This window comes from Schistocerca nitens, chromosome 4 (assembly GCF_023898315.1).
Source record: "Schistocerca nitens isolate TAMUIC-IGC-003100 chromosome 4, iqSchNite1.1, whole genome shotgun sequence".
Taxonomy (NCBI): Eukaryota; Metazoa; Arthropoda; class Insecta; order Orthoptera; family Acrididae; genus Schistocerca; species Schistocerca nitens.
Window position 1 is genome coordinate 274,892,136 of NC_064617.1, and position 1,153,433 is coordinate 276,045,568.

The window sequence follows — 1,153,433 nt, forward strand, 5'->3', positions numbered from 1 at the left end:
TGAGTTGCAGTCTTGATAGTACACACTACTGATGGTGAACATTCAAATGAGATTTCTGAATGAGAAAGCTGCTGCATAATCATTCCTTAAATACAAAATATAGACAGCAGTCTTCCACCTCCTGTGTGCAGTTTTGCTGAAATGATAATAATTTGCATGTAGCATACTCCATGCCAATTTGAAATTTTTTTACACTTCCTTCATGGTGTTTCACTTTTAATGGCCACGAGCGTATACAGCAGGAATGGAAGGTGTCTCATAACTGATCCCTAGTAGCACCTCGTTTTTGGCTAGACCCTCACTTGATAATGTTTCAGTGCTTACTTTGATCAGTGTACCTCACCAATATCAATTATTTCTGATTACTAAAGAATGAATTCATCCACATACTGGAGAGGATCAATATACCATAAGTTTAATCAAAATGGATTCTTTGGGTTTTGTGTAGTTTTTGTTTGAATGACAGTTGAACAAACACGTAAGTTGAGATAGGTCCTAAGGAGTTATTTTTTTAATGGCATTGAAGTTGTAGTAACTATGTCTGAACTTGCAATTAAATGTTTCGGCAGTTCCAGTGGCAGTGGGTGTAATTCTAATATGCCACACACAGTTGGAACATTTTTGTAGCATTAAGGATATAAATGTGATGTGTATATCACAGCATTGACTAACAAGAAACCAAGACGATAGTTTCATCCCTCAAGGATATGGCGTAGTGGAGGTAATGTGTAGAAAACAAAAACATGGTTGTGCTGTAATTTACATCAAGAGTAGTTTAAAATTTTAGTTCTTTAATACTGGTTGAAGAAAACATAATTGTTACCCAATATAGGTCTCCAAATGCTGGTACAAATGTATTTTTCATTCAGTTTGAATTAGCAGTTATGAAACAGTTTAAGTTTAAAAAAAACATTGTTGTCTGTGAGGATTTTAATATTGAAATGGAAGATCCAGAGCAACATGATTTCAGAATGTTTTGTAATATATTAAGATCTTTAAATTTGCATTGCCCAGAGAAGTGTCCTACATGTAATAATGCATGTCTAGATAATATTATTGTTAATTTTCATAGAGAAGAATATGTGATCAGCCTGCCCAGAGGTGATTTTCCAGATTATGATCCATTGCTTTCATCATTTTATCATAAGCAACCACCTTATTCCAATGAATTTATTGTGGGATGAGTAACAGACCACAGAGATTTATTGACAAGTGAAAGAACACAAATTGGTACTTAGTACACAAGAGTAAAATAGGAAAAGCTGGAGATGAAAATTATTTTGATAATTTTTTAAAATATGGAGACATATGGCATTCTTCTTCCCTTATCTATAAAAGTTAGCTCTATAGGTAAATATAAAAATAAAAAAGTTAACCAGTGTATAAAGAATGGGCATAAGTTAGAAAAAAAAAATATTATCTACTGTACTCAATATACGGGGTGGTCGGAAATAGCCTGAAAAGCTGGGGGAGATACTGCTGGGAAGTAGTTGTTAAGAAAAAATTAAAAATCTATATGTTGCACCATTTCTGAGTTATTTAGCACTGAAGTTCGCCAGTCAAGTCATTGAGCATGCAAATTCAAGCTGCTTGCCAGAGACAGTGCTGCTAAACTTTTTCTTCCTTCGGCTTCCTCAGACCAAATAAATATAGCTAGCAATTTTACCACTTCCAAAAATTGCACTTTTTTAACTGGTAATAAGCTTTTGCACGAATGGTAACTCACAGCCCCACATATGTCTGTGCATTATCCCATTTTAGCACATGCAAGTGCTTGAATTTGCATGCATAGTGACCAGATTGTCTAATTTCAATCATAAATAATTTGGAAATAGTGCAACATATCAAATTTTTTCTTAACAATTATTTCTCAGCACAACCTCCCCTGCAACATCGTTACATGCTTTTCAGACTCTTTCTAACTATCCTGCACAAAACTGAGGATAATCGAGGGACTGAGCAGAGGAATGTGGTTTGCAGTGCTTACCTTAGAAGTAAAAAGCTGTCTATCAGTTTTCATCTTTCATTGAATGGAATGTGCAGACCTCCATTTAGAGTATGCGGATTCTGCTTGTAATATGTGTTATCATCATATGGCCACCAACTGCACAGAAGTGAGCAGTGAGTAACTGCATGTGCACAACTGACAATGCACGAGTGTGATTAATGCCTTTAGCAGCTTCAGTTCTTCTACCACTTGTTTCAGGATCATCATCAGAATCCTGAGAGATCAGCAGTTGTTAAGAACAGCCTCACAAACAAACAAATTTCTACATACAGGGATTCTGTTATTAAAGAGTGGGTAGAAATAAGAACATATGAGGACAACTTCAACTGGGACAATCTACATAATCTTAATGGTGCATGGAACCAAGCTCTAAATGCTGAGAACCAGCAGAGAAATTTGTCACAATGTTTACACTCCCATGTAAGTGGTGGTGCCACCACTGCAGGTGTTGATGCTATGTGTGGGAACATGACATAATTGCCAACCAATCAAAAGCCACCCTGACCTGTATAAGACCACTACAGCAGCAGCCATGCTGCAAGTTTCTCCTGACAAAGACAACAGTGGTAATCATCAAAAGCACAAAGTTTGACTCTCTATTAACATGGCAATAAATTAGAGGACATTTTATACAACAGTGTTGTCACAAAAAAAACTTTGTTCTTATCATTTGCCCTATTGGAACATTCACTCCTTCATACACTGAGGTGATAAAAGTCATGAGGTGGCAATATTCACATATACAGATGGTGGTAGTATCGTAAGCACAAGGTATAAAAGGCCAATGCATTGGTGGAGCTGTCACTTGTACTCACATGATTCAGGTGAAAGGTTTCCGAGATGATTATGGCTGCATTACAGAAATTAACAGACTTTGAGCACAGAAGGGTAGTTGGCGCTAGATGCATGGGACATTCCATTTTGGAACCTGTAAAGAAATTCAGTTTTCCGAAATCCACAGTGTCAAGAGTGCACCAAGAATACCAAATTACAGGCTTTCCTTCTCACCACGGACAATGTAGTGGCCAATGGCCTTCACTTCATGACCAGGAGCAGCAGCATTTGCATAGAGTTGTCACTGCTAACTGAGAAGCAACACTGTGTGAAATAACCTCAGAAATCAATGCGGAAAGTATGACAAATGTATCTGTTAGTAAAATATGGCTAAATTCGGTGTTAATGGGCTGTAGCAGCAGATGAATGATGTGGGTGCCTTTGCTAACAGCATAACATGCCTGTAGCACCTCTCCTGGACTCGTGACCATATCAGTTGGACCCTAGATGACTGGAAAACTATGACCTGGCCATATGAGTCCCACTTTCAGTTGGTAAGTTCACATGTGGCACAGATCCCATGAAGTCATGAACACAAATTGTCAACAAGGCATTGTGTTCCATAATGGTGTGTACTGTCCTCTGGTCAAACTGAACTGATCATTCCGTAGAAATGGTTATGTTGGTTATGTTTGACTACTCGGAGATCATTTGCAGCCATTCATGGACTTCATGTTCCCAAACAACAATGAAACCTTCATGGATGACAATGTGCCATGTCACTGGACCACTATTGTTCACGATATGTTTGAAGAACATTGTGACAATAAAAGAGAATGGTTGGCCACCCACATCACCCAACATGAAACCCACCGAACATTTATGGGACATAATAGAAATATCAGTTTGTTTGCCAAATCCTCCACTGGTCCAGCAGATGTGAATATTCAGAGAGTTTTAAAGTGAAAATAATAAATATCAGTTATTAGCGATACCTGTATCATGAGAGAACAGTAGAACTAAACTTAAAGAGTTCAAAATATAAATTATACCCAGGTGTGAGTATGAAATAATTCTCTCTCTCATGTTAAAATGCACAGGTCAGTTAAACAGATCATCATAAATACAACTATGGCCTAAAGATAATTATAGCTTCAATAATAAAAGATTAAACTGATAGGGACACAATAAATGCATGGAGTGTATTTTACAACAGACATTTTTAAAAGAATATTAAAGAGTTCTCATCTCTGGATGCTGATATGGCGTGAAACAATACTTACAGCCAAACTTTTAGATTTAAGTAGGAATCACACATGGTCTCTCACATTAAAACCTATTTATTCATAACTATTTAAGTCCCATGCACCCTCCCACCACCACCTACTCCAGTCCTGTAACCTGGAAGGTGTACACGATCAAAGGCAGAGCCACACGTGAAAGCACCCACGTGATTTACCAACTGACCTGCCTACACTGTGAAGCTTTCTATGTGGGAATGACCAGCAACAAACTGTCCATTCGCATGAATGGACACAGGCAGACAGTGTTTGTTGGTAATGAGGATCACCCTGTGGCTAAACGTGCCTTGGTGCACGGCCAGCACATCTTGGCACAGTGTTACACCGTCCGGGTTAGCTGGATACTTCCCACTAACACCAACCTGTCAGAACTCCGGAGATGGGAACTTGCCCCTCAGTATATCCTCTCTTCTTGTTACCCACCAGGCCTCAACCTCTGCTAATTTCAAGTTGCCGCCGCTCATACCTCACCTGTCATTCAACAACATCTTTGCCTCTGTACTTCCACCTCGACTGACATCTCTGCCCAAACTCTTTGCCTTTACAAATGTCTGCTTGTGTCTGTGTACGTGCAGATGGATATGTGTGTGTGTGTGCGTGCGAGTGTATACCTGTCCTTTTTTCCCCCTAAGTTAAGTCTTTCCACTCCCGGGATTGGAATGACTCCTTACCCTCTCCCTTAAAACCCACATCCTTTCGTCTTTCCCTCTCCTTCCCTCTTTCCTGATAAAGCAACCGTTGGTTACGAAAGCTTGAATTTTGTATGTATGTTTGTGTTTGTTTGTGTGTCTATCAACATGCCAGCGCTTTAGCTTGGTAAGTTACATCATCTTTGTTTTTAGATATATTTTTCCCACGTGGAATGTTTCCCTCTATTATATTCATAACTATTTAAGTAACTTAGACATGGAACAGACTGAAATTAACCTATTTGTATTTAAACCTGTACTTTTGTATTTGTAGCTGATACATTAAGTGTATAAATACTTACAATGTAAACTGTTGAAGGACACACTAATAAATCAGTATTCACAGTGGTTTCTTAACTAATGATTCTCACCTGTATCTGTCCAAGAACTGTGGACACACACATACTACGTAGTGCAGCTTGCTTCTCTGCAGTTATAGACTGCTGTAAATTTTGCCTAGTGAGAAATAATATCTATTTCTTGCAGCTGACTACTGCCACATTTATTATTATATTGCAAACTTACTTGTCCGAATTATCTGTGAAAGGTTGTATGACAACTGTTTGACAACATGCTAATTTCCTCAGGTGTTCATCTGTGTTCCAGGCAGTATATTAATATTTCATGGATTTCTTTCCACAGTATATTGTAACAATATGCAAAAAGTCAATTTATAGAATATTAAATTAATTTACATTTAAATGTAGCTGCTTCCTAACTATTTACAGGTGGGTTCACATAACGAACTCATTCATTCATTCATTCCTGTAAATCTCGTCATGAAGGAGAGCCTTCAGGAGATGTAGAACAAGTGAAGTTATATGTTAACAGACAGAACTGACCACTGAAAGCTACTTCTGTAAAATATAGCAATAAAAAGTTATGAATAACACTAATCTACTCATACCAATAACTACAGGAATTGTTTCTAAATTATGTAATATACATTTATCTTTTCACAAAATACTATTGAAAAAATTTAGTGGAAAAACCAGCTTTGAAATGAAGATAGTGCCCCCCTCTTCCATTCCTTAACTAGTAAGAGTTAGTTATTTGCATTTAATTGTGGCTTCTCACGTTGACATGGAACAAGTTAGTTTATAGCTATAGTTCACTTTCTCAGCGAAAAATATGACAACATCCTGAACAAATATCATACAAAGCTGTTATGAAACTTTACACAGATCACTATCAGCTGTCCATATACAACCAAAGTCAAGTTATGTTCAATACAAACATAAAATATTTGCAGAATTCACATCCCTGAGTCCAAATATTCTGATAAACTATAGAGAGAGTGGTCAATGAAGTATTCTTTTACAATGATTTTATACCGAGCGAAGTGGCGCAGTGGTAGCACACTGGACTCGCATTCGGGAGGACGACGGTTCAATCCCGCGTCCGGCCATCCTGATTTAGGTTTTCCGTGATTTCCCTAAATCGCTCCAGGCAAATGCTGGGATGGTTCCTTTGAAAGGGCACGGCCGATTTCCTTCCCCATCCTTCCCTAATCCGATGAGACCGATGACCTCGCTGTTTGGTCTCTTCCCCCAAACAACCTAACCTAACCTACAATGATTTTGAAAATCTGGGAATTCTCAATGTCCTGCCTGATGTCTATGGACAATCTGTTGTAGACTTTTTGTGAAAAGTATAAAACTGTATTCTCAACCATAGATAGGAATCCATAGCCAAAAATCATTTTCCCTAGTGTTATGTTTTTGAATTGCACAGTTCAGTGATGACTGGCTATTAAATTCCATGAATTCTTCCTAACAGCATCTCAAAAAAGGGCAAAAGTAGAGCACTGAAAGCAGACCTATTAAACTAACAACAGACAGGCATTGCATATTCTACCACCAAACATATTATTTGTACTTTTTTTAATGTTTTTGAAGGCATCAATCTTCGTACATTCTCAATTATTTGTCGAATGTATTCCAGTCTCTGTCTTCCACTACAGCTTTTACCCTCTACAGTTCCCTCTACTAGAGTGGAAGGTACATCTCAGTATCTTAACACATGCCCTGTCATTCTGTCTCTGTGTCTTGTCAACGCTTTCCATATGTTCTTTTTTGCCAAATTATGTGCAGAACCTCCTCATTCTTTATCTTATCAGTTCACCTAGTTTTCAACATTCTTCTGTTTTGTTTTGTTTTAGGGCACAAAAACAATTAGGGTCATACACGCCCATGTCAGAAGACAAAAAGAGGAATTTAAAATGACTACAGATTAATCCCAATCAACAGAAGAGAAGACAGCTAAAAACAGGGATGTGGATAAAGGACTATAAAATATGCCATAGAGAAATGGAGGTCCTGAGCTAAAGATTAAATGTCCTTCATCAAATTACTATGATGCACAAAAAGTAAAACACGATCAACAGCCTGCGTGTCGTTCACTAAAACAGCTGGTAACTCAGATGGCAAACACAAATGAGAACATATGTGATTAAAAAAAAGGTGAATCATCAGAGGTTGAGGACAATGAGCACAAATTGGTGGGGGAGTACCACTTAACAAATGGTGATGGCTTAAGAGACAGTGCCTGACATGCAACCTCACTAAAATGATCTCCTCATAGTGAGAGGGTCAAGAGGAGGTTGTCAAAGCCGCTCGGAAAGGCTTAGTAGCCCATAGTTTGTTCCCATGAAGGGAGAACCAGTGGTGATGCCAAAGTAACACCACCTGCTGACAGATGGCAACACAGAGATCATAGGAGGGAATGTAAGAACTAGTAGGCTGAGGTACGAGGATTGCAGCCTCATCAGCAGCCTCATTTCCTGTCAGACGAACATGACCAGGAACCCACATAAACATCACAGTGGCTCCATCAAGAGTGACCAAGTGACAGCTTTCCTGGACCCGTTGCACTAAGGGATGGATGGTGTACAGCACACAGAGGCTTTGAAGGACACTGAGAGAGTCAGAGCAGATGGTGCAATTGAAAAGCTTGTGCCGTCAGGTGTACTGTGTGGCCTGATATAGTGTGAAGAGCTCTGCTGTAAATACTAAGCAGTTGTCTGGAAGCCAGTACCAAAAAACATCGGTGCCAGTAATGAAGGCACACCCGACACCTCAATGTACACAAAAGTACTATTGGGAAGTTCCGTGAGAAGGTTGTGAAACTGAAGGTGATAGAGTGAGGCTGGAGTAGTGCCTTAGGAAGTGAGTGAAGAGCAAGGTGAACATGCACTGCTGCACAAAGCCAAGGTGATGAAGGGTTCACACCCATTGGGAAAGTGGTAGGTAGAGTGAAGTTAAGCTGCCGGAGCAAGAGCTGAAAGCGAACTCCAGGAGGTAACAGAGAAAAGGGACGTGCCCCATACTGGTGATCAAAGGAGTCATCAAAGAAGGAGACATAGGATGGGAGTCCATGAATGGCAGACAAACGGCATGCATATCTGTTGAGGAGAAAGTCACAGCAGTAGGACAGAGGTAGTTCGGCAGCTTCTGCACACAGACTCTCAACCGGTCTAGTGTAAAAGGTGCCAGTGGCCCAACAGATGCCATGATGGTGGCTTGTATTGAGATGTCATAAGAGGGATCGGTGTGCAGGTGCATAAATGAAACACACATGCCGTATTTACTCGAATCTAAGCCGCACCTGAAAAATGAGACTCAAAATAAAGGAAAAAAAATTTCCCGAATCTAAGCTGCACCTGAAATTTGAGACTCGAAATTCAAGGGGAGAGAAAAGTTTTAGGCCGCACCTCCAAATCGAATCAAAGTTGGTCCATTGTAATATGAGACACAATTTAGGTCAAATGAATGACGATACAGCTACAGTAGTTTGGTTCGAGTCATAAGCTTAGCAGTTAAGCTTTACCAGGTAGCCATTGCTATGCGTCAGGCGCTCCGTCCGTATTTATACGAGTACCCTTCCTTTTTCACGTGCTTCGTCTGGTTTGAATCTATTGCTTATTTTGCTTCGATCTGATAAGTGCCGTTTTCTTTGTTATAGGTGTTTACGTCACTCTAAGCTGAAAATGCATTACTGTTCTGTGTCATGCATTGTTTGTCGCATTCTGATAGTGCGTGTTTACGGACTGTCGCCGCTCACGGCATGGCTTGCTTTTGTGCGCACTACTGTCTCTAATAATAAAAAAAGAGAGAGAGGAATCGTCTCATTAGCGAAACAATGGCAAGAGACTGCTATTTGTTGTTACTTACACTGCTGCTTTTCTTTGATAATGATCAACAAGAATCAAATAATAGACTGCGTATGATAGAACATGTTCTGAACGAGAGTTAGGCGAAAATTTTTCTCCGTTTGAAAATCTTTGCGGCCGCTTCTTTAGTACATCAAATTCTGCACAGAAATTAGAGTCATCTTAGATTTGAAAATCAAGTCAATTGCCATGCTTCATTTCTGACTGTATCACTTAATACGAATATAAACATGACACGATACGTATATTCTTCCGCGTTTGCTGTTGTCTCACTCTAGTTTCGTAGTTTATTAGGCAGGCAGGATTTAAATGAGATAGCAGCAAACACGAAAGAAAACATGGCAAAATGTTTATATTCGTATTATTCTTATGGTGAAGAGAATACTGCATGTGATTCACAATTCATAAAAGTTCCTATTAGCAACCATCTCTTGTCACAGGTAGGAAAAATTTCAGAATGTAGAGTTGGCCATATTGACAAACATCCCAAACAGTCTTGCCAGTCGGATTTTCTTAGTACATTGAAATTCTGCTACATTCAAAGATGAACAATACGGAGTTTGTATTTACTTAGTTGGATAATGTATGAAAATGCAGTGGTCGAAACTCGGGGCGGAGAAAAAAAAGCTCGTCTTCCACCTGAGGCAGAGAATTGAGATGAAGTGAGAGCATATCTAGCTCCCTCATAGTAAATGTGGCATTGCAGAACTCACTACTCTGAGAAAAGAAGGGTATTGCCCAAACCTCCTCTGCTCATTTCCATTAGAGGAAGGCAGGGTGATAGTGATAGGAGCTCGAAATCTCCACATAATGGTGGCCCAGGATGTTGTAGATAGCAATAGGATCCACTATGACACTGTCAGCTACTGTCAGGCCGGAAATTGGGATATGAACCTTGATTCCAGTGAGCCACCAGAGGTGGGCCCACATGACAAAGAGGGAGTGGAACTGGTAAAATAACTAGTAAATGAAATCCAGCTAGATTTCTTGCTATCCCAAAGAATACATGACACTGTACATATAACTGTTTATAATGAATGTGAAAGGCATCATGGCACACCTCAGTCCAACAGACTGGGACACGGTATGGGAAAAAAGAAGCGTGAGGAATGGAATGTTCTGCAGCAGTAAGGATAATGTTTGTAGGATATTCTACCTGGTGATAGCAACTGGTGAAATGTTGTTCGTCAAAGGTTGCCAGAGAGGAGTATAGCCTTCAGTCAGCCTTAGGAAACTGTCATCGAGGGGGAGAGGGGGATGGGGGGGTAAGAACACATAGGTGGGGTAGGAGTCAGCAATCGGATGGCGCATGGGAAAAGTTTGCTCAAGTATGTGTCAGAGAAAATGGACCACTCAAGATGTTGGGCAGTGCAGAAGGAGAGGTCCAAATGGAAGTAGGTCAGAGTGAAGTCTAAAAGCCACATTCTTCTATAGCATCACATCACAAGTGCTTTGATTCCCATCTATTCCAGTTTTCCCACCAAATGTACATTCTCAGAAATGAAATTTCTTCCTCAAATTAAGGCATAGGTTTTCTTGCTTCACCTGTCATTTTGTTACCAAAGTAGCAGAATTCCTTAAGTTCATCTACTTTGTGACCACGAATTTTTATGTTAAGTTTCTCATGATATTCATTATTTTCAATCCCTAGTCTGTACTCCTTAAATTATTCATGCCATTCAGCAGGTCCTGCAATTATTCTTCCTCGCCTTCACTGGGGTTAGCAATGTCATCAGCAAATCTTATCATTGACATCCTTTCATCCTGAATTTTAGTCCCACTCTTGAGCCTGTCTTACATTTCTGTAACTGGTTCTTTAGTGTACAGACAGAACAGATAGACTGCATCTCTGTCTTGCACCATTTTTTTATCTGAACACTTCATTCTAGTTCTTACACTCTTGTTGTTTTCTTTTGATTCTAGTATACATATAATATTGGGCATCTCTTCCTATACCTTACTCCTATTTCTCAGAATTTTGAACATCTTGCACCATTTTAAACTGTCAAACACTTTTTGTAGGTTGACAAATACTACAGTTGTGTCTCAAATTTTCATAAGTCGTGCTTCCATAATCTAGTGAAACCTCACAACTGCTTCTATTGTGCCTTTACCTTTCTGAAAGGAAGCAGGTAGTCATCTAACTTATCTCTGTTTTTTCCCATTCTTCTGTATAATATTCTTGTCAGCAAGTTCTGTGCAAAAGAAATTAAGCTCATTGTGTGATAGTAATCACACTTATCTGCCTTGCTATCTTCAGGAATATGTGGATAATATTTTTTTGAAAGTCTGATGGTATGTCACTAGACTCATACATTCTACACACGAATTTCAATAGATGTTTGGTTGCCAGATCCCCCAATGATTTTAGAAATTTTTAAGGCATATTATCTGTAATTTTCACCTTATTTAATCACAAGTCTTCCAAAGGCCTTTTAAGCTCTGGCTAATAATGGATTCCCTACGTCCTCCTTATCAACTCCGATTTCTTCTTCTGTCATGTCATCAGAAAAGTTGTCACCTTCATAGAGGTCTTCAAGTATTCTTTTCATCCATCTGCTCTCTCCCACCTGTGTTTAACAGTGGAATCCCCATCACGTTCTTAACATTGACACCCTCAGAGGTTGTTTCAATGTTCCTGTAGCCGGAGTCCTCCTGATGACCTTCCTTTTTCAATTTCTTTGCATTTTTCCTGCAGCCATTTCACATTGCCTTCCCTTTACTTCTTATTTCATCCATTCCTAAGTGATTTATACTGCTGTACTTCTGCCTTTCTTCAAATCATTTTGCACTTCTTTTATCAACCAACAGAAGTATTTTTGCTACCGAATTTTTATTAGTAGTTACCGTCCTTGTACCTATGTTTGTCTGCCAAGTTTATGAGACTGCCCTTCTCAGAGGTATCCATTTCACATCAACTGAACTGCCTACTGTACTATTCATTATTGCAGTATATACAGCCGCGAGAACTTCAAACATATCTCATCATTCATCAGTATCTCAGTAGCACACTTCTCTCCACACTGATTTTTCTGGAGGATTTTCTTAAACTTCAGTCTCCTCTTCATCATTACTAAACTGTGATCTGAGTAAATAACTGCTCCTGGGTATGCCTTACAATACAATATTAGATTTTGGAATCTCTGTATAGCTTTGGTGTAATAAACTTGGAGTATTTCTGTATCTCCAGGTCTTTTCCGAATATGCCACCACCTCTTGTGATTTTTGAACAAAGTATTCACTATTGCTAACTGAAAGTTATTGCAGAACTCAGTTACTCTTCCTTACTTCTAATCCCTACTACCACACCCATATTATCCCATAACTCTGACTTCTATTTCTTCCACTACTACTGTGTTCCAGTTCTCTATGACTGTTAAATTATCATCTCCCTCTATTTATTTCAAACAATATCCCACATGAGCAAGAATAATATCTTCAGTACATCACAGTTTGGATCTCAAAAGAGTTGCTCAGCTATGGTTGCTACATTTTGTAAAATAAAAAGAAGCAGTGTTGATTCATTATTTGTCTATAACAATATTTTAAGACTAAAAGATGTATAATGTCACACACAAAATTACATAGCCATTCCATATATTTAATGGGGAGCACAAAATATTAATGGTGTGGAATTACACATCTAAAGAACACAACAAGTACATATTTATCAATTTTGAGGATTAGTCAATTAGACTCAGACTAAGTCTAATTGTTTTTCTTTGAACTTTCGGCAGGTTTTAATAAATATCAGTCTCCGCAAATTTAAAAATTCTGAACAGTATATGCCTTCATAGTTCAACATCATATGGATTCTACCTTTAATAAATATGTTGAACATCTATTTGTATCACACCAGTTATTTTCACAAATTGAAAAATTTGCTCCACAAAGGCACTGAAGTCATGGCTACTGAATAAATATCCTATCATCTTGTAAATATTTGGTACACCTTGCTCAGGAACTGAAGAAAAGAATTTAAATCATTTTTCATCGTAATCAGTAGGAGAACAGATTATATGCATTTATTTGCATGTTGCATATGCATTTACATATTTGGCTCCTTTTCACTGATCATTGCATTTTTTAACTAAAAACTAGTGACAATACGTATTTTTTTCTATGTTTATAATATTTTAACAATTTAGATGGGCAGTCTCTAGCTTGATCTAGTTTTGACATCTCACGGATTGTCTGCGACCTGGAAATGCGTGCTAATCCCGAGCCCCGGTTAATCCCCTCCACTTTATACCATACGCATCAGCAACAGTTAACTTAACCTGCACAAACTTTCAGTCGCACGTCCATTATTTCAGTTTAGCTTTCTGTTTTCTTGTACACAGTTGAACATGTTTACAACATGTAGTGTATAGTGTGTTGTGCACCATGCCACCCGAAAAAAGAAATGTTTCATGGATAGCTGACAATACGAGAAAATTTACATATGACAGAATATTTTTATATTGTCGAGTTTGTAAGATAAATGTTTCAGGGGAAAAAAAAAGTTTTAAATAGACCGGCATGTCAAGACAAGTCTTCATATCCCAGGAATGCAGAAGAAAGGATCATGACAACAACTTCTGTCAATAGCAAGTTGCAGTAACAAGAATTTGTCCAAAGGTAACCACAAAAAGTCAGTTTAACCCGGCCGGAGGTTGCGCTCCTCATGGTAATGGGCGCGTTCGCACCCGGCCCCACAGACCTAAGAGTCATTTTAGCTGTTTAATGTTGTATAATTAGCTGTCCTAAGTCATGTCATATGTTTACCATCGTTCTAGAATACAATAAAATGAAACTTAATATAATATGTATAATACATGTATTTACAAATTATATTTATAAAGAAATGTTATAGGAAATATATGCTAATAAACAGTGTTTATAAATGAGAAACAAATTTTAATAGTATGCTTTACGTTTGAACAATCTTTACTTATTATTTACTTCTAAATAGTAATTATAACAATAATTACAAATGAAGATGGAATAGTCCTTTATGCAAATGTACTTTTGGCATTTCATACATTGGTATTTTGTTTTCATATCAATATTACTCGAACAAATGTAACATCTTTTCCTGCCTTGGTTCGATGTCTTAGAACTGGTTCCACTCGATGGTTGTTGATACAATATTGCAAATAAGTTGTCAATCGATGACCTCAGTTGCCTGCGAAGATTTTGCATGTACTTCCTCCATTTCACCTGCTCAGCAACAAGACCAAAAACAAGTTCTTTCAAAAAGGTACGCCTTTTTTCAGAAGATTATATTTTTGCGAACTCACGCTACCATTGCATTAATTCCACTAACATTCACCGGACTTTTGGCAACTGTTTCACTTTAAATCACAGTGTCATGGTGCATACTATATAAGAGGATAACTTTTTTTTTTTTTTTGTGCCTGATATGCAATAAGAGTTTTTGTGTCATCAAACAAGAATTGGGTGCAATACAAATTTTGTTATTTGTAATTCCAGGCGGCAATTCTTTTTTATTTTTTCTTACTGTCCCAACCATTGTCAACCTATTATTCAACAATTTTTCAGCCAGTGAAAAGCTACTGAACCAGTTGTCCAGAGTAATATTTCTGCCGATATTGTGTATAGGCTTCGTCAGACACATCTCCACATCGTATGGAGACATGCCAGTCGAGAAGGGTCCAGGCGGTTGTTTTCCAGAATAAATTTCCAAACTGAGGGTATAAAAGGTCCGTGCATCGGTAAGACCAAACATCTTTACACCGTACCTGGTGGGTTTCGAAGGTATATATTGCTTGAAAGGGCACCTTCCTCTGAAGGCCTCAAGCCTTTTGTCAGTTGCAGCTTATTCCCCAATAGTATAGCACTTTTGGAAATTACCGGCTACTCGTTCAAAAAGTTCTCTAATTGGAGTTAGTTTATCACCTTTTTCTCTCTTTTTATGAGTCCGTTTATCATCAAATCATAAATTTTATAATAAAAATCTCAACCTCTGCATGCTCATCACTGCTCTGGTAAACTCCTCACTGGTTGTATCATTAGCCCATATTTGCTCAAGGTTTGTACGATTCAGTTTTTTCAAACGAAGCATATATATTACACCCACAAATTATTTCAGATGCTGCTCCCTATATGATCAAAGCAGGAAAAGCCCTCCGAGTATTTTATCCCAATTTGATTTCTGTGACGTGCATTTCTCATGGAGTACATTTCCTTGATGAGGAAGTATGTTCCATGTTTGTGAATGTAAATAAACTGATTTGATCCATAAAGAAAGTGTTTCTAAAAGCTCCTGCTCGCATCATGACCTACAAAGAAAAACTACCAAATGTGCCCTTACGTCCTGAACCAGTGATAATTCATTGGGTTATGTGGGTCAAAACTGTGTTGTTTTATAAATTGAGGTCATTAGAGGGGTAGTAAATTACTTCGATAGTGCAGAGGCTTTGGCAGTTTGCCAGTGTAAGGAAGCTTTTCGTGATTCTGGCATTAAAAAAGACATTGCAGTGATTAGCACTCATTTTTCCCAAAGACCTGCAAGTATTACAGCTTGAAACTCGAGGTTTGGCATTGAATGAAATTATTCAGCTAATGAATAAAATTATTTTAGTGAACTCCTCATTAGTGGAAGTTTTCCCAAGAAAACTTAAAGAAAAGTTTGAAAACAGTTTAAACAATAACTCAGGCTATGAACCCTTGTGCCAAATTGATTGTTTTATTAATGGTATGGGTGAACTTTTACCAGAAACAGTAAATGCCAACATAGCACACAAATTCAAATATTGCCCAGTTACCTTCTCCGCTTGTAAAATTTTTTTGAGTGATCGAAGACACAATCTTCCTACCGAACATTTGAAACAGTACTTGGGTGTTTATGTTTACAATAGTAGAAAAATGTAAAATAAATTGTAAATGATGCTTTGGTCCAATAGTATTAATTAAAAGTTAATGCTGTTCAAAAAAGTTCATGATTGCATGTTGCTTTTTAAATAAAATATTCGGAGTTTTTGAGGGTGCCCCTCTGCGTACAATGTATCTCGAAGTTGGTCCTGTACATTTTGATTGTTTCACTGCAACTCACTCGCATTGCATCCGCTTGTTATCAACAACAATAGCAAAGAAGGAACAATTCTCGAAACATGGCATGCATCCCCATTTTGCAAATAATCCCAGAAAGGCCACCTTCCTAACCTCTACGAGAAAGTATTCAAAAAATGATATCAGTGTTCTAAATGTACTGATTTTTTACGTGGCCAGCACTCTTCCTCATAACAGATATTCACAGGTTCGACTTTGAGATACAATGCATGCAGTAACTACCATGGTTTTTTTTTATTGTTTGATTGTGCATATTTCAAAACTTTTCATGCATTTTAAGCATTTTTTGTGCATATTTACATGCATGTTTTAAGATTTTTATGATGGATATAATCTGGTCTGTAGTAATCAATGTCTTTGTTAACACTGCTGCTAACATAATCTTCATAACAGCATCTGTATAAATATTTTCACTTTTATAAAATAATTCTACAGCCTTTTCAAAGTCCTGGAACTCAATCTCTTTCTGCAGAGAAAATCTTACAAGGGATGTATAGAGGCTGTCACCTGTCATATCTTACCTTTTCTGCAGATACTGAAGCATACTGTTATAAAAGCTCTCAGGGTCTTCAGTTACCTTCTTCTCTTTCATTTTACCTTCTTCTAGTCCATTCAGGGGTTCTTTTGCTCTGCTGCCAAAGAAGTTGTCTTTCCTTCTTTGCTTGATTTTAGAACTGAGAAGTCTCATTTGTTTGTATGTCTCAAGTATACTTAAGTCAGACCTTTCTAGCAAAATTCAAATTGCTCTGAGCACTATGGGACTTAACATCTGAGGTCATCAGTCCCCTAGAACTTAGAACTACTTAAACCTAACTAACCTAAGGACATCACACACATCCATGCCCAAGGCAGGATTCAAACCTGTGACCGTAGACCTTTCTAGCACTTGTAATAGTATTGGGTTTCGGATGCTCTGTATATAAAATATTTGTCATAAAAGGGAAGAACAGCCATCAAGCTGTAGTTGGTAAAACGTTATGCAACACAGCACAAATGTTAGGAAAAGAAATATTTTTGTAATGTGCGTCCGAACAAAGATGCGAGTCCAACATTAACTGCATCAAATAAACACTATGACCCGCCGAGCGCAGATACGCAAATAATTGTTGCAGCGCTCGATCCTAATAAGATACTAAACAAATGAATCATAAAAATTTTGTCTTTTGTTATGAATAGTTCTAGAGACTTGGTTACCTTTTACTGTTTCGATACTGATGTGTTAAGAAGTGCAGTAAAGCATCACAACAAGTTTTATATACTATTTGTGTACCAGCAAAAAAAATTTTGAATGAATGTTTTGATTAACAGTGTGACGCTATGAAATATTCAAGCGCATGCAAGGAGAATTAATTTTGAGCAAATATTGGACATACAAGAAAGGACATTGTCATAGCATGGAATGTGCATAAGAAGTGCATAATGTAAGTTTTATATTCCATGGTTATTTGTTCAGGCTTAGTGGTATGGATTATTTCAGCATATACTGATGTGTTATAATGAAATCCCTTCTTCTATTCTTTTCTATGAGTAACCTCAGTTTTTTCTGTTGCATGCAAACTATGTTACACATCAGCTCTTTACAGTGGTATCTTGGTTGTTTTTGGGAGGCTACTAACATATTCAACTGCAGATTTGATAACCATTACCATAACCCACTTTCCTTCATCCATTTCCCTTTCAATATTCAGTTAGGTCCCTTAGGCATTTGTATAAAAAAATCATATTGCATGAAGGCCATCCGGGTTAAATGTCAGGTTCAAACCACCTTCGCATAATCAAATACTATTCCTCCTGGACACCATCGAGAACCAATGCAATGCAGTTTACAAAATCTGCTCTCTCTCTCTCTCTCTCTCTCTCTCTCTCTCTCTCCAACCTGCACCAAACTTGGTAAATAAATTACCGTGACTGCAAGATCTAGTATAATTACTATCGTGATACAACATTACATACAACTTATAAAAATATATTAATAAAAAAAAAATTACACACACACACACACACACACACACACACACACACACACACACTACTTCCTCTGGGTTATCTTCCATGAAAACATTAGATAGTAATTTTGGACAGTCGGGAACACACGAGAAGTAAATTTTAAATGCTTCCCAGTTCTGAAATGGTCCAGAAATGGCTGGTGTTGATGAGAGTCATGGAAAATACCACAAAATTTCTGTCCATCCCAGATTTATGGACTCAAAGAATGTGTTTCTCTTCTTCTGACTGAGACAGAAATGATTATATATCTCTGGCACTATATTTTCAACATTAATCTGTCAATTGTAAACTTAATTATGTTACGTACATCATTAGAACAACTGAGCTTTCAGTAAGCTAGGGATGTTATTTCTTAGCAAGTAATACGTGGAATGTCTTTCTCCAGTGTCCACATTGGCATTGACAGTGCAGTACTATGACACATAATTCCCATGCAAATTGTGTTTTTCTACATTCTCCAGTACCACATCAATAACTGTCATAGATGTTTCCTCAGCACATTCAGTAAAATCTAGAAGTTTATTCTGCACTCCCTTTCAAATAGCAAAGTATCGGACACAAAATAGGAACATTTTTTGATTCCTGTATTTTGATCTATCAGTTGCCAATGAAAAACAATGTTACAGTCTTTTCTGGATACCTTAAAATAGACACCAAGTCATTAACACATTTAGAAGCAAGAACATTCTTCACAATCATTTCCATGTTAGTGTGTCCACGTGAATTTTCGGAAGCAATTGCAGGACCACTAAAAATATGGGACAAGTTTTTTCAGCAGTCCACACTTGAATAACTTAAGATCATATTTCATTGCACGATACACTAAACCAAGTTCAGACGTAGTGCTTTTATTGTACTCTTCTTTACTGTCTAAGTTAACAAAACAGCTCAGTAGTTTATTTGATTGGCCTGAATTACCCTTTACCTTAAGTTGACATCCTTTTTATTGTGAATGTTGGCTCAGATCAGTCTGTCCACCATTCAAAATACTAATACACTTCCTAAGCACAGAACAAAATATTTGGCTCTTGTCTGGTTCTGGCTTAACCCAAGAAAATGTATCTTCCCATTACTTGAGATATATTTGGTTATGCTTGCCTTGAGATCTAAACTTCTTTGTGGAGAAGTCTTTGATAGATCTTCTTGGCCCTCAAACATTTTTAACTTGAACCTAAGTTTCTAGCAAAGACTGACAGACTAAGACCATACTCCGAACCATGCTTGAATCATACTTGATCTGCTGGAGAAAGTAATCAAGTTACTGTCATTGGTTGTTGCTTTGGTTTGGAAGCTCACTCATTGCCAACATTCATGAAATTCAACATAACCATAGAAACTGCAACAAAGTCATTTTGGAAGAAGGTATGTTTGAAGATTATTTTTATTCCATAAATAAAATTTGTAGTAGACTTAAATATGAAATAGAGAATTATTCACCCTGAGTAAAAAATATATGATGGAAGAAAATTTGGGTGCAAAAATGTAAGAATACAAGAGTGGAAATGGAAGAATACAAGAGTGGCTGATCATAATCAGATCATCATTGATAACATTAAGGCAAATACTGAAGACTGTGAAGCAGAAGTTCTGCAAACAGCAGTCACTGATCATAATGGGTTGTTGTTTTTCATGTACAAAAACAGGAGTTCAAAAATATAAATGCACCAAAATAAGAGAGAAGTCAAGGTTATAAATCTAGAAAACATGAGCACTTTTAAAATAACACAGAGGAAAGAAGACTGGATAGAAGCACTTCAAGAACACAGTACAAATGAGAAGTATGACGCATTTCTTAACACACTAATGCATTATTTTCATGCAGTCTTCTCCAGAATTACCTGTCAAGAAAAGCATGTTCACAGTAGGTAATGGATTACTAAAGAAATAATTGAACTCAGGATTAGAGTGAAAGGTCTCGAACATGGAACATGGAGAGACGAACTGTATCAGAATAAGTACAGGCAGTCAATAAGAGAACCAAAAGTAAGTTCAATGAAAAGAGCCATAGCAAATTCAAATCATAAAAGTAAAACAGCATGGAACATAATCACCACTGACAAATTAAGTCAATGAGAAGTGAGAACAATATAGCTTCAGATGGGACAGAAATTGCTAGTATGCTCAACAACAGTTGCTGTGCAAAATTTAAAAGGAGATAAAATCATCACAGGTCAAAGCATGCTAAAACATTTGGGAACCAACCCACTTGATGATTCTGGAACCAGTAACAAAAACACAACTCACAAAAGTAATTCAGAAAATAAAGTGAAAGAAGCCTGCAGAAGGTGCTTTTTTCCCCCTAAGGTAAGTCTTTCCGCTCCCGGGATTGGAATGACTCCTTACCCTCTCCCTTAAAACCCACATCCTTTCGTCTTTCCCTCTCCTTCCCTCTTTCCTGATGAGGCAACAGTTTGTTGCGAAAGCTTGAATTTTGTGTGTATATTTGTGTTTGTTTGTGTTTCTATCGACCTGCCAGCGCTTTTGTTTGGTAAGTCTCATCATCTTTCTTTTTAGATATAAATTATTTAATGAAGCATATGAATGAAGACATAACTGAACCACTTTTGGATATACCAGACTGCTCATCCAGATGAAGATTATTTCCATAAAAATTAAAACATGGACATGCGTCACAATGGATAAAATCATATGTCAGTAACAGAAAGCTGTATGTGACAACAGAATCTGGATGCAGATGTGAAATCAGGGATATTAAGTACCGTACGCCAAACAGATCTGTACTTGGCCAGCTTGTGTTCACCCTATTTGTAAACAAATTCAAAGTCAGCGAGATGGATTAAAAAATGTATACCAATGACATGATAGCGAATGTAGAAGAAAACCTGTAAACATTGGAAAGAGGGGTGGTTGTGTCATTAAATAATGCAGCACAATGGCTCGTACAGGATGACTCAACCATGGATCTAAAAAAGACAATGTTCATGGCATTCACAAATAGAGAAAATAAAGCTCATACAGATATATTCATAGCTGAAACAAAATTGAAAGAAAGTATCTCTATGAAATTTTTGGGATTTACAGTCAAAAATAATCTCCAATGGAGACAACATATAGACAATATCTCTCGCACCATAATATTTATTATGGAACAGCTTGACATTATGCTAGTAAGCAACTCCTACGTACAGTATAACATTCCCTATTTGAAGCATACTTACAATATAGAATTACTGTTTATGGAAACTCCAGTAGCAATAATATAAAAAGAATTTTTTTATACGGAATAAGGCTATTAGAACAATTCTGAATAGAAACAAACAAACTCATCCAGAACTGCCTGCTGTAATCTGCAAATATTGTCTTTCCCATCCATGCACATATACGAATCAATACTTTCATTAATCACAGGGAATACATTCCTAGAAAAAGTGCAGACGTTCATTCATATACAAGAAAGGCTCTCTGAGACATATTCCTCACAGATTGAGAACTGCTGAAAAAGGTCCTCGATACCCAAATGCCCAACTGGTAAAGCATCTTCCTAAGAGGCTATAGGACAGTGAGTGAAAGGACGCTCCAAAAATGACATTCCAGTAACTTCCAAATGATTAGTTACAGAATTTTTGTAGTGTAGAGGAGTATATGCATAAAGAATGAGGAATGCTGTTATTATTTATCTTTATGTATGTATGTATGTATGTCCTGTAATCAACTGAAAATATTAAAGTATGTGCATGTAAATACACTCCTGGAAATTGAAATAAGAACACAGTGAATTCATTGTCCCAGGAAGGGGAAACTTTATTGACACATTCCTGGGGTCAGATACATCACATGATCACACTGACAGAACCACAGGCACATAGACACAGGCAACAGAGCATGCACAATGTCGGCACTAGTACAATGTATATCCAGCTTTCGCAGCAATGCAGGCTGCTATTCTCCCATGGAGACGATCGTAGAGATGCTGGATGTAGTCCTGTGGAACGGCTTGCCATGCCATTTCCACCTGGCGCCTCAGTTGGACCAGCGTTCGTGCTGGACGTGCAGACCGCGTGAGACGACGCTTCATCCAGTCCCAAACATGCTCAATGGGGGACAGATCTGGAGATCTTGCTGGCCAGGGTAGTTGACTTACACCTTCTAGAGCACGTTGGGTGGCACGGGATACATGCGGACGTGCATTGTCCTGTTGGAACAGCAAGTTCCCTTGCCGGTCTAGGAATGGTAGAACGATGGGTTCGGTGACGGTTTGGATGTACCGTGCACTATTCAGTGTCCCCTCGACGATCACCAGTGGTGTACGGCCAGTGTAGGAGATCGCTCCCCACACCATGATGCCGGGTGTTGGCCCTGTGTGCCTCGGTCGTATGCAGTCCTGATTGTGGCGCTCACCTGCACGGCGCCAAACACGCATACGACCATCATTGGCACCAAGGCAGAAGCGACTCTCATCGCTGAAGACGACACATCTCCATTCGTCCCTCCATTCACGCCTGTCGCGACACCACTGGAGGCGGGCTGCACGATGTTGGGGCGTGAGCGGAAGACGGCCTAACGGTGTGCGGGACCATAGCCCAGCTTCATGGAGACGGTTGCGAATGGTCCTCGCCGATACCCCAGGAGCAACAGTGTCCCTAATTTGCTGGGAAGTGGCGGTGCGGTCCCCTACGGCACTGTGTAGGATCCTACGGTCTTGGCGTGCATCCGTGCGTCGCTGCGGTCCGGTCCCAGGTCGACGGGCACGTGCACCTTCCGCCGACCACTGGCGACAACATCGATGTACTGTGGAGACCTCACGCCCCACGTGTTGAGCAATTCGGCGGTACGTCCACCCGGCCTCCCGCATGCCCACTATATGCCCTCGCTCAAAGTCCGACAACTGCACATACGGTTCACGTCCACGCTGTCGCGGCATGCTACCAGTGTTAAAGACTGCGATGGAGCTCCGTATGCCACGGCAAACTGGCTGACACTGACGGCGGTGGTGCACAAATGCTGCGCAGCTAGCGCCATTCGACGGCCAACACCGCGGTTCCTGGTGTGTCCGCTGTGCCGTGCGTGTGATCATTGCTTGTACAGCCCTCTCGCAGTGTCCGGCGCAAGTATGGTGGGTCTGACACACCGGTGTCAATGTGTTCTTTTTTCCATTTCCAGGAGTGTAGTTCCTTGTTTTATACTGTAATATGACAATAAATTATGTTGACCTGTCCTATATTACAAGTACACATACTGTACACATGTTCAACTGAGAATGCCATTTACCTATTCACTCACCAAATTTTACAAGCATTAAATAAAAAACAGTACCAGCTGGTACTTTCTCTGACCTAAATGAGGCATTTGTAAATGACAATACCTTTTTAGATAAACTGAGATTTTGTGCAGTTAAACAATGGAAAGTCCAGGGTGGAATATCAACAATATTAAGAAAAGGATAGCCTGCTTCACACCATAGAGATGATACACTTTCTGCAATCATATATGCATGAGGTGTGCTTGCGAGTGTGAATGTGCGTGTGTGTTTTCTTTTCTTTTATGAAGGCTTCCGCCAAAAGATAAATGTGAGTTGTAGTTGTGCCTGTCTGCAACTCAATATGTCATCTTTAAGGTCAGTTGCAATTTATCCTTTTCTCAATATTGTTTTATGGAATTGCTGATATAGCCAATCAATGGATAAAGTCATATCCAACCAAAAGAATGCAGAAAGTTGTACTTAGTAATTAAACCAATGTAATCAGGAGAGATTCTTAGAATAAATTGAGAAAATTTAACGTAAAAATCTGGACCTTCAAATCTACCGAGTTTTGTTACATCTTCATCATTTAATGTCTTTGACAAAGTTAATATCTTTGCTTCAAATGTTATCTTCTTCCTTGGGAACACTGGGCAGGAAGTTGTGTGGAGACAAGCCATGTATGTGATGTGGTAAAAAGTAGACAATGAAGCTGGAACTAATAGCTTATGGAAAGTGAATGAATGTTAGATTTTGTTATTCTGATGTTTGAATAGCTAAAAGAAAGATATTTTTCTGATTTGATAGTGTTACATCAGATTTTCATAAACCTAGCATCAGTGAGTGTTCTTTGTACAAAGAAGACCAGCAGCATTATCATACCTTTATAATAAGACAATGAAGCCAAATTCAAGACAATCTGCTAAATATTTAGTAAAATGAATATACCCTTCAATGCAAATCCATCCAGAATAATGACAAATGTCCATTCAATGGACAAGTCATTGTGTAACCAGTACTGAATCAGTAACTGCTTCCACAAAGCTCAACTTTATGTCCACTATTGTTCCTCAGATATGTAACAGGCATTCTGTCTAATATACAAGAAGTAGAATTAGTTCTTTTTCCAGATGACGTTAGTATTATAATCAATCCAAACAAACATACAGCAACAGAAAAATAGTAAATAATGTTCTTAAAGTATTAACCAATGGTTTTCTGTGAATGGTCTCACTCTCAAATTCAAAATGACAACATATTCATTTCTGCACATCTAGAGATATTGCACCAATAATAAGTGCAGCAAATGGTAAGGAAATAATAAAAAGGGTGACAACATTTTTAGGTGTCCATATTCATGAGAATTTGAACCAGAAAAAGCACATTTTAGAAATTCTAAAATAACTTGGTTCATCACATCTGCACTTAGAACCATTGTAAGTCTTTGGAAGATACAAATCGTGACGTTGACATATTTTCATTGAGCAATGTCACAAAGAATAATGCTCTTGCATCACTCATCAGAAAGTCTTCATTGCTCAAAAATATACTGTAAGAATAATGTGCAACTGTCACCAACAACCTTATTGTAGACATTTGTTTAAAGATTTAGGCATATTGACTACTGCTTCGCAGTATATTTATTCCCTCATTACGTTTGTCCCTTTGGAACTGCAGTTGATCATTTACAACCATGATGTACACAAAAATAATACCAGAAGAGAGAAGTACATTCATTACTTCATATTATGATTGTTTTTAGCACTAAACAATTGCACAATGCAGCAACCAAAATTTTTGATCAGTTACCCAGTGATACAAAATGTCTGACAGACAAAGTAAAATTTCAAAACAAATTGAAGAAGTGTCTCCTTGACAACTTCCATTATTTCATAGAAAATTCTGTATTTTTTTAACGTGTAAAAGGTAATAAAATAATTTGTTCTGCATCATTGTAATTTATCATACGAATGACCCATTGAACATGAAACTAACAAATATACTGAATTACCCACTTAATATCCTCATACATTTCCTTTCTCTCTTCATTTTCTGTTTGTGAAATCGGTATGTATAATTGAACTACTGTTGTTAGCTTTTGCTTGCTGTCAGTGTTCACAGTAGCTCACTTTCTGCTCTACTTTCCAACCCACAACGAATCCTGCACCCATTGTACCATTTTTGTTACTGTTGCTATTGCTAGTACCCTACATTCATCTGATCAGAAATCCCTGTCCTTCTATTTGACTTCACTGGTCCCAACTATAGCTAGACTGAGCCTTTCCATTTCCTTTTTCAGATGTTCTTTTTCCCTACCACGTTCAAACTTCTGACGTTCCACACTTGTAGCAGGTTAGCCTTTCATTAGTTATTCAATCTGTGTCTCGTAGTTTCTCCCCCTTACTAGTCCCCTCTCAATGACCTGAATGGAGGACCAATCCAGAATCTTTTGCCACTGGAGAAATCACTGTGGAACTTTCAATTACTGGCCACATGTCATGTGGTTATACACTATGTGGCTTTAATGAAGCCATTTCCATTGGTTTCTGTATCTGCATGCCATTGATCTGAGTCAATTCATCCACCTGTTACAGGCAGTTTCCCACTCCAAGGACATGAAGTTGACTTGAAATTCTGTCTATTCTTCCACTCTCTTTGACAATTTTTCAAAATTTAAGCAATGGACAGGTTTAAACCCAGGCCCCGGTAAGTTTTGATTACTAGTCAAAGATGCAATTCCTGCACTATATTATCCAATTAGCGTCACCAAATCATGTATTAGAGAGATCAGAGTGCCTTTAAAAGACAATGGATTTCTGTAGGAACTGAGAAAAAAGTCGCTTCATTTTGATAAGTGAGGGGCCTAAGTCAACCATGCTTAGATGTAGTAAGTAATATTAATTTTCCATGTACCTACAATTTCATTATAAAATGCACATGTATGTGACACTTACAATGAAATAAGCAGAAACTGAGTGGAAGAGGTTAACTGACCTAAGTTCTTAAGAGGATAAATGAAATATGTCTGCAGTAAATAAATTCTATAGAATTTACGTTACTTATATAATAATCACTATTTACTGTATTCTGTATTATTATTATTATTATTATTATTATTATTATTATTATTACTTGTAAATATAACACTTCATCTTGTCAAATGAAGAAGTACTCAGGTGACAGTATTTTGTATTTTATTGTAGCAAGAAATGGTCTGTGGTAAATTCTTCACAGGCTTATTATTCAGAAAGATTTACACTATTCACAATAAAGAACATATGTCAGTCTCAAAATATATTAGTGTTATGGAATGTACTATAAATCACATTCTTGATGCTCGAAGAGTTACAGCTTTTTTTAGCACTGTCCCACCAGAAGAATTTACAAAAAATATTTACAAAGCTCTTTAGTTAACAGTAACTTTCAAGTTTTTCTGTAAAACTAGGCATTAATATTTTTTGTAATATCTCATATGCGGTATTTTGCATGTAGTAGCTGATACAAAATCACAAGAACAAGGCACAGTATCTACATAGTATACATGACAGTACACTTTATCTTGTAGATATTAATACCTTAATCTGAGGCACTTTTTAGATTCCACTTAAGCTTCTTCATATGCATAACTGTCAAATAGGAATCCTGTTATACTTATACTGAAACACTATCATTCTCTCACATTTCCTTAGAAATTGTGCTGCTGGTAGTTAGAGTTATGGATTCACTGAAAGTAAAATTACATACAGTTCATCAAGAAATAATATCCACTATCACTCAACACTATCACACCAATCTTTTCAGAAACTTCAACTCTTACAATATCAATGTTCAAGCTTACACTCGTCATTCAAAAAATAATTCCCACTGTATTGTGACATTTGGCCTTCTTTGTACACTTCAAGAAAATACCTAAAGAACACTGTTAGCAAAGATGTCCACAATTATCTTCAGCTAAGAGCTGCTTCTCTTAATTCCCTCTCTTCAGGTGTCAGAGCAGCAGAGTAACTTGATGTGGATGACAGAAGTCTTCGCACTGACTGGTGCCTATTGTTTGAAATATGTCCATTTTCTCGTACTACATTGTCCAGTTTGCTCGCTTTTGTGTAGGTTGTGGTAATCTTCTTGGTTGATGAAAACTGGTCTGATGTTTTTACCTGTGAAGTTAATGTACTACTTTAATATAATGTAAAATTTCATAGTGATAAATTAGACAAGGAAAAGATTAAAATTTATATTTTGTGGAAGTAGTCATTGAAATTCTGTGTCTACACTGGCACATCAAGAGGAGAACTCTCAAATATTTGAAACAACTCAAAATATTTGTTACTACAAATATCTAACTGTAAATAACTATCTGTAGACTATCATTAATGGTAGTAAGTTACTTATGAAGATCCCTTCTTGCCTATTACACTTACAAAGATATCAGATTAGGCTTTCACATAATTAACAGGAAAACCTTTACTTTGTATAACTTTGCATGTAAATACTCATATAAATCGTAATAGCTGCCAGTATCATAGAACTCTCATTAAGCTGTTAATATCTGTGGATGGTTTTTTTTTATATCTTTTGATTTGGAAAATTTAAATGAAATGTTATAATATAAATGTGAGGAAGTTGATGACTCTTGGACTTTTGGTGTAGGAATACAATAAGTGAGTACAACAGCTGACCTCTCAGCTTCTGATAACGATGCTGTAAAGACAAACATTTGTTTAATCAAGAGACCGATACTACACAACACAGAATTAAGGACATGGTCATTCACAAGCATGTCACTTTGTTAAATATTTAGGGGTCATACTACAGTGTGATAACTGGGACAATCCTGTCAAATCACTATTAGGGGAATCAAATAGAAAAATCAGATTACTGTAGCTGGAAGGCACTGTTCTCATGAAACCTTACTATACATTCACCATCCACCCAAGAAGTTCCCAGAAATGTTTTATTCCTGGCATATAAGCAATGCCAGTGCAGAAACGATGGTGGCAGCTTGAACTAAAACTGTAAGCATGAGATGTGCACTGGACCAGCCAGTTATGAAAAGGCAGTGTTGTGTGTTGGACTTGTGGCCACATTGTGTCAATGTTGTAGTGTAACGGAGTAACATCTGTATATCAAGTGTTGAAAATGTTTTCCAGACTCTTTTGAGAAAGAGAAATGTGTGTGTGGAGTTCGTCCCATACAACGTGACTGACAAACAAAAATGATGCGTGCACCTGCTGCAACTTGATTGTAACGCAAAACAGAAAACATCATCATGTCTGTTGATACCTTGTGTTATCAACACAAAACTACCAAAAAACAAAAAGGTGCAGAAATTCATGTGAGGTGCCACGACTTTGATGACATAACCAACATTCATGCCAATGTGATGCACAAGATGAACAAAATTCCAAAGAATGATTTTTCTGATGGCAGCTTCACATGGTTTTATGAATGTTCTGCACATTGTACTCAAAGTGGGGGGCAGGTGGGGAGAGTGGGAGGGGTGGGCGATGTGTGAGTACCTCAATCACCTGAAGCACACCATCTTAACTTTTTTTATTAATCCTGTCTCAAAGCATTTTGTACTGATGGTGTACATACTTCACTAGCCATGGTACAGTGCACTGTGGGAGGAGGGGGGGGGGGACATTGTACCAGTATTATCTGTTTTCTTTCCTATTCCATTCATATTGTTGCAGAAGAAGCTCAGTAGCACAGTCACTGTGCTGTAGTGGTTATGATACTAGACTGTTGCATGGAGGGTCATGAGTTCAAAACTCACCTGAACTGTAAAATTTTAATTTCTATTTTCGGTACGAGTACATTCTGGAAGTATCCACAAATGTCAAGAATCATTGTACTGGAATGTTCTGTAACTGTATATATACCATATGTGTTCTGGCCGGAGGCAGTTCACTCCGCGCTCTTGTATGTGCAAATGCTGAATAAACCTTTGTTAAGTGACATTAGTGTTCGTCATTCATCTAATTACACCTTCTTCTATGTGACAATATATTGGGGGAGGAAAAAATAATTGTCTTTATGCCTCTTTTCATGCTCTGTTTTTTCTTATGTTATTCTCATCATACCTACACAAGATATACAATAGTGGCAGCATACTGTTCATTGTCTTCTTCAGATACAGATTCTGTAAATTTTCCTAACAGGGGTTCACATCAACTACATTATCATCAACTACATCGTCAAATATTTCTGTTACACTTTTTTGTGTCAAACCAATGTGTAATGTTCCTAGCAACCCATTCCTGGATTTGTTTGATATCTTGTCATGCCCCATTAATAAGGGCTCCAAACAATGGAAGAAACTCTGTAACTGGTTACACTGACATATTTGGGTAAATATAGAGAACCAGTATTCGAGGAAGACTATGCAAATATTCAGCTATCCCCATCATTGCATAGGGATGCTGAGAAGAAGATAAGAGACATAAAGGCTTTGACTGAGAAATAAGGTCCATCAGTTTTCCCCATTCTCAATACATGACTAGCATAGGACAGAAAATCACATATGTAAGTACAAATTTCCCTGTCATACTCTGTACAGTGGACTATAGAGTATAATTTTAGCTTTAGATGTAGGTTTTCACAATTCAGTGCTTGAGGTGGAAGGAAGGAAGGAAAAGTAAAATCTAACAACTAACATTCTAACATTCACTTGATGATCTTGAGAGTAATCTAGATCGCTCGTTCATCAGCTGTGCTTCAAGAAATTGTTTTCATACTTATATATTTTTTATAAAAAATCTAATTATATTTTACATGTGACATTAAACATACAAAATTTGTGTGGTGAAAAACTTGGAGCACACTTCAATGCTGATCATCTCCATTTTGCAACTGAGTGCCTATGAAGCACTGCACTATTTTTAATAGATTTTAACAGTTCATTACATTAGATACTACTTTACTGCAAATTACGTAAAACTTTCAGTGACAAATGATGCACAATAAGTACTTACAGTAAATACTGCTAGGCCAAAACCCAACACAAAACCACCCAGCACATCCCACCAGTGGTGCCTGTGGTCTGTTATGCGGGTGAGGGAGCACAGGAGAGCCCATGTGAGACACAGACACTGCAGCCAGGGCACCAGCAGGTACGTGATATCTCCTGGCACACGGCACTGCACGAACCACTGTTGGCCGTCATGAAGAATGTCCATAAGTATTACGTTGCATTCTGATCAGTTTTACACATAACTAATAGTGATATAGTCTACGATCCATAACTTCTTCAACATGTATCAAACAATGGAAAATCCAGGATGGAATGTAACAATATTAGAGAAGGAAAGTTGCTACTCGCCATATAGCAGAGATGCTGAGTCACGAAAGGCACAGCAAAAAGATTCACACAATTATAGCTTTCGGCCATTAAGGCCTTTGTCAGCATGGGAGATTTGTTTTTGTGCATTCTTTCCAGTCTCCCACTGCCTTCCAAAGTCCCACAGTCTGGCCACAGAAGAGCATTCCCCTCATAACTCAGTACCATCCAGGAATGGAGCAATTGAATTACATTCTCCGCTAGAGTTTCAATTACCTCTCGTCGTGCCCTGAAATGAGAAATGTCCTGCCCACTATCCTTCCCACCCCTCCTACAGTGGTATTCTGCCCTCCACCAAACCTACACAATATACTCGTCCATCCTTATACAACCCCTGCTCCCAATCTCTTACCTCATGACTCATACCCCTGTAATAGATCTAAATCCTAGACCGGTCCCATACATCCTCCCACCACCACCTACTCCAGTCCAGTCACTGACATCACCTATCCCATCAAAGGCAGGGCTACCTGTGAAACCAGTCATACGGTCTATAAGCTCAGCTGCAACCACTGTGCTGCATTCTATGTAGGCATGACAACCAACAAGCTCCCTGTTCACATGAATGGCTATCGATAAACTGTGGCCAAGAAACAAGTGGACCACCTTGTTGCTGAACACGCTGCCGAACATGATATCCTTCATTTTAATGACTGCTTCACAGCCTGTGCCATGTGGATCCTTCCCACCAACACCAGCTTTTCTGAATTGTGCAGGTGGGAATTTTCCCTGCAAGACATCCTATGTTCCCATAACCCTCCTGGTCTGAACCTTCATTAGTCATTGTCCTCATCCATCTAGCCGCCTCCCTGTTCCCATTCCAGCATCACACAGCTGTCATTTCACCACCACACCCATTCTTTTAATTTCTTTTTACTTCTCTCCTTTCCGCTACTTACCCCTCCCCCTCCCCACCTTCTCTCCTGCCCTCCGTTTAAACTGCAGCACTTCACTGTCCATCACCCCCACCATACTATCCATCCCTCTCCCCACCCCTGCCTCCTCCTTACCCCCACCCAGTTGTCACCCCCACATGCACTGGTGCTGCTGCCTGCAGTGTGGTGGTTTCTGTTGTCTGAGACTGCAGGTGTGTGTGTGTGTGTGTGTGTGTGTGTGTGTGTGTGTGTGTGTGTGTGTGTGTGAGAGAGAGAGAGAGAGAGAGAGAGAGAGAGAGAGAGAGAGAGAGAGAGAGAGAGAGCTACAATTGTGTGACTCTCTTTGTTGCATCTATCACGACTCAGCATCTCCGCTGTATGGTGAGTGGCAAATTTCCTTCTCTAATATTATTTTGTCTACATATACATGCATACTCTGCACATCACTGTGAAGCATGGTATCATTATTAAGTTTTGTTCCTGCTCCAATTGCATTTGGAGAACAGGAAGAATAGCTGCTTAAATAACTCAGTGCATGCCATAACTAGTCTAATTTTCTCTCCATAGGCAATACAGCAGTCATGAATAAGAGCATGAAGAATATCTCTAGGTTCTTCACTTAATACTGGCTCTTGCAGCTTTGTAAGTAGGCTTTTGGGGGATAACTAATTCAGGCTTCCAACATTTCTGTGATGCTTGAATCAAACAAACTTGTGACCATTAGTGCCACCATTCTTTGCTTTAGTCCATTTTAGTATGCATCTCGCAGATTTTAGTAGTATCCTGGGCTGGGTTCCATGATTGTTTCTTAAGAAATCACCTTTGTAGACTAACTACATTTTCCCAGTATCTGCCACTTGTCTTACCTAAACTGAGCCTATATTACATTCCACTTAATATTCCTAGAAACTGTTACACTAAGGTATTTATATGAGTTGGCTGATTCCAGTTGTGAATCACTGGCATTTTAGTTATAGGATACTACTATTCTCTATTTTGTGACATACTTGTGAATCAAGTGGCTGGTCTTTGCAATATTTTAACACTTTCAAAGGTCTGACTGAATATGTCTGCAACCTTTTTTACACGGTCCTTGATTATAGATAAATGAATCATCTGCAAAATATCTGAGGTTACCATTAATATCAGCTGCAAGCTCATTAATATACAAGACCAACAGCAAGTCTCCCAACATGCTTCCCTGGCAGACACCTGCAATTACTTCTACTTCTGCCAATGATCGTCCATCCAAGATAACTTTCCTCATCTAATATACCAAGAAATATTTGGAAGTCAAAAATACTGCATCCATCCAATCGCCTTGATCCACAGATTTAAAGATTTCGTGTGAGAAATAAGCAACATGTGGTTTGCATAATCAGTATCTACATAGCTATACTCCTTAACTAGACGTTTTACACTCAAACTGGGCAGAAGTGTCAATGAAAGACCTATCAGTCTGTCAATGTATTTAAGTGAATGTGACAATGTTCTGATGAACACCTAAGTATCAATAGCACATGAAATGTTATTCCAGATGCATTATCATAATAGTATGAGAAGATGTAGATGAAAAACTGATTTTGGAAGGTTTAGTAATTGATCCCACATTGATCCTTCAGCTAAAAGTTAGTGGCTAGCTGACGGGGGGTGGGGGCATGGGGTGTCTATCTTAATGATCCAACTACAGTAGCATCATGTAAATTATATGTATGAAAATTTACAACAAGAGAGAAGATTATGCTGCTAGATAAGGAAAGTGGAGAATTACAGATACCAAAGTTCTTCACCAGCACTACCACCACCACATTGCATCTATACTCTTAGTTCTTTTCACCTTTTTGCCACATTAGTTAGGCAGTATAGTTAAAACTACATGACAATACTACCACACTAGAATAATGAAGACAGCCCCTTTAGCGTTAGAGTGAGCATACAGATTTCCTACAACCCACCTGAAAGATTTAGTTAACATAAACTTGGAACAATGTCATATTTTACTCCAGTATGACACATTTCTAAAGTGGCTATCAAGAAAAAGAAACTCAATATTGATTCATTGTTTCTAGTTCACAGAATATCTGTTTTGTCTCGTACAGCCATCTGAATGTCCCAGGTGCAATTATTAATTTCAGCAAAGTATTTTAATGGCATTTATTGTAACAACTTACCATTGTAAAAACTGATGCAAACACTGATAATGAAGCATGACCTGAGGGGAAGGATTTTGTTGAGTCTCGTACATACCAGTTCCCAACATCCTTATTGGTACATGTGAAATTATTCACATATCTGAAATGAAAAGACAAGTGTTGCACACATTTAAGAGCTCTCACTTAGGTTTTTTCAGCAATGATAAATGTTTACATCAGTGTATGAAGGTGCACTGAAAAGTAATACCTCCAAATTTTTTATGTGAAAAACCTTAAACCTTTTTAAACAAAACAAACGTTATTAACATTCAACATCTTTATTCTTCATGTCTACATATTTATTTCTCAACATAGTCACCAATGTGACAAACATTTCCCCCAACAAGAGACCAGTTTGTTGAATGTTTGATTTCCCTAGGGTTTTCTTTAACTTTTGGAAACAGATGAAAATTGAATGGGACCAAGTTGGGACTGTATGGAGGATGATCAATGTCAGTGAATCAGACACATCTGATTGTTACAAATGTCGCAGTGCTCATGTGTGGTCTGGAATTGTCATACTGAGAAAGAAGGTGCTCCATGTGTGTATGAATTCTTCAAATTCTGAACTCCTGCTGTTTCTCGTAAACCACTGTAATTCATTCCACACTGCCATGTTACAGACTACAATTTGTAACCATCTAGCTGCAGATGTCTGCAAATATGTGGATCTGAAGAATAAAGATGTCAAATTTCAGAATTTTTTTTTATTTGAAAAGCTTTAAGGGTTTTCACATTAAAAAACATTGGAAGCATTACTTTCCAGCACACCATCGAGTGAGTGGCTGCCATGTTTGGATCCTTACATGTTTCAACACTACTTTAGTTCATGGCAGTGGTTCAAGCACATTTTTTTGGAGTATGATCTATTTTTCACTTTCCTCCTAAAACGTAATATACACAGAAATAATCTGAAAAAACTATTACCATAATACATCATACAAGAATGCAAAATGAATGTGAAAAATTTTTTCTTTTTTCCTCATGTCTCAAAATAGTGGGATGAAGAATGAGATCACCTATAGGAAATAAAGCTTGAAAGGTAGTAGAAAATAGTTTTAGAAAAACACTCTTACATTATTGTTGAATATTTATACATCTGCTAATAACATAGAATAAACAAATAAAACTAAACAACATAAGATCCAAGAAGAAAGGATATGTCATACATTTTACACATCAGCACCACCAAAGCACTCCTACAAGAACAATTTACTAATTAATAAACATATAATTCTGTTACAATGTCTGATCCAATAAATATTCTTTTTTAATAATGTTTTTAAGAGATTATGTAACATTACACCGTATTCTGATCTTTTATCATTCTTTATACCTACTTACAGTATTTTAAAATTGCAACTGAAACAATAATATTCCAGCAGGAGCAGAATTAACATTAATGATTTCAAAATATTCCTCTTTAATTTTGAAAAAGGCACTAACATCCTGCCAACAGTGAATGTAAAGCTGTCTGCAATATTTGCTGTCTGAAATCATCTTCCCAAGAATCCTTCATTTCAAAACAGTTGAAACTCTTGTTTCAAATGAGAGAAACTGTCATATCCTAGAGTGTCAAGCAGATGGATACCAGATAAAGGTGTGCCTTCAGCCAAAATCTCCAAAGGAAACATGGTCAACAACACCACATTGTCCTTCAAAGAAAGATGTCATTGCTTATTTCATTGCTTATAATGAATACAAGATGACACTGGTTTAGAGGATCAAAGATTAGTTAATGATGAATGTCACAGCAGCAATTTATATACCCTCAAGTTATCCATGACATCAGGAAAAACAACCAAAAGTTTCACATGATTTTCCCACCACACCAATGGCATCTGTCACACTGCATGTGAAACAACTAATCACTAGATAGAGAGAAACATCAAATTAATGTCTCATTTACCACATTCATCTGAATCATCATCTATAGACTTCTTTTTGTTCCCTTATGTCAAACAAAATGCATGGACTGTGCTTCTGATCATCCCAAGTAGCAGCTGAATCTCTCTAAAACTGTTTTTAAGATGTCAACATCAGAGTGGAAAATTTTTTCCAGAATTGATTCAAATGCACGCAAAAGTATATAAAAGATACGTTGGATATTTTGAAAAACAATAAAACAATTTAAACTGAAAAATATTGTTTTTGCATAATTGTTAGGATGGTAAAATATGGGAGTGTAGATTTTTTTGTGCCTCATAAGTTGTGTGTGACCAAACATTTTACAGTTAAAAATCACAATTAATTGACAACATTCAGTACTGTGGCAAAAGCCTACATGGCTGGGATACTTCAAGACAACAGTTCTGCCGAAATGCTTTGCACCAATTTTGCTGGTTACTACACTGACATAAATGGAAAGCATTTATCATGAAGCACCATGCTCACCTTTGTGGAGATGTTCATCACATGATAGGTATTAAATGATCAAAGTTTCATTCCACTCTTAACTGATGTCCATTGTCAACATCAGCATGACGTCTTTCTTCTCTGGCAGGAATAGACTTTAGTGCTCATTGTGACACAGAAGCTAACAGCCTCCAAATGCCATCTTAAGGAATTTCTTGCCATGGCTAAAACACACGATGTGTCAGTTCACGAAGACTGATGGCTGGAGGTGGGTTTTAAAGTATACATCCTCCTATTGCATCCCACATGGATTTCATGGGTGATGCAGATGACCAGGTACGGCATTTCAGGGTCCATATATGCCTTGTGGCATTTGTAGTGTGAAATGAATTGCAAAGTCTTGTGTTATCCTGTTGGAATATGTCACTGGTACCCCGGAAAAAAAAAAGTTGAGTCCATATTTCACCACTCCTCCTACAGTCATGGTACAACAGCCAACTGTAGGTGCGATCTGTCAAAAAGATGGTGATATGCTCCACTTGCACTTGCTTTGGTTAGTTACCGTATGCTTATCATTCTTCATATGTAGGAATGACTTTTTCCTGTTCTGAAATAAGGCTTGCAGAATAATGAAATTTTAAACAACATATCCCACAGGAACAGCAATCCTGGAGTTTGGAAATGTTTGATCAAGGTGTCTGTGGTGTAAAATTTTCCATTTACATTTCCGTGGTTGTAATTTTAAAATAATGTGTGTTGTGACTCACCCGTCACAGTTTGGTGGCTGCGTGGGCCGGCAGGTGTCTAGGAAGTGCGGCCTGGGCTCCCCCACGAGCACCTTGCCCACCTCGGTGGTGAGGAAGACGATGCCGAGCCCCAGCAGGAAGTCGCGGTACCAGCGCGACGCCTCCCACAGGCCCTGCATGCAGCACTGCTTCTTCGTCTTGGGCACGTCATACTCGTTTAGGAATGCCACGCACAGTGTCTCCACCACCCAGATCTGGTCCAAAACAAACCACCAAGATGAAAGTTCTGTTAGACAGGCCACTATCCGCTATCCGGCATTTGGTGTCTATATAGCAAGGTATGCATCAATGCGGTGTCTAGTAAATATGCAAATATACTGTTACTGCAACTCTGAGACGAATGTGTCTCAGGTAATTTTATAAAATAAGGCAACACCATCTTTGAGTGATTAAGGGACCTACTTCTATTAAAGGAAATGTAAAGTCATTACATAAAGTATATTTCAGATAAGAGTTTTGTGTCCTTAAGTTACCAAATAGTACGGAAAAAGTATGTTTATTTAGTTGGATAGACGTAAGAAACCTTACACTTTCTGTGGATGTTCGAACATAGTTTGTTTAGTTATCTTCCAGGGAGTTACTGCAATAAGTTACAGTTTTTTAAACAGAATATTAAGTTGTTCTATCAGGTAGCTGTTGTATTGTGTACAAATGAATTCAAAACATTTATATAAATTTAATTTGGGCCTCTAGAAACGTTCGGAGTTTTTGAGATGGGTGCTACATGCTGTACATATTTGGCTGTGTTCGAATGGTGCTCTTGTGTCGGAATGTTCATTTTAAGGAAGATGTCCAAAGAAGTGTCCATTTTCCTGAATGCGCAGCTTGATGTGCCATCTTAATGACCTGCTGGCGAGATGTAAATTTAGTGACATCATGGAGCGACAAGCTTCCTCTACACGCTGTTTGAAGTAACGTTCAGTTATGTTAGACTGTGCAACGTATCCTTACAGTTCCGTATAGGCAGGTCGGAATACAGGAACAGACGATGTTCGGTCAGCCATGGGCACTGACGGGAATAAACAAGACAAACACATCCACCGAGTACTATGACAGGTTGTTGATGCTCAGCGAATGCCTACACGACAATATAGCAGCCAAGGCTTATACCGTGAGCAGGCGCGGCTTGTAATTAGAGGCTCTGGGGCGAAGCCACCGCAAAATTTATAATAAAATAAATATCTCTGTAACGTATTAAGGATTGTAAGTAATCAGAACGCATTTCGCATATTCCCATACGGATGTAAAGAACATCGGTTAACGTTTTTGGAACTGCTGATATGTGATACCAAGTGATGTTTTTCGAACAGGTAGCAGCTAGTCACAATGCCACAGCATGCTGCGCCTTGAAATGCCGCTTAGCTCTATGTAGCATAGGTATGGGGGCGTGTTGGAGGCTATGGTGTTTCGGCGTAAAGCTATCCTACCAATCTGCGCACAATTTTCAAGTTCCACTGCTTACATCAAAAGATAATGAACAGAGTCGCTGAAACTTTGCTAACGAATCTTTGTCTCTGTATTATGCTTTCATGCATCATTAATCGACGTTTAGTATTATTATTTTGATAGTGTTTTAGACAGCTTTTTTGGCTATTCTAATTCTAACCACCGTTGGAATAAGTTTGCAGATGTCTCGCCAGAATGCAATACAGTAGCATATCACCAACTCTCACTCCCTCTCTCCACCCCTGACCTGTTTATTTCTACAATGGTTTACATCAGTTTACAGCTTGAACATTTAGCTATTTTTCGACATAATCACCATTTCTGTCGATTCATTTTTATAGACGCTGAGGCAGTTTTTGCATGCCCATGTCATACCAGCTCGCCGCCATGTTGTTCAGAAAATTATGAACCTCTTCTTTCACCTCGTCGTTGGAGCTGAATCGCTTTCCGGCCAAACGTTCTTTTAACCTAGGGAACAGGTGATAGTCACTGGGCGCCAAGTCAGGACTATGGAGTGGGTGGGTGATTATGTTCCACTGGAACTGTTGCAGGATAGCAACGATTTGCCCAGCGATGTGTGGGCGAGCGTTGTCAAGGAGAATGTGTACGCCCTTGCTCAGCATTCCTCTTCTCCGGTACTGAATTGCCCGTTTGATTTTTTTTTTTCAGAGTCTTACAGTACCTGTCAGCGTTAATTGTGGTCCCAGTGGGCATGAAGTCGGCCAACAATACCCCTTTCCGACCCCAAAAAACGGTTGTCATGACTTTACCGGCAGACTGTGTTTGTTTGAATTTACGCGGCTTTGGCGAATTGTTGCTTGGTCTCAGGTGTAAAGTGGTATGCACAGGTTTCGTCACCCGTGACAATTGAGTCCAGAAAGTTGTCCTGTTCGGCTGCAATGCGGTTAAGAAATGAGCGGGAAGCATCAACTCATTGCCGCATTTGGTCCTCAGTCAGCATACATGGCACCCATCTTGCGTACACCTTTCGGTAGTTCAGTGTTTCCGTTAAAATTCTGAGAGCGGTGCTTCCGGAAACTTCAGGAACCAACATGCAGCGATCATCCAGGTGATCCGCTGATCTTCACGCATGCTTTGCTCAACGTTCAACACTGTCTCCTCAGAAATTGACGGTCTCCCGCTCCTTTGTTCGTCGTGAATTTCGCTCCGACCAGCTGCAAACTCTCTACACCACTTGCGAACATTTTTGACATCCATGCACGACTCACCATACACTTCCGTCAATTGGCGATGGAGTTCAATCGGCGCAGTGCCCTTTTTGTTCAAAAACCGAATAACTGCGCGCAATTCGCACTTGGCGGTAACATCCAACGTTGGCTCCATTCTCAACGGCTGCCAAACCAAGACAGACCGCCTCAGCGCAACGTGCGCATGTTTACACACAGCGCGTGAAGCACTCTTCGTAACAGTGTGACCAACTGCCACACAAACAGAATTCTGTACTTATAAAAAAAAAAAAAGAAGGAGACCTTACTTTTGGGATTACCCTCGCATATATAGCGAGAGTTTCACGAATGATTAGAGGGAAAAGCGCGCGAAATATACCTCATGTGCAAAATATGTCCCGTTACTGTAGTTTCCTTGCTTGCTGACTGCGGGCAAAGTGCGTTATTAGCAAGTTTCTTTTTGTGAGTGTATTATACATGAGTTTAGAGAGTTTTACTTTCTTGTGAGGAACAGCAGCATACGACGAGTTCGAAAGTAGTACAATATAAATTCAGTCTGCAGTATATCAGGTAAAATTTTGGAACATGCCGTTAGGATGAATGTGAAGGAACTTGAGGCGCCCAGACCCATCAGTGTAAACCCAAGCAACAGTTATACACGCAATTTTAACAGAGCAATGTACAATCCAGCTAAATAGTTGTGCGCGCTTCATCACTTAAAAGTGCATATTTTTGTAATACACAATTATAAATACGACAAATACGATGTGCAAATTATCACGGCGGTCAGCCAATAATAGGACAACATCCGTGACGTCAAGGAAACACCACTGCTTCGTCACGTGAACTCATAAACGCCGCGGTTTGGGCGCACAAAACACTAAACATCTGAGGCTTAGGAATAAAAATACCAAAAATATAAAGCACACAGCGAAGTTAACATAACACTGCATTAAAGATCTCCGTAAAATGTGTCCTTTATTACAGAGCGGTCTAAGGCGCTGCAGTCATGGACTGTGCGGCTGGTCCCGGCGGAAGTTCGAGTCCTTCCTCGGGCATGGGTGCGTGTGTTTAGGATAATTTAGGCCAAGTAGTGTGTAAGCTTAGGAACTGATGACCTTAGCAGTTAAGTCCCATAATATTTCACACACATTTGAACATTTTTGTCCTTTATTACGATTTGTTGTGGTAAACTGTCGGGAAATGTGACGCTAGAGGATCAATAAGCTACCTGTAGATTGTGTCTTGGAGTTAGCTTTTGATGTCACTTATTGATTGACTATAAAACGGATAGAAGATACCATATGTAAACGTTTGGCCAGAGTGTGATATAGCCGCCCCCTCCTCCTCCTCCTCCCCCCCCCCCCCCCTCCTGAAATCTTGGTTGTGGTGACAGATTGATCTGTAGCGTGGCTCAAGGTCTAGATCAGTTCCGATCGATAAATGTCTTAGCCTTCCCCAGTATGGAAGTGCTTTCAGGAAAATGGGCCCTCATTTGAATACCTCATTTAAATGAAAATTCAGTCACCACAACATCCAGCTGAACACAGCCAATATGTACAGCAATCTGCACTCACTCCTAATTTTTCTAGCTCCCTAAGTAAAACTGACAGAACTTATATTTGAACTGATCTGTATACAGTTGGTTTAAATACATCAGCTATATATTAGGAAAAAAATACGTCCTATTTTTGAAAAATTCCAAGTCTGGAAAAGTAAATACCTGAACTATGGACATAAATCCGTAATAAGAGTAGCATTTCTTATGTATTATTTTGAAAGTTACAGACAGAAACGTAAAATATGCCGTATAGATTTCGGGAGTTTCTTTCAACAGTAGTCGGGTGCAATTTCTATGGTGTTTCGGTAGATATGTACAATTTCATTTTGAGTCGCGATCCTACAAAGTCACTACATAAACCAGTCTCTTATTACTGCCGCTCGGCGTCTGCTCCACAATATGGCTATATAAGCACATCAAGAATAATTGGTCTTGATTGGATTGCACATAAACTGTCATTAAAATTACATATACTGTACATTGTGTTTATGCGGCGTCGTGTGTCCGCGCAACATTCAAAACGCTCATAATTACATCACACAAAATGAGATAAAAAAAATAATATTCTGCCATTATCCAGTAACTTACAGTATGTAATGCTTAGAGCCCTTACACTAACTGATTACGTTACGGGTCTAACCACTTTGAGTTGTTCATTCTGACTATTTCGGTCGAATGACGCGAAAATGTGAAAGATACAGGGTCTTAGCAACAATTCCCGTTCGACTCGAAAATCGATAGTCCTTCAAGATTTGAAATTTATGCTCCACACAACTTCGCATTCGTTCGTGAAAGATCGGGTGACTTTGCAATCCCCGTTTATTACCAAAAACCCAGATATTTTGATATCACTGACTCATGGTGGCAACTTAATAAATTAGTTAAGATCCTTTCCCTAAGAAATTCATTAAGCTTCCGAGATATCCAGTGAAGTCACGACCGGAATGCAGATGCTCCTGACGTACGATACAGATTACATGGCTGTTGCAATGAATATGAGCTACGAAAAACGAATAAAAAAAACTTCAATTCCACGGAAACTAATTCAGTTTATTGGACTCAATTTGATCTCGCTAAGTCAGTTTCTCCCATTAAATAGCATCCCCAACTAGTTAATGACTCCACGAGCTGATACAGGCCTCTTCGTGCTAACCACACGGCGCTCACTAAGCCATACGCTTGCCCAAGTTTTCTGAAACGGAAAGAGTTCATCATTCAACAGCCGTGACCAGGAAACGCACCTACACATTTCTATAAATTTTCCGTACTGGAAGAATATTTTGTGAATCACAGTATATCGTCCTTGTCCAAACTTCGAAATCACCACAGCTATTCAAACAGCACCTTCTTTGCAGACAACCGTGGTTCCTACACCCAGAAGGCCTGTCGACCGACTCTTCTACTTCGCGAGCTCCAAGCATCTCAACGAAATTGTTTAAAAGATTCAGGCCTTTCAGTCAGCATCAAGAGTAGATTGTAGGTATTTTCATAAGTCATTTCCTGGTCCCGTTAATAGGACTTGAGATGTAACTGATTCAACAAGGAAATAATAAATTGTTAGACACAGAGTTACACAGAACTGTAGGACCCCAGCAGGTGCGAGATAGAAAACATTGCTTTTCTGATGTATTGTGTGTCATTAACAATATTATAATAATATAGATCGATTGTTGAGAAACGCATATGGTTAAAGTGGACATCAATTGTGCAGAGCAAATATACGTATGTATGCCTATCTAAAACACGATACAAATTATTGAAAAAAAAACAAGGGAAATTGTTAAAAGTCCAGTATGAATCTAAATACATGCAAAAGTAATGTAAAGCGCGACAGACTCTTATACATCTCAGGTCTGTCTATATTTGTCATTGTCTTCGCCACTGGCTGTCTGGTTACAGTTGTCAGATTTGACTAAATTATTTTTGTCTTAATGGCAAGAATTGTAATTAAAATGAATATTGTACTACATCTATTTTGGAACTTCTCTATCGAACGGGCACATAAAATCACACAACTTTTTTTTTTTTTTCCTTAAGCCCTCGGGACTGGGGTCTTCTGGACCAGGTAACCCTTTCGTTCTATCAATAACCTATGTGTGAAATCTTATGGTACTTAACTGCTAAGGTCATCAGTCCCTAAGCTTCACTACTTAACCTAAATTATCTTAAGGACAAACACACACTCCCATGCCCGAGGGAGGACTCGAACCTCCGCCGGGACCAGCCGCACAGTACATGACTGCAGCGCCTTAGACCGCAATAACCTGTATTTAATGTTTATTGCTTCGCCTTACGTTCCGTGTGATCCTTGAAAATTCAGTTGACTTTGTTTAGACAAAACGTTATTTGGTGCAAATAAAATTAATTTTCTTCATTAATTTTGTAATCCTACTCGTCCAATGCATTACAGGGGTCTTTCAGACCCCTTAGTAAACATGCCATCTTTCTAATGGTTTACTTTTCTTTTGTCTCAATGGCAAGCTATGTTGGCAAGATTACTTATAACAGTTAACACTTCGCCACTGTTACAGTCATTACTGAATATTCAGAAGTACTGTGGACGCTGCAGTCGAGTATTCTTTTGATAGTAAGTGTTTACCGTTACGCTAAAGTTGTTTCATTGAGCATAGGTTCAGCTTCATAAGCAAAATAATTTTGCAAGGTAGGCTACGTTCATTATTTACTTACAGCTTGAATTCCATACTATCTGTTAGAAGTAAAAGCACATCGTCTGAAGTCATAGCAAGTGATAAAAATTTTGAATCAACGATTTTTGAATGGCTTGAAGATGAAGCTCTCTTTGATAAAGAAGATGACAGTGGTCTCCAGGAGAATGAATGTGTCTTCTAGCGCTCCTACTAAGAAAGTAGTGAAGAATCAAATAAAAAAAACTACAGAAATGCTGATTTCTTTATCGCACATGATGGAACTAAGTGGAGTAAAACAGCGCCTCCAACCACGAGAATTCGAGTATGCATCATGAAAAATTTCACCTGTTCGAGTAAGGGGTACTGTAATTTTCACTCCTAGGAACGCACGGGACTGCTTTGTCTCACAAAGAACGCTAAATGAGACTTGCACTGTACTGATTTCGAAGGTGGGCGCATCGCTAGTATATAAAAAAAAAATGACAAAATGTTACGCCTGAGGAAATGAATGCATTTTTTGGGCTCCTGATTATTGCTGGTGCAGGTAGAAAGTGAGATGTGCCAATCAAAGAGCTCGTTCACGATAACTTTGCCAATTCTACTTACCTCGCCACATTTTCAGTTAGCAGATTTGAAGATATACGAACAGTCTTGAGTTTTGATGAGAAACGGACCAGTTAGGCCAAGGGAAAGAGTGACAACATGGCACCAGTTTGCTACTTTTGGGAACTTTTCATATAAAACTGTCGACAAAGGATGCATCCCAATGAAACTAATTATCGATGAACAACTTTTCCCTGCAGAGACCGTAACAAGTTTATTCAGTACATTCCCAGCAAACCAGGCAAATATGGAATCAAAATACTTTGGCAATGTGATTTTTGACTTCATATTCTAGGGATGGTTTTATCTATACTGCAAAGTCAAAACAAATCAGTGTTTCTTCCACAACAGTAAAAACAATAAGGAAGACACTGAGAGACACCTCAGCAAATATTACCATGGATAATTTTTTCACAACTGTTCCTTTATTTGAAGAACTACTGCAGGACAAGACAACAGCAGTGGGAACTCTGACTCAGACAGACAGGAAATTTCACCACAAATGAAAGCTTCCAAGTCGAGGGAATTTGTATCATCAGTTGGTTTCAAAGACAATTTATGTTCCCAAAAAGAACAAAAGTGTCATACTGTTAAGTTCTTTGTACCACACTGCCACAGGAGATGGAGAACATAAAAAGAAACGAGTGTTCATTTTATTCTCTAACAAAATTAAATAAGGAGTTTTCCTCTTGACCAGAAGGCACGTAGATACACATACAAGAAGACAGTCAAGGATACAGCCATTCGTCATATGGACAAACATTATGGATGTAGCAGCCATAAATGCCCTGTGTCAAATTTCACAGGAACACCCCAATTACCAGGAAAGAAGATCCGACAAAAGAAGAATTTTACTCAAGAAATTAGGGCATGAAATAATATATTATCATATGGAGTCCAGAGTCAACAACCGACGCCTTCAGACGAATCTTCTACAAGCCATGGCACGTTGTGGAGTTACTCGCTAACGGCCTAATATTGTGGAAACTGGAAGATCACCAAAAACCAAAAAGATGATGTTTCATGTGCCCACATCGACAAGACAGACAAAATGGTCAAATACGCAGTAAATGCTGCACAAACATTAGCAAAGAACATAACGTAATTATTTGCAAAGAGTGTCTCTTTCAATGAACAGAGATCTTCTGGTACTCCCAGTAAAATTAAAAGAAATTAAAAAGCAATTTATGACAACGCTTGTATACTAAAATAAAGGTGACACTAACGTAACAGATATTATGTCATCATTCTGTTATCGTGTGACCGAATTTTAACGAATTCCTTTTAGCACTCATATGGATGACCTCACAATTTTCGTTATTTAGGGTCAACTGCCAATTTCCGCACCATTCAGATATTTTTTCTAAATCGTTTTGCAATTTGTTTTGATCTTCTGATGACTTTATTAGTCGATAAACGACACCGTCATCTGCAAACAACCTAAGACGGCTGCTCAGATTGTCTCCCAAATCGTTTACGTAGATAAGGAACAGCAAAGGGCCTATAACACTACCTTGGGGAACGCCAGAAATCGCTTCTATTTTACTCGATGAATCATATCCGATTACTTATGATGTGCAGGGGATCGCCATCAATCGCCGTGATTTTCGTGTAATTATTGCCTATGAATAAAAGTGTCGTTTTCGATCGTCTCACTGCCTACTTCTTTGACTTGCCTTCTGGACTATACCGTAGCCATTCTTTCTATGTGTGGTCCAAGTTTCTTCGAGCTGTGTTACTTTGCAGCGACATATCATGCGAAAGTTACTTTCGTCCATAAGTTGTTATACCAGTGTATTGTATACCCAGTATACGAATTCTGCATTTGCATACTTGTGGGACACCTCTCAGCTTGGCGCCACAAGCGGCCACTTGTCTTGATTGAGCTTTAAACCCGTCCTGCCCATATGACGGATGCTGTATACGACAACCTCAAGCCCACTGTCGCACTACATTACTTTGTGTCCCCTGTACCTAACGGGCACACAAAATTCCTTTCTAAAAAACAATGCTGGCTACGACAAACAAATCGACAGTTTTCGTTGACGTAGGGCGTAGTATGAAGAACATAGTGAGCACGATTTGTTATGGCTGACTCAACTTACATATCTTCAAAAACGGAATTGCAAATATCGACGAAGCAGCAGAGGATATTCGCCTTATGGCTTAGCAGTACACACCAGGTTTGTTATAAAAGTTCTGTACAAGTCCTTACTGATATTACTGTATGTTGCAAGTGTAATGTGTTGAAAAACAATAACACAAGCATGGAGTTTGTTTAAAGAGGAAGATTCTTACGGTTTAGATTGCTAACATGCATTGAAGGAAGAATACTTCTCTCATAAGCGCGACGGGCACATAATAGGAATTTCTATGTAGTGAGCATTCAGAGGAGCAAAACAGAATTTTATGTTGCTAGCATACACTTCCTCCAAAGTCACGGTATAAAATTTGGCCGCATACGCCGAGCAGATATTGAATTCATTACATCGCCAGTAAGGACATATTCCGTTCAGAAGGATCATGGAATTTGTACGCGCAGCTGATACGCATCTAACAGTCTGCATTCAATATCTGGAATCGACTGCTTTTCAAGCTTTGAAGAAAAAAGGCAAGGATATTTCAAGAGTTTCCACTAAATGTCATAGTTTACATTATACGTTTTTTGTTACACAAAAGAAGGGATAGGCGCCGCTATTTTTTATAATATTTGCTGCACTTTATCGTACTACCGGGTCTTTGCTTTAATAAATGAATGCTGCAGAGGCGTTGGGAGTTCTCTTCCTGTGACACCAAAGTGAAACTGACTAGGAAGTCTTCGAATTTGGACGAAAAACAACATCTTTACGTTTCGTTTAACCTTAACAAAACCGAAATATTAATCACACAATCATTTCTTCACGCCATATGTATTAATAACACAGTTTACTGTTGTAAACTTTTTTTAATCAAGCATAGTGGTGGTTGTTCTGAACCAATGTCAAGCTGTCTTACATAAGCCGTATTAGCAGAAGACGATTGCTCGAAATGTTTGTACTATGAACAGATTGACTGACAGCAAACTACTGAATTTATCAAAAACTTGTGTCATAAATATGTACATGACTATGTAGTCGCGTAAATAAGCCCTACGGTATTAACTCTTTATTACATCGTATCGCGATGTCTTTCAACACACAAAGTGCTTCTTACTGCTATGATAACCGTAACTGGATATTTTTAGTACTCATCTTTGTAAAGTAACTTTTCCTTCTCTTACCTCTTTCGATTTACATCCGTAGCAGCAACAATTACCATTGCTGAAATGAAATGAAATGTAGTACGGCTAGGACCTCCCGCCGGGTACACCGGTCGTCTTTTGAGCTGACGCCACTTCGGCGACTTGTGCATCTATGGGGATGAGATGATGGGGAACGACACGACACCCAGTCCCTGAGCGGAGAAACTCTCCAACCCAGCCGGGAATCGAACCCGGACCCCTTGGCATGACAGTCCGTCACACCACTCAGCTGTCGGGGCGGACACCATTGCTGTTACACAATTAATTCCAGGTTGACGTTTGCGAAACGCACACAACGCTTTGCTCACTCCGTAGACATAAGCTTATTACATACTGAGTATTATATATTACTTATATATTAAGTATTATACTCGCTACGGTACATTACACTGTTCCACAGAAAATATGGGTACAATGTAATCAAGTGATCGTTCGCAATTCCAGCCCGCAACGGGTCGTCACAAACTGTAGAACATACGTAACAATCATCCATGTAGCCTCGGTCAAGTTAATCCGTAGAACAGCAACCCATAACGAAGTCCAGTAAACAGTCGTGACTCCGAAGTAAGCAAGGTAAATAACGGGCGGTTATAACTAAAGTGCAGAAAATCACAAAGGTCCAATGTGGGCTGTAATTATCTTACGGCAGCGAAACTGCGTAGGTATTGTAATGCGTCAATGAGGATCCGATTTACGTTGGGAAAAAATTAGCTCCAATTTTGGCCACCAGGAGCAAAACTGGCCCTGGGAATGCTAGAAAGACGAACAGAAATGTTTCCATGTGTAACGGATTAGTAACAGGAGAATAGAAGGTTAAACAAGTGAGAAAGGCATAATGTCGATTTTTATTCTTAACTGCCGCTTACGCGCTGGTGGCCGAGCGGTTCTGGCGCTACAGTCTGGAACCGCGCGACCGCTACGGTCGCAGGTTCGAATCCTGCCTCGGGCATGGATGTTTGTGTTGTCCTTAGGTTAGTTAGGTTTAAGTAGTTCTAAGTTCTAGGGGACTTATGACCTCAGCAGTTGAGTCCCATAGTGCTCAGAACCATTTGAACCTGCCGCTTACGCAGTTCGTTCAGTGTGAGCACCAGAGACATCAACGAGATGCCGCATGCCTAAAACGACGTTATCAACAGTTGCTCGCAGCGTTCCGGTGGAATATGGTCCCTGTATACTATCTTTCAGAACAGGTAGAGACCGAACGTGTCACTGGTAAACTCTTTCTGTTAGATGTTCCCGAGGGTCAAAAGTCACATAGATTCAAATCAGATGATCCTGCATGCCATGCATCTGGAAGACGTCGGCAGGTATCACAATCGTGGAAGGTTGCATTAAAAAAATCTTTCACTGGGCGAGCGACATCAGGTTTTGCCCCCATCTTGCATGAAAACAGTGGTTTCCTCACAGTTGCGCTCTTCCAGAGCAGGAATCACGTGCTGTACAAGGAGGTGTCGATAACGTGCAGACGTCATGGTACACTTGACAGGCCCTCTGGGTTTATTCTCTTCAAAGACGAACTGACCAAGATTAAAGATGCTTCTGAATCAACACCGCACATTCACATACGGCGAGTGCATTGGCACTTCGTGCAGGACACGCGGTTTAACAGTGCCACAAATTCGGCAGTTCTGTATATTCAATGCAACCTGTAGTGCAAAATGTGCCGCGTCACTCCACAGAATATTATTTGGGGACCACATGTAATCAACTTCGATCCGTGCCAGAAACCGAAGCGGAAATTCAGAACATGGCTGCGGATCATAAGGTCTCAGTTGCTGCACCGTCTGTATCTTGTAATAAAGACCGAAAAACTTTCTGTGCTGTTGACCATGGGATGGACACTTCTCAAGACATTGCAAGACCACTAGCACTAGCTGGGACGCATGCTGTATGGTCAGTTACAGCAACGGCAACCTCGTCGGTAACTTCCATTGGGATAGGACACCTTCCTCTTCCAGGTGCGACACCGAGCTCCCCCATGTTGTCGAATTTTATCACCACCATCTTTAAACCATTTAATGATCGTCCCTCTCTTCAGACTCTCAGTCGGCGATACTCACTCAATGCTGAACTTTAATTGTTCCTCTTCACATACAACAGTTTCACCAACAGCGCGCAGTCTTTCTTCTTGATAGCCATACTGTTCATTCACGTTATTGCTTGTCACATGACAACGTGGATATCAAACTGTCATAAGAACAGTGTATAGCGCCATATTTGCACCTGGTGGCCAAAACTAATTTCAAATGTGCGTGTGAACTCCTAAGGGACCAAATTGATGAGGTCATCGGTCCCTAGACTTACATACTACTTAAACTAACTGAGGCTAAGAACGATACACACATCCATGCCCAAGGGAGGACTCTAACCTCCGGCGGGAGGGGCCGCGCAATCCGTGACATGGCGCCTCAAACCGCACGGCGAACTAATGTTTTCCAGCGTAAATCGATTCCACTTTGACACATCTGCAAATTTACCAAGTTTGGCTGCATCTTATAATTACAGTCTACACTGCACCTCAGTGAGTAGCCGCACATCAATGATAGCCACGCGGTAGTTAAGCACAGCATGATGCGATGTGTCTTGCACCGGCCCGGTGTCGGGGTTTTATCTCCAGCTCGACGTCAGCGGCGAGGCCCAGTGACTATAGAGTCAATGCAGACGCGCTGAAAGTGTGGTGTCGTAGCTGGTGGGAGGCACCGAGACCATGCAGTTTGCTTACAAAAGTGTACTGATTTTGACTGTAAAGCTAAATGACATGGACTACCGAATAGTAGCTGCATGTTTCAAAATCAAGTTTGACTAGTTGTGTGCTAGCACCATTAATAGTCTGTAGAAGCTTCCTATTATGTGTGCTGTTCACAGCTGTACACACATTCAACGACAGCTTCGAGATTTTTTTTTTTACTTTATTTATTCTATGGTCGTTTATTAAACGAGCCAGTGCGAAACGATATTTGTCTTTTCGTTGACTAAATGAAACGAATTTCGAGTAGCAATCCCTATTTGGAAATTCTCGTTATTTCGTTTACGATTAAAAAATTGTTATTGCTCCGAGGTGATTATTAGGATGCGTCAGCTTTGAGTAATCTGTGGATCATACTACGTGACACGGGACAGATCAGCTGAAATCGTTTCTTCAAGCAACATGCTGAAGTTAATAATGGATGTTCCTTCATATAACAAAAAACCAATTATCGAAGTGCACAGTTAATATTCTGAACCAAAACGCTACACTACTATTAGATGAAATCTGGAATAATGTTTATGCTGAGGTTAACGAATATCACATTGCGACATACCAGTTTCATTTAGTGAATATTTCGATGATTAAGTAGATATGACAATTTTCTACAGAGTACGAACACATTGATTTTATCCTCTATTCATACATGTTGATAGCCAACTAGACTACATACCTCAATTTCAATACATACACTCATTATATAGATGGGTTATACAAGTAATTAAACTTTCGCTATCTGAGAGGGCTCCCATGACAACGAGTGATCATAGGACAAAAACTTCACGAAAACAGGTATAAGGACATACGGAGGAGAGAGAACGAATAGCCCATTGGAAGAACCACATTTTAATTTCCACATGAGAGTAACGTTTGTTAACTGTGTACCGTGCTTACGTTCCAGGCTCAAACGTTGCTCAATGTACTCACGACAGCTAGAACCCCACTAGATGTACCATTTCACAACTGCTCGCAGCGCTTTTCCGACGGTGGACTACGGAATGTTCAGCTATCGTGGCACGACCTGTACCCTGCTTCAAGACCGCAGATCGCGTCCAGCATTCTCAGCCATGTGAAAAAGGGCTGTCCTACTTATGACGATTTTCATGATGTTTCGGGCTTAAATGAGAATGAAGTTGTGAATTTGATAAATGTACTCAATCTCTGTAATATCGATATAATCAAATTAGTTGTAAGACTGTGTTTGACCACAGACGTTCGTCAGAGTAAATCAGATAATATGTTTTGAGGAAAGTTATTGAGTAAATGAGATTATGTTAGTGGAAGAATGATAAAAACCAGCCTTTAAGGTAGTCCATTTACAACATTACGTATGGTTGAAGTTTGCTGCAGAAATTTTACAGTGCAGCATATCGTCCTGTCTTATACTTCAAACAAGTGTCAATGAAGGTAACTGTACACATGACTTATCAAGAAATATTTTTGCTAACTTTATGAAAAAGTGTATTGTTATCTTGGGTTAATTAAGCATAATTAAACTTGGAATCTTTCTTCTCATTTATCAGTTGTTAAAATCAGTTCCCTATTTTCATTTCCTTTCAAGATTGTTTGCACACTCGCATTGCAAATGGCTCTGAGCACCATGCGACTTAACTTCTGAGGTCATCAGTCGCCTAGAACTTAGAACTAATTAAACCTAACTAACCTAAGGACATCACACACATCCATGCCCGAGGCAGGATTCGAACCTGCGACCGTAGCGGTCGCTCGTCTCCAGACTGTAGCGCCTAGAACCGCACGGCCACCCCGGCCGGCCACGCATTGCACTTCGTGAGTTGTGCACTGAGAAACATTTTATGCAAATTGGTAAGATGCCTCCTTGCATTGCACAGTGCAAGGGCGGCAAATGAAATTTGATTTTTAACAGTCACATGTTATTCGTAACAGCGACAAGTGGCAGAGCAGACGAGCGTTCCGTGCGCACAGGTAGGCCAATAAGTTGAATTATCGTCAAAGTTGACGTCCACCGTAATGCCCAGTGATTGTACTCTGACAATGTGTTTGTGAAAATAATACATCAGATCAGTTCAGCTCAGAAGCGTAATTCAAATGGCTCCAAGCACTATGGGACTTAACATCTGAGGTCACCAGTCCCCTAGACTTTGTTGTTGTTGTTGTGGTCTTCAGTCCTGAGACTGGTTTGATGCAGCTCTCCATGCTGCTCTATCCTGGGCAAGCTTCTTCATCTCCCAGTACCTACTGCAACCTACATCCTTCTGAATCTGCTTAGTGTATTCATCTCTTGGTCTCCCCCTACGATTTTTACCCTCCACGCTGCCCTCCAATACTAAATTGATGATCCCTTGATGCCTCAGAACACGTCCTACCAACCGATCCCTTCTTCTGGTCAAGTTGTGCCACAAACTCCTCTTCTCCCCAATCCTATTCAGTACCTCCTCATTAGTTATGTGATCTACCCATCTAACCTTCAGCATTCTTCTGTAGCACCACATTTCGAAAGCTTCTATTCTGTTCTTGTCCAAACTATTTACCGTCCATGTTTCACTTCCATACATGGCTACACTCCATACAAATACTTTCAGAAATGACTTCCTGACACTTAAATCTATACTCGATGTTAACAAATTTCTCTTCTTCAGAAACGCTTTCCTTGCCATTGCCAGTCTACATTTTATATCCTCTCTACTTCGACCATCATCAGTTATTTTGCTCCCCAAATAGCAAAACTCCTTTACTACTTTAAGTGTCTCATTTCCTAATCTAATCCCCTCAGCATCACCCGATTTAATTTGACTACATTCGATTATCCTCGTTTTGCTTTTGTTGATGTTCATCTTATATCCTCCCTTCAAGACACCATACTTAGAACTACTTAAACCTAACTAACATAAGGGCATCACACACATCCATGCCCGAGGCAGGATTCGAGCCTGCGACCGTAGCAGCAGCGCGGTTCCAGACTGAAGTGCCTAGAACGGCTCGGTCACAGAGGCCGGCCAGAAGCGTAATACCATTCAGACTTCAGTGAAGTGCTATCTTGTGAATTTTCAAGCAATTCTATCAGGAAGTTAGATGCATTAATTTTTATGTTCATTTGCTCTGTAATTCCAATAACTGTTCATATACAGTGATTGTTTGCAGGACTAAGGATAAAGATTAGCAATATTCAGGTTCAACTTTTTAATCCGAGTCATTTTGTTTAGTAGTCAGATGGCACATGTAAATTTCATTGAAAACGGATTGCTTTCTCGCAGGCGAATTGTTTGATGTACAGGTTATTATGGATTTCGGATCGTAATGCTATTCTGACTTAAATTTAAAATTAGTTTTGTTGCTGTTTACCAAAATTCCAGAATTCGATGCTCAAATAAGACCTACGTATTTCTCAGCCAGGAAGTTGACAAGTAATAACACTAGCTTAAAGCATAAGGAACGTTCACGTAGCAAGAGTGACATCAACAATTTGTGGCGCTATTTGCATTTGGTCTCTCCCAGGAGCAATTCCCAAATCGCCAATTAATTCGAGCTTCTGAATCATGTTCTTCAAACTCGGTACGGAAAGAGAACCTCTCCGTATTCCTTTAACGCGTCGATATTCGCGAAGGGCAGCACCACTATTGCTGTTTTTTATAAAACAGCTTGACGAGTAAAGCCCTACTCGCCTGTCCCAGACCCATATCGACTGTCGGCAGTTGTGTGTTTCAACCCTACGCCGCCGTACCAGTACCGGCGCCTAACGGCAAGTCAAGACACTAACACTAATAACAATGCATATCCTGCAGAGCCCAGTCTGAACATCATTCCTGTTGTGTACCCATACGGTAAATAGTATTCCGTTTACAATGGCTGAATTAGCGAAAGTTTAATTGTAACCACCCTGTATAAAAATATTATTACTCACAATCATGGCCAGGTTCCACGTTCGAGACTCGTTTTATCATATAGTTTTAATTTAACAGGAAGCTCCAGAACAGCTCACACTCATTATGTATCCTGTAACTTGTGGTCTAACGTTCCATACTCAGATTCCCGTCTGTTAATTTACAATATTACTTAAACTACAACATCACTCATAATCGCTGCAATCTTTGAGAAGTCCAGAATTTATATTCGTCCACCACTTAATTTTCTCTTATTCATTGGATTACAAATAACGTTCTGGATCACTGATTTATCTGCGCTTATTGATTCTCCACCGTTGGAAAACTACTTTCGTATTACCCTCTTCTCTTCCCAGCTACGTCTTGCCAGTTACAATTTTCTCTTTTTGTTCCCTTGAGTTTTCCAATGAACCTTTACTTGTAATGTCCTTTTGACTTATGTTCATTGAAGTTTCCCCACCGTGGTTCTACTTTTACTTCCTTCGAGTCAATTTTATTGTCTGCTCCACGTGCCATAATCTGTGTCTGGACCATGCATTATCGCAGGAATAAAACAGTCTGTTTTAAAATCGCTTGTTGACATTTATTTTGCGACTCATAACCCTCCACTGACATTGCAATAGGACCCTCCCGTTGCTCTTATAAATAAGTCTCCCATTCCCAATATCTAAGGTCTCGGTATCAGTTCTGGAAGAGTTTCAATACTTTTCCTTGTTCTGTAACCCCGTATTCTTCAGTTATTCCTTCTCTCACCACTTAGTTTATTTTGTTTTCTCCATTCCCCATTCTTCTGTGACTCTTACTTTTATTTCACACTGCAGTGATTCTGAATTCTGTATGTATAATAGTAACAGACGATAGTAATTGTCAAGACACATGACATGCTTGCCATAGACTAATTGTATCTTAAAATTCTGTACGACATTCTCTTCGGGTCTGATTCGAGTTTGGCCGTCGCAAGGTTTATCATTTAGCGCAATATACTTGTCAGCCAATTAAGTAGGCGACAACAAAAATATGGATTTATTGTTCTAGGTTCGTCGTGTACAGTACAGTATTGGTCATGTCTTCTTTTACATCTTCAATTTTAGTTCGCACTTTATCTATGGATGAATGTTTTTCAGTTCTCTTTTCCGAGAGGAATCATGGTTATTCCTCCATAGCTCTGCGTATTCTTTCTCGCCAGTCTACTGAATAAGTTTCCTGCAGCTCGGAGCAATTTTAAGTATTCTATTCTGTAAGCAATACATAGATGATCCAATTTCTGATTATTTCTGTGCGTTGCGGTTGTACCACCTCCAGTCCAACCATTGTGCATAATGCAACTCCTACGGGCCATTAAGACAAGTAATAAACAAAAAATTGCGGTAATACGTCAGTGAGGCTACTTACAAAGATGAGAGGCAAGAGGAATGTTCCCAGAAGAAGTGTGGTAATGCCTATGGTGTCGCCCCTGAACTTGAACGAAATTTTTGGGTCACCACAGTAATACCCTGTCTTCGCACTGGGAATAACTCCGGACTCTATCAAGGCGAGAAGAACAGCAACTGAAACAGACAAAGGAGGAATATAAAGATCAACAGGAGAAATCTCAGTTAATAAAACAAGTTGCATTACATACCGAAGTACAGTGTAAACGTGCTCAGTGAAACATCATTTTGTCATTTGCAAAAGATGCATATGCATTACCTTACTGGACGTCGACGGATACCAAAGCGTCGGTTAAGACTATTAAAGAAGTTTACGTTACCAATCCTTAGACTATATAAAGTAAAAGGCTATTTACAGGTCGATAATTTTCAGTACAGAGCACTTTAATAGCTCCGTAACTGCAATAAAATTCAGTTGTGTAGAGTCTCAATGAGCCAGTGTCAGATATAGGATCGGGGTTCCATCCCAGGTTGATATTGCCTTATGCAGAAATGTGCAAAGTCGAATGGTAACTGGAGCTTTATGTTAAAACTGTGGTCCCCTAAAACTGTTTGGATTAGCCATATTTCATGTCGGACAAACACAGAGATACGCCACTTCTAAAATGCCTATACCCAATAAATGTAGTTTATATACCGCCTCACATAAAACGTGAAGTACATGGTCGGACGTCAATGTAACTTCGTACACGTATACATCATCGACGGGGATATAAATGATTACAGTTGCAATTCTCTGTGACAGAACAGCCACGAGGGTACACTAGTGTTGTTCGTGTTCAGTGGTGTTACCAGGCCTGGTAAGGTACACAGAGGGGTGAACAGTACCACATGGTGAATGATTACTGTGTAGGACAAGGAGATGCTGCATGCTCTTCTGAGACAGCAATATCAACACCTGGCAGGATTTGAAACGGGCGTTAATTTACAGTCTGCTCGAATCGTGCCATGCGCATATTTCTAGGACATTTGGAAGTGACAGTGGCCCGATGTTGGACTGCATGGAAACTTAAGGCCATGCATATTCGTTGTCGAGGTTCCGGACGACCACACTGGCCCATCACAAAACAGGATCGTTGTACTGTGCACTCCTCCTATGTGCGCCTGCTATCCGAGAGCAAGTAATGGGCTACTTGCAACATTCTGTACCATATTGCATCATTGTTCAGACACTAACAGCAGCCGGACTAGTGAATTACCTCCCATGCGTAGGATGCCGTTAATATCACAACACAAAAGGCTGTTGTTGGAATGGTGCCTTGGCTGGGAAGCATCTACTGCTGATAAACGGTGTCGCGCTGTGTTCAGTGATGAATCGCGGTTCTGCGCTACCCCGTATGTTCATCAATGGTGAGTATGGTGGAGACCCGGTGAGAAGTCTCATTCTTGCAATGTTTCAGAGGTGTGCTCCGATGTTACTTGTGACGTCATAGTGTGGGGAGCCATTGCGTATGACTTCAGCTCATGGCTGGTAGTGATCGAAGGAACCCTGATGGTACAGTGGTACGTCACAGACATCCTGCATCCTCATGTAATACTTCGCATATAACACTATGGTACTACCATTTTTCGACCGGACAATGCTCCTGTAACATGGCACGTGTCCCTATGAACAGTCTGCGTGGTGTTGAGATACTCCCGTGACCAGCAAGATTCACATACACTACTGGCCATTAAAATTGCTACACCAAGAAGAAATGCAGATGATAAACGGGTATTCATTGGACAAATTATTATACTAGAACTGACATGTGATTACATTTTCACGCAATTTGGGCGCATAGATCCTGAGAAAACAGTACCTAGAACAACCACCTCTGGCCGTAATAACGGCCCTGATACGCCTGGGCATTGAGTCAAACAGAGCTTGGATGGCGTGCACAGGTACAGCTGCCCATGAAGCTTCAACACGGTACCACAGTTCATCAAGAGTACTGACTGGCGTATTGTGACGAGCTAGTTGCTCGGCCACCATTGACCAGACGTTTTCAATTGGTGAGAGATCTAGAGAAGGTGCTGGCCAGGGCAGCAGTCGAACATCTCCTGTACCCAGAAAGGCCTGTGCAGGACCTGCAACATGCGGTCGTGCATTATCCTGCTGAAATGTAGGGTTTCGCAGGGATCGAATGAAGGGTAGTGCCACGGGTCGTAACACAACTTAAATGTAACGTCCACTGTTCAAAGTGCCGTCAATGCGAACACGAGGTGACCGAGACCTGTAACCAATGGCACCCCATACCATCACGCCGGGTGATACGCCAGTATGGCGATGACGAATACACGCTTCCAATGTGCGTTCACCGCGATGTCGCCATACGCGGATGCGGCCATCATGATGCTGTAAACAGAACCTGGATTCATCCGAAAAAATGACGTTTTGGCATTCGTGCACCCAGGTTCGTCGTTGAGTACACCATCGCAGGCGCTCCTGTCTGTGATGCAGCGTCAAGGGTAACCGCAGCCATGGTCTCCGAGCTGATAGTCCATGCTCCTGCAAACGTCGTCGAACTGTCCGTGCAGATGGTTGATGTCTTGCAAACTGGCCCATCTGTTGACTCAGGGATCGAGACATGGCTGCACGATCCGTTGCAGCCATGCGGATAAGATGCCTGTCATCTCGACTGCTAGTGATACGGGGCCGTTGGGATCCAGCACGGCGTTCCGTATTACCCTTCTGCACCCACCGATTCCATATTCTGCTAACAGTCATTGGATCTCGACAAACGCGAGCAGCAATGTCGCGATACGATAAACCGCAATCGCGATAGGCTACAATCCGACCTTTATCAAAGTCGGAAACTTGATGGTACGCATTTCTCCTCCTTACACGAAGCATCACAACAACGTTTCACCAGGCAACGCCGGTCAACTGTTGTTTGTGTACGAGAAATCGGTTGGAAACTTTCCTCATGTCAGCACGTTGTAGGTGTCGCCATCGGCGCCAACCTTGTGTGAATGCTCTGAAATGCTAATCATTTGCGTATCACAGCATCTTCTTCCTGTCGTTTAAATTTCGCGTCTGTAGCACGTCATATTCGTGGTGTAGCTATTTCAATGGCCCGTAGTTTATCTGTTCCCAGACCAGCTCGGGCGTCAAACCGACTGGCTACCACACTGGACTAGCATTCGAGAGGACGACGATCCAAATCCGCGTCCGGCTGATTTATGTTTTCCGTGATTTCTCTAAATCGCTTAAGGCAAATGCCGGGATGGTTCCTTCGAAGGGGCACGAACGCTTTCCTTCTCCATTCTTCCGTAACCACAGCTCCGTCTCTAACGACCTCTTTGTCGACGGCACATCAATCTCCTCCTCCTCCTCGGGCGTCAGCTCTGTCCTAGCGCCCGTATCCAGGATATCAAGGACCAGTGGCAACACCTATAGGCCACTTTTCGTCAGGAGAGGATACAACGTCTTTATGACACCATTCCCAAACGAATCAGAGCATGCATCCGGACCAGAAGGTTCCAACATCATACCGATAAGTGGGTTCATATAGCCAAGTTCTTTCTAAATGTAGCTCGACTTTTTAATCAGTGAAATAACATCACATACCCTCTCAACTCGTGAAGTTTCATTTCGTTTCCTCCTCCCCTTCTGTGTGTTTTTCTTTCTTTGTCGGGCAGTGCAAATGGACCTTCGGGACTGATTTACTCTGAAGTGAAGTGTGAAGTGAGAGCCCCACTTGAACGAAACTGAGCAAGACAAGGTCATTACAGATGGGGCTCAAGCTCGAAACGCACAAAATGGGGAAGAAAATCGGCAGTGGCCTTTTCATAATGTATATTTCGACATTTGCCTAAAGTGATAAAGGGAAACCTGAACCAGGGCTTGCTCTCAATCCTGTAATTCCTCCACGCCGACCAAGTGACCAATTCATTGTAATGGATATGAATTTGCACTTCAGCTAGACAGACAGCATTGTCACGACCTACAGAAAGACTTCATGTCTCTAAGCACTCTGAAATGCCTGAATTTTGTTTCACGAGACGTGGAACGTAAGCTTTTGCAGTCACTCGCTCTCCCACATCCCCACTATTAATTAGAGATGTTACTGAAAATGTCGTCTGTTTGCATTAATGCACAACTGACATCTGCGAACTGATAACTGTTTATCACGTTCAAAACAACTAGACGTTTCACGAATAACGGCTGCGGCTTCTGCCGAACGGGCACCAGCTCTTCTGGGATGTATCAGTGTCTTGTACACCAAACGCTATATTCCCCCTCCCTCCCTCCCCCCTCCATCGCCCCCCCCCCCCAACAAAAATGGAATCCATAGGTGAACAGCAGCTTCTCTAAAACAATATTCATTACCTAGAGCTTGACCACATCGCTGGACCCGAAGCAGAGAAGCGGAGCACCTGTGGCTTTTGTCATATAAAGCGTTTCTTTTTACCTTATCTAAATATTCCGAAATCGTATATACGTAGTGTTTTTTGAATTATATATTTAATACATTACGCTAATTGAATTCTCTGGTAATAGCACGCTCCGTCGCATACCCAATATACCCGCTGATCCCTTCTTGACATTAAGGTGAACAGATGTTCTCACATCGAAACGCTGTTTTTAAATAACCTAGAGATTTTGCATGTAGAAGCTGCATATTCGACGATGAACACGTTCTCTAGCTCTGTCACATTACGTAAGACAGTAACTTAGAAGGTCGCCTCACCACAAGAAGCAGGGGTCGCCATCGACCATCTGTATCACACTGCTAGTAGGTGGTATTCGCTGAGTCTGAGCGCTTCATAAATAAAGTTAAACGTTCGCTCAGCGCTATCATCACTTAAATCCATTTCATAAATAATTCAAAAGCCAAGATCGCTTAAACACTGTTTACTAGATGACCGGTTTCAGAACAGTAAAGGTGCCACCATCGGATCTGAATGTAGCTTAACATGCATAAATTATTTGGATATAACGATACATGAGGCAGACCAGCTGATATAAAATCATTGTCGCAGAAATAAAAATTAAAAAACAACTGCCCTCATGGTTGTTTTTTAATTTTTATTTCTGCGACAATGATTTTATATCAACTATCGTTATATCCAAATGATTTATGCATGTTAAGCTACATTCAGATCCGATGATGGCACCTTTAGTGTGTTGAAACCGGTCATCTAGTAAACAGTGTTTAAGCGATCTTGACTTTTGAATTATTTATGCAACAGAGTGACCGCCCCACAACACATTGTGTGTTCACTGTTAAATACATTTCAGTGTACCGTTTATTTGAGTTAAGCAATTATCACTGGCTAAGTACAAAACGTGGAATCAAGATTCCATAATTATTCGAAGGACAGAGCTTTGAAGTAAAACTGGCAGTAGTTATAGCAGTTTATCGGCCATCACATTTCGCATGAACGTGTGCGCAGCAAAAACAGTGCACGTAGTACAGGTAGGCTAAACTGTTACAAAGTTCTAATTACAGCGAGATAATAGGTTGAAAAAGCCCTTGAATTACTTAATCGATTCCACGTAAGCCACTACGTATGCTGGAACCAACACATTAGTGTATTACTGTAGCAACTTTTTGTTTTTGTAGCCAAAAGACCTGATGTAGGACAACAAAAGAAGGTGGAGAAATTTTCTCCACAATGTTTTCCACGCTTGCGTCAACACACACAAAAACAGAACCATGTTCAAACAACTTACGGGAATGCAGACAGGTGACGCCTTCGGCAACCGCCAATATTTCGACGGGGTTCACCCTGTTAAGACGCACGTTATCAGGTGAGTGATGAAAATAACGAGGAGGCACGTAAGTCGATGGCCTTCCAACAGAATTTGTCGTATTCTGCGAAAACATAATCTTTGTTTTTCGACCACCATCTTATATCAATGCCCGTTTAGGGCCTTCAAAAGAGGAACTTTATTTGCGTAACGTAGGTAGCTACCTAACTCATTGCAGTCGTGGCATGTCATACGTTGGTCAGACCATTAAGACCATCGAGGACCAGTGCATTAAGCATAAGCGTCACTGGCGCATACACCAGTCGAGCAAATTTAGGGCTATCAACTAGCAGCCCGCCCAGTCGCACAGGCTATGGGACCCATAACCCGAACTCAACAGATTAGCTATGGCAGAACATTGCCTCGGCACCGGTCATCGTATGGAATATAGCAAGGAGATTCAGACACGCACTGTCAGCTACATAACTTTTCCAAAATATGTCCCGTTTGCGCAATACACGAAACGGTACCAATACAACAGAACGAGATACGACAACATAACAGTAGACCCATATCTATAAGGTAACTCAAGCGAAAGTATCTGTCAATGATTTTATACAACCCCTCAGAACGAAGTATATAATGAGGTCAATACAATAGCGCAAAATTTTTCGTCATCATGTGTGTTCGGGAATGGATGCCTAACAGTTAATCATCTGTCCACCAGCATGTAATATAAGCAGCGAGCACATGTTTTTGAGTGGGAAGAGAAACGGAAGCGATTGTGGGTGATTTATCGTGGATAGCGAGAAGATCCAAGTGTTCACAGGAATTTCAATTATGCTACAATTCGAGGACGTTAACAGAGCTACAGAAATTACTTCAGGATGGACGAGCAAACATTTCACTTTGTGCCAATGAAAGGAACCCATCATAACTGCATAGGAGATACCCATTTAAGAAATACTATTTATGATAAAAACCGTCTCGATGTTACGGTAAGGCTTTATGTGATGGACGAAACAGTGTGTTTATTCAAATAAAAGAACAGCCTATGCAGAAAAAGACTTCTTTCAAGAATTTTACACCGACTATAAACCCATCCATAAAAGAAACTCTTGTTACTTGTCACGTATAGATGCGTTCAGCCATTTCAGTTATTCCCAACTTCGCGGGCCAGTACCTGCTTAAATGCCGCTGAATGATACAGCTAGTTTCTTATATGCTTTTAATCGCTTGTTGCGGTTTTTTTTATCCGCGTTGTTTGAATTATGCAGCGTTTCATTCTGTTCATATTGCTAAATGGTCAGGGGTGTAACAATTTGTGGCGATATGTAATGGGATGATCACATGGGATCAGTTATGGGTATAGCAATGGGCTGACTTCGGTTCACACGTAGGATACTGGGGAAGTACAGTCTAGAAAGAAGATTGCATACAAAACATTAGCGCGATCCACCAGGTGTGTGAAATCCATATCAAACAGGACTATTAGGAAACAAGGAAAAGCAGCACGAATGGTCACAGTTTTGCTTAACCCTCGGGAGAGCGTCATCGTTTAGGCAATCATTTTACCAGCGCTCCATACGTGAATGGAATGGAATAAAGCCCTAATAAATGGTACCAGTGTAACGAAACCTCTGTGATGCACTTCACAGTGTTTGCAGAGAACATATAGACGAACTAACGGACAGTACTACGGAAAGATTCCTCTGCCACACAGTTCACAATGGTCTGCAGAGTACGGTAAATCTGAATGTCGTTCTAGAAGCAGAAGTAGTAGTATTTCACCTGTTCATAGAAGCACCAAATATGTAATGGCTACTTTTTAGGGAAAAGATAGGACCACGCTCCAACTTAATCAAATATTGTTTTATAACAACAATATCTTTTATAAAAGTACCCATCGAATACTGTCAGATATTTACAAAAGGGCTTTTATAAAGTAATGTTGTTAATGAGATTTTTCACTCTGCAGCGGAGTGTGCGCTGATATGAAACTTCCTGGCAGATTAAAACTGTGTGCTCGATCGAGACTCGAACTCGGGACCTTTGCCTTTCGCGGGCAAGTGCTCTACCAACTGAGCTACCGAAGCACGACTCACGCCCGGTCCTCACAGCTTTACTTCCGCCAGTATCTCGTCTCCCACTTTCCTAACTTTACAGAAGCTCTCCTACGCAGGAGAGCTTCGCGTATTACGCTGGAAAATATTAACAACATTGAAACTTCCTGTCAGATTGAAACTGTGTGCTCGACCGAGACTCGAACTCGGGACCTTTGCCTTTCGCGGGCAAGTGCTCTACCAACTGAGCTACCGAAGCACGACTCACGCCCGGTCCTCACAGCTTTACTTCTGCCAGTATCTCGTCTCCTACCTTCCTAACTTTACAGAAGCTCTCCTGCGCAGGAGAGCTTCTGTAAAGTTAGGAAAGTGGGAGACGAGATACTGGCAGAAGTAAAGCTGTGAGGACCGGGCGTGAGTCGTGCTTCGGTAGCTCTGTTGGTAGAGCACTTGCCCGCGAAAGGCAAAGGTCCCGAGTTCGAGTCTCGGTCGAGCACACAGTTTCAATCTGCCAGGAAGTTTCAATGTTGTTAATATTTTCCAGCGTAATACGCGACTAGGCGGTGTCCCGCCTTGCTGGACGTAGCTCTGCCAGTAGTAGCTTGCGCGGCGGTGCTTGGCGGGCCCGTGTTAATAGCTTCAGTGGGAGTGGAATACCCTCCAAGACCGAAGACCGAAGACCCTAGCCGTGCGGAGACAAACAGACTGCGAGATGGAGATCTGGAGGCAGTCCATCGCAGTGACAGTGGCATGAATTGCAGACATTTGTTTCGAGCAACTTTCGGCAAAAAGCAAGAGAAAAAGGTAATAAAACTGAATAGTTCTCTCTCTACCAGCCATAAGTGACGAAAATACTCCCCTGCTGTCGTTTCGTCCACTACTAAAAATTTAATTGAATATAATTGCACGCTGCTGCATGTACCAGTGTTCGTGGAGGGAATTTTTAATCTGTCATCTAAGAAAGTGTGTCGGGTGCTATGCTGGTAAGTTGTGCTCCTTTGTTTCCCACGACTGGTGGACTACGAGATCTAACACGCAAATAAAGCGTTTTCGGATCCATGTCCCTAAAACATATCTTCCTCTTTACGTGAAGACTCAGTCCTGAAACTCTCGACGTGCTTTTCTGCTACGCCGTGTATATTTGAAGCCTAATGTTCGTTTCCCATAGGGCAGTTACTACAGGTAATAATATTCTGTTTACAAATAATTGTGCGTAATTTGTTGAAAGATTACCTGTCTGTTCAATGTAATACTATAGGCCGTTGACTAGCCAACTTACCAAAGCTACAATAAAACTAGAGAACTCCGTCCTGAACGTATCTGCCAGCGTGTGTAGTGTCAACAGTAAAATTCGGAGGCGGGGGTGTTATGGTGTGGTCGTCTTCTCATGGAGTGAGCTTGCACCCCTTGTTGTTTTGCGTGGCACTATCACAGCACAGGCCTCGTAGATCTCGTAGTCCACCAGTCGTGGGAAACAAAGGAGCACAACTTACCAGCATAGCACCCGACACACTTTCTTAGATGACAGATTAAAAATTCCCTCCACGAACACTGGTACATGCAGCAGCGTGCAATTATATTCAATTAAATTTTTAGTAGTGGACGAAACGATGATGTAAGCACCTTCTTGCTTCCCACTGTTGAAGAGCAATTTGGGGATGGCGATTGCATCTTTCAACACGATCGAGCACCTGTTCATAATACACGGCCTGTGGCTGAGTGGTTACGCAATAACATCCCTGTAATGGACTGGCCTGCACAGAGCCCTGACCTGAATCCTATAGAACAGTTTTGGGATGTGCCAGGCCTCACCGACCGACATCGATAGCTCTCCTCAATACAGCACTCCGTGAAGAATGGACTGCCATTCCCCAAGAAACCTTCCAGCACCTGACTGAACGTATGCCTGCAAGAGTGAAAGCTGTCATCAATGCTAAGGGTAGGCCAACACCAAACTGAATTCCAGCATTACCGAAGGAGGACGCCGCGAACTTTTAGTCATTTTCAGCCAGGTGTCAGGATACTTTCGATCACATAGTGTACCTCCGAATACTCCACCAGATAATTAAATGCAATGTTATCGCAAACTCGCGGTAAACCTATAAGAGACCATGAACCGTGAAGTGTTGAATGTCTGAGACTGGAGGTCTCATCGTGTATCATACGGGCCGTGAACCGGGCAGTAAAGTCAGTAAGTAAAGATGTTACCAGCCCGAAGGTTAGTTTGAATACTGCAGTGCTTTAGGTTCATGGTCCTATAGACGGTGGCATGCCCTTCCTTCCTCCGAGCCAGTTTTAGGGGAACCTACAGTTTAACATGAACTCCGAATTACGGTGCAACTCGGCATTTGACACACTGAGACATCATTAGCCGAGGGGAAAGAAGCGAGAGCTGTCAAAAAGTCCTAGGATCGACTGCCGATCTATATGCAGACTGGCCACATAGCAATGCATACGTTGTAGAAACAATATAACAACAAAAGAATTGCTTAAAAAGCTGTTTGAGTTCCAAATACCTTGTGGTCTCCTACACGCAATGAGGGAAAGCATCTCGAAAGCGTAAGTATACCTACCACTCGAGCTCTCTTTTTATGACTTTTTGTCAGGGCGTTGTAAGTACAGGGTGATCAAAAACTATCGCCCACCAACGAATTACGTACGAGAAGTGTCCTTTTTTGATGAAGGAACGATCATAGTGTAAATACAGAACACAATAATAGCAGAAAGACAAGAAAACTAAATTCCTCAGGCGTGAAAACTGAATAAATCACGAAATAATGTAGATAGAGAGGTACAAATTGACACACATGCTTGGAATGACATAGGGTTTTATTAGAGCCAAAAAAATACAAAAGTTCAAAAAATGTCCGACATATGGCGCTTCATCTGATCAGAATAGCAATAAGTAGCATAACAAAGTAAGACAAAGCACAGATGATGTTCTTTACAGGAAATGCTCAATATGTCCACCATCATTCCTCAACAATAGCTATAGTCGAGGAATAATGTTGTGAACGGCACTGTAAAGCATGTACGGAGTTATGGTGAGGCATTGGCGTCGGATGTTATCTTTCAGCATCCCTAGAGATGTCGGTCGATCACGATACACTTGCGACTTCAGGTAACCTCAAAGCCAATAATCGCACGGACTGAGGTCTGGGGACCTGGGAGGTCAAGCATGACGAAAGTGGCGGCTGAGCACACGATCATCACCAAACGACGCGCGCAAGAGATCTTTCACGCGTCTAGCAATATGTGGTGGTTCTAATAAAACCCCATGTCATTCTAAGCATGTATGTCAATTTTTACCTCTCTATCTACATTATTCCGTGGTTTATTAAGTTTTCAGATTTATACTGGCTTTTTGATCACCCGGTATATTAATGGCCTCGTGGATAACGTTTTAAGTTCGATGAGGCTCTTCGTAGATAATCTTTGTATGTAACGCAGCTTCAACGTTAGTGATTCGTAGCGAAATGCAGGAAGACTTGCAGAGGTCAATGTTTGGTGCATGGATTGGCAGTTGAGCCTAGAAGAGTAATCAATATACAGACGAGGGGGGATGGGGAGCAGTGGGGAGGGGAGCTGCGGAGTACTGCTGTAAATGTAGAACATCAACACTCTAGATGGGCATTCCTTGGCAATTTGTGAGAGCTACTGATTACTTCGTTTCTAATTTATTAGCCCAGTGCATCAAATGCCAGCCGCGGTGTAATGCTTATCCACCTGTACGTGTACCACTTTAGAGACTGAGAGGTTATTAATTCAGACGTGAGTGGAACAAGCCACAGCCGTACTGCTTGCTTCAGTCTGGGAACCATCCAACAGGCGCTTATCTTAATAGGACTCCGGTTGGTCATATATACTGATAACGTGGTCACGATATGCCCATCAAAAAGGTGTCGTACCTCGTGCGACGGAGACAGTGTACTACAGCAGAGATACTGTGTCTGTCAAGGTCTCCTGTTTTTATCTCAAGGCTATAGCTCACCAACGAATTACGTACGAGAAGTGTCCTTTTGTGATGAAGGAACGATCATAGTGTAAATACAGAACACAATAATAGCAGAAAGACAAGAAAACTAAATTCCTCAGGCGTGAAAATCACAATATCATCCTAATATTACAATAGAGACTCCCTACAGAACAAAACGGGCGAAGGAAAATGTTGGTAAAAGAGTTTACAGACAACTTCCAGTATTATGTTACAGTTATGTAGCATGGCAGAATTCAAGAGACTTAACTATGCGTCTAAACTCTACTGTAATATATGACTAATTATTTCGAATCCATGTCTGGAGTATCGACACTCATGAAAGGAAAGCTGAGGAGCTATGATCCGCCTGTTCCATTTGAATTTTATGTTAGACTACAAAAGAGCCAATTTCTCAATATTTACAAGATGATAAAAAAAAAGTCATGCAGTATGTGGCTTTGGAACAATTTACTTTCTCTAAGGCCAGCGGAAACCAGTTTTCTGGAGAATTCTCCATATTCACAGATAAAAGCATTGCTATAAAATAGGCACTGAAGTTTGATTAAACAATGTCTGCAGCAAGAATATTGATGCTTATAAGACCAAGTCTGTGGCGACAGCTTTTAAAGTCACAAACTGGAACAAAGAGAAAACTTTTATTACAAGGATAGTGGAGAAGCTTTTAGAATAAAATTTTCTTCCATTATGGCGTATGTTTTTAAGGGCAAATTAAAACGAAGGAAAATCTAATTTGCGTAGTTCACAGAGATTTCACTTCTATCATTATGGGTTTTGACAGTTAAGCTAAAACATAGGACCAACTGACCGCTACTTTAACACTGTATTCCAGATAGATATAAACGAATTCCAATACGTCATATCAAAAGAATGTCTGCAATAATCATACACATCAGTGATGGAGAACACAAATTTTAGCACATAAATGCAAACCTTAAGACATTGCAACTTTAAAAATCTTTAAACGCTGCGCCGAACAACAACAAAGCAGATTATGAATACACTGATGACATAAATCATGAGCTGCTACCATGCATTTATTAGGCAGAAAAATAAAGGGTCGCACGACATTGTTGGCTGGGAGACTGATCACTTTTGTTTTGCGGTGTATGTGCATAGGTGGTGAATGAGTGAAGTATGCGTGTAGCGTGATGATGGCGATGGCAATGGAAGAGGATGGCGCTCAGTGCCGGCACATAACCTGCTACTCTCTAATATCACCAAGGGGAGCAATGTTAGATCCAATTTGGGTAGGTGGTGTTAAAAGTTCTGGTCCTGCAAAGGCAGAATACCAAGAATAAAATTAAAAATAATATACACGCAAAGTATGTTTGATCCTGAAGTATCAAAATAACCTGAAGTAAGTGTTACTGTACCTCGTTACTTTATCGCGTCACTAGCGTGTTTTCACACAGAACACACGTGTCCTTTTTGATAGGAATATTCATGGTTCGCTGGGACAGACTTGTTCGTCACTACGATTTCTTAATCACTGTTTCGTCGATTATGCAACAGGTGACGAAAATGTGCTTACAGATCGAAAGCAGGTCTGTGCAAGATCGGTCACGCTATCGCTAGGAAAATTGAAATTTGAATCAGTAAACATGATTAACGACGCACGATAATTTATACTTTTCCATAAAGGAGAAAATAAATCTGGAGATAACCTTCTCTTCTTCAACGCCGACAACAGTAACGCCACACAAGCACTAATGTTGCATATAGGAAACCGTTACAGTTGAGGCATTTAACACGTAGGCCGCACATGTGACGTCAACCAGAAAGGCTTCCTTACAGCAGGCTCTTAGCCACACGATTAGATAATGACAAGAAGGAAGCGGGTTTAGGGTTTAATGTCACATAGCCACAAAATCCTGACTTCGAGCTCCGACTGGAAGAGAATGAACAAGGGAATCAACGGTGGCCTTCCAAAATGAACGATATTAGCCTTTTCATTATACGGACGACACTGAATTATTATTATTATTTGATTACTTTCTCAGACTTTTTAGAAGTCTGGTTAAGAATGGAGTGACGCGGACCTTTATCAAGCGTCACTTCCTTTTTGCTGTACGGTACATGTTATATTGCATTTAGGAACTTTCGGGTAATTGAACTTGTATCAATAATTACGGATTTCTGTAATTGTATATATATGTTTGGATGTAGCTGTATTGCATTGATGTATTGGTGGATATTGTGTGGTATGACTCCTGTAGTTGATAGTATAATTGGTATGATGTCAACTTTATCCTGATGCCACATGTCTTTGACTTCCTCAGCCAGTTGGATGTATTTTTCAATTTTTTCTCCTGTTTTCTTTTGTATATTTGTTGTATTGGGTATGGATATTTCGATTAATTGTGTTAATTTCTTCTTTTTATTGGTGAGTATGATGTCAGGTTTGTTATGTGGCGTTGTTTTATCTGTTATAATGGTTCTGTTCCAGTATAATTTGTATTCATCATTCTCCAGTACATTTTGTGGTGCATACTTGTATGTAGGAACGTGTTGTTTTATAAGTTTATGTTGTAAGGCAAGCTGTTGATGTATTATTTTTGCGACATTGTCATGTCTTCTGGGGTATTCTGTATTTGCTAGTATTGTACATCCGCTTGTGATGTGATCTACTGTTTCTATTTATTATTATTATTATTATTATTATTATTATTATTTCTTTACTTTCTCAGACGTTAAGTCTGGTTAAAAATGGAAAGTGACGCGGACCTTCATCAAGCGTGAATTCCTTTTAACTGTACGGTATATGTTATATTGCACTTAGGGACTTTCGGGTAATTGAACATGTATCAATAATTAGAGATTTCTCTAGTTGTATGTATAAGTTTGGATGTAGCTGTATTGCATTGATGTACTGGTGGATATTGTGTGGTATGACTCCTGTAGTTGATAGTATAATTGGTATAATGTCAACTTTATCCTGACGCCACATGTCCTTGACTTCCTCAGCCAGTTGGATGTATTTTTCAATTTTTTTCTCCTGTTTTCTTCTGTATATTTGTTGTATTGGGTATGGATATTTCGATTAGTTGTGTTAATTTCTTCTTTTTATTGGTGAGTATGATGTCAGGTTTGTTATGTGGTGTTGTTTTATCTGTTATAATGGTTCTGTTCCAGTATAATTTGTATTCATCATTCTCCAGTACATTTTGTGGTGCATACTTGTATGTGGGAACGTGTTGTTTTATTAGTTTATGTTGTAAGGCAAGCTGTTGATGTATTATTTTTGCTACATTGTCATGTCTTCTGGGGTATTCTGTATTTGCTAGTATTGTACACTCGCTTGTGATGTGATCTACTGTTTCTATTTGTTGTTTGCAAAGCCTGCATTTATCTGTTGTGGTATTGGGATCTTTAATAATATGCTTGCTGTAATATCTGGTGTTTATTGTTTGATCCTGTATTGCAATCATGAATCCTTCCGTCTCACTGTATATATTGCCTTTTCTTAGCCATGTGTTGGATGCATCTTGATCGATGTGTGGCTGTGTTAGATGATACGGGTGCTTGCCATGTAGTGCCTTCCCCTTCCAATTTACTTTCTTCGTATCTGTTGATGTTATGTGGTCTAAAGGGTTGTAGAAGTGGTTATGAAATTGCAGTGGTGTAGCCGATGTATTTATATGAGTGATTGCTTTGTGTATTTTGCTACTTTCTGCTCGTTTTAGAAAGAATTTTCTTAAATTGTCTACCTGTCCATAATGTAGGTTTTTTATATCGATAAATCCCCTTCCTCCTTCCTTTCTGCTTAATGTGAATCTTTCAGTTGCTGAATGTATGTGATGTATTCTACAATTGTGGCATTGTGAACGTGTAAGTGTATTGAGTGCCTGTGTTACTCCATTTCACTACTCCAAATGAGTAGGTCAATATTGGTATAGCATAAGTATTTATAGCTTTTGTCTTGTTTCTTGCTGTCAATTCTGTTTTCAGTATTTTTGTTAGTCTTTGTCTATATTTTTCTTTTAGTTCTTCTTTAATATTTGTACTATATATTCCTATTTTTTGTCTGTATCCTAGGTATTTATAGGCATCTGTTTTTTCCATCGCTTCTATGGAGTCACTGTGGTTATTCAATATGTAATCTTCTTGTTTAGTGTGTTTTCCCTTGACTATGGTATTTTTCTTACATTTGTCTGTTCCAAAAGCCATATTTATATCACTGCTGAATACTTCTGTTATCTTTAGTAATTGGTTGAGTTGTTGATTGGTTGCTGCCAGTAGTTTTAGATCATCCATGTATAGCAAATGTGTGATTTTGTGTGGGTATGTACCAGTAATATTATATCCATAATTTGTATTATTTAGCATGTTGGATAGTGGGTTCAGAGCAAGACAGAACCAGAAAGGACTTCATGAGTCTCCTTGGTATAGTCCACGCTTAATCTGTATTGGCTATGATGTGATATTATCTGAATTTGTTTGGATATTAAGTGTGGTTTTCCAGTTTTTCATTACTATGTTTAGAAACTGTATCAATTTAGGATCTACTTTGTATATTTCCAATATCTGTAGTAACCATGAGTGGGGTACACTATCAAAAGCTTTTTGGTAATCAATGTATGCGTAGTGTAGCGACCTTTGTTTAGTTTTAGCTTGATATGTCACATCTGCATCTATTATCAGTTGCTCTTTACATCCTCGTGCTCCTTTGCAGCAGCCTTTTTGTTCTTCATTTATAATTTTGTTCTGTGTTGTATGTGTCATTAGTTTCTGTGTAATGACTGAAGTTAATATTTTGTAGATTGTTGGTAGGCATGTTATGGGGCGATATTTAGCTGGGTTTGCTGTGTCTGCTTGATCTTTAGGTTTCAGATAAGTTATTCCATGTGTAAGTGTATCAGGGAATATGTATGGGTCTGCAATGTAACTATTAAATAATTCAGTTGGATGTGAATGTGTTGAGGTGAACTTCTTTAGCCAGAAATTTGCTATTTTATCATTTCCAGGGGCTTTCCAATTGTGCGTAGAATTAATTGCTCGGGTGACTTCATGTTGCAAAATTATCACTTCAGGCATTTGTGGTATCATCTTGTATGTGTCTGTTTCTGCTTGTATCCACCGTGCATGCCTGTTATGTTTGGTGGATTGTCTATTTTTATGTGTGTGTTATCTATTGTTTGGTAAAATTTCTTTTGGTTTGTGTTGAATGTTTGGCTTTGTTTCCTTCTATTTTCACTTTTTTTGTATCTTCTTTTCATCTAATTGCTCTATTGCTTCTTGTTGTGAGATTTTACCAAACCTTTTTCGTTTTTTGTCTGATATTTCATTTTTTATAAATTTTGTTAGCTGTCCAATGTCTTTTCTCAGTTTTTCTATTCTGATCTGTAGCCTGTGTTGCCATGCTGGTTTTGTGGGTTTCTTCTGTGTGTTGGTTGGTTCTGATCTCTGCCTAGTGTGTATATTTAGTGTAGTGAGTGCTCCTACATGAACCAGTAGTTGTAACTCTTCCATAGTTGTGTATTCACTTATTTTGTTGTGTATGATTGTGTTGATAGTTTTTATTGTTGTTTCGACTTGTGGGTTATTTGGTGGTCTATGCAAGAATGGTCTAATGTCTGTATTTGTGTCTTTGTATCGTATATATGTCAACTGAAATTTTTCTTCTACATCTAACATGTGTGTCACTTCATGTTCTATTTGTGCTTGTGCTGGTGGCTGTCTTAAGATTTCGTTTTCCTCTGATTGTTTAATTGATGCGTGTTGTTCTTTGTTTGTTTGCTCTGGAATGTTTGAGTCCATTACTGTATTTTCTTCTTCTTCTTCTTCTTCTTCTTCTAATTGCACATTATTTCGTTCCAGTATTTGTTGTACTACTTGTTTGATGTTTTCTAATTCTGACTGGGGTATCCTGTTATTTTTTATTATTACACGGATCTGATCAGCTAGTCGTTGTTCTGTTAAAAATTTTAATTCCGGGTATCTGGTAATAAATGTTGTGTATACTTGTGATCTGTATCCAGTTGTGTTGGTTCCTAGGTTTGTTGCTTGGTAATAACAGAACATGAGGTGTCGATTAACTTCATCTGACCATCTCATCCTCTGTCTTTGTTTTCCTTCTAGGGTGGTTGCAGGAAGCATATCCTGCAAAACACCTCTATTTGGATTTAAATCATTTTCCAGTTGGCTAGCAGTGTCATTACCATTGTGGGCGGGCATAGGGTTGAAGCGTCGTCCCCGACCATGACGGCGCTTGTCCGAGGCTTCTTTAGTTCTGTCCTGAACCAACTAATCACACTAAAAGGGGAGTTAGCCCTATTAGTGGTTTGTTGTTTTCGTCGCCTTTTACGACTGGCAGAACATACCGGAGGCCTATTCTTTTCCCGGGCCTCCACGGGGATTATTATTATTATTATTATTATTATTATTATTATTATTATTATTTCTGAAGGAACGGACACTGTTGACGATCTATAATGTACGAAATTACTTCGAAATTAATTCGTTGGCTGTGAAGTCCTTGACATCAGCGTACTAGATACAGATCTACTACCCAACAGTGACATATGAGAATTTGGACCAGACCAGGATTCGAACCCGGATTTACCGCTAATTGCGAGGTCTCTCTTTAACCACTTTGGCTTTCCGTGCACGCTCCCCGGACCATCCCACACTTCCACATATCACACTGTCTACATTCTAATATCGTAGTCCACTATATAGCACTATATAGCAACATTACTTGGATTCCTGGAACAGTGAGAATGAGACAATGGGAATCTAAGTAATGTTGCGAGCATTAAATGATTACAGCGGACCACGATACAATGATTCACCTGCCGTTACCGATATGTTTTATGCAACCCACAACGCCTTCAAACATCACGTATCAAATTCTCATATTTTCTCACTCACTACATGCAAGCTATTAGTTCTACACAAAAAAATTAACTGGACATTTTTGTAGGAAATTTAATTTAGTTATGTTTTGTGCTGTGATACGTTTTCGCTGGAGGCGTCGGTTTCAGAGTTACTCAAGATAAACGCGTATGAAGGTCATTTTTCTACGTTAACAGTTCGGAAACTACGGCCGCTAGCAAAAACGTGTCTCCTACAAAAACGTCCTGTTTTTCTGTAGGACTAATAGTTCACGCGTAGTGAGCGAGGGAGTATGAAAATCTTGTGCTTGGTAATTGAAGGCGTTGTGGGTTGCATATAACCTATTGGTAGGGGCAGCTGACACACACTGTGTCTGTCGTGACATATACAGGATGCGGCGCTTAAATCTGGACAAATTTCAATTTGAACTTCCCACCATATCTTAAGTTCCGCCGGAGGTCGCGATCGGCGCTCTTAAAAGTCAAAGGCATCTAGTAAACAGTCAGAACCTCGAGATGGCCGAGACGTTACGGACGAATGCGGAGTACAACTGAAGAGCCGCGATTATCGGAAGTCTTCGCGCTGGGCGTTCGCCCACTGAAATAGTTCGATTCTCCGGGTACCCGAGATCACCTGTTTACGATACTGTGGCCAAGCACAATGCTTCGGAAAAGTCTGGGGAAGGTTCCGCTAACCCGACGAAAAAACCTCATTCGAGGAAACGCGTGTCACGAACTGCGGCAGTCGTCGAAAAGACTCAGGCGCTGATTTCGGAGGACCTGGGGCAATCGCTAAGGAAACTGTCAACAGTATTGAATGTCAGCGAGCTAACAATGAGTCTGATGGCAGATGATTACCTCATACGAGCCATTTAGTCCAAAACCTTATCTCGGATAACGTTGGCGTGTTCTGGTCAAAGGAATCGCATCTCTACGCACCGCTATCGAAACAGTATTCGTGAATATGGACAGCGCTGTTTTATAGAGTTGGAGTCGGTCATTGCGGCTGCTGTGGGTTACATCTAGCAACGTTACCCCTGAAAGATACCGTTACTTACATGTAAAAAGATTTTCATTTTAATTTGTATTTTGTTTTAATAAATTTGCTTTTTTAAAAAAGTTCCATTTGTTCGGATTTTAGCGCCGCACCCTGTATCAGCGATGTAAGACCACGTGACCGGATGGTGGCAGTTTACACCATCTGCTGCGTTCCAAAGCACTTGGTGTCCTCTTTTAAGCGATTGACTAATATTTTGCCTGGTGAGTTAAGTTGCAAGAAACAAGGAATCAAGATTGAGGTTCAACTTCCCATAGGCAACTAAATCCTTAAAGACAGAGCACTATCTCCGACTGGACGAGAATGAACCAGCGAATCTATCGTGGCCTTCCCAAAAGAATGGGCATTCACCTTATTAAAAACGTCTGCATGGCTGGGTATTATCATAACCGCTCCTCTCGCACTGGTTTCAGGCGTTCCTACGCATTGAGATAACACAGGAACAAAAAGAAATGTATGAATGTTGTGATAGGGAATTATGACAGTCGAACTGGCTGTGATATATGTGGAAACAACGGATTCATCGGCTTAAAGTCGGAAAGATATCCGCCTGTGAGTTCAAAGTGGCTCTGAGCACTATGGGACTTAACTTCTCAGATTATCAGTCCCCTAGAACTTAGAACTACTTAAACCTAACTAAGCTAACTAAGCTAAGGACACCACATACATCCATGCCCGAGGCAGGATTCGAACCTGCGACCGTAGCGGTCGCGCGGTTCCAGACTGCAGCGCCTAGAACCGCTCGGCCACCTCGGCCGGCAGCCTGTGAGTGCAGGTAAGATTCCACAGAAGAAAAACACAACCAATGGAATACTACTACGAGGTAATACACGTAAAACACTTAAAAATTCGAACTGTGGCAATTCAGTGAGAAATGTCTGAATTCACACTAACGATTCACAACATTGTGCTCATATACTCGTATATTTTAAGTAAACCCTATATAGTTTTCAGGATGTGGAAAATAATGGCATTAACGAAGGGACGTTCTACGAAGTAAAGAGTAACATGTCTTCAGAAGCCTAACGCTTCAGTTTCTCGTCACGTAAGCATTAAGATTTAAGTTACTTTATCAGCTGCAATAGGTCACGGTTCTGGTTAAATCTAACTACGTATATTAATCACGACTTTTGCTCCCTGAACCAGAGACATTCATCAGTTCTACCTTATACGCTTTCTGCGAGTACACACTGTAGAACCTTGTATCACATTTGGCGAAGTTCGCGGAAAAAAAAAATTGAGAGTCCAACTACCGACCTTCACTATCTCCGAATTGGAACACACATTTGGGTCATGTTACCCTCCCAAACGAATTTTCTGTTTTCTGCGGCAAACAAAACATAATTGAGTGACAGGCGCGAAATACTTGCGAATAGATGTCGAAACAAATCTCTAGCACACCACACCACCCGTTCATTAACAGATTAATGAAGTATCGTGATATGTCAGAACGAGATTTTCACTCTGCAGCGGAGTGTGTTACTTCCTCCAGGACCTCGTCGCCTACCTTCCAAACTTTACAGAAGCTCTCCTGGAAGGTAGGAGACGAGGTACTGGCGGAAGTACATCTGTGAGGACGGGGCGTGAGTCATGCTTGGGTAGCTCAGATGGTAGAGTGCTTGCCCGCGAAAGGCAAAGGTCCCGAGATCGAGTCTCGGTGCGGCACACAGTTTTAATCTTCCAGGAAGTTTCATATCGTGATATGTATTCGCATTTGCCAGTGTGGACAACCACCAGGTATATAATGGACTGACAATGAAAATTTGTTCCGGGTAGGGACTCGAACCCAGATTTCCCGCTTATCCGAGCACGAACCACGGCCAGACCCAAATTTATATATGTCATCAACCAGGTGTCTACAATATGCACTCGTACATACATTGAGTATATTACCTTACATGGGAGTCATTTTACTTGAAAGTCGCATGCCCAATGACGGCGGATAAATACGATATTGCAGTGCCTGTTTTCTTCACAAGTACGATGCAAAGTTCCTTCGGACATGCATGCAGTGAGTGTGGATCGGATTCCAGCAGTTTTAGCAAATGACCATAGCCGCCAGACGACCTAGCAACTAGGTAACAAAAGCTTCATTCAAGTAATGCACAATTAGACAGTATCAATGGAGTGTTCGATAATCAATTAACATGCAACTACAAAGAGGTATCGTTCATAAAAATAAATTGCAAGGATATACTGATAACATCACTTATCTAATATAAGCCTACAGTTAATCTTTAGACTCGTATAAGTTTAACTATCTTTCTTACAATCATTAAAATAGAAGCCACCTTCAACTGTCGCAGCGATCATTAAGTTTACAGAGGATGCAATTATTTAAATGATTGGCGGAAGGCATATCAGTCCACACGATATAAAGCCTTTCCTGTAACATGGAAGAGTAGATTCCACACAATTAGCGCTTTACGCTCTGAGATGAATGTAGGATATTCTTTAAAATAAAACCGAGAGCACAGGATTTCTGTCTAATTAAAATGGTATTATTACATCCGGTTATGAGCCGTGCCGCAATTCCACCTTGATACAATGTACAGTATCTGAAGAACTGTTGAAACGCTGTCTCTCAGATAACCAGAAACGATTTGATCAGAATATTGAATTATTTGCTAAACGGAAGTAGTTTATAAGAATATAAAAGCTTTATAATTAACACAACGCAGTCAGAACAGTTTTTAGCGCTGTGAGCCTGGCGTTAAGAACCCGTGCTCCAGCTCTTCTACAACTCTGAGTTAAAGATAGACGGCCTCCCTCAGCAGCTCACGTTGCCACTTTTTGGGGCATCGTCGCTCCGTGCATTGAGGGCTTCAGTTATAGTCAGAGAGAAGACTTTTATACCAGAAATTTCGTGACAATGGGGCATTGTGTGTTTTTGCTCCGTTGCAGACATTGTGATAAAGTAGGCAACTCTGTTCAATCTCTAGTCTGTCTGCCGCACCATATGGAAACATTGTTCCTTATGGATAAGTTAAACTCCGCATCCCTTTTCGACACTTCGAACACCGTCTAAAGCAGGAGGTGTCCGACACGCGGCCCGCTTGCGGCACACGATCGGAACAATAAAAAAAAAAAAAAATCCGCCCGTGCGACTTGAGCCAGCAGTCTCGTTCTTATAGCCAGCCAGACCGTCAGACGCGCCGACCTGTTATCTTACCGTTACTTCAGTTGCAACTGCGAAACTAAAGTTTTAGGGACGTATAATGAATTTAATTTATGTAAATATAAAGAAATTAAGTGTTATCTGTTTTCGATTGTGATAAAGAACCTTTTCATCGTAGGTGTGACCATTACAAGTCAGTAGAAGTTAGACTTTTTTTGCTCACCGATTATTATTAGTGATAAGTACACCATGTCAAACCCTAAAATACTCGTCTTTTTCCAGTGTGGCCCAGGTAAGCTGAAACGGTTGGACACCTTGGTCTAAAGCAAAGACAGAGTAAGAACACTAGCACAATTAGGTCAAATAAGAGGAAGCATAGACGTCAGTGTTGCAACGAAGGTTAAGCGTGAGTCGGCGTTTCAAACTAAAATCTACAATATAAGAGCAACGTAATGTTGAAAGGTTGGTTGGTTTTGGGGTTTGATAGGGGCTAAACATCGAGGTCATCAGTCCCCCGTTCCAAACAGACATACTTGTAAAAAACCTATACAGGAAAAGCGTAACCTCTGCACCCAGAGGGAGGGAATACCAAGGAGTACAGAGCTAAAATGAACACCACGGTAACACAAAATAGAGGACACTTAAAAGGATCAGAGCAAATAGTTGACTAGAGTAAAACAGACTACAGTGGTTGATCGATCAGGTAAAAGGTCAACCTCTCAACTACAAATGAAGAACCTCCAGCTGGAAAGCGTTGATAGAGGTACCAACACAATTTGTTACCATAAAAGACACTATTTTGGTATCCACGTCACAATTAAAAGTCCCTGGAGTGAGTGTAGCCTGAGAAATCATGCGAGAGCGCCCACACTAGAGCGAGTGATAAAACCCAGCTGTATGGATAAAACGTAAAACTGAGTCAGCTAAAGAGGCATCGTCACCTAAAATTAAAGGAAGTGCAGCTGGTAAATTAAAGGACTGCCGCAAGGGGGCAGTCCATCAGAAGATGGACCACTGTCAGCCCTGCATCAAAGCGACACTTGGGCGACTTCTCACGACGAAGGAGATAGCTGTGGGTCAACTGCGTATGTCCAAATGTTGAAAGGAAATTAAAAATATAATGTAGTATTCATTTTCACTAACGCTGTACACGCAGTTTTTGTCATTTACGTGACAACATACGGAGGAACAAGTGTAAAAAGCTATTTACGATGTTTTTTATTTCTGTTTGCAAACACTTTATCCTGTTCTCATGAAATTGTTGGCGGTCTGTCGAAAACAACTAGTAACCGACAATTGTCAACGAAATAAGTGCGATGAAAGATTTCACTCATTGATTAGAAGTTGTATTTATCGAAATAAAATACGGAAAATGAAAGGAAAATCGATAAAACGGTTGTTTCATTTGTTACAGAACAGATGCAACAGTAAGTTTCCTTGTGGAGCTCTAATAAATTAATTCTTCATTCACGAAAGACAGCCAAGCACTGGCGAGTGAAAATCCGAAAGAAAATAAAGCCAACATCGAAGACTTATGACTCAGGGACAAAAAATTTAAGCTCATCTGCAATGAATTGGGGAAACGGAAGGAGAACCTACAACAATATTAGGAGAATGATAGTAAGGTTGGTTCGTCTTAAATATAAATCCATCATTCATTCAGTTCATTGGACGTGTATAGTTTGCGTAAATTATTAGACGCCACTTCCGTTCGCCTACAGTCTTTGAACCGAAGGAGGAAGATAAGCGTTTTCTCTGTCGGCGACGATGAGGACGTTAGGCACTAGAAAAGGCTTAACAGGGAACTAGGCGTCTCCTTTTCAAAGGAGCTATGCCGGTAATCGTCTCAATGGATTAATGGAAACTACGGAAAACCTAAATCTGTGTCGGCACGGGGATTTGAATTGCCCCCCTCTCGATTGCTCACACAGCGTCTTCACCACTGCGCCATCTCACTCGGCAAACTTTTTTTTTTTTTCAATTCTAACAAAATATCTGCCATGCTGATGTGGACTCACTTTGCGTAACGCGCAGTATCAAGGGGGTGGGGGGAGGGGGGTGCTTCATGCCCACCCTAAAAAAACTGAAAAAATACCAAATTTGTTAACTGTTCTTGACTGGTGTTAATAAAAAAAATGTTTTTAAAGGCGTTCAGATGAGTTAGAAGTGTCCTGAAAATGAAAACATCAACAACCAATAACGTGTACTACCAAATGCTGATCACTTTTCACCCACAAAGAAAATTTCAAAATGAAAATTTCGTCAGTTGTTGATTGTCACTCACAACATACTTTTTGAAGAGGTATTGATATGTATTAAGGTCCTGAAGCTGACATTCACTGGAGAAACTTACATTTAAAGTTTTGGGATCTGGTAGAAGACTTTATTAAAGACAGTACTTTTTTCAGAATTTTAAAATATAAGATAGCTTACTATATTGCAATATTTTCAAAAGTTGGGCACATAATAGACCCTCCCCTCCCCTCCCCTCCCTCACCCCCCCTCCCCCCGCCCCAGGTATTGCGAGGGCTGAGTATTATAGCAGTATTATGCAACGATTTATTTCTTTTTGACGGTGTTCCTCGTAAGACAATTAATAGTTGTAGTACTCACTATCTATGAATTCGCCGACTGGAATATGAGCACAGTCGAGCTAACTTTCTGGTACTCATGCAATTTTATTATTTTTTTATGTTTTAGCACATGCGGATCTATTGCCTATTCTGGAATAAAACAAAATTTGCCGATAGCGAATAATTCCTATTACGAGTTATGTATTCAAAAGCTAATTACACAAAAGCTTCGAGAAAAAAGTACAACTGCATAACAGTGAACGACAGCGGAATATACTTCTAAGCAATCAGACTTTTCTACATATTATGAAAAATCAAAAATAAGACAATCAATACCAATCCAGGTCTGACACGCCATAAACAGTACGGGAGACGTGATATTAGGCGTAGTCTGCGAAATAAAGCCACAAACGCACAAAGCTGTGCTGAACAATGCACAGCAAATTAAAGCAGCCGAAAACAGTTGCGTAATCAGTAACAATGATGATAACGCCAACTATCCTCCAACACTGTATCAGATAATGACAGTCTCACGCAGATAGCATAATATCTACAGCATTTGTTCCAAATGCATTAAGTTACTCATCAATCGTCATCTGTTTGTAAATAAACTCTTTCAAAGTAAAGAATGAAGCAACTCCAAATTCCGGAAGTCCAAGACAAGCGTGGGCCGTACATTTGTTTGGTTGATTTGGGGGAGGGAGCGATACAGCGAGGTCATCCATCCCATCGGATTCCTTTCAAAGGAACCAGCCCGGCATTGGTCTGAAGCGATTTAGGGAAATCGCGAAAAACACAAATCAGGATGGCCGGACGTGGGTTTGAACCGTCGTCCTCCCGAATGCTAGTCCAATGTGCTAACCAATGCGCCATCTCGCTCGGTCGTAGAGTTGGTACGACATTGAAATTGAGATCATACATTCAAACATAAAAACCCAATTTCGTAAGTTAACTGACTGCATTCCACCACAAGGGTATATGTTCCACAGTTACTTTATATTACATGTCGTTCAGCGAAGCTTTGAAACCTACAGCCGTGAAATCTCGGAGGTAAACGTCTGTATACACACAGGAAATTCCGACGCAAATGTTTGATGTTCGTGATTCCGCAGTCTTCGCGGAGTAAGCGTCAGGCGCTCCTGACCTTGGCAATATCTAAACAGTTTATGTTTTCCAAACACTAACAAGAGCTCGTGTGTTCCTTATACATGGGAGTCTCCTGGGAACTGATACAGCCTCTGTCGCAGGGACAACAGTCGTATTCTGTGGTTATTTGCTTTTTCAAGAAACCACCGTTTTCAGCCACAGAATTACAGAAAAGCTCAGGCTACCTACATTCGTCCTTCGAAAGAATTACGAATATGGAACTTATGACCGTTGGCTGAGAAATATTGCTTGCTCCACATGTTGAATTACGGGGGTTGGACAAAAATGATAAATCCTGTGATTAGTGCGTGCTTGAACATAAATGCAGATGCTAGCCAAGCTTGGAAGTGGCGCTGTTGTAATCTGCTCATGAAAGGCACCTGCGCAATGTCATCGATACGTTTGACGTGTCAGTCGTCGTCGGAACAGTATTCTGTGTTGTAAGTACATTATCTCGGAGTAAAGCGAATTCGTACATGGGCAAACTGTTGGGGCTCGTATGGTGGATGCTTCCGTAACCAAGGGAGCCGAAGTGATTGGTTTTTCAAGAGGCATCGCATGGAAGACTTATACCACGTTCAGGGAAAGCAGAAAAACATCATCGGCTATGTCACAACGTGGACGAAACTGTGTTAAGTGATAGTAACAGACAGCCGTTGAGGAGGATTGTGGCGATAAGTAAGGGGATGACATATGCAAAAGTCACTGCGCAACTGAATGTAACTGAAATGGCTCTAAGCACTATGGGACTCAACATCTGAGATCATCAGTTCCCTAGAACTTAGAACTACTTAAACCTAACTAACCTAAGGACATCACACACATCCATTCCCGAGGCAGGATTCGAACCTGCGACCGTAATAGCAGCGCGGTTCCGGACTGAAGCGCCTAGAACCGCCCGGCCACAGCGGCCGGCTCTTATTGTAGCATTGGCGAAACCTGTCGGCGCCACAACAACACGAAGAGAGCGCTCTATAAGCATGGAGCTGCAATTTCAAAACCACTCATCAGTGATGCAGAAAAACGCGATGCCGAAGCTATAGAACGTGGAATATGGAGCAATGGAAGGATGTCATTTGGTCGCATGAGTTATTACCTACTGTCTCCAGCTTCTGGCCAAGTCTACCTCCAAAGAGAGAAACGAGGCGGGGGCTCTGTGATGAAATTGGCAGCCATATCGTGGTATTCCATGGGTATTCTGCGAGGTCGCATTGCTGCGAAGGATTATGTGACCATTTTGGATGATCAGATCTGTCCCATAGCTCAGTGTTTGTTCCCCAATGGTGATGCTGTGTTCCGAGACGACGGAGCCCCTGTTCAGACAGCTCGCATCGTCCAGCACTGGTTTTGTGAATACTAGGAGGAATTTTCCAGTCTCCACTAGCCACCAGACACCAGATCTCAATACTGCTGAGCCTTGTAGGCTAGTCTGGAGAGAAGGGTGCGTGATCGCTCTCCACCTCCATCACCGTTACACGAACTTGTCACTACTTCGCAGGTAGAATGGTATATGATTCCCTTAAAAGCCTTACAGGATCTGTATTTACCCTTCCCAAGAGGAATGGAAACTCGTTTCAATGCCAACATGTTTTTTGCACCCTATTAAGCATGGTAATGTTGACTGGAATACTCTTTCAAATTCTGTATGGAACGAAAGGCTATTTACAATTTGTACAGAAACCAGAAGGCAATTATAAGTGTCGAGGGGCATAGGGGCGTGAAAGGGAAGCAGTGGTTGGGAAGGGAGTGAGATAGGATTGTAGCCTCTCCCCAATGCTATTCAATCTCTATATTGAGCAAGCGGGAAAGGAAACAAAAGAAAAGTTCGGAGTAGGTATTAAAATCCATGGAAAAGAAATAAAAACTTTGAGGTTCGCCGATGACACTGTAATTCTGTCACAGACAGCAAAGGACTTGGAAGAGCAGTTGAATGGAATGGACAGTGTCTTGAAAGGAGGGTATAAGGTGAACATCAACAAAAGCAAAACGAGGATAATGGAATGTAGTCAAATTAAATCGGGTGATGCTAAGGGAATTACATTAGGAAATGAGACACTCAAAGTAGTAGATGAGTTTTGCTATTTGGGGAGCAAAATAACAGATTATGGTCGAAGTAGAGAGGATATAAAACGTAGACTGGCGTGTCAGGAGGTCTTTTCTGAAAGTATTTGCATGGAGTGTAGCCATTATGGCAGTGAAACATGGACGACAAACAGTTTAGACAAGAAGAGAATGGACACTTTCGAAATGTGGCGCTACAGAAGAATGCTGAAGATTAGATGGATAGATGACGTAACTAATGAGGAGGTACTGAATAGAATTGGGGAGAAGGGGAATTTGTGGCACAATTTGACTAGAAGACGGGATCGGTTGGTAGGACATGTTCTGAGGCCTCAAGGGATCACCAGTTTAGTATTGGAGGTTAGCGTGGAGGGTAAAAATCGTAGAGGGAGACCAAGAGATGAATACACTGAACAGATTTAGAAAGATGTAGGTTGCAGTAGGTACTTGGAGATGATGAAGCTTGCATAGGATAGAGTAGCATGGAGTGCTGCATCAAACCAGTCTCTGGACTGAAGACCACCACCACCACCACCACCACCACCACCAACAACAACAACAACAACAACAACAACAGGCATGGTAATGTGTTGTATTTTTGGTGTTTCCATATTTTTGTCAACCCCCAGCACATGAACGATAAGTAATGCTTAAAATCAATATTGGCGCTGCTTGCGTTTGAAGATGCTCTCTCAGTATTTCGAGTGCACATATGTATAATCAGGCATTTCGAATTATGCGTTCAATATAAATCTGAGCGGTCAGAAAAAAACAGTAATTTTTACAGCGAATTAACTACATCTCATAGGCCAGGTAGTTAATACGTGAAAATATCAAAACATAGCTTGAAAATTCTGGAAAAATACAATAGTGTCATTCTAGACATGTTTCCACAAGTGCTGCAAATATTTTCGATAGTAGAAATCATGTTTTAAGAGACTGCTATATTTTTGTCACAAAATTGTTTTGAAAAGGTCATTTCTTTAAAAGTTTCGAATTTGTACGGCGTCTTCCACACACATTGCTTGCTTTCTAATAAATCTAGATGAGAGCACTAACATAAGTAAACATATGTAAGTTGCTTCTGCTCGTGGTGGTGTAGGAGGAGGAAGAGGGATATTTGCGCCTCCTTAAGCCTTCCTTGTTTTACAGTAGAAATTAGAATACCGTGTGTATCTCGCTAGACATCCAAGACACGAAAGGGTGAAAGGAGAGAGTACGGTGTTGCAAAACATACGTCATCCCACTTAGCAAGGCAGTGTGAGAAGCTCTCCCTCGCCGGAAGCTACCGATTTCCGTAACTAACCCTAACGGTAGCTTCCTAATGCAAAATCAGTTTATAATTTGCTTGTATAGACCCGGATACTTACCAATAAGTAGTTTCTTCCGCGTCTTCATTCTAAGCGTCGCACACGCATACGCCCGGCCGCTGCCGTCCTCGGCGCTAACTGTCAAGAACGAGGCGACAGCTGAAAGCGGAAGATGGACGCTGATTGGTCTACCCGTCTGACGTCACATCACATGACTCGCGTCTCTCTCCGGCCATGAGTCACGTCGGGAAGAGCTGGAGGTAGGTTACGATTCGCCAGTCTGCCACAGCTGTTGCTTGTGTGCGGACGCTCGGACGCGGTACAATTTCGATAAGTAGTTGCCCACGTACATCAAGCATTTCTTTATATCCGCTGCTCCGTTATTCTCATAATGTGCAAACAAATGTGTATGCCATCAGTAAAATAGGTTATTTGAAGTATTTTACCAGTACTTTAAATGTGGTCTATGAATACAGTGATTCACAGGTAATGCGGAAAAAATGAAACACGTTTTACGTTATTTATTATGCAGTCATCAAGAGTAAAACAAATGATGCTGGCAACAGTTCATTATTTTCACTAGATTTTAAAACCTAAATATCGTCGAACACGTGTTTGGTTCGTGTACAAAATGGCTTTACGAAATAAAATCACCGTTAATGGAGTTTTGACTTAAGTTCGGCTCCAATTTTGCACAGTCTTGTTAAATGATCCACTCTAAAATGTGTGAGATAAAGCTCTAGAAGTGTTTAAGACTTAACTCTTCTTTCTTAACAGACTAACAAGGGAACCCTCCTTACTGTAAATCACGGATTTTGGTGCGCTTCAAATATGTTGTAGAGGCACTTACCTTGAGTACCTGGCTATCCGGTTTTTTAGCAACGGGCCTTGGTTTTAGAGAAAATTGATTTTGAAGTCCATTGCGCGCTATGTATACACGTAACATTACATATATTCCAAGCAAGTCAGCGTAGCGCAGTGGTAAAGGGTCACGGCTACCGCGCTGGCGGTACCGTGTTCGAATCCTGCTCGCGTAGTAGATTTGCAGCGTATTTTATGGCAATTGTGATTTCGCCTTTTGATTCTTCTTTCAACTCCTCTATTTGTGGATCTTCTCCTGGCTGCACTACGGCAGACAACTTGGTTCTTCCATTTCACAGAATTTTTCTAAAACACGGCACTACAGACGCTTTGCGAGCAACTGACACTGTAGTTAGATGCGAAGTCTAAAAGAATGCAACTCGCATCCTCATTGGCCGCAACTAGGAGCTGCTAACGATTCACATGAGTAGGGTGGCGATAATGGGCGGAGATCGATTTCAGGTAATACAAGAAGAGACCGTTGTAAGAACATTTAGAAATCCAACTGCGAACCACAAACGGAATGAATATTTGAAAAAATTAATAACTGAATATATATTTATAATTTCGCACACTTTGCAATGTTTGTTAATATTCTTTGAAATAAAATCGAAAAATTCGGCCGATTTAAAAAAAAAATACATGAGCAGGATTCGAACACGGCACCTCCAGCGCGGTAGCCGTGAAACTTTACCGCTCCACTACGCTGAATTGCTTGGAATATATGTAATGTTACGGGTATACAAAGCGCGCAATGAACTTCAAAATCGATTTTCTCAAAAACCAAGGCCCGTCGCTAAAAAACTGCATAGCCAAGTCTCAGGGTACGTGGCTCTACAACATATTTGAAGCGCATCAGAATCCGCTATTTATAGTATGGAGGTGTAAGTGCAGAACATGCAATACCTTCACAAATAATGTGTTTCCACTAAAGATAAATCTCGTAAATAAAATTCTGCTTTGTAGCTATTGTCCGCAGCGCCCTAAAAAACCTCTATAGAATTTCTAAGTCAAACCAAACCAAGAATCCAAAACTACCTCTGCACGATATTAACCTGGCTGTTTACAGTGTATGTGGTTACAACCACAGTCGCATACTTGGAATGACACACATTTTCACAAAACACAGGCAATATTACGAGTGATAATGGTAGCGCTAAAAAGGGTAAAAAATAAAAACCAAGCAAAGGAAGCAACTAACTTGTTTACTCTGCTTATTTTATCTCCTATGGTATCATATTACAGGACAGCTCTTCCCGTTCACAAACAATATAAACAGATGAGGGGTGGGCAGTGAAGACGGTCTGCAGTGTCAGTTCACGAAATTCAAGCAGGCTATTGTTTGAGCGTCACAGAATTTGAAGTGCCATTGCGGCACATAAAATCCTGCATGGGATTTGTGGTTAATAATAATGACGCATTCAAAAGAGAATGGATCATTGATTCAGTGAACAAATACAGAAAAAAATTTGTACTAGCATCACCAATCCTTAAACATTATACACAAGCATGTACATAATTGTTTAGGCTCCATTTTCAATAGGTTTCCAACATAACTGGGATATAAGGATCTGTGTTATCACACAAATGTTCAAGTTGGATAGCTTCTTAGCTGTTGACTCAGTAGTGTACAGGAGTTGCTCACAATACTTTAGGTCTTTCGGTATAATGGGTTTCTCAGTGGTATATACTTCAGCAAACCCTTTCTTTTCGTCTTTGAATTTTTTAAAAGATCAGAATTCTGCGAATTACGCAGTATCTTATTCCATGATTGCGCAGCTTGCGTTCGCCTAACTCAAAAATGGTTCAAATGGCTCTGAGCACTATGGGACTTAACATCTGAGGTCATCAGTCCCCTAGAACTTAGAACTACTTAAACCTAACGAACCTAAGGACATCACACACATCCACGCACGAGGCAGGATTCGAACGTGCGACCGTAGTGGTCGCGCGGTTCCAGACTGTAGCGCTTACAACCGCTCGGCCACCCTGCCCGGCGTTCGCCTAACTCTCACGAAACATCTGAAAAAATAAATTAATACCTTGGTGCCGCCACTTTAATAGACTGGAGATGCTGGAAACATCTCTTAAAAGCCCAGTACTGTAAAATTGATTTTCGGACATAAATGTGCATCACAGGTGGTTCCCCCAACCGACATGTGGGTAAATACAGTATCGACAAGTTGCTACGTCCCTGCGAAATTCATTGGAGGATGGAAAAAATAAACAGCTGGAGAGTACAATGGTGTTCTGGACAGCGGATATGATTAACAACTGGCATCCGTACATGGAGCAGAAGGAAATTTCGGACAAATAATCTAAAACAACACATTTATGACACTTTTTTTACCCCCAGAGCAACCCTCAGGGGGTCCTGCGTTTCTGACGTAGTGCAGTTGGTTCAAATGGCTCTGAGCACTATGCGACTTAACTTCTGAGGTCATCAGTCGCCTAGAACTTAGAACTACTTAAACCTAACTAACCTAAGAACATCACACCCATCCATACCCGAGGCAGGATTCGAACCTGCGACCGTAGCGGTCGCTCGGTTCCAGACTGTAGCGCCTAGAACCGCACGGCCACTCCGGCCGGCCGTAGTGCAGTCCCGTGGATGTAATGGTTTCCGAAATCTCAATGAAATTCCTGGATTTAGAAGAATCACACATTCACGTTACCTGCATGAAGTTTTCTAACAAATGCACCTCTCGCATTAGGACGCACATTGCTGATCACCATTATAGTAACACTATTTGCATCCTGCTATGGAGATGGTTTTTCAGCTACCGCCAGTAATAGACACGAGAATGTCACTCACCTTCACAAGAAGTACTGTTTCCCTACACGACAGTTAAACGCCATGACATCACACAACCTTAAATAAATAACTTCTATGGCCTTTTAATATCTCTTTTTTGTCATCAATTTATTCAGCACATACAATCTTATACCTAGAGATGTTACGGGATGAACAATGGAATCTAAAATTGAAACTTACTCACAAGGTAGTCCTCATACATAATGTCCCCATTTTGCATGTACTTTAGTGGGTCATACTTTCCTCGTGGTGGTGTGTTAAATATATTTCTGTGTAGTGTGGATGACTGATGACTCTTTGGGCAGTGCAACGTGTACTTTGGATAAATGTGGAAAGGAAATAAAAGAAAGAAATGAAAACTAGTTCCAACACACAGTCTCTTGCTCTCTGGTAGGACCAAATGGGCAGTCGAGCTTAATATTCCTGTCCGACGAACAGATGATAAATAACAGTTTCATATGCCGCCACCGTCATTCCGTGAGCCGGAGCGAGTTGGTTTGGGTATTAACTCGGAACACTGGCGCATAGGTTGTTGACCAGGGATTTTAAGTCTACTACTCTTTCCAATCAGAACAGCAGAGTTTCTTCGACTGCCAAGATTTGGGCCTGCTGCTCCTGGTTCGAACGCCTCCGCGATAGCGAGCGTCAGTGACCTCTCCTTAGGAGAAGAGTCTTACAATTGATGACTGGAACAAAATAAATAACTCAGTGGCTCTTACCAGCAACTCATCGCGACATTGCCTGTCGCCGGCCGAAGTGGCCGTGCGGTTAAAGGCGCTGCAGTCTGGAACCGCAGGACCGCTACGGTCGCAGGTTCGAATCCTGCCTAGGGCATGGATGGTTGTGATGTCCTTAGGTTAGTTAGGTTTAACTAGTTCTAAGTTCTAGGGGACTAATGACCTCGGCAGTTGAGTCCCATAGTGCTCAGAGCCATTTTTGAACCATTGCCTGTCGAACTATACTCGGGCTTTGCGTCATCAGCGGCACAATGGCCTTAGGTAAACAGCAGCAGTGTTTTCCCAGGGATTAGATCCTTCTGTGTTTGCAAGGCGCGTCGTGCCCACTGAAGAGGTAGCACCGAGAGAAAACACTTGTCATTGTCCTCCCGCTCGAGTCTGGTTTGTCGCTAACCATCTGTTCTCTAAAAGCACAATGGACGTGGCAGGTACAACCATATTCGCAGGCTCAGCTCTACCAGAGGCGTATTATTACATTTTTTTAATCTGAAAGAATAAGTACTGCCACTTGTGGTACAAGCCTATTGAAAGTGGAGAAATGCCGGATCAGGATACTGCAGGAAAGCGACTATAGCAGTTAAGTAAGAGAACACCACCACAGGATGGAGGCAGTCTAAAGTGAAGCATGCAGCATTGTGGCGTGATCTTTGGCAGTTTCCTACCTCGTGATTGCAACGGTGGGACGTCGTCAATATTGGCTACATTTGGATCTAATATATAAAAATGGAGAAGTATGAGTTAAATAACCCTCTAGAATTAATAATGCAGAATTTAAAAAATACCACTCACTAGTTGTTTAAGTGGTACAATTTACGTTGTAGTGAGCGGGTGTGTTTGTTTCTGAAAGCTGCATCCAGTGAAATCGCCTACCTAACCACGATGTTTCTCCTCTTGATCTCTGAAGCGAGACGGAACAATTGTACCGTGAATCCACGTCGGGCATTGCCACTGGACGAAATCCTCCTCCTTAATAGGGATCTGTCTTGTATGCTGTACTGTAAGAAACATCAGAGCATGATGTATTTTGTAATAAGGGCGATAAGAATTTGTTTACTGACTGCTCATTTTTTTCCGATATAGAGGCTTTTAAATTCCACGTTCGCTCAATCTCTCGCCCAGTCGTTATGCCGTCCTCAAATGCGTCGTGATTTGTGGCTTTGTAAGACGGAATTTCAGGCTGTGAAGCTTCTACGATAATGAACAACAGAGTAACACCAAATACTGGATTCCCAAAACACGTTACGAAATGTGAAACGGTGTAACGCAAGACTGTTTTCCATCTCACAAGCCTAACCGCGCAGACGCCATCTAGGAATATAGTTTTCTGAAGTTAAGATGTCTCATTTGGTGGTTTGTGTATTAAAATTTGCGTGCAATGAAAATAGTTGCTTCGAGGCAACGGCGGACTAACGATTCAAAATGGACGCGTCGTTGTTGGTGTGATTTCTTACAATGCAGGTCGACACAACGGTACTTTGGTGGTTACTACTACAACTTAAGTGTGAGTTTATGGATGGCAATATACGAGTAGAGCTCTGCAGACATTTCACTCGACAGATTTCTGCGTGCATCCGTCATTCCGTGAGCCGGAGCGAGTTGGTTTGGGTATTAACTCGGAACACTGGCGCATAGGTTGTTGACCAGGGATTCTATGTCTACTACTCTTTCCAATCAGAACAGCAGAGTTTCTTCGACTGCCAAGATTTGGGCCTGCTGCTCCTGGTTCGAGCGCCTCCGCAATAGCGAGCGTCAGTGACCTCTCCTTAGGAGAAGAGTCTTACAATTGATGACTGGAACAAAATAAATAACTCAGTGGCTCTTACCAGCAACTCATCGCGACATTGCCTGCCGAACTGGAGGCTGGGATGACCTTAGAAGATATGGAGGAAGGAAAGGAAAGTTTAATGACAGCCATGACCCATGCTCCACTTAACTGATAGTGTACTACAACGAAAACTTTGAATTTTAGATTTGCTTCCTGGTCGAGCATAAAATTTTAACTCCTCATAAATGTTCCAAATTTCGTTTGCTTTTCCATATACGTTGTAAGTGACATGCTGTCTAGAGAGAATTGTAAAACGTAAATGTTACTACCCTTCAGAGATTAGGCCTCAACGGCTGTTCCTACTGGCCGACTCTGTAATAAGGAGCGCTCTATAATCGTAGGCCGTGTAATCAGCAGTCACCAATTTCTACAGCCACTATTGCCAGTAGATGAATCCTGATGATGCCGCTGCTTGCTTACTCAAGCAGCTCCTCATAAGCATTACGAGGCTTAGTGGCCCACGTTCAAGACTTGTCTACACCCCCCGCTGCCCCTACCCATCACACACACACACACACACACACACACACACACACACACAAGAGAAGCAGACACTGAGGCACCGGGAATCGAACCCGGCTTCTGAACCATAGTCAGCGACGCTTACCATTCGGCAGGATCCAGGAAGGATTGTAATGTTATTTAAGTTTCTTCTCACCGTTTTAATCTCGCTTTGCATCCACCGACGTCTGCAAAATACTCTTCAGGATTTTTTGCAAGGATATTAGATTATTGCTAATACAGTTATCGAAAAATTAGAGAAACTAGTATAGAAATTTCACCTTAAATAAAAGGCTGTTGACTATTTTTCCTTTAACAACTATTTCACATGCATCCACATCCCGGAACAAAACCTGTCTGTGTCGTGCTCCAGGTACAATCAGACGCCGTCAGAGTGATACTCAGTGATCTTGGGTAGGACTCTTTGGAAGAAAGGAGGACGTTTTACTCGCGAAAAACCAAAACCATAAGCCTGTTGTATGATGTCGGCACCACGATGGAAAAATTTCTCCTTGTGACTCCTTTAAAAAAAACAAATTTACATTCTGGGATCCTGTGATCAAATTTTACTTCATAAATTTTTTTATCTCAGTGTCACTCGCAGTATACAAAAGAGAATGGCCAGCTACTTTTCCATATTTAATTGTTACGACCATGAACTATGGAGACTAAGCGACGCACACAAATACTTATGTTTCAAATTTTCAATATTATTAAGGTTGAAGCCATACAGATCAGGCAATATAGCCGTTTTAAGTAGCTTTCTGCGGTTAACGTTAAGCCACTGTCCAAAACCTTATTATGCAATTATTTATCAATTGACGGAACAACAGAAAAATATGGGACATTCTTAAGAGCGTTTTACACTATTGGCTGGCTCTGAGCACTACGGGACGTAACTTCTGACGTCATCAGTCCCCTACAACCCGGAACTACTTAAATCTAACTAACCTAAGGACATCACACACATCCATGCCCGAGGCAGGATTCGAACCTGCGACCGTAGCGGTCGCGCGATTCCGGACTGAAACGCCTAGAACCGCTCGGCCGCAACGGCGGCTTTTACATTATTAACTCTCCCGTCAACATCGAGACGGAACACAAGCTCGGATTAGGAAGGATGGGGAAGTAAATCGAACGTATCCTTTGAAAGGAACCATCCCAGTATTTACCTGAAGCGATTTAGGAAAATCTCAGAAAACCTAAATCAGGATGGCCGGACGCCGGTTTGAACCGTCGTCCTCCCGAATGCGAGTCCAGTGTGCTGACCGCTGCGCCACCAAGCTCGGTTAACTCTCGTACTTCGGCATTCTCACACGAAAAGTTGTGCCAGTAATACGACCACAACTTTACGAATGGATACGTTCACAGCAGAGCAGTTCTATGATCATTATACAAGAGTGCAGCATATTCTGATCCCGCAAATACTCATCCTCTGAAATGTTCATCATGAAATTTCTCCTCAGCAAATGGGACCACTTCCCAACGACAAACCGCGGGACTGCTACGGTCGCAGGTTCGAATCCTGCCTCGGGCATGGGTGTGTGTGATGTCCTTAGGTTAGTTGGGTTTAAGTAGTTCTAAGTTCTAGGGGACTTATGACCTAAGATGTTGAGTCCCATAGTGCTCAGAGCCACTTGAACCCAACGACAGCTCCCACGAAAACACTTGACAAAGTTCCCCTCGTCAGCCCTAACTCTTCCGCCCGACTATCCTTTGCGAAAACCTGTCCCTGTCCCTTTATCCACGACCAGCCTTCGACGTAGCCTTGAATCGAAGGATTGCATCCTTCCTCTCCATTTACTTCCTCGCTTTATGCCTTTTAAGTTTTCGCCACTAGGGATGCATTGATGATATTGATGATATTGATGATGATGATGATGATGACGACAGAGATTGAATACAGGTGGCAGCACCTAGCCTACTCCTCTGTAATAGCACCAACGGAAGGGGTTGCTAGTACCTATTTAGGGATACTGACACTTAAAACAAGAATGTGTGTAAGAATCTAATTCCAGGTAAACTTCAACCTGCACTGAGTAAATATGGTGTACTTTTCCGTTGTGCCAGCCGAGTTAACCAAACAGCATAACACGCAGCTTGTCAAGCATTCAGCTTGTCAAGTAATGCCGTGCTGTAATAGTTTCTCCTTTTTCTCTAGCACCGCCCCGTCTGGTGAACTTTAAGGAATGTTCTCGTCAGCGGTTGCAGTTTGTGGGCAACCGAATGTTCGTCGTCACCCAATTCCGTACGACCGCACCGCTTAAACTATACTGCCCAAAATTTCACAGTGGAAAATGATGGTAGGAAGTCCCCGTACACAGCGTTTAGCTCGTGTTTAATTTGCGCAGGCGTATTGCCTTTCAAAAACAAAAATCTAATGGCAGTCGATACTCGATTCTGTCCATTTTCATGAAAACACTCATCGATTCACTAAAACGACTGTCAAACAACAACTGTGCGTCCAAAATGTACGAAATTTTGATGAATGTCTTACTAAGCATGGGCAAACAAATTCCTTAACTTTTGTTGACATATGCTGCTATCTCTGTTAAGCAGAGGTGGCAAACTCGCGGGTCACATGTGGCCCACTGTAAGCTTCAATACGGTGCAATAAGTGAGCATCTATCATCATAAAAAAAAAGTTCATAAAATTCCGTTTATGTTAAGTTATGATAAACTGAATATTTTCAGCTTGAAACTCCCGCCACACTGTTCTTCTCCCACTGGTCCATCCCGTCTTTTCTTCTGTTGCTGCGGTTATTATTAGTGTCAAGTATAATATTTGCGGCCCAAAAACGATCATCTTCTTCCAATGTGGCCCAGGCAGACTACACTCGTTTTGTTACGAGTCATGTCGGAAGCCCATCGAAGTGGGTAGGGCCTCTCGCAATCAACTGAAAAATATGCTGCGATGAGACACTTAAAGTAGTAAAGGAGTTTTGCTATTTGGGGAGCAAAATAACTGATGATGGTCGAAGTAGAGAGGATATAAAATGTAGACTGGCAATGGCAAGGAAAGCGTTTCTGAAGAAGAGAAATTTGTTAACATCGAGTATAGATTTAAGTGTCAGGAAGTCGTTTCTGAAAGTATTTGTATGGAATGTTGCCATGCATGGAAGTGAAACACGGACGATGAATATTTTGGACAAGAAGAGAATAGAAGCTTTCGAAATGTGGTGCTACAGAAGAATGCTGAAGATTAGATAGGTAGGTCACATAACTAATGAGGAGGTACTGAATAGGATTGGGGAGAAGAGGAGTTTGTGGCACAACTTGACCAGAAGAAGGGACATGTTCTGAGGCATCAAGGGATCACAAATTTAGCATCGGAGGGCTGCGTGGAGGGTAAAAATCGTAGAGGGAGACCAAGAGATGAATACACTAAGCAGATTCAGAAGGATGTAGGTTGCAGTAACTACTGGGAGATGAAGCTTGTACAGGACGGAATAGCACGGAGAGCTGCATCAAACCATTCTCAGGACTGAAGACCACAACAACAACAAATGTAGCTTATAATTTGTGGAATTTCTTGACTTTTTGCAACTTAGTTTCCATGCAACTTTACTCTGTATAAGTTAGCGGTGAAATTTAGAAATTGGCATATGAAGAAATTTAAACGTTTCTAATAAATGTGTTGGAGGGGGCTGAGTCATGGCCTTCATGAAGCCGCCGTAAAATCCGCGCATGTTGCGCATCCGATTGTAAGTCAATGCTTTGCTCGACGTTTACTACACTATATTTTGTAATAATTCTGTTATGAATGCTCACTGTATGGTGCAGCAGACGGCAAGCAGAAATTTGCGATAAAGGAAGACCAGTAAACGAGAACAATTCGGCGATCTCTTCGTTATTTAGCTGATGCACAGCCATCTATCGGCTGCTCGCCGAAACTGAATCTTGTTGCTCAAGGCTGCCGCCAGATGACTCGACAGCATGGGGACGCCTCCAGCGTGTAGACGAAAGAGCGTCTGTTTTCGTAGCTCTCCGTATATTGTATACCATTCAGTGTTAATGCTGAATAAATAAACCACATTTCTAACAAATTAAAACTGCTAGATTGTTTGGCTTTGCAGCCAATAGTATCGGACATTTCCGGGAGCGCTGTCGACAGTTAAAATTTTACACATACATACTGACAATATATTCGTTTACAGAATCACCCAGCGAGGGGCAGCTGTCTACCACCGTCTCACCCCATGAAAAAAAAAAAAAAAAAAAAAAAAAAAATCTTCGCAAATCGAACTCGCATCCTGCCTAGAGAGACTTATCAATTCAGCAAGGCGGGTTCGAGGGCATATTTCCAAACAAGCGACTAATAATTTGGCGACGCTCCTCTTCTTTTCCTTCTTACATTATCACCCGCATAAATTTACACTACTGACTATGTTACGTACTGTACACAATCTTGCACTTGGCCAGGGGCGCCCTACACATTGACATGGAGCCTCTCTGAACTTGGTGCTCCAAGCTGCTACTACCAATTGTTGTACACCAGCTATAGAAATCTTACAGCTGTAACAGCTCTGGTACACCTTTCAGCTTGTCGCCCCAGGTGGCGGTTGGTGTCGCTTGGGCCTCAAACGGACCCCATCAGTTTGAAAAAAGGCATAATATGAAATGAACGTTGCCTAATTGAGGAACGTAGTCGCAGGTTCGAATCCTGCCTCGGGCATGGATGTTTGTGATGTCCTTAGGTTAGTTAGGTTTAACTAGTTCTAAGTTCTGGGGGACTAATGACCTCAGCAGTTGAGTCCCATAGTGCTCAGAGCCATTTGAACCATTTGAGGAAAGTACCTAAAGCCAACTGTAGTGAAAACTCAAAATTATTTTTCAGTCGCTGCAAGGCGACTTTTGCCGCCACGCCCACCCCCTTCCCCCTTCCCTACATATGTCTTGGGTATATGCTTTTTCAACACATTTTAAATGAGTTCCCTATCCAAATTACGCGTTTCGCTTTCATAAGTGGCTGAAAATGTGTAATCTATACTGTGTTATCAGATATCGGAAATCTCTTTATGATAACACAGAAGAGCTTTTTTCCGGGAGGTTACGTTGTTGCAGTTCTCGTTTTAATGTTTTGTTTCTGCTGTTCCCGTGGCACTGTTGTTGTGAACACTTACCTATGGAAGTCTCTTAAGCTCCGCACTCGCTCACGTGACAGTGATCGTCTTGTAGGGAATAGTATGAGGAGTAATCAAATGAAAAAAGTAACTGAACTGTTTATTATTTCAAAACTAATCGCCATGACTTAATACATTTATCCCTCTGTGAGACAAGACGGTCAATGCCTTCATGGGAAAATGATTGCGGTTGCCTACAGAACCATGACTGTATGCCGGAGTGTACTGCTTCGTCCGAAGCCAATCGACGGTCACGAATGTTTCTCTTCAGCGTTCCAACATCCAACAATATGGAAATCGCATGGGGAGAGATCGGGACTTTATGCAGGATGTGTAATGGCTTTCCAGCGAAACTTCTGCTGTCTACTCTAAACAACGTTAGCAATATAATGCATCAAAATCTATCAGCCTAGTGGTTGGTTGGTTTGTGGGATTTAAAGGGACCAGACTGCGATGGTCATCGGTCCCTTTTTCCAAAAAATTAAAACCGCCCAAAGAGAATAAAAACGAACAGCAGGAAAGACGTCAGACGACACAGGACGAGAAAGACTCCGACAGAGATCACACAAAACAAAGTAAAACACACAGAGTGTGACGGTGGTTGGCCGACCATAGAGAAAAAAAGAGGAAAAGCCAACCACCAAGAACACATTAAAAACTCAGCTAAAATCAGAGGCTAAAAGCCAGAATCAACGCTAAAAAAAAACACAAACACTCAGATTAAATGATAAAAACCCCCTGTCCAAATAAAACGTAAAACTAAGCCAGCCATAGCAGGGTCATCAGATAAAAGGGCAGGGAGCGTGTCAGGCAGTGCGAACGTCTGCCTGAGCACAGCTAAAAGCGGACACTCCAATAAAATGTGCACCACAGATAAAACGGAGCCGCAGCGACACAGAGGCGGGTCCTCACGGCGCAATAAGTGGCCGTGTGTGAGCCGAGTGTGCCCAATGCGCAGCCGGCAGAGGACAACAGACTCCTTGCGAGAGACCCGCAAGGAGGAGCGCCAGACACCGGTAGCCCCCTTGATGGCCCGAAGTTTGTTGCGAGAAGGCAGGGCGCGCCATTCAGTGTCCCAAAGGTCCAGAATTTTGCGGCGTAGGAATGCTCGCAAATCTGTCTCTGGGAGGCCAACGTCCAGAGATGGTGCACTAGTCGCCTCTTTCGCCAGCCGGTCAACATTCTCGTTGCCGGGGATCCCAACATGGCCTGGGGTCCACACGAAGACCGCAGAGCGGCCGCAACGCGCAAGAGTATGCAGGGACTCATGGATAGCCATCACCAGACGGGAACGAGGAAAACACTGGTCGAGAGCTCGTAAACTGCTCAGGGAATCGCTACAGATAACGAAGGACTCACCTGAGCAGGAGCGGATATACTCTAGGGCTCGAAAGATGGCGACCAGCTCCGCAGTGTAAACGCTGCAGCCAGCCGGCAAGGAACGTTGTTCGGAATGGTCCCCTAGAGTGAGCGCATAACCGACTCGACCAGCAACCATCGAGCCGTCGGTGTAAACAATGCCAGAGCCCTGATACGTGGCCAGGATGGAATAAAAGCGGCGGCGGAAGGCCTCTGGAGGGACTGAGTCCTTCGGGCACTGTGCCAAGTCGAGCCGAAGGCAAGGGCGACGAACACACCATGGGGGTGTATGCAAAGTAGCCCGGAAAGGAGGTGGAACAGTGAAAACCTGAAGCCCAGAGAGAAGCTCTTTGACGCGGACCGCTATTGTACAACCAGAGCGGGGCCGACGTTCTGGCAGACGGACGACCGATCGCGGGAACAGGAGACGATAGTTAGGATGCCCGGGCGAGCTTAGAACATGGGCAGCATAAGCGGCCAGCAAACGTTGGCGTCGGAACCGCAGTGGAGGTACACCTGCCTCCACTAGTACGCTGTCCACAGGGCTGGTGCGGAAAGCACCAGTGGCAAGGCGTATCCCGCTGTGGAGAATTGGGTCCAGCACCCGTAACGCAGATGGGGATGCTGAGCCATAAGCCAGGCTCCCATAATCCAGGCGGGACTGGATGAGCGCCTGGTAGAGCCGTAACAGGGTAGAGCGGTCGGCGCCCCAGCGGGTGTGGCTCAAACATCGCAGAGCATTGAGATGCCGCCAACATGCCTGTTTGAGCTGCCGGATATGAGGCAGCCAAGTCAACCGGGCATCGAAAACCACCCCCAAAAACCTGTGGGTCTCCACCACAGCAAGCAGTTCGTCGGCAAGATAAAGCTACGGCTCAGGATGGACTGTTCGGCGCCGGCAGAAATGCATAACGCGGGTCTTGGCTGCCGAAAACTGAAACCCATGCGCTACAGCCCAAGACTGCGCCTTACGGATAGCGCCCTGTAGCTGACGTTCAACAGCTGCAATGCCAGTAGAGCTGTAGTAAAGGCAAAAGTCGTCAACATACAGGGAAGCGGAGACAGAAGTTCCCACGGCCGCAGCAAGCCCGTTAATGGCTATTAAAAACAGACAGACACTTAAAACAGAACCCTGTGGCACACCGTTCTCCTGGACGTGGGACGAACTATACGAGGCCGCGACTTGCACGCGGAAGGTACGACACGACAGAAAATTGCGGATAAAAATCGGCAGAGGACCACGAAGACCCCATCCATGAAGCGTAGAAAGGATGTGATGACGCCATGTCGTATCGTACGCCTTCCGCATGTCGAAAAAGACAGCGACCAGGTGCTGACGGCGGGAAAAGGCAGTACGGATGGCCGACTCCAGGCTCACCAGATTGTCGGTGGCGGAGCGGCCTTGACGGAACCCACCCTGAGACGGAGCCAGAAGGCCCCGAGACTCCAGTACCCAATTCAAGCGCCGGCTGACCATCCGTTCAAGCAACTTGCAAAGAACGTTGGTGAGGCTAATGGGACGGTAGCTGTCCACCTCCAGAGGGTTCTTTCCAGGTTTCAAAACGGGGATGACAATGCCTTCCCGCCATTGCGACGGAAACTCCCCCTCGACCCAAAGACGGTTGTAAAGATCGAGAAGGCGCCGCTGGCAGTCCACTGAAAGGTGTTTCAGCATCTGACAGTGGATGCCATCTGGCCCAGGAGCGGTATCAGGGCAAGCAGCTAGGGCACTGCGAAATTCCCACTCACTAAATGGAGCATTGTAAGATTCTGGGTGGTTGGTGCGAAACGAAAGGCTCCGACGTTCCATCCGCTCTTTAATGGAGCGGAAGGCCTGGGGGTAATTCGCAGAAGCGGAACTCATAGCAAAATGCTCTGCTAAGCGATTTGCAATGACGTCGGAGTCAGTACAAACTGCTCCATTCAGTGAGAGCGCAGGGACGCTGACAGGTGGCCGATAGCCGTAGACGCGTCGAATCTTGGCCCAGACCTGCGATGGAGTGACATGGAGGCCAATGGTGGACACATACCGCTCCCAGCACTCCTTCTTGCCTTGGCGGATAAGGAGGCGGGCCCGCGCACGCAGCCGTTTGAAGGCGATAAGGTGGTCTATGGAGGGATGTCGCTTGTGACGCTGGAGCGCCCGCCGGCGATCTTTAATTGCTTCAGCGATCTCAGGCGACCACCAAGGCACAGCCTTCCGCCGAGGGGACCCAGAAGAACGGGGAATGGCAGATTCGGCGGCAGTAACGATGCCGGTGGTGACCGATTGAACCACCGCATCAATGTCATCAGTAGAGATAGGCTCAAAAGCGGCAGTGGAGGAGAACAAGTCCCAGTCAGCCTTATTCAGAGCCCATCTGCCAGGGCGCCCAGAAGAGTGGCGCTGTGGTAGTGACAAAAAGATCGGAAAGTGGTCACTACCACACAGGTCGTCATGCACACTCCATTGGACAGACGGTAAGAGGCTATGGCTACAGATGGAAAGGTCAATGGCGGAGTAGGTGCCATGCGCCACACTGAAGTGTGTGAAGGCACCATCGTTTAACAGCGAGAGATCGAGCTGCGAAAATAAATGCTCAACGATGGCGCCTCGACCTGTTGCCACTGACCCACCCCACAGAGGGTTATGGGCGTTGAAGTCGCCCAATAGCAAGAAAGGTGGCGGCAATTGGGCGACCAGTGCAGCCAGGACTTGCTGCGAGACATCACCATCCGGTGGAATGTAAAGACTGCAGACGGTAACAGCCTGTGGCGTCCACACGCGTACAGCGACAGCCTCTAAAGGCGTCTGGAGAGGGACAGACTCGCTGTGCAGACTGTGAAGGACATATATGCAGACGCCACCAGACACCCTTTCATAAGCTGCTCGGTTCTTATAATAACCCCGATAGCCACGGAGGGCGGGGGTTCGCATTGCTGGAAACCAAGTTTCCTGGAGAGCAATGCAAAAGAAAGGGTGAAGGCTGATAAGTTGGCGGAGCTCAGCTAGATGGTGGAAGAAACCGCTGCAGTTCCACTGGAGGATGGTGTTGTCCATGGCTGGGAAAGGCGTGACGGGACTGGGAAGGCAGATTACGCCGCTGGGTCACCTGCTGCCTCCGATGGAGCACCCGTGCAAATGCCATCCATTGCATCCGAGGGACCGGCAAGAGCGAGGTCCTCAGCGGACGCCAGAATCTCCACCTCGTCTTCAGAAGCAGAGCTTGTAGGAAGCGGTGGGATGGGTGCCACCGCAACATCGTTGGTCTTGGGGACTTTCTTCTTTTTCAGCTTGTCGCGCTGTGCCTTCGGTGGTTCAGGCTTCATGGGCTTCACTGGGTCAGTCTCAGGGACAGACGACGACCGCGAGGCCCGACGACCAGGGACTGGCGGTTGTTTCAAGCCCTTGCGGGCGTCCGCTTTTCCACTGGTCGGGACTTGCGAAGGGAGGTCCCCAAGGGATCCCTTCCTGGCGAGAGTAGCCGAAGAAGTCTTACGCTTCTCCGGCTGGGAAGGGGGAGCTGATGTCCCCGACAGTTTTGAGGGTGTTGCTCCTGGAGAAGATGGAGCAGGAGCAACAGGGTGTGAAGTGCCCCCCACAAGCAAGGGGGGTTTTGGATGCTGACCAATCATAGAACCAACCGTATGGGACGACACAGGAGATGGAAGAACCGTCGTAGCAGCAGCGGCGTACGTTGACGTCATTGGCACAGGATGGAGCCTCTCATATTTCCACCGAGCCTCAGAGTACGTCAGGCGGTCCAGGGTTTTATATTCCATTATCTTCCGTTCTTTCTGGAAGATCCTACAGTCCGGCGAGCAGGGGGAATGGTGTTCTCCGCAGTTAACACAGATAGGAGGCGGGGCACATGGAGTATCAGGATGCGAAGGACGTCCACAATCCCGACACGTGATGCTGGAAGTACACCGAGATGACATGTGCCCGAACTTCCAGCATTTAAAACACCGCATCGGAGGAGGGATATATGGCTTCACATCACAACGGTAAACCATCACCTTAACCTTTTCGGGTAAGACATCACCCTCAAAGGCCAAGATGAAGGCACCGGTGGCTACCTGGTTATCCCTCGGACCCCGATGGACGCGCCGGACGAAGTGAACACCTCGTCGTTCTAGGTTGGCGCGTAGTTCATCGTCGGACTGCAGGAGAAGATCCCTGTGGAATATAATACCCTGGACCATGTTTAAACTTTTATGGGGAGTGATGGTGACGGAAACATCACCCAACTTGTCACAAGTGAGCAACCTCCGTGACTGGGCAGAGGATGCTGTTTTGATGAGAACCGACCCAGAGCGCATTTTGGACAAGCCCTCCACCTCCCCGAACTTGTCCTCTAAATGCTCCACAAAAAACTGGGGCTTGGTTGACATGAACGATTCTCCATCAACCCGCGTACACACGAGGTACCGGGGTGAATATTCTCCACTGCCTTCTTTAGCAAGACGTTCCTCCCATGGAGTAGCTAGGGAGGGAAACGATCTCTGATCAAATTTCTTCCCGGTGAGGTTAGACCTCGATCGCTTAGAGACTGCTGGTGGAGGCCCACCAGCGAGAGATGATGTACCACGCTTCATTGCGGGTCATCCGCCCTGATGCCACCTACTCCGACCAAGGGCCCTCCCCACGGGCGCCACCCAGCCGCAGCAATAGCCACCTGGCAGGACGGCCATTGCCGGGAGTCCTGATGCCCCAAGGAGATGGGCATCTACTCCTTGGCATACGTGGGGAGGTAACGGCGCAGGCATCAGTAGAGCGATCCCTGTGTTGTCAGGGGGCTACAACCAAGAGGGTACATGGCGGCCCCACCACAACGGACTGGCTACCGTGCTGGATCTTAGGTGCAAAACTGTCCAAGGTCGTCGTCGCAGTTAAAAGAAACACTGCAGAGTGCAGCGTGGTAATCGCCCAAGAGATCGAAAACGAGCGGGACACCATTGCAACGACGAGAAAGCCGGCTAAAGGTCTAATTGCACGACGGATACAGTGCACCATGTAAGGCGCCCTTCCCCAATTGGCTCGCTCTTCGGAACAATTTAGAAAGATGGAGGTCAAACCCGAGAGGGGACCATCACGTTAAGGCCGAAACATTTGAGACTCCTTTTAGTCGCCTCTTACGACAGGCAGGAATACCGCGGGCCTATTCTTACCCCCGAACCCGCAGGGGGGGGGCAGCCTAGTGGCAGTGGACGAGCAGTTTACTACAAACATATGAAGACCCAAGTTTTCAGACAGAAAAAAAGGAAGCCACGAAATAAATAATGGAGATGCAGCATCATCATCGTCGTGGCCCTGGCGTCTGTCGAAGAGGTGTGTGTGTGTGTGTGAGAGAGAGAGAGAGAGAGAGAGAGAGAGAGAGAGAGACGGCAAATTATATCCATAGTTAAATACAAAGGGATCATCTGCTAAAAATGCGTCCTATATTTTTTCCTGTAGACCGAATGTGGGATTTCAGCCGAAATTTCTATTTGTCTTTCCATTTAACAATGATTTAATGTAGCGTACGAAGACATTTAGCCTGTTGTGCAGATTAGGGCTATGTTGCCGAAACTTTTACTTATGGTGCTTGTTTTGCGTTCAGATGTTTACTACATTGTTCTCAGATTTTTGTTCAAATTTCCAGTATTCGTTGTAAAATTAACTTTAATTTTTCCTATTGTCTTCCTTTCCTTCTAAATTAGGACTCCGAATTGCGTCTATGTGTGATATAATCTGTCATGCTATCGCTAATACGGGATGACTAAGTGTATCTGAAGTAACTTCCCATGTCCCATACCCACGTTTCACTGGCTCGACTAGAAAACGGTTAAGTCGAAATTTCGATACTGCGCCGTAATTCCATACTTCAGTTGCAATTTTAAAAAATATTTTGTCGATGTTTAATTAATATCTGAATTGTTTTACTACAAACAGAACCCGCGACAAATAAATTTCATAATTTGTCAATTTCCAACGTCCCCATCAAACACGCTTTTTCAATTGTAACTGCGTTATTTTCATATTTGTAGTAAGTAGCGTATGGTGCTGAGATAGCATTCTCGTTTAATTTCCTTACCGAAAGTGAAAACAAATGAAAAATCTAAATCAAATTAGTATCAGCAGCAGTTGGAAAAGGAATTGTGAGGACATATGTAAAAATTCTATATTGGTGAGGGTGAAAGAATTTTGAGAAACATTTTTATGACCTTCAGTGTCCAAACAAACGAACGTGAGAATTAATTTAACAAAACATAAGGAAATAATAAATTAAATATACGTATATTAGTTGTTCTGTAAGTATCACTGAAAGATATTCTGTGGTATTTGCCAAAACAACCGCGATGTTCTCGACTCATCACGGTTAAAATAACTTTTCCTGTACATTTGGATTTAAAAATGTTTGTTTCATTACATGTTTTACTGATATTTGATCATTTAGTGCATTAGACCACTACGTCTATTTGTTGTTTCTGTTCGAGTATTTTATGAACTTATTTTGGAGTGCATACTTTAAAAATGTATCTATTTATGCACTAAAAGCACTAAAAGATGATTACTGCATAAAAACAGTAGCAATTATACCTCGATGTACGTTAAACTGTAGGTTCTCCTACAACTAATTAGCCTTTTCATGGGTAGGAGAAAGGAGAGGGACGCTTTTCAACAGGATTATGCCTAACAAAAGAACTGGTGTTCGAAACAACCTTCGGATTGAGAATAGCTGGATCTTTTCACGTAGGAATTATTTAACTTTCAATAATACCCTCTTTCCTAGTAAACTGACTAATACTGTAAAAATAATCCGTGGATAATTATACTACCACTGCTACTAATACTATTACTACTGCTAATTCAAACGAAACTGTAATCAATAACATAACAAAAATTGAATCTTCCGATCCTGTTCATATAGATTACATTGTGAATCTGAAGTTATCAGGGATCTAACTTTTCCAGAAACCAGTCTGCGGTTCTAAGGATCAAAGTACTTAGGGGGAGGCAGTAGTTTAGAAGGGAGTGAGACATGTTTGTAATCTATCTCTCCATGTTATTCTGTCTCTGAAGCTAAGGAGAAATTTGGGAAGGGAAGAAAAGTCCAGGTAGAAGAAACAAAAACTTTCATATTCGCCGATGACAGTTATTCTGTCAGAGACGGAAAACAGTTGGAGGATCATTTGAATGGCATGTACAGTGTCTGTAAAAAGATATCGTAAGGCGAACACCAATAAAAGTAAAGCAAACAAATGTAATACAGTGAAGTGTAATTAAATTGGGCGATATTGAGGGAATGAAGACTAGGAAATGTGGCACCAAAATTAGTCGACAAGTTTTGCTGCCTGGGGAAAAACCAACGACGGAACTAAAAACTCAGACTCCCGATATCCAGATATGCTTACTTGAAAATGAAATACGTTTAACATCTGTTATAAATTTAATTGTTAGAAAGCCATTCTGAGGGTATTTTTCTGCAGTGTAGCGTTTTATGGAAAAGACATGTGGACTGAACAGTAAAGATAAGAAGGGAATAGAAGTTTTGGATTGTGTGTGTGTGTGTGTGTGTGTGTGTGTGTGTGTGTGTGTGTGTGAGAGAGAGAGAGAGAGAGAGAGAGAGAGAGAGCGGGTAGGGGCGGCGAGGGGGGGGGGGGGGAGTGGGGTGACAAAAACTGCAGAGGGGGACCAATGCTTGACATGACTAACAAGGGAACCTCCCAATCGCAAACCCCTCAGATTTAGTTATAAGTTGGCACAATGGATAGGCCTTGAAAAACTGAACACAGATCAATCAAGGAAACAGGAAGAAGTTGTGTGGAACTATGAAAAAAAAATAAGCAAAATATACAAACTGAGTAGTCTATGTGGAAGATAGGCAACATCAAGGGCTGTGTGAGGTTAGGAGCGCCGTGGTCCCGTGGTTAGCGTGGGCAGCTGTGGAACGAGAGGACCTTGATTCGTCCTCGCTCGAGTGAAAAGTTTAATTTCTTTATTTTCGCAGTTATGATCTGTCCGTTCATTGACGTCTTCTTCACAGTAATAAGTTTAGTGTCTGTTTTGCGACCGCACCGCAAAACCGTGCGATTAGTAGACGAAAGGACGTGCCTCTCCAATGGGAACCGAAAACATTGGATCGCAAGGTCATTGGTCAACCAATTCCTCCACAGGAAAACACGTCTGATATATTCTATACGACACTGGTGACGGCATGTGCGTCACATGTCAGGAATATGTCGTCGACCCACCTAACTTGTACACTTGGCGAATGGGTAAAAAGATTCTTCTACCTTGATCGATTGAGATTTCCTAATGTGATAATCACTCCCAAAAAAGTGATGAAACATAAGAGTTTGTCACATAAACTGCAACAAATGAATGCAACAGTTTCACAGTCGCACAGTTTTCCCTGTGCTCTGTCAAAACATATGTTTTTTACGTTTTCAAATGTTTCCGTGTGTAGACCGTCAAATCCTGCATATGTCCAAGCAAATCTAAACATGTCCTGGAATTTTGGAGAGCGAAATTGATTATGTGTGAGTGCCTGAACTTAAATAATTGTCTGAAAATAAAAAATTAAACTTTTCACTAGAGAGAAGATTTGAACCAAAGACCTCTCGTTCCGCAGTTGCTCACGCTAACCACGGGACCATGGCGCTCGCAAGCTGACACCCACCTAGATGTTGCCAACCTTGCGCATGGCCTACTCAGTTTGTATATTTTGCTTATTTTTTTTCATAGTTCCACACAACTTCTTCCTGTTTTCTCGATTGATCTGTGTTCAGTTTTTCAAGGCCTATCCACTGTGCCAACTTATAACTAACTCTGAGGGGGGTGCGATGGGGAGGTTCCCTTGTAAGTAGATTCAAATGTTAGCAGGGTGCAGTAGTTGTACAGATGTGAGAAGACTCGCACAAAATAGAGTAGCGTGGAGCGCTCCATCAAACCTGTCTTCATCAATACTCGTGCAAGCATTGCGGCATATCACAGTGTTAAGGTGCATTTACACGAACAATATTTTAGGTCGATATTTGTTCGAAATAGCGTTGCCGTCAGCACTGATATAATGTGGCAGCAATACACAACAATTTTGCGCCTTGGCCGGACAATATTGCTGATGTTGCAGACTGCTGAAGGTTATTGGAGACATATTACCGAGGTGTTGCCGGTATTGACCACCAAGGTTGGAGAATATTTCGTACTAAAGGGCACTATGTAACCCTGTCCTCGTCTGTAAGTGGTTCCCTGTCGCTTTCACCTTTGTTTTCTGCTTCTCTCATCGACAGCGCTGCACTGACGAGAAGACCTTACAGTTTCGGGAATTCCGTTCAGGATGAGACGTCGCAGGTTAGCAGTAAACCTCAGAGATGTCCACCGATAAAAGTTGAAAGCGCACTAGCCAGAAGATTGTAAGAAAAAGGGCTCTAACTTTCGCACAGCGAAATGGCAGCGTCTGTAGCTGATTCGTTTGACATGTCGGCGATCCAAGTTCTGTCATATCTCCGGATATCTTCTCATTTTTTTAAGTATTTCAAAAAATCATAATAACTTGCAAGTAATGTTAATGACCTAAAATGTTATCAGTTACATCATAAACAAAATTAACATAAAATGTGAATTACAGTTTACGGTGCATCATCAACCATCATTGTCACTTTTTAATGAAATGCTCCAGTATGCGTGGTGCGCTTTCAGATTTCTGATGAAAACAATTTTTACAAGAATGTTAATGAAGTATGTTTTCCAATAGATCTCTAAAGAAAATGTCGTTCATGTAAACAACAGTCCTCCATAAACTGGGCAAGATGTCAAAATATTCTTTTTTGGTTTCGATGTTTCTACGATAATTATCGTTCTGGCACTAGTCTGTGAAATACGAAATTGACAAAAAACGGCGATATTGTAAACATTTTCATATAAATAACACTCTACCTGAAATTTTGTTACAGTGGTTATTAAAGCTTTGATTTACCTCCATTAAAAATGCAGTTGAAATTAGTGTACATTTTAAAAAGAAAATATTAATTGGAATTCACTTTTTAATATTAATTAGTTGCAACAGTCATTTCATAAGTAAAATTCTTTATGATTTAATTTCGCTTTTGTTCGGATGTTTGCATTCTTAAATTTGGCAATCTGTTTTGTTAGCTGATTCTTATTGTGAATCTGTTGTGTCCAGCAGTGGGGAAGTGGACAAACGACAGAACTTTGAATTTTATAAATGCAAATCATCAACGACCATAGCTGTGGGGCGTCGAAATTAATGTATACAAAGATCGCATTCTGAAAAATAACGTTTGGCAAGTCGTTGCTGATGAGCTCTGAATCACGACTGAGTCTGTTGTGAGGTTTATCACGTGTGCTTCCGTGTGCTGGTGAACAGAAAGAAAATACAAAAAATTGTATGCTCGTTTCAAACTTACCTTGATGAAAGCCTTCAGCCCTGCTGCCAAAGCGTCGCATACTTCCGGTACCAATAGACTCATTGATGAGTAGTACAGTTTAACATACATCCTTAAAGTTCTGTACGACTCACCTGTAACCAAAAACCGAAGGGTGATCGCCAGTCGGGTTGTAATTGGTATGTTCGTACGCTCTCTCAGATTTATATTGGTTTTAGCAATTCTCGGACCAACTGCTTGTACGAGATATTCGATATGAGTTCACGAGTTAAAGTTTCTGAAATATTCCGCTCACTTAAAAAAGAATGCATCCACAAAGACGAGTTTTCCTTTTTATCTAGCTTTATTCCTTGTGTGCTGTAAAAGCAGTAGAATCGTCACTTCTATTAGTTCGCGTCCGTCCATTTTGCGGCAGTAGTGTGCCCCGATGTAAGCACTTCTGGCCCTGAAGTGTATTGCCACAAACATTGCCGGCAAATAGCGGCCGGTACTGTTGCGGTGCATGTGGCCGCAATTCGTGCGGCCCCAATATTGCTGGACAACATTGTCGGGATATACTGTCGGCAACATGACATTTTTATGGCCCTTGTAAAAGGAACTTTAGATACTGTTGCGACTGAATGTGGCACAAGTGCCCACTATTGTGTGCCGGAGCTCGGCTGGTTATCGCGTTGATGCTGCAGGGCGTTGAGCGGTGGGCGTGTGAGGCACGCGAGGGTTTCCCACGGTGCCGCGAATTGGCAAACCGTGGCCCGGAGGGGGCCGCGACAGCCGGGAAGCGCCATTACCACCGCCTGCATTCAAGGGCGCCCCAGGGCCATCCAGCCGCCACGTGCCACACTTCTGCAGCACAGACAGTGCTGGCCAGCCTCTGCAACAATAATCACCACGAGTTTTAGGTCGTTAGCCTCTCAATCTGCTCGAAAGATGAAAGGTTGGTCTTTTTTTCCGTTCCTAAGTAGATAAAAATAAAACCCTCATAAGGTCATTTTTCTGCCTACCTGCCTGTCCAACTGTCAAGACCCCTTTTTCTCAAGAATGCGTAGAGATATCAATTTGAAATTTATGTCATACACGGTCCCTTGGCGGTGTAAACAATTTAACATTCTAAGCCTATGCAGTCAAAAGTTACGGCCATTTATGTCACATAGTTTGATTCCCACGAACTCACTAATCAAAACCTGTAGATAAACTATCTATAAACATATCGACCCTGGTGGTCTAGCACTTAAGCGCGTGCCTGGAAACCGAGAGCGCGTGAAATTTAATCTCGGTTGGACCACACAGATTTTTGTTTTAACCTAATCCTCACCTCTCAAAGATGTGAGGAGTGGCCAGAAACAACAGATGGTTCGAATTTCCCCATTCTCTGTACTGTTGCTAGCCGTCTGACTAGGGCCTCCCGTCGGGTTGACCGTTCGCCGGGTGCAAGTTTTTCGATTTGACACCACTTCGGCGACTTGAGCGTCGATGGGGATGAAATGATGATAATTAGGACAACACAACACCCAGTCCCTGAGCGGAGAAAATCTCCGACCCAGCCGGGAATCGAAACCGGGCCCTTAGAATTGACTTTCTGTCGCGCTGACCACTCAGCTACAGGGGGAGAACCTTCGGATGGTGAACTGAGGTAGGTTAGAGACAAGCAAGTCGTCGAAGTGGCGTCCAGTACAAAGACTTGCACCAGACCATTGTACCACACGAAATTATTGTTCTGATCTACACAGATAATTTAGTTTGTACGGAAGCCTTAGAGCGCAAGACCCATTCGCACTCGCCCCTATTTTTTTTAACTGTCATTCTCCCACTCGATGTCGACAGGACATTAAAAAATCCATTTCAGGATTTGCCCGATGTTGTTTAGGGAAACCACAGGCAACTCAGTCTTTCGAATGTAAGTCCAGTGCATGCGAACTGTTGGCCATTCTCTTCCTCCTCTCTCAGCCTTAGGTGCCGACAGTTCAAGATCGTGTAGCAGCTTCAGATTTTCAATTCTGCATTGGACAAGCAGCGGATGTTATGCTAGGGTGTCAAATGGGGGCGTTGTGAACATCGATGGTTACAGACTGCTAATATTTCCAATATCTTCAACCGAGTGAGGTGAGGAAGAGCGCAAATGCCCAACACACTGGTTTTTGTCTGGGGAGGGTAGGGGAGGGGGAGGGGGGACCAGACGGCTGAGTTAATTTAATTAAAATTCCTATCCAACCACGTAAATTCTTCCGATAGTCCTCTTCAAATGTGAGTGCCCTGTCTTTAATTGCCTCACTGTTTAAGAATACTATACTATACCCTTCCTTCCTTTTTACAGCAAGCAAAATTTCAGTGCAGCAGTAAACACCAAACTAGCACTATTTCTACAGTGCATTATATGCCAACAAGAAAACGCCCAACCACATTACGGTCACAGTGACCATTTCTTTTTACAGTTTAAGAGGAAACTATTTATTGATTCATTCTACCTCTCTGAAAGGTAGGTCGCCAAGTGGGCGTGTGTGGTTCCATGTACGGACTGCATTAATTCCATCCCGTCACCTGTAGAGATTTTTGTTTCAGTTAATGGTACCATCGCAAAATACGGATCTCATCGTGCTAGTCATACCTCAATCGATTGATTATACCATGCATGTCTTCCCAGCCCATCAAATTGTCAAAGGCGTGGCAATGTTTTGTCCACCGGAGTATACAGGCTGAGGTGCTTAACATTTTCACTTCTAACAACTTTTGGCTCAGATACCCTTGTAGTCTCTTTTCACCTATACCAGGGGCTTAAGTAACAAAAGTAAACGCGATTTTGCAATTTCATCTATCACTATGATACAGGCGTTGCATTAAAAAATAAATGAAGTGGTATTTTCTGCACCAGAACAGCAAAACTATATAGTGGTATATATTGATATAACTTTCTTGTTGATCTGACAAACTATGGAATGAAAATACTTTTAATATCTGCTGTTTGAATGGCACGCTTTCCAGAAACTTGCCCCATTGCACCTCTCTATCGATATTGATGTAGAGATTACGTGTCGCTTGCCCTGCAGCCGCTTCGGTTTGCTTGGACAGTGCCGTAGACTCCAAGGCGGCGTAACATTCAAAAGGAGACAACAGCATAGAAATGCACATGTCCAGTGTCTTCTTCTTGTCAGACTTACAGAAGAGCTGTATCACTGAATTTGTCTCTAACAAATCTGCTATTCTAGCCCAAGATATACCACAGTTGTGATTTTTTTTAAAGTTGAAGCCTGTTTCTCTATGTTCCATGACGGACATAAGTAACACTGACAATGAGAAGACAGACCATTCCATCAGAACTACCTGATGATGGCGGAAAGGTTATTCGCCGAAATATCGTGGGACTTCAACGATCGCATCCGGCTGGACACCCGAGAGCCCTGGAAACAACATATACGCCGGGAAAGCCTCCGATCACATACTGTTTCTCGATAATCAAGCTGCGAAGTTCATGAGCCCCGGGCTACTACTCATCCCGATGAAACAAGTTACAAATACTTTTAACGAAACGAAAGTTATTTGAAGTAAAGATCTTAGGCGCCAGTTCACAGCACAGCGGGTGCACAGTCTGATGGGGCAGGGATGCAAGTCAACTCGGCCGCTTGGCAGGTGTGCCGTGGGAGCGCCAGGCTGCGCCGCGGTCCTAATTGCTCTATCTCGGTCACGCCCGCCCGCCGCAGCTTGCCCTAATGCCCTCTGTTCCTGGACGTCCCTGCAGCGCTTACCACTGCCCATCTCTGCCCAAGCGCGTGTTAATGGCAGTAGTCTCAATGTTTCATGTAGCGTACTAGTGATTTTCCTCACTGTTGACAACCAGTGTAGCCTTACGTAACTAATCGTGTGCGCCTAGCGCGATAGCGACGCATTTTCGAACGTGTGTAAGTGCGTACCAAGTGGTCAGCGCAGTAGTTGCACGTGAGAACAAGAACAGTGTGAACTCAGTAAAAGCATGCACGAGATACACTTGTTGTGGCAATTACTCCCAAGCGAAGCAATGCGAAAAAAAATGCGAACAGACGAAGTGAACTGCCCATTGCGTGAATAAGTTTTAGATCCAAACTGGTATTCTTAAACGGGCTTTCAGCTAAGGATACAGAATAGGCCTGACGACGTTAGAGGTCGTACGGAAAGAGGGGTGCGGGGGAGCATGTCATGTATCTCTACGCTGAAAGGTGCAGATTTTAATACACCTGTATGGCTCAAATACAAGGACATTACTTGAAGTGAAGTGTAATTTTTGCTTACCAAATAAGTTGTCAACTAATGTATTCAAATATTTTCATTAACGTTTTTGCATGTTTTCCTAAGAGAAAGGAAGGGAAAGAAGCAGAAGGATGGTGATTAGGATCAATGAGGTAATAGCAACATAACACATCTAGAATTCCCTCAGAACTCATTTGTAAACGTGATCAACCTTTTTGTAAATACGTCCATTTATGGTGGCAGTACACAACAGTGCCAACCACGGCAACCTACTGTTACCGAGCAGAGAAAGTCTTTAAAAAGTAGTCAGTAGGATCGCTCACCCATCTTCACTTTTGTCGATATTCTAGAGCGGGAAATTCCTAAGTGTCTTCGCATACCTTTGTACTGCGCTACATATTGTGCTACCACGATCACTTTATTTTTATAGGAATACCATTTGCAAAATAAGACGAGAATGTCTAGAAGCTGAGAGACGACAATTACCAAAGATAAGAAAGCTAATTCGCGTTAACAAAACAGATACAGTTAACACGAAGAAGCGGCGTTACTCGGTGTACGAGATAGTGATAATAGTAGTAGTTTGAAAATGATAAGGAAAGCTCAAATCACACAGAAGCTGTCTGCTATCGATGGAATGCTTTTACGCTTTGAAGATGAAAAGATGCTATTAGTGTTACGGAGACAGTGGACGAAGTAGTTAAAAAATCTTAGAGTGTTACTGTGTATATCGCTGTCAGATTAGTTCACCAGTTTCAGGCGTCAGTACCCTGTTTCTTATATGCATATTGTCCCCTCTTCTGCTAAAGCAATGTGAAGACGGACTTCTATGTTCAACCTACAGCTTTCTTCTTCACTTACAGAAATTTCTTGTCGCATACAGTCCATATCTCACTCCAGAGTAAAACCCTATACAGCGTTTCTCTCATTGCCACGTACATACACGCTTGACCAACCTACCGGGTGTAGATTTGTTTGCTTAAGAGAATCACTTGATATATGTCTCGTACGTCTTACTGCAAGGAATAATACGATGCTATGCTGTGCTATTTAAAAGTGTCCCGCCATATTATCAAGTACGCGTATCTGCGTATCTAGACTTTCCACAAAATCGGTCAGTTCACTTCCTTACTCTTGTCATTCACAGTGACAATTCATAAGAGCCTTTTTTTCAGTTTCTCATGATTGTGCAATATTGATAAGTTATGATACGAAACGTGATACTCAGCCATAAATGTGTATGAACCTTTTACATGAGCAATAATTCACTCCTCAAAGTCTACAGGGTGTTCAATGACTGCAAAAAATGGTTCAAATGGCTCTGAGCACTATGGGACTTAACATCTTAGGTCATCAGTCCCCCAGTACTTAGAACTACTTAAACCTAACTAACCTAAGGACATCACACACATCCATGCCCGAGGAAGGATTCGAACCTGCGACCGTAGCGGTCGCGCGGTTCCAGACCGAAGCGCCTAGAAGGCTCGGCAATGATTGCATCCGGCAGACTTTTTCTTACACCGGTGCGCAGACGAACAGCAGTTTCCTGCTCTCGTAGCAAACACTGTGGTAAAGTCAGACACTGTATTGTAATTTTTCTAGGTATGTGATAGGTAGCACCAAAAGGACGCTGTAATATACGAACAACGGGACAGCCACCGGCTTTCTTTGAATGTTTTTCACTTCCTTCTTCGGCTTGTCAAAACACAAGGCAGCCAAAAAGTAACTCATCAGAGTACGAATTTTTCCATTTTAAATCAGAAATGGTACTAAACGGCATTGTAATTTTCTCTACAGATAATCTTCTGCAGCAACCAGGGGAAGTATCAGCACACAACATTCCATAATGCTGAAGAGGTTTCGCGTTGACTGCTCAAATTCATTTCATCTTTTTTTTTCGTGATTCTTTTGAGAACATCCTGTGTGTAGCCATTTTCGCTAATGAGGCGTAGTTTCTACCTGGACACGTTTGCAGTCACAATATTCGTCTGACTGACCGTGAGCTGACAACCTTCACCTGTGGATTATACTGCATCTGCACCGATCAGAAAATTTAACGGTGTGACATAAATTGGCAGCTCTTTATTGGACCAATTTTATTAAATGGCGCCATCAACGATGAATACTGCCGCAATCAATTTCTAGAAAATTTGGTGACCTAACTCAAGGACCACATGAGAGTCAACAAACGGAACTGTCTAAACGACCGATGTTTATTACACTTTTAGACCTGTTATTTGCTGACACTGGTAGATGTGATAAATCTTCAGATCTTATCCTGTTGGATTTATACCAATGTAGTTCACTACAGAAACAAGTACACAAAAAATTTGGTGTGGTTTTTGGCAACTCAGTCATTTAGCCGGGACATCAGTATTTTTGAAATATCTGACATTTTATTCTGTACTTATCACACAAATTATATTTTCATTTCACTAGTTTCATCATCTTACATGAAGTTTGAGGCGGACATATCTACTGAATTATATTATAAATTTATACGCAGGACGTACACAGTACTGGCACATTGATGACAAACTTATGCACGACGCAGAACTCGAAACCGGCCCTCCAATTGGCGAGGCAGTGCAACTATTCCTAAACCGCGGATATTAGCTATTCCAAAGCAGACACAGATACCCACTACGCAGAAAATAAACAGAAAATGTTCAGTGTTGTTAAGCGTCGTGCACAGTCACCCCTCAATAATGCAATATAGAGCAAAGTGCACTGCCTTACGTACCTTTTCAATTTTTTTTAATATGTCACACTTCTGGCGCTCATTTACACTGACATATGCTACGGCAAGCTGGGTTAATGCAGCTCCAACACATGTGCGCCGCCTGCAGGTCATACAGAACGCAGTTCTACGAATCATAAGCAGTGCCTCACGATACACATGCACTGCGGACATACACAATCAATTGTGCTTCGACAGCAAGGGAATTCACAACGCGACTGTACACGAACTCTAGACACTAACCACTCCTTCATCCAAAACTGTGGAACTACAACCACAACCAAGGTGAAAGGCTCTGGCTCTGAGCACTATGGGACTCAACTGCTGAGGTCATTAGTCCCCTAGAACTTAGAACTAGTTAAACCTAACTAACCTAAGGACATCACAAACATCCATGCCCGAGGCAGGATTCGAACCTGCGACCGTAGCGGTCTTGCGGTTCCAGACTGCAGCGCCTTTAACCGCACGACCACTTCGGCCGGCCAAGGTGAAAGCATTACGGCAGGAAAAAATTAGTACACCTGGAAATATGACGTCGATTTCGATGACGGCGTATGCCACTTGGGGGATGGTAGATGTACTGAATGGTTTCAGTGTCGTTCCCCAACAGATACCGTAGTGGCATATCTACACTACTGGCCATTAAAATTGCTACACCACTAAGATGACGTGCTACAGACGCGAAATTTAACCGACAGGAAGAAGATGCTGTGATATGCAAATGATTAGCTTTTCAGAGCATTCACACAAGGTTGGCGCCGGTGGCGACACCTACAACGTGCTGACATGAGGAAAGTTTCCAACCGATTTCTCATACACAAACAGCAGTTGACCGGCGTTGCTTCGTGAAATGATGTTGTGATGCCTCGTGTAAGGAGGAGAAATGCGTACCATCACGTTTCCGACTTTGATAAACGTCGGATTGTAGCCTATCGCGATTGCGGTTTATCGTATCGCGACACTGCTGCTCGCGTTGGTCGAGATCCAATGACTTAACAGAATATGGAATCGGCGGATTCAGGAGGGTAATACGGAACGCCCTGCTGGATCCCAACGGCCCCGTATCACTAGCAGTCGAAATGACAGGCATTTTATATGCATGGCTGTAACGGATCGTGCAGCCACATCTCGATCCCTGAGTCAACAGATGGGGACGTTTGCAAGACGACAACCATCGGCACGAACTGTTCGACGACTTTTGCAGTAGCATGGACTAACAGCTCGGAGACCATGGCTGCGGTTATTCTTGACGCTGCATCACAGACAGGAGCGCCTGCGATGGTGTACTCAACGACGAACCTGGGTGCACGAATGGCAAAACGTCATTTTTTCGGATGGATTCAGGTTCTGTTAACAGCATCATAATGGTCGCATCCGTGTTTGGCGACATCGCGGTGAACGCACATTGGAAGCGTGTATTCGTCATCGCCATACTGGCGTATCACCCGGCGTGATGGTACGGGGTGCCATTGGTTACACGTCTCTGTCACCTCTAGTTCGCATTGACGGCACTTTGAACAGTGGACGTTATATTTCAGATGTGTTACGACCCGTGGCTCTACCCTTCATTCGATCCCTGCGAGACCCTACATTGCAGCAGGATAATGCACGACCGCATGTTGCTGGTCCTGTACGGGCCTTTCTGGATACAGAAAATGTTTGACTGCTGCCCTGGCCAGCACATTCTCCAGATCTCTCAGCAATTGAAAACGTCTGGTCAATGGTGGCCGAGCGACTGGCTCGTCACAATACGCCAGTCACTACTCTTGATGAACTGTGGTATCGTGTTGAAGTTGCATGGGCAGCTGTACCTGTACACACCATCCAAGCTCTGTTTGACTCAATGCCCAGGCGTATCAAGGCAGTTATTACGAACAGAGGTGGTTGTTCTGGGATCTATGCACCCAAATTGCGTGAAAATGTAATCTCATGTCAGTTCTAGTATAATATATTTGTCCAATGAATACCCGTTTATCATCTGCATTTCTTCTTGGTGTAGCAATTTTAATGGCCAGTAGTGTATCAGAGAGTCACCTGTGTCAGCCCTTTAATAGGGAATGCTCACAGCCGGAAAGCTCAATGTGGTGCAAACGTGTAAAGCGAGCGGGCAACCACAGAGATGCACTCTGCTTCCTACAGCTAATTGAGCCAATATGGAACGGGTCAGATTTTGGCCTTTCGAGTGGCGGGATGGTTCGTTCTGAGAACTGCCACACAAGCAGGACGTGCTGCGACAGCTGTGCAACGATGCTGGTATCGTAGGTCACGTGAATATTCTCACAACCTTAGACGAGGTTCTGGACGTACTCGCAGCACAGACGCCTGCCAGGATCGTCATATTGTAAGAGCAACAGTGGCAGATCGTAGAACTAACACAAAAGAGGGTTTGTGAACCGAGACGTGTCTACACGAACTGTTGCGAACCGGTTACTAGCAGTGGACGTACGAGCTTGGACACCTATAGCCCGTCTTCCACTCACGCCACACCACTGATGTGCACTGCTCGACTGGTGCCGCCAGATGATCTCTTGGAAGATGGAATGACGCGCCGCAGTCTTGAGCGATGAAAGAAGAATTGCGTGCATGCAAGTGACGGTCGTTTGCGCTTACAATGTAGACATGGTCAGCGCGGTCTCGTAAAGTGCATTTGTCCGTGACTCACTGGCCCCATCCCATGTCTAAAGGTCTGGGGTGAGGTAGGCTACAACTCTCGTTTCGCCTTTAGTGTTTCCAGAGGGGACATTTACCAGCGCTCGGTACATGCAGAATGTTGTTAGACCCATTGTTTTGCCATTCTTACAACAGGAAGGTGACGTGCCGGTCCAACAGGATAATGCTCGCCCACACACTGCCCGTGAAACTCGACATGCTTTGCAATATGTGCAACAACTTCTCTGGCCAGCACGATCTCCAGACTAGTCTCCAATTGAGCACGTGTGGGATATGATGGGACGAGAACTGACTCGTGCGACTCGTCAACCGAGAACTCTTACAGAACTATGTGAACAGGTCTAGTAGGCGTGACATAACGTATCCGAGGACAGTAATCCCCATCTGTATGATTGACTGGATGCCATAGTCAGCGCCTGCGTTGCCGCCTCTGGAGGCTACACGTACTGATATGGGTGTTTCAGGATAGGTCAATACCTGGTGCCTCACAACCGCTTGTACTATTTATCTGTACTTGTAATCGTTTCAGGTACTCCATACGCTGCCGGCCAGAGTGGCCGAGCGGTTCTAGGCGCTACAGTCTGGAACCATGCGACCGCTACGGTTGCAGGTTCGAATCCTGCCTCGGGCATGGATGTGTGTGATTTCCTTAGGTCAGTTAAGTTTAAGTAGTTCTAAGTCTAGGGGACTGATGACCTCAGATGTTAACTCTCATAGTGCTCAGAGCCATTTGAGCCATTTTTTAACTCCATACGCACCGTTGCGACAATAAATCTTGAGTGAACTGCATACTTCTAAAAGGATGCACTAATTTTATTCCGGCAGTGTAGTTGGTGCCCACTGTGAGCATTTCCTCATCACCATGAACTATCGCTGATAGAAGCATAAATCCGCCCGTATCCGTACTACCCGTCCAGACTTTCTACACGATGCCTGCCATCGCACTTTCCTGGCCTTCCTTTCACCGACATACACCTGCTATTCTGCAATCACTTTTCTATCTTCTAGGTGATACAGTAATAGTGGGTGATCGCACCCAGACGTACGGACATCACACTCGCGCCTCTTGAGGCTCCTCGATAGAAATACTAACCTTTTCGCAAAGGTGACTGTAGAACTTTTGTGATGTCCGCCTTGCAAGTGCGCACGTGCACGAACACCACTAAATAATAATTACAATACACGCTGTACATGGACGTTTATAAAATTGGGGCAGGGGGTTCTAGTAACTTTTTTAGGCAACCTTTCCATTTTCATTAAGGACATTTCCCTTTTCTTATCAATCTGGAGATTTGTTAGTAACATACATCGTCGCCCTTTCTCAGCCCTCTTCTACAGTCTCTTCAGTTCACATTACATTTGTACTTCAAGATGATTTGACTGGCGTACGGAAGCCTTGGCCTCCCTCGTGCATTCTGTTCCGGTACTTTTCCTTCCACCATCTGCACTGCGATAGGACAATGTCTATACAGGTGCCCACCGCTCCCAGCGGGTAAGACACTGTAATTGCCTTCTGAGGAGTGGGGTTCAATGCCCGATCAGGCCACCCAGGTTTAGATTTTCCGTAGTTTCACTTCCACATGCTTAATTTTATCCACGCTTGTCCATTAGACAGTCATTTTTCCTTCTTTGTTCCATCGGTCCTTCCTTCCTTGACAGCCTCCACCGCCTCGCCCCCCCCCCCCCCTCCCGGTCACACACCGGCAATCTGTCAATCTGTCCTGTTTTATAGAACACTTCTGTACTGTTCATTCGGTCTCTCCAAGGGTCTTTACTATCTTTCTCCAACACCAAGCATCAAATGCTTGTAAACGTTTTTGTTCTCGTACTCATATAGCTGAACCAGAGGGGTCAACGTTTCAAGCTAAACTACTGAAATATCGTTTCCTGTTGTTTAACATAATACTGTTTAATCTTGGTAGTTTCTTCCTCTCACTGAATACTGTTTTAGCGTGCGCAATTCTCAATTTAATTAACTAGCAGTTTCTAGGGTGCAATTTTATTCTGCTACGCAGATACTTAAACCTGGTGACTATTTTCATGTTTTCGCCGTCCAGATTTACATTTGTTGACACTGACACTTTGCTATCATGGTTTCAGTTTTGTACTTGTTTATTACGTATTGTGTGTTTCTGGAACAAAACACATTTTCCCCACGTATAGTTACTCCATCGAAATAAGTACTTTTGCATTAACCCCCCTCCCCTCCATGACCTAGGCACGGTATGACAGAGTAAAGTGAAATGTGGATGACAAATAGTTAGGGCAAGCTGCGGAGAATGCTGAAGATTAAATGGATACTTCGGAAAACTAATATTGTCCTGAATCGAATTAGGGAGAAAAGAAATTTAAAGAACAACTTGCCTAAGGCAAGTGGTCTTTTGAAAAGACATTAATTTTTTCTATTTTTTGTTTTCGAATCGTGTCCATTCAGTCAACTCAGTAATGATGGACGATACGATAACGTACTGGAGTTGACTTTCTTGTCAGTTAAGACGATACGAGTGTAAGAACAACGCAACGTCCAGTTCAGGAGCAGAGAAAATCTCCGACTCCGACGAGAATCGAACCTGGATCTCTTCGGTTAGCAATCTACCACGCTGACCGAGCAGCTAACGAGGCAGAGGAGGTCATTCTGAGACATTATAGAATTGTCAATACGGTAACCAAAGAAAGTGTGGTGGTGAGGGGATGAGAGGAACTGAGGAATTGTAGAGCAAGACCAAGATTTGCGTACAATAAGCACGCTCAAACGGATGTAGGGTGTAGTAGTTATGCAGAGATTCAGACGACTGCAGAAGATAGACGGGCATACGATCACCACCACCACCACCACCACCACCACCACCACCGCCCCTGCAACAATAACAACACAATAGTAGCAGCAGCGGCTCAGTTTACTCCATCTTCATCTTAAATGTTGAGCACGAAAGGAGACAGGCTGTTCACATCTACACTGATGATAAAATAAAACAAACTTAAAGCTGTACATGTTTCAGGAACAACTATACATGGGGAAAACAATAATACGCTTAAATTCGCAGACAACGTGAGACAATTAGCCGAATTCGAACACTGCCTCCATAAGGCCAATGAAGCACTACGTCTACGTGATTACTCTGCTATTCACAATAAAGTGCCTGGCAGAGGGTTCAATGAACCATCTCCATGCTGTCTTTTTACCGTTCCACACTCTAATGGCACGCGGGAAAAGCGAGCACTTAAATTTTTCTGTGCGAGCCCTGATTTCTCTTACTTTATCGTGATGATCGTTTCTCCCTACGTAGGTGGGTGCCAACCGAATGTTTTCGCAATCGGAGGAGAAAACTGGTGATTGAAATTTCATGAGAAGATCCCGTCGCAACCGAAAACGCTCGTGTTTTAATGATTGCCACTCCAATTCACGTATTATGTCTGTGACACTATATCCCCTATTTCGCGATAATACAAAACAAGCTGCCCTTCTTTGTACTTTGTCGATGTCATCCGTCATTTCCACCTAATTAGGATCCCACACCGCACAGCAATACTGCAGAATAGGGCAGACAAGCGTGGTATAAGCAGTCTCTTTAGTAGACCTGTTGCACCTTCTAAGTCTTCTGCCAATGAATCGTAGTCTTTGGTTTGCTCTACCCACAATATTGTCTATGTGATCGTTTCAATTTAGGTTATTTGTAATTGTAATCCCTAAGTATTTAGTTGAATTTACAGCCTTTGTGTGACGTATCGCGTAATCGAAATTTAGCTGATTTCTTTTAGTACTCATGTGAATAACTTTTCCTTACTCAGGGTCAATTGCCACTTTTCACACCATACAGATATCTTATCTAAATCATTTTGCAAGTAGTTTTGATCATCTGATGACTTTACAAGACGGTAAATGACAGCATCATCACCAAACAATCTACGACGGCTACTGAGATTGTCTCGTACGTCGTTAATAAAGGTCAGCAACAATAGAGGGCCTATAACACTTTCTTGGGGAACGCCGGATATTACTTCTGTTTTACTCGATGACTTTCCGTCTGTTACTACGAACTGTGACCTTCCTGACAGGAAATCACGAATCCAGTCGCACAACTGAGGCGATATTCCGTAGGCACGCAGTTTGATTACAAGACGCTTGTGAGGAACGGTGTCGAAAGCCTTCTGGAATGAATTTGATTTCCCCTGTCGATAGCATTTATTACTTCACAAGAACGATATTTTCTGAAACCGTGCTGACTATATAATAGGGCAGGGGCTAGACTCGCCTGGAGGGGAGGCTGTTCGTAAAAGACTGGCCTTCAAATAAGGAGAAAAAGAAGTGAATTGGGAGTCCATGGGGTCACGTTACCCAAGGTCGAGAAGGCCGGCTGACCACTAGCGGCTATCTTAATTGCCGGCGCGTTAACTGAAAGGCGTTGCCGACCGTAAATTTGTGGAGGAGCCTTTGTCCGGATGGGGCCGCCTCAGTCGTAACAAACTTGCCGGCCCAACTAGGGGCAGTAAATCCCGCGCTCCAGCCCGCAGGGCATTCCCTCACGGCGCTAGGCCAGCAGGCATGCGGCCTGCCCGAATACTAATGCACACCGGCCGGCTAACATGCCGTGCTGTACTCACAGTTCAGAGCACGCTACCAGGACAACGCCACAATAGGAAGATTGGTACCCATTACAATACAGCTTGTCACAGAGGACACGCATAGAAGGCAGTGGACAATTCAAAGTTAAGAACTTCGTAGCAGAAAAAATGTGTACCGGACCGATATTCGAACCCAGAACCTTGCTTGCCTTTCGCGGGCTATGCTATTACCAACTGAGCTATCCAACCTAACTTCCCAATTTCGCAGAAGTGCCATAGTTAACGTTTGTATTCTCCCCCCTCCGCCCTAATTTCAGCTGTTCACAATATGCAAAGTCATTTATGAAAAATCTGAGTGGAGCGAATGTTACAATATACTTTCTGGCTTACTTAGCTTTTCGTGTAGAGTTGGCTCCAGTTCTTGTCTAGGGGTCTTCCTGAAGCTCAAATTCCCACATTTTAGGCCCTCATTGTTGATTTAACCTAAATAAATTTGAAGTTTGTTGTTGCAGAACTTTTGTTGTTACGTTAATATATTTTGTCACATTTTAGTAAATCATAGTCTTGAATTTTCACGTTAATAAAGCCGAAATTACATTGTTCGCTCAAAATACAAAAATACGACCGGTCACGCCAGAGGCATGCTTACTACTCCTTCACTCTGCTGTAATAACCGTATTCCAAAGGGTTTACAATTTTTCTTGACAAATGAATTTGTTCATTTCGATTATTTCATAAATGAAGCCAGAAATAAACATAATAAACAGTACTAGATTGCGTAATTAATAACAGAAATTTTAAGTGTGGCAAGTAATTCGTAATTTCAAATGTTTCTAAAAAAATTATTTTAACTGTACGTTTAGTCATAGCATCGAAAGTAAAGGAATTCGTTTTCGTAAGTATTAGCTTGAAATATAACACATCGTGTACAAAATTATGTGAAAGTTTTCAGGAAAGCAACTGGATAATATTAACCTGTCCAAAATTCGAAAAATACTAGTATCGACAACTACTGTTGAAGAAAAGTAATGCTACAGGGCGGTGTCCTGTTACACGTTGTAGCCCACAGTTTATGGACTTAATGCTATACCGTTTACCTATTGTGCGCAAGATATTGTGGTCGATGCACATTGACCAATTTTCGTCCGTAGCGCTGGGCGAGTTCATTCGCTTTTTCGGAAAGGGAGGCCGACATTACTTTCTTTGGCCAGTCGGCTTCTCTCTGGAATGACGCAATCGAGACGCACGCCCTGTAGTGTTTCTCAAACGATTTTAAGAAACTGCTCGGTAAAAAAATTCATTTTTGCATTTCTAATAGGTTTGTATGTTAGCTTCATGGCGTCGTGCGCACGTAGCCAGTTCCTTACATATGCCCCCTCTGAAAGTTGCGCAAAGTGTATGTATCGCAGACTATCACATGCAGACGTTACGCAACTGATAACACCACTGGGAAGAAAGGTGTCATGCCCTGCTCGATGATCCTTGACATAGGAAGCTCTGATTGGTTGAGTCATTTTTGACGGTTGTAAAATACCGATTTATATATGATGATGATGATGATGATGTCCCACACTCCGAGGAGCGTAGGGGACGATGCGGGAGACCCGCACCGCTGTTTCTAGGCAAGGTCCTAGCGGAGGTGGTTTGCCACTGCCTTCCTCCGACCGTAATGGGGATGAATGATGGGTGATGAAGACGACACAACAACAGCCAGTCATCCCGGGAATCGAACCCGGGACTCCGTGTGCGGAAAGCGAGAACGCTACCGCAAGACCACGAGCTGCATGTACTGTAAGGTTCAGCATATCTGAGCAGTTTGTAGAGGTAAGGCTGCGGCGAGGAGAGCGGAGAGCGGCGGGATGCTTTCTCAGAACTCGCCGCAGCCTTACCCCTACAAACTGCTCAGATATGCTGAACCTTACAGTGTAATGAAAGTGTAGTGTCAAAAGTTTGTGCCAGGATGTCACCTTAACTTGTGGGCTATCTCACTCTTAACATTCATTGTCACTAACGTTAGCACTTATGATTTCCGAACACTACTACCAGATGTTCTGCCACGGAGTGTGTGGGAACATAGCATCCTAAGTGGAATGGAGTCCGTCGATGACCATACTGTATACTTGGTACAAGAGATACATATGAAATGAATTAAATGCACTGAAATGAAATGGAGTGGAGTGGATCAGTGTGGATGACACCTCTTGATGAAAGGGAAATCCGGGCTAGAGTCCCGGTCTGGCACAAATTTTCAATTTTCGCTGACTATACGTCACCTAAACTGAGTTTATGAAGGTAACTGCGAACTTTGTTGTGAAGTTCTACACACTTTTTGGCGGTGAGGAATACTGCGCATCTGCAAGGTGGTCTGAAACAGCCTGAAAAGCTTGTAAGGGTGTTACAGAGGAGGTTGTGCTGAGAAATAATTTCTAAGAAAAAATTTGATACGTTGCGCTTTTTCCGACTTTACGATTGAAGTTATCCCATCAGATCGTTGCGCGCGCAAGTTCAAGCGCTTGCACGCGCTAAAATGTAGTAATACGCCGACAGCTGTTGGTCCGTGAGTCACTAATTGTTCAGATATTCATTACCAGTTAAATTATATCTTTTTCGGAAGAGAGAAATTTAAGTTAGGTGCGAAAAGCTACCCTGAGGAAACAAAGAACAAATTTGGCGACTCTGTCTCTGGCAGGCTGCTTGAATTTGCACGCGCGACTATCTGATTGGCTGACTCCAATGCTAAATAACTCTCGGAACAATATATCGAGTTTTTCTCGTAACAATTATTTCTCATCAGACCCTCTCCTGCAAAAAACTTACAACCTTTTCACTCTGTTCCTGACCACCCTGCACATTACTATCTGAATCGTTCACCCCGTCAGACGATCACAGTTTCAGGATGGTAGCCAACTGCTTTCATGGGCAACAAAAATTTGATTTTGAATATTTAATTTGATGACTGACTTAAAAAAATTAAAATTTTATCATTCTGCTCATTAGCAGGTATACTCTCTTGTTAAAGGTTCAACACAATATGTCAGTAAACTCACTGCGCGTAAATTACCCAAACTACATTCAGACACGATCAAGAATGAGAGCACTTAGTGACTTGCAACAAATTTTACACATAGTGCCAAAGCTTTCTGAAACTTTTTCTCGACGATACCCCCGGAAAATTGTAACACCCCACCCGTCACTTATCTGGTTTTGGTGTGTGTTCACCCCAGGTAATTGACTAACCGATCAACAGAGAGTGCAAAACTGCCGCAATGTCGGGTAACGCAAAGAAAGTAATAAGGCCCTGTGACTCCTGATTGAACTGCGGAGGCAGTGTTGAAATTAATTGGTTCAGAATTGATCCCTTTTAATTAAGAAGGGGTGCACATTGATGTTATATTCAGCTACTGAACATCAGATGCTAATGTTGAACATAAAATTAATTAAGAAAGTGACTTGGGATTTCAACTACTTGACTGAAAACGGATGCAGTCGATTAGCACAGATTTATTTTAACTCACGACCTTCAATCATCACATTACATGACTCTTCTAACAGGCAGTGGTAATAAATTGCGTTTGCGTGGAGTAAAGCGCGATAAATCAAAAGTAATTCCTATCAGCTGACCCAGGAGTAATGCGAAGTGCGAGAAGAATTCTACAATACACGGCCCATGAAACCCTCGTGGAATCTTTGCCGACGTGATCCAACAAATTAATCAGTGGCCGGAGCGGGCGCAATATCACCGAATTCAGTGTGGCGGAGCGGTGTCGTTGTGGGGACGTTGGCCGACCTTGTGGTGCTGCAAGGCTGCGCTCGTCTATTCACTCCTAGCTATCTTGCTCAGTAAATAGCTGAACCAAAACTTCCTACATCCGAGCTCAATCGTTCCACTTGATAAGTCCTAAATGGCAGAGATGCTCACTCTTTCTCAGGCAAGCTGAGTAAAGAACGCCACGTCCGCACTCTAGGCAAGCTGGGGACATAAGACCCTTACGGAGACCTATCCGAGTCCGCTCTTCGCCTCAGTTTCCCCTCCAGCAAAATCAATAACGCCAACTGCAGCACAAGTCGCGTTATATATGCATCGCTTCCCAGCGCCGACCAATGCCTGCTCTGGGAAGTGAACAAATTCCCACAAAATTTCCCTTCCTCTCAACTTCTTCTATATAGCTCCCCCCAGGCTACCCATCAAGGTTAGCGTCTGCACAAACACCAACTTTTCTGGAATTCTGACTCCGAGGAGAGTACTTCAAATTCCTCGGTCTACGTTCCCATCGGAGGCCGGCGTATTTCATTCTGTCGCTCTTCACCTGATTTACTTCAGACTCTGCGGACCGTGAATTCAGCGTGAAGTTGCTATAGTCATGAACATGCATATTTTGACCTCTATTGACCGCTCCACCGTAGCTTTGCGCGGCTTTCTCGCATGTTTCCCTGAAAACGGGACGACGGACATTTATCAACAGGTGTACAAGTTCTCCGTCTGCTTCCCGGTACACCAGCATGGGGTCGGGGTCAACCACCCATGCTGTCACTCATCTTAAGGCGGCTGGAGGCCGCGCCGCGTTACCGCTTTCTCAGAGCTTGAGCCACCCTAAGCTGCCTATTGTCACTTCCCTTAGCCACTCCCCCGGCCGGCCACGGTCAACTCTAAATACTTCCCTGGGGTAAACTAGCGTCCAGTAAAGCGACTCGTTTCCACAAAGTTTTCATGTCGTGTGAATTACTTTAAAACCATCACCCGACATTAATTATTCCACTACGTCCATACTATACTCTCTACAAGATGCATTGTGCCTTGTCAGTCATTTTGTTCAGCCCTACTGTTCGCTCAACCTGAGTTAGGTGATCTTTAATGACTTCATGTAAGGGGCATAGTTCTTGCCATCTTACAAAAGAATGAAAGGAAAAAAGTTTATCACTTATATTTTCACTGTTCCTGTGGGATCAGACATGACTTTAATTTATTACTTCTTTGTTACTAGCTCTATTCGGAACAAAAAATGTGCTAATACAATCCATATATAGCGCTTGAATGTATTTGCAAAATTATATTATTGTATGGCATATAGTTCAGGAGATATAACATCATAAACTTTGAGATGTTGTAATAAATGGATGTTGGAAGACATTTTATGCATGACAGTGCTTCAAAGAACTGAGGATGGGGACAATAGTGGTCGAAAGAGATTTGATTAATCTGAACAATGTACGCATGGAAATCCTATGATGAGTAATACGGAGTTGCGGGTACTGCGCTAAGACATGTATAAAGCTGTACTGCAACAACTAAAGCCTATACTACAAAATTACCGATTTAATCTGAAATGAAGTATGTATGTGGCAGTTTCAGGTGTATGGTTGACTAGATCCAACTCATTTTCCAGCTTAATCTAATAAAGACACACAGGAATTAAGGACATTAGCTCCCAATGGGCACTGATTTATATCAACGAGGAAAGTTGAAAATTTGTGCCGGGCTGGGATTCGTACCCGGGTTTCCTGCTTAGTAGGCAGATGCGCTGACCACTGCGCCATCGCAACTGCACTGAGTAGCATAGCACACCTCCTGTCAGACCCTAACTCTCAACTTGTCCACTCATTACAGATGTAGTGCTCCTTACCCATTATCCTAATTAATCGCGGTATGTCGCCGATTCTCTTAACAGTTAGAGCCTGGTGTGCATCTGCACGGAAATGATAAATTGGTCGTCCTCGCCTTACATATACCATAGAATAAAGGTGTGAGGAAAACTATTTAGGAAATGTAAGTTTTCTTGAACGGTGTAGATTTAATCGGTCATCTTGAAAGAAAACAATGCTCAACATCATTGTACTAGGAATATTTCTTCCTTCCTTGCCCCATTTGACAACTCTTTCCAATATTTCCCGCAGTTTGGTTCTTTAAAATGCTATACGAAACAGCAACAGAAACACCAAAAACAGGACTAGTGAATGGTTATGTAATTCTCATTAGTTGTAGTAGTTGTAGTAGTAGTAGTAGTAGTAGAAGAAGGTTCAGAAATAATGCATTCGATGTTCAGATTTATCAAACTCCGACGTTTACTGTCATTCAACATAACAGCGCGACGGAGGAGGGCTACGGCAATTCGCAACAGTCTGTATCTTTTGTCTTGACGGTCAGCATTCCTTTCGTCGCCGATAAACAACTTCGCAGAACATTTGTTTTGGTCTGAAGACAGCAGACCTTAAACACAAACATTGCTAGTGTTTTTATGCTGAAATATAAGCAAACTAACGTACGTCAGCTCACTTTTTGCACACGCTTCTGAAGAGCAAGTGACGTAACAAATTCAAAGCCAAATAAAGGAGACGCTGTACTAGAGTTCAAGTGGCTGAGTTCGAGCATGCACAAAGACAAATCGCTGGTCCCTTATGGCCTTCATACATAAACTTCGCAAAGCAGCTGTTACAGGATTCTACGCACCTTTGTGCGTACTCTGCTGGAGCAAATATTCACCAGAAAAAAATCCCATGTCACATTTATATTACTAAACGGTTAAAACGATCAGCAAGAATCCAGTTGCAGGTAGCCTCTCTAATGGCTTCCAGAGGCATCAAAAATATGATTTTCTGTATTTCATATAATTATTGGCCGAATTTAAAAGTTTAAAACGTTATTTATATCTCTTACATTAATTAAGCCAAATATTAAAAGTTAGAAACTGTGTGTGTGTGTGTGTGTGTGTGTGTGTGTGTGTGTGTGTGTGCGTGCGAGAGAGAGAGAGAGAGAGAGAGAGAGAGAGAGAGGCAGCGCAACTCACAGCCCGCAAATTACACTGGTTATTTCTATGCAGTATTTGAGAATGAAAGCACTTAGTGACATCCAGAAAAATTATTTGTGAGATGGATTCTTTAAAGAATCGGCTGGAGGATAATCGGCTCGAGGGATCACTGGTGTATGACTCACTTAATAAACTATCGAAGTTAAGGACCAACACTAAAACGAGCTGCGATGAATGAAAGTGTCTTCGTCAAGGTGTCCGCACAGAACTGCTGTGTTTCATGATCAGGTCTTAGGATCTGCCGGATTGTTTCCATCAAAGCTTAATATCCTGTGGTAGTGGAAGATTTACAAGAAATGTCTAAAAAGTTTGATGTATGTTACCCAGCAGATACTAAGAAAATACCTTGTTCACCTTCAATCACCAAGTTTCTCCTCCGAATGCGAAAATATCTTGTTGACGCCGACCTACATAGTGAGAAGCGATCATCATAATAAAGTAAGCAAAATCAGAGCTCGCATGGAATGATACAGATGTTCGTTTTTTCCACGCGCTGTTCGATAGTGGAATAACAGAATTATTGTGAAGGTGGTCTGCCACGCACTAAAGTGTGACTTGCAGAGTAGCCATATAGATGTAGATAGTATTTTATATTGCTCGTATTCACGACACACTTTGGCAAGTGTATAAGTCATTATTTGAGGTAAAGAAAAGGGCTGATGTCACATGCATTTGGAGGCTTATCGAAATGCGCGTTAGATAACTGTGCACGACTTTATTTTCCGTGCAGCTGGTAGCTCCAGGCTTTATCATCCGCCATGATGAATCTGAAATGTAACGTAAGTGTGTCACATGTCTGAAACTTCCTGCAGATTAAAAATGTGTGCCGGACCGAGACTCGAACTCGGGACCTTTGACTTTCGCGGTCAAGTGCTCTACCAACTGAGCTACCGAAGCACGACTCACGCCCCGTCCTCACAGCTTTACTTCTGCCAGTACCTCGTCTCCTACCTTCTGAACTTTACAGAAGCTCTCCTGCGAACCGTGCAGAACTAGCACTCCTGAAAGAAAGGATATTGCGGAGACATGGCATAGCCACAGCCCGGGGGACGTTTCCAAAATGAGATCTCATTCTGTCACATGTCTCACTGAACTCTTCGGTATTGTCTTCAGATAGAAAGTCAATTTGTATGACTCAAATCGAGAACAAATCTTACGCTTACTCAGATTTTGGCGAATGGAGGCCATAACGTGGCCCCCGATTCGTCCGACGTCAATCTCTGAGACATACTTTGATTTTTTGCCAGACTCTGTGACATTTGTTCACTCTCGTTAATTTTACAGGTGGTGATGACCAGACTTGGCGTATTACCAAACGCTTCCTTTTCGTCTCCAAAACGTTTTAACCAGACTTAAATACATTTTATACTAATGGGTTTACTTCCATACACTTTTACCGATATTACGTTTGTCTTTGTCGGTTTTTATCAGAAATTTAATTTAATTTTACGTTTATGCCTTACTTGATTGCGATATGATAGGAGTCTTCAACCTCATAATGTTTGGCTGGTCGCAATAGACAAATACTCTTCAGCTTGGTGTGTTCGATATTTCTCTCCGTGTGTAGGTCAACACAGGCAGGCTATCAGACAAGAGATAGTTGCTCCTATTACTTAGGTTGCAAATTTATGGGGAACTGATGGTAGTGCATTGCTTTGTTGGATTATACGACAGTTTCTGAATTGAAAGAATATGACTTTGGATCATACAACTTAGTGTTGGGGGCATGTGTTATTAGTCACATTCTAGACCGTGAATGATATGCTATGCACATCATGTCATATCTGTGATTATTTCAGCACGATGCTCCAATATGTGTGCAATACTTCAGTAGCCCAGTTCGTATGTATCTGTTCTTTTAACTTAAGACAAGCGAGAATTTTTCGAAAAATGTAACTTGTCTTCAACACGAATTCTATTGCACGTATTCCTGCGTTATTGTAAACTGAGGCGCCCACAGTTCATGTTCATCTCCACACCACATTAGAGCTTTGCGAAAGGCTAAAAATGGGAATGATGGCATCGCGATTGTCATCAGTTGCTATCACTATACTACCTTGGCGGAATGATCAGTACCGCCCCAGACAGAAACGTTTTCAGTGAGTGAATTTTTTGTCCCCTGCCCTCGTTAAGAGCGCCGTACAGGGTTAGTCTTACGGTGGAGCTAGACCTATAGGCCTATTTCTCCAAGAAGGAAGCTTCCCTGAGCCAAAATACACCCTGTTTCAGAGCGCCGGAGACTCGTCTTCCAATCGCTTCAGTCTCCTACATCACAGACGTAGGGTACTGCCCAGGGGTTGCGTGCCATTCGCCTTCGAGGACATGGAAGTAAGATTTGCTGCCTGACCTGGCACTGGCGTTCTTCAGCGTTTTTGTGTCCTAATGGCAGGAAGAGAAATGTAGAGTCCAGGAAAAGTTTAATATATTTAATGTGAATGAAGAAATAGCGTAGTGTAAGAACAAACTGCAACAAACCTGAACACCAGACTCACTTCTAAAGTATAAAACAAAACCGAGGTGAAGACCGTTCGGTCAGCCGACGGAAAGATGTCCATGACAAAAGTTACCAACGTGAAGTTTCAGGTGCTAAAGTAAAAATCTTCCTTCTGCACTGCATACCAACAAGAAAACACGATAACACCAAAACCCAAAAACGATCCGAAAAAGGAACTAAATTTTGAGATGCTCTTCTTCCACATGTGTCAATAATTGAGTATGCACAGCAAACGATATCGCACCTCATAGTACTTCAGAATCTTTTGCAAATCGCTAGCAGTGAACCATGAATTTCAATTGAAACAATCCAACAGATAATATCTCATACACACACACGTTTCACTCAATGTCGAGGTGAAGTTTTTGTTTGAATTTATTCCAAATTCAGCGATTCGTCTTTCAATGGCAACGATTAAGTGATACGCGTTTATAAGTTTCATAATTTCGTAGCATCACTATTTTTCATAGTTACAAGGTATGAGATTCTTGTATTCCTTACTATTCCTTTCTGTTTCTTTCAACTTTTACACTACGTTGTGAACTGTGTGTTAAGAGAGATACCTGAAGAACAGTCTACATCTAAAACACCTAAACAAGGACGAAACTGGAGTTGCATAACATTGACTTCCATTATACTCTCACGTTCATGGTTTCTCTGGTTTTCCCTTGGAAGATTCCGTTCTCAGTCAGAATACTGGCCAACGTAAAGCTCGTCTACATGGTTTCATTTTCAATCTGCTGAGCTACGGACAGCTGGAGATCATCGACTGCTCCATATGGAGCATCGTTAATAGCAGAGGTAACACTGCTATTACGTTTCTGAAACGGGCGCACAATCGTTTCTTCCGTTACATACGGATCACATGTGAGAGACAGGTGGTTCAAATTTGCTAAGTGAAAGAAATTCAGCAATGTGTGCGGGTTTTTCGCTTTGTAATTAGCTCATGGCACTTCTAGCTTCTTCGTAAGTGGAAATGTAGGCCCCTCAAAGCGGCGTTGATTGAAGCGAAGATGAAAACTTGATACTGTAATGATCAGTTGTGTTATCCAGTGACATCATCCATCGCGGCTCGACAACACTATTTCACATTTAAGAATGTAAAGGATACAACTGTTAATATTTTATTGATACTCTTATTCTGCGTATCTTAAATGGTCATCAGGAACTGACTAAATGAATATCTTTGACGATACTCAGTTGTCTCCGGAAGATGGCCTTTTTAGGTAAACGATATTCGCAAAATAATTGCTAGTAGAACATTCTGCATCTACAATCACAATGCTATGTTTACTCCACGCTGATCATACTTTTTAGAAAACATTTTCTGCAACAAACTTCTATACACACTCCGTCCAGCGATTGTGTTAGTATTGATTGTAGAGTGAAGCTTACAGGGCCTAATTTTTTTAATTACTAAGCTCCGTTTCAGTTGTTTTGTACGTAAGTACCGGCAGTTATTTACTGCAAAGGCTTAAATTTTGTGTTACACTGTAATATTGAATACTACTCTTACATCCAGTGCGGATGGAATTCGTGCGAAATATAGCTACGCGTTAGCAGCAAATTCTATTTGTATATCCTAGTTTATTAATCACGCCAATGTTCACACACACACACACACACACACACACACACGTTCCTATGCTAATTGACTCACATTATTTCTCTTTGGTTTTTCGCTCATAAGAAAGTGTCATTTACTTTGGAGTTTCTTGCATGCATCTAAATAATTGTTTACTTATCTGTTTTGTATATTATGTTCTCATTAGATACGTTCCGGTATGTAAGTTTTTATTTCTTAAAATTTCCTTTAGTACTGTGTGATTTACATTTGCCTTATATAATTTTTTGGGACTTGATTCTGTTTTGGTTTTCTCAGCTTGGATCTTTCCTCTGCATTAAGTTCCAAGGATGTAAGATTGCCATTAAGAGCAACTCACTTATTTAAAGTAGTAAGTATATTATTCCCTTTGACCAATAGCATCGCGAACTGCAGGAAGAAGTAGAATTGCATCTCTGGACGAAACAATAGCTTTTGTGCGCATATCGTTCGAGCGCAGTCGACCGCCGAGTTCGTAGCAGTTGTGAGCGGATGTTACAATGTGTACATGTCCGATATTATTCTTGCTGTTACATGAATGAGAACAAATATCATGATTGAGAAGTAGGATAGTAAGTTAATGACCCAATACAGGATCAGGACGACTGTGCCCTCAAGTTTATTTCAACATTATGCCATAATTATTGTGCAGATCTTTCATTTACACAAAACAGATATATTCGACCGCCTGTTGTAAATTCTAATCTCATTAATGTAATTTGCCTTCACTTTCTGGCTAACTTTAGTTATAATAAATTCCCAGTCTCGAAAGGTGAAGTGCTTCTGGGAAGAGCTTACATGGGTCAATAAATTAAAAACTGTCACATTCAGTTGGAGAGAATCTTGGGTTCAACGAAAAAGGTAAATAGAGAACAATGTAAGAAGTAAATTATCCTAATAAACATAGATCCGGAAATCAATGGTTTCCCCGATATGACGTATTACGGCTCAATACCGAAACATTTCGCAAGAGGATTCTCCAAGAATCCAAACTGCAGATATGCAAGTTCCACATGGCCACCATTCATGAGGGAGTAATCTTCAGCACGTCTCCTCACTGATGCCGGCACACGTTCGAAAATCCCAGGAGTGTTCCGAATAGACTGAAAACCAGCCGCCATGCTTTCCGGGAGTTCACCGACACCATCAACAGGACTGGAATACACCCAACTTTTAAATATCCCTACACAATGAAATCAAACGGGTCGAAATCGGGACACCTGGGAGGTTCTGGAACTGGAGAGACACGACCGATATACTTTTTGTCGAAACGCTGTTCGCCAGTACTTTGGCATCCGAAATGACGATAAAACATAACGAAAGCAATTTATCACGCTGTAATTTACACCTCACTTGCGGTGTTTCGATATAAACGTAGCCTTAAATGTCAATGGTGTCGTAACATTGGCTTGACTGCACTCGTACACACATCGTGTCAGAGAAACCATTGGTTTCCGGACAAGGTATTTGATTATTTGCTTGTTTAATTGTCCTTATTTGCTCAAAAAATGGCTCTAAGCACTATGGGACTTAAACATCTGAGGTAACCAGTCCCCTAGACTTAGAACTACTTAAACCTAACTAACCTAAGGACATCACACACATCCATGCCCGAGGCAGGATTTGAACCTGCGACCGTACGAGCAGAACGGTTCCGGACTGAAGCGCCTAGAACCGCTCGGCCACAGAGGCCGGCTCTATTTGCTCGTTTTGTTCCTACCTATAATGTTCCAACACCTTGTATACATCGGGAGGAGTAGATGTAACATTGACCTCATTCCGCTTTTTACAGTTATCGGCCTCCCGATCCACTTGTTAACATTTCGTCGGCGTACAGTACGAATTGTCACGAATGTGCGATGTCGCCCGCGAATAAGTCTGAGCTATTTGCAAGCTAGGCACAACAGTCTGCACGCCAGCCTACGGGACGCGACTATCCTTGACCGGCGCTACGAAACGCGCGCAGCGGGTGAAGGGGTTGCATTGTTGCACCGTGGGAAACGGACAGTGCTTGACGTGATTTGGTAACGCAGAGGGGACAGCACGGCACGCATGACGTGTCCCATTTTTGTATCTGCGCTGTACTGTATTTATAGTAACGAGCTTACCGCTGGCTGGGGGAGGTGGCATTGTGGTGGCCACAGCTGCCGCCGTGGGGCATCAGACCGTCAGGAGCTCCCTACGTGGGCCCGGCGAACACATTGTAGGCCTCAGCACGCACCGCACGCACCCCCCCCCCCTCCTCATCCTAACATCACGTCATCCACCTCCTACCCCCCTCGCTGCAGCCGAAGGACGTGCCACTCGATAAAACAGGACACGATCTCTCTGTCGGCGAAAAAAAGATACCCCGACATGGCGGAAACAATGGAGCACACCCCTCAGCGGTTCCGTATTTATGTGCCTCGATTTGGAAAAACAATGGCGCGTTTTTAGGAGATGCCAGGCGTTTGCTCACTTCGAGTGTCCTCAGCAGCTCCGCATGACGGAGGACGACAGATTGTATTGTGCGTTCGAATGTATTTTTCGAGCTCGCTCTTAGTTCCAATTGTTAGCGAAGCTACTGACACCAAAGTTACAGGTTCTATTCCCGGTGGCATACTCTAATTTTTCTGGCGAAGAAACGTCTGGAAGTGTGTCCACCCAGTCTCTTGAGTCTAAATGAAGGTGTTAGAATAAATAAGTAGTGAACTATGCACACAAACTGCGGAATTAACGTCGAATAGAAAGGCTTGCACCCGGCTCGAAGCCACAAGATGTTTGGCTTCTTTCTTTCTAGCTAATTTATTCCTTATAGAGCTCCAGAAAATTCAAGTTCTCGTCTTAACAGCACCACCCGATATCAGACTGGAAAAAAAAGACAGCTTTCTGACTGCTTTGACGCGACTCACCACAAATTCCTCTTCTGTGCCAACCTTTTCATTTCAGAGTAGCAGTTGCACCCTACGTCCTAAATTATTTGCTGGATGCATTCCAATCAGTGTCTTCCTCTACAGTGTTTATCCTCTACAGTTGCATCTAGTAACATTTAATTTATTACCTGATGTTAAAGAGTGGGATTAAAATACACGGTGAAAGGATATAAATGATAAGATTGGCTGATAACATTTCTATCCTCAGTGAAAGTGAAGAAGAATTACAGCACGTATTGAATGGAACGAACAGTCTAATGAGTACAGAATATGGACTGAGAGTAAATCGAAGAAAGACGAAAGTAATCAGATGCAGCAGAAAAGAGAACAGTGAGAAATGTATCAGAATAGGTGATCACTAAGTAACCCATGAAGGGCGGAGCAAGGAGGAAATCAAAAGCGGACTAGCATTGGCGAAAAGGGCATTCCTGGCCAAGAGAAGTCTACTAGTATTAAATGTAGGCCTTAATTTGAGGAAGACATTTCTGAGAATGTAATTCTGGAAGCCAGATGTTCTACCAGCCTGTCCCTTCCTCCTCGTTTCCTAGCCGATTCTGCGGAGAACCTCATCATTCCTTACCTTATCGGTCCACCTAATTTTCAACATTCTTCTGTAACACCACATCTCAACTGCTTCGGTTCTTTTCTGTTCCGATTGTCCCACAGTCCACATGTCACTGCCAAGTAGTGCTGTCTTCCAAAATTACATTCTCAGAAATTTCTTCCTCAAATTAAGACCTATGTTCGATAGTAGTACACTTTCCTTGGCCAGGAAGGCCCCTTTTGTCGGTTCTAGTCTTCTCTTGATGTCCTCTTTGCCCTGTCCATCATGGATTATTTTGCTCCTTGGGTAGCAGAATTCCTAACTACTTCTACTTCATTATCACCAATTCTGATTTTAAATTCCTCGCTGTTCTCATTCCTGCTACTTCTGATTACAATCGTCTTTCTTCGATTTACTCTCAGTCCATATTCTGTACTCATTAGACTCTTCAGTCCATGCAACACTTCCTTTAATTCTTTTTCACTTTCACTGAAGTAGCAATGTTATCAGTGAATCTTATCATTTATATCCCACTCTGTAACCTTCCATTTATTTTCGTCTTTGCTTCTCCGTTATACAGACTGATACACGTGTAGATAGCTATCAGCCAAATCCGAAAGGAGAACAGTCAACACTGATAATAGGTACTCACTCCATGTGCATGAACCTATTGCTAAACGTCTTCGCTGCAGGAAAACTTTATTTGAAGTACCGCTCCCCTTATTTGAAGTACCGCTCCCCTAGTGAACTCAAACGCAGAAGAGGGGCTGCAACGCTGGCAGGACAGAACTAAACATGGTCGAATATCACCAAAAGATGAGCTACTCTCTTGAAAGCAGCCTGATCACTTAGAGGGCTTCGTTTGAGAATTGGCCGAAGTAAACCTGCCATTCTAAAATAGGGACTCTGCGATAACCTAGTGAAAGGTGGCTACACTGAGCCACAGCGCCAGAGATCGCTAGAGAGCATTGTTCGCCCGCCTCCACTGGCAGAGTGATTATTGAGATGTCGTAGTAGTCAGTGCTTGTCCAGGACTCGTAGTAGTCAGTTCGTGTTGAGATGTGCTAGTAGGGAGTGCTTGCTGAGATGTGATACTGAAAAATTCTTGTTGAGATGTTGCAATAGCGAGTCGGTGTGGAGATATATTGTAATAATTTGAGTGCTTGTCATCAATATATGAAGGTAACGAAACTTGATTTATTTTTCATTATTTCCATGTTTTAAATAATGCGTCATTACAGGTTCAGTCAACAAAGCATCTGGCTTGTGTTCTTGGATTAGAGTGTAATTGTGGTTCTCTTGAGTAATTATGGTATTCGTATTTTCTTTAATTAATTCAGTATAAATGGTATTTGAAATTCTTGTGTTGTTGAAGAAGAACCGTGCCAGATGCGTACGTTGAGTCACACTCCCACACACAGAACAGTTACTCTTGTGCTTGTTGTTGCGTTGGTTTTATAGTTGCTGGGGACTTAATTAATTAATTGTGTTAATGAAAATTTCCATTTCATTCCTTGTTGTTGTTCTAAGCAGTCAGATAGCGTAATAATAACAGTCAGGGCCAACCGTTTACGAGACTTCGTAACCGGACAGACAGCTGCTAAAGCAAGAAATCAAAATCATTTTCATTACATTTAATTAAGCCCCCATGCACGTGGCGACCGCTGCTTCGGATCGTCCCTTGGAATTCTTCTGATTGTGTAGACAGTAGTATTGTTGTAGTAATTTGTAGTTTAGTAATTGTAGTCTATATTGCATGTGTAGATTTGGTAATTAGCATTCTTCTAATGGTATTTTTCAAAATTTAATTTTTATTGCCTTGTATACGCGTTTGACGATTTAGTGCAATTATTTCAATTGTTCGTTAATCGTGTTTGAGGGAAACATTTCGAGTGAATGATTGTTGGAGATAAAGTGTCATTGTGTGCAATTTTCATATAGTGACGAGTTTTGTATATTTTGTAAATGATTACGCGATCAATGAAAAAGGCAAAAATGATGAATGGTGAGAATGACGAAATTGTTAACATGGCGAACTCGCCAACAGAGGAAAACAGTGTGATGAATAATGAAGTGGAAAACAATGTAATAAGTCGGGAAAATAGTCCGGAACCATTTCAAAATTTTTCTCAATCAGAAAATTTACAGAATATGAGATTAACGATAGAAGATTCTGAAATAGTATCGAACACAGATAGCTTTACAGCTATGACGAAGGAAACTGGTTTTGCGGGAAATGTTAGGGGCGAAAAGAATTGCGAACCGGCTACTATGGAGCAGTTGATGGGTGCAATATTAAATCTGGGATCACAAATGGGAACAATGGTAACACAGATGGGAACAATGGAAACACGAATGGAAACAATTAAAACAGAGATAGGAACACGGTTAGACTCACAAGGATCTGAATTAAAAACAGTGGGATCACATATAGGAACAATTAAAACAGAGATGGAAACAATGGAAACACGGTTAGACTCACGAATAGGGACATGTTTCAAAAATATGAAAGATGAGTTAAAGAAAGAAATCAGAGAAGAAGTACAACCGATTTTGAATTCTCACAATAGTAGATTAATTGCAGTAGAGATTAGACAAAGGGAACAGGATCGAGAACAGGAAGAAAGAGATCGCGTGATAGTACAAAAATTTTCAGAGTTAAATTTACAACGTGCACACGATAAGGAAGAAATATTTGAGAGAATCTAGGAATCCGTACCAAATGACAGAATAAATAACTTAACGCAACAGTGTGAACAGTTAACTACTAAATGTGACAATACTGAAACCCGAGTCGCGACACTTACGGAAGACGTAAATAAACAGAAAGAGCAATTAGGTGACTTATCGGAAAGAGTTGAGGAGATTTCAGATAAATTGACAAATCTTAGTTTAAATGGGGATAGAGATTCAGATGATACAGCTCCATTACCATTTGCAGAAACCGAAGAGTACCAGAACATAAATAAGCATGTTGAAAATCAGGGAAAGTTTAATGAACGCGTCAAAAGGGAATTTGAGGCATTACAAAAGCAAGACAAATATATTGAAAGCGAAATCGTAGGAAAAGACAGCAGACGAAATTTAGTATCACAGACAGCAGAGGGCTTTGAAGAAAGTAATTTGTTTCATTTACGGGATGTAACAAGAGAGCGCCAGGCGCGGGAACTTGACAATAATCGACATTGGGACTGGGACAGACGCGGTACGTCTTTGTCGCCGCGAGGCGGAAGCTTTGACTGTAAACACTTCTTGACTGTTCGGAAATTTAAGATCTTTTGCAATTCTAGGAATGACATACGTCCATGTTCATGGTTGGATCGATTTACGTGCGCACTTCCGCCAGATTTGCCACTGAGTCACAAACTGAAATTTATGTGCAGCTATTAAAGTCCTCAGGGGATTCACTACACTAAGTGAATATGTGCCGTAGCGATCACAGGGCCCCGAGCTGTAGTGGTGTTATTTCCCTTTTAGTTTTCTGCACCGCTGCCTACTCTTTCACTATTCTTTGCATCTATAAAAACAACTCTTCTACTATCCATCTATCTAGACAGTAGGTAAACAATAACCGGATTTGACTGTTTTACCCAAAAGTGACTTTGGAAATTACTGTTTGGACTTACAATATTTTCTGCAGCATTCATTCGTAGCTTAAATGAAATTTTACCTGTTTATCTTCGTGACAATATTACTTCATATGTTGACGATATTCTTATTGCTAAACGTTCTTGGAGTGAGCACAACAAAATTTTGGATTCATTATTACGTATTTTTGCACGAGTTGGCATGACATTGAACTTGGAAAAATCAGAATTTGGTCGTTCTCAGGTGAAATTTCTCGGTCACATTATTTCTGCAGAAGGTATTCTTCCTGATCCAGAGAAGCTAGACGCTATTCGCAATTATGCTGTTCCTTCCACAAAACGTGATGTTCGTAGTTTCCTTGGTGTCTGTAATTTTCTTAGACGCCTTGTTAGATTGGATGATTTGGCCACACCTCGTTTACACATTTCAGTTATGCGCACTTTGGTCCCAGAAAATGCTTTCATAAATTACGAGAAAATTGCTACTTCAGTAATATGGAAAAACGTATTCGATCTGTTCTTGCCAAATGCAAATTATGTCAAAAGGCTAAGCCGCCAACAGTTTCTCACAGAGCACCGTTGTTTCCTATCATTCCAGCGAAATTAAAGGAGATGGCTGCAGTCGATTTGTTCGGTCCAGTGGTTCGTTCTACTAATGGTTTTGCGTACATTTTCGTAGCAGTGGAACTGACATCAAAATATGTGTGTTTTACACCGTTACGCAAAGCAACAGCTCGTTCAGTATCTAACGCTTTCATCAAACATTTTCTTAAAGAAGTTGGTCATGTTGACAAGGTTATATCAGATAATGGATCACAGTTTCGCTCTAAAATTTGGCTTCGTACTCTACGGCGTCGTAAAATTAAACCAATCTTCATTTCACTTTTTCACCCTCAATCTAATGCTTCAGAGAGATGGATGAAGGAAATCAATAAATTGTGCCGTCTTTATTGTCATCAGAATCACAGAACTTGGGATCAGTATCTTCATATTTTTCAAAACATTCTGAATGAACTTCCTAATGACTCAACTTCTTTACCGCCTCTATTGATATTAAAAAATAAAGTACCAACAAATCGCATTTCTGAAATCGTTCCTTTTCTGCCTTCACGGAAACTGCGGCATTCTGAAGTTGTCAACCTGGCTCTACGAAATATTGCGTCTGCGGCTGCAAGAAGAGAGAAATCAGCTAAACGTCCTGGTCGTTTAAAAACTTTGTCAGTTGGTCAGAAGGTATTAATTAAGTCTCATCGTTTGTCTCACAAAGGAAAGGGATTGTGTCGCAAATTTTTTCTGCTTTATAACGGTCCATTTAGAGTTCGCAAAATTATTCATGATAACACTGTTGAAGTAGAAACTCTTAAATCACGACGCTCTAAAGGAATACATCACATATCTAACGTAAAAATTTTTGTAGAATGACATACTTTAGAGAAACTAACAGCTACGTAAACATGCGGAGAATGCAAGAGTACCGAACTGTGTTTTGGCGGCGGCACATACTCAAAGCAACAGTCAGTCTGCGCGCCGCACAAGGCAGTCGTTGACCGCAAACAATCACTTCCTACGTCACGCGCCTACAGCTGATCGAGCGCTCAGTGCGAATGCACTGACAGACGTAAATAAATACACAGTTTAATTTCTCCGAATAAATTCTGTATAAAGCTATAAGGACTTCATAAATTATGTTATTAACGTTCAGTATTTTTCAGGATACGGTTGTATAAAGTATTTAAGACCTTCAGGTAAATTCTGTGCGTGTCCGACGTTAAGACGACTTGCTTTGGAGAAAATTTTCAGGAAGAAGGTCATTTCGAAGAAGAAAGTAATAAACAAAAAAAGGTAACGGTTTATTGAGTTTATTTTTCAGGTAACATAATTCCACTTAGGTACGTACTTCAGACGTAATTTGCTGCTCGCGATTACGTGACTCATACTTTGTGCTAAATTTCATGTTCTATGAATTTACTTGTGAAGCGACGTGCTTGTGTACATTTACTGATTTTGACAATTATTGATTAATGAACAGTGTTATTATTTGTATATATTATGCATCGCTTGGCTGCACTGCTTTTTCATTGATGTCATATTTTTTTATTATGTGCCTGCTGTGCTTATTTATTTAAATTATAATTGTCACCTGATTAATTGTGCTGACTGTAGTTATATGTAAGTTATACTTTGTGATTTGTCTGCTTGCGCCTTCATGTGTACTTATTAAGATTACATATGAACATTTATTTGCTTATGTCGATGTGATGCTAATGACCTGTTTATTGTGTAAGGCATGTTTGCTGCTGTGCGTATGGATTGCATATTTACACATTTCTGTTTTGTTGTCATAACTACTCTTCAATTTAGAATATAGCAATGCTGATGTACAGTGTACGAACATAGAGTTTAGGTTACACTGTGGTATTAATTGTAGATTGTTCGCTTGGCAGAGCCTTGTTATAGGGATTGTGCTGCATCCACTTGTTGACATTCTGTTCTCTACTGGTATATTTACTCGCTATTGCATGTTTTGCTTACGCTCAGTGCCTTATATTTTTAAGATAAGAAAATTAACTGCAGTAATTCTACGAACGACATTAGTACAAGAAAGTCATAGAAGTCACATGAGCTGAGGTTTTATGGAAGCTGTATAAATTTATGCTAATAGGAAGGAAGCTAACGACATGACAGACCAAAACTAGGTTTAGACCATTGGCAGTATTACACTGCATTTTCGTGAGCAATTGAAATAGGAAGTGACACTTGACACAAATAATACTCCACATGTTTGCTTCTGCTATGATTCTTGAAGTGGTGTACACACTGTGAAATATTATGATCATTCACACTCCGTAATCGTACTTAATTACTGAGAGTTATTCGAACTAAGTCTGTTAGAGGTCATGTATGCATTTCTTTTATTTAATGATGGACAAGGAACCAAAATGTATCTTATAATTTATAATGAGTAGAAAATTTGTGTCAGATGGATTACACAGAGGTTGTGTGTGGACACTGTGTCTTCGGATTGTATGGGATGATGAGGTTTGCATTAGGTTTTTATCTGTACTTGTTCGAGGAGACTGACTAGAGGAAAGTGTTGCTATGGAAGCGAAATGATATTGGTGCTGAGGTTTATATGTATCGACGTATTGTTGAGGTATTGAGATTAGGTGAAGTAGATGATTATTGGAGTTTTCGTGGACAAAAGGTAAGATAAATGATATTGATGATCGACGTATTGAAAAGGTATTAGTGAAGTATTGAGATTAAGTTGATGATTATTGGAGTTTTGGTGGATAAGAGGTAAAGTAAATGAGGAGCATATTTTTTTTTTGTTGGTCCATATGGAACAAGGAGGATAAAGATGGCAGACTAGAACACTCAAGTAGAAGGAAGATTGTCTACACACACACTTTGTCAAATCACTAAGCAGTATACACTTTTTTTTGAAGAGAGGAAGTATTTGCATATCTTGGCTCACTGACAGTTGTTCAGCAACAGTACAATTTGATCTGGCTTGGCAAACATTGGTCTAGACATGATGACTATGACGTTGACTAACTATTATTGACTGTTATACATTGCTGCCACTACTACTTGATACACATAATGAACATAAAATTTTGACAGAATTGCATTTACACAGTTAACACTTTTCAATTACACAGTAGCACTAATGTGGATGAAAGATGAGTGAGTGTGTTTTGTGTGTTTTCCTTTTATAATCCCAGAGAAGTGATCCCAACCTATCTCCTAAATATTATTTTATTTGTTGGTAGTGGCTTGCACTGACACCCATAAATATTATAGGTTAACTGTTATTGTGTACTGTAATAGTTAATGTGACAATTAACTGATATCATTTGTGTGTTTATTATGATTTGTATGTTTAGTGTAAGAGCATTGATAATAATTTGTTAAAGAAATTGTATGTGCATTCAAACTATTGTTCATGACTGAACTGTCTCAGTAGTTATGGTGAATAGTATGGACTGTTACTTGCACTTTTTCTACATGATTGGTGCCACAAGGACATGTTTAATTTCTGCTGATGAACTGTGTGATCAGTGATTGTAAAAAAATTATGGACTGTTACTTGTACCTTTTCTACAATATTGGTGCCACTAGGACATGTTTAATTTCTGCTTATAAACTCTGATGAACAGTGTGATCAGTGACAGTGTATTTTATGGAACTGCTTCTGCTGAGAAATGTGACTTGTTGCTGTGTGTACCTGCTCAGCTTTGCTGGTGCCACTCATGGACTGCTTCTACTGAAATGGTGTTACTTGTTGGTGTCTGCACCTGCTCAACATTGCTGGGTGCCACTGATGGATTGCTTCTACTGAAATGAAGTCACCTGTTGCTGTGTGCACCTGATCAACATTGCTGGTGCCACTAATGGACTGCTTCTACTGAAATGGTGTTACTTGTTGGTGTCTGCACCTACTCAACATTGCTGGGTGCCGCTGATGGATTGCTTCTACTGAAATGAAGTCACCTGTTGCTGTGTGCACCTGATCAACATTGTGGGTGCCACTGATGGACTGCTTCTATTGAAAAAATGTTACTTATTGGTTTTTGCACCTGTTGACCATTGCTGGGTGCTATTGCTGGAACTGTCAACTGCTTATTCATGGGCTATGGATAGCGTTTATGTGAATATTTGTATAAACTGATTTTTTTGTGTATTACTGTTTGTGGAAAGTTATGAGACTCTTACCTGCACATATTCGTCATTACTGACGCTATTGATTGAACTGTTTAACCACATAATACTTGTGTAAACTATTATGTAAAGTCACATGCATGAAAGAATTTGTATTGCTTACTGTATTCTATATAATAGGTTATTGAAAGGTCAGTGCAAAGCCAAAATTTTATCTAGTTATATGGTATTTACGTATTAATATTATCTTTTATTTTTGTCTGTATTTTTTTGACGAATTTGGTGGTATTTTCACCACCAATGCTGGCAAAAATACCATCAAATTCTAGCCGTGGAGGAAGGGCATATGAAAGGTGGCTACACTGAGCCACAGCGCCAGAGATCGCTAGAGAGCATTGTTCGCCCGCCTCCACTGGCAGAGTGATTATTGAGATGTCGTAGTAGTCAGTGCTTGTCCAGGACTCGTAGTAGTCAGTTCGTGTTGAGATGTGCTAGTAGGGAGTGCTTGCTGAGATGTGATACTGAAAAATTCTTGTTGAGATGTTGCAATAGCGAGTCGGTGTGGAGATATATTGTAATAATTTGAGTGCTTGTCATCAATATATGAAGGTAACGAAACTTGATTTATTTTTCATTATTTCCATGTTTTAAATAATGCGTCATTACAGGTTCAGTCAACAAAGCATCTGGCTTGTGTTCTTGGATTAGAGTGTAATTGTGGTTCTCTTGAGTAATTATGGTATTCGTATTTTCTTTAATTAATTCAGTATAAATGGTATTTGAAATTCTTGTGTTGTTGAAGAAGAACCGTGCCAGATGCGTACGTTGAGTCACACTCCCACACACAGAACAGTTACTCTTGTGCTTGTTGTTGCGTTGGTTTTATAGTTGCTGGGGACTTAATTAATTAATTGTGTTAATGAAAATTTCCATTTCATTCCTTGTTGTTGTTCTAAGCAGTCAGATAGCGTAATAATAACAGTCAGGGCCAACCGTTTACGAGACTTCGTAACCGGACAGACAGCTGCTAAAGCAAGAAATCAAAATCATTTTCATTACATTTAATTAAGCCCCCATGCACTAGTTGCGTTCTTTGCAGGTGGTACTAAGCAGACTCTAGGCGCTACAGTCTGGAACCGCGCGACCGCAACGGTCGCAGGTTCGAGTCCTGCCTCGGACATGGATGTGTGTGACGTCTTTAGGTTAGTTAGGTTTACGTAGTTCTAAGTTCTAGGGGACTGATGACCTCAGAAGTTAAGTCCCATAGTGCTCTGAGCCATTTGAACCATTTGAACTAAGCAGACGATGTGCCACTTCGTCGCTACACTTCATTTAAATGTCATACAGTGGTTGTCATACACACGCTGAGAAGTAGTAGCTCCCGGCGATACCAAAATGTATACGCTTCCCAGGTTTCAAATAGAAATAAATTTGCATCAGATATCCCGGCCTTCGTTACTATCGCTTTAAGGAAGCCGCGGAAAGATCATTCTGAGAATCTAGCACCACCAAGGTTGTCCGTTTGGCTTGAATGAATTATCAGGTCATCACTCATTTGCACAATCACCACTGCCATCAACAAGTACAGCGGACGGGTATGGCGTTCCAGTGGTGACAAGCTTGAGCAGAGGCACGGTTCCGTCTGTGAAAGCCTCTGGACTGAGTATGCAGTACAAACTTGCCAGCCCTTTACACCTCACTGTTCTGAAATCAAATGATCGTATAGCATTATTGGCTTCCATCGGCCGCATAGTGCACGTCTCTTTATTTGACGCCATTTTGGCGATTTGGATGTCGATGGCGATGATGAAGGCAACACAACACCCAGTTCCCGAGCGGATAAAATCTCCCATCCGGCCGGGAATCGAACCCAGACTCGCTGAATTGCAGTCAGGTGTGCTAACCACACAGCTACGGAGGCGGACGATCTCTATTTTCTAAGAAGCCTCGGGTGAAACAATTTTCTTCGTCCAAAGCGGCATGCAAATCTGCAAGCCTGGAGAGACACGAAGCCAACTCCACCCAGCCGGTTCGAGTTACGCGTAGGCTGCTTAGTTCATTGCGCCAGCGCAGGAGCGGCGAGGGCATTGCCATCCGGTCCAGGCCGGACGTCACATCCGCTCAGATGTCACTTTCCTTATCTGTCGCCGGTTGATTGCTGACGTTTCATCTGCACCGTGCTGAACGGGCTGCGGAGACAGGTTCTCTCGTGGCGTTTGTGCGCCGAGGCACTTCACACTTCGCTGTATTTGCTTCTAATCGGTCACATTTCGACGGTCGACTCGCAAGTATCACGGACGAATTTACCTGAGAACGAAGTCTTTCATGACGGCACTGTTGCATAAAACATTCACAGACTCCTTGCAGCCTCAATTCAAAGCAAAACCTCAAGCTTTGGACGATTACCTCAACCGTCTTCGACAGGAGCAACTGGCTGTCAAAACTGCTGCTGTGGTAACCTTATATAGCCTATAGATGGATTCTGATTGGTCGGTAATTACGTAACGTTGTCGCAGATTGTGTGTCAAAACTCAAGTTTTGTCCTACGTTCCTACATACTGGGATTCCATAGTTAAAAATGCTGTAAAAATGAGAATGTGCGACAGGAAGTTCAACCGTGACAGCGGATATAACCTGGAAGCGAGCTCTACGTGTTTACACTACTACGGAAGCGGTGGCGCCACTAGCACAGACGTTGACACCATCTGCGACAGCATTACGTAATTACCGACCAATCAGAAGCGATCTATGACTATGTGAGGCCACCACAGTAGCAGTTTTGACAGTCAGTTGCTCATGACAAAGGCGATGTAGGCAATCGTCAAAGGCTTCAGTTTTTACCCTGTATTGACGCGGCGAGAAGTCCCGGAATGTTTTGTACACCAGTTTACCTCATTTCACTTTACTGAACTCTGCTAACTTAAAACGCTCTTCTACACAGTATAATGTAACAGCAGAAATAAATAGTATGCGTATCAGACATTTAGAGATGGTTCCGGGCACATTATGATTTTTCGCAGAGGCTGCCTTTTCAGCAAGAGACGAAATCCATGAAAAGATAGTCTCCGTGGTCTAGTGATTAATGTTATTACACAGAAACGCGGAGGTCCTAGGTTAGATTCCCGGGCCGGCCGCGGTGGTCTCGCGGTTCTAGGCGCGCAGTCCGGAACCGTGCGACTGCTACGGTCGCAGGTTCGAATCCTGCCTCGGGCATGGATGTGTGTGATGTCCTTACGTTAGTTAGGTTTAAGTAGTTCTAAGTTCTAGGGGACTGATAACCACAGCAGTTGAGTCCCATAGTGCTCAGAGCCATTTAAATTCCTGATAGCTAGTTCAAATTTTTCTATGGACCACATAGCCTTCTGAAGCCAAATAGGAAAACTGAAACGTCCCCTTTGAAAAATCAATGAATTGCTGTGCTGATAAACCTCTTACAATATTTGATTTTCCAACAGCTGAGCAGAACTGAACGTGCTCAGACATTTCGCTCTTCACCTATTGTGATCAACACTAAACTGACACACAATATTTTTAGCGCAACGCAATCTGACTTTGAAAAATCCCTAAAAAAGAATGGCCCTGACTACCTTTCATGAATCACTTACCTCACAAAAATCTTCGTTACTCGAACTACTGCAATACAGCGAGCGCCACTGTTGCCAGCTAAATAAAAGATTCTAACTACTGAAGGCACTAACTACTGATAGGCATAGTTACCAAATGAAAGATTTTGATAGAGAACAGACAATGTATTTATCTTAATAGCGTTCAAAAGTCATTATATATATATATATATATATATATATATATATATATATATATATATATATATATATATATATATATATAATCAGTTCATGACATACAGTCTTACAAATTTACTGTTTCTGATGGACACACGTCCAGATCATCCGCTCTTAAAACTCCGCCATCTCTCTCCCCACATCCACCACTGCTGGCGGCTCACCTCCAACTGCTCAACGCTACGCGCTGTTGACATCCAACTGCCCAACACTACAATAGCAAACAATGCAAACCAGCCACAGACTGCACACAGCACAGCCAGTGATTTTCATACAGAGCGCTACGTGGCTGTACCAATAAAGAAACCTAAACAGCCTACTTACAAAATGATTGAATGAATAAGCACCGGAATTGAGACACCAGCCGCCTATGGGCCCGAAGAGACACTGTAATTAATTTCAGGATCTGAGAAGAAACGGTATGATATATAGGGCGTTCGGAAACAATTTGAAAACCTTGTAAGGGTGACTTAGGATAGGTCGTGCTCGGAAAGGACTTATGAAAAAATTCCATACTTTGCGCCATTCCGGAGTTGATTAGCGTCGAAGGTAGCTAATCAGGCCGTTGCGCACAAATTCAAGCGGCTCTCAGAGAAGGTGTCACCAAACGTGCTGCTCGTTTGGTTTCCTGAAATCGAACAAGTGAACGATAAAAAAAAAATTTGACATTAAACGGTAGTAAAAATCGAACCCGAGCCAAAGGCAGGGCAGTCTCGTGCGCTATCATAAATATTATGAGAACAACTGGCACGAATAGCATCGGGCGCGCAACAGCCTGATGGGCTAACTACACTGCTAATTAGCTCGGAAACGGTGCAACTTCCCAAATTTTTTTCTTAACAATTATTTATCAGCACAATCTATGTTGCAATGCCCTTAAGAGCTTTTCAAACTGTTTCTGATCGCACTGCATATTGTATGAAAGCTCTAGGAGATGTCGTCGTCATTTAGTTGCACTATAATAACATTACCTATCTTTACCACACACTACTATGGTCAAGACAAATAGTTTTACTAGAATACATGTTTGGCACCGTGTGGGAGGACTTGTCCTCGTTCCGTATTCCTTGGGAAAAAAAAAATGGCTCTGAGCGCTATGGGACTTAACTGCTAAGGTCATCCATCAGTCCCCTAGAATTTAGAACTACTTAAACCTAACTAACCTAAGGACATCACACACATCTATCCCCGAGGCAGGATTCGAACCTGCGACCGTAGCGGTCTTGCGGTTCCAGACTGTAGCGCCTAGAACCGCTCGGCCACACCGGCCGGCATTCCTTGGAAAGAATGATGATATACAGGAGGTTAGTTTCTCCATCATAAACGACGTTTTTCTCCTAAAGGCCGCACCTGTATCAATAGCGAAGTATATAATGAAGTTAGTGCACCAGTTTTTCCTCCACGCACAGCACAAATCCTTTCGAGAATTTATTTACTTTCACTTTTGCTGTAGGAAATAATTCTTGAATACAATGTCTATGTGTTATTTTGCTTCTGTATCGCTGCACTCTTTTTACTTTCTCGCTTCGTTCCGAAACGCGAAAAACATCAGCATCTAATTTCGAAAATATTACGTTGCTCTCGCGCATTTCTCAACGATTGTATGTAATATTAGAATTATATTAGAACAAATAAGCCCTCGGTCACAAATATTAAGTCAAAATTGACCAGGTTTCGACGTTACTATGGGCGTCGTCTTCAGAATTAAACTAACTGTTCTAAAACATATTAGGTATATAATGCATTAATAAAATTAAAGTTTGTACTGACTGGAAAGAGATGCAATACTTACAAGTCACATTTTTAAAAAATCTAAGCCGGAAAGGCGACGTCATGAATAGTTGTAAATAAGATGGCGAGCCGCTAAGGGCTGCTCGTACTTCAGGGAACAAGGGTTGCCACAAGACTGAGGTGCCCACGTTAGAAAGTGTGGGCAAGTATAAACATGGTGTTGCTACGAGCGCCGTCTAGTAGCCGCAGAAACTACTGTACATTCAAAATTAGACACATGAAATTGTGATGCAGCTGATTCAGGCATAACGGAAGTACTAATAATAATAGGATGAATTACATATTTATCTGCTTTAAACAGAGATACATTTCGTAACGTAAAAAAACTTCAGTTATGACATAGAAGAAAACAGCAAAGATGTAACAGGAAAACAACATTTCGGCAAAGTGCACGAGGAAATCTCAATCAAAGATCAAGCAATGGCTTTATACACTCGAAAAAGTTTTTATTTTGCAGCTGCAGCTGTTCGTTGAGAATGAGGCCATCATGACGAGAGAGATGTTTGTAAATCTCCAATTCCTCTAAGACATCTAACCTACGCCCCTTCTTTTCGGTATGCAGAATATTGCTATCACCTATGGCTGTAGGCACGTGTCCAGTAATTAAGAGATGATCGGCAAAGGATGAATTTAGGGGACTGGTGCAGTTCTTTCTCAAGAGATGTTCTTTATATCTGATGGTGAAAGCACGTCCAGTTTTCCCTATACAATAGGAGGAGCAGGTATCACAGATGATCTTATAAACGCCAGAACTTTCTGTAGGGGAGCGAATGGATTTCAAATTATGAATGAAGTTTCTCTTCGGATTATTATTAGTCGTCCGGCGGATGAGCTCTTGGGGTGGAAAGGATGTGGAAAGGGACGCGGGAAGTGCGTTTCAAGCCAACAAGCGAGTGGCCGGGTAACCGAGATCCAGACAGCGTGGTGTCCAGACATGCGTGCTACTACTGCTGCCGGCTGCGTAGCGGCGCGGCCGGAGGTGTGCGCGGCACGCCCACACCTTGCTTCCGGTCACAAGCGGTCGTCGCTAGGCGGCGCGCCATCCACAGTTCGCACTCCGTGTCGATTATTCTGTCAACTATGCATTCACTGTCTGCTTATTCCCGTCGATAAACCGAGCGAGGTGGCGCAGTGGTAGCACACTGGACTCGCATTCGGGAGGACGACGGTTCAATCCCGCGTCCGAGCATCCCGATTTAGGTTTTCCGTGATTTCCCTAAATCGCTCCAGGCAAATACTGGGATGGTTCCTTTGAAAGGGTACGGCCGACATCCTTTCCTAATCCGATGAGACCGATGACCTCGCTGTTTGGTCTCTTCCCCCAAACAACCCAACCTGTCGATAAAACTTGCAGCTTCAAGTTTTTCAATGCTATTTTCACCTTCTTATTGGTCAACTGGGATCACTACCAACTCCAGATGATCACATTTCTGTGTGCTTCACTTTTGTCCGTTACTTCGTGCTCTCCCTATGTTCCCTTCACTTTTCTTCTGTCCGTGTTGTTCCTTTCGACCTTGCCGCAGTGGTAACACCGGTTCCCGTCAGATCACCGAAGTTCGCTACCGGGCTGTGCTAGCACTTTCATGGGTGACTATCCGATCTGCCGAGTGCTGTTGGTAAGCGGGGTGCACTCAGCCCTTGTGAGGCAAACTGAAGAGCTACCTGTGTAAGTAGCTGCGGCTCCGGTCTCGTAAACTGATATACGGCCGGGAGAGCACTGTGCTGAACACATAACCCTCCATATCCGCATCCAGTGACGCTTGTGATCTGAGGATGATACGGCGGCCGGTCGGCGCCGTTGGGCTTCCAAGGCGCGTTCGGACGGAGTTGAGGTTTTAGTTTATGTTGTTCCTTAATTCTTAATTTCTATTTTTAAAGCCTTCTAAATTTAGAATTTAATTCTTCCGATTCTTTTATGTTGTTTCTTTCTAGTTCTTTTCTTACTTCTCCAGTCCACGCTATTGGTAAGTTCGTTTTTTTCAGATATACAGTGATGTTTGTTTCGTTAGGCTGTTCTCATTCATTGGGCAGAGGTGCCCAAAGGGGATTATTTCTGTTACTTTCTGGCCGGCCGCTGTGTCCCAACGGTTCTAGGCACTTCAGTCTGGACCTGCGCGACCACTGCGGTCGCAGGTTCGAATCCTGCCTCGGGCATAGATGTGTGTGATGTACTTAGGTTAGTTCGGTTTAAGTAGTTCTACGCTTTAGGGGACTGATGACCTCAGATGTTAAATCCTATAGTGCTCAGAGCCATTCGAACCATTTTGTTACTTCCTGCCGCGCTCTAAAGCGCTGCAGTCATGGACCGTGCGGCTGGTCCCGGCGGAGAATCGAGTCCTCCCTCGGGCATGGGTGTCTGTGTTTGTCCTTAGGATAATTTAGGTTAAGTAGTGTGTAAGCTTAGGGACTGATGACCTTAGCAGTTAAGTCCCATAAGATTTCACACACATTTGAACATTTTTGTTACTTTCTGTATATTTTAGCAGTATTTCTCACTCTCCAACCACCTGTAGCTTGTGTTACATCCATTATTTTTGTAAAAATCCGTCTATCAAGTGTTTCTATGCTGTCCTACGTAACTTTTTCTTAAGTATCCTTTGGACGTCATGTATTTAGTCAGAGATCAACAAGGAGCCAAAATCCAATATATTCAGGGAGTTACATTTTATTGTACTTTTATAGGATACAGCACACGAAATATAAGCCTACCCAGATTATGACATATTCTGATTAATATGATATATTTTCAGTGTATACATGAGAATGACACTTCAAAAGCTACACAAATTCCCGAACGGGACTCTTAAACCGCGAAACACTGCACCTTGATGTCGGAGGCAAGCAAAGCGCCAAGTTGACTGTGTCTTTCATACAATGCTCCTGAGTAAGAATGGCACTAATCGTCACAGAGCGTAATAATGATAACTTATATTGCTTCGTCTTCTTCTTCTTCTTCTTCTTCTTCTTCTTCTTCTTCTTCTTCTTCTTATGCTTGAGGCTGATTAAGCATTAATCTCATTTCTTCTTCGCAAATTGTTTAACCATTTCGTCAGTCTTCCTAAATATTTTATACTATCTGGTTTATAAGCTAATGTTAATTTGGGAAGCCGCATATTGTTTCTAATCTGTTAGTAACATTTAATGTCAAAGTAGTATGTTTTAAATCCTTTCGGAGTCACCCACCGTTTCTCGTATGACATTCGCAAACACTGTCACGTGTTGCGGAAGCCAAGCATTGTTTTTTTTTCTTTTCTTATGTGCTCATTCTTTTCAGAAATTGCGTTTCGGCAGTTTGCATTTCAAGCATCCCAAGATGTAGAAACCAATTTTTATAAAATTTTATTTTTATTCTTATTTCCCCGCCTGGTCTCACATTTTAGTGAGTCATGGGTGACGCCGAAAAAAATTTTCAAACTGAAAATGTACATTTGTTTTACAAATATTGTAAGAACAATGGGGACAAACTTTGACATGGACACCTTATGTAAAAGAAAAATTACAGAATTCGGTTTAAATATATGTAATTAGTTTATGTCGAACTTGGTCGTACCAACAGCTTCCACTATACTTTAACATCGGGTATGTTCAAAGGAGTCGTAATAGGTCCGCCATCGTTTTTTGAAAACAGAAAATATCAAAATATGGTGTCAGCAGCGCTATCAGGTTGTTCGCTGAGAATATTATTGTCTATAGGAAGATTTCGCCTTTCGACGATCGTAATGAAATGCAGAACAACTTTGACAGAATTTCCACTTGGTGTAACGAATGGTGGCTCTATTTAAATTTGGATAAATAAAATATAATGCCAAGGTGAAAGAGGGAAGCAGGCAGATCCGATTTAAGGGTAAGTAGTTTCCACCTGGAGGCTCTTAAATACCTTGCGGTAATACTACGAAGGGACACTAAATGTGAAGAAGAAGTGTGACAGATTTTTTTTTTCCTCATACTGTTCTTGGAGGGAGTGGTACGGCTGTAAAGGAAACGCGGGTAAAACTAGCTAATTACTTCTAGAATGCCTACTCCAGCGTTCCAATTCCTTATCAATCAAGAGTGAAACAGACATCGAACGATTTCAGAGACGCGTTGCTGGGATTGCAACACATCGATTTAGCAGATCCAGACGTTAACAGCAATGCTTGGGAAGCTTCAATGGAATTTTTTGGAGGAATAACGACTTTGTTCCCGGGAAGTCCTGCTGTGCAAATTCAGACCACCGGTTTTAGGGGGAGACTGCCAGCATCGTGCGTCTCCTATAGACATCACGAGGAAAATATGAGAAATGGAAGGAAGTACGCAGGCACGAAGAGTTATTTTTCTCTTGCTCCATGAGCGAACAGAATAGGACAGAAAATCTCTCTAATACTGTTACGAAATACTCTTCAGCAAATAGTGTGCGGTCTATAAAATGTTGAGACAAATGGTACTGCTAACACCATTCTATGCGACCTTGTCGAGGCCTGAGAAATCGTGGAATTCGATACGCAAGGTGGCCGTCTCGAGTGAGGGTAAGGGCGGTGTGGGACAGAGACGGGCTGGAGGTGGGGGTGGGATGGAGGGCACAGGAGGAGGATGCAGGCTGAAAAACATCCATCTCCTGCCAGGGCGCGGCGGTGGTGCACAGTTTCTGTTCACTATATTGTCATATGTTCTGGGTAGGATCGAAATTGTCTCGTGGACTGAGTATGCGATTCATTTCAGACAGCAACTTAACAGCCTGAACTAACGTCGCAGTATGATGTGCAGTCAGCACTAGCACACTTCTCTACCATGCACGTACACTGAACTTAGCAAAGAACACTGGACTCTTAGCTAAACTAACCGGTTGTGTCTAAGACCAATACTGCATTGCACTTACGTAGTTCAGACTCACTACTGGCTTCTTCTTCTATAGTGAACATCGATCACCTACGTGAGCATCTTAAATACCCACTTGTCTGATTAACACCGGCTTTTCAATGACCACATCATTTAGTTAGTTAACCTATAATTCCGCGATTCTTTAAATAATCAAAATCGCACATATAAAACAGCTTCAAAGCCTGATTACTTTACTATATGCCGGGTGGTTATCATTAAAGTGCAGGTACTCATGGCGGTCCAATGTGCGCTGTAATTATCGTACGGCAGCAAAACTTGGTACAGATGTTAATGTGGAACCGACATACGCTGGAAAAAATTAGTAGCAATTTTGGCCACCAAGTGCAAATTTGGCGATGTGAATTGAAGAAAGACTATCGAAATGTTTTCATATGTAATAGATTAAGAATTGGATGTGGGCAGAAAAAGTCAAACTATGAAGAACGGCATAGTGTTGATTTCATTATTAACCATAATTTGTACAGTATGAGCACTGGCAACGTCCACGAGATGCTGCATCCGTGAAATACAGTGATCAACGGTTTCTCGCAGCACTTCCAATGGAATCAAAGCAAGGTGTTCCTGTATACTGGCCTTCAGATAGGGTAGAGACCGAACGTGTCTCTGGTAAACACGATCTTTGAGATATCCCTAGTGCCAAAATCACGGATTCTGATCAGGTGATCTTGCAGGCCACGCATCTGGAAAACATCTGGAGACAACACATTCATGGAATGTTGCACTAAGCAGATTTATCACTGGCTGAGCACTCTTGCATAAAAACAGTGGTTTCCACACAGCTGCTCTCTTCCACATATTGTACAAGGAGGTCGCGATAACGTTCACACGTCACGATACACCTGAAGACCCTCTGATTGTATTTTCTTCAAAGAAGAACGGACTGACAATAAAGGTGTTTGTGAATCCACACCACACAGTCACAGACGGCGAGTGCAGTGGGTCTTCGTACGCAAAAGACGATTTAACAGTACCCCAAATTCTGCAGTTCTTTATATTCACTGTGCCCTGTAGTGTAAAATGTGCCACGTCACTCCATATAACTTTGCCCGGCCATATGTCATTAACTTCGATCCGTGCCAGAATTCGTAGGGAAAATTCAGAACGTTGCTGTAGAGCTTGAGGTTTCACTTGCTGCACCATGTGGATCTTGTACACAGATCGTAAGACTTTCCGCACTGTTGAACATGAGACTGGCAGTTCTCGTGGCACTGCACGGGCACTAGCACTACCAGGGTGACGTACTGCACGATCAGTTACAGCAACAGCAACCTCGTCAATAAATTCCACCGGGATGGGATGCGTTCCTAATCTAGGTGCCACCACCCAAGCTCAATATGTTTTCGGAATTCATTATTACTTTCTTTAAACCATTTAATGACATCGGGCCTCTCCTCAGACTTTACAGTCGGCGATACTCTCACAGAGCAGCACTGTATTTGCTGCCATTCACAATAAACAGTTTCACTAACGGCACACGGTCTATCTTCTCGATAGCCATACTCTTCACTCACGTTATGAATTGCACGGTGTGTGAATTGACAATATTTACGTATAAAATCACTGGTGATAGTAACTTCTCGTGGATGTCTGCCGTGAAGGGTAATAATGAAGTAGTAAAGGTGTTCTCGACCTGAACACTGCAGTGCTTTATTAGGTATCATCCCGTTGGACAGAATATGCTCTTGCTTTATTCTCGTCTTTTAACTGCCTACCTCTCACCAATTACAGGAACTCCTAACCACGGGATAACTTGGAATTTTTCACTTACACAAATCATATTCCGAGGTGAAAGAAACAGTGAGTTACATAAAAACGTCATAGTACTGACCGGGGACTGAACTCGGAACCTGTGAATTTTTAGTCTTAATGCTTACTGATTCACCACTAAGCTATATAGCTCCGAATCTAAATTATATGAATGTGTGGTGTTTGTATGACTGTGTGATATCAACGCTGTCAGAACAAAGTGTACAGCGCTTGATTTGCACCCGGTGGCCGCAACTGGAACTAATTTTTTTCCCCCGCGTAAATCGGTTCCGCATTAACGCATTAGCGTATCTACGAAGTTTCACAGCGTAAGATAATTACAGCCTACAAAGGTCTTCCGTGAGTAGCTACTCTTTAATTATAACCACACACTATTTGACGTTAAGCATACATGAGAGAAAAAGTTTAGAAAAGGTCTGAAACTACGCTTTCCGTTTGTTGGGAGTCGCTAAGTGCTCTCATTATGAAACACTGGATGAATATGGTCTGAGTAATCAGCACTCCATTTTAAGCAAAAGCTAGTTTTTCAGTTATCTCAATGTTTACATCATCTTTCTTATCTATCTGTCGTAGAATGATAATTTTGCAGGTATAGTCAGTGATATATGGAGATATTGTCTGCAAGCAGTGCTGCGAAAAGAGTCGGTAGCCAAGAAATAATAAATTAAAACGTCACACCTGATGCCCCATCCGGGAGACAGTGTTATCGCAACTGCACGGACTATCTCTGCTCGCCGCACGACCGATCCACACTCCCATCGAGCACCACCTGTCTGTCGCCCCTGTCCATTTCCCCCATATTCGCTCTTCTGAGATTCCCATGGGAGGTCGGACGTATCTGTTCATCCGCACTGAAGAATGTGGATTCATTGCCCAGCTAGGCCTATCAGATTATAGGAATGTGTGGTGTCTGTTCTTTCGGACATGGCGCAGTGGTTATCGCACCTCCCTGGTAAGCTGGAGATCCCGGTTTCGAATCCCGGTCCGGTACATATTTTCACTCGTCTCCGCCGATTCTGCGTAATGACCCAATGCAGCTCACAACAGTGATCCCTTCCCTTTCCTTTCCTTTCTTTCCCTCTCCACCTTCAATTTACATATAATGTATATCATCTGTGGATTCTGCGAAAGAACAGACGCCACACATTCATATAATTTAGATTCAGAGCTATATAGTTTGGTGGTCTATCAGTAAGCATTAGACTACAGATTCACAGGTTCCGAATTCGGTCCCCGGTCAGTACTATGAAATTTTTCTGCAGCTTACTCTTTCTCTCAATTCTGGTAAGGATTTGTGTAAGTGAAAAATTCCAGATTGTACCGTGGTTAGGAGTTCCTATAATTGGTGAGAGTAAGGCAGTCTAAAGACGAGAGGAAGGCAAGAGCATACTCTTCCAACGGTACGATACCTAATAAAGCACTGCAGTGTTCAGGTCGAGAACACCTTTACTACTTCATTATTACTCTTCACGGCAGACATTCAAGAGGAATTACAACTACCATTGATTTTATACGTAAATATTGTCAATTCATACACTGTGCAAGGAATGTGCCGTTCCCATGAAGCGTAACGCTAGAGTACACGTGCCCGTCAGCATCTAGCCATACCAAGTATAGGCAGTTTTAGCCACAGGGCTAGCTAATTTGAAATACTGTAAACATTAGAAAGCAACAAATTTAGGGACGCTACGGCTATCACAGACTGAGGACGTAGGGCCGAAGTGGTATGAAAAAATGAGATTGGCGCAGGACAGACAGACGAAAGATCAAGATTGGAACTACGAAACGTAGTGCACAAGCATATCATGGTTTTACTACTCTTTAACATTATCAACAGTTACCCAGAATTCACATTCTCCTTACTTGTGTCCGGTATACGAGACAACGCTTTCTGCACTCAGCTTGTTGCTTTGTTCTTTCCAGGCCACTCCATTATAAAGGAGTGAAAAGCTCTCACAGCGCTAGGTGCATTCTGCCGCTGTAGACAGCGCTAGAGCGTAGCTAATTGCCTTCACGAGTTCAGTGGCATTTCCCGGATGCGTGCAGCGTCCTTTCGGGTTCTCGGTTGCTTCACGCAACAAGGCAATATCTCCATTAAAACTTGAGGAATTGGTCATATCCAAGGCGTCACACTAAAAAAAAAAAAAATTGCCGTGGAACGTAAGGTGCTCCACAGGAAGACAACGGAACGGACTTCGGAAACAAGCTCACTCAGCCAATGAGCGGACTCTTGGACTCCAGTTCGTCGAAGCAACGCTACGGGGTCCCAAGCAAGTGATAGTTTTAGACCACAACTGTTACATACCTAATTTTAAGACTCCAAATTAATTTTTATCATTTAAATAACTTCTGTGTCAACATAGTGCCAGGTAATGTAAAATAGAAGTCATTCCTGGAAATGAGTATTAAACATAAGAAGTTTTATTAAGTCATTGGTTTTAACGGGTACGTGTAGCATGTACTGAGAAAACCATTACTGTCCTGGCATCTACTGCTGAAATGCATGAACAGTCAAGCGAAGAGCAAAGTAAGTTTAAGGATTCACGTCCTGTCAACGACCATGTCTTTAGAGACTGAGAACAAGCTTGGAAAAGGACCGTTTCCTTTCAAGAGTTCGTCCCAGCAACCGCCTTTGTTGGTTTTGGGAAGTCATTGTCTTAACAACTGCACATACTGTTTATAATATACAGCATTCTGGCTGTGATATCTAACTAAGCGTATCAAAAGTAATTTTGAAGTTCAGTAAATTTTTCATTAAAGTGGTGGTCGCGATCTCGCTGGTCGAAGAGTAAGTTCTGTTCTCGGCCATTCCATTTATACGTACGGAATAACAAATATTTGAACCGAAGCATAACGTTATGAAGCCATTTCTGTTTCCAATCGATCGATAAAAAGACTTTGTGGAGACATAAGATATATTGCAATCTTCCCTTTTCTGTCAGAAAGACGAAGAGCCTTCAAAGTTCTTAAACAGAAAAAATAAAAAAAAATAAAAGAAGAGTCTATACTCGCCAAGTACTATATATGGCTGTTAACCGGAGACCTGAAGGAAATTACCTGCGTGGAACTGTAATATAGTAAATATGCTGTAACTGCCTCCGCATGCCTATGAATACGTCAGCTGTCTACAGGTGTTTTACATACGCCATGAAACATGGCGCCAGATTTTTTTCAGTCGTTTCTGGGTGGTCTTGTGTGGCCACTACCTGGCGCAGTAATTCATCGCAGACGCGGTGAGTTGGGTAGGGAACAGTGCGCTAAGGCGATTTCTTTTGTGATGTCATCAATTTATGGCTACCTCTTTATGAAATAAAGCGTTGTTGGGTTGAAAGCAAAACAGGCTAGTTACAAATCATTAACACAGAGCGGACAGCAGGTTTCTGTTTCAGCATCCTTGGTTAAACGAACTAGAAATCAAAAGATTATTACCAGAAGAAAAATAAACCAGTATTCGTTATGCCACCTACCTGAATTTTTACAATCTGAACTTTAAGACTCACATCTGCCATATCCCATCATTCCACGTACGGAGTTCTTACATTGTTTAGGTGTTTAAAAAACGTTCAAATGTGTGTGAAATCTTATGGGACTTAACTGCTAAGGTCATCAGCACCTAAGCTTACACACTACTTAACCTAAATTATCCTAAGGACAAACACACACACACACACACACACACACACACACACACACACACACACATGCCCGAGGGAGGACTCTAACCTCCGCCGGGATCAGCCGTTTAGGTGTTTAACAGATGCGTAATCCGTAAACGACAACAAACATTAATGAGAGGGATAAGGTGTGATTTAGAATGAAGTACACATGGTCGTTCTGGGTGATCACGTTCCGTTGGTTCCTTACTCATCCAGGAGGAAAGCCACCGACGATTACATATTGCATCACACGGGATGTCAACATTTCATCGCTGTAAAACAGTGAATAGCTCAAGTACTAGTCGTAAAAGCATATTTAAGCAATATCTTTCGTAGGGACAAAGTAGTTTGTCAGTCAGAGAATCTAAGCCATTCATTGCTTTATTGACCACTCAACTGATATGACCGTGTCACTTCTTATCCCTACGATTCGTCACTGAGACATACTTGAGAGTACTACTCGTCTAGAACGTAGTTACGGATTAATGTACAAAGTATTCCCACTACAGGCGGTTCCCAACTTCACGATTTTTGTGTGTTTAGTGACAACCGATGACCATTGCATCAACTCAAAATCCCGATTTCTTTGCATATTCCTGTAGTTTCTTTTCCCTTTTCAGATCATATATCGGCAAACGTATCGTCTGATCTGTGAATAGTCTTTAATTGCAATTAACATCTTCCAGGTTGTTTATATGAGATACGTTCACGAACTTGCCACCATGTGGCGCTGACGACAGTCTGATAAAATGACGCTATTTTGTCGAAAGACGACATGTTGAGAAACGTGGCTGTTGTACTTAAGGTTTATAATTTATATAAAAAACAGCTACCAGCCACATGTATGGTTTAAAAAGGTTTATTATCTTCAGATCATGACCGGTTTCGGATTTTCCTTTACAAATCCATCTTCAGATGGCAGATTACACGCATTCTTAGCTGGACCTAGTTTTGTTTGTGTTATTCGTTTGCTGCACTGGGAAAGAAAAGAAATATTTTGTTGTCATATCGGTAATGGTATTTTTACGAAAGATTTACTTCATTTACAAGATCTAATTGCTCATGAGATGGTTTTTATAAACATTAGTAAACTTGCAGGTTAGTGTACTTACGAGCTGTGTAGTTCTGCCTGACGAAATATTCGTGCGTTTATGTTTTCGAACGCAAGCTTCATACACTTTTCAATATGCACTATGTGAGTGCTATTCCAGTCAATGGGCGTCACTTTTAACCTCATCATTTTAAGTACACACGCAGCACACACGAATAACGTTTACAAAACGTGGCCCAGCTTCACATTACAAACAAGAACAACGTTTGCAAAGAGCTTACAGTCATAACAATGTTAACTTACAGATGCTGTATGGTCGATATGGGTACAGTAAAATATCTCTTTGCTATTGTATGAAATTAATCTAAAATGGAATAAATAAAATTATATAAAAATAAGATTACAAACATTCTATGTGGTACAGAATTACTGTGTGTTACTAATTAGTTGTTACAATAGTAGGAGATAAATTCAATATATGTCATAATATGCAATGCACATGTTTTCATTATGCAATTTTTTCAATGACATATAAGCAGTTTTTGGGGCCTGTATACTGAATGTTTTTGATGGAATATTAGGCTTAAGTTATTTTAAAAAAAGCGAAAGCTTCTTCAAAGTTATTTAGGAAGGGGGTGTTAACTGACTCTGTCTGTTCATTCAAAATGAGATCAGGGAACCTGTTTTTATGTGTATGAATCTCAATCTCCTCTAGGAGATTCAATGTGAAACCTTTGTCTTTGAGGTGTAATATCTGCAGATTGTTTTCTATATTCTCAACTGTATGACTGTTTTCTGCAAGATGGGTGGCAAATGCAGATTTGCTTAAGTTTTTCATACGTAGGGCATCAAGGTGTTCCTTGAATCTTGTTTCAAAAGCTCTACCTGTTTGGCCAATGTAGAATTTAGGACAGTTGTTACACTTGAGTTTATAAATTCCAGATATTTTATGGGGTATGCTATTGTGTGGGAGTGAGTGTATGACTCTTTGTTGGAGTTTGTTATTGGTAGAGAAACTGATTTTGACATTCTTCTTCTTGAATAAGTTGGAAATTTTATATGAAAGTGGGCCTATATATGGTAGGGCTACATATTTTACAGATTTTTTGTCTTTCATACAATAGCAAATACTAAAAGGTATCAGATAGATTATATAATGGTAAGACAGAGATTTAGGAACCAGGTTTTAAATTGTAAAGACATTTCCAGGGGCAGATGTGGATTCTGACCACAATCTATTGGTTATGAACTGCAGATTGAAACTGAAGAAACTGCAAAAAGGTGGGAATTTAAGGAGATGGGACCTGGATAAACTGAAAGAACGAGAGGTTGTAGAGAGTTTCAGGGAGAGCATAAGGGAACAATTGACAGGAATGGGGGAAAGAAATACAGTAGAAGAAGAATGGTTAGCTCTGAGGGATGAAGTAGTGAAGGCAGCAGACGATCAAGTAGGTAAAAAGACGAGGACTAATAGAAATCCTTGGGTAACAGAAGAAATATTGAATTTAATTGATGAAAGGAGAAAATATAAAAATGCAGTAAATGAAGCAGGCAAAAAGGAATACAAACGTCTCAAAAATGAGATCGACAGGAAGTGCAAAATGGCTAAGCAGGGATGGCTAGAGGACAAATGTAAGGATGTAGAGGCTTGTCTCGCTAGGGGTAAGATAGATACTGCCTACAGGAAAATTAAAGAGACCTTTGGAGAGAAGAGAACCACTTGTATGAATATCAAGAGCTCAGATGGCAACCCAGTTCTTAGCAAAGAAGGGAAGGCAGAAAGGTGGAAGGAGTATATAGAGGGTTTATACAAGGGAGATGTACTTGAGGACAATATTATGGAAATGGAAGAGGATGTAGATGAAGATGAAATGGGAGATAAGATACTGCGTGAAGAATTTGACAGAGCACTGAAAGACCTGAGTCGAAACAAGGCCCCGGGAGTAGACAACATTCCATTAGAACTACTGATGGCCTTGGGAGAGCCAGTCATGACAAAACTCTACCATCTGGTGAGCAAGATGTATGAGACAGGCGAAATACCCACAGACTTCAAGAAGAATATAATAATTCCAATCCCAAAGAAAGCAGGTGTTGACAGATGTGAAAATTACCTAACTATCAGTTTAATAAGTCACAGCTGCAAAATACTAACGCGAATTCTTTACAGACGAATGGAAAAACTGGTAGAAGCGGACCTCGGGGAAGATCAGTTTGGATTCCGTAGAAATGTTGGAACACGTGAGGCAATAATAACCTTACGACTTATCTTAGAAGAAAGATTAAGAAAAGGCAAACCTACGTTTCTAGCATTTGTAGACTTAGAGAAAGCTTTTGACAACGTTAACTGGAATACTCTCTTTCAAATTCTGAAGGTGGCAGGGGTAAAATACAGGGAGCGAAGGGCTATTTACAATTTGTACAGAAACCAGATGGCAGTTATAAGAGTCGAGGGGCATGAAAGGGAAGCAGTGGTTGGGAAAGGAGTGAGACAGGGTTGTAGCCTCTCCCCGATGTTATTCAATCTGTATATTGAGCAAGCAGTAAAGGAAACAAAAGAAAAATTCGGAGTAGGTATTAAAATTCAAGGAGAAGAAGTAAAAACTTTGAGGTTCGCCGATGACATTGTAATTCTGTCAGAGACAGCAAAGGACTTGGAAGAGCAGTTGAACGGAATGGACAGTGTCTTGAAAGGAGGATATAAGATGAACATCAACAAAAGCAAAACGAGGATAATGGAATGTAGTCAAATTAAATCGGGTGATGCTGAGGGGATTAGATTAGGAAATGAGACACTTAAAGTAGTAAAGGAGTTTTGCTATTTAGGGAGTAAAATAACTGATGATGGTCGAAGTAGAGAAGATATAAAAGGTAGACTGGCAATGGCAAGGAAATCGTTTCTGAAGAAGAGAAATTTGTTAACATCGAGTATAGATTTAAGTGTCAGGAAGTCGTTTCTGAAAGTATTTGTATGGAGTGTAGCCATGTACGGAAGTGAAACATGGACGATAACCAGTTTGGACAAGAAGAGAATAGAAGCTTTCGAAATGTGGTGCTACAGAAGAATGCTGAAGATAAGGTGGGTAGATCGCGTAACTAATGAGGAGGTATTGAATAGGATTGGGGAGAAGAGAAGTTCGTGGCACAACTTGACCAGAAGAAGGGATCGGTTGGTAGGACATGTTTTGAGGCATCAAGGGATCACAAATTTAGCTTTGGAGGGCAGCGTGGAGGGTAAAAATCGTAGAGGGAGACCACGAGATCAATATACTAAGCAGATTCAGAAGGATGTAGGTTGCAGTAGGTACTGGGAGATGAAGAAGCTTGCACAGGATAGAGTAGCATGGAGAGCTGCATCAAACCAGTCTCAGGACTGAAGACCACAACAACAACCACAACAACAACATATCGACCATACAGCATCTGTAAGTTAACATTGTTATGACTGTAAGCTCTTTGCAAACGTTGTTCTTGTTTGTAATGTGAAGCTGGGCCACGTTTTGTAAACGTTATTCGTGTGTGCTGCGTGTGTAATTAAAATGATGAGGTTAAAAGTGACGCCCATTGACTGGAATAGCACTCACATAGTGCATATTGAAAAGTGTATGAAGCTTGCGTTCGAAAACATAAACGCACGAATATTTCGTCAGGCAGAACTACACAGCTGGTAAGTACACTAACCTGCAAGTTTACTAATGTTTATAAAAACCATCTCATGAGCAATTAGATCTTGTAAATGAAGTAAATCTTTCGTAAAAATACCATTACCGATATGACAACAAAATATTTCTTTTCTTTCCCAGTGCAGCAAACGAATAACACAAACAAAACTAGGTCCAGCTAAGAATGCGTGTATTCTGCCATCTGAAGATGGATTTGTAAAGGAAAATCCGAAACCGGTCATGGTCTGAAGATGATAAACCTTTTTAAACCATACATGTGGCTGGTAGCTGTTTTTTATATAAATTATAAACCTTAAGTACAACAGCCACGTTTGTCAACATGTCGTCTTTCGACAAAATAGCGTTAAGCTTACCTAGCCAGGTAATGAGAATGTTACATGCGTTCAAAAAATGTAAGATTGATGTAATGAAAACAATTAACAACATAAAATTCAACAAAAGATGTCTGCTAGAAAAAGTGACCCCAAATTATGTTAAAGTTAAGGTCAATAGTCAAACAAAAGCTGCTAAGCTTGCTAAAGTAAAATGTGAAACTATTTGGATAAAAACAGAAATCAAATTACAATATAAGAAGAAAGATAAGCTGAATAAATCTATGTACAAGCTGCATTTACAATTAGGAAATAATCTCACACCTCTACAGTTCATGTATGTAACACACCATATTAATCATGCTCTTAGCAGAGAACAACAACAAATCTCCTCTAGGCACAAGAAGAAGTTAAAATCCCTCATGCAACTCAAATTAAAGGAACCACTTAACATTGGTGAACAGCAGAAGCACATATTCTATAACAGAGTGGTAAACACAACAGATATTTCTTTCAATCCCAATGAACTTAACCTCTTAGACAAAGGCTTCAAGCATAATATTGCCCCAAGATTAAGTAATAAGAACATAAAAGACCTAATAGCAGCTACAAAACTGGCATGTGACACTGCCAAACTTAAGCCTAATGAGAAAAATGCGTTGGCATATAAAGCCAACAAACTCATCACCAAACACATGCTCACAAAAAATAATATAATTAATAATGAACAAAAAACTCTTAAAGATATCAATGATAAACTTACTGCTAACAAAGCTCTCATGGTAAAGGCTGATAAAGGAAATTCAGTTGTTGTTTTGTATGAATCAGAATACATTGATAAAACTCTTGAATTTTTTCAGTCCAATAACTTCACACAACTAGAATCAGACCCCACAACAAAATTTCAAGCTAAACTTCGTAAATTACTCAACAGCTTTGAATCCCTTTTAAATAAATATGAAATTCGGGACTGCATTACCATGAATCCAACTGCACCGAAACTTCGGTCACAGCCTAAGATCCACAAAGAAAATTCCCCCATACGCCCTGTGGTGAACTCAAGAAACAGCCCAGCATACTACATAAGCAGAAAATTGAAGGATCTCCTTACCACTTACTACATGTTCGAACATAGTTATACAGTTAAAAACACAATGGACCTTATAGAACATATCAAAGACATCCACATACCACCAACAGCTAGATTTGCCTCACTAGATATTGTAAACCTATCACTAACATCCCAGTAGATGAAACAATTAACATAATAAAAAGTAACCTTTTAAAACACAAAAAGATCAATCTACCAGAAATATATGAGTTAATAGAGATCCTCACATTCATTTTGTCTAATAATTACTTCACCTTCAATAATAAAGTCTATAAACAAAATGATGGCCTTGCAATGGGTAGCAGTCTTGCTGGATTATTAGCCGATATTTACATTAACCATCTTCAGCAAAAGTTCTTCTCATCCAATAACCAAATGAACAGTAAAATAATTTACTACAAGAGATACGTAGATGACACTCTATTACTTTTTTATGGTAACAGCAGCGAAATTGATGCCTTAGCTGAAGATCTGAGCAAATTACACAACAACATCAAATTTACAGCGGAGCATGAAATAAATAATAGCATCAATTTTCTGGATCTCAAAATATCAAGCATACATAACAAACACCATTTTGGTATCTTTCGAAAACCAACAACCACAGATGTTACCATCAGTAACACATCCTGCCACCCGAACCAACATAAGATGGCTAACTTCCGGTCAATGCTACATCGTATGCATAAAGTCCCCCTCACCCCCACTGAACAGCACAAAGAAATCAGCATAATCAAATCAATTGCCCAAAATAATGGCTATGATGCTTCAATCATAGACACACTCTCTCAAAAAACAAAAGTAAAAATTGCTAGCAATAAGTCTTTGCAACAAGCAACAGGCACAATAACTATGAAAGACAAAAAATATGTAGCCCTACCATATATAGGCCCACTTTCATATAAAATTTCCAACTTATTCAAGAAGAAGAATGTCAAAATCAGTTTCTCTACCAATAACAAACTCCAACAAAGAGTCATACACTCACTCCCACACAATAGCATACCCCATAAAATATCTGGAATTTATAAACTCAAGTGTAACAACTGTCCTAAATTCTACATTGGCCAAACAGGTAGAGCTTTTGAAACAAGATTCAAGGAACACCTTGATGCCCTACGTATGAAAAACTTAAGCAAATCTGCATTTGCCACCCATCTTGCAGAAAACAATCATACAGTTAAGAATATAGAAAACAATCTGCAGATATTACACCTCAAAGACAAAGGTTTCACATTGAATCTCCTAGAGGAGATTGAGATTCATACACATAAAAACAGGTTCCCTGATCTCATTTTGAATGAACAGACAGAGTCAGTTAACACCCCCTTCCTAAATAACTTTGAAGAAGCTTTCACTTTTTTTAAAATAACTTAAGCCTAATATTCCATCAAAAACATTCAGTATACAGGCCCCAAAAACTGCTTATATGTCATTGAAAAAATTGCATAATGAAAACATGTGCATTGCATATTATGACATATATTGAATTTATCTCCTACTATTGTAACAACTAATTAGTAACACACAGTAATTCTGTACTACATAGAATGTTTGTAATCTTATTTTTATATAATTTTATTTATTCCATTTTAGATTAATTTCATACAATAGCAAAGAGATATTTTACTGTACCCATATCGACCATACAGCATCTGTAAGTTAACATTGTTATGACTGTAAGCTCTTTGCAAACGTTGTTCTTGTTTGTAATGTGAAGCTGGGCCACGTTTTGTAAACGTTATTCGTGTGTGCTGCGTGTGTACTTAAAATGATGAGGTTAAAAGTGACGCCCATTGACTGGAATAGCACTCACATAGTGCATATTGAAAAGTGTATGAAGCTTGCGTTCGAAAACATAAACGCACGAATATTTCGTCAGGCAGAACTACACAGCTCGTAAGTACACTAACCTGCAAGTTTACTAATGTTTATAAAAAACATCTCATGATCAATTAGATCTTGTAAATGAAGTAAATCTTTCGTAAAAATACCATTACCGATATGACAACAAAATATTTCTTTTCTTTCCCAGTGCAGCAAACGAATAACACAAACAAAACTAGGTCCAGCTAAGAATGCGTGTAATCTGCCATCTGAAGATGGATTTGTAAAGGAAAATCCGAAACCGGTCATGGTCTGAAGATAATAAACCTTTTTAAACCATACATGTGGCTGGTAGCTGTTTTTTATATAAATTATAAACCTTCTGATAAAATGAGCTTTAGGACTTGAAAGTAGTAATGTTTAACGGTCTCAACATTTCTCTACGTAGACTATGGTGAAGAAGTAAGACGCAAACGATCTATGTCTTTTTTAACACCTAATGACTGTTGCACCACGTCAGATCACGCACACATTTATACGTGAGTTACTGGCCTGTATATAGTGTACAGTTCCACTTGTACATTTCAGTGCCTACACACTAACTGAACCGTATATTTTATGTTATAATTTTGGATCTGGGTTTGCATGGCAAGTTCTTTGTATACATGTGTAAGCTCTTTGGAAGTCTTTGGGAAAGTGAAGGTTTCATTGCTACATATAAAACCTCCACTAGTCGCTTATGGGATAAGAATATTTTTTTCTAGATTTTGAACATTTATGTCAGTAACCTTAGGTTTTGGTTTTTCTTTAAGAAACTTGATAATATGTGCTTGTCTCACAACGTACTTTTGTCTCTTTGTTGTAAAGATAGAGGATAAAATTACACTTTAAATGGAATCTTATGGGATTTATTGTTTAGTTTTTCATACGGCCTTCACAAGACGATCTAAGCTGTATCTGCCTGTCTTCGTGCGAAAAATTTTTGGAAATTTGTGTTAAGTCCAATGGGACCAATCTGCTGAGGTCATCGGTCCCTAAGCTTACACACTACTTAACCTAACTTAAACTAACTTGCGCTAGGGACAACACACCCACCCATTCCCGAGGGAGGACTCGAACCTCCGACGGGGGGAGCCGCGCGGACCGTGACAAGGCGCCCTGAGACCGCGCGGCTGCCCAGCGCGGCCCGTGCGAAAACATTTTGTTGTAAAAGCTGTAACAACTCTGCCAACCTGGCCGTTTGTATAATGGACCGACGCGAGAATCTGTCAAATTAGCGAAAAAATAGAAAGAGAAAGGGACGGATGTCATGGGAAGATTCGGTGGGAAACAACACGATAAAATACATCTGTCAGCAACTATTCGCTTGAAGACAGAGATACAAGTGTCGTTTATTTATTAATTTTTAAGTTAGCCCTTGGACTCACTCTCTCCTTCCCCCCCCCCCCCCCCCCCGCTCCTCTCTCTCTCTCTCACACTCACTCACACACACACACACACACACACACACACACACACACACACACACACACACACACACACACAGATATATATATATATATATATATATGGTCTGGCGGTATGGAAGTGAGTGATAGAGAAGATGTCTTTGCTACTGGCATTACAGGAGTCCAGAGTGGAGAGAATTGAGGGCGGGGGTGAATGGGGTTTTGCGCTTCTACTGTATTGGATGTGTAGCATTATCGAAGTGATTGGGATCCGTGTGACGAAGTGGGATAGACACATAGAGCGTGAGAAGGAGTGCTAAAATGTTGGAGAGGGGGGACTTTTTGAATGAATAATTGGCCTACGATGCTGCCAGAGGTCGTAAGTGATGTGTGCCATTATTATATATTGACCACTCAACTGAGACCGTGTCACTTCTTATCCCTACGATTCGTCACTGTGACATACTTGAGAGGAGTACTACTCGTCTAGAACGTAGTTACGGATTAATGTACAAAGTATTCCCACTACAGGCGGTTCCGAGGCAGGACTCTAATCTGCTTCGTCTACAGCAACGCTCCGAAGTCATTATAAGCCAATTATGATAGATGATAGACTTCCATGCACCATTAAGTTTACAGCCGCTGTTCCGCTTGAAGTTACTGATAAACGACAGTGCGCCTATAACCTCAGTTGTGAATAAAAGCAACAGGGAAATCTGTTACGTTGTTTCGCTTTAAACATGGGCGGCGACACCACTAGCGTCCCTCCATGGCACACATCACTTACGACCTCTGGCAGCATCATAGGCCAATTATTCATTCAATAAGTCCCCCCTCTCCAACATTTTAGCACTCCTTCTCACGCTCTATGTGTCTATCCCACTTCGTCACACGGATCCCAATCACTTCGATAATGCTACACATCCAATACAGTAGAAGCGCAAAACCCCATTCACCCCCGCCCTCAATTCTCTCCACTCTGGACTCCTGTAATGCCAGTATCAAAGACATCTTCTCTATCACTCACTTCCATACCGCCAGACCATATTCCAAGGGAAAACAAACTCTGTCTCTCCAATTAAGAACTCCGTGCTGACATCTACCCGTCCTACCAGATATAGCCCTGCCCCTATCCCCCTCCCTAAGATCTAGGTTCTGATACCTCATCCAATTTCGTGACCACCATAACGCCAACGTCACTCCTCCGTGTCCCAGCTTCCACCTATGGACCAAACACTTTTCTCTATCCCATTCCACTCCCAAACATAGTGATCGATCCATAAGCCCTTCATTCTGCCCTCCTCCGTCCCCTCCCTTACAATACCTATTTCAGGACTTCTTGTGAGCAATATCTTCGTCTACATCACTGATATGTGCTTTTATAGTAAAACTATAAGCAGTCATATTTTATCGTAATTTAATCTTACTACTGACTACTTAATACTATTAGAGTATCAACTTTCTCCCCCTCCCCATCGTTGAGTAGGGGGCGTGAATTAGGGGAATCAAACGATCCATCAGTAAGTCACAGCAGTCAGTTGCTTTGAACGAAAATGATGATGAAGCTATATCGAAAGCTCGAGTTTTTAATCTGATGGGGCAGGAACACTGAGGATGTTTTAGCCAAGGCGTCGCCATAAGAACCTTCTTTTCGAGTAACGATCCTATTGCAATTCCAGTGATGAACGACTGAAGTTATTTCCGTGAAAGTTCCTGCGCGGTTGCTTCACTAGAATACGTGCCGAATGCGGAACCACTTTTCGCGCGGCGCGTTTAGTGGCGGAATGTTGGGCTTTTAAACGAGGCTGTCCCGTTAGTTGATGGACGCACCCCGCACAGTAGCGCCTGCACAGCAGGGCGGCTCGGCGATCAAAAGGCGTCGTTAAAGGTGGAACTGGGCGTGGGGGCGGCGGACCCGCCGCCACAAAGGAGCCACGGCGGCGCACACCTGCGCGCCATTCAGGCCGCCTGCTTTTGAGGTCTCCTGGCGTTGCGCGTAAAGCGGAGGGGCACTCCCACGCACCGAGGGACTGCGTAGGAAACGTGGAGCAGGCGACGCGCAGGTGGCCCTCTGGGTCCGACGTCCGAGCCAGCCGCGCTCCTCCGCGCTGCCGCAGGCGCACCAGCCACTGAGCGTTCATTCTCGTAGACTCCGCGCAGGACACGGTAGCCGACGCGCAGTCACCAGTTTCCGTCCAGTGTGCTAGTCGAGTTCATTCGTTTGTTCGAAAGGGGAGGCCGACTAGTGTTCTCCAACTTTCGGCCGGTCAGCGATGACAGAATCGGAGCGCACGCACGGCAGTCTTTCTCAAACGATTTTACAGAAACTATTCGGAAAAAATATTTCATTTTTGCCTTACTTATAACTTTGTATGTCAGTTTTATGGTGATGTGCCCATTATTTCGTTAATGACCATAGTTACTGTGATATTTAAGTGGAAATAAGGCACTGCGCGAAATTCGGAAAAGTTTGCAAATTAAAATAGAGGTCGGTATGATTTTTCATTCGGTGCATATTCCATAATGTGTTGTTCATTGTGAAATTTAGCGATATATTGAATTTTTCATTAGTCTTGGGTGGAGGTATCTGTCACCAATCTCGAGAAAACAGATCTGACGTAGCACACTCATTGCGATCGCGCCGTTCCAGTAACAAAGCTAGACTGAAATATCCAAAGCGTTCCTCATATTTCATAAACGGTTACAGATATCGAAATGAGATATTGGCAAATGATGGTACCGAAGAGGAGAGTAATTTGCCATATCGTTACTATGTAAAATTTCATTATCTACCGCATTATTCCACTAACTACAGACTTTTTCCATGAAAGAAAGTTATTTTTAAGGGCCTTCGATAGATGGTGAAATGAGACATGCTATGACTTTTGGAACAACGTAACTGAAGACATTACACGTCTTTTGCAAAAAGGGGCTCTGAGCACTATGGGACTTAACAGCTGAGGTCATCAGTACCCTAGAACTTAGAACTACTTAAACCTAACTAACCTAAGGACATCACACACATCTATGCCCGAGGCAGGATTCGAACCTGCGATCGTAGCGGTCGCGCGGTTCCAGACTGTAGCGCCTAGAACCGCTCGGCCACCCCTGCCGGCCGCCTTTTGCACAGAGGGTGTGGTTTCTCACAAGCTATTGACCTAACTTTTCCTTAGCTCCTGACTTAATAAACTTACTAAAACAATGTTTCAGAATTCTCTATCAGTTGTGCCTGCGCAACATGTTAGTGAGGTGATACTGTGTGAACTCCGCTGTGTTTTGGCAAAAGAAGCAAATTGTATCATGGCACCCAGAGAAATGTGTAGGTTTTTCTCAAAATTCGCCTCTCATAACGGTACTGTGAGTTACAAATGGTTAACAAGCGAGGCGAAAATAAATCGCTTCATTTTCAGCGCAATTATTTTCAGATACTAGCCAAAGGAGAGGTCACAATAGATCTTTCTGAATGGTCAACATGCAAGTGTGAGCATGGAATGGCCCCACTTAATATTTACAAAAAATGTGAGCCGACGCTCGGCATTTCCGCTACAATGGTTGCCTCCGTAACCCCCACCACCACCGCTCTGCTCACACGTGCCCTGCCGTCTGAGCCTCTACTGGCCACGGCATTCTGCGCGGACTATAAACGGTCGCAATCATCTCGAAAAGATGAAGTTACAGAATTCATATTTTGTTTGTTACCCTTGAATAACGAAAGAGATACTAAATTTAATTTACAAGAGAAGAAAATATCTTCATATTTATACCAAGGATCTTCGGCCTTGGAACCCTCTTACAATCACACAACTCTCGAAGAGATCATACTAAATCACTTTCAATGCTCATTTCGATTTCACAAAAAGCCAATTGGTTCTTACTGAATTACAAAGATATGGAAAACTTGGCAAATATTACCAAGTAATGTTGCTGAAAAACATTCGTTCTCTCGTATTGACATCCGGTTTACGTACGGTCTGTAGCTATTTTTTCGAGCAGTACCAATCTAGCGGCGTACGAGCTTGGCGAAATTTTGCGCTCAGAGGAGACAGACACAATAGTTCAAGTCTCCACTTGTGGAAGGTTCGGGGCGAGAGCCCCATTACCACCACCTAAGCAACAATACCTTCGACATCTTCATTGAAGGTTTACGCTAATTAACCTGTTTCGGTGCCCAATGTTTCTCTGGTCTCTCAGAGTCCCACTTGGCACTAGCTCGATATGTCCTTATTTTCAAAGAAAGCGACATTAAAAGTATGGTAATCATCCAGTGTTCCTATAGTTCGTTACTTTATTCAGCACACTACACTCTTAGTTCCGTCTACACTAACGGAAAATAATCGCAACATCAAAAAATAATGAATGTAGGCTAATTAAACTTTTGAAATATATTTGTCTAGATAACATATTTAAGTGACTGACGTTGTAAGACCACAGGTTTATGTAAGCGCCAGATAAGCCATTGCAAATGTAAAATGCTGGTAAGTTACATTAATAATCAGTGTAGCAAGCTCGCATTACTGCCCAGGATTACGTGACGATTTTGGGTGATCAGGTTCATTCGATGGAACAATGTCTCTTCCCCAGTGGTGATGCTGTGTTCCTAGACGACTGAGCCCCTAACCACAAAGCCCGCATCATCCAGGACTGGTTTTGTGAGCATGAGAATTGGCGTCGCATCTCCCTTGTCGCCAATCAGCAGATTTCAATAGTGTTGACCTTCGTGGTTTACTTTGGAGAGTAGGGTGCGTTGTCGCTAACCACCTCCACCATCGTTACCTGAACTTGCCACTATTTTGCAGAAAGAATGGTGTTACGATTCCCTTGAAAACCATACAGGACTCTACTTATCCATTCCGAGACGACTGGAAGCTATTTTAAATACCAACGGTTTTCCTACAGCGCATTTTGGACGGTAATGTGCTGTGTTTTTGTTTCCGCATGTTTGTACACGTAATATATATTAATTATACGTTTTCCTTCTATTGATTTAAAGAACCATTTCCGTAGACTCCATGATCAACGCTTTCCTGTTTGAATACGTGCATGTTTCGTTTCTGCACAGCAGGATCGGACTCAACATTCTGTTGTAAAATTTGATTCTCATTCGTTTGTTCCGCAGAGGTTTTTGTAGTGTACTATACATCTATCTTATTTAACTAGCTTTTTCCCTCATGGCGTCATTGTCTCTACTGAAATTGAAATACATCCTAAATATTTGTAATTTGGCACTTATTCCAGCATACGGTCTTCCAACAAACCAGTATTTTTCTTATTATAGCCGTAACTGTTGGCGGTCAGTAATTAATAAATAAATAAATAATATTCGTACGCCGTGAACACCAATTATTTTGATCACTTTGTCATCTATCAGGAATGCCCCAATTCTGAAGAGAAAACGCTTGGTTCAACTGGATTACGGGAACGCGGTCCTCTACTTATCTACAGACTTGTTCTAAAAGCCGGCCGAAGTGGCCGGGCGGTTAAAGGCGCTGCAGTCTGGACCCGCAAGACCGCTGCGGTCGCAGGTTCGAATCCTGCCTCGGACATGGATGTTTGTGATGTCCTTAGGTTAGTTAGGTTTAACTAGTTGTAAGTCCTATGGGACTAATGACCTCAGCAGTTGAGTCCCATAGTGCTCAGAGCCATTTGAACCATTTGAACTTGTTCTAAAAAGAAAAATCAGGGAGAGGCTGGCCTTATTAACTCGGGTTAATTGATTTATAGCGTGTAGAACTAAAATGATCAATCATGTCAGAGTGTGAAACTTCGTGTAGCCTGATATGAATCCGCACGAGTTATGTGGATTAGTGGGAGAGGAGTAGCGGTATGGAAAAGGGAGGGGAGGACAACGGAGTGGAGTTGTATGCGTGTACGTAGGTCGCGAGCGAACGGAACATCGGAGTACTGAAAGAGCCGCAGACAACTTGTGTCGCGCGTGACGGACGCGCTATGCTAACAGCCTCCAAAGACTAATGGTGACGCCGCTGCAGCAGCGGCAGTCAGAGGAGACAACGGCGGTAATTGGGCTTGATTTGTGCCGGGGTTGCCGCTTGTGGGCCATTAAGCGGCGCCTGCGGCTTGTAGCCAGGGACCGCTGCTGGCGCGACAATCACTTTCCCTGGCGTGGTGGGGCACACAGCCGCAGAATCCTGTACGCTTGGACGTACAGCTATGCCATACGCATCTTTGTTTCACTAAATATCACAACTTCCTGAAGACTTAACGGTAATTTCTTTCGATGTCTCATCCCAACACCTATTTTTTTGTCGTCAGTCTTCTGACTGGTTTGCTGCGGCCCGCCACGAATTCCTCTCCTTTCCCAACCTTTTCATTTCAGAATAGTAGTAGCAACCTCCGCTCTCAATTATTTGGTGAACGTATTCAAATCTCTGTCTTCCTCTACAGTTTTTACGTTATTCCCTAATGTCTTACAAGATGTCCTATCGTCCTGTTCGTTGTTCCTGTCAGTGTTTTCCATATATTCCTTTCCTCGCCGATTCTGTGGAGAACCTACTCATTCCTTACCTTATCACGCCGCGCAATTTTCAAAATTATTCTGTAGCACCATGTCTCTAATGCTTCGATTCTCTTCTGTCCTGATTTTCCCACAGTCCACGTTTCACTACCACACACTGTTGTGCTCCAAATGTACAATCCACTAACAACAGTTTATAATTCAGTATGGTTTGTATATACATGTTTTGCCTTAAGCTTATCTGTGTTGTAATGCTTATATGGTATTACTGATAACAGTAAATAAAAAATACATGCGCCACAATGTATTATTATTATTAGTTTCGAATAATTAATCCTCTATCTTTTGGCAAAATATTATATAATGAACAGCAGCAGTCGTTCTACATTAACTATTGTGTAAAGGCCCTCATCTAGACTTTACAAACCATTACGGTCTCCTAATACATTGTTCTTTCTTATTTTATAATACCATCTGTCCAACTTCCATTAGATCTGAGTTTCGGACCTCTTTTCTATCTTTCTTCTTTCTTCTATCGTCTAGAGAAGCAAGTTGGAGGGAATCAAAGAGCAAAGAGGGAAGAGGGGGAAACATGATGAGCAAGTGGAGGGGGAGAAAGCAGATGAGCAAGTTTGGATGTTAAATCACAGGAGAAGGGAGAGGGAGAAATCACAGGAGTGTGTGTGTGTGTGTGTGTGTGTGTGTGTGTGTGTGTGTGTGTGTGTGTGTGTTTATGTGAAATTCTAAGGGAAAGCCGGCCGGGGTGGCCGAGCGGCTCTAGGCGCTACAGTCTGGAACCGCGCGACCGCTACGGTCGCAGGTTCGAATCCTGCCCCGGGCATGGATGTGTGTGATGTCCTTAAGTTAGTTAGATTTAAGTAGTTCTAAGTTCTAGGGGACTGATGACCTCAGAAGTTAAGTCCCATAGTGCTCAGAGCCATTTTTATAAGGGAAACTGCTGAGGTCATCGGTCCCTAGACTACTTAAACTAACTTACACTAAGGACAACACACTCACCCATACCCGAGGGAGGATTCGAATTTCCTGAAGAAGGGGCCGCAAAATCCATGACAGGGCGCCTCAAACTGCGCAGCCACTCTGCGCGGCCTGGAGCATGTGGGGGAGATTGGGGGGGGGGGGGGGGGGAGAGGGGGGGAGGATAGAAACCAGAGGTGCAAGTGGTTGGGGTGTAGAAACCAGATTAGTAGCTGGAAGGGGAGGGGGGGTAGGGGAAGAAGCCATTGAAGCAAATGATGGGGGAAATACCACTGAATCTAGTGGTGGGGGCAATAAACTATTGAAGAAAATGGTGAAGGAAGAAAGCACTGAAGCAACTGGTGGATGGAAGAAACCATAGGAGCAAGTGTAGAGGAGAAGAAACCACTGGAACAAGTGGAGGGGAGGAAGCACCAGAGGGGCAAGTAGAGGAGGAGTAACCAATGAGCAAAAGTAGAGAAAACACAAGGATAAGAGCAGAGACACCAGAGCACTAAGGGGCAGGGGGAAGAAACCCGAGAAGCAAGTGGCGTGTGAAAAGAAACCCCAGGAGCAAGAGGAGGCTGGCAGAGCGCGGAAACAAAGAGGTGCAGGGGAAGAATGATTAGAATTTATTCTCCAGGATCAAGTCGAAAGCTAAGTGTGTTTACGTTCGAAAATGTAATCTGCTGTGATTTTGTTGAATGCAAACTCACAATGTTAAATTGAAGTGATTTAGGGTAACCATAGGATACAAACTAGAGAGCAGGATGTCAAGTTGAACCCTTTTCCTCCGAGAAAGAGACTCACGTTGTCCACTTTACCACACAAATAGTTTAATGCTATGGCCGAGCTTCCTGGCATCTCATGACACTTGATGGCATCTTACAAATATGCCTCCTCACATATCTTTAAAATGCTACCTTCCATCGATAACACCAAATAACTAACATGTTTAACAACAGAAAAGCACTCTCCTTTTTCGGACGACTAGTAGCATCGGCACCAAAAGAGGAGGTTGCCGGAGTCATATAGATGGAAAGCAACTGCAGTGCGTGCCGAGGAACTGAGTCTGGAGCAGGTGGTGCTAAGCACTGTAAATACCTTCCCAGTCCGACAGCAAGGAGAGAGTTTTATGGCTCGCTTCCTTTTATTGTTCTCACCAGCCGTTGAGAAAACGGCTGTTCACAGGGTTACGAGTCTGCTCTCCGTTTTATATCTCTGTCTACGCTCAGACTGACAATGAGGATTTCGAATGTCTGTAGTGTTATCCGGTAGACGCGTTAGAACGCGTGCTATTATGCGAGATTCATGGCCCATGAAACCTTCTACATACATTCCTATTCTGTTCTTTCACTTTGGTCCCGGCTACACTGCCCTAAAACTGGCCACAAAAGAAAATAGTGTTTCTTGCACTCCTCTCATAATACATAATACGTAGGCCAACAGACAGATGGATGACAAATACTTCTCACGACTTACAACCATTTTATGGTACTATAGCGTCAAGTGTTTCAAAAATAACAGATCTCAGAAAAGATGCTTTCGTAGTGAAAGTGATATTAGTTTAGTTCATTAGTCATTCATCGTTGTGTTTTTTGTGGAGATCTGTATACTGCTCAAAATAAGTAGGCGACCATACGAGTCAACCCCTCATCTGGCCCTACAAGACGTTAAGAATGTCCCAAACAAATACTACAATACATCTCACGTAGGAGAACTGTTATTCCCCTCTCTCTACAAGGCCTAAGGTAAGAATATGTGTAACCGTGGAACAGCTAACACCTCCGGGTGTCAGACACTCAGATCGGTACCCAACGTTGTATGTCGATAGAGAATCAACCAAAGCTCCGATTTAGTTCGTGCTATGAGCTGTCGTTCAGCAGAGTGGGCGCAAACGTTAATTAAAAGTAACACCAGAACTACAGAGCACATCAAAAGCATAAGTGTGAGCAACTAACACATGTTGCTTCGGTGGGAAAGTAGATAGTGCCTTCGGTCCTCTTACCAAGACTCCTGAGTTCAAACCCCAATGATGATAATCTTTAACTGTATTATGCATGAAAGTTTTATATGGGACAATGTGTTTCTGACATGTGAAAGAGCTGTTTGGAGTTTACACCAATGCTCTCTTGGCAGTCTGCTTTCGCTTCGTTTCTTTGAAAGTAGTAAACCTATAGAGTACATTTGCAGTTTCACAGAATGTAAAATTAGAATAGAAAATAAAGCGACAATTGCATCACATGTGCGGAAGTAATAGTAGTAATAAATAATAAACAAAATAATAAGATACATTGCTACAAACTCTGGGAAATCCTTTTACAAGTCAGAAAAATGTTCTCCCCTATAACAATTTCATGCGTAAACAGTTGAAACGTATTGTCACTGGTAGGATTTAAACGCGGCACGTTTGGTACGACGACCTAACGCTCTACCATTTCACCCACGTGAGATCTACAATTCAGTCAATCACAGATATGCTTTTCCCTTGCTCCGTAGCTCTGGTGATACTTTTAATTGCCGTTTACTCTATCCACATATAACGTTTGGTACCGATCTGAGTGTCTGACATCTGGAGGTGTGTGAGGTAGTATGGCAAGGCTACTACGTTGCCGATAATGCTGTGTGGCTTGTGGTCAAGTCAGGTAGGCAACAGAGCATCGAACTAGCCAACGACAGACGAATGAGACTATTTTATTTCAAGGATATTAAGCAGCTTGTGGAAGAGCAATACGACTTCCTGGCTCACATGTAGTGGGTCTCTCGAGAACTTGCCTGGTATACTCGATACAACTTAAGCCCTCCGAACACGCATGGTCCTGACATCTGGTAGGTTTCACTTCTGCACTGTAGCAGGTCATCTACTAGACTTTTGAGAAGACAAGTACCTTCAATGGACAGCAACGAATCACCAGTGACACCGAATTATGGCAGAACAAATCGATGAGGACATCATCTCCATCCAATAGAGTCAGAAAATGGTTTTAGACGATAAGGAAATGCTTTTGTCAGATGCTATTTATTCTTGTTCAAGTTGCAACGTCCCTTCTATTTAAATTCAGGCTCACCAGACCGTCCGATCTTTATAGGTTGACTTAACAGCACATGTGGATGTTTCGTTTAGACAGAACCGTTAGTCGACCCACAATTTCATTACAAAGTGGTAACGTCATTTATATAACAACTTAAAACATGTTTTAGGAATTGCTGTGAAACTACCCTTCAATGAAACAGAAAGTTGTCCAATTTCGCCTTAAATTTCACTAAATTACGTAGAAGGCATTAATATGTATTGAAAACTCATTATGTTGCTGTTTATATTCTGCAATAGCGTGTATACGATAGCTGGTGCCCTTGTGTGATATCATAGCGAACGTCGTCCGTGAGAACTAATAACCACCATAGCGCTACGCCTGAAATACTATCTTGGGTCTATATTTCTGCACGATAACGTTCCAACACTTATTGCGCAAAATGTTGAAACTTTTCGACGAGAAATACACTGAAGCGCCAAAGAAACTGGTACAGGCACGCGTAATCAAATACAGATATGTGTAAACAGGCAGAATACGGCGCTGCGGTGGCAACGCCTATGTAAGACAACAAGTGTCTGGCGTAGTTGTTAGATCGGTTACTGCTGCAAAAAAGCAGGTTATCAAAATTTAAGTGAGTTTGAACGTGGTGTTACAGTCGGCGCACGAGCTATGGGACACGGCATCTCCGAGGTAGCGATGAAGTGGGGATTGTCCCGTACGACCGTTTCACGAGTGTACCGTGAATATCAGGAATCCAGTAAAACATCAAATCTCTGCTACGGGTGGAAAAAGATCGTCCAAGGACGACGAAGGCAGTGAATCGTTCAACGTGACAGAAGTGCAACCCTTTCACAAATTGCTGCTGATTTAAATGCTGGCCATCAACAAGTGTCAGCGTGCGAACCATTCAACGAAACATCATCGATATGGGCTTTTGGAGCCGAAAGCCCACTCTTGTACCCTTGATGACTGCACGACACAAAGCTTTACCCCTCGCCTGGTTCCATCAACACCGACATTGGACTGTTGATGACTGGCCTGCTCGGACGAGTCTCATTTCAAATTGTATCGAGCGGATGGACGTGCACGGGTATGGAGACAAATTCATGAATCCATGGGCCCTGCATGTCAGCAGGGAACTGTTCAAGCTGGTGGAGTTCTGTAATGGTGCGGGGCGTGTGCAGTTGGAGTGATATGGGACCTCTGATACGCCTGGATACGACTCTGACAGGTGACACGTACGTAAGCATCCTGTCTGATCACTTGCATCCCTTCATGTCCATTGCGCATTGGGAAGGAACTTGGGCAATTCCAGCAAGACAATGCGACACCGTACACGTCCAGAATTGCTGCAGAGTGGCTCCAGGAAAAATCTTCCGAGTTTAAACACTTCCGCTGGTCACCAAAGCCCCCAGACATGAACATGATTGAGCATATCGGGAATGCCTTGCAACTTGCTGTTGAGAACAGATTTCCATTCCCTCGTTCTCTTACGGATTTATGGACAGTCCTGCAGGATTCATGGTGTCAGTTCCCTTCAGCACTACTTCAGATATTAGTGAGTCCTTGCCACGTCGTGTTCAGGCACTTCTGCTTGCTCGCGGGGGCTCTACACGATATTAGGCAGGTGTATCGGCTCCTTTGGCTCTTCAGTGTGTAAGATAACGTCGCTCGATCATGTCATCTTCAAATGGACTGAGTACATGGATCAAAATAATGTGACCAGATAAACTTCGGAAACACCAAATTCATCATCGAATTGAAACTGAATAAGGATGACTTTTATCCACAGCCGGCCGAAGTGGCTGTGCGGTTAAAGGCGCTGCAGTCTGGAACCGCAAGACCGCTACGGTCGCAGGTTCGAATCCTGTCTCGGGCATGGATGTTTGTGATGTCCTTAGGTTAGTTAGGTTTAACTAGTTCTAAGTTCTAGGGGACTAATGACCTAAGATGTTGAGTCCCATAGTGCTCAGAGCCATTTGAACTTTCATCCACCGGTAGCTCGATTCGAAAACAAGACTTACAGTTTAACGCGAAGCGCGCTAGTAGAGGGAAACTTCCTTTCTGACGTACATCATTACTTGGGATGGAGGATACTAATTAAGTTCCAGAGAAAAACATAGGTCCATCTGGAGATCGAATCATGGATCTTGAACATCTTTTTCCTGTCTTAACCACAGTGCAGTTTGAGAATGTGTTACACCTTATAGATGCGTTTCACTTACATTGACAAAGTATCACTGGTGTTTCTGTGAGTATTGCGTACATTATAAAGCTTCTTTTTTATTCTTATATATTATGAACTGTTTCTGCTTTGGAATATGGCACGTAAGTAAACTGTACACTACACTGATAAGCAAAAGGTATTCTCTAAAGCGAGTGAAAATGAGGAAACATTGTTATGAACCGTAATGTATGCCATACGATGCTTTGCCTTAAAAGAGAAATGCGAGTGATGTAACACTCTTAAGCTGTAGCATTCTGAAAACAAAAGAATATATAACAGCTGCTGCGGAAGATAGCCACACAAACAAACGTATTATAAACCTTTAAATTTGTGAAATGACATGTAACCATAGACGCTCAAACTTTTTTAAGAAGGTATGTGGAAGCCTAGAGTAGCTACACAAAATGCGCGCTTCGTTGCAGTACTGTAGCATTAGCATCACAGTTGTCAGCTAAACCGTCCTCTCATGGAACGTAGAAATTCACGTGGACGTCATAGGGTGTAATTACTTGATCATCAGCTCGTTTTAGCTACGATTTACTGTAGTAAAATGACAGCAAGCTACATATCGGTAGGCAAAGGCTCTCTGTAGTTGATGTTCCTAATGTTATAACTTGTGTGCTACGAAAGTATACCGTTCTAATCATGCGTTCCGACGACCTATTAAAAGCACTTTTTTTATACAGTTTGCATATTAAATATCGAATAATGAGATGACATTTGTAGATATACTCTTTACATAGTGTATGTATGCCGTATACGGAGCCCAAGCACAAAGTCAACATTGTAGCGTAGTCGACAGCGTCGTGAGTTGTGTACAGTTAGGGGAGAGGTAGCGTTGCAGTGTGTACCTGTGTCCAAAATTTTTTCATATTTTGTTTTCTAAAAGATTCTTATTCATTTAACAGAAATATTATCTCGAAATTAGATGTTATTTATTAGAAACAGTGTATTTGTCGCCATGTTGTTGGAAATGCCAACGGCTGGAATGTTTCTCTTGTGGTTAGAAAACTTAGCGTGAATGGTACTCTATATCAGAAAATAAAATAAACTGCATACAGGAAGTTTTTGCTATTACGAAACTTTCTGTACTATATATATATATCACTGGGTTTATGGACTGGCTCATGTTTGCATCTTGCTAGTAAAAATCTTTTTCAGTAATGGTGAGGAGCTTCTATTCGAATAAATTTACGAAACCAATCTCAATCTTGGAATCTACGTGATTAAGTTCGTTATTTGAGAATGATGTTAGTCAATGCAGCATTGAGAATAAGGATGTTACGCTTGCAGAAACTGACATTAGCCACTATACCTTAACTATATTCAACTTAAAACCGAAAATCGTTAGAGAATTTAATTAGCTTAACGAATGTCTTCTACTAGTATGTACCTCAGATCGTTGTACACCGTTACGTAGTGTTCCTCTACCAGCAATTCAATCGCTGTTCATGACATGCCACCGACGAGTCCATGGTATTCTTCACGATTTTATTTGCTTTTGTATGTCCGTCCTTTTGACAGGAGGTCTTCGGGACGATGGCCATTTACTATTGTGAGAAAATGAAACACCTACAGCCGTCCTTACGATGTTATTTATTTTGTTGAAACCAATGTCGGCGCTTTGGTGTCAATTGGTATCTTAGGGTTAGAGTGCTGACGCCGAAGTTCTCAGATAGTCTGCGTAACCAGCTATGCTGGCCACTGATGCGATATATGTATATAGGGATAGTGTCAACCCCTTCCACATCAACTACAACCTGAAGATGGCGCATTGGAGGGCCGAAGCTGGTTGCAACAAAATAAAATCGTAAGGACGGCTGTAGTGTTTCATTTTCTCACAGTTTTGTTTGATGTTCTTCGACAATCGCGAACAGAGCTAACACAGCTGTTTTAACCGCGTCCTTTTAGGTAAAGAAACTGTGTGGTTTGCGAATCGAATAAAACAGACAACGACCGCTCGTTAAGGAGCTCGTCCCGAGTGCCGTCGGCGCTGTCTCTCGAGAGGTCGGATGTCCTGTCTGCGTCAGTGTCAACTTTAGCTGCCTCGTCGCGTGGGAGGACGGCTTTACGTATCACCACTAGACAAGTACGGAACAAGCTTAACGCTTATTAGATAGTTCCCCACGAAGGAACTTTTTGTCTAATAACAGATAGGGTTACCAGATGCAATTGTTTAAAAAGGACAAACAGCTTCAAAAAGGAGGACAAAGGAAGAAAAAAGAGGACACATCAAACGGGCCAGCTGCAGATGAGGATACCACCCGTCAGCTTTGTACAAGTCACGTGACTGCCGGGAATTACCGGTAAAACTAATAGTTAATTGTTACTGATGGTCAGGTGGTGGTTAACTGAGCAATATAAAAAAAATTAAAAACATTGATTGTGGTGACAGTGTCGCGTCAATTGTTTTGTTATGTCAACAACACGGAATTGTTTACAAGCGAAGAACGTAAGAGCATTCACCTCCCTTCATTCAACGCACCGCTACCAACATCTACAATTCAAGCAGTAGCTGACGACATGTAAACTGCACTTTAACCTTCTCAATACAAATAAATTGAATGACTATGAAACAATGAAATGAAACCATGACAGTTAATCTGTCGAGTTATTTCTTACCTTAGTTGGCCACTCACTAAGACGTATGTTACAGCTCCACATATCTTACATTCCGCTTCAAATTCATTTCCCCCTTTCTTGAAAGCTGGCTATTTGCAGGAAAGGAGATCAGAAAATTTACACTTTCGTTTAGGCATAGCCAAATATTTTACGTAACTCACTCGATTAAAAATTAACTCACAAATCACACGTGCACTACAGGAAGCCAAGCCAATACAAAGCGAAGATACGAAACGAAAATTTTAAATAATCGATATTTGCATTCGCTTATAAATCGATCAACGATAACATCGACGATCCTGGTGCCACCTACTAACCTTCGTGCGTGTTTATCACGAAGGCTGTGCCAATAGTTAAAGTATTTAAGAAAAGAGCAATAGAACGGGACGAATTGTAAATTTAACTGTATTACACTCAGCTTTGCGAAAAAGCCGGACACTGTAAAAATCCGCCCGGGCCCCGGACAAAGAGCTAAAAAGGAGGACATGTCCGGATTAATCCGGACTTCTGGCCACCCTAATAACAGATAACTTGCGGTAGGAACGCGGAGTGATACGAGGGTTGTTTTTTAAGTAAGGGCCGTTTTTATTTTTAAAAAAAGATACAAATACTTTTTTACAAAACTTTTATTTTATGATTCTACATACTTTTACCTATTTTTCTACATAGTTGCCTTGTTTATTTAAGCACTTGTCATACCGTACAACTACGTTTTCAATGCCCTCTTCAAAGAATTCGGCCGCCTGCTCCGACAGCCAAGAGTTCACGGCCGCTTTCACTTCATCGTCGTCATTGAAGTGCTGCTCGCCAAGATGGTGTTTCAGGTACCGGAAAAGGTGAAAATCGCTAGGAGCAAGGTCGGGGCTGTATGGTGCATGGTCCAAAACTTCCCAGCCAAAAGAATCAATCAAATACCGAGTCTTTTGAGAGGTGTGAGGCCTAGCGTTATCGTGCAGGAGCAAAACTCCTTTTGTCAGCATGCCGCGCCTTTTGTTTTGAATTGCTCTGCGGAGCTTCTTTAGAGCTGCACAGTAGGCATCTGAGTTGATTGTCGTTCCTCGTGGCATAAAGTCCACTAGCAAAACACCGCGCCGGTACCAGAACACAGTTGCCACAATCTTGCGCTTTGACAGCGTCTGTTTGGCTTTGACCTTGACGGGTGAGGTTGTGTGTCGCCATTCCATCGCTGGTCGCTTGCTTTCGGGAGTGATATGGGATACCCATGTTTCATCTCCAGTGACAATTTGAGTCAACGTGTCATCCCCTTCTTCCTCGTAACGAATCAAAAAGTCCAATGAAGTGGCAAATCTCTTCCCTTTGTGGTCCTCTGCGAGGAGTCTGGGTACCCACCGAGAACACAGTTTCTTAATGTTTAGGTTTTCAGACACAATTCTGTACAAAACCGATCTTGAAACTTGTGGAAATTCCAAAGAAAGAGTGGAAATTGTGAATCTTCTGTCCTCACGAATCTTTGTTTCGACTGCAGCCACCAAATCATCAGTGATCACAGAGGGCCGGCCCGAGCGTTCTTCGTCACGGACGTTTTGACGGCCATTTTTAAACTCTCTAACCCATTGAGGCACTTTACCTTCACTCATTGCATTCGAGCCATAAACTTCTGTTAACTGACGATGAATTTCTGCAGCTGATAGGCTTCTCGCGATCGAAAAACGTATCACTGACCGTATCTCACACGCGGCGGGCGATTCAATAATCGTAAACATTATAAAGTAGCACAGCGATGCGTACACGTCAGCTACAGAGCTGCAACTTGCATCAGTGTGAACGGGAAGGATGCCGGCAAGTGGGGCGGTGGCTTGTTGCGGCGTACGCGCGAACTACGGGACTATACGCGCGAACGGCCCTTACTTAAAAAACAACCCTCGTACATGGGTGTTGCGAATCCTCAAGTCCGCGGTGCCGCAGACGACAGGGCGGCCACTGAGGCGACGCGGGCGGGCTGCCGGCGCCATTCATAAGCGGCGCGGCTTACGGGTGCGTGTGGTGTGGGGCACGCGGCCGCAAAAACAGGCTGTGCTGACGTCACGGGCGAGTCAACAGCGGCCGCCAGCATACAGCGGCGCGGAGCAGATGCTCGCTGACCGCGACCGCGAACCGACGCACGCCCGGCGGAAGCACCGCGGAAGCCAGCGGACGACTGATATAGCCGCGTCTGTCGAAAGGTCACACGGCCGCAGTTACGGTCCGAGTGCATCCAGCAGAAATATGCAGGCTTCCTGTGTAAATAATGAGGAGGGCGTGGCCGCTATCACCGCCTGATGCCGTACGCAGAAGGATCGGGTTTCTCACCGTGAAACACGGCACACGTGGTATTCATTGTGGTTATTGCACGCTCAGAAACGAGCTGGTACATCACAAGGAACTTGCTCCTCAACGTGATCTGCGTCTGCAGAGTTCTTCGGCGGTACTTAACGGGCGGCTGTCGGGGTCGAGAAGTTTCTAGCCGAATAAATATGTTGTTGTTGTTGTTGTTGTTGTTGTTGTTGTTGTTGTCTTCAGTCCTGAGACTGGTTTCATGCAGCTCTCCATGCTACTCTATCCTGTGCAAGCTTCTTCATCTCCCAGTACTTACTGCAACCTACATCCTTCCGAATCTGCTTAGTGTATTCATCTCTTGGTCTCCCTCTATGATTTTTACTCTCCAAGCTGCCCTCCAATGCTAAATTTGTGATCCCTTGATGCCTCAGAATATGTCCTACCAACCGGTTCCTTCTTCTTGTCAAGTTGTGCCACAAACTCCTCTTCTCCCCAATCCTATTCAATACCTCCTCATTAGTTATGTGATCTACCCACCTAATCTTCAGCATTCTTCTGTAGCACCACATTTCGAAAGCTTCTATTCTCTTCTTGTCCAAACTGGTTATCGTCCATGTTTCACTTCCATACATGGCCACACTCCATATAAATACTCTCAGAAACGACTTCCTGACACTTAAATCTATACTCGATGTTGACAAATTTCTCTTCTTCAGAAACGCTTTCCTTGCCATTGCCAGTCTACATTTTAAATCCTCTCTACTTCCACCATCATCAGTTATTGTGATTCCCAAATAGCAAAACTCCTTTACTACTTTAAGTGTCTCATTACCTAATCTAATTCCCTCACCATCACCTGATTTAATTCGACTACATTCCATTATCCTCGTTTTGCTTTTGTTGATGTTCATCTTGTATCCTCCTTTCAAGACACTGTCCATTCCGTTCAACTGCTCTTCCAAGTCCTTTGCTGTCTCTGACATAATTACAATGTCACGAACAAATATAGAATGACAGAAATTTCTTAATACCAATTTATTCTTCAATATAATACCCGCGTGCACTAATACACTTGCGGCCGTGCTCAGATAACTGCTGCAAACCATTCAAATAAAAGGTCTTCGATTTCGAGTCCAGGAAAGCGTTCGCAGCGTCAGTCAATGCATCATCATTGTCAAATCATTGCCCTTTAAATTCTTTTTTTAGGTTTGAGAAAAGAAAAAAGTCTGATGGAGCCAAATCTGGAGAATATGGCGGATGACGTAACAATTCGAACCCGCATTGACGCAGTTTCCAGTGTTGCGGTGGCTTTGTGCGCCGGTGCGCTGTCCTGATGGAAAAGAACCCCGCGCGCCAATTTTCCGCGCCTTTTTTTATCTCTTCTCTCAAAAGGCGCAAGAGGGTGCAGTAGTATGGTGCTTTGATAGTTACGCCCTTTTGCAAGTAATTTATCATAATTACCCCTTCTGTATCCCAGAAGACCGATGCTGTCATCTTACCGGCTGATTTTTGCACCCGGAATTTTTCTGGGGTAGACGATGAAGGATGTTTCCGTTGTTATGACTGTTGTTTTGCCTCCGGATCAGTGGTGAACCCACGTTTCGTCCTTTGTTAAATACCTTGCAGGAAAACCATCTTCATCCGCTTCAAATTGGCGGACGATTTCTTCAGAACATTGCACACGCCTACGTCTCTGATCTGCACTCAAGTCTTTGAGGACCTACCGAGATGAAACGTTCCGCAATCCCAAAATATCCACAAAATTGTTATGAGCACGCCCATGGGAGATTCCAAATGTGGTTTCAAAGTGCTGTAACGTTGTTCGACGATTCTGCAAAATCGAATCGTGAATTACAGTAACTGTTATCATCAGTGGCAACGATGACAGACCTTGCACTCCTTGGCGCATCTTCCACACTCCTTCCATGTTTGAAATCGGACACCCAGTTTTTCACTGTCGGAACACTGTCCTTAAGTGTATTCCGCATGTCGTCTGCAATTTCCCTGGGCATCATTCCTTTCAAATGAAGATATTCAGTCACAGCACGGTTCTTGATTCTCTCGATATTCGCCACTTTGCTGACACTATGGTATACAACGCATCATAGCGGCGATGCTATTGAAGCTGGAAACGAAAAATTTGACTTGCATATCCACGAAGGGTCACCATAAAAGTAGCACTGATCGCTTTTCCCGTTTCCCATAATAAATCAATATTTCAAACCAATGCACATTTTACGAATAGAAATTACTTGTTTTAAAAAAGGCTTATTTAAAAACTAAAATTTTTTTGCACTGCTGTTGTGGTTAATGTATATTTCAGTTTTTTACTCCGTTGTTATCGCCGAAACAACGGGTGAAGCGTCTGAAATCAAACATCCTGCTACAGATATGCTCTACAGGATGTCTTCGTGGCATTCCTTGGTTGATCTCGTCATTCTGGATTGCACAATGGACCGAGGCAAGTATGCTTCTACCCTTGAGGACAACGTCCATCCATACATGAAGGTAATTTTTCCTCGGCACGATGGCCCCTACCAGCGGGACACGGCAACATGATGGATTGATTGAGGGGGGTTATGGGACTAAACACCGAGGTCGTCAGTCACGCAATTCAAAAGGTGCGTGCCTAAGAGTCGTCCACGAAAAGTGGACGGATTCCGTCAGAGTGGTCAAACTGTAAGGCGAGGAAGTTAAAAACAAACACAGTAGAAGGCATTAAAGGATTGGTCAAATCTAAAAACTGGAAAAACACAGGTATAAAAGGGCGGTTTTTGCACGTTAGAGCGGTCATGGGTCCCAGACCCAGAACACGCGTAGAGAGGTCCCAACCACAACCACCCTGCCCCTGCTCCAGTAGGAAAGCAAAACCTTACAACTGAAAATAAAAACCACTTTCAGAAGGAAACTGAGGACCAATTCAACTATCCATGCGTCATCTGCTAATATTAAAGACAAGCGATCTGGATGGCTAAATTTAGTACAAATGGCCGAAAGAAGGGGACATTCCACCAATATATGGGGTACCGTCAGTCGGATTCCACAACTACATTGTGGGAGTGGCTCGTTACACAAGAGAAAACAATGGGTGAGCCTAGTATGACTGATGCGTAGATGACATAAGACAGTGGACTACTCCTGAGAGAAGCAGAAGGACGAGCACTAAACTGCAGTAGTCTCCTTGATTGTGCGGAAAGCAGTAACGCACCAGATATTCTACTTTTGGGCAAAAATGTGATGCGTATCCCCATATTTGTACCTGGAACCATGAAAGGGAATGAGGGTGAATATCTACCTCTCTAGCCGAACTATCAGCCAGTTAATTCCATGGGATGCCCACATGACTTGGGATCCATGAAAGGACAACTGAGCAGATGGCACGTCAATAGCAGAGAGAAGGTCATGGATAGCAGAGACCAAAGGGTGATGAGCGTAGCATCGGTCTGTAGCCTGTGGGCTGCTCATTGAGTCGGTACATATTAAAGCACCGTGGAGGAAGGCCTGAGAAACAAAATGGAGAGCCCTGTTAATGGCTAGCTGATCCTGGCGGTAAATGGTGTTCCAAGCCAGTAGGAGATGTAAAAGCATATCCCACTTATCTATCGTATTAGAACCATTAGTGTAGAAGATAATAGCACCCTGGAACTCTGCAATGATGGAATGTACAAGACGCCAGAAGACCTTAGGGGCAACAGAGACTTTACGACCCTGGAATAGGTCGGTCTTAATACGTGGTCTAGGCACCATTCAATGGGGTGGTTGCACAAGGAAATACATGGGGCACATTCCAGTGAGTGGAGACGCAGATCCCGACAGAGGCAAGTGAGACGCATTCCAACCATCAATCCCACCCGAAAGTGGGATCAGGAGGGAGACGTCACTCATTTGCATAGAGGGCAGGGTATATGGGATGGTCAGAGAATCATTGAATGGCTATTGTGTAAGAAACCAGGAGTTCACACCATTGCATTTGTGGAGGGGAATCCCTGCTTCTGCGAGGAGGCTATCGACAGGACTAGTGCAAAAGGCACTGACAGCCAGATGCACCCTATAATGTTGAACAGGGTCAAGTAGTTTGAGAAAGTGGAAGGAGCCGCCAAGGCATAAACCTGACAACCATAATCTAATCTGTACAACACCAGAGCATGGTAAAGATGGAGAAGAGTGGTACAGTTTACACCCCAAAGTGGTCACTCTCACAAAGATCATCAGGGGGTGACCAATGTAGGAAAGCTACAAGACCAGGAGACAGGATCGTGAGATCGATAGTAGAAAAGGTGCTGTGAGTGGCACTGAACTGGATAGGGGAATTGTCACTGAGGAGGCACAAATCAAAGGCTGTAATAAGTTGGTAATTAGAAGACTCCTACCCATCGAAGTGGCGCTCACCCACAAGGGGTGGTGGACATTGAAGTCGCTGAGGAGGACGTAAAGCGGCGGGAGTTGCTGTACTAAGGTAGGCTTTTCAACATAAGGAAGTAGCCTACTTAAAGGGAGATAGACATTGCTAATGGTGATTTCTGCTGGTACCGCTGTTGCTTCCAGGTTGGTATGAACGGGGATCCAGTCAATAATGGCATTGGTGCGAAACAAGGTTCAGACCCCTCCAGATGCTATCACAGAATGCCCAATAACATACGAGACGTTGGGGAGAGGTCATCACGCAAGTGTGTTTCACTGGATTAGGGTGTAGCGAGAGTCCAAGTTAGACATAAAGAAGCCAAGGGAAGGTCATGTCATCAGTCAGTGGTTGTCATCGACAAAAATGGCGTGACATTCATAAAGAAGAGGTCAGACGCAGGTTGTGAGGGAGGAGACAGCTCCTCTGGGGCCACAGTAGGTGCGTTGTCGTGGGACTTACGTTTCTTCTTCTTCTTCTTCTTCTTCTTTGAAGGAAGAACAGGGCAGCACACAGAGGGAGAACAGGCATCTCCAAGATCCGGGACTGAAAGAGAGCGAGCAACCTTGGGGCGTAACAGATGGGGTGTCTTGTGTCCAAGTTGTGATAGTAGGCTTTGGCCCTGAGAGACGCCGGGGGTTGGGGGGGGGGGGCGAGAGGTGCCAGGGGGGAGCCCCATCATCGGTGGGTCCCAAAGAAGGGGGGCACCTCCTGGGCCTTGGAAGGGGAGTAGCATCTGGAGGAGAAGGCATGGGAGCTGCAGAGGAGGGAGAGGGTTGAGGGAGATGGGGCTGGGTTAAGGAAGAAGGAAGAGGGGGAAGGTTGTAACAGAGACAAAAGTTGAAGAAAGTAACACTGGGTGGAGTCTGTCATATTTTTGGGAGCCTCAACATAAAATATGCGATCCAGGGGCTTGTATTCTTCGATCTTCTTTTCTCTCTTGTAGACTGGGCAGTCTGGCAAGCATGGAGAGTGACAGTTACGACAATTTACACACACAGGTGGTGGAACACAGGGACATCCCATATGAAATGGAGTCTGCAGTCACCACACAGATGGTCCACCATGTAGTGGGAAGACATATGCCCAAAACACAAACACTGGAAACACCTTATGGGTGGTGGGACTTATGTTTCCTCCTCCTCCTCTTCTTCTTCTTCTTCTTCTTCTTCTTCTTACCACATCGTATTGGTGACACATGACCTTGACCTTCTCTGGGAGAGTATCTCTCTCAAAAACCAGAATAAAGGCGCCAGTGTCGGTGCGATTGTCTTTATGACCCTTATGCACATATCAAACAGAATAAACGCCGCATCGATAGAAATTTATTCCAGAGTCCCGTATTAGTTTGCAGGATGAGGTCCCAATGAAAATCACTCCGTGGATCATATTCAGTGACTGGTGAGAGGTAATAGACACCGGGACGTCGCCAAGACGATCGCAAGCACGAAGAGCTGCATATTGGGTAGCAGAAGAAGCTTTGATCAACAGGAGCGCGACTGCATCTTGCCAAGAAACTCCACTTCCCCAAACCTGTCCTTAAAATTCTCCACAAAAAACGATGGCTTTGTGGCAATGAATGTGTTCCCAGGTTCTGGGGAAAGTGTTTCATCCCTAGAAGGTGAGTCTGGCCCTCATCCCAGGGTGTAGCCAGGGAAGGGAAGGTTGCAGTGTCACATGAAGCAGCGTTCAATGAACATTTACCACTTGGAAAAAAGGCTCTTGGAAAAAGGTCAGATTTTTGCTGCTTGATACGCTTCATGTGCTAAGCATCCATCCTGACACGACCCACTCTGATCAAGGGTTCTCCCAATGGGCGCCACCTAGCCACAGCAAGGGCCATCTGGCATGGTAGCCGTTGCCAGGAGTTCCGACGCTCCACGATAATAAGCAACCGCTCCTTGGCATACATGGGGAGGCAACAGCTCAAGTGTCAGTAGTGTGATCCCTATGTTGTCAGGGGACTTAGCTGTATGGGTACATAACAGCCTCACCACAGAGACTGGTTATATGTGCTGGAAACCTAGCGGGGCAGAGGGGGGGGGGGCTATGGTGGGGAAGGAAGGTGGGAGAGGAATCTATACCGTAGATTCTAGGAAGGGAGTTCTTCCCCAAATGGCTCACACCTGAAACAGAAATTTTGAAGTGGAGGTCAAACTCGAAGGGGGGATCCAAAACGCCATAAAAGAAGAAAGTTCAGGCGAGATGAATTGTAAGGCATACAAGAAACCAGCTGGATAGTCAGATCAACATAAATTAGAACACCGAGAATGAGGAAGGAGGGAGCAGCGGGGAAGAAGCGAGGATGGGGACGGAGGGGCACGGTGAAGGAAATGCAGCCAGGGAAGGAAGAATAGGCTGCAATAGCTCGGGGCCCTGTGTGTGCCATGTACGAATTTCCTTAAGAACTGTGAGCCCCTTGGGGAGACACTGCAACGTGCCAAACAGCTCGCAGTGTACGTGCGTGTTTCGAAGAGCACCAGGAGGAGTTTACCATATTCCCATGGCCACCAGACTCATCTTACTGAAGCCCACTCGAAAGTATTGGGTGCACCTGGATTGGACAGTTCGCACAATGGATCCTCAACCGAGAAATTTAGCGCAGCTGGCCACAGCAATGGAGTTGGCCCAACTCCACAGCCTTGTCTGTACGTGTCGCAGTGGTCTGCACTGCGAAAGATGGTTATTCAGGCTTTTGACAGGTGGTCACATTGATGTGACTGAAAAGTGTATAAATGGCGATGGTTTGCGTTATTAGTTTCCTTGGGCAGTAAGACTTGATGCTCATGAAATATGCGTTTAATGAAGTGAATGCACCCAGTCAGGAATTCGATCTCTGCAGCTACGCAGACGAACTCGTGAGCATCAAGTACGTCTAGAAAACGGGCGAGACAACTACATCAAGGAGTAATGAAATGGGCGTGAGTGGGCTGCAAGACCTTGCGTCTGGTGAGAGCAATATTTAAACGGGCAGTGGCTCGGCTTGCTCGCCCTCGGTTGCAGCCCTGAGTCATGCGCTGCTCTCCCAAGAAGGCGTCGCCGTGTGACACCTCCGCGCCCGCGTTTAGAGACGGCAGTCTGCGCCCGCACGCCCCAGCTGCACTCAGAAGCTGCAAGACCAGCCCGCAGTAATCCCGTCGGACGGCGTGGGATGCTCGGGCCAGCCGGCAACAGCGTCGGTAGGTTCTCGAGCAATCGCGAAGCTTTCTTGTATACACTGATGAATATACGTTGCACACAAAGCGCATTAGTTTTTATGTCCCTCAACTTTGAGCGTACCCCAAGAGATTATTTTAGGCCCATTACTTTTCACATTATACAGACGGACCCCGTTATACGCGGATTCGTTTCCCTGTTTTCACATATGCACGATTTTAGTGTTAAGTCCAGAGCTGCCATTTGTTTACAGTACGCAGAAGCAGTAATGCGTTAGCGCAACTCAACGCCCATCTTCTATCGTGATCGTCGTGACGTGAATCGTCAGTTCTGATCAGTGGAGCTGTGAAGCTGCAGTTGACAGGTCTGTATTTAAAACATCGGATAAAAGGAAGGAATCTGTGCCTGTCTAGGGAAAGACTAGTGTACGAAAGTCTTACTCATAAGAACCTGCGACTGCTACGGTCGCAGGTTCGAATCCTGCCTCGGGCATGGGTGTGTGTGTGATGTCCTTAGGTTAGTTAGGTTTAAGTAGTTCTAAGTTCTAGGGGACTGATGACCACAGATGTTAAGTCCCATAGTGCTGAGAGCCATTTGAACCATTAGAACCAAAGCTAGAACATCTGGATCGCTATGTCATAGGTGAGCGTGTTGTTGACATTCATCCGGCTTTGGAATCCATTGTGAGAACTATTCGTAGCAATGCGGAATCATTTCGGAAACCAGCTCAATCTTCAACTGATGTAAGAGTGCCTAGAGTGACCAGATATCACCTGGAAGCGATAGGAAGACTGGAAAAAATGCTAAGCCGTTTGACAAAGAACCACGACCAACTTTTTGTGTCTCTCTCTCTGGAGCTGCTATTCAATTTACAGCCAAGAAAAAAATGGCTCTGAGCACTATGGGACTTCACATCTGAGGTCATCAGTCCCCTAGAACTTAGAAATACTTAAACCTAACCAACCTAAGGACATCACACACATCCATGCCCGAGGCAGGATTCGAACCTGAGAGCGTAGCGGTCGCGCGGTTCCAGACTGAAGCGCCTAGAACCGCTCGGCCACACCGGCCGGCTACAGCCAAAAGCTCGTACGCAAATTTAACGAAGAAAGAGGAAAATCCAGCACCTCTTTCGATCAAATCTGATTGGTTTGCTCCGTTCAAGCAGCGTTTTGGCTTTCACAACTTTAAACTGACAGGAGAGGCAGCTGCAGCATATAAAGTTGGCGCCGAGGATTTTAAAAAGATGTTTAATGAAACTGACAGAAAAAGGCTATATTTCGAAGCAGGTTTTCGACTTTGAAGAAACAAACTTATTCGGAAACGAGTGACTAGCCGGAAGTTCATTTCTACTGAAGAAAAAACACCACCTGGCTTTAAGACTACCAAGGACTAACACACTCTTCTTTTAGGAGGAAATATTGCAAGGGTTTATAAATTAAAGCCCCTTATTATCTAAGACACAAAATCCTAGGGCACTAAAGGGTTTTGACAGGAGCAGCCTTGGATGGAGTGAAAAAGGCTGGATGACTTCTACTATTTTCAGCGACTATTTTCTTATGGAACTGAATACAGAACTGAAAGCCTACTGTGAGAAAGAAGAAATTCCCACCCACACAATTTTCATTACTGATTCAAATCAAAACACTGAAGTCGGTTCCCGCCACCGAACACTACATCCATACTGCAACCCATGGATTTGGGAGTTATTTCTACATTTAAGGTATTATCTGCATAATACTTTCTCAAATCTCATAGAAGAATGTGGAACTTAACGTCAAGAGTTTTTGGCGACTGTTTAATATTAAGTTAGCCAGTGGTGATATTAGAGGCGCTTGGACTGATATCACTCTAAAATGTGTGAATGGTGTGGAGGAATCTGTGACTCGATGCTAAAACAGGTGAAGATGAAGTGATGTCACCACTGCAACGAGAGAAACTGCGGACATTGCACGACATGCTGGATTCACTGACGTCTACGAAGAGAATGTCTGTGACCCCCTAAATTCTCCTTCTGAGGATCTGAGCAAAAAAGATTTGCATACAACGAAATGCGTTTAGGAAACTGAATTGCTTACAGGACTATCAGATTCTTCCGATGTAGATAGTCCAGAGGCAATTTAGGTTGTAGATGGATTGAACGATATGGTTTTCGCATATTACTGTGTGTTCCAGATTCATATTTTTAAGTGTATTACTTTTGCATTAAAATGCATTTCAGAAAGGCGATAATGGTTATTTTTGGTAAAAGTACTAAGAACCTCTTCTACTGCAACTTAATACGTAAATAAATGAGAACATAACCCCATATTTTACATATAAAATTACTCTCAATTTATACGAATTCCGTATGTGCGGTGGTTCCACGGGCGTATCTATCGCGTATAACGAGGTTTACCTGTATGTAAATTACCTACTGGATGACGTCAGTAGTTCAATGGAGCTTTTCGCAGAGGATCTGTTGTACACAGAGGAGGCGTAACCATAGTAAATTGCAGTAAAATGCAGGAAGATCTGCAGAGAGTCGACTCTTGGTGTAGGGATTGACAACTGACCCTCAAAATAAACAAGTGTGAAGTATTACGAATATATAGGCAAAATATCTATTAGTATACGATTACCCGAGTGTAGTAGAACCACGGGAAGCATTCAAATTCATAAAATATCTACTAGGATGCGTCTGGAGCTTTTTAAAGTTTAATGAGCATATAAATTAATTGCAGGAGGAACCCAGACAAAGTCACTGGAAGTATCCTCGGGAAATGTAATCCACCCGGAAAGGAGATAGGTTACAATACCCTCGTTCGACCATACTTGAACGGGTCCACAGAAGCGTCCGATTCCACGCGTCGGCTTTGACCCGTGACGTAAGGGTGTTATCGTGAGTGACGTCATGACGGCGCGGAGTTTGGTTGGAGTGTGGCTGTCTCCAGTTCTGTTTGATCTTATTTTATTTACTTTTCTGATCTGTTCGTTCTATCTCGTGAGATTTTTTTTTAAATTTAAAAACACTTATTACTTATTTTAATTATCTGTTTCCTCCAATTTCTGTTTTAGTTTATTATATTTATCTTTCTGATCTGTTCGTTCTATCCCGTGAGATTTTTTTTTTAAAGACAAAAAACACTAATCAGCTACTGAAGCATCTTTATCTTCTATGGGTTGCAGGGGTTACGACCCCTGGGGAGGTGGGTGGGTATTCATGCATGGCTGTCTTCACTTATACGTTGTAGCTACGCAAGGCGTCTAAATTTGTTTATATTTAGTTTGCCCCCCACCCAAAACACCCCATTTCCCGCGCTTGTCCCGTTAGTGTCATTAGGCTTCTTGTGGAAAGTGTGTGTGTGTGTGTGTTTTTTTGTTTCCGCCATATTTGTGACGTCATGGGTCAAAGCAGACGGGCGGGATCGGACGCTTCCGTATTTCCTACTTGAACAATACTCGTCGTGATACTTGGGGTGAAATAAATGGAAAGGATATGGCGTGGAAAAGAGATCGGCAGGAAAGAATGACTTCCAGCCGCACAGAGCATTGCGACAATGCAGCGGCGAGAATTGAAGATTTGTGCCAGACCGGGACTCTTCTAAAAAAGTGCAGCGTTCGGGTTAATGTTCCCTTAACCGCTTCGGCCATCCGGACACGCTTCCCAACTCACCGCTCGCCACACCGCAAAGACCCCCGCCAATTAACGCCCTACTCGCAGATTTTTTATTCTCATAGGAGCTCGGACGTTGGCTAACACTCGTTCATCAAACAGCCGTTGTGTCCATAGAGCTGTAGATGTGAGTGGTGTCTGTTCTGTCGGACATATACTCAACAGCCTAGTATCCGTACCATACAGAGTTGACAGAGGAAACAGGTAAGATCCAAAGAAGAGCAGCACGTTTCGGTACAGGATCATTTCGTAAGTGCGAAAGCGTTACGAAGATGCTCAGGTAACTGCAGTGGCAGATGCTGCAAGAGAGGCGTTCTCAACCAAGCGTGCTTTACTGTTTATGTTCCGAGAGCGTATGTTCCTCAAAGAGTTAACCAATATATCGCTTCCTACTGCGTACATCTCGCTAAAAGACCATGAAAGTAAAATTATAGAGACTGGAGCTCATAGGAAGGCTTATCAGCAATCTTTCTTCCCGCGAACCACTCGCGACTGGAACGGAAAAGGAAGGGAGTCATGGTGGTACACAATACCCTCTTGCAGAATACCACTCCCGCGTGGAACGGAAAAGGAAGGGAGTCATGGTGGTACACAAAGTACCCTCTTGCAGAATACAGATGTAGGAGCAGAGAGTTTTATCGCTGTTTGCACCTGGGATGGAACTGGTGAAATACTATCAGGTCTTTTAAGCGGCGAGTTTGTCGTAAGCGCTTTACACGACCTTAAGCGTCGCTTAGCATTGGCTTCAGAAATTTGTGGCTTATGAGGAGCTCTCGATCATTGTACCCCATTATTTTTGTAACTCCCTACAAACAGATACTGTGTTAGCAGGACAGGTGGTAGCACTTTGAAAATCACGAGTGATTTCTTCCAGTGATTTCGTGCGACTTTTACAACCACCTTCTGCCATGTTCGGCGGTCCATGTGCGTCAGTGCAGGAGATTAGCCTGGTCTTGGTTTAACTGTGGTGGTTCCTTTGCGTTTCCACCTCACAGTAACACCTCCAACAGTCGACGTAGGTACGTTTAGTATGGCTGAAATCTCCCTGATGACCATGTCTCTCAGGTGCCACCCAATCAGTAGTTCATGTTCGAAGTCACTGAGCTCTTCTAGCCGACCAATTCTCCTCCTACTGCTTCTCTATCGACAACTCAATACTCCTTGCCGCCTATTATACCAGTGAGTCCACCTCTTGTGACGTGTAGCGGACAATTCCGCTTTGCATAGTGGTGGCCAGATACTTTCGATCCGACAGTGTATCAAACTAACTCTGGAAAAAGTGAGAGTTCTTGGTAATTATGCTGTCGTTGTGTTAGTATAAGCAAAAGTTGGAGATATTTTTACACAATGGATATAAAACGTTAGTCTAAGAATGGGTTGACGAATTTGTCGGTCCATAGCATAATGTGGGAGCCGCTTTCTCAGCGAAAAAGTGGTGGAACCTGTGAATTGGTATTCAAGACGTGTCATAACGATAAGCTACTTGTGAAAAAGTACAGTCAATCAAGGTAACTTTTTACCAGTCGTGGTTTCTTTGTACCACATACCACTTTTGCCTCAAATGGCTGCTGCTCCACCTACTTGCATTATTTTGTACTAAAAGTAACAGTTTTATTATGTCTGTGATTTCTAGTTAGTGTTTCAATTGTCGTTCCAATTACCTACAAGTTCTTAGGCTTGTGATTATCCTTTAATTGAGTTGTCTCTGGAGAGTGTTTCTGGCGACAGTGATTTACGTTTAACAATGCCAGGTCGAAACAAATATCTTGACATTTCAAAGTAAATCTGCAGCACTGAACTAACACTTCTTTTTTTACTTCTTAACACCTGATTTCCTTCTGGCACGATCTAAACTAACCCAGAGCATTAGATATAGGAAAAGTCCCTTTTTTTTAGGACTAGTCTAAAGTTATCGTATTTGAAAGAATAGCTTTGTACCAGTATTAAAACAACCTTTAGTCTCATAGAGCATAGTTAGTATACTTTTTCAGTTTCCGAAGCATCCAGTAACTACAGATATAAAATCTTTCGAGGACTTTTCGGAAAGTAAGATCCGATGGGGTACGAACCCACAATGAAAATCCGATGAAGGTTTGCACAGATTTGTTGGGCAGTGTGTCTACTATGCCCATCGATAGCGTCACTTCGCTCTTTTCAGTTCTGAGGGCACAATGAGCAAGTGAAGATGCTCAGAACAATAGTGTCTCCTGCCACGTATGAGGGCCTGGTGTGAGATTTCGCCTGATGTTATGCAGTCCACATAATATAACTGCCATAGGCTTCCTTTTGCATGACAATTCTCGGCAGCACTCTGAAGGCACAGTGAAGATGCTACCGCACCGTTTTCGATGTGAAGTGTTTGATCAGCCACAACAGAGCCCGTAATTGGCTCTCCCTGAGTTTCATCTCTGCGCACATGAACAACTAGCTATGATGACAACGTTCTGGCACAGACAACGAGCTGTAGACCAATGTAGAGAACTCGCAGGAACCACAGGCGGCTTTCTTCTATGACGAAGGTATTGGAAAGTTGGTATAGTTCCACGACAACTGTCTAAATCGGAGCGACGACTATATACAGAAGTAGCTGGAATGTGTAGCTAACTGTTGCAAATAATACATTTTTGATTTTCACAGTGGTTTCCATTTTGCGACCGATCGGACCTTACGTGCCGAATAGGCCTCCTACAATGTCTGTTGCGGTGTGTAACTCATCTTGTGTCCAGTATTTTCTGAAAATACTGAAAAGTGGTACAGCGACTGAACATTATTACGTAACGGTTTTGGACCGTCGAGTTGAAGCAGAGTCGACCGATATTAGCCCGCGAGAAAATGGTCTTGAATCAGGACGAAGCATCTCTCAGTCATTTGGCATTGCATTGACAATAGTGCTCCACATGTGTTTTAGAATAGTTCCAAAATCAGCTTATGGCCTCGATTTTGTAGTATTACCTAACTTCAGAAAAATGTCGTGCAAAAACAAACAACAAATTTACACCGAACAGAATGGAGTTTACGCAGAGATGGGCTGTCGGACGCGAACAATTTTATTAAGATTAATGATTATTTTGCAAATGTTTTAATATTGGAAAAAATTACCATGTTATTACCAGCTCCGCGTTATGGCCGTAAGAGGCCATACAGTACTGATGGCCACAGTTCCGTCGTCAGTCTCACACTTTCATCCTTATGATGTTATTTGTGTCTGGTACCGGCCATTGTCTGACTGACAGACCTTGCACCCGCTATTTCTCATTCAGTCAGCTCCTCACTGACTGAGTGAACTACGTTACAGTGCTCCCACCGGGGAAGAATCCCTAGCACTACCGGGAATTAAAAACCGGGTCCTCCATATAGCAGCCAGACACACCGACCACTCAGCTACGAAGGCGGACTTAACGACGATGTTAGCAAACTCATAAATCCACTGCCTTGCAACGCCTGAATTTGTTGCTCGGTGTAGCGAATCGCTTGTGGCAGCAAGATCTTTGCATCACTTTCTACTTCTCCCTGTTTTTACACTACAAAATAGCTCGGTCCCTATTCATTATGACCTCAATAGACCCAAGTACAAAAAATAGCCCGACTCGGATCAAAATTTGTATAACCAGGTGAAGAAAGAAAACAATGCGAATTCAGTGTAGCTTTAAGCAGAAAAACGCCTGTCATTAGGGCGGCCGGGTGGTCGTCGGGAGAAGTAAACTACGGAGTAAAAACAAATTTGAAGTCATTTCTCCCAAGTAGATGAGATTATAAAACTAGAATTTAACATGTGAATGTACAAACGAAAAAACCGAAATATGCAAAAAATGTTCAAAATGTGTGTGAAATCTTATGGGACCTAACTGGTAAGGTCATCAGTCCCTAAGCTTACACACTACTTAACCTAAATTATCCTAAGGACAAACACACACACCCATGCCCGAAGGACGACTCGAACCTCCGCCGGGACCAGCCGCACAGTCCGTGACTGCAGCGCCCAGACCGCTCGGCTAATCCCGCGCGGCAAATATGCAAAAAGAAAGCATTGTCGAAGAGATAATTATCATCCATTTTTCTTCGTCAACCTCTTTCCATCCACTTCTGGACAAAGAGTTCATTTTTTTTAAACTATGGCCATATACCTCACACTGATATACAGTAATTTTTTCGTGTCGAGAAGACATTTAAGGTACTAAGAAGGGTGTGACATTACAGCCTTTATCACTGCGATTTTTAACATGTAAAAGTTTTTTTTTCTGTATTCGCGTCAGTATGTGCGAACTTTTAACATATACCAATGAATGTTGTAACCAGATATCTTTGCCGCGCTCCTGAAAAGCGCAGAATATCACGATAGCTATAAACTGTTATACGCTACTATCGATCAGTAAGAAAACGATGCACCTATGTTTCAAAATAACAATTGCCAATTTTTACTTCTGCAGGGAGCCGCGCCGCTCTCTAGCTGTTCTTCTGTGAATGTGTTGCGAGTCGGACGCAAAAGTATTGTGCTCCATACTGATATAATAATTTTATTGTAAATTTAAGAGTTTAAGTGATTAAAAATATATGTAGCCACAAACAAGTGAGAATGTGTATCATGAAAATTCGCTCCACCGCCACAATGGGTGGCCATGTTAATGTAAGTTTCCGTTTCATAATATAATACTTGAAGCCTTGAAGTTTATTTAATTTCAAAGAAAATCTCTCAACCTTATTTTCATTAATTATACTTGTGATAATCTTTTCTGTTTAAAAGATTTATGCAGCTTATGATCCAGCGTGTGTTCTGTCGGAACAGGAGGCTGTTGTGACGACATCGCTATAGTGTTTATTCCAAGTTCTTTCAGTTCCGTTTATATGTTCGTACAAATCCAATTAGTTGGTCCCTTAGGTTTCTTTCATGTAACTTCTGTCTGTTTTCTCCGCGCGATCTTCCTCCGAAAAAAAAAAAAAAAATTCTGTTCATTTTTTAGTAATTTTCGATATCGCGAATGAGAAAAGACAGCCGCCTCCTGCTCCGAACGGAACACCACGACTTTTCTAACGTCGGAGAGTACCGCACGAATTTTCCGCTAAAAGGGAATAGAATTTCTTAAAGCTGGATCAATTACACATGTTGCTGCTGTTCTCCGACAAATCTGGTGTGATTAATAGTAATTTATTCTGTCACGACAAAAAGAACCAATTTTATTTTTACTAAAGCAACAAAGCTTTCAATTAAATTACGGAAAAAAAAAATCATACCAGAAGGGACAACTCTGAATTCGTCCTAACTGAAGTGAAATTCTCCATGAAGTTAACAGCACTGCTTACTTGCGTCCCTCGTAATCGACTTTTTATTTTCACTGGTGTATTTCCATCATCTAGTCGAAACGGAAGTCACGTATATAATGCGTTGTGCAATCTTGCAAGATACAGTCCTGATGCTTGGCGGCCGATAAACGCAACTATTCGAGCGTGGTATATTTTTCGGAGTTGATCATGGAGGGATAGTTCCGGAATTCGATTCGCACTTTGCTGCATCCATCAACGCGTTTCCAAGTCGAACGCTCGTTCGTCACGCCCGAGGATACGACTTCAGACTGCAGCGTGGCCATTCGTTACGGACGATTTTACAAGCGGAATTCCTCACTCGTTTCGTGGACGCAGAAAAAAGAACTGCGCTACAAGTTCCAGCTCGCGATAAAATACCCAGTAATTACTGTCATCGGAAGACTTCGCTAACAGAAGGAAGGGAGATTAGGGTCCATAATGGGGTCGCTAGAGACAGAGGAAAATCCCGAATGGTGAAAGATGGGGTAGGAAATCGGTAGTGCTCACTGAAAGGAACCACCATCCAGGCATTCGCCTCACGCAATTTACCGAATTCACTGAAAACTGCATCTGGATGTGCACTGTGGGCTGTGGGGGTAGGGGGTAGGATGGGGGCGGGGTAGAGGGCAGGAGGGACTTGAACCGCCGTCCTCCGGAATAAAACTTAGGTGTCTTCTCACTGCGACATACCGCGTGGTTTGTAATAACGTATTGCGGGAGGTATAATAAATTCGAGAGAGAGAGAGAGAGAGAGAGAGAGAGAGAGAGAGAGAGAGAGAGGAATACAAGAAAAAGAAGATAATCAAGTCACTGCTGCTACATTCGCGTCTCACTCATTTTAGAAATATCGGATGTCACTCAGTACCGGTATCTCAAGACGCTATCTTATGAGAATTGCTAAAAGAAATGGCCATTGACTATTTTTGTGTTTGTCTATCTGACCAGTTTCCTGAAACTAGGATTTTACGCACAAACTTCTCACGTTACAATTTAGTTAAATGGCAATTAGTATAGCTATTACATAGACCTGCTCGTATAGCTTACAGCGAGCCGAACGGCACCTGGATCGAATCCGTATGCTGGATCAACGATCGTATGTTGTCCGTCCACAAAGTTCTGGGACATATTTGCTTCCTGGCGTACAAGGTATGACGGCGCAATAACTACGGCAGCAGCTTGAACTAACAACTGTACGCAAAAGTGGTGCATTCGACTAGTCAGTTGTGAGCAGTTAGTGTTTAGTGGACGAGAGACAGCATTACAGCACACACAAATACAATTCTTTCCTCTTTTTGCAAATAACTGTAAGCCTACACATCTCACCCTATAATGTAGGATGCCTCCTTGACCACGAGCAATTTTCTAGGATGGCCTACGGTCGTGCGTCTAAGGTATTAATTTTTAAGTTCAGCTTTATGGAGGTTCTAATATGTATACCACAAAGGTCTGTATCGACCTTGCCTAAAATCATAACAACTATTAGCACATCTTATATTATTAGGCAAAAACACTTATTCTCTGTACGCTTCCCTAAATTGTACAATCAACTGGTTCACATTAGGTTTTTAGTACCACAGTTGTTCTAATACAATAACAGCTGCTGACGAATTAATTTTGTTTCGATAAAATGTCCTTGCAAGAATATCAATTCGTGCATCCGTATCAGAGAATTACTGAAGGTAGGGCTGTAACTGTCAATTTTAAAAATAAGCCAGGCCTAACAATTACTCATTCTGGCCTCGTTATATTTGTGTCATAGGGGACTAGGCGCTTTTGTCTCGCCTTAATATTATTCATGCTAACTGCCATATTGGCCACTGTCTGAAGGAGGAGTCCGGAGACGCCGGTTTGGGAGATATCGTCCGATGAAGCGTCGTGTTATTCGCAGGAAGAGACGATGGAATCGTAGGAGGCCTCGTGTGACATCTATTACACTTGGGAAGATGTGTCGTTGGCAAACGCAATTTGTGGAAACTGTTAATGTTCAATTCAATTATGGCGGTAAAACCGCCAGAGTAGATGGGAAATTTTATTCGTATGCTGTTCAATTTCCTGCGTTTAAGCATTATACTATCAAGGATGAAATTAACTTTTTTGATAACAAATATCAGAACGTAATTATTAACAAAGTTAAATCGTATATATATATATATATATATATATATATATATATATATATATATATATATATATATATATATATATATATATCGCATTAATGTTTGTGTTGAACGACTAACATTGGATAATAGTGCAAATAAGAAGTCGTGTAACAAATCGCAGTGGAGCAATATCTCTACGTTAATTGATCAAAACATTCTCCAGAACGTTTTGGAGAAGAGAAAAGTGTGTGTACACCACATCATGGCTCCCACACAAAAACGATGAAGCGTGGACGCTTGCCGCGACGCGATTGAAATACAACATACCTACCATTCTTTTCTGGAAAAAAAATCTTCACTGGTGACTAGACCTGGACTTCGTGTTAGCAATACGAAAATATCACAAAACGACAAAGCGCAGAAATTTAGATCAAGAGTCAACGCTATGACGATGTAGCCGACATTCAAACCAGTCGCTGCAGTCCGGAACCGCGGGGCTGCTACGGTCGCAGGTTCGAATCCTGCCTCGGGCATGGTTGTGTGTGATGTCCTTAGGTTAGTTAGGTTTAAGTAGTTCTAAGTTCTAGGGGACTGATGACCTAAGATGTTGAGTCCCATAGTGCTCAGAGCCATTTTTTTCAAACCAGTGTGACGCATGAGTTGAACAACATACCAAGGAAAAAAAAAAAAAAAACTTCTTTGAGAGTTTCACATGTACGTTGTACTCAAGTAAGGAAACTACGTAGAACACATGAAGCCTTAAAACCACCATCTTAACTTTTCTCTATTTTTTATTACCCAGTCTCTAACATTTTTGTACTCACGGGGTAGATCTGGACAAGGACATCGACCAACCCGAGTGTGATTTTTAGACTGTTTCCAGCAATCGCCTACGCAAATAGCAGGCTGATCTCCAATCTCTGCCCCAGGAAATACGACACACAAACTGTTCTGCACTTTATCGTATTTTAACGAAGTTGAGGCAGCTCACAGATGACGCACACGACTTTCTTCCGTAGATTAAATGACAACTGCAGTGGTACAAACGGAATCCAGCCAAAAAGATAAAAATGAGTTAATTGCCTAGTCGTGAAATACACTGACGGAGAAAATCGCAAAACCAAAAAATAATTAATGTAGCGTAATGAAATTTCAGAAATACCTTTCTCTAGGTAGCATATTTAAGTCATTAATATTGAAAAATCACAAGTTAATATAAGAGCGAGATAAGCCACTGCAAATGTGAAGTGAAGGTACTCTTACATTAATAACCGGTGTAACCACCAGAATATTAAATTCAAGTACACAAACGTGTATGCATTATGTTGTACAAGTGTCGGATGTTCAGATGGTTCAAATGGCTCTGAGCACTATGGGACTCAACTTCTGAGGTCATTAGTCCCTAGAACTTAGAACTAGTTAAATCTAACTAACCTAAGAACATCACACACATCCATGCCCGAAGTAGGATTCGAACCTGCAACAGTAGCGGTCTCGCGGTTCCAGACTGCAGCGCCTAGAACCACACGGCCACTTAGGCCGGAGTCGGATGTCAGGCTGTGGGATGGAGTTCCACGCCTGTTGCAGTTTGTCGGTGAATGCAGCGACGGTTAATGCTGGTCGTGGTTGAAGCTGCAGTTGTCGTTCGATGATGTCCCATATGTGCTCGATTCGAGACAGATCTCGTGATCGAGCTTCTCAAGGCAACATGTCGACACTCTGTAGGGTGTGTTGGGTTACAACAGCAGTATGTAACCAAACATCTACTGGAATGCTTTTCACGAATGGCAGCGGCAACACCGTTCGAATCACCAGATTGACGTACAAATCTGCTGTCAGGGTGCGTGGGATAACCACGAGAGTGACCCTCTTGTCGTACGAAGTCGCACACAAAACCATAACTCCACTTGTAGGTCCAGTGTGTCTCGCACGCAGGTAGGCTGTTGCAGGCCCTCAAGTGACCTCCTTCTAACCAACACGACCACCACTGGCTCTGAGGCAGAACCAGCTTTAATCAGAAAACAGCAGACCTACACCCTGCCTCCGATGGGCTCACGCTTGACACCGCAAATGGCGGTGGTTTGAGGTTAGTGGAGTTCATGCTACAGGCCGTCTGGCTCGGAGCTGCCCTTGAAGTAACCTATTTGTAACAGTTCGTTATGTCACTGTGGTGCCAACTGCTGCTCAGATTGCTGCTGCAGTTGCAATACGAATCGCCAGAGACATACGGAGAACAAGATGGTCTTCCTTCTCGGTAAAGCCCTGTGGCTGTCCGGGCCCGGTCTCCTTGCGACCGTAAATTTTCGTGACCACCACTGCCAGGTATCATGTACTGTGGCTACATGCCTGCCAAGTTTGTCTGCAGTATCGCTGAAGGAACATCCAGCTTCTCGTAACCCTATTACACGCCCTCGTTCGAACTCAGTGAGGTGTTGATAATGGCATCTTTGTCGCCTTCAAGGCATTCTTGACTAACATGAAATCACGAAGTCCAATCTCAAAGGTAGCTAAAGTTCACGACCGTTACAGCGAATATTTAGAGCAAACCTGATTTTCATCCTACTAGCGCCACTTGTGTAACTGGTGCGAAATTTGAACAAACGTCATCTTTCAGATGTAGACCCACGCTTACCAACTTTCGTTTATGTCGCACAACAACTCCTTGGTGTAGCGACTTTTTCCAAATGGTTCAAATGGCTTTGAGCACTACGGGACTTAACATCTGAGGTCATCAGTCCCCTAGACTTAGAACTACCTAAACCTAACTAACCTAAGGACATCACACACATCCATGCCCGAGGCTGGATTCGAACCTGCGACCGTAGCAGTTGCGCGGTTCCAGACTGAAGACATTTTCCCGTTAGTGTAAAAGGTATCCCGTGACAAGGAAAACGGGTGACTGTTACCATAAATAGTAATAGAAATTGTAGGAAATAATATAACAAAAACGAGGAAAAGTACAAAATGAAAACTGTAATGGCCTAGGGAGTTAAGAAAAAGAAAGAAACAAAGAAATGTCAGGAGACCGTTAGCTCTGGAGGCTATGGTATATAGGAAGAGCTGGGAGGCAGTGGATAGTAAAGGACGTGTTCAGTGTCAAGGAGAAGTGTTATTGTGGTTTCAGTAACGAAACCAGTGGCCGTCTTCTGAAGACAAATTTATGAGTAAATTCTATGCTAAAGTAATAGATTATTCCACAGTTGGGTTCCCGCTAAGGAAATGGATTTACCAGAAGTTGCCCGGTCATGGAGTGGAACGAAAACAGGTTTGCTCTGATGACAACGATTATCTCTCCTATCTTGTTCAGATATTAAGGCCAAGGAGAGATTGCACCCATTGATCACGTGGCAAAGCAGTGTGTACGGAAATGTATGTTCTTATCCGCACACAGTCGGTAGTAACTGTGTATAAAATGGTGAAATATGATAGAAAAAGGACGAAACGTCATACACATATCTTACACAGGCGTTCATTAGTAGTTCCAGGTTCTATGACTTGTCCTGACAAGGTCTTTACAGGATGACATTTTCATCAACAATCAAAAGCAAAAGTTGTACGTTTTTTCAAGTGAGAAGGAAAAGGGGCTCTCATATTTTTGAGCTGTGTGGAGAAATGCTAACATGTTAGAAGTTGTAATTGTGTTCAACCCAGTTTCCGTTTCCATACAACGTCAATTTTTTCATCTACGTAAATACTCCGAATGTCACCATATAGTGCTTAGCGTAGAAAGGCTATGAACCGTAGCTGGTCATCGCCTTTCTGTTCCACTCGCAAATGGAGCGAGGGGAAAATGAAGCTCCCCTGCTTTGTTCCTATGCGATGTGAACCTTTGAGGCAGTATACTACACTCTTGGAAATTGAAATAAGAACACCGTGAATTCATTGTCCCAGGAAGGGGAAACTTTATTGACACATTCCTGGGGTCAGATACATCACATGATCACACTGACAAAACCACAGGCACATAGACACAGGCAACAGAGCATGCACAATGTCGGCACTAGTACAGCGTATATCCACCTTTCGCAGCAATGCAGGCTGCTATTCTCCCATGGAGACGATCGTAGAGATGCTGGATGTAGTCCTGTGGAACGGCTTGCCATGCCATTTCCACCTGGCGCCTCAGTTGGACCAGCGTTCGTGCTGGACGTGCAGACCGCGTGAGACGACGCTTCATCCAGTCCCAAACATGCTCAATGGGGGACAGATCCGGAGATCTTGCTGGCCAGGGTAGTTGACTTACACCTTCTAGAGCACGTTGGGTGGCACGGGATACGTGCGGACGTGCATTGTCCTGTTGGAACAGCAAGTTCCCTTGCCGGTCTAGGAATGGTAGAACGATGGGTTCGATGACGGTTTGGATGTACCGTGCACTATTCAGTGTCCCCTCGACGATCACCAGTGGTGTACGGCCAGTGTAGGAGATCGCTCCCCTCGCCGATACCCCAGGAGCAACAGTGTCCCTAATTTGCTGGGAAGTGGCGGTGCGGTCCCCTACGGCACTGTGTAGGATCCTACGGTCTTGGCGTGCATCCGTGCGTCGCTGCGGTCCGGTCCCAGGTCGACGGGCACGTGCACCTTCCGCCGACCACTGGCGACAACATCGATGTACTGTGGAGACCTCACGCCCCACGTGTTGAGCAATTCGGCGGTACGTCCACCCGGCCTCCCGCATGCCCACTATACGCCCTCGCTCAAAGTCCGTCAACTGCACATACGGTTCACGTCCACGCTGTCGCGGCATGCTACCAGTGTTAAAGACTGCGATGGAGCTCCGTATGCCACGGCAAACTGGCTGACACTGACGGCGGCGGTGCACAAAGGCTGCGCAGCTAGCGCCATTCGACGGCCAACACCGCGGTTCCTGGTGTGTCCGCTGTGCCGTGCGTGTGATCATTGCTTGTACAGCCCTCTCGCAGTGTCCGGAGCAAGTATGGTGGGTCTGACACACCGGTGTCAATGTGTTCTTTTTTCCATTTCCAGGAGTGTATTATTGCAGTCATATCGCAGCTGCTATTACTACAGGCTTTTCTTCTTGTTTTCCTCGCCTGTATCCCGTATCTTCACGGTCGACATGTTAATTACTGGATATGGTAATGTTAGTGGTAAAGGATGGCCGGGTGTCCTTTCTGCTGCCACCCCTTCCTTCAGGGACGGAATTTGCGTACGTCATCTGCCTGCGACTAGCGTTAACCCCTGTGAAAGTTTGTGAACGTTTTCTAAATGGTTCCTGATCATGACATGACGTGGACAACCGCCCTGTATTCACCTGGTCGGATGTGAAAAACCGCCTGAAAACCACATACAGGCTGGCCGGCACACCGGCCCTCGTTAATCGAGAAGAGAAAGGGGTAGGCGTTTTCCCGGATCCCGGAAGCGGCGTGCTGCGCGCGCGGCTATCCGGACGAGTACTGCAAACTTCGTCAATAATTCCTTGAATATTCGCTAAGGGAGAGAAGTGTAAGACTGAAACCTACATATGGGAGATAGTCCCAAAATATCGGTGAAAGTGCGTCATATTTCCAGACAAAATTGAATGTGGTTTTCAATGGTATCGAGGAAGACACAGTTGTAACAATGCAGTCATTGAAAGACTTGAAATTATTGATAATGTCTATGATCTGCAGGTTTTCGAAAATGTATTAAGGGCGTGACACTGATTTGCTGCTAGACTATGTAGCTAATTGCAGAAATCGTACGAACAGTCTGGAATGAGAGGGTCTATATCAATTTGAAACACGATCCTTTTGTGCCGGGTAAGGAAGAGCGGTGGACTTATGACACAAAGGAGCGGCAGCGCGTCGCTCTGCTGTGATATGTTTGTTGTGGAGGGAGCGGCAGCGGAGATGGCGCGGAACCCTGACCTAAGCCTTGGCAGCGCTGACGCAACGGGACGATGCCCCCGCGCCGTGCCACCATTGCGCTGATTGGCTGATTTAGGGCGGCCTGTCCCGTACACACGCCGCTGCTGCGACAGCTGGACCTCAGATGTCGAGAGCTCCTGAAGCTAAGCCAGCCTGCGGAAGGTCACTCACTCCGCGGCTCCAGGCCAGTCTGTCGTTCGGAGAGGCTTCTCTCTTTCCGTAACAGGCCCAGGCAACCGTTTGGTCAACAACGTGTCGTCCAAGTACAACGGACGAACCGTTTCAGCTCTCTAGGTTGTAACTGTGTATCAAATTCACGTGTCTTCCCCTTAGTGGACATAGGTAGTTGTGTGGAACCAGTAGTTCTGTGTCTCTCAGAATGCGTGTCGAAGTAAGGCTGTTTTGTAGTGACAGAAGCGCCCTAGTAGGATATACGGAAATGTAGGGAGAAGAGTACAGGTGTTTCGGAGCAGAAGAAGGAAGAAAGGAAGAAATCGTCCATTATCTTTTGCAAAGAAACAATCCCGGTATTGTCATGATTTATGGACCCCACAACTTAAATGCGGTTGGCTAGACTGGGGTTCTACAGAACTAGTCTTTCTGACAATGTGATAAAGGACTGGGTTGCACGAGCTCCTAATCTCGTCTGTTGTTTTTGAACGATGCGAGATTGGGGTTTAGTGGCCCATCCACGACGTGGTCGTTAGAGGCAGATCACCACTTGGATACAGCGGGAAAGTAAATCAGATTGTCCTTCTAAAACAGGCATCTTAGCATTCGCGTTAACTTGTTCAGAGTAACCAGGAAAACCAAAATTGGAATGGACGACTAATGATTCGAACCCCACTCCTTTCGAATGCGAGTCCTGAGAGTTAATCATTGCGTAACCTTGCTCGTTTTCTGCCGTTGTATGATTTTCCCCGTACGCAAATGGAAGACATTTCATTTCATTTCATTTATTACTTATCTTTTGATTAAAATATTTCCGGCGAAATACAGCACAGAGAAATTTCCTCTTATTCACTAACCTGAAATGAGATATCTGCTTGCTACTGAGATCAAATAGATAGAATTTTGAAAATTCTCGCCACTAGTAGACGGAAATTGTCGTCTTTTCAAATTCCATATCAAATAACATTTTCACTTCCATCAAAGGTAGCATGCAAAGTAGTAAGCTTCTACAGTAAAAGCGATTATAAAATTTTGATATCCAAATATTTCCATTTATCTCCAGACGTTACACCTCACATTTAAGCTTCATTCTCTCCCTTCTTCCTCACGGTCAATAATTCCACAAACAGGACACAAACTCCACGCGTCATCACAGTCATCCACACTCAACAGATAGACTCAGACAACGGACGATGTGAGCGAAAAACAACTTTCCAACAAAGCAACTGGATCTACGTCTACGTATATATATGCCATAAACCACATTACGGTGTGTGGCAGAGGGTATTTCATGCACTGCTGTGACATCTCCTCTTTTCTGTCCTAACAGCGAAACCAAAATATTGGCTGTTTTAACAGTAAACCATTCTGTGATGCAGGACTGGAGTTGTATGATCACCTCTGTGACGCTTTCACATTGCTTTTGTTTTGATGCTCTCTATTTTCTCCATCAATTCTATGTAGTAAGGGTCCCCAGGCAATGAGCGATACTGTAGTATCGGTCGAACGGCAGTTCTGTAAACTACCTCCTCCATGGATTACCTTCACTTGCTGAGGATTCTTTCATGAATATCAGTCTGGCTTATGCCTTTCCTACAATTAACTTTACGTGATCATTCCGCTTTAAATCGCTACGTCTGCATACTGTCAGATACTTTGTGCATGCGACTGTTTCCAGTGACTGTTCCGCAATACGTTAATCAAATAATAACGGGTTTCTGTCTATTTATGCACAGTATGTTACGTTTGTTTACGCTGAGGGTGAATTGCCAATAGTTGCACCAAATGTCCATTCCCTGCAGTTCTTCCTGCACTGAAATCTTTTAGCATTGCGACTTGTGTTCGTACAACAGCATCATACATGAACAGCTTCATGCACTTTTTGTCGATGTCCACTAGGCCATTTATATACACTCTAAGAAATGCAAGTGACATACCAGAAAGGATTTATTCAAATTGGTGACGAACTGTTACTAATACAGGTACTGACGGAAAAAATGCAAAATTGTAAACTTTAGAGGCCAATGATTGTATGTGTGACGCTGCAGTGCAATATCACCACGTGGCTGGCAAGGATAGTAAACAGGGGACATGTTGATACCAGGGCATAAAGTCTCTGCAAATTTCATTCCGCGTACTCAGTTTGACAGTAACTGTGCTTGTCAGACACCCGTGTTAGCATTAAACGCAAATGTCAGCTTTTGAGAGAGGACGTGTAGTTGGGCTCAAAGAAGCCGGTTAGAATAATCGGCGAATCGTTGGACATTTGAATATGAATGATACCATTACTCAATTATGTTGGAATGAATGGGTAAACCATGGCCAAACACAGCGTCAAGAAAGAAATGGTCGATTTAGAGAGACAACAGAATATGAGGCCCGAACAATCGTTAGAGAGGCACTCGGAGCCCCGGATTCATCATCATCATCATCATCATCATCATCATCATCATCGATCCGACGTGCAACTGGTGCGTCAGTGACCACAAGGTCCATTAATAGACTCAAAGAAAGGGGGCTGAGCTCGCGGCGCACCTTGCGCCGACTGCCATTGGCCTCTGCACACCAAAAAGCCCGTTTGCAGTGGTGGCGAGCACATTCGGAATGGAATCTGACTGACTCGAGCAGAATTATTGTCTTCAGTGATGAGTCCCGCTTCGAACGGAGACCCGATGACCACCGAAGACCTGTCTTGAAACGCCCTGGGCAGTGGTGGGATATCAACTTAACTGTCGTCCGCCATACGGCCCAGCAACCAAGAGTGATGGTCTTGAGCCACATTTCATTTCACCACTTCGGTTGTCATTCGCGTCACACTTACAGCACAGGGGTATGTCCACAATATTCTACGCCCGATTTTGTTACCCTTTTGACAATCCATCCTGGGTTTACATTTCAGCAAGATAATGCCCGCCCACACACGACGAGAGTTTTTATTGCTTGTCTTCGTGCTTCCCAGACTCTACCTTGGCCAGCAAGCTCGCTGCATCTCTCCCAAGTTGAGGACGTTTGGATCATTATGGGCCGGGTTCTCCAACCAGTCTAAAGCGCCAGTTGGAGAGAATGTGGCACGGCATCCCTCAGAGGAGATCCAGCAATGCTATCAAACAATGCCAAGCCGAATAACGCTTGCATAAGGGCCAGATGTGGACCAACGCGTTATTGACTTTCTCAATTTGCGAAGCTCTTAATCCAAAATAAATCATCCAATTTTTTTTTGTTGAAATTGTAATCATTTGTTTGTCTATACATGTACATCGCATGTACCGATTTCTATCTTATTCGAATAATTCCCTTGTGGTGCATCTGTTTTTGATTTGGTGCGTGTATTCTGATCAATAACGGACCTCTAAAATTCCCATGTAGGTAAGCCCAAAGATGCTTTTATGTTAGGAGATCTCTCTTCGTTAAGGACCTACTCACTAGGATCTTCCGCGGAATGTCATAATTATGACTAATTTTAACGGTAGAAGGCAAAGTTCGCTGTAAAACAAGGGCTGTTTCAGAGAAACTGTCAGCCATGTGGGAAAGAAGATATATGAGCGGGTTTTTCCAGACAGACGCAGTGAGTCAGCACTCGTAAACAACCAGCTGTCACTCGCCAGATAGTGTAAGCCGTTGGACTTTCGAGTGGCACTTGTGAGCATGAGCATGTTTCGCTTATATCTTGTTATTGCGCCGCTTTCGTCGCAGGCTAGGAGATAAAATGTGCGCACTTAAGACAATGAGTTCTAAAGCGTGGCACCGTTATCGGTTAAGTTTCCGTCAGCCCACTGCCCTCCTGAAGCTCCACATTGTTGAGGTTCGTCTGCCCTTTCCATCACATCGGTAATTTCGAATAAATTTATTTTGAGGGCACCGTCATTGTAAAACACTAGCGACTTTTCGACCATCTTTGCAGCGGTCCTCTTCAATGATTATCAATTACCAGTAGGGCCAATATTTAGATGCCTGAGTGCACATATGTGTCAACGAAGGTGCAGGTAACCTCGCGTACTTTTCACTGTATATGCTGGTATTAACGCTTCGTCAAAGGAGCCTGATATTACATCCGGCGTTTCGAGGGAAGGGAATATTTTTCTTAATTTATGGCCAATTTTGAGCTTGATGTCCTGCAATCTATGTTAATGCCATAAACTCAATCACTTGAAAATGGCATAAAAGGCCCAATTATGGGTTGTAAATAAATAAACAACAATACAGGCAAATGGCGGTGTGTTCATTTAAAAATTATTTAACGACAGTTGCTCAGAAACATCAGAAGGAGTAGTATTGTTGCGTGGTACATGAAGTTTAAACAGACAGGCAGTGTGTTGGATCTTCCGCGTTCAGTGCAGCCTTCGGTCATTGAACCTAGTGTCGGAGCTGTCAACAGGCGTTCTTACGATGCCATTCCAGATCTACTCTAAGCGCATCTCGTGAATTAGGGATTCGTAGGACTGCTCTGTGAAGAACTCTACAAAACATATAGTATCTGCTTGCCCAGATATGACACGCATTACTAGCAGAGGTGGACTTGTCGAGCAGCTTTAGCGACTGAGATATTGGCACGAATCGACACCAGCAATGAGTATCTTCAACGAATTTGTTTTTTAGATGAGGCTACTTTCCACATATCAGGTAAAGTTAATGACCACAATGTGAGGATTTGGGATTCGGAAGGTCCACACGTTGCCTTAGATCACGTTAGGGATTCCCATAAAATCAATGTGTGGTGCAGTTTAATGCGCAACGCAGTAATTGGACCTTTCTTTTTTGTCGAGAAATCAGTAACAGCTACCATCTATCTGGACATGCTTGAACAGTTTGTGGAACCGCAACTGAGGGACTTTCAGGCCGATGTGATTTTCCAACAAGATGGTGTACCACCGCATTGGGGACTGCATGTTAGAAATTTTCTCAATGAAACATTTCCCGAGAGGTGGATTGGGCGTCTGCCTGTCGGGCAAGATCACCGGACATAATGCCTTTAGAGTTTCTTTTTGTGGGACTACGTAAAAGACAGAGTGTACAGTACACAAGATCTGATCTGGATACATTAAGAAGTATAACAGATGCTGTTGCCAATGCTACATAGGGAATGATGTCAAACATATGGCGCGAACTCTAATATCTATTAGACATTCTTCGAGTAGCAGACGGTGCACATATTGGAATTCATTGACATCCTAACAAAAACTTGGGATTCAATATTTCATTTGTCACAAACCACAAATTTGTAAGTTTTATAGTATTTGCAAAATATATATCGGAAGTTGTACAGTGACGTCAGGCTCATCCGGATTTCGTTTCAAGCGAGTAAGGAAACATTTGAAAGCAACTGGACTTCTATACACGGTTCCCTTTACTGTACAGATGCTTTGCACTGTCGTACAATCTCCCAACAAATTTAAAGTTTTCGGTTTGCCTTCATTAGTACTGATTTTACATGTTTGTTCCATTTCAAATGCTCTTTAGCATTCCCCCTAAATACTGAAATGATGTGACCTCCTGAGCCACCAGCTCGAAGGAACGTGGACCGGAACTAAACACTGCCGAATAAATCATGTCGTCCATCAACAGAATACTGTCACCACGCAACAGACTTTAAAAAATCAGACGGGATGAGCCCTTCCTTTTCTGCATAAACGTTGAAACTGTTTGCATAGACACTGTTTGTTTATAATAGGAAGAATTTCGAAGAGCAGATTAAATTATTTCTCTCTCCTTGTTTCTCTGCTTACAGTTGTCAACAAGACGTAAGCATTGTAGTATCTGAATAGCGCATGCAACTCATTATTAACAGACAAGAAATACAACCACTTATCCACAATTCTAGGATCTTTTGAAACACAGCTGTGAAAAACACGCTCTGTCTTTTCTAATTTCAGATACCTTCACTGGCTTTTACGAGCTCAATAGTGAAAATAGTTACAGTTCATTTCACTCCCTTTCTTCGCCAGTGTTTGGCATGTCCGCAGAATGCAGAGTTTCAGGTGAAGAATAAGTCTGCTTAATTGGCATATTTGGGTAGCTTGTATATAACTGGCTCTCCAAAAGACGCCTGCACCCATTCACAGTGACTCATGCATTCGTCTGACATACTCGGGGTTCAAATGTCCGTTCAGCTTAAGGCAAACGTTTGGGGTAGTTGCTTTGAGAAGTGTGTGCTGGTTTCCTTCCCCATCGTTTCCTCATCTATCTCTAATGACCTCGTTGGTGATGGAACGTTAAACCCTTATGTCCATTCTTTCCACACAGTGTACAGGTTTTGAAGTTTAAGCCACCGAGGTCATTGTCTCAATGTTGAGCTGGGTTCGTACTTACTGACCGGCTTGATAACACTCCGTAACTTATTTTTATTCTTAGTTTGGTTTGTTTTGGGGAAGGAGACCAGACGGCGAGGTCATCGGTCTCATCGGATTAGGGAAGGACGGGGTAGGAAGTCGGCCGTGCCCTTTGAAAGGAACCATCCCGGCATTTGCCTGGAACGATTTGGGGAAATCACGGAAAACCTAAATCAGGATGGCCGGACGCGGGATTGAACCGTCGTCCTCCCGAATGCGAGTCCAGTGTCTAACCACTGCGCCACCTCGCTCGGTTTTATTCTAAGTCTTATTCTTATTTTTGACTACGCTTTAACTGAAATAGCCAACAACGTAGAAATAAATGATAGACAAATGAACTTGACTATTAGCACAAAACGGTAAAGGGTAAAATAAAGAAAAACAGTGATCTTGCAAGTCTGATCCATGAATGTGAAGCTCTGAGTCACGCATAGTAAGTCGATAACAGCTCTATCACAAAGCAATGGGTGAGCGAGACTCCCGTGTGTTGTCAGTAGCAACATAGAGAGATTGCTAAAAACAGTCTTTCGTGGGTCTAAGATATAAAGAATGAGGAATGCACTAACTTTTGAGAGTAGTCAAGTGTGGGCAACATAACAATGGTCAGAAAAAAATTACAATAACACTGACGCGGGGTTGATCCTTGTTAATGAACATCAAAGAAATTCTGGAAATGGCCACTGTCAACATCTATGCAGCGTTGGGTCGATTTACCAAACTGTGAGATACGTCATTTCACGAAGTTCCGATAGGCAGCGGCGCTATTCACAGCCTTCAAATTGGCTTCTGCAACGGAGGTGCGTTCCAAGCACGGCTGTCATTTGAGTCTGTCTTGGCGGAAAACCAGAGCAATGCAGGTATTCATTGGCGCTTGCGCGAGGCGTCTGTCATCATTGAAACAAGGTCCCGCAAACTTGTCCGAGCTCCCACGTGTCGGACGCCTCTCAGAAAATTGAAGAAATGACTTCAGCGTGTTCGCCGCTACAAGAATGCAAACGAACTTCCCGTTCTCTATGAAAACAGAAGGCCTCAGTCAAGCCTGCGCACCCGAGAGCAGCTCACAGAACTTCATTGGAGTGTTCTCCCTCGTGCACCTTACAGTCCGGATTTCGTAACTTCTATCTCTTTGGCTCTATGAAGGATGCACTCCGCAGAAAGCTGTACGTGGATAATGAGGAGGTTGCTGATGCAGCAAGATGTTGCCTCCGACGTCGAACCTGCTATCAGAGAGAAATGCGTAGCATAACTTTTTGAACGACCCTCGCAGTGTTGCTGGGAAGTGTAAGGGCAAATTTCGTCTACAAAAAAAGTTATTCCCCATTATGTGATCTATCACCCCTAGTCATTTGTTGCAGAATCTTTGAAACACCCTGTGTGTGTGTGTGTGTGTGTGTGTGTGTGTGTGTGTGTGTGTGTGTCGGCGTTTTTTCTCTGCATCTAACAGTCTTCCCGCAAACACGTCACACAATTTACTATCTGACTTTTTCTGCACGATCGTAAATGCACCACTAAGTGAACTACACCTGTCAGTGTAGGCTAACCGTTTTGCGTCCAAGCATCCACACATGAACACCTGACCAGCTATCCAGGGGAAAATAATCATTCATGGCTTGGTCTTGCCACGTGTACTTTGAGATACTCTGTAAATGAAGCAAATACTGATGTAATATTGCTCAGTACGCTGTCCTCTGTCACCGATAAAAGTATCTGGACTTAAAGCCCAATGTTGTGGAGTACGCTGTCCTCAGTCAGCAATAAAAATATCTGATCTTACAGACTAAACAAACCCTGGTTGCAAACTAGCGAGGTGGCGCAGTGGTGAAGACACTTGACTCGTATTCGGGAGGTTGACGATTGGCGAGCAAATCCCCAGCCGATTATCCGGCATTAGGTTAGCCGTGATTTACCTCACTCGATAAAGCTGAATGCCTACTCAGTACGTTTGAGAAGCCATGACGGGTGTGGTGTCACAAGGCTTAGGCCTATCCCACCCCTCATTAAATCGACCAAGACTTATACGAAAAATTGTAAGAACAGTTGGTATTATTATGTTCTTTAAGTTTGTTTTTTGGGTTTTCAGAAATACTGTGGGAAGAAAGTTTATGTTGCAGATAATGTGGAAGACGTTGCCCAACGATCACCACAAAAGTTCGACGTAGCGGAAAGTGGGCAAGGAATAAAACGAATGCTGCAAACTACCGCGAGCCATGGAAGAGCCTGGGCCGCGAGGGCGTCGAGCTTCCTAGGTCGTTGTTGGACAACGTCAAAGGAAGAGATATTCTGCTTTCTCTTTGTAAACAGATCGATCGGATCTTGAAAGGTTCATGTAAAATGTGTAGGCGGGTGACACATTAGGTGGGACCCGATGCCTGTAATACTTCCACAGTTATTAAAAAGGTGTTAAATGGCAAAACCAATAGTTCGTCATTTATATAGATAAAAAGTAGTAAAGGTATAGGAAAGGAAGAGTTGCGGCGTCAGAACGAAAAGTGATACATTGCTCAGCAACGAAGAAGGACGTAAACCGCGGGCGTTACGTGGTGAAAACAAATCAACTGATGAAACAGTAAGTCTGTAATTAGGCATAAAGCCACGTAACACTGCACGGGGTATCCTTTCCTAATCCGAAAACCATGATTATCCTTCATTATCTTTTCCTGAAAGCGGAAGAAATCGTCATTCATCCAATAATAAAAGAAGAGGCAGTGCTATATCACTCAAGTTAAAACAGACTGTTTGCCAGTTGAAATTCAAAACTCTGTGCAGTAACGAATAACACAGGACATAGTGAGCGAAACATTTTTCTTTTTATACCTGAAAAAATTTCGTGACTACCACGTACCCCCCTCCGTCGATAGTCCCCCGCCCGCCCCGGGTGTAACTTCCTTCGGCTTCGGAATCACTGCTTTACTGTAATAGGAGGAGATACAAGATTTTCAATGAATAAGACATTTACGTGCTCAGGAGCAAAAATTTAGTATATGTGACCTGAGAGGAGCCTGCACCCGAATATACGCCTACGCGGTTAAATACCACGGTGATAAAGTAAGAAAACATGAACACATTCTAATACAAAAATCCTGCAGCGTCATCTCTGTGGTGGGCAGCGTTACGTATGTGATACACGGCCCGAGGCTCTCGACCCAGGGTCACGGCGCATTGTGTGCTGACGGCTGAGGGCCTGGCGCGCCCCCCACGGTCATTACGCCTACTTAAAAATACACGGCGTCCCGTTGTGGCAGCCGACACCCCGCCGCGCGCAGCCTTATTGATGGGCCCATCTTCCGGCTCCTGAGCGCGCCTAGCCGGCCGCCTATCGAAACATCAACGTCCTCCGAGAGGCTGCCGCCCTCCCTCTCGAGTGCTTTGGCCTCGCCGCATACTGGAGGGCGTCGTTCTCCCGCAAGTACTTTCAAAGACCAACAAAGGAGTGCGTGGCCGAGTGCGCGGCTGGCGGCGTCACAGTATCTGCAGCCGGACGCAATGCACCTTACGAACTTGCTGCATCCACAAAGTTTGAATTATCACCTCGACAGAATCAAGCCGAGACCGTGGCTCTTGGTGACGGTTTGATTCTTTTCTACATATTCGTCCATCAGTGCGACACATTTTTCCCAAGATAGTAGGCTGGTTAGAGATCTTCGTTATAGAAGTGTATATTTTTTCTAATCCATTAAATTTCAGGCATGCAGCCGCGCAAATAAAATTTCCTCCACTGATATTTCGGCCGCGTATCGTCCGGCCATCCTCAGATGCAACAAATGCAAGGGCGGAAACTTAAAACAGCTGTTGCATTTGTAGATTTAACCGCTGCATACGATACTGTGTGGAGGCATGCTCTTCTTAGCAAGATACTTGAGATTATCCCTTGCCAGACCTTGTACAAATTACTAAGTGATATGCTCAGCAACAGAACCCTTGAAGTTCATCTAGAAGGAAAGAAGAGTCGAACCATTGTTTCAAACAACGGCTTACCACAAGGTTCTGTATTGGCACCATTACTTTTCAATGTGTACATAAGCGACATACCAACAACAAATGCGCGGAAGATCTGTTACGCAGATGACATGGCACTGGCTGTGCAACATGAAAGTTTTGAACAGTGTGAAAACTCCCTTAACCAAGACCTCGGAGTAATGGGTAAATACTTCAGATCTTGGAGATTAATTCCTAACCCAATGAAGTCAGAAGTTACAGTGTTTCATTTAAACAACCAGCAGGCACCCTGATCCCTTGACGGTAGAAAGTTAAAGTATAACCGAAACCCAAAATATCTTGGCATTAAATTGGATAGATCGCTTACATTCAAACCATACCTAATAGATAATCCTACTAAGATACGTACAAGAAATAATATTATTCAAAAGCTCGCCAATACTAGCTGGGGAGCTGCTGTACATGCTCTGAAGATTTCTTCTGTAGCGCTGGTATACTCTGTTGCGGAATATTGCAGCCCTGTTTGGCTTTACAGCAGCCACACGTCTAAAGTGGATACTCAACTAAACAATACCACGAGAACCATAATTGGGACCATTAAATCCACCCCACTACCTTGGCTTCCTGTTCTCTGCAGTATAGCTCCACCACATCTTAGGCGGCAAACCGCCTCAATGAATGGCGTAAAATCTCCTCCAATACCAACATTCCAATCCATCAAGACATTGCCCCAAATCTTTCCCGACTAAGATCTAGAAGAGCACCATGGAGAACAGCTCAAAACCTTATGACTACGTCTTACGATGCTATGGATTTGTGGAAAAATGAATGGTCTCAGACTGGACTATCCCAGAACTGCAATGAAATATCACCTGTTGGAAACCTACCTGGTACAGACCTCCCAAAAAAACTTGGGTTACACTCAATAGACTCAGAACTGGTCATGGCAGAAGCGGCGAGATGCTCTGTAGATGGGGCAAACGAAATTCACCACAGTGCGATTGTGGACATCCAGAGCAAACGATCCAGCACATCATTCAGGAATGCCCTAAACGTGCGTTTAAAGGATCCATTCGAGAACTTTATGCAGCCTCCCCTGCAGCCGTCGAGTGGATGGAAAACCTAGACATAGAACTTTAAAGAGACTCTATAGATTCCATATATGTGATTGCTGAATGACCTCATAGCAACAATTTCTATACGATAATTTTATCTTATCTATGACAAGATACCTTATTGTAACAACCTGTGTATGCCTACTTTATCCTTAGTTGAATGTCCATAAGACGAGACATTATTTATGTGTTATAATGTATGTTGATTTTATCTTTATCTGTCTGTATGTATTTAAACATGAAACCATTTGTACTTGAAAACCACATATGCTAAATAAATAATCCTCAGAGTGAGTCACAGGACTGACGACAAGATGCCAAACGAAGCATTATATGCTCCACCGCGGCGGTACTGCACATGCCGGTCACAGATGCTGGTCGGCGGCAGACACATACGCTTACACATGCACCGCCTGTGGCGAAGGCGTACAGACATTCGATTCGCTTATCGATGTATGATCGGCGGAGGTGACACGATGACGACTTCTCTGCAGTTTAATTACTCCAAGAGCTGGATTCCATGCATTGTCCAAATTAAACCCATATTCATTACGCTGCGAGAAGTTGAAAATGCACATATATTTTTTTCTGTTCAGGAAAAGTTCTACCATGAAAATCATCTCGCTGTCATTTTGTAGACGCCTTCCATACAATGATGTCTTCGCCAGAGGAAAGAGGGAGAACTGTAATCCAATCAAAGCGCCAGCTGCACTTCTATTTTTATTTTAACTGCCACGACAGCTTTCAGGTACCAATATCCAAACCTCCAGATATCAGACAACCAGATAGGTACCAAACGTTGTATATAGATAGAGTATCAACCAAAACACCGATTTAGTTCGTGCTATGTGCTGTCGTTCAATAGAACATGCGTAAACGATAATTAAAAGTAACACTTGATCGACGGAGGACAGTTGGAGACTGAAAGATGGAGATCTCGCCTGGGTGAGTTGATAGAACGTGAGGTCATCGTAGCAAATGTCCTCCGTTCAAATCCCACCGATGACAAATACATTTTAACTGTTCACGCGCGAAACTGTTATATGGGAGAATATTTTCCTGACATGTAAAAGGACTTTTCGGAGTTTGTAGCAATGTTGTTTTGGCAGTTTGCTTTCGCTTCTTTAGTTGAAAATAGCAATCCTATAGAGTACATTAGGATACATAGGTGTGATGTTCTTTCGGACATGTGCGACAGAACAGACACCATTCGTAATGAAGCAGCTAGTGCATTTGTAGTTTCAGAGAATTAACATAAACATTAGGAATAGGAGAATAAAAAACAATTGCACCACACGTGCGGAAGTGTTATTAGTCCCATATAACACTTTCACTCATAATACAGTAAATAAAAGTGTCAACATAGGGGTTTGAACCCAGGTCCCGTCACACGACGATCTAACGTTTTACCAACTTCTCCACGAAAGCTATGCGTATTAACTACCTAAAGTTATGATTTACCTGTGCTCCGTAATTCCGGTGTTACTTTTAATTAAAGTTTACATCAGTTCTGCTGGATGACAGTGTGTGCCTGAAACCTGGAGGTTTGGGTGTAAGCAGTATTGGCAAACAAATTACAATCGTACAAGTTGTATGAAAAATACAATAACAGACATCGTCAAAGAACAAAGAGAGAAAATAGCGTTGTATAAAAACTCGTCTACACTTTCAGAAAGTAATGTACAGGGTATTTCAGAAGGAATGCTTAGTATTAAGGGACATGACAGGAACGATCATTCTAAGCCAAAAATTCTACTGAACGTGGGCTCTTGGGTGCATATGTTAAAAGTTATGAGCACTTGTTCATTTTCGCGACAGTGAAATATCTCTTCTACTGAAGCAGTGCTCACAGCTTTTAAGGTATTCATTTTTGAGTCCATGTTTAGTGGACTTTTTGCAACGAATGATCGTTCTTGTCATATCTCTGAATATTCATTACTCCTTGGACGCCACGTATATAACTGGAACTTAAATATCTAACATTGTGGGAGTGCATAGACAAGCTAATGAGACATTAGAAATGATGGTATTTATGTAAGCAATGGTATTTACAGGTACGGCCGGTAGATGGCAGGGAAAGTCGACAGGGCGAAGTTTTATGGAAATAAATGCAAGGAAACACCTCCACGAACCATGACTGAATGTTGTACGTATCTTTTTAAGGCGCAGTCTTTCGGATTCCATTGATGTACGGACAGAGTGTAGGTTTGTTACCAGCCTTTGCATGGATTATGATACCTTACAGTATTTTCCCCATCAGGACAAGTATTCCGTTTCTCCTGTCTACAAATGACTTGACCTATTCGTTCAGCTTCATACTGCCAACAAACATTAAGCTTAGATATGCGATCTACTTGAGATACTAGACAGATATGACGCTCACACTGTCATCGAATCATGTCTGATTTTCTGAAGTTTACATAGATTATCTTGCATATATTTTTATTTAATGCGAAATGTTTTTAGTACACGAATTGTAAATATGACTCAATCATTCCTAATTTCCTTACAGGGTACAACCAGGAGATTTCTTTATGATGCATTGATAATTCTTCGATCAAACAGACTACGTCGTCCATTAGACAACAATTCCCAGACGTATCATAGATCTGTCTAAAATCTATGAAGTTACCACCTGCCGTTTCGCTTCGATCCATGATCGTCGTATAAGGTGGACCGAAATTCACAAAGGGGTTTAACTGGGCGTAACTCCATTCATCACGAGTTTCCACTGATATTTCATGAACAAAGACTGAGGACGGAAGGATTGTTTACACCTGAGAGTACAATGTACAATAGAAAGAAGAAAAGAGTAAATAAAAAGTTATTTACAGTTATAATCACTTAGTGACTTAGGGCCCAAAGTGTATTTGTTTAGGGTGGAGCCTGCCACATGGTTACTCTTAAGTTTTTTCTGACGGGTGGAAGCCTCTCTTTCTCGAGCTTCATCGTCGTATTTGATTACGTGGGCGAGAAAAGATTTTTTATGTTGACTGAATCGGAAAGTATTCTTCAGATTAGAAGTGAATTTCTCGAACGAGTATTTACGTAGAGTAACAGGATACTCCAGCGCGAGTCGTTGACCGCCGAGAGAAAGAAGAAAACATTTCCATGCACGGCGGTATTGAAAGTCAGTGGCAATAAATCTTTTAGACTGACAGCCGTATCTCTGATACCAGAAGTGCTGAACATGTCCGTGAACCCCGCCAATATAAATTTTCTCGTGTTTTTGTATTCTGAACACAAGAAGCGTCATGATTGTTATTCAAATCGTCACCGTCAATATGTTTCTGCGTTATCTTCTAAACGTCCGATCACTGCTGACGCTATTCGAAGTCAATATTTGGTAACGCAGTCCGCTGTGACCAGCTACTTAACAGTCGTGAAATGAGGAAAAAATAAGGCAGGCGCATTGAATATGACCGTTTAGCGCCTGAGTTTCAAGGAATAATTTGATTATTCACTTTTAACACTATATTTCATATCTTTGTGTGTACAGTTTCTCGTACGATAATCTAACATATGTTACGCATACCTTACGCACCTTTATTTCCTGGTAATACTTGTCTGAATTCTCGTCAACATTAAGGTCTGCTGTGAAGATGGACTCAGGCTCGGAAAAGGTTACGCAAAAAGTTTTCTTTCACCAGACGAAATTTCTATTTCAGAGTTTGTCTCACTCTTGAAATAATGATGTTGTAGGTCCATATTTAAAAGAATCTGATCAAATCTGTTTCGACTTGGTCGTTGCCCGCTACGAAGTGCATTTTGTTGCGATGTAGCAAAACGATATTGTATCATTCTGAGAACGTAAGTAATACCAACGGTGGCACACTGAACAAAAGCCTGAATTCGCACTTTTAGCGATTCGAGTCCTCGTTCATTCATTCTTATTCAGTTATTCTGTTTTAATGAATATAGAATAATGTTGGTCTAATTTCTTGTTCATTTTTCGTAAGTAGAGTTAGATTTAGAACGACCTTACCTTCGACGTAACGCTGCACATTACGAAGCTCACCACATACTTCTCAGTGTATAGTGGACTTGGAAATCTTGATAGTGTTTATCTTGTCAATCTTTACAGATTTTATAAGGCTGGCTATTTGTATAAATGAATCAATGATTATTTGTAACGTGGGACACTGAGAAATAAACAACTGCGAAAATACAGATTAACTGCAGCTTTAAGATCACCGTGAATCCTTACAATCAAAGTTTCACCAGAGTCTTATTTAGAAATGCAAACACACAAACGTTAACCTGCATTTACAGGAACGTAGGTAAGAATTCGTCGTTGGATGGTAAGGTGTCAGACTATAGATCCAAAGATTCGGGGTTCATTCCCATGCAGGTCCCAGAAATTTTTCCATTACATATCTTTGTTTTACTTCTGGTAATGATGATACGATACCGAGTTACAAATCAGACTTCAAGTGCAGACTGAACTGTTGGTTCCCCAGTAACTGGCTGGTAGTTCAGTCGTGAGATCTGAGGAACACAAGGACACATTGATTACTAGCGGAAGGTACCTATCAAGGCACTCAAACTAAGGTTGAATGAAAAAAGATTAGGATTTAACGACACGTTGATGAAGAGATCATTAGAGACTGAGCACAAGCTCGGATTGGACAAGGATGGGAAGTGAATCTGACATGCCCTCCCAACCCCTAAGGATCCAAGCCATTTTCTGTAAGTGAAATCATAGAAAACCTAAATCTGGTCGTTCTGACAGGGATTTGAACAGCTGAGTTCTCGAATACGAATCCAGACTGCTAACACAGCACCACCTCGCTCGGTCCTCTTGTCGACGATAGCTTTCCGTATTGTTTTAGCCAATTTTAGCGTAAATCCAATGTTTCCGCCCAACGTGAATGTTCCTAGACGCTTCGTGTCCTGTGTTACCAAGACCAAAAACGGTTACAGAAGTGCATCCTTCTAAAGTTACAAGCAATGACTGTAACAAACCGACGATGGCCAAAGGGATAAGGATGTAAAACTTAGATTGTAAATAGCAAGAAATCATTTCTGAAAGAGAGGAATTTGTTTACAGCAAATATACGAGGGGCGTTCAGAAAGTAAGCTCCGATCGGTCGCGAAATGGAAACGACTATGAAAATCCGATAAAGCTTTGCACAGATGTGTTGGGTAGTGTCTCTAGTATACCCCAGTTAGCATCACGTCGCTCTTCTCATTTCTGAGCTCGCAGTGAGTGCGTAAAGATGTCTAGAAAATAGTGTCTGCCGCCAAGTACGAGGGCCTGGTGAGAAATTTCGCCTGAAGCTATGCAGATAACATTACATAACTGTCGTGCTGTTTCTTCTTCAAGACAATTCTCAGCCGCATTCTGCAGGGGCAATGAAGATGCTCCTGCATCGTTTTCAAATGGAAATGTGAGATTACCCACAATGCAGTCCGCAATTGTCTCCCCCTGAGTTTCATCTCTGGTCACATGAACCGCTGTCTTTGAAGACAACATTTTGACACAGACAACGAGGTGTAGGCCAGCGTGGAGAATTGGCGGAAAGCACTGGCGGCTGCCTTCTATGATGAGGCTATTGAAAAGTTGGTATAACGCTATGACAAAAGTCCAACTCAGAACGGCGACTACGTAGAGAAGTAGCTGAAAGGTGTAACTAATTGTTACAAGTAAAACATTTCTGATGTTCACTGTGGTTTCAATTTGGCAATCAATCGGAGCTTACTTTCTGAACAGGCCTCGTATATTTAAATGTTAGGAAATCTTTTCGCAATGTCTGTCTGGAGTGGAAACTTGTAGGAAACTGAAACGCGAACGATGAGCAGTTCAAACACGAAGAGAGTAGAAGCTTATGGAACATGGTGCTACAGAAGAATGGTGAAGATTAATTGGTTATACACTTGATATCTACGTAAGAGTTACTCATTTCGATTAGGGAGAAAATTTTGTGGCGCAGGCTCACTAGAAGAGGGGATCGACTGATAATGCACATCCTGAGGCATCAAGAAATTGTCAATTTGGTCTTCAGATTGAAGACTACAGTAACAACAACAACAACAACCAACAACAAAATATTCTCACCAGAGGGGGTCAATCCATTTAACCTTAGAACGCCGGTGAAACATTGATGAAAATATACCTTGAAAGCATTTTTCGCCGACCCAAGTGGCCGTGCGGTTCTAGGCGCTGCAGTCTGGAACCGCGAGACCGCTACGGTCGCAGGTTCGAATCCTGCCTCGGGCATGGATGTGTGTGATGTCCTTAGGTTAGTTAGGTTTAACTAGTTCTAAGTTCTAGGGGACTAATGACCTGAGAAGTTGAGTCCCATAGTGCTCAGAGCCATTTTTAGCATTTTTCGAGCCGCACGGAATGTGCGCTGATATGAAACTTCCTCCCAGATTAAACGTTTTGCCGGATCGAGACTCTAATTCTGCACCTTTGCCTTTCACGGGTAAGTGATCTACCAACTGAGCGACCCAAGCACGACTCACGACCCACGGCCCGTTCTCAATGCTTTACTTCCGCCAGTACTTCATCTCCGGCCATCCAAACTTCACGGAAGTTCTCTCAGAAATATACTTTCTTCCAGGAGTGCCAGTACCGCAAGTTTCACAATACAGTATAATATTGGTGGAAATAAGCACATCGTTTTGGAGCAAAATCCATCTTACAGTATGCAATAATACATATCATCCTAAGGTGGTATCTGAAGTGAATCTCGCTGCATACTGCTTCATCCCGAATACGTCATGCACCACGGATAAAAAATATGCTGCATTGAAAGTAAGACATCTCCCAAAGAAAGGACGGAATGAATACTATGGTTTAAGGTCCCGTCGACGACGAGATGATCAGAAAAGGAGCAAGAAACGACTAAGGAAGGATGTGAACGTAAAGTGGCCGTGCTCTTTGTAGAGGAACATTCCCGGCATTTCGCTCAAATGATTTAGAAAACACAGAAAACTTGGTCTGGAGTGCCAAAAGAGTGTTTGAGCCCCTGCAGACCCCAGTAGGAGACCAGTGTGTTAACTATTGCGCCACCTCGTTCAGTGACATTTGTTGTTTCGTAACGTAAGATCTCTTTCTCATCCGGCAGTTCTCACACCAAACATCCGCCGCGTGAAAGCCACCTGGCACGGGGAAGGAAATACACCATATTTCCGACAGTGCTGAAGAACACATCCTGTTGTTGTCACTCTCCAGTGTCCGGTTGTCGTGGAATTCGCTCCACTTCCTTCGCCGTTGGCCTGCGAATTTTTCTTTGCTCGCTGTGCATAGTCGGCAGCCGGTAAACCAGTCTGAACCTCATGTACAGCTCCCGTAATATGCAAACTACCTACAAACTAGCCGGCCGAAGTGGCCGTGCGGTTAAAGGCGCTGCAGTCTGGAACCGCAAGACCGCTACGGTCGCAGGTTCGAATCCTGCCTCGGGCATGGATGTTTGTGATGTCCTTAGGTTAGTTAGGTTTAACTAGTTCTAAGTTCTAGGGGACTAATGACCTCAGCAGTTGAGTCCCATAGTGCTCAGAGCCATTTGAACCATTTGAACCTACAAACTTTTCCCTTTTCGTTTGCGTAGTGTTCTGGATGGAAGTGATGACGTAAGCAAAAATTCGCACTTTTAGTTCAATTGGATAGTAGCTGTGTTGGAAGTAAAATTTTATTATTTACAAAGTAAGTAGTTAACACAGTAAACTTATTCAGGAGAAGCTGGTATAAATCTCCCTTACACCATCTTATTTTAAGTTTTCCGAGGTTTACATAAATAGTGGTAGCCAAATGTAGGAATGGAATCCTAAAAAGGTCGCAGCTGCTATGTTCCAAGCGCTTGCTAAAACTGGACCACATAGCTAACGCATGTACAATAGTTGGATGTAATTTAAGTCGAAACCTCTCACAGGCGTGGATACGGCTTGCTTAAATGCAGCCACCGAATAATCAGTTAAGCACATGGCAAATTTTCGAATTCGTTAGAGCGGCCAGTGTGCTTTCCGTTTCTTAACGGATCGCGGCACAAACAACCTTGTAGGTTAGTTTTTGTGAACAGTTTTAACTTTAAATGCGAACGTTTTTGGTTAGGCTTTTCCGTGACTGTTATTGACATTAAACGTAACAAGTTTACTGTTACCAGTCACTGTTTATTTATCTCCACGACGCGTTTCGAAGGTAAAAACCTCCATTATCAGGTGGATTTACGTTTGTTAGTATGACATGTGCATGTGTGTTGTGTTACGATTTTTTGGCTCTGAGCACTATGGAACTTAACTGCTGTGGTCATCGGTCCCCGCGAACTTAGAAATACTTAAACCTAACTAACCTAAGGACATCACACACATCCATGCCCGAGTCAGGATTCGAACCTGCGACCGTAGCGGTCGCGCGGTTCTGGACTGTAGCGCCTATATCCTCTTGGCCACACCGGCCGGCCGAATCAGGGGGGGGGGGGGTCCTTATACTCAATTGCCGCATGAGGATTTGAACCTTGCTCCTCCAGAATGAGAGTCCATTGCATTAAGAACTAACCTCACTCGGTAGCGTATGTTAGTGAGCTCTTTGCGGAGGCGTTTATTTGATTCAGTTTATTGGTTTTCGGCTTACAAGGCCATCCTCATGCAGTAACTTGCATTGTCTGATGATGGTTTTGTAAGCCGAAAACAGGTTTACTAAGCCAACTAAAAAGGTCGCTGGAATTGAGTTCTAACCCTCGCCCACGTAAGATAGTCTTAGTACGCTATTTGTTGTACACTCCTGGAAATTGAAATAAGAACACCGTGAATTCATTGTCCCAGGAAGGGGAAACTTCATTGACACATTCCTGGGGTCAGATACATCACATGATCACACTGACAGAACCACAGGCACATAGACACAGGCAACAGAGCATGCAAAATGTCGGCACTAGTACAGTGTATATCCACCTTTCGCAGCAATGCAGGCTGCTATTCTCCCATGGAGACGATCGTAGAGATGCTGGATGTAGTCCTGTGGAACGGCTTGCCATGCCATTTCCACCTGGCGCCTCAGTTGGACCAGCGTTCGTGCTGGACGTGCAGACCGCGTGAGACGACGCTTCATCCAGTCCCAAACATGCTCAATGGGGGACAGATCCGGAGATCTTGCTGGCCAGGGTAGTTGACTTATACCTTCTAGAGCACGTTGGGTGGCACGGGATACATGCGGACGTGCATTGTCCTGTTGGAACAGCAAGTTCCCTTGCCGGTCTAGGAATGGTAGAACGATGGGTTCGATGACGGTTTGGCTGTACCGTGCACTATTCAGTGTCCCCTCGACGATCACCAGTGGTGTACGGCCAGTGTAGGAGATCGCTCCCCACACCATGATGCCGGGTGTTGGCCCTGTGTGCCTCGGTCGTATGCAGTCCTGATTGTGGCGCTCACCTGCACGGCGCCAAACACGCATACGACCATCATTGGCACCAAGGCAGAAGCGACTCTCATCGCTGAAGACGACACGTCTCCATTCGTCCCTCCATTCACGCCTGTCGCGACACCACTGGAGGCGGGCTGCACGATGTTGGGGCGTGAGCGGAAGACGGCCTAACGGTGTGCGGGACCGTAGCCCAGCTTCATGGAGACGGTTGCGAATGGTCCTCGCCGATACCCCAGGAGCAACAGTGTCCCTAATTTGCTGGGAAGTGGCGGTGCGGTCCCCTACGGCACTGCGTAGGATCCTACGGTCTTGGCGTGCATCCGTGCGTCGCTGCGGTCCGGTCCCAGGTCGACGGGCACGTGCACCTTCCGCCGACCACTGGCGACAACATCGATGTACTGTGGAGACCTCACGCCCCACGTGTTGAGCAATTCGGCGCTACGTCCACCCGGCCTCCCGCATGCCTACTATACGCCCTCGCTCAAAGTCCGTCAACTGCACATACGGTTCACGTCCACGCTGTCGCGGCATGCTACCAGTGTTAAAGACTGCGATGGAGCTCCGTATGCCACGGCAAACTGGCTGACACTGACGGCGGCGGTGCACAAATGCTGCGCATCTAGCGCCATTCGACGGCCAACACCGCGGTTCCTGGTGTGTCCGCTGTGCCGTGCGTGTGATCATTGCTTGTACAGCCCTCTCGCAGTGTCCGGAGCAAGTATGGTGGGTCTGACACACCGGTGTCAATGTGTTCTTTTTTCCATTTCCAGGAGTGTATTTTTGAATGCACCACAAGCTGGTAACAAGTACAGGGGTGGACAAAAATATGGACACCTCGCGAGAAATGCTTGCTTAAACATAAATGCAAATGCCAGCCAAGCGTGCAGTGTGCAACGTTATATTTGTCCAAGAACGGCACCTGTGCAGTATCTTAAGATGTTACAAGTGTCACCGTACTCCGTGCAGTTCTGAGTGTACTATGTAGGAGCTAAGTGAACTCGAACGTGGGCAGATTGTTGGTGCTCATATGGTGGATGTTTCCTTAACCGAGCGAGCTGGTGTTTTCAGGGACACCACAACGAAGATTTATACCGCATGCAGGGAAAACGGACTACGATCATCTGCTAAGTCACAACGCAGATGAAAGTGCGTGTTGAGTGAATGCGACGGACGGTCATTGAAGAGGATTGTGACGAAAAAATAACAGGACGGTAGCTGAAAAGGAGAATGCAGAACAGAATGTCGCACTCACGAACCCTATCAGACCCAAAACAATACGCAGGTAATACCATAAGAAGGGAATTGCAGCAGAGCTGGAATTCGAAAAGGAGTTATCAGATGTAGATGCCCGCAACCCGAAAACGTGTTGAAGTCATAAGACCTGAACTATGGAGCAATGAAAGGAAGTCATTGGGTAAAATTAGTGTGTTTCACACAGTTGACAACTTTCGGTCGAGTGTACATCGGATGAGTGAAACATGGAATGTGTTTGCTAGTGATTTGGGCAGCCTTATCGTTGTAACCCATGGGCCCCATGGTTACCCTGCAAAGTCGCATTACTGCCAAGGTTTATGTGACCATTTTAGCTGATCAGATCCATCCCATGGTACAGTATTTGTTCCCCAATGGTGACGCTGTTTTCCAAGAAGACAGGGCCCCTATTCACAAAAATCTCATCGTCCAGGACTGGTTCTGTGAGTACGAAGATGAACTGTCGCATCTCCTCTCGCCACGACAGTCACCATAGTTCAGTATTATTGAGCCTCTGTGGCCTACTTCGGAGAGAAGGGTGCATGATCGCTATCCACTTCCGCCGCCGTTACTTGAACGTGCCACTGTTTTGTGGGAAGAATGGTATAAGATTCCCTTGAAAACCATGATGATGATGATGATGATGATGATGATGATGAAGTCCCATACTCCGTGACGGAGCGTAGGGGAACGATGCGGGAGACCCGCACCGCCTACTAGGCAAGGTCTAGCGGAGGTGGTTTGGCATTGCCTTCCTCCGACCGTAATGGGGATGAATGATGAGGAGGAGGAGGACGACACAAGAACACCCAGTCATCTCGAGGCAGGAAAAATCCTTGACCCCGCCGGAAATCGAACCCGGGACCCCGTGCTCGGGAAGCGAGACCATACACGGCCAGTATTTGTCCATTACGAGACGACTGGAGGCATTTTTGAATGCCAACGGTGTAGCAAACCGATTTAGGTATGGTAATGTACTGTCTTTTTGGTGTTTCTATGTTTTTGTCCACCCCTGTAATTCCATATTTGCCGTTGGTAACCGCGGTCTGCTATATAAATTGTTTCAACTGGTTGTATTTATGTTATTGTTTTCAGGAAACATACACACATCAAAAAAATTTTGCATCACATCGGTACCAAGAGTTCCGGAACCTGTACAGAAAACTGCAATAGAGATCAACATAAATATCATTTCCGCCCTTATTATTGCTCATGAAAACCACGCATTGCATGTTGTACCACCATCCAGCGAGAGCTTAAGAGGTGCTGATCCAAACTGCTGTAAACACCGGTACCTCTAATACTCAGTAGCACGTCCCCTTGCACTGATCCATGCCTGTATTCGTTGTGTCATACTCTCCACATGTTCATCATCAAGGCACTGTTGATCCAAACTGTCCCACTCCTCCACGGCGATTCGGCGTAGATCCCCCAGAGTGGTTGATGGGTCACGTCGTCGATAAACAGCCCTGTTCAATCTATCCTAGGCATGTTTGATAGGGTTCATGTCTGTAAAACATGCTGGCCACTCTAGTCGAGCGATGTCGTTATCCTGAAGGAAGTTATTCACAAGATGTTCACGACGGGTACGCGAATTGTCGTCCATGAAGATGAACACCTCGCCAATATGCTGCCGATATGGTTGAACTATCGGTCGGAGGATAGCACATTCACGTATCGTACAGCAGTTACGGCGCCTTCCATGACCACCAGCTATGTATGTCGGCCCCACATAATGCCACCCCAAAACAGCAGGGAACCTCCACCTTACTGCACTCGCTGGACAGTGTGTCTAAGGAGTTTAGCCTGACCGGGTTGCCTCCAAACACGTCTCCGATGATTGTCTGGTTGAAGGTATATGCGACACTCATTCGTGAAGAGAACGTGATGCCAATCATGAGCGGTCCATTCGGCATGTTGCTGCGCCCATCTGTACCACGCTGCATGGTGTCGTGGTTGCAAAGATGGACCTCACCGTGGACGTCGGGAGTGAAGTTGCGCATCATGCAGCCTATTGCGCATCGTAACACGACGTCCTGTGGCTGCAGAAAAAGCATTATTCAAGGTGGTGGCGTTGCTGTCAGGGTTCCTCCACTCATCCACTGCAATAGCAGCTCTGGTGCAATGACGAACTGATCGGCTGTCGGACCCTCTCCGTTTTATAGGCGCTGCTCATACTCGGTTGTTTACATCTTTGGGCGGGTTTATGACATCTCTGAACAGTCAAAGAGACTGCGTCAGTGATACAATATTCACAATCAACGTCTATCTTCAGGAGTTCTGGGAACTGGGGTGATGCAAAACTTTTTTTTGATGTGTGTACAACAGCCAACAATTCAAAACTGGTTGAAATAGTGCATAGAATATCTACATTTCTGAGCTTTTCATTTATTAAGAGCCAATATGTCTTCAAGTGTATTGGATAGGAGGTGTTACAGAGTCACAATGAGGGGAAAAAGAAGGTAATGGAAGTGATACAGAATTACTACTTCTCCTTCGACATTTTCTCCTGTCCCTCCATCTCCTCTCCCCTCCCCTCCCGCCACCTGGCGAAAGTGAACATCTCCAATGCTGTCAATCCCGCCGGTAACCAAGCGCCGCAGTAACTGGAATGACGTAAGACTAACTGGACCCCTAGACGTCAGAAATCTATAGCGCGTAACATTGGTAATACATGTGGCTGGCTCTGTAATTTACAGGCTGATGCTCCTCGTGCTGTCAGCCAGCCATCGCATCACAGCGGCTGCAGGCAGTTAGCATTCCAGCCGCAAACAAGCGTGCTTACGGCAGCCATCAGGGGTCGTTACGGCGGGCAGCCACTGCCGCAGCCGTGCCCGGCTAGGAGTGGAGCGGGGCGGGGCGTGCTGAGGTCCGCGGCGAGTGGGCAGGAAGCGGCCCGTGACCGCCGGGTCGCGACCTCCGCCCACGACACAGCCGCACACGCTTCCTAGTCAACACGGCTACGTCCACTGCCACGCTGTGCCGTACCCGAACAAAGGCGTATACAGAGACGTTTCCAAGGTTATTCTGCGAGGGACGTTGAGTAAAAAAAGCAGCACATCTTTTTTCTCTGCCAATTTCAGTTCAAGAAAATGCAAAATTTGTTGGATATCTTGGAAAAGTCCCGAGCTGTTTTTGTCCAACCCCTGTATATTGATCCAGTATTCGACAATGACAGCACTTAGTGACTTTCAGCGAAAGGGTGATTTGAAAGTTTTTCTTGCTGATATCCCCCAGAAAATTATGGAAAGAAAATGTTTATCCCTGACTACATATTCGCCCTTCATGCAGTAAAACTTCAGCATCTAATACCATTGGTGTTTTAAAGTTAAATAACAAGTACACTGTTTTTGTTCCACCGATTTTTTTCTTTATTTCCAACTAGTTTTCCGCTTATTAGGCCATCTTCAGGAAACAACTGACTAGCGTCTGGAAGGGACACTGATTCTTACGTAACCACAGCTTATAGTCGAAGATACAAGCACTTGCACAGCGTGCTGTGCATCAAACTTGCAATTTCAATTATATTTTATGTACATTAATATGTTTTTCCCCCAAATTACTTGATATCTTTATTTTTACAACCATATTCCATATCTCCCGACTACTGCATATTAACCCCCAAGTGCAACTTCTCTTTAAAACTTCTTGTCGGTGGTAAGTATTTTTAAATTTTATTCAAAGATATACAAAATATTTGAAGTTTATGATAAAGTGCGTTTTTCCAGATCTGAGAATGAGTTCAGTTTTCAAATACAACTGCAGAACTATATGGTATTCCTCAATACCCGAACTTCATCCGTAACTTACCGAATTCTGTTGGTGATCGTGTTTTGCACCCTATAACACCTCATACCACCGTGCGTGGTGCCAGGCAGACACGACCATGACGAATGCAGTCTGGCGACGTTCGTTCTCCTCGAAGACTCCACGAACGAAAACATCCACCGAGATGCTGTAAGCAGAACCGCGAATAGGCTGAAAAGACGACGTGATGCCACTCTCGTCGAATTCCGAAACGCGCCGGTAGACATCTCACCCATCTCAAACGAGGCGTAACACGAACTTCCCACAAACAATCAACAATCAAATGCGATTTGTCGGTGAATAACCTGTTGTGTAATGCTTGTATACAGAAGCGGTTGCGCTGTAATGATGATAATTTGGATTTGCAGTGCTGTAGCCACTTCACGACAATCCTGCGTTTCTTTCGTGATATCTTCATGGCGTTGCAAATTCATTGACTAGCAGTGAACACTGGGTAATTCAGCTGCCCCTACCGCTGTCATTTTATGCATCGTGCAATGTTATACCTGACCTTAAAAACAAATCCGAGGTTTTCATGTTCTCTTGGTCGCTAAGTGAAAACCTTTAATCTACAGAAAAATGAACAGGAACGTTTTGTAGGAAATTAGTATAATTAAAATTTTTACTAGGATATGTTTTCGCTGGCGGTCATAGTATACAAGAAAAATGTACAAAAATGACCTTCAATCGAACCTCCACCCCAACATTCGTCCCTCACTAGTCAGGATGTCTGGTACGTTGCTCGTGGCACTCCCTCGTACTGCTGTACAAAAATTTCCAACTAGAAAAAGTATTCCAGATTTTCGACATTTCTTTATCTCCATTAATTGTGCTATTACGCCACCAACATAGTCTGAAATTTCGTTTGCATTATTAATTTAAACTTGCTTGTGAGGGTAATGAGCGAAAAACGACTTTTGTAAATGTTACGCTAAAATGTAATGAAAGCTCGATCTAAACTTAAGCCTTACAAGCACAGCAGTTTCGTAGTCACTAGGCCTAGCGAATAACACGGCGCATTTGTTTGTTTCATGCTGTTAACATTCACAAAACTTAAAATTACCAAATATGCAGCAACCAGTAGAAAAATCATGTTTTATTTATTCACTTTTGCAAATCGATTTCAACTGATTAACAGCCATCATCGGTGCTTTTAACCAATATGTACCTTGAGTAGTAATACCGTCTTAAGCAGATGTTTGACCTCTGCTTAAGACAGTATTACTACTCAGGGCACATATTGGTTGAAAGCACCGATGACGGCTGTTAATCAGTTGAAATCGATTTCCAAAAGTGAATAAATAAAACATGATTTTGCGACTGGTTGCTGCATATTCGGTAATTTTATGTTTACAGTCGCTGCACGACTTGGGAACCACATGGAGCCCACCATTCATTCACAAAACTGTTGGGTAAAATTTACACAGACATTAGTATTACAGTCTGCAAGTGCTCGACTAGGACAGTGGCGTGAGAGGCCAGTCAGTGAAGACGAAAAAAAGGTCGAATGTGGAAAATAATTCGTGTAGTCGCAAATTTCTGAATACTGTGGGAGTGGCATGTCCGACATACTAGAAATCCTGACCGGTGAGGTCTGAGTGTGTTAGTGGTCGTGCATTTGAAGGTAGTTTTTGTACGTTTTTCTTAAATAACTCGAAAACTATGGCATCTAGAGAAAACTTATCCAATACTAAATTTAGCTAGATTAAATTTGCTACAAAAACGTCCTGTTCATTTTTTCTGTAGGACCATTGGTTTACGAGAGAATCTCGCGCGTGGTGATTCAAGGCCAGATATAACATAGTCGACAGCGGTAGGGGCAGCTGAATCGCCCCGTACATTAAATACGATGTATCCACCGCTGTGCCCTTGCCAGCCAGCGATGTGTGGGAGCTACGCGAGAGGAGACACGACAGAAGATTGAGGCACGCCCACGGACAGATGAAATATGGAGTCGTTATTGTTAATGCTGACACGAGGAACGATGTAATGTATGTGATGCGTCAGGTGGGAAATGATAAACGGGATGCCTGGGATGTGAATAGGTGATTGAAGGTCACACATGGTTCCGGTCTGTCGAGATGACTACACAGGATCTACGGTGGAACAAACCCTGGACAGGCTTGGTTTCGTCGTCACAAAGTCACAAAGCACGTTCTAAGTATGGTAACACTATGCTTTTATTTCTTCAAACAAGAGGCAACGCATAATGTGCTTGTTCTTCTTCACAGGCCGGTCGGTGTGGCCGTGCGGTTAAAGGCGCTTCAGTCTGGAACCGCGTGACCGCTGCGGTCTCAGGTTCGAATCCTGCCTCGTGCATGGATGTGTGTGATGTCCTTAGGTTAGTTAGGTTTAATTAGTTCTAAGTTCTAGGCGACTGATGACCTCAGAAGTTAAGTCGCATAGTGCTCAGAGCCATTTGAACCATCTTCTTCAAAGCTTTGAAGATCCCCCTCCGTTCGAATCTCTGTTATTTGTCACAAAATTGCACTTTTTACAAATAACTGGACGATATCAAAAGGCTGTTTTGAAACACACACACACACACACACGAGTCTAGTACACGATCACACCACCAGCTCGAAGTCAAAAGTTAAGAAGTTTCAACTTTAATTCGACGTACCATTTAAGAATAAATTATGTTATTGTTGTTGTTATTGAACTAGTTAGGTATGGGTGTGAATAGTGGTATTGCTTTTTGATTGGTATTTGAGCGTCAATTTTAACACCATACTGCTCCTAACACATCGTCCGGAGGTGGCAGAAATCGTTCTGCGTTACATAGCGAATCTAATTTCAGGGCGAACGATGTGCATTTGAGTTCAAATGTAAGTGAAGTTACAGTTGACAGGATCTGTCAATGTTTTTCCGAAGAGAGTCCAGAAATCAGCACGTCAGCAGTTAGATATCTACAGAAAAAGTGTATACCCTACGGAACCAACTGCAGAGGAACCTTTACAAAAGGTAGCCTGATGGCTCTGAAAGAGACGAGCGTTTTCCGAGATTTTCGTGACTATTACTAAAGAGAATGCAAATTTGAAAAGTCACTTCTCTCATGACTCGTTCTAGCATTTCGAAGGAATTATTAATAGGGGCACTATTCTGTTGTGAATGGTCAAATGCCTCACGCTTTTACATCGATAATGATAGCTTGAGAAAGACTGCGTAACAAAGAAAGTATTCTAGTCCAAACAAAGTGGTTTTTTTCTATGCAAAAGTAGAACGTTATCCTAAAACCTAACTTCAGAAATGAGTGTAACTTTGCTTCATTTACAAGAATTATTTTCTTTAGAGGTGCAGCGCACGACGAGAAATACCTAATTATTGACATAAGCACAGAGGATACATATCCGTGATCCAAGAAGTCTAAGAGTACAGACGGCTGCGTGGATGAAGTGTACGATGTTAGGCTGCACTCGTAAAAGTTCTCTATTCTCCTATCTCGGATGTGTATTCGTTTCGTTTTGTTCTCAACAAGAAGTTCTCGATTACCTGACGTCCTCGATCACGCCAACCATTATAGCCCAGTGTAAAGAAGGTGGCATTTGGCATTCAGCTGGCTGGGCAGTCCGCTGTTCCAAAACACCAGTGGAGGCTGGCATTGTCTGTTCACAGCGTGTTGCCACTATCATTGCGCAAGGCATTGTGAGCGTCAGCTCTCATATAAGAAACTTCTTACAGAGCGAAAATTACTGCAGTTACAAGAAAAATAAAGTTGCCACAGCCCTAACTCAAAGTAATAAGACACATGAACACTTGATAAAGTGTGACGCACTGCGTGTTTGAAAGTACATTTTACATACACACACACGAAAAGGCGGAAGCAACAAAAAATTAGAAACTGGAGCAAAAGCTGTATTGCTAATGAAAGACAGCAACATGAAATCATTATGCAAGAGGGACCTGCTAAGAATATACGTCAGTGATCCCAGAGACGATAGCGACATTTCACTGTTAAATGTTTGGGTCTTAAAGAAGAATATGTGTTTGCTCGAGGTGGAACCAAATTTACCTAAACATATAATTGAAAGCAAACACGGACAAAAAGTGTGCTTTACAGACAAGATGTATATCAGATGAGATTTTTGACATGCTTAGAGACATTAGACGTAAAAAAAGTGCGTATCGTTTTCACTAATTTCTATTAATGGTGATCAAGAAGATTCTGACCGGAATCGCCAAGTAAGAGGGTTGCGTCGACTTCCTTACTGCGAGCTCGCTATTAGAGGACAGAACCTATCCTGTTATGACGACTATTACAAATCTTTAAATTGCCTCTTTTTGCCATATAGCACGGACATTGTTAAATACATTTATGTATCAAAAAGGAGGTGAGAAATTTATTATCTTATTTCGTATGATTCTCGCCCGTTGTGTCTGCAACTCCACCCGAGACAGTAGTAATGTTTGTCAGACCAGCAAGTTTAGAAAACTTACGTTTGTCAAGTGCACAAGGATATCGCCATCGCTACGCTACAACTAGTCTGTGACGATTTTCATACTAATGTAATTATTATTATTGTTATTGTATTACACATAGGAACGATCTTTCCTTTTCTGGTCAGATTGAGCAAAAGAACTAGGATTTCGAGTGTTGTGTTTTGTTTATGATCTTTTGGGAGAGTTCCTAAGGGGGACAGAATGGGTGGAGAGTGGGAATGCAGGCAGATCATACACAAATAAATTGACGTTTATTGCTATCAAATGTTGACTAGTTCACAAGCACTCATGGCATGTTATGGGTGCAATACTAATTATGAACGGCCCCTTAACATACACTGGGGTTGCTGATCACTTTTACAACTACATCTACATGGATACTCTGCAACTCACATTCAAGTGTCTGGAAGAGGGTTCATTGAACCACCTTCACAATTCTCTATTATTCCAATCTCGTATAGTGCGCGGAAAGAATGAACACCTATATCTTTCCGTACGAGCTCTGATTTCCCTTATTTTACCGTGGTGACTCTCTATGTAGGTCGGGTTAACAAAATATTTTCGCATTCGGAGGAGAAAGTTGGTGATTGGAATTTCGTGAGAAGATTCCGTCGCAACGAAAAACGCCTTTCTTTTAATGATTTCCAGCCCAAACCTGTATCATTTCTGTGACACTCTCTCCCATATTTCGCAATAATACATAACGTGCTGCCTTTCTTTGAACTTTTTCGGTATACTGCGTCAGTCCTATCTGGTAAGGATCCCACACCGCGCCGCAGTATTCTAAAAGAGGACGGACAAGCATAGTGTAGGCAGTCTCCTTGGTAGGTCTGTTACATTTTCTAAGTGTCCTGCCAATAAAACGCAGTCTTTGGTTAGCCTTCCCCACAACATTTTCTATCTGTTCCTTCCAATTTAAGTTGTTCGTAATTGTAATACCTAGGTATTTAGCTGAAGTTACGGCTTTTAGATTAGACTGATTTATCGTGTAACCGAAGTATAACGAGTTCCTTTTAGCACTTATGTGGATGACCTCACACTTTTCATTATTTCGGGTCAACTGCCACTTTTCGCACCATTCAGATATCTTTTCTAAATCGTTTTGCAGTTTGTTTTGTTCTTCTGATGACTTTTGTGTAAATGAATCAGTACGGGTACCTCACCAGACTGTTAGAACATGGACTCCACGAAAGTCTAGTGGAAGAATAATTCTGTTTCACAATTTACACAACCAATCACTCGAATGAAATTACAAGGAGCTTCTACTCACCCGATATCCTTCTAACCCAAAGGAGAGAAGTTATGGTGAATGGGAATCATGTTCAGATACTTCCCACAAAAATACATTAAAATTGATAAATTCCGGGTTCGTTTTAATCAGGACAGTTTAATCTATCGAATAGGACTACTCTCCAACAGAAAACCGTTGTGATCGTTACATGTGGTAGTTGGTCGACACAAAGAACCAGAATGTGATACACAGAAAAAGCTATTAAATCACAAGAAGCTCAGTAAACAGCACACATCACTTTTGTCATCGGTATTCTGTCCAGTTTGATGCGGCATGCCACGAATTCTTCTCCTGCGCCAACCTAGTCACTTCAAAGCAGCACTTGCAACCTACGTCCTCAATTATTTACCACTACCAGTAAATCACTAACGGCTATTACTCACAGAATAGTTAAGGACTTTTCACAATTTGTACAAGTAAGGGGGCCATCACTCAAGTCACACGAATCTGATTGTATCACGAAAATTTCATTGAAGTTACTTGCTCCGATTAGAGTAATACTTTGTGAAATGGGGGTATATTATTTATTAGGCTTGGGGGGAAACACTTAAGCTAACTAACAGATATGCTGAAGGCACATAGCCAGGTCTGACTGAGAAAGAAGGCGTTACGACCAACCATAAACTTCACAGAGATTTTACCAAATAATATCGCGATTTACATGAAAAAGCGTTTCTGAACACGTAGTTGAGATGAATAGTAATCAGCATTCAGTCTTCGTAAGGAAACGTGAGCTTACATCTAGACTATGTTCCCAAGAGTAGAGATACTCAAAGGTCAGCAGTGGGAATTAGATTGAGTCAACAAATGGCCAACGGTCGCCCGCTGGGAAGCGGGTCCTGGTTTTAGTGTACTGTGTGTGCTTTGCGTTGCTGGACCTAGACACTCGCACGAACTAAAGAAGCAGGAAAGTTCTGAATCGACAACAAGCTACGCTGCTTTATATCTATGGAGAGTCTTACTACCTTAGTCTGAGAGGAACCAAACTTCTCTGACTACTACCAGCGCATTTAAATTCACTCACCCACACTTCCTAGTAATTATTGAAGGACAGACTGGGAAAGGAAAGGGGCTGCTAATGAAACGTACTCTGTTTCCACTTACTTAATCAGACAACAGAAAATCCTATGCGAGACATTTTAATAAGCTAGCAGGATGTGATAATTGAAAAAAAATGAAAGCCGGCCAGAAAAAGAGTACAGACACGGCCTACACAACTTAATACTTCCCCTTTCCTAAACTTCACATAATCCTCTCAGTTTTTGGCGGCCGCAGTGACCGTGCGGTTCTAGGCGCTACAGTCTGGAGCCGAGCGACCGCTACGGTCGCAGGTTCGAATCCTGCCTCGGGCATGGATGTGTGTGATGTCCTTAGGTTAGTTAGGTTTAATTAGTTCCAAGTTCTGGGCGACTGATGACCTCAGAAGTTAAGTCGCATGGTGCTCAGAGCCATTTGAACCATTTGAACCTCTCAGTTTTTCATTACTTCCCGCACTGGCTGTTCCTTCATATTTCCTCATTCTCCTGTCTTCATTGAGTTCTTTTATTTTATTGAAATTGTGTATGTAATCCATATAGTCTGTAGATAGTGTCTGTTCTCTCGGACAGAAAGAACAGATAATGTCCGAAAGAGCAGATACCGTCTTCATATAGATAAAGCTTACCAGCCAATGATCTTCTTCAGTGCGAATGCACTCACATTGCTCAAACTCTTACGGAAATCGGTAGATTGACTGTCGCGAGTAATGAGTATAGTGGGCAGGCACTTTACAAATGTAGGGTGTGGACAGTAAGTTGGAAATGTGGGTCTCATGGGGAGCGTGCCACAGGTAAGTCCCTGTGGTCACACTATCCTCTGCGTCCACGATGGCCCAGTCGGATAGAGCGTCTGCCATGTAAGCAGGAGATCCCGGGTTAGAGTCCCAGTCGTGGCACACATTTTCAACTGTCCCCGTTGATATTTATAAACGCCTGTAAGCAGCTAATGGTGTGGATCGAATTGTAATTTCATTCTTCGAGAGCTGCAAGATCACCAATGGTACCTATTCTTTCGGACATCTTCATCTTCATGTAGGCGATAATGAGGTCGGAGTGGTGGCGAGGTGTGTACGGCGGGGGTGGGTGGCGGCTGGCCGGTCCCCGGGACGCAGCGGGCCGCGCCTCAACGAGGACCATTCTCGGCAGCGTGCTAAGTAATCTCCGCTCCAAGGCCGCCAAGGAAGCGTCGCAGCAAAAAACACGAGGCGCGTGTCGCCGGTTCACACGCAGCCACCACGCATCGCCGTGCTGGAGCGCGGGGGCGTGTGCGTGCCCGAGGCGGCAGGGCCAGCCCACGAACCGCAACATCCAAACACACTCAGAAGTCCACGCATGTTAGTAAGAGAGGCAGTCAACTAGTTTTAATTATAAAATCCAAAATATAAAGTTAGTAATTTAGGTTTTGTTTGTTTGCGGATACATGTCTGCAGTCATCTTATACGTACCATAGTACTGTAGCACGTCGCTAGAGGAGTCAATACAAAATGGCGCACTCCACTGGTTGGTTGTTGGAGTTAACGGGGGTAGGACGTCAAACGAGCCGACTTGGAGCAGGAGAGTCACGACATCACATTTTAATTTCTACTGTCTATACTTTTACAAATAAATTCATAAAACTTTGTCACCATGACCAGGAATGATTGAGGACTCCCACTCATCGCAGTGGAAGTTCAAAAACGTAGCACAGTACCTTTTGTTTTTTACATGTGAAAGTTCATCATTTTTTCACTTATTACTGGCTGCATTTGTTGCTATAGGTACACTTTTCTTCCTAAGTAATAGATATTCCGATGACTTTTGTGCAGCATACAAACCATAGTTACAGGTGCATGAACCTCTAGAATTTTCCAAATCTATTAAAAAACTGGAAAAAGTTGAGACAATTAACTATAAAACTTAGGTTTTTTCTAAACATGAAGTTTAAAATGTAACAGTTCATTCATTTTTTCATAAATTGCATAACTTCTAGAGTTTCATACACCTGTAACTATGGTTTGTATGCTGTACAAAAGTCATCGAAGAATCTCTCTTACTTAGGAAGAAAAGTGCACCTATAGCAACAAATGCAGCCAGTAGTAAGTGAAAAAATGATAAAATTTCTCATGTAAAAAAAAGTGGTTTGTTACGTTTTTGTGCTTCCACTGCTATGAGTATCAATCCTGAATCCTTCCTCGTAATGCTGTTAAAGTTTTATGAATTTATTTGAAAAGTATAGACAATGGAAATTAAAATGTCCTGTGTTGCCTCTCCTGCTCCAAGTCGGCCCGTTTGACGTCCTACCCCCCTTAAAGGAACCAAACTGCGAGATCATCGGTCCCTTTATCCTATATGTATCGAACCAGGGATAATCCTTGGAAGAAGGACACAAAATGCAAATCCTGGAAAGCCAGATTGAAAGGAAGATACAATAAGACAGAGATAACATCAAGGAGAAGTAGTAAGGGAGTGAGAGGGCGTAAGGTGGGGCAGCTGCTATGGCCAGAAAGCAGTTGGAGGTCCCCAGAGCATGGTATGTGGTGGGAGAGACACCCTCTGTATCCCACCATTGTCACCTAACTAACCGTCTATTACTACAAGAAAACGAGCAGCACAGATAAGATCATAAAATTCTAGGAAAGATGTTGTTGTTGTGGTGGTCTTCAGTACTGAGACTGGTTTCATGTAGCTCTCCATGCTACTCTATCCTGTGCAACCCTCGTCATCTCCCAGCACTTACTGCAACCTACATCCTTCTGAATCTGCTTCGTGTATTCATCTCTTGGTCTCCCTCTACGATTTTTACCCTGCACGCTGCCCTCCAATGCTAAATTTGTGATCCCTTGATGCCTCAGAACATGTCCTACCAACCGATCCCTTCTTCTAGTCAAGTTGTGCCACAAACTCCTCTTCTCCCCAATTCTATTCAATACCTCCTCATTAGTTATGTGATCTACCCATCTAATCTTCAGCATTCTTCTGAAGCACAACATTTCGAAAGATTCTATCCACTTCTTGTCAAAACTATTTATCGTCCACGTTTCACTTCCATACATGGCTACACTCCATACAAATACTTTCAGAAACGACTTCCTGACACTTAAATCTATACTCAATGTTAACAAATTTCTCTTCTTCAGAAACGCTTTCCTTGCCATTGCCAGACTACATTTTATATCCTCTCTACTTCGACCATCATCAGTTATTTTGCCCCCCAAATAGCAAAACTCCTTTACTACTTTAATTGTCTCATTTTCTAATCTAATTCCCTCAGCATCACCCGACTTAATTCTACTACATTCCATTATTCTTCTTTTGCTTTTGTTGATGTTCATCTTATATCCTCCTTTCAAGACACTGTCCATTCCGTTCAGCTACTCTTCCAAGTTCTTTGCTGTCTCTGACAGAATTACAATGTCATCGGCGAACCTCAAAATTTTTATTTCTTCTCCATTGATTTTAATACCTACTCCGAACTTTTCTTTTGTTTCCTTTACTGCTTGCTCAATATACAGATTGAATAACATCGGGGAGAGGCTACAACCCTGTCTCACTCCCTTCCCAACCACTGCTCCCTTTCATGCCCCTCGACTCTTATAACTGCCATCTGGTTTCTGTAGGAAAGATGAAACATTAAAAACGACAAACATGAAAGAACAAGAAGAATAAAAAGGTGGGAAGGGTAGGAGCCAGGCCAGACTGCTGAGGATGGGGCGCCATGGGACTCCTGGGCCAAAGCAAGCGAGGGGTGTCCCTCCAACCCCTCTGGCGGTCAGTGAGGCCAAAGTACCCTATCTCGGGTGGAACGTAAAACCAAGTCAGCCGCTTTGGCGTCGTCCAGTAGCACCAGAGGTCGTGTGTCAGGAAGATTAAGAGATCGCCGAAAAGCAATCAGATTTGGACAGTCGAGTAGGACGTGAGCCACCGCTAGGAAGACACCACACAGGCAGTAATGTGGGTCCTCACGTCGGATAATGAGGTGTGGGTCAGCCGAGTGCGGCCATTGAATATCAGAGGAAGGACATTGCATTCCCTGCTAGAAGCGCGACGGAAGACTGCCACGTTGTTGTGGTCTTCTTTATCGTCCTCAGTTTGGGAAGTCCAGGGCGAACCATCCCGAGTTCCAGGCATCCAACAATGCACGCCACTGCTAAAGCGAAGTATCGTGCGGTAATTCGTTTTCTGTATTTGAATGAAAACAAGATGCAGCCATCCATGCTGATTCGGTGGAAGTGTTGGGCAACAATGTATCATTGTATGGCACAGTGGTTAGGTGGCGCAGACGCCCCCACAGTGGTCAAACAAATTTGAATGACGAATGACGAAGAGGGAGAGCATCTCTCCGACAAGGTGTGGAGGCCCTGCTGCTCAAGGACCGGACTGTTTCACTCGCAGATAGAGCGAGAAAAAAACGACTGTCTAGATGCCTCCGTATGGGCCCTAATTTCTCGTATTTTATCTTCAAGGTCCTTATGCACAGCGTATGTTGGCGACAGTAGAGCCGTTTGGCAGTCAGCTTCAAATGCCGGTTCTCTAAATTTTCTCAGTAGTGTTTCTCGAAAAGAGCGTCGCCTTCCCCACAGGGATTCCCATTTGAGTTCCCAAAGCATCTCCATAACACTTGCATGTTGTTCGAACTCACAGGTAACAAACCTAGCAGCCCATCTCAGAACTGCTTCGCTGTCTTCCTTAAAAACGATCTGGTATGATCCAAAAACACTCGAGCAGTACTCAAGAATAGGTCGCACCAGCGTCCTATATGCGGTCTCCTTTACAGGTGAACCACTCTTTCCTGAAATTCTTGAAGTCGACCATTCGCCTCCCCTGCCACAGTTCTCACATGCTCGTTCCATTTTTTTATTGCTTTTGAACATTACGCACAGATATTTAAACGACATGACTGTGTCAAGCAGGACACTAGTAATACTGTATCCGAACTTTGGTATCGATAGCTATGATGCCACGGCGTAAATACGAGCTCTAAAGTTGGCACTACGACAGACACCGAGCACTCTAGCCGGAGAGGGGGAGCTCTACGAGCTCCGCTCCAGATTCTGCCCATTTCATCAAGAGCTGACGGCCTCGAAACATCTTAACATCTTCAACCTCAGAGGGTGTTGGCTAGCTATTGACACTTTGTACCACTTACGACAGGAATATGGTTTTGCACCTACGGGCTCTTCAGTTGTGAGGTTACGTATGTCATTAACTAATATTCTCTATTAAATGTACTTTCACGTAAAAAGCTGTACCGAGAATCTTACCTCACCTGCTCCTACTCACTTCCTACATTCGGCCTACCCATTCAGTTTACAGGAGAAGACCAACGCGCCGCCTTCCAGGCGGGATACAAAACGAACATTACAAGTTTGGTCCTCCTACGCATCCGCTTTCTCCCGATATGGATGTGTTACGATTTACATAATTATTTATAAATACAGTTGCTCTTCCGTTATTTTGATGTAGTTGTGTCTAATATCAGACCTGGCTGCCCGATAAAACTAAAAAGGTACTTACGTGTCAGACTACAAAGTCAAATGTGTGTTTAATTCGCGCTCTATTTTGGCGTTTTTATATCACTACTTTTTTATCTCCGGCACTGTTTTTTTACGCAGAAAATGCTAAGTTGCACTGTGGTTCGCAGTCCACAATAAACTGCAGGTCCCCATAATTGGCTGAGAGAGTCAGTCCGCAGGTCAGCGTAAGGCAAGAGCGTACCAATTCCAACAGGACAATCAGTAGTATAGGACTGCACTGTTCATACCACCTTTGCGGTCGTCTTTCAGTTAGCTTATTTCTTTGCTTGAATAAAAGTCAGTGTCTTTTTCCTACTCAGTGATTTTACTTTATAGTGAATACCACTTACATTGCGGGAAGGAGGCTGAAAGTCTATAATATATATTTCGTCTTTCTCCTTTCTTATTGTTATCAGAAGTTTCCAGTGACGTGGCGTGGATTACATTCGTTACCAAAAATTAAAGTACAAAACTGAAGTAGTCATCAGCCCTAAATGTCGTCGAACACGAAAATGGTACAGAAATAATAATACTAGAGTTAGTATTACCCCGTTCACATCAGCTCTGAGAACTGGCTCACTCTGCTAGTTATCGGTGGACTTCAGTTTAACGTGGAATCCGAACCACGGTACGAAACTGACTTGAGTGGCTATGCGAAGACATGTAGATAGTGTAATGTCCTTGATAACCAGGCTGTGTCCCAATTTCTGGGAATCGGTTCTAAATTTCTCTGCAGTCTGTCATGCAGAAAGCATTGAAAGAAAGCGCCGTACGGCATGGTTGGCTGGGAAATATCGAGGGTTAGGTTCAGCTGCCTAATCGAATAGCGCTTTCTTTTTCCACGCACAATGACCCCCTTGTCCTGACGGTGTGAGAGATGTGTCTGTTGAGTGTAGGAGACTAATGGGTGAGAGTATTTCGTTGCTTTGTACAGAATGAGTCATTCAAATAGGAATATTAACAAAATGGTACATACTGGAGAGTTTGTCATATTTATTTTTGATATGAATCCAAACAACGTCCTCTTCGCACGCATTGTCGGAGTCTAACGGTGAATCCGACCACGACGTTGCATAACATCTCTAACGGAACATTGTTTATTTCTTGGCGAATTAGCTTTTTCAAATTCATCTGTGACTCTTGAATGATTTTCCTGGAAAACTTTTGACCTGAGGTAACCACCAAAGACATCTGGAGCTGATAAATCTGGTGAAATGGGAGGCCAAGGAATACCGCCATTTCTACTGATGAGACGATAACGAAATGCGAAGCTAAGTAAATCCACTGACGCTGCAGCAGTATGACTTTGTCGCACCGTCCTGCTGGAAGCGTGTTTCTTCATCTGGATCACAGATGTCGAGTTGAGGCAGGGAAAGCGTTACTGACACGTCACCGTGTTCACCCTGAAAAAAGTAAGGTCAGCTTATTGTCTGAGATGATACTGCGCACCAAAGTTACTTTCTTGAATGGAGAGATGTTTTATGGAGACGATGTGGGTTTTCATGAGACCAATATCAAAAGTTCTGCTTGTTGACAAAACCGGCAAGGTGAAAATAGGTTTCGTCTGTTGTGTCTTGGGTGGTCACAACAGTAATTCGTAGGCTAGGAAGTAGGAGACAGACCAGGATTGCTGGGCACACTACAAAACATAAATAGACAGTGCTATAATTGAATAGTGAAACACATTTACATATTCTGAGAAACAGTTATGTTGAACATACCAAGCATTTCAAGTCTCTGAATAACGTCTTATCAGCTCAACAGAAAGCTATCTTTCTAGCTGCGCTGGTTCTCACAGACCTAGCTATCATGCTTCAAATAGCTCTGAGCACTATGGGACTCAACATCTGAGGTCAGCAGTCCCCTAAAACGTAGAACTACTTAAACCTAACTAACCTAAGGACATCACACACATTCATGCCCGAGGCAGGATTCGAACCTGCGACGGTAGCGGTCACGCGGTTGCAGACTGAAGCGCCTAGAACCGCACGGCCACACCGGCCGGCTAACTACGATGTACCGCGGAGTTTAGCTGCCGAACTGAGGAGACTATCTGCACTGACAAACTAGCTCCCGATCACTGTAGTCGGCGTCCTTTATGCCAGCGCCGGAGAGGGCGTTCGTGTCGCGTGTCTTCCCAGAGAGAGGTGGTGCGTGTACTGCCACACTGGCGCCACACCTCTGGGTCCGCAGACACTGACGTTCGTCTTGGCGAGCTTTTGACGGCCAGCTCATTCACTGTGAACACACTCCATTTTCTCCAATAACATATAACATAAGTTGGCAAAGGCGCATGCGCTTATTGTAATACTGAGGTTGGCGGGCTTGCACAACCTGCGTTCGGTTTGGAGATCATTCTTCAAAATCCTTCTCTTAACTGTTGCTGAGACCAAGATCTGCGCTGCGCCATCTTGCTGATTTTTTTCGGACTATTAGAAAAGCACACGATCAGTATTCTCTTGGTCTCAATGTTTTTCTCGTAGCGATTCATAGTGTACTTCCGGGTGTTCTGCCGCGATGTTGTTTCCATTTTATGCACGATATTTCGACGACCGACGCAGTCGCCTTCTTCAGAATGGTTGGAGTCCAGGCAGCGAGTACACATAACAGCAAAACTCTCAGCACCTGAATGAGACGGTTGGTCAGTCGTTGAAATATTGTGCATAAAATGGAACCCAAATCCCAGCACAACATTCGGAAGCACGCTGTTAATATTCTCTTGGGTCTGGCTATTTTTACACCACCACCTATTTTTTCTGTGGTTGTACCAGTAGCTTCGAAGTTTCTCACCCAAAGGTCGATACCCTTGAAAAATATGGGTAGGGAAGTCGTGGAGGTAAATTACACTCTCAGCGAAAAGCGTGTTGAGCTTTCTCGAAACTACAGGCCCAAGGTCAACTCGCTCACTCTCATAACTCACCCACCACGCCCGCAACCAGCCTTCAAATCTTGCCGTTCGGTTGCTTCCTCCTGTGCGATAAAAGAACGGAGAGGACGCGACCCCCAGAAAGCTTGTACTTACAATGAAGACGCCTGAGAGCAGAGTAGATGACTCATATAAATAAGCAGTGACGAAAAGCAGTGATCGGAGTTGTCTGCATAGCTACGGGGCTCAGCTCCAGGCTTAGCTGCGGAGCCCCGTCATGTAGAAGTCATTAGAGGCGGGTTAACTTAATGCTGTTTTTGACGTAATGTCGTAACCGATAGTGTAGCCATTCGTTAGTCACTACCTTAACTGTTACTACAGTTAACCCGTCTTGGATACGTGTGTTAGGTTAACAACAACCTTATCACATTCGAAAAATTGTTGAATATCACGTTGACACTGTAGTCACGAGTCTCGCAGACTGGGTCATACCTACATGAGAGCGATTAATACACGGAGTAGAACACCATGGACTTTTTGCGTCTACCGTATTTCTGCGATGTACACCGAGAAGAAGACGCTTTTAAAATCCAGTTCAATTTCTGAAGCTTTGGGTTGAGTGATGAGACAATCAGAATAGTTGGAACATTTAAGATAGTGGACGGACGTTATAAAATTAACCCGATTATCTAAATATATAAAACTGCGACCAGTCACCTTTTTTAAAAATAGTTATTTCGTGAACGGGTTTTTGAACCTTTTCAGGCTCATCTTCAGATGGTATTCCACCAGTTACACAGCTATTTCAAGCATTATGCTGCATGCTGGCTCGCGACAGTATGGGCGGGCTTTGTTGTTAGTATCTATCTGTCTTTTTCCGTTGTAATGGCCATTTGGTACCACATCACTCAGTTTTACCCAACATGTATGCATATACACTGTGATAACGAAACTTTTGCCAGCATCCGGCACATATGTATAGCACATGCTGGATGCTGGCAAAGGCTTCGTTGTCACAGTGAATATGCAACATATTGCGTAAAACTGAGTGACGTGGTACCACCTGGCCATCACAAAGGAAGCAGACTGATGGATACTAACAACAAAAGCCGCCCATACTGTCGCAAGCCAGCACCCAACATTATGCTTGAAATAGCTACTTAACTTCTGGAAAACCAGCTGAAGATGAGCCTGAAAATGTTCTAAAATCGGTTCATGGAATGAATAACGTTTTTTAAAGTGATCTTCTGCAGTTTTATGTATTTACATTGATTGAAGTGTCAGGGCTTCTAAAACAGCCGTAATGGATAAGCTTACCCCGGATATATTTTACAGGTTGAAAGCCATAGAAAAGTTACGTAATAAAAACAATTATTTCAGCCGCTGTGGCTCGACATGAACATAGCTGTGCTGCCCATCACGACCATGTGTATTAATCTTTTATATTACATTGGAGTTTTTCGCATACATGAGATGCATGATTGCGGTCAAATGACCTCGAGAGGACCTTTCATAGTGACCAGCGTTGGATATACTGTACAAGCATGTCAGTGCAGGCAATCCTTACCACTACGAAACTTTTCATGGATTCCTTACCCAACACAAGTGAAGACAACGAGGTATTCATCATATTCTCAGAAGTTCTGCACTACAATTTTATGAATGTTAATCACATGCTAGGCCAGATGACGATGATGAATTCTGCCTGGCAACGTTCGTTCTCCTCCACGTCTCCACTCAGGAATCTCTGCATGGTTACGTTATACACAGAAAAGAAACTCGTCTTAAAAGACGACGCGGTGTCACTTTTACGCTGATAAGCCAAAATATTATGACAACCTGCTTAATAGCGTATTTGTCCAGCCGGCTGGTGTGGCCAAGCGGTTCTAGGCGCTTCAGTCTGGAACCGCGCGACCTTAGGTTAGTTTAAGTAGTTCTAAGTTCTAGGGGACTGATGACCTCAGATGTTAAGTCCCACAGTGATCAGAGCCATTTGAACCATTTTGTAGCGTATTTGTCCGTCTTTGGAACGAAATACATCACCGAATCTGCGTTGTAAGGGATCCGACAGTTTGTTGGTAGGCTTGTGGAGGTATGCGGCATTAGATGTGTACGCACAGCTTATGTAATTCCCGTGAATAACGGGCCGCTAATTTGCGTACGCTGTGATGGCGCCCGGTAGTAACCCAGATGGGTTCCATAGGATTTACATCAGGTTTAGTCGCCGAGACATCAACGTGAGTTCACTATAGTGCTCCTCAAACCGATGTAGCACGTTTCTGGCACCGAACGTCGCTATCGCGGAAGACATCAAGCATGAACGGATGCAGATGGTTCGCAGCTGTCAGCGTGTCTGTCATTACTACCAAAGGTCCCATGCAAGTGCAGGAGAATGTCTCCCACAGCATAATGGTGGTCCTAAGAGCCTCCGTCCATGGTGCGATGCACGTTTCGAGCCGCAGTTTAAGGCGATGACGACGTTTGTGGAGAAGACCAGCGACCTAGTGCAGCAAAAATGGCCGGCCGCAGTGGCCGAGCGGCTCTAGGCGCTTCAGTCTGGAACCACGCGACTGCTACGGTCGCGGGTTCGAATCCTGCCTCGCGCATGGATGTGTGTGATGTCTTTAGGTTAGTTAGGTTTAAGTAGTTCTAAGTTCTAGGGGAGTGATGACGTCAGATTAATTTCCATAGTGCTCAGAACCATTTGCAGCAAAAATGTGATTCACACGAAAAGCCGAAACGATTCCATTGATTGGCAGTCAAATCCTGATGGTCCCGTGCCCACTGCAATCGTAATTGACGATGTCGCTAGGTGAACATGTGAACACATGCGGAGCTCCACGTTGAACAATGTGCGACGAACGGTGTGCTCTGAAACACTTGTGCATGCACGAGCATTGTGCTCTTTCGGCAGAGATGCCACAGATCACCACCTATCCTACTTTACAGAGTAGACAAGCCTCCGAAACCTACGTTCTGTGAAGAGTCGTGGGAGTCCAACCATTTACCACCTAGTGGTAGCTTCACTGTCCTATCTCGTTCCGTAGATGTTCAGAGAGTAGCACGTGAACATTCGACCCGCTTCGCCGTTTTCGTGATACTCGTTCACAGGCTCTTTGTAATAATAATCTGCCCTTTGTCACAGTCGTTTATCTCAACCGATTTTCCCGTTTGCAGACCATTTCTTCGCTAAGATGATCCCCCTTCCGTGTCTGCTCCGCGTCTCATGCCCTGAACGCCACCAGGTGGCATCCACCGTCGCGGTGGGCAGTGTTTTGGGTGAGCAGTATACGTCCAGTGTTATTGTTGTGCTCACCACTGCCGGCGCGCCCGTCTGCTGCCGCTCACTGGAAGACCGTAACAACAGTCGCCATGCTGACAGTCTGTGGTGCTCCAGACGTCGTCGCACTCGGGCGCTAGTCGCGTGGGACAATTGAGATCCAGCATGGGTTTCAGTATGGCCCTCCAATTTCGTATTCGCAGGACAATAAAAAATGTTTCAATGTGTGTGAAATCTTATGGGACTTAACTGCTAAGGCCATCGGTCCCTAAGCTTACACACTACTTAACCTAAATTATCCTAAGGACAAACACACACACACACACACACACCCATGCCCGAGGGAGGACTCGAACCTCCGCCGGGATCAGCCCCACAGTCCATGACTGCAGCGGCAGGACAATACTGAGATCCCGACCAAGGCGAGTAGTAGAATCGCCCAACGATAAACCGGAGTCTCGATCCAGCTGCTGTCCAGAGAAGTCACAAAAGATTGTGGAATGAAACAAAATCCAACGAGCAAGCACTAAAGAAGAAGAAGAAAAAAAGAGGAATGGGAGGAATGCATCAGGGAGTGGCTGCGGGCCCTTGACGGCAGCCGTGTAGTAAGACAGGTGACCATTAGACCTGCGTCTGCCTTACGAGCCGTTGACGCCTAAGAGCCCGGGGCGCAAGACGCGCCGCTCCCCCCACCAAACCGGGGACGGCGGCCGGCGATCAGACCGGTAGGTAGATGGGGAACCTGTCAGCCGCGCCGCGGCCTCCCAACCTGCAGGTATGCGGCCAGGCGCCTCCACTGTTCCACACTCCTAATGTCGGGGGAAGCCGTGCCGCATTTCCTGCGCTGACCAGGCACAAGATCTTCGCTAGTTATTTATTATAGTATACAAGAAATTCCGTTGTAACGGTTAACGTTACTGAATATTTCCAAATGCTGTCGACTAGTCCTGCGCATAGAAGGATAACAAATGCAATGTTCTCACGTGGACAGACATTTCAGACGTAACGCTCTCACGGAATGTCTAGGCAGATATGTGATTGGCTCTGTGCGCACCTGACTGGCACAACACAATACGGTTACTGGACGGCAAATGTACAACAGCAACGAAAGGAAGTCGGGCTACCTCTAGTGATGCACAATATGACTTCTAATATCCTGAATGTACAGAAACGCGTTATTAGGCAGAATCAGGAGCAGCAGCAGCACCAAATTGTTCAGGGACGATGCTGTAGTCTACAGGAGCGTATCGTCATTGGATAATCATAGACAACTGCAGAAGACTGACAAAATTATGACTCTTTAGATGTAGACAAATGAAAGATAATGCCTAATGAAAGAACGCGATAGTATGCGATTACAAGATTAGTGGACAACACCTTCAGCATGTGACGTATATACTGGTAATACTAAAAAGCCATATGTAATGGGAAAAACTTGCAAAATTAGTAGAATAGAAGGTGAATTTGTTCATGTGTTGGTTTGTTTCTGGGAAAGTGCAATCTGTAAATGAAATCGCAGAGAAGGCTTTAGTAGGACCAATTTTAGAATGTGGCTCCGGTGTTTGAAGTCTCTACCAAGCAGGCATGACAACCAGAGAAAACAGATACTTAAATAATTCAAGCGTGCTGCTAGGATCATTTTACCAGGAATACTTGGGAGACTTAAACTGAGAAACCTCACAAGAAAGGCAACGCAATTCTTCTGAAACCTTGCTCGGTAAATTTAGAGATCCTGTATTCGAAGAAGATTGTGCGACCATTATGCTACCATCAACGTACACTATCTCATCAAAAGTATCCAGACACGTATTAGTGGACATTAATATGGTGTGTCTCCATCCTTCGCCGTTATGACGGCTTCGTTTGCTGAATGTGGAGAAATGGCAGCACATTCTTCAAGAGCCGCAACCGGAGAAGGGAGTGATGTTGGTTACTGGAGTCTGCAGCGAAGCTGACATTCCGACTCACACCGTAGGAGTTCCAGTCGGTTCATGTCGAGACACGAGGAGGCCAGTCCGTTTCAGGAATGATATTGTCCACAAACCATTGCCTCACAAATGCTGGTTCAGGAAAAGATGCCTGATTATAATTCCATCACTCGTTTCCAGCCATCAACTGTCCAGCGGCGTCGCTTTTTACCCCACCTCAAGCGTCGCTTAGCACTGGGTACAGATGTGTGTGGCTCATGAAGAGCTGCTAGACCATAGTACTACATTATTTTTAAATTCCTGACACAGTCATTGTGCTACCTCGACTGCTAGTAGCTTTTTGGAACTCACGAATAATTTCTTTCAGTGATTTCATGCGATTTTCTACAGAAACCATCAGCAATGCTCGATGCTCCCTGTCCGTCAGTTCATGACGTCTGCCTAGTCTTAATTTACCTGTGTCCGTTCCTTCGCGTTTCCACTTCGCAGTCACGTCACCAACAGGCGACTTGGGCAGCTTTAGGATTGGAATGTCTCTGTTGGATCTGTTCTAAGATAATACCCAATAACTACTCCACGCTCGAAATCAGTGAGCTCTCCTGTACGAACGATTCTACTATTGTTGCCTCATTACTGATCCAAAACACTCCCCATCTCCTATACTGGCGGGTCTGCCTCTCCTAACATCTAGTGGTCAGTTCCGCATTACATAGGAGTGCCCTGATACTTTTCATCAAAATGGTTCAAATGGCTCTGAGCACTATGGGACTTAACTGCTGTGGTCATCAGTCCCCTAGAACTTAGAACTACTTAAAACTAACTAACCTAAGGGCATCACACACATCCATGCCCAAGGCAGGATTCGAACCTGCGGCCGTTGCGGTGGCGCGGTTCCAGACTGTAGCGCATAGAACCGCTCGGCCATCACGGCCGGTATACTTTTCATCAGATTGTGTTTACCTCGCTTTGCCATCGTGAGAATAACGTGAAAGTAATGAGGCCGCGTATAGACACAAACAGAAGTCGCTTTTCTCTCGTTCAGTATGCGAATACAATAGGACAGGAAATGAATATCAAGCACGCATGACAGCCGGAGTGTAAGCACTGCTGTACGAGGGTCGTTCAATAAGTAATGCTTCACTTTTTTTTTAAACCATTAATATACACTACTGCTCATAAAAATTGCTACATCAAGAAGAAATGCAGATGATAAACGGGTATTCATTGGACAAATATATTTTAGAAGTACTAACAGGTGATTATATTTTCACGCAATTTGGGTGCATAGATCCTGAGAAAACAGTACCCAGAATAACCAACCACACATGGCCGTAATAACGGCCTTGATACGCCTGTGCATTGAGTCAAACAGAACTTGGATGGCGTGTACAGGTACAGATGGCCATGCAGGCTCGACACGATACCACAGTTCATTAAGAGTAGTGACTGTCGTATTGTGACGAGCCAGTGGCTCGGCCACCATTGACCAGACGTTTTCAATTGGTGAGAGATCTGGAAAATGTGCTGGCCAGGGCAGCAGTCGAACATTTTCTGTATCCAGAAATGCCCGTACAGAACCTGCAACATGCGGTCGTGCATTATCCTGCTGAAACGTAGGGTTTCGCAGGGATCGAATGAATGGTAGAGCCACGGGTCGTAACACATCTGAAATGTAACGTCCACTGTTCAAAGTGCCGTCAGTGCGAACAAGAGGTGTCCGAGACGTGTAATCAATGGCACCCCATACCATCACACCGGGTGATACGCCAGTATGGCGATGACGAATACACGCTTCCAATGTGCGTTCACCGCGATGTCGCCAAACACGGATGCGACCATTATGATGCTGTTAACAGAACCTGAATCCATCCGAAAAAATGACGTTTTGCCATTCGTGCACCCAGGTTCGTCGTTGAGTACACCATCGCAGGGGCTTCTGTCTGTAATGCAGCGTCGAGGGTAACCGCAGCTATGGTCTTCGACCTGATAGTCCATGCTGCTGCAAATGTCGTCGAACTGTTCGTGCAGATGGTTGTTGTCTTGCAAACGTCCCCATCTGTTGACTCAGGAATCGAGACGTGGCTGCACGATCCGTTACCGCCATGCGGATAAGATGCCTGTCATCTCGACTGCTAGCGATACGAGGCCGTTGGGATCCAGCACGGCGTTCCATATTACCCTCCTGAACCCACCGATTCCATATTCTGCTAACAGTCATTGGATCTCGACCAATGCGAGCAGCAATGTCGCGATACGATAAACCGCAATCGCGATAGGCTACAATCCGACCTTTATGAAAGTCGGAAACGTGATGGTACGCATTTCTCCTCCTTACACGAGGCATCACAACACCGTTTCACCAGGCAACGCCGGTCAACTGCTGTTTGTGTATGAGAAATCGGTTGGAAACCTCATGTCAGCACGTCGTAGGTGTCGCCACCCGCGCCAACCTTGTGTGAATGCTCTGAAAAGCTAATCATTTGCATATCACAGCATCTTCTTCCTGTCGGTTAAATTTCCGTAGCACGTCATCTTCGTGGTGTAACAATTTTAATGGCCGGTAGTGTACATAGACAAACGTCCTTGTTGGTGCTTCACATTTGATGTTTGTTCTGTCCGCCGGTGAAGTTTCGAATCGTTCTGGCAGACGTTAGAGCCGTAGTACATCGTCGAAATGGCGTCTACATACGACTCACGGTACAAGCAGTGTGCTGTTATTGAATTCTTGTGTGGTGTACATCCATAAACGTTTGTGTGCAGTGTATGGCGATTCTGCAGTTGATAGGAGTACAGTTGGCGATCGGTAAAGAAAGTTACAGCCTCAGGAAATGCAGAAACAGAGCTCCATGATCAGCCACCCTCGGGACGTCCTGTCACAGCCACTGCTCTAGACATGCTGAATGGTGCGGATGCCATTATTCATGCCGAGCGATGCATCACAACTCGACAATTGGCTCCACAGTTGCCGGTCAGCATTCGAAGTTCGTCTGCAATGATCAAGACTTTCTCATATTCAAAGAGGTGCTCACAGTGAGTTCCACGAATGCTCACAGTGGACCACAAGATCCGCAGAAAGGCCATTTCATCTGATAGTTAGGAGGGACGAAAGCTGAGTGCACCACTTTGCGTCGGAAATAAAAAGGTAGCCCATATAGTGGCATCATCATCATTCGCCACAAAAGAAGAATCTCAAGACAACCCCCTCTGCCATAAAAGACATGGTGACAGTCTTCTGGTATTGTGTTGGCGTCATTATCTTGGATGTGATGCCAAGAGGGTCTACCATCAATACAGAGTCATGCGTGAAGACTTTCAATAAACTCAAGAACCGTTTTCGACATGTTTGATCGGACAAGACTCCAGCAGAATTCTTGTTACAACTCGGTAATGCACGTCTACACACGAGTCTGATAAACCGGCAACACATCACCAAACTGGGTTGGACATCATTGCCTGATTCACCGTACAGTCCACACGTGGCACCCTCGGACTTCCGTCTCTTTGGGCTGCTTAAAGATTCTCTACGGGGAACACACTTTGAAGATCACGGGAGTGTCAGTAATGCAGTGAAAACATGGCTACGCCTACAAGACAAGCGTTTTTACCAGCAGGGGGTAGATGCTCTTTCACATCGTTGATACGTCCATAGAAAGTGATGGAGACTACGTAAAATAATAGGACACGGACAAGACATATTGATGTATAGTGTCACAAAATTCTGACTCTTAACAATAACTATGTTCTGAGAAAAAAAAAATGTGGGGCGTTACTTATTGAACGATCCTAGTAGGTGTGGAACGTCTAGCGTGGCATTGTTGGTAACAAGTACACTCCTGGAAATTGAAATAAGAACACCGTGAATTCATTGTCCCAGGAAGGGGAAACTTTATTGACACATTCCTGGGGTCAGATACATTACATGATCACACTGACAGAACCACAGGCACATAGACACAGGCAACAGAGCATGCACAATGTCGGCACTAGTACAGTGTATATCCACCTTTCGCAGCAATGCAGGCTGCTATTCTCCCATGGAGACGATCGTAGAGATGCTGGATGTAGTCCTGTGGAACGGCTTGCCATGCCATTTCCACCTGGCGCCTCAGTTGGACCAGCGTTCGTGCTGGACGTGCAGACCGCGTGAGACGACGCTTCATCCAGTCCCAAACATGCTCAATGGGGGACACATCCGGAGATCTTGCTGGCCAGGGTAGTTGACTTACACCTTCTAGAGCACGTTGGGTGGCACGGGATACATGCGGACGTGCATTGTCCTGTTGGAACAGCAAGTTCCCTTGCCGGTCTAGGAATGGTAGAACGATGGGTTCGATGACGGTTTGGATGTACCGTGCACTATTCAGTGTCCCCTCGACGATCACCAGTGGTGTACGGCCAGTGTAGGAGATCGCTCCCCACACCATGATGCCGGGTGTTGGCCCTGTGTGCCTCGGTCGTATGCAGTCCTGATTGTGGCGCTCACCTGCACGGCGCCAAACACGCATACGACCATCATTGCCACCAAGGCAGAAGCGACTCTCATCGCTGAAGACGACACGTCTCCATTCGTCCCTCCATTCACGCCTGTCGCGACACCACTGGAGGCGGGCTGCACGATGTTGGGGCGTGAGCGGAAGACGGCCTAACGGTGTGCGGGACCGTAGCCCAGCTTCATGGAGACGGTTGCGAATGGTCCTCGCCGATACCCCAGGAGCAACAGTGTCCCTAATTTGCTGGGAAGTGGCGGTGCGGTCCCCTACGGCACTGCGTAGGATCCTACGGTCTTGGCGTGCATCCGTGCGTCGCTGCGGTCCCGTCCCAGGTCGACGGGCACGTGCACCTTCCGCCGACCACTGGCGACAACATCGATGTACTGTGGAGACCTCACGCCCCACGTGTTGAGCAATTCGGCGGTACGTCCACCCGGCCTCCCGCATGCCCACTATACGCCCTCGCTCAAAGTCCGTCAACTGCACATACGGTTCACGTCCACGCTGTCGCGGCATGCTACCAGTGTTAAAGACTGCGATGGAGCTCCGTATGCCACGGCAAACTGGCTGACACTGACGGCGGCGGTGCACAAATGCTGCGCAGCTAGCGCCATTCGACGGCCAACACCGCGGGTCCTGGTGTGTCCGCTGTGCCGTGCGTGTGTTCATTGCTTGTACAGCCCTCTCGCAGTGTCCGGAGCAAGTATGGTGGGTCTGACACACCGGTGTCAATGTGTTCTTTTTTCCATTTCCAGGAGTGTATAAGGAATGAAGGCAATTAGTTCGACGTCACATCGGCGTAGAGCGCATTTGGAGAAGGATGGAGAGTAAAAGCGATCGTAACTTTTTCGAAGAAATCACCCTTACATTTGCCTCTCATGAATTATGGTAATCACGAGACTCTAAATTAGATTGCAGGACAAGAATTTTAACCTGCTTTCTCTGGAAGGTGAGCCCAGTATCTTTACTGGTGCGTAACCTCACACGGAATTCATGCACCTTGTACGCTAAGGGTTTTCTTTGTCTGCTTGGCGCCGTCATGCTTCGATTACATTGCGCGTACCGTTCGATTCTTGTCCATGCTGGATCTGGTTTTTGTTTCGGTCGCTGGATAACCTTCTTGAAACTACAGCGTTGCCTTTCTTCAAGCGGAGGAATATCGTTTTTCTCAGTGAGAGAAGTGGAGCAGTGGTTAGCACAATGGGCGCACATTCGGGACAAACGTGATTCAAATCCACATCCGGCCATCGGGTTATCTTCGGTTTCATGCATCGATCGAAACGAAAGTCGGGATGCTTCCCTTAAAAATGACACGTCCGATTCCTTTCTCTATTCGCACTGAATCCCATCTAGTGCTTCGCCTCTGATGACCTAGTAGTCAACGGGATTTTTTTAACATTTAATTTTATTTATGGGTCTACTATCCAGCTACTTGGCCAGCAGTAAAATTACGCACTTACACGTTTCACTCACAGTATTTCGACGGAAACCGAAGTCAGCTAGGCTCTCAATTGTGTTCTGTTGGCAATATAGTGTAAACGACTTCAGTTACAGATTTTTGACTGTAAAAACGGCTATACAACTAACAATCTTAACACTCCCGCTTTCTGGAATTCACCGCCACCATTCCCCGTATGGTGAAATGCGATCGCGAATAAGACTGCAGTGTTCTCAAACAACCTACAGCTACATTTCTACTCTTGAAGCCAACTTCACGGTTTGTAGTGGAGGACAATTTCCTGTTCCGAGGACGAGTGGTGCGCAGGAAAAATCATGCTGGTAATTCGCTGTTTCCCGAATCTCTGTAATTTTACTTTCAAGGTCTTTTAGCGAGATGCCTTTAAGCCAAAGAATTAACAGCTCTACCAAAATTTACCTTGCGACTTAAACTAACAATGGGAAATTTTATAAAATGTTAATTTTTATGCAGTTTCATGTTTCTTGTAAAGTCCTTAAACGTCGTGTACTCAAAATCTGACTGACGTGTGCGCAGGGTGAAGTATTTGTAATTTACTGTGTGTCAAACTATCTACGAGAAGCGTTCAATAAGTAATGCAACACCTTTTGTTTTCTTCAAGTAGGTTGTTTTTAGTCGTGATTCCAATACACCATATTATTCCCCACTCTTTTAGATACAAAATTCTAGTTTTCAACGTAATCTCCGTTCAGTGTGACAGCCTTACGCTATCTTGCTGCGAGGGCCTGTATGCCCGCACAGTGTCACTCTTCTGATCGACGTTGGAGCCGACGTGGATCCTTCATTGGGACAAACAGATGTAAGTCGGAAGGTGCGAGATCCAGTCTGGAGAGCGGATGACGAAGTTTTGTGGGCTCCTCTCGGGTGTGCAGACTTGTAAGAGGCCTTGCGTTGTCATAGAAGAGGAGAAGTTCGTTTGAATTTTTATGGTCACGAACACGCTGAAGCAGTTTCTTCAATTTTCTGAGGGTAGCACAGTACATTTCAGAGTTCACCGTCGCACCAGGAGGGTGGACATCAAACAGAATAACCCCATCATTGTCACAAAAGACTGGCGCCACGACTTTAGCTGTGAGGTTGCGGCTTTGAACCTTCTCTTCGGAGGAGAGGGTGTGGCGCAACTCCATGGATTGCCGTTTCGTTTCTGGTTCGAAGTGACGAACTCATGTTCCGACGTCTGGGAAGATGGTTGATAAAAAATTGTCGTACAGTCTCGTAACGCGCAAGCATTTCTGCACACATGGTCTATCGTCGCTATTTATCGTATTTTGTTATGCTCTGAGTAAACCAGTGGGCACACACATTTGAGTACCCAACTGGTGGACTAGTGTGTCAGCACTACCGATGGATACATCCAGTTGACCTGTGAGTTGTGTGTTTGCGATCCGTCGACCACCTCGAATGAGAGTACTCCACGTTCTAACACTGCAGGAGTCTCAGCTGTGTGCGGCCGGGACATCGGACAGGTTTGCGCGACCTTGTTACGCATCGTCCAACGACTCACCGCGATTTTGTTCACTGCCAGGTCGCCGTAGATATTCTGCAAGCGCCTAAGAATATCTGCGATGCTCTGGTTTTCCGACAAAAGGAACTCAATGATAGCTCCTTCCTCGGAATCCACCTCCGTTACAGACGCCATTTTGAAGACAACTAATGCGCCGCTACCTGTGGGAACTTAATGGAAATATAGAAGCTGAAGCGGGAATATTCCGCGATGTACCACAGCAAATTCCGCATTTTTTCAAGAGAAAGTAGCCGAGAGCAAAACTGTGTTGCATTACGTATTGAACGCCCCTCCTATATCATTGGCAAAGTTTTGCAGAAGTTCGAAATATAGCACGTGCTTCAATGCGAGATACTTTTAATAATTTGCACAACGAAATTCTGTCACGGTATCTGGCAGAAAACCCAAAGAGATTATGGTCATATATAATGCACACTAGTGGCAAGACGCAATCAATACCTTCATGGCGCGATAACAACGGTGAAGTCACTGATGACAGTGCCACCAAAGCAGAGTTATTAAACAAGGTTTTTCGAAATTCCTTCACCAAAGAAGAAAAAAAAATATTCCCGAATTCCAATGAAGAACAACTGCGAAGATGAGAAACATAGAGGTAGATATCCTCCGGTGTAGGAAAGCAGCTTAAATCACTTAATAAAGGCAAGGCTTCTGGTTCAGATGTTATACCTTTCAGAGTATGCAGATGCAATAGCTCCATATTTAGCAATTATATGCAACCGCTCGCAGAAAGTTCCGTACCTAAAGACTGGAAAGTTGCTCAAGTCACATCAATACCCAAAAATGAAAATAGGAGAAATCCGCTGAATTACAGGCCCATATCACTAACGTCGATTTGCAGTAGGGTTTTGGAACATATACTGTATTAGAATACAATGAAGTACCTCGAAGAAAACGATTTACTGACACATAGTCAGCACGGATTCAGAAAATATCGTTCTTGCGGAACACAACTAGCTCTTTATACTCATGAAGTAATGAGTACTATCGACAGGGGATGTCAAATTGACTCCATATCTTTAGATTTTCAGAAGGCTTTTGACACCGTTCCTCACAAACGTCTTCTAACCAAACTGTGTGCCTATGAAATATCGTCTCAGTTGTGCTACTGGATTCATGATTTCCTGTCAGAAAGGCCACAGTTTGTAGTAATTGACGGAAAGTCATCGAGTAAACAAGTAATATCCGGCGTTCCCCAAGGAAGTGTTATAGGCCCTCTATTGTTCCTGATCGATATTAACTACATAGGAGACAATCTGAGTAACCGTCTTAGATTGTTTGCAGATAATGCTGTCATTTACAGTCTTGTAAAGCCATCAGATGACCAAAATAAATTGCAAAATTAATTGCAAAATGATTTAGATACGATATCTGTTGGGTGCGAAAAGTGGCAATTGACCCTGAATAAAGAGGAGTGTGAAGTTATTCACATGAGTACTAAAAGAAATCGCTAAATCTCGATTACGCGGTAAGTCACACAAATCTGAGGGCTGCAAATTCAACTAAATACGAGGGCTATTCCGAAAGTAAGGTCCGATAGGTCGCGAAATGGAAACCACGGTAAAAATCAAAAATGTTTTATTTGCAACAGTTAGATACACCTTGCAGCTACTTATCTCCATAGTCGCCGACCCGACTTAGACGTGTATCGTAGCGTTGTACCAACTTTCCCATACCCTCGCTATAGAAGGCAGCCGCCAGTGCTCTCCGCCAATTCTCTACGCTGGCCTACGGCTCGTTGTCTTGTGCCGAAATGTTGTCTTCATAACCAGCGGTTCATGTGACCTGAGCTGAAACTCAGAGGGAGACAATTACGGGCTGTATTGTGGGTAATCTCACATTTCCATTTGAAAACGATGCAGGAGCATCTTCATTGCCCCTGCAGAATGCGGCTGAGAATTGTCTTGAAGACGAAACAGCACGACAGTTATGTAATGTTAGCTGCATAGCTTCAGGGGAAATTTCTCACCAGGCCCCCGTACTTGGCGGCAGACACTATTTCCTAGACATCTTTACGCACTCACTGCGAGCTCAGAAATGAGAAGAGCGACGTGATGCTAACCGGGGTTATACTAGAGACACTACCCAACACATCTGTGCAAAGCTTTATCGGATGTTCATAGTCGTTTCCATTTCGTGACCGATCGGACCTTACTTTCGGAATAGCCCTCGTACTTAGCAATTACAATTGCAATTAACCTAAGTTGGAACGATCACATAGATAATGTTGTGGGTAGAGCGAACCAAAGACTGCGATTCATTGGCAGAACATTAGAAAGTGCAACAGATGTACTAAAGAGACTGCTTACACTAAACTTGTCCGCCCTATTCTAGAGTATTGCTGTGCGGTGTGGGATCCGTGTCAGGTGGGACTGACGGATGATATTGAAAAAGTTCAAAGAATAGGGGAGATAGTGCCACAGACGTGGTACGTGAATTGGAGTGGCAATCATTAAAACAAAGGCGTTTTTCGTTGCGACGGGATCTTCTCATGAAATTTCAATCACCAGATTTCTCCTCCAATTGCGAAAACATTCTGTTGGCACCCACCTACATAGGGATAAATTATCATCACGATAAAATAAGAGAAATCAGGACTCGCAAAGGAAAATTTAAGTGCTCGTTTTTTCCTCGCAGTTCGAGAGTGGAACGGTGGAGAGGCAACTTGAAGGTGGTTCATTGAACCCTCTGCCAGGCACTTAATTGTGAGTAGCAGAGTAATCACAGATGTAGATGTAGAACTATGACCAATTTACCTATTTTTGTGTTTTTTGTTGGTTGGAATCGAGATTGCCTTTATTCAAAAAATAACATAACCGGCTACTGCAGCAGACAGTCAATAATATAGTCGAACGAATATTAATTTTTGTCCTATATGCTGACTTACAGTCAGTTTGGAATGTGTTTCGATGTACATGGTGTATGCTTATGGATTTTACACTGCCTACCATTAAAGTTTCAACACCAGCAAGGACAGCAAATAATGAGTACACTAGGAACAAAACCTGATTAAATTTGTAGGAGATTTGTGTGTCCACAGGGTACGAAATTTAGTTCAATAGGTCTGTCAACTCCAGCAGCAACAACGCCTCTAACTGAGGTAGGCACCGAATCGAGGTTTGCTTGGGTGACAGTTACAGACAAGCCACTGAATGCACCTTCAACTCTGCGCCCGAGTTCCGCCATGGTGTAGTTGGTGTGCCAGTCTGTCCAGATATTTTCAGTGGGATGAGAGACAAGGAGAACTAGTTGTTTACCGAACACACTGATAGATTAGGAAAGCACGGGCGATATGCGGTCTCGCGTTATTTTACTGAAAGACAACGACACGGATAGCTCGAAGACAGGGTTCAGTCACCGGCCTTAACACTACGAAAATGTAATGGCTGGTGCCCAGATTACCAGATGTGCGAGCCAGAGGTGATCGTGTTGCATTCCATACCATCAGACCAGACGCTGGACCCTGATGACAATGCGTGACAATCCATACATTGACGCACTGTCCGTGCTGGTACTTGGCTTACTCCAACAGGCAATTCCGGAACCAATATGTCTGTCCTATAGGGAGCTAGTCGCGTGGGCCCAGTGGGATCTTCCATGGTGTTGGGAATAGTTCTCCTGTACCCATCTATTCATATTCGCATGAAGGGCGTTGGATCCTCAGCAACGGGAACAGAGATATCGCAGGACGATGAACTGCAGTTTCGATACGCCACGGAATTGTTACTGTCTTAAGTGCATTCAAATGTGGTTTCTGAATGAGAAATCCGCTGGTTAATCTTTGCTGTGAGTTTATTTATCGATTGTTATTTTTATATTTGTAGTATGGTTTCTATTGGAGTTCACATTATCATTTTGTCATTTCGGGATAGTGAGTGGAGCTGTGGACGCTAGAAAATCGTATGCAAAGTTGAAATATCGGAACATTTCCGACATATTCTTCTGCTTCAGATCAATAGAGGGATGACAGCAGCGGAGGCAGCCAGAAACATGTGCGCCGTGTATGGGTATAATGTCACTGGACAGAGCACGGGAAGAAAGTTTTAAGGACGACTGTTTTGGTATTAGTGACCCCCCACGTTCAGGAAGACCTTCAGGTTTGATGAAGATTGTTTAAATGCATTAATCCACGATTATCCACGTCAGTGTACTTGAGGACTGGCAAATGTAGTGAACTATTCTACCATCGTGCGACATCTGCATGCGATGGAGAAGGTTCAGAAATCGGGTTTATGTGTATCGCACGCTCCAAGCCAGAATCAGAAAAATGAGCAGGTGGCAATTTCTGCATCTCTGCTTGCTCGTCATCAACTGGCTCGTCAACAGCACCGACCATTCCTATCTTGTATCCTCAGAGTGGCGGCAAGAATGGCGTCTTTATGCTAACATAAGGAAAAGAAAGGAATGGTTGAGCCCAAATAGAGCAGCAATTCCCTGTACACAGACTCGCACGTATCCACAAAAGATAACCCTATGCATCTGGCGGAACAGCGACGGTTTGGTGTGCTACGAATTGCTTCCTCGAGCTGTAACCATCGCTGCTGACATTTATTGTGAACAATTGTTACATCTTGCAGGCGCCATCCAAGAAGACTGCGTCAAGTGGTGCTACTCCACGACAACGCCCGCCCGCATTTTACTAGACTGACGAAAAACAGTATGCAGGAATTGAGTTGGGAACTTATTCCTCATCCACCTTATTCACCTGATATTGTGCCTTCATATTTTCACCTTCTCCGCTCTCTATCGAACAACCTTCAAAGAACTTCCCTTCCGGATGAACGTTGCTCGACGAGTTCTTCGCCTCAAAACCACTTGAGTTCTACAGTTGCGTTGGTAGACTGTTGTAAATAGTGAAGGAGAATATATTATTGATGACTTAAGTCTCTGTTGTGTTTATTAAACCCTCCCACCGGAGGTTCGAGTCCCCCCCCCCCCCCGCCCCCTCGGGCATTGATGTATGTGTTGTCCTTAGCATAAGTTAGTTTAAGTAGTGTGTATGTAAAGGGACCGATGACCTCAGCAGTTTGGTCCCTTAGGAACTCACACACATTTGAACACATCTTTGTTTATTGAACTTACTGAAAAACACTACCAGCTTATGCACCAACCTAATTAAAAGGATGTAGATGGAATTACTACTGCCTACTTTGTCCTGTTGTACTCAAAGGTTAGCATTTGCCTATCTAAGCACGTGGTAAGTATCCTTCAACAAAATCTGGCATTTCTTGGACGCCCCCTTCACGATGTTGCGCTTTTAATGCCCAGCAGTGTATTTTTGGCGGTACGTGCGATATGTAGGCCACGAGTATGACCACATATGCGATCTTACTTGATAATGACAATTGGATTGACCTGTAGTGGCGAAGCATTTTGTGTGAGACCATTGCCACTGCAGGACTAGTATTTATTTCAGCCGTACTCAATAATTTTATATTAGTCTTTTGACTTTTACATTGTTTATGTAAGATACAAGTATAAAATGATTTGGCGTCGTATCATCACGTTCATAAAATGTCTCCAAATCGCTAACCGTTCACGAAATATTTGCTACTGCCGAACAAAGTACAGATGTTTCACTGGCTGCTCGTTTCTCAAGATCGCCCAGCGTTCCCTTGTGGAGAATGTCACGAAATCTGCTCAGCGCTTTAGAAGGACAAAAAGGGGAGAGTATTTCCTTCGGGATACCCGGTTAGTTCGCGAGTGGCGAAGACAAGAATTGGCGTACAGCTTTAAGCAAAGTGGTACTTCGGCAAAGCAGCCGGAAGCGCTGGGACATGACGCGTCGGCTGCTTCAGAGGGAGGACAGTGTTCCAGCAGGACACGGGGTAAAAAAACACTGAGCGGTCAGCCGAACAACTCGGGAGCCGTCAAGAGTCAGTACAAGGCATGGCCTTGTACGGACTCATCGCCGTTTATAGCCGGGGACGCAGCAACCCGTTCCGCGATATACGCTTAACGGTAGCCGAGCCAAAACGAGCAACAAGGGAATGGTCCGGGATGCGCCTGGGTCCTCGCTGTCAACTTCTGTGCACAAGCTGCGGTCGTCGTGTCGCTAAATGTGCGTCTGCTGTACCCTGGACAAACATAGGTAGCAACTGTGAGGGGTGGTCGAGAGAGGGGGAGCATTCGGACAATGTTAATATGTTCGTACCATCTCCCACCATATATCATACTGCGACTGACAACAACGGAGTCACTCTCGTACAATACAGACATTTCTCCTTCCGTGTAAATTGACACTGATGCCCTAATAATACGAGGGTTGGAACTTTAATAGTGGCAATTATTTATTTATAGCTCGTACAAAATAGAGTTTTACTGACCTTCAGAGTAGTCACCAGCATTGTGTATAACCCGTTGCCAGCGATGTGGAATTCGCAGGATACTCTTAGCAGTGCCAGTTGTGTTGACAGTTCGAGCGGCGCGTTCTGTCGCCCGACGAATTTGTAGCATTTCTGAAGCGAATGCCGTAAAGTGTTTCCTTCAGTTTAGAAATCGAGTTGAACTTACGAGGGCTTAATTCGGGGGAGTGCAGTAGGTGGTATAACACTTAGCAGCCCCATCAGTGAAACAAATCAGTAACAGCATGAACTGCACGTGTTTGAGCATTGTCCTGCAAAATGATGGTCAGGTACTGCAGAAAGTGTCATCATTTCTGTCTCTAATCTGGTCGCAGGTTGTGTTCCAAAAATGAACAGCATGGAGACAGAAGTGATGACACTTTCTGCTGCACCTGACCATCATTTTGCAGGACAATGCTCAAGCACGTAGTACAGTGCATGCTGTTACTGATTTGTTTGAGTGATGGGGCTGCTAAGAGCTATACCTCCTACTACACTCCACTGACTTAAGCCCCTGGAAGTTCAACTCGATTTCTAAACTGAAGGAAACACTTCACGGCATTCGCTTCAGAAGTGCTACAAATTCGTCGGGCAATAGACCGCGCCGCTCGAACTGTCAACACAACTGGCACTGCTAAGAGTATCCTACGACTTCCATATCACTGGCAACGGGTTATACACAATGCTCGTAACTACTTTGAAGGTCAGTAAAACTTTGAAACACGTATCTATTTTGTACGCGCTGTAAACAAATAGTTGCCACTATTAAAGTTCCAATCCTCGTATATTTCAAATACATAATTATTTCTTAATTATCGATTAACAGGAGCAAAGCTACAAAAGGTATTCTGCGTCACGCGCACACATTCGATATTTCGTAAAAGCTACGAGATAGTGAATGCATTCAGTGTATAGAAAAAAATGTTTTCGGCAAGCTAAAGTACGTGGAGGGTTCTGTTATCTTTTTGGGTGGTTGATATTTATACCAAAATACGGTAGCAACAGTTTTATAATGAATGTGTACTCTAGTGGTGCGTCAATGTTACAAGGAAATAATTTACCAAAAATAGCTTGTAAATCTTCGAAATGAAGTCGAAGCAAACCGAAGCGATGGAAACAATGCATACATGATCCACACTGACTGCTATTCGTGGAGTACTGGTTCGCATTTAACATACTCCCTCGGAATGTTTTACAGATTTTAGGTAAAATATAAAAAAAAATAAAAATAAAAGTACACTCGTATTCATAAAAAAGAACACCTCCAATGACAAGAGATAGGATTTCGTATTCACAGGAAAAAAGTTATCAGCGTTTTACTACATCAATTTAGCATGTGTCCTGTTGTTTACTACACACAGGGTCCGCCATTGTACCAGATTTATTCCATGCGTGATGGCATCGACACGTGCAAGGTCGAATGGCGTCCTGTGGCAAAGCCATCCATGCCACATTCACCTGGTTCCAAAGTTCATCTGTGATGGTTGGCAATAAGTCACAGCACTTCTCTCGTCATTTCACCATATCTCCACACGTTTTCAATTGGCGACGAGTATTGTTGGCCAGGGTAAAAGGCTGACATCCTGTGACACCAAGAAGCCACGCGCTCCTGCAACATGTTGTCGTGCATTGTCTTGCTGAAATGGCGTCTGGGGTGTTGTGGAGTAAGGGCATCGCTACGGGTTGCAGGATGTTATTCACGTAGGTCACACTGCTCACAGTGCCCTGGACACACGCCAGCTGTGATCTGTGGTTATACCCAGTAGCACCCCACACTATACGGCCTTGAGTTGGCATAGTATGTCTTGTGCGAATGCAGTTACTGTGATGCCGCTCCCCCTGTCTGCGGCCATTATTTCTAAACAAACAAAACCTGGATTCGTCCGAAAACACTACCTGATGCCATTCCAGTCCACAGTGACGCCAGTCCATACACCACTGCCGTCTAGCATTCGTCAAAGGTGGGCGGAGAAGTGGACGATGCACACGTAACCCATGCCATAATAAACGGCGACGGACTGTCAATCCTGATAGTATACGATGCGTGACATGTTCCTCTGTTGTGCCACCAGAGCCGAGGAGGACGCAGATCTGTCCTGCGATGCTACTGAGACGAGGTGTCTATCTTCTCTGGGGGGGGGGGGGGGGGGGGTGTGATACGACCTGACCCATCTCCTCGTGTTCTGCGGCCTTCCGTGAAACATTCTGCACACACTAGTTGCACTGCCGATACCCTTCGTCCCACACGAGCAGCAATTTCCTGGATGGATGCTTCACATTACCTCATGCTAATAACGCGCCCTCTTTCAAACTCAGGGATTGGACGGTACGGTTCGCGCGTACGTCTGAGAGGCACGTCTGCTCAAGTCACACTGATCCATTACCTTCGGCTTATAGCGACAACGAGTGCCGCAGGCTCATTTTACTGGTAGGTTGTGTCGCACCGCGATATCGATGTTGACCTTCAACCCGCTGGCCGACATGGTTCAAGTGCTACATGGTTCAAATGCTTATCATTTCTGCAGAACATACTAATGTACATGACCGGTGAATATGAACGTCTTATCTATAGTCGTTCACGGTGTTCTGTTTGTCTGAACATGAGTGTACGTTGCATCTACATCGCTGAGGATAAAACAGGTTTGAGGTTGACGCCTCCAAGACGATGAGGTCATTATAGAAGGAGCACAAGTTTGGAGTGAGTAAAGATGGTGTTGCCCTTTCCAAAAGACCCATTCCGGAAACCAGAAAAATCTAAATCGTCGTGGATGGATTCCGGAATGAGAATCCATTGTCTTTCTATTGCGCCAACTAGTCGGTCTGGAAAAAAAAAAAAAAAAGAAAAATTTCATCATGCAGCGTAATATTTCCTTTTGTAAATTATTTGCGAAAATGTTATGTTGTTTCATTATTTTAAACTGTTTATGAAATATTAGATGTGTATAAGTTCCATGGGTCGCGCTATACGTTATCTGATTAAAAGCATCTGGACAACCATCAGTGACATTAATATGGAGTGTGTCTACCCTTCGTCTCTATGATGGCTACTACTCTGTTGGGGACAATTTCAATGAGAAGCATGAACGTCAGTGGAGGAATGACGGCCCATTCTTCCTCAAGGGCCGAAACCAGAGCAGGTAGTGGTGTTGGATCCTGGAGTCTGGAGCCAAGATGACGGTCTAACTCATCCCAGAGGTACTTGACTTGGTCCAGGTAGGGACTCAGGGCAGGCTAGTGCATTCAAGAATATTGTCGTCCACAAATCATTGCCTCAGAGATGCTGCTTTATGAAAGGGTGCATTGTCATGCTGATACAATCATCGACTCCGAAGAGTTCCTCTACTGCATGCATTACACAATGCTGTAAAATATGTTTGTATCCCTCCGCATTTAGGTTTTTCTTAATCGCTATTAGGGAACGACACTCTGACCACAAAAAAACCGTACCGGAAGACCACCTCCTCTGTACCTCACTGTAGGCACCACACACGATGACAGGTAACGTTCTCCAGGCATTCGACGAGCCCAAGCCCTTCCATCGGTTTGCCACGGGGTATAGCGTGATTCAAAACTCAAAATCAAACGTTTCAGCCATCCACTATCCAGATACGTCGCTGTTTACACCACTTCAAGCGTCGCTTAGCACTGACTTATGAGGTGCTGCTCGATCATTGTATTCAAATCCTTTGAACTCCCTACGCACAGTCATTCTGCTAGCTGCACTGCTGGAAGCGTTTTGGAACTCACGAGTAATTCCATCCTCTGCTTTTATGCGATTTTTTTTACAACTACTCTCCGCTATTCTGGACGATTCCTGACCGTCACTACATGAGTTCTGCCTGGTCTTGGTTCAGCTGTGGTTGCTTCGCGTTTGCACTTCACAGTCATATGACCAACAGTCTACTTGGTCAGCCTTAGAAGGGTTGAAATGTTCCTCATAGACCTTTACGCAGGTGACGACCAGTGACTAGTCCACGATCGAGGTCACTGACCGCTCCTGACTAACCCATTTTACTGTTACGGCTTCTCTGCCGACAACACGACCCCCCCATTTTATATTGGCGGGTTCCCCTCTCGTGACACCTAGTGGTCAGTTCCGTGTGACTTTCACTGTGACGATCCGACTACACTTTCCGTCTTCAGTGGGGAGAACTAATATTATCAGCGGAATCTCCTCAGAATAACTTAGGGAAGAAATATTGTTGTTTAGTTTAGCAACGACAAAGTGGTCATTGGAGACGGAGCTAAATCACACACTGGCCAAGGATTCGTCGGTAATTTTGCTGTGATCTTCTCAAAACAACTGTCAAATGATGACAACTGAGAAATTACTTTTAAAAGCTTCATATTCCGAAAGACACCACTGGTAGGTATGTGAGGAAGTTGGTGCTCAGTGGCCACACAGCCCCGCAGTTCTGCCAGTCACTGATGTCCCAGGCAAAGGATGAAGCAATGGCCGATTGGAACGCCAATATATTATAGTGCAATATTTTGACTTAAGTCCTACGGCTGTGCAACTATGTCACTAGTTATATAATAAGATCTGCATTTGTACTCCACAAGATATCTTACTGTTTGTCGCAAAGGATACTTCTGGTATCACCTGGCACCACTGTCATTCCCCTTTTGTAGATCCATTCGCGAACGGGAAAAACGACTGTTGGGAATCTTCCGTATGAGCTCTAAATTCTTTATTTCCTCATCATCCTAAGTACATGGGAGGGCATAATAAGCCGGCCGACTCTTCTTGGATCGTAAACTCCCAAAATCTGCGTGATGCAGAACGTCTCTCTTGTAGCGTCCACTACTAGGATTTTATCATCTCGATGACGCTTTCACGTTTACTGACCAGATCCATGACAAAAAAGGCGGCCCTTATTTTTATCTTCTCTATTTTCTATCTAGTAAGGGTCCCTAGTGACGAGCAATACTGAGGAATCAAGACACAAAGGAATTAGAGACACTGGCTCCGAACCGGCATCAACAATAACGAGTCTTTCCGCCTGTTTATGCGCAATAAGTTAATTTTATTTTGATGATCAACTACTGTTCCTTAACAGGAAGCGTCGACTATCTGGAGGTTTTCCCGTACATCGCTACAGTTTTTCTCCTGATACAACTTCTGAACACCAAGTTAAAAAAAAATGGTTCAAATGGCTCTCAGCACTATGGAACTTAACTTCTGAGGTCATCAGTCCCCTAGAACTTAGAACTACTTAAACCTAACTAACCTAAGGACATCACACACATCCATGCCCGAGGCAGGATTCGAACCTGCGACCGTGGCGGTCGCGCGGTTCCAGACTTTAGCGCCCAGAACCGCTCGGCCACACTGGCCGGCACCAAGGTCGGGGATTTCTGACGCTACCCACTACATCATCTGTATACACGGTGATTCTTATTAACATCTGAAAATACTCGAAGCGACATAGATGACACAGAGACAAGAAATTTAAAACACATGGGGTCGCAATACCCCCAAAATGGAAGAAATGTTAAACATGTGACATTAGCAGATTACGTACCTCGCCGCACCCGTACAGCTGTTGGGCTTGAGGGTGAGGAATGACGGAGCGACGCAATACCTGTATTCGTGCAACGATGCAAATTTCGACCACTTTTTGTAAATGATCTCATGTAAACATAGAAGTTACAGAATTATTGTCCTTACTGTAACTAAGTGCAAGCTGTAGCTCGTCTTATTTTGCATTTCTCTCCTTTTTTCCGTTCTTTTTTCGTTTACAGTCATTACTTAGTAAAGTAAAAAATTTGGAAATTTGTGGCGAGGTCTTATGGGGCCAAACTACTGAGGTCACCGGTCGCTAAACTTACACACTACTTAGTCTAACTTAAACTAACTTACACTAAGGACGATACACACACCCATGCCCGAGGGAGGACTCAAACCTCCGACGGGGGCAGCCGCGCGGACCGTGACAACACGCCTCACGCTGCGCGGCTACCCCCGCGAGGCAGTAACATAAATCATTTACAGATAACGACGCAATTCGGAAGTTTATACTTATTTATTTGTGACGCAATACGGTAGGTTTTTGCTGTACTGTGAATCCTGCCTCGGGCATGGATGTGTGTGATGTCCTTAGGTTAGTTAGGTTTAATTAGTTCTAAGTTCTAGGCGACTGATGACCTCAGAAGTTAAGTTCCATAGTGCTGAGAGCCATTTGAGCCCTTTTTTGCTGTACTGTACTTTGCAATAAACCAACAGCGACCGCGAGACCGATAAATAAAACAATAAATCTTACCTCAAAGTAAATACATAACTGTCTAAAGCAATGGAAAACGTAATGTCTGCCAGACGCTAGATTCGAACCCCGGGCTCACGCGCTTAAGTCACGCAAGTGGGCTCAGAGCCGTACTGACGGAAATACTTGACTTGGGTTGGGATGATTATGTGCGACAGACCGATAGGCTCCACCGCTGCACGTGCTGAGAAGTACGTCATGTGGTGACGCACCATGTTCAACATTTGTCACCCACTTTTGGGGTATTTCTCGATATTTGCGGCCCCATTTGTCTCACATTGAATTACTTGTCTCAGCGTCATTTCTATCGCTTCGGAGGTTTTTAAACGTTAATAAGAACCCTGTATATTGGAAATAGTAACAGCTCTATAATATTCCTTTACGATACTACAGACATCTGACGATACAGACTGGGGCTAACGACGTGTTCAGTTGTGTGTGTTAGAACATACACGAAAACTGTCGATATTTTTTACGCAATTTTTCTATTGTGGTATTAAATGTATTAAACACACCTTTCTTGAAGTTTGGTTGTGAAAAATTGTGAACTTTGCTTTTAGAGTTGAAGGAGTATTTTGATACGCTAATAGCTTTTTTTTTCGTTCAGAACTACAGACGAATATGTTTCTCCTACGAGAGGAGCAGTTCGTGGGAAGAACACGAGGGCGACGATCACACTTCGTTAATTTCTTTAAGGTTTTTTTGTTTACCCTTTGTAAGTTAGGCCGGTATTACACTACCAAATTTCTTTGTCAAAGATTTAATCAAAGATTTTTGACGTAGCGCTAGAAGTGGTATTACACCGTCATCATATTTTTCGTCAAAGTTCAAGATGGCTGACAACAACAACTTATTAACCGCAGAAGTTGCATGTACCACAATTACACTATGTGCACATGCAGAAGAGAAGCGGGGGGAAAAGAGGAAACATACCTGGGTGAAGCCATAGGTTTTACGACGACACGATAAAAGCACTCAACAAAACTTGTTACATGAGCTTATAGTGGAGGACGTCAAGTCGTACATCAATTACTTAAGAATAGATGAGCACACATTTCTGTACGTGCTCAGTGAAGTGTATCCTCATATCACAAAGCACAATATTCACTTAAGAACGGCTACATCTGCAGAAGACAGGCTCACTGTAATAGTCCTATTCCTTGCTACAGGTGAGGGTTGGGTTAGGTTAGGTTAGGTCTCCAATATTCTTAATCTGTTTTTGTATTCAGGGTGCCTCACGTTGTAAAGCGCCTCATCAGCTTCATACATCTCTATTAAATTTGTAGTTGTCGGCACACACCAATTGTATTTACCGGCAATGTTTATAAAAACACTACAGACGACAGAACCCTGCAGCGATGCTAGCGCTCCATGTGGTAACATGTCACATTGCAGTGAACAGAAGAGAAGCGACTTCTTTGATCAAATCTACAGCGAGGCCCTAGATTTGATCAAATATTGGACGACATTTGACAAAGTTCCCTATTACACCATCAAATATCTTTGACAAAGATTTTTGGCAGAGATATTTGACAAAGAAATTTGATAGTGTAATAGCGGCCTTACAAGCACGGTGCCGGAAGTACGACGATCAGTGCGACCGGTGGCAGCGATTCGGGTGTATTGGTGGTGTACACGTGCTGCGAGCTGCGGCTACGAGCGACTTGATGCCTTGTTTAGACTGCAATGCGCAGCTGCTGGCACCACAACGTGATCACGGTTGGAGGCGCCCGCTTCACATGACATCAACATTGCCGCGCCAGATGTCAGACTCCAGTGCGCGTGCGTTTCTAACAGTACCCCAGTTACTCACAGATACAGTCCTGCTGGTTCAAATATGGACGACAGTGATAACCGTTATCAAGTGCCGGCTGATGCTGTGCAAGAGAATGGCCGTACGGGGGACCAACACTTCTCTCCCATCTAGGACCAGCATTAACTCTAAACCGACTAACATGTTTCGAGACATTGACGTGCCATCCTAATCCAATTTTTTGCTTGTTACCACTAAGACATTGCAGATTCGTTCCAGGAATATTCCTTCTATTGTCCCAGGTTTGTTCCTTCATCCAGCTTTTCGAACGGATCTTGGGCTGCTCCTGTATTCAAACATTATGAATCACCTCGAAGGTATCTATTGATACGTAATCAGCATGGTTTCAGAAAACATCGTTCTTGTGCAACGCAGCTAGCTCTTTATTCGCACGAAATAATGGCCGCTATCGACAGGGGATCTCAAGTTGATTCCGTATTTCTAGATTTCCGGAAAGTTTTTGACACCGTTCCTCACAAGCGACTTCTAATCAAGCTGCGGGCCTATGGGGTATCGTCTCAGTTCTGCGACTGGATTCGTGATTTTCTGTCAGGAAGCTCGCAGTTCGTAGTAATAGACGGCAAATCATCGAGTAAAACTGAAGTGATATCAGGTGTTCCCCAAGGAAGCATCCTGGGACCTCTGCTGTTCCTGATCTATATAAATGACCTGGGTGACAATCTGAGCAGTTCTCTTAGGTTGTTCGCAGATGATGCTGTAATTTACCGTCTAGTAAGGTCATCCGAAGACCAGTATCAGTTGCAAAGCGATTTAGAAAAGATTGCTGTATGGTGTGGCAGGTGACAGTTGACGCTAAATAACGAAAAGTGTGAGGTGATCCACATGAGTTCCAAAAGAAATCCGTTGGAATTCGATTACTCGATAAATAGTACAATTCTCAAGGCTGTCAATTCAACTAAGTACCTGGGTGTTAAAATTACGAACAACTTCAGTTGGAAAGACCACATAGATAATATTGTGGGGAAGGCGAGCCAAAGGTTGCGTTTCATTGGCAGGACACTTAGAAGATGCAATAAGTCCACTAAAGAGACAGCTTACACTACATTCGTTCGTCCTCTGTTAGAGTATTGCTGCGCGGTGTGGGATCCTTACCAGGTGGGATTGACGGAGGACATCGAAAGGGTGCAAAAAAGGGCAGCTCGTTTTGTATTATCACCTAATAGGGGAGAGAGAGTGGCAGATATGATACGCGAGTTGGGATGGAAGTCATTAAAGCAAAGACGTTTTTCGTCGCGGCGAGATCTATTTACGAAATTTCAGTCACCAACTTTCTCTTCCGAATGCGAAAATATTTTGTTGAGCCCAACCTACATAGGTAGCAATGATCATCAAAATAAAATAAGAGAAATCAGAGCTCGAACAGAAAGGTTTAGGTGTTCGTTTTTTCCGCGCGCTGTTCGGGAGTGGAATGGTAGAGATAGTATGATTGTGGTTCCATGAACCCTCTGCCAAGCACTTAAATGTGAATTGCAGAGTAATCATGTAGATGTAGATGTGACGATCTCTGCAGGGTCTTGTAAAACCTTAGGGCCAAAATTGTGCAGATGTTAGACCAGTCTGAAATGAGAGCTTTGAGGTAAGAAACTAATGGTTGCAAACAAATTTTTAGCTTTGCTGACAAACTAACTTTCACCTGAGAGGTGTATTTCCAAACACTAAACCGCAGTTAATCTGTTGTACAATATTATGAAACATTTTATCGCAACTTATTATGACGTTTTCGGGGAACTAAAATCTTTCACCATTGATTCCGCAAACAGAAATCTTAAGAAATTCAACCCAACCCGCTCTGTACGTCCATGAGCGCCAAAGCGCTGTAGGCATCGGCACCCGCGGTAATGCCGTGTTCCTTGACCTACGGAAGACATTTTATACAGTTTCGCATTTAGTTTAGTGAACAAAGTACGAGCTTACCGAGTATCTGACAAGATTTGTGAATGGATATGGGACAGACAGAACTCAACATGTCAACACAGGTAAAAATTATTTCAGGAGTACCGCAAGAAGCCCGCCCGGTTAGCCGTGCGGTCTAACGCACGGCTTTCCGGATTGGGAAGGAGCGTCTGGTCCCCGGCACGAATCCGCCCGGCGAACTTGTGTCGAGGTCCGGTGAGCCGGCCAGTCTGTGGATAGCTTTGAGGTGGGTTTCCATCTGCCTCGGCAAATGCGGACTGGTTCCCCTTATTCCGCCTCAGCTACACTATGTTGGCGATTGTTGCGCAAACAAGTTCTCCACGTACGCGTGCACCACCATTACTCTACCACGCAAACATTGGGGTTACACTCGTCTGGTGTGAGACGTTCCCTGTGGGTGAGGGGTCCACCGGGGGCCGAACCGCACAATAACACTGCAAGAGTGGTTCGTTGTGGGGCGGCGGAGGGGTGAAGTGGACTGCGGTAGTCGTCGTGGGGTTGTGGACCACTGAGGCTGCGGCGGGGACGGAGCCTCTCCGTCGTATCTAGGCCCCCGGTTAACATACAATATAATACCACAAGAAAGTGCGAAATAGCCGTTACTGTTTACAATATGTATACGCAGTCCAGTCACGTTAATGTGATCACCGCTACTGTTCGAGGTCAACGAGGAGTAACAACCCACAGACGACAGCTGGCAGCACAAGCAGTAGAGTGTGTAGAAACCATGTCGGGGATGCGGAAATCACTGTAGTCGTTGTTGTAATGCGGAATCAGAGCGATTTATCTAACGTCCAAAAGGGTGGTTTCAGTGGCTTCCGGGGCAAGAGTGGAAGCATTTCCGAAATGACTGATCCTGTAACCTGTCCGCCTGGTTAAATTGTACCGTGCATAGAAAAATGGCACTAACCAAAATAGGCGCCGAGGAAACTGTGGTGCACCACGGGTCATAGATGACATGGGTGAACGATGACTGCGGATATGTGTACGGGTGAACAGACGTGCAACTGTTGAGCAAATAACCAACCACATGAACCAAGGGGCTACCAAGAGCGTATCCTCAACGACCGTTTGGCCACGCGGGGTAGCCGTGCGGTCTCAGGCATCCTGTCACGGCCCACGCGACTCCCCCAGTCGGAGGTTCGAGTCTTCCCTCGGGCATGGGTGTGTGTGTGTGTGTGTGTGTGTGTGTGTGTGTGTGTGTGTGTGTGTTGTCCTTAGCGTAAGTTACTTTAAGTTAGATTAATTAGTGAGTATGCCTAGGGACCGATGACCTCAGCAGTTTGGTCCCATAAGTCATTACCACAAATTTCCAATTTCAACGACCGTTGAGCGAATGTTGCTGCATACGATCTTCCACAGCAGGCGCCTATTTCATGCACTCAGGCTGACTGATTTTCGTCAGCGACGAAGGCGGGAATTTGCACAACAATATCGGAACTAGACGTCCATGAGTGGCGACAGCTGGGCTTTTCAGATGAATCAAGTTTTATAATCCATCGTCCAGAAAGCAAACACAATGCAATAATCTTTGGAAGAGTCCAGGCCAGAGGAAGGAGAGTTATGATCTGGAGAATATTTTCGTCAGATCTCATCATTCTGAAAGATACGATGGAGCAACACAAGTATGCTTCTATCCTTGTGCACTGAAACGTCCCCTTAGAAAAATTATACATGACTGTCCTTAAACTGATACACAATATTTTTTTAGCGCAACGCAATCTGACTTTCAAAAATCTCTACAAAAAAAATGGCCCTGACTAACATTAACCTATGCGTTTCACAAATCGCTTATCTCACAAAAATCTTGGTTACTCCCACTACTGCAATACAGCAAGCGCCACTACTGACAGCTAAATAAAAGATTCAAACTATGGAAGGCACTAACTACTGATAGGGATAGTTAGCAAATGAAAGATATTAATAGAGAACAAACAATGTATTTACCTTAATATCATATATATATATATATATATATATATATATGTAGAGCAGTTCATGACAAATTTCAAAACTCCGCCATCTCTCTTCCCACATCCACCACTGCTGGCGGCTCACCTCCAACTGCGCAACGCTACGCGCTGTTCACAGCCAGCTGCCTAACACTACAATGGCGAGTATTACAACAATGCAAAGCAGCCACAGACTGCACACAGCACAGCCAGTGATTTTCATACAGAGGTGGCGTTACCAATAAAAAAACCTAAACAGCCTACTTACAGCACCATGACCAACAATACACCCAGTTTATTTTCCTCGGCATAATGGCATCTACCAGCACCATCATGCGACGCGTCACACAGTTCACAGTGTACGTAACTGATCGGAAGGACACCAGGACGAGTTTACCGTACTCCCTGGCAACTGAACTGCCATGTCGAGAATCTGTGGGACCACCTCGATCGACCTGCACACGCCATGGGTTCTCAACCGAGGAACCTAGCGCAGCTGGCCATAGGACTGTAGTCAGCACGGCGCCAGATCCCTGTCGGTACCTTTCAGAGTTTCATTGACTCTGTTCCCGTACGTCTCGCAGCGGTACGCGCTGCAACAGGTGGCTATTCAGGCTTTTGACAGGTGGTCACATTAATGTGAGTGCAGGGTGTAAATGGTCTAGTGGTTAACTTCAGAAATTTCATGAGGGTATTCGCAGAAAATGTTGTCTGTAGGGAGATAGCAACGCCAGAAGACAGAAGTCAGTTGGGGAAGATCTGCAGAAGGTCGATGATTGGCGTAGCAACGGCTAGCAGACCCCGAACGTAAATAAATGTAACGTATTGCTCATAAACAGGCGAAGAAATCAACTACTTTTCGATTACACTATGGCGACAAATCATTGGAAATGGTTGTTGTTGTTGTTGTGGTCTTCAGTCCTGAGACTGGTTTGATGCAGCTCTCCATGCTACTCTATCCTGTGCAAGCTTCTTCATCTCCCAGTACCTACTACAACCTACATCCTTCTGAATCTGCTTAGTGTATTGATCTCTTGGTCTCCCTCTACGATTTTTACCCTCCACGCTGCCCTCCAATGCTAAATTTGTGATCCCTTGATGCCTCAAAGCATGTCCTACCAACCGATCCCTTCTTCTAGTCAAGTTGTGCCACAAACTTCTCTTCTCCCCAATCCTATTCAATACCTCCTCATTAGTTACGTGATCTACCCACCTTATCTTCAGCATTCTTCTGTAGCACCACATTTCGAAAGCTTCTATTCTCTTCTTGTCCAAACTAGTTATCGTCCATGTCTCACTTCCATACATGGCTACACTCCATACAAATACTTTCAGAAATGACTTCCTGACACTTAAATCTATACTCGATGTTAACAAATTTCTCTTCTTGAGAAACGCTTTCCTTGCCATTGCCAGTCTACATTTTATATCCTCTCTACTTCGACCATCATCGGTTATTTTACTCCCTAAATAGCAAAACCCCTTTACTACTTTAAGTGTCTCATTTCCTAATCTAATTCCCTCAGCATCACCCGACTTAATTTGACTACATTCCATTATCCTCGTTTTGCTTTTGTTGATGTTCATCTTATATCCTCCTTTCAAGACACTGTCCATTCCGTTCAACTGCTCTTCCAAGTCCTTTGCTGTCTCTGACAGAATTACAATGTCATCGGCGAACCTCAAAGTTTTTACTTCTTCTCCATGAATTTTAATACCTACTCCGAATTTTTCTTTTGTTTCCTTTACTGCTTGCTCAATATACAGATTGAATAACATCGGGGAGAGGCTACAACCCTGTCTCACTCCTTTCCCAACCACTGCTTCCCTTTCATGCCCCTCGACTCTTAAAACTGCCATCTGGTTTCTGTACAAATTGTAAATAGCCTTTCGCTCCCTGTACTTTACCCCTGCCACCTTCAGAATTTGAAAGAGAGTATTCCAGTCAACATTGTCAAAAGCTTTCTCTAAGTCTACAAATGCTAGAAACGTAGGTTTGCCTTTTCTTAATCTTTCTTCCAAGATAAGTCGTAAGGTCAGTATTGCCTTACGTGTTCCAACATTTCTACGGAATCCAAACTGATCTTCCCTCAGGTCCGCTTCTACCAGTTTTTCCATTCGTCTGTAAAGAATTCGCGTTAGTATTTTGCAGCTGTGACTTATTAAACTGATAGTTCGGTAATTTTCACATCTGTCAACACCTGCTTTCTTTGGTATTGGAATTATTATATTCTTCTTGAAGTCTGAGGGTATTTCGCCTGTCTCATACATCTTGCTCACCAGATGGTAGAGTTTTGTCATGACTGGCTCTCCCGAGGCCATCAGTAGTTCTAGTGGAATGTTGTCTACTCCCGGGGCCTTGTTTCGACTCAGGTCTTTCAGTGCTCTGTCAAACTCTTCACGCAGTATCTTATCTCCCATTTCGTCTTCATCTACATCCTCTTCCATTTCCATAATATCGTCCTCAAGTACATCTCCCTTGTATAAACCCTCTATATACTCCTTCCACCTTTCTGCCTTCCCTTCTTTGCTTAGAACTGGGTTGCCATCTGAGCTCTTGATATTCATACAAGCGGTTCTCTTCTCTCCAAAGGTCTCTTTAATTTTCCTGTAGGCAGTATCTATCTTACCCCTAGTGAGACAAGCCTCTACATCCTTACATTTGTCCTCTAGCCATCCCTGCTTAGCCATTTTGCACTTCCTGTCGATTTCATTTTTGAGACGTTTGTATTCCTTTTTGCCTGCTTCATTTACTGCATTTTTATATTTTCTCCTTTCATCAATTAAATTCAATATTTCTTCAGTTACCCAAGGATTTCTATTAGCCCTCGTCTTTTTACCTACTTGATCGTCTGCTGCCTTCACCACTTCATCCCTCAGAGCTACCCATTCTTCTTCTACTGTATTTCTTTCCCCCATTCCTGTCAATTGTTCCCTTATGCTCTCCCTGAAACTCTCTACAACCTCTGGTTCTTTCAGTTTATCCAGGTCCCATCTCCTTAAATTCCCACCTTTTTGCAGTTTCTTCAGTTTCAATCTGCAGTTCATAACCAATAGATTGTGGTCAGAATCCACATCTGCCCCAGGAAATGTCTTACAATTTAAAACCTGGTTCCTAAATCTCTGTCTTACCATTATATAATCTATCTGAAACCTGTCAGTATCTCCTGGCTTCTTCCATGTATACAGCCTCCTTTCATGATTCTTGAACCAAGTGTTAGCTATGATTAAGTTATGCTCTGTGCAAAATTCTACAAGGCGGCTTCCTCTTTCATTCCTTCCCCCCAATCCATATTCACCTACTATGTTTCCTTCTCTCCCTTTTCCTACTGACGAATTCCAGTCACCCATGACTATTAAATTTTCGTCTCCCTTCACTACCTGAATAATTTCTTTTATCTCGTCATACATTTCATCTATTTCTTCATCATCTGCAGAGCTAGTTGGCATATAAACTTGTACTACTGTAGTAGGCATGGGCTTTGTGTCTATCTTGGCCACAATAATTCGTTCACTATGCTGTTTGTAGTAGCTAACCCGCACTCCTATTTTTTTATTCATTATTAAACCTACTCCTGCATTACCCCTATTTGATTTTGTATTTATAACCCTGTAATCACCTGACCAAAAGTCTTGTTCCTCCTTGGAACAAGGAAATGGTAACAACCGCAAAATGCCTCGGAGTTCCCATCCGAAGTGACCAAACTGGAATGACGGTGTAAACCAAACTGTACGAAAAGTGCATGCCACGATGAGATTAAATTGAAGAATTTTAAAGAAAAGTAATTCATTCATGGCAAAAGTGGCTTAAGGAACATTTGTTCGGCCGATTCTTGAGTATTGGTCATCAAACTGGGACCCTTGCCAGGTTGGTCTCGTAGAAGATAGAGAAGGTTCGACACAGTTGGGCACGTTTCGTGACGGGGATCATATGGTCGACGCGAGAATGTTACAGAGATCCACGACAAACTCTAATGTACAGACGTCTACTATTGAAATTCCGAGACAGCACGTTCCGGGAAGAGTCGGGTAACATATTACTTCCACTCATGCACATCTCACGAAATGGCCACAACAAGAAAATGAGAGAAATTATAGCTCATACGTAGATTTACCGACAAGCATTCTTCTCATGCACCATTCGCGAATGGAACATGGAAGGATGGGGTGAAGGCGCGGGGTGGGGGGGGGGGGAGGGAGGGAGGGAGAGAGAGAGAGAGAGAGAGAGAGAGAGAGAGAGAGATGCCACAATCACCATCAGCCACACAATAAGATGTCTTGCAGAGTATTGATGTAGATGAAACCTTAGCATACGATACGAAGACAGTAGTACACGCAAGAATAAGTCTCAGAACAGGTGAGATCGCGATTAATACAGACTCGGGTGACGCAGGATAGCGCTGTGACAGATGAAAAACACATGGCCTGTCCCACTAATGCGTACTGTAATCTAAAGTATCGCGAGGACGGTCTACGAACCGCCGACAGTTTTGCAAGTGTTTACAAACAGAAGAGATTGTGACGGCGGTTTGTGCCGCTCTGCGTTACGCAACTGGCTGCGAGTTTTATGTCGTTTTCCCAAATCCGGCAGCCCGCGGTGCAGGACCAGAGCACGAGATTTATAGTGTTTACAGTGGGCAAGGCAGGACTACAGACAAGTCTACGGCGGTCGCGCAGCCGCCTGCTGTGACAAACGGGGCGCTGGCCTTATGATGTACTGCATGGAGATCCGACAGCGGGGTCCCAGAGTCAGCGTACTCTGTATCTAAAGAGACCACCGTTACGAAGTGGTGGCGCCCTAGGGAACACTGGTGACAAGCTAGTTTATTACTGTTCGTACCCAACTTACGATCGGTGAAAGAAGCCGTTCAATGCCTAAATTAAAAAGTCTCTCTATTCATCTCCATCTACACCTCCATCTGCAGTCTGCAAACCACTGATAAGGATGGCAGAGCACGCTTCACACTGAACTACATATTGGGGTTTCTTCCCGCTGCATTCTGCTATGAAGAGCCGGAAGTGTGACTGTGTATTGCCTCTGTGCATACTGTGCATAGTGTGATCTTATCCCCGAGATTTTCCAGCACCTCCGTGATGGTTCCCATTGGGTCACACAGACCTATGACAATTCGTGTGCCCTTTCCCGTTAGTTCTGTGCACTACGGGGCCCAAATTTTTCTCAGGGACACTTGACAGCCTATTGCAAGTTTCAGCTAAGCACAGGGACAACGCAGTTTCGGCGAAATCTTCTCTTACAGCAAATCTGACTGGCATTGCCATCTAAGCTCGTACAATCGACAGACCACAACGACAGGGAAGCCGCACACACGAAAACGCAAACAAAACCCACACGACTTTCTACCCCTAACGGCCGTATTATGATGAAACTGATCTATCTCATGGTGACCTTGAAAAAAAGGCAAAATCCGACTTCACTTTCCACGTAAGAGTAAATGAGAGGAGACGGAAAAGAAAGGAAACAATTACAGCTGTGTCTCGTGGGGTGAGTCACCAGACGAAAGTAGTTTTAACTGCCTTGCAGGCCACAGGAGCCGATTACTGCCGCCCGAGCTCCCTGTTATTATCCAGTAACGCGAGGCATAAGCGTGGTTGGCTCCTGCTTTTACTACTCAACCGCAGTGACGGCGAGGAAACTGAGTCCCACTTTTATTACTCACCGGGTTACCATTAGAAGGAACACAGACAACAGAAGCTAGAAATGCAGAGACTACATTTACTGCTTATCCAGTTCCGTGCGTGTCCTTTTGTCAGTGTTAATCAAGATCACATAATAAAGTGATATGCTGCTTAAAGATGTTTGGCAAGTATTAACGCCGCCTTATTTGTTACGGTTCTCTCCTTCCCTTTGAGTATCCCTCGTAGACCAGAGACTGAAACTGCAATACATTATCCGCTAAGAATTCCCTCTGTTGGCCTTTTTCGTAATGCAATGGAGCGTATTCATTGTACTTAAAGAAATAAATTAGTTGCCTAGCCAACAATGGGTAAGAATATTTACAGGGGAAATTACTGCCAGATTTACGCCTTATGAAAGAGTACACATTTTCTTCCATTTTTTTCCGTACATGTTTTCCGATTTTATCTTCAAGCATGAGAAAAGACGCGACTGAGATTCGGGAGAAACGGAATTCCGATGTATGTGCTCCGTGGTTTCCCTAATGCACTTCATGTGATTGGAGGGATGGTTCTATCAATAAGGCTTCCTTATCGTTAGCGAGGTAAGTTTTTTTTCATTCTCTAGTGACTTCGACAACGTGTAGACAAGCTCTGTTCTTTCTCACTTCTTTTACAATCTTCAGAAAGTATTTTTGTAAGGTAAAATGTTCATGTTGTTGTTGTTGCCTTCAGTCCAAAGACTGGTTTGAATCAGGTCTCCCTGCTACTCTATCCTGTGCAAGCCTCTTCATCTACGAATAATTACCGCAACCTACATCCTTTTGAACCTGCGTACTGTATTTACATCTTGGTTTCCCTCTTCAATTTTTATCCCCCCACCATTTCCTCCAATACTAAACTGGTGATACATTAACGTATTAGTATATTCATAATAACTTTATTGCGCGTGCTGAGAAACAGAAGTGTAACTACATGAAAAGTTTAACTGAGAGAAACCATGTACTTCCTCCAAACAAAAAAAAATTTCAATATTTTGCTAGATTAAGTTTGCGTGAAAGAGCGTATGAAAATTTTACAGCGTGCGGAAGTAACCACATTGTTTTACTAGGCATCTGAAAAAGACTTAGCCAGTTGTAGGGATACCTACTCTGACCTGTGACTGTCTTTACATATTTCACATATAAATAACTGACTGGTATGAAAGAAGAAATAAGTGACAGAAAAAAAAGTCTAGAACCTACCGAAGATCAAACTCGGGATCATTCAATTTATAGTTGGCACCCATATTGATTGTGTTCCGTCAAATACATTTACAAGCAGTTAACGATTTCTGACTAAGCCCTCATACAGTTTACCAACACAACACGAAGATCAGAAAAATACATAAAAAAATTAACAGAAATTACGCAGACGAATATACTTCAGCAGACCTGGATAACATTTGCCTCATCAAATGTTCAAATCTGTCAAGAGTACATGTTTCCAACCATTGCTTATATGTTTGCCCTGGTTTGACTTCCATCATAGTTTTACCTTATCTCTGTCTTTTTGATGCATTATCGAAATTCTTAATGTTATTTTTTCCAATAATTTCCTTATAGTACTCTGCTTCAATATACTCGTAGATATTTATATTCCTCTGTTCTGCCCGGTTGTTATGTTTAACATGATTTACAAAATTACTGCACAGCTACATAACTACATAATTATTTTGATTTGTGAATTAAATCACTCCCGAGCAATCAGTTCCGCCGCAGTTTTATATGTCTCGTCGTTTCTTCTGAAGGAGGCTGCTTGGTCGTCATTCGAATCCATACAGCTTTATTGCACTTGAAATTAAAGTTATAAATTAGCACACAAACTAATTCACATTTGACGTACAATATGATTCCACGAGTCTCCTTGCATGCAGTCTGTCGTTGGCTATTGAACCTCGAGGTACTATGTATGAATTTATTATTATCGCTTCCTTCCGAAGAGGTTTCATATCCTATGAGTAGTCAATCCAAACCTGACGTATGCTCTTACAAAGATTTCCCTAGGTTGTCCTAATGTCTTGTCATTTATTTAACAAGTTACTTGTTTTCTAATAATTTTCCTTTATCTTAATAACAATACTATTTTGTTTGTTACAGCTGCTACTATTTCTAGCATTTCAGTAGTCAGTGCTGTGGATATTCCCTGTTTCCGCTTGTGGACTTTGGACTTCCATTGAGACTTTAACTTTTGTAATCCAATCCTGTCAGACAATTTAGGGTTTATGGTGGGTAGAGGAACATTATGAACAAAATCTCTTTGATTTACCACCTCGGAATCTTCGTCTGACGATGTTCTACTAGCATCCATCGGCCGCGGTTTTTTTCTGTCCAGCATGCACAGATTACACAAACAAAACAGTGTCACAAACACAATGCGACACGTTTCGGCACGTGATAGCTGTTATCTGCTGTTATCTGCTGTTTATGGCTCACATTCCAACTGCTCAAAATGCAGGACAATTCTTTTATCTGTCCAGATCACACCACATCAGCTTTGTTTACGTTACGACAGTTGCCCCATGTTTCGGAAAGCAGTATGAAACTGCTTCGATCAACAGCAGTGTCGCACGCCACTCACAATGAATACTTCTGCTCTCTTCAGTTTTCAAACATCGCATATTGAACTAAGAAACAGCTTCTACAAGACCCAAAAGTATCTTCATTTTGGACACCGAAATTTCTTTGGAACACTTGAACCAAATGATACTGTGCAAACTTTTATTCGCATTTTATGTCTTGGTGTCAGAGCATCTTGCCAGCAATGCATGAGGTGCAATTCGCTGATAGGCAGGTACTACATATTGACCACATTATCTGTACTAAGAGGAGTGTGATATTTTCTCTATGAGGACGTGGTACTTCATCTAGTACTTACAATGCGAATGCAGCCGGATGTTTTGGCATCTAAGAGTAAACACTCCAAAGATGTGAGCTAGCCATATAGTCCTAATACAACCTGCATGTGTCAACACGAGCATCTTATCACTTTATGTTGAAATATCTGTTTTCCTTCTGCAATTGCATGTTTTTTCAGAGGAGCAATTCTCCTTGGAATTCTCCTTATAACTAAATATTGTTTTTCTGCTCTAGAGATTTGAATTTCAATAACATATACCTCTAAGAGGAAAGATACACTTCTGCCATACGGGAAATCTTACGTTAGTCACAACTACGCATTTTTTTTTACCTTCAACTAACACATAAGAAGGAAAGGCGAGTGGGGAGGGAGGGGGGGGGGAGTTTGAGAAAAGAGATAAAATATATCATAACGCAGTGCGCCTTCATTTTATCATTATCACGTGAAAATCATGCGAAGATACCTGTAGCTTTCAGATCACCAACAGCTCCATTATCGATGGTCAACAAATGCTGTGCGTGATACTGTGATTACAAACACTGAAAGCTTGCGTTCTTACAGTCAGTCTTCCGCAGTTCCTTGTATCTCTAACCGGGCCACTTCAATGCTCAGCGCTATAAGGGGGCGATCGATCACAGACCTGTAACTTCAAGAACTCGCGTTGTGACCACCACTACTCGACTGACCGCGAACAGACTTTGTCGACTATCCGTAATGCGTCACTGACTGTAAACGTCTGTCTTTCTCTGTTGGAACAACCAGACGCTCCAGACGATTACAAACTACTCGTCGTGCATTAGCGTTATAAATGAAATGAAATGAGCGTGTGGCATTGTTGGCCAGGAGGCCCCATCCGGGGATGTTCGGTCGCCGAGGGCAAGTCTTATAAATTTTGTATAGCTGGAAAATGATTCCTTTGCAATTAATAACGAAATAGTTTTGAGATTACATGATAGTGACAATTGGCTCTTGGTTCATTTGCTGCTAGTCAATATCCACTACATATTCTGGTTTTATTCGTATTGATATTGAATTAATAGTCAGTCTAGCGGTGTAGTTGGCAAAAATAATTTCTGTGTGGGAGGGGATGGAGGGGGGAAGGAACAGCCCGTTTCTGCCTGTCGCTAGGTACCCTTATTGCTAATGGAAGTTTTCAGCATTTGTTTAAAGTTTTTGAGTTTAAAACTTAGTAAACATTTCCTCCATTAGCAACTCAAAATTAATGGGTTTTCGGACATACAGTGATATGGACTTTTTTCTTTGTTTTGTGTGAGAAATCAGCCTCCAACAGTTGCAAAAATATGACATACTCCAAAGACGAAACACACAAGAGGAAAGAAGCAAACAGGTAGGGTATTTCTGTAATGAAGGCACAAATATTCAGTAATGATGGAGAAGCACTAAGGTAGCAAATTAAGATCGTTTTCTGAGCTGCAGCTGCAGTGTTAGCTTGTTGATGTTTTTGAAAAGCGTCAAAAATGGTTCAAATGGCTCTAAGCACTATGGGACTTAACATCTGAGGTCATCAGTCCCCTAGAACTTGGAACTACTTAAACCTAACTAACCTAAGGATATCACACACATCCATGCCCGAGGCAGGATTCGAACCTGCAACCGTAGCGGTCGAGCGGTTCCAGACTGACGCGCCTAAAAGCGTCATTGGACTGACAATGGTATATTAGAAGTAGAGGGTAAGGCTCTAAAACAGAGTTGCTAAATTCTAAGTCTTATATCTGGAAATAAAAACGTATAAATATTTAAAATTCTAAATCGAGAGCCATTTTATTCCCGTGAGGAGAAAGTAGGCGCATGAATCCGTCTATCGCTTCTCTTTTCAGACCGATGATTTTCAAAGAGTGTGTTTCAAAGCGTGGTGGTTCGTAGATGGGTACCATGTGAGCATACTGCGCTAGTAAACTTGTGTTTGATAACACTTCTTTTGCGTGCTAACATCTCTGAAGCGTGGAGGAGGACGTAGGTAGTTTGGATCACACTAGCTGCGCAAAGAATAAAGGAGACAATGTAAATCATTGTCAATAAACACCAGTTTAATATTAATTTATTTATCGAAGGTGCTCAATATGACAATCAATTTCGATATTTTTGTGTATCGCCTGATGATGTCTTGCCAAATCCTTGAGAAGATTCCCAGCCTATCACGAATGACTCCACCTGTTACTTCTATTCGTGCCACAAGATCTTGTGAGGACTCCATGTGTGTCTCGTACAAGTGGGTTTTCATATACCCTCGGATCCAATGGTGTCAGGTCCGGTGAGTCTCCACGCTTATCTGTTGGCAAAGTTGTCATTCATGTGGCCACGGACCTCATTGTCGAAGTGCGCTGGGGCGCCATCCTGCTGTCTGCAGTTTGTATTGTCTCCTTTACTCCTTACCTAGCTTGTGTGGGCCAAACTGCCTACGTCCTCCTCCACATTTCACAGATGGTAGCAGGCAAACGAAGTGTTATCGAACATACGTTTATTAGCGCAATATGCTCACATGGTGTACCCATTACTTGTAACATACGTTTTGATGAAATGAAATATCGTGTGGCTAGGGCCTCCCGTCGTGTAGACCGTTCATATAGTACAAGTCTTTTGAGTTGGTGCCACTTAGGCGACTTGCGCGTCGGTGGGGATGAGATGATGATGATGATGATGATGATGATGATGATAACACACAGTCCCTGAGCGGAGAAATCCGGGCCCCTTTGCGTGACATCCTATCGCTCTGGCCACTCAGCTACCGAGGCGGACATACTGCACTTACACCCTGTATACTGAACGGCTAAACCGGGGCATGATCCCAGCTAACGGTACCTGTCTAACAGCTTCCAGAGGCAACAAAAATTTGACTATCGATATTTCACACAGTAATATCTGATTTTAAAAATTTCAAATGCTGACACAATACACTCGTTAAGCGCTATAATCTTATGTTAAGTCTTTAACGCAGTAAATCATATATTACACTTACAAAAATTATGAAAGGAAATAAATTTCTTGTTTAATATATTTTCGCTGTTTACGTGGTAAAACCGCAGAATCTGGCATGACGTTTTAATTTATTACTTCTTTACTACTAACTCAATTCGCAACATATTTTGGACACAGTAGTCTCATATACCACTGAATGTATCTGCAAAATTATATGATGCATAGCTGCGGAGTTTGATACATGTGAGTTCGTGAGCTCGATTTCTTAGAGAATTGGGGGTGGGGTTTTACTATTTCTTTATCGGATCTACAAAACAGCTACGGAAAAAATAAAATAAAAAAGGTGGAGAAGTAGATGGACCACGAACATATCGACGGCACGTCCCAAAAAGTTGGAGGGGATTTGGGCGAACAACGAAAAACAGAAAACAGCAAGTCGGGATAAGCATTCGAACTGCGTTCCTACGCTTCACAGGCTGACTATCTCAACGCCCTCACGCGTTCTGTCCGCAGCCACCGACATTACTTCTTACAAGGGAACCTCCCCGTCGCACCCCCCTCAGATTTAGTAATAAGTTGGCACAGTGGATAGGCCTTGAAAAACTGAACACACATCAATTGAGAAAACGGGAAGAAGTTGTGTGGAACTATGAAAAAATAAGCAAAATATACAAACTGAGTAGTCCATGCACAAGATAGGCAACAACAAGGAGAGAGCAGGCTAAGGAGTGCCGTGGTCCCGTGGTTAGCGTGAGCAGCTGCGGGACGAGCCTTGGTTCAAGCCTTCCCTCGGGTGAAAAGTTTAACTTTTTATTTTCTGTTTATGTAACAAACGCTTATGTTTTCATCACTTTTTTGGGAGTGATTATCACATCCACAAGAAAACCTAAATCGGCCAAGGTAGAAGAACTTTTTACCCATTCGCCAAGTGTACAAGTTAGGTGGGTCGACAACATATTCCTGTCATGTGACGCACATGCCGTTACTAGTGTCGTATAGAATATATCAGACGTCTTTTCCTGTGGAGGAATCGGTTGACCTATGACCTTGCGATCAAATGTTTTCGGTTCCCACTGGAGAGGCACGTCCTTTCGTCTACTAATCGCACGGTTTTGCGGTGCGGTCGCAAAACACAGACACTAAACTTATTACAGTGAATAGAGACGTCAATGAACGAACGGACAGATCATAACTTGGCGAAAATAAAGAAAGTAATCTTTTCACCCGAGGGAAGACTTGAACCAAGGGCCTCTCATTCCGCAGCTGCTCACGCTAACCACGAGACCACGGCGCTCCTGAGCTCACGTTATCCTTGATGTTGCCTATCTTGCACATGGACTACTCGGTTTGTATATTTTGCTTATTTTTTCATAGTTCCACACAACTTCTTCCTGTTTTCTCGATTGATCTGTGTTCAGTTTTTCAAGGCCTATCCACTGTGCCAACTTATAACTAAATCTGAGGGGGGTGCGATGGGGAGGTTCCCTTGTTAGACTACCAGCACCGCCTCCGCTGCTTTGTGTGCACTTAGCGGTCAGGCGCAGGGCTCGTGATCACATGTAAGAAACCGTGATGACGGCACGACGCGATGACTGTTGATGCCTCGGAGCCAAAATTGCAATCCGAGTACGTCAGCTCGTGCGACGGTGCGCGCCCAATGTTTACACTACAGAAAACAAGCATGAGGCGCGCCGTTCGTATTCATCGCGTAAGGCGATCGCACTCCGAGCGAGGTGGCGCCGGGATAAACCCACTGCACTCGTGTGAGGGAGGTGTCAGCTTCCTAACCATGCAGTGAATTCCACAGTTTTAGTCAGTAATCTCTCCAGTGCCGGGGTAGTTCCCAATATCACTGTACACTGTTCCCCAGTCAGTATTCAACTGGGCTGCTACTAACCTCAGTGATTTCGACATCACAGGACATTTAGTTCTAATTCTCCTTCCTGAAAATGTAATTCTGCTATTTCTTTTCATTCTCAGAAACATTAGATGATTAAGAGAAACAGAGACGAGCGATATGCGTCTCTGTCTCCTTTATTTTCACATCACAGCTAACAGGATGGTATGTCTCATCATTATGTTTAGTGGAGATCTTCTGCATCTTCATCTTGTAGCCCCTTTAATAGATGATTAAGGTATATGTGATAATCGTTAGAAATTGCTTCATTCGACATGCCGTCAGGTCATTATTAAAACACTTACCGCATTCAATTCCACAACTCTCACAAACAAGTATATCGCTTATTATGGTGTCTGAATTTGTCAACGGCTGCCGTGTGCTTTTTGTGACGATCTGTGTACGCTAGACAGTTACTCAGTCCGAGTTTTCGCATACAAAACGGCCATACATGCAGTTTTCTACTCTGTATACAATCTTCATAATAGCATTTCCTTGAGTCCATACGCCTAGGGACTCTACTACCTTTGTTAAGTATTGAACTGTTTAGTATCCTCAAATACCTGGTTGTGCTTCAAACGGCACAAGAAACAGTATCGAAATAGATTGACGCTGAGTGGTACAAAAAAGAAGCGAGGCTGCCGCTTATTTGGGTATTTATCAAAAGCGGTTAGTTAGTAAAAGTCGCCTTTATAGTAGAGGCCATCTAGGTTCATACACGTCCGCATTCCTTCGTTTCACTGCGGTAAACATATATGCAGCTCGTTTTCTTTCAGATTGCGCCGGATCTCCGCCGTCTCTGCCTTCGGGGCATTCACCTGAAGTGAACCGCTAGTAAACTGCCGCTAGAAAGCTTGTCACAGAATAAGGACACAGCTGAATGCCTGAAATCAGACACACACTAACAATAAGACAAAGTTCCTTGATTTGACATTTCTCCACTAATTGTACGTCCGTCACAGTCCGAGGTTTTGTGGGTGTACTGGTCTCCAAGTCTGTGTCGACGGCCTCGGCAAAGATACACAGGTTCTCGTCCGGTTACCAAAGTTAAGCAACGTCGGGTGCGGTTAGTGCTTGGATGGATGACCACGTCTGAACGCCAGGTGCTCTTGGTTCAGTGACGCAGAAATGGGTACTAGTCGATAAGGATTATCCCTTGCGAATCCCAAAAGACAGTTGCCATCACCTTTCCGGCCGAAGGAATGGTCTTTGCCTTTTTTTGGTGCAGATTCTCCCTTGGTAACCCATTGTTTAGCTTGTTGTTTAGTCTCAGGAGTATAGTAATGCATCCATGTTTCATCTACATTCATACTCCGCAAGCCACCCAACGGTGTGTGGCGGAGGGCACTTTACGTGCCACTGTCATTACCTCCCTTTCCTGTTCCAGTCGCGTATGGTTCGCGGGAAGAACGACTGTCTGAAAGCCTCCGTGCGCGCTCTAATCTCTCTAATTTTACATTCGTGATCTCCTCGGGAGGTATAAGTAGGGGGAAGCAATATACTCGATACCTCATCCAGAAACGCACCCTCTCGAAACCTGGCGAGCAAGCTACACCGCGATGCAGAGCGCCTCTCATGCAGAGTCTGCCACTTGAGTTTATTAAACATCTCCGCAACGCTATCACGGTTACCAAATAACCCTGTGACGAAACGCGCCGCTCTTCTTTGGATCTTCTCTATCTCCTCCGTCAACCCGATCTGGTACGGATCCCACACTGATGAGCAATACTCAAGTATAGGTCGAACGAGTGTTTTGTAAGCCACCTCCTTTGTTGCTGGACTACATTTTCTAAGCACTCTCCCAATGAATCTCAACCTGGTACCCGCCTTACCAACAATTAATTTTATATGATCATTCCACTTCAAATCGTTCCGCACGCATACTCCCAGATATTTTACAGAAGTAACTGCTACCAGTGTTTGTTCCGCTATCATATAATCATACAATAAAGGATCCTTCTTTCTATGTATTCGCAATACATTACATTTGTCTATGTTAAGGGACAGTTGCCACTCCCTGCACCAAGTGCCTATCCGCTGCAGATCTTCCTGCATTTCGCTACAATTTTCTAATGCTGCAACTTCTCTGTATACTACAGCATCATCCGCGAAAAGCCGCATGGAACTTCCGACACTATCTACTAGGTCATTTATATATATTGTGAAAAGCAATGGTCCCATAACGCTTCCCTGTGGCACGCCAGAGGTTACCTTAACGTCTGTAGACGTCTCTCCATTGATAACAACATGCTGTGTTCTGTTTGCTAAAAAATCTTCAATCCAGCCACACAGCTGGTCTGATATTCCGTAGGCTCTTACTTTGTTTATCAGGCGACAGTGCGGAACTGTATCGAACGCCTTCCGGAAGTCAAGAAAAATAGCATCTACCTGGGAGCCTGTATCTAATATTTTCTGGGTCTCATGAACAAATAACGCGAGTTGGGTCTCACACGATCGCTGTTTCCGGAATCCATGTTGATTCCTGCATAGTAGATTCTGGGTTTCCAAAAACGACATGATACTCGAGCAAAAAACATGTTCTAAAATTCTACAACAGATCGACGTCAGAGATATAGGTCTATAGTTTCGCGCATCTGCTCGACGACCCTTCTTGAAGACTGGGACTACCTGTGCTCTTTTCCATCATTTGGAACCCTCCGTTCCTCTAGAGACTTGCGGTACACGGCTGTTAGAAGGGGGGCAAGTTCTTTCGCGTACTCTGTGTAGAATCGAATTGGTATCCCGTCAGGTCCAGTGGACTTTCCTCTGTTGAGTGATTCCAGTTGCTTTTTGATCCACAGTGACGGAACGACGCTTAAATTCCTGCGTATTCTTCCTGAACAGCTACAAACCATCCTTGCAACACTTCAGACGATTCCGTTTTTGGTCAAGCGTGAGCAATCGCGGAACTCATCTTCAGATAGCTTTCTCATGTCCGAACGTTTATGCAAACTATTATGTACCCGTTCATTCGAGACGCCCACAGCACTAGCAATCTCACACACCTTAACTCTTCTGTCACCCATCACCATATTATGGATTTTATTAATGATTTCTGGTGTCATAACCTCCACAGGGTGTCCAGAACGTTCAGCATCACTTGTTCCCATAAGACCACACCGAAAATTTTGAAACCACTTATAAACTGTTCTAATCGAAGGTGCGGAGTCAGCGTAATGTTTATCAAGGTTCTCTTTACTCTCCTGAGGCGTTTTGCCTTTCATGGTTCAAATGGCTCTGAGCACTATGGGACTTAAGACCTGTGGTCATCAGTCCCCTAGAACTTAGAACTACTTAAACCTAACGAACCTAAGGACATCACACACATCCATGCCCGAGGCAGGATTCGAACCTGCGACCGTAGAAGTCGCGCGGTTCCGGACTGAGCGCTTAGAACCGCTAGACCACCGCGGCCGGCTTTGCCTTTCATAAAGAAATGTTTAATCACCACACGAAATTCTTTTTCGTCCATTTTTTGACAATCACTCGACTTCCTTGATTCACACGAACGCCAAACAAAGAGAAATAGAACAATATGGCTGAAACTTGGTGTGCGCTCTTTCTAAAGATGCTACTAACTAAACATGACGTCAATACGCGCCGGTGGTGCCATCTCTCGGACTTTTCAAACGCCCCTCGTAACTTGCCAGCTAACGAAACAAGGTACAGATTTCGGGCGTGAGCATCAGAAGCACAATGAAGGAAAAAACAGCACTGAGTTCGACTCAAGTACGGTACCAAAATTGTTTCTCATGAGAAGAGTGCACAAAACCTCTTGTCTTAAAAAGAAGACAAACTTTCCATTTGTCCCATACGACACGAATTTACAAAGATCCAAGTACGCAGCAGAAAACTATGAATGCTGTTTGTAGGGTGTTTCAAAAAAATTGGTGAGATCTCGCATGACTATATGTTCCACATGAATGAAGATAGAAATCTGAGGTGATCTTTAAATTTCCCACAGAATTACAAATGATTTATTTTCAAAAGAACCGTTGGATTTTTCAGAAAGTAACTTCTGCATGTGTGTACATACAACCTCAGAGTACTTTTTATAATTGCATTTAGGATGAATGTTTTCATTTATATTTCATAAATGCTCCATGTGCTCTCCACCGGACTCACTACTAACAACCTGACAATATTCCAACTAGTCGTGTATTTCTGCGAGATGTGTGAAGTTAACATATTCACTGCACCACAGTGAAAAGTGAATTACACACGTCGAAATGGAGTATGCAAAACGCCTTTTTACTGTTGCGATGTCGCCATTTCAACTCTACGCACATTTGATAACGGACGAGCGTCCTACGGTCATCTGGAAGACGACTCTTTACAACCATATGAAAAAGCACTTATAACTAGCGCGATCGTAAACTTACAGTTTCGACGCGTAGATTGGAATTTACTCCATATCTGTCTCCAGACATGTAGAAGATATTGTCCAGTGACATTGAACGATTTTTTTCAATACCAATGAGGAAATGTAAAAAGAAAATATTTATCGACTCATCCAACAAAAGGGATTGGCCACTTCTGTAGGGATATGTATGTATAAATGGGTCACCTCAAAATCAGTTTCAGCTAATTAGCTGTGAGCTATTAAAAAAATTCTTGGCGGTGCCGCACAGAATCCTTTATCCGATGTCTTCACATATAATTTTAAACACCGTCTCAAAATCTATTAGCACACATCACTTACATAAACAAGATGGCCACTTGCGAAAGCAGCGTTGAGAGCCATTTAAAATCTCAGCACCTGCTGCCATTCGCAGTGTGGAATTCGTAACCAAGGCCCTTTTACTTAGCCACAGAGAAAAAAAAGGAGAGAGAGAGAGAGAGAGAGAGAGAGAGAGAGAGAGAGAGAGAAAGGAAAAAAAAGACTGAGAATAACAGTGACTAGTTCAACAGTGAGCGACGTTCTGCAGTGATGGGACGCCGCATTCGGACTTCAGAGCAGCTGTGTTTTAAATGATTTAAGGTGTCTCGTGGCCTCCTTAAATCGTATGGGGCCTACTGAAACAACTGCTGTTACATTTGGGAAGCATATCTCTTAAAATCTTATCACAGAGAGGTGGATGTGAATGATCCTTCTACCATTGTCCAGTTGGTCATTATATTTGTGATGTATATATGTAAGTGAATCAACGAATAAAAATTTGTACGAAGGCCGGGGTTCGAACTTGGGTCTGCTACCACCACAGGTCCTGTTCCTATGAAGACGCGCTAACCACTACACCACCCTGGCACAGTGGTTTTGCCCAACTGTGCGGTTTACTCTAACACGCCTCCCTCCTCATTTCCAAATTCCCATTCATGCCTCAGCCCACACGGTATTCCCCCTGCACTCGAACAGCATCCTCTAGAACCATACAATTTCATTTGATTAAAACACCAACGCCTGGCTTTCAGGCAGGATCGCCCGCTTCGTTCGTTGCGGAGGTCTTATTGCAATACAATTAGGGGAGCCTCTGCAAGGCTGTTCAGGTTTAGGGGCAATATCAAGAACGCTGAGGTGTGAATATGAATTTGGATTGAGCATGGAGACGTACAAGCGTAGTCTGTGCATTTGTGCAAAGCCACTCTGTCAGGGTGGCGTAGTGGTTAGCGCATCTGCATTGTGAGCAGGAGACCAGGGTTCGAATCCTGGCCTTGGTACAAATTTTCATTCGTCGCTTCAGTCTGCATATATACATAATAGATGCACGAAACTTGAAAAAGTTTCTGGAACCATGTAGTTACATTTGACTTTACATTAGTCTCCCACTTTCTAGATGAAGTACCAAATTCGCCCCTCTGTCGAAACCATTGTTTTTTTCATATCCCATCCTGCGTGGAGTTTACTGCTCCTAGAAAGAATAGTTATCAAGTTTTTATTACCTACCCTAAAAATAAAGTTACGTAATTTAGATCTGTTTGTTTGCAGGTACAAGTCTGCAGTCCTGAAACACACAAATACCTGCACCGCAGGACCGCAACACACAGCAATAGAACCCAAAACAAAATTGTGCAAACCATTCACAAAATGGAATATCCTGCGGTAATTCGTTTTCTGCATTTGAGAGGGAACAACGCTGCAACTTTCTGAGAAGATGGATGTTTACGGCAACAATGCACCATTATATGTCGCAGTTGCAAGGTGGCGCAGATGCTTCCAGTGTGGTCAAACGATGAACAAACTGGCATACTCTCCGTGCAGGAAAGCGCGAGAGAAGTGTAGGTCCTCATGTTCGGAGATCAGCGAATAACATTCGAGGCGTTAGTGGAAAAATTGAAAATCATTCATGTATCGTTTTCATCATCTTGCAAGACATTTTAAACATAACAGAGGTCACCGCCCACTGGGCTCTGTAACCGTTCACGTTCATTCAGATATCCCGCCGAACCGAAGGGAGAGCGGAAAGGCCGCATCTGTAGGCCAATTCATACAGCTCCTTTAGCCACCTAATCCTCAAGGACGAGTTCCGAATGTATCAGTACGACACCGAGACAAGGAACGAAACATGCAGTAGCAAGTTGTGATTTTTTCTTGAGTCATCAGTCTTCTGACCGACTTGGTGCGGCTCGCCCCGAATTCCTCTCCTGTGCCAAGCTTTTCATCTCCGAGTAACACTTGCAACGCACATCCTGATTATTTTCTGGATGTATTCCAATCTCTGCCTTCCTCTACAGTTTTCTACCACATATTCCTTTCCTCGCCGATTCTGTGGATAAATGGCTCAAATGGCTCTGAGCACTATGGGACTTAACATCTATGGTCATCAGTCCCCTAGAACTTAGAACTACTTAAACCTAACTAACCTAAGGACAGCACACAACACCCAGTCATCACGAGGCAGAGAAAATCCCTGACCCCGCCGGGAATCGAACCCGGGCGCGGGAAGCGAGAACGCTACCGCACGACCACTAACTGCGGACTCTGTGGATAACATCCTCATTTCTAACCTTATCAGTCCACCTGACTGTCAATATTCTTCTATAGCACCACATCTCAAATGTTTCGATTCTCTTCCGTTGCGATTTTCCCACAATCCATAGCTCACTATCATACGATACTGCGCTCCAAACGTACATACTCAGAAATTTGTTCCTCAAATTAAGGCATATGTTTCATACTAGAAGACTTGTATCGCCCAAGAATGCACTTTTTGACAGTCCGAGTCTGGTATTTACGTCCTACTTGCTCCCTTGCCTAGGTAGCAGAATTTCTTAACTTCGTCTACTTTGTGATTACCAATTATGATGTAAAGTTTCTCACTGTTCTCGTTTCTGCTACCTCTCATTACTTTAGTCTTCTTTCATTTTAATCTCAGTCTACTTTCTCTGCTCATTAGACTGTTCATTCCATTCAACAGATAGTGTAATTCTTCTTCACATTCACTGAACATAGCTATGTCACCAGTGAATCTTATCATTGATATCCTTTCTCCTTGAATTTTAATCCCACTGTTGAAACTTTTTGAATTTGTCGCTGCCAAAAAAGGACAACCCGTCCATCATCGGACATGGTGATACTGCGTATTTTTTAGATTACCATGGTGTGGCGCTAAGAAATGTGTACTACTGTAATCTCCTTAGGAGGTAACAGGAAACTCTGAAGATGAAGCATCATGGGAAAGTATCCAAGGGGGTGGTTTTGCTCCTAATCTTACCTCCACAGGCATTTCTAGAATGACGACGAGGTGTTTTGCGAAGTGGAACGTTTCCTAAACAGTGACATTGCGCGCATCTACAATCGAAGTTTACGCCAAGTCATTCATCGTTTGGAAAAACGTGTCGATTCTTTTCGAGGTGGTAGACAGAACTTTGTGACTAATCACTATATGAAATGCTACCGCTCATTACAGCTGCTACATAGTATGACAGAGTCGTAACAACGTATTTCAAGTTATTTTTTCCGTAGTGGACAGCGACATGAACAAAGGGTAGCTAATTTCCTTACCTCTCGGACGTGCTTCTTTAGGTCCTCGTTCGTCTCTACGCTCCACCTTATTAACGCCCTTCTCTTCTTGAAGATTTACACCGCAGACAGGACAGGTTTACACCCTTACTGCTCTCCTCGCGAGGTCAGACGCATTTTTACTGCATCTGTTATGGCCTCATTGACATTTCCAGTTCTTGTAGCGTACGATTTGGAAACCTGACGCCTTTAAAGTTAACGAGTCTTCTGCCTGACTCTCCCCAGAACGAGGACCGTTTCCTCATGAACATAGTCGTTGATGAGCGACGTGTAAGACGCAAATTACATCAGCCATAAATAAATCGACACCGTAGAGTGAAATTTTCAGATCTTCAGTTGCATACTGACGGTCTCACACTAGCTCGAACCGTGAACATGTTTTATAATTTAAAAGCCTTTACTTATAGCTTCTGCGGAAAATCCTCCCAACATGTGTGTGCATTTGCCGACTCCGTGTTTCAGAATATATTTATCATTCGTGTGGAACGATGGATAAGCGGAAATTGAGAAGAGAGCCCTGGTCCGCTAACGGCACAGTCTAAAGATGTACGCGAAAACAAGAGGATTTAAAAGTTACCTATTACCTCCTAAGGAGATTGCAGTAGTAGCGCCACACACTGATTGAATTCCTGTCATGAGCCCCTCTTCAGTGTCGCATAGAAATCTTTCCACATGGAGGCACATGCAGAAACTGTGGAGGTAAGATTAAGCGAACTGGCCGGCACCAAACAGGACTGCTCATGGTTAACGACTACACGTTGATCAGATTTGCTTACCTGATAATACTGGCAACTACTCATCCATCTGTTGGACGAGGGTTCACTATCTTAAATCGATACACTTGCCTTTTATATTGCTGTGTCCGCCGAGAGATACGGAAAACAACCTACATAGTACTACATAGTAGATCGCCGAGTTGCTTCGTTTCCGGATGCAGTTGAGCGCCACACAGCCTGAACTATTTTGTGCCTGCGCAATACGTCAAGCAAGTAGTCCCTAAGTGGACATCCATCCCCTAAAAGCGGATATAAGCAGACACACGGCTCCATTCAGCAGTCGCCTTGATGTGGCGGCACAGACGACCAGATGTCGCGCAACTCAGACCGCAGGACGCTTGCAGAGACATTTATGAGCACCAAACTGGCAAGTCAAGTTTAACGCTGTCAACACTCAGGCGATTCTACTCACAAAGTGGCGGTCCAGAGCTATAGTAGACATCACACGTGATCGCCAACTCACGTGGAAACACCACGCCGACGACACATGAAGGAAATTATTGCTATCCTGGGAGCCATTTACCCACTGCCTAATGAGGGCTCTGCCCCCTCTAGAGACTGCGGACTGAGGATCTTCCGAGCGATGACGCGATCAATTATGTACTACGCCTGTCCTGTGTGGGTAACTGCAGCTGCAACTGGTACTGATGAAGCACTTCGGAGCATACACCTCGCTCCCAGCAATTTCCCGCTTGCTATCTTCACTAAGCTGAAGGAGAGGAACGAGAGAAACAAGTGTTCTAGAAATTCAAGGAGCACGAAGAACGTTTGTATAGTAAGTCGTGAAACTCAACAAATGCTCTCATACAGCGCTTAGGTCAGCTTACAAGGGGAGGCCGCCAATTGTGAAATTCAGATTCGATTCATACTGCGCATAAGAAAAGCTCATGGCCAGAGGTGTAATGTGGCAAAGCACCAAGATGCACTTCACAGCCGTTGTCGAGAAAATCGACAGTTAAAAGAAATCGTTGTGGTGAAATACTCTCTACGATTAATAGTTTTCTACAGCGTCGTGGCGCAGCGGTAAGCGCTCGGGTTCGTAATCCGAAGGTCGCCGGATCGAATCTCGCGCCATGCAACATTTTTTTATTATTAGTTTTTTGCAATTCAAATATATATATATATATATATATATATATATATATATAACTATTAATGAATTGCTTATGCATGTTGGTGAAGGCGGATCGCTCTCCAATTGTACCGCCTCCATTTTTCCGTTTGTTTAACAGGGTGTACCAAAGCTCTCACGTCCGCACTGATTTTCGACGATGTTGTAAGTTGCGCTAGGGACTGCATCTACCTTCTTTCGAAGTTAGCAGGCAACGACGCTGTTATGCGGCGGCTCGTTTCGGCCCATTCAACATCTGTCCTTCAAGTGTAACGAGCGAGTAACGGAGTTTATATTTCATACCGGCCACAGCAAATTTGTGTTCGTGGGGTTTCTATTCTAATTCGAACGTTTGACTCACACTATACGTATTCGTTTCGGAATATCGTTTCTACGTCTTCCGTTAACTATACGTGGTTAACATTATGAAGACAATTAATAACATTTGTGAAATACAACTTTGTTTGCGGAAAACATAATGATGTTCGAAGTCGCCAGTTTTTCCACGACAAACGACTTTCAACAACTTATTATATGCATAATTGTTGCAACTGATTACCGGATATATATATATATATATATATATATATATATATATATATATATATATATATATAATTTCCGATAAAAACAAATACTAAAAAAAAGTTGCATGGTGCGAGAATCGATCCGGCGACCTTCGGATTACGAACCTAAGCGCTTACCGCTGCGCCACAACGCTGTAGGAAATTATTAATCGTAGAGAGTATTTCACCGCAACGGTTTATTTTAACTGTCGATTTTCTCGACAACGGCTGAGAAGTGCATCTTGGTGCTTTGCCACATTACACCTCTGGCCATGAGCTTTTATTATGCGCAGTATGACTTGAATCTGAATTTCACAATTGGCGGCCTCCCCTTGTCAGTGAGAAGACACGCCGCTCCAAGCGGCCAGTGGCTCTACTGGACATGTAGCAGGTTCACATCACATGAGATACTAGCAATTAAAGTATGCTACAAGAGAAAACACGCTCAACACTAGAAGTTCTAATATAACACCCACCACCAGGCCTAGCAGGCAATAACTGCGGATAAAACACTGCACCCAAGAACTCAACTGCTGGAAACTACCGTAGGAGGCAAAGAGGGTCACTCAGCAACCAGTATCAACAGTGTCGCACAGTATCAACAGTCAAGACAGCATCAGGACCACCAAGAAGAGCCATACTGAAGGTTCTACAACTGATCGAAGTTATCGTTCACCGGACTGAGCTCTAGACCAGAGTCAAAGACTGGTCAGTGCATGTAAGCTTTAAAGTAGCGCCGCGCAACATCTTCGTACAAAATCCAAGTACTGAAATATTTCTAATAATAAATTATTGTAAATTCTCGCTAACCTGTGTTGGCAATATTTTTGTCGTACCTATTGCTGCGCGAGGCTGTACACGCGTCGCGCGCAAGGAAGCCGCCTCAGTAACAGCACCTACTTTCGGCGGTAAGGGGTTCTCTTCCCACCACATATTTGCGTATGACATCAAATGTACAATATGTATTATCCCAGAAAGTTTGTAAAACCACGGCCAGCAAAAAAACGCGATCGCGCCGTCTTCCTCTTCAATAAAAATAAATACAATATTCAGTTCCTATCAAAGTTTTCGGAGTTTTCCTTGCTTGTACGATGAATGCCAAAAATGGTAATCCAAAATATTCCCGCGTTGGAATCTTTCTGCCTCTCTCTTAGGTCTCTCGGATTTGGCTGAAAACAATCGAGCTCTGCAACGTGCCAGACTTCCAACAGCCCGTTTCACACTTCAGTTTAAGAAATGGAAGGTAAGAAATTTTATAATATGTACGGCTGTGTGGAACAGTTCTAACTGGACCCTTATACTGTGTTTTGTACAACGTAAGTAACTGTGACTTGTTTTATTTCATTTGTTCGTTCTACATCTACATCGATACTCCGCAAGCCACCGTAATGTGCGTGGCGGAGGGTACCCTGTACCACTACTTGTCATTTCCCCTCCTGTTCCACTCGCAAATAGAGTGAGGGAAAAACGACTGTCTGTACGCCTCCGTATGAGCCCTAATTTCTCGTATCTTACCTTCGTGTTCCTTACGCGCGATGTATGTTGGTGGGAGCAGAATCTTTCAGAAGTCAGCTTCAAATGCCGGTTCTCTACATTTTCTCAATAGTGTTTCCCGAGAAGAACGCCGCCCTACCTTCACTTAAGTTGTGTTCGAACCTACCGGTAACAAATCTAGCAGCCCTCCTCTGAATTCCTTCAACGTCTTCCTTAAATCCGACCTGGTGGATCCCAAACACTCGAGCAGTGCTCAAGAATAGGTCGCACCAGCGTCCTATAAGCGGTCTCCTTCACAGGTGAACCACTCGTTCCTAAAATTCTCCCAATAAACCAAAGTCGACCATTTGCCTTCCCTACCACAGTTCACATGCACGTTCCATTTCATATCGCTTTGCAACGTTATGACCAGATATTTAAACGACTTGACTGGGTCAAGCTGGACACAAGTAATGCTGTATCCGAACATTACAAGTTTTTTCTTCCTACTCATCCGCATTAACTTACATTTTTCCACATTTAGGGCTAGCTGCCATTCATCACACCAACTGGAAATTTTGTCTAAGTCGTCTTCTGTCTTCCTACAGTCACTCAACTTCGACACCTTACCGTACACCACGGCATCATCAGCAAACAACCGCAGAGTGCTGCCCACGCTGTCCGCCAAATGTATATAGTAAACAACAACAACAGCGGTCCTATCACACTTCTCTGGGGCACTCCTATGGCGATACACTTGGCTCTGATGAACACTCGCCATGGAGGATAGCATACTGAGTTCTATTATTTAAGAAGCTTAGAACTAATCACATATCTGTGAACTTATTCCATATGCTCGTACCTACGTTAACAGCTGTAATGAGGCACCGTGTGAAATGCTTTCCGGAAATCTACAAATATGGAATCAGCCTGTTGCCCTTCATCCATAGTTCGCAGTATATCATGTGAGAAAAGGGTAAGCTGAGTTTCACAAGAGTGATGCTCTCAAACCATGCTGATTCGTGGAAATAAGCTTCTTAGCTTCAAGAAAAGGTATTGTATTCGCACTGAGAATATGTTCAAGGATTCTGCAGCAAACGGAAGTTACAGATATTGGTCTGTAATTTTGTTGATGCGGCAATGGATTTTTCAACGTGTATTTTATGATGCCACCCTTAACTTTTGTTGTTGTTTTGTTGTGTCACTAAATGGCTTGGCGCAGCTCTTTCAATTGGACGTCTCTTGGGTGACTTGTGTGTCACTAACTTACCCCACCTATTCAACCGCGAAAAGGGGACCTACAGTTAAATATTTCATTTATGGCGAATCTCCAATCCATTAAGAGATGAATGTTAGGTGAGGTGATCGACATGAGTTCCAAAAGAAATCCGTTAGAATTCGATTACTCGATAAATAGTACAATTCTCAAGGCTGTCAATTCAACTAAGTACCTGGGTGTTAAAATTACGAACAACTTCAGTTGGAAAGACCACATAGATAATATTGTGGGGAAGGCGAGCCAAAGGTTGCGTTTCATTGGCAGGACACTTAGAAGATGCAACAAGTCCACTAAAGAGACAGCTCACACGACACTCGTTCGTCCTCTGTTAGAATATTGCTGTGCGGTGTGGGATCCTTACCAGGTGGGATTGACGGAGGACATCGAAAGGGTGCAAAAAAGGGCAGCTCGTTTTGTATTATCACCTGATAGGGGAGAGAGTGTGGCAGATATGATACGCGAGTTGGAATGGAAGTCATTAAAGCAAAGACGTTTTTCGTCGCAGCGAGATGTATTTACGAAATTTCAGTCACCAACTTTCTCTTTCGAATGCGAAAATGATTTGTTGAGCCCAACCTACATAGGTAGGAATGATCATCAAAATAAAATAAGAGAAATCAGAACTCGAACAGAAAGGTTTAGGTGTTCGTTTTTCCCGCGCGCTGTTCGGGAGTGGTATGGTAGAGATAGTATGATTGTGGTTCGATGAACCCTCTGCCAAGCACTTAAATGTGAATTGCAGAGTAATCACGTAGATGTAAAAGGCAGACTCAAAAGCCCACGGTCTGACCGGGATTCGAACCCGCAATCTTTCGGCTTCCAGACGCGCGCTTTACCGCTACAACACCGCATACAGGGAAAGCTGAGAAACATGTTCCGCTGAACCACGTAGACGAAAGTGTGTGCTGAGTGATCGTGACGGATGACCATTGAAGAGGATTGTGGCGAAGAATAAATGAGAGCTGCAGAAGTCGCTGCAGAACTGAGCGTCGCACTCGCGAACACTGTCAGCACCAAAACGACAAGAAGGCAGCTCCGTAAGTTGCGAGTTGCGGGGTGAGCTGGAATTCCAAATCCACTCGTCAGTGATGAAAATGTCCTTAACAGGAAAATGATATGTCCAAGCAATAAAACCTGGAGCAGTGGAAGAACGTTATTTGGTCGGATTAGTGTTTTTTCACACTGTTTCCAACTTATGGCCCTGTTTACGTCCCAAGACTGAAACATCGCAGGGCTTCGGTGGTGATTTGGGCAGCCATACCGTGGTATCCCACGGTTTCTCTGAAAGGTCGCACTGGTGTCAAGGATTATGTGGCCCTTTTGGCTTACCAGGTCAATCCCATGGTTCTCCTATGGTGGTGCTGTGTTCCTAGTCTGGTCCCCGTTCTCATAGCTCGCATCGTCCAGGTCTGGTTTTGTGAGCACGCGGGTTAATTCTTGAATCTTTCCTGGCCACCAGACACTTGATCTCAATATTACTCAACCTTTGTAATCTATTTTGGAGAGAAGCGTGAGTGTTCACTCTGCACTGCCATCATCGTTTCCTGAACTTGCCACTATTTAACAGGAAGAATGATATAAAACTCCCTTGAAAACAGTACAGAACCTGCAGTTACCCATTCCAAGACGACTCGGAGCTGTTTTGAATGCCAACGGCTTTCTTAAATCGTATTAGGTAGGGCAACGTGTTGTGTATCTGGTGTTCCCACACCTCTGTATCTGTTTCGCGAGATAGCCTGTTTGAAGAGGCCATTAGGTATGGAGAGCCGTCCCGTGCACACTGCAGACTGCGCACGCGGCGGTAACCCACAGCTGAGATGGGGCCACGCGGTGCCGTGGGAGAGTCGCGAGATTGGATAAGTGGCGCCCAGCCACATCTGGCTCCCCCGTCGCTTCATTGATGTCGAGCCACTGCTGTGGATCGAAACAAACCAGAGCACCGACATTATGCAAAATGTTTCCTCTTTAATCTCGTCTCAAACATAGCATTCAACGCCTTCAAGGCTTGTACCCTTGGAACACCGGACTACTAAAAATCTGGTTTTCAACTCGTGTCTCCGTATAGGGTAGCAAGCTTTTGGGAACCGTTAAGTGGTCTTCTGCTCAATGACGCAAGTTATTCACGACCACTGAATTGTACTAGTGCTAACCTATTGCCCCGAGATCTGGCGTTTGAATGAGCAGCTCAGAACATCAGTTTAACAGCAAGTGCTGAACGCTGCTGGAATTGTGGTGATTGTTTACAATGAACAGTGATTCATTTTCTCACCAATTCGCAGTAATATTAATTTCGCGTGGCTCAGTGACGGAGTGCAAGTCTTTCCAATTGGACGCTACTTAGATGACTTGCATGTGCCCACCAAATCTAGCCCATCTTAATGATAAATCAGCAGCACCTGTTGTCTGTCGCTAATCTTTACATCACTGAGAGGTGAAGCCTCGATTAAAGTCAAACGAAAAATGTGCGTGGCGTCTTCGTTTCCAGGCACGTGCCGTACCGCTAGGTCACAAGGCCGGGCTACAAAATGGCTCTGAGCACTATGGGACTTAACTTCTGAGGTCATCAGTCCCCTAGAACTTAGAACTACTTAAACCTAACTAATCTAAGGATATCACACACATCCATGTCCGAGGCAGGATTCGAACCTGCGACCGTAGCGGTCGCGCAGTTCCAGACTGAAGCGCCTAGAACCGCTCGGCCACTGCGGCCGGCACGCCGGGCTACAATAAGCAATGGAATCTGCCAGGTGAATATTAACAACAATACCGTCCACAGAGCGCAAGCTGCCACCCAACATCAGGCAACAAAAATAAATATGTTACTGCTTACAGCCCTGGCTGAAGGTGAACCTGAAAAGGCTGGAAAACCAGTTTATAAAAACAAATAAATATTTCGCAAATGTCTAACCGCACTTGTTTGTATTTATATTCAGGTAATACAATCACGTATTCTACAATACCCATAATGGATACCGTTTATCCTGAAAATATATGTGTGCACGTAACATGGATTGTTTCGGAGTCTTAAGTGATGTGATGATCCATGTTCGGTCAAGTTTATACGTAGCAGAAGCTATGAATTCCCACGAACTGTCAGCATCACCACAACTTGGGTCAGCTTACATTGGAAATATATGATATACTATCGTATAATGATCTTCAAACAATAACTAAAAGAGGTCATATACGTTATGACTTGTTTCCTATTGAGTAACCTGCTGTTTTTCCACGTCTATTTGATAACCGTATTTGATATGGCTGCAGACATTAACAAAATCTCTCGTCTGACTGCAGTGCTGAAAACAGTTGCCCGCATCTCGTGGTCGTGCGGTAGCGTTCTCGCTTCCCACGCCCGGGTTCCCGGGTTCGATTCCCGGCGGGGTCACGGATTTTCTCTGCCTCGTGATGGCTGGGTGTTGTGTGCTGTCCTTAGGTTAGTTAGGTTTAAGTAGTTCTAAGTTCTAGGGGACTTACGACCACAGCAGTTGAGTCCCATAGTGCTCAGAGCCATTTGAACCATTTTTTTGAAAACAGTTACGAAAAAACTAAATTCTAACGCATGTGTGTAAATGAGATGTCTGAATGCGATAGGATTCCTTGCAGTTCTACGAGGCGTGTTTTTTTAAGTAAGTACCGTTTTGAAATTAAAAAAAAGGCGTGCTAAGATACCTCAATAATTTTGTTTTTGCATGAAAGCCTGTGCCTTAATCTTCTTCTACATAATTTCCGTCAATATTGATGCACTTGTCATAACGTTGTACCAGTTTTTGAATATCCTCCTCATAGAAGTCTGCCGCCCGACTTGTTAACCACTGCATCACCACTGTTTTGACTTCGTCATCGTCTTGAAGACGCTGACCGCCCAGGTGTTTCTTCAAGATGAACCATGGGTGGCATACGTCACACCAGAATCAAAGCAACAGTCCATGGAATGGCGGCATACAGATTCACCCTGAAAAGTGAAGTTTAAGCAAACAATTTCTGCTAGGAAAATCATGTGCACAGTTTTTTGGGACAGAAAAGGAGTATTGCTTGTGGAATTTCTACCTCGTAATGAGACAATCAATGCAGCAGCTTACTGTAAGACATTGCACAATCTGCGACGTTCAATTCAGAACAAAAGACGTGGCAAGTTGAGCAAGAACATCGTTTTGCTGCAAGACTATGCCCGTCCGCATGTGGCGAATCACACCAAAGATCTTATCACATCTTTTCGATGGGAAACTCTAGATCATCCTCCGTACAGCCCCGATCTTGCGCCCAGTGACTACCATCTGTTCCTGCACTTGAAGGAACGTCTGGGCGGTCAGTGTCTTCATGACGAAATCAAAACAGTGGTGATGCAGTGGTTAATAAGTCAGGCGGCAGACTTCTATGAAGAGGGTATTCAAAAACTGGTACAACGTTATGACAAGTGCCTCAATATTGACGGAAATTATGTAGAAAAGTAGATTAAGGTACAGGCTTTCATGTAAAAATAAAATTGAGATATCTTAGCACGTCATTTTTTAATTTCAAAACGGTACTTACTTAAAAACACACGCCTCGTACATTATATAAGAAATTTCCAGGTTGCCTTTCAACGTATAAACTCTGCACTCCGTCGATGAGAATTCCACCCACTTCTTTTGTAATTCATCCAGGACAAACCAATCGTTTACACGCGTGCATCTGACTACAGATGAGCATTCTAGGCACAGTATAGACCAACCCACGTACACAGTAACTTATTGCTTCCGCCCAAGTTTACTGCTTCCTCTGCAACACTCAGCTCTTTGTCCTGTGCGTATTTAAATAATTCACGCGGATTCAAATGATCTTTCCCACGCGCATATATTTTAATACAAGTTGCGTGTAAACTGTCCAGTAAATGAGCCGACATGTCAATATCAAAAACGTATGTGCCCGAGCAGAGACATGTCGACCGGTGCCATGTAGAGCGCCGACACATTATGCTGCAGCAAGTAAATCTGTTGTGGCGAACCAAATGTTGTGTGCCTCAAGTCTCCTGACATAGTGATATGGTGCAAGGCATGTTGTTGTTGTTGTTGTTGTTGTTATTATTGTGGTCTTCAGTCCTGAGACTGGTTTGATGCAGCTCTCCATGCTACTCTATCCTGTGCAAGCTTCTTCATCTCCCAGTACGTACTGCAGCCTACATCCTTCTGAATCTGCTTAGTGTATTCATCTCTTGGTCTCCCTCTACGATTTTTACCCTCCACGCTGCTCTCCAATACTAAATTGGTGATCCCTTGATGCCTCAGAACATGTCCTACCAAACGATACATTCTTCTGGTCAAATTGTGCCACAAACTCCTCTTCTCCCCAATTCTATTCAATACCTCCTCATTAGTTATGTGATCTACCCATCTAATTTTCATCATTTTTCTGTAGCACCACATTTCGAAAGCTTTTATTCTCTTCTTATCTAAAATATTTATCGTCCATGTTTCACTTCCATACATGGCTACACTCCATACAAATACTTCCAGAAACGACTTTCTGACACTTTCATCTATACTCGATGTTAACCAATTTCTCTTTTTCAGACACGCTTTCCTTGCCATTGCCAGTCTACATTTTATATCCTCTCTGCTTCGACCATCATCAGTTATTTCGCTCCCCAAATAGCAAAACTCCTTTACTACTTTAAGTGTCTCATTTCCTAATCTAATTCACTCAGCATCACCCGACTTAATTCGACTACATTCCATTATCCTCGTTTTGCTTTTGTTGATGTTCATCTTATATCCTACTTTCAAGACACTGTCCATTCCGTTCAACTGCTCTTCCAAGTCCTTTGCTGTCTCTGACAGAATTACAATGTCATCGGCGAACCTTAAAATTTTTATTTCTTCTCTATTGATTTTAATACCTACTCCGAACTTTTCTTTTGTTTCCTTTACTGCTTGCTCAATATACAGATTGAATAGCATCGGGGAGAGGCTACAATCCTGTCTCACTCCCTTCCCAACCATTGCTTCCCTTTCATGCGCCTCGACTCTTATAACTGCCATCTGCTTTCTGTACAAATTGTAAATAGCCTTTCGCTCCTTGTATTTTACCCCTGCCACCTTCAGAATTTGAAAGAGAGTATTCCAGTCAACATTGTCAATAGCTTTCTCTAAGTCTAAAAAGCGCAAGGCATAAACATAGCGGTTTTTTTTTTTTTTTGATTAAGAGGAAGTTACGGTATCAGATGCATGCAATGTTGAGACAGAATCTGCGAGCAGGAAATGTGTTCACATATGGTGCAAAAGCTGTGACACCGAAAGGAAACTCTTGTTGATGCATCACGTTCAGCGTGATAGGAACCGTAGCAACAGACCTCGATAAAAAGCGACAGATGGCGGTGTAAAATCTGCGACTGTCTCAGACAGAGTCGCGAAAGATTGGGGATTAGCAAGGAGAGTGTTTAACCATCGTTCACAGGTGGTATGAAATCCATATTGTAATAAAATCCAACAACGCCGCATTTTTTATATTTTGATAAATTTTTTTGAGCCCGCAGAGCAGCATGCACAAGAAATTTTCACAGGTATCTCGTTAATGGAATATATGTCCTCAATTTGTGACACACACACACACACACACACACACACACACACACACACACACACACGATGGGGTACGAATGCAAGCTGCTGGATATTTCATTGACACGTGTGACGGGGCGCCACCTTTTCGGGACAAGGGTCATCGCGTGGGATGGAACGTTGTGTGACCAGTGAAGTTCCGGAGTAAAGCAGCAATCTGCAACAGCCGCAGTGCATACTTGTGTACATCACGTTAGGACGGAAAATCCATAGATATAGAACTATTATATCGAATTCAGAAAAACTCTTCGCTGAAAGTTTCCAGTAACTTCAGAAACGTCGCCAAAGGTGTATTTATAACTTATCAGTTGGTGGCCCCGCTCGTCGGCTGGTGCTGGCCGCTATTGTGAACGCCAAGGCCAGCATTCCCGTTTCAACTGGAAGGGGACTATTCTCCAGCCTGGAGATAACGGGCTCGCCTTCCCTTCATCCATCTAAAGGTGGTGGTCGGACTCGACCCTGCTGTTTTCAAAGGCGAGGGATTTCTACTGAATACCCCTTAAGAAAGAAACTTCTCAGAGGGTTGGTAGGAAGCAGCTCCTTACAGAAAGTGCTGAGAGTGTTAGTAGGAAACGGGGATATGACAAAAGACTCCCTGCAGAACGTTCTACTGCTTTGAGGCGTCCTCTGGACAACAGCAACAGCTGGCTAATTCTCTCAAACCAGAAGCGTCACAATCAGTAGAGACATTTCAGACAATCGCTAGAGCCATTTCAAATACCTCGCAAGGAAACTAAAAGGTCTTATCAGAACTACTTTCGGCAATCAACCTTGTGAATATAGAAGGTTCTTCATCTTGCAAAGAAAAACTGCTACACGAGTTATGTTGATAAAAAAAATGTGACGTACTCTGCGTGCAAGAAACACAAAGGGACATCTGTCGGGAACGATCAAACGTTCTACAGATTCAAAAAGACCTCACGCGCATTAGCGGAATGTAGTCTTCGCCAAACTTGACCTCCAAGAACCACATACGACACGCACGAGAACAATACTGAGAGCACCACGGTTGACTTCAGGGATTACACAGTGGTTTCAGTGTATAAGTCTCCTAATGAGAAATTCAGCTTTAAGTCACTAGGAAACCTAGATAAAAGAAGAGTATCTCCATCAAAGGTGACTGGGCAGAATACAGTCGATTGTCACTTACTCGCGGCAACAAACTACCTGCGTTTTTCAAAAGCGGAAGATGGCTCCGTGGACATAACGCTGACCTTTTCGTGAGTGAGGAAGCAGCACTGTGTTCCAAATCAGTCTACCCTCCTATTCCGAACACACAGCCCCGACTAATAACGTGCCAAATGCTACCAGCTATCTGACCACAAAAGGTGCAGATTAGAAGGAGATGCAGTGTTAGGGAGGCTAACTAAGGCAGATTTCGTGGGCTGTTAGGTAAGGAAATCCAGACCACCAGCCTAGCCCCAGAAGAATCGATCGCTTCATGGACATCGAGTGTAGATTCCTACAGAACACCGATCCAATTTTATAAAAGGTTTTGCTCATGAGACAGCAGTGTTCCTGGGCACGTAATGTGAAAGAGATTCCTATTGAGAAGAAATTCTTGCGCAGGTAACCCTCATTATTTCCTCAATATCCGATGCAAAGAAGAAAGAATGGGTCAAGGTAATGGAAGAAAGAGATATGGTTTGAAGCAGCTAGAAGGCATCTTAACCATCTAACCAGCGCCCTCACGAAAAGACCAACACACGCAAATGTCAAATAAGATTAAATTGCATATCGGCTGCCCAAAATGAGAGACCGTTAGATATAGCTGGAGACACTCTAGCTGTAGTTAATGTTTGATAACTTGGCGAGGTGTCATACAGGACAATAAATTCCATTTGTTCCAGTGGTGTTTTTGTGCATGATGTTCTTCCTCATCACATAAGACAGTCATCGAGTTTTCTGTGTGGAGGAGATATTACGCAGCTCAAAAGAATCAGGAGAAAATGTGTATCAACGTCCGGTATGTTAAATCTATTTTGATACAGGGGGCGCCGAAAGTGTTACTGTTTAGCCTGAGATCTTCGCTTTCAATGTACGGAACAACTAGTCATTCGCCATCCATCGGCTGTTCCGCTGTTTTATGCATTTGAGTGTCGGCTGACGCCTCAGAAGGAAGTGAGTACCGGTGCCCCAGTGTTCTCTAGTAAGATAAGCAGCTGGCCGTTGTCATCGGTCGATGCTGTATGCAACCAAGCGCATGCAGTGCGATATGTTAATGCAGAACAAGTTGCAACGGCAGTATGTTTGATCCAAGAAGGGTAGACTACTTTCCGTCGTGCTGCTGCCGATGCCAATGTCTCCCCATCTGTCATCCATAGGTTGTGGATACGCTGCAGGGAGACAGATCAGTACACAAGGCGAGTTGGACAGGATCACTGGCGCATTGCAGCGCCACGTGGAGACGGATATCTACCAGAAAAACCACTGAAGAGTACAACGAATAAAGAATCAATCATTTCACTCGTAAAATCACTAAATATACACTATACATACTTTTGAATTATTACGTACGCTTTTATATACTCATAATTAAAGGCATTGCTTTCGAATTTTTTCCTGTCTTAAGTGTACGTTGTACGTAATCCGTCTGAAAAACCTATACATTCATAAACTTTCTCTTAAGCTTTGGTTTTTCAAATGTTTCGTTTCTTATGTATGTACCTATAGTACTCTTGGAAAATTCAAGTCAAAATATTGCTACGTTAAATTTATCATTATTTAAAATTTTTAATCTCTCTATTCCTAAGTAGAACATTTAATGAAGGCTACTCGCCTGAGGCTTTCATAACGTCTCATATTCTCTTGATTCGCTTATCTGTTCGACACCTCGTCAAAGTTTCTAAGTTGATGTCGGAAAATTAAACTAAACTGCAGATGTTACCTGCCTGTCATTTCTATTTTATGTCTAAATTTGATTCAGGTTCGTTTTTTCAACATCAATCTGCAACTCTTTTTTCTCGGGCATAATTCAATTACACAAGCCACATACGCTTCCAGTAGTAAAAGTAACGTATTACTCAGTGTTTGAGACCTGTGACAGAAGTTGAAATTACCTCGCAGTATTTGTAATAGGAACATATTTTTATTGTAACATTCCTGACTTCCTCCTCAAAGCTGGTGGAGCAAATCACTTCTGAACATTAAACTATATGAATAATAATTTAGTCTTCGTTAAACCCAGCAAGATTTATTATTGATATTTTCTTAGATAGTTGCTACAAACATGCGTATTTCGCCCAATTACCAAGAAATAATTTCTCATCAAATTTTTATTGTTTGTTTCACCACAGACTACCTTAAGTCTGAGACATCCGCTTCTCTTGATAGATATTTTGCAGATGGCTAACTGATCAAACCTAGCTGTCAACAATACGAAAAATACTACTAAATGATAATAAAATAATCAATAAATCAACTGCTGCCGCTGTGGAAGGAGTATATGAGACGTAATGGAATCGTGGTCTGTTGGTTTTGACCTGGACCCCTGTGGCCTTTCGGAACTGCTCGTTTTCAGATCCAACTTTTTTAAAGTTTCAGACATGGTTTCACTTCCGTTAATGGCTTATGTAGAAGGGAATTACCTCGTCAATAAGTACTTCAGATTTCACATTAAACGAGAAGTTCCTAAGTAATTTATTTTCTAACTTAACTCTCAAATCGGAGAAACGTATACAGTCTCCAGTATCACCATGCAACCAAAACGTGCAACATTAACCATTAACTTGCTGAGTGCTTCGTATACGCAGCAGGATTTGTGAGCATTTTTATCAAAGAGCGAGTAACGGATTTACACCAAGCCTTACGCATACAGACAGGGATTGATATTAGCCGATGATAGAGTGACGCTAGACGAATGGGCTTTAACGGATAGTGGCGAGGCGCGTGTCCGGAGCCCATCGGGAACAGACGTCCGTGTTAATGCGCTTAACGCGTTGGCTAGTCTCACCATCTCCGATAAGGCGGCACAAAAAGCTGTGCCTTCTCCTCCCCCCCCCCCCTCCCACCACAGCTCCAGAGGCCAGCCATCGAGAACACAACGTCCCGGTTCCTGAGAGCTAAGCTGTAAGCTTGGAGAAACGATGCCCCTTGAGCTCTTTCTTTCTCTCTCTCTCTCTCTCTCTCTCTCTCTCTCTCTCTCTCTCTTCGCTATGTCTCTCGAAACCAATTTCCATTCAGTAGGCACCCCAGCGCGACCGAACCCCGACGGCGTGCCGAGGAGTATGCCGGAGGAGCGCAGAGATAAATATAACACGGCAGGTAGTGGATACGATTGGCAGTGCTCTCTGACATCGAGGACAACGTAACTGAATGCAGAGAAGCGGCAACTTCAGCATGCACATAATGAACGCTTGGCCGCGCGGGGTAGTCGCGCGGTCTTAGGCGTCTTGTCGAATGCCGGACATTTGCCACACCGGACATTTGCCACACTTGCCCCTTCGCTAGGTAGCTTGAGTAGCGATCCCTCAGGTAAGGGACGCCCTTCCCCGCACTACCTCTGTCCGCTTTCAAACCGCCGTCTCCACATCTTACTCGATACAACCAGTACGTAAGGGACCTTCTTCTTCGACATCTTGGCCAAATACAGAGCTTCTTTTCCGAAATCGAAATATTTATAACTTTCGGGAAACGAAAGCAATACCGACGATTATGTCAGTATGTAATTAGTTCTCCCAAGTATAAATATAGATTCCTCTGTCTGTACGGTAGCTTCCTTTCACAATGAACAGAGAATGCGAGTGTACGCTAATCATTTCTTTTTGATCACTGCATTTGTGCCTACTTTAATTACTACAACTGCATACCCAAAAGACAATAGAGAAAGAATAAATGGGTTTGGGGATGTTTGAAAAGAAGATCGACGTACTCCATATTAATATACTCTCTAAAAACATTAGTTAATAAAGTGTAGCGGGACAATGTTCAAAACGTAACTGAAAACACGTTCACTAAATAGAGATAAGAACATCTATGGTTGACATGTTATCTAAAGTCGACTTACAATTCTAAAATGTTAGAAATAAGGAAATGAAGTAATACAGAATGCTACGCTTGTAACGTATATTGTTGTTCTACATTGTTTAGCTCTGGTATTTACAGGGTCACAGAGAAAGCATCTTAGGTTCTGGAGGGAAAAGCCGTAATTGTTATTATCTGCACTACAACAGAAACAAGAAGGACAACTTAAGGGAAATTAATGTAAGCTCACAATCGACTTTGAAGCAGATAGTTCCTGTGACTTAGTATGGGCAGAGGTTATATTCGACAACCTGAATAAATTAATAACTGGCTCCTTTTACAGACTCCCCGTCTCAGATGAAACACTTGCTGAACAGTTCAAAGAAAGGGAAATTTGAGTCTCATCACAAATAGGTACCCTGCTCATTCAATTATAGTTGGCAGTTACTTCAATCTACCTTCCGCATGTTGACAAAAATACAAAATGGCTCTGAGCACTATGGGACTTAACATCTCTAGTCATCATTCTCCTAGAACTTAGAACTACTTAAACCTAACTAACCTAAGGACATCACACAACATCCAGTCATCACGAGGCAGAGAAAATCCCTGACCCCGCCGGGAATCGAACCCGGGAACGAGGGCGCGAGAAGCGAGAACGCTACCGCACGACCACGAGCTGCGGACCGACAAAAATACATTTTCATACCCTACTATAAATAGAAAACAACTTCCGTAATTGTTCTAAATGCTGTTTTTAAAATTATTTTTAACAATTAGTTGACGGGGCCATTCAAATTGTAAATGGTTACGCCAGCCGCGGTGGTCTCGCGGTTCTAGGCGCTCAGTCCGGAACCGCGCGACTGCTACGGTCGCAGGTTCGAATCCTGCCTCGGGCATGGATGTGTGTGATGTCCTTAGGTTAGTTAGGTTTAAGTAGTTCTAAGTTCTAGGGGACTGATGACCACAGATGTTAAGTCCCATAGTGCTCAGAGCCATTTGAACCATTTGTAAATGGTTACGAAAACACACTTGAACTCTTAGCCACAAATAATCCTGAGCATCACGACGGATACAGGGATTAGTGAACACGCATTCGTAGCGAGGCTCACTTCCGTAACAAAAAAATTCACCGAAACTAAACGCGGAATATATCTATTTATAAAAAAGCAGCTAAAAATTCGTGTGACGTCTTTCCAAGAGGTAGTCTCCAATCCTTCCAAACTATGTAAATTAAGACCATATGTGGCTTAAGTTCAAAGAAATAGTATCAACAGCACTCGAGATATTCATACCAAATAAATTAATAAGAGACGGAACTGATCCCCCATGGTATACAAAACACGACAGAAAGCTGTTGCAGGAGCACCGCAAAAGGCACATATAATTTAGACGAACGCAAAATCTCCAAGACTGGTGAAGTTTTACTGAGGATCGAAATTTGGTGCGGATTTCAATGCGAGATGCATTTAATAGCTTCCACAACGAAACTCGCTCTAGAAATGTGGCGGAAAATCCAAAGAGATACTGGTTCCATGTTAAGTAAACCAGCGGAAAGGCTCAGTAAGTACCTTTACTGTGCGACAGCGACGGTAATGTTACTGTAGACAGTGCCACTAAGGTGGAGTTAGTAAATGCATTTTCCGAAATTCCTTCACCAAAGAAGACGAAGTAAATATTCCAGAATTCGAAATGAGAACAGCTGCAAACATAAATTAGAAGTAGATATCCCTGGTGTTGCAAAGCAACTGAAATTACATTGTCAGTGACAGAGGAAATGATCAAATATCTTTTCAGAAATTCTCTAATGTGTAAGAAAAGTAGGTCTAATACATTTCTTTCTGATGTTCTTTAGTAACAATTAATTTTCAGTAGTAAGCTCCTTGCTTTTACTGACCTGTTTAAAGATAATCAACAATTTAGTAAGAAATTTTAACTTTTAAAGGACTATATCTAAATGTACTTAAGTAGATTTACATCTACTATAAATGTTTGCAGCTAAACTTAAATAAAAAATATTTGAGGTGCCGAAAGTGTCAACCTTAGGATCAGATCAGTTTAGCGATGTCAATTTTAGGTGCAATTCAAAGGTTCAGTTCCCATTTTCTTTTACAAAAGCGTATACTATCAGTTTAACAAACCATGATATTTTAGGTGATAGTTGCGATTCTGAAGCTTCAGAAAATTATTTTAGAACTCACAATTATTTAATAGTATGGCCATAATATTGGAAGGTAGAAAAAAGTTATCTTAACGTGACAACAATAGGGATACTTTTGTGAGGCTTGAAACACTTTTTAATTTTTACATTAAAGGCTGATTCGCATCACACTTTGCACAGGCTTTGGACCGTGAAAATGATAAATGACCATCTACCATTCTGGCGTGTGTAAAATCAGCCTAAACACGCTGAACTAATGTACACTTTATTTACAATTACAACTTAATATTAGCTCCGATAATGCTGTTTCAATGTTTTAAAAATTTATCTCAGTAATCTGCGAGGACTCAGTGGTCTTCATAGCTTTTAATATATTTTAACGTATTTTAGTCCAGTTTCTGAATATGAGCAATGGCTTTAAAGCAAGGCCTAATGTTGCCAGTCTCTTCATAATTCTTTACGATTCTCTCTATCCTGTCGTCCAGCTCCAAGTACTTCTTCTTCTTCTTCTTCTTCTTCTTCTTCTTCTTCATACCTTCAAGATTCATTTCCAATTTCATGTACATGCAGTTTGTGAGCTCTGCTTCCTTTTTCAAGCACTCCACCAAATAGTTGATTCTAGGGTGAGGGTTTCCTATAATACTATTTATTTTGTTTTGCCACTCTTCAACAGCATTCGTCGTTCGGTGCCTTTTTCCGTAACAGTCCCACATTTCTATTGCGATATCCTCATTCTCTAGCCAGTTATCCACAAAGTAGTCAAGGAAATGAGAGAACCTTCCGTTATCAGGAGCTTCTGCATGAATCTCAATCCATCCATTGCTTACGTCCTCCGGTTTTACAACTGCCAGCGCTGCACACACGCTGACGTGAAGTCTTAAATCCTCGTTCTAGCGGTACTCCTCAGCTAGACCGAGAAGTTTAGTTCTTCTCCAGAAACTCTTCTTCATATGGAAATAGAATCCATATATTTCAGTTGTGGGAAAAACTTGACGAATGGTCGATATCGCAGCTGCCTCAAAGTCCACCTTTACTTGTTCAGGACACCACTCAGAGACTGCCTGTTTTATCAGACGAAACAGACGAACATGTGTGTCTTTCTTCTTATTAGGGAGCAGTGCAAATACAATAGGAAGAATGATTGTTTCTTTAATCGGGCCTTCTAAGTCTACGTGTATGGTGAAGGTCTGTACAAACTGCTTGCTGCATCTCTTAAATGTTCCATCCATAAAAAAATGGGCACATGTTTTTAAAATTTCTTTTCCTTTGCTTCCACTAAAAATCATTATTCTCGCCTCTAATAGATCGTCTTCCAGAAGAAAACTACTGCCATCTCCCATTTTTAATAGATCTTCATGAAGATCAATTTCATAAGAGTTCTTAGACTGTTGTTGGTTCTTTTCATAGATTCTGAATTAGGCATCACTGCAACAAAGTCACAAACTGTATTATGTAGATTTCCCATTTCATCCACGTATATCTCCGATAACTGTGTAGTTTCTTCTCGAGACCTTCTCTCCGCCCTTTCCACTTGCTTTCTCACTTTCAGAGCTGCATCGTCAGGTGGTCCACAGAGATATCCTAATACGCTCAACACTTCTGCGTTCCTCGAAAGCAGCTTTCCCTTGCAATGATCCGCTTTTCGGCGTAAGCACATCCATGTAACAACACCTTCTTTAGATTCCCTCTGTTTAAGATACGCGTAACCTTTCTAATGAGCAGGAGGCCTGCCCTTATTTGTTGTAATATCTTCCATACTGATGTCACGTTCGGAACTTCGAAAGCGAACTGGGCGGCCGGGTGAGGAGGAGGAGGATGAGGAGGGGGGCGGGGGGGGGGGGGGAGACAAGGGACCCGACCCTTCGGAGCAGGTAAAACCGTGGCAAATGTCCGGTGTGGCGAATGTCCGGACACCGTCTTGTTACGGTCCGCGCGGCTCCACTCGTCGGAGGTTCGAGTCCTCCCTCGGGCATGTGTGTGTGTGTGTGTGTGTGTGTGTGTGTGTGTGTGTGTGTGTTGTCCTTACCGTAAGTCAGGTTAAGTTAGATTAATTAGTGAGTAAGCCTAGGGACCTATGACCTCAGCAGTTTGATCCCATAGTCCTTACCACAAATTTCCTATTTCCAACGCTTGTCACTACGAACAGAAGTAGACACACAATTTAAATTATGGTCGTACACTTAAATAAACGAATATATACGCTAGCGATTCATCACACTATCAGCGGACGATCAATCGAACGAGCACGTATACAAACCTCGCGATTATAATTAAAGTGCAGTTACTCAGAGTTCCAGTGTAGACTGTAGTTGTCGTATGGCAGCAAAACTTAGTAGATCTTATAGTGCGTTAATGCGAAACCGATTTACAATGGAAAAACAATTAGTTCCCATTTTAGCCACCAGGTGCAAATATGGCGCTGTGAATGGAAGGAAGACGTATAGAAATGTTTCCATGTATAATGGATTAGGAATGGGACGTGATCAGAAAATGTGAAACAAATGACAAAGGCATACTGTTGAAATTGTTAACCGCCGCTTGTGCAATTTGCTCCATATGAGCATCGAAGACATGAAAGACAGCCTGTACAGTGTTAGATTTGCACCTTTCAGCTGAAATTCGAACTAATTTTTTTCCAGCGTAAATCGGTTCTGCAGTCATCGCATTACAATATCTACTAAGTTTCGCTGCCGTACGATAATTACAGCTCACACTGGACCTCTGTTAGTAGCTGCAGTTTAATTATAACCTCCCGGTACGTTACAGGCACTGAAAAGCCATAAATGGATCATTGGGGACGAAATCAGTGAACACGTAGTGACATGAGGTGATATCAGTGGAACACTTACACATATGCCGAACATGGAATGTAATGGATGTCCTCGTCCATCACAGATTTTCGGTTCTCTTTGCACATTCATTACATTGCAGGTTCGTCCACTTTGCACTGATATTTCATGTCACTGCGTCTTCACTGATTTCATTTCCATAGCAAATTTTAGTGCAATTCATTCATTTTATACATGTTCCTTGTGACAGGGTAAGACCACGGCACTCCACCGATTCCGTTGCCGCAGAACCACCCCACCGTGCCCCGGAGAAAATACTCTGGCCCAACGTGCCACGAACCCGACGTAATAACCTCTTGTGGCAATGTTTAAACAGCGAAGGTGGAAACGTCCGTGACTCCGGCCTGGAGATCTGATCATACACTGAGGTGTCAAAAGTCATGGGATAGCGATAAGCACATGTACAGATGGCTATGGTCTCGCATACGTGAAGTATAAAAGGGCATGGCATTGGCAGAGCTCTCATTTGTACTCGGATGATTCGTGAGGGAAGTTCTTCGACGTGATTATGGCCGCACACGGGAATTAAGACTTTGGACGCGAACTGGTACTTGGAGCTAGACTCATGGAAAATTCAATTTCGGGAATCGTTAGAGAATTAAATATTCCTAGATCCACAATGTCAAGAGAATGCCGTGAATACCAAATTTAATCATTACCCCTTACCACGGACAACACAGTGACCGACGACTTTCACTTAACGACCGAGAGCAGCGGCGTTTGTGTACAGTTGTCAGTGCTAACAGACAAGAAACACTGCGTGAGATAACCACAGAAATCAATGTGGGACATACGACGAACGTATCCGTTAGAAGACTGCGGCGAAATTTTGCGTTAATGGGCTGTGCCAGCAGACGACCGACGGAGTGCCATTTGTAGCAGCACGACATCGCTTTCATCGCCTCTCCTGGGCTCCTGGTCATATAAATTGGACCCTAGACGGAAAATCGTGGCCTGGTCGGATGAGTCCAGATTGAACTTGGTGACAGCTGATGGCAGAGTTCGAGAATGGCGCAGACCCCACGAATCATGGGCCCAAGTTGTCAACAAGACAGTGTGCAAGCTGATGGAGGCTCTATAATGGTGTGGGCTGTGTTCACATAAAATGGGCTGGGTCCTGTGGTCCAACTGAACCGAATATTGCCTGGAAATCGTTATGTTCCTTAACTTGGAGACTATTTGCAGTGGCCGAGCGGTTCTAGGCGCTTCAGTCCGCAACCGGGCGACCGCTACGGTCGCAGGTTCGAATCTTGCCTCGGGCATGAATATGTGTGATGTTCTTAGGTTAGTTAGTTTTAAGTAGTTCTAAGTTCTAGGGGACTGATCACCTCAGTTGTTAAGTCCCATAGTGCTCAGAGCCATTTGAACTATTTGCAGCCATTCATGAACTTCATGTCCCCAAACAACGATGGAATTGTATGGGGACAAGGCCCCATGTCACCGGGCCACAATTGTTCACGATTGGTTATAAGAGCATTCTGGACCATTCGAGCAAATGATTTGGCCGCCCAGATCGCCCGAAACGAATCCCATCGAACATATGTGGGACATATTTGAGAGGTCAGTTCGAGCACAAAATTCTGCACTGGCAACACTTTCACAATTATGGTCGGCTGTAGAGACAACATGGCTCAATATTTCTGTATTGTACTTCGAACGATTTGTTGAGTGCATGCTACATCGCGTTGCTGCACTACATCGGGCAAATGGAGGCCCGACATGATTTTAGGATGTATCCCATGACTTTTGTCACATCACTGTATAGGCAATGGTTAAGGCGATTGCTCGCAGAAAGCAAGAAATCCATCTTCGATTCCCAGTTTCGCATAGATTTCCCATCGCCACTACATGTTCTTCATATACAGTGTGTTTAATGAAAAGAGTCATATTTGTACAAGAGATAATATTGGTCGAAACTAGAACAAAAATTCCTATAATGATACCTCCGGAAACCAATCCTTGTTGGGATAAGGGACATTTTACTTGTGATGAGTAATGTGTAGGTTTCGGTGGTTCAGGCAGGATTCACAAGAGATGGCACAGCAAATTACCTCTATACACACGACTGTGCATATAGTCAACTCTAACTGCACGTTGTATAAAATTAATACACTGTTTTAGAACACAACTTGGACAACACATTATAGATTGACAAGGCGACCAGTCATGTAAGGAAAGCACTGAGTGAATGAAATGTTACGCGGGTCTGTGCCTTTGACTCATGCATCTCTCAACGAACAACCTAGTATTTGTTGACAGTATTAATAAGCCATGGAAAGTATTGAATCTAACTTGTTCTACAGTACTAATCAGTGTTCTGATGCGATTCAACTACTTTCAAAAGAATCTCAGATCCGACCACTGGATTGGACCGCAAACTATTACTACACCGACTCCAACCGGTTTATACACAGCTGAAAAGAATTAGGGGAACCTGATTGAGGGTGTCTATCATACTCAGATGAGCTATAATTGAGGGGTGGGTGTGCTACCAAATTATACCTTTATCTTTTACAGATTAAGTACATAACAAAACATTACACCCAATACATTTCCATAACAAGAACGGAAATGATTGACCGAGAGCTTCGGACAGTCATGGACTGTGCGGCTGGTCCCGATGCGAGCCCTAGATACGTGCACACAATGACACATTATTATTGATACATTTCCCCCGTTTTTAAGTCGATGTGGCAAATCACATTCTGAAAACGAATATTTCATTCCGTAATAATATTTCCACCTGCCATACGTCACACATGTAATTACTGAAAGCAGAACTATTATTTAATATACTAAGGGCCAGTTTCACGAGATTTTAAGTAAAATTGACAAAATATGTAGCTGTGTTACAGTTTCTAGATTTCAAAAATACACGTAGCATCGCGTATAATGCAGCTAAACAGAGGAAAATCTCACACTCTGGTATTGTTAATCTGTCAAAAATAATGCAAAAAATACGAAATTTCTCCGTGGTTCGGAGCCCCCGTCAAGCAGTAAGTTCGCCTAGAATGAGTGGGTAAGTCAATATAAATGCCTGAAAAACGTAAGGGCATACAGCTTCCGATAGGACCATCCCTAAAAGCAATGATGTACTGAAGCCAATCTTCCGGTTTAAAACAGCTTCACTTGCAACAGGAGTGGAAATAGTTAGTTTCCGTACTTTAGGCCTAATATATTTGTACCACGTAAGGATTGGAAATTAGAGCTGACACATTTTTTGGGTCACAAGCGCTGTAACTGGTTTGATGCGGCCCACCACGGCTTCCTCCCGAGTGCCGACCGCTTCACCTCAGAGTAGCACTTAACATTCAGCGTTCACAGTTACCTGTTGAATTTATTCCAGTCTCTGCCTTGCCCTACAGTTTTTGCCCCTACAGCCCCCTCTAGTACATGATGTCTTAATACATACTGAGCGAGGCGGCGCAGTGGTTAGCACACTGAACTCGCATTCGAGAGGACGACACTTCACACACGCATCCGGCCATACTGCTTTAGGTTTTACGGGATTTCCCTAAATTTCTCCAGGCAAATTTCGGGATGGTTCTCTTGACAGGGCACGGCCGATTTCCTTCCCCAGCCTTCTATAATCAAGAGCTTGTGCTCCGTCTGTAATAACCTTAGTGTCAATTGGGCGCTAAACCCTAATTTGCCTTCCTTCCTTCCTTCCTTCCTTCTTCTTAACACATGTCCTGTAATTCTATTCCTCGTTCTTGTCCATGTTTTCCACATACTTCTGTTGTCACCTATTCTATGGAGAGCCTTCTCATTTCTTAACTTTTTCAGTCACTGCATATAAAAACTTCACTACATTACTAAAACCATTGCTGTGTCATGCACTCCTGCTTATTTCCACACTGAACGGAAACGATGCGCCGGCCGCGGTGGTCTCGCGGTTCTAGGCGCTCAGTCCGGAACCGCGCGACTGCTACGGTCGCAGGTTCGAATCCTGCCTCGGGCATGGATGTGTGTGATGTCCTTAGGTTAGTTAGGTTTAAGTAGTTCTAAGTTCTAGGGGACTGATGACCTCAGCTGTTAAGTCCCATAGTGCTCAGACCCATCTGAACCATTTTTTTTTTTTTTTTTTGGAAACGATGCGTTTCGGTTGTACACTGACGTCTTATAAAACTTAAATAGGCATTTTGTATGGCATTAATATAGTCAGGTATATATTTTGTGCAGTACGTTTTTCGATTTCGATTCTAATAGAAAACTGGCGAAATGAACACCCGGGAAATGACTTGTTTGGGAGGTTGTTGCATTATAAAATGTGCGCCGCAGTGACACACCCTGAAGCCTCTTGAGATGTAGCATTAACTCATTTTACGCGTCCTGAATGACTCTTATACTCACTAGGCTGTGTACGCAGCGCATGTTCGAAATCTTGATTTCCGTCGCATGTAAAGTACGCGATGGAATGGGTGTGAATATATCAACTGGCAAATAAAGTTTGTGCTGGGACTTACATATGAAAGTGGCTGGTCTCCATCTCGCGCGTTGCAGAACTCTTTCGCAAAGGCATAACAGCTGCGCTTTCCTTAGGCCAATGAAGTACCCATTTGATGTCACCAGCAAATGGAATACATTAAAGTGCTGAACCAATAAAAATCGTGGAATGTAAATCCGATTTCGGAACGGCAGGTATAAAATCCGTAGCAGGAATTTATTGTGGCTTATAAAGTCAAATGACGCAGTGGAAATTCTGGTTTTAAACGTCCTGATTTGGTAACATTTTGCTTGAGAAACACGTTGGAAACTGGTAGTATGTCATGACAACTTTGTCACCGACTAAGCAATAACTTTGAAAAAAAAATGTTTGTCTCAATGAAAACTGTTCTTAGCTGATTAGTCTACGATTATTTTTACGATTGAAAAAACTGTTTCTGCAAGTTGTGAGTGGACAATTGCAAGTGTAGAGTTCGACGGTATGGCGTCGCCTTTAAAAACGCATGGTTCGCTGCAGGCATTGCCCCACTAGTACAGCTTATAAAAAAGGCTGTCTGACATTTATGTAAAATGGTCATGTTACAGCGCATTATGCATTTTTAAAATATTTGACTGGAAATTACATTTTTGTAGTAAGTATTTTCCAGCGAAAGGCGGATAATGAGTTAATTTTTTAAAAAAGTAGGGGAATGTTTTCAGAATGAATCTTTCACCCAGCAGCGGAGAATGCGATGTTCTGAAACTTTCCGATAAATAAAGACAGTTAGGAAACTTTAAAACGACGTACGCAATATGCACCATAGGATGTGCCAAGCAACTTCTGTGCGGTATAATTTTTTTTCCAGAAATGCTAGACCAACAATATACGCATCAGAGCTTCTGTGACTTCTCGAAAGTAGGACAAGTATTGACACAACTGAAGCTTTAATGCAAGTTGTGAGCTATAATCGGATAGATCAGAGGGTAAGGCATTACCTTGTGGAAGCCACGGTCCAACTTACCGTCTCGGTCCAAATCTCAGTCTGGATCTACCATTAAATACGTTTACTTTAAAAGTAATCTACCTCGACGACAATATGAAATGTTCCTTCTTGTCTGTCGCCTCGGGGATTCCGGTAGCGTCTGACGAAGACTGCGGCCAGAATCCACGCGCTCTTGGCAATTTGTGGAGCGCTAGACAAATTGTGCAACTCAACGTTCCGCAGACGGAAACGTTTGTTGACGGACCCAGGTTATTTCTCTGCATTGCTACACATACAGCACCGAGCTAAATAAGGGTCACTTTGACCCGCGAGATATGGTTGACAGGAATATGGAAATCTGTTTAGACTTCAGCGACTCTAAGTCATCAAGGTCTGTTAGAAATGGATCATCAGCCATGTTGGAGAAGTATTGGGAAGTAAATCGACAGTAGCGAGATTGGAGAGGCCATCAAGGGATTTGCGGGACATTGGGATATTCCTAAACTACACAGAAGTCTTACACAAGTAGTCACAAATATTTGTTTCTGTCAACATACCACCGTAGATCAATAGAATTCATTAAGAGCAGACCTTCGAATGTTTAGTGTATATCACAATAACAGATAGTGCAGAGTGATAAATAGACGGTATAATTATGTCAGTAGTTCAATTAGGAAGAGATGGAAAACAAAACCATTATCTACATAACAGCACCATGGGATATTTAATTTCCTTGTTTTAGATAACCTCCGTCGACATTTTAGACAGACAATCGTATTACACAAAATTCTCTACTACACGTTGCTACTGATGTTGCTGTGAAGTATTTGTAACTCTCCCGCATGATGTTGGTGAGTGAATAACACTCGCAGGCTGGGAGGCGCCATCTGGTTTGTGACTCACCGTGTCGTGTCATGTGAGACGGCACATAGTTCCGTAAACCGAAGGGCGACATTCCATATATACAGAGATTATGCACAGCTGTGTGACTGATGCTACATGTATTGAGGGTACCCTCAATAGTTCACAAACTTTTCAAGGTATCTAAACAAGATTTTCGACAAATTGTATTAGGCAAAAGGGTACGAGAATTTTTCTGCGCTATTAATACTCATGATCGGTATATCCATCGTTGAAATGAAGCAAATCTGATTTTTAAAATGAAACGAGGTATCCTGAAAAGCCATATTTCCTTCGAGGCTATAATTGCCTAGAACACAGTTTATTTCAGCCACCATGGTCCACTTTCGGCTACATATCCATTTTCAAGTCAACATTAGGGGTCTGAATAAACACTTACCGAGCGAGGTGGCGCAGTGGTTAGACACTGGACTCGCATTCGGGAGGACGACGGTTCAATCCCGCGTCCGGCCATCCTGATTTAGGTTTTCCGTGATTTCCCTAAATCGCTCCAGGCAAATTCCGGGATGGTTCCTTTCAAAGGACACGGCCTTCCTTCCCCGCCCTTCCCTAATTCGATGAGACCGATGACCTCGCTGTCTGGTCTCCTTCCCCAAAACAACCAACCAACAATAAACACTTTGCTATGTAAATGTAGTTTCTCGGATATAACTTCATTTTTCAAAAAAAAAAATTAAAGTTACTTCAGAAATAAACGTCAAAATTAAACATGAAACGACTTAGTTCATTCAGTGACTTTCAAGGGGTCATCGAAAGAGGGATAACATGATGCAACGTTTGTTAATGTTTGGAGGAAAATTTCCCATAAAATTGGTAAATAAACTAATACATATGTCATCCTAAGCAGCCTCCCTAGCTTATCATACCATAAACAGAGACGTAAGGGCGACTGGCGAAATGCTATCCAGCACTGGTTGAACATTTACCACATTTCCTAGCGAAAATTTTGATGTCGAGCACTAACTAACATGTATTCGTCATTGTATTACTATTTTTAAGAACTGTCGAATTCCATTTTAAAAAGTCACGGTTCCTTCAATACTTCCGTAAAGCCACGTGTAATGCTTATACCGCAATTTACTCGTTCCCTTTGCCTGCCAAGTTTGGTCAAAAATATTTGTTCGGTATACTTGACCGCTTTTGAAATATTAGCCGGGTGCACATTACGTTGCGCACCCCGAGTATTATTCATATGCTCGTCAGGAACTGAATAACAAAAACCTACGCAGTAGTGCGCAGCACCAAAAATAGTCCTGGTATAGACTCCTCCTCGAGCCACTAAACTTTAGAGAGACATCCTAATCTGCAATCGAGCAACTACCGCCGACAAGCGTCAGAGATTGTTTGGAACTGGCTTCGAGAGGCAGAGTTCTCGCTTGATGGTGTTCCAGATGTAATTAATTAGACAGGAATTTTTGGGTGTCTATTGGGGTGAGGGTGCTGGTGAGGGTGAAGGTGGAGTGAGCAGAGACTCGCTAAAACCATGTCCAAGAACACTGCTCAAAGTCCCGTAACAATTCACATGCGATGGAGTCGTACATTGTCACAACTGCGGAATGATGACGTGTTTAGGCATTAGGTTCCTGTATCGATCGCCGGTGAAAGCTGACAGTAAATTAATATATGGGACCGTTATATCTAAGGTATACGACACTCACACGATATCACAACCACATGCCTGAGCAATGGCACGATAGCAAGCAGGATGCATAGCTCCATGTGGTTTTCTACGTACAATAATCATAGCACCGGCGTGTACCAACATGCACTGCGACTTCCTTTCTATGGGCGTACACTGGCGGCCAATCGCTACAAATCTCTGTGCCTTGCGACATCTTTTGAGCAGCGGTAAATGTCTTTCAGCATCGGATGAGCAAGTGGTTTTCTGCAGTGTGTCTCACCTGACTGGTCTTAGAAACACAGCAGTCGATGGAGATCCACGTCATTAAGAAAGTAGGAATACTGGGGTTTAACTATCCGTCACCGGAGATGAGCTCAGATTGTAGGAAGGATGGGAAACGAAATCGACCGTATCCTTTTCAAACAAACCATTCCGGCAATGTATTGAACGAATAGCGGAATCCATGACAAAGCTAAGTGTGGATAGTTGAAAGGGGATTTAAACCGTCGTCCTCCTGATACGAGCCCAGTGTCGCGGATGTGGTTTTCCTTGACTGAAGGTACTGGCGGTACACCGCTGATGAGCGTTTATATGTAAAGCGAAATGCAGGCGTGACGTCGGAAACAGTTTCCGATATGTCAGGCACCCACGATCTGGTGGTGATCAAAGGAGCTGGTATCTCGGATATTGCCCATCGTGCACTTACTGTTACACGGACGGCCGTTACATGTTTTGACGACATCCCATTCACGAAACAGGTTGAACCATCTTATTCGCCTTGGCAACAGGAGCACTCTGTCCGTCAAGTGTATTCGAGTGTATCATGAAATAGCTTCTGTTACTTTCAATTTTTCGGTACAGTTTGTATAAATTTCAGTCATACTCAGATAGTTTCATTTCTCATTTTTCAAGACTCGTCTGAGCAGCTTTGTCTGTCATCATTCCAAGACTTCAAAGGCGTAGATGTAGGTCGAGGCGGTGTTAGGAGTTTTTCTGTTTTGAACGTCTTTTTCTGTGTGAACTGCCACTAGTTTTGGAAGCAGGGCAATATCGCGACCACGCTCGGGAGAACTTGAAAAACTTTATGTACTTTGGAATTCCAGTGATCGGGTCCCAAAAAATGGTTCAAATGGTTCTGAGCACTATGGGACTTAACATCTGAGGTCATCAGTCCCCTAGAACTTAGAACTACTTAAACCTAACTAACCTAAGGACAATATACACATCCATGCCCGAGGCAGGATTCGAACCTGCGACCGTAGCGGATCGGGTCCCAGTTTAGACTTCCCGCTGATGGGAAGGTAATGAGAGTACGATATTTCAGTGCCTGTGTTATTCCGAATAACGATGCAGTGTTCCTTCGGACACACTTGCAAGCCGGCCAGTGTGGCCGAGTGGTTCTAGGCGCTTCAGTCTGGAACTGCGCGACCGCATCGGTCGCAGGTTCGAATCCTGCCTCGGGCATGGATGTGTGTGATGTCCTTAGGTTAGTTAGGTTTAGGTAGTTCTAAGTTCTAGGGGACTGATGACCTCAGCAGTTAAGTCCCATAGTGCTCAGAGCCATTTTGAACACACCCGGGCAAGCAATTTCCAAGTAAAGTTCTCCCCTGTCCGAGAATATACATAATGGGTGTACGAATACAGGTTGTAGACGCATGGTTGACGACATGTGGAAGTTTGCTGCTCTTGGGTCGTGCTCGGATAGCCAAATGGTAAGGCGACCGCTCGCGATAAGCGGGAAATTCGCGTTCGAGTTCCCGTTCGGCATACATTTTCACTGTCGTCATTCCATTATACAGCAGAAGGTTGTCCAAATTCGCAACTGCGAAAACATTTAATGTATTACTGAGAGCAGTCTGGCTGCGTCGAAGTGTGTGGGTGTGTTTTTTTTTTCTTTTTCAGAATGACGTTTCGATAAACAGTAATACAAGTAAATGTTAGCTGGCACTGCTGACAGTCAGAAAGGCAGCTAGTCGTAGAGTAAAGAGTGGGACAAGCGAAAAATTTTGATTTGTTTATAAGTAATACCAGATGAATTTGGCTAAGAAGAGTGTTGAGTAAGTAAATTACTTTAAGAGCGAAAATTATAATAGTGGTTGCGCCACAACTGATTTATGCAGACGTTCGCTTCGATAATCTGTTTTCTTAAAATTTAAGCTAGGCTATAGGAGTTTTGCCTGAATGTAGGAGTGTCCATAACGGTTACATGAAAGTTTATGTTCAGAGTATATTATCAGGAAGTTGCCAGAATAGATAGAAGAAATACTGTTTAGGTGTGTGAAAGCTGCTTCGTGAGCTAAAGCACGGCACGTAACCAGTGAATACTCTGTGAACCGACGTCATCTGGAAGAAGAGGAAGAGCAGTTATAAAGTTCCACCATTTTCAAGATCCTTTGTTGGATAAAAGTCTCTTCAGACCGGAGGCAGACGACAGCGTGGAGAAGGGTTTGCTGCGCGACCGCAGGGTCAAAGACACGGCCGGTAGCCGACGCGAGTCACGCCCGCGCAGGGCCGCGTCGAGTTGACGACGCTGCATATAGAGCGGCCACGGCGACAGAGGCAGTGTGTGTGCGTGTGTGTGTGTGTGTGTGTGTGTGTGTGTGTGTGTGTGTGTACACGGCACCCACGTGCGTTAAGTCGCTGCATCCACTCTGCAGCCGTGCCTGCAGTGCAGAGCTCTAGCTTGTGTATATGGAAATCGCTCGCCGACAAAGGTCGCATTTTGTTTATCCACCTGCCTGAATAAGTGGCACAGTGGTCGCGCCACGAAATGTCATCAGCTGTCGGGGGGGGGGGGGGGGGGGGGTACAAGCACGCAAGGAGGAATGTGGCCTGTGCGCATGCGTAAGACGAGTAGCGAAGTCCTTGAGGGAACATCAGCCGTCTCCATGTCACCGTGGTACGCGGGCCAGTATTGATACAGTCCAGGCTGTAGCCTCATTCCCAGCAAAAATGGCTCTGAGCACTATGCGACTTAACATCTGAGGTCATCAGTCCCCTAGAACTTAGAACTACTTACACCTAACTAACCTATGGACATCACACACATCCATGCCCGAGGCAAGTTTCGAACCTGCGACCGTAGCGGTCACGCGGTTCCAGACTGAAGCGCCTAGAACCGCTCGGCCCCAACGGCCGGTCACTGCCAGCACACATGGCCACAAGTGGCTGCGGATTATTCTGGCTTCGGGACACTACTGTAGGAAAATGAAAAGTCCAATTCTAAGTTAATGTTTTACAGTTGTTAATGTTAAAACTTCCTGGCAGATTAAAAATGTGTGCCGGGCCGAGACTCGAACTCGGGACCTTTGCCTTTCGCGGGCAAGTGCTCTACCGACTGAGCTACCCAAGCACGACTCACGCCCCGTCCTCACAGCTTTAATTCCGCCAGTACCTCGTCTCCTACCTTCCAAACTTCAAGCTGTGAGGACGGGGCGTGAGTCGTGCTTGGGTAGCTCAGTCGGTAGAGCACTTGCCCGGGAAAGGCAAAGGTCCCGAGTTCGAATCTCGGCCCGGCACACAGTTTTAATCTGCCAGGAAGTTTCATATCAGCGCACACTCCGCTGTAGAGTGAAAATTTCATTCTAGTTGTTAATGTTCTTCGTCCGCAGCTCGCGGTCTTGCGGTAGCGTTCTCGCTTCCCGCCCACGGGATCCCGGGTTCGATTCCCGGCACGGTCAGGGATTTTTCCTGCCTCGAGATGATTGGGTGTTGTTGTGTCGTCTGCATCATCATCATTCTTCCCAATTACGGTCGGAGGAAGGCAATGACAAACCACCTCAACTAGGACCTTACCTCACACGGCGGTGCGGGTCTCCCGCACCGTCCCCTACGCTCATCGGAGTATGGGACATCATCATCATCATCAACGTTCTTCGCTATGCAGAAGGAATTCAAGATAATGAAAAACGAAGAAGCAATGAGATCACTGCTCCTCATAAAGTTGCAAAACTTAAGTTGATCTTCTTTGCCCCTAGAACATTTGGTTCGGCCTTCACCGCCTTGGCGACAGTGCTGAAGTACCTTTCTGATAACTCGGCTATTGTCGCTTCAGCTTATTAAAAACTACAATGCGACTCTTCCTTAAGTGAGGCTTTTCCTGTTTTTTACTGGCTTTCGGGACATGCCCATCCAGAAGTCTCAATATATGAATGCTCGAATGCCAGTTATGACTATACGAGGAGGACAACGTAACACCCAGTCCCCGAGCAAAGAAAACCTCCAACCCCACCAGGAATCGAACAAGAGCCCCTTCGGTTAGCAATACTCCGCTTTGACCGTCTAGCTACCGAACTGGACAAGGCAGGGTGTTACTGCACATGGTATTTCTTTTAAATTTAATTCTTGATAGAATTTCTTCTCCCCCCCTCCCCCCGTGTTGATCATTACTCATTAGTCATAGGTTAAAATTGTGTTCGGGGCCTGAATTTCAATGTCTTTACACAGCTTGATAATTGCTAAGGAACAGCTGACACTTGCTAAGGAACAACTCCCAATTGGTACGGAACAACCGACAGTTGCTACGGAGCACCCGCCCAATGATAGTAAAAGGAAATGTAAAGGGCGGGACCTCAGCGAAGTGTGTACTCGAACGCTTTGTATGCATTCAACAGTTCATCCAGTACGGTGTTTGACGAAAGTGTGGTATCGATAGCTACGATGCCACGGCGTAAGTTAAGTTGGCTCTAGTACGAGAGACCGACGACAGCGACCTCTAGCAGGCGCTGTTGAGATCTACGAGCTCCGCTGCAGATTCAGCCCAGTTGATCTAGAGTAGACGGCCGGGACACTTCGCACCTCATTGCAAAGTTATGTACTCTTGCTAGAGTAAAGGTGATTTAAATTCATACTGCAGTACCGACGTGTATTACCTTTACCTTTACCTGCTCCTACTCACTTCCTTCATTCGACCACCTTTCAGTTTCCAGGAGCACATCCGCACGCCGCCTTCCAGGCGGGATACAAAAGAAAGTGGTCGTTGAACTGATTAGTGCGACACTCCGTATGGTACGGCAACATATCTGCAACACATCATTTGCTTGCCTACGATCGTGGACGAGCAGCTGGACAGCTTGAAGCTGGTCAAAGTGTCACTATTCTGGCTACAGTAACAAGTGTGTCCGAATGTGTCATCTCGCGATTAAAAAAAGGCTGCTGATGGAATAAATGCTATGCGAAAGAATGCTGGAAGTCGTAGACGGACCATCACACCGCGAGAGGATCGATATGTAGCCCTACTGGCGAAAAGGAACAGACATCTCAGTCTTAAGCAGATAGCTGCAGACCTTGCAACTGCTACCGGTACACATGCCTCTGCCAGAACAATTTTGTGGGGATTAAATCAGGCTGCGTTGTTTGCTATGAAGCCTATACAATGCATCCCACTTCAACCACGCGATTGTCGAGAAATAGTTATTTGGTGTAGGGAGGATCTTTTCTGGGGGGCAGCAACAATGGTCCAGAGTGATTTTCTCCGACGAATCCCGCTTCACTGTGGTAAGTGATTCTGGCCGCCAGTTGGTGTGAAGAGTGAGGTGAAAACATTATAAACCACGAAATGTTCATGAACATCATCGGTATGTCCCAGGCGTTATGGTGTAGGCAAGCATGATGCACAGTGGCCGAACACCGCTGCATGACTTCACGCGAGGTCCTGTTACAGCACAGCGGTATTGCCGGGAGCTTATTATGAATCATGTCTGTCTGTTTAGGGCTGCGGTAGGTTCCGACTTCCTGTTTATGGACGACAATATTCGCCCGCACAGGTTCAAATGGCTCTGAGCACTATCGAACTGAACTGCTGAGGTCATCAGTTCCATAGAACTTAGAACTACTTAAACCTAACTAACCTAAGGACATCACACAACACCCAGTCATCACGAGGCAGAGAAAATCCCTGACCCCGCCATGAGGAAGGAGACCAGACAGCGAAGTCATCGGTCTCATCGTGTTAGGGAAGTACGGGAAAGGAAGTAGGCTGTGCCTTTTCAAGGGAACCATTCCAGCATTTGCCTGGAGCGATTTAGGGAAATCACGGAAAGCGTAAATCAGGATGGCCGGACGCGGGATTGAACCGTCGTCCTCCCGAATGCGAGTCCAGCGTCTAACCATTGCGCCACCTCGCTCGGTTTGAAAATGGTACTGAGAAAGAAGCGGGACAATATCTCAACGGTTCGGTAGACAGCGTGAATGACAGGCGCAAAATGTGCATTAGTGACCGAGGAGGGCATATTTCTTACTGAGTGTCCGATATCGATCTTGATGTTGGGAGACTGACATACACTCCTGGAAATGGAAAAAAGAACACATTGACACCGGTGTGTCAGACCCACCATACTTGCTCCGGACACTGCGAGAGGGCTGTACAAGCAATGATCACACGCACGGCACAGCGGACACACCAGGAACCGCGGTATTGGCCGTCGAATGGCGCTAGCTGCGCAGCATTTGTGCACCGCCGCCGTCAGTGTCAGCCAGTTTGCCGTGGCATACGGAGCTCCATCGCAGTCTTTAACACTGGTAGCATGCCGCGACAGCGTGGGCGTGAACCGTATGTGCAGTTGACGGACTTTGAGCGAGGGCGTATAGTGGGCATGCGGGAGGCCGGGTGGACGTACCGCCGAATTGCTCAACACGTGGGGCGTGAGGTCTCCACAGTACATCGATGTTGTCGCCAGTGGTCGGCGGAAGGTGCACGTGCCCGTCGACCTGGGACCGGACCGCAGCGACGCACGGATGCACGCCAAGACCGTAGGATCCTACGCAGTGCCGTAGGGGACCGCACCGCCACTTCCCAGCAAATTAGGGACACTGTTGCTCCTGGGGTATCGGCGAGGACCATTCGCAACCGTCTCCATGAAGCTGGGCTACGGTCCCGCACACCGTTAGGCCGTCTTCCGCTCACGCCCCAACATCGTGCAGCCCGCCTCCAGTGGTGTCGCGACAGGCGTGAATGGAGGGACGAATGGAGACGTGTCGTCTTCAGCGATGAGAGTCGCTTCTGCCTTGGTGCCAATGATGGTCGTATGCGTGTTTGGCGCCGTGCAGGTGAGCGCCACAATCAGGACTGCATACGACCGAGGCACACAGGGCCAACACCCGACATCATGGTGTGGGGAGCGATCTCCTACACTGGCCGTACACCACTGGTGATCGTCGAGGGGACACTGAATAGTGCATGGTACATCCAAACCGTCATCGAACCCATCGTTCTACCATTCCTAGACCGGCAAGGGAACTTGCTGTTCCAAGAGGACAATGCACGTCCGCATGTATCCCGTGCCACCCAACGTGCTCTAGAAGGTGTAAGTCAACTACCCTGGCCAGCAAGATCTCCGGATCTGTCCGCCATTGAGCATGTTTGGGACTGGATGAAGCGTCGTCTCACGCGGTCTGCACGTCCAGCACGAACGCTGGTCCAACTGAGGCGCCAGGTGGAAATGGCATGGCAAGCCATTCCACAGGACTACATCCAGCATCTCTACGATCGTCTCCATGGGAGAATAGCAGCCTGCATTGCTGCGAAAGGTGGATATGCACTGTACTAGTGCCGACATCGTGCATGCTCTGTTGCCTGTGTCTATGTGCCTGTGGTTCTGTCAGTGTGATCATGTGATGTATCTGACCACAGGAATGTGTCAATAAAGTTTCCCCTTCCTGGGACAATGAATTCACGGTGTTCTTATTTCAATTTCCAGGAGTGTATGTCAAACATGAACGTTATTTACGTCTGTTAACCTGCTTTCCCTTGTGGTGATATGTCTACCATTTTTCGTTGTAAATGTACCACCCCACCTGTATTAAGTATGTACTGTGTTTCATATCGCCCATCATTGCCTGAAGTTATTCCTACCCAACAGTTTCTATGTTCTTAGCAACTGTCGAGCAATATATCATTTAGAAGCTGTTTCAAAGAGGTTATCTCATTCTCCTACAATCCGCTTTACCAACTCTTGGCTAAGGCAGTACTGGCAGGCTGTTTGGATGTCATCGGCAGCACGTGATAATTCCTGGCATCCAGCGAGAGAAAAGAGCATCCCATCCCACCTATCTCATCAACAGACATTCGCGCGGTACGTCTGGAAATTAGTCTCGCCGGCAATACATATGAGAGACACCACCCAAAAGTTAAAACACTATGCTAATTAAGATACATCTTCATTTATCGGACGACAATGCGCTACCGCATCGAAATGCGCAGGTGGGGGAGCTCTTGGAACGACAGGATATTCGGCGAACGGTCTGGCCTATCCGTATCCCTGACTTAAATCCCATGGAGTAGTATGTGATACGTTGGGAAGACGTACTGCAGCACGTCCATATTCACCAACAACCATCCAGCAACTGTAAACTGCGCTAATGCAGGAATGGAACGCCTTATCGCAAGAACTCTTTATCAAACTTATAACCAGTGTGGGAGCACGCTGCAGAACACGCATTAAGGTTCGTTGTGATCACACACACTATTAAGAATCCTGTCCCAATTTTTGTAGTGCCTAGGGACCTATCATGAATCGCGGTGGCTTCAGAGTCTTTGAATGGAAGTGTCATTCCTGTTCGCCTCATTATCTATTTCGTAGTTACCTTCTGTATTACTAGTATACTGTGTCAGTTCTTTGTGCATATTGTACGAGATTCCTCGAGCTGTTTTACTTGGTTAGTAGCACACCATGCTGTGACTTCCGCTCTTAAGGTTTGCACACCAATGTAGTGCACCCCAATCCCTCCGCCCATCCACCCACCGATTTCGACAAAAATCGCTGAGTGGCACAATGTGGACTGATATACGCCACTCCCCCCCCCCCCCCCCCCCTGTATTAACGTCTAGAAAGGATGCTACGCCCATCAGCTCCACGCTTTGTTCTGGGCCTGTTGTTCGGGCACTGACGGCTGACTAAGCAACTCCATTAGACGCTAGCCACTCTCATAGGAGACAGCTCTTCTGTGGGTCATCACGTTCCCGTCGCATACGTCTCTCCTTTGAAAGGGTTAGCCGCACATTTTTGTTTCTCGGTCACGGCCGCGGTCACTCGATATTTTTCACCGGAGGACAAGAAAGGAAATAAGAAGAGGACCTCAAATCCCAGAATCCGGTTCTTCTGGAAGCCTCTTATTAGGGAAGGATTGTCTACTGCACCCTCCCGAGTTATTGCCCCACGTGATGAGATTAAGGATACCTGCGACCGGAACACAGAAAAAAATAATAATAATCCGTGAAGCTAAGGTCTGTATCGGAGTGTAGTGGATCGGAGGTAATGCCAAGTTACGTCCCTCCTCCGACCATAGAGTCACGCTCACCTGCTTCACCTGTTGAATATTCGGCAGCAATCAGCTGAACATTCTGACTCGCACTGGAGATACGAGTTAGCATCTATATCCAGATTGGAATTCTCGTATCGTTGCCAAGAACGTAGCAGGGGTACGACATAATACAGTTTCTTCCTGTTCCATTAGCAGACAGATCATGACAACAAAGCTTACAATATATAATCTGCACTACGTAAGCCACCATACAGTGTATGGAGGAAGATTCATTTTGTACTAGGTCCATTGGACCACTTTTTTCGCTTTGTGATAGATGGCGCTGTAACAGTCACAAACGTATAAGTACGTGGTATCACGTAACATTCCGCCAGTGCGGACGGTATTTGCTTCGTGATACATTACACGTGTTAAATTGGACCGTTTATCAATTGCGGAAAAGTTCGATATCGTGTTGATGTATGGCTATTGTGATCAAAATACCCAACGGGCGTGTGCTATGTATGCTGCTCGGTATCCTGGACGACATCCGGACCGTTCGCCGGATAGTTACATTATTTAAGGAAACAGGAAGCGTTCAGCCACATGTGAAACGTCAAACTCGATCTGCAACAAATGATGATGCCCAAGTAGGTGTTTTAGCTGCTGTCGCGGCTAATCGGCACATCAGTAGCAGAGAAATTGCGCGAGAATCAGGAATCTCAAAAACGTTGGTGTTGAGAATGCTGCATCAACATTGATTGCACCCGTACCGTATTTCTATGCACCAGGAATTGCATGGCGACGACTTTGAACATTGTGCAGAGTTCTGCAACTGGGCACTAGAGAAATTACGGGACGATGACAGATTTTCTGCACGCGTTCTATTTAGCGACGAAGCGTCATTCAGCAACAGTGGTAACGTAAACCGGCATAATATGCACTATTGGGCAACGGAAAATCCACGATGGCTGAGACAAGTGGAACATCAGCGACCTTGGCGGGTTAATGTATGGTGCGGCATTATGAGAGGAAAGATAATTGGCCCCCATTTTATCGATGGCAATCTAAATGGTGCAATGTATGCTGATTTCCTACGAAATGTTCTACCGATGTTACTACAAGATGTTTCACTGCATGACAGAATGGCGATGTATTTCCAACATGATGGATGTCAGACACATAGTTCGCGTGCGGTTGAAGCGGTATTGAATAGCATATTTCATGACAGGTAGATTGGTCGTGGAAACACCGTACCATGGCCCGCACGTTCACCGGATCTGGCGTCCCCGGATTTCTTTCTGTGGTGATAGTTGAAGGATATTTGCTATCGTGATCCGCCGACAATGCCTGACAACATGCGTCAGCTGCATTGAGGTTGACGGACATCATTTTGAGCATTTATTGCACTAATGTGGTATTTACAGGCAATCACGCTGTAACAGCATTGGTTCTCAGAAATAATAAGTTCACAAAGGTACATGTATCACATTGGAACAACCGAAATAAACTGTTCAAACGTACCTACGTTCTGTATTTTAATTTAAAAAACCTACCTGTTACCAACTGTTCGTCTAAATTTGTGAGCCATATGTTTCTGACTATTACAGCGCCATCTATCACAAAGCGAAAAAAGTGGTCCAACTAAAACATTCATATTTCTTTACGTACTACACGAATATGTAATAAAAATGGGGGTTCCTATTTTAAAAAAAACGCAATTGATATCCGTTTTACCTATGGCAGCGCCATCTAGCGGACCAACCATAGCGCCATCTGGTTTCCCCCTTCAAGCTAGACAAGTTTCGTTCTTTGTAGTTTTTTCATATGACGATTACTTCATGAGATATTTCGCCCGGTCACGATCAATGGACCACCTTGTATAGTGTCTGGAACTGCGCTGCGGACACTGTGGAGAAATGGCAGCGCATTCTTCGTCAAGAGCGGAAATCAGAAAAGGCGGTGATGTTGGACGCTGGAGTTTGGAGCGAAGTCGACGTTCTACTTCATTCCAAAGGCGTTCCATTGGCTTCAGGTCGGAACTCTGGGAAACCAGTTCATTTCAGAAATTTTATGGTCACCAAGCCATTGCCTCACTGATGCAGCTTTATGACATGATCATAGGTGGACGGCCTTGCTAGTAAAAGAGCATGTTGAAAAGTAATGCGGCCCCATGTCGCAAAACTTGTCAAAACATACTTGGAAACATTGAAATGGGAAGTCTTACCCCACCTGCCCTATCCTCCAATTAAAGTTCCCTCAGACTACCACCTTTTTCGATCAATAGCACATGGCCTGGCTGACCATCACTTCCGGTCGTATGAACAAGTGCGTAATAGGTTCGATTCATTGACCACTCCGCCGCAGGACTCGTCTGCTGACCGCAAGATGGGAGAAAATAGTGGTCAGCGATGGCTAATAGTTTGAATCTTAGAATTTTTGAGAGTCTTCCCCAATAAAGCCTCGAATTTCGAAAAAAAAATGGCGAAAGCAAAGTTCTAAACCTGTTATTTGTGTATTAAATGTTACAATTTCATACAATTATTTCTTTTTTTTCTCTGAAGAAAACTTACGGAATACGGTTATTAATGGATAACTGCACAATATAAACTAATGAAGCGTGTCAGGATAGATCACGCTTCAGCAGGAACTCTTGTGTGAGGGGTTAGTGTGAATAAATCGGAGAGCACTACTGTCCAGAGTTTCCAGACGGGTAACGCCGTTCATGGCATGTCGCCCCTGGCTTTGCGTTCATAAAAGGTGTATGGAGCGGACAAAGCTGCCGGGGCGATTTGGGGGAGGGGGGAGGGGGGGAGCGAGATTTCAATGATTCACTTGTGGGGAGAGATTACACGCAGGTGTGATATTTTTTCTGTACTAATCGATAGATGCACGAGGTTTTGAACTGTTCCAGGCTCTGTTCCCGCGAGATGCTCACATAGCGCCACTGACTAACGCGAGGAGATGCGGGTCAAACGTACGAGGTATGCTAAAGAAGAAGAAAACGGACATTGTCTTCTGCGGAAGAAGGAAATACTATTGGTTCATTCCCATCTCATCAGTACTACCTTCAGCCGACAGGCTACTTTTTACCTCCACAAAAGCAGGGTAATGCATATTCCGTATCACATTTAATTTGTGACCTGAGGCGTGCTGTGGCCAACTGACGTGGTCACTGTACTAAACAATGAACTCGCATTCGGGAGGGCGGCGGTTCAAATCCCCGTCCGGTCATCCTGGTACAGGATTTCCGCGGTTCCCAAAATGGCTTACTTTCGATTGTCGGGATGGTTGCTTTGAGAAGAACAGAGCCGATTTCTTTACTTACTCTTCCCCACCACAGCTTGCGTTCCATCTTTAACGACACAATCGACGAGACGTCAGACCCTCGTCTTCCATTCTTCTAATCTGTGGCGACGTCCACGAACTCATTTTGTTGAGCGCTTTGGCGTATTAGTATCCAGAGGACATTCACCAAAGATTCATTCATAAGATAACCGTTGTTGCTCGGGTTGAGAATGTCATTTCAAAAGCATTTGACCTCGCATAGGCCAAAATTCAGGATTTATATGCATAGATACAGAAGTGGGTCCGAGCTTTTTTGGATGTCAGAGTTGGTCGTTCTCCGTATTTGGTGGGTGTTCATGTTACGCTGCTGGCCATTAAAATTGCAAGACCATGAAAACAGAATGCAGCAAATGTCAAATTGGCGTGATGCGTACTGCATAAGTGCTCAAAGTGCCAGGTGGCTATAATTAGAGTACAGCTATTTACAGAACTCCAGTGAGCGCCGTAATTCTCGTATGGCAGCGAACCTTGGTAGATATTCTAATACATTAACGCGGAACCGATTTACGCTGAAAAAAGAAATTGTTGCAATTTTGGCCACCAGGTGCACTGTGAACGAAAAAAAGATGCATAGAAATGTTTCCGTATGTAAAAGCTTAGGAACGGAACGTGGTAGAAAACGTCAGCCGGCCGAAGTGGCCGTGCGGTTAAAGGCGCTGCAGTCTGGAACCGCAAGACCGCTACGGTCGCAGGTTCGAATCCTGCCTCGGGCATGGGTGTTTGTGATGTCCTTAGGTTAGTTAGGTTTAACTAGTTCTAAGTTCTAGGGGATTAATGACCTCAGCAGTTGAGTCCCATAGTGCTCAGAGCCATTTGAACCATTTTTTAGAAAAGGTCAAACAAGTGAAAAAGGCATAATGTTGATTTTATTATTAACCCCGCCACTTACACAGTCTGCGCCAGATTTGCAGCTGGTGGCTAAAATTGGAACTAATTAATTTTTTCCAGGGTAAATCGGTTCCCCGTTAACGCATTAGCGTATCTACCGATTTCCGCTGTCAGAACACTTGGACCTCCATGAGTAGTGCACTTTAATTATAACCACCCAGCAGGTAGAATATAGAGTGTAGGTACATTTTGTATACAAGGCACGATTGCTCTGCCAGATTCATTTATAAATCGCGGTTTAATATACCGTTTTTTTTATTTTTTTGGTGGGTAGATCTTGTTATGCCTAATCTAAGAATCAGAAATTTCTACTAGCACATGTTTGAATTCGACAGTGGCAAGACCGTGGCCTATCGAGAATGCGGTTTATTGTTCTGCGAGGTCTGAATAGATGGGTTCAGGAGACCATCCCATACACAGCACAGACTCTCAGCTGCTCCACACGACTACCGCCCAAGACGGAATGTATCGTTCGCCATCCTTGAAAGATTCGATAGCCACACCAGGTTCCTTAAGTCAGGAACTGGGGTTGTTTGCAGCAAGAACAGTAAGGAAGGAGGAAGGAAGATTAGAGACTATAGTCTCGTCGATAGCACGGTCATTAGACACCGAGTACAAGATCGGTTAACTGAAAGGTCGGCGAATAAAAAAGGTCGCGCCCTTTTCAAAGGAACGATTCCGCCATTTGCCTGAGACTATTTTAGGGAAATCACGGAAAATCTAAATCTGGATGGCCGAACGGAATTTCAGCCGAGCCGCGCGGGATTAGCCGAGCGGTCTAGGGCGCTGCAGTCACGGACTGTGCGGCTGGTCCCGGCGGAGGTTCGAGTCCTCCCTCGGGCATGGGTTCAAAAATGGTTCAAATGGCTCTGAGCACTATGGGACTCAACTGCTGAGGTCATTAGTCCCCTAGAACTTAGAACTAGGTAAACCTAACTAACCTAAGGACATCACAAACATCCATGCCCGAGGCAGGATTCGAACCTGCGACCGTAGCGGTCTTGCGGTTCCAGACTGCAGCGCCTTTAACCGCACGGCCACTTCGGCCGGCTCGGGCATGGGTGTGTGTGTTTGTCCTTAGGATAATTTAGGTTAAGTAGTGTGTAAGCTTAGGGACTGATGACTTTAGCAGTTAAGTCCCATAAGATTTCACACACATTTGAACAATTTCAGCAGTCGTTTTCCCGAATACGAGTCCAGAGTGCTAACAACTGCGCCATCTCGCTTGGTAGGAAGAAAAGTATCCAAACCGACAGTCTGTCCGCCTCCGGTAGCTGAATGGTCAGCGTGACGGCTTGTCAATTCTCTGGGCCCGGGTTCGATTCCCGGCTGGGTCGGGGAATTTTCTTCGCCCAGAGACTGGGTGTTGTGCTGTCGTCATCATCATCCTATCATCTTCATCGACTGCAGGTCGCTGAAGTGGCCTCACATTGAAAGACCGGTATCTGGTGAACGGTCTGCCCGACGGGGAGCCCTAGCCATACGATTAAATTAAATAAAAAAATTAAAAAAAACCGACAGTCTGGCGACCTTTGGAGCACCGTGGATGTCTACACGAGCAACATTATGGCAGTTTCCCTTGTCACGGCATCAGAGAGAGGCACGCTGACAGTGCTACGTGTAACAACACTGCAGACAGTAGTAGCACCACGCCATCTTTCCAGACGAGTTCCGACTGCATAGGATTACCTTTGACGTATACCTGTGTGGAGGCTGCCGTAACGAACGTGGCAAGATTGCATTCGTCACCATACGACCCCAGGATGTGATGGTATGGATTGCCATGAAGTACGCAACATTAACTATTCTAGTTAGTATAGAAGGTAATTTTGAGACGAGGCGTCACATTTTTCCGGTGTTTAGGCCAATGGCTGGCATTTCGAGGTCGCCAGCAACAAGATAACGCAAAGCCGCCTGTGTTGTCCTGATCTGTCTCGATACCGAAGGTGTTGAAAAGAGAATGGCACGCCAGCCAACAGCCTTATGTCGTTGAATACTCCAGCTGCAGTCAGATCAGCGGTGTTGAGCAATGTCGGACGCTGCCGGCACTTGGACGGGTAAAGGCTCGGGTGCGGCACGCTCTGTTTGGAGCTTTGCCTTCCCGGCAAAGGGGAAGAGGGGTTGGTGGCGTAAAGTTCCTGTTCACCAGACTTCACGCCAATGTACTGCATTAAATTCCAAGCCTGCTAGCAGTGTTTCGCGGATTGAGGACGTGTGACTGATAATGACGACCCGTCCGTCGGATGGGGACATTAAGCTCGGCGATCCCCTTCGGTGTTACTCGAGGGGAGTAAGGTATGGGCTGGCACCAGGTTTCGTGCTCTCCCTTCTATCATCATACGATGTAAACATGACACCACAGAAGAGACACAAGCATTACAGTCACCTACCCGTGTCAGACATACTTTACAATCTACTCTTACACTTCGCGAAGGCGAGGTGCCAGTATGCGCAAATAGGAAAAAGCTTCTCAGGCAGCTGAACCTGCCTCTCGGAGTCCCCTAGCTAACGATACCATACGACTTTACTTTTTACTGGCACTCCATCACGCGCCAGCCGTTACAACTGAAGAGGCCTTGACTGAGTGGAAGCAGCATGGAATGACGTATCCGTTCAAGTTGATTTCCAGCCGAGTTAAGGGCACTGTTGCTGAGAGAGTTGGTAGCTCTGTGTACTGAATTTCGCGCCCTGTTTGTTCCGGAAATTGAAATTTGTGGTAAGCTTCTATGGGACCAAACTGCTGCCATCGGTCCCTAGCCCTACACAGTACCGCGCGAACCGTGACAAGACGCCTGAGACCTCGCGGCTACCCCGCGCGCTTGTTTATTCCGAAATCACTCCACAATTTTCATCTTTTATTCTTTCTACTATACTACAGACGCAAAATAAGTAAAACTTCTTTATTCAAAGGTTTCAATGACATTAGCCCGATTTTTTCATTGAAATGAATCAATGGTATAAAAATTTGTGCCGGGCCGGGACTCGAATCTCGATCTCCGCTCATCGCGAACGGTCGCCTTAGTAGACGGGGCCATCCGAGCACCCGTCCCATCCGACACAAATTCCCAACCTGTTGCACGCTACTGACGTAGCGTCACATGCCTACGAAAGCCTTACTCGCAGTTCCTGACTCCCGCAAGAGACCGCACATGGTTTGCATCTGCACTGAAAGAAAGGAATATAATCAGCTAAAAGTTGCAGCGCAAATGTTGCGGAAATGGAAAATGCTATTGATGTGTGGTTTTCACAGAATCTATTGGCAGTCAGGAGCGCGTATTAACAGCCAATAACCAGATTGCAATAATACTTAGGAAGTGTATTTTCTATGCAAACATACAGATTTTTAAAATGAACAATGCATATTGACACTGACAAACTAAAAGTAGGGTAAATTAGAATGTTAATGGTGTTTCTTGTAGGAATCCAATGCAAGTCTTTTATTAGATATCTTATTTTGAAAAGTTTCCACACTGACACTTGTTTGTGCCATTCAAACTGCGTAACTGCAAGATACGTTGCTGTTATGTTTGCTTGCAGTGTCGTTCTGTGCCCCTTGAGGGCATCACGATTTACTAGTCAGTGTGTGACTGTCCAGCCAACTAGGCGTGAGCGGACGATGGGATTTACCAATGCAGAAAAAGCAGATATGCTCATGCTGTATGGAGAAATGGTTCAAAAGGCGCTGAGCACTATGGGACTCAACTTCGGAGGTCATTAGTCCCCTAGAACTTAGAACTAGTTAAACCTAACTAACCTAAGGACATCACAAACATCCATGCCCGAATGGCTCTGAGCACTATGGGACTCAACTGCTGTGGTTATCAGTCCCCTAGAACTTAGAACTACTTAAACCTAACTAACCTAAGGACATCACACACATCCATGCCCGAGGCAGGATTCGAACCTGCGACCGTAGCGGTCTTGCGGTTCCTGACTGCAGCGCCTTTAAGGGGCTCCGGAAAGGCTCAAAATCATGAAAAGTTCAATTTTTACTTTTTTGCGTTTTCTGAATCTGCAGACTATTACCTTTTAATAGATGTATAATTTATTCAATTCCGAAGACTACAACTATTTTTAAATTTTTTTTGAAATGTGTTCTACATGGGCGTGACCCACTGTGGCGCTGTTAAACTGCTGTCAAATGGTGTTATTATTAACGTCCGTGTTCATCAGGTACATTTTAGTGATGTGAGATAAAGTATAAAACCTATTTTCAGAGACTTAGCAGCACCTGAACTGTTGAAAAAGTGTATTCACGGAAAAACTCAAAACCCCAATGAAAGTGTAAATAGTGTTATATGGTGGAGAATCCCCAAGACTGTATTTGTTGGAATAGAAACACTTCACTTTGGTGTGTATGATGCTGTTGCGACTTTCAATTATGGCAACATTGTAAGGTGCAAGGTATTTAGAAATATGGGAATGAAGATAGGTTCTAACATGGTACGAGCGATGCTTGCTTTAGACAAGGAACGCCTTCGGGCTGCAGACAGGGCTGTAAAGAGTCTAGAAATACAAGCAAGAGTAAACAGGAGGAGGAACAAGAGGAAGCTGGAGGAGGAGTTTGCAGAGGATGAAGATAATCCATCCTATGGACCTGGAATGCACTAAAAAGTTAATCCAATCTTTGTCGCTCGATTCCCAAAACTTTTATTTTCACATACTAATTACATGTTTTCTAAGGATCTTCCAAACATCTTTGTTTCAAACTTTCATCAAATGTTACACAGTACCTTCTGCATAATTTAACACAGCCTTTTTCCAAAAAACTGTATATTTTTGAATATATAAATAAAAAATTGCAAAAAAATGTTGTGAATTTTCATTACAATTGAAAAAAAATCATCTTTAATAACTGAACTAAAATTTTGTAAAATCCCTGCGTTAAGTTGTAGCCCATATTCCAATAAATAATCTGTAAAAAGTTCAACTTCCTACCTCAAATACTTTGTGAGGAAAGATGTAATTTATAGGCGTTATTTTAACATTGCAAGTATAGGGCGTTCCGGAGCCCCTTAACCGCACGGCCACTTCGGCCGGCGCTGTATGGAGAGCGTAGGAAGAACGCAGTTCGCACTTGTGCGGTGTTTGCGGCAAGATATCCCAATAGAAGTCAACCATCTCGGCAATTATTCATCAACCTTTTCAGCCGTTACCTGGAAGTGATAGTGTAACACCTAGACAACGTAACAGAAGGAAACAAGTGACGTCAGAAGGGGAGGAAATTAATGTTTTTGCTGTTGTTGCAGTTGACGCGCACGTTAGCTCCCGTACAATTGCACGAGGAAGTGGCACGAGGCAGGGAAGTGCCCTACGCATTCTCCATCGATTTAGGTTCCATACCTATCACATCTCTCTCCATCAAGAGCTGCATGGAAGTGATTATAAGAATCTTGCTAAATTCTGTACATGGGCATTAAGACAGGATACTCCAGATTCATCCGGTATTTCGTTTAGTGATGAGGCCACATTTACAAATCATGGACAAGTAAACAGCCGAAACATGCAGTTGGACAGAGGTCGCGCAGGGCTGCTGAGATTGTACCTATACCCGTCGATTCCATGTTCGTACGACATTCCTGACATTCCAACCGATGCCAGCATCAGTATCGCGGAACAAGGACACCACAGTCTAGATATCCTACGATTCTCTAGCTGTTGAGTGCGCACACATGCTGGTAATACAAGCTCTTCACAAACAACCAATACACAGTGCATAACCGATTTACGAATAAAAAGCCCGTTGCGTAGTCTTCTTTAGTCAGCGATGACACGTTTAAGTATGCTATATACTTCATGCCAGTTCGATGCCAGTTAAGATGTTTGTCGTCACCGCACCCCGTTGGCTTGTTCAGGTGAAACGTCAGCGTCCAAAGAGCGTAAACGGGTGGTGTGTGATAGTGAACCATCAGCCCACAGGCTTGTTTTTCATAGACGGAGCACTGAACGCGCACAAGTAAGGCAGCCTCTTAACAGACAACCTTCCGCGGCTGCTAGGAGACGTTCCTCTGCAGACTAGGAGGAACCTGTGGTACCAACACGATGGCTGTCAAGCATGTAGTGCACCAAGTACTACAGCATGTCTTCACGAATTGTCTCCAAATCGTTGGATTGGACGCAGAGGACCTGCACCTCGGCCGGCTCATTGCCCGAATTTGACGCCTGGAGACTTTATGTTGATGGGAAAGACACCGTCTACAGAGACATATCAACTACACCCGATGACATACAGCAACATATTATTGCAGCCTGCTTGGACATCTCCGCTAAAATTCTAGGACGTGTGCGGTAGTTATTCCATATCACACTGGAAGCGTGTAAGGCCGCTTCCGATGGTCATTATGAACACGACATGTGATGGCCAATTGTATCGTTGGACTTCCAGAATCCAGACAACTAGTGTATGCACTCGTGTTGTTCTTTAGTGTGAGCTACCACAGGTATAGTACAAGTGTCGGAAACTTTTCAAAATACGATATCTCGTAAACGACTCTTACTAGACTCCTGCAACAAACACAACTGACATTCTAATTTATCCTGCTTTTAGTTTGTTAATGTCAATAGGCATTGTTACATCTAAAAAAGTGTATGTTTGCACAAAAATACACTTTCTAAGTGTTATTACAATCTGTTGATTGGATAACAACACGACCCCTGACTTCCAATCCATTCTGTGAAAACTGCTCCTCAATAACACTTTCCATTTCCGCAATATCTGCGGTGAAAATTTTAGATGGTTTATCCTGTATATATTTTACACTGAAAAGCAAAGAAACTGATACACGTGCCAAATATCGTGTAGGGCCCCGGAGAGCACGCAGAAGTGCCTCAATACGACGTGGCATTGACTCGACTAATGTCTGAAATAGTGGTGGAGGGAATGGACACCATGACTCCTGCAGGGCTGTCCATAAATTCGTGGGAGTACGAGGGGTGGAGATCTTTCCTGAGCAGCACGTTGCAAGGCATCCCAGATATGGTCAGTAAGGTTCATATCTGGGGAGTCTGGTGGCCAGTGGAAGTGTTCAAACTGAGAAGAATGTTCCTGGAGTCACTCTGTAGCAATTCTGGAAGTGTGTCGGAGTGACAATAGACATGAATGGATGCAGTTGATCAGACAGGAAGCTTACGTACGTATCACCTGTCAGAGTCGTATCTACACGTATCAGGGGTCTCATATATCACTCAAGCTGTACACGTCCCACACCATTACAGAGCCTCCACCAGCTTGAAAAGTCCCCTGGTGACATACAGGGTCCATGAATTCATGAGGTTGTCTCCATACTCGTACACGTCCATCCACTCGACACAATTTGAAACGAGACTCGTCCGACCAGGCAACATGTTTCCAGTCGTCAACAGTCCAATGTCTATGTTGACGTGCCCAGGCGAGACTTAAAACTTTGTATCGTGCAGTCATCAATGGTACACTAGTGGGCCTTCTTCCCCGAAAGCCCATATTGATGATATTTCGTTGAATGGTTCGCACGCTGACACTTGATGACCCAGCATTGAAATCTGCAGCAAATTGCGGAACGTTTGCACATCTGTCAAGCTGAACGATTCTCTTTAGTCGTCGTTGGTCCCGTTCTTGCTGGATCTTTTTCCGGCCGCAGCGATCTCAAGGATTTGATATTTTAACGGATTCCTGATATTCACGGTACACTCGTGAAATGGTCGTACCGGAAAATTCCGACTTGATCGCTACCCCGGAGATGCTGTATCCCATCGCTCGTGCGCCGACTATAACACCACGTTCAGACTCATTTAAATCTTGACAACCTGCCATTGACTGGAATACTCTCTTTCAAATTCTGAAGGTGGCAGGGGTAAACTACAGGGAGCGAAAGGCTATTTACAATTTGTACAGAAACCAGATGGCAGTTATAAGAGTCGAGGGACATGAAAGGGAAGCAGTAGTTGGGAAGGGAGCGAGACAGGGTTGTAGTCTCTCTCCGATGTTATTCAATCTGTATATTGAGCAAGCAGTAAAGGAAACAAAAGAAAAATTCGGAGTAGGTATTAAAATCCATGGAGGAGAAATAAAAACTTTAAGGTTCGACGATGACATTGTAATTCTGTCAGAGACAGCAAAGGACTTGGAAGAGCAGTTGAACGGAATGGATAGTGTCTTGAAAGAAAGGTACAAGATGAACATCAACAAAAGCAAAACGAGGATAATGGAATGTAGTCGAATTAAGTCGGGTGATGCTGAGGGAATTAGATTAGGAAATTAGACACTTAAAGTAGTAAAGGAGTTTTGCTATTTGGGGAGCAAAATAACTGATGATGGTTGAAGTAGAGAGGATATAAAGTGTAGACTGGCAATGGGAAGGAAAGCCTTTCTGAAGAAGAGAAATTTGTTAACATTGAGTATAGATTTAAGTGTCAGCAAGTCGTTTCTGAAAGTATTTGTATGGAGTGTTGCCATGTATGGAAGTGAAACATGGACGATGAATAGTTTGGACAAGAAGAGAATAGAAGCTTTTGAAATGTGGTGCTACAGAAGAATGCCGAAGATTAAATGGGTAGATCACATAACTAATAAGGAAGTATTGAATAGGATTGGGGAGAAGAGGAGTTTGTGGCACAACTTGACTAGAAGAAGGGATCGGTTGGTAGGACATGTTCTGAGGCATCAAGGGATCACCAATTTAGTATTGGAGGGCAGCGTGGAGGGTAAATATCGTAGAGGGAGACCAAGAGATGAATACACTAAACAGATTCAGAAGGATATAGGCTGCAGTAAGTACTGCGAGGTGAAGAAGTTTGCGCAGGATAGAGTAGCATGGAGAGCTGCATCATACCAATCTCAGGACTGAAGACCACCACAACAACAACAACAACAACCTGCCATTGTAGCAGCAATAACCAATCTATGAAATGCGCCATACACTTGTTGGTTCAAATGGCTCTGAGCACTATGGGACTTAACATCTGTGGTCATTAGTCCTCTAAGACTTAAAACTACTTAAACCTAACTAACCTAAGGAGATGTCCACACAACCATGCCCGAGGCAGGATTCGAACCTGCGACCGTAGCAGTCGCGCGGTTCCGGACTGCGCGCCTAGAACCGCTAGACCACCGCGGCCGGCGACACTTGTTGTCTTATATAGGCGTTACCGACAGCAGCGCCGTATTCCGCCTGTTTACATATCTCTGTATTTGAATACGCATGCTTATATGAGTTTCTTGGGCGCGTCATGTATATCAAAATGACTATTTGCCATCCTTCCTGGTGTTGCAGAGATTACGGTCAGTAGCGTATTCCTCCAGTATTGAAAGCGGTCAGTTGACACGGATAAATAAGCGAGACTCTAAAGGCGTCTAAACTCACGTAAACAAAACGCGTGCGCTGTGGTCACAGGCCACAGTAGTGGTGCGGCGTTTTGAAGTTGTAAATTTGCATTCCTGCAGGCCGGCCAGGCCGGCAACCTGGCGGTGAGAGGCTGGCTCGGCGGCTGCGAGCTGTCAGCGCGCGGGGCGCGGTGTTTGTAGGCAGGTGCCCGCCTGGGCCGTGGCCTTTGTACGGGGCGCGTTTGCTCTTCCGGCCGCGAGAGATCTGCTCCAGACGCTCGGCCCGGCGTGCCAGCAGGGCGAGCCTTCGCTCATCTGGCCGCGGCCGCGCTGTGTTGTTACTGATAACAGCTGCGGCAGCGCCACGCGCGGGTTTGTTTTTGCTGCCCTCTCCCGTATTGCCGACGCCCCGCCACGAAACAAAGGCCCCAGCCGGCACACTGCCTCAAGAGCCTCTCCTCCCGATGACAGCAGCCTGCTGAAAGCTTCCACCGACACGACTGCTGCCGTCAGTAAAAGAACTGCTGTAGCCTTTACGCTCCGGTGCAAACACGGTCGGATGGCTGCGAAGTTTCGTTGCATGAAACAAATAGTTTTTGAAGAATGCGTAGTTTCCAAATTCGCGTGATAATAAATGTCTTTAAGAACGTAAGTCTGACACGTTCAACATCGACTGCCTACGTTTTTTCTGTTTACGAGGGGCGTTTGAAAAATTCGTGCAAAAATAAAAACTACTTACGTATTTGGGGTAAATCTTTTTTACTTTTTCGACAGAGTCTCCTTTTAGACTTATACACTTCGTCCAACGCTGTTCTAATAATAGGAATTGTCCAAGTCTGCAAAATAGCTATTAGCTGCTGCAATCTTTGTCCCGCCAGCCATTTCTTCAATCTGGGGAACAAATAGTAGTCCGAGGGAGCCAAGTCTGGGGAATAGGGCGGATGTGAAACGAGTTGGAATCTTATTTCCATTAATTTTGCGACCACAACTGCTGAAGAGTGTGCTGTTGCATTGTCGAGATGGAAAAGGACTTTTTTGCTGTCCATTCGCCGGAGATTTTCTTGCAGCTCGGTTTTCAAACGGTCCAATAAGGATGAATAATATGCACTTCTAATAGTTTTACCATTTTCCAGAGAGTCGATGAGGACTATCCCTTGCGAATCCCAGAAGACAATAGCCATAACCTTGCCGGCCGAAGGAATGGTCTTCGCCTTTTTGGTGCAGATTCTCCCTTGGTAACCCATTATTTAGATTGTTCTTTGGTCTCAGGAGTATAGTAATGTATCCATGTTTCATCCACAGTGACGCTTAAAGTCCTGCGGATTCTTCCTGAACAGCTGCAAACTATCTGTGCAATACTTCACACGATTCAGTTTTTGGTCAAGCGTGAGCTATCCCTGAACCCACCTTGCGGATAGTTTTCTCATGTCCTTTTATGCAAAATATTATGTACCCGTTCATTCGAGATGCCTACAGGACTAACAATCTCACGCACCTTAACTCTTCTGTCATCCACCACCATATAATGGATTTTATCAGTGATTTCTGGAGTCGTAACCTCCACAAGGCGTCCAGAACGTTCAGCATCACTTGTGCCCATATGGCCACTCCGAAAATTTTGAAACCAATTATAACTCTTCGAATCGAATGTGCAGAGTCACCGTAATGTTTATCAAGCTTCTCTTTAGTCTCCTGAGGCGTTTTGCCTTTCATAAAGTAATGTTTAATCACCACACGAAATTCTTTTTCGTCCATTTTTTGACAATTACTCGACTTCCTTGATTCACACGAATTCCAAACACAAAGAAATAGACCAATATGGCTGAAACTTGGTGTGCTTTCTTTCCAAAGATACTACTAATTAAACATGACGTCAATACGCGCCGGTGGTGCCATCTCTCGGACTTTGCACGCCCCTCGAATGTGTACAAAGAAGAGACCGCGCTTACAAAAGGAGTTAGACAAGGCTGTCCCCTATCGCAATACTTAATGTGTTAATTGAGGAAGCTCTTCAGATCGTGAAGTAGAAGACAAAGGGAATAGAAGTCAATGGTGAAAGGATACACTGCATCAGATTGGCCATTCTGGAGTACTGCTCGAGTGTATGCGATCCCTACCAGGTCGGACTCATGGTAGACATCGAAGCAATTCAGATTTGTTAGGTTCGATCATGACCCGAGTACTACGGAGATGCTTCGTAAAATCAAATGGGAATCCCTGGAGGCAAGACGACGTCCTTTTTCGTGAAACACTATTGAAAAAATTTAAGATAACCCTCATCTGCAGCTGATACAGAAAGGTTATGTTGCCGCCGACGTACATTTCACGCTAGGACTCCGAGAATAAGAGAAATTAGGGATCGTACGGAGGGATACAGACAGTCGTTTTTCCCTCGCTCTGCGAGTGGAACAGTAAAGGAAATGACTATTAATGGCTCCGCCATGCACTATATGGTGGCTTGAAGGGTACATATGCGGATGTAGGGGATATCGTAATAGTTGCAGACTCCGAAAAACAGATGGATAGAATGCTGCAAGCTCCAACACACACTTTTAAACTATGGAAACTCAACGTGAACAACAGGAAAACTACAGTAATAGAGGTGCGAAAAAATATGGAAGGGATTAAAACCAAAACAAAAATTGATGACGTCTGAATTGATAGGTGAAACAATTTTGTTATCTCGGTAGTAAACTCATAGAGAATAATGAATGCTTCATGGAAGTGAGTAGAAGGGTTGAATTAGCAATACATGGATTAATGACTAAGACAAACATTTTAACCACAAAATATACAAATATACACTCCTGGAAATGGAAAAAAGAACACATTGACACCGGTGTGTCAGACCCACCATACTTGCTCCGGACACTGCGAGAGGGCTGTACAAGCAATGATCACACGCACGGCACAGCGGACACACCAGGAACCGCGGTGTTGGCCGTCGAATGGCGCTAGCTGCGCAGCATTTGTGCACCGCCGCCGTCAGTGTCAGCCAGTTTGTCGTGGCGTACGGAGCTCCATCGCAGTCTTTAACACTGGTAGCATGCCGCGACAGCGTGGACGTGAACCGTATGTGCAGTTGACGGACTTTGAGCGAGGGCGTATAGTGGGCATGCGGGAGGCCGGGTGGACGTACCGCCGAATTGCTCAACACGTGGGGGCGTGAGGTCTCCACAGTACATCGATGTTGTCGCCAGTGGTCGGCGGAAGGTGCACGTGCCCGTCGACCTGGGACCGGACCGCAGCGACGCACGGATGCACGCCAAGACCGTAGGATCCTACGCAGTGCCGTAGGGGACCGCACCGCCACTTCCCAGCAAATTAGGGACACTGTTGCTCCTGGGGTATCGGCGAGGACCATTCGCAACCGTCTCCATGAAGCTGGGCTACGGTCCCGCACACCGTTAGGCCGTCTTCCGCTCACGCCCCAACATCGTGCAGCCCGCCTCCAGTGGTGTCGCGACAGGCGTGAATGGAGGGACGAATGGAGACGTGTCGTCTTCAGCGATGAGAGTCGCTTCTGCCTTGGTGCCAATGATGGTCGTATGCGTGTTTGGCGCCGTGCAGGTGAGCGCCACAATCAGGACTGCATACGACCGAGGCACACAGGGCCAACACCCGGCATCATGGTGTGGGGAGCGATCTCCTACACTGGCCGTACACCACTGGTGATCGTCGAGGGGACACTGAATAGTGCACGGTACATCCAAACCGTCATCGAACCCATCGTTCTACCATTCCTAGACCGGCAAGGGAACTTGCTGTTCCAACAGGACAATGCACGTCCGCATGTATCCCGTGCCACCCAACGTGCTCTAGAAGGTGTAAGTCAACTACCCTGGCCAGCAAGATCTCCGGATCTGTCCCCCATTGAGCATGTTTGGGACTGGATGAAGCGTCGTCTCACGCGGTCTGCACGTCCAGCACGAACGCTGGTCCAACTGAGGCGCCAGGTGCAAATGGCATGGCAAGCCGTTCCACAGGACTACATCCAGCATCTCTACGATCGTCTCCATGGGAGAATAGCAGCCTGCATTGCTGCGAAAGGTGGATATACACTGTACTAGTGCCGACATTGTGCATGCTCTGTTGCCTGTGTCTATGTGCCTGTGGTTCTGTCAGTGTGATCATGTGATGTATCTGACCCCAGGAATGTGTCAATAAAGTTTCCCCTTCCTGGGACAATGAATTCACGGTGTTCTTATTTCAATTTCCAGGAGTGTAGAAGTCAGAAAAAGTTTTACAAAAGCGTTTCTATGGGTCACACTGCTCTTTGGAACAAAGTTGAGCTCTGTATAAATTTAAAAGAAACGGACTTGAAGCTGCTGAAATGGGGATAAGGCGGAAAATGACAAGAACGAGCTAGACGAAGGAGATTTTTAAAGGAAATTGAAAACAGAAAAATAAAGTTTATTGGACATTTTATTCGAGACAGAAAGAAGACAAAGCGCTGGGGAAGATAGGGAGAGGATCGCCTAGGAAGAAGTATTTGAAAGACATCGAAAAGAGGATGGGATGTGACAATTACATAGAACTGAAACGACAGTCAGTGACAGAGCATAGGGGTTGCGACGACAAGGCATTAGCCATTAGAATTTGTATGAGTATAATATGTAATTTACTAACGTCATCTTCAGAAATCCATATGACAGGCTTTCTAAAGCGGCTGGTTGTTATATTTCTTTCAGTAATTCAATCCACAGTCACGGAGATGAGACACCATGGATAAATTTCTTGGATCTGTTATCCCATATTACTCTAGGCTGAAATGGCATTCCTTTCTAACTAACGCGATCGACATCAGTCTCCGCTTCCCTCGCCGTAAGACTCGTCTGCCCTGTACTATGGTAATTTCTTATGACTTTTAACTTTATTGTAGGTACTTTTTCTGAATATTTTAAGCTGTCATGTGAGGGAAAAGTCATGAACATTTTTCACACGCCATCGCACTTTTCATTAACCTTGGTGTTCACCTTTCGTTCCACTTGAAGAAACCGAACTTTTCGTGTCTTCTTTGGATGATGAGAGACGCTCCCACTCAGTCACCATATCTTCTTGCGTGCTTTAAGTGTATACAGGTGTTTATTTTCGTACTTTCTTGACCGAATCTTTGTTTACACCACAAATGAACAGATTTATTGAGTAGCTATCATTGTTGCGTTGTTGTTCTCCGTAAACATCGGTCTCAAAAAAAAATGGTTCAAATGGCTCTGAGCACTATGGGACTCAACTACTGAGGTCATTAGTCCCCTAGAACTTAGAACGACTTAAACCTAACTAACCTAAGGACATCACAAACATCCATGCCCGAGGCAGGATTCGAACCTGCGACCGTAGCGGTCTTGCGGTTCCAGACTGCAGCGCCTTTAACCGCACGGCCACTTCGGCCGGCTAAAACATCGGTCTCCAACGAGGAAAGAACCTTCGTCAGTGTAAGTTCATAATACAAGCACAGCTTGTGTCAGGTTGCGCGGAGAGGACACTGTTTATAAAACGGGTTCAAATGGCTCTGAGCACTATGGGACTCAACTGCTGTGGTCATTAGTCCACTAGAACTTAGAACGACTTAAACCTAACTAACCTAAGGACATCACAAACATCCATGCCCGAGGCAGGATTCGAACCTGCGACCGTAGTAGTCGCACGGTTCCGGACTGCGCGCCTAGAACCGCGAGACCACCGCGGCCGGCTAAAAAACGGGTAATAGTACTGAAAGTTCTAATGAGCAGACAGAAGTGTCTTATAACTAGATGCATAGATCTGAAAACTCTACACGCCTACAGAATTAGACGCGAACTATCGAAAAGGGGGGAAAAAAATAACCTGGTGAATTATGTAGCCACCGCCGCACATAAAACGGTAGACCGTGCAGTGCAGAGGTAGATGTAGGGCATCGTGCGGAGTAACTCAAGAGAACGGCCAGCGGTAGTAGTCCGTGCAGTACACGTGGTGGAAGGCGGGCAGCGGGAAACATTTATTGTTGTGCAATCAAACAGAATTCTGCGGTGTTCGTCTGTTTTTGTTATTAACACGTGTTTCACACGTTGTATCATAGACGTACGTGTGTCGACTTCATAATAGGTTTTCGTAGTAACTAGAAAAAAGAAACATACTTCCTAACTCCGTCACCGAACGATGTGTCGCTGTGGTTAGCACAGTGGGCTAGGATTCGGGAGGACGGCGATTCAAACCCCCCACCAAGCCATACAGATTTAGGTTTTCTGCGATTTCCGTATATCGCTAGAGGCAAATGCCGGGATGGTTCCTTTGAAAGGGACATCTTCGATTTCCTTCCGCATCGTCCCCTAATTCGAGCTTGTGCTCCGTCCTTAATGATCTAGTTGTCGACAGGGCCTAAACTCTCATTTTGCTTCTTTTCTTTCCTCACAACACTGCCAGTTTGTCAGACAAATGTATGTATCTCGCACACGATAAATCTCGGTAATATCTTCCTTGTGTGCACTATTTCATGTCCATAGTTAAAAATCATAAGAAATTACCATAATACGGAACAGACGAGTCTTACGGCGAGCAAAGTGGAGACTTATGTCGATCGCGTTAATTACAAAGGAATGCCATTTCAGCCTAGCTTTAGAGTAATACGGGATAACAGATCCAAGAAATTTATCCATGGTGTCTCATCTCCGTGATTGTGGATTGAAATACTGGAAGAGATAAAACAACCAGCCGCTTTAGATAAGCTTTATTTATGTCAAGATGCGTTTCGGCTTTCCACCGATCTTTAGTCGCTCTAATGCATCTATATCTTCATCAGCACGGTGGTTTTGAAAATGTAAAGGTATTACGCCAATTAAAGACTGATGAAAACCCGATAAGGTTCTCTGCAGAAATGTAACTATATACGAGGGGACCTAAAAAAGTAAATTACTCGTCATTATGGCAAGCCAAGTGAAGCTTACTGAATGCTGCACTATTCGTCAAAGTGACACAGATACAGGAAACAATTATTGAACATTAACACCAAGTCTCTGTAAACAACGGTTGGAGCGTTCTACCAATCTTTCACTTCCCCGACGATAGAAATCCGCTCCTTGGTCACGAAGCCATTCGAGAACCGCTGTGCGATCGTCCTCATCGTTGGAAAATTGCTTTCAGCTTGCCGAAAAGACTGAAATGGCATGGTGGAAGATGTGAACATCCCTGTCAGCACCACTCACCTCTGTATGGCCTTGGTGAAATTGTTACCAGCCTTTCATAATGGCTGGATGCGGCATTGCATCTGCTCCATGTATCACACACACATTCACTGTGAAATTGTGGCAATTTAGACATTTTGTCTACAAGAATTGTATTGTCACTCGATTTCACAGTTGGTGTAACTTTCCAATTGCCGGGCCATTTCCCTAGCACACTGAGAAGCACCTGTTGTCCGTACCACAGCAGAACTGCGTCTGCAAAAAATTCAAAGCGTGTATTCTTCTCTGACAATGCGCCATTCTTGTTGTGCAAGGGTCCTAGCGTGAGACAACATGTGTAGCTTACTTTCCGAATCCCTACGCAAAGATGTGTAATAGCTTAAGGTATGTATCTACACATACAGATTTTCCAAAAGGAGGAAGCAAAGAAATTCGCATTATTTTCACTTACTCCTCTCCCATTCTCTTAAATCTTTCCTCTCTTGAATAACTAGAACTTGTCACATTGAAATGAAATGAAATGTCGTGTGACGGGTAGACCTGATCGCCTGCAAGTCTTTTGAGGTGACGCCACTTCGGCGACTTGCGCGTGAGAAGGATGAAATGACGATGATGAAGACGACAAAAAAAAACAGTCACTGAGCGGAGAAAATCTCCATCTCAGCCGGGAATCGAACCCAGACCCCCGGCATGACAAGCCGGCGCGCTGTCCATTTTTTTTTTTTTTTGCAGTTTGTTCGTTATTTGGTCGTAACGCACGTCACATGACATCCGTTGTTGATCCTTTCATTCAGTTTTTGTATTACAGAGAGCAGCCAGCGCTCTGACCGAACAGGCCGAGGTACCGCGCCGGCATTATTATTATTATTTGTTCGGGGCGGGCGTTCCATGACAACTGTTTAAGTTCATCGTTGATCCGTTCACTCAGTTTTTTTATTACAGAGGGCCAGTAACCATCTGACGGAACACGCTGGGCTACCGTGCTGACACTCAGCTACGATGACTGACTACTTGTCAGGTTGATACTCTCAACGCTCGCCACAAGATCAAAACAAGACAACGCAGGCGATATATTATGTTAACAAAAACATTCAAATGCGCGGTTCTTTAGCTACAGATGGGCCTCCTTAGAGGGTACCTGTAACGTAGTCCTTTTCCTTCATTAGACATGCACCAAAGATTTTTACTACATCTGCACCATTCAAGCGGGGATTTAATCAATGTGTAACATTCTCTCAGAGACTAACAGAAATGGCGAATGAAAGATTGTATGACGTATTCATACATAGATACGGACCGTTTTTAGAAACGTCCGGAAAATAGTGCGTCCGTTATCTGATTAGATCCTTGCGTATATAAGGGGTGTCAAGCTCACATCTATTCGGTTATTACTACTACATCTGTATTGTCCACAAGCGGATCGGAAAGGATAATGTTCCTCCTGTCGTGTAGCTTCTTTCTTTGTACTGTAATGTCACAAGTGATAAGAGTTAGACCGACTGAATGCGGAAAACTTCATGCTTCTTCATGTTTATAGTATCCACAACTGTCTGAGTAGTAGTAACTGTTGTAACTGTTACAAAGCGACTGACAGCGTATTATTGACAGCAGTGACTAACTTACATTCAAAAACGTCCAGGATGTCTTGAAATTGCTGTTTTACACACCATTGTTGTCACGGTTTACCATTTAGTTCCATCGAAAGGCGATAGAGGGGAACCGAAGGTTGGAATTATCAATGCCTTTATCAAAAATCATTTGATACGAATGTCATGCAAATATTTAAAATTGCATAGTAGCAAGACAATCTCATCCGCTGTTCCATCTCGCATCCAATCCGGCATATAATAGATGTACGCAACACCGTCATTGTGCGTCGCTGTCTGCGATAATGTTTCATCTCGTAGTAATGTTTCTGTAACTTGGAGAACTAGTAGTAGTAGTAGTAGTAATAATAATAATAATAATAATACATAATTACTAATATAATCTATCTTGACTAATTTGTGTTGTGAAGTCAGGATACGGAACAGCACCACGAAATATGTTAACGTGCCCGTCGTTATTTTCTCTGTTGCTGTCGTTGTCAAGTCTGCAACACGCTTATCTGGGAACGCCCGCTACAGCACCGCTTCATTGTTTGTTTGTGTACCTTCATAATTGTGTCATGAATGAATTACGATAAACGGTCAATATATGCGACTTAATATTTCACATATCTTCTGCTACTCGTGCTGTAAATACCACGTACGAGCTGTTAAAGGATTTAAGGTTTTTCCTGTCAGTAGAACGTACCTGTATAACTATGTGAGATGTGAAATAAATATAACACAACCAACAAAATTTTTCCTTTTGTTTGTCCTGCAAAAATTTCCTGGTCTTGTGACTGAATGACAAAAATAACTAAAAGAGGAACTTCCGCGTAGGAACACACACATTGTAAAATTAATGTACTGTCAAACCTGAGATGTAAATCATTACTTGTATTCTTGCACGCTGCTGTGGAGTTCGCTCACTTCTGTTTGATTTTTCGTTATTCATGATACAATGATATTTGTTTTTGATGGCATTACATCGTGAGATTAAGTATGGAGCTACATGATTCTAAAACTGTCAAGACGTTCCATAAGGTCTTAGGCACTACTGAGTACTGAAATGTTTTACCTTGTTAGTGACAGCTACATATATTAATGTGCGTGTTATGTTGCTTACCGATGTTTGAAGAACGAAACCTTTTCCTACCAGAAACAGAGGTGACTGACGTAAGTTAGCTTCAAATGTGAACATCATCACAGCACAAAACATGTATAAAACTGCGAATTTGGAGATTACAACGCGCCAGTAGTCGAAATGTGTCATTACCTGTATGCACTGCATGTGCCCGCACGTTCTACCTAGCGCACTCCGGCAAGAGTAGTGACAACAATGCACTACTCGAGAAAACACGACTTGAAGAATTAATTCTGTGAAATTTATATTGAAATAGTACAAGCTTCCTTTAAATTTCAAATAAGGGTTGTTGGCAATATGTTTTATTATGTTTTCCGTCCGCATTTCGGCACTTCACATATATTTTTCAGTTGACATAAACTAAAATTGCCATTTTTGGAATTGTGTCACTTTTCTTGCTGCGGTGCGATATACACAGCTGGTGCGTCATAATCTCCATAGTGACATCGCGATATAGTTGCATTATGGGTTTACAGCAGATACATACAGTTATTAAATTATTGATAGACTTTAACGAAAGCTATTCAGGAAGCACGATACACGGATGGATCACAGAAGTGCAGAACAGTTGCTTTCACGTCATTTTGTACGTTTGACACTGCGCACGACGTTATCACAGCTGGCAACTTACTTGGCAGTAGATGTCCGTGCGTCGTAATTATTAACAGCGGTATGCGATAATGTCCAAACACTTTTAATAAAGCTAACGTAACATCTTTTCCACGAGATTTGACTGCATTTCCTCGTCTTTTAAACGAATAGTAAACAACTCGGTAAGAAACATTACGAGATATATCGACAGCTCGAAGGAACATCCATAATAGAACAGTGTTTCCTATTACGCACTTGAAATGACCGTAGGCAAAACGACAGAAGTCGAGGGACGAAAAAAAACAACTTATGGGGATGACAGCAAAACTGCGGTCGTCAAGTCTTGTAAACAATATGCTGCCGGAACCCGGTGGCACGTCCACACGCACCGGTAGCGGAAATCGCGCGACAGGCCGCGCCGTAGCGGGGCAGCGGTACTCACCGACGGCGAAGATGGAGAAGTCGAGCATGTACTTCCAGGCGGGTCTGCGCGCCGCCATGCGTGCGCTGTCGCCTGCTGCGGCGGACTCGAGCGAGCGGCGGCTGCTGCACCGGCCCTGCGGACACAAGCGCGCCGTCACTCACTGCGCGTGCGCGGACCCCGCTGGCTGCGCCGCCCCCTCCGCTAGCGCCCTCCGCCCCCAGTGGCCGCCGCCGCCGCCACAGGCCGCGCCGCCTCCGACGCCGCTGCCGTGGCCATCGCTGGCACTCGTCCACAAGTACCCCAAGTTCGGATGAAAGCTATTCGTACGACGTAAGTAGTTTAAAATGAAATTACCGTATGGCCTTGTTCAAATGGTTCAAATGGCCCTGAGCACTATGGGACTTAACATCTGAGGTCATCAGTCCCTTGGACTTAGAACTACTTAAACCTAACTAACCTAAGGACATCACACACATCCATGCCCGAGGCAGGATTCGAACCTGCGACCGTAGCAACAGCGCGGTTCCGGACTGAAACGCCTAGAACCGCTCGGCCACAAAGGCCGGCTTTGGCCTTGTTGACCGGTAGGCGTTATTTGGGGTTTTGGGGTTGTCTGACCGCCTGGTGCAGGCCTTTCTATTTGATACTTGGGCGTAGAATAGAAGTAGCGAAGAATACGATACAGTGTCTCAGCTCTAATCAGTGACCTGCTCGTATAGCGAAGCTCGCAGCGCACTAGCTTGCGAGACAAGGAGGTGGGTCTGACCGTCATCGAATCATCCGTGCGGTGGATTAGCTATCGTTGGTTGGTACACAGGCCAACCCGTGTATGATGCTGGGCTAGTAACTAAAAATCCACCTAAGAGAATACGACACACAAACAGTTAAAATGCGCCGTTTCCATGAGTGCCACTCTAATCATTTTCTTCTCACGAAGGTGAGTGGAATCGAAACGTCGCGGAATACTAAGGCAGCCACTCCGTTGGAAGTCTGAGAAAATTTTATCAGCAGTATCCGTCGGGAAGGTTTACATTCACTCAGAACGAAGTACACGAGCCACAGATAGATGCACATGAATCTTCCCTGCACCCCCCACCCCCTCCCCCCAATCCATTGGCCTCAGAAAGAGCATCCGGCCACAAACTTAAATAATAAAATGAAATTTACCAAATCGTGAAGAGACGGACCCCATACAAGACGAGATGAACGATAGGGAAAAGAAGAAAACATCAGCTTTGACCAATGACACCTGTCCTATACACTGAATAGCCCAAGAAACTTGTGCATCTTGAAACATCCCCTTAGAAAAACTTATAAATGACTGTGCTGATAAACCCATTACGTTATTTGATTTTCAAACAGCAGAGCAGAACTGAACGTACCCAGACATTTCTCACTTTACTTATTCTGATCATTACTAAACTGACACACAACATTTTTAGCGCAACGCAATCTGACTTCCAATAATCCCTACAAAAGAATGGGCCTGACTAACAATAACCTATACCTTTAATGAATCACTTACCTCACAAAAATCTTCGTTACTCGAACTACTGCAATACAGCGAGCGCCAATACTGCCAGCTAAATAACAGATTCTAACAACTGAAGGCACTAATTACTGATGGCCATAGTTAGCAAATGAAAGATTTTGATACAGAACAAACAATGTATTTACCTTAATAGTTTTGAAAAGTCTTAATATATATATCAGTTCATGACATCCAGTCTTACAAATTTACTGTCTCTGATGGACACACGTCCAGATCATCCGCTCTCAAAACTCCGCCATCTCTCTCTCACCACATCCACCACAGCTGGCGGCTCACCTCCAACTGCGCAACGCTACGCGCTGTTAACATCCAACTGCCAAACACTGCAGTAGCAAATTCCAACAATGGAAACCAGCGACAGACTGCACACATCACAGCCAGTGATTTTCATATAGAGCGCTACGTGGCGTTGCTAGCATAAAAACCTAAACAGCCTACTTACAACCTGCCTAATATAGTGTAGGGACCCCACGAGCACGCAGATGTACTGCAACACGACGTGGCATGGACTCAATGTCTGAAGTAGTGCTGGAAGGAACTGACATCATGAATCATGCAGGGCTGTCCATAAATCCGTAAGAGTACGAGAGGGTGGACATGGCTTCTGAAGAGCACGTTGCAAGGCATCCCAGATATGCTCAATAATGTTTATGTCTGGGGAGTTTGCTGGCCAGCGGAAGTGTCTAAACTCAGAAGAGTGTTCCTGGAACCACTCTGTAGCAATTCTGGACGTGTTGGATGTCGCATTGTCCGGCTGGAATTGCCCAAATCCGTCGGAATGCACAATGGACATGAATAGATACAGATGGTAAGACAGGATTATTACGTACGTGTCACCTGTCAGAGTCGTATCTAGACCGTCAGGGGTCCCTTATCACTCTAACCGCACACGTCCCACACCACTACAGAGCCTCCACCGGCTTGAACAGTTCCCTGCTGACATGCAGGGTCCATGGATTCATGAGGTTGTGTTTACCCGTACACGTCCATCTGCTCGATATAATTAGAAACGAGACTCGTCCGACCTAGCAACATGTTTCCAGTCATCAGCAATTCAGTATCTGTGTTGACGGGCCCAGGCAGGCCGTAATGCTTTGTGTTGTGTAGTCATCAAGTGTTCGCGAGTGGGCCTTCGGCTTCGAAAGCCCATATCAGTGATGTTTCGTTGAATGGTTGGCACGCTGACACTTGTTGATGGCCCAACACTGAAATCTGCAGCAATTTGCGGAAGTGTAGCACTTCTGTCACGTTCAAGGCTTCTCTTCAGCCTTCGTTGGTCCCGTTCTTGCAGGATCTTTTTCCGGCCGCAGCGATGTCGGAGATTTGATGTTTCACCGGATTCCTGATATACATGGTACACCCGTGAAATGGTCGTACAAGAAAATCTCCACTTCATTGCTACCTCGGAGATGCTGTTGTGTCCCATCGCTGGTGCGCCGTCAATAACACAACGTTCAGTCTCACTTAAATCTTGATAACCTGCCATTGTAGCAGCAGTACCCGATCTAGCAATTGCGCCAGGCACTTGTCTTATATTTGCGTTGCCGACCACAGCACCATATTCTGCCTGTTTACATACCTCTGTATTTGAATACGTGTGCCTATACCACTTTCTTTGACGCTTCAGCGTATATTGCTTCTCAAGTCAACATCCGTTGCTCTGAACACATACCAATCGTATGTGCTGCCCGGCGTCTTCTTTATAGCGTCACCTATTCCAGTTTGTGAACATTTGTGACTTTTACGTTGACTACACCAACACTTGAATAATCTTAAAGCTCGTTTTTTAGTCCGTTCCATCTATTTCATTGATCCTATTTGGTAAGGGCTCCTTATTGACGAAAGTTACTCGAAAATAGGTCGAACTAGGTTTTGTAAGAGACTTTTTTTGTCTGTGACTTGTAATTCCTTAGAACTTTTCCAATAAAACTCATTCCTTTTCCATGGATAAATTTTTTGTTGCAATTCCACTTTAGATAGCTCTGGACAGGTACTCCTAGGTACCTGACGGCTGTGAATGATTCCAATGACTGTTCCTATAAAGCGTACTGAATGACAACGGATCATTTCGTGCATTTACACACGTAACACGATACTTATTTCTGTTTAGTGTCAGTTGTCAATTTGTGCTCTGGTTGCTGACCATCTTTAATTCCCTACATTTGGTAACAGTTTCCTAAAAATATCACTTTCCTGTTTACAGCTGCGTCGCCTGTAAAAAGCGTCATAGGACAGCAACCAATGGAAAAAGTTAGGGAGCTGAGACGTGGTGGGAATGGGAGGAATGAGTTCGCAGCAGTTCTGCTGTACTTCTGTTGTAGCCTTCCTTTACGACTACCTTCCCGTCGTGTTTCCATGCCTTTGAGTCAGTAAATGTTTAATGGCTTGTTCCACACAGGGTGATTCCGTGATAACGTTACAAACTTTGAGAAATGATGGAGAAGGCCGGCCGAAGTGGCCGTGCGGTTAAAGGCGCTGCAGTCTGGAACCGCGAGACCACTACGGTCGCAGGTTCGAATCCTGCCTCGGGCATGGATGTTTGTGATGTCCTTAGGTTAGTTAGGTTTAACTAGTTCTAAGTTCTAGGGGACTAATGACCTCAGCAGTTGAGTCCCATAGTGCTCAGAGCCATTTGAGCCATTTTAAGATGGAGAAGAGTAAATTTATCAATTTGAGGTAAGGGACCCCAGTCTGGGAACGGCAGAGTCGAAAGGCATAAGCGAAAATGTATTCATGTTTCACCTTAGCCTCGCGCTGCGCTCAAATTAAGTATCCCCACCTTCCGAACCGTAATCCCTACGAATACGCAGCAATATTTTCAGATAATTTTCCTTGCTGATGGAGTAGTAACTTGATACAGAGAGACCGAAAATTCTTAGTCTATGGTACAGTAATGATGAATTCCGATTACATGCACAAGTTTCGCAAGCTGCTATATTTACAGTAGTTGTTCAAAATGGCGTCCTTCAGCGTCAATGCAGGCCGAGCATCGTCGCACAAAGTTCTGTCGTATCCGTTCTAATATCTCCGGTGTCGTTTGAATAGTGACGCAGGCAGCGAGAATTCTTGCCAGGGGATTCTCTTCAGTCTCGACAGGCATCTCGTACAGAAGACTTTTCATGTCCATACGAGACTAAATCAAGTGAGGTGAGATCTGGTGAATGTGCTGGCCACGAAACAGGACCTTCTTTGCATATCAACTTTTCAGGAAGTCTGATCCAGGTGCTAAATAACTCTTAGTCCAAAGTGACGTGGCGCTCCATCGTGTTGGAACCACAGCCGTTGACTAATAACAAGAGGGATATGTTCCAGTAACCCGAGTAGTATATCTCTGATAAACGCTGTATACACTAGTACGTTTAAGCGGGCAGGACGAGGAAACAGGCCTGGTACGTAAGCAATGACTATCCTGCCCACACGTTGACTGATAATCTGTGTTGATGGTTCCTCATAACTGTAGCGTGGGGCTTATCATCGGTCCAAACATGACTGTTGCGACTATTTATCATTCCGTCTCTGGTGAAACATGCTTCATCCGTGAAAAATACATACGCAGGAAAGTGGGAATCGATTGTTCGGAGCTGGAAGAACCATTGGCTGAATACGACACGAGGTCGGAAGTGAGCAGGAGTCAAAGCACGCATTTTCTGTGGATGGTAGGGTTGTCACACAGTACTCTACGAGAAATTCATTTCGCCTGCAACTGACTGAGTGTTCACTGCAGGTACCTCGTTCACTCGTGCAAGCACTGCATCTGCTGCGTCGGGGGTCTGTGTAGTTTATCGTCCTCCTCGGACGCTGAACTGTGATACCGTCATGGAAATATGGTGTGAAGCGGATGTCGTCTACGCGGATATTTGGCCCCTACAACCTTTTCGCTCGTCTGCTGGTTCCACGTGCTTGACCATACACGAAAAAAAAATGCCTGGTAGTTCCGTCACCTGGTACAACTTCACTTGGTTAGGGCTGATCGACGTTAGTACTTCAACTTGTAAACACAGACTGCAGTCTACTATAGTACAGACATTGTACACCAGGGTTGTTCATGTCAGTACACAGCACGTCATCTGTATTGGATTAGTTGAGTTATTATCCCAACATCTACACTTAAGTCCTCGTCGGCATTGTCTACATTACAATTTTATCAACAATCGTATTCCATTGTCAGCGGTATCAGAATGATTTCCTCTTTTTCCTTTCGGCACGGCTTATTGGTACATTTACCTTTCTCCATCATCCCTGAAAGTTTGTGACTTCATCACGGAATAAACTTTTATTTACAGTTCCTGTGTTCTACAACTTTTTCCTGCGTACTAGGTTTTCCTAGATCGCATTCTAATTCATATTTCTCTTTTGGTCCAAAGCACTTCAATGATACAATTTCACTTTTCAAAAACTCCACTGACGGCTTTGAATACTTCATTTTTCCAACTATTGGGCCGGCCGGGGTAGCCGAGCGGTTCTAGGCGCTACAGTCTGGAACCGCGCGACCGCTACGGTCGCAGGTTCGAATCCTGCCTCGGCATGGATGTGTGTGATGTCCTTAGGTTAGTTAGGTTTACGTAGTTCTAAGTTCTAGGGGACTGATGACCTCAGAAGTTGAGTCCCATAGCGCTCAGAGCCATTTGAACCATTTGAACCAACTATTGGTAAAGCAGGGACGCGGTTGTTAATTTTGCTGGAATATGTCTGAGAGGAAATTTTATTTACCGTAAAACTAGGCAACATTGTGACTGTTATATTACTTTGTGACAATAGTGCGATCTAGCTTTTTATTCTTAAATAACTACATTACACTCTCCTGCAGTGTTTCCTTGCATAGCTCTGCTGTTAATGGTGGAAGCTATAGGTATGTGCATTTCACTTAAGCTAGTCACAAAACTATTTTCTTTTTTTCTTTTTTTGGTCGGAAAACGTGTTTGTGGATTTCTTCAAACTTTTTTTCTATTGTCGCTAACTTCGAAGAGCTGATTAAAGTTCGTGCGTATAAGTTGTATGAATATTTCTGCATAACAATTACATTTGACTACAATTTTCTTCAAACACTTGAAAGCGAACATACACAGACGACGGTAGTATCGCGTACACAAGGTAGGCCTATAGAAGAGCAATAAATTGGCGGAGCTGTCATTTGTCTCAGATGATTCGTATGGAAAGGTTTCCGACATGATCATGGCCGCACGATGGCAACTAACAGAATTTGTGCACGGAATGGTAGCTGGAGCTGGACCCATGGAACATTCCATTTCGGAAATTGTTAGGGAATTCTATATTCTGCGATCCACAGTGTCAAGAGTGTGCCGCGAATATCAAACTTCAGGCATTGCCACTCACCACGGACAACGCAGTGGCTGGTAGCCTTCACTCAACGACCGAGAACAACGGCGTTTACGTAGAGGTATCAGTGCTAACAGACGAGCAACACTGCATGAAATAATCGGAGAAACCAGAGTGAGACGTACGACGAACCGATCCGTTAGGAAAGTGAGACGAAATTTGACGTTAACGGGCTACGGCAGCAGACGACCGACGCGAGTGCCTTTGCTAATGGCATGACATCGCCTAGACCGACTCTCTGGACTCCATATCAGTCTTACCCTAGACGACCGGAAAATTGTCACTTGGTCAGATGAGTCCCGATTTCAGTCGGTAAGAGCTGATGGCAGGTTTAGAGTGTGGCTCAGGCCCCACTAAGCCACGGACTCAAATTGTCGACAAGGCACTGTGCAAGATGGTGGTGGCTCCATAATGGTGTGGGCTGTGTTTACGTAGAATAGTCTAGGGCCTCTGGATGTTCGGCTACTTGGAGACCATTTGCAGCCTTTCTTGGACTTCATGTTCCCGAATAATAATGGATTTTTACGGATGACATTGATGGATTTTTACGGATGACATTGCGCCATGTCATCAGATCATAATTGTTTGACATGGAGCAGAACAGCAGGTTAAGTGCAGAATACTAGGTTAATCTGCATAATTTTTATGTAAAACGCAGTACAAAAGTTTAAGGGGGTGTGTGGCAAAGAAGAATGCGCCAGAAATGGCGTTCAAAAGCATGTGAAATTCGAAAAGTGTACCAGAAAATGGTGAGAGGACATAACTAATTACTTAATTTGGTATCAATGGTGGTAGAATATTTTAAGGAAATGGAGGTGACATGGAAAACCACTTAACAGAACAATAGGTTAAGTGCCGACTATAGCCCAAACATTAGGTTAAGACACCCAGAGTACAGTGCCAAACATTAGGTTATGCATCATGTTTGCTCCTTGTAATTACTTCTTACAAGACCTATGTGTTTCCAGACAGCAGGGAATGATGAACAAGAGAAATCCAACCCCCACAAACTGAATTTTTATAAACGAACAATATACCCTTGAATTTCCTGTTATGAGATCCTTCCTCTCCATCAATTTCCATACAATGCCTTGAAGCCCCTAAATTGTTTAAATAAACAATATTCCACACAATGTCTAAATTGTTTAAACAATATTCTATTCACTACAATCGAATATCCTCCAAATGATGGAACAACTGAGTCTTTTTCCCGCCAATTCCTAGGAAAAGGTGGCGGTTGAATGACTTAGATTAGTGGACGTACCCTTTTATCCACCATTTTCTTAGGTTAGTAGAGGTTGCATTGTTCTGATGGAATTTGAACTTCCCGCCAGGGGGGCATGGCGGGGGGGCGTGGCACTTTCCCATCAGAGAAGTTAACTAATTGATCAATATAATTAAGTAGTCAGTCAAATTGATAGTAGTGACAGGGCCTATTCCAGTAACTCAGACATGAAAGTGTACCTCTAGCGACGAGGGGGGAGGGGGCTGGGGGAACAATAGGTTAATGGTGGTGACATGGAAAACCACTTAACAGGACAATAGGTGAAGTACCTGTCAACCAAAGGAGGACAATAGGTTCACCCCTGAGTGCATACCTGCCCCTGATGTAGGGGGGATGCGAGTGGGAGGCGATGAGGGGGACAATAGGTTAAGTGCAGCGACATGGAAAACCACTTAACAGAACAATAGGCTAAGGACCTGTCAATCAAAGGAGAACAATTGGTTAAGTACCTGTCAATGAAAGGGGAACAATAGGTTTGCCCCCGAATGCATACCTGCCATTGATGTAGGCAACCCGCACTAACGAAATGCACCAGAATAAAGGTAGCCACACTACTATCAGGAATACAACAGATGGGGACTACAAATGAGTCTAACAAAAACAGAGTATCTGGTGGTGAATAGTGATGCCAAATTTGAAGGACACATCAATGACACATAGAGAAATTTAAATATCTCGGGGCACATATTGATAAAAATGGATTAGGCCATACAGAAGTAAAATATAGAAAACAGCAAAGCAGAAAAGTGTTAGGGCGTATGAATTCTTTTAGGTGGGATAAGAATATTTCAAACAGCAATAAGAAAAGGATGGATATGATAATGGTTGAATCAGTGCTGTGCTACGGATCAGAACTATGGATCTTAAATGCAGATCTCAAAAGAAGACTAATAGCTGTGGAAATGGATTATCTGCATGGGAGTGTCATAACATCAAGAATCGAAAGGAAAACTAATGATGAAGTAAGATATAGAATAAAGGCAAATGATACAGTGACAGATAGAATTGAAAGAAAATCATTAAAATGGTACAGGCATATGATGAGAATGCCAGATCATCGGTGGCGAAAGGTTTATGAATGGAAACCACCTGGCAGAGGTAAGTGCAGAAGACCACGAAGTTCTTGGACAGGCCACATAAATGGAGTAATGGAACATCGCAGCATCGACAAGGAAGATGCACTGGATACAGAGGCTTGGCGGAGGATAACAGGAATACAACAAGATGTTGTTATTAATTAATCACTGTATTGATTAATTCTGTAATAATAATAATAATAATAATAATAAATCCGTATCGGTAACGTACAGCTTCCATGCTGCAACCATTTGAAAACATGTTGGTAATTTACTAGATGTGCCTCAGTACATCAACTGTTTTACAGTTACGAACATTGATAACCAAAGAAACAAAAAGGAAACTTAATCAGTTGTCACAAACACTGTAGTCTACAGTTAAACTGTTAACATTTTAATCCACTATAAGTAAGTCTCGATGAGGCAACCACCAATTTCAGTGCAAATACTATACACTGAAGCCCCAAAGAAACTGGTATAGGCATGCGTGACGCAAGTGCCATCCTTCCGCAAATTGTCGCAGTTTTCAATGCTGGCCCATAAACAAGTATCAGCGCGCGAACCTTTCAACGAAACATCATAGATAAGGGCTTTCAGAGCTGAAGGGCCATTCGTGTACACTTGATGACTGCACCATACATGCTTTACACCACACCTGAGCCCGTCACCACCGACATTGAACTTTTGATGACAGGAAATATGTAGCCTGGGCGGACGAGTCTCGTTTCATATTGTGTCGAGTAGGTAGAGGTGTACGGGTATGGAGACTCCATGGAACCTCCATGTTCAAGCTGGTGGAGGCTATGTAATGGTGTGGGGCGTGTGCAGTTGGAGTGATGTGGGACCCCTGACACATCTAGATGCGACTCTGACATGTGACATGTACGTAAGCATCCTGTCTGATCACCCGCAGCCGGCCGTTGTGGCCGAGCGCTTCTAGGCGCTTCAGTTTGGAACCGCGCGACCACTACGGTCGCAGGTTCGAATCCTGCCTCGGGCATGGATGTGTGTGATGTCCTTAGGTTAGTTAGGTTTAAGTAGTTCTAAGTTCTAGGGGACTGATGACCTCAGATGTTAAGTCCCATAGTGCTCAGAACCATTTGCACCATTTGATCACCCGCATTCATTCATGTCCATTGTGCGTTTCAATGGACTTCGACAATTCCAGCCGGACAATGCGACACCCCACAAGTTCAGAATTGCTACAGAGTGGCTCCAGGAACCGCTCTGAGTTCAAACACTTCCGCTAGTCACCAAAATACCCGGTAATGAACCTTATTGAGCATATCTGGGAGGCCTTGCAACATGTTGTTCAGAAGAGATCTCCACCCCCTCGTACTCTTACGGATTTATGGACAGCCCTGCCGGATTCATGGTGTCCATTCCCTCCAGCACTACTTGAGACGCCGGCCGCGGTGGTCTAGCGGTTCTAGGCGCTCAGTCCGGAACCGCTCGACTGCTACGGTCGCAGGTTCGAATCCTGCCTCGGGCATGGATGTGTGTGATGTCCTTAGGTTGGTTAGGTTTAAGTAGTTCTAAGTTCTAGGGGACTGATGAGCACAGATGTTAAGTCCCATAATGCTCAGAGCCACTACTTGAGACATTAGTCGAGTCCACGCCACGTCGTGTTGCGGCACTGCTGCTTGCTCGCGCGGGCCCTATACAATATTAGGCAGGTGTAGCAGTTTCCTTGGCTCTTCAGTGTACCTGTGCAGTCACACCTCGTGCAGTACGGCCTCTTAGAATTCGGATGTATGGTGTTTGCTTGGAGCACCACTGTTATGCCTGTTGAAAGAGAAGGTGCCCCTTTCTCGAAGCCGTTGCGTAATTGTAGGGTATTCGGTGAAGTCTCAGTGTATTCAATGATGTTGCTTTAACACCACAGAAATCTGAATAAGGCTCGAACCAGATCAGAGAGGTAGGAAAGTCATCAAAAGACATTAGCCGATCCCATGTAAGCACCCCTCCCCCTCTCCCATTACTACCCCGCTGCATACCTACTAGCAGATGTATTTTCAAACGGCTGTCGGACATGAGTTCCAATTCAAAATATTGTCTGCTCAGTCGTCTCTACAAGTCATAGAAGTTTGTAAGAGGGTTAGAGCATGTGTAAGAGGCAGTCAAATGAAAACGAGACAGATCTAAAAAAAGTATGCAAACTGTTTATTATTTCAAAAGCAATCGCCGTAATTGTTAATACATTAATGTCACTGTGAGACAAGACTGCCAATGTCTTCATGGAAAAATGTTTGCGGTTACCTCATATGGAAACGTGATTGTACCCTAGGCGTGCACCTTTTCGTTCGAGGCAAATCGACGACCATGAATTGGAAATCACATGGGGAGAGGTGGGATTGTATGGAGGACTGTCAGGGCTTCCCTGCGGGACTTCTGCAGCGTAGTCGAAACAAACCTGGCAATATATATAGGATGACTATATTCTCTCAAAGTGTTCCTTTCTGTCCTCTGCGCTCTTAGTTACAACCAACTCAAAAATGGTCCTTAATGTTAAATATTGTCTGTCTAATATGCATTCTCCTGTTTAAACTTCCGTTTTCTAAATTACATGGATATATTCTCTCAACTAATACTGTTATTGACACACAAAATCTTTATCATTGCTTATAATAATAATAATAATAATAATAATAATAATAATAATAATAATTATTATTATTATTATTATTATTATGTTGAGACACGAATTTGTAATGAATTACAACATGTAACAACTTCAAAAAATGTTAAAACACGACATATTATATAAATAGAGTAAGCACAAAGCAAGCATTAGATAAATAACGACGATATCTGTTACTAATTTTCCGATGCTAAAGCCACAGTACAATGTTATCGCCTCCATAGCCTAGGTCGCCCTCGTAGGCATCCTCAATGGCGCTCGCTTAGAAGGTTTGATTATTGATGTTAGCAAATCCTTTCCTTGACAATGTTTAGTCGGCAAGGTATCAACATTTATGTATTGTTTGAAGGTGTATTGGGTTATGTGCCTATAGCTAATCATATAATACACTATGTGATCAAAAGTATCCGGACACCGCCCAAAAACATACGTTTTTCATATTAGCTGCATTGTGTTTCCACCCACTGCCAGGTACTCCATATCACCGACCTCAGCAGTTTCTTGGCGCTTTAGTCTGGAACCGCGCGACCGCTACGGTCGCAGGTTCGAATCCTGCCTCGGGCATGGATGTGTGTGATGTCCTTAGGTCAGTTAGGTTTAAGTAGTTCTAAGTTTAGGGGACTGATGACCTCAGATGTTAAGTCCCATAGTGCTCAGAGCCATTTGAACCATTTTCCAGCAGTCATTAGACATTGTGAGAGCAGAATGGGGCGCTCCGCGGAACTCACGGACTTCGAACGTGGTCAGATGATTGGGTATCACTTGTGTTATACGTCTGTACGCGAGACTTCCACACTCCTAAACATCCCTAGGTCCACTGTTTCCGATGTGATAGTTAAGTGGAAACGTGAGGGGATACATACAGCACAAAACCGTACAGGCCGACCTCATCTGTTGACTGACAGAACGCCGACAGTTGAAGAGGGTCGTAATGTGTAATAGGCAGACATCTATCCAAACCATCATACAGAAATACCACACTGCCTCACGATCCAGTGAAGTACTGTGAGAGGTGGGTGGTAAGAAAACTTTGATTTCATGGTCGAGCGGCTGCTCATAAGCCACACATCACGCCGGTAAATGCCAAACGACGCCTCGCTTGGTGTAAGGAGCGTAAACATTGGACGATAGAACAGTGGAAAAACGTTGTGTGGAATGACGAATCACGGTACACAATGTGGCGATCTGATGGCAGGGTGTGGGTATGGCGAATGCCTGGTGAACGTCATCTGCCAGCGTTTGTACTGCCAACAGTAAAATTCGCAGGCGGTGGTGTTATGGTGTGGCAGCCCGTCCGGCTAGCCGCGCGGCCTAAAGCGCTGCTTTAGGCACGAATTCGCCCGGGGGATTAGTGGCGAGGTCCGGTGTGCCGGCCGGCCTAGGATGGTTTTTAATGTGGTTTTCCATCTGCCTCGGCGAATGCGGGCTGGTTGCCCTTATTGCACCTCAGTTATGCTATGTGGGCGATTGCTGCGCGAACATGTACGTGTACACCATAATTACCGATTCAATACAAAATATGGTGTGGTCGTGTTTTTATGGAGGGGGCTTGCACCCCTTCTTGTTTTGCGTGGCAATATCACAGCACAGGCCTACATTGACGTTTTAAGCACCATCTTGCTTGCCACTGTTGAAGACCAATTCTGTGATGGCGATTGCATCTGTCATGACGATCGAGCATCCGTTCATAATGTACGGCTTGTGGCGGAGTGGTTACACTACAATAACATCCCCGTAATGGACTGGCCTGCACAGAGTCCTGACCTCAATGCTATAGCACACCTTTGAGATGCTTTGGAACGCCGACTTCGTGCCAGGCTTCAGCGACCGACATCGATACCTCTCAGTGCAGTACTCCGTGAATAATGGGCTGCCATTCCTCAAGAAACCTTCCAGCACATGATTGTACGTATGCCTTCGAGACTGGAAGAATGCTAAGAATGGACCAACATCATACTGAATTCCAGCATTACCGATGGCGGCCCCAGTCAGATGTCCGGATACTTTTGATCGCATAGTGTATATGCATTACACTGATTGTGGCCTATATAATTTTATGAGTGTCGTTCTTATGTGGAATGTTTTACTAAATACAGTAATTTTTTATTGTATAGAACAATTCAGAATTAATGTAGCGATTACAAAAGTTTATAATCATTAACGCATGACTATACATGGATAAGAATTACGGAAAACGTAAAAAAGAGTTCAGATATTTTTTCTACGTACACGAATAACATCAAGCGATAATCCGTTTCACGCCATACATTCTGAAGCGTGTGTGCAGCTACAGGCACGAACGCATTTTTAATTCTGAAATTGTTTCCGGTACAAGTGTTACATAAACAACGCCTTTCACACGACCTCATAACCGGAAATCGAACGGTGTCAGGTCCGGAGATACAGATGGCCTAGATTACAACACAGCGTCGTCATGTCCAGTACGACAGATGCAACGGTTTGGAACACATTCACTTAAAAACGAGCGAACTTCCATACCCCAATGAGGGGTTCTCCATTTTGCTGGAAGACGTAATCTGTGGAGTACATATGAAGCTGTGTCATCGGTATTTGTTCAAACATGACAAGGAAAATGTTCGTTGAAACACTTAGCTCAATGAAGAAAAATGGAGCGTACAGTTCTTGTGCTGACATGGCACAGAGCGCATTAACTGTCGGCGGGAGTCTCGTCCGTGTTCAGCTACACACGGAGCCTCTCCCCCATCTCATACTGAAGTGTTGCGCCGGTTAACCTTGCCGCTTATTTGGAAAGTTGCCTCATCGCCAAAAATGAGATTTACAACAAATGCTTCTTCCTCCATGGTTTCCAGTATTGCCATAGCATAGTTGTACGTTTTCTGTTTTCCTGTTTCAATTCCTGTAAAATCTGCGCCAACTTCACATTCACTGTATTTGTACAACAATCTAAATTTTGAACTTTCCTGTGCAGTCTCTCTAATTCTTATGAATCTATCGCTATGCACCATATAGTTGTAGCCATTTGTAACTGCTTTATTCATTTTCAGTTGTCTTGTATAGCTGAAGAATAAGTACGAAGAAGTAACACTTCGAAAATCATAGTTAAATAAAGTAGAAATGACTGAACACAACAGGTCAACTCAATAGAAAAACTGAAATTTTAGATCAATTATCATCATTGACAACACAAACATTACCCTCAACAGAGACTTATCAGAGTCTTTGCCTCCAAACAGCTGCACATCTAAACTAGCAACCAGCTAAGTGACTTGCATCGGAAAATGAGACACATTGGAAGTAAAGTTCCTAAAGCGTAACCATAAAATAATAACTGCAACTAAACAGTTGTACTTTTTATTAATATACGCATTGTCGCCGACAAAACGCAAACGTTCCCAGTTTTCAAAACACGTTCCAGATATCGAAAGGCGAACTGCGACAAAATGAATGTACGTAAAGGTAATGGTTAATGTAAAACCAGTAAGCCCCAGTTCTTTAAAGAATCGAGCTTCAATGCTTAAAAGAGCTTCAAACTTGATTACTTTAAAAATCAGTTAACATGTTAAATATTTGACGTTAAGTATGTGAGCGAGGATAAGTTCCAAAAGCGTTGAAATTAAGTGTGGAGTTTATTGGAAGTCACTAATGGTTCTCATTAAGAAACACTGGATACCGGTAGTCTGGGTAATTTGCATTCCGTTTCAAGCAAAAACTAGTTTTTCATACATCTCGGTGTTTACAGCGTCATATCTCCCGAACTATGTTCCGTACAGTGATATAATTTTGCAAGTATATTCAGTTGTATATGTGGACACTGTCTGCAAAATGTGTTGCGAGCAGAGTTAGTAGTAAAGAAGCAATAAATTGAAACATCATACCTGATGCTGAAGTTTTACTGCATGAACAGAGAAAATGTAAAAGTAAGCGATAAAGCTGCTTTCCTCTCGTAATTTTGTGCCAGGTGCTAGCGAAAAAAAAGTTTCCTAAAGGTTTGAAATTGTAGTTTGTTGGAAGTCTCCAAGTGCTCTCATTTTCAAATGCTGGATGAATATAGTCTGGGTAATTTGAGCGTAGAGTGACCTATGCGCCCTCAAGATATGTACACAGTTCCTACCCGTTATACTTGCGTTAAACCTTTAACATAAGTTTATAGCTCTTAACGAGTGGACAGCATTTTTAAATTTTCAAATTCGGTCAATAATTATACGAAATGTTAGGAACCAAATTTTTGTTTTGTCCCTGGTGGTTCTCTGCCTCGTGATGACTGGGTGTTGTGTGATGTCCTTAGGCTAGTTAGGTTTAAGTAGTTCTAAGTTCTAGGGGACTGATGACCATAGATGTGAAGTCCCATAGTGCTCAGAGCCATTTGAACCATTTTTTTGTCCCTGGTGGATGTTATATATGGCAACCTGCAAGTGGAACCGGGTGACCGTGACCGAATTAGCCATTTCTTAATACTGACCCCTTACGTTTTAATTATGTTAACTTGTTTACCAAGCGAGATACTGCAAAAACGTGTTTATGTTATAAACTGCAATGGGGCATTTCGTTATAATCATTTGTAAGGTCTGGAAAATATGAGAACAGCATTATGGAAAATACACTCTAAGACAAAAAACGACGCACAACGAAGGAATTATCCGAATAGGACTGTAATCGGTAGATGTGATGTACATGTACAGACAAACAAATTATAATTTCAGAAAAATTGGATGATTTATTCTAGAGAAAGAGCTTAACAATTTGAGCGAGTGAATAAGGCGTTGGTCCACCTCTGCCCATTATTAAAGCAGTTATTCGGCTTGGCATTGATTGATAGAGTTGTTGGCTGTCCTCCTCAGGGATATCATGCCAAATTATGTCCAACTGGAGCGTCAGATCGTCAAAATCCCGAGATAGTTGGAGGGCCCTCTCCATAATGCTCCAAATGTTCTCCACTGGAGAGAGACGTGACGACCTTGCCACTAAGATAGTATTTGGCAAGCAAGAAGAAACACACGCCTTGTGCGAACGGACATTATCATGCTACATGTAAGCCCGTGATAGCTTGCCATGAAGGGCAACAAAACTGTGCGTAGAATATCGTTCTGCTGTAAGGGTGTCGCGGATGACAACCAAAAGCATCCTGATATGAAAAGAAATTGCACCCCAGATCATCACTCCTGATTATCGGGCCGAAAACCGGCCGACAGTCAGTGTGGTATCCGAACGCTGTCCGGGACGTCTCCAAACATGTTTTCGGGCAAGAATCTCACCGGCTGGAGTAAAATTGTCTTCAGTAATGAGTCCCGCTTCGAACTGAGCGCCGATGACGTATTTGGAGATGTTCCAGACAGCGGTGGGAATACGTATCTGACTGTCGCCAGCCTTGCGCTCCGACAGCCAGGAGTGATGGTCTAGGGTGACATTTAATTTCATAGAAGGACCCCTTTCGTTGTCATCTGCGGCACACTTACGGCACAGCGGTACGCCGATGATGTTCTATGCACCGTTTTGTTGGCCTTCACTGCAAGCCATCCTGGTCTGACGTTTTAGCAAGGTAGTTCTAGTTCACACACGGCAAGAGTTTCTACTTCGTGTCTTCCTGCTTGCCAAGCCGGATCTCTCCCCAAATGAGAACGTTTAGTGTATTTTGGGCAGAACCCTCCAACAGCTCAGGATTTTTGCCGATCTAACGTCTCAAATGGACAGAATTTTGGACGTTACGCCTCAGGAGGACATTCAACAACTGTAACATTCAGTGCCAAGGCGAATAACAGCTTTCATAAGGGCCTGAGGTGGAACAAAACGTTACTGGCTTCCTCAATTTGTGAAGCTCCTTATCTTGGATAAATCATCCAGTTTTTTCTGAAACTGAAACCATTTGTTTGTATGTACATTTACATCACATACACCGGCCGCTGTGGTCGAGCAGTTCTAGGCGCTTCAGTCCGGAACCACGCGGCTGCTATGGTCGCAGGTTTGAATCTTGCCTCGGGCATGGATGTATGTGATGTCCTTAGGTTAATTAGGTTTAAGTAGTTCTAGGTCTAGGGGAATGATGACAACTGTCAGGTCCCATAGTGCTTAGAGCCATTTGAACCATTTTTTAACATCACATACATATGATCTTCCGATTTTAAGTTTCATTCAGGTATTTCCTTCGTGGTGCGCTTTTTTTTTCCAGAGTGTCTTGCATGCAAACATCGTCGAGAAAGGATGGAAGTCTGCTGTTACGTCAACGAGTGGTGGACAACACATAAGCTAAGCAGGGAATTCTACGAAGACTCCTTAAGCTAGGCCATAGATGATTCTTACAGATTTACGTAAATCAAAACAGGTGGCAGAAGGAAACAATAGTCAGCTGCACACGGAAGTGTCACGTCTCTCGAAATTGAATTGATTGCATAAAATAAAGTCAGCATAACATTTCTATTTTTTTGGATATTCTATCAATGTCTAGTATCAAGATACAATTTTTATATCTAAAAAAATTTTGTGAACTCATTTTTCTTTCGACGAAGAATTACAATTTAAATTGCCCTTCTGAAATCTAAACGGAACAGTCAAAGTGACAGAAAAGAGGAGAATCAGCAGATGGTTTCATTTTGGTCGTTTCCACTGTCGCAGGGCGTTCTGTATCACTGTGAGGTAATTCTCGATTGTGAGAACAGGAGACGATCATTTTGCTCCATGTGTGCTAGTGTTTACATTTTTCCCGTCTGTTATGGACACAGACTTCGTTCTCCTGCAGGTAAACATGTCGAGAAGGCATTGCTTGGCTGGTGCGTCGCTTTAAATACCGTGCGTGATGCAGTCGTTCCACAGGGGAACTGGGGTGAGCGGAAGTAGGACGGGTCACTAATGAGACACAGCTGGCTGGTCCACCCAGTTCTCCGCCCTTCCGGCCGACGAGAACCCAACGTGCCGGCATAACGTGATTACCACCTCATTCGCTTCGGTCGCTCAGCGTCGGAGGCAGATGTAGGTGTCTAGGACTCTTCTGTAATAAAGCGTTGATGTGGCCTTCTTACGATAATTCGCGCCGTACAGGCCTTATGGTCTTTTCAGCTGACTTATTTATCCGCAAGCACAAATTTTTATGTCCAGAATACGAAATATTCTAACTCCTTCTTGGTCCAGGATTCGAACTAGATTCTTGCCTTTCAGGACCAATGCTCTTACTAGCTGAACTATCCGCGAAAATCTTAAGATATGACTCATGTTTTCCGTGCGCCGTATGCCATTCAAACTCCACAGGGGGTCTACATGATATTTTCTTGATAAACGATATTCAGAAGGCCATATGAAGGTTCTATAAAAGTTGAATCAGAACACCACGATCAAAGTTTCAAAGGTTGTTGAGGTTGGTTCAAATGGCTCCCATTACTTAAACCTAACTAACCTAAGGACATCATCACACAAATCCATGCCGGAGGCAGGATTCGAACCTGCGACCGTAGCAGTCGCGCGGTTCGGGACTGAAGCGCCTAGAACCGCTCGGTCACAGCGCCGGCGATGCTTCGGGAACTCACTGGGAATCTCTGGAGGGAAGGCGACGTTGTTTTCGAGGAACACTGTTGAGAAAATTCAGAGCACCGGCATTTGAAGCTGACTGCCGAACGATTCTACTGCCGCCAACGTATATTTCGCGAAAGGACAGAGAAGATACGAGAAATTAGGGCTCATACGGAGGCATACAGATAGTCGTTTTTCCCTCGCTCTGTTTGCGAGTGGAACAGGGGAGGGAAAGACAAGTAGTGGTACATGGTATCCTGTTCAATTTGAAAGTGAAAGAGAGATAATGACAAACAGAAAATGTAAGTGGAATCTTAAGATTTGCTCCAGTACTTCAGCTAGTGACAGCATTGATCTTGAAAGGTAAGAATCTGGTTTGATTCCTGGGCCAACAAACGGTGAGAATATTTCATAATCTGGACATACAACACGGCGATTGCGAGGAGATAACAACCAGTTAAATGAAGCCCATTGAGGCCACTATGTGGATGCGCCAGCAAAAGAGGGTGTGGAGTGAAACTCAGGTAGCTCCTATGACAAGAGAGCGGCTGTGGCAGACAAGAGTCCACATTCGAGCTGTGGTGACAAACAGGGTTCCAATCTGTGAAGAAGTTTCATCACATTGATAGCGCCCACGGTGGAAATCAAAGAGGGCGAAGAATCAAACTTAAATGCTAGAATCCTTATACGGCGAAAAGTGGGAACACGTAATCCCAGAAACATTATCGAACACGATTGTTTTGGTTGTCCATCTGTTGTGATGTGGGACGGTATAATGTTGCATGGGGGTACTGACCTCCAAATCTTAACACATACACTCAGCGGTCAACGTTATTGTGCGTCTTTTCAGGCGTGCATCGCCTCCTGCCTTCATTTTTTTGGATGACAATGCACGACCGCATCGAAAAGCCGAGATGGCGGATCACCCGGTACAAGAGGATATTAGGCGAATTGACTGACCTGGCAGTCTCCTCCCCCCGACTTAAATCCCATGGAACACGTGTGGGATGCGTTGAGAGACGAACTGCAGCCAGCCACCTCCGGCAATTACCACCCAGCAGCTGTCAACCGCGCTAATGCACGAATGGAACGCCCTACCACAAAAATTCCTTACAAACCTTGTGACCGGCACGGGAGCACGTTGCAGAATACGCATTGCGGTTCGTTGTGATCACGTACCCTGTGAAGAGCCTTGACCCGCCTTTTGTAAAGTCCAGGGGAACACAACGAACCTGCGGTGACTTCAATGTAATCATTGTCTTCGAATAAAGATGTTATTTCTGTTCGTATCATTGCGTACTTCTTTCAGTTATTTTCTGTACTATACTGTAGTAATACTTTCTCAGTATGGTCCACGTTTCATTGAGCTACACTCCTGGAAATTGAAATAAGAACACCGTGAATTCATTGTCCCAGGAAGGGGAAACTTTATTGACACATTCCTGGGGTCAGATACATCACATGATCACACTGACAGAACCACAGGCACATAGACACAGGCAACAGAGCATGCACAATGTCGGCACTAGTACAGTGTATATCCACCTTTCGCAGCAATGCAGGCTGCTATTCTCCCATGGAGACGATCGTAGAGATGCTGGATGTAGTCCTGTGGAACGGCTTGCCAAGCCATTTCCACCTGGCGCCTCAGTTGGACCAGCGTTCGTGCTGGACGTGAAGACCGCGTGAGACGACACTTCATCCAGTCCCAAACATGCTCAATGGGGGACAGATCCGGAGATCTTGCTGGCCAGGGTAGTTGACTTACACCTTCTAGAGCACGTTGGGTGGCACGGGATACATGCGGACGTGCATTGTCCTGTTGGAACAGCAAGTTCCCTTGCCGGTCTAGGAATGGTAGAACGATGGGTTCGATGACGGTTTGGATGTACCGTGCACTATTCAGTGTCCCCTCGACGATCACCAGTGGTGTACGGCCAGTGTAGGAGATCGCTCCCCACACCATGATGCCGGGTGTTGGCCCTGTGTGCCTCGGTCGTATGCAGTCCTGATTGTGGCGCTCACCTGCACGGCGCCAAACACGCATACGACCATCATTGCCACCAAGGCAGAAGCGACTCTCATCGCTGAAGACGACACGTCTCCATTCGTCCCTCCATTCACGCCTGTCGCGACACCACTGGAGGCGGGCTGCACGATGTTGGGGCGTGAGCGGAAGACGGCCTAACGGTGTGCGGGACCGTAGCCCAGGTTCATGGAGACGGTTGCGAATGGTCCTCGCCGATACCCCAGGAGCAACAGTGTCCCTAATTTGCTGGGAAGTGGCGGTGCGGTCCCCTACGGCACTGCGTAGGATCCTACGGTCTTGGCGTGCATCCGTGCGTCGCTGCGGTCCGGTCCCAGGTCGACGGGCACGTGCACCTTCCGCCGACCACTGGCGACAACATCGATGTACTGTGGAGACCTCACGCCCCACGTGTTGAGCAATTCGGCGGTACGTCCACCCGGCCTCCCGCATGCCCACTATACGCCCTCGCTCAAAGTCCGTCAACTGCACATACGGTTCACGTCCACGCTGTCGCGGCATGCTACCAGTGTTAAAGACTGCGATGGAGCTCCGTATGCCGCGGAAAACTGGCTGACACTGACGGCGGCGGTGCACAAATGCTGCGCAGCTAGCGCCATTCGACGGCCAACACCGCGGTTCCTGGTGTGTCCGCTGTGCCGTGCGTGTGATCATTGCTTGTACAGCCCTCTCGCAGTGTCCGGAGCAAGTATGGTGGGTCTGACACACCGGTGTCAATGTGTTCTTTTTTCCATTTCCAGGAGTGTATATTACTTACTAATCACACGTCATGCGAAATTTACTTTCGTTCTTTAGTTTTGCAAACAAAATCTGTAATCCAGCCACATATTTTGTTTGATGATCTATACGATTGTACTTTGGTAAATTCTTCTTAAAAATAAAAGAAAACTGTTGGAATCTTCGAGCGCAGTTCGCGCTTCGCTAGAGAGTGGAAAATTCATTTTGGAATGGAAGCTATAAGTAAACACATACACCTCTATAAAGAGTTTTCAGAAAGTTCTTACAGGGTTTTCATATCATTTAGTACCGTTACTTTCATCTTGTATGGCACGGAAGAAACTTAATAATAAACAGACTGCATCCGTACTTATTTCCTGTCTCGGAATATGCAATAAATTTTAGGTAAAAATTCAATGAAACATTAATCAGTGTCACTGCTAGCGCCACGATTAGAACAAGATACCTCCTTAACCTTTACGTTCTAAGACCAGCACACCTCCTAGCTTTGATCGCTTAACATCTTTGCCCTCCATGCATTTAGAGATGCAGTGGGATAAGAAATGTGTCATCAGAACCAACGGTCAAAAGCCCAGTAATTTTAAATTCGCTGACATCATTCTCTTTCGAGAAAGTTGTACTGAGGTTCAGAAAAAGTTAGATGTCTCGTCTGAACAGAATAAGGAAGTAGCGTTGTTGATTGATGAAAGTAAGCTCGTGATCATAGCCTTTAGCCCCATACGAGGTGTTCGGAAATCCCCGTCACAAACTTCTAAGGGTTGTAGAGAGAAATGAGTAAATAATATTTTGATCAGGAACCCGTGTCCGGAAATTTGCAGTTCTCGTTCTACGACAGTTTCAGGTCAGATGTTTCACTCATTCACTTCTGCTTGAGAAATTTAATTAGTCCTGACGCAGTACAATTACTTTGTATTGGGTAAAAGTTTGAAAGGAAACATAACGATATATCCATTATCACTTAAGCACATTCGTCTGTATTAACACTTAAACATTACGTGTGTATATAATTTAAAAAAAATCCAAGCATACTGTAGCTACAACAAAGTGTTAATGCGTTACAACAACGGCTCAATGTGACGATCAACAACGTTGTTACAGACATAGTACGTATAAAGCATGTCACGGTACACAGTCTCCATCCGACCTGGAGTCTTTTCAATTTCTTGTACAGCGACCGGAACTTGTTATAGCAGATCTTCCTCCGTTTCTCCAGTAGTCTCGTAAATTAAGCTTTGCGTACGTTAAGTGACAACAGGTGACCCTCTGACGTACACTACTGGCCATTAAAATTGCTACACCAAGAAGAAATGCAGATGAGAAACGGGTATTCATTGGACAAATATATTATACTAGAACTGACATGTCATTACATTTTCACGCAATTTGGGTGCATAGATCCTGAGAAATCAGTACCCAGAACAACCACCTCTAGCCGTAATAAAGGCCTTGATACGCCTGGGCATTGAGTCAAACAGAGCTTGGATGGCGTGTACACGTTCAGCTCCCCATGCAGCTTCAACACGATATCTCAGTTCATCAAGAGTAGTGACTGGCATATTGTGACGAGCCAGTTGCTCGGCCACCATTGACCAGACGTTTTCAGTTGGTGAGAGATCTGGAGAATGTGCTGGCCAGGGCAGCAGTCGAACATTTTCTGTATCCAGAAAGGCCCGTACAGGAACTGCAACATGCGGTCGTCCATTATCCTGCTGAAATGTTGGGTTTCGCAGGGATCGGATGAAGGGTAGAGCCATTGGTCGTAACACATGTGAAATGTACGTCCACTATTCAAAGTACCGTCAATGCTAACAGGAGGCCGGCCGGAGTGGTTGAGCGGTTCTAGGCGCTACAGTCTGGAACCGAGCGACCGCTACGGTCGCAGGTTCGAATCCTGCCTCGGGCATGGATGTGTGTGATGTCCTTAGGTTAGTTAGGTTTAAGTAGTTCTAAGTTATAGGGGACTGATGACCTCAGCAGTTAAGTTCCACAGTGCTCAGAGCCAATGCTAACAATAGGTGACCGAGACGTGTAACGAATGGCACCCCATACCATCACGCCGGGTGATACGGCAGTGTGGCGATGACAAACACACGCTTCCAATTTGCGTTCACCGCGATGTCGCCAAACACGGATGCGACCATCATGATGCTGTAAACAGAACCTGGATTCATCCCAAAAAATGACGTTTTGCCATTCGTGCACCCAGGTTCGTCGTTGAGTACACCATCGCAGGCGCTCCTGTCTGTGATGCACCGTCAAGGGTAACCGCAGCCATGGTCTCCGAGCTAATAGTCCATGCTGCTGCAAACGTCGTCGAACTGTTCGTGCAGATGGTTGTTGTCTTGCAAACGTCCCCATCTGCTGACTCAGGGATCGAGACGTGGCTGCACGATCCGTTACAGTCATGCGGATAATATGCCTGTAATCTCGATTGCTAGTGATACGAGGCCGTTGGGATCCAGCACGGCGTTCCGTATTACCCTCCTGAAACCACCGATTCTATATTCTGCTAACAGTCATTGGATCTCGACCAACGCGAGCAGCAATGTCGCGATACGATAAACCGCAATCCCGATAGGCTACTACAATCCGACCTTTATGAAGGCCGAAACGTGATGGTATGCATTTCTCCTCCTTATACAAGGCATCACAAGAACGTTTCACCAGGCAACGCCGGTCAACTGCTGTTTTTGTATGAGAAATCGGTTGGAAACTTTCCTCATGTCAGCACGTTGTAGGTGTCGCCACCGGCGCCAACCTTGTGTGAATGCTCTGAGAAGCTAATCATTTGCATATCACAGCATCTTCTTCCTGTCGGTTAAATTTCGGGTCTGTAGCACGTCATCTTCGTGGTGTAGCAATTTTAATGGCCAGTAGTGTAGTACACGTCATCCAGTCTACCCTGTTCTGTACCAGGACAAGCAACTCAGAGTTTTATCTTACCCTCAACAGGCGTGGACGCGTTACACATCAGAACTGAAAACGCCATAGAACGGAAATGGTACGTTTCCAGACATGTGTTCCTATTCGAAATATCATGTACTCTCACCCCTCTACAAGTCCTAGAAGTGTGTAATTTCTGATCACCGTATATAAGACACACAAATCAGAAGAAAATAAATTCCAAATGTGGAAATCTACCCTTATTTAAGTTAGGTAAATTTTCACCAAGATAAACAGGGCAAGGGCATCAGAAGACGAGCAGCAAACATGGATCAAATATTTGCGGGTCAGGTTCCTTCTTAAAAAAAAATTGTACTGAAGTAATGGACACACACACATAACCAGACAGGTGCTGTGTGTGTGTGTGTGTGGGGGGGGGGGGGGGGGTTGAGGTTTCCGGTCGCTAAACAGCGTGGTCATCAGCGCCCAAACGCATAGAAACAGGAACACATGCGGTGGAGGGACGAAGACGGACAGCGAACAAGGAGAACGGCTAAAAGACACAGACTTGACGCAGTTCCAAATCCTCACATACAGAGGCAAAACAAGAGGAGAAGAAACGCACTAAAAAAGGAAAGGAAACACAAACAGAAATCGAAGTGAAACAAGTAGGTAATCGTGACTGGCGGACCTCTTACCTAAAACCTGGGTGAGCCAGTCACCCAGCAGCACATTAAAATCCTCTCCCTAAAATCCGAGGCAACAAATTGGACAGGACACAAAACCGTAAGACCTTAACCACAGTCGTTGCGTCGTCTTGCAAAATAGAGGGCAAATCCGGTGGTAAGGAAACCACCGCCCTCTGGTCAGAGAATAAAAGACAGTCAAGTAAAATGTGGCGGACAGTAATCTGGACGCCACAAGCACTGCAGATTGGGGGGTCCTCCCGCCGGAGTAAAAAACCATGCGTTAAGGGACTGTGCCCGATGCGGAGGCGAGTGAGGAGAACCTCATCCCGCCTGCATCTACACATCTACGGGCAATCTCAGTGAGATAGCGTCTCTACAATTCGATAAAGAACTAAAGAGACGTCCAGGAGTATGACTAAGTGTCATACTTCCCAGTCAGCACACTGTACACCAGTTTCCTGACACAAATTTTTTATCTTGCTAAGTAATACTTCTTCTTCCTCGTACTCATTCACGGAATACTACACTGCTCATACATACACTACATAGGTCACAAGTCGCAGACATACATATCACATTGTATGGAGACGCACAGGAATAAGACAAAGGCGAACCATTTCGACTAGCGACTTTTTGAAGACAGCAAGGCAAAATATATGCGTTGCAGCAAAGATACGTTGTAGTACACGACTTACGCAACACTCACAACTAAATAGTATTTTAAATTACTAACGATACAAATTGTTGTGAGGCCACAGACAACACTGTGGAACAAGCGGTGGAGACACCGCTGACGGCATAGAGGGCGGTGGCGACCTCGACGATGTACCGGAATTTCATGGTAGTCACGATTAGAAAGCTGGTCCATTGTGTTAAACTTCGCCACCGTTTGTTTCCCAGGAGATTCTACACTGGTGAGTGCCCGGTTGTTGCGTCTGTAGAATACTGGGTGCAGCGGTGACAATTATGTGACACAGACGTTTATAAGACGCTAAGAATCGCTGAACAATTCTTCTGGTCAACGAGACTTCCAGGAGTCCTCAAGCGTCAGGTCTCAGTAAAACGAATTCTCTCTCTTGTGTCGCACTTTCCTGGGCTTCGACCGGGAACGCTGAAAGAAAAATGGGGCTTCGTAAGTAATATAAATCGTTTCTCCGCGCTGCAACAGATAGTGGGAAACATCACCACAATACATCAGTGTGCCGAATGTGTTAACTGCGAATGTTCGGTAAAGTTGAGTAACTTCTCAAGCCAGCCTCACGTCTCCCACGAGGTACGTCACGGGTTGTAGGTTGGATAGTCTGCTTCCAGCGAGCTCAGTTACACTTGAAGTGCCAGGAATCACGCACGAGACAGCTGAGGGAAATAATCTAATAGCGCTACCGTGGTGCGAAACCTGTGTCCACTGTAGAGCCACAATATTATGAAAAGATACTACGGTAGCCAGAAGCAGAAGAATTCCTGCGAGGGGTGAGGTGGGGAGCGAGAAGCCAGTCATTCATCCTGCTGCCTCCCTCCTCGCGGCTGCGCATTGTGTGTGACAATGAGCGTCAGAAAAATACCGCCCTAGTAGCAGCCTTCATTTTCAGGCTTGTTGTGATTCTTTGTTTGCCATATAAATGTTATGTGCACCTCAAATGAAATGTACATGCATACATCAGATCAATAATGGAAGGAAAACTAACGATAACTTAGTATAATGGAACGTGGATACTGACGAAGAAACGCATTTTAGTAATTGCGCACAAATTCCCAGCATTAAGAAATTAGTAATACATCTGTTACTGATACCTTCTACACACAGAGCAATGAGCAAAAACATTATCAGCACCAGCTTAATTCGGTGGTCGTCTACTTTTGGAGCGCAATACAGCAGTGATTCTGCATGGCACGTATTCGACAGGCAATTGGCTGGTTTCCGGAGGTACAGGGACTGGACAAAAACATGGAAACACCGTAAGAAATGGATACTTGAACATAAATGGCGATGCTAGCCAGACTGTAGGTTGTGCTGCTTTATTTAACTAAAAACAGCGCCTGTGAAATGTCCTCAATACGTTGCTAGTGTCAGAGGTAGTCCTAACAGTGTTCTGTGTAGTTGTGAGTGCAGTATATCGCAGCAAAATGACTTAGAAGATGTGCATGCACTTGTTGTCTAGGGCTAGCGTCTTTACTTGGTAATCAAATGTCCTCGGTCCCGGGTTCGAACCCCGCCACTGTTTAAATTTGGAATAAAAATCATCAGCAATGCTGGCCGAAAATTTCTCGCATAACAATCTTTCAGCCAACGCCCTTGTCAAAGATGGCGGAGGAGCGAGCTGAGGTTCAGGGTATCCTGTCGTCCTTGGGATGGAAAACTGACCCGAAAGGCGGAGGAATCAGCAATGATCAACGGCACGAGAATACAAAAGCAACACAAACTACGGCATTAACGACACATAATGCGTATCCACAGGACATGTGGCCTGTAATTGAGAAAGTGTCAGTACGAACTCTTCATTGGAAAAAGATTCTGGACTTGTCTGCCATAAGGATCTCGGGGAGGGGTTTGCCAGGAGGGAGGTGACCATGAGAAAAAGACTGAATAAACAACGAAAGGATAACGTTCTTTGAGTCGGCGCGTTGAATGTTAGAACTACCGGGACTTAACAAAACCTGAAAACGGAAACGCTAAGGCTAAGTCTATATACAGTGGAGGTCAGTGAAGTGAAATGGAAAGAAGACAAGGACTTCTGGTCAGATGAGGATAGGGTAATATCAACAGTAGAATAAAATGGTATAACAGAATCGACAGCCAACCAACAATAGTTCAGGTGTACATGCCGATGTTGCAAGCAGAACACGAGGATATAGAGAAAGTATATGATGATACTGAACGGGTAATTCACTACGGTAAGGGAGATGAAAATTTAAGTGTCATGGGGGATTGGAATGCGGTTGTAGGGGAACAAGTAGTAGACAGGGTCATGGGCGAAAATAGGATTGGTAGAAGGAATGAGAGAGGAGAAAATTTCAGCTAGTAATAGCGAATACTGTATTCAAGAATCACAAGAGATATACTTGCAAAAGGCCGGGAGATACGGGAAGATTTCAGTTAGACTACATCATGGTCAGGCAGAGATCCCGAAATCAGATATTGGATTATAAGGTGTACCAGGAGCAGAAATATACTCACATCACATTTTAGTAACGATGAAAAGTAGGCCGAGGTTTAAGAAACTAGTCAGCAATAATCGTTGCGCAAGAAAATGGCATACAGAAGTACTGAGGAATGAAGAGATGGGTTTTAAGTTCTCTGAGACTGTAGATACTGCGATAATGAATAGCTCAGTATGCAGTTCAGTTGAAGAGGAGTAGACATCTCTGAAAAGGGCAATCACTGAAGTTGGAAAGAGAAACATAGGTGCTAGGAACGTAATTGCGAAGAAACCATGGGTAACAAAAGAAATACTGCACTTGATGAACGAAAGACGGAAGTATAAAAGTGTAGGGAAATTCAGGTATACGGAAGTACAAGTGAAGTTCAAAAAATGTGTGTGAAATCTTATGGGACTTAACTGCTAAGGTCATTAGTCCCTAAGCTTACACACTACTTAACCTAAATTATCCTAAGGACAAACACACACACCCATGCCCGAGGGAGGACTCGAACCTCCGCCGGGACCAGCCGCACAGTCCATGACTGCAGCGCCTCAGACCGCTCGGCTAATCCCGCGCGGCTACGAGTGAAGTCACTTAGTAATGATATGAACTGGAAGTGCAGGGAAGCTAAGGTGAAATGGCCTCATGAATGATGTGAAGAAATAGAAAAATAAATGATTCTCGAAAGAACTGACTCAGCAGAAGGGATGGATAATATTCCATCAGTATTTCTAAAATCGTTGGGGGAAGTGGCAACAAATTGACTATTCATGTTGGTAAGCAGAATGTACGAGACTGGCGATATACCATCAGACCTTCGGGAAAACACCATCCACATAGTTCCAAAGATTTGAAGAACCGAAAAGTGCGAGAACTGTCGGACAATCAGCTTAACAGCTCATGCATCCAAGTTGCTGACAAGAACAATATACAGAAGAACGGAAAAGAAAATTGAGGATGTGTTAGATGAAGATGAGTTTGGCTTTAGGAAAGAAAAAGACAGAGGCGATTCTGACGTTGCGGTTGATAATAGAAGTAAGACTGAAGAAAAATCAAGACACGTTAATAGGATTTGTCGATCTGGAAAAAGCGTTCGACAATGTACGAGGGCTATTCCGAAAGTAAGGTCCGATCGGTCACGAAATGGAAACGACTATGAAAATCCGATAAAGCTTTGCACAGATGTGTTGGGTAGTGTCTCTAGTATAACCCCAGTTAGCATCACGTCGCTCTTCTCATTTCTGAGCTCGCAGTGGGTGCGTAAAGATGTCTAGAAAATAGTGTCTGCCGCCAAGTACGGGGGCCTGGTGAGAAATTTCCCCTGAAGCTATGCAGCTAACATTACATAACTGTCGTGCTGTTTCGTCTTCAAGACAATTCTCAGCCGCATTCTGCAGGGGCAATGAAGATGCTTCTGCATCGTTTTCAAATGGAAATGTGAGATTACCCACAATACAGCCCGTAATTGTCTCCCTCTGAGTTTCAGCTCAGGTCACATGAACCGCTGGTTATGAAGACAACATTTCGGCACAAGACAACGAGCCGTAGGCCAGCGTAGAGAATTGGCGGAGAGCACTGGCGGCTGCCTTCTATAGCGAGGGTATGGGAAAGTTGGTACAACGCTACGATACACGTCTAAGTCGGGTCGGCGACTATGGAGATAAGTAGCTGCAAGGTGTATCTAACTGTTGCAAATAAAACATTTTTGATTTTTACCGTGGTTTCCATTTCGCGACCTATCGGACCTTACTTTCGGAATAGCCCTCGTAAAATGGTGCAAGATATTCGAAATCCAGAGAAAAATAGGGATAAGCTACAAGCAAAGACGGGTAATATACAATATGTACAAGAACCAAGAGGGAACAACAAGACTGCAAGACAAAGAAAGAGGTGCTCGAATTAAAAATGGTGCAAGACGGAGATGTAGTCTTTCGCTCCTACTGTTCAATTTATACATCGAAGAAGCAATGACGGAAATAAAAGAAAGGGTCAAGAGTGGGATTAAAATTCAAGATGAAAGGATATCATTTACAAGATTTGCTGATGACATTGCTATCCTCACTGAAAGTGAAGAAGAATTATAGAATCTGTTAAATGGAACGAACAGACTAACGAGTACAGAATTCAGACTGAGAGTAAATCGAAGTAAGACGAAAGTAATGACAAGTAGCAGAAACGAGAAAAGCGATGAGCTTAATATTGAAATTGACGATCACGGAGTAGATGAAAGTAAGGAATTTTGCTACTTAGGCAGCAAAATGATCCATGGTGGACGGCGCAAGGAGGATATAAAAAGCAGACTAACACAGGCAAAAAGTAGACTAACACAGGAAAAAAGGACATTCCAGGGTAAGAGAAGTCCGCTAGTATCAAACATAGGCCTTTTGGGAATGTACATTTGGTGGTAGCGAAACATGGACTTTTGGAAAACAGAAGGGAGTCGAAGCATTTGAGATGTGATGTTGCAGAAGAACGTTCAAAATTGTGTATTAATAAGATAGGTAATGAGGAAGTTCTCCGCAGAGTCGGCAAGGAAAGGAATATATTGAAAAAACTGCCAAGAAGGAGGGACAGGATGATAGGACAGGTTTTAAGACATCAGGGAATATATCACATGGTTCTAAAGGAAGCTATAGAGGATAAAAACTATAGAGGCAGACAGAGATTGGAAAAAATTCAGCAAATAATTGAGAACGTAAGTTGCAATTGCTACTCTGAGATGAAAAGGTAGGAATTCGTGGCGAACCGCATCAAACTAGTCAGATCACTGATGACGGAAAAAAAAGAAGAAGGGAAAAAAATGGTGGGTGCTTCCGTAACCAAAGCAGCCGAAGTGTTTGGTGTCTCAGGAAATGGAAAAAACACCATCCGCTAAGTCGAAACGCGAATAGAAGTAGGTGTTGTGTGATCGTGAGAGACGGTCAATGAAGAGGGGACCACAGCTGTAGAAGTCACTGCAGGACTGCATGTCGCACTCGCGGACCCTGTCAGCACCAAAACAACACGAAGGCAGCTCCATAAGCTGCGAATTGTTACGGCGGGCTGGAATTCCAAAAGTACTCTTCAGTGATGCATGTGTCTGTAACAGGAAAACGTGGCGCCGAAGCCATAAAACTTGGATTATGGAGCAATGGAAGAAGTAATTTGGTCGGAGGAGCCTCGTTTCACACTGTTTCCAATTTGTGGCCGAATTTATGTCCAAGAGTTAAACAAGGCTGGGCTTCGGTGATGATTTGGGTAGCCATATCGTGCTATCCCATGGGCCCCATGGTTACTCTGTGAGGCTGCATTACCTTAGTCGCCATGTAAGTAGGCTGTTTAGGTTTTTATGTTGGTAACGTCACGTAGCTCTCTGTATGAAAATCACTGACTGTGCTGGTTTGGATTGTTGGAATAGTCGCCATTGTAGTGTTGGGCAGCTGGATGTTAACAGCGCGTACAGTGTTGCCAATTTAGCGACTTTGTCGCTAGAAATGGCGACTTTTGCCTTCGTCTTAGCAACAAAAAAACTTTTTAGCGACAAAAAAAAACGTTTTAGCGACAAAAATTATTTAGCGACTTATCTGGCGACTTTTGGAGTACAAATCAAAATCATTTTGGGCCAGCATTTTCATTAACAAAACTAAGATTTTAACTATAGAATGGGTACTACACTGACTTTGTTCTAGATTTACTAAGTTAAATTAAGTTCTTAGCAGATCATGTAGCATTGTTCAGCATTTTCTGAATGTGGGAATTGCCTACAGAGTAAGAAAACCTTGACTATAGAACAATTCATTATTCATTACCCACTAGCCTGTTATCGTCGATAGCGTATCGCTCTATAGTTCTTCAACTTTTGAACTTCCTTTATTTTTCGAATTGACAAAAAACATATGTAATATTAAGTATAATAAAATATATTTCTGTCCAGCAACCTCTAATTTTTCGAAATGTTAACTCGCAGTCAAATGATTACCACATGCACAGTGGTAACACAAGAACAATTCGGTGGGGGTATCTCAGACATTACGTTTTAAACAATGAACAATAGGACTGATATCGAGTTACCGAGTGAGTAGATTCTTTCATGACTTCTAGTTCGCCTGAGTTTTAATGTATTTTCAGTGATTATAAATTGGTGAAACTTATGTTGTGGTGGCTTACATAATGGATTTACCGCAGAAGAAGAAGCAGTACGCTCAAAAATATCGGGATGCGTGGGAAGTATAACCTGAATTCAATGGGTGGCTGAAACCAGTCGTTGGAGACTTATCCAAGGCAAGATGTCAAGTATGTGCAACAGAGTGTTACGCTAAATTGTGTGATATTAGAAAGCATTCGAAAACTATTAAGCACAAACAAAAAATTGATTTTAAAAGAAACATAAACCACCTTACCTGTGAAAATTGTTCCGAAAACTACAGTTAGAATAGCAAGCAGAGCGGAAGGCGCCCTTTCTTTATTTATTGCTGAACATTGTTCTGTTTTAGCTGTAGATCATTCAGGAATACTGTGCAAGAAGGTGTTTTCCGGTGATGAGGGCGCTAAAAACATTTAATTACATCGTACAAAGTGCACTAACATTATAACTGAAGTTTTGGCTCCATATTTTACACAATCATTGGCTGAAAATATAGGTAACCAAAAATACAGTGTACTAATAGATGAATGCACAGATGTATCAATATCTAAAATGCTAGGTATCGTTATACGGCACTATAATGTAAACAACCAAACCATTAGATCAGCATTTCTCAAACTCGCTGTGGTAGAAACTGCAGATGAAAGAAATCTGGCTGCTGTTCTTGTGAATTCTTTGAAAGATCTCAAACTTCTAGTCGCTAATATGGTAGGAATTGGCACAGATAATGCTTCTGCAATGGTTGGAATAAACAATGAGCTTTTCGAACAACTCAAGAAAGAATATGGTTTGAAGCATTTGGTATTTATCCGTTGCATTTGTCGCTCTCTCCAGCTTGCAGTTTCGCACGCCTCAGTGAATACCATACCTAGAAACATAGAGTTTCTTGTACGGGAAACCTACAATTGGTTCTCCATTTCATCCAAAAGACAACAGGAATATAAAAAGGTTTATGAGACAATAAATTGTGGAAAACAGCCACTAAAAATTTTGAAGATCTGTGCAACGCTTTGGCTTTCTATTGAACCAGCAATACGAAGAATTCTGGAGCAGTGGGAAGAACTAAAGCTACATTTTTCACTTGCCATGGTTCAAGACAATTGTTACACTGACGATCTTTTGTACAAGATGTATTGTGACGACTCAAATCATCTTTACATGTTTTACCTTAAACATGCTTTAAAAGACGTACAAATAGCAATAAAAGGTTTTGAAGGAGAAGACAACGACCCCATTAAATTATTAGATACACTTGTATTTCTCATGCAGTCACTCGGACAAAACATAGTTTTTCCAACTGTTGATTTGTTGACAACACCAGTTCCAAGCGAATGTATGTACGCAAATCCGAACCTTGGCTTTACGTTTGAACATAAACTGTCTCAGTCAAGTTTGTCTGAAGAAAATAAAGTTTATTTGAAGAAGAGATGCATTCAGTTTAGTCTGAAACTCATAAAAGAAATTCAACAAAGACTGCAAAGTAACGTTACGATCCTGAAAAAAAAGTCAATGCTGAATGTTGAAGAAACACTAAAAGTGAATAAAACTAATGCTGTAGCGGATGTAGCCAAAGAATTGGGTTTTAGTGGCGATTTCATAGACGGTATGCTGCAAGAATGGCATAATATCAACTTCATTACGTGGAATAACACTACTAACACTGTTAGATTTTGGAGTGAGGTTTTGCAGTATAAAAATGCCGCAGGGGAGAATGCTTTTTCTATGATTTCACAGCTAGCAATGACTGTTCTATGCCTACCGCACTCAAAGGCAGAAGTGGAGAGAATATTCAGTTCTATGAACATTATAAAAACTAAACAACGTAACAGATTATCGTTAAAGACAATTAATGCTTTCATCATATTGAGAGACCAGCTGAAGAAACAAAATAAAGATTGTGCATTTTTTGACATACCGTCAGACGTATTGGAGCTTATTGGAACGAACAAAAATTACTCTTTTGCGACAAAATTAGTCGAACTGCAACATCGTCTTCTGAGCGACGTTCAACCCTCTACATCAACTACAGTTCTGTCAGAGCATGAAACAGAAGAGTTATTCGATCTTCTGAGTGACGACGATGAATAGCTCACATACCGGTATGTATATATTTTGTAACCTAATTAGAGTTCTTGCTTTCTTTTGTTACAAATATAGTTGTATATTTCTAGTATATTTGACTACTGTGATTGAAGCAACAATTTATGGCTCAAATGGTTCATATGGCTCTGAGCACTATGGGACTCAACTGCTGAGGTCATTAGTCCCCTAGAACTTAGAACTAGTTAAACCTAACTAACCTAAGGACATCACACACATCCATGCCCGAGGCAGGATTCGAACCTGCGACCGTACCGGTCTCGCGGTTCCAGACTGCAGCGCCAGAACCGCGCGGCCACTTCGGCCAGCCAACAATTTGTGTGTTGCATCAATTATGATAACATGTTTAATTAAACGTTAGCGTATTTTATATGTATGTTGTTGCAAGCGATGCGTGATTTCATGAAGACAATATAGCAATTACGTATATGAGACAATTTTTATTAGTATTTTATTACCCCCTCCCCCCGTCCCCACAATGGCTTATTGCACCATTCACAGGACGAAATTTTCAGTACACCCCTAGTAAAATCAGTTTTAGCGACTTCCTAGCGACTTTTGCTATTGAATCTAGCGACTCGGGTTTTTTAGAGTTGGCAACACTGAGCGCGTAGCGTTGCGCAGTTGGAGGTGAGCCGCCAGCAGTGGTGGATGTGGGGAGGGAAAGGGCGGAGTTTTGAGAGCGGATGATCTGGACGTGTGTCCATCAGAGACAGTAAATTTGTAAGACTGGGTGTCATGAACTGATAAATATATTATGACTTTTGAACACTATTAAGGTAAATACATTGTTTGTTCTCTATCAAAATCTTTCATTTGCTAACTATGCCTATCAGTAGTTAGCACCTTCAGTAGTTTGAATCTTTTATTTAGCTGGCAGTAGTGTTGCTCGCTGTATTGCAGGAGTTCGAGTAACGAAGATTTTTGTGAGGTAAGTGATTTGTGAAAGGTATAGGTTAATGTTAGTCAGGGCCATTCTTTTGTAGGGATTATTGAAAGTCAGATTGCGTTGCGCTAAAAATATTGTGTCTCAGTTTAGTGTTGATCAGAATAGGTAAAGAGCGAAATGTCTTGAGTACGTTCAGTTCTGCTCATCTGTTTGAAAATCAAATAATGTAAGAGGTTTATCAGCACAGTAATTCATTAATTTTTCTAAGGGGACGTTTCAACCATACCTCAATATTATGGAGCCTCTGTGATTTACTTTGGGGAGGGTTACTTGATCGCTATCCACTTCCTTCATCGCTACCTGAATTTGCCGCTATTTTGCGGGCAGAATAGTATAAGACTCCACTGAAAACTATACATAACTTGTATTTAGCCATTCCGAGACAGCCGGCCGAAGTGGCCGTGCGGTTAAAGGCGCTGCAGTCTGGAACCGCAAGACCGCTACGGTCGCAGGTTCGAATGCTGCCTCGGGCATGGATGTTTGTGATGTCCTTAGGTTGGTTAGGTTTAACTAGTTCTAAGTTCTAGGGGACTAATGACCTCAGAAGTTGAGTCCCATAGTGCTCAGAGCCATTCCGAGACAACTAGAAGCTGTTTTGAATGTCTATTGGTTTCCTAGATCGTATTAGGAAAGGTTGTATGTTATGTTTCAGCAAATTACGGGCCGGTGGTTAATGGGAGCCAAGCTGGCACCCGATAGCGTGCCAAATGAACTGTGTCGGGTTCAGATCAGGTGAATTTGGTGCCTAAATAATCAACGTGAACTATCATGTTCCCCAAAACACTACGGGACGAGTATGGCCTTTTGAGATGGACAGTTATCCAGCTGAATGTTGCCATCGACGTTCACGTAGTCCACAGTAGACATGATGCGTTTCTGCTACTGCAACAGGCGCCACGGAACCCCATGTGAATGTTCCCTACAGCATAATACTGGCTCCACCGGCCAGTGCCCGTCGCGCGGTACTTGTTTCGAGCAGCCGTTCCCCTGGATGACTGCATATCTGAATACGACCATCGACTTTGTGCAACAAGAAACATAGTTCCTCCAATCATGCGATACGTTTCCCTTGATCCACGGTCCAGTCTCGGCGTTCCCGTTCCCAGTTCACGATGTCGTCGGGTGAACATGGGATCACACAGGGGTCGTCTGCTGCGGAAGCCCATGTTCAACAATGAGCGCTGCTTGATGTACTCCGAAACACTTGTGCCCGCAGCAGCATTGCTGTTTCTATTTCCCGCCCGTATCGTCCCCAAAATGATTCCTCACTTTTCTTTACGTCTTTTCCGCCAATATCCCAGTAGCCTGAGAGTGGGGCAGAGTGGTTTCCTAATTGTGATTATTTAGCTCCCACACCGCATCACGTGTCCGCAACTTCACAAGGCAGCATGCAATCTCACGATGGGCAGCAGCGATAAAGTTTTGGCTCATCAATGTAAACTGAAAATTTGATCGAAGCTATTTTGGAAGTATCGGTATGCTGTAGAGATAACACGCTTTAATATATTTCCTTCGGTCGAATCTCCTTAAATCTGTCACAGTTTCAATACCGCTATAATTGAATTCATGAAACTGTTTCTGGAATGGTGTGTGCTGATCTGTCTGGAGCACGTAACCCGCTCGCAGCCTCAATACTGTCGGCTCACTCTTCTTGGTTGCAGACTATGCATGCGCTGCGAGTTCGAGGGTGGTACGCGATTCCGCAGCGTCACTGCCCTATGGTTGAATTTAGTGCCTCACCAGCACAGTTAGACCGAGAAATACCGGTGATGCTGTATTGTACCGTATCACAATAAAAAAAGCATGTGTTGCAACAGCAAGCGACTCATTTCACAAGAAGTAGATATATAAGGAGACGAATCAAGTGTATATTAATTATGTTGTTGTGTTGTTGTGGTCTTTAGTCCTGAGACTGGTTTGATGCAGCTCTCCATGCTACTCTATCCTGTGCAAGCTTCTTCATCTCCCAGTACGTACTGCAGCCTACATCCTTCTGAATCTGCTTAGTGTACTCATCTCTTGGTCTCCCTCTACGATTTTTACCCTCCATGCTGCCCTCCAGTACTAAATTGGTGATCCCTTGATGCCTCAGAACATGTACTACCAACCGATCCCTTCTTCTAGTCAAGTTGTGCCACAAACTCATCTTCTCCCCAATTCTATTCAATACCTCCTCATTAGTTATGTGATCTACCCATCTAATCTTCAGCATTCTTCTGTAGCACCACATTTCGAAAGCTTCTATTCTATTCTTGTCCAAACTATTTATCGTCCATGTTTCACTTCCATACATGGCTACACTCCATACAAATATTTTCAGAAACGACTTCCTTACACTTAAATCTATACTTGATGTTAACAAATTTCTCTTCTTCAGAAACGCTTTCCTTGCCATTGCAGTCTACATTTTATATCCTCTCTACTTCGACAATCACCAGTTATTTTGCTCCCCAAATAGCAAGTGTCTCATTTCCCAATCTAATTCCCTCAGCATCACCCAACTTAATTCGACTACATTCCATTATCCTCGTTTTGCTTTTGTTGATGTTAATCTTATATCCTCCTTTCAAGACATTGTCCATTCCGTTCAACTGCTCTTCCAGGTCCTTTGCTGTCTCTGACAGACTCTGTAAGAATACGAAAGAGCTGCTCTTTCAAGTCCTTTGCTGTCTCTGACAGAATTACAATGTCATCGGCGAACCTCAAAATTTTTATTACTTCTCCATTGATTTTAATACCTACTCCGAATTTTTCTTTTGTTTCTTTTACTGATTGCTCAATATACAGATTGAACAACATCGGGGAGAGGCTACAACCCTGTCTCTCTCCCTTCCCAACCACTGCTTCCATTCCATGTCCCTCGACTCTTGTAACTGCCATCTGGTTTCTGTACAAATTGTAAATAGCATATCGCTCCCCGTATTTTACACCTGCCACCTTCAGAATTTGAAAGAGAGTATTCCAGTCAATATTATCAAAAGCTTTCTCTAAGTCTACAAATGCTAGAAATGTATGTTTGCCTTTCCTTAATCTTTCTTCTAACGTAAGTCGTAGGGTCAGTATTGCCTCACGTGTTCCAACATTTCTACGGAATCCAAACTGATCTTCCCCGAGGTCGGCTACTACTAGTTTTTCCATTCGTCTGTAAAGAATTCGCGTTAGTATTTTGCAGCAGTGACTTATTAAACTGATAGTTCGGTAATTTTCACATCTGTCAACACCTGCTTTCTTTGGGATTGGAATTATTATATTCTTCTTGAAGCTTGAGGGTATTTCGCCTGTCTCATACATTTTGCTCACCAGATGGTAGAGTTTTGTCAGGACTGGCTCTCCCAAGGCCGTCAGTAGTTCCAATGGAATGTTGTCTACTCCCGGGGCCTTGTTTCGACTTAGGTGTGTCAGTGCTCTATCAAACTCTTCACGCAGTATCATATCTCACATTTCATCTTCATCTACATACTCTTCCATTTCTATAATATTGCCCTCAAGTACATCGCCCTTGTATAGACCCTCTATATACTCCTTCCACCTTTCTGCTTTCCGTTCTTTGCTTAGAACTGGGTTTCCATCTGAGCTGTTGATATTCATACAAGTGGTTCTCTTTTCTCCAAAGGTCTCTTTAATTTTCCTGTAGGCAGTATCTATCTTACCCCTAGTGAGATAAGCCTCTACATCCTTACATTTGTCCTCTAGCCATGCCTGCTTAGCCATTTTGCACTTCCTGTCGATCTCATTTTTGAGACGTTTGTATTCCTTTTTGCCTGCTTCATTTACTGCATTTTTATATTTTCTACTTTCGTCAATTAAATTCAATATTTCTTGTGTCACCCAAGGATAGCTGCAGTTATTTGTGAAAAAGGAGCAACCGGCTTCACAAGAAGCAGAGATAAAAGGCGACCGATGTCATGTCTACATTACGTTATTTGTAAAAAAGATGTGTTATAAAAATGGAAGATCGTCGGTTTTTCAGACTGAGGGGTCAGTATGTGTGGAAAGCCGAATTTCACCTCCTCATGCGCAAACGTGCTGAAAGCACATCCTGCGTGGAGTAATGATGCCATTCTTAATAACTGTAGAAACAGCGGTACTTCATATTCCACTGACGAGGGCGGAGAAATGGAAGATAACAGTCGAGAACTGACTAAGTGTATCCTTCGAACGGACAACGTCGGCCGGGAAAGGCGAGATACGGAATACCTTCAGAAAGGTAAAAAGATATTAGGAAAGACCCAGGAAAAGTTGGAATCATAGACTAAAATCGAGCCACAGGCCAAATGAATGACGTAAATAATAACAAAAAAAAAAAAATGGTTCAAATGGCTCTGAGCACTATGGGACTTAACATCTATGGTCATCAGTCCCATAGAGCTTAGAACTACTTGAACCTAACTAACCTAAGGACATCACACAACACCCATTCATCACGAGGCAGAGAAAATCCCTGACCCCGCCGGGAATCGAACCCGGGAACCCGGGCGCGGGAAGCGAGAACGCTACCGCACGACCACGAAAATAATAACATCCATCGAAACTCGGCACAGTATCATCCAGAGACAAAGGTAGACAACCATCTGTCAACAGAGAGAAATGTAGCGTTGTCAATTCCACCAAACGTTAAAAATGTAGCTTTGTTGAAAAATTCGGAAATTTTCCTCTATTGAAGTAGCCATTTCTGGGTAACAATGTGCAGATATATGGAATAGACAACAATATTCCCTCTGTGATGAACAAATAATAGAGTATGTAGACTAAGACTAATTATTAGAATACTGCGAAATTGCGCTGCGTTGCCGGCCGCTGGTGGCCTAGCGGTTCTGGCGCTACAGTCTGGAACCGCGCGACCGCTACGGTCGCAGGTTCGAATCCTGCCTCGGGCATGGATGTGTGTGTTGTCCTTAGGTTAGTTAGGTTTAAGTAGTTCTAAGTTCTAGGGGACTTATGACCTCAGCAGTTGAGTCCCATAGTGCTCAGAGCCATTTGAACCATTTTTTGTGCTACGTTTGCAGCAGACGTTACCCACAAAACACTCATTCAACCCATATCTGGAATGTTGCTCAAGTCTGTGGGATTCACATGTCAGACTGAAAGTGGACATCTCACATTCACGAAGAAAGGCAGCGCGAACGCTTTACAGGCTTTCTTAATTCTCAGCTGGCACTTTAGTAAATACACATGATATATCTTTTTTACCATTTATGGTCTTCATCTCCTCCTTAATGTTCCTGTACAGATCGCGAAGATAAAAAACACAAAAACAGACACAGTAACATTCTTAGTGCGCTTCGTCCTTGAACTGAACGTAAAGAAACCTACAAATAAGCTCACACAGGTTCGCAAAGGGGCGGGGGGAGGGGTGCAAAGGGAGGAGGCAGTAGCACCCTTTCTGAATCTGCGGTGTAAACTTTTCATTCATTTATTTATAGAAATGGCTGTCTGTTATTCTAGAAACATCAGATGCAGAATTGCTGAACGTGAAGCGAATGCTATGGATTTACTAGTCGCTACACAACAACTTATATTTATTTGGTGGTGACACAGTTCAAGGGAAACGATGCCTGTCTTCTTGGCACTGCTCTTCAGTCGATGTGTAACAGAACACTGTCAAGGTAGTCGCCAGTCTTTCCTCTGCTGCTAGCTTATACAGCCCTTATTAGGCTGGAGGCATAGAGAGTAACTCGCTATGCTGAAGGAAAGGACCTGTTCAGCACCAGGAGGCTGACACTCTTTTCGTCCCATACCGGCGATGCACACCTTCCATACAGTCCCAGTCTCTCCCCATGCGATTTTCTTATTTTTGGAGCCTTGAAGAAACTTATTCGTGGCTGGCGATTTGCTTCGAACGAAGAGGTGCACGCCTGGGCACAATAATTGTTCCGTAGGCAATCACAAACATTTTTCCATGAAGGCACTGACCGTTTTGTCTCAAGGGTAGGATAAATGTATTAACTGTTATACCGATTATTTCTGAAATACCAAACAGTTTACTTACTTTTTTTTCCATGCGTCTCGTTTTCATTTGACTGCCCCTTATAAATCTATAATCCAATTGGATTGACTGTATAACGTGTTTAGTTGGAAAGGTGAAGCAGATCTTGGTGTAGTCATAAGATGTTAAGAGGTTGTTTTACAAGATAATTTGAAGATAATTTACGGAGGTTTTTTGCATTCCTCTAGTTGAATGATGAGCATTTGCTCAAACAATTTAAAAGAATGTAGCTTCGAAAACACATTTGCTTTAGCTTCATATCAATCGATGTGAAAAAATAATTCAAGGAATCCATCAACACGATCAGACGTGAAGCATTGCAAGCGAAGTGTTTTAGATAGTACCAAAATTAAATACGGATTTTTTTAAAAAGTTTATTTACTGTATTACACTTAGAAGAGTATCTTATCAGTTATATTTTTTAATATTCAGCATAAATTTCTCTGTTCTGTTCTTTTTTTCTCCAATTTCGGATTTTCAGTGTTAACCTAGCATTATTGGTGTATGAACAAAATTTATTTTGTTAATATTTCTAGCTTTTTCCAAACTCATTGGATCATTTAAAAATATGGCGTTCATAATTTTATTAATGATACAAAAGATGCACTTTTTACACGCTACTTAATCTGATTACTTGTGTATCAAAGTAACCCACCTTTCAAAAGCATTGAGTGGACATCTAACACTCCTTTGCGATACAACATTTTTACGTATTCCCTGCAACATTTAGTTCTCGGGATACTACACTGAATTAGCTATATTAATAATGGCAGTTTTAGATCTTGCCACCTCCTGGATAATTATCTGCGGCCACCCATGAATGAAGTACAACATAGGGTCTCCTCTGCCAGCGATCAATGTAGATGTACATGGAGTCATATGTGCAGAACCTATAGCAGTAACTGTACTTTCAGTTTCACGTGACAGTTTCCTGAAACATGGTAGTCAGTTTTAATCTATTTAAAAATACAGCCGTATTCTCTTTCACCACTGCTTACGTATTATTTCCACCATCCGAATGACTTCTTGCTTTGGTTTATCTGCCTCTTTATGATGCACATATCAGCGAAGTAGCACTCAACTTTTCTTTCTATTAGTGTCCTGAAGTGGAAGAATACTGTTCCAAATCGCTTCAACATAACTTTTTCTTGGGGGTTCTAGAAAGTGGACCAGGAAATCAAAATAAATTACGAATGATAACCTTTCAAGTGTGCTAGAAACAATGCAGTTTTACCTTTGTAAGCACTCGCCGAATATTTTCCGCCACACTTTTGAAATAAAATCCTTCTGGTCGTCCTGACCTTGTAGGATCCATTGTGTTGCGGATTCTTCTGCTGTGTGTCCGAAATATTTGTAGTAAGTGCTGAAGAACACACGACCACACGCAACAAATGCGTAGAAGGGCGTTAGCGTTCCCAGTAGTACGGGCGCCATCCATACAAATACGACTTAACGAGATGGCGCGACAAGAATATGGAACACAGGACTGATCAAAGAGCAGCATTGTAATTCGGCACATTGTCTTACAGTACACAAGGGATCAAATCAGGCAACACTGGAGATACATGAATACCAAGGAGAAAAAGGAAGGTGATTTCCAGAACTGTATGACTTATTGTTTGCTCCCTACCCTATAAGCAGAAGAACCGAAACAAGAAATTAGTCAGCATATAGGCCTATACTTATCAATTCATCGCAGACGATATGGTACCTATGTTGATATTTTCAACTAGCGAAGTGGCGCTGTTGTTAGTACATTGGATCCGCATTTGCGAGTACGGCGTTTTAAATCCTTGGCCAGCAATCCAAATTTAGGATTTACGTCTTTTCCTTTAATCGCGTAAGGCAAATGCCAGGATGGTTCATTAAGAAGATAAGACGGATTTCCTTACTTTCTTTTGAAATCAAGCTTGTGCTCCGTGTCTGATCACCTTGCTGCCGAAACGTCAAACCTTAATGCTCTCGCCTTCAGTATTTGCCCTTTCCTATCCTGTTTTATTTGCGAATGAAGAGCAGGGAGAATGAGCGTCTTAATTTCCTTTACCTCGAATTTTATCGGTTCGCTGGCATCAGTCACACATATATGGTTTGATAAAAAAGAAATAGTGATTTTTAAAAATTTTTGAGGGTTGTACGTTTCTAATTCACACATTTGGTTGTTATTATCTTGGTGTAATCGTTTGTAACGTACATTTTCAATTGCCGGAAAGACTACTCTTGTTTTGGAATGCTCAGTGATTGTGGCAAACCGCAACATATTATTTACATTAAATTGTTTGTGTGTGTTTTTTTTTTTTTTTTTTTTTTTTAGAAATTTGTTTGGGGTATCTTCTAGGAACGATTCAAGCGTTTCCAAATGGTACAAATGCATCCAAGAGGACCGTGAGTACTTTGAAAATGACGATGACTCTGGACATCGCTGCACACCAACAATCAAACAGATAACTTCGGAAGAAAAAATTCCGAAGTATGTGGTAAGTTCCAGTCATCCGAATAGGAAGCTTCTTGAAGAGTCTTGAGTGAATAACGGGCGACTAATTTGAATCCTAAGGTTCTCCGCATTTACACAAAAAGTACTACACAGCTGCCATTGCAGGTAAAAACCTTGGTCTTTTAAGTGACACACCACACTCATGTGCAAAATGGATCACACACAAAAAAACTCTTACTCTCGCAGAGGTCGTCAACGGCTTGCTGTCTCTCCTCAGTTCCGATTGCAGAGTGAGCGCGTAAAGATGCCTAGCAACTAGTGTCTCCCGCCATGTGTGGATGCTTGCCGGAAGACTTCGCGTGATTGCATGCAACCGCACATAACGTAATTGTCATGCATTTCCCTTCTTCATGACAGTTATCGGTCGCACACTGCAGGGGTATGAGGATGCTCCTCCAATGTTTTCGATGGGAAGTGTTTGATCATCCACCATATAACCCAGACTTTCCTCCCTCTGATTTTTATCTCGCTCAAATGACCCGCTGGGCCTGAAGACAACATATTGGCACAGACAACGAGCTGCAGTCCAGCGTAGAAAACTGACGGAAAGCACAGGAGGCTGCCTTCTATGACGAGGGTATAGTATGGGTCCGCCAGTTATGCAAAACTGCGTATTTTCAAAGTTCCCAAACATGTTTCAGTACCTCTGTGCCTCCATCAGTGAGTGAGATAGTGAGGAGTGCTAGGTGGGAAACTTTGGAAGAAAGACCGTGTTCTATATGGAAAGCAGTGATGGGCAAATTTGAACAACCAACATTTGAGACAGGCTGTAAAACCATACTACTGCATGTGTCGTATATCTTACGCAGGGACCGTAAGGGCAAGATAAGAGAAATTAGGGCGCGTCTGGAGGTATACAAACAATCTCTTTCCCGTGCTGCATTAGAGAGACACGAACAGAAAAGGGAGTGATACACAGCCATGTTCAGAAAATACAAAACACCTTGAACGACTAGAGATAGGACATTCATATTCACAGGCTATGTACATTAGTATATTCTTCAGAAATAGTTAGCGTTTGAATCATGGCAGGCCGCTGTTCACGGTCAACATCGATATCGCGGCGCAACACCACCTACGGGTAAAATGAGCCTGCAGCTCTCTTTGTCGAAGGCAATGGATCAGTGTGACTTCAGCAGACGTGAAGGATGCCTCGTAGACGTATGCGCGTACCATACCGTCAAATCAGTGAGTTTGAAAGAAGGCGCAGTGTTGGCATGAGAGAATGTGATGCATCCTTCCTGGAAATTGCTGCTCGTGTGGGACGAAGTGTTTCGGTAGTGTGTGAAGATCGACATTTCATACGAATGGCATTGCAGGACAGATCTGCGTCCTCCTCGGCTCTGGCGCAACAGTGGAACAGTGTGACACATCGTACACTATCAGGGCTGACAGTCCGTCGCCGTTTATTACAGCATAGGTTAGAGCGCGCCGTCCACTTCTCCGCCTACCTTTGACGAACATGCAGAAACATGCTACACGGCAATGATGTATGGAACTGGGGATAGGAATGGCATCAGACAGTATTTTCGGACGAATCCAGATTCTCTTTGTTTGAAAATGATAGCCGCATTTTGCTTCGCCGCAGAGAGGGGGAGTGGCATCACAGTGATCGCACTCACACAAGACATACAGTGCTAACTTAAGGCCTTCTGGTGTGAGGTGCTATTGGGTACAACCGCAAATCACGGTTGATGTGTGTCCAGGGCACTGTGACCAGTGTGACCTACGAGGATGGGATCCTGCGACCCGTAGCAATGCCCTTTCTGCACAACACCCAAGACGTCATTTTTCAGCAAGACAATGCACGACCGCATGTTGCTGTGCGAACACGTGCCTTCTTGGTGTCACAGGATGTCAGCCTTTTGCCCTGGCTCGCCAGATCACCAGACTTGTCGTCAATCGAAAATGTGTGGGATTTGATGAAACGACGGGTGCAGCGCTGTGACCCAATGCCAACTACCACAGATGAACTTGGGAAACAGGTGACTACAGCATGGATGGCTATATCACAGGACGCCATTCGCGCCTTATGCGCGTCGATGCCATCACGCACGGAACAAGTTATCAGGGCCCATGGCGGACCCTGTGCCTACTATGCAACAGGACACACGCTGAACCGTGTTGACTCAAATGCTATTCATTTCTGCAGAACATACTAACGTACATGTGTTGTGAAGATGAACGTCCAATCTCTATTCGTTCAACGTGTTCTGTTTTTTTCTGAAAATTTGTTTTTCTGCACGGAGTACTCTCTCCCTTCCATTCTACATCAACTTACATCTATTCATTTGTATGTAGAACACAGCGATTAAAATTTAGGATTTATGTATTATTATCAAGCTTGTACACCAAGTCGAATGTCAAAAAAAAAAAAATGGTTCAAATGGCTCTGAGCACTATGGGACTCAACTGCTGAGGTCATAAGTCCCCTAGAACTTAGAACTACTTAATCCTAACTAACCTAAGGACATCACACACATCCATGCCCGAGGCAGGATTCGAACCTGCGACCGTAGCGGTCGCGCGGTTCCCGACTGTAGCGCCGGAACCGCTCGACCACCAACGGCCGGCAGTCGAATGTCACAATGGATGTATTTCAATAACATTGTTCCATATTTATGCAGAAAGTCAGTGTCAGTTACAAGTATGAAAAGACTAATTCTAAGTTCTCAATATTTATACTTGGCTATATTAGGTTGCAACTATCAGTGGTCAAACTTGAAGTGCTTTACGAAGGTGACGTATTTTGTCCTACGGTGCGAGTTTCAATATGTCCATCCAGGTCTACGTTTACCACGATGTCCCTGGGTAACGTAAAGAAAATGTCGGGACACTGACGACTTTCTTCCCCTAGTCGAGCTTAAGCTGAGTCTTAAATGACCCCGTCGTCGATGGGACATTAAATCCTAATTTTCCGTTCATTCAACGGCGTCTTCTGATTTCGGGCTACAATACAACCCCCACATCACTCAATGTGAATAGGTTTTTTTTTCACTGTCCTTTTCCTTTCCATATTTTCTCTTTTGAGAACTTGCGACAGATTCTACCGTAGTATATTAATTTTATTTACTCACGCTTTATCTGAGTTTTGGCTGTAATTGGACAAATTCTAGAAGCCGCAATTTGGCATGGCACTGCAATAATGAAGAGAACTTCGGAAAGTATTTCTCATGCATGGTTGCGACACATGGAGGGGAACAAAAGCTATAAGCGTCTATGCTGAAACGACTGTTTCGGTGCGGTGAAAGCTTGTTGCGGCAATAATCCCTACATATAAAATTAAAAGAAAAAGCAAGAACACATTTTCTAATTGAAAAGGATCCTTTTGCAAAGAGAGATTTGGATTTTCAGGTAGAAGTTGTTAGTAACACACCGAGCATGAAACAGCAACATAGCTACACGCTAGCTTCGTATGTGTTGAAGGCAGCAGTGTCGTTACATTGGCAATTGAAGTGCTGTTAATCGCCGGTAATTAAAACAGTCAGTTACTGTACATTGATCTCATTCTCCACCATAGGGGAGTCTTTTCCACAATGTTTGCAGTTATAACTGAATCAGCCCTTCTGCCACAATTAACATGCTGTCCATCCAGATTTCCACAGTATTACGGTATAGTTTCGGTAACGAGACGCAGTGTGAGAGCTGTAAATGGATCCGTCTCGCACCTGCGAATTTTTTAACTCTGAACACAAGCAAACCCTGCAACAGGTACCTCTTCAAGCTATTCGTATAGGCCGTCGAAATGCGTCAGTGATACCAAACATCCGTGAGAAAGTTCTAAAGATTATCTGGCGCTATATAATCAACAACAATCTTATCATCAAAATTGCCTTTCTGAAGTATTCGTGAAGTAGTATCTAAGTACTCAACAAATCGCCCGTCCACGTGTTATAGTAAATAACGCGATTTTGGGTATTAAATCCCGGAATGCAGTTGTACGAGATGGAACCTTAGGTTATTTGCTACTAGTTTTTTTTATCATATGTTCCATATTTACGAAGGATAATTTCTGAGTCAGTAGTCGATGAAGTTTATTTCTGGTAATAGCAGTACCACATTATAAGTGTCCAGTCAAGATATATTAATTGCATTTACATTGTTTATACAACCATGTTTTGAAGGACAAAATGGCTCTGAGCACTATGGGACTCAACTGCTTAGGTCATTAGTCCCCTAGAACTTAGAACTAGTTAAACCTAACTAACCTAAGAAAATCACACACATCCATGCCCGAGGCAGGATTCGAACCTGCGACCGTAGCGGTCTCGCGGTTCCGGACTGCAGCGCCCAGAACCGCACGGCCACGTCGGCCGGCTGTTGAAGGACAAGTTGAGTTTTAACTTTACAACAAATTGCGTGAAATTCAGTGGAAAAATGTAGGTAATTATCGGAAAGTATTTCTTACACCTAGTTTCACTCTTTCGAACAATTAGCCGGTGTCGCCGGCCGGGGTGGCCGTGCGGTTCTAGGCGCTACAGTCTAGAACCGAGCGACCGCTACGGTCGCAGGTTCGAATCCTGCCTCGGACATGGATGTGTGTGAGGTCTTTAGGTTAGTTAGGTTTAATTAGTTCTAAGTTCTAGGCGACTGATGACCTCAGAAGTTAAGTCGCATAGTGCTCAGAGCAATTTGAACCATTTGAACCAATTAATTGGTATCCTTCTTTGTATAATCTCAGGTGAAAAATTTAAGTAGACCTAAGGCTGAAAACGTGAATCCAAAGCCAGAAGATAGAGTTTTATTTCAGAAATTCGTGGGATATCAGACACAATAACGGTTCATAGTAACTGCGCTAACCTAGGAGTTACCGCCCTGGCATGCCGGCAGGAAAAATTTTGACTTATGACACGTATTTTGCTAAAGCGGTTTTCATAATAAAATTCTAATCAATATTAAGTTATTCTGCATCAAGTCTGGCAAACGGCTGCTCAGAATAGCTCGCGTTAATCTATTGTTCTGAGGATAGTTTTCTTTTGAAACGTAATGTAGTACGATAATTCACGATGGCAGCGAACAGAAATCTTATCTTTAGGAAAGATATCTTCATCCAGAAGGTTGGTTTGAACACCGTCATCCAGAAAGTTGGTTTTAACCCCACATACCCAGTCAGGTACAGGAAAAACTACAGTTTAATGTGGACTCCGAACCACCAATTACTTTTAAAGATTGATATTTAGTAGTACCTACGTATTTTCACTGCCATCAAGAAACAAGTTCTTTTGGTGTGACTGATCTTCATAAACAGAAATGTAATGGCTCTGAGCACTACGGGACTCAACATCTTAGGTCATAAGTCCCCTAGAACTTAGAACTACTTAAACCTAACTAACCTAAGGACATCACACACACCCATGCCCGAGGCAGGATTCGAACCTGCGACCGTAGCAGTCCCGCGGTTCCGGACTGCAGCGCCAGAAATGTAAAGCCGTTCAGCTGCATACCAGTAACGTACTGTTTCTGGATAATCCATTCACCTGATATTGTGCAGGTTCATCTTCAGACGTATTTGCGGCAGTCCAACACAAATGAAACACTGAAGTTCAGAAAGATATCCAGAAAGTAACAGCACTGAAAATCAGTAATGCTGCCTACTGTAGCATAAATATGTCAGTTCTTGTGTGCAGCAATATGAAGTAACCTAAGTTTCATGCCTGCCCAGCGAAAACTAAGTTCGTTAGTTTTACTTTGATTTCATTCGGCAGTATCTTAATCACTGCACAATGTCTCTCCAAAATTGCTGTCTCCCCATCAAGCATAATCCCTCGGGGGTTTCATAATTACATCGACTCACTGAACAAGGGAACTGCTCCAACTTAGTTAATGGGACGGGAAAACCATTTTCAGCTAGATAACTTTCTTTTGATCGCTGCATATTTTATGTCTACTTAGTTTTCATCATGTTTCCAACAAAAATGGAAGATCGATGCGATAAAGCTTAGATTTTTCAGCTGTACACTGAGGTGACAAAAGCCATTAGATACCGATATGCACATATACTGATGAAGGTAGTATCGCGTACGCAAGGTATAAAAGCACAGTGAATTGGCGAGCTGTCATCTGCATTCAGGTGATTCATGTGAAAAGGTTTCCGGCGTGATTATGGCCGCACGACGCGAAGTAACAGACTCTGAACGTGGAATGGTAGTCGGGGCTAGGCGCAAGGGACACTGCATTTCGGAAATCGTTAAGAAATTCAGTACTCTGCGATCTACAGTGTCAAGATAGTGCAGAGAATACCAAATTTCAGGCATTACCTCTCATCACGAACAATGCAGTGGCCGATGGTTTTCACTTAACGACCGACTGCAGCGGCGTTTGCATACAGTTGTCAGTGCTAACAACAAGCAACACTGCGTGAAATAACCGCAGAAATGAAAGTGGGACGTACGACGAACGTATCCATTAAGACAGTGCAGCGAAATTTGGCGTTAATGGGCTGTGGCAGCAGACGGCAGTGCCTTTGCTAACAGCTAATCGCATGCAGCGCCTCTCCTGGGCTCGTGACCATGTCGGTTGGATCCTAGACGACTGAAAAACCGTCAGAGGAGTCCCGATTTCAACTGGTAAGAGTTGATGGTAGGGTTCGAGAGTGGCGCAGACTCCACAAAGCCACGGACCAGATTGTCGACAAGGCACTGTGCACGCTGATGGTTCTCCATGATGGTGTGGGCTGTGTTTACATTGAGTGTACTAGGTCCTCTGGATGTTCAGCTACTTGAAGAGCATTTGCAGCCATTTAAGGACGCCATGTTCCCAAACAATGACGTAATTTTTATGGATTTATTTTATTTATTTATCGTATCCAAGACATCACCATTTTGCAAAAAAAAATTATATTACAATGTAAGAGAAGCAGTTATAATACAATAATACATGGTTATAAGGTAAATTAACTACAATAATATAGAAAAGTATGTAACATATAATGATAAGCGCTAAGGATGCGAAACAGAGCGATTTTCATATCCCACGTGAAGCCCAATACACTGCAGCTTGAATAGCCTTGTCATTTGCTTCAAATAGGTCTTGAGTCGAACACGGGTTGTTTAGTTTCCTGTAGACCAGTAGGTGTTGTGGGTCTTGCTGTTCTCCACACTCGCAGGGCTCGACTGCACTGATGTAGCCCCATTTTTCCAAGTTTGCTCTGCATCTTGATACGCCTGTTCGTAGTCTATTCAGGGCTTTCCAGGTCGTATATGGGAGTCCAGAGCCAGCTGTGGGTTCTTCCCTGGGGCTATTCCCTGGTCTTCCTGGGTCCACATTGTACCACAGCTCTTATCGTCGTGCTCTAGGCGATAAAAGAGTTGCCTCAGTTGTTCGTAGGAAACTCTTCCTTGATTTAAGTCGGCGAGGTTGAAGATTGTATCCGAACATTGGATGCCTGGGATCTGTCTCCTGTTTATGTTTCTCGATTTCTGCGGCAGTCCTTCTTCTGATGTCTGGCGGGGCTATGCCCATGAGATGGTACAGCTGCTTTGTGGGAGTTGGACGGAGGCATCCTGTCACGATGCGTCCAGTCTCATTCAATCCTATATTTACTTGTTCAGCGTGGATGGAATTTTGCCAAACGGGTGCCGAGTACTCCGCAGTGGAGAAACATAAAGCTAAAGCTGACGTGCGGAAAACTGTAGGTTGCGCTCCCCATCTGCTATTTGTTAGCTTGCGGATGATGTTGTTCCTGGCACTCACTTTCATCTTTGTGGCCAAACAGTGTTCCTTGTAGGTGAGAGCACGGTCAAGTTTAATCCCAAGATATTTTGGTGTGTCGCAGTGAGATAGATGTTGTCCCTTCCAGCTTATGTTGAGTTTCCTCCTTGCTTCCTTATTACGTAGGTGAAAAGCACAGACCTGGGTTTTTGCTGGGTTTGGCTAGAGGTGGTTACTATCATAATAGTCACCCAGCTTTTCAATCGCTAAAGTTAATTTACTTTCTACCTCTTCAAAGGTTTTTCCCTGGGTGGCAACGACTGTATCGTCTGCATAGATGAAGGAGCGAGCGTCCATGCTGATCCGTTGGTCATTGGTATGAATATTATACAGCAATGGGGCGAGGACGCTACCTTGAGGTAGGCCGTTTTTCTGGGTCCGCCATCGGCTCTTCTTCGACTGCAGCGTGACAAAATACCGTCTATTCTGCAACAGGCACTGGATGAATTGCGCCAGTCGGTAGTCTTTTGTGGTGTTATATATTTTTGATATTAACTTACTGTGGTTTATGGTGTCGTAAGCTGCTGTAAGGTCGATAAAGGCTGCACCTGTAATTTGTTTCCGCTCGTATCCATCTTCTATGTACTGTGTAAGGTTGAGGATTTGTCCACAGCATGACCTTCCTGGGCAGAATCCTGCTTGCTCTTTAATTATATTCTTGTCTACATGTTCTGAGATGCGGTTAAGGATAATTCTTTCTAAGACTTTATAGAGCTGACAAAGCAGGGAGATAGGCCGAAAATTTTTAGGGTCTGTGGGGTTTTTTCCAGGTTTTGGTATAGCTACTATATTTACCTTCCGCCAAGTCTTGGGGATTTTCATTTCAAGAACACATTTGTTCATCATATCTAATAACCACCGTCTGGTAACAGGTCCGAACATTTTTATTTGTTCTGGGCGCAGATCATCTAGGCCAGCGGCTTTATTAATTTTCATTATGGAGATGGAATCTTCTAATTCTTTCAGAGTAAAGGGGGTGCCTAGGTGGTCTTTTTCTTGAGTGCTCTCTGTAGTTTCTTTCTTGGGTGTTTCCTGTTGGTTTTACCATTAAGTAGAAGTTGATTTGCTATTTGATTTGGTGTGACCTTATACAAATTTTGTGTATTAGATGAGGGGTCATTATTGATGTTTTTAAGAAGTTGCCAGGCCTTTCGGCTATTCTGTTTCATGTCTAGGTCTGTGATTAGATTACACCATTTCATTGTTCTTGAGGCTGATATGGCCTGGAGGAGTTCTTCTCCCGCCATAGTTGTTTCCTCTGAAAAAGGGTTTTCCTCGAAGAGATGTTGGTAGTGTTCCAGAAGAACCTTTGAGTTTCCGTCAAGTCCAGGGATATAACTAGTTCTGCAGCCTCGGGGGATATTTCTTCGGGAGACAGTTTTAACTAATTCAATGAAAGTGTCATATTTTTATGGATGTCACTGCGCCAGGTCACCGAACCACAATTATTCGCGACTGGTTTCAAGAACATTCTGGACAGCTCGAGCGAATGATTTGGTCAGCCAGATCGCCCGACATGAATCCCATGGAGCATGTATGGGACATAATCGAGAGGTCGGTTCGTGCACAAAATCCTGAACCGGCAACACTTTCGAAATTTTGGACGGCTATTGAAGCAGCATGGCTCAATACTCGTAATTCTGCGGGGGACTTCCAAAGACCTGTTGAGTCCAATCCACGTCGAGTTGCTGCACTACACCGGGAAAAATGATGTCCGACACGATATTGGAAAGTTTCCCCTCACTTTTGTCACCTCAGTCTTTGATGGTTAGGTTCTTTGTAGAATACCTTTTTAATGTTTACGTGATTCGTAACAGTAGCTTATAACCTAACGCTGCGTTGCAGTATTCGTATCAATTTCCCGTCTGAAATCTCTTGTTCATTGAAACCTTTTGTAACCAGTAGTATGAAAGGCGGTGGTTTTGGTCGTGAGTGACTTTCATACTTCAGGCACCTGCGCACCATGCTTAAGTCACTTTTCAACTCACAAGCGATCAGTCACCGGCCGTCCCTGTCAGCGGAAGCGGCACACCTTTACCAAACAGGAAAGAGTTCATATCTCTTGTAGCAACGCCAGAGATTTGGCTAATGCTTGCCAATCACAATGCTGGGCACGCATAGTACGGTTGATCAACTCGAGCAGTTTGAAGAACAAAAGCAGTTTTCCGTCGTCTTTCGCCCTGGGCAGCACACCAGTGCAGAAGTGTTTCACACCTTTGCCTGGTGTGTTTGATACGGCGCATTCGACCATTCAACGAAATCGTGAGGTTACAGCAAGTAGTGAGCATTCGGGTTGTATTCACATGACAGGAAACAATGAGGGTGTTGAAGTTATGTAAAATCACGTCCTTTTCGCGTTGCATTTTGCATTTCGACATTACCGTGTATAATGTCATCCTTTGATGACCCGCCAGGTCAGTCGAAAGCGCTAATGCGCTGCTTCCTGGACTCGGGTAGGCGCGCCGGCCCCGCCGGATTAACAAATTGGGCCGGTGTACCAGCCAACCTGGACGTGGTTTTTAGTCGGTGAACAGCGGGTTTGTCCCCACATCCCGCCTCGCAGGCATTTGAAACACGTTCGCACTCTTTCACGGTTTACACCAGACGCAGACATCTGGGCACACTGATTCCGTCCCGGAGGGTATGGGGTGGCGGCAGGAAGGGCATCCTGCCACCCCTTTAAATTTACCCATGCCAAATCCGATTATAACAATGCGGACCCTGCGAAAATTGCGGGACAAGTAAAAGAAGAAGAATGTCGTGCTTTGGCTCCCGCTTTCGATTGCATCAGAACACTTGGTGGTCGGTATCCGCTTCTGATTTAACTATCTGTAAATTCAGGTGACTTACAGATTATCTCATTCGCAAGGCTATTTAGCGACATTTTGTAAATATATATTCACGTACTTTAGTACCATTATGTTCGGAAGGGATGTTAAATGTCGTAATTTGATGTTTGTGCTTAGCCGTAGTGGTTACCTTTCATATCAGAAATGTTTATGCTTCATGCTAGATTTTTCATATATTTGGGCTTCGCAAATTCATTATATTACACTTTTCCTTTGTTCAAAAATTCATTCGTGGGTATCCTTCCACTATATCTGAATACTTAATAACTGTTTCACAAAGAACGTGTTCCATTCGCTTGTATTGCAATTTTCTAAGGTCTATGCTACATAGTCTTACCGATCTTATATTTATCTTTCGTAAGAACTTTTCAGCAATACAGATAAGGCGATGCTAATTCAGCTCTACGAGTTACATGGCGGCAGAGACGGAGACGTCGTAAATTAATGCCTCCATTGTACTAGCTCCCTATTTTCAGGTTATTAGTTAGTGTACGCAACAGATGACAAACACATCACTGCTGCACAAATTGAACCTATCAAGGCTCGAGTTTACTACATTCTGAGGAAGTTCAAAACTCAATTCTGTTACTTCCGTGTAATATATTTCAAGGTAGAAATCGGGTTCATGATCTTGGATGAACACTCGCGTGCCATTTCAAAAATAATGGCAGGCATGCAACTAAACGAACTACATAATGAATTACTTAGTGGCTCATCCCATAAACACGTAGCTGTAGCTCAGTTTCTCAAACGTAATGTATGGGTGTTTTCTTTTTCCTCTCTCTCTCTCTCCCTCCCCCCCCCCCCTCTCTCGTTATCTCCGTTCCTTTCCCTCTTTTCAACAGATCCATACAAGAATCTGAGCTAAAGTTACTGGTCCATGGGACGAGCCACTAAGTAATTGATTATGTAGCTCCCTTATTGGGGGTTCACGCAAGCTAATATTTACGGTGGTATCACACTGTTTCTGTAACTCACAAAAACAAATGTCGATGGTAGGCAATTTTGTTAAATTTTGCAGGTAAAGCGAAAACAGTTTCTTAGAAAATAATGTAGAGATAAAAAAAGGTGCTACATATGTAACTGTATGGTATATGCCTAGTTATTGGCAGATTAGAGAAATCCACGCACTTTCAAATATCTCTTGGATTATGAAGTTACTGGTTAGTGGCATTTCGAGTTTTGACAGATTAAGTTAAGAGGTTTTCATTGTCTACCACCGGTATGTAAAATGATCAGATTATAAAGATTTAATGAAGTTGTATCATCTAAGAGAAGTATGTTTGTCGCAAAATGCACGAAAAGTTTCACTGCTGAAGCAAGGAAAGATGGTTAGTAACTTCGGAAGCACCGCACTTTCTCTGGACTTGTCCTGCAGCGCTTATCTTTTCCTTGTGCACGACATTCCCTAATACCTCTGCCGACATGGCCAAGGCTGCCTGTTCAGGTCACAGGTGGCTTCCAAATGTCTTTCCTACAAACAAAGAAAAATCTGGAACTTCCTGGCAGATTAAAACTGTGTGCCGGACCGAGACTCGAACTCGGGATCTTTGCCTTTCGCGGGCAAGTGCTCTACCATCTGAGCTACCGAAGCACGACTCATGTCCCGTCCTCACAGCTTTACTTCTGCCAGTACCTCGTCTCCTACCTTCCAAACTTTACAGAAGCTCTCCTGCGAACCTTGCAGAACTAGCACTCCTGAAAGAAAGGATATTGCGGAGACATGGCTTAGCCACAGCCTGGGGGATGTTTCCAGAATGAGAAGGAGTTTCATATCAGCGCAAACTCCGCTGCAGAGTGAAAATTTCATTCTGGAAAGAAAAATCTTCTAAAATATTGTTGACTAACCTGTCCGCCAAACAAAAATGCAATGGGTATTTTCATCTGCAAATTATCTGCACCTTCTGCAGTCGTTTCCGTATGTCACCATTGCACCGGCTAGGCAAAACAAAACTGGCCCAGAACATATTTCACGCACACTAAGACAGACAACCCAAATAACACCATCCGCACCTGGGGAAGATGATATAAGTTGGTTACTATCTTAAGGAGCACGAAATTTCACCGGGCAAATTTTACTTTGCCCATCCTGTATATATAGGGTATCCCAAGAAAACATGATCAATATTCAGGGACACGATAGGAAGATCATACGATGGAAAAAAAATCTAGGAAACTTGGGCTCTAAAATGCATACCTTATGAGCAATGAGCACTACTTCATCTCCTCTATTGTGAAAAATATCTCTCATACTGAACAAGTGCTCATAGATCTTAAGGTATAAATTTTAGGGCCCTTGTCTAGCGGACTTCTTCCTTCGAATGATCGTTCTGTCATATCCCTGAATGCTGAGTCTTCATCCTGGGACAGCCTGTATAGGTACTAACAGAATGAGAACATACGTAAACTATGAATGCCTGCGAGCAGAAACTAGAGATCGCTGTGTTCTGTACATAGTTCCGCGTAGTCAGCGTGTACACAACTTTCCCACTAGAGCGCGCCCCGCTAAGCACAACAGCGCAGGCGCAGCGCTCGTCCGTTTCCGCTCTACGAGATAGCGCTGCCATAAAAACGGACCAAATTCTGCTTCCGCCGATCCGCGTATTAATATGTAACGCAGCCAATGAGATTGCTGCTAAGGTAGAACCTTTTCTCCTCGCGGATCACACTCGCGCAGTGATACCTGAACGCTCGAGGTATTATAACGAGTGTACTGACCTCCGATTAGTTAGTCTGCATTAGTCTGTAGTCAAATTTCAGTCTGCGCCTAATAAGATTATCATATTCCTGTACATAGCCATGAAGAAAAATGTATAGACACTTTGTCAAGTATCAGAGATGTGAGAATAAGATTAACGTACCAAGACCCAAAGGAACTTCAGATTGTCAATTGTAAATAGCATCCAGAACCAAGTTAAGCAATTTTTATGCTTGTTATTATTTTAATAAATGTGTGTGAAAATTAATCAAGTTCTGTTTGAAGTTGGTCACCGTCAATCTGCTACTCTAAGCGTGCAAGTGGCATTTCTATCGTCTGGCCTAACGGAAGAAGATAAACACGCCACAATAAGACCACGAGACATATTGCTGACACTCGCCTACTTCGTTAGAGCGACAAGTGAAATAATCTGATGGTGTGTGTACCGAAGGTCTTACAGTACGCACCACCACTTAATTTCACTTCCGTCATCTTTTATCTCACGAGAGAGCGGTTAGAGGAGGACAATACTAGAGTCCCACTTCCCAAACACGCACAGCTGTATTGGAACGTACGTTACTCTAACAACAAACGGACGAGAGCAAGTGAAACGAGGAGCTGAGTCCCACACGTGCGACATTAGGACGAGTAACGAGCAACAAACAGACACGGTAACACACAGACGGGAGAAGCAGCGGCGCCAGCCGGGAGAGCACGTACCATCTGGCGATGTCTCGCTGTTGTCGGCCGCTGCTGTGTACTGACTTCCCAGCGGTCTCCGCACGCAGATAGCGGAATTAGGTATGTGAAGCGCCCGCACACTTTATCGGCTTCGCAAGGACGCCAGAGCCACGACAAACTGTATCTCTCCACTTGTCGCGGTGCACTAAAGTGTCAAATCCGTCTCTTGTCTGTTGACTCTTCGGAGTGATCAGCAATTATAACTGACGTAAACATTTCTTGCTTACTGAGTTGTTATAATCTTTAAATCCTTTGCGTCACTAGCACAATCGGTTATCGACTTGTGAAGGTCTGCGGCTGTTGTGTGTTGTGACAGATGCCACGTGCATATCGAGCTCGGTATGTTCCAGTATTGGATAATAAGTGACTCGCAGCCCAGCACTGTCAGAGCCAAAGGTGACCGAAGATTTAGTGTGTTTGCGGCGCCCACTGTTACGTCTTTCTCTGACAAATGGGCTAACGATGTTCGTAACTTCGATTAGTCGCCTCAGCACCCCATGTTATAAAGAGAGATTACAGTTCAACTTCCCGTCGACAACGAGGACGTTACAATACGCAAGCCCGTATTCGGAAACGAAATCGTACGGGTCCTTTTCAAAGGAATCATGCCCGTATTTTTATTAAGCGTTTCCGGGAAACAAAGTTAAAGGTGAATGTCGATGCCCGACACGAATTTTGGTCGCCGTCTTCGCGAAGGTTTGTTGGGGGGGGGGGGGGGGGGGGGGGGAAGGGCCTACACGAAAGCGACCAATATTGTGAAAATTTTTTTCTTGTATCTTCATTTCAACTCCTGAATATTACGTTCCAAATCCACTTCCAAGTGTATAAAAATAATAACTAACAAAAGCTTGCACCGGCCCACGCCCCATTGTTGTTCTGTTTTTCCTCATGTTATTTATTTCTGCGGTGTCTTCTTCAAGTTTTATACAGTCACAATGTGGGGAATATTTCGATGTTTAGCATATCCATAACTTCTACAAAAGTATATGCACGGAAAAACTCAAAATCCTAACTAACATTTACAACTTTCTGATAGAGAAACCATGCCCCAAGACAACAGTTGTTTCCACAACTACTGACGAAGCTCCAGCGTATGATGCTTGTTTAGTTTTCAACTGTGCTAATCTTGACTGTCTACAAATTCTAAGGAGCCTAGGATTTGATCCAAGAGCATACACACTGTCGATATTCAAGGAAATCGATACCAGAATTGATGCAGCTGACATTATTGTCACCTAATTTGAAAATCAGGTTACCCTAAGAGGACAAGCAAGGAGAAGACTGCTCGAGTATGAAGAGAACAGCGCATATGGTTTGCACTAATTCACCCAGATAAGGAAAGGCCAAATAGAAACACTGTCATATCTTTGATTCAGGTTTCCCCCAACTTACATATTGGCAAATATATTTCCGTTTTCCTCAAAAACCATTGACATTATAGGCTTAGCTTTGGCATGCAATTAGTCAATAGTATAATGATATATTTTGCGGAAGGTATTTTCATTTACTACAATACTAAGACACTTATGTAAGAAAGAGCCCTAAGATTTGCTACATTTTTTATTGATATCTGGAGAACTGTACAAATCTAGCAAAAGACGATATCAATATTCTGTTCCACAGGTATTTGTAATAATGCTATATCAAATTTTGCACAAAACTACATTACTTTCGTTCGGACATATTTCTCAAAAAAGCAAAAACTGTGCTCTTCTTGTTGAAAAAAATTAAAATGTTTATAATTAAATAGTGTAAGTTCGATAAGCATGAAAACGTATGAGTGTATGCTTACAACATTCCTTAACGACAGTGCCAAATTTAGCTACATTACCTTGAAAACTTTGGGCTTTATAAGGCTTTTTTTTTCAGAGTATTGCAACTTCGCATACGTCTTCCCTTAAAGTCGAGGACATTTTTAAAGACCTGAATGTCTGACTCTATATGCTAGACGAAAATTATTCAGCGAACCCCTACTTATGAAATTCTGAGAACCCGTAATAAACGAAAAATTTAGATATGTTCTTGAATTCCCGGTGGATGGCGTTTGCAGGGATTGTGAAGACAGTATTACACTAAATACAGAATTCCGGGAGGCATTTTAGCAGTCATTCTTAGGATTTATCGACCCACCGACATGGAAATCGTTAGAGAGGGAGCGTAAGTTCGATTGTTACAACCATGGGGAATGAAATCGGCCGTGCCTTTCCAAAGGAACCATACCGGCGTTTGCCCGGTGCGACTGAAGGGAATCTCGGAAGACCTAAACCAGGATGGCCGGACACGAGTTTGAACCGTCATCCCCTGAATACAAGTCCAGTGTGCTAACAACTGCACCACCTTACCCGGTGATCGGAACGGCGCGTAACCCTCACATGTGGTACTACGCTAAATACCCTATGCATTTCCCAGTGGTCTGCAGAGTATGTATGTATATGTAGATGGATGTGTCTCCCTTGTGTCAAGCAGTGTTTCGTCTTGTGTTGCGCACGCGGGGTGCAAGCTGGGACGTCACAGCCACGCACATTGTAGTATTTACTGCTATTCGAGATATCTTTTCGTCCACAACGAAGATCTTGGGCAGATCGCACGGTGTTTACCCGCAAAGCACTCGACTACACAATATCTCGTAAAAGGGGAATGATCGTAACTTGCAGAGCAAATGTGAGGAAGAGGTGATCAATCTCAGTGATGAATCGCCAAACGCGGTGACAGAAGTTTCGCCAGTGCTACTCCCGTGAATTCCTTGGATTCTACCTGAGGACCTAGGAACAAACTGGGCTCGGTACAGGGTTGATCTGGCCTCTTCGAACATAGGGTCCACACTGACTGTGTAGATATTTTGGCAGAAGTGTGTCCGCTTAGTTCTCCGCGGGCACTGGTCGGTAATATCGCTGCTGGCTAGCGCCTTAAGGTGATTCTTCTCGGAGAGCCAGTCCCTTTAACAGGTTGATTTTTATGAGCCAGTTTACTTCTCGATGCGTAGAGCTGGCGGTAGGTATCACCACACGTTATACCAACATACTGACTGACCACTGACTGGGAGAAACACTTTCTGACAAGAGGAATTTTCCTGAATAAACTTTTCATTCTGCTGCTTAGTGTGCGCTGTTTTGAATCTTACTCAAAGACAAACTGTGTTCCACCCCAGGACTCGAACCTAGATATTTTCATTTCGCAAGCAGTTCTTTTATCCACTGAGCCACCCGGGCACGAGTCACGATTCGCCCTCACAGCTTCGATTCTGCCAGGGTATTTCTCATACTTCCCAAACGTCTCAGAAGTTCTTCTGCTTATCTTGTTGGACTAGCAAATCTGGAAGAGAGGATACTACAGGGAGAGTTACTGGCTAAGTAATGGTGTGACAGCAGGTAGTGGATCTTGCATGTACATTTCAGTCGATAACAGATTAAAAATCCTGTGTTCGAGTCCCCGTTCACCACTCAGCTTCGGTTTCCCAGGAAGATTTCCTAAGGAAGAGTATCGCCAGTACCTCGATTGATTTGAAAAGAAGTCTTCATTGACAGCTACTCCTAAACAATATTTTTTGAGCTCAAAATATAAGTAAGATGTTTGTGTAATTTTCTAATTTTTTACTGGCAGGCGTCTAGAGGCCGCCTCCCTCGTTTTCTGTTGAGCTCAAATTAGACAACTCAATTTGATGTGCAATGGAACCAAACTGGCGGGTAGCACAGAGAAAGTATGGAACTTGAGAATTACGAACAGCCATATTCACAAGTGTAGGCGGCCTTTTACCACGCTTCGAGCACTCAACGGTAGTACTCCTGCTGCCATGCTTATGTCTGTTGGCCTGTGACAATACATGCATATGCCCAAGTCATGGGCGCTCTCAGCGTAGCTATGTTCATATGCTCGAATGTCGCAGCTCTCGGCAATTCTGCACTCGACTATCACGCCAACAATCAGTGCAAGGTCAGGTAAGACACTAGTTGCGGGACACGAGGAACTGTTCTGTTTAAACGATCGTATGACATTAATGGCTGGGAGACCTCGTCTGGGGTAGGTGACAGCCTGGTGTAAGTCTCTTCTACTCGAAGCACTTCGGAGACTTGCACGTTGACGAAGTTAAGATGAAATGAGTAAGACAACCCAAACAGCCGGTCTCAGAGCGAAGAAAATAGCCGATCCGGTCAGGAATGGAATCCGAGAGCTCGTGATCTAGAGACGCTAACCATTAGAACCACGAGCTGCCGACATTATTCCATTCGGAGTAGCGGCTGCTTTCTCTCTCAATAGTGCATGTGCTATTTCAGTTTCAAGAGAATTAAATGTCCTTATCAATGGGCTGTCCATAATATCATTTGCATTTACGATTATATAGATGAAGCGGGCTATACAGGGTAGCTTATAGGCGTGGAACCACCCTACTAACCCTACTAAAACAAAAAGATGTGGATGAACAGAAACTTATAGTGAAGTAGTATGAGATGGGAGAGGAGGAAAACCTATGCAGCCATTTGAAAAATGTCATATTACAGCCTTGAGACGCTCAAAATATACTTTATTTATGCAACCAGTTTCAGTGGTCTGATCATCAACAGGTTCTTATATACCAAATAAAATAACACAGAAGTAACAGTGCACGTTTATACTCTCACGAATCTGTTAACCGATGTAAATATTAACAACAACGTGCATGTAATGGAAAGTCACGTTCTCACATAACACTATTTCCAGGATCATGTTAGGTGAAATATGAAATAGTTATCGTCAGGTGATGAATCCATGAATAACACTCTGCATAATAATAATAATAATAATAATAATAATAAACCCCGTCGAGGCCCGGGAAAACAATAGGCCTCCGGTATGTTCTGCCAGTCGTAAAAGGCGACGAAAAGAACAAACCACTAATAGGGCTAACCCCCCTTTTAGTGTGATTAGTTGGTTCAGGACAGAACTAAAGAACCCTCAGACAAGCGCCGTCATGGTCGGGGACGACGCTTGAACCCTATGCCCGCCCACAATGGTAACGACACTGCTAGACAACTGGAAAATGATTCAAATCCAAATAGAGGTGTTTTGCAGGATATGCTTCCTGCAACCACCCTAGAAGGAAAACAAAGACAGAGGATGAGATGGTCAGATGAAGTTAATCGACACCTCATGTTCTGTTATTATCAAGCAACAAACCTAGTAACCAACACAACTGGATACAGATCACAAGTATACACAACATTTATTACCAGATACCCAGAATTAAAATTTTTAACAGAACAACGACTAGCTGATCAGATCCGTGTAATAATCAAAAATAACAGGATACCCCAGTCAGAATTAGAAAACATCAAACATCAAACAACAAGTACAACAAATACTGGAACAAAATAATGTGCAATCAGAAGAAGAAGAAAATACAGTAATGGACTCAAACATCCCAGAGCAAACAAACAAAGAACAACACGCATCAATTAAACAATCAGAGGAAAACGAAATCTTAAGACAGCCACCAGAACAAGCACAAATAGAACACGAAGTGACACAGATGTTAGATATCGAAGAAAAATTTCAGCTGACATATATAGAATACAAAGACACAAATACAGACATTAGACCATTCTTGCATAGACCGCCAAATAACCCACAAGTCGAAACAACAATAATAACTATCAACACAATCATACACAACAAAATAAATGAAAACACAACTATGGAAGAGTTACAACTACTGGTTTATATAGGAGCTCTCACTACAATAAATATACACACTAGGCAGAGATCAGAACCAACCAACACACAGAAGAAACCCACAAAATCAGCATGGCAACACAGATCAAAATAGAAAAACTGAGAAAAGACATCGGACAGCTAACACAATTTATAAGAAATGAAATGTCAGAAAAAAAACGAAAAAGGTTAGGTAAAATCTCACAACAAGAAGCGATAGAGCAATTAGATGAAAAGAAGCAGAAATTACAACCATTGCCCAAACGACTTAGAAGATACAAAAAAAGTTAAAATAGAAGGAAACAAAACCAAACATTCAACACAAACCAACAGAAATTTTGCCAGACAATAGATAACACACATTACAATAGACAATCCACCAAACATAACAGACATGGAACACTTCTGGAGCAACATATGGTCAAACCCAGTACTACATAACAGGCATGTACGGTGGATACAAGCAGAAACAGACACATACAAGATGATACCACAAATGCCTGAAGTGATAATTTTGCAACATGAAGTCATCCAAGCAATTAATTCTACTCACAATTGGAAAGCCCCTGGAAATGATAAAATAGCAAATTTCTGGTTAAAGAAGTTCACCTCAACACATTCACATCTAACTAAATTATTTAACAGTTACATTGCAGACCCATACACATTCCCTGATACACTTACACAAGGAATAACTTATCTGAAACCTAAAGATCAAGCAGACACAGCAAACCCAGCTAAATATCGCCCCATAACATGCCTACCAACAATATACAAAATATTAACTTCAGTCATTACACAGAAATTAATGACACATACAACACAGAACAAAATTATAAATGAAGAACAAAAAGCCTGTTGCAAAGGAGCACGAGGATGTAAAGAGCAACTGATAATAGATACAGAGGTGACATATCAAGCTAAAACTTATCAAAGGTCGCTACACTACGCATACATTGATTACCAAAAAGCTTTTGATAGCGTACCCCACTCATGGTTACTACAAATATTGGAAGTATACAAAGTAGATCCTAAATTGATACAGTTCCTAAACATAGTAATGAAAAACTGGAAAACCACACTTAATATACAAACAAATTCAGATGATATCACATCACAGCCAATACAGATTAAGCGTGGAATATACCAAGGAGACTCAATAAGTCCTTTCTGGTTCTGCCTTGCTCTGAACCCACTATCCAACATGCTAAATAATACAAATTATGGATACAATATTACTGGAACATACCCACACAAAATCACACATTTGCTATACATGGATGATCTAGAACTACTGGCAGCAACAAATCAACAACTCAACCAATTACTAAAGATAACAGAAGTATTCAGCAATGATATAAATATGGCTTTTGGAACAGACAAATGTAAGAAAAATAGCATAGTCAAGGGAAAACACACTAAACAAGAAGATTACATATTGGATAACCACAGTGACTGCATAGAAGCGATGGAAAAAAACAGATGCCTATAAATATCTAGGATACAGACAAAAAATAGGAATAGATAATACAAATATTAAAAAAGAAATAAAAGAAAAATATAGACAAAGACTAACAAAAATACTGAAAACAGAATTGACAGCAAGAAACAAGACAAAAGCTATAAATACTTATGCTATACCAATATTGACCTACTCATTTGGAGTAGTGAAATGGAGTAACACAGACCTAGAAGCACTCAATACACTTACACGATCACAATGCCACAAATATAGAATACATCACATACATTCAGCAACAGAAAGATTCACATTAAGCTGGAAGGAAGGAGGAAGGGGATTTATCGACATAAAAAACCTACATTATGGACAGGTAGACAATTTAAGAAAATTCTTTATAGAACGAGCAGAAACTAGCAAAATACACAAAGCAATCACTCATATAAATACACCGGCTACACCAATTCAATTTCATAACCACCTCTACAACCCTTTAGATCACATAACATCAACAGATACGAAGAAAGTAAATTGGAAAAAGAAAACACTACATGGCAAACACCCGTATCATCTAACACAGCCACACATCGATCAAGACGCATCCAACACATGGCTAAGAAAAGGCAGTATATACAGTGAGACGGAAGGATTCATGATTGCAATACAGGATCAAACAATAAACACCAGATATTACAGCAAGCATATTATTAAAGATCCCAATACCACAACAGATAAATGCAGACTTTGTAAACAACAAATAGAAACAGTAGATCACATCACAAGCGGATGTACAATACTAGCAAATACAGAATACCCCAGAAGACATGACAATGTAGCAAAAATAATACATCAACAGCTTGCCTTACAACATAAACTTATAAAACAACACGTTCCCACATACAAGTATGCACCACAAAATGTACTGGAGAATGATGAATGCAAATTATACTGGAACAGAACCATTATAACAGATAAAACAACGCCACATAACAAACCTGACATCATACTCACCAATAAAAAGAAGAAATTAACGCAACTAATCGAAATATCCATACCCAATACAACAAATATACAGAAGAAAACAGGAGAAAAAATTGAAAAATACATCCAACTGGCAGAGGAAGTCAAGGACATGTAGCATCAGGATAAAGTTGACATTATACCAATTATACTATCAACTACAGAAGTCATACCACACAATATCCACCAGTACATCAAAGCAATACAGCTACATCCAAACTTGTACATACAACTACAGAAATCCGTAATTATTGATACATGTTCAATTACCCGAAAGTTCCTAAATGCAATATAACATATACCATACAGTTAAAAGGAAGTCACGCTTGATCAAGGTCCGCGTCACTTTCCATTTTTGGCCAGACATAACGTCTGAGAAAAGAAAGATAATAATAATAATAATAATACACTGAACAACATGTGATAAGCTGGACCATTCCTTGCAAAGTGCAGATTTTAGGTACGATCGAGAGCGCTCAAGATTGTTCAGTACAGTGTGCAGAATGGGAGATATGCAAGCTGGACGAAATCCATCGTTTTCTCTTTCACGTATTGTTTATGGATGAAGCTACAAGGGTTGGACAAAAATATGAATGTTTGAACGTAAATGCAGATGCTGACCTGCGCAATGTCACAGTGACAGTCGTGGGCAGAATAGTGTTCTGTGCAATTGTGAGTGCGTTATGTCGGAGCCAAGTGAATTCTGACGGGGGCAAATTGTTGCTGCTCGTACTGTGAGTGCTTCCGTAACCAAGGAAGACGAAGTGTTTGGTGTTTCAAGAAGCCCCGTATCGAAGATTTACATCGCACACAGGGAAAGAGGAAAAACGTCATACGTTGAGTTACAACGCGGACGAAAGAGTGTATTGACTGTTTGTAAGAGAGGCTCATTTAAGGGGATTGTGAGGAAAAAGAAAGAGACGATAGCTGCAAAAGTCGTGGCAGAACTGAATGTCGCTCTCGCGAATCCTGACAACACCAAAGCTACAAGAAAGAAAATTCCATAAACAGCGAACTGTAGGGCGTGGTGGAATTCCATTGGCACTCATCAGTGATGCAAATGCCCGTAACAGGAAGACGTGGTGTCAAAGCCATAAAACCTTGACTTTGGAGCAATGGAAGAAAGTCGCTTGGTCGGATGAGTGAGAAAGTCCTTTAGCTGGATGAGTGCTACCACGTTCTGGCCGAGTTTACGTCCCGAGAATGAAACATGGCGGAGGTTCGTTTACGCTTTGGGCAGCCATATCATGAGCCCCACGGTTACTCTGGACTTAAGTCCATTATACTTCTATTTGTTGGGGCATGTGAAAGCAATCTCACATGCGCTGAAGCTCAGAAACCTCATGGAGGGGATTTTTGATGAATGAGCTTGCACGTCGGTACATTTATTGGTTAAAATGGTAATGAATGGGTGCATCAGCTAACAATCACATTACAATGTGCTGGACAACACGATGAGCACGTCCGGTAGCCTTTGTGTATTATCTCCAGCGTCTTCCTTGTTCTGTACGAAATGGGACACACTAAAGAATGAATAAAAGCTATATTCAAAAGAAAGAAGCCATTGTTTCTCTCGTGTAATTGACATGTCACACGACCTCTTTCCATTTGAATATTACGGCTGGTGATATTACGGCCAGTAAAATAGCTTACTCGTCAACCTTGAACTGCTTGACTTTAAATTTTTGTTTACCTTTCCGTGTTTCTTTTAGAAGAGCTGTGCCATACCTACGGACCGCCCTGTATTTTGTAGTATGAGATCCTGTAAGTTATGTTTAAAACACGTAATTACAATGGCCGCCTTAAATTTTAGTCATGAATATTTTCCATTCTGTAAATGATAGGTCTTTTACTAGCAATTTTCACGCGCAGGCGGCTGACGTTTATATAACCTTACAGGGTCTCACGCTATCGAGACGTCATATTCAATGTCTTTGGCCACATAACTTTCGTTCTGATTAGATAAAGGTATCACGAGTAGTTGACAGCTTCTTCACTAAGCCGACATGACAACTAGATGCAATGAACTGAATCAACAACGGAAAAAGGAATCTTGTGTGCTCTAGTCGGTGACGAAATAATTATAGCAAATGTCAGAAAACACCCATACACGTTCACTTCATGAATTTTCAAAGTGACAATCGTCGCAGAACATCTTAATTACACTAATATCATACATTTTGAGCGCATCAAATTCAAACAACAAAAAACATCTCAGTAAGTTCAGGTCCTCGGTTGAGCAATCGTAAAAATCTCTTTCAGTAGAGCTATGTAGGCAGAGACTTCGGTAAAAATGAAAAAAACTGTAATCGTAATTTTTTCCATTTTACCGAATAATTCTTAATTTTTTTATTAGATCAAAGCAAATCTAATCAGGTTTGCGCATAGTACAACGAGTAAACGTAGTCAAAACTGAAAGGGACGTCATCATCTAAAAAGTGTACCAATTTTGCTTTTTGTCATCAGTCAGTCTTTACGGCCACAGCGATTTAGCAAATCACAATTATACGTACAACATTTGAAAAAGTACAAAACCTATCATTTGCCTGATGGATTGCCTGAACACCGTAGAGCTTTACTAGGAATGACCGCTATTTGTTGTGGTATATTCTTGCCTTCCTCCTACCTGAGAATTAATTTTTAATTTATAGTTTCGTGTACAATCCTAAGCAAAGCGGCAACTTGACATTTGTCGCATGTAGAAAGCATTGTTGAACGCGAAAGTCACGTTTAGAACCAGAAAAAAAAATCCTGGGAGACAACTTGGGAAAGGGAAACAGGAAAACGCAAAACACTTTGGTCCAGTCCAAACGGAACACAAGACCTACAGCTTCTGTAGATCTATTTCTACAGTACTTTGATGATATTCCTTTGGCAGCAAGCGTATGCGACGCAGTGCTGCCTGCTGTTCTCCCCTCATCAATAATATTTCATAATGATGACGGACGGGATGAGGAACTCAATTAAGCGTCTTCTCTGCTGCTGAAGGACATCCTTTACCAGAAACAACGCACATATATTCAATCACGGTTGATTATTTGTGGTGTCACCGCCAGACACCACACTTGCTAGGTGGTAGCCTTTAAATCGGCCGCGGTCCGTTAGTATACGTCGGACCCGCGTGTCGCCACTATCAGTGATTGCAGACCGAGCGCCGCCACACGGCAGGTGTAGTCTAGACTCCCTAGCATTCGCCCCAGTTGTACAGCCGACTTTGCTAGCGATGGTTCACTGTCTACTTACGCTCTCATTTGCCGAGACGATAGTTTAGCATAGCCTTCAGCTACGTCATTTGCTACGACCTAGCAAGGCGCCATATTCAGTAATTAGAATGAATTCTGAACAGATAATATTGTGACTCATGTACCATGAAGAGCGACGTTCATCATTAATAGATTAAAGTTAAGTATCAAACTACTTACGTCCGCTTTCTGAATTCTAATTCCTTGTCATGTTCCAAACCTCACGTCAGTATAGTTCTTCCCTCCTCACGGCAGCCTGCGTGAGCTAAAACGCGTGCATTTCGGCCTCCTCTAGTAACACGGTGTTGGCTCTTCTGCCAACACTACACTATTCTACGTACAGTTCGATTAGCAAAACAAATTCAAACTGTCACAACATGAACAACATTTTGCATACCAAAGACAAGCGTTAGAGCGGTCGATTAGTAGCTTCCGAACAACACCGCCACGGTGTTTCAGATTTTATTTTTATAACCTCCTTAGGCAGAAAACACTGACTTAGCAACTATTTAAATACAAATGTTTTGTTAATATGACTCTTACATCTTCCTTGCGATCTGCGGCTGGCTGGTTGGTTGATTTGGGGGGAGGGGCCCAAACAGCGAGGTCATCGGTCCCAGAGGATTAGGGAGGGATGGAGAAGTAAGTTGGCCGTAGCCTTTCAAAGGAACCATCCCGGCATTTGCCTGAAGCGATTTAGGAAAATCACGGATAACCGAAATCAGGATGGCCGGACATGGGTTTGAACCGACGTCCTCCAGAATGCGAGTCCGGTGAGCTAAGCACTGCGCCGCCTCACTCATTTCTATCTGTGGCATGGATCATAAGTGAAACCTAAAAAAGTGCTTCTGAGATGGCAGCAGTGTTTTCGCATGGTTACCCAAGACCATTCGATCTTTCTCCGCTACATTAGTTGGCCACATTATAGATTTTCGTCTACAGACAGAACGGAGGAACTATTTGCTCGCATTTTTAGTGCGTTGCAAAAAGAATTTATTGAAGTATCACTCTCCTCCGCGTGATGGATTGAGGAGCATTCATTGCAGCCGTTCACACTTCACCTTTCTGACAGAGTTAATTCTTCTGGGGCATTTTCCGTGAGGAAGCCCATTCCTCCCCAAGAGCCGAGTTGTGGACAGCTGACATCGATGTATCGATTCCATAGAGTACTGTCATTAAACTCCACGTTTAGGAGGAAATATATGATCCTGGAATTCATCTGAGATTTGAGCGCAATATGGAGATATGTATTGAGTGGCCGCCAGCAGTATAAAATGGGTGAAGCAGTTCAGAGATCGGAACGTGGATTCCGAGACGAACCTCGCAGCTGTAGACCTCAAACTGTCTCACGACATGGAACAAGGAAGTATTTGACGACTTCATCAAAGTAAACAGACGTGTCACTGTGGATGAAATCGCAACAACAATTTAACAATGATGATTAGGGTTTAACGTCCCGTCAGCAACGATGTCCTCAAAGACAGAACACAAGCTCGATTGTTTCAGGATTGGGGAAAGAAATAGACGGTGCCATTTCCAAGAAACCATCCCAGCATTTTCCTGCAATGATTTAGGGAAACCACGGGAAACCTACATTTAGGTGACAAAAGTAATAGGATCGCGATATGTACATATAGAGATGGTGGTAGTATCGCGTACACAAGGTATTAAAGGACAGTGCATTGGCGGAGCTGTCATTTTTATTCAGGCGATTCTTGTGAAGAGATTTCCGACCTGACTATGGCAACTCAACGGAAACGAACAGACGTTGGAAGCGGAATGGTAGTTGGAGCTAGACGCATGGGACATTCCATTTCGGAAAACTTTAGGAAATTCAATATTCCGAGATTCACAGTGTCAAGAGTGTGCCGAGAATACCAGAGTTCAGGCATTACCTCTTACCTCTCACCAGGGACAACGCAGTGGCCGACGGCCTTTACTTAACGACCGAGAGCAGGGGCGTTTGCGTGCTAACGCACTCCGTGAAATAGCCGTAGAAATCAGTGTTGGACGTATGACGAACGTATCCGTGGCATTAATGGGCTATGGCAACAGACGACCGACGGGAATGCCTTTGCTAACAGCACGACATCGTCTGCAGCACCTCTCCTGGGTTCGTGACCACAACAGTTGGATCGTAGACGACTGGAAAACCGTTGCCTAGTCAGATGAGTCCCGGTTTCAGTGCTAAGAGATAATGGTAGATTTCGAGTGTGGCGCAGTCCCCACGAAGCCACGGACCCAGATTGTCAACAAGGCACTGTGCAACCTGGAGGTGGCTCCATAATGGTGTGGGCTATGGTTACATAGAATAGACTGGGGCATCTGGTTAACTGAACCTCATTGACTGAAAATGTTTATGTTGCAGCCATTCATGAACTTCATGTTCCGAAACAACGATGGAATTTTTGTGGATGATAATGCACCATGTCACAATTGTGACGATTGTTCGCGATTGGTTTGAAGAACATTCTGGACAATTCGAGCTAATGATTTCGCTACCCAGATCATCCGACATGAATTCCATCGAACATTTACGGGATACAGAGATCATTTCGTGTACAAACTCCTGCACCGACGACACTTAAGCAATTATGGTCGGCTACACAGACAGCATAGCTCAATACCTCTGCACGAGACTTCGAGTTGATGCACTACGCCGGGAAAAAGGAGGTTAGACGCGATATTAGGAGGTATCCCATGACTTTTGTCACATCAGTGTAAATCAGGATGGTCGGATGTGGATCTGCACCGTCGCCCTCCCGAATGCGAGTCCAGTTGCTAACTACCGCGTCAAGTCGCTCGGTAAATCACAACAAAAATTGCAGAAGGACATAGTGCAGAGCAAAAAACGACTTAAAGCCTGCGTCATCAAAAAAGGAAAGCAAGAACAGTTCGACCTTCTGGGAAGCGTCTTCTTGCATGTAACGTATTGCATTTTGATTTTTTTTTCTTTTACTTTAACCTGAGCACGTCACAAATGCTGTCCGCTACATCCAGATGTATACAGGGTGAGTCACCTAACGTTACCGCTGGATAAATTTCGTAAACCACATCAAATACTGACGAACCGATTCCACAGACCGAACGTGAGGAGAGGGCCTAGTGTAATTGTTTAATACAAACAATACAAATGCACGGAAGTATGTTTTTTAACACAAACCTACGTTTTTTTAAACGGAACCACGTTAGTTTTGTTAGCACATCTGAACATATAAACAAATACGTAATCAGTGCCGTTTGTTGCATTGTAAAATGTTAATTACATCCGGAGATATTGTAACCTAAAGTTGATGCTTGAAACCTCCGACGTTCAGTTGCGTGTTGTAACAAACACGGGCCACGGTCGGCGAGCAGCATCTGCAGGGACATGTTTACGATGACGACCGTGTTTACGAGTGTGACTGTAGTGCACTGTTGTGGTTTGGTCTAGCTGTCGCAGTGTCCGCATGTAGCGCTTGCTGCTATTGTTATTCTGCATTCGTCTCCGCACGCAGACCAACTGTAGTATACCGTGTTACCAGACGTCTGTGATAGTGTAGTGTTGTAGGAACGGTGACCATGGTGTATTCGAACTCTGAAAAGGCGGAGATGATACTCATCTATGGCGAGTGTCGACGAAATGCAGCTGAAACCTGCAGGGTGTATGCAGAACGGTGCCCGGACATAGAGCATCCAACGTGCCGCACATTGCAAAACATCTACCGCCAACTGTATGCAACAGGTATGGTCGTAGCACGCAATAGGGTCCGTAACAGGCCCGTCACAGGAGAAGCGGGTGCCGTTGGTGTGTTAGCTGCTGTTGCCATGAACCCACACATGAGTACACGGGACATTGCGAGAGCTGGTGGACTGAGTCAAAGTAGTGTCATGCGCATACTGCGTCGTCACCGCTTTCACCCGTTTCATGTGTCGCTACATCAGCAATTACATGGTGATGACTTTAATCATCGAGTGAAATTCTGTCAATGGGCATTAACAGAGAATGCGTTGCAGTTCTACCTGTTTACCGATGAAGCGGGTTTCGCAAACCACGGGGCAGTGAATGCATTACTGCTCCGTAGACAATCCTCGCTGGCTCAGACAGGTAGAGCGACAGCGACCGTGGACTGTAAATGTATGGTGCGGAATCATTGGCGACCACCTCATTGCTCCTCACTTCATTGCAGGGGCCCAAACAGCTGCAACATACATCACGTTTCTACAGAATGATCTGCCAACGTTGCTCGAAAATGTCCCACTGGAAATGCGTCGACGTATGTGGTATCAGCATGATGGTGCACCTGCACATTCCGCAATTAATACTAGGCTGACCCTTGACAGGATGTTCGACGGGCGTTTCATAGGACGTGGAGGACGCATAAATTGGCCAGCCCGTTCTCCTGATCTTACACCGCTGGACTTCTTTCTGTGGGGTACGTTAAAGGAGAATGTGTACCGTGATGTGCCTACAACCCCAGAGGATATGAAACAACGTATTGTGGCAGCCTGCGGCGACATTACACCAGATTTACTGCGGCGTGTACGGCATTCATTACGCCAGAGATTGCAATTGTGTGCATCAAATGATGGCCACCACATTGAACATCTATTGGCCTGACATGTCGGGACACACACTATTCCACTCCGTAATTGAAAACGGAAACCACGTGTGCACGTGTACCTCACCCCTCATGGTAATGTACATGTGCGTCAGTGAAAAAGACCAATAAAAAGGTGTTAGCATGTGGACGTAATGTGCTGTTCCAGTCTCTTCTGTACCTAAGGTCCATCACCGTTCCCTTTGGATCCCTACGTAATTCGGTGCTCTCCGATACACACGATCGAACAGCGGAGGAGTGGTACTCAAGCGTCAACTTTAGGTTGCAATATCTCCGGATGTAATTAACATTTTACAATGCAACAAACGGCACTGATTACGTATTTGTTTATATGTTCAGATGTGCTAACAAAACTAACGTGGTTCCATTTAAAAAAACGTAGGTTTGTGTTAAAAAACATACTACCATGCATTTTTGTATGGTTTGTATTAACCAATTACACTAGCCCCTCTCCTCACGTTCGGTCTGTGGAATCGATTCGTCAGTATTTGATGTGGTTTACGAAATATATCCAGCGGTAATGTTAGATGACTCACCCTGTATTTCGGTCGAAAAGTCCCGCAAAATTCCCTATCGCCTCGACTTAGCTCCTTTTGGTTATGTGAAACTGCAGCTGCGGCGCGAAGACTACGAAACGCTGGAGACAACCAGAAGGTGGTGTCAGTGTCTTTGGACGGGCGGAACGAACATTATGCCGCAAGGGAACATTCAGAATTGCAATACGGTCATAAAAATGTGTAAAAATAAATAGAGACTATGTTGAAAAGTAAGAGAGAAATCTGTAGATTAAGAAGATATACATGGAGTTTTTGCAAATCAGTCTATCTCATTTTAGACTAGTGCTTTGATTGAAGAGAAGCGCCCAAAGATGTGAACAACCATACATGTGCAGCGCCTCTTAGACTGAGGGGGTCCGACAGCCGATCAGTTTCAGTCAGTCCACCAGGAAGGAGGTACACGGCTCGTGTTGTCTGTAGTTCAACCATGCGTAGACGGTGACTACCGCGGTTCGATCGCGTCCACATTGTTACTTTGTGCCAGGAAGGGCTCTCAACAAGGGGAGTGTCCAGGCGTCTCGGAGTGAACCAAAGTGATGTTGTTCGGGAATGGAGGAGATACAGAGCAAAAGGAACTGTCGATGACATTCCTCGCTCATCACGCCCAAGGGCTACTACTGCATTGGATGACTCCTACCTACGGATTATAGCTCGGAGGAACCCTGACGGCAACGCCACCATGTTGAATAATGCTTTTCGTGCAGCCACAGGATGTCGTGTTATGACTCAACTGTGCGCAATAGGCTGCATGATAAGCAATTTCACTCCCAACGTCCATCGCGAGGTCCATCTTTTCAACCACGACACCATGCAGCGCGGTACAGATGCAACATCCCGAATGAACCGCTCAGGATTGGCATCACGTTCTCTTCACCGATGAGTGCCGCATATGCCTTCAACCAGACAATCGTCGGAGACGTGATTGGAGGCAACCCGGTCACGCTGAACGCCTTAGACACACTGTCTTGCGAGTGTAGCAAGGTGGAGGTTCCCTGCTGTTTTGGGATGGCATTATGTGGGGCCGACGTACGCCGCTGGTGGTCATGGAAGGCGCCGTAACGGCTGTGCGACATGTGAATGCTATCCTCCGACCGATAGTGCAACCATGTCGGCAGTATATTGGCGAAGAATTCGTCTTCATGGACGACAATTCGCGCCCCCTATCGTGCACATCTTGCGAATGACTTCCTTCAGGATAACGAAATCGCTCGACTAGAGTGGCCATCACGTTCTCCAGACATGAACCCTATCGAACATGCCTGGGATAGATTGAAAAGGGCTGTTTATAGACGACGTGACCCACCAACCACTCTGAGGGATCTATGCCGAATCGCCATTCAGGAGAGGGACAATCTGGACCAACAGTGCCTTGATGAACTTGTGGATAGTATGCCACGACGAATACTGGCATGCACAATGCAAGAGGACGTGTTACTGGGTATTAGAGGCACCGGTGTGTACAGTAATCAGGACCACCACCTCAGAAGGTCTCGCTGTGTGGTGTACAACATGCAATGTGTGGTTTTCATGAGCAATAAAAAGAACGGACATGATATTTATGTTGATCTCTATTCCAATTTTCTCTACAGGTTCTGGAACTCTCGGAACCGAGGTGATGCAGAACTTTTTTTGATGTGTGTACGCCGGGTGAGACAGGAGGGGTGATAGGAGGCTTTGAGGGGTGATAGTATTAGTGATTATGAACAAAAACCTTCATATGCCCTACTCCGAATGGTTCCGAGACAGAACACGTTTAATATCACTTTTGTAAGTTTTTCTTGAATAACTCGAAAACCGCACCCTCCAGCGAAAATGTGTCGCAGTACAAAAGTAAACTATATTATATTTCACCCAAAAAAGGTCCTATTCATTTTTTTCTCTAGAACTAATTGTTTGCGCGATGAGACCGCAAGAATGTAGAAAACCTCGCTCGACGTGCGTGCGCTTCAGCTTACGTAGTTTTTGTAGGCCAATTTGAGATAGTTACCCGACTTGATATAACAAGTGTCCGGTATGAAACTGTTCGTCTCAACTTGCTCTATAGTATTATGGTAAATTGTAAACAGTGACAATGTTTGACATTACAGAACATAAATAACAATGAATATTAAATGTGTTCATTGAAAGTAGGGCATAAGTCCATATGAAGCTTTTTATTCAGTATCACTAATACTGTCACCCCTCAAAGCATGTACCTTTCCTCCTGACTCACCCTGTATATATAATACGAGAGAATCGAGAATATAGGGTGTCCCATTTATTTTGATCGCCCCAAATAACTGTTAATCCAGAAGCAAATTACAAAATGTTTCAAGCAAACGTTCTTTAGCTGTCAGGGGAACATCAATCAATATGATTGCCTTCGTTGGCGCTTTGTTTTTTACAAAGATATGAACAGCGGTATGACTTTTTTTAAATGGCACCCTGTATTTTTTATTCGGTAATTCATTTCCTTTCCTAAAGATCAATTCAAAAATGTACCACAGTGTACCATTCACTGAAACACAACGTTATTAATAACACAACACAACATTGACGTTTTTACTCTCCCAGCGCTTAGTGCAAGTACTTGGGGTAATGGAACACATCCACGTGCTGACGTTGACACAGGACAAATGTAAACGTAAGTAGAATGCACACCCGTCATTTTGTCAACCATCGTCAGTTGAAGAGTTGTGTGAGTAGTGTGTGAGTAGAATGTACACCAACGAAGAGAAGGTAGAAATGCTACTCATCTATGTGGAATGTAAGTAAGCAGAACAGTAATTGCAATACTGTTTTCTTATGTACGGGTACATTTAGTACAGTAGTTTCGTCCCTTTAAATTGTGTTGTGTAGAGTAGTCCTACAAACTGTATCGACATAACGTTTCTTTTATTGTTGTTGTTGAAGGTAGGTGAAATGCTACGCAGGCAGCGGAACTGTACAGAGAGCAATATCCTGACAAGAACCCACCTTGCCGATGATGTTTTCTCGTCTTTTTGCGACGCTTCAGGAAAAGGGAAGTTTCAACCCACGACAACGCAATCGTCGTAACACTCGCACAGACGAAGCTGCCGAAGTAACTGTTCTCGCTTCCGTTGCTATGAATCCACATGTGACCACACGACAGCTTCAGCACGAGATTGGCATTCCTAAAACTAGGGTACATCGTATTCTTACACTTCACTGATTCCATCCTTACCTTGTACACGTACATCAAGAATTGCATGGGAATGATTTCTAGAATCGTGCACAGTTCTGCACAGCACCAAATCCTCGCCAACCCGAACTTCTTCTCCAACGTTATATTTACCGACGAATGTTCCTTCTCAACCAAAGGACAGGTAAATACAAGTAACATGCATTATTGGTCCAGCGACAAACCACGATGGCTTAGACAGGTGGAACATCAGCGTCAATGGAGAGTTAACGTCTGGTGTGGGAGGCTTGGTCCTACAATTATTAGCCCTTATTCCATCAATGGTATTCTAAACGGCACGGTATATTCAACTTCCTCAGACGAATTCTTCCTCCTCTTCTGGATAAAGTGCCGCTAAGAACCAGAATGCTTATGTGGTATCATCACGATGGATGTCCAGCACATAATGCCTTGCGTGCACGTCGTGTTGTCAACCGAAGGTATCCTACAAGATGGATTGGTCGAGGAGGAACAGTTACTTGCCCTGCTAGGTCTCCTAATTTAAATCCCTTTGACTTTTTTCTCTAGGGCTGCATTAAAGACGTTGTCTACCGCCATATTCCAACAACTCCAGAGGACATGCAGGAACGTATCGTGCTTGCTTGTAATTCTCTTCAGCAGGAAACACTGGAAGCAGTAAATAATTGTTTCATTCAACGAGTGCACCAGTGTATCGGTTTCCCGGGTCACCACTTTGAGGACCTTTGAATGTTCTACTCCTGGGCAATAGTACAGGAGAGTCAATTTTGTGTTATGTTTTTACTTGGTTTTCATTTGTTTTCTGACGACTCCAGCAAGTAGACGAGTTTGTGATCCCGGGCTCAAAGTCAGTGTTGTGCTATGTAATTAACAACGTTGCGTTTCAGTGAATGGTACACTGTGATACATTTTTGAATAGGTCTTTAAAATAGGAAATGAATTACCGAATAAAAAATGCACGGTGCCATTTGAAAAAGTCATACCGCTGTTCATATCTTTGTAAAAAACAAAGCTACAACGAAGGCAATCATTCTGACTGATGTCCCCCTGACGGCTAAAGAACATTTGCTGGAAACATTTTGTAATTTGCATCTGAAGAAACAGTTATTTAGGGTGGTCAAGATAAATGGGACACCCTGTATATACCATCAGTGCACAATTCCTACTCGCTCTTCGCCAATTTTTTCCATCTGTCTCGTTTCCATTTCGCTGCACATTACAGGTGTTGCCGGTGCCGAAACGCCAAAGAGCCTGTAGCGTGTGGTATCGAGGAATGCGCCGTGACGACAGAACAGTAGCAGCGGAGAGACGATGGATGGTGCTCTGTGTAACATGAAACTGGCGGGCACGCCGCAGCGGCGCACGTGGCCGCATCTTTTTGTCCAGTCGGGCGTCAGAGCAGAGCGGGACGCGGCCGAGGAGTCTCGGACATCAAAAACCAATCTGTGTCTGACTAACATTCAACGGAGCGGCTGTTAGCCGGCCAGGAGGGAAAGCCGGACTGCCGGCTCTAGAGCCCTAATTAGACGCCGGCACGGCGGGTCGTCATCCGTCATCTCGCCACGGGCTGCCGCCTGCACATGCGCACAGCGAGAACCAATCCCGGCCGCCCGTCGACGGTGACAAACGACAAGCGTGCCTTTTTTTTTTTTTTGGGGGGGGGGGGGGGGGAGCGGATACACCGGAGAAACCAGTCAGACCACCTGAACCCATTTGAGAGTTGGTGTCGTCCGGAGACGCCGATGTTATCGTCAACAGCTAGTTGGCAGCTCACCTATACTTCCCAAATGCTATTATTTTTGGATAACTACATTCCGGAAGGGATACGTCGACAGCAGAGCATCGAGTGACTGTGGGACGCGGCGCCAGAGAAGTATGGAGGTATCTGAAACGCCCCGTACTATCAACTGCAGACACAAAGGCATTTTTTTACTAGCTGTGTGTACCCATGTACCGGAAGATTACACCGAGATGAATCTGATGATAGCCAAGGCGTGTACTCAATACTGTTACGACCCACAGCGTGTTTCACAATTCTTTTCACAGGCTTCAAGATTTTGTAAAGGGGACGTAATAGATAATGATTGGATAAAGAACCCATATCCAGAAATGTACCGTTCGGAAGCAGACTAAGTTTAAATATCCGATCACGTTCAAATCTCAAATCAAATCGCACAAACTGAGAGCAGTGCCGTCAATCTTTTTTTTTTTTTTTTTTATTAAGAGAAAAGTCAGATGACCGGGTTCCTAGGAGGAAGTTATTGTCTGTTCTACGAGATTATGGAATAGGAGGCAAACTTTTTCAAGCAATTAAAGGTCTTTACATAGCTAGTCTGGCAGCAGTTAGAGTTGACGATAAATTGATTTCATGGTTCAGAGTAGTTTCAGGGTAAGACAAGGCTGCAACCTGTCTCCATTGTTGTTCATACTATTTATGGATCATATGTTGAAAACAATAGACTGGCTGGGTGAGATTAAGATATGTGAACACAAAATAAGCAGACTCGCATATGCGGATGACTTAGTTGTGATGGCAGATTCGATTGAAAGTTTGCAAAGTAATACTTGAGAGCTAGATCATAAATGTAAGGACTATGGTATGAAGATTAGCATCTCCAAAACGAAAGTAATGTCAGTGGGAAAGAGATATAAACGGATTGAGTGCCAAATAGGAGGAAGAAAGTTAGAACAGGTGGACGGTTTCAAGTACTTAGGATGCATATTCTCACAGGATGGCAACATAGTGAAAGAACTGGAAGCGAGGTGCAGCAAAGCTAATGCAGTGAGCGCTCAGCTACGATCTACTCTCTTCTGCAAGAAGGAAGTCAGTACCAAGACTAAGTTATCGGTGCACCGTTCAATCTTTCGACCAACTTTGTTGTGTGGAGCGAAAGTTGGGTGGATTCAGGTTACCTTATCAATAAGGTTGAGGGTACGAATATGAAAGTAGCTAGGATGATCGCAGGTACTAGTAGATGGGAACAATGGCAGGAGGGTGTCCACAATAAGGTAATCAAAGAAAAACTGGGAATGAACTCTATAGATGTAGCAGTCAAGGCGAACAGGCTTAGATAGTGAGGTCATGTTACACGCATGGGAGAAGCGAGGTTACCCAAGAGACTCATGGGTTCAGCGGTAGAGGGTAGGAGGTGTCGGAGTAGACCAAGGAGAAGGTACCTGGATTGGGTTAAGAATGATTTTGAAGTAATAGGCTTAACATCAGAAGAGGCACCAATGTTAGCACTGAATAGGCGATCATGGAGGAATTTTATAAGGGGGACTATGCTCCAGACTGAACGCTGAAAGGCATAATCAGTCTTAAATGATGATGATGATGATGATTTTTTTAAGAAAAAAGGTACAACGTTACCAATGGATCCCTGTGAGACTGTCTTGGTGCAAGGGTAAAATTGTTCTATCCTACAATTATGTCATTCCAATGACATCATTGGAGTGCACGTTGAAGGTGTTGCGATGGCAGGCAATAGGTAACAGTTACATTGTTACTGACATTGGTGGTCGTATGATGGTCGATAAACATCGAAAGGTCGTATCAAGACTGACATTTTATTAGTGGCCGTAACAGGGCTATCGTTAGCCATGGCCTGAATCTGACTCCTCGAGGATATCGTCACATACATTTTCGTTAGACTTCAAAAAGTGCTGCGAGAAACAAAGGTTCGCAACGATAGAAAAAGGGCTGCGAGAAACTGGTAGGTTCGCAACTATTAGGCTTGACAGTGGTGTTGCACGTATGCGCCACACTCTCGCTTTCACGTGGATTTTCTTCGTCACATAGAAGAGAAACCGACGACGAGTACTCGAAATATTATCCACTCCATAGGCTCCTGTAGAGCAAATTCGTCAGAGCTCATCTCTGCTCTGTGTGTACCATAAGTGTATCTTTTGAGTGTAGGTGACTGGTAGAGCGGTTTTAGGCGCGGGCAAGTGCTCTACAATCTGAGCTATCCCAGCACGACTCACGCCCTGTCCTCACAGCTTTACGTCTGCCAGTACCTTGGTAGAGCACTTGCCCGCGAAAGGCAAAGGTCCCTAGTTCGAGTCTCGGTCCGGCAAACAGTTTTAATCTGCCAGGAAGTTTCAAATCAATCCACCCTTCAGCCATTTTCCCTAACTTAGATGCTAAACACAAATCAAGAAGACATATTTACAAGGAATTTAAAATTTTATTAAAAGGTGATGTTAATGGGAGAATGTAGGAAATAATGCTGTAAACATGAATAGTTTAAAAATAGTGATAAAAATGTGGACAGACAACACAGTTAAAAACACTTGAAAAACGCTAGACACCTGTAACAAATACTTGAAAAGCACTGAACACGACAGAAGAGACGCTGATCATTAACAACCGAGCGCTGTACACTTTCACTAAAATTGCAAAAGAATCTGCCCTCGGATGGTAGGAGATTGTTGATGGAAAGAAAGGTGGTACGTAGGGAGATGGAAGAGTGGTGGTGATGAGGAGTGAGGACTGGTAAGAGGTGGTGATGAGACAGGGATTGCTGTAGGAAAGGGGAGAGATAGGTAGCTGGTATTGGGATCTATAAATTTGATAGGAAAATAGCGAATACCCTGTTCAAGAATCACAAGAGGAGGAGGTATACTTGGAAAAGGCCGGGAGATACAGGAAGATTTCAATTAGATTACATCATGGTCAGACAAAGATTCCGAAATCAGATACTGGATTGTAAGGCGTACCCAGGAGCAGATATAGACTCAGATCACAATATAGTCGTGATGAAGAGTAGGCTGAAGTTCAAGACATTAGTCAGGAAGAATCAATACGCAAAGAAGTGGGATACGGAAGTACTAAGGAATGACGAGACACGTTTGAAGTTCTCTAACGCTATAGATACAGCAATAAGGAATAGCGCAGTACGCAGTACAGTTGAAGAGGAATGGACATCTCTAAAAAGGGCCATCACAGAAGTTGGGAAGGAAAACATAGGTACAAAGAAGGTAGCTGCGAAGAAACCATGGGTAACAGAAGAAATACTTCAGTTGATTGATGAAAGGGGGAAGTACAAACATGTTCCGGGAAAATCAGGAATACAGAAATAGAAGTCGCTGAGGAATGAAATAAATAGGAAGTCCAGGGAAGCTAAGACGAAATGGCTGCAGGAAAAATGTGAAGACATCGAAAAAGATATGATTGTCGGAAGGACAGACTCAGCATACAGGAAAGTCAAAACAACCTTTGGTGACATTAAAAGCAACGGTGGTAACATTAAGAGTGCAACGGGAATTCCACTGTTAAATACAGAGGAGAGAGCAGATAGGTGGAAAGAATACATTGAAAGCCTCTATGAGGGTGAAGATTTGTCTGATGTGGAAGAAGAAGAAACAGGAGTCGATTTAGAAGAGATAGGGGATCCAGTATTAGAATCGGAATTTAAAAGAGCTTTGGAGGACTTACGGTCAAATAAGGCAGAATGGATAGATAACATTCCATCAGAATTTCTAAAATCATTGGGGGAAGTGGCAACAAAACGACTATTCACGTTGGTGTGTAGAATATATGAGTCTGGCGATATACCATCTGACTTTCGGAAAAGCATCATCCACACAATTCCGAAGACGGCAAGAGCTGACAAGTGCGAGAATTATCGCACAATCAGCTTAACAGCTCATGCATCGAAGCTGCTTACAAGAATAATACACAGAAGAATGTAAAAGAAAATTGAGAATGCGCTAGGAGACGATCAGTTTGGCTTTAGGAAAAGTAAAGGGACGAGAGAGGCAATTCTGACGTTACGGTTAATAATGGAAGCAAGGCTAAAGAAAAATCAAGACACTTTCATAGGATTTGTCGACCTGGAAAAATCGTTCGACAATATAAAATGGTGCAAGCTGTTCGAGATTCTGAAAAAGTAGGGGTAAGTTATAGGGAGAGACGGGTCATATACAATATGTACAACAACCAAGAGGGAATAATAAGAGTGGACGATCAAGAACGAAGTGCTCGTATTAAGAAGGGTGTAAGACAAGGCTGTAGACTTTCGCCCCTGCTCTTCAATCTGTACATCGAGGAAGCAATGATGGAAATAAAAGAAAGGTTCAGGAGTGGAATTAAAATACAAGGGAAAGGATATCAGTGATACGATTCGCTGATGATATTGCTATCCTGAGTGAAAGTGAAGAATTAAATGATCTGCTGAACGGAATGAACAGTCTAATGAGTACACAGTATGGTTTGAGAGTAAATCGCAGAAAGACGAAGGTAATGAGAAGTAGTAGAAATGAGAACAGCGAGAAACTTAACATCAGGATTGATGGTCAGGAAGTCAATGAAGTTAAGGAATTCTGCTACCTAGGCAGTAAAATAACCAATGACGGACGGAGCTAAGAGGACATCAAAAGCAGACTCGCTATGGCAAAAAAGACATTTCTGGCCAAGAGAAGTCTACTAATATCAAATACCGGCCTCAATTTGAGAAATAAATTTCTGAGGATGTACGTCTGGAGTACAGCATTGTATGGTAGTGAAACATGGACTGTGGGAAAACCGGAACAGAAGAGAATCGATGCATTTGAGATGTGGTGCTATAGACGAATGTTGAAAATTAGGTGGACTGATAAGGTAAGGAATGAGGAGGTTCTACGCAGAATCGGAGAGGAAAGAAATATGTGGAAAACACTGACAAGGAGAAGGGACAGCATGATAGGACATCTCCTAAGACATGAGGGAATGACTTCCATGGTACTAGAGGGAGCTGTAGAGGGCAAAAACTGTAGAGGAAGACAGAGATTAGAATACGTCAAGCAAATAATTGAGGACGTAGGTTGCGAGTGCTACTCTGAGATGAAGAGGTTAGCACAGGAAAGGAATTTGTGGCGGGCCAAATCAAACCAGTCAGTAGACTGATGACACAAAAAAAAAAGGAAAAGGGGGTGGGGTGCGACATGGAAAGGGAAAATAAGGAGGTGTGGTGAGAGGAGGGAGTCCTTTGCGCAGGGATTGGGGAATGGATAGGATGCGGTGGATTCCGAGTTGGTAGGATGGGTATATTTCGGGTCAGAATTCGTGGTCTGGGAGAAGGATGTGGAGGGTATGCAAGTGAAAGGTTGGTGGGATGTGTAGGTAGAGAAGCAGCAGCCTTCTCAAGTACTGCTGGGGATAATTAAGTACTGCTGGGGATAGTTAAGTACTGCTGGGGATAGTTAAGTACTGCTGGGGATAGTTAAGTACTGCTGGGGATAGTTAAGTACTGCTGGGGATAGTTAAGTACTGCTGGGGATAGTTAAGTACTGCTGGGGATAGTTAAGTACTGCTGGGGATAGTTAAGTACTGCTGGGGATAGTTAAGTACTGCTGGGGATAGTTAAGTACTGCTGGGGATAGTTAAGTACTGCTGGGGATAGTTAAGTACTGCTGGGGATAGTTAAGTACTGCTGGGGATAGTTAAGTACTGCTGGGGATAGTTAAGTACTGCTGGGGATAGTTAAGTACTGCTGGGGATAGTTAAGTACTGCTGAGGATAGTTAAGTACTGCTGAAGATAGTTGGCTCTTCTTACAATTGTGAAGCTCTCATTCTCTTGGTGAAGACTAATGTAAGCAGCAGCACTGATGTACAGGCTGACCCAAAAGTTCGTTAACATTTGAAAATGCATTAATTCACGGAATAATGTAGGTAGAGAGGTAAAACCCGACACCCATGTCTGAAATAACGTGGTATTTTATTGATACGTAAAAAGAGTGCAAAAACCGGTCACAGATGGTGCTGGACAGGAACATGTCAGTGACGCAGAATGAGAATCGCGTATAAAACCATCTGTAGTGAGAGAGGGATTCATATAAACCAGTAATTGGGGCTTGTAAACTTTATCAGAAAAGGCATTGTTAGTGAAGCTTTTCTACCAGAACGAAGGATCCGTTACCACAGAATTACGATCCTATCGGCAAAAGAAGGTATGCGAATTGGTAAAAGTCGTGTGACAACTGTACATGGGAAGAAAAAGATCACGAAGTTCGAAGCCAAGGGATGGTTTAGACGATCGGTTCCGGAGTGGGTGACCAAACGCAAGGGCTACTGCTACTCGGACATTCAAGAAGAAATGAAGACTTAAGCAGGTTCATATCCTCATGACGGAGTCAGCACTCTAGAGGTCAACGTCGTACTGGCGTTCCACGTACTAGTCTTTGGAGATCAATACGACGTATCCTCCAATGCTATGTATACAAAATCGAGCGTCACCATGAACTGTTAGCCGCTGATTTTGTGACACAGAGAGCATCTGCGGTGTGGGCACTTCAGAATATGCGATAAGATGACGATTGGTTGTCTAACGTGATGTGGACCGACGAATTCCCTTCTCACTCCGAGGATCTGTCAATACCCACAACTGTCGCATTTGGGTTACCGAATATGCTGGAACTGTCGTGGAAACCATATTGCATGACGAGAAAGTCACGGTGTGATCTGGATTTACATCAGTCGTCATAGTACCCATTTTCTTCCAGGAAGTGCGGGGCACTGATTTTCAAAGTCTCATCGTGACGGGCGCGAGGTACGCCGATACGTCACAGAATAGTACGATCTGTAGCGTGGCTGATAAATACCTTCTGGAATGTACGACTTTCATGCAGGGTGGTGCTCCACTACATACTGCGACACGTGTGAAAGATTTCTTGCGCACATCGCATGGTGAGGATCGCGTACTGAGCCGCGTTTATCTCATGCTTGGTCTTCGAGGTCCCAAAACCTCAATCGGATTGATTATTGGTTGTGAGGTTGCCTAAAGTCGCCTGTCTACCAAGATCGTCCGACTTCATTAGGGAACTTAGAAGACAACATACGACGCAATTTATCACAATACCTACTGATATGTTGTATAGTGCTGTTCACAATATTGCCCTTCGACTGCAGGTATTGTTGATGAATGACGGTTGATTTGTTGACCATTTCTTATAAAGAACATTATCTTTGCTATAATTCAATTGTTATACTAATTACTGCTTTTGTACAATATGAAGCACTATCTGTTGGTCATTTTGTGCACTGTTTTCGGTTTCAATAAAACCCTATGTCATTTCAAGCATGTGTGTCAATTTTTACCTCTCTACCTTTATTGTTCCGTGAGTTAGTGTATTTTCATGTGTTAATGTATACTAACACAGAATGAAGGAATGCTTTGCTTTTTTTAATAGCTGATAGTGTCGCTTTTGTAAATACGGAGTCAAAGGGGTTTTCAAAACCTATGAATTACAGACAAAACGGTCAATACTACTCATTCTTCAGATCAAAATTTCGTTTAAGATTTGCAAGGACTCCATTGTGCTATATCCACTTCTGGAACCATCTGTTTCCTTTGACTGTTTAAACTCCAGATTTCCTTCTGTGCGGGTGGTAATGATTATAGTGAATATCTTTACAGTATGTAAATGAGATTTGTGTGTTTAGGCAGATACAAATTCTGTAGAAAATTAATCTACGATTTCCAAACAAAGTTATAGCTCTTACTTATTACTTATTTTCTGAATATCGTTCAAGACTTAGGTTGGTTGGTTGGTTTGGGGAAGGAGACCAGACAGCGAGGTCATCGGTCTCATCGGATTAGGGAAGGATGGGGAAGGAAGTCGGCCGTGCCCTTTGAAAGGAACCATCCCGGCATTTGCCTGGAGCGATGTAGGGAAATCACGGAAAACCTAAATCAGGATGGCCGGACGCGGGATTGAACCGTCGTCCTCCCGAATGCGAGTCCAGTGTCTAACCACTGCGCCACCTCGCTCGTCAAGACTTAGAAGTGCTCCACTTATAAACACATTTTTTTTTTCAAATCACCAGTAAACTGTTAAATATACCGCAAAAGGTCAAATGATTTAGTAACTTGGGTGTTTAATATGAAGTAAGCTACAAAATATGAAATGGGGAATCCGTTAATCCCCCTTACTTTTCGAAAACGCTGTAAAACTGCGGCGTGGAAACTACTGTTTTCTTTTAGTTTGTTATTAAACAATTGAAGATACAGTTAAAATCCATATGTGCTTTACTGCAGCATGTTTTCTTACGAAGAAGCAATATGTTGTCAAATCTGATCGGATATGACCTACAGCTGTTAAATCTCAAAAACGTTGGAAATTTCCTCTTGTGACTTAAACGGCTGCCACTTCCAAATGACACAAATTTCAAAACGGAAATAAACATAAACTTTCCCAAAAAATATTATGCAAAATACCAGCTCATTTAGTTCACTAATTTGTGTATGACAGAATGAAGTGTTTGAGCAAGCAGTAAAGGAAATAAAATAAAAAAATTTGGAGTATGAATTAAAATCCATGGGGCAGAAATAAAAACTTTGAGGTTTGCCGATGACATTGCAATCCTATCAGAGACAGCAAAGGCCTTGGAAGGGTAGTTGAACGGAATGGACAAGTCTTGAAAGGAGGATATAAGACGAACATCAACAAAAGCAAAACTAGGGTAATGGAATTTAGTCGAATTAAATCAGGTGATGCTGAGGGAATTAGGTTAGGAAATGAGACACTTAAAGTAGTAGACGACTTTTGCTATTTGGGAAGCAAAATAACCGTTGATGGTCGAAGTTGAAAGGATATAAAATGGCAATGGCAAGGAAAGCGTTTCTGAAGAGGAGAAGTTTGTTAACATCGAGTATAGATTTAAGTGTCAGGAAGTATTTTGTGAAAGTATTTGTATGGAGTGTAGCCATGTATGGAAGTGAAACATGGACGATAAATAGTTTAGACAAGAAGAGAATAGAAGCTTTCGAAATGTGGCGCTACAGAAGAATGCTGTAGATTAGATGGGTAGAACGAATAACTAATGAGGAGGTACTGAATAGAATTGGGGAGGAGAAATTTGTGGCACAGCTTGACTAGAAGAAGGGATCGGTTGGTAGGACATGTTCTGAGGCATCAACGAATCACCAATTTAGTATTGGAGGGCAGCGTGGAGGGTAAAAATCGTAGAGGGTGACCAAGAGATGAATACACTAAGCAGATTCGAAAGGATGTCGGTTGCAGTAGGTACTTGGAGATGAAGCTTGCACAGGGTAGAGTAGCATGGTGAGCTGCATCATACCAGTCTCTGGACTGAAGACCACAACAACAACAACAGAACGACGTGTGGACGGATACAATTTCAGTTCTATGTATAGGTAAGGTCATATTAGAGAGAAAGCTGCCGCAGAACGGTGTTCTTCCGGTGGCAGCAGACTGCATTCTGAAGTCAGATGTTGACCTCCGAGCACTACATACTAGCTGGAAGCTGAATAACCGGAGCGGTTCCCCGTTTCTCCATCAGGGGTGGCACGCGTGGCAGAGTGTATGCCGAGAGGCTGCGTATTCCATCGTTTTGTGGGCACGTGCGTTCATTAGGCCGACTCCATATACAATCAAGTCATTAGGGGACATGGCGCTCAAGGTTATTTCCATAATTACGGAGCGGGCCAGTTACTACGGAATTACACGTTTAGAGGCAGCACGCGTGACTTGAATGGGGAATGCTCCCTCCATTGTCGGCACCAGAGGGTCAGGACACATCTCTCATAGCTCGGAGCGACAATCGATAGCCGCCGAGGTCATGCAGCATTCACATACGTGACTGGGATGTTGGGTCGGAAGCAATTCATGAGGTAGTGCTTTGTCGTATAACTTCATCGGCTAGCTCCGTCGGCACTCTTACAAGCGGTAATGAATCTCGAACGTCTACAATTGAATAAAAACGCATTTAAAATTACGATGAAGTGCCTTTTTTCTGTGACCAATAGCCATCGGTTACTATTTCTTTAACATACTGTTAAGGGATACTTTGTTCATCTCTTTTTATTGATGGTGCTCAGTTCACATGATCGTTTTCGGAAATATACAGTTTCATTTTCAGATGTCTTATAAGCAAAACACATGACAAAAGTGCATACAATCTTACTGCAATGCACCAGCATACAAAAAGACACATGGAATATGTAGCCAAAATGTAAAAATAATAATTATTTATTACAGTTTTAAGAAAGCAGATCAAAGTATTATTGTGTTGGACTGTCAGCGATGACATAGCCACAACTTAAGTCTCTCATCGAAACACATACAAAAAGTTATCATCATCTGATTAAAGTTTGCATAATAACGGTCATTGGTACCAGTCATGAAAGTAAAACGAGATTGCGTGGCTAAAGCAGTGGCGTGAAATGTACAATCAAACATCGGAAGTATCTTGATTTACCTGTCGTGTATCTGTATAGGACAACGCCATGTTGTGATGTGAAAGCATGTACCGCCTGCAATGAACAAACCACAGTTATTATGTTGCATCATTCGGTACCTGTGTCTAGTAATATTTGTAGTCCCTCGGCTTATTTTCTTCTTTATTTACATCGAAATTGACCATGCGAATTAGGTACCATCAGAAAAACAGCTGAATGGATTATCCAATGAAGTCGTATGACGCTGTTGGCTGGGAGACCGCGAAGGGCAGATTAAGCTGTCTAGGGGGAAGAATTTGGTTGGTTGGTTGTTGGAGTTAAAGGAACCAAACTGCCACGTCATCAGTCCCTTCAGCCTATATACCGGGTGATCAAAAAGTCAGTATAAATTTGAAAACTGAATAAATCACGGAATAATGTAGATAGAGAGGTACAAATTGGTACACATTCTTGCAATGACATGGGGTTTTATTAGAACCAAAAAAATACAAAAGTTCAAAAAATGTCCGAAGATGGCGCTTCATCTGATCAGAATAGCAATAGGTAGCATAACAAAGTAAGACAAAGCACAGATGATGTTCTTTACAGGAAATGCTCAATATGTCCACCATCATTCCTCAACAATAGCTGTAGTCGAGGAATAATGTTGTGAACAGCACTCTAAAGCATGTCCGGAGTTATGGTGAGGCATTGGCGTCGGATGTTGTCTTTCAGCATCCCTAGAGATGAAACTTCCTGGCAGATTAAAACTGTGTACCCGACCGAGACTCGAACTCGGGAACTTTGCCTTTCGGCCCGCGAAAGGCAAAGGTCCCGAGTTCGAGTCTCGGTCGGGCACACAGTTTTAATCTGCCAGGAAGTTTCATATCAGCGCACACTCCGCTGCAGAGTGAAAATCTCATTCTGGATCCCTAGAGATGTCGGTCGATCATGACGAAAGTGGCGGCTGAGCACACGATCATCACCAAACGACGCGCGCAAGAGATCTTTCACGCGTCTAGCAATATGAAGTGGAGCGCCATCCTCCATAAACATCGTACGTTCCAGCAGGCGTTTATCAGCCAGGCTGGGGATGATGCGATTCTGTAACATATCGGCGTATCTCTCACCCGTCACGGTAGCAGTTACAAAACCAGAATCACGCATTTCCTCGAAGAAAAAAGGCCCGATAACGGTAGATGTGGTAAATCCAACCCATACCGTGACTTTCTCGTTGTGCAATGGGGTTTCCACGACAGTTCTAGGATTTTCGGTAGCCCAAATTCTGCAGTTGTGGGCGTTGACAGACCCTCGGAGCGTGAAATGAGCTTCGTCGGTCCACAACACGTTACTCAACCAATCGTCATCTTCCGCCATCTTTTGAAACGCCCACACTGCATATGCCCTCCGCTTCACTAAATCGCCAGGTAACAGTTCATGATGCCGATGGATTTTGTACGGATAGCATCGGAGGGTACGCCTAAGTGCCAACTAAACAGTAGTGTATGGAATGCCGGTGCGACGTGCGACTGCACGAGCGCTGACTTCCCCGTGCATAGACGAACCCGCTACAGTCTCCACTTCTTCCTGAACTGTCTCAGCAGCATTACGCCTTGTGCTCGGTCGGCCACTACGGGGTCTGTCGTCTAAACAACCCGTGGATTCGAACTTCGAAATCATTCTCGCCACAGCTGCATTTGTCAACGGACCTTTACCCGTTCGAATCCTATTCCTATGGCGATAGTATCGTAACGCTGAACTAGCACATTCCCCATTCTGATAATAGATCTTCACTAAAAGCGCCTTTTCAGGTAACGTCAACATGCTGCGACTGCTGGCGCATCTGATTCTCTCTCTCATTACAGCTCCTTTTATACACGATTGTCATGCGCAGTCACTGACGTTTTGCTGTCCAGCGCCATCTGTCGGACATTTTGTGAACTTTGTTTTTTTTTTTTGTTCTATAAAACCCCATGTCATTCCAACCATGTGTGTCAATTTTTACCTCTCTATCTACATTATTCCGTCGTTTATTAAGTTTTCAAATTTATACTGACGTTTTGATCACCCGGTATATTGAACAGGAATAACCTTCAGAAGGAGAATACGAAAGGCAAATCCTGGGAAGCACGATTGTGAGCAAGATATAATAAGAGGGAGGGAAAATAAAGGAGATGTAGGAGGGGAGTGAGAGGGGTAAGGTGGGCGAGCTGCACTGCCAGAATGCAGCTGGAGGTCCCCGGAGCATGGTATGCGCAGGGAGATGCACCCTCTGCATCCCACCAACACCACCTCAGCGTCCTTTATCCCAAGAAAACAAACAACACAGACAAGATAATAAAAGTTTAGGAAAGATAAAACATTCAAAACGGCAAACATGAAAGAACAAGGAGAACAAAAAGGTGGTAAAGTAGGGGCCAAACCAGACCTCTGAGCAATAGTGTTTATGGGACTCCTCAGGCAGTGAAAGAAGCCAAGGTGTCCCACCTCACAGACACGAGTAGAAAACATCTTCACAGGTGAAATTATAACCAGGTCAGGTGCTTTGGAGTCGTCCACTAGCAACAGAGGTAGCGTGTCAGCAAGTTTGAGATATTGTCACAAAGCATCCGAATTTGGGCAGTTTAGTAGGATGTGAGCCACCATCAGGGGGCACTACATTGGCAGTAAGGTGGGTCCTCACGTGGAGAATGTGGCTGTGGGTCCATGAAGAGTGACCAATGCATAGCCGATAAAGGACAGTGAATTTCTTGTGAGAAATATGAAGGGAAGACTTCCACGTGGTTGTTGCCTCCTTTATTGCATTTAGTTTGCTTGTGAAGTCCGAGGCGAACCATTTCCAGTACAGACATTCAACAATTGATAACGGAGGTCCAGTTCTGGGACCCCATTTCCAAAATGGCATCCCGGTAGCCAACTTTGTCAAGCAGACGGCATTTTCATCCCCTGAGATCCCAACATTTCCAAGTGTCCAAACAAAGACGACTGGCTGTCCAGTCTAATGGAGGTCGCAGAGAATATAGTCGTGACTAATGAGCGACGAGGTTTGTAGCCTGCAGGCTGCTCAGAGAGTCGCTGCAGGTTAGAAGCATCCTGCCAGCAAGAGGGGACATGGCTGAAGGCTCATTTTGCCCGCCCGGATAGACGCGTGGTCTAACGCGCTGCTTCCCGAGTGGGAAGGCGTGCCGGCCCCCAACACGAATCCGCCCGGCAGATTAGTGAGGTCTGGTTTGCCAGCCAGCCTGTGGATGGTTTTTAAGGCGCTTTTTCATCCACCTCGGCGAATGCGGACTGGTTCCCCTTATTCTGCCTCAATTACACTGTGTCGGCGATTGCTGCGCAAACACCGTTTCCACGTATGCATACACCATAATTATTCTAGCACGCAAACATTTGGGGTTACACCCGTCTGGTATGAGCTGTTACCAGGCTGGTCCACTGGGGGCCGAACCCCACAATATCCCTGGGATCGGTGTGAAATGGCGGTGGAGTGGGTGGACTGCTGTGGCCTGTTGTGGGGTTGTGAACCACTGAGGGCTACTGCGGGACGAAGCCTTTCCGTTATTTCTAGATCCCCGATTTAATATATACATACGCACATACATACATACATACATGCATACAAACAAAGGCTCATTTGTTGGGCACCAGTTTCGCAGTGAAGACACTGAATCCCTTCAGCAAGGAGAGTAATTCACTGCACCTTACAGCCGGCCGCGGTGGTCTAGCGGTTCTGGCGCTGCAGTCCGGAGCCGCGGTACTGCTACGGTCGCGGGTTCGAATCCCGCCTCGGGCATGGGTGTGTGTGTGATGTCCTTAGGTTAGTTAGGTTTAAGTAGTTCTAAGTTCTAGGGGACTTATGACCTAAGATGTTGAGTCCCATAGTGCTCAGAGCCATTTGAACCATTTGCACCTTACATGTGTGTATGCAAAACCAGTTCATCCTTCGACCATTGAGCTATCAGTGTATACCGCTTCTGAAAAAGGAAAGGCATCGAGGACAGCCAGGAACCGGTGGCGAAACACCATTGAGGCAACTGAGTCTTTCTGTCCAAAGAATAAATCGAGCCAGATCCAAGGGTACATGCCCTGGGGGCATAACTGATTGCTCCTTGACAAGAGGCGACAGTGGAGGAAGTAGGGAGTTCAGAGCAGAGACACTGTAGTTGAAAAGTCGATGTGCAATTGTGACCTCAGCTCCAGGTCTCTGCTGTGGGACCTCCACACCAGGAAAAAGGTCGCGGTAGTTTGGATGCTTACGGGAACTGTGAACATGTATTACGTAATTGAGTAGCTCTTGTTGTACCTGACCGGTAGTGGAGAGACCCCAGCCTCCATGAATAGGCTGATCACAAGGGCTAGTTCTAAAGGCTTATATACGTCTGACTCCACAGTAGTGTATCAGGTCTAGTGACTACAATGTTGAAGGTGATGCTGAACCATATGTAGGACTCCTATAATTAAGACGCGACAGGATCAGGGCTTTGTAAAGCTGCAGAAGGGGAGTTTGGCCAGCACCCCAGCTGGTGTTACTGTGGCAGCGAAGTGTATTTAAGGTTTAGCCAGCAATTTTGCTTTAGTTAGCTAAGATGGGGAAGCTACGTCAGCCAGGCATAAAAGAACAGTCCCAAAAAGCGATAAGCCTCCACCACATTGAGTAATTGGTCATAGAGGTAAAGTTCTGGTTGTGGATGAGCAGTCCAAAGGCGACAGAAATACTTGATGCAGTATTGGCAGTGGAAAGTTGAAAGCCATGGGTGAGGGCTCATGACTACACCTTTCAAATGGCGCCCTGGATTCGGCGTTCAGCAACACACACACACTAGAGGAGCAACAGTAAAAGCAAAAATTGTCAGCATACAATGAAGGTGATCCCAAAGACCCCAAAGCTGCTGTAAGACCATTGATGCACACTAAAAAGAGAGGGAGTTAATACAAAGCCCTGTGGGACATCATTCTCTTTGATATGGGGGAGGAGGGGGGTTCTGTGGAAGGCACCAACTCTAATGTGGGAAGTACAGTGCGACTAGAAGTTCTGGTCAAAAATTTGAAGTGGGCCCCAGCGACCCAACTCATGTAATGTAGCGAAGATGTAGTGTTGCCATGTGATGTCATAAACCTTTTGCAGGCCAAAGACAGCAAAAAGATGTTGATGTCAGTCAAACGCTGTCCAGATGGCACAGTTCGGGCAAACTAAATTATCAGCAATGGAACAGCCTTGTGATAGCTGCCCTGGGACAGAGCAAGTAGACCCCGAGACTCATGATGCCAACATAGCCATTGGTTCACCATGCATTCGAACAACTTACAGAGAACACTAGTGAGACTAGTTGGGCAATGCTGTCCATCTCCAGGGAAGACCCAGGTACAGAGCCATTTACAGGCAATGAGGTGCTCGATTGATGAATGCTACTTATGGCATTGGAGAGCCTGCCTATGATCTCTACTGGCCTTGACGATTTCTGAGGTCCATCAAGGTACAACCTTACAACAACGGGATCACAAAGAATAGGGGATCGCTAAGTCGGCTGCCAATAGAATGCCTGCTTACGCATTCTGGACAGTGTCATCAGTGCATCCATTTGGCAGGGAGTTCAGAACAACAGTGGAGGTGAAAGCATCCCAATCGGCATTGTGGGGAGCCCATGTAGGTGGGTGGTCAGGCAAGTGATGCTGATGGAGGTGCAAGACTATTTGGAAGTGGTCACTACCACACAGGTCATCGTGGATCTTCCAGTGGAAGGATGGAAGAAGACCAGGGCTGCAAATTGAAAGATCAATGGCTGAGTGTGTGGAGGCATCAGTGTTCAAGAGACACAGATTGAGATCTAACTGTAAGTTTTTGATGCCTTTACCATGGCCAGTGATCATATTTCCATTCCTCGAAGGGTTATGGGCATTGAAGTTGACCATTATTAAGAAAGGTGGGAGGAGGTGAGAAACCAATGCAGACAATACATTCTGAGGCACTTCACCATTGGGAAGGAGATAAACATTAGAGATGATAAAATCCTGAAATGTCCTTACCTGCATAGTCACAGCCTCCAAAGTTGTATCAAAAGGCACAAGTTTGCTATATACAGAGCCCAGAACATATGTGTAACATCCACCTGACACCCTATCATAATGATCATGATTCTTAAAATATCTCGAGTAGTCACGAAGGACAGGGTCCACATTTCTGGAAATCAAATTTCCTGGAGGGCAATGCACAAAGAAGGGGAGGAGGTTAAGAGATTTAGTTCAGCCAGGCAGTGGAAAAAACTACCACAGTTCCACTGGAGAAACGTGCTGTTGGTATACTGTGAGGATGTGAAGGGACCAAAGAGCCAGCTTACGTCCCAGGGTTCCCTGCTGCCGCTGGTTGAGATGGTATGGTATCAAGACACATAGGTTATGAGACACATTGTGTGCTGTAATCTGAAGCTTCAGGGGCCACTGGGACTGCTGCTGCAGCCACAGAAGCAGAACATGTGGGATGAGATGCTATGTGGACCACCGGAATTCCCTTCATCTGGGAAGACTTCTTTTGTTGTTCTTTTCATTAGAGGGTTTGGCTTACTTGCAGGGCTTTCCAGAATGGTTTCAGGGGATGAAGAAGATTATGAAGCCCTGCAACCATCAGCCTGTGACTCCTTCAGCCAGTGGCTGGTATCCAATTACTGATGGACTGGCAGAAACCTTGGAGGGGACTGTCGCAGGGGCCCCGTTCCTGGTATGAGAAGCTGGACAAGGATGATGTGATGGGGATCGGCGTCCCCAGTGAGAGGTGGTCATTGCTCGCAAAGTGGGCGTTGGGGAAGCAGTAGGAGGAGAGCCACTAACTAATGTGGGGGGGCGGCAAAGTCGAGTGGCTCTGAGGGCCTGCTGTAGAGTATTACTTGGAAAAAGCGTAATGGTACAGTATACGCACTTGACAAAGGCAACATGTGGACATAGTACTTTGTTTTCAGTGTGTCCGCATTGCAGCGGTACAACGTTAAAAGCCAGCGATCACATTAGTCAGTTCTCTGTCACGAGCTGTTTTTTCACTCTAATTTGTTTTAACCCCGTCACTGAAATTCCTCCTAAGGTCAGTAGTTCTAATGGAATGTTGTCTACTCCGGGGGCCTTGTTTCGACTCAGATCTTTCAGTGCTCTGTCAAACTCTTCACGCAGTATCATATCTCCCATTTCATCTTCATCTACATACTCTTCCATTTCCATAATATTGTCCTCAAGTACATCGCCATTGTATAGACCCTCTATATACTCCTTCCACCTTTCTGCTTTCCCTTCTTTGCTTAGAACTGGGTTTCCATCAAAGCTCTTGATATTCATGCAAGTGGTTCTCCTTTCTCCAAAGGGCTCTTTAATTTTCCTGTAGGCAGTATCTATCTTACCCCTAGTCATGTAAGCCATTTTGCACTTCCTGTTGATATCATTTTTGAGACGTTTGTATTCCTTTTTGCCTGCTTCATTTACTGCATTTTTATATTTTCTCCTTTCATCAATTAAATTCAGTATTTCTTCTGCTACCCAAGGGTTTCTACTAGCCCTCGTCATTTTACCTATTTGATCCTCTGCTGCTTTCACTATTTCATCCCTCAAAGCTACCCATTCTTCTTCTACTGTATTTCTTTCCCCCATTCCTGTCAATTGTTCCCTTATGCTCTCCCTGAAACTCTGTACAACCTCTGGTTCTTTCAGTTTATCCAGGTCCCATCTCCCTATATTCCCACCTTTTTGTAGTTTCTTCAGTTTTAATCTACATTTCATAACCAATAGATTGTGGTCAGAGTCCACATCTGCCCCTGGAAATGTCTTACAATTTAAAACCTGGTTCCTAAATCTCTGTCTTAACATTATATAATCTATCTGATACCTTTTAGTATCTCCAGGGTTCTTCCATGTATACAACCTTCTTTCATGTTTCTTGAACCAAGTGTTAGCTATGATTAAGTTATGCTCTGCGCAAAATTCTACCAGACGGCTTCCTCTTCCATTTCTTAGCCCCAATCCATATTCACCTACTATGTTTCCCTCTCTCCCTTTTCCTACTCTCGGATTCCAGTTACCCATGACTATTAAATTTTCGTCTCCCTTCACTACCTGAATAATTTCTTTTATCTCATCATACATTTCATCAATTTCTTAGTCATCTGCAGAGCTAGTTGGCATATAAACTTGTACCGCTGTAGTAGACGTGGGCTTCGTGTCTATCTTGGCCACAATAATGCGTTTACTATGCTGTTTGTAGTAGCTTACCCGTACTCCTATGTTTTTTATTCATTATTAAACCTACTCCTGCATTACCCCTATTTGATTTTGTTTTTATAACCCTGTATTCACCTGACCAAAAGTCTTGTTCCTCCTGCCACCGAACTTCACTAATTCCCACTATATCTAACTTTAACCTATCCATTTCCCTTTTTAGATTTTCTAACCTACCTGCCCGATTAAGGGATCTGACATTCCACGCTCCGATACGTAGAACGCCAGTATTCTTTCTCCTGATAACTACGTCCTCTTGAGTAGTCCCCGCCCGGAGATCCGAATGGGGGACTATTTTACCTCCATAATATTTTACCCAAGAGGACGCCAGCATCATTTAATCATACAGTAAAAGCTGCATGCTCTCGGGAAAAATTACGGCTGTAGGTTCCCCTTGCTTTCAGCCGTTCGCAGTACCAGAACCGCAAGGCCATTTTGGTTCATGTTACAAGGCCAGATCAGTCAATCATCCAGACTGTTGCCCCTGCAACTACTGAAAAGGCTGCTGCCCCTCTTCAGGAACCACACGTTTGTCTGGCCTCTCAACAGATACCCCTCCGTTGTGGTTGCACCTACGGTACGGCTATCTGTGTCGTTGAGGCACGCAAGCCTCCCCACCAACGACAAGGTCCATGTTTCATAGGGGGGGGGGGGGGGGAGACACGCGTTTTGGCTTCATAAATGATGGGCGCTAACAGCCTCGAAATTGAACGCTCTAAACTCAAACGGAGCAATTCATAGAAGACCTATGCTTAGTTTCAGACGTTTGTCGTCCACCACACGCCTTTTGTGAGTGAGCAAATACACTGAAACGCCAAAGAAACTGCCGCGGTGGGCAACGCCTATATAATACAAAACGTGTGTGGTACAATTCTTAGATGGGTTGCTGCTGCTACAGTGGAAGGTTATAAAGATTTAAGTGAGTCAGAACGTGGTGTTATAGTCGGAACACGATCGATGAGACACAGTATCTCCGAGGTAACGATGAAGTGGGGATTTTCCCGTACAACCATTTGACGAGTGTATCGCGAATAACGGAAATCCGGTAAAAAATCAAATCTCCTATATCGTTGCAGCTGGAAAAAGATCCTGCAAGAACGGGAAAAGTTTTTGGAAATTTGTGGTGAGGACTTATGGAACCAAATTGCTGAGGTCATCGGTCCCTAAGCTTACGTACTACTTAATCTAACCTAAACTCACTTACATTAAAGTGAACACACACACCCATGTGCGAGGGAGGACTCGAATCTCCAACGGGGGGCACACGGACTGAGACAAGGCGCCCCAGACCGCGCGGCTACCACGCGCGGCAAAGAACGGGAACAACGACGACTGAAGAAAATCGTTCAACGTGATGGAAGTGCAACCCTTATGCAAATTGCTGAAGATTTCAATGCTGGGCGATCATTAAGTGTCAGCCTGCGAACCATTCGTCGAAACATCATCTATATGGGCTTTCGGAGCCGAAGGCCCACTTGTGTACCAAAAATGTTCAAATTTGTGTGAAATCTTATGGGACTTAACTGCTAAAGTCATCAGTCACCAAACTTACACACTACTTAACCTAAATTATCCTAAGCACAAACACACACACCTATGCCCGAGGGAGGACTCGAACCTCCGCCGAGTCCAGCCGCAATGTCCATGACTGCAGCGCCCCAGACCGCTCGGCTAATCCGGCGCGGCACTTGTGTACCCTTGATGACGCATGACACGAAGCTTTACGTCTCGTCTGGGCTCGTCAATACCGACAATGGCCTGTTGATGGCTGGAAACATATTGTTTGGTTGGACGAGACTCGTTTCAAACTGTATCGAGCGGATGGAAGTGTACAGGTATGGAGACAACCTCATGAATCCACGGACCCTCCATGTCAGCAAGGGACTGTTCAAGCCGGTGGAGGCTCTGTAATGGTATCGGACGTGTGCAGTTGGAGTGATACGGGATCCCTGATAAGACTCTGATAGGTGACACGTACGTAGGCATCCTGTCAGATAACTTTTATCCATTTATGCCCATTGTGCGTTCCGACGGGCTTGGGCAGTTCCAGCAGGACAATGTGACACCCCACACGTCCAGAATTGCTACAGAGTCGCTCCAGGAACACTCTTCTGAGTTTAAACACTTCCGCTGGCCATCAAATTCCCCAGACATGAAAAATATTGAGCATATCTTGGATGCATTGCAACGTGCTGTTCAGAGGAGATCTTCACCCCCTCGTACTCTTACGGATTTATGGACAGCCCTGCAGGATTCATCATGTCAGTTCCACCAGCACTACTTCAGACATTAGTCGAGTTTATACCACGTCAGGTGGCCGAGCGGTTCTAGGCGCTTCAGTCTGGAACCGCGCGACCGCCACAGTCGCGGGTTCGAATCCTGCCTCGGGCATGTATGTGTGTGTGATGTCCTTAGGTTGGTTAAGTTTAAGTAGTTCTAAGCTCTAGGGGACTGATGACCTCAGCAGTTAAGTCTCATAGTGCTCAGAGCCATTTGAACCATTTTGAACCATGCCACGTCATGTTGCGGCACTTCTGCGTGCTCGCAGGACCCTACACGATATTAGGCAGGTGTAACAGTTTCTTTGACTCTTCAGTGTAGTACAATTATGATATGCTTTTAGAGTCCCACGTCAAGTCACATCTTCAGATGTTTTCACATATACTGCTCAGAAAAGTATTAGCGACACTTTTATGACTCACAATGTATGTGTGGGGTCACCGCCAGACAACACACTTGCTAGGTGGTAGCTTTTAAATCGGCCGCGGTCCGTTAGTATACGTCGGACCCGCGTGTCGCCACTATCAGAGATTGCAGACCGAGCGCCGCCACATGGCAGGTCTAGAGAGACTTCCGAGCACTCGCCCCAGTTGTACAACCGACTTTGCTAGCGATGGTTCACTGACAAAATACGCTCTCATTTGCCGAGACGATAGTTAGAATAGCCTTCAGCTACATCATTTGCTACGACCTAGCAAGGCGCCATGTTCAGTTACTACTGATATTGTAAATAATGTACAGACAAGAGCTACATTCAACATTACTGGATTAAAGTTAAAAAGTTAAGTATTCCACCATATATATATATATATATATATATATATATATATATATATATATATATATATATATATATATATGAGAGAGAGAAAGGGGGGGGGGCGGAGGATTTCTTCTGAGACGTACAATACTTGTTGATAAACTTGCAACTATACACTTTCGCCACTAATTTCATAAGCACGGAAATAAAACTTCTATAAGTTGCTCTTAAAGAAATCTATTTGTTCCGCGCATGTACTATCATCTAAAACGAAAAACGGTGATGCAATTTTAACCACAGCCGATAGTATGAGAAACTCCTTTATTGCAGTAAATTAAATTACTGTTAAGTAAGAAAAGTATTCAACCACGTTGAGTAACATTTATCCATGCCATTGGCAGTATCGAGTGACGAAACTCACTTCAAGACGGTGAGCATTATCCTCTATACCGAAAAGGATAAGCATCATAAATTAAAAAAATAACTACAGTGAAACGAAAAATAATCAGTAACAAACATAAAGGCAGTCTGTTTGAAAATGCATATCTTTGTACATCAGTGAAAACATAATCTTCTGCTTGGTGACATTCAATTCAGTGTTGCGTTGTAATGAACGTGGGTGCTCCTTGGCCTGTTGCCTTCCTTGTTGAGAGTTCCAGTGACGTCACTGTGGTGTACGACAATCTGACAGGCTGCTTCGCGTGGTGCGAACCTCCGTGTCGTATAGTGACAACTCACGCGCGGTCTAAGCTTGAAATAACCTTTCGAGATGTGTCGACAAAATGAACAGTGTACACAGGCCACCATTGTCCCGTTTACGATGTGAGACCCGCGCACCACTGAACTTCACGGAGAATGCAAGTTTACTTTTACTCCCTTGCACTTGCGGCCGTATGCAGTGGTTTTCTGTCGTCGAAGGAGTATTGAAAAAGATATTGCCGACCGAAAAATAAACACATACTGTTGTGGATTGGCAGGAGAGCCAACCCACGAATTTTAGAGGAAGCCGAAAGGCACGCGTTTTAGCTCACGCAGGCTGGCGTGAGGTCTGGAACACGACAAGGAAATTAGAACTTAGAAAAACGGACGCAGATGGTGGAATACTTAACTCAAATCCAGTAATGTTGAACGTAGCTCTTGTCTGTACATTATTTACAATATCAGTAGTAACTGAACATGGCGCCTTGCTAGGTCGTAGCAAATGACGTAGCTGAAGGCTATGCTAACTATCGTCTCGGCAATATATATATATATAGTGTGTGTAATTTCTGGAGGAACTAGGAAGAGCCGAGAAAGAAATTCCGCGCTCTGTCTAATACAATGCAAGATTTCCGATCGAGATGCAGGAAGTTCCTCACAGGCGGCATGTTCACAAGGCCGAAAGCGACTATCGGATGATGACATTTTTTCCGCCGATAACTCGCCACAACGGAAGGAGGAAAATTTCGTCTCTCTCAAATAACTCGCGAAGTTGAGATACAAAACTGAAACAGAGATGACTGGCGGCGTCCGCTTGCACCACGAAATTAGTCATCATTCCGCCAAACCAGTTGGCTACCGTAAGGATAGCTGATAGTTTCTGCTACAGTCTCACAGTTTAGACTGCACAGATCTTTAATGTTATGATTTATAAAGCACTAGCGACCCACGCCCCTTCGCACGGGTAGCAAAAATGGCTCTGAGGATATGGGACTTAACTTCTGAGGTCATCAGTCCCCTAGTACTTAGAACTACTTAAACCTAAGGACATCACACACACCCATGCCCGAGGCAGGATTCGAACCTGCGACCGTAGCGGTCGTGCTGTTCCAGACTGTAGCGCCTAGAACCGCTCGGCCACGCCGGCCGGCCGGTAGCACTATCGCCAGACAACTTTTTTTATAATACCTATAGATACACATAAACGCTCCTCATGAGACAGTCTATCTGGTAGTGAAAGCCATATCAAAATCGCTACAATAGTCCTAACAAACAGACAGAAAAATACTGCTGGGGCTTTATAATATGTATAGATGCCTGTCACTTATATAATAGACCATAAAGTTGTTAATTGCTCTGATAGAGGAATATGAACAAATAGTTCAGATAACAGACTGGACTGAAAGATGTAATCATGGTGGTAATAAAAATTAAATGGAGGCGGGAGGGTTACGTATCCAGGCGAATGGATGATAGGTGGACCAAGGAAATTCTCTGTTGGATCCAAAATATACGAAACCACAGATACGCCGACCAAAATTAAGATAGGCAGATGATATTAGAAAATGGGTAGGAGCAGCATGGATACGCATTTCTGGAGATCATAACATATGGAAAAGTCTAGAGGAGTCCTTTTATCCAGTAGCCGATATCAAACTGCTGATGGTGATAATGATCGCATTTTCCCATTTACCGTACTTTACTGGTGGCCCAGTCTTCACAAGAGTACTATTTTCCACTTCTGTTCGTTTTTTAGGGTTCCGTACCTCAATCGGTGAAAACGGAACCATTACAGGACCACTTTATTGCCCGCCGGTCAGTCAGTCTGTTAACATCTCTTTTTCCTCAGGAAAGAGTAGAGGTATCAAGTTGAAATCTGTGTCGAATACTAAGGTCTACGGTCCCTTGGCGGTGTACAAAAATTAAGCTTCTAAGTCAACTATCCAGATACGGCCATTTATGTCACATTTTATGACACTCGCAAACTCACTCGTCAAAACTATAGACGAACTATTCACATACATAATTCAGTCTGTACGGAACCCTCAGAGCGTGAATTCTACTTTCACTTGTCTGTTTTTTTGTTTCCGTTTGGTAACTTACGCTCAAAAACAGTCCTTGTTTTTCCAGAACTCTCACTTCCAGTACATATAATCATAGCCATTCCTGTCAATTAACACCATAGAGGACACACGCCATGATAATATATCTAAATATCAATATCCAGAACTGTGTCGGTAATCGAACCTGCAAACATTGCTTTAAAGGGCAGCCAAAGCGGACTGAAGATTAGTGCTTAACCTCTCGTCGACCAGGAAGTCACTGGCGACCACAAGCTCAGAATGGACAAGGACGAGGAAATAGACCGTGATACTTCCAAAGTAACCATCCGTTATTTATCTGAATCGATTTAACGAAAATATGTAAAATCTAAATCTGTATCTGGATGGCCTACGAACTGAACCCCTCGGTATTCAAGTCCAGTGTCTTAACCACTACGCCACCTTGTTAAGTTTATAGAGAGGAAAGATGTGGCCGTTTTTCATCTGCAGCCTTCTTGGTTCACCATGAACCATTACAATGCCATCAACAAACAAACAACAAAATAAAAATTAGAAATACGACGGCTGTTTTCATGCTAGCTTTTCCCTGTGATCGGTTTATAGTATAATGGAAATAAGAATAACGTACTTTGAAACAGCGTATTTTTAAGTACATATTGACGCATCGGACAGCTGAAAACAGTGGGACCGGTCAGAGCTTCAACTAGGGCCCTCAGGGTTTCCCGCAAAAGGCAATAACACTAGTTAGAATCCCTGTCGGATTCAGAGCTCTTTACTTGAACAGACGGGGATAATTCCGCACGTAATTTAAAAATTCATGCTGATCCATTCAAGCGTTAGGGTAGGAGGAAAGGAAGGAAGATCAGTGTTTATGAGGAGACACTTACGGAAGGAAAGAGGGGAGGAGTAGGAGATTAGTGTTTAACATTCAGTCAATATCATGGTCATTAGGGACGGAGCACAAGCTCAGATTAGGGAAGGATGGAGAAGGAAAGCGGCCGTGCCCTTTCGAAGGAACCATCCCGGCATTTGCCTTACGATTGAAGAAGTCAGGGAAAACTTAAATTAGAATGGCCGGACGCGGTTTCGAACCGTCGTCCTGCCGAAAGCGAGTCCAGTGTGTTAACCACTGCGGTATTCCGTTCTTCGAGCAACAAAACGGAATTATGATTAATTTAGTCTAGGCACTGCAGTTTGAAACATTCAGGTACTAAAACAAGTTCCCCTCGCATTTTGTACCAGAATTTGTTATCAGCATGTAGTCGGTAAATATCGCGGTCATTTCAGATGATGGGTACATGATCAACTGTGACTGTTGTTGAATAGAGTGACTATTTATTCTCGTTATTTTGAAATGAATTCCAAACAGTTGTATTTCATTATGCTCATTTATTACGATTAATTTCGAAGCTATGATGGCTTCATCAACACGCGCACACCGTGATAAATTGCTGCGCCCTCGCAAAGTGTGTAACTGCACAATTATGCGACATTATCACGTATAGATTCCATCAACCAAAATGTTACATGCATATATTTTCTGTATTAATATCCATGATAATCATTGTTCAACTTAGCATTTTGGTTGACGTTGTCAGTGAAGGTGAAGGAATGAAAGAAGACTGGATTGGAAGTCCCGTCGACATCTAGGTCACTAGAGACGGACGACAAACTCGGATGGTGTCAAGGATGGGGAAATAAACTGACCGTGCCCTTTCAAAGGAATCATCCCTTCATCTGCCTGGAGATATTTAGGGAAACCACGGAAAACCTAAATCTGGAAGGTCGTACGCAGATCTGAATCGTTGTCTTCCCAAATGCGAGTTCCGTGTGCTAACCACTGCGCACCCCGCTCGGTTCTAGTTAAGATACAGTTATACATGATAGCGCTCCACGATTGTGCAGGTATATACTGCCTGGGTGTGTAACAATTTCATTGCCACAGCATGTGTCTTATCATGAAGCCATTATAATTTCGAAATCGATAGTAATAAGTGATAATCAAATACAGCTGCTTGGAATTAATTTCCAAAAAAATAGAATAAATAGTTATTCTACGCAATAATAGTATACTGTTACCGTCTCCAGCTCTTCAGCAAACAGAGGCTGAAAGAACAGACTAGGAACCAATGATGCTGCCTCTTTCCACGCAACTAGCGCGAAATCGGTCGTGTAGAACCTCAAAGCGAAGAGAACTGTTTACACAGTTTATCTGAGCAGTATGCAACACACATTAAACGGAGATTAAATATTAATGAATCATTTATCGAATGATAACTGTGAACTGGACTGGTCATATCTCATAACACTGTGGTTCTGAATTGTTTTATTCGGTGCTTCCAGTCATCTCTACATGTCTAGTTTATTTCAAACTGTTGTCTACCAGTCAGGCGTCTGATTCTTTTCTTCTATGTTTTCCACTGCTATTTCTTGAGTAGATCTGTAACGACTTGTGTTTCCCAGATGAGACCATCACAGGCCACACACCGTTTCTCTAAATTTCCTGTATTCGGTCATTTTCGTTTGGTACGGATATCATATACTCGAATTACACTATGTGATCAAAAGTATCCGGACACGTGGCTGAAAATGACTTACAAGTTCGTGGCTCCCTCCATCGGTAATGCTGATATTCAATATGGTGTTGGCCCACCCGTAGCCTTGATGACATCTTCCACTCTCGCAGGCATACGTTCAATTAGGTGCTGGAAGGTTTCTTGAGGAATGGCAGCCCACTCTTCACGAAGTGCTGCACTGAGGAGAGGTATCGATGTCGCTCGGAGAGGTCTGCCATGAAGTCGGCGTTCCAAAACATCCCAAAGGTGTTCTATAGGGTTCAGGTCACGACTCTGTGCAGACCACTCCATTACAGCGATGTTATTGTCGTGTAATCACTCCGCTACAGGCCGTGCATTATGAATAGGTAGCGATCGTAGATCGTGTTAAAAGATGTAATCGCCATCCCCGAATTGCACTTCAACAATGGGAAGCAGGAAGGTGCTTAAAACATCAATGTAGGCTTGTGCTGTGATAGTGCCACGCAAAACAAGAAGGGATGCAAGCCCCCTCCATGAAAAACACTACCACACCATAACACCATCGCCTCCGAATTTTATTGTTGGCACTACACACGCTGGCAGACGACGTTCACCGAGCATTCGCCATACCCACGCCCTGCCATCGGATCGCCACGTTGTGTACCGTGATTCGTCACTCCACACAACATTTTTCCATTGTTCAATCGTCCAATGTTCACGCTCCTTACACCAAGCGAGGGGTCGTTTGGCATTTACCGGCTCGACGTGTAGCTTATGAGCAGCCGCTCGATCATGAAATCAGAGTTTTCTCACCTCCCGCCTAACTGTCATAGTACTTGCAGTGGATCCTGATGCTGTTTGGAATTCCTGTGGGATGGTCTGGATAGACGTCTGCCTATTACACATTACGACCCTCTTCAACTGTCGGCAGTCTGTCAGTCAATAGACTAGATCGGCCAGTACGCTTTTGTGCCGTACGTGTCCCTTCACGTTTTCACTTCACTGTCACGGAAACAGTGGATCTAGGGATGTTTAGGAGTGTGGAAATCTCGCGTACAGACGTATGACACGATTGACACCCAATCACCTGAGCACATTCGAAATCCGTGAGGTCCGCGGAGCGCCCCAGTCTGCTCTCTCACGATGTCTAACTACTGAGGTCGTTGATATGGAGTACCTGGAAGTAGGTGGTGGCACAATGCACCTAATATGAAAAACGTATGTTTTTGGGGGCGTCCGGATACTTTCGTACACATAGTGTATGTACGCGAATAATAACATAATTCACACAAACCATTTATTTTGTAGAGAAAGTAGCCTACTCAGAATTTTGCCAGTGCATATTATTCATTAGATCGTTCTGTCTCACATCTCTTTGAACGGTTGCTCTCATCTACCTGAAGATTGTTAAAAATTCCCGTGCTTGCAAATACGCTGTTCTAAAGCTGTTTTCACATTCCTGCGCCAAGGTGCATGGTGTTTATGTAATACTAACGACTTAAGAAATATAGGCCGTGTCCAATACTTTTTCGTGAAGACGTACCTCAAATGTAGTATAATGAAATAAAATAAATTATACTAGTTGTCGGACGGGGTAAAAATGAACTAAACTGTAAAATCTCAATTGTAAATTTCAGGAATACCGTAGGGAGTGTCCGTTTCTCTTTGCAGTGGATAAATTCGGAAGCTCCGTGAGGCTGCTCGCACACAATGTTTTTCGTCTACAGGAAGGTCGCAACGCTAGGAACGATAGCGAAATGCAGTAAGACCTGTGGGAGGCGGCTGAAACTTAATGCAAATAAACATAACATGTTACCAATCAGTAAGCGAAATTATCTGATACTGCTCAGGCACACATCGGCGATACATCACTGGAAATAGTAACCACCACAAAATACCTACGAATAACCATCTGGAGCGACCTGAAGTGAAATGACTTTAGTGTTGGCAGAAGAGCCAACACCGTGTTACGAGTGGAGGCCGAAATGCACGCGTTTTAGCTCACGCAGGCTGGCGTGAGGAGGGAAGAACTATACTGACGTGAGGTCTGGAACATGACAAGGAATGAGAATTCAGAAAGCGGACGAAATTAGTTCGATACTTAACTTTAATCCATTAATGATTAACGTCGCTCTTGACGGTACACAAGTCACAATATTATTTGTTCAGAATACATTCTTGAAGATATTACTTGTAGTAACTGAATATGGCGCCTTGCTAGGTCGTAGCAAATGACGTAGCTGAAGGCTATGCTAAACTATGGTCTCGGCAAATGAGAGCGTAAGTAGACAGTGAATCATCGCTAGCAAAGTCGGCTGTACAACTGGGCGAGTGCTAGGGAGTCTCTCTAGACTAGACCTGCCGTGTGGCGGCGCTCGGTCTGCAATCACTGATAGTGGCGACACGCGGGTCCGACGTATACTAACGGACCGCGGCCGATTTAAAGGCTACCACCTAGCAAGTGTGGTGTCTGGCGGTGACAGCACAGTGACCTCTTAGCTTTAGAAAAGGCAGACGTCAGACTTATAGTCACTGGAAGAATTTTAAGGAAATTTAATTCATCCACGAAACAAGGCTCACAAAATGCTAAGCTAAAATCGTATGCCATGAATGGCAGGGAGACCGTACAGGGCAGGTTCAGCTGTGGGCGCCGAGCTTAACGTCCCTATCCGACAGACGATCACCCACAATATGAGACACTGCGAAGAGGTTTGGAATTTTATCCAAGACATTGGTACAAAGACTGATGATGACTCGTTCCGCCAATTCTTGAGTACCGATATCAAGCGTGTAATGCAAATTATTTGCGGTGTTAAGTTAAGAAAGTCTCGCAGAAGCCTACTCTTGGAACTGCTTGTACTAAGTACTGTTTCTCAGTGTATTTAATCCTTAATGAGATGTTATAAGTAATAAATTTCTTTTTCAAAAGTACAGCTGAATTCACAGATTCAGTGTTAGCAACAAAAGTAACTTACATGAAAATTCACTGTCACTTACTTTGGTCCACAAATGTGTGCACTATTCAGGAATATAAGAAACATACCTTTTCAATAACATGCTAGCTAACAACCATAAAATGCAGCTACTAATAAAGTTGAGTTTAAGAGGAGTTTGAAATATTTATTGGTGGCGAACTCCTTCTATTCCAATGGTGAATTTGTTAGCATAATCTGTTGAACAGTCGGTTATAGCAGTAAATTTGCCAGTGGAGTTGAAGAAGTTGACACCAATAAATCGCTCATACTCCTCTTAAACTGAACTTTATTAATAACTAAACATTTTTTGGATGATAGCCATAATGTTATTGGAAATTTGTATTTATTATATTCCTGAATGATGCACACATTTGCGGATCGTAGTAAGTGACGTTGAATCTTTATGTAGATTACTTTTGTTGCTAACACTGAATCTGTGAACTCAGCAGTTCGTTTGAAAAAGAGATTTGTGATTTGAGACATATTCATTTATTCATTGTACACTCCGTTGTATAATGTTTGATTTTAGTGCTCCAATTTGGACGTAAGCTAGGTAAATAAATAAATTTACGACATATTTCATTAAGGATTAATTGTAGTGAGAAGCAGTACTTACTATAGGAAGTTCCTAAAATAAGCTCCTGCAAGACTTTCTTAATTTAACACCGCAAACAATCCGCATCACTTGCTTTTTGACTCTGAAAACCTTAGCTTGACTCAGTGAGTTATTGCAAAAAACGTTTCCGTATGACATACGGAATGAAAGTAAGCGAAGCACACAGGCTTATTTTTGTTTTTGTGTCGCCTGTGTTCGGAAACATGCGCATTGTAACTAAATATTTGTTAAAGCTCTTCACTAGTTCAGTGATATTCTTCTTCCAATTCAATTTGTTATCAAGTTATAATCCCAACAGTTTAACACTGTCAGCCTCTGCTACCTGCTGTCGTAATATTTTGGACATATATATATATATATACTTACTTACTTATCGCGAATGGACCCAGAAGGATCACGCAAAGCTTTCTGACGTCGTTTCTTCCATACTTCTTTCATTCGTTCTCCATGTTTTCTTTTTCTTTCTTCTGTCCATTTTGTTCCTGGTCTCTTTAGTGCTTCCTTCTCCGACAATACATTCCACTTTTCCACCTTATTTCTAAAAGTTTTTCTATCTTTGACATCTTTAAGTTCAATATTTGCTTTTTGTAAATCTAATTTTACTTGGCTAATCCAAGGTGTTGTTGATTTGACTTTTTCTATGTAAGTGAGAATTCTGTTGGTGAGTCGTGTGGGGGGAAGTCTAGTGACATGTCCATAAAATTTTAATCTTCGCCTTCTTATGTCTGCTGCCAGGTTTGATATAGTTTCTGTGGTTCTTCTTGATTGTATCCGGTATCCTTCTTCTGTTAATTTTGGACCTAAAATCTTTCTCATAATTTTGCGTTCTTCTTTTAGTATTTTTTCTAAATCACATTTTGTGTGGAGTGTGAGCGTTTCACTAGCATATAGTGCTGCTGGCTTAATTACTGCGCAGTAGTGTCTGATTTTTGTGTTCGAGGAGATGCATTTTTTATTGTATATTTCATGTGTCATACCATATGCTCTCTTCATTTTCTGTTGTCTGATCTTCTGTGCAACTTTCTCTCCTCCGGTTGGCTCCAAAATTTCACCTAGGTATTTAAAATGTTTTACTCTATTTATTTTTCCATATTTTGTGTTCAAACTGTGTATATGGAATTTCGTACAGAAAAATTCTGTCTTTTGAAACGAAATTTGTAAGCCTACTTTATCCGCGCATTCCTTAAGGATCTCTATTTGTTTGATGGCGATTTCTTCATCATCTGCAAGTATGGCCAAGTCGTCCGCGAATGCTAAACAAGATATCTCCACGTTGTCTTTGGTTCTACCAAGATGGATTGGTTTCCAGTAGGATTGATTTTTTAATTCTTTTTCCCATTCCTTAATGACTTTATCCAGGACTATATTAAACAAAAGTGGAGATAGCCCGTCACCTTGACGTACTCCAGTTTTTATGAGAAAAGGTTCAGAGATTTCTCCCCTGAATTTAACTTTAGATACAGTGTCTGTCAGTGATTCTTTGATAAGCCTTAGTGTTTTGGAGTCAAGTCCAAGTTCCTCTAAAATGTTAAACAAAGATTGCCGGTCAATTGAGTCATAGGCTTTCTTAAAATCTACAAATGTACAAATTATGGGGGCATTTCTAATTGCTTTGTGTTTTAATATTGTCTTTAAATTAAATATTTGTTCTATGCATGAGCGACCGGGGCGGAAGCCTGCTTGATAATCACCAATTTGGCATTCCAGCTGCTCTTGTGTTCTTTTCAGCAGGCATGTTGAGAGAATTTTGTAGGTGACTTGTAAAAGTGAGATTCCCCTGTAGTTATTGACATTTGTTCTGTCTCCTTTTTTATGTAATGGGTGAATAAGGGCACATTTCCACTCCTCTGGTAATTTTTCTGTTTCCCATATTTTTGTTATTATTTTTGTGAGCTCTTGCAACGTCTTTGGTCCTAGGTTCTTTAATAGCTCTGCAACAATGCCATCTTCGCCAGATGTTCTATTATTTTTTAAGTTTTTAATGTGACATTTGATTTCTTCCTGTGTTGGTGGTAATGAATCCGGTTGAGCGTTGGCACAGATTTCTTTGGGAAACCTTAAACTAGGTTCTGGGCAATTTAGTAGGTTAGAAAAATATTGAGCCAATACTTGACAGTTTTCCTGGTTTGTTAGGGCTAATTTACCATCCGGTTTTCTGAAACATAAATTTTGAGGGATATATCCTCGTATTTTATCTGCGAAAGTTCTGTAGAAGTCTCTTGTATTATAGTTTTGGAAATTTTCTTCTATGGCATCCAGTTGTGCCTTTGTGTACTTCCTTTTTGCTTGCCTAATAGATTTTGAAACCTGTTTTCTAACCTCGTTAAATAAATGTAGACTTTCTTGTGATTTTTTACTGTTATATTCTTGAAATGCCTTTTTTCTCCTTTCCAATGCATTTTCACAGTCTGAATCCCACCAAGGGTGTTTGAATATCTTTTTCAAGGGAATAGTTTCCTTAGCTATTCGCGTGATTTTAGAATGAAATTCTTCCCATGTGTTTGCCTTTTCCTTCTCCCATTCTTCTTTTACTTTAGATTCTTTAATCTTGTTGGTGTCATATTTCTGTATTTCTGTTTTCTTCTGATGACTTCTTCGTGCTGTAAACTTGATTTTAATTCTAGTTAGGTAATGGTCTGAATCAATGTTTGCTCCTCTGCGTACTTGGACGTCGTAAATTTCTTTTTGTACTGGGTATGAAATCGCCACATGATCTATTTGAAACTCGCCAATTTCTTGTATAGGAGATCTCCATGTCTTTTGTTTTCTTGGACATTTTCTTAGAGATGTTGACATTATCTTCAGGTTATTCTGCTTACATAGTTCGACGAGCCTTGTACCATTTTTATTGGTAAATTTATGTGCAGGATATTTGCCTACGGTTTTTTGGTGGATTTTCTCTCTACCAATTTGGGCATTAAAATCGCCGAGTAGAACTTTTGTATCATCTTTTGGAATCTTGGCCATTATATTCTCCAAATTTTCCCAGAACTTTTCTGTTTCTATGGGGTTTTTCTTGTTGTCTCCGTTTGTGGGAGCATGAACATTAACCATTGTGTATGTTTTGTTGGCACATTGTAAGCGCATCGTCATTATCCTATTATTTACGGGAGTAACTTCCTTGATGGAGCTGAGCACGCTCTTGTGTATGATAAACGCCATCCCGAGATGGGGGGCTCCTCTTCCGATTCGTTTATCCGTCTTGCTCTTAAAGATGCGATAGTTGCCATAATCTGATGTTTCTTCATCTGTAAAACGTGTCTCCTGTAAAGCTAGTATTACTATCTTTTGCTTTTCAAGTTCTGTTGTAAGGTTTAGAAGCTTTCCTGGTTGGATTAATGTATTTATGTTAAAGGTTCCAATGTATGTAGGTGTTTTAAGTGGAAGTTTGCCTGAGAGCTCCGACTTTCTCTGATGTAATCGTGTAAGTCCAGGTTCCCCAGAATCCGAATTCCTGGTTGCCATCTGTTGATGGGTGGATTGGTTACCACCTGGGGTAATGTTGTTATTACTTGCACGAGTCATACTTGCTTGTAATCAAGTTGGTCCAGTGTTTCCACTGGGTGTTTAGAACCAGGGATTGTTAGTTCCTGGAGCATTATGACCAGCCGCACATTGTGTGAACAGACGCTGACCAGGATGCCGATGGTTCCCACTTCAGACGCGTCCTGGATTTGGGTGTTGACGGTGCTTATTGTAATGGCGGCACTTACCCGCCATGACACAGCAACGTCTTCGGGTTCTGTGGTTTTTGAATGAGTGTGACCCTTGCCAAAAGTCACCCTCCCACACCCTCGTGATGCTGCCGCCTCGGTCCGGGACTGCTTATTTGGGTTTCCCCTTATTCGCAGCTGTCCACCATATCTAATGGATCGTTCGCTATCCGCCACCTGCGACCCGCCCTGTACCTGAGGCTCGGATAGGGTATATATATATATATATATATATATATATATATATATATATATATATATATATATTAGATAACCTGAGCGTTACGCAAAATACACATCTTCAGTTGATTAATGTGATCAAAGTAAATATGGATTGTAACCTGATTTAATGTTTGATTATAAGTGCCTATAAAAGACTAGGAATTATGACACGAACCACAGTGTATTTTGCTTTTATATGTTTTATGAAAATTTTATTATTACCTTTCACATGAAAGTATGTCGAAGATTTTTTTGTCTTATTCCACATCCATGAGGACCTTTCACTTAGGGTCTAGGGAAGAGATATTAGCAGATCTCCTTGTTTTATGACATGATCTACATTACTGATGCTTTCCTCACACTCGATCCATAAAACAAAAGTACATTTAATCTAATCTAGAAAGGAAGACAATGGGTTAGAGTCCCGTCGAGAACGATAGCGTTTCACGCGGCGCAGAAGTTCAAATAGAACAAAGATGGGAAAGAAAATCGGCCTCGCCCGTTCAAAAAGGATTATAACAGAGTTCGCCTTAATTTATTTAGAAAAACACGAGGACCTGAATCAACGGAAGGGAAAGCCAGGATTCGCGACCCGAGTCCAGCGCCTTAATCACTACCGTAGTCGCATTCTACACTCCTGGAAATTGAAATAAGAACACCGTGAATTCATTGTCCCAGGAAGGGGAAACTTTATTGACACATTCCTGGGGTCAGATACATCACATGATCACACTGACAGAACCACAGGCACATAGACACAGGCAACAGAGCATGCACAATGTCGGCACTAGTACAGTGTATATCCACCTTTCGCAGCAATGCAGGCTGCTATTCTCCCATGGAGACGATCGTAGAGATGCTGGATGTAGTCCTGTGGAACGGCTTGCCATGCCATTTCCACCTGGCGCCTCAGTTGGACCAGCGTTCGTGCTGGACGTGCAGACCGCGTGAGACGACGCTTCATCCAGTCCCAAACATGCTCAATGGGGGACAGATCCGGAGATCTTGCTGGCCAGGGTAGTTGACTTACACCTTCTAGAGCACGTTGGGTGGCACGGGATACATGCGGACGTGCATTGTCCTGTTGGAACAGCAAGTTCCCTTGCCGATCTAGGAATGGTAGAACGATGGGTTCGATGACGGTTTGGATGTACCGTGCACTATTCAGTGTCCCCTCGACGATCACCAGTGGTGTACGGCCAGTGTAGGAGATCGCTCCCCACACCATGATGCCGGGTGTTGGCCCTGTGTGCCTCGGTCGTATGCAGTCCTGATTGTGGCGCTCACCTGCACGGCGCCAAACACGCATACGACCATCATTGGCACCAAGGCAGAAGCGACTCTCATCGCTGAAGACGACACGTCTCCATTCGTCCCTCCATTCACGCCTGTCGCGACACCACTGGAGGCGGGCTGCACGATGTTGGGGCGTGAGCGGAAGACGGCCTAACGGTGTGCGGGACCGTACCCCAGCTTCATGGAGACGGTTGCGAATGGTCCTCGCCGATACCCCAGGAGCAACAGTGTCCCTAATTTGCTGGGAAGTGGCGGTGCGGTCCCCTACGGCACTGCGTAGGATCCTACGGTCTTGGCGTGCATCCGTGCGTCGCTGCGGTCCGGTCCGAGGTCGACGGGCACGTGCACCTTCCGCCGACCACTGGCGACAACATCGATGTACTGTGGAGACCTCACGCCCCACGTGTTGAGCAATTCGGCGGTACGTCCACCCGGCCTCCCGCAGGCCCACTATACGCCCTCGCTCAAAGTCCGTCAACTGCACATACGGTTCACGTCCACGCTGTCGCGGCATGCTACCAGTGTTAAAGACTGCGATGGAGCTCCGTATGCCACGGCAAACCGGCTGACACTGACACTGACGTCGGCGGTGCACAAATGCTGCGCAGCTAGCGCCATTCGACGGCCAACACCGCGGTTCCTGGTGTGTCCGCTGTGCCGTGCGTGTGATCATTGCTTGTACAGCCCTCTCGCAGTGTCCGGAGCAAGTATGGTGGGTCTGACACACCGGTGTCAATGTGTTCTTTTTTCCATTTCCAGGAGTGTATTTTAATGTTGATGTTTCATGTTTCTCCAATTTTAGTTCATAATCACTTAAATGAGATTTTAAACGATACGGTTTGTGATAAGGACAATCGACCCGCAACAGTTAAAAATAAGACAGGTAGTAAATGATAATTCACATTACGCGGATGATGTGCCTCCTTCACTTGTTTTGTCGCCAGTTAAACCTGTATATGCGAAACATCAGTCTTGTTTTAGAATGAAATTATGATCTTTTCTTCCCTTCTTTGGCCCTAGAGAAAACGTTAGTATCCCCGAAATGACGTTTCTGCTGTTGAAACGATGGTGTCGTGGATCCTTCCAAGTTATGACAAGCAGCGCAGTTTATCATAGTGCTTATTGCGCTGGGATAGAAAACGCAATGCGGCTGCTGTGTTGTGGGTGCCGAGAAGCCAGCGTGTCGGCAGACAGACGCAGCGGGCGGCCGGTCCCCTCCGCTGGCTGCCATCTGGCCCTCTGCCCTGCGCGCTGTTCAGCGGTCCGTGTGTGACGCCCCGAGGCGCCAGGCACCAGCCGTAATGTCGCACCGCCCTACCCTGCCCATCCCTGCTCTGCTCTGCCGCACTTCCTGCTGTCCTTGTCACTCTGGCGCCGCTGTCTAGCTCATGCCTAACGACACATACACTGAAGCGCCAAAGAAACTGGTATAGGTAGGTGAATTCAAATACAGAGATATGTAAACAGGCAGATACAGCGTTCCGGTCAGCAACGCCTATATAAGACTAGTGTCTGGCGCAGGTCAAAGATTTAAGAAAGCTTGAACGTGGTTTTATAATCGGCGCACGGGCGATGGGACACAGCATCTCCGAGGTAACGATGAAGTGGGGATTTCCCCGTACGACCATTTCACGAGTGTACCGTGACTACCAGGAATCCGGTAAAAAATCAGGTCTCCGATATCGCTGAGGCCGAAAAAAGGCCCTGCAAGAACGGGACTAAGAAGGAGTGAATATCGCTCCACGTGACAGAAGTGCAATCCTTCCGCAAATTGCTGCAGATTTCAGTGCTGGGCCAACAAGTGTCAGCGTGCCAACCATTCAACGAAACATCATCGATATGGGCTTTCGGAGCCGAAGGCCCACTCGAGTACCCTTGATGACTGCACGACACTAACCTTTACGCCTCGCCTGGGCCCGTCAACACCAACAATGGACTGTTGATGACAGGGAACATGTTGCTGGTCGGACGAATCTCGTCTAAGCCGTTGTTTCGTCTGCTGAGACAAGCTGGCCCACAACTGTCGTAACTAGCGCTATTGTAACTGGGACGGTACTGACATCACAAGCTGGTCGCAACCGCCCTATTGGGACGGATCTGAGGATCTTGCTGGCGACAGGATTATCCGAACATCACGCGGACAATCCGCAGATACCGTGTCATGTGGAGATGAGCATTGTGCTGTTGGAAAATGGCACTAACATGCAGTCGCATAAGAGGTGACACGTGAGAGCACAGCATGTCCGTGACGTGACTAGTGGACATGACCTGAAATCATACCCTATAGCTTCCCACAACATAACGCCCGAAGTAACACTGCTGTGTCTCTTCAAAACAGAAGAATAAGACCTATTTCCAGGTGCCCACCTTACTCTCTGGCGACGGCCAGGATTGTGCAAAACCGCGATTTATCGCTGAACACATTGCGACGTCATTCAACACCAGCTCTTGCTTCCCGATCACAGCGTCACTCGCAAAGCAGCCGTTCGTGTTGTAGTTAACGGCAGCCTACGCATGAGACAGTAATTCTCTAGTCGACCTGCTGCCAGTCTCCGGTCAATGGTGCTGGATGTCACAGAATGTTGCAGGAAGCTCATTACTTGTTCTCGGATGGCAGGCGCAGATGTGGCGGGGTTGCGATGTGCTTGGTGCACAATACGCGGCAATCTTCCCTTGAGGCGGTTAGACTTGATCGACCGGTACTTTGACGACAAGTATAGCTGCCCTCAAGTTTCCATGCAGTTGAACACTGGTCCACTGTCACATCCGAATGCCTCACAAATCTACATTTTGCATGAATCGACCAGCTGGCCAAATCGAGACCCTCAACGATGCCCCTTACGAACTACGTTAGGTATTAAAAAATGGCTCTGAGCACTATGGGACTCAACTGCTGAGGTCATTAGTCCCCTAGAACTTAGAACTAGTTAAACCTAACTAACCTAAGGACATCACAAACATCCATGCCCGAGGCAGGATTCGAACCTGCGACCGTAGCGGTCTTGCGGTTCCAGACTGCAGCGCCTTTAACCGCACGGCCACTTCGGCCGGCGTTAGGTATTAGAATGAGGAGATTTTCACTCTGCAGCGGAGTGTGTGCTGATATGAAACTTCCTGGCAGATTAAAACTGTGTCGGACCGAGACTCGAACTCGGGACCTTTGCCTTTCGCGTGCAAATGCTCTACCAACTGAGCTACCCAGGCACGACTCACGCCCGGCACTCACAGCTTCAATTCTGCCAGTACCTCGTCTCCTACCTTCCAAACTTCACAGAAGCTCTTTTGCAAAGGTTCACAGAAGAGCTTCAGTGAAGTTTGGGTAGCTCAGTTGGTAGAGCACTTGCCCGCGAAAGGCAAAGGTGCCGAGTTCGATTCTCGGTACGGCACACAGTTTAAATCTGCCAGGAGGTTTCACCTTAGGTATTGATAATGCTGTCTCAACTGTGTAAACGGCACCTCCGTGTCCTTGACAGTGATCGCAGAACGTCTGGCGCTGTTCGCACCAGGCCTCGAACACGAAAAACACTACTGCCCTCTGGCTGCTGTTCTACATCTCACACAGAATTGCAACTCTAAGGACTCACATATCCGCCGACAGTGTGTTGTGTACGAAGTTACATTGAAATCGCACCATGTTTTCTGTATGTTTCACTTATTTTGTCAAACCGTGTAGATAACCTGGCAATGATGAGGTTTACAGGCCACCCTATTACATCTAACAACGTAACAACGCATACCAGATATATTGAATTACATTAAGATAGTCACGTTAGAAGTTACATCTAATGTACAAGACTATACAACATCTACAGATATATCTATATGACTCCTCTGCAGTTCACATTTAAGAGCCTGACAGAGTGCCCTTCGAACCGCCTTCAGATCAGTTCTATATAGTTCCACTCTCTAAAGCGCTTGGTAAAACTGAACACTTACAGCTTTCCGTATGAGCCCTGATTTCTCTTTCTTTATTTTGATTATAATTACTCTCTATGTAGGTCGGCGAGAATAAAACATTTTCACACTGAGAGGAGAAAGTTCGCGATTGAAATTTCGTGAAAAGATCTCGCCGCAGCGAAAAAATCCTTCGTTTTAATGATTTCCATCCCACCTCTCTTACCACATCCGTGATACTCTCTCCCCTGTTTTTCGATAATACAAAACGAGCTGAACTTCCTCGATGTGTTCCGTCAATCTTATCTGGTATGGATATCATACAGCACAGCAATATTCTAGCTCAAGACGAATAAGCGTGGTGTAGACAGTCTCCTCTCTAGAACTGTTGCATCTTCTAAGTGTTCTGCCATTATAACGTAGTCTTTGCTCTGCCTCCCTACAGCTTCGTCTATGTGATCGTACCAATTGAAACTGTCCGCATTTGTAATTCCTATGCATTTAGTCGAACTGACAGCCTTAAAATTTGTGTGATTTATCGTGTAACCGAAATTTAATGTATTTTTGGATGCATGTGAATGACCTCACACTTTTCCTCATTCAGAGACAATTGCTACTTTTCACACCATACAGATATCTTGTCTAAATCATTTTGCAATTGGTTTCGGTCTTCTGATGACTTTGATAGACAGTAAATAACACCATCATCTGCAAACAATGAAAGAGGGCTCCTGAGACTGCCTCCTAAACCGTTTATGTAGCTTAGACACAACAGAGATCCTATAACACCTCCTTCGGGAACGCCGGATATTACTTCTGTTTTACTCGATGACTTTCCGTCAATTACCTTTCTGATACGAAATCACGAATTCAGTCACGCAACAGAAGCGGTCCTTCATAGGCCGCAATTTTATTTTGTGGGTCTTGTGAGAAATGATGTCGAAAGCCTTCTGGAAAATTATAAATATCGAATCAATTTGAGATTCCCTGTCGATAGTACTCATTACTTCTGTTTCACAAGAACGACATTTCCTGAATCCGTGCTAACCCTGTGTCAGCAGACCGTTAGCTTCGAGGTAATCCCTAATGTTCGAACACAGTATATGTTCCGAAATCCAACTGCAAGCTGGCGATAGTGATATGGGTCTTTAATCCAGCGGATTAATCCTATTTCCTTTCTTAATAATTATTATAGCGCAGGAACACAAAAATACAAATAGTGTAAATTCGCTCATGAGAAGTGCAACAATAAAGACAAGTTACGGGGACTTACGATTTAAATTATGATCGCTTACAACAATGTACGTGAGAGAAGAGGTGCAAGAGGGAGACAAAGAGGAACGTGAATGAATACAATTAATGAAAAGGGGAAAAGAAAGTGAGATGACTGACTGAGAAATGAAAAGAGGAAGAAGCACCTGGGAGAAAATAGGAGAATTTGCTGTACTGCTTGATAGGGGTAAACTAACCGTGTAAATTATTTCTTAGGGAAACGTTATGAAGGTGACAGAAGGAAGTGTTTCAGCTTCTTTTTAAAAGCAACAGGGCGCTGAAGTGTGCGTAAAGCGCAGGCTAGCTTGTTCCAGTAGTGGACGGCAGCAACTGTGGCAGTTTGCGAATGTTTTTGTTTTACGGGTGAGCACAGCTAGGGTACTAGGTAAGTGTGATCGTGTGTTTCGATTATGATACGAGTTACTGGAGTGCATATATACTGAGGAATCGACGAAGTGAACATAGCGTACGGTAGTCACGTAACTTGTTTAGCCACAACCTGCCTGACTGCGTATGAAAAACTGAAACATGGTCAAACAGACGGATGCGCAGATATAATTCTACAAGCATTCATGGTTCTAACTATCTAGTGTTCTCATTAAATATGTCAAGGTGGATTACATCGCAACAGCGGATGTTGGTAAAACGATTGATAAGTTTACGTTTCACATTATGTAGAAATAAGTCCCGAACCTTTCTAATGGCACAGAGGGAAGCGTATGTTTTCCTGCATGTGGCATCAGGATTTTTTTCCCTGGTCAGATGCTCATCCAAAGTTACATCCAAGTTCTTTGTTGTTTTTGATAAGGTATTTGCATGCCGCCGAAACGAAGAGGAGGCAATTGTTCACGAGATCCAGAACTTGTTACTTTCTGATGGGATACTAAAATTACTTAAGATTTTTCGCATTTAGTTTCAGTCCCAGATTTTGTACCCATCTCACATTAAAGACACATCATTAACGTGGACGATCGCAGTATAGATGCCTTTAGGCCTGGCACTCGGGTAAATCTGCAGACGGTCAGCAAATGATACACTACTGGACACTGAAATTGCTACACCGCTAAGAAGACGTGCTACAGACGCGAAATTTAACCGACAGGAAGAAGATGCTGTGATATGCAAATGATTAGCTTTTCAGGGCATTTACACAAGGTTGGCGCCGGTGGTGACACCTACAACGGGCTGACATGAGGAAAGTTTCCAACCGATTTCTCATACACAAACAGCAGTTGACCGTCGTTGCCTGGTGAAACGTCGTTGTGATGCCTCGTGTAAGGAGGAGAAATGCGTACCAACACCTTTCCGACTTTGATAAAGGTCGGATTGTAGCCTATCGCGATTGCGGTTTATCGTATCGCGAAATTGTTGCTCGCATACAATGACTGTTGGCAGAATATGGAATCGGTGGTTTCAGGAGGGTTATACGGAACGCCGTGCTGGATACCAACGGCCTCGTATCACTAGCAGTCGAGATGACAGGCATCTTATCCACATGGCGGTAACGGATCGTGCAGCCACGTCTCGATCCCTGAGTCAACAGATGGGGACGTTTGCAAGACAACAACCATCTACACTAACAGTTCGACGACGTTTGCAGCAGCATGGACTATCAGCTCGGAGACTGTGGCTGCGGTTGCCCTTGACGCTGCATCACAGACAGGAGCGCCTGCAATGGTGTACTGAACGACGAACCTGGGTGCACGAATGGTAAAACGTCATTTTTTCTGTTGAATCCAGGTTCTGTTTACAGCATCATGATGGTCGCATCCGTGTTTGGCGACATCGCGGTGAACGCACATTGGAAGCGTGTATTCGTCATCGCCATAATGGCGTATCACCAGGCGTGATGGTATGGGGTGCCATTGGTTACACGTCTCGGTCACCTCTTGTTTGCATTGACGACACTTTGAACAGTGGACGTTACATTTCAGGTGTGTTACGACCCGTGGCTCTACCCTTCATTCAATCCCTGCGAAAACCTACATTTCAGCAGGATAATGCACGACCACATGTTGCAGGTCCTGTACGGGCCTTTCTGGATACAGAAAATGTTCGACTGCTGCCCTGGCCAGCACATTCTCCAGATCTCTGACCAATTGAAAACGTCTTGTCAATGGTGGCCGAGCAACTGGCTCGTCACAATACGCCAGTCACTACTCTTTATGAACTGTGGTATCGTGTTGAAGCTGCATGGGTAGCTGTACCTGTACACGCCATCCAAGCTCTGTTTGACTCAATGCCCAGCCGTATCAAGGCCGTTATTACGGCCAGACGTGGTTGTTCTGGGTACTGATTTCTCAGGATCTATGCACCCATATTGCGTGAAAAAGTAATCACATGTCAGTTCTAGTATAATATCTTTGTCCAGTGAATACCCGTTTATCATCTGTATTTTTTCTTGGTGTAGCAATTTTAATGGCCAGCAGTGTATTTGCAGGAGGACAGAGCCGTCGAAGTATTCTTGAAATACAAGGAAAACAATACCGGGCCCAGAACTGACCCCAGTGGCACTCGTGAGAGAACATGTTTCTAGGACGACATTCCAATACATTTGCTCTCTGTTTTTCAACCAGCTTTCAAACCACTTCAACGTATCATCTCAAAACTGTCTGGTTTCACGTTTTTCTGAACACTATGGCAACGCTGACGGTGTTACATTCTTTGCTGAAGTCTAGTAGTGTCAATACAGCGTCCTCACGATTGTCCAAGGCATACTTCACGTCATTAGTTACGTTAATTGATTCAGTGTTAGTGCTATGAAGTTTACCAAAGTCAGACACATTTGGCATGCAAGTTCAATATACGGAAGTATTCAGTAATATGGTCGTGCATAATGTATTCCCTTTGCTACAGCGGGTAAAATGTTGATTTCATATTTGCCTATCGCTTCAGAAAATATTATCATTGTTGCTTTTATTATTGTGTTTATTGCGTTTTAATTCTAAAGTGTCGCAGTTAATTATGTAGTCTACGGTTTCTTGCGGGCGATAGTTCTTTGCAGCATGGCTATGACTGGTGCTGAGAAAGATTCATTCAGTTCGTCAGCTGAAACCTGAGAAATAGTCCTGATACTGACTTTCCGACGCCAAAACTACGGGAGATTCTTCCATAGAATCGATCGTGGCGTATCGCTGCACACAAATGGACAATCGTGCCTGATTTTGGAACTGCAAACGCAGCGTTTAGCAGCTTTCTGTATTCTCTGTACCGTTCTGGTTTCGAATTTGCTTGAAACTTCCGTCAGCTGCATTCCTGTTGCTAATCAGTTCATGTAAGTCAATTGTCAACCAAGGAGCAGGAGTTTTTCTTACCAGGATTGTAGCCGAATATTAGGTATAGGGGCATGTTTGTCGTAGAGCAGTCTCATTTCAGGAATCTTGCCTTGAATTGTGAGTGCTCTGATTATTTGAAGCCACAGGGTTTCTGAGTAGCCAAATGTTACAGCGTCACAATCTACGTATTTAGCGTTCCTACAAGTTATGTGACGCGATCTGCGCTTTGAGCGCTGTGAAAAGTAAAAAAATAAAAATATTTATGCTGAGTGGCCTGGAGCCTCTGTTAGTCAGTTTTTTTGTTGTGATTACATCTATATGAATGAGACAGTAGGCCGTGCGATGTGTGATGCGAGGGGTTGTAAGGCGCTTGCAGAACCATTCAGAAACTTTCCCCTCTCTCTATACTCGAATGGAAATGGACAGAAGATCGCTAAGTACCCTCCGCCCCACACTGTATGGTGCGTTGCGGAGTATAGATCTAGATACAAACTTGTCCCGTCCTTCTTTCAGCATTGCTGTTACCCATATTAGAATCACGGTAAACACACTCATGAGCATGAGAATCACAGACAGCTGCTGTGTCACAGAGACAGTGCACCTGTTGGCACGGCGGATGGGATAATTCGGTGTGTAGGATTTCAGTATGCCACAGTTCTTACATCTTCGTGTAGTTCACTCTAGCGTGGAATGTCGTTCAGTCTTTTGCCTCTGATGATGTCCTTTTCAGTCTCAGCTCTTAACATCGTGGATACACACTGGACTCGCATTCGCGAGGACGACGGTTCAATCCCGCGTCCGGCCATCCTGATTTAGGTTTTCCGTGATTTCCCTAAATCTCTCCAGGCAAATGCCGGGATGGTTCCTTTCAAAGGGCACGGCCGACTTCCTTCCCCGTCCTTCCCTAATCCCATGAGACCGATGACTTCGCTGTCTGGTCTCCTTCCCCCAAAACAACCAACCAATCTTAACATCACAGTAGTTTTTAACATTATATTCTACCTTGTGTCCTCACATCACCAAGTGCACACTTGAAAGAAAACCGGATTTTTGTAAATAAACAAACTGAATCTGGACTGTGGCCACAAATGAAGTGTATCATACTCTTGAAAGGTATCAGATGCTTCTTCTCGTGCCTGTCCATGACATTCGATTCACTCATCTTCCTATCTATGCGTTGATTCATATATTCTCCCAATCGTTTCCGACCCATTCCTGTAACTTCTCCTTATTGCCGACCTTTACTTTCACTCTGCGTTTCCTGTAAATAGCTAGTAGACTTCTCCACGCTTCATGATCGGCGAATTAATTGAATGCAATAGAAAAATCGCAAAAGTAATTCCACTGGCGTAGTCCTGCAAGCTACCACGAGACTGAGGACTATTCTCAACTGCATTCTGCACAAGGCTCTATCTGGCCATATCTGCTGGAGCTTAAGCTCCCAATTGCGGCCACAAAAAGAGCTACGGCTTCATTGTATAGCTGCAATACATTGTCAGGAAGCTTTAAGTTCACAAAGGTTCTAGTGGCGACCATATTCACAATTTTGGAAGACGACAGAAATGGGCTCTTGAAATAAAATTGTTTATGTAGTAATACGATTCTTTCAAACGGTTCCAAAGATAATCACTCACGTTTACCCTAGCACAGGCAAGGAGGGCATTGCTCGCCAAAAGTAAAGTCATCTAGTATCGATACAAGGCATTAATTTGAGGAAAAAGTTCGTGAGTTTGTACGTTGGAGCACAACACTGTATGGAAATGAATCATGGAGCAGAAAAAGAGAGAATCGAAGCCGAAAACTGAGTACACTGACGATGAGAAAAGTGGATGTCCTCCCTAGGATCGCGAGGAAAAGAATATGCGTAAAACACAGAATATGCGTAGATAGGAGCTTTGCTAAGATACTACAATAACTTCCACAGCAGTAGGGAGAACAGTAGAGGATAAAAATTGTAGGGGAAGACAGAGAGTGTAATATATCCAATAAATAGTCTGGACCTTGGATGGAAGTGCTGCTCTGTGAAGAGATTGGTAAAGGAAAGCAAATTGTGTCAATCCAGTCAGGAGAGTGATAACTCGACAAAACAAAGAAAAAAGCGAATCCAAATTACGAAGAAAACACGATGGCGTTCGCTAGAGAAGCGAAAAAGAGCCTGGGCACTTTTGAGGGCCTGGAAGTACATTGGAGGACCCTCGGTTGCGAGCAACGACCACGCCCTGCCCAACGTATAATGGCGACAGTGAAACGGCCCCGTCTCTGCGGGCAGTGTTACAAATTGATTTAAAGTGCTGTTTCCGGCCGTAATGAGCCCAGGTACAAAGGGTCACATATCAGCTGCTACAGCGTCAGCCCACTGCCGCTCTTTCTGCCGCTTACTTCGGATAATGGAAGCCACGTGGGGGGTACACTGCAAGGGCGTAGGTCTGTTCAAGTTGTTTATCGTTACTGCTGTAGGAATAAAAGCTGCCTATATTAAACTGCCAGTGGTAAAGCCATACTGCGCAGCTGCAACGAAGCAGAAGGTATCCTCCATTGAAACGACGGCAACTGAGCCGACACACAGACGCGAGTTGAGGCCGGTTTGCTCTAAGTACGAGCAGCTCTGACAAAAGTAGGCGGCAACTCGGCACCAGCGCAAAATAAATGATTATATACATGTAACAATTTGAACTAAACTTCGCACCGGGTACTGATACAATATTATATCTGAAAAAAATTTTCTTTGAGGGTGGAGTACCTCTAGGTGCGGCGTTGGGATTGGGTTGGGAGAGTTGGTACTACATTTCACCTATACTCTGAAGGCCACTGAAGTGCACGGTAGAGGAGACTTCTCACCGTGCCACAAATTAAGTTTACTTTTCGTTCCTTATGCTTATGGGGCACAGAAGGGTGACTGTTTAATAAGTGCGCGCTGAAATTAGTCCAATATTTTGCTCGCGAGTCCTGCGGACCGATATTTACGGGGTCGCAATACTCTTAGATTCGCCGCTTGATAATGCTTCTTCAAACAATGTAAGTAGGCTTTCGTGTGATTGTTGAAATGAAATGATCGTACGGCATTGAGGACCGAGATTCCCCCACGTGGGGAAGTTCGGCCGCCAAGTTGCAAGTCCATTCAGTTGAAGCCACATTGGGGGGCTTGCGTGTCGATGATGATGAATTGAGGATGAGGACAACACGACAATCAGTCCCCGAACGGAGAATTTCTCCGAACCTGCTGGGAATCGAACCCAGGCTGGCTGCAAGGCAGCCAGAAGCGCTGATCACTCAGCTAATGAGGCCGACTGCGTGATAGTGGACCTCCATCTTCAAGCGTCTGCCAGTTCACGTTTGCAGCGTATTTGTGACGTTTTCTTACGGGTAGGACTATGCATTGTTCATCAAAATGTGGTCTTCAGCAGGTAGGACGGATAGAAGGGATACAGAAGGTCCAATGAAGACCGGCGCGTTTCGTCAGGGCATCGTTTAGTCTGTGCGAGAGCTTTACAGAGGTTCTCAACAAACTCCATTTGTAGACGTTACAAAAGAGGCGTTGTGCATCACGGAGACGTTTACTATTGACACTTTGAAAGAGCACTTTCCGGGAAGAGCCGTCAACATATTACTTCCTCCCACATACATCTCGCTTGATGACCACGACGAAAAAATTCGAGAAATTAGAGCCAATACAGAGGCTTAATGACAGTCATTCTTCCAATGCACCATTCAACAGGATAGGGGGGGATCAGTTAGTGGTACCAGAAGTACCGTCCGCCATACTCCATGACGTGAATTGCGGAATATGATGTCGATGTAGATGTGTGACCATTAGTACTAACCTTCACCGGATACGTTCAGTATACCGTGTGAGTTGTAACTGGTATGGGTCCCACATGTTTGAGCAATATTCTAGGATACGTCGCAAATTAGTTTGTAAGCGATCTCTTTTTTTATACTACCGGCATTTTTCGCAGTTCCGACCAGGTATTTGTAAGAGATGACCAATTCCTATTGTGACTCATTCATATTCTGGTCATACGAAAATACATGTTTTCGTTTTGTGAAGTTTATAATTTTACATTTCTGATCGTTTAAAACCCCCCATGAACCATGGACCTTGCCGTCGGTGGGGAGGCTTGCGTGCCTCAGCGATACAGATGGCAACCACAACGGAGGGGTATCTGTTGAGAGGCCAGACAAACATATGGTTCCTGAAGAGGGGCAGCAGCATTTTCAGTAGTTGCAGGGGCAACAGTCTGGATGATTGACTGATCTGGCCTTGTAACATGAACCAAAACGGCCTTGCTGTGCTGTTACTGCGAACGGCTGACAGCAAGGAGAAACTACAGCCGTAATTTTTCCCGAGGACATGCAGCTTTACTGTATGATTAAATGATGATGGCGTCCTCTTGGGTAAAATATTCAGGAGGTAAAATAGTCCCCCATTCGGATCTCCGGGTGGGGACTACTCAAGGGGACGTCATTATCAGGAGAAAGAAAACTGGCGTTCTACGGATCTGAGCGTGGAGTGTCAGATCCCTTAATCGGGCAGGTAGGTTAAAAAATTTAAAAAGGGAAATGGATAGGTTAAAGTTAGATATAATAGGAATTAGTGAAGTTCGGTGGCAGGAGGAACAAGACTTTTGGTCAGGTGATTACAGGGTTATAAATACAAAATCAAATAGGGGTAATGCAGGAGTAGGTTTCATAATGAATAAAAAAAAATAGGAGTGCGGGTTAGCTACGCATAGTGAACGCATTATTATGGCCAAGATAGACACAAAGCCCATGCCTGCTACAGTAGTACAAGTTTATATGCCAACTATCTCTGCAGATGATGAAGAAATTGAAGAAATATATGACGAGATAAAAGAAATTATTCAGGTAGTGAAGGGAGACGAAAATTTAATAGTCATGGGTGACTGGAATTCAAGTGTAGGAAAAGGGAGAGAAGGAAACATAGTAGGTGAATATGGATTGGGGGGAAGAAATGAAAGAGGAAGCCGCCTTGTAGAATTTTGCACAGAGCATAACTTAATCGTAGCTAACACTTGGTTCAAGAATCATAAAAGAAGGTTGTATACCTGGAAGAATCCTGGAGATACTAAAAGGTATCAGATAGATTATATAATGGTAAGACAGAGATTTAGGAACCAGGTTTTAAATTGTAAGACATTTCCAGGGGCAGATGTGGACTCTGACCACAATCTATTGGTTATGAACTGCAGATTGAAACTGAAGAAACTGCAAAAAGGTGGGAATTTAAGGAGATGGGACCTGGATAAACTGAAAGAACCAGAGGTTGTACAGAGTTTCAAGGAGAGCATAAAGGAACAATTGACAGGAATGGGGGAAAGAAATACAGTAGAAGAAGAATGGGTAGCTTTGAGGGATGAAATAGTGAAGGCAGCAGACGATCAAGTAGGTAAAAAGGCGAGGGCTAATAGAAATCCTTGGGTAACAGAAGAAATATTGAATTTAATTGATGAAAGGAGAAAATATAAAAATGCAGTAAATGAAGCAGGCAAAAAGGAATACAAACGTCTCAAAAATGAGATCGACAGGAAGTGCAAAATAGCGAAGCAGGGATGGCTAGAGGACAAATGTAAGGATGTAGAGGCTTGTCTCACTAGGGGTAAGATAGATACTGCCTACAGGAAAATTAAAGAGACCTTTGGAGAGAAGAGAACCACTTGTATGAATATCAAGAGCTCAGATGGCAACCCAGTTCTAAGCAAAGAAGGGAAGGCAGAAAGGTGGAAGGAGTATATAGAGGGTTTATACAAGGGCGATGTACTTGAGGACAATATTATGGAAATGGAAGAGGATGTAGACGAAGACGAAATGGGAGATAAGATACTGCGTGAAGAGTTTGACAGAGCACTGAAAGACCTGAGTCGAAACAAGGCCCCGGGAGTAGACAACATTCCATTAGAACTACTGATGGCCTTGGGAGAGCCAGTCATGACAAGACTCTACCATCTGGTGAGCAAGATGTATGAGACAGGCGAAATACCCTCAGACTTCAAGGAGAATATAATAATTCCAATCCCAAAGAAAGCAGGTGTTGACAGATGTGAAAATTACCGAACTATCAGTTTAATAAGTCACAGCTGTAAAATACTAACGCGAATTCTTTACAGACGAATGGAAAAACTGGTAGAAGCGGACCTCGTGGAAGATCAGTTTGGATTCCGTAGAAATGTTGGAACACGTGAGGCAATACTGACCCTACGACTTATCTTAGAAGCTAGATTAAGGAAAGGCAAAACTACGTTTCTAGCATTTGTAGACTTAGAGAAAGCTTTTGACAACGTTAACTGGAATACTCTCTTTCAAATTCTGAAGGTGGCAGGGGTAAAATACAGGGAGCGAAAGGCTATTTACAATTTGTACAGAAACCAGATGGCAGTTATAAGAGTCGAGGGGCATGAAAGGGAAGCAGTGGTTGGGAAAGGAGTGAGACAGGGTTGTAGCGTCTCCCAAATGTTATTCAATCTGTATATTGAGCAAGCAGTAAAGCAAACAAAAGAAAAATTCGGAGTAGGTATTAAAATTCATGGAGAAGAAGTAAATACTTTGAGGTTTGCCGATGACATTTTAATTCTGTCAGAGACAGCAAAGGACTTGGAAGAGCAGTTGAACCGAATGGACAGTGTCTTGAAAGGAGGATATAAGATGAACATCAACAAAAGTAAAACGAGGATAATGAAATGTAGTCAAATAAAATCGGATGATGCTGGGGGAATTAGATTAGGAAATGAGACACTTAAAGTAGTAAAGGAGTTTCGCTATTTAGGGAGTAAAATAACTGATGATGGTCGAAGTAGAGAGGATATAAAATGTAAACTGGCAATGGCAATGGAAGCGTGTCTGAAGAAGAGAAATATTTTTAACATCGAGTATAGATTTAAGTGTCAGGAAGTTGTTTCCGAAAGTATTTGTATGGGGTGTAGCCATGTATGGAAGTGAAACATGGACGATAACTAGTTTGGACAAGAAGAGAATAGAAGCTTTCGAAATGTGGTGCTACAGAAGAATGCTGAAGATAAGGTGGGTAGATCACGTAACTAATGAGGAGGTATTGAATAGGATTGGGGAGAAGAGAAGTTTGTGGCACAACTTGACCAGAAGAAGGGATCGGTTGGTAGGACATGTTTTGAGGCATCAAGGGATCACAAATTTAGCATTGGAGGGCAGCGTGGAGGGTAAAAATCGTAGAGGGAGACCAAGAGATGAATACACTAAGCAGATTCAGAAGGATGTAGGCTGCAGTAGGTACTGGGAGATGAAGAAGATTGCACAGGATAGAGTAGCATGGAGAGCTGTATCAAACCAGTCTCAGGACTGAAAACCACAACAACAACAACAACAACAATCGTTTAAAACATGTTGCCAATCTTCGCAGCAGTTTGACGCCTTATCAGTTTATGATTGACTATTTCGGCAGCTTTTTTGAGACAGTAGGTCAATATAGATACATGCATCGTCTGCGAAAAGTGTGGAGTTACTACTAATATTGTCAGTTAGGCCGTTACTGTTCAATATGAACAGGAAGGGTCCCAACGCGGCACGCATGAAGTTACTTCTACATCTGTCGATGACTCTCCATCAAAGACAAAGTGCTGAGTCCTTGTTACTAAAAAATTTTCGGTCTGGTCACCTATTTCACAATCCAGATAGAGTTCCATGCTCGAGACCAGGTTAGGAATGGGAAAAACCAACCAGACAAAAACGATATCGGCGTTTTAGTTCTGAATATCCAGTTTCTTTCGGTATTTGTTTGGTCCCGTTTATAACAGGTGTTGTTTATTTTTTACTAATAACGGAGTAAAAAACCGAAATATACATTAGCCACAACAGCAGTGCTAAATTTTTTCTCTTTTAAATAAGCCTTTTTCAAAAGAAGTGAATTTTATTCGTAAAATGTGCATTGGTTTGAAATATAGCTTTATTGTGGGAAACGGGAAAAGCGATCAGTGCTATGTTAATAACAATGCCGACAGAAACGAGCAACAAACATGAGAATTAGCACAGTGTTGCTGAGACAATAATGACCCTATTGCCGTGTGTTGCTGCTTTAAGGCACGCGTGTACGTGCAGTGCGTAAAACTTGCTCCCACCTGATCTATAAGGTAGTTTTTCGTTGTCGTCGCCGACTATCCGTTGTGTTGGAGATTGGCACCAACACTAGTGTGGAAATGTTTTTACGAAGTGGCGTAGCAGTGAAGTTCAATGCTTCATTCGCTTTAAAAGAGCAAAGATATGTTTGCCATTTCTATGAAATAATAACAGAGAAAGGAAATTATAGAAACAGTAATAAATTAAAACCTTACCAATTCATTCATACTATACAATAAAAATACAAAGTAGCTAATCTGCTCCCTGAGTCTATTTAATATGTCTTTACCCACTTGCAGCACTTGTACACGGACAAATTAACATGAAAAGCCGAGTTCTTCAACCTCAGTTTTCATTCTTTTGCAATGACTATTCGTTATTTCCAAATAATAGCATGACCCTCGATTACTTGATTTTTGAGCAGAGTTTCAAAAATTTAGAATTAGCAGGAGAACACGTGATTTTTTGTAGTATTCAACCGCTTATCACTTTTCTAAAAAAGCAGCAAACGCCGAAGGGGCAAATTTTCTTTTATTTGACTATTTAATATTTTGACTATTTATCTTGGGAATTGAGATAATCAAACTTATTCAATTTTATTCGATTTTTACATTTATTACAGAAAACAATAGGAATAAAAAAACGAAAATCGGTTATTTCAGAAATCGCTTATTTTGAGCAGTTTTAACGGTCACGTAAAAGTGGCGTGTAAAAAAAACGATGTAATCGAAAACAGTTGTTTCGGCGATAACCACCATCCCTAGATCCAGGTCCAAGAAGTGCTGATGTTGCGGCAGAAAATGAGGTGCGGTCGAAAAGTTTCTAGCCGGAGATACAGTAATCCACCTACATTTATGGCAACCCTTTGTGGACATGGAAGTCAAATTTTGCGGTTCCAGCATCGTTAGCTTAGCCGCTAGTATGCGTAGTATACCATAGTGTAACCAAAATGGTGAATATCGACAGAATCAAGAACCGTGCTGTGATTGAGTATCTTCGTTTGAAGGGAATGACGCCCAAGGAAATTGCGGAGGACATGCGGAATACATTTTAAGACAGTGCTCCGTCTTATGCAACAGTGAAAAACTGGGTGTCCGACTTCAAACGTGGAAGGAGTGTGGAAGATGGGCCAAGGAGAGCGAGGTCTGTCATCGTTGCCACTGATGAAACACTGACTAAAATTCACCATACGATTTTGCAGGCTCGTCGAACAACGTTGCAGCACATTGGAACCACATCTGGTATCTCCCATGGGCGCGCTCATGACATCGTGTATATTTTGGGAATGCAGAATGTTTCATCTCGGTTGGTCCCGAAAGAGTTGAATGTTGATCAGAAATGGAAGGATGTGCAGTATTGTGAAGAAAACGTCCAATATCAAGCGGATGAAGACGGCTTTCTTTCAACGTATATAACAATGGACGAAACCTGGGTTCACCACTGTGATCCCTACCACCACCACCCCCCCCCCCAAAAAAATAAAAATAATAAAAATAAAAATAAATCCGGGCGCAAAAATCAGTCGGTAAGGTCATGGCATCGGTCTTCTGGGATGCAAAAGGGGTAATTATGGTGGATTACTTGCAAAATGGCGTAACTGTCAATGCATTATACTATTGCACCCTCCTGCGCCGTTTGAGAGAAGAGATAAAGAAAAAAAGGCGCGGAAAATTGGCGCGCGCACTTCTTTTGCACCAGGACAAAGCACCGGCGCACAAAGCCCTTGCAACACTGCAAACTCTGCATTAACTGCTGATTCGAATTGTTACGTCATCCGCCATATTCTCCAGATTTGGCTCCATCAGACTTTTTCTTTTACCAAACCTAAAAAAAAGACCTCAAAGGACTACGATTTGACAATGATGATGCAGTGAACGCTTGGTTGGTCTCGAAATCGAAGACCTTGTATTTGAATGGTTTGCAAAAGTTATCTGAGCGCGCCCGCAAGTGTATTAGTGTACACGGGTATTAGATTGACATATAAATTGGTATTATGAAATTTCTCTCACTCTTTATTTGTTAGGCTAGAAACTTTTCGGACCCCTCCCCCCCCCTCCCCCTGGTAAGGAAGTTGCGATTTGTTACGATTTCCTTCTACATTATTCAATTTGTAATTGTTAGACGTACCATTTATGCAGTAAGGTGTTGGTATGCACACCAGACGCCAATAAAAGATTGAGTAATTTCGGCTGATGCAATGGGTCTTCGCCACTAGTCACCTAGGCAACACAGGGGCGACCGCAAGGGGGGGGGGGGCAGTGGGGGAGTTGCCCCTAGTGAGAATTCATTCAGTTTACGAATATAAAAAATACCTGTAACTTTAGGGCTCAGTTATGTATGATTTCAAAAAATGGTTCAAATGGCTCTGAGCACTATGGGACTTAACAGCTATGGTCATCAGTCCCCTAGAACTTAGAACTACTTAAACCTAACTAACCTAAGGACATCACACAACACCCAGTCATCACGAGGCAGAGAAAATCCCTGACCCCGCCGGGAATGGAACCCGGGAACCCGGGCGCGGGAAGCGAGAACGCTACCGCACAACCACGAGCTGCGGACATATGTATGATTTAAAATACCTGTAAAATTACCACTAAAATAACCGGAAAATATCGATAAAATTACGTAAAAGTGATATAAAACATACGTAAACAGAATTACAGGATGAACTAGAGCAATGAGAAACTTTAAAGGAGAATCGAACTAAAATTAAAAAATGTGATAAATTTAAAAATTGTGTTTTTCTTTAAGAAATCTCGTTCGTTGAAGATGTGCAAAATTGTTATATATCTGTCTTACAGCTATTGCCTACGAAGTATCTTTATTTTTATTTCTACACCCACAGGTGGTAGAAATTAACAACAGCAAGTGAGGCAACAATGGGAATAATCAGATGAACCAGCAGTTTATTGTTAACTTTTACAAATGCATTCTTGAGCAACATTTAAGCGTTTTTCCTGAAGGCACGCCCATTGTTCGTTCTTTACATATTAAAAGAGTCAGTTGTGTCATACAGGGACGTTAAACACAAACGTAAAAAAATGATATCTTCCTTGAAAAATAATCTACGATACAGTACCTATACGACGAAAAATACAAAATTAAAGATAGATATCTATAGCCGGAATATTCGAGATTTTAGTAACTGTAAACAATGCATATCTGATAAGGAAATACCGTTTACATGTCAACAAACTCTGGGCATTACTAATAAGCTATAATAAAACAAAGTGAATCTGCCGATCGACAAACTACTACATGTGTACGTGGTCCCATTAAGAATGGTACCATGTTGAGAGTTCCATCTCGAAAATGTTGACTTATAGGGTACTAAAATGTCACCCTCTCTGTTCCCACCTCACTAGGTACAAACTTCTTCATAAACCTCAACTGGCAACACAATACAGTTGCACAACAAAACAAACTCGGCAAAATTTTATTCTTTCAAAGTTCAAATAATGGTTAGCAATTGTCAGACGCTAATTTAAATTAGCGTATTGTATTATGTTCCTTTTCGTGTGCTGAAGAAGTGTTCGAGGGCACTGGGTGGCCACTAATATCGCTACTTGTCTGTAGCCAACGAACGTGATCTGGCAGAGTGTGGCGTGAGCTACCTTCATTTCCGGCATGTTCTAGATGAGTCTTGCTATGTTGTAATAGGAACATATCGCATAAATATTTCCACATCCATCGCAAGAAACCGCCCAAACGATCGCGCGAAACTCAAAGTCGCTGGCTTGCTGTCTAATGGACACCGCGCTGTTTCATTGTTGAACCAAAACCCCTCCCTCCCTACCCCACTGTGATACGATTTCAGCTTCTGTTCTTTAGTCATCGCTCAGCTCGGTTCGGCATCGCATCGCGTTAAGGGTTTTGTAAATTCATTGTGAGTTGTAAGTGGACAGTGGTGCATGATTGTGGTTTGCATAGACGTTTGTGCATTGTGAATGTAAAAGCGCAGTGTATACAGTGGCAAAATGACCGATATACGCAAGTTTTTTGTATCTCATAAGCGAATGAAAACTACAAATGAAAGTGGAGGTGTCGAAGAAGATACTGTCTGTGATGAGGTATCACAGGAAAAAGGTGAGTCAAACGCAACCATCACTATTAAAAATTCCAGTGGTTGTGCTGATGGAGAAAATAAAGACGAAGCCAGTACCTCTGTTGGCTTCAAGTGCCGTTTTTCACAGTTGAGTGTAGGTAACCGTTTTTTTCCGGACTGTTAATTTAAATCCAACTGCTTTCACTGCATGAACAGTGTTTTTAAGCGCTTAAACAATTATTAGTGGCAAGAAAACAATTTATTGGCAGAATACAGTTCAGAAACATAAAACCTGGAATATATATATGGTGAACTTTTTTGCCCCTACTGAGACAAAAACCTGCGGGCGTCCCTGAGGCAACAGCCTAGAGTAGCGACGAGTGCAGTGTCTGCAGAAAGCAAAACACAGCAAAGCGCAGGGCGTCCGGGAAGGGCGGCTGCGGCTGCGGCTGCGGCAATTCCAGTCCTGTGGGCGCTCACCGTGTCGCGGCCCCATATGGCGCCGGAAAAAACACCGCGGGAGGCAAACCGAGAACGCTGTGCAACTGCGCCACGCACCAAACACACACATCTCTCACAGGCCACATCTTGACAAAATTTCACAGTCCATTCTGTCCTTATGCTTGCTTCAGTCATGCTCCCGACACTTTCAAAGGCGAGATACCGCCTACCTCCAGACCAGTGGAGACTGTGGAAACACGGTAGTCCAAGGCAAGTCCAGAGCCATGGAGGCCGACAGCGCTGACGTACGACTCCTAATACCGTAAGTCTAATATAGTGGTTCAATGACGTGGAACACAGATGTAAAAATAAATACATAAAATAAATATTTAAAAAAAAGCCAAATGCTAATAGGACACGCGCACTGAGGGCTCCATACAAACTAAATTAAGTACGCATATACAGGAGATAGGCAAAATAACGTGGACACCTGTACCTACTTGAGACTGATTTATTAATAAGGAGTTGGACCCCCATTTGTCAGTAATACAGCTGCGATCCTTCTTGGAATACTGGCATATAATGACGGTATAGTCTCCAGTGGAATGTTATGCCGCTCGTCGACCAGAACCTCCTTTAACTCCTGTAGTGACGAAGGAAGCGGAAATCTGCTCCGGAGTCTGAACTCCAATACCTCCCACAAGGGTTTTATAATGTTCAGGTTTGGGGACTGTGCTGTGCTTGCTCCTCACACCACGACTGAACTGTCCTGGCTCTATGAATGGGTGAATGGTCGTGAAATATGGCATCATTGTTGGGGAACGACATCTGAGTCATGGGGTGCACTTGATCACCTAATCGTTGGCCGCAAACGGTCTTTGAGAGTAATGATGGGACCAGCAGAATACCATGATATGGCTGCCCACACCATCACACTTCCACCTCCATGCTTAACCTTTGGAATTAAGCAATCACGATTGTACGCCCGATGTTGGATATAACGAAAACGTTGACTCGTCGGACCATATGACGTGTTTCCACTGTTCAGATGTCCAAGATTTATGCTCCTGACACGATGTTTTACGCTTTTTGCGTTGGTTGTCGTCACTAATGCTTTCGGTACAGCAGCTCGTCCATGAATTTTCGCTTTATGGAGTTTTCGGCGTACAGTGTCGATAGATACGGGGTCTCGAAGATGGTTATTGAGCTCTGCAGTCACTTTAGCCGCCGTAGTTTTGTGTTGTTTTGACACAATTCGTGTTAGCGTACGACGACCTCTGTCATTTAGTTTTGATTTGCAGCCACTATTACGTTTACACGATGATGTCTTTCCATGTTTTGTGTATGCTGCCACGACTGTCGAAAGAGTTGCTCTTGAAACATTCAATCAGATGGCTGTCTTGGTTACTGGTGCTCCAGCTAATCGGGCCGCCACAGTCAGCCCTCTTTGGAACTCTGTTAGGTCTTTCATTGCACGTCGACCTTGGCCTCTGAATGCAAATACGAAGTGTGCGCTACTCGTAAACAATCTGCACTGATGGCTAATCCGTACTGAACACGCAAAGTCTAGCGCGACTAGTGCTTGACCTGTGTTGTTGACCGTCAAACAACGATCCCATTACTACCACTATTCAAATTATTTTGCCTATCCCCTGTATCTACAGTTCATCGATCCTGGGAATCTATGAGCTCAACGATTTTTTGCTTGTTATCGACATCGAAACTGGCAAGACATTGGTCTCGGGGATTCCAAAACAGTATCAAAAACTCTACAGTAGTTCCTCAGACTAGCCCGGACATAAAAAAGAACAAACAGGGGACTTGACTTTATATGTGTAGAGAGAGAAGATATAATAAAACCTTTTTTATTTACCTACTAAAACGTGACTGCTACTTACATTTTATGTTTGCATGCAGTAATGTTCGTCTATTATGCTTATGACGGATAATGAATGCAGTGTATGTTCAAATGGCAAAATGTTCGAGAGAAAAAGAGATCTTGAAAGACACACAGACAGAAGGATAAAATGACCAAAAAATGTTTTTCGAGTCATATAATTACAAAGTAGCAATTTTCGGATTTTTTCCTTTACTTGTACTGTGAACATTGTTTCTTGATTCCAAGTGAACGGAAGGAGTGGATTCTCGAGTATCAGAATGAGTGACAGATGGCCGTATTTTTGACTGAAGTGACTTAGAATCTTATAATTTTTACACCGCCAAAGAACAATACCCCTTAATATGTGACATAATTTTGAACTTGATAGTTCTACCCGTTTCTGAATAAAAATGTTGTTAACGGTCAAACAGACAGACATATAGACAGACGGACAAAAAAGCGATCCTATACGGTTGGTTGGTTGATTTGGGAAAGGGGACCAAACAGCGAGGCCATCGGCCCCATCGGATTAGGGAAGGATGGGGAAGGAAGCTAGCCGTGCCTTTTTCAAAGAAATAAGCCCGGCATTTTCCTGAAGCGATCTAGGGAAATCACGGAAAACCTAAATCAGGATGGCTGGACGCGGGTTTGAACCATCGTCCTCCCGAACGCGAGTCCAGTGTGCTAACCACTGCGCTACCTTCCTCGGTCGATTCTATATGGGTTCCGTTTTTACAGCTTGAGGCTTGGAACCCCGAAAACAGGTGGATGGACAGAAATTTAAAGTCTAGCAGTATGGGATGAGAGAGGAGGAAAACCTATGAGGCTACGTTAGCAATAAGGTGCCACTTTGGTGTCCGTCATTTGAGCAAAGCTTTATTCATTCTCAAGCTTTGACTGATATTTTTTCCTTAAGGTGACATCAAAGCTGTTGGCGTTAACACAAGCTGAACGCACTGAGATAGTCTTGGTATCGGAAGAGATGAGGACGCACGTTATCGCAGAGTATTTCATCAACCAGGACCACCCAGACAGACCGCTCATTACCTACAGTGCAGTAGCGAAACTTCTTGTAAAATTCCGTGAAACTGACTCTGTTGCAGAGAAACCCAAAGGTGGATGACTGAAAACGGCTACGGATGAAGAACCATCAACCGCTGTTATGGCAGGAAACTGAGACCAGCTGAACATAAATACTGACAGTTTACCCCACTCACAAATGACACTTATATAAAATATCTCACCGAACAAGACCCAGATCGTCGGGTTCAGTTTGCAGAATGCGTGATTCGGAAGCTGGACGAAACCAGTCGTATACCCTACAGCGCACATCCCCCTACGGCGCCTTGTTTACGGATGAAGTTAATATCCGTGTGAAGAGGGAGGCAAATAAATAGAATCAAACATACTGGCCAGTTGTCAACCCTCACTGGATATATTCATCGAAGGCAGTTGGCGCATTGAAAGTGATGGTTTGAAGTAGAATGTGTTCTCGTATTGTTGGGTCCTTCTTCGTTAAGGGTACACTGAGAGCAGGCCGTTATCTGCAGTTGTTAGATAGAGATTTGCAACCATTCCTTCTGTCTGAAGACGGGACATTCCCAACTTCCTTTCAGCGGAATGGTGCCCCTCCCCCTCTTGTTACGGGATAGCTGTCCGGGCATACCTGCAAATCCAACTGAAGATAAGAAAGGAGATGACAGGCTGAGATTCAGTGGAAGAATGTTAAGGGAATGCATTTACCTACCAAAGACGTGCGTTCCAAACATTTGATCAACCGATTCTTGAGTGTTGCTATCAGTGTAGGACTCTTCCTAGGTTGGGCTGACAGAAGAAATAGAGAAGATCCAAAGAAGAGCAGCGCGTTTCGTCATCGGATAGTGTAGGCTACTTGCGCGAGGACGTTACGGAGATGCTAAAGAAAATACAGTTTCAGACGCTACAAGAGGGGCTGTGTGCATCACGGAGAGCTTTACTGTCGAAATTCCTAAATTTCAGAACGGGTCATTCCGGCCAGAGCCGGCCAAAGTATTACTTCCTGCTACATGCGGCTCACCAAATGACCACATCGCGGAGGTCGGAGAAATTAGAGCTCACACAGAGGTTTATCGACAGTCGCTCTTTTCCACGCTGCATTCGCGATGGGAAAAAGAAAGGGGTGAAGTGATAGCGCTACCAGAAGTACCCTCCAATACATACCGTAATGCGTGTCGCGGAGTATACACGTAAATGATGCAAATGTAGTTAACTCCACCGGGGATACAACACAGACAGTAATAAATTGCCTTTCAAAACAGCGTCACTAATTTCTATGGTGACAATGGAGTAGCCTCGTTGAACACACCGTTCCCGTCAGATCACCGAATTAAGCAACGAACGACGTAACCGCTACTTGAATGGGTGACCGCCCGACGACGTCATACGCCATTGGCGATTTTCCCTTTGCTTTTCCGTCAAAGCGGAGGAGGGGTGGTGGCGTAAAGTACCTTATCAAAAAATGGTTCAAATTGCTCTTAGCACTATGGGACTTAAAATCTGAGGTCAGCAGTCCCCTAGAACTTAGAACTACTTAAACCTAACTAACCTAAGGACATCATCACACACAGCCATTCCCGAGGCAGGATTCGAACCTGCTACCTTAGCGGCTGCGCGGTTCCAGACTGTAGCGCCTAGAACCGCTCGGCCACTCCGGCCGTCAGTTCCTTATCGCCAGACTTTGTGCAGTCTCTTGGATTAAATTCCAAACCTCTCCGCAATGTCTCATATCGATGGTGATCCGTCCGTCAGATGGGGAAGTTAAGCTCGGAGGCTCCCTTGGTGCTAATCGAGAGGAGCAGGCGATGTGCCGGCATCGAGTTTCACCGTCTTCCTTCTTTCATCGTCATACAACGCAAATGTGACACCATACTACATACACACCCGTTGCAGGCATATGCACGTATCACGCACACTTAAACAAATAGATCTCACACTTCGCGAAGGAGGAGCGTCAGTGTGTGCGAAACATGGACGAAATTTCTCCAATTAGGCGGCTGAAGTTGCTCCCCGGTGTCTCCAGCCAATCATGTCATACGACTTCTTTTTTACTCCGATGGCGCAGGAAGTTATTTATTGTGAAACAAAAGTAGTTTATACACTCATGGCTCTCCGTTTTACTCATCCAAGACCCCCATACCGCCAGATATATTCTTTTCCAGCTTTGGATCCTCTTTCGAAACACTCAGTTTAGAGTCCTGTTATGTAGATCTCTATTTATGTGACCCTAGCATCGCATCTGAATCCCCGAATAGTTAAAAAAGCAAAAAAAATAATAAATAATTATGGTAAAGTGACTATATTGTTTAGTTTACCACTCCTTAAGTGCTATTTTACAGTAGCGTTCATTCAGGTACATACGCTCATCAGTCTGGTTGACAACGGATGAAGAAACAGGGAGATACGCATGTAACACGCGTTCCCGTCGTTAAAGAGCCCTGCAGGTCCGTCACGGGTTCTTACGTCAGCTTAAAACATCTGTCCTCTCACCTAGTGAAACAAATCCAGAATCCTAAGAATGCACGTTCCACAGTTTACGAGACGCAATCCGTCATATTGACTTTTACGTCCGGCCGACTCTGCATGTTTGAGAGACACTTGTGGGCCGGGAAAACGTGACTGCGCTACGACGCGCGTGACGGAATCTGAGAGAAGGCGAGAAGTGGCCAGTGTACTCTCGTAGGCCTTACTTGTTGGCCGTGGCCCACTGGCCGCCACGAGGGCTGTTGGTAAGCTAATAAGAGAGAAACGTACGAGGAGGTTGCTGGTACAGACTGGGCTACTGACTGAAACAAAGAAGTTCATACACCAAAACGACCGAATCCGTATGGAAAGCTAACGAGGACTCGATGGAAATTCGATAAAGCCGATATCTAACTGAAATGAGAGGGGAGGTGCGAGCAACAAGTTCTCCTTTCTTTACGCTCGCGGTCGACTGCGACACAAAAGTGGCCACACTATACCATAAGTGGAACAAGTTTGTTTCCAAACAAGACGCACGGCGTGTACCACTAACTGCAATACTTCTCGGGTCCGGTGTTGCAGTGGTAGGGCGCGTGCATAGAGACCTAAGATTCGTCAGAAACAACATGTGGTACGGCTTCGATGCAAGACGCTTTCTGCCTGCAATCCACTGCTGTGGAGGTATTTTTCTGTGCAACACGGGTTCAGAGATAAACGTGGGTTCGAAATCAATCGAAAAGCAATTACTCTGCAACGAACCATGAGAGACCGCAGGTGCCTCATACCAAAATACACTCATAAAATATACTTTAACACAAAAACTACGACGCGCCACGAAGCAGTTATCCGAATGGCACTGAATTTGGCAGATGTATTTGAAGAGACAAACAAATGATTACAATTTCAGAAAAATTGGATGATTTATTCAAGAGAAAGGGTTTCACAAACTGAACAAGCCAGTAACGCGTTGGTCCACCTCTGGCCCTTAATGCAAGCAGTTATACGGCTTGGCACTGACTGATACAGTTGTTTGCTGTCCTCCTAGGGAGATCGTGCCAAATTTTGTCCAATTAGTGTCGGTTGGATCTTCAAAATTGCAAGATGCTCCAAACGTTCTCAACTGGGGAGTGGTCCTGGGACCTAGATGGCCGAGGCAGCAGTAGAAACTCTCGTCGTTTGCGAGCTGGCATTATCTTGCTGAAATGTAAGACCAGAATCGCTTGCCATGAAGAGCGACAAAACTGGGCGAAGAATATCGTCGATCTACCTGAAATGAGACTTCTTTCCCATCCCTATCTGAAATTCCTTCCTGATGTCAATATTCTTTGAAGAGGTCACTTTAGCTCGAATTTTTAACTTTCTGCACTTTATACTGTTATGTCTGTACCCAGTTCCAGTAGTAAACTGCTCTTTCAAATATTAGTACAAATGAGTTTACTATCTCTAATTAAATTTCACATTTATATGTTACCCGATTGATATTAGCAACTAAGGTGAGTAAGCCATTTGTTAATAATCCAACTTTGAAATTTTGTGATATGAACTGTGCAGTCACGTTGCACCACATATTCTTGAAAATTTTATTTTCCCCTATTTCTGGAAAGCTACGATGTGTATTCATTATGATTATTTAAAATGATAGCTCTACTTGAGAATTACGCAAAATAACCTTAATCGGGCAGGTAGGTAAGAAAATTTAAAAAGGAAAATGGATAGGTTAAAGTTAGATATAGTGGGAATTAGTGAAGTTCGGTGGCAGGAGCAACAAGACTTCTGGTCAAGCGAATACAGGGTTATAAATACAAAATAAAATAGGGGTAATGCAGGAGTAGGTTTAATAATGAATAAAAAAACAGGAGTGCGGGTAAGCTACTACAAACATCATAGTGAACGCATTATTGTGGCCAAGATAGACACGGATTGGGGGGAAGAAATGAAAGAGGAAGCCGCCTGGTAGAATTTTGCACAGAGCACAACTTAATCATAGCTAACACTTGGTTCAAGAATCATAAAACAAGGTTGTATACATGGAACAAGCCTGGAGATACTGACATGTTTCAGATAGATTATATAATGGTAAGACAGAGATTTAGGAACCAGGTTTTAAATTGTAAGACTTTTCCAGGGGCAGATGTGGACTCTGACCACAATCTATTGGTTATGAACTGTAGATTAAAACTGAAGAAACTGCAAAAAAGTGGGAATTTAAGGAGATGGGACCTGGATAAACTGAAAGAACCAGAAGTTGTACAGAGCTTCATGGAGAGCATAAGGGAACAATTGACAGGAATGGGGGAAAGAAATACAGTAGAAGAAGAATGGGTAGCTTTGAGGGATGAAATAGTGAAGGCAGCAGAGGATAAGGTAGGTAAAAAGACGAGGGCTACTAGAAATCCTTGGGTAACAGAAGAAATACTGAACTTAACTGATGAAAGGAGAAAACATAAAATGCAGTAAATGGGGCAGGCAAAAAGGAATACAAACGTCTCAAAAATGAGATCGATAGGAAGTGCAAAATGGCTAAGCAGGGATGGCTAGAGGGCAAATGTAAGGATGTAGAGGCTTATCTCACCAGGGGTAAGATAGATACTGCCTACAGGAAAATTAAAGAGACCTTTGGAGAAAAGAGAACCACTTGTACGAATATCAAGAGCTCAGATGGCAACCCAGTTCTAAGCACAGAAGGGAAAGCAGAAAGGTGGAAGGAGTCTATACAAGGGCGATGTACATGAGGACAATATTATGGAAATGGAAGAGGATGTAGATGACGATGAAATGGGAGATACGATACTGCGTGAAGAGTTTGACAGAGCACTGAAAGACCTGAGTCCAAACAAGGCCCCGGGAGTAGACAACATTCCATTAGAACTACTGACAGCCTTGGGAGAGCCAGTCATGTCAAAACTCTACCATCTGCTGAGCAAGATATATGAGACAGGCGAAATACCCTCAGACTCCAAGAAGAATATAATAATTCCAATCCCAAATAAAGCAGGTGTTGACAGATGTGAGAATTACCGAACTATCAGTTTAATAAGTCACAGCTGCAAAATACTAACGCGAATTCTTTACAGACGAATGGAAAAACTAGTAGAAACCAACCTCGGGGAAGATCAGTTTGGATTCCGTACAAGTACTGGAACACGTGAGGCAATACTGACCCTATGACTTATGTTAGAAGAAAGATTAAGAAAAGGCAAACCTACGTTTTTAGCATTTGTAGACTTAGAGAAAGCTTTTGACAATGTTAACTAGAATACTCTCTTTCAAATTCTGAAGGTGGCAGGGGTAAAATACAGGAAGCGAAAGGCTATTGACAATTTGTACAGAAACCAGATGACAGTTATAAGAGTCGAGGGGCATGAAAGGGAAGCAGTGGTTGGGAAGGGAGTGAGACAGGGTTGTAGTGTCTCCCCGATGTTGTTCAATCTGTTCAAAAATGGTTCAAATGGCTCTGAGCACTATGGGACTTAACGTCTGAGATCAGTCCACCAGAACTTAGAACTACTTAAACCTAACTAACCTAAGGACATCACACACATCCATGCCCGATGCAGGATTCGAACCTGCGACCGTAGCGGTCACGCGGTTCCAAACTGAAGCGCTTAGAACCGCACGGCCACACCGGCCGGCTCTCAATCTGTATATTGAGCAAGTAGTAAAGGAAACAAAAGAAAAGTTCGGAGTAGGTATTAAAATCCATAGAGAAGAAATAAAAACTTTGAGGTTCGCCGATGACATTGTAATTCTGTCAGAGACAGCAAAGGACTTGGAAAAGCAGTTGAACGGAATGGATAGTGTCTTTAAAGGAGGATATAAGATGAACATCAACTACAGCAAAACGAGAATAATGGAATGTAGTCGAATTAAGTCGGGTGATGCTGAGGGAATTAGATTAAGAAATGAGACACTTTAAGTAGTAAATGAGTTTTGCTATTTGGGGAGCAAAATATATACCGATGGTCGCAGTAGAGAGGATATAAAATGTAGACTGGCAATGGCAAAGAAAACATTTCGGAAGAATAGAAATTTGCTAACATCGAGTATAGATTTAAGTGTCAGGTAGTTGTTTCCGAAAGTATTTGTATGGGGTGGAAGTGAAACATGGACGATAAATAGTTTGGACAAGAAGAGAATAGAAGCTTTCGAAATGTGGTGCTACAGAAGAATGATGAAGATTAGATGGGTAGATGACATAACTAACGAGGAGGTATTGAATAGGATTGGGGAGAAGAGGATTTTGTGGCACAACTTGACTAGAAGAAGGGATTGGTTGGTAGGACATGTTCTGAGGCATCAAGGGATCAACAATTTAGTATTAGAGGGCAGCGTGGAAGGTAAAAATCGTAGACGGAGACCAAGAGATTAATACACTAAGCAGATTCAGAAGGATGTAGGCTGCAGTAGGTACTGGGAGATGAAGAAGATTGCACAGGATAGAGTAGCATGGAGAGCTGCATCAAACCAGTCTCAGGACTGAAGACCACAACAACAACAACCCTTGACACTATTTTATTCAAAGTGATTTGATCATAATTAACTAACATGCAATTTAAATTGTTGTATTGTAAAACTCGTTGAAATTGTATACGAAATTAAGTAAACTTTTTCCATTTGAATATCAGAACATGTAGGGTCATGTGGCTCTTTTCTGATGTAAGCAACGAAAATTATCTATAAATCTTACATTTAACAATGTAGTCAATTGTTAAGTTTTATATAAAAGGAAGTGGCGCACGAGCCATGCAGGCAGTAGGAAGTAATATAGAGGCATATAAAAGAGAGATAGTCAGAGACAGTGAGTCAGTGAATCTGAATTATTGTCTTAAAGCTGAATATGTGACACTCTTTCGCAGGCTGCCAGACAAAAAATTTATGTATCATCAACGTACGTCCAAATCGGTCACAATATAAAGTAAGAAAAGTGATGCACTCTGTGTTTTAATTAAAAATCAGTACATCAGCAACGTCGAACGCTGGGACTTTCTGAAGCCACCACCCCCGAGGATATCAAAGTTGAGGATTGTATCATATGGAGCAGCTCAGTTAATATGGGAACTTTCATTAACTGTGACTGAAATTTTCTAGTTGTCAGTCGTCGTCGTAGTTGTGAATGATGGTGGCCCAAACAAATTAAGGTGCTCCGATGATATGATTGATAATTCACTATTCACTGTCCAATTATAGACAGAACTACAGAAACTGTATATTTTATTCACACTCAGCGTCAGTGGTAATGAAAATGCTTCACTCGCGTCACACATTTAAGGGTGGCATTTTATACCGTTGTGCTGTAAGGGTGCCGTGGATGACAACCAAAGAGGTCCTGGTATGAAAAGAAATGGCACCCCTGCTTGTCGAGCCGTATGGCGGGCGACAGTCAAGCTGGTATCCCACCACTGTCCAGGGCGTCTCCACACACGTCTTCGTAGATCAAATGGCTCTGAGCACTATCGGACTTAACATCTGAGGTCATCAGTCCCCTAGAACTTAGAACTACTTAAACCTGACTAACCTAAGGACATCACACTCATCCATACCCGAGGCAGGATTCGGACCTGCGACCGTAGCAGCAGCGCGGTTCCGGACTGAAGCACCTAGAACCGCTCGACCACAGCGGCCGGCTCTTCGTAGATCATCGGGGCTCATTTCGAAGCGGCACTCATCACTGAAGACAATTTTACTCCAGTCAGTCGTATTCGAGGCAACAAGCATCTTGCATGGAAGCCGTACCATATGTCGTTTCTGACGAATCTTAGGTTCCCAGGCACGCGCTCTCCCGCTATAACACCAGGTCCGACAACTATTCCAGTTATAAATTGTTTGTATGTCTTCAAGCAGCGTAACTCACGATGTGCAAATTATCCAGACTATACTGACTCACTATATGACAATGAGAGCACTTGGCAACATCCCAAAACACTATACACATAATTTCAAATCTTTATGCAACTTGCTGTAGCTGACACCACCACAAAATCATGAAAGGAGAAAAACTATATTGCTTACTACATTTTCGCTGTTCATATAGTGAACTGCAACATCAGGCACGATGTTTTAATGTATTACTTGTTGTTGTTGTTGTTGTTGTGGTCTTCAGTCCTGAGACTGGTATGATGCAGTTCTCCTTGCTACTCTACCCTGTGCAAGCTGCTTCGTCTCCCAGTACCCGCTGCAACCTAAATCCTTGTGAATCTGTTAAGTGTATTCATCTGTTGGTCTCCCTCTACGATTTTTACACTCCATGCTGCCCTCCAATACTAAATTGGTGTTCCCTTGATGCCTCAGAACATGTCCTACTAACCGATCCATTCTTCTAGTCAAGTTGTGCCACAAATTCCTCTTCTCCCCAATTCTGTTCAATACCCCCTCATTAGTTATGTGATCTTATCATCTAATCTTCATCATTCTTCTTAGCGCCACATTTCGAAAGCCTCCATTATCTTCTTGTCTAAACTGTTTGTCGTCCATGTTTCACTTCCATAATGGCTACACCCCATGCAAATACACTCCTGGAAATTGAAATAAGAACACCGTGAATTCATTGTCCCAGGAAGGGGAAACTTTATTGACACATTCCTGGGGTCAGATACATCACATGATCACACTGACAGAACCACAGGCACATAGACACAGGCAACAGAGCATGCACAATGTCGGCACTAGTACAGTGTATATCCACCTTTCGCAGCAATGCAGGCTGCTATTCTCCCATGGAGACGATCGTAGAGATGCTGGATGTAGTCCTGTGGAACGGCTTGCCATGCCATTTCCACCTGGCGCCTCAGTTGGACCAGCGTTCGTGCTGGACGTGCAGACCGCGTGAGACGACGCTTCATCCAGTCCCAAACATGCTCAATGGGGGACAGATCCGGAGATCTTGCTGGCCAGGGTAGTTGACTTACACCTTCTAGAGCACGTTGGGTGGCACGGGATACATGCGGACGTGCATTGTCCTGTTGGAACAGCAAGTTCCCTTGCCGGTCTAGGAATGGTAGAACGATGGGTTCGATGACGGTTTGGATGTACCGTGCACTATTCAGTATCCCCTCGACGATCACCAGTGGTGTACGGCCAGTGTAGGAGATCGCTCCCCACACCATGATGCCGGGTGTTGGCCCTGTGTGCCTCGGTCGTATGCAGTCCTGATTGTGGCGCTCACCTGCACGGCGCCAAACACGCATACGACCATCATTGGCACCAAGGCAGAAGCGACTCTCATCGCTGAAGACGACACGTCTCCATTCGTCCCTCCATTCACGCCTGTCGCGACACCACTGGAGGCGGGCTGCACGATGTTGGGGCGTGAGCGGAAAACGGCCTAACGGTGTGCGGGACCTTAGCCCAGCTTCATGGAGACGGTTGCGAATGGTCCTCGCCGATACCCCAGGAGCAACAGTGTCCCTAATTTGCTGGGAAGTGGCGGTGCGGTCCCCTACGGCACTGCGTAGGATCCTACGGTCTTGGCGTGCATCCGTGCGTCGCTGCGGTTCGGTCCCAGGTCGACGGGCACGTGCACCTTCCGCCGACCACTGGCGACAACATCGATGTACTGTGGAGACCTCACGTCCCACGTGTTGAGCAATTCGGCGGTACGTCCACCCGGCCTCCCGCATGCCCACTGTACGCCCTCGCTCAAAGTCCGTCAACTGCACATACGGTTCACGTCCACGCTGTCGCGGCATGCTACCAGTGTTAAAGACTGCGATGGAGCTCCGTATGCCACGGCAAACTGGCTGACACTGACGGCGGCGGTGCACAAATGCTGCGCAGCTAGCGCCATTCGACGGCCAACACCGCGGTTCCTGGTGTGTCCGCTGTGCCGTGCGTGTGATCATTGCTTGTACAGCCCTCTCGCAGTGTCCGGAGCAAGTATGGTGGGTCTGACACACCGGTGTCAATGTGTTCTTTTTTCCATTTCCAGGAGTGTACTTTCACAAAAGACTTCCTGACACTTAAATCTATACTCGATGTTATCAAATATCTCATCTTCAGGAACACTTTCCTTGTCATTGCCAGTCTACATTTTATATCCTCTCTACTTCGACCATAATCTGTTATTTTGCTCCCCAAATAGGAAAACTCATCCACTACTTTAAGTTTCTCATTTCCTAATGTAATTCCCCTATCGTCACCTGATTCAATTCGACTACATTCTACTATCCTTGTTTTGCTTTTGTTGAAGTTCATCTTATATCTCGATTTCAAGACACTGCCTATTCCGTTCAACTGCTCTTCCAGGTCCTTTTATGTCTCTGACAGAATTACAATGTCATCGGCGAATACCTACTCCGAATTTTAATACCTACTCCGAATTTTTCTTTTTTTTCCTTTACTGCTTTCTCAATATACGGATAAAATAAGATCGGATATAGACTACAACCCTGTCTCACTCCCTTCCCAACCACTGCTTCCCTTTCATGTCCCTCGACTCTTAACAGCCATCTGGTTTCTTTACAAATTGTAAATAGCCTTTCGCTCCCGGTTTTGGACACCTGCCACCTTCAGAATTTGAAAGAGAGTATTCCAGTCAACATTGTCAAAAGCCTTCTCTAAGTCTGCAGATGCTAGAAACGTAGGTTTGCCTTTCCTTAACCTTTCTTCTAAGAAAAGTCGTAAGGTCAGTATTGCCTCACGTGTTCCAATATTTCTACGGAATCCAAACTGATCTTCCCCGAGGTCGGTTTCTACCAGTTTTTCCATTCGTTTGTAAAGAATTCGTGTTAGTATTTTGCAGCTGTGACTTAATAAATTGATAGTTCGGTAATTTTCACATCTGTCAACACCTGCTTTCTTTGAGATTGGAATTATTATATTCTTCTTTAAGTCTGAGGGTATTTCGCCTGTTGCTCACCAGATGGTAGAGTTTTGTCAGGACTGGCTCTCCCAAGGCTGTTAGTAGTTCTAATGGAATGTTGTCTACTCCCGGGGCCTTGTTTCGACTCAGGTCTTTCATTGCTCTGTCAAACTCTTCACGCAGTATCATATCTCCCATTTCATCTTCATCTACATCCTCTTCCATTTCCATAATATTGTCCTCATGTACATCGCCCTTGTATAGACCCTCTATATACTTCTTCCACCTTTCTGCTTTCCCTTCTTTGCTTAGAACTGGGTTTCCATCTGAGCTCTTGATATTCATACAAGTGGTTCTCTTTTCTCCAAAGGTCTCTTTAATTTTCCTGTAGGCAGTATCTATCTTACTCCTAGTGAGATAAGCCTCTACATCCTTACATTTGTCCTCTAGCCATACCTGCTTAGCCATTTTGCACTTCCTGTCGATCTCATTTTTGAGACGTTTGTATTCCTTTTTGCCATCTTCATTTACTGCATTTTTATGTTTTCTCCTTTCATCAATTAAATCCAATATATCTTCTGTTACCCAGGGATTTCTACTAGCCCTCGTCTTTTTACCTACTTTATCCTCTGCTGCCTTCACTACTTCATCCCTCAAAGCTACCCATTCTTCTTCTACTGTATTTCTTCCCCCCATTCCTGCCAATTGTTCCCTTATGCTCTCCCTGAAACTCTGTACAACCTCTGGTTTAGTCAGTTTATCCTGGTCCAATCTCCTTAAATTCCCACCTTTTTGCAGTTTCTTCAGTTTTAATCTACAGTTCATAACCAATAGATTGTGGTCAGAGTCCATATCTGTCCCTGGAAATGTTTTACAATTTAAAACTGGTTCCTAATTCTCTGTGTTTCCATTATATAATCTATCTGATACCTTCTAGTATCTCCAGGCTTCTTCCATGTATACAACCTTCTTTCATGATTCTTGTACCAAGTGTTAGCTATAATTAAGTTATGCCCTGGGCTTCGTATTAGTTCTTTACTACTATAAATAATTGTATTCGCAACGCGTTTGCAGACAGTGTCCACGTATACGACTGAATACACCTGCAAAATTATGTTATTGTAAGACATATAGTTCGTGAGATACGATATCTTATAAACGTGAGTACTATCATTTAAAGAATCGGGGGTGTGGGTATATTAGACTCTGAATAACTCACGAAATTTTGTCAGTCTGTTTAGGGACCGAGAAAGGTGGCTCAGTGTTAAGAGACTGGGCTCGTCTTAAGGAGGACTGCAGTTCAACTCCCTGTCCAGTCCGTCAGGTTTACGTTTTCCGTGATTTCCCTAAATCGGTTAAGGAACAGAAAGGGCATGTCCGATTTCCTCCCCCAACCCGAGCTTGAGCTCCTTTTCTAATGACTTCGTCATCGACGGGAACTTAGTAAATAAAGGAAATGAATAACATTATAAGACGCATTTCGCATATAAAAACTGTAAATTGAAACAGTCTTCCTCACGTGTTGCGGTCAAGCCGACCGTGTTCGGGCTTCCTATAATATAGCACCGCCCATGACAACAAAGCCCTCGGTCCCGCAGCTCCCTTCGTATTCGCAGGCGGCCTTCGGCGAGACGCGCGGCGCCTGTGCGGCAGTGCGCAGAGTCAGAGCCGCATACATCAGGCGAGCTGCCAAAAGTCGCGGGCGTGACCTCAGATCCACGTCCGCGACGATCGCACGCAGAAGTTTGCAGATGACGCCATTAGACGAGCATCCAATCCGTATTACAAACTCAGGCATCTCGGATGGCGCCGCGACTGTTGAAGCAGCGTTTGAATGGCGATGCGGGTGGTTTGCGAGCTGAAGGCGCTCGGCGGAATCCTTAACCATCTCTCTAACTTCATAAAAATATAAAAAAAACTGACATATAAAATTATAAATATGAGATCAGAAGATCGTTCATTAAAATGCAAAATTTTATTTTAACTTTCAATACCAAAATTTGCGACTGAAAAAACTATCATACACGAAATTTACGGAAACTTGATTCAGTACAAAGTGGTAAATTGCTCCAGGTGTGTGTATACGACGTGAGTTCAGAAGGAACCGGAATTTTATAATTTCACGTGTCGTATTACCAGATTGGTGAGATTCTCTCGTCGTCGTGTTGGTATCCATGTCTAAAAAGTATCTGTACAATGTTAGCCGCGTCGCATATTTAGTCTGTTGTCAGCTATCAAAAATGTTGCACGTATTTCGGTAGTATTGGCAACTGATTATTTTGTATGAAATGGGTCGGGAAATTTGTATTAGAGTTTACTATAAGAACAGGATAAAGTGCAGTTAAGTTTTAGAAATGTTCTTTTGGTGAGTCTACCGTAAGTAAAAGCGGGGTGTAATCATTTTTTCGTAATAACTACTATGGCAAAAAAGTTACGCCTAAAACATTTAAAGACTGTCGGGTACAGGGACAAACACACAGAGTTGCAAACTAAACTCTGTGTCTTTGTGAAGTTTCGAAGTTTTAACGTGTGTGATCCAGCACAAGCATGTATTGCGTGTCTGCGAGTGTTTCTATAGAATCTGAGCATATATATAGGGCAGAAACGACGAAAACAACTGTAGGTAATCGCAAAACATAATCGCCAAATTTTTCGGGAAACAAATCACATTTCTAGAAAAAATTATTTGTTAACTCGCCAACTAACGTCACAATAAAGGCATTTCGTTGCAGATATCAAGTTACAGAATAATGAAAAGATGGGCTTACAGTTCCTAGCTATCCAGAGAATAAGGTGAAAGTTACAATAGATTTGAAAGGTTTTAGCCCTAATTTAGTGTTACCACAATAGTTATTACTTGGATTTCAGAGACTGTAATAAAAATACCCACTGATTATTACATAAAGATGGTAAAACATGTCTGATCAAAAAATGTCAGTGGCTGTCAATAAAATTCTTCAGGGTATGTGACCGCATTGTCAGTATATAAAATTCTCTCACAGTCGTCCACTGTTACAGATGGCTTTCCTCAGGGTGTTTTACACAACACCCTGAGAAAGGCCTTTTCAACAGTAGCCGAAACGTCGGAGAATTTCATATATTGACAATACGGTCACATGCCCCAAAGAATTTTACTGACAGTGACAACGCCCGCGGAAGTCTACGCTTACAAGGCTAATAGTTGTCTGCATAATAGGCGAATCTGAATTTCCAAAAACAAATAACCATGTCTGTATTTTTGTTCCGAAAAGGGAAAGGAATCCACTAATTTGACAAGTCGTACGTCTTCAGCTGATGCTTCATTTTTTTTCTCAGAGAGCTTAGCAGTCTCCCTTTCAGTTATAAAGTTGAGAGGCTATCAATCAACTGTCTCCGCACTCGAAAACTCGATTGAACTTGATAGCCTTGATTTTCTTTACTCAGCTTCCAGAAAATATGAAAGCATCAACAATTATCAAGTCATTTATGAAACAAAAACTTCGACGCCACCATTTGTGACAATGCCAACCGATTGAATGCTGGTCTCATACGTGATCGACCCTCCCGCTGGAGGTTCGAGTCGTCCTTAGGGCATGGGTGTGTCTCTTGTCCTTAGCATAAGTTAGTTTAAGTAGTGTGCAAGTCTAGGGACCGATGACCTCAGAAGTTTGGTCCCTTAGGAATTCACACATATTTGAACACACTTGATCGAAATTATAAACGCCTTCCTTTTTATTACATGTATTAAGTAACTGTCCAGTACGCTTCTGAAAAAAAAAAAAATCGGTGTTTTATTTTTCCTCTTTCTTTTTCCTCCCTCATTTGCTCAATTTTTTCGCTTTTTGATTCGAAATTAATTTCTTCCGCCCGTTGTCGCTCTATGCGGCCACCTAGTCTTACATAAAGGTAGAAAAGGCACTGGTTACTGCCATTTGGGTAACTTCCTAACAAGAGTAGACAATGCAGTACTGTGCACAGAGAACTCGGTTTTTTCTTGTGAGAAGGCCCTTGTAGGAAGAGCTGACATGCTTACCAAGGGGGGCAATGAGGCTGTCAGCATTTGTAGCGCCTCTTGACAGGTGAAGAGCGCTAGCGAGATTGCTTGTGAGGGCCGCCGGGCCAGCTACAGTCCTCTGGCGCCCGCTGTCTACCAGACACGGAAGACACGTAGCAGACCCGTGCTGTGCTTTATCTGCCTCTCAGGAGCTGAGTAACACTATTCTCAGCTGTCAGCTGCAACCTAATCCGCTGCACGTCGCCTACGTCTTCGTCTCGTCCTGCCCCACAAAAACCCTACTACTCTTCTTTATGTTTTCTTATTTCACCCCTTTCTTTCTGCCCCGTCTAGCTTTGAAGGCGCATCAGTTCATGGTATCACAAAAGCCAGAGTTACCAATGAAATACCTTTATTCAGCTCCAGATTAATCACACTGTTCCAGTCACAGTACTGGGAAAGTTGGAATGGATGGGAACAGGAGGGAACCTTGTGGATTCATGTGACGCCGCGCATACAGTGATCTTTGTTTTGGAAGTCGACAGCTACATCATGTTTTTATTTTATTTATTCATCTTTCGTTCTCTGCGACTAGTTTCGGCTACGCAGCCCCAATTTCAAGCAATCTGGTTACAGGAAGGTTTAAAGTTTTATGTTCGCACAGATGCTATACTATATACTCAACATTGAGCACTGTGCGTTGCTCGAGAAACATCGAAACGGTAGTCAATTTCATTCCACACACGAATCAACAGCTTCAACAATTCGATTTCTTAGCTGTTGAGAGTAGCTGCCATCGGAGGAACAGAGACTGTGTCTTTTATATAGCCCCAAATAAAAAAAATCGCAGAGTGTAAAGTCTGGTGATCTGCGAGGCCAAATGCAATGCACAAGATCTTATTTTCCACCTCTTCCACTTCAACGTTGAGGGATGGTGTTAAGATAACGGCGCACCTCAAGGTGAAATTGAGGCGGGCGTTGTTCTGAATAAGAATGAAATCATTGGAATATTCGTGAAGTTGAGGAAACGTGCAGCATGTCCAGGTGTGACATTTCTGTCACAGTTTCCTCCGCAAAAAAAGAAAGACCCACAAACTTCTTGAACAGAAACGGCACGAAACACATTCAGTTTCGGTGAGTCTCATGTTCGAAGGGGACGCCATGATTTTCTGACACCCACATCCATACATTACGGCGGTTTACTTTACCCGATGGATGCAACGTCGATTTGGCCGGAAAGAAGAGTCGTTCGGAAAACGTGTCCTTTGCCATGTCCTGTAGAACTGAAATGTAAAATTCGTACTTTCTGTTACGGTCGCCGGGACGCAACTTTTAAGGCATCGTAAGCATGCGACGTTTGAGAACGCGCAACAACGTTGTTTGAGTACGTTGAAGTTCCCGGCCTAAGCGAGGGCTCCGTGTCTCTCGGACACACTCATTTCCATCAGACGCGCCTCATCCGACCACTCATCTTCCCTTTGCATATGCAACCAGCTTCCAAGAATTTTGTATGCCAGTCATAAATACGCTGGTGAAGAAGCAATTGTTGCCGAATCTACGGCGGAATGCACGTTGCACTTGAACAATGGATTGACTTCGCGCAAATTCCAACACACAAAATGATTTCTCTTGTGGTGTAGTCACACAGCTGTGTCAAAACTCTGAACTTCCCTCTGTCCAGTGACATGCGCAATGTGTTTATATCTTTTATAGTGAAAAATCTGTTCTTTCTTTTTGAATGGGCCGCTCATAGCCGGTTACGGACCAGCCAGTAAAATCAGTGGAGAAGATCATGCCAAATATATCTGAAAGATTTCTTTTCCTGAATTTAATTTTGTTATCCTCTCGCAAAAATTTAAAAGATATGAGAAATGGCTTTTTTTACTACAGTTCTACTAGTTAAAATAATGTTGTATCTCTGACTTGTATTATCTACATAACTAGAAATGTAAATGTTCGTTTTTTAAAGAACGTGTATCTCCGAAATTTCTTGACCAATCCCTTTGAAATTTTGCCACAACATTACACTCTGCAACAGGCGTGTCTTGCGTTCTTTTATGCACGCGCGCGCGCCCGTGTGCGTGCGTGACAACGTTGCCTTATTATTAAATTTATAAAAAATTGTATATTAGATTAATAGATGTATGTATATAGATGTACGTATACAGATGTATATAGATGTTGATTTAGATGTAGCCATACAGTATGGCTAAAGATCATTTTATGGCAATGCCCTCGACCTCTTTCTGAAATACATAATGAAGTTCTTACTGTGTGTCATTGTATCCATTACAGCTGCGAAAAAGCCGTTATTCGGTGCGTATTTTTTCCGACAGATGTTTCTCTAAATAATCTGTGATTATCGTAGTTGTACCTCGAAATGTTTTTTTTTTCAGATGCAGTATATACTCTTAATCAAAACTGAGCTTTCTTTAAATTTCTAAAACCTTGGTCAAGGATATTTGATGTTCCAGCCATACCGTTCACGTCGTCTGATGTCACAGGTCAACGCCCGTAACTGATTGTGCAGTTCCCATTTTTTCACCATTATTAATGCAAATATATGTAAGTTGATGGAAGCGTATTCCGTCTTGGCAACTAAATGAAAGGCAGTTTGTTTTTTGCCATTCTTCTTTTGCCGAATACTTGATAAAACAAACAAGAACCATCCAACAGCACATCAAAATTATACCAGTGAACAATTACAAAAAAGCTCGTGATATTACAGAAAAACTTTCATATACAACGAGACCTTGCCATGAACAAACAAGTAATTAATTACCAAGTCAATATAAGCACTAATCTACTGATCATATTAGCCACTAAAAGAATAACAAACAGTGATATAAAATATAACCTGGCTAAATAAGTAATATCTCTCTCTCTCTCTCTCTCTCTCTCTCTCTCATTCTCTCACTCTCTCTCTCTCTCTCTCTCTCTCTCTCTCTCTCTCTCCCTCTCTTTAGCCGTACTGTATAGCTCAAATGGACACTGCAATACCTATTTATGAAACTTTGTGGCACATTATTCTAGATTAGTGATAGAGGGTGGTCAGATGCCTTACACACCCTCCCCCCTCCCCCCCCCCTCCCCACCATACACACACACACACACACACAAATAAATAAATCCACTTACTCATACCAACGCAAGCACAGACAAAACAAAAAACAAACCATACATAGACACCACAACACAAACGAAAGATGAAGGATAAGCACTCAACGATAGCTGGCGACACTGCAAACTGTAAACTGTAAACAAACACACTGAAAGTGTGACCAGTGAAGATTTGAGCTGCGTCAGACGACGTAAAAGACATGGCGGCCTCACAGTGAAAAGTGGAAGTGAAGTCCTAAAATAAATGTGATCGGAAAAAGGACAAAAATCTGACATCTAGAGTATGCTAACCGAGTAGATAGATCTCCAGGTCAACACACATGGATTCACATCATCAGAAATCGTAAGTAAAACCAAATGATAATTTAATCTAACGAAACTTGTGTGGCAAAAGTTGTTGTCAACCTGAAAAATAAGGCAACAACTACAGAAAACGTAATATAGTAACATTTTCGAATTATTATATAACCCATTTATTACACGCGTAAAACAAACACCGAGCGAAGTGGCACATTGTACTCGTATTTGGGAGGACGACGGTTCGAACCCGCGTTCTACCATCCTGATTTAGGTTTCCCTTGATTTCCCTAAATCGCTCCAGGCAAATGCCTGGATGGTTCCTTTGAAAGGGCACGGCCGACTTCCTTCCCCATCCTTTCCTAATCCGATGGAGATGGGATCGATGACCTCAGTGTATGATTCCCTCCCCCCAAATCAATCAACCAACCAATTACACTGAAGCACCAAAGAAACTGGTATACGCATGCGTATTCAGATACAGAGATATGTAAACACGAAGAATACAGCGTTGCGGTAGGCAGTGCCGACACGACAAGTGTCGGGCGTAGTTGTTGGATCGCTTACTGCTGTTACAATGGCAGGTTATCAACATTTAAATAAGTTTCAACGTGGCGTTATAGTTGGCGCACGAGCGATGGGACATATCTCCGAGGTTGCGATGAAATGGGGACTTTCCCGAGCGAGCATTTCACGAGTGTACCGTGAATATCAAACATCACATCTGCGACATCGCTGCGACGAAAAAAAAACCTGCAAGAACGGACCAACGTCGACTGAAGGGAATCGTTCAACGTGACAGAATTGCAATGCTTCCGCAAATTGCTGCATATTTCAGTGATAGACCACCAATAAGTGTCAGTGTGCGAACCACTCAAATAAACATCACCGACATGGGCTCTCTGAGCCGAAGGCTCACTCGTGTACCCTTGATGACTGCACGACACGAAGTTTTACGCCTCGCCTGGACCCGTCAACACCGCCATTGGACTGTTGATGAATGCACACATGTTACCTGGTCGGACGGGCCTCGTTTGAAATTGTATCGAGCGGATGGACGTGTACGGGTAGGGAGACAATCGCATGAATCCATGGACCTTGCGTGTCAGCAGGGGACTGTTCACGCTGGTGGAGGCTCTGTAATGGTGTGGGGCGTGTGCAGTTGGAGTGATATGGGACTCCTGATACGTATAGATACGACTGTGACAGGTGAAACGTACATAAGCATCCTATCTGATCAGCTGCATCCATTCACGTCCACTGTGCATTCCGACGGACTTGGACAATTCCAGCAGGACAATGCGACACCCCACACGCCCAGAATTGCCACCAACTCCCCAAACATGAACATAATTGAGCATATCTGGGATGCCTTGTAACGTGCTGTTCTGAAGAGATTTCCGTCCTTCGTACTCTGGACAGTCCTGCAAGATTCATGGTGTCAGTTCCCTTCAGCACTACTTCAGACATAATTCGAGTCCTTGCCATGTCGTGTTACGGCGCCACTGAGTGCTCGTGGGGGCTCTACATGATACTAGGCATGTGTACCAATTTCTTCGTCTCTTCGGTGTAAAACGAACATGTAATAATGGGCACTGAATATATCACAAATAAAAGAAGTGAAACGCATATGGCAAAAAGCAAGCTGCCTTTCATTTAGTTGTAAAACCGGAATACATCTCCATGAATTTTGAAGCAGTCAAGTAAAGACGCAAAACGGGTAAAATGGCGGTACTTAAACTTGCGAAAAAGACCGTCAGCTCAGTGATAGGGCTGCATAGAATTTAAAAAATCTAATCACTTCCATTGGTCGCTGGTGGCAGTTGTTACCAGACTATTGAAACACACGTCGCAGTACGCCTTAAACTCCACTGTTGTCAAATTTATTTTACCCACTGCAACTACGCCCAGCGAGAGGGCTATAAATCGGCAACAATGCAGGGCGTCTTTGAATCTGCTACAAAACAAGGACGTTAGAATCTAGTCTCTTTGCTACAAACGATATGAGCGATAATCTGATTGTTGCATTGGCGTACATACCGAACCCGTCGTGTTTCTCTGTCCATCGCTGTTGAGGATAGAAACGGCGACTGCTCGTCTGCCGCGAGTACGTGCGTCTATTAGATCCCTGCATCCCGAATTTCGGCCACAAATGATAAAAAGTAAATAACGCTGAGTAATAACCATCACGCACCACTTTCTACACAACAACAACAACTTCTACTTCATTGGCACAGAGAAAACAACTAATAGTATGTCAAGGAGTACAAACACGAATCAGAAATAATGTTAACGCGGAACACATTTTTATACCAGGGTAGGAATAATTTTGGAGGGATTGTAGCATACTGCACCTATTGCGAATATAAAACCTAAACGGTTACGTGATTCTGGTATTTGGCACAATAAGACGGGAATTTTAACACTACACCTGTGTGCCCTGTTACAGCATAAGAACATTTATTTTACAGTAATAGCAATGGTGGTAAATTATTGCTGCTGAGGATGCAAACTGAAATTCGTTAAAGGAGGAAAAGTTGTTTCTTTGGTAAATGCCACAAAAGTGAAATCACAGCTGTTACACTTCTAAGATGAGCTTTATGCGTTGATTGGTAACGGAATGTTGTCTAATGAATGAATAAGATCCTACAGTCAACGTACGTGATTGTATGGCTAAATATGTATGACGGAAATGGTGAAGTAATTCGGTATTGTGGGAGTGTGCTACCGTCAATCGGTCGAGTGTACACACATTTCGCACAATTTTAACCTGCTGATAAGATTTATCTATGGCCCTCTGGGTTATTTATTTCTTACTAATCAGTTTTCCAAATCATTGTGTTTATTTTACAGCCAGTCGCTGTGACCGAGCGATTCGAGGCGCTTCAGTCCGGAACCGCGCTGCTGCTACGGTCGCAGGTTCGAATCCTGCCTCGGGCACGGATGTGTGTGATGTCCTTAGGTTAGTTAGGTTTAAGTAGTTCTAAGTCTAGGGAACTGATGACCTCAGATGTTAAGTCCCATAATGCTTAGAGCCATTTGAACCATTTTTTGTTTATTTTACAGTAGTCACACAATACCTATGAAGTGGTGGACGGCTACTTGCTATTAATATTTTAGTTTCCCTAAGGGCGAACAAAGATTAAACAGAGTGCATCAGAAAGTAAGAATGAAAAACTTTAGTCCCTAAAATATTTGAAATTGTAATAAATCGCTCATTTCTTGCAAGTCGTAGCTCCAAGTTTGAAGTTATTCGGGACATTTTCACTTTGACGAACTAAGATGTCATTTCGCAGACGTTTTTTAATTCATCCCAAAGGTGTTCTATTGGGTTCAGGTCGGAATTCTGGACAGGCCAGTCCATTTCAGGAACGTTATAACCATTACGTCATAGATGCTGATTCACGGCAGGCTGCATTGTCGTGCCGATATAAACAGTCATCATCCACATCAGCGTCTTCTCAAGCGCAATAAGGGGACCACAACCTAACCATGAGAAACGCCCCTATTAAATAACACCACCTCCTCCGTACTTCACTGCTGGCACTGCACACGGTGATAAGAAAAACTCTACAGGCATTCGACAAGGCCAAACCTTTCACCGGATTACCGCAAGTTGTAGCGTGATTCATCAATCTAAATCATTCATTTCCAGTCATCCACCGCCCAGTGGCGCCGGTGTTTACATCAATTGAAGCACCTCAGCATTGACTAAAGAAATTTGCATCTAATAAGAAACTGCTAAACCAAATCGACTTGAGCAGCTTGATGAGAGCTGAAATGTTCCCGATAGATTTGCTACTCAGGTGACATTCAAAGACTAATCCACGTTCGAAGTCACTGAACTCCTTTAGGCGATCCACTCTGCTGCTACTGCTTCTATTGACAACACAATACTCCCGCCTCCTCGTATATGCGGGCCCGTCTCCAGTGGTATCTAGTGGACAATTCCATGTTACTTAGGAGTGTTCTGATACTTTTGATCATATAGTGTACGTTCGGGACAAAAATTCTGTTCTGTACATTTGAATTCCGACTCCAGAATATTGTTATCCTACGCTTGATCCGCCACACTTCCATTGTGGAATAATAAGGATGATTGGAATTTAAGGTCCCATCGATATCGAGATCGTTAGTGACGCAGCACAAGATGGTATTGGGAAAAAATCGGCACTGTCCTTTTCAGCGCAACTACACCAGCACTTCGATATAGAGAAACCGAAGCAAACCTAAATCGAAATATCTAGATCAGGATTTAAACCGTCCTCCTCCAAATACGAGTCCAGTCTCTCAGTCAGTGTGAGTGCCATTCAGCCAGCGAAGAAATCGAAGATCACGGCTCGCAAATATCCGAACAAGCATACTTGGTCAGTCGTCGAAACACGAATTATGTTCAAAAATGCGATCGTCAAAGCGGTTGTACACGAGAAAATACACTGACGGCAAAGTATCTCAATGCCAAGGAGTTGTGCGACATAGACAAAGTTGGCAGGCGTGTTTCTGCGTCTGAAAGATGGCATCCATTCAGATTTCGCGCCAGACGAGTAAGAGTGGTACTAGTAGCGCCACTGTGGGGTTGCAAAACAGGTTTGCTCCAAATACAAGCTGTAAATGTCATGATCACTAGTTACCTTTGAGACTGGACGTGGTCAGTTGTTGTTAGTCAAGAATGTCTTCAAGGGACAAAGACACCATTATCAATACCTCACGGAGTTTGAACGAGGTCGCATAACAGGGATACGAAAAGCTGGATATTCCTTCTGGGATACTGCAGAGACTTTGAAGGAATGTGGTGGTGTTGTACCCAAGAAGACGGGGCTCCAGACGGCACTACCGAAAAGGAAAACCATCGTGTTCGATGTATGGTTCTGGTGCATCGTACTACACCTGCAGCGGGAATTCGAGCAGCGGTTGCCACCACAATGACACAACGAACTGTTACAAAACGATTACTTCAAGGATAACGTCGAGAAAGACATCCTGTAGCGTGCATTCCACTGACCCCAAACCACGCCATTCGCGACTTGAGTGGTGCCAAGCGAGAGCTCACTGGAGGGCAGGTTGGAGGTCTGTTGTGTTTTCTGATGAAAGCTCATTCTGCCTCGGTGCCAGTGATGGCCGTTTGTTAGTTAGGAGGAGGCCTGCGTGCTACACCCATTGGACCTACACCTGGAATTACGGGCTGGGGTGCGATTTCGTATGACAGCAGGAGCACTCTCTTGGTTATCCCATGCACTCTGACTGAAAATTTGTACGTCAGTCTGGTGATTCTACCTGTTGTGTTGCCATTTGTGAACAGCATTCCAGGGGGTGTTTTCTAACAGGATAACGCTTGCCCACATACCGCTGTTGTAACCCAACGTGTTCTACAGAGTGTCGACATGTTGCCTTGCCTTGCGCCGCCCCCTCTCCCGCCCCCCTCACACCAAACATCATATCTGTCTCCAATCGGGCACACGCGGGACACCATCGCACGACAACTCCAGCGCCATCCACAAACAGCATTAACGGTCGTTATATTGACCGACTAACTGCAACAGGCGTGGATCACTATCCCTTAAACTGACATCCGGCCCCTGTACAATGCAATGCATGCACGTTTGCTTGCTTGTAATGAACATTCTGACGGTTACACCGGTTATAAATGTGCCAGCATTTCTCATTTGCAATGGCTTATCCCGTGCTTACGTTAACGTGTGAAGTTGTAATGTCAACCACTTAAATTCGTTACCAAGACAAATGTATTCCCGAAATTTCATTACTCTACATTAATCATTTATTGGTGCTCAGATTATTTTTCAACAGTGTATACCTCCCACTGCTGAATGGGTGCAATGTTAATCACTTAAATTTGTTACCTAGACAAATGTGTTCCTGAAATTCCATTAATCATTTTTTGGCGCTGCGATTTTTTTCCAACAGTATATACCTCCCACTGCTGAATGAATGCCGTCGGCTGTAACGGACGTACATGTAGGAGCTCCGTATCACTTTAAGAGGTATCGTCATGCAAGCCTGCTGACGTGTGACTGTCCACTTGTGCCTCGTTTCCACCGCCTCTGCTCTGGCGCCTGAGGCCAGATGTTTCATTCAGTGCAATCAGCGCCTCCAGGCAAGTGTTCATCTCCTGACTCATCTTGGCAACGACACTGTCCTTCAATGCCGTTTATCGGCAGTCTGGGCTTAGCATCTGGTAATTTAAAGTGAGCTACAGACTATTTTTTTAAGAACATTAAACCATAAAATTGGAACAGTTTTTCACAAGCGTTTTTTCTTCTTTATACAGCTTTGCAAATGAGTGAAGAAACGAGCACATAAACCTAGAATAACAACCACTTCCACGGAAATTAGAGACAGGGAAACAAAGGAACAGGAAAAAGATCAAAATGGAGTACATTAAAACACACTGACCTGTAAAAAAATTTGCTTAAGACAAAGATTCTACGTGAAGTATGACATAATTGTCAATTTGGAGAAAGCCTTACACGAAAGAGAGAGAGAGAGAGAGAGAGAGAGAGAGAGAGTAAAATTCAAACTACCTCCATATCGAGGATGTAGACAACTGAGATCACAAATGTCATTGGATACCTTCTAATATAATGTCCATTCTCCTTTTGCCCGGCGTTGTGTAGCATCTCAACGTATCATTGACTTAAAAAGTCACTGGAAGTCCCCTACCGAAATACTGAGCTCCCTCAATAGCCGCCCATAATTGCGAAAGTGTTGACGGTGCAGATTTTATGCACGAATTAACCTCTCGATAGATAGATGTCGTGTGACTACGGCCTCCCGTCGGGTAGACCGTTCGCCGAGTGCAAGTCATTCGATTTGACGCCACTTCGGCTACTTGCGCGTCGATGGGGATGAAATAATGAGGATTAGGACAACACAACACCCAGTCCCTCAGCGGAGAAAATCTCCGATCCAGCCGCGAATCGAACCCGGGCCCTTAGGATTGACATTCTGTCGCGCTGACCACTCAGCTACTGGGGGCGGACACCTCTCGATTATGTCACATAAATATGGGATTCATGCCGGGCGATCTGGGTGGCCAAATCATTCACTCGAATTGTCCAGAATACTCTTCAAACCAACTGCGAACAATTATGGTCCAGTGACATGGCGCACTGTCATCCATAAGAACTCTATCAGTGCTTGGCTGCAGATGGTCAATGATCGGTTTAGGTGGACCAGAGTACCCAGTGCATTCCATCTAAACTCAGCCCACACCATTAAGGAACCACCACCAACTTGTGCAGTGTAATGTTGACAACATGGGTCCACGGTTTCTTGAGGTCTGCACCAGACTACAACCCTACCATCAGCTCTTACCAACTGAAATCGGGACTCGTCTGACAAGGCCACGGTTTTCCAGTCGTTCATGTTCCAACCGATATGGTCACTAGCTCGGAAGAGGCGCTGCAGGCGATGTCGTGCTGTTAGCAAAGGCACTCGCTTCAGTTGCCTGCTACCATAGCCTGTTAACGCCAAATTTGGCTTCACTGTCCAAACGAAGACGTTTGTCGTACGTACCACATTGATTTCTGGGGTTATTTCACGCAGCGTTGCTTGTCTGTTAGCACTGACAACTCTGCGCAAACGCCGCTGCTCTCGGTCGTTAAGTGAAGACCGTCGGCTACTGCGTTGTCCGTAGTGAGAGGTAACGCTTGATATTTGGTATTTTCGGCACACTCTTGATATTGTTGATCCCAGAATATTGAATTCCCTGAATGTTCCGAAATGGAACGCCCATGCTTCTAGCTCCAACTACTGTTCCTCATTCAAAGTCTGTTAATTGCCGTCGTGCGGCCATAATCACGTCGGACACCTTTTCACGTGAAGCACCTGAGTACAGATGCCAATGCACTGCCCTTTTACACCTTATGTACGGGATACTGACGCCTCTCTATAAGTGCATATGGCTGTCCCATGACTTTTGTACTTCAGTGTTTTTCAAGAAACGAAATTTTGCTTACAGATAATGTGAGTTGTTAACTCACCAATCAACGTCACGATTACATCATTGTAGACGTTCTTGCAGATCCTGAAAATTCCAGAAGATACAGTAATAGTCACAACAGAAATAAAATGTTAATTGGGACTAATTTCCATTCTTCAAATTACTTGTGGTGTCACAGCCAGACACCACACGTCCTAGGTGGTAGCTTAAATCGGCCGCGGTCCTGTAGTACATGTCGGACCCGCGTGTCGCCACTGTGTGATCGCAAACCTAGCGCCACCACAAGGCAGGTCTCGAGAGACTGACTCGAACTCAGCCCAGTTGTACGGACGACAGAGCTAGCGACTAGACGTACGAAGCCTTTCTCTCTCATTAGCCGAGAGACAGAATAGCCTTCAGCTAAGTTAATGGCTACGAACTAGCAAGGCGCCATTAGCCTTACAGTGATTGTAATTAGAGTCTCACTTGTGTTCACCATAGAGATGTACAAGAAGAAATTAAAGATAAGTATATGAGAAACTCCGTTCTTTTCTTCATAGCATTAATTACGTATCCTGTTCCAGTACTTCACGCCCGTCTGCGTTAGTCTCGCGTGCTTTCTAAGCCACCTCTATCTACAAGGTGTTGGCCCAGCTGCCGACACATCACATGGCGACGAGTCTACAAAGGCTCTTGTGTTTTACTTTGCCCTAATTTCTTTGTGTCATGGCTTCGCCACAATCTCCAGATGTACTGTCCGAATTTTATCGCTTGCAGAATCAGCAGACGCAGGCGTTATTGGATGCTCTTGGACAGCTCGTCCAGGGTCAACGTGCGCTGCACACCGATGCGGCCGCCGCCGCTTCATCGCTACCGCCGCCACAACATGCTGTTACACCTCAATTCAGACCCTTTGATGCCACCCACGAGTCATGGCACGAGTGGTCCCGTCAGTTCGACTTCCACCTAGCAGCCTACAGAATTCAAGGTAATGAGCGGCAGCCGTTTTTGCTTTCTTGTGTCGGTGTGTCCACCTACCGAGTGATAGTGAAGTTGTTTCCCCGGCGCGACGTAGCAACTCTGTCCTACGAAGAAATTTTGTCTGCTTTAGATGCCTATTTCAAGGAAACAGTGAATGTCGTTGCAAAAAGGTATACGTTCTTTCGTACAAAACGTACGGCCGGTCAGACTAATAGGGAGTGGGTTGCGACATTGCAAGGACTTACTAGGGAGTGTGCGTTTTAATGCGAATGTGGACTTCCTTATTCAGATATTATGGTGCGTGATGCAATAGCACAGAACGTTTCTGATGTTCGCATTCGGGAACAGATTTTGAAACTAGTTAATCCCTCCCTTCAACAAGTGATAGACATATTGGACAGGCAAGACACACTTGACTTTGCTCAGGACTCATTTGCAACTTCGCCGGCAGTGTGTCGCATTAACCGGCCCGCCGGGCCCGCTGCACGGGACGCTCAGCGGCCCTCGCGCCCGTCAGCGCAGCGGCAGCCTAGCTCGCACACACGTGCGCCGCGTAAGCAAGCTAATGCAGTGAAATCATGCGCGCGGTGTGCAACTAGACATTCGCGTGAAAATTGCCCGTCACGCCAAGCTATTTGCTTTTACTGTCATAAGAAAGGACATGTCCAAAGTGTTTGCCAGAAAAAGCTCAGATCAGACACTCACACCAATTCCAGGCCCTTTGCTTCGCGCCGGAATCGAACCAAGGAAACTCAGGCTCGTGAACCTTCGCCCATGGATATTCATGTAGTTCATTCCACCCCGTCCGGTGACAGTGTTCATTCCACAAAAAGTGTGCGTCGACGTCGACGGCAGTCCCGTCACGTCGCACGTGATTCTGTCCCAGTGTCTGTTCCAGTTGCACAAAACAGTCGCTTTTGTCGTCAGCAGGACAATAAACTTTTTGTAGACTTAGACTTTGCAGGCAAAGTGATACCATTCCAGCTCGATACCGGAGCTGCAGTTTCATTGCTCAATCACGACACGTACAACCAACTGGGCAAACCTCCGTTGCGTGCCGCAAATGTTCAGCTCAATAGTTACTCAGGCCAGAAAATACCAGTGTTAGGACAGTGCAGCCTTCTTGCAACATACAAGGGACGAACAAAACTTGTGTCATTTTACGTTCTTCGTTCTTCTACTGCAGTGAACTTGTTTGGTTTAGATTTATTTCAGTTGTTTAATTTGTCTATAGTATATCAGGTCCTATCAGTGAATCAGACTGTGCCTTCCGCCAGTGTTTCTAGTCTATGTGAGGAGTTTGCAGACATTTTTGCACCGGGCCTTGGTTGCGCTAAGAACTATGAAGCACATTTGGAACTGAAAGCAAACGCACAACCGAAGTTTTTCAGAGCGCGCAATGTTCCCCACGCATTGCGTGATGAGGTCGCAAGAACATTGCACGATTTAGAATCTCAAGGTGTAATTGAACGTGTGCAGGCTTCTCTCTGGGCCTCACCCTTAGTAATTTTGCCAAAACCTTCCGGAAAATTGAGACTTTGTGTGGACTTCAAAGCAACTGTGAATCCACAACTAGTAACTGCTACTTTTCCTTTGCCCCGCCCGGAAGATCTTTTTGACAAACTGTGCCCGGCAACATATTTTTCAAAGTTGGACCTCGCAGATGCGTACTTGCAAATACCGGTGGACGAAGAATCCCAGCGCGTCTTGGTGGTAAACACGCATCTTGGCTTGTATCGCTTCAAAAGACTGCCTTTCGGGTGTGCGTCCGCACCTGCATTGTTTCAGCAATATTTACAAACTGTTTGTGCGTCGGTCCCTACTGCTGCGAACTATCTGGACGATGTTGTGATCTCCCGAAAGACAGAAGCCGAACATTTGCAAAATCTCCGAACATTATTTCAGGTCTTGCGACAAAATGGTCTTCGCTTGAGGAAGGACAAATGTGTGTTTTTTGCTCGGGATTTACCCTACCTGGGCCATGTAATAAATGCCCAGGGCATTCATCCGAGTCCAGAGCACCTCCGTGCCATACAGGATTTGCCGTCACCGCAGAACTTGAAACAGCTGCAGAGTGTGCTGGGTAAAATAAATTATTATCATAAATTTCTGCGCAATGCTTCTTCCATTTCAGCTCCGCTTCATCGCTTACGCCGTAAAGGTGTTCCGTTCGTCTGGACGACGGAATGCGAACGCGCCTTTCGCCAGTTGAAATCGGCGTTACTTTCGAATACTTGCCTTACGCCATTCGATCCCCGAAAACCCCTTTTGTTGATGGTAGATGCATCGGATTTCGGGATCGGTGCTGTGCTTGCGCACAAAGATGGATCGCATGATCGCCCTATTGCCTTTGCGTCAAAATTGCTCTCATCTGCGCAAAGAAATTATTCACAGATAGAAAGAGGCTTTAGCTCTCGTGTTTGGTGTCACTAAGTCTCACGATTTCTTGTATGGTCGTCACTTTACCATCATCACGGACCACAAACCTTTGACATCGCTTTTTCATCCGAACAAGCCGGTACCTCCGCGTACGGCGCAGAAATTCATTCGCTGGTCTCTTTTCCTCTCGCAGTACCGCTACGATATCTTGTATCGGTCCACTGCTAAGCACGGCAACGCTGATGCGTTGTCCCGTTTGCCTGTTGCTGAGGATAAAGCATTCGATTCTTCCGAACTTGCTTGCATGTTCATTGATGCGGAAACCGATGACGTGGTCGCATCGTTTCCGATTGATTTTCGTCGTGTAGCTACGGCCACAGCTGCTGACCCTGTCCTTGCTACTGTTTTGCGTTTTGTTGCTACGCAATGGCCCTTGTCAAAGTCACGGATCGAGGATCCGTTGGTTCGCCGATTTTTTGCTCACAAGGAGAGACTTTTTGTACGACGTGGTGTTTTGTTGTTGCGTTCTGATAATGATCAGTCCCGAGTCGTGGTCCCAGGTTCGTTACAGTCCTCTGTCTTACAGCTTCTTCACCACGGACATTGGGGTATAGTGCGTACGAAACAACTTGCTCGTCAGCACTGTACTTGGTTCGGAATCGATGCTGCGATTACGAATATGTGCTCCTCTTGCGTGGCGTGTGCCGAACAACAATCCGCACCGCCGCGGAAATTCTTTGCATGGCCGAAAGCCACTTCCCCTTGGCAACGCTTGCACATCGATTTTGGTGGTCCATTCTGGAATGCTCGATGGTTGGTTGTGGTCGATGCTTTCAGTAATTTTCCTTTTGTTGTCCGGATGTCTTCCACGACGTCTTCTGCCACAATCCAAGCATTGTCTGCTATCTTTTGCATTGAAGGTCTTCCGCAGACTATTGTTTCCGACAATGGCCCACAATTCATGTCCGCAGATTTTCAGTCCTTCTGCAAGGCCAATGGTATTCAACATCTGACGTCCGCGCCGTTTTCGCCTCAGTCAAACGGTGCCGCGGAACGATTGGTCCGGACTTTCAAGTCACAGATGTTGAAATTGAAAGTGTCGCATTCTCGGGAGGACGCATTATTGCTCTTTTTGTCCTCGTATCGCTCTCAGCCCCGCGATGGTCGCTCGCCGGCTGAGTTGCTCCATGGTCGTTCTCATCGAACTTTGATGTCTTTGCTGCATCCGCCGCATCAGGTTCCTGTGCAGCGGCAGACTCCTGCTTTTGCTCCTGGCGACGTTGTCTTCTATGGCACCTATCGCGGGTCACGGCGTTGGCTCGAAGGGCGCATTCTTCGCTGCCTCGGCCGCGCGATGTTTTTGGTTTTGGGGGCCTCTGGTGAGGTGCGTCGGCATCTCAATCAGCTGCGCCTCTGTCGTCGCCCGGGTTCTGCCGCTCCCCGTCTGCTTTCAGCGACGGAGCCGTCAGGTCAGCGCCCTGGGGACCCATCTACTGCCTCGCCTCATCCCCAGGTGTTACCGACGCTGCCTTCCATTTTGCCTCATGGCGTCGCGCAGCCGCCGCCGCCGCCGCCGCCGCCTCCGGCGCCGCCCGCAGTGGACGCTTCGCTGCAGCCGCCACGCGCCTCCCTGGGTCACGCGCCGCCGTTCGCTTCCCGTGACCAGCTGTCCTCCGCCATGGAACTCTTGCCCGCTCCGGACCAGATGTCGTCATCGCGCGTCGGATTCTCCGACCACATGGAGGTCGACCCTTCGGCCCCTCCTGTCTCTTTACGGGCGCATACACCGCATGTTGACGTGCACCCTGGACTAGGTTTTCAGGCGTTTCCTAGCTCCCCTCGGACCGAATGGCCGTGTGCGGGTGGCACAGCCTCGCCTGTTGTTAGGCTCCCCACCTCATCGCATACGTCAACATGGGGTCCTCCCCACGGCAGGCGGAAGCCTTATCTCACGACCGTTCGCCGATTTGCGGGGGAGGAATGTGGTGTCACAGCCAGACACCACACGTCCTAGGTGGTAGCTTAAATCGGCCGCGGTCCTGTAGTACATGTCGGACCCGCGTGTCGCCACTGTGTGATCGCAAACCTAGCGCCACCACAAGGCAGGTCTCGAGAGACTGACTCGAACTCAGCCCAGTTGTACGGACGACAGAGCTAGCGACTAGACGTACGAAGCCTTTCTCTCTCATTAGCAGAGAGACAGAATAGCCTTCAGCTAAGTTAATGGCTACGAACTAGCAAGGCGCCATTAGCCTTACAGTGATTGTAATTAGAGTCTCACTTGTGTTCACCATAGAGATGTACAAGAAGAAATTAAAGATAAGTATATAAGAAACTCCGTTCTTTTCTTCATAGCATTAATTACGTATCCTGTTCCAGTACTTCACGCCCGTCTGCGTTAGTCTCGCGTGCTTTCTAAGCCACCTCTATCTACAAGGTGTTGGCCCAGCTGCCGACACATCATTACTGCTTAAAATATGTTTGCATTTTACAGAACTGAATAAAAGAACCCAATGATACGGCACAAATGTGCCGCAATATGTTTGGGCGTTAAAAGGAACAGTGCTTTGCATAACAGTTCGACGTGAATTTGCAAAATAACTGATAACGTCGCAAAAGTTCTTTAGCTCTGCTTACATTTTCGCTAAGTGGAATCAATAATACAGAATTCCGGCTGGATGGTAACACGCGACATTCCAGCGCCGAGGCATTTCCCCGGCTAAGTCCCTCCCTTTACCAAGAATGGGTCCATTGTATCGACATGACGGAAGAGGTCGAGGCCCGCTGACGTTCCTGAATTAAAATTTCCGGTTCAACGATCTTTTGCCACGTGCAGTCTGTCACGTAGTGTCTGCCTCACATGCCGTGGTATCCTTCATACCATGTACTGAGGGATGCTATTGTACAGTATTGTATAGTTGGGTTTTATTCAGGCAAATGAAAAAATGAAAGTTACACATTTTTACTTTTAACTTTTGTCCCAGTCGTTTCCGGACCAGGACTCCTTATCTCAAATTGATACGTCTGATCTCCGTCTTCCTTTTAAATTTTTATCATCAACACCGAAAGACTCTGTACATCACAAATTGGTATCCACCCGAATCAAGAACAACTTGAGAATGTTGTCGTCTTCTCACTACGGTGAATAGTAGATTTATCTAGAGACATGGGCGTTGTTTTTATTGGAAAGGCCAATACGTGGAGATTGGTTGTATGAACTTGAATATGAAATAACCCATTTTCCTAGGCCTGCACAACTGCCAGAACTGGGAATTATCAGACTTTTGTGGTTTGTATTGGATATTGATCAACATATCATTACTGTCCTCCGGGATATGTCAAATAAATAGACACATTTTTTTAATTATGAATGGCATTTAATCCCATTGACTACCATTCAAAGTTTACAGGCACCGATTCTGATCTTTTCCGCATGCTAGGCGCTTGCTGACATTATTTTGTTCAAACCTTGTACATGAGTTCATTGACTTTCACCGTGGCCAGGTGACAGTGTACCATCAGTGAAACAAACTGTTGCAGAACATTTCAGCGCCGTGAACGCATCTAAGCTAATTGTTTACATGGATGAAATGGGAACTAAATGGGACGTACAAAGCTAAAAGTAAAAGTAAAAAGATCTACCATGCATTTAGCCCTCCACAAACAGTCGAGTCGTACTGTAAAACTCGGGTGATGTAATCGCCAATATACCAGCACCATGCTCAGCTAAGAACTCCATCATTAGCTATTTCTATCAATGTCACTGTTCGGCGCCATTTTCATTTATTTATTTTTTGCTGGTCTGCTATCTAGATAATAAAGTAGAAAGTTATTTTGCACTGTTCATAATAAATGTTATTCTTTAATTATATTTTGTATGTATTTTCAGAAAAATAACATTTTGCAGTTACTTTCCTAATTATAACGATAACACTACTTCCTAACTAAATTTTTCTGCATTCTACCTAAGTACTCGGTCCTTTCTTTTGCTTGTATCCTAGTTACACACGTCTGCATGTGTTAACAATAATATTGCTGCCTTCTGCGTAGCATGTTTAAAATTCGCACGAAAATACTTAAAAAGTGAGTTACACGCGCCGTCCTGCGGTAATAACATTGCGCAACTGGAGTGGCGCATTATCACAAGAGAGTACATGTTCCAGGTTTCCCGCAGAGACAGTTCCCTGCGGTACGGATACGAGGCGCATACAGTGAAGAACTACTGACGGCCTTGGAAGAGCCAGTCCTGACAAAACTCTACCATTTGGTGAGCAAGATGTATGAGGCAGGCAAAATACCCTTAGACTTCAAGAAAAATATAGTAATTCCAATCTCAAAGAAAGCGGGTGTTGACAAATGTGAAAATTACCTAACTATCAGTTTAATAAGTCACTGCTGGAAAATACTAACGCGAATTCTTTACAGACGAAAGGAAAAACTGGTAGAAGCCGACCTCGGGGAAGATCAGTTTGGATTCCGTAGAAATATTGGAACACGTGAGGCAATACTGACCCTACGACTCATCTTAGAAGGAAGATTAAGGAAAGACAAACCTACGTTTCTAGCATTTGTAGATTTAGAGAAAGCTTTTGACAATGTTGACTGGAATAGTCTCTTTCAAATTGTAAAGGTGGCAGGGGTAAAATACAAGGAGCGAAAGGCTATTTACAATTTGTGCAGAAACCAAATTGCAGTTATAAGAGTACAGGGACATGAAAGGGAAGCAGCTGTTGGGAAGGGAGTGAGACAGGGTTGTAGCCTCTCCCCGATGTTATTCAATCTGTATATTGAGCAAGCAGTAAAGGAAACAAAAGAAAAATTCAGAGTAGGTATTAAAATCCATGGAGAAGAAATAAAAACTTTGAGGTTCGCCGATGACATTGTAATTCTGTAAGAGATAGCAAAGGACTTGGAAGAGCAATTGGAAGGAATGGACAGTGTCTTGAAAGGAGGATATAAGATGAACATCAACAAAAGCAAAACGAGGATAATGGAATGTAGTCGAATTAAGTCGGGTGATGCTGAGGGAATTAGATTAGGAAATGAGACACTTAAAGTAGTAAAGGAGTTTTGCTATTTGGGGATCAAAATAACTGATGATGGTCGAAGTAGAGAGGATATAAAATGTAGACTGGCAATGGCAAGGAAAGCGTTTCTCAAGAAGAGAAATTTGTTAACATCGAGTATAGATTTAAGTGTCAGGAAGTCGTTTCTGAAAGTATTTGTATGGAGTTTAGCCACGTATGGAAGTGAAACATGGACGATACATAGTTTGGACAAGAAGAGAATAGAAGCTTTCGAAATGTGGTGCTACAGAAGAATGCTGAACTAATGAGGAGGTACTGAATAGAATTCGGGAGGAGTTTGTGGCACAACTTGACTAGAAGAAGGGATCAGTTGGTAGGACATGCTCTGAGGCATCAAGGGATCACAAATTTAGCATTGGAGGGCAGTGTGGAGGGTAAAAATCGTAGAGGGAGACCAAGAGATGAATACACTAAGCAGATTCAGAAGGATGTAGGTTGCAGTAAGTACTGGGAGATGAAGAAGCTTGCACAGGATAGAGTAGCATGCAGAGCTGCATCAAACCAGTCTCAGGACTGAAGACCACAACAACAACAACAACAACAACAACAACAACAACGACGACAACGACAACAGTGTAGGACTGAAGTAGCGCGGCAAACTGGAAAGTACACCAAAGGTGAGATACGCAGGACAGTATGATTCTTGTGGGCAAAACTTTTAAATTGCACGTAGAATCAATGCGAAATTCCGGAGGTCTATGGTACCAAATGTAATGTATCATCTGATCGAAGTGAAATGGTGCCAACAATTTGACCAATGCCGCACAGACGAGGGTAAAGCTGATAGGGAAGGAAGGTATCGAGCACAGATGACAATGCGTAAACCGTCGGGAAACTGATTCGCAGAAATTGCAGATTTTCCAGCGATGAGGACGCTCACAAGCGGATACTCGAATGGCTCCGTGACCAAGGAGTGAATTTCTATCGTCGAGGAACTGAACGAAATGATGGTCTCTTGACAGAGAGTTGGTGCCTACATTGCAAACTACTGTAATTTATCTCTGTGACTTTGAAGTGTAGTGCAGCATTCAATAGAAGCCACCTGGCCTGCCATAATAATGCGCAACGTACCTTTCAAAGACCACTCGTAGCTGCACTGCAATTCAAAGTAAATACCGGCAGGTTTGCTGCCTCCGGCACTACCGTAACGTTTCTAGAATTCGGAAGACCTTGACCAAGCTGAAGAATCCAAATTTCTTACTTTCGATATTTCCTTAAAAGTTTCCACAGTTGTACAATTATTTTAGACCTTTTTTTCGTTCTCACATCCACACTTTGTGCTGCCATCAGCGGCATGCTTTCTTCGGCTCTGAAGCTGCCTCCGTGACTCAAGAAAGAACTCTCACTACACCACAGTGAGGGTTCAGTCTTCTTCTTTCATCCTTGCCCACTGCAATTTTAACTTCTACTACTCTTCAACGCTCATCACCCCACTCAATGCATCTGAGCATATGTCTACGCCTCTTTCTCCGCATCATCTTCTTCACCTACTCTCTCCATCTCCTACACTCCCCTCTATGGCCGTCTCCTCCTCCCCCTCCCCTCTCTCCATCTCCTCCTCCCCCTTCTCAGCCCACTGTCCCCCCTCTGTCCATCTGCTCCTACCCTTCTTTCTGACAGTGAGTCTTGTTTATTGTTATTGGAAGTTCAGATTTCGTATTGGTTTTCTAATAATATGCCGATTAGCCATGAATACAAATTTACTTTTTCTGTTAAAATCAACAACAAAGAAGAAAACAAAGCAGCACATTGTTATATATGCAAGTTTTGTTATAACCCCAAATATTGACAGCAAAGCACAGCACAGAATTTTCTTTCTCGCAGTAGCAAAAAACCTGTCATTGTTGTTAAAAAGATATTTAGGAAACTAGCGTAATTCATCTCTGTGACTTTGAAGTGTACTGCAGCATTCAATAGCAGCTCTCTACGTAGTTTATTAGAGTATGCCGTACAAATCTGAAGAAAATAGGTCAAGAACTTTTGAGATTTTTGGTAACAGAGTTCCCCTTTACATAATATATTTATCCAGGGTGTTACAAAAAGGTACGGCCAAACTTTCAGGAAACATTCCTCACACACAAAGAAAGAAAATATGTTATGTGGACATGTGTCCGGAAATGCTTACTCTCCATGTTTGAGCTCATTTTATTACTTCTCTTCAAATCACATTAATCATGGAATGGAAACACACACCAACAGAACGTACCAGCGTGACTTCAAACACTTTGTTACAGGAAATGTTCAAAATGTACTTCGTTAGCGAGGATACATGCATCCACCCCCCGTCGCATGGAATCCCTGATGCGCTGATGCAGCCCTGAAGAACGGCGTATTGTATCACAGCCGTCCACAATACGAGCATGAAGAGTCTCTACATTTGGTACCGGGGTTGCGTATACAAGAGCTTTCAAATGCCCCCATAATTGAAAGTCAAGAGGGTTGAGGTCAGGAGAGCGTGGAGGCCATGGAATTGGTCCGCCTCTACCAATCCATCGGTCACCGAATCTGATCTTGAGAAGCGTACGAACACTTCGACTGAAATGTGCAGGAGCTCCATCGTGCATGAACCACATGTTGTGTCGTACTTGTAAATCAAATCAAATGGGCATCTGCCAACTCCGCATTTGTAAACATTGCACTGACTGCAAAACCACGTTCGTGATGAACACTAACCTGTTGATGCCACGTACTAATATGCTTGATGATACTACTGTAGAGCAATGAGTCGCATGTCAACACAAGCACCGAATTCAACATTACCTTTCTTCAATTGGGCCAACTGGCGGTGAATCGAGGAAGTACAGTACACACTGACGAAACTAAAATCTCTAACATGGAAATTAAGTGTTTCCGGACACATGTCCACTTAACATCTTTTCTTTATTTGTGTGTGAGGAATGTTTCCTGAAAGTTTGGCCGGACCTTTTTGTAACACCCTGTATATGTTACATACATTAACAACATAGCCAGTGCCCATATGAAAGTATCGTGTAAATATTCGAAGTAAATTGGTCAAGAACTTTTCGAGATTTTTGATAACAACATTTTCCCCCTTATACATATGTAAGTGTTATTTATATTAAGGTATATAAATATCTAAGCTCTCCGTAAGATCAGTGGAGTATCATGTAAAAATTTCAAGTAACACACACACACTATATATACGAGGGCAGTTCAATAAGTAATGCAACTCATTTTTTTTCTGAAACAGGGGTTGTTTTATTCAGCATTGAAATACACCAGGTTATTCCCCAATCTTTTAGCTACACAACACTATTTTTCAAAGTAATCTCCATTCAATGCTACGGCCTTACGCCACCTTGAAATGAGGGCCTGTATGCCTGCACGGTACCATTCCACTGGTCGATGTCAGAGCCAACGTCGTACTGCATCAATAACTTCTTCATCATCCGCGTAGTGCGTCCCACGGATTGCGTCCTTCATTGGGCCAAACATATGGAAATCCGACGGTGCGAGATCGGGGCTGTAGGGTGCATGAGGAAGAACAGTCCACTGAAGTTTTGTGAGCTCCTCTCGGGTGCGAAGACTTGTGTGAGGTCTTGCGTTGTCATGAAGAAGGAGAAGTTCGTTCTGATTTTTGTGCCTACGAACACGCTGAAGTCGTTTCTTCAATTTCTAAAGAGTAGCACAATACACTTCAGAGTTGATCGTTTGACCATGGGGAAGGACATCGAACAGAATAACCCTTCAGCGTCCCAGAAGACTGTAACCATGACTCTACCGGCTGAGGGTATGGCTTTAAACTTTTTCTTGGTAGGGGAGTGGGTGTGGCGCCACTCCATTGATTGCCGTTTTGTTTCAGGTTCGAAGTGATGAACCCATGTTTCATCGCCTGTAACAATCTTTGACAAGAAATTGTCACCCTCAGCCACATGACGAGCAAGCAATTCCGCACAGATGGTTCTCCTTTGCTCTTTATGGTGTTCGGTTAGACGAGGGACCCAGCGGGAACAAACCTTTGAATATCCCAACTGGGGAACAATTGTGACAGCACTACCAACAGAGATGTCAAGTTGAGCACTGAGTTGTTTGATGGTGATCCGTCGATCATCTCGAACGAGTGTGTTCGCACGCTCCGCCATTGCAGGAGTCACAGCTGTGCACGGCCGGCCCGCACGCGGGAGATCAGACTGTCTTGCTTGACCTTGCGGCGATGATGACACACGCTTTGCCCAACGACTCACCGTGCTTTTGTCCACTGCCAGATCACCGTAGACATTCTGCAAGCGCCTACGAATATCTGAGATGCCCTGGATTTCCGCCAAAAGAAACTCGATCACTGCCCGTTGTTTGCAACGCACATCCGTTACAGACGCCATTTTAACAGCTCCGTACAGCGCTGCCACCTGTCGGAAGTCAATGAAACTATACGAGACGAAGCGGGAATGTTTGAAAATATTCCACAAGAAATTTCCGGTTTTTTCAACCAAAATTGGCCGAGAACGAAAATGTGTTGCATTACTTATTGAACTGCCCTCGTATATATACACCCCTCTGTAGGTTCCATCTTGGGTCTGTTGCTTTTTCTTGTGTATATTAATGATCTCCTGTCTGTTACATTGCCAGATGCTTAGTTTGTCATGTTCGCAGATGATACAAACATTGCCATAAGTAGCAAGTCAAGTACAGATTTGGAAATGACTGCTAATACAATTTTCACTGACATTAATAAATGGTTTAAAGCTAATTCACTGTCTTTAAACTTTGGAAAGACCCAGAGCCTGTAAGAGATTTTCTTCCAGCATCTGTATAACATATGAAGACATGCAAATCAAAGAGGTTGACAGTCTTAAAGTTCTGGGATTGCATCTCGATACTAAATTCAGTTTGTAAGGGCGCTTCACAGAACTGCTGAAGCGCCTAAACAAGTCTGTATTTGCAGTAAGAATGATGTCAGATGTAGGAGATATAATAAAAAATACTTGCATACTTTGCTTACTTCCATTCTATTATGTCATATGTGATTATATTCTGGGCTATCTCATCAAACTGAGCAAAAGTTTTTAGCGAGCAAAAGCGTATAATAAGAATCATTTGTTGTGTAAATTCAAAAACATCATGTAGAAGCCGGTTCAATGAACTTCGTATTCTAACCACTGCTTATCAGTGTATTTATTACTTAATGATATGTGTTACAAGTAATATCTCTCTATTTCCAAGTAATATATCTCTGTTTCCATGCAATAGCTCAATGCATAGTAGCAACACTAGGAATAAGAACAATCTACATTAAGACCTAAAACCACTTACCTTGGCCCAAAAAGGGGTCCAGTATTCAGAAACACAAATTTTCAATAAATTACTAGCAACCGTTAAAAAACTTGTTTTCAGGTGAAACACAGTTTAAACAGAGATGAAAGAATTTTTGATAGGCAACTCCTTCTACTCTCTAGATGAATATCTTAATAGGAACTATTAGACCAGGTTAAGCAAAAATGTCTGTTAAGATTTCAGTTTTGACAGCACTTGACCACAACTGTCAAGATTAGGTATTTTGTGTATGATTAATTCATTAAAAGTGCATAACTATGTTTCATTCTGACAGTGTATTAATTCTGTAAATATTGTCAGTTCTAGTTTCCCTTAATGTTTTAGCCTATTTTGACCATCTCCTGACAAATGAGTATAATGTCCGTATGTTTTATGTTTTTAATGTTGTACTTCCTGACATGAGAATCATCTCATTTTTTGGTCTGTGGAACGAAAACTGAATATAATCTAAGCCAAACACTTCCCACTTATATATTACATTTATATATTATATATGCTAAAATATATATAGTTTATGTTCATTAGAGTATTGTGTAAAAATTTGACATAAATCAATTAAGCACCTTTCGAGAGTTTTGGTGATAACGTTAAACAACGACTTGTCTTTATATAGTATCAGAGACTATTAGTTGTGGAGATCCGACGTGATGTGTGTACTCAGTTACATGTGTCATATTGTTGTGAGTATGTCCAACAACCAGTTTCGCTTGATACTAATAATAGCCGACGTTCATAGTTTCAATCCCTTCTATCTCTAAAACATACCTGGCTGCATTCCTAAAGTAGGTTTAACAAACCAATAGAGCTTGCAGAAGATTTCGACTTTATTTTCCCTTCATAAGTAGTGAAACTGTTTAGATTTGGAAACATCATCATGCTTCATGAGTACGTATCTTACCTGTCTGTAACTGCAAGAACAGTCACTCCGAAGGTATTTGCCCACCAACACAACACAGCTTAAGCAAGATAAAAATTTCGTGTTGCATTATGTACCAAAGTATTTTGTTCTCATTGAGGCAACTGATAGCAAGTGTTTTGAGATACGCCCGATCGCGGGAACAGTGTGGATATTATTTAAGATGTCGACCAATAAAGACTGAGAACTGCCCATCACTAGTAGTAAACGTTAACATAATTTTGACTAGAGGGGTGGGGCGGGGGGGGGGGGAGGGAGGGAGGGAAAGGAAACGGAAATATTGGCTGCGCCCCAGTCTTCTAGGGAGAAATCAGTGCAACGATAATGACAGCACATTTATTATGCACAAAGATTTTTAGCACTCCATAATGTATCTGTATCAAGTTTAGACGCGTTCAGTCCGAAAATTACTTCTGTTTCGTACAATTTATAGCATGTTCCTGTAAGCCAGATAATTTGTAACCTAACGTGTTCTCGATATGATACTTTTTTTCTGTCTCTAAAAATTATTACATCATGATCTTAAGTTTTCTCTTGACTCCAGCTACCACTCCAGAAATGTCAAGAATTTTCGTGCGGTAGCGTTCTCGCTTCCCACGCCCGGGTTCCCGGGTTCGATTCCCGGCGGGGTCAGGGATTTTCTCTGCCTCGTGATGGCTGGGTGTTGTGTGCTGTCCTTAGGTTAGTTAGGTTTAAGTAGTTCTAAGTTCTAGGGGACTGATGACCATAGCTGTTAAGTCCCATAGTGCTCAGAGCCATTTGAACCATTTTTTTGTCAAGAATTTTAAACCATGCATCTTGCTTGAAGCTTAAGAATTTGTATTTTCAAGTTTTGGTATTCCACAAACACTCAAAACATTGTATGGGTCAGTTAATCATATTAAGAAATAATTATGCTTTTTACAGTTGACTACCTCCACTGCAGAAAACATGTTATCAGCTTAGGTATGTTGATGTTTGCTGCTCCTTTTCCTTTTAAGCCTACCGGTTCCAATGAAAGCATGCAACACAACGCAACATTCAGTTTTTGCTGACAAAACAAGAGGTAACTACACGAACAATGAGAATAACTGTTACTAAACGTGCCACAGGAACACAAAATTTGTCACGAGTTCACATGGAAGATACTTACCTTACTAATGCACTTTTCTCGTCGTTCGTGAAGTGGATTTAATTACACGAGTCCACTTTCGGCAACGGCCCTCGTCAGAATAATAACCACATAACCCGGATCACTGTTTCCCCGAATAAAAGCCCTGCTTTCTCTCATGCTGCCAACTTTAGTAGTAAATTAACCTCTGTGATTTTGGACGAGTGTTCATCAGGGGTACTTGAAGGAAGTGTGATTTTGTTCTCCATGTATGAGAACGATATGTGATATAACAATAGCAGCACTCTGTTGCTGACGACGCTTATCTCACATAACATGTGTCTCTCGATTCCTTGGGATACGTTGGGAGACCCTTGCTTGGTAATCAGCCAGTAAAAATTTGTTTTTCTCAGTCCGTCATTCGACTGTAAAGATTTTATCATGTTGTTTATACTAATATATAGTACTTCAACACTGATAATATTTCATTGGCTGATACCCCACATCTCATTATCACATTCTTATCATCTCCTTTCGGAATGCATACCGCAACATGTTTTCATTAGCTCGTAATAAACAGCCTGGCGCCCAGTGCAATGGATTATCTGAAAGTTTTGAGCACAACGAACTTATCCCATTGCTGTACTTTTGAGCGTTTTTTTCATGTCCAAAGGAACGTTGCCAACGTTCTTCTTAACAACAGAGGCACTGCAACATCATATTCTACAGAATGTCTTGAACACTTAGTTTAGAGATGATGAGTTCATACCTCAACTGCGATTTGTGGCAGAACAATGCTGACACACTACAACCCCACGTCCACTACTTAACAATACCTGCTCACAATAGACCGGTCTCGTGGCCATCTGTTCTAACTGCCATCGTAGTTACTGTGCTGACGTCGCTTATACGTCAGGAATCAAATCAGTCTGGGAACGACAGTGGACAGACGGTCTGTGTCCTATAAGGTTAATGCCGTCCAAGGGAAACTGTGACGACTGAGCGACTAAGGCAACAAGCTGGGAAGCGGAGGATCTTTGTTAAATTGCTACCTGCATTCTGTAACTTTTATTCATATATATTTTTATCTAAACTGTTGGGAATTCCGTATCTAAACTGGTGGGATTTATAAGGTTAAGAAAGTAAAGATATCATCAAGGAAGAGTGATAAGGTAGGTAAATAAATTTCTCCAGTAACTTGGATTAGTGAAGAATTGTTAATAAACAGTTTTTTATGTTAGTGAGCAACAGTTACACAATATTTTTTAAAGGAACACCCCGCCATTTGACAGTTTTATTGTTAATTTAAGCACAACCCAGGGTTCGGCTTTGACAACATGTTAAGTGCCCTGCTATATATGTTAAAGACATAAAATTAAATACTTGTAATTGGCATAAAAGGCCGAAACCTGGGTTGTATTTAAATAAACAATAAAAAAGTAAAATAGCTGGGCGTTCCTTTAAAAAAAATTCTTAATCATCGTTGTATGAAAATATCCCAGACTAGGATGCTTTGAATTCGTCTAATATTGGGACGACAATAATTTTATAAAATTTCATGTCTGGGTAACCATAGACTTTCCAAGCCGGGGGCAGACTTCTGTATGACCTAATTTAGGCTAAATATCTGTGGTGTTCGAAAAATGTCATAATAACCGCCTTGAGCTACTGATATTCTTTAAATAAAGAAACGGATCTGGTCGACCGACATCACCAACTTTGAAGACTAAAGTAGGGAAAATGTTATATTGTTACTAAACCATCATAAATTTTACTACCCCACACTTTTTCAAATGAATAATAATTTATAATTTACGCACTAGTTAATTAAAATTGTAAAGTTCCTAACGAAACACTACATGCAGAATAAATTCGCAATGTCCGTTTTGACACCCTATATTGACGGTATCAGATTGGCGAAACTGTGAAATGATAGCAACTGCAATCGTAAATTTTTCGAAGGTTTAGTAGTCTAGGGTTAAAAGTATGTGCAGCATCATATTAGCTGATTATAAACCACTGGTGTCACATAATAAACCCATGGATTTGTTATCGTTGTCACACCATAGGGTTATTCCAGAATGAGATTTTCACTCTGCAGCGGAGTGTGCGCTGATTTGAAACTTCCTGGCAGATTAAAACTGTGTGCCCGACCGAGACTCGAACTCGGGACCTTTGCCTTTCGCGGGCAAGTGCTCTACCATCTGAGCTACCGAAGCACGACTCACGCCCGGTCCTCACAGCTTTACTTCTGCCAGTATCTCGTCTCCTACCTTCCAAACTTTACAGAAGCTCTCCTGCGAACCATGCAGAACTAGCACTCCTGAAAGAAAGGATATTGCGGAGACATGGCTTAGCCACAGCCTGGAAACATCCCCCAGGCTGTGGCTAAGCCATGTCTCCGCAATATCCTTTCTTTCAGGAGTGCTAGTTCTGCATGGTTCGCAGGAGAGCTTCTGTAAAGTTTGGAAGGTAGGAGACGAGATACTGGCAGAAGTAAAGCTGTGAGGACCGGGCGTGAGTCGTGCTTCGGTAGCTCAGATGGTAGAGCACTTACCCGCGAAAGGCAAAGGTCCCGAGTTCGAGTCTCGGTCGGGCACACAGTTTTAATCTGCCAGGAAGTTTCATAGGGTTATTATCTGATGTCACTGATTTTATATCTAATTATAGAGACACGTCAAAGCATTACTACAGTACGCAGATACAACTGCAAGTAGGTTGTAGTAGCTACGCAAAGATGAATGGACTTGCACAGGATAGAGCAACGTGGAGAGCTGCAAGAAACGTGACTTCGAACTGAAGACAGGTGTGGAGCCAACGCGTGAAAAGGAGGAGCAGAGAGGGGGTTGGGTGTGGGTTATGGGAGCCATGATCCCCAACCCCACACTCCTATAAGAACAAGCATCTATATTTTTAGAAGAGTCTGTTTCCAGATTTGCGAATAAAGCTGCGTGAAAACCAGGGAGTCCCGAAAATGGCAAGGAACTGGCGAATTATCCCCTAAGAAATAATAGTTCCCTTTCTTCCTATCAATGGTTCAAATGGCTCTGAGCACTATGGGACTTAACATCTGAGGTCATCAGTCCCCTAGAACTTAGAACTACTTAAACCTAACCAACCCAAGGACATCACACACACCCATGCCCGAGGCAGGATCCGAACCTGCGACCGTAGCGGTCGCGCGGTTCCAGACTGTAGCGCCTAGAACCACTCGGCCATCCCGGCCGGCTTTCTTGCTATCATTCACGGTCGCCGAGTCTTCTTCCTCCCCTTCCCTGCCTTCCTCTTTCTCTCTCTGTCTGCACGCACGCGTGTGTGTGTGTGTGTGTAAAAATCATTTAAGCGATCGCTACGTTTGTTCCCTCTGCAGCGACAATGAGGCAGTAACAACCCCTCTCGTGTCACTGACGAGACTCTCAGGCCCTGCTTCACGCGGACGGCAATGAGACAAAGCGCTTCCAGTGTTGTAGACAGAGCGTCTGTCCAGCCTGTAGCTGCGCGCATCTCCACCAGATGGCAGCAGTTCTGCCGGGCGGCGTGCTGAGAGACACCCCGCTGTGTTCGGAGGGGCATTCCTAACCTAACAGCAGCCAAGTGTTCTCTCTATGTAAATAGGGCCCCCACCTCCCTCTCTTGTTAGAGGCCGGCGGTTTATTTGTTAACCCTGCCGTCCCATATCTGGGGCATTAATCTCGGGGACACGTGACCCAATGAAAGCAAACAGCCATCGACAAGTGGGAGATGCTAGCCCCAGCTGCCGCGAGCGGAGAGCAGTATCAAAGCCGGCCAGCTGTGGTGCTTCGTCACGCTGTGGTCTCCAGAACGGGGCTAGCCCAGCCACAATTGCTCTGAACTGCTCAACGAAACAAAGCACCAGATCAAATTGCTTTTATTTTACTGTGGTTACCTGTTTCGACTGCACAGTAGCCATGAAGAGCCCTGTTTTTAAAATACGTAGCACATAATGGGTTATAACCACAACAACAAGAGATGAAATATTATTCTCAACAAGGAACCATAATAAAACAAACTTAGTTAAAGGCCAAAATAACTTCTAGTTCAGATGAGGTGTTACGGCAAATTGATGGTTCAAATGGCTCTAAGCACTATGGAACTTAACATCTGAGGTCATCAGTCCCCTACACTTAGAACTACTTAAACCTAACTAACCTAAAGACATCACACACATCCATGCCCGAGGCAGGATTCGAACCTGCGACAGTAGCAGCAGCGTGGTTCCGGACTGAAGCGCCTAGAACCGCTCGGCCACAACGACCGACTACGGCACATTGAAAAAGAGAGGGAGAGGGAGTGTGATATATACGTGCGTATTATCAACCCTTTCTCTCGCAAATTTCTCTCCTTCATACGTCCTCTGTGTTACCACAGATGACGTGTCACTGACTTCCTTGTACTAAGATTGCAGTACAAACGAGGTGCCTATTTGTTTCCACAGCCCTGAGTGGAATTCATAAGTTCTAATTAATGTTCACCAACCTGCAGTCTTCTATATTTGTTGTCTCCTGGGCAGAAAACAGCACTTAGGTCGTGAATCCGTTATCTTGAGGCTGCAATAAACTCTTAGCGATAAACTGATATTTTATAAATAATTAAATTTCCAATTAGTTTGTTTATACGGGAAGCTACTCGCTTTTTATTAGCAGAATACGAGAAACTGCACGATTATATTCCACTTTATAAATCGCAAATAATCCACAATCGTCATAATTTCATAAAAACATACCAATGAACTGCGCATTTGCGTAATTAGTATCAAATGTTCTCAATTACATGTCCACATAACCAGGAATTGCTAATAAAGTCTTAATTGACACTGACCGCGGCAGTCAACATGTCTGTCCTCCGAGTCTACCGAACCAGCTCTGGTCTTACAGCCGAACCACTTCGCCCGCCATCCAAGTTATGCGCTATTTCCGAAGTGCTTCGTCTGCCTTTACGTTTAGCAGTTATTATTCTGCTGATTATTAATACCTACGAAATAATGGAATGATAGCACGTTAAGGAGAGGTGCTTCAATATCAAATGCAAGTAAATACGCTGTTTAGTTTTTCTAATGTTAATAACAGAAGATTATAGTTTTGGCGCGCAACTACCGAACGCAGCAGCCAATTGCGGAGAAGTTCCACAATTTAGACGGTCTTTCTCACGATACCCGCCCCGAATATACCATTTGTCATCGGTACCTCACACCACATTACGTCGTCTTCACACTGCTGCCTTCTCAACCGCTTTAAGAAGGGCTTCTTGTAGCCGAATATGATGGGTGTCAAGCCAAAAATATTACAGGATCAGGATCAGTGCGCAGCGCCGCTGTGCCACTGCATTCATTTCTTCCTTCTTTTATTAGCGTCAATACCTTCTAGTACATGCTCCGCTATTTCAAGATTTTAAACATGGTTGCAACAGCAACTGTTGAAATTCTTCACGATAAAGGATGACAGCCAAAAACAGTTCCAGGATAAAAAATTTATTAAAATTTCTTGACCAAGGTTTCGGTACATATAAATATACCTTCATCAGAAGTAAAAAATCCTGAACAGGAAGACACTTACATTAGAAAAGCCATACCATCGGAAGTGAGAAACAAAAGCTTAAGTAACAGTGAAATTACCAAAGTAATACAGGCACAAAATCTTTAGTTACTTACTGAAATTACATCATGTACCGAAACCTTGGTCAAGAAATTTTAATAAATTTTTATCCTGCAACTGTTTTTGGCTGTCATCCTTTATCGTGAATGCTCCGCTATTCTCAACATTTGGCAAATTATTTTTTATTAAACATAGCGGCTCGAAGCCCTTACATCTCGCCGCAGTGCGCAGCCTGTCTGCTGACTTCGTGTACTTTATTGTGTGTGTGAACGTATTGTAACTATTTGTGTATCATATTTGCCGAGGCAGGAAGTGGGGATTATCCCAGAATTTCCCTAAACGAGCGTCGGAAACCGCCTAGAAACGACACTGCTGGCCGGAGCACCAGCCACGGCGTTGAACCTCCGAGTGAATTCGATCCTAGTCTTGCCCACCTCCCTATCTTGGAAGCTAGCAGGCTGCGCGTTAAGCCGTCGGCACTAGTTCGTGCATTCCAACTTGAGCATAAGAAATGCAACGTTCTTGGTGCAGTTTATTATAATTATATGTCAGTTGATAATATATCTAAGCTTAAAGCTTTCAGGAGACTGTAAAATAAAAAGTATGGCCCTACAACACTCATGGTCAGTGCAGTGCAATGAGTAGATTCGCAGAATTGTGCGGTATCGGGTGCTCTGTTGCTGGCTCGCATCTCACTGCTTGCAAAACTTTTTATGCTAGCCTTCCCATTTTCTAATAGGTTCTGACACTTTTTCTTATTAGGCTCGATGTTAAGTAGATGTAAGTGTGCTCTTTCTGAGGAGCGAGTTTGTTCTATTGGCTGAATCTGTAAGACAGCTTTCACTATTTGCTGTAAGATATTTTGCACATTCTTGTTTAACATTTTGTATTTCACATATTGACAACATTCTGTTGCTGAATATGAACAGTGATCAAATAAGACTGATCTTAGAATTTTACTAAAAAGTGAGAATGATGAATAATTTTTATCTTTCGAGAACTACGGTAATTTTGTATCGCACTATTTGTAATGGAACTTTCGTAAGCCGATGTCCGTATTGATACTGAGTGGGCATGATCCTTTCCTTTTCACTTTACAACATGTCCATGGATACTGAAGTTTTTATTTATGTATACTACAGACAGAACAATATGACTAGTATATGGACAAGGGAACAAATTTGCATTTTGATAGAGCTAACGTAGGAATTCTACGCCCGTGCTTTTTGTAAACAGTGTGATATGCGAGCCAGATGCAGTGTGTGCCGACGGCTTTACGCTGTACCCGTGCTATGGTAATGTCGGCGAAAGTTGATTCCTGATAGCTGGCATCCCTCTTGCTAGATTTCAGTTATGAAGAGCTAACGGCTGCAGGCGAAAACAATAGCCAACTGTAGAGCTCCGGCAACAATGAGGCCTTCCTATAGAGTAGAGATGGGCAAACTGAAACACCTAACTGTTTCGAAACAAATGAAACAGTACAATACAGAGCAGGATGCAAAGTGACTGATGCACACAGATCAAAAACTTACTGTAACAGACTGGAGGATATAGCGCAATGGTCAAGTATGGCAGTTTCTCATTAAACATTCACAAGTTAGCTGGATACATCTCATAGTAAGTACACTTGATAGAATAGGAAAACATTTCAAGGTAACTGATATGCAGAGATTCGTATGTTTCTTTGAAGTATAAAATCCAGACGAAAATTTAAAGCAGTTCCTACAGTGTAATGCCCTTGTGATACCTGTATCATGGCAAATCTGCCTCTACACCACTTATAGTTCTAGCTAAAGAAGTTTGTTTGAGGTCCAGGTACATGGAGTTCCCTCAAGTAGTCACAGCAAGCAGATGTATTACCATTTTATTATATGCTTGCCCGGGAAATCAGAGATGAAATTACGTTGTTGTAGAAATGCAATTTTTATCACAGTATCTGAACGCCAAAAACAAAAGTATCGTACAATTGTTGATTTGCCTGAGAATTTATATCATACACAAGTATCAAGATGCCTATAGTGTAATAACCAAACACAGCACATTTACAAAAATATACACACAAACATATACATACACAAATCAGATAATTATTCTCAAACACATAAATGAATAAATAACATACTAAAAAAAAAATTAAACTCACTGAATGGTGAGCAAAAACGTGTCTTCTGTGTGCAACAAATTTGAGAAAAATGTTCTTGTAAGGTATCTACATACACAGTTTAGTGGACTAAACAAAATACAATCAAATATAAATTCAGAGCACTCTGTCCAGAGAAAAACAAAATCAATTGAAATTTTCCTGTTTCATTTCTGAGTAGATCTGCTGTGACTATTCTAAGTTATAGTTTAGAAATATCATTTTTGATACTTTTTCGCTTGAAAGACGGGATCGTCTGTCTGTTATTGTTTGCCCCTGCTTTGAAAATATGCGCTCACATGGAACAGAGGTGTCCATAATACAAAGACGTCGTTTCATTATTTCAAACAGTGTAGGAAACAACACATGATTTTCTTTCCACCACAGCAATGGATCAGCACTTGTTAATTATGGCATCTTTTGTTTCTTTTAATCGATGCCCAGTTTTTGGAAAACCATGCTCCCTGAAGCGAGGATCCAGTAATGTTGCCTCACAAGCAATTGCTTTATCTGCAAACTTTTGAACGAGGCGGGTACAGATTCCGTCCTCAAGTTTAGCAATTACTGTATTAGTGGCTTCATTGCTGTGATCTGAGTTTTTTAGTCTCAGACAATGACTTTGTAAACCTTTGCTTAATAAGACAACTTTTGACAAGGTTACATTTCTTTCACTGCTAATTTCTGTTGTGACTTGTTCAAAAGGAGATAGTATTTCACAAGATTTTTCAATAACCAACCAGTCTTCATTGGACAGTTTTGTTTGTGAATCCACACTGAGGATAGCAAGGGTGCTTTGCAAAGGCTCTTTGATTTTCAAAAGCCTGTCAAACATTTGATATGTGGAATTCCATCTCGTAGGGCAATCTTGTTTCGGTGTTAAAATAGGAACGCCCATTTGCTTCTGAATATTGTGTAATTTCTCAAGTGCTTGAGGACTTCTTTTGAAAAATTCCACTATGATTGCTCTAACAGAAATTGAATTTTCATCAAACCATGGTCACTGACAGAAGCTTGACGCTTATACATTGTGAATCTACATGTTTTAAGGTATCACACCACACATTTTTAAGGCAAGTAACACGTAGACATATATGTATTTTCTGGAGGCTTATATAATGAACTACCGAAGAGGATAATGTGGACCATGTTTGGAAGTTTCATATCAGCACACACTCCGCTGCAGAGTGAAAATCTCATTCTGGAAACATCCCCCAGGCTGTGGCTAAGCCATGTCTCCGCTATATCCTTTCTTTCAGGAGTGCTAGTTCTGCAAGGTTCGCAGGAGAGCTTCTATAAAGTTAGGAAGGTAGGAGACGAGATACTGGCAGAAGTAAAGCTGTGAGTACCGGGCGTGAGTCGTGCTTCGGTAGCTCAGTTGGTAGAGCACTTGCCCGCGAAAGGCAAAGGTCCCAAGTTCGAGTCTCGGTCGGGCACACAGTTTTAATCTGCCAGGAAGTTTCGGTTCAAGGCTTGCTTGCACGATTAAATTCAGTGTATGTGCAAAACAAGGTACATGCCACCATTTGCACATCATCACTGCCTTCACCATATTAGGTGCGTTATTTGTAGTGCAAGCTACAATTTTATTGGTGATACCCCAAGTTGAAGTCACATTTTGTAATTCATTGGAAATGTTTTCTGCTGTATGCTTGTCATGGAATTTAAAACTAGATAACAAATATGACTTCAGATTGCAGTTTTCATCAATGAAGTGAGCAGTCACTGCAATATAATTCTCATTTTTCACAGATGTCCATCCATCAGTTGTAATGCAGATGTAGGATGCAGCTTGTACTGCAGATCTTACTCGCACTAGTGTGATGTCGAACACTTGAGAGAGTAAACTGTGGGAGAGTGTTTTTCTACTTGGTGGTACATAGTTTTCATTTAATAAATAAGTCATTTTTCTAAACTCTACACTCTCAACTACATTAAATGGAAGGTATTCTTTAACAACAAGTCTTAAAATCTCTTCGTCTATTTTGGCTCGTTTGGATGAAGGCACTGGTCTTGATGCAAATCCAGTAATCTTTATTTGTTTACCACACCTACCCAGAACTGAACTGGTGGAAGTGCTGGGTATTTCTTGCACAGATTGTTCATCTTGACGCACAGGCACTGGAATGGCAGATTCCTGAACAGTTGCTGTGGAAACTGAACTGGTTTCGTGACTGCCCAGATTCATAAACACTGATTTCGAACGAGTTTCACTTAAATTAACTGTTGGATGCTTATGTCGCAAGTGTCTGTTTAAGCAAGAAGTTGAACTACTTTTAAACGACAACACTGCCGAGCACAAGTTACATTTAATTTTCTCAGGATTTATCTTCATAAAATAATCCCACACCGGACTTCGTAACGCCATAGCTGAAGACAGAAGAACTAACACGAACTGTACTGGAGGCGGGAAAAAATTGCAGAAACAATGGATACGCTACTGGGATTCCCACATTTCGTTAGTATGGATAATATATACCCGGCCTGCTAATATCCATACACACAAAAGAAATCATTGTGGAGAATAGGCACATTGACTATAGACTCACAAATAAAGCCACATAATTCGAATAAATGACAAAATATAAGAGAAAAAATTTTTTGTCCCTTAAGGTGTTTCGAATCATTACTATAAATCCACCATGCTTCTCAGCCCTTCCCGTTCACCATTACATCATCAATGATCCGTCAATCATATTGATTTTCAAGTGCATCCAATTTACGTTTGTGTCTAAAAATTGCCACTCTACGCTTTTTCTAATTCAAAATGTTGTAGGTTTACTTGAGTTTTTTAATATGATTACTGTACATCAACAGATAAGCATATGTTATAGGAGATGTGTAATTTAACTGAATGTTTTTCACACTTTTATTATTTTGAATGCCAATATTGTGCTTTATTTTATTGTTTGTTAGTGTTTATAAAGTATATATTACGCCATTTCGGAATAGAGCAATCAATTAGAAACGAAGCTTTATTTTCGGAAATGTTAAGCTTCATGCTGTTGTGTGTCAAAAGGATTTCGACACTCTTGAAAGAGTTCGATGAAGTAGTATATTAAACGTATTTCCGTATCTGTGCCGTGCCCGAATCTCGTCCGAGACAAAGCGAAATGAAACATCACTGTTTCGATACAGTTAGTCCGTTCCAAGCACAAGTGGACTGAAACAGCGTTATTTTGAAACAACGATACAGTTTCTGTGGCTGGCTCGAGATCGAATCAGGTCCCGTTATCCGACACAGAGCGGAATGAAACACCACTGTTTCGAAACAGTGAAACATAGCCGTTTCGAAACAATGAAACAGTTCCACGTATCGATACACTGTTCCGAAACATAGAAACAGTAGCCAAGTCTACTATAGAGACGTTTACAAATTCGTGCATCATGACTGGTTGTGGTAGGTGCGCGCAGCCCACTGCAAGTGTCAAGAGATGATCTTACAGCGATTCGACTGCAGCAGGTCTACTTGATAATTTATTGAGGTTATTTACTACGATTTCTTTCTCCGATTAACATGTCGTATGCTGCTGTTGTTATGACTTATTTTCTGTTGTGTATTTCAGAAACTGGTTTCATGATGATTATTATTGAACTAATACTTTTAACCAGAAGCGAGGCTGACACGTCATTTAGTACTTCCTGCCTTGTCACGCTGTGCTATTAGCCGCCATATTTTGTAAGCACATTCTGCGGTTGTTCTGAAAACGGGAGAATTCATGTGTGATCTTGTAAGATAAGCAATTGCCGAATTCATTTTCCGCATCATGCCTGCCGTTTACGCTGCGTATAACTGCACGCACAGTGGCATAAAACTAGAAATATTTTTCGTTTCAAGCGAGTACTGATTAAAAGTTTTAACTGTTAGTGGTTTTGTAGATTTGTCTTATACACCAGCACAGAAAGAAGTCGTCATGTTTTCTGTTTTCCGTCGTTCCTTAGTTTGACTTGTTTTTCTCTTGTTCTTTGGGTTAGAATCAACTTTTGTAGCACAAATATCGTGATGTGAAACTATCGTTCGCTGTTACTTACGATTTCCAGCATTGTTAGCCCATGTGTGTGGACCTGGAGATGCGTTCATTAGTCTCCATGCTCCAGTTGGCCGATTTCCGGTGTTCTTTCATACACATTGCATACATTTTTTGCACTTTACATTTTGTGTTCAACATGTGGTCGTTTCCGGTGTGTAGTGTTGCCAACTGTCGCTGTTGCAAAATGTAAAGTGCAGGTGATGTATGCGTTGTGTTGAATCAATTGTGTGTGAAACAACGCAGAAAATCGGGCAACTGGGGCATGGAGACTAATGAAAACTTCTCCAGGACCACACACATAGGCTAACAGCTCTGAAAATCGTGACACCGAACGATAGTTTCACATCACGAAATTTGTGCTATAAAAGTTGATTCTATCATAAAAAACAAAAGAAAAAGAAGACAAAATGTCACATATTAACATATTGTAACTAAAACATAATACATTTATTATATGTATAAAAAGAAATATGTATTACAGGCCACTGTAGATGCTTCCCAAATAAAAAGCGAAACTCGTATTGCAATAAACAAACTGCCTTCAATTAGTTGCATAGACGAAATATACCTCCGCGAACAGAAAGAAGTTTTGCGTGTTTAACTTTGCGTGCATGTGTGAGTTTATTTTTCACCCTTGTTCTCCACTGCAGAACAAGATGTTGACAAACGAATGGGTTCTGCGGTGACAAAATTGGTTTCCGACAGAACATACTCTCATTTCGCACCCCAGCAAGAAAAGACAAACCGAAAAATGGCATCTTTAGTTTGTCACTGAAAAGTTCGTCTTGTGAAGTACCCCATCGTGCATGAGAAATAACATGGAATTTACTGCCAATAATTCTTACTTGAAATTTAAAGGAAGTTTATACTGTTTCAATACAAGTTTTACAGAATTAATTACTTAAGACGACTTTTCTCAAGTACTGGATTTTTGAGTTGTGTCTTTGTTCTTGTAGGGGTTCGATTCGTTCTCCACATTTTGAAGCCAATTTATGGACGAAGTGAATCATAAAAGGAAATGTGTAACAAGCTGTGCCTAGCATTTTCGATTTTCCACATCACCTGTAAAGCTTTCCTCATACACTATCAACTACCAAGCCCTCTGTTTTGTGCAGTAGCGGTGGATTGTTGAATTTGCTTGACTGTGGTCAGTGTGTTACCTCTCTAAGGTATTCTATCTTTCTGAGGCTGATGCTTTTCATTTATAACGAGTGGAATCGCTAATTGATTAATTTATTCATTACAATTCTAGAATGAAGCCAAAAATTCTTCGCTCAAAACAAGCTCTGTGCCGCCCTCATAATCTACCTAGTTAGTGTTTTCTGTCCAGAAAGACCTTTCTCAACGACCTTCAGACCTCAGGAAATCTCTACTCCGTAATGGAGGCAAAGCTGAATCTGCATTCTCAATGCGGTTCAGTAACGTGCGTTGCGTCTCCAATAGTGAACGGAGCAACGCGCTGTATGTAAACTGTTCCTTCTGTCAACAAGCCTTCGAAGCTCAGACTGTGCCCGGCGAGTCACTTTACTACAATAGGCGTTATCAGAACTTGATCTTGCTCAACGGATTGGCGAACACCACAGCGACGTCGTTCCAACATGCAAAACTCTGATCTCTCTCGTAGCGGTCGCCCGCAGTGAACAACACCTGCTGATAACCGCGTCCTACAAATTGTAGTTAGTAGGTACCTCGAGGAGAATGTAACATAACTGGGCACTACATTTCTGGAGGGAAGTGGAAGGACTGGGTCAACGTAGATAGTACATCCACGATTAACGACTGTACGCCGTTGAAGATGTAGGAGGTGCCTTTTCCGGGTGGCATTCCCAGCCGGCCGGTGTGGCCGTGCGGTTCTGTGCGCTTCAGTCTGGAACCGCAAGACCACTACGGTCGCAGGTTCAAATCCTGCCTCGGGCATGGATGTGTGTGATGTCCTTAGGTTAGTTAGGTGTAAGTAGCTCTAAGTTCTAGGGGACTGATGACCACAGATGTTAAGTCCCATAGTGGTCAGAGCCATTTGAACCATTTGGCATTCCCACACAGTCCCTTCCCAGGCCATCAGTTGCAACCTGAGGCCACATTTGGCGTTTCTGCAGGATAAAGCAACTAGTGCCCGCTACATTGCAGAGGCTCTTATCTCCGTGCTATTGCCATTTCTTCAACAGGAAGGTCATGTGCTTTTTCATCTGGACAATTCACGTTCACATACGGTCGCAGCGATGAAACTTGCTCTGTGGGGTGTACAACAACTGACCTGTCCAACAATATTACCAGATCTCTCGCCTATTGAACACATATGGGACATGATGAAGAGGAAATTTACTCGTTCTCCAGGCCCTGCAAGCACCAATGCCAAAATGCATCAAAAGGCGCAATATTGTTAGGACAGTCTTTCGCAGGATGCCATTTAGCAAAATGGCTCTGAGCACTATGGGACTTAACTGCTGTGGTCATCAGTCCCCTAGAACTTAGAACTACTTAAAGCTAACTAACCTAAGGACATCACACACATCCATGCCCGAGGTAGGATTCGAACCTGCGACCGTGGCGGTCGCGCGGTTCCAGACTGCAGCGCCTAGAACCGCTCGGGCCACTCCGGCCGGCCGCCATTTAGCACCCTTTATGATCGTTTGCATGCGAGAATACACGCCTGCCCTGCCATCAGGGGGGGGGGGGGGGAGGGACGACTCTGTATTCATGCAACTTTTTGGCCAAGATTTACGGTAACATGTGTGTTTCATTTTTTGTGAATGTGTTATCATATACTCTTACAATTATGACAACCTGTCATCTCACTTGGCAATAAAATGACCTTGTCCTTGAGGGTGGTGCACCTTTTTCCAATAGTGTCTTTCTTCAATGATTGGTAAATACGCCCAGCGCCAAGCTACTCGAAGAAATGTCAAGTGGGTACCTAGAATGAAACCTGGAATACTGGAGTCGGGTTCTCTTCACCGTCGAGTACAAGATCTGCATGACGCCCGACTTTGCGCTCACATGCCGATGCACGTCTCAAGCTGTGGTTCAGAACGTCGGCAGATCAAATCTCCGTACAGACATCCAGCTTTGGGTTTCCCGTGATTCCCCTACTCGCCTTGAAGAGGATGGTTGCCTTGAAGAGGGCTATTTGAATGACTTGCTGGACACCAGTTATGATTCATCTACACTAACTGATAAAAAAGGGTACTTATTAGGGTACATAAGTATCACTACACATGGTAGTAGGTATCATTCTCCTGGCATTCGCCAAACTCAGACCCTTCCAAAGGAATGTCACTGGGTATAGCTATTCATCACTCCAAATCCCTGATTTCCAGTCATCCATAGTCCAATGGCGTCGCCTAGCATTAACTACAGAAATATGTGGCTTATATAGAGCTACTTGACCATTGTACCAAATGGTTCAAATGGCTCTAAGCACTATGGGACTTAACATCTGAGTTCATCAGTCCCCTAGACTTAGGTTTAATTAGTTCTAACTAACCTAAGGACATCACACACAACCATGGCCGAGGCAGGATGCGAACCTGCGACCGTAGCAGCAGCGCAGTTCCGAACAGAAGCGCCTAGAACCGCACGGCCGGGCCCATTGTATCCCATTCTTTTAAACTCCCTACGTACGTTAATTGTGCTAGTTGGATTTCTGGCAGCACTGCGCTCCGCAATGCTCGACGGTTCCTGTCCGCCAGCTGCTGGTGTCTACCTTGTCTTTGTTTGGCTGTGGTTGTTCCTTCGTGTTCCCAATTCACGAACATGTCATCAACAATCGACTAGGGGGGGAGGGGGACTTCAGAAGGATTGAAATGCATCTGATGGGTTTGTCACTCAGGTGACATCCCATGACTAGTCCACTTTCGAAGTCACTGAGCACTCTTGACCGACCCATTGCAGTGTTCCTGCTTTTCTACTGACAACGCAATACTCCCGCTTCCTTTTACACTGGCCAGTGCGCCTCTTGATATCCAGTGCTCAGTTCCGCATTACATAGGGCTGTGCGCGTACTTTTGATCAGATAATATATCTTGTAAGCAAAGGCTATTGCTTTTTGACGTTTCTCGAAATGCGGAGCTTTATACTTCTTTGCGTAGCTGCCTATCTTTCCGCCCGACTAACACATCTCAACGTATAACTCGATATTTGTAATTTTGTTGTACACTTCACTGTAAGTAACAAAATTATTGGCGGAAAATCCGAGATTATAACTGATATTGTCCACAAAGTCATCTGACCAGTCAGCGTGTCTGACTGCCATGTCGAAGGACCTGGGTACAATCCCCGGTACAGCCGGGAATTTTTCCATGGTAGGAGGACAGGAAAGAGGTGACAGCCTCGTGAAGAAGTAGCGCTTCCAACGTCTGGAACGCCGAGAACTACTGGGAGAGCGGTGTGTTGACACCATGCCCCGCCATGCTGCATCCGATTGACGCCATATAGACGTGATTACAGGGGCATGCCATGGTCCTGTGAGTCTGATCGGGCGATTACTTGTTTTGCATTAACTGTAATAGCTTCATTACACTTTTTTTGCTCTATACGAGAAATTACGTCTGTGTACATGAGTAAGTACTTAGGCGTCCTGTCGCAAACTCTAGCAAGTAAGAGACTTATCTTCCGATTGCTCCCGCTTAAGCTCCTAAAGCACCTCCTACAGTGACCTTCGCGTCTTTTAAAGTTTAACGACCCGTCTGTCACGAGGTTAGTACAGACGGAGCCCACTCTCGAGCTAGGAAAGGATAGGGCAGGATATCCGCCGTCTTCTTAGGAAGTAACTATACCGCTGTTGACACTAACAGATTTAGGAAAACCCCGCAAAACCTCAATCTGTACGGTCGGGCGGTGTATCGAACCTCAATCTTTCTGAATGCGTGTCCAGTAAGCGGATGTTTACAGATTTTTCGGAAGCACTAAACAGTTTAGCCACAGTATTGGAACTTTCGCGTCCACACGGCCCACAAGCAGAAGCATCGGCGCTAGGAAAAGCGACTGCAGCAGACTTGGGTGGCTACGGCTAGGACGGCAGCGCCTAATGGAAAGCAAACAGGCGGTCCTGGAGAGCTGCAAACAGGAAGGGCGCGCCGGGCCGCATGGCTAATCACCCGCGCGCTCGCACTTGTTTGCCGAGACCATTCTGCGACGCCGTCTGCCGGCGACTGCAGCCCGGGCGCAACCAGTCTCTAGCGGCGTTCGTGAGCCCTCTCTGAGGATCAACGCATCAAGTAATACGCTCTAAACCTCCCATTAAGAGCCCCAGGGGAAGGAGTGAGCCTGCATGTATCATTGCCCTCGTTACTGTGAAACATCAGTGTTATCATACATCTTGCACGAAGCGTTATACAGCCACACTTCAGTTAATCGGAATTATTTCGTAAGTGTGAAACGTGGAATTCCTAAACAGTTGTTGTCGTTGTAAAGACAGGTTTGATGCAGCTCTCCATGCTAGTCTATCCTGTGCAAGTCTCTTCATCTCCTGCAACCTACATCTTTCTGAATCTGCTTACTTTATTCATCTCTTGGCTCCCTGTACGATTTTTACACCCCCCCCCCCCCCTGCTCCCCTCCATTATTAAATTGGTGATCCCTTGGTGTCTCAGAATGTGTTCTATCAACAGATCCTTCCTGAACAGTATAGATCATGAAACAAGCTGATGGATGCCAGGGCATTAGATATCTAATTTAATTTTTAAAAATATGTATTTGAGGGGCAGTCATAAAATTTTAGTTGTCATCTCGGAGACAAGATACCGGTACGAAATTAGAGGCTGTTTCACAATATTTTCACTATTTAAAATTTGAAAAATACATAAACTAATTTCGAAACGGAGTTGAACTTTTTACACAAGGTATATCATTTATTCAAGTTTACTTTCGAAACACTAAATCGGACAAATGACGACCATTCGCGGCTATATAACACTCGAGGCGTTTGTCCCAGTTTCTGAACACATCTTTCATAACTCGTGGAACAGTTCTGGAAATTTAGTTGTCAATTCGTTCTTTTAACTGTTGCAAGCTTCTCGGCCGGTCGTCAGGGCACGTATTCGTACCGAACGACGAGGGCTTACCTGTAAACTGCTACCGTCGCATTCGATGTTTCCGGAAGTTTGGACGGTTTTCCAAGTGCACACTGACTTTCGATACAACGCACTGGCAGTTGCACGGAAGTTTCTTACCCAGTTCGATATTGTTCCACGAGCAATAACGGGATATCTCGCACCTGCATCTTGAAATGCTTACGAAAGACACGTTTCACGCGCACGCCAGGTACGACGTTGCGAAAATAGCACTCCAAAGTGAACGCACGATGTTGCTTCGACCAGTACGACATGATTACTGACCGGTACATGCGATGAAACTTGACCCTTCGCAACATTACTAGACGGAACCAGCGTCGCTATATCTTGTTTTAAGAGCGCGTTGTCCGCAGCTCGTGGTCGTGCGGTAGCGGTCTCGCTTCTCACGCCCGGGTTCCCGGGTTCGATTCCCTGCGGGGTTAGGGATTTTCTCTGCCTCGTGATGACTGGGTGTTGTGTGATGTCCCTAGGTTAGTTAGGTTTAAGTAGTTCTAAGTTCTAGGGGACTGATGACCATAGATGTTAAGTCCCATAGTGCTCAGAGCCATTTGAACATTTTTTTTTAAGAGCGCGTTATTCAAATTTGAAACTGTCAAAACATTGTGGAGCACCCTGTATTTTCAGAAAGAGATTTTCACTCTGCAGCGGAGTGTGCGCTGATATGAAACTTCCTGGCAGAAGCAAAGGTCCCGAGTTCGAGTCTCGGTCGGGCACACAGTTTTAATCTGCCAGGAAGTTTCATATCAGCGCACACTCCGCTGCAGAGTGAAAATCTCATTCTGGAAACACCCCCCAGGCTGTGGCTAAGCCATGTCTCCGCAGTATCCTTTCTTTCAGGAGTGCTAGTTCTGCAAGGTTCGCAGGAGAGCTTCTGTAAAATTTGGAAGGTAGGAGACGAGATACTGGCAGAAGTGAAGCTGTGAGGACCGGGCGTGAGTCGTGCTTCGGTAGCTCAGATGGTAAAGTACTTGCCCGCGAAAGGCAAAGTTCCCGAGTTCGATTCTCGGTCGGGCACACAGTTTTAATCTGCCAGGAAGTTTCACCCTGTATTTTGTTTATTTGTGGGTACTTGTCTGCAATCTTGACACTCATGCATCGTTACAATATCGTAACACAGCGCGGTATTTTAAGGGGAACGGCTCTGCCACAACCCATGCCACCGAGCGAGGTGGCGCAGAGGTTAGCACAGTGGATTGCATTCGGGAGGACGACGTTTCAAACCCGCGTCCGGCCATCCCGATTTAGGTTTTCCGTGATTTCCCTAACTCGCTTCAGGCAAATGCAGGGATTACTTTTGAATACATTATGGGAGTGACAGTGATCAATGTGTTACAAATATTTACTATCAAAAACAGTCTTCATCACAAATTATTAATTTATTACGGTGACTGGTTTCGACCACTGCTGTCGTCATCTTCAGGCCAATGAGTAAGAACCACCTCCTGCTGGAGAAATACTACAGGGTGTTCCACAATGTTTTCACAGTTTCTCCAGCAGGAGGAGGTTCTTACTCATTGGTCTGAAGATGACCACAGTAGTGGTCGAAACCGGTCACTATAATAAATAAATAAATTGTGATCAAGACTGCTTTTGATAGTAAATAAATGCAGGGATGGTTCCTTTGAAAGGCCACGGCCGGTTACCCTCCCTGTCCTTCAACCATCCGATGAGACCGATGATCTCGCTGTTTGGTCCCCTCCCAACCGACCACAATCCATGCCAAGTTGGTGGAAGTGTAGGGTAGCAATGCAACGTCATTTCACACCGTGACTGAATGGCGCCGACGCTTCCAGTCTAAATGAGGAGGAACAAAGTGCCAAATTATTCGTCTGTGAAGAACTGTGATTGCAAGAGAAGTGGAGGCCTTGGTGATCTAAAACCGACGATTCGAAATCGAGGCGTAAAACCTGAAAAACAAATCATGGCTAAGTTTTCACCATCTTGCACAACACTTTGAAAACGGCATAGGTCGCCACTCAGTGGGTTCTGCGACTGCTCACATCGCTCACATCCATTCAAAAAGTCTGCCGAGCCGAGGCAGCAACGTAAATGTTGCACCCACATCAGGCCATACTAGGTGACTTCTTTAGCCGCCTAGCCGGCCTAAGTGGCCGTGCGGTTCTAGGCGCTTCAGTCCGGAACCGCGCCCGAGGCAGGTTCGAATCCTGCCTCGGGCATGGATGTGTGTGATGTCCTTAGGTTAGTTAGGTTTAAGTAGTTCTAAGTTCTAGGGGACTGATGACCTCAGCAGTGGAAGTCCCATAGTGCTCAGAGCCATTTGAACCATTTGAACAGATTATGCTCGTTCTTGGCAAACCGACACAGGAATACCACTACCGTACTCTTCTGGCGAGATTACAGGAGCTTGTCAAGACGAAGCTTCAGCTAAACCTCAACTCCAGAGCTCACAATAACAAAACTCTGCCCAGTCACATTAATATGACCACCTCTCAAAAGCCAGAATAACCATCTTTTGTACTGCTGCGAGACGTTCAGTAAGAGAGTGATAGAGATTCTGGAAGAGACAGACAGGAATGTGGAGCCATGATGCCTCCAGTACCAAGGCCAGCGCGATAGGCTTCTCGGTTGAGGATCGATGGCGCGAAACAGCCCGATTGAGGTGATCCCACAGATTCTCGATTAAGTTGAAATCCGCAGAGTTTGGTGGCCAAGAGAGTACGGTTAACTCATACTGGTGCTCATCCAACCGCGCATGTACACTGCGAGCTAGTTGACACGTTGTATGGTCCTGCTGATAGATGCCATTGGGCTGAGGACAAACAAACTGCATATAGAGATGAACATGGCCCCAAAGATCCATTGTGTCTTCCAGAATGACGAAATCAGTTAGGAAATGCCACGCAAACAATCCCTGGACCATAACGCTTCCTTCTGCGTCCTGGACACTTCCTACGATTGTTGGAGGGTGTTTGCTCTCAGACGTTTCAAGCCGATGGAGCATAAAACGTGATTCATCAGGGAAGCCCACCTGTCGTCACTCAGTGGACATCCATTTGCGCTACTGGCATGCAAATACCAGCCTTCGCCTCCGATGAACAGCAATCAGCGTGGGTCCATCAAACATGTGCTTGCTGCAGATGCTCATACGTAGCAACGTTCGCTGAACCGTTGTTGAGCAGACACTGTTGGTGACCCTTGGTTCATCTGGGCGGTCAGTTTCTCAACAGTTGCACGCCTTTCTGCCCATACACGTCCCCGCAGCGGTCATTCATCCACCTTATTTCCCGTGGTGCACCTCGGTTGCCTCGGCACCGGCATCGGATGGCGCCATTATGCCATGCGTGGTGTACCTTAACCACTGCGGCAAGCGAACAGTTTACACACCTAGCCGTTTCGGAAATGCTTCCACCCCTGGCCCGAAAGATAATGATCATGTCATTTCGGACATCAGATAGATCGCTCCGTTTCCACGTTACGACAACAAGTGCACTGTTTTCCGCTCCCCCCGCCCCTTCCCGGCGCGCTTTATGTGCTATCCACTACTAGCGCTGTCATCTGCCGTCTGTGAGTGGTTATTGCACGTTGAAGTTAAACATGGGTGGTGATCACATTATTGTGACCGGAGCTGCTTTGAGCTAACGAATTTTGCCTCAGCCCTCTATTCTCCTTGTAAGTAGGCTGTTTAAGTTTTTATATTGGAAACGCCACGTAGCGCTTTATATGAAAATCACTGACTGTGCTGTGTGCAGTGTGTGGCTGGTTGGCATTGTCGTAATATTCGCCATTGTAGTGTTGGGCAGCTGGATGTTAACACCGCGTAGCGTTGCGCAGTTGGAGGTGAGCCGCCAGCAGTGGTGGATGTGGGGAGAGAGATGGCGAAATTTTGAGAGCGGCCGATCTGGACGTGTGTCCATCAGAAAGAGTAAATTTGTAATATTGGATATCATGGACTGAGATATATATATTATGACTTTTGAACACTATTAAGGTAAATACATTGCTTGTTCTCTATCAAAATCTTTCATTTGCTAACTATGCCTATCAGTAGTTAGTGCCTTCAGTAGTTAGAATCTCTTATTTAGCTAGCAGTATTGGCGCTCGCTGTATTGCAGTAGTTCGAGTAACGAAGATTTTTGTGAGGTAAGTGATTTGTGAAAGGTATAGGTTAATGTTAGTCAGGGCCATTCTTTTGTAGGGATTTTTGAAAGTCAGATTGCGTTGCGCTAAAAATATTGTGTGTCAGTTTAGTGTTGATCATAATAGGTAAAGAGCGAAACGTCTGAGTACGTTCAGGTCTGCTCAGCTGTTTGAAAATCAAATAATGTAAGAAGTTCATCAGCACAGTAATTCATAATTTTTCTAAGGGGACGTTTCATCCTGGCACGGCACCCAGAGACGCTTTGTTTCCTCGGTTGAATAAACCATTGCATGCTATGCATTTCTAGTATGACGACGAGGTGATTTTTCGAGATGGAATCTTTCCTGAGCACCCACAACGCAGACTTCTACAACCAGGCTCCACTAAGTCATCCGTCGTTCGGAAAAATGTGTCGCATTGAAAGGTGCATACGTAGAGAAGGACTAAAACTGTCACAAAGTTTCACTGTCGAACCTTAACTTGTTTTTTAATTTATTGGCTTTCGGGGCGTGCAAATGAAGCCATCTCAATAGTGGAAGCTCAATTATGCCGATACGAACGTGAGGACAACACAACATCCATTCCCCGAGGGGATAAAATCTCCGACCCAGCCGGGCATCTAACCCGGACCCCTTCATTTGACAATCCGCCGCACTGACCGCGCGACTAGGGAAGCGGAGTGGGCTTAATGTTTTCGACCTGACAATTAAAACTTTGTGACTGCCCTTGGTAATGCTCTAAATTGTGAAATTTCGTGCCATTGAATGGCTCTGAGCACTATGGGACTTAACATCTATGGTCATCAGTCCCCTAGAACTTAGAACTACTTAAACCTAACTAACCTAAGGACAGCACACAACACCCATTCATCACGAGGCAGAGAAAATATGGGACCGAAAGAGAAACGGCATGTAGGTAAGTTGTGCAGGTTAAGCAATGAAAATAGAAGAAAAAGTTACATGACGGCACTGACGTAAAACGGAAGGAAGAAGAAGCGTAACTGGAACAAGTAGTTGAAACTAGTTAGAGTGATCCCTATTCGTACCATTTTATCGAGAGAGCTAACGAAGTTGAAAGACACCGAACTCGCATGTGCCAGGACGAAGTAGTTAGGTTTCCGTGGTTCGCTGAACTGCTCAAGCTAATTATAGAATGGCTCTAGCGATTTTCTTTCCGAATATGGGCTAGTGCTGCCTTTAATGACTTCGCCGTCGACGGGAACCAGCCGTGGACACATTTTCTTCACTCCTGTGCAGGAGAAGGAGGAGGAGGAGATTAGTGTTTAGTGTCCCATCGACAACGAGGTCATTAGAAATGGAACACAAACTCGGATTGGGGAAGGATAGAGAAGGAAATCGGCCGTGCCCTTCCGAAGGAACCATCCCGGCATTTTCCTTAAGCGATTTAGGGAAGTCACTGAAAACCTAAATCAAGATGGCTGGACGCGGGTTTGAACCGTCGTCCTTCCAAATGCGAGTCCAACGTGCTGCTAACTACTGCGCTACCTCGCTCGGTCGCACTGTACACACGTGGGCGATATAGTATGTGCTTCGGTTGCTGTTTTTCTCAGTTTTTAGCAGGATGTGATATTTAACCATATCTGTATTGTGCCCTCACACAAGTCTGCACACACACACACACACACACACACACACACACGTCTTTCCTCCGGTCGCAGACTCCAAACCTGCCCTTATCAGTCCGTAGCACTGGCATAAAAACAGGCGCCGTTTTCACATTTGCTAAGTGATCTGATCATCCCATGTGTTCAGCATGACGTTCACCTGCTAGTGTTTAACGCCAATTTTGCTACTGACAACTGCCTATAATGGATCAACATTTTCGATTTGGAAGTAAACTGTGGGAATCGTAATTTCCCAATTGTCTGAGGCTAATCATTGCATCACCGGCAGTATTTCCAACAAACGAATGCGGCTAAAACGGCTTGGAGTGTCTTCATTCACTGTGAATCCCATCGATTCAGAAGTACTTTTTTCAGCAAAAGCATTAATCCATTCAATGAATTTTTTTCTGATGCATTTGCTATGAAAACTTGAGAGAGTGAAGATTTGAGAAGGGCCCTTGTCGTGTTCTAACATTATCGTTCGTTCTTACTCGGTTCCGGATTACTCACGTTCTACACCTATAGTGACAACTGAAAATTTGCACCATACTGCGACCCAAACCCACATTACCTACTTATCGCGAGCAGTCGACTTAACCATTAGGCTATATGAGCTCGTCTCCAGGCCTGATTCACACTTCCATTTCACTGATGTTTCCAGCTATGATTTCCAAACTCTTTTAGTAGAGATTCTCCGATGTGGGAATTAAACTACTTGGGGCCAGACTCTCGGACTTTGCCTGTGCACAGAAGACGAGCTTGCATGACGATCTGAATTTGAGACGTTTACCAAGATCCATTAAGCAATCATTTTTGCCCTAATAACAGTAGGGATACTACGACACACTGCAAATGGCGGGGAGCCATCCCGACCCATCGGCACTAACCACATCCTTTTGCTCATCTGCTGCACTATGGAAGCGTCTGAACCTTCAGCAAGACAACGCACCACCCCGACGTTCCTGAATTCTATTAGAAGAATACAGCGCGGACATAAGTGTTTCCTCAGGTCAGTTGAGATCAGTACTGGGAAATCTGCAAGCCTTGGACCTAGCTCCGAACAATCTCTGTGTGCTGAGGGCAGAGGTTGTTTAGTCATGGATTTAGATGCATCCTCGATGCTTTCGGTGTCTTTTGGTGCCAATGGCACAATACTCTTTCGCCGTCATCGGGGCGAGATTGTATACTACGCATTAATAGGTGGGTGTGTTTGTGTCAATCGCTCAACAGTGTAGCCTCTACAGAACCCAAATTGTAATAGCGTATTCGAAACCCATGTCCATTCCCCAATCGACGCACACGCACTCCAGAACTGACCCTAACAGTACTCTGGTCGAAATTTGATACTGTCAGCTCTAGGATGCTTTCGACCACATTAGGAACACGTAAACTGATTAACTTATTTTTGAATAAGTAAGTGTTACCGAACAAAAAAGCTTTTACTCTAGCTATTTTTCACAGTTCCTATGTCGCTTGTCAGGGGCATGTTCTTACCAAGAAGAGAAAATTAAGAGTGAAGCAAAGGCATTTTGGCACAAAAATATCCACGGATTTTCCGTTTTTTGTGTAAAATGTATTAATTTCAAATTGCCTTGTGCACCTATCGTTGCCACGCCTCACAAAATAAAAAAAGAATGCGGATGCAAATGAAACGGAACAGTACTGTGGGAGATAATACGAAATATTAATTTGATTATTGGATTATTTTATTTTAATAATTTGATTTACCATGTTCCTTCAACGTTTTAAATTCAGTTTACTCAGAAAGTTTGTTTGAACTTGATGCAGCAAACATTACCACATTCGTATTCGTCACACAAGTTGCTATGGGGCAACACTTGTTAGAAGTATTCCTCCAACATAATTGTGTGATCGTAATGGCAGCCGTTCTTCAGGGAGGCTTCAAGCGTTAAGTACCATTAACAGAAATTAGATGGAACAATAGCGAAATCAGCCGGAGGAAGTGGCCGTGCGGTTAAAGGCGCTGCAGCCTGGAACCGCAAGACCGCTACGGTCGCAGGTTCGAATCCTGACTCGGGCATGGATGTTTGTGATGTCCTTAGGTTAGTTAGGTTTAACTAGTTCTAAGTTCTAGGGGACTAATGACCTCAGAAGTTGAGTCCCATAGTGCTCAGAGCCATTTTTTGAATAGCGAAATCCGATACGAATGTGACCAGAGACGTGAAGTTTTTCGGATATGGTACAACGTGAGATTGCATGGTCCTTTTGAAGAAATGCCAAACACGTTGTACTTGAGGTGTTTCGTCTGTATTAAGCTTGATGCCAGTCGATTTATTCGTCTTTCTGCTTCCAGATGGTAACAGGTTCATGCTAGGAATGATTCTTACACAAGCAGCCACTGCTGTGCAAATCACGGCCAATGTCGCAGCCAGAATGTCAGCTGGAATTGTTTACTGAAAAACAGGCTATGAGCAACAATGTCACTCACCAACCCTTTTATCATACTTCATCAGTATACAACCTGCCTCCGTTGGTAAAGCTACTGACATGGCTGGTGAGATGAATAGCGCAAAACTGTGTTTCGTGTTGACAGCATTGCCTTGACTTTAGCGACGGTGATTTGCGAGTGCGGCGTTTACGATGAAAGTAGAAGCAAGCGCAGTACATCAAGGAACGGTATACAGGACCACCTACGGGCTTTATGGCCCCGCTAAGAGTTGACGGCCTGGTCCAGTGCACGGTTCTAATTCGTCTTGAAAATAAATGTATACAGGTTGCCGCAAGGTGAAAGGCCCATTCTCGAAGGAAGGAAGTAAGTAAGTAAGGAACACTAGGTTTTTACGTCCCGTCGACGTCGAGGCCATTACAGACTGAGCACAAGCTCGCATTAAGATAGATTGGAGAAGGCAATTGGCTATGTCCTTTCATAGGAACTAACCCGAAGTTTGCCGTAAGCGACTTAGGGAAATGACGGGAAATCTGATTCTGAATGGCTTGTCGTGGATCTGAATAGTCATCCTCCCGAATGCTAGTCCAGTGCGTTATCCACTCCGCTACACCGTTCAGTCGATTCATTATCGAACATTTTGTACGAAGTGAGGTAAATTTGATTCAATCCCAACTTTTAGCACGTGACTTCAGGAAAAATGGTCACAGATGCGAATTATCTTTTTAACGTATTAACTTGTCAACTTCTGTCCAGCTCGACAGAGGCGAAACTCACGCAGTGATTGAGGAATTGTGTTAACTTTTTATATCTGGATCATAAAATGTCGGAATCACCAGACATAGTCATATCTTTAACTTAATTTTTATTCTTCATTCACACAATCATAAGTATTAATATTCGAGAGTCACTTGTCAAATCTACTATTAAATTATTACTAAAGTGGTACTACGAACGTGACAAAAAAAATTAACTGTTTTCTGACAGTGAAACATCCGACACGGACGAGACGCGTTACCCTACGCAGTGGCCAACTGCGAATGGTCGTCACATCTGCTGACAATATCCAGCAGTTATCTGTTTAAAGTGTTTATCACAGGTGACCTATGTTAACTGCTAGGTCCGACAAATTCAAATCATATTAAGTGGTGCCACCAAAAATTGTCGATTTCAAAGTATCTGTGTTCGAACCTGTTACCACTACCGTGTGATTTCACATCTGTTCATAGTTTCTGCGGATCTCAAAACAAACACACTTCAAGATCTTATCTGGATCCAACAATGTTTCCAGTGACGTGCTAGATGTCTTATTGCGTATCTGTGCTGCTCAGATCCTCACAGTGTGCGTCATAACATTGCCTTACAGTCGTTTAGCTGGTAGGTCTTACCTTTTCTTTACTTTAAAGTTGGACATACTGCGAAGTGCAGAGCCTGGAAATCTGTAGAGGTTTCTGGACACCCGCTTACCTGAAACAAAACAGACAGTCCAATTTCAGATATCACATGCAACATGCCGTGGACATAAATACAGCTTGGTTGCTCCGAAAATATGTGCTGCAACAGATGTATACAAAAATAACATGGATCAAAATGTCAGTATGATTCTCAGATAAAGAACACACACACACCGCCATCCTGAGCAAGGCTTTAGTAGAGGTGTTACGAAGTGACAGGTGCGTATCTGTGTCTTAAGGATAATTGTGATGAGTGTATATACAGTGCTTTGATTGTGTTGTTAATCGTGGAAGAAAGAGAGAGGGAGGAACCGGTGTCGGAACGCAGCCTGCTCCTGGCTAATAGCACTAACTTTTAAGCGGATTTCCGTCAGTCCAAGAGAGAATGCGGAGTTTGGAAAGCAATACAGGACAGTAAAGCAAAGCCTGGAATTTAGCAACTTTACGCCTTCATCTCCTTTATCAACAAAATACTTTGGACGAAACTTTTTTCCACTAGCATGATTCGAACCGGTTACATTCGAATCGAGAACCACTCAAGCAGATGATGAGTCACCAGTAATCTTGTAACTTCTATCTGTATCTACATCTACGGCTACGTGATTACTGCACTATTCACAATAAAGTGCCTGGCAAAGGGTTCAATGAGTCACCTTCAAGCTCTCTCTCTACCGTTCCACTCTCTAACGACACGCGGGAAAAACGAGCACTTAAATTTTTCTGTGCGTGCCCTGATTTATCGGAGGAGAAAACTGGTGACTGAAATTTCATGAGAAGATACCGTCGTAACGAAAAACGCCTTTGTCTTAATGATTGCCACTCCAATTCAATTCACGTGTCATGTCTGTGACACTATCTTCCCTACTTCGCTATAATACAAAACGAGCTGCCCTTCTTTGTACTTTTTCGATGTCATCCGTCAGTCCCACCTGATACGGATCCCACACCGCACAGCAATACTCCAGAATAGGGCGGACAATCGTGGTGTAACCAGTCTCTTTAGTAGACCTGTTGCACCTTCTAAGTTCTGCCAATGAATCGCAGTCTTACGTTTGCTCTACCCATAATATTATCTATGTGATGGTTCCAATAATGATGGAAGACGGCGGGAACATCAGCTGATAAGGATTTAATGAAGGAAAAATAAATATTTGTATACATGGCAGAGAGAAACAATGTAATAATAAGATCAGGGGACATCGAGTGAAGCAGAAGTCTTTAGTATGCCATAGGCCAGAAATGCAGTTTGTAGAGGTACAGTCATAAAACGACAACCAATCTGCGACCTGCATTTAAATCAACTTAACACACATAATATCTATTGTGCGGTCCTGCCCACTCGTCGCTTATACGATGCCTATAGAATGCTGCGTTCTTGGAATGCTATATAGAGGATTGACAATACTTAATTTGGAAGTAACAATGACGCAAGTGATGAGCGACATGCAAATATAAATCCCAGTCCTTTGCTATATACAATGTTCATGCAAGTTTGTGGATCACTAACAACTGTTATCGTAGCGTTCTCTGCTAGGCCTGTCCGTACGCTGTCCTAAACCTTTCCGAATACTGAGCGGCTGAGGTTGGCAGGAGCAGCGCTTATATTCTCCTCTTGTAGAGGCCGCTCCTGTCGTGGTGCGATCGTAATCAGGGCACCATCGGCCGACGTCGTTTCACCGACTTCTCTTCTCTTGCGTTCTTCATATTCGTTCCGACGCTTGTGGTCACGCCAGAACATCTATTATGGTAAACAGTACAGTAACTGATTAAATTAGCTGAAGATAATGGATTTAGTTAAAACGTCAGAGCTAGATAAACTTTAAATTCCTATTCATGGGTGGTTACGCTGGACGCTAAACTATTAAGTCAGCTATGCTACAAGTACCGTAGTGTCATTAATTTATTAAAATAGTAAGGTGTACTGTAGAAGCAGCATTGCAGTAAGATAGTCAGTGTATGGTGCTTTAAGGTATAATGTTACTTGTAATACAGAAATCTAAGGGTTACAAGTTTTAATTTTTGCTAATGTACAGAGAGCACGACTGAACTTTTATTCTAACAAGTACAGTAGATCAGTAAGTGTGAACTAAGACAATCGTGAAAAAGAAAGCTTTCTTTTTAAATCACATTTTTTTAATAGGAAATGCTCAAAATCTCTGCCTCCAACATTGATACAAGGTTCACGTTGTAAGAGGTCCATGATTAAGGAATTTGTTGTTAGCGCACTCGAGCAGATGTAATTTCGATGGATTGCTCACGCGCTGCCTGCGATATGTAAGCTATAAGAGAATCTCAGACCAAAGAGCAGTGTTGTATGCAGTAGGAACTGTGTGGTAATTGGAGTAAGTAGTTGCTAGCGAGCAGTCTGGAGTGTGAAGTTGGCTGGGCCGGTCGTGGTGGAGCGATGGCGGAGCCTGAGCGTTGTAGTAGTATTGTTATATCAAGTCCCATGTAAATGTTTTAAAAAATCTGTTAATAATAATCTTTCTCATAAAAAGTAACTCTTGACTTTCATCTCAATTTAAAGAATTCACTAATTTCTCCAATCCATGGTCATCCCGATTATTATAAAGAAAAATCAGTTATTTCTTTTTATACATGACAAATCTATCGGCCAGCATTGCACTGGGCTGTGCCAGAAAAGTTTAGTTTCACATAGGAGCAGATATATATGCGTTATCCGGCGACTAGACTGAGGTAAGAATTTTCAATTTATTCAGTATAATCTTTCAGGGACAGGACGCAGCACTGCTGACGTCCAAAATTTACCAGGTTAAATTGATAGTCAATTATTGAAAGGTTATAAATGAGTCACATTTTTTATTATTGAGAGATTGGTCACATTTTATTATTGATAGGTTACGCAATTTTCCTGTTGGTAGGTTATACTGAATGTGAACGATATAATTATATTTTTTACTGTTGAGAGGTTTAGGAATTTTTCTGTTTTAACGTTACACTAAATGTGAATATTATTTATATTATTTTATTTTGTTGGGAGGTTACACTTGTCGACAACCGGCCAGGATCGCATTTTCTTTGCGAATTTCTGAGAATTAGTCAGTTATATAAGTCTTTGCATTTTTTTTACAAGAACTGAAAGCATTAACAAATGAAATAAAGTGCACACGCACTGTAAAAGTCTTTAGCATTTTACAAGAACTAGGAAAGGAACGGGAAGGATTGCATCATGGTTGTAGCACAGTAGGTTGCACGTAGCTGCACTGAAAGTCCATATCTTTCTACAGAAGCACAACACCAAGTGAGACAATCTGAATCTCTCTTCCCTGAAGTATTTATCAGTGTAGCCAAGACACTGAAATGTTGTATTAATATTGTATGTTACCATTTTGGTAGTACATTAGGTACACCAAACAGTAGGACCATAATGACATCTCCATCGTTCAAGGTGGTGGACAGCTTGATATGTTAACACCACATTCTTGTAGAATCCATACTCTCATATCAACTGAGAATTAGTGCAAAAACCAAATATAGTGCTCCATGATCATGAAGATGGACAGGAGATACGGATATTGCAGTAATTGCTGGTAATTAGGTCAGAAGGTGAATGATACATTACGTCTTATGCTAGTCATCATAGAATTACACTAGTGTAACAACCGATCTGAATAATTATTGGCAATCATTGGCTATTTACACAGCATTTAAGTAGTATGTATGGAGTATTACAGACCATTATTCATAAGTTATCTCAATACAGTAATTATTGGCACTCATTGGCCAGTTACAAAGCATTGTTTTATGCATTATTCAGAAGTCATTCAAAACAATAGTTAATTATTGGCACAGCATTTATGCATAAGTCATCACATTACAGTAATCATTAGCATTCACAAGACAACTCATGACAGTAATTATTGGCATTCTTTGGCCAATTACAAAGTATTCATTTAGTGTTACAAAACATTATTCAGTGTTATTCACAAGTCATCATTTAAAACAGGAGTTATTGAGTGTAGCATCAAGATACTGGTGTTTACATATGATCATGTAAGTGACATAAGACATATTCAAAATGTAAGACATTGGAACTAGTATTCAAGGTGTTTAGTCCAATAATACATAGAAATAATGGAATCAATACATCAGAGAAATTTGCATTATCTTTAGGACTAGAAATATATCTTAAACTGGTAGCATTATTTAGTTGTATACTAGTAATAGTTGGGACTGGTAATAATTTTTTTTTGTGCTAGCAATGCATTGCGTTGGGATCAACAGTCAACTGATGGGACATGAAAATATTTGCTGGAAATAAGGATTAATAACGTCATTCGTCATGAGTCAGCTGTAGCAAGGTTATGAAACAAAGTAGAGTATATGTGATCACATTCATGAATGATACACACAAATGGGTAAAAAAATGCAAGTATTAGAACAGGTTTCATAACTAAGTGTTTATAGCATATAATATCATAAAAGCTTCTCCTGGAAAAAATACAAAATGGATTATTGAGCTGAAAGAAGAAATGCATATTATGCTGAAAAGTAGTGAACTTTGAATTAACAGGTAATGAAACGTGTACTTAAGATGTATGTGCTCTCTCTTTCCCAAAACATTGTCATTATACTATGTGACATAAGACATACTGTCATAAGGAACTGCAACAAATACTTAAATAACTACATAGCATAACAGTAAATATATAAACTTCATCATATCATCATCTGCAAAGAAAAACTTCATTATTCATATTACCATTACTTCATCATTATCATCATCTGCAAAGAAAAACTTAATTACTCATATTATTATTCATATTCATATTACCATTGACTTCATAAAACTATTCATAGTATAGAGTTTCTTACTTCTAGCATATTTCATCACTAAAATTAACATGTGTAGTTCTGTCTTACAGCCTGCATAAATCGCCTCGTATCCTGAAAGAAAAATAATTAGTCAAGACTGCTGTCATAGAGTGTGTATAGTATATTCTTGTTAATGCTTGTTAATTCTGATCCAGTTACTCTTCATGACAAGGTATTGCATTTTCTTTCGTTCATTCCGATGGTAAAATTTCCATTTCATAGTAAACTACTGTGGTTTGTTTAACTTATTTCTTTTACACGTTATTGCTTTCTGAAAAAGATGAATAAGGATTAATATGTTGCATTTAAATCATATACCCATTAAATAAAAACTTGTTTCTAGTGATACGACTAAGCATACAGCATAGCATGACAGAAAACGTATTACGTCAAAAACATAGACAGTTTTCCAGTGCAAAAAATGTACATACAGTATCATAATGTAGTAGCAAAAAATGTAGAATAGTCAAGATATTGAGATATCATAAGGAAAAATGTCAAAGTCAACTGTTGTTTGTTACATCTTAAAGATTTCATAATGCATACAGAGAAAAATTCTACTTTCGATAGGAAAACAATCATACATACACAAAAAAATGGAAAATGTGCACGGTCTGATGTCTAACGACAAGAAAAGCCACCTGCTAACCATACCTTGCCGGGCACTTGCCAAGAAAAATACGATCATTATCAGTAAGTAGTCACATAAATATAATTGCATAAGTGGCCATGTAAATATCAGCAAATGGCATTACAGTGTGATAAATCATAAAGTATGTTCATTGATTCAATAAAGGGTTTAATATTGGAGACATGATGATTGCCCTTGCTTTTTCTGGTTCTCAAAGTTTCGACGTGTACTACATTGGGGCGAGGAATGCTGCGAATTCTATATGGACCTGCGTATAGAAGCTCAAATTTACTGCATCTACTTTTTCCTCTGTTGGATAAATAATGTGTGCGTAGTAATATCTTCTGTCCTATGTGAAAGTCACGGCGTGTACAAACCTGTTTTTGCTGTCTTCTCCGGCGCTCTGCGGCACGTTTGATGTTGAGTGCAATGTCGATTATTTCATGGTGGCGTAGTCGACGAGATGTAGGAAAGGATACTAATTCTTTAATTTTGTTAGGTGGTTCAACATTTTTCAGTATAACTGTCGGGGATAACATAGTAGATTCATTTGGTATGGAGTTAATTACATCCTGGAATGAGAGTATGTGTGTATCCCAATCAATATGATTTTTATGGCAGTATATTCTACATAGTTTACCAATTTTTTTCATTAGTCGTTCACAAGGGTTCGAAGAAGCGTGATACTTGGATATACAGATCGGAGAAATGTTTCTAGCTCGTAACATACGTGTCCATATCGCAGATCGAAACTGTGGTCCATTGTCGGAAATTACTTTCAATACATGCCCTACATGAAATAAAAAATGTTTTACAAATGCATTCGAAATAGATTTAGCAGTAGCTTTGCGTAACGGAGTGAAGGTTACAAATTTCGAAGTGAGTTCAACAGCGACAAAGATATAGCAAAAACCTCTATTAGTTCTGGGAATCGGACCAAAAATGTCTACAGCGCCCATGTGTCTCAATTTAACGAGTACAATGGGATGTAACGGAGGAATATGTGAAGTCGTGTCTGATTTAGCTTTCTGGCAGATTTTACATGACGTTAAAACTCGTCGAATACGTTTCTCCATGTTATCAAAATAACAGTTCTGCCTCAGTATAAGAAAACATTTTCTGGCTCCATAATGTGCGTAACTTAAATGAGTATACCAGATTAATTTGTTAACAAGTTCGTCAGGAATTAATAATAGCCAATTGTTGCTGTCAGGGTGAGAGCGGCGAAACACAATGTTATTGCATACAGTGTAATGGTTTCTAATGGTAACGTTATGCTTATCTTGCCAAAGGTGTTTAATTTCTTTCCAAACTTTGTCTTTGCACTGCTCCTGTGCTATGTCTCGTAAAGACGACGAAATGAAATTTTCAAATGCAACTTGTTGGATGTACAGGACGCTAAAATTTGCTTGGCAGAAGTTGGTTGCGATGTCTTGCTGATTGTTGCTGAGAGAACGGGATAGTGCGTCTGCTACAACATTTTGTGTACCGGGAATGTGAACAATTGTAAAATTAAATTCCTGCAAATAAAGTTTCCATCTACTTAATCTGTCATGTGTAAATTTAGCGGAAAGTAAAAACTGTATAGCTCTATGATCTGTGTAAACGGTAGTATGTCTTCCATAAAGAAAATGCCTAAATCTGGTAAATGCCCATACAACACATAATGTTTCGAGTTCTGTAACAGAGTAATTGCGTTCAGCAGGTGACAGAATGCGACTTGCAAAGGCGATGTTTTTAATTACTGTATTACCGTCTTCTTCAATTCCCTGAAAAATGTGTACACCTAAATCTGTGTTAGAACTTTCGGTGGCAATGGAAAAATTTTTGGTAGGATCTGGGTGTGATAAAATTGGTGCGTTCAACAAAGCTTGTTTTAGATTGACAAATTCAGACTGTGCTTGGCTATCCCAGGACCAAATAGCGTTCAAACTGGCATAATCTGTGTGTATCTAAAGCAGAGTAATGAATAAATTTGCGGAAAAAATTAATTAATCCCAAAAAGCTGCGTAATTGTTTCTTTGTCGTTGGAACAGTAATGTCACGTAAAGCTTGAAGTTTTTCCGGGTCAGGCGCAATGCCTTCTGCTGAAATTACATGTCCAAGAAATTTTATGGAAGTTTTGCCAAAGTGCGATTTGTTAAGATTAACTGTGAGTCCTTGTGCACGAAAAGCTTGCAACAGTTGTTCCAGAATCAGGTTATGTTCAGACCAGTTAGCTTCTGCGATAAGGATGTCGTCTACATACGTTGTGATTCTGTCTGTTAAGTTCTGTCGGAAGTATAGTATTTAAACCGCGAATAAATGCTGCTGAAGAAATTGTTAAACCGAACGATAATTTGCAAAATTGATAACAATCACCAAAACAGAGAAAAGGTGTGTACTTTCTGCAGTTCGGATGGAGCTGAATTTGCCAAAATCCCGATTTCAAATCTAATGTGGAATAAATAGCAGTACCATGAAATTTCTGTAGACGTTCTTCTAGTGTCTGTGGGCGATCTGTTTCATTAATAATAATGTCATTGATGTGACGCGAATCAAGTACGAGTCGAAGTGAACCATCCTTTTTCTTAACAATATGGAGCGGGTTTATGTGCGGACTAACTGTCGGATCAATAATACCTTGGTCAAGCATAGCTTGCAATTCTTTCTTAACTTGTTCTCTGTGAATGTATGGAATGAGATAATGTTTGGCTTTAAATGTATCGTGCTGTTTAACTTGAAATTCATACATGAAACCGGACATAGTACCAGGGACGTTGTCAAAAACTGGAGCTTGCTGTAAAAGAATTTTGCGTAGCTCTGTAAGTTCGTCGTCTGTATTTGCACTGCTTTGATTTACTTTATCAGAAATCATTTGCATAACGTCATAGTCGGCTTCGTCTGGTGTACTGTAGTTGTGTCCGTACGTATCGGTGAACAATGTGGAATGACAGTCTATGTTACGTGATGCAGAAATGACCTCTGTCCGATTAATTGATTGTTCTTCTGCAGATAAAGAGTGCTGAAATTCTAATGCCAGTTGTACATTTTCATCCTTTAACATTAAATAGGAATTTTGAAAGTCAATAATTGCGTCGTGTTGTACCAAAAAATTCGTACCTAGAATAACGTCTGTTGTCAATAAGGGAACAATCCAAAAATTTGAGTGAAACGTATGACCTGCAATACAGAATGATAAGTGTGTCTGTAACTTTACATCTACTCCTTTACTAGATACTGCTCCTTTTACTTTAGTTTTGCCTAATGGTAACGTAGGATAGGTGTTCTCTTTGTTACATTCGTTGAAACTTTCTTCATTTATAACCGACATAGGTGATCCAGAATCGATTACTGCTGAAAATTTGGATGATCCAATCTTTACTTCAATGACAGGGTGGGAAATGGTTTTTTATATAACTGGTTTTTCATGTAAAAGAGTCGTCAAAAGTAACAACATTTTCGTGAACAAGATTCTGTGTGTCAAAAGTAGTGCTAACGTTGCTGGAAGATTCATTCTGCACTGTATCTAGTCAAATTCTTTCTGACGTGCTGTTATTTGCGGGAGGATGGTGTGGCACCTCGACCATTTGTACTGTTCTGTTATTTCTTCCTGACGTATTAGGTTCGGGATAATACCGACTGTCTGGTTCATTCATGATAATCTGTTGTTGTGGTTGATTATGCTGCTGGTAATACCGAGTGTTATTAAACATACGCTGAAAACTGTGCTCTTTACTTTTATGTCTGTCATAATAATCGTTGCTATACGGCGCATTGCGATATGAGTTGAAATGGTGTGTTTTCTGTACGTATTGATTTCCTTGTTGCTGTGCATTACTATTTGGTGGAGCCGACGCTATACGTGTAGGCGGCGAAACATTAAAGCTTGGTTGACCTTGCAAACTACATTGTTGGTTAGGTATGCTAACCGACTGGTTTTGTTGATGTTGTGGGGAAAAGCCTCTATTGTTGACAAATTGTCTTTGCTGTTGCTGATAACCATGAGGATACTGATAATGAAAATTTTGTCTGTTATTAGAGTGCTGGTGGTTGTCATTCCTGGACCGTCTATCACCTTTGCTATTAAAATAGCGTGGCTGATCGTAATTTCCGTATGCTTGTTTGCCTTGGTTATGATGTGAAAAATTTTTATTAATAAAGGAATAGTCTGATTGCTGAACTTCCAAAAGCCGTAACAGATCTCTGAATGCCGAAATATTTTCTTTCTGCTGACCTGTTAAAAGTGATACTCTTAACGATCGTGGTAATTTAGAAATACATAATTGGATAAGTGCTGATTCACTGTATGGCTCACTTAAGTATTGGTTTTGTTGGACCATGTGTTCAAAAAATTGCGTGACAGTGGGAAAATTTGAGTTCTCATAATTTGGTAAGCTAATTAATTGATCCTTGATTCCGCGCTGTGTCGTCCTCGACCAATACGCTGACAGAAAAGCATTCTCAAATTCTTCTACCGAGTAGCATTTTCTCGCGATCCGTCTCATACGAGTTGCCGGTTCGCCTTCCAAAAAACTGCAAATAAATTCAAGTTTGTGAGTTACGGGCCAAGTTGGTGGAAATGCAAAGCTAAATTGTTGTATCCAATCCAAAGGGTGAATCTGTGTTCTGTCATTTTTAAATACCTTAAATTTCCTAATGGGTAGAAAGTGCTTGTAATCAAAATTATCGTCTCTGTATGTCTGAACAGGTTCACGATTGAATGATAATGTGTTTGTCTGTGACTGTTCGGAATCTAAGTCACGTACTCTGTAAATTACCTAAATTATACTGACTGTGTGAGTGTGAGAAATGTTCGGAATGTGCCGTATGCTGTGCCGTGTTAGAGGCTGAAACATTTTTCATCTCTGTCACTTCTTGCTGTAAAGATGACAATTTTCTACGTAATGTATTATTGGACGAACCTATCTCACTGACTGTCTGCTGTAAGTTTTGGAATTCGGGTGTTTGATTGAACGAAGTTGGTGACGTATCGTCTGATTTAGTGTCGTTATTTTCGATAACCTCAATACGACTGGCCAATTCATCAAATTTTTCAGTAAATGCTTTAACCTGATCATTTTTAGTGTCACAAGCATTAATTTGTTTTTTGATTTTACGTGTGGTTTTGTTTAATTTCTTAACGTCTGCTTTGACGCCATCGGGATCCTGTATTAATTCTAATTGTTCAGGTCTGTTGGTCATTGTCTGAAAGTCTACTGTGTGTGCGTCTGTTTTTGTTTTAAGATCGGAGATTTCATCATGCAATTCGGTGTTCAACTGTTTGATTTCGTCTGATACTGTAGCAATGTTGTTGTCTACGTATGTTTTTGGTTTCGTAAATTACTTACGCTTATCTTCCTGTCTCTGTGCAGTAATTGTTTCCATGACTTGTTTCTTTACTTTGTTCTGTTCCTGTATAAATTTACGGTAACGCGTTTCACTGTTTTGTAGGTGGTGATTAAAACGTAATTAAATTTGGCTGTTCTGTTGTTCGAATTTCTTGTCTACTTTCGCATCTAGTGTGCGTGAAAATTCTGCTGACATTAATTTAAACTCGTCGCGTAACTGTGTTGCGTTTTCTGAACATTGTTTAGCAACTGCACTAATTTCATCTCTAAGTAATTTTGTTGTGGCTGCATGTGTATTACATATTTCTTGTGCAACGGATCTAATTTCTTCACTATTCCTAGCACTAGCCTTAATTTCCTCACGTAACTGTTTTTTAGTTTCGTTACATTGCTCGGCAACGGCTGTAATCTGTTCAGTAAGCTGTTCGGTAGAGGTGTCAAGTTTTTCATTAATCTGTTTGAGATTTTCATTAAGTTTTTTGTAATTGTTGTCTTGTTTTTCATTCGACTATTTGAGATTTTCGTTAAGTTGTTGTTTGAGATTTTCATTAAGTTGTTTGTTCGATTCATGAAGTTGTAGCAATAATGCCATAACTTGATCCCTGCCAATATTACCTACTCTTTTCTCTGTGCTGTGTGATGGTGTATCTGCATTTGTCACGTTTTGTGTAACCATTTGGTTATTGTCTGATTCACAAAAAGGTTTGCCAATCGGATGTGCACTGTTGGTCACATCGGAATCAAATAAACTTGACGTGTTTTGTGTATATTGTTCACCTTCGTTAGAAACAATTATCTGTTCGCTACGTAAATTTTGCAAATCAGTCGTGTCAAACTGGACAGCGTTCATTGCAACGGAAAGTGCTGCGTCATCAATTGTCGATAAATTTACACTGGACACAATTGAATTTGTTTGCTCATCATTTAGATTAGAATCATTACTGGTGGTCGGTACGCACTGATTGTCTGTAACTGGAGGATTATCATCAAGACACTGAGTGTCGCTAGCATTATCAGTCAAATTATTCAAGTCGGCTTTTTCACTCATTGCACATCGCGATGTACTGTTAGCAGTTTTTCGCGGCATTTTCACAAATCAAAGTTAAGCACAAAATCAAACAAAGACGAAGCAAAATTGGAACAAATACAATTACAACAAAGAGCAATAAATTGCCGATGACCTGTGAAAGAAAGAGTGACAAGTTAGTAAATACTTTGCGCCAGATGCAAACTATATTTAAAATTAAGTAAATAAGAGCAGATATGTAACTACTTCTCAGAAATTCGCAAAGAAAATACGATCCTGGCCGGTTGTCGACAAGTGTAACCTACCCACAGATAAATAATATGAATAATATTCACACTTAGTGTAACCTCAAAACAAAAAAATTCCTAAACCTCTCAACAGTAAAAAATAATTATGTCGTTCACATTCAGTGTAACCTCGCAAAAAAATAATTTCCGTAACCTAGCAATAATACAATGTGACTAATCTCTCAATAAAAAATTGTCGCTCACTTATAACGTTTCAATGACTGAATTTAAACTGGTAAATTTTGGACGTCAGCAGTGCTGCGTCATGGCCCTGAAAGATCATACTGAATAAATTGAAAATTCTTGCCTCAGTCTAGTCGCCGGATAACGCATATATATCTGCTCCTATATGAAACTAAACTTTTCTGGCACAGCCCAGTGCAATGCTGGCCGATAGATTTGTCATGTATAAAAAGAAACAACTGATTTTTCTTTATAATAATCGGGATGACCATGGATTGGAGAAAAATATGGCTCTGAGTACTATGGGACTCAACTGCTGTGGTCATTAGTCCCCTAGAACTTAGAACTACTTAAACCTAACTAACCTAAGGACATCACACACATCCATGCCCGAGGCAGGATTCGAACCTGCGACCGTAGCAGTCGCACGGTTCCGGACTGCGCGCCTAGAACCGCGAGACCACCACGGCCGGCATGGATTGGAGAAATTAGAGAATTCTTTAAATTGAGATGAATGTCAAGAGTTACTTTTTATGAGAAAGATTATTATTAACAGATTTTTTTAAAACATTTACATGGGACTTGATATAACAATACTACTACAACGCTCAGGCTCCGCCATCGCTCCACACGACCGGCCCAGCCAACTTCACACTCCAGACTGCTCGCTAGCAACTACTTATTCCAACCACCATGAGAGGTGGCATGAGCCCCCTCTCATATTTCTATCTTACGATTCTCCTCTCTAGTTGCATGCGGTGGAGGGTTGCTTTTCCTTAACACGCGTACTTCCCACGCAGCGTCTCTCGTCACCCGGGTGGGCCGGTGACAGGCGGGCTCTGTGGAACTGGAGAGAGTTAAGCCGACGTGTGTGAGGCAGTCGAGTGAATGCTTTTCAGACGCCGACATTGTCAAGAGACACGCCCGCTGGGGTGTGAAGTAGCGGCTGGGCTAGAGGTTCCGTTACTTCAGAGAAACTTTGCGAAAACACTTTCTGGCGGGCTACCAGCGAGGCGTGGGAATGACTTGTGTACCCACGCAGTTGTGGCGGGAAAATTCCCGCACTTTCTGCAAAATCAGCACAGAAATTGGCGCCAAGAATCTCCATTGGTGGAATGGTAGTGCTCCGGCAATGGAGTGGAATTTCCGCCGGTTTTCGAGTTGCTGATTGGAACGTAACCACGGCCACTGTCGTGGGGGCGGGAATGTTCGGTGTTCGGCCTGTACGGGTGCTCTGGGTAGTCGGCAGTCGCCTTTCGGTCGAGGACGTCGGAGCAACCAGCCCTCGCCTCCGGTACGCCAGATCGTGTTCTGGGAGATAAGAAGACTGTTGGTAATGTACGTCCGCAGCACCGGCAGATAGGGATTTTCCTAGGTGATAATCAGAGCTCAGCAGAGCGCGCCTGTTCATCCTTTTCTAACTTTGTTCAGTTTCGAGTAGCAGCAATTACTATTGGGTTAGCTGTGTGTCTCTCTTGAGATTTGAGTGGAAAGGAATTGGCTCCACATACCACTTCGTCTTAAACCTCACGATCTAAGTTAGGGACAACTTCACCTTTACTGTGTTTGTATGAATCTCCAATTTTAGCCAATTTGATGTTTTATATTTCCTGTGTCTCTTTTACTATTCTGCGTTTAATCTTAATAAATCATATTGTTATTTTGGACAGAACTTTCTTTCTGTTAATCAATAGAGCAACCCTATCATTCCTCACTATGCTAATGAAACCTTTGTTTATTTAACTTATTTATCAAATTAAATTATTGCAGGTGCCAAACTCTCTTCTACTCCACTAGCAGGGTTGATTAGAGTCAGTTCGCGTATTTGTTTTATCCTTGTGCAACAGCAAAAGTCGGAGTTAGAATAGGGGGGGCTTAGAGCATGATTTACACATGTGGATTCTAGTAGAATTTAGTGATAAATACACTACTAGCCCCGGCACCTCGCATAATATGGCGACCCTTGGCCTCGGATCTTTCCTGTGAATCTCTGATAAACAAACAGGATTCTTAGTAGGAACATTCAATTTTTTTTCTCTCTATTTTTTTTAATGATTAATACCCAAGTTTTTTTTGTTTTGGTAGTTCCGCGTTTAGTTTTAAGTAGCGGCGCATGACTACAGTTTTTGTTTTCAGTGTATATATTTTTTGTTCATTGTTTTTTTTGTGTTTCGCTGATGTGGTGTCTGTACCGCATCGCACTTTGTCGGATTTGTGTGTGGTTTCTGTACCACATCATATTGTGTTTGTGATTACAGCGTTGGAACAGCGTTGTTGAAATTTTATGTTTATGTGTAAAAAATATATGGAGTAGATTAATTTTATTGTGCATTTTAGATGAATTTGTTTTTATGAATGATAACGAGAAGTAAGGCACGACTATTATCGGGCGAAGCTAAAACAAAAGAGGATAGCATAATGGATAAGGGGCAGTTTACTGACGGGAATAGGTTCGGAGATGAGATGGGCACATTTTTAGCAGGACAGGACGCCAGGGGCATTGATGAGGAAGGTGATTTGGACGCGATCTCAGAGCAGCGTTGCGGCCGTGATTATGATAGTGAAGTAGAGGATGAAACAGAGACAGGCACACAGGTCGAGACGGTAGCAGAAGTTTATAGTCAAACGAACGAGTGCAGACAGAGGCCAGCTCGGTCACGTCAGAGCTCTAGCGCCCAGGTGTCCAGAGTTACATCGCCCATGTTTGAAGAGGATCAAGAAGATGACGTAAACCCAATACTGAGCTTCCTACGATCAATGAAAGAAGAAGCTGACGAACAACGTAAGAAGGAGAAGGAAGAAGCTGACGAACAGCGTAAGAGGGAGAAGGAAGAAGAGGAGAAACAACGTAAGAAGGAGAAGGAAGAAGCTGACGAACAGCGTAAGAAGGAGAAGGAAGAAGAGGAGAAACAACGTAAGAAGGAGAAGGAAGAAGAGGAGAAACAACGTAAGAAGGAGAAGGAAGAAGCTGACGAACAGCGTAAGAAGGACACGGAGGCAATAATTTCGCATATAGGGGAAATTCGTGGGGAATTATTAACAATAAAGAAAGAATGTGGAGAAGCAAAACAAATGTCAACGGTAGCACAAAAAGTAGCAGGCCTTGCCAAAACTGCAGCAACAGGGGCAATGAAAGTCGCGGAAGCAACTTCTAAACTCGCAGGGCGCTTGCGACGTACAACTCAATCCCACTCAAAATCCCTAGCATTCTTAAAAACTCAAGGTAATATCGCGGTTGCGAACTCCACGAAACGAATGGAAGAAGTAGAGAGTCGGATAGCAAAACTAGAGCAAAACGGGCACACGAGCACTGCGCGTTCGGATACCCATGATGGAGTACACAGAATTGTGTCTCCGAGGAAAAGCCCGCCGTGCTCTAGCCCAGTGACAGAGTGCGGAACTAACAATGCACACGCAGAAACAGCAAGTAATAGCTCCAATAATTATAGCCCACTTAGGAGAGTGAATTCTGAGTGCCACTTCCACTGTGATACAGAGGTTGCACATCACAGTTATCAGCAAGATAGAACAGGACACTCAGCAGACGTGCAAGTATCGGAAACGAGTGACAACACCAGTGCGAGGATCAGACAGGATTTTGATCACAATCACTTCCTGTCGATACTGAAATTCCAGAAGTTCAAAGAAAATGGAGGGTCGATGCATCCGAAGAGCTGGGTGATGCAGTTTACAAATTCATTACCGGCATCATGGCCAACCCAGGCAAAATTAGAATTCATGTGTGGACACATCGAAGGCCAAGCCGCGGAAAAGATGCGGGGTGTGGCAGTGACGTGTCGGACTTATCAGGAATTTGTTGGTGCATTCCTGCGGACCTACTGGTCAAAGGAAACGCAAGATAGGATTAAAGAGGAAATAATATTTTGTCCTGAACTGGAAGTGTCCGGGCATAGGAGCGCAACCAAATTTCTTGATGATTTACTCAAGAAGAATCAATTTTTAGATAGTCCATATAGTAACGGAGAAATCATTAAATTTTGCTTTTCCAAATTGCCAGTTAGGTACCAACAGACACTTGTCGGCAAGTGTGGAGCTGACATAGAAGCATTCAAGATTCTATTGCGCGAACTCGAAGTAGTCTTTGATAAACAAGACGCAAAGGACAGGAAGAAGGGGCAAAGTAACAAATACCACCGGCCAGGAACAGAAGACGACAGCAGATTGCATAATCGCACTGGTCAGTTAGGAAACCAGGGTTACGGAAGTCAAGGTTACGCTATTCAAGGTTATGGAAACCAAAGACACGGAAACCAGAACGTCAGGGAGCAGGGTCAATCTAGACAAGGAATCTGGGATAGAAGGAATAACGAACGGCAAAGCGACCGTAATTGGAGAGAGCGAAACCAAGGACAACGGTGGAACCAGGAGATTGAAACCAGACCCGCAAATCCTAATGCACGTCAGAGGAGGGGGAGCCTAACTAGGGATTGACGCCAGACTAGTGCGAACACAGGCCGCCGGAATTTCGCACGTAATCTCGGACCTGGCCAACTACGGATGATACATTACGAAGATTTATCAGAAATCCTGCTCGAGGAACATAAAGCAACTCCTCGACATGATCGGCAGCCTCTTATCACAGTAGCAATAGCTGAAAAGAGTCTGAATGCGATAATAGATAGTGGAAGCTACATAACAGCAATATCTGAGGCAGCATACAAGAGGTGCTCTCAGGAGATGGACTGGCCTGTCCTATCGGTTAAGAAAACCAAAATAAAAGGGGCATTAGCGGGTAAATGTACGGAGGTCACCCAACAAACAAGACTGGAATTCTCCTGCCAAGGACACAAAATAGAGTCTAACTTCTGGATCGTGCCAAATCTGGCGATCGACATGATAATAGGAACGGACTTCCTAAATGAACATGAAGCGATAGTTGATCTAGGACGAGGTGAAGTGGTTTTGAGGAAAGGGAATCCCGTCCACATTAAGTTCGACGATCAGCTGATCCCAGCTCAACTACCGTCTAACTGTGTTCGGATAAACTATGCGTGTCTGAAAGACAGAAAGGAAGAACAGGACGACGTTGCGGATAGGGGAGAGGACACGGATGAGAATGAAGTCGGAATAATGGGAGAAATAAAGGAGAAAATAGGAGAAAAAGTGGAAGCAATAAAGAATATAAGGGGCGAACACCGCAAAGAACTTCATAAATTACTAGTAGAACATGCGGAGGTCTTCCTTCCCAAGACAGGATCAATAAAGAACTTCCAATATGAATTTCGTGTACGTCCGCACAACCAGTTTCGTGTGCCACCCTATCCAATCCCCTTGGCATATCGACAGAAAGTAGCAGCTGAAATTACGCGAATGCTGAGTGAAGGAATAATAGAACCTACGGCTTCAGCCTATAATAACCCGTTAAGAGTAGTCGAGAAGGCAGATGGTAGTATTCGTTTAGTCTTGGACTCGCGACAAATTAATACCATAATAGAACCCGAAACAGACAGACCGGAACGATTAGAGGAACTCTTACAAAACTTCCATGGAATATCAATCTTCTCATCAGTTGATCTAAAATCGAGTTTCTGGCAGATCGAGCTCCATCCAAATTGCAGACAGTACACAGCCTTTTTAGCATTTGGAAGATGTTACCGGTTTCGTCGTCTACCATTTGGTTTGAACGTTTCATCTGCCGCATTCATTCGGGGGCTGGACGGCATACTAAGCGATAATTTGAAACGTCATGTCACCAGCTATGTGGACGATTTGCTGATCGCGGAGAAATCTTGGGGAGAGCACAATGCGGTCCTCGGTGAACTCCTAGCGACATTCAAGGAATACGGTGTGACTATCAATATCGAAAAATCGAATTTTGGGACGTCCTCTGTGAAATTTCTAGGACATATCATCACGGGTGAGGGCATTGCGCCAAATCCCGAAAAGATCGAAGCGATTGAAAAGTTTCCCATTCCTACGACAAAGAAGCAGTTAAGGGGGTTCTTGGGGATCATAAATTTTTACAACCGCTTTATACATGTCAAAACTCAGAGCAGTCCTCGGTTGCATCAACTTACAGGAAAGAAGATTCCTTGGGAATGGGATGAGGCGGCCGAATCCGAATGGAAAACATTAAAATTCGCATTATTACAAGCACCCATCCTATCACACCCTAATTTAGCTGAAGAGCTTTGCATAGTAACGGACAGTTCATACTCCGGTCTGGGTGTCATGGTGTTCCAAGACTATGTACATGAAGGAAACAGGGTGTGGAAGACAATTGCGTTTGCTAGCAGAGTACTAGCCAAGAGTGAGAGGAATTACTCAGTAACCGAGTTAGAGGCGCTGGCTATTGTATGGGCGTTTGAAAAATTCAGATACCTTCTGTTTGGTCGCAAGACGAGGGTCTACACAGACCACAAGGCACTCGAGTTCTTGATGACTGCAAAGCTTAATCACAGGCGGCTCATTAGGTGGGCATCGTATCTACAGCAGTACAATTTTTCGATAGAATATATCCCCGGCAGTCAGAACATCATTGCAGACGCCTTATCACGGTCACCGATCGGATTTGAGCACAACATGGAAGAAGATCTGGAGGAAAATCACTACTGCCTTTACTATATGCAGAAAGTAGCCTTTGAAAATTTTATTACCTGTAGTATGCAGGACATCAAGGAGGAGCAAGACAAGGACCCTGCCCTAGTGTTATTGAAACAGAAATGGATAGACAGAAGACACGCCACCATCAGGCAGTTCTACCTCTTGCGGAAAGGCATAATTTTCCACCGAAATTATACCAATGACACTGAATGGGGGGTATGCATCCCTGAACACCTAATAAACAAGGTTATATGGCATACTCACCTCAGCTATGGACACTTCGGACCACGCAAGTGCAATCTCAAGCTAAGGACCATGTGTTACTTTCGAAACATGGAGCGTCGAATTCGGAGGGTACTGTCGGTGTGTAAAGACTGCCAAAAGGCTAAGCACACTACTGTGAGCATGCAGGCACCATTATACCCAATCGTACCGACCAAATTAAGACAATTAGCAGCAACAGATTTGATGGGACCTTTGCCAAGAACAAGAAGAGGATATACTTACGTATTAGTGTTTGTTGAACTAACGTCCAAATACGTTACCTTTACGCCACTGAAGAGGGCGACAGGACGAACTGTATCACGAGCCCTCATCCGGGATTTCCTACCACAGGTTGGTCATGTGAGTAGAATCATTTCTGATAACGGGCCACAGTTTAAGTCAAAAACATGGAAGGAGATGTTGCGTCGATGTAAAATTGATCCCATTTTTATATCTTCACACCATCCGAGCTCGAATGCTGCAGAACGGGTTATCAAAGAACTCGGAAACTTGTGCCGGTTGTACTGTAACAAACAGCACACGACATGGGACGTTTTCCTTAAAGACTTCCAGGAGGTGATCAATGAGGCACCCCATGGGATAACAAAATTGGCACCCATTACAGTACTGAAAAACCGGATTCCTAAGGACTTGATAACCAAGGTCGTAAACTTCCCACCAAGGGCGCGAACGCAGCACCAAGCCATAGTGGATTTGGCTCTCAAGAGGATACGGGCTGCAGCAGAGGTCAGGAAGAGACGTGCCGACAGGGGAGCTCGTCTACGACACTTCCAAATTGGACAAAAGGTGCTCGTTAAGTCTTTCCGACTTTCGAACAAACAAAAAATGAAATGCCAAAAATTCTATTCTGTTTACAACGGCCCGTACCGTATAAGGAGAGCAGCTCACCACAATGCTTATGAATTGGAGACGCTGAAAGGAAAGAAGTCCATAGGACTCCACCACATATCTCACATAAAGGAGTTCGTAGAATAGTAGTAGTGTAAGAAATGTACATAGTAGAATAGGCAAATATATGAACCTTTGTTCGGGGAACAATAATCGTTACATTAATAGATTAAGATTGCTAAAGTATTAACACGCTGCGTTGTCTTGCATAAGAATTTACTGCTGCTATCCTCTTTTTGTTTATGTTTGCGATCTCCAATGTCGATGGAGTAGGAGACACTACCTTTTCATGAGCAATGTTTTTGTCCTTTCCTATCTGGTGTCCATGTTAAGGGATAAGGATGAGTGACGAGACGTCGCACAAACGGGCGCATACAAGAACGTGCTCTTAGAAGCGTTCTGAGAGGTCGTGATACGCTCCATAGCGGCCACAACCAGTTCGTGAGACGTTCATACCAATGCTTGCAGGCACGCGTCAGTGCACTGCACGATTGTGGTATATTGCGCGATTTCGAGGGTGAATATGGGCAGTATAGTTTTTGCAGAGCTGCGCCGGTATCGTTGTCTTGCAAGTCGGGGTGAACCTGTGAGCATTTGACTCTAATGGTGCCCTAGACGAGAGAAATGAGAGCATAAAAGCCTACCATGCTAATGTGCTGGTTGGGGATTTAGCGTGCTGCTCGTTTTTGTCACAGATGAATCACCAAGGAATTGTACTTGGATATTCGTGACATACTGTGTAGCTGGCGTGTGTTGGGTGTCTGAATCCTCAACAGGAACCAGTCCTGGCTTGGTCATATTACATTGCTTCTGGTAAGGTGTACTTCGATCGCGAAAACCGCTTCACATAGAGAAGGAAGTTGCAACTATAAATTTATTGTCGTGTATAGCCATGGCTAACCCAGTCTCTGGAGTTTCAGTGAGGCGTAATGAAAACTCGGAGGTCATGTCGTACGGCGCGCACATCACTGTCGTCAATAGCGGCGAGCAGCAAGACATCTCAGCGTAACAGGAACTATGTAAGGGTATTGTATAAGGTAAAAAAAAAATAAATAAATAAATAAATAAATAAATAAATAAAATAAAATAAATAAATAAATAAATAAAAGGGAAAGTACGATACTAGGATAAGTTAAACTGTAGGATTTAACAATAACTAGATTAATATTGTGGGGGTTTTCTACCACAAGTGTGGCGCGCGCCTGTTGAGTTGCTATTTTTCAGGTCACCAAACCACAGACCCGAGATGGAGGGACGACGGGCGAGCGAAAGTAGCGTAGTTGCATGTTCTTTATAGCACAGTAAAACTTAGACCTGCATAACAACATAATTTAATTAAAAGACGTAGAATGTAGATCGTTGGGATATGGTAGTTAATTCTAGAAGCATGTCTACTGTCGATCTATATAATTAATAGTAATATTAGTGCGGGCCCGCACATTTAGTTGTTCATCCATTACAAAGCATCAGTTATCACACACCATGTACTTACTGAGATCGGTCTCTACACGTATATCAAAATAAATTATTTCCATGTCTAGATTAGATGTTATAATGATTGCCATAGATTAATAACTATAAAAGTAAAATAAGAGTGTCTGAAATGACAGACCATCAATGTTTCATTAGGTAAATTTATTATAACATAGAAGGTCATGGGAAAAAGTTAGGCATAAGACTTTTGTAAGAATTGTACAGATGACGAGGAACGTGGCAATGCAGAGGCCAGCCAGCGCAAAAACAAGAGGTCTTCGGCTACCTGCTAGAGGGCGAGCGTCCCGTCCTACACGCTGACAGTCACCCGGCTGCCTACCTGAGGGATTACACGGGACCCTTGCCCCGCCACAAGCGAAAGTGGGGCTGGCCGTTGACCCTGACACGCGACAGCCTGCTAGCTCTCCGGACGCGGCAGCCGCTTGGAGGGATTCCCTGCGGCAGACCACGTTGTCGTGAGTACACGAAGAAGATCACATATCGTGTCAGAACCTGCGCCTCATGTGCCTCAGGACAGAAAGGGACGCTCTATACTCACCTGTTTGGGTTTTTACAACTCACTAGCATTGGCCGATCTGCATACACAAAGCAGTATCGTGCCACACTAACAAATGTAGGGTCTCATGTCTTACTTCTCCTCTCTATTAGAGAGCAGTTTTTAACAATAGTCGCTCCTAGTTCGATCCTGTATGGATGACCTCACACACTTGTGGAGTCACTCCACGTGCCATCATCCCTCGTCGAACTGCAATATTGGGAAACATAAAGTTCTGTCCAGCGAGAGAAGAGACCTAGACTAGTGATGTATCCCAACGAGTAGACCTCAGAGACAATTAATCGACGTGAGGAGAGCCTATCACTGTGTCTTCCTACCATACGGCCGTGATCATATGCGTGGGTCTGACTACAATCTCAACAGCGTACTGCAGACACTCCAGAACTCCCTATTGCTGTTGCCACAACGTAGCAACTACAACCGACGTTTAGCCTTATGTGATGTCAGTACAGTGGAATCAGTGAAGTGCCACGGATATTTCTAACAATGTGATTTAGTGCCTCATTCTCAGCACAGTCGTGAACTTTGTGCAATGTGCACGCACAATTTGATGCCCCATGAACCTTGTTTTTTTTGTTTTTCTTAAATTTCTTTCTCTTATGTTGTTTCTGTAATGTATGTTATACCTTGTATGCGTTTGTGTTTTGCACTGTAATTCTTATTACAGATTACTGTATTGTTCTCCACATCATGTTTTTTTTGTATTTTGTGTTTATTGTTGTGTGTATGCTAACAGTGTGCCTGAAGTCCCCATAAACTGAAGCAGATACCACCACTGTCATTGTGAATGGACCATCAGTTCAGGGAACATTTTGTAAAGGTTATTCTTGCTGCAGGGAGACAGAATGAATCGGAGGTTGTAACTAGATTCTGAAAACTCACAAAGAGATTGTTAACTTAAATATTATCATGTGTGAGTGAGGTCAGGTTAGTTTAATGATTAAAATTGTTGTAACATCTTGGGCATTTAATTGCGGAGCACTCCAACTCTGATTGTAAAGAATAAACTGCTCCATATTTGGCTCAGATGCCCGGGCCATGTTTAGAGCGTGAATGTCTGCGTGAATCGGTGTTTGGAAGGGGCTCCCTGGGTATGGATGTGTGATGTGAGTGTTAGTGTTCCATATTAAGAAGGTGAAGTTGGCTACATCATAAATAATCCTCCCTCTATGAGTTGCATTTTTCAGTTGCAATGATCTTTTTTATAGAGTGCGGTATGTGGAGTCACTTTGTAAGATTGTTCTTGGGCGATTGACTCACTACCTTGCTCCTAAGTGAGCCAACCGCTCACCAATTACAATCTAAAATGGCGTAGGGGCAATGAGAGGTGGCATGAGCCCCCTCTCATATTTCTATCTTACGATTCTCCTCTCTAGTTGCATGCGGTGGAGGGTTGCTTTTCCTTAACACGCGTACTTCCCACGCAGCGTCTCTCGTCACCCGGGTGGGCCGGTGACAGGCGGGCTCTGTGGAACTGGAGAGAGTTAAGCCGACGTGTGTGAGGCAGTCGAGTGAATGCTTTTCAGACGCCGACATTGTCAAGAGACACGCCCGCTGGGGTGTGAAGTAGCGGCTGGGCTAGAGGTTCCGTTACTTCAGAGAAACTTTGCGAAAACACTTTCTGGCGGGCTACCAGCGAGGCGTGGGAATGACTTGTGTACCCACGCAGTTGTGGCGGGAAAATTCCCGCACTTTCTGCAAAATCAGCACAGAAATTGGCGCCAAGAATCTCCATTGGTGGAATGGTAGTGCTCCGGCAATGGAGTGGAATTTCCGCCGGTTTTCGAGTTGCTGATTGGAACGTAACCACGGCCACTGTCGTGGGGGCGGGAATGTTCGGTGTTCGGCCTGTACGGGTGCTCTGGGTAGTCGGCAGTCGCCTTTCGGTCGAGGACGTCGGAGCAACCAGCCCTCGCCTCCGGTACGCCAGATCGTGTTCTGGGAGATAAGAAGACTGTTGGTAATGTACGTCCGCAGCACCGGCAGATAGGGATTTTCCTAGGTGATAATCAGAGCTCAGCAGAGCGCGCCTGTTCATCCTTTTCTAACTTTGTTCAGTTTCGAGTAGCAGCAATTACTATTGGGTTAGCTGTGTGTCTCTCTTGAGATTTGAGTGGAAAGGAATTGGCTCCACATACCACTTCGTCTTAAACCTCACGATCTAAGTTAGGGACAACTTCACCTTTACTGTGTTTGTATGAATCTCCAATTTTAGCCAATTTGATGTTTTATATTTCCTGTGTCTCTTTTACTATTCTGCGTTTAATCTTAATAAATCATATTGTTATTTTGGACAGAACTTTCTTTCTGTTAATCAATAGAGCAACCCTATCATTCCTCACTATGCTAATGAAACCTTTGTTTATTTAACTTATTTATCAAATTAAATTATTGCAGGTGCCAAACTCTCTTCTACTCCACTAGCAGGGTTGATTAGAGTCAGTTCGCGTATTTGTTTTATCCTTGTGCAACAGCAAAAGTCGGAGTTAGAATAGGGGGGGCTTAGAGCATGATTTACACATGTGGATTCTAGTAGAATTTAGTGATAAATACACTACTAGCCCCGGCACCTCGCAACCACACAGTTCCTACTGCATACGACACTGCTCTTTGGTCTGAGATTCTCTTATAGCTTACATATCGCAGGCAGCTCGTGAGCAATCCATCGAAATTACATCAGCTCGAGTGCGCTAACAACAAATTCCTTAATCATGGACCTCTTACAACGTCGTCGAAGAAATGATTGGCAAGATGAAACAGCGTTGTTGGAAATTAAGAACACGGTCGCTTACCGGACTGACTTTCGTGCGTTCTTCGGTTATTGGCTGTCGTTTTATTGCTGTAGCTGCAAAACTGTCCACGGCCGACTTTTGATCACCTGGAAAATCTTACTCTATTCGACGTCCCCTGCCCTGCTCGCACCTTATAATCAGCTTGTTTTTCTCCACCCCTCTATTCCTATTTTAATATCCCCGCCCACGGACATCGAGATAGATGCAGATGAGCTGGCGTGGGTGTTGCAGCGGAGCAGCGCAGAACGCTGCCACAGAAGGTGCACGTAAACGTGGTAAGGGCAGCGCCTCTGACCCAGGTGTTTACTTTCCCGCGGCAGTAGGCCGGGTCCGGCAGTTCCTACGCTGACATCAATGTGGTTTCGTCCAGAGATAGCGGTGCAACACCAAAATCGGCAACCCACGTCGATGCCACAGACGTTAGCGTGGTCTCGCTGCCATCCGCAATGACGAATGAGAGAGGTTGAAGAAGACACGCCCATTCTCTCAGCACAGCGTCAATACAGAACCGAGCATGGAAGCGCTCTGTCCCAGTTCGTGACCTCAACTGAAGCAGTCAACTTCATCGAGCAGATTAAGATGTTATTCAAGTGTGAGGTGGAAACGTACTATTGCAAGCGTCGCACGTTGTACTTCAAAAGAAGGGTTTGTTAATTAGTGCATCAAGTGATACTTTAATATTTAATGATAGTTGAACATTATCAAACACTCCTGGGGTGAAGTATTGCATCAAGCTAAGTAAATAATTTTTTAATTAATCTAATAAGAAAGTGAACTACTTTCTATATGCTGCAGTTCAGATGACCCATCTGCCAGACATGTCAAGGAACCCACAGTTATGGCCAGACGACTGTAGTTTCGTCCGGTCAAAGCAATTAACAGTTCTCGGACCTGGCTCTCGCTTTGTGTCGTGGTCTGTGTTCTGCGTGACGAGTTTTTCCGTCGTTCACACTGGTCACATTGTGTTTTTTTTTTCGCCCGCCTCTAAGTGGAGTTCCGATTCTCTGCTCCCCCGGTAAATTGACTCGTACGTTGAGTTTTGTTCCTTCTTCCCGGGTTCAGCTCCCCGGTTTTGCAGTCGTACCACCGCTACCTATAATTTGCATTTGAGGCGACTTTGACGGTTCAGCGTAGTGAAGACCCGTGCAGATACAAAACCTATCTTTGCTTTTAGTTCTACCAATTAACTGTATTTACTGATGTCTGTTTAAATGTCGTGTGGGGAAAGATTATACAGTGACTATTTTGTCACTGTCATTCGATGACATAGATTGCGTGCTTAGATTGATTCCTGCATCTTAAAAGCTGACTGAAGCTGGACCTATTTTACTCCGATATCTCCAGTATGTAGCGATGACATCAATAAGTGCAGCTGAGTGGAAAAAAGGAAAAGGGAAATCGGGGAATATAAAAATACACTGCTCGAAAAAAAAAAAAAAACACACAACAGCAAGAAGGAGTTATTCGACACAAACGAAAGTCGGTAGGTGTGTTTCTACATATGAAAGATGATGTCTATTCAGATTTCGTGCCAGTCACATAAGAGCGGTGCTAGTAGCGCCACTCTAAGGATGTAAATTGAGTTTGCTTTAAAGGCACGCTGTGATGGTCGTGAGCTTTAGTTCCCTGACACTGGATGTCGTGAGTTGATATTAGTTAAGAATACCTGCTAGGCCACAAAGACGCCTCTGTCAGCACCTCACTGATTTTGAATTGGGTCGTGTAATAGGGCTATGAGAAGCTGGATGTTCCTTCTACGATACTTCAGAAAGACTCAGCAGGAATGCAACCACTGTACATGAATGCTGGCAGTGGTGATCACGAGAATGCACGGTCGCCAGAAGACCGGGCTTCGGACGGTCACGTGACACTACCGAGAGGGAAGACCATCGCGTTCAGTGTGTGGCTCTGGCGCATCATAGCGCATCTGCAGCTGATATTTGAGCAGCGGTTGCCAGCACAGTGACACAACGAACTGTTTCAAATCGGTTATTTCAAGGACAGCTTAGAGCCGGCGCCCTGTAGCATGCGTTACACTGAACCCAAACCAGCGCCATTTGCGGACTTGAGTGGTGTCAAGCGAGAGCTCGTTGGATGACAGTGTGGAGGTCTGTTGTGTGACGAAAGGTGGTTCTGCCCCGGTGCCAGTAATGGCTGTGTGTTGGTTAGAAAGAGGCCAGTTAACGGCCTGCAACTAACCTGTCAGCGCCCTAGACACGCTCGACCTGCACCAGGAGCTGCTGTCTGCAGTGCGATTTCGTATGAAAGCAGGAGCACTCTCGTAGTTATCCCACGTACCCTGACTGCAAATCTGTACGTCTGTCTGGTGATTCGGCATGTTGTGCTGCCATTCATGAACAGCATCAAAATGGCTCTGAGCACTACGGGACTTAACTTCTCAGGTCATCAGTCCCCTAGAACTTAGAACTACTTGAACCTAACTAACCTAAGGACATCACACACATCCATGCCCGAGGCAGGATTCGAACCTGCGACCTTAGCGGTTGCGCCTTTCCAGACTGTAGCGCCTAGAACCGCTCGGCCACCCCGGCCGGCTGAACAGCATCCCAGGGAGTGTTTTCCAACTGGACAACGCTCGCCCACATGCCGCCTTTGTAATCCAACATGCCCTACAGAATGTCGACTTGCTGCCTTGGCCTCCTCGGTCACCAGATCTGTCTCCAATCGGACACAACTCCGACGTCATCCACAAACAGATTTAACTATCCCTGTACTAATCGACCAAGTTCTACAGGCCTGGAACTGCATCCCACAAACTGAAATGCGGCACCTGTGGAACACAATGCATGCGCCTTTGCATGCTTGCATTCAACATTCTGGAGGTTTACACTGATTATTAATGCACCAGAATTTTACATTTTCAGTCGCTTTTATCGTGCTTACATTAATCTGTGATCTTGCAATGTTAATCACCGAAATACGTTACCTGGATAAATGTATTTCGAAATTTAATTACTCTGCGACCAGATCTCCATATGCCGCACGCTACACAGTAGCGCCTCCTATCCATTACTCCACATTCTCACAGCCTGTCTGTATTCAAGCAAGTGTTCGGATTCTGTTGTGCATTCGGACTTAAACATCGTAACGCCGTCTGTCGCATAGATACTGTGGGGACGAAAGTCATGGGATAGCGATTGCAGATAAACAGATGGCGGTAGTATCGCGTATAGAAGTATGAAACGGTAGTGCATGAGCGGAGGTGTCATTTTTACTCACGTGATTCACATGACAAGGTTTCTAGTGCGGTTATGGCCGCCTGACGGGAATTAACAGGCTTTGAACGTGAAATGGTAGTTGGAATTAGATGCACTGGACATTCCATTTCGGAAATCGTTACGGAATTCAATATTCCGAGATCCACAGTGTCAAGAGTATGCCGAGGATATCACATTTCAGGCATTACCTCTCATTGCGGGCAATTCAGTGGCCGATGGCCTTCGCTCAACGACCGAGAGCAGCGGCGTTTGATTAAAGTTGTTGTCACTGTAAATGTTCAAATGTTTGTGAATTCCTAAGGAACTAACCTGCTGAGGTCATCGGTCCCTAGACTTACACACTACTTAAACTAACCGATGCTAAGAACAACACACACACCCATGCCCTAAGGAGGGCTCGAACCTCCGACGGGAAGGGCCGCGCAATCCGTGACATGGCGCCTCTAACATCGTTGTAAGAGCTCCATGATTAAGGAATTTGTTGCTAGTGCACTCGAGCAGATGTAATTTCGATGGATTGCTCATGCGCTGCCTGCGATATGTAAGCTATGAGAGAATCTCAGACCAAAGAGCAGTGTTGGCTGCAGTAGGAACTGTGTGTTAGTAACAGTAAGTAGTTGCTAGCGAGCAGTCTGGTGTATCGTGTTGGCTGGGCCGGTCGTGGTGGAGCGATGGCGGAGCCTGAGGCGTTGCAGTATAAGGTAAAAGCAGCGTCGCGCATATGTAGTATTGTTATATCAAGTCCCATGTAAATGTTTTAAAAAATCTCTTAATAATAATCTTTCTCATAAAAAGTAACTTTTGACAATCATTCATTTCAATTTAAAGAATTTACTAATTTCTCCAATCCTTGGTTATCCTGATTTTTGAAAAGAAAAATCAGTTGTTTCTTTTTATATATGACAAATCTATCGGCCAGCATTGCACTGAGCTGCGCCAGAAAAATTTCTTGTAGGAGCTGATATATACGCGTTATCCGGCGACCTAATTGAGGTAAGATTTTTCAATTTATTCGTAATGAATTTTCAGGGCCATGACGCAGCACTGCTGACGTCTAAAATTTACCAGTTTAAATTCACACAGTCAATTATTGAAAGGTTATAAGTGCGTCGCAATTTAATTGGGAGGTTAGTCACATTGCATTATTGGTAGGTTACCGAAGTTTTCTGTTGGGAGGTTACACTGAAAGAAAGAAATAATTATATTGTTTTTACTGTTGGAAGGCTACGGAATTTATTTTGTCGGGAGGTTACAACGCGACCACTCCGCGCGGCTGTCACTGCTAACTGACAAGCAACAAATCTATGTGGGACGCACAAAGAACGTATCTATTAGGACAGTGCGGCGAAATTTGCCATTAATGGGCTATGGCAGCAGACGACTAACACGAGTGCCTGTGCTAACAGTACATCGTCAGGGCAGCGCCTCTCCTGGGCTCGTTACCATATTGGTTGCGTCCTAGATTGCATCCTAGGCGACTGGAAAACCGCGACCTTGTCGGTTAACTCCCGATATCAGTTGGTAAGAGCTGCAAGTAGGTTTCAAGTGTGATGCAGAGCCTACGAAGCCATGGATACAAGCGGTCAACAAGACACTGTGCAGGCTGGTGGTGGCTCCATAGTGTTGTGGGCTATGTTTACACGGAGTGGACTGGGTTCTCCGGTCCAACTGAACCGCATACTTTGAGACTATTTACAGCCATTTATGGACTTCATGTTCCCAAACAACGATGGAATTTTTGTGGATGACAATTCGCCCTCTCACCAGGCCACAATTGTTCGTGATTAGTTTGAAGAACATTCTGGACAGTCTGTGGTGGCGTGTGGGTGCTATTCTGTCATTCTGCGCAACGGATTAATCTGAGATGTACCGTTTACCCTGTGGCTCCTGCAAGATGCAATTTCCACCCCCAACCTACTACAGAAGTCAGACAGACGCTCCTAACGTTCTAAAGAGAAATGTCTGAAAAACTTTCAGCAGTAAATATCTTCTGGAGTCGTCCACTCTAAGGAAATGACAAAAAAATTCACAAAATTTCTTACTTTACTAGTGGGATACTTGGGTACTGGAGTAGTGCAAGTTAGTGTAAGAAAAACATGAAGCTAACGAAAATTATTATTTATTTTGCAAAAATTCTGAGAAATCACAAAGGCACTTTTAGTTATGAACTGAAAAAGTTATTTCCGGGTTCTTTCAGAATTTTAAGTTACCTGCCAAGGATAGGATTCGCTAATGAAATTTCCATACAAAGTTTAAGATTGTTATTGACTTGGCACAATGGCTGAGAGCCGCACCTACTCAACTTGAATAATTATCCGTTAGAATGTTCCTAGGTATGTTGGAGGCTGTCGCGTGTGAAATGCAGTGAAGTGTACTGTTGAGGAAATATGGGGCTCGCAAAAGCTGTAGCGCACAATACCGTAAGCTGCGATGACTGCTGTCTGCGCCGCTCGCTGCTAACTCTTGTTCTATCTGGATTAACCTTCGCCAATCACTCTCCCTACGCCTTGATGAAGTCAAGGACTCCTATTCACCCCTAGTCTAACTATTGGCGTGGTACACCGGTCAGATAGCCAGTCCACTGCGATGCCACTCAAAAATTCGCTCGCAGGCATTTAACTATAACTTTGTCCGTTCACACTGCAGAATAAGTGTGGCGGCCGACACAGTGAACAATGCTTAATTGCAAGGAATCAATATAGAGTCACACTCCGATTCGCTCTTGACAGAGGTGCTCTCCCAGTGCAGTACTGAGGAGAGACTTGTTCCTCGCTCTTCGAGTACGTGTACAAGTGCGCACGCTCTCGTTACGTGTTCTCGCTCCAAGAGCGACAACGGAACAGCCCCTCTCCACATCAGACGTGAAGGCGTATATCTTTTGGTCTCTTCCATTACTCCTTCAGCTCAAGGCGTAAGGAGTATCGTCTGCCAATTAGCATTGCTCTTCTAAAGCGGGAGGATGACGTTTCGTTTAAGGCGACCAATCCGGAAATCTGTAGCATTGGCGTTTGGCGTTTGCTGTCTCCCTGTGAAAACCTCTGAAACTGCGTGCTCTGTTTGTAAAGAATGCGTAGACTGGGCGCTCCCACACAATGTACCGGAGTTTGCTTTTAAGCCGAACACGGGGTCGTTCCCCCTTTCCACTCTGGCCAACGCTGTCTGCTCTACGGGCGGTCACCGGCCGACGTAGATGGGTTGGGACCGGCCTCCTGGCGTGCGGTCTGCCTCTCTCGAACTAAAAGCTCCTGTGACCGTCGTGTCTGGAATGTATGTGTGTACGCCAGCCTCAAGTATTTCAACCACGGCGCGCTTACTTGTTATTTGCACATCGTTTACATGAATTCATACAATATTGACTATCTTATCGAGTTTGGGTTCGAATGAAGCGTCTAGATGCGCGGAATATGATTGTGAGGGCGGAATATGTAAGCAATGAAGGTCAGGAGACCACGACGTCTTACAACAATTCGAGCGAATGGTTTGGCCCGACATGAATCTCATCGAATATTTGGTTGGTTGGTTTGTGGGATTGAAGGGACCAGACTACAAGTCATCGAATATTTATGGGACATAATCGAGAAGTCAGTTCGTGCACAAAATCCTCCATCGGCAACACAACAGACGGCTATAAAGGCAGCATGGCTCAATATTTCTGTAGGGAACTTCAAAAATGGTTCAAATGGCTCTGAGCACTATGGGACTTAACTGCTGTGGTCATCAGTCCCCTAGGACTTAGAACTACTTAAACCTAACTAACCTAAGAACATCACACACATCCATGCCCAAGGCAGGATTCGAACCTGCGACCGTAGCGGTCACGCGGTTCCAGACTGTAGTGCCTAGAACCGCTCGGTCACTCAGAGCGGCCTTGGCGCAGGATAACAGTAACTCACTTATACTAAACGACAGACGAACTTTGAGGATCCCAGACCCGACGGGTGTGGCTACACCAAAGCCTCACCGTTAGAAGAATGAAACACGTGTTTCACAACGAAAATTCCTGCAGGATACCTTTCTTCAAGTCAGCCTCTCTCTCTCACGGAAACGCAGGGAAAGGAACACGCCTACGCACCTAACAATCATCCCAAAGTGCTCAGCTTGACCTTCCCGTGGCGAACAGTGGGAAAGCGGGCACGCAGCCCCACGGGTCACGCACCGCTTCTGGGAGGAGGCAGCGCGACTGGTTTGGGTGCCGCCCGCACCGTAAAGAAAGCCACTTATCTGACCGGCTGTGACAGCCACTTTTACTCCTCGGCATGTGGTAACGAGGAACAGAGATGCGCCGCTAAGCAGGAGCGGCCCTCCGCGTTTTGACAGCAGCTGCTGTGGGCCGCGGTCGTTAGCTCCCCGCCTGGCGTTTACGAGCTGGGACACTTTTTGCGCCCGCTTTACTCCTGGCCTTGACTCACTGTGCACGGCCACCAAAGGCCGAAGTCAAACCAACTCTCTCTTTCGGCTGCGAACGCAATGCGGTTGACACATTAGCATCTAATTACTAATCACACACGTCTTATCTAGATAGCAACCATATACAGTAAGGTAACCACTTGGAAGCCTCTTCGTAACAATGTAGTTGTTACTTTTCTGGAAGGACAGTATGTGTGAAATTATGTAATGGTCTGGTTTGCAGGCTCATACCAGAAGCCACATTGTGTAGGACCCTACAGTTCTAGCAGTAGCCTTTAGTAATTCCTGGTGTGCCAGACCATTGGGGAAAACCCAACAATGATCAGATTTATACATCTGGGAATAGTTTACATGAAGGAAAATCAGATAATAGTATACTGTACAGTCTCCACGCAGCGAATATTTTCCAGTCAGAAAGCAAAGACACGAGTGGAGCAGTCTTCAGCTAATAATAATAATAATAATAATAATAATAATAATAATAATGTCGTGTGACGAGGGCCTCCCATCGGGTAGACCGCTCGCCTGGTGAAAGTCTTTCGATTTGACGCCACTTCGGTGACTTGCGCATCGATGGGGATGAAATGATGATGATTAGGACAACACAACACCCAGTCCCCGAGCGGAGAAAAACTCCGACCCAGCCGGGAATCGAACCCGGGCCCTTAGAACTGACAGTCTGCCGCGCTAACCACTTTTTCTTTTTTTAATATAATTTTGTTCGTTTTCGTTCGTTGTATCTGCTTTTTTTCACAGAGGGCAACTAACCCTCTCAGCGAACACGGTGAGTTACCGTGCCGGCATTCACTCAGCTACCGGGGGCGGACAGTCTTCAGCTGCGATATTAATATGAAATGTTTAGAATATCTCAGTTGACTTGCTTAGGAATAAATGAAGAGACTTGGACAAATATTTCTTTGTTTATGGTTCCGTACCACAATCGGTAAAAACGGAACCGTTATACGTTCACTTTATTGTCCGCCCGTCTGTGTGTCTGTCTGCCTGTCAGACTGTTAAAAACCCTTTCTGTCAGGAACAGGTAGACGAATGAAATTGAAATTTATATCACACACTGAGGTCCACAGTCCGTTAGCGGTGTAAGAAACTGAAGCTCCTAAGTCAATGCTACCAATAGATATGTCCGTTTATGTCAGATTTTGATACTTGAAACTAACTCATTAAAACCTATAGCGTACTTCCGGTTGACTTAAAATCATGAAATTTGGCAAGAAGCAAGGCTTTAAGTATAAGTAAAGGGAAAAAAATCAGAAAATCGTTGATTTGTAAGAAAATAATTCTTTTGATATATGTTGTGTGTCGTCGAAATTAAAACATTCTAGAAAGTCCTGTAATTTCTGGGAGCGACATCTTGCCAGTATCTATAACAGGCAAAAATTGTCGAGATTTTCGATTCCCGAAAAGGATAAACAGTCAACATACGTATATAATTAAGGTCGTACGGAATCCTAAGTCCGCGAGCCTACTCGGACCTGGCCAATTTCTTTTTCTTCTAAACCCCATGTAACTGTTCTCGCGCTAGTTGTATATTAACATTATGACAAAATGAATCATTCAAAAGAGGAAGACCATCATTATTCTTGGAATCACTTGAAAACACTGCCACCTCACGCTACTTTGCGGGTCTAATGATGTCACTATCATTGGGATCGTTCTCAGAACCGAAAGAACGTTCACTTATCTAGTTATCTAGATATTCATTCTCACTAGGAACAGCTGCGTAATCATCGCCAAAAACTTCCGAAAGTATTTCTGATTCCTTCATTTCCTTCCATTTTCTGAGTAGAGCCACCTCTAAAAGCAGGAGGAATTTAAAGACGAAAACAGTAACTATTTGAAATATCAAAACACAATCAGAATGCTAAATAAGCAAAAAGTACATGAAGGCAATCAAGTTTGATACATTGACAATAAGTGTAAACACCTAAATAGAAAAAGTAGTAAAATATGTCACAGCGGATGGCATCTACAGACATCTCTCGAGATCCCCACGTAACGTGTGGCGCGCGGAACATGAGTAAACCTGGGATCCGTCCGCAATGTGTTGTTGTTGTGCATAGGCTGCAGCTTGACGTACTACTGCAGTGCTTTCTCACCAATCGTAGCAGGAAGTCCACTGCCAAATGATGTAATGATTTCTGCAGACGAGTGTCATCAAACATCTATATCTACTCTCTGTAAGCCACCATACGGCATATAGCGGAGGGTGCTCCCTGTACCATTCTCACTTCCCCGTTTTCCTATTCCAACCGGGAATGATGCACGAAAAGAATTACTGTTGGTAAGCCTCTGCGTGAACTCGGCCCCTCTAACTATACCATCATATAATTATTACGAGAGATGTGTAGGAATAGAGCAGTGTCGTGGTTGAACTTCTGAGCAACGTACACTCTCGGAGTTTTAACAGTAAATTACACAGCCACACACCACGCCTTCTTTATAGCGTCAGCCAAACCCTGCGCCAAGCTTTGATCCTCTGCAGGTCTTTCCGCAATTCACTACAGTTCGGTAGCATTGAGACTTCTCTACATAAACTGCTTGACAATCGCTAAGGAACAATTATCACTGGCTAAGGAACAGCTGCCAATTGCTACGGAACAATCGACAATTGCTATGGAATACCTCACCACTGCTACTGAAAGGAAATATAGAGGGCGGAACGTGTTAACTGTAGCGAAGCTTGTGCACGAACGCTCTGTGTGCATCCGATAGTTCATGCAGAATGGTATTTGATGAAAGTTTCTGTGGAAGCTGTTAGTGCGACATTCCGTGTGGTATGCCAACATATCTGCAAGACATCATTTAGTGCTTACAATGGCAGACGAGCAGTTGGACGGTTCGGAGCGGGTAAAAGCGTCACTATTGTGGCCATAGTAATGGATGCGCCCAAAGGTGTAATCTCGCATTTAAAAAGGTCACCGAGGGTGGAAATGCTATGTGAAAACATGCTGGTGATCGCTGATGGACCACCACACCGCCAAGAGGATCGATACATAACCCTGGTGGCGAAAGAGAACAGACATCTCACTCCTAGGCGGATTGCTGCAGACCTTCCAACCGCTACCGGTACATGTGTCTCTGCCAGAACCATTTCGCGTCGATTACATCAGACTGATTTGTGTGCTTGCAAGATTGTTAAATATATCCCACTTCAACGACGGTCAGCAACAGTGGTCCAGGGTGATGTTCTCCGACAAGTCCCGCTTGACTGAGGCAAGTGGTTCTGACCACCAGTTAGCGTGGAGAGAGAGAGGGGAACATGTTACACACCACAGAATATACACGAACGTCTTCAGTATGACCGAGCCGTTACGGTGAGGGGAGGCATGAAACGCAGTGACCGAACGCCGCTGCATATCTTTGCACGACGTACCGTTACAGCACAGTGGTATTCCAGGGAGATTATCCTGGATCGTGTCTGTCTGTTTAGGGATGCGATAGGTCCTGCCTTTGTCTGTGAATGACGAAGCCCGCCCATACAGGACCACTGAGGTGGACAGACTGCAAAGTGAAGATACCGAATGCTATGAGGTGCGCATGTCATCTTGGCTGTTAGATAATTGTTAACTTCTTACTTTCAAATTCAGATATGCACATATCTGAGAGCAAGCCATGTTGATCGGCGATCTTTGGTTGAGTGGTTACTCGCTTTTCGGAGGACGTCGGCTCAAACCCGCGTCCGGCCATCTTGATTTAGATTTTCCGTGATTTCCCTAAACCGCTTAAGGCAAATGGCGGCATGTTTGCTTCGAAAGGGCACAGCCGCTTTCCTTCTTTAGCCTTCACTCATCTGAACTTGTGCTCTGTCACTAATGACCACGTTGTCGGCGGGACATTAACTACCCATCTCCCCCTACTCCTCGTGGACCTGTGGTTACGCGGTCTCTACCAGAAGGCGTTCACATAGGCAGTACTGTTATTAGTCAAGGTGTGCTGGGAAGCAGACGTGGATCTGAAAGCCGTGAGGGATAGGCAGATTTTGGTGAAGTAATATTGATAGCTGCCTTGTATAAGTTTTTATGTGAAGATATTTATATGACTGCATTGCTGAAAGCAACCCGCACACAAAAAGCAAGTGTTACACATGCAATACGATACATTTTTGCCCAGTTGTGACATAAATGCTTTTCTACAGTTTATGTGCTGTTACTATTAATAAGTCGTCTCCCAACACTAACAGTTTCGTCTTTTTGTCATCCCAATACATTTCACGAGGCCACGTGAAAAATATGCACGTAGTTTCACCACGAACATATAACATGATGCAATACACTGTAGTGGCTGTCATGGGATAGGGAAAACCACATGTACAGATAGCCGTATTATCACGTACATAAGGTATAAAAAGGAAGCGCATTTGGGGAGTTGTCATTTGTACTCAGGTGATTCATGTGAAAAGGTTTCCGTCGTGGTTATGGCCGCACGACGGCAATTAACACACTCTGAACGCGAAATGACAATTGGGATTAGACGCATAGAACACTCCATTTCGGAAATCGTTAGAGAATTCAATACACCGAGATCCACAGTGTCGAGAGTGTGACGACAATACCAAATTTCAGGCATTACATCTGACCACGGACAACGCAGCGGCCGACGGCCTTCACTTAACGACCGAGAGCCAACGGCGTTAGCGTAGAGGTGTCAGTGCTAACAGACAAGCAACACTGCATTAAATAACTGCAGAAATCAATGTGGGATGTACGACGAACGTAATAATTAGGACAGTGCAGCGAAATTTGGCGTTAATGGGCTATGACAGCAGACGAACGACGCGAGTGCCATTACTAACAGCACGACATCGCGTGCAGCGCCTCTCCTAGGCTAGTGAGCACCTCGATTGGACCCCAGACGACTGGTAAACTGTCGTCTGGTCGGATGAGTCCCGATTTCAGTTGGTTTGATGGCAGGGTTCGGGTATGGGTGGCACGGACTCCACGAAACCATGGACCAAAGTTGTCAACAAGGCACTGTACAAGCTGGTGGTGGCCCAATAACGGTGTGTGCTCTGTTTACATGGAATGGGCTGGGTCATCTGGTTCAACTGAGTCGATCATTGACTAAATATGGTTCTGTTCCGCTACTTTGAGACCATTTGCAGCCACTGTTGTTGTTGTTGTTGTGGTCTTCAGTCCTGAGACTGGTTTGATGCAGCTCTCCATGCTACTCTATCCTGTGCAAGCTTCTTCATCTCCCAGTACCTACTGCAACCTACATCCTTCTGAATCTACTTAGTGTATTCATCTCTTGGTCTCCCTCTACGATTTTTACCCTCCACGCTGCCCTCCAATGCTAAATTTGTGATCCCTTGATGCCTCAAAACATGTCCTACCAACCGATCCGACCCCTTCTTCTAGTCAAGTTGTGCCACAAACTTCTCTTCTCCCCAATCCTATTCAATACCTCCTCATTAGTTACGTGATCTACCCACCTTATCTTCAGCATTCTTCTGTAGCACCACATTTCGAAAGCTTCTATTCTCTTCTTGTCCAAACTAGTTATCGTCCATGTTTCACTTCCATACATGGCTACACTCCATACAAATACTTTCAGAAACGACTTCCGGACACTTAAATCTATACTCGATGTTAACAAATTTCTCTTCTTCAGAAACGATTTCCTTGCCATTGCCAGTCTACATTTTATTTCCTCTCTACTTCGACCATCATCAGTTATTTTGCTCCCCAAATAGCAAAACTCCTTTACTACTTTAAGTGTCTCATTTCCTAATCTAATTCCCTCAGCATCACCCGTCTTAACTCGACTACATTCCATTATCCTTGTTTTGCTTTTGTTGATGTTCATCTTATATCCTCCTTTTAAGACACTGTTCATTCCGTTCAACTGCTCTTCCAACTCCTTTGCTGTCTCCGACAGAATTACAATGTCATCGGCGAACCTCAAAGTTTTACTTCTTCTCCATGAATTTTAATTCCTACTCCGAATTTTTCTTTTGTTTCCTTCACCGGTTGCTCAATATACAGACTGAGTAACATTGGGGAGAGGCTACAACCCTGTCTCACTCCTTTCCCAACCACTGCTTCCCTTTCATGCCCCTCGATTCTTATAACTGCCATCTGGTTTCTGTACCAATTGTAAATAGCCTTTCGCTCCCTGTATTTTACCCCTGCCACCTTCAGAATTTGAAAGAGAGTATTCCAGTTAACATTGTCAAAAGCTTTCTCTAAGTCTACAAATGCTAGAAACGTAGGTTTGCCTTTTCTTAATCTTTCTTCTAAGATAAGTCGTAAGGTCAGTATTGCCTCACGTGTTCCAGTATTTCTACGGAATCCAAACTGATCTTCCCCGAGGTCCGCTTCTACCAGTTTTTCCATTCGTCTGTAAAGAATTCGCGTTATTATTTTGCAGCTGTGACTTATTAAACTGATAGTTCGGTAATTTTCACATCTGTCAACACCTGCTTTCTTTGGGATTGGAATTATTATATTCTTCTTGAAGTCTGAGGGTATTTCGCCTGTCTCATACATCTTGCTCACCAGATGGTAGAGTTTTGTAGCCACTGATGGACTTCATATCTCCAAACAACGACGGAATTTTTATGGATGACAGTGCACCATGTCCCCAGGCCATAATTTTTTGTGACTGGCTTGAAGAACATTCTTAACTATTCGAGAGAATGATCTGGCCGCTCAGATCGCCCGACATGAACGCTGTCGAACATTTATGGGACATAAATCAAGAAGTCAGTTACTGCAAGAAATCCTGCACCGGGAACACTTTCGCAATTATGAATGGCTATATCTGCATCTACATCTACATCCATACTCCGCAAGCGACCTGACGGTGTGTGGCGGAGGGTACTTTGAGTACCTCTATCGGTTTTCCCTACCTTGCAGTTTCGCAGGAGGGCTTCTGTGAAGTTTGGAGGGTAGGAGATGAGATACTGGCAGAAGTAAAGCTGTGAGGACTGGGCGTGAGTTGTGCTTGGGTAGCTCACATGGTAGAGCACTTGCCCTCGAAAGGCAAAGATCCCGAGTTTGAGTCTCGGTCCGGCACACAGTTTTAATCTGCCAGGAAGTTTCAAGAAACAGTTTATGCCCACTGACTTCACACGATTTTCTATTATTATTGTAGTTGTTATTATTGTAGTTGTTACCAGACTACAAGAATCCTCTTGTCATATTTCGATTTCTTTGTTCGTGAGATTCTTTTTCTATTCCTTTTGCCTGTATCATGTCCCCAATGTATTTGAATTTGCGAATTCTCTTGATCTCTCCATACATTGCCGTGATATTTTTTAGTACATCTTTATGGTTTGACATGTGTTCTGTTCCGACCTTTTCAGCCTCTCCTTTCAGGACCTCTATTTTCTTTACCGCTGCTTATGGGTTATCTGTGAGTTTTGCCAAGACATCAGCGACGCCAGACAGTCCTCTGGTTTGCCATCGTAATCTGACTGATTTATGAAGTTCTTGTATCTTCAATTGTTTTTCCCATTCCCTGACAAGCATGTTTAATGGTATATTGAATAACAATGCTGAAATACCATCTCCCAATCTCACTCCTATTCTTATCTCGAAGAGCTCTGATAACCCTCTATAAGTTTAATTTTGGATTTGATATCTGTTAGTTCTGATAATGTTCACTGTTTCTCGTCCAAGTCCCTCTCTTCCATTTCTTCGATCAGTGATGATCTATCTATAGAGTTATACGCCTTTTTCAAATCTAAAAAGATGCACACAGTCTCTCTGCTTCTCATCACTTGGTAAATTGAGTATCTTAAATATTTTCAACATTTCGCGGCCCTGTCAGCAACTGTATAAATATTAATTTTAATAACCAACAGCCTCAGTTACACCGTTTACCTAGAACTTACCTAGGTTTCAGTCGGGATAACCCAACCTTCTTCAGAATAAAAGTAACTACCATTTGTCCATAGTGGACATCATCAATCTAAAACTACAAATCCATAAATTCTCGTCAGATTGTAAAAACTTATCTGAAACTGCCTCGGCCCCACTTCGCGACCGTGATGCGGCAGCCACGAGTGCTGTACTGGAACTCAGAGATGTTATTAACAAAGATAGAAGGCTAGTGCTTCACTATTAATTCCTTTCTCACTCCCAATCTATGCACACGCTACATGCCGTACAGACATTGCTTCATAACGTAACATTACACACATTATCAGCTGATGTCAACCATAGCGACGATGTTTGGTTTTATTTTGTGCGCCGCAGCTTCTCATTTGCCAGCCTGAAAAACTAAGTCAGCTTCCCTTTATAATGAGTGATATGTCAAGTTTAGAAAGAAGATACACTCTTATTATTATACGAGTACTTTGCATAGCTTTAGGAATAAAGATTTCGAGTAAAGAAAAGAAGGAAAAACAGTGTGGAAGTGTTACGTGAAATGATAGGCGCTGTATTAGCGTTATTTTGGTAGCCTTGTCGGACTCTGACTAGTCCAAGCAGTCTCTGATGGCATTATGTTACATCTGCAAAAATTATTACTCGAAAAAAAATATATGAGCGTATGTGAAATTCAATTTTAAATAGAGTTTCTGTTTCATGAAACTCGAGCCAAGATGGAGAACATGGCCAACAAAATTCGCGAAGTTGTAAAAAACAGTTTTTGTTAAGTAAGTAAAATACTATAGTTCCGACCGAAAATTATTAAAAAAGAAAGTAGTATGCCTCGAAAAGAACTGTCGATTGTTTTTTTCTTAATATTAATTGATTTGTTGCGTTTCGAGGTATATCGAGAAATCTGTTAAAAAGCTCGTTAACTTTATATTCTCAAACTTGCAGTTTACTCGAAGTGTAGTCCACGATAAGTCAGAGAGAGACGTATCTGAAAAATTAAAAATATTAATTGTTTTTCGAGATACATCGATTTTTTTTAAAAAAAAAAAAAGCTCTCACGATAACAGGTTAGATTAACTCAGTGGAAGGCCCTTCGGTGACTTATATAAATGTGTGGTGTCTATTTCTTCACAAAAAATTGTACAACGTGCTGTAAGATAATTTTTAAACGATTTTGTTCGCTGTAAGATTCAAAAAATGATTTCGAAAAACTTAGTTTTATTGGGCGTGTTTTCTCACTATCCCAATTTATATTTTACGAAAAAACTTTTAAAGAAAGTAATTGCTGACATTGTTACACGAATTGAACAAAAATTGCTATGAACTTTTGGAGCCTTGATAACAGTGTTAAAAACAAAGATTTGGTAGAGGCAATTATGTAACATTTTACAGCGATGGGCTCTATGGAGATTAATATTGAATACTTATATTTTCACGAAAAAAAATACTAGGATACAGTTTTTAGAGCGGACACGCCCGCCGGTTCCTCGCACTCCGCCGCCCCCTTCAGTTGACGTTCTCCGCGCTTGCACGCTTCACTTTATTACTCAGCCAGCTTTTACCAGCGATTTTGTCCGCCTGGATCACCAACTCACATGAATTTTGAAAAATCCTGAAGCTTATTATCGGTGAGAAAAACGGGTACAAAAAACTTAAGGTGAAGCTGTCAAAAGGGCGTACGGTAAGGAACTGATGTGTTTGTAAGCACCGATACAGATGTTTGAAGTACGAAATACCAATAGACATGGATAGGGGAAAGGCCTAGTGTTGTACTTCAAGAAACTGCGAAAATTAAAGAAACTATGCTTACTAAACTATAAATTCTTTATAGCTGCGCCGTTTTGACATGTTTGCCTTGAGGTTTTTATATTCGTTTTTCTCATAGACAATATGCTTCAGTATTTTTTAAAATTCATGCTGGTTCGAGATCCACGCGGACGATGTCGCGGGGAAGGTATTATTACCACTTAACAAACTTATCAACGATTCATACGCTGAAGCGCCAAAGAAACTGGTATAGGCATGTGTATTCAAATACAGAGATATGTAAAAAGGGAGAATACGACGCTGCCGTCGGCAACGCCTATATAACAAGCATCTGGCGCAGTTGTTAGATCGGATACTGCTGCTACAATGGCAAGTTATCAAGATTTAAGTGAATTTTAACGTGGTGTTATAGACGGCGCACATGTGATGGGACACAGCATCTCCGAGGTAGCGATGAAGTGGGGATTTTCCCGTACGACCATTTCACAAGGGTACTGTGAATATCAGGAATCCGGTAAAACATTAAATCTCCGACATCGCTGCGACCGGAAAAAGATCTTGCAAGAACGGAACCAACGACGACTGAAGGATGTCGTTCAACGTGACAGAAGTGCAACCCTTCCCCAAATTGCTGCAGATTTCAATGATGGGCCACCAACAAGTGTTAGCGTGGGAACCATTCCACGGAACATCATCGATATGGGCTTCCGCAGCCGAAGGCCCACTCGTGTACCCTTAATGACAGCACGAAAAGGAGCTTTACGCCTCGCCTGGGCCTGTCAACACCGACATTAGACTGTTGATGACTGGAAGCATGTTGCCTAGTCGGACGAGTCTCGTTTCAAATTGTATCGAGCGGATGGACTTGCACGGGTATGGAAACAACCTCACGAATCCATGGACCCTGCATGTCAGCAGGGGACTGTTCAAGCTGGTGGAGGCTCTGTAATGGTGTGGGACGTGTGCAGTTGGAGGGATATGGGACCCCTGATACGTCTAGATACGACTTTGCGACGTGACGCGTACGTAAGGATCGTGTCTGATCACTTGCATCCATTCATATCTATCGTGCATTCCGACGGACGTGGGCAGCTCCAGTAGGAAAATGCGACACCCTACACATCCAGAATTGCTACAGAGTGGCTCCAGGAACACTTTCCTAAGTTTAAACACTTCCAGTGGCCACCGAACTCCCCAGACATGAACATTATTCAGCATATCTGGGATGCTTTGCAATGTGATGTTCACAAGAGATCTTCACCTCCTTGTACTATTACAAATTTATGGACATCCCTGAAGGATTCATGGTGCCAGTTCCATTCAGCACCACTTCAGACATTAGTCGATTCCATACGACGTCGTGTTGCGGCACTTGGGCGTGCTCGCGGGGGCCCTACACGATATTAGGCAGGTGTACCAGCTTCTTTGGCTCTTCAGTGTAGTTACACCAACTGAAGAATAAATTCAAGCATTAAAGAAGTTAAACTAAAGGCACCACTAATACGAAGTCATGGCAATTGTATCATTTCACTTATATTGATAAGAGACGATGGAAATCTCTGAAGAGATGTACGAATGTGATTTTTAGTGGTAACTCGTCGAATTTTTCGACGATAATAGTTACACCGATTCAAGAATGAATTCAGGAATGTCTATGGATAATGGGATTAAACTGTTAACATTAATATTATTATGATAAAACGTTAAAAATATTACTTTTTACGGATTGAAACATTTCTATCCTCGTTTATTTAGCTTAACTTTATAAAACTTCCGCTGTCCCGATTCTTTTCTTCCAATATAATGAAATAATCCTTACATAAAAAATGAGTCTATCCACATAACAAAAATTTTGCCAGTTTTACTCATTTTCATGGGAAACTCACGCTTGACCAAAAATTTCACCATGGCAAAAGTGTTTGCATAAAAAAGCATCTAAATGGTTCCTAAGATAGTTTCCCCGTATATCCTATAGATTTCAATTTCCCTTTACCGACCCAGTTCAAGAAAACAGTCAATATGTATAGATAACTCGGCTTGTATGTGGTTGTATCAAGATGGAACATGTACCATATTTTAAGTTAGACAGCCGGCCGGGGTGGCCGAGCGGTTCTAGGCGCTGCAGTCTGGAACCGCACGACCTCTACGGTCGCAGGTTCGAATCCTGCCTCGGGCATGGATGTATGTGATGTCCTTAGGTTAGTTAGGTTTAAGTAGTTCTAAGTTCTAGGGGACCGATGACCTCAGAAGTTAAGTCCCATACTGCTCAGAGCCATTTGAACCATTTTTTTAAAGTTAGACCTGCAACAATACAACTGTGAAAACTGTATACAATTTCGTGCAGTAGTTTTTGCGTGATGCGTCATGTGGACGGACGGACGAACAGACAGACAGACAGACAGACAGACACACACACACACACACACACACACACACACACACACACACACACACACACACACACACACACACAAAGAAACAAAAATTCCAAAAATAAATGTTTTGCTTTCTGTTGCTGTTATAAAGATCCTTCATATCAAGTTTTCGTAAATATCTCCTATGTATGGACATTGGCCAGTTACAATTTTATTATACGTATAGATATAGATGTATAGATTGCTATTGCTAAGAATCAATTAAACATATTCTAGTATTATTTTCATGAAAATATAAGTATTCAGTTTCAACTTCCATCAAGCGCATCGCTGTAAAATGTTAATTGCGTCCACTGGATTTTTTAAAAGTTATTTCACTCCAGAAGATCACTCTTTTTTAACTATTGAGAAAATGTCAGCAATTTTTCTCTTTGCAAAAAAAAAAAAAAAAGCCTAAAATCAGTACTGTACGGCCATCCGCTGAGAAGATCTAGCTAATCATCGAAAAGCCTTTTTTTCAAACGATCGGTGCATCTCGAAAAATAATTGATATATTATAATTTTTCAAACAGTTTCTCTTTTGACTTGCCGCAGGCTGTATTTACAGTAAATATCAATTGTGGAAAAGTGCATGTTATCGAGATTTTCAAGGTGAATGTTAACGAGATATTTTGCGATTTTTTCGATGTATCTCGGAACGTAGCAAGTCAATCGATACTTTTAAAGACGCATTCGATAGCTCTTTGTAAGCCATACACCACTTTTATTTGAGACACCTAAAAGCCAAGGGGTGCTCCGTGGCGTTGCCGCAGTGATAAGACCGGTTACCGTCAGATTACCGACGTTAAGCGTTCACTGTTGGGCTTCACTAGTGTATGGATGGGTGGGCGTCTGGGCCTGCCAGGCGCTGTTGCACTCAGCCCCGGCGGGGCCAATTGATGAGCTACTTGACTGAGAAGTAGCGACTCCGATCATGATAACTCACAACGGCCGGGAGAGTGGTGTGCTGATCACATGCCCCTCCATATCTGTGTCCAGTGACGCCTATCGTCTGAGGATGACACGGCGGTCGGCCATTACAGTTGGGCATTCAGAGGCGTTTTCGGACGGAGCGAGAGAGTAGTCAAGGGATTTAAGTAACAAAATACGTATTAGTTCTGAGTAAATGATGTTCAAAGTTGAGACATGCCAAAAAATCCCATTAACAACTTAAGGGAAAAATAATTATTTGCATACTTGTGAAGCTTTATTGCCTATATTATAGAGAACAATTAATGCTGAGTTTTGGCAGTCAGAAATTTTTTTATTGCTAATTAAAAATCATGGATCACAGTGACATTAATAAGAACGCTTTAATGGCAGGCAGTAACTTAATACTTGAGATGAACATGACTATGAATCCACTCAGTCTGTTTCCAGCATCCTGTCATGTTTATTTTCTGAATAAACTTCCTCAGGATTCTGATTAAATGGCTTCAGTCTTCTTGCAGCTGTATGGTGTGGAAGTTTCTGGTAAAATTCGTGATGTATTGGTGGCACAAATGGAAGCAGAGTCTGTAGGGCTCTCAGATATTTTAACTTACGTTTTTCATTATTTAGACACTGGTATTTCTGCCACAACAATGTGCTTTATTGTTATTAACATTTTGTCAATCTTCCAGCTCTTCATTGAAGGCTTCTTTGTAAGAGAATATGAAGGGTGACTTCTTTTGAAAATATAACTACTGCATTTTTCTCAAGCCTTTCACTGAGTACTTGAGACACTCATTGAGTCCACTTAGTGTGATGAAATCATTGTCATTCATCTGAATTTCCTGCTGGGCTTCGAAATAAGCAATGCCCATTCATCAGATACAAAACTCCAAGGATATTTCCTGTAAACCTTCTCAATAATTCCAAACTCTTGGTCGCATTCCATACAGGAGCGACAAGAAATCAGGAATTTTTAATATTTGCGGTTTCAGTGTGTGTACTCTAGGTGATGTAATACCAGAACTTTACAATGAATTAGTTTTATTTTGACCGCTAGCGTTGTCACTAAAAGCTGTGATGTGTTTAACTGATGTGAGCAATCTACTCGCTTAGTGTAAAAGACAGGAGACAATTTCTTGGCATCCACGAGCAGCTTGACTCAGCCAGGAAAACAAAGAGCTGTTTGCAGTCACTTGGAAGCCAAGAGATACAGATGCACTTATACATGTTGACTTCGAAAGAAAATATGAGATTGTCTTAGCAGTTTTCTTTTCAGCCACTAGATGTCAGCACCAGACTGGTTGTTACTTGTATCTTATGTGTCTGCTTTTGAAATCTTCATTTACCTTCGGAATTAAAAATTTGTAACTTATAGTCCTAAGCTCCTAAGTGTCTCATTTAATATTTTAGATAGGAGCTATTTATTTAAGAAAAACAGTTTCTTACAATTTTACGGAATATTGTTTTTTTTTATTGAATCGAGTTCCATGAAACAAATTCTACTTGGAATATAATTTTCTATACGCTCTCCGTTTTTGCAGTCACTTCTTGATAATACTTGGACTAGACATGATCGAGATGGACGCAGCAGCGTGTCCGTCCAGAGCTGGTTGGCTTCACGGCCGCACCGCGGGCAGCATGAACTACGCGTCGGTCAGCAAGACCCCCTAACGGCGTTAAGCTAGGTGGAGAGTGGGCTCGCTTCCCACGTGCAGTAGTGTTGATATTTCGAAAGCTTTCCGATCGCCGACGTTAATTTGCACGAAGTCACTCGCCTGTTGTTGGTTTTTCCTTTCGGTATCCTATTGTGGCTTTGCGCGCAGTTTACGATTCTTAGTCTTCACGTTTTGGATTACTCTCGGTTTCTCCTTTCGGATTTTGTGTGCGGGTTATGGTGTCGACCACTCGTTCTTTCGGTCGCACGCCGTTTTCTCAGAAACCGACTCGTGCCGCTCCCACGCACCTTGGTATTGTGTTACTAAAGACATTATTTATTTGTGTTACAAACCCGTTTCTGTGTTATCTAAGAACTGCTTCACTATGTAGAATGTATTGCTTACTACAAGTAAATCGCCTGATTATGGATGTGGAAGTCCATATTACGGACAGCCTAGCGTGTAAGTGTAGCGCGAGTATTGTTCAACGGTGCTGAAAGTTCCAAAACAATTCATTAGGATATCTACAGCTGGCGGAGACTGGAGGAGGACTAATTCATTTTATACTACATGTAGTAGATCTGAAATACACACAGAATGCTACTCTTATCAACACAGTGCGTAACAAATTATTAGTGAATACAATGCTAAGGCACACAAGCTCGGATAATTAAACCTGACCTTATATAAAATAACGCCGGCCGTGGTGCCCGAGCGGTTCCAGGCGCTACAGTCTGGAACCGCGCGACCGCTACGGTCGCAGGTTCGAATCCTGCCTCGGGCATGGATGTGTGTAATGTCCTTAGGTTAGTTAGGTTTAAGTAGTTCTAAGTTCTAGGGAACTGATGATCTTAGAAGTTAAGTCCCATAGTGCTCAGGGCCATTTGAACCATTTGATATAAAATAGGACCACATAATGGTAAGAATAACGTAAATGTTCATTACATACGTACAAAGGTAATGAAACAGTTTCGTGCAGTTAACTGTGGCCAACTACGTGTTTTTTGCAGTAAAGTTTGTGAAACTTACTCAAATAATACTTTCTAATAATATTTTCAATAATTAATCCAAAATGAATTTTTTTGCTTCTCGTGTCAGTCTGACTTTATTAACAGCAGTCCAGAAACTAAAAATGGGTAAATGATGCTAGCATTGTTTCTACATAGGTATGGCAACCGTCTTTTATAAATTTAACTTTAGATTACTAAACCCTCGTAAAATTTACCAAACTGTATTTTCAGCAGTGAATATTGCTTTTATTATGTTATCATTGCACTTCAACAAAAGTGTTTATATAAAATTTAACAATTTCCTATTTGTTTATCTGCAATGATCCAGGAGTAATTATTGGTGACAGTGAGCTTGAGACCTCCTTAATTAACTCCAGTGATTCATCTGTTTACAATATATAACTTGGCTGTACAACACGATCGCCCTGAAGCAACTGTTGAATTGAAGCTGTGAGCGTGAGGCGTGAATTGTGTTTGTGTAGTCCAGCTCATAAGAGCATTTCCAGCAGTAGGCCAGGTGGTGGGTTCGAGTCGCTGTCTGACACAGAGTTTTAATCTCCCAATAAATCCAAAACAGCGCACATTCCTCTCCAGAATCAATGATTCGTTATAGAGCAAAGATGGTGAAGATGCAAAAGTAAAGTGATGATTTAACATGACAGTATTTGTAGTGAATTGTAACGTACGTGACGTAAGAGCGATGAAGACACAGCTTCCAGTCAACATATGATCAGAAGAGGGATCTCCGATTCTATTTGGGTGTAATCATTTACTAACGAACGAGAAATGAAATGCAGTACGTAACTGTGTGAAAGAAAATGGAGAATGTAATTTCGTACATTTGCTTCGCAACTAATCAGATGTTTGCTTTTAATGCGTGGTAATGAATTCACAGAACACGTTCTTAAGCTAGAATGACGTCGTAAAAGTGGTGAGAGACGTTTACTTCAAGAGAAAGACGTGTGGAAATATTTATGGAGTGATTAATACGTAACGGTGCGTTTTATGCATGCATGAGTCCAAGCCATGAGCCGATGACAGTATTTAATGGTGAAGTGCCGTCAACAAGTCTGGGTGGTGAGGCTATCGGCATAACCGGTTACCTAAATCAAAAAATAAATGAAAAGCGTTTGCCATACTTGTGCGCTTGGGTGACCACGCCTCGATATTGGTCGTGGGAGTCAGATTTCAAAAACACAGTGGGTGGCTTAAAGAGATGTTTGCGCATGACTCAACGGTACTGAATTAACTACTTCACACTGGACGACCTAAAGCTACAGTTTCTATCTTTTAACGTCGTACAGAGCTATATAGGAGTGCATCAACATCGAGGAACAACATTGTCGGGAACAAACGCAAGTTATAGTTAAAAAGCAGTTATTTTCAATACAGTCGTAAGTAATATCGATCATTGAATTTTTTTAAGCCCAAAATAAATGAATTTTTTTTGCATTTCAGTACTGAAAGTTAATCACACAGTACCGACATAGGACCCTCAGCTTCGTATTAGGTTTTCTATTTTCGCCAGTATGTTTTATCCTCTCTTCATGTTGTTTCTATTTATTTTTCCCTCCAACGATTGCTTCTTTATTGAATTCTGTGCCCTTCGGACTCAATCTAATACCCCGTCCTTGAAAGTGTTTCTTTTTGTCGCTGCCCAGTCATTGATTTTATTTCTTTCTGGGTCTTTATGGGTTTCCTTGATCCAAGACATTATACGAGGGTTGCCTACAAAGTAATGCACCACATTTTTTCTTCAACAATTCTTTATTAAACATAATGGGAATTATACACACGAAAGAATGGCGTTTTATCTACACACCCAACATTTCCACGTAATCTCCACCCCGTACTATGACCTTCCTCCAGCGCGAAACAAGGGCGTGCATACCCTGTCGGTACCAATCCTTGTCTTGGTGGCGGAGCCAGTGCTTCACTGCGTGAACTTCCTTTGCTGATTGACTGATGCATCGCCAACTGCCGAGTCGTAATGCGTCTATACTCGCGAATGACTCAGGTGCAACAGCCGTGGATGGTCTCTCCGACCGCTGCAGATCGTGGAGCTCAGCCGAACCGCCTTCTGATGACCTCAGCCTCCGTGCTCAGCGACTAACTCTGCTTCTGTCGACAGCAGATGCTCCATAGACTTTGCACAAGCGTTTGTGAATATTCCCCACAGTTTCTTTCTCTGCAGTGAGAAATTCAATGACGGCACGTTTCTTGTAACGTACATCACCTACAGACGCCATTTTGAAACTGTCCTGCAGCTACGCTATCTGCCGGAAGTGACGGAAACTTTCGCGCTCACTTAGGAGACTTCAAATAATACCTACGTAACGTTTCGCATTCGTAGCGTTGTTTCCGGCTGAGAAAAAAAAAATGCGGTGCATTACTTTCTTGGCAACCCTCTTAGATTCCTCTTTGCAAGGTATCTGAATCCAGCATATTTTGCAAAATGTATACCTATATTACTTCATTTCTTCGTGTCTAATCGGCCCTACCTATGAATCATTAACGACATTAATTCGCAAATATTGTTAGTTTTACCTTGTACCACTTTCGCATTGCTGCCATAAATTAGTTGTGCTTGATGGCCTTCACTACGACCACACATGCTTTCCGTCCTACTGATTCTTTAACGTAACGCAGACTTTTTTTTATATTTCTTCTTTCACGATGTCTCTCAGCCACAGCAGGTTCTAGATATCGTCTATGTACGTTCTGTTGTAGGGGTATATCTTTTTTTAAATTTTCAACGATTTTGTTTCTTCTGTGTATATCTTACAACGGCCCTGCCGGTTCCCGTGAGATCACTGAAGTTAAGAGCTGTCGGGCGTGGCCGGCACTTGGAAGGGTGACCATCCAGGTCGCCATGCGTTGTTGCCATTTTTCGGGGTGCACTCAGCCTCGTGATGCCAATTGAGGAGTTACTCGACCGAATAGTAGCGGCTTCCGTCAAGAATACGATCGTAACGACCGGGAGAGCGATGTGCTGACCCCACGCCCCTCCTATCCGCATCCTCCACTGAGGATGACACGGCGGTCGGATGGTCCCGGTAGGTCACTCGTGGCCTGGAGACGGAGTGTAAAAATCTTTTACAAACCGCACTTATAAGAACTTATAAGAAACGAAGGGCATGAAAAGGAAGTAGTAATTCAGATGGGAGGAAGATAGGGTTGTAGCTTCTCCCCGACATTATTCGATCAGTATACTGTGGAGGAGGAGAAAGAGATTAGTGTTTAACGTCCCGTCGAAAACGAGGTCTTTAGAGACAGAGCGCAAGCAGGTATTAGGGAAGGATGGGGAAGAAAACCGTTAGGAAAAGCACGGAAAACCTAAATCTGGATGGCTGGACCCGGGTTTGAACCGTCGTCCTCCCGAATGCGAGTCAATGTGCTAACCACTGACCGTCTCGCTCGGACGATCAGTATATTGAGCAAACAGTGACGCAAACCAAAGAGGAATTTGGAAACAGAATTAAAGTTAAGGGAGAAGAAACAAAACCTTTAATGTTTGCCGACGAGAATGTAGTTCTGTCACAGATGAAAAAGGATTTGGAACTGATAATGTCTTGATAATGGAATGTAGTCTAGTTAAATCAGGTATTGCTGATAAAATTAGATTAGGAAATGAGAGACTAAAAGCAGCATAGCTCTTCGGGCAGCAGAATAACTGAAGATGGCCGGAAAGAGTGGATATGAAATACAGACTCTCAACAGCAAGAAAATGATTCTGAAAAAGAGAAATTGGTCAACGTCGAACATAAATTTAAAGGTAAGGAAGTTTTTTCTGAAGGAATTTACACTGACGTGAAAAAAATCGCGCGATAGCTATGTGCACACATACAGATGTCAGTAGTATCGCGCACACTAGGTATACAAGGGCAGTGTGTTGGCGGAGCTGTCATTTGTACCCAGGTGATTCATGGGAAAAGCTTCCCAACGTCATTGTGGCCGTACGATGGAAATTCAGAGTATATTAATGTGGAATGGTAGTTGCAACTAGACGAATGGGACATTTCATTTCGTAAACCGTGATGGAATCCAATATTCCGAGATCCACAATGTCAAGAGTGTGCCGAAAATACCACGTTTCAGGCATTATCTATCACCACGGACAACTCAATGGCCGACGGCCTTCAATTACTGACCGAGAGCAGCGGCGGTTGTGTAGAGTTGTCAGTGCTAACAGACAAGCAACACTGCGTGAAATAACCGCAGAGATCAATGTGGGACGTACGACGAACGTATCCGTTAGTACAGTGTGGCGAAATTTGGCGTTACAGGCTATGGCAGCAGACGACCCACGTGAATGCCTTTGGCAACAGCGCGACATCGCCTACAGCGCCTCTCTTGGTCTCCTCACCGTATCGTTTGGATCCGAGACGACTGAAAAACCGTGGCCTGGTCAGACGATTCCTGATTAGAGTTGGTAAGAGCTGATGGTAGGGTTCGAGCACGGTGCAGACCCCATGGAGCCATGGGCCCATGTTTTCAACAAGGCACTGTGCAAGCAGACAGTGGTTCCACAGTGGTCTGGGCTGTGTTTGCATGGAATGGACTGAGTCCTATTGATATTTAGCTACTTGGAGATCATTTGCAACGATTCATAGACGTCATGTTCCCAAACAACGATGGAACCTTCGTGGAAGACAATGTACCATATCATCAGGCCACAAGAGTTCACGATTTGTTTGATGAACGTTTTGGACAGTTCGAACATATGGTTTGGCCATCGAGACCGCCCCGACATGAATCCCATTGAACATCGGTGGGACAAAATCGACAGGTCAGTTTGTGTACAAAATCCTCCGTCGGCAACATTTTTGCCATTATGGACGGCTATAGAGGCAGCGTGGCTGAGTGTTTCTGCAGGGGACTTCCAACGACTTGTTGAGTCCACGCCACGTCGAGTTACTGCACACCTCCGGGCAAAAGGAGACCAGACACGATATTAGGAGGTGTCCCGTGACTTTTGTCACCTCAGTGTACGTGGAGTGTCGCCTTGCACTGAAGTGAAACGCGGACGAGAAACAGCGGAGATAAAGAGAGAATAGGACGTTTGTAATGGTGTGTTATAGAAGGACACTGACGGCTAGAGGGCTAAATACTTAATATGGAGGTACTAGATCGAGCTGGGGAAAAAACAAATTTGTGGCACAGAGTGACTGAAAAATTGGATCGATTTGTAGGACTCGTCCTGTTGCCTCAAGGAATCGTCAACTTGGTAACGGAAGGAAGTGTTGGGGGTCAGCACTCTACAGGGAGACCAAGGTTCGAGTACGGTAAGCAGGTGCAAATGGTTGTAGGTCGTGGTAGTTATGTAGAGATGAGCATACTCGCACAGAATAGAGTAGCGTGGAGAGCTGCATCAAACTAGCCTTCGGCCTGTCGACTAAAACCAACAACAACAACATTACGAGCAATGATTTGTTATCTATTATTTCTAAAAGAGGTATATGAGTTAATTTAAACTTACAGATCTTATTATTCTACCCTTCCATCCTCACAACATTCATCAGTGGTAACATTTCATATAATTTCTTACCAAATATCGGGTTTTCTAAAATGAATTTACTTTATAGCCTACGAATATCACATTTATTAGAATCACAGTTCAAACCATCCTGAACTATTGATATGCTGTCGCTCTGTTTAACCATCATCACAGTTCTCTTTTAGTTCTTGGATACTCGACATCGTTAGCTCGTAGTTTACAGAAAGATGAGTAAACTATTTTAGTTCTGAAGCGACATGCATTCCTTTAGCTTCCACGCTTGTATTCCGAAACGAATTACTTTCCTTAATTTACATTTTTAACATGTTTTTCACTCGCAATTATCAGTCTTCATTAAAACTTCACTTATTACAATACTTCACGAAAGCTTCGACCAACTTTTTTTCCCGTTCAGCATACTTGATACACCGAAACTTCGCAATAGCCGATCACACTTGACTGCTCATTAACTAAAGCGCATAGCTGAAAGCGCTCAACAGTGCCCTGTTGAAAAACGACATACAACACAAGCAAGAACTTTCAGAAGAGTACAGACACTTAATACGTAAATCTACCTACCAAAGACTATTACTGCCAGATACTACACGCTTAGAATCTGTCAACATTAATAACGCCGGCCGCGGTGGTCTAGCGGTTCTGGCGCTGCAGTCCGGAACCGCGGGACTGCTACGGTCGCAGGTTCGAATCCTGCCTCGGGCATGGGTGTGTGTGATGTCCTTAGGTTAGTTAGGTTTAAGTAGTTCTAAGTTCTAGGGGACTTATGACCTAAGATGTTGAGTCCCATAGTGCTCAGAGCCATTTGAACCATTTGAACCATTAATAACGTTTCCCCGATATAAATCACCCTGCGGTCACTCAGTAAGATTCTTCCCCGCACAAGGAGCCGTCGTCGCCAAATTAGGTTCCAGCGATTCCAAGGTTTGGGCCGGCTACTACTTTCCTTTCAGACGAACCACGACAAGAATTGTCACGGAAACCCAAACCGGGATCTTCCATTATAAAAGTACTCGTCTTTGCACTGCCGAACGTCAGGCGCATAGACCAATTGCTTTGAGTTTCGGGTACATATTTTATCAAGATATTGCAGCTCTTGCGGCAGTCTGAAGCTTCCAGGCCAATAGTTTTGCTGTTGGATTTCGCCGCGCAGCCCTCCCACGACTTCTGTGATCAACCTGCATGTGGATTTGCAGTCGCTATTCTCCAGCATGTTCTGTCTCCAACTAGTCCCTTAGGCTCGATGTAACTGTTTCTTTATTATTTGAGTAATGTGCTTCAGCCTAAGTCGTTCTCTGCTATTCTTTCCTTCCACTGTTCGTTCCAAAACTGTCTTTACCATTCCTTCATATCTTAGTACATTGACAAACGCAGCTCCAAAGTATAATTAATGCAGAGTAATGAAGTTTTGGGAATAAATTTGTCTCGGTAACATATTTCAATGATTAACATTACAAGATTGCAGGTTATTGTAAGCGCGAGATAAGCCAGTGCAAATGTGAAAGGATAGTACTCTTACTTTAATATCAAGTGTAACCGCCAGATTGTTGAATGCAAGGCTACAAACGGGCATGAATTGCGTTGTACATGTGCCAGATGTGAGTTTGTGGGATGGAATTCACATGCCTGTTGCACTTAGTCGATCAATTAAAGGACGTTTAATGTTCGTTTTTGGTGAGGCTGGAGTTGTCGTCCAGTGATACCCTGTATGTGCTCGATTGGAGACGGATCTGGGGATTTAGCAGGCTAAGGCAACGTATCGATACTCAGTAGAGCGTGTTGGGTGCGGTACCCTGTTAGAAAACAACCCCTGGAATGCTATTCATGAATCACGGCACAACAGGTCGAATCACAAGAATGACGTACAATTTTGCAGTTAGGATGTCTGGGATAACCACGACAGTGATCCTGCTGTCATACGAAACCGCATTCCAGACCGTAACTCCATGTGTAGGTCCAGTCTGTCTAGCAGGCAGACAGGCTGGTTGCAGGCCCTCAACTGACCTCCTCCTAACCCACACACGGCCGTCACTGGCACCGAGGCAGAACCAGCTTTCATCAAAAAACTCAACAGACCCTACACCCTACCGTCCACTGAGCTCTCGCTTGACCCTACTGAAGTCGCAAATGGCGGTGGTTTGAGGTCAGGGCGTCTGGCTCTGAGATGTTCTTGAAGTAACAGATTTGTGTCACCGAGCTGGGCAATTGCTGCTCAAATGGCTGCTGCAGATGCAGCACGATGCGCCAGGCCATACGCCGAACGCGATTGCCTTCAGTCTCGGTAGGGCCACGTGGCTGTCCGGAGACCAGTCTTCTTGCGGCCGTACAGTCTCGCGGCTACCGCTGCCAGCAATCATGTACAGTGGCTACATTCCTGCCAAGTCTTTCTGCAGTATTGCAGAAGGCACATCCAGCTTTTCGTAGCCCTATTACACGACCTCGATTAAACTCAGCGAGGTGTTGATAATGGCGTCTTTGTCGCCTTAAAGGCATTCTTGATCGACATCACCTCGCCGGGTCCGATCCCAAAGGTAACTAACGCTCACGACCGTTACATTGTGTTTAAAAGCAGACCTGACTTGCAGCCTCATAGTGGCACTACTAGGGTCGCTCTTATGCGACTGGCGCGAAATCTGAATAGACGGAATCTGTCACATGTAGAAACACGCCTACCAACTTCCTTTTATGTCGCACAACTCCTTGTTGTTGCAGTTGTTTTCCGCCAGTACATATTGCTTAAAAATATACTTGGAATCAACCATTTCGAACATTTCGAAACCCATACATTTCTCATTGTTGTTAAAGTGTTCCGCACGTCTGCTTTTGCCCCCAATAGTACGACACCACCTCCGTCGGTAACTCCATTCTCCGATAGCACCCTGACTCAAAAGCTTCAGTTCTCATCTTCTTTCTTCCTTCTATCGTATAATTTTCTCTTCCATCTACTGGCACCAGCATTGTGTGTCGTACAAAGCACTTGACTGCAATCCTCGTTAAGTTAATTCTAATGCTTTTTTAAAAAAAGAAAAAAGCAAAAGAAAGCTTTCTCGTCTTATTAAAAGGGAAACAAGTTTGTAGTTAAGCACAGATATAGGTCCTACTGTGGGACGGTTTCTCTTTGTCGCCCTTGTACTGTGTCTCAGAACCGTGGCGAAAGGCTTGGAACAACGTTGTTTTTCAACACTGCTGCGACTACAGTGTGTATTTACCTGCTTCTATGTTTTCGTGGATTTTGTACCGTAAAACACGATGAAATTGGAATCTTTGAGGAATTTCGTTCGAAAACAATATACCCTGCTAAGAGAGAAAGAGCATATGCTACTAAGGCTATTGTGGGTCTACTCTGTTGCTTTCCGTTATCTCTGAATCGCATATTTATTCGAAGTTAAGATACTCCTTTCTTACGCGCGACACCGATTTGCGGAAGAATCTTGATAGTAATTTCCGCTCTTGCCCTCCTTTTCTCTTACCACTTTCCTCTTTTCTTGATTACGTTTAACGTTTTGATCATGCAATCGATTGTAACCTTACTGAACGAGGCTGAAGTTGTTTATAAAACAGCCGAAAAGCTAAATGACTACAAACGAGCAGGTCTTGAAACTCCCATATAAGAACCAACCCGTTTGTTTTCCTTACAAACGTGAAGTACTATCTCACAAAATGTCAGGGATTCAGGGACAATCGTTGGAGCTGTTGGAAAGTGAATAACACCTCTTTCAGTAAGGTTATAAAAATTCATTTTTTTTATTTCCCACGGGTGCAGTTCTCTAATGTGAAAAACAACTCTCTTCCCTGCATGGCCAAGCAATGTGCTTGTAACATAAGATGTGTGTGTGTTTTATACTACTGCATTTCATAAAAATGTGTTGTACAAGAAACTTCTCCTCTTGATATTTTATTTCGTGTTACAAATTATGATATTTCGTACTACCATACATACTGCCTAAATTGGCACAAATAAAAGACGATGGGTTTTTATTTAATAGCTCATTGTCGCAAACTAAGAGCTATCGGGTATGAAAAATGATCAAAAACTTAAGCGAACTCGTCCTCGGTGATGAAACTTCTGTACGGCTAACTTGCTACAGGGAACCTGAGGAAAACTCACGTAAGAAAGTTCTGTTGGGAATTAAGTTATAGAAAACACCTGCAATTCCTTTTTGCCTTGTGTAGGTGGAGTCAGCCCAAACAAATAACATTCATCAAGTCTTTCATGCAAAGAAAAGAGTCGGTTTGTTTCCCGTTGCAAACAAAATGATCCTTAAATCGGAATTTTACGTGACCATCCGATCGAACGGTCCCAGATTTGTCTAGTGAAATTTTCCTTTTATTCAACGTATTAACAGGTACAGTACAAACTCTAAGAATAACCAATGGTGTCAACACCGCCCTGGCCCGCGCTGATTGCTACAGCCAAGCAAAAGTCGCCGCTGAACTGCTGTTTATTCTTCGCGTTTTACTGTCCCTGTTCATGTATATCTAAAAAATGAATATCGGACTTGACTAATTTCGGAGCGCTCTGTCTAATGGGTACGTAAAATCTCGATTTAAAAATAATTTTGTTAGTAACCGGAAACAAACCGATGCTTTCTGTTAACATTGGGCGTCGCATGAAAGACATGACAAGCAGGAATTGTTTATTTGTTTGGGCTGATGCCAATGCAGAGAAAATGCGTCTGGTCTCTCTTAGGAAGCACACCTTATGAATGTATGATATTTCGTAGTAGAAGACCCAAAGAAATTGATACACCTGCCCAATATAGCGTAGGGCTCCCGCGAGCACGCAGAAGTGCTGCAACAAAACGTGGCATGGACTCATCTAATGTCTGAAGTAGTGCTGGAGGGAACTGACACTATGAATCCTGCAGGGCAGTCCATGAATACGTAAGAATACGATGGCGTGGAGATCTCTTCTGAACAGAACACTGCAAGGCATCACAGATATGCTCAATAATGTTCATGTTTGGGGAGTCTGGTGGCCAGCGGAAGTGTTTAAATTCATATGAGTCTTCCTGGAGTCACTCTGTAGGAATTCTGGACGTGTGGGGTGTCGCATTGTCCTGCTGGAATTGCCCAAGTTAGTCGGAATGCGCAATGAATATGAATCGGCGCAGGTGATCAGATACGATGCTTACGTGCGTATCACCTGTCAGAGTCCTATGTAGACGTATCAGGGGTCCCGTAAAACTCCAACTGCACGCGCCTCAAACCATTACAGAGCCTCCACTAACTTGAATAGTCCCCTGCTGACATGCAGGTCTCGATACCCGTACACGTCCATCCATTCAATAAAATCTGAAACGAGACTTGTCCGACCAAGCAACATGTTTCCAATCATCTGCAGCCCAGTGTAGTTTCGTTGAATGGTTCGCACGCTGACACTTGTTGATGGCCCATCATTGAAATCTGCAGCAATTTGCGGAAGTGTTGCACTTCTGTCACGTTGAACGATTCTCTTCAGTCGTCGCTGATTCTGTTCTTGCAGGATCTCTTTCCGGCCGCAGCGATGTCGGAGTTGAATGGTTTATGCGATTCCTGATATTCATGGTACACTCGTGAAATGGTCGTAAGGGAAAAAATCGCCTCTTCGTCGCTACCTCTGAGATGCTGTGTTCTTTTGCTCGTGCGTGGACTATAACACCAGGTTCAAACTCACTTAAATTCTGATAACCAGATATTGTAGCAGCAGTAACCAAACTAACATTTGCGCCAGACATTTGTCTTATTCAGCCGTTGCCGACCGCAGCGCCGTATTCTGCCTGTTTACATACTTGTGTGTTTAAATACACATGCCTACACCAGTTTCTTTGGGGCTTCAGTGTATATGAGGGAGAGATTTCGAAAGACAGTAACGACCTGTTCTTAAAAGTCAGCCGGAAGTCTACAGGAGATGGTGTGTTGCTTTTCTCGCTACGATGGGAGACAAGGGCGTGTTCCGACTGCTCGCTCCGGGACGTTTCATTTGAAAGGGAATCAGATAATGAGCTGGGTAGGCATTGTGATGAACATTAGTAAAAGAGTCCATACATTTCAGTATGCGATAGCTCCGGACTGATAAATCTTAATCGGATTTCTTCTCACAGTAACCTAATTGTGTAGAGGCACTGTTATTCAAAACGCAGTTTCGTGACAATAAGGCAGACGCGAAAGGCACGTGGTGGGAAACACAATGGAATTATCCGCTGCTTTCTTGACACAATAAGATTAAAATCGTTTCATTTCCTCACTTTTCTTCCATGTTCATTTAATTTATTTCCAGATGTTATACTTCAAAAACGAAATATTAACACTTTCTTGAGATCCAGTTAAGTCACAATCTGAAGAAGTCTCATCCACCAACAAAATTGTGGACTAATATTAATTTACATTAATTTCTTCTTGCTTGCTATTTTTAGTTTAGACCTATGACTTGCTGACAGACTCGACGGGTTTATGACGTGCATATTGCAACAACTACCGTTTGTTCCAAAGTCTCCAGCCATATCAATAATTACTTTTAGGATGCCCAATTACTAACATTTACGAAACACATCCAATACAAATTTATTTGCATGCATTACCTCAACAGATATTTCGCATCTCAGACTACTGTATTTTAAAATGGCCAAACACATTCAATGTCCCAAAATGCGGAGCCACATTGCAGATTCACTGTAATAGGCACACACTAGAAAAGCGAAACACAGGTGAGGGGTCTAAGGTGAAATGATTGCTCCCCAAAGAGCGCCAGCGACTGATTGCTCATCCAAAATCGCCATATCTAGCTGTGGATCGAATACTGCCTGCCTTTCTCAACTAACCAATCTGAACGCGGATAATATGTGAAACTGTATTTCAACGTACAGTAGCTCTTTGACAGTATGTATTAAGCTGGCGCACTCTGTAGACGTTGTATTGCACCTACTTAAGAAATTTTCTCATTTGATATTAAATACTACAAATATAGTCAAAGGGACGTATTGTTTAAACAAACAGCAAAGCAAGCTCGTTAAAAAATAAAAAAACGACAGCGAGTTCATCTTCAGTAACACCACAGCTATCCATATTTCCGAATTGACGTAAAAGGACATAGTTACAGTGTCACATGCTATGGTATGCTTACTTACGAAACAAAACTATCGATGTGACAGTGTCATTATGTGCATGAGTAGTTCATATTGAGTGACATGGCTTCAGGGAAAAATTTCTACTAAGGTCTGATACGAAGGAGGAGGTACGTCTTTCCATTTCACTGAAATATTGCTGTGTTTCTGAATTAATTATGTCCGCTATCAACTCACCTGAAAACATCTTAAAGATTTTCATTGCTTCACGACGAGGTTTTCGGTACCCCGGTCAAGTACTTTCACGTGATTTCCTTCCGATCACGATGCAACGGTCCTCGCTTCGCGTGCAGGAGAATTCTAATGTTGATAGTAGATCTGCACACACTGGAAGTGTCTTATGTTTCGACGAAATATTCTTTTTTATATTTTTATATCTTGGTTGGGATTCTCAAAGAAAAGATGACCATAGTTGCGTAAATAGGAAAATATTGACATTTTTTACGTTCCTATATTATTTTGTCTCTCAGTCATAACAAAAGCTACAGGGACGGTAGTCAGACTACATGAATGACCACGTGATCTTAAGAAGCAAACACTGGCTTATCAGTGCTAGTAAGTAAATCTTCTACACGGGGAAAATTATCCGGTAATCACTGGTATCAGCAAAACTCTTTGTCACTTAAGTTGACATGGATAGCAAAGAAACCGTTGTGCCATGAATTGGCGTGGCTTTGAAAGTAGACCCAAAAATAAACCGACAACAATTCACGGCCAGTTGAACTCACTATGGCTCAATTATACATGCTATAATCTTCATTTCTCAGTATCGCGGTAATGGAGCCAAATGCACACAGTTTGCCTGTAATGGAAATGTCGTGTGACTAGGGCCTCCCTTCGCGTAGACCGTTCGCCGGGTGCAAGTCTTTTGATTTGACGCCACTTCGGCGACTTGCGCGTCGATGGGGATGAAATGATAATGATTAGGACAACGCAACACCCAGTCACTGAGCGGAGAAAATCTCCGACCAAGCCGGGAATCTAACACGGGCCCTGAGGATTGACATTCTGTCGAGCTGCCCACTTTTTTTTTCTTTTTGTAGACGAGGGCTGGAATGTGATAAAAAAATACAGTTAGACGCGAACACGCGATTATAAGTTTAGAATTCGCAACGATTACCACTTTTTTGTATTAGGAAAAAGGCGTCTTTCACTTACGACAAGCAAAATTAGAGTTTACATCCATATCAATAACAAAACAAGAGTACTTTCGAAACTATGAAATAGAATTTAAAACTAATAGTAAAATGATACACTATAGAAAAAGAAATGTAACCAGATCTTGCACGCCATTCCGTGTGCATGGCCCATCTGCGCACAAATGCCATGTTCCGAGTTGATAAACATTTCGCAGCGTGTGGAGCTTCATGACGGCGGTCATCCTCTGCCTGGTACTCACCAACTGTGAGGGGGAGTTATCGAAGACAGTGCGCAAATAGTTCGCAAATAGCTGTCGGTATCGGGGTGTACGCTCAAGTGTGCTATGACTGTCCTGGAGAAATTGCCAGTAATCACGGACCATCTTCTCATCATCTCGAAAGAGGTAGTATATGGACATGCCTTTAAACCATGTAAGAGCGTGTGTCTTCGCAGGCGGGAAATAAGTACCCTCCGGGCAAAGGAGGAGCCGTGGCTCAATTGTGCGAAGCGCGATACGTAGGTAGCAGGCGAGGATCTTCTGCACTAGCAGCCACACTCGCCTATTGGGCCCTCGCTCCGTTTCCTGCATACGACTTTCGTAATATCACGCGATAAAGCCCTGATGCATGCCCTATACAACTCTCTCTGCTTGGCGGACGAAGTCGTGCGTTGCCACGTTCCTCGAGCAAAGCATATTCCAAACGTCACGTGAACTATAAACTTATAGAAATATGTGTACACGGCGCGACATTCTATCTCAGCACGCAGTATGGTGACAATCATACCAGGTCCAGTCACATTAATGAGACTATCTGTCAAAAGCCTGAAAAAACACCACCTGCAGTCAACTACATTGTAGAGAGTACCGGCAGGGATATGGAGCCATGCCGAGTCCAGTGTGATGGCCAGCTGCGCTAAGATTTCATGGCTGAGGATCCGTGGCGCAGCGAGCGCAGAGCAGCACGCCGCACGGGGCGCCGGCCTTCAGGAGATCCCAACACGGCCCGCCTTCCCGCCTACACGGCTGCAGCACTCTTCCAGCACCTGGCGCACGTGTCCCGCCGATGCAGTCCCGCCCACGAGTACGTCGCGCTGCACATGCTGAGACCTTGCAAGCCATATCGCAAAACGAGTCACTCGTTACTTTCCACTATCTGATATCCCATGTTACGCTTGGAGGAGGTCTATGCTAGCGGGCTTGTAAGCGAAATCATTTCTCCTGCACACAGCAGCTGTTTTTTTAAGCACTTTGTGGTGATGTAGCTCGGTTGCTACAAATGCAGCTGAAACAAGTCAATGCACTAAGACTTACCTAACTCCATACTGGGTGGTTATAATTGAACTACACTACTGGCCATTGAAATTGCTACACCACGAAGATGACGTGCTACAGACGCGAAATTTAACCGACAGGAACAAGATGCTGTGATATGCAAATGATTAGCTTTTCAGAGCATTCACACAAGGTTGGCGCCGGTGGCGACACCTACAACGTGCTGACATGAGGAAAGTTTCTAATCGATTTCTCATACACAAACTGCACTTGACTGGCGTTGCCTGCTGAAACGTTGTTGTGATGCCTCGTGTAAGGAGGAGAAATGCGTACCATCACGTTTCCGACTTTGATAAAGGTCGGATTGTAGCCTATCGCGATTGTGGTTTATCATATCGCAACATTGCTGCTCGCGTTGGTCGAGATCCAATGACTGTTAGCAGAATATGGAATCGGTGGGTTCAGGAGGGTAATACGGAACGCCGTGCTGGATCCCAACGACCTCTTATCACTAACAGTCGAGATGAGAGGCATCTTATCCGCACGGCTGTAACGGATCGTGCAGCCACGTCTCGATCCCTGAGTCAACAGATGCGGACGTTTGCAAGACAATAACCATCTGCACGAATAGTTCGACGACGTTTGCAGCAGCATGGACTATCAGCTCAGGCCATTGCTACGGTTACCCTTGACGCTGCATCACAGACAGGAGCACCTGCGATGGTGTACTCAACAACGAACCTGGGTGCACGAATGGCAAAACGTAATTTTTTCAGATGAATCCAGGTTCTGTTTACAGCGTCATCATGGTCGCATCCGTGTTTGGCGACACCGTGGTGAACGGACATAGGAAGTGTGTATTCGTCATCGCCATACTGTCGTATCACCCGGCGTGATGGTATGGGGTGCCATTGGTTACACGTCTCGGTCACCTCTTGTTCGCACTGACGGCACTTTGAACAGTGGACGATACATTTCAGATGTGTTACAACCCGTGGCTCTACTCTTCATTCGATCCCTGCGAAACCCTACATTTCAGCAGGATAATGCACGACCGCATGTTGCAGGTCCTGTACGGGCCTTTCTGGATACAGAAAATGTTCGATTGCTGCCCTGGCCAGCACATTCTCCAGATCTCTCACCAATTGAAAACGTCTGGTCAATGGTGGCCAAACAACTGGCTCCTCACAATACGCCAGTCACTACTCTTTATGAACTGTGGTATCGTGTTGAAGCTGCATGGGCAGCTGTACCTGTACACGCCATCCAAGCTCTGACTCAATGCCCAGGTGTATCAAGGCCGTTATTACGGCCACAGGTGGTTATTCTGGGTACTGATTTCTCAGGATCTATGCACCCAAATTGCGTGAAAATGTAATCCCATGTCGGTTCTAGTATAATATATTTGTCCAATGAATACCCGTTTATCATCTGCATTTCTTCTTGGCGTAAAAATTTTAATGGCCAGTAGTGTAGCTACCGTACGAGTACCAAACTTGGTAGCATTAATGTCCAGAGTATGGAGTTCCAGTTTCAACTATGGCCACCAGGTGCCGTGATCAGTCATCGTGATTCATGGTCTCTCTCACCTGACCAGTCGCAGTGCACTTGTTGACGTGTCAACATGAGCTTGGACAAAAGGAGAAGGGCATTACTGGTCAAGCTCTATTATCAAAACAACAGTAACGCTGCAGCTGCACTTCGAGAATATCGCCGGCTGGAAGGTTCACGGAAGCGTCCTCTTTCTCCAACTGCTGCGCGTAGCATGATGAAGAAGTTCGAATCAACTGCAGAACTGGGCGTCACTCCCAGAAGAGGTCGACGACCGGTTGTGTGGTATCGATAGCTACGATGCCATAACGTAGGTGCGCTCTGCTAGGTTGGCACTACGACACCGACACCGACGACAGCGCCCTCTACCCGGCGCTGTGCAGCTCCACGAGCGCCGCTCCGGATTCAGTCCATTTGAGTCCGAGGAGACGACCAAACAACATTGTTTCTATTTCATAGTGGGCGAGCCACTACAGACTTTGCCTGTGTAACTTTTTGTGAGCTCTGAGACATCCGGCTTCGCACCTACGTGCTCCTCAGTGCAAAGTTATGTATTCATATTCTTCCTATAGTAAAGGTGATCTAAATTGACACGCAATACCGATGCATTTCACCTTTTCCTGCTCCTACTCACTTCCTACATTCGGCCTACCCTTCAGCTTACAAGAGCAGACCGCCGCGCCGCCTTCCAGGCGGGATACAAAAGGTTGCACCACAAGTGGTTGATGGAATCGCTGTCGCTAGGGCAGACAACGCCGCGCGCAGTTCCCGATCGTCAGGCAGCGTGCGTGCTGTCACGACAGTTGAACCATCCTCAAATGATATCCGTTCAAGATATCGTACAGCAGCTTCCACCACAGGGCGCACAACGACGTGTTGACTTCGCTCTCCAATTTCTCGCAAGGATTGAAGCTGACGATGGCTGGCCGTGGACCATGCTATGGACAGACGAAGCTCATTTTTCTCTGACGGGTGAGTTGCACACATAGAATTGGCGAGTGTGGGGATCTTCACGTTCAGTCACTGTGCATCAAGTTCCTCTGCATAGTGAACGTGTCATGGTGTGGTGTGACTTCACGGCTACGTTCATCATTGGCTCATTCTTCTTCGAACAGGTTGGCGCTCGAGGACCAAAGACGTGCAGTGTGATGAAGTGTGATTGGCCAGCGCTGCTGCGATATGCTTCGCAGCACGTCATACCCGCCCTACAGGAGAGAGATGCATTGAACTCAACAGTTTTCATCCGAGATGGGGCTCGAACGCACGTCGCTCGTGAAGTTCACTTGCTTCTTCGAAACACATTTGGAAACAATCGAATTATCAGCCGATTGTTTCCAAATGCTTGGCCAACACGATCACCTGATCTGTAATTTCTGGTTGTGGGGCTACCTGAAAGACACGGTTTACCAGGGGAACATTCACACATGTGCTGATGTGAAGCGCAGCATATCGAGAGAGGTAGCCAGCATACCTACGGCCATGCCTCGTTCTGCTATGCAGAATGCAATCCTGCGCTTTCAGACTCTTCTGGACACTGATGGGCACCATATGTAGCCCATTTTGTAGCAGTAATGGTACCGGTATATAATGGTATGATGTATCGTAGCAGCACATTAAAAGTGTTTCAATTGAATTGATTCCGCATTATTTCTCTTCCCCCATGTCACTGGTATTAATGCTACCAAGTTTGGGCCTCATGCGGTAATTAATTTCCGAGTTATAACGTGTGAAATAGGGAAAGATTAATAATAACCAACCGGTCTTTATTTTGATTATTATTGTTCCTACATTATGCATTTCTTCTCCGTATAACGTGACATATTTGCCATCGAGCTGTAACTAATGCTACAATATACGCCCCCTGACAAAAAATGTGAAGCACCCCGAAGACATGTTCCGATGGAAGTGTAACTTCGTACACGTACACACCAGCAGCATGTACGTTAACGATTAAAACTGCAGTTGTCTGTGGTAAGTAGAACTGCTACCAGAGTGTCGTTGTGTGGTTGCTGCTTAGAGTAGTTACCAGGCCTGGTAGGGAATGTAAGGATCGTAAACAGCATCTGATGTTGAGTGAGCACTGTGAAGGAGGCTAAATACTTGCTATTATGTGCAAGAATGAGAAATCCTGCTGTCACTCCGATGATAACCAGGGTACCAAATGGCATATTCCAGCAGGGTAATGCAAGTAACCACACTGCAGTTCATAACAGAAATACCACGAGGAGTGTACGGGTCCTTGACAGACCTGCCCAGGCACTTGTTTGCCACCCATAACCCAAGTCTGGGATGCGATGGGAAGACGTGTACTTTCATACCAGCCTCCACCTGGCAGTCTTCATCAACTGACACACCATGTTCTCACGCAAGGCAAGTAATTCCTCAAGATTACATTTGGAGGCTGCTTTCTTTCACGTCACACCTCATGTTGATGTTGATTGAGGACTACAGTCTTGAATGGAATGAAAGTTTAATAATTTTTCTGCTTCCATCGTTGCAGGCGGTACACAGCTTATAACCACAGAGGGCATCACTAGCCAGGCACTCTACAGCTTGGTGCCACATAGTCCACATAGTCCACATAGTTGTCTCACACAGGGCGCACGAAACAGGAACCTTATTATGCTTCCGCCACACGAGTAACACAGAGCGTTCCATCCGCCAATGATTATGTCAGCCGACAGAGAAGGCACCGATACAAACCACTACCGCAAAACAGATGACAGATGGACATCCTTCCTCTGATTGTGGATAAATGCGGACGCACGGCTTCACTCGGGCAGTTATCCCGAGTGTCTACATCTACATCTACATCTACATCCATATTCCGCAAGCCACCTGACGGTGTGTGGCGGAGGGTACCTTGAGTACCTCTATCGGTTCTCCCTTCTAAAGCCCGTACCGAGCTACTGAGCGTCTATCCTGCAGAGTCTTCCACTGGAGTTTATCTATCATCTCCGTAACACTTTCGCGATTACTAAACAATTGTGTAACGAAGCGCGCTGCTCTCCGTTGGATCTTCTCTATCTATTTTATCAACACTATCTGGTACGGATCCCACACTGCTGAGCAGTATTCAAGCAGTGGGCGAACAAGCGTACTGTAACCTACTTCCTTTGTTTTCGGATTGCATTTCCTTAGGATTCTTCCAGTGAATCTCAGTCTGGCATCTGCTTCACCGACGATCAAATTTATATGATCATTCCATTTTAAATCACTCCTAATGCGTACTCCCGAATAATTTATGGAATTAACTGCTTCCAGTTGCTGACCTGCTATACTGTAGCTAAATGATAAAGTATCTTTCTTTCTATGTATTCGCAGCACATTACACTTGTCTACATTGAGATTCAATTGCCATTCCCTGCACCATGCGTCAATTCGCTGCAGATCCTCCTGCATTTCAGTACAATTTTCCACTGTTACAACCTCTCGATATACCACAGCATCATCCGCAAAAAGCCTCAGTGAACTTCCGATGTCATCCACAAGGTCATTTATGTATGTTGTGAATAGCAACGGTCCTACGACACTCCCCTGCGGTACACCTGAAATCACTCTTACTTCGGAGGACTTCTCTCCATTGAGAATAACATGCTGCGTTCTGTTATCTAGGAACTCTTCAATCCAATCACACAACTGGTCTGATAGTCCATATACTCTTACTTTGGTCATGAAAGACTGTGGGGAACTGTATCGAACGCCTTGCGGAAGTCAAGAAACACGGCATCTACCTGTGAACCCGTGTCTATGGCTCTCTGAGTCTCGTGGATGAATAGCGCGAGCTGGGTTTCACACGACCGTCTTTTTCGAAACCCATGCTGATTCCTACAGAGTAGATTTCTAGTCTCCAGAAAAGTCATTATAGTCGAACATAATACGTGTTCCAAAATTCTACAACTGATCGACGTTAGAGATATAGATCTATAGTTCTGCACATCTGTTCGACGTCCCTTCTTGAAAACGGGGATGAGCTGTGGCCTTTTCCAATCCTTTGGAACGCTACGCTCTTCTAGAGACCTACGGTACACCGCTGCAAGAAGGGGGGCAAGTTCCTTCGCGTACTCTGAGTAAAATCGAACTGGTATCCCATCAGGTCCAGCGGCCTTTCCTCTTTTGAGCGATTTTAATTGTTTCTCTATCCCTCTATCGTCTATTTCGATATCTAACGTGTTTAACTTCCGTCAACGTGTTTAACTTCCACACATCCTGAACTAATAGACTCCAAGTGGACAATAGCCCATGACTGTTGGATTTGATAGTCATCATGCACTGAGTTAAGAACTTTTATTCCAGTGCCACTCATCTTCATCATACTAAGATCAGTACTGATACTGTAGGGTAAGTCAGGGTGATACGGTGAATCGGGTGAAATGGTGAATTGCTTTAATTATTTACTGGTTAAATAGATGTCTCTGTGTCTGCATGCCAACAGTCTCTGATCATCTGTGCAGTGTGCACGTGTCGAAAACCAGCTCCGTTTTAAAAACCGTAAGTACTTTGTACAAAACTGTTTTCGATGCTAAATAATTTTTATATGCTGCATGCACTTGTAGATATTACTTCAGGTAGCGTAGTCCGCGGGGTATTTTTTGATATATTCTGCCTCCTTATACTACTTATGTACTACATAACCTAGAAATCGTTGCGTCTAGTGTTTTGAACTTCTTGACGTGCTATTCACCATTTGTCCAATTTGCTATGGGTGAAACGGTGAACTCGGGCAGGGGTGACACGGTGAAGGACTTTTCTTATGTGTAAAGTGTTAAGCTTTTATTTAGGTACATCCCAACCAGGGTTTTTGACAAGTCATTAAATGTCAGCATTTCCTATCCCATGCAAGAGTTGTATTCTGTTTTATCCGACGTCTCAATACAATCGTTGATTTAAAAATTAGTTTTTATATATTTTTTTGCGAGTACAATTTGGTTTGTCAGTTATTAAGAAAGTAAATGTTCAAACTACCGCCATTGTTCCAGGCAAAGATGCCTACATTTTACAAAAGACAAAAAGGATCCAGCCGTGCTGATTTGACAGAGGAGCAACTTAACGATGCCGTAAAAGCGGCGCAAAATGGAATTAGCCTGAATAAAGCCTCAAAGGAGTTTCACGTGACGAGCGGTCTAAGGCGCTGCAGTCATGGACTGTGCGGCTGGTCCCGTCGGAGGTTCGAGTCCTCCCTCGGGCGTGTGTGTGTGTGTGTGTGTGTGTGTGTGTGTGTGTGTCTGTGTCTGTGTCTGTGTCTGTGTCTGTGTCTGTGTCTGTGTGTGTGTGTGTGTGTGTGTGTGTCTGTGTCTGTGTCTGTGTCTGTGTGTGTGTGTGTGTGTGTGTGTGTGTGTGTGTGTGTGTGTGTGTGTGTGTGTGTGTGTCCTTAGGATAATTTAGGTTAAGTAGTGTGTAAGCTTAGGGACTGATGACCTTAGCAGTTAAGTCCCATAATATTTCACACACATTTGAACATTTTTTTGAGTTTCACGTTCCATGGTCAACGCTGAAGAGACGATTAGCAAGCGGGTGCTTTACGAAAAAGCCTTTGGGTGGGCCGCCTGTACTAACAAGAATGTGAGAAAAAGTTGGTAAAACATATCATAAAATTACAAAACTTCGGATTTACACCGACAAGGACAGAAGTACGCACCATGGCATATAAACTAGCTGAGAAATATAACCAACATCACAAATTTAACCGAGAAAAGGAAATTGCTGGAATGGATTGGCTACATTTATTCTTAAATAGGAATCCGGAACTCTCAATCCGCAAATCGGAAGGAGTTTCACAAGCATGGTCAAGGGGTTTAAGTACGAAAAACGTTTCAGACTATTTTTCATTGCTGCAGAACATCTCGGTAGAGCATAACCTCCTTGATAATCCGGGAAATATATTCAACGTAGATGAGTCCGGACTTCAGCTGAATAATAGACCAGGTTACGTGTTGGCAGCAAAGGGGTCTAAGAGTGTTCCAGCGATAATATCCGGTGAAAATGGTGAAACCAGGCCGAGTACAAGGACGATATGCCGCCGGGTTCCACGATTTTCATGTCACAAAAGTCGACATACGTAACAACTGATATTTTTCTTCTGTGCTAAGGAACCATTTTGCACCGAGGAAGCCTGAGGGAACAGTCGTGCTTATTTTGGATGGACATAGCTCTCATTGCAGCAGCGTGAATACATTAGAGTTTGCAGAAGAAAAAAAACATAATTTTGTTCTGTCTACCCAGCCACACCACACACTATCTGCAGCCGCTAGCCAGAACATGTTTTTAAGCTCTGAAATCCTATTATTACAATGCTTGCAATTCGTACATTAAAATGAATCCAAATAGAAAAATTTCCAGACTACTGTTCTGAGAACTGATTACAAAGGCATGGGCACAAAAAGCTAAGACAGAGAATGCAGTATCGGGGTTCAGAAGCACAGGAATCATCCCGTTTAATCCTGATGTCATCTCCGAATACGCGTTTTTAACATCAGCATCATATCAAACAACGGACGAGATGAAAACAGACCTACTTCACCTCGACCAAGTTGTTTGCACTGGCAGGAGATACCTAATCTCTCGGAAAAAGCAACTGCAGACGTAGATAACGATCAGGGACTTTAACACATACAAGCTTCACCACAACTGGGCTGTTCGCAACGGGCGGAAAATCCACAGGAAAACATGCAGTCTTCATCAGAAGCAACAGATATGACCACGACAGTGGCAACAGAAGAATCTCAAATAACCCCTGAGAAACTCCTGGACCATATTTCGCCAATACCTATCCTAGATAAAGTTGCATCTGCAAGGAAGAAGTCCAGAGCTTTAGCTGAAGTTTTGACTTCTCCAGAAAACATCGACAACCAGCGAAACAGAAAACGACAAAATGAATCAGTGAAGGTTGGTTGGTTGGTTTGTGGGATTAAAGGGACCAGACTGCTACGGTCATCGGTCCCTTTTTCCAAATACTAAAAACACCAACAGAGAATAAAAACGATCAACATACGAGAAGACAGACGACACAGAACAAGAGAAACTTAGACAAAGACCAGACAAGACGAACTAAAACCACACAGAGTGTGACGGTGGTTGGCCGACCATAGAAACAAAAAAGGAAAAGCCAACCACCGAGAAACACATTAAAAAATCAGACTAAAACCTTAGGCCATAGGCCAGAATCAACACAAAAACACACACACTTACATTAAGTGATAAAATCTCCCTGCCCGAATAAAACGCAAAACTAAGTCCGCTATGGCAGAGTCGTCAGTTAAAAGCGCAGGGAGTGTATCAGGCAGTGCAAAAGTCTGCCTGAGCACAGTTAAAAGGGCGCACTCCAACAGAATATGGACCACCGTCAAGGACACCCCACAACGACAAAGAGGTGGATCCTCACGACACAGTAAATAACTGTGCGTCAGTCGGGTGTGGCCAATGCGGAGCCGACAAAGGACGACTGAGTCCCTGCGGTTGGCTCGCATAGATGACCGCCACACAGTCGTCGTCTCCTTGATACGACGGAGTTTGGCACGGGCAGGTTGCGCCATTCAGTGTCCCATAAATCGAAAACTTTGCGGCGTAAGACTGCCCTCAAATCAGTCTCTGGGAGGCCAACATCCAGAGATGGTTGACTGGTGGCCTCTTTCGCCAGGCGGTCAAAATGTTCATTGCCTGGGATACCGACATGACCGGGGGTCCACACAAAGACCACAGAGCGGCCGCAACGGGCAAGAGTATGCAGGGACTCCTGGATAGCCATCACCAGACGAGAACGAGGGAAACACTGGTCGAGAGCTCGTAAACCGCTCAGGGAATCGCTACAGATAACGAAGGACTCACCTGAGCAGGAGCGGATATACTCTAGGGCACGAAAGATGGCGACCAGCTCAGCTGTGTAAACGCTGCAGCCATCCGGCAAGGAACGTTGTTCGGAATGGTCCCCTAGAGTTAGCGCATAACCGACACGACCAGCAACCATCGAACCGTCAGTGTATACAACTCCAGAACCCTGATACGTGGCCAGGATGGAAGAAAAGCGGCGGCGGAAGGCCTCTGGAGGGACTGAGTCCTTCGGGCCCTGTGCCAAGTCAAGCCGAAGGCAAGGGCGAGGAACACACCATGGGGGCGTACGCAAAGTGACCCGGAAAGGAGGTGGAACAGTGAAAACCCTAAGCCCAGAGAGAAGCTCTTTGACGCGGACCGCGATCGTACAGCCTGACCGGGGCCGACGTTCTGGCAGATGGACGACCGATTGCGGGAACAGGAGACGATAGTTTGGATGCCCGGGCAAGCTAAAAACATGGGCAGCATAAGCGGCCAGCAAACGTTGGCGCCGTAACCGCAGTGGAGGGACACCTGCCTCCACGAGTATGCTGTCCACAGGGCTGGTTCGGAAAGCACCAGTGGCAAGGCGTATCCCGCTGTGTAGTATTGGGTCCAGCATCTGCAACGCAGATGGGGATGCTGAGCCACAAGCCAGGCTCCCATAATCAAGACGGGACTGGATTAACGCCTGGTAGAGCCGTAACAGGGTATATCGGTCGGCGCCCCAGCGGGTGTGGCTCAAGCATCTCAGAGCATTTAGATGCCGCCAACACGCCTGTTTAAGCTGCCGAATATGAGGCAGCCAAGTCAGCCGGGCATCAAAAACTACACCCAAAAACCTGTGGGTCTCCACCACAGCAAGGAGTTCGTCGGCAAGATAAAGCCGCGGCTCAGGATGGACCGTTCGGCGCCGGCAGAAATGCATAACGCGGGTCTTGGCAGCCGAAAACTGAAAACCATGCGCTACAGCCCAAGACTGCGCCTTGCGGATAGCGCCCTGTAGCTGACGTTCAACAGCTGCAATGCCAGTAGAGCTGTAGTAAAGGCAGAAGTGGTCAGCATACAGGGAAGCGGAGACAGAATTTCCCACCGCTGCAGCGAGCCCGTTTATTGGGATTAAAAACAGTTAGACACTGAGAACAGATCCCTGTAGTACCCCGTTCTCCTGGACTCGGGAGGAACTATGAGAGGCCGCGACTTGCACGCGCAAGGTAGGATACGACAGAAAATTTCGGATAAAGATCGGCAGAGGGCCCCGAAGACCCCATCCATGAAGCGTAGAAAGGATGTGACGACGCCGTGTCGTATCGTACGCCTTCCGCATGTCGAAAAAGACAGCGACCAGGTGCTGACGGCGGGCAAAGGCAGTACGGATGGCCGACTCCAGACTCACCAGATTGTCGGTGGCGGTGCGGCCTTTACGGAACCCACCCTGAGACGGAGCCAGAAGGCCCAGAGACTCCAGTACCCAATTCAAGCGCCGGCTCACCATCCGTTCGAGAAGCTTGCAAAGAACGTTGGTGAGGCTAATGGGGCGGTAGCTGTCCACCTCCAAAGGGCTCTTGCCCGGTTTCAAAACGGGGATGACAATACTTTCACGTCATTGCGACGGAAACTCCCCCTCGACCCAAATACGATTGTAAAGGTCGAGGACGCGTCGCCGGCAGTCCACTGAAAGGTGTTTCAGCATCTGACAGTGGATACCATCTGGCCCAGGAGCGGTATCAGGACAAGCGGCGAGGGCACTGCGAAATTCCCACTCACTGAATGGAGCATTGTAGGATTCAGAATGGTGGGTGCGAAAAGAAAGGCTCCGACGTTCCATCCGCCCTTTAATGGAGCGGAAGGCCAGTGGGTAATTGGAAGAAGCGGAACTAAGAGCAAAATGCTCTGCCAAGCTGTTGGCAATTTCGTCGGAGTCTGTACAAACTGCTCCATTCAGTGAGAGCGCAGGGACGCTGACAGGGCTCCGATAGCCATAGAGGCGTCGGATCTTGGCCCAGACCTGCGATGGAGAGACATGGAGGCCAATGGTGGACACATACCGCTCCCAGCATTCCTGCTTGCTTTGGCAGATAAGGCTGCGGGCCCGCGCACGCAGCCGTTTGAAGGTGATGAGGTGTTCGATGGAGGGATGTCGCTTGTGACGCTGGAGCGCCCGCCGGCGATCTTTAATCGCTTCAGCGATCTCAGGCGACCACCAAGGCACAGTCCGCCGCCGAGGGGACCCAGAAGAACGGGGAATGGCAGATTTGGCTGCAGTAACGATGCCGGTGGTGACCGATTGAAACACCGCATCAATGTCATCACTAGAGAGAGGCTCAATCGTGGCAGTGGAGGAAAACAAGTCCCAGTCAGCCTTATTCATGGCCCACCTGCAAGGCCGCCCAGGAGACTGACGCTGTGGCAGTGACAGAAATATCGGAAAGTGGTCACTACCACACAGGTCGTCATGCACTCTCCATTGGACAGACGGTAAGAGGCTAGGGCTGCAGATCAAAAGGTCGATGGCGGAGTACGTGCCATGCGCCACGCTAAAGTGCGTGGAGGAACCATCATTTAAAAGCGAAAGATCGAGCTGTGCTAATAAATGCTCAATGGTGGCGCCTCGACCTGTCGCCACTAACCCACCCCACAGAGGGTTATGGGCGTTGAAGTCGCCCAGTAACAAGAAAGGTGGCGGCAATTGGGCTATCAGAGCAGCCAGGACATGCTGCGCGACAGCACCATCCGGTGGAAGGTAAAGACTGCAGACGATAACAGCCTGTGGCGTCCACACCCGAACAGCGACACCCTCTAAAGCCGTTTGTAGAGGTACAGACTCGCTGTGAAGAGAGTTAAGGACATATATGCAGACGCCACTAGACACCCTTTCATAAGCTGCCCGGTTCTTATAACCACCCCGATAGCCACGGAGGGCGGGGGTTCGCATTGCTGGAAACAAAGTTTCCTGAATAGCAATGCAGAAGAAAGGGTGAAGGCTGATAAGTTGGCGGAGCTCAGCTAGATGGTGGAAGAAACCGCTGCAGTTCCACTGGAGGATGGTATTGTCCATGTCAGAGAGGCGTGACGGGACTTGGAAGGCAGATTACGTCGCTGGGTCACCTGCTGCCTCCAATTGAGCACCGGTGCTAGCGCTATCCATGGCGTCTGAGGGACCGGCGAGATCGAGGTCCTCAGCGGACGCCAGAATCTCCACCTCGTCCTCAGACGCAGAGCTGGAAGGTTGCGGTGGGCTGGCTGCCACCGCGAGTTCCTGGGGCTTAGAGCTCTTGTTCTTGGATTTCTCACTCTGCTCCTTGGGTTTAACTGGCTGGGAGGGCTTCACTGATTCAGTCTCCGGGACTGAGGAGGATCGTGAAGCCCTATGACCAGCGGATTGTGGGCACTTACGCCACTGTCGGTCGTCAGCCTTCCCACTGGTGGAAACCTGGGAAGGGAGGGACCCAAGGGACCCCTTGCGAGCGTGAGAAGCCGAAGAAGTTGGACACTTCTCCGGCTTAGAAGCGGGGACGGACGTCCCCGATGGGTGGGATGGTGTTGCTCCTGAGGTACATGACGCAGGAGCAACCCGGTGGGTAGAGCCCCCCACTAGCAAGGGGGCAGGAGGAGTTGTACTACTCGTTGATCTGGCCGGAAGTCGCGAAACTGATGGGGCTAACACAGGTGTTGTAGCAGCAGCGTAGGAAGATGTCATTCTCACAGGATGTAATCGGTCGTATTTCCTTTTGGCCTCAGTATAGGTCAGTCGGTCCAGGGTCTTATATTCCATGATTTTGCGCTCTTTCTGGAAGATTCTGCAGTCTGGCGAGCAAGGTGAATGGTGCTCCCCGCAGTTGACACAGATGGGAGGCGGGGCACATGGAGTATCGGGATGAGATAGGCGTCCGCAATCTCGACATGTGAGGCTGGAAGTGCAGCGGGAAGACATATGGCCGAACTTCCAGCACTTGAAGCACCGCATTGGGGGAGGGATATAGGGCTTGACGTCACATCGGTAGACCATCACCGTGACCTTTTCCGGTAACGTATCACCCTCTAAGGCCAAGATGAAGGCACCCGTAGCAATCTGATTTTCCTTCGGACCCCGATGAACGCGCCGGACGAAATGTACAGGACGCTCTAAGTTGGCGCGCAGCTCGTCATCAGACTGCAAAAGAAGGTACTTATGGTAAATAACTCCCTGGACCATATTTAAACTCTTATGGGGTATGATCGTAACAGCAACATCCCCTAACTTGTCACAAGCAAGTAACCGTCGTGACTGAGCAGAGGATGCCGTTTGTATCAGTACTGACCCAGAGCGCATTTTGGATAAGCCGTCCACCTCCCCAAACTTGTCCTCTAAATGCTCGACGAAGAACTGAGACTTTGTGGAGAGAAAAGACTCCCCATCAGCTCTCGTACAAACAAAGAATCGGGGCGAATAACTGCTACTGCCATCCTGAGACTTACGTTCCTCCCACGGTGTGGCCAGGGAGGGGAACGTTTGCGGATCGTACTTCTGAGCGTTAAATTGAGCCCGAGAACGTTTAGAGACTGCTGGCGGCTGGCCACCAGCGAGAGACGATGTACCACCTACTCCGACCAAGGGCCCTCCCCACGGGCGCCACTCAGCCACAGCAAAGGCCAACTGACAGGATGGCCATTGCAGGGAGTCCCGATGCCCCAGGGAGATGGGCATCTACTCCTTGGCATACGTGGGGAGTTAACGGCGCAGGCATCAGTAGAGCGATCCCTGTGTTGTCAGGGGGCTACAACCAACAGGGTACATGGCGGCCCCACCACAACGGACTGGCTACCGTGCTGGATGTTAGGTAAAATGTGGTCAATGGTCGCCGTCAGTGCAGAAAGAGGCACTGCACAGTGCAAGGTGTAATCTGCACGCAGGAACGGAGTCATGCCCAAGAGATGGAGAGCGGGCAGGAGTGCAATTAAACGGCGAATAAGCTGGCGAAAGGTCTGATCGCAAGATGGACACAATGCACCAAGTAAGGCGCCCTTCCCCAATCGGCTCGCTCTTCGGAAAATTTTGAGAGATGGAGGTCAATCCCAATATGGGACCATCACATAACGCCGAAACGTGTGAGACTCCTTTTAGTCGCCTCATACGACAGGCAGGAATACCGCGGGCCTATTCTAACCCCCGAACCCACAGGGGGGAATCAGTGAAGAGTAGAGCAAATGCTAAAAACCGCAACCAAAGGAAAAACCGCAACCAAAGGAAAAACCGCAACCAAAGGGACTACCAAAGAAATTATAAAAAAGAAGCAGCCTAAGAAACGAAAAGCGTCTACCACTGACACCGAATCCGAATCGTCGCTGGATATCGAATTGCAAGACCATGATGACGATGCAGATGATGAAGAGCGTTGTTGTGTAGGGTGCGGTGAACTGTACAGTTGCACTAAAAAGGATGTGGATTGGATCAAATGTATTAGCTGCCAATGTTGGCTGCATGAAGACTGTTCAAAATATGAATCTATGTGTGACGTATGTCGCAAAAAGCAGGGGAAATAAGTTCACCATTTCACCCAAAGGGCATTCGCCATTTCACTCATATACATGGGTGAAATGGTGAAACTGATAAAAATAAGTATTTTTTTAAACTTTTGTATTGCCTTAAAGAGGATGTGGTACTGTTAATGTGTTACTTATGTATTGTGTGAAAGGAGTGTGCTTTCATTTTGTTTAAATAAACAATTGTCTTCTACGAGGCCCAAATTTTTTGTTCACCATATCACCCTGATTTACCCTATATTCTTTTAATAAATTACCTACTCTTTTCGCACTGTGTCGCTCACGTTATTTCTGTTACAGTATTAACTGCCTGTGGCTAATCAAGCTGCAAGCGCCTTCAGCAGAGCAACTAGTTTTCCATGGTACAGGATTTGCTTCCTGCTACCTTTATGTTGGACGCCAACTAATTTGGTGGCACAACACATTTAATACCCGTTATGTGATGAACATTTCTACAGAGTTTGATGTTTATCGAACTGGCGCGTCATGGTGTAACGCTTCCCATTCCCATCAATATGGACTATGTGAACAACGATTTACATTATAACATAGGCCACTTACAGGAAACACCAAGTTCATATCGAAGCACTTCACGAGTTACATTCTAATATATTGGCATATAAGGAAATGAATCATTAAAAATTTGCACTTATGCCTGAAATGGAAATCTAACCTGTAACTCCGCCTTAAAAGGCAACAATGCTACTGCGAGATTATGGAAGTTGGCTGTTTACGGCTATTTCTAGTCTTTGCATGGACGGGTGATGCTATTTATTTCCTTTCACATATCAGTAAGTTGTAGAATCTCTGCCATGACGAAATGCCACTGTTTCGCTGCCAAAAGGACGACAGACACAGTGTTAATTAGGTGATACTAATGTTGTGGTACGTCAATATACGCAGAAAAAGTTGAATCATTTCCCTGTACGAATCGAACTACGAGTGTCTAAATTCAACTATTAAAAGTGTTCAGCAGAGTCGCAGCGTCTCTTTCAGTTTCGCCAACTCGTAACCGAATTACAAGTATAACAATGGGTCTTTATGCTATTGTGACCTCTTACGAGAACACTTCATATGCATCACTAATACCGATACAGTATGCGGAAGCGTGTGACGAGTAGTTTCCAAGCGCTCTTCTTCGCGGATTCGGAAAACACCTCCGAATGTCTTCCAGTAAAGCAGGTTCTACAACTAAGTTTTCCCTTCGCTGCTGGGCTGTAGTTAAAAGATAGCATACATATAACTGTATCGAGAAGCACTTCAATGATGCAGTAGTAGAGAACTGTCAACTTCTTACACTTCGTTGCTCAATATCATAGATTCATCCACATTTAGATCGGCTATCATTCGGCACAAAGCGTGACAGTCTTCTTAAAGACAGGTTTAGCTATTAGATACCCCATTGGAGACTCTATTCTTGTAAGAAGCATCATTGTCGAAACAGATCTAATTCATTAGAAGAATAAGGAATAGCTCGCTTACAAAATGTTCGTCAGACAGATTCGTATTATTCGTCAGTTTAGGACTCTTACCAAGTTCTTAAATAGGCAAATGAGATAGGGAAGATAGGTAAAAAAGTTGTGTGAACCCTCCGTAGGTTCGGTGAATCAGGAGTGCCACAGAAGTTCTCAAACAACTGCAATTGAATATATTTCGGAAAGGAGGTGGTACATCACAGAAAGACTTATAGCTGAAATGCGGAGAGCTGCACATTCCGAAGCAAATCAACAAACGCAAAGTGTTTAAGGAACTGGGAGATAAACTTTACGGAACTATTTAAGTTACACCACTAATTGCTGAAAACACCTTAATTTTTAAAATGTTTTTATGAGTTATAATTCTGAGGTTTCCGCGTACTGTTCTGAGAATAGATAAAAACTACTGTAGACAAACTGCATTTCATTAAGCCACGATCGAAAGTGTTTACAACAGGGGCTTAACCACTGTATCCTCAGCCTCTTTGCATGCTTGTTATCTTCGCAACAATAGCCATCCATAACCGTCTAGCATGGGACGATCGTGTTTTGTGTAGTATAATACGTCACAGAGTCAGGTAACCATCTCGGATCTCGTGGTAATTGCAATAATATAAAAGTATGGAGTACACACTTATCATGCCTCAAAAAGAAAAAAAAATTAAGATAGCTGCAACAAGCTACGGCAGTGACCACGAAACAGATCCTATTAAGTCAACCGCAATGGGTTGGGACTCCATCATGCTGGAACCGGAGGTTGCTTCATATATCAAGTAGTACTGTGACCAGTAGATACGAAAGTCTGACAGGCATAACCCAATGGTAGCTGCTCAAGTTAATAATGCTGTCACGAAGTACAAGTCCTAGAAGATGATTTGCCAACCACTATAGCCCAAACATGAAGGCAGATCAAATCCTCGCCCGACTATCAGCACTTAGGTCTTCCGTAGTTTCCCTTAATCACCAGATAGATAGATAGATAGATGCTGTATTCATTTCTTGGCTGAAAAATCACGGTTCATTCATTTTGCATCCTTTCGCTAATTTGAACTTATGCTTCGTCGTGATGTTAAATTCTGATATTTCTTTCTTTATTAAAATAATCCCATTTGCAAAGTACGTCGCAGATGTGAATAAAATGAATGTGTGCGGGTGTGTGTGTGTGTGTGTGTGTGTGTGTGTGTGTGTGTGTGTGTGTGTGTGTGTGTGTGTGTAGGATGGTTGGGAGGAGGATGAGGACTGCGTATTCAGCGTACACAAGGAAGATGAGAGCTTAACGTCTCGTCCACGAGAAGGTCAATAGGCGATGGTGGTGATAGATTTATTTGGGTGCATTACGTGTGCTCTTAAGCGCCGAGGTCATTAGAAACGAAGTACAAGTACGGAAAGGGGAATTATGCGAAAGGAAATCCATCCCTTCAGAGATTTAGGGAAACCACTGAAAAGCAAAATATGGATCCCGGGCCGTTCTCGCGAATGCAAGTCCGGTATCTTACCCCTGCGCAAACTCGCTAAGTAGCTTCTATAGCATTTAGGTGAAAAAAAAAATTGCTCCACAAATTCCATACGAGACGAAGAATTGAGTGCTCCCAGCGCCCATACCTTCAGTTTGTATTCCTACAATGTCGACAAACGTTTACGAGATCTGCGCCGATAGGAAGTCCTATGGCGCAAGTGACAGGCTGAAGGTGCATTACCAAACTTCTTTATCACGGCATCCGGCTTTCTCACATCACGCCTTCCGCCGTAAACATTCCCAGAACGAAGACTGTTTCTCGAAGGCGTCGATAAAGTGCAACAAAGATATTGTGAGGTAGATTTCTCCACCGATGTCCCTCGCCGCACTGTAACTCATGCTGTAACATACTTCACACGTAGACCTCAACGAATCTTTAAGACTCGCTAAATGCTTGCAAGCAGGACAACTACTAAATATAAATTGGCTACGATACTACGACCAATGCACTCCTCAGTCATGCGTTAACGAATAAATGACTAAATCTCCGCCCGAACAGGCCATGAAGGCCGCCGTGTCACCCTCAGCCCATAGGCGTCACCGGATGTGGATATGGAGGGGCATGTGGTCAGCACATCGCTCTCCCGGCCGTATGGTCAGTTTCTTAGACGGGAGCCGCTACTTCTCAGTCAAGTAGCTCCTCAGTTTGCCTCACAAGGGTTGAGTGCACCCCGCTTGCTAACCGCGCTTGGCAAAACGAATGGTCACCCATCCAAGTGCTAGCCCAGCCCGACAGCCCTTAACTCCGGTGATCTGATGGGAACCGGTGATACCACTGACTGCGGCAAGGCCGTTGGCGAATAAATGACTAGTTCAAATTAATATGTTCCTCAACTGAAAATTATACACTGTGTGTAGCCATCACGTTTGTCAGTGACGTACTGAACAACCTCTACATTAGTTACTACGATATAAAACTCGCGCAAATACCATGATGAGAAAATAAGAGAGAGTTGTGACTTCCTAGCGGGTTAAAACTGTCTGCCGGAACGGTTCTAGAACCTGGGAGCTTCGCCTTTCGCAGGCAAGTGCTCTACTGACTAGAGCAACTCCTATAGGAGTTAATACGCACTTGCCTTCCCGCAGCCTGTGAGCCGACTTATCCAGTCCATACTGTTGGACCTCGAGTTACCTGTGGAATTCGAACCGCGGTACGACTCGGATTGATCGTAAGACTCTTTAGTGTCTGTTTAATGTGACGTTCACCTCTGCTTTATGTATGTTAAATGCATGAAGTTATACTATGGTTCGGATTTCACATTAGACCACATGAGATGAAGCAAGTCGAGTATCCCGTCTCATCTACTTTGTTTTTCGGCCACCCAAGATTTTCTAAATTTTTTCTTGAACTATGATAATGACAGTATAATAGTGTACTTAGTACCCAATGAGTGCATAGTAATTTCAGATTCATAAATAAGCTTAGTCTCATTGATTTACATTGCTCATTGCGTACTACCTGCTAATATACTGTAGTTGCAGTAATCTAATTCGTTAACTCAGAAATCTTGTTAATCATGAAATATTGTTAGTTCGAAAGGTTGATACAGTAGAACCTTACATATTTAGTGAGCAGTAGGAAATGGCTTTCGGCATATCAACGCCTATCATTTGAAAGTACATTTCCGTAAGGCATCTAAATTCTCTGAAACTAATTGTCATCCGAATTAATTATTTTCTGGGTTATTAAATATTTTATTAACATGAGTGCCGTCATTGTTTATTAGTGTAAAACATGTTGTCCGTACACGGAACTACATATATAAAAGTAGCACACTGAGTGTGGAGGGGCAACACCTATGTCTCTTGCTGCGAGCGTTGCCCCAGTCCGGTAACTAACATTCTGAAATATTCCGTATGTTGCGTACACTTCGTTTTCGTCAGTCTTTGGTTTAATTTGTGACATCTGTGACAGTAATTACCAAGTAAGTCCGAGTGAGAACTTTTTAGAGGAAAACAGTGATTGTTGACTCCTATGAACAATGCATCGTTACCACTGCCGTGTTGATGGACTTACTGATTATTTTTGTGAACTACCTTAATTGTTTCTAGTTCCTTAAATGTGTATGAGGACAATGATACGGTTGACTAATACGTCAAATTTTTGCCACATGTGAATCATTTCAAACCACTGGACTGCGTTGTGTGATTACTGCACTAGGACAATTTAGCAATCTATGAATTACTATAGTAGGTAACAGTATGTTTTCCTTTAACTCAGACTATATGTGAGACCTGAAAGTGGCCATATCAGTGCATACTTTACACAAAGAGTGTAACTATAGTGTTTTAAATTTGTCTCTGGTGTCAATCACAGCACTGCTAAAAAAAAGGACTATTAGTAGAATTAATACCTTTCAGTCAGTTTTGGAGCCAGCGCAGTTACCGAGAAGAATAGAAGAGGCTGCTGTAGATGGAAGCAGATCTGTTCCACAAACGTTCTCCGACAAATGATTAGGTTAGTGTATTCACAGATCAGAGGAAGGTAAATGCTTCTCGATTCCCGCAGGACCATGCCTATGATAGGAATGAGGTATTCAAAACGATAGTTGCATTAGAAATAACTTTCTGGAACCGATAATCCCGAATGTGTAGTCAGACAGAATTCTTTTACTATATTTAACACTTTGACCCCATTACAATCGCTTCTCCCCCCCCCCCCCCCTATTCCCGTCCCTCTCCCCGCTACGCTTCTCTGCATAGCTGAAAAATTAATTATTCCGTGAAGTTCACAATGTGATCTATGAACCTATTCTTTCTATTAGCCAAGATGCGTTAACTTAATCCTATTACTTTTCATTTTAGCCCTAAATAGTCTCCCCTATTTTATTCTCTCTATATTTTGGCCGTCCTTTTCTGTCATATCATTTATTCATATGCCACAACAATGTAATGAGGAAATTATTTAACACAATGTTAGTATGAGTGATCTATCACAAATATATTTTGTACTGTCTCTACAACCACCACCACCACCACCACCACCACCACCATTATTATTTGACACCACTTATGTTGTAAGCGCAGTATGCATATTGTAATGATTACTATACTATCATTATTATTAAATTATTATTATTATTTCTTTCCTTTCTCAGACGTTATGTCTGGTTAAAAATGGAAAGTGACGCGGACCTTGATCAAGCGTGACTTCCTTTTAACTGTACGGTATATGTTATATTGCATTTAGGAACGTTTGGGTAATTGAACATGTATCAATAATTACGGATTTCTGTAGTTGTATATATAAGTTTGGATGTAGCTGTATTGCTTTGATGTACTGGTGTATATTGTGTGGTAAGACTCCTGTAGTTGATAGTATAATTGGTATAATGTCAACTTTATCCTGATGCCACATGTCCTTGACTTCCTCAGCCAGTTGGATGTATTTTTCAATTTTTTCTCCTGTTTTCTTTTGTATATTTGTTGTATTGGGTATGGATATTTCGATTAGTTGTGTTAATTTCTTCTTTTTATTGGTGAGTATGATGTAAGCTTTGTTATGTGGCGTTGTTTTATCTGTTATAATGGTTCTGTTCAAGTATAATTTGTATTCATCATTCTCCAGTACATTTTGTGGTGCATACTTGTATGTGGGAACATGTTGTTTTATAAGTTTATGTTGTAAGGCAAGCTGTTGATGTATTATTTTTGCTACATTGTCATGCCTTCTGGAGTATTCTGTATTTGCTAGTATTGTACATCCGCTTGTGATGTGATCTACTGTTTGTATTCGTTGTTTGCAAAGTCTGTATTTATCTGTTGTATTGGGATCTTTAATAGTATGCTTGCTGTAATACCTGGTGTTTATTGTTTGATCCTGTATTGCAATCATGAATCCTTCTGTCTCACTGTATATATTGCCTTTTCCTAGCCATGTGTTGGATGCATCTTGATCGATGTGTGGCTGCGTTAGATGATATGGGTGCTTGCCATGTAGTGTTTTCTTTTACCAATTTACTTTCTTCGTATCTGTTGATGTTATGTGATCTAAAGGGTTGTAGAAGTGGTTATGAAATTGCAGTGGTGTAGCCGATGTATTTATATGAGTGATTGCTTTGTGTATTTTGCTACTTTCTGTTCGTTCTAGAAAGAATTTTCTTAAATTGTCTACCTGTCCATAATGTAGGTTTTTTATGTCGATAAATCTCCTTCCTCATTCCTTTCTGCTTAATGTGAATCTTTCTGTTGCTGAATGTATGTGATGTATTCTATATTTGTGGCATTGTGATCGTGTAAGTGTATTGAGTGCTTCTAGGTCTGTGTTACTCCATTTCACTACTCCAAATGAGTAGGTCAATATTGGTATAGCATAAGTATTTATAGCTTTTGTCTTGTTTCTTGCTGTCAATTCTGTTTTCAGTATTTTTGTTAGTCTTTGTCTATATTTTTCTTTTATTTCTTCTTTAATATTTGTATTATCTATTCCTATTTTTGTCTGTATCCTAGATATTTATAGGCATCTGTTTTTTCCATCGCTTCTATGCAGTCGCTGTGGTTATCCAATATGTAATCCTCTTGTTTAGTGTGTTTTCCCTTGACTATGCTATTTTTCTTACATTTGTCTGTTCCAAAAGCCATATTTATATCATTGCTGAATACTTCTGTTATCTTTAGTAATTGGCTGAGTCGTTGATTTGTTGCTGCCAGTAGTTTTAGATCATCCATGTATAGCAAATGTGTGATTTTGTGTGGGTATGTTCCAGTAATATTGTATCCATAATTTGTATTATTTAGCATGTTGGTTAGTGGGTTCAGAGCAAGACAGAACCAGAAAGGACTTAATGAGTCTCCTTGGTATATTCCACAGTTAATCTGTATTGGCTGTGATGTGATATTATTTGAATTTGTTTGGATAATAAGTGTGGTTTTCCAATTTTTCATTACTATGTTTAGGAACTGTATCAATTTAGGATCTACTTTGTATACTTCCAATATTTGTAGTAACCATGAGTGGGGTACACTATCAAAAGCTTTTTGGTAATCAATGTATGCGTAGTGTAGCGACCTTTGTTTAGTTTTAGCTTGATATGTCACCTCTGCATTTATTATCAGTTGCTGTTTACATCCTCGTGCTCCTTGGCCACAGCCTTTTTTTTCTTCATTTATAATTTTGTTCTGTGTTGTATGTGTCATTAGTTTCTGTGTAATGACTGAAGTTAATATTTTGTAGATTGTTGGTAGGCATGTTATGGGGCGATATTTAGCTGGGTTCGCTGTGTCTGCTTGATCTTTAGGTTTCAGGTAAGTTATTCCTTGTGTAAGTGTATCAGGGAATGTGTATGGGTCTGCAATGTAACTGTTAAATGATTTAGTTGGATGTGAATGTGTTGTGGTGAACTTCTTTAGCCAGAAATTTGCTATTTTATCATTTCCAGGGGCTTTCCAATTGTGAGCAGAATTAATTGCTTGGGTGACTTCATGTTGCAAAATTATCACTTCAGGCATTTGTGGTATCATCTTGTATGTGTCTGTTTCTGCTTGTATCCACCGTGCATGCCTGTTATGTTGTACCGGGTTGGACCGTATGTTGCTCCAGAAGTGTTCCATATCTGTTATGTTTGGTGGATTGTTAATTTTAATGTGTGTGTTATCTATTGTCTGGTAAAATTTCTTTTGGTTTGTGTTGAATGTTTGGTTTTGTTTCCTTCTATTTTAACTTTTTTTTTATCTCCTAAGTCGTTTGGCCAATGCTTGTAATTTCTGCTTCTTTTCGTCTAATTGCTCTGTCGCTTCTTGTTGCGAGATTTTACCTAACCTTTTTCGTTTTTTTTCCGAGATTTCATTTCTTATAAATTGTGTTAGCTGTCCGATGTCTTTTCTCAGTTTTTCTATTCTGATCTGTAGCCTGTGTTGCCATGCTGGTTTTGTGGGTTTCTTCTGTGTGTTGGTTGGTTCTGATCTCTGTCTAGTGTGTATATTTAGTGTAGTGAGTGCTCCTATATAAACCAGTAGTTGTAACTCTTCCATAGTTGTGTTTTCATTTATTTTGTTGTGTATGATTGTGTTGATAGTTTTTATTGTTGTTTTGACTTGTGGGTTATTTGGTGGTCTATGCAAGAATGGTCTTATGTCTGTATTTGTGTCTTTGTATTCTATACATGTCAGCTGAAATTTTTCTTCTATATCTAGCATCTGTGTCACTTCGTGTTCTATTTGTGCTTGTTCTGGTGGCTGTCTTAAGATTTCGTTTTCCTCTGATTGTTTAATTGGTGCGTGTTGTTCTTTGTTTGTTTGCTCTGGGATGTTTGACTCCATTACTGTATTTTCTTCTTCTTCTGATTGCACATTATTTTGTTCCAGTATTTGTTGTACTTGTTGTTTGATGTTTTCTAATTCTGACTGGGGTATCCTGTTATTTTTGATTATTACACGGATCTGATCAGCTAGTCGTTGTTCTGTTAAAAATTTTAATTCTGGGTATCTGGTAATAAATGTTGTGTATACTTGTGATCTGTATCCAGTTGTGTTGGTTCCTAGGTTTGTTGCTTGGTAATAACAGAACATGAGGTGTCGATTAACTTCATCTGACCATCTCATCCTCTGTCTTTGTTTTCCTTCTAGGGTGGTTGCAGGAAGCATATCCTGCAAAACACCTCTATTTGGATTTAAATCATTTTCCAGTTGGCTAGCAGTGTCGTTACCATTGTGGGCGGGCATAGGGTTCAAGCGTCGTCCCCGACCATGACGGCGCTTGTCTGAGGGTTCTTTAGTTCTGTCCTGAACCAACTAATCACACTAAAAGGGGGGTTAGCCCTATTAGTGGTTTGTTCTTTTCGTCGCCTTTTACGACTGGCAGAACATACCGGAGGCCTATTCTTTTCCCGGGCCTCCACGGGGTTTATTATTATTATTATTATTTCTTTACTTTCTCAGACTTTTTAGAAGTCTGGTTAAGAATGGAGTGACGCGGACCTTTATCAAGCGTCACTTCCTTTTTGCTGTACGGTACATGTTATATTGCATTTAGGAACTTTCGGGTAATTGAACATGTATCAATAATTACGGATTTCTGTAATTGTATATATATGTTTGGATGTAGCTGTATTGCATTGATGTATTGGTGGATATTGTGTGGTATGACTCCTGTAGTTGATACTATAATTGGTATGATGTCAACTTTATCCTGATGCCACATGTCTTTGACTTCCTCAGCCAGTTGGATGTATTTTTCAATTTTTTCTCCAGTTTTCTTTTGTATATTTGTTGTATTGGGTATGGATATTTCGATTAATTGTGTTAATTTCTTCTTTTTATTGGTGAGTATGATGTCAGGTTTGTTATGTGGCGTTGTTTTATCTGTTATAATGGTTCTGTTCCAGTATAATTTGTATTCATCATTCTCCAGTACATTTTGTGGTGCATACTTGTATGTAGGAACGTGTTGTTTTATAAGTTTATGTTGTAAGGCAAGCTGTTGATGTATTATTTTTGCGACATTGTCATGTCTTCTGGGGTATTCTGTATTTGCTAGTATTGTACATCCGCTTGTGATGTGATCTACTGTTTCTATTTGTTGTTTACAAAGTCTGCATTTATCTGTTGTGGTATTGGGATCTTTAATAATATGCTTGCTGTAATACCTGGTGTTTATTGTTTGATCCTGTATTGCAATCATGAATCCTTCTGTCTCACTGTATATATTGCCTTTTCTTAGCCATGTGTTGGATGCGTCTTGATCGATGTGTGGCTGTGTTAGATGATACGGGTGCTTGCCATGTAGTGTTTTCTTTTTCCAATTTACTTTCTTCGTATTTGTTGATGTTATGTGATCTAAAGGGTTGTAGAAGTGGTTATGAAGTTGCAGTGGTGTAGCCGATGTATTTATATGAGTGATTGCCTTGTGTATTTTGCTAGTTTCTGCTCGTTCTAGAAAGAATTTTCTTAAATTGTCTACCTGTCCATAGTGTAGGTTTTTTATGTCGATAAATCCCCTTCCTCCTTCCTTTCTGCTTAATGTGAATCTTTCTGTTGCTGAATGTATGTGATGTATTCTATATTTGTGGCATTGTGATCGTGTAAGTGTATTGAGTGCTTCTAGGTCTGTGTTACTCCATTTCACTACTCCAAATGAGTAGGTCAATATTGGTATGGCATAAGTATTTATAGCTTTTGTCTTGTTTCTTGCTGTCAATTCTGTTTTCAGTATTTTTGTTAGTCTTTGTCTATATTTTTCTTTTAGTTCTTCTTTAATATTTGTATTATCTATTCCTATTTTTTGTCTGTATCCTAGATATTTATAGACATCTGTTTTTTCCATCGCTTCTATGCAGTCGCTGTGGTTAACCAATATGTAATCTTCTTGTTTAGTGTGTTTTCCCTTGACTATGCTATTTTTCTTACATTTGTCTGTTCCAAACGCCATACTTATATCATTGCTGAATACTTCTGTTATCTTTAGTAATTGGTTGAGTTGTTGATTTGTTGCTGCCAGTAGTTTTAGATCATCCATGTATAGCAAATGTGTGATTTTGTGTGGGTATGTTCCAGTAATATTGTATCCATAATTTGTATTATTTAGCATGTTGGATAGTGAGTTCAGAGCAAGGCAGAACCAGAAAGGACTTAATGAGTCTCCTTGGTATATTCCACGCTTAATCTGTATTGGCTGTGATGTGATATTATCTGAATTTGTTTGGATATTAAGTGTGGTTTTCCAGTTTTTCATTACTATGTTTAGGAACTGTATCAATTTAGGATCTACTTTGTATATTTCCAATATTTGTAGTAACCATGAGTGGGGTACACTATCAAAAGCTTTTTGGTAATCAATGTATGCGTAGTGTAGAGACCTTTGTTTAGTTTTAGCTTGATATGTCACCTCTGCATCTATTATCAGTTGCTCTTTACATCCTCGTGCTCCTTTGCAGCAGCCTTTTTGTTCTTCATTTATAATTTTGTTCTGTGTTGTATGTGTCATTAATTTCTGTGTAATGACTGAAGTTAATATTTTGTAGATTGTTGGTAGGCATGTTATGGGGCGATATTTAGCTGGGTTTGCTGTGTCTGCTTGATCTTTAGGTTTCAGATAAGTTATTCCATGTGTAAGTGTATCAGGGAATATGTATGGGTCTGCAATGTAACTGTTAAATAATTTAGTTAGATGTGAATGTGTTGAGGTGAACTTCTTTAGCCAGAAATTTGCTATTTTATCATTTCCAGGGGCTTTCCAATTGTGCGTAGAATTAATTGCTCGGGTGACTTCATGTTGCAAAATTATCACTTCAGGCATTTGTGGTATCATCTTGTATGTATCTGTTTCTGCTTGTATCCACCGTGCATGCCTATTATGTTGTACCGGGTTTGACCATATGCTGCTCCAGAGGTGTTGCATGTCTCTTATGTTTGGTGGATTGTCTATTTTTATGTGTGTGTTATCTATTGTTTGGTAAAATTTCTTTTGGTTTGTGTTGAATGTTTGGTTTTGTTTCCTTCTATTTTCACTTTATTATTATTATTATTATTATTATTATTATTATTATTATTATTATTATTATTATTATTATTATTATTATTATTATTATCTCCTTCTCATAATAATAATAATAATTATTATTATTATTATTATTATTATTATCATCTCCTTCTCATAAACCATTCATATCGTAAAGGATGTCTGGTTAGGCCTAAAAGACTTAACCTTTCCAGATGAAATAAATGGATCAATAAATAAAGCTCTCTTTCTCGCTATGCGTTTTAGTACCTCTTCATTAGCGATCTGATGTACCCACTTAATCTTCAGCAAATTTCTATTACACTATCTTTCAAAAGCTTCCACTCTTCTTGGCTGTATTGCTCTTGGGCCACGCTACACTTTCGTATAAGGCAACACTCCAGAAAATGCCTTTAAAAAAGACGTCTTAACATTTACATTTATATTTGCTGTCAGCAGTTTGCCTTTTCCAAAAAATCCTTTCTTAATAGAGGCATTGCACATTGATCCTTATAACTATTGTCTGGTTTCTCTTTACATGTTTGAACCTCCTCATCTCATCGCTGAGCTTAGATTTTATGAATGGAAAGTTTATATTTGTGTTAAATGAATAGCTCTGGGCTAAAATGAGGTTCAAATACCGATGTAAAAAAAAATCTGCGTGATTTATAAAAATTTTGGATGTTTAGAGTGAATACTATTTATGTTATACAATAATAGAAATATTTGCAGTACAAATTGTTGCTGTATTGTTACGATGAAATAAACAATCACTCGTTCGATATTCTATTATATATTAGCATATTACAGCACGTTCTAACAAATTATAATCCAAAATTACTAAAAACTTACAGAAATTACCTTCATTTCTCGAAGGCATGTTGACATTGCGATAGACAGATTTCTTTACGCAGATGCTGCCATCTACTAGGAACATGCACAAATGAGAACAAGTAATGCACCGAAAGCACATGTTTTAAGGTACACTGAGGTGACAAGAGTCATGGGATTCCTCATAATATTGTGTCGGACATTCTTTTGTCCGGCGTAGTGGAGCAACTGGACGTGTCGTGGACTCAACAAGTCGTTGGAAGTCCCCTGCACAAATTCTGAGCCGTGCTGCTACTGTAGCCGTCCATAATTGCGAATGTGTTGGCAGTGCAAAATTTCGTGCACGAACTGACCTCTCGATTATGTTCCACAAATGTTCGTTCGATTGGTGGGCAAATCATTCGTTCGAATTGTCCAGAATGTTCTTCAAACCAATCACGAATAACTGTGGCGCAGTGACATGGCGCATTGTCATCCATAAATTACATACACCGCTATGCCATCCCAAAGAGTGCAGTTTCTACTGCATAACGTAGTTATGTAAAACGATGTTATTCAATCTCTATATTGAGCAAGCAGTAAAGGAAACAAAAGAAAAATTTGGAGTAGGAATTAAAATCCATGGAGAAGAAATAAAAACCTTGAGGTTCGCCGATGACATTGTAATTCTGTCAGAGACAGCAAAGGACTTGGAAGAGCAGTTGAACGAAATGGACAGTGTGTTAAAAGGAGGGTATAAGATGAACATCAACAAAAGAAAAACGAGGATAATGGAATGTAGTCGAATTAAGTCGGGTGACGCTGAGGGTATTAGATTAGGAAATGAGACACTTAAAGTAGTAAATGAGTTTTGCTATTTGGGGAGCAAAATAACTGATGATGGTCGAAGTAGAGAGGATATAAAATGTAGACTGGCAATGGCAAGGAAAGCGTTTCTGAAGAAGAGAAATTTGTTAACATCGAGTATAGATTTAAGTGTCAGGAAGTCGTTTCTGAAAGTATTTGAATAGAGAGTAGCCACGTATGGAAGTGAAACATGGACGATAAATAGTTTGGACAAGGAGAGAATAGAATCTTTCAAAACGTGGTGCTACAGAAGAATGCTGAAGATTAGATGGATAGATCACATAACTAATGAGGAGGTATTGAATTGGGAAGAAGAGGATTTTGTGGCACAACTTGACTAGAAGAAGGGATTGGTTGGCAGGACATTTTCTGAGGCATCGAGGGATCACCAATTTAGTATTTGAGGGCAGCGTGGAGGGTAAAAATCGTAGAGGGAGACCAAGAGATGAATACACTAAGCAGATTCAGAAGGATGTAGGCTGCAGTAGGTACTGGGAGGTGAAGAGGCTTGCACAGGATAGAGTAGCATGGAGAGCTGCATCAAATCAGTCTCAGGACTGAAGACCACAACAACAACAACGTAGTACTTAAATCCTATTCCACAAAATCATTATGCCATAGTTTGCCTCGATAGCTGAGTGGTCAGCTCGACGGAATGTCATGCTAAGTGGCCAGGGTTCGATTCCCGGCTGGGTAGGAGATGTTCTCAGGGACTGGATGTTGTGTTGTCTTCAACTTGATCATCCCATCCCCAACGACGCGCAAGTCGCCTAAGTACCGTCAAATCGTGAGACTTGCATCAGGCGACCGGTCTACCCGACGGTAGGTCCTAGCCACACATTTCATTTCATTATGCCATAAACCTTTTCCTATGTGATGAACTGTTATCATTCCGCCATCGTGCGACATTTACAATAAATATCTGCATGCAATGGGGAAGGTTAAAAAATCAGATGTGTGAGTACCGCAAGCTCAAAGCCAAAATCACAAAAATCAGCCGGTGGCCATATGTGCAACTCGGTTTGCTCGTCATCAATTAGCTCGTGAACAACACCCACTTTTCCTATTCTGTATCGTTTCTGGTGACGAAAAATGGTGTCTTCGTGGTAACATAAGGAAGAGAAAGAAGAGGTTGAGCCCAAACAAAGGAGCATCTCCCCGTACAAAGAGCTGCGCGCATCCACAAAAGATACTGGTTTTGCATGTGGTGGAACAGCGACTGCGAGGTGTACTACGATAGCTTCCTAGAGGTGTAACCATCACTGCTGACATTTAGTGTCAACAACTGAGGCGTCTTGCTGACGCAGTTCAAGAACAACGACCAGGAAGACAGCGCTAGACTGACCGAAAGTAATATATAGGATTTGGGTTGGGAAGTCATTCGGGACCCAACTTGTTTAGCTGATCCTGCGCCCCTCAGATTTTCACCTTTTCGCTCTCTGTCGAAAAACTTTCAAGGAACTCCCTTTCCGGGTGAAAATGCGCTTCGAACATGATTAGTTCTTCGCCTCAAAACAAAGAGATTTCCACAGTCGCGGAATCGAAAAGTTACCTCATCGCTGGCAGCCTGTTGTCAATAGTGAAGGAAAGTATGTTATTGATGACTTAAGTCTTTGTTATGTGTATCTGTTGTGTTCATTAACTTATGGAAAAATGTTACAAACTTAGGTACGAACGTAAGACCACAGCTCCTTTATAATCAGGGAAGCCCATAGTTTTTGTTGTGTCTCCTCCCTGTGGCCGGCGCTCCTTGAGCCGAGGTGCTGTACAGAGAGCGGAGCCGCCCACGTGGGCACGTGCCCTGCCGGAAGCCCCGCCGCCCACACGTGCCCACGCAATACGGTGCTCCGCGCCTTCCGGAGGCTATCGGCCGCGTTATTCACGCCCAAGGTCCCACCGAGAGTGTTACGGGCCATAAATAACTACGCTTTACTGTGCATCTGCTTAAGCTCTAAAGAGAAGTACTTTTTTTATTATTATTATAATTTTATCCTTCTCTGGCAAGATGTTCTAACGCCTACTCCTTCCGTCCTCGGTCGCCTTTCCTTTTATTTTCTTTGTAGAGCGCTGTTGCAGTAAGTCTCCACCTGCCAGCAGCCCTTTTTCCATTCGTTGCACAGGGTGGGTACAGTAAGACGTAAAACCTCACGTATTTTGTAAACGGTGCAAGAAATTGAAACGATGTTTTCGGTAAATGATACTGGGCGGTTGTAATTTAAGTGCAGCTACTCAGTGGTCCAGTCTGGGCTGTAATTATCATATGACAGCGAAACTTAGTAGATATTCCAATGCGTTAATGAGGAATTTACGCTGGAAAAAAGTTACTTCCAATTTTGGTCACGAGGAACAAATCTGGCGCTGTAAATGCAAGAAAGGCGTATACAAATGTTTCCATACGTAATGGAATAGGGACAGGACGTGTGTACGAAAAGTCAGAAAGGAATAAAGTTGATTTTATTATTAACCGTCTCTGACGAAATTTATTCAATATGAGCGCCAAATACGTGCACATACGTCGCATCCGTAAAACAGCATGATCAATAGTTGTCCACAGCAGTTCTGATGGAATCTGAGCGACGTGTTCCCGTTCAGATCAGGTAGAAACTGAATGTGACCCGCGTAAACGCGTTCTTTTACACACTGAAGCGCCAAAGAAACTGATATAGGCATGCGAATTCAAATACAGAGATATGTGGCCGGCCGGAGTAGCCGTGCGGTTCTAGGCGCTACAGTCTGGAGCCGCGTGACCGCTACGGTCGCAGGGTCGAATGCTGCCTCGGGCATGGATATGTGTGAAGTCCTTAGGTTATGTAGGTTTAAGTAGTTGTAAGTTCTAGGGGACTGATGACCACAGCAGTTAAGTCCCATAGTGCTCAGAGCCATTTGAACCATTTTTTGAACAGAGGTATTAAACAGGCAGAATAAGGCGCTGCGGTCGGAAACGCCTATATACGACAATAAGTGTCTGGCGCAGTTGTTAGATCAATTACTGCTGCTACAATGGCATGTGATCAAGATTTAAATGGGTTTTAAAGGGGTATTATAGTCGTCGCTATCTCCGAGATAGCCGTGAAGTGGGGATTTTCCCGTACGACCATTTCACGAGTGTACCGTGAATATCAGGAATCCGGTAAAACATCAAATCTCCGACTTCGATGCGGCCAGAAAAAGATCCTCCAAGAACGGGACCAACGACAACTGAAGAGAATCGCTTAGCGTGACAGAAGCGCAACCCTTGCGCAAATTACTGCAAACCATTCAACGAAGGCCTACTCGTGTACACCGAGACTGGACTGTTGACGACTGTAAACATGTTACCTGGTCGGACGAGTCTCGTTTCAAATTGTATTGAGCGGATGAACGTGTACTGGTATGGAGACAACATCTTGAATCCATGGATCGTGCATGTCAGCAGGGGACTGTTCAAGCTGGTGGAGGCTCTGTAATGGTGTGGGGCGTAAGCAGTTACAGTGATACGGGATCCCTGACACGCCTAGATACGACTCTGACAGGTGATCCTATCTGATCACCTGCATCCATTCACGTCCATTGTGCATCCCACCGACTTGGGCAATTCCAGCAGGACAATGAGACACCACACGCGTCCAGAACTGTAACAGAATGGCTCCAGGAACACACTTCTGAATTTAAACACTTCCGCTGGCCACCAGACCTTCGAGACATGAACAGTATTGAGCATATCTGGGATGCTTTGCAATGTGCTCTTCAGAACAGATCTCCACCCCCTCGTACTCTCACGAATTTATGTACAGCCCTGCAGGATTCATGTCGTCAGTTCCCTCCAGCACTACAGGCATTAGTTGACTCCACGCCGCGTCCTGTTCTTCGTGCTCGCGGGGGCCCTACACGATATTAGGCAGGTGTTCCAGTTTCTTTGGCTCTTCAGTGTATATCTCCAGAGCCAAAAATCACATGGGTTCAGATCAGATGATCTTGCAAGCCATGCATCTGGACAACCTCTGAAGATAACACGTCCGTGAAAGGATGCATCAAGTAGATCTTAAAAGGAGGTCTCGACGACAGGCAGCAATCATGGTACACCTGGCAGGCGCTCGGGTGTATTCTATTATACACGGTGCCATTTCTATACGTTTTTCTTCCATTCACAGCGTCAGATTTGCTCCTGGTGACCAAAATCGAAACTTTTTTTCGAGCGTAAATCGGTGCCTCATAAACGCATTAGCGTATCTGCCAAGTTTTGCTGTCGTACGATAATTACATCCCACACTGGTCCTCTGTGAGTAGCTGCACTTCAATTATAACCACCCGGTATTACGGAAAAAGGCCACATAATTTTGTTGTATGTTTGGTGCTCTGAATCCTTGTACTGACCGAGGTACTGAAATAATTATGTGGTTTCTGTTTTTAACGGGACAATTAACTCTTAACGACATTCTAAAACTCTTGAAAAGACGAGTACAGTGCAATAAACCTCGCTAAAGTTGGCGCTGAAACTTCGCGCAACCGTATCCAAGGAAAGTGCTAAAATTGTACTGCAGGGCAGCTGGGAAAGGTTGTTACGACGAAATCCTCCCCAAGTGGGTCTGTCATGACAGGCTCCGTTGTTATTTGCAGGAATGATAGGCCTGTGTTACTGGAGTAAAATGTCATTCCTCTTGGTCCTGTGGTTATACGACACAGACAGTGTGTCAGCTATAATATTAGTAAATGGAATTGCGTCCTAACTTCTACGTGTCAGAAAGACTTAGAAAACCTATTCCAAACACGTGCATGTAATTAATTTAAATGAGCAGCTTTTTGGAAACGAGCAGGCAGTCGGAGCCTCGTATCTGTGTCCCATTTGGTGCTTTTACAACACAATAGCCGGTCCCGGCCGCCTGGTCTTTAAATTTTAACTCATTTCTCGAACGCCTGGCCGCCCACATAGCCGAGTAGTTGGGATCTACCTCACTACACATCATCACATACTGGCTAAGACCAAAAAGTACAAAGCAAAGTACGCAACTTTCTCCAAAATAAAAGCCAGGTAAACATTTGAGCGATCATATACCACATACTATGACGAAGTACAGAAGCTCGACCAAAAAGAAGCATTCACTGCTTTACACTTTACATCTTTATTTTTTTTATATCTTAATCTACCACAAATAATTGCTTTTTATGTCATGTAATTATCAGCCTTATCCTTAGAGGAAACTATGTTTTCCCCATTATCTTTCTTTTAAGCTTTTATCTAATGTAAACGAAGTCCCTATTTCGCATGATAGAGAGGAACAATTCAATTTTTTTTTCATGAAGAAAAAACAATATTAATTTATTTTATGTTCAAACTATTACACCAGAAATGAGATAGATTTTGGTTTTAATCAGAATATAACACTTTTAAATTGTCTCACTAAGAAGTGTATCATTTGTTTACTAAAATGTGTTTAAGCAACATGGACTTTAAAAAGGTGCTAAAATAGTAGGCACTGAAACAGTTTCTCAGGAAAAAAAAGAATGACAGTGGATAAGCTCGCCGACGAAGACATTATTGTAGAGCGTACGGACGGGTCAAAACGTGCATTAAGGTGACCGAAAAAAAAGGGAATCAAGCGAAAAAATACGATACTGCAGTGCCTTTGTTATTCCTAATTACGATGCGAATTTCTTTTGGACAACCATGCACGTCCAAAGGAACAGACACTGCGGCGACTACAGCCGCTATGAAATACATTAAACGTATACGCAATTGTGAATATGGACAACCATCACATGTAGAGTGGAATGACGACAACGAATATTTGTGCCGGACGGGGACTCGAACTCGGATTTCCCGCTTATCGCGAGCCGTCGCCCTATCATACACACACATCATAAAAAAAAAAAAAAAAAAAATAAAATAAAATAAAATAAAATAAAAAACGGGACCCTGCAACGGTCCTGTTGGCGTGTATCCAAGTCGGTCTCTCGTTAACTAAAAAAAAACGATATATAGTCATCATTTGGCTATGCGAGCACAGCTGAAGACCAGACCTACATTTTTATGTGTCGTCAAACTTGCATCTACAGCCTGTTCCGGTACATACATTATGTACTCGTATATTGCCATACAGATGAGACATTTTAAAATGTCTCACCTGTACCGGAGTTCAGGTTTTGACGATGCCATTACGGCCTTATCACTTTAGGACATGGTGTAGAAAAGATCATGACTGACTGAAACCGGTCATCGTCAAAAGAATAGATATTGTGGTCAAAGACTGGAATAAAAAACATTTGACAGTATTGGATCACTGTTCATATAAGCGACTATGTCGCAGCTGTTGGTACAGGTTGTAGATGCAAGGTTTACGACATGTGAAAATTTGGGTATGGCCGTGAACTGCGATCGGATAGCCAAATGGTAAGACGACCGCTCGCGATAAGAGGGAAATCCGGGTTCGAATCCCGGTCCGGCACAAATATTCGTTGTCGTCATTCCATTCTACAGCTGATCAGCTGATGGTTGTCCATATTCGGAATTGCATACACCTTTAATGTAAATTTAAAAAATGGTTACTGTCGCTGCCTTTGATACGGAAGGACCCGGGTTCGATTCCTTGTACCACAGATTTTTTTCTGTGGTAGTCTCTAATGGGGTCCACTCCGTGAGGCCAATTGGGGAGCTGCTTGAAAAAAAAATCAAAAGCGGCATCATCAGGATATATCTTTCTGGCGATAACGGCTGGAGGGATTGGCAACATGTTGGTCACGTGTCCCACGATCATAGCAGGGAGCAGCCTGCCAGTGGGAACAAGCCTGAGACTTAATCCGGGAGTGATGTTTACGTCCATCATTGACAAGTGCTGTGTCATTTACTTTTCATTTCCAGAATTTTCGAATGCCGTTAAAATCTATACACTGGTCCACTACAGAGAAACAGTTGCTTTAATATCACTGGTAATACAAGATTTAAGAGTATTAAACACAGAAAGAATAATGTGCCCCCTTGCATAATACCACATGCCAAAAACCTCTTCTCGATATCTCAAACCATTCACAACATACAGGGGCTATTGCATATTACGCCACTCACCCTGCATATACTGGAAAGCTGTTTTGGAAGGGACAAGATTGAAATTGTTATCAGAACATCTTGATTTAGGGTTGTCGTGGTTTCTTGAAGCCGCTTCCAGTGTAAGCGTCTCCGCAATCGTGCTTGTGCTGTAGTGTTCGGCAAGGACGCAGCCACTTCAAATCCCGATGGTAGAAGTTTTTTTTTCATCGCCAGTGCTTCGCCCGTGAATGCAGGATAGTTTGCGGCGTGAAGTTCCTGATTTTCCGACTTTGTACTAAGGCCACTGGTTAAATTGCGATACACTACACACTGTCTCATGGAGTGCGAGAAGGCGATAATGTCGGCGATAATCTACCAGTCGAGTAGGAACGTTAAGTGTGGCGGTCCCCATGATTTAATTCTAGGGGTGCATCAACAACAATAGCATAAACAAGACCCTACTCTCTAAAGGCACTCACCACTATCACTACGCAGTCTCACATGTGATGCCTTGAAACTCCAAGATGCAGAAACGATTCTCAGTAGAATGGCTTACTCCGGGCAATGAAACACATGGAAAGGAAGCACTTTGCCTAAATGCTGGGACGGTCCTTCATTGAACTATTCCCAATCTTATCCAATCCCTGATACATTTGTGTCTTTAATTATAGCTTTGTCGACAGGACGTTAAACACAAAATGGCTCTTCCCTTACAAAGAAATTAATTCCATCCGCAGAGTAAACGTTACAGATTTATCAAACAAGGACATATAAATGTTGTTACTTAAGGCTGCTAGTTAAGCTGAAGACGTTTTGGAAGGTATAGTAAATTAAACATCATCTGTTTCAGTCACTGCCGGCCAGTGTGGCCGAGCGGTTCTGGGCGCTTCAGTCTGGAACCGCGCGACCGCTACGGTCGCAGGTTCGAATCCTGCCTTGGGCGTAACTGTGTGTGATGTCCTTAGGTTGGTTAGGTTTAAGTAGTTCTAAGTTCTAGGGGACTGATGACCTCAGATGTTAAGTCCCATAGTGCTCAGAGCCATCTGAACCATATTTTAAGTCACTGTTTACTAATTAAATTAGCACGACGCGTTCGGGTGCACTCTGCCTTTATCAGCGCCATTTTTTGGAAAAAATTGGAAATTTGTGGTATGGGCTTATGGGACCGAACTGCTGAGGTCATCGGTCCCTAAGCTTACACACTACTTAATCTAACTTACGCTAACTTACGCTAAGAACAACGCACACACCCATGACCGAGGGAGGACTTGAACGTCCGACGGGGGGAGCCGCAGAGCCGCAGCATTTTTTCTTAGCATACATTTCCGCTTCACAAAGGCAAAGCAGTAAAGCTTGATTTTGTGTAGATTCAGGGTGTCTGACACTGAGATCACAGGACAGATATAAATTAATGTAAGTGAAACTGATTCGTCAGTGTATAGCTACGTAGCGACATTAACAAAACAATAATCAAACGAGGAAATATGTTTTTAATCTTTGTATTTTGTTGTTGTTGTTGTTGTTGTTGTCTTCACTCTGAATATTGATTTAATGCAGCTGTCCATGCCTGTACATCCTGTGCAAGTCTATTTATCTCTCCATAACATCTACAGCCCACATCCACTAGGACCTTATTGTAGTGAGACACTGGCCTCCATCTACAGTGCTTAGCCCTGCACCTCCCTGCGTTACTGACCGCCGATTCCTTGATGTCTCAGCATGTGTCTTATCAACCAGTCCCCTCTTTCAGTCAAGTTGTGCCACAAATTTCTTTTTTGCCCCGTTCTGTACAGTATCTCTTCATTGGTTATTCGATCTACACATGTAATGTTAGGTATTTTTCTATAATACCACAGGTTGCAAATATTCTATTTTCTACTTCGCTTCTATATAAAACTGTACTTCAGACGAATACTTCCAGAAAAAAATTCCTAACTGTTACACTTATATTATGTGTTAGTAAAAAGTTAATATTTCCAGAAAACTTTTCCCTGTTACTGCCAGTCACCATTTTGCATCTCTTTCTTTGGCCAACGTCAGCCGGCCGAAGTGGCCGTGCGGTTAAAGGCGCTGCAGTCTGGAACCGCAGGACCGCTACGGTCGCAGGTTCGAATCCTGCCTCGGGCATGGATGTTTGTAATGTCCTTAAGTTAGTTAGGTTTAACTAGTTCTAAGTTCTAGGGGACTAATGACCTCAGCAGTTGAGTCCCATAGTGCTCAGAGCCATTTGAACCATTTTAAGCCAACGTCAGTTATTTTGGTGCCCGATTAACAAAGCTCATCTATTGCTTTGAATGTCTTATTCACTAATCTGATTCCCGCAGCGTCGCCTGATTTAATTCGACTACACTCTTATCCGTGTTTTACATTTGTGGCTGTTCACCTTACAGCTTCTTTTCAAGACACTTCTCAGTTTCGTGCTATTCGTTTCCAAGTTCTTTGCCGTTCTCACACAATCACAATGTCTTCCGGAAACTTTAGAAATTTTACATATTTTCCCTGAAATTAAATTACACTCAAAATTCCTCCTTGCTTTCTTTTACTGCCTGCTGTCTGTACAGATCGAACAAGATGGAGGGTAATTTACAACCCTGTATCACATCTTCTCAACCAGTGCTTCTCATTCATGTCAGTAGACTTACATAATTGTAACCCGGTTTCTGTATAAGGTGTAGACAACTTTTCGCTACCTCTATTTTATCGCTACTACCCTCAGAATATCAGAGTGTATTACACTCAACATTTGCAAAAGCTTTCTGTAAATGTATAACTATTATTAACGCAGGTCTGCTCTTTCCCCAACTTATTTTCTAAAATACGCCGTAATGTCAATATTGTTTTGTATGTTCCTTCATTTCTCCGAAACACAATATCTTCTTCCCCAGGTTGGTTTCTACCGGTCGTTGCATTTTTCCGTACATCATAATCTTTGTATGTATTTCAGAATTATTTGTAGTAAAAATAATAACGTCATGTGGATGAATAGCCTGGTGTTAGTCTTTCAACCGGGTGCCACTTCGGCGACTTTCATGTCCCCAAGTTATCGCAGTTGCCCAACCGGGGAAAGGGGACCTACAGTTTGATGTGGAATCCGAACCACATGTCGTCCCTGGCGATTCTTCACATCGTTGATAGGTGAGAGCTAGGTTAGGAAGCAAACTGAAAAGTTCCTGGTCCGACCGGGATTCGATCCCCCGACTTCTCCGCTAGACAACCAGCTCCGGCACCATTATTTGTAGTGTTTCTCTAAGATTACAAAAAGACGTTAAATTAAACTGGCTTCGGAAAAATACTCGTACATTTGCAACTTAGTTTACAATTTTTTTGTTAATTTGCCTACACCTGTTTAGACAAAAGCCTTGAGAACTTCAATTTATGATGGTCATCATAACCTAGTTCCTATAGTGCACTGTCAAAGTCATATTCTACCGCATAGGCCGCAATTTGTTGTCTATTCTCTCAAAAGGTGCGAAACAATATTCTCGTTCAATAAACGAATTATCATTTTCTGGTATATTCTAATGAGCAAGCTTCACAGATTTTAGTAGGTCTACAAAATAGTTTTCATTTCACGCTTGTCGCTATTTTAAACCAGAATTTCGAATTTCTACAGATTTAAGCGAATAAAAAGTATAGCGAATCTCTGTAAGTGAAATAAGACGGGTATAACAGCGATGAACTTCGGTACTTTTTAGACAGAAATTCAAGAGATAGTTACGCCTAAGCTGAGAACAACGAGATTGGAAGCAGGAGAATAAATGAAAATACAGTTTTATCTTTCATAACGGAAACAAAGCGATCATATCTCGACAAAACGTGGAACTTACGCAGAGTGTGCTAACGTGCCCACCCGACGCACTTGCTCCACAGGTCGGCGTCATTGTTTTCCAATGAAACGGGAGGGGGGGGGGGGGGGGACACTTCAAACTGTCCTACCTGCAACATTTGTGACACAGATTTGTTTCTGTTCTACTTATCAGTGTTCAGGTAGTGCGAAAGTTGCTTCGAACTGACCAGTGTTCTACGGTAGGATGTTCCTCTAAAGAGGAAACTGTCACGATTACTGATATGGCACACTCACGAAGTCTGCAGAATTCGCAGTAGTCTGTATGTCAGACGAGAGCGTGGCCATGCTTTGATCTGCAAGGACGAGGAAATTCTTATTAAGAAGGGGGAAGTGATTGTTAATTATAATAAAACAATCATATGGCTGGTTTCGATACGTTATTTTCTTGAAATATGTAACGTCCAATGACGAAACAGCTTTTAGATTACAGGACAAATGCGTACACTTTCTAGTAGTCAGTATCCATTACATGTTCCGGCTTCCTTCAAACTTACAGAGAATTGATGCCTCTGCAGACGTGATGGGGCTGGATGCGAATTTGGATTGCAAAGATTATTAGCATCTGTTCTGTCCAGCTGATCGCTAGGTACCCCCTTGCTGTCAGAAAATATCGCTTGTTCTCGTTTTGTTTATCTTTGTCAGAGTGGAGTGTGGCGTGTGAAAATTGCTAACTTCGCCTCCTTCAAAGCTGCCACGCAAAGGAGAAAGGAGCTTCTCTCATCGTTGCCCACATTCTAAGAAATGGCAACTGTGTTTTGTTCTTTGAGCGAAGCTACAATCAGTTTAAAGATGGCCTTCAGAGACAATGAACTCCTAAATATTTCGCATAAACCGAAACCTTAGAACAATCAGACAGTACCATGAAATGACCGACCTGTGAATAACAATAATGGTAGTACGTGTCCTACTGCACCACAATCTTGTTTGTTCGCAAATGACGGAAAAATGCAAACCATATTCACTCTTAGTCCAAAGACTTGCGACTTCTGCTTATTGCAGGTTCGAGAGCAGAGAGCTGAGGGTGAAATGAGAAAATATTACTTCCGAATCAACACCTATAATCTACTGTTTGCAATCCTTATTCACTACCACCATCAATATCGTTTTATTTGCTGCACCACTCCTACAATGACTCTTTGTATTCTTTACTATTTATTTATTGCGTTCTTAGCTGTCTTTATGCCAAGAAGTATCATATTGGTTAGCACAGGTTTTTAATTAATCACGTTGTATTACAGGTTGTTCTATTGCCTTTGTTCTCCTCACTCTGTGTTATCAGATATAGAATCTACATTGTTTAATACGATCGGTAAATTGAATAAAATATTGTTGTGCATTTCCAAACTATGTCTTGGTTTTGTACGGTTATAGCGAAGCAGTTGTGCAAACAGTACAAATATGATCTGGGACTCTGCTGAATTCATCGCTGTCAGAATCAGTTGACCAATTGTAAACATCGATCGGTGTATGATCGACTCTCAGTGGAAGCTCTTTTCTCCTTCTAAATTCAATTTTCACGTAAAAATAGTTGCTTCTGTTGTAACACAACAATAATTTTCGGCTAAAATATAAAATTGTTTTCCATTAGCTGTCTTCTTTCAGACCAATCGTTTTACTTGTAGAGACACGAATATTTTTAGTCAACGAGTCATAGCCAATTAATTAATCTCAGCCGGCCGGTGTGGCCGAGCGGTTTTAGGCGCTTCAGTCTGGAACCGCGTGACCGCTACTGTCGCAGGTTCGAATCCTGCCTCGGGCATGGATGTGTGTGATGTCCTTAGGTTAGTTAGGTTTAAGTTGTTCTAAGTTCTAGGGGACTGACGACCACAGATGTTAAGTCCCATAGTGCTCAGAGCCATTTGAACCAATTAATCTCAGGTTGAGACGGAGAAACGGGCATTACCTATATTTACTCTGTCAGTTGCAGTCATTTTAGAGATTATGCCTAACATTCCTAAATTTATGAAATTTATTGAAAGGCAGAACCATTTCTTAATCGCAGTTAGATAATAGGTTTTGTGGGAGATAGCTTTCATAAGCTAATCCCGCCAAGCACGACTTAATATCACTGCTACACTTGTTTTTGACGGTTTTTTAAAAGAATATTTTGAAACTATTGAGCCACCTCAGTAAAAGTTCTGCTGTCAAAATACCTCAATTAGGATAAGTGCTTTAACAAAAAAGACAATGTTTTTTTGGTATTGATTAATTAAAACAGCAATAAGAATATATGGAAATCTTTCCAAAAATACTGCCTTGACAAAATCTTATTCCAGGTACAATCGTCCCAATAAAATGCCATAGTTTAATATAAATAACAAGAACAACTTCATACTCAACTTTGTCAATTTTGTAGTACATTTGTGTGTGTGTGCAGAGTTTTACTCCTTCTATGCACATGTCACCACGTTTCGATAAACAAATTATAAACGTGATCTGCATGGGAAGAGAGCTAGCACTCCTATTATTATACGCTGAATCGTGCAGAAAAATGGTTCTTACCTTGATTTGAAATTATATAGATACAGACAGAGACAGGTAATGCTTCTCGCCCCAAATATAGCCATAACGAGTAATACATCGAGGTGCGGTTTTCGTTAACTTATTGTGTACAATGTGGTGCAGTTATCTGATGTTCGCAACTAATTTATTACGTTTATAGCTGTCTAATTATGACATCGATTTTTTTCCAGTGGAAATACACATTTTTTTTCCTTTGGCATTGGAACCTGCCTACCTAAAACACTTCATCGACGTAACGCGTGTGGAGGTTGATTAAATAGTAACAAGATACTATTGCCGCAACTACTTTCCCGCCGTCTGGAGAAGTAGTGCCACAAACGCCTGCCCTCCTTTACCAAACGGAATCAGACACGTAGCTATGTTTCGTTTGTTTACCTGGCGCTCGCAAGGGAAACTCCCCATCGCAGATGTCGTGATAAAGTGGCCCAGTGGATATCCCATCAATAACTGAACACACATCAACCATCAAAACAGGAAGTAGGTGTACTGAACTGTCAAAGAAAGAAGCAAAATAGAAACAATGAACGGTCCAAGCTCAAGATGTGCAACATCGAGCGCACTGCAAGAACCGCGGAGTCGTGGCTCTGTGGTCCCGGCGTTAAACAGTAAAGCGGGAGATCCGTCTTCAAATTTCCATCGTGTCCCTTTTTTTTTTAAATACATACTTATGAATTTTCCGTCTGGTCACTGACGTCTCTACTCTCCTTCTAGCCTTGAGAATTGTCATACTATACATTGGTTATAGAATATGAGTCGTGTTGTAAGAATTTATTACCGTCACAAGCAAATGTGATGAATTTCTGAGTGTACGCGAAATGCCTCATAGAGCGCCCACAGAAACGAAAACAACTAATAAAAGGGTGGAACTATGTTATAAGAAAAAAATTCAAGAGTTAAAACTTCCGAAACGGAACACAAGAGTCACGACATGTGGTATTTGTATAGAACAAATAGGAGGTACGTACGTGACTTACAAGGGAACCTCCCCATCGCACCCCCCTCAGATTTTGTTATAAGTTGGCACAGTGGATAGGCCTTGAAAAACTGAACACAGATCAATCGAGAAAACAGGAAGTAGTTGTGTGGAACTATGGAAAAACAAACAAAATATGCAAACTGAGTAGTCCATGGGCAACATAAGCCAAAACAAGGATGATGTGAGCTCAAGAACGCCGTGGTCCCGTGGTTAGCGTGAGCAGCTGCGGAACGAGAGGTCCTTGGTTCAAGTCTTCCCTCGGGTGAAAAGTTTAACTTTTTATTTTCAGTTTATGTAACAAACGCTTATGTTTTCATCACTTTTTTGGGAGTGATTATCACATCCACAAGAAAACCTAAATCGGGCAAGGTAGAAGAATCTTTTTACCCATTCGTCAAGTGTGCAAGTTAGACGGGTCGACAACATATTCCTGTCATGTGACGCACATGCCGTCACCAGTGTCGTATAGAATATATCAGACGTGTTTTCCTGGATCAAATGTTTTCTGTTCCCATTGGAGAGGCACGTCCTTTCGTCTACTAATCGCGCGGTTTTGCGGTGCGGTCGCAAAATACAGACACTAAACTTATTACAGTGAACAGAGACGTCAATGAACGAACAGACAGATCATAACTTTGGAAAAATAAAGTAAGTAAACTTTTGGCTCGAGGGAAGACTTGAGCCAAAGACCTCTCGCGCCGCAGCTGCTCACGCTAACCACGGGACCACGGCGCTCCTGTGCTCACGTCCTCCTTGATATTGCCTATTTGTCCATGGACTACTCGGATGGCATATTTTGCTTATTTTTTCATAGTTCCACACAACTTCTTCGTGTTTTCTCTATTGATCGGCGTTCAGTTTTTCAAGGCCTATCCACTGTGCCAAATTATAACTAAATCTGAGGGGCGTGCGATGGGGAAGTTCCCTTGTTAGTAGACTTTCCCGGCGCAGTAAGTCTTTAAAGTCTCTTCGGGTTCGCTGCCGGATCCTAAAATCAACTCGATTCAATATTTCGGCAAGCCAAGTGTTTGTTCCCTATCTTCAGAGTCCCCCTCATCAGCGGCGATCCAACAGTTCGCCACCTTCACGAGAACTGCGGGACTCATCAACAGAAGCAGCGTTCTCGTGAAGGTGGCGAACTGTTGGATCGCCGAAATGTTGAATCGAGTTGATTTTATGATCCGGCAGCAAACCCGAATTGACATTCAAGGTGGTACGTACATCTGGAGGTTCCTTCCTTACACCTCGCTACTGCAAACGGACGTTACAAAAAAATGGTTCAAATGGCTCTGAGCACTATGGGACTCAACTGCTGAGGTCATAAGTCCCCTAGAACTTAGAACCACTTAAACCTAACTAACCTAAGGACAACACGCACATCCATGCCCGAGGCAGGATTCGAACCTGCGACCGTAGCGGTCGCGCGGTTCCAGACTGTAGCGCCAGAACCGCTCGGCCACCAGCGGCCGGCACGGACGTTACACCACGACACGGACACAACTTGGAATACAGCGAACAGACACGTTATGACCGGACGGACAGTTTATAGTTTTGTAAAAAAAAAAATATGTGGGGCACGAGGAAGATTTGAATAAGGATCTCCCTCTTCGTAGCCCAATACCGTAACCACACAACCACGATCTACTGACCAATCAAATGCGGACAACGTTACACATCTTGAGCTTGGACCGTTCACTGTTCATATTTTGCTTCTTTTTTCACAGTTCAGTACACCTTTTCCTGCTTTTATGCTTGGTCTGTGTTCAGTTTTTGACGTGCTATCCACTGCGCCATCTTACCACAGAATCTGAGGGAGGTGTGAAGGGAAGTTTCCCTTGTTAGAAGCAGATGCGACGGTGCTCTGCTGTTGTAGCGGTCAGGCAACCGGCTCATGAAGCTATTCACACTTTTGCAGTTGACACGGTTTTAGTTGATGGCGCATATCGGGATCCGTTAGAACCGCTGGGCGGTTATATGCTGGAATATATCGTGAACGCGCTAAGTCCTCGTGATGTGTCTGACAGACATTTTAAAATATCTGGAAGTTCGAAGAATAAACTTCACCAATGAAAGGAATAGTGACTCGTGAAAGAAATGTAACTAACATTTTAGCAGCGGAAGGCTATTTACAATTTGAACAGAAAGCAGATGGCAGTTATAAGAGTCGAGGGGCATGTAAGGGAAGCAGTGGTTGGGATGGGAGTGATACAGGGTTGTAGCCTATCCCCGATGTTATTCAGTCTGTATATTGAGCAAGCAGTAGAGGAAACAAAAGAAAAATTCGGAGGAGGAATTAAAATCCATGGAGAAGAAATAAGAACTTTGAGGTTCGCCGATGACATTGTAATTCTATAAGAGACAGCAAAGGACTTGGAAGAGCAGTTCAACGGAATCGGCAGTGTCTTGAAAGGAGGATATAAGATGAACATCAACAAAAGAAAAACGAGAATAATGGAATGTAGTCGAATTAAGTCGGGTGATGCTGAGGGAAATAGATTGGGAAATGAGACGCTTAAAGTAGTAAATGACATTTGCTATTTGGGGAGCAAAATAACTGATGATTGTCGAAGTAGAGAGAATATAAAATGTAGACTGCGATGGCAAGGAAAGCATTTTTGAAGAGGAGAAATTTGTTAACATCGAGTATAGATTTAAGTGTCAGGAAGTCGTTTCTGAAAGTATTTGTATGGAGTGTAGCCATGTATGGAAGTGAAACATGGACGATAAATAGTTTGGACAAGGAGAGAATAGAATCTTCCAAAACGTGGTGCTACAGAAGAATGCTGAAGATTAGATGGGTAGATCACGTAACTAATGAGGAGGTATTGAACAGAATTGGGGAGAAGAGAAATTTGTGGCACAACTTGACTAGAAGAAGGGATCGGTTGGTAGGACATGTTCTGAGGCATCAAGAGATTACCAATTTAGTATTGGAGTGCAGCGTGGAGGGTAAAAATCGTAGTGGGAGACCAAGAGATGAATACACTATGCAAATTCAGAAAGATGTAGGTTGCAGTAGGTACTGGGAGATGAAGCAGCTGGCACAGGATACAGTAGCATGGAGAGCTGCATCGAACCAGTCTCTGGACTGAAGACCATAACAACACACAATCTACACATCACTACGAGGCAGCTTCAACATCCAGCTGAGCTGAGCTAAACGACTAGTCTCGAGTAGCAACTTCCAGCGTATTTCATCCTTTCCATCAAAAGTTTCAGGCCAGTGACTTTCAATATCGGTTACCGTTCCTCGAATGGAGTACAAATCGTCAGAGTGACTCAGCCTTGGATTTAAAATTCTTCATACACATTACTTTGCAAGTCATTTGTGAGCGCAGGAAATATGAATCGTTTGTGAAGGTTACAGTAAATAAGTTTACATTTTTTTGTCAGTCTGAAGTATTCTTAGCCTGTCACTTTTTGTCAAAATCTTCCATCACTTGCACAGGTCTCACAAGGTTTCTCATTTCATTTGCATGTTATTCAGTTTGACATGCCGCAGCGTCGTATTACGAAAATGGATTCTACCAAATTTTGTTACTTTTCACCTTATTCACTTCAAATCCCCTTTTCTCCCCGGTAACCACTTCTTTAGTTTCTTAGTCTTACCCCTAAATACCTACTGGCAGGGCCGCTTCGAAAACGGTTTTCCACACAAGCGAAATATCATTTGTTCCTCCTCCTCCTCTGTACAAAGAACATGTCATTTGGCGCCCAACCCCCTCCCCCTATCATTCATAGGTGTCAGTTTTCGCCCCTGGTACAACTTGTGTGCAGATTGCATTCTCAACACCTAAGGCGTCCCCTCTCAGTTTCAAGTACCAAGCGGCCGCTTGTGTCTTACGGTTCTTAAGCCGCCCCTCAGGCTGTACGTGGTCAACATAGGGCAGGGTAGAGTGGTAAGGTGGCCAGTCGTGTGGAACATGCAGAATCGCACCGGCTGCGCTTCGCCCGCGTGGCGCACCATTCCACATACTGCTCCATCTGTCGACTTGCCGTCCGCTGCGTCTGCTTTCAGTTTGTTTACCCTCACGGCTTTCTCGACACTCAGCGCCTGAGGAATGCACCGCTGAGCCGCTCTTAAATCACGTCACTTTAGGCGATCTCCATATTATGCAGATGAGTACGGCGACTCGGACGCATTGTTCGCTTACGGGATTAGGAAACATTTGCCTTAGCAGGGCTTCATGTTGCATTTCCCTCATAAGTGAGCATCATCTATGATAATGTTGGAAAGTAGAGCCGACGTACAGGCATTTGAATATAAGTTACAGTAAACGGGTCACGAGACAGGGGTATGTAAAACGTGAAGGCACATACTAACAATAGCTTCACCCTCGGCAAACTATCGCTGGACGACGTAAACATAAACAGCTGCTGAGCTTCAAGATAAATGATCACCGAATTAATGAAGTAGAAAGAGTCAGAATAAGGCAACTGTTTGGTACCCATTTACCACGCAGTCTATAAACAAGACTGGACACATTAGAAATACCACTTAAAAGTACATCAGTTACAGCAGTCACGCAGAAAACCCACGCACGCTGGACTGTTTGCAGAAGTGCAACATGTAGTAGCGACATTGCAGAGGCTACTTTTCGTCGCTACCTCCCTCTGTTTCAATCGAAATAATTCCCTCTTGCGTAAATGGAAGATCTCCGTAATTATTGATTACATCGTAATTATTGATTTGGGCCAAAAAGTTGTCATCGGGTGAGGTGCGCCGTTGTTTAGCCACTGTGCGTGGTTTTCGAAGCAGCTGGTTTCATTTCCTCATTTCACCATCCACATTTAAAAGTTCCATAATTTACCCGCCAGGGTAGCTGAGTGCGCTAACGCGCTGCTCCGTGGACTCGGGTAGGCGCGCCGGCCCCGGATCGAATCCTCTCGGCGGATTAATGACGAGGGCCGGTATGCTGGCCAGCGTGGATGCGGTTGTTAGGCGTTTTTCCACATCCCGCTAGGTAAATACCGGGCTGGTCACCTCATTCCGCCTCGGTTACACGAATCGCAGATATTTGAAAACGTTCGCACTATTCCATGGCTTATACTAGAAGGAGGCAGCTGGGGTACACTAATTCCGTGCTTGCAGGTGGTTCGGGGTGGCGGCACGAAGAGCGTCCGACCACCCTCTGCAACCAACTTACCCCGCGTGACGCGGGACAATGGCCCTAACAAAGTAAGCAAGCAAGAATTTAAAAGTTCCATTGTTTCCATAAATAATTTAAGGCTAATACCAGGATGGTTCTGCTGAGAAGAACACGGCAAATTCGTCCCTTGTGTTATCCGATCTTGATCTGATGGCGGAATGGGACGATATGTTCTGTATTGACACATTTTTTACAACTACAGAATTTGCACTTGAGTGCGGCATTTGTAATTATATTAATGGAAATCTTAGGATCGCTTTCTAGAGTGTTGGTTGTTAATTTAAGTCGAATGAAACATTGGCAGGCGTACTTTTATAGGTATATTCTAGTGAATTTCATTTACCATATGATAAGTGATGGTAGGCTGATGTTGCGAGACTCGCAGCTTTGGCTGCGCATCGGCAGCATCATTATGAGGGAGGGAGGGGGGGGGGGGGAGGGAATGTTGCCTGTTTGTGAACCGGGCTGCATCACACCCTCGGCGCTAGCAGCCATTCTGGCTAACGGTAATAATGCGCTATCTGGCCAAGAGTATCTGGAACATTAACATGGGTGCGTCCACTCTATCTTAATGACACTGCTGGGGACACTTTCAGTGAGGTGTCTGAATGTCTGTGAAGCAATAGCAGCCCATTCTTCCTCAATAATCTTTCTCAAGAATCAGAGAAGGTAATGATGTGGGAAGCTGGGGTCTGGAGCGAAGTCGAGCTTCTAACTCATGCCAAAGGTCCAGATCGGGACTCTGGACAGGCCTGTCCATTTCAGAAATGTTATTACCCACAAACCATTGCCTCACCAATGCATTACAATAGGGGATACTGTCATTCTCATAGAACCATCGTCTCTGAATCGTTCCTCTACTGTACACTATACACAACGCTGTAAAATATGTTCACATCCTTTCGAATTTAGAGTTTTCTTGCGTTCGATGAGAGGAACGCTTACTAACCACGAAACTCGCCCATATACCATATCACCACCCCCTCCTTACTTCACTGTTGGGACTACAGATAATGGCAAGTAACGTTATCCACACATTCGCCAAACTCAAACGCAAACATCTCCATCAAATTGCCACAGGGTACAGAGTAATTTATCACTCTAAATCCCTCGCTCCCAGTCATCCATTGTGCGATGGCGTCACATTTCACACCAACTCCACTGTCGCTTAGCGCTGACTGCAGAAGTGTGTGGCTTATGAGGACCTACACGACAGTTGTACCCCATTCTTTTCAACTCCCTACGCACAGTCATTGTGCTAGCTGGATTGCTGGCAGCACTTACGAACTCACCAGTGATTCCTCCTTTCGCTGATTTTATGCGATTTTTAGGGCTACCCTCCGCAACACTATACGGTCTCTGTCCACTGGTATACTAGGTCTGCCTGGTCTTGGTTTCCATTTAACAGTCAGATCACGAATTGTAGACTTTTGCATCTTTAAGAACGTTTAACTTTCCCTGACAGATCTGTTACGCAGGCATCATCTGGTGACTAGTCCACGTTCTAAGTTACTGAGGTCTCCTGGCCGAGCTGCACTGCTGTCACTGCTTCTCTACTGACAGCACAATACTTCCCATCTCCTTTTACAGTGATCAATTATGCACTTCAGAGGTGGGTCCGGATAACTTAATATGTCACGACCAACTGTAACGCTAAACGGCCCTACTCACTACGAAAAATCTTGTGGTTGTTTTGTGTTAACTTACTGGCTCTCTCTAGGGACGATTTCGCTTAGTATCCTGCCAATACTAGCGTTACGTGATATTTGCAGCTGGCTTGGCTAAATCAAAAAATCACTGTTTAAGGCATATAGCTTTGCTCCAGTTTAGTGGTCACATCAACACTCCAGCGCTGCCCCAACTTAAAGACACCAAGCAACATGTCTCTGGATCCCTCACCACTTGCGCTGCTCCCGCCAGATCCCGACACACAGTGTAGTCCGTCCAAAATAACTAATATTTCTACAACTTTGCCACATTCTGGCATTCTAAAACTATTTTCTACGGCTAAACGTCGCTGTTCTTGAGCAAATATAACTATTGTATTTTAATTCTATGGAAAATTGTCCGCAGCTCGTGGTCGTGCGGCAGCGTTCTCGCTTCCCACGCCCGGGTTCCCGGGTTCGATTCCCGGCGGGGTCAGGGATTTTCTCTGCCTCGTGCTGACTGGGTGTTGTGTGCTGTCCTTAGCTTAGTTAGGTTTAAGTAGTTCTAAGTTATAGGGGACTGATGACCATAGTAAGTCCCATAGTGCTCAGAGCCATTTGAACCATTTTTTGGAAAATTCTTGTAAGACATATAGAGTATGGATACACGATGTAAGCATACCGATTTCCTGCGAAAATAACCAACTTGTGGAATTAGTATCTTTGCATTATTTCAAACATCCTCTATGTCTACGATGTCTGCACCTGACCATCGATGTTATTGTAATATTATACATTACTGGCCATTAAAATTGCTACACCACGAAAATGACGTGCTACAGACGCGAAATTTAACAGACAGAAAGAAGATGCTGTGATATGCAAATGAATAACTTTTCAGAGCATTCACTCAAGGTTGGCGCCAGTGCTGACACGAGCAAAGTTTCAGACCGATTTCTCATACACAAACAGCAGTTGACCGACGTTGCCTGCTGAAACATTGTTGTGATGCCTCGTGTAAGGAGGAGAAATGCGTACCGTCACGTTTCCGACTTTGATAAAGGTCGGATTGTAGCCTATCGCGATTGCGGTTTATGGTATCGCGACATTGCTGCTCGCGTTGGTCGAGATCCAATGGCTGTTTGCAGAATATGGAACCTGTGGGTTGCGGAGGGTAATACGGAACGCCGTGCTGGATCCCAGCGGCCTCGTATCACTAGCAGTCAAGATGACAGGCATCTTACCCGCATGGCTGTAACGGATCGTGCAGCCACGTCTCGATCCCTGAGTCAACAGATGGGGGCGTTTGCAAGACAACAACCATCTGCACGAACAGTTCGACGACGTTTGCAGCAGCATGGACTATCAGCTGGGCCGGCCGAAGTGGCCGTGCGGTTAAAGGCGCTGCAGTCTGGAACCGCAAGACCGCTACGGTCGCAGGTTCGAATCCTGCCTCGGACATGGATGTTTGTGATGTCCTTAGGTTAGTTAGGTTTAACTAGTTCTAAGTTCTAGGGGACTAATGACCTCAGCAGTTGAGTCCCATAGTGCTCAGAGCCATTTGAACCATTTTTGACTATCAGCTCGGAGACCATGGCTGCTGTTACCCTTGACGGTGCATCACAGACAGGAGCGCCTGCGAACCTGGGTGCACGAATGGCAAAACGTCATTTTTTCGGATGAATCCAGGTTCTGTTTACAGCATCATGATGGTCGCATCCGTGTTTGGCAACATCACTGTGAACGCACATTGGAAGCGTGTATTCGTCATCGCCATACTGGCGTATCACCCGGCGTGATGGTATGGGGTGCCATTGGTTAGACGTCTCGGTCACCTCTTGTTCGCATTGACGGCACTTTGAACAGTGGACGTTACATTTCAGATGTGTGACGACCCGTGCCTCTACCCTTCATTCGATCCCTGCGAAACCCTACATTTCAACAGGATAATGCACGACCGCATGTTGCAGGTCCTGCACGGGCCTTTCTGGATACAGAAAATGTTCGACTGCTGCCCTGGCCAGCACATTCTCCAGATCTCTCCCCAATTGAAAACGTGTGGTCATTGGTGGCCGAGCAACTGGATCGTCAAAATAGGCCAGTTACCACTCTTGATGAACTGTAGTATCGTGTTGAAGCTGCATGAGCTGCATGGGCAGCTGTACCGTCCACGCCATCCAAGCTCTGTTTGACTCAATGCCCTGGCGTATCAAGGCCCATTATTACGGTCAGAGGTGGTTGTTCTGGGTACTGATTTCTCAAGATCTATGCTCCCAAACTGCGTGAAAATGTTATCACATGACAGTTCTAGTATAATATATTTGTTCAATGAATATCCGTTTATCATCTGCATTTCTTCTTGGTGTAGCAATTTTAATGGCCAGTAGTGTACAATGTCATTCGCGATCTCCCGAAGGCTCTTTACGATTCGTATAAAAGCAGTATATAGGTAAATAAAAAAAGAGTTTGTGCTTCAGTTCAGCAGTTATAAACGCTGAAAATTACTTGCATACTTAAGAAACTTGGCCGCTTTGTCGTTTGTGTCTTTGCGATAACCGCAATTGCTCTGAGAATACAGGGTGGTTACAATTAAACTTTCCGTTCTTGAGCGAGTGTAGACAGAAAACTATTTACTTTTTGGTCACCGCACTTTATAGGAATGATGTTCAGACTGTGCGCTTCAAGGTTGTTGGTAGTGTTAGCGTCATGGCTTGCCGTTAGGCGCTGGTACTGTACGACGACGTAGGTTAATTGGTTGAGTAGGGGGAGGGGACCAAGCAGCGAGGTCATCGGTCCAATTGGATTAAGGAAGAACGGGGAAGGAAATCGGCCGTGACCTATCAAAGGAACCATCCTGGCATTCGCCTGAAGCGACTTAGGGAAGTCACGGAAGACCTAAATCAGGATGGCCGGACTAGGGTTTGAACCGTCGACCTTCCGAATGCCGGCGACATAGGGTTGAAACACAAGAATCGATGTGCTTACAGTTGCCGACAGTCAACATGGGTCTGGACTAGGTGAGCACTCCTTTACTCGTAAAGTTGTCCTATTAAAATAACGCAAACAGCGCTGCTGCTCTCCTCCGATGCAATAAAGGAGTGCAGAGAGGTCGTCCTTCCGCACCGGGTGCGAAGAACATGGTTCAGAAGTTCGAATTAACTGGCGATTTTGGAATTGCTCCTGGGAGACGCCGACAAACAATTGCGCCACAAGTTGTTGAAGTTACTGTTGCAATGGTTGAGAATATTGGACGCAATTACGAGCTTCAACCATGGCACGACCTGTGTTTTGACAGATGAACCTTCCATTGTTCACCATTGCTTCGAGCAGCATTAGAGCAATCTCTAGTGCAGTTGCAGGGTGTGGTGGAAGCAGATGGTCGTAACATTGAGCAACCTTTGTAACCTGGATCATAAATGTGGTATGCAAGTAACAAATGTTGCCCTCTCACCCTGAAATTAAAATGTCTTGCTATCAAATGTCTATTCGTCATTTTCTTTCGTATGTCCTTACAAATGTTTCCACAAAGTTTCGTTATCCTATGAACACTCGTTTTAGATGAGGACCCTTCTCAAGTAGTGAAAGTTCAGTTGTAACACACTGAATTTTTGGTTGCTTGTGTTCGTTGCTTCAACCCGTGCAAGGATGTACACGCAGCTGCCATAAGATAGACGTCTGGAATGGGGACGGGTGTTGGTGATGAACAAGTGACAGAATGGTCCTGGTTGACTGAAGGCAAGGTCCTCCAGAGAACAGGCCGTGGTGTTGCCTGCCTCTCTGTAGGTCCCTGTGTTCTGATTCACCCCCACCTCACACACCCAACGCCCTCCACCCGCTGCCGCAGCTCACGGTTCCCAGATTCCTGAGCGCGACCTCCCACCTCCCCAAGTGGGTGTCGATGGTAGGTAACGTGTCGGCCGCAGGCCGGGAGGTGGGTTGGAAGTTATCCCGGGCCGTGGCGGCAGATGCCTGCACGATAAGCAACCGCCATCTCCTGGGTGGTCTGACCGCAGATAGGGAGCCAGATGCCGCTACCTCGATACTTCCCGCAAAGCCAGCTATCACGGACACAGATTCACTCGCTAATATTGCTTGAAAGGTACCTGGGCGTTGCGCTGCAATTAGTGTAAAAACTGCGGAGCGTTTCAATGATCCGGCTGGTTGTTATCTTCAGGTGCGACTGACGGGATGGGGATATTTGGTCTTTAGGTAGCAGAAGCTCCACTAGGCACTGGGCCCTTCAGACTTCTGAGAGTGTTGTACAGGGTGAACGAGAATTCGCGTGCTCGGACTTCGCAGCCCGATTCCTTACACACTGGCAATACCAAAATGTCTCTCACAAAATTTCATCCTGCGCTTATTTTCGGCAGTAAACGGACGCTAAAGGCTGGGAAGTTGGCAACACACTGATTACATGCATGGTAACTAAGACTGTCAGCGGATACTACAGTGCTCTGCAATTGATGTAGTGGCTAGCGTTTCGGGTTAGCATACAGGAGGTGGAGGGTTCGACACTGGGTCGAGGCTTACTTGTTTGTATTTGCTAAAAGTAGTCTGCGTGGTACGATATCTGGTGTCTTAATCGTCATACAGCGATTACAGTGGGTCTTATACAAAAAATTTGCAGCAATGGAAGCACAATCGTTTTCATTTGCCAGCGTTTAAAGGAGCTTTTTGCACGTCGTGGACCCGAATTTTTCGCGCCACTGCATCTACTAGATTCCAAACGTGCCTTCTGTGTACACTGTCCCAATGGCCCCGTTGAAATTATTTGCAAAGCACGTTGCTAGCCCTACTGGTGACGCAAGACCTTAACAAATTGCAATGGACATGGATTTTCCAGTAAAAAAATCGTGACAGAAATACGAAAAGTAACGTCTAATTTTATATTTATTGTTAAATATAAGATACTGTTTACCTGCTTAAGTTATATGCTGCATACGAGGAAAATTTGCCATGAATGTAGTTGAAAATTGATAAACAAGCCAAATATTTTATGTATGCAACGGAACAGGAAAATGCAAGTATGCTGGTTGGCTGACTGGCGGATATGGAGGAGGGGACAAAGCAGCGAGGACGATATTTGATACTGTAGTCAACGACTGCTCGTAAGCAAACATCCGGAAATCGTCTTGCAAACGGCTCGCTTGCGTTCTGGTTTTCACTGGAACGTTTTTGCTTCTATTATCATTCGCTACTAATTATTCTTCACCCTGGACACAAATTTCGCATGTGGGCTCCCGTGAGGACGCTACCGGCGTGACTCCAGAAGCGACCGCTTGTGTAACGTCGGCCTTAAAACCGGCCTCGTACGCCAGATAGGTTTACATCGTCCGATAGTTCCTCACTTTTAACGAGCAGGTACAACTGATACAACAGGCTGCAACCTACGTTGACCCCATTGGTTATATGCGATCGCCAAGTCAATCTCTTGTCAGTGGTGAGGCCAATGTACACTCCTGGAAATTGAAATAAGAACACCGTGAATTCATTGTCCCAGGAAGGGGAAACTTTATTGACACATTCCTGGGGTCAGATACATCACATGATCACACTGACAGAACCACAGGCACATAGTCACAGGCAACAGAGCATGCACAATGTCGGCACTAGTACAGTGTATATCCACCTTTCGCAGCAATGCAGGCTGCTATTCTCCCATCGAGACGATCGTAGAGATGCTGGATGTAGTCCTGTGGAACGGCTTGCCATGCCATTTCCACCTGGCGCCTCAGTTGGACCAGCGTTCGTGCTGGACGTGCAGACCGCGTGAGACGACGCTTCATCCAGTCCCAAACATGCTCAATGGGGGACAGATCCGGAGATCTTGCTGGCCATGGTAGTTGACTTACACCTTCTAGAGCACGTTGGGTGGCACGGGATACATGCGGACGTGCATTGTCCTGTTGGAACAGCAAGTTCCCTTGCCGGTCTAGGAATGGTAGAACGATGGGTTCGATGACGGTTTGGATGTACCGTGCACTATTCAGTGTCCCCTCGACGATCACCAGTGGTGTACGGCCAGTGTAGGAGATCGCTCCCCACACCATGATGCCGGGTGTTGGCCCTGTGTGCCTCGGTCGTATGCAGTCCTGATTGTGGCGCTCACCTGCACGGCGCCAAACACGCATACGACCATCATTGGCACCAAGGCAGAAGCGACTCTCATCGCTGAAGACGACACGTCTCCATTCGTCCCTCCATTCACGCCTGTCGCGACACCACTGGAGGCGGGCTGCACGATGTTGGGGCGTGAGCGGAAGACGGCCTAACGGTGTGCGGGACCGTAGCCCAGCTTCATGGAGACGGTTGCGAATGGTCCTCGCCGATACCCCAGGAGCAACAGTGTCCCTAATTTGCTGGGAAGTGGCGGTGCGGTCTCCTACGGCACTGCGTAGGATCCTACGGTCTTGGCGTGCATCCGTGCGTCGCTGCGGTCCGGTCCCAGGTCGACGGGCACGTGCACCTTCCGCCGACCACTGGCGACAACATCGATGTACTGTGGAGACCTCACGCCCCACGTGTTGAGCAATTCGGCGGTACGTCCACCCGGCCTCCCGCATGCCCACTATACGCCCTCGCTCAAAGTCCGTCAACTGCACATACGGTTCACGTCCACGCTGTCGCGGCATGCTACCAGTGTTAAAGACTGCGATGGAGCTCCGTATGCCACGGCAAACTGGCTGACACTGACGGCGGCGGTGCACAAATGCTGCGCAGCTAGCGCCATTCGACGGCCAACACCGCGGTTCCTGGTGTGTCCGCTGTGCCGTGCGTGTGATCATTGCTTGTACAGCCCTCTCGCAGTGTCCGGAGCAAGTATGGTGGGTCTGACACACCGGTGTCAATGTGTTCTGTTTTCCATTTCCAGGAGTGTATTTGAGATGCAGGAAGTGAGCCGTACTGGTGATTTATACGCTGGCTTGCTAGGAAATGTACACGCACCACAAGGGGGAGAGACGCTATACCGTCATCACAGGGGTCGTTACCCTCCAAAGCCCCCAGATAAGAGATACGAGCTGACGAGCTCATGACTCCGCACGCGCGGTGCGTGATAAGACCGGTCGCAAGTCGCGGATCCAACCGTAGGCGTGCGGGCATATTGTTATCGACCAGCCTAGATGTCCTGGCTTCGAGCCCCAAATGGCGGGTTCTCCTATTCGTTCCCCTCCGGCCGAGGATCTCTCATCACCACAAAAGTGCTTTAGAGAGCTGAAAACCTGTATTTCCGCAAATTAAGACATTTGCTGTAAGTTTTTGAGCGCATCGTTATCGACAGAGACCCATTAAATCGAAACGTCAATCGTCGTCGGTCGCAAAGCCTGGAATCGATTGGACAGGTACACTGCTCATGTCCAGCAAGTGATCGACTATACTTTCTTGCATACACATACATATACCGACAAACGAAACACACACACACACACACACACACACACACACACACACACACACACACACACAAGTAGTCAGAACGAGTATGAGATAAAGGAAAGGAACCGCGTGTCGAGCACGGAAGTGTGGTGCAGTGAGAAGTGAGTGAAATCTTAATCGAATATATCTAATACTGTGATTACTGTAGTAAATGTCGTGTGACTACCCTTCGGGTAGACCTTTCGTCGAGTGCAAGTCTTTCGATTTGACGCCACTTCGGCGACTTGCGCGTCGATGGGGATGAAATGGTGATGAGCAGGACAACACCCAGTCCCTGAGCGGAGAAAATCTCCGACCCAGCCGCGAATCGAACCCGGGCCCTTACGATTGATATTCTGTCGCACTGACCATTCAGCTACCGGGGGCGGACATTACTGAAGTGATACAAATGCCAGCTAATGAATGATGGTAATAAATTGAAGTGGAGTAAAAGGAAACATTAATTAAAGAATCCTGTGGAAAGTAACGTATTGAGAAGTTATGAGCGAAATGTGTTCAGGAAGACTGTTACACAAATTTTCGAGATGCTGCGAGATGGTACTTGCACGAAACAGTATTACATTTTAGCTTCAGTCAATTTTATGGCAAATATTCCAATGTCGATACCCCAAATGAGCCCTGTATTGTAGCAACCACTACTGTGAGTGCGAGCTGAAAAATTGTTAAATTACATTTTTTGTGCAATAAACAGTGATATTACTTCCAAGTACTACTTATTCATTAACCACGAGGACATGCTGAAAATTAATGTCTACGAATTTTTTACGTGAAAACTTTTAAACCTTTTTTAAATAAAAAGGGAACTTCATTAGCTGTCTATATCTTTATTCTTCATGTTTATACATTTATTTCTCAGCACAGTCACCCTGGCGATGAACACGTTTCTCCCAACGAAGGACTAGTTTGTTCACTGTAGAATGTTTGACTTTGTTGACGGAGCCACAACCACGCCTCTGCTTGCATCGCTTCATCACTATCAAAGTGAAGTCCTAGAAAGTGTTCTTTAAGTTCTGAAACAGAAGAAAGTCTATGGGGCCAAGTCGAGACTGCATGCAGGATCAGCGATGACAGTGAATCAAAGGCGTCGGATTGTTGCAGATGTCACAACACTCGTGTGTGTTCTGGAACTGACGTGCTGAAGGATAGGGTGCACCATGTGTGGACAATCACACAATCTCGATAATAGCACTCCTGTTTTTCACGCAGCGACATAGTTACGTTACTCACCGCTATGTTACACGCTACAACACTGAGCCCTCCAGGGCACAGGGCTGCAAATGTGTGTATGTAGACATGAAGAATGAAAATGTAAAATGTTAGTGACGTTTGTTTTTGTAAAGACCTTTAAGAGTTCAAAATAAAAAATTTGGAGGCAATAATTTTGAATATGTCTTTCATATCAAAACTCTCTACATTATCTCAAATTTCAGCATAAAAATACCGTTAACCATATCAAAGATCGAAACAGTTACATGGGATTGCTCACAGGCACATAGAAACAACTCGTAATCTTCTTTTCTTCGCCCTTGTATCGGTTTTTCACCCCCAACTAAAATATATTCCCTTGAACTTGATTAAATTTGTGACAACTAATTAAACATTTTAAACGCACTATCTGATAAAAAATGGGGAAAACCCAGAAGACATTGTCGGATAGCATTGTAATTTCGTGTACGTACACACAATCGGCGGGTCTGTAAGTGATTAGAGTAGCAGTTGTCTGTGACAGATAGAACGGCTATCATAGAGCATTAGTGTTTTTCGCATTTAACGTTTTTACCAAGCTTGGCAGGATGTATAAGGAACCTGAAGAACGTCACATAGTGAGTAATCACTGCGACCGATGCGGAAATGCCACGTACTTTTGTGAGACCGCGTTATCAGCGCTTGACAGGGTTTTACAAGAGGTCTCCTTGCGGATCTCCCTCTAGCTGCTGGTCAAATGGTGCAGTATCCAGATTTGTGGGGTAATCAAATGTGACAATGGACTGCTATTGGAATGCATAGCAATGTGACGGCAGGTCTGACCTCCAGAAGGAGCGTCGCCGTACTTTGCACCAAGACCATCAAAACCCATCGCCCGTGCGCCTGCATCCGAGAATTGTGAAGGACTCCTTGCAGTCATCCCACATTATTGATCGGAGAATAGCAGCACCTTGACTGGAGAATACCGTTCCATACGTAGGCTGCCGTTAACTACCAACCATTATGGTCGATTCTGTAGCGGTGCCGTGCCCGAGAAGTACCGATTACTCATGAATGTTGTCACATGATGTGTTTAGCTATGAATCGCGGTTCTACACTTGCCCAAGTGATCATTGTGAGCGAGCATGATGGCGACCTGAAGAAATCTCCCATTCCACGATGTTTTGGATAGACACAGTGATGTCATGTCACGGCTGGCAGTCATTAACGGAACTCTGACGGCATAACAGTACGTACAGATTTTCCGCGTCCTCGTGTGTTACAGCTCATACGACAGAACAATGCTCGTCAGCACATGGAACGTGTCTCTACGAACATCTGCGTGATGATACAAGTACTCCTATGGCCATCAAGATTCCCAGCTTTGTCCCCAACAGCACTTGCGTGGGGCCAACTGGAAAGTCAACTCCGTCCCAGGGCCAGTACCCAAGATACGAAGGACTAGTTGTGGACCAATTGCCTCAGGACAGTACGCATCGGTACGATGATATCCTTTCCAACGGAATCAGTGGCTGCATCCAGGCCACAGGGGGCGCAGCGTTATACTGATAAGTGGGCTCTTACTCCCACGTTCTTCGTCAATTTGACTCGATTTCGTAATCATTGATATAATATCGAACATCCTCTGAACCAGTGAAGTTTCCCTCCTCTCCTATGCGCTCCAGTTTTTTGTCAGGCATGTACCACGACATGGGGAGGCATGCTGCAGATAGTGTTAGAGAGAAAGAGAAGAGAAAGGGTGTTAATCGTACAGAGGAGAATCTCTGGAATGTGTTAGGGAAAAAGTCTGCAGATCGTCAGCCGCCTCTAAGCACTCTATACCAGCGCGTGTGTTAGGTGAGGAATCGAATGGCAATACGAGATTTCGAAGCATCACTTAGAGTACGGAGCACATTGGATCACCATACACATTACTAAATGTTTTGCTCCCGAATGAGATTTTCACTCTGCAGCGGAGTGTGCGATGATTTGAAACTTTCTGGCAGTTTAAAACTGTGTGCCAGACCGAGACCACAGCCTGGGGGATATGGCTAAGCCATGTCTCCGCAATATCCTTTCTTCCAGGAGTGGTGGTTCTGCAAAGTTCGCAGAAGAGCTTCTGTGAAGGTTGTAAAGCAGGAGACGAGGTACTGGCAGAATTGAAGCTGTGGGGACGGGTCGTGAATCGTGCTTGGGAGGCTCAGATGGTAGAGCACTTGCCCTCGAAAGACAAAGGTCCCGAGTTCGAGTCTCGGTCCGGCACACAGTTTTAATCTGCCAGAAAGTTGCAAATGTTTTGCTACTTTACTAGCGACTTCCCTGTTTTGTTACTTATCAAAAATTTGTTTTCGATTCAAAATTTTTAAAATGACGTGTCTGGACGTTGTGTGTCATACGTGTTGCAGTTGAGCTTTACCTTAATCCGTAACCCTTTCTACGTCTTATTCAGCAAATATTGTCTCGTGTATAGATTACAGGATTACACTTAGCCTTTGGACATTAGGGTAGGTCGGTCTTCGTAACTGAGAGATCATAAAGAATATGTGTTATTAACTGCAATGCCCAACTTAGAGCTGATACGCACTTGTCATGCAGTGTGTTGGACGCAAATAATTTTGATAATGTCAAGTTACAGCTTAGGATAAGTACACTACATGTGGAACACTTATACGAATTTTAGATTTAGCTGAAAGCTCTTGAGGTGACGCACATGGAATGTATGTATGTATTCCACTGTCATTTACACTAGCGACTTTCCCCGGGCTCACGAGGGACTTTTGTCTGACGTAGCGTAATAAATTATATACGCAACTCTTTGCCTTGAATCAGAGTATCTATACCTGAAAACCGTATCAACGTCCCTACGGTAGTTCCTGAGGTTAGCCTTCACACATTGCTGGTTACATGAAGATCATGTAGATCATGGAATATGAAATCTCGGACTCTATAATTTTATTTTCAGTTATTTCTTTTCTTTCAGCGTATACATGTGGTTTTCTGTAAGCAGAGGCATTTGTGCCTAGTGGTCGCAGATTGTTAGTGTCTTCCACATCACCTTTGAAAAATATTATTTGCGGTCATCCACCCTTTTAAAGTGCCACGGATACCTACAATTTTAATAATAATAACAATAAAATAATAAAATGTTTTAATAGAGAAATAATAAGTATTTATTTACATCAGTACTTAGTATATTGCTTTAGTGTAACATCCAAGAAACTGGATTTGTCAAAAAATTTTAGAACATGAGTCATGTAATTATTTTAAGAACTGTAACAGTAAATAACAGCTTTGATAACATCGTAATTTACACCATATAATATCACAGGAACGGAAGAAAATCGAAGTATTTGAGATGTGGTGCTACAGACGAATGTTGAAAATTAGATGGACTGATATGGTTAGGAATGACGAGATTCTGCGTTGAATCGTAGAGGAGAGGAATATGAGGAAAACACTGACAAGAAGAAGGGGCAGGGTAGTAGGACGTCTGTTAACACATCAGGAAATGACTTCCTTGATACCACAGCGAGCTGTAGAGGGCAAAAACTGTAGAGGAAGACAGAGATTGGAATACGTCTAGCAAATAATTGAGGACATAGGTTGCAAGTACTCTGAGATGAAGAGGTTGGCACAGGAGAGGAATTCGTGGCGGGCCGCATCACACCAGTCATAAGACTGAAAGAAATCGAAGTGTGCTCTCACCATTATCAGCATTTCACTTGGCTCTGCGACTGTGAATACAGGTGTGAAGATTAAGGCTATCTGAGCGTGTGAATGAAGGAATGGAGTTTCTTCCTATCGTTTCCACATAGGTTCGGAATGTCAAACTTTCTGTTGTTATCTTTTCTTAGGGAAGGGCCTTTCTCTTCCTTTACTCAACTTCCTGTGGTCTCATAATATTCCGGGTCATGTCTGAAGTTCATTCACGTGGGCAGACCATGCACAAGAAATTTAAAAGTTATGTGCTACATGTAACTTGTAATGTGCACAACGCCTTGACATTTCCGAAACCCTTAGTGTCCATGCAACTTTATTCTCTGAAAGTTAGCTTTGAAATTTGGAAAATGATATACAAGGTCGTTCATCCTAAATATTTACTGAACCGTAGTCACTCAAATGAACTGTGGGAATGTCGGGACTAATGGCGTATAGTTTCTTTTACCAGGTATTTTATTACTGATATCGGTACCAAAAATTCTTTTTCAGATGGAACTATAGTAATTTATGTTGCTGGTATCGTACCTCTAAAACAGAAAAATCCAACGGCATTTCACTCATCGAAACAGAAATTGCTTTTAGAACACAACATTTATCTCCTTTGAACATGCAATCCATTGTTGGCTTATGTCTTCGTGTTGTTGTTACAAGGGACTATCGGGTCAGGCTGGTGGGCGCTTCAACTCGACGCAGTGAAGAATCTGCGTACAAAAGCGGAACAGTGGAGAACAGTAATTTTTAACTGATACTAAGCACGCAAGGCTGCATGTGGCTCGACCGGCACACCAACTGGAAGGTAAAGGGGATGGCTCCAACGATGATTCACCAGTACAGTGCGGTAACAGCTCTGCTCTTGTTTCTGCCAGAGTTGTGAAAGAATAGCGCACATCAACAGTTGGATGGGTTTGTAAAACACGGAATTGAAGTTTAAAGACTGTTAAATAATAACTTGGCGTCATGAGCTGAATATATAGATACGTACTTCCATTGCCAAATCACATCAGCAATGGCAGAAAAATAAAATCGCAAAGGAATGTGCTTACAAATACTTATTTAAAACTCCTTTTATGCCAAGAAGTATTCGACATGTCCACCGTAAACGGCAATACGCGTTTGCACTCCCTGGTGCAAGAAACTCTGGAAAACTCAAGAGATTACTTCCATATCATTACAACATGCTGCAACAATGTCACGTTTTAAATCCACCTTAGCGAACGTGTAAGCCGACTGATAATTACCTTCACAACCTGCCGGCCGGAGTGGCCGAGCGGTTCTAGGCACTACAGTCTGGAACCGCGCGACCGCTACTGTCGCAGGTACGAATCCTGCCTCGGGCATGGATGTGTGTGATGTCCTTAGGTTAGTTAGGTTTAAGTAATTCTAAGTTCTAGGGGACTGATGAACGTAGAAGTTAAGTCCCATAGTGCTCAAAGCCATTTGAACCTTCACAACCTGTCCACCGACCAGGAAAGAGCCGAGTGAGTGCTTTCCTAGCCACAGTAGAGTAGTGAGCCAATAACTGATGGTGCTGATGCTTCATCCATCTATCTACTCGTATTTCCAGAGGTAGTTCCTCTAGGACAGCCGGTAGCATTTCTCCAATGAAGTAAGGACCAATCACAGTGTCTCCGATAACCCCGCACCAAACCTTCACTCTGATGTTAAACCTTCCTCAGACAGTACGGATTCTCAGCGGCCGAATAGTGCGAATTTCTTACATTCAACTTTCCACGATTTTCAAAGATAGCTTCATCGGTAAATAAAATTCTTTAAGGAAAGAATCTACCCTCCTGACGTCGCATCAGAACCGAGAGACAGAATTCCACGCATCTCCTGCAAACTCGCTGGTATATCAGCTGGTTAACTGACACATGATACGGTCATAAGGTGCATAATCCTAACACTGGGCTGTCTTATTCCAGAGACATTCGCAGTGTCTCTGGAGCTAATATGGGGATTATGAGGAAAAGCTGCCAAAACATCTGTTTAGTTCACTCCGCTCGTTACAGGCTTCCTATTTATCCTCTGCACAGTATTCCAGTGTTCTTCCAATAATAATTTTTTGCACATTCGCTAACTGTGATTCTTGTTTGACGCCGTTAGTTTGGGTACCTTTGTTCCCCCAACATATATTTTCTCTTCGTCTTTGTTCTGCATTCTCCGTAAACTATCATACCTAATTTCTACTGGTTTGCGAAAGACATTTATGTTTCACAAGTAACCAGCATTCGACACTCGAACGACATAGAGAATGAAAGATGCATTTCCTCCGCGCCCTGTTAGATTGGTATCGCGGCGGTGTAACACTCTTCTTCCTCCTGTCCGACGTGTTTTATTTCCTTATTTGCGTATGACATGACGAACTTCGACATAAGACACCAATTAGTTTCATGTTCAAAATAGATATATCCTAAGCTGTAAATATTGTTACTACTCTGAAATCATTAATAGGATTTTGAAGAGTGAAACGCCCGTTGAATTCGTCTCATTAATACCCACGATACTGGCAGCAGATATTCTCTGTGAGAAAACGCGATCAGCGCCTTCATAGAAAATCATTTGACGTTGCCAACGGAACCATAATTGTACCCACGTGTCCACCTCTCCATCCGAAGCAAATTGATGGCCACATGCTGCCAAGATTGTTTCGACTACACTGTAGAAATTTAGCTGGGAAGTCTTTACACATCCTCAATACAGTTTCGATCTCTCCCCATGCTATTTCCATATTTTTGGGGTCTTGGAGAAAGACATTCGTGGCCGTCGATTTGCTTCGGACGAAGAGGTGAATACCTGGGTACAATCATGATTCCGTAGGCAAGTGCAAACATTTTTTTAGGAAGGCATTATTCGTCTTCTCTAACAGTGGGATAAACGCATTAACGGTTATGGCGATTACTTTTCAAATAATTAATTATTTACTTCTTTCCATCTGTCTCGTTTTTATATGACTACCACTTACATTTAGTGATTCAGCTGCTCCTACCAATGGGCGTTATGCAACCCATAACACCTTCAAAAACCACGTGCGAGATTTTCATATTCTCTCGTTCGCTAGTTGCAAACTGTTAGTCTTACAGAAAAAAATGAGCAGAATCTTTTGTAGGAAATTTATTGCAGTTGAATTTTGTACAGGGATATGTTTCCGCTGAAGGCCACGGTTTTCGAGTTATTCAGGAAAAACGCATTCAGAGGTCACTTTATATTTTTCTTGAATAATTTGGAAACTACGGCCTCCCGCGGAAACATATGTCAGTACAAAATTTAACTACATTAGATTTCCTAGAAAAAGATCAGGTTCATTTTCTGCAGGATTAGTGATGTGTCGGCAGCTGGGCCAACACCTTGTAGATAGAGGTGGCTTAAAAAGGCACGCGAGACTAACGCAGACGGGCGTGAAGTACTGGAACAGGATACGTAATTAATGCTATGAAGAAAAGTACGTAGCTGGTATAATACTTATCTTTTAATGAATCATTGTGGTACATCGCACAAAGGAGACTTTAATTACAATCACTGTAAGGCTAATGGCGCCTTGCTAGTTCGTAGCCATTAACTTAGCTGAAGGCTATTCTGTCTCTCGGCTAATGAGAGAGAAAGGCTTCGTACGTCTAGTCGCTAGCTCTGTCGTCCGTACAACTGGGCTGAGTTCGAGTCAGTCTCTCGAGACCTGCCTTGTGGTGGCGCTAGGTTTGCGATCACACAGTGGCGACACGCGGGTCCGACATGTACTACAGGACTGCGGCCGATTTAAGCTACCACCTAGCACGTGTGGTGTCTGGCTGTGACACCACAATTAGTAGTTCGCGCGTAGCGAGCGATAGAATTTGAAAACCTTGCATGTGGTATTTGAAGGTATTGTACGTTGCATAAAACCCATAGGTAGGGACAACTGAATCACACTGTACAAACGTTTCAAGTGAAATTTGTTTTTGAGAAGGGGACAGGGGGAGGGGGACATGACCCTCATGATTCCCTCTTCGATCCCCACCTGACTGTAAGGTCCCTTATATCATTGTAACAATGTTAGCCAGTGGGAATGTGGAGTCCATGACAGTAAAACGTTTTGGCTATGTGATGGTTTCCTCACGTTGGTTATAAAGCTGTTGTTTCAGCCACTGTTGTTTACACTGGCCAAAATGTTGGCTTCATAAGCAACATTACGACGCGGTATCACAACTGGAAGAGTTTCTTTTTTTTTCCCAGAATGTAAAGTAGGTCCAAGCGCACAAAAATGTTACTATGTAGCATAGTAATAGCACAATACTTACTGATGTTATATAACAGAAATAGTTATACAGATTCATTTGAATTATCGCAGTTACTTTTTCCTTCCTAATGGATCAGAGCTGATAGGTGCCTCCCGTGTGGACAACATGGCAGTTAATCAAAATCCGGTTGTCAACTGCACAGTTAAGCACAGCTCTAATAGGGGCCTCGTCTGTGCCGCGCCTTTACCAACACGGATACGAAAGGCCGCTAAGTGTTTGGCGAAACAGCCAATCACCCTGACAATGGGAGGTGGAGGAGCGAGTCTGCCAGGCGCTCTCTGAGTGTGTGCGCGACTGCTTCGCAGCTGCCGATCCGTTCACAGTGCACGCCGACGGCGACAAGCAGCTACGCTCCTGGTCAACAATCGGCGTAAACATCGGACTTCCATGTGTGTCCGGACGTTTTACAAAAGGAAACATCTGCGACGTCGTGAGACTCGAGAAAGTTTTCAAGTACCACGTGGATGTTTTCCGCAGAGAAAGAAGAATGTACAACACTTTGATACACACGCACGTTCATTGAAAGAGAAAGATTTAATTTAAGCAAGCAAAGAAACAGGCTGGCTATAAACTGATAGAGAACAATGGACTACTCGCAAGTGGTTGACGTAATTATACCACGAAGTTATGAATATGGATTATCGTTTCGTATAGCTTCAGATACTTTGAGAACCTTTTTTATTCAATGCCGAGCAAATCTTTTCTAGCAGCCCCTGAGAAGCTAATCACTGGTCCAACCTCTGTGAATATACTCAAGAGTAAATACGTCATTACTGCAGTATTCATTCCGTATTCACTGAAGTTCATGATAATAGTGAAAAATAGAAAATTGAACAGAGTCAAGCAAACAGATTCCACATTACCAAAGCAATTCTCGGCAACTCTGGAGCAAGTTTTCAAGTCCTTCACCCGATAAGCGAAGAAAGAATATATATTATTAAAGGAACATATACGCAGGCAAGTCTCAATGTGACCACCGCCTATGTTTAGCCTCAACGAACAATAACCACTCACAGACGGCGTGTGGCAGCACTAGCAGTGGAGGGTATATATACGACAACGACTACACTATATATGGTCCATTGATCGTTACCGGGCCAAATATCTCACGAAATAAGCGTCAAACGAAAAAACTACAAACAACGAAACTTGCCTAGCTTGAAGAGCTATGGTTGGCCCGCTAGATGGCGCTGCCGTAGGTCAAACGGATATCAACTGCGTTTTATTAAACAGGAATCCCCATTATTATTACATATTCGTGTAGTACGTAAAGAAATATGAATGTTTTAGTTGGACCACTTTTTTCGCTTTGTGGATATATGGCGCTGTAATAGTCACAAACATATGGCTCACAGTTTTAGACGAACGGTTGGTAACAGGTAGGTTTTTTAAATTAAAATACAGAACGTAGGTACGTTTGAACATTTTATTTCGGGTGTTCCAATGTGATTCATGTACCTTTGTGAACTTATCATTTCTGAGAACGTATGCTGTTACAGTGTGATTACCTGTAAATACCACATTAATGCAATAAATGCTCAAAATGATGTCTGTCAACCTCAATGCATTTGGCAATACGTATAACGACATTCCTCACAACAGCGAATAGTTCGCCGTCCGTAATGTTCGCACACGCATTGAAAATGCGCTAACGCATGTTGTCAGGCGTTGTCGGTGGATCACGATAGCAAATATCCTTCAACTTTCCCCACAGAAAGAAATCTGGGGACGTCATATCTGGCGAACGGGCGGGCCATGGTATGGTGTTTCGACGACCAATCCACCTGTTCAAAACCGCTTCAACCGCACGCGAGCTATGCGCCGGGCATCCATCATGTTGGAAGTACATCGCCATTCTGTCATGCAGTGAAACATCTTGTAGTAACATCGGTAGAACATTACGTAGGAAATCAGCATACATTGCACCATTTAGATTGCCATCGATAAAATGGGGGTTAATTATCCTTCCTCCCATAATGCCGCACCATACATTAACCTGCCAAGGCCACTGATGTTCCACCTGTCGCAGCCATCGTGGATTTTCCGTTGCCCAATAATGCATATTCTGCCGGTTTACGTTACCGCTGTTGGTGAATGACGCTTCGTCGCTAAATACACTCGTGGAAATTGAAATAAGAACACCGTGAATTCATTGTCCCAGGAAGGGGAAACTTTATTGACACGTTCCTGGGGTCAGATACATCACATGATAACACTGACAGAACCACAGGCAACAGGCAACAGAGCATGCACAATGTCGGCACTAGTACAGTGTATATCCACCTTTCGCAGCAATGCAGGCTGCTATTCTCCCATGGAGACGATCGTAGAGATGCTGGATGTAGTCCTGTGGAACGGCTTGCCATGCCATTTCCACCTGGCGCCTCAGTTGGACCAGCGTTCGTGCTGGACGTGCAGACCGCGTTAGACGACGCTTCATCCAGTCCCAAACATGCTCAATGGGGGACAGATTCGGAGATCTTGCTGGCCAGGGTAGTTGACTTACACCTTCTAGAGCACGTTGGGTGGCACGGGATACATGCGGACGTGCATTGTCCTGTTGGAACAGCAAGTTCCCTTGCCGGTCTAGGAATGGTAGAACGATGGGTTCGATGACGGTTTGGATGTACCGTGCACTATTCAGTGTCCCCTCGACGATCACCAGTGGTGTACGGCCAGTGTAGGAGATCGCTCCCCACACCATGATGCCGGGTGTTGGCCCTGTGTGCCTCGGTCGTATGCAGTCCTGATTGTGGCGCTCACCTGCACGGCGCCAAACACGCATACGACCATCATTGGCACCAAGGCAGAAGCGACTCTCATCGCTGAAGACGACACGTCTCCATTCGTCCCTCCATTCACGCCTGTCGCGACACCACTGGAGGCGGGCTGCACGATGTTGGGGCGTGAGCGGAAGACGGCCTAACGGTGTGCGGGACCGTAGCCCAGCTTCATGGAGACGGTTGCGAATGGTCCTCGCCGATACCCCAGGAGCAACAGTGTCCCTAATTTGCTGGGAAGTGGCGGTGCGGTCCCCTACGGCACTGCGTAGGATCCAACGGTCTTGGCGTGCATCCATGCGTCGCTGGGGTCCGGTCCCAGGTCGACGGGCACGTGCACCTTCCGCCGACCACTGGCGACAACATCGATGTACTGTGGAGACCTCACGCCCCACGTGTTGAGCAATTCGGCGGTACGTCCACCCGGCCTCCCGCATGCCCACTATACGCCCTCGCTCAAAGTCCGTCAACTGCACATACGGATCACGTCCACGCTGTCGCGGCATGCTACCAGTGTTAAAGACTGCGATGGGGCTCCGTATGCCACGGCAAACTGGCTGACACTGACGGCGGCGGTGCACAAATGCTGCGCAGCTAGCGCCATTCGACGGCCAACACCGCGGTTCCTGGTGTGTCCGCTGTGCCGTGCGTGTGATCATTGCTTGTACAGCCCTCTCGCAGTGTCCGGAGCAAGTATGGTGGGTCTGACACACCGGTGTCAATGTGTTCTTTTTTCCATTTCCAGGAGTGTAGAACGCGTGCAAAAAATCTGTCATCGTCCCGTAATTTCTCTTGTGCCCAGTGGCAGAGTCGGCGCCATGCAATTCCTGGTGCATACAAATATGGTACGGGTGCAACTGATGTTGATGTAGCATTCTCAACACTGACGTTTTGAGATTCCCGATTCTCGCGCAATTTGTCTGCTACTGATGTGCGGATTAGCCGCGATAGCAGCTGAAACACCTACTTGGGCCTCATCATTTGTTGCAGGTCGTGGTTGACGTTTCACATATGGCGAACACTTCCTGTTTCCTTAAATAACGTAACTATCCGGCGAACGGTCCGGACACTTGGATGATGTCGTCCAGGATACCGAGCAGCATACATAGCACACGCCCGTTGGGCATTTTGATCACAATAGCCATACATCAACAAGATATCGACCTTTTCCGTAATTGGTAAACGGTCCATTTTAGCACGGGTAATGTATCACGAAGCAAATACCGTCCGCACTGGCGGAATGTTAGGTGATACAACGTACTTATACATTTGTGACTATTACAGCGTTATCTATCACAAAGCGAATAAAGTGGTCCAACTAAAACATTCATATTTCTTTACGTACTACACGAATATGTAATAAAAGTGGGGTTTCCTATTTCAAAAAACGCAGTTGATATCCGTTTGACCTATGGCAGCGCCATCTAGCGGGCCAACCATAGCGCCATCTGGTTTCCCCCTTCAAGCTAGACAAGTTTCGTTGTTTGTAGTTTCTTCGTTTGACGCTTATTTCGTGAGATATTTGGCCCGGTCACTATCAATGGACCACCCTGTATATGCGTGTCTGGCGTACAGTCGTTAGCGTAATGCGGGAACGCAGCGATTTATCTGACGTTCAAAAGGGCATGACCATTGGTTTTCAGGCTAAGGGCTGAAGCATTTCCGAAACGGCTAAGTCTACAAACTGTTAACCATGGTTAAAGTATACCGCCCATGGCAAAATGGTGTCATCCAGAGCCGACACAGAGCCAACAGTGGTGCACCACAGGCCATTGATGACAGGGCTAAACGACGGCTGCGAAGATGTGTACCCGCGAACAGACGTGCAACAGTTGAGCAGTTGACCGCCCAGATGAACCAAGGGTTTACCAATGTTGTCTCCTCAACGACCGTTCAGCTAACGATTCTGCGTATGCGCATCCGCAGCAGACGTCTCGCCTATGCACCCAAGCTGACTGCTGTTCCTCGGCGACGAAGGCTGGAATTTGCACGCAAGTAGGGCAACTGGACGTCCACCGAGTGGCGATAGGTGGCATTTTCAGATGCATCACGCCTTATGCTCCAGCGGAAGAATGGTCGTTAGCTTGCATGACCCCCCAACAATCGTTGTAAGGGTCCAGTCCGGACGAGCGAGCGTTATGGTCTGCGGAATGTTTCGGTGCATTCCCTGGGTGATTTCGTCGTTATGGAAAGCACAATGGATCAACAAATGTATGCATCCGTGATTGGAGACCATGGCCACCCCTACATGCAATTCGTTTTTTCTCGGCACGATGGCGTCTACTAGCAAGACAATGCAACGTGCCACACAGCTCGCAGTGTACGTTCGTGGCTCAAAGAGCACCAGGATGAGTTTACCGTACCCCCCTGGCCACTCCTCGGATTTAAACCCAACCTGGATCTTCAACCAAGAAATCTAGCGCAGCTGGTCGCGGCAATGTAGTCGGCATGGCTCCACACCCCTATCGGTATCTTCCAGGACCTCATTGACTCTCTTCCTATGTGTGTAAATCTACATCGCTACTCTGCAAATCATATTTAAGTGCCTGCCAGAGGGTTCATCGAATCACCTTCACAATTCTCTATTATTCCAATCTCGTATAGTGCGCGGAAGGAATGAACACCTACACTCCTGGAAATGGAAAAAAGAACACATTGACACCGGTGTGTCAGACCCACCATACTTGTTCCGGACACTGCGAGAGGGCTGTACAAGCAATGATCACACGCACGGCACAGCGGACACACCAGGAACCGCGGTGTTGGCCGTCGAATGGCGCTAGCTGCGCAGCATTTGTGCACCGCCGCCGTCAGTGTCAGCCAGTTTGCCGTGGCATACGGAGCTCCATCGCAGTCTTTAACACTGGTAGCATGCCGCGACAGCGTGGACGTGAACCGTATGTGCAGTTGACGGATTTTGAGCGAGGGCGTATAGTGGGCATGCGGGAGGCCGGGTGGACGTACCGCCGAATTGCTCAACACGTGGGGCGTGAGGTCTCCACAGTACATCGATGTTGTCGCCAGTGGTCGGCGGAAGGTGCACGTGCCCGTCGACCTGGGACCGGACCGCAGCGACGCACGGATGCACGCCAAGACCGTAGGATCCTACGCAGTGCCGTAGGGGACCGCACCGCCACTTCCCAGCAAATTAGGGACACTGTTGCTCCTGGGGTATCGGCGAGGACCATTCGCAACCGTCTCCATGAAGCTGGGCTACGGTCCCGCACACCGTTAGGCCGTCTTCCGCTCACGCCCCAACATCGTGCAGCCCGCCTCCAGTGGTGTCGCGACAGGCGTGAATGGAGGGACGAATGGAGACGTGTCGTCTTCAGCGATGAGAGTCGCTTCTGCCTTGGTGCCAATGATGGTCGTATGCGTGTTTGGCGCCGTGCAGGTGAGCGCCACAATCAGGACTGCATACGACCGAGGCACACAGGGCCAACACCCGGCATCATGGTGTGGGGAGCGATCTCCTACACTGGCCGTACACCACTGGTGATCGTCGAGGGGACACTGAATAGTGCACGGTACATCCAAACCGTCATCGAACCCATCGTTCTACCATTCCTAGACCGGCAAGGGAACGTGCTGTTCCAACAGGACAATGCACGTCCGCATGTATCCCGTGCCACCCAACGTGCTCTAGAAGGTGTAAGTCAACTACCCTGGCCAGCAAGATCTCCGGATCTGTCCCCCATTGAGCATGTTTGGGCCTCGATGAAGCGTCGTCTCACGCGGTCTGCACGCCCAGCACGAACGCTGGTCAAACTGAGGCGCCAGGTGGAAATGGCATGGCAAGCCGTTCCACAGGACTACATCCAGCATCTCTACGATCGTCTCAATGGGAGAATGGCAGCCTGCATTGCTGCGAAAGGTGGATATACACTGTACTAGTGCCGACATTGTGCATGCTCTGTTGCCTGTGTCTATGTGCCTGTGGTTCTGTCAGTGTAATCATGTGATGTATCTGACCCCAGGAATGTGTCAATAAAGTTTCCCCTTCCTGGGACAATGAATTCACGGTGTTCTTATTTCAATTTCCACGAGTGTATTTGTTCTTTGCAAAGTCTGCATTTATCTGTTGTGGTATTGGGATGTTTAATAATATGCTTGCTGTAATATCTGGTGTTTATTGTTTGATCCTGTATTGCAATCATGAATCCTTCCGTCTCACTGTATATATTGCCTTTTCGTAGCCATGTGTTGGATGCGTCTTGATCGATGTGTGGCTGTGTTAGATGATACGGGTGCTTGCCATGTAGTGTTTTCTTTTTCCAGTTTACTTTCTTCGTATCTGTTGATGTTATGTGATCTAAAGGGTTGTAGAAATGGTTATGAAATTGCAGTGGTGTAGCCGATGTATTTATATGAGTGACTGCTTTGTGTACTTCGCTAGTTTCTGCTCGTTCTAGAAAGAATTTTCTTAAATTGTCTACCTGTCCATAATGTAGGTTTTTTATGTTGATAAATCCCCTTCCTCCTTCCTTTCTGCTTAATGTGAATCTTTCTGTTGCTGAATGTATGTGATGTATTCTATATTTGTGGCATTGTGATCGTGTAAGTGTATTGAGTGCTTCTAGGTCTGTGTTACTCCATTTCACTACTCCAAATGAGTAGGTCAATATTGGTATAGCATAAGTATTTATAGCTTTTGTCTTGTTTCTTGCTGTCAATTCTGTTTTCAGTATTTTTGTTAGTCTTTGTCTATATTTTTCTTTCAGTTCTTCTTTAATATTTGTATTATCCATTCCTATTTTTTTCTGTATCCTAGATATTTATAGGCCTCTGTTTTTTCCATCGCTTCTATGCAGTCGCTGTGGTTATCCAATATGTAATCTTCTTGTTTAGTGTGTTTTCCCTTGACTATGCTATTTTTCTTACATTTGTCTGTTCCAAAAGCCATACTTATGTCATTGCTGAATACTTCTGTTATCTTTAGTAATTGGTTGAGTTGTTGATTTGTTGCTGCCAGTAGTTTTAGATCATCCATGTATAGCAAATGTGGGATTTTGTGTGGGTATGTTCCAGTAATATTGTATCCATAATTTGTATTATTTAGCATGTTGGATAGTGGGTTCAGAGCAAGGCAGAACCAGAAAGGACTTAATGAGTCTCCTTGGTATATTCCACGCTAAATCTGTATTGGCTGTGATGTGATATTATTTGAATTTGTTTGGATATTAAGTGTGGTTTTCCAATTTTTCATTACTATGTTTAGGAACTGTATCAATTTAGGATCTACTTTGTGTATTTCCAATATTTGTAGTAACCATGAGTGGGGTACACTATCAAAAGCTTTTTGGTAATCAATGTATGCGTAGTGTAGCGACCTTTGTTTAGTTTTAGCTTGATATGTCACCTCTGCATCTGTTATCAGTTGCTCTTTACATCCTCGTGCTCCTTTGCAACAGACTTTTTGTTCTTCATTTATAATTTTGTTCTGTGTTGTATGTGTCATTAATTTCTGTGTAATAACTGAAGTTAATATTTTATATATTTTTGGTAGGCATGTTATGGGGCGATATTTAGCTGGGTTCGCTGTGTCTGCTTGATCTTTAGGTTTCAGATAAGTTATTCCTTGTGTAAGTGTATCACGGAATGTGTGTGGGTCTGCAATGTAACTGTTAAATTATTTAGTTAGATGTGAATGTGTTGTGGTGAACTTCTTTAGCCAGAAATTTGCTATTTTATCATTTCCAGGGGCTTTCCAATTGTGAGTAGAATTAATTGCTTGGGTGACTTCATGTTGCAAAATTATCACTTCAGGCATTTGTGGTATCATCTTGTATGTGTCTGTTTCTGCTTGTATCCACCGTGCAAGCCTGTTATGTTGTACCGGGTTTGACCATATGTTGCTCCAGAAGTGTTCCATGTCTGTTATGTTTGGTGGATTGTCTATTGTAATGTGTGTTATCTATTGTCTGGTAAAATTTCTTTTGGTTTGTGTTGAATGTTTGGTTTTGTTTCCTTCTATTTTAACTTTTTTTGTATCTTCTAAGTCGTTTGGCCAATGCTTGTAATTTCTGCTTCTTTTCATCTAATTGCTCTATCACTTCTTGTCGTGAGATTTTACCTAACCTTTTTCGTTTTTTTTCTGACATTTCATTTCTTATAAATTGTGTTAGCTGTCCGATGTCTTTTCTCAGTTTTTCTATTCTGATCTGTAGCCTGTGTTGCCATGCTGGTTTTGTGGGTTTCTTCTGTGTGTTGGTTGGTTCTGATCTCTGCCTAGTGTGTATATTTAGTGTAGTGAGTGCTCCTATATAAACTAGTAGTTGTAACACTTCCATAGTTGTGTTTTCATTTATTTTGTTGTGTATGACTGTGTTGATAGTTTTTATTGTTGTTTCGACTTGTGGGTTATTTGGCGGTCTATTATTATTATTATTGTTATTATTATTCTTGATTGTTATAATTATTTTTTGATTGTTATAATTATCATTGTACTACTTTTATAATCTCTATTTTTTTCTTTAACATTAATACTGTATAACATGTTATATGTCCTTAATGTTCTGTAGAAACTAAAATTTGTTGAATCTGAGTATGCCTGGTTAGGTGTAAGAGAGGGCCTGAAGGCCCTAATCTTGCCAGGTAAAATAAATGCATAAATAAATAAAATAAATAAATATAATCCTGTATGGGGGAGACATTTTAACTAAACGTCGGTTGGCCTGTGTCGACTGACAAATACGATATTGCGGTGTCTGAGTTGTATCTTTGAACAACACACACTGCAATATCGTATAATGTATATGAGGATGAGCTACTAGAACAACGTCGTCCTGACTAGTGAAAGGCGTTTTAGCCCGTGACGCCTACACGCAGAGAGTAAACTCACGGCACGACGAGGAAGTACAGTTGGTTGCACAGATTCCAGGCGTCAGCTGCCGCATAGCTCTACTGAGATTCGCTGTCGTTACAGAGTTCGACCACAAATCCCACTCTTTAAGAGGTTCAAAAGGCGCTTCGCCGACTTCTTTGATATAAAAAAACTCGTGATCTCCAACGTTTGCTTAAAGAGTAATTCTTTCGATTTGTACCTCAATTATCATTGTGACTAATGCTGCAGAAAACTTCAGTGACATTCTATTTGTAACTAACAGTAGAATATAATCAAGCAAATTAACAGTTTACAGTTACACAGAAGTGTAGAATTGTTTTACATGAAGAAAATAATTGTATGAACAAAGCATAGTCTAGACACGTATTTTACGACGAGCTGATGCCAAGTTACCATTCATTCCGTGTTTTACATCTGAAGATGGCCTTAGTCTTCTAAAACCCGAATATTACCACTTGTTACAAATTTCACGCAACATATGCAGAGTTACTCAAGAGTAACTCTGGGCTTTCAGGAAAAGACTGCGCGAGAATCACAAGACATACAGAAAACATGACCAGGTGCGAATAAGGCTCGCGCATTGAGGGTTCCGTGCAAATTTAGTTATGAATGCAGACAGTTTATCCATTCCGGGAATCGAAGATATTGACGATTTTTGCCTGTTATCAACATTGATTCTCGCAAGACATTGGTCGCAGGGATTCCAAGACTTTTGAGGATGTTTTAATTTCAAGTTTGAAGGCGGATAACAAATGATCAAACAAACGTTTTGACGTGTTATATAATTACCAGTTAACAAGTTAGAACTTTTCGCTTTACGTGTACTGTGGAACATTGCTTCTTGCCAAATTTCATGGTTCTAGGTCGATGGGAAGTACCCTATAGGTTTCGATGAGTGATTTTAGAAATCATTGTTGATTGGAGTACAGTGATCAGTATAAAATGCTAAAAATCAATTAAAATAGTTTCGATAGCGTTTTCAGATTTTTTTATTTGTTAGCAACCGGTTTCGATCCTTTTCTCAGATGATCTTCAAGCTTACCATCGCCATTATGGCTGCTGGTGGCGGCAGAGGGAGCGAGATCCGTAGAAGTACGACCGTCACTGCAGTACTCATGAAGTTCGCCGCTAATCGCTTGTTGCTGTTACTCAGTCACGTAACTACTTTTCAGTATAAATACGGTTCTTTTTATCACTCGCGTCTGCCGTAACAAAACAGTTTTCCAAAGGTAAGATGGTCAACGAAAGAACGTGCTCAATGTAAACGTCACTTCTCACAATCAATTTCTTCGCAATACTTTGTGTTCTTTCTTCGTAGATAAGAATATTTATAAATATAAATAATATGCATCAACCCAAGTCTCCTCTTCCAATTATTGGTCTTTGTATGTGCACAGATCTCTCTAAGTGCCCACAACTATAGCTCCAACAATTTTCAGTGCTGTATGAAGTTTATCAATAGGATCATCTTCAATTAAATCAGTTTCATCCTTCGTTGCACACTCCTCAAAGAGCAAACACAATTCTGATGGTTGGTTGGTTGGTTGATTCGTGGGAGGGGACTAAAGAGTGAGGTCATCGGTCCCATCGATTTAGGGAAGGATTGGGAAGGAAGTCGTCGTGTCCTTTCGAAGGAAACGTCGCGGCATTTGCCTAAAGTGATCTAGGGAAATCACGGAAAACCTAAATCAGGATGGCCGGATAGGGGTTTGTACCGTCATCCTCCCAAATGCGAGTCCAGTGTGCCAACCACTGCGCCACCTTGCTGCGTCACGATTCTGAATTTGCGTTTGTACAGCACACCATATGTTTGCCGTCTGAGAGGTGATCCGTAACCCTAACGAGTGTCACAAGCCTCTTTGCGCAGCGGTCGTCAATTCCGAAAAGTGATTGAATTCTGCCAGTCACATAGCGGTGCTGGAGGCCTTAGTTGCGCAAAGTGTTAACGTATATATACGAGGGTTGATGAAAAGTAATGCCTCCTCCTTCGTAACTCTTCAACAGTTGGCAGCATTGGTATGCGGCAGGTACTGGCTTGTTCTGCAGCCTCTTCTCCACAACTCCAGTTAGCGGGAAGCCTTAGCACTGAACGGTTGTGTTGTTACAGTGTAAAGTATGGAACCCTGCGCAGGCGGTCGGTCAATGCGCTTTAAGGAACGTGCAGTCATTGAATCCTTGACAGGAGAAGGTGTCACCCCAAAGGAGAATTCATCAGAGAATGAAAGCAATTTATGGTTATTATATTGATGCTAGTACCGTGCGTATTCATTCTCGTAACGCGAGAGGAGTTTCTGGCAAATTTCAAGTCGGTGCGCTTTCATTTCAGGAGTCAGCATCCGGGGTACCCATCGTGCACACATCTTCCGATAGCCAAGCAAAGCATTTATGTGACCCACACGCTCTTGTGAAACGCCGATTATGCTTGCAATTTCTCTCTGTGATACGACGGTCGTTCTGAATCAGTCTGTCAACATTTTTCTTGTGAAACTCGTTGGTCGCTGTCACAGGACGTCCAACTCTTTGTCACGCAGGTTAGATGTTCACGCCTCAGCATCTTTAAGCCTACTCGCCCAACGACGTACAGTACTCCCATCAATACAATCACCATAAACTGCTTTCATTCTCTGATGAATCACCTTTGGGGTGAAACCTTCTCCTGTCAAGAATTCAATGACTGCACGTTCCTTAAATCGCATTGACCGACCGCCTGCGCAGGGTTCCATATTTTACACTGGGACAACACAACCGTTCAATGCTAAGGCTCCCCGCCAACTGGAGCTGTAGAGAAGAGGCTACGGAACAAGCCAGTACCTGCCGCATACCACTGCTGCCAACTGTAGAAGAGTTAGGAAGGTGGAGGTATTACTTTTCAGTCAAGCCTAGTAACTGACGTACAACACTACCGCTACATCCTCAACTCCGATTCTAAAGACATCTTTGTTCCCTGCTCCTTTCCTTCATCCTCAGTTTCGACGAACGCGTGGATGCTTTCTCCACAGAAAGTGACCTCAGGAAAGATGACTATCTCACCTAAGACGTTCACATTTGCCATGAAAATGGCAGTGTAGAAAGTAAAATTGTAAGATTCAAATCCACGGAAAAATGCCCAAGAACTAGAGATTTGCGGAAAATATGGTACTATTGGATAATGTCAGAGGGACAGCAGTCTATGGTTACTAATATTACCTCCAAACGTAAGGTAGCTGCTCTCTTTCTGAATATTTAGAAAACCAAAAGCACGTTGAACTCGTGGGTTGCAGATAGAAACGTTTACACTGACATCTGAAAAAAGCCAACACCTACATACGTCTTGACTGGCTCGTGTATGAGAGGGATGATAGAAGACCTGAATATTCTGGTCCATCAAACTAGGGTTGGAAAATATTCAGAAATCATCAGATGCAAGATAACGATAAATCTGAAGAAAACAGTTTACGACCTGTGCGTTATAACATTACTGACTCATCGTTGCGAGACCTGGACTCTGCTTGAATTCACCAAGGAAAAAGCCAGCCCTGAGACCTATGGAAATGCTGACGCCAGACTTTTACCGTTACAGGTAGCTTGATTTAGGAGTGATACTGTCACAATGGCGTCTATGTAGTAGCAAGTGCAATCTTTTTTGTGGTTCCGCAGTGGAAAGTATCATAGAACGAAAAAATTAAGAACAGTGGCAACGGTGGCAACAAGTCAAGAAGCGGTAGACCTGGAGTGAGTGACTGCGGCATTCCAAGGAAGTGTACGGAAATAGACAAGTTGTATGTACAGAGAAACAGGCGTACCTCAGAGCACTGGAGTGAAGATTTTGCACAAACAGGTGCCTTTAAATACATACAAAGTGCAACTCCTGCAAGTTTTGCAGTCAGGTGACAGGCCCCGAACCGCTGATTTTACTACGACTACCTTAATAAAGATCGTTTTCCCGAAGAAGCGTTTCTTCGTATCTCCGAGAGAGTAGACAGGCCTAATGTACATATCTGGGTGTCATGAAAATCGAAATAGAGCCAAGTCGTGACTGTATGGAGCATGATCGACAACAGTGAACCAAAGGCTTCGGACTGTAAGGTAGAGAAGAGACAGGCAGCTACTTAATTTGTGGTGTCGCTTAACGCACGATTACTGAACCGTTCTTTCCCACTCGGCCTACCATTACAGCAATAGTTTACTGGACATATTGGAACTTTACGTTGCATCCCAGTTACTGGAATTTCATCGGTGAGTGGTGTTTCAACAGGATGGAGGACCACCAAACTGGGGTTATTTGATGGCCTGTTCTCGGATGCAACGATTCCGGACAGTTGGAACGGTAGAGACGGTCCAACATCCTGGCCGCCAGGTTCACCAGACATAGTCCCTCGTCACTTTTTGTGGGGTTTATGTTAAAGGATAATGCGTCCAGTTCACCGGTTTCTGATAAGCAGTCTCTTACAGGAGGAATACGAAATGCTGTAAAGGAGGTGACGGGAGAGATGCTGCCAAATACACGGAGAAAAATTGAGAATTGCCTAAACGTTCTACGGGCAACTAACGGAGCACACGTGGAAACGTTTCCATACAAAATGCTATCGTTTAAGCTACCATTTTCAGCCAAACCGCATAGCGCTATATAGTATAGTTTCTTGGAAATAAAATTTTGTAATCAGGGAAGGACTTTATTTTCATCTTGTGTATTCTGTAACGCTCCTCAACATCCTGCGAACGGTACTTGGCTGTTCACATCGGCACAATTTAAGTGTAGCAGCTGTTACTCTTACTGAAACAGTATCTTACAGAAGCAGTCAAAACGTAGATAAATCGAATAGCTGCCAACATCAGTTACATCGAATTAGAAACTCTGGAGGGTAGCGAAATAAATTACTTATTGAAGGTACGTCTTCTGGTCCAGAATGTACCCCAATTAGGTTATAGTAGAAACTTCTCCGAAAAATGAATGGGTACTAAAACTGAATAACTCTGTTTGCTCAAGGCAGAACCACATTTCCATATTACATGAAAATCGGATGGGGCGAAGTCGGTACTATATGGAGGATGATCGATGATAGTGAACCCAAAGCGTCGTATTGTTGCAGTTATCGCTGCGCTCGTCTGTGGTGTGGCGTTGTCATCCTGAAGAAGAGGGTGCTCCAAATGTGGGCAAACTCTTCGAATTCGAAACACGATTACATCAAACTGGTTCTCACGCACAGATACAGTTACGTTACACACCGTCAAGTTACATGCTACAATTCGGAGTCCTCTAGCGCCAGAGGACTGCAAATATTTAGGCACGAAGAAGAAAGGTGTAGAGCGTTAGTAAACTTTGTTTTACTTAATAAGCTTTAAGAGTTTTTACATAAAAAATTATAAGACATTACTTTTCAGCACGCCCCCGTAGTAACGTTGTGGCGTTCAGTGCAACTCCTTCTCAAACGTTAATGCAATACTGCAATACTTTTAAAGATTTTCTTGCGTGATTCAGTGCGTCGAATACAGAGATCTACCTTTCATAGTTACATTTTTGCCATCTGAGCTTTACGAGTGTCTCACCGAAATCTAAATTTGTCAATTATGACACTCTCACTTTGTCTTTCTCCAGTGCAGTACTGTTACTTTCTGGCACTAAGATCAGTTCTACACAGAGGGCGTGATGTTAGTTCCCAATATTTTGACTGTAAATTCAGAATGTGTTACCGTATAGTTTCACCAAGGCATATTGACCTTAACAAAATACCTGAAGAGATACTGTAGATCCAAAGTGAAACTCGCTCTCGTAATGAAACTAGGCATTATAGCATATTTACTGCTATTTTGCTACTGTCATTTATTCATATGTAGATACCCAAGTAACGCCAAAATTGTACCAAAACATCGATTCATTTTGAATATTTTAATAGCAGTTGCTGTGAGAACAATGCTTTCATTTTACATCGATCGAAACTTTTTATAGACTTTTCGCCGACAGAGATAACATTTTCTGCAAATGTGAACTTGAATGAACTAGTAATTATCTTCAGTATTTATTCAGTATTCCTTATTTAAGGATTTGTATTATTCAAAAATTAACGCTTCACTGGCAGTTTCTCACATTTTTCAAAACTCTATATTTCAACAAAAGAATTTTAAGTAACACTACAACGTCTGTTTTTGTATATTTTGGAAACTGTTAGGGAAAATTTTGATCTGTACACCAATATAATTAAAATTTGATCAACTTCACAATTTTCGTGCAAAAATGTTATCTGTACAACTAAAGTCAAAGTAATAGATTCTGTTTGCATTTACCGTTATATTAAAATAATCTGACTAAGAATATATAAATAATTATTTCAGCAGACCACCCAGATAAGATGGTAAATAAACTAAACATTTACATCAAAAATATTGTTTTGCTCTCAAATGTGAAAGAGTATGAGTAAGATGTCTAGATGAACCGCTCAGTGCTAAGACGTGTAGATGTACAGCTCAATGTATTCTGTATGACTGTGAATTGGTCACGATTGGCAGTGTTGTATTATTACATGATGGACGGAATCAAGAACTGAAAACAAACTGTCTGCAGCAGGAACCACGATTTTTTTTATGAATTGGTATTGAACATCAAAGAGCCTTGCAAATATTTTTGGGAAGCAGTCATCTCCTATACAACAAGACAGGTATATTAGAACAGAATTTTATAATTTGTATCCAACTGTTCAATCCAGTAGGTTGACTTGTAAGCATGAGAACGAAAATGCTGACATTTCTGTTACACACTGTGAGTTTGAATTGGGAGGATGCTAAATATCCAAATCAGTCTTCTTGGTATGCATACGAAACACATAAAGCCGCAATTAGAGAGGGACCTGTTAGACACAGTGCAGTGTGAACCTGTCTCACAGGCGAAGACATTACACCGAGTCGGGACTCTAAATCAGGATCACTGCTGCAGAATTCAGAAATCACGACTGAAGTCCCGGTCCACCAGACAGATTAATCACTTGCAGGTGTTGTGATTTCCCGAGGATATTTCCTTAAATAAGTTCCTTACATTCTGGGAAAACCAGCATTTACATCACGCAACGAACTTACTGCTGTTTCCATGACGACTGCCTTTTTTTGTCCTCTTTCGTTGTATGCTCTGTCACGTTAGCTACTTTATCTGTAAGAATGTGGCTTTTATCACTCGCGTTTTCAACAACAAAGCTGTTCTTCGAAAACAGAGGTGAGGTCAACAAACTAATATGCCTAACATGTGACGCAGTTTTTTCACAACCAACTGGCCAAAATCGCCTCAGTTTACTGTAAAACCTAGCTCTTCGCGAAAGACTCTTAAACTATGTGTTCACTACCTTCATTAAATGTTACTTTCTATTTGCGATGGTTAATAGACAATATATTATAAGATAGTGGAAAATGATTTTATACTTTTTTTGTATTCACTACTTCGTCGAACCACCTTCAGAATTTTTTTGCTGTACCACTCTCGAACAGCGTGCGGAAAAACCAACATTTTAATCTTTCCGTTCGAGCTCTATTTCTCTTATTTTATTACGATAATCATTTTTACTTCTGTACGTGGGAGCCAACAAAATATTCTCATACTGTGAGGTGAAAGTTAGTGATTGAAATTTCATGAGAAGATCCTGTTGGGACGAAAAACGCCTGTTTTTAATGACTGCCACTTCAAGTCGCGTATCATGTCCGCGACTCTCTACCCGTATTTTGAGATAGTACAAAAAGATCTGCTCTTCTTTGAATGTTTTCGAAGACCTCCGTCAATCCTACTTGGTAAGGACCCCTTATCTCACAGCAATACTCCAGACGAGGGCGAAAAACCGTAGTGTAAGTAGTCTCCTTAGGTGACCTATTGCATTTTCTAAGTGTCTAAATTGCACTCTTTGGTTTGCTTTCCCCACTATTCGTTCTAATTTGAGTTGTTCGTAACTGTAACCCCTAAGTGTTAAGGACTGTGTGATCTATCGCATAAAGGAAACTTAGCGGATTTCTGTTAGTACTCATACTTCTCATTGTTTGGAGTCAATTGTCGCTTTTCGCTCTATACAAATATCTTGTCTAAATCATTTTGCAATTGTTCTCAATCATCTGATGTCTTTACAAGCTGATAAATGAGGGCATCACCCGCAACCAATCTGAGACGACTGCTCAGATTGTCTCCCAAGTTGTTTATGTATCAGGTACAGCACAGGGCCTATCACTGTTCCTTTGAGAAGGCCAGATATTACTGGTGTTTTGCTGCATGACTTCCCGTCAATTACTACGGACTGTGGCCTTTCTGACGTAAAATCAAGAATCCTGTCGCATAACAGACGATGCACCACAGACAAACAATTTGATTAGAAGCTGCTTGGGAGGAATGGTATCATAAGCGTTTTGGGAATGTATAAATGCGAATCAATTTGACATTCCCTGTCAATAGCACTCACTGCTTCACGAGAATAAAGAGATAGTTGTGTTTCACAGGAACTACGTTTTCTGAATCCGTGCTGACAGTTTCTCAATACAGCGTTTTCTTCGAGGTACCATATTTCCTAGTGTCTGAACACAGCATATGTTACAAAATACTACTGAAAATCGACGTTAGTGGTGTGAGTTTGTAATTCATCGGCTTAAGAGAATCGTGTTGTACTGCTGTAGGAAATTGGTGACAGGGCACTGACTTCCAGATTCTGTAAATACGAAGAAAATAATGGAGAGAGAATTCGTAAGGTACCCTCCTAGTATATCTTAATTGCAAACCAAATTAGGTTTTCCAAAAGAAGATCTACAGCGATCACCAGAATTGCGACACAAGTACATTTCTTCTTTTATTTTCAAGTTGGCCAGGTACAGTATTTCTCAACTGTGTGCACCCAATACAGCGATACGAGCAATTTTAACTTACTGCATCGAGCGCGTGTCTGAATTATAAAAGCAGTGTCTGTTAGTCGGTAGCTCAGTGGTAGGACAACAAATCTGTTAAGTCTGGTGTTCAATACTCCATTGGCACGCAATTTAATTAGAAGTAGCTTGTGAGGAACAATGCCAATGTCAGGGGTATGGAATCAATTAGAGATCCGCTGTCGATATCACTCATTAATTCGTAAGAATCCGTATTGTTTATTTATCAATAAATCGTTTTCCTTTACGTAACTGTATTTTTCATTCTGCGAAGAAGTTATTAATTGCCAAACGAATAGCTGCTACGTAGGAAGATATTTATTGTGAGTGAATATACTTTCTCCAGCACTCTTCATAGACAGGATGACTGGACACATGTTTTCTGGGAGCTAGTGGTATTGCGGTGTTTACAGAACCACGTATGTCTCCCAGTATCAGTGATCTACAAGATTCCTGGTATGAGCCGTCGGAAATCTGCTACAAAATAGACACAAAGGAGTTCTTAAAATATTCCTATACATAAAGTATACTTGGAACTTCAGCGGCACCATGGGGCAGCAGTGTTGTGTGAAAAAAATGTCCAGTCGGAAAGCAAACAGTCTAAGAATGGGTACCGAACGTCAGAAAATGGAAATCTTTCATAGCAGATATGTGGAAATTGAAATACAAATTACTGTATATTCGTATACGATTGTTACGTTGAATGTTAGGAGACTACAGTATTTTCCTACGAAATACACCAAAATACTCAATACCAAACACAGGTGTGGAAATCTGAATAAGGTACGTAGGTGGCAGGAATAATTACTTTAAGAGGACGTTCAGATAAAATAGAGACTAGCTTGCAGCGAACGCATAAAGCGGACTAACATTTTTCCTGCTGTAACAAGAAATTTTAAGGTAAATGATTTTTCTTTTGTCGTCGTGAGAGTGGCAGTCACATGACAATGCTCTGAACAACACAAAGTTAACCTATCTTCTTAAAAGGGGGGTTGGACGTCAAACGGGCTGACTTGGAGCAGGAGAGGCACCACAGGACATTTTAAGTTCCACTGTCTATACTTTTACAAATAAATTCATAAAACTTTTGTCAGGAAGGATTCAGGTTTCACACTCATAGCATTGGAAGTTCAAAAACAAAAAAATAAATTCAACATAGGTTGTTGTATGTTGAATGTTAACCGGTGACCTAGAAATGACGGAGAGGCTCTGTCCCCGACGCAGCCGCAGTGGTCCACAATCCCACGACGACTACCGCAGTAAACTTCACCCCTCCGCCGCCCCACACCGCACCACTCTTTCAGGGTTATTGTGCGTTTCGGCCCCCCGGTGGACCCCCCAGAGAACGTCTCACCCCTATGTTTGCGCGGTAGAGTAATGGTGGTGCACGCGTACATGGAGAACTTGTTTGCACAGCAATCGCCGACATAGTGTAGCTGAGGCTGAATAAGGGGAACCAGCCCGCATTCGCCGAGGTAGATGGAAAAACGCCTAAAAACCATCCACAGTTTGGCTGTCTCACCGGACCTCGACACAAGTCCGCCGGGCGGACTCGTGCCGCGGACCAGGCGCTCCTTCCCACTCCGGAAAGCCGTGCGTTAGACCGCTTGTTCAACATAGGTACACTTCTTAATGAGTAAGAGAGAGTTTTCGATGAATTTTGCACAGCATACAAACCAAACTTAAAGGTGTATGAAACTCTAGAATTTCATTCATTTATGAAAAAATGAATGAGCTGTTACATTTTAAACTTCATGTTTAAAAAAACTCAAATTTTATAGTTAATAATCTCAATTTTTACCACAGTTTTCAATATATTTGGAAAATTCTGGAGTTCTATACACCGGTAAGTATGGTTTGTATGCTGTGCAAAATTCATCGAAGAATCTCTTACTCATGAAGAAAAGCGTACCTATAGCAACAAATGCGTCCTATTGCAAGTGAAAAAATGATGAAATTTCAGATATAAAAAAGTTATTTTGTTGTGTTTTTTAACTTCCACTGTTATAAGTATGTATCCTGAATCCTTCCTGGTCATTCTGACAAAAGTTTTTTGAATTTATTTGTAAAAGTATTGACAGTGGAAATTAAAATGTCCTGTGCTGCCTCTCCTGCTTCAAGTCGGCCCATTAGACGCCCTACCGGCCTTAATAGCTTTATAGGTCTGTAATTAGGATTTCAAAGTATCACTGTCACTTAAAGAAGCCTTCATTCTAGATACAGTCACTTCGTTAACAAAATTACGTTTCATGTTGCAGAATATTTTCGCAGTTTGGGAAAATTGACACTCTGTTCTACGTGTAAACGTTCTCACACTAGTGAAACACCTACAAAACTACTGATTTACGTTTTAGGTACAAATCTCGCTTTCTGAAGAATTGGTTGAAATTTACTTACAAATGCCCAGTGTAGCTTCTAGAACATACCTGTAAAAAACAAAATGTTATTGAGGTAACTGTTTAACTGTAATTCAAATAGTTCTAATTAATGTTAATACGAATATCAATAAACGACAGAACCATGGAATTAGGTACAGTGCATTAAAATTCGTTTAACTATGAAATACGATAATCATGAACTACCGTATTTCATTACAGATCAGCGGAGTATATCTTGATTCGTCAAAGTACTAAGACACTGCTGATGGAGAATAACCATGTTATCTACTATTCTTCTAGAACCAAATCGTATAAATACTGGGAGACGATTCTTGTTGTATATTGACAGTATATAGTTGAACATAGAGTTAAAGAGAAGTATGAAATTTAATAGTAATACAGTTTGGAAAAAAATTTGTCAATAATGATATCTCTAATGAAACACACTTTTCAGTTGGTTCTGTACAATTTACTTTTGATATAGTCTAACATTTAACATACTACAGAACGTACATGTGACAGCAGTATTCGACTTTGTAAACCAAATACCAGTTGGAAAAGAAAAGCCTGTCATGGTTTATACATGTTTAAATTTGCAGCCGAGCTGTAATTTTCCGCCGGCCGCTGTGACCGAGCAGTTCTAGGCGCTTCAGTTAGGAACTGCGCTGCTGCTACGGTCGCAGGTTCGAATCCTGCTCCGGGCATGGATGTGTGTGATGTCCTTAGGTTAGTTAGGTTTAAGTAGTTCTAAGTCTAGGGGACTGATGACCTCAGATGTTAAGTCCCATAGTGCTTGGAGCCATTTGATTTTTAATTTTCTTTTCAATATACTTTGGCAACATCCGTAGTGATCTTTGTCCAGTGGTGAGAGCGGATTTCGTTGCTCGCTGTTTATAGTCTAATCGAGCAGTATGTTCGCGCGTTGCGAGAAGAGGGTTTGGGTTGGGTTGTTTCGGGGAGGAGACCAGACAGCGAGGTCATCGGTCTTATCGGGTTAGGGAAGGACGAGGAAGGAAGTCGGGCGTGCCCTTTCAAATGAACCATCCCGGAATTTTCCTGGGGCGATTTAAGGAAATCATGAAAAACCTAAATCAGGATGGCCGGAAGGGGATTGTACCGTCGTCTTCCCGAATGCGAGTCCAGTGTGCTAGCCATTGCGCCACCTCGCTCGGTGTAAGAAGTCAGGCTACATATTAGTTCCTCAAACATAAATGCGCGAAATGATCACGACGAAAAAATCGGAGAAATAATTCATCCGGAAACTTGTCAAGCACTGTTCCTCTTGGGCACCATTCGCGGATGGAAAAGCAAAGGGGGAATCAAAATGGTAGCTGAAGAATCCTACACCACACTCTGTAAGGTAGTTTGCGGACTACAGGCGTAGATGTGGAAGTATTTAAGAAATTAGAATGGACTTGGCGACGCGCTGAGAACAGGCGAAGCGGGAAATAACAGAAGAACAATAAAAACAGAACTTCAGTAATAGGAAAGTTGGACTGAAGCTCAGTCGCCAGCATCGGCCACGAGGAAGTGGGGCAGCCAAAAAAGGTGCAGGGAGCGGAACACCAGCTGAAGTGAAACGAAATGCATAAAGCGAACAACCGGCAGTAAAAGGGAAACAAAGACAACATCTGTGATTAGCACACTGGGCTCGCATTCCGGAGGACGGCGGTTAGAATTCCCGTCCAGCCATACAGATTCAGGTATTACACAATTTTCGTAAATCCCTAACGGCAAATGGTCTCTTTGGAAGGGCGCGGTCAATTTGATTCTCCACTCTTCCTCAGTTTGAGCATGTGCTCCGTGTCTAATAGCCCTGTATTGACCCCTGTTATAAGTCTCCATGAAAGGGAACCTCTGTTTCACAGCACGGAGCCTGTAGTGTCAGAGTAATGGTCAACAGATCTAAGCAAACTGGACAAAAAATTAGTCACCGCCATAAGAAGTCACCTTAATACAGTATACCACCACCTCTTTCCTTGATAATGGCCTTAATTCGGTGAGGAAGAGAGTGCACACGTTTCTTAGGAGGAGGTAGAGAAGGAGGATTAGTGTTTAACGCCCTGCTGACAACGAGGTCATTAGAGACGGAGCACAAGCTCGGATTAGGGAAGGATGGAGAAGGAAAGCAGCCGTGTCCTTTCGAAGGAACCATTCCGGCATTTTCTTTAGCAATTTAGAAAAATCACAGAAGACCTAAATCAGGTTGGCCGGACGTAGGCTTGAACCATCGTCCTCCCAAATGCGAGTCCAGCGTGCTAACCACTGTCAGGTATGCCGTATCCGGATGAAGCCACTCGTTGATGATTAGATCCTGTAGAGCTACAAAACTACACGGATGTTCCCGGTAGATTAAAACTGTGTACCGGATCTGGACTCGAGCCTGGAACCCTTGCATCTTCTGAGTGAAAATTCAGACTGGAAACAATACCCCAGGCTGTAGTTAAACCACGAACATCTTTTCTTCAAGGAGTGCTAACCCCACATGGCATGCAGAAAACTTCTGTGTAGTTTGGGAGGTGGGATATGAGGCAATGGCGGAAATAAAGCTGCGAGGGTGGGCCGTGATTCGTGCCTGGATAGCTCAGCCGGTAGTGCACTTGCCCGTGAAAGGCAAAGGTCCCAGTTTCGAGTTCCTGTACGGCGTACAGTTTTAATCTCTCAAGAAGTTTCAAATCAACGCACAGCGAGAATATTCATTCTACAAATAGATGGATGTCGGTTGCTACCTTTTACCCTCTATTCCAAATAGTCGCAAACTTTTTCTATGGAATCAAGGTCGGGAACGTATTCGTGGAACCTGTAAACAAAGCAATTGCCTCACCTTGGAAGACGGAGGTGCTCACAGCATACTCATCACGAAGAAGTAGAAGAAAGGGGAACACTTGGTCACGTGTTCAAATAAACACCCTAGTTCATGTTCACGTTAACTTTAATTTTCGTTGTGTCATTCCATTACACAGCTGGAAGTGGTTAATATTCGCAACTGCGAATATATTCCATGTCTTTCTTAAAAGTTATAGTAGCCGCAGCGCCTGTTCTTTCGGATATGCATGCATCCATCTCGAAGGAGCACTGCATCATACTGCTTGACAACACAGGCGCTGCTATTCTGTATTTATTGGCCGATAGCGAGCCTGCAACTTACAAATAATATGTCTCCCCTGTACGGGAATAACATTAATGGGATTTACGAGTACAGGTACGACATCTATATCTATATGTACCTAGATACTCCGCAAGCCACCGTACGGTGCGTGACAGAGGGTATCCTGCACCATTACTAGTCATTTCCTTCCAGGTTCCACTCGCAAATAGAGAGAGGGAAAAACAACTATCCCTGTGCCCCCCTTACGACCCCAACTTTTCGTATCTTATCTCCGTGGTCCTTATGCGCAATATATGTTAGCAGCAGTAGAATCGTTTGGCAGTCAGCTTCAAATGCCGATTCTCTAACTTTTCTGAGCAGTGTTTCTCGAAAAGAACGTCACTTTCCCTCCAGGGATTCCCATTTGAGTACCCGAAGCATCTAAGTAACACTTGCTTGTTGTCCAAACCTTCCTGTACAAATCTAGCAGCCCGCCTCTAAATTGCTTCGATGTCTTCCTTCTATCCGACCTGTTACGGATCCCAAACACTCGAGCAGTGCTCAACAATAGGTCGCACCAGCGTCCTACATGCGGTCTCCATTACAGGTGAACCACTCTTTCCTAAACTATTTCCAATGAATCAAAGTCGACCATTAGCCTTCCCTACCACAGTTCTCGTATGTTCGTTCCATCTCATACTGCTCTGCAACGTTACGCACAGATATTTAAACGACTTGACTGTATCAAGCAGGACGCTAGTGATACTGTATCCAGACGTTACACGTTTATTCATCCTACTCATCCACATTAATTTATATTTTTCGACATTTAGGGCTAGTGCTATTCATCATACCAACTGGAAAGTTTGTTTAAATCGTCTTGTACCTTCCTATAGTCACTCACGTCTATGTCTACGACTACATGATTACTCCGCTATTCACAATAAAGTGACTGGCAGAGGGTTCAATGAACCACCTTCAAGCCGTATCTCTACCGTTCCACTCTGGAGTGGCGCGCGAGAAAAAGAAGCACTTAATTTTTTCTGTGCGAGCCCTGATTTCTCTTATTTTATCGTGGTGATATTTATCCCTATGTAGGTGGGTGCCAACAGAATGTTTTCGCAATCGGAGGAGAAAACTGGTGATTGAAATTTCATGGAAAGATCCCGTCGCAACGAAAAATGTCTTGTTTTAATGATTGCCATTCCAGTTCATGTATCATGCGTGTGACACTATCTCCCCTATTTCGCTATAGCACAAAACGAACCGCCCTTCTTTGAACTATGTCATCCGTCAGTCTCGCCTGATGCGGATCCCACACCACACAGCAATACTCCAGAATCGGGCGGAGAAGCGTGGTGTAAGCAGTCTCTTTAGTAGTCCTGTTGCACCTTCTAAGTGTTCTGCCAATGAATCGCAGTCTTTGGTTTGCTCTACCCACAATATTATCTATATGATCGTTCCAATTTAGGTTATTTGTAATTGTAATCCGTAAGTATTTAGTTGAATTTACAGCCCTCAGATTTGTGTCTTATCGCGTAATCGAAATTTAGCGGATTTCTTTTAGTAATCATGTGAATAGCTTCACACTTTTCTTCATTCAGGGTCAATAGCCACTTTTTACATCATACAGATATGTTATCTAAATCATTTTGCAAATTCGTTTTCGTCATCTGATGACTTTACAAGACGGTAAAAGAGAGCACCATCTGCAAAGAATCTATAGGGCTACTCAGATTGTCTCCTACGTCATTAATATAGATCGTAAACAATAGAGGGCTCATAACACTTCTTTGGGGAACGCCGGATATTACTTCTGCTTTACTCGAATACTTTCCGTCTATTACTACAAACTGTGACCTTTCCGACAGGAAGTCCCGAATCCAGTCGCACCATTGAGGCGATATTCCATAGACACGCAGTTTGGTCAGAAGACGCTTGTGGTGTCGAAGACGTTCTGGAAATCTAAAAATATGGGACGACTCTGCCGATAGCACTCATTACTTCATGAGTATAAAGAGCTAGTTGTCCAAAACCCTACTGCAAATCGACGTTACTGATGTGGGTCTGTAATTCAGCGCATTGGTATTGGTGTAACTTGAGCAATTTTCTAGTCTTTAGGTATGGAATTTTCCTTCGACACCTTACCGTACGGCACGGCATCACGAGCAAGCAACCGCAGATTGCTCCCATCCCGTCCGCCAAATCATGTATGTATACAGAGAATAACAGCGGTCAATAGCCACTTGTCTGGGGCACTCCTGACGATACCCTTGTCTCCGATGAACACTCGCCGTCGAGGTCAACATACTGGGTTCTATTGCTTAAGAAGTCTTCGAGCCACTCACTTATCTGTGAAGTTGTTCCATATGCTCGTACCTTCTTTAACAGCCTGTAATGGGGCACGTGTCAAATGTTTTCTGAAATCTAAAAATATGGAATCTGCCTGTTGCCCTTCATTCATAGTTCACAGTATATCATGTGACAAAAGGGCAAGCTGAGTTCCGCAGGAGCTGACTCGTGGACGTAAGCTTCTCAGTCTTAAGAACGTTTATTATATTCGAAATGAGAATATGTTCAAGGATCGTGTAGCAAACAGAAGTTAGGAATATTGGCCTGTAATTTTGCGGGTCTGTTCTTTAACCCTTTTATATACTGGAGTCACTTGCGTTTTTTCCAGTCGCTTGGTCTTTGTGATGAGCGAGAGATTCGGATAAATGCAAGCTAGGTAAAGGACCAATGCCACGGCGTACTCTTTCTAAAGTCGTACTGGGATTCCATCCGGACCTGGTAATATATTTGCTTTCAAATTTTTCATTGACAACGACATATGGAGTTCTGGGTCTGACCATGAGTTATGCTCGCATAGCTGAAGCCGTTAAAGCGACCGTCCGACGGCAAATCCGGTCCGGCACAAATTTTCATTGTCATTCCATTACACAGCCTGAGGTGTGTTATATTCGCAACCGCAAAATCGTACATCTCATCATTTCTTCCCTAGCAGTTGTGGCCGCCGCAGTGCCTGTTCCTCCGAACATGCATGCAGCAGGAACTGCAATTTCGTTCGTAACTTGAATGAGTGGGGGAAGTCACAGTACGAGAAACACACCCAAAACATCACAGATTCACCTACACCCTGATGTGCGGGCTATATGCCTCATTGGACCTCCCACATTCTCGACGCCTTGCGTCATTTCAAAATAGAGAAAATCACCGCTCGTCGGACAACACTATTCTTACAATTACAAATAACCTAAATTGGAACGATCACATAGATAATATTGTGGGTAGAGAAAACCAAAGACTGCGATTCATTGGCAGAACACTTAGAAGGTGCAACAGGTCTACCAAAGAGACTGCCTCCACTACGCTTGTCCGCCCTATTCTGGAGTATTGCTGTGTGGTGTGGCATTCACATCAGGTGGGACTGATGGATGACATCGAAAAAGGCAGCTCGTTTTGTATTATCGCGAAGTAGGGGAGATAGTGTCACAGACATGATACGTGAATTGGAGTGGCAATCATTAAAACAAAGGCGTTTTTCGTTGCGACGGGACCTTCTCATGAAATTTCAATCACCAGTTTTCTCCTCCGATTGCGAAAACATTCTGTTGGCACCCACCTACATATGGAGAAATGATCATCGCGATGAAATAAGAGAAATCAGGACTCGCACGGGAAAATTTAAGTGCTCGTTTTTCCCGCGTGCCGTTCGAGAGTGTAACGGTAGAGAGAAAGCATGAAGGTGGTTCATTGAACCCTCTGCGAGGCACTTGATTGTGAATAGCAGAGTAACCACGTAGATGTATATGTACTCTCATCCAACATACTACCATCCAATTTCCTTGTTGTTTGGCCCATTGAAGACGTTTAGGCTTACGTTCAGCTGTGAGTAATGGTCTTTTGCGAGAAAGCTGACGCCAGATGTCCATTGTAAGCAGTTCCTTTCGTAGTGTTCTCTAGGGAAATGGTTGAGACGTGTCTGCATTCATTCCCTAAGAGCAGTATTCCAGTTGGGTTTGAAACCGACGGTCACTGACAGCCTCCGCTTCCTGCCGGTTACGATCTTTTCACGACTACTATTCTTCCGCCGTGTCATATAACTGCTAGGAAAACATCATTCCTTGTAGACACGCAAGATTGTCTGCGTTGCTATATAACAAATGGGACAACTCCATTCACGGTGTGGCAGTGGGTACTTCCAAAAACGATAGCTGACTTCTATAATTCTGTCTGCTCTCCAAGGCGACTAATCTTACTGTGCTGACTCCATAAAACTGAATGGCACATGGACACCATTTCACCGACGTGAATTACATGAGAGGTGGAGGGTAACATGGACTGGTTGGTGGCAGTTTTACGCCACCTGAAGCACTCCAAAGTGAGTAGTGTGCTCTTTTAGGGGGTCCTTCTATGAAAAGAAATGATACCCCAGAGCATTAGCCCTGGTTGTTGGGCTGTATGGCGGGCAACAGTCAGGGTGGTATCCCACCATAGCCTGGGGCATGTCCAGACACGTCTTCGCTGATTATCGGGGCTCAGTTCAAAGCGGGATTGATCACTGAAGACGATTCTGCTCCAGTCAGTGAGATTCCAGGCCGAAGACGCTTGTGGAGACATGCCTTACGTGGACTTTGTAAGATATCAACGGATGCACTAGGCAGAGAAGACGGTCGTCTTCACTGATTATCTGCAGGGAATAAAACCATCACGTTCATGGGAAACGTAGGTGTTGAAACTTCCAAATCCTTCGGAGTCGGACAGAGCGTGGTCTACCATAAATGCACTGTCTCTCCTGTATAGTTCGCGTATAATCTTCGCACAGCATTTGGTGGGTTATAATCAATGTGCGGAGTATAGTAGTTGGACCCAGAAATTCCAGTTCACGCAGCTGAGTGTTGCATCGGCGTTTGCTTCCTAAAAATCGTGTATTCTGAGCAACATACGTTTATAGCTTACAAACCCGACAAATTTTGGAATGGGGTTATTTGTTTTGCAGCGAACATTTTGTTCATGCGTATTGGGAGCGAAGCTCACATGTTTTTCTACTGTTTCGACAAAATCAAGTTCATAACCGATGGAGCGCGAACTAAGTTTTGCGACAAGAGGAGCGGGAGTAAGAGGAAGGAATCGTCTGTTTTAACTGAATTACAGATTTAGGCACTCACCTGAAATTATTCACTGAGACCACATAAAATGTATATATGGCTGGATCATAGAGAGTGCTTTAAGGCGGCTTAATCACTGACTTGTCACACTTACTCTGTAATTGGAACAATCTCTATCCTGGATCTTTCGTATTTTATTAGCTTTCACGTACGAACTATGAAGCAGAAATAGGCGCTCTAGTTCCGTGTTTGTTAAACAGGTCTAGAGAAACCACTGAAAACAACACTGACGCTGTTCGATACACCACACTGGTGCGTTGACTCCGTGCGTGTCTGACTCACACCGCTATCTAGAAAGCTAACGCTCTAAGTGTTCCATTAGCAGAGTAAATGGCGGCCATTAACTACGTCAGACATGAATTCTGATTAATCCTCCGTCGTACCTCTACTTTCATCATCGTCTGTGCATGAGCGACGTATACAAAGCAATACAAAGGTCCAGATTCTTTTACATTCATCTGATTAATAAGAGATTTAGTAAGCACAGATCTACCATTATAATTTTTATTACGCTGTTCTTGTTGTCCCAGAAATCACTTTCGAGTTAATGGCCTTCTCGTTAGACACAGAATTCCTCTAATGTTATACTCTGTTCTTACTATTGGCCTTTTTTCTACAGATTTGTTGAGAGAATTTCATCTGCTACAGACAACAGATGAAATTTTCTCATGAAATCTGTATGCTGTCGGCCGCGCGGGATTAGCCGAGCGGTCTCAGGCGCTGCAGTCATGGACTGTGCAGCGGATCCCGGCGGAGGTTCGAGTCCTCCCTCGGGCATGGGTGCGTGTGTTTGTCCTTAGGATAATTTAGGTGAACTAGTGTGTAAGCTTAGGTACTGATGACCTTAGCAGATAAGTCCCATAAGATTTCACACATTATTTGTATGCTGTCATTACACTAGACACAGCAGCTTCATATACTCGTAGTCATTATATGTCTTTTACCCTGTGCCTCCCATCAAGTTTTTGTTTTTACGAACTTTTATTATGTTCACATGTTTGTAAGACTGTTTTGTAGTACATGAAATTGAAATGTTGAAATTTATAACAGATCAATATCACGCTTTCTTAAGAAATAAAGTTATGACGAGGGCTCCGCAATTATGGACTGCCTCTAGTAGAATATTCGCCGTCCGATTTGTCTCAACCTGATGTCTGAGTATCTTCAGAATCGCAGATCTCGAATTCGTGGCAGTTTCTAAACAAAGGCGTTCTTCTTTAATAAATCAGTCATATTTTTTTAATTGTCACATAGTTTCCTTTATTCTTTTTCAGTGATTGTAAATTAACATATATTAACAGTTTTATGATTGTTTAAAGGTTTCGCCCGTGGCAGAGATACGAACTACGAACCTCGCGTCCCCAAGCGAGTTGGCTTCGTGGATAGGACAATGGACTCCAGGAGGATAGCGGTTGAAATCCTGATCCGACTATCCAGATTTTGGTTTACAGTGATTTCCTTAAGTCGCTTAAGGCAAATGCTGGGACAGAACCTTTAGAGAGGTCATGACTGATATCCCACCCCTGTTCTCAATTTGAGCTTTTGTTCTGTCTGTAATGACCTCGTCTTCGAGGGGTCATTAAACTCTATGCTCTCCCCCATTGGAGCACGGTGCTCAAGCGTGGGAAACCGGGTTTGGAGTCATTGACACCAAAGTATTAGCTCGTACAAGTTATTAGTGTCCAACTCGTTTTTCCTGGCTTCGATGCCCAACAGATGTGTTCTCGTCAGTTCATTGATCTGAGGCCAGTGAAGTCTTAGAACCGTGAGCTGATTGCCCGAATCCGAATTGGTCGTTTCGTTCTTTACACGTTTCTGACTCATTCTTACATAATTGAGCCAACAGGTTGAGGCGACCAAGGGGATATTTGTCTTCTATACTTCATACTCTGCCCCAAATGAGGAACAGTCCTCAGTAAAGATAGATTTTCCTGTCTAATACAGTTTCCGTGACGACTGTGTACGTTGCAGTCCCTTTAATGGGGCGATACGTGTGAGCGATGTCCGACTTCCCATACTGGCAAAGGAATCTCGTATACTCCCGGCCTACGCATATTATCTTCAACGGAACCTAGCAACGTTTGCTCTTGACTTAGAGCACTTTTGATTCTGTGTTTCTTGAAAAAAAAAAAAAAGTGTGCCAGGCTTAGAGAAGCCTCCGACGTAAGGTGACAAGAGACCCATCCTAGCAGGGTTCTCTTTATCTTGTGGCTACTCATGATGTTTAACGCGCGTGGATCGACATACCCGGCGGATCTGTTCCTCAGAACCCTCTTTCCGAACGAAGACGCTAACAAGTAAGCTCTATGATGAAGTTCTAACATAATGTAGGAGCGAGGACCATCAACTTAGATTATTAAATTTTATTTTTTACAGTTTCTGTCACAGTTGCAGTAAAGAACTTTCATTTATATTGACTATTGTGGTGTCACCGCCAGACACCACACTTGCTAGGTGGTAGCCTTTAAATCGGCCGCGGTCCATTAGTATACGTCGGACCCGCGTGTCGCCACTATCAGTGATCGCAGACCGAGCGCCGCCACACGGCAGGTCTAGAGAGACTTACTACCACTCGCCCCAGTTGTACAGCCGACGTTCATAGCAAGGGTTCACTGACAAATACGCTCTCATTTGCCGAGACGATAGTTAGCTTAGCCTTCAGCTACGTCATTTGCTACGACCTAGCAAGGCGCCATTACCAGTTATATTGAGCTTATTATAAAACCTGTACCGTCAAGAGCGATGTACACCAATTATGGATTAAAGTTAAGTATTACATCATCTACGTACTTTATTTGCAATTCTCAAGACATTGTCCTGTTCCAGACCTCACGCCAGTCTGCGTGTAATTAAACGCGTGCATTTCGGCCTCCTCTAGCAACACGGTGTTGGCGCTTCTGCCAACACTTCAACTATATTGTTCATTCTCAAAACATACCCTACGAACAATATATAGCTGTTAACATATTTCTTTAAATATTTTCATTCCATGAATTAAAACAACGCTCATTAGCGTAATTAACATTCCACACTTTCAGGATATCAAACCAAACACCTTTCAGCAGTTTCCAAACTTATGTTATTTGGCTACCAGTTTCGGCGATTTACTACGCCATCTTCAGGCTCCTGGCCGACATGTAGGAAGATTCCACCTCTGTTTTGGTCAAAACAGGGGCCAGCAATACTGGTATTAGTAGATTTACGGTTTGCTATAGCGATCCCTTCAACCATCTCTGCCGACCAAGACTGTTTTGTCTTTGTTCGGCGTTAAGGTTAACATAAATTTCCACCAGCGTACGCATAAGCAATAGCCATAACTGGTATTTACACATGTACTGAACAGGAATGCTAATACAAGATCCATGACTTCACAAAGGCAAGCAGTGAAGGCTCCTTCCAAAAGCAGGTGGTGAACAAAAGGTCCATGCTGGGAGCATGTAAAAGTGAACTCCGCAGATGTCGCTAACTGCTACATGCGATGTTCTTATGCACTGCGAAGACTTACATACTTCATACTTGCGAGATGGTAATCATCCGCTGAATCAAATACCACTAATCCAACTACAAATTTCACGTCAGCTAATGCAATCTACTAAACAGTTAAAGTACCATTAAAACCTTTCAGATTCAGGAAGTATTAAAATTGCAACGCCATAACTCACGCAACGCGAACCATATTGCCGGCTTCATCGAAAGATCTATATTATTAAATATACCTTCCAATTGAAGCTTGATATTCTGAAAGACTTTGAAATTTATAAGAGTAAAGTTAAAGAACCTGATAACATATTCAATGAGTAGTCTAAGTTTAAATATAATGATTACTTTGCCCTTTTCAAAAAATTGATATAACCTACATTCTGTGAGTGCATATTATTCACTTAGGGTGAACTTTTATCTTTGTGCATTTTGATCTCTTAAGTTTTTTCATTTTGAAATTAAAAAAAATCAAATAGTGAATACAAATCTGTTATTCCGTGCACAAGAGAAATGTACCATTAGTAACAGGAATCCTGAAAGTATCGGTGCTCAGTCTGCTGCTGCACGCAGACGATATGCCAACAAGTTCACATTTTCAATTCGCGCTGTACTTGGACGATAAAGTTACGTACACTCGCAGCTTGCATCTCCAAAAGATTGAACAGTAGGGTTTCCTGTCCCATGATGAACAAGGTCATTAGAGACAAGGCACAAGCTAATATTATGGATATTTGGGGCAGAAAATTGGCCGTGCCCTTTCAAACGACTCATCCCAGCATTCGCGTTAAGCGCGGAACATATAATTCTGGTTGGCCAGATGGCGATTTAAATTTCGATCCTTTCGAACATGAGCTCGTTTTTCTATCTACAGCGCTGTCCTGCTCGATCATAAATGTCTACCTCACGCAGCACAGTATCCAGGGCCCTGAGACGGTCTGGTGTCTGAGTGGCAAAACTGGAAGCCCGCCTTCAATGCACCGGAGAGCCAAGCACTCTTCAAGGCAGACAGACATCCTGGGTGGAGTCTTACAATCGGAAAGCACAGATAATTGTCTGGTGTCGCTCATGAAAGTGGCCTAATTTTTTTTTTTTTTTTTTGTTTTGGGTTTGGGGCGCAAAACTGCTACGGTCATTAGCGCCCGGCCTGTGACTTAGGAAACAGTAAAAAACGAAAATGGAAACCAGCAGCAATGGGAACGAAACTCAAAAAATTGGAGAAACTAAAAGCAGAAGGAAAGCTTAAAAATCCACTACAGAAAGGGGTTGGTTGTCCCCAAGAAGAGCTTCAAATGACTGACGTCATCTCACTGGCACTAATAAACTCGAGACGCGATCGGCCGAGCGCGTGTCATCTGCTAAAATTGACTATATATCAGGTGACAGCTGTAGACGGGCGCGTAACTGAGTAAAATAGGGGCACTCAATTAAAAGGTGTCTTAAAGTCCACAGCTGAGAGCTGTGCGGACAGAGTGGGGGAGGATCGCCGCTTAAAAGATGTCGATGGCTAAAAAGACAGTGCCCTATCCGGAGTCTAGTTAAAATTACCTCCTCCCGACGACGCGTTCGGGAGGAAGAGGTCCAAGCACAAGGAAGAGCTTTCACGTCCCGCAATTTATTATGGGGAAGTGTCGACCAATGTGCGTGCCATAAAAGAACAACACGACGACATAAAACACTCCGTAGATCGGCGAAGGGAATCGATCGAATAGCTGGCCGAAGAAGAGAGACTGCAACCTGGGCCGCTATATCGGCCGCCTCATTTCCACAGATACCAACGTGTCCTGGGAGCCAGAAGGAAGTCCTGAATCCGGTGGACCAGAGGGTGGACAGGGTAGAGAGCTTGGAGACTGAGGAGAGAGCTGAGAGAATCTGAACAGATAACGTACTGTATCCGCTGATGGCGGCGTATGTATTGGACAGCCTGGAGAACAGCGTAAAGCTCCGCAGTATAAACCGAACACTGGTCGGGAAGCCGAAATCGATTTGGGGTGTCGCCAACAATATAGGCACTCCCTACACCTAACGGTGTTTTCGAGCCATCAGTGTAAATAAATGTGGTTTCCTTCATTTGTGCACATAGAGCAGCAAATGCCCGACGATAAACAAGTGAAGGGGTACCATCCTTGGGAAATTGACAAAGGTCACGGAGCAGGCAGATCCGAGGACGGAGCCAAGGCGGTGCTGTACCCCAAGTTGTCAAGAAGGTTTTAGGAAAGCGGAAGGAAAGAGAATCGAGCACTTGACGGAAGCGGACTCCCGGTGGTAGGAGGGAGGAAGGGCGGCCTGCGTACCCTTCATCCAAGGAGGCGTCGAAAAAAGTGTCATGGGCCGGATTAGCAGGCATGGAAGACAGATGGCTAGCATAACGACTCTGAAGGACTGCTCGCCGATTGGACAGCGGAGGTTCAGCAGTCTCAGCATAAAGGTTTTCCACAGGGCTGGTGTAAAAAGCTCCAGACACTAAACGTAATCCACGGTGGTGGATAGAGTCGAGACGCCGAAGAATAGACGGCCGAGCAGAGGAGTAAACTATGTTTCCATAGTCCAATTTCGAGCGCACTAAGGCGCGATAGAGGCGGAGAAGGACCACTCGGTCCGCTCCCCAGGAGGTACCATTCAGGACACGGAGGGTGTTGAGGGATCGCAGACAGCGAGCCGAAAGATAGTAAACGTGGGAGGACCATCTCAGTTTTCTGTCAAACATAAGACCCAAGAATTTAGCGACGTCCGAAAACGGAAGGTTGACAGGTCCTAGATGTGAGGAGGGTGGAAGAAACTCCGTACGACGCCAAAAATTAACACAAACGGTCTTAGTGGGAGAAAAGCGGAAGCCTGTTTCGATGCTCCAAGAGTGGAGGCGATCGAGACAGCCTTGAAGACGTCGTTCAAGAAGGCTGGTCCGTTGAGAGCTGTAGTAGATCGCAAAATCGTCCACAAAGAGGGAGCATGAGACATCGGGAAGGAGACAGTCCATAATTGGGTTTATGGCAATGGCAAACAGTACAACACTTAGCACGGAGCCCTGGGGTACCCCGTTTTCTTGGGAGGAAATACGGGAGAGAGTAGTGTTCACCCGCACTCTAAATGTGCACCCTGCCATAAATTCGCGAAGAAAAAGGGGCAGCCGACCTCGAAAGCCCCAAGAGAACAGTGTGCGGAGGATGCCTGTCCTCCAAAAGGTATCGTATGCTCTCTCCAGATCAAAAAATATTGCTACTGTTTGGCGTTTCCGGAGAAAATTGTTCATGATATAAGTGGAGAGAGAAACAAGATGGTCAACTGCAGAACGATGCTTTCGGAAACCGCATTGGGCAGGTGTTAAAAGACTGCGGGACTCTAGCCACCAAGCTAAACGGCAATTCACCACACGCTCCAAAACCTTACATACATACTCGTGAGAGAAATGGGGCGATAGCTAGAGGGAAGATGGTTGTCCTTTCCAGGTTTCGGAACAGGAACGACGATAGCTTCCCGCCATCGTCTGGGAAAAGTACTGTCGGTTCAAATTCGATTATAAAGGCGAAGGAGGTAACGCAGACTATGGGTTGATAAATGCAGCAACATTTGGACGTGGATACCATCCGGTCCTGTGGCGGAGGAGCGAGAAGAAGAGAGTGCATGTTGGAGTTCCCGCATGGAGAAAACAGTATTATAGCTTTCGCGATTTTGAGAGGAGAAAGCCATAGATTGAGCAGGCGAAAGTGGGGAGGTTGAACGGGCGATCTTTGCGCTGGTCGATCGGACGACCGTGTCACAAAAGGTGAGATCACAAGTCTGTGTGGCCGGCTCCTTTGTTGGCCGAGGAGAGGCAAGGACAGTGCTGTATTTCCCTGTCTGAGGCACAGTGGGCTTTCGACTTGCGAATAATTTTCGAGCAGCAAAGGTCGACACCTTTTCCTTCACTCTGATTTCCTGAATGAGCTTTTCGTTTTTAAAAATGGGGCAATCTCGAGAGGAAGCAGCGTGGTCACCCATACAGTTGATGCAATGAGGGGATGGAGGTGGACAAGCACCCTCATGGGCATCCTTGCCACACGTAACACATTTGGCCGGGTTGAACAGGACTCGCTGGTGTGATTGAGCCGCTGGCACCGATAGCAACATGTGGGGTTTGGGACGTAGGGGCGAACGGAAATTATTTCATAGCCCGCTTTTATTTTCGATGGGAGTTGAACTCTGTCAAATGTCAAGAAGACAGTACAGGTTGGAACGATGTTCGTGTCAACCCTTTTCATAACTCTATGAACAGCCGTTACGCCCTGGCCAGACAGGCAGTGCTGTGCCTGGAGGGCACTGACTGTTTCTAACAACTTGGTGCCATTCCGTAATCTGGAACAAGACTTTACAGGACCTGCAATTGCGTCGACACCTTTCTGAATAATGAAAGGGTTGACCGTGGAGAAGTCGTGACCTTCGTCAGACCGAGAAACAACAAGGAACTGTGGCAACGATGGAAGGACTGTCTGTGGCTGAGACTCAGTGAACTTACGCTTGTGAGCAGACATAGTGGAAGATGAGGAAACCATTGCGGAAGAATCCCCCATGATTACCGGCGTCTCCGATGGCGCGATCCTCCCTTGTGGGGGCCCTCTCTGAGAGCACTCCCGCCTTAGGTGATTGTTCACACCTCAGGTCACACCTCCCAACAAACGGACGGAGGGAACAATCGGCACTTTCGGAAGGTATCAGCTCGGGTAATCACCCCTCCCTGGGCCTGGCTGTTACCAGGGGGTACATACGTGTCCTACCTGTCTACCTGGGGCGGGGAATTACGCGTTACCCCGTCACCGGCTATGCACGAAAATGCGTGGGTCAGCCTTCAGACACGCACAGGGAGGAAGAAAGAGAAAGGGGAAAACAAAGAAAAGGAAAGAAAAGAAGAGAGGTCTCAAATGCCGCAGCGGAGAAAAGGGTAAAGAGAAGAGGTAAGGAAAAGAGAAGGACAAAGGAAGGATGAAGACATACAAGCAGAGAAGGCGAAGGATGCGTTACATTTACGAGCGTCCGTCTCCGGACGTAGGCACAAACCATACTCCCAGAGGGGGAGGAGGGGAAGGAAAGAGCCAGAGGTGAGGGAAGGGGGGGCGAAGATGGGGGATAGGGAAGGATGCAGAAAAGGAAGGTATGCAGCCCGGAAAGGAAGGAGGGCCACATTAGCTCAGGGTCCCGTGCCCACTACGCACGTATCCACAAAAGAGTTGTGGACCCCCTGGGGGGGGGGGGGTGGCCTAATTTGACAACAGCATGGTGAAGAACTGAAGTCCTACGCGATGGGAAAGCTACACCATCTCAGGCTGCTGCTGAACCAATGTCAACACCCCACAGGACCTTGAAACTGCTCTGCACGTGACACTGCTGCGCCCAGTTCTGGAATCTGGGGAAATGCGGCAGATACACTTCTGGGTGGTCTATAGAGGATGCAGAATCGAGATCCTCCACGAGAGTCGTAGCCAATCTGCCGGTGACATCTATGATAAACGTAGACGGCCGAAATATCCACAACCTGGGCATCACAGTGCAGCACACAATGTCTCAAGGTGATCGCACCTGCAGTCGAGCTAAGCTCGATCTTGCAACATGCTGACAGTAGCCTGTTTATCGACACTATGGAATATCATCCTGATAAAAGGCCTAGTCTGCATCATTCAACCGTCTGATGGAACAGCCCATCGGGCTAACCATCATGGGCCGGCCGGAGTGGCCGAGAGGTTCTAGGCGCTTCAGTCCGGAACCGCGCTGCTGCTACTGTCGCAGGTTCGAATCCTGCCTCGGGTATGGATGTGTGTGATGTCCTTAGTGTGGTGTCACCGCTAGACACCACACTTGCTAGGTGGTAACTTAAATCGGCCGCGGTCCTGTAGTACATGTCGGACCCGCGTGTCGCCACTGTGGGATCGCAAACCTAGCGCCACCACAAGGCAGGTCTCGAGAGACTGAGGAGACCTCGCCCCAGTTGTACGGACAACATAGCTAGCGATTGGACGTGCTAAGCCTTGCTCTCAATTGCCGAGAGATAGACAGTAGAATAGCCCTCTGCTAAGTTAAATGGCGACCACCTAGCAAGGCGCCATTTGTATCAGTGCCTATAGCTTACTAATATTCAAGAGAGATGTATTCCAAGGACTAATTAAAAGTTAAGTAACAAGCATCTACGTACTTTTCTTCTTATTCATTTATAAGTTCTCATGTTCCAGACTTCACGCCCGTCTGCGTTAGCCTTGCGTGCCCTATCGGCTACAGCATTGTGTCTAGGCTGTATGGTCTAGACACAACATTATTGGCGACAAGAAAAAGAGTTTGTATTAATTCGTTTGTGTCATGGCTTCGCCACAATCTCCGGATGTACTGTACGAATTTTTTCGCTTGCAGAATCAGCAGTCACAGGCGTTATTGGATGCCCTGGGACAGCTCGTCCAGGGTCAACGTGTGCTGCAACACGATGCGGCAGCCGCCGCTTCATCGCTACCGCTGCCGCAAAACGCTGTTGCACCGCACATGGCAAGAATGGTCCCGCCAGTTCCAGTTTCATCTAACAGCCTACAGAATTCAAGGTAACGAGCGGCAGCCGTTTTTGCTTTCTTGTGTCGGTGTGTCTACCTACCGTGTGATAGTGAAATTGTTTCCCCGACGCGACGTGGCAACTCTGACCTACGAAGAAATTTTGTCTGCTTTAGATGCCTATTTCAAGGAAACAGTTAATGTAGTTGCAAAAAGGTATACGTTCTTTCGTACAAAACGTACGGCCGGTCAGACTAATAGGGAGTGGGTTGCAACTTTGCAAGGACTTACTAGGGAGTGTGCCTTTGAATGTGACTGTGGCCTTCCTTATTCAGACACTATGGTGCGTGATGCAATAGCACAGAACGTTTCTGATGTTCGCATACGGGAACAGATTTTGAAACTCGTTAATCCCTCCCTCCAACAAGTGATAGACATATTGGATAGGCAAGACACACTTGACTTTGCTCAGGACTCCTTTGAAACTTCGCCAGCAGTGTGTCACATTAACCGGCCCGCCGGGCCCGCTGCACGGGACGCTAGGCGGCCCTCGCGCCCGTCACAGCGGCGGCAGCCTCGCTTGCAAACTAGAGATGGGGGATCCGCTCTTGAACTAATTCATAGAGTTCAATCTTTCAAAGGAGTGAACAATCAGTGATTCAGAAAAAAAGAACGGTAGCTCCAAACGTTTCCCAGGCAGAGAGAGAGAGAGAGAGAGACGGAGCATATCAGCAGCGCCTCTGCTGGTCAGAGCACAGTGCACGCCACACAACACAGCCAGCGCCGGCCTCTGCCCTGCTTCTACCTTGGCTGCCTGCATTGTGCAGTGCCCCATTGGATTTTGTGTTTCACATATGCCGGGCCGTCTCTGTGCGTCGTCTGCCGTGTGCACTGTGCAGTGTCTGGCGCAGCTTAACTTCGCATCGCACTCTGTCGGCGATCGTTTCAGTCGCACGTCCTGCCCTCTGGGCAGTTGATGCCAGCAACAGGACAGAGAGCCACCTAGCGGATAACATAGGAACTACTTGCAAAAACCTGCTCGCAAGGGAGCGGACGATTTGTCTCGGAGCGGGTGAGCTCCCCCCACCCTCGGAACTCGCCCGCTCAACGCTCACCCCACCGTCTCGGCTCTAGCCAGAGCGTCGAGCAAAGCGACTCTGGTGTCACTCTGGTCTCTGCGGTCTCATCTCACGCAGTAATACAGCTCGCGGCTCGACCTGCTCGACTCAGCGCCTCTGCATCGGAGTTTGTCCCCACTGGATATTGTTCTTCGTAGTAATACCGCTATGTATATTACATTATTATGTTATGTATACATCAATTGTTTTTATTTTATTTTTATTTGTTTAAACTGATTAGATTAGGTTCCTGATGACTACTCTTACTATAGGATTTTTATTATGGACACTCGAATTTACGCTTTAATTACGAGCGAACCGATAAACGTATCGCAAAATGTGATACACCAATATTTTCCTTGTTTTATTCTGCGTAAGGCTATATGCAGCACTTTCGTTTTACAGTCAAATTTATATTTTTTTTCTTATTCTGGTACGGATTTTGCGATTTTAGGCGTCTTCGAAAGGAAAAATATATGGCTTGCGATGTATTTGTATGAGGTTAATGAAATTTTAATACATTATAGCCAAATATATTGTTAATGTAAATCTCAAGCTACAACATTTTCCGATCACCCAAAAAACCACGCTAGTGCAAAATAAATCAATAATCAAAAACTTTGTCATATCGTGGAAATTTCAATAAACAATACAAAATTCTTACTCATTATCTATGTTACTTCAAAATAGGATCAAATAAGATCAAAATACAGGTATAGTACTGGAATAAACCAAGTTTAAAGGGCAATGTGCCTTTCATTTATTTTCTTTTGTAAATGAGTGGTGAGTCATGAAAAACAGCTAATTCATTTCAGGGAGTGAACAGTTCTGATCCAATCTCTGAAAAGAACAGTTTTGCCCATCTCTATTGCAAACACGTGCGCCGCGTAAGCAAGTACCTGCAGTGAAATCATGCCCGCGGTGTGCCACTAGACATTCGCGTGAAAATTGCCCGTCACGCCAAGCTATTTGCTTTTACTGTCAAAAGAAAGGACATGTTCAAAGTGTTTGCCAGAAAAAGCTTAGATCAGACATTAACAATAATTCCAGGCCCTTTGCTTCGCGCCGGAATCGAACCCAGGACAATCAGGCTCGTGGACCTTCGCCCATGGACATTCATGTAGTTCATTCCCACCCGTCCAGTGACACTTTAGCTAACAGTGACTATGTTCGTCCCACCAAAAGTGTGCGTCGACGTCGCCGGAAATCCCGTGAAGTCGCAAGTGCTTCTGTACCTGTATCAGTTCAAATTGCACGTGACAGTCGCTCTTGTCGTCAGCAGGACAATAAACTTTTTGTGGACTTAGACTTTGAAGGCAAAGTGATACCATTCCAGCTCGATACCGGAGCTGCAGTTTCATTGCTCAATCACGATGCGTACAAACAACTGGGCAAACCGCCATTGCGTGCCGCAAATGTTAAGTTACATAGTTACTCTGGACAGCATATACCTGTGTTAGGACAGTGCAGCCTTCTTGCCACATACATGGGACAGACAAAACTTGTATCATTTTACGTTCTTCGTTCTACTTCTGCAGTGAACTTGTTTGGTTTAGATTTATTTCAATTGTTTAATATGTCTATAGTAAATCAGGTCCTATTAGTGAATCAGACTGTGCCTTCCGCCAGTGTTTCTAGTCTTTGTGAAGAATTTGCAGACATTTTTGCACCGGGCCTTGGTTGCGCTAAGAACTATGAAGCGCATTTGGAACTGCAAGAAAACGCGCAACCGAAATTTTTCAGAGCGCGCAATGTTCCCCACGCATTGCGTGATGAGGTCGCCAGAACATTAGCCGATTTAGACTCTCAAGGTGTAATTGAACGTGTGCAGGCTTCTCTCTGGGCCTCACCCTTAGTAATTTTGCCAAAACCTTCCGGTAAACTGAGACTTTGTGTGGACTTCAAGGCAACAGTGAATCCACAACTTGTGACTGCCACTTTTCCTTTGCCCCGCCCGGAAGATCTTTTTGACAAACTGTGCCCGGGAAAATATTTTTCCAAATTGGACCTAGCAGATGCGTACTTGCAAATACCTGTGGACGAAGAATCCCAGCGCGTCTTAGTGGTTAACACGCATCTTGGCTTGTATCGCTTCAAAAGACTGCCATTCGGGTGTGCATCCGCCCCTGCTTTGTTTCAGCACTATTTACAAACTGTTTGTGCGTCGGTCCCTACTGCTGCGAACTATCTGGACGATATTGTGATCTCAGGAAAGACAGAAGCCGAACATTTACAAAATCTCCGAACATTATTTCCGGTCTTGCGTCAGAATGGTCTTCGCTTGAGGAAGGACAAATGTGTGTTTTTTGCTCGGGACTTACCCTACCTGGGGCATGTCATAAATGCCCAAGGTATACATCCGAGTCCAGAGCACCTCCGTGCCATACAGGAGTTGCCTTCGCCACGGGATGTTAAACAACTACAGAGTGTGCTGGGTAAAATTAATTATTATGCAAAGTTTGTGCGCAATGCTTCTTCCATTTCAGCTCCGCTTCATCGCTTACGCCGTAAAGGTGTTCCGTTCGTCTGGACGACGGAATGCGAACGCGCCTTTCGCCAGTTGAAATCGGCGTTACTTTCAAATACGTGCCTTACGCCATTAGATCCCCAGAAACCCCTTTTGTTGATGGTAGATGCATCGGATTTCGGGATCGGTGCTGTGCTTGCGCACAAGGATGGCTCGCATGATCGCCCTATTGCCTTTGCGTCCAAATTGCTCTCATCTGCGCAAAGAAATTATTCACAGATAGAGAAAGAAGCTTTAGCTCTCGTGTTTGGTGTTACAAAGTTTCACGATTTCTTGTATGGTCGTCACTTTACCATCATCACGGACCACAAACCTTTGACATCGCTTTTTCATCCGACCAAGCCTGTACCTCCACGTACAGCGCAGAAATTCATTCGCTGGTCACTTTTTCTCTCGCAGTACCGCTACGATATCTTGTATCGGTCCACTGCTAAGCACGGAAACGCTGATGCGTTGTCCCGTTTGCCTGTTGCTGAGGATAAAGCATTCGATTCTTCCGAACTTGCTTGCATGTTCCTTGATTCGGAAACCGATGACGTGGTCGAATCGTTTCCGATTGATTTTCGTCGTGTAGCTACAGCCACAGCTGCTGACCCTGTCCTTGCTACTGTTTTGCGTTTTGTTGCTACGCAATGGCCCTTGTCAAAGTCACGGATCGAGGATCCTTTGGTTCGTCGTTTTTTTGCTCACAAGGAGAGACTTTTTGTCCGACGTGGTGTTTTGTTGTTGCGTTCCGATAATGATCAGTCCAGAGTCGTGGTCCCACGTTCGTTACAGTCCTCTGTCTTAAAGCTTCTTCACCAAGGACATTGGGGTATAGTGCGTACGAAACAACTTGCTCGTCAGCACTGTACTTGGTTCGGAATCGATGCTGCGATTACGCATATGTGCTCCTCTTGCGTGGCGTGTGCAATCCGCACCGCCGCGGCAATTCTTTGCCTGGCCGAAAGCCACTTCCCCTTGGCAACGCTTGCACATCGATTTTGCTGGTCCATTTTGGAATGCTCGATGGTTGGTTGTGGTCGATGCTTTCAGTAATTTTCCTTTTGTTGTCCGGATGTCTTCCACGACGTCTTCTGCCACAATCCAAGCCTTGTCTGCTATCTTTTGCATTGAAGGTCTTCCGCAGACTATTGTTTCCGACAATGGCCCACAATTCATGTCCGCTGAATTTCAGTCATTCTGCAAGGCCAATGGTATTCAACATCTGACATCCGCGCCGTTTTCGCCTCAGTCAAACGGTGCCGCTGAACGATTGGTCCGGACTTTCAAGTCACAGATGTTGAAATTGAAAGAGTCGCATTCTCGGGAGGACGCTTTGTTGCTCTTTTTGTCTTCGTATCGCTCTCAGCCCCGCGATGGTCGCTCGCCGGCTGAATTGCTCCATGGTCGTTCTCATCGCACCTTGATGTCTTTGCTGCATCCGCCACATCAGGTTCCTGTGCAGCGGCAGACTCCTGCTTTTGCTCCTGGCGACGTTTTCTATTATCGCACCTATCGCGGTTCACGGCGTTGGCTCGCAGGGCGCATTCTTCGCTGCCTCGGCCGCGCGATGTATTTGGTTTTGGGGGCCTCTGGTGAGGTGCGTCGGCATCTCAATCAGCTGCGCCTCTGTCGTCGCCTGGGTTCTGCCGCTCCCCGTCTGCTTTCAGCGACGGAGCCGTCCGGTCAGCGCCTTGGGGAACCATCTACTGGCTCGTCTCATCCCCAGGTGTTACCGACGCTGCCTTCCCTTTTGCCTCATGGCGTCGCGCCGCCGCCGCAGCCGCCGCCGGCGCCGCCCGCAGTGGACGCTTCGCTGCAACCGCCCGGCGCCTCCCAGGGTCACGCGCCGCCGCTCGCTTCCCGTGACCAGCCGTCCTCCGCCATGGACCTCTTGCCCGCTCCGGACCAGATGTCGTCATCGCGCGTCGGATTCCCCGACGCAATGGAGGTCGACCCTTCGGCCCCTCCTGTCTCATTACGTGCGCATACACCGCATGTTGACGTGCACCCTGGTCTAGGTTTTCAGGCGTTTCCTAGCTCCCCTCGGACCGAATGGCCGGGTGCGGGTGGCACAGCCTCGCCTGTTGTTAGGCTCCCCACCTCATCGCATACGTCGACATGCGGTCCTCCCCACGGCGGGCGGAAGCCTTATCTCACGACCGTTCGCCGATTTGCGGGGGAGGAATGTGGTGTCACCGCTAGACACCACACTTGCTAGGTGGTAACTTAAATCGGCCGCGGTCCTGTAGTACATGTCGGACCCGCGTGTCGCCACTGTGGGATCGCAAACCTAGCGCCACCACAAGGCAGGTCTCGAGAGACTGAGGAGACCTCGCCCCAGTTGTACGGACAACATAGCTAGCGATTGGACGTGCTAAGCCTTGCTCTCAATTGCTGAGAGATAGACAGTAGAATAGCCCTCTGCTAAGTTAAATGGCGACCACCTAGCAAGGCGCCATTTGTATCAGTGCCTATAGCTTACTAATATTCAAGAGAGATGTATTCCAAGGACTAATTAAAAGTTAAGTAACAAGCATCTACGTACTTTTCTTCTTATTCATTTATAAGTTCTCATGTTCCAGACTTCACGCCCGTCTGCGTTAGCCTTGCGTGCCCTATCGGCTACAGCATTGTGTCTAGGCTGTATGGTCTAGACACAACACTTAGCTTAGTTAGGTTTAAGTAGTTCTAAGTTCTAGGGGACTGATGACCTCAGAAGTTAAGTCCCATAGTGCTCAGAGCCATTTGAACCATAACCATCACGGAAGAACTTGAGAATAGAATAGATGTAATGATAGAAATCGAGATTACTACACTTGCGTCTGCATCTAAATGGAACGAGCAACTGGCTAGTGCGAATATTGTGGGGTTAACACAAGCTCCGAAGCTACACCCAAGAACTGTTTAAGCACTTATTAAATTGGAAAATCTTAAACAGCACAGTTTCATGACTTGGAAAACAATAAAAAAATATATATTACAAAAATTTCATCAACACTCAGTTTTTTAACAACTATGAATGAAAAAGAGGCATCATCCTGAAAATATGTTTATTGGAAATACTTTTATTTATGTGGTTGGATATAAGACGATACTGAACAATTTAAGATATATTTCTTTTATTCTTAAACCATATAAAAACTTTAAAGTTATGGATGGGCCTGTTTTTCAGAAAAGTTTATCAAAACGTGGTGTGACACTCGGAATAGTTTAGAGTGGTCATCTCTGATGTCACAGTTCGTTGAAACAAAAGAAGAAAAATCAAGGCCGTGCCTGATAATGTTGGAAGAATTAATATTTGTTTCGTAAAACAGTTCTGTTTAGAGTATTCATTGTGTGGATTGGCAGTTGACACTCAAAGAAATGTAGCGTACTACGCATCTAGAGGGTGTTCCAGGAGGTATGGTCAATATCCAGGGATATGGCGGGAACGGTCACTCGAAGCAAAAGTGTCTAGTATATATGGGCTCTAAAATGCATACCATAAGAACTATTAGCACTTCTTTACCTTCGAAATTGTGAAAAAAAATCTCTTCCCCTGCGACCTCTTTGCCTTCCATATTTTGAGAGAAGTTAATATAGGCCAGAACAAGAAAAAATCGTATGATAAGGAATGGCTATAAAATGCATATATTAAGAGCTGTGAGCACTTGCTCAGTAGAATAGATGTGTTTCACAATAGCGAAAATGAAGAAGTGGTTTTAGCTCTCAAGGTGTGCATTTCAGTGCCCATTTTTACTAGACCTTTTTGCTTGGAATTATCATACTTGTCATGTGCCTAAGTACTGACCATTCTCCCCTGGAACACTTTGTACAGGCAGAGGGACCCTTTACTGGTTAATTACAGGATTGTTGAACAATCACTGGAGACAGTCGTACCCATTAAATGTCTGTATGCGAACGGAGCGGTTTAAAGTGGAACAACCTCATGAAACTAACCGTAAGAAAGGTAGATCGTGAGCTGAGATTCACTGGAATAATCTTCAAGAAGTGTAGCCCACCCAAGAAGGAGCTGTCTTACAAAACCGATTGTGCTTCTGTCTGTAAGACTCGCCTGTAACATTGCCAGAAGAAACTGAGAAGGTCCAAAGAAGAGCAGCACGTTTCGTCGCAGTCCGTTCAGTAAGAACGAGATCTTCAGGGAGATGCTCGTCCAATTCCAACGATAGATGCTACAAGAAAGACAATGTGCATCGCGGAGTGATTTATTGTTAAAACTCCGAGAGCGTATTTCCTGGAAGATTCCTCCCAAATATATCTCACAAAAAGATTTCTAAGACAAAATGAGAGAGATTCACGTGACACGCAGTCTTAATTGTCATACTCCCTGCATGCCATTTGCGACTGAAATAAGAGGATTGGAAAGTAAAACTGATACACAATAGGCACCCTACACCACACATCCTAACGCACCTTGCACAGTATAAATTTACTCGCTTAAATACACTTTATAGATAATTCAAACAGAAACGTCATTTTGAATAATATGAGTGTTAGCAGCTCATGAATGCTCACCCTGCCTCTCACCTTCTGGAAGCCGAATACGCGCTCCTGAGGAGGGTGGGAAGGCGTGCAGTTCTTTGAATCTAATATATTTGCAATAATAGCAACGAATGCAGTAACAAAACGTGCATCGACAACTCTCTCTGTTTGGAAGTGCGTAAGATCCAACATAACAGGTCAACATCCCACAACAACGTGTTGGCGACTCAGAAAACTTCTAGGTATGTTATAGCGAGGCCGAAAACAGAATGCAATATTGGTAATCTAGACATAATTTAGAAAACAAGCTCCACGTATGAGTTAATTCTACAATGATTTTCATATTACTTATTTGAAGGCCAAGATTAACTGGCAAATTTGCTGTGCAAATTCGTGTGAACACGTGTCAATACATTCATTCAATCGTATGTAGTTCAACAGTGCAAAGAAAGTATATCGCAACATCTGCGTACCAGCGCATAAACATACGACTTCTAGTTTTTGTTAGACGTTCAGAGTGTATAAAACTGAGGTCGTTCCGCTCCGTTTGTGCCTCGTTGAGATTTAACGTCGCGTCGACGTCCTGATCGTAAGAAACGTAGCCGCACTTGGCTTGCATCATTCGACACGCTCGGTGACGTATTGGCACAGCTGCTTGACCCGCGAGCTCTTTACGTTTTGTACTCACACATCACACTTGCGGATAAAACCAGACGGCCACGTGACTGCTATCTACCACGAGACACGCAGTATGAACGATGAAATGGCGCCAGAGCGCCGTTCCAAAGACTGCAAATGGAGTATCATGCCGCACCATTTTCCACAGTGCCACGCACACCTAGGAGCACTAAAGGAACAATACATTTACATGACTTTTCTCCAATTCACAATTTAGTGCCTGGTAGAGGGTTAATTATATCACCATCAAGCTGTTTCTCTACCGTTCCACTCTCGAACACCGCGCGGGGATAACGAGCACTTCAGTCTTTCCGAAGAGCTCTAATTTCTCTTATTTTATTACAATATTATTTCTCCCTATGTAGGTGAGCGCCAAAAAACTATGTTCGCATTCGGAGGATACTGAAATTTCACGAGAATATCTTGCCGCAACAGAATAACCCTTTGTTTTAATGATACCCACGCCAACACGTGTATGATTTCCGTGACACACTCTCTCCTCTTTCGCAATAATAAAGTTCAAACGGACCTTACTTTTAAAAAAAATGGCTCTGAGCACTATGGGACTTAACATCTGAGGTCATCAGTCCCCTAGAACTTAGAACTACTTAAACCTAACTAACCTAAGGACATCACATACATCCATGTCCGAGGCAGGAAAGTCTGAGACGGCTACTAATATCATCTTCAAGGTCACTGATATACAACAAGGATCCCAATGCACTTCGCTGGGGCATACTTGAAATTACTTCTACATCTGTCGATGATTCTCCATCCAAGTAAACATACTGTATCCTGCCTACCAAGAAATCCTCAACCCAGTCAAAAATTTTTTGACTGCACCGTAGCTATGCTTTCAGTGGCGATGATTCAGTTTCAGTCATCGTTCTCCGCAACAAAACTTCGTAAAATTGACAAACTGGAACTTCTCCCACTTCCTCTTCGCTTCTCTCTCTCTCTCTCTCTCTCTCTCTCTCTCTCTCTCTCTCTATCTATCTATCTATCTATCTATCTATCTATCTATCTGTCTACCTATCTATCTATCGATCTGTCTACCTATCTATCAATCTATCCATCTATCTGTCTGTTTATCTATCTTTCCCTTTTCCGCCTTCCGACGTGACGTGCACTATTTTTTTATAGTTTGCTTTATAGTGTTTCTATTTAGCACCTCTTTAATCCCATTGTTAAAAGATCTAAGCGTAAAATTACAAAGCAGCATGACGGAATACCTAACCAGAATACTAGTATTTCTGAGGGGGATTAATTGGTATTACCTTATTCATAAAATTCTGAAACGGTGTAACACATCTGCTAAATACACGCTACTAGAGTCTAGTGCAGCCCATTCTTGAGTACTGGAGTACTCGATTGAATGGAATGCTCACCTAGTTAACCAGAATGCAGCGTTTCAAATATGTGCTGAAAGGTATGGAACCGGTCGGTTAAGTCCTCGCGGTCATCGTAATAGGGAGTACTCAGTGAACACGAAACTTGAAAAGACTGTCCTTCCGAAAAACGCTAAGAGGAATTTTATGAAATTACTATTAAACCTATACTACACTGGCAGTTAAAAAATCGCAACACCAAAAAGAGTTGAGACATAAACGAAATTTGGAAGGCGTGTTTCTGCATCTGAAATATGATTTCTATTCAAATTTCAGCCAGCCGTTTTGTGTGTGGCGTTAGAATACGGTTGTGAGCGTTAGTTACTTTTGAGATTGGACGTGGTGAGTTGACGTTCGTCAAGAACGCGTTTAAGATGACAAAGACGCCACTGCCAACACCTCACTGAGTTTGAACGAGGTTGTTTAATAGGGCTACGAGATGTTGCTTTTTCCTTCTTCGATACTGCAGAAAGATTTTGCAGGAATGTAGCCACTGTACTCGTACATGATTGCTGGCGGCGGTGGTCAGGGGGACGTACATTCGCAAGAAGACCGGGCTCCGGACGGCCACGTGGCACTACCGAGAGGGAACAACATGTTGTTCAGTACTACAGCTGCAGCAGCAATCTGAGCAGCAATTGGCACCACAGTGACACAAAGAACTGTTACAAACCGATCACTTTCAAGAACAGTTCCGAGCCAGACGCCCTGTAGCGTGCATTCCACTGACCCCAAACCACTGCCATTTGTGACTTCAGTGGTGTTAAGCTAGAGCACATTGGAGGGAAGTGTGGAGGTCTGTGTGTTTTCGAATGGAAGATGGTTCAGCCCAGGCGCCAGAGACGTCGTGTGTTGGCTAGCAGGAGGACTGCACCTACTTCTGGAGTTATGGTTTGGGGTGCCATTTCGTATGATAGCAGGAGCACCCTCATTTCAAAATTGTACACCAATCTGGTGATTCGGCCTGTTGCGCTGCCATTCGTGAACATCATTCCCAGAAGTGTTTTCCAACAGGATAACGCTCGCCCACATACCGCTGTTGTAACCCAACGTGCTCTACAGAGTGTCGACACGTTGCCTTGGCCTGCTCGATCACCAGATCTGTCACCAGTCGAGTGCATATGAGACATCTGACAACAACTGCAGCGTCACCTACAAACAGCATTAACTGTCCCTGATTTGACCAACCAAGTGCAACAGGCATGGAACTTCATCTCACAAACTAGCATCCGGCACCTCTACAACACAATGCAAGGACGTTTGCGTGTTTGCATTCAACATTCTGGCTGTTACACCGGTTATTAATGTACCAGCATTTCACATTTACAGTAGCTTATCTCGCGCTTACTTAACCTGTGAGCTTGCAATGCTAATCACTTAGCTTACATATGTTATCAAGACAAATGTATTCCCGAAATTTCATTACATTAACTATTTTTTGGTGCTGCGATTTTTTCCGTCAGAGTATATATCATTTACATTATCGTATGTTCGCTGAAGGTCGATAACATGATTAGTGTACACAAGGAGGCAGGCAAAGAGGTATCTTTCCTTGAAATCACAAATAGACCAAGAAAGGGAGACAATAACTATGGCGCGAAATACCGTTCGACGTACGCTGTACAGTGGTCTGCTTACATGAAGCGTGACTGAAAATCCAGCTGTATAAACACTAATCATTACCGTTTTATCGTACTGCTTCAGTATACTACTGGAATATTCTACTCGAGTACAGTGGGCGGACTCTACCTTCCAGACCCAGGCGGGCGCACGACTTTTGGGAAGTGCCAAATTTCAGTCGGAAATCTAGAAAACATTCAATAAATTGCATTGTTAGTGGTTTAGCTTCCGGATCAGCATAATATAAAAATTGCCCTTTTAGGGCCACCCAAGCACTAACTACCTTTTTATTGGTTGTCCATTCTAAGCGTTTACTTTCATTGATATCCCGAAATATGTTCTGTTACTAAAATTAGTCTTAGTTCCGGTTAGCTTACTTAGTAATTATATGATTTCCATGAAACATATTCGCAGGTGCTAATACGAACAACCATCAGCTGTACAAGGGGATGACGACAATGAAAATTTGTCGTGGACTGGGACTTTAACTCTGATTTCTCGCTTTATGCGAGCCGTCGCCTTAAGGACTTTGGCTATCCCTGCACGACTCACGGTCGCACCCGAAACCCGAACTTCCGTTTGTCCTCGTTCGTGCATCACGACCTGTACTCATACACACATAATGTAATTCCCGAACAGCGGAGGACATTTTACTTTAAAGTCGCCACCTGGTATAGGCGGATAAATACGATATTGCTGTGCCTGTATTGTTAGGAAGAACAATGCCATGTTCCTCTTAATAACCCAGGCGCTGCAATCTCGTAATTATATGATTATTGTTATTATTACTGCCGCCACCAGGAAATAAGTAGTTAGAGCGTCAGTCACTAATTCTCAAATGCACAGGTTCAAATTCACTTAAGGCCATGATTATTTTCTGTACTCGAACCTAAAACTCCTTGATGTCAGTGATTATATTTTCAACTCATGCTGTCAAGTCCTCCGCACACCAAGTAGTAAAAGGATCTAGCCACCAAAAGAACACAGGAGAACCTCTAATTTACTTCCGGTAAAACTGAAACTTGTAATTTCGCCTTCAAATTGTTACTCCTGCCACAGACATGAAAATGTCGGGTATGTGAATGCTGTTATTTCACACAGTAGATGGAGGCTAACTATTATTATTATATTATTATTATTATTGTTTCTCTATTGCACCTACTGCTGACACTTCGGTAATTTGCAATTTTTCTGTTATTTTTTTTTCATAACCAAACGTCGTTTATTTTTAGCAAACGAACTTCTGACGCACTATAATTTTAATATCGATATAAAAAACACAATGTATTATATTGGAAACAACATATTATATGAAACTTCCTGTCAGATTAAAGCTGTGTGCCGGATCGAGACTCGATCTCGAGACCTTTGCCTTTCACGGGCAAGTGCTCTAGCAACCGCGCTAACCAAGCACGACTCACGCCCCATCCTCACAGCTTTACTTCCGCCAGTACCTTGTCTCCTACCTTCCAAACTTCACAGAAGCTCTCCGGCGAACCTTGCCAAGAAGTTTCATATCAGCACACACTCCGCTGCAGAGTGAAAATCTCATTCTGGAAACATCCCCAGGCCGTGGCTAAGCCATGTCTCCGCAATATCCTTTCTTTCAGGAGCGCTAGTCCTGCAAGGTTCGCAGGAGATGGTTCAAATGGCTCTGAGCACTATGGGACTTAACATCTGTGGTCATCAGTCCCCTAGAACTTAGAACTACTTAAACCTAACTAACCTAAGGACATCACACACATCCATGCCCGAGGCAGGATTCGAACCTGCGACTGTAGCAGTCCCTCGTTCGCAGGAGAGCTTCTGGAAAGTTTGGAAGGTAGGAGACGAGGTACTGGCGGAAGTAAAGCTGTGACGACGGGGCGTGAGTCGTGCTTGGTTAGCTGAGTTGGTAGAGCACTTGCCCGCTAAAGGCAAAGGTCCCGAGTTCGAGTCTCGGTCTGGCACACAATTTTAACCTGCGCCAGGAAGTTTCATATCAGCGCAAACTCCGCTGCAAAGGGAAAATCTCATTCTGGAAACACATTATATTGTCGACATTTTCTGCCATTCTCCTTCGGAAACTATTTACATAGTGTTTATCACCATCATATACGCCTTTTTCAAGAGAATTTTTATTATTGCTTCTACGGTACAACCCTCGTCTCCAGCGACTCTGGTCCTCCTCCTCAAATTGCATTTAAGCGCTTCCCCATTGAAGAGTGGAATGTTATTAATGCGCGCGTGAGACGTAAATAAATTACACGGGTTAAGCACCGCGGGTGACTGTAATATGAGGAAACAGCGCTACCAGCGTTGATTTGACCGAACGTAGACATTCATTGCGTCGTACACATATGAGCTACCGATGAAGCTGAGGAGGAATCGGTGTAACCGAACCACTGTGGTACGGCGTAATGCCCATTAAAACTGCCACATTTTCCTTAGAAACAAACACAACTATGACGCAAGATTTTTCACGAATACATAATACAATGGGCGTTCAATAAGTAATGAAACATTTTTTTCTCGGCAAATTTAGATTGACAATATACAGAATTAGTTATGGGACATCCTCAATATCCTTGCTTACTGTGGTTCCTATATACAAATGTATATTACTCATAGTTTTAATTATATTGTTTCACTTTATTATTTTTAAATCTATTGGCTGAAGATGTGGTTGTTTGGACCTGTGACAGTTCACCGCCCATACATGTGGAGCAAAGGAGAAAAATCGCAATAAACTGCCAGTGATCCGCAACTACATAATCAAAAATACGCTGCCGGCCATCAAGATTGCAACATCATGAACGTGTTTGTAACAAACTTGAAATTGGCATGAAATCTATTATATTCTCGAGTATGCAAACGATTTTAATTTCAGCGCAACTATACAAAGTACGAGTAACACAATCTACATTCATTATTAAAGGAAAGATTATACGTAGCCGTTATCTCACTCAGAAATCTGCATCTGAATTTGGCTCTTTGCGAGATGATGGCGTTATGCCTGGTACAAGAAGAAACGTCGAACCGACCGGATAGCCGTGCGTGTTTAAGCGCCGCTTCTGGCATCGAATCCGCTCGGTGGATTAACGACATGGGTCGGTGTCCTGGACAGACTGGATTTGGTTTTCAGGCGGTTTCCCCCATACCACTACCTGAATACTGGGCTGGTACCTAATCCCTCCTCAGCTGTTTTGCAGACATTTCGAAAACTTTCGCCCACTACACGCAGACAGTGCGGGTATACATGTTCCGCCCCAGGGGGGAAAGGGGTGCTGATAGGAACGACATCCAGCAACCACTCAGAATAACGATGCCAAATCCTCTAATGACCATGCCGACCCTGCGCCGATGCGAGACAAAGGCATAAGAAAAAAGGAGAAACTTATACCAGGACACGTCGGAATTCGACAGAGGCAGAATCTTGGCCTGTAGAGAGAGTGGTTTATCGTTCCCCGATACTGCAGCACGCGTTGGCTGGGATCCTCGAGCATCATGCGGATACAGAATCAACGGATTCAGGAGGGCCATACCAAACGCCACGAAGGATCTGTTCGGCATCAAGTGATGAGCGCCAGAGAAAAAAAGGACATACTGTTCCCTCGGCTGTGCAGGTTCGTACAGCAACACATCGTAAGTTCAGTCATAAAATAAGCTTTTTGTAGCAGGACAGGTACGCACATGGCCAGAGTGACTTCTGGGACACCACAGTCAGTACAGTATGGCCATCATTGTTGAGGCTTCTCTTTCCCTAGCAACTGAGAGAGTCGAGCTGACAGTGGTCCGGCCAATGACAACACTGGGCAGAGGTGTCGCACCACGTCGTCTTTTCAGACAAGTCCCAGTGGTGCGTACAGCACGGTGACGAATGTGTCAGTGTGTGGAGATTCGGAGGGCAATGAACGTTGCTAGACTGCATTCTTCATCACACGGGCCTAGCGTGTGACGTGACGCTATGGTGTGCCATTGAGTACACAACAAGATCACCTATAGTTCGCGAAGCAGGTAATTTGAAGAGCAGGCGTTACTTTTCTGATGTGTTAAGGACCGTGGTTGTGCCCTATTTCAGAGGTCTCTGAGACATTATCTTTCAACAAGACAACGCGAGGCCTCGTGCTTCCCGTGCTGTCCTCACCTACCCAATGTAGAGGGTGTTCGATTGACTGTTGCCCTGACGAATACGTTCTCCAGATCTCTCACCCACTAAACACAACGGGTCATAAGTTGCCCAAAGACCGGAACGCCAGAATTTGCCAGTCACTGCGATTGAAGATCTCTAGCACAGCGTTGAAGCAGCATGGGAAGACTTCTCCTTATTTGTCATTAAAGCTAAGTTCCTTGCAGTGACCAGTTGCGCTAGAATCCGCAGTTGCTGTCAGAGGTGGCAACTTTGCGTACTAAATTTCACTCCCTGTATAACCCCATGTACCTGTATTCTCCCTGTTATGCTATATACGCTTAGTAAGTAAAATTTCGTAATTTTTTATCCTTCCCGATGTTGCTGTTTTAATGGCCAGTAGTATATCTTAACCACTTATATGAAAAAAATATTTACTTCTGTTTCAGAAAACAGCTATACGCTATCTAATAGCGCCGGGCTAAATAATCACAAGACGAAGCTTAAAATGCGATGTTTATTCAATTTTTTTTATCAGTTTTCTGGCAAGTTTGATGCGGCCCGCCACGAATTCCTCTCCTGTGCCAACTTCATCTCAGAGTAGCACTTGCAACTTTCCTTCTCAGTTAATGTTGTATGTATAGTAATCTCTGTCTTCCCATACAGGTTTCACCCTCTACAGCTCCTAGTACCATGGAAGTTATTCCCTGATGTCTTAACAAACACATGTCCAATAACCTGCTCCTTCTTCTTGTCAGTGCTTTCCATACATTCCTTTCCTCGCCGATTGTGCGGAGGACCTCCTTATTCGTTAACTTATCAGTCCACTTAATTTTCAACGTTCTTCCGTAGCACATCAACTCAAACGCTTAGATTATCTTCCGATTCGACATCTTTCACCACCACACAATGCTGTGCTCCAAACGTACATTTTCAGAAATTTCTTCCTCAAATTAAGACCTGCGTTTGATATTAGTGGACTTCTCTTGGCCAGGAATTCAACTCCATCCTCAAAATAATGGCATCCAGCGCTGTTCAAACAACAAAAGCAAAATGGACTATAGGTACAAATGAGGGACTGTGTGTGTGTGTGTGTGTGTGTGTGTGTGTGCAGTACATCAGATTTCTCTTATATTATTAAAAAAGGAAAGGAAAAGAAAATTCAAATGGTTCAAATGGCTCTGAGCACTACAGACTTAACTTCAGAGGTTATCATTCCCCTAGAACTTAGAACTACTTAAACCTAACTAACCTAAGGACATCACACACATCCATGCCCGAGGCAGGATTTGAACCTGCGACCGTAGCGGTCGCGCGGTTCCAGACTGTAGCGCCTAGAACCGCTCGGCCACTCAAGCCGGCAAAGGAAAAGAAATTCACTCTAACCGGAGGAGAATGTTTCGTTCGCTAGACAGTCATTTCACCGTAATATGCAGCTGCACATTTGTAATCCTTCCGCGTTCCCGTTTTGGAAGTAATTTCGTTTGTTTCTTCACATCGCACAGATTCGCAAAGATAAGTTATTACCCTCTACAGTTCACGAATTGCGCAACACGAAGGAACTACAAATGAGAGTACCCACTATGGAGAGGTTATTATATTATTAATAGACATTTCGCAGTTATATGCTCAGGGCGTGATGAGTCTTTTTAGATTATGAAAATTTTAACAATAACATACAGACAGCATTCAGTACCAAAATTTTGCTTTTCAACGTAAGTCCGATTTCACTGCAGAAAGATGTCCACATGCTGACATGTTGCCTTCCCCTGCCGAATTTGGAGTACAGTGTTTTTATTCATTATGGAGAGTGTATCAACATCATTTCTCTGGGATATAAGAGGTATCTTCTGTCACCTATAAAATTTACCTCTGGCAACATGACACGCCTCGAAACTAACCAACTAGTTTCTGTAGCAAATGGCTATTTTAGACTTTCTCCCCCTGTCCTGTATAAATTTCTTCGGGCACTTGAGCAAATAATATCTCATTGCTTTTCCGTTGTTGAATGAAGACTATATCTATATGACTTCGTCTCTAACACGCTATTGTTGCAAAAGTAACTTGTCTGTTTTCCTTATCCCTACATGAAGTACTGACGTAGTCATGCTATCAAAACTTGAATGTGCTCCTTGAAACAGTTTCAGTTCCAAAACGTGTAGTACATCAATACAAAAGTCAAATATTTCGGCTGGAAATGGTAAATTATTATATTTATAAACCGAAGAATTAGCATCTGCCATCTATTGAGAGCCAGGTAGAAGCGAATCACTACGGCCGTCTCTGGGTATCACAAGAAGTATCAAGGCAGAGCCATCTCTCGACGGTTGTGAGGACTACCACGCTGGAGGCACGTAGTAGGTAATTTGTAGTCTCCAGTCTCTTCGCGGGCTGCATTCCATTATCCTTGGTCTACTCCAGTGCGCACCCAACGTTAAACCATTGTTGCCAATTTGAGGGAAAAGTCACTGAATATGGTGTATCTGACAACACAACAGCGACTAAAATTCATGTTGGGACTGGCGATTTGTTTGGGGTCGGCTTGGACATAATATGTAAAATTTAAAGATCTTTAATTACCATAACTCCAAAATTATACTCTGTACTCAGTATTTCTACAACACTTTTGCAAATACAGTAATGTAGGGAGGCATAGGGACAAAATATGTACACAAAGTACTTCTTATGCGATTGTGGGTCCTGTAGTGCGTGAGGGGAAAGAAAGAACTTGCTTTCCATTGTAAGAGATGAGTAAGCCTTATTTCCACGTATTCCTGACGCTAGCACTCATCTTACATACCAACAACAATCAGTAAGAGCTTTGCTGAACATGATTCCTTCCCGCATTCCATCACCTATGAAGCAAGAGCAACGTGCGCTGTGAACTCCCACATTCTAATTTAAAGAACAAAACAAGTTGTAACAGTGAGACTCGCATGCAGTGTACTGTTATACAGTTTGATTCCAATGTTGAGTTACGTTCAGTTCAGTTCAATGTTTGATTCCAAGTGTGTCCGTGTGCAAAAATTGTGCATTTCGCTGATGTTTCGCGATGGGACCTAATCCTAATTACGAACGACATTACGGCCAGTTTGGGAGTCCCATCCTCATCTTAAAGAGTGGTTAGGTTCTGTTAAAAATTACACAACAAAAGCCCAGTGTACTTTCTGCAAGTGCGAAATTAATACAAAATTAACTGACATTAAAAATCATGTTAAAACTTACAAACGCAGCAAATTTTATTCTCGACAACGGAAGCTTCCGTTTAAAAGGGAGACTAAAACAAACGCCAATAAATTATTGGAAGCAGAAATCTGCATGTTCACAGCTGAACACAGTTCATTTCTTTCGTGTGATCACGGAATTACGTAAAAGAATTTCCAGATACCAATTGTGCGAGAGAACTCCATTTACACAGAACTAAGTGCAGAGAAGTGGTCGTAAGCGTGTTAGCTCCACACTTTTCGGAAATGTTGCGTCAAGATATTCGTGAAAATGGATTCAGCTTAATTTTAGATGAATCAATGGATATATCCGTTACAAAATTACTCGGCGTTTGTATGCGCTATTTCAGTGCTTCAAGGCAAATAATAGTGTACACGTTCTTGGATTTTGTGGAATTAGAAACTGGTACAGTGGAAGCCATTGTTAATCAATAAAAGCTTTGTTGGAATGTCTTAAACTTAACCCAGAAAACATGATTGGGGTCGGGGTTGACATTGCTCCCGTAAACACAGCAATAAAAAAAGGTGTACATGAGAGGCTGAAACGAGATTTAAACTTACCACACCTGATTATGATGCCTTGTGTTTGTCATTCATTGCAGTTAGTAATCTCTCATGCAACAGAAGAGACACTGGGAAGAAATAGACTTTGTGGTTCGAGAAAACACACGGACATTCATGAAACAGTAAATGAAGGGGAAAAACCTTTGAAAATTCCAGCTGTGTGTGAGACGCGATGGCTTTCTGTTGAGCCCGTTGTTACAAGAAAATAATCACAGTGGGAAGAAATGAAACTTCACTTTCAGATTATCAGATCTAAAGAAAACAGCTACATAGCAGAAAGGCTGTACAACATGTATTGCGAACCTGGTAATAAGTAAAATTTGTGTTATTTACAACCAGTAGTACAGGAAGTGCAAAAGACAACCAAGGCTTTTGAAAGTGAGAACGTTGACCCTACAAAACTACTTCAGGATAAGACAGATCTCATTCAGACTGTGAGTAGGAGAATTGTAATACCTACAGCAAAAGCAGGTATCCCGACAAGTGATACGGATTCGTATGTAGATCCTAAGCCATATATGGGGTATGGATTTGACTTAATTACTTCAGAAATTAAACGCAGACCTGAAAATGAAAATCAACTTCGTAACGGCGCATAGATTTCACAATAAAACTCACTACAGAACTAATAAATTGGCTTCCTAATAACATTCACGTCCTGAAAAATATTAACATTCTCTGTCAATGAGGTTCGCAAGTCTCTTAAGGAATCTATTACTGAATTAGCAGAAATATTTTGTTATACTAAGCCCAACGTAGCTGAATTCGTCTTTAGTCTGTGCTGTAATATAAGTTTCATAAAATGGCGCAAGACTAGTAATATTGTGGATTTTTGGACTGAAGTAGGTGCTTTAAATGTTCCACACGCATGAATACCTTCAATAGTTGTGGTGTCTCGCAGTTAAAAGTGTTGTCTTCCCTATTCAAATGCGGAAGTGAAAAGAGTTTTCTGTCAAATGAGCATTGTGATATCCAAATTGCGCAAAAGGATGAGTATCGATTCTCTGAACTCGATTCATACTTCACGGAGTAAATAGGAACATAGGAGTGTGTTGTCATTCAAATGAACCACCCGACTCCGTGTCGAAGTTGATAGGTACAATGTCAAGTTACACCAGAGACCAGACAGTCTGCTCCTGACAGCGGAGCAGTTGGACCTAGTCAGTCATCTTCAAGAATGGGGGAATATCGAAGTGAGGATCATCTTCAAGAATGGAGGAATATCGAAGTGAGAATGAGGTGTTTTTAAAAAACACTATGTAGTATCTTATTATCATTATCCATTTTGTTTAAATATAATAATAAATTTTAAGCGAAATTAGATATTTTATTTATTTCTATATTTGTTTTAAATTTGAGATATTTTGACTGAAAATGGCGACTTTTTAAATGGCTTTTGGGAACCTTTAGTATCACCGAGTTGGCAACACTTCGCTGAACTGAAACTCCATCCGCTATCCTACACGCACATCGTCTCTGCGTAATTCCAGTAGCTCATGATCTGGGACAAAACGGCCATTAGTCGCAACGGTTCATTCAGAAACTCCTATAATCTGTTGAAGAACTTGGTGTGAGTGTTCTATACTGTAAGGCTCACATTAAATATCAACAAGCAGTTTATTAGAGTGAAATTATTCGTATCTTTTCCAGTTAACTGTTTCCACTGCCAAAATCTTCTTTCACATGAGAACTGCAATTGTTCTGCCGGTCATTATTGTTAGTTCAAACAGCTGAAATGATTGTACAGCAGTGAGATCAGCTATGCTTTTGTACTCACAATACATCAAATTTTATACCATTCGCTTAGCTTAGTATATTAAATTCTCTGTTTTAAGCATTCAGTAACGAAACAACATCTATTAACAAACAGTGTTCAGGACTTCAATGTCTAATCTGAGGGACGAAAAGTCTCACGCAGATAACTTTTTGCTACTGGGCATATACTTATTAACTCTTCGTAGATGATTTATGCGCCAGAGTAAGTCGGTATGATGTGTGTGATGCGCGGTAGCTCATTCATTCGGTGTGTTGTAAGGGTTGTTGTTGTTGTCTGCTGGTGAGGTTTTAGGTCATGGATAGACTATGCATTACTAAAGTCTACGCACATATGTATTGGTAAGAACTTTTTAATTCTTAATTGCCCATAGAATATTTGGTTTCCCAACCGAAATATTCTCTATGTTATAGAAATTAGGTAATCGCTCTTCATAAGTATGAACTTGGATGAAATTTCTTGGTGGATTAAAACTGTGTGAGACCGAGACTCGAACTCCTTTGCCTTTCGGGGGCACGTACTCTACCAACTGAGCTACTCAAGCACGACTCACGACACGTCCTCACTCCTTTACTTCCACCAGTATCTCGCCTCCTACCCTCCAAACTTCTCAGAAGCTCTCCTGCAAACCTTGCAAGACTAGCACTCCTGTAAGAAAGGATATTCAAAACTCTTGATTCGTAAATAACATTTTTTCCGAGTTATTAATGTCTTGTGCTTATAGGGGATGGGCAAAAATGTAGAAATACCAGAACACAAAATATTACAATGCCTAATATGGTGTAGGAAAACCACTGGCATTCAAAACAGCTTCCAGTCGTCTCGGAGTGGAGAAATACAGCTCTTGTATAGTTTTCAAGGGAATCTTATATCATTCTTCCTGCAAAACGGTGGCAAGGTAAGGTGACGACTTTGAAGGTGCATAGCGATCACGTACCCTTCTCTCCAAAGTGGACCACAAGGGCTACACAATATTGAGATCTGGTGACAGTGGCGGCCCGGGGAGATGCGACAATTCATCCTTGTGCTCACAAAAGTAGTCCTGGACGATCCGAGTTGTGTGAACATGGGCCATGTCGTCTTGGAACACAATCATCGTCGAGAAACACACATTGTACCGTGGTATGGACTTTATCAACCCAAATGGTCATACAATCCTTGGCAGTAATATGACGTTGCACAGTACGCATAACGATTTGGCTGACCAAATCGTACCCAATCCCCGCCTTGTTTACTCTATGGACCTAAACTAGGCCAGAAGTTGGAAACAATGTGAATGAAGCCTCATACGACCAAATGTCTTTTTTCCATTGCTCCATGGTGCAGGTTCTATAGCTTCGGCACCACGTTTTCCTGGTATGGGCATTTCCATCACTGAGTGGTTTTCGAATTCCAGCTCGCCCTGAATTCCCAGCTTAAGGAGTGCCCTGCGTGTTGCTTTGTGTTGACATGGTTTGCGACTTTAAAGTTCAGTTCTGCTGTGACTTTTGCAGCTGTCGTCCTGATGTTTTTCGTCTCAACCACGCAAGACACACTTTTGTGAACGTTGCGAATGATGTTTTTCCACTTTCCACGTATGCGGTGTAACTATTCGTTATGGTGTCTCTTGAAATACCAAACGCTTCGGCTTCCTTGGTTACAGTAGTACCCACCATACTACCACCAACAACTTGCCCACGTTCAGATTCACTTAACTCCGACATAACGGACTTACAACTTCACAGAACACTGTTCGGAGTTCTGACCACGACTGATAACAACGTATTGCGGACGTTTCACAAGTGTCGTTTCTGATCAAATACACACATCAAGAAATACTTTGTATCACCCCGGTTCCCAGAACACTTGAAGATAGGTGTTGACTGTGGATATTGTATCACAGACACAGTCCCTCTGACTGTCCAGAGATGTGACTAAACCCGCCCAAAAATGTAAGCAACCATGCGTGAGCAGCGCCTATTAGACGGAGGGGTTCCCGACAGCCGATCAGTTCCAGTCATTCCACCAGGAAGCAGGTACACGGCTCTTGTCTGTAGTTCAATCATGCCAAGACGGTCGATACCGCGGTTCGATCGCGTCCGCATTGTTACGTTGTGCCAAGAAGGGCTCTCAACAAGGGAAGTGTTCAGGCGTCTCGGAGCGAACCAAAGCGTTGTTGTTCGGACATGGAAGAGATACAGAGAGACAGGAACTGTCGACGACATGCCTCGCTCAGGCCGCCCAAGGAACCCTGAGAGCAACGCCACAATGTTGAATAATGCTTTCTGTGCAGCCACAGGACGTAGTGTTACGACTCAAACTGTGCACAATAGGCTGCATGATGCTCAACTTCACTCGCGACGTACATGGCGCGGTCCATTTTGCATCCTCCATCGTGCACATCTTGTGAATGACTTCCTTCACGATGACGACATCGCTCGACTAGAGTGGCCAGCATGTTCTCCAGACATGAACCCTATCTAACATGCCTGGGATGTATTGAAAAAGGCTGTTTATGGACGACGTGACCCACCAACCACTCAGAGATCTACGCCGAATCGTCGTTCTGGACCAACAGTGCCTTGATGAATTTGTGGATAGTATGCCACGACGAATACAGGCATTCATCAATGGAAGAGAACGTGCTACTGGGTATTAGAGGTACCGGTGTGTACAGCAATCTGGACCACCACCTCTGAAGGTCTCGCTGTATGGTGGAACAACATGCAATGTGCGGTTTTCATGAGCAATAAAAAGGGCGGAAATGATGTTTATGATTATCTCTATTCAAATTTTCTGTACAGGTTCCGCAACTCTCGGAACCGAGGCGATACAAAACTTTTTCATGTGTGTATTATGATTTTAAGTTGTAGTCTCGTAAACTTTCTGTGAATTCTGCCGTTTTAGCTCGTGTTTTTCCCACTTGTTGGAATGTGGCAAGAAGGACAGCTGCACGCATTAAACGTTTGGTGGAAAATAGCGAAAATCCAGGAGGTTTCCCACCCTGAAATCCCACGGGCAGTGAGAACGTGAGTAAATCGTTTTGTGTAGCTTTATGCCAGAGTACTTCAAAAGTGCCTTAGCAAGCAGTGCAGTCACGTGAGTTCCCATGAGAATTGCTCAAAAAATCACAGGTTTTCCTACAAGCGAATGCAGAGGAAGAACTACCCCTATGTTTCCATAACAACAGTGGTAGCGAGCTGCATTTTCACGCCCAGACATCTTTCCGCCAATCATAAGGCGAGGGCCACTACACTGCTAACCTTCAATTCAGTAACAGGGAACACAACAAGCGGCGGAGGAATAAATTCTGCAGGTTTTCCCTGCATGAGGGAAGAGGGGGGACAATTTTCAGTTGTCACTGTGGCAAACTTCGCGATTTCCTCCTCTCCTACGGTAATTTTGAGGAGTATGGGGGGAATCGAGAGTCAGTCTGTAGCTCGCCTTGGGATGAGTGCATGGTGGCCGTCCATGTCTCGTCGTTGAAGAATCGCTGTTCTATGACCGTCTTCAGCTTGTTCCTCCTTAGCTGTTTTGGAATAAGTGTCGAGTATAGCGTTTGCGTTATCTTTGCACTGCATAGCTGGCAATTTGCGAGTCTGCTTCGCAACTTGTGATTGGTTTTTATAGATACTTCTCTATCGTCCTGGTATCAAGAGTCGATGCTGTCCAGTACATGCGCCTTTTATGAGTTCTCAGACTTTGGAAAGCGATTTGCATTTCAATTTACAGTCTTCCAAAAAGCATTCAGATGTCTTCTGCACATATACAATGTTTCTGATTTTGAAGATAGTCTTGCTGGTGATTAAAATAAAATGTTAAAATTGTATGGATATTGATATGTACATATCTCATGAGATTAACTGTATATTCATACAACTGATCGAGGGCAAATAAATTAGTATTTTAAATATAACTTTTCCTCGCTCCATCTTTATCTCCAAAACGTTTGATGAGGTGATCTTCCAATTGTATTAAAAATCGTCCAAGGATTCTAGCTCACTATATCGCGATCTCACTGTGACGATGTTTTCGATGTAATACACGTGCCATTAGGAGAAATACACTGAAGAGCCAAAGAAATTGGTACACCTGCCTAATATCGTGTAGGGCCCCTGCGAGCACGCGGAAGTGCCGCAACACGACGTGGTACGGACTCGACTAATGTCTGAAGTAGTGCTGGAGGGAACTGACACCATGAATCCTGCAGGCCTGTCCATAAATCCGTGAGAGTACGGGGGCTGCAGATCTCTTCTGAACAGCACGTTGCAAGGCATTCCAGGTATGCTCAATAATGTTCATGTCTGGGGAGCTTGGTGGCCATCGGAAGTGTTTAACTCAAAACAGTGTTCCTGGAGCCACTCTGGACGTGTGGTGCGTCGCATTGTCCTGCTGAAATTGCCCAAGTCCGTCGGAATGCACAATAGACATTAATGTATGCAGGTGATGAGACAGGACGCTTATGTGCGTGTCACCTGTCATAGTCGTATCTTGACGTAACTGCACACGCCCCACACCGTTATAGAGCCTCCACCAGCTTGTGCCGCATCGCTCGTGCGTCGACTATAACATCACGTTCAAACTCTCGTAAGCCTGCCGCTGTGGCCGAGCGGTTCTAGGCGCTTCTGTCCGGAACCGCGCGCCTGCTACGGTCGCAGGTTCGAATCCTGCTTGGGACATGGATGTGTTTGATGTCCTTAGGTTAGTTAGGTTTGAGTAGTTCTAAATGTAGGGGACATATGACCTCAGATGTTAAGTCCCATAGTGCACAGAACCATTTGAAACTCCCGTAAATCTTGATAACGTCCCATTGTATCACCAGTAACCGATCTTACAAATGCGGCAGAGACTTGTTGACTTGTATAGGCGTTGCCGAACGCAGCGCCGTATTCTGCCTGTTTACATCTCTGTATTTGAATACGCATGCCTACACCAGTGTCTTTGGCGCTTCAGTATATATTCCTTTCTTAGCAGCGTGAATAATTATCATTGTAATACTTGTACGTTTGTCTTGTAATCTGTCAAAGCACAAAATTGTTTGTTTGGTCATTTGTGTGTTGAGTTCGTGACAGTGGCAGGAAGCTTGTATGAACGAGTGCCGAACTTCAATCGACTCGCATGCCACACGATACAAAACGTACGGAATAGACAACGACATTTCAGCCTTTTATTGCCCTTTTTAGCAAATTATGATTCATTTTTGCCTGTCTGTTTTAATGATTTATAAAATCTAAACTTCCGGTCTCTAATTATGCTGCAGATAAGTGAGTAGTATGACTGGCGCTCGGCAACCCCGTAACAACTACCGTAGCAGCTGCAGTGCAGATTTCCAATTACACCTTCGGGTTTTCGCCAACCGTAACATAGTAAACTATAACGTGCCGCCCTCGTTTGTTAATGTATTTAAGGGATGCTCAAAAAATTTTTGTTTGAGGGAGCTGTTGCAGAGTATGTGCAACTCCTATGCGCCTATGTAAGCATCCACATTTAGGCAAAGGATTAGTGTGACATTCGTGTCTTTCCGACGTGCGTGCGGTAAAAACGGAAACGTGAATTACGGCTACGTTATACGTCTAAACGAGAACAACGTGCTGTTGTTATTTTCTTGGTTGTCGAAGTACAAAAAACGGTGGACATCCATCGAATAATGAAGAATGTATACGGGTGAGCGTGTTGTCGAAAAACCATCGTTGTGGAATTGTGTGCCAAGTTCTGTGCTGGTCGCGATGTGACGCCGGTCAGTCTGGGAGGCTAGCCTCACCCATTACGGAGACCAAGTGGGAGATACTCGAGCAGCCGTCCTATACCGCATTTACTCTAATCTTAGCCGCACGTGAAAAATGAGACTCTAAATCAAGGAAAAAAAAGTTTTTCCAAATCTAAGCCGCACTTGAAATTTGAGACTCTAAATTCAAGGGGAGAGAAAAGTTTTAGGCCGCACCTCCAAATAGAAACAAAGTTGGTCCATTGTAATATGAGACACAATTTAGGTCGAATAAATAACGATACAGCTACAGTAGTTTGGTTCGAGTCGTAAGCTTAGCAGTTAAGCTTTACCAGGTAGCCATTGCTATGCGTCAGACGCTCCGTCCGTATTTATACGGGTATCCTCCTTTTTCACGTGCTTCGTCTGGTTTGAATTGATTGCTTGTTTTTCTTTGTTCTTATAAGTGCCGTTCTCTTTGTTATAGGTGTTTACGTCACTCTAAGCTGAAAATGCATTACTGTACTGTGTCATGCATTGTTAGTCGCACTCTGATAATGGGTGTTTACGGCCTGTCGCCGCTCGCGGCATGGCTTGCTACTACTAAAAAAATCGTCTCATTAGCGAAACAATGGCAAGAGACTGCTATTTGTTGTTACTTGCACTGCTGCTTTCTTTGATAATGATCAACAAGAACCAAATAATAGTCTGCGGATGATAGATGTTCTGAACGAGAGTTAGGCGAAAATTTTTCTCCGTTTGAAAATCTTTGCAGACGTCTCTTTAGTACATTACATTCTGTACAGAAATTAGAGTCATCTTAGATTTAAAAATCAAGTCAATTGCTGTGCTTCATTTCTGACTGTATCACTATTAGGCATAAGAATAATACGAATATAAACATGACATGAAATGTATATCCTTCCGCGTTTGCTGTTGTCTCACTCTAGTTTCGTAGTATATTAGGCAGACAGGATTTAAATGAGATAGCAGCAAACACGAAAGAATACATGGCAAAATGTTTATATTCGCATTATTCTTATGGTGAAGAGAACACTGCATGTGATTTACAATTCATAAAAGTTCCTATTAGCAACCATCTCTTCTCACAGGTAGGAAAAAATTCAGAACGTAGAGTTGTCCATATTGACAAACATCCCAAACAGTCTTGCAAGTCGGATTTTCCTAGTTTACTGAAATGCTGCTACATTCGATGATGAACAATACAGAATTCGTATTTACTTCGTTGGATAATGTAGGAAATGCAGTGGTCGAAACTCGGGGCGGAGAAAAAAAGCTCGTCTTCCACCTTTTTTTAATTTATTGACTGACGCAGAGGTTTTGGCGCCACTATTTCTCTTTGTGCCTGCAAAGCATGCCTGTGTAGAGCTACATATATTCGACGGCAGAAGTTAGTTGTGGCGGCACCTACCAACATTTTGCAGAACTTCCGCTTACTTTGCACTCGATTCGAAGCCGCAGGCGGTTTTATGGATTACAAAAACCGGAAAAAAGTGCGGCTTAGATTCGAGTAAATACGGTAATCCTGGTCTCTCGCCATGCGATTATCATACCTTCGGTCCCTTGAAAAAGTCCCTGAAGGGTCGACTACAACAGTCGTACGAGGACGTGTAGCGAATAGCTATGGGCTTCATCGCGGAGGAGAACAGGGTTATTTACCAAACGGCTACCTTCAACGTGGTGCGATGATTGCCTCAAAGCTCACGTAGATTCTGCCCGATTGGCTTACTGATTCTGGACTATACAGCCAGCAAACGGAAACTTTATGATCGCCTCTTACATCTCGATTCCCGTGTCTTGCATTTCTCATTTTTCGAGTTTCAGCTCGAGATTCTCTCTCTCACCCCCGCCCCCCCTGCCCTCACCCCCTTTCTCTCTCTCTCTCTCTCTCTCTCTCTCTCTCTCTCTCTCTGTCTTGGTTTTCAATTTTTCAGTATACCTTCTTGTTTAACTTCTATAAACGTAATTTCCCTTATTGTAGCTTTTCCCTGTCCCTTTCTTTTTATTATTTATATCATCCACTGGACAACCATACGCAGCAAATAGGTGAGGAAGGCGGATGCGTACGCGGTGATGGGGCAGCAGATCAGCAGGTGAGTGACTCTCTCGCTGTCTGAAAGGGAAAAGGCGTTAGGCCACAATTAATTCGTATTATCTATGTCGTCACTGACGTGACAGCAGCGACAATCACTGTAACACTCCGTTACAACCAAGCGATATAGTTCCACTCGCTACCTTATGACAGTGCACGTTCGATTTACTGATCTTTTGTTGTGTCGCGATAAAAGTGCGTCATATGCAACCTGTTAAGAGAAAAGGCGGTAGTGCAGTACTATTTCTTATAAATTGACTTTGGTGCAAGTGAAATATCACACAAGTTGAGACTACATTGTTCTACTCTTTGGTGGAATAGATGTTGTGGTTAAAGTTGGTGATATGATAAAATTGTGTGCCACAAAAGTTGTGAAATTAACGGTCTCAGCGTATGATATGTGTAACATATGTGTTCACTTTGCACTGGGAAATATAAGGAAAACATGGCATAAATCTGCATACGGAATGTTTTGCGCAGACATGAATACCATCGAACGTTTATGGGACATAATCGAGAGGTCAGTTCGACCACACTGGCAACAATTCCGCAAATAAGACACCTGTTAACGGAACATGGCTCAGTTATTTTGCAGGGAAGTCCAACGACATGTTGAGTCTGTGTCACGTCGAATTGCTGCACTATGCCGGGCAAAAGGAGGTCCGACACGGTATTAGAAGGTACCACAAGACTTTCGTCATCTCAGTGTATGTCACTGTTTACGGGAAATTATGCCGATTGCTTGGTAGATCGCTGGAGGAAGTTGGCACCACATCTGCACTTACAAGTCACGTAACTCCCGTAAATTCCGGGGAGAGGGCGATGAGCTCTGACGCCACGTTCACTTACATCCCACATGTGTTCGATCGGGTTCAGATCTGGCGGGTTGCGGGGCCAGCACATCAGTTGGAACTCGCCACACTGTTCCTCGAACCACTCCATCACACTTCTGGCCTTGTGACATGGCGCATTATCCTGTTTGAAAGTGTCACTGCAGTCGGAAAATGTGGTCGTCATGAAGGCGCCACCAGCTTGTCTACGTCCCGGAATACAGATGCCAAGGAGCTGTTTCCCCGGAAGACGACGGATTCGCGCCCTCCCATCGATATGATGAAGAAGGTATCGGGATTCATCAGACCATGCAACGCTCTGCACTGGGCCAAACGTCCAGTGTCAATGGTCATGAGCCTATTTCCATCGTAGTTTCCGATGTCGCGGTGTTAACACTGGCACATGCGTGGGTTCCTCGGTTGCGGAGGTCCATCGTTAGGAGTGTTCGGTGCACTGTATGTTCAGACACACTTGTAATCTGCCCAGCATTAAAGTCTGATTTTAGTTCCGCCGCAGTTCGCCGCCTATCCTATTTTACAGGCCTGACATTTGTAATGAAGGGTTGCCGCCCAGCACCTCGACGTCTGGACGTGGTTTCACCTTGGTTTCACAACGTGTCGAAGCGAGTCACCACAGCACTCCTCGAACACTCGGCAAGTCATGCAGTTGCCGAAATTCTCGTGCCGAGCCTCCGGGCCATCACTGATACATGCACAGGGCATGTGTCTGCCTGGCCGTCATTCTTCACCAGGTGATGCTGCTATCGCCCGGAATGGTTTATATCGATAGTAGGTCGCTGGTCATAATGTTCTAGCTGATCAATACACAACATAGTTGAAAATATACATCAGTTAGATTCCTTAGTTTGCCATTCCACGCGAGTCCTCAGACAATAAACTAACTGTCTGTACTATACGGGTAGCTAGGTGCGTAGTAATTATCTCACTGCAAGTCTTCCGAGATCTGTACCGGAGCTCGATGTGCGGTATCTTGAAAAGCCTGGTGGTGGGTTATATTTGCATGCAGTGGCTCGAAGCGAACACGGCCACCTCTGGTGTCATGCGCAGTGCCACCCATAGGAGACGTCGAGCCTCGGAGCGAGCGTGTCTCGCTGGTAGCCAGTTTAACTATACGAGTATCTTCTTCCGCCGAGATGTTAGCGGCGCGCCATGCGCGCGTGCGATCGACAAAGACGCCGTCGATACTGCTTAAGTCCTTCGCCGTCTCTGATTCAATAATAATGTCTTCGTCAGATCTCAAAGTGAAACATGATGGATGGCAGCACCGAAGGCAGGGAACACGCGCCTGCACGCTAGCCGGAATGAATGAGACACATTGTTTGCCCGCTTCGGCTCAGCTGGTGGCCGACACGCTACTGTTGCAGATTGGAATTGCCTTTGTTGCATACACTAAGAGGAAAAAAGTATGGGATACGACGCAGTACTTTGCCAGACCTCCTTTTGCGTGACGTAGTGCAGCACCTCGATGTGGCATGGACTCAACAAGTCGTTGGAGGTCGCTTGCAGAAACATTGAACCATGCTGCCTCTATAGCCTTCCATAATTCCGAATGTGTTGCCGGTGCAGGATTTTGTGCACGAACTCACTATCGATTATATCCTATAAATGTACGATAGCATTCATTTTGTGCGATCTGGGTAGCCAAATCATTCCCTCGAACTGTCCAGAACGTTCTTGAATCCAATCGCTAACAATCTTGACTCACTGACATGACGCATTGTCATCCATAAAAATTCCATCATTGTTTGGGAACGTCAAGTCCATGAATAGCTGCAAATGGTCTCCAAGTAGCCGAACATAACCATTTCAGGTCAATGATAGGTTCGGTTGGACCAGAGAACCCAGTCCATTCCACCCTTTTAAGGAATCACCACCAGCTTGCACAGTGCCTTGTTGACGACTTGGGTCCACGGCGTCGTGGGGTCTGCGCCACACTAACCCTACCATCAGCTCTTACCAACTGAAATTGGGACTCATCTGACCAGGCCACGGTATTCCAGTCGTCTACGATCCAACTGTTGTGGTCACGAAACCAGGAGAGGTGCTGCAGACGATGTCGTGTTGTTAGCAAAGGCATTCCCGTCGGTCGTCTGTTGCCATAGCCCATTAATGCCACGGATACGTTAGTCATACGGCCCACATTGATTTCTACAGTTATTTCACGGAGTCTGTTAGCACGCAAACGCCCCTGCTCTCGGTCGTTAAGTAAAGGCCGTCGGCCACTGCGTTGTCCGTGGTGAGAGGTAAGAGGTAATGCCTGAACTCTGGTATTCTCGGCACACTCTTGACACTATGGACATCGGAATATTGAATTTCCTGAAGATTTCCGAAATGGAATGTCCCATGCATCTAGCTCCAACTACCATTCCGTGTTCAATGGCAGTTCATTTCCGTCGAGTTGCCATAGGTCGGAAATGTTTTCACAAGAATCGCCTGAGTACAAATGACAGCTCCGCAATTGCACTGTCCTTTTGTACGAGATACTAAGGCATCTGTATATGTGTATATCGCAATCGCTTGACTTTTGTCACCTCTGTGTATCAGACCATACATTGCTGCGTTTAAATGTAGTTAAAGTAATGAATTTTTGTTTTAACATGATAGGAGGTCTATATCTACCTCTCATTTTGGGAATACGGATTGTATATAGTGTGTTCACTTCCACTCGCGAGCGCTAACTACACAATGAAATATTTACAACAATCCTCATATCTCATACACAGGTCGAGATATCGAAACGATATTTTGGAGTATGGTAACATGCCAAGAAAAGAGTATTTGGCCATACGGTTAACATGACAAACTTTCTTGTCTGCTGCGGTACACGATTAACACGGACTTTTTGATGGAATAATGTAATTTTCAAGGGTCATCGACTGCTGGTGAAATGAGTCTGCTCAGTGCGTCAACAGTGACTCATAAGGCGAGCTGCGGAAGGGTCGGTATAACTTTGCGAAACTCTGTCGTTGATTTTCGTGACGTAGTAGGGTAGACAGGTTGGGGAATCATCTTCTCGGTCTTCAGTGTGCAGACCTATGGGGGGAGCGCGTGACCAAAATCCGGCGACCTACCGAGCGAGGTGGCGCAGTGGTTAGCACACTGGACTCGCATTCGGGAGGACGACGGTTCAATCCCGCGTCCGGCCATCCTGATTTAGGTTTTCCGTGATTTCCCTAAATCACTCCAGGCAAATGCCGGGATGGTTCCTTTGAAAGGGCACGGCCGACTTCCTTCCCCGTCCTTTCCTAGTCCGATGAGACCGATGACCTCACTGTTAGGTCTCTTCCCCCAAACAATCCAATCCAATCCGGCGACCTACCTCCACACGCGCTTCTACCCTCCACCATATTACATCCCCGGGACACAATTTATCCATTAGTACGGCTCTACTGGACTTAAAGGGGCACATACACTTAATATTTGCTCTTAACCTACTTTATTTGACAGTAAACAGTACTTTTATACCATCAAAACACTATTTTTAATAATATGCGATTTTTTCATCCTGTGCAATGGGGAAACTATTAGTCCGAGAGAAAAATAAATAAGATCTTGCTCGAACAGTCCACGGGTATACTGCCGGTTCATAGCGTCCAACGGGCACAATATTTCGGCGATCAGACATGTCGCCATCGTCAGGTGCGCTGACGAACTGAGCTCCTGAGGGCGGGCGGCCGATTTAAATCCTCTCCCCCCGCGGGCCGCTCTCTTCACCGTCCGCGCCTGCGCGCCGGCGGTCGTGAAGACGTGGGCGTCGGAATCTGTCGTAGCGTCGATGTGCTTGCTACGTCCGCCCTGGTCGCCAGTTCGTACTGCTTGCTGAGAGTCCTGTTTGTAAGGAACTTACTGTTTAATTTTGTAGTGGGAACAATTTTCGCTAGAAGTCGCGGTTTTCGACTTGTTCAAGAGAAACAAACAAGATCCTATTCATTTTTTCTCTATGACTAATAGTTTCCGTATTGCAGAGGATGAAAAAATCGCGTATTATTAAAATATTGTCTTGATGGAATTAAATTAATGTTTACGCCTCACATCCACGCTCACATCTCAACGTTGAGGATACTTATTACGGTGTTCGTGATACTCCCTCTTATCACTGTTCAAAAATTTGCGACGCCACGACTTTCTTCTATCTACTCGACCTTCTTTCGGTCTTCGTTAACTGGGCTAAGTGGCTTTGCTGCACCTTCATTAGCGGCCTAACCAAAGTTCTGTGTGTGCTTGTACCGAGTGAGGTGGCGGAGTGGTTAGCACACTGGACTAGCATTCGGAAAGACGACAGTTCAATCCCGCGTCCGGCCATCGAGATTTAGGTTTTCCGTGATTTCCCTAAATGAAATGGTTCAAATGGCTCTGAGCACTATGGGACTCAACTGCTAAGGTCATAAGTCCCCTAGAACTTAGAACTACTTAAACCTAACTAACCTAAGGACAGCACACAACACCCAGCCATCACGAGGCAGAGAAAATCCCTGACCCCGCCGGGAATCGAACCCGGGAACCCGGGCGTGGGAAGCGAGAACGCTACCGCACGACCACGAGATGCGGGCTTCCCTAAATCGCTCCAGGCAAATGCCGAGATGGTTTCTCTGAAAGGGTACTGCCGATTTCCTCCCCCATCATTGACACAATCCAAGCTTGTGCTCCGTCTCTAATGGCCTCGATGTCGACGGGATGTTAAACCCACTTTTCCATCCTTCCTTCTGTATGCACCCGTGGGCGCATATAACTGAGCTGGACAGCAGGGAGAGTTGGCACGCAGACTACCAGCTTTCTTTGTGTCACCACGGATAATTCCCTGCATCGTTCGCCTCTTAGGTAACATACTATTTCCCTTTGTGAAGATCTATGAACTGGTCCGTTTTATTGCGACAGCATATCAAGTTCACTATTGCATAGATCGGCTGAGAATCACTGTGATTATGAAATCTAGCAAGTATCCTCAAGACGTAGCGTGGGAAGGTAAGCTAGACGGATTGCCTAACCGGTAGTAGCTCTCGAAGCAACGACTGTTGTGTTTGTGTTCACAAGTCACGAACTCAAATCAGCTGCCCAGTATGCGTATCGCTTGCTTCCCCACGCCAGGAGAAATCGCAACAGCTTGTAGGTGTGTCATCTGGGTGAGCTGCCAACCTTGCCCCATTTAGCACGCTAACATTGAGACGGATGATGTTTGTCGCTGAGACTTTGTTAATCGTGATGCGGATGCGCACAGCGCACTTTCCTCTTCCGCGCCCCTCGTTCCACTAACAGATCATCACGGGCGCGACCATAGTACGAAGCGTGGCTGAACGGAACAATGAAGGATCCTTTATTGTATGATTATATGATAGCGGAACAAACACTGGTAGCAGTTACTTCTGTAAAATATCTGGGAGTATGCGTGCGGAACGATTTGAAGTGGAATGATCATATAAAATTAATTGTTGGTAAGGCAGGTACCAGGTTGAGATTCATTGGGAGTGTCCTTAGAAAATTTAGTCCATCAGCAAAGGAGGTGGCTTACAAAACACTCGTTCTACCTATACTTGAGTATTGCTCATCAGTGTGGGATCCGTACCAGGTCGGGTTGACGGAGATAGAGAAGATCCAAAGAAGAGCGGCGCGTTTCGTCACAGGGTAATTTGGTGAGCGCGATAGCGTCACGGAGATGTTTAGCAAACTCAAGTGGCAGACTCTGCAAGAGAGGCGCTCTGCATCGCGGTGTAGCTTGCTGTCCAGGTTTCGAGAGGGTACGTTTCTGGATGAGGTATCGAATATATTGCTTCCCCCCACTTATACCTCCCGAGGAGATCACGAATGTAAAATTAGAGATATTCGAGCGCGCACGGAGGCTTTCCGGCAGTCGTTCTTACCGCGAACCATACGCGACTGGAACAGGAAAGGGAGGTAATGACAGTGGCACGTAAAGTGCCCTCCGCCACACACCGTTGGGTGACTTGCGGAGTATAAATGTAGATGTAGACTTGCGAGCAAGTCTGAAGGAACAGATAGTGTTGATTATCCAGAGCTCTACGAAATTTTTCGAAATTAATTCGCTGACTACTAATTCCTTGAGAGCGGCTGTATTAGGTATAGATTGACTACCAAACAGACACAGGAAAATTTATGCCTCACCGGCACTCGAACCAAGATTTCCCGCTAATCGCGAGTGGTCTCATGACCACTTCAGCTATGTTAAAAATGAAGACACTCCTCCAGCTGTATTTAAGGTGTCGATTTTATTTTGGCAACTAGTTTCAGCGTTGTAACAACGTCATCTTCAGGCCGTATAACATATACCATACATACAACAACCAATGTAACATCAGTAATCTATGAGTTATTATGTAAACAAATATACTAGAACCATATTACATAATGGAAGAATTTAATAAAATTAATTACATTATGGCTGTTTTCATTAAATGCAATCATTCTGGAAATTAACAATTTATGTGGTACCAATAAGTACAAATTATATATACATGATCGTTTTTATTACAGATCAATGTCAAGCAATAAATGAAATGGGAGTATATATAAAAAACTTACGGATCATAAACAGTGCTACAGAGAATATGCATTGCTAATCAGACATGTAGGGTAAGATCCATTATTAAAGAATAGTCTAGTAAAGGGAGGGAAAGGTAGAAACAGAGTTACGTTTGCATAACACTTCATTGTCATCATACTAAAGTGACAGTGTAGCAAGTTACTTAAACAATGTCAATAATAACGTCGCAAAACGAATAATAAGAAACCGGAAAACGAATATATAACCTATTTAAAAAAAGGTAGTCTGGTGTAAAATAGGTACTAATCAATCTAAAACCTACTCATTCGAATAAAAAATGTACGTTAACATGTCGCTGACAAACCCTATTTCAACATCTTTGTCTCATCGACGGCAGTAAAAAAATGGCTCTGAGCACTATGGGACTCAACTGCTGTGGTCATAAGTCCCCTAGACCTTAGAACTACTTAAACCTAACTAACCTAAGGACAGCACACAACACCCAGCCATCACGAGGCAGAGAAAATCCCTGACCCCGCCGGGAATCGAACCCGGGAACCCGTCGACGGCAGTAACCTTGGTCATACGTAGCGTAATTCTAGTATGCTTACACGGTCAGTAGAACGATCAAACTCATAGCAATACACCAAAAGAAGTAACTAGGTATTGACAGTCGAAACAATTCGTCACACCTGTAAAATATTTCGGTGTGGTCGAGCGGTTCTAGGCGCTGCAGTCTGGAACCGCGAGACCGCTACGGTCGCAGGTTCGAATCCTGCCTCGGGTATGGGTGTGTGTGATGTCCTTAGGTTAGTTAGGTTTAAGTAGATCTAAGTTCTAGGGGACTGATGACCTCAGATGTTAAGTCCAATAGTTCTCAAAGCCATTTGAATTTTTTGCAAAACATTTTCTGTTCCTCTAATAAACACATATCAGAACGAAGACACACAGTAAAGTGTACAGCATATAACACTCGTATTGTAAATGTGATCTTGTCAAAGGTAGATTAGGTTAATTACACTCAATGACATGCTTAATCAGTACTTATTAGGAAGGCGGAAAGTCTAACAACCAATATCACCATTACGCCATGGGTACTCATTCGTTTCGCTTATCCATATAAATCAGTTCTTGTGTAAAATTAATAGTTAAAATATAAGCTATCCACTGATTACGAGAACAAGCATGAAAGTGGGAAGTAAAATTATTCTGAACACAAGGCCTCTTAAGTGATTAGGATGAAACTGACTCTGAACAGCGAAAGACGATAATGTGTCCAGTATGGAGTCTGACAAGGGAAACAATTCTCTATCGAATTGACCACATAGTGAACTCCATAGTAGGTATAACCGAGCACAAACACATGAACTACTACCTTATAATAAATACCAACCGACAAATCTCCATATAGAGGGGTGTCAATCCAAGTACGTGATTCACATAATCTAGAGGCTAATCATCAACCACAATATGGGAAACCATGAGAATCTGTACGGATGAGTGGCATCGGGTAATCGTTAACAGGCCGACGTCCCTCGCTATAACGAGTCATCTAATCAAAGGAATAATATCGGTCCTACTTACACCACAACTTTTGTAAATATTTATACTACTGTTTATCTGCACTATCGACAAAATTAACTTCAAAGTGAGTGGTTATTTCCTGTTCATACAGAAGTCAGTACTGCTCTGTACTGTATGTCAAAGGAAAACCAAAGTAGTATTTAAAACTGTATCGATGTCTACTGATCAAATAGTTTGAAACCCAAGTACATAATCGTTATCGTGGAGTAGAACACATCGACATCATTCTTCCATCGTCAAACTCCGATTACACTCTTCGGCATTACTAAATCAAGGTGAACATACTCTTATTTTCACAGATGAACTCCGTTGCTATCACTCCCACTAGTGTATTATAACCATGTACTAATCCTGTAGCTTCTACTAATATGTAATCATAACATAAAATACAGCTCTATATGAAGACAAATCGTTCTAGACGAAAGATTTTCTTTACGATAAAAACATCATGGCAGTACCATGACTAACATAATTAAACTTCATGTTAATGCCTACAGAGGGATAGGAGGCATAGAATAAAATCTATTAAATTGAAAATGCTATTCCTACTTTGCTTAACCTAACGTTCCTTTATTAGTTGTATACTCTTGTAAAGGCATTGTAATAGGGGAACTAAATATTTAAAAAAAAAACATGTTAACTCTGCAAACTGGCGTATTGTTTCATATTTGTTATAACGTCAAAATCTATTATGCTCTCATATTTTGTAATACGTCAGCATACGGTATTTTGTTAATGTAATCCGGTAAAGTTCCGAAATAACTTAACTAGGGGAAGCGGATTCTCTGTAAACACGTCGTTTATATGCCTATGTTCATACCGAACGTCAAACGCGTGAAATTCCAGCCTACAAAAAACCAAGGCATTCCGAAAATGTGACAAAACCACATGGTGTACAGCATAGAAGCGATGTTATTTATCCATACTACTTAATGGACGTCTAACGACGTTCGTAATAACCGTCGAATACGTTGTCAACAAACCTTCTAGGAAGCTACGCCGCTTTAAGATGTGCCAGTAACGCGTGGTATGCGGATAGAGAAACGGTCGTACTTCATTATTACGATGTATGGGACGTCTAAATAGACAACATGTTACGACTAACTCACCATACACTTGTTGACGGCAACTGCGTGCGGCTGATAGAAGTCAGTGGTGAGATATGGACGTGCTCCGTGTGGAAGGTGGGTAGTAACTAGTATGTAGTTTTTAGATCGGTAGTTCAAAGATAGTAACCAAGAGAGCTTCATCGCCAAAGATGCATCATCAAGGAGTAACCAACTTACACTATCGCGCCGAATATTGAGTGCATACGTATGAAAGTCGTGCAAATGTAATGCAAACTACTCCGAAACATCTTCTAACCCTTATCGTATGTAATTCTTATAGTAACTTCATCACTGGCCGATGAACATTTTCATACGCACAAAAGTGCAGTTAATAAACCATTTTTTTTTGAAAGGTTGCCATATGGAATATTTCGTCATTTGTCTGATTGCAATGCGTATAGGCTGTATATCAAAGTAGTCTTCAATCTACATAAAGAAAATATAATGGTGTCACATATTTGTACTTAAAAAAAATAATAATGGCTCACAAGTGCAGTTGTCTGTACGTACAGATAAGTAAGCTATATGTGTATATAATTACATGCACAAGTGTAAGATTTCTTGGTTGAATAATGTAAAACAATGACAGTCATATAGGTAAAATAAATAAAACTATAACATGGGTCACGTGGGTTCTTAGTTACATAAGAGATTCTGAAAAATATCGAAGAATGATCATTTAGGAGAGTCACTGGTTCTATCTGTGACGCAATATAAATTTCTAGGTCTTCTAATACGTCCATTGTCCCCTCTTTGTCTATAAAATGCAATATTTTAAAATTCTTGTCAACACTAGTGACATGGTGGTTCTCGGTTAGTAAGTGTTGTTTAAATGTTGAATGTTTTACAGTGTGAAGTGTTGTATGTTCTCGGTATCTTTCCTTAAAACTTATTCCTGTCTGGCCTATATATGTGCATTTACAATCATCGCAGGTAATCCTATAGACCCCAGATTTTTGGAGTGGCTCAGGTTGTTCAACCGAATGCGTCAGTAATCTAGAAAGCATGTGTTTGTTTCTAAAACTTATATGAATGCCGATTTTGTTAAAGGATCGTGCAACGTTGTGAGATATTGGGCCAATGAAGTCCATACCGGCGTAAAATACCTTTTTCTTCGTGTAACGTTCGAGGGTTATTTCCTTCAAGTGATCGGAATTTTTATTTAAAATCTGGGAATAGATGTTGTCAACTACTTCGGGTCTGAAGCCATTATTATATGCAATGTCTTTAAGGATGAGTTTTTCATATTCAATCTCTTCTAATCCTACGGGAATTTCTACTAGTCTGCTGATGGCGCAATACAAAAAGGACATCTTATATCTATCGTGGTGTGCAGAATTGTGTGAAATGATTGCATCTGTGGTAGTTGGTTTCCTATAAATGCCTGACATTGATCTGTAATAAAAACGATCATGTCTATATAATTTCATTTGTATTTATTTGTACCACATAAATTAATTTCCAGAATGATTGTATTTAATGAAAACGGCCAAAATGTAATTATTTTTGTTGAATTCGTCCATTATGTAATATGGTTATATTTGTTTACATAATAATTCAGAGATTACTGATGTCACATTGGTTGTTGTATGTATGGTAATGTATGGTATATGTTATAGGCCCTGAAGATGTTCCTACAACGTTGAAACTAGTTGCCAAAATAAAATCAACACCTTAAATACAGCTGGAGAAATTTCTTCATTTTTAATATAAATTTATAGCAGCTGGCGTCCCACTGTTCTCTGTTTCAACTATGGATGTACGAAGAATTCATCTATGCGTGAACGCTCACTATTGAGTAGTAGATCTATACCTAATACACCTCGCGCCCGGATTCCCGGGTTCGATTCCCGGCGGGGTCAGGGATTTTCTCTGCCTCGTGATGACTGGGTGTCGTGTGATGTCCTTAGGTTAGTTAGGTTTAAGTAGTTCTAAGTTCTAGGGGACTGATGACCATAGATGTTAAGTCCCATAGTGCTCAGAGCCATTTGAACCTAATACACCTGATGTCAGGCATTTCGCAGTCAGCTAATTAATTCTGAAGTATTTGGTAAAGCTGTGGATCGTCAACAATGTCCCGTTTCAGACAGGCGCGTAAGTATCACAAGCATAGGCGGGCACTCGACGACAACAACACTGGTCTGAATTCTATCATTCTCCCTGTTCCGGGAACCCAAGTAAGGTTCCGAGCATTAGGTGATGAATTTAGTGGGCACATAAAAGGGTGCAGACAGTGTGATATATGGAAGTTTGGGTCGGTCTGGGGAGCGTGTGCGGATAGCCAAAGTTGTTAAGGCGACCGGTCGCAATAAGTGGGAAAATCAAGTTCGAGTTCCAGTCCGGCACAAATTTTCATATATGTATGTTAGCTAGTACATCTATACCTAATACAGGTGATGTCAGCGAATTAATTTCGAAGACAATTAAGGACCTATCTTGTCAATACTCTTTATTTGGTCAACTTCGCCGGTGCTCATTAACTAATTTAAAAGGGTGTTTCCATATACGCTGACGGAAAAAAATCGCATCACCAAGAAGGAATTGTGCGACACAAACGAAAAGTTTTTGGACGCGTTTTACATGTGAAAGATGATGTGCATTCAAATTTTGCGCCAGTCGCACAAGAGCGGCGCTAGTAACGCCACTATGAGGATACAAATCAGGTTTGCTTTAAATACACGCTTTAACGGCCGTGAGCAGTAGTTACCTTTGAGACTGGACGTAGTGCGGTGATGTTATTAAAAATGCCTTTAAGCGACAAAGACGCCATTATCAGCACCCCACTCAGCTTGAAAGAGGTTGTGTAATACAGCTACGAGAAGCTGGGCGTTCCTTGTGTGTTATTACACAAAGACTTGGAAAGAATGTAGCCAGTGTACATAATTGTTGGCAGCGGTGGTCACGAGAATGTGCGGTCACAAGAAGACCGGGCTCCGGACGACCACGTATCGAGAGGAGATAACGTCGCGTTCGGCGTATGGCTCTGGCGCATCGTACTGCATCTGAAGCAGCAATATGAGCAGCTGTTGGCACCACAGTGACAAAACGAACTGTTACAAATCGGTTACTTCAAGGACAGCTGCAAGCAGACACTCTGCAGCACGCGTTCCACTGACCCCAAACCACCGCCATTTGCGATTTTAGTGGTGTCAGGGAAGAGTTCATTGGAGGGCAGGCTGGAGATCGGTCGTGTTTTCTGACGAAAGCTGGTTGTGCCAGTGGTGGCCGTTTGTTGGTTAGGAAGAGGTCAGTTGAGGGCCTACAACGGACCTGTCTGCGTGCTAGGCACACTGGACATACACCTGGAGTGTCTGGGATGTGGTTTCGTGTGACATCAGGAGCACTCCTGTGGTTATCCCACGCACGCTAACTGCCAATTTGAACGTTAATCTGCTGATGAGAGATGTTGCGCTGCAGTTCATGAACAGGACTTCAGGGGGTGTTTTCCAACAGGATAACGCTGACCCACCGCTGTTGTAACCAAACATCTCTAAGCATGGTCGACGTGTTGCCTTGAATCGAGCACATATGGGACATCATCGGACTTTAACTTCAGCGCCACGCGCAACCTGCAATAAACGTCCGTATATTGACCGACTAAGTGCAACAGGCATAGAACTCCAATTCCCAAACCAAAATCCGGCACCTGGACGACACAAAGCATGCATGAAACTTCCTGGCAGATTAAAACTGTGTGCCCGACCGAGCCTCGAACTCGGGACCTTTGCCTTTCGCGGGCAAGTGCTCTACCAACTGAGCTACTGAAGCACGACTCACGCCCGGTACTCACAGCTTTACTTCTGCCAGTACCTCGTCTCCTACCTTCCAAACTTCCGACCTTCTCGGTCGTTTTCATCTGCCAGGAAGTTTCATATCAGCGCACACTCCGCTGCAGAGTGAAAATCTCATTCTGGAAACAAAGCATGCATGTTTCCATATCTGCATTCGACATTCCGGCGGTTACACTAATTATTAATGTGCCAGCATTTTACATTTGCAATGGCTTATCTCACACTTACATAAACTTGTGCGCTTGCAATGTTTATCATTTAACTATGTTACCTAGACAAATAGAAGGTCATTTTTTCCACCGTGTACAAACTCCAAGTATTGATCGATGAGAGGATACGGAACAAAAAATGTCTAATGAACTTCTGTTCGGAAATGCATGGTTTCCATGCTAGAGATCATTTATTCAATCATACTTTTTTACAGAGACTGCGGTCTAACATGCGCTGTGCCATGCAGCCACAGTTACAGTTTGCATGGTTTCCTCCTAGAGGATGGTACTGTTCCTCATACGTCATGCCCTAGACCCTGCTCCTGCCATAGTAATTGGTACCGTTGTGTCCATTTCACTTCTCTTGCTGACTCACCTAGTAGTGGATGTGATGCAGCGTTGTACACAATGACTCCGTATTCGAATGAGAGCTTGTCTACAAGGTGTTTACTTACGGAAAGGAAAATGACAACGGGCGGCAAGCAGCAAGATTGTATTAGGACTCAATCCCCGCTGACAGCAACCACAGCATTTAGTGTTTGCAACAGTGTCTCGCCGTTTGTCTGAGGCAGGGTCGTTTCAGGAAGCATGAAATCATGACGAACGTACACGAAATGTTCAGACACCAGATCTGGAGGAAAATGTGATTAACACTGTCGAAGGCGGCCGCCGTGTCAGTACCAGGCAGATGGCCCGCCAGTACAGGGTAAGCCAGTCGACCGTGTGCAACATTCCCCATAACAATTATTATTATTTACGGCTTGTGGAGGGCTTACTAGCGACAGACTTTCCACATCAGGAGCAGTTTTGTCACTGTTTTTTTTTTCCACTTGGCAACCACGACTTCGGGATTTGTGCCATCCATTCTATTCACAGATGAGACCACCTTTCCGCGGAGTGGTATCTTCAAGTTTCATAACAGTCATCCGTGGGATAGTATGCAGAAACCCCATGATATGATGACAGCGAATCATCAGCATCGGTACGGCCGGAATGTGTGGGCCGGAATAATTGGCGACCGTATTTTGGGACCAGTCTTACCTCCACATCGCCTAACAAGCCATAACTTTCGGTGTTTTTTGCGAGTGACTTTGCCTCCCCTGCTCGAGGAAGTGCCGTTGATCATTCTAATGATTATGTGGCTGCTACACGATGGTGCTCCAGCCCACTTCACCATTAGCGTCCGGAAATGCGTGGTTTCCACGGCAGAGACCATTTATTCAATCATACATTGTGACGGAGACTGCGATCTAATACGCACCGTACCACGCAGCCACAGTTACAGTATGCCTCGTTTCCTCCAAGAGGGTAGTGCTGTTCCTCATACGTCATGCCCTAGCCCCCGCTCCTGCAATAGTAATTGGCAATGTTGTGTCCGATTCACTTCTCTTGCTGACTCACCTAGTAGTGGACGTAATACAGCATTGAACACAACGGTTCCGTATTCGAATCGAGAGCTTGACGAAATGGTGTTTACTTACGGAAAGGGAAAATGACAACGGGTGGAGGGCACCAAGATTGTATCAAAAGACCTACCCCATCGACAACAACTACAGCATTCAATGTTTGCAACAGTGCTTCGCCATTTGTCTGAGACAGGGTCGTTTCAGAAAGCAGGAAATCATGAAGGACGTACCAGAAATGTTCGGATACCAGACTTGGAGGAAAATGTGATTAACACTGTGGAAGGCGACCGCTGTGCCAGTAACAGACAGTTGGCCCTCCAGTACAGGGTAAGACGGATGACCGTGTGGAACATTCTCTATAACAACCGTTACTACCCTTGTCACTTACAGCGTGTGGAGGGCTTACTAGCGACAGACTTTCCACATCGGGAGCAGTTTTGTCACTGGTTTCTTCATCAGGCAACCTGGATGTGTGTCATCGATGAGGCCACCTTCACGCGGAGTGGTATCTTCAACTTTAATAAGTCATCTGTCGGATAGTATGCAGAACTCCCATTTTATTGTGACAGTGAACCAGCCGGAATGTGTGGGCCGGGACAATTGGTGACCGTATTTTGGAATCAGTCCTTCCACGACGCCTAACAGACCGGAACTATCGGCGTTTCTTGCTAGTGACTTTGCCTCCCCTGTTGGAAGAAGTACCATTGATGATTCGAAGGGTTATGTGGCTGCTACATGATGGTGCCCCAGGCTACTTCACCGTTAACGTCCGGACGCATCTCAATCGTGTTTTCCCTTGTCGATGGGTCGGACGAGGGGGTCCAGTTGCATGGCCCGCTCGTTTACCGGATCTTAACCCGTGCGATTTCTGGTTATGGGCGCTCAAAAGTATCGTGTATGCAGAGCCCATTCCAGATGTGGAGACACTGGAGCAGCGTATTCATGCTGCCTTTGACACAGTTCGGATGCAGCCTGGCCGATATGTGAAAGTATGAAAGAGAACATGCTACGGCGCGTACACGCATGCGTTGAGCCACATGGAAACAATTTTCAACAGATACTGTAACTGCACCTGCATGCTACAGCGCGTATTAGACTGCAGCCTCTGTAACAAGATATGATTGAATAAATGGTCTCTAGCATGGAAAAGGACATAAGTTCATTAGATCTTTTTTTGTTCCGTATCCTCTAATCAATCAGTCCCCAGGGTTTGTACACGGTGGAAAAAATCACCCTGCGTATTCCCTAAATTTCATTACTCTACATTAATTATTTTTAGTGTCGCGATTTTTTCCTTCATTGTATGTGTAACTACTGTACGAGATGTTTTCAAATCTGGTATGCACCAGATTACAAATAGGTCACGTGGAAACACAGGATTTCACAGTGAAACATTATTGACCTTTTCTTAGTACAAATATTTACTATACAGGCAGTGTAATCACAAAGATTGTTAGTTTATCAGATACTTTGAGACAAGATTATATTAATATTGTTGTTAAGAATAGTCGAAATATTCCTGCATGGCAGAGAGTAAATTTTAGCAGATCCATCCACACGAAAAAATTGCTGAGAGCAATATAGAGGGTGATTTCTGATGATGTTACAGACTTTCAGGCATGATAAAGAAGGGTAACTAATCGGAAAAGACAGAATCGAAAGCTATAAGCGAAAATCGTTCTGATACCTCTGACAGTGGAATACATGTAGCGGTACTGTTGTTGCTAAGGTTATACGGTAGGCAACTTTCAGAACTGGTAGCATGGACCAAAACAAGAAAAAAATTACTAGTTTTGAGTTATAAAATGTTTATCTTAAGAGCTGTAGATAGTTGTTCAGTAGAAAAGGCGTGTTTCACAGTTCTGAAGATGAAGAAGGGCTCATAGCTCGTAAGGTGTGCATTTTAGGGCCCTTATTTACTAGACATTTTATTGTTGTTTTGGCCCATACTACCACCTCTGAAAGTTGACTATCCTACGTTCTTAGCAGCAACACCACTGTCAGAAGTATCAGAACGATTTTCGTGTATACTTTCGAATCGGTCGTTTCCGAACCAGCGTCGCTTATGTCACATTGACACATTTATCCTTCTCCATCATCCCTGAGAATTTGTAACGTCATCACAGAATCACCCAGTTTAGTCACCCACAGGCTCGACACTTCGAACACCAAGGTGTCGAGGCACGCGAGGAAAAGGCCACAGCTCAGAAGTCCATGTGACTTGTAAGATGTGTTAATGATGTCACCTTGGCACCAAATTTCACCACAATTCTGCGCAACACTACCGTGAACGTTTCACACAGTGGGAATATCATGGCAGTCCCTCTTGCAAACATTTAATGCCTTCTCTTCACGCCTTTGCGGTGGAGGTCAGAACAGCGAAGCCCAGCGTTGAAATCACTCTGGTTTCTTACGAGTGACAGAGGAAAACTTTCCGAACACACCGCCGCTCAGAATTGACACGAAAAGCCCTCACGGGGTGGCACAAAGGATGTCGACAAAACCGCCCATTTTCTTCGGACATCGATTCCCACACATTTCGCGGTCGGAAACGACAGTTCGCAGTGCAATGAACAACATGAAGACTTTTTGACAACCTCTGACAGTACTAAAACCTTCGGATGTTGCAACCCTTTTCCGAGAACAATATGGGGCTGCATCACCATTAAACGTGATCGCACCCGTTTGGAGCGCAGCTTGATCGCAATTTTTGCTCTCATATACAAGGTGGACCACTAGGGCCTGTTCAAAACATTCGAAGAAATTTGAACGTGATCCGGAGCAGGAAAGGGTGCTTATGCTTGTCCAGCCCTCCTGTTTTACGCCCTCCTGTGTCGTGGTCACGGAAGAGTGCGGCATTGACACAAGCGTGAATAAAACGACAAAGGCTCCGTCTCAAAACACTCACTTCTCCAAAATCCTCGATGGCACCCACCTACTTTTACTGAGAATCTTATAAATGAACCTGTGCAGAGATTACCTGTAATGTAGTCTGAGGTGCCTGCAGGTAGGCAACTCCTTGACACTCCTGCAATTCCAGTTGCCTGCCTGCAAGTGCCTCGGACAACTTTACAGGTTCGTAGAGAATTCAATGCAAAACCTAGAATGCAAGTATGTGATGGGGAAGAAGATAGTAATTCCTTCAGATCTAGTGCGTTTTTGCCCTATGTGGGTGCTCTTTCCTCGAAGATAGGCCGTATTTTTGAGAAACACTGTGTTAAGGTGGTCTTCCGACCGCCCCCCCCCCCCCCCCCAAGAAGATTGCAGCTTTACTCGGCTCTGTGAAGGACGATTTGCAGCTACGTAAAGCGGGTGTGTATCAGATTCCTTGCGGAAATTGTGAGAAGTCGTACACAGGTCAAACAACACGCACCGTTAATGAGAGATATGTGGAGCATCGAAGTTACACACGCCTATTACAGCCAGACAAGTCAGCTGTAGCCGAATATTGTATTGATACAGGGCATTCCATGAATTACAGTGATGTGAAGATTTTAACATCCACTTCTTCCTTTTGGGAATCTGTCTTCAAGGAAGCTATAAAGATTAGATTAGCTAATAATTTAATAAATATAGATAGTGGTTTTAATTTGGACAAAGAATGGAATTCGGCTCTTGGGGTAATTAAACTGCAGAGAAGTCGTCATGGTGTCACTGCCGCCGATCATACATCGATAAGCAAATCGAATGTCTGTACGCCTTCGCCACAGGCGGCGCATGTGTAAGCGTATTTCTCTGCCGCCGACCAGCATATGTGACCCGCATGCGCAGTACCGCCGCGGTGAAGCATATACGGCCGCGCTTGGCATCTTGTCTTCAGTCTTGTGATTCACTCTGAGGATGGCCGGACGATACGCGGCCGAAATATCAGTGGAGCAAATTTTATTTGCGTGGCTGCATGCCCGAAATTTAATGAACTTTACAGATTGTCTCTACTCACGTTCATTTTTTAAATTTTCAATAAGGGTGGGCGGCTGCCTCCGAGGGTTTTTCTAAACTGGGGGCTCTAAGAGGGACACTTTGCCGCTTTACTCACGCATGTGTCGATGTCGCACCTCTGAGTGCTCACGATAGAGGAGGGCGCAAGCACCCTTTCCTCCTTCGGATCACGTTCAGATTTTGTCGGTTGGTTTTGAACGGGCCCTTGTGATTCCAACCTGTACATGAGAGCAAAATTGTGGTCGCGGTGCACTCCAAAAGGATGCGATCAGGTTTGCTGGGGAAGGAGTGTCACAATGTCCGCGTAAAACGGCTGAAACTTCCGACGGTGTCAGCAATGTCAAAGGTTCTCAAAGACGTCTTCCTGTTGCTCGTCTCACTGCGAACTGTCTTTTTCTACCGTGAAATGTGTGGGAATTAACGCAGAAAGAAGAGGGGTGGTTTCATTGACGCAGTTTATGCCACCCCCGAGGCCTTTTCGTGTCGGTTATGAACGGTGGTGTGTTTGCGATGTTTTCCTCGGCCACTCATAGGAAAACCGCGTGATTTCAAAGCTGAGCTCCACGTTTCTGACCTCCAAAAGAAGGGATGCAATGTGTGTAAGAGCGGCTGTGATGACTTTTCCATCGTGTAAAACGTTTACGGTGGCGTTGGGAAGAACTGAGATGATATTTTGTGACAGTATAACATCATTAATCCACCTCACACCCACATGAATTTCTGAGCCGTGTCCTTTTTCTCGCATGTGGGGACCCCTAGCAGTTTGAAGCTTCGTCGAGCCCGAGCGTGACGTCACAGGGCGGGTTTGCACCATTACAGAGGAAGGTTGTACCCACCTTTGAGCCAAACTTTAAACCTATGTGTCGCCAGTGGGAGGCAATTACGAGGTTTCGAAAAAGTTATCCTCCAATTCTGTTGCGCATTGTAATTGGCGATTTGGGAATTGCTCATGGAAGAGGCTGAAGGCCACCTGCGCAAAAAACTGAAGAAATTACTGTTGCCACGGCTGAGAATTCTGGACGCAATGTGCGATCTTCTAACAATGCACGAGCTGTGTCACGACAGCTGAACATTCCATGGTCCACCGTTCGAAAAGTGCTGCGAACAACTGTGAAAGGGTATCCATAAGAACTGCACACTACTCACCAACTTTTGCCACGGGAAACGGACATTCGAATAGGTTTTGCTCTTACGTTCCTTGGAAGGGTTGAACTTGACGATATGTGGCCTTGTAACTCTTTGTGGGTTGATGAAGCACACATTACACTCACTGGAGCAGTGCACTAGGGAATCGTCACCGTCAACGAACGTTAATGAAGTTCCCTTGCATAGTGCACGCGTCACAGTGGGGTGTGCATTCACAGTACAGTTCATGATTGGTCCATTTTTCTCTGAGGAACTCCTACCCAAAGGACCAAGGATATGTAGTGGGAACAACACGTGTCACGTGTAACTGTGATCTACTTCGCCAACATGTGATACTTGCTCTACGGAACACAGGTGCTTTGGACTCAAGCGTTTAGAAGCACGACATAGCTCCTGCTCACATTGCCCATGAGGTCTCTCGGTTACTCCATAACACATTTGGAGAAAACCTAATCAATTGGCCGATCATTCTGTGTGGCCACCAAGATCACTAGATTTGAGCCCTTGCGATTTTTGTTTGTAGGGTTATTTGAAGATAGGGCTTATCAATGGTGCACTAATACACGTTGGAGGTTAAAGATGAGTATAGCAAGAGAGGCACCTAACATCCCACCTAAAACTTTCGGGCAGCAGTAGAGAAACCTCTAGCGCGTTTCCAGTCTGTCGTGGACGCAGATATTCGTCACGCTGAGCAACGTTTGTAATCTAGAACGTAAAAATGGTTTTCAGTTAACACATGTTACTTTCTCATTTGGAAATTAGAATGTGTTTCTTTCAATGGTTTATGTTGCGTACATAGTAGAGATGGGCAAAACTGTTCTTTTCAGAGATTGGATCAGAACTGTTCACTCCCTGAAATGAATTAGCTCTTTTTCATGACTCACCACTCATTTACAATAGAAAATAAATGGAAGGCACATTGCCCTTTAAACTTGGTTTATTCCAGTACTATACCTGTATTTTGATCTTATTTGATCCTATTTTGAAGTAACACAGATAATGAGTAAGAATTTTGTATTGTTTATTGAAATTTCCACGATATGACAAAGTTTTTGATTATTGATTTATTTTGCACTATCGTGGTTTTTTGGGTGATCGGAAAATGTTGTAACTTGAGATTTACATTAACAATATATTTGGCTATAATGTATTAAAATTTCATTAACCTCATACAAATACATCGCAAGCCATATATTTTTAAAGTGAACGTTTCCTTCCGAAGACGCCTAAAATCGCAAAATCCGTACCAGAATAAGAAAAAAAATATATAAATTTGATTGTAAAACGAAAGTGCTGCATATAGCCTTACGCAGAATAAAACAAGGAAAATATTGGTGTATCACATTTTGCGATACGTTTATCGGTTCGCTCGTAATTAAAGCGTAAATTCGAGTGTCCATAATAAAAATCCTATGATAAGAAGAGTCATCAGGAACCTAATCTAATCAGTTTAAACAAATAAAAATAAAATAAAAACGATTGATGTATACATAACATAATAATGTAATATACATAGCGGTATTACTACGAAGAACAATATCCAGTGGGGACGAACTCCGATGCAGAGGCGCTGAGTCGAGCAGGTCGAGCCGCGAGCTGTATTACTGCGTGAGCTAAGACCGCAGAGACCAGAGCGACACCTGAGTCGCTTTGCTCAACGCTCTGGCTAGAGTCGAGACGGTGGGGTGAGCGTTGAGCGGGCGAGTTCCGAGGGTGGGGGGAGCAGTGAACTCACCCGCTCCGAGACAAATCGTCCGTTCCCTTGCGAGCAGGTTTTTGCAAGTAGTTCCTATGTTATCCGCTAGGTGGCTCTCTGTCCTGTTGCTCGCATCAACTGCCCAGAGGGCAGGACGTGCGACTGAAACGATCGCCGACAGAGTGCGATGCGAAGTTAAGCTGCGCCAGACACTGCACACGGCAGACGACGCACAGAGACGGCACAGCATATGTGAAACACAAAATCCAATGGGGCACTGCACAATGCAGGCAGCCAAGGCAGAAGCAGGGCAGAGGCCGGCGCTGGCTGTGTTGTGTGGCGTGCACTGTGCTCTGACCAGCAGAGGCTCTGCTGATATGCTCCGTCTCTCTCTCTCTCTCTCTCTCTCTCTCTCTCTCTCTGCCGTGGGAAACGTTTGGAGCTACCGTTCTTTTTTTCTGAATCACTGATTGTTCACTCCTTTGAAAGATTCAACTCTATGAATTAGTTCAAGAGCGGATCCCCCATCTCTAGTACATAGATCCGCGTAGTCAGTGCGTACACAACTTTCCCATTAGAGCGCGCCCCGCTAAGCACAACAGCGCAGGCGCAGCGCTCGTCCGTCTCCGCACTACAAGATGGCGCTGTCTTAGAGACGGACCAAATTCTGCTTCCGCCGATCCGCGTATTAATGTGTAACGCAGCCAATGAGATTGCTGCTAACGTAGAACCTTTTCTCCTCGCAGATCACACTCGCGCAGTGATACCTGAACGCGCGAGGTATTATAACGAGTGTACAGACCTCCGATTAGTCAGTCTGCATTTGTCTGCACCAGTCTGTACCAGTCTGCATTAGTCTGTACTAGTCTGCATTTGTCTGCACCACTCTGTACCAGTCTGCATTAGTCTGTACCAGTCTATAGTCAAGTTTCAGTCTGCACCTAATAAGATTATCATATTCCTGTACATAGCCATGAAGAGAAATGTATAGACACTTTGTCAAGTATCAGAGATATGTGAGAATAAGATTAACGTACCAAGACCAAAGGAACTTCAGATTGTCAATTGTAAACAGCATCCAGAATCAAGTTACGTAATATCTATGTTTTTTATTATTTTAATAAATGTGTGTGAAAATTAATCAAGTTCTGTTTAAAGTTGGTCACCGTCAATCTGCTACTCTAAGCGTGCAAGTGGCATTTCTATCGTGGGCAGAAGATAAACACGCCACGATAAGACAACGAGACATATTGCTTACACTCGCCTACTTCGTTAAGAGTGACAAGTCAAATAATCTGATGGTGTGTGTACTGAAGGTCTTACAGTACGTACACCACAGTTTATTCTTTATTTCTTTTCCACATGACGACCATGCACACTCACTGCTGGTGAATGTAGAGCGTAGTCGGGTCATAGCTTCACGGAAGGAGCACTCTCCACCTGTAAATTCTGACGTCCATCAACACCTCTCTACCTTGTAATAAAGGGTAGAAATGGACCTGACTTGAAGTCGGTCCTCTAATGTCCCTAGTAACTAAAACCCAGTAGAGAAAAGCGACCTTGAGATTTTTTATTGATATAATGGGTGTATTATTGCTTCTTTTTTAATATAATTTCGCAATATAATACGATATTTGTTTCAGAAAGTTATTAAATGTGTAGAGAGTAACTACGATCAATTTAGGCATGGTCTAAAACAGATAAATTTTGTGAATGCAAAAGAAAACATCATGGAACATGTTTATTTGTTTCCAGAATAATAATAATAATAATAATAATAATATACTACTGGCCATTAAATTGCTACACCAAGAAGAAATGCAGATGATAAACGGGTATTCACTGGACAAATATATTACACTAGAACTGACATGCGATTACATTTTCACGCAATTTGGATGCATAGATCCTGAGAATCAGTACCCAGAACAACACCCTCTGGCCGTAATAACGGCCTTGATATGCTGGGGCATTGAGTCAAACAGAGCTTGGATGGCGTGTACAGGTACAGCTGCCCATGCAGCTTCAACACGATACCACAGTTCATCAACAGTAGTGACTGGCGTATTGTGACGAGCCAGTTGCTCGGCCACCATTGACCAGACGTTTTCACTTGGTGAGAGAACTGGAGAATGTGCTGGCCAGGGCAGCAGTCGAACATATTCTGAGTCCAGAAAGGCCCGTACAGGACCTGCAACATGGCGGTCGTGCATTATCCTGCTGAAATGTAGGGATTCGCAGGGATCGAATGAAGGGTAGAGCCACGGGTCGTAACACATCTGAAATGTAACGTCCACTGTTCAAAGTGCCGTCAATGCAGACAAGAGGTGACCGAGACGTGTAACCAATGGCACCGGGTGATACGTCAGTAAGACGATGACGAATACACGCTTCCAATGTGCGTTCACCGCGATGTCGCCAAACACGAATGCGACCATCATGATGCTGTAAACAGAACCTGGATTCATCCGAAAAAGTGACGTTTTGCCATTCGTGCACCCAGGTTCGTCGTTGAGTACACCATCACAGGCGCTCCTGTCTGTGATGCAGCGTCAAGGGTAACCGCAGCCATGGTCTCCGAGCTGATAGTCCATGCTGCTGGAAACGTCGTCGAACTGTTCGTGCAGATGGTTATTGTCTTGCAAACGTCCCAATCTGCTGACTCAGGGATCAAGACGTGGCTGCACGATCCGTTACAGCCATGCGGATAAGATGCCTGTCATCTCGACTGCTAGTGATACGAGGCCGTTGGGATCCAGCACGGCGTACCGTATTACCCTCTTGAACCCACCGATTCCATATTCTGCTAACAGTCATTGGATCTCGATCAACGAGAGCAGCAATGTCGCGATGCGATAATTGCGATAGGCTACAATCCGACCTTTATCAAAGTCGGAAACGTGATGGTACGCATTTCTCCTCCTTACACGAGGCATCACAACAACGTTTCACCAGGCAACGCCGGTCAACTGCTATTTGTGTATGAGAAATCGGTTGGAAACTTTCCTCATGTCAGCACGTTGTAGGTGTCGCCACCGGCGCCAACCTTGTGTGAATGCTCTGAAAAGCTAATCATTTGCATATCACAGCATTTTCTTCCTGTCGGTTAAATTTCACGTCTGTAGCACGGTCATCTTCGTGGTGAAGCAATTTTAATGGCCAGTAGTGTAGACCCATTTTCTCGAGCTGGATAGTATAAAAATGCTTCAGCACCTAAATCAGGTTCCCAGAGTGGGCTTAGAAAGTTAACTATATGAATTAGTTTCATTGCGTGGGTCAATCACTATATTACACAATGCAATACTTACGAAAATCCGGAAAATATATACAAAAAAAAAAAAACAACGAAATAACTGAGCCACCATAAGTAAATGCTCGTCGATAATCGTAACAGGAAATTGTGGCCACACAGATACTGTATTTTTCGTATGTTACTGACAGCGTGATGCCAACAGCAGTAATGGGTAGTCTGCGACGTCATGGTACGCGTCACCTCGGCCTCCACCCCCCCTCTCCCTACTCCCTTTCGCTCTCTCTCTCCCTCTCTCTCTCTCTCTCTCTCTCTCTGTATCCGCCTGCCACGGCGTTGGCGTCACGGTGAAACCGCCGCCCAGGCGCAGCCTTGGGCAGTTCCGGTTCCGATGAAGGCAAGACGCTCCATGCGCTCACCGGCAGGTCGCGAATTAGCGCAGCGGTTGACTGCACCGTTCTCCGCTTCATGATGCGTTCGACCTGCACGCAGCCGCAGACCCATAGACAAACGATATTTTCTGCGCAGATGAGACTTCTGTGTCCTGGGCACGAATTAATGGCGCGTTGTCGCGATGGAATCAGCACCCCCCTCCCCCTCCTCTCATCCAGCCCCTTTGCGCTCTGCAACCTGTTAAATATCGGCCGTGGTAGCGTACCGTCAGTGTCTCGTGAAAGAAATGTCAAATTCGACTCCAACCTCGGACATTTGTGTGTTGTTACTCTGTATGTTCTGTGTACTATTAAGAATTCAAGCTTCTTTCCTGTGTTCGATTACAATAACCGTGCCACTACATTTCAGCAAGACCGTTAAAACATTATCTTTCTTCCTTCGAACAAGACAACGCCTAAGAAAATGAAGCCCACCGTGTACGCGTCACTTTCGCAGAATACCCACAGTAACGGACTTTCATTGACCTTAATTTGTGAGGCATGTCACGCACTGTGAGTAACGGCCGCTCGGCATAGCTCCCATAAGACTGTCCTTCCAGTTAGCGAACTTAGTCTAACATTCAACAGCCCAGAAACACAGTCAGCGGTTCTCTGATTCGCTGCGGTGCGTCTACAAGCTGCTACAGTGATTCACCGTAGCAAAAAAAAATCATTATTGCACTAATTTGCTAGTATTGACTTATCTGCCTGACATTAATACTTAGTTCAGCTGCCAATAGTTATTTGCGACGTCAGCTTCGCACGTACCACTTCGTTACAGCAAGTACACGTTATGTTCATCCTCCCTCTAGCAACACAAAGGATATTAACGTACAAAATTCAAGATGAAATAGTTACACTAATCTCTGGACGTGAGAGAACTAGTTTGTTAATTTCATGTTGTAACATGAAATATTCATGGCATCTAGGTTTGATGTGAAAGTGTCAAATGTTTTAATAACTGTGTATTTATGCCTGCTCTAATCATACATGATATCTTACAAACAGCAGATGCATACGTGAACACAGAGTCTGTCTTTTTAGAATTTTCTAAAAACGTTCGACTGTGCACCACATCTTCGACTAATAATCAGGATAAGATAATACCGGTTATATTCAAGTATTTAAGATTGGTTGGGGATATCTTTTTACTAATAGAACCTACGTTGAAACGCCAAAGAAACTGGTATAGGCATGCATATTCAAACACAGAGATATGTAAACAGGCAGAAAACGGCACTGCGATCGGCAACGCCTATATAAGAGACAAGTGTCTGGCGCAGTTGTTAGGTCGGTTACTGCTACTACAGTGGCAGGTTATCAAGATTTAAGTGAGTTTGAACGTGATGTTAAAGTCGGCGCGCTAGCGATGGGACACAGCATCCCCGAAGTAACGATGAAGTGGGGATTTTCCTGTACGACAATTTCACGAGTGTATCGTGAATGTCAGGAATCCGGTAAAACATCAAATCTCCGATATCGCTGCGATCGGAAAAGGATACTGCAAGAACGGGACCAACGATGACTGCAGAGAATCGTTCAACGTGACATTGCTGCAGGTTTCAGTGCTGGGCTATCAACAAGTGTCAGCGTGCGGACCATTCAACGAAACATCGTCGATGTGGGCTTTCTGAGCCGAAGGCCCAGTCGTGTACCCTTGATGACTGCACAAAACTTTACGCCTCGCCTGGACCCGTCGACATCTACGTTGGACTGTTGATGAGCGGAAACATGTTGCCTGGTCAGGCAAGTCTCGTTTCATATTCTATAGAGCGGCTGGAGCGTACGGGTGTGAAGACAACCTCGTGAATCCATGGACCCTGCGTGTCAGCAGGGGACTGTTCGAGCTGGTGGAGGTTCTGTAATGGTGTAGGGTGTCTGAAGTCGGAGTGATACGGGACCCCTGATACATCTACATACGACTCTGACAGGTGACACGTACGTAGGTGTCCTGTCTGATCACCTGCATCCATTCATGTCCATTGTGCATTACGACGGACTTGGGCAATTCCAGCAGGACAATGCGATACCCCACACGTCCAGAACTGCTACAGAGCGGCTACAGGAACACTCTTGTGAATTTAACCACTTCCGCTGGCCACCAAACTCCACAGACATGAATATTATTGAGCATATCTGGGATGCCTTGCAACGTGCTGTTCAGAAGAGATCTCCATCCCCTCGTACTCTTACGAATTTAAGGACAGCCCTGTAGGATTCGCGGTGTCAGTTACCTCCAGCACTACTTCAGACATTAGTCAAGTCCATGGCACGCCGTGTTGCGGCACTTCTGCATGCTCGCGAGGGCCCTACACGATATTAGGCAGGTGAACCAGTTTCTTTGGCTCTTCAGTGTAGTACGTTATAGTGGATGGCGAATGTCTAACATAAACGAAAATAACAACCTGTAATGTTATCTCATTATACATACATCATGTGATAAGTATCTCGACACTCCGATGTAATACGGAACTGACCATGTGATGTTTCAAGAGGCGGGTTTACCAATATAATAGCAGATGGGGCGCATTGTGTTGTCAATAGAGAAGCATTAACAGGAGAACGGATCGGTCGGAATATCCCAGTGACTTTGAATGTGGACTAGCCATTGGATGTCACCTGAGTAATAAAAGCGTCATGGTACTCCAATCCTTCTAAACCTGCCCAAGTCGACTGTTGGTGGTATGACTCTGAAATGGAAACGCGAAGGAACAATCAAAATTAAACCAAGACCATGCACACCTCATGTACGGACGGGCAAAGACCGTCGAACATTGTGGAGTGTGGTTGTAAAAAAAAATCACATGAAATCAGGGGAAGAAATAACTCTTGATTTACAAAGTGCTACCAGCAGTCTATCCAGCAGAACGACTGTGCATAAGGAGTTAGAAAGGTTGGGATATAATGGCCGAGCAGCCCCTCATAAGCCATACATTTCTGTAGTCAAGGCTAAGGCGTAAAGAGCGACGCCACTGGGCAGTGGATGACTGGAAACGAATGGTAGGGAGTGATGAATCGCGCAATGCTGTGGATCCAATGGAAGTGTCTGGGTTTGGCGAATGCCTGGAGAACGTTACCTGCCGTCGTAATAGCGCCAATAGGTGGGGGAGGTGGTGTTACGGTACAGGGGTTTATCACCGTTGGGATGTGGTTCCCCGAGTGCGCTTGATAAAACGCTAAATGTGGAAGGATACTAACACGTTTTTCCAGCATTGTGAACTAGGTACAGTAGAGGAACTGTTCGGAGACTATGATTGTTTGTATCACCATGACAATGCACCCTGTCTTCAGGTAACATCTGTGAGGCACTGGTTTGGGGACAACAACATTCCTTAAATGGACTGTCCTGCGCAGAGTCCCGACCTGAACTCAAAGGAACACATGCAGGATGAGTTCCAGATCCCAGCGTACAACAAAACTACCTTCTCTGGCTTCGGTTCTTGGGCTGCCATTCCTCCACAGACATTCAGAGACGACATTGAAAGTGTCCGAGACTGCAAGAGGAGTTCAAGCCGCCATAAAGGCGAAGGGTGGGCACACCCAATACTGTTGTTGTTGTGGTCTTCAGTCCTGTGACTGGTTTGATGCAGCTCTCCATGCTACCCTATCCTGTGCAAGCTTCTTCATCTCCCAGTACTTACTGCAACCTACATCCTTCTGAATCTCCTTAGTTTATTCATCTCTTGGTCTCCCTCTACGATTTTTACCCTCCATGCAGCCCTCCAATGCTACATTTGTGATCCATTGATGCCTCAGAACATGTCCTACCAACGGGACTCTTCTTCTTGTCAAGTTGTGGCACAAACTCCTGTTCTCCCCAATTTTATTCAATACCTCCTTATTAGTTATGTGATCTACCCATCTAACCTTCAGCATTTCTCTGTAGCATCATACTTCGAAAGCTTCTATTCTCTTCTTGTCCAAACTATTTATCGTCCATGTTTCACTTCCATACATGGCTATACTCCATACAAATACTTTCAGAAACGACTTCCTGACACTTAAATCTATACTCGATGTTAACAAATTTCTCTTCTTCAGAAATGCTTTCCTTGCCATTGCCAGCCTACATTTTTATCCTCTCTACTTCGACCATCATTAGTTATTTTGCTCCCCAAATAGCAAAACTCCTTTACTACTTTAAGTGTCTCATTTCCTAATGTAATTCCCTCAGCATCACCCGACTTAATTCGACTGCATTCCATTATACTTGTTTTGCTTTTGTTGATGTTCATCTTATACCTTTCATTCAAAACAATAGCTTTCTTGCGTCCACATGTATAACATTAGCGTTAACTTCGCGTCATGTAACTGAAAAGTGGAAGGTCCTTCCCTAGATCACGTTAATTACGGTCTTACATTTATGCCATACTAAGCGAAAGAAGTTGTCATTTTTCAGCAGTTTTTCTTATTTCATGTGCATTTCAGGTATGGTATAAATGGTATGGTTTTATCTGACGTGAGTATAGTACTAAAAGGTACGATAGACAGTACCGAAAACACACTGTGGGTTGGAGACAGCACTGCTAACTTTGTATCAGCTTACAGTACCATAAAGGATTACTGTTCTTTGTCCTTGTTCCTGCAATACGGTGCATGCAAATCCGCGAGCAGTTCGCTTGAAATGTTTGGTTCTTGGCAGCACCCAATCTCATTAGCCTCTTGAACTGCAGCATTTTTAAGGATACCATCAACATTTCATATTTGTTAAGTATTGCAATAAGTGTAGTAGCGTACTTCCGACTGTCGCTTGACTGTTCCATTACACGTAACGGAAAGCTGTTGCGGCAAATGACAAGCTCGGATTAGACAATGATGGAAAAAAACAGCATTTCCTTTTCCAAGGCACATTCACCAAAATCAGAAAGGGAAGCTACAGGAAACCAAAAGTGATTGGTCCTAGGGGGATTTGAACTACACTTTTTTTTCAAATAGCAGGTCAATGTCTGAACATTCGCTCGACATGTTAGCATTATTTTACATATGCTGTTGTAATGTTTATGCATTAATTTGTTCTGAAAGCGGTGCTGATATTCAAGACAATAAAAGCGGGTTAAAAGCTGTGAGCTATCTGGGGAAGTTAACCTTGCATTACTGAGCAACTGTTTCACCAGGTATCCAATCTAACTTACCAAATTCCCAACCAGACTAACATTAATTATAATCCTTTAGTAGTCATCTTACGATAACCGGTGATATATATATATATAAAAAGACAATTTAAATAAAAAGAAATAAACCAGTTTTGATTTGGATATTTATTTTAGCACAGATCATTGTTCCGTTAAAATTTCAGCATATTAAACTCGATTCATAACTAAACTGGTGCCTTATTTAGGATTGTGAAAATGTGAGTATGTAATCTTACGGAACACATCAAATATGGAGCCAAGATGGGGAGACTGCATACAACACTGCATTCATAAAATCGAAGAATGTTGAAACATATGCAAGAGGAAATTAACCACAACCAACCGATTCAATTTTCACCCAAAGAAGTAACGTTCGTAGCGCAATCCTGTCCGTCATGAAATTACCACACACTGGTAATTCATACTAACTCTCTGTGAAATCTTCCCGAAAAGAATAGCTGAGAGCTACTTTGATGATTACACTACATGCTTCACGTGGTCAACTTGGTTTACACAAAGAGTGTAACTCCACAATAATTTTGATAATTAAAATAAATTACATCGAAACACAAATTACAAAAGAAAAACCTCGAACTAGTTACTATCGTCTTACTATTAACCTGATGGGTCAAACAATTGTATAAGCACGTGGTACTGGTCTCACAAAGTACACCCCACGTGGGTTGAACATAAAGAAAAGTTGCTATACTGAAAAATATTGTCAAGACGAGACGTTACAATCTCATGCACATTCGCATTTAAGATTGATGGTCTTAGTTAGAGTTACGGATCATCCACACGTGGTTCCACTTTACTCACAAAGTAGTGACAAAGCAACTACTGGAAGATATTCTGAACTTCACACTCGAATTACACTGCGTTGCAATTTAAGATAACATTAGATATTTTAGATCTAAACCTGAAATAAAGGTGATTAAATTTTCAGTTAGCCTGAACTTAAGAAATCCATTGTCCTACGGACTTAGCAGAGACGCGCTTAGCCGGAGATCTCACCACTTCAGACGCTCGCCGCGGACAGACTGCTGTGGGCCCTACCAAGGGTGCTTCCAGATACAAAACGGAAGTGACCAGAGAGGCAGCTTCCTATACCATCATGACAAGGGACAGACAGGACCATACTAAGAATAGAAACCTCTTTGCTTTTATAAAGCGTAGCTACCTGTTCCGACGTTGGTCCTACTGTTCTCTAGCAGACAGGTTTTGTCTCCTACCCTCAAGCATGCAACTAGAAATACATTTGCTCATTCATCCTATCACACAGAAGGGAAGGGGGATGACAGTGTCTTATCATATACAGTATATAAAAGAAATCGGATGTAGGTTCCGCATGAGACTGTGTGACATGAATTACATATAAACTGTGTTTTAAAGTGTAGTAGTGTGACAAATCGTTCTTGATTATGTGTAAAAGTAACACGTTCCACTGCTCAGTCTCCTCCCAGATAGTCAGAAACACCACAGTAAATTTAGAAGTGGAATGTATGCCGTAAATGACAACAGATTTAAGAAATTAACATGAAAGGAATCCAACAGAGACCTTTCACTGTTCAAGTGACATTCTCACAATACATGCATTAAGCCACAGTTGTGTCTTTTATTACCGTTTTCAGCGTTTTCATTCCCAAATATCTTACTTCGTCTCGTTTTCACTAGAATGCAATTCCTTATCTTCATCTTCTGGTCCCTACACCAGTATGAAACGGGACACGAAAAAAAAGGAGTATTCGGATTACACGTCCTGTTGACGACGTTGTCATTAGAGACGGAACACATGATCGGACTCTGGGAAGCGTGAGGAGGGAAATCAGCCAGGTCCCGATCGAAGGAATCAGCCCGTCAGTTGCCTTAGGCGATTCATGCAAACCACGACGCTTAAATGTAGACGGCCGGATGGTGAATGAAATCGTCTTCCCGATTGCGAGTCAGGTGTGTTAACCCACTGCGCCACCTCACACTGCGCAATAGTCAACGAGTCGTGCCAAAACGCAACCGGGATAAATTGCACGGCAAGTCCTAAATCTTGCATCCAAACTGACAATTTTGGTAGACGGAATACGCAATAACTGGGCAGTCATAAGACAAGCAGTGCCAGTTATCCATATTCACCGAACATATCGATGTGAATGTTTCTTATTTTCAAATGAACGCTTGTTTAGGTCGTAAATAATGGCTGGACGCTTTACGAAAGAAGCAAAGCGAGGTCAGAGATTAATATTTCTTTGACATGTATTCATTCGAGAAGAAGAGTAATTCAATTAGGAAAAAACATCTGAGAGTCTTCGACCACGACAATATTAAAGGAACCAGGACATATTTCGTCTGAAATGATTTAAGCAAACAATTTAAAACCTAAATGAGGTATCTCGACAGGTAGTTGTCGCCCGCACCTTGCGAATAACAAGCCACTGCCGAAACCACTGTGCTATCTCATTCGATTAGTCGCCCCAAACCCGTGGGAGATTTAAGAGTACTCCAACAGGAAGTTCGTAATCACATAATGAGGAGTCCGGCAATGGACTGGTCAGGAAATTATGTCATATCCGGTCGTGAGTCACATTCTGAAAATTTTTCACACGTCAGGAATTCAACAACAGCACACTGTTGTATGCTACAGTCTTGCTATAGTATTAGGAGGCGTGTTTCCGAATCCGGGTCCGCGAAATGCCTCTATGAAATTTGTACATAAGGCAGATAGTACCTTGGCGTACTGTTCTCAGTATACTCTGCACCTGATGCCTGTTTCTGTTTACCAGACGTTGGTGTGTGACATTGGTCAACGGCGACAGTTTGTCTCCTTTTTTTCTGTATCCACAAATTACTATTATTGACATTTTCTTCATTCCTCATCGGCAGAAGGACCAAGAGAGCATTATCATCTCTTCTATTAGCTACGAGCTCAACGATACAATCATTCCTGTAAATTCATTCCTCACCAGCAGAAGGGCCAAGAGAGCATTATTATCTCTTATATTAGGTCGAGTTCAATACTTCATTCCTACGTAACGAACGATACTAAAATTTACCAAAACAATAAAGGGAGAAAATTAATATTTAAGGGGACCCGGAACGTCCTATACCTCCAATGTTAAATGTAAGGAACATTTTCTTATGAACTATTAACACCAGAATGATGAAACTTTTACAGTATAATATTACATATATTTAATACCATGTACCATATGGATTTTAATTTATTGGTGTTTTTTGGGAAGATATTAATTATTTTGTTACTGAAAATAATTGATACATTTTTTGGCATAGTATCTTTGAAATAAAATCTGTTATCAATTATGTATCTCAAAAAGACTATGATACAAGGTGTATATTGGCACTTTTTACATTCCTTGAAACTTTTAAGTCCTTTTCTCTAATAGTTTAGCAGAAAATGTTCCTTATATGGCAAAAAAGTGAACTTGTGGAAAACGAGTTTCAAAGTTTCACTAACATTTTAGTGGAGTCCAGCACCATAAGAGGGATTTTCACTGTCACTAGACATCTCCCCATCTATCCTTCTTTTCACACCTTTCATTCTTTGTCTGGCTTGCCTCTCACACTCCTTTTCTTTCCTTTCAGCATCCCGTTTCCTCTCATTGTCTATCGACATCATTGCACTCCCCATGTACTTTCCGGGCATCACATCCAACTTCTGCAGCACATTGCACTTTATAATGTTACCTTTGTTGTACGTAGCAATGGCATCATATACTCCAAAATGAAGAGTATGAATTTCTGCAAACACATTTTTTGGGATTCTGGTCCAAATTACATTATTCACACTCTCATTTTGATTTTGTGTACGTCCATGGAGACATTTCTTCAAAAGTTCAGTTGCAGAAAGATCTCTGAAAATTGGTTTTATAGCTTTCATGACAGTTTCTGGTAGGCTGTGATGATGCTTGTATACACGTTCAGATCCCTGATATTTGTTGTACTTGCACCAGGAATTGGGTCCCTGTGGGCATAGTCCATGTAGTGGTTCCTCGTCAGTCGATAAGTTGTGGTAGTAAAGTGCCATTACAGCCTTTTCCATTGCATCAACACTGTGAGTATTTTGTCTTATTGCCAGTCCATAGTCTCTCTGCAATCTGTTGATTACCTCGTCTGTCAAGCTTTTAGCTCCACCCAAAGGTTTTCCATCACTGAGTACTTGGCCTTCCATTGTGGTCTTCAGTCGACGCAGCCTTGTTCCCATACGTTTCTGGACGTGACCTATGAACACCTGTTTAGTAATGGTAACATCATTTAAGGTTTCAGCTCAGATACAGCAGCAAAAGACTTCAAATCACCGTCACCCAGGAACTGTAGGTATCTGACCTTGTACCACAGAAGAGAGCGACTGAAAATGTTTTTCACACCGGAAACTTCCATGGCCCCACTAGACCCACTGTAATTCCTTCGACAGTTTTCTGCATGCTCATCCTTCACTCTTTTAGGACACCTACAGTGCTTGGATTTAATTACAACATCTATAACTTTTGTAGTATCAGAACATGTTGCCGTTATTACCCCATTATGTGAAGTGTGCCCGCGCTTCTGCCACGTACCATCTAGTGCGACAGTCAGGTCCCGAGGATTCTGAACATCTGGAATTTCTTCATTCACCGCCACAGCCTCCTCCACTGCTTCTTTCATGGATTCTTGGGCAATATCTTCAACACAGGATCCAACAATCGAGTTATATTTTGAGAATTTCGTTGGTGGTGGTGGTAGATTCATTACACCACAAAACATTTGACCAGCAGAGTATCCCATACCGATTGACCTTAGAGCATAAACACATCTAATATTTACACCATAGTACTTGCTTTTCTCACTGTCAGTTTCACCTTGGCCTATTTCGACATATTCTGAGTTCCAAAATGGCTCTGAGCACTATGGGACTTAACATCTGTGGTCATCAGTCCCCTAGAACTTAGAACTACTTAAACCTAACTAACCTAAGAACATCACACACATCCATGCCCGAGGCAGGATTCGAACCTGCGACCGTAGCGGTAACGCGGTTCCAGACTGAAGCGCCTAGAACCGCACGGCCACACCGGCCGACTAGTTCCAAAATGAAACACTGTAATGACAACTAGTACAATGGAGACATTTCTGCTGCAAGTCCTATGTGTCGCTTGACATTTACTGGCATACTCAATTTGCAACATTCCTTACACAGTACTGAACTCTCAATCACCTTTGAGAGCAATTAAATGTTAATTATTTCGTTCACATTATCCTCACTACACTTCTCCAATAAACTGCAGTATTTTTCAGTTGATCCATGCAACTTCTTGCTTGTGCTAGGAGTAGATTTCACTTCATGAATAACCTCACTATTTTCAGAATCATTTCCCAAGGTCGGAGAAATTGTCACAGTTCCAGTAGTGTACCTCGGAGGAGGCTTCTTCCTCTTGTAAACTCTGTTACTAAATCGCAGCATATTTGATAAGTTCCAGTTACGCAACAGAAATACAACACAAATCGTGCAATAACCACCAAATGCTCAATGTAAACAACAGTATCCAAAGACTACAATACGTAGACAAAACAATTGCCTATCAAATCGTGTTGCCAACATAATATAAAATCTTTGGAAAGAGCGGAAGTTTTGGAAAACGATGTTTTCAATGAACATGTATCCATGGAAATTCAATGTCGCGACATGCCCTCTACAGCACATTACTGAAAATAAGATTTTCAATACTTGGAGTTGAGCTACAGGTAAGATTAATACGTAATTTTAAAGAGGAAGATATGTAGTATTTTATTTCACAATAAACTGAAAACCCAAAATTTGATCATTTTTAGGTTCCGGGTTCCCTTAAATGGTCACTTAAAAAATCCAATGAACGTCGCGCGAACATTGTCTGAAACCTGCAGCCTTCATTGAGTACGAGAGCCATTATGTTAAGTATTATTAAAACTGTTCTATAGAGATCTTTACTTTTATGACGTTTTCATTAACAAGGTGACAGATAGTTCACTCTGTTACGTAAATCCTATGCCTTGTTTATTAATGTAGTTAGTTCCAGCCCGAAAGAATTTTGCGTTGATGAATCTCCGCCATGGAATATATCATTATACAACGCTGGTCATTAAAATTACAACACCAGAAAGAGTAGCAATAACAGAATTTTAGATGTTGTGCGTATACAGTATAGTAGGAAGAATACCTGACTAAATTTGAAGATGACTTAGGGGTGTACAGACTGCGTAATTTTGCACATAGAGCTGCCACATCTGGCAGAAACAACGATTTTTACCCAGCTGGCCATAAAGTAGAAGTAATGACCAGTGAAGGTACGTAATTCCATGCTACTTAAGTTCTGTGTCACGGTTCATCAATCGTAGCAGCTGGCAGCAGGTGGCATTCCAGTCTCTCGACAAAGCATGACTGGTCTGTATAATGTGCTGGCCAGGGTAACAGTCAAACACCTTCTCTATCAAGGTAACATGTTGCAGTCTTGCGTTATCTTGTTGAAAGATAACGACTCAGTGATACTAAAGATACGACGGGCGTTCTATAAGTAATGCAACACATTTTTTTCTGAAAGAAGGTTGATTTTATTCAGGATTTCAATACATCACACTATTTGTCAGTCTTTTGGCTACAAAACGCTGTTTCTTAACATAACCTCCATTCGAAGCGACAGCCTTTCTCCACCTTATTGGGAGGGCCTGTATGCCCTCATTGACCCACTTCACTGGTCGACGTCGGAGCCAACGTCTTGCTGCATCAATTGCCTACCCATTATCCACGCACTGCTTTCCGAGGAGTGCATCCTTCATTGGGCCAAACAGATGGAAGTCGGAAGGTGTGAGATCTGCAATGTAGGGAGGATGAAGGAAAACAGTCCAAGAGTTTGTGAGCTTCTTTCGGGTGCATAGAGTTGAGTGAGGCCTTGCATTGTCATGGAAAAGGTGAAGCTCGTTTGCATTTTTGTGGCGATGAACACGCTGAAGTCGTTTCTTCAATTTCCTGAGAGTAGCACAGTATGTTTCAGAGTTGATCGTTGCACCGTGAGGGGGTGCATCAAGCAGAATAACACTTTCAGAGGCACAGAAGACGTCGCCATGACTTTACCGGATGAGTGTGAAACTTTGAACTTTTTCATCGGAAGAGAGCTGGTGTGGCGCCATTCCGAGGGTTGCCTTTTTATTTTCGGTCCGAAGTGATATACCCACGTTTCATCGCCTTTGACGATGTTTGACAAAAAGCAGCCTCTTAACCCGCAAGCAATTCCGCACAGATAGTCCTTCGTTGTTTTTTATGGTCTTCTGTTCGGCAGTGAGGAACCTAGCGAGCACACATTTTCAAGTACCCCAACAGGTGAGCGAGTGTGTCTGCACTACCAACAGAAATGTCCAGTTGTGCAGCAAGGTATTTGATTGTTATCTGTCGATCACCTCAAGTGAGAGTGTCCGCACGTTCCAACATTGCAGGAGTCACAGCTGTGTGTGGCCGCCTGGCACGTGAGAGATCGGACAGTTTTGCGCGACCTTGTTGCGATTATGACAGACGCCTCGTCCAACGATTCACGGTGCTATTGTTGACTGCTAGGTCTCTGTAGACATTTTGCAACCGCCAATGCATATTTGCGGTGTTCTGGTTTTCCGCCAAGAGAAATTCACTGGCAGCTCTGTACTTGTGACGCACTTCCGTTACAGACGCCATTTTGAAGGCTACGTTTAGCACCGCCACCTATCGGAACTTCATGAAACTGTAGAGCTGAAACAGGTCTAGTCCACGTCCCACTACAAATTCCACATGTTTTCAATCGAAACTGGCCGAGAAAAAAATTGTATTGCGTTTCTTATTAAACGCTCCTGGTTGCTCACAGGCACCTGCCTTAACATGACAAGTATTACTCCTGCTGACCACACTACCGGCTATGTGAAGCAGAAGTGATCGTATTATGTATCCGTTGGAATCCCTTATCGTCACGGCAGGGGGTGGGCTAGTGTGACAATTCCACCTATCCTCTACATATCATGCTGCTGTACGCAGAATCGAAACTCGTCTTAAAAGACGATGTGGTGCCACACCTGCGCCCTGATTTATCGTTGGCGCACCTTTCTGCTGCCGCCTCAAGGGAACTTGCAACAATGGTTGTCGTACTGGCATTCTGCGGTCCTCCAGACGTCATCATACTTTCCTTGCTGCAAACAACAAACGTCCTGACTCAACGTTTGTGACGAGGGTGTACTATCCAGCACGCCCCAGCGAGTTCTGAGCATGTCCTCTCGGGCGCTAGGTACGTAGAAATCGAGCATGGCGTTCAGTATGGCCTTCTTGATTTCATCGAATCCATATTCGCATGAGAATAGTGGGGTCGCGACCAAAGCGATCAGAAATATCGCCGAAAGATGAATCGCAATCTCGATACGATACGATCCTGACGCTGTCGAATTTCGTCACGTGCTGGTAGAAATTTCTCATTCTTACGCCAGCAATAATACGAGCTTCTCACAACCAACCAAAACTGAAATGCGACTTCTGGATGAGAAAACCGCTGCTTATTCTTTCTTTACACGCAGAATGTAGATGGTTTCAGTCTTACACAATTTGTGCTGTTGCACTGAAACGCTGATCGTTTGCGTAGCCAAGTATGTAGTATACTTGCTACCATTCTGACGTTAGTTCCGTGCTGCCTTCATCCTGTGGCAGCTTTAATGGTCTGCAGTGTACAGTGAGGTGAGAAAAAGTCATGTGATAGCGATAAGTCTATATGCAGGTAGCGGTAGTACTGTGAACACAAGTATAAAAGGGCAGTGCATTGGCGCAGCTGTCATTTGTACTCAGCTGCTTCATGTGAAAAGTTTTCCGTAGTGATTATGGCCGCTGGACGGGAATTAACATACTCTGAACGCGGATTTGTAGTTGAAGCTAGACGCATAGGACATTTCATTTCGGAAATCATTGGGAATTCAGAACTCTGAGATCCACAGTGTCAAGAATGTGCCGAGAGTACCGAATTTAGGGTATTACCTCTCACCCCGGAAAACACAGCTGCCGACGGTCTTCACTTAACGACGGAGAGCATTTGCATTTGCATAGAGTTGTCAGTTTTAACAGACAAGCAAAACTGTGTGAAATGACCGCTGAAATCAGTACGGTACGGTACGGAGATAAGATACTGCGTGAAGAGTTTGACAGAGCATTGAAAGACCTGAGTCGAAACAAGGCCCCGGGAGTAGACAACATTCCATTAGAACTACTGATGGCCTTGGGAGAGCCAGTCATGACAAAACTCTACCATCTGGTGAGCAAGATGTATGAGACAGGCGAAATACCCTCAGACTTCAAGAAGAATATAATAATTGCAATCCCAAAGAAAGCAGGTGTTGACAGATGTCAAAATTACCAAACTATCAGTTTAATAAGTCACAGCTGCAAAATACTAACGCGAATTCTTTACAGACGAATGGAAAAACTGGTAGAAGCCGACCTCGGGGAAGATCAGTTTGGATTCCGTTGAAATGTTGGAACACGTGAGGCAATACTGACCTTCAGACTTATCTTAGAAGAAAGAATAAGGAAAGGCAAACCTACGTTTCTAGCATTTGTAGACTTAAGAGAAAGCTTTTGACAATGTTAACTGGAATACTCTCTTTCAAATTCTGAAGGTGGCAGGGGTAAAATACAGGGAGCGAAAGGCTATTTACAATTTGTACAGAAACCAGATGGCAGTTATAAGAGTCGAGGGGCATGAAAGGGAAGCAGTGGTTGGGAAAGGAGTCAGACAGGGTTGTAGCCTCTCCCCAATGTTATTCAATCTGTTTATTTAGCAAGCAGTAAAGGAAACAAAAGAAAAATTCGGAGTAGGTATTAAAATTCATGGAGAAGGAGTAAAAACTTTGAGGTTCGCCGATGACATTGTAATTCTGTCAGAGACAGCAAAGGACTTGGAAGAGCAGTTGAACGGAATGGACAGTGTCTTGAAAGGAGGGTATAAGATGAACATCAACAAAAGCAAAACGAGGATAATGGAATGTAGTCAAATTAAATCGGGTGATGCTGAGGGAATTAGATTAGGAAATGAGACACTTAAAGTAGTAAAGGAGTTTTGCTGTTTAGGGAGTAAAATAACTGATGATGGTCGAAGTAGAGAGGATATAAAATGTAGACTGGCAATGGCAAGGAAATCGTTTCTGAAGAAGAGAAATTTGTTAACATCGAGTATAGATTTAAGTGTCAGGAAGTCGTTTCTGAAAGTATTTGTATGTAGTGTAGCCATGTATGGAAGTGAAACATGGACGATAACTAGTTTGGACAAGAAGAGAATAGAAGCTTTCGAAATGTGGTGCTACAGAAGAATGCTGAATATAAGGTGGGTATATCACGTAACTAATGAGGAGGTATTGAATAGGATTGGGGAGAAGAGAAGTTTGTGGCACAACTTGACTAGAAGAAGGGATCGGTTGGTAGGACATGTTTTGAGGCATCAAGGAATCACAAATTTAGCATTGGAGGGCAGCGTGGAGGGTAAAAATCGTAGAGGGAGACCAAGAGATGAATACACTAAGCAGATTCAGATGGATGTAGGTTGCTGTAAGTACTGGGAGATGAAGAAGCTTGCACAGGATAGAGTAGCATGGAGAGCTGCATCAAACCAGTCTCAGGACTGAAGACCACAACAACAACAACGTACGACGAAGGTATCCGTTACGTCAGTGCGGCGAAATTTGGCGTTAACGGGCTATGTAAGCAGACAACCGACGAGATGCTTTTGCTAACGGCATGACATCGTCTCCAGCGCCTCTCCTTGACTCGTGACCATATCGGTTGGACCCTAGACGACTGGAAAATCATGGCCTGGTCAGATGAGTTTCAGTTGGTAGGAGCTGGTGGTAGCGTTCCAGTAAGGTGCAGACCCCACGAAGCTATGGATCCAAGTTGTCAAGAAAGCGCTTTGCAAGCTAGTAGTGGCTTCATAATGGTGTGAACTCTGTTTACGTGGAACTGAACCGATGACTGACTGGAAATGGTTATGTTCGACTACTTGGATACCGTTTGCAGCTCTACATGGACTTCATGTTCCCTGTCAACGAAGGAATTTTTCTGGATGATAATGCGCGATGCCACCGAGCCGCAGGTGTTTGCGATTGGTCGGAAGAACGTCCTGGACAATTCGATCGAATGATTTGGCCACCCGGATCGCCTGGCATGAATCGCATAGAACATTTAAGGCACATAATAAAGAATACTGTTCGCGGACAAAATCCTGCACCGGCAACACTTTTGCAATTGTGGACGGCTATAAAGGCAGCATGGCTCAGTATTTCTGTAGAGGACTTCCACCGACTTGTCGAGTCCACGCCACATCGAATTGCTGCATTACGCCGGGGAAAAGGAGGTCCGACGCGATATTAGGAGGTATCCCATGACTTTTGTCACCTTAGTGTATATCCACACCGTTAACGAAGAGAAAATAACAGAAATTTGAAAACGTTAATTGATGTGAAAATAATAATAACATGGTAAATACTGAAATTCAGCCAGCCGGGGTGGCCGAGCGGTTCTAGGCGCTACAGTCTGGAACCGCGCGACCGCTACGGTCGCAGGTTCGAATCCTCCCTAGGGTATGGGTGTGTGTGATGTCCTTAGGTTAGTTAGGTTTAAGTAGTTCTACGTTCTAGGGGACTGATGACCTCAGAAGTTAAGTCCCATAGTGCTCAGAGCCATTTGAACTGAAATTCTACCTAGTTTTGTATTAAGGAGATACGAAAACTTAATCTTAATTTCTGAGCAATGGCTACAGATTCTGTCGTTGTTGCACACACCTTAAACACGATTCTGTCGTTTCTAGTTTTGCCACTAACAATTTTAACCTACAGCATGGTGTGCAGAAGCGTAATAATCGTTGTTTGTATGTATAAGACCGTAAGAAACAGAGCGTGAATGAAAAGCATGACACTAAAGTCACCAGAGAACTGAACTCTGTACCTCTTAGAAAACTGCTTACGTGCCTTCCATTGAGCGTTTGAAACGTGAAAATTACAGAAACAGAGTTCAAATTAATTTATTAATGGAGCAAGTGATTTATGGGACGGTCTTCTAAAGCGAAAAGTCAACTACAAGGACTTTTAAGACTGCGCCTTCCAGAGCTAAGCGATTCTGATGAGGCGACGTCGTTTAACAGCAGCACACTACTAAATGCCTCCGTTAGCCTGCGCCACAGCTACGTCATTAACGGTCTTTTGGAGGTGACAAACGCTAACAGCGCGAAGCTGATGTCGCTGGTAGCGGTCATCAACTTTTTTCCAGCACCACATACACAGTATTACAGGTTAAGAGCCGAGCACACTGACGAGGAAATATACTGTAAGGGTAGTCATATTGTCTGTAGAGAAATTCAGTAAGTGTTCGACAGTTACAAGTGATTATCTGTTACAGTCACAGTTGCTATAAGTGTTTACCCGTTTCGGGCATTATGTGCTAAAATAGTTCAAATGGCTCTGAGCGCTATGGAACTTAACACCTGAGGTCATCAGTCCCCTACCACTACTTAAACCTAACGACATCACATACATCCATGCCCCAGGCAAGATTGGAACCTGCGACCGTAGAAGTCGCGAGGTTCCGGTCTGAAGCACCTAGAACCGCTCTGCCACAGCGGCCGGCATTATGTGCTACCTCCGCATCCTTTCAGCTTGGTTTCAATGCAATACGTCAAGTTCGTTACTCTGTATAGTTGTCTCCTATTCACTGCTAAGCAGAAAATCGCCGACCAATAAATTGTTCACCCTCTAAGAGGACATGTCTATTAGGATTAGACGATCGTCAGATTGTTAAGTTTTACCCTGGACTGCCAGTAACGACCAAAACCGGTTATCACCTATTTTTTTTATATCGCAGCTGTAACTGCCACAAAACTCAGAAATCTGGTGTAGATCGTCTGCATTTTATAAAGTCTACTAGCGGGTACATATCTTGTCAACTTGCTTGTCTACGCCAATCGGCACAAGTACTACATCGATCCACGAAGAATGTAGTAACGTAATAGACCCTTTGTTTTTAATAGCTAGCTGTGGAAATTTGTTTATTCACTAGTCCATTCAAATGCTGGGGAATATAGTTTTAGTTAAAAGTATCGTGACAGGCTCGTCTGCTATGTGGTACAACAACAGGGAAGTGCTCATCCAACTCCAGTAACAAACACTACAAGAGGGGAATTATGCATCACGCTTTGTTTTCCTGTTTAATTCCGATAGCATATGTTCTTAGAAGATTCAGCCAATACCTTTCTTCCTCATGTGTAAACCTGAAGACAAAATTAGAGAGATTCGAGCTCACACAGAAGCTAACCAATAGTTGTTGTTGCCATGCAGCATTCGTGATGGAACAAGAAAAGGGGGGGGGGGATAATACAATGATAAAGTAGACATCGTTGGTTGCCACCATACTATTTATTAGAATCGAACCATCTGAAACTGTTCCTGACGTCACTCTGCTGGTAACTGGCAAAGCTATCCAGAACTACCCGTCACTGTCCAGTGTCCACCTCATCTCAGACGGCTTCTTTTATTATAGTGGCTTGTGATGTCATTTTCATAGCGTCAACTAAGTCCTACACTACTAGCCATTAAAATTGCTACACCACGAAGATGACGTGCTACAGACGCGAACTTAACCGACAGGAAGAAGATTCTGTGATATGCAAATGATTAGCTTTTCAGAGCATTCACACAAGGTTGGCGCCGGTGGCGACACCTACAACGTGCTGACATGAGGAAAGTTTCCAACCGATTTCTCATACACAAACAGCAGTTGACCGGCGTTGCCTGGTGAAACGTTGTTGTGATGCCTCGTGTAAGGAGGAGAAATGCGTACCATCACGTTTCCGACTTTGATAAAGGTCGGATTGTAGCCTATCGCTGTTGCGGTTTACCGTATCGCGACATTGCTGCTCTCGTTGATCGAGATCCAATGACTGTTAGCAGAATATGGAATCGGTGGGTTCAAGAGGGTAATACGGTACGCCATGCTGGATCCCAACGGCCTCGTATCACTAGCGGTCGAGATGACAGGCATCTTATCCGCATGGCTGTAATGGATCGTGCAGTCACGTCTCGATCCCTGAGTCAACAGATGGGGACGTTTGCAAGACAACAACCATCTGCACGAACAGTTCGACGACGTTTGCAGCAGCATGGACTATCAGCTCGGAGACCGTGGCTGCGGTTACCCTTGACGCTGTATCACAGACTGGAGCGCCTGCGATGGTATACTCAACGACGAACCTGGGTGCACGAATGTCAAAACGTCATTTTTTCGGATGAATCCAGGTTCTGTTTACAGCATCATGATGGTCTCATCCGCGTTTGGCGACATCGCGGTGAACGCACATTGGAAGCGTGTATTAGTCATCGCCATACTGGCGTATCACCCGCCGTGATGGTATGGGGTGCCATTGGTTACACGTCTGGGTCACCTCTTGTTCGCATTGACGGCACTTTGAACAGTGGACGTTACATTTCAGATGTGTTACGACCCGTGGCTCTATCCTTCATTCGATCCCGGCGAAACCCTACATTTCAGCAGGATAATGCACGACCGCATGTTGCAGGTGCTGTACGGGCCTTTCTGGACACAGAAAATGTTCGACTGCTGCCCTGACCAGCACATTCTCCAGATCTCTCACCAATTGAAAACGTCTGGTCAATGGTGGCCGAGCAACTGGCTCATCACAATACGCCAATCACTACCCTTGATGAACTGTAGTATCGTGTTGAAGCTGCATGGGCAGCTGTTGCTGTACACGCCATCCAAGCTCTGTTTGTCTCAATGCCCAGGCGTATCAAGGCCGTTATTACGGCCAGAGGTGGTTGTTCTGGGTACTGATTTCTCAGGATCTATGCACCCAAACTGCGTGAAAATGTAATCCCATGTCGGTTCTAGTATAATATATTTGTCCAATGAATACCCGTTTATCATCTGCATTTCTTCTTGGTGTAGCAATTTTAATGGGCAGTAGTGTATATTAAAATTATGGAGTGTTTGGAATCAAACGGTCGTTTGTACAATTACCAGTGACACTGAAGCCCGATTTTCAGTACGATTCAGTTGATCAAAATAAAATTAGAGTCCCACACAGACTACCGCGTCTGTTCGCATGAAAATAATGTACATAACGTAATGTATTCTATGAGTCAAGTGAAATGGGAACAGAAGGGCTAAAAACGGACAGACAGGTGGTGGGGATGTAGATGTAGAATGTTTCAGTCGCAAACACGCGATAAAAGTTGTGCATAAAAATGAAAGAGTTGTTTATCTTTAACCGTCATTCTTGCCATATGCATAGGTAGTACACTACTGGCCAGCACGATGGTACGTCACGGACATCCTGCGTCCTTACGTGTTACCTCTCATGTAACAAGGTAGTGGTCTCATTTTCCAACAGGACAATGCTCGTCCACAGATGGCACGTGTCTCTAGAACTGTCTGTGTGATGTTGAGGTACTTCCGTAGCCAGCAAGATCCCCATACCCGTCTCCTATAGAAGATCTGTAGGACCAGCTCAGACGTCAATTCCGTCCTAGTGGCAGTAGCCATGATTAATAAAAGGTTTATTTAGTTTCAGATGACATCTCAAAACTACAACGAATCTGAAACTATCAGAAGACATAATATTCGCATCAGATATCGAGGACCAGTTACAACAGTTGTGGGCCAGCTTGCCTTACGAGACGATACAACGGCTTTGTGACAGTGTTCCCAACCGAATCAGAGGCTCAATGCCAGAGGTGATGAAACGTCATACCGATAAATGCGGCTCAGACTGCCAAGTTCTTTATAAATTTGACTCGATTTTGTAATCACAGAAACAACATCACACATTCTCTCATCACCGAAGCTTGAATTCGTTTCCTCTTCTCCTACTGTGCGCTTAACATTTTTTTCAGGAACTGATTTTTATACTTTTGTAGTGATTTCCGCTTTTGAACGTTTTTAGCCATTCTATCCCCATGTCACTCCAATTCAATTAACACTTTATACACTGGAGAGCCAAAGAATCTGGTACACCTGCCTAATATCGTCTAGGGCACCAACGAGCACGCCGAAGTGCCGCAACACGACGTGGCATGTACTCGACTAATGTCTGAAGTAGTGCTGGAGGGAACTGACACCAGGAATCCTGCAGCGCTGTCCATAAGTCCGTAAGATTACGAGGACGTGGAGATCTCTTCTGAACAGCACGTTGCAAGGCATTCCAGATTTGCTCAATAATGTTCATGTCAGGGGAGTTTGGTGGCCAGCGGAAGTGTTTAAACTCAGAACAGTGTTCCTGGAGCCACTCTGTAGCAATTCTGGACGTGTGGTGCGTCGCATTCTCCTGCTGGAAGTGCCAAGTCCGTCGTAATGCACAATGGACATGAATGGATGTATGTGATCAGACAGAATGCTTACGTACTTGTCACCTCTCACAGTCGTATCTGGAAGTATCAGGGATGTCATATCACTCCAAATGCACACGCCCCACACCATTACAGAGCCTCCACCAGCTCGAACAGTCCCCTGCTGACATGCAGGGTCCATGGATTCATGAGGTTGTTTCCATACCCGGACACTTTCATCCGCTCGATACGATTTGAAACGAGACTCGTCCGACCAGGCAACATGTTTCCAGTCATCAACAGTCGAATGTCGGTGTTGACAGGCCCAGGCGAGGCGTAAAGCTTTGTGTCGTGCAGTCATCAAGGGTACACGAGTTTCAGTTGTCGTTGGTCCCGTTCTTCCTGGATGTTTTTTCGGCCGCAGCGATGTCGGAGATTTGATGTTTTACCGGATTCCAGATGTTCAGGTACAATCGTGAAATGGTCGTACGGGAAAATCCCCACTTCATCGCTACCTCGGAGATGCCGTGTCCCGTCGCTCGTGCTCCGACTGTAACACCAAGTTCAGACACACTTAAATCTTGATAAACTGACATTATAGCAGCAGTAACCGATCTCACAACTGCGCCAGACACGTTTTGTCTTATATAGGCGTTGCCGACCTCAGCGCCGTATTCTGCCTGTTTACACATCACCGTGTTTGATACGAGTGCCTATACCAGTTTCTTTGGCGCTTCACTGTATTATAAACATAATTTTCATGCGAACAGACGCGGTAGTCTGTGAGGGATTCTATTTTGATCAAGTGAATCCTACTGAAAATCGGCCTACAGTGTCATTGGTAATTGCACAAACGATCGTTTGGTCCACAAGACTCTCCGTAATTCTAATAGACTTGGTTCACGCCATGAGAATGACGTCGCAAGCTACTATAATAAAAGGAGCCGTCTCAGATGAAGTGGGTAGTTGCAGTTAGTTCTGGAGAGTGTTCAGTGAGTTAGGCCAGTTACCAGTAGAGTGACGGGAGAAACAGTTTCAGGTGATTCGAATCTAATAAATATTATAGTGGCAACACTGAGGCGACACTATATTACAGAGGAGTAATATGTTTTTGTTTTGTGCTTTTTGCGCGTATCTGGTCGTGTGACTGTACTGACCGCTTAAGGTTTCAATCTGATGAAAAGACTTCCAGCAAATGTGTCCCATAGCCTATAGTTCAAATGGTTCAAATGGCTCTGAGCACTATGGGACTTAACTGCTGAGGTCATCAGTCCCCTAGAACTAAGAACTACTTAAACCTAACTAACCTAAGGACATCACACACATCCATGCCCGAGGCAGGATTCGAACCTGCGACCGTAGCGGTCACGCAGTTCCAGACTGAAGCGCCTAGAACCGCACGGCCACACCTGCCGGCAGCCTGTAGTTCCACGAGAGAATGCAGAGGGATTTGGCATGTAGCTTCACATACTTACAGACGGTCAGATACTCGGAAAATGTACCTCATTCTGTCTTCTTACTTTGGCGGCCAAATTTCTTCTACCATCAGCGGTAGTGTAGCTTAATGGCATGCGATACGCAGGCGAGTACAGCACGGTGTCACATCGCGCAGAAGTGAAAGTTACATTCTTGGCCCGAAGTAGAAAGTCAGCTACTACACAGCACGTCCTTGCAGACAAAGAAATATTTCTCGCTCTTCGAACGAAGTCGTACAGGATAGACGGAGAAAAATAAATGGTACTCCAGATGACAATTTCGTAATACAAACTGTGTGACGTCGGCGTACGATCCAGCACCCTGAGTAACTTTGCTGTAAAGAGCAATGTACTTCAGGCGAAAAGGCGTTCTTGGAGTAAAGAAATACACTGGTCAGACACGTGCCATGTATTAAGTAATGGGTGCAAAGAAGAAGACAGTACTGGCAGACGCTGCTAGGGCTACTCGTAAGTCGTGGCTGGACAGGTCAGCTTTACCCGACAAACGCAAAGTCCAGGTCCGGCACAAAGTTTTAATCTGTCAGGAAGGTTCGTTAAGGAAAAAAGATTAGGAGAGAACGGAATTTCGACATACTGCGCATTCTCGCATTAAAATTTTTTCAGTACAATTTAAAATATTGCCCAAGAATATGAGCATGTTAACGTGCACGTCCACTGCCTCTGGGAAGGTTGATACTGATGACTGAGTTCGAGGTCAATAACGGTACCCGCGGCAAACAGCTGCTTAGAAGCGGGACCAGCGTCGTTCCTTCTAAGACGAAAGTACCCCTGGTACTGAGAGACTGCACGCACTCATTTTACAAAGTAGATCTCTTTTTAGGACAAAACAATTTCTCTAAGTTTCTTCCAGCTAGCAGAGTCCATCCCTGTAGTGCGATTGTGATCTGTGGGTAAATCCCAGACTACAAATCAGAAGATCTATAGGTCGATACCCAGTCGATTCCATGACTTTTTTCTGTCACTTATCACTCCTTTCACAGCTACATATACGTACTTCGCAAGCCACGTACGATGCATGGTAGACGGAACTTTTTACCACTCCCAGTGATTCCCTTTCCTGTTCCATTCTCAAGTGAAGGAAGGGTAAAACGCCTGCCTATACGCCACCGTACGAGCCATAACTTTTCTTTTCTTCGTGGTTTTTACGCGAAACGTACGCTGGCGCTTGTAGAATCATTCTGCTGTCAGCCGCAAATGGCGGTTCTCTAAATTTTATCAATATTGTTTCGCGGAAAGAATGTTGTCTTCTCTCTGGCGATTCCCATTCCAGTTCATGGAACATCTTTGTGATACTTGCGTGTTGTTGGGATCTACCAGTAACAAATCTAGCAGACTCCTTTGATTTGCTTCGATGTCTTCCTTTAGTCAGATCTGGTGAGGAATCCAAACAATCGAGGAATAACCAAGAATGGGTCGCACAAGTGTTTTATGCACAATGTCCTTGATAAATTAACTACTCTGTCCTACAAATCGCCCAACGAACCGAAATCGACCATTCGGCTTCCCTGCTACCGACATTACGTGCTGGTGGCATGTCACATCGCATTTCAGTGTTACGTCTACGTATGTCATCGTCGCTTCTGCGTCTAATAGCACATCACTAACACTGCATCCGGACATTATTGTACTATTTTTCCTAATTATCCGCATTAAGTTACATTTGATTACATTTACAGGGAGCTGCCATTCATCACACAATTAGAATTCCCTCCAAGCCATCCTGTGTGCGCCTGCAGTTACGCAACGACGACACCTGCCCGTATGCTACAGCCTTATCAACAAACAGTAGCAGACTGCTGCTCACGCCATCCATCTGGTCGTATATGTATACAGGGAACAAGAGCAGTCCGCAGTCCTATCACGCTTCCCTGAGCCACTCCCGGTGATACCCTACTCTGTGAGGAACACTCGCTGCTCAGGGCAACGTACTTGATTCTATTACTCAGGAAGTCGTCGAGTCACTCACATATCTTGGAACACTTGCCGTATGCTCGGACCTTTGTAAACAGTATGCAGAGGGCACTGTGTCAAACGGTACCTTTGTCTATCATCTGTCAATGGAAAGAACAAGAAGTTGCACCGAGGACCAGAGACCACGGTAAACTATCATTCCCTGAATAAGTGGCTCGGTAAATCAGTTGAGGTTGTTAGAAGAAAAAGGCATACCACCTCCAACAGGAATATGGCCAGTAAAACACTGTTGTGTTCAAAGCAACTTTCGGGTTGAACTTTATTTACTTAGAAATATATCGGACGGTGGCAACCGTATACAAATGACTTTGAAAATACACACATGTGTCTCTTCTGCCTCTTATTACCTTCATGTACCTATCATATATTGCGTTTGTGTGCAGTCTGTGTTTGAAGATTAACGAATCCTAAAGGCTCAAGTAATTGAAGAAACAATGGCGCCTAACAGACGTTTATGACCAACATATTCACGAGTTATTAATGAGGTTTTATTTGGCAAAAGGTAAACATTTGTTTGAAACACTATATGTCAACACACGCATTTCTTACTGTCATATTTCTCAAAATAGTTCTCGCATTGCCGTACGTTCTTCGCTTAGTGGAGATGTTGAATTTCAATGAGATGCTTCAACCAGATCAGAATAGAACAGTACGCACGATCGCAAAGGCAGCATCTGGGCGCCCTACACTATTTTCTTTGTATCCGCTCTGCATTAGTCCAACATAAATAGCTATGGTGTTAACATTATCCAGATCTTTGCCACGAACTGTTCCATTCCACTGTGTTTCAATCACTTAACTGAAACTCAACACCTACATTGCGATGAAGAATACAGGAAGAACATACGATAACACAGCATCTTCTATTTCGGAAATATGCCTCTTTAACTACTGCATCTGTTAACATGTATTGTTGAGCAAATTAAAAGCTTTCACATACTGTCGTTCTAGATCGAGTGTCTCTTTCCCAGACGTAATCATGCGGACATCGGATATTACCTTGTCAGGTTCTTGTTGTTGTGGTCTTCAGTCCTGAGACTGGTTTGATGCAGCTCTCCATGCTACTCTATCCTGTGCTAGCTTCTTCATCTCACCGTACCTACTGCAGCCTACGTCCATCTGTATCTGTTTAGTGTATTCATCTCTTGGTCTCCCTCTACGATTTTTACCCTCCACGCTGCCCTCCAGTACTAAATTGGTGATCCCTTGATGCATCAGAACATGTCCTACCAACCGATCCCTTCTTCTACTCAAGTTGTGCCACAAACTCCTCTTCTCCCCAATTCTATTCAATACCTCCTCATTAGTTATGTGATCTACCCATCTAATCTTCAGCATTCTTCTGAAGCACCACATTTCGAAAGATTCTATCCACTTCTTGTGCAAACTATTTATCGTCCACGTTTCACTTCCATACATGGCTACACTCCATACAAATACTTTCAGAAACGACTTCCTAACACTTAAATCAATACTCGATGTTAACAAATTTCTCTTCTTCAGAAACGCTTTCCTTGCCATTGCCAGTCTACATTTTATATCCTCTCTACTTCGACCATCATCAGTTATTTTGCTCCCTAAATAGCAAAACTCCTTTACTACTTTAAGTGTCTCATTTCCTAATCTAATCCCCTCAGCATCACCCGACTTAATTCGACTACATTCCATTATCCTCGTTTTGCTTTTGTTGATGTTCATCTTATATCCTCCTTTCAAGACACTGTCCATTCCATTCAACTGCTCTTCCAAGTCCTTTGCTGTTTCTAACAGAATTACAATGTCATCGGCGAACCTCAAAGTTTTTATTTCTTCTCCATGGATTTTAATACCTGCTCCGAACTTTTCTTTTGTTTCCTTTACTGCTTGCTCAATATACAGATTGAATAGCATCGGGGAGAGGCTACAACCCTGTCTCACTCCCATCCCAATCGCTACTTCCCTTTCATGTCCCTCGACTCTTATAACTGCCATCTGGTTTCTGTACAAATTGTAAATAGCCTTTCGCTCCCTGTATTTTATCCCTGCCACCTTCAGAATTTGAAAGAGAGTATTCTTGTCAACATTGTCAAAAGCTTTCTCTAAGTCTACAAATGCTAGAAACGTAGGTTTGCCTTTCCTTAATCTAGCTTCTAAGATAAGTCGTAGGGTCAGTATTGCCTCACGTGTTCCAGTGTTTCTACGGAATCCAAACTGATCATCCCCGAGGTCGGCTTCTACCAGTTTTTCCATTCGTCTGTAAAGAATTCGCGTTAGTATTTTGCAGCTGTGACTTATTAAACTGATAGTTCGGTAATTTTCACATCTGTAAACACCTGCTTTCTTTGGGATTGGAATTATTATATTCTTCTTGAAGTCTGAGGGTATTTCGCCTGTCTCATACATCTTGCTCATCAGATGGTAGAGTTTTGTCAGGACTGGCTCTCCCAAGGCTGTTAGTAGTTCTAATGGAATGTTGTCTACTCCCGGGGCCTTGTTTCGACTTAGGTCTTTCAGTGCTGTGTCAAACTCTTCACGCAGTATCATAGCTCCCATTTCATCTTCATCTACATCCTCTTCCATTTCCGTAATATTGTCCTCAAGAACATCGCCCCTGTACAGACCCTCTATATACTCCTTCCACCTTTCTGCTTTCCCTTCTTTGCTTAGAACAGGGTTTCCATCTGAGCTCTTGATATTCATAAAAGCGGTTTTCTTTTCTCCAAAGGTCTCTTTAATTTTCCTGTAGGCAGTATCTATCTTACCCCTAGTGAGATAAGCCTCTACATCCTTACATTTGTCCTCTAGCCATCCCTGCTTAGCCATTTTGCACTTCCTGTCGATCCCATTTTTGAGACGTTTGTATTCCTTTTTGCCTGCTTCATTTACTGCATTTTTATATTTTCTCCTTTCATCAATTAAATTCAGTATTTCTTCTGTCACCCAAGGATTTCTACTAGCCCTCGTCTTTTTACCTAGTTGATCCCCTGCTGCCTTCACTATTTCATTCCTCAAAGCTATCCATTCTTCTTCTACTGTATTTCTTTCCCCCATTCCTGTCAATTGTTCCCTTATGCTCTCGCTGAAGCTCTCTACAACCTCTGGTTCTTTCAGTTTATCCAGGTCCCATCTCCTTAAATTCCCACCTTTTTGCAGTTTTTACAGTTTTAATCTTCAGTTCAAAACAAATACTACCTTGTAGGGTAGTCATGGGATAATACCTACAACTAGAAATTCGATACCATTATTCAGTGGCCTACACGAAATTAATGAACGGACACTGGAGGTCTTTCCGATAGGCGTTTTCTGGGATAAGAATATCCTCTGCGACTTTGCAAGATACTACGAAATACTAAACCTTAGAACAGAGTGGAAAGAAGCAAACTAAACAAGTTGCGTAACTAATCCAACCTACATCTATTTAACTTGCATACTACAGACAAGTCTTGATTCCCTCAACAGCTTTTTACTCCAGTCCGTCCCACACGTGCGCACACGCACGCACGCACACACACACACACACACACACACACACACACACACACACACACATACACCTACACACACACACACACACACACACACACACACACACAATATATCCGCGATTCCTTTTTGCCGCAGAACGACGTGTCCTGTAATCATTTTTTTACTCAAGTTGTGCCATAAATTTCTTTTCTTCTTTTCTCCCCAATTCGATACAGCACCCCCTCACTAGATATCCAAACTACCCATCTAATCGCCAACAGTCTTCAGTAGCAACATATTTCAAAAGCTCATATTCTCGTCTTTTTTCTGAACTGCTTGTCGTCCACGTTTCACTTCCCTACAAGTCTACATTCTACACAAATACCTTCAGAAAATACATTCAAAAATTTGCATTTACTAGTATTACCTGTAGTTGAAATTCGAACAACTGTTTCAAAATTTTTGCTAGGTAAGTGTTAACAGGCGTCAAGTAAGTTAAGAAATGAATGTTTAATCATAAGTTGTTTTATTGAATTTTTTTAGCTAGTTTCAGTCTTAGACCACCTTAACCAATATCTATCCAAAGGTACAAACATAGGTAAATATAGTGCACAGAAATATGTCAAGAAATTATAAACAGGTACAAAACGAACGAAAACACCTACAAGGCTAAGAACGTTTCAAGTAACTACGTCTCTCACATTATTATTTGACAGTGGATACATCACATGTAACAAATTCCAGTAGAGTGAGCTATACACAGGACATGTAGGGAGCAGTCAGCAGTGACAACAATTAACAGGGCAGTACATACATTAATGAGAAGGCTAAAGATGTAAGTACTGTCATGGTGCAAACACTGAAGAATTGGACGAAGTCCTTCACTAAACCTCTTCATCGTATGATACGAAGTTCATCGATAGTGAGTTAACTGTGGATTGCAGGAGAGCAGATTATCGTTAGTGAACTACTTTGGTAGAATGGAAAACGAAGTTCCCATTGCAAATACAGAAAAACATCTATCCCACAGGGAGAAGGTACAAACCTCTGCAATATCTAGATGCTAAACAGTAGCACAATTATTGCATACTAATCCATGAGGTGTTAAGAAAACAAACATCAGTTACAGCATAAACGTGAAACGTCCCCTTTGAAAAATTATACAGGACTGTGCTTAAACTGACACACAATATTTTGTTAGCGCAACGCAATCTGACTTTCAATAATCCCTACAAAAGAATGGGCCCTGACTAACATTAAACTATACCTTTCACAAATCACTTACCTCACAAAAATCTTCGCTACTCAAGCTACTGCAATACAGCGAGCGCCACTACTGCCAGCTAAATAAAAGATTCAAAGTACTGAAGGCACTAACTACTGATAGGCATAGTTAGCAAATGAAAGATTTTGATAGAGAACAACCAATGTATTTACCTCAATAGTCATAATATATATATAGCAGTTCATGACAAATTTCAAAACTCCGCCATCTCTCTCCCCACATCCACCACTGCTGGCGGCTCACCTCCAACTGCGCAACGCTACGCGCTGTTCACAGCCAGCTGCCTAACACTACAATGGCGAGTATTACAACAATGCAAAGCAGCCGCAGACTGCACACAGCACAGCCAGTGATTTTCATACAGAGGTGGCGTTACCAATAAAAAAACCTAAACAGCCTACTTACAAACGTAATGTAGATGGTGTTCATAACATAAAATGGGTTAAAAATAAAGCTCTTAAAAATAGGTAAAAGTTGTCAGCTACCATTCATTTATACCCTATTTACAAGGAAACAGCTGATGGTCAAATATTCATTTCATGAATCGATCAACTGTGAGTATAAAGTTACGAAAGTCAAATCTTTATAAAATAGTTAATTGGAGCTGAGATAAAAAATTTCGTGTATCTTAAAGTGATACATTCCACATAAAACGGTCTGAAATTTTAGCCTCAGAATTGACCATAACAAATGCTGCATTGTAGCTAGGGATATTATTTAAATAATACTTTGATTTCTATTTAATTGTTCGTTCAGTTGAAGTGAGTCCTCGATACAGTGCGTTAAAAATAAGTTTTATATTAACAGCGATAAATTATCTTTCCCCCTATGAGAACACGATGTGAATGCCATTGTATCACGTAAAGCAACCTCAGATGCAAATGTTTTGCATCACAAAATCCGCACTTTAAAATCGTCAAACCACATTTATGACTCTCAAAATTATTTGGATCTACGTTCAGTGCACATTTAAATGTATCTCTCAAAACAACAAAAGAACTATCATTATCAACGTCTACATTATTCTTGTTACTTCGTCTAGACTAAGATTCTCCCTATCTCTTCGTCTTTCTGTCCTGTCCGCTAGCTTTCTTCTTCGATGCATAGCCTAAAACAAATTTAGTTTCTGTATAAGAAGGGAGGTCGTAGCTACTCAGAAGAAAGAAACTGAAAATTAGGAACTTACTTCATATTTTGTGGTAACGGCGTCAAATGAACACTAGGCTAGTTTCGTTTACTCTTAAACAAAAATAAGCGATTAAACAATGCCAGTAAAAAACACGGTGTTGCTCCTGAAGGCTTCGTTACTATAGTGCTTTGTTTTCTATTGCTGACAACATCAACGATCTAGTAGTTGTGGCATTGTAGCTGCCCGGTAAGCACGAATTACTGCAAATGAACTATTTGCAATACTTAACAATGAACACTCCTAGAATGCTATTTCTCGAAACGCTTTATTTTCATGTGTCATTTCTATCATAGCATCTGATCGGTACTCGGGTGGAAGTCGGTAGCAGTGCGAGTCACAGAGAAAAATTTCTCTCTTGTGTCTACGTCTACTTCCTTTTATCTCTTTTAACGGCTAAGTACACACATGATTTTTTTTCGTGCACATCATTGGCGAAGTACCTTTCGAATTATATACGTATAACTAATATTAAAAGTAGGTACTTCAGTTTTCGATGTTCATGTTATGATGATGAACCTGTTGAATCTAAAACCGGCCTCGATCTTTTCTTCATTTCATGAGCGGTTTCTATCAGTCAGATCATCGTCAGATTTGCCTGTCTCCTAAAACTAGCAAATAAAACAAATAAAACTTGTAGCCAAGATTGGAGTGTCCCAGGGTATCAGAACGTGGTAATACTGTAATAAACGCAAACGACCCGTAATGTAGGGTCGCCATGAGCATACTGTATTCTTCAGTGTGACCATGTCACCCTTACTTCATATTTATACTAGCGACCCGCCAAAGTTGTGCACCGGTAGTCCGACAATTTGTCTGGCGTAGCAGTAATAAAGCATATACGCAAACCTTCTTTGTGAATCAGCCTATTTATCTGTGTAAACCGTATCAAAATGTCTACAGTAGTTCCTGAGATTACACTTTACCTACAGATAGAAAACTGTGGCGGGGGCACTTTAATTTTATAATATGTTGCGATAGAGCCGATGTTAACGAATTTCCCTTTTTCAAGAAATGCTTTTCTTGCATTTGTTAGCCTGTATTTTATATCGTTTCTTATTTGGTCATGGTCAGATATTTTGTTCCTGAAATAGCAAATCTCATCTATTAATTTTAATCTCTTATTTCCTAATTTAATTCCCTCGGCATCCATCATACGTGTGGACTACATTACATTACCTTTGTTTTACTTTTGCTGATATTTCTTTAACAGTCTCTTTTCAAGACGCTAACCATTCCGTTCAACTGATCTTCCAAATGCTTTGCAGTCTCTGATATAATAGGTTTTCGTCAGCAAACATTACAGTTTTAATTCTTCTATAAGAATTATAACTTCCTTTCCAAATTATTCCTTGGCTTTCTTTACAGTTTGATCATTGTACTCGCACAGATTGAATAACAGGGGGTACAGGCAACAAACCTGTCTTACTCCCTCCTCAACTGCTGCTTCCGTTCCATGTCCATATATCCGTAAGAGTACGAGGGGGTGGACATCTCTTCTGATATATAACTTTAGTCTGGTTTCCTTACAAGTTGTAGACAATTTTCGTACCCTATATTTTATGCCTGCTGCCTTCACAATTTCAACGTGTATTCCATTCAGTCAACGTTATCAAAAGCTCTGAGTCCATAAATGCTTAACAATAGAATTTGCTTTCTTTATGCTATCTTTTAATATGAGTCGTAAGGTCAGTATCGTAAGATCAGTACTGCCTCGCATGTTCCCACATTTCTCCACAACGAAAACTGATTTTCCGCGAGGTCGGCGTACACCATTATTCTGTATAAAATTTGTGTCAGCATTGTGAAACTATGATTAATTATTGAGGTAGTTCGGTAATACTTACAGCTGTCAGGGCCTGTCATCTTTGGGATAGAAATTAACACATCCTTCTTGAAGTCTGAGGCTATTTCGCCTGTCCCATACATCCTGTACAACTTGAAGAATAGTATTTTCTGTTCTGCAAGAATCTCAATAACTCCGATGGAATGCTGCTTAATGCGGGTACTTAGTTTCGACGTAGGCCTTCAGTGCTCCATCAAATTCTTGTCGCAGTATTACACTGAAGAGCCACATAAAGTGGTACACCTGCCTAATATCGTGTAGGACCCCCGCGATCACGCAGGAATGCCGCAACACGACGTGGCATGGACTCGACTAACGTCTGAAGTAGTGCTGGAGGGAACTGACACTATGAATACTGCAGGGCTGTCCATAAATCCGTAAGAGTACGAGGGGGTGGAGATCTCTTTTGAATAGTACGTTGCAAGGCATCTCACATATGTCCCATAATGTTCATGTCTGGGGAGCTTGGTGGCCACTGGAAGTGTTTAACTCAGAACAGTGTTCCTGGGGCCACTCTGTAGCAATTCTGGACACGTGGAGTGTCGCATTACCCTTCTAGAATTGCCAAAGTCCGTCGGACTGCACAATGGACATAAAGGGACGCAGGTGATCAGACAGGATGCTTACTTACGAGTCACCTGTCAGAGTCGTATCTAGACGTATCAGGGGCCGCACATCACTCCATCGGCACACACCCCACATCATTACAGAGCCTCCACAAGCTTGAACAGTCCCCTGCTGAAATGCAGGGTCCATGGATTCATGAGGTCGTCTCCTTACCCGTACACGTCCATCAGCTTGATACAATTTGAAACGAGACTAGTCCGACCAGGCAACTTGTTTCCAGTCATCAACAGCCAAATGCCGGTGTTGACGGGCCCAGGAGAAGCGTAAAGCTTTCTGTCGTACTGTCATCAAGGGTACACGAGTGGGCCTTCGGCTTCGAAAGTCCAAATCGATGGTGTTTCGTTGAATAGTTGGCACGCTGACATTTGTTGATGGCCCAGCGTTGAAATCTGCAGAAATTTGCCGAAGGGTTGGACTTCTGTCACGTTGAACTATTCTCATCAGTCGTCGTTGCTCGTGTTCTTGCAGGATCTTTTTCCGGCGGCACCGATGTAGGGGATTTGATTTTTTACCGGATTCCTGATATTCACGATACACTCATTAAATTGTCGTAGTGGAAGTCCCCACTTCATCGCTACCTCGGAGATACTGTTCCCATCCCCCATACGCCGACTATAACACGTTCAGAACTCATTTAAATCTTGATAAACTGCCATTATAGCAAAAGTAACCGACCTAACTTTGCGCCAGACACTTGTTTTCTTATATAGGCGTTGCCAACTGCAGTGCCGTATTCTGCCTGTTTACATATCTCTGTATTTGAATACGCATGCCTATACCAGTTTCTTTGGCGCTTCAGTGTATATCTCCCATCTGCTCTTTAATTATTTCCTCTTCCATTTTGTATTAGAGGATGAAGTATCCCGCCGTAGCTTTAGCGGCTTTGAGGGCAATCTTGTTGAACGACACGAGCCGACTGTTGCGTCCACCTGCTGCCACACCTTCAACGTGCACACCAATGATGTCATTGCAATGATGCCATTGTAAGATAGAAAAATTTTACTCCTACCCCAACACAGTAAGACCGCTATCCACCGGTGACGCTGTACCATAACCAACCATAAATTTAAAAAAAAAAAATTATTTTACAGTTTTCAAGTCCGTTTCCCGTGTTTAGTCGTTCTACATATTCCTTTCAACTTGCAGCCTTCCCTTCTCTGCTTATTACTGACCTGCTATCTGAGCTCCTAATATTCACACAGACGAATCTTCTTCCTCAAAAGGTTTCTTTAATTTTCCTATAAGTTCATCTATCTTTCCCATACCAAGCATACTTCTACAGCTCAAAAATGTTCAAATGTGTGTGAAATCTTATGGGACTTAACTGCTAAGGTCATCAGTCCCTAAGCTTACACACTACTTAACCTAAATTATCCTAAGGACAAACACACACACCCATGCCAGAGGGAGGACTCGAACCTCCGCCGGGACCAGCCGCACAGTCCATGACTGCAGCGGCCCAGACGGCTCGGCTAATCCCCCACGGCCTTCTACAGCTCTTCATTTGTACTCCAGCCATTTACGCTTTTCCATTTTGTACTTTCTGACAGTCTCATTTTGTAGATGTCTGTATTCGCTTTTGCGTGCTTCATTAGTGCATGTTGTGATTTCTGCTTTCGTCAGTTAAAGTCAGTACCTCGCGAGTTATCCAAAGCTATCTACTGGCCATTTCTTTTTGCATATTCTATTCTCTGCTGTCTATACTGTTCCATTCCAAAAAGTTAATCATTCGTCTTCTATTTTTTTCCTTTCCCCTATTTCAGTCAATGGCAACGGCCTTGCCGCAGTGGATACACAGGTTCCCGTGAAACCACCGAAGTTAAGCGCTGTCGGGCGTGGTCGGCACTTGGATGGGTGACCATCCAGGCCGCCATGCGCTGTTGGTATTTTTCGGGGTGCACTCAGCCTCGTGATGCCAATTGAGGAGCTACTCGACCGAATAACAGCGGCTTCGGTCAAGAATACCATCATAACAACCGGGAGAGCGGTGTACTGACCCCACGCCCCTCCTATCCCCATCCTCCCCCGAGGATGACACGGCTGTCGGATGGTCCCGGTAGGCCACTCGTGGCCTGAAAACGGAGTGCTTTTTTTATTTCAGTCAATATTTACCTAACGCTGCCTTAGCAACCGTCGACGACCACTGATCCTTTCTATTTATCCAGGTATTTCGTAACTTCCTGCAATTTCAAAATCAATAAGTTGCGGTCAGAGTCCACACTTGCTCCTGGAAATTATGCGCAGCTTCAAATCTGCTTTACAAATCTCTATACTATCATTATATTACAAACATGAATGTTTCCGGTGTCTCCAGACCTCTTCCACGTATACAATCTCTTTAATGATTCTTAACCTAAATATTAGCAATGATTAAATTGCGGTCTGTGCAAAATTCTAACAAGGGACTTACCCTTTCATTTCTTTCCTCATGTCAAAGGTTGAAAGGTGGCTACACTGAGCCACAGCGCCAGAGATCGCGCTAGAGAGTATTGTTCCGCCGCCTCCACTGGCAGTGATTATTGAGAACTCGTAGTGAGGAGTGTTTGTTGAGATGAGCTAGTAGGCAGTGCTTGCTGAGATGTGATACTGAAAAGTTCTTGTTGAGATGTGATAGTAGCGAGTCGGTGTGGAGAGACTGTAATGTCTAGAGTGCTTTTCATCAATATGAATTAAGGTAACAAACTACTTTTCTTTTCTTTCTCATTATTTCAATGTCCTGAATAATGCGTCATTACAGGTTCAGTCAACAAAGCATCTGGCTTGTGTTCTTGTATTAGAGTGTAATTCTGGTTTTCTTGAGTAATTATGGTATTTCTATTTTCTTTAATTAATTCAGTATAAATGATATTTAAAATTTCTTGTGTTGTTGAAGAAGAACCGTGCCAGATGCGTACGTTGAGTCATACTTCCACACACAGAACAGTTACACTTGTGCTTTGGTTTCGTAGGTTTTATAGTTGCTGGGGACTTAATTAATTAATTGTGTTAATGAAAATTTCCATTTCATTCTTTGTTGTTGTTCTATGCAGTCAGATTGCGTAATAATACTAGTCAGGGCCAACCGTTACGAGACTTCGTAATCGGACAGACAGCTACTGAAGCAAAAAATTAAAATTATTTGCATTGTATTTTAATTAAGCCCCCATGCACGTGGCGACCGCTGCTTCGGATCGTCCCTTGGATTTCTTCTGATTGCAAAAATAGTAGACAGTAGTATTGTTGTAGTAATTTGTAGTTTAGTAATTGTAGCCTATATTGCATGTGTAGATTTGGTAACTGTCATTCTTCTAATGGTATTTTTTTCTGCAGAATTTAATTTTGTTATCTTGTATACGGGTTTGACAATGTTGTGCAGTTAGGAAGATTTCAATTGTTCGATTAATCGTGGTTGAGGGAAGCATTTCGTGTGAATAGTATTGTTGGAAATAAGGAGGCATTGTGTGTAATTTTCGTACAGTGACGAGTTTTGTATGTTTTGTAAATGATTACGCGATCAATGAAAAAGGCGAAAATCATGGATAGTGAGAATGACGAAATTGTTAACATGGCGAACTCGCCAACACAGGATAACAGTATGATGAATAATGAAGTTGAAAACAATTTAATAAGTCGGGAAGACAGTCCGGAACCATTTCAAAATTTTTCTCAATCAGAAAATTCACAGAATACGAGATTAACGATAGAAAATTCTGGAATAGTATCGAACACAGATAGCTTTACAGCTATGACGAATGAAACTGGTTTTGCGGGAAATGTTAGGGGCGAAAAGAGTTTCGAACCAGTTACTATGGAGCAGTTGATGAGTGCAATATTAAATTTGGGATCTGAATTAAAAACAGAGATAGGAAGAATTAACACGAAGAGTGAAATTATGACAACACGGATATGCTCAAAAATAGAAACAATTAAAACCGAATTAAAAACAGTGGGATCACAGTTACGATCTGAAATTAAAACCGAGATGGAGACAATGGAAACACAGTTAGGCTCACGAACAGGGACATGTTTCAAAATCACGAAAGATGAATCAAAGAAAGAAATTAGAGAAGAAGTACAACCGATTTTGAATGGTCACAATAATAGCTTAATTTCAACAGAAATCAGACAAGAGGAACAGGACAGAGAACGGGAAGAAAAAGATCGCGTGATAGTACAAAAATTTTCAGAGTTAAATTTACAACGTGCACACGATAAGGAAGAAATATTTGAGAGAATCGAGGAATCCGTACCAAATGACTTAACGCAACAGTGTGGACAGTTAACTACTAAATGTGACAATACCGAAACCCGAGTCGCGACACTTACGGAAGACGTAAACTTATCGGAAAGAGTTGAGGAAATTTCAGATAAATTGACAAATCTTAGTTTAAATGGGGACAGAGATTCGGATGATATAGCTCCATTACCAATTGCAGAGACCGAAAAGTATCAAGGAAAATTTAATGAACGTGTTAAAAGGGAAGTTGAGGCATTACGAAAGCAAGTCAAACAAATCGAAGGCGAAATCGTAGGAAAAGACAGCAAAAGAAATTTAGAATCACAGATAGCAGAGGGCTTTGAAGAAAATAATTTATTTCATTTACGGAATGCAACAAGAGAGCGCCAGGCGCGCGAACTTGACAATAATCGACATTGGGACTGGGACAGACGCGGTAGGTCTTTGTCGCCACGAGGCGAAAACGTTGACTATAAACACTTCTTGACTGTTCGGAAGATTAAGATATTTCGCAATTCTAAGAATGACATACATCCATGTGCATGGTTAGATCAATTTACGTACGCACTTCCGCCAGATGTGCCACAGTGTCACAAACTGAAAATTATGTGCAGCTATTAAAGTCCTCAGGGGATTCACTATACTAAGTGAATATGTGCCGTAGCGTTCACAGGGCCCCGAGCTGTAGTGGTGCTATTTCCCTTTTAGTTTTCTGCACCGCTGCCTACTCTTTCACTATTCTTTGCATCTATAAAAACAACTCTTCTACTATCCATCTATCTAGACAGTAGGTAAAGAATAACCGAATATGACTGTTTTACCCAAAAGTGACTTTGGAAATTACCGTTTGGACTTACTGCATCTTCAGCAGCATTCATTCGTAGCTTAAATGAAATTTTACCTGTTTATCTTCGTGACAATATTACTTCATATGTTGACGACATTCTTATTGCTAAACGTTCTTGGAGTGAGCACAACAAAATTTTGGATTCATTACTACGTATTTTTGCAAGAGTTGGCATTACAGTGAACTTGGAAAAATCTGAATTTGGTCGTTCACAGGCGAAATTTCTCGGTCACATTATTTCTACAGAAGGTATTCTTCCCGATCCAGATAAGCTAGACGCTATTCGTAATTATGCTGTTCCTACTACAAAACGTGATGTTCGTAGTTTCCTTGGTGTCTGTAATTTTCTTAGACGCTTTGTTAGATTGGATGATTTGGCCACACCTCGTTTACACATTTCAGTTATGCACATTTTGGTCCCAGAAAATGCTTTCATAAATTACGAGAAAATTGCTACTTCAGTAATATGGAAAAACGTATTCGATCTGTTCTTGCCAAATGCAAATTATGTCAAAAAGCTAAGCCGCGAACGATTTCTCACAGAGCACCGTTGTTTCATATCATTCCAGCGAAATTAAAGGACATGGCTGCAGTCGATTTGTTCGGTCCAGTGGTTCGTTCTACTAATGGTTTTGCGTACATTTTCGTAGCAGTGGAACTGACATCAAAATATGTGTGTTTTACACCTTTACGCAAGGCAACAGCTCGTTCAGTATCTAACGCTTTCATCAAACATTTTCTTAAAGAAGTTGGTCATGTTGATAAGGTTATATCAGATAATGGATCACAGTTTCGCTCTAAAATTTGGCTTCGTACTCTACGGCGTCGTAAGATTAAACCAATTTTTATTTCACTTTTTCACCCTCAATCTAATGCTTCAGAGAGATGGATGAAGGAAATCAATAAATTGTGCCGTCTTTATTGTCATCAGAATCACAGAACTCGGGATCAGTATCTTCATATTTTTCAAAACATTCTGGATGAACTTCCTAATGACTCAACTTCTTTACCGCCTCTATTGATATTAAAAAATAAAGTACCAACAAATCGCATTTCTGAAATCGTTCCTTTTCCGCCTTCACGGAAACTGCGGCATTCTGAAGTTGTCAACCTGGCTCTACGAAATATTGCATCTGCGGCTGCTAGAAGAGAGAAATCAGCTAAACGTCCTGGTCGTTTAAAAACTTTTTCAGTTGGTCAGAAGGTATTAATTAAGTCCCACCGTTTGTCTCATAAAGGAAAAGGCTTATGTCGCAAATTTTTTCTGCTTTATAACGGTCCATATAGAGTTCGCAAAATTATTCATGATAACACTGTTGAAGTAGAAACTCTTAAATCTCGGCGCTCTAAGGGAATACATCACATATCTAACGTTAAAATTTTTGTGGAATGACATACTTGTGAGAAACTAACAGCTACGTAAACACACGGAGAGTACAAGGATACCGCGCTGTGTTTTGGCGGCGGCACATACTCAAAGCAACAGTCAGTCTGCGCGCCGCACAAGGCAGTCGTTGACCGCAAACAATTACTTCCTACGTCACGCGCCTACAGCTGATCGAGCGCTCAGTGCGAATGCACTGACAGCCGTAAACAAATACACAGTCTAAATTCTCCGAATAAATTCTGTATAAAGCTATGGTGACTTTATAAATTATGTTATTAACGTTCAGTATTTTTCAGGATACGGTTGTGTAAAGTATTTAAGACCTTCAGGTAAATTCTGTGTGTGTCCGACGTTAAGAGGACTTGCTATGGAGAAAATTTCAGGAAGAATGTAATTTCGAAAAAAAAAGAAGAAGTAAAAAACCAAAAAGGTAACGATTAATTGAGTTTATTTTTCAGGTAACATATTTCCATTCAGATACGTACTTTAGACGTAATTTGCTGCTCCCGATTACGTAACTCATACTTTGTGCTAAATTTCATGCTCTATGAATGTACTTGTGAAGCGACGTGCTTGCGCACATTAACTGATTTTGACAATGATTGATTAATGAATAGGGTTGTTACTTGTGTATATTATGCACCGCTTGGCTGCACTGCTTTTTCACTGATGTTATATTTTTTTATTATGTGCCTGCTGTGCTTATTTATTTAAATTGTAATTGTCAACTGATTAATTGTGCTGACTGTGGTTATGTATGTAGGTTACACTTTGTGATTTATCTGCTTGCGCCTTCATATTTACTTATTAAGGTTACGTATGAACATTTATTTGCTTATGCTGATATGATGCTAATGACCTGCTTATTATGTTAGATAACATATTTGCTGCCTTGCGTATGGATTGCATATTTACACATTTCTGTTTTGTTGTCATAACTACTCTTTAATTTAGAATATAGAAATGCTGATATACTGTGTACGAACATAGAGTTTAGGTTACACTGTGGTATTAATTATAGATTGTTTGCTTGGCAGAGCCTCGTTGTAGGGTTTGTGCTGCATCCACTTGTTGACATTCTGTTCTCTACTGGTATATTTACTCGCTATTGCATGTTTTGCTTACGCTCAGTGCCTTATATTTTTAAGATAAGAAAATGAACTGCTATATGGCTCAAATGGCTCTGAGCACTATGGGACTCAACTGCTGTGGTCATCAGTCCCCTAGAACTTAGAACTACTTAAATCTAACTAACCTAAGGACATCACACACAGCCATGCCCGAGGCAGGATTCGAACCTGCGACCGTAGCAGTCGCACGGTTCCGGACTGCGCGCCTAGAACCGCGAGACCACCGCGGCCGAACTGCTATAATTCGACGAACGACATTAGTACGAGAAACTTCATAGAAGTCACATGAGCTGGAGGTTTTATGGAAGCTGTATAAATTTATGCTAATAGGAAGGAAGATAACGACATGACATACCAACACTAGGTTTAGACCATCGACAGTTATTACACTGCATTTTTCGTGAGTAATTGAAATAGGAAGTGACACTTGACACAAGAAATACTCCACATGTTTGCTTCTGCCATGATTCTTGAAGTGGTGTACACACTGTGAAATATTATGATCATTCACACTCCGTAATCGTAATTAATTACTGAGAGTTATTCGAACTAAGTCTGTTAGAGGTCATGTACGCATTTCTTTTATTTAATGATGGACAAGGTAAACAAAATGTATCTTATAATTTATAATGAGTAGCAGATTTGGATCAGATGGATTACACGAGAGGTTGTGTGTTGACATTGTGTCTTCGGATTGTATGAGATGATGAATTGAGGTTTGCATTAGGATTTTGTCTGCACTTGTTCGAGGAGACTGACTAGAGGAAAGAGTTGTTATGGAAGTGAAATGATATTGGCAATGAGGTTATATATATCGACGTATTGAAGAGGTATGATTGAGGTATTGAGATTATGTGAAGTTGATGATTATTGGAGTTTTCGTGGACAAGAGGTAAGGTAAATGATATTGATGATCGACGTATTGAAGAGGTATTATTGAAGTATTGAGATGATGTGATGCTGATGATTATTGGAGTTTTGGTGGATAAGAGGTGAAGTAAGTGAGGAGCATATTTTTTTTTTGTTGGTCTATATGGAACAAGGAGGATAAAGATGGCAGACTAGAACACTCAAGTAGAAGGAAGATTGTCTACACGCACACTTTGTTAAATCACTAAGCAGTATATACTTTTTTTGAAGAGAGGAAGTATTTGTATATCTTGGCTCACTGACAGTTGTTCAGCAACCGTACATTTTGATCTGGCTTGGCAAACATTGGTCTTGACATGATGACTATGACGTTGACTAACTATTATTGACTGTTATACATTGCTGCCACTACTACTTGATACACATGATGAACATAAAATTTTGACAGAATTGCATTTACACAGTTAACACTATTCAATTACACAGTAGCACTAATGTGGATGAAAGATGAGTGAGTGTGTTTTGTGTGTTTTCCTTTTATAATCCCAGAGAAGTGATCCCAACCTATCTCCTAAATATTATTTTACTTGTTTGTTGAGCCGGCTGCGGTGGTCTCGCCGTTCTAGGCGCGCAGTCCGGAACCGTGCGACTGCTACGGTCGCAGGTTCGAATCCTGCCTCGGGCATGGATGTGTGTGATGTCCTTAGGTTAGTTAGGTTTAAGTAGTTCTAAGTTCTAGGGAACTGATAACCACAGCAGTTGAGTCCCATAGTGCTCAGAGCCATTTGAACCATTTTAGCCACTTGTTTGTTGTGGCTTGCACTGACACCCATAAATATTATAGGTTTACTGGTATTTGTGTATTGTAATAGTTAATAGGACAATTATCTGATATCATTTGTGTGTTTGTTATGATTTGTATGTTTAGTGTAAAAGCATTGTATGTGTATTCAAACTATTGTTCATGCCTGAACTGTCTGATTAGTGATGGTGCTGCACTTTTCAACATGATGTGTGACATTTAGTCATGTTTAATTTCTGCTGATGAACAGTGTGATTAGTGAAAGTGAATATTATGGACTGCGGTCAGCACCTGTTCAACATTGCTGGTGCCACTAATGGAACTGCTTATACTGAAATGGTGTTACTTGTTGGTGTCTGCACCTATTCAACATTACTGGGTGCCACTGATGGACTACTGCTACTGAAAAGATGTCACCTGTTGATATCTGCACCTGTTCAACATTGCTGGTGCCACTGATGGAACTGCTTATACTGAAATGGTGTTACTTGTTGGTGTCTGCACCTATTCAACATTACTGGGTGCCACTGATGGACTGCTTCTACTGAAAAGATGTCACCTGTTGATATCTGCACCTGTTCAACATTGCTGGTGCCACTGATGGAACTGCTTATACTGAAACGGTGTTACTTGTTGATGTCTGCACCTGCTCAACATTGCTGGGTGCCACTGATGGACTGCTTCTACCGAAATGATGTCACTTGTTGGTGTCGGCACCTGCTCAACATTGCTGGGTGCCACTGGTGGACTGCTTCTACTGAAAAGATGTCACCTGTTGCTGTGTGCACCTGCTCAACATTGCTGGTGCAACTAATGGAACTGCTTATACTGAAATGGTGTTACTTGCTGGTGTCTGCACCTATTCAACATTACTGGGTGCCACTGATGGACTACTGCTACTGAAAAGATGTCACCTGTTGATATCTGCACCTGTTCAACATTGCTGGTGCCACTGATGGAACTGCTTATACTGAAATGGTGTTACTTGTTGGTGTCTGCACCTATTCAACATTACTGGGTGCCACTGATGGACTGCTTCTACTGAAAAGATGTCACCTGTTGATATCTGCACCTGTTCAACATTGCTGGTGCCACTGATGGAACTGCTTATACTGAAACGGTGTTACTTGTTGATGTCTGCACCTGCTCAACATTGCTGGGTGCCACTGATGGACTGCTTCTACTGAAAAGATGTCACCTGTTGCTGTGTGCACCTGCTCGACATTGCTGGTGCAACTAATGGAACTGCTTATACTGAAATGGTGTTACGTGTTGGTGTCTGCACCTATTCAACATTACTGGGTGCCACTGATGGACTGTTTCTACTGAAAAAATGTCACTTGTTGGTTTTTGCACCTGTTGACCATTGCTGGGTGCTACTGCTGGAACTGTCAACTGCTTATTCTTGAGCTATGGAAAGCGTTTATGTGAATATTTGTATAAACTGATTTTTTTGTGTATTACTGTTTGTGAAAAGTTATGAGACTCTTACCTGCACATATTCGTCATTGCTGACGCTATTGATTGAACTGTTTAACCACATAATACTTGTGTAAACTGTTATGTAAAGTCACATGTATGAAGGAATTTGTATTGCTTACTGTATTTTATATATTAGGTTATTGAAAGGTCAGTGCAAAGCCAAAATTTTATCTAGTTATATGATATTTACGCATTAATATTATCTTTTATTTTTGTCTGTATTTTTTTTGACGAATTTGGTGGTATTTTCACCACCAATGCTGGCAAAAATACCATCAAATTCTAGCCTGTGGAGGAAGGGCATATGAAAGGTGGCTACACTGAGCCACAGCGCCAGAGATCGCGCTAGAGAGTATTGTTCCGCCGCCTCCACTGGCAGTGATTATTGAGAACTCGTAGTGGGCAGTGCTTTGGGAGAACTCGTGGTAGTCAGTGCTGAGATGTCGTAGTGAGGAGTGTTTGTTGAGATGAGCTAGTAGGCAGTGCTTGCTGAGATGTGATACTGAAAAGTTCTTGTTGAGATGTGATAGTAGCGAGTCGGTGTGGAGAGACTGTAATGTCTAGAGTGCTTTTCATCAATATGAATTAAGGTAACAAACTACTTTTCTTTTCTTTCTCATTATTTTAATGTCCTGAATAATGCGTCATTACAGGTTCAGTCAACAAAGCATCTGGCTTGTGTTCTTGTATTAGAGTGTAATTCTGGTTTTCTTGAGTAATTATGGTATTTCTATTTTCTTTAATTAATTCAGTATAAATGATATTTAAAATTTCTTGTGTTGTTGAAGAAGAACCGTGCCAGATGCGTACGTTGAGTCATACTTCCACACACAGAACAGTTACACTTGTGCTTTGGTTTCGTAGGTTTTATAGTTGCTGGGGACTTAATTAATTAATTGTGTTAATGAAAATTTCCATTTCATTCTTTGTTGTTGTTCTATGCAGTCAGATTGCGTAATAATACTAGTCAGGGCCAACCGTTACGAGACTTCGTAATCGGACAGACAGCTACTGAAGCAAAAAATTAAAATTATTTGCATTGTATTTTAATTAAGCCCCCATGCAAGGTATACTATTTTTTCTTCGTGTCCTTTTCCTGCTATCGATTTCCAGTTTGCCATCGCAAATTTATGTCTCCCTTTTTATTTAATCAATTCTTTCAAACTCCGAAGAGCTAGCAGGCATTTAAGTTTATGGTTTTGTGATGAGTGGTGGCTTTGTGTCAATCGTGGCTACTGCTTTGCGCTCCTATACTGTTCATAGTAGCTCACCCAAATTTCTATCTCCTTATTCATTCTTACACTAATTTTGCACTACCCCCCTATTTGATTTGGTGTCTTAAATCCTGTACTCATCTAACCAGAATACCTGCTCTTCCTACCGCCTCAACCTCAGTAATTCTCGCTATATGTAACTTCAATCTATCCATTTCTCTTTTTTGATACAGACGAAAGTAATGAGAAGTAGCAGAAATGAGAATAATGAGAAACTTAACGTCGGGAGATCACCAAACAGATGAAGTTAAGGAATTCTTCTACCTAAAATAACGCATGAAGGACGGAGCAAGGAGGTCATTAAAAGCAGACTAGCACTGGCAAAAAGGGCATTCCTAACCAAGAGAAGTCTACTATTAACAAAAAAAAATGGCTCTTAGCACCATGGGACTTAACATCTGAGGTCATCAGTCCCCTAGAACTTAGAACTACTTAAACCTAACTAACCTAAGGACATCACATACATCCACGCCCGAGACAGGATTCGAACCTGCGACCGTAGTGGTCGCGCGGTTCCAGACAGGCCTACTAATAACAAACATAGGCCTTACTTTGTGGAAGAAACTTCTGAGAATGTACGTTTGGAGCACTGCAGTGTATGATAATTTGCATGGACTCTGGAAAAACCGGAACAGAGGAGAATCGAAGCCTTTGAAATGTGGTGCTACAGAAAGTTGAAAATCAGGTGGACTAATAAGATAATGAATGAGAAAGATCTACGCAGAATCGACCCTTTCCGGGAACCACATGTTCGTCTGGTCTCTCCGCAGATACGTCTCCTATGGTGAATTATTCTGGTATTGAAGCCGAAAGAATCTGATTTACCGGATGTCACCGGCGAGGGAATGTTAACTGCGGTTGTCAGTTGTCAATTTATCTACTGCACCAAATATATTTTCCTCTTAGCTGTGAAATTTATCCCCAAGTAATCGACAAAAGCCTCGAGTTAAAATCATCTCAAGAAACCAGGAATGGTGAAAGCATCGGCGGAGTCTGGATTAAAAACTGGCAGGTACCAGCATCACAACCACGTCGCAACTAGTGACCACTTTGAGCCCATTTCCACCACAAATATTACATTTGTTAATGATATCTAAGTTTTATGAAGAATTTTTAAGAGGTCGCTCTCGTTGTATTACAACTTTGCCACACACCACTTGCTCCGAAAGCGCAAATGTTTCGCAGTAAACGTGTATAGGTTAGTAGCATAAAAACGTGAAAGTGAGTTGTGAATTTTGGGGAAAACAAGGAAAGGATGTCCGCAGCTCGTGGTCGTGCGGTAGCGTTCTCGCTTCCGGCGCCCGGGATCCCGGGTTCGATTCCCGGCGGGGTCAGGGATTTTCTCTGCCTCGTGATGACTGGGTGTTGTGTGCTGTCCTTAGATTAGTTAGGTTTAAGTAGTTCTAAGTTCTAGGGGACTGATAACCATAGATGTTAAGTCCCATAGTGCTCAGAGCCATTTGAACCATTTTTGAAGGTAAGGATGAATAGGAAGCATTTGGAACATTGTGTATGGGAGGAATTTAATGATTGTGATGAAATATGAAATGCCGGCCGGGGTGGCCGAGCGGTTCAAGGCGCTACAGTCTGGAGCCGCGCGACCGCTACGGTCGCAGGTTCGAATCCTGCCTCGGTCATTGATGTGTGTGATGTCCTTAGGTTATTTAGGTTTAAGTAGTTCTACGTTTTAGGGGACTGATGACCTCAGAAGTTAAGTCCCATAGTGCTCAGAGCCATTTGAACTTTTTTTTTTAAATATGAAATGATGTGGTTCTACATAGAATACGTAAAATCATCAATTTTCGAGTGATCTATATCGGAATGATCATCAGGCTACTGTGTAATGTGCTCATACATTCAGTTCCAGCTAACTTAAAACGTAGGAAGCTACACAGGCCCCAAAGTTTTAAAACAATGTAGTGTGAGTGCCGGGGTATTACTGAGCGCCACGTAAGCGCATGCTTCCTGCAAAACAGTCCTGCAACACATACTTGACTCCGTGGTTACAAAGCGCTGTCAGTGCAGTGGCAGTGTGTTAAGTTACGTAAGGAGGCGACGTGAATCACCTTCGTGTCCCACAGCACATCACCCAGCTTTTTATCGAGCAGTTCGCTGTTCCACTAGAGCAGTGTTCCAACTTTTCTGAGACAAACATCTCTGAACGGGAACAGTGAATACCGGTAACAAAGTGTAGTACCAAACTAAAATTTACAGTTAATAGCTCCTATTTGTAAAGTGACGGAAGGTAATTAATATTTACTTAATGTTAAATAAAATGTATTTTTGCAGGTTTTTATTAAACGAACAATTAATGAGCCAGCGAGGCATGCGGTTCTTTATTCAGTTCCCTTTGTCTTCCTTGTTATCACAGTTGAAAATCTACTGTCACACCTGGTGTCGGTATCGTTAGAACTTTTTTCGATAATAATGAATACTCACTGCCAACTTTGTTGCGAGTTCTGTTTTATCAAATCTGTTTCCATTTTGTGTTGTCATCACTGAGTCCTAGAAAACGGCGCGGAAAGTCTGCAAAATATCCCTCTACACCTGCCGTACCTTCATCATAAACATTTTTCTACTATAATAGTCTTGAGACATACTAACAGGTCAGATAACTTTTGGGTCCCTGTATTTGATCCCTGATATTTCATAAACTCCAGTCAAAACTGTCAAAAGTTTCTCTGAAACTTAAACATGGCTGCAAAACAGCATCTGTGTAAATCTGAAGAGGTTGAAAACATCAGCCAGCCCGATGCAAAACAACGGCTTTTAGCCCTTGACCTAGGTTTCGATATTTCTAAAAATATCTTCTTCGGAATGAGTAGGCCCTAAAATGTAAATATCCAGTTACAAAATTATTTTTACAAACATAACAAAATATTAATAGAAAAATATTTGTGAAGTAAGCGTATTCACTTGTTACATCACACGGTGGTACATTAGATTAGCTGAAGCCGAGAGGCTGTTGTCATACATAAAATTGACTAAACAAGAATTATCCCAAGATGTGGCTTTAGATAGCAGCCAGATTACATTTAGCGTACTTAAGAATGAATGCTCACTGTTAAATACCCACAGGTAGAGGCTCTTGTCAACATAAAATTGTAACAGCAGTCATAGGATAAAATATTTGCATAAGTTACGTTTACATCTTGCCAGAGACTAAGGCCAACTGTCACGAATATACAGGCTCAAGCGACCAGGAAAAATTGGGCTGCAGAGGGCGCTAAATACATGCGCGTAAGAACTGCGACTTGCTTGTGTTGAATAACTGCATTTTACATTAAAGTAAGCATGAGATTTCCTCTACAAGGCTGCTAAAAATGTAATAAATTTACTGGTATACATTACGTATAAAATTACTAATACATCTGCTGACAGAGTAATACTGTACACAAATTCAGTGTGCAGAAGGTAGAATTCTGTTTACAAAAGATCCCTGTTACAAATGCGTGGGGAAAGAAGAGCAAATATACGCTAAAACAACGTCACTAAAAAGAAAAAAACTTCCGCTTAACACTACGTAAGCTTAAGCAGCGATAAGGAAAATGGAAAAGGAGTGGGCGCTATAGGCATGCGCGTAAGCACTGCGTCTTGCTGGTGATATGTAGCATAATTTTACAATAAAGCAATATGACAATTTCTTATAGAAGGCCACTAATAAATGCAATAATTTTAGAGGTATACATAAAATATAAAATTTCCTGTAAAGTATTTATGTAGCAAAGTGATACTTGACGTAGCTTTAGTGTGTAGAAGATGACAGTTACAAAAAATTACGTCTGTTACCAAAAAGAGGTGGAGGACATAATTAAATGGATAAAGATACATCACAACATAAAAAAGACTGACTTCTACTTAACTGTACCAATACCATGTTTGGAATATCAACTCTAGAAACATGCGTTGATAAGGCCACGAAAAATGAAACCTAGTGATATGAAATGTCAGTAGCTCAACAGTAGAGAAAAAAATAATTTGAGGAAAACGGCACATTCACCAATATTAACGGAGATCGGTAGACAAGTATTATGTGACCGTGAACAGCGGTTTAAATCCATCAAGAAAGTGCTTACTCGCGAGTTGCAACTAATCGTTCAGAATCTCTCTTATAAATTTCAAGTTCTTCTAGTAAATCCAATTTCCAGCCTTTTATCTGCTATTAATGAAAGTTTGGCCTTTCTTAAGTCTGTCTTCTGTGATAAACCATAGGGTCAGTATGGCTTAGCCTATTACTACACATCTCCAGAGCAGGCCGACAAGGGAACATTCCCACGTGTAAATAAACGATTGGTTGGCTGGTTAGTTGATTTGGGGGAGGGAAACACACAGCGAGGTCATCGATTCCATCAGATTAAGGAAGAATGGGGATGAAAGCCGGCCGTTCTTTATCAAGGGAACCATCGCGGCATTTGCCTGAAGAGATTTAGGGAAATCACGGAAAACCTAAATCAGGATGGCCGGACGCGGGTTCGAACCGTCGTCCTCCCGAATGCGAGCCCAGTGTGTTAACCTCTGCGCCACCTCGATCAATAATGAACGAACTTGATGAAACTTGGCTGGTATGCAGAGGGGGGAAAATAATACAATACGTATCTTTTTGTTTGTGCCCAATTTCACTTTTAAAGAGTAAACACACTCCGAGAGGTAATTTGGCAGTTTAGGTTTAGACGGCATATCTTCGAAACGATGATGCATAAAAAATGCTTTCCATGCAGAAGTTAGTATGTAATTAACGTTCTTGAAAACTGTGTAATGCATTTTTGTAATAATTTGAAATTTTGCAAAATGCTGCAACGCCAATAATTAATTTTGAAAAATGAAAACTTTTGGTGCAACACAAATCAAGCTTTCAAGCCAACTACACTGACCAGCCAGAACATTGTGACCACCGATCTACTATCGATATAAACCCGTCCAGGCGTTAGTAGAATGACTACTAGTCAGACACACGCACGGAATATATAGTGTCAGTGAGTGTGCTGTCCGTGCTTAGAATGGAGAAGGTCCACGGTCTATCTGAGTTTGACCGAGGGCAGACTGTGATGGCCCGGGGGCTCGGCACGATCTTTTCGGAAACTGCTCGACTTGTCGGGTGTTCGTGGAGTCCTGCGGTGAATGTCTTCAACACTCCAGACGTCTCTGGGTTGGGCGACCACCAATCCTTACAGATTTTGGGTGTCGTAGGCTCAGCAGACTGGTGAAACAGAAGAGATCGCGAACTGTGGCGGAGCTACCATTAGACTTTAATGCTGGGCAGAGACAAGTGTGTCTGAACACACAGTGCACCAAGCACTCCTAACGATGGGAATCCGCAACGGGCGACCCATGCATGTGGCAATATTAACACCACGACATCGGGAACTAATACTGAATTGATCACGTGACCATCGGCATTGGACGTTGGCCCAGTGGCAGAGCGTTGCATGGTCTGATGAATCCCAAAATCTTCTCCATCATGCCGATGGGAGGGCGCGAATCTGTCGTCTTCCAGGGGAAGAGCTCCTTGAAGTTTGTACTGCGGGCCAGAGACAAGCTGGCGGCGGCGCCATTATGCTCTGGGGAACGTTCACTTGGGCATCCGTGGTTCCCGTGGAGATCATGTAAGGCACCATGACGGTCATGGAGTATCGTACACTGGTTGCAGAGCACGTACTCCCCTTCATGACGATCATGTTTCCCAACGGCAGTGGCATTTTTCAACAAGATAATGTCCCGTGACAGAAGGCCAAGAGTGTGTTGGAGTGGTTCGAGGAACACAGTGGCGAGTTCCAGTTGGTGTGTTGTACCACCAACTCGCTAGATAGCGATCGAACACATCTGGGACGTGACTGAACTTAGCGTCGGAGCTCATCACCCCCTTCCTCGGAATTTGCGGGAATTAGGTGACTTGTGTATGCAGATGTGGTGCTAACTCCCTCTATTGTTCTGGTTTATCAGTGTACATTCTTGTCTACTGAAGCTGGATCCTGAAATATCATTTTTGGAAAATAAACTGTACGCAATGTGCTGTCGGAGTATTTTCAAGACACCTAAATAAAATATCTGAACGTTCATTTTAGTTTTATTATTTATTATACTTGCACTATGTGATCAAAAGTATCCGGACACCCCCAAAAACATACGTTTTTCATATTAGGTGCATTGTGCTGCCACCTACTGTGAGGCACACGTGCAGCGCAAAAGGGTACAGACCGACCTCGTCTGTTGACGGACAGAGACCGTTGACAGTTGAAGAGGATCGTAATGTGTAATAGGCAGACATCTATTCAGACCATCACACAGGAATTCCAAACTGCATCAGAGTCCACCGCAAGTACTATGACAGTTAGGCGGGAGGTGAGAAAACTTGGATTTCATTGTCGAGCGGTTGCTCATAAGCCACAGGTCATGCTGGTAAAAGCCAAAAGACGCCACGCTTGGTAAAAAGAGCGTAAACATTGGACGATTGAACAGTGGAAAAACGTTGTATGGAGTGACGAATCACGGTACACAATGTGGCAATCCGATGGCAGGGTGTGGGTATGGCGAATGCCCGGTGAACGTCATCTGATGTGTGTAATGCCAACAGTAAAATACGGAGGCGGTGGTGTTATGGTGTGGTCGTGTTTTTCTTGAAAGGGGCTTGCGCCCCTTGTTATTTTGCATGGCACTATCCTAGCACAGGCCTACATTGATGTTTTAAGGACCTTCTTGCTTCCTACGATTGAAGATCAATTCGGGGATGGCGATTGCATTTTTCAATACGATCGAGCACCTGTTCATAATGCACGGCCTGTGGCGGAGTGGTTACACTACAATAACATCCCTGTAATGGACTGTCCTGCACAGAGTCCTGACCTTAATCCTATAGAAAACCTTTGGGATGTTTTGGAGCGCCGACTTCGTGCCAGGCCTCACCGACCAACATCGATACCTCTCCCCAGTGCAGCACTCCGTGAAGAATGGGCTACCATTCCCCAAGAAACCCTCCAGCGCCTGATTGAGCGTATTCCTGCGATAGTGGAAGCTGTCATCAAGGCTAAGGGTGGGCCAACACCACATTGAATTCCAGCACTACCGATGGAGGGCGCCACGAACTTGTAAGTCATTTTCAGCCAGGTGTCCGTATACTTTTGATCAAGTAGTGTATATCCGTTTTATGTTTTAAATTATTATTTTACGTTTTAAATTAACTTTTTTTTACAGAATGAGATTTTCACTCTGCAGCGGAGTGTGCGCTGATATGAAACTTCCTGGTAGATTAAAACAGTGCAGTTTTAATCTACCAGGAAGTTTCATATCAGCGCACACTCCGCTGCAGAGTGAAAATCTCATCCTGGAAACATCCCCCAGGCTGTGGCTAAGCCATGTCTCCGCAATATCCTTTCTTTCAGGAGTGCTAGTTCTGCAAGTTTCGCAGGAGAGCTTCTGTAAAGTTTGGAAGGTAGGAGATGAGATACTGGCAGAAGTAAAGCTGTGAGTACCGGGCGTGAGTCGTGCTTCGGTAGCTCAGATGGTAGAGCACTTGCCCGCGAAAGGCAAAGGTCCCGAGTTCGAGTCTCTGTCGGGCACACAGTTTTAATCTACCAGGAAGTTTCAACTTTTTTTTAGTCTACCGTTTCACATACGTGTACTTAGTTAATTGAAAATAGTATGTAACTCATAATTATGATAGAAAACGAAACTTTCCTGGCAGATTAAAACTGTGTGCCGTACCGAGACTCGAACTCGGGACCTGTGCCTTTCGCGGGCAAGTGCTCTACCGACTGAGATACCCAAGCACAACTCACGGCCCGTCCTCACAGCTTTCCTTCTGCCAGTACCTCGTCTCCTACCTTCCGAGTTCGAGTCTCGGTCCGGCACACAGTTTTAATCTGCCAGGAAAGTTCCATAACAGCGCACACTCCGCTGCAGAGTGAAAATCTCATTCATGATAGAAAACAATTAAATAATGATAATTTGTAAAGAAATGCTTAAAACATAACGTTTTTTTACACCATGCACATAAAATGAACGAGTTCTCTTTACATAATATACACGATGGAGGAGACAATACGAAACAAAATTCAGCAGGATTTCAGACTGTCACGTGTAATTCTCTAAATTTCCTGTACTGTATCAGGCATATTTCAGTACATTGATAAGCCTTTGCGAAGGGAACTGATTATGTACTAATGACTGCAGTTTGATTATATTGTTTCTCAAGTGGAGATTGACATCATAATCATTTAACAGTCTAGGTTTGGAAGTCTTTTCACAAAGTTCTTCCAACAACGAAAGCTGTATACGTCGCACGGCTGTATCTGTGCCATCGAGCTCTTGGAGATCACCGGATGAATGAATTCCTTGTCCTCAGCTACGATGCTCTAAATGATTTTTTTAACTCTGATAGCTGCAAGAGACTAACGACGATACAGATACTTCTCCCTCACTGGGAAAGAAATTTTTTTAAAATATCTTTTGACCTAGTCAGACATTCGTTTCCCAGATTTCGATGCTGCCACAAGAACATTTGGCGCTTCAAAAAGAGATTTTCGGTCCATACGCACCACTAGTTTCTAAAACTATGAAAAGACAGGTGTTCAGTGTGAAAAAAAAGTTTTGAGCGTCTTACCCGAGGACAAGGAACATCTGGTGACTGTAAAGGGTTCGATGTCCCAGGTACAGCTTTGGAGTGTATATGGTTTTCGATGTTCGAAGATCTTTGTGAGAAGATTTTCAAATCTAGATTTGTTGAATGATTATGATATCAATGTCCACTTGAGAAACAATATAATCAAGCTGTAGTCATTGGTACATAATGAATTATTCTCTTCGTTAAGGCTTATCAATATACTGAAATATGCCTGATACGAGTAAGGATATTTAGAGGATCGCCCGTGACAGTTTGAAATCCTGCTGAATTTTCTTTTACATTGTTTTCCCCATCGTGTATATTACGTGAAGAAATTTCGTTCCTTTTAGGTGCATGGTGCAAGAAATGCTATGTTTTAAGCGTTTCCTTAAAGATTACCATTATCGTTATTATTTTATAATATAATAATGAGTTACTTATTATTTTCAACTAACAAAATTCGCATATGTGAAACGGTAAACTAAAAAACAAACAAACCATAACGTAAAATAACAATTTAAACCTAAAACAAATATAATTAAAATACATAATTAGAAAGGTATTGAATGTTTAGATATTGTAATTAGGTATGTTGAAAATATTCTGACAACACAGAGTGAACAGCTTATATCCAAAAATGGCATTCAGGAATCAGCTTTATTACACAGGGTGTGTTTGGCTTGAAATCTTCTTTATGCTGCAACAGAAGTTTTCATTTATCAAAATTAATTAATGGTGGTGGAGTATTTTGAAAAAATTCAAATTATTACAAAAGTTGATTGCATAGTTTTGAAGAACGTAAGTTACATATCAACTTTTATATGCAAAATATTTTTTATATATCATCGTTTCGAAGATATACCCTCTGAACCTAAAACGCCAAATTGCATTCCGGGGCGCGTTTTACCACTTAAGGGGGAACTCTCATAGCAGCACCGCATGCCGGGTTTGAAATGGACTGTCATTGCCTAGGCTTGACAATCGTCTCCAGTGCCTTTCGATTAGGATATTTTTCCGACCAATGTAATTACGAGGTGGTACATGGCAGTGAGTAGCACACCATTCCTTGTGGACACGATGGACAATCCGTGTTGATTGATCAACAAATCGGGTAACTTCTTCCACGGTGTGATGACTGGCTTGTCCAAACATGATAGCTCCTTTTAACCAATCTTCCCCTTCTCCTCATTTCTCGATCTTACTGCGGTAACTCCTCACAACCTACTGGAACATACACAACATGACTCTGCTGAGACTCACGTCAGCTGTGTAGGGTCGCCTAGTTCCAGCTCCACAACAGTTGCAGCGTTCCAAATCGACCAGTGTCCCCTTTTAAGAGGTGACTAATAAATTGTCCGTTGAACTTGCGGGGAAATTTAAGATTATGTTTATTGCGAAATTTACTGTTAAACGGAATTCACTTCTATGAATCATAGTATGATGATTATAGGAAGAGTGGCGAGTAAGGCGCTCTTTTTCTTTGATATTTGTGTATAATGTTTTACAATTTCCTGTTTGATACCTACCGGAAACCTATTATAGCTTAATTTCATTCATCAAATCGATGTTTATGGAGGGCTTGGAACTGTGTCAGTCATGATTTAAATAATGAAACATTGCACCAGTGCTCAGTACTACGCGTTTCGAGAATTTATTCTTTGTTAAGAGCAAGTATTTACGAGAGTACTACGTGCGATGTCTGCATGTGTGTTTTCCTGCCTCTCTTGTACTGTAGTCGTCTTTTTGAGGTTATACTGCAGTCGGAAGCAAGTCCGTCCGACAGGCCTTGGAAGGACCAACGGTACTGACTGACCGCTGCGTCATCCTCGCTAATGACGTCATGGGATGCGGATATGGAGTTTTGTTAGTTTTCGTGACCTGGAGCCGCTAGTATTCGGTCAAGTAGCTCGTCACGAAGCTGTGTGCATTCTGAGCAACAACGCACGGCGGCCCTGAGGGTCACCCATCCAAGTGCCAACCATGCCCGACGGTGCTTAACTTCGGTGATCTGAAGGGGATCGGTGTATTCACCGCCACACGGCCGTTGACGCAATCTGAAAACGGACGAAATATATGTTGGTTTTTCTTTACGTTTTGATGTTAGAAACACCATTTTTATCTGTTTACTTACAGGTAACCTGCCTTTTCCGTTACGCAGAATGCCACACACATGCAAATCATCACCCACACTGTTGTTTTTTTTTTTTTTTTTTTGAAACCGTACTGTCATAACATCTTTGTAACATATTTTGTTTTCAAAAACAAACAATGTGACTGATGATTTGCACATGAGTGTCTTCTGCATGGCGGAAGAGACATAGTACCTGTAAGCAGACAGGCAAAAATACTATTCTAACATTAGCAAGTAAGAAACATCCCAGATTTCCTGATTGCAGTATAACCTCAAAAAGACGACCACAGTGCAAGAGAGGCGAAACAACAGACATGCAAGCATCATACATAATACTCATGTAAATTCTCGAAATTCGTTGTGTTAAGCATAAAAAATTACGTAACCGGTGTAGTGATTCGTTATTTAAATCACCCTGTTCTGAACACTAAAGAGGGATATATAGTTGATATGAAAATTGCTTTTAGTTCTAGTATTGTGGGATTCACAGCTCATCCCACATTCACTCTTATTATTATCCTCAAATACATTTGCAGTGTAAATCTACTGGCACATGAGTAAGAATCCCAAGATCCCAGAAGAGACTTATGCAAGAATTTCAGTTTACAGTTTTACGTAACATTCTCAGTAGATTGTATGTGCTTTAGAATAAATACACATTAGACCTCAATTACATTGTCCCAGGAGATGATGCCACAGGACAGTATTCGGTGAAAGTATGTACAGTAGGCTAAACTGAGCTGAATTTACTGGTACTGCGATCTTTACTGTAAAAGGAAGGGAGCTAGTGTCTACCGTTCTTTCAAGCATTGCACCAGAAAAGATGATAGTTCAAATGGATAAGAGGACAGAAGGAAAACGACGGTGATCTTGTTTTAAGGAACCAACCCGTTTTTTTACCTGAAGTGTTTCAGAGAAATTACAGAAACCCTATATCAGAATTATACGCTGGGGATCTGAACATGACTATTCTATTTACAGGATTCTAATGCTGCTACCACTGTGCCCCCTCACTCTACCTACTGTACAGTGAAACACAGTGGAATGAAAGCGGGAACTCTGTATTTCCCCAGACACCAAGGAAGAACTGACATAAACGTGTTTTCCATCACCTCAACTATAAAGCCGGCCGAAGTGGCCGTGCGGTTAAAGGCGCTGCAGTCTGGAACCGCAAGACCGCTACGGTCGCAGGTTCGAATCCTGCCTCGGGCATGGATGTGTGTGTTGTCCTTAGGTTAGTTAGGTTTAAGTAGTTCTAAGTTCTAGGGGACTTATGACCTCAGCAGTTGAGTCCCATAGTGCTCAGAGCCATTTGAACCATTTGATTCACAGATTCAACAATTTAGAACCCCAAATTTTCGTCTCGAAAGACGGATTTCGAGCAGCTTGAATATAATTTAGATACAAGAACAGTGCCAACAGCCTTGGTGCAATGGTAACATCGGTTCCCGTTAGATCACCGAAGTTAAGCGCTGTCGGTCTGGGCTAGCACTTGGATAGGTGACCATCCGGTCTGCCGAGCGCTGTTGACAAGCTGTTGTGAGGCAAACTGAGGAGCTACTTGATTGAGAAGTAGCGGCTCCGGTCTCGTAAACTGACATCCGGCCGGGAGAGCGGTGTGCTGACCACTTGCCCCTCCATATCCGCATCCAATGACGCCTGCGTGCTGAAGATGACACGGCGGCCGGTCGGTACCATTGGGTCTTCATGGCCTGTTCGGATGGAGTTTAGTTTTGCATGAAGAATAGCATTAACGAATAAAAGAACACAAAGAACGTCGTTAAAAAATTTACCGCAACTAATATTTTACCTGAATCAGTTTTATTTAGTACTATCTCTGACTAACAAAGACATATTTCCAAGAGTGAAGTTACGTTCTCTGTTTCTGCAAATGTCTATCGTGTATTAGAACTTTAACGTCAAATTCTTATTTTTCGGTAATACTGACTGCAAGACATGTAATCTTCGAATGCCATTCTACTTATGACTGAGCTGAAGAAAATATTATATCTTTCTTGTAATGGAAAGTTATAAAACTCTGAATATCTCCGAAATTGTTTCAGGCATAGAGCATAAAAATTCACAGCGAATGGTACGCCGGAAAGGAGTTTATTAATTCACAGGTTGGTGTGTGATTTAAAAAGACTGCTACCTTGTTCCTTGTCGTATCGCTCCAGTGGGAACACAAGTGTCGCACTGATGGGCGTCCCGTCGCGCTACGCTTATTACAATGAGTCGCATCGTTTATCTTGTCGCTTCCGTTCGAACCGCGCCTTAAGCGATCACGGAGATGGAATTTAACATAACTCGTCATGTGGACTTCCGCAAGCCAGTTGAGCAGGCTTTGACTTCGTGTGCTTGAGGCCAACAATAACGGATAAAACAAAACAAAGAACGTCGTCAAAAATTTAGGACGACAAGTATTTTATCTGTGTGGGTTTTACACTGAAGAGCCACTGGTACGGCTCCCTAATATCGTGTAGGGCCCATGCGAGCACACAGAAGCGCCGAACACGACATGCCATGGACTCGACTAATGTCTGAAGTAGTGCTGGAGGGGACTGACACCATGAATCCTGCAGGGCTGTCCATAAATCCGTAAGAGCACGAGGGATGGAGATCTCTTCTGAACAGCACGTGGCAAGGCATCTCACATATGCCCAATAATGTTCATGTCTGGGAAGTTTGGTGGCCGGTGGAAGAGTTTAAACTCAGAGGAGTGTACCTGGGGCCACTCTGTAGCAATTCTGGACGTGTGGGGTGTCGCATTTCCCTACTAGAATTACCCAAATCTGTCGTAATGCACAATGGACATGAATGGATGCAGGTGATCAGGCACGATGCTTACGTACGTGTCACCTGTCAGCGTCGAATCTAGACATATCAGGGGTCCCATATCACTCCAACTACACACGTCCCACACCATTACAGAGCCTCCAACAGCTTGAACAGTCCCCTGCTGACATGCAGGGTTCGTGGATTCATGAGATGGTCTCCATACCCGTACATGTCCATCCCCTCGATACAATTTGAAGCGAGACTCGTCCGGCCAGGCAACATGTTTCCACTCATCAACAGTCCAATGTCGGTGCTGGCGGGCCCAGGCGAGGCGTAAAGCTTTCTGTCGTTCAGTCATCAAGCGTACACGATTGGACCTTCGGCTCCGAAAGCCCATTCGATGATGTTTCGTTGAATGGTTCGCACGCAGACACTTGTTGATGGCCCAGCATTGATATCTGCAGAAATTTGAGGAAGGGTCACGTTCAACGATTCTCTTCAGTCGTCGTTGGTCCCGTTCTTGCAGGATCATTTTCAGGCCGCAGCGATGTCGGAGATTTGATGTTTTACCGGATTCCTGATATTCTCGGTACACTCGTGAAATAGTCGTACGCGAAAATCCCCACTTCATCACTACCTCGGAGATGCTGTGTTCCATAGCTCGTGCGCCGGCTATAACACCAGACTCAAATTCACTTAAATCTTGATAACCTGCCATTGTAGCAGCAGTAACCGATCTAACAACTGTGCCCAGACACTTGTCTTCTATAGGCGTTGCCGACCACAACGCCGTGTTCTGCCTGTTTACATATCTCTGTATTTGAATGCGCGTGCCTATACTAGTTTCTTTGGCACTTCAGTGTGTGTCTGTGTCGAATAAAGACATATTTCCAGAGTAAAGTTATATTCTTTGTTTCTTCATTAGTCACTATGCGTTCAGTTTCTTACAATATAGCCCGCATCTCGTGGTCGTGCGGTAGCGTTCTCGCTTCCCACGCCCGGGTTCCCGGGTTCGATTCCCGGCGGGGTCAGGGATTTTCTCTGCCTCGTGATGGCTGGGTGTTGTGTGATGTCCTTCGGTTAGTTAGGTTTAAGTAGTTCTCAGTTCTAGGGGACTGATGACCATAGCTGTTAAGTCCCATAGTGCTCAGAGCCATTTCTTACAATATATGATCTTGGCGGGAATGATGACCGTTGCAATAAGGCGGCGTTTCACTTTGCGAAGAAAAAAGTCCTAATAATCTCGAATTACGAATTAGTTAAGTCCGAGGTAATGAGGGTTTACTGTATAGTTAATCTAGAATTCACCACTACCGCTGAAATATTTTGAGAGCACGCACACGACGGGTGAAAATAGACCTATATAAAGCATTTCTGAAATAGTGTAAGATTTTATAGGTTGAGAGCTGTATGCTGATTTTAAAATAGCATTTAATTATTGTGAGCCATTTCTGTACTGGCAAGCATTTCTATCATCATCATCACCGCCGCCGCCGCCACCACCATCATCACCACCACCACCACCACCACCACCGCCACCTAATCCCCTTTTAAAGTCAATGGACTTTGTCCAACATTTTTCCAGTGAGTAAGCAAACAAAGACCACACCAGAAATGCGACTCTCACATCCAACCCAAATTGCTATTTTCATAACACTCAACATTTTTCCAGCCACAAACTTTTTTATTTGTGAGAACAGGCTGAAGTCAGAGGATGGTAAAAGTGCCGAATGGTGTAGATGCTTCAATAATTCGTACTTTAGTTTTTCCCTGTTCAAAGCACTTAATACTATTGAGCCTAAAATACGATTTCTTTTTCTTTTTGCAATCTAGGCCTCATTTTATCTATTTTTCCGTCCATTACTCCATTGTTTTACTGGGTGGCTAAACAGCAGCCATACCAGCAAGGTCAACATCAAATTAAATACAACAATGCGTATGATCGCATAATGTCAAGAAACTCTCCCGGCTCGGAGCCATAACTCTGCTATTGAACTCTGAGGGCAGGAACTTGAAAGGTCTCTGTTGGATTCCTTTCATGTTTAATTTCTTAAATCTGTTGTCATTTACGGCATAAATTCCTCTTCTAAATTAACTGTGGCGTTTCTGTCTATCTGGGAGGAGACTGAGTAGTGGAACGTGTTACTTTTACACATAAACAAGAACGATCTGTCACACTACTACACTTTAAAACACAGTTTATATGTAATTCATGTCACACAGTCTCATACGGAACCTACATCCGCTTTCTTTTATATACTGTATATGATAAGATACTGTCATCCCCCTTCCCTTCTGTGTGAGAGGATGAATGAGCAAATGTATTTCTAGTTGCATGCTTGAGGGTAGCAGACAAGGCTGTCTGCTAGAGAACTGTAGGACCAACGTCGGAACAGGTAGCTACGCTTTCTAAAAGCAAAGAGGTTTCTATGCTTAGTATGGTTCTGTCCGTCCGTTGTCATATTGGTATAGGAAGCTGCCCCTCTGGCCACTTCCGTTTGTATTTGTGAGCCACCCTCAGGAAGCACCCTTGGTAGGAGCCCAGGTCAGTCTGTCCGCGGCGAGCGTCTGAAGTGGTAAGATCTCCGGCTAAGCGCGTGTCTGCTAAGTCCGTAGGACAATGGATTTCTTAAGTTCAGCCTAACTGAAAATTTAATCACCTTTATTTCAGGTTTAGCTCTAAAATATCTAATGTTATCTTAAATTGCAGCGCAGTGTAATTCTCGTGTGAAGTTCAGATTATTTTCCGGTAGTTGCTTTGTCACTACTTTGTGAGTAAAGTGGAACCACGTGTTGATCAGTAACTCTAACTAAGATCAATCTTAAATGCGAATGTGCGCGAGATTATAACGTCTCGTCTTGACAATATTTTTCAATATAGCAATTTTTCTTTATGTTCAACCCACGTGGGGTGTACTTTGCGAGACCAGTACCACGTGCTTATATAACTGTTTGACCCATCAGGTTAATAGTAAGACGTTAGTAACCATTTCGAGGTTTTTCTTTTGTAAATTGCTTTTCGATCTAATTTATTTTAATTATCAAAATTATTGTGGAGTTATACGCTTTGTGTAAACCAAGTTGACCACGTGAAGCATGTGGTGTAATCATCAAAGTAGCCCTCAGCTATTCTTTTTGGGAAGATTTCACAGAGAGTTAGTATGAATTTAGTATACCAGTGTGTGGTAATTACATGACGGACAGGATTGTGCTACGAACGTAATTTCTTTGGGTGAAAATTGAATCGGTTGGTTGTGGTTAATTTCCTCTTGCATATGTTTCAACGTTCTTTGTGTGTTATTTTATGAATGCAGTGTTGTATGCAGTCTCCCAATCTTGGCTCCATATTTGATGTGTTCCGTAAGATTACAATCTCACATTTTCACAATCCTAAATAATGCAGTGTTGTATGCAGTCTCCCAATCTTGGCTCCATATTTGATGTGTTCCGTAAGATTACAATCTCACATTTTCACAATCCTAAATAAGGCACCAGCTTAGTTAAGAATCAAGTTTAATATGCTGAAATTTCAATGATCAATCTTAAAATAAATTTCCAAATATAAACTGATTTCTTTCTTTTTATTTAAATTCTATATATATATATATATATATATATATATATATATATATATATATATATTAACGGTTGTTTGACTATTAAAAGATTATAATTAATGTTAGTCTGTTTGGGAATTTGGTAAACCTAGACTAGCTACCTGGTGAAACAGTTGCTCAGTAATGCAAGGTTAACTTCCCCAGACGGCTCACAGCTTTAAACCGCTTTTATTGGCCAGCAGCACCGATTTCATAGCAAATTAAAGTAACAACGTTACAAACTTTATTGCCTAAGTGTAAGAAGACATTTGAAAAACCAGGGTTCCCATTCAAGAATATACCCCAGTACTGCATCCGGCAGACTAAAATCCAGACAGACAGCAACAATAATTATTATAGAACTTCTTGACGAAGTACTAATATGGATAAAGCATGCACCTCCAGGAGTTCAAAACGAACTGAACTACCACATTTAACCAGCAAGTTTCGATTTACATCGAAGTATATGGAAGACATCAAATAGAATTAGTACAAACAATGAAGTAAGGATTTTCCTTTGAGATGGAAAAAAGAACAAGATCCATCTTGCAGTTTCGACGAGACACCACCGACTGTGTGGATGAAATGGAGCACAATTTATTGTAAAAAGAACTGAAAATTCTTTATCACCAATCGTAGTAACGAACCACTTTATAATAGGTACCTACAACGTACAATGTACAACACTTAAATGATAGAGTACAGTACTTATGAGATTTATGAATAATTTTCCTGTCAAGCACCTTACGTTCAGGTACATTCAAATGCGTCCTATATCCACATTATTAGTAGTTTCTGATATTTGCCGATAACAAAAAGCATGGAGAATGGCAGGAGCAACGCTACATAAATCTGTAACGCAGTGATTTATGTAAGCACAGATAAAGCACGTGGTGAGGCCACAGCAAGTGCCCAGACCAGTCCCTATCGCAAAGGAAGACACAGAAATAAAATTTATTATATAATTTCGGTCTCATATTTGGGCTCCTGAGAAAATTTCGTAATATTTGATACTGAACTCAAAACGGTCAGTTGGTTAGTTAAAAGACGCCATATTTAATTAGCTTTTTTTATAATATCGAGGCCAGCAGACACCGCCGATGTTTCGTCTCTGCAGAGGACCATCGGTTGGAGGGGACATGGTAATTTTTACATTCCTAGTTTAATTAATGTAGAACACACAAAGATGGCGAGGTCCACTAAGTTCCTTGGCCACTATTTCAAATTTAAGTTGAAGCCATGAGGTGGCGAAGTCATAATTACATCTCTCGTTCTGAGAATTAGCGCCCAAAAAGATGTCCCATCCTGGGTGTCAACAGGACGGTGCAAACCCCTCCAGGCCGAGTCTGTGGGAACGGTACCACCTCCGATCCTTGCTATGTTGGCTACGGGAGACTATTTGTTAACCGCGGACGCACTCGACTGTGTGGCACCCGAGGTTACAAATAGCGCAGAGAGCCTCTCTTCTGCCCCATTCGGTTGCAGTTCCTGAACGAGGCCACATCGTGAGAGGCATAGTGCGACAATTACCGCCATTTTGCTGCCAGTGTTACCTTCCTACTCTTTGGGAGCTGTCTTCTGTTCAGCCATCCACAGCGTGATAAGGACGCCTGTCACGCAGAGTCTGCCACAGGAGTCGACTGAGCATCTCCGTGATGCTTTCGTGGTTGCTAATGGAACCCATAACGAAACGCGCTGTTCTTCGTCGGAACTTTCCAGTGCAGTCCTAAAGCATCGACTGCGCACTGACCAGCGCAGCGCCTCCAAACGGCATCAAGAAGGCGCTGACCCCCGTGCCAAAGGAAAGAGCGGGCAGCGCCACAGCTCCAGGAAGACAGAGTTCAGCGCCCCCTGTCAACGCTGAATAACCAGCCGCCCATCGCTGGTCGGCCCCAGTTCGGTCGCAGACTTCGAGAGCATCAGTACTGAGTAATAGCAAGACGGTACTTAGCCTGCGTTCTGCGAGTAGTCCCAGAGAAAAGTAATCGCATGTAAGAGGCACAGGAAGCCACTTCATATCGAGAAGTGTTCTATTAGTTTGAATGTGTATGCACAGATCATTTTGGATTCCGACCGCCGGCCTTCGCAATTTCTCTCCTTCCTTGTTTGCATCGGTGCTGACTCCCGCAGTAGCCCATCCGCGATCTGTTCTTCCTGATATGCATACAGGTGTGTTTACACCTGCGTGATTTTCCACACGCACTAGGCGCAAGCAGCCGTTGCACGAAAGAAGAGGCAGGGAGGAGCATGTATCGACGCAAAGTCCCGCATGCCTCTGATTTGTGCGCACGAGGGTATAGGAGTCTCTCCACCCGCTAGGATAGCCGAGAGCGCTAACGCGCTGCTTCCTGGACTCGGGTAGGCGAGCCAGTCCCGGATCGAATCCGCCCGGCGGATTGACGACGAGAGCCGGTGTGTCGGCCAGCCTGGGTGTGGTTTTTAGGCGGTTTTCCACATCCCACTAGGTGAATACCGGGCTGGTCCCCACGTTTCGCCTCAGTTACACAGCTCGCAGACATCTGAACACATACACACTATTTCATGGATTCCACTAGACACAGACAGTTGGGGTACACTAATTCCGTCCTGGGGGGTACGGGGTGGCGACAGGAAGGGCATCCGGCCACCCCTTAAAACTTGTTGTTGTTGTTCAGTCCAGAGACTGGTTTGATGCAGCTCTCCATGCTACTCTATCCTGTGCAAGTTTCTTCAACTCCCAGTACCTACTGCAACCTACATCCTTCTGAATCTGTTTAGTGTATTCATCTCTTGGTCTCCCTCTACGATTTTTACCCTCCACGCTTCCCTCCAATACTAAATTGGTTATACCTTGATGTCTCAGAATATGCCCTACCAACTGATCCCTTCTTCTAGCCAAATTGTGCCACAAACTCCTCTTCTTAAAACTCATGCCAAATCCGATTAACCATGGGCGACCCTGCGTAACCGCGGGACAAGGCGCAAGCGATAGAAGTAGGGTGTAGGAGTCTCTCCATAGTATACTCCGTTCACAATAAGAATAAACCTGATGTAAGCAAACACAGGCGCGATGACTGGTCAGCAGCCGTAGCTCTCGTACACTAGTATTGTTCCGCTCTTGGAAGTAGGTCCAACTTATGTATTAGATACCTTATTACTATGCCACTGTAAATGAAACTTTAAGACATTCTGATGTATTAACAGCCATCAAAGTTTATCTTAATCCTACTTTAACTGCGTAATTTCTATTTCTAAAATCGTGTACAGTCACTATCTCTGTAAGCGCTGCTCCTGCTCTGATTGTCTCACTGGCCATATGTAACGCGAATGTGGATGACACTACTTCCTCCTTCATTGTGAAACGCGCGCGCGGGACACCGTTATTGCTAGAAACAAATTGTTTCTTACTGTTTTTCACAACATTGCAGAAAAAAATCAGCTTTGATGTTTTTCAAGAAACATTATGTGAACAATCTTAGGGATGGTGTCTCGGATATATTCGTGGCGTGACCGGTAGCGTCGTAGATTGATAATACGTCGGTGGTTCGCGAGTTTCACAACCCGATATGATCTACAATTTTTTTTTGTTCGGTTTGAATACCTAAATCATTTAAATACGAAATTTATCAAATATGTGTTAATTATCTCATACTTAACCATCATTTTTTCAAGAAAAATCCACGTCTTCTAGTTTCCAATTACAAACTACACACAGAATTCTTGTTTTCATTGTAAATACACATCCTTAATGATCGATTTATTATAAAAATTGTTAAACTTTTTAATTTAAGAAAACATTACGGAATTAAATTTTTTGGAGAAAAATGAAAAGTCAAATACTTTTTGTTTGAATATGCCCATTGTTTTATACGAAAGATGTGGTCTCACACGATCCAGAGTGATACGCGTCGTAGAAAAACGGGAAAGAATAATTTTCACGGCGTGGATCACACTGTACAAATGATGCGTTTTTACAGTTGTGACCTTAACATTGCAGTCTTAAGCCAGTAGAATTGAACTGGAGCCAAGTTAAGGGATTTGTCGTGAGAAATAACACGACATATAAGCTGCCAAACTAACTGGAACTAATGCAATAAGCTTTGTGACACGTCACTGCCGAACGACGGCGAAATACAGCACAGCACGTCGTAAAAGAGTAGGAGGAAATGTGGACTTTTTGGTGACTTGTGATTCTATTTCTGGTCGCCTCTTCATCAACGTAGCAGTACTGAAATGAACCGCATTCCTCAGAGTCCGATATGAAGTTCAGAAATTACCAGACGACTGACTGTCATACCTTCAGTGGCTTCAATATTTAACTACATGGTGAAATCCCAGCAGTGCGCTCTTACGCCGTACATAACTCAATTAAGGCATGTTCTTGTGAGTTTAGTACAATTCTAAGTTACTTGTGTAACCAGTAAATAATAACTGGGACATTTCCTGACTGGCTAAAATATGCACATGTTAAGCCTCTATTCAAGAAAGGGGATAAAGGGATACCGATTTCACTTTTGACAGCATTCTCAAAACTTTTAGAAAAAGTAATGTACAGGCAGCTTCTCAGCCATCTGACCACAAATAACACATTATCAAGAACACAGTTTGGATTTCTGAAGGGTTCTGATATCGAGAAGGCTATTTACACCTACAGTGAAAATGTACTTAATTCATTAAATAACAAATTACAAGCAGCAGGTATTTTCTGTGATTTGACAAAGGCATTTGATTGTGTGAACCACAACATCCTTTTAAATAAATTAGAACTCTATGGTGTCACGGGCAGTCCTGCAAAATGGTTCAAGTCATACCTCGCTAACAGGAAACAAAGGGTGTCAGTGCAAGGGACTAGTGAATTAAGTCATCAGTCATCATCAGAATGGGAAGAAATTACATGTGGTGTCCCACAAGGACCCATCTCAGGGCCATTGCTTTTTCTTGTGTACATTAATGATCTCTCATCAGTTACACTGCCAGAAGCAGGATTCGTTTTGTTTGCAGATGACACAAGTATTGCAATAAATATTATGTTGAGTGTAGTTCTAGAAAGATCTGCTAATAATATTTTCATGGATATTAATAAATGGTTTAAAGCCAACTCACTGACATTAAACTTCGAAAAGACTCACTATATGCAATTCAGAACCTGTAAGAGGTTTCCACCCAGCATATGCATTAAGTATGAAAAAGAGCAGATAGAAGAGGTTGACAGTCTTAAATTCCTGGCATTACAACTTTATAATAAATTCAGTTGGGAGGAACACACCACAGAACTCACCACAAAACTGCAGATACGCCTTAACAGATCTGTATTTGCAATTCGTGTGTTAGCAGACATAGGTGACATAAAAATGAAAAAGCTTGCATACTTTGCCTACTTTCATTCCATAATGTCGTATGGTATAATATTTAGGGGGACACTCTTCAAGTCAAACAAAAGTTTTCAGAGTCTAAAAGCGTGTAATACGTATTATTTGTGGATTAAATTCACGGGCGTCCTGTAGAAACCTCTTCAAAGAACTGGATATACTAACTACTGCCTCTCAGTATATTTACTCCTTAATGAAATTTGTCCTAAATAATATATCCCTTTTTCCAACAAACAGATCAGTTCCTACATACAATACCAGGAACAAAAATGATCTGCACAAGGACTTAAAAGCACTTACTTTAGTTCAAAAAGGGGTCCACTACTTAGGAAAACTCATCTTCAATAATTTGCCAGAAAACATAAAAAATTTAGTTACAAATAAAGATCAGTTTAAAAGGAGCCTGAAAGACTTACTAGTGGCCAACTTCTTCTACTCCATCGACGAATTTTTTAATAGAAACAAATGATGTATTGTATATACTCATACTATTAGTACTGTTATTTCGGCATAAAAAAATGATGTATTTATATACTCATACTATTAGTGTTGTTATTTCAGCTTAAGAAAAACTGACATGTTCCACATCCACGAGGATCTCCTCAGCACGAATCTATGGAACGAAAAACTAATCTAATCTAATCTGCAGAAAATTACCCTTGTTAAAGCCAGGAATTTTCATCACTGTCGTTTTTAAGTACAATACTATGTTAGCTAAGATCGAGAGTATGTCATGTTTTCCATCAGCTCACCTAAGAAGCATATCGCCTGAGTTTTACCATTATTTCCTTCTGTTCAAAAATTATATGACACTCAAGACTATATTGTTCACTACTCGTCTCTTTTCACGTCTTTTACTACACTTGTTCACATCACTGCATGTTAGCTGGAGCAGGTGACTGGCCAGTGCTTTGCAAGTGAAATGCGGCGGTAAGCTGTTGTCCCGTGTTATCACTGAGTCGATGTACGCGTAACGCACAGCACAAAACGTATCCTCATTATCGTGCTTGACTGTAGTGGAGAAAGCTTAGCTTCTGCTCCACGTGAACCGAAATCCAATGAGGTTCCAGCAAACGCGGAAGAATATATAGTATAATGTTTACATGATTTTTATTCTTACGATGAATGGCGTACAGACGGGGAGCAAGCACAGCCGCACGGAGACTAGCTGCAAGGCGCACACTGGTATAAACGCAACTTCAGGGTGAGCGCCGTAACTTCGATGATTGCGACTGTGCTACCGCAACATTTACAGCGCGAGCTACCGGCACTGCAAATCCGCATGACGTAGCGTGGCAAATTTTATCGTCCGACCCCTTTTTTCTGGGGTAGTATTCTTTGCCCGTGGCTCCCCTCTTTCATCGTCCTGTATCAGTTTGATTTACTTTCTGCACTCTCTCTAGTGATCGGAGTTTTCTCTGTTACTGTATCCATTTGCGGGTCTTTTGGTAACTTCTGACTTGTCTTACAGCAAGTCAACTGCCCGCCAAGAGGTTATTAATTGTGAGCGATGCCTTAAGGAAGATTTGTAACAAGGCTCCCCCGCAGTTGTGAGCTAATTCTGAGCAGAAAATTTCATTACCAGCATCTACTAACTTTCATCGGCCTGGAGCTTCCCTGCTGTCCCTCTTTGTTTAGTTAATTCACTATTAGGAGGAGGTACCCTGTAGTAGGAGACGAAATTCGACGCCTATGGCAGAAGATCAACAGGTGAGAGAGTTCCGTTAAGGAACGATGAACGTTACGACACTTATTCCATTTTCTTCCCTGTCTACGAATAACAGATGAGTTACAGAGCCCAGAGCCACGTGGTATTTTCAGTTACACGTAGAACAGCGTGCGGCGAAATAATTTTTGAAATTTCACGACAAATAGCTCTGGGAGACTTGTTCAAAAAATGGTTCAAATGGCTCTGAGCACTATGGGACCCAACTGCTGTGGTCATAAGTCCCCTAGAACTTAGAACTACTTAAACCTAACTAACCTAAGGACAGCACACAACACCCAGCCATCACGAGGCAGAGAAAATCCCTGACCCCGCCGGGAATCGAACCCGGGTACCCGGGCGTGGGAAGCGAGAACGCTACCGCACGACCACGAGATGCGGGCGGGAGACTTGTTACTGTCTAGCTTTTTTTTTTTTTTTAACTGACACATCTATATCTATATATGGCAAGCCCCTTTACAGTGTGTGGCGGAGGGTACTTTGGCTACCACTGTCATTTTCCCCTTTTCCTGTTCCAGTCGTGAATGGTTCGCCGCAAGAACGATTGCCGGTAAGCCTCCGTGCGAGACAGCATGGCTCTGAGAACTATGGGACTTAACATCTGAGGTCATCAGTCCCCTAGAACTTAGAACTACTTAAACCTAACTAACCTAAGGACTTCACACACATCCATGCCCGAGGCAGGATTCGAACCTGCTGCGACCGTAGCGGTCGCGCGGTTCCAGACTGAGGCGCCTAGAACCGCTCGGCCACTCTGGCCGGCGAGACAGCATCTCCGTTGTTTTACCTTCATGGTCTTTTCGCGAAATGTACGTAGAAGGAAGCAACATATTAATTGACTCTGCAAGGAACGTACGCTCACGGAAATTTAACCATAAACCGCACCGTAATGGATCTGTCACTTGAGCTGACTGAGCATGTCGATGAAGTTTCGTGCTTACTAAGTGAACCGTAACGAAACGTGCCGCGCTTATTTGCATCGTCTCTACTTTCTCTATTAATCCTATCTGGTATCGATCCCATTCTCACGAGTAATACTGAAATGTTGGTCCAACAACGGTTTTGTAAGCTACCTCCTTCGTGCGCGGACTACATTTCCCGAGGATTCTTCCAGTGAATCTCGTTGTGGCATCTGCCGTACCAGCGATAAGTTTTTTGTGGTCGTTTCAGTTTGAGTAAGTCCGTACACACACTCCCAATATTGATGGGTGGAACTGCTTCCACTGATTCTTGCGTACGTTACATTTGTTTATGTCAAGGGTCCATTGTCATTTACCAAGTGACGATCCTCTGCATACGGTATGGCGAGGAACAGTGCGAGCTCCGCTGGCGAGTTGCCCGTTTTGCCAAGTTGTCAGTATCGTCCAAACAAACCTCGTTTCCAGAATGAGATTTTCAAAATGGTTCAAATGGCTATGAGCACTATGGGGCTTAACATCTGAGGTCATCAGTCCCCTAGAACTTAGAACTACTTAAACCTAACTAACCTAAGGACATCAAAAAAATGCAAGCCCGAGGCAGGATTCGAACCTGCGACCGTAGCGATCGCGCGGTTCCAGCCTGAAGCGCCTAGGACCGCTCGGCCACACCGGCCGGCTGAGATTTTCACTCTGCAGAGGAGTGTGCGCTGACATGAAACTTCCTGGCAGATTAAAACTGTGTGCCGGACCGAGACTCGAACTCGGGACCTTTGCCTTTAGCGGGTAAGTGCTCTACCATCTGCTTGGGTAGCTCAGATGGTAGAGCACTTGCTCGTGAAAGCTCGTTTGTTACATTTCGACTGTCTGCTTTGCGAAACCAATAGTCTTTCCAGTAAGGCGTTGTGCACTTACGTGGATCTCCATATCACGCTATACAACACAGCTCCAGGATATACAGGTAGGCTAAGAATTGTGTGGGTCAATAACACTAGCACGCAGTGAAAAGCAACGTCGCCACTTGCACCCGGGTGGCAGGTGGCAGTAGCCGCCGTTATCTTAAATCTGTGTGTGTGTGTGTGTGTGTGTGTGTGCTGACTCTTCTGGTGGCTCAACTCATTCACAGCTGTCAGGGTTCAAGAACTTGTTTTTTCCTAACTGTAACTCCCTTCAGGTAGAGCAGCTGACAGAATTTCTGTCACACTGTCCAATTGGTTCAAATGGCTCTGAGCACTATGGGGCTTAACATCTGAGGTCATCAGTCCCCTAGAACTTAGAACTACTTAAACCTAACTAACCTAAGGACATCACACACATCCATGCCTGCGGCAGCATTCGAACCTGCGACCGTAGCGGTCGCGCGGTTCCAGACTGAAGCGCCTAAAACCGCTCGGCCACAGCGGCCGGCTGTCACACTGTCGAACTCTAAGCATCGTACTGAAGGCTCACATTAGATGAATATTCTAAACAGATGGCGCCGATGAATCGCACGGTAGCGATTAACAATCCTTTGAGTTTTAGTGTACTGTGAGGTACAGCAGGCACCGTGAAATACAGAAGTTCTCCTATTCTTTCTTCTTATGAACTCATATGGTTCTGTCGAAAAAATACGAAATAAAAATAACGTAAGTCAGTCACTCTATTATCCGAGACAGCAAGCCATTTTTCTCAAAATACGGAGATAAAATACGTCTACCTCGCACTGTGTTGCAGAAACAGCCAGGAACATCAAAAGATCGTTTTAATCTGAGGCAATAAGAGAACTACATACTAACAATTCTGGTCAAATGATGCAAAGGTCGCTTGATAAGGTAGCAGCTAAGCGTCCAAAATCACACAGATAACACAGATAACACACATACACACACACACACACACACACACACGCGCGCGCGCGCGCGCGCGCGCGTTATATAAGTAGGAAAATCTGGGGTAGAATAGGGTATGGGGATGAAACCGGGAACCGTCATATTTCTCGTTACGAATTGGTAACAGTTTTTTTCCCGGTAGACCATGAATACAGCCAGCAACTTCAGTACCATCACGAGGTCTGGTAGTGTCAGACGCGTTGTTGTTAAACAAAATAATTTGCTAGATTTTTGTGGTTGTATATCTTAACCTGCAATATTTTGTTCTCATAAGGAATTTACACCGTCGTATTACGATTTCAAACTAATAATACAATGAATGTTTATGAACATATGCCGTGTTAAACAATTCTTCAGCATCTTTCTTATGCAGAAGTAAATTTACAGACAGGGTACAGTTGGAGTGAAACTGGGTAGAAGCAATAGGGTAAAACCGGAACTATCTGATATTAGCCTGTGACTTCGTTACATAGCTTGTATGTGTGACACAAGACGTATATGCTTTTAACGATAAGCTACTTGCGTGTACGTGTTTTAATAACTACAGTTTAAGAATCACATATTGAATTCAAAATTATCTTGCCTCAATTTTTAGATTATTTTGTCACTAATAAAATGATTAATTATCCCTTATTTAAGATGTACATTTTCTTTTGAGATGAGACCATTAAGCGCTTGATACGGTTAGGAAATTAAGACATAGCTTCATAGTCGTCTGGGAAGAGTGGCAGCAAAGTACCAAATAGCTCAGTTGCTAGGACTTACATGCACCAGAACAGCAAACAATGTAAAATAGCCTATCTGGGTTTAAAAAGCTTAATGCAATTCCATTTGGCGAAGAGAAAATTTCACCATTAGATACAACAGATTCCCAGAACACAACAGAGTCAGTTACCTCTTCATGTCCATATCCTGGTCCGTCGGCTGATGCGCAAACAGTCTTCATTCAGGGTATCACCGAAGAGTGTAAAGGTAGTTCCTCATTACGAGAGAGCATCATCAACCAGGTGAAGAGGAAAATGCGCAGTGATCACGTAGTCTCCCTACAAAAATGAACTCAATGCAACAAAAGCGTTTTCCCGACTGGTTAAAAAAACTGAAGGACTCCGGGTCTAGACCATAAGAAAGAGTCATAAGAGTCTGAAGACGTGTGAGGCAAACAGCACGTCTGAAGACAAGAATGAAACACCTTGTGTTGTTTGCAAAGAGACCTACTCGTCAACAAGAAAATCAAATGATTTGGTGAAGTATTTGAAGTCTGAGAAGTTGGCTCTTGAGGATCGTATAGGGTGGACGGAAGATGAATTGCATGAGTATCGGTCTGTCCCATGCCTCAGACGGAAAGTATAACAGTGCCCGTTTGCGCCGCACAGAATACCAGCTTTTACCCCAAAATAGGGGTAAACCATATACTGCACAGTATTGAGTTATAGTAAATATAATTTAAACCAACAAAAATAAGTCCTCATATTTCATATATGTTGTCCATCCCTTGTTTATCTTTCACTGAAATAAATTTGAAGTCTCAACAATGAAAATTATAGTTGTTATAAAGCTTTTTCCTTAGATACCCGATTATAACCAACTTTCCCTACTACTGTTGAAGATGTGGACTGGAAGGCTAACGACACAATTTTGACTGGAGAGATAGTTATCAAGTAATACACAATGAAACGTTTTGGCAAATTAAAAGTTCGCGCTAGGGCAGGATCCGTACACAGAACATAGAATTTCACGGACAATGGTCTACTGCCGTTTACCCAGCCATGACTCACGGCCCACACTCAAAGTTGCACTCCTTCCAGAATCCCTCTCCGCAGTGTGATTTGCCCAATTTGCTACAACAACTTAAAAGTGACTAATAAAATTGTTGTGTTCACTACACACCTTTGTACAATGTATATCTAAGGTAAATACAGAGGGTGACAGAAAATGTATACATATTTCAAGAAAATAACAAGTTCCACGCATATGATAATACTAAATTGATGCAAACATAAGTGTGGATGAATATTAAGCCGTCCAGTCCCGCACTTACTAAAGTTGCTCGAAATGACCACAACTACTTGAGCAACGTCCATCAGATTGTTCACTGAGGTTGTTCATACACTGAAGCGCCAAAGAAACTGGTACAGACATGCGAATTCAAATACAGAGATATAAGGGCAGACAGAATACGGCGTTGCAGTCGACAATGCCTATAGGAGACAACAAGTGTCTGGCGCAGTTGTCAGATCGGTTACTATTGTTACAATGGCAGGTTATCAAGATTTAAGTGAGTCTGCACGTGGTGTTATAGTCGGAACACGAGCGATGGGACACAACATCTCCGAGGTAGCGATGAAGTGGGGATTTTCCGGTACGACCATTTTTCGAGTGTACCGTCAATATCAAGAATCCGGTAAAAATCAAATCCCCGACATCGCTGCGGCCGGAACAGGATCATGAAACAACGGGACCAACGACGACTGAAGAGAATCAACATGACATAAGTGCTACCCTTCCGCAAATTGCTGCAGATTTCAGTGTTTGGCCATCAACAAGTGTCTGCGTGCGAACCATTCAACGAAACATCGTCGATATGGGCTTTCGGAGGTGAAGGCCCACCCGTGTACCCTTGATGACTGCAAGACACAAAGCTTTACGCCTTGACTGGGCTCGTCGACTCCGACATTGAACCGTTGAAGGCTGGAAACATGTTGCCTGGTCGGACGAGTTTCGTTTCAAATTGTATGGAGCAGATGGACGTGTACGGGTATGGAGACAACCTCATGAACCCATGGACCCCGCACGTCAGCAGGGGGTTGTTCAAACTGGTGGAGGCTGTGTAATGTTGTGGGGCGTGTGCAGTTGGAGTGATATGGGACCCCCGATACGTTTAGATACGACTCTGATAGGTGACACACATACAGCCATGTCCATTATGTATTCCGATGGACTTGGACACTTATAGCAGGACAATGCGACACCCCACACGTCCAGAATTGCTTTAGAGTGGCTCCAGGAACGCTCTTCTGAGTTTAAACAGTTCCGCTGGCCACCAAACTCTACAGACATGAACATTATTGAGCATATCTGGGATTCCTTGTGCAACGTGCTGTTCATAAGAGATCTCCACTTCCTCGTACTCTTACGGAATTATGGACAGCCTTGCAGGATTAATAGTGTCAGTTCCCTCGAGCTGTACTTCAGACATTAGTCGAGTCCATGCCACGTCATGTTGCGGCACTTCTGCGTGCTCGCAGGAGCCCTACAAGATATTAGACAGGTGTACCAGTTTCTTTGGCTCATGAGTGTAGGAACTCAATTTATTGCCCAATGTTATGCCTACGAAGCTTCATTTCTGTGGTAGGCAACGTCCTGTATGCCACCTGTTAGAGAGAAGTGAAGGGGTGCTAGTGTTGCAGAATGTGGGGGAAGCTTATTTATATGTCCTCATTAAACGCAGTGTCCGAGGAGGTTTTTATCGAGGTAGTAATAATAAACGTAAATTGAAGTCCAAGAAGGTAAAGATAAAGCAGTTATAACGGTAAAACCTAAGCAAGTTGAAGCTATCATAAATTAAGACTGCCTTAAAAAACTAAAACTAACTCCGTCTACAGGCCGCAAGCGACCCATCGGGACCATCCGACCGCCGTATCATCCTCAGGTGAGGATGCGGATAGGAGGGGCATGGGGTCAGCACACCGCTCTCCCGGTCGTTAAGACGGTTTTCTTTGACCGGAGCCGCTACTATTCGGTCGAGTAGCTCCTCAATTGGCATCACGAGGCTGAGTGCACCCCGAAAAATGGCAACAGCACGCGGCGGCGGGATGGTGACCCATCCAAGCGCCGGCCACGCCCGACAGCGCTTAACTTCGGTGATCTCACGGGAACCGGTGTAGCCACTGTGGCAAGGCCGTTGCCAAGACTGCCTTAAAAGAAATAAAAATAAAAAAACATAACAATAGAAATAATGCTGCTTAGAGGAGCTACTGATGTGGAAAATCAATGGAATAGCTTTAAATATGTGTAGTTAATACAATATGAAATGTACTAGATTTTAAAAAGTTAAAAAGAGCCAGCCTTTAACAACAGATGCGCTACTGGGACAGTTCTGAAATGCGAAAACTTTGAAACTGCAGAGCAACAGTGTACACCGCCTGAGAAAAAAATAAAGTACCCACAAAAAATGGTCGGATTTCAATCAAACTTCGTAAACGTACTGGCCATAAGCGGCTATGTAAATGAATAAAGTTGCAATTTTCTGCGACTGGTAGAACGGCCAACAGAATGCATGAGTGTTGTTCATGTTTATAGTTGTTACCAGAAATGGTTCAAATGGCTCTGAGCACTATGGGACTCAACTGCTGAGGTCATTAGTCCCCTAGAACTTAGAACTAGTTAAACCTAACTAACCTAAGGACATCACAAACATCCATGCCCGAGGCAGGATTCGAACCTGCGACCATAGCGGTCTTGCGGTTCCAGACTGCAGCGCCTTTAACCGCACGGCCACTTCGGCCGGCAGTTGTTACCAGGCCTGGTAGAGTAGCAAAATAGCGTGAACAAAGTCAGATGTTAAGTGATCGCTGTGAAAGACGAGGAGACGCTGCATACTCATGTGAGACAGCGTTATCATAACTTGACAGAATTTAAAGGGGTCTAATTGTGGGTCTCCATTAGGCCGGGTCGTCGAGTCGTGCAGTATCCAGATTTGTGGTGCATTCGGATGTGACAGAAGCCTGATGTTGAAGGAAGGAACATTAGGGTTTAACGTCCCGTCGACAATGTGGTCATTAGAAAATGGTTCAGATGGCTCTGAGCACTATGGGACTTAACATCTGAGGTCATCAGTCCCCTAGACTTAGAATTACTTAAACCTAACCAACCTAAGGACATCACACACATCCATGCCCGAGGCAGGATTGGAACCTGCGACCGTAGCAGCAGCGCGGTTCCGGACTGAAGCGCCTACAACCGCTCGGCCACAACTGCCAGTGAGGTCATTAGAGAGGGAGCATTAAGCTAGAATGTTTTCAGGGTGGGGAAGGAAACATACCGTGCCCTTTCAAAGGAACCATCCCGGCGTAAGGCTGGATCGAGTTCGGGAAAACACGGCAAATCTAAATCTGGATGACCGGACGCGGATTTGAACCGATCGTCCTCCCGAATGCGAGTCAGTCTGCTAGCTCGATGTTGGCCTGCAAGGGAGCGTGAGGACAGGCATACTCATCGTCTGGGTTGCAGTCGACTATGTCTGATTGCCACAAGGGAGAACCGCCATGTCGTGCACCAACCACAATTTAACCGCTTCACGTCTGCGCCTGCCATCCGAGAACTAGAAATGGGCAGCCTGCAATATTCTGTGTCATCCCGCAACACTGGTTGGAGACTAGCAGCAGCTGGACGAGGGAATTACCTGCCCGGATAGCCGTGCGTGGCTAAGGCGACGGCTTCCGTGATGGAGAGGCGCACCAACCCCAGCTGCAATCCGCCAGGCAGATTAATGACGAGGCCGGCGTGCCGGCCAGCCTGTACGTAGATTTTAGACGGTTTCCCACATACTACTAGGTGAATATTGGGCCGGTATCCACGCCCCGCCTCGCATACACGTTACACAAACATTTAGAAAACTTTCTCAAACTTGGCCGGCCGAGGTGGCCAGCGCGGTTCTAGGCGCTACAGTCTGGAACGCGCGACCGCTACGGTCGCAGGTTCGAATCCTGCCTCGGGCATGGCTGTGTGTGATGTGCTTATGTTAGTTAGGTTTAAGTAGTTCTAAGTTCTAGGGGACTAATGACCTCAGCAGTTTCCCATAGTGCTCAGAGCCATTTGAACCATTTTTTCTCAAACTTGCATACTGGATTTACTCTAGGCGCAGCTGCTGCATATAGAGTATTAATTATTTTAAGCAGAACGCGCTGACCCGAGATCAAAAAGGTATCTGAGTGGTGGTAGCAAAAAATAAGAGGAAAAATTGGAAAAAAATACTTGAAGAAACTTTGTAGTTGCCCAGAAGAAATTAGCCCAATTGAAAATAAAGTACAAGAAGATAAGAGCGATTACAAATGAATCTCTAAATTTCAAAACACTACGCAGCGACTCAGAAGGAGCAAATAAACAAGTATTGTTGAAATACTAACAGAACACTTGTGCGCACCAGGCTGAAAGGCGATGGGAGAAACGCAATTATTACGGCCTAAGAGAAACAGAGCGGATGAAAGGGTAAATTATCGTACACTCTGGTACCACGTGCATACAGATATTCACACGAGCAGTTCATAGAAGAACAAAAGTAAAAACACAGTAGAGGAGTACTATTTGGCTTTAGGAGAAAAAGGGCAGTCGAGAAGCAATTTCAGCACTGCAGCTAGTAACAGAGGGCACATTTTGGAAAAAGAATGAAACGTACATTGCATTGGTATATCTGTAGGTGACTTATGATCACCTCAAACGAATAAAAAGTTCTTCCTTTTAGTCAGGGTGGTCTCAACTTATTTATGTCACGCAGGCCGTCGGCACTAACGAAATGCTGCAAGAGGTCAAGATCACGATTGGTGTAAGACTTCTGTTTTACCCATGGATTTCATTTATCTGTTGAAGAGACAATGAAGGAAGTAAAGAACTATCCTGATGCTGAAATGGTTTGTCAGAAAATAAGAATGATACCTTTCGCTAATGACACAGCCGTGGTCGCCGAAAGTGAACAAGTATTAAGTGGACGCTTTATAAGATGGCCACGATATACAAATAAAGAAAAAGAAAACTACAGCAATAGTTTGCACATCAGGTGGATATGGGATGCATCCAGATGTTAAAATAAATCAAGAGACTACTGAAGAGGAGGATAAACTGCTATCTCAGAAGTAGAAAAGGCGAAAAATTCAGGCCGGATACATCTTAGAAACGGCGAGGCTGGTCGCCTATTCACGAGCTACTGTCCTGAGCAGCTATGCAAAGTGGTCTGAACGACGGTGAAAACACGATTAGGCGACGCCTCATCACAGAGTCTGGAAGCTGTAAGGTACCTCTTCTGGTCAAGCCACATGTCATTTCCTTACTTTCCAGTTTTACATTTTTTTGTCACGCCTACAAGTATCATTTAGTATTCAGCGAGTAAAGCGGTTCTGCAGAACGCATACAGTCTGGAGTAAGATTTCAGTTCCCACATTGGCTGAATGAGCCGGTGGATCATGGCGCTGACAGTGGACTGTGGTGTGAGGCGCTGTGGCTAAATATGAGAAAGCCTGTTACTTCATCAGCGAGGTACGTAGGGAAAGCGCAATTATTCTGGTGCGAAGCAAGTAATCTTCTACATCTACATCCATACTCCGCAAGCCACCTGACGGTGTGTGGCGGAGGGTACCCTGAGTACCTCTATCGGTTCTCCCTTCTATTCCAGTCTCGTATTGTTCGTGGAAAGAAAGATTGTCGGTATGCTTCTGTGTGGGCTCTAAACTCTCTGATTTTATCCTCATGGTCTCTTCGCGAGATATACGTAGGAGGGAGCAATATACTGCTTGACTCTTCGGTGAAGGTATGTTCTCGAAACTTTAACAAAAGCCCGTACCGAGCTACTGAGCGTCTCTCCTGCAGAGTCTTCCACTGGAGTTTATCTATCATCTCCGTAACGCTTCCGCGATTACCAAATGATCCTGTAACGAAGCGCGCTGCTCTCCGTTGGATCTTCTCTATCTCTTCTATCGACCCTATCTGGTACGGATCCCACACTGTTGAGCAGTATTCAAGCAGTGGGCGAACAAGCGTACTGTAGCCTACTTCCTTTGTTTTCGGATTGCATTTCCTTAGGATTCTTCCAGTGAATCTGTCTGGCATCTGCTTTACCGACGATCAACTTTATATGATCATTCCATTTTAAATCACTCCTAATGCGTACTCCCAGATAATTTATGGAATTAACTGCTTCCAGTTGCTGACCTGCTATATTGTAGCTAAATGATAAAGGATCTTTCTTTCTATGTATTCGCAGCACATTACACTTGTCTACATTGAGATTCAATTGCCATTCCCTGCACCATGCGTCAATTCGCTGCAGATCCTCCTGCATTTCAGTACAATTTTCCATTGTTACAACCTCTCGATACACCACAGCATCATCTGCAAAAAGCCTCAGTGAACTTCCGATGTCATCCACAAGGTCATTTATGTATATTGTGAATAACAACGGTCCTATGACACTCCCCTGCGGCACACCTGAAATCACTCTTACTTCGGAAGACTTCTCTCCATTGAGAATGACATGCTGCGTTCTGTTATCTAGGAACTCTTCAATCCAATCACACAATTGGTCTGATAGTCCATATGCTCTTACTTTGTTCATTAAACGACTGTGGGGAACTGTATCGAACGCCTTGCGGAAGTCAAGAAACACGGCATCTACCTGTGAACCCGTGTCTATGGCTCTCTGAGTCTCGTGGATGAATAGCGCGAGCTGGGTTTCACACGACCGTCTTTTTCGAAACCCATGCTGATTCCTACAGAGTAGATTTCTAGTCTCCAGAAAAGTCATTATACTCGAACATAATACGTGTTCCAAAATTCTACAACAGATCGACGTTAGAAATATAGGTCTACAGTTCTGCACATCTGTTTGACGTCCCTTCTTGAAAACGGTGATGACCTGTGCCCTTTTCCAATCCTTTGGAACGCTACGCTCTTCTAGAGACCTACGGTACACCGCTGCAAGAAGAGGGGCAAGTTCCTTCGCGTACTCTGTGTAAAATCGAACTGGCATCCCATCAGGTCCAGCGGCCTTTCCTCTTTTGAGCGATTTTAATTGTTTCTCTATCCCTCTGTCGTCTATTTCGATATCTACCATTTTGTCATCTGTGCGACAATCTAGAGAAGTAACTACAGTGCAGTCTTCCTCTGCGAAACAGCTTTGGAAAAAGACATTTAGTATTTCGGCCTTTAGTCTGTCATCCTCTGTTTCAGTACTATTTTGGTCACAGAGTGTCTGGACATTTTGTTTTGATCCACCTACCGCTTTGACATAAGACCAAAATTTCTTAGGATTTTCTGCCAAGTCAGTACATAGAACTTTACTTTCGAATTCATTGAACGCCTCTCGCATAGCCCTCCTCACACTACATTTCGCTTCGCGTAATTTTTGTTTGTGTGCAAGGCTTTGGCTATGTTTATGTTTGCTGTGAAGTTCCCTTTGCTTCCGCAGCAGTTTCATAACTCGGTTGTCGTGCCACGGTGGCTCTTTTCCATCTCTTACGATCTTGCTTGGCACATACTCATCTAACGCATATTGTACGATGGTTTTGAACTTTGTCCACTGATCCTCAACACTATCTGTACTTGAGACAAAACTTTTTGTGTTGAGCCGTCAGGTACTCTGTAATCTGCTATTTGTCACTTTTGCTAAACAGAAAAATCTTCCTACCTTTTTTAATATTTCTATTTACGGCTGAAATCATCGATGCAGTAATCGCTTTATGATCACTGATTCCCTGTTCTGCGTTAACTGTTTCAAATAGTTCGGGTCTGTTTGTCACCAGAAGGTCTAATATGTTATCGCCACGAGTCGGTTCTCTGTTTAACTGCTCAAGATAGTTTTCAGATAAAGCACTTTAAAAAATTTCACTGGATTCTTTGTCCCTGCCACCCGTTATGAACGTTTGAGTCTCCCAGTCTATATCCGGTAAATTAAAATCTCCTCCCAGAACTATAACATGGTGGGGAAATCTACTCGAAATATTATCCAAATTATCCTTCAGGTTCTCAGCCACAACAGCTGCTGAGCGAGGGGGCCTATAGAGACATCTTACTTATTAAATATTTGCTAATAAAAGTCGCTTTTCCAATACAAATATTAGGAGACGGCTCAGGTCATAAGAACCTTCTTACAACAATGTTAGAACACCAGATATCGATCATTTTAATAAATAAATGAGTTATGTTCAAGCTAACGAAAATGTACGAACGGCTACGAAATACCACGAATGTAAGTACGAAGTACAGCTTGCGCGCCATCGTCGCCAGTCGCCGACAGGATGTCTTTCTATCAAGTTCTGTCGTAAGACCATCCTCTCAGGAAATTGTTAGTTTTCAGTTAATCATTATTAACTGTGTCCGTATTATCAGTTTATGGTATTAAGTAAATAAATACATCATAATGGCATCCCTTATGAACGTTATTCCGAATGACATGGCTTCCCGCTTCCATCACTTAGAATCACAGGAAGTAAAATTGCACTTTACAGGGAACCAGACGGCGCTGATACTTTTTCTGTGAGGGACGTAAACTTCGAGATCTTCTCGACAAAACAGGTGGGAAGAATCGTACACGACGACTCAATAAGATAGTCCAAGGACGGATTGACTTCTCCACAAAACTCGAATGGAAAAGCTCGGCCGGTCATACTGTACGTCTCTTAAACCATCATCTACAGGCTCACTAGCTAAACTAAGATATTTCTGGAGGTTTAGCACAACTGGGGGTTCTTGCAAGGTCTGAGGCTTGTTTCGCTCTTTATACGGTGATAGTGGCGATCTGTGGAAGATATGACGAAAGAGTACAATGCTGGTGCACCCACAAGTGCTTCGGAGCACACCGTTGAGTGCCGACCGTTGAACACGGAGCTTCGAAGCAGATCAACCAAGGATATCGTCAGCTACTGTTGTAGTAGGCACGGGATCATCAAGATTGGACTGTGGAATAATGGAAACGTGTCGCCTGATGGCATCAATCACGTTTCTGATCTGGCCCCGATGGAACACATCTGCAACGCTATTGGGCGCTAGCTCCGCGCGCACAATCTACTAGCCCGTAATTTATGAAAATCGGTGACCTGTGCGCCGACATGTAATACTACATACCGCCGGAAACCTACCAAAGACTTGTCGAATTCATACCAGACAGAACTGCTGCTGCGTTGCGTTCCAAAGGTGGACCAAAAAGCATTAAGCAAGTGGTCAGAATGTTTTCGCCCATCGTTGAGTGTTTGGTGCACAGGTTTATAGGCATGTGAAATATGAACAATGAGAAATACAGAAATGGAACGATTAGAAGCCTATCAAATGTGATGTTGAAGATCGGATGGTCTTACGAGTAAGAAATGAAGACGTCGTGTAAACAGTCAACGATCAAAAGTTTCTAATAAAGAACTAAATGAATCAGAGGTACGGACGCGTTCAAAACTACAAATGGCTCAAATGGCTCTGAGCACTATGGGGCATAACATCTGAGGTCATCAGTCCCCTAGAACTTAGAACTATTAAACGTAACTAACCTAAGGACTTCACACACATCCATGCCCGAGGCAGGGTTCGAACCTGCGACCGTAGCGGTCGCGTGGTTCCAGATTCAAGCGCCTAGAACCGCTCGGCCACACCGACCGGCTCAGAACTACAGTTAAGGAGGGATGTACATAAAATTGATCAAAAATGTTGTTCTCTTTTACTTTTTTTCTACCAAGTAGTTCTCTAGTACATTAGAAATTTTGTCTACAGTTCGAGCAACAAATGTTGTAAAAGCCATCTTATTTCAGACAATAGTGCCTCGTCCCCTTTTCTAAAGGCTCTGTCCTTGTTTGCCATATTTTATTATTTCCAGCCATCAAAAAGGATATCTGTAGAGTGTAGAAGGGTGTGAGCCAATTTACTATGCGATTTATCAAAGAAATGCAGGCATGTGGAACAAAAAACTCGAACGAAAGCTTAAACAAGCTCATTTAGAAGAGACGCCCAAACACAGCATTTTGCCCATCTACTATTGTCAAAATTAACTCATATGATGCTTGTCTCGCGTTCAAGAACTGGAAGCATCAGGAACTTATGTAACTAGGAGTTGATGCAGGTTGCTTTACTGAAAACCTGTTGAAGAAGACTGATGATTGGCGCACTGCTAGTTCTGGAATGTCAGTCAGGGATATTGCCACAAGGCCACGCCGAAAGGATCAGACAAGAAGAAAAGAGCTACATGAAGACCAAAAAGACCAAATGTATGGTTATGGCCAACATTAAGGTCTGTCTCTGGCATAAGTGCTAATAAAATGTTTTTCCTGCAGCTTTCATTTTTCAGAGAATAAGAATAATTTTCTTCTGATCCATTGCAGATAAAAAGATGAAATTTCCTACAGACTTTTTATGTACGATAATAAAACTTCCTGAGGTACAAATTTTTCAAAGCGTATTACTGTCAAATTTATTAAAATTTTTTTGAAGCAAAATTCTCTATGTAAATTTTCAAAAAAAAAAAAAAATGTTGCGAGAGTTCTAAGACTGATATTACAAAACTGGTGACAGATCTGTTTATCTAATTACTGAGAACAATGTACCATATTTTGAAAGTATTCAGTATAGTAACCTTTGAGAAAATGTTTCTCATGTGATTGAACGTGTTCTAAAAGTATCCAGCAAAAAGACAGAAAAAAATCCAGATTATAGCGAATAACATAATGACAACATTTGCAATATTTGATTCAATTATTTCTCGAACATTAAAAGTACCCGTGTAAATTCTCATACGTCCTCCCCCCCCCCCCCCCCTTAAAGAGGTGGTGGAAGGAAAGAATCGCAGGGGAAGCCTTATAGATGAATATACAGGGTATTAAAAGAAAGTATTCCACATTATGATAGGTAGCGCCGGACGGTGTGGCCGAGAGGTTCTAGGCGCTTCAGTCTGGAACCGCGAGACCGCTACGGTCGCAGGTACGAATCCTGCCCCGGGCATGAATGTGTGTGATGTCCTTAGGTTAGTTAGGTTTAAGTAGTTCTAAGTTCTAGGGGACTGATGACCTGGGAAGTTAAGTCCCATAGTGCTCAGAACCATTTGAACCATTTGTGATAGATGGTAGTGTCAATCAAAAAAAGACAAAAATATCCAGTACACATAGGCTCTGAAATGCATACCTTAAGAGCTATGGCTCTTTCTCATTTTCGCTACTGTGAAATACATCTCTTATACTTCCATCTCTCAAAACATGGAACACTTTTTGTAACACGCCATATAATGTGGACCGTCGATCATGTATGATGTAGCATTTATACCGATAGATTAGGGTGGTGCATGAGTTCGTAGCGTTTTTCCGTAAGTGTAATAAACACAACAGAAACATGTAACAGAGACTTTAGTTCAAATGGCTGTGAGCACTATGGAACTTAACATCTGAAGTCATCAGTCCCCTAGAGTGTATAACTACTTAAACCTAACTAACCTAAGGACATCATACACATACATGCTCGAGGCAGGATTCGAACCTGCGACCGTAGCGGTCGCGCGGTTCCAGACTGAAGCGCCTAGAACCTCTCGGCCACAGGGCCGGCAGAGACTTTAGTCATCAATAATATATTCTCCTTCACTATTTACAAGTCTGCCAAAGCTGGTCTAACTTTTCGATTCCGCGATTGTAGAAATCGTGTGGTTTTGAGGCGAAGAAATTGTGGACCCATATTCGGAGGGCACTTTCATCCGGAAAGGAAGTTCCTTGAAGGTTGCTCGATAGGGAGCGGAAAAGGTAAAAATTTGAGAGCGCAAGATCAGGTGAATAAGGAAGGTGAGGAATGACTTCCCAACCCAACTCCTACATCGCGTTTTTTGTCAATGCAGCACAGTGTGGGCGGGCGTTAACGTGGAGTAGCGTCACTTCAATAAGTCTCCTTGGTCGTTGTTCTTGGACTGCGTCTGCAAGACGAGACGTATCAGTTGTTGACAATAAACGTCAGCAGTGGCGGCTACCTCTCGCGGAAGCAATTCGTATACACCACACCGTCGCTGTTCCAGCAGACGCATAACGTTATCTTTTGTGGATGCGCGCAGATCTTCGTACGGAGAGTTGCTGCGTTTGCTTCGGCTTAACCATTTCTTTCGTTTCCTTACGTTAGCATAAAGAAACCATTTCTCGTCACCAGTAACGATACAAGGTAGGAATAATCGGTGTTGTTCCCGAACCAATTGATGATGAGCAGGCTGAGATGCACATATGGTCACCGGCTGATTTTTGTGATTTTGGCTTAGAATATGTGGTACCCACACACCTGGTTTTTGAACCTTCCACATTGCGTGCAAACGTTTGCATGCAGATGTCGCACGATGCTGGAATGGTCACAGTTCACCACATTTGCCAGTTCTCAAGTACAGTGACGCGGATCATTGTGGATTAATGCATCAAACTCTGAGGGTCTTCCTGCTGAACGTGAAGAGTCACTAATGTCAAAACGATTCTCCTTAATTCGAGAAAACCATGTTCTTGCCGTGCTGTATCCAATTGCATTATCCCCATACAAGGCGCAAATGTTTCTGGCTGCCTCCGCTGCTGTCACCCCTCTACTGAACTCAGACAGAAGAATATGTCGGAGATGTTCCGATTTCTCTACGTGGCACTCCATTTTCTGCGCCCACAGCTTCACTCACTATCTCAAAATAACAAAACTGACAACATGTAAACTCAAATATTGTAGCAACAGTGAAATACAAATAAAAAATGTCAATCGATAAATGAACCTACAGCCACCCGAATATCAACATGCCTAACGAAAACGCTACGAACTTATTAAAAAAATACAAAGGCACCAGCCTAATACCTGCACTCTTTCCACGTTGTTGAACGTTTTATTTATTTAACCTGACAAAATTAGGACCACGAGGCCCCCTTTTTCGTCTAATCTCACGTTCTATATGTTTTGCATTATACAGGGTGGTCCATTGATCGTGACCGGGCCAAATATCTCACGAAATAAGCGTCAAACGAAAAAACTACTAAGAACGAAACTTGTCTAGCTTGAAGGGGGAAACCAGATGGGCCATGATTGGCCCGCTAGATGGTGTTGCCATAGATCAAACGGGTATCAACTGTGTTTTTTAAAATAGGAACCCCCATTTTTATTACATACTCGTGTAGTACGTAAGAAATACGAATGTTTCAGTTGGACCACTTTTTTCGCTTTGTGATAGATGGGGCTGTAATAGTCACAAACATATGGCTCACAATTTTAGACGAATAGTTGGTAACAGGTAGGTTTTTTAAATTAAAATAAAGAACGTAGGTACGTTTGAACATTCTATTTCGGTTGTTCCAATGTGATACATATACCTTTGTGAACTTATCATTTCTGACAACGCATGCAGTTACAGCGTGATTACCTGTAAATACCACATTAATGCAATAAATGCTCAAAATGACGTCCGTCAACCTCAATGCATGTGGCAATACGTGTAGCGACATTCCTCTCAACAGCGAGTACTTCGCCTTCCGTAATGTTCGCACATGCACTGACAATGTGCTGGCGCATGTTCTCAGGCGTTGTCGGTGGATCACGGTAGCAAATATTCTTCAACTTTCCCCACAGAAAGAAATCCGGGCACGTCAGATCCGGTGAACGTGCGGGCCATGGTATGGTGCTTCGACGACCAATCCACCTATAATGAAATATGCTATTCAATACCGCTTCAACCGCACGCGAGCTATGGTTCAAATGGCTCTGAGTACTATGGGACTTAACTTCTGAGGTCATCAGTTCCCTAGAACTTAGAACTACTTAAACCTAACCAACCTAAGGACATCACATACATCCATGCCCGAGGCAGTATTCGAACCTGCGACTGTAGCGGTCGCGCAGTTCCAGACTGTAGCGCCTAGAACCGCTCGGCCCTGCAGGCCGACGGACCACCCTGTATTCATTGATATGAGCGCAAGTTATATCTAGTATACAACTCTGTAAAGCACTTAGTAATTAACAAGTGCGGAAAGAGAAAAAAAGGACAGTTTACAGTCGTTCATGTGTACAGTAATAGAGAGGTTACAGGGAGTAGTCTCACACTATAGGAGCTAGCAGCACCAATAGACACAATAAAAGTAGGAGAAGAGATGGAGAAGGAGAATGTGATGAAACAGAGTATTATGAAGATAGGGGAAAAGGCTGATTGCGAAATGAAAAGAGCAAGAAGCGTAACTGACAGACCGTGAGAGATTTGCTTTAGTGTTTGACAGCGGGGAAACTGGCCATGAGCGTTAATACGGGGGGGGGGGGGGGGGGGGACACAAAAACCAGCCCCGAGTAGACTACTCACCAGTTACGCCCGAATTGTTGCCCGCTAAGAATAGATAAAACAAATAGATAATCACATGATAATTACATAATAAAGAAATAACAAGCAACAGCTTCGAAACAATTGATGACAACTGGGGGGCGACAATTAGCAGTCTAGTACTCGGTTTTTCGTGCGCCACCTTGTGTTTCGTGAAGAGTTATAAGGTTGACAGGAGGAACTATTTCAGCTTCTTAAAACCAACAGGGCTTTTAACTAGCAGAGTGCTGGACAGCTTGTTCCAGAGGCGGAGGGTGGAAACAGAGAAGGAGTCTGCGAATGTTTTTGTTTCATGAATGGCTACAGTTGGGGTACAACCACCTGCTTCTCGATGGAATGCACGAAACACAATGAATGAAGAGGATACAGAGATAGGTAGAAAGTGGACTGGAGAACTGCATCAAATCAAACCAATCTTAGACAAACGACATATTCGTACGTCTCTGATTCATCATTCTACTGAAAATAAGTTATAGTCTACGAATAGTAGCAAGACGGATGTGCTCAGCATGCCTAATACTTTTAGTGTCTTAATGTTTCTCGAAAAAGAACGGAGCAACTAGAGCTCCATACATACGGTAACATTTTTTCCACAAAACCACATTTATTGCCTGCTGACCGGTGCGCGCAATCATGCCTGCAGTTCTGTTCAATAACAACCGGTATTCGCCGGAAAAGGCCAATTTTCCCCGTGAATTTTCTGCCTATTGCGTAATGTTACCTAACTGCTTACTGGATCGTCTTCATTGAATACGGGCAAAAGCCGTTGGATTTATGCTTTAAACACTCCCGTCTTAACAGTGCTCCATCCACTGGTTCCACCAACCTCAATCTTAAAAGAAAATTGTTAGATTTCTTCAGTGAGCTCGTAAAATGTTCCAACGCTATGCCTAGAAAGCACAACTTGTACAGGGTATACCAGAGCTCTGGTACACGCCACAAAATACTACCAATTTCAAAATTAGCAAGGAAGTGAGAATTTCTTACTCGCTTGTTGCGTAATTTTTATAGACAAATCGGCACTGATTTGACTTCTTCCTTTTAAAAACTGCATTGCATTGATGAAGTGACCAAACTAAGGACTGTTAATACCACGTGTAGAAGACTGTTCTGTCGACTTTTTATAGATATCGAACGTGTGATATCTCCCGGCGTTTTACGAGTGCTATTGCAGTGAAGACGCCTGCGTTCATCTGTCGAATGGTTCGGATAACAGCCGCAGAAAGGAGTTGCACAGGAGGTAAACGATGTCCTCGCATAGGCGGTTTCAACTTCGAGAGTAGTTCGAACTCTGCAGGAATCATATCCGGACTGTTGGGGGCGTGAAGCAAGTTGTGTGCAGCTTTTCGGTTACGACATTTCCGTTGTGCGAGTAAGGGTCGTAACGAAGAATAAGTGGTCCAGTACTCAGTAACTGAAACGTGGTTTTACGTATTCTCTAGGCAATATTTCACCATGTCACAATGATAAATTGCCGTGTCACTTGTTTAGCGTGGAACTTGCCTGTCATGGAAATATGTGGATGACAGCACGTTAGGTATCATGATTTAATTCAGTGACTGAGCTCGTCAAGTTCCTTCAGTAACGAAATTCAACAACAACAAAAATGCTTGATCGTCAACGTGGAAGCATTGTTTCAGCAACATTCAATGTACACACTTCCCGCTTCCGTTCAGCCGTGAGGTCTTCATTGCACACAAAGTTTTCTTTCGTCACATCATTTGTCAGGATTCCGGTTTTGGTGGACCTCTGGTGTCCTCATGTGTAGCACAACGAACTTCTTCAAAAGCTTATATATTACAGTTTCGTATATTGTTTATTTGTTGATATTTTCGGCCTTCTTGACCCTGGATCATCACTTATGCTTGTACGATAACCAAGAAGAGAAAAAGATCGACGATAAACTGTTTTACCATGCACTGTCCGCTGTTAATTCACCGCAAACTTCACTCAAAGCATAGTGGATTTCTGTCAGGGTTTCGTCACAAAGCTTGATCTGTAGAATTCTTGGGTGTCCGCCTTGGTCACATCGTAAGTTCTCCACGACAGTTCGGCAAACAGACTCGTTGCCACCTTCAGCTCTGTTCGGGTCGGCTTCGTAATTTACGTTGGCTGTTTCCCCCTTCAAATTTCGTCCACAAAAAGATACTTGATATGCGGTATGATGTTTTCTGGCTTATTTCCAACTTGTAGAATTGTCGGGTTTCCGTCCAAGTCAAGTAGTAAGTTCTTCAAGTTCTAATCATCTTGATGTTGAAGCTCTTTTGTCTGTGTTTGCTTTAACAATAAGATATGTTTTTGAGTGGGATCTATCTACCTTTAGCAAAACACGAGTTTTATTTTTGTCCCAGACATGCTTCACTGCAGTTGCAGCATCATCAGTGGGTTTTTTCATTGTTATGGCTGTTAAACATAAGGAATGTTCTTTACTGTTTAAATACATACAAATATTAGTTTCTAAATCGTAATTACAGGTTTCTGAGGAGCACATACAATTGTGTATTCATACCCTCTTACCACATGGTGTGGTGTTCCTGCTGTATTACGTTGATATAGTATCTGTTTTTCTTTACAGTTTTTATTTAGTTTGTCACCAGCAGCTGTATACAAATTAATGCAGGCAAAATATTTACGCAAAAAATTATGATTTCCAAACTGTTGTGGCTATGTCTGAGGTTAATAATTTATGTGAAAGGTTGTGTGTGTGTGTGTGTGTGTGTGTGTGTGTATCTATTTACATTATGTTTCACTTACAATTTCTTTTTTCGTCATCACACACACACAACCTTTCACATAAATTATTAATCTCAGGCATAGCCACAACAGTTTGGAAATCGTAATTTTTGCGTAAATATTTTGCCTGCATTAAGTTGTATATATTGCAGGTGACAAACTGTAAAGAAAAACAGACAGTATATAAACGTAATGCAGCAGGAAAACCACACCATGTGGTAAGAAAGTATGAATACACAATTTTATGTGCTCCTCAAAAACCTGTAATTACGATTTAGCAACTAATATTTGTATGTATTTAAACAGTAAAGAACATTCCTTATGTTTAACAGGCACAAGAATAAAAAAACCACTGATGATGCTGCAACTGCAGTGAAACAAGTCTGGGACAAAAAACAAAATCGTGTTTTGCTGAAGGCGGACCCCACTCAAAAACATATCTTATCTTCAAGTTCTCCACGAATCACGTGAACATGACAACACATCTGTTTGCCAAAATATCGTGAAGAACTTACTATGTAAACAAGGCGGACACCCAAGAATTCTAAAAGTAAGAAATACACCGGGAAACCATCAGATCGCACCAAATTTTGATCTTAACGTACGACCAGTGATTTCCAGCAGTTAATGCCCGACATCTACAACGTTCCATTTCAAGCTCGCATTACTTGAATATTGGGTATGAAGCAAAACAGTTTTCTTCCTCAAGCCCTCCACTTGTGAAAATTTCACTGTTGTTGAGTCATCCATTCCTCTGTATCGCCAATGTGTGCACGATTTATAACACGACCCTGTTATTAGCTGTACGAAGCCTCCTAGGATGGACATCTCCAGTATTTCGGCCACAGCTTTTTGTATGGACAAAAACAGCTTTCGCACTACATTCGTTTACTGGTCGTTTATGTATACTAGGCCACTGCTGCAGGTGTTAGGCAAGTCATGCTCGTCGAATTTTGCACAAAATTTATGTCTATAATATCTTAAACATATAAATATCTTAAAATTCAAATTTAAATTTTAACTTACATCCACACACATTATAAAAATGTATGTATGTATGTTCCACGTCTTCACCTAAACGATCGGAGCGATTTCACTCAAACTTGATACACATATTAAATACTGTCCGAAAAGAACCACTGCGGGGTAAGTACCACCTACCTCTCAAAGGGGTGGGAGAGGTGGGAGAAAGGAGCGTAGCTCACGACGCGTCTGTAGCCTGACCACATGTATCCAGTATTTGAGAATGAGAGTAGTTAGTGACTTGCAAAAAACTTTATGCATAATTTCAACCCTCCACGAAACTTTTTCTCGCTGTCACCCCCTCCCCACTCGCCCTCCACCCAAAATGAGGAAAGAAAAACGTTTATCACTCACTATATTTTCACTGTACCTGCAGTAAGGTTGCCGCATCAGGCATGACATTTTAATTTAATACTTCTTTACTACTAATTCTATTCACAATAAATTTTGCAAACAGCATTCACTTATACCACTGAAACTACCTGCAAAATAATATTATTGATGCGATAAACATTGAGCTTCGTGAAAACGTAATTGCAAGGCGAAGTTCGCTAGAGATATAGGTGAAATATGTATATAAATATTTGTGAAATATGTTAAATAAAAGGGAAATACGTATAATATGTGTGCACCTTGTCGTGAATCTCGGGATCTATTTCACCCAAATATGGTGTACATATTACTCAGTATCTGGAAAGAAACACTTTGGGGGTAAGAGCCACCAACCTCCGATTTGCTTGGGTGGGGGGGGGGGGGGATAACATGGTGAGGGACAGAGAAAAGGGGGTAGAAGGAAACGAACGGGCAGAGGGGAGAAGAGGAGTAGACAGAGGGAGGTGGGAGTAGGACAGAATGAGGAGAGGAGGAGGAGACGGAAAGAGATGGGGGAGAGGAGGATATGGACAGGGAAAGGGAAGAGGAAGAGAGTGACAGAGAAAGTGAGGAAGGAGAAGGTGTGAAACAGACTGGAGAGGTGGAGATGGGCAGAGACGGTGGACACAAGGAGATGGACACAACGTGTGGAGGGGGAGGGGTGTGTGGAGGAGGTGCATAGAGAGAGGCGTAGGAGGAGGTGGACTAGTAGAAGACTAGCATAAATACATAACTGGGCAACTGCGAGTCCTCAGCTAGTATTGAAATAAATTTTATGTATGTAATGAAATCTTCATAAAGCAAAACTTAAATCATCAGAATTCTTTGGCGGAGGAGACAGGAGAGGCAATGGCACAGTAAACATAACTACTAAAAAAATGAATATTCCACGTCAATAACTAATTGTAGGTATTCCACAATGGGCTTTGTTGAGAAGCTTCAGGAGCATGTGGGAGTGGTTTTGTGGTTCATCCCATTATTAACGTGGATAACGTTTACTTGAAAGAGTTCCATTAACGTACATACGTATGATAAAGGTTGTGAACCAGGATCACATCAATCCATTTTGCTGTGATTTGGCATTCAAATAGCCATATTACTGAATTCCAAACAAGAACAACTGCTAAGATGAGAAACATAGAAGTAGATATCCTCGGTGTAACAAAGCAGCTTAAATCGCCCAATAAAGGCAAGGCCTCCGGTCCAGATTGTGTACCAGTCAGGTTCCTCTCAGAGTATGCTGATAAAATAGCTCCATATTTAGCAGTTATATACAACCACTCGCTCACGGAAAGATCCGTACCTAAAGACTGGAAAATTGTTCAAGTCACACCAATACCAAAAAAGGGAAGTAGGAGTAATCCGCTGAATTACAGGCCTATATCACTAACGTCGTTTTGCAGTAGGGTTTTAGAACATATACTGTATTCGAACATTATGAAGTACCTCGAAGAAACCGATTTATTGACTTATAGTCAGCACGGATTCAGAAAATATCGTTCTTGTGAAACACAACTAGCTCTTTATACTCATGAAGTAATAAGTGCTATCGACAGGGGATGTCAAATTGATCCCATATTTTTAGATTTCCAGAAAACTTTCGACACCGTTCCTCACAAGCGTCTTCTAACCAAAATGCGTGCCTACGGAGTATCTCCTCAATTGTGCGACTGGATCCGCGATTTCCTGTCAGAAAGGTCATAGTTCGAAGTAATAGACGGAAAGTCATAGAGTAAAACAAAACTAATATCCGGCGTTCCCCAAGGAAGTGTTATAAGACCTCTATTGTTCCTGATCTATATTAACGACATAGGAGACAATCTGAGTAGCCGTCTTAGATTGTTTGCAGATGATGCTGTCATTTACCGTCTTGTAAAGTCATCAGATGATCAAAACGACTTGCAAAATGATTTAGATAAGATATCTGTATGGTGCGAAAAGTGGCAATTGAGCCTGAATAAGGAAAAGCGTGAAGTTATTCACATGAGTACTAAAAGAAATCAGCTAAATTTCGATTACGCGATAAGTCACACAAATCTGAGGGCTGTAAATTCAACTAAATATTTAGGGATGACAATTACAAATAACCTAAATTGGAACGATCACATAGATAATATTGTGGGTAGAGCAAACCAAAGACTGCAGTTCATTGGCAGAACACTTAGAACGTGCAACAGGTCTACCAAAGAGACTGCTTACACCACGCATGTCCACCCTATTCTGGAGTATTGCTGTGCGGTGTGGGATCTGCACCAGGTGGGACTGACGGATCACATCGAAAAAGTACAAAGAAGGGCAGCTCGTTTTGTACTATCGCGAAATAGGGGAGATAGTGTCACAGACATGATACGTGAATCGGCGTGGCAATCATTAAAACAAATGCGTTTCTCGTTGCGACGGGATCTTCTCATAAAATTTCAATCACCTGTTTTCTCCTCCGATTGCGAAAACATTCTGTTGGCACCCACCTACATAGGGAGAAATGACCATCACGATAAAATAAGTGAAATCAGGGCTCGCACAGAAAAATTTAAGTGCTCGTTTTTCGCGCGTGCCGTTCGAGAGTGGAACGGTAGGAGACAGCATGAAGGTGGTTCATTGAATCCTCTGCCAGGCACTTTATTGTGAATAGCAGAGTAATCACGTAGATGATGTAGATGAATTTTCTGACTTAACTCAAGTAACTTTTAACGTGTATAGCTATTGACTTATGATAAAGATTTCTTTTCAAATGAAACTGTATACCTATTTTCTTCCTCATTGGAAATAGCCTTCGAAGAAAACTACATTTGCATAACACGTCTAACTTCATTAAACAGTTACAAACTTCCTCGCAGATTAAAACTGTGAGCCGGAGTGGGACTCGAACCCGGAGCCTTTGCCTTTTACTACCGACAACACCTCATCTCCTACCTTCCAAACTTCAGAGAAGTTCTCCTGCGTAACTTGCAGGGTTAGCACTCCTGGAAGAACGGATGTTGCGAGTCTCGGTTCAGCACTCTGTTTCAGTTAGCTATGAATCTTGTATCGGCGCACATTCCAGTCCTTCAGTAACTGCTTCAGGAATTAGTATTCGGGTAACAATCATTTGACTAATCCCACTCGCACTTCCAAGCAGCCTCGTAGTGACGTGTAAATTATATCTCGCCGCTGCTAAAATTGTTGGTTGCATTTCGTTCATCCGCTGCAGTTCTTTTTCTTTGGCGTGTGTAACTCATCACACTTCCAGTCTCTTGAAATATTTTTATAGTCTTTGCAAAGACATATCACGAGGTCTTGGTACTCCTGGCGTACCTTTCAGCATACCATCGCGACATACGCCGTGAACGAGAACCAAATCTCCTTTTTACGCTGTCATATGCGTTTCGAACAGGTTCACAAACATTCTGTCTGATAGCTACGACAGTAGAGCGCAATCTGATGGGCTTTGTGTGTACACGTAAATACAGGAACGGTAGCCGAGCTACGTATTTGCTTACATTTGGTGCAGGGCAAACGTTTGCAGGAACTTTTCCCCTGCCAGAGGGACAGTGATTACCAGCGCTGTTATCTCGTTAGTATTTGAAGTTCCACACATGTTATGCCGCTAAAGTCCTCTTTGAAGGCTATTACCGTGTCACAAAAATAAGTACACTGGCGGAAAAAGTTGCAACACTCTCAAGGACAAGGTTATTTTATTAACAAGTGATATGACAGGTAGTTCATCATTTTAGGAGTATACGATAACAAATTCAGACACAGTAAAGGGTGTCAAAACAGTAGCATCAATACACAGTGTACCCTCCTCTGCCGTCAACGCAGGCGTGTATTGTCACGTGCAAATTATCATAAAAGCGCCGAACAGTATCCTGCGATAGATTGTCCCAAGCATCGTTCGCCTTTTGTTGCAAATTGGCGCCGGCTGCTGTGGCCGAGCGGTTCTAGGCGCTTCAGTCCGGAACCGCGCTGCTGCTACGTCGCAGGTTCGCATCCTGCCCCGGGCATGGATGTGTGTGATGTCCTTAGGTTAGTTAGGTTTAAGTAGTTCTAAGTCTAGGGGACTGATGACCTCAGATGTTAAGTCCCATAGTGCTTGGAGCCATTTGAATTTGCAAATCGGCGATGGCTCTTGCAGGCTCTGGAGATGGAGTAAATTCCCGTTCCATCATGTCTCATACGTGTCCACTTGGCGAGAGATCTGGTGATCTTGCTGACCGGGGCAGTTGACTTAGGTCACGAAGAGCACGTTGTGTTGCAGCAGACGTATGTGGACGTGCGTTATCCTGCTGAAAGAGCACTTCGCCCTTCTCTTGCAAAAATGGCAATGCCACGGGTATAACAACGTACAATGTAGCGGGTGCTGGCTACTTATTCCTGCAGGTATACCAAATGTGAGCGCGAGATGCAACAGATGGCCCCACACACTATGAAGCATGGGACAGGGCCTGCGTGTAATGGACGACTGTACTCGGGGACAGACAGCTCACCAGGTCTACGCCTACAGCTGAAACCTATGCTCATCACTGATGGCAGCAGAGCTCCATTCCACACTCCAGTCGACTCTTTCACGATACCAGAGTAGCCAAGCTTGGTGGTGTCGCGGTGTCAATGGCAGCCTGCCAGAGGCAACGTGATCTTAGTCTACTGCAAGCAGACGGTTCCAAATGGACCCTGCTGACAGCAGCTGCAACTTGTGCCCGGATATCATCCCTGGATGATATATGGTCAGCCATCGCTGCTCGCATAATGCGTCGATCTTGACGCTCGCGTGTATAATACTACACGGACGCCTAGAATCACGTCTATAGGTGTGGCAATTATCCAGAGACCATTGCTGAAAGCAGCAACACACCGCTGATACACTGTGCCCAACACGTGCAGCAATCCGTCGATAGCCGGCCGCGGTGGCCATGCGGTTCTGGGCGCGTCAATCCGGAACCGCGCGACTGCTAAGGTCGCAGGTTCGAATCCTGCCTCGGACGTGGATGAGTGTGATGTCCTTAGGTTAGTTAGGTTTAACTAGTTCTAAGTTATAGGGGACTGATGACCTAAGATGTTAAGTCCCATAGTGCTCAGAGCCATTTGAACCATTTTGAATCCGTCGATACCTCCGCCCAGCTTTCAGCAGGCCCACAATGATACCCCATTCAAACGGTTGAAGCTTTTCGATTGGAGTACGTACTCGTTGGTGGAGCATTGTCTTCCCCTAGAATGAATGTTGCATAGACTGTTCACCTCTAAACATGGTGCATAAGAGAAACAGCGGGTGCACAGGTAGGCCTCCTGAGAGCCATCTGATCGCAGATGACCGTGACAAATGAATCACCAACACTACATCCCCCCAGTATGCGCATTTTACACCCACGGCCACTGTACATAGTGCTTGATAGCGTTGTATTTTCTTCCGGGAGAGCATATTGTTCTCGTACTGCCAAGTTGTTGGTAAATTGCATGCGATTTTGTAATCACTGAAATAATATCACACACACTCTCATCCCGTGAAGTTTCATTTCGTTTCCTCCTCTCCTGTTTGGTGCTCCACTGTTTTCGTCAATCAATGTAATTCGCGGTTTGCTGTAAACATTCCTGTAGCTCCGCTTAACTTCCTCGAAGAGCAGAAATGTGAGCACTGACGCAGAGAACGAACCCATTATCAAGCTCTCAAATACTTTTTCAGTCTTCTAGTTTACTATGATTGATTGTAAGAGGCAAGGAGAAAATTTCTCAACCTGCAGAGTTTTGTAGACCAAAAATGTATGTATTTCTCGATGTAGTCCATGTGACCAAGAGGCTTTGAAGAGCACCACTGCAAAGATTGTCGAAACATCGGTTTTAACAGTGGTTTTAATCACAAAATAAAGTGACCTAATGCCCAAAAGGTTTTTCTTCAATTTGACATTGGTTGTGTAAGTCTTCGCACATACATGAAAAGATATCGCCGACGAACACATTACATTTTGTAGTACAAGAACGACTAATTTAGCAGTTGTCTCTTAATATGAAGCCAGAGTTATGATTGTGATTTTTATCAATGGGAGTGAGGGCCTGAATTAAGAGCTTAATTATGCTCATCAAATAGTTAAAATGCAAGTGCAGCATATACATCAAATTATAAATGGGTCTGAAATTGCAGCAAAGAGTGTATAGAAAAATTGTAGCATTGACAAAATATCTACTAACAATGTCGTCCATTTACGAATAAAGCTGCAGTTAAGTATCCCTTCAAAAATTCATTCAAGATTGAAAAGAGGAATAGAAAAATAAGCTATATGTGAAAGAGCACATAACGCCAGTAGAAACAACGACAGACAACCTGGCCAGGTAAACTTGTCGTCCCATGGTTTCGGTGCAAGACATTATTCTGGGCGTGTATTCTGATTCTCGTAATCAGTGAACTCAGAATATTACTTATGTGTGGGTACTCAGTATAAACTTCAGCCGTCGTGGAACCTACCTGTAGGTTCACCATGAGAGACCTCCAACGAACCAAGCCTGGTGGAAGGAAGAAACATAGAGAGTTTAACGTCCCGTCGCCAGCGAGGTCATAAGAGAAGGAGCACAAGATCGGTATAGGAAAGGATGGGGAAGGAAATCGACTGTGACCTTTCAAAAAATCCATCCCGGTATTTGCCTTAAGCGATTTAAGGAAATCACGGAAAACCTAAATTCGGATGTCCATACGGGGATTCGAACCGTAGTCCTTCCTAACGCGCGTTAACCACCGCGCCATCCTGGTAAACAAGCCTGGTAGATGCGTGTCGTCACATCCATACGAAATGACCAGAGAGAAGATGAACCCTCTTGTTGTGTTGTATTAATATCTCCGCGTTCAGCAAATAAACACGAAAAAACGAAGTTGACTGTATTTCTCGCAGGCCTCTGAAAAACAAGTTAACAGTCCGCTGCGGATGGAGAGAGCGGAATGTATGCGTGAGGTGTGCTTTCTTGTGTGAATGTATTTATGTTTTCTTTTCTTTTCTGAAGAAGCCTTTGGTCGAAAGTTCAGTGTGTAACAGTGTTTTCGTTGTGCCTGTCTGCAACTCAATAAATCGTCAATTTAATTATACCACAAACACTGCTTTCCTCATTTGTCACTTTTCCTCTGTCATTGAATGTCATTGTGAGCAGTGGTTCTCTTTCTACACCATTTTAAAACTAAAACTTTAACTATGTGTTTCAAATAATAAATACGTCTTTTGGGTGTAAAACTACAAGCGCAATGAGTTAGTTACGTATTTGCGTCGAGAAGAGCAGGAAAAACAATCCCGTAGTGTTCGAATACAGCATCAATAGCGTGCTGTTTGACAGAGTCATGTCGATTAAATATCGGCGTGTAAAGTTGCAAAGTGATCTGGAATGCTACGTCCATATAATGATTGTAGTAGAGAAGACGAATGGTCGACTTCAGTTTATTGAGAGAATTTTAGGAAAATGTGGTTCATCTGTAAAAAAAGACCGCATATAAGACAATAGTGCGACCCATTCTTAAGTACTGCTCGGGTGTTTGGGATCCCCACCAGGTTAGATTAAAGGAAGTCATCGAAATAATTCAGAGGCGGGCTGCTAGATTTAACCGAGCGAGGTGGCGCAGTGGATGGCATTGTATTGTATTGTACTGTATGTGAACCGGAGACCTAGAAACGACGGAGATGCTCCGTCCCCGCCGCAGCCGCAGTGGTCCACAACCCCACAGCGACTACCGCAGTCCACTTCAACCCTCAGCCGCCCCACACCGAACCCAGGGTTATTGTGCGGTTCGGCCCCCGGTGGACCCCCAGAGAACGTCTCACACCAGACGAGTGTAACCCCTATGTTTGCATGGTAGAGTAATGGTGGAGAACTTGTTTGCGCAGCAGTCGCCGAGATAGTGTAACTGAGGCGGAATAAGGGGAACCAGCCCGCATTCGCCGAGGCAGATGGAAAACCGCCTAAAACCATCCACAGACTGGCCGGTTCAACGGACCTCGACACAAATCTGCCGGGTGGATTCGTGCCGGGGACCAGGCGCTCGTGGATGGCACACTGGACTCGAATTCTGTAGGACGACGGTACAAAGCCGCGTCCAGCCATCCAGACTTAAGTTTTCCGTGATTTCCCTAAAACGCTTTTCCGTGATTTCCCTAAACCGCTCCAGGCAAATGCCGGGATGGTTCCTTTGAAAGGGCACTGTCGATTTCCTTCGCCGTCCTCGAATACTTGACACAATCAGAGCTTGTGCTCCGTCTCTAATAACCTCGATGTCGACGGGACGTTAAACCAAACCTCCTTCCCTTACTAGATTTCTTAACGGTAGGTTCGAAAAACAGGCAAGTATTACGGAGAAGGTTCGAGAACTCAAATGGGAATCCCTGGAGGAAAGACGACGTTCTTTTGGAGGAACGGTATTTAGAAAATTTGGAGAACCACCATTTGAAGCTGAGTGCCGGACAGTTCTACTGCCACCAGCGTACATTTCGCGTAAGAATCACGAAGATAAGATACGAGAAACTAGGGCTCGTGCGGAGGCATTTATGCAGTCGTTTTTCCCCTCACTCTATTTGCGAGCAGAACAAGGAAGTAAATGACTAGTAGTGGTACAGGATACCATCTGACAGTACCGTACGGTGGTCTGCGCAGTACGTATGCAGATGTAGAGTTCTTGTGCAGTGTTTTTTATTGCACTGTGTCGTTACCGGTGGTTACCAAGGAGTAACCATCCAGAGCGAAAGGGTATGGGACTCTTGCCAGGTTGAATTAATAGAAGAGATTCAGAAGATCCAATGAAGAGTGACACGTTTCTTCAGGATATCGTTTAACAGAGGGAACGTTACTGAGCGCGCAAAATACTACTGAAAGAAAGAGTATTCCGCCTGTTTGCATGTTGGTAGAGCCATAAACTGCACATTTGTGTTCATAATCTTAGTTTTAAGTAAAATGCTGATATGGCGAGCGCCCATGCCTAGTGCTGCGCGAAGAGGTTTAATACCGACAGCTCACGTTCCAAGAAGAGTCGGGAAACATTTTTACTCTTCCCCCCCCCCCCCCGCCTTCCCCCTCACTCACACACAGTTCGCCAAATGACAGGGAGAAAATCGGATTAACTAGAGCTTATCAGAGGTTTACAGACAGTCGCCCTTCTCAAGCACTACTGTGTAGACGTAGGTCGAGATCACGGTCACAATAACTATCCCCTCACCGGAAGAACACTTTAATGATTTATATTTCATATTTACTGATTTTCCAATTTTTCAACCAATTGCCGATGAATAGAGCAGCAGAAAAAGTAGACGCAGACGTCATGCCGATACTAGTGATAAAATATCTGAATCTCTCCTTTAGCTCACCGACAAGTGTACTTATATTGTTTTAAAATTTTGGATCTGCTACCAGTGAATACAACAACAGCAGAATGCACATTCTCAGATTTTCGTCACCTGAAGACTTGGCTTAGAGGCCTGGCTTAGAGGAGAACACGAACTAATGAACTTGCCGTATTTCATTTCTATTGGCATATTGTCACAGTTATTACTGTGCATCAAATGAAAACCTTATGGCCGCGCGGTTAGAGGCGCCGTGTCACTGACTGCGCAACCCCTTCGCCGGAAGTTCAAAATGTGTGTGTGAAATCTTATGGGACTTAATTGCTAAGGTCATCAGTCCCTAAGCTTACACACTACTTAGCCTAAATTATCCTAAGGACAAACACACACACCCATGCCCGAGGGAGGACTCGAACCTCCGCCTCACGAACAACTGTATGATGACCTTTCAAGGGTAACTAAATCAACCAACGATCAGCCGCACAGTCCATGACTGCAGCACCCAAGACCGCTCGGCTAATCTCGCGCGGCGCCGGAGGTTCGAGTCCTCCCTCGGGCATGGGTGTGTGTGTTGTTCTTAGCATAGGTTAGTTTAAGTTGGTTTAAGTAGTGTGTATGTCTAGGGACCGATGACCTCTGCAGTTTGGCCCCTTAAGAACTCACACACATTTGAACATTTTGAAAACTTTAAACGTGCAATAACATCCCTAACCGTTGTACTCTCGATATTGCAGTGGGGAGCAGTTATCCTTGTATTTCGACAAATGATAGACAGTTGGCAGCCTGTTGTTGCATCACAGGAAAGGAAGCTATCAGAACAAAGAAGGCTGTCCCATTGTCTGTTTGCGTCGGAGCAGCGATCTGTGACAAGTTTTTTGCGTAGTGAAGCTGTCACATCTGTCGAAATGCATCGCAGAATACAAACGCAGAAAGATGATTCTTGTGTGTCCATGCAGCAAGCATACGAGTCGTGCAGAAAGTTTTGGAAGACGATCCGCACCGGTCCAGACACTGACTAACGAAACCACTGCCGCAGTGGAAGAGCTCGTGAAGCAAAACAGGCGTATTACAGCAAGCGAAATAGCCACTGTTTAGTATACTGGTGTTGGTTCAGCACATAATATTGTGCATAATGTGCTGCTATTCAGTAAAGTTTCCGAAAGGTGGGTACCACGTGGGCTGACTGCTGAACTAAGGGATCGTCCGGACGGCGTCTGAGAGAATCGTTTGTGTCATTTCAGGTCGAAAATAATGGACTTCTGGATATAACTGTTACAGAAGATGCAAATTGGGTGCACTATCACCAACCTGAAACGAACGTATGGTTCAAATTATTCAAATGGGTCAGAGCACTATGGGACTTAACATCTGAGGTCATCAGTCCCCTAGAACTTAGAACTACTTAAACCTAACTAACCTAAGGACATCATAGACATCCATTCCCGAGGCAGGATTCGAACCTGAGAGCGTAGCGGTCGCGCGATTCCAGACTGAAGCGCCTAGAACCGCTCGGCCACTCCGGCCGGCAACGAAAGTATCGTCCAGAGAATTACGCCATAGTTCTTCGCCACAACCAAAAATTTTTGTACAACCATCGGCAGGATAAATCATGCTTATAATCTTTTGGACTGCAGTTGAGTAATTTTGGAAGATGTCATGGAAAGGAGATGAATTAGCGCCATCGTCCGCAATGGAATCAACCAACTGGACCTAAGGAATCCACAACATCAAACCCGCACAGCCTGCTCTTTCTGGTAGAAGCACGTAAGTCATCTGTAAATTTTCATTCATTTTGCTGGTTCTGCCATAGCTGTCACGTTGTTCGTCACAGATCGACTGCTTCCTGTCGTTTTCTGCGTAGGAGTTACTTTCGGCGTCGGCGAATGTTCGCTGGTATTCACTGCCCTGACAGTATTCACTTCAGCATTATCACGTACAATCGGGGAAACCGTGTGAAACTTCCGCAGTTTCATAGTTTTAAATAATGACCGTATTTGCAATAAGTGTAGTCGCTGACATAAGGGTAGTCGTTGGTGTAAAAGCCCTACCGCACTGGTCTGATGGCAATAAACGCCAGACGGAAGCCTGGGACACAGTGGAACCTCCTACATCTGGCATCTACCTGACTGTGGCAGCTCTCCCGGCAGAGTGGCCGCAGAGAGGTTCTGCTGGCAGGCCTGCCAGCCTGGCACCAGGACGCAAGCAGATCTGCCAAGCGCTACCTGCCTCTAACCCGTACCCAGTTTTATCCGCCCACGTGAACGCTATGGATAGTTTTGACACCGCAACTTCTATCTGCGAGATTCAGATGGTATCAGTAACTTGAGACACTCGATCTCAAAACGTAAAGTGAAAAAAAAGTGTTGGGAATTACGAGGGTCATAAGTGAAGCACAGTTCGAATAATAAGCCTCTCCACATTACAATCTCGTTCAAACTACTCACAATAACGCACTTTCTGGACTATGGCTGGCCGAGCGGTTCTAGGCGCTGCAGTCTGGAACCGCGCGACCGCTACGGTCGCAGGTTCGATTCCTGCCTCGGGCATGGATGTGTGTGATGTCCTTACGTTAGTTAGGTTTAAGTAGTTCTAAGTTCTAGGGGACTGATGACCTCAGATGTTAAGTCCCATAGTGTTCAGACCGATTTGAATCTCAAACTTTTAGCCGCGCTGGACTAGCCGAGCGGTCTCAGGCGCGGCAGTCATGGACTGTGCAGCTGGTCCCGGCGGAGGTTCGAGTCCTCCCTCGGGCATCGGTGTGTGTGTTTGTCCTTAGGATGATTTAGGTTAAGTAGTGTGTAAGCTTAGGGACTGATGACCTTAGCAGTTAAGTCCCATAGGATTTCACACACATTTGAACATTTTTTTTTGGACTCTGGCTGGCTGGAGATCGTGGAAATTATCGATCCTTAATATCCTCGCACCCTGTTCTTGATGCTCCACTCTAACCATAAGGGCTTTACACCACAGACAAACCACGTTCACTATCTGAGCTATGTAAGTTTACTCTGAGATGAAGAGGTTTTTGGCACAGGAGAGGATTTCGTGGCGGGCTGCATCAAACCTGACAGATGACTGATGACCCAAAGAAACAAACAAACAAAAAACAGTTTTTCTCGAAACCTACTTTCAGACCGAAACAGTACAGTTATATATCTTGCTGCAGCAAGTGGTGCTAATGGGCCAGATACATCAGACACGCTAGAATTGATTTAAGAAAAAAAGATATGTAAACAAAGGAGATAGGTTTCCGACTTCTTGTCTAAAACATTTCTAAATTTAATTTAAGTTTATTATAACATACTTTTCTAATAAAAGCTAAAGAACACTTCCATGTATACTTTACAGTTACAACTAAAACTGTAAATATCACCGCAGACAGCAAATAATTAGCTACTGAGGGAACAGGTGAAGAAAATCTTGTCCTCTGATGGGGTTACTTTCCTTAAAGTGGTGACCTGTTTCGTCAGTTAATCTCGGGAGACCTCTATTACCTCACCAAGTGAACAAAATGACATTCTCAGGTTACTCGAAAATTTAGGACTGTAATTTCTTAAATCATTATAAAGCGTTTCAAATAACCCGTTAATTTCATGATCAGCAATGAAAGTATGTGCCCAGAACTCCTTTTTCTGGATTCTCTTTTTATTTCGAACTTGAACACAGAGCTTGTAGCTCTTCGACTGAGCGGAGGCTGAAGGCGTTCCTCTGGCGTCTCGTATTGCTAGACTTGACCGCTGCCAGCAGACCTGCGGTGGCGTCCCAGAACGGTAGAGCCCTAAGGGTAGTCGTTGGGACAGGGGTAGTCGTTGAGATCAAGGTAGTTGTGGAAATGAACAGAAGACTTCTTTGAAGATGAGCCGAACGACGTGAAATAATAACCGTGAATTTATGATACATACTTGCATATATACACTGAAGCGCCAAAGAAACTGGTATAGCCATGAGTATTGAAATACAGAGACATGTATAAAGGCAGAATACGGCGCTGTAGTCTCCAACGCCTATATAAGACAACGAGTGTCTGGCGCAGTTGTTAGATCGGTTACTGCTGCTAGAATGGCAGTTTATCAAGACTTAAGTGAGTTTGAACGTGGTGTTATAGTCAGCGCACAAGTGATGGGACACAGCATCTCCGAGGTAGCGATGAAGTGGGGATTTTCCCGTACGACCAATTCATGAGCGTACCGTGAATATCAGGTATCCGCTAAAACATCAAATCTCCGACATCGCTACGGCCGGAAGAAGATCCTACAAGAACGGCACCAACGACGGCTGAAGAAAATCGTTCAACGTGACAGAAGTGCAACCCTTCCGAAAAGTGCTCCACATTTCAATGCTGGGCCATTAACAAATGTCAGCGTGCTAACCATTCAACGAAACATCATCAATATGGGCTTTCAAAACCGAAGGCCCAGTCGTGTACCCTTGATGACTGCCCGACACAAAGCTTTACGCCTCGCCTGGGCCCGTCAACACCGACATTGGACTGTTGATGACTGGAAACATGTTGTCTGGCCGGACGAGTCTCGCTTCCAATTGTGTCGAGGGGATGGACGTGTGCGGGTATGGAGATAATCTCATGAACCCATGGACCCTGCATGTGAACAGGGGACTGTTCAAACTGGTGAAAACTCTGTAATGGTGTGGGGCGTACGCAGTTGGAGTGGTATGGGGCCCCTGATACGTCTAGATACGACTGTGACAGGTGACACGTACGTAAGCATCCTGTGTAATCACCTGCGTGTATTCATGAGCATTGTGCATTCCGACGGACTTGAGCAATTCCAGCAGGACTATGCGACACCCCACTCTTCTGAGTTTAAACACTTCCGCTGGTCACCAAACTCCCCAAGCTTGAACATTTTTTAGCATATCTGGGATGCCTTGCAACGTGCTGTTCAGAAGAGATCTTCACTCCCTCGTACTCTTACGGATTTATGGACAACCCTGCAGGATTCATGGTGTCACCTCCAGCACTACTTCAGACATTAATCGAGTCCATGTCACGTCGTGTTGCGGCACTTCTGTGTGATCGCAGGGGCCCTACACAAAATTAGGCAGGTGTACTGGTTTCTTTCGCTCTTCAGTGTATTTCCATGCACGCAGTTTTGAACAAAATTCCTTACGAAGCATTACAATACCTCAGTGTAAATGATATTTGCCGTAAGAATGTAATCTTCACGTTTTTTTTTTCATTTACTCTAAGGGATACAAAAACGTTGGTTGATTTCGTTATCCTTGAAAAGGCATCATACAGTTGTTCGTGAGTGAAGACGGGATTTGCTAAACACAATTCTGCTCTTTGAAGCGTTTGCCCCTACGATTTGTTAATAGTGATCGCAAATGTAATTTCAGTAGGTAACTATCTTCCCGTCAATTGAAAAGAATGTTTGGATTAGATGGTGTTTAAGTTTATTCGTGGTGTTGCAGCATTTTTCCCAGTATCATTCAGCCGAGAATTCATTGAGTTTTGTTCTTATAAGTACGTTAAGCTGTATAAGGGAATCACAATTCAAGGCGACAATGTCGTTTCGGAATGTATATTCGTTGATGAAAGTCAGCTTGTACGACGAGCAGAGAAAATGGGCTACCGCAGTGTTCACAGTTATTATCTATGAAAATGCTGTGTACACATTATCCATTTAATAAGTACTTTAACACAAATAGAATGGGATTTGTAATAAGATAATACGAAAAGGGAATCTCTTATTCGTGATTAATAAGTTAGCTTCGTAAAATATTGGTACGAAGCTGGGCATCCATGACGCAATTTTGCCTGTGATAGTTAATAGTCTCTTCAGTGAAAAAATTTTCCACAAATAGTAAGAGTTACCGCGGAATCGGTATGTAATGTCAGAAGCCGGTTAAAAAACCTCTCTAATGATATCTCATTCATCCCTGTGCGATTAGTATATGTTGAGGAAAATGAATGTTGACTTTAAAAAATTATGTTTACCTTATTTGCCACTTCGTTCACCAGTTGCCATTTGTCTTTGACTCAAACAATGTTACTTAGTGCACCAATGTCCGTTATTTGATTCTGCAAGTATTCGTAGGCGAGGAACTCTAGTACGATATGGTCTGGTGTACCAACGTCCCCACATGCACACATATTTGTCGGACATTTCTCTATATTGTATAAATATTCTAGGTATGCTCCATGGCCAGTCAGGCAGCGAATCACGCCTCTAGATGGATTTACATGCATTATAAGCACCCTCTGCTGACTATTTGGAAATATACCATACACTTTGCGACCTGTTGTGGTGCTGTCCCATCTCTTTGCCACACAAGCGCTTTCTATAATTTTAGATCTCGTCTGATTCTTAATTCCTTGCCCATAATATCTCTCACCTGGGGAAGGTTCCCTTTACGAAGTCAGTAGAGACAGCCTCTGTACCTTACAGTAATATCTGTTGGGCACATGCCTATTATGACGAATAGTCCCTCCACCGGCGTTGTCCTAAAGGAGCTTCTGTGAGTCTGAACAACATACCTTCTGTGTACGCCATTGGGTTTAACGAATGTACAGTGAGAAGGTTGATTACAGGTGTCATTCTAATCGGAAGGAATTCATCACCGTGGATAAAATTGTGAGAAAGACTGCTTAATCTTGAAAGGATTTATAATTACAGTTATATATAACTTTCTGCAGGTACGAAAAAATACGACGCACGTTACATTCTAGGTGACAGTTATCGAAATTTTAAGTAATAATAAAAAATGGTTCAAATGGCTCTGAGCACTATGGGACTTAACTGCTGAGGTCATCAGTCCCCTAGAACTTAGAACTACTTAAACCTAACTAACCTAAGGACATCACACACATCCATGCCCGAGGCAGGATTCGAACCTGCGACCGTACCGGTCGCGCGGCTCCAGACTGTAGCGCCTAGAACCGCTCGGCCACTCCGGCCGGCAAGTAATAATAGATAGATAAATGTGTACACATTCACTCTGCTTTCCTGGCACTACATCCATACTGCATTATACACTAGATGCATGTCTGCAAGTTCCTGTAACGAGTGGTCCCTCACTTTCGGCAACGAGGCATAAACTGCAAACAGTGGGAAATATAGCGTGGACGCATTGAGTATTATTTTCCAAGTAGCACTACCGGCGTAAATGCGGCGTGTAGTAGTTTTTCATGAATCATGAGCAGTCGACCAAGATGTGCCTTGCATGCATGGCTCATTCAGCACTTAATACCGCCGAAAATAATCACTTTCGACCACTGTTTTCTTACGTCAAAATATTCAATTTGGCATCCTCCTCAGTCACAACGTTTACGCGATCTCCAAAACTCAATTTTCCATTCACCGATATCTTAACTCCGCTTGTGACCTGTCATGTACACACTTCAATTTCCATTCTGCAAAGGCAGTTCTTGGACCCGGATCTCAACTTCCACACTCTGTTTTCAGCTCCATGCAGACACTCTACTAAATTTGTTTCGCTGATGGGTTATCAGGTTGCTTCTTGCTTTTAAAAATCTTGTTTAATGTGGACGAAGTGATTTGGTGTGGAGTGGAGGAAATGTAGCAGTATTAGACTTACCGGAAAGTTATTAACTGACAAAGCAAAAAAGTAATTATATTCTTTATGGGGCAGAACGAGGTCCAATAATAGTGATAGTTACCGAATTAGCTAAATGGAACTGCTTGGCAACAACCCTATATTTAGCGTAGCAGGTTAATTTGTTTATTGGTACACCGACTCACGCATTTAATGGCAAATGTTCTATATTACACAGTCAATGGTCGGGGACAAAATATTCGTTAATTCTGTGCGTATGATCAAGAATCTGTGTACTCACTAGGAAGTGTTCCTAGTCATTCCAAATCTCGAAAATCTCTGAGTGTAATAATATTCGAGCAGTTGTCGCTTCGCACTTTTTCCCAAAACGCACGTAGTCTAGGTGGGTGTATTAAAACGGTTTCTCATACATTAACTGCCGTAAATAAGGTTTTGAAACATGTTTTTCTTGAAGAACGCCTCTCACGTCGTCCTCAAGAGTTCACTGATATTAATAATAAAATCATACTCTCTCTTTATTTTTAAAAAAATTACGAAAAGTACTGATAACACTTCGTCGTATTGACGAAATGGAAGTACTTGGTTTACAGGCACCATTAAAGTAAAACAATTGACGCTCGGAAATACGGCATTTGATCGGGCTAGCGAAACAAGCCCTCGCGTTACATATAAACAAGACAGCGAGATGCGGTTTCCGAAATAGGTTTCCGTCTTCCACAAGTTGTGCTGTGTGCGAACGTGATCTTGCGCGGATCTAATGACATCATGCAGGTTATGAGACCTCGCCTGCCGGAACAATATTTTACTAGAAGTGTTTATATTTTTACATATATTAACATCCAAATATTTCAGCTAACTTTCGGAGAAAAAAAGCAGCATGAAAACTAGGAGTGTAGAAAATAGCAAAAAATTCTAAAAAATTAGAAACAGGACACTTTTCAGATAAGAAAAGATGCCCACTGGCAGACTAACCAAACCTGCTGACAACACAAACCCGACACGGTTCATGAGTCGGCAGTTGGAACCGGAAAACCATAAGAAGTTGACTAAGGTACGAGAGAAGGGGCAAAACGCTCGACTAGGAAAATAATAACAGAATGACTAACTTTCCTGGACGTAGGCGAATACTACTGAAAGAAAGAGTATTCCGCCTGTTTGCAAGTTGGTAGAGCCATAAGCTGCACATTTGTGTTCATAATCTTAGTTTTAAGTAAAATGCTGATATGGCGAGCGCACATGTCAATTTCATACTGTATAAATTATGTTGTCAAAATTGTGAAAGTTTGTTTCTATTATAGTTCTTAAATAATTTGCAATATACAGGTATTTCTCAAATTTTTGCACGAATGTTATTCAGGTGATGTGTTTCTATGAACTGCAGTTTCTTGAAAATTATGCTAAATCGATGAACTAATCACTGTTGTAGGAGACCTAAATCGAAAAAAGGCCCAGGAAGTAGACGACATTCCTTCAGAAATACTGATAGCCTTGGGAGAGCCCAAAACTCTTCCATCTAGTGCGCAAGATGCATGACACAGGCGAAATGCCTTCAGACGTCAAGAAGAATGCAATAATTCCAGTTACAAAGAATGCACCTGCTGACACTGTGAACATTATCAAACTGTCAGTTTAATAAGTTAACGTTGCAAAATTCTAACACGAATTCTGTACAGAAGAACGGAAAAACTGGTAGAAGCAGACCTCGGGGAAGATCAGTTTGGATTCCGGAGAAATATTGGAACACGCGAGACAATACTGACCGACGACTTATCTTAGAAGATAGTTTAAGCAAAGGCAAACCTACGCTTATAGCTTTTGTGGACTTGGAGAAAGCTTATCACAATGTTGGCCGGGACACTCTCTCTGAAGTTCTGAAGGTGGCAGGTCTAAAATACAGGGAGCGAAAGGCTATTTACAACTTGTACAGAAACCAGACAGCACTGTACTCACTTGCTTGTCTCTTGTCTTTACTGTTTTATGTTTCCTGTATTTAATTTTATGTCACCCAGAATAGAAAGTTGTTAGCTAATAAGCAATAAAGAGCGCAAATTTTCTGAAGGTTCATATTCTCCCAGTCAGTATTAATTGTGAGTTTTTTTAAGGAGTGTAGGATGTCAAACCGGCCGACTGGTGCAGGAGGTATTAATTTACACTGTCTTGAATATAGGTTCGATGGCTTCCATTACAAAATACACACGCTTGAATCCCACACAGCGAAATACAGTGACATACGATAGAAGAATGCTGTGCGAAGAGATATGGCGCTGCACTTTGGCACACTTAAGACCAAATAACATGGTTTCCATTTCCTCGAACGTATATGCTTTATATGTCAAACTTTTCAGAAAGATGTGCGCTACAAAATGAAAATATTTTTGAAAATTTTTGACGTCCTATCTCAAACGCTTGCCACTGTTAAGTCTTCGCCCCGGTTCGGAAATATCGTAGATCCGAGGCTGCCATGGATACGCGCTGTATTGTTTTGAATCCAAAGTTTTGGGACGCCCTGTGTAACTGTCCCCTGCGGGCGAAAGCGATGTCAGGGCTCGGCGCGCAGTGTAGCGCCTGTTTTGTTTCGCATGCGGGCACGCGGAATGAGCGCAGTAGAGTAACTCTCTCTCGGTCTGCACAGCTGGCGCGCGCGTCGTGAAGCAGCAACAGCTGTGCCGTTACCTGAAGGACATCAGTCGAGCCGTAGGGCGAGCCGGCCTCCTCGGCGGGGCGCGACACGGTGAAGACTCGCTGCAGCCTCATGGCGGCGCTGTGGACAGGTGCTGACTGGGGACCGGCTCCGGCACAGACTGACTGTGCCACCTGTAGCTGGCTCCGTGTTGTGGCGCGGACGCGGCCGTGCGTGACTCAACGCGGAACTGCGCGCGGCGCGCCGCCACACACGCCTGCGGAACTCGCCGACCACGTGGTGCGCCTCCCACCGGCGCCCCCGAGTCTAAACTGCCCACCCCTGAAGCCGTCCTCATACGGCAAGTGAAAGCGAACGTGGAGCTGGACGAGTTTTGTGACGTCACAACGTGGTCATGGAATGGCTAAAGCCGTCGGCACACGGACAGTGCATCCGAACGTTGAGTGTGCCGAGTTTCTGACGTCATAGCGTGGAATAGCACGTTCGGGAGTCTTTCCGAACGTGCAGAGCAATATCTGGCATGTCAGCTATTCTGAGCGTGCGTCTGAGCGTTGACCAATGAGATGGCACAACGCCACCTACGTTACACGCACGCCGTCTCCCTTTAGTACAGAGTTGTGAGGCGCCATATTGGCATTCATTTCAAGCCTATATGTATATATGCCGTTTCTGAACACCAGCAAATTGAGAATAACTGGAAAACCCGTTGTTAACTGTGTGATTCGTTCCAATAAAATAATGAGAAACGTCATATTCGTGGAAAAAGAATTATTGTAACTTGCGTATTATGAGAGTAGGCTATTTGAAGGCAGCGACACGCTGAAGATCCACCCAAAAGGCATAGTTGTTGGTACAGTTTGTTATAATTTCAATTATTAACATAATTATCTACGATTAACGTTTTTATCAAGGGGTAAAATAATATGACTAAACAAAGAGACCGTGTTGATGGTTTAGCGTAATGAGTAGCGTCCCTGACCAGTTAACGGGTTTTTGATGGGGTGGTGGTTCGATTCCTAACAACTCCAATTTTTTTCCTAGCATTCGCGTTTTTATTAGGTTCTGATACTTTATTATTAGTTTAATATAAGTATATGCTATAATATTTGATGTTATGTAAATATAAATTTACCGTTTTTTAAGGGGTGACTTTGTTCGGTTGGCTTAATCTACAGGACAGCTTGCGCTACTTGTATAAAGATATTTTGCTCCTTTTCCTTTTACGCTTCGTAATTCACATGTTGCAAAGATTCTGCTACTGGGTAGGAACAGTGATCAAGTAAGACTGACCTTGGGGCTTCACTAAAATGTGGGAATGACGAAATAATGTTTATCTTATGCGGAGAAGTATCCCAAATTTGTACCGCACTGTTTGTAATGGAACTTTTATAAGCCTGTGTCCGTATTGATTGGACATGGTACTTTCCTTTTCGTGGACGATGGAGGAAATGTGCGTTTTAATAGAGCTAACGTGGGAATTTTAAGCGCGTCCGTTGAATAAACAGTGTGCTTTACGAACTAGAAACATCCCTCAACTGCCGCCGGAGTGCGTTGCGATCGCGTACACCACGTTGGGGCGCACGTACCGTATGTACAAGTCGCATCGTTCCTGAGCGTTCAGCAGCACGTTGAACTGGGCACGCTCAACGTTAACGTTCGACAGCACGGTCCGTGTGCCGACGGCTTAGGGCCGGTATTAAACTATCATATCTCTTTGACAAAGATTTGATCAAAGAAATAACCAAATATTCGTCAAGTTTCTTCCACAAAGATCTTTGACGTGGCGCTAAAAAGGGGCGTTACACTGTCATCATTTTTTCGTCAAAGTTCAAGATGGCTGACAAAAACAACTTGTTATTATCCGCAGCAATTGCATGTACCACAATTGTACTGTGTACGCATTTGGAAGAGAAGCGGAGGAAAAAAAGGAAACGTACCTGGGTGCAGGCGTAGGATTTACGACGAGACGATAAAAGCATTCAACAAAATTTGTTACGTGAGCTTGAAGTGGAGGACGTCAAGTCGTGCCGGCCGCGGTGGTCTAGCGGTTCTAGGCGCTCAGTCCGGAACCGCGCGACTGCTACGGTCGCAGGTTCGAATCCTGCCTCGGGCATGGATGTGTGTGATGTCCTTAGGTTAGTTAGGTTTAAATAGTTCTAAGTTCTAGGGGACTGATGACCTCAGATGTTAAGTCCCATAGTGCTCAGAGCCATTTGAACCATTTGAACGTCAAGTCGTACATAAATTACTTAAGAATGGACGAGCATACGTCTCAGTATTTGCTCAGTGAAGTGTCTCCTCATATCACAAAGCACAATATTCACTTAAGAACTGCTACATCTGCAGAAGACAGGCTCACAGTCACACTTCGATTTCTTGCTACAGGAGAGAGTTACTCTAGCTTACAGTACAGCACGCGAGTACCACAGTGCATATTAACTAAAATAATAACTAAAACGTGTGAAGCAATTTATAAAACGCTGAAGGACCAATATCTGAAGGTAAATAAATGTTCAATACACTTTATGTACATTAGAACTATTTTTCTTGTAGATCAAAGTAATAATGACATTTTGTGTCCCACAACTACAAATTTAATAGAAATGTATGAAGCTGATGAGGCATCCTGAGTACAAAAATAGATCAAGAAGAGTGGAGAGCTCATATCTATATAAAATAGTGTGTTCTCCTGTATACCAGCTTGCTGGAAACCTGCCTGGATGTATCCAGAGGTCAAGAGGTGGATGGTTGTGGCGGTGGAACTATCGCTTGCAGCAAATCACACCTGTCCATCAATAAACGATTTTAACCCTACATAGTGCCCATTGCGAATACTTTAACACCCACATTTTCCATCTCCCGCAGCTGCGATGTGGGTGGCAAAGGCACTAAACCGATCTTCCCGGGCAGGCTGGCGCTGAGTTTTGCTCATATCAGCCATAGCCTTCAACGTTTTGGTGGCCTCCACAAGAACGTCTGTCGTCACTTTTCTTCTCTCTGTGGGAGGCCGGTCATAATGCTGGGACTGTTGCTGTGGCTCACTGAAGGCGACATCAGTCTCTTCTTGAGACGAGTACTGAGTCCGTACTTCATGCTATAAATATAGAAATGAAAGCCATTAGTTACATACTATCTTACATATACATAAATTTTATTTACAGGTACCCACAACCAGAAAAGAGCGGGAGCAAATTGCAAATGATTTCGAGGAGAAGTGGAACTATCATTACACTATAGGAGCAATGGACGGAAAGCATATTCGCATTAAATGCCCACAAGATAGTAGATCTCACATTTTCAATTACAAATCCTTTAACAGCATAATTTTATTTGCCATGATAGATGCTACCTACAACTTCTTGTATGTTGACATAGGGACTAATGGGCTTGTTGGTGATGCTGGAGTGTTCTCAAAAAGCAGACTTCGGGAGTGTCTCATTGACCGATCTATTCTGAACATTCCTGAAGGCAGAAAGCTTTGGAACACAAACATTACAACTCCAATGGTTGTACTGGCAGATGAAGCTTTTTCTCTGAGTTACAACATTATGAAGCCGTACCCCTTAAAGGGAATCAGTAAGGAAGAAAAGGTTACAATTACAGACTGTCACGAGGAAGAAGATTAGTGGAAAGCAGTTTTGGCATTCTTGCCAGTCGTTCCAGGATTTTTCTTACCACCATTAATCCGCCTCCAGAGACAGTTACTACAATTACACTGGCTGCCTGCTCAGTGCGTAACTTGTTAACTGAGAGAAGAAAACTCATGTACACTCGTCTGGAAACAGCGGCTTCAATAGTAGGAAACTGCACTTATCTTGAGTCTCAGAGCACTGAGGACCTACAGCGAATGGAACCAATAGTTTGCCAAGCTGCTTCTGGACGTTCAGTACATGGGAGAGCAGTTAGAGAATGGTTTAAAACATTTTACAACCGGTGCTGGGAAAGTGAAAACCACATTTCGTAATGTACAATGCAAACAAATATACCCACCTTAAAAAATTTCTTCGAACGTGGGTGTTCCACGTTATTGTGTACTTCAAGTACCTGCAGTGAACAAATTTATGTAAATCATTTGTATGTCATGTAAACATTACTTCGATAAACAAAATAAAATAAGTATGTCGATAAATACTTTTACTTTCTCGTGAGAGTAGCTTGAATGGAGCCATTAATTTCCTTTTATATGTCGTCAGCCGTGCACTCGGGCCGTATCTCACGGCTAATGACCTCCTCAATTTTTTGTAGCTCTCCAGTCTTAATCTATTTCTGTACTCAGGGTGCCTCGCGTCGTAAGGCGCCTCATGAGCTTCATACATTTCTATTAATTTTGCAGTTTATGGCACACACCAATTAAACTTCGCAGCCATGTTTACAAACGCACAACTGTTGACAGAACGATGCAGCGATGCTAGCGCTCCAAGTGGTAACATTTCACGTTGCAGTGAACAGAAGGCAATCTACAGGGTGTTTCAAAAATGACCGGTATATTTGAAACGGCAATAAAAACTAAACGAGCAGCGATAGAAATACACCGTTTGTTGCAATATGCTTGGGACAACAGTACATTTTCAGGCGGACAAACTTTCGAAATTACAGTAGTTACAATTTTCAACAACAGATGGCGCTGCAAGTGATGTGAAAGATATAGACGACAACGCAGTCTGTGGGTGCGCCATTCTGTACGTCGTCTTTCTGCTGTAAGCGTGTGCTGTTCACAACGTGCAAGTGTGCTGTGGACAACATGGTTTATTCCTTAGAACAGAGGATTTTTCTGGTGTTGGAATTCCACCGCCTACAACACAGTGTTGTTGCAACAAGACGAAGTTTTCAACGGAGGTTTAATGTAACCAAAGGACCGAAAAGCGATACAATAAAGGATCTGTTTGCAAAATTTCAACGGACTGGGAACGTGACGGATGAACGTGCTGGAAAGGTAGGGCGACCGCGTACGGCAACCACAGAGGGCAACGCGCAGCTAGTGGAGCAGGTGATCCAACAGCGGCCTCGGGTTTCCGTTCGCCGTGTTGCAGCTGCGGTCCAAATGACGCCAACGTCCATGTATCGCCTCATGCGCCAGAGTTTACACCTCTATCCATACAAAATTCAAAGGCGGCAACCCCTCAGCGCCGCTACCATTGCTGCACGAGAGACATTCGCTAACGATATAGTGCACAGGATTGATGACGGCGATATGCATGTGGGCAGCATTTGGTTTACTGACGAAGCTTATTTTTACCTGGACGGCTTCGTCAATAAACAGAACTGGCGCATATGGGGAACCGAAAAGCCCCATGTTGCGGTCCCATCGTCCCTGCATCCTCAAAAAGTACTGGTCTGGGCCGCCATTTCTTCCAAAGGAATCATTGGCCCATGTTTCAGATCCGAAACGATTACTGCATCACGCTATCTGGACATTCTTCGTGAATTTGTGGCGGTACAAACTGCCTTAGACGACACTGCGAACACCTCGTGGTTTATGCAAGATGGTGCCCGGCCACATCGCACGGCCGACGTCTTTAATTTCCTGAATGAATATTTCGATGATCGTGTGATTGCTTTGGGCTATCCGAAACATACAGGAGGCGGCGTGGATTGGCCTCCCTATACGCCAGACATGAACCCCTGTGACTTCTTTCTGTGGGGACACTTGAAAGACCAGGTGTACCGCCAGAATCCAGAAACAATTGAACAGCTGAAGCAGTACATCTCATCTGCATGTGAAGCCATTCCGCCAGACACATTGTCAAAGGTTTCGGGTAATTTCATTCAGAGACTACGCCATATTATTGCTACGCATGGTGGATATGTGGAAAATATCGTACTATAGAGTTTCCCAGACCGCAGCGCCATCTGTTGTTGACAATTGTAACTACTGTAATTTCGAAAGTTTGTCTGCCTGAAAATGTACTGTTGTCCCAAGCATATTGCAACAAACGGTGTATTTCTATCGCTGCTCGTTTAGTTTGTATTGCCGTTTCAAATATACCGGTCATTTTTGAAACACCCTGTACTTTTATGATCAAATATACGAGGCCCTAGATTTGATCATATGATATTTGATGTTGTAATAGGGAACTTCGTCAAATCTCACCCTTCGTCAAATAATTGACTACGGGCGAGATTTTACCATAAAATTTCTTTGACAGAAATATTTGACAAAAAAATACGACAGTGTAGTACCTGCCTGAGACTCCTATAACCTGACCTGAATTGTCCACCATGTTTTCTCCAAAATATAGAATATTAATCCTTTCTTACATATGAGTAACCATTCGAGTGGTGATTTCTAATTAAATGAACTGAAGGATTCGTCATAATATGGGTGGTCGTTCGGCTGTGAACTGCACTAACTATTGCAAAAATGGTTTTCGCATGTTTTTATTTCCAGGTGACTCCGAACGAAGAAAAAGATAGGCCTGAATTGTAGGAGATACAACTGGTGCTCGACTGCGTATTGTAAATATATGTTGCATTTCTTCCCCCATGACAAAATTTTTTTGTCATGAGATATGTTCGCAGTAGGCAAAGTGGAGAGGAATATTTGTGATGTATTTATACATCGTTATCGTAAACATACTGAAAAACGTAAACAAACTGAATAATTCTTAATCCATCACTTATATAGATAGGGTAGGACGAGTGTTAATTAAGATATTTGTCTAGCGGATTGGTTTTTGTGAGGGAACCTGCACAAGTTACATAACCTTCAAAGAATAAAGATTTTCAACAGCTTAACAACCAACAAACCTATCCTGAAGTACACGAAATGAATGCTGGTAAAATGATAGGTGAAACTGTTAGTAAAAATTTGTTTCACTGTAACATGAAAATATGTCGCCCCCCCCCCCCACCCCCCACCTCCCCTTGAACAATAACAATGACGCATTTCTTAAAGTACCTACCTATGATTAAAAAATAAACACCACTCTTATAAGTGCCTTGCCGAAAAACTAATAAATAGGAATGGATTGTTACTACATAACACCCATATTTGAAGACATTGGTACCGAGTACTTAACTCATTACATTTAATATTTACAAACTACGACGCAAGTTTAGAAGCTACATTTATATTGGTGCGTAATATTACATTTCAATTTTTCTGTTTTATGAAAAGAGTATATTAAATGTTTCTATACACAATAATTACTCTTCGGTACACTTCATACATGCAACATCTGATATTTTATAAGTTATCCACCTAAAATGTAAACATAGCCGAATCCTCGGAGTTGGGGAAAACATGGCGAATGAGTCAGTCTATTTTATACACTGAAGAGTTAAAGCGACTGGTACATCTGTCTAATATCGTGCAAACCCTCGCGAACACGCAGAAGTGCCGCATCACGAAGTGGCATGGATTCAACTTATCTCTGAAGTAGTGCTGGAGCGAAATGACACCATGAATCCTGCATGGCTGTCCATAAAACCGTAAGAGTACGAGGGGGTGGAGGTCTCTTCTGAACAGCACATCGCAAGGCAACCCAGATATGATGAATAATGTTCATGTCTGGGGAGGTTGGAGGTCCGCGGAGGTGTGAAAATTCAGAAGAGTGTTCCTGGAGCCGCTCTGGACGTCTGATGTGTCGCATTGTCCTGCTGAAATTGCCAATTCCGTCGGAATGCACAATGCACATGGGATGCAGATGATCAGACAGGATGCTTACGTATGTGTCACCTATCAGAGTCGTATCTAGACGTATCAGGGGTCCCAAATCACTCCAACTACACACACCCCGCACCATTACAGACCCTCCACCAATTTGAACAGTCCCCGCCTAACATGCAAGGCCCATGAATTCATGAAGTTTTCTCCATACCCGTACACGTCATCCTCTCGATACAATCTGAAATGAGACTCGTCCGACCAGGCAACACGTTTCCAGTCATCGACAGTCCAATGTCGGTGTTGACGGTCCCAGGCGAGCCGTAAAGCTTTGTGTCGTACTGCCATCAAGGGTACACGAGTGAGCCTTCAACTCCAAAAGCCCATATCGATGATGTTTCGTTGAACGGTTCGCACGCCGACACTTGTTGATGGCCCAGCATTGAAATCTGCAGCAATTTGCGGAAGCCGTCGTACTTCTGTTATGTTGAGCGGTTCTCTTCAGTCGTCGTTGGTTCCGTTCTTGCAGGATCCTTTTCCGGCAGCAGCGATGTCGGAGATTTGATGTTTTACCGGATACCTGATATTCACGGTACACTCGTGAAATGGTCGTACGGGAAAATCCTCATTTCATCGCTACCTCGGAGATGCTGTGTCCCACCGCTCGTGCGCAGACTACACCACCACTTTCAAATACACTTAAATTATGATAACCTGCCATTGTAGCAGCAGAAACCGATCTGGCAACTGCACCAGACCCTTGTTGTCTTATACAGGCGTTCGCGACTAGAGCGCCGTATTCTGCCTGTTTACATATCTCTGTATTTGAATACACATGCCTATACCAGTTTCTTTGGCGCTTCACTGTAGTAGTTCTACATGTGTCAGCAGAAGATAGCAAAAGTAAACCCGACATTTTGAATTTCGCATTTAAGAAATAGTTCACAGAGGAGGATAGTACAGACACACCGCATCAATGCACAGACTGCTGTATGGAGGACTTAATATTAAATATCGCTGGTGGGGAGAAACAACTGAAAGAGCTGAAAGCAAATAAGTCGCCAGGTGCTGATGGAATGGCGGTTCGGTTTAACAAATAGTACTCCACAACATTGGCTCTTTACATAGGTTGCATTTATCGCGAATCTTTCACTAAGTGCAATGTCCCAAGTGAGAGGAAAAAAAGCGGAGGTGACCCCTGCACGTAAGAAAGGTAAAGGAACGGACACGCAAATTCGCAGACTAATATCCCTAACGTCAGTTTGGTATACAACCCTTGAACATATTCTCAGTTCGAATATCATAGTTGTCCTTGATAGGGAAAAGCTTCTGTCCACAGACCAGGACGGTTTTAGAAATCATCGGTCGTGCAAAACTCAGTTTGCCCTGTTCTCACATCCTGCGAACCATGGATGAATGGCAACAGGCGGATTCTATACACCTAGATTCCCATAAAACTTGTGAATGGTGCCACACTGCCGACTGTTAGCGAAGGTACAAATGTACGGAACGGGTTCCCAGGTACGTTGAGTGGCTCGAAGACTTATTAAGTAACAGAACCCAATATGTTATCTTCGACGGCGACTGTTGATCAGAGACAAGCGCTTAGTCAGCAGTGACTCAGAGAAGCGTGGTAGGACCGCTGTTAGTTTCTATACACGTAGATGATCTGGTGAACAGGGTAAGCAGCAGTCTGATTCTCTTCGCTGATGATGCTGTGGTGTATAGGAATGTTTCGTCGTTGACTGACTGTAGCAGTATACAAGATGACTTAGACAAGATTTGTAATTGGCGAGATGAATTGCAGCAAAGCAATATGATATGGAATGAGCATGTAAGGACTGTAGTAGGGAAAGGCGAATGCTCGACTTCAGTTTTTTGGCAGAATTTTGGGAAAGTGTGGTTCATCTGTAAAGGAGACCGCATGTAGTAGGCTAGTGTGGCCCATCGTTTAGTACCGCTCGAGTGTTTTGGGTCTGCACCAGGTCGGATTACAGGGAGGCATCGCAGCAATTCAGAAACGAGCTTCTAGATTTCTTACCGATACGTTCGAACAACGCCAAGTATTATGGATATGCTTCGGAAACTGAAATTGGGATCACTGGCGGGAGGGATATGTCCTTTTCGAGGAATACTGTCGAGAAAATTTAGGGATCAGGCATTTGAGGCTGAATGCAGAAAGATCCTATTGCCGCCTACGTGCAGTTCGCGTAAGGACCTTGAAGAGATGTTTAGAGAGGTTAGGGCTCATACGCAGGCCCATAGACAGCCTCATTTCCTTTGCTCTATTTGCGAGTGGAACAGAAAAAGGAAATGACCAGCAGTGGTAGAGGGTACCCTCCGCCACGCACCAACCGGTGGCTTGCGGAGTATGTATGTGGATGTAGATCCAGAATTTCATGTTGCGGAGCTTCCCGAGCTTGAAAGACTGAAGCAGAGACGTTAGATTTTTGCTGTGTGGTAAGGAAGAGGGGATTTTAGATGCAAAATAGTTATTACGTCACAAGCACATCTTATGACACGCCATACTGGATAAATCGCTCGTAGTTGAAGCCCATATTAGCGGTTTTTAAATTATAACTCACATGCTATGAATATGTTCTGTTTGAAATCATCGGCACACTGCGGATTTCTCGAAAATGCATTGTTTCTGGAACGATATGTTATAATAAGGTGGCAGGGAACATGGGCGTCCACAGAAATTTATCCAGTAGATGGCAACATTCTACTAGGGGTCTTCAATAAATAATGCACACATTTTTTTCTGAAAGCAGATTGGTTTTATTCAGGATTCCAATAGACCAAATTATTGGCCCTCTTTTGGCTACAAAGTCCTATTTTTCAACGTTATCTCCGTTCATTGCGACGGCCTTATGCCACCTTCCTGGGAAGGCCAGTATGGTCGCGTCGTGCCACTCTACTGGTAGACGTCTTGCTGCATCTATAACCTACCTATCACCCACGTATTGTTTCCCACGGAGTGCATCCTTCATTGGGCCAAGCAGATGGTCTTCTGTTAGGCGGCGAGGAGCCCAGCGGACACAAACTTTTGAGTCCCCCAACTGGTGAACGGGTGTGTCAGCACTACCAACAGAAACGTCCAGTTGTGCAGCAAGGTGTTTGATTGCGATCCGTCGACATTCTAGAATGAGAGTGTCACCATGTTCCAACACTGCAGGCGTCACAGCTCTGTGCGGCAGAGTGGCATGCTGGAGATCGTACAGGTTTGCGCGACCTTGTTGCGGTTATGATGAACACCTCGCCCAATAACTCACCGTGGTTTTGTTCATTGCCGTCTCTGTAGGTATTCTGCAAGCACCTATGAATATCTGTGGTGCTTCGGATTCCGGCAAAAAAATTCAATGACAGCTCTGTACTTGTAACGCACCTCCGTTACAGACGCCATTTTGAAGGCTACGTTTAGCGCAGGCACCTATCGGAACTTCGTCAAACAATAAGCACTGAAGCGGGACTATTCCATGATATTCCACAACAAATATCGCATTTGTTTAGCCGAAATTCGCCGAGTAAAAAAATGTGTTGCATTACTTATTCAACGCCCCTCGTAAAATGGCCATTTTTGATATAAAAATTTCAGCTAGTTTGAAAGTGTGTTACGCCCCAGACTCTAATATTTACAGGCAATTTATAAAACTAACTGTACCTCAAACGATTGTTAATTATCAACTTAGAACGTTTACACTGGATTACTTACATGTGTAAACAGTTTGCATAGTTCTATAAAATAACAATCTTTTGATATTATTTGTAAAACATTCTCGGTATTCTTGCCGCGTCAGTTCTGGATAAAATCTCGAGCTTTCGACGATAACCTCCATCGTCATCGTCAGAAGCTGACTGTCTTCACTGCTGCTGTGGTAGCCTTATTTATAGCCCGTTTACGGCTTCTGATTGGTCGGCTTATGATTGGTCGGCGATTACGTACTGCTGTTGCAGACGATGTCACTGTGTGCGCCGGTGGCGCCACCGCTTCCGTTTGAACGTAAACCTTGGAAGGAACGTCTGTGCTGCTTCTCTGCATCAAGCGCTCGTTTCCATGCACAGCTCAGATGGTATCCGCTATCGCGGTTGAAGTTATTTTGGCTCATTCTTATTTAAACAGCCTGCTTAATAACAGAACCCCAGTACGTGGAGGCATGGACAGGATTTTTGTTTCATCGAAGAAAATTTTATGTTTGTTCGTGAGGTTGTGCTCCGCAATAGGCGATTTCTCCAGTTCTCTATTTTTAATATGGCGTTGGTGTTCTGCACAGCGGTCGGAAACGGTACGAATCGTCTGACCTATATAATTACTTCCACACTCACAGGGTATATTTGTCAGTCAGGACGCACTAATGCTACACTCAAACATTAAAGGTCTGTCTTTCCTACTCATCTGCATTGACTTACATTTTTCTACATGTACAGCTAGCTATCATTCATCACACCAACTAGAAATTTGGTCTAAGTCATCTTGTATCCTTCTACAGTCACCCAACGACATCCTCCTGTACACCACAGCGGCCGGCCGCAGTGGCCGAGCGGTTCTAGGCGCTTCAGTCTGGAACCGCACGACCGCTACGGTCGCAGGTTCGAATCCTGCCTCAGGCGTGGGTGTGTGTGATGTCCTTAGGTTAGTTAGGTTTACGTAGTTCCGAGTTCTAGGGGACTGATGACCTCAGATGTTAAGTCGCATAGTGCTCAGAACCATTTTCAACCATTTTGTACACCACAGCGTCATCAGCAAACAGCTGCAGACAGAAAATAACAGCTGTCCTGTCACACTTATCTGGATCACTCTTGTCTCTGATGATGGATTAATTGCATTTGTTGCACCTCATACAGCTTGAGAAGGTTCTAATCCCTGGAGAAGACATCTTTTCGACCTTGACATTTCCTTTTTTTATTTCTTCTGTTTCAGAAAACGCTGTTACCTTTTTTCGGCTGTTAAGCTATCAAGATTACGTATAAATGTAAACACCCAAAGAATAGCAAGGAAGTGTTCTTTCAGGGAACTGTGCAGTTTGTCGAGTAAAAACTACTGTTGTGAGTCCGGTGTACAACAAAGGGAGGGCGCGGCGCGCCCTTATGCGAATTGTGGGCAGTTGTCGGGCACGTATCCTGTTACTATGTTTATGTTGTTCCGCGGATTGGCGTCGAAATCCGCGTACCAGGCGATCTGCAGGATAATGACTGTATGAGGAAGTGACAGAGAAGAGACTGAAGACACTATTTCGGTACGCTTCGAAGGTTCCCATTCCTCTTGATTACAGAAGAGCGCCGAAATCGCCGCCACACCTGGGAATCGATATAATTCTCGTGAAATTCCCTCGAGCGCCCATTATCGCCGTACCCAGTTGCGGATGCCTGTGGCGGGAAATGATACAGACTGAGTCAGGAGTAAAGGTACATGCTTTGAGATGTGATATTTTAGCGATTCTGAACAAAAAGTTTCATATGGGTAAAAGCCCTATTCCGAATGTTTTCCGAGATTGTAATATTAAATATATATTACTTTTGTATGTTTTTCTTCAAAAACTCGAAAACCGCGCCCTTCAGCGAAAACATCTCTCAGTACAAAATCAAACTACACTAAATTTCCTACAAAAAAAAAGGTTCCATTCATTTTTATTCTCGGACTAATAGTTGAGCGAAGACAGCGCGAGAATATTGGAAATCTCGTGCGACCTGCAGTGCACTGTAGCTTAGGTAAATTTAGTAGGCCAATGTGAGGTTGTTTCCCGACTGATGTTCCATAAGTGTCCCGTGACAAATTTTCGTTTCAACTTCCTCTACACTGCTGTGGTACGTTGTAAACAGTGACAATGTTCGAATAATGCAGAAAATAAGTAACAATGTCCATTAAATGTCTCCCATCTCTGAAAGCATCGGAATAGGGAATACGTCCATATGAAGTGTTTTTGTTCAGAATCACTAATATTATCACACCTCAAAGCATGTACCTTTCCTCCTAACTCACTCTGTATATCTGTGGCTAACAGACCTGTCTATTACAATATGCATGCTGCGAAAGTTCGCTGTTTCAAGGCACCGCCTCACTAGAGATTTATATTTAAAAAAGCGCATCGCTTTTAATACGATTTGATGCAATAAAATGTCAGGTAATGACATATTGACAGTTAAAACTGTCAGGGCATTGTAAAAGTGAAGACACAGACTTATGTAATAACATCTGTCAACTGTTGTGCAGTGAATAAAGAAGTGGAATCTGAACTGGAAGGTTGTTGATGTGTGTACTCATTTTTGAAAATTTTTCTTAAATTTTTATTCACTTTCATTTTTCCTAAAGGATTCCACGATCATTCTTTTTAATTTAACAGGAGTATGTTCTGGAATATTCGATGTTGTGTATAAATAAGAGTGCTCTCCAGTCAGGAGTGAATACTGTATGTCTGATTTTGTGAATATAGAGCACTGAATTGCAAAATTGCTGTGTAATTCACAGGCTGATTCGCTCGCAGTTCAGTTCAATAATATAGATAGACCAAAATGACTAGCACGTGGACAAGGGAGCAAGTGCAATTTGTAAACCGACAGAGCTATTTTACGGGCGTCCATTTTCGTAAACAAACTTTGTGGTTTGCGCGCCAATCGACAGCAGTGGAGAGCGCTGCGATTGTAGATCATAATGAACAGCACGTTTCGTGTAGTTTACCAGCTAGTTTCAGAGCTTGCACCAACCAAGATAAAAACTGATGTGTCGACAGAAGTGCCGACACCGTGTTGTCGGAGGAGACCGAAATGCACGCTATAAGCTCACGCAGGATGGCGTGAGGTCTGAAACAGGATACGTAATGAATGCTATAAAGAAAAGTACGTAGCTTCTGGAATACTTAACTTTAATCCATCATTTGTATACATCGTTCTTGATGAGACATGCTTCATACGATAACTATCAATTGCTATGGCGCCTTGCTAGGTCGTAGCCATTGACTTAGCTGAAGGCTATTCTAACTATCTGCTCTGCAAATGAGCGAGGCTTCGTCAGTGTAGTCGCTAGCAAGTCGTCCGTACAACTGGGGCGAGTGCTAGTCCGTCTCTCGAGACCTGCCGTGTGGTGGCGCTCGGTCTGCGATCACTGACAGTGGCGACACGCGGGTCCGACATGTACTAATGGACCGCGGCCGATTTAAAGCTACCACCTAGCAAGTGTGGTGTCTGGCGGTGACACCACAAAAACCACGTTTGGATTAATTTACGCTGAGAGACGCGACCCGTGTGATGTCACCATTACTATTCACAAGCTTCACCAGAGGCTCGAAACTTGCCTTGTCTACGCCCAGTCAGACTACATCCAGCAGACATCTACATTCAGAAACTAAAAGAGAGGACATCTCGCATCATACCTACAAAGAAACCGGCACATCTGACCTTCATAGAGTCTCCGCGCAGGGTGACTCACAATTCCTGCAGCAAATTCCGAGAACAACAGGCCACGCAATGAGTCGGTCTCTTCGTCTTAAGTCTGTTTGAAACGAACTGACTACCAGTGGTGGGCGCCTGTCATAATCTAGGGTCTAAATCACCACCAACCACGTCACAAGTGAGTCGATAACGTCAATGATCAACTGATTGTGCCGAGTGTAGAATTGCAGAATAATGAGTATAAGACCGCACATCCTCAGGAACAGAGGATTGTGACGTCGTCTGCTAACATTGGAAGTGAGTATATTCTTGCAGCAGCTCACCCGTGTTATTGTAATGCACTTTATGCTTTTGTGTCTTCTTAATCTTTATTTTTATTTTTCGCTTTATTTTGGTGACACACTGCAAAGATTGCATGATAGCTTGATGTCTTTCCTTCTACTGTTCTCCCACAAGAGGGACCAAATATCTGAAAACAAAAAGTTATTCAAATTTTACAATAACCAGACAAAGGCAAAACCTACCTTGTGCATAAATAATAATGTAAACAGGTAAACGTTTTTAACGAAAACTGTCTCAATAGCGAAAAAGGTCAGGTCTACGGAACGAGAAAAATTATTTTCCGTGCTATTTGGCTGTTATAAGATACGAAGGATAAAGTGAACAGGTGCTGTTCATTGTCTTCTAAATGTTGTTTGATGTGTCTGTATGCACATATTTTCTCGAGCAAATAAATGTTGATGTTTTGAAATGTTTGAATGCGCAGCAGTGTGGAAAATTCACCATACGACCTTTATTAAGTCAATCCACCATGAAGTGACTTCGTAGGCTTTCCCGGCGAAATAAGATTTGAAGTCTCTTCGGGTTTCCTGCCGGTTCCTAAAATCAACTTCATTCAGTATTTCCGCGATCCAACTGTTCGGCATCTTCAGGAGAACGCAGCAGCTGCTGCTTAGTCCCACTGAAAACTGATACCAAAGCAGCAGATCGTCATCCCATATAGGCGTCCGTACCGTACACGCCCATCACAGCTGCTGCCCTCCAAGAGTGGGAAGGTAGTACAACACCGGCGGCAACTATATATCGCTCTCACAGACTATTTTTACACTCAGACTGGCTACATAGAAGAACGTTCTGTTTTGATGCGGACCAGTGCAGGGTTCCAGGTCCTGCTAATGGAAAGCCGTTGTCTCTGTTGATCAAATTGTCTGACAACCTAATTTCGATTGCCTCTGTATAAACACTGTCCCAAAAACAGGAAGTGTTGGCAACTATCAAATGGTTCAAATGGCTCTGAGCACTATGGGACTTAACATCTGAGGTCATCAGTCCTCTGCACTTAACTACTTAAACCTAACTAACCTAAGGTTCAAAAATGGCTCTGAGCACTATGGGATTCAACTTCTGAGGTCATCAGTCCCCTAGAACTTAGAACTACTTAAACCTAACTAACCTAAGGACATCACACACATCCATGCCCGAGGCAGGATTCGAACCTGCGACCTTAGCGGCCACGCGGTTCCAGACTGAAGCGCCTAGAACCGCTCGGCCACAGCAGCCGGCTGGCAACTATCACCGTCTCGTCAAACTGACGGCTGTTTGGCGATTTTTCTTTGGTAAATATCTGACCGGCCGCTGTCCCGTTTCAATAGTGGATCAACAGAGATCTTGAATTAGGTTTTCCTAAATCGCTTAAGTTGAGTGCTGGGATGGTTCATCTGAAAGGCCAAGACCGATTCCCTTCCCAATTTGATCTTGTACTTAGTCTCTAAGAACTTCATTGTCAACAGTGCTTTAAATTCTAATCTTCCTTTATTATTCTTCTCTATCTATTATTCTCCACGCAACTCAACCTTGCACCTACATATTTAGAGACCCGTCTTTTAATTGTCCTTACGTTAGTCCTTAGGTTAGTTAGGTTTAAGTAGTTCTAAGTTCTAGGGGACTGATGACCTAAGATGTTAAGTCCCATAGTCCTCAGAGCCAAACACGCAGAAATGAGGTCAAGCACAGAAGACAAAGAATCACCAGAACATCTAAAAATGCAACAAAACAGAAGAAAAGAATAACAAAGAAATGTTAACCAACTCCTGCTTCGGCTTTAAGGGTTTCCCTGAGCCGTGAGGCACATACTGGAGTTGTATGTATCCCACTCAGTAACAAAAAGAAAAACAACATAAAGTAGAAATAATGCAAAAATATCAGAAGAAAACCAAAAGACAAATTATGTCCCTTCCCAAAATACAAAATAAATGGTATCAAAACAGCAATACATAAGAGTAAGCCAACGGTCTAAAGCGGCATTAAGACCTACATTCGGTGCGGAATTTAAAGAAAGTAATTGCTACAGATAACGACAGATATACGTAAGGACCAGACACAAAACCACGCAATAAGACTTCAGGTAAAACACAACGTGTCAAAACTTCATCTTAAACTGGAAGTTAAGAGTCACCAGTACTGAAGCTCGCATCGTCGTCTACAAAAAAAATGGTTCAAATGGCTCTGAGCACTATGGGACTTAACTTCTGAGGTCATCAGTCCCCTAGAACTTAGAACTACTTAAACCTAAGGACATCACACACATCCATGCCCGAGGCAGGATTCGAACCTGCGACCGTAGCGTCGTCGTCTACACATTCTACATTTACGTGAGACATTACTTTCGGAAGATGAAAAAAGAATTTCGGAAACTGCTTTTTGCTGTTGTGTTTAAGACCTGAGGCGGTTTTGGTAAAGTATTCAAATATCGGTTTTCCGTTCGTCAGTTGTTTTACACAAATGGCCTCCGGAAATCAGCTCTTCCAGTTTCCGATTGTGTCACCGCAATGGCTGTTTCTCTTCATTTAAATATCGGAGGTGGTGAACTTCATGCTCAGTCCAATATTTCCGCACTAAAAGTCACTCCGTCCAGATTAGCCAAAATCTTTTAAAACCAAAACGTAGCTTGGCAACCCAAGCACGCGCTTCAAAACGATTGCGCTTTTAGATGGGAACGGAACTCGACTGTGGTAGAGGAAATCTGGCACCTAGGACTGCATTTAGAGAAATAGCTTTGTAGTGTTTACTTGACTAACCAGAAGCTGTAATGGGAAATCTGTTTATGGAATTCAGTTTTGGGAGCCCCGTGTAAACCTAGTGACAGTGACACAACTAGATATCTGGGACTTTCCTGTGACAAACTCTTAGACTTGCAACACTTTAGAATAAACACGTAACGGAAAGAAAAACGAACGGTTAGTACGGTGAATACAAGGGAGGCTCAATAGATCCAGATCCCAAACATCAGTTCACACACACAAAACCTGTGTATAAGACAACTGCTAGAATATGGTACCCGTGGCCAAGGAGGAATGACGACAAACAAAGTGGAATCAATGGAGAGAAGACCGCTATGCATTTTCATGAGAATGAATGACAGCACGCTCAGTGAGAAACTACGTGAGGCCATGAAAATAACACCACTCAAAACACGATTAGTAAATCTGACAGCAACACACCTATTCCCAAGCTCCCGGACTCCAACCAGAGTCCAGGCAAAATACATATGACAGCAAACTCGCAGCATCTTAAGAAAACGACTGGTCACCAAAATATTGTGTGTAAAACACAAATGACAACCCGGTTGTATAATTTTGGAAACACACCATTAATCAATCATGCTTAGAAAACCTGAGAGATGACACTGGTAGCAAATGGAGCTAAAACACTAGCGCCCTTAGTTTTCCGACTTTCACCGATTGAGAACTAGAGAGCCAAACATTAAATAAAAAGTACACAGAACCAAATTAACAGTCTTCGAATATGCATATGTGTCTCTTTCCTCTTAGTTTCATCCGTGTATTGAAAGGTTCACAGCCGGCCGGAGTGGCCGTGCGGTTCTAGGCGCTACAGTCTGGAGCTGAGCGACCGCTCCGGTCGCAGGTTCGAATCCTGCCTCGGGCATGGATGTGTGTGATGTCCTTAGGTTAGTTAGGTTTAATTAGTTCTAAGTTCTAGGCGACTGATGACCTCAGAAGTTAAGTCGCATAGTGCTCGGAGCCTTTTGAAGCCATTTTGAAAGGTTCACAACTCCTTCCGCCCTTTCTATTTGTGGCTGGATGCCCTTCCTGTTTATTAACATTGCCACAGTCTCCAACCTACATAGACTCAATTCTGTTTGTTACTGTGTTTTAAGTACACTGACGGAAATAGAGAGTGTTACACTATGAAAGGACAAGTCCGATACTCTTCAAACTTAGTGTCGAAAACACTGTTTAGACTCTCGAAAACCAGATTCATCGTCATCACCGTTATCAGGCGTTAGGGGGTGGGTGGGGGGGAGGGACGACCACGATATAACAGATATTAAATGATTACACTTTCATTTGCTTCGGAACTGATGCCAATTGTCAACATTTTTGTTAAGTGTAAACTCCACAGGCACAAATATACTTTTATATTGGTTGTGGTAGGGAAGCAAACAGCCTCAGAACGCCACCCTGAGGAATTTCTTGCCATGTCTGAAATTCATACTGTGTCAGTTCATGAAACTTGGTGGTTGGAGGGTGGTGTAAAAGTGTAAGAATTCCTATTGTACCCCACACATGTTCTAAAGATGAGAAATAGGGACTGGATAGGTCATCCGAGTGTGAACTGTAGTCTGCGCTCAAGCATTATTTTACTAGAATATGCCATTAGATTGCTTACTATTTTTGCCGCATGTTGGAGAGCACTGACCGTGCCTTCAACAATTACCTAACCAATACTGTTGCCTATCCAGCAGCTCTTCGTGCCATGATTTCAGCGGTTGGAGTGGTCTGGGTCTCAAGAATCGCTGCTTTCTGTACCATCGCGAGGTCACCTACAGACACATTGGCCCAGATTTGACAACCACAAACAGAATCGAGCCTCATTGCTGAGCGCCACAGAATGCCACTGGACGTCGCATTTGACTTTGGCGTGCTATACAGTGGGCAACATTAAGATTGGTCTCTGTTGTCTGCTATATTGCGTCAGCGGTAAGCGACGCATGACAGCCGGAGCTCCCAATCCAGCTTCCAGGACTCCGTTCCTGGCGGTTCGTGGTGACACTCTACCTGTAACATCTGCCAAAATTTCCCATTCTGTCACCAGTAAGAGCCAGTCGAACAATTCTACGCTATTCTCGTGGTGCTGTCCTTCTGAGAGGACCCGTGCCTGCCCTTCTTGCCGCACTGCTGCCCCGAGTACATCTCGTCAGCAGTCCGTCTCCAGTCACTGCACTGAAGCCAAGTGTCTGTCCGATCTGTCAGCATGATGGTCCCGTTCCCTCATGTCAATGATCTGCCTTCTCAAAGTCCGAAAGACAGCGGTAAGCGATGAGTGCACGTTTTCTCGGCATGCTACGTAGCGATCTGCATCTGAAAATGTCCAGTAACGCAAGAGGCCACACCATTCTTCGTCTGTATGACTGGATGTTTTCTCATAAGGCTTTTTTTATGTTATGAAAATACTGTAAATAAGCTCACAAATGGATGATACTTTAATCAACGAATCCCACAGGCAGTTACAATATTGGAATATCAGTTTGGTAGAATTCGATTAAGGTATTCACGGTGAAACACTTTCCGTGTCCGTTAATGTACTCTCTAAGCCAAAAAGAAAAACGACGTACCGCGAAGCAATTATCCGAATGGAACGGAAATCGGTAGATACATGCACAGACAAACAAATGAGTACAATTTCAGAGAAATTGAATGATTTATTTATTGGAGCAAGTCAATAACGCGTTGCTCCACCTCTGGCCCTTATGCAAGCAGTTGCTCGGCATTGACTGACAGTGTTGTTGCATGTCCTCCTGAGGAATATCGAGTCAAATTCTGTCCGACTGGCGCGTTAGATCGTAAAAATCCCGAGATGGGTGGAGGGCCCTACCCATGGTGCACCAAACGTCCTCAGCTGGGGAATCCGGCGACCTTGTCGGAAAGCACGAAAGCAATCAGTAGAAACTCTCGCCGTATGAGAGCGGACATTATCTTTCAGGAACGTAAGCCCAGGACGGCTTGCCATCAAGGGTAACAAAACGGGGTGAAGAATATCGTCCCCGCACCGCTATGCTATTAGGATGACGCGGATTACAACTGAATGGCTCCTGCTATGAGATTAAATGGCATCCGTAGACCATCACTCCTGGTTGTTGGGGCGCATGGAGGGCGACAGTCGGGTTGGTATCCCACAGTTGTCCAGGGAATTTCCAGTCAAGTCTTCGCTGTTCATCAGGGGTCAGCTCGAAGCGGGACTCCTCGCTGAAGACAACTGTACTCAAGTCAATGCCAATCCAGGCCGAAAAGGTGTCTGGAGGCGCCCCAGACGGTGGTGCGATACCAATCTTAATGTTGCCCACTGTATAGCCCGACAAACGGGAGTGATTGTCTGGGGAACAATTTCTTTCCCCCGCAGGACCCCTCTGAGTGTCATCCGCGGCACCCTTACAGCACAGGAGGTCCGTTGACGATTTTGTTGCCCTTCATGGCAGGCCATCTTGGACTCACATTTCAGCAAGATAAATCGCGCCCACAATGGCGAGATTTTCTATTGCTTGTCTTTGTGCTTGCCAAACCCAACGCTGGTCAGTAGGATCTCTTCCCAATTGAGAAAATCTGGAGCATTTTGAGCAGGACTCTCCAACCGTCTCGGGATTTTTACGATTGAGATGAATACACTAAGCAGATTCAGAAGGATGTAGGTTGCAGTAGGTACTGGGAGATGAAGAAGCTTGCACAGGATAGAGTAGCATGGAGAGCTGCATCAAACCAGTCTCAGGACTGAAGACCACAACAACAACAACAGAATTTGGCACGATACCCCTCAAGAGGGCCTCGAACATCTCTATTAATCGATGCCATCCGAGTAACTACCTGATAAGGGCCAGAGGAGAACAAACACGTTATTGACTTGCTCAATACATTAAGCTCTTTCTCTCGAATAAGTCATGCAGTTTATCTGTAATTCAAATCCTTTGTTTGTCTGTATGATGTACATTACATCTAACTACTTTGGTCTCACTCTGACAATTTCTTCATTTTGCGTCGTCGGCTTTTTTTTTATGTCTTGTGTTTACGATTATGCAGAGGGCGCTACATCACTTGCTTTCATACCGGAAGAACTACAGCTGTGTTATGAATTAATATGATCGATTTAGATGTCCCGTAGTTCTTGCACAACCTGCATCAGTTCCAATCCTCTCAGACAGTAACACTCCTATCTGCATTTCCGACGGAATATGAGATTCAGTAGATTAGTTTTGATATCTGGGTGGTACCATGTGTAAGATTAATATCCACACACCTAGTGTGGGGAAGAGTATATGTGTACCTCATACAGCCTTAGGAAGACTATCGTGCGGCGTCTTCATGAACTAAGATCTTAGAGTGCACACAAGTCTTGTGGTGTGTCAAGGTACTGTCTTTCCTACTTTACTGTGCAGTAGCGAAACCTGAACGCTAAGTCTTCGTGACGTCAACAAACATCAGCGCTTCCACCAACAAAATCTCCGAATAGTTTTGAGGATCAAGTGGGAGGACTATGTCACCAACAGACTAGTCCTAGAAAGAGCGCATATCGTCTGCAGAGAGGGCACCTTAATCCAGCGTCAGCTCAGCTAATTTGAACGCTTTCTCCGTCTAAGTGACACCTGACTTCCCGCCAAATTCCCTGTGGTGAAGTGTACGTGTAGTCAGAACCCACGTCGGGGCTCCAGTGATGTGTTACAAAGCTCACCTTAAACGTACCACGAGGACGACCCATCAGTATGCTATTTTATGGAAAATTGATTTGCTGAGACTATGATTGTTTAAAGATACAGATTGATCCGTAAAAATAATTCGTAAAAATGATTCTAAGAAAACTGTTCAATCGTGCATAATTTTCCGCGGAATATAACGCTTTTCATAAACAGTCAACAATGTCGTAATAGTGACGCAGAATTCTCGATGGCAACGCTATCCAAAGCCTTTACTACAACCAAAAATAGACGACACCTTGTATGCTCCATAATTTAAGAACTGCATATTATCTGTCGACTAACGATGAATCTGTCTATTCGTAACCGGTAACGGCCCTTTTGTTTTTGATAAATGGAATTATTAACAGTAGATGGTCTCTGGTTTTCACTCTTTGTAAAGAGTCGAGCTGGAACAAGGTCAGTCAGCAGACCTGGAAGGAACTAACAGGAAAACGTAAATATTGGCACGAATGTGTTTTTCTAGCTGTTAGTACACTCGGCATAAAGACTGCAAGTGACAGACAAGAAAACTTCACAATACTCATCCACGACCACCTCCAACCATCGAGTCCGCTGAAAGTGAGAGTAAATTTCACCAAAAATTACGTTAAGCGGAATAAAATTGAAACCAGGTACATTCGGAAACGATGAATGGCCGTCGACTAACCCTGGAGCGGAGAAGGTTGTGTAGAGTGTAGGGTGTGTAGGGGTGTAATCAAGTATGAGGATGTGGGAAAACAACTTAGCCTACTGACTGGGATTAATTTCAGAAACCTGGTGGCTGTTGAATTACAGCAACAAAATGAAAATGAAAGAGAAGGCCCGTTCGACGTGGAATACATGCAAAGTAAGGAAGGAGCATTAAGCTTGATCGTCCTATTGGTGACTGAGCACAATCTCCCATTGAAGAAGGATGGGACAGGAGATCAATCATAGTCTTTTTCAAATCATTCATCACGGCATTCCCCTGAAGTAATTTTGGGAAATCATGAAATACCGAGTGCTTTGCGAAGTCAGAGGACAAATAGGTAACGCTCTTCAAATTCATCATACCGACTAGCTCGTCGAAGCTATATGACTGATTGCAATGAGGGAGTTGTCTATCAAGTACCGTGCTGGCTTCAGCACACTACAAGCAATACCGTAACTATTAGAAGACTACTACGTTTTCATAGTGCTGGTCTCTAATACAAACCAAAAGAAGCCAGCAAGATATTTCGCCTCTTAAATAATCCCCTCTCCCCAACACTACCAGATTTCCTCACAAGTGGCGAACCTGAAATGTAAATAGTATGCACTGAAATTCGTGGATTTCCTTACCAGATAAAACAAAATTTTTCGTTTTACCTTGTAGTTTTAGTAATTTATAATAAGAAATATGCTAATTATGAAACATATGTTTGCAACATATGAGATCGTTCAGAATTAAAAACGGCAGAATGGGTTGCAAAACGTTATTCACGCGTGTATGAATGACGATGAAACGGCATTGATAAATAAAAATAGCATTCAAAATAACCTAACATCATTGCTTCGAGAGTTATTATTGCCGACCGCTCTGCTACCAACAACTAATAATATACTTTCGGGTCCCAATCTCACCGCCGGCCGAAGTGGCCGTCCGGTTCTAGGCGCTACAATCTGGAAACGAGCGACCGCTACGGTTGCAGGTTCGAGTCCTGCCTCGGGCATGGATGTGTGTGATGTCCTTGGGTTAGTTAGGTTTAATTAGTTCTAAGTGCTAGGCGACTGATGACCTCAGAAGTTAAGTCGCATAGTGCTCAGAGCCATTTGAACCCAGTCTCACCACCACCTGTTGTAAGGTGTCAGCAAATCCAACACCTTCCATGAAAACCCTAACATGATAAGCAAATCCAGTAGTATGTCATATAGCTCCGAATAAATCGTGACATTAAATTAACCAAAGTAATACGAGTAACGAGTGAGCAAATGGAATACCACAGACTAACACAAGAATGCCTAAATGCATGTCATACCTTCCCACCGTGAGACAGACGCAGTTCCGAGGGGAGAAACGAGAACAGAAGCCGAGAGCAGAACCGTGTTAAGCTCGAAGGCCCTACGATAAGGGACGGACACCCACGTCGCCAGCTAACCGCTAGGACCACACCCCAGCCGCAAGTTTTAGCGTGAGACTTTTTCGCGTCTCTGTTACGTCAGGACCACCGCCCAGCCCATGTTAAAAGCTAGAGCCCTCCAGAAGAACAGTATAGATCTTACGATAACACAAAAAGGGCCACACCACCCGCAAGTTTTAGCGTGAGACTTTTTCGCGTCTCTGTTACGTCAGGACCACCCCCCAGCCCATGTTAAAAGCTAGAGCCCTCCAGAAGAACAGTATAGATCTTACGATAACACTAAAAGGACCACACCAGCTGCAAGTTTTAGCGTGAGACTTTTTCGCGTCTCTGTTACGTTGCAATCTTTAAAAACATTGCCCCACCACGAAAAGTATAACGTTTCTCATTGGATAGACAGAATTTTTGTAGGTGGAGCTTAAGGTTAACATTGAGACCCTGATTGGTCAGATGAAAACACAGCCAGATAGTTTTTTTAAACCAACTTCGGTAAATTGTAGTAAGGAGAAGTTAGGAGAGAGTTGCTTCCGAGACGGCGAGGTGAGCGGAGCTGTGCTGCCCGCCGCCCCCTGACGAACACCGACAAGGTAATGAACGCACGCGATGCCACATAACAGCGCATAAAGCTTCACTCAGAACTGCACAAGTCTCATATGTTACACCCCCTTTTTGTGTAATACTAGTGTCGATCGTCAATTAAAGCTCATGGTGTTCACATTTGCCACTTGAAGTAAAAATCTGAAACGCGATGATTTTTCTGTTATATAGTTATGAGAAGCCACATCAGCCACTGTAATTTACGACAAGTTAGATAAGTAATTAAAGATAATTGAGGGTCACTGTAGACCATTTTGATAGTTTGCTCTTTTGTGAAACTTAATTTAAACCTAGATTATAGATGTGATATGGCGTAGGTCATCCTTCGATCCATTGTAGAACTTGGAAACCCATTCAGGGAATATTCGTTCACATTTTTGTTGAACGCAGTTGGTTTTTACCATCCTGTATTTAAACATTTCATTTTATCAATAGTGCAATTTATAAACGATGTTTTGTGAGTAGAATAAAATTTCCAATGGTAAACTTAACTGCTTTTTCGACGTTATTTTACCAGCTAACTAAAAATAGGAAAGCCTTGAACCCCTTCCACTAAATTTAGTTAGTATTAAGATTCTTTTACAGGGAGTGCAGTGGAGCTGACGCTGAAATCATTAAGTATTTGGTTATATCATCGCTAGTCTCACTGAACTTTTCTGAATTCTACATGTCATGTGTGGTCTGGCGTCTCCTTACCAGCAACAGGTCCCAGGTTCAAACCAGTCAATTCCCTAAAAAACACGCTCAGAGCGTCGTTGCGCGAAAGTGGTAGGGAGACACGATATAGAACAAACAGACACCACGCAGAATGTTAGACTGTGAATAAGAAAAATTTTGGTACTATATCATTATTGCAATTTTCACTGGCGTCGCTTTGCTCACAGCAATTAAAGCTATTCTATTTCCCTTACCTAAATAATCACCTCGGAATATACAACATATTCTAAGAGAACGACGTAAAAAGTGGCCAATTATCGATGTAACCATCGTTTCTGCTTTATACCCTCAGGTCACAATCTAATCATCACCTCGATATACGCAGCTTGATCAAAGAGACATTCAGAAAGATGTGTCTGCCGTTATGATAATTTAACATTGTGCAAAAAATCTTTACGAATTTGAATATAAAAATGCAATGGATGTGACGACGATCTTTCTAATTTCCTATAAGCTCCTCATACATTCGTTGTTTCATAAGATTTTACTTTATCAGAGGCACTTCGACTTAGGGCACTGAGTATTGTGTCACTGAATTAATATCCGAAACAAAATCATTTATTTAAAGATGGCCAATGACTACAAAGAGTCTACTAAGAGCAGACCGCAATGCTCTCAAATATGAAGGCACGACCTACTAGAGGAGGTTCGCTGGCTACAGAACGCGACAGCGCCGGTCGCTTTTACATACCAGTCTGATTACGACGGTCCACGAGGCTTGATGCTGGGACTGCTAGGGCTGAGATACGCGCCAGGACTGCTCCAGGGATTCGCCTCATTCTTGCTTCCGTCAATTCACATCGAACCACCACGGACTGCTTAGGCAGCAAAATTTGCCTAGCAACATCATCTCCGTGTCCAAAACAATGGCTGCATTCGCTGGCCTCTACGAGCGTGTTAGTTATCATCGCAGCTGAAGAAAATGTGGAGTCACCAGTCTTTAGTACGTTGAGGCATATTATTTCGTAGAGACGGTAAATGGGTACATCCCTTTTCACTTCCTAAAAGAAGCTCATACCCGTATTTTATATGAAACTTATTTATTCGTATATACCTTTTATAGTTGATGCAGTTATCTGGAATGAATTAGAAGCTGAAAAAAGTTGCACAAGTATTCAGTCACGTCATGAAAAGATTTCAGAGTGACGCAAAAGATAGGCAGCTTGCTTTAAACGTTCAGAAATATAAAGTTGTGCGGTTCTCAAAGCACAAAAACGTATTGTCCTATGACTGCAACATGAATCAATGAATCGCAAATGGAATCATTCATGTCATACATTATACAGGTATAATAATTTGTGAGAAAATGAGATAAGTGACAGCGGAATAGAAAATCAACTAACGTCGCTTATTAGTGGAGAGGCGTTTGGACCAGGGGAGAAACCTACATGAATCTATAGAGATTACGCGAAAGAACTTGCTCCACTTATAACAGTAGTTTATGGTGGGTCTCTGGGACAACGGAGATTACCAAGCGGAAAAAAAGCGGAGGTCATTGCTGCTTTCTAGAAGGATCGTCCAAATGGTGCACATAATTAGGGGGCCCGTATCGCTGACATAGGTCTACTGCAGAATTAAGGAACATGTGCCCTGTTTATGCGTTATGATACTTTTGGAGAACGAAAATCTCTTCTATAGAAACAAGAAGGCAGTAGACAAAGGCACATAGGTTGATGCCATGATCCTTGACTTCCTGAAGGCTTTCGAAGCCGTTCCGTACTTTGTCTAATGAATAAAATATGAGCTTACCGAGCATCGGACCGGATTTGCGACTGGACTCCAGAATTTCTATGAGACAGAACTCAGTACGTTATTCTTAAGGGAACGAAATCAACAGAGGTAAATACATAGGGTGGCGCTAGAGATGTTGAACCATTTAATTTTATTTGAATATTATGACACACAATTTTATGAACTACATAAACAAAGAATCACAAACTCATGGAGAATTGATGCCAATGAATAACACGTTCAATGTGGCTACCATTCTTCCACAGCTGTTCAAGGTTAACAGTCATATTCCACACTACTTGCCGGAACAGATCTCCGTCGAGTGTATTGTACACTTTCATTACGCGAATTCTGAGTTCCACTAGATCTCGACGACCCCGACGAAAGACTAATTTTTTTAAATATCCCCACAGAAAATAATCGCAGGAGTTGATGTCAGGGCTGTGAGATGACCGAATTTGAACACATTAAAGACGCTGAGGAAAGCAATAAGACAACATTCTTTCACCAAACGTTTCTTGAAAACAGTCGAGAGCAACAATGGCTGTGTATGGGCGGATTCCATTCTGATTTTCATCACCCAGGCGAACATGTAAGTATCCTCACACATCCACATTTTTGTTGTATTTACTTCAGTTTTACATATTTTCCATCAATTTTCATAATTTTTCTAGGTTTTCCTTAATTTAACAGCATTTTCACAATTACTCGAGTTCCAAACCACCATTCTCGACGACCTGTCACGTCAACAAAACGTCTCATCGCGTCGATCTCGTGATGTTATCAGTCGATAACACTTTGAGAGTGCTATAAACATGTGGAGATATCGCGAGCCCTGTTACACTGCCTACATCAAATAACACAAATACTGTTTCTTAGTGAATGAAATAGCTATCAACAGAGATGAGGTGCATAAACTTTGTTCCTTAGCCGAAAAAATTTATAAATTCAGTAATATAATTACCCATCTCTCGGTACGTAGTCAGGTGTCACAAAGCATTCTCGCATTCGTGGATCCTGAGCAGAACTTTAGATGGCCTCTCTGTACACCTTTAACTGCTCCTCTGTCTTTAACCAGCCCTCCCTGCAACATTGTCTCCGATTTAATTTGGAACTGACCAGAAGTAGGAGGGCTCTATACATACTGCATTCGACGTCTCGTGATCGAACGGAACGAGCTGAGTTCCACGTAATCAATAAATTTCGATATTTTGCTTCTGTAAAGAGTATAACACCTTTCGTAACTGACACAAACGACTGACTTTAGTAATACAGACTGTTATTCTCATTCCAATACCGTAAATGCCATTCTGCGCAGACTGTTCCATACCAATCTTGCTCACGTCAACCATCCAAGTGCACACGATACTCTAGATGCATGCATTCTAAGGAGGTTAGCACTCCTTAGTGGTGTATGGTTACACTGAGCCTGATACATTTGAGAGTATTGTGGCGGTATAACAGACGGTTAACAAGAAGAAGAAACGTACCGTTTTCTGTATGATGGAGCTCCAGACAGAGGGAATTTGAAACATTTTACGTAAATCACTTGGCTGTCAATTCTGTAGTATTGTTGTAATGTTTGGATTCCATACCAAGAACGCTCTGGAAACGATCATAGAACGTAAACACACGCTCCTAAGGTTACACAGCTCTGTACTTAAACATGCTATAATGTTAAAGCAATGTGGTTTCCGATATAGTAGTGGTGTGGAATGCAACACTGTTAATACAAGAATGCAGGAAATAATGTCCAACACCTGACATGCATTCACCCTACAAGTTTTCTATCTCACTCACTATGGTGAGAAACTTTAAGATGATGAGACTACTATCTTCTACACCAGTGGAAAAAAAGTAGATTCTTTATGATACAAGCACTATATTGCTTTTTAGAGGCTATGACACTCACTGTCCACATCCGATTACCGTTCGGAAATTGTGCTACGCTCGCAACAGTCCTATAAAATGATCGTCAGGAACGGAAAAATGCATGATGCAACGACATCTAATGAGGAAATACGCAAATGCATAGCAGTGGTGTTTGACATGTGAAATTACACGCCATGCTGAACTAACTCCATGAACAGAATAGACATACATCTCTTCCTCACACATCTGTCAAGCAATTGTATACACACGGATTTCAGTACCTCACAAACCTCTGTCACTGACTTACAATACTGCAGTTATGAAAATGAAGACTCGATTTATGCCCAAGATGTGGCAGCGGAACTGGAGTACTTCGCATACATCATCGTTCGTGTAGAGGAGGATGCAGGAATAGGTTTCCCATCGGTTTGGTGGACATGACTCATCACACATGCGTTGGAAGTCCTCCGCTGGTTGTGGTATAGGGGGTGGGAGGAGGGTTTTCTGTTAACGACACTGGATAGATACCGCTCTAAGTCACACACAGAATATGCACTTGTATATGAGTCGAGCACAGGTGATCCCACACAACAGATACAGCCCGAGAGAACAATGGGAAAAAAATGGTTCAGTGTGCAATAAATTACCTACCACAACATCTCCCTTTCTCTAGAATGCATCATCAGTCTACCATTAAATCCTACCTCGTTACAACCCCTCTTAACTGATTACTCCATCTACTTTCTAACATCCTTCAACGAAGATCCATGTCAGACAGATGGTTCTCTTTTCTACGAAAGCATCCAAGATAGCAATCAACTTGAATGTATTCCTATTACCTCAGTAGACTTACTGCAGAATTTTGTTAACAACCATGCAGCAATTGTTCTATAAGATACCTGTTAGGTGACATCGCAGGTGGTTGTTAGAGTGTACACAAAACCACACTGTAAATATTAATTGTTAGAGTTTAAAACACACACTCTTGTACAGGGCCAAGCAGGTGATCGATTCGGTAGTTGTATGTTGCAGCCCCAAATTGGTAATACAATTCTCTTTAGCTAAGAAGAACGTAAAGTTTATCGTAGTCACATGTTTGATCACTTTATAAAAATCTGAAAAGTGGTTGCTGATAATTTTGGGTCACACTTCAGCGTATGATCCTACATATATAATTTTATTACTCTACATTTGGTGGTCATCCATGTTAAACAAGATATTCCAGCCATCTTATCGCTGTCGACGAAAAATGACTCTTTGCTTGATTCCCAGCGCTCCCATGTCGACTTTTCCTCGTATTCCTCTTGCTGTCACAGACTCGTTTCCGTGTACAAGAATTTTCCTGCACCAAGCACACATGTAAGAACACTTTCTTTCTCCCTCAATTTTTCCATATTTTGTCGTACTTTCCCTCAATTTATACGTATTTTCCATCAATTTTCGTAACTTTACCGATTTTATGTTACTTCTGCTCATGTGATCATGACCTAACTTCCAGGCGTGTATTCTAAAATTGCTTGTAAATGTAGTACAGTTGCAACACCTAGTGAAACTGCGCTATTGTTCTGTGTGTGTGTGTGTGTGTGTGTGTGTGTGTGTGTGTGTGTGTCTGTGAGTGTGTGTGTGTGTGTGTGTGTATCGGTTTTGCGTGGGAACCCCGCAGAGTCTACCGTGGGCCTACCGCTGGTGAATCCACCTTCAGGCACCGCCCCAGACACATCGCGGGTGGATTCACCTTAGAACCCAATAATTGCTGTAGCGCATGGTGGGTCCACCTCTGAACCCTGTCTCAGCCATAACTCATGGTGGATACACATTCGAACCCTCTCCTGGCCGTAATGCTTGGTGGATTCACCTCCGAACATTATCCTGGCCATAACGTACGGTGGATTCACCTTTGAACCCTATCCCAGCCGTATTGCATGCTGGATCCCCCTTCGAACGCTATTCCTGACGCAACGCGTGGTGGATCCTCCTACGGGTTCTACCTCAGGCCCGTCCAAAACCTATCCTATGCCACTGAGGACCCCCCCACCTCAAACCAATACACACACAAGCATAAAAATAACAGTTGCACTAGATGTTGACAACTGTACTACAAGCATTTTTACAATACATGACTGGAAGTCGCTCCAGTTGTCAAATGGTAACAACTTTTGCACTGGAGAGTGTCATAACTATGTATTAGACTGTGCTCTAGACCATAGGAACTCCAATCTCAATTTCTTCTGTGCTCCTTAACTCCAGTATTTAATTTGAAATTCTAATTCAAATTCCTTGTAAGTATGAAGTTCATCTAATTTTAATATGCCACACTGTGCAGCATTTCCTTATGATTACTTAGTTTCGTTTACTTTATTAATATTCCTTGCATCACTTATGTGATATAGGATTTGTAATAACACCATACAGCATACGCTCAGTACAATTCTACATATTAATATAATAAATATACGTACGGTATCAAAGAATCTGGTACGCCTGTAGAGCCTCACAAGCACGCAGAAGTGCCGCAACAGGACGTCACATGGACTCGAATAATGTCTCAAGTACTGCTGGAGGGAATTGACACCATGAATCCTGCAGGGCTGTCCATAAATCCATAAGAGTACGAGGGGATGGACATCTCTTCTGAACAGCATGTTGCAAGGCAGCCCAGATATGCTCAACAATGTTCACGTCTGGGGAGTTTAGCGGCCAGCGTAAGTGTTCAAACTTAGAAGATTGTTCCTGGAGGCACTCTTTAGTAATTCTGAACGAGTGGGGTGTCGCATTTTCCTGCTGGAATTGCCCAAGTCCGTCAGAATACACAATGGACATGAACGCATGTAGTGGTCAAACAAAATGCTTTCGTACGTGTCACCCGTCAGAGTCGTATCTGGACGTATCAGGGGTCCTACATTACTCCAACCGCACATGCCCCACATCGTTGCAGAGCCTCCACCAGGTTGAACAATCCCCTGCTGACATGCAGAGTCCACGGATTCAGGATGTTGTCTCCATACCCCTACACGTCCATCCGCTTGATACAATTTAAAACGAGACTCGTCCGACAAGGAAACATGTTTCCAGTCAGCAACAGTCCAATGTCGGTGTTGACGAGCTCAGGCGCGGCATAAAGCTTCTTGTCGTGCAATCATCAAGGGTACACAAGTGGGCCTTCGGCTCCGAAAGCCCATATCGATGATGTTTCGTTGAATGGTTCGCTCGCTGACACTTGTTGATGGCCCGGCACTGAAATCTGCAGCAATTTGCGGAAGCCGTTGTACTTCGGTCACGATGAAGGATTCTTTTCAGGCGCCGTTGGTCCCGTTCTTGCAGGATCTTTTCCCGGTCGCAGCGATGTCGGAGATTTGATATTTTACCAGATTCCTGATATTCACGGTACACTTATGAAATGATCGCACAGGAAAATCCCCATTTCATCGCTACCTCGGAGGTGGTGTGTCTCATCCCTCGTAGGCGACTATGACACCATGTTCAAACTTACTTGAATCTCAATAACCTGCCACTGCGCCAGACACTTGTTGTCTCATACAGGCGTTGCCGACCGCATCGCCGTATTCTGTCTGTTTACATATATCTGTATTTGAATATGCACGCCTACAACATTTTCTTTGGCACTTCAGTCTAAAATTAACATTTGGTAATGCATTAAACAATTCACAATGAACTAATGCATTGGCCTTATAAATGCTCTTTGATGATGTCAAATATATGCAGTACACTCTGAGAAAGCCGGCCGGGGTGGCCGAGCGGTTCTAGGCGCTACAGTCTGGAACCGCGCGACCACTACGGTCGCAGGTTCGAATCCTGCCTCGGGCATGGATGTGTGTGATGTCCTTAGGTTAGTTAGGTTTAAGTAGTTCTAAGTTCTAGGGGACTGATGACCTCAGAAGTTAAGTCCCATAGTGCTCAGAGCCATTTGAACCATTTTGAACACTCTGAGAAACACATTTAACACATCATTTAAAGTTAAAATAGTATACAAACCAAATATAAACTTTAGAATGGCAACAGCGTGATTGAATGACAATGAAGGATATACAAGTGTCTGTTAGTCATTCATGGATTCAAAATATTCGTCTACGTAATAAAAACATGGCCCCTTTCTGTAATTTATAAAAAAGTCTGTCAAGCGAGATTTTCTCACAAAATGGCTCTGAGCACTATGGGACTTAACTTCTGAGGTCATCAGTCCCCTAGAACTTAGAACTACTTAAACGTAACTAACCGAAAGACATCACACACATCCATGCCCGAGGCAGGATTCGAACCTGCGACCGTAGCGGTCGCACGGTTCCAGACTGTAGCGCCTAGAACCGCTCGGCCACTTTTCTCACACCCCAGAACGTTATTCCATACGATACAGTGGAAAGGAAATAAACAAAATACACTAATGATTCACATTCTGTTCTAAAAACTCTAGAAATTGCTTTTAGTGCAAAATACGCAGAACAGAGTTTTTTGGATATGTATATGAGATGGTCCTTCCAGCTAAAGTCATGATCAATGGATATGACCAAAAATTTTGCGGTCTCTACTTTCTCTGTTTCATGGTCACTCAATAATAAGTTGAGGTCATTCTTATCATTTGCTTTACTTTACTGTGTGCAATTTGTTTTATTTAAATTCAGTGTATATTATTAGCATGAAGACCTTGATGCACATACTTCAGAACTTTTTTAGCTGTAGTAGATAAGGATTTTCCGTCATCACTTATAATTATGGTTGTTTCATTTGCAAATAATATAATTTTGGATGAACTGCTGGGGCTTTTAATGCCTTTTATATAGATAAAGAATAATAGGGGGCCAAGAACACTAACCTGTGGGACACCTGGTTCCACTGTCTTAGCAATGATACCCACTTTATTTTTTTGCCTGTTCTGAGATGAGTTACATGACCTGAGTTCTATCGTGACTATATGTTTCAAATAATTTCCTTCCTATTCCTATGATGCCTATGCTACCAGTTTTTCAAGGAGAATTTGATAGTTTACTGCATCAAAGGCCTTGGACAGGTCTACATTGATTCCTACCATACTTTTGTTATTGTCTAAATTCCTAAAAATCTCTTCTGTATTGGTCTGTATAGCTGTTTCTGTGCTGCAACCTGTATGAAAGCCATACTGGTTACGATTCACAAGACTGAAGGTCTCAAGGTAGCTTATGAGTTTGATTTTCGTCAGTTTTTCAAAGATTTTTGAAAAAGATTGAAGGAGGGGTATAGATCTGTAGTTTTCTACCTTACATGTTTCTCCATTTTTGGGCAGAGGTCTAACCTTACAATTTTCAGCCTCTGTGGGAACACATGTTCACTGAATGATAAACTGGCAATATGTACCAGTGGTCTCAAAATTTGTGAGGCAACCGTTTTCGTTAGTGACACTTCATCCATTCTTTCAGCATTCCGTACTCATTTGTGCGACTTATTCTCATAGTGCTGACTACTATTGGTGCTGTCATTTTCTCTTGTTTTGTTAAGTTCTTTCTTACTTTCTCAGGTATACTTACAAAGTAGTTATTAATGTAATTGGACAAGGTTACCTTTCTTATTTTAATGTTATCACTAGATTTAAATATAATGTCCTGTTTCTTACTGATTTTTCCTATTTTTCTTTTAACGATTGATTTCTTGCCTGACTTCCTTACTAATCTATCATTATTTAAACTTTTGTTAGATTAATTACCCTTCTGTACACTTTCCTGTTGTTTCTTTTTTTTAAAATTGGGATCAGTACAATTTTCATTGCAGAGCTGATTCTTTTCATAGTCTTGAAAGAATTCTTTTACACCAAACGTGATACATGAATTTTTGTGTCTGCACCCAGATGAGTTGATTTTGCAAATCTTTTTGGAAAGTACATTTCAGAATTCGTCATGAAAAGAGAAGAGCAAACATTGTATGCAGAATTTGTATTTGCTTGTGAAAATACTTCTCCCCAGGATTGATTAGTCAGCGTGATGGCAAACTAGTTGCAGTTTTCAGGAGACAAAATTCTTTTATACATATGACGTAGTGTTTTTATATTTCCTGGAACTGTGAGAACTTTAATGATGAGTGCATTTTAGTCAGATATCCCAATGTCAATATTCATTACTTCTGTATCTGAGGTTTCTGTAATTGATAATACATTTGTGGATGAGACTTTTTGAAGTGTTTTTTAGTATTGTAGGGCTATTTACATTAGAATATAAGTTAAAATAGTGTAGAATATCGAGGAATTGAATTTTAATTGAACTTTCTATGAACAGATTTACATTAAAGTCCCCACATATAATTGTTGATGATTTCTCATCATGTAAGATGCTCAACAGTACCTCAATCTTATTTTTAAAAATTTCTAGGTCGCCGTATGGTATCCATACACTGACATTGCCTCTGTTTTTCTCGTTTTTACGTTCAGTTACACTGCTGGACCGTCACCATGTTTTTCTACACTCCATTCTTGGCTTCCTTCTTAGAAAAATGACTGAGCAAGTTATATGGGGGAATAATAATGTTTCCTAGTTCATAACTTTTGCACCAATGCTCTTGAATACAGTTACAGTCAACACAAGTATAGTTGGCTCCAATCTCAAGTTCGGGAACTTTATTTTTGAGACAAAAACCTCATTTTATTGTGTTCTGTCCACTTAGGTGGTAACATACCCCAAAATTTCCACGCACACTGCGCATATTTTTATGGATAATAGAATCACTAGCACTATTTGACCCGAAAGATATCACCTGAGGTTCGGATTCTGTAAGTAGAATCATCACTAGTAATGGCAACAAAACCATCAACAGTCGCAAAACTGAAAGCAGCAGACCCATCAACAGAACCAGCAGCATCAGTACTAGAAGTCAAGAAAGTTACTGAATGAAGAATTATGTCTGAATCAGCAGCAGCAGCAGCAGCAGCAACAACAACAACAATAACAACAACAGTTGCAGAAGGGCAACTCTGCTTAAGGAGGAGCCAAAGGCAAGGCATATCTACACCACTTAATAAAAATTATTTATGGCTTCAAACCAAAAACAGGAAAAGATTGTAACAAATCAACCTGAAAGCTTGAAGATAAGTGACAACTATCAGGCAAAAAGCGGCACAGTACCAGGTAATGATAAAAGTAAAATACTTGCAAAAAGTGTTGAGGACAATGGGACAAAACATGCAGTGCTTGCATAATTGTACTGATGTATCTTGTATTTGTTTATCTGAACAATTTTGCAGGGATAATTAATTAAGTCTTGTAAATATTAGGAATTTTAAATTAACATCTCATTACTGCCCCACTGTTTGTAAAAATGGAGGAGTATGCATTTATACAACAGCAGATTTACAGTTTAAAACAAAAAAGTAACCAGACTAAATACTGAAAAATATTTTGAATCATGTGCCACAGAGATAAAAACTGAGGAGAAGAGTACAAAATTAATTGTCATACCATCTTATAGATCATCAGTGGGTGATAACAACATATATTTTTAAAAAAAAAACTGGAGGCAGCGTTAAACACTTTTTATAATAATGAAGTAAAATTATTTTTATGTGGCGATTTTAACATTAACATGCTATTTAAAAGTGAAGAAAAGAGACAGATTCTGGTAATTCGAAACAGCTTACTCATGAAATCACTTATTACGGACTTCAGTAGAATAACTGAGTTGTCATCTTCCCTATTGCCATGCCATAGGCCTCGGGTTCGATTCCCAGCTGAGTTGGAGATTTTCTCTGCTCAAGAACTGGGTGTTTGTGTCGTCTTCATTATCATCATCATTTCATCCTCATCGACACGCAAGTCGCCGAAGTCGCGTTATGTCAAAAGACTCGCACCAGGCGATCAGGTCTATCCGCCGGGAGGCCCTTGCCACACGACATTTCATTTCATCTTCCCTATTAGATAATATATTCACTGTACCGACGTATCCTCAAGCGCCGGCACGAAGGCGAAGAACACAAGAGCAGAGAAGGCTGTGAGACGACCTCAGCCAATGGTTTGCTGACTAGGAACGCACTACGACAGGAGCGGCCTCTAGCTGAAGAGAATTTAAGCGCCGCTCCTGCCAGCTCGGCCACATAGGAATAGACCGGCACTAACACACCAGGACAGTAGCAGCAGCACTGCAAGAGCCATCATCCTACTGAGACTTGTGCCTTATATCAGTTGTTTACGTGGACATTGTCTATAGCGAAGGACATTGATTATTTGCATGTTGCCCATCGCTTGCGACAACTCGTTGTAAATACAAAATTAAGTATTGTCAATCTGCTTTATTGTAATAAAAATCATTAATGTGATTTGCATGGATTGTTGTATAGCTATCCGAGAAAGCAGCATCCTTTAAGCACCCTATAAGAGTCGAGTGGGCAGGACCACACATTCACAAATATGGAAAATCGGTGTCACTGAGGCACTAAATGTAAATTTAGGTCTTTCAGATCACATCACACTCATCACACGTATAAGTTCTTCTACACCCAAGGTGATAAAATATAATTGGGAATATAAAAGGCATTTCTGCACAGAAAAAGTGAATATTTGTATTCAGGTGTTAGCAAAAGAAACCTAGGAAAGTGTATTTGCAAAAACAGCAACGAATGAATCATTCATTGCACTTTCTAGTACTTTCATGTCCCTATATGAGATGCGTTTTCCAAAGAAAGCTTACAAAAAGAAATGTCAGCCAAGGAACAACAGCCAGTGCTTATCAGCTGCTACCAGAGTATCCAGGCAAACTAAAACATATCAGTCAACTCAGAAAGGACAACAAAGATAGATGTTCAAAATGTTCAAATGTGTGTGAAATCTTATGGAACTTAACTGCTAAGGTCATCAGTCCCTAAGCTTACACACTATTTAACCTAAATTATCCTAAGAACAAACATACATATCCATGCCCGAGGGAGGACTCGAACCTCCGCTGGGACTAGCCGCACAGTCCATGACTGCAGCGCCTTAGTCCGCTCGACTAATCACGCGCGGCTCGACAAAGATAAATACTTCACAGACAGAGTTAAGACAGGGTGGCTTATTTTATAAAAAGCGTTTAATCAGATCATCAGAATTTCTTTTTTGTTTACTTTCAGCTTCCAAACTTGAGAGAAGGGTGGTTGGATGTCGTGCAGGCTTTTGAAATAATGTAGAATTCCCAACACTAGGGTCTTTGGACGCCAAACATGTGGTTCTACAGTGCCTACACAACTGTGGAAGCAGCTGTTTCAACTATAATAAAAATGTCAGTGTTGTTTTTTTGGCTGTCGTCAACGCAAACTGTATATTTCGATACTCAAACGTAGGTATTTCAGGCTGGACATCTGATGGTGCAACATTTCTCCAAACGTGATTATACTGAACATGGAAACTTAAATGTCCCGTGAAAGAGCCTCTTCCAGGAAGTACTAACTCAACACTATGTGAGTTCATTACACATGATGTCTTTTCGTTATCATCCTGCATAATGTAACCATTGCCAAGTGAACTGCACTCTGGATCTCCGTGGCGTGTGTACAATTACAGACAGTCAGGAGCACGGTATCTAGAACAGAATGCGTTTGTGATTTAGCATCTGCATGGGGAATTTTTGGAAAGTCAATGAATATGAGAACTGATACAGACGAGTTTATTGTTCTCACATGTGCTTCCCTACACAACATCCTTCGAAGAAGTGCACCTTCATCGCATCTATACTATCCTCCTGGATACATTGATACCGGGAGGGAAAATACTACAGAAGGAAGAGTAATATCAGGGAAATGGAGAACAGATATTGGGAGTAACATAGGACTTATGGGTCTTCAAGGAACTTCATGAAACGCCAGATCTTTCCGAGAAAACTTTATGAATTACTTTACTTCTGATTACGGTCGTGTCACCTGGCAAGACAAATATGTGTAGGGTAATTTTACTTGTAAATAAAACTAGTTTTACGCATTGCAGTACTTCGTTGACTACGATAAACTTAGACAAGTTTGCCACATTTTTTTCCTTCAGTCTGGTTTGTTACCTAATAATGCAAAAAAAAAAAAAAAGTTTTTGAAACCAACCTAAAATATGAGTCTGAACCTTCGACTTCATAATCCGTCGACAGATGACAACTTGATTATGTATTTATATATTAAAAAAATTAAAAACACGTTTAGCAAAGTTATCTGGCAAACTGGGTAGCTTTGCCAACTATGTTAAAATCAGTGGAAATAACAAAAAATTACCGAAAAATAAGTTCAAAACATTGAAAACCATTTACACATTAGTACTAAACACTTTAATGTTAAGATAGATATAAAGAAAGTGATACAGAAAGGTACACATAAAATGCAAATCTTCAAAGTTAAAAGAAAAGGTTAACATTTTAATTAGAAAAGAAAAATTTGCCTCGGTTTTGAGGATTATTAATTACGTACACAATGTCTTCAACATTCAGGGATGCTTCATATGGCACATCTGGGAAGTAAAAGCTTTTACCCTTGTCTGTCTATCCAGTCTCGACTGGTAAATGACGCAGACCTAGTAATAAAAGTAATTGCAGAAGTTGGATGAAGATACGACATCTCGAACTCCCCGTCTCCGCAGAATTGAATAAGTTTGGCAACAAAATGCTTGGCACTTTTTTGTCAGGAATCTTACTACAACGAACATTCCGAGCTTTAATTTTGTAAGATCCTGGGCCATTCTGGCATTAATTTCAGTATGTTCACAAATGGTTGAATTACGATCCTCTTCACAGCAAAAAGCGAGATCAGTAGGATCAACTAATTCCTGACTACCAAGTTCTTCCGCAGGTTCTGCACCTTTTTCACATTCGGTGTCAGATGTGTCATGTAAAGAAAAAGCACAGTCAGATTCATCGCTGATGTGATGACTGTTCCTCTGAGTTTCCTTCCTCCTACAAATCCCCTCAATCTGTTTCGTTACAGAGGTACTCGAAAGAGACTGGTGGTTCATCAAGTGTGATTCACCAACAACTTTTCCTGGTGTCACATCATTTCTCCTTTCCTCCAAGACAGTGGACTCTATTATTTGTGTGTCACGCTTGAAGGTAATTCATGAGCGAATCACTAATTCTTGAAGGTGTGCCTTTACCATCAGCTCTCTCTGCATCTGGAATTCCAGACTAAACGTCTTCGGGATTTAGTGGCACTGTCACGTTTCCTGAACCCTGGTACGATGTTCGATTTCATTTTCTTCCCTTCGTCCAAAGCAATGAGAACTTTTGCCACCAGTTTGGGAAATGCTCTTTTCTCGAGAGTCTTGGAGCTAGATGAGTTTCTCATCTTATAATCTGTCAGTACGGCTCTCCATTTTCTTTTACAGGAGGCAAAGACTGAAAAATCCAGAGGTTGACACAGATGAGTGGATGCTGGGGGCAGGAACACAAAGCGAATTTCGTGAGTTCTGCATGAACTGATAACTCTTATGTTCACATGGCTACTAAGATTATCTCCTATCGAACATTTGGGGCCAGATAGGTTTCTTACATATGGCACAACAACATGGAAAGACCACTTTTCAAAATGCGGAGTGTGAAAGCATTCACTTGCTGCATTACCATATGTTACTCCTTTCGGTCCTTCTAAAATCCATGTGTCCCATAATGGCTTTGAATGATAAACCACGAAAGGAGGAAGCGGTTCTCCCGATGCCGAAGCTGCAAACATTAAAGAAACACTTGCACTAGTAAAATTTATAACTCTTTCTGTATATTTGCATCACCTACCAAATAACATTTTCTTTTACCCTGGATCATCAGTCAAATTTATTTTGTCATAGTTTAATATGTGGGATGGAGGAATTCCTTCTAACGAGTCTTTCAAGTGAGTAAGGTATGCTTTAAGCTGTTCCAATGCTAATTATTTTTGAATTGTGAAATCGGCCTTCTCATCAAATCCAAGAAATTTTTCACGATGAGCTGTAGATCAAGGGCATCAAGAGCCATTCTCCAATCTGCACCTTCTTCTTCTTCTTCACTGCTCAGTGCAGTCTGACGCCATGGTTTCTTTCTATGGATACTCTTCACTTTGTTTTCAGTTGTTCTTTGAGGAATATTGAACTCTTTTGTTGCTTTTCCACTGCTCATTCGCTTATAGATCACTGCAGAGACAGCTAGCTATAGCGTAGTGTCATCATAATTTTGATACCCGCGTACTCCCAGTTTGGTTATAATGAGCCTCGGCATTTCAACCTCCTGTACAGAGACCCAAAAATGTTCGATTAAAAGAAAAAACCGTGAAAGAGGTAAGAAAAAGGCAAAATTCTAGATTGGCAAAGTTGTCCCATTTTTACCAAGCTTCCTGATGCAGCATTGCAAAGTTATGTTATTATATTAAATACACATACAATTTCATATCTGACAGTGATTCTGAAACGTAATTATATACTGTATTGAACAAAAGAAATAGTTTTCACTTACGTTAGAACGAGTGTGAAGGACGAGACACTTCTGTAGACCACCAGAAAACGCGTGTTCCATAAGCCGGAATGAAAAACACTGTCAAAGACCAGGAAACAATCAGTAAATGTAAAATGCGTGAAATCTGTCGTTCATTGTCGCGTTGTGCAGTGAGAGCACTGGCGAGTGGCGCCTCTATTCGATGAGGCAGGATCTTGGTAGGACGCCAGAGATAATCTTATTCAAAAAGTGGCAAAGTCATTCTGCTTGGCAAAGTTGCCCAGTTTACGGTAATTTGTTTTATTGTGAGAATAGACATGTGTATTTAAGCGAAACAGTACTGCTCCTACAATTACATTTCACTTAAGAAAATTTGCTGCACCACTCTCAGCATTTGATGTACAAATTCTAAAACTCCTGAAAGTCTCTGTAGACCTTAGTTATTACAAACATTTTTTAAAAAAGGCGAATTTTAATGCACACAGATCTGTATCATCTCAGAGGTTACGATGAAATCCACGCAAGGCTGACTTAAAGGGTATGTTTATGCTGCAGGCTCTGGCTGTGCTCACATGCGTAATCGCTGATCACGCGCGTGCAGCTACAACTGCAGATCAAATGATGCATCTTGAACGTATCCGCCAATGACAGGCTGAGTGAGGATCACCTGACACTTCTTATAAAACTTACTCTGAGGAACAGCATTTGGTAGATTCAGAACTATTACAACAAACAGGTCAAGAATATGCGATAAAGTGTATTTTATTTCGTACCTCATAACACTTATATTCATGGTGATAAATTATAAACGAGAGACTGCTTTATATTAAGAAAAAATTAAAAATCACCGAAACAACGATGTTGTAAAGTTTTTCAGTTTTTTGAAGCACAGGAGGGAACAGTTTCTGCACTGTTTGGAGCTGCACCCTGAATGGACTTGTTGGCGGAAGATGAAGTAACGCTAGTTGGGAATGCAAGGACACCAGATGTTACACCTTGAGTTTCTGATTCCATTTTCATATCGAAACGTACTTTCTGCTAGAGACTGGAGACCTCTGCTACTAAGATTACTGATTTTTTCACAGATACATTCTCCAAAAGAAGTTAGGTGAAATTTTGGTTCACTGAGCGCAGGAGGGTAAGTGGCTCGTAGTTTGCATGGTTCAAAATGGTTCAAATGGCTCTGAGCACAATGGGACTTAACTTCTGAGGTCATCAGTCCCCTAGAACTACTTAAACCTAACTAACCTAAGGACATCACACACATCCATGCCCGAGGCAGGATTCGAACCCGCGACCGTAGCGGTCGCGCGGTTCCAGACTGTAGCGCCTAGAACCGCTCGGCCACTCTGGCCGGCTATTTGCATGGTCTACGTCGCCAGTTACTCTGCGTTTGCATTTTACGCAACCCTGAGAATTTGTTGCGGAGCCGGCCGGAGTGGCCGAGCCGTTCTGGGCGCTTCAGTCTGGAACCGCGCGTCCGCTACGGTCGCAGGTTCGAATCCTGCCTCGGGCATGGATGTGTGTGATGTCCTTAGGTTAGTTAGGTTTAAGTAGTTCTAAGTTCTAGGGGACTGATGACCTCAGATGTTAAGTCCCCATGGAGCCGCCAGTCTTCTCGCTCTCGCCGCCATGCGTACTTCACAATGAATAATTATATGAAAGCAACACTACGTATGCATCTTATACGAACTCCAAAAATTTAAAATACGCAGTGATATGAAAATATTGGCGGTTGTTTAAACACACACACAGCTGTTCAAAGATATAATGTTATTTCCTTATATGTTTGTGGAACGGTCTTATTTCTGTGTGTGTGTGTGTGTGTGTCACACACACGCACACACACACACACAGAGTGGGGGAGAGAGAGAGAGAGATCGAGTTTTTTGTTTCTACTTAGCTTTCAAAGTCTAGAGAAGAATGGTTGTTAAGTTAAACTTGATTTTGAAATGATGGGGGAGTTTCGACAATGGTGGCGTTGGAAGCAAGCATGTAGTTTTGAAATGATGAAAACTGAGCTACCGAGCGAGGTGGCGCAGTGGTTAGCACACTGGACTCGCATTCGGGAGGACGACGGTTCAATCCCGTCTCCGGCCATCCTGATTTAGGTTTTCCGTGATTTCCCTAAATCGTTTCAGGCAAATGCCGGGATGGTTCCTTTGAAAGGGCACGGCCGATTTCCTTCCCAATCCTTCCCTAACCCGAGCTTGCGCTCCGTCTCTAATGACCTCGTTGTCGACGGGACGTTAAACACTAACCACCACCACCACAAAAACTGAGCTCTCTCTCCGATGTAATCGTTAAAGTTTCTCTGCCAAGCTTTCTCTCTCCCCCAACGAGAATTAAGCACATGGCTCGTGGAGGAACCAGGACGGCTTTGGCCAACCCAAGGGTTGGTTCAAATGGCTCTGAGCACTATGGGACTCAACTGCTGAGGTCATTAGTCCCCTAGAACTTAGAACTAGTTAAACCTAACTAACCTAAGGACATCACAAACATCCATGCCCGAGGCAGGATTCGAACCTGCGACCGTAGCGGTCTTGCGGTTCCAGACTGCAGCGCCTTTAAACCGCACGGCCACTTCGGCCGGCCCAACCCAATGGCTCCAGAACCACTATTCTTCTTCGACATGTAGTCCGTTATGTACGAAGGTTTGTTTTTAACTTTTTCAGTGCTGCTTACGTTATATGTGTGTTGCACTTACATGCCAAAAACTGTATACAATTATTTCTCTTAATTCTGTCCTTATAACTGGAAGAATTGACGAAATGCAAACAAGGAAAGTAACGATAATTCTCCACTAATTCCGTTTGTTTCTCTTTAGCCCAAGTAGTCGTTGTGCTAATGCCAACACGGGGCAAAAACTGAATCTTTCAATTGTCGATGGCAGCCAAAGAAACGAATAAACGGAGAAAACCGCGGGCATGACCACGACTGTTGCGCGTCTCTCCGACTGAAGGGGAGATTCTTGCGTTTACGCACGCATCAGAGGCATGCGCAACTGCGCACCGCCGTTGCGCCCCATTGCCACTGCGTACAACGGCCGCATGCGCCTAGTGGGCTCGAAAAGTCACACCGATTGTTGTTGTTGTGGTCTTCAGTCCGAAGGATGTTTTTATACAGCTCTCCATGCTGCTCTACCCTGTGCGAGCCTCTTCATCTCTGAATAACCACTGCAATCTCCATATTTCTGAATCTGCTTACTGTATTAATCTCTTGGTCTCCCTCTACAATTTTTACCACCCGCACTTTCCTCCAGTACTAAATTGATGATCCTTTGATGTCTCAGAATCTGTCCTTTCAACCTATCCCTTCTTTTTGCCAAGTTGTGCCGTAAATTCCTTTTTCCCCATCTCTATTCAGTACCTCGTCATTAGCTACGTGATAGACCCACCTAATCTTCGGCATTCTTCAGTAGCAACACATTTCTAAAGCTTCTATTATCTTGTTGTCTAAATTGTTTATTGTCCATGTTTCACTTCCATACATGGCTACACTCTGGACAAATATCCTCTCTACTTTGGCTCTCATCAGTTATTTTGCTGCCTAAATAGCAAAACTCATCTACTACTTTAATTGCCTCATTTCCTAATCTAATTCCCATAGCGTCACCTGATTTAATTCGACTACATTCCATTACCCTTGTTTTGCCTTTGCTGATGTTCATCTTATATCTTCCTTTCAAGACACTGTCAATTCTGGTCGACTGCTGTTCCAAGTCCTTTGCTGCCTCTGACAGAATTACAATGTCGTTGGCAAACCTCAAAGTTTTTATTTCTTCTCGCTGAAATTTAATTTCTACTCCAAATTTTTCTTTGCTTTCCTTTAATGCTTGTTCAATATACATATTAAATAACATGGGGACAGGCTACAACCCTATCTCACTCCCTTCTCAACAACTGCTTTCCTTTAATGCACCTCGACTCCTATAGCTGCTGTCTGGTTTCTGTACAAGTTGTAAATACTGTTTCGCTCCCTGTATTTTACCTCTGCTACCTTCATAATTTCAGTCAACATTGTCAAAAGCTTTCTCCATGTCCACAAATGCTGTAAATGTAGGTTTTCCTTTCCTTAACCTGTCTTCTAAGGGAAGTCGTAGGGTCAGTATTGCATCATGTATTTCTATATTTCTCTGGAATGCACACTGATCTTCCCCAAGGTCTGCTTTGCCAGTTTTTTCATTCTTCTGTAGAGAATTCATGTTAGTATTTTGCAACCATGACTTATTAAACTGATTATTAGGTAATTTTCACACCTGTCAGCAACCGTTTTCTTTGGAATTGAAATTACTACATTCTTCTTGAAGTCTGAGAGTATTTCGCCTGTCTCACACATCCCGTGGATCAGATGAAGAGTTTTGCCATGGCTGGCTCTCCCAAGGCTATTAGTAGTTCTGACGGAATATCGTCTTCTTCCGGGGTATTGTTTCGAGTTACATCTTTCAGAGCTTTGTCAAATTCTTCTCGCATTATCTTATCTCCTACCTCATCTTCATCTACATCCACTTCCCTTTCTATAATGTTGCTTACAAGTACAAACATATACTCCTTCCAATTTTCAGCTTTCCCTTTTTTGCATAGGACTGGTTTACCACTTGAGCTCTAGATATTCATACAGTTGCTTTTCTTGCCCAAAGGCCTCTTTAATTTTCCTGTAGGTGGTATCTATGTTCCCCACGTGAAATATGCTTCTAAGTCCTTACATTTGTTATCTAGCCATTACTGCTTAGCAATTATGCACTTCCTGTCATTCTCATTTTTTAAACATTTGTATTCCTTTTCACCTGCTTTAGTTTTAAATTTTCTCCTTTCATGAATTAGATTTAACCTCTCTTGTGATATCCAAGGTATCCTGCTAGGCCTTCTCTTTTTACCTCTTTGATCCTCTGCAGCCTCCACTATTTCATCTCTTAAAGCTACCCATATAGCTTCTACTATATTCCTTTCCCCTGTTCTAGTCAACCATTGTATAATGATCTCTCTGAAGCTCCCAGTAACCTCTGGTTCTTTCAACTTATTCAGGTCACATCTCCTTAATTTCCTACCCTTTTCCAATTTCTTCAAGTTTTATCTACAATTCATAACCACTAAATTGTGGTCAGAATCCACATCTGCCCCTGGAAATGTCTTACAATTTAAAATCTAGTTTCTAAAACTCTGTCTAACCATTATATGATCAATCTCAAACCTTCAGGTGTCTCCAGGTCTGTTCCACATATACAACCTTCTTTTATGATTCTTAAACCAAATATTAAATTATGCACTGTGCAAAATTCTACCATGCAGCTTCCTCTTTCATTCCTTTTGCCTAGTCCACATTCACCAACTAGTTTTCCTTCTCTCCTTTTTCCTACAATTGAATTCCAATCCCCCATCATGATTAAATTTTTGTCTCCTTTAACTATTTGAATAATTCCTTTTATCTCTCATCTCTTCAATCTCCTCATCATCTACAGAGTTAGCTGGCTTGTAAACTTGTACTTCTGTGGTAGGTGTGGGCTTGGTGTCTATCTTGGTTACAATAATGCATTCACTATGCTGTTCATAGTAGCTTACCTGCATTCTTATTTTCTTATTCATCATTAAAACTACTCCTGCACTATCTCTATTTGATTTTGTATTTATAACCCTGTATTCATCGAACCAGAAGGTTCCTCCTGCCATTGAACTTCACTAATTCCCACTATATCTAACTTCAACCAATCCATTTCCCTTTTTAAATTTTCTAATCTACCTGCTCGAATAAGAGATCCAACACTCCACACTCCAGTCCGTAGGATGCCAGTTTTGTTTCTGTTGATGATGACATCCTCCTGAGTAGTCCCCCCTTGGAGTTCTGAATGGGGGACTATTTTATCTCTGGAATATTTTACCCAAGAGGATTCCATCGTCATTTAACCATACAGTAGAGCTGCATGTCCTCAGGCAAAATTATGGTTGCAGTTTCCACTTGCTTTCAGCCATTTGCAGTATCAGCACAGTAAGGCCATTTTGATTGATGTTACAAGACCAGATCAGTCAATCATCCAGACTGTTGCCCCTGAGAGTACTAAAAGGCTGCAGCCCCTCTTCAAGAATGACATGTTTGTGTGGCCCCTTGACAGATATCCTTCTGTTTAGTTGTACCTACAGTACGGCTGTCTGTATCACTGACGGTAAGGTCCACGGCTCCTGGGGTTTAGTTTATGAGGGACAATTCCTTCTTTCAGTGATGTACTGAATATGTTGCATCAGATAGCACTTACATATTTATAAAAATATTTCAATATTTTACTAGAAATGTGCGTACCAATGACTTTTTATTTTTTAATGACTTAATTATTATTTCAATCTCATTTAACGTAACAGGAGGTAGGGATATCCGTGAGTTTCTGTTGCTGGTAGCTTTCTATAAGAGAGCCATAGCTTTGTCCACAGATCTATTACAGCCTTCCTTTTCCACTGCTGTCAAAACATGTTTGTTTAATATTTCTGAAACCATTTCAGGTTTCTTTATAATATTATCATCTTGCATAATTTCTATCAGTGTCACGTCTCCTGTTTTTCTGCCAGTTTCTCTCCTTATCGCAATCCAGATTGTTTTTGTTTTGTTTTATGACTTTTCAGTTTCAGACTTTATGCATGTACTCGTAGATGTAGGCCTTATTTGTATTTATATTTATCAACCAGAATATTACAATAGCAACAAGAGTTCACTTAGGCAGTGCTTTGAAAAATACATCGACAAGACTCAGTATTGGAGCAGCACTACAAACTTTACTGTAGCACCCCAAAGATTTGGGTGCTACAGTAAAGTTTGTAGTGCTGCTCCAATACTGAGTCTTGTTGATGTATTTTTCAAGGTACTGCCTAAGCGAACTCTTGTTGCTATTGTAATATTCCGGCTGATAAACTTCCTTTCACAATCATTCCTGTTTATTCTTAGACCAATATTTTGATAGAAAACGTTGCTCAAATTCCACACGTGTTACAATTTTCGCTGGCCTCTGCCACCCAAAGTGCAGCTTCACCAGTGAGTTTGGACACAATGAATTGCAGCTTGTCCTGCTCTGACCAGGTATGTGGAAAAACACATTTAAACTGATTGATAAAAATTCTGGGATGAATGTTGTCCTTTTCTGATGAGAAAGTCGGAAACTGCCAGCTTTTAAAGATGCTGGTTTCCACTCTGAATCATGACACGCACCTTCTCTGTGCAAAGGGATCTTGTTCCTGCTCACAACATTCACAAGACGTGTCAGGTATTATTCCATCACAATTGGACTTACTTTCACTTTTCAGTTTGTTGACTGACTGATGATAAAAGTCAACATAGTATTTGATGACTTCTGGCCCAAATCAGACATTTTAACACTACTGGTTGGTTGCTCCTTCAATATTCCTTCCATATATATGTTTAATTTTTTTTATTTTTATTTTTAGTCACTCAGAAGCACCCTGCACCATACTGTATATCATCCTCTTGATCTTTTCCCAAGTTTTTTCTTCTTTTCTTCTTTCTGGACTCCTAAGTGGCCAACTGTGCTGTATACTCTGCTTTATCAATGTGAACCTTGTCTATCCATTGAAGTTCTCTGATGCAGTTTGCTCCAAGGTTAATTCCCATATGCTGTAGCACTTTCACCCTACCAATGTTGCCATCATTAAAAGCAATAACAGCATCACTGACCCCACACTTCAGTGTCTTCATCCCAACAAAAACATTTTTTGGTAAGCGAGTCCATATAAGATACTGAACGATTCATTGGGATTTTGAGTCTGACCATGCAGACATTTCTTCAGTAATTCAGGATTTGCCAGGTCTCTGTAAATAGGTTTTATGATATCCACGACTGCTGCTGGGATGGAATGTTTATGGCTGTATGAACTGTTTGAGTGCTGAGCATTGCAGTAACTGCACTATGAATCAGGTCCAGGAGGGCAAAGGTGGTGTACTGGTTTTTCATCAGTTGACAGTTGGGAAGAAGGTAGCCCATACTGCCTGCTCCACTTTCAGCAAATCCTCAGTATTATTTCTAATGGACATCCCATAATGCTGCTGTAGTTCATCAATCATTTTGTCTGTCAGCCTGCCTCTTATGGTTTTACCATCAGAAAGTTTCTTGTCTCTCAAACTTTGCTTCAACTTCCTCAACCTGGTGCCCATCCTCTTCTGGACGTGGCCAACACATTCCAGTTTTGTGATAATCTTCTCACCATAAGGCTGAGTGGCTACTACACTGTTATATAGTTTTTAGTCTCCATCACCTAAGAACTTAATGTAACACACTCCCCTTTTATTCACAGATCGACTAAAAATTTCAACAGCTGCAGAGGCCTCCATACCACCACTTGTTCCTTCATAGTTTCTGTCACAGATATGCCCTTCTTCATTTACACTTATAACAATGTTTGGTTAAAATCTGGAAATCTATTACCATTCCAGTATCCACACTGGTCACCATAGCAACAGAATTCTTAGAACTGTAGCCACACTTCTGCCAAGTGCCATCAAACACTGCAGGTATGTCAGTCATACCATCATTTATTTCAACAGCTTTGTTTGCAGCATCCTTCATTGACTCACATAGCAACAGATTCCACAACAGCTCGAATAAATCCTGCATACTTGTCGATTCTACAAAGTGAGAGTGGCATATCCATCACGGCACGCATTGTTTCTGCTGCAGTGGGTCCTTTGCCAATAGCTCTCAATCCATAAAACCACCTAATGTTTACTTCAAAATAATTATCTTTACACTTACCAGAATTCCAAAATGAATGAGTATATTTACAACTAGCACAATTAATGATAAGTTTCCTGGCTAGTTCATTTGATACCTCACTGTCTTCATGTAAACTAACTGGCCTTCCACATATTTTACAACACATACATTAACCTAACACCCTTGTTAGGATGTGTAAATCTATCTGAATATAAACCTAACCTACCATTTACATCACTTTCGTTTTGAGAAAACTGTGTACCACAACGTTTTATTTTAATCTTCGAAGCACTGATGTGTGTTTCTCTAGATACAGTCAAGTTTGCCTGTATTTCATTGTCTGTAACTTCACACGCCGCATGTTGAACACAATGTTTCCCTTCATTCGAAAATCTATTACCATGAAACCCACATTTCTTAAAAACACTTCGTTTTGGCATTGTACTTTACTTTTGGAGAGATTTAGGTACCTAATCCATAATTTAACCTTTATAACGCTGCAATCCATAGACTTCTATATAAAAAAATTACCGATTTTATTAGATCTTGAAGTAAAGCATGTAAAAATTTTAACATTTTCAACTGGTGTAGTTTATATTTAAAAAAATAAAATAAAATACTTCTCAAGTGATACACATATATACCATTTTATTTGGAAAATTGCGAATTTTATAATGAGATAAAAACTTGAAAGAAAAAAAATTTGCCATTCTAACTCTCCTTAAGCATCTGCTTCTGTCTATTAATACATAGTAACTTCACTCATTCCACAATCTTGAGGGTTCTCCTTCTTGACGGAATGTATGTAACAAAATGAGTGAATGCATAGTCATTTCATTTAACCTGTACTTAACCGCCTCTATCTAAGTTTCATGCAGTATTTCGTTTCAGTTATCTTGCTTTCTGTATCTGAACTGACTACAAGCCTTCTTTGTTACATTACTACTGCTTCTTCATTATATCCTGTTGGCATATACATCTCATGAAGAGGTAATGAATTATAATCACACAGGGATAATGTATTCAATTTTATTTGCTTTTTGTGAACTGGGAAAAATTGGTACATGAGCCTCCCTTTTGTGTCTCAGCTTTTGGGTCATAGATGTTTCTTTTAGGGATTCAGCTTTGCCTCACCACTTCTTTTCTCAATTTTGGTCAATCTTTATGTAACTACTGGTGTTTTGCTTTCTATCTGATTAAGATGTTCCATAAGGAAAGGTTCCATGAAAGTGCCAATGTATGCAACAGTTAATCTCAGAACTAAGGTCCACTGCACAGTGACTTCTAGCTCTGACTAGTTGTGTAAAGTGCAGCCATACAGTTATTCAGCTGGTTGACAGTGGCTAGAGGGAAACTTGGTCTGGCTGAATGTAGAAATCCATGGTGTGATGAGGTGAGGACTTGGAGAATAAAACTCATTGGAGTTTATTTATTTATGTATTTAGTTAGCACCCATTTTATCACATTTGTGACACTGGCCTTATCAAAGTACAAATCAATATTAAGTGTTACCTATTTACATTCACGCACAAAATAAAGTCACATATAACTAGAAATATTTCATTAAGGTTAGATGCTTTCTTATCAACACATCTTCATGCCTGTAGTAACATAAGTAGTTTTCTACTTAACTAGGCATAAGAAAATAAAATTTTGTACATACATATAGAGAAAATGGACATATTGCTGCAAAGTTACTGAAACATCTTGGTCAATTTTACTAAAGTATAATAGTGAAATAGGCATAATAACATGTAGAATTTCATATCCACATATAATGCTCAACAAAAGTTTGGAATACTATAGTAAAATACAGTCTACAATACTAGAGAACTCACTGACCTAGGCATTTCATGCCAGTTAGAACCCATATACTGCATGGTGTTTACAACTGGCATGCTTTGCGAACATTTCTTAGTCGTGCTAACATACCACTGCCACAGTGGCACAGCAGTCCAGTATCAACAACAACTTCATTCAGTTTGTGTTCAGCTCTGCAGTAACATGTAATGTAGAGGCATACAACACTTTGATAGTGTCAGGATAGTGACTTTACTTTCAGCAGATTATACACACCAAGATGTTGTCGATTGGTTTCAAGTTACTACAAGCGGTGTGTTTAAAGTGTGGAGAAAGTACAGAAAAATGGGAAATATGAACGATGGACCTCGCAATGATCGTGCTCATACAACAACACCAATGCAGGATCACTTCCTCCAACTGTCAGCTAGCAGGCCCCCAACACCAGCTGCTAGAAATATTGGAAACGACATCTCCTGGACAACAGGGATTCGTATCTCAGGCCAGATAGTGCATAGAAGATTGCATCAGGGTGGTCGTCATTCCAGAAGACCAATGAGAACATCTGCACTGAACCAATGGAACCAAAGCAATTGAAGGACCTGAACTCCTGCACATCAACATTGGACAGTTGCAGAATGGAGTAATATCATGTTTGCTGATGAGAACAGGATTGGTCCGCGACCAGACACTAGACATGTTAGGTTTGGAGAAGTGCTACGCAACACTAGGAATGCCAATACATTCGGAAAGTTCATCCATTTTCAGGTGTAAGTGTAATGTTCTGGGTGGCAATAATAATCTACATCTACATGTATACTCCGCTAGCCACCAAGCAGTGTGTGGCAGAGGGCACAGTTTGCACCAGTCATATATCCCCCCCCCCCTCTGTTCCACTCGCGAATGGCACAAGGGAAAAACGACTGTCTGAATGCCTCAGTATGAGCTCTAATTTCCCTTATCTTTGAATGGTGATCACTGTGTGATTTGAAAGTTGGTGGTAATAATAGATGCTCTACATCCTCGGGGAAGATCGGATTTCAGAATTTAGTGAGCAGCCCCTCCCGTTTAGCACGCTGTCTATCTGCAAGTGTGTCCCACTTCAAACTTTCTATGAGATTTGTAATGCTCTCACAATGGCTAAATGTACCAGTCACAAATCTTGCCACTCTTCTTTGGACCTTCTCAATCTCTTGAATCAGACCCAACTGGTAAGGGTCCCATACAGATGAACAGTGCTCTAAGACTGGGTGAACTAATGTATTGTAAGCTACTTCCTTTGTTGAAGGACTGTATCACTTCAGGATTCTACCAATAAACTGTAATCTAGAGTTCACCTTACCCGTTAATTGTGTAATCTGATCATTCCATTTGAGATCATTTTGAATAGTCACACCCAGATACTTGACAGATGTTACTGCTTCCAAAGACTGGGCATTTATTTTGTGCTCGTACATTAATGGGGATTTTTGCCTTGTTATATGCAGTAGGTTACTCTTACTAATATTGAGAGATAACTGACAGTCATTACACCATGTATTTATTTTCTGCAAATCCTCATTGATTTGTTCACAATTTTCGTGTGATACTACTTTCCTGTAGACTACAGCATCATTGGCAAACAGTCTAATGCCACTGTCAATACCATCAACCAGATCGTTTATGTAAATCGTAAAAAGCAGCGTACCTACTATGCAGCCCTGGGGCACACCTGAAGTTAAACTTGTTTCTGTTAAAGTCACCCCGTTCAGGATGACATACTGCTCCCTGTCTGTTATAAAACTTTCTATCCAACCACATATGTCATCAGATAGACCATACGTGCACACTTTTTGGAGCAAGCGACAGTGCAGAACTGAGTCGAATGCCTTTCAAAAGTTGAGGAATATGGCATCAACTTGGGAGCCGCTATCTAGAGCCTGTTGTATATCATGCACAAAGAGAGCCAGCTGTGTCTCGCATGACCGCTGTTTCCTAAAACCATTCTGGTTTCTGCAGATGAGCTTCTCAGATTCTAGGAAGGTCATTATGTCTGAACACAAAAGTATGTTCCATGATTCTACAACAAATCGATGTCAGTGAAATTGGCCGGTAATTATGTGCATCTCATTTTCTACCCTTTTCATAGATTGCTATGACCTGGGCCTTCTTCCAGTCCCGTGGAATTTTCTGCTATTCCAATGATCTCTGATGGATGATGGATAAGAATGGTGCTATATTTGTAGCATAGTCAACATATAATCTTACGGGGATACCATCTGGGCCAGATGCCTTCCTGGCATCTAAGGATCTTAACTGTTTTACAATACCAGATACACTAAACACTATGTCAGCCATCCCTGCATTTGTTTGATAATTGAAAGGGGGAATGGTGCTGCAGTCCTCTACCGTAAATGAGTTTTTGAAATCTAGGTTTAGAATTTTGGCCTTTTGTTTATCATCATCAGTCACATTAGCCGTACTGTCAGTAAGAGAAGGTATTGAATTATTTGTAGCATTCATAGATTTTACGTACAACCAAAATTTTTGGGGGTTATTTTTAGAATCTGCAGATAAAATATTGCTTTCAAATTTGTTAAAAGACTATCTCATTGCCCTTTCATTTTGCATAATTTCTGTTTGCCAGTGGGGCAGCGACTACATTTAAAACAACTGTGAAAAACTCTCTGCTTTCTCAGCAACTTCCTAATATGTTTGTTGTACCAAGGTGGATCTTTTCCCTCCCCTATACCTTTGCTAGGCACATACTTCTCTAGCACATGGTGGACAATACCTTTAAATTCCGACCAAAGATGCTCAATATCTCTGTGTCCTGCAGTGAATGCTTGGAGCCGACTATAAAGATATTCATTAATGACACTTTTATTTGCTTTCCCAAACAAGAAAACTCTATGCTGTTTCTTTGATTTTTTTGCAACTTCCACTGATGTAGAAGCCACAACAACATTATGGTTGCTAATACCTTCTGTTTGTCGCCAAGATATCTAATATGTTCCCATCTCGAATTGGTTTTCTAACCAATTGCTCAAGGTTGTATGTTGAGAGCGCTCCTAGAATAACTTCAGATGAATCTTTGCTTCTGCCCCCTGTGATAAACGTGTAATTTTCCCAGTTAATGGATGCCAGATTAAAGTCTCCACCTATAACTAATGGATAATTTGGATATTTACTTCCTATGTACTCAAGACTTTCCCTGAAACATTCTGCAATGTTTGTTGCGGATCCTGGTGGTCTATAAAAACATCATAATACATGTCAGGTCCCTCTAACTCCCATCTACAGTAATTTTACTGGTCCACGATACCTCCAAGATGTCCTACAAATGGTTGTAAGGCCCTACAGATGTATAGTCAGTGACAACATCTTAGTCAATGGCAATGCAAGACCGCATTGTACTTTAGCAATGTCTTGGTATCTTCAAAGGTGCAACATCAACTGAATGCATTGGCCAGCACAGTCCACAGGCATGAATGCAACTGAGCAGCCTTGGGATTGTTGAAGGTGGCCATTGCACAGTGTTGAATCAACCTTTTAATCTTCACGACCTCACTGAAGTTACCATTGAGGAGTGGGATCTCATACCCCAAGATAAAAATGATGGTCTCATCCAGGGCATGCTTTGCTGAGTGGAAGAACACATCCATGTGTGAGGAGGACATACTACTAAAGACTGATAATCATCATTATAAAATATTTTCACTGCTTTTGTTTTTAAGATGTACACTTAGGAGAGAGGCTGCTTTGTTTTGTAATGATTTTTTTGTAACTAACCAAAATCATTTTTGTTTTCAGAAGTAATTGTGTTAACAAGTTATGGTAAAAACCTCAAAGGGTATACTATAAGAAGTCATTGTAGTAAACTCTATGATGCACAAAACTTTTGTTGAGATGTGTATATGGCACAAAAGATAGGTACATAATGAGACACTTGAGTACATTAGTGAAAAGAATTTAGTTCTACATAGGAATACATTGATAATTACGATTTTTTTCTTTAGAGAGATGAGACCATTGGTCCCTATCAATGATGAACTAGTTAGTAACAGTACTGAAACTAAATTCTGAGGATGTTGGCTCCAGAGCAATGTTAGATTGAATAAGCATATCGAATATCTTAATGTAAAACTGAGCAAGGCATGTTACTTTCCTTGTTCACTAAAATCATGCTGCAGTAAGAAAACAGTTATGAATGCCTACTTCCATTCTCATCTTAAATATGGAGTCATTTTCTGTGAAAACTCTAAACAGCTAATAGCACTTTCAATCTAAAAAACAGGGCCATTAGAATCATGTTCGGATGCAAAAGTAGAGACTCTCGCAAACCTCTGTTTAAGATGTCTGATATTATTCCCTTAACATGTGTATACATTATGGGAACCACTATATGCATTAAAATAATTGTAATAGGTAAGGACTGAAGACTGCAAAAAACTGTGATATACACGATCATTTTGCAATAATAATAATAATAATAATAATAATTTACATATAAAACAAATCAACATATATCTGTGCCTAAAGGTACTTTCCACATAGGAATTAAACTTTATAACAAAATTCCCAAAAACATAAAAGCTATTACTGAGGTCAAAAACCTTTGGATAATCTCTAAAGTCATATTTACAGAATCATTGCTTTTACCCCATTGAAGAATATATAAATTTTTGAAGTGTGCTATACTAATACTTAATGCATATAGTGTTTTATTGTAATCCTTAAATAAGTATGCCTAGAAATCACTTTCAGAAGTGTGCTTGTAACTTGACTTCTCCAATGTCTTATGCAAAAGATGCTTTGTAGACAACCGGACAAATAAATACAATACAATACAAATACAGACTTGAGCACCATTCCAGATATTCATTAATACTGTAGAAGCTGTTGTTTATTGATGGATTTTTGGTTCTTTTTTATATGTATTAATGATTTTTTGATGTTATGTGGCAATGCACAGTAAAGGATTTTTGGTTTGCAAACTACATATCCGGATATATTGATTTTCTTTGTACATCCTTGTCATGGTCAACCCTATTCCGTGTTTGATAATTGTGGATCTCATGGTCAGTAAAATTCTTCTGGGTTTGTGACCACATTGTCACAAACCCAGAAGAATTTTATTGGTTGTGACAATGGCCACAGAAGCCTATGTTTACATTTAATGTGGATCTCACTGTTCAATGCTGAAAACTCTGTGGCTCTTATTGAAGCCTATACTTCCAAATCTAAACATAGATGGTAGGGTCATAATTTTTAATTCCTTAAAAACACCTCTACATGGTTCTCTGTAAGCAGCATCCTTTATTAATTTAACAGCTTTCTGTTGAAGTTCAAAAGACTGCTTTGCAAAAGAGATATTCCTCAGAATAATATGCCATACCTTAGCAGACTATACAGGTAGGTCTAATAAGCACTTAACACTGTTTCATCATTGCAACAATCTTTAAGCATTCTTAATATGTAATAGCATTTGCTTAATTTTTTGTTAAACATTTCTGTGTGTTTTTTCCATGTTGGATGTTCATCCAGCCATAGTCCTAAAAATTTTATGTGATTCTTTAGCTAAATTTGACTATTCCATAATGTAAACTTCACATTGGTCCTATTTTGTTTCTTATATGCTTGAAGTTAACCCATGCTGTTTTTTGTCATTAACAATCACACAGTTATCTTTAAACCATTTTCCACCACTTTTATTGTTTTATCAATTTTTGTTGCAACTCATAACCATTCTTTCCTTTAATAAAGAAGCTGGTATCATCAGCAAATAATATAGTATCAGCTATTGAAAATTGTTGTGGTATGTCATTAATAAAAACAAAGAACAACAAGGAGCCCAATACTGAGCCACGGGGCACCCCACAATTAACCTTTTTATATTCAGACTAGTACACGTTACCATCCTGAAAAATTCGCACTCTTTGCTTGCTATCCGATAAATATGACTTGAACCACTCATAGGAAACACCTCAGACACCATAACTGTTGTTGTTGTGGTCTTCAGTCCTGAGACTGGTTTGATGCAGCTCTCCATGCTACTCTATCCTCTGCAATCTTCTTCATCTCCCAGTACCTACTGCAGCCTACATCCTTCTGAATCTGCTTAGTGTATTCATCTCTTGGTCTCCCTCTACGATTTTTACCCTCCACACTGCCCTCCAATACTAAATTTGTGATCCCTTGATGCCTCAAAACATGTCCTACCAACCGATCCCTTCTTCTAGTCAAGTTGTGCCACAAACTTCTCTTCTCCCCAATCCTATTCAATACCTCCTCATTAGTTACGTGATCTACCCGTCTAATCTTCAGCATTCTTCTATAGCACCACATTTCCAAAGCTTCTATTCTCTTCTTGTCCAAACTAGTTATCGTCCATGTTTCACTTCCATACATGGCTACACTCCATACAAATACTTTCAGAAACGACTTCCTGACACTTAAATCTATACCCGATGTTAACAAATTTCTCTTCTTCAGGAACGATTTCCTTGCCATTGCCAGTCTACATTTTATATCCTCTCTACTTCGACCATTATCAGTTATTTTACTCCCTAAATAGCAAAACTCCTTTACTACTTTAAGTGTCTCATTTCCTAATCTAATTCCCTCAGCATCACCCGATTTAATTTGACTACATTCCATTATCCTCGTTTTGCTTTTGTTGATGTTCATCTTATATCCTCCTTTCAAGACACTGTCCATTCCGTTCAACTGCTCTTCCAAGTCCTTTGCTGTCTCTGACAGAATTACAATGTCATCGGCAAACCTCAAAGTTTTTACTTCTTCTCCATGAATTTTAATACCTACTCCGAATTTTTCTTTTGTTTCCTTTACTGCTTGCTCAATATACAGATTGAATAACATCGGGGAGAGGCTACAACCCTGTCTCACTCCTTTCCCAACCACTGCTTCCCTTTCATGCCCCTCGACTCTTATAACTGCCATCTGGTTTCTGTACAAATTGTAAATAGCCTTTCGCTCCCTGTATTTCACCCCTGCCACCTTCAGAATTTAAAAGAGAGTATTCCAGTTAACATTGTCAAAAGCTTTCTCTAAGTCTACAAATGCTAGAAACGTAGGTTTGCCTTTTCTTAATCTTTCTTCTAAGATAAGTCGTAAGGTTAGTATTGCCTCACGTGTTCCAACATTTCTACGGAATCCAAACTGATCTTCCCCAGAGGTCCGCTTCTACCAGTTTTTCCATTCGTCTGTAAAGAATTCGCGTTAGTATTTTGCAGCTGTGACTTATTAAACTGATAGTTCGGTAATTTTGACATCTGTCAACACCTGCTTTCTTTGGGATTGGAATTATTATATTCTTCTTGAAGTCTGTTGGTATTTAGCCTGTCTCATACATCTTGCTCACCAGATGGTAGAGTTTTGTCATGACTGGCTCTCCCAAGGCCATCAGTAGTTCTAATGGAATGTTGTCTACTCCCGGGGCCTTGTTTCGACTCAGGTCTTTCAGTGCTCTGTCAAACTCTTCACGCAGTATCTTATCTCCCATTTCGTCTTCGACTACATCCTCTTCCATTTCCATAATATTGACCTCAAGTACATCGCCCTATATCGCTCTATATACTCCTTCCACCTTTGTGCCTTCCCTTCTTTGCTTAGAACTGGGTTGCCATCTGAGCTCTTGATATTCATACAAGTGGTTCTCTTCTCTCCAAAGGTCTCTTTAATTTTCCTGTAGGCAGTATCTATCTTATCCCTAGTGAGACAAGCCTCTATATCTTTACATTTGTCCTCTAGCCATCCCTGCTTAGCCATTTTGCACTTCCTGTCGATCTCATTTTTGAGACGTTTGCATTCCTTTTTGCCTGCTTTATTCACTGCATTTTTATATTTTCTCCTTTCATCAATTAAATTCAATATTTCTTCTGTTACCCAAGGATTTCTATTAGCCCTCGCCTTTTTACCTACTTGATCGTCTGCTGCCTTCACTACTTCCTCCCTCAGAGATACCCATTCTTGTTCTACTGTATTTCTTTCCCCCATTCCTGTCAATTGTTCCCTTATGCTCTCCCTGAAACTCTCTACAACCTCTGGTTCTTTCAGTTTATCCAGGTCACATCTCCTTAAATTCCCACCTTTTTGCAGTTTCTTCAGTCTCAATCTGCAGTTCATAACCAATAGATTGTGGTCAGAATCCACATCTGCCCCTGGAAATGTCTTACAATTTAAAACCTGGTTCCTAAATCTCTGTCTTACCATTATATAATCTATCTGATACCTTTTAGTATCTCCAGGATTCTTCCAGATATGCTGCCCCTCTTCAGGAACCACATGTTTGTCTGGCCTCTCAACAGATACCCCTCCGTTGTGGTTGCACCTACGGTACGGCCATCTGTATCGCTGAGGCACGCAAGCCTCCCCGACGGCAAGGTCCATGGTTCATGGGGGGACACCATAACTATATAGTTTAAAAAGTGATAGATTATGATATATACAGTCAAAAGCTTTGAAAAGTCCAAAAACAACCCACAAATTAGTTCACTGCCCTCAACAGCTCTGTAAACAAGTTTTAGGAAATTGAAGAGGGCTGTCTGTGTTGATTTGCCTTTCCTGAAACCATTCTGTGTATTTACAAAGAACTTTGTTTTTGTTTAGGGAGTCTAGCAATCTATCATACACTATTCTTTCAGTTATTTTTGAAAATACAGATAATAATGATAATGGCCTAAATGTCTAATTATATTACTCCTCAGTTTATTCTGAAATCTCAGATACAATGTCAGATGCCATGGCTGCTATGTACTCACAAAGTGGACTAGTCTTAACACAGTGGTGGTGATGGTCTTTCACTGTTCTTTCAACTCTCAGTGAAATCTGTCAATGGCTCCCACAGGAGTACAGAGACCACTGTTTTCTCTTAGTCCCCATATTGGCTCCAGCTGCCAACCAGTTAGTAACTCTGTCAAATGCTAACTTCAGCTGCAACCTTAACTCTCCATCTGCAACTCCTGCTTGGTGTGTCCAAGCTGCAATTTTTGTTTGCTTTTCCTCTCACACTTCCCCTGCCATAGCAGTGACGTAAGATGAAATGCTTCTCTCTTCTTCATTAGCTGCAAAGAAGTAATGCTGTACCTTCCACTTTTGGCTATGTCCAAGGGCTATATAGAGGTAGGAGGTGCTCTTTTTAGTATGGGCTATGGATGAAGTAACACTGCTTCTCAGTTCTTTCAGAGTTCATCAATGGTGTGATGGATTCCCGCCGTGAGCCTTCTCTCTTTGTCTCTCACCTCCCACACCCTCTGTATCACCAAGAATGCTAGCTTCAGCATTATTGTGTCGTAATAGTAGTTGGTTGTGATAATCATTTACACAGTAAACATTAATGCATTGACTTTCAGAGACCACTTCCCCAGTAAAGATGTGGCCCTCCTCTGTTAGAGACTCTGCACAGTCTTGTTGTACCATTGTTTACCTTCTACTGTCACAGATTCTTAGCTGGCAAATAAACAGTGGAATCTAGAATGGTAAAGATGATCAATGTATCTATCTTGAATAATAAAATCCAAGTCTTTTGATTCAAAAGAATATTTCACCTCATTGTTATTGGTGTAATAAGAAAACACATTTCAGAATTTAACATTTTAAAATTTGAGAGCCAATAATATCACGAATACAGTGGGTGAATTACAAGCTATCTGTGACTTACGATCACATGATTATTTTATCAATATAATAGAGGGAAACATTCCACGTGGGAAAAATATATACATAAAAAACAAAGATGCTGTGACTTACCAAACGAGCAAGCGCTGGTAGATAGACACAATAAAAAACACACAAACACACACACAAATTTCAAGCTTTCGCAACCCAAGGTTGCTTCATAAGGAAAGAGGGAAGGAGAGGGAAAGACTAAAGGATGTGGGTTTTAAGGGAGAGAGTAAGGAGTCATTCCAACCCCGGGAGCGGAAATACTTACCTTGGGGGGGAAAAAACGGACAGGTATACACTTGCACACACACACACATCCATCCGCACATATACAGATACAGGCAGACATATGTTAATGCTAAGAGGTTGGCCAGAGATGTCAGTCGAGGCGGAAGTACAGAGGCAAAGATGTTGTTGAATGACAGGTGATGTACGAGGGCCGGCAACTTGAAATTAGTGGAGGTTGAGGCCTGGTGGGTAACGGGAAGAGAGAATATATTGAAGGGCAAGTTCCCATCTCCGGAGTTCGGGATGGCCACAAACTGTGCCCACTGATAACACTGCTCGAGTTTACCAAATGGTGCTGGAGAAAAAAGACAATAGTATTACAGTATCATACTAAGTGACATTACTTGACAAGCTGAAATTGAGGAGAAATTGGTCCCATTTGCAAACGAAAAAAAAAAAAAATTATTTCACCAAGATAACGTGTTGTCTTGTACCTCAGCAGTTGCCATGGCAAAAAAATCAAGAATTGTGATTTAAGCTTCTTGACTGCTGCCCTTAATCACCAGATCTAGCCCCACGACTTCATATTTGTTCCCTTTGCTAAAAGATGAGTTTGGAGGGCAGAAATTTTCACCGAATGAAGAGTCCATCACCTTTGTAAGCAACAATTTTGCAGAGAAAGACACTAATTATTATTTAGATGGGTTAAAGAGACGGAAGAATCACTGGGGGAAGCATATAGACTCGCAGGAAGATTATGTTGAAGAATAAAAATAAATCTGAAGAAAATATATCTTTTTTTTAGGTTGGAAACTTTTCAAACCATCCTTATGTATCTAACTTCAGCCTATCCATTTCCCTTTATAAATTTTCTAGCCTACCAATGCAATTAAAGGATCTAACATTTGACACACTGCCCAACAGGGTGCCAGCTTTGTTTTTCCTTATGAAAAGATCCTCCTGAGTAGTCTCTGCCTCCAGATCTGAATGGTGAACTATTTGACATCTAAAATATTCTACGATACCCTCGTAACTACTGAAAAGATTGCTGCCCCTATCCAGAAACCATAGGTTAGTATGATCTCTCCACACTTACCCCAACATTATAGTTGTACCTGTCAAATGGCTCTCTGCATATCTGAAGCATGAAAGCAATCATACATCTGCAAGGTTCATGGGGGTATCGTGTGATACCAATCATTATTTGTCACTGGACTGAGGAAATATTGGTATGTAGCACACTGCATGTTATCTCGGATGGAGGGTCATCGACAGATGTAGAACTCACCGACAGATGTAGAAGTAACATCAGGAAGTGTGTTGGGACTCTTGCTGACTGTGTTGCATACTAATGACATGGCTGGCAGTTTTAATATTAATCCCAGACTTCTCGCAGATGATGCAATTATCTATAAAGGGGTTGTTCAGAGATATTGTCTGAGTATTTTGGCGTAAGGAACCAGCGGTCTCCAATGGCTACCTGTAGAGTAATTCCATTTTGCGGATTTCTTACTCCCATTTATCCTTTTATCTGTACTGCACTGTAAATATCTGTTCAACAGTGGACATGTTGACAGTATGTGTTGTATGTCTTGTTTGGATACAACATGTTCCATTCGCTCACAGTTCTTGCTGTTGATACCAGTAATACCACTTTACTCCTCGCCCTTAAGCTTGCATTCAGTGCTACTCAACTCTTGTTTCACATTTGTCTTTCTGGCAGTTTTAGCTGTTGATTAACAGTGACACACAACAGTACAAGTAATATTATGTTGAATTGTTGGCTAACTCATACCTCATGTATGGATGTATGGGTCCAATTAATGCAATTGAAGAGCAGCACAACAATACTATATTGAGCTGTTTCTGCAGCAACAGAAATCACATTCAAGTACTTTTGCATCAATCTCAGGGTTACTGTCTTCCGTGTTCTACATTTTTGTGATTCCATATTAAGGCTTTTTTACTGTTGTGAAGGTAAAAAAAAGATAACTGGATAACAAACCAAATAAATTATGATTACATTATTGCTCTATAATAAGCCAGCAGAGACCTTACACGAAAAGTCAGAGAATATCGCTAAACTACCCCCAAGATTTTGTCACTTGAGTTTGGGTTCACCCCATATATACTTGCTCCTTGCAGTTTAAAAAAATTATCAATAATTCCTGATGCAGGACAAATTGCATAACTAAATTCTGCATTTCTCCCCCCAGGGGACTCCATCTAGAAGTAACGTGGGTGGCATCTGTGGGGCCCTGAGCTGAGTCTGACATTGCTTCCACTTACTTTTGTCTGGCTCCTTGTTTCTCCTTCCCTGTTGGCCTCCCTTGGCCAACTCTTGCTTTTTTGAGCCCATCAATATTAGGTTTCGAGGCCAGAGGGTGCCTTTCCAATTTTCTTATTCCTATCTCTAACCTAACTCCTGAGGGGAGCCCACCCCTTAAGGAAAGTCAGCAATCCTGTATGCTGTGAGGGTAACACTGCAGGTTGAACAAGAGGCTAGCAACCTCTCTTCATAAAAGAGAGAGAGAGAGAGAGAGAGAGAGAGAGAGAGAGAGAGAGAAACGTGCTTTCAAGACTACAAGTAAGCCTTGGAACATTACTGATAATACTAGATGACGTCAAAGGCAAAGAAACGGTATACGATTTGGAACGTGGAATGTAAGGAGTCAGTACAAGACAGGAGCTGCAATCAGTGTTGTCAAAGAAATTCAGAGGTACAAACTAGACCTAGTTTCACTGCAAGAAATCCGGTGGGAGGATGCTGGCAGCATAGATGTTGAAAGCTGTACTATTTTGTATGGAGCCTGCAAACAAGTTCATCTGTTAGACACTGGTTTCTGGGCCAGTAAGACTTTGGCCACTAATGTTTCAGAGTGTGTGTCAGTCAACCCAAGAATATCTGTTTCCAACAGTGGACGTAAAGCATGTTAAGGCAGCTTTTGTGAACTATCATGCTCCCACAGAAGACAGCAAAAGTGAAGTAAAAGACTAGTTCTATGCACAGATAGAGGCAGTTATGGACACTATACCAAATGGACACCTAAGGATCCTTCTTGGTGAAATGAATGCCAAGGTGGGAAAGAACAAATATTCCAAGACACACCAGGAAGGCACAGTCTGCACGACCTAAGCAATGACAATGGGGTGAGATTCATCAGCTTCGCTACATCATCAGGGTTGTTCATCTCCAGCACTAACTTCCAGTGGAAAAACATACATAAGGGAAACTGGGTGTCACCAGATGGGATAACTATAAATCAAATAGACCATGCTATCATTGATCTACAAGCCAAGAGATGGGTGTTAGATGTTGAGACAGCACAGGGTGCCAAAGGTGGGAGTGGTCATTTCCTGGTCAGAGGCCTTTTTACATGTGCAGTGTAAAGGAAGAACAGGGCCTAAGTTAAAAAGAGTTCAATGGTACCATGTGGAGAAACTAAAAGATGAAGCAATGACGACCGAATACCAGGTACAACTTAGTAACCGCTTTGAAGCACTCAGTGAAATGGACGCGAATCAGGACCTTGAACTAATGTGGGGAAACATACAGAGCTCAGTTAGGGATACAGCAAAGGAAACACTTATGGGAAACACAGTGGGCAAGAAGATCTGGTTTGGAAAGGAATGTGCAGATGCTCTGGAAAGGAGGAAGGAAGCCAGGAACTAGTTGCTGTAGGGGAGAAATCTGGCACAGGGCAAAGCTCAATTTGAGGTGGTCTGAAAGACTACACAAGCAACTCTGAGAAGAGCAAAGAGGAAATATAAGGGATATCATCATTGAAGCAGAAACAGACTTCAGAGGACAAAAGGCTGGGAAAATGTGTCCGAAGGTGAAGTACCTCTGCAAAGGTCAACAGGCCAAGCAGAAATTTGTCTAACATTCCTGTGATAAGATCATGACGAACGATAGCAAGATAGCTAGAGATGGAAAGAGTATTTTCGACAGTTGCTAAATTGTGATGAACCTGAACTGCCGTTTCATTTCCAGTACCCAATTACAGCCGATGCAGATTATCCTCCACCTACCCTGGATGAGATAAAAACCAGAATCACACACCTTAAGCAGAATAAGAGTCCAGGTGAAGATGGAATACAGGCTGAAATGATCCTGGCAGGGGGAGAGAAACCTGCAGAAAGAATACACTGACTGATGCAGGTAAAATGGACCAAAGAAGAACTACCAGCAGAATGGAAAACAGCTCCGATTTGTCCAATATATAAGAAGGGCGACAAACTGAAATGTGACAACTATTGAGGAATCACCCTGCTTAATGTCTGCTATAAGATCCTGTCTAATTGACTCATAAATAGAATCCAGCCAGTGGCAGAATCGGTGATTTTGGAGTACCAGGGAGGTTTCCGGCCAGGGCGGTCAACAGTAAATCACTTTTTCAATCTGCGGCAGCTCACTGAGAAATTGGGTGAATATGGTAAAGATTTGCATATTTTTCATTGATTTTAAGAAGGCCTATGATTGTATACATTGCAAGAGCCTCCTCAGCTGTTTAAGGGAGTTTGGCATGGCAGAGAAACTCATCAATCTGATAAAGATCTGTCTGAGTGAAACACATGCAAAGGTGAAGATGGGAAATCGCCTAAAGTGAGGAATTTGAAATTGTGGCAGCGCTCAGGCAAGGAGATGGTTTGTCTCCTATCCTGTTCAACTTTGCCCTTGAGAAGATCGTATGTGAGACCTTCCAAGGGAACGAAGGGACTGAAATCAAAGGAAAGAGACTGACATACTTAGCCTATGCAGACAACATCTGTTTACCCTCTAGGTCTGGAGAGGAGTTGGAGCAAATGACCAGAGCACTAAAGGAGGCTGCAAGCAAATTTGGGCTAATCATAAACAAATTACAAAAAACAAGAGTACCTCATTACGACATGTGGTCAAAGTCAGACTTCTGGTCATCTACAATCACTGCTGGTGGGAGGCCAGTCGTACAAGGGAGTGCATGAATTTAAATATCTAAAGGCACTTTTCACTGATAACTCGTCATGTGAAGTGGAGATCAATGCCAGAATATAAGCTGGAAACCAATCTTGCCACGTCCTAGCACAACTGCTTCGGTCCAGATATATCTCCAGACAGTTCAAGATTCGACTATACAAAACCCTGATCCAGCCTGTTGTTCTATATGGCTGTGAGACATGAAGTATCCAGAACCAAGACTTCCACAAGCTCCTCTATTCAGAAACAGGACTTCCACAAGCTCCTCATTTTTAAGATAAAAGTGCTTTGAAAAATCTTTTGTCTGGTTCTGGGTGCAGACACAGGAGAATGGAGGATCAGACACAACCAAGAGCTTGAGGAACTATACCAGCAGCCCAACATAGCAGGAACTTCAAAGCCAAACAAATGCAGTGGGCCGGCCATGTGGCCGGGATGGAAGATCACAGATGGCCTCGGAAGCTGCTGGATTTCACACCTACAGGAAAGGGATCCCCAGGGAGACCCAAGAGGTGTTGGAGGGATGGCCTTCATGATTATTTAAACCAAGCACATGGGCAGATGGCGGATAGCAGCAATGGACAGAATACAATGGAGGAGGAAACTTGTAGCAGCATGCGGTCCACTGAGCCTGATCATGCAGAAGAAAAGAACAACTCCTGCATTTCATGTCCATCTGCATACCATTTAGATCTGCTTCTATAGATCTGTGTAAACTTTGACCATTTACTTGCTATGTAATCCATAAATTCATGTTAGCCAGAGGGACCTTGACTGGTTTAGATGATCTGGCGAGTAAAATATATCAGGCTGAAAGACAGACTTCATACAGGCTGCTGAAGACACTTAAAAAGATGTATCTTCACTAGCGTTTTTTTTTTCTTTCACGATTAAAATACTATTTTTACTTCTAAAAGCTGTTTTAGCTTTTCAACAAGCTGATGTGTAACAGCAGAGTCTCTTTGCAGCAGGAATTCTAGAAATTCACATTTTATGGCAAGCAGAATTTCTCTGGATTCCACTAAAACAGTATTCGTCGCTAATTATTTGATGGATCCTAAAAGGTCTTGGGACTTAATATCAAGCTTCATTATGTTCTGATTAAAACTACTTTGTGACTGATGTTTCAATAAGCCAAGCAGCGTGAGACAGCCGCCATCCAATCGTAGCAATGATTTGGGCGCCACATGCTCACCATGTTGCAGGTAAGTGCAGCACCTTGAGAAGTGTGGCGGGCTGCACACCAACAACACTGCATGTGTCAGTCAATTTTAAGCATAGTATAGTACATATTGTGGGGCATTTCTATAGATAAAACATCCATAGATAAGGAGAGACTGTATGACAGCATTCAGCAATCATAACATTTCATTCCATGCCCCACTGTACATGACTAACATGCTTTCTCAAACTTGGAGCAAGGGTACTTTATTTGTCATTGTCAACTAAGCCTGTTGTCCAGGCAGAGTCCCACTAATTTCATCAAAATTTTCACATTAAACAGAAAAGGGCCAGGATAAAGTCTGCATGAGCCATACATCAAGCATTGTCTGGTAAAGATAAAAAATGATTCTTAAATTATGCGGCTTAGAGTGTTTGCGGTAGTTAATGGCAACTTTGATTTTTGCTGCAATGCTCATTTTTTAGATTTCTACATCCAATCTATAGATGCCGTTTACAGTCAGGCTAAACTGCTGATCTAAATCAGTAACGAACATGATGTATAGGAGGTGGCTCAAGATTTCGCCTTTCGAGGTCCTCTTACTATAAATCAGGGTTCATATAATTCATTATGTGCTCACTTTACAAGACAGAGCACTGGTGTGATATCTGGTAAAGCCCTCGAAGATAAATATGTTAGCCAAAGTAGACTTAGAAACAGTGATGCATCTGCTATGTCATATGCACTTCCTACATCCAGGACCAGAGTAGTAGTAAACCTTGAATAGCAAAGGCAATTTTGACATCCAATGTGAAAATGTTCCCCTTTTCAAAAACAAAATTCTGTAGTTGTTGACAACATAATATAATTGGATAGGAAAAAATCTGCTCACCAAGCAGTGGCAGGAGAACAAACACACACATGATAAAAAAGGGTTTTATGAGTGCAAGCTTTCTGAGCCAGTGGCTCCTCCTTCCGGCATAAGGGTTGAAGGGGAAGGAAGAGGATGAAGGAAAAGGACTGGAAAGGTTTTGTATAGTTGGGAACAGATCTTGTGTTCTACCCCTCACTTGAGGCAGTTTTATTATGCATCCAAATGTCTAAATCACAGACGAAGCCAATGTTAATGGTTGATATAATTAAGCAAGGCTTTGGTCTTTACCCAGATTGGATATCAGAGTAATTACATATGTGGTCCATTCAAATAGTGTGTTGTCTTATAACTAAATTTCATTAAAATGTTCTAACAGAATTCTCTGGTAATGGGCAATTTGCTTAACTGCTTAGCACAGTTTAATGACACACTGAGTTATTTCAGGCTTCACCCAATTCTTTTGTAAAAGGTTCCAAACAGACACATTTTTGATGACCTGTTTGTTGATCCTTTGTGACATTTCTAACTAAGAGAGAGGAGGCGAGTGATTGGTGGAGGGGGGGGGGTGGGGTGGGGTGGGGTGGGGTGGGGGAGAGCAAAGAGGTGGGACATGCCGCCGCCCCCCCACCCCCCCCAGAAACTGAAGTACAGAGTGTTTATTCATTGCAGAATTCTCACACAGTTGTAGGAGTGAGTGGATAACCACTATATCTCTGTGGTAAAAGTGATTTTTGTATGATCTAAAACATTTAACTTTTTGTGGCATGACTTGTCTCAAAACTGACAAACTCATTTGTATCAAAATTGTCAATTTTAGGCTCTTGCCTCCCACCCCCTGGATAAATTTCTGGGGCATCCATGTATGGGGGTATACACAATCCATTTAAAAATTAGTTTTACAAAACAAACCTTTAGTAACTGTGGAAAAAGTAAACAACTTACAGGGATGTTTGATACAACACTGTCTTATCTGTAATCAGTTTCCTGCCAAATCCTACAAGGGAAATCTTGATGTATAGCTTGTTTATCCGCTGCGGCAGTTCATCGTTTCCCTGATCTGGAGGTACAAACACACTTGTCTTTAACATAATGCCTTACACAGAAGACCACTGGGGTTAAATCAGATGATTGTGGTGGCCAAGATACTGCTCCATCCCATTCAACCCAAGTCAGCATATTCCTACGGAGATACGCAACAACTTCTGAACGACAGGCATTTCATAATACCTTCCACACTGCAGCATTAGAAATATTTAATTCTAAGCTGGCACATCTCGTTGACTTACCCGGGCTACAAATATAAGACTAGTTCAATTGCTGCATCAGACAACTGGCTTACCCTGACGGCATCCTATGTGACACAGACAGTTTTGGTGAAATGACTGTGTCAATTAATAAATACCCTGTACGTTTGACTTCCTCTTTATATTGCTGTTGGAGAAATCTTATTAGAAAAATCTTCTAACCAGTTGCTCATGCCATTTCTAAGGGCACATATATCTTGCATTTCACTGAATATATGAGACACTGTCATGCATCTTGATATCTTTTTACAGTACTCTTTCCAACTGGGCTTTTTCAGAGACTTAAAGGAACACTCAGATACATTTTTGCCACTTTCCTAATTGAAATATTTTTCACATGTATTGTTTCAGTCATATTTTGTATAAGCTAATCTTCATTGCGCTATCACACGCGAATATTCTGAACTGCTATAGGATGATGCTGGTTCTTACAGATTTTGAACAGTTGCCTGTAGGAAGAAGCTTCATTTAAAATGTTTATAATTTTTTTTCTTTCAGGACATGGTGCAATGAGATTTTACTACTAATTGAAATAAAACTGCACATCATATTTCTTTCAAACAGGCAAAACATTATATTGTGTAACAACATAGTCTTAAATTTTATAACAGTCACATGATTGACAATAAACAAATGCATGACAAATACATCATGAAACAATGTGTTCAAATAATATAAATACAATCACTGAAAAATTAAACTTGTGTACTTTTTCTCGTAAGGGCTAGACATTTACCTAAGTTAAAGCCCATGAATGATACATTTGAACTTTGTTCTTAACACCAAGCAAACATCACACTAACCAAAGAGCACCATGAAGAGTAAAACAAAATTTATTATTATTGCTAAGTAAGAGAATTTACTACTTCCTGGTGTGCAAAAAAAATCTCAGCACACATTACAAGAACTCTAACAATTTTGAACAAAGCGCACAAATTTTTGAAGGGTTAATTATCATTTCTTATAAATAACTGGAAGACAAGGCACTGGCAAAAACTGTTCACTATATTATGCTCAAAATGCAGTAAAATAGCTGTGCAACATCTCTTGGAATAACTAAAGTAACATTTTAAATACATATAAATTGTGTACAAAATATAAAATAGAATCATTACATACCACTATAAGGTGTTGACAAACACAAAATTCTCTGCTTTATGGGCTCCCAGATTTATACATTTCAGATGAAGGCATTTCAATTCCTTCCTAAATTTCAGCCTAAGCCTTAACATCCCAAAGCTTACATGTTTTCAGGCATAATGCAATTGTCAACCTAAATGAATGACCAATAATAAATGAAAATGTAATTTACATAATTTTTACACTATTTACACATAAATACCATATTTAGTGGAAAGTTATATGTACAATTCTTACACTGTACACATGAATCTATAACATGCACAGAAAGTGAAGGAAGCTTTCAGTGCACTGAGCATTTATATTTGAGGCGAACTCTTTTTGGACAAATGTGAACACACACACACACACACACATACACACACACACACACACAGAAGGGCAGGGGACAGAATAATGAATTCATGAATTAAGAGGTTAACACTGTAAGGCAAATTAATTGAACACACTTTCAAGCTTACTCTATCAACCAACTCACTTCAGAAAACACACTTACACAGACAATGTGTAAACAAAATGCACAGGCAAGGATTAATAGTTTATGTATATTGCTGAGTCACACAAAGAAACACATATTATTTATGTAATTTGTGTAACTTGGATGCTTTTAGTCGGATGAAAACAACCAACCCTAAAGATAATAACAGAAACAATGCACATACTATGTAACAATTCTTTTGTCCAGGACACATAGATACTGACACTAATTCAATGAACAAAGTTAAACTGTTCTTGAAAGTTAAGTGTAGAAACACTGTGGTAGTCCTGATATTAATTATAAGGCAGTCAGTAATAATTCTAACATTAACACAATTATTTTAAAATATCTCTTAAATTCTTACATTTAACTGTAATACCACCACTACAGTAGCAGTGTCTTACACATAACTGACATTAGAAAGTTAAAACTTTACATACACAATGGTAGCTTAATATTAACTTTATACCTAAAATCAGTCTTATTATTTGTGAAGTGTAAGAATGCATCAGATTTCAACAGCATGTTATATTTACTTTATGAATGCAACATTCCACTTAAGACCCATGTGCATCACAAATAGACACAAATTGATACAGCACATTCAGAAATTTGAATGGAAAATATACTGAAAAGTAACAAACATGTGAATAATTCATATTCTCCAAAATTATTGGTCATAAATCTTCATTTATGGCAGTAATGTACTATATTTTCACATTTATTGTACAATGATTAAAAAATCCTAACAGAAGATGAAAGGCTTTATATGTGCTCCATCAATACACTGGTTGACAGCAAAAAAATCCTTGTAAATTTTGAATTCTGGATGAATGCCATATGTCTGATCAGTAAGATACACCGGCAAGTGGAAGACATAATTATTAGTAAATTTTTATGCATGCTGCCATTATCTACATTTTCAGCAATAATACTTTTAACACAGGAAGACATCATTTGTAAACAATTGTGCATTGGAATTAATGGGTCTCTGTCCTTAACTTTCTGGTTCCAAATTATGAAGCACCTGAAACCCTATAAATAACTATGTAGATAAGTAATCAACAACATTTATTTTTAACTGCAATACAGTCATTACAAAATTATGTTATCCTTCATTACGATGACATTAGGAATGGTTTTAGAATACAATATTTGTAACTGTCTCAGAAGCAAAATACGCACAGTGGAACATAAAGGCGATACAACAAAAAGTGATATAACAATAAGTTTAATTACTTATATCTCAGTACATATATTTCCATTTCTAGAACACTATATTAGACACATTCACAAAGCCCCTCCCCTATACACAAACAGCATCTCTTGGAATCTGGGAATTAACAACTTCATTTAAAACATGGGAAAGTCACTTCAACCTGAATATCAAATGTATAAATTATTTTAACAAATGCATGTAAAAATACAATTTATCTTAACAGCAAATGAGGAGTATTCAATGATTTGAGAATGGATCAAAAAATACTACATATCATAATTGATGCTCTCAAGAAAGTGACATATGGTAATGAAATGTTTAAGCAGCATTACCAAAAATACCTACATTATTAATTGGTATGTACTGACCTTGACTAAGTTATCTGATGAAATGTGCATCAAATTAAAAAAAAAAAAATGAAAATCAATTATAATGAAACAATGTCAGCGTTCTACTATAAATTTCAAAGATTAATTAGTCTCTTACTTGGGTACATAATTACAAATGGCATGTTATATGTACTGAAAATGGTATTTCATTATTGCCAAACAAGCAGCTTACCATAAATGTCTGACATCACAATGGGCTCAGATGTGACATACTTCAAAATTGGGCATATGTCTATGGTGGACGAGATGACAGTTTCGAGTGTTCTATGAATTAAACAGGTGAAAAACTCAGTCACCTGCTTTTACCTGCCACTCATTTAAGGCACCATTTAGTACCACAACAGGGATGCACGATTAGGTATATTTACTAATCTGAATTGCCATTATTTAAATTTCTTGAGGCTTAAATTGGTTATTCAGTGTTGTGCAAATAAACTAATCTGTTTCTACATTTGCTCCAGTCAGAAATTACAACAATGTGTAAAAGTTACCATCCCAACAAAGTGGAAAATATTTCTTACACATTCATTACAGAATGTCCAAGTAAATGCATTGAACATGGAATGTTTTCCTCAATGTCAGTTCAGTCTATTCCAGGGATGGTTTATGATGAATGTGGAAGGAAAATTTTTTAATTGATTTGAACTATAAGCTTTTGGTGAGCCGTAATTTTTCTTGAAAGTGACCAGAGGGATCTGATAACTTACTAAAACAAGGATAGTCCAGCCGGATTCCTAGTCTGAAACAAATTATCAGAGGAATTAAATGCACACTGAATAAAGATGAATGCTTGTTAGTTTTTCATTTGCTTCAATCCTATACTAGACATTACTTTCAGATTTCCTAACAATGCTTATCTACCTTCTTGATCTTTACTTCTCAATTTTCACAGTTTCCCCTTTCACTATGGTGTAAAACATTTTGGTACTGCAGTACAACTACTGTTACATTCAGGAACTATCTACAAAAATATCTTACAAATAACAATAATAATAATAATGTAGTCATAAAAGCGACAAAAGGTGGCATTTAAACCACCTGCTATCAAAAATAGATTGTATGAAACTAGAAAATAAATGCCAACAATTGTAACATTTAGAAACAAGACATTTCAAATAGAAAATTATTATCCCGTGATACAGTATTAAAATTCATTTTTTTAGGATACAATTTAACTGAGCGAAACAAAAACAATTTCAATATTAAGTTTCAAATGTGGAATAAATTCAGCCATTTAGTTCAATTCTTTTAATTTAGTATGTATTTCTGAATTCTAATTTAGCACAGAGGAGTAAAACTACTTGAACACTAGCTCAGATAAAAATCAGTATTATCTGTTAGAAACCAGATCTTTGAACACATTTCTTTGAGCTGATCTCCATAAAACACACTTAATATTACAAAAATAATAAAATTTGACACAACTGACAAAGAGATGACAACCTAGATTATAATGGTTACATTTAATTCTAGTGCTGAAAAGTAAGGCATATCATGAGTCCATGTGAACAGGTTCACTGTCTCTAAAGGCACTAATTAAGACCATTTCGTAAATAAGTTAAATGCTATTTCCTGTCAAGTAGTCATATTAAAAGGCATCACAACAGAACTGGTTATCGATACAGATGTTAGTTCTGATAATTTACACTAGCCATTTAATGTTTACAATTTTTGGCTTAAGCTTTGGTCTTTGAAAGTTATCGTTAAGCTCACAAAATAAGATATTCATGAGCTAAACGAAGATTCTTACATACTCCAGTAAGGAGATTCTCAAAAATAGTATGTTGTAAGTTTAAAAATATTACAAAACATGTTATGAAAACCTTCTACAATAATTCAGTACAGAAATGTTCTTTTATGACAGCACTTAGTAAGGCACTTTGTTTTTAATGTATGTAACAACACTTGCTTAGACTGTTTCTTTCCAACATCAAAAAAATATGAACATTTTTAATGCTTCAATATACAATATAAAGTAGTCCCATAATGAATATACAGTGCAGAAACTCATACTGTGCTCCCTGATAAAAACTAAGTTTCAGTGGAGCATAAGAGATTCCAAATTTCTATGTAGGATTGTATCCTTTACGGCATTAAACACAACCTTGATGTTTTCAGTGTCAACAGCTGTTGTAAAATGATGAAAAAGTGGCTTCCTTGGATCACGTTTCACATTAGAAAACATGTTTAGAATAAATGTCTGTACACTAACCAAATTGTGTGGGTCTCCTACATACTGTGGAAAATGTTTTCTAATGTCCGTTTTTCTGGACTTCAGTTTTTCAATTAACAAATCTGTTTTATTCATGAATAAAATGATTGAGACACCACGAAATACAACATTGTTAACAATTGTATCAAAAATGTTTCGAGATTCTTCCAACCTATTTGTTTTCCTGCAAAAGGAGAAAAATTAAATCTGAATTAGTGACAAACATTCACTGAAGATCTATATTTAAGTGTAGCAAAAATATAAATGAATCGTGTATAAATTAACACTGCCAAGAAACATCACACAACAAATTCAAGTCATGTCGTTTCAAAAATTTAACAGATTATATTAGTTAAGATTTTTACTCAAAACTGAAATAGTGACAACAGTACAGATGTCACAAAAAAGAATTTTTGTTACAACTATCTTTTACTCTAAGCCCAGACAAAGGTTCTTGCAATATTTCCTTCAGGACATTTTGTCACAGCGTCACCCAACTGCGTGTCAAAGAATGATGTATGTTACACATGATATTGGTATGAGCATTTTTAGTATATCTGTAAAATGTGGCTACATTAGATGATAAGGTAATCACAAATACACAGCATAGATTCCAGATCAGACTTGTGGTAAACTGCATGCAAGAGAAGGTGGAGATGAAATTGTGATGACATAATTTACAGAAAGATAAGAAATTAAAAAAGAAAGAAACAAGGGGAAAAACAAATGTAACAACAGACTGATTTATATATTGGACAAGAAGGATGGGTTAGCCACTGAAAGGAAAATTTCCACGGGTAACGTAAGATGCTCCACACTCCTCTTGGAAAGCAATGTCGTTCTGCATAACATGGAAATCACTGAGAAATTGTTTCAGGGATGGGTAGCTGTAGCATTGGGGTAGTTAAAGAATGTTCTATAGTTTTCATAGGTACCAGTAATCCCCCCCCCCCCCATTCTTAAAAATCGGTGTATAAAAAGCATACCACTTTCGTGACACCATATCTCCTGAATACAATGACATAATTTTGCAAGTACATTCAGTGACATACGTGGAGGCTGTATGCAAAATGAGCTGAAAATAGATTCAGTTGTATAGAATTAACAAATTAAAGCATCATTCCTAACGCTGAAGTTTTACTGCATGAACAGGGAAAATGCATTACACACTTTTCCTTTCATTATTCTGTGTGGGCTGTCAGGGAAAAAAAGTTTTGAAAAGGTTTGGTATTAAACATGAAGTTTGTTGGAAGTCACCGAGTGCTCTCATTCTCAAATACAGGATGAATATAGTCTGCCTCAAGACACGTACATGGTGTCTAACCTTAATACTTGAATTACTGTGTTGAAAGTTTAACGTAAGATTATACTCCTAACGAGCTCATTATGATAGCATTCAAATGTTTTTAATTCAGTCAATAATTATATAAAATAATGAAAAATTATGGTTTGTTTCCCCTGGAAAACATTACAGGCAACCTACCACTGGGACTGGGGAACATGAACTGGGATAGCAGTTTATTAATTTAGATTGCCAAGACATTAGATAAATCAGATACTGTGCTACACTCATTACAAGTTTTAGTTAGCTGGGTAATATCACTGTAAAATAATCTGTGGATGAATAGATATGTCAACTTAATATATAAACAAACACAACAAAAAGTAAAACAACATTAAAAGTTAATAAAACCATTCCTGTAGGCAATTACTAATACTAAACAGGTCTAACTTCACAGTGATTTAAACACTGTGAACATTGCTCTTTTATAAACAGTCCAGTCCCATTAATGTGACCACCACCTACGTTCGACATCAATGTGCAATAACCACTTACAGATGGCAGTACTAGCAGTGGAGGGTATAAAACATGTCGGGAGGATGAAGAAAACAGTGCAGTCGTCATCACAATACAGAAATGCAGTGGCTTACATGGATTGTATAAAAACTGATGACAACACTGTCGTCACACAAAGGATGTGTGTCACATGGCATGCATGCTGTCTGTAGCTGATAGTAGAAGGTCAGCTGAAGTAGTGCAGTGAGAGCTGGCGGCTGTTCAAATGGCTCTGAGCACTATGGGACTTAACATCTGAGACCATCAGTCCCCTAGAACTTAGAACTACTTAAACCTAACCAACCTAAGGACATCACACACATCCATGCCCGAGGCAGGATTCGAACCTGCGACCGTAGTGGTCGCACGGTTGCTGGCAGCTGTATTTGAGTCAGTTACTGTGTGTACTGTCTGAAAGCATGGAAGGCCAGTTCAAAGGCCCTAACAATATGTTTAGGAAATGCTAACTATATGTGTGGTTCATGATTGATGTGGCAGGTGCTCGGAGTGCAAAACGTTGCCTTCTGGAACTGCATTCCATCGTACTTTAAGACAGTGCATGATGCCACATGACGAATCCCACGCAGAAGCTCCTGCATTCGTAGGGGTGGGAGATTATGGAACATCCAGCATATTCACCCAATATGAGTCTGTACGATTATGGGATGTTTGCCAAAATGAAGGAACCTCTACGTGGCACACACTATATAACACAAAAAAAGACATCATCCCTGCCATTGGGAGATCTTGCAAGATGTCGTCAGAGATGGATGTGCCAAAGATGTACGATGCCTTCCATTTGTGCGGAAGAAGGTGATCGAGATGCAGTGCGATTATACTGAAGGCATGTAACAGAGAACACCTGACAAAATGTGATTTGAATTATAACCGTGTTTCCATTATTTTTTATCCAGCCATGTAACTGACATCCAAGAGGGCACAATCAGTGGCTTTCGGGCCAAAGGTGAAAGCATTTCCAAAATGGCTAAGTTTGCAAAGTGTTCATGAGCCACTGTGGTTAAAGTATACTGATGGCCTATCCCGAACCAGCATAGAGGCTACTGTGGTGTACTGCAAGCCATAGATGACAGGTGAACGATGGCTGCAGAGATGTGTATGGGGCAAAAGATGCAACTGCCGAGTAACTGATTCTCCAAGCGAACAAAAGAGTACCAACAGTGTCTCCTCAAAAACCATTTAGGGGCCACAGCTGCGTAAGGGCCTCTGCAGCAGGCATCTAGTTAAGGCAGTCTTGTTGACAGCTGTTCATCAACGACAAAGGCAGGAATTTGCATTCCAATCTGCGACTGGACTTCCACTGAGTGGCGACAGTAGGCCTTTTCAGATGAATCACGTTTTATGCACCATTGGACAAGTCTTCATTGATTTTGTTTTTGTTTTGAGTGCCCACATATCAACCTTAGAACACTAATACAAAAAGGAAGTTAAAAAGAGACTAAAAGTTAAGCCCAACTGACGGAAGGAAATAAGAGCTAAGAACAAGGACTTCCTCTTGGTGAAAGGTTCACAAAATACACTGTAGAGACAACAGAGGTCCCAAACCAAAGATTAAATGTCCTTTACCATATCACTTTGATGGATAACAAGTAAAATACGATCAGCGCCCACATGTTGTTCACTATAACAGCCAATAGATCACACAGCAAACATACACTAGAAAGTAAGCAGTTAAAAAAAAAGCATTCAGTCAGGAAATGGCAAATGACAATGAGCACGAACTAGTGTGGATCACCATTTAATAAATGGCAATGGCTACAAAGACTGTGTCCAATACACAATGAAGCTAAAATGGTCTCCTTGTGGCGAGAGGTGGTCAGCTAATTCGCTGGGAAAGGTTTAATTCCCTGAAGCTTGTTCCCATGAAGAGGAGACTAGCGGTGATGCCAAAGTGACACCACCTGCTGACAGACGGCAACATGGGGATCATCTGAAGGAATGGAAGAGTTAGCAGGCCAAGGGGCAAGGACTGCAACTTTGGCAGCAGCCTCATTTCCCATCAGATCAATGTGGCCAGGAACCCAGGTGAACATCAGAGCAGCTCCCTCAACAGCGAGCAAGTGGAAGCTTTCTTGAACCTGTTGCACTAAGGGATGGACTGTGTACAGCACACACAGGATCTGAAGGGCACTGGGCAGAGTATACAACACAATTAAAAAGCCTGTGTCACTGGATATACCAGGCGGCGTGATAGAGGACGAAGATCTCTACTGCATATATTGAGCAGTTTTCTGGAAGCCAAAACCGAAAATGGGTCAGTGTCAGTGACGAAGGCACACCCAACACCACAGTCAGTCTTAGAGCCATCAGTATACACAAAGGAGCTATTGCTAAGTTGCGTGTGAAGGTTGAGACACTTACAGCGATAGACTGGATCCAGAGTAGAGTCCTTAGGAAGCAAATGAAGTCCAAGATGGACATAGGCCACCGTATGAAGCCAAGGTGGTGAAGGGTTCACACCCGTTGGGAATGTGGCAGGTACCATGCAGTTAAGTTGCAGGAGCAGGAGCCGAAAGCTAACTGTGGGAAGTAACAGAGAAGAAGGCTGCAGCCTATACTGAGGCGGTCAAGTGAGTAATCGAAAAAGGAGGTGTAGCATGGGTGGTTGGGCATGGCAGACAAAAGGCATGTATATTGGCTGAGGAGAACATCACACCAGTATGACAGTGGTAGTTCAGCAGCTTCTGCATACAGCCTTTCAATTGGGCTAGTGAAGAAGGGGCCAGTGGCCAAACGGGTTCCACAATGGTGGATTGCATAAAGACTGTGTAAGATGGATGGACATGTGGATGAATGAACAAAACACTCAGTTTAGTTTGGAACAGACATGGAGTTGGTACAAACGGAACAGGGTGGTCCAATGAACTCCCTAGGAAGTAGTGCTTAGGAGACGGTCACTAAGGGACCACCTATAGTATGCAGCCAGATAAGACATGTAGAAGGACCAACACAGAATGGGTGCTCCACAAAACTCACGGACTTCGAACGTTGGTCAGGTGACTGCGTGTCACTTGTGTCATACGTCTGTACGCGAGATTTCCACACTCCTAAACATCCCTAGGTCCACCATTTCCGACGTGATAGTGAAGTGGAAACACGAAGGAACATGTACAGCACAAAAGCTTACAGACCGATCTCATCTGCTGACTGACAGAGACTGCCTACAGTTGAAGAGGGTCGTAAAGTCTATTAGGCAGACATCTATCCAGACCATCACACAGGAATTCCAAACTGCATCAGGATCCACTGCAAGTACTATGTCAGTTAGGCAGAAAGTGAGAAAACTTGGATTTTATGGTCGAGCAGCTGCTCATAAGCCACACATCAAACCGGCAAATGCCAAACGATGCCTTGCTTGGTATAAGGAGCATAAACATTGGATGATTGAACACTGAACAAACCTTGCGTGGGGTGATGAATCACAGTACACAATGTGACGATCTGATGGTAGGGTGTGGGTATGGCGAATGCCCGCTGAACGTCATCTGCCACTGTGTGTAGTGCCAACAGTAAAATTCAGACATGGTGGTGTTATGGTGTAGTGGTGGTTTTCATGGAAGGGGCTTGCATTCCTTGTTGTTTTGCATGGCACTATCACAGCAATGCACAGCCTGTGGCAGAGTGGTTACACGACAGTAACATTCCTGTAATGGACTGGCCCGCACATAGTCCTGACCTGAATCCTATAGAACACCTTTGGGATGTTTTGGAACGAGGTCTTCATGCCAGGCCTCACCAACATACATCGATTTCTATCCTCAGTGCGGCACTCCATGAAGAATGGGCTGCCATTCCCCAAGAAACCTTCCAGCACCTGATTGAACGTATGCTTGAGAGAGTGGAAGCTGTCATCAAGGCTAAGGATGGGCCAACACCATTTTGAATTCCAGCATTACCAATGGAGGGTACCACCAACTTTTAAGTCATTTTCAGCCATGTGTTCGGATACTTTTGATCACATAGTGTAGCTCATGGGAGAAATAGTGCAGTAGCTAGAAGGAAGGTTTTTGTCCTTACCGGGCTTATGTATAGATGTGACAGTGGCTTCATGCCAGTGTCTGGGAAACATGCCATCTGCCCAAATGAGATTGTTTGTATGAATGAGACATTGCTTGCCTGAACGACATATGTGCTGCAACATCTGAATATGAACATCATCCGGCCCTGCGGCAGGCAGAAGATCAGGATGAAGTGAGAGCATGATCTAGCTTGCTCATAATAAAGACGATGTTGTAGGATTCATGACTCAGAGGGTAAGGGTATCGCCCGAGCCGCCTCCACTCGTTTCCGAGGGAGGGAGATGGGGAGATAGTGGGTAGAGTTCAAAATCTCCACAGAATAGTAGCATGAGGTGTTGGAGATAGCAATAGGGTCCACAATGACATCATCTGCTAAGGTTAGGCCGGGAATCAGGAAATGGACCTTGGTCCCAGAGAGCTGACTGGAGATTGCCCTACACAACGGAAGTGGGAGTGAAACTGTTGAAGGAATTAGTGAATGAAGCTAGCTATTTTGCTATCCCAAAGAATGCGAAGACACTGCACACGCAACTGTTGATGATGAATACAGTTTGCCATTGTAGGATGATGGTTAGAAATGCGGAGAGCACATCTCTGCGTGCATGCCTGAGTCCACTGGGTGAACAAGATACGGAGCGGCAAGGATGAAGTGCGAAGTATGGAATGTTCTGTGGCAGTAAGGATAATGTTCATAAGGTACTCTACATGGTCATCACAAGTGGGGAAATGTTGTTTGTCAAAGATCACCAAGGAGGAGTAAAGCCTCCAGTTGGCCTTAGAAAACTAACAGCTGGGTGTACACGCAGGTGGGATAGGAGTCAGCAAACGGATAGCACGCAAGAAATGGTCACTTGAGCACACGTCACAGAGAACAGACCACTCGAGATGATGGGCAAGCTGGGCAGTGCAAAATGAGAGGTTCAGATGGGGACAGGTGTGTGTGGAGTCTGAAAGAAATGTGGGTGCTCCAGTGTTAAGGTTGATGAGGTTGAGTTGACTGAGGTCAGCCAAAAGGAAACCTCTTGGAAACATACCGGAAGAGTGCATTAAAGTCACTGAGCAGAAAAAGGGGTGATGGAGTTGACCAACAAGCTGGAGGAAGTCTGCCTTGGTGACACTGAAGGATGGAGGGATGCAGACATTGCAAACAGAAAAGGTGAAGCAAGGAAGGATAATGCTGACTGCAACAGCTTGCAGCCGAGTGTTCATTGAGATGATATGGCTATGACTCCCCCACAAGGTCAAAGTGTGCTGGAAGAAAATGCGAGAGGTGTCAATGTGGTCGTGAAGACGTAATTTTGTTTCTTGGAGGCAGAAAACAAGTGGATGCTGTGATTTCATGAGCAGCTGTAATTTCTCCTTGTTGGATCTAATGCCGCAAATGTTCCATTGCAGAAGAGTCAGAAAGGGGAATGGGAAGGAGAGAATAAATAAAGAGAATTTACCTTGGCAGCTGCCAAGTGCCAGCCTTCAAAGACTCACTACTACAGGGCACAGAGGCTGGAGGATCCTGTTCCACGAGATCTACTGAGGCATTGGCATACTACATGAGTCAGTCTGGGGATTCCAGAGCAGAAAAACGGTAGGCAGTACAGACTAGTGAAACTGAGTTGGCTGGGTAAAGAGTATCATTTGGCGACACCATTGAAGATGATCTCCTAGTCTGGGAAAGAGAAGACCATTTGCCTTTGATTGATTTCTTAGAGCCTTTGCAGATGGACAGATGAAGACTCAGATGTCTGTCAGCTGGAAGGATGTAAAAAGTTTTCACTGGAGTAGACTTTCTGTCCTTTCCGGCCTGCTAGTTGTGTAGCAGGTAATTTCGCCACCAGGGGCGAACATTTGGTGGCTTGTTGTGCAGCAGTAGGAGTAGGAAGAGGAGGACATGGGGATGGCTATTGAGATACTGGGTGATTTTACAACTGCAATGCTGAACTGGAGGTCGCAAGTACAAGTATGCACGACCATATCCTTCATGGACTGAGGCATACCAGGAACGGTACTGTAAGTGCCAGATGGTAAGATGAAAGGCTTTCGATTAGCCAATAACTTGCGAGCGACAGGGTAATATACTTTTTTTCTTCACCCCGATCTGGACTGCCTGCTCATTAAGATACAAGGGACATTCACAGGATGAGGTGGCATGGTCGCTATTACAATTGATACAGCGGTGAGGAGGCGGTGGGCAATCGCCCCCCATGAGCATCCCTACCACAACAACACATTTGGCCATTTTGAGAGGACATGTGAGTGTGGTTGTAATGTTGACACTGGTAGCAACGCAGTGCGTTTGGGATATATGGTTGGACCATAATGACTTCATAGCCTGCTTTGATCGTTGGTTGAAGCATTACTCAATCAAATGTGAGAAAACGAGTGAGTGTGGGCACTGAGGTTGCATCAACCTTTTTATTACCCGTTATACTGCAGTGAATCCCTGATCAGAGTTACAAGTTTGGATTTCTACCTCATCAGCCCATCAAGCACCCCAGTGTAAATGACACCACCCGAGGAATTCAGCGTTTGGTGGGCCTTGACGTGAGCAGGATAGCCATGGAGGAGTGAAGCTGTAAGCAGTTGTTGGGCTTGGCCATCACAACTGATCTCGCTAAGTTCCATTACGTACACAAGAGTAGTTCACTGGGCTGCAAGTGCATCAACACTTTTCTGAACAATACATGAATTAACTGTAACAAAGGACTGACCTCCTTTGGTGTGTGATACCATGAGGAATCAAGGTGCACCTGGGAGTGTCTATGAATCTTTAGCCTGACAGACAGACTCAGATGAAGGTGTGCTCCTAACTACCCCCCCCCCCCCCCCCCATCCACTCAGAAGGAGGCTCACCTGCCTTAGGTGATTTTTCACACCTGAAGTCATAGCTCCCATACTCCTGACAAAAGGGACCAACTGGCAATCTGGGAAAGTAACAGCTCAGGCAGTTACCCCTCCCTGGGCCTGGACTGTACCAGGGGATACATGCAAACCCTACCTGTCGACCCAGTGCTGGGAATTATGCATTACGCAGTCACGAAGAAACCTCAAATGCTGAAGTGGAGGAAGGGTAGGAGATGAAGAACGAAGGAAGAAAGAAAGAAAGAACAGATGAGGGACTGGTCTGAAGGCAAGCTGGAAGGCTATCGAAACTTCAGAACACATTCCTAAAAATATCCCAGACATGTTCCCCAAAGGAGAACATACATCTACATCTACATTTATACTCTGCAAGCCACCCTACGATGTGTGGCGGAGGGCACTTTACGTGCCAATGTCATTACCTCCCTTTCCTGTTCCAGTCGCGTATGGTTTGAGGGAAGAATGACTGCCGGAAAGCCTCTGTGCGCACTCTAATCTCTCTAATTTTACATTCGTGTTCTCCTTGGGAGGTGTAAGTAGGGGTTAAGCAATATATTCGATACCTCATCCAGAAACGCACTCCATCAAAACCTGGACAGCAAGCTACACCGTGACACGGAGCGCCTCTCTTGCAGAGTCTGCCACTTGAGTTTGCTAAACATCTCCGTAATGCTATTACGATTACCAAATAACCCTGTGACGAAACACGCCACTCTTCTTTGGATCTTCTCTATCTCCTCTGACAACCTGATGTGGTACGGATCCCACACTGATGAGCAATACTCAATAGCAGGAAGATAAGACATGAAGCATGGCAACGGAAGAGGTGCTACAAAGGCTGGGACCCTTTGGCAGCCATGTACAAACTCACCAAAGAGTAGCGAGCCCCCTGGGGAGAGATGGCCATTGGCATCATACACAACAACAGCAACAATTGCTGGAAGTGATCATGCCAGAGGAGGGATCGTTATGGTCTGGGAAATGTTTTCATGGCATTCAATGGGTGATTGTCATTCTGGAAGGCACAATGGATCAACACATGTATGCACATATCAATGGGGACACACTTGTTCATCGACATGACGATGTTGGCATATACCAGCAGAACAATGATCTACATATGCAGATCGCTTCATAAGTGTGTGGTTAGAGAAGCACCTCAAAAAGTTTACCGTACTCCACTGATCACCAAACTCCCTGCATTTAAACCCAATCAAGAATCTATGGGACCATGTCAATCGGACCATTTGCACTTTGGATCCTCAACTGAGAAACCTAGCACAGATGGCCACAGCACTAGTCGGCATGGCTCCACATCCCTGTCGGTACCTGCCAAAACCTCAATGACACTCTTCCTGCACATTTCGCAGGCAGTTATTCTGGCTTCTGACAGGTGGCCACATTAATGTGACTGGGCGGTGTGTGTATAAACTTCCAAACACACTAGCTGATAATGCTAAAAATAATGTTTCAATCCTAATTTCCATCTCAGAAGTTGCCACTGCAGTTACTTCACACACCCCTTTTAGCTGACATCAGTGCCAAACAAAGGACACACATGATCTTATACAAGTTTTGTTGATTGGTTTCAGGATGTCTAAACTTTATACTTGTCATGCTGCATCAAATTATGTAACTATTGTGAGGATCTGTATAATATATGACTGGCCAAGTTTGTAGTAAGTTGTTAAGACCACAGTATGAGAAAGAGCTTTTCCTATATGATATGATCGCCAAACACTCTTCTTAGTACTTCAAGAACGAGGTGAGGATTACAACACACACACCCTCATCAGACAAGACACTGACAGATACAGCCTCTACAGTGAAGTTCAGAGGAGAACTATCTCAGAGTTCCAACATCAAAATTGGAGCACAACACCCATTCTGTTTGATCTAGAGCCTGAGAAAGTCATCAAAACCTGGGAATGTACACTAAGGGATCAAACCAGTTAGCATTGGAGTCGAGACCTAAAGAATCAAAATAAGGTGCCTTGCTTTCGCAGATGACATTGCAGTCTTAACCAACAACTCTAAGGATGCTGTCACTGCTGTCTAAGCCCTGCATGAGACACCGGTGAAGTCAGGGTTACAAATATCGTTTGACGAGACCAAATACTTTGAGAACCGGCACTCCACTAACACACCTTTGATGACCATACATGGAACGAATGGGAGCGTCAATCACTTTCTTTACCTTGGTGAAAGGGTCCACCCCAATGGTAGAGAAAGCTCAACGCAGCATACCATCTGTCCCACAATCTGTACAGTAAGAAGTGCATTTCAAAGACTGCTAAGGTCTGTCATTTCAGAACTGCTGTCACACCACAGTTTCTGTAAGCCATAGAGACAGCTTTGATGAACAAAAGGGGCACAATGAATGACCTGGAGAAGACGTATCCTCAGAAAAATTCATGGCCCAAGATTGCTCCCAGATGGAACCTATCGACTGAAGTCTAATCCTGAACTGTATGAACAGTTAGAATCAGCCAACACCAGTACGCGACGTAGAAGGCTCAAGTTCTATGGCCACCCACAATAAATGAACAATAGGCTTACCAAGAAAATCTTCTCATTGGTTAGAAGCTAGAAGACTGGAAGCTTGTGGCTTAATGAAGTACTAAAGGACTTGGATTCAGCTGGGATCTCTGATCTTGAGGTAGAAGGTCATTCCAAATTTTGTGCTATGGTAGAGTCTTGGCCCCATCCCCTAGAGTCCCTAAACATCGGAAGCCCTTTCACAGGAGAGGAAGGAGAAATTATCAGCACGGCTCAAGAAATATTGGGAATGGTAGGGAGCATCGAAGATTAACTAGTCATAAGCACTCCTTAGTGGGCTTAAATCAATAATAATAACCATTTATACTCCATTTAAAATTATTTTGTGATTGACAGATTGCAGTACTGGGGGACAGAGTTGCTGGTGCAAAGCCAGCCACGCTTCCCAAGGTGCTGCATGTGTCTACAAAACAGTCAACACAGTGGGCACATGGTACATTGAATGATGGATGGCCCTTACTACTCAACTCACTGAAACATCAATCAAAGTATTTTTAATTGGTGTACATTACACCTGCGTGATCTCTCATAATGATTATTAATTCATCTTTCATTTCTTTTTGGAGAGTAATGGGTTATCAGTGGCAAGAAGTTCTCAAGAGAAAGATTTTCTAATCACCTCATTTGCTACAGCAAAGCTTTTATAATAAAAACAGCACGATACCAGAGAAATGTTCACTGGTCTGCAGTCACAATCAAATTTTGGACTGTGGTTCTTTCTGCACCTACATAGGGTTATTCAAAATGATCACTTTCAAGTAATTGTAAAAACTTTTGTGTTGGGGTAAGGTACTATATGATTATACAGGGTGTTTATAAATAAATTATATAAAAGTAACCTTTTGTTAAAAGGGTAAAGAACTTGCAGAAACATTTGACAGAGCACTGAATGCAGTATATCTTCAAGTTTTATTTCTGCCTAACACTCTTAGTTCCAGACATTCCTGTTACATGGAAAGCGCAAATGAGTTATTCCAACATTCATCGTGGAGTCATATAACAGTGATGACATAACAGTGCAGAATGCGTGCAGTGTTGTTTATGGTTTCATGAATCCAAATCTGCTACTACAGTTCAGAAACAATTCAGGACAAATTAGCACAAACCACAGCATAAAAGACGAACTGGTATAATTATTTAAACCAAACTAGCTGCATATCACATAGGGCACCACGTCAGGGTTGGCCGGCTGTCTCTGATGCACCAATTTAAGAAATTCAGCAGTTTCACATTTGTAGTCCAGGTAAATCAGCGAGACATGTCGCCTAGTGTTACAGTGTGCAAGGTATCAACAGTTATCATTCAACCCTAAAAACTAGAAATGTTGCAAGCTTTAAGAGAAAGTGACAAAGAAAAATGAAATTAGTTTTGCGCAGAAATGTTTAACAAAATTCAGACTGAAGATGATTTTATTAATAAAATTGTATTCAGTGATGAACTCGCCTTCCATACCTGCGGTAAAGTTAATCACGATAATGTTCGGATATGGGGTGAACAGAAACCATGTCACATAATTGAACACGCACGGGATTCGCCTAAGATAAATGTTTTTGCACTTTAAATTGTAACGAGATTTATGGTCCTTTCTTTTCTGCCAAGTCAACTGTGACTGGCACATCGTACCGGGACATACCTGAACATTATCCGATTCCTCAGTCCCAACAGGACATGGGCAAAAAATTTATTTTCCAGCAGAATGGCACAGCACCACATTATCATATGGAAGATATCACATATTTCCATAGGAATGTGTGGACTTAAAGACTGGATGTGATGGAAGAATATCCTGGCCACCATGATCACCAGATTTAACCCAATGGTCTTCTGTGTATGGGATTACACTAAATACAGAGTGCTTGTTCCTCTGCTTCTGGGAAACAGCAATTATCTGTGGCAACAGGTAACAAAAACAGTTGCCACAATGCATCAAGACCTACTTCACAGGATTTGGCAGGAAACTAATTAGAGGTGGGGCATTTGTCATGTTAAAAAAAAAAAAAAAACACAGCGTACATGTTTAAATAAAACTTCATGATATACTGCATTCAGTGGTGTATCAAACATTTTTGGAAGCTATTTATCTTTTTCACAATTAAAAAATACTTTTGTACAACTAATTTATAAATGTTCTGTATGTATGGATGCAGCAACTCAAGAAACTTGTTTTCCCCCACAGTGACTTACAATAACATGGCTGCCAGACCAACAGAGATGGCATTTTACATGATGGAGTTCTGCAAGAGTGAGTCCCCAACTGCGGTGCACCGGAAATACGGGTCCACATTAAGCAAGGCTCTATTTACCAAATGATGCAGAAGTTTAAGGAAACAGGATGTCTTTGTAAACACACACATATCAGGGCACAGCATATGAAGTGCACAGCAGTGAGTACTTCATATGGTACACGACAGAGTTACTTTCCATGTGTATTGAGCTTAAATTGAAATTAGTTTATCGTAACTGAAAAATGAATGATGAATAAAAGAAGTACACACAGAGTACTAGCCTGTCAATGTTCATTTCTTAGTTTAGGGTCATTCCATGTAAAGTCATCCAGGACATCTCTCCCACCACCTCAGATTTGGATGAAACTTAACTCATTTATTCTCACTATGGAGATAAACAACCACAACAATTTTCAGCATTTTTATTTCTGTTTCTATTTCATGATACTTAAAAGTTTGGATACTTTGTCATTTTCAACACTGTTATGACACTTGTTAAAATTTTGAAAATAAATTACCATTTTATTTAATTTTCATCCAAACACATACAATTTCAGGTTGCACACACTATAACACAAGGATTGTATGAAAACCCCTCATATATTTAAGTATAAGCATAAAGAAAGGCACAAATGACATTTTAATATTTTATTTTCCAAAAAACATGGTTTGCCATTACATTGCATATCCCATAAATGAAGAGAGAATCTGTAAAAAAAACTTTTATAAAATAATCATCAATGGTCAATCAAATGAAAAATAAAATTAATGGTCTTTCCTTTGTTAGGTTTTTTGTTTTGTAATAGCTTTTAATTTTTTCTTAAAATGCTAAAATAAACAATTGAAATTTCAAAGGTGTTGAATAATGTACTTTGACCCAACTGAAATTTTAAGTTTTAAACTTATAGAAATGTAGATGCAACCAACATCTTTTTAAAAACAGCTCAAGTTAATTCAACTTTCTGAGCAATACTAGACACAGTAGACTCATTTTTTCCTGAATGAAGCAGATACAGTCATCTAAAAATTGGGAAATACTTTCAGTTGATGTTTTAGGACATTCGTTAACGAGCACACTAGGAATGAAACCTGGGCAAATATTCTCCCATTTCAGCCAACGGAACGATGGCTAATGTTCTGAAGGATACAGAAATTTTACAGTAACATCATGTTCTATTCCATTTAATTAAATGATTGTGTTAAAGTACCAAAGATTGGAAATATTTACAAGCTATATGTCTTGATGGAATATGGACTTGCTGACTGGTAACATAACCATAACAAGTTACACTTAGGTACGGTACAAAGAAGAAACAAATTCAGTTGCTGACTATCCCCAGGTAACTGAATTGTTCTCAGCAAAAATTTCAAAATACTTCCAATGTTTCTGAATACTAGCACATCAAGCACAAAATATTTTTAACAAAAAAGGGTTTTAGCAGAACCAAGCCTGAATAACAGAAGAAACTAAAAACTGAAGTGGTAAATATTGTATGTTATGCTGCTCATGCAGTACTGGTAGCGAATAATGGAGGCAATGTACAAAGGTTACTTCACCAATTTAATAACACAAAAGGAATACAACAAGGAAATCTCTTCTAAAAAAACTAAAAGTAATATCAAAAGTACCTGTAAAATGTAAATTAAAATTAGATAGTGTTGGTGGGTTGATTTGGGAGAGGGGACCAAACTGCGAGGTCAGCAGTCCCATCGGATTAGGGAAGGACGGGGAAGGAAGTCAGCCGTGCCCTTTCACAGGAAACATCCCAGCATTTACCCGATGTGATTTAGTGAAATGATGGAAAAACTAAATCAGATAACGTGAAGAAGGTTTGAACTGTAGTCCTCCCGAATGTTGAGTCCAGTGTGCTAACCACTGTGCCACCTTGCTCAGTAGTAGATAGTCTGCCAATTGAACAAGTGATGAGCTTTAATTATCAAAGAACTGTTATCACTTGCTAAGAAGACTTAACCATGGAAGTGGAAAATCAAGTGACAAAGGCAGTAAGGCTGGCCAGATACCGGCAGAAAAATGTATGGAGAAACAAATTTATGACAACTGAGTTGAAAATAAAAATACATATAAGCATGGTACATCCTGATTTATCATACGCAGCAGGAACTACAGCAGAAACAATAAAGATAAAACAAAAGTTAACGGCAGTGGAAATTAAGGTGTTGAGACAGATCCAAGGAGTCATCATGTGCGACAATAGGACAAATGTGTTGTTAAGGGAACTGCATGGGATACAAAATAAAAAATAAATGTAATTGGAATCAAACAATGGAAAATCCATGATGAAATGTAACAATATTATAGAAGGAAAGTTACAACTCACCATATAGTGGAGATGCTGAGTCGCAATAGGCTTTTGGCCATTAAGGCCTTTGTCAGTAATAAATAAATACACACACACACACACACACACACACACACACACACACACACACACACACACACACGTCTGCAGTCTCAGACAACTGAAACCACAATTACTGAAAGTAATTGTAAGGATGATATGGAAATGATGGACCCTTCAAGACTAGCTAAAATATGTAAACATGGACGACCACAAGGGAAACGACTATCCAGATGACCACAAATGGGACAGCAGTTTGTCCAGTACATGGAATAACACAGACAAACATGGCAAATTTAGTCAGAAGAAGAAGAAACTGCAAGAGGTTGGTTTTAGACAATTTATACAAAACTTACTCAAATTTTAACAGTGAATATCCAAAAGGTGAAGTAGATTTTTCTACATTTGGTTCACTTTGCCCACAATGATGTGTTTTGCCGGGGGCTAACAGTATCCTCTCAGTATGTGCCTGCACCATTTATCACAACATAAATGTATCATTATTTCAAGAAAGCTGTAAACATCTCACAAAAATGGCAGTATATGAAAGCACAACCTCTGCATGTATCTACTGTGCTGTAACAAGTGTCCTAAACAACTGTGCTGAAGATGAAATCATCGATTTTCATTAACAGATTATAACAGGCGAAACACAAACGATTGCATACACACAAACTTTACTGACTTTTTCATCTAAATTGGAAAAGGTTGCTCCACATTATATATTACCAATTCTCAATCAAAATATTATACGACACTTGAAGAATCATCTGATGCAAAAGTCGCTGTACAGTGTCAGTGGACTTTAGTGAAAATTACCCTTGTACTACCCAGGATGAAGCCCAATGATACCAATGAACATTCTTGCACTGCACCTGTCTCTACGGTCCACAAATCCAGGAAACTGTGTCTGAATTTGCCAAAGAAACATCCAAATGCTAAAATATCCAACATTTTGGAATGGATGTGCAGGCCAATAAATGAATAACTTTAATTTTATAAAATTAGGTCTTCATTAAAACAATTTTAATACCAGTGCTGAGTGGTCATTCTTCACAACTAGCCATGGAAGAACTGAATGTGAAGATGTAGGAGAGACAGTTACCAGATTAGCACAAAAGGGGAATTTTACAAAGATCTCTATGAAATCAAATACTATCTGCGTCAGACTTGTTCCAGTTTTGAAATATTAACATCATCAAAATTAAGTTTTATTTTATTTCTGAAGATTATGTAAATCTGAACTTTCAGAACACTTTGCAGAATTTCAAACACTTCCCAGAACCAAAAGTTTCCAAACTTTCAGCCATAAGTGTGTTTGGGCAATTTGGAAGCAAGGAGGATCAGTAGTAATGTGGGGCCCACCTTGAAATATAACTTAAGCATAAATTGGCATTCTTTGCAAAAGAAGAGAATTTGACCCCATCAAGATATGTCACTTTTAAATATTCCAATCTGTGGTACTTTAGGATAAACATTTAACCAAATCCAACATAATGTGTTGTTACTGTACAATTTATGCATCCTTCAAAAACCTTCACCTGCACTGGCCCATTCCATTGGCCCAAATGAGATCATATATGGCCCAGTTTCCATTCTTGATGTGCTTGCTGTTGAACATCCTGAAACATCAAGGAAGAACTTAAACAGTTTCCAGATGAGTGTATGTGCTTTATTTAGAAAACAATTAATGTTATTTAATTATGCTACTGTATCTAATGTTTTTTGAAAAGTTCAATTAATTTGAGCTGTTGTTAGATACTGTTGGTTTCGCCTGTGTCTTAGTTTACCCACTTAAAAATTTTAGCTAGGTGGAAGTGTGTATATATATATATATATATATATATATATATATATATATATATATATATATATATATATATATATATATATATTAAAAAAACCACCCTTGAAACTTCAATGCTTTATTATAAGTTCTCAAGCAAAAATAAAAAAGTAGTACCAAATTTGTTATGAAAACATAAGCGACCATTTCATAACTTAAAATGGTCAACTACCGAATGAAGTTGAAGTCGAGAATACTCTGAGCCTACTCAATTACAGCAGAGGCACAGTTAGAAACGATCACTTCCCCTTATGAAGGGGATGCTCAAACGGTTGAAAAGTGAAGTTCCTTTGTAATATTACCATGACAAATAAAACATAAAATGTAATCTACATCTTGTGCTTTATCTGCTAAAATATCCGATAATTCAAATGGCAAACATACATTAAAACGTAAACGGTTATAAAATCGGCAATGGATCAGAAAACAGCGCACAGTCAGTGGATACTTGGAGTAAACACAGAGTGGTGCGGGGTCTCCACTTAACCAATGATTGTGACTGAAACGACAGTGCCCAGCACACAGACGAGCCATATGTATCTCCTCGCAATGAAAAGAAGTCATCCAATCTGTTTGGAGATGTTTAATTTCCTGGAATTTGCTCCCTTATAGAGAAGGCCAGTCTTCATGCCAGAGGGACACAATGGTCCTACATGCAGCAACACAGAGATCATCTGAAGAGACAGAATAGCTAAAAGGTCAAGGTAGGCTGACTGCAGCCTTGGCAGCAGCATTGACAGCTTCACCCCCCAACTCTCCGACGTGACCAGGGACACACAAACATCACTCTGGCTCCATAATCAGCAAGGGAGTGGAGGCATTCATGGATTCGTTGTACTAAGGGATGGTACGTGTATAGCGCACAGATGTTCTGGAGGCTACTAAGTGAATTGGAACATAATACACAATTGAGAAGCCTGTGTCATCAAATGCACTGTGTGGCCTGATAGAGGGTGGAAATCTCTGCAGTAAAAATCAAGCACTCTTCTAGAAGCTGGTGTCTAAAATGTTTGTTGTCAATGACAAAGGTGCATCCAACACCACGGTCAGTCTTTAGAGCCACTTATGTACACGAAGGTGCAACTCCAAGTTGCACGCAATGTTCGAGAAACTACAGCAACAGACTGAATCTAGGGCGCTGTTCTTGGGAAGCAAACTAAGTCCCAGATGAATGCGGACCTCTGCACCTCTGCATGGTGAAGGGGTCTCACTAATCAGGAATGTGGCAGGTATTGTAAGGTTAAGCATCTGAAGCAGTATATGAAAGTGAACTGCGAGAGGCAACAACGTTACACTTACCCTGTATTGGCAGTCAAGGGACTCATAAAAAAGGACACACAGGATGGATGGTTGAGCATGGAGGACGGATGGCACATGTATCTGCTGACAATAACATCATGCTGGTATGACAGAGGTAGTTCAGCAGCATCTGCATAGAGACTCAATGAGACGCACACAGTCCACTTTTGATCAGAGAAGGGATTTGTCTGATCCGTTCCCCATGAAGTACTGCTTAAAACACACAGGATATTTAGATATCGTTTACAGCATGCTGCCAGATAAGATATGTGAGAGGACCAATGGAGTTTCCTAACAAGTGTGGTTTCAGCAAACAGAAGAGCAACTGGACCGATATGTATAGACAGTAGAAGAAACTTCTACTCCTTACGTTGTCAGAAGTTCAAGCAGACAGATTTTTCAGTGGAGAAGTGGAAGCTGTTGTCAACGGTCCACGAATAAAGATGGTCAAGACATCACTGAAGTCATTGCTCAAGTAAACAGGTCCATTGAGAGCTGCAGTAGATAGCAAACTCGTTGACAAAAAGAGAGCCCGAGATGTCTGATGAGACAGTCCAATTTAGGGTTTATTACTATGGCAAATACGGATACCCTCAGCACAGAACCCTGAGGCACCCCATCCTCCTGAATAAAAGAATTTAACAAAACTGAACCCACACATACATTTAAAATCCGGTCCTCTAAAAACTCCCGAGTACAATGAGGCAGGCAGCTTCGGAAGCCCCATGTGTGCATTGTACGGAGGATGCCTGTCCTCCAGCAGGTATCTTAAGCCTTCTCCAAATCAGAAAACAAACTAGTCTGGCATTTCTGCAGAAAATTGTTGACATGATGATGGGATGATCAACCAGAAAGCAGTGCTTATGAAACTGACATTGTTCATTTGTTAGCAAATTCCAGGACTCAAGCTACTATACCATGTGACAACTGATCATCGTTTCATAACTTTGCAGATACTGTTGTTGAGGGAAATTGAATGGTAGCTAGATGGAAGGTGTTTATCCTTACCAGGCTTGGATATGGGGATTATAGTAATGCATCGTCTGTTCAGATGCTATTATACGTACAAAGGAGAAAATGCTTGCCATCAACAGAGAGGTGCTGTAACATCTGAACATGAATATTGTCTGGTCCTGGAGTGGAGGATCACAATGAGGTGAGAGCATGTTGAAGCTCCCTCATAGTAAAAATGGTATTTGCAGCATTTGTGATTCTGAGAGGGGAAAGATATCTCCCAAGCCTTCTCTGCTCGTTTCTGAGGTAGGGAGACGGGATGGTAATGGGCAGGGCTCAAGATTTCTGCAAAGTATAAACCCAAGGTGTCGGAAATATCAATAGGGTCCACAATGACATAATTCGCTACAGTCTGGCCACAAATCGAGATATGTTCCTTGTTTCCAGAAATCCAACTTAGGTTACCCACATCAGAAGAGAGAGTAAAATGTTTAGAAGAATAAGCCAACAACTTTTTTTTGCTATCTCTGATAAAGTGACAACACTCTGCATACAATTGTTCATAATGAATACAATTCTCCTCTGTGTGATGGCACTCAAAGATGCATGTGTCTGTGTGCAAAGCCCATCGTGGCATTCCTCAGCCCACCAGGGGACTGGGATATGTCGAGGTAGAGAATAGGATCAGGAGATCGAACATTCTGAGGCAGTAAGGATAACATTCATAATATTCGTAAGGTACTCTACATGATCATCCCTGCCGCGGAAATGTCGTTTATCGAAGGTTGCCTGTGAAGGGCAGAGCCTCCAGCCAGCTCTAGCAAGCTGACAGCTGGTCTTCCACACAGATGGGACACACTTTAGCAGATGAATTATGCACAGATAATGGTCACTGACAAATGGGTTTGAGAGGATGGACCACTCTAAATTGTGGGCAACCTGTGCATTTCAGAATGAGAGATTCACGTGTGGGAAAGTGTGTGTGGAATCTGAAAGAAATGTGGATTCACCAGTGTTGAGAAAATGAGAGTACACTGGTTGAGAATATCTGACAGAAAAGAGCTTCTCAGACAGGTTCTCAGAGAGCCCCAAATGGTATGGTGGGCATTAAAATTGCCGAGTAGAAGAAAGTGTTGAGAGAGCTGAGTGATAAGCAGCAGTGTGTGTAGTGTGGTGAGATCAGATGACGGGTGTATGTAGATATTACAAAGAGAAAAGGTATAACTGGGGAGAGAAAGACAAAATGGCAACAGCTTGTAACTGGGTGTTCAAAGAAATGAGACAAAATGGCAACAGCCCTTAACTGGGTGTTCAAAGAAATGGTTTGACGATGGGTGTCATCCAGAATGAACATCATGACTCCCCCATGAGCTGCAGTTCCTTCCTCTGAAGGAAACTCAAAACATAACTGGAGTGAAGTGTAAGAGGACAAAGTGGTCTTGAGGGTGTAATTTCGTTTCTTAGAAGCACAAATCAACTGAGCATTGTGATTGAAAAAGGAGTTGTAAGTCTGCTCTGTGTGATCTGATGCCACAAATGTTCCATTGGAAAACAGCCATGTTAGATGATAGGAGATATTTCTCTCCTAAGGGACAATTAGTTTGGTCGCTGCAAGGTGCCAGATTTTGGCTGCATACTTCTACAGGGTCCTGAGGCTGGAGAATCCTGTACCATTATTTTTTCAGAGGTACCAGTAACCTTCCTGGTGGAGAATCGGTTGGTGATTCAAACGGGTGAAATGGAGGTGTAGCAGACAGATATGTTGTGCAGTGTCAACATTAGAGAGGATCTCTGATTTGGAGACGGGGAAGAACGTTTTGTCTTTGTTCGACTTCTTAGTACCTTTGCATTTTTCAGATGTGGACGCAGATGTTTGCTCACTTGAAGTGCGCAAAAATTATCTCAAGATTATTTCTTTTTCAATTTCGGTTGTTCTGGTCGTACCACACCACAGGTGACTTCACTGGTGTGGGCGAAGGTTCTTTTGTGTGTTGAGCAGCTTTAATGGATGGAGATGAGAATGTCACCTTAGCACCAGGCAATTTCACAACTGTAGCACTGAACTGGAGGTCTCAGGCCTGTGTGATCCTATCTTTCGTGGATCATGATGTAGCAACAATGACACTGTAACTGCTGGATAGTGGTAGGCAAGGCTTTCTGCTAGCTAACATTTTGCAACATTGAAGGGTACCTTATCATTCCCCTGAATCTCATGAATGGCTTGCTCATTGAGGTACAAAGGGCATTCGCAGGATAAAGTGGCACAATTGCCACGGCAGTTGATGCAGCAGGGAGAAGGTGGTGGGCAGTCTCCCTTGTGAACATCCTTGCTAAAAGTTACACATTTGGCTGTGTTTTTACAGGACATGCAAGTATGGTTATAATACTGACATTGGTATCAACACATTGAGATTTTTATGTAGGGTCAGATGATGATGACTTCATAGCCCACCTTGATCTTCAATGGGAGCTCTACTGTACCAAATGTTAAGAAAAGAGTGCGGGTAGGCACTAATTCTGCATCAACTCTATTCATAACCTCGTGGACTGTTGTTGTTATGCCCTGATCAGAGAGATAATGTTGTGTATCTTCCTCAGTCACACCATCAAGCAGCCGAGTGACTATTACACCACGTGAAAAATTCAGTGTTCGATAGACCTTTACATGAATAGGTTATCCGTGAAGGAGCGTTACTTTAAGCAGTTTTTGAGCTTGAAGGGCTTTGTCTGTCTAGAAGCAAAGATAGATTATGTACGCAAGTGCAGGACTTTGGTGGGTCTGCAATTGTATCCACACCTTGCTGAATGATGAACAGGTTCACTGCATCAAAGTTCTGACCTCCTCCTCAGCTTGATACCATGAGGTAGTAGGATGCAAACTGGAAAATTCATAGGGTCTTTGGCCTCATTCCATTTCCATTTAATAGACAGAAGTGCGGGTGAATCCCCCATGACTATCCGTGTCTCTGATGGTGTGCTCCTTCCTTCTGGGAGGGCCCCACAGAGGGAGAACATACTCATCTCAGGTAACTGTTGCCACCTCCAATCACACCTCCTGAACTCCAGACAGAGAGACAAACTGGCAATTGAGAAGGTAAAAGCTCAGGCCTTTACCAGGGGTATTCATGAGCCGTACCTCTTGATCTGCATGCTGGGAGTTACGCATTACCCAGTTGCCCTTTATGTATCAAAGTCATGAGCCAGTCTTCAGGCATACACGCAGGGAGCAAAAAAGGCAAACAGGGAGACCACAAACACCAATGCGGAGGAAGAACAGGAGAGGTTGGAAAAATAAAAGAGAGAGACAAAAATGAAAGCCACCTAAGTCTTCCGATACTTTCACAAGTTTCGGTTTCCTTATTGTACACTAGACATGGTCCCTATGGGAGGGGAGAAAGAATAGGAGGATAGACAAGCAACATGGAAAAAGGAAGGTATATTGCAATGACACAGGCCTCATGTGTGCTACGCACATACAAAAGAGTTGTGAGTCCCCTGGTGCATTTAGCTGGGGCTGGCAGATGAGAGGACGGGGAGACTTAGGCAGGGGAGAAGAGGGTGGAGGTGCAGGATAAGTGGAGTTAGGGTCTTGGGAAAGGGGAGATGTAGCTGCAGGGTGGGGTAAGTGGAGACTGAAGCCAAGAGGATTACAAGAACAAAGGATGTGTTGCAGGGGTGATTCCAATCTACGTAGTTCAGCAAAAATCGTGCTTCAGGGAAGGGAGAGATCCAAATCACATAGGTAATGAAGCAGCTATTAAAATCGAAACATGCTGAGCACTGTGTTCAGTGACCGAGGGCCGACTCTGCTTTGTTCACAGTTTGGTCATGGCCATTCATTCGGATGGAAATTCTCATAACTGCAGAAGTGCCATGTTTCTGGCAATACCCACATAAAATGCTGTTCAAAAACTGCAGCAGATCTACTAAATGATGTGGCTGCTTTCACAGGTGGCACTGCCTCTGATGGAATACAATAAGCCTATGCTGGAACTGGGGTAGGTTATGCTGGGTAGGTGCACTGTACAGGTCCTGCACCTGGGCCTTCCACATGGATATAGCTCATGTGAAAGGGGCTGGGAGAGTGTGGGATGGACTAGGATATTGTATAGATTGGGTGGGCAGCAGACTACCACTTTAGGAGAATTGGAAAAGCATTACAACATTCCTTATTTCCTGGCAGAGGACATGGTCAGTTGTCAGGAGTTGCTCCTCTGCAGCTCGATCTTGGGGACAACAGAAGGATTAAGGGTGCCCGAGGCAGGAGATGGGAATCAGATTGCGGGCTAGGTTTTGGGGATAGTGTGCCTGTGATGAACTTAGTGAAACTTTAAGCATACTGGGCAAGGAATTTCTCACCACTGCAGATATGCCATCCACAGGTAGAAAGACTATATGAGAGCAGTTTTCTGGGGAGGGAAGGGATGACAGCTGTCAAAATGCAAGTATCATTGATGGTTAGTGGCCTTGCTATGAATAGAAGTATGTATGGAGTCATCATCACAGAAGTAGAGGTCAACATCAGAAGGGGGCATGTTGGACTGAGGAGGATTAGCTGCAGCGAATGGATGAGGAGTTGTTGAGGCTGGGAGGAATGAGGACTGGGTGTCTTTGACTGGCTAAAGATCATGATGATATCATCAATGAACCTCAACCAAACAAGGGCTTTGTCAGCACATTCTGCCCGAACTTTCCATACCATATTTATGAAATATAACTAAAGGAACTGCTGACCTGTCATTAACAACGTGTTTCTCTATTTCAAAAACTAATTTAATTATTTATGCATCAGGCTGCCACAGTGAGTCAACTTTACAATTTGTACAGCACATGAATAATAGACAGGGTGTTTGTTTTAATTAACTTTAAACAACTAAATATCTCGAAAAGGGCACATTATACAAAAGAAATGTTGTAGGTTAAAAGTTGATATTAGTAAAGAGGACATCTGCCTGTGCTGCAACCAGCCTGCCTCCTATCTAACCCAGAGTGGAGTGGGTGGAATCAACTTTGTATTTTCAAATGGAACCCCCCCCCCCCTTCCCCATTTTATTGCATATTTCGATTATACACCAAAAATTATGTTCATTTAACTCATACAATTGTTTCCCATTCATGATAGATGGTACAGTAATCAACAGACATCAAGTGTGCCTGTTTTTGGAACCAATGCATTTGAGTCTACATTTCATTTATGATGTAAATGTAAACCTATGTTCAAAATTTACTTTAGTGATACAAAGTTGATTGTACATTACAATATGGTCAACTGTTTTAATGTCTGGTTAGAAACTACATTTAGTGTGATCCAGGCACAATGACATGGATGTCATGGTTTTCTGTGCCAATTGGAAGTCCGACCCTAAACAGTAGGGGAAGTTAGGAGGTGGCCAATTGTAGCATAGACAGATGTCCCCTTTGCTGATACTAACTTTTCACCTAGAACATTTTTTTTTCTTTTTTTGATAGGATCATAGTTTTTGAGATATAAAGTTGTTTCACATTAAAACAAACACCTTCATAATTATAATGATAAAAACGTTATGTGGATTTATGAAATGTCTTTCTTCTTAACATTAAGCAATTTCCTCAGTTCATTCTCGTTGAATGTGAGTAGTGAAATCTAACAGAAATGACACCAGTATGGTGGTAATAAAAACAAAGAAGAAGTTGACTGGCCAGATAAAGGGTGAGAAACAAAGCAATAATACCAAAAAGAAGATGAGATGGAAGAGGGATGGGGAAAGCATAAATTGTTTACAACACGGCAGAGATACTCGTTCCCTGTTGGACAGAAAGAAAACAGCTGAGATATGCTGGGAGGGAAGTTACATTGATGGCAACAATTGGAGCTTTGGGTAAGTTGCAAGTTGCAGATTAATTTGTTCCCTAGTTGTATGGCTTAAATGGAAATAGAGATGAAGAAAGACTTAATTTTATGCAAAAGTATGGCCAAGGTACTGGGCATATCTGATCTGGAACTGCAGTTATGGAATGATGATAAATCTGATATGTGTGAAGGAGAGGTACTGAGGATACCAGACTACGAAACGAAAGCAGTGAACAAAGCGTGTGAAAACTGAACCGCGTATCAAGTCGCACACAACATCAGTATAGGAAAGACTGATTTCATTTAACACTTGAATGTTGTACGCATCTTAGGCAAGTATTCATAGTTCGCTCGAGTCTTCTACAGTTTTCACTGTGTGTGTCATGCTGAACTATACTAAAGCAGTAAAGATTTCGCAGGACTAAGGACTGGACTAATTTTTGTTTAATCTGAAGAGAAAATATTTTCCTACATTTTTGGATTGTATGTAGGCAGGAAAGAGATTTCCAGTATACTGCAACAGTTTGTTCTTCACAATTCAGATGCTCATCCAAGATTATGCCATGGCCTTTTACTGTTTCTTTTGAAGTGTTAACTGGGTACAGCTGAGGAGTGATGGAGGAACTGTTTCACAGAAATGTCTGCTGATCAACTTTCTGTGTGATATGAGGATGACCTGTGACTTCCTAGGATTCAGTTTAAGATCCAGATTTTGTGAGCTTTGTGATACTGAACAAAAACCATCACTGTATGTAAGTGGTTGTTAAAAGAGTTAAGCATTGAAGACATATCACTGATATACAGCAGATATCACTTTTCTATCCAAACTGACACAATGTTTAAAGCGCTAGGATGACATTCTAAAAAAGTGTCAAAGTTTCTGTAGCAGATTTTGATTTCGTGCCTACCCTGTGAATCCCTACAGGTAAATATCAAAATGCTTCCTCTAACCTCAAAAAAGCAATGATAAGATGATGATGATGTGTGTGAATACCTATTCTTATTAGTCAACAGATTTGAAAGATCATTTATTCGCCAACTCAAGTCCATTAAGAACACTTAGTAAAGAGCAAGAAGAATTGAAATCTCCAAATCTTTTGGTTTGTACTTCTTTTAGGTCAGCACAAAATAATAGTACTGTATCCTACAGCTTCCTGAGAAGCAATATTCATTTCTGTAGTTCCTGAAAGTTAAGGACACATTAGGCATCTTCAACTGGTTTTTTAGTGTGCTACTCTTTTGGAATGTTATTTCACATTGATTTTAAACAGTTAAAAAATTATGTAAATATCCTTTTAACTGGTCACTGCGCTTGACTTTATCTCACTGAACTTTCACACGGTACATGTTATGCCCTGTCATACTCTTCTTAGTTGATCTGAGGGACAATGGTATAAGATTAAAACTAGTGGTATATTGAAATTGTATAACTTGCTTCTTCAACAATGAAAGAACAAAATGCAACGAACAAATAGTTTATAATGAGGTACAGTCAGCAAAATACTACTTGTACAGTATAAAAGAGAGAAACCAAGGAAATCTGGAATTTAAAAATCAAAATTCAATAGCATAAAAATTTAAAGAGAGATTTGAAAGATTAAATGCATACTTGTGTACGACTTCATATCATCTGGAGAGCCAAATCCTCACCATTTATGACTGAAGATTGTACTGGTAGCAGAGCTTTAAGTATTCGATACAAAATGACAAATATAATTTCATCTAATTCACACTAGCATGTATCCAAAACCATAAGAGTGCTTATCTCTAAACTCACCTATCTTCCAACAGAACTTGGTCAAATTCTGATGATGATACTAGAAAGAGTATTGATGTGACACAGTCAAAACACTGAAACCATTTTTGTCTCTGAGATCGCTGGCCCCCAACATCAACAAATTGGAATGGAATGTTATTGATCAGAACTACAAACTCTGAGATTCCTTTGGTTGCTTTACGACAATGCAAGATGTCTTGATGTGTGGGTACATAATCCTGAAAAAATAAGAAATAAAAACATATATAAACTAACAGTTGGCTGAAATACAGATGGAACAGAATTTATTTGGTAAAGTAACAGTCAACCAAGAATTTTCTAGAGGAACTGACTTTTACACAAATGCTTGTCATTATTAAAGAAACAATACCACATAACTGATTTTTCTGTTTCCTGGTTTCGGTCAGTTGGGAAACTTGACTGCTTTTACCACAGAATTATGAAATTTCACTTCTTTACAATGAAAATGAAGCTGGAAGAATACTATGTACACCACACAAGTAGTTTTTATGTGTAAATTCTGTGAAAAAGCAAAAGAATGAAATTTTGCATAACACCAATGTCAGAAGCATTGTGAGGCTGTTCACAGATGATGCTTTTGTCTATAGGGAGGATGCAACATCCGTAGACTATAACAAAATGCCGGAGGAGCTGCAGAGAGTAAAAAGTTCTTGGCTTATTTGCCACATCAAATTCGGATAAAATCACAGGCTTTTGTTGATCGCCTCCATCATTATCATTGTCATCATCAGGGACTAAATTTGACTGGAGTGAAACAGGCAAGGCTCCCACTTTTACAATCTGAGGAAGGCATGAGATTGGCTGGATTACGTCATGACAACAACATGGAGATAGCACATACGGAAGTGGGCCTCTCTACGTCCATAAATTGCTTGCAGCACCATCCATGGCAACAAGTGGTAGACTTCCTCTTTGCTTTTCCTTTATCAACTGCAAGCTTCCATGCATTGCTAAGTGAACAGCAAGTACCTCTACCTATGTTGTTTTCACACAGTCTAGTTTTAACTGCTGCCCTGACCACAGAGTCCCAGTAGTTCAATTCAATTCATGAGCAAGTATTCTTATTCGTTCGAACCAAATTTTGTGTTTATTTAACTGGCTGTGATTGGTCACCACTGATTTTTCCAAATGCCTGTATTTAAGATGACACAGCAATGGTTAATAGTCCCTATAGAGTGGCACAGTAACTTTTGCCACAACTGGAAGGACTATTACAAATTTCTGGCATTCTCAGGTCGAGATTATCTCCAACGGGTCGCAATATTTCTTTAAGTTTCTTGGCTGTTTAGAACTCTACCTATCTTAGTAGCTGTTGTGCCACTGAATGGAAACTGTAGTACATGCTGGTCTTCTCGGCTTGTTTGAAAGGTGTCATGCCTTAGTTTCCTTGACAGCACTGACCTAATATAACTGGCAGAATACCGTTCCTTCTGAACACTGTTGTCATACGGTTAATCTTGAGCCGATATGATCCTAGTCTGAAATAATCCTGCCTAAGCTATGCAGCATAGCTAGCTCTCTTTTGAATTGGATGATGGAAGGTACACTCATTGAGGTACAGGTCTGTATGCAACAGTTTTCTCTATGCAGAATGCCAAATTGTCCATCAGCTTTTTGTTCGATTAGCACACCTAGGAAAGTAACTTTCCACCCTTTTCCACCTTCACTGTAAATCTTATGATTTATATCATTCAAATAGTCAATAAACTGCTGCAGCACCTCACTGCCATGTGATCAAATTAAAAAAAAAAAAAAAAAAAAAAAAAAAAAAACAGGATGGACAGAAGGTAGCACTTTTTCAATACTTGTTCTTCAAAATCCTCCAAGAATCCTTGGGATTTTATCCAAATTTGAGGCAACAAGTAAAGCAGGAACTTTTTATGCAAGGACACTGCCACGAAAGACATCATAGCCAGGTCTGCTGAGAATTGATGACTGGCAGCTGTCAACAACTTTCAAAACAAATCTTCACTTTCTCATATTACTGTCAAGTGAGCCACAATTTATTTCCCAGTGTACATATCATATAGTGAAATGCTGTTCATACTTATTAATGAAGGCCTTGACTTTAGAACTGCTTTCTAACATGGTATTGTTTCTTAAATAACAAATACTGCTATTATTTTCCTCTAAGTGACAAAACGCCAATTTCAAAGATTTTAGTGTTCTCTGTAAATGGCCAGTTTACTCACCATTCTTGCTATCCTCTCCAAATTATCAAAGAAGTACTGAACAGAATCACTCTGGAAAGAAGCAGAGGAATATCAGCTAATTACTCCGAAACAGGTAGCACTTCTAAATACAAAAAAGTGGTATTGTATAAGAATCAATCTGATACAGCCAGTGTTGGACAACATACATGCTGACAGTTTCCATGCATCTAAATGCACCTGCAACAGTGTTGCAACAACTAACTACAATTATTTCACAGTGTAAGGAAAGCTTAAACAGGCCAATTGGTAAACATGGACAGCTAATTCTGGGATTTCAGACACTCAAACTCTTCCACAGTGAAAAACCTAGCATTTTGACCAATGTCTCCAAATTCAATACTTCAATTCAAATCAAGAACTTGTTAGCTGCAGTACATCGCACCATTTTAGATACGAACCATCTTCCCAACATCTATACTTGTTTACATCTGGATCACTCCATAGCAATCAACCAATTCTGCCTAATTTTTAGAACTTTTTGTCTTACATTTCTCTAAATTTTTGTTTGATGCAACCCATATAGTTAAAAAATACTGCAAATTTGAAGAGCTTTTGATCATGCCAATGTATCATTTTTGAGAAAAACTTGTCAGATTTTCCAAACATTTTGAAGAATTAATTGGAGTATAGCTCCTAAAATACTACAGCTACAGGTAACTGGTGCCTTTTTAAAGCTGTGCTTCACTTTGATATGTAACAACAATACTGTAAGGTTAATTTTCCAAAAATCTCAAGTTTTTATTTATTCATGTTTTTTAAAATCTCAAATCATTCATTTTATTTTTCCTCAAAAATATATGTCTGTGTCACCAGTTTCTGACTGTTAATAATAAAATTTGAAGTGGAGAAAGGATGTATTGAATGAAAAGTTAATTTTTAAGTGCAGTACAACACTACACCAATTTTTCTTAGCAGTTCATACTCCAAGAAACAGTCAACTCTAACTCTTATTGAGTAGCGTTTTACTGGTGTAGAACTAACTTGAGGAAAAGGAAGAGTTGTCACATATATTAAGACAGAACAAAAGTTCAAAACCATTGAAACAAGTAGATTTATTACGAATAAGCGCACAGAAGTTTGTGGTTGTAAATTAATAATGAAAATAGTTAACTTTTAATTGTAACTGTATACGGTCCCATCATAGGAAATTTTAAACTCTTTTTGAGGCTTACAGATTTCTTACTATGCTCTGCGCCAGACAGCAACAAGCTGTTCTTAGTCTGTTGTGATTTCAGTACACATTTTGTAAAGAAATCTGATAGGTAAAATGATTTGGAAAATTTATTTGGTCCAACAATTTGATTTCAGTAATTAATTTTCCAACACAGCATGTAAAGAAACTAGAACTCTGATAATGTTTTCTTTGATGTAGCTCAAAGCATGAAAAGAACCATACATAAAGTAACAAATGTTCTGTTTGATCACAACGCACAGTTAGTTAGGATAAATAAGATACTGCCTTACTGTACAGATATTACTCAGCAGAAATTTAACAATATTTTACAAGAAATGCTACAAGGACAGAAGGGAGTTATCAAAGATATTGAAAATGAACTCCCAACACGGTATGGTTACCTTACAAGGAAACATCACCACTTAACATATTTTAAGGAGAAAAAAGCACACTCACGATATATCAGTCCTAGCAATGGACACTGTGTGAAAATTTGGCCAGTTATGACTTTCTGACTGCAGCTTTTAAATTTGATGAATACAGGTTGTTTGTTATTCACTCCATCACACTGCAGCCTCTTAATTACCCGAGTGTGAAGTAATGTACAGCAGAGTGTCAACCAGAGCCCTCCTATTAATGGGATGTTAATGGCAAGGGAAGATGAGGGGAGAGTGGGTCACTTCTGCTGAATGTGTTTTGAAATCTTGTTCACGAACACACTGTTTTACAGGAAAATAGTACCTAATATGCCAACTCACACACATGCACATTCAATATTACTTTGCTGAAAATCAAAATTAATAAACCTAAGAAACCAAAGAATAATTTTGAAAGAGTTGATGATTTTTGATGTACAATTTAATAATGTCAATCACATTGAAGAATATTGCATCTCCTGCAAATGTACTTCTCTTTAAAAGTGTCAGATTTCCCATCCAAAGATAATAATTCACAACAGTGATGTTAATAATTTAATAGTACTATGCTACTTCTTTAATGATGCACTCATTCATTTTGTTAATTTGAACTTCACTTGCAAAACACAACATAAAAGTGTTCAAACTAGAGAGATCTCTGGCACCAACTACACTGAGGTGACGAAAGTCATGGGATAGCGATATCAACATATACATATGGCTGTAGTAACGCATACACAAGGTACAAAATGGCAGTACATTGGAGCACTTGTCATTTGAAATCAGGTGATTTATGTGAAAAGATTTCAACGTGTTTATGGCCATACAATGGGAATTAACAGACTGAAGGCAGAATGGTAGTTGGAGCTAAGTACATGGGACGTTCCATTTTGGAAAGCATTAGAGAATTCAATATGCCAAGATCCAGTGTAAAAAGTGTGTGGAGAATGCCAAATTTCAGACATTGCTTCACACCACGGACAATGTAGTGGCCGACAGCCTTGACTTAACAACCAAGAGCAGCGGAGTTTATGTAGAGTTGTAAGTGCTAACAGACAAGGAACAATGTGTGAAATAACTGCAGAAATCAATTTGGTACATCCAACAAATGTACCTGTTTGGACAGTGTGGCGAAATTTGGCATTAATGGGCTATGGTAGCAGATGATTGATGCAAGTGCCTTTGCTAACTGCACAACATCGCCTGCAGCGCCTCTCCTGGGCTCATGACCATACCGGTTGGTACCTACACGACTGGAAAATCGTGGCATGGTCAGATGAGTCCCAATTTCAGTTGGTAAGAGCCGATGGCAGGGTCGAGTATAGCATAGATTCCATGAAGCCTTGGACCAAAGTTGTCGAAAAGGCACTCTGCAAGCTGGTGGTGGCCCATAATGATGTGGGCTGAGTTTACATGGAATGGACTGGGTCCTCTGGTCCAACTGTACTGATCATTGACTTGAAATGGTTATGTTCGGCTGCTTGTAGATGATCTGCAGTCATTCATTCATGGACTGTGTTCCCAAATAATGATGGAATTCTTATGGATAACAATACACCATTCACCAGTCCACAATTCTTTATGACTGGTTTGAAAAACATTATGTACGGTTTGAACAAATGATCTGGCAACCCATCAAACATTTATGAGACATGATTGAGAGGTCAGTCATACACAAAATCCTGCACCGGCAACGCTTTTGCAATTATGGATAGCTATAGAGGCAGCATGTCTCAATATCTCTGCAGAGGATTTTCATCGACTTGTTGAGTCCATGCCACATCGAATCGCAGCATTATGTTGGGCAAAAGGGGGTCCAAGTCGATATTAGGGTGCATCCAACGACTTTCATCATCTCAATGTAATTGTTGGAAACTGCACACCACGATGCCTATGAACAAAGCACTATCACTTGTTTGTTCATTGACATATGAACATTAACCTCTTACTCGCTCTGCTGTAGAGCATTTCACACTTGGGCTTTAGGTGGCTGCATTGGGCTTGAGTGAGAGGCAAACAACTGGTGAGCGTGAAATTTAAAAGCTGTATACTCAGTCAGCCATAACTGCATACTTTCAGAATTATGAACCAAATTTTTGTGCAAGATCGATTGCTGGGGCTGGTATCTCGACGTGTGCGTTTTTCTCCTTAAAATATGAGGTTCAGTTGGTGATGTTTCCTTGTTAGGAGACCACCAGAGGAAATATGACCTCCTAAAATTAGCACTGGAAATCTCCATGACACAGAAGAAGAGGAAGACCCAAACTAAACTGGGAAACTGGAGTGAGGCATGCAATGCAGAATAGAGCTATGTACGAAGAAGATTGGCAAGATAGGTTATGAAAACCTAGGAGCAAGACACACCACATGGTGTATGAAACTTGCAAGAAGAAGAAGTTTACAAGAGATAATCTGGGATGATATTTACAGGTCGACAATTACTAAACTACATGAAATTAAATCATCATAATTTCTGAGCAGTTTGTGTTAGGACATCCAAACTTCATGTTTGATCGCGTGGCATGACAGGAATTAGTATGCGCATTCAAGGTTTGGTTTAGAAATGAAGCTTACTATCATTTGGATGGGTTCGTCAATAAGCAAAATTGGCTCATTTGGGGGACTGACAAACAGCATTTTGCGAGCAAGAAGCCTCTTAACCCTCAATGGGTGACTGTGTGATGTGCAATGTTCAGTCATGGAATAATTGGTGCGATATTCATTGATGGTATGGTGTCTACCAAACGGTACATAAAACTTTTGGAAGATGATTTCATCCCAATTCTCCAAAGTGACTCTGATTTTGACAAGATGTGGTTCATGCAAGATGGAGCTCAACCCCATCGAAGGAGGTGAGTGTTGGATGCCCTGGAAGAGCACTATGGGAACCACATTCTGGTCCTGGGGTACCCAAAGGCCACTGGCATGGGCCTTGATTGGCTGCCATATTCTCCGGATCTGAAGAACATATGCAACTTCTTTTTGTGGGGCTTTATTAAATACATGGTGTACAGCAATAATCCCAAAACCATTGCTGAGCTGAAAACAGCCTGGACAACATTGATGTTCCGACACTTCAGCAGGTCATGCAGAATTTCGCTACCCGTCTGCGCCACATGATCACCAATGATGGCCAGCATAGCGAACGTGCCATAACCTAAATCCGAATATTTATGACGACGTTTACATGTTGAATAAATTGTGTGGACCCCATAGTTTTCAGTAACTTATTTTTTTTTTCACATAGTTCAATAATTATGATCCCATATAATGAACCACATGCCGACATAAAATTTAATTTAGTTCACGATAAATTCATATCATTATCTGAAAATAGTTGTTCTCATAAACAAATCACCCATGTAAAAAAGAACATGGATCACCAGAAGGTTTAAAGTATCTTTTGAAGGGAAAATAGAAATTTGCCTATTGTCAAGAACAAGTAACAATCCTTTTAGTTGCAAAACCACCCAAAATTACTACAAAAAGTTTTTTAAAAACTAAGAGCATGCATATTATGTCAGAAATCAGTATTTCAACAACAAACTTAAATCAATAATGAAAATAGTAAAATGAAAGAAATGACAACAGGCCAGAGATTACGATAACATCACTATTGACTTAAACTGAAGGGCTATAAATGAAAAGTCATAGGTAGCGGCCCTGTTTAATATTCATTTCAAATTTTACAGGCATTCAATAACAAAATAGCATTGGTTGGTATTTTCTATGACCTAAGGCATTTGACAGTGTGAATCACAATTTTCTCCTAAAGAAATTGAGGTTTTATAGAATTCAGCCAACCAAAGAATAATTATACATAATCAAAAGAAGGCAAAAAGCTATATTTAATGATTCAACCAATGTAAATAGAGGAGATTCATCTGACCAGGGAGAAATCAAATAGGGGGTTTCACTAGTCCCAATCTTAAGTCCATTATTGTGTCCCTATTATGTAAATTACTACCTGTCTAATATACAAGTAGTTCTTTCTGCAGATAACACTAGCACTGTAACCAATCCAAATATATATGCAACAAGATAACAACAGGTAAATAATGTTCTTAGAAGTACAGGGCTATTACAAATGATTGAAGTGATTTCATAAATTCACTGTAGCTCCATTCATTGACATATGGTCACGACACACTACAGATACGTAGAAAAACTCAAAGTTTTGTTCGGCTGAAGCCGCACTTCAGGCTTCTGCCGCCAGAGCGCTCGAGAGCGCAGTGAGACAAAATGGCGACAGGAGCCGAGAAAGCGTATGTCGTTCTTTAAATGCACTCACATCAGTCAGTCATAACAGTGCAACGAGACTTCAGGACGAAGTTCAACAAAGATCCACCAACTGCTAACTCCATTCGGCGATGGTATGCGCAGTTTAAAGCTTCTGGATGCCTCTGTAAGGGGAAATCAACGGGTCGGCCTGCAGTGAGCGAAGAAACGGTTGAACGCGTGCGGGCAAGTTTCACGCGTAGCCCGCGGAAGCCGATGAATAAAGCAAGCAGGGAGCTAAACGTACCACAGCCGACGGTTTGGAAAATCTTATGGAAAAGGCTAAAGCAGAAGCCTTACCGTTTACAATTGCTACAAGCCCTGACACCCGATGACAAAGTCAAACGCTTTGAATTTTTGGCACGGTTGCAACAGCTCATGGAAGAGGATGCGTTCAGTGCGAAACATGTTTTCAGTGATGAAGCAACATTTTTTCTTAATGACGAAGTGAACAGACACAATGTGTGAATCTGGGCGGTAGAGAATCCTCATGCATTCGTGCAGCAAATTCGCAATTCACCCAAAGTTAACGTGTTTTGTGCAATTTCACGGTTTAAAGTTTACGGCCCCTTTTTCTTCTGCGAAAAAAACGTTACAGGACACGTGTATCTGGACATGCTGGAAAATTGGCTCATGCCACAACTGGAGACCGACAGCGCCGACTTCATCTTTCAACAGGACGGTGCTCCACCCCACTTCCTTCATGATGTTCGGCATTTCTTAAACAGGAGATTGGAAAACCGATGGATCGGTCGTGGTGGAGATCATGATCAGCAATTCATGTCATGGCCTCCACGCTCTCCCGACTTAACCCCATGCGATTTCTTTCTGTGGGGTTACGTGAAAGATTCAGTGTTTAAACCTCCTCTACCAAAAAACTTGCCAGAAGTGCGAGCTCGCATCAACGATGCTTTCGAACTCATTGATGGGGACATGCTGCGCCGAGTGTGGGAGGAACTTGATTATCGGCTTGATGTCTGCCGAATCACTAAAGGGGCACATATCGAACATTTGTGAATGCCTAAAAAAACTTTTTGAGTTTTTGTATGTGTGTGCAAAGCATTGTGAAAATATCTCAAATAATAAAGTTATTGTAGAGCTGTGAAATCGCTTCAATCATTTGTGATAACCCTGTATTATTGAATGGTTTTCTGCAAATGGCCCCGCTCTCAATTTGAAAAGGCACAACATATTAAGTTCTGCACATTTAGAGGTACTACACCAATGATAAGAGCAAGGAAATAGTAACTAGGGTGGGAACTTCAAAATTTTCAGGCATCCAGGCTAATGAGAATTTAGAAGAAAAAACACATTCTAGAACTCCCAAAGTATAAGGAGTGTTCGAATGAAAAGGTACGAGAAGCTGTAACACCCAAACCTACTGAAATTTGTATACACCACTTTCGGACAACATAGTGAGACATCTAGGGACATGAATGTCACTTTCGGCACGGTTGTGTACATGCTCGGGCACATGGTGCAGGAAAGAACAAGGCAGTTGTATGTTCCATCCATTTGATGCAGCAGTGCGTGTAATGACACCATGGGGCTCAGTTTAACGACTGAGGAGCAGCAAGTTGTTATCAGATTTCTGACTGCAGAAGGGGTTAAACTAACCAATATTCGTAGCCAGATGGTGGTTGTATACATGGGAGCCTGTGTGTCCAACATGTCAGTGAGAAAAAGGAGTGCCCATTTTTGTGATGTGTTTCGATTGAGGACGCAACACTAGGCCAGGCGAACTATGGCTGAACTCATTGTCAAGGTGCACAACCTGGTAAGAGGTGATCAGTGTGTCACAATACGAATGCTGATAGAGGTGGTGGGGGCCAGTGTCTGAACAGTGTGGGCAACTGTGCACAAGTTGCATTACCAGAATGTGAAGGCGCAATGGGTTCCAAAACAGTTCAGAGAACCACAAAAGCAACACTTGTTCCGGTATCTTCAAGATACCGCTTTCCTGGAGCGGACTGCTGCTGGACATACGAGATGGTGCCGTTGTTTCGAGCCAGAGACAAAGCAGGACAGCATACAATAGAAGAATGTGTTGTCACCTACCCCTAAGAAATTCAGAGCTGTGCCCTCAGCAGGCAAAGTGATGCTCATCATCTTTTTCAATTTTTGAGATACAATACTCATTGAATTCCTTGAACACAGAAAAACCATTAACAGTAATGTGTACTGAGAGACACTCCATAGCCTATGCCAGTCCATCAAGAGCAAACATCCTGAGCTCGTGGAGAGAGTGATTCTGTTCCACGATAATGAGTCTCTACACATATCCAAGGTCACACAAAGTGTAACGGCCAAGATGAAGCAGTAGGATAATTGTGCTCAAGCCTCCAGTGATTACTTTTGACTAAAGACTTCATTTATACCCACCGTTTTGTGGGTGTCTTTTCTTTTGAATACCTGTCATAACTTAGTTCAGCCGTATTAGCACTCTAAATTGCTGCAAATTTTTAGGAGAGACAAATCAGTAAGTGAAACTTCCTGGCAGATTAAAACTGTGTGCCCGACCGAGACTCGAACTCGGGACCTTTGCCTTTCGTGGGCAAGCTGTGAGGACCGGGCGTGAGTCGTGTTTCGGTAGCTCAGATGGTAGAGCACTTGCCCGCGAAAGGCGAAGGTCCTGAGTTCGAGTCTCGGTCGGGCACACAGTTTTAATCTGCCAGGAAGTTTCATATCAGCGCACACTCCGCTGCAGAGTGAAAGTCTCATTCTGGAAATCAGTAAGTTACGGTATTGGGCCATTGCGTGCCAAGTGGTCTAATATCGAGAAATGTTCCCACATGACCATCATGGATTTTGATGAAATTTTGTATGAACATTCACACATGCTCTCAATGAACACTGGTAATGTTTCAGTTTCAGAAATTCAATACTTGCAGAGATATAGTCACTTGTTTGAAACCATAGCACAGCTTCCAATTGTGCATCCTTGAATTTTCAGCAACTTTGAGATATCTCTGTAAGTATTTGCATGAAAGAAACAAAACTTTGCTATCTTATACAAATTTTAGAGCTCTTTAAAGTAAAATATTAAGAAAAGGATTTCTGAGCAATTTTCATATAGATAATTTGAAATAAAGTTGGGCGAAAAAATAGCTGTTAAAAAAAAAAAAATGCAAAGTTTAGTTTTTTATATCCCCAAAAGTAACTGTGGGATGTACATGAAACTTCGCACACTATAACTCACCAACACAAGGTCTTAGAATATAAAATTTCATTCTCCTATTGCTTTCCATTATTTCACAAATCTAGGGTGAAGTTGACGATTTTTCAAAAGTGCTAAAAATGGGTATTTTTAGTCAAATTTTTCAAAAAAGTGTTTTCTCCAAACTCTTCTAAACTATGATCATTAGAAAGAGCATATTCTAAACTATCTAGAAAAGTGGATTTGGTTTTGCAACGCAAGCATATAAGGCCCTAAAAAGTAGCATCATCAAAGAGGCGCACTGGAAGTTTGAACACATTTTTCTGGCACTCAAATTATACCTGAAACCTTTTATTATGCCTAATAAATGTTTATTAGTGCCTTGAATAATTGAAATAAAAAGATCCGGTAAACAGGCAATGAGACTGTCAGAAAAACTAGAAAACTGTGAGAAGTAGCCCTTCTGCTTTTATCGTAAGTGTTCATCTGCATAAAACTCTTCTCATTTGTAAAAATGATGGATGCAGAAGGGAACAGCATACCTTACTGCTCAATTGGGCAAGGAGATAGTGGAACAAAGTGTCATGTCACTTTCTTTGCCAAAACAGCTGCTTTAAAATGGTTTGCGGATTTTAGTAATGAGGAAAAAGAGTTGTTGGTCCGACGTTCTGAAGCAAAGCTGGACAATACCTATCAAGTTTGCTTACACCATGAAGCCCTGTCATTGACACAATATGAGAGGTTTTTTTAAAAAAAAAAAAAATTGCTTCAAACCCTTTGGGAAGGTGGATCATAATGTTAAGGCAGGAATTCGCACTCTTGATACTGAAACAGCTAATAAGGCTTCTGATGTGTTGAAGAAGCAGCTTGTTAATAACATAAAGCCAGGTCAGAAAATTTGTCCGGTTTGCAGGACTACCTTAAATAAACACTTGGACGAAGCTTTATCAGCCTCATCATCACATTCTGATGAGGACTTTACACCAAAAGAAGAATTAAATAGTAGCTTATTGTCTATCGGTATTTCACCCCTGAAGAGAACAGTAAGCTACAGAGATAAGCCCCAATATGTGAAGAAGAAAATTCAAAAGGCTCAAAATGTTATTAAAAACAGAATTGTAAATGCAATGGGAGTAAACCGACAAATTGAAGATGCTAGTGAAATTAAGGAATGTGGAAACTGTGCCGACTATGCACATTTGCCGACTGAACTGAAAGCCAAGATGCAGAATGCAATTCATAAAGAACAGATGCAAATTTTAACCTTGGCACCTGTAAGTTGGACAGTCAGACAAACAGCAGCTCAGTTCGGCGTGTCCGAAAGAATGGTGAAGAATGCTCGGAAGCTTAAGGCAGAGAAGGGCATTCTGGCACTTCCCGAAAATAGGCAAAGCAGGAAATTACCAACAGAAGTTGCTAGTAGAGTGCGAATTTTTTTTGGAGATTATGAGTATAGTAGAGTGTGCCCTGGAAAAAAAGATAGTATTTCAGTTAGACTTTTAGATAGAAAGACATGCATGCAGAAAAGATTGTTACTTTGCAATTTTCGGGAACTGTATGTTATCTATAAGAATATAAATGGTCCAGAAATAGGGTTCTCAAAGTTTTGTGAACTAAGACCAAAATGGTGTGTAACAGTAGGATCAGCTGGAATGCATGCAGTTTGCGTCTGTGCAATTCACCAAAATGTTAAGCTTATGCTTAGCGGAGCTGGTATACATGAAAATTATAAGGAGATTCTCAGCAAGGCAGTTTGAACTCTAAACAGTGCATGCTACATCACTGTGAAAGGTGTCCTGGGCCCGAAGCTATAGCATCTGAAATTGCCAGCTATTTCCTAGATCATGAGCCACAGGAAGTTATTGTGTTTAAGCAATGGGTACATACCGGTCGGACCACACTGGACACGAAGCAAATGGTAGTGGATGAATTTATTGAAGATGTAAAAAATAAAATATGGAGTCTGTCATGCCATCATTACATTGCCAAGCATCAAAGCTTGCATCTTAAAAGGCCTTAAATGTAATCTGAAAGACAAGGAGCTTGATGTCCTAATGGATTTTGCAAAAATTATTCTTTTATCATTCAGGATGTTGTGCAAGGCTTCCACTGGGACAATAGTCAAGCAACAATTCATCCATTTGTTATCTACTTTCGTCAAAATGAGAAAGTAGAATCTTTAAGTTTTTGCATTATCAGAGATTGTTTGCGACATGAGACAATTACAGTTCACGTTTTTATCAAGGAGCTCATCAAATTTATAAAAGCACGGTTTGCACAGATATCCCACATTCATTATTTCAGTGATGGCTCCAGTGCTCAACATAAAAATTTCAAGAGTTTCCTAAATTTGTGCTATCATAAGAGTGATTTTGGAATGACAGCCGAATGGAATTTTTTTGCTCCTAGTCACAGGAAATCACCTTGTGATGGGGTTGGAGGTACAACAAAGCGGTTATCAGCAAGAGCAAGCTTGCAACGGCCACTTAATGGACAAATTCTTACTCTCCTAGATCCTGTTTCACTTCTGCTCTGAAAACATTAATGGAATTAAATTTGTTTTCGTCAGTAAAGATGAAATTGAAAAAAAAAAATATTGTGCCACAAGAAGAGAGGTTTAAACTTGGACAAACTGTATGAGGCACTAGAGAAAATCATCACTTTTTATCTATTGATGAAACAGCAATTCAGGTCAGCAGAGTTTCAAATGATTGTTCATCTTTTCTATCTAAAATGGGTCACAGTAAAGGAGGCGGCATATTAATGTCTGATCTCCAACCAGGACAATATGTTGCATGCATCTATGAAAATGTGTGGTGGATTGGGAATATCTGAGACCTCCACAGAGCAAAGGGATGCATTAATAAACTTTATGCACCCACATGGTCCAGCAAATTCATTTTATTGGCCACCAAGAAGTGACAAGTGCTGGGTTCCGGAACATCATATTATTGCAGTTATTCCAGCTCCATCAGTAAATTCGTCTGGCCGGCAATACACCATTCCTTTTGATATTCATCAGAAAATTAATGTAGCACATCAAAAATTGAAATAGGTTGGAGGAAACAATCTAAGGAACCCAAGAGTGCCTTCTAATTTTACACAGGGCACTTAAATAATTTTACTATCAGGCTTGGGATCCTGTGGTAAAGAAACCCACCCATGGCTGTTGTTTCTAAGCTATCGGGCGTGGCCCCTATAGCAATGGGAATGCTGGTTTTCTCAGGTGAAATGAAACTAGCAGTGGTTAAGCCACCATGGACCATAGCAACTCATTTATACACTTCTTTTCCATCAGTAAGCTGGTGTTGTTCATTAAACAGGCAACTAATAATTAGATGATTATGAAAATAAATTTTACGATTTACATTCATTCTTAATAATAATTGTGTGTGTGTGTGTGTGTGTGTGTGTGTGTGTGTGTGTGTGTGTGTGTGAGTGAGAGAGAGAGAGAGAGAGAGAGAGAGAGAGAGAGAGAGAGTGGGGGCGGGGGGGACTATTAAGAAATAACATTTTCTATTTTTATTCTTTTGTTATTCGGACTTCAGCTAGGTCCTATTCATCAGGACTTCTTATTTCACATATCCTAGACATTAATAAACACCTATAACGCAAAATAAAAGATTTCAGGTATAATTTGAGTGCCAGAAAAATATGTTCAAACTTCCAGTGTGCCTCTTTGATGATGCTACTTTTTAGGGCCTTATATGCTTGCATTGCAAAACCAAATCCACTTTTCTAGATAGTTTAGAATATGCTCTTTCTAATGACCATAGTTTAGAAGAGTTTGGAGAAAACACTTTTTTGAAAAATTTGACTAAAAATACCCATTTTTAGCACTTTTGAAAAATCGTCAACTTCACCCTAGATTTGTGAAATAATGGAAAGCAATAGGAGAATGAAATTTTATATTCTAAGACCTTGTGTTGGTGAGTTATGGTGTGCAATGTTTCATGTACATCCCACAATTACTTTTGGAGATATAAAAAACTAAACTTCGCATTTTTTTTAAACAGCTATTTTTTCGCCCAACTTTGCTTCAAATTATCTATATGAAAATTGCTCAGAAACCCTTTTCTTAATATTTTACTTTAAAGAGCTCTAAAATTTGTATAAGATAGCAAAGTTTTGTTTCTTTCATGCAAATACTTACAGAGATATCTCATCTCAAAGTTGCTGAAAATTCAAGGACGCACTATAGAAAGCTGTGCTATGGTAATCTTCAGTGCACACAAAGTACGCCACACGTCAACTCATGTTATGTAAATCAACATGGCCACTCGACAGTTATGAAAGTCTTCATTGCTTAAAAGAATGCTGTCAAAATAAAGTGGTGCTCCCCATCATCACCTTGCCGACATTTGCCTATGGGGTTATGCACACTGACTTCTTCTAAAACACGGTATATTTATTCCCTCATGAAGTTTGTTGTAAATAACCCACTACAGTTCAAAAGAAACAATGACGTATGTAATTACAATAAAAAATGTCATTCACTGTTCTGAATTAGGGTTGTGTTTAGCAGAAAAAGGTGTTTACAATACTGCCACAAATTTTTTTGTCTCTTACTCAAGGGCACAGAAAGCCTGACTGACAGCAGTGATAAAATCAAAAACAAATTTAAAAAGTTCCTCCTTGAGAACTACTATCCTGTACAAAAATTCCTGTTTCTGCCATGTGTAAAAGGTGGGTAGGAAATAAATAAAACTTTGTGAATTGTCAGTATGTTTAAATATTTACATATGAATGTGTTGCGTGAATATAAAGCGATTTGTTCCATATCATTACAATTAATAGTACAAACCAGTCATGGAATATGGAACCAACTAACAAGAGAAAGTTTATTCCACCTTTTATTCTACTACGAGGCAAAAGTTTTTGTATTGTAGTGTTTACAGATATTGCTAATTAATTGGTTTATGTACTTATTGACAATATTAATACAGTCATTGCTGAAGCTACTTTTGAAAATAATTGGCCTTAGCTTCTAGTTCATGTAGAAAATGAGGCAAACCAGTTTTCTGGCTATACGAAAAACTTACAAAAAGAACATGTTCTCATGATCTGTTATTTTGCTGAAAATTACTCTTTACTCCTTCAAGATGAAACTCAGTCGTACAGCTGGATGATCAGCTAAACCTCTTTGTTGTGTACTGCAATGATGATAACGCAAACATCTGACTTAGGCCTTCGTGTTTTATTGTTTTAAGCACAATACAGTGGCATTTAATGTTCTCCAGTGAAAGATGCCCAACACAATAAGTATGTTCTACTTTCCTAGTGGTATTGTTGCACCATATAAAAACTGAAAGAAATTTTTGACACAAAATTACATCGCTGAAATAAAATTGCACTATTATGCCACAGCACATGGCACAAGTGCTCTCTATGGACACGGTGGACACTAAAAAAACCACTGCTAAAACCAGTTTACAAAGGCCAAATGCAAATCAAATAAATTTTTAGTTACATACAGCACAGAAATACAAGAAAAATGATACAGGGCTACTATCACAATTCAGTAATTCAAAAATAATCCCACGGGCTCACAATGTGCTCTCTCATTCCAGCGACAGATTTTTCAGGTTGCAATTAAGTCTTACTTCTTGAATGGTAAATCAAGCACACAAACCAATTTTAAACAGCATGCTTTCTTAGATGGTTCGGGCATGATTGAAAATGGATTTGTTACAATTATCTTAAGCAAATTATGCCAGTTGGTGGTACATTGTGTAAAATCTTGAAATGGACAATAATTCTACAAAATTAAAGTTTAGTGTCATTCGTCCTAAGAGATCTATGCAGTTTTTTTTAAATCCTTACCTAAACAATGAAATCTTAGAAGCATTACCTGACTGTAACATGAGAAGGGTTGAACCCTGTATGTTAACATTAAGAATCTCTACAATGACAGTTGATTAGATACCATATCATGACTTATCTGTAAGACTTCACTTATAGTTCAAGTGAGTACTTTTGATTTCCTTGCGTACCTTCTTTATTTATTGTTATTCTCCATTTCAGAAAAATATTGCTTAAAACTTTTCTAAAAAAGAAAATGGTGTTAATTAAAAATGATTATTACACACGTGATTCTGTTTCAGGTAACTTTTATTGCTTGAATATTTTATCAGGTTTCAACTCAAGGATTATCTAGCACTAAAGCATGTGTCTGGAAGCAAAGATCACAGGATTGAATCCTGGACAGACCAAAGATTTTTCAGTCTGTCTTTAACCTAGAATTCACCTCTCAGTGATATTAAGATTTGTCAGAATCAACTGGCACTTCGTGTGGTGGGTGTCTAAAATGAGGTCTCATGCAAAAGTTTGTACCTCATGATGGCACCATAAGTAAAGACAGTTCCTGCAAGACACAGTAACGAATCAGAGAAGTTAGCATAGACACGCCCCCAAATGTTTCCTTATGCTCACACTGCCAAAAGTGGAAGTTATTTATGTCCGAACAAAGTGCCACTCAGCCCTATCACTATGTAATCCGCAATCAATTTACTACGTCAGTCTCGCCATCGTAGATCTGACTATATGTGAATAGAAAAGTTATTCTGAGCTTATTATCAGTTAAAGACTATTGTACACTGATATGAAATTATCATTCTGTAATTAAGTGCTAAATATTAATAAGTGCCAGTGACAGCACCAATTTCATGTCATCTGTATGAACACTAATTGTTTCTAAAGTTAAGTATTTACCACGTTCAAGTTTTAATAAATTACTAATAATTTGCATGGGTGGTGTATTATCTGCTCCCCATTAAACTGTAAGTCCCTCTCACCAGTTGAAGTAGCTTACGGGCATGCAAGTCGCTGAAGTGGTGCCCAATTGAAAGATTTGCATCAGGCTACTGAGTCACATGAAATTATTACTATAACAAACATGTAACCCATTTCTCAATAAGCTTACTACCACAGCTCAGTTTTGGAGGAAAGTAGTAACTTCACGATTTGATTCAAAAAAGTTTTAGTTCTGAAGTATGTAATAGGACGTTCTTAATTTTACATCTCAAAAAGCCATTCTTTTTCAATCTTAAAATTTAAGACATACTTAAAAATAAAAGGGATGTTTTTATATTTTCCACAAGAGATTTTTCAGATTTCCGTGAACTCAACCGAACGTTATAGCATTATCTAATATATAAGGGGGAAACATTGTTTCCAAAGATCTTGCAATGTACCTGACCGATTTACTTCACATTTTTACACAATACTCTAACATACATTTGAACAAACAAGTGCTGTATATTTCTTTAATCAATAATTTGCAGGTTTTCTATTAAAACTGACTGTGAGAAAGAAAATGCTGGTCTGTGAAAAATGCGCAATTTTGTTTTTTTCTTGCAGTAAGTTTCAACAGAAAAACTATATATTAGGAAACTTGTATCCGTGTTTATCAAAAGGTCAACAGGCAAATACATTTGGATTTACTTACAAAAAGAGTGCTCTTACCATGGTCAATTTTATAAATACTTTCACTAGTAGTTTACAAAATAAGTTCATATTCCCACCATTTTTTTTAATTTTATTCTTTTTGCAAAAAGCAATGTATGCATCATGAGCATATGAAAATTTGTACTTTTTGTCATCTCTATAGACATGTGGAAGGAGTATATAGACGGTCTATACAGGGGCGATGTTCTTGAGCACAATATTATGGAAATGGAAAGGAGGTAGATGAAGATGAAATGGGAGTATGATACTGTGTGAAGAGTTTGACAGAGCACTGAAAGACCTAAGTCGAAACAAAGCCCTGGGAGTAGACAACATTCCATTAGAACTACTGACAGCCTTGGGAGAGCCAGTCCTGACAAAACTCTACCATCCGGTGAGCAAGATGTATGAGACAGGCAAAATCCCTCAGACTACACGAAGAATATAATAATTCCAATCCCAAAGAAAGCAGGTGTTGACAGATGTGAAAATTACCAAACTATCAGTTTAATAAGTCACAGCTGCAAAATACTAACGCGAATTCTTTACAGACGAATGGAAAAACTGGTAGAAGTTGACCTCGGGGAAGATCGGTTTGGGTTCCGTAGAAATGTTGGAACACATGAGGCAATACTGACCCTACGACTTATCTTAGAAGAAAGATTAAGGAAAGGCAAACCTAAGTTTCTAGCATTTGTAGACTTAGAGAAAGCTTTTGACAATGCTGACTGGAATACTCTCTTTCAAATTCTGAAGGTGGCAAGGGTAAAATACAGGGAGCGAAAGGCTATTTGCAATTTGTACAGAAAGCAGAGGGCAGTTATAAGAGTCGAGGGACATGAAAGGGAAGCAGTGGTTGGGAAGGGAGTGGGACAGGGTTGTAGCCTCTCCCCGATGTTATTCAATCTGTATATTGAGCAAGCAATAAAGGAAACAAAGGAAAAAATTGGAGTAGGAATTAAAATCCACGGAGAAGAAATAAAAACTTTGAGGTTTGCTGATGACATTGTCATTCTGTCAGAGACAGCAAAGGACTTGGAAGAGCAGTTGAACGGAATGGACAGCGTCTTGAAAGGAGAGTATAAGATGAACATCAACAAAAGCAAAATGAGGATAATGGAATGTAGTCGAATTAAGTCAGGCAATGCTGAGGGAATTAGATTAGGAAATGAGACACTTAAAGTAGTAAAGGAGTTTTGCTATTTGGGGAGCAAAATAACTGATGATGGTCGAAGTAGAGAGGATACAAAATGTAGACTGGCAATGGCAAGGAAAGCGTTTCTGAAGAACAGAAATCTGTTAACATCAAGTATTGATTTAAGTGTCAGGAAGTCGTTTCTGAGAGTATTTGTATGGAGTGTGGCCATGTATGGAAGTGAAACATGGACGATAAATAGTTTGGACAAGAAGAGAATAGAAGCTTTCGAAATGTGGTGCTACAGAAGAATGCTGAAGATTAGATGGGTAGATCACATAACTAATGAGGAGGTATTTAATAGAATTAGGGAGAAGAGAAATTTGTGGCACACCTTGACTAGAAGGAGGGATCAGTTTGTAGGACATGTTCCGAGGCATCAAGGGATCACCAATTTAGTACTGGAGGGCAGAGTGGAGGGTTAAAATCGTAGAGGGAGACCAAGAGATGAATACACTAAGCAGATTCAGAAGGATGTAGGCTGCAGTAGGTACTGGGAGATGAAGAAGCTTGCACAGAATATAGCATGGAGAGCGGCATCAAACGAGTCTCAGGACTGAAGACCACAACAACAACACAGATCCTAACATCTGCCTGGAGTGATTTAAGGAAAAAATGGAAAACCCAATTCAGGGCGGCCAGATGAGGGGTGAACTGTCGCCCTCTCGAATGCGACAACACTGTCCTAACCACTGAGCTGCCTCACTCAGTTCCTTAAAATATATGACGCACTCTTCCAATACGGCGCATACTGACTGGAATGTGTTGTAGCTGCATACTGCAGAGTCCTCTCATTACAGAAGGAATCTTTATGTCCAAGAGAAATGTATAATACAGTAGTGTTATGAGCATTGTGACAATATAGCTACACCACAGATAGCTTTTACCAACCAGTTTGTTGTTACTCAGTTTTAGCAGATTCTCCTCACAAAAAGGCATAAACTTAAGCCTAAAAAATAAATTTCTGCACGAAAGAGGACTCTACTTGCACAACAGGAGGTATTGTGCAAATCCTGTAGCAAATGCCAGTTAGTTGCCTGAAATTCTCACATGCCTGCAAAACCAGCAAAATATCACCTTCTATCCCAGATATTTAAGGCCAGGCCTGCGTAAAATTTGAGCTCCTGTGCTATTCAGAAGAGGTGTGCAAGTGACACTGTTACATGTCGAAGGCTGCGGCAAGCAGAAAAAGGTGCAGGATGTGCTCATAAATCAGTGTAACTACTTCTAGGAGGTAAACGTATCCATTCATACAGTGCATTACAAGCATGTAATGTTGTGATTATTAAACACTATGCTCAGACTTCAAATAACATGAAAAAATAAATCAACTTACACTTCAGAAGAAAAAGCTCATAAAAATACACCTCTACTAATCTTCAAAAGCTTCTATTTCTTAGAAGTGGACAAAGATTAAAGGATGCCATAAAATTAAATACTTAGTAAAAATCTAAAATGTGCAATACATACAAAATCGTGACATTAAAACTACTACAAACATCAACTTTATACCTTTTAAAGTACCTCTCATTAATTTTAGAGACAGTCTAACTCAGTTGATATTGTATTATTCAGTATTTGAATACTGTTAGGATGCTATAATAGAATGTTACTATTAATTCATACCAAACAAGCACAGTAGCAAAAAACTTGTTTATTTTTTAGTTCATTAAAATGGGTGTCAAGATGTACACTACTACTATCGCTAATGACGCATTTGCTTACAGGTCAGCACTAGAACAGAAATGTGGTGGCACAATAAGAAATAATCAATAATATTTATTTAGAATTATGATAAAAACTTTACTTCTGGTAATTGTGTGACTCATGGCACTTGATGCTGTGTATCTAATACAAAGAAATACAAATAATTGTCCAGTCTCTTGCAGTCTATGAAACAGTCAATATGACTGACTGTCATTGTGCACACTCTAGTTTGACTGCATCTAGTTCTCCATAAATAACAAACACTAAGTTGGGATGTAATTTTCAGAATGCAACTCATGGAACTGCGCTCTGTAATGTAACTGCAAAAATTGTACTGAGCTGGCTGACTATGTATGTGTGTATGCCTGTAGGCAGAACGATCTCCACTCCAGCAGCACTAGGAGGAACCATAGTAATCCCTTGATCTCAGCTCTGTCTTTGGTGGCTAATAACACTATCGGCTGATAAATACAAAGTTATGATGGAAGTGGCAGCACAAGTGAGCCCCATTTGGAGGATGCTGTTTGGAACTGGGAGGCGCCAGGCAAGTGGCTCTTCTTGTGTGGTGGCCGCTTCTCATGACATTTGCTGCGTACTTTTGAACTTTGTACACAAGTACAAGGATTGTCCGTAAAATAAGGTTCCCATGGCGCTACAGTCCCGAAAAGCGCTGTTACGGTGGATTCCACAATTCTGTAATGTATCTTGGTTCCCTCACTCCAAATCTCCTGCCTAGCGAGCTGCCTGCGGAGCTCAGTCTGGTTTGCCAGTCGTACGTGATGGATCACCCCCTTGCTTCGCCTGCCAGGTGGGAGCTGCTTTCGGTGATCTGTTTCTTGTCTGCAAAAAACATTTTGCTGGCAGAAATCCACTCTCAGCTATACGAAATCTATGGAGACAAGTGTATGAGCATACAACATGTGCGCAAATGGTGCAGAGAGTTCAAGAAAAGGCGTACTGACATCCACGATGAGGAGCGTTCTGGACGGCCATCTGTTTCCGACGAAACAATTGCAAAAGTGGAGGCAGCGGTGCTCTCAGATCAAAGAGTGACGGTTCATGAGCTCTACGAAATGATCCCTGATATCAACAAAACCTCTATTGACAAGATTTTGACGGAGCACCTAGGGTACGCTAAGGTTTGCGCGACGTGGGTGCCAAGAATGCTGACTGAAGACCAGAAACATCAACGCGTTGAAGAGGCCCAAGAACTACTTCAAGATCATGGAACTCATGCCGAGGAATACCTCAACTCCATCGTCACTGGAGACGAAACTTGGGTGCACTACTGCACGCTCAAAACCAAAGAACAGTCCAAACAATGGAAGCACCTACAGTCGCCGAGATCCCGAAAATTCAAACAAACGTAAAGTGTCGGCCAAGTGAAGCCAATAGTGTTTTGGGACAGGAAGGGGGTATTGCTGTGCGAGTTCTTGCCCACCGGTACAACATTCAGCGCTGCCGGGTACTGCGAGACACTGCAAAAATTGCACCGTGCAATTCAAAACAAGAGGAGGGGTATGCTGTCCAAGAGGGTGCGTTTGCATCAGGATGATGCTCGACCGCACACCGCTACAGCCAACAACGAGCTCATCACAAAATTTGGATGGGGTATTGTCAAACACCCACCCTACAGCCCGGACTTAGCCACCAAGTGACTACCATCTCTTCCCCGACATGAAGAAACACCTGGGTGGAACGCATTTCGACGACAGAGAAGAGCTGGAAGAAGTGGTTCTCAGGTAGCTGTGTGACTTGGCAGCAGCTTCTTTTTTTGACTCGGGCATTCAAAAGTTCATACACCGCATGCAAAAATGTATTGACCTCAGTGGCGACTATGTAGGAAAATAGGTTAAAGTCTGCACTTTTCAAAAATGTACGCATTCATGAAATAAACATGTTTTACACTGTGAAAAAAAAATTGGGAACCTTATTTTACGGGCACCCCTCGTACATACTGCACATATAAAATAGGGCTGATCCGTGTCAAGTGAAAAAATCTAGAAAGATACTTGCAGCTCAACAATTTTCATTTTTGATGAGGTATGTGGCGGTGGTGGTCTAGCAGCTAAAGCACTAGACTCTGGTCCTGGAGGTCCTGAGTTCAATCTCGGATAGGGATGGGAACATTTCCTTGCTCCAGTCCCTCCAAAACAGTGCCAGGTCCACTCAGTCTGCTATCAAATAAGTAACAGGTATCTTCTGAGGGGGTGAAATGCAGCCAGGGCGATGTGACTGCCAAACTCGCATCGTGGCAAAGAAAAGGCAAGCACCTATCTCCAGTGGCCCAGGAGGAGGACTGAACAGCTCCACAATGACACATGAAATAAGCATAACTTAGGCTCCTATGAAACTGCAGAAACACTTCAGATCCACTATCTCTCATAATCACAAGTGGTATACTGGCTGGGTGTAACGTCTATATAATTACTTTACCAGTCTAATCAATACTGATCACAAATGATACTTTATCATTTGACACACTGTCAAGTCGAAGTCTTGTTTCATCAACTGACACAAAGTAGCATTGATCCTATGATCAACTTTGGCTTTATCTTCTTTTTAAACAAAATAAATACACTCCTGGAAATGGAAAAAAGAACACATTGACACCGGTGTGTCAGACCCACCATACTTGCTCCGGACACTGTGAGAGGGCTGTACAAGCAATGATCACACGCACGGCACAGCGGACACACCAGGAACCGCGTGTTGGCCGTCGAATGGCGCTAGCTGCGCAGCATTTGTGCACCGCCGCCGTCAGTGTCAGCCAGTTTGCCGTGGCATACGGAGCTCCATCGCAGTCTTTAACACTGGTAGCATGCCGCGACAACGTGGACGTGAACCGTATGTGCAGTTGACGGACTTTGAGCGAGGGCGTATAGTAGGCATGCGGGAGGCCGGGTGGACGTACCGCCGAATTGCTCAACACGTGGGGCGTGAGGTCTCCACAGTACATCGATGTTGTCGCCAGTGGTCGGCGCAAGGTGCACGTGCCCGTCGACCTGGGACCGGACCGCAGCGACGCACGGATGCACGCCAAGACCGTAGGATCCTACGCAGTGCCGTAGGGGACCGCACCGCCACTTCCCAGCAAATTAGGGACACTGTTGCTCCTGGGGTATCGGCGAGGACCATTCGCAACCGTCTCCATGAAGCTGGGCTACGGTCCCGCACACCGTTAGGCCGTCTTCTGCTCACGCCCCAACATCGTGCAGCCCGCCTCCAGTGGTGTCGCGACAGGCGTGAATGGAGGGACGAATAGAGACGTGTCATCTTCAGCGATGAGAGTCGCTTCTGCCTTGGTGCCAATGATGGTCGTATGCGTGTTTGGCGCCGTGCAGATGAGCGCCACAATCAGGACTGCATACGACCGAGGCACACAGGGCCAACACCCGGCATCATGGTGTGGGGAGCGATCTCCTACACTGGCTGTACACCGCTGGTGATCGTCGAGGGGACACTGAATAGTGCACGGTACATCCAAACCGTCATCGAACCCATCGTTTTACCATTCCTAGACCGGCAAGGGAACTTGCTGTTCCAACAGGACAGTGCACGTCCGCATGTATCCCGTGCCACCCAACGTGCTCTAGAAGGTGTACGGCAACTACCCTGGCCAGCAAGATCTCCGGATCTGTCCCCCATTGAGCATGTTTGGGACTGGATGAAGCGTCGTCTCACACGGTCTGCACGTCCAGCACGAACGCTGGTCCAACTGAGGCGCCAGGTGGAAATGGCATGGCAAGCCGTTCCACAGGACTACATCCAGCATCTCTACGATCGTCTCCATGGGAGAATAGCAGCCTGCATTGCTGCGAAAGGTGGATATACACTGTACTAGTGCCGACATTGTGCATACTCTGTTGCCTGTGTCTATGTGCCTGTGGTTCTGTCAGTGTGATCATGTGATGTATCTGACCCCAGGAATGTGTCAATAAAGTTTCCCCTTCCTGGGACAATGAATTCACAGTGTTCTTATTTCAATTTCCAGGAGTGTAATACACATTTTCTTTGTAATATTTAAATAAATCACTTGGCGTTAAAATTCGGCTTTCTACGGAATGCTAAAGTCTAGGTCATTACGCTAAACATTTAACTGCAACTACAATTCAAGCAGTGTGATTTGCCAGAGGTTAATTCAAATAATTCCATTCTGTACTAACATTAAAATCCATATACTGGTAGCACAGCCAACCAACATTTCTTAATAATGTTTAATGGCGAACCTCTTAATTACATTTAGAAATGGGGAATCCACTGAATTATATCTTTTTAAAATTTTCCAGTGTCATATGTAGTGTGCAAATATAATGAAATGTTCAACTATTCATGATAATATGTGATAGTAAGGCTAGTTTCAAGACATTTGGATCTTATAAAAAAAAAAACTGTATCCCAATTCCATGATTATCATTTTTCAATCTATTTTTGTATATATTTCATGTTTACAGTACTGCAGAAAACAGATGGTTATAAATTATTTCGTAACTTTTAATGCTTCTTTGCTGATGGAGACTTGGTAGCAAATGAAGTAAAAAAGTCTGTAGACATTTACTGCTAAAATTCTGAGAACCCACGTGTGTTGTGCACCTCTCGTGTACAGGCCAGGTGCTCTGTTACTGCGCACTACTTCTCCACAGGACGTAGCATGAATAATGACTGGACCACAGTGTTCTGACATGCCAATACAGCCTGGGATTATATCCTAAAGGAATTGGAGATCTCCCTTATAAATAAGGACACCCATAGTATTCTGCCCACTCATCTACTATAGGGTGCCTGGGAAGCTGTTTTCTCAGATTACTAGACAACAATTCTAGAAAATTATATTAATGGAATTTATTACAGTAAGTTAAATTGACAATACTTAACTTTGCGTATTGACAAAGATGTGCCGCAAGCAAATGGTGACATGTAAATAATCAATGTCCTTTGGTATATACACTTTCAATGCAAGCAAAACAAAACAGTTCATAAGACATTGCTATAGCGTTTGAATGATGGCTCGTCATCCACTCCAGCCACGGCGCTTATATTCTCTCCGCCCCTGTCTTGGTGTTGTCCTGGTCAGTGTACTATGGCTGACATCGTCTTACAGCCCTCACTGCTGTAACATTCCAGGCCGATGTGCCAGCACTTGATGTTACACCAGAACACCATCAGTTACTGCTAAGTGAATTCTGAAGTTGCTCCAAGCAAAACACCTGTGAATTAGTAGTTTTGTTCACATCGCACCAACTGTCATGAAAACATGCTGCCTCTGCTACAGCTGTTCCCTGAACATGGCGTGACCTACTGATTGATCGTTATAACTTGTGCTCTGATGCTTCACTTCCTGCTCCACCTTGTCAACTAAGCCACACCCAGTTGCCAAAGGCCTGACCTCAACAGCTGGTGGGTGCACATGTGTAACATAGAACACACAAAAATATATTGTCATTAGGAACACTTGCGGATGGAACTAAGTCAATTTTCCAAAATATTGTGTCATACAGGTATGCCAAACACACACACTGAAAGCTGATGATCATACACCAGCTTGGTAATGCTCATAAGCCTCCCATTTTTATTCCAATGCCAACTACCTATTCAGTTAATGATGCTCCACGAAATATACAATCACATCTATACTCGAGTCAGTGTGTCATGACACTGCAGAAAATAAAAATTAAGATGCGACTACAGAATGTGTGTCATCTGCTAAAACAACTGACATAGTGGACAGCAAACATAGGCGTAAACAGTTAAAAAAATGGGCACCACATCAGAAAGTGGTGCACCCTCAAGGGTTGAGAGCAGTAGGTACAGAGTGGGGCAAGGTCATCACTTAATAAATGGTGGTGACTAAAACGACAGTGTCCTATACACAGCTGAGCTAAAATGATTTTCTTGTGACGTGAGTGCTGAGAGAAAGTTGGTCATGCAACAGGGAAAGGTTTAATGTCCCAGAGTGTGTTCCTCTGGAGAGAAGACCATTGTGCACTCCAAATCAATACTACATGTCGACAGACAGCAACAAGGAGCTCATCCGAGGGGACAGAATGACTAGCAGGCCGAGGGAGGAGAGCTGCAGCCTTTGCAACAGCATCAGCAGCTTCGTTCCCTGGCAAGCTGACATGACTAGGAACCCACAGGAACATCACGTTGGCTCCCCGCACAGTGATTGGAGACATTCTTGGATCCACAGTAAAAAAAGGGTGGGCTGGGTACAGAGCATGAAGACTCTGAGAAAATCTGAGTACATGACACAACTGAGAAGGCCATGTAGTCGGATGTACTGGGTGGCCAGATAAAGGGTGTATAGCTCCACAATAAAAATAGAGCACTGGTCAAGAAATTGATAGTGAAAAGGATTATCGGTAAGCACAGAAGCACACCCGACACCACGGTTGGTCGGTGTTAACGAAGACAGTGTCCCCAAGCAGCCTGCTAAGTGCAAGAAACTTGCTATGATACACCAGGCCAATAGTAGTGTCCTTAGGAAGCAAATGAAGTCCGAAGTGAACACATACCTTGGCACGAATCCAGGAACTCCTGGAGGCAACACAGATGACAGGCACAGCCCATACTGGCAGTCAAGGGAATCATCAAAAATGCAAGCATAGGATGGATGACCGGGCATAGAAGACAGATGGTTCGTATAACGACTGAGGAGAATATTCCACAGGTATGGCAATATTAAGTCAGCAGCCACAGCATGAAGACTCAACGGGACTATAGCCTGCGTCACTTAGGATGGCGCTTCTTCACATAGAGCCAGAGCATTAAGGAAGCATGCAAGGATGAGGACCGTGCAAGCGGAGCAGCAGAGAGCAGGTAAAGTGCACATTGCCGAACTGCACTGCTGTGGACAACAGTCAGGCTCATTTGCCTACGGTACATCATATTATACGTTCAAATCTATGAGGGGAACAGCAAATATTAAAAACAAATTCTATCAATCGTCATGAGAGAAATATTAATTCACGTCTTGAAGACGTTGCATCCACCGGCGCCACGGATTTACTCTGTGTGGCGTTGGGAGACGAGAACAGCTGACACAGTTTTGTGAAGACGTGAATTTCTCTCTCTCTCTCTCTCTCTCTCTCTCTCTCTCTCTCTCTCTCTCCCGTGTGTGTTTTGACTATAGTTAAGTGTAATCACTGTGCATAAAAAAGAATTAGTGGTAGAAAAGACTAATGTAACAGACTATCGCAACAAGTGGTCAGTAAGGTGTCATATTATTCGCTGTTAACAAGCATTATGAGTGTAAAGTAACTCGTTTGACATTATAGTGACAGACTGCATTTATAAACCATTTAACAAGCAAACAATTAAACATCATCTGCAAATAACTCCATGGAATGCTGACTGATAACATCGAAAACCTCTGATATCTCAACAAGTAACATTTTAGGGCCTTATCCCGTTCGTGCCTTGAAAATGACAGAGGTTTGCATGTGGAAGTATCAGACTTCTGATGAATTTATCCAGCCGCATTCTCACATGTTATTACAGCATATAACATGGTGGGAGAAGCTTAACTTCTCCTTGGATGGTATGTTGCACATTATAGGCTGCATAATTCAAAGGATACAAAGTCATAATCAAAAGGCTAGGAAGTTCTCATTATTATGTATTCAACTGATATGTTGACAAACACATTTTTTAAACAAATAGTCTTAAAACTAAGAAATATTATTAATGTGTTCCAAAGTCTACATCATAATACCACCACCACTTCTATTTGAGTGTTTCTGAACAATCTGATTGTAAATTTACGATTATAGGTTCAAGGCTTATATCCATCATCACTTCCCAGTCAAATTCTTCTTTCTGAAGCTTTTCAGCATGTCGCACAGACTGTACCCATGCTACAGGTGGGATGTTGTCTATTGCCTAATGCACTAAGCGATTCAGTGTACATTATCTTTAATGTTCTGTTTTAATCTCCCACATAGCCTTAATTAATCCTTCACCCAAATTAATTCCATGGGGCTACAATGACAGTGACTCCCGTGTAAACACAAAACTGTGAGACCCATTCACATGCAAGGAAGTCAAGTTTGTACGTTCTGTCACATGACTTGTATAAACTAATGAGCCGCAGGAGATCAGCACAAATCTGGTTTATACTGTGCTTAAAATTTTTATTTTTATGCCAGGGAAAAATATCCACTTTTCTGATGTTTGTACTTGGTGTTTTCTCTGTAGCAGTTGAATTATGACTGGAAATGACTGACTTAGAAGCAAGGTACAACAAGAATTGTGAAGCATGCCATGAAACTTGACAGTGTTCATTTCCGAACGGTAGTCACTGCTGTTTATCATACATATAAATACCAGTTTATTCTCAGAAACAAAACATGAAGATGAGTCAGCATGCAGAATAATTATTCGAGAACCTATTCCTATGAGTACTTTAAAACCGCTAGTACCAGCACTAATTTTCTAGCAGATCATCTTGGAATGACTCTTGCTGGCTCATGTTTCATCAAGGTAATACACTGTTGAACTACCTCCTCTTCATGTATCATGAATGGATGTAGTTCGTGCTGCACCTAAGTCAATTCTTTGAACTAAAAACTATCTTCTTATCTTCTTAAGATATATGGAACCAATGCTTTTTAAAATTCTTTACACTGACGAAGCAATTACCACTGAAGCCAATTTTCTTCTGCATAACTGTTAACACATTTTTGTTATGTTTCTCATTCATCATTCACATGTAGCACATTAAAACAACGTTGTTGAAAACATCCATTTGTGTTACAGGTTCCATGCAATTTCGTCGCTTTCCAGATGACACGAGATCAACTTTTTCTACGGTTCCTATATCTCTGACACTTTCATTTACAATTCTCTTGCCAACAACATACGGTTCTGGAGTCCGTTCTTGTGTCTTCAAATGTCAATAATAGGAGACCTGCTTTCAAATTCATGTTTGAAAAGGTTATAAATGCGGTAAATAACCCCACTCACCTGCTTGTGAAGCACTTGACATTTATTGCCATCACCTGACCTTTTTTAATCACATTTAAATATTTACAGATACACATTCACAGCTATACTGCTAAAAAAATGACCATTGAATGAATAATTCATTTGTCGCAAAGTACGGCAACTGTGCAGAATATAGGAGCGACATTCTCACTGTCTGGCTGTAACTGACTGCTAGCTGCTCAGAAAGAGAATGAATATTATTGGCTGCCAGTGGCTAGTGGAGGGGAATGCACAGAACAGCTGAAATTTGGGCTGCCTTCCTACATGACACAGACTATAGGCCTAGTATAGGAGGCACCAGTGGCTAAAAATCCATAATCAAGTTTCAAATAGATGAGGGACTGGTTTAAATGGAGGAGGATGGTCGATCCACTCCCCACGTGGCACCACATAAAACACTGAGGGAGCGAGTACAACGTGCTGGCAGGTAAGAAACGTGGAAAGACTACCAGAGGTTCCTATCAAACGCGAGTCCCAAAAATTTCGATGTGTCAACAAACAAAAGAAGGAATGGGCCGAGATGTAAGGATGGGGGAAGAAATTCCCACCACCACCATAAGTTCATACAAACAGTCTTGTCAGCAGAAAAGCGCCACGAGTAAACATGATCCCAGGCACTGCTCAAGTAGACAGTTTAAATGGGAGCTGCAATAGATCACAAAGTCATAAACAAATAGAGAGCCTGAGATACCTGTTGGGAGACAATCCATAACAGAGTTAATGGCTATGGCAAATGAGATGATGCTGAACACAGAACCCTGAGGCATCATATTCTCTTGAGTAAAAGTGTCCGACAGAGCTGCCCACATGTACCTAAAAAATACAGTCTTAAAAATTCCCGGACAAAAAGGGGGAGGCGACCCTGGAAGCCCCACTCTTACATAATACGGAGGATACCCATCCTCCAGCGGGTGCCATACACCTTCTCCAAATCAAAAAACATGGCCACAGTTTGGCACTTTCACAAAAACAATGTTCGTAATATGAGTTGACATGGTAATGATCAACTGCAGAGTGGTGCCTGTGGAATCCACATTGGGCATTAGGGGTGAGATTCCAAGACTCAAACCTTCACACCAGCCCACCATTAATCATATATTCTATAACCTTGCATATGCTACTGGTGACAGAAAATGGGTGTAGCTATGGGTATGACAATGGCCTCATGCCAGTGACTGGGAAATATGCCACCTGCCGAAATGTTGTTACAACTATGGAGCAGAAAGCATAGGCCCTCAGGAGATAGATGTTGCAACATCAGAATGTGAATGTCGTCCGGTCCTGGTGCAGATGGCTGGGACAAAGAATGTGCATGTTGAAGCTCCCTCATGGAAAAAGCAGTATTGTAAAATTCATGATTCTGGGAGGAGAAAGATATCATACTTGCCACCGCTGTCCATTTCATTTGGTAGTGGACATTGTTGAAATGTTTGCAAGATATCAAACCAAAGTGTTAGAGGTATCAAGATGGTCTACAATGACACTGTTTGCTTTGGTCAAACTAGGAAGCAGGGAATGAACCACTGTTTCTAAGCGCCAATGGAGATTACCCCAAACAGCAGAAGAGGGTGTAAAACTGTTAAAAGGGCTTTGGAAAGGAAGCCAACTAGGTGTTTGCCATCCCTGAAAATGTGTTGACACTGCGCACGACTGTGTACAACGGATACAGTTCGCCATTTTGGGATGGCGTTTATAAATGCGGACAGCTCATCTCCGCATGCATATTGTGTTCCGACATACCTCAGTCCACCTGTGAGGAAGAGGAACGAGGTATGGAAGATTCTGCAGCAGTAGGGATAGCGTTTGTAAGGTATTCTACCTGGTCATCAATGCAGGAATGTTGAGCAAACATGGCCTGTGAGGAATAGAGCTGCCAGTAAGCTTCGGAGAATTGCCAGTTGGTTGAAAACACAGATGGGATAGGCGATAGCAAATGAATGACACAGGGGAATTGGTCGCTTGAGTGTGTGTCAAAGAGAACAGACCATTAGAGATGACAAACAATCTGAGCAGTACAGATCGAAGGTCCAAGTGGGAAAAGGAGTGGGGAGTCAGAGAGAAACGTGGGTACCCATGTTCATTGAGTTGGATGAAGATATCCACTAAGAGAGAGCCTCTCAAACGGGTGTGGAGAGCTCCAAAGGGATGGTTGGCAATGAAGTCGCTGAGCAGCAACGAAGGAGAAGGAAGTTGTGCAGTAAGTTGCAAAAAGTCTGCCCTGGAGACAGAGGAAGACGAGAGTGAGTAGATGTTGCAAAGAGAGAAGGTGATACTGAGAAGGGAAAGAGGGAGAGCAACAGTTTGAAGCTGGGTGAGCAAGGAAATTGTGTGACTATAGACATCATCCTCAATGGACAACATGACTCTCTCATGAGACAGAGTCCTCACCTTAGGGGTGTGACCAAAACTGACTGAAGTGAAGTGTAGGAGATGAAAGCGATTGTGAGGACATAATTTTGTTTCCTGGAGACAAAACAACTTGACAGTACAGCAGTATGATCATAAGAGGAGCTGTAATACAATCCTATTGGATCTGATGCCACGAATGTTCTATTGGAGAATAACCATATCCGATGATAGACAGGATATGGGTCAAAAAAGGGGACAATCACGGCAGTGGCTTCCTAGTGCCAGAATTCGAACATGCAGAACGACCAGGTTCAGAGGTTGGAGGATCCTGGTCCATCAGTTCCGCAGAGATGTCGGTACTTGCCTTCGGTTGGCCAACAAACTGGCTGTTGGCAAATTACCCAGGCAAAACAGAGATTGGCCACGTGAGGATATTGGGTTGTGACACAGCTGAAGAAGAATGCTGAGGTGGGAAGATTGTCTACCTTTGTTCAACTTCTTAGAGCCTTGGAATCTGTCAGGCGCAGACCCAGACGTTAGCTGGCTAGATGTATGCAGAAAGTCATTGCGGGAGTACTCCACTTTGGATTTCCTCACTTCTGTTTGCGAGGCATGTAATTTCACTAGTTCAGGTGAAGGTTTATTGGTACAGTGTGCACCTGGAGCAGGTGAAGATGAGGGTGTGGCTATTGAGCTGGACAATTCCACAACCAAGGCAAATAAAGTCATACATCTGCATAGCCATGTCCACCTTAGGTCGAGGTGTAGCAAGAACTGTACTGTAATTGGCAGAGGGTAGTGTACAAAGATTGTGGTGGTCAAAATTTTCCGAGCAATGAGTAGCAACCTTTGAAACTTCTGCAATATTGTGAGTAGCAATCTGGGCGTGGCAGCTTCAAGGGCCTACCACAACCAAAAACATTACACAAATTTGTTAACATCGCTATGGCAACACCTCCGTGTTGTCAAAACTCTGTAGACGGCTGCGGTTTTCGCATACAGCCATTAACATTCTGCAGTTAAAAGCTGGCAACAGTGGTGTGGGCTGTCAGGGTTCTACTTACACTGTCTTGATATAATGTAGCCTATGCCTAATACAGATATCAACAATAAAGTAATAGAGAACATGATGTTCAAGCAAATGAGGTAATTTCATTAAGAACAACTGAAGGGCACAGGTTATTTGCACAGAACACACTTAGACGAACACAAGAATTGAGAGTCTTCCACGCTATATGCCAGATGGAATTGTATATTCGGCAAGCACTGCTACTATCTGAGAGTAAAAATTTATTACTGAATGCAAGTTAGAAATGCAACAGAACCAACGTATAGGAGAGTCATTTTGTCATTCCATGGAGCATGTTTACGCATGTAAAAATAGCAATCATCTCAGTCACTCATAAAAAAGGATTGGATACCATTCTTGAATCGACCTTGTCACAAAGTTACATGTATAACTGATGCCTTACAGCATCACCTTCAACAACGTACTATTCGGAGGCTCTATCATGTTCTATGTTAACTAACCAGTCGTACACAATAAACCTCTTATAGTGACTATCCTCTCATCCAACTGTAGGCTTATTTTGTACAGAACATGCAAATCCAAAAACATTACTCACAAAGAGGTTTCACAAGCGGTATCCTCTCACATATTTCTCTAGTTTTCTGCCACTAATGGTAATGACCATTTAAGTATCATTAGCACATATGCGGTTACAATTTTTACACAGGGTATCAGTGAGTCATATGTCACTCATTTTAATTCATAGGCTATTACATGTTTGTTCAAAACAAAGAGGGTGAGAAAGACTAAAGTACAAATTACACCGAATTTCAAGCAATGCCTCTATTAATAGAAAGACCAATTTTGCATCTAGGGACACGTGACAATTTGTTGGTCATGAATTACTGTCCAAATTACATACAAGGGCAATGGAAGGTTTACAACAAGCCTTCTCAATGACAGTTACATTACAATGTAAAGTCTCTTAATTATCAAGTCCCTCTCACTTCTCTAGTCAGCACAGGTATGAAGAATTACTTTGATTATGATACACATAATCATTGCTATAATACAAATTAAATAATAGATTGATCATTCTCAGTACCATAACTGAACTGCAAACAGAAGCATTTCTATTCGTCATGAAGTATTCAAAGACACTAAGTTCTTTTTTTAAAAGAAGTAAGGAAAATTGAGTACAATGCCACACCCACTTATGGGCAGTACAATGGGAAAAAATGTTAAATGAACTTTAACAAGCTAGATTTTGTTCCTCATTCATTATCAAAGGGGACATAAAATTGAATTTATTGATAGGCCTAAGCTAGTAATCCAGGTAAAGATATGAGAAATATTGTAAGTACACTTTAATATTTGTGTCTACGGGAACAAAGTACTTGTCACACAACTGCACAAACATTACGCTGGCATTAGCTCCTACCAGTCATTACTTCCACTTCACAATCACCCAATGCCATGACTTTATTATAATGTAAACAATGGAAAAATCTACTGGGTTAACAAGCTCTCACTACTGGGACGATTAAAACATGCAGTTACCAAATAAAAAAGTAATAATATTTAGAATACGATATACTTACAAGCTGGAATTCGCTTCTTCTATCGTAGGCATGCCTTATTCCAGCGTCCTTCCACAAGTTACTTAGAGACGATGCGTACTGTAAAAACAATCTAGCATCTAGAATCATGCTGTTTTCGAAACTCAAGACGTGTTTTCCACTTTCACTGTTTTCTGGCTTCTCCCATGGAATTTGTAATTTGTCTCTCGCATCAACTAAAACTTTCATACCTTTCACAATGTTAAGATATATCACTTGTTGATATTCTTTAATAAGTTCAGGTTCGAACTTTACCCCATGGATGATCCGCATTTGTTTGAGAAAAGTTGACTTCCCACTTTCACCAGCACCTAACAGCAGCAGCTTCACTTGCCGTCGGAACGTCTGCTTGTCTTTTTCAATAAGTCTGTCAATTTCTTGGCTCTTGTGTCGCTGTTCTATTTCTTCAGGACTAAATTTAAACTGCAGACAGCAAGCACACGACCGCACACCGGCCGCCATCTTGCCTAACACTGTTACTCAACAGATCACCCAGCATTCACAGAAACTGTTTAGCTTCATGACGTCACAAGACCGACGTACCATTGGACGCCAAACGCCCAGTGTCAATGAATAGCGAATTGTTGTGGTGAAATTATAATAATTTCACTTAACAACGAAAGCGCTGACGCCCAAACTTCAACGTGAATGAAAATAATCAAAGCCTATATGTTAGTTAATTATAATAGACATAAAAGAATTAAAACACAACGCTTTCTATGGAACATCATCCCCACACGGCAAACTGACATGGTATTTACGCTTATTTTATTGTTCGAAAATGATATTCATGTTTCATCTTTACCATTCGCAACTATGATAAATTCCGACTTTTAGATGAGCGTAAAGTTGTAATTGTGACAGCTGAAGCACTAACAGAATGGGACTTATTTCTCCTTATGAAATAATTTCCTATAACAATGGGAAGAATTTGACTAAACATTTCAAAACGTAAGTCGATAAATTCACGATATTGCTGTTATGGTACGACAAAAACTTATTATTAGCTACCTCCAGTTACGAGAAACAAATTCTCATAAAGGAATCATGACGACAACACGTAAAAAATATCCTTCACGTCAACCGCATTACGTAAAATGATTATCTTCGTATGAGCTCTTTTTATGCAGCATACAATAAAAGATTAATCTTTTAGCTAGAAATAATAATAATAATAATGTTGATGTAGTTGTGTATTTACGCAGGGCATGAGCAAGGTTTTTCACGTGGGTCCAGTGAGTAATACTTAAACTCTTGTTACCGGTACTGCTGAACTCCTGTCTTTGGATAAAATATTCCTGCTACAGGAAAACAAATTTTCAAATGAAATAACTGCAATTAATTTTACTGCCGATGGATTAGCAATAAGTATGGTAAGCTATTGGGTGGTGGTGGGGAAGGAAAGTAGAGCAGATTATTGGTCAAAATTTTCGTTTAATCATTCAATTACATTTCAGTCTTCTGCTGCGCAGCTTCGTGTCAGGACTGATTAAACTATATCGCAGATTAAATTAATACCTCACTGGAATTTGTGTCAGCTATAGACTAGTGGAATGAAAGTCACCAATGACGTCAGCTGATGGATCTTGTCAAAAATCACCCTCTAGGACGATGGCTTAAATGCATCGTTATTGGAATCTATTGAGTACTAAGCCCTTGGCAATAGTTTAACCTCCCAGTCTCTGTGTCCCCTGTAGGAGACAAAGAACATATACTATTAAAAAAATTGTGGTGACAAAATTCAAGCATTGTTCAGAGTGTTAGCCATTTCAACGCGTAAACGGAAGGTGGCAGCACACGCTGGAACTGAAACAAGTCACACAGCTTGCCTTCTGTTTGCTCAATGGCAGTGCCAAAATGGCTGACAGAAGAGGAAGGCATTTTGTTGGTGCTCAATCATGTAAGTAGTTTTATCAGTCATAGTTCACTAATTAAGACGATACTTTCAATGCAGTTACAGTGTTTAATATTCAAACTAAAAGCATTGCAGTAAAATAACAAAAATAAATTTTGCATATACATACCATGCTGCAAATTTTGGATGTCCCCTGGAGGGGACAATTGGACTCAGCACTATAAAAAGTCATGTTTATTTTTCTTAGATTAGAAACATATTGGTAGAGGTTTCATTACATTTTCATTCTACTTTCTAACATGTTTTCGTCATAAAACGTAGAACAATTCTAAAACGTAAGCAAGCAGTTAAAATTTTCCGAAATTTTTAAAATTTCTGTAAATTTAGTGTTCTTCTATCCTTTAAAATTAGAAGTAATTTGAGGCTTTTGTTAGTGAAGTTTTAAATGAAGATGATAGTGAGATAGGAGTCTCTGATGACAACGATGATACAGGTGGAGATTTTGAGGTCACTGATACCGCTCTCAGGAATGAAAATATTGAAATATTGATAGCAGGGAAGGAGAGAAAGATGGACAAGAAAAGTATGGTAATTCCACTGCTTCTAAACCATTCTACCAATATAAGAACATTCTGGAAGAAAACTTTAAACTTTGCTCCACTCCCAGCAGCACTTGAATACAAGCAACCAGTGGTAATTCACACACATTTCAAACCTCAACAATATGTGAATAAATATCTCCTTGAATATATCTTTGTTACACTGACTGACTGTAGTAACAGAAGATATTTAAAAGAAACTCGTAAACCTCTAAAGTGTGAACTTGTAGAAATGGAAAAGATTATTCTGCAAAAATAATGGTGCCGTTTCTCAAATATCCCAGGATTAGGATGTATTGACGCAATGAAACTAGAGTTAAGGGCTATTGCAGAAAATATCTGCCATGGCAGGTATTTCTTCATAAGGAAGCACCTCAAACTTATTTATGACAATCAAGTTTGCACAAACCAACAAAGAAAGGAACAAGTTCCGAAAACCCATTTATCAGTATGATCTGAATGGATGTAGAGTAAATCAAAGACGTCCAAAAGTTGGAGTGGGTGAGCAGATGATTTCTCTCTGGAGCTATATATCAGTGTGTCAGGTTATCAAAACAAAAAATACCCCTGTGGTTTAAAGAATTCTGTCTTAGCTGCCCCTGAAGAACAACAACTGAATCTCCTTATTCATCAAGGAAAAGGTGATCTGACTTTAGGTGACGACCATTATAAAAATTTTAAAGTGTGTGAAAGAGCGGTTTTAAAACTTTCAAATGGCTCTGAGCACTATGGGACTTAACAGCTATGGTCATCAGTCCCCTAGGACTTAGAACTACTTAAACCTAACTAACCTAAGGACATCACACAACACCCAGCCATCACGAGGCAGAGAAAATCCCTGACCCCGCCGGGAATCGAACCCGGGAACCCGGGTGTGGGAAACGAGAACGCTACCGCACGACCACGAGATGCGGGCTTAAAACTTTCAGAAACTCCATGTATAACAATATATATGTATACATACTTTATGTCTGAACTTCTGTTGAATATGCTACACAGTGAAACTGAGTGTCAGGGTATTCCATAAAAGTAAAATTCTTCAACTATCAAAAGACGTGTGCAACAAAGAGATTCTGGAAATAGAAAGGAGTTAAGTGTATCTGTTGGACAGAAATGATGGTTTGATAATCGGGGCAATGACATCCAGCAAGGAAGGAGTCAATCATGTTGGCAAGTGGCAGTGCTGGTGCTAAAAAGAAAAGAAATACAAAGAAGTAAAAGGTACTCATATCATAAAAGCATACATCACAAGTACGGGCAGTGTTGACTTCTTGGATAGGCTGATTAGTCTGTATAGAATAACAGAAGGAAGAAGGAAATAGACTCTACAAGTGATCATGCATTTCATCAATTTTGCAATCTGTGCTTCATAGATAAAGATGTGACCAGAAGCCCCTAAAAGCCCCCAACCAAGAAATTTTAGACTGTCTAAAGTTGAGAGGAATATATGAAGAATCTCTCTGCCATACTGTCCGAAACGATTTGTCATCCAAGGTTGATGCAAGCTGTGAACCTCCAGCACCAAAAGACTACACAGATGGAAGACCATAGTTCCTCAATCACTAGATATTCTACGAGAAATGTATGGTTTACATCTCTCACAATTCCCCAAACGTGTCACCAAAAACGGCTGTCATTTTACAGAATGTTCACCACAAATATGTTGTTGTACCTGCAAAGTGTTATTGTGTTTGCAAGACGCACACGACTGTTTCAAACTGTATCAGGAGCTTTGATTATGGTTGGTTAAAAATGTGAAAAAGTTATGTTACATGTACACAGTCCAGAATTATGGACATAAGTCTTTGATTTAAGTAATGCTATTTTTGTTACATGTCAAAATTTTTTGCAACTAGATCTTTATCTCTATGTATGAGTGTAGGAAGGAAACTCCACTCAAATACCCATGGAACACTTTATTTGGTGTACAGTCAGTTTATACTATCATTAACACAAATAAATAAAGGGAAATTAACGTAAAGTGTAGTATTAAATATAATGCACATACTGAGTATTGTGGTACCTAATGTCCTGATGTCTCCTATAGGGGACATAAGTTGTTATAAACAGTAAAGAGGTAGGGTTTATTAAAATCATTTGTGAAGCCTTTTTAGATAATTATTACTCATAAAATGAAACAAAATACAAACACACTGAAAAAAAATTCCGAAGACTGAGGAGGCTAATTGCAAATAGGAAGATAGAATTGATAACGACTGATATTTTGAGATTTTACACAACAGATAATTTTAGAGTATTATTCAAAAACATATATAGTGCCATTAATTCTAGCTTCTGCATCATGTACTGAGCTTTTTAGCTGTCTATTGAACTCAGGCACCCCTTATTCACATTTGCATTATTCCTAACACTATCAGATAAATTTTAGATATTGCTCTCATGTAAATTGTCTTGCTCTTCTTCATCCTTGTGGTCACTGACAGTAGTGTATCGATGGGCACACAAGTACAGATAATGATCTATGTAAAGGTCACTGCCCCCGACTCTCGGGAAATTGTGAGTGGTAAATTCAAGGTCACAATTTAACTTGATACCTGTCATGTGACAAGACAACCGCCTACCCGTCTGCCCACACCAATTGTATTACATGAAATAGGTGAGAAAATGAAGGTCACCCAGCCACAGAAGCTCACTTTCATGGCCACCCTTTCCCCATTGATCTAAGCCAATAGCAGACTTAAAAATGGCAGGAAAGTAAACCCCTCTCCCTTTTCCTTTCTCCCAATCACTAATTATGCAAGTCTTGTCATTTGAGCTCTCGCTACACTGTAGTGAAAGGACCACCACGAATTGCCAGCAGCAGAGTTGTGCTACTTAAAAAATCCATCAAATATTATCTTAATTTATGGTCCATAAGACACTTTGAGGTAAGACACTTTGATATTACAGTGTGTGACTAAATATTTCAGGGATGTTATGACATTTTCTCTAAGCACTCTAACATATGATCACATACTGTTGCTGTTTACAATTTAGGAGCAGTTACTACATTTACTGGTGTTTCCCCCCTCCCTGATATTTTAATATCCACTTTTCAAGATTGTAAGCCAATGTCACACATAAATATAGAACCTGTAATGTTTAGCAGCTACCACAGAGCATTATTAAACCAAATAAACTCTTTGTATGTTTCACTGTAAGGAACTCACACTAGAACATTAAAAAATACTGACATCATAGTGCATTAAGAACAATAACGGCACTATAATGCTGCCTTATGGGAGTCAGAGACTGTAGGATTATAGTAGACACGTAAATAATGATGGAAAATCCAAATATACATACACATACATGATATTGATACATTACCCTCAAACCCCTGCAACCAAAACCAACATTGGATAGGAATGGTAGAGACATGCACTTTATTTAAAATAAACTAAAAGTGTATGGTGGAGTCCTGGGTGTAATCGTCTTTGTGATCATGTGAGACTCTTCAGATAGCCATCTCAGGACCCAATGCTGCAACTGCTCACTGCTGCTGGACACTAACCAACCATGTCAGAAGCTGCAGCGTTGATAAGAGTCAGCAGATCACGACCAGCAGATCGCAGACATCACATGCTGACCAGCAACCATCAGAAGCACTCACATGCCTGAAAGATAATACTATTGGAGAGTGACAGAGATGGAGACGGTCTCTAGGCCACCCTTTGTAGCATCAGCAAGTGCCTCAGTGACTGCTAGAGGTGAACCATCCATGAATTACAGGGCCCAAATGAACAGTTGACTAAAGTGAATAAAAAGGCCAAGGGACAACTTCAAAGGAACAAATGTTCCCGTTCGTTATGGTTATTGTCAGTACAGTTCTCAGGAGCGGTCATTCACCATTCTGTTTGGTCAGCTGGTCTCGTTCCTGGGAATAGTCTTTCACTGTTCACTATGGAAGGTCTTGTTCCTGCCTTGATCTGGTTCCGGCAGTCTCATGCCTTGATCCAATTCCTCCATTCCTCGTCCCCATTTCAGTCTCATTTGGCCTGCTTTGTTCTTTTTTATTGTAGTGACTAATTTCGTGTTCCATTTTAAATTTCTTATAATTAATTGTTATGTACAATATAAGTTTTATGTAATACATACTGCGTGATTGTAATTAAAGTTCCAGTTTCAAAATGCCATAAGAAAAGAACCACTGTGCAGAATGATGTCACCACTGAACGGAAGAAGAATGGAGAAACGTCGTGGAAACAAAAAAATTAACGAAAGTTTTACCACTAGATGACGCCGTAAGCGACAAATATGCAAAATAAAAGACGAGGGGTATACGACTGTCCCTCAGCTTATGTCTGAACTGTTCGGCATTACTATCTCAAGGCATGATTGCAAACTGCTGGTAAAGCTGTCTTACAAGAAGGTGACTTGGCAACAGTAGCTCTACAGAAGTTCCCGACATACAAAGAAATGAAAATAGACATTTCTCTGTTGCCTGCCATGAGTATAGAGTAAATGCTTGCGAAATTCGAAGAGACAGGTTCTTTACAATTACAGTGTGTCAGAAGACAGAAAACAGTTGATCTGATGTTAGTAGAAGCTTCGATTAAAAGAAAATGTGCGAATATTTTTCACTGTACTTCAGGGACATTGCAGCTTCTTTTCAACATCTCCACAAAGGACAGCAACTCTCGAAGAAATAGTACGAAAACGACTGCCACGTTCAGTGACTACATGATGGAATTTCCCGTCAAGGAGTGTCAGTACAGAACTGTAATTGAATGTTATTCTTGTTTGGTAGCAGAGAAACTTTGAACAGAACCCTCTGTTATAGAGGAGAAGAGTTCAAAAGTATATGTGGAGCTTTAAGCTTACTCGATTACGTAATAGATAATAATTTTTGTGATACATTGAGCGAAACTGTGAAACTCTTGAAAGCGGTAATTACGAGGGCAGTTCAATAAGTAATGCAACACATTTTTGTTTCTGAAACAGGGGTTGTTTTATTCAGCATTGAAATACACCAGGTTATTCCCCAATCTTTTAGCTACACAACACTATTTTTCAACGTAATCTCCCATTCAATGCTACGGCCTTACGCCACCTTGAAATGAGGGCCTGTATGCCTGCACGGTACCATTCCACTGGTCGATGTCGGAGCCAACGTCGTACTGCATCAATAACTTCTTCATCATCCGCGTAGTGCCTCCCACGGATTGCGTCCTTCATTGGGCCAAACATATGGAAATCCGACGGTGCGAGATCGGGGCTGTAGGGTGCATGAGGAAGAACAGTCCACTGAAGTTTTGTGAGCTCCTCTCGGGTGCGAAGACTTGTGTGAGGCCTTACGTTGTCATGAAGAAGGAGAAGTTCGTTCAGATTTTTGTGCCTACGAACACGCTGAAGTCGTTTCTTCAATTTCTGAAGAGTAGCACAATACACTTCAGAGTTGATCGTTTGACCATGGGGAAGGACATCGAACAGAATAACCCCTTCAGCGTCCCAGAAGACTGTAACCATGACTTTACCGGCTGAGGGTATGGCTTTAAACTTTTTCTTGGTAGGGGAGTGGGTGTGGCGCCACTCTATTGATTGCCGTTTTGTTTCAGGTTCGAAGTGATGAACCCATGTTTCATCGCCTGTAACAATCTTTGACAAGAAATTGTCACCCTCAGCCACATGACGAGCAAGCAATTCCGCACAGATGGTTCTCCTTTGCTCTTTATGGTGTTCGGTTAGACAACGAGGGACCCAGCGGGAACAAACCTTTGAATATCCCAACTGGTGAACAATTGTGACAGCACTACCAACAGAGATGTCAAGTTGAGCACTGAGTTGTTTGATGGTGATTCGTCGATCATCTCGAACGAGTGTGTTGGCACGCTCCGCCATTGCAGGAGTCACAGCTGTGCACGGCCGGCCCGCATGCAGGAGATCAGACAGTCTTGCTTGACCTTGTGGCGATGATGACACACGCTTTGCCCAACGACTCACCGTGCTTTTGTCCACTGCCAGATCACCGTAGACATTCTGCAAGCGCCTATGAATATCTGAGATGCCCTGGTTTTCCGCCAAAAGAAACTCGATCACTGCCCGTTGTTTGCAACGCACATCCGTTACAGACGCCATTTTAACAGCTCCGTACAGCGCTGCCACCTGTCGGAAGTCAATGAAACTATACGAGACGAAGCGGGAATGTTTGAAAATATTCCACAAGAAATTTCCGGTTTTTTCAACCAAAATTGGCCGAGAAAAAAAATGTGTTGCATTACTTATTGAACTGCCCTCGTACAATTACAATGACCACGTCAAAAGCGTTGTTGTTCATCACCGAAACACATCAAAACCTTCTTGCGGAACCCCGAGAAATACTATCAGCACTCTCAAAGCCCCCTATTGAAGGATCTCGTTTTAGGTATTCCTGAATTTGCAAGTATAGGCCTATAGGAAAGAATAATGTATCTCTTGTACAAGTGTTCATCACTACATCAAAATGCAGAGATATAATCGGACAATGTTAACACCGGTTCTGCTGAAAAAGGTTAGTAAGGCAGGCCTACTGTTTTTTGCTGACAATGAGTAGCAATTCATTTTAATTTCTTTTGTTCTGCAAAGTAGTATTTTATTCTGTGTACATGTTTTGGTGTTATTACGAGTAGATTCTGCAGTGACATGAGTGAGCGATTTGTTTACACCTGGCATTACAATAAACATAGTAAGTACCCTAATTTTCTCTCCTTTGTCAATGTATTTCTTGGCGTGCTAAGTGCACCACCGTCTTTTTTTGTCACGAGTCGCCACTGCTTTTTACATTGCAAGAGTTTATTTTCCCGTATAATGCACTATGGTAATTCTTAAATATTACAAGTCCTGTATTTTCGTGTGTCTTTGGATTACGGTTTTGAAAATTGGGTATTTGGAATACTGGTCTGGGAAAATAGACCATAAATGTTACAAATTGCCTCAAAATTGTCAGTAGCAATGGGAACTGGTCATACAATGGAGTGCTTACAAAAAATGCCATTATGTCATTAAATTATAGTAATTCAGCCAGTAGGATAATAGTGCACCTTCATATTTCTCACACTTTTTTACTCACATATGGTAATGTTAAAGTTTCTTACGTGATTTTGGATCATAATTTAAGATAATATTTCCTGTCATTTTTAAGTAGGATAACTCAGCTGGTTGCACTTCATGATGATCCTTTCACTACGGTGTACAGAGGCCAAATGTCGAAACTCATACAAATGGACTAGAGAAGGGGGCGGGAGAGGGGAGAGGGGGGGTGGGCTTGATTTTCCTGCCATTTTTAAGTCATCCTGTTGGCCTAGCTCAATGGGATGAAGGTGGCCTTGAAAGTGAACTCATATGCTGGCAGTGGGCGGAAGGCGGAAGGGTGTTGTTATCTTGACACGTGAGAGACACAGGGTTACATCGTAACCCTGTATTTACCGTACGCATTTGCCCCCGAGGCGTTGGCGATGACGTTGACTTAGATCATTATCTGTCCTTGAATGCCCTTTGATACCCACTATCATTTTAATTATCTACTGTCGGAATCATCATTAGAACTAGCAGGCGTATCATGAACACTAGCAACAACCTTTATTTCCAGCTGCTTTCTTAGCTCAAGTATTATGAGATAAACTATTATTAAGAAAAGTTGGCCGATCCAAGAGTTCCAGGGCAACTTATTAAGGAAAAGCTATCTGTGCTGAAACACTCCACCTAGTGATGATATTAGTGATTAGTGTGTATGCTTTCAAACCCAATCAGTGAGAGCTAATAGAATCAAAACATGTGCCACTTTCAAAGAAGTAACCAACCTCACCGCTTAATCCCTCTGAGCAGTACGCTAAACCACAGATGAGGGCATAACAACAAGTTCACAGCAGTTGACAGTATTCGGCTAACTGAGCAAGCTTTCAAGACTAACTCAAACTTTCCCTTTAATGTTTCCAAGTCTGATTTCCTAGTAGTGCTGTCAGAGCGTCTCCTACTGGGTATGTGGGGACAGAGATAAAGGGCTAATGGAGTCGGTTAAGTTCTCGGTTTGTCCTGTCATGAGGGATATACACTGACGAACAAAAATATTACGACCCCCTGCTTAATAGCGTGATGGCCCTCCTCTTGAATGCAGTGCAAGAGAGATTCCACATGCTATCTATTTGATAAGTTCGTTGGGTTTCCAGTGGTGCATCGGTCAAGGAATTTCTGTAATTTAGGAGCTGGTGGCGTGCATGCGCGAAGCTGGGCCCCAGTAGCATCCCACATGTGTCCCATTGGATTCTGATATAGCCAATTTGGTGCTAAATAAAAATGGTTCAAATGGCTCTGAGCACTATGGGACTCAACTGCTGTGGTCATAAGTCCCCTAGAACTTAGAACTACTTAAACCTAACTAACCTAAGGACAGCACACAACACCCAGCCATCACGAGGCAGAGAAAAACCCTGACCCCGCCGGGAATCGAACCCGGGAACCCGGGCGTGGGAAGCGAGAACGCTACCGCACGACCACGAGATGCGGGCTTGGTGCTAAATAAATCATCGTTTGTTGACTATCTGGCTCCTGAAACCACTGTAGTACTAGCCTGGCCTAGTGAAATGGACAGTTATCCTGCTGGAATATGGCTTCCTATTGGGGAAGACACCAAGCATAAAAAGATGCAGGTGCTCTGCAATAATGTTCAGGTAGTCGACAGCTGTTAAAGTGCATTCGATTACTACCATAGGTCCACGGAAACACAGGTGAATGTTCCCCATAGCATATGAGTAATACTGCCTCCACACACCTGCGTCCGTAGTGTGGTGTATGTTGCCCGAATACCCTTTCGCTTAGATACTGTCAATACTGTCTTTCAGAAAATTACTAAGTGGTTCCTTGTGAACGGACTCTCACTGAATTTTGATAAGACACAGTACATACAGTTCCGTACAGTGAATGGTATGACGCCATTAATAAATATAGACCTTAATCAGAAGCATATAGCTAAGGTAGAATATTCCAAATTTTTAGGTGTGTCCATTGATGAGAGATTAAATTGGAAGAAACACATTGATGATCTGCTGAAACGTTTGAGTTCAGCTACTTATGCAATAAGGGTCATTGCAAATTTTGGTGATAAACATCTTAGTAAATTAGCTTACTACGCCTATTTTCACTCATTGCTTTCATATGGCATCATATTATGGGGTAATTCATCACTGAGGAATAAAGTATTTATTGCACAAAAGCGTGTAATCAGAATAATAGCTGGAGTCCACCCAAGATCATCCTGCAGACATTTATTTAAGGATCTAGGGATATTCACAGTAACTTCTCAGTATATATACTCTCTTATGAAATTTGTTATTAACAACCAAACCCAATTCAAAAGTAATAGCAGTGTGCATAACTACAATACTAGGAGAAAGGATGACCTTCACTATTCAAGATTAAATCTAACTTTGGCACAGAAAGGGGTGAATTATACTGGCACTGAAGTCTTTGGTCACTTACCAAATAGTATCAAAAGTCTGACAGATAACCAACAAGTATTTAAGAAGAAATTAAAAGAATTTCTGAATGACAACTCCTTCTACTCCATAGAGGAATTTTTAGATATAAATTGAGGAAAAAAAATTTAAAAAAAAATAAATAAAAAAATAAAGAAAAACAAAAAACACAAAAAATAAAGTTGTTATATTAACTTAAGTATGTTGTTAAATTAACCTAATTATGTCATGTATTGGTAAATTCGACTCGTTCCACATCATTACAAAATATCGTATTCATGATCCATGGAACTTGTATTAATCTAATCTAATCTAATCTAATCTGACGGCGAGTACAGACACGACCATCGACCTGGTGTAGTAATGAATGTGTTTAATTTGACTAGGTGATATGTTTCCACTGAGCCACCGTCTAGTCTCGGTGATCATGCGCCCGCTGCAATCATAACCGGTAATGCCATTGGGCCTACATGGGAACATGTAGAGGTCAAGTGCTGCAGAGTCCCAGTTCAACAATACGTGCAGAACAGTGTGCTTCTGAACTCTGTCGTTCAGATGAGCCGCAGATCGCCTCTCATCCTGACTGACAGAGTAGGAAAACCCCCGACCTCATCATTCTGCGATAAAGAATGATACGGAACACCTAGTCACCCCCTCGTGGTTTCACTGTCATTCAGTCACTTTCCATAGATACGACAGTAGCACTTTAACAGCAAACCAGTGTCTCCGTTTCTGAGTTGCACGTTCCTAGTCGCTGGGCCATAACAATCTGCTCATTGTCAAAGTCGTTTATGTCATTAAATTTTCCCATTCACTGCTCGTATCATTTCAATACAATGCTTCAGCCAAATACCTGTATGGTACCTACTGTAAGATCATGGACGATTACCTGCCCCAAACGTGTTAAACGAGAGCTGTAGGTATGTAAAGACCAGTATGTATTAAATATGTTCTTGTGACGTATGTTGCGCAGTTGGTGATGGATGCATAACTCATAAATACACTCTAAGACAAAAAAAAGTAACAACGTCTCACCATGAAGGAATTATCATAATGGGACGGAAATCGGTAGACGTGATGTACATGTACAGAAAAACGAATGATTGTTTGTGTTGTGCTCTTCAGTCCAGAGACTGGTTTGATGCAGCTCTCCATGCTACTCTATCATATGCAAGCCTCTTCATCTCAGAATAACTACTGAAACCTACATCCTTCTGAATCTGCTTAGTGTATTCATCTCTTGGTCTCCCTCTAGGATTTTTACCCTCCACAATTCTCTCAGATACTAAATTGGTGATTCCTTGATGCCCCAGAACGTGTCCTACCAACCGACTCCTTCTTCTAGTCAAGTTGTGCCACAAATTCCTCTTCTCACCAATTTTATTCAGTATCTCCTCATTAGTTAACACATTATTACAATTTCAGAAGAAATAGTCAGTTTATTCAAGATAAAGAACTTCCCACAGTGAGCAAGTCAATAATGTGTTGGTCCACCCCTGGCCCTTATGCAAGCAGTTATTCGACTTGGCACTGACTGTCAGAGTTGTTGGAGTTTATCCTGAGGGATAGCGTGCCAAATTCTGTCTAATTGGCACGTTTGATCGTCAAAATACGGAAGTGGTAGGAGGGCCCTGCCCATAATGCTCTAAACGTTCCAATTGTGGAGAAATCCGGCAACCTGTCCAAGGTAGGGTTTGTCAAGCACGAAGACAAGCCGTAGGAACTCTCGCTGTGTGCGAGTGGGCATTATCTTGCTGAAATGTAAGCCCAGGATAATTTTCCATAAGGACAACAAAACGTGGCATATACTATCGCCGACGTACCGCTGTGCTGTAAGAGTGCAGCAGATGACAACCAAAGCGGTCCTGCTATGAAATAAAATGGGACCCCATACCATCGCTCCTTATTGTCGGACAGTATGGCAGGAGACAGTCAGGTTGTTATCCCACTGCTGTCCAGGGCGTCTCTAGACATGTCTTCGGCACGGAATTTCATTGACTGGAGTATAGTCATCCCACTTAGATTTGAGCCCCAATGATCAATGAAGAGGTGGCTGGTGAGAGACCGGACAGCAGTGGAATACCACCAACCACCCTGACTGTCGCCCGCCATAGTGCCCAATAATCAGGTGTGATATTCTGTGGTGCCATATCCTTTCACAGCACAACCCTTTTAGTTGTCATCCGCAGCACCTTTACGCCACAGCGGTACGCCGACAACATGGCTTCGTGGCAAGCCACCCGGGGCTTACATTTCGGCAAGATAATGCCCCCTCGCAATTGGCTAGAGTTTTTGCTGCTTGTCTTTGTGCTTGCCAAACACTACCTTGCCCAACTAGGTCGCTGGATCTCTTCCCAACTGGGAACCTTTGGAGCATTATGTGCAGAGTCCTCAAACCAGTTTGGAATTTTGACGAGCTAACGTGTCAATTGATCAGAATTTGGCGCGATTGCTCTCAGGAGGACATCCAACAACTCTGTCACTCAATGCCAAGTCGAATAACTGCCTGCAAAACGGCTGGAGGTGAACCAACGAGTTATTCACTTGCTCAATTTGTGAAGCTCTTTCTCTTGAATGAATCATCCAATAGTTCTGAAATTGCTTGTCTGTATATGTCAACGCATCTACATATTTCTGTCCTATTAGGATCATTCCTTCGTGGCGCGTCCTTTTGTTATCTTAGAGTATGACGAAAGTTATTTTTGTTTATGACTATGAGCTGCTGACAAAACACTTTCCATTGCTACCAGTTTCAGTTGCAGTAATTGTTGTGTCCTGTTGGGACGTCATTGGATCCTATGGCAGAAAATGTGTACTGAAAAGCACAGACACTGGTGAAAGTTTTAATATAATCGTATACTCAACTTTGTAAAATAATTCCACTGAATGTTCTAATACAAATCCAGATAGAAGCCTGGAGTATGTGTAGATATTGCTACTAACAGCAAGTCCCACTTGAACTTTAATCACTGTGTGATAACAAAGAGAGGCCTGAGTCTGTTACACTTGTACTCGCAGCTCTAACGTGGACCGAAGACTGAATAAGCTGGAGAGTCAAACGCTACAGCCAGAACGCTGGAGTCCAAGCACTGGAGACTCGAGGCTCCTTGAGGTGGCCTCTTATTGACCTGGTGGATGGCGCTGGCGGCGCCATTCCGAGGGAGCGTGTCCCAGAGGCATCCGGTGGTTGGAGGAAGCGGTCGCCCATGGCTGCCCCTCGCGGTAACCTGCACAACTGCCATTGCTAACGTCGTATAGCGGAATAATGCCCCCTGCGTGGTATCGATTGCTAATGGTACCACACTGATCAGCACTAGACAACATGTAATCATTATAGCAATCTATAAGGTATCTTCGACAGTGGCTTCAATAAGAAAAATATAATTATAAAAAGGCACCCTGCATCAACAGTGCAAGATAGACAGTTTGCCAAGATTGTTTAATTGTATAAATGTATAAGTAAATGTTTTTTATTCTTATACTGTAGTACCTTCACATATACAATACCCTTGTAAAAGCGACTCACAGGTGAATGCTACTTACTTCTGCTACTACTACAACTGCAACTACTACAACCGATGTACTCAGTTACACAAGGCAGTCATAAAGTTTTAATTATCAGCTTAAAAAAATTAAATTAAGTAACTGATTTTATGTTTGTTTGCGTGTATGTGTCTGTAGTCCTGCTTCACACTGAAATCCCCGTGCCTCCTTAGCGTAGCACGCCGCTAGGGACCCAAACACAAAGACGCAGCACGCTGATAAAGGGGAATATTGTGCGGTAACTCGTTTTCAGCATTTGAAGGGAAATAACGCTGCTACAATCTATGTTGAGTTGGTAAAAGAGTGCGGCATCAATGCATCGTGACACGACAAAGTGGTTAGATGGCGCTGACGCTTCCAGTGTGGTGAAATAAGTCTGAATGAGGAAGAACGAAATGGCAGACATCTGTCTGTGAAGGACCGGTAACAACAAAAAAAGTGGAAGGCCTAATGCCCGAAGACCGGCGTATTACAGTCGGAGTGACAGTAGAGAAAGTGAAAATTGGTCGCGGATCAGTTGTCAACATTTTGGAGGACGTTTTGAACATGACAAAAGTCGCCGCCCACTGGGTTCCACGACAGCTCACATCCACTCAAAGAGCCTGGCGAACCCAGGACGAAGCGACAATGTTCCAGATATGTCAGGTCTGTCCATATGACTTGTTTAGGCGCTCGGCCACCATGGACGAGTGCTAGGTGTATCATTTATACTCCGAGACGAGAAAGCCAAGCAGTTATTAGAAAAGTGGATCCACCACCGCCAAAAAAGTGAAGATTCGAGGCAAGGTGGATGCCGAGTGTCTTTTGGGACTGTCATGCTGTGGTGCATGGACTATGCTTGTAAGAGGCAAATCGTGACGGGAATATACTACCAAAAGATCCTGACGAATTTTTGAAAGCTGTGAAGATGAAACTTCGTGGGAAGCTGTCCAAGGGAGTGCTTTTTACTCCACAACAACAGCCCTGTTCACTCTGCACAGGACACAGTCACACGTTTTACTTATTTTGGTTATCGAACTTCGTCTCCCTTCCCCCTCCCCCCTTCCCGAGTATTCTGACATGACACCTAATGACTTCTTCCTGTTTTCTCAAGTGGAGAAATCATTGCGTGGCTGGCATATCCAGAATGATGCCAAGGCTATTTTCAAAGTGAAGTGTTTCCTGAATGACCAAAACACAGACTTCTACAACCAAAGTCTCCACCTACTAATTTGTCAGTAGTGAAATTACGTCGAACTGACTGATGAATATGTAGAGCAGGACTCACTTCATCACCAAGTTTTGTGGTTGCCCTTTTTTGTGGAAATGAATGGCAGGCTTTAAATCCATTGGCAGGAGTTTAGAAAACAGTTGGAAATGAAAAACATTTGAATGTGGAGGAAAAGTAAATGGACCTGGTTAGGCACCCACTATATTCTATATCGAATAAGCGGAAACGCTAACCTCTCTTCTAGCTTTCCCAGATTTCTGGAACAATAGAGTGGCCGATGTGATTGTAGAAAGGTGTAGGTTGTTTGAAAGGACGGTCGCAGGGCAGAACTTCACACATCACTGAAGACAGTTTGCTGTAGAGTTATTTTGTGGTCGCATACGAAGCCTTTTTTGATGACTGAAGAGATCCTGTGTAGAAATCAGCACGGATTCTGTAAGCATTGCTCGAGTGAAAATCGGTTTGCTCCGGTTGTAAACGAGTAAATTAGCGGTAGTTATACTGATGCTGCTGTGTCCGCAGTTATACAATACACAGCGACAGAGCCGGGAGAGAGCCGCCAAAACACACACCCCTGGCGCATCTCCGCCTAGATAGCGCACGTAATCTGGAACCGACACGGAACCTTGAGAGAGTTAGATCCATCCGCTGATATTCAGTCGCCACAGAGGGTGCTGATACCAGAACTACTTTTCTGTTCTCACCGATGAGATTTGCAAATGCACGATTATCTAACCGGACGCGGATAAATGGAGAAACGCGACGCCACTCAGCCAGTTCCTGCAATTCCACAGTTGCGGATCCAGTTGCTGTCCACCATTTCTTCAGCGTAACACTTCCAGTCTACAATTCCAGCCTACACTGATCATCCATTGTTGCCTTAATAGCGAGTTGGTTGGTTGGTTGATTTGGGGAAGGGGACCAAACAGCGAAGCCGTCGGCCCCAACAGATTAGGGAAGTATGGAGAAGGGAGTCGGCCGTACCCTTTCAAAGGAACCATACCGGAATTTGTTTGAAGCGTTTTAGGGAAATCACGGGAAACCCAAATCAGCATGGTTGGACGCGGGTTTGAAATATCGTCCTCCTGAATGCGAGTCCTGTGTGCTAACCATTGCGCCACCTCGCCTGGTAATAGCAAGTTACTATGTACGAGTGAGCATGCGATAATTAAACGCCGAATGTCTTGCGAAATTCAGATTCAAATAACTGTCATACACAGAAGTCCACACAGAACACTTTAGATTAGATAGTTAACTTTTAACGTATTAGGGCGGTTATTGGACAGGAGTTGCGCTGCAAAGCAACGCATCTATCAAAACTTCACACTGCGTAGTGTCCCTCCAAAGATGCTGATACTTCGACAGATATTTGCAATGTCGTTTTTACAACATGTTGCTGGAGTTAGCGGGAAGAAATACTTCCCATCACATCTTTCATGTGTCGCCAAATATTGACGGTAAGCGTCTGTTTTTTCCTTTTCATTTCAAAGAGGACTTTAACGCGCCCATTCGACAGAGAGGTCACAAATTAGTCTAGTGCGACATTCGTTTTATCGACGTGTGTTAACAGGGATAATCGATACTCCAGCATAGACTCAGCAGCGCTGCTGCATGGCGGTGCTGTCGCTACTGGAGTACTGGTTATTCTTCATGTTTTACTGTCCCTGTTAAAACATATCAATAAAACGAAAATTGTTCTAGACTAATTTGCAAGCGCTGTGTAAGTTTAAATATGATTTTGTTTGTAACGAGAAACAAACTGACGCTTTTCGCGTCGCATGAAAGACGTGATGAGCAGTATTTGTCACATACGACGTAGAGCGTACAAGCCAACTACCCAACTACCGTTACAGCAACGAATACTCTGTACTAGTAGGTTCGCCATTTGATTCCTTGGATTTTGGCGCTGGATTTGCTTTAGTGAATATAACAGGTGCTTTATATCTTGACTTTCAAAAATCTTTCGATAGAGTTTGGCACCGACGCCTAGCAAACAAAACACGTCCTTAAGGGATATCCCTACAGGTCTAAAACTGGACTGAAGACGTCCTAACAAAACATTTCTCAGTACGTCCATTCAGGGCAATACATCATTCTGCCTTTCAGAGTAAAGAATCCGTACTCGTTTTGCTGTTGTACCTGCCGACATGCATTATCTTATAACGCATTATCTTATAATGTCTGGACATTCGGTTCTTTCAAGGTCCCCACAACGTAAGTTTAGGCAACGATGGCTGGGAAACGGGGAGGCCAAAGACTGGGATCTCCCCAAGTAATGGAGTGGTTCTGGAATGTCAGTCTCAGATGCCCAAACACATTACTAAACGGGTCATATCTCTAGCCTTTGCTGATATGTCACTTTTCCAGTAAGTTTGGCAACACCTGAACGAGAAAGTCCTGATAATGAGTTCCTTTTAATATCTGTGGTAACACATTTTGCCAGTCTTAACCTGTCACCAAGAACCCCTGCCCATACATTAAATGAAATGCCCTCTTTCTGCAATTTGGTGTGTCACAAACTGATTTGCGCCACCTGTTTTCGCAGCAACCGACCACGTGCGTCTACACTGTCGGAAAAAATCGCAACACAAAAAAGTAATTAGTGCAGAGTAAAGAAATTTTGGGAATACATCCGTCTAGGTAATATATTTCAGTGATTAACATTGCAAGGTCGCAGGTTAATGTGAGCGCGAGACAAGCCATTGCAGATGTGAAATGCTTGTACATTAATAACCGGTGTAACCGCCAGAATGTTGCACGGAAGCATGAAAACGTGCATGCATTGTGTTGTTCGGCTGTCGGATGTCAGTTTGTGGGATGGACTTCCATGCCTGTTGCACTTGGTCGGTCAATACAGGAACGGTTAATGCTGGATTAAGGCTGTTTGTGGAATGTACTGGAGTTGTCGCCCAATGATGTACCACATGTGCTCTATTGGAGACAGACCTAGTTATCGAGCAGGCCGAGGCAACATGTCGACCTTGTAGAGCATGTTAGGTTACAACAGCGACATGTGGACGAGCCTCATCCTGTTGAAAAACGCCCCCTGGAATGCTGTTCATGAATGGTAGCACAACAGTTCGAATCACAAAATTGACGTACAATCCTGCAGTCAGGGTGTGTAGAATAACCACAAGACACGAGAGTGCTCCTGCCCTCATACAAAGCTATATCTCAGGCCGTAACTCCTGGTGTAGATCCAGTGTGTCTAGCACGCAGACAGGTTGGTTGCTAACCCTCAACTGGCCTCCCCCTAACCAACACACGACCATCACTGGTACTGAGGTAGAACCGACTTTCATCAGAAAAAACACAACATCCTGCCTTCCAATGGGCTCTCGCTTGACACCACTAACTCGCAAATGGCGGTCGTTTCGGGTCAGTGGAATGCACACTAAAGAGCGTCTGTCTTTGAGCTGACCTTGAAGTTACCGATTTGTAACACTTCGCTGTGTCACTGCGGTGCCGATGCAATACGATGCGCGAGAGACACAGGCCGAAAACTATGGTCCTCCCTCTCGATAGCGCCACATAGCCGTCCGGAGACTACTCTTCTTGTGACCGTACATTCTCGTGACCACCTTTGCCAGCGAGCATGTACAGTGGCTACGATCCTGCCAAGTCTTACTGCATTATCGCAGAATGAACATTCAGCTTCTCGTAGCCATATTACACGACCTCGTTCGAACTCAGTGAAGCGCTGATAATGGCGTCTTTGTCGCCTTAGAGGCCTTGGAGGTATTTAAAGCAAACCTGATTTGCATCCCCATAGTGGCATTACTAGCGCCACTCTCTTATGCGACTGGCGCGAAGTATGAATAGACATCATCTTTCACGTGTAGAAAGACATATACCAACTTTCGTTGCCGGCCTGTGTGGCCGAGCGGTTCTAGGCGGTTTAGTCTGGAATCGCGGCGACCGCTACGGTCGCAGGTTCGAATCCTGCCTCGGGCATGGATGTGTGTGATGTCATTAGGTTAGTTAGGTTTAGGTAGTTCTAAGTTCTAGGGGAGTGATGACCTGAGATGTTAAGTCCCATAGTGCTCAGAGCCAACTTTCGTTTATGTCATACAAGCCCTTCTTGGTGCGATTTTTTTCCGTCAGTGTATTTTAACGAGGTTTATTATGTTTTAAAGGGACGTATGTTGTAACTAGAAAAGGTTGTGTTCTGTTTCTTTTTTATTTTTACTGGCGATCACGGAGACACTACATGACGCCTACGTAGACAGAGCTGTGTCGAGTAGCTGGTCACCTGCTGCAAATGCGGCGAAGACCATCGCTCCTCGGAGAAGCGCACACATATTTCCTGAAACGTCCCGTTCTTTGTAAAAGACTGGAAATTTCTTATTTTCTGTTAACGGGATTGGACACTGTATTATTGTTGATGGATAAAAATTGTTCAATTATTATTGTCGAAATTTTGTAGAGAAATTATCGGATCTGTTTCAGAGTGAATGAAAGTCAGTTTTAATCGGAGTTTGGCATATTTATGTCTGTGCTGTTAAATATAAGGACGTACTGAAAAGTAATGCTTCCCAATTTTTTATGTGAAAACTCTTTGAGGTTTTGAAATAAAATAAACGATATTAACATTCTACATATTTATTCTTCGTGTCTACATATTTATTTCTCAATATAGTCACCCTGGTGACGATCACCTTTCTGCCGCCAGTGTAGAATATTTGACTCTGTTGACGGAGCCGCAACCTCTTCTTGCACCGCTTCATCACTATCAAAGTGAAGTCCTCGAATATGTACTTTAAGTTTTGAAAACCGCTGAAAATCGAATGGGGCCAAGTCGGGACTGTATGAGGGATGATCGGTGACAGCGAACCCAAGGCACTGGATGTTGCAGCGCTCTTGTGTGATCTGGCACTGTCATTCTGAAGTAGAGGATACTCCGTGTGTGGACGAACTCTTCGAACTCGTGCTGTCAGTTTTCTGAGGGTCTCGCGGAACACCGACATCATTATGTAACCCGCTACAATTCGAAGCCTGCTAGCAGCAGAGGGTTGCAACTTGCGTCAGCAAAGTGGAAAGATCGACCGCGTAATATGCGTGACATGTAATATGAGGGACATTTCATGAATAATTAACACTAATTTGTTTTTATTTGCACTTTTTTTAGTATCTCATTACAGTCCTTCAGTATAATCTCCCTGCTTCTCTATGATAGAATCCCACCGACTCGGAAGCTCTGCTATTCCATCCAGGGCACCACTTCTGTTCATCTGTCGAATAGCTCGGGTAACGGTGGTAGAAATCTCTTCCAGACAAAGATATCGACGCCCAATCGTAGGTTTTTTTCAACTTCGGTAACAAGTTGAAGTCTGGTGGACTCAGGCTGTAGGGAGGTTGCGGCAACACTTCCCATCCGTTCAAAATGTTCAAATGTCTGTGAAATGTTATGGGACTTAACTGCTAAGGTCATCAGTCCCTAAGCTTACACACTACATAACCTAAATTATCCTAAGGACAAACACACACACCCATGCCCGAGGGAGGACTCGAATCTCCGCCGGGACAAGCCGCACAGTCTATGACTGCAGCGCCCCAGACCGCTCGGCTAATCCCGTGCGGCTTTCCCATCCGTACTCGCGCAGTGTTTGGGCTACAACATTGCCGGTATGCGGGCGAGCACTATCGGGAGAATGAGTGGCCCAGCCTTGAGCAACTGAGGTAGGGTTTGTGCATTATTCTGCGCAGGTTTTTCATGAAGTGACGATGATACACTGTTGTGACACTTGTTCCACATGCGACTCTATCTGTCATGATGATTCCTTGGTGATCATAAGCAAAAATCATCATTTGCTTGAGCTTTGATAGAGCAAATGCATTTTTTTTGACGTGAATAATCTGAAGCTCTCCATTCATTGGATTGTGATTTCAACTCCCGTTCTAATCCACGTTTCATTAATAGCGACAATTAGTCACAAGAATCATTGACCTTCACGGTCGATCCGTGTTTGAGCAAAGTTGCTATGTCGAGGCGTGTCAGAACCATCTAGCACAAATTTTTCTTTTCTTCAAAGCATTTGTCAGAATACGGAATACTGATTTGGGGCAATTCCTGTGGCTCCAGAGAGTTCCTCACAAGCCACACTACGATATTCCATGAGCATGTGCCAGAAGCTTCACATTTCATTCATCTGTTGACATTTTCGGCATTCCGAGTCTTGAATGATCGTCTATGCTTGTACAACCACCACGAAAACGATTAACGCAACGCGAAACTGTACTACGGTCCGATGTAAACTCACCAAAAACTCCACTTAACGCACTGTGGATTTCTGTCGGGATTTTACTGCGTGAAGTTTCGATCTTGGTGTTTGACCTCTGTCTGGTCTTCAACCGTCACAATACCCGAGACCCCTGCAGGATCCATTTCTGCCTCTCGCCAATTTTGTATTATAGTTCAGAGCGAACAAAGTTCCCAACTACATTTGACGTAATTTTCATTGTTGTTGCATCAACCAATCCACATTAATACAAACTTGCGCGTTATTCATTAAATACCATTCGTACGTCAGCCGATGGTGAGAACAGAATAAAAAATTCGGATCATTTCTTTTCAGCAAGCCCTCGTAACATCACAGACCACTTTATTAAAGTGACAAAGAATAAATTCAATGGATGATTTATTTTTATTACTTCGCCTAAGAGGGTTTCATTATGAGAAATTTGTGGAAGTTTTTGCATATACATTCTTTGCCTATCTGAGGCAGAAATTTGAATGATGGACAACAGCATATCTGGAAGAAGTTAATCACTGTTGTAATCCCTGCTATTTCTGATATGTGTTAGTCTTGCAAGTGGTGATAAATGAGCATGCAATAATATTCTGGAATTAATTGAATCAGAGAAGTAAGTTTGGATAGAAACAGAGAGATTATACAGAATGAAATTATAGAGTTTCATTGACGTACAGAGTTTGCTTTATGTGGGTTATACAAGCAACAGTTACATATGATTCTTCAGTTTCTCCCGGCATACTTCATGACGAAAGAGTTCACGGGTGAACAGCCGGGTGCTAGTGTCCAACAGACACCATATTTCGGCAAGCGACCGCGTTTCTATCATCAGGTGCGCTGACGAACTGACCGCCGAGGCTCTTTTTTCGTCGTTTCATACCACCTAGGAAAAACCAGTAGAAGCCGACGTAGGGGAAGATCAGTTTTGTTTCCATAGAAATAGTGGAACACGTGAGGCAATACTGACCCTACGACTTATCTTGGAAGCTAGATTAAGGAAAGGCAAACCTACGTTTCTAGCATTTGTAGACTTAGAAAAAGATTTTGACAATGTTGACTGGAATACTCTATTTCAAATTCTAAAAATGGCAGAGGTAAAATACAGGGAGCGAAAGGCTATTTACAATTTGTACAGAAACCAGATGGCAGTTATACGAATCGAGGGGCATGAAAGGGAAGCAGTGGTTGGGAAGGAAGTGAGACAGGGTTGTAGCCACTCCCCGATGTTATTCAATCTGTATATTGAGCAAGCAGTAAAGGAAACAAAAGAAAAATTCGGAGTAGGTATTAAAATCCATGGAGAAGAAATAAAAACTTTGAGGTTCGCCGATGACATTGTAATTCTATTAGAGACAGCAAATGACTTGGAAGAGCAGTTGAACGGAATGGACAGTGTCTTGAAGGGAGAATATAACATGAACATCAACAAAAGCAAAATGAGGATAATGGAATGTAGTTGAATTAAGTAGGGCGATGCTGAGGGAATTAGATTAGGAAATGAGACACTTAAAGTAGTAAAGGAGTTTTGCTATTTGGGGAGCAAAATAACTGATGATGGTCGAAGTAGAGAGGATATAAAATGTAGATTGGCAATGGGAAGGAAAGCGTTTCTGAAGAACAGAAATTTGTTAACATCGAGTATAGATTTAAGTGTCAGGAAGTCTTTTCTGAAAGTATTTGTATGGAGTGTGGCCATGTATGGAAGTGAAACATGGACGATAAATAGTTTAGACAAGAAGAGAATAGAAGCTTTCGAAATTTGGTGCTACAGAAGAATGCTGAAGATTAGATGGGTAGATCACATAACTAATGAGGAGGTGTTGAATAGGATTGGGGAGAAGAGAAGTTTGTGGCACAACTTGAGTAGAAGAAGGAATCGGTTGGTGGGACATGTTCTGAGGCATCAAGGGATCACCAATTTAGTATTGGAGGGCAGCGTGGAGGGTAAAAATCGTAGAGGGAGACCAAGAGATGAATACACCAAGCAGATTCAGAAGGATGTAGGTTGCAGTAGGTGCTGGGAGATGAAGGAGCTTGGAGAGCTGCGTCGAACCAGTATCGGGGCTGAAGACCACAACAACAACACCACGTCTGAGGGAGGTGGTTAGAAGGCATGGAGTGACCTATTCAGCCAGGCGGGTGAGGGATGTCCTACCATTTTTTTTTTTTTTTTAATTTAAGTCCGTATTTCCTGCAATTTCTGGGTTTGGGATTGGTTCTATTTTTGGCTTCTAGGGGATTTTAGTTTTCCCATTTGGAAGCAGAGGAGGATGTTGGGGACAGTTCCGGCCTAGGGGAAACCTCCAAAACCCTGGCTAGAACTGCTGGCGTTGCCACCGTTTGCTTGCTATTTCTCGCGCACTCTTCCTGGAGGCGCTTCGTCGTCGCTCTTCAGTGCTGGTTCGGCTGCCTTGCCATTCGTACCCCTCACGTCGCTCTCCTCACAGTGGCGAAATTAGTAAGCTTGTCTACCATGTGGCCATATGACAAAGGTTTCAAGCTGAATGGTTTCCTCATATATCTCAATTCCATACACCAGAACATCAAGTTTACCACTTTCTAGATGTTCTTGTTAAAAGAAGAGCAGATGGCACATTGGGCCACAGCGTGTACCACAACAAGACGCACACCGACCTTTACTTACGTGCAAATGGCTGCCACCCACCATCCAGCACAGAGGAACGGCGTCCTCGAATCAGTGGTTTACAGGGCCCGTACCCTGTCTGACAATGAGAGCCTTAACCAAGAACTTGAACATCTGGGCTTTCCGGAGAAACGGCTACACAGAGAAGCAAATTCGGAGAGCTCTAGGTCCCACACCGACTGTACAACCGGAGGAAAGAGAAGAGGAACCTCAGCAGGACGGGGGCATAGCATTTATCCCGTTCTGTGGCTCTTTATCGGGAAAGACAGATCGAATTCTTCAAAAACATCAAGTGAAGACTGTCTTCCGCCCACCGATTAAGACACAGGTACTGCTTGGTAATGTCAACGACGATCTAGGACTACCAGATCCGGTTCTAGGCGCTTCAGTCCGGAACCGCGCGACTGCTACGGTCGCAGGTTCGAATCCTGCCTCGGCCATGAATGTGTGTGATGTCCTTAGGTTAGTTAGGTTTAAGTAGTTCTAAGTTCTAGGGAACTGATGACCTCAGATGTTAAGTCCCATAGTGCTCAGATCCATTTGAACTACCAGATCCCCTGCGAATGTGGCATGACTTACATATGTGAAACAGTGCGTGCTATCGAAGATCGTGGTCAAGAATATCAACGGCCCACCAGATTGCAGCAGCCTAACAAGTCGGCGGTTGCTGAACATTGCCTCTTGTGCTGTAAATTAAAAATTAAAAAATATACACATGAAAAACATTTAAAAGGGATAGTGCAATTGCGTTATTAGAAATCTTCTGTGCTTGTACGAATTTTTAGGCTATCGGACTTCTTCTCTTACTTTTCAATTGTAAATGCAGGCAGCGGACTCCGAGTACACCAGTGCGTGTCATAATTAAGAAAATCCTCCTTACTTGGTTTCACTTCTCTTGAATAAACAATGCTTAACACTGGTATCAATTTTTTTCTTATTTGGAAACATGTGTGATACAAAACACTCGTAGCCCCACCGAGCGAGGTGGCGCAGTGGTTAGCACACTGGACTCGCATTCGGGAGGACGACGGTTCAATCCCGTCTCCGGCCATCCTGATTTAGGTTTTCCGTGATTTCCCTAAATCGTTTCAGGCAAATGCCGGGATGGTTCCTTTGAAAGGGCACGGCCGATTTCCTTCCCACTCCTTCCCTAACCCGAGCTTGCGCTCCGTCTCCAATGACCTCGTTGTCGACGGGAAGTTAAATACTAACCACCACCACCACTCGTAGCCCCTCATTCTCCACACGACACTTCTGAACAGAACTCCTACATACAAGAGAGTGAGAAACAAAATCAAGTACAAAAAAGTTAATGATGGTTTTTTCATTTGTCTGCGGCTTACCGCGCATTCATAATTAACGCCTTTGCGAACGCTTATGGTCGATCGGCGTTTAATTTTTGTTTTCAATAAATTTTAACCTTACGATATCCTGGGGGTCTTTCATCATGTACCTACACACTCTCGAAACTACACAGAATGAATTACGACCAGACCAAAGTTCTGATACGGACGTCGAAATACTGGGACTGTGTCATTAAAGAATCTGTCGAGATTCGAGTACGGGAACCGCTGATCAATCGAGATAGCAGTTACATCCTTAATAAGGCCTGGGAACCCGCTTTGAATCTGATTAAAAGGAGAAAGAAGACATCCCACCACGAACTAACTTCGAGAACAGGCAGAGATACTAAGAAGACGCCGCCGGCAGGGGGCCTTGACGTGGACTGCGAAAGGAACGGATGCTGGACACTCCGCGCTTGCGGACCGTGTGCCGAGCACCTGGGGGAGGGGGGGGGGGGGGGGAGATATCAGCCTGACGCCGGCGCTTCGCCGGTCAGTTCGTCGGAGCACCTGATGATGGCAACGTGGTCGCTTGCCGAAATATTGTGCCTGTTGGACACTAACACCCAGCTGTTCATCCATGAACTCTTTCAAAATGGTTCAAATGGCTCTGAGCACTATGGGACTCAACTGCTGAGGTCATTAGTCCCCTAGAACTAAGAACTAGTTAAACCTAACTAACCTAAGGACATCACAAACATCCAGGCCCGAGGCAGGATTCGAACCTGCGACCGTAGCGGTCTTGCGGTTCCAGGCTGCAGCGCCTTTAACCGCACGGCCACTTCGGCCGGCCATGAACTCTTTCGTCAACAGGTTAATTGAATAATAGTGACCTACTAACCTACTACAATTCCATAGGGATTTTCATCAGCTCTCACTTTCTGAATACGAAAATTCACAGCACTATGTTTTGTAAACAACGTTTTATTAGTAAATAAAATGTTAACGGTAAACAGTGGAGCCTCACCTCACTTTCGCAAGAGCTATTGACAGGACCACTACCACGGTAGTTGAATGGACTTAGGGTCGGGACGCGCTGGAGATAGTATGGATACGGTAACTTTCATGCATTACCACGCAGACAAGAAGATGATTAGGTCTTCCACTGCTATTAATTGTTGGACTCGGGTTCTGAGATTTTCATACGCTAAATACGCTTTCCCGTCTCTGGCGTCCAGACTGAACGAGTTGTTTCACTGTTTATGTTTTGCTACCTAGAGACCTATCTCCCTTCGACCCTAGAAACATTGGCCGAACAGTTTATCAAATGGTACTCTGCGTATTCCTGTGAAGCTAGTGAGTGAGAATGGGGCAGGCATGTATGGACGGGTCAAGAGCAGTAGTATTTTTCTGAGGGATCGCATCAGAAACATTCGAGACTTATACAGGGCGCAGACAACAGGATTCTCTCATGTGTTGTATCTAATGTCATCATGAAGAAAGTGTTAAGGGGATGTAGGCAACAGGAGTGGGGTGGAATACAGATGGATGGTAATTTTAATTGTCTAGCATACGGAGATATAGAATACAGGCTAGTGAAATGAAGTTCCAGAGGAGCAGGTTGAGTGTAACAAGACGAGACAGATTGCGAAATGTGTATGTCAGGGAAATACAAAAGGAGGAACCAGTACAGGACAGGATAGAAAAATCAAGACTGCAGTGGTATGGACACATGAAGAGAATGGATGAGGGAAGAATTCCAAAGAGGATGTTTGATCTGCAACTGGAGGGGAAGAGGCCCAGAGGAAGACCAAGAGATAGATGGGTGAAGGGAGTGAAGGAATGTGTGACGAGAAGAGGAGAGAACTGGACGAAGGTGGAAGAGGGGGAATGGTGGAAAGACAGAACACGATGGAGAGGCTTGTGTTCCCGACAGACCCAGCCAGTGGCTGGACACTGTCCAAGATGACGACGACGACGGAGATATAGTTCTACTAAGTGAATGAAACCATGAATTGAAAGAAATGTACCAGAAAATGGACAACTACGCACAGAAGTTTGGGCTAAAGGTGTGTCAAGACAAAATGGAGTTCATGAAGTTAGGATTAAGACAACAGCAGGAAGAATTTCTTGAGAAAGATGGCATGAGGTTCAAGAGAGATCACCAGTTCAGATACTTGGGATGTTGGTTTACCAGTGAAAACAACAAGAAAGGCACAATAAGGAAAGACTAGCAGTAGAGGTGAAATGCAGCTATTCCCTGAGGGAGACGTTCACTGCAAAATCAATATCAGATGACAATATATAAGGCAGTGCTATGCCCAGCAGTCATGTATGGTTCAGAAAATTGGAGCATGACTAAACGAGAAAGGAAGAACTATTACCATTTCAAAGAAGAATTATGAGCAAGATATGGTGAGCAATCGTAGGAAAAGGAGAATGGAGGAAGAAGAAGAACGAGAAAATCTATCTATTGATCAAGAACCAACAATCCTACAGAAGCTGTAGAGCAGAAGAATACAGTGGAGAAGTCATGTAGGCTGTATGCCAGAAGAAAGACATCTTAATAAGGCACTTAAGGAGAAACCAAACATCAGACACGATACGATGTTGCATTGTCTGTATTATTCTGAATTACCATGCAGAGTTCCTTGGACATGCATGCATGGCCAAAGGTACAGGAATTGCGGCAACTACAGCCATTATGAAATACATTAAAGGTCCCCGAATGAGATTTTCACTCTGCAGCGGAGTGTGCGCTGATATGAAACTTCCTGGCAGATTAAAACCGTGTGCCCGACCGAGACTCGAACTCGGGACCTTTGCCTTTCGCGGGCAAGTGCTCTACCAACTGAGCTACCGAAGCACGACTCACGCCCGGTACTCACAGCTTTACTTCTGCCAGTATCTCGTCTCCTACCTTCCAAACTTTACAGAAGCTCTCCTGCGAACCTCGCAGAACTAGCATATCAGCGCACACTCCGCTGCAGAGTGAAAATCTCATTCTGGAAACATCCCCCAGGCTGTGGCTAAGCCATGTCTCCGCTATATCCTTTCTTTCAGGAGTGCTAGTTCTGCGAGGTTCGCAGGAGAGCTTCTGTAAAGTTTGGAAGGTAGGAGACGAGATACTGGCAGAAGTAAAGCTGTGAGTACCGGGCGTGAGTCGTGCTTCGGTAGCTCAGTTGGTAGAGCACTTGCCCGCGAAAGGCAAAGGTCCCGAGTTCGAGTCTCGGTCGGGCACACGGTTTTAATCTACATTAAAGGTATTCTCAATTGCGAATGTCGATAACTATGAGCTGTAGAGCAGAATGACGACACTGAAAATTTGTGCCAGACCGGGACTCGAACCCTGAATTCCCTCTTATTGCGGTCAGTCGCCTTACCATTTAGCTCTCGGTGCGCGACCCAGGTCGTCAACCATGCGTCTACAGCCTATACTCTTGCATCCACTGTGTATATTCCCCCACAGTAAGACATTTTACTTGAAAGTCGCTGGCATACATGCATGCATATCCAAAGGAACTTTGCATCGTAATTCAGAATAACAGAGCCGCTGCAACATCGTACTTATATGCCGACTCTGGGCAAGCGACTTTCAGGTAAAATGTCTCACCTATACGGGAATATACGAGGGTTGGAACTTTAACAGTGGCAACTATATATTTACAGCTCGTACAAAATAGATACGTGTTTCAAAGTCTTGCTGACCTTCAAAGTAGTCACCAGCATTGTGTATAACCCGTTGCCAGCGATGTGGAAGTCGGAGGATACTCTTAGCAGTGCCAGTGGCGTTGACAGTTCGAGCGGCGCGGTCTATTGCCCGACGAGTTTGTAGCAGTTCTGAAGCGAATGCCGTGAGGTGTTTCCTTCAGATTAGAAATCGAGTTGAGCTCTCGAGGGCTTCAGTTAGGGGAGTGCAGTAGATGGTATAGCACTTAGCAGCCCCATCAGTCAAACAAATCAGTAACAGCTTGCATGCACTCTACGTGCTTGAGCATTGTTCTGCAAAATGATGGTCAGGTCCTGCAGAAAGTGTCATCACTTCTATCTCTAAGCTGGTCGTAGGCTGTGTCCCTTGGAGATGTAAATAATTTAAGTTTCTATGTCAGTGCTGTCTTAAAATACGGCCATACAGGTCACAAATTTTGATACTCGCAAACTCACTTATCAAAACCTATAGATAAATTATCTGTATACATGTCGGGCCAGTAGGTGAAGCGGGAGGTCGCGGGATCGCATCCTAGTAGGACCACGGATATCTGAGTCTTCGTTTTAACCTAGCCTTCACATCTCAACCATTTAAGGAGTCGCCACAAACAATACGTGGTTCGGATTCCACGTTTAACTGTAGTTTTCCCTTCCCCAGCTGGATAACTGGGGTAGCTTTGGGACACGCAAGTCGCCGATGTGGCGTCCTATAGAAAGACTTGCACCAGGCCACTGAGCAACACGAAATTATGTAATTATCTATATACATAAGTTTATGTGGAACCTTCTGAGCGCGAATCCTACTGGCACTTGTCCGTTTCTTTTTTTAATCCGAACATACTTCCAAAAATCTTCTTAAAAATTCTCCCATTTTTCCGGAAAATCATGTCTTTTTCGGGTATCTCGTGTTTAGCACGTGTCGTTTACTACTTCAATGAAATTAGCTTCGCATCTTCTTAAGCACATATTTCACAGTTTGTGCAGAGTAGAGTGGAGTTAATTGTGCAGTTATCCTCACATTGGGGTGCATATCCAGTCTGAAATACGAAACACCATTGAAAGATCATCCTTCTGATGGTCTATCAGGTTTTGCATGAACGTCTTTGTCACGGTCATGTCACGTTTATGACATCGGCAAAATGAATTTTTCATCTAGTAAGTGGTTTCTTGGTAATTTCAGTAACGAATACATTACAGAATATCCTTATTATTCTGTTACGAGCCGTATGGTTTGAAGTACTTTTTGTCCGTGGACAGCCTAAGTAGCTTCCACTTTTTCAAACTTTGGCACCCATGCCGCAAGCTATAGCTACAGTGAGTAGTTCAGCTCCTTCCCGTTCTTGTATTATCCTTTCTAAGAGCTCAGTAGTCGTTGTGATGTCGAAATCGTAACATACTGGCTGCTTCCATGTCAGCATATATAACTTATTCGACTGTCAATGTTCATTTTGTCGAAGGGAAGAACACAAATTTCTTCGAAGGTTTTAAACAGTTCTGTTAGACTTCTAATTAAGCTGTCTCGTCCACGTTTGGAACTTCGAAGAGCACGGTAAATGATACTTCTATCTCCTCAAATAATTGTGTGCCTTGGGAGAAAACAACGCAGATTACGAAACCTGTGTGTGTAGTAAGTTATGCGTAAAATAAGGCGCTAATTTAACCTGTAAATAATGTTATAATAATTCTGAAGACAGAAGCTAAGACAACTTGCTTCCAAATATTGTATTCGAATATTCAGTATGTCCCAGTGAAGATGGGACACACAGTATGCTGAAGTATCTGGGAGTTTGTCTTCAGATGCAAGAATGTTGAAAGTTCATTGGGAGATCAAGTAAGAAATTGTCAGTCTGTTGCCAAAGAAATCACGGATCGTGACTGGGTTTCTGTGATTTCCAAAGCAGGCTTCAAATCTCCATCAACTGTAATGGCTGAATACATTGCTGGCGTCCGAGCATAAAGTATCATCACCATAATTCATTAACTTAAATAATATATCTGCAATGAATCAGTGCTACGGTTAAAACGGTATGCACATCGACCTGATAGTTAATATATAGGGTAAACGTAGTGACTGCGAAGGACTAAGGCTGGATTTGCAACGGTCTGCTACTTTGAGCAGTGTAATACTATTTTTAAGCCTATTATTATACAGTGATTACAATTTGAATTATCAGAATAGTAAATGTTTTAAAATCTGCTACAACTAAAAGTAAGAAAAATTCTCTGACGAAAAACGTCGCAGTCACCGCGTTGCGCAACTGAGAACATAACAGTATGTTGGCAGCGCTGCTCTCTCGCCGCGCCGGTGTCATCAGGGGATTCAGACCAATAGCAGCGTATCAGACGAGAGTGGCCTACCTGTTAAAAGTCTACTTGCCTTGTCCTGGCACTCCTATGAACAAACGTTCATATCTCATTAAACAGGCGTCCAGTGATGAATTCAGAGGGAGGGCCGGGGGGTGGGGGTAGGGGTGGGGGGAAGTCCCCCCTGGAAATTGGAAATTCCCCCCGAGAAATTCATATCTATAGTTGCGGTGAAACATAAAAAATATTACCTGGTCTGTTAACTTGTACCGTTGTGACAAAATTTAAACTACGCCAGCTGCTGTTGCTAACGAAGTTTGAAGTCAACTATGGAGAAGTCGTGATAACATGCAGTTTTTACAAGCAAAATGAATGTGTAACACAATAGCTGGCGGCTGGGTCCCTGTAGTTTGGTTTCGTTACTTATCGGTTGGGTTTGGAACACTTAGCGTCGATTGTTCTGTTATTATTATTGTTATTATTATTATTATTATTATTGCCAACACCAACAAATTAGCAGTTGCTGTATAATAAGTGTGCGGTAAAGCTAAGCGTTGCAAGGTGTGTTGGCAACGCCAATTGTGGAATAAGTCAGCCTTTCCTCTCTCATGTCTTCCCTCACCGCACCTCCAATCGGCCTAACGTGTAAACTAATCCCTTAGCTACGCAGCCCACCCTCGCTTCGAACGTTATTCTTATCCGCCACTCGTATCTATACTGAATTTGCCCTTAGAATAAACCTGATGTCGCAAAACACATCCCCGGGTATTGCTACGGAATAGGAAGTAGCATCTGACATTATAAAATATTGTTTTAATTTTTTTATTGCATTACTGCGAATATTTCGAAGAGTTAATAGCCATATAGATTTTCCCTAATCGATGAATCCAAAGCTCAAACCAAATATTTGTGTACACTTGACAATGATTTTCGCAGTGTCAATGGGGATACACAATTTTTACCTAAAGAAGCGGTACATTCCACCATGAGTGGGACGTTTCGCTACGTTGCTCTACGAGTATAATCTAAGCTTTCATTGTTGTATAAAAACTCAGTGCATTGTTGAAACTGTTGTAAGGTTGTAACAGTCAGTCGACAGGTTACTATGGAAGTGTGATGTGTTTATGTAGTGTACTACGTGCAGTCTTCGTCAGTTTATAACATAAAAAGAAGTGTTAGTGCCGAAATACAATGTCGAAACAACAAACTTTAATTTCTTTCTTTTCTAATAAAGGACAGTGTATTGCAAAAGACAAAGACGAGTGTGACTCTACTGAAAGAAGTGCTAGTGATTGTGACGATGAATTGTGTAGGTCTACCAAGTCTTCAGTTTCCCTTCCACAGTTTTCAAACGATAAATGTGCTATTTCTGGCCCATCCGTAAATTGCAATTCTAAACAAAGTATTGAACGCGAGATTAAGTATCAGCAAAAATGGGAGTGTAAGTACAATTGGTTGTACTTTGATCACGAGTGGGGTGGGGCTTTCTGCAAATTGTGTGAAATGCATTTAAAAAACGATATCGAAGCTCTACAGAAAACAGGAGGAGTGTTCATTTCTATACCTTTCACTAAATTTAGAAAAGCTACCGGAAGCACGGGAAAACTAGAAAAGCACGCCAACTCAGAAAAACATGCAAGAGCCGTTGCACTTGAAAATTGTAGATTACAGGGATTAAACGCTCCAATTCATACACAGATATTTAAACAAAATGAAAATGAAAAAGCTTTAAACCGCCAAGCATTGTCATCGTTAATTTCTGAGTCTGTATTTCCTTAGTAAGAAAGAAACACCGCACACAACAAAATATGAACCTCTAATTCGTAAGGTAGTACCGAAAAGCGACATTAATCTTGAAAAGTGGTTAAAATTTCAGATCGAAAGGTCCACATATCTTAGTAAGTATACTGCGTCAGAATTGTTGACTTGTTTGGGAGAGTCTTTAGACTTTCAAGATGAAACACTTCTCCATGACAAATATTTTTCATTAATGGCAGACGAATCTACAAATGTTTCCAACCAAAGTGAACTGTCTTTAGTAGTTCCATATGTTGGACCGTCTCCATCGTTTTAAGTGAAGGAAAGGTTTTTATGTCTCGTTGAGTTGAAAAGCACTTCAGCTGAATCCATATTTACAGCAATTAATACTGAACTAAAGAAAAGAAAACTTTCTTAAGACAGATTATTATCTTGTTCTTTCAACGGTGTTGCTAATTTAGTGGTTCTATCTCAGGAGTCCGCGCTCGGTTGTCAGAGATAAAGGGCCATAAACTGCCATACTTTCACTGTTGAGCACATGTTTTGTCAATTGCTGCCACCAACTCTAGGAATAAACACCCCATTATAAAAGGCACATTACTTGTTGTTAAAGACATTTACAAACTTTTTCATGGTTCTTCCAAACGAGAAAATGTTTTGCATGAAATTCAGTGTGCTTTAGAGCAACCTGTTTTAAAAATACCCCAAGCTGTTGACATCCGATGGATAAGTACCTATCGCAAAGTTCATGCTACTTTCCTAACCTACAAGTCCATTATAATGGCATGTGAACATATACACAAGGACGGCGCGGATTTAACAACTTTAGCTGGAGGTATCTTGTTAGAAATGATGAATTCCAATTTCATTGTAGGTTTAGTGATTTTAGACGATACGTTAAATGCTGTCTCAAACTTATGTAAAGTTTGCAGAGACAGTCACTTAAAATTTCGCAAATCCCTCTATTTGTTTCTGGAACTCTGGAACATTTAAGACACATCGACTGTCTTTGTGACTGCGATGGACATAGTGCAAAAAATGAAACTCTTAATAAAATTAAAAAGCTGCAGGAGGACGCAACAGGAGTTAAAGGTGTGCTATTCACGAACGTAGAGGAGCAGATTCAAGCTATGGAAAGCGCAAGGAAATTTGTTAAACGTATGATTGATGAAATTGAGCAACGGCTTGATGAGAAGGCAATAAAAGTAATAGGACTAAGTGCATATTTTGACAGTTTTAAAAAATTTCTATAGTTTTGTGATAATGTTTGTAAAGAACTGTGCTTGATTTTGGGACTTACAAACGTCGACGCTGTTATTGCAGACTTGCATTCTTTTAGGTACGTTGTTAGTAATAAAGTAGACGATACGTCTTCTGATGTTGCTTCTTTCATTCTGAGAGCCGACATCGGCTACGAAGCACTACGGACACCGCTGAATGTGTACTGTGCATTCCCGTTTGGACTTGCAGTGTGGAAAGGTCATTTAGTACAATAAACAGGGTGATGACAAAATTAAGGAATAGGATGGGTCAGGAAATGCTCCAAGCTTGTGTGAAGATTTCAACTGAAGGGGACGACGAGCCAACAGAAAGTTTTATTGATGACGTCATCAAGAGATATGCACTAAAAAACCCTCGACGTATTAGTTTGATGTAAATGTTTTTTTGCATGCAATAACATTATTTTATTATTTGATATAATTAACTTAGGCTTAGCCTAACAGCTTAGTACTTAAGCTACATATTATTTAATTATATATTAGCTATTCATAAAATTTTTTAAATATTAATAGCGCTGCTACGTCTTTAGAACGCTATCACTTAAATTTTAAGCCTATAACTTTGCCCCCCCCCCCACACCCCCCACCCGTCAAGCTGTATATCCCCCCTGGGGGAAAGTGGCTGTATTTATCACTGGCTGCGTCTCTGTTTAGTGCACTTGAGGAAACATAGCAATTAACAACTTGTTGTATAGTTTTATTTTATGTCAATATTTGTTTAGGCCTGTCAGGTATCTTCAATAGCTTCATACACTTATAAACGGTGATTGAGCTGCCCCTACTTATGAATTTTATGCATCCCACAACGCCTTCAAAAACCGGCGCGAGATTTTCATATTCTCTCGCTCGTTACGCACAACTAGTTAAGATATTGTAGGAGACATGTTTTCGCGGGAGATCACGGTTTTCGAGTTATTCAAGAAAAACGTGTTTGAATGTCACTTTGGTAAATTTTTCTTGAATAATTCGAAAACTATTGCCTCTAGCGAGAACGTATACCAGTATGAAATTTAACTATATTACTTTTGGTACAGAAAGGTCCTGTTCATTTTTCCGGTGGTGCTAATAGTTAGTATGTAGTGGGCAAGAGAATATGTTGCACTAGGACTTTGAAGGCGTTGTGGGTTGCATAAAATCGGTAGGTAGGGGCAGCTGAGTCATCCTGAATATTGGTCAGAATAATGTTTTTATCGACTGCATTTTGAACTCTACAGCTGTCCTACGACTAATACTTAAGGCCAGTTGAAGATGAACGAAAGCCCAAAACGGGTCTTGGCACAAAATACAGCTACACAAAAACTGATTGGTTGTTCTATTTCTTCAGATAATTGAATCCACTGCCACAGAGCTCTACCACGATAAACGTGGTTAACTTTACTGGTCTTGTTTACTTTCGATGAGCACCACCATCTCACAAAATATTTGACATTTCCTTTTATCATCCTGCAAAAAGGACACTTTTAGCTTATCTGCCTGTTCTCAGACGCAGACGCGTACACGAAGAGCAGGGTCCTAGGAAATTATTGCAAACTGCTGAAATACTTGTGGCTTATCCGTACTTGGTACAAAGATTGGCAACTGAGCCTCAACATACAGGGTAGGACAAAAATATGGAAATACCAAAAACACAACAAATTACCATGCCTAGAGCGGTGTAGGAAACCCGTTGATATTCCAAACAGCTTCCAGTCGTCTCGGAATGGATACACGCAAGTCCTGTATGGTTTTCAAGGGAATTTTGTACCATTCTTCCTGCAAAACAGTGGCAAGTTGAGCTTACATTGATGTATAACGAGGCAATGTTAATGTATATATATTTAGTGTGTTGTCAGATCTGACGTGCGTATTTATTACTTTCGTAAAAGTTTATTTAGGATGTAAATTCACGATTAAATTGTTGTTTTGAAATTAAGAAATTAAAATAAATGGTCTGAGCTCCTCCTTAACTTTGTATTAATTGTTATTACGAAAAGTAGAATGTCGTACATAAGAAAGAAGGAAGCTATTTGATCTGAGAGAGGCCAAAGGAAAAGCCGAAGAAAGCGGGCCCAGCGGACAGTGCTGAGATAAGGGTAACAGGTGGCCTCGTTGCGTTCCATTTTGGAGAACACCTTTTTTGTGGATGAAATGACTGCTTCGGCAGCCTGAGTAGTGAGGGTAACCAGTCAGCAGTGATAGCGGGAAGTCGTCTTTTGGTGCGCTTCGCAAGGCGTAACTATTTGTGCTAATATAGACACATGTTATTGGAAGAGTAAGTTTATTAATGATTTTACATTAAGAACTCGTCTCTGATAATTATTAGCCACGGTTGCAAGATTTACCAGCCTTAATTATGGTGTTCCAACGTTTGTACGATTTGATTTCAAGCAGGCTTAATAACCGTAGCCATGACGACGTCATTGTCATATCATTTTAACCAGAGTCGTGAAGAATTTGCAGAAATGTTTTTAGGGCCGTGTCCTCAACCACATTGTTCATAACAAAGTAACTACACGTAAAACATCCGGGCTGATATGCCGTGGTCGATGTATAAATCTCTCCCCTGACGGTTCGTCTCCGACTGCGGGAGACATCCTCCGGGGTAAACCGGCCAACTGTGAAGAGAACTCGAGGATGCGCTGATTATGAAGGCAGTGCAGAGGGCGCCACTGTCCACCAAGTGGCGTCGGCTATGAGACTGTCTCTGGTAATCGATCGTCATGTTTCCGGTGCAACACTGACATCCAAATTTTATCCAGTTTAACACCTTCCTCTTTCCTGTTAAAATTATTACGGTGTTTATCAATATCGATAGCCTCTCTATACATGCGCGTATAATAATGCAACGTTTTAGACGTGACTATCGTCTCGCTGAATTTTATTTCATGATTACCTTCCTGGTAACCATGTTCTGCTGCGTCCGATTTATCCGTGTGACACAGGCGACAATTCTTCGTATGTTCAACCAGACGGGTGTTCACACTTCCCTTTGTGGTACCGATATAAACCTGTCCACAACTACAAGGAATTTTATATACCCTACTGTAGCCAAAGGATGTCGTGCATATTTTGCCGATCGTAAATATTCTTTTATTTTCCTGGTGGGTGCGACCTGTGACCTTACTAATGAACGGAAGAAAAACATTGCCGATGGGCGACGTTTGTTCGTCGTTGCTCCTCATTCTCTGCCTAGAGCGACGTGCTCGATCTATTACTAGAATAGCCATCCTTCACGAAAGTCGACCGTAGACGTTCAACCTCATCTTTTAAATAAACAGGTTCACAAATTTTGTACGCCCTGTCTACCAAGGTTTTTATCACACCTCTTTTTTGTCTAGGGTGGTGGTTTGAATCTTTATGCAAATAACGATCGGTATATGTGGCCTTTCTATACACCTTATGAGCCAACGTTCCGTCCCGTCGTTTAATCACAGAAAATTCAATTGCCCATTACTCTCTGTCTCCATATTAAATTGGATTATCGGATTAATACTGTTTAGATGTATCGGGAAGGCGTCCAACTCCTCTGCTGCGTGTGTCCATACTACGAAAGTGTCATCGACGTAGTGATACCATCTGGCTGGTCTCTTACTGGCAGTCTGCAACGCCCGTTGTTCAAATGTTTCCTTAAACAAGTTAGCCACAGCAGGACTAAGAGGACTGCCCAGTGTCGGAATAATGCCACAATATCGGTAGGAAACATATCCGCAATGCATGAGACAGCTTCGTTTATCGGAATCATGGCAAATAACACCAAAACTGACGAGGATATCATCTGAGCCCACGCTCATTTTCTTTACCTTGTCAATGAAATGAGCTGAATTTTTAATATGGCTGTCAGTCCTACCAAAATAAGGTGCAGCAATAAGATGCCTAGCCAACTCGTGGGTGGGATCGCCTAAAGCGCTGACAATTGGCCTCAACGGAACCTCAGATTTATGCACTTTGGGTAATCCATAAAGTCTTGGTGGTGCGCTTCTGTTTTACAAAGCAACTCCTTATCGTCGGAGGAGAATGAAGACGCTTTCAGCAGACGAAAAAAAAAAAGGCTCTGAGCACTATGGGACTTAACATCTATGGTCATCAGTCCCCTAGAACTTAGAACTACTTAAACCTAACTAACATAAGGACATCACACACATCCATGCCCGAAGCAGGATTCGAACCTGCGACCGTAGTGGTCACGCGGTTCCAGACTGAAGCGCCTAGAACCGCACAGCCACACCGGCTGGCCTTTCACCAGATGATTGGTCATGTTTAAAATCTTCATAGTCGGATCCTTCTGAAGTTTTTTGTAATTGGAGGGAACCAAAATTTCATTGATGTTTCCATGATAGTCCTCACTCTTCAATATGAAGGTGGCATTACCCTTATCTGCAGTAAGAACAATAATGTTTTTATCTGAGTTTATATCCCTGAGCGCTTTCCTTTGCGCCTGTGACAAATTACTGTTAGGTGGCTGACATGTACGTAAAATCTGTGGTGTCACCGCCAGACACCAAACTTGCTAGGTGGTAGCCTTTAAATCGGCCGCGGTCCGTTAGTATACGTCGGACCCGCGTGTCGCCACTGTCAGTGATTGCAGACCGAGCGCCGCCACACGGCAGGTCTAGAGAGACGTCCTAGCACTCGCCCCAGTTGTACAGCAAACTTTGCCAGAGATGGATCACTGACAAATACGCTCTCATTTGCCGAGACGATAGTTAGCATAGCCTTCAGCTACGTCATTTGCTACGACCTAGCAAGGCGCCATTACCAGTTTATATTGAGATTGTAATTAATGTATCATCAAGAGCGATGTTCTCCAATTATGGATTAAAGTTAAGTATTCCAGCAACTACGTTCTTTTCTTACTAGACTCAACTACTTTACCTTGTTCCAGACCTCACGCCAGTCTGCGTGAGCTTAAACGCGTGCATTTCGGCCTCCTCTAGCAACACGGTGTTGGCTCTTCTGCCAACACATCAAAATCCTAGCTATTTCCATCCTAATTACATTAGCGAACTGCTGTGGAAGCCGACGGATACCTGCTTCAATGTTTGCTACAATATCCTCCGTGGGTACGTTTTGGGGCGTCACAGCAAAATTGCCTCCTTTGGCTAGTACAGAAATTTTAACTTCTCACAATTCTTTATCGGACAGGTTAATAACCGTTCGAGAATTGTCCTCAACTAAACCTCCCGAAATGTTCTTCTGTAAGTTAGCGAACTTCTTCTTCTGTCTTTCTACTGATATTTCCGCACTAACTTCCATAGTTTTGAATGTTAGACCGTCAATCTTATTCCAATCACCACACTTCATAGCATTACTAATAACCAAGTGGAGATGAAAAAGCTTACTGCTGGATTCCGCCAGTGGTCGCCGCGTCTGATGAATCCTCTCCCGTAACATAGTAGAGTCCTTACGGTTGTAAATAAGATGAGCCTGAGCCGATCGAAACATCCTCTTCACCTTCAGAAATTTCGGAACCGTCGAAGTGTCCGTGCTGCGTAATAGGAATGTTGGCCGCGCGGGGTAGCAGCGCGGTCTAGGCGCCTTGGTATTGTTCGCGCGGCTGTCCCAGTCGGAGGTTTGCGTCATCCCTCGCGCACAGGTGTGTGTGTGTGTGTGTGTGTGTGTTGTCCTTAGCGTAAGTTAGTTGAAGTTACATTAATTAGTGACCGATGACCTCAGTATTTTGGTCCCATAGAACCTTATCAGAAATTTCCAAATTAGGAAGGTACACAATTGTCGTGCTTTCTTCTTGCACATTCCTTCGAATCGTCGATCGATGCCGACATTTCCTCCCCGTAGAGGCATTTGATCATACAATGTAGGCTTTCATGGCCGGTATTGTCTTCAGTTCAAAGTTCCGGGCTGATAGGCCGTGGTCGATGTATAAAACTCTCTCCTGACGTTTCGCCTAAGACTGCGGGAAACATCCTCGAGGTCAGGGGAGAGTTTTATATATAGACCACGGCCTATCAGCCCGGAAGTTTTAAGTGAAGACAATACCGGCCGTGAAAGTCTACACTGTATGATCAAAGAAAGCTACACTCTATTTGTTCCTTGTTCTTATAAAACGAGAGCTAGATTTAATTCAACATGTACTGTTAACAAGTGTGTTTTTGGTCAGTATAGAGACATTTAAATCATATACTTGTGACTGTTTAATTTCAAATTCCCAGTCCATTTTTCTTAAATCCTACATCAAACTTTATCAACACCGAGTGTAAAACATTAACAGTAATTTTTGTGTGTTATAGACAATTCACTGAAACAGAGTCTGCATCGCCTTGTTGCAGCAACTGAGTAAAATTTGTTCGCATAAAATAGTTTTTTTCAAGCTTCAGGAGTACATTAACTTTATTCATCTCTATTCAAATGACAAATATTAAGTCTAAAAGTTTTTTGGATTTAAAGTAACGAAAGGAAGTCGATAGTTTTCTTCTCAGTTTCATTCTGGTTCTGAATAGCAAGTTCTAAAGTTATTAAAACATAAATCAAATAACTGTTACAAGTTCAATGAACAGATTTAACTTTCTAAATTTGTTCCATCATGCCGTGGTGACCATAAATATCAAACAGTGGAGTTAAATTTCAGGAGGAACTGCTGAAGGTGAGTTTAATCACGATTCCTGTTCCAGTGGTGAATGCAATCACTAGGTCTAGTGGTAAACATAAATTATCAACGTGATAATTCAAGGTAATCAGTGAAGCGCAACGAATACTTTGTTGCTAAATACAACGTTCCAATAGGTTGTCTACTAAACAATGAAGTTAGATAGCCAAATTAAAATTCAGTCAGGTAAATTCGCAGTCAAGATTAGTCAAAGAGTGCGTTAGTCTAACATGATGTTCAAAGTGTTAACATTCTTACCTGGATTTTCGAGTCCGGATTAAGAGACGACAGAAGACAGATAAAGTCGTAGCAAGGTAATGCTGCTTCACTCTCGTAAAAACAGACGTAAAGAGAATACTATATCGGAGAGTAGGAAAGAGGGCGATAGGATCGTTATAGAGGGATAGAGGTCACGCACCCATGTCTCAAAAATAGACCGCAAAGGCTCAATAATATTGAGATCTGATGAGTTTGGTGATCAGGACAGATAGACAATTCACCATCATGCTCACAAAACTAGTCATGGACGACGCGAACTGTGTGAACGGCGACCCTGTCGTTTTGGAATATAGCATCACCATTGAGGAACAAATATTGTTCCACGGGATGGACTTCATCAGCCAAAATGGTCACGTAATCCTTGTAGTAATGCGATCTTGCAGAGTAACCGTGGATCCCGTGGAATACACGACATGGGTGCCACAATCGTAACGAAACATGTTTCACTCTTGAGACGTAAACTCGATCAGAAGTTGGAAACTGTGTGAAACCAGATTCATCCGACCAAGTGACATCTCTCATTGAAATTTTCACTCTGCAGCGGAGTGTGCACTGATATGAAACTTCCTGGCACATTAAAACTGTGTGCCGGACCGAGACTCGAAGTCGGGACCTTTCCCTTTTGCGGGCAAATGCTCTACCATCTGAGCTACCCAAGCACGACTCACGCCCCGTTCTCACAGCTTTACTTCCGCCAGTACCTCATCTCCTACCTTCCAAACTTGCCCGCGAAAGGCAAAGGTCCCGAGTTCGAGTCGCGGTGCGGCACACAGTTTTAATCTTTCAGGAAGTTTCAAAGCAGCGCGAACTCCATTGCAGAGTGAAAATCTTATTCTGGAAGCATCCCCCAGGCTGTGGCTAAGCCATGTCTCCGCAGTATCTTCTTCCAGGAGTGCTAGTTCTGCAAGTTTTGCAGGAGAGCTTCCGCGAAGTTTGGAAGGTAGGAGACGAGGTACTGGCGTAAGTAAAGCTGTGAGGACCGGGCGTGAGTCATGCTTCGGTATCTCAGATGGTAGACCACTTGCCCACGAAAGACAAAGGTCCCGAGTTCGAGTCTCGGTCCCGCACACAGGTCTAATCTGCCAGGAAGTTTGACATCCCTCATTGCTCCATAGCCCAGGCTTTATAGTTTCGCACCAAGTTTTCTTGTTACGGCCATTGGCATCAATGGATGAGTAGTTTTGGATTATTCCGGCTCGCTCTGCATTTCCCTGGTCAATTCCCTATTGTCATCGTGCTGATAGGCCCACGAGTGCGACATTCAATTCCTCATTGGTCTTTTCACCTGTCGTCCTCTTACTTTTCGTCGCAATCCTCTTCAATGACTGTCCGTCACAGTAAAAAAATATACACTTTCGTCTGTTTTGTGACTTAGTGGATAATGTTTCCTCTGTTTCTCTCTATACGGTATAAATCTTCAGTATGGTGCCTCTTGAAACACTAAACACTTGGGGTACCTTGGTTACGGATCCACCCACCATATGAGCGCCAACAATGTGCCCACGTTTGAATTCACTTTAGCTTCGACACAGTGCTCTCACAGTTCAAATGGTTCAAATGGTTCTAAGCACTATGGCACTTAACATCTGATGTCATCAGTCCCACTCTCACAATTATACGGAACAGTGCTCTGGCCACGATTGAAACTTGCAACGTATTGAGAATGTTGCACAGGTGCCATTCGTGCTCAGATACAACAGCGGAACCTGTATGCTTGCCTAGCACCTACGTCTATGTTCAAGCATGCATTTCTCGGGGTGCTACCATATTTTTGTCCAACTCGTGCAAATAAGTGCAAGTATTGCGCATTAACAGACAGAAAGAACTGAATCATTTCATCCACGATCGTCTGTCAGTCTCAGGACTCAATTACAGACATCATGGATATACTATCTGATCCAGTTGCCCATTAATGGCTGCTCGTGATATTTAGTGGACAAGTCCGCATTACAAAGAGTTATCCGGATACTTTTGATCAAATAATGTTTAATACTAACTGCCCAGAGTGGTTTAAGGTAAAACGATCACACAAATATAGTCGTGTGGATGAGAGAAGTCGCAATGAGATTTATCGGAAGAGTCCTACAGATGAACAACTCACCCACGAAGGATTTTGCTTATGAAAGCTTGGTTCGACCAATTCTTGAGTACTGTTATTCGGACTCAGACCCTACCTAAGTTGAATACGCAGAAGCAAAGGGAAGATTCAGACAAGAGCTGCACATTTATTTGTGAGATTATTAATCATCATTAGAGCACATAAATGCTCAACAAATCACAGTGGGAAGCGCTACAAGCAAAATACTGCATTTCGCGGAGAGCCTTGCTCTCAAAATGCAATGGACGTATGTTGCAGTAGGAGTCAAGAAGCATATTACAACCACCAACTCGTTACTTTCTTAAACGTACTACTTTATCACATTGATACTGTGTCTGGTTGCGAGTACAGTTTCATAGCGTCATGACAATGTGGATGATGCTGTAATAATTAGAAAAGTCGCAGCGCCAGAATAGTGTGCTACAGTCGCAGGTTCGAATCCTGCCTCGGGCATGGATGTGTGTGATGTCCCTAGGTTAGTTAGGTTTAAGTAGTTCTAAGTTCTAGGTGACTGATGACCTCAGAAGTTAAGTCCCATAGTGCTCAGTGCCATTTGAACCATTTTTGAACCAGAATATTGTACCGAAATGCAGGAGTACCTGCAGAGGATTTGCGCTTGGTGCAGGGACTGGTATCTGACACTCAACGTAAACAAATGTAATATGTTGCGCATACAGAGGCAGAAATACTTGTTTCCGTTCATTACACGAGCAATCACTGGAAGCAGTCACACTCACTGAATATCTGAGAGTATGCATACGGATAGACTTGAAGTGGAATGACAACATAAAACTGATTGTAGGAAAGAGACTGGAAGAAGCCTCAGGAAGTGTAGTTCACCGACAAAGGAAGCAGCTGACAGTACTCTCGTCAGCCCGATACTTGGGTATTGCTCGTCAGTCTGGTACCCGTCTCACTCAGGATTGATAGAGGAGAAAGGGAGATTCAGAGAAGAACAACTCTTTTCGTCGCAGACGTGTCAACGAGGAGTTGTGCATTAAGAGTGCTGTTTACTTCTAAGATTTCGTGAGCATACTTTCCTAGAGGACTCACGAATTATACATTGAAGAGCCATAGAAACTGGTACATTTGCCTAATATCGTGTAGGGCCCCTGCGAGCTCGCAGAAGTGCCGTAACACTATGTGGCATGGATTCGACTAACGTCTCAACTAGTGCAGGAGGGAACCGACACCATGAATGCTGCAGGGTTGTTCATAAATATGTAAGAGTATGAGAGGATGGAGATCTCTTCTGAACACCACCTTGCAAGGCATCCCAGATATGCTCAATAATGTTCATGAAACTTCCTGGCAGATTAAAACTGTGTGCCCGACCGAGACTCGAACTCGGGACCTTTGCCTTTCGCGGGCAAGTGCTCTACCATCTGAGCTACCGAAGCACGACTCACGCCCGGTCCTCACAGCTCTACTTCTGCCAGTACCTCGTCTCCTACCTTCCAAACTTTACAGAAGCTCTCCTGCATGGTTCGCAGGAGAGCTTCTGTAAAGTTTGGAAGGTAGGAGACGAGGTACTGGCAGAAGTAGAGCTGTGAGGACCGGGCGTGAGTCGTGCTTCGGTAGCTCAGATGGTAGAGCACTTGCCCGCGAAAGGCAAAGGTCCCGAGTTCGAGTCTCGGTCGGGCACACAGTTTTAATCTGCCAGGAAGTTTCATATCAGCGCACACTCCGCTGCAGAGTGAAAATCTCATTCTGGAAACATCCCCCAGGCTGTGGCTAAGCCATGTCTCCGCAATATCCTTTCTTTCAGGAGTGCTAGTTCTGCATGGTTCGCAGGAGAGCTTCTGTAAAGTTTGGAAGGTAGGAGACGAGGTACTGGCAGAAGTAGAGCTGTGAGGACCGGGCGTGAGTCGTGCTTCGGTAGCTCAGATGGTAGAGCACTTGCCCGCGAAAGGCAAAGGTCCCGAGTTCGAGTCTCGGTCGGGCACACAGTTTTAATCTGCCAGGAAGTTTCATATCAGCGCACACTCCGCTGCAGAGTGAAAATCTCATTCTGGAAACATCCCCCAGGCTGTGGCTAAGCCATGTCTCCGCAATATCCTTTCTTTCAGGAGTGCTAGTTCTGCATGGTTCGCAGGAGAGCTTCTGTAAAGTTTGGAAGGTAGGAGACGAGGTACTGGCAGAAGTAGAGCTGTGAGGACCGGGCGTGAGTCGTGCTTCGGTAGCTCAGATGGTAGAGCACTTGCCCGCGAAAGGCAAAGGTCCCGAGTTCGAGTCTCGGTCGGGCACACAGTTTTAATCTGCCAGGAAGTTTCATATCAGCGCACACTCCGCTGCAGAGTGAAAATCTCATTCTGGAATAATGTTCATGTCTGGGGAGTTTTGTGGCCAGCGGAAGTGTTTAAATGTTTAAACTCAGAAGAGTGTTCCTGGAGCCATTCTGTAACAATTCTGGACGTGTGGGGTGTCGCATTGTCCTGCTGGAATTGCCCAAGTCCGTCGGAATGCACAATGGACGTGAATGGATGCAGGTGATCAGACAGGATGTTTACATACGTGTCACCTGTCAGAGTCGTATCTGAACGTACCAGTGGTTTCATATCACTCCAACTGCACACGCCCCACACTATTACAGGTCCTCCACCAGCTTGAACAGTCGCCTGCTGACATGCAGCGTCCATGGACTCTTGAGATTGTCTCCATAGCCGTACACGTGCATCCGCTCGATACAATTTGAAACGAGACTCGTCCGACCAGGCAACATGTTTCCAGTCATCAACAGTCCAGTCTCGGTGTTGATGGGCCCAGACGAGGAGTAAAGCTTTGTGTCGTGCAGTCATCAAAGGTACACGAGTGTGGCTTTGGCTCCGAAAGCCCATACCGATGATGTTTCGTTGAATGGTTCGCTCGCTGATGGCCCAGTGTTGAAATCTGCAGCAATTTGCGGAAGTATTGCACTTCTGTCACGATGAACGTTTATCTTCATTCGTCGTTGCTTCCGTTCTTACAGGATCTTTTCCCATCCGCATCGATGTCGGAGATTGGATGCTTTACCGGATTCCTGATATTCACGGTAGAGCCGTGAAATTGTCGTACGGGAAAACCCCACTTCATCTCTACCTCGGAGATGCTGTGTCCCATCGCTCATGCGCCGACTATATCACCACGTTCAAACTCAAATCTTGATAACCTGCCATTGTAGCGCCAGCCACGTGATGTCTTATATAGGTGTTGCAGACCGCAGCGCCGTATTCTGCCTGTTTACATATATCTGTATTTGAATATGAATGCCTGTACCAGTTCTTTGGCGCTTCAGTGCATATCTCACTCCTATACGTTTCTGCGAAAAGCTTATGAAGGTAAAATTAGAGATTCGAGCTCACATGGGATCTTACTAACAATCAAGAGTTACTTCCGCACACCATTCACGACTGGAAGAGGAAGGGAGAGGGATTGACTGGTACAAAAAGTATCCTATGCCACACTCCATAGGTGACTCGCGGAGTACAAATGTTGATGTACATATAGATAGAGATGTAGGGGCTATGAATATTGCAGATGACAAACCGCACCTAAATATCAGCTATACTGGAAATTACTTGAACAACGGTATGTACTATTAAGAAAAATCAGGGGAACCCAATGGCTATGGCGAAACTTTACTGAAACATGTTTGCATAAAGAAAGAAGAGAGTTGTTTCTAAACAAGGCGAAACCTTTTCAAAACATATTAATTAGAAAGCAAACATGAACACAGAAATTGAAATTTAATGTCAAGACGAATATCCACACATTCATATTAGAGTGTGAATAGATTTTCGAGATGCATGGACCAACAAATGTACATCTGCATCTGCATACATACTCCGCGAGCCACCGTATGGTGAGTGGCAGAGAGTATCTTGTACCATTACAAGTCATTTCCTTTGCTGTTCCACTCGCAAACAGAGCGAGAAAAAATGACGGTTTACAAACGTTCGTACGAAGCCTAATTTCCCTCCTCTTATGTTCGTGGTCATGGCGCGGGATGTACATTGGCGGCGGTAGAATTGTTCTGCAGTTCGCTTCAAATGCCGGTTCTCTAAATTTCCACAACAATGCCTCTCGAAAAGTGGCGACGGATTTCCCCCTATGGATTCCCATTTGAGTTCACGAAGCATTAAGAGCAAAAAGAAAGAAAGATTGCGGTTTAATGTCGAGAACGAGGTATTTGCGTTACACGGTGTACGACTTCTTTGCTGTAATTCCGTCACAGTTGCGTTTTATTAAGCTGGTGACTAGTTTCGAACTACCGCTTGGTCAGGAAACAATAACTTCACTCATAGGTCATACACAGGGTGGTCCATTGATCGTGACCGGACCAAATATCTCACGAAATAAGCATCAAACGAAAAAACTGCAAAGAACGAAACTGGTCTAGCTTGAAGGGGAAACCAGATGGCGCTATGGTTGGCCCGCCAGATGGCCCTGCCATAGGTCAAACGGATATCAACTGAGTTTTTTTTGAAAATAGGAACCTCCCATTTTTTCATTACATATTCGTGTAGTACGAATGTTTTAGTTGGACCACTTTTTTCGCTTTGTGATAGATGGCGCTGTAATAGTCACAGACATATGGCTCACAATTTTGGACGAACAGTTGGTAACAGGTAGGTTTTTAAATTAAAATACAGAACGTAGGTGCGTTTGAATATTTTATGTCGGTTGTTCCAATGTGATACATGTACCTTTGTGAACTTCATTTCTGAGAACGCATGCTGTTACAACGTGATTACCTGTAAATACCACATTAATGCAATAAATGCTCAAAATGATGTCCGTCAACCTCAATCATTTGGCAATACGTGTAACGACATTCCTCTCAACAGCGAGTAGTTCCCACATGCATTGACAGTGCGCTGACGCATGTTGCCAGGCGTTGTCGGTGGATCACTATAGCAAATATCCTTCAACTTTCCCCACAGAAAGAAATCCGGGGACGTCAGATCCGGTGAACGTCGGGCCATGGTATGGTGCTTCGACGACCAATCTACCTGTCATGAAATATGCTATTCAATACCGCTTTAACCGCACGCGAGATATGTGCCGGACATCCATCATGTTGGAAGTACAACGTCATTCTGTCATGCAGAGAAACATCTTGTAGTAACATCGGCAGAACATTACGTAGGAAATCAGCATACATTGCACCATTTAGATTTCCGTCGATAAAATGGGGCCAGTTATCCTTCCTCCCATAATGTCGCACCATACATTAACCCGCCAAGGTCGCTGATGTTCCACTTGTCGAAGCCATCGTGGATTTTACGATACCCAATAGTGCATATTATGCCGGTTTACGTTACCGCTTCGTCGCTAAATAGAACGCGTGCAAAAAATCTGTCATCGTCCCGTAATTTCTCCTGTTCCAGTGGCAGAACTGTACACGACGTTCAAAGTCGTCGCCATGCAAATTCTGGTGCATAGAAATATGGTACGGGTGCAATCGATGTTGATGTAGTAGCATTCTCAACACCGACGTTTTTGAGATTCCCGAATCTCGCGCAATTTGTCTGCTACTGATGTGCTGATTAGCCGTGACAGCAGCTAAAGCACCTACTTGGGCATCATCATTTGTTGCAGGTCATGGTTGACGTTTCACATGTGGCTGAACGTTTCCTGTTTCCTTAAACAACGTAATATCCGGCGAACGGTCCGGACACTTGGATGATGTCGTCCAGGATACCGAGCAGCATACATAGCACACGCCCGTTGAGCATTTTGATCACAGTAGCCATACAGCAACACGATATCGACCTCTTCCGCAATTGGTAAACGGTCCATTTTAACACGGGTAATGTATCACGAAGCAAATACCGTCCGAACTGGCGGAATGTTACGTGATACAACGTACTTATACGTTTGTGACTATTACAGCGCCATCTATCACAAAGCGAAAAATGTGGTCCAACTAAAACATTCGTATTTCTTTACGTACTAGACGAAATGTAATAAAAAATGGGGGTTCCCCTTTTTTTTAAAAAAAAACGCATTTGATATCCGTTTGACCTATGACAGCGCCATCTAGCGGGCCAAGCGTAGCGCCATCTGGCTTCCCCCTTCAAGCTAGACGAGTTTCGTTCTTTGTAGTTTTTTCGTTTGATGCTTATTTGGTCGGATATTTGGCCCGGTCACTGTCAATGGATCGTCCTGTATACATTATACATGGTCACACGGAATGTCAACCAGTTTCAAAATGTAGATATATTCATGAAGTGCAGTTGAACTGGACTCAACTGTTCAACTGCATTTCATGAATACACTACACTGCGTAATTGGTTGACGTACCATGTGACTATAAGGTGTATTTTAGATATGTGTGAATTAATTATTGCCTAACGAAGCACTATTACAGCAGCTTTAATAGGCCTTGTCTGAAATACTCGCCAGCTTAATAAAACGCAACTGTGACGGAATTACAATAAAGAATTTGTTATCGAAGTTGCTGCTCCTACACTGACTTCATGTTGGAAACGCGGACAGAGTAGAAGTCTGATAATACAAATGTAACACAAATAAATAATAATATTAATAACAGTAGTAGACAAGTCATTTCGCATAACGTTTTCGCACTGTCATTTTTTCCTCGGGAGACAATTCTTCAAAAGCTTTGCCTTATATAATACTAAAGCTTTATCGTCTTTCTGAGCTCAACATCTCGCTCATGGAAGATGGTTGCTGACTCAGTTTTTCGGGCAAAATGTAAACCAAACATCAAGCATGAAGGGATGCAGTTAATCAGTAATAATGTTCACCTGATCAACAGCTATTGTGGTGTCTACGATTACTACTACAGGTCCTATTGAAACCTAAATGAATGTCCTCCGCCGGCCGAAGTGGCCGCGCGGTTCTGGCGCTGCAGTCTGGAACCGCGAGACCGCTACGGTCGCAGGTTCGAATCCTGCCTCGGGCATGGATGTGTGTGATGTCCTTAGGTTAGTTAGGTTTAACTAGTTCTAAGTTCTAGGGGACTAATGACCTCAGCAGTTGAGTCCCATAGTGCTCAGAGCCATTTTTTTTGAATGTCCTCCATAGCATACCGTACCCACCAGCCTACGTCCGTGGCGTGGTGCATATTTGGCGTGGTGGATATTTCCAGCAGCCGTTTGTCTGGATGATACCGTATCTGGGCACAGACTTGCTCTAACAAGAAACAAAATATAGTCGACCAGGCTACACGGGTTTCAATTGATACGCAGTCAATCCTCGAAGGTCCTGTGTCCACTGCAATCGCTAAGTGACGATATCATTGAGCCGTCTGCTGCAGAGTCCCACGTTCCACAGTGTGCGCGGAATTGTGTGGTCCGAAACACTTTTGCCTGCATCAGAACAGTACTCTGCTCAAATCTGCCGCAGGTCGCTGCGTATCCTGCTTCAGAGAGCCGGTAAATCTTTGAAGTCTACGTTCTGCGATGACGCGTGGACAACTACACCTTGTCACCTACTCGTAGTTTCACAGTCCTTTAAACACTGTCAACAGCTGCTGACGACAGTGGCACGCAAATAGCCGACCAGCTTCGCCATTTCCGAGTTTCTTGTGCGCAGGCACTGGCCTATAATACAGTGAGGTGGCAAAGGTCATGGAATAACGATATGCGCACATATTGATGGGGATAGTACCGCGTACACAAGGTATAAACGGGCAGTGCGTTGGCGGAGCTGTCGTCTGTATTCAGACGATTCAATGTGAAAAGGTTTCGGACGTGATTAAGGCTGCACGACGAGAATTAACAGACTTTGAATGCAGAATGGTAGTTGGAGCTAGACGCATGGGACGTTCCATTTCTGGAACCTTTAGCGATTTTAATATTCCGAGATCCACAGTGTTAAGAATGTGCCGAAAATACCAGCTTTCAGGCATTACCTTCCACCAAGGATAACGCAGTGACCGACGGCCTTCACTTAACGACCGAGAGCAGCGGCGGTTGCATAGTTGTCAGTAGTAACAGAGAAGCAACACTGCTTGAAATAACAGCAGAATCAACGTGACACGTGCCGCGAACGTATCCCCGAGGGCAGTGCGTGGATATTTGGCGTTAATTGCCTGTGACAGCAGACGACCGACGCGAGTGCCTTTGCTAGCAGCACGTCATTGCCTGCTGTGCCTCTCCTGGGCTCGCGACCATATCTGTTGGACCCAATAGGACTGGAAAACCGTGACCTGGTTCGATGAGTCCCGATTTCAGTTGGTAAGAGCTGATGGTAGGTTTCGAGTGTGGCACTTACCCCACGAAGCCATGGACCTGGGTTGTCAATAACACAGTGTGTAAGCCGGTGATGCCTCCCAACTGGTGTGGGCTGTGTTTATATGGAATGGACTGGGTCCTCTGGTACAACTGAAACGATCATTGACTGGAGATGATTATGTTCGGCTACTTGGACACTATTTGCCGCCATTCATGGACTTCATATTCCCAAACAACGGTGGGTTTTTTGTGGATGACAATACGCCATGTCACTGTGTAAGTAGGCTGTTTAGGTTCATATATTGGTAACGCCACGTAGCGCTCTGTATGAAAATCACTGGCTGTGCTGTGTGCAGTCTGTGGCTGGTTGGCATTGTTGTAATATTCGCCATTGTAGTGTTGGGCAGTTAGATGTTAACAGCGCGTAGCGTTGTGCAGTTGGAGGTGAGCCGCCAGCAGTGGTGGATGTGGGGAAAGAGATGGAGTTTTGAGAGCGGATGATCTGGACGTGTGTCCATCAGGTTCAGTAAATTTGTAAGACTGGATGTCATGAACTGATATATATATATATATATATATATATATATATATATATATATATATATATAGGTATAGTTAGGTATATATATAGGTATATATATATAGGTATAGTTAGGTATATATATATATATATATACTCCTGGAAATTGAAATAAGAACACCGTGAATTCATTGACCCAGGAAGGGGAAACTTTATTGACACATTCCTGGGGTCAGATACATCACATGATCACACTGGCAGAACCACAGGCACATAGACACAGGCAACAGAGCATGCACAATGTCGGCACTAGTACAGTGTATATCCACCTTTCGCAGCAATGCAGGCTGCTATTCTCCCATGGAGACGATCGTAGAGATGCTGGATGTAGTCCTGTGGAACGGCTTGCCATGCCATTTCCACCTGGCGCCTCAGTTGGACCAGCGTTCGTGCTGGACGTGCAGACCGCGTGAGACGACGCTTCATCCAGTCCCAAACATGCTCAATGGGGGACAGATCCGGAGATCTTGCTGGCCAGGGTAGTTGACTTACACCTTCTAGAGCACGTTGGGTGGCACGGGATACATGCGGACGTGCATTGTCCTGTTGGAACAGCAAGTTCCCTTGCCGGTCTAGGAATGGTAGAACGATGGGTTCGATGACGGTTTTGCCCGCATCTCGTGGTCGTGCGGTAGCGTTCTCGCTTCCCACGCCCGGGTTCCCGGGTTCGATTCCCGGCGGGGTCAGGGATTTTCTCTGCCTCGTGATGGCTGGGTGTTGTGTGCTGTCCTTAGGTTAGTTAGGTTTAAGTAGTTCTAAGTTCTAGGGGACTTATGACCACAGCAGTTGAGTCCCATAGTGCTCAGAGCCATTTGAACCATTTTCGATGACGGTTTGGATGTACCGTGCACTATTCAGTGTCCCCTCGACGATCACCAGTGGTGTACGGCCAGTGTAGGAGATCGCTCCCCACACCATGATGCCGGGTGTTGGCCCTGTGTGCCTCGGTCGTATGCAGTCCTGATTGTGGCGCTCACCTGCACGGCGCCAAACACGCATACGACCATCATTGGCACCAAGGCAGAAGCGACTCTCATCGCTGAAGACGACACGTCTCCATTCGTCCCTCCATTCACGCCTGTCGCGACACCACTGGAGGCGGGCTGCACGATGTTGGGGCGTGAGCGGAAGACGGCCTAACGGTGTGCGGGACCGTAGCCCAGCTTCATGGAGACGGTTGCGAATGGTCCTCGCCGATACCCCAGGAGCAACCGTGTCCCTAATTTGCTGGGAAGTGGCGGTGCGGTCCCCTACGGCACTGCGTAGGATCCTACGGTCTTGGCGTGCATCCGTGCGTCGCTGCGGACCGGTCCCAGGTCGACGGGCACGTGCACCTTCCGCCGACCACTGGCGACAACATCGATGTACTGTGGAGACCTCACGCCCCACGTGTTGAGCAATTCGGCGGTACGTCCACCCGGCCTCCCGCATGCCCACTATACGCCCTCGCTCAAAGTCCGTCAACTGCACATACGGTTCACGTCCACGCTGTCGCGGCATGCTACCAGTGTTAAAGACTGCGATGGAGCTCCGTATGCCACGGCAAACTGGCTGACACTGACGGCGGCGGTGCACAAATGCTGCGCAGCTAGCGCCATTCGACGGCCAACACCGCGGTTCCTGGTGTGTCCGCTGTGCCGTGCGTGTGATCATTGCTTGTACAGCCCTCTCGCAGTGTCCGGAGCAAGTATGGTGGGTCTGACACACCGGTGTCAATGTGTTCTTTTTTCCATTTCCAGGAGTATATATATATATATATATATATATATATATATATATATATATGATGACTTTTGGATATTATTAAGGTAAATACATCGTTTGTTCTCTATCAAAATTTTTCATTTGCTAACTATGCCTATCAGTAGTTAGTGCCTTCAGTAGTTAAAATCTATTATTTAGCTGGCAGTAGTGGCGCTCGCTGTATTGCAGTAGTTCGAGTAACGAAGATTTTTGTGAGGTAAGTGATTCATGAAAGGTATAGGTTATTGTTAGTCAGGGCATTTCTTTTGTAGGGATTTTTGAAAGTCAGATTGCGTTGCGCAAAAAATATTGTGTGTCAGTTTAGTGTTGATCAGAATAGGCAAAGAGCGAAATGTCTGAGTACGTTCAGTTCTGCTCAGCTGTTTGAAAATCAAATAATGTAAGAGTTTTATCAGCACAGTAATTCACTAAATTTTCTAAGGGGACGTTTCAACCGGGCCACAGTTGTTTGCGATTGATTTGAAAAACATTCTCGACAATTCGAGCGAATGGTTTGACCACCCAGAACACCCGACATGAATCTCATCGAACATTTATGAGACATAATCGAGAGGTAAGTTTGTCCACAAAATCCTTCACTTACTACACTTTCGCAGTTATGGATGACTATAGATGCATGGCTCAATATTTTCTGCAGTGGACTTCCAACGACTTGTTGGGTATATGTCGCGTCGAGTTGCTGCGCTATCCCGGGCAAAAGGAGGTCCGACACGATATTAGTACGTATACAATGACTTTTCCCACCCCAATGTATTCGTCACTTTGTCAGCGTGACTTACGTCTGTGAACTTCCCCCGTGGCGGCCCGTATCGTCGCATAATGATTCCCATTCGCGTGAGCTCCGCTTACAAATTTCCCTTACAAGGGGCCATACGAACTTCCTCTCGCTAATTTGTTTTATATTGATACGGTGCGTGGGGTACGCCTGAGACTTTAACATAAACAAAAAGGAGTACCCGACTTTCAACCGTTTTAAAGAAAATGGAGTTCGAAAATTTTAGGACTGCTTATATACTTCCTATGGTGGCTACTATTCCAGCATACGGGAGCTGAGTGTGTAAGCCCTTAGTTTTTTAACGTTTCATAAGCGCTAGATTTGTGGATCGAATCTCGCTGCCGATAATCTTTTCTTTTCATTTTCACGAAATTCTAAAAACAGATATGCGTTGCACGGCACGAAATTGTGTGACGGTCCAGAACCGTTTATTACTGTAAACGAAGTTTGTTTTGAAATAGACACGATCAGAAAACCATGCACATGCAAAAATTCTGCGTTCATTAGTATTGCTGTATGTCGCAATAATAACTGTTTTCCATGTTTTCTGATTCGTGTAGTGCTCCATTGGTTACACATTATACTTGTCACAAATGTAGATACGAGTACGATAATATAAGTAAAATGATATTCCCATTTGACTGAATGTTATTGTGTATCCTTTTTTCATTTCCAAACTTCTTACAGTAATTTCTTTCATCTTTTTCTTGATAAACGTTATCTCTTGTCAGAATTATGCTGGAGTAGGAAAATTTAAGCTGCGAGATTCGATCCAACGACTTCGCGCTTTTGAAACAAAGCGCATACTAGCTCGGCTTCGAACCCCTCCAATGCTAGCTAACAGCCATACAAAGTATATAAGCACACGCAAAATTTTCAAACTCGATTTTCTCAGATACGGTTGAGAGTTGCATCTTCCGGCTTACACATGTTGGTGTCCTAGTCATGTCCTATACATCCTGTCAATATGAATCGTATTGGTTAGGGGAAGTTCGTACGGTATTCTTGTTACCGCGTGACGTGCGCACAACGTCAGTAGGTGGTATACACTTTCACCGTGGACAGTGTTCGTCATTGTATTCGCTTCTTTGTGTATATTCAACGCAATACGATGCACGATTTTGGGTCACTTAACGAAAGAGGTATATTGATAATCAATGAAAAATATGTTTTTCAATGCGTTCAGTACTTTTCGGTATATGATGTCACACGTTTGAGGTTATTTCCAGACGGGAAAATATCACCAGTTTCAAAAAATTATCATAGTTATGGCCCTGATTAAAATAAAGAGCGAATTTTTGACATTCGTAGAGACACTATAGAGTTATACACCGTATATGTGATTTTTCTAGGAGATACATAACATTAGAGCGATTTTCTATGGTTGCGAAAAGAGGAGCGCTGTGGCGGCTGCCGGGAACAGTACTTTTCGCAACGACGTTACATTTTGGACTCTAAACGTTAGATGTCAAACTGTACTCATGTTTACTGCTCAACAGCTGATTCACACGCAAAGCGTGCCTTTCGCCACCCGGTTCACTGCGCCCTACCCCTGCTCTGTTTAACAGCGGCCGACCACGGCGGACAACAACAAAAATGGTTCAAATGGCTCTGAGCACTATGGGACTCACTGCTGTGGTCATCAGTCCCCTAGAACTTAGAACTACTTAAACCTAACTAACCTAAGGACATCACATACATCCATGCCCGAGGCAGGATTCGAACCTGCGACCGTAGCAGTCGCACGGTTCCGGACTGCGCGCCTAGAACCGCGAGACCACCGCGGCCGGTGGACAACAACACTTTGTGCCAGTGCACGCAGTCCGCTGTCTCAGCCCTTGCCACGTCGCCATCTCACTCGACTGGAAAACAACAGGCATGACGGCAAGCGTGCACTAGAAAGTACACCGGGTGATCATGAAATGTGACAATTTAATTGGCATACAAGCTCTGCTGCGAATCAGCCACAGGTGGCACATGACGTTTTTTATGTCTTACGTCAGTGCCACACAGAAGTGATGCCGTGTCCTTGCATAGAAATACTAAATGCACAACAGCTCCCCATACTATAGATCACACCATTCAATAACGTTTGTAGTAAGGCCTCCCTTTGCTGGACAAGTGCTCTCTAGAAGTCAGCGATAATTCGTGGTGACGATTTTAGGACTGCAATCCCTCGTCCTAGAGTATTCCATGCATGTCCAGTCGGAATTGAGACTGAGGTACGAACTGACTACATACGCAGGGCCGGTTCGAGAACTTTTTCTTTTCGTTCCAAGATACAGGCTGGATACCTGTAAAAGCTTTTGTAAAAACAGCTGCATATGGAGACTTCTTTTCCGGTGAAATTACTTTAGCACTGTCGAGGCATCATTAAACTTTCTTCTAAAAGTATCGCTGTCAAGGTGGGTGCCGCCCCCAACTATTTATAGGCACTGATATAGGCATGCGTATTAAAAATTCAGAAATATGTAAACAGACAGAATACGGAGCTGCGGTCGGCAACGCCTATATAAGACAAGTGTCCGGCGCAGTTGTTAGATCGGTTACTGCTGCTACAATGGCAGGTTATCAAAATTTAAGTGAGTTTGAACGTGGTGTTATAGTCGGCGCATGAGCGATGGGACACAGCATCTCCGAGGTAGCAATGAAGTGCGGATTTTCCCGTAAGACCACTTCACGAGTGTACCATTAATATCAGGAATCCAGTAAAACATCAAATCTCTTATGTCGCTGCGGCTGGGAAAAGATCCTGCAAGAACGCAACCAACGACGAATGAAGATAATCGTTCAACATGACAGAAATGCAATCCTTCCGCAAATTGCTGCAGATTTCATTACTGGACCATCATCGTGCGAACCATTCAACGAAACATCATCAATATGAACTTTCGGAGCCAAAGGTCCAATTGTGTGCCCTTGATGACTGCATGACACAAAGCTTTACGCCTCACCTGGGCCCGTCAGTATCGACACTGGACTGTTGATGACTGAAAACAAGTTGCCTGGTCGGACGAGTCTCGTTTCAAATCGCATCGAGCAGATGGACGTGTACGGATATGGAGACAACCTCATGAATCCATGGACCTTGCATGTCAGCTGGTGGAGGCACTGCAATGGTGTGGTGCGTCTGCAGTTGGAGTGATATGGGAGTCCTGGTACGTCTAGATACGACTCTGACAGGTGACACGAACGTAAGCATCCTATCTGATCACTTGCATTCATTCTTGTCCATTGTGCACTCCGATGGACTTGGGCAATTCCAGCAGGACAATGCGACACCCCACACGTCTAGAAGTGCTTAAGTGTGGGTCCACATCTAGGATGCCTTGCAACGTGCTAGATATCTCCATCTCCTCGTACGCTTACGGATTTATGGACAGCCCTGAAGGATCCATGATGTCAATTCCTTCCAGGACTACTTCAGACATTAGTCGAATCCATGCCATGTCGTGTTGCGGCACTTCTGCGTGCTCGCGGGGGCCCTAGACAATAATAGGCAGATGTACTAGTTTGGTGGGTCTTCAGTGTATATCCTGTGTGCCGACTAACTTGCCATGCCTCATCACGATAAGCTTGGTCATAGGGACTGGCTGTCTCATACATTTGATCAGTACGATCAGGGCCAGCGACCTGTCAAGCTGCAGGCTTGTAATAGCCGTGACCTCATGGCGCAGGTGAGTGACGTGTGCGTTTGCGCCGCTTGGCGATATCATCATCTGGCGCATGCTTTATGTGTTCTGACTCGCTCCGAATAGCTTCTCTTGTGGTACCTGATTCAGGTGATGTCTCAGCTTCATCTCGCTGTATCGCATCTTTTCATTTGGTGTTTAATTTTTTATTGACATGTTTGTCCTTTTCATGTGACCAATTCCCAAATTCATTGCACTTTTTTCAGGTTCATGCACTACATTTTGAACCCTTCGAGACAGTTGTCGCACTGTACTTTTAATTGTATCCTGAGCTGTCTCCAGTGACTGAACAGCACGTGTTGATTTCTTTACGGCTTCGAATATGCCCTCATAAGATTTCTTTAGGTCTGAAATTTCAGTGGAAACATTTAACGAAACCGAATCTAATTGGCTTTGCTAATTGTATTTATTTGGCTGGTACACTCTTTGTCTCGCGCATCCAGTTACGTTGCTCATTCTTTGTCATTTTCTTCCATTGGCGTGGCTAATTCTTCGTCACGCTCCGTAAATGTGGTACTCACATTAGCAGAAATTCATGTGTTTGAGTTTTTGTTCGACTCTGTAGTGTTTATTTGCGTGGCGAACTCCTTATCGCCTTTCTCCATTTGCATTTGTAATTCTTGATCACGAGTATTTATCACGCGTGCAATTTTCTTAAACAATTCTACAAACGGATTTACATTTTTCTCTGGTTTCTGGAATTTCCTCATTATGTGATGATTGCAAATTTAACTCGAGTTCGGAAATGGCGGCATTCGTGTGCTCTGCTGTAGTATCGGCGTTACTGCTGCCGTCGACAACAGATTCAGGATTTATTTCGTCAACATTGTCCATCTTTACTATTCTCTAAATCTTAAGCGTGCGACACTAATAAATCTTATAATACAGAAAATAAATCTTAAAATCAAGCGCAGCAAATTATCTTAACATTAAACTATGCAAGATGGATATTACTACATGAAACAGCAGAATGACATCTTCAATCCATCTTGCGTTCATGCTGCTCAAATGCTGTCAGCTTGGTCATGATCACTCGCAACAATGTAACTTCTAGATTTTAGACTTTTTCAAAACTGGATGGTTAATACAGTAATTAGACATTTGTCACGATCGGTTCAACGTTATGTTCGAAAAAATCTTGAGAAGCAAAAAGCAAGCAACCAAGCAATAGTATCCCTTATCTCCAATTTTTCTACCTGTGATGTATCGCTGCTTCCTGTTACATTAAAGACTTCTTTTAAATGTAGTTGATTCATTTTTTAGTATAGCTGCTCTCTCTTAGTAATTCCTCTTCAGACAACATGGATTTTTGCTCCAGAATTGATTTTTGAACATGCAACAGAGAACACATCTTGTAATTACAAACAGTAATGGAATTTTATATATCGGGGCCCACGCTGGGCGCAAAATGTGGCACTGCCTTCTGTCTCGCAGTGAGATTTTCAATTGATAGTTTCTCAAAGGGACGATTTTAGACAGCAGTTCATGAAAGAAAGTGATTTTATTTAAGTTGACTGTTGCGACATGGAGGCAAGCCACATTCGTGATAGATAATAATTACCTTTACCGGTATCATATGGAACAACTCACTGGAATTTCTGTTACTCTGAATTTTACCTGTTTTATTCCTTCATCTTATTATTTTTCTTATAACTGTGGCCACTTCAGGCCAATCAGTAGGTTAGTAGGTGTGAAGAGGCAACCGACCACACACGGACGCACACACACACACACGCACACACGCAAAACTCTCACGATAAAATGTTAATTATGGCAAGGGAAATGATTGGAAAAATATCTCAGGACGTTTCTAACTTACTATAAAGAAGTAGCTAACGAAAGATCGTGAATAATGTTTTGTCGTTCACCCTCGAATAATAAGACTCCAACATTTCCTATCCCGCCAGTGAAAAAACATTCAGAACACATTACAGATTGTAAGTATGAAGAAGAAACAGGGCGGCAGTGCTTATTTAAATAATTAACTCAACTAATTAAAGTGAGATAAGTAATTATGAAGCCAGCAAACTATGAGCGAGTCGAACTTACATGTTGTTTGTACAAGCTCACAAGGCAAAAAGACAAAATGGTCGTCAGGTGAAAAGTGATGTAGCCTCTATCATTTTTTCCTCAGTGACATTACGTTACCATCTTCCTCAGATCTAGCGGCTTTGCTAAGAATAAATGTTGATTATAATTACAAAAGTGCTCGCTGTTTTATTGACAAGCAATACTTTTATCAGATACATATATTTATGAATAAATTGCCTTTTCTCTATAATGAATTATTTCGAACATCAGTTATACACTCCTGGAAATGGAAAAAAGAACACATTGACACCGGTGTGTCAGACCCACCATACTTGCTCCGGACACTGCGAGAGGGCTGTACAAGCAATGATCACACGCACGGCACAGCGGACACACCAGGAACCGCGGTGTTGGCCGTCGAATGGCGCTAGCTGCGCAGCATTTGTGCACCGCCGCCGTCAGTGTCAGCCAGTTTGCCGTGGCATACGGAGCTCCATCGCAGTCTTTAACACTGGTAGCATGCCGCGACAGCGTGGACGTGAACCGTATGTGCAGTTGACGGACTTTGAGCGAGGGCGTATAGTGGGCATGCGGGAGGCCGGGTGGACGTACCGCCGAATTGCTCAACACGTGGGGCGTGAGGTCTCCACAGTACATCGATGTTGTCGCCAGTGGTCGGCGGAAGGTGCACGTGCCCGTCGACCTGGGACCGGACCGCAGCGACGCACGGATGCACGCCAAGACCGTAGGATCCTACGCAGTGCCGTAGGGGACCGCACCGCCACTTCCCAGCAAATTAGGGACACTGTTGCTCCTGGGGTATCGGCGAGGACCATTCGCAACCGTCTCCATGAAGCTGGGCTACGGTCCCGCACACCGTTAGGCCGTCTTCCGCTCACGCCCCAACATCGTGCAGCCCGCCTCCAGTGGTGTCGCGACAGGCGCGAATGGAGGGACGAATGGAGACGTGTCGTCTTCAGCGATGAGAGTCGCTTCTGCCTTGGTGCCAATGATGGTCGTATGCGTGTTTGGCGCCGTGCAGGTGAGCGCCACAATCAGGACTGCATACGACCGAGGCACACAGGGCCAACACCCGGCATCGTGGTGTGGGGAGCGATCTCCTACACTGGCCGTACACCACTGGTGATCGTCGAGGGGACACTGAATAGTGCACGGTACATCCAAACCGTCATCGAACCCATCGTTCTACCATTCCTAGACCGGCAAGGGAACTTGCTGTTCCAACAGGACAATGCACGTCCGCATGTATCCCGTGCCACCCAACGTGCTCTAGAAGGTGTAAGTCAACTACCCTGGCCAGCAAGATCTCCGGATCTGTCCCCCATTGAGCATGTTTGGGACTGAATGAAGCGTCGTCTCACACGGTCTGCACGTCCAGCACGAACGCTGGTCCAACTGAGGCGCCAGGTGGAAATGGCATGGCAAGCCGTTCCACAGGACTACATCCAGCATCTCTACGATCGTCTCCATGGGAGAACAGCAGCCTGCATTGCTGCGAAAGGTGGATATACACTGTACTAGTGCCGACATTGTGCATGCTCTGTTGCCTGTGTCTATGTGCCTGTGGTTCTGTCAGTGTGATCATGTGATGTATCTGACCCCAGGAATGTGTCAATAAAGTTTCCCCTTCCTGGGACAATGAATTCACGGTGTTCTTATTTCAATTTCCAGGAGTGTATAAGAGGAAACGCTTTAACGACATTCCCAGTAAAACAACGGAGTATTGCAGAAACGTGTGCAGAGATGAAGTGCTGTTTGTTAGGCATAGTAAACGGTAGGGGACATAAATTTTTGGCGCACACAGGCGCTCCTGTGTCAGTCGCTAGTCTGGTCTTCTTATGTAGGATAGACTGAAGTCTGCACTGTGTAGATTACATAGAGTAGGTGACAATGACGTGACGTCATTGGGGACAGAACCACTCAGTTTTAGTGTTAGAACTAGAAGTTTTCAGAAGTATTTGGAAGTGTTGCCATGTGTTGCTGAAGGGAACTGAGCGATTCTGGAAGACGACGTCCTAGATAAACATCATGCAGAAACTGACCTTCGCCAGTATACATTTGAAATCGGTGGGACATTGTTTCACTGGGTGCAACGACTGCAACTGGGACAACGTTGCCAAGTTTACCAATCGTGGAGGTGCTACTAAATGAACTGCGGACATGTACGCTAAAGATCATTTTGCATGATAATACACCGCAAGGTACAGGGAAATTAGTCTTGGATAGTGTAGGTACAGACTTCATCAAAGGAAGCGTTATGTATTGTACAATCATTAGAAAGCAATGATGAGTTGGATAAGTCACATTGTTTTCTACTCAAAAGTGTAGTACACATCGAGGAAATAGATGGAGATTTTATGGTTCCTTCTAGTCTTGATAATTTTGGAATGGATAAGGTGAGTCTGCAGTAGGGGTTACCGACTGCTAATGTAGTTGTCCTATAGGAGGAGTATATAGATATGTGAAGTGAGACCCTTAGCTGCAGCAAACCGTCGATGCATGTGCTTTACATCAGAAGTGATAGTAAAGCAGTAGAAACATTTTTTACTGCAATTTAAAGAGTTATTTAATACAAAAGGTCCGCTACCAGAAAAACCAGTCACACAGTACAGAATACAAACTGGCAACAATGTGCCAGTATACAGCAAACTGTAGAGTATCGCAAGATGTCTGCAATCGTTGAAGGAAGAGTTCCTTGATCAGCATTTGGCTAATGGGATTCTTGAACATAGTGAGAGTCAATGGGAGAGAACCATTGTATTTCTCCTGAAAAAATCACAAGATGACACTTAAAAAACATAGATTTTGTTGTGCATGGGGCAGTCTAAATAGTTTTCAACAATGGATTTGAAAAATGACTATCACCAACTGGAGGTGATGATGGAGGACTGGCCAAATACAGCTTTTAGGGTCCAATTAGGCCATTAACAGGATCGCTGAATGCCCGTCAGAATTAAAAATGCACTGACTACTTTTCAGAGACTATAGGATGGCATACTTAGAGGGTTCAAACTAAAATGATGCATGGCGCATCAAAGTGTTTTCAACGGACAGGGAGAAGCATGTATGATGATTGGAGGAGGTGTTCAAGAGACTGTGCACAGCACGTTTAATGCAGAGTATTGATAAATGTCATTTTACAGCAACAGAAGTAAACTTTCTCAGGCATGTGACTAATCATAATTTTGTTCCCTTGGCATCTCATGAAATATTCTGTGAGAAGTACGTCCAGTGCAACGCTTCTCTGTAATTGTTCAGTGCAGAAACTTCCTACTATTTCATTACCTCCACTGTCATTAAGAATGCACATTCTCAGATTTGTCTGCTCCACCTCTATACTGTAAGTATATCTGTTGACCAGTTTGGTAGACATGATTTGTCAAATGCACTCTTGTGTTACGAAAGTGTACCTATCACCTACGTTAAATTTCAATGGATCCATGTTTTTAATATGACTCTGTACAATAATTAGAAGCTCATTATCATGCACTTAAATTGGTTTCATGGTTATTGTTCGATGTATGGTTCAGTTATACTGCACAATTATTTGTGGAAGAATATCCCTCCATTTGTATAATCCATGGAGATAAAAATACATCCACATATGGGTTTTTATCGTTCTCTTCAAACATTCCATCACGCTTTCTTCTAGGAGAATGTTGAATAGTGTTGTGTATCATACTGCTCCGATATTGTCTTGAAATGTCTTTTATGTAACTGACCACCATCAACAATTTGAAGGTTTACTAGACAACAATTCGTCCACATCTGCACCAATTAGATCATCGTCAGTGTAGCTGCCTTCCCTGTCTTCGTTTTAATAGGTACGTTCCAAGTGACTTTAAATACTGATCAAAGAGCATAAAAATATATTTGAAGCCTTCGTTTCTTCATATCTGCCGGCCGCGGTGGCCGAGCGATTCTGGGCGCTTGAGTCTGGAACCGCGCGACTACTACGGTCGCAGGTTCGAATCCTGCCTCGGACATGGATGTGTGTGATATCCTTATGTTAGTTAGGTTTAAGTAGTTCTAATTCTAGGGGACTTGATGACCTCAGAAGTTGAATCCCATAGTGCTCAGAGCCATTTGAACCTTCATATCTACTAGATCAGCCAGCCAATCATCTAAGGCTTTTGCTGTCTATTGCCTAGGCAATAATGTTTTGTGTGGTGCTTTGTGCAGTTATCGAACAATCATTTCCATAATCTCTGTGCTCTGAAATCATTGACAAAACTTCGTTAATATGAGCAGTATTTCCTGCAGTGGCCATTGATGTGAGCAGTATTAATCGTTCTATTAACTGACTGCAGTCACGACATATTTACTGCAGAGACCAAATGTCTGCTAAATGTCAACAACAGCACCACCACCACCATGTTCACTTAATGTTGGTTTAATAATATTTTTATATATTTTACTGTGTAGGCTTTTTATTGATCGTACTGGGGAATTGTTTTTTCTATGTACATCAGCCATACATAATATTTCTCCATACATTTTTGATTCTTTCATTAAATACTTATCATGTTTCGAAGATTTGTAGAATATTAGATTCAACAAAATAGGTATTCTTTCAAATTCTCTGTTTCCAGTCTATGTTTTGTGCTTGGTTACACTTATAGGTAACGCACGCAATATATGTGGTTTTTTCCTGCTGACTCCGTATGTTCCATGTATCTCGGTATTGCTATGATGTTAATGAACTCGCCAGTGATATCATCTTGTAGACCGCTGCATTACCGGTCATTTTCGAGAGTCATTCAGGAGTTTAAAAAGCAAACTTAAATGTTTCTCTGGTCTCTCTCCAAGTGACATGCTCTTAGCAATCGCAATTTCTGTCGAACTGCCTTATGTGACTCAGGACTTTGTGTTTTGTCATTACAGTCGACAGATGTTGTGCGCTAAACAGACTTTGTGACAGTGTGCAACTCTCAGACTATCTGATTTTCTTTTGTCATCTCTGTTAGTACATTTCTAGTACCACAACCCTTGCAGCTAACATTTTTGTTATAATACAAAAATTCCCGAATTTTATGTTGATGATCCTATTATGGTTTTTGCCGGGACGTTTATAACCCTGAGGGTTTTTCTGATCATTTCAATTTCCGCAACAACGTATAAGGATGTTCTTCCTGTGAACCCTCTCAGTCTGAATGTGTGACACGTGTGGTAATTTGTCCATAGTGTAATGTATTATGACGTAATGTATTATGGCATACTTATTAACATGTATAAAGTTCTTCCACAACTTTTCATAGCTTATTTCATGCTTTGTATCAGTATTTTAACATTTTTGTGTAGATCTGTAAGAATATTCAGTAATAAGTGAACTCTGAGGGCTACATACATTCACTTACAAGGATATGCCATACAACCGTATTTATCCATGGTGTGCTATAATATATGTACATTCAGTTACAAGTATGTGTCGTACAACTGTATTTGTCTGTTATGTGCTATATACTGACATCTTAGCTATTGTTACATTATTTTTGTTAAAAACTGAACATTTCGTTCTCAATTCCATGAACGTCATGTCAGTTTCTATGTCTGCTTGATAAATGTCTGAAATCATAATAAAGTTTGTGTCATACCTCACCAGCTGTTTTGGAATTCACAAGTATGTTTGGCTGAAAAGAAAAACACAAATATTTTTTTTATCTTTTTCTGGTTTTCCACAGCAACATCATCAAATATAAATGCACAATTTGAGTTTGCCCTTTCTGGTGATGGAGCAGCATCATCACTTCCTTGGTGTGTCTTGTATGTTACACCATCAGTGACTGATGATCTCTCGTAATAGCTGCTAGAGGGGTTGAAATAATGTTTTTGATACTAACTATTCATATTCAAAGTGAACTCCATGGATATATGTAAGTAGTGATATGATAGCTTTCATCTTGTCCTTATATAAAGGACTGACAATCATTGGTTGTATGCTGTCAGGCAGAATTTGACGATTCTTCATTTTTTCTGTAGTATGGAGGACCAGTCAGGTACTAAAAATCCATTCATCTAGTCATGGTATTGATTACTTGGTTAAATTTGGGAACAGGGGATTTTATAGGAAAAAACCATGGGAAAAACATGGCTTACACCTTTTTTTATTGTGCATAGACACATCATAAATTGAATATAGGTGGATATATGAACTTGCTTAAATATGATGGTAGTTCTGTGCCAACATCTGGCATGGAGTCATACATATTATTACATACTGATGCTCAGCATGCATCAAAAAGCTGGGTAACGAAGAGGTATATTCTGACGTGTTTCTGTAAATGTATGTATTTTCTGTCTCTCTCTCTCTCTCTCTCTCTCTCTCTCTCTCTCTCTCTCTCTATATATATATATATATATATATATATATATATATATATATATATATATATATATATATATTCATTTTTCATGGTAAGTTGTAACTGCAAACAGTATGATCGTGTACTACCACTAAGGGAGTTTGAGTGCTTCTGCTGATCATGGCTACAATTAACATTGAATTATCGCATAGATCAGGGATCTTGAAATTTTCCTGGCTATGCTGCATGGGGAAGAGAGAGAAGGGAGAGCTAAGTGGAAGAGGAGAGGGGAGGAGAGAGTGGATGGGTTGGCCTTGAGGGGGAGGCGTCATCGCTCATGACACTGGTACGGAAGCATTCCTATTGTCTCCATCAGAACTCTCCTTCATCCACTACTTATGTGTTGCTGTGAGCAACGGTCTTTTGCGAGGTAGCAAACACAAAATTTTCATTGCATGCTGTTCTTTTCGCAATATTCAGTCAGAAAATGGTTGAGATGAACCTGCGTTTACTAACAGCACCAGTCCCTGTTGAATACGAAACCGATTGTTATTGACTAGGCATGACACCTGTCTCCCATTTCTGTCAGTTAGATCTTTTATACAACACTGTACTTAAGCCATTATACATGGTTATAAGTGTTCTGGTAGAAACATGGACAGTCCATGTCGACACACCAACAAACTCGGCAACTTCATTGACGATGTGGTTACGGGCGTGTCCAAACACGAAAGCTCTTTCTTGTCATTAGGTCGCTCTCCACGCCGACCCATCTTGCTGTGCTGTTTCCTTGATTTCTGGGTTCGTTTCACTCAGTGTTACTTGGCTGTTAGCACTGACAGCTGTAGGCAAATGCCGCTGCTCTCGATCGTTAAGTGAAGGTCGTCGGCCACAGCGTTGTTCGTCGCGAGAGGTAATGCCTGAAATTTGGTATTCTCGGCACACCCTTCACTCTGTGGATCTCGAAATATTGAATTCCCTAACGATTTCCGAAATGGAATATCCTCTGCTTACAGCTGCAGTTAACATTCCGCCTTCAGCGTCTGTCAATTCCCGTCGTGCGGTCGTAATCCGTCGATAAAGTTTTCAGATGTCTCACACGAGTACAAATGACAGCTACTCCAATGCACTGCCTTTTTACACCTTGTGTAGGCGGTACTACTACCGTCTCTACAGGTGCACATCACTGTCCGATGACTTTTGTCATCTGAGTGTAATGTTACTCCTAGCGAGAATATTGGTGCCACCATAGTTCCTTTGCAGAACTGACAGGATAATAAGATTGAACGAATCACTCTCCAGACTAAACCAATCTCTTACGTGCAGTTTGTTACTGTTCGCTCCTTCCTCGAAATATGACTTGCCCTCAGATCCACTTTTAACGAACCATAGGAGTTAAGATTTTTGTAACAATAACAATGAAATAAGTGAAATGTTTAAATATATTAATAACAATTTGCTTGCCTCAGTGATTAGCACATTGGTGTAGCATAACTTCTACGAAGTTGCAATTCAGATAAATATAACTTTAGAACAACATTTCCCCATAATTTGAGACGTACTTTCGTAATGCAGTGTTTTAGAAACTATAATAGCAAGAAATGTTTTACAATTTTAGCATCTTCATTATTTATACGTCGTAAAATCGAAATGCGCAATCACCGTTATCAGTATTTCTCATAGCACTAAGATTGTAAACAGATGTCTGACACAATGGCTATGTGAACATGTAAATGAATGCTGCATCATTCAGTGATTTTCCACTTCTGTCTTGCCTTACTCAGTTCCCTGTGGTTTTCCGGCTCCGTCTTTGAACTGACGAACAACGTCATATGCCTTGTTCATAGCAATTGTGGTCAGTCAGTGAATGGTAGCCTTTTTCAGCCTGGAATGTTTTCTGCTGCCAGTCAGGCAGAAACCAAACCACATGGGAGAGGTTTTGTGAGAAGGGTATGCGTATGTCATCAAGCACACACAGCGGCCTAGAAGCAGGCAATACGCAGTCCGATGGGATGGGAGATGTGGGAGCCAATGTTGCTGAAAGTTCTCCAGGAGGTGTATATTTCCGCTGATTGACTCAGTATTTGTCTTCTCTTACTTTATTTATGTTAAATGAGGAGAGTATTTCTGAGTTTTAACGATCTTTACGTCATAGATATAGCCGGAACGTGCCGCAACAAAACTCAATAACCTGAGATAATTCACCTCTGAAATAAACAGTCCCTTATACAGTCTTTTGCTTTCTTTCTCGTATTGAATTTCAGGTTCTCGGTATCGACGATACAGAACGAAGAAAATTTCATAGAAAGACTAATTAGTAACATAAAAAAATCGAATTATTTAATGTCACAGCAGGTGCCAGTAGTTTCTAAAATAAACTCCGGAATATAATGTCTTAAAAATTCAAATTACTCACTTTACATATATTCCAGTTTGCTCAGTCATAAAGTGCTAATAAATCAGTTTTCAAATGTTCAAATGTGTGTGAGTCTTAAGAGACTAAACTCCAGAGGTCATCGGTCCCTAGACTTACACACTACTTAATCTAACTTAAACTAACCTATGCTAAGAACAACACACACACCCATACCCGAGGGAGGACTCGAACTTCCTGCGGGAGGGAATCAGTTTTCACTTTCGTGAAATGACACCAGCTAATAGCTCAAATACAAAACAAACATGAACTCTGTCATTCGACAGACGAACAACAACAAAGCTTTTTTTACTGCACATTACAAGGTTTATTTACGATGAATATTTCTATCGTATTTGTACAATTACGAACAAAGGATATCTTGACCAAGCAAATGCCATCTTCTTGTTGTCGCTGGCTGTGAGGTAAAGGATGGCGTTGTCCGGTTCTCTGAAGGTCCATCTCAAATGAGAAAGACGGTGCAGAGTTCTCACGATTCCCGTCAATGCCACATAAAAAAGAAGAAACACGTCTGCACGAATGTACTGAAATATATCTACAAGGTGTACAGCTTTGCTTCCGCAATTTTTTCTGCAACATTTGAGGCTTTAATGAAACAAATTGGTTACACATGTATCATTCAAAGTATTTTCCAACACTGGCCACTACTTTCTCCCATCTTTCGGGCAGTGTACGAATCCCACGTTGAAAAAGTTGTTCATCTTTTGAAGCGATTCCGGAATCGATCCAATTTATGACTTCTCCATGAGATCGGAAGTCTTGGTCAGCCAGACCATGCGCCATTGATCTAAACAGGTGATAGTCAGAGGGAGGACTTCCCATTCTAACGTTTCCAAGTACTTTTTGACCTCTTTTGCAACGTGGGGTCGAGTGTTGTCGTGCTGCAAAAGCACTTTATCGTGCCTCTCGCTGTATTGCGGCCGTTTGTCTTTTAATGCTCTGCTCAGACGCATTAATTGCCTTCGATAACGAGCACCTGCGATTGTTCCACGTGGTTTTAACACCTCATAGTACACGACACCGAGCTGGTCCCACCAAATGCAGAGCACGATCTTGGAGCCGTGAATATTCGGTTTGGCCGTCGACGTGGAAGCATGGCAGAGATATCCCCACGATTTTTTGCGTTCAGGGTTATCGTAATGAACCCATTTTTCGTCCCCGGTCACAATGCGGTGCAGAAATCCCTTCCGTTATTGCCTCTGAAGCAACTGTTCACAAACACACAAACGCCGTTCAACGTCTCTTGGTTTCAGCTCACCCGGGACCGAAGTTCCTTTTTTCTGAATCATGCCCATAGCCTTGAGACGTTTTGAAATGGCTTGCTGTGTCACTCCCACTAATCGTGCCAATTCTTATTGAGTTTGACGCGAGTCTTCACTCAGCGATGTCTCCAATTCTGCATCTTCGAAAACATTCTCTCTTCCACAACTATACCGGTCTAAGACGTTAAAATCACCGTTCTTGAAGCGCTGAAACCATTCACGACACGTTCTTTCACTAATAGCGTCCTTACCATACGTATTTAAGACCATTCGATGAGACTCAGCCGTTCATGTTGAAACAAAACAGTAACACCTTCCTGAAATGACGAGAATTAGGCTCGTAAACTGACATTTTCAATCAAGAACAACTTTATGATGCAGACATAAATCGACTAATGTTTGAATGAGGTTATGTTGACCAAGGTCGAAGCTAAGTGCATGAAGTCTGCGATCTGTTTCTTTCGACCTCTGCTTATCGTTGTCGCCACCTATCGGCAAACGGCGAGAGCAAAGTTGTACACCTTGTAGATAAACTGCCGTCCATTAAAATTGGAGTATCAAGAGTGAGAACAAATAGGAAATTTTACGTGTTGTATCTATACAGTATAACAGGAGGAGTTCATGATTAAGTTCGTAAGATATACAGGGTGTGAAATGCGAGTATGCATGCAGTACACAGAGCTGCTTGCTCTGGTGGCAACAATGCCTCTAGTCCGGCTGTGCATTTGTGGGATGTTGGTTGTGCCGTTTTGCATACGCCTATGAAGCTAGAGACGGATCTCTTGTGACCTACAGAGAAGGGAACCACCCTACATGATCATGCAATTTAATTACAGGAAGTCATAATGTCATGCAAATGGAAACGTCTCAATGAATGACCGTTAATAGGTTGGCCCAATCAAACATGACAATATGGGTAACAGACCATGCACGCAGACATGTTAATGATAGGAGGGATGATCTACTCTATAACAGAAACAACTGGCCACTATAACAATAAGATTTATCATCGCAAAGTAAAACACGTGAGTTAATCAATGAGATAAACAACTGAACGAAATACGCTCATGTTCAGAAAAAAAAAACCAGAACACTTTGGATGACGAGAGATAGGACGTTTATATTCACAGGAGATGTGCATCAGCATGTTTTGCAAAAATAACTAGTACTTCAGTCCCTCGGTCCAGCATGTGTCCGGTCGCCTAGTAGGCACAGATCCGCCATGGACCCTAATAACTTGTTCCGTGCGTGATAGAATCGGCACGTATAAGGCGCGAATGGCGTCTTGTTCCAAAGTTCATCTGCGGTGGTTGGCACTGAGTCACAGCACTGCAGCAGTCATTTCACCATAACCCACACATTTTCGATTGGCGACAAGTCTGGTGATCTGGCAGGCCAAGGGAACAGGCCGACATCCTATTACACCAAGATGGTACCATGTTCATGTAGCAAAATGTGGTCGTGCATTGTTTTACTGAAAAATTACGTTTGGGGTCTTGTGCAGAAAGGGTGCGGCTACAGGTCGCAGGATGTCATTCACATAGGTCACACTGATCACAACGCCCTGGACACGCACCAAGTGTGATTTGAGATTGTACCTACTAGCACTCCACACCTTAAGGCCTCGAGTTGGCGCTGCATGTCTCGTGTGAATGCAGCCACTGTGATGCCGCTCCCATTGCCTGCGACGAACCAAACTGCGGCCATCATTTCCAAACAAACAGAACCTGGATTTGTTCGAAAACACTATCTGATGCCATTCCTGTGCCCAGTGTCGTCATTCCGTACACCATTGTCATCTAGTGTGTTTCTGCACATTCTTCAAAGATAGGCGGAGAAGTGGATAATACGCACGTAACCCATATCGTAATAAACACTGAAGGACTGTCACCCCCGATAGTGTACGATGTGTTACACTGTTCCACTACTGCGCCAGACCCTAGGAGGGCGCAGATCTGTCCTGCAATGCCATTCGAATGAGATGATCTTCTCGGGGTGTAATCCGGGTGGTGCGAACTGACCCATCTCGTTGTGTTTTACGGTCTTCATGAAGCATTTTGCACACACCCGTTGCACTGCCGAAACCCTTCGTTCCACACGAGCACCAATTTCCCGGATGGATGCACCACATTCTCTCATGACAATAATGGCCCTCTTTCAAACTGACTGATTTGACAGTACGGTTCGGTCATACGTCTGCGAGGCATCCTGCACGTCTCCTCAACTTACCTTAGGTCTATAGCAACAAAGAGAGAGAAATAAAGCAAATTAAATTATTTACATGTTAAATCATGACATGGACAGGAGCAAACACTCCTTGTCTATGAATAAATGACGCTGAACCGTTAATTTACTTTCAAAATCTTTTCTTAAAGAATTTAAGTTATTTACTAGCGATTCATCAAGAACATTAAAACATTTAATCACACTAGGTGAGCGTGGAAGTAGTTGCCAGGGAGTAACTGATGAAAATGAAATTAACTTTAACAAATGGGAATTTTATTCATAAAAGCCTTTTCAAAACAGATTTAAAATTTATAAGCAGAAAAGCACCCTCGAAATATCAAGTTACAATTTTATTTAGAGGCAGAAAAAACAATATTGACAGTATGAGCCTTCGGGCGGAAAAGCTTGCCGCTCCCTTTCAACACGGCCGTAGTCACGACCGCTCACAACAACCTCTGAAAGACTACACTGGTGCAAATCTGCAACACATCCGATTACTTTAAACTAAAAATTTTAACAACTCACACAAACACATTAACTATGCATCCCTGTAAGAGGGATGGAAATGGTACAAACACTCACACTAAGAAATTATTTGCCACCGATAGTGCAATTTGTTTTTAAAAGGACTCTTACGATGGAAGGGTAGCAACTTTATAAAAAAATGACTATTTAAATAAAACCCATGAAATTCAGACTTACATAAAATCTACAACAAGCTCTACATTACACATATACCACCTCGCAAGATGACAGGCAAGATAAAAACATATTTCAGGAATTCGGCCTTTACACCTTAATTCTATAAATTCGTTAACACCGAATCCAACAAACATGACAGAGGCAGCTATTAACGTAAGGCAGACCGGCAGACAGACAGACACTAACTGCCTAACAAATGCGGACGGGAGACAGACGAGCAAACTGGGGACGAGAGACTGACCAAGAAAACAAGTAGAATTTAACAAGTAAATGAAACAACATATCACGAATCACTTCTAACAAACTGCGATGTCTGTCGAAGACCTGGCGCAGCACCCCCAAAACGCTTTCCCGAACCGTCCGCTGCCAGCCGCTTCAACGGACGTAGGATGGCGCGCCGATCTCCCGTCTCACGGCGTCGTAGCTCGCACCAGCCAGACCGATGTCGTGGGTTGACTCCTGTTGCTCTCGTGTCGGCCGCGAAGCCACTACCTCTCGCTATACGGCGCGGCCCACTGGGCTGACGTGGCGACCTCACATGCGCCGACGCTCAGAACGGACAAGTCATCTTGTGTCTCAGTGCGCGACAGACCAACCGATCGATCCAACCGCCAGTGACCATTACCTGAACAAACTCGAGCAGACTGGCGGCCTAACAAATACTAGCACTCCGGACGACAGACAGACACTGACTGCCCCACACTGACCCAGCTGACCAACTGCCAGACTGGCGAGCTCATTGCGCCCCTTAAATGCCCGTGAACGGGCAACTTTTCCCCTTTCCCACCAAAGGGAGACACCAAAGCTGCGATTGCCACAGCGGCGCCACCGCCAGAAACGGAAGGCGACTGCTTTACACTACGCGCTGCGGTGCGCTCTTCAAAACAGCTAACTTTACCACAGCTCAGACGCAGTTAACGAATAATCAGGTAAGCAGAAAGTATGGGTCCAGGGTACCTCAAGCGTTCCTAAAACTCTTTTTTTATTACTATTAGAACAGTTAAGAAATATCAGCCTAACCTAATGCGATATAAGTCCAACAATGGGGTAGACATTCAGTCAGAAATAAAAATTTAAAACACCTACAATGAATCTGGAACAGGCTGCAGTAAGCCAAACATAACTAGTTAATAATTGGATATAGGGTCGCAATCCATCCACAACGCCTAAAAATAAATACAATTTTGTGGAAAGTATCAACAAGAACCCAGTTTGTACTAAAAACAGTATAGAGACGATAACTGATGGGGAAATTTGTATGAAAGTGGCATACCATAAATACAGCAGAACGTAATGCATGGACATGCAGGCGGGAAAGTGGTCACATTCGTAGACAAAAAGTATCGGAATCCTGCCCCAAATAGCATAACAGACACTTTCAGGTGAGAAAGAACCATGAGCATAATTGGTCTTTATCGCATTAGGTGGGGCAGATATTTCTTGACGTTTCTTATACACTGAGATAACAGAACTCATGGGATAGCGATAGCCACATTGTAAGTAGGCTGCTTAGGTTTTTATGTTGGTAGCGTCACGTAGCGCTCTGTATGAAAATCACTGACTCTGCTGTGTGCAGTCTGTGGCTGGTTGGCATTGTTGGAATATTCACTATTGTAGTGTTGGGCAGTTGGATGCGAACAGGGCGTAGCGTTGTGCAGTTGGGGGTGAGCCGCCAGCAGTGGTGGATGTGGGGAGAGAGATGGCAGAATTTTGAGAGCGGACGATCTGGACGTGTGTCCATCAGAAAGAGTAAATTTGTAATACTGGATATCATGAACTTATATATATATATATATATATATATATATATATATATATATATATATATATATATGATGACTTTTGAACATTATTAAGGTAAATACATTGTGTGTTCTCTATCAAAATCTTTCATTTGCTGAAGGCCTATCAGTAGCTAGTGCCTTCAGTAGTTAGAATCTTTTATTTAGCTAGCAGTATTGGCGCTCGCTGTTTTGCAGTAGTTCGAGTAACGAAGATTTTTGTGAGGTAAGTGAGTCATGAAAGGTATAGGTTATTGTTAGTAAGGCCCATTCTTTTGTAGGGATTATTGAAAGTCAGATTGCGTTGTGCTAAAAATATTGTTTGTCAATTTAGTGTTGATCAGAATAAGTAAAGAGAGAAATGTCTGTGTACGTTCAGTTTTGCCCAGCTGTTTGAAAATCAAATAACGTAAAGGTTTTCCAGTCCAGTCATTCATAAATTTTTCTAAGGGGACGTTACAACATATACAGATGGTGATAATGTCACGCACACAAGGTATGAAACGAAAATTCATTGGCAGATCTGTCGTTCGTACTCGGGTGATTCATGTCAAAAGGTGTCCAACGTTATTATGGCCGCACCACAGGAATGAATAGACTTTGGGCGGTGAATGGTAGTTGGTGCTAGACACTTGGAAATTCCATTTCGGAAATCGTTAGAGAATTCAATATTACGAGATTCACAGTGTCAAGAGTGTGCTGAGAATACAAAATTTCAGGTATTACCCATAACCATGGACAGCACAGTGGCCGACGACCTTCACTTAACGACAAATAGCAGGGCGTTTGCGTACAGTTGTCAATACTAACACACAAGAAACAATGCTTGAAATAAACCCAGAAATCAATGTGGAACATACGACGAACGTGTCCATTAGGACAGTGCGGCGAAATTTGGGGTTAATGGGCTATGGCAGGAGATGACCAACGCAGGTACCTTTGCTAACAGCACGACATTTCCTGCAGTGCCTCTCCTGGTCTCGTGACCATATTGGTTGGTACCTAGACGACTGGAAAATCGTGGCATGGTCAGATGAGTTCCGATTTCAGTTGGTAAGAGCCAACGGCAGGGTCCGAGTGCGTCGTAGACCCCACGAAGCCATGGACCGAAGTTGTCAACGAGGCACTGTGCAAGTTGGTGGTTTCTCCATAATGGTGTGGGCTGTGGTTACATGGAATGGAGTGGGTCCTCTGGTCCACCTGAACCGATCATTGACTGGAAATGGGTTGTGTTCGGCTACTCGGAGATCATCTGCAGCCATTCATGGACTTCATGTACCCAAACAATGACGCCATATCACCGGGGGACAATTGTTCTCGATTGGTTTGAAGAATATTCTGGACAACTCGGGTGAATGATTTGGCTACCCAGATCGTCCGACACGAATTTCATCGAACTTCTATGGGAAGTAACCGAGAGGTCAGTTCGTGCACAACATCCTGTACCGGCAACGCTTCCGCAGGCAGAGACGGCTATAAAGGCAGTGTGGCTCAGTATTTCTTTAGGGGGCTTCCAACGACTCGTTGTGTTCATGGCACTACGCCGGGCAAAAGAAGGTCCGACACGCTGTTTCGAGGTACCCAATAACTTTTGTCATGTCAGTGTAGTTAAAAAAATGGCGTCCTTCAGGGACCGTGGACCCACACTTCCTGCTTACCTGATGGTTCTCTAATTCTGTCATTTAGTTGTACGCAAGGAATGTTCAGACTCATCCATATTGCAAGTTTAATGTCATGATTTCACATGTTAGTGACTGACCAGAATCGTAGCTAGGCTATGAAAATGGTCGTTAAATAAATTAACTACAAGAGTAGCCAAGAGGTTATTATTGAAGACATTCAGCTGAACTTAACTAGGATGCTCCTTCTTATCGGAGCATCGCTGGCCACACCCATGAGACGGAAGTAACAAGACACGTCCACAGACGTTCTCCGCTTCATCGTAGGTGTCTGTCTTGAAATAGATCGACACACTGACACGAGGTCAGTTCTATGCCAGGCTACGGTCCAGTCAACGGCTAGTCCACAACGAGAAGCGAGGAGAGTACAACGTCCTGCGACATCAGAGTTAAAAGTCAGTCAGTGCAACTTCAACTCTACGCGAGAGTTCATAAGTTGTAGTGGCTCGTGACTGTATGCGTGCCATTCCTTTGGCAGTCTATGGCCAAATGTTTTCAAAAGGTGAGACACCTGGAGAACGTCCTGACCAAGGTAGTACACAAACACCAGGCCAGGACAGCCCGGGCAACATGGGTCCTGCGTTCTTACCATGCCAGAAATGTAACAGCTGTTGTCCAAATAATCAGTTATGTGATCCAGAGATGTTGACGAGTGCAATCTGGCAACAATTGTTATACTCGGCACCTACACACACACACGCGCGCACACACACACACACACACACACACACACACACACACACACACACACACAGATTAAAGTGTTGGTTAACGCCTAACTGGGACTCGTCTGAAAAAGATGACGTAGTGCGGCTCCTTGTTATTGTACGCAGCACTATCGGCGTGCCATTCTCTACCGTTCTGTCAAGCGAAGCCGCAGCAATGGTTGCCATGTTGTTGGTGCAGGAGTGCTCCAGACGCCGTTCTTTCTGTGTGGATACTGGTCTTGTTTCATACCAGCCGATTTCCTGACTGAAGATAATGTAACGCGGCTGTGCAATCAGGCACAATCCACCGAATAATAGTTTCTGTGATTACATGTTACATAAATGGAAGGAGGGGACTGCGACTGGTCGATGACTTGGAGAAAACAAGTGTTGTTGTGACGGGTTGTCACACTTGAACAGCTGATAACTAAGATAATTACTGTATGAATAAAATGTAAGAATTGCAATATACAGAGTGTAACAAATATGTACGGCACAAATTGCAGGATTCATATCTCACACATAGACGAAGAAACTTACGTTATAAGAACATTGATCTGGAAACGCTTTGTTTCCACGTTACAGCTCATTTTCTCCTTCTTACTAATCACAGGAAATACACAAGAACAGAACGTCAGAATCATGGGGAAAAGCACTCTAAGTGACGTCTGGTTTGCCGGCCGGAGTGGTCGAGCGGTTCTAGGCGCTACAGTCTGGAACCGAGCGACCGCTACGGTCGCAGCCTCAAATCCTGCCTCGGGCATGGATGTGTGTGATGTTCTTAGGTTAGTTAGGTTTAAGTACTTCTAAGTTCTAGGGGACTGATGACCTCAGAAGTTAAGTCCCATAGTGCTCAGAGCCATTTGTACCATTTTGACGTCTGGTTACTTTGTGTACGGCCAGTGTTTTGTTTTACATGGCGCCGGTGCCATGCGACGTACGTCATTGCTTGTTTACAAGTAACATCAACTGTTCCAGATTGATATTTTCACTCTGCAGCGGAGTGTGCGCTGATATGAAACTTCCTGGCAGATTAAAACTTTGTGCCGGACCGAGACTCGAACTCGGGACGTTTGTCTTTCACGGGCAAGTGATCCACCAACTGAGTTACCCAAGCTAGCTCAGTTGGTAGAGCACTTGCCCGCGAAAGGGAAAGGTCCCGAATCCGAGTCTCGGTCCGGCACACAGTTTTAATTTGCCAGGATGTTTCATATCAGCGCACACTCCGCTGCAGAGTGAAAATCTCATTCTGGAAACATCCCCCAGGCTGTGGCTAAGCCATGCCTCCGCAATATCCTTTTTTCCAGGAGTGCTAGTTCTGCAAGGTCTGTAGAAGAGCTTCTGTGAAGTTTGGAAGGTAGGAGACGAGGTACTGGCAGAATTGAAGCTGTGAGGACGGGTCGTGAGTCGTGCTTGGGTAGCTCAGTTGGTAGAGCACTGCCTGCGAAAGGCAAAGGTCCCGAGTCCGAGTCTCGGTCCGGCACACAGTTTTAATCTGCCAGGAAGTTTCAACTGTTCCAGATGTTCTGTACGATCGTTGCAAGCACACGGGTTGCTACGTCGAGTTAATCACTGACTTGGCCTATGCAATGGCAGTGTATACAAATGCAGAGATGGCAAATGTCCATTTTGATGTATGGATCAGTTGATGGCAATGGGGCTCGCGCTCAGCGTTTGTACCGGGAGAGATTTCCATGATGAAGGTGCCGCCCCGACAGGAAAACGTTTGAAGCCATTGATCGTCGACATAGGGAACATGAGGCACTTAAGCCTGATCCTCGTGACCGGGAAAGGCCTACAAGGATGAGGACATCGCAACGGGAGGGGGCAATTCTACGTGCAGTTGATGACGACCCTAGTGTCAGTACAAGACGTGTAGCTGCAACACTGAATGTTGACCATATGACTGTCTGGCGATGGTTACACGAGGACCAGCCGTAACCATGCGTGTGCAGGCACTATCAGCAGCTGATCTTCCTGCACGGGTACTCTTGTGTGAATAGTTTATTCAATAAAGCGTCAACCCTAATTTTAGTGCATCGATGGTGTTCACAGATAAGGCGTCGTTTCAACGAGCTAGTCAGGTAGTAAATTTTCACGATCGTCATGCAGGAGCAGACGTCAGTCCTCACGCAACTGTTGAAGCAAGTCATCAACGAAAATTTTCTGTCAGTGTTTAGGCCGGCTTTGTTGGTGACTGTTGGATAAGGCCTCACTTTCTTCCACCCACGCTCGACGGACAAAGTTATCGTAACTCGTAGAGAATTTTCTACTTGATCTGTTAGCAGATGTACCTTTAGCTGTGCCACAATACATGTACTTCATGCACTATGGAGCACCTTCTTATTTTAGTGTCAATGGCCGTCGGGTTCGAAATATTCGGTGACAGATGGAAAGGTAGAAATGGATCAGTTGCCTAGCCTCCACGCTCTCCGGACCTAAAGCCATCGGATTATTATTTGTGGGTCATTTGAAAGTCCTTGTATGTCGAACCCCAGCACAAGATGTTCAGAATCTCTGTGCCCCTATTATGGAAGGCTGCGAACCATACACAGTACTCAAAGTATGCATCAACACATCCGAGATACACAACGACGACAGGTTGATGCAAGTATCAATGCCCACGAAGGGCATATTGGAGGTCTCCTGTGAGAAAGAGTTGCATGTGGTATGTTGGGGCATTCTGTTCGTGTGTTTCCCATGAGTTATGAGTTGTGACAGGGAAACAAAGAGTTCCCGCAATCATGTTCATATAACAAAATTTCTCCGCCTACGTATGAGGAATGTGTCCTGCCATTTGGGCGGTATATTTTTGTTACAGCCTGTATTTACAGTCGAAATGAACACTTACCTTTTATTATACAACTTCTTCTTTGCTCCGACTATGAGTCAAAGCGTAGGTACGGTTACACATACTGATAGAAGTAGTCTAGCACTTGTGATGAAATATACTGTCGTTGGTAATACAACTCCGAGCACTGTTCAGTAGAAACTCTTTCTAGTACCACCGTACATTCAATACAAACTCTTTCTCGTAGCTCTGTTCAAAAACAAAGTTCGCAAACATGTGCAAGGACTGGCAGATTAAGTTGAGGAGTCTAACTGGTTGTCTCTGACTCTGTTGTCACCGGCACTGTACTCTTCTCACTGCTCGCTGTAGATCAAGCGTTGACTGGAACGTAGCCTGGCGTAGAGCTGACCTCGTGCCAGTGTGTCGGTCTGTTTCAAGACAGACCACTGACGGTGGCGCGAAGAATTTCTGTGGGCGTGTCTTGCTACTTCCGTCTCACTGGTGTGGCCAGCGACGCTCTGATAGCAAGGAGCACCTTTGTGCTGTCGATAGCAGGCGCCAGCGCTATGCCTATCGACTACACCATTGATATCTAACAGCCGTAAATTTATGAAATAATTTTATTACGCTACCAGTTTTGGTGCCTCATTGGCATCATCTTCAGACGGCAGCATTAGATATGTCAATTGTCCACGTCTGATATCTGCAAAAACCAGTTTGATATAGTGGTTCATTTAGTTACCACACGCAACTGGATGGCTTATCTCGTTTCGTGTATAGAGGACTGAATATGGTGGCAATGTGGCACCAAAACCGGTAGCGCAATAATATTACTCCGTAAATTTACGGATGTTCGATATCTGTTTTTTGCAAGCAATCGAACAATTCATCTTTCCTATCAGGTGCTAGTCGCACGGGGCTGTTGAGATCCTGCATGGTGTTGAGTGTGGCCCTGAATGAGACTCATTGCGTAGTCTTTCGTTACATACAAAATAGAGATGGCTTTACTTCTACCTACTTTTTGCGATTCATAGAAATGCATGCTCTGGATAAACTTCGTCTGGCGTCTTAAAGGAAGATAATGATGTTGGATCTGGGTTGTAGCACCTGAGCTGAATGTCTTCTCTGTCCTGCAATCGCGTCCATAGTTTTGAAATGAGACTACAAGCAACATTCAATTCCCAGCCCACCACTTATTGTTTGTGGCTGATCTATAATCTACCAGTGACGTGGCCATGCACTATATCAAACGGCTGTGTCCGATGTTCCAGTCTACAATTGGACTGAAACTACCAGTACCGGACGTCGGCTTTGACCTGCGAAGTAATGACGTCGTATGGGAGGCCATACGCGAGCAAACACTCTAATCCCTGCAGAGCCATGCCGATGGTAAGAAATACTGTTACCCTAAACTACAAACGAGTTCTTCTAATCCACCTGGCAGATTAAAACTGTGGGTCGGACCAAGTCTCAAAATCGGGACATTAGCCTTTCGCGGGCAAGAGCTCTACTGACAGAGCTACCCGAACACTATTGTGCAGTCTGGAGGATAAGTGATGAGGTGCAGACGGAAGTAAACCTGTGGGAACGGGTCGTGAGTCAGGCTTGGGTAGCTCACTCGGTCTGCTGACACGGTGGCTCAGCGTGTTCGGTCAGAAGTTCGGCAGCCCTTTGTAATAAAAAAAAAAAAAAATGGAGTGAAGTACTGAACGAAGAACTCGAAGGACTGTCATGTGACGTTTGCCCAAACCAAAGGATGAGAACGAAGAAAAAAAAACGTCCGCAGAGGCAAAGGTCCCGAGGTAGAGTCTCCGTCGGGCCCATAGTTTTAATTTTCCAGGAAGTTTCATATCAGTGCATCCTCCACTGCAGAGTGAAAATTTCATGCTGGAGTTCTTCGAAAGTTATTTAGGTACTTCCGCACGATGTTTCAGTATCTCACAATCGGTTATTTCTTGCGTATACCTCAATTCGCGAATCTGTAGATGTGATATTTCGTGAGACTGCAACTGGTTCACAGCAAACCGTTTTAAATCTCAATCTCTTGCAATCTGACATTATGGAATTAAAAACAAAAAGTATTAGAAATAAATGCCTATACAATAAATGAATCGTCCTGTGTAAAATTTCATGTGTCCATTTGAATACTGTGATCAGATGCAGTCGGCACATACACTCACGTTCAAAAGTTAAAAGATCTTCGCCGTTCCTAATGCAAACACAATTCGGTCCTGGGTTCGGCAGTTGGATGAAACTGGTAGCACACTAAAAAAAAAAAAAAAAAAAAAAAAAAAAAAAAAAAAAAAAAAAAAAAAAGAACAGATACACATGGGCGACGCAGATCGATCAGAACGTCAGAAAATGTGCAGAGGGTGAGAACAGTAGTTATTTGAATGAGAGGTAGTACAATGTCCGTTGCAACTGATGCAACGACTCGTTCATAGGAGCAACAATGGAACATAACATTTTATGTGAAAGTGGGGAAAAGGCTAACGAAAATGTTTGAAAGTTCTAAGTAAGTTTACATAGATGATATTCTGGATCAAAAGTAGTGATAAATGTAAGACAATGGATATATCAGGGAGAAAGAACCAAGGAGTATCCGACAGCCAGGTTACGTCACACCAAACAAGTATTTAGTGGGAATACTGAGAAGCTGAACTGGTACGACACTTAAAATCAGTATCGTGGAAAGCGAATGGAGAACTTTGATTTGTATGGAAGGCTCTGGGAAAAGCAACGCATCTTTAAAGGAAATGAATGGGAGTTGTTTGGGGGGAAGAGACTATCTGCGAGGTTATCGCTCTCATCGGATTAGGGAAGGACCGGGAAGGAAGTCGGCCGTGCCCTTTTAAAGGAACCATCCCGGCATTCGCCTGGAGCGAATTAGAGAAATCACGGAAAACCTAAATCAGGATGGCCGGACGCGGGATTGAACGGTCGTCCTCCCGAATGCGAGTCCAGTGTGCTAACCACTGCGCCACCTCGCTCGGTAAAGGAAATGGAATATGAGCCGCTAGTGCGACCAATTTTGTAGCATTGTGGGAAAACCGACATTTCATTCGTTGAGAAGGTGACTGACTTATTGTAAGGTATTATTTCTTTATTTTTGACTCAACCGGTTTCGGCCTTCAAAGATCCTCTTCATATACTACGGGCGGCATTTGGTGATTTGTCCATCAACGTGTTATTTTGCATCACAAAAAAGCGATTGAGTCAATAAAAAGAATAATACTTTACTATAGTCCTTATCAAATAGGCATGACAGCAAGCATAGATCAAATTTAGAGACACGTTGCACAGATCGATGTAGCGCATAGGATATGCTCGGATAACTCATGTGGGAATCCTTGAAGAAACATGTACGGTTCTCGCGAAACACTGTTAGGTAAACTTAGAGCATCTGTATTCGAATAAAATTATGCGACCATTCTGATAGTATCATCGTACATCTCGCGTAGGCATATAGATGGACATTTTTCCGGCGCTCAGTACGCGAATGGAGTGGAAAAAAGAATCAATTATTGCGGCCCGACATACCCTTCACCAAGCACTGTACAGTGGCTTTCGGGATACATACGTAGGAGTAACGTTTTGATCAAAGGTGTCCGGACACGCGTTAGCGGACATTAATACTGGGCGCGTCTATTCATCGCCTTTATGGCGGCTTCAATTCTGCTGGAGCACTTTCAGGGACGTGTCTGAATGTCCGTGGAGGAATGGCAGCTCTTTCTTTCTCACGATCCGAAACCACAGAAGGTTGGCGCTGAGCTATGGAGCAAAGTCGACGTTGTAATTCATCCAGTGGTGTCTCACTGGGTTCAAGTTGCGACTGTGGACAGGCCAGTCCGTTTCAGGCCTGTTACTGGTCACAAACCTTTGCCTCACAGATGCTACTTTATAACAGGGTGCATTGTCAAGCAGATGCAATAACCCTTTCTGAACTGTTCTTCTACTGTACACAAAGCTGTAAAATGTGTTCGTGATCTTCCAGATTTAGCACTTTCTAAAGCGCAAGAAGGGGGCCAGACCGTAACCATGAAACACACCCCCATACCGTAACACCAGCTCCTCCGTACTTCACAGTTGGCACTACACATGAAGGCAAGTAACAGTCTCCAGGCTTTCGACGAACCCAAACCCTTCCATATGACTGCAACAATGTGAAGCTGATTCACCGGTCCAAATCACTTACTTCCAGTCATCCACTGACCAGTCGCGTCGTTCTTTACACACCTCCGCAATTCTCGACAGTCCCTGTACGTCAGTACAAGAGGTCGGTTTAGTTGTTGTTGTTCCTTCGCGTTTCCGCTTCACAGCTGGATCACCAACAGTCGTTTTGGGCAGCTTTAGAAGGGTTGAAATGTCCCCAATGGATTTGTTACTCAGATGACGTCCAATGACTAGTCCACGTTAGGAGTCTCCTACCGATGCACTGCGCTGTTACTGCTTCTCTGCTGACAAGACAATACTCTCCCGCCTTATTTTATATTGACGGGTTCCCCTCTCGTGACATCTAGTAGTTATATCCGTGTCCAGATACATTCATTGGAAATTGGAAATTTGCGGTAAGTTCCTATGGGACCAAACTGCTGAGGTCGTCGGTCCCTAGGCTTGTATCGTATTGTATTGTATGTTAACCGCGGACCTAGAATCGTCGGAGAGGCTCCGTCCCCGCCGCAGCCGCAGTGGTCCGCAACCCTACGACGACTACCGCAGTCCACTTCACCCCTCCACCGCCCCACACCGAACGCAGGGTTATTGTGCGGTTCGGCCCCCGGTGGACCCCCCAGGGAACGTCTTACACCAGACGAGAGTGACCCCTACGTTTGCGTGGTAGAGTAATGGTGGTGAACGTGTACGTGGAGAACTTGTTTGCACAGCAATCGCCGACATAGTGTAACTGAGGCGGAATAAGGGGAACCAGCCCGCATTCGCCGAGGCAGATGGAAAACTGCCTAAAAACCATCCACAGACTGGCTAGTTCACCGGACCTCGACACAAATCCGCCTGGCGGATTCGTGCCGGGGACCAGGCGCTCTTTCCCGCCCGGAAAGCCGTGCGTTAGACCGCACGGCCGACCGGGCGGGGCTCCCTAGGCTTACACACTACTTAATCTAACTTAAACTAACTTACGCTAAGGGCAACACACACACACACACACACACACACACACACACACACACACACACCCATGCCCGAGGGAATACTTGAACCTCCGACGGAGGCTACCCCGCGCGGCTAGATACTCTCATCAGATAGTGTATGTAGATGCAGGAATAGTTCTTCCGGTTCAAAAGTGGTCCTAATTCAATTACAGACTGCATTCGAGAAGAAAGGCTTCAAACCGCTAGTATTTCTCACATTCAGAAAATCAAGTTTCTTTTACATACAGAGCCATAAAACTTGCAAAAGAAATAAGGAACTCAACTGATTTATTCTGAAAAGGCTGCTTAGGAAAATTTGCAAGAAGGAGATAGCAGCGTAGGCAAGACAACTCACCGTTCTTTCAGTCCGAAAATGGGCTTGCCCAGAGAACTTTTTTAAAAGCAAAACTGAGATTACAGTCATCCCCTAGTCCTCTACTCCCAAGACGTTCATTGCGTCTTTTCTTGTTTAGAATTTTTGTAGTAAGACACAACCCTATTCATTGCACAGCTGTGCCAAAACTTTTTCTGATGATGTGAAATACACTACTGGTCATTAAAATTGCTACACCAAGAAGAAATGCAGATGATAAACGGGTATTCATTGGACAAATATATTATACTAGAACTGACATGTGATTACATTTTCATGCAATTTGGGTGTATAGATCCTGAGAAATCAGTACCCAGAACAACCACCTCTGGCCGTAATAACGGGCTTGATACGCCTGGGCATTGAGTCAAACAGAGCTTGGATGGCGTGTACAGGTACAGCTGTCCATGCAGCTTCAACATGATACCACAGTTCATCAAGAGTAGTGACTGGCGTATTGTGACGAGCCAGTTGCTCGGCCGCCATTGACCAGACGTTTTCAGTTGGTGAGAGATCTGGAGAATGTGCTGGCCAGGGCAGCAGTCGAACATTTTCTGTATCCAGAAAGACCCGTACAGGACCTGCAACATGCGGTCGTGCATTATCATGCTGAAATGTAGGGTTTCGCATGGATCGAATGAAGGGTAGAGCCACGGGTCGCAACACATCTGAAATGTAACGTCCACTGTTCAAAGTGCCGTCAATACGAACAAAAGGTGACCGAGACGTTTAACCAATGGCACCATCACGCCGGGTGATACGCCAGTATGGCGATGACGAATACACGCTTCCCAGGTGCGTTCACCGCGATGACGCCAAACACGGATGCGACCATCGTGATGCTGTAAACAGAACCTGGATTCATCTGAAAAAATGGCGTTTTGCCATTCGTGCACCCAGGTTCGTCGTTGAGTACACCATCGTAGGCGCTCCTGTCTGTGATGCAGCGTCAAGGGTAACCGCAGCCATGGCCTCCGAGCTGATAGTCCATGCTGCTGCAAACGTCGTGGAACTGTTCGTGCAGATGGTTGTTGTCTTGCAAACGTCCCAATCTGTTGACTCAGGGATCGAGACGTGGCTGCACGATCCGTTACAGCCATGCGGATAAGATGCCTGTCATCTAGACTGCTAGTGATACGAGGCCGTTGGGATCCAGCACGGCGTTCCGTGTTACCCTCCCGAACCCACCGATTCCATATTCTGCTAACAGTCATTGGATCTCGACCAACGCGAGCAGCAATGTCGCGATACGATAAACCGCAATCGCGATAGGCTACAAGCCGACCTTTATCAAAGTCGGAAACGTGATGATACGCATTTCTCCTCCTTACACGAGGCATCAAAACAACGTTTCACCAGGCAACGCCGGTCAACTGCTGTTTGTGTATGAGAAATCGATTGGAAACTTTCCTCATGTCAGCACGTCGTAGGTGTCACCACCCGGCGCCAACCTTGTGTGAATGCTCAGAAAAGCTAATCATTTGCATATCACAGCATCTTCTTCCTGTCGGTTAAATTTCGCGTCTGTAGAACGTCATCTTCGTGGTGTAGCAATTTTAATGGTCAGTAGTGTATTGTCATCCTAACCAAAGAGAATATTTAGTATTGTTTCTTTGCAGTTAGTGTATAATATTTATTTATTTACTGGTTTTTAAGCTCAAAATTAAGCATAACACAGTGTAATTTACAAACATACATCTAAAATTTTAATACAGTCAATTGTGTCATTCATTATCGCTGTTTTCCTGGCTACTCCACAATCGCAATTTAGAGATCGAGCCTTATCCCATCTGTGAAGAGAGTTCATGCTTCTGCCACGATTGGTGTGTATTCTGTTAAACATTGTCCACGTTCTGCGTGACTGGTCAAAGGCAGGGAGTTTCTTTGTTATGGAGGGCAAGTTCTTGCAATGTGGAGTGCATGCCTCTGTCCATTCTCGTTCCCATGAGTCTGCTAGGTCGAACTGAGACATGTGCAGTTCGATGAGTGTTTTCATTGATGGTTTTCGTGATCTAACCCGGTTTCTTTCTAAGCTAACTGCGTTTTGATTTGTAGAGAGTTACGGATTGCCTTGTATATGTTTAGGCTCACGGGGTAGAGCTGCCTCTCGCCGGAGTCCAGGAGACGGAATGTAGCTCAGTATCGACAGTCATCCGATTGGGTTTGATCTTAGTGTACTACCGATAATTCTCATTGTATTGGTCAGCTGTGCGTCGAGAGTGTGTGTGTGTGCACTACTGAGCCGTACAGAGCTCCACATTCGGCAGCAGACCACACTAGCTCAACTGCTGAAGCGCGGAGAGTTTCACCAGTGGAGTCCAAAGTTGTTCCGCCCAGCTTATGTAGGATGTTGTTGTTCCTAGTTCAGATCTTCGCAGCAGTAGATGCTTCTTGTCGGACAGTGACCTGTACAACGCAAACCCTAGATATTTTGGGTGCTGATTGTGGTCAAGTAGTCTGTCACCAAAATAGACCTGAAGCTATCTGCCGCTCTGTTGCAATTATAAAAGCAATTCGTCTCCGTATTGGTGGAGCTTAGTTTCAGTCTCCCTCTTCGAAAGTATATTCCGATTATCACCAGATCAGATGTTAACATGACTTCAGTGTCTTCAAAATTTCGATGTGCGGCTGCCAGCACGCAGTCATCGACGAATCCACACTTACGAAGTTTAGTTTTATGCATATCGGAGACGTACAAATTCAATAGGAGTGGGACGAGGACAGATCGCCGAAGAGCTTATCCTATTGCCCAGTATGACCCGGAATGACCTTCCATCAAGCATGCTATTAATAAATTGGACTGGTTTTCTGCATGGGATTATTCGAGTGGGTTTGTAGAGAAGGCCGTGTCTCCATACTGTGTCATAAAATGTTGAGATATCTGTAAATGCAGTTGACGTTTCTAAATTCTTTTGGAAGCCATCTTCTGTGTAGGTTGCAAGCGACATTATCTGGTCTGTACACCTTTTTTCTCGAATAAAGCCAGTTTGTTCACTCGGAATTTTCTCAAGTATTATAGCCGGGATTCTTTATAGATGAGTCTTTGAAGAAGCTTATGTATTGAGCTAACAAGACCTATCGTGTGGTAACTTTTGGGTTCGTTGCGTGGTTTTCCTGGCCTAAAGACAGCGATGTCGTTAGACTTTTTCATTCTGTTCGGGATTCTCTCTCTCATTATGATATCAGTAAAGAACCCTGGTAGCCATTTTGCTACAGTTCAGGAGGAATTCAGGATGAATTCCATCACACCCTGGTGCCTTTTCCACTTTAAATTCTTTGAGTGCCATTGTTATTTTCTCGACACTACATGGCTGGGAAACTTCGGTCTGGTCGGGGCTACACGTCTTCAAAGCCGTGAATTCATGTTTGATATGGGTGGTGTGTGTTGCGTTCTGTAGGGCTCTTGGAGTAGTCACAACGTGATCCAGCTTTACCTTGCTGCGATAACAGAAAACAGAGTGCTTAATTCACGAATTAAGAACACCGACGATTTAGATTCAAATATTAGAACTGTCCGATTTATCCGTCACTTTTTTATAAGTGTAAGTTTCGTAGTGAGTAAGTCCATTCCCAGCGTACGTTACATCGAACACAGTCAAATCGAGGCGGACTTGTCAGTAGACGAGCATCGCTGCATAGAATGCCGTGCAACAAACGGCAGAGCGCCGCCTCTCTCATCTTGTTCTTCGTTTTACTGAATTCTCGTGTGCCGACTGACGAGGATTATCGGCTGGCGCTGACCCCTGTCGGCTTTTAATAGTACGATAATCGTTCCGCCACGGAAACCAAAGTACAGACATTACTGCAACCGCTGTGAGGCGGCCGCTTTTCTGAGTCATCCGACACCGCGCCACCGACTCACGTCTCCATCCATCGCAGCTTAGGCGCCAATAACGCCATCGCCTGGAACTTTCCCAGCCTTCCCCAACCATAATTTTCTTACTTAGGGAGGTGCACAAAATTTCCGGAAGCTTTGAATAGTTTTTTTCCACATTTGTTACTATTATGGGAACTGGTTTTCGCCTGTTTCCACACAGACGCCTGTTTCTTGCTCAAACATGTTTCGACAGCTTTGCGCCATCATTAGCATGGTGGCATTTTACTGGAGTCTTAATGAATAATTTGTTACGTTTTGCCGGCCGGTGTGGCCGTGCGGTTCTAAGCGCGTCAGTTTGGAACCGCGTGACCGCTACGGTCGCAGGTTCGAAACCTGCCTCGGGCACGGATGTGTGTGATGTCCTTAGGTTAGTTAGGTTTAAGTAGTTCTAAGTTCTAGGGGACTGATGACCTCAGTAGTTAAGTCCCATAGTGCTCAGAGCCATTTGAACCATTTTTTTTGTTACGTTTTGTGGGTTGTCCTTTCTTCATGTAAACTTTCCTGTGTTACAAATGGAGGCGAAAACCACTGCACATGTTATTTTTGCGAGGGCTGATCAGCAAAGACTACCTGGTTTTTCCCTGTAGCTTCTGTGATAGTTTCCTATCTGTACCGTGAATATCTGAAAAAAGCGCGTTTTTATGCATATTGTCCATAGGCGGCAGCACTCTCTTATCGGTAGGTTGGTAGTAATGCCCCATTTCGTAGACGCTCTTTGCATTTCGCATTCATAACACCGGAGGTGACGACGGAGGAGCAATACGCAATAAAACTCTGTGTTCGTTTAAATCAAACAGCCACTGAAACTTACGAAAAGCTGCAGCAAGAGTACGGTGAAGATGCACTACCTCTGACAGTGAAGTAGTCACACCAAGAAAGGCGAATGTTGTTTTATCCACAGGAAATTGAGGTTGATCACAAATTTTGACTGTCATTGTATGATTTAGCAGTATGCACTTCCCCCTCACACTTCTGTTACGGCAGCACACTACAAGTGAGTTTTAGCTAAACTGAGGATCTCATTGCAAGTAAACGACCAGAACTTTCTCGGACTGGGTGGCGACTTCACCACGATAATGCCTCACCTCGTGAATCAAGTCACCTTGTTTCAGGCTCAGTTCAACATCACCGCATCCGCCTTATAGCCCCCACCTTACCCCCTGTGATTTTTTTTAAATTCCCATCACTAAAAGCAAAGCTTCGGGCATTAGATTTGGGAAGCAATGCTCAATAAAAGTGATGCGATTCTCAAAGACCTGACAAAGAATGGCCTGCACCGTGTTCGAGAACTAACAGAGACACTGTAAATAGTCTTGCAAATAATAGATTTCAGCTATCAGTCGTCCTTTTTAAATTTTATTGGCAGATCTAGATTTCAGCTAGAAACTAGTCATTCTCAATGCACTATAATTTTTGAGTATTCAATGAACTGTGGATGAAGCCCGACCAGAAGGCATTACATGCATTGATCAAAAATGATAGTGCATTGAGAATGGCTAGTTTCTAGCTGAAATCTAGATCTGCCAATAAAATTTAAAAGGGACGACTGAAAGCTGAAATTTATTATTTACAAGTCAATATAACAGTCGCTGAGTGCAACAGCCTTCTGAATGGAACGTAAGATGACTGTAAATAGTGTATTCAAGTAGGAGGCGAGTACTTTGAAAAAGATCATAAACATTGAAATGGATTAATAAACATCCGTGAAAAAATCAGCCTCAGTCTTTGTTGGTCATCCGTCGTAGTAAGTAGCATGAAGTTTAACCAATGGACTTCAGAACACAATGAGGGGAAAAAAAAACCGAAGATGAAGATACAAGTGTTTCTATCGGAGTACTTGCACTTCCGTCCCTGACGGTAAGCCATTTCGTCTGTCTTGATTTAACAATTTTCTCGACTGAATTTTCCTTGAGATACAATTAACTGCGTTTCTGGCGTTGTTCTTTTGTTTTGCCAGTGAGTACTAACTGTAAACCTTGCCTGTAACTTTTTTTCTCATATAACGGTTTCTTTTCTGTGCTCAGTGACATGTTTTCCTTGTTCAGCGATAATGTTTTCAGGAAAATAGGTTCACAGTTAGATAGCCAGACAGATACTTTACCCGTGTCAGTTCTTGCTGAATTCAGAGACCGGCCCCATGCGAATGACTCAGAGGTGTATCAAACGATTGTTTACATTTTTGGATTCTTCAAAGTACTAGTTAGTAATGTATTTATTTAATGTGCGTGGCTCACTATCAGTCGCATTTCCTTGAAGTTATCAGTTTCTAAATCTGTAAATGTGATTGTTGTTGCACCTCCTCCAGTACTTTTGCACCTGCAATGATTGAAAACGGTTTACAGAACAAATGGGTCACCAAAAACTTGCCGTCTAATGCAGGGCTAGCAAAGCAGGTTACTGCAAGTTTTTCGAAAGTCGAACTACAACGGTTTAGAATATACAATGTCAGGAGGTCATTAGCCCATCGTCTAGAAGACAGGCCCTAAAATAGTAGTGTTGCCAGTTAGTGGTACAGGCCATCTGATCGGGTTGTCACGATATGCAGTAAGGGTAGAATCGAGGTATATTGGTCAATAAGAATGGATCGAATTCGCATCAGTGCTATTTTTATAACTAAACCAGTTGTCCTGGATAAGGTGTGTTGTTCAGGATAGTCCGGGTTGGTATTTATTCAACGATTCTGCAAGAGATTGATATCAGAGTTATAACACGGGAACTTTATGGACGTTCTGCTGTCTTCTTATAAACTGCATCAATTGTGCTCTCGCATAATCACCCGATAATCTTATACTCAAAGGATCTATGGGAAATTTTGGTTGAGATTGGAGGTCATTTAGTTAGAGATTCAGTAAGCCTGAGGGCCTTGACTAATACTACATGTTTTGCTTCCCAAAACCTCTGTCACTAATATCAGTTTTTCGGCTGGCTCGTTAAAGCACAGGCAACGAATGTCTGGGCACAAATTTTTGGGTATTGATAGCTCTAACATATGACCAAAGTTACCTAGTTTTCTAATAGCGACACTGTACTATGCGTCTGTATCGGTCATCATGGAAAGCATGATGTATTATCCTTCGGTCATCAAGAGCGTGTTAACGTCTTCACTTCAAAACATTGCACCTATTGTGCAGGAAACCTATCTTTCTACGAGTAATGTTTTATTGTTTGATTAAAAAGCAAATATTGGCATTATCATTTACCACTTTACTGTTTCATTCGCGGGTGATTGCCGGAACGAACAACTGGTGGTAAGCCTTAGTAAGAAGTAGAACTTCTTTAATGCTCCCGTCATGGTCATTCAATGAGATGTAAGTGGGAGGAAGTAACCCTTTTACATGATGCTTTATTGGAATTTTCACTCTTTGAACCCTAACAAGACATCTTGCGATGCACAACGCCTCTCTTGTAGCATCTGCTATTGGGGTTCGATAAGCATCTCTGAGACGCTCCTCTTCGGAACTCCTCTGTTAATCCCACCTGGTAAAGGCATAGAATGGAAGAAATTTTCGCTGTTCAAGAAGACCATACTATGCGAATATAAAACTAGTCCCATAATTCTACCACAGATTGACCGTCAGCGATATAGGCCTCTATTATTAGGTGAATCTGCCCGACGAAGCTTCTTGATAACCTGAATTACCTGCGCCATTTTCTAAGATCTTGCAACGCTTTGTTGCTCCAGCGACGCACGATAAACTGCTGCTAGGAGGAGGAACAGCTATTTCGCATCATCTAAACTGCTCAAAAAAGTTTGGCACCAGTTACGTATTTTGCCAAAGTGCATGAGCCGACATTCATGAGACTCCAGAATGGAATAACAGGCCTTTAAAGATAGTCTGTTTCAACGAGCACATATCTGCGTATCTGTGAAAACAAAATCTGCCGCGGGGTAACATTCAATACCTTGTTACTCCAACCCCTGTCTCATCAACAGCGGTCCTCATGGGATCATCCACTGTATGAGGACAGTTCCTATGACGACGAACTGCAAGCTTCAACTGGTCCCCGCACTTATCAGCAATTACCATTGGCTATTCGATTAATTTCTGTAGTTGAAGAAAATCAACATTTATCCTTCAACTGGACTGCCAGGCCTAATGCAATTGGAGGCTTTCTGTTGGGGATTGCTCCATTGCCTTTGGTAGTCCCCTACTCTATCAAACCTACAAGGCACAGGCTCCACTCACATGGGTCGGCAGGTGGTCCAAGACCATTGCCCAGGTGACAACTTTTAGAGCTAACGAGTGAGAGTTGGATGTCTTGTGTGAGTCCATCTGCCAGGCTGGAAGGTACACAAGTACAAACGATAGACCAGGGCAGATTTATTGAGTGCATAATTTCAAGTGATAACAGGATACAGCATGATATCAATAACCAAACTCAAAAACCAGCTTAGTTCTACCATCAAGTTCATCTTCTACTCTGGAACGAGCAAGTCCCTGTAAGATAAAAACAGACTCCCCTTCAGCCATACTTTACCCTTATAATAGAATATGGCCTACAAACATGCACAACAATTAGACTGGTCGACAGGAAAATGTAAGCTGTAAAAATGAAGTTCTTAGGATTACGGCCCAGGAAACAAGGAAAGATAGGATAAGAAATGAAAAATATGGGAAGAAACTGGCGTGTACACATCCTTGAAAGAAAAACTGACAGTGGCCAGTTTGAGATGGTTTGGCCACGTGAACCGAATGGGCCAGAAAAGGGTAGCAAAACAACGGCTGCAAAACACAAATTGGATTGGTAGAGGGCCGGTTGCAAAGGCCAAGGAAGAGATGGATGGGCCAATAGAAAGAGGATTAGGAAAACAAGGAGAGCTGGGATACAGTCTGAGAGAAGAATGGTACATGGACAGATACGAGTTCTCATAAACCAAAACAGGGTAACTGGAGTGGAAAACTGCTCACGATGATGGTTCCATTCATTTAATTCCTTTCTGCTGGTGGAAGGTATTTAGATGTGGGCTCACAGCCCTGAAATTACCCTTCAGTACGATAACCAGCATCAGACGTCCGTACGCGATACTGGCCCGAAATATATCTAACTCACCTTCCTGTCGAACTCATGGGACCTCATGGCTGGCATGTGCATTAGTACCTGGTCGCATCCATATTCTTCTGCGACTATCATTAGGCGTTAGACAAATCCTTCACTCGTCGGTGAAGAGGATCCGACGCCATTGGTTCAGGTCCCATTCCAGATGCTTCGCTGCCCTTTCTCTTTTATCACTGTTGCTCGAAATGGACACCTGAGACCAAAGTGAACGTGTGGAGTCAGCTGCTTACTCTCTGGGTCCACACAGTCCTTCTGTTACTTCCAAAAAGGAAGTGTACAATTCAGTAGCGGTCTCCTTGGGGTACCTACGAGTAGTAACTGGTTGGTAGCCTACACTATCAGGTTTTATTGACAGCGGGATCTTCAGTGTTTTGTGTCTCTCAACATCGCTGTGCTGTAGGCCAATTCAGCAGCCTGCTTTCCTTGCTCCCAGCTCATCTTGCCGTAATTGACAGTCTAGGCAAGAAATGACTTTTGTAACCTCCCCGTGGAAATAAGAAAATGAAAAGAATTGTATAGAATTGCAAATAATGCCAAATGTTAGCTTCCCACAGTAATAAAACTCAATGATAATAAAAATGTGCAAAAATGTTAAGTCCCCACAAAATTAACGTTAAGATCATCCTGATAAATTTTATAAGGGCAGCTGCGCTGACCTTAGGCCCTGTGCAATAATTAATCTAATAAATTGATTCGGGGAGGAAAAGCATAGGAAATATTGTTTCAAATCGAATGATTCTTTTCTTAAAACGATTGCTTTGAAAACAAAATTATTATTGGGGCATTTCTTGAAGAAATTAATTACAATTAACATACATTACATTATGAGATGTGCGCAATGCTGCTTCATTACCTTATTTAACAATATACCTCGTCCCGAACCTTGACCAGAGACCCATGTCGACGCCCGCCGACTCCACACACACTACCACGACTGAGTACAACCCGCAACAGCAAACTCGCAACTGTTCCTGCCGACTCGCTACACGCAACTTCCTACTCGCAACTGAACTCTCGCGCAGTCAAGCGCAGACTAGCAACTCTCTGGTCAGAGATTCTGTCATGCCTCGCCATCGCTGTACTAAATACATACATGTTTCATAACCCTCCACTGGGGGGGGGGGGGGGGGGGGGGGCAAAAATTTGGCAGCGATGGTGAGTCATTTGGACTTGCCATGAGCAACAAATTTTTTCTTAACTAATTAACTTTACAATCACAGAATATTCAGATGTAGAACATGAAGTAAATGTGGTGCACATGCACCGAGTACAAAACATATTAGGCGATAACAAAATGTATATACAATGAGTACAAAACATATTAACAAATGACATAAGTGCACACGCACTGAAAAACTCTTTAGCATTTTCACAACAAATAAACGTAATGGCAAAAAAAATCATGTTGACAAGTGACATAAGTGCACATGCACTGTAGTTCAAAACATATCAGCAAATCAATAAGTAGAAATCATGTTAGAAAAATGATAAAAGTGCACAAGCACTGTAGTTCAGAATATATCGTAAAAAATGTATAAGCCATGAATACAAATTATATTAGCAAAAACATGATTTTCACTATGTTACAAGAATTAGGATAGGAAAGGGAAGGATTGCATCATGGTTGTAGCACTTCAGGTTGCACGCAGCTGCACTGAAAGTCCATATCTATCCACAGAAGTACAACACCAAGTGAGACAATCTGAAGTTCTTTTCCCAGAAGTGTTTATCAGCGTAGCCAAGACACTGAAATATCGTAGTAATATTCCATGTTACCATTTTGGCAGTACATCAGGTACACCAAACAGTGAGACCATAATAACGTCTCCATCGCTCACGGTGGTGGACAGCATGTTGTGTCAACACCACGCTCTTACAAGGCACACCAACGTAGAATTAGTGCAAAAACCAAATATACTGCTCCATGATCAAGAGGACATACAGGACAAATGGATATTTCAGTAATTCAGGGTAGTGAGGTCAGAAGGTGAAGGACATTAAGTCACATACTAGTCTTCATTGGGAATTACATTAGTAGTTGCTGGCATTCATAGCCCAGTTATTGAACATTTCTGTACCATGTATGTAGTATTACAGAAAAATGTTCATTAATTGTTTTATAGAGAACATTGAAATTCATTGCCTAATTACAAATCATC

At 43.0% G+C, this 1,153,433-nt stretch overlaps 2 protein-coding genes and 2 non-coding genes across 5 annotated transcripts; 1 reads left to right on the top strand and 3 right to left on the bottom strand.

Moving 5' to 3' along the window:
- Positions 1–26,418: 26,418 nt before the first annotated feature.
- LOC126253012 (phospholipid phosphatase 1-like) lies at positions 26,419–915,783 on the bottom strand. Of its 2 annotated transcripts, XM_049954065.1 has the most exons (7): positions 915,669–915,783; positions 370,036–370,150; positions 55,515–55,669; positions 36,753–36,985; positions 33,610–33,730; positions 30,199–30,375; positions 26,419–27,378 (listed from the first exon to the last, which is right to left on the bottom strand). In XM_049954065.1, the coding sequence occupies exons 1-7, from the start codon at positions 915,747–915,749 to the stop codon at positions 27,172–27,174; spliced, it is 1,089 nt and encodes a 362-aa protein (XP_049810022.1). In that variant the 5' UTR covers positions 915,750–915,783; the 3' UTR covers positions 26,419–27,171. The 2 variants fall into 2 exon arrangements, with proteins under 2 accessions (XP_049810022.1, XP_049810023.1); XM_049954066.1 differs by lacking the exons at positions 370,036–370,150; positions 915,669–915,783 and adding an exon at positions 85,451–85,544 and having other exon boundaries at positions 26,420–27,378.
- On the bottom strand, positions 339,617–339,691 carry Trnas-cga (transfer RNA serine (anticodon CGA)). Its single transcript has one exon. It is a non-coding gene; the product is annotated as a tRNA-Ser (tRNA).
- Trnas-gga (transfer RNA serine (anticodon GGA)) lies at positions 339,783–339,857 on the top strand. Its single transcript has one exon. It is a non-coding gene; the product is annotated as a tRNA-Ser (tRNA).
- A 71,247-nt stretch (positions 915,784–987,030) lies between the features above and the next one.
- On the bottom strand, positions 987,031–1,055,510 carry LOC126252834 (guanine nucleotide-binding protein subunit alpha homolog). Its single transcript, XM_049953775.1, has 4 exons — positions 1,055,031–1,055,510; positions 1,021,693–1,021,743; positions 1,019,480–1,019,697; positions 987,031–992,083 (listed from the first exon to the last, which is right to left on the bottom strand). The coding sequence occupies exons 1-4, from the start codon at positions 1,055,508–1,055,510 to the stop codon at positions 991,726–991,728; spliced, it is 1,107 nt and encodes a 368-aa protein (XP_049809732.1). The 3' UTR covers positions 987,031–991,725.
- Positions 1,055,511–1,153,433: the final 97,923 nt, after the last annotated feature.

Bases quoted from the DNA above. Each gene is read 5' to 3' on its own strand.
- LOC126253012 (XM_049954065.1), bottom strand. From the start codon at position 915,749: ATGAGGCTGCAGCGAGTCTTCACCGTGTCGCGCCCCGCCGAGGAGGCC. The intron at 36,986-55,514 runs GTAAGTAGCCTC...GTTTTGGACCAG, and splicing joins TCCTCTTGCCTCTCATCTTT to ATCTGGGTGGTGGAGACACT. The intron at 33,731-36,752 runs GTGAGTCACAAC...TTTTCATTTCAG, and splicing joins CAGCCACCAAACTGTGACGG to ATATGTGAATAATTTCACAT.
- LOC126252834 (XM_049953775.1), bottom strand. From the start codon at position 1,055,510: ATGGCGGCCGGTGTGCGGTCGTGTGCTTGCTGTCTGCAGTTTAAATTT. The intron at 1,021,744-1,055,030 runs GTAAGTATATCG...GCTTCTTTCCAG, and splicing joins GAAGAAGCGAATTCCAGCTT to AGTGATTCTGTTCAGTACTT. The intron at 992,084-1,019,479 runs GTGAGTTTAGAG...CTCCTTTTGCAG, and splicing joins CAAGTTCTGTTGGAAGATAG to GAAAACAAATAGGTTGGAAG.